At 42.0% G+C, this 1,067,304-nt stretch overlaps 3 protein-coding genes across 7 annotated transcripts; 1 reads left to right on the top strand and 2 right to left on the bottom strand.

Annotated features, from left to right (window-relative positions):
• Positions 1-99,215: 99,215 nt before the first annotated feature.
• On the bottom strand, positions 99,216-160,240 carry LOC126190855 (phospholipid hydroperoxide glutathione peroxidase-like). 3 transcript variants are annotated; one of them, XM_049931445.1, is made up of 7 exons: positions 160,101-160,240; positions 155,283-155,420; positions 149,878-149,981; positions 125,282-125,429; positions 109,518-109,663; positions 107,121-107,205; positions 99,216-100,146 (listed from the first exon to the last, which is right to left on the bottom strand). In XM_049931445.1, exons 2-7 carry the CDS (start codon positions 155,358-155,360, stop codon positions 100,114-100,116), a joined length of 594 nt encoding a protein of 197 aa, XP_049787402.1. In that variant the 5' UTR covers positions 155,361-155,420; positions 160,101-160,240; the 3' UTR covers positions 99,216-100,113. The 3 variants fall into 3 exon arrangements, with proteins under 3 accessions (XP_049787402.1, XP_049787403.1, XP_049787404.1); XM_049931446.1 differs by lacking the exon at positions 160,101-160,240 and adding an exon at positions 159,213-159,230; XM_049931447.1 differs by lacking the exon at positions 155,283-155,420 and having other exon boundaries at positions 160,101-160,228.
• Positions 160,241-160,386: 146 nt separating this feature from the next.
• LOC126088291 (uncharacterized) lies at positions 160,387-262,504 on the top strand. Its single transcript, XM_049906420.1, has 8 exons — positions 160,387-160,749; positions 179,261-179,390; positions 179,467-179,564; positions 179,749-179,901; positions 196,666-196,790; positions 209,817-209,944; positions 259,199-259,590; positions 262,451-262,504. The coding sequence occupies exons 1-8, from the start codon at positions 160,714-160,716 to the stop codon at positions 262,502-262,504; spliced, it is 1,116 nt and encodes a 371-aa protein (XP_049762377.1). The 5' UTR covers positions 160,387-160,713.
• Positions 262,505-289,646: 27,142 nt separating this feature from the next.
• LOC126088500 (SLIT-ROBO Rho GTPase-activating protein 1-like) lies at positions 289,647-993,303 on the bottom strand. Of its 3 annotated transcripts, none has more exons than XM_049906639.1 (15): positions 993,090-993,303; positions 399,841-400,024; positions 394,802-394,967; positions 394,250-394,471; positions 392,641-392,769; positions 379,313-379,531; positions 359,303-359,587; positions 357,986-358,298; positions 355,726-355,938; positions 355,307-355,412; positions 348,189-348,413; positions 334,936-335,006; positions 329,636-329,816; positions 325,443-325,635; positions 289,647-297,831 (listed from the first exon to the last, which is right to left on the bottom strand). In XM_049906639.1, the coding sequence occupies exons 1-15, from the start codon at positions 993,175-993,177 to the stop codon at positions 297,061-297,063; spliced, it is 3,366 nt and encodes a 1,121-aa protein (XP_049762596.1). In that variant the 5' UTR covers positions 993,178-993,303; the 3' UTR covers positions 289,647-297,060. The 3 variants fall into 3 exon arrangements, with proteins under 3 accessions (XP_049762596.1, XP_049762598.1, XP_049762599.1); XM_049906641.1 differs by lacking the exon at positions 993,090-993,303 and adding an exon at positions 801,324-801,414; XM_049906642.1 differs by lacking the exon at positions 993,090-993,303 and adding an exon at positions 537,132-537,221.
• Between the last annotated feature and the right edge of the window lie 74,001 nt (positions 993,304-1,067,304).

The raw sequence follows: 1,067,304 nt of genomic DNA, 5'->3' as shown, positions 1-1,067,304 counted from the left end.
TTACATATTTGTTGGTTTCGCTCGTTCTTTATCATCAAAAGCACATAAAAAACACGGGACCTCATGTTTTTAACCCTAGACAACCAGATTTAGAGCCAGCATCAGCATCGAGACATGGCAGCGATCCAAAAGTAGCAGCGATTACCACAACACAATGCATTTTAATGGCGCCAACCTAACATCAAGTGCTAACAAGCTCCGTAAATGGGAGTGAAATAGTGCGATTATAGCAATTAGCAATATCTACGACTAGGTGACCATTACATGCTGTACCCTAAAATTCAGGACTCGAAGCTGGGAAGCAGTATCTTCAGATACGGTGGGTGGTCCAGATCAGGATTTGAAGCTTTTTTTGAGGGGGGGGGGGAGGCAAGAGAACTGTGGTGCCGAAAGTGCAGACTGATGTAGCTAGCTGCTGGATTGGTCCAGAAGGAGGGATCACAGGGTCAGAGATGACCAGTCAGTGACCCACACAAGCAAACCCCATGACTGATGGAGCTAATTGGTGAGGCACATGTACACTGCTGGAAACAGGTGAGGAAAACCACAAAACCAGTCTGTGAAGTGAAGACACTGAGGGGCCAGCATGGCATCGGCGGGTGCTGGCGGCACTGGGAGGCAGAGCTTCACCAATGTGACCACCAGAAGAGTGACGATACCACTGGTGAACGTGATGTCAACGAGGTGCCAGTGGCACTGGCAGAGAGGGCTTGACCATTGCGGCCCCTGGCACAATTCTGCAACAGAAATGGAGAACCAGCAGCACTGGGAGAGTGGTACAGTTATCACTGGAAAATAAAAATGTGTGAAGATAGTGGGTAAGAGAGAAGGACATGCCCAAAGGGCAGAGAGAGGAACAGGTGCCAGAAGCACCACAGGCACCAAGAACAACAGTTGAAAGGCCCAGAAATGTGAAGACAGAAAAATGTTACAGAACAAAGTGTGCCACTGAACGTGAAGGATGTTCAAAGGGCATAAAGTACAGTGTGTGTAGAAGCACACTAAAGGAACAGACCAGCAGAGAAAACTATTCGAGGGAATGTGAAAAACATTTTGAGATGTAAACTGACACTGGGGCTTGAGATGGCAAAAACTACTACCAGTGCCCTGGAGAAATGGAAAAGATGACTTGTTTAGAATCATGAGAATGCACGAATGAAATGCAACAATGAAAAAAATTTATGCTGCAACAAACAAGAAAAGCTGTACACCACAAGAAGGGGAAGAAGCAAACATAATGAGGCACCAAGGGAGCTGATAAAAACAGCATGTAGCCACATGTAACCCAGAAGAAGAAGGTGTCAGGTGTTGTGCTGCACCTGCAAGGATGGCCGCCATGGCTTTATCTTCTCGAAGTGGGTGGGGCAGCATCAGGCTCAGTCAATGGGCACGGATCAAGCAGGATGCAGCTGGAGCCTGGTCTGAGTGCTGTAATGCCAGAGGATTACACTGAGAAATGTTGCTTGTACTCTTATCACCATCTTGTAGCTGGGCCTCTGCCCACCCTCGATTAAAGGGCTGGCCACGATTGCACGAGCATCAGGCATAGCTGGAGGGGGCCACCAGCCAAGTAGCAGATGTGACTGCAGCACGGACATGGAGCTGGCACTGGAGCCAGGGAACATTAACCATTTTTGCCATCTTTTGTATCCTTTATTTTAACTGCATGCACATGATTCATGATTGAATAACAATTCCCAGGTAGCGTTTAAGAACATTTTTGCTATAGCATCAGAACAAAGTCAAGTTCCACATAAAACAGAATAACAACTTGTGATGAAGCAAGCTGGGATATTTTTACTTCCCCTCTTGTTTTACGATCTGCCTCCTTAAAATTCATTTTTTCAATTTTAACTGATTACCGTTGACATACATGAATATAATCTGCATTTCATATAAGAGAACTATTGGTCCTCAATTTTAAAGAATATAACACAAGATCTAATTTTGGGCTTAGTTTTATTTATGTAATTGATTTTCTTATTTATTTATTTTAACTATCCCTAGTTAGTATCTTTTATTGTAGGGTGAAATCAGTAATTGTTTCATAAAATAAATTCTATTGTTGACATAATAACAAATATAAATTCTGTAATAATTGTAAACATTTGGAAGATGAAATACTAGTAGTCTGTTTGGCTCTCTTCAAAAACATGTTAGCAAAGCCAGCCCTTAATTAATTCCAAAGTAATTAACAGTTTTGTCAAAAGTATTGTCTGCTTAACTATATATGTTAATTTCATGATTTAAACAAATAATTCAACCTAACTCTTGCAGTAGAAGAAACTGTTAAAATGATGCAATTTTTTGATGTATTCATTTAATTTAATGAGTTAAGTTTTAACTGTAATTTCTGTACATTTAACTTTAACCCTCGCATTACCAAGCAGGGTATTCTGACTACCCCAGGTTGATTTTTTCCCTTTAATAATGTTATCCGAAGGGCCACATGCCTGTGGTTTCATGAGTTTGTACGAAAATGATTGATGTTGAATTCACACTCACGACTGTCTAATTTTTCTGGCTTTATCATTGTTATTCAAGTCATTTATTGGTGGGATTGTGAGACTACCACACATGGTATGAAACATCTTATTTTCTTATTTGTAGAAAAAGAAGATTTTGGGAAATATATCTGTCATTCAACTTCTTTGTTGAGTTCTGCCATAGATCCAATGTTTGTTATTGTTGCTGGTTAGTATTGTTGAGTTGAATTTGACGTTCACTGTTGAGCTGACATTACACAAGTCAGTATTTCATCTGCAAGTGAGGATGTCCAAAGGACTTTCTAGCAAAGAGATCATGGAAATTCCATACAACTCTGATGTCAGTGATGATGAAAATGAATGGGACATTGATAATGAACTGAATGAATATATGAAACCTCTTGACAAAGACCATATCATAGCATCAGATGAAGCTGACGATGAAATATCAGAAGACACTACACATTCACGTGAACAAGTAGAAGAAGAAGAAGAGGATGATGAAGAAGAAGACAAAGACCCTGGAGATTTGTTTGTTTCTAGGGGTGGACTACAATTTTCCAGCGAACCACCAAAAGGTGGGCAGTGTCGATGTCGCAACATTTTGAACGTAACACTTGGCCCAGTGAATGATGGAAAAACAGTCAAAACAATAACAGAGTCATTTTTATTATTTATCTCTCCAGAAATCGTGAGCATCATTGTAGAAGAAACAAACAGGGAAGACAAATGAGTAATTTCTTTGTGGAATGCAGCTCATTCTTCGAACAAAACGACATGGAGAGATATAAATGCAACTGAAGTGTACACTGTATTAGCAATTCTAATAGGAGCTGGTCGAACACATAGACATTGCACAAGTGCTTCCGATCCATGGGGAGGTAATGTTGCCTTTCGGCAACCATTGTTTTCTGCTGCCATGTCAAGAAACCTATTTTTGTCTATACTGAAATTCTTGCGATTTGACAAGAGAGACACAGGAGCCCAGAGAATTGAAGAAACCAAGGACAAGCTACAAGTCATCAGGGCAGTGTTCGACAAAATTCAATCTAACTTGTGTAACAGGGTGTATACGACCCGGGACAATCGGGAAATCCAGGAAAAACCCGGGAATTTTTCAGAATTCCGGGAATTTTTCATTGTTTTAGCTTTCAGTTAAATTTTTGTAATTTTGACTGCAGAATTGATTCTCTAGCAAAGAATTTTATTGTATCCTGCTACTGGAGAATGATACTGCAGCAATAAAATATAAACGAGAGGGAAAAAATAAAACTTTAGTGGCAAAGGAAATGTGCAATTTACAACAACAAAAAACCGTGCACGCACAAGTGTCTGCAAATAGCAAAAATATGTCAAAGGCCGTAGGGCGCAGACTGTAATTCTTCGTAACAATAAACAATTCTTCGTAACAATAATAACAATAAACAATGACGTTACAACTGTTCACATTAGGTTCGTTTGACCAATTGCCAGTGGTCTGTTGCGCATGCGCATTTGACTCGCGTATTAAGCAGTACCTTCTCCCGCTACTTGAAGTTTGGCTGTTAGCTGTGTCGGTAGTAGCAGCAAGCAGCCAGATGCAAACGAGAAAATTTTTTCTTGCGCGCCCTAGCTCCTAGATTCACGCTTGCACAGAGTTGTCTGACTTGTAGTGGGGAGGGGGTTAACCTCCAAGTGATCCGTGTTTACGTTAAGTGACTTCGCTGCTTCTCTTCATGTACAGCTCCCACGTCAAATGAAAACAAAATGGATTTCTGTGGCCGGGAGCTATCAAGTGAATTAAAATACATTCACATAATTACGGAGGGCAAAAATATATTATTAATTTCAGTTTTCTGATTTTATTTTATTTCCAAGTTAGTAGCAGTCAAGCATTAATCGCCTTGCAGAACAGTGAAGTTATTTTTGCAAGTTTGCTAAAGAAATTTGGCTTTATTAATCTTTCCCCCGAGGCAATAATTTTATTTCAAACGAAGTGTTTCATTCTACAGTATTGTCTAGTTCCAACTGTTCGCTGAATTTCAAGTGCACGTTATCATCTTCTGCCATATATGGCATTATGCCATAATAAAGAACCAAAAATGAGATCGTAGAGTACTGGTGCTCCAAGGAAATTTACATCCCAAAAACCACACTGAAAAGCTTAATATCAGATGGGACCTACTTCATTGTGAATCTGGAAAAAGCCAATCTGCACTGCAAGCCGAATTATGCATTTTAGTATGGTTTACGAAATTCTGATGCTCTTTGGAGTATCCTCTGATGCACTATTTCTTTTATGGTGTAATGTAAGCTCTCTTAGTGCTTTATACACACAAACATATGGGCTTCCTACACCACTGCAGTTGCACAAGCACAATAATGTCTGTTTTCTGCTGCTCTCTGGCAACTGGTAAATCGAACCTATTTCTACCAGTCTCCGGATAGTATTGCGAACGGTAGTTAAAAAAGCGTTACTTTAGAAAGTAAATTTTTTTTTACGCAAGATGAATTATGTTACGTGTGAGAAAGTGGGATGGATATCTAAATCACAGAGCGTTCGAAACTGAACAGTTTGAGGACCAGCCACTTACAAGAATTTGGAGCAGAGACATATATATCATAATTTTAAATTTACTAGCACATTTGTGTGATGTGTCTTAAAGTATAACACACGCAAAAAAAGATCAATATTACATGTGAAAGCTTAGCTTCTGTTGTAGCGTGTTAATCTTAGAGACTAACATTATATGTGAAAGCTTAGCTTTTCTTGTAGATATACGGTACTGTGTACATTAATGTAAACCGTTAACTTTTCCTCTTGCATGTTACCAGTGACCTTGCTATTGGCTGACTATAAGACATGTCCTATGTTCTGAATAGCTGCTGTCATCGGCTGACGAGATCTCGTGGCTTGAGATATGACTCGCTTACAAAAGGACATCGCAACCTCGGTTTCAACACTCCGGAAACTAACGTGCTGTGTTTGGTGCAGTTGGAATTTACACTTTCGTAATACCGAAATATGCAACGTATATATTGCTGCAAATCAAAGGTCTTTCCAAAACTTATCTCCTTTTTTTATTATTAAAAGTCTCTCCAAAACTTCTTTGCCCTGTCTTTTCTTTTTTTCCGGGATGTTCTATGCGATTATATAAAACGTTAACCATTCAAAGGATTGATAAGTTTTACAGTTCTGAGGGAAAATCTACGGAAAACCTACTGTCACTTAGCACAGAAAAAGTGTATTTTCGCCCGGGAAAAAGCATATTTTTTAAACGGGATATCCGGGATTTTTTTTTTTCCTTGTCCCCGTATACACCCCGTGTAAGAACTTCTATCCTCATGAATACGTGGCTATTGATGAACAATTAGCAACGTACCAATGAAACTGCCCTTTTAGGGTTTTGTATTGAAGAGCAAGCCTGACAAGTATGGGATTCAAATTTGGCTTTGTGATGATGTGAAGACATCTTACTTATTACGGCTCCAAATTTACACAGGAATGGTGGACAATACTCGGGAAGTGAATCAAGGACAGAGAGTTGTTTTGGATCTGATGGAACCATTTCTAAATAACGGTCATGGCGTAACAACTGATAATTTTTTCTCCAGTTTTCCATTGGCTGCTGATCTACAAAAAGGAAACATGACATTGGTTGGTACCTTGCTTTCCAATAAGAAAGAGATTCTGAAGGAATTCTTGCCAAACAGAAAGAGAGAAGTTCACTCTTCAATGTTTGGTTTCACAAATGACTTGACCCTAGTTTTCTATGTTCCAAAGACGGGAAAGGCAGTAATACTACTCTCTACTCAGCATAACGAGAGACAAGTGAGTGATGAAGAAAGTGAACACAAACCCGAAATCATACTGCACTACAACAAAACCAAAGGTGCTGTAGATAATGGAGACAAAATGACAAGAAAATACAGTTGTGTTAGCGGTACGAAGCGGTGGCCACTAAGAATCTTCATGGAAATGATAGATAGCACTGAATGCATATATTCTGTACACTCAAAGATTTTCTGAATGGCAGAAGAATAACCAAAGCCGACATAAACTCTTCACGACTGAACTGGAATTTGGACTCAGCAAAGGCAACAGGGAAGAAAGAGCCAAAAATAAGAACGGTAATCATAAGGATGTACAAGATGCACTGAAAGCTTGTGGTATTGCAATTCCTACAGCAGTGATCCAGATCCAGTGTTCCAAGTTACCAACGCCACTACGAAGTCAAGATTGCAAGAGAACGAAGATCGGAAAACAAGATTCTGTTGTGTAACATGCAAGAAACCTGTTTGTAATATACACAGAGAAGAAACTGTTTCTGTGAAGTGCATGCAGTGCAAAAATGTACTTGACTGAAAAGTGGAAAAAAGCCTTGTGTTATTTTACTGCAGTGACTGTTGAGGTACATAGATTATTAATTTTCTGTTCATTGAGTACTGAATTTAGTGAAAGATATAAAAAAATTTTGTGCTTTGTATCTGTGATCTGATTAAATACTTATTATAACCTCAAAAGCCGTTTTTCAATAATAAATAAACCCATTCAATGGAAATAACGAAATCTGAGAACAAATATTACAATAAAACACAAAATTCTTTTGGGGTAGTCCAAATACCCCGCTTGGTAAAATAAAGGTGTGAAAAAGCTTGGTAATGGGAGGATTAAACAATGTGTAGTTTCAGCACCTATTATTGTGACGATATATGAGGGCCCAGTTTTTGGTCACAAGTCAGTTAGTCCATGGCCGAGTTTCAGACGAGGAAACTGTGTTGATTAAAATGACAACAATGTATCAACTTAACAGTGAAATAAGTGTTATACCAATAGGCCGTGAGTTAAAGCAATAACAGTGCCTGTTCCATGTGTTCCTTTCTATTCTTCAAGACCTGTGAACTTTTTGGTTAGGTTTTTACTGCTCATAGATGTTCAACAGGAAACAACTGTAGCAGTATGTGGATGTTCACCTGCTAACAATTAATGAGGCTTATGGGAAGCTAGAACAGTAGTGCACTGGCCTTATGTATATATAACTGTGTATTATTGCAGGGTTGTGAAAAGTGAAAGTAAAAGACTATGAAATGCAACTGCGCATCTGTTGTTTACATTATTTACAGTAGTCAGTGTCCAAATTACAAATCCCATTTTTTCAGCCCGTGTAGCAATGCAGTATGTCGACACCGAGGACAACAAATGAAGAAATAAATGAAGCAGGCAGAACCGCTACAAACTGAGATGATCATCCTTGATCTGATGGGAATAACAGAATCAAGGTCTTCAGGGTCATTGGTCATGATGATCACAATAGCATAAATACACAGTCAAAGTCCACTGTAGCAAGACTAGTCTGTGGTGGACTATCATCCCTGTTGGCAGACAGATGAATGTCGCTGTTGTGGTGTGGTGTAGATTTGGCAGGAAGCTCCAATGGATGGACTGCAGACTGCAGCTTGCTCTTGGCCTGGAACTGAGTGAAGTGCTGCCTGCTGGTGGTTGAGCCATGACTTAGGTACACAGCAGGCAGAAGAATACCTGTTGGCACTCAGTGCCACATTACACACTAATATCGTAGCTATTTCCCTCTATAGCAGTGCCACCGTTTCACCTGATAGCTTTTAGTCAGTCAGCAAATTGTTTCTAATCAGTACTGTGTTCATAACATATGATGTACGAGTACTTTCAATATGCATAAACAGTCTATTGTGACAGTGCCACGAGATTTAAAAGTGCCGCTACGTCAGTACGCGAACACGGCGATAGAGGCGCTCCGCAGCTCGGCTGAGCGCGGGAGCACCACCTAGCAATGAACGGCGCTGGCCGCATGTCACGGCACGGCAGTTGAGTGACAGATACAGAGTTGATAGCATGAAACTCACTATTGTTTCTACGTTTGTATATCCACGCAAATTATTAGTGAATTAAAGGTTATAACACTTTTTGGCGACGAGGATGGGATATTTTTTTTCCTGCGTTGGGGAATTGTGCGTTCATGTCTGGGCAGACATGGAACAGCTTCTGCAAGTGCTCATTGAACAACAAACACAGCTGACGGCTGCTATTCAGGCGTTGTCGACATTGCTTACTCATCATCTGTCTTCCTCTTCTCCGCCTCCGTTCCCTCCTTACAACGAGGCCGCTGAAGACTGGGAGGATTATGAGAAGCGTTTGCGGCAACACTTCTTGGCTTTCGGCGTTGTCGACGCTCCTATGTGTAAGTCGTTATTTCTATCTTGGATTTCCCCATGGATCTATCAGCTGCTATCTCAGTTAGCCCCTCTGCGGGAACCTGCCTCTCTGTCCTTCCAGGAAATGTGTGACTTATTGTCTAACTATTACCGAAAAAACACCCACGTCGTTGCCGCCCGCGTGGCGTTCTACCGGTGTTGTAAACAGCCCCATCAATCTTACCGGGCTTGGGTGGCGGAACTACACGGTCTGAGTAGGAAATGTCAGTTTGTCACGGACACTCATCATGAGTCTTATGCTGATTCAATGGTTAGGGATGCTATTCTACGGCTTGCTCCTGATAAAGAAGTTCGGCAACGTGCCTTACAACTGCCAAACGTGTCGTTGTCGGAAGTTCTAAGCATCGCTCAATCTTTTGAAGTGTCTCACGCTGCTGCTGCTGTGCAAATAGACGCATGGTGTGATGTAGGCGCTATACAGACGACTTTCGACACGGACAATTTGCCTGTTTCCCAGGGGACCGACAATGTGGCGGCGGTTCACTCACGTCGCTCGCAGCGAAAACAGCAGCCACAGAAGCAGGTTCGTTCCGCACTTCCTTCTTGTCCACGTTGTTTCATACAGCATGACAGGGCTGCATGTCCAAAACGTTGGGCCACGTGTAATTCAAGTAGGAAAAAAGGCCACATTGCTTCTGTGTGTCAGTCCCCTAAAGTTCCTGTCGACGAGGACGAGGCATCGGACATGGATGTAACTGTGTGCTTTCTCAAACAAATAAGTTGTTTGTTACTGTTTGTGTTCTGGATAAAGACATTCGCATGCAAGTGGACACTGGCTCTGCAGTAACTCTCATTAATTCTCGTACGTTTTTGGAGTTGGGCTCCCCTCCCTTGTCTCCAGTTACGCGAAATCTGAGAACTTATAATCAACAGAAAATTCCTATCGTTGGCCAGTTTGATGCTTCCACTGCCTACAAGTCTGTTGTTCGGCCCCTCACGTTTTATGTGGTGGATCATGCGGGCACTGAAAATCTGTTCGGTTATGATGCTTTCCAGTTGTTTGGGTTCTCCATTGATGATGATGTTCACCTCATATCTGAGGATATTCCGTATCACCAGCTGGATGGATTGTGTTCGGAATTCTCGTCCATGTTCTCTGCTGGTCTGGGTCGTGCCAAGGATTTTGAAGCCCACATTACACTTAAACCTACAGCTCGCCCTAAGTTTTTCCGGGCACGCCCTATTCCAATGGCGTTGCGTGCACCTGTCAAGGCTGAGATAGACAGGTTAACAGCTTCAGGGATTCTCCTTCCTGTTCCCTCCAGCGAATGGGCATCGCCAATCGTGGTGGTTTCTAAACCGAATGGGAGTCTGCGATTGTGTGGCGATTTTAAAGCCACTGTCAACGCTCAGAGCCTCATTGACACTTATCCTCTTCCCCGTCCTAAGGAGTTATTTACCAAGCTCGCTGGGGGCCAGTTCTTTTCCAAACTTGACTTATCGGAGGCGTACCATCAGTTGCCGTTGGATGCGTCTTCCAAGGAATTTCTCGTCATCAACACTCCTTGTGGGTTGTATCAGTACCAGCGGTTACCATTTGGTGTCGCTAGCGCGCCGGCCATTTTTCAGCAGTTTTTGGAACAGCACACGGCTTCCATTCCTGGCTGCATCACCTACCTGGATGACATTGTTGTCACGGGGGCCTCCACTGAGGAGCACCTTCGCAATTTGCGTTCATTATTTCGGGTTCTGCATTCAGCTGGGTTGAGGTGCAATCTGGACAAGTCACAGTTCTTCGAACCCTCCATTGTGTATCTTGGTTTCCACTTGTCCCGTGAGGGTATACGTCCTCTACGTCAGCACGTTGTGGCCATTCCTGCTCTACCCCGGCCGTCTACGGTCAAAGAACTTCAAGCGTTTCTAGGCAAGATTGCTTATTATCACAAATTCATTCCATCCGCGGCGGCGGTGGCTCATCCTCTGCATCAGCTGTTATGCAAAAACGTTCCTTTCTGTTGGTCCGACGAGTGTGAGCAGGCTTTTGTCCGCCTGAAGGCTCTTTTGCAGTCGGCGCCTTGTCTTGCCACATTCCGTCCGGGCCAGCACTTGGTTCTGGCGACTGACGCGTCACAGTATGGCCTAGGGGTTGTTCTCGCCCATCGGTATGAGGATGGGTCGGAACGACCCATCGCCTATGCTTTCAAGACCCTCAACGATGCCCAACGGCGTTACTCTCAAATCGAAAAGGAGGCGCTCACTATCAGTTATGCTCTAAAAAAGTTCAGGGTTTTTTTGTATGGTTCTAAGTTTCACCTCATCACCGACCACAAGCCGCTGGTCTCTCTGTTCAGCCCCTCGGCGTCGCTTCCGGATAAGGCAGCTCACCGCCTGCAACGTTGGGCCTTATACTTGTCTCGTTTTCACTATGAGATTCACTATCGCCCCCCGGCCCAGCACGCCAATGCTGACGCGTTGTCGCGTTTGCCGATGGGCCCCGACCCGAATTTCGATCGAGATGAATTACTCTGTTTCCACATTGATGAGGAAGAACGTCGTGCGGTCGAGGGTTTTCTGATTACAGGTTCGCAGATCGCGTCGGCTACTGCGCGGGACCCGGTCCTGCGTCAGGTGATCGGTTTTGTTCAACAGGGTTGGCCGGACAGGACCAAGGGCCGGGCATCGGATCCCCTTCGCAACTACCATGCCTTGCGCCTTCGTCTGTCTGTTCGTAAGGGTGTTGTTCTTCTGGCCACGGATGGCGCATCTCCACGGGTCGTGGTGCCAGCTTCTCTTCACAAAGATGTTCTCAAACTATTGCATGAAGGCCATTGGGGGATTTCTCGGACTAAGTCCCTGGCTTGCAGGCATGTTTATTGGCCCGGTATCGATTCGGACATCACCTACATGGTCACTGCGTGTGGTCAGTGTGCTTAAAAACTGGCTGCACCCCGTACAATGCCCTCTCCATGGCCTGATCTGGCGCAGCCATGGGAACGGGTGCACGCTGACTTTGCCGGCCCCTTCCTCGGCACTTATTGGCTACTATTGATTGACGCATTCTCGAAGTTCTCGTTTGTTGTTCGATGTCCGTCGCCCACCACTGCGGCAACGACGCTGGCGTTGTCCAAAATCTTTGCGCTAGAAGGTCTTCCATCCACGATTGTCACGGACAACGGCCCTCAGTTCTCTTCGCAGGCCTTCCGTGATTTTTGTACTGGACAAGGGATTCATCATGTTACAGCACCGCCCTTCCATCCGCAATCGAATGGGGAGGTCGAGCGCCTTGTCCCCACTTTCAAAAGCCAGATGAAAAAATGCCTTACTGATTTTTCTACCGATGACGCTCTGTTGCAATTTCTGAGTTCTTATCGCTTCACGCCTCTGGGTGATCGCAGCCCTGCTGAACTCTTGCATGGCCACCAACCGCGCACTCTACTGCACCTGCTTCACCCTGTCAGGCCTAGTACTGTGTCCCCTAGTGCGGGAAAATACTCGGTGGGCGCCGACGTATGGGCACGAGGGTATGGATCTCGCCCTAAATGGATTCCAGGGGTGGGTGGTCAAGGCTCTTCGCGGCCGCCGGCTTTGTGAAATACGTACGGACGATGGCATGGTTGTTCGCCATTACGACCAGATGCGCCCACGAGTGGTGGCCACGCCGGTGCCACCGCCCCTTCTTTCGCCTCCACCAGCCCGAGAAGCCAGTCCTGTCGCTGCTGCCGATCTCCCGTGCGTGTTGCTGCAGCCACCGTCGCTGCCGCTTCCGAGTACGCCGGAACCGGCCCCAGTTGCAACGCTGCCTTCTCCGGGACCCATCTCGCTGGAGCACACCCCGAGGTCCACGACACCTATGGATGCTGCTCCGGAGTTTTCACCCATCATCTCGTCCAGGAGGCACGTTCCACGCACAGGCTTCCGTCCTGGACATTTTCGACCATATTCTCGTGTTTCTCCGCGGGATCTTCTCGGGGTCTCCCAAGAGGCCATGGATGTCTCCGCACTGTCCGTGTCTCCAAGGAAGTGAGTGTCTTTTTTTTTCAAGGGGGGAAGAAGTGTTGTGACAGTGCCACGAGATTTAAAAGTGCCGCTACGTCAGTACGCGATCACGGCGATAGAGGCGCTCCGCAGCTTGGCTGAGCGCGGGAGCGCCACCTAGTTATGAACGGCACTGGCCGCATGTTACGGCATGGCAGTTGAGTGACAGATACGAAGTTGATAGCATGAAACTCACTATTGTTTCTACGTTTGCATATCCACGCAAATTATTAGTGAATTAAAGGTTATAACACAGTCTCTGAAAGGAGGAACACCTGTGAGCCAAGGACAGTGTTCCTGCAGGGCATGGACGTTTATCTGGAAGCCAAAGTGATCTGATCCTTCAGCTCCTAACCTATCAAATTTTGCACTTTGCTCCCAAATGTGGAAATACTGTGATGTTCAACTATTCTAAATCTTGGCACATTTCCTTAACCATGTTATTCTTCTTTTTCATCAATAGATGGTTGAATATCTGTTTTACTAATCCATTTTCATTCCTGTTGTAAAGGTTTCCAAGAAACATCAGCTACCTCCTTCTCCTCATAGTATTCAAAATCCTTTCCACATCCTGCTAGACTTCTGTGTTGTTTCACAGTTTCCATATGTCTTCAGTCCAAACTGTCTCCAGTATTTTTCTGAGTATTCTGCTTTCCAAGATCCCTAGCTTCTGCAAGCTATAGTTGAAAATGAGGCATTCATTGGCATAGAGACATTCTATTTTGAAGGCAGTGTTGTAATGCCATATCTTGGCATTCCAGGAAATATATTTATTACTGTGATTTTTTGATCAATGCATATACCCTTTTTGTCTTAACATTAAATAGATCAGCATAGATCGTAAAATTAAAATACGTATGCTGTAGTTAACACATCTTAAAATCAAATGTCATGAATGTTTATCAGTTCAGGAATATTAACAACCCTACAGGTATTTTCATCTATATCAACATCTACTGAGTATTGGCACAGAATAGGGGGTGGCGGGTGGGGGGGTGGGGCATAAAAATATAATATATAATGGAAACTGATTAATAATTGCTGTTTGAATAATCAAAAAAATTGGAAAGAATAATTGAAATAAATTGGAAGGTACACATATCCTGAGTGAACTTTAACAGGCATTAAATCAACAGACCTTCAATATCCAATACATATATATATTCAGCATTTCAATTTATGTACTTCTTTTTCTTGTTACCACCACTGTGTATAGAGCTTGGTATGACAGTATTGGTTCTGGATCGCCCCACCTCTGCTCATGCAGATTCATCTTGTCTGCTCCTCATAATACCAGGATTCTCAGTGTCGGTGAAATGATGAACAGACGGGTATGGTCATCATGAATTTATGAGTAAACTTTGCTTTACTAATAACTTTTTGTAGCACTTCTTTAATGTCCAGTTGGAATACATATATTTTAACATTACTAACAGGGCAGAACTTTTCATACGTCTGCCCGCTTCACTTATAGAGACAAACAGATGAATATATAAAAAATTCATCAGTTGAAGAGCGTATCTCTACTTGTTTTCTATCTCAGCATCATCGCTGGTATAAAATAACTTATTATTTTATATATATCTTTTATGTACAAAAAGTAAAGAACAAGGGAAAGAACAATAATAATAATAATAATTATAATAATAATATGATTCATTAAAATTTCCTCCCACTGTGCACTGATGTCATATGGAGGTGCAAAGTGTCTGGGTTTATTTCCCTTTTTATGGGTTAATAACCCTGGCCAGTATGGGCATAGCCCTTATTTTTCAACCATTGGCGTTACCCTACATGGTTATAAATTTATATAGGCACGTCAGCTTCCCTTAACACATACCTACATAAGTTTTCTTTCATGACAAAGTTCTTGCTGTAACCGCATAGTCCCACCATTGTCAGTCAGTGTCTGCCCAGTGTTTAGCTTGCAAACCATGCACATGCAGCTCAATGTTGGTTACCATGTCAGCTCACTTTCACATGTTTAATACAAAGTCTGAGTGCCTGTGTCATGCATCCACCGTAGCCTTCACTGCACAAATTCGTGAAGCTCATGTTCAGTGGCATGAACCCTTGTGAAATCTTCGATGTAGTGACAACTGGTTCCAATATCAGCAGCCCAAGGAATGTATTTCACCTCATCACTCTCACTTATTCAGTGGGAACACCAGCTGTACATCCAACATCCATCGACAAGGTAAGTTTCTTGCCGCTTTTACGATGTTGTCGAGCACAGAAAATTCATGTTTTTATGACATTGTCTAGCACAGAAAATTTATGTTACACAAATTATTGTCATTTTTAGTTCATCACACACACATCCACATAGCTCACACACACACTTAAAACTTTTCAGGCAGGTTTCGTATGTTTTTGCACTTTGTTTTTGAACATCTTTCATGCTGTTGCATTACACAAAATTTCTGTAGTATCCTTTGCACATACCATATGCGTAACAAAATAATACAAATACAACTACAGAAATAAACTTATCCTATTCATTTTCTGACATGCTATTATTGTTGCTTATGTACATTTTAGTCCGATTGTCATTTTGTTTTAGTACATTTTATTAAATTGTAATTTCAATACATTTTTCAATTCCAATTATATGAGAACACTCCTTACTCTTGTTTGGTGTTACATTCTTGACATAACATTCATACAATAATAGATTCTGTTTTCCTTTATGGCATAAATTGACATACATTTCATTTAAATTTACAGTGTCTTCTTGTCGGAGCGTATTTATCAATTTCAAAGAATTAAGAAGTAAACAATAGTCGCTGCTATAGATTCTGCACGCTGCTCAAATAACTACATGTGGCTTCGCCCCTCTAGCATTCTCCAGGAAGGATCTATACACTACAAGGTTGAGGAAATTTCACAGAAAGGCATTTATGTGCTCAGCTACATCTTGGAAGTAGACTTAACTGTGATCCCAAGAACAGAATGATTTGTTGTTTATAAACAGAATGCAAATCTGATTATACCAATTGTATCGAATACTTATTCAGTGTTTAAAGTGCAGCTCAATATTTACTGGTTATGTTCATTGTATAAAGGGTTAACCATTTCATATGCTGAGGTATACAGAGCTGTGTCATCAGTACTATATGTTATGTCCAATGAGTGTAGAACAGCGTTTATATGAGTGATAAACATGTAAAAAAAATTCAGTGTAAATCAGGTGTTTGACACTTTCATAGGTAATTGATGCTCACAATAGTTAGGTTTTGACCCTTTGATTATTTGATAGTGCTCCACCTTAGTTCAGCACCGTGATATGCAATGTACTGCAACTGTACTCTTCTACACATATTTTCACACTACCACATTCATATTTATCATAAACTTACAACTATATTTACTCGTGTTGCAGTCCTTTCTTATTTTTGTATGGTACCTAACGCTTGACAAGCATTTGTCTTTCTTCACTTTAGGACATGTCAATGCATCGTTCCCTGGAAGGAAAAACTTAATACTAATTTAAAACTAAATCTTCATAGATAAGTGTATAGTGGCTCGATGGTCACTAATACTGCTTTCATATATTCAACCATGTATTCATTTACTTCAGTGTGCAGTTGTGCTATCACAAATTCATTTAATGTCATGTGTGCATCTCTACTTACCTTGTAAATCTGGAAGATAAAGTGTATTATAGGTGTGATGTGACCTCTTATTCAGATTGCCACTTATATTGTACTCACTTGTTTACCTGCAGAAAGAGTTTTCTGGTCCCTCAGCTATATTAGTGTGTGTACTTTCGATACTTAAATTTATAAATATATAGATGTAATGTATATAGTAGTGTAACTTCAGTCAAGTATCGTAGTTTAGGATCCCTTTCGGTGTATATAATCTATTAGCTTATCTTCATTTGCATTCTTTGTGTGTATAGTCTTAGTTATAGCATAGACTCTCTCTTAATTTTCTATGTCCCTGTTTATGCAATAGGCTTCAGAAATGCTAGTGCAGGCTGTAGCTCATAGGGTTTGTTTGTTTTGGGTGCTCCAACTCTTTCAGCTGTGTCTGTCTGGCACGCACGCCCTTGCAGTTTGTTGTCTAGCTTTCTCCCCAATGTGCGTGCGCTGTGTCGCTCTGTTACCACTAACATCACAGTGAGTTGTGTATTGCATTGTATGCTACTGTACCTTTCACAAGTTCATTTATTCATTTACAACTGGGCTACACGCAAGGCGAAGCATTGAGTTTAAAATATCTTCATATCTAGACAAGTAAAAGTAAAATTCTTCCTTGTTGCATCCACTCATCTTATCATTTACAACGCAAACAAAAATTTTTCTTATCAGCTAACAAGATAATTTCTGGAATGTGATTTTCCAGCATCCTAAATCTAATAATACACTCCTGGAAATGGAAAAAAGAACACATTGACACCGGTGTGTCAGACCCACCATACTTGCTCCGGACACTGCGAGAGGGCTGTACAAGCAATGATCTCACACGCACGGCACAGCGGACACACCAGGAACCGCGGTGTTGGCCGTCGAATGGCGCTAGCTGCGCAGCATTTGTGCACCGCCGCCGTCAGTGTCAGCCAGTTTGCCGTGGCATACGGAGCTCCATCGCAGTCTTTAACACTGGTAGCATGCCGCGACAGCGTGGACGTGAACCGTATGTGCAGTTGACGGACTTTGAGCGAGGGCGTATAGTGGGCATGCGGGAGGCCGGGTGGACGGACCGCCGAATTGCTCAACACGTGGGGCGTGAGGTCTCCACAGTACATCGATGTTAGCGCCAGTGGTCGGCGGAAGGTGCACGTGCCCGTCGACCTGGGACCGGACCGCAGCGACGGATGGATGCACGCCAAGACCGTAGGATCCTACGCAGTGCCGTAGGGGACCACACCACCACTTCCCAGCAAATTAGGGACACTGTTGCTCCTGGGGTATCGGCGAGGACCATTCGCAACCGTCTCCATGAAGCTGGGCTACGGTCCCGCACACCGTTAGGCCGTCTTCCGCTCACGCCCCAACATCGTGCAGCCCGCCTCCAGTGGTGTCGCGACAGGCGTGAATGGAGGGACAAATGGAGACGTGTCGTCTTCAGCGATGAGAGTCGCTTCTGCCTTGGTGCCAATGATGGTCGTATGCGTGTTTGGCGCCGTGCAGGTGAGCGCCACAATCAGGACTGCATACGACCGAGGCACACAGGGCCAACACCCGGCATCATGGTGTGGGGAGCGATCTCCTACACTGGCCGTACACCACTGGTGATCGTCGAGGGGACACTGAATAGTGCACAGTACATCCAAACCGTCATCGAACCCATCGTTCTACCATTCCTAGACCGGCAAGGGAACTTGCTGTTCCAACAGGACAATGCACGTCCGCATGTATCCCGTGCCACCCAACGTGCTCTAGAAGGTGTAAGTCAACTACCCTGGCCAGCAAGATCTCCGGATCTGTCCCCCATTGAGCATGTTTGGGACTGGATGAAGTGTCGTCTCACGCGGTCTGCACGTCCAGCACGAACGCTGGTCCAACTGAGGCGCCAGGTGGAAATGGCATGGCAAGCCGTTCCACAGGACTACATCCAGCATCTCTACGATCGTCTCCATGGAGAATAGCAGCCTGCATTGCTGCGAAAGGTGGATATACACTGTACTAGTGCCGACATTGTGCATGCTCTGTTGCCTGTGTCTATGTGCCTGTGGTTCTGTCAGTGTGATCATGTGATGTATCTGACCCCAGGAATGTGTCAATAAAGTTTCCCCTTCCTGGGACAATGAATTCACGGTGTTCTTATTTCAATTTCCAGGAGTGTATTATACATATGTACAACTTAGAGGGTATATACCTACCTTGATCATATCTGATAAAGCAAGTGTTGATCAAGCTCGTCTCCTCACTCTCCTCCAAGATCACAGAATGGGGGTCTACCATGAACAGTTCAAGTTTTCTGGTGTCACAGTGGCATTGGTCTCTGGGTTAGGCGTAACTTCCACTATGTGGACTGTTGGTGTTTGATTACACCAACTAGTATCCTGAGAGGCTCTCGACTGAAATTCTCCTTGCCTCTGGACGATATTCCACATATGTGTGTTACTTTGCTGGACGAGTTCTGCTGTCTGTTGGTTATTCAGTTGTCTGTTATTGTTTTGTGTTTGCCAAGCGATCGGCTGATTATTGTTGGTAGCTTGTGTCTGTACATATTGTACAGGCTGGCCATATGCTACTCAGCCATTGTAGTTGTTTTTCCTAAATTTTTGCCTATTTCTTTTATATCCACCTTTTAAAGTATGGCTTTCTCCATTGCTATTGTGATTACCATTACCATTACCATAGGTCCGTGTGGGGTAAGGTTTCCATCCATGTTGTACCATGAATCCATTGTTTACTTGTTGGTCCGTAAATCTCTGTGTCGCTATCAGCCTATTAACAGGCTTGAGTTGTACTGGTCCCTCTTCGTATATCAAATCTATTGAGTCCAGTACAAATAGAAAGTATTCGGTGTCATGTTCCAGGAAGGTAATGAGTTTTTCCCTAATGTGTGCAGAACAACAGCTCTTTAAAATTTTCAGAACGACTACTTGAGTTACTGGGTTCATACAGTAACTGGTTTTATTCAAATATTTTTCAAAAAAAGCCCCTTAAGCTTCCATACTTGCTATTGAACAGAGCTGGGTTGAATGCTTCACTTCTGAGCCTCTCTTGTATGGCCTCAGACCAATACTTGTCCACAAATGCTCTCTCAAACTGTTCATAATAGTGGCAACATCCCGCCATGTCCATAGCTCATAGCAGAACGTCACCCTGTGTATATTCGACAAATCTAATTTTCTGGGTTTTGGTCCAGGTTCGAGGTAAAGCATTTTGAAATGCCCTGATAAAGACCACAGGGTGTGTTATTTCCCTTCTGAAGTAAATATCAGAAACTGTCGATGCCTAAGTAATGCCTCATCTGCGAGGAATGTTGACAAACATGCGGCGCCATCAGTGACAGGCATGTTAATGTTCACTTGTGGGATAGTACATGGCAATTGTGCTTCTGTGTTCTATGTGATTACTCTGCTAACTGTGAACTTCCTGGTAGAGGGTTCAATGAACCACCTTCAAGTTGTCTCTCTACCATTCCACTCTTGATCAGCGCACGGGAAAATGAGCACTTAAATTTTTCTGTACGAGCTCTGATTTCTCTTATTTTATCATGATGATCATTTCTCCTTATGTAGGTGGGTGCCACCAGAATGTTTTCACAATCAGAGGAGAAAATTAGTGATTTAAATTTCATGAGAAGATCCTGTCAAAACGAAAAACGCATTTATTTTAATGATAGCCACTCCAATTCACGTATCATGTCTGTGGCACTATCTCCCCTACTTAGCAATAATACAAAACGAGCTGCCCTTCTTTGTATTTTTTTGATGTCATCCATCAGTCCCATCTGATGCAGATCCCACACCGCACAGCAGTACTCCAGAATAGGGCAGACAAGTGTGGTGTAAGCAGTCTCTTTAGTAGACCTGTTGCACCTTCTAAGTGTTCTGCCAATGAATCGCAATCTTTGGTTGGCTCTACCCACAACATTATCCATGTGATAATTCCAATTTAGGGTATTTGTAATTGTAATCCCTAAGTATTTAGTTGAATTTACAACCTTCAGATTTGTGTGACTTATAATGTAATTGAAATTTAGTGTATTTCTTTTAATACTCATGTGAATAACTTCGCACTTTTCTTTATTCAGTGTCAGTTGCCACTTTCTGCACCGCTTGCTCGACAGGCACAACTTCTGGCAAGTGTTGTTGCATTGTGCAACCTTCACTGTTTTCCTTCGACGGGCTAACCCATATTGTGGGTAATCAGTGAACATATCTAATTTCTCTAAAAGCATAGGTTTGTTTTCTGTCATATGTTGTTTTGGAATGTCAGTAGTTTTAGCAACACTGCCTCGTAAAGTTTCCCCTGCTTCCATTAAACCTGAATCTAGTTTAGCTAGAAGTTGACTTTCTTTCTCTTTTAGAGCTTCTTCTACAGTATCTACATAAATTTTGCACTGTGACACTACCTTTCCAGCAAGGGTGCTTCCCTTATCCAGCATCCTGGCTTCAGCTTTTTCAGTTATTTCATTTACATCTGCACATGATATATCTCTCTGTTTTTTGGCAAATTCTGAATCTAAACTTAACTGATCTGCTCATACTCAGCTTGTGTATTTCTGTAGGTAGGTTTTTGCAAATGTCTTGCAGCTCACTGACTGTGTTTCTCACATTTTTTACCAACATATCTACTTTGGTTTGCATCTTCTGAATTGGAGAATGTTTCACTAAGATTTTGTAACTCACCTGCAAGTTGTTCCTGTTTATAGTCGACAGATGTTATTTTTTCCGTTAATGTATTTGTATTGCGGGACATGTCGGTAATTATTTCTTCTTTTAGTTGTTTACCAAGCTCTGTGAATTTCCCGGATAATTCATCAGATAATTCAGTGTGTATAGTTTTGCTCACATCACTGAACTGTTGACTAATACTAGTCTTGAAATCGTTAAATGACAGATTTCGCTGTGCAAACTGTTGTCCTATATTTTCCTGATGTCCTGTGAACTGCTGTGTAAACTGCTGTGTTATTAGTTGCATGAGCAGTGACAAATTGCATGTCTCGCCAGTATTTGCATTGCTTTCATGAACTGTTTCCTATTCTTGCGTTTGCAACATTGTGAGCAAATAATCAAAGGAATTTTCGTAGTCGCGCACTTCAGTTTCACTATGTGAAAAAATGTTTTCCCGTGAGAACTGAGAAATTGTCTCATCAAGCGCCATAAAAGTTACATTACCAGTGTCATCATTTTTTAATAGTGGGACGCCAACCGTGTTGTTTCAGTAGCCAACGACCAGTTGACAAGTGGCACGTCACTTTCAACTGTTGCCAAGCTCAGATTTGCGACATCTTGGCATAATGCATTTTGTAATGCATTTTCCCTTTGACTCCATTGTGAACAATGTTTAACAAAATTATGAAAAAAAAAAAGATTTTCAAACATGAAATTTTGTTTGTATCAGTACTTTTCAATTAAATTAGATTTATGGGCATATTCATTAATGACCTGGTTATTCTCAGATGCAGTCTTACAGAATCTTAATGAATTATTTTGCACTTTCATGTTGACTACTTTCCTTAAAGAATATTAATTCGAAAGGAGAGGAGATTACCTACAGTGAGGAGATGGCACCAAGTGCGGCCATATAAGCGTACAGCATAGCAGCTTCCTACCTTTACCGCTGAAATCTGCATTCCCGGCACATCTCGTTAGTAAGCAGAATTTAATTTTAATTTGCTCCTTCAAATTTTTATTAGTCCCAATCTCACAGACATGTAACAAATGCAACAAAGATCTCATTAGTTTCTTGTAACAATAAAATTGATCATTTATTGCAATTTTTTTTTTATTTTAAAAATTGAAAGGTCTGTTCATATTCCACTTGGCGCCGTCCTTTGAATGGTCACCATTGAATAGAGGCTCAGAATAGGGGGTGGGCATAAAAATATAATATGCAAATTCTTCTTGTCTAGTTTGACTGGTATGGTCGTCGTGAATGTGTGAGTAAACTTTGCTTTCCTAATAACTTTTTATAGCACTTCTTTAATGTTCAGTTCAAATACACATTTTTTAAAAGTATTAATGTGGCAGAACCTTACGTACGTCTGCCCGCTACCACTTCTAGAGACAAACAGATGAATATACAAAAATTCGTCAGTGGAAGAGCATATCTCTACTTGTTTTGTTTCTATCCCAGCATCATTGCTGGTACGAAATAACTTATATATATAAAAGGAAAAGCATGATGGAAATAACAATAATATGATTCATTACACTACATACATACTCTGCAAGACACTGTACAGCACATGGCAGAGGGTACGTTGTAACACTGCCAGTGATTTCCTTTCTCTTCCTCTTGCAAATGGAGTGAGGAAAAAATAAGCATCTATAACATGTCATTTCTCTTATCTTCAAAATCCATACAGGAAACATTGTGAGGAAGGCTAATCAGAGACTGTGTTTTATTGGCAGGACACTTAGAAAATGTAACAGGTCTACTAAGGAGACTGCCTACACTACACTTGTCCGTCCTCTTTTAGAATACTGCTGCGCAATGTGGGATCAGTGATGGAGTACATCGAAAAAGTTCAAAGAAAGGCAGCGCACTTTTTATTATCGAAAAATAGGGGGGAGAGTGTCACTGAAATGATACAGGATTTGAGGTGGACATTAATAAAACAAAGGGTTTTTTTGTTGCGGCAGAATCTTCTCATGAAATTCCAATCACCAACTTTCTCCTCCAAATGCGAATATATTTTGTTGACACCAACCTACATAAGGAGAAATGATCACCATGATAAAGTAAGGGAAATCAAAGCTCATACAGAAAGATATACATGTTTGTTCTTTCCGTGTGCTATACAAGATTGGAATAATGGAGAATTGTGAAGGTGGTTCAAGGAACCCTTTGCCAGGCACTTAAATGTGATTTGCAGAGTATCCATGTAGATGTAGATGTACATGTAGAAATTTCTCCAGAATCCAAACTGGTCTTCTCTGAGGTCAGCTTCTGCTAGGTTTTCCATTCTTTGTAAATAATGCATGTCTGTATTTTAACCATGACTTATTAAACTGATAGAACAGTAATATTCACACATGTCAGCAACTGCTTCCATTGGTATTGGAATTATTATTTTTCTTGGTATCTGAGGGTAGCTTGGCTGTGTCATAAATCTTGCACACCAGGTGAAATAGTTTTATCATGGCTGGTTCACCCCAGGACTCAGTAATTGTGGAGGAATATCATTTACTCCAGGGGGCCTTGATTCAAAATTTCGCTTTCAGTGCTGTGTCAAATTCTTCTTGTAGTATCACATACACAATTGCATTTTCATCTTCCCTTGTCGTCAAGTGCATTTCCCATCTACAGCCCCTCTGTATATTCCTTACACCTTTTCCTATTTTGCTTAGTACTGGTTTACCCAATTTCTTAAGTTTTAATTAAAGTTCATAACCAACAAATTATTCTGACAGTCCACATAAGCCCCTGGAAATTCTTACAATTTAAAATATGGTCATGAAATCTCTGCCTTGGCATTACACAACAAATCTGAAACCTTCCAGGGTCCCCAGGTCTCTTCCCCATGTACTGTATTCTTTCCTTATTCTTAAACCAAGTGTTAATGATGACTAAACTATACAAAGTTCTACCACATGACTTCCTTTTCCATTCCTTTCCCAGTCGATATTCTGCTGCTATTTTTTCCTTCTCTTCCTCTTCCTACTACTGAACTGCACTCACCCATCACAATTAAACTTTGCTGTCACTCAACTATCTGAATAATTTCGTTTATCTCATAATACAGTGTTTCAATATCTTCATCATCTGTAGAGCAGTTGGCATATAAACATGTGGTACTGTCATGGGTATTGGCTTTGTGTCTGTCTTGGCTATGATAATGTGTTCACTATGCTGTTCATAGTATTGTACCCGCATTCCTGTTTTCTTATTCATTATTAGACTTTCACCTGCATTACCTGTGTTTGATTTTGTATTTATAACCATGTACTCATCTGACAAAATGTTCCATTCTTCTTGACACCACACTTCACTAATACCCATTACTTCTAACTACAGCCTATCTGGTTTCCTTTTTAATATCTCCAATCTCCCTAACTGATTAAGGGACCTAAAATTCCATGATATGACCTGCAGAATGTCAGTATTATTTTTCCTGATAACATAACCCAGAGATCTGAATGGGGGCCTATTTTACTTCTAGAATATTTTACCCAAGAGGACAACATTGTCACCATACAGAAGAGCTGCATGCCCTCAGTGTAAAACACAATTGTAATTTACTCTTGCTTTCAGCCATTCACAGTACGAACAAAGCAAGATCATGTTGGCTGATGTTACAAGGCCACATCAGTCGATCATCCTGATTTTTGGCTCTGCAACTATTAAAAAGGCTACTGCCACTCTCCAGGAACCATGTTTGTCTGGCCTCTCTACAGATAACTCTCCATTGTGGTTGTACCTAAGGTAGGCCTATTGCTGTTTGTACAACTGAGGAACTCCAGGTGCCCCACCTTGGCAAGGCCCACAGTTGTTGGGGGTGACTAGATAGTCAAAGTATATTTTAAGAATGTTTGGTAGTTTACAATTTTTGTGGATAATGCACTTATTTCATAGAAAACTGACAGTTGTAAGCTGAAGTTGTGTATTCTATAACGTTTAGAAGAAATATGTTGTTTGGAACATTGTTCTCTTATAATTGCTGTAGGTACTCACTAGTGCAATACATTCACATTGATGAACTTGTTGACCAGTTTTCGTAAATTATAACTATTATATAGTGTTCCATGTAGTTTACTCCTTCAATAGCAGCGTATATTGGCTGCATTTGCCATAACATTCCACTGTCAGAAGTTTGTTCCAAGAGTCTGTTACTGACTAGAAGGTCCAGACGCAAATTCCCATTTACCATCAGGGTGTCATAACCTTTGTTCAAGTTGCCTCTAATTGATTCTTTGTCTTCAATCCCATTATGCTTTCAAGTGTCACCCTACTTGATTACTGCCTGGGTATTGCTCAGATTGCTGTCAAGTGATTGGAAGCATCTTTGGGTGGTGTGCTGAGTGAACTGCCAAGAGTCACATACCAAAAGTAACTCAACTGCTATCCTTTCCCGTGGATACTGTCTCCTCTCCAGGAGCTACAAGGGTAGTAACTAATCAGTAACTTTCAGTAACTTTATTGTCAGTGCCAAGTCAGAGGTAGGTTTGAGGTTTGTACATGGCCGGGGGGGGGGGGGGGGGTGGCAGGGAGGACTCGGGGTACTGTGCTACCATTGCCCCTACACTTACCCATACTCTACTTTTAGCCTTACCAGCATGTTTGAGCTGTTGCCTTCAGCTGACACTACCAGGTCCCAAAGTATTATTGCAAAATGCTCCCTCCCTCCACCTCCACACAGATGAAATGATTAAAATCCTAGTGATCAACTGCCCAGAGTTTGAAGCACACCTAAAACTGGTGGAGCTCACATAATACTAGGAACATAAAATTGGTTAAAATCTGAAACTGACAGCATCCAGATGTTTGGAGGAAATCTAACTGCATATTGGAAGGAGGAGTAACAGGAAATGGTGTATTCATTTCCAAAGCCAAGAAACTCCCCCACTAAGACAGAACTATGTGATTATATGAACAAGACTCAGTATCAAGGCTGTTCTTGAACTTACAATTGGTATTCCTCTCTCAGCCATCATGCTCACCACCAGACATAACCAAAAACTTTAAAGAAAACCTCAGTTCGTTAGTGTGTATGTTTCCAATTATATTGTAATCAATGAGGTGACCTTATTCATCTGACAAGAATTTACTGACCAGTTAAATATAGATCATAGAAGAAAGGTATTGCATCACAGAAACATAAACAACAACTAGATGACAGTGTTTAGAGAGAAATTATGGGAAGAATGCTGGAGGGAGAGGGAGATTTATAAACCAAAGTTGACAGAAAATTTAACTCTTTGCAAACATATTCCTACAGCACATTGAGTCTTGTTTTCCCATGAAACAAATAAGGCCAAAATTGAACAGATGCAAGGATAAGTGGTAGATAACTCCTGGGATGAAAGTATCTTGAGTTCTGAAGAAAGAGCTGTACGTAATTAGAGGACAAGCAGTAATCAAGACTGGCAACTCAATTATCACTTGTTTTGTCAAATCCTCCACTCCTGACATACTACACAAATCAAAACTCATGTACCATGCTCAAAAAAATAAAATACTCCATGATTAAGGCAAAAACCACTTGGAACATTGTTAAGCAAGAAACAAGCAAAACTAGTAACCCAATTGAAAGTGTGCCACAGAAGATAGCTGTTGCAGAAATGATGACATTTTCAAATCATTGGCCTCACAGTGGCTGCAAGCACTGCACTCAGTAATAAACAAGCAAATATAGATGTGCTAGATTTATTTGTGCAGACACTGCATACACCACTAATAGACATTAGTTTCAAAAATATATCTCCTAAAAAGTAGTAATTCAGCTGGTGTTTCTAGCAGAATATTAAAATATTGTACTGACTTTATAGGATTACCTTTAAGCTATTTTGATAGTCAAGTGATGAATGACTAGGAACATATTTGCTGACAGACTTAAATATGCTGTAGTAATATCGAGCTACAAAATTTGAGATAAGCAAATTACCATTAATTACAGGCCTATATCACTCCTTCCACAGTTTCCAAAAGTGTTTGAGAAAGTGGCCTATAGCAGAATACTGACTCATTTAATGAAGCAGAACTTGTTGACCCTCAGCTTGGCTTTTACAAAGAATTCTCCACACAGAAATGAACACAAGACCTCACAAATGAAGTACTAGCAGAGATAAACAAGAAAAATTATCCTGTTGCTATATTCTTTCACCTTGCTAACGCCATTGATTGCATGGATCACAAAATTATACTTAGCAGACTAAAATATTATAGCATTAATGGCAAGGATGGGCTCTTACCTCCGTAACAGGAACCAGAGGGTCTCATTAACAAACTGTACTTGAGGCGTGGAAATATTGTTATAATGGGCAGACATAGCATGTGGAGTGCCACAGGGATCACTGCTGGGCCCATTCTTGTTTGTAACCTACATAAATGATCCACTGACACCTTTAAAGGACAGTTCGAAAATATGTTATGCTCTGAGGAATGTATTTGTGCCATCCCCTGGGTTATCTCATCATACTGGAAGGCTTAATGGGTCAATACAAGGACGCGTCTCTCCTTCGGGGTCATGTCCACCCCTACATTCAGTTTCCTCAGCCTGTTGGCATTACCAGCAGGAGAATGCAACATAGCTTGCAGTGTATGTGCATGGTTCGAAGAGCACTGGATGAGTTTTCTGTACTCCGCTGGATACCAAACTTCCCGGATTTAAACACAATCAAGAAACTGTGGGATCGCCTGGATCAGGCTGTTCGTGTCAGGGATCCTCAGCCGAGAAAACCAGTGCAGCTTGCTATGCCATTGGAGTCAGCATGACTCCACATCCTTGTCTGTACCTTCCAGAACCTCATTAACTCCCTTCCCATTTCACATTGGTCCACACTGCAAAATGTGTTATTTGTTCACCTCTCTTCCTTCCCCTTCAACCTTTCTGCTAGAAGAAGGAGCCACAGCTGTGCAGCCTTGCAAATCTCAATACCTTTTTATATGTGTGTTCTCCTGGCACCTCTGGGTGAATAAGTTTTTAAAATATGGGTTTGTCAGCCAAGAGGAGAGAATAGCATAAATGCAGAAAAACGGAAGTGCACCAGATATCCTGGGATAAGATATTTACAAAATTTCAAGAACCAGTATTAAGCGAGGAAACTAGGCACATACTATTGCCTCCAGAGTGTCACTCTCACAGGTGCCTTGACCCAAACACAAATGGAAAGAGAAGATACCTTAATGGAGCAGTGGGACGTACCTTCTGCCGTGCACTTCACAGTGGTTGCATACTATGCATGTAGATGTAGACTGACATGAAAATATTTTACTTCATTTTCAATTACTTTCTAATTAACAGTGCATGTTTTTGATTGGTTTGAAAATTTCAGACATGGAGGAAGTTGCTAGGTGAAACCTTTCTTGTAACAGCTACCATTATTTGTATATAGTTAATCATTTTACTACATTAGTTTTATTTGTTCTCTTGCTGCTTTACTGGTTTATGTCTCTCATTATAGGAAGAAGACATCTTCCGTGAAAATCTGGCACAAGCAATTGCTAATGTCTCTGCAGTGGATGCTAACAGATATGAAATTGGCCGGCTCGGGTGTATCCCTGTGATTGTCAATTACTTGGTATCAAAGAACCAGGCCGTTTGCCGTGCTGCTGCAAATGCTCTTTTCCAGCTGTCAGCATATCCACTTAATTGTCAAATTATGCAGCAGAGTGGAGTTTTACCAGTAAGCTGTTTCTGTATTATAAACTTAGCCATCTACCTTTTAAAGATAGATATCTGTCAGACTAGCCATCGAAATAAAGATGTTGTGAGTTGCCTCATACCAGTAACTATTATAGGTGGTGAAGTTGTACCTGATAGGGTATCTTTATACTGAAATAACATATCTTCCACAATGCCACAATTATACTAATAAAAGAAAAGGACAGAAAGAAAGTTCTATGTTGCAAAAGTACTTGAACTGAATTACAGGCATAAGATACCCAAGCAAGCTTTTGTCAATATGTGTACTGAGTACACTTGGAGCTTTGCTTATCAATGGTACTATGTAATGTCCTTGAATCACTCTGTGTTCATAGCTTATAGCATTATCGCTATGTGTGACTGCCAGACATGCTGGGGCCTGGCTGTCCCACTGATTGCCCTGTTACTTTTCCTTGCCCCACCCTAAGTCTTCTAAGATGTAACAGAATTCTCCATCTGTCACTATTTTTCTACAAGACTTGCTGTTTTCAGTGGATATGACACCTTCACTCCCTGGGTAATTGGTAGTACTCCTTAGAGTTGCATCAGTTCAGAAACCATTTATTTTTAGACATTTACATACATTTTTGTTACATTTCTCTCCATATGGTTCCATGTGATATAATTACAAATGTTCAAATTGATTGTGGGATTACAACCAGTCATCAGTAACTTCACTCCATGATATTTTTACTGGACACCTGGCAGTCATCTTCAGGTGAGCCACTGAAGACATATGAAGATGTTCTCCGCTCCACCCTATATAGAGTGCTGAGAATATTGCCGCGCATGTGTCAGAGTCACAATGACAGATAGACCACACCACACGGCGGCACCCAGCCATCGGAGTATTCTGGAATCTTTGTCTCTAGCAAATCTCAAAGATGATGGGATTTCATGCATTATCCAGCTAGTAGCCACTATCATGGTTCATTAGATTTTCCGTGGTGCATATTTCGATGTGTTATTTTGTAATGGAGTCCCAAAAAGATATTGCTGTGGCAAAAATTAATGTTTTGACATACTCCATTGAATGTCCATTGGAGATGCAATGTTTCACTATTGCAGACTTTCTCTGGTTGCAAAAGGCGAGTGCAACATTTATATTTGTGCGGGTTCTTGCATTGTCCTTGTGGTTGGCCCTATGTAGACTGTATCACATTTTGTAAATTCCAGCCTTCCGCAATAACAAATTATCTTTCACCGATCTCAGCAGGTCTGAAATCTTAGATGGTGGGTGGAAAATCACTTTTACCTGAAAATTACTAAGAATTCTTGCAATTTTGAAGGAAATGTTTCCAAGAAAGGGAAGAAAAGCTAGGGACTTTGCTGGCATATTTTCCTTTTATCCATTTCCCAGTCACTCTTCTGTTGAACCAAAACACTCAGTTATGGGAGGCAACTATGCTGTAATTCAATAGTATATCGAATGTTCTCATGAATGGCGTTAATATGATTATGAGGTCTGTTTAAAACATTCTGGAACTTTGTCCACACAATTTTTCTACACTTACCGTTTACGTATTGTGCATGGTCTCTTCTGAAATACTATCCTCCACAATTGATACACCACTCCCAAAGCCATTTCCACTTCCGGAAGCAGTCTTGGTATGCCTGACTCCGAATTTTCTTTTATCTTGTCTGTCATTGCAAATCTTCATCCTTTCAATGGGGTTTTCAACTTTGGAAATAAAAAAGACAACAGGGGCCAGATCTGGAGAGTACAGAGGATGAGGCAACACAATGACTTCATTTTTTGTGCTGTAGTCAAACACCAACAGGGATGAATGTGCAGGTGCATTATCATGATGCAAGAACCATAAATTGTCTTGCCATATTTCAGGTTCTTTCCTTGTAACATTTTCTTGCAGGTGTCACAACATGTCCAGATAGTGCCTTCAATTAACAATTTGACCCTGTGGCATGAATTCATGATGAATTAATCCTTCAGAGTCAAAGAAAACTACCAGCATGGCTTTGACATGTCACCTGACCTGATGAGCTTTTTTTGGTGTTAGAGAACATTACCGGACCCATTGTGAAGACTGAACCTTGGTCTCAATACCAAAACTGTCGACCCGTGTCTCATCACCATTTATGATTCTCTTAAGGAACATCTCATTCTCATTTGCATGATCCAGAAGCTCTTCACAGATTGTGAGGTGAAGATCTTTCTGGTCTTGACTCATGAGCCGTTGGATGAACTTGATGCAACACGATGCATTCCAAGATGCTGCACCAGGATTTCAACATGATCCAGCTGAAATGTTACATTCTTCTGCAATCTTTTGGACAGTCAGTCTTTGATTGGCACACACAATTTCATTGACATTCTTGACACGAGCGTCATCAGTAGATGTCAAATGACATCCTGAATGAGCTGGCATTTGTAACACTGAGTACACCTTAAGCACTCATCACTGCAGGCTTCCTGCATGATTTGGTTTGTCTCTATAGAGGTTTTCTTGAGTTTCACACAAAATCTCATGCTCTGCTCCTCTAACTCTGCCATCTCAAAATTCGCAAACTGTGCTACACAACATTCTATTCAATACAGCACTGAACAGTAACTAACAGACACACAACGATGAAACTTCCAGAAGATGCACATTAAACAGAGGTGTGTGCAGGTATGCTAACCGCATTTTGCTCCATCACACCACTGGTGTAACATTACAAATGTTCCAGAAATTTTTGAACAGACGTTATAGAAACTCTATTATTTTATCTTCTCCATGGGGCCACATCATGAAAATATCATCCATGTACCTCCAAAAAACAGTTGGTTTAAGAACCACTGATTTAAGTCCCTTCCCTCCATACCCTCCATAAAAAAGTTAGCCACCAGGGGAGACAAGGGGCCACCCATGGTGGTAGCATCAGTCTGTTCTAAATACCCTGGTTGATTATAAAATAGGTTGAGGAAAGAGCGACATGGATGATCACAAAATAGGTTGAGGAAAGAGCAGTTATGCCCACCAGAAACTGTTTACCAATTAGTGCTAAGGAATCAATAAGAGGTATCTTTGTAAAAAGAGACACTAAATAAAAACTCACTAGAATATCTGAACTACTCAGGTAGAGAGCCCTCATGGACATTTGCCAAGCAATGGTCTCAGCAAGAAAGCAAGACGTCCGGCTAAATCATATGTGGGGGCATCAATATTACTCACTATAGGCTGTAAAGGAAGACCATCTTTGTGCTGTATGCAGTCATGGTGGTATGCTGCCATATGGTTTTAACCACTTGGTCATTGGAGGTAATGAGGAATAATTCAGGAGTGTACACTTCTTCCATTGCATCTTGCTATAGGGTCTTGATCAGTCTTCCTGTACATAGCATCCCTAAGTAGGCCATTGATTTTCTCCAAATACAAACTATGAGGTAACAAAACAGTTGAGTTACCTTTATCAGCCTTCAGCACCACTATGTCCAGAGCCTCTTGGATATTGCATAGTGCAGCCCTTTCTTCAGAGGTTACATTACTGCAATGAGGAGGAGCTTTCAAAAGAGCCCGGTAAGTTCCCCTTCTTATTTGTTTGGCAGTATTCGTAGGAAAGTGTCATACAGCTTCTTCAGTGCTACTCACAAAACTTATCGAAGGTAGTCCATGAGGGGTTCGTGAAAAATTGAGTCCTTTATTCAATACAGACAGCATCACATCATCGCAGTTCTTCTTCCGTTAAGTTGACTGTGGAATGTCGTGCAGTTGTTCCCTGTGGTGACAGCTGTTGTGGCACCAAACGATAAAATTTTGGCATCTGCCAAGAGCTTGCATCCTTATATATCTGATCAAATTAGGCTGAAGTCACTCCATCAACCCAATCCTGTGATACAGGAGACAGAAGGGCTGCAACCTTCAGATATAGGTGGAACAGTTCTTCTGAAATGGCATCCAACCTTTGTCTCATATAGCAAATTCTCTTCTCAACAATAGCATGACTGGCCTTCTTCATTATCTTCCATGCAGTGACAGTCTTAATAAAATGTGTCACTTTGGCAAATATTGGTATTATGCCATGGTCCTGACATCTCACTAAAAAAACTTAAAGAACTTAAAAGTTTTGCTTTCTTATCACACAGCTTGTCAAAATTTCTTTCATGTGAGCCCATCTTCTCCCCGTAAAGGCGTCTGATGTGAAACTAAAAATTTTCCTGGTGAATTAAATGTTCTAAGAGCTGATCATCATAAACATCCATCCACTATATTTTGACTGGGCACCTGCCAGTCATCGTCAGGTGAGCCATCGAAGACTGACAGATGTTCTCCACTCCGTGCTCTATAGCGATCTGAGAGTACTACCACGAATGTGTCAGAGTCATGGTGACAGATGGACCACACCAACCAGCAGCAGCACCCTCGCTGGTGGATCTGCGAAGATCAGTTGTCTCTGGCATTGTCACACATCGCAGCCATCAGAGCATTCTGGTGTCTTCGTCTGGAGCAAATCTCAGAGATGACACGATTCCACACATTATCTGGCTGGTAGTTACTGTCAGGGATCATTAGATTTTCCATGGTGTGTGTTTCAGTGGGTTCTTTTATAATGGAGTCCCAAAAAAATGTTGCTGTGGCCAAAATTAATATTTTGTCATCCTCCATTGAATGTCCATTGAAGATACAATACTTGCTGGGTTGCAAAGGGCGAGTGCAGCGTGTATGTTTTGTGCAGCATTCTTCTACTGTGTGTGTTGTTTGTCCTATATAGGTTGTACCACACAGGCAAGATATTTTGTAATTTCTGCATTCGGCAATAACAAATTATCTTTCACTGAGCCCAGCTTAGTGGTGGGTGGAAAATCACTTTCATCTGAAAATTACTAAGGATTCTTGCAATTTTGAAGGAAATATTTCCAACAAAGGGAAGAAAAGCTAGAGACTTTGCTGGCACATTCTCCTCTTTATCCATTTTCCAGTTCTTGGTTTTAGCTGAGAATGCGGGGTGGAGTATCCATTGTCTCTGAACATTGTCTTTAAATGTGAAAACTCTTTAGACAACTAACTTCATCTGACACTGTATGCGCTCTGTGTACAAAGGTGTTCAGCACACTCATGGTGGTGATGGGTGATAGCAACTCGAAGAATAAGTACAAATCAGTGTGAGTGGGCTTACGATAAACGGAACGTCCCAGAGAGACGTCACTCTTCTGTCGAACCAAAACATGTAGAATTGGGAGACAGCTATCTTTCTCTAATTCCATAGTAAATTGAATGAAGATGATGTAAAAACTCCATTAACTTATCTTCTCCTTGGGGCCACACTATGAAATTATCATCCACGTATCTCCAAAAGACGGTTGTTTCAGAACCACTGATCAAGTGCTCTTTCCTCAAAATGCTTGATAATAAAGTTAGCCTTCAGGGGAGCAAGGGCTGCAAGTGGTGGTGCCATCAGTTTATCCAAAATATTCCTGGTTGAACATAAAATAGATTGAGGAAAGGATGTGCTGAAACAAAGCAGTGACGCCCACCTGAAACTGTTTACTAATTAGTACCAAGGAATCAGCAAGAGGTAGCTTTGTAAAAACAGTTACTACATCAACACTTATTAAATAAAATGTTGGGACTGTGGCATAATAGCAAAATTTGCAGAGTGACACATTTTGTTAAGACTGCCACTGCACAAAAGATAACAGAGAAGGTGAATCATGCTATTGGTATTCTCCTTATTTACTACACAGTCAGTTCCTACTCTATTTGTGATATTACATCCTTAGTTGTATTTGTGCATATTATTCAGTCTGTCTGTATGAATGCTCTTGTTCCATATCCTTAACATTTATTGTACAAGCTGACTTTTCCAACTTGTTCTAGTAATACATCTTTTGGAACTTGTTTCCCACATAGTACTGTCAGACTTTTCTCTTTAGGAACCATGTATGACTACCCATTACTATTTAATTGTGTCCAATTCTTTGATTTAAAGATGCAATTCTCTTTACACAGACACTTGTAGTATGAAGCAACTTTGCCTCACACTCTTCCTGATCAGATGTTGACAATAGTGTAAATGTTTGTCTGTAAAGCCTTTCATTCTTATTTAGTTCTTAACAATCTAGTTGTTTTGTTGACCATTTTCATACTGGCTCTTTGCATCATCAATAAGTAAAAACTCTTTTTCTGGGTGGATGAAAATATACTTCACTTTCGACTGAGGGATTTCTTTTGGTAAAGGAAATGTACTTACTGTATAAGGTAAACATGTTATTATCTACTAAGGGGGCATTTAGTATGTATCCTAATATCCTTTCTGCTTTAAATACATCTATATTGATTAACATTAACATGAGATATCCTGACAGTTTGACTAGAGGAACAGGGGACTTCATGTCTTTAAGTTCATCTCTTATTAAACTGAGGAACTTCACATTTTGTAAAGGGTTTGTTACGTGAGGTTGCAATATGCCCTTCTGTACATTAGCTAGGGCATTTTTCATTTGTTCGTATTCTTTCCATTCCAAATTTTAACATGTTCTCATTTTTCTTTATCATACTTTCTGTTCTATTTACCAACTTTTTTGTGTTCCTTGTAATATGTAGCATCAGCTATGTCTAGTGTGCTGAATAGTATCTTACCTGGCTGGCAAAATTTAAACAGGCTCCTCTTCTTTCTTATCTTGTGCCTTGGCAATTGATGTACCAACTTCTGTAATTCTGTTATTATTTCTGTATGGAATGTCACTTGTTGGTCAAGTAAGAAACTATCTATTAAGCCTAAATTAAGTTCTCTCAGAGTGTCCATACCTCTCTGTACTGCTAATTTGCCATGCCTTTCAGCCTTTTGGAAGTCTCAGTCATAGCACTTAAATTTATGTGTGTTTCAATTCTTCAAGTGATACTGTATGTTTCCACTTCTTCTAAATTATCATAGTATAATCCTAAAGACTTCTCTATTTCTGGAACTTTAGAAGCCATTGTCAATTTTTCTGTGTTGGCACTTGCTGTGATCACTAGTAGTACTAGTGTCCCTCCTACCTGAGCCATACCTAAAACTAAAAGTGCTGTTTTAATCTGTTTGCATGTACCTCCATTTCTTTATTTCCTTTCATTTTTATAATACGTTCTGTGTGTTTATCCTAACTACTTCATATGGCCCTCACCACTGTGAGGCTAGCTTCCTAGGTCTGCCATGTCTTACTGTCTCATCATACAGCATCACTTTATCATGCACTTTGAAGTCTTTTGGATTTTGTCATTTATCATGTTGTTCTTTGTTAGTCCTTTTCTGTTGTATTATCAATTTTCTTGCTATATCATGTGCTTCTTGCATTCTAGCTCTCAATCTGTTCACATATGACTTGCAGTCATAACTTACCAAAGCTGATTCTCATTGCAATATTCTGCTGCATTAACCGATCTTTCATACATGAATTCAGAAGGTGTATAAACTATACTACTGTGTGGTGTTGTGTTGAATACAAAAATTGCATATGGTGCCCAATTGTCCCATGCACTTTGATCCCCAGTCACAAAGTGTATCAAGTTCTTTATCAGTGTACAGTGACTTCTTTCTAGTGCACCATTTGACTGTGGATGGTATGCTTTTGTACATATTCTGATAGTCCACAAAAATTTACAAACCCTATTAAAAAGATCACTTAACAAATCTGACCCTTGAGCAGTTAAAAGCACTCACGAAACTACATATCTTAAATCCATGCATTCCACAAATACTTCTGCTACTGTTTCAGCATCTTGCCTTTCTAGTAGCACAGCTAAGGCAAACTTACTTAAATCATCTTGGAATGCCAGCATGTATCTGTTTCCTGTGCTTGATATCTCTGAAGGGTCCACTATATCCATTGAACATGTCTCAAATACGCTTTTTTCTGTGTCTGTTCTCTCCGGTGTCATTTTTGTCTATGACCACGTAAACTTATTCTTTTGGTGTGGTGGACATTTCCATACATTTTCTTGTACATCACATTTCAGTTCATTCTATTGCTTATACTGTTTTAACCTCTTAAGCATTATATGCATTCTATTCATCCCAATGGATTATGATGCATTTCCTTAAGTAAAATTTTCTTTCCTTCTGACTAATTTCGTTTTTGATAACATCTGTCTCTGCATTTACTGCCATCTCATTGTCACACTCAGCTTCAGTGCTCATCTGTGCCTGTTGCACACTCATTTGATTACCCCTTTCTTTTCCATCCATGTGATCCTATCAGTATGGCTACATTCCCTGGGTTGTACTGTACTAAAAGAATTTGCATTCCTATTCAGCCTAATTTGCTAGTAGATTATTTTGTAATAGTAATCTTGAAGCCTAAGTCTCCACTTCAGAAGTTTTGAACTAGGATCCTGTACACTGACTATCCATGTTAATTAATGACTTATGGTATATTACCACCACAAACTGTCATCCATGGCCAGAACTGTTTCACTGAGTACCAGTATACTGTAGCCAACAGTTGTTTCTTTGTGGTACATTAGTTTGATTCTGCCTTATTTAATGACCTGGATGCCTATGCAATGAGCGAGTCTGTGCTAACCTCATTGCCTTGGGATAGAGCTACTCCCAGAGATGGACTGCTCATGTCTGTCATCACTATGAATGGCTTTGTAAAATCTGGGTACTGAAGTAGTGGTGGATTAAACAATTTTTCCATTAGTTACTTGAAAGCATTGTTTTTTCATTTGCCTCATTCATATTCTTCTCCTTTCTCTAGCAGCTCATGAAGCTGCTTCGTGATTTCTCTCAACTTTGCAATAAGTCATCAGTAGTATCCAATTAATGCTAAAAACCTTTTCAATTCCTTCATTGTTCTTAGCTGTGGAAAGAACTCACCCTTTCCACCTCTGTCACATCCAGTGAGATTCCCTGGTTCATAATATAATCATCCAAGAAAATGTCTTCTTTTCTTAAGAAATTACACTTATCCAGTTGCAGCTGTAATTTGTGCTCTCGTAACCTATCAACAATTAAACTGAGTTTCTCATTATGCTCTTGCAGGTTTCTTCTGCAACACATTATATCATCTAGGTACAAAAAACATTTTATCACTTGCAGACCTGCCAAAACTGTGTTCATCAGTCACTGAAAAGAACCTGAGTCTCCTTTCACTCCCACTGGCATTCATTTATACTCATAATGTTAATAGTTTGAGCTGGACGCTATCTTATCTCTGTCCTGCTCATACGTCAGTATATGATGGTCCACTTGCAAGTTAAGTGCCTAGAAGTACTTGCCCTAGTTGGTCCAAGACACTGGAGATACTTGGTAACAGAAATGCATTGCTTACTGTGAAGTCATTTAATAGCCTGTAATCCACTACAATTATGCACTTCTGTTTACCACTGGCATCTCTCTTTCTTGGAACTAACAAAGATGCATTCCATGGGCTATAGCTTTCAGTAATTATGGTATGCTGTATGGTCTAGCATTCACTACCTTCCCCAAATGTTCCGGTGCTGTCGGTATTCTGTGTGCCATTGTGGATGTATGTGACAATTTGTCACCTGGTAGATGGAATACATCTCCATACACTGTGAAAACTTCTACTAATGCATTCTTTTCTTCCACATTGAAGCTATCCACGCTCATTTGTTTTTTGCAAAGAGCTACCAAGTCTTCCTATCTTTTCCAGTGACTTCCTTACTGCCTCCGATTTCATGCTAATTCTTCTGTCACTAACCTGACATTTTTAATTGTACTTTTTCCTCTGACAAATTCATTGCACTTACAACTCTGGTATGTATACCCCATGTACAATTTTCTGTTTTGGGATAACCAGTTCCCTTTCACCAACTCACAGTACTTCACTGTACATGTTCAATTGCATTATCTTTTCCTCATGTCGTCCGATTTCCCCATCGGGCTGCTCTAATCGGCCTTGAACTTATATCCATTTGGTTCCTCCTCCACTGTTAAGGTTGTGTCTTTCCCTTGTAATCTTCGCATCATGCAGTTGTCAGCCTTCAGCTCTGAAAGCCAATATCGATGATGTTTCATTGACTGGTTCTCATGCTGACACTTGTTGATGGCCCAGCATTAAAAATCTGCAGCAATAAGTGGAAGGGCTGCACTTCTGTCATGTTGAACGATACTCTTCAGTTGTCTTTGATGCCATTCTTCCATGATCTTTTTCTGGCCACAGCAATGTCAGAGATTTGATGTTTTACTGGATTCCTGATATTCATGGTACACTTGTGAAATTGTTGTATGCGAAAATCACCACTTCATCACTACCTCAGAGATGCATCCTATCGCTCAGGCACTGACTGTAACACCATGTTCAAACTCGCTCAAATCTTGATAACCTGCCATTGTAGCAGCAGTAACTGCTCTAACAACTGTGCCAGACACTTGTTGTCTTATATAATCATTGCCGACCGCAGTGCCATATTCTGCCTGTTTACATATCTCTGTATTTGATTACCTGTGCCTATACCAGTTTCTTTGGTGCTTAGTGTAATACTAGCACACCATTTTCTGTGGTGCAATCTATTACCCAGACTACAGGAATTTTTAAAGCTAAAATGATCGACTGTGGGGCTTTGTCACATTTTAGTTTCCCTGAACTACTTTCCTTGTCCTATTTGACACTAGCTCACTATGCTTCCTTCACACATGCCAAGGGCCTTCATGCCAATCCTTAGCATAGTGTGTGGCTTGTTTACATTTGAAACAAGTCACTCCACTTACTCTGGTACACAGTACACCAACATTACCATGCAGATTACATTGCAGGCATCTCCATTCACAAAGTGAATGCAATCCATTTATCTCTGTGCAATTCCTTTTTAACTTGCTGTGAGCTGTTTCTGCCACTTCCCCATGTCATGCATTCCACATCTGCGTGACCTGGTTTGTCATAACAGTAGCAAAAATATGTGATCCGTTTTGCCATCCTTTCTTCTGCCCTGTTCCTACTGCATTTCCTTGCTATATTCCCTTGCAAGCCAGTGTAAAACACTTCAGTTCTTTACATTCGTTATGCAGTCTTATCAGTTTATTCATATCCTCAATCTGTGTGCATGGGTCAATTCTTCTTCCTCTCTCATTGACAATAGTGCACTTTCTTCCTGTAGTGCTAACTCCACAGATGCAGTTGACCCAGTTTCATCACTGCAACTTCTAACTATTGTTTGAATTCTATTGTTATTCAACCTTCGTATGAAACATACTCTTCCTAAGGACTCTGCCATCTCTATGGTACCTTTCTGGTTCTCTTTACTTGTAACCCTGTTTACAGCTTCCTAAAAACATCTATGCATCTTATCAATCTTATTTTCCCACATCGAAGTTGGTCCCCCATGGCCTTGTCTCACCTGAAATATTTTGAAAGTGTAATAGTCTGTTGTCCTCTTACTTGTGTAGTTGTCTTCCAAATCACACTTTACTTCTTCCCACATGCTCGTTTTCTCACATGCCTGCAGTCTCAATCTGGATCCACCCAGAACCCAGAATTTTTGCTTTAATGAATTTTAACAAAATCCCAAGTTTTTCTGGTTTAATTAATTCAGACACAGAATCTACATTTGCAATAAATTCCCTTAGGTATCTCTTGCTGCTGTTGAAAGATTTGCCCATAATATACAATGCTTCTTTAGAACTTATGTTACCGTTTCCTGGTATCCTTACTTCAATAGGAGCAGACATTTTAAACACCTTATAGCTAACAACATAGAGTCACAGTTACAACTGCTACAAGTAACTTCGCATATGTACTGTATTACGAGGTTCCCTGTGCCTGGGGATAAGGGGGATCCATGCAACCCCCCCAACCCCCCCCCCCCACCCCCCTGCTGCTGCTGCGAGGTTGTTAAGGCAAGGAAAAATACAATGTATTCAGATGCTTTCTTTCAAGAAAATGACTTAAAGGTCAGTATTAGGATTTTCAACAGGGTCACAACTGGAACTTTTCTTATGGCTATTTAAAAGTTCCCATTTGGCTTCCAAAATATTAAAAATAAGCCAGATTCCCAAGTCTTACCCCCTATAAATATCCAATAGGCACTCTTGCCATCTTATTGTGGTACTTCAAGGTGAGTCAGTCACCTGCATTGTGTTGATTCCGAGATCAGAGCCCTGGTCTCAATCTACTGGACCTCTGGCTACTTAGGCCTTGCAATCTGTGACACATCAGCTGTTGCCCTGCTCAGCTGTGATGACCCTAACACCAACCTTGATGCAGTCTCCACTACTGTCCATTGGGACTCCATTTTGAATGAAACTTCCTGTCAGATTGAAACTGTGTGCCGGACCAAGACTCGAACTCGGGACCTTCGCCTTTTGCGGGCAAGTGCTCTACCAACTGAGCTACCCAAGCACGACTCATGCCCCATCCTCACAGCTTTACTTCTGCCAGTACCTTGCCTCCTAGCTTCCAAACTTTACATTTTGAATGTTGCTGTAGTGGGGTAGAATTTCTACTAGGCTGAAAGTTGCGAGTCACCACAACTTCCTGCAGTTTTCCACAGTTGCTATAGTGTACTGAGTCAATACTTACCATCCAAATGCCTTTGTGAAAACCTTTTGCACACCTGTCACCAGAAATTAATTCATTCTCTCGTGTCGCAAGTGTGAGTATTGCCCAAGATAGGGCGACAAGTAACATGAGAAGGTAATTAGCCAGCTGGCCTACGTCAGGAGAGTCTTAACCTGGCTACAATTTTAAATCCCTTATTACAAAAGGTAAGGATCAGCAAGTGACTAGAAATTACCTCAACTTGAAGTGCTTTGCAACTTCTAAATTCATTCAGGAAATGATTTCACTTCTTGCTCTACCTGGCTTGAAGCAGTTGTACACTTGAATACTCTGAATCTTAGTGTAGAGACAGTGACTGGCTAGCACTGTTCTGTCTGCTTTGAAATGAGAATGTCATTATGAAGTGAACCTGCACCCCCTATACAACACACAGAGATCCCCAGCTGTACACCTACAATTTCATTAACTGCACTGATATTATTGCAGCTACTTCTGCCTAGCCTTGCCTGGCTGCTTCCCTGCTCCATTCCGACTCTCCTGACTTCACTGACCTCCATTCTTTACTGCTCAGAGTGGACTGCCTCTGAGTTTTGTTGAGCTTTTTTCTTCACCCCCATCTGTCTTTGATATGATGTGATGCCAAAGGCCTCTCACCACCTTGTTGGCTGTAACTGTGCACTGTTCTTCAGATATTTTCCAAAGGCTAGGCGGAGGGAGAGAAATGTCTCCCTATAAGGTCACACACTGTGTCCTAATCTTGCCATTGGCTTTACATGATGTATATTTCCTTATATCCCACAGCCCACACTGTGTAGCCAGGAAATCCTGACCTCATTTTTATTGTTGATATGTGTGCTGAGTGCACTTGGATTTATGCCTGTCAGTGGTGTTCTGTAATGTCCTTGCATCACTTTGTGGTCTCAGCCTATAGCATTACCTCTGTATGTGGCTGCCTGACATGCTGCCACATGGGTAGTCCACTGGCTGCCCCATGGATTTTTCTTGCGACACCATAAGACATCTATGAGTTAACATTATTCTCCATTTGTTAGTATTTTTCTACAAGACTTGGCTGCTTTCTGTGTGTGTGTGTGTGTGTGTGTGTGTGTGTGTGTGTGTGTGTGGAGGAAGGGGGGGGGGGGAGATTGTTTTGTAATGTTACTCTCCTAAACAAGTATGTATAAAATGTTTACTTTCAGTGACATTTCATGAGAGTGCACAGCACTGTAATAAAAATGTACTCATTTTAAGAACAACATCCTCACATTTTATAAAATATAGCTTACTTAATCTGTATATGGTGTCAGTTCATCTACCAGTCATATTAGTTCCAACAATCAGGTCCTGGGTTGTTTTTACTAGAGGTTTGAAGCAATAATTCTTGTTTTGAAAATATGTGGGTTTATTTTCATTACACGTAAACCAATCCACAATCACGATTGCAGTTCCATAGCAAAAGAAAACACAGAAAAGACTTGAGAACACTTTCGTTGTTTTGCTCAAAACCACCAACTACAAAAGAGCTTTACATGATGTTAACCCTTTCGACAACAAAATTAGTCTGACACCAAAGGCTCCAAGCAGTGACAATATAAACTGCGCTAATTATTTTTGAAGCTTCCAGAATGTTGTGTGTGTCAAAATGTTGTTTATGTAATATGTAAAAGATTATAATTGCAGTTGGCAGGAAAGAACTAACAGTCAAGTTTGAGCACACTTTATTATAACTAAAGAAAAGTACCTCTTGGCAGGTGCTAATTGTCAAACACAAGAACAACAAGAAAACCCCACAATTCTTATGGTGGCAAAACCAGGTAAGAAAACAAGACAATGAAAGTAAATAATGACCAAAATCTACGCTACAAATTACAAGATACAACATGCTACTAAATGCTATGGTGAGTGTACACAATGCTAGAGCTGGCGTAAGTACTGGACGGAGTTGCCCCTAGCGGTAGGTCAACACTGTCAGTGTGACTATCCAGACCCTCTTATAAGGCCAAGTAGGTAGATTGCTACATGAGTCACATGAGTTGCGATTGGTGGAACACTGTCACATGTTGTCCGGCAAAGTAGTTCCATGTGTATTCAGAAAGCCTGTTATTGTTTATATCCACTGGTGATGTTTTACTCTGCGCTCTTGAAGGGAGGTCAACAGCCCATCTTGCTTGTTGGCTGTGCATTTCCTCTTAACTGATAAGGGGCAGCTACAACATTTCTCCTCCTGGAAGAAAGAATGCACAGCACTACACACATCCATAGGAGTAGGGGGCATCATGGTCGACGTCCATGGGTTCGTGGTCAGAAGGGGCGGGAGGCGGCAACGCAGCAGGGGCAGCTGGCGGCAGGGACAGCGGCTGAGGCAGAGGCAGAAGTGGAGGTTACATCACAGGGTGGCTGGCGATAGGCACTGGCAGCTCCCTCGCGGTGTCATGGTCCACTAGACGGGGGTGGAGCTGGTTGAGAGGCCAACGGGTGGCGGAACCATCGTCTCACCAGAGAGACGCCATTGCCCGGCCGCAGAGCTTGATGATGACTGCAGGTGCCCTGCGTGCCTGTGGATCCGTGCCCAGACCTCCTGCTTGACGTAGAAGGAGTGCATCCAAGCATGGGCAGGAGGGTGAGAAGCCTCGGGAGCAAGGACAGATAAGGGAGAGCAGAATGGTCGACCGTGAAGTATCTCCACTGGACTTTGACCGACATGGCAGGCAGTGCAGTATGTAGTGAAAAAAAAGAGGCACGGCCTCCTCCAGCGGGTGATGGCTCAGCAGCTTATTGAGCTGGGTCTTGAACATGCACACAAAACGTTCTGCCCAGCCATCTGATGCAGGGTTAAATGGGCAAAATGGATGAGGGAAATTCTATTGGCAGTACAGAATTACTTAAACTCGGTCTAAGTAAAATGTGAACTGTTATCCGTAACGATCATTTTGGGGAGTCCCTCAATAGCAAAGAGGCACCTGAGAATTTTAATAGTCTCAGCAGAAGTGGTATTCTTCATGTGGGAGACATAAGGGTATGCCGACCCAGAGTTTATCCGTATGAACCACTGGGAACCATGACATGGCCCTGTGAAATCCAAATGGAGACGTTCCCACAGAGGAACTGCATCCGGCCACAAAAAATACTGGTGCAGGGGTGCTGCCTGACGTGTTTGGCATGTGGTGCAGACTGACACGAGGGAGGCAATGTCTTTATCCAAACCACGCCAATAAAGGTGTTAGTGAGCAAGCTGTTTGTTGAGGATGATGCCCCAATGGCCAGTGTGGAGGAGGTCAAGGACACAGTGGTGCAATGCATGTGGTATGACCACCTGGGGAATGTCTGAATCATTATGCAAAAGATGATGCCACTACGGAAAAAGAGACTGTGCTGAATATCCCAAAAATGCTGGACTTCTGCATCATGTACGCTACGATGGCTGTTCAGCCAACCTGCAGCGATTTGGCAGCGGAGAGCTTGCAGTGTTTGATCCTGGGCGGTGACCTGCCGGACCGCATCGGCATCCACAGAAGTGTGCCCAGAGCTGCGTCCACGTCCAATTCTACATGGAAACAAACCAAGGGAGAGGCATCAAAGTCATGGTCTGCCCCGGCAGGCATCCGGGACAGAAAATTGCTGTTTGTGTGCTGTTCAGAGGTGCAATAGACAATATCAAAGTTGAACATTTCCAAGAAAAGTGCCCAATGCTGGAGGCGGCCCACCATCCATGTGGACATTGTGGCATCTGGGCGAAACAAAGAAACCAAAGGTTTGGGGTCAGTCTGCAGAGTGAAATGACGACCATACACGAAATCGTGGAATTCTGTTAGGGAAAAAACCAGTGCCAAAGTTTCCTTTTCAATTTGACTATATTTGGTTTGTGCATTGATCAATTTTTTGGATGTGAAAGCCACCGGCCTCTCAACGTCGTCGACCACTTGCGAGAGGACCGTACCCAGGCGATAGTCCGAGGCAGGGAGAAAGCAGACTTGAGATTCGTGATAGCCTGCTTGCACACTGTCTCCCAAACCCAACACACAACCTTGTGTAATGACCCGGTAAGTGGTGCCAAAATCTCGGCAGTGGGGGGTATAAAACACCGATAATAGTTAATTTGACTGCGGATGGATTGCAGTTGCTTCACGTTGGTGGGAGGAGGCAGGTTTTGAATTACCTCGACATAATCCTTAAGAGGCGTGTAGGCTGTGGGCATCAATCGGAACCTGTCATAACTGACCTCTTGTGCAAAAAAGTCACACTTTTCTTTCTGTCAATGCAGGTTAGCCCCCGAAAAACCCGAAACAGCCAGTCTAGCTTGTGCACGAGGTCCACCGCAGACGAGCCACCGAAGATGACATCGAGCAGATAGTTGACCTCAGCGGGCCCCTGGCTTGTGAGGCGCTCCAAATAATGTTGGAAAATGGCAGGGGCGCTGGCAATGCCAAACGGGAGGCGGTTGTACAGGAAAAGACCACACAGGGTATTGATAACTAGGATCTGCTGTGATTCCTTTTCCAATGGCAGCAGCAAATAAGCATCATGCAAAATCAATTTTAGCAAAAACGGTTGAGCTCGCAAGATGTGTGAGTATGTCATAGGACACGATATGCATCAGTGATGGACTGAGAATTGACCATGATCTTAAAATTGCCACAGATGCGTAAAGCACCTTCACCCCTGATGTGGAGGATGAGAACAACATTTCGTGTTTGCTGAGCAACGGGGTGAGGAGGGTATCCAATGAGGGGATGAAAACAGCCTGTACCATGTACTGCACTGATAAACCCAGATGACCAAAAATGACCACACCCAGAAGGTTAGTAGTGCCAGGGGAGCCGACCACCAAAAACTGAGGAGTGAAGGAACGACCATTGTAAGAGATTTGTGCAGAAAAAATGCTGCCGACTGATGCAGAGTGATTACTGAAACTGTGCAAGGCACAAGTCTACAGGGATAAAGCTGGCAAGCCCAATCGTTGGTATGTAGCATCATCTACAATAGAAACGAATTATGCCATGTCAATTGGAAAGACCACCAGAATATACATGACCTCCAAGATAAGGAGAAAATGGGCGCCCAACTGGGGAATGATGGAAAACACTTGGCTGAAGTGGAATGTGAGGCTTAGGCTGCCAGGTCCTGAGATGACAATTCATGACAAGCCGGTGCATCCACAGGAAGCATGGCATCTATGCGATGTTTCTGCAAACTCTGACACACCACGGCGATATGGCATGCTCAGCTGCGAGCCGCACACCTTGCTCACAGGTGGGGGCACTCCAACTGTTTGTGAGTCTGCAAACAGTCTGGACAGGATGAAAACCGAGTAAAAAACTTTCTGTTACGGGATGAACCAACGGATCGACGAGACTCCCGCTCAGTACTAGGCAACTGGTGAGCTGCGAAAATGGCTGGATCCAGACACAGCGGTTGTAACCAGTGAGACTTCAAACACATGAATGGTCAGAAGACAGGTGACAAGGGACGGATCCTGTAACTTCAAAATATCAGCCCGAAGACCCTCATGTAGTGTGTCAATCACCAGCATATCGTGAATCAATGAACAGACATAAGACTACTTGCAGGCAATGTTGGTGCACCGGAATTTTCAATCACAGGAGAGACCCTGAAGTGTTGTAATCCATTCCCAATAAGTCTGACCTGGGGACTTTCGACAAGAAAAGGAAGTCTGACGGGCGGAGGTGACGTGTATTTGTGTGTCAAAGTACTCAAAAAGGCAGCCCTTAATATGGGTGAATGAGAGATCATGAGGGGACTGCTCAGGGTTCAATTGCTGAATTAAATGATATACCTGTTGACCGACAGTTGCTAAAAAAAAAGCCTGACTTCGATTTTTGTCATAAATCCCATGTGCTAGTAAATGTTGTTCCAACCATTCGACATAATTTGATCACGGTGTGACAGACCTATCGAAAGCCGGAAACGTCAGTGGAGCCACGTCCAAAGTGTTCAATTTACGTGTGATGGAATCAACTCTATGAGCTACCTCTTGCAACACTGGGGAGTAAGGGCAAAGTCCTGATCTTGTGAGCACTGCCTGAATCTGCTGTAGAATTTCTACCGATGACTGAAGAAGTTCCTCTGAGGAGGCCATTTTGTTCGAAAATGAAAATCCCATCCTCTTCTTCAATAACTGTAGTGTCCTGTGATCAGGAGGAAAGAACTAACATTCAAGTCTGAACACATTTTATTATAATTAAAGGAAAACACTTTGGCATGCACTAATTGTGAAATGCAAGGACAAGGAAACTCCACAATTCTTGTGGTTTCAAAACCAGATAAGTAAATAAGACAATGGAAGAAAGTAATTACAAGATAAAACATGCTGCGGCGAGGGTACACTTTGCTAGAGCCGGCATAAGTTCTGGCTGGAGTTGTCCCTAGTGGTAGGTAAACACTGTCGGTCTGACTGTCAGGTCATGCTTATAAGGCCTTGTTGTCGGAGTGCTACATGAGTCCGATTGGTGGAACACTGTCACATGTTGTCTAGCCAAGTAGTTCCATGTTTATTCGGAAGCCTGTTATTTTTCATATCCACTGGTGATTTTTCGATCTGCGCTCTTGAAGGGAGGTGGGCAGTCCATCTTGCTTGTCAGTTGTGCGGGCCCTCTAACTGCTAAGGGACCGCTACAACATTTATCAAGAATGTAAATTTCTTTGAGAATTTTTGAGAGTAATAGCTGGTGTTAACGTTTTTACAAAATTGAAAATATTTTTAATGCTGTTAACTTTATGTTATAATGACATATTGACTGAATATTGATAGTACCACAGTAAAAATACAAATAGTAACATATGATTTGTCTGATGTTAAAAGTAGATGGTAAAATAATAATGAATGATATAGTTTTGTTTTATTAGCATTTGCTGTCATGTATTTGCAAACTAATCTTCATAGTGTAATATTTTAAGGTACCAGTACCTAAAAGAAAAATTATATTTATGGCAAATTTGTTCCCACAGACTAGAAAACACAATGAACATTTACAATCATGCATTTCATAGCTGACAGGTACAAAAATGTTCAAATCTGGTCAGAATATAAGTGGTATCACAAATTTCTGTAACTGAGAAAAGTCCCATCTGGTGGGTGTGTGTTATTGAGAAACCACACAAGTGCAATTGTAAAAGTGTACAAAGTACACCTGAAACTGTACATACAGTATTCATTCACAATATGGCTTAATTCTGAAAAGACTCATTGCCAGTTTTTGAGGAACAAAAGTTTCAAATTCGGAAGATATATATTTCAACATATAGAGAAAGTTGAAATAATAAAGAGCTTTTACCTGTCTGACCTTCTTTGTGTATAAATATGGAAATATTCTGTGAGAGAACTGGAAAATATTGCCAGCATTATAAAGTCTGCAGTTGAATGAATAACATTTTGAAATCATTAACATTGAAAAAAATTTTATCAGAGAAATTTGTTAGGCATAAGTAAATTATCCACTTGTAGCCAGTAGTCGTAGTGACTGCTTGTTTCGATTTGCAGTATCTCATTGTGAACATAGAGTGTGCAGATGAAAAACTACGGGAGGCTTCTGCTGGGTGCATGGCCAACATACGGAAAGTTGTAAAATAATCTCCTGGATGCATAAGTAACATATGGAAACTTCTAAAGTAAAGAATTTCTTGTGTAAGTGTCAAAGTTATTTCACTTTTGTATATATAATGAAGTAACAGTGGTAGACAAATTTCATCCAATAAATTGACAAACTGACAAAGTTTTCAGTTTTTCTTCTCAAGATTTTCTGAATATAACTTTCTTAATATATATTATTTATTTCTGGGATTGAGATGTATGTGGAAGCTAGAAAGTTATTATATCATGACATACAATAAATGAGCTGTGGTATCCTGAGGTCTGACAGTGGTGCACACTGAAAGACAGGCTTCACGAAAACAAACTTGGTAGGCAGTGGTAAGTAATTTTGTACAGTCTATTTGTGGAAACTTTTGTTGAGTCGTGATGTCACAATTTATGGTATGTGAATAATCTAGCAGTTTTATACTATAGCAGACGTTTAGAGGAGTATGAAAGCTGTACCAATCTGTCGTATCTCATTACTGTGTAACGTAACAGTTATCATTTTTAAACACACTTTTGATATGTTTATGAACTTTTAAATTTTAAACTTCCATTCCAGTAAGAAAAACCATTTTAGTGAGTCAGGAGGAGGAGACTCTAGGACACCACTAGTTCAATTTGAACATAGTATTAAATGTTCAAAAAGTGCAGAATAGGAAAGAAAATGACTATTACAAGAGGCCAGGGACGCTACATAACCCCCAACCCCAACAGGCATAAGAAAAACAAAGCAGAGAGACAGCGTATAGATTCGTCTCCATGTCAGGGCTCCACTAACTACCATCCCAGGTTATCCATCTACAGATGAAGTGAGCACAGAAAACAGCTGTCAGAACACATTTCACTAATGGGGAAGAGACAGCTTTTGCAGTAAATTTCCAAACCAATCATGTTGCTGCAATTCCTTAATGGCCGAGTGCCTGGTACAAAGTGCATCAGAATTGAATGTGTGAGTGGGCCCACTTGAAATGTGACTGCATTATATGAATTTAGTGAACAGTCCGATCGCAACAAATGAATCATATGATCCCCATCTGGCATTCAATGGAGCACAATGTAGGGAGACAGGCATTTGCATGTGAGTAAGTGTGTGTGTGTTTCTGTGCATGATTCTCCTACCAGGGTGAAAACGGAATTTCATTCAGTAACTAGCTAATTCTGTAACTTTTTTTTGTGCACCTGTCGATGCAGCACTTCTGCCTTTTGGTGAGTCATCTCCTTTATTCCGAAATAATTCATACAATTTCCATACATACATAATACCGTATATTTATTTGCTTTCCATATCTTGCCTTGCAAAGAAAATTATTGATTTTGTATTTGTATATAGTAATGATGAATCAACTTCAATAACAAGAACATTATTAGCTGAAACTATGAGATTAAGATGTCAATAATCCAATGCTAATACGGTGCACCATTGTTTGATAGTGTAAATTTTATATGTTTTTGCGTAAAAATGTATATTAATTAGTGAAGCAAATATATCAACAGATACAATCGACTAAATAAATGCCATATAAATTTGGTGCAAATGTTGGGACCAAAAATGAATGGTGAATTAATATAATAAAATAAATAATTAATATAATAAAATACAAAATTTGCTAAGTGATATTCCCCCCCCCCCCCTCTACTACTTGCTCCCTGCCCCTCCCCATCTGTCCCCTGCCCTCCGCCTAACCTGCAGCATTTCACTGTCTGCTGTCCCCACCATACTATTCATCATCCTCCCCACCCCAGCCTCCTCCTTCACCCACCCAGTCGCCACTCCAATCATGCGCTGGTGCTGCTGCTTGCAGTGTTGTTTCAGTTGCCTGGGACTGCAGAGAGAGAGAGAGAGAGAGAGAGAGTGTGTGTGTCTATTGTTGACAAAGACCATTGGTCAAAAGTGTGAAACTCTTTTTGTTGTGCCTATCTGCAACTCAGCATCTCTGCTATATGATGAGTAGCAACTTTCCTTCTCGTAATATTGTTACATTCCATCCTGGACTTTCCATTGTTTGAAATAATCAACAAGTATATGTGATTTATTTAACATCAAGATATCATTGAAATATACAAGATATTCAAAAATAAGTCTTTAAAGGTTTATAAATTAATTACCATGAAAGTTGGAAACAATGTAATGAGCTATTATAATGGTTATTATGTTATTTATAAGCATGCAGCAGAGGCCCCAGAGGGCTGTAATTTTGAGGCTGATATTTGGAGCAGACCGTATGTGCATGTTTGACATATTTCTCACGTCATTTCTCTTACCTTCTGAAATAGCATCCTGTAGCAAAATTGAGTATTCAGACTATAGTGGAATTATATAAGTTAGCATTTCCATCTCCATTACTGGCATGTGGTGAAGTGACATCAGTATCCGTCTACAACATACTCCTTGCATTAGCAAGACATGCCCTGGCCTGTAGTTGCAATACATGTGAGTTTGTCATAGAAGATGAGGAAGTCTGTCACATCTCCCAGTTTTTCTTAAAGTCACTAACTGTGCTTCATAAGAGATGTCCCTTTGCTGCAGTGGAAGTGCTGGTTGTGTACTCGTACAGAAGTGCTGGATGTAGTGCTGTATTGGTGACATTTGGAGGAAATCCGTAACTATTTGACTTACAGTAATGAGCACACAGTGCAGGTCACACAACATTAGTTGCCCATTCTGTAATTGTAAGCAGATTACACTTTAAGTATGAGCAATTACTTCCAGCACACTGGATGTGACTGCATGATTGATCAGCCTGCAGTTATGAACATTTTAATAATATTTTTAACAGTTGATGAGAGCCACCATCAACATACCCATTCACTGTGTACCACATTCTCAGATTGTCGCTACCATCACAACCCTTGATCCTGCTGAGACAAGGGAACTTCTGCGTCACTCATTTCAGCCAATCCCTACTCTGTAAATTTTGATTTACTATACGTGTTGGGGCCTGGTTCAGCCAATTGCCAGTTTCTAATCTGGGGGATGCTGTGACACCATGCCACATTACCAAAGGTGCAATGCTAGAACCTCCACTTCATTATGATATCATATTGTCCTCCCATGCAGCCAGTAGGCTTGGCATGGTATTGTATAATCTTATGCATTCCCAGATACCTATTATCTAACATAAATGTTAAAAGTCTACATCTATATATGTATACCACAAGCCATGATCTGGAAACCTTATTTCGATCCTACAATTTGCTCTCAGTAGTTAACTTTCCAACATGAGTGGGTAAAGACTGTAGGTCCCTAATTGATAATGTTTTCTTTGATGAGGCACAAAGCAAGAAAATAACTGTTTACCCAGCAACAAATGCTGTCTCTGATCATGACGCACACTTAGTCAGGATAAATGACATAGTGCCTTACAGTGTGGATGCACCTCAGTGGAAATCAGTTAGAATCATTAATGACTACAGGGCAAATGTTTTTAAGAGTAGTTTACAGGAAATGACCTGGGATGAAATTAATAAGATCCAAATGCCAATATAAAATTTAAACTATTCCATGATAAATTCATATCAGTATTTGAAAATAGCTTTCTGCATAAGCTAATTAGAAGGGACATTAAACAGCTGTGTAAAAAAACATTGATCACCAAGGGGATTAAAGTATCTAGTGAAAGGAAAAGGGAAATGTATCTTTTGGCAAGAACAAGTAGAGACCCTGTGATAGCTGACCACTACAAAAACTACTCAAATTACTAAGAAAGGTTATTAAAAAATCAAGAAACATGCATGTAATGTCAGAAATCAGTATGTCTGACAACAGAGTTAAGGCAATATGGAATATAGTGAAGCAAGAGACAAGACAACCAACCACAGAAGATGGTAACATTACTATTGAACTGAATGGAAGGTTTATAAATGACAAGTCACAGATAGCAAATGTATTTAATAATCATTTCTTAAACATAGTAGAAAGCATAGGGACCAACAGTTCAAGAGGAAACTCATAGCAGTATGTTGAAGAAGTAACTCTCATAAAATAACATCACATAAATGTATCACCAACTTCTGCTTCTGAAATTAAAAGGGTCATACATTCTCTGACCTCCCCCCATGAACCATGGGGAGGCTTGCGTGCCTCAGCGATACAGATGGCCGTACCGTAGGTGCAACCGCAACGGAGGGGTATCTGTTAAGAGGCCAGACAAATGTGTGGTTCCTGAAGAGGGGCAGCAGCCTTTTCAGTAGTTGCAGGGGCAATAGTCTGGATGATTGACTGATTTGGCCTTGTAACAAGAACCAAAACAGCCTTGCTGTGCTGGTACTGCAAAACGGCTGAAAGCAAGGGAAACTACAGCCGTAATTTTTCCCGAGGGTCATGCAGCTTTACTGTATGTTAAACAATGATGGTGTCCTCTTGGGTAAAATATTCCAGAGGTAAATTAGTCCCCCATTCGGATCTCCGGGCGGGGACTACTCAAGAGGATGTTGTTATCAGGAGAAAGAAAACTGGCATTCTATGGATCAGAGCATGGAATGTCAGATCCCTTAATCGGGAAGTATGTTAGAAAATTTAAAAAGGGAAATGAATAGGTTAAAGTTAGATATAGTGGGAATTAGTGAAGTTCAGTGGCAGGAGGAACAAGACTTTCGGTCAGGTGAATACAGGGTTATAAATACAAACTCAAGTAGGGGTAATGCAGGAGTAGGTTTAATAATGAATCAAAAAAATAGGAGTGCAGGTAAGCTACTAAAAACATCATAGTGAATGCATTATTGTGGCCAAGATAGACGTGAAGCCCATGCCTACTACAGTAGTACAAGTTTATATGCCAACTAGCTCTGCAGATGATGAAGAAATTGATGAAATGTATGATGAGATAAAAGAAATTATTCAGGTAGTGAAGGGAGGTGAAAATTTAATAGTCATGCGTGACTGGAATTCAAGAGTAGGAAAAAGGAGAGAAGGAAACATAGTAGGTGAATATGAATTGGGGCTAAGAAATGATAGAGGAAGCCGCCTGGTAGAGTTTTGCACAGAGCATAACTTAATCATAGCTAACACTTGGTTCAAGAATCATGACAGAAGGTTGTATACATGAAAGAATCCTGGAGATACTAGAAGGTATCAGATAGATTATATAATGGTAAGAAAGAGATTTAGGAACTAGGTTTTAAATTGTAAGACATTTCCAGGGGCAGATGTGGACTCTGACCACAATCTATTGGTTATGAACTGTAGATTGAAACTGAAGAAACTGCAAAAAGGTGGGAATTTAAGGAGATGGACCTGGATAAATTAACGAAACCAGAGGTTGTACAGGGTTTCAGGGAGAGCATAAGGGAACAATTGACAGGAATGTGGGAAAGAAGTACAGTAGAAGAAGAATGGGTAGCTTTGAGGGATGAAGTAGTGAAGGCAGCAGAGGATCAAGTAAGTAAAAAGACCAGGGCTAGTAGAAATCCTTGGGTAACAGAAGAAATATTGAATTTAATTGATGAAAGGAGAAAATATAAAAATGCAGTAAATGAAGCAGGCAAAAAGGAATACAAACGTCTCAAACATGAGATCGACAGGAAGTGCAAAATGGCTAAGCAGGCATGGCTAGAGGACAAATGTAAGGATGTAGAGGCTTATCTCACTAGGGGTAAGATAGATACTGCCTACAGGAAAATTAAAGAGACCTTTGGAGAAAAGAGAACCACTTGTAAGAATATCAAGGGCTCAGATGGAAACCCAGTACTAAGCATAGAAGGGAAAGCAGAAAGGTGGAAGGAGTATATAGAGGGACAATACAAGGGCGATGTTCTTGAGGACAATGTTATGGAAATGGAAGAGGATGTAGATGAAGATGAAATGGGAGATACGATACTGCGTGAAGAATTTGATAGAGCACTGAAAGACCTAAGTCGAAACAAGGCCCCGGGAGTAGACAACATTCCATTAGAACTACTGACAGCCTTGGGAGAGCCAGTCCTGACAAAACTCTACCATCTGGTGAGCAAAATGTATGAGACAGGCGAAATTCCCTCAGACTTCAAGAAGAATATAATAATTCCAATCCCAAAGAAAGCAGGTGTTGACAGATGTGAAAATTACTGAACTATCAGTTTAATAAGTCACAGCTGCAAAATACTAACGCGAATTCTTTATAGATGAATGGAAAAACTGGTAGAAACTGACCTCGGGGAAGATCAGTTTGGATTCCGTAGAAATATTGGAACACGTGAGGCAATACTGACCTTACAACTTATCTTAGAAGAAAGATTAAGGAATGGCAAACCTACATTTCTAACATCTGTAGACTTAGACAATGCTTTTGACAATGTTGACTGGAATACTCTCTTTCAAATTCTAAAGGTGCAGGGGTAAAATACAGGGAGCGAAAGGCTATTTACAATTTGTACAAAACCACTTGGCAGTTATAAGAGTCGAGGGGCATGAAAGTGCACTGAAGGCAATAGACATTGATCTGGCTGGACAGTTCAATAAGCAACAATTAATTGGAGGCCCGAATGTGTTTCGAGGCCTTCGTCTGAATTTCACGTGTGATGTACAGGCTCTGTTTGCTTGCTGTAGTGTGGGGCAATCACTGTGACTACGGTGGCCTTGAAGCCTTTCCAGATGCAAATATACTTTGTTGGAGAACATGGAGTATAGCAGAGACAACAGGACTTTTGGCTAAAGTTCCATATGGTACGCTCGTTCCCAGTATGCCATTTGTATTGACTACCAGAAGAAAGAAGAAATTGAATGCCGATGAGTACCTGTTTATATGGGCTAAATTTGGCAATGGAAACTGTAAAATAAAAATAATTGGTGATTGTATGTTGTTTTATAGACAATTTGTGGCACAACTTGACAAAAAGAAGGGACCGGTTAGTAGGACATGTTCTGAGGCATCAAGGGATCACAAATTTAGCATTGGAGGGCAGCGTGGAGGGCAAAAATTGTAGGGGGAAACCAAGAGATGAATACACTAATCAGATTGAGAGGGATGTAGGTTGCAGTAAGTACTGGGAGATGAAGAAGCTTGCACAGGATAGGGTAGCATGGAGAGCTGCATCAGACCAGTCTCAGGACTCAATACCACAACAACAACAACATTCTCTGAAGAATAAAAGCTCTTCTGGTTTTATGGTGTTTCCAATAGAGTACTAAAGATTTATTCCCTTATAAAAAATCCGGTATTGTACGAAATATGTTATGCATCAATAAACTCAAGGCATTTTTCCAGAGAGACTAAAATATGACATTGTTAAACGCCACAGAAAGGTGATTAAAGAGACATCATAACTACCAACCTATTTCACTGCTGACATCATTTTCCAAAATTTTTGAGAAGATGATGTATTCTAGAATAGTATCTCACCTTGGCAAAAACACAGTTTGCATTTCAGAAGGGTTGCACTACTGAGAATGCCATTTACATGTTCACAACCCATATATTACAAGCATTAAATTAAAAAAACACAGGTAGGTATTTTCTATGACCTATCCAAGGCAATTGATTGTGTGAATCATAGTATACTCGTAGATAAATTGAAGTTTTATGGGATTTATGTTAGTCAACCGATGGATCATGTCATATCTAACCAAAAGAATGCAGGAAGTTGTACTTAGTAGTAATTCAACCAACAAAATCCAGGGACATAATTCTGACTGGGGAGAAATCATGTGTGGGGTTCCCCAAGGTTCAGTCTTAGGTCCACTGCTGTTTCTCTTATATGTAAATGATCTACAGTCTAATGTACAACAAGCAGAACTAGTTCTTTTTGCACATGACACCAATATTGTAATCACTCCCAGTATACATACAGAAATGGAAGAAATGGTGAACAAAATTCTCAAAAGTATCACTGACTGGTTTTCTGCGAATGGTCTTACCCTTAATTTCACAAAGAAACATCATATTCAGTCCTGCACCTCTAGGGTTACTGCACCAGTGATAAGTGTAACACATGGTGATGAAATAATACATAGGGTGGAAACTTCAAATTCTCAGGTGTCCATATTGGTGAGAATTTAAATTGGAGAAAACACATTTTGGAACTCCTAAAACAACTTACTTCAGCCACATTTGCACTTAGAATCATAGCAAATCTTGGGGAGAGAGAAATCAGTAAGTTGACATATATTTTTTATTTTTCATTCAGTAATGTCATATGGAATAATGTTTTGGGGTAACTCATATTTACGAAAGAAGGTCTTCATTGTCCAAAAATGTGCTGTAAGAACAATATGTGGTGCTCACCCGTGATCATCTGTTTAAGGAATTGGGCATTCTGACTACTGCTTCACAGTATATTTATCCCCTCATGAAGTTTGTTGTAAATAATCCACTACAGTTCAAAGGAAACAATGAGGTTCATAATTACAATACTAGAAGAAAAAATGACATTCATTACTCAACATTAAGGTTGTCTTTAGCACAGAAAGGAGTGCACAATGCTGCAGCACAAATTTTTGAACACTTACCCAGTGATATAAAAGTCTAACAGACAGCAAGGTAAAATTTGAAAATAAACTGAAAAAGTATTTCCTTGACAATTCCTTCTATACCGTAGAAGAATTTTGTTGTGACTCGCCGATTATTCAAAGTGCCGCCGCGCAATTACACACGTCCTCTACGTGCGGCGCTGTCTGCCAGCCAGGCAGCAGCTGCGCCACCTAAGCGGCCAGCCGAGCAGCGGCCGCTAGACTGAGACTCAGTGTTTAATCAAATGCCGACTTGTACACAGGTCAACTTACTCAGTGACTTATATGTGTGTTGTGTTGTCCGAAAAATGTGTTACATTTGAAGATATAAAATTGGCGACGAGGATGGGATTTTTCCTTTTCACCGTTGACTCACAGGGTTCCATGGCTACTGTCGAGCAACTATTGCAAAATCTCCTTGAACAGCAAATGCTTCTAACAGCGACGATTCGCGATTTCGTCGCGGCGTCAAATGCGGGGCGTTTCTCGTCGTTGGCTGTACCTCCTTTTCCACCTTACGACGAGACGGCGGAAATACAACCTCTGTGCGCTGTTGACGACGCGTGCGGCGCGTCCCCGCCGGCCGACGTGGCCGCAGTACGCTCCCACGCGCAGCCACGGCCTAGCCGTAAACAACCCACTAAGAAACTGCAGCAAAATCCCTGGCAACTTCCTTCATGTCCGCGGTGTTTTACGAAACATTCACGCGAGGATTGTCCCCAATGTTGGGCTGTGTGTCACAATTGCAAAAAGAAAGGTCATGTGTCTTCTGTTTGTAAATCCGACCGCATACATGATGTTCATGAACATGACGCTGATTCTGTGTTGTCTGTCAATTGCACTTCTTCCCTTTCAGGGAAGTTATTCCTCACTGTCCAAATCCTTGGTCGAGATGTTTGCATGCAAGTGGATACTGGTTCTGCTGCCACTATAATTAATTCTCAGACATATCTTCAGCTGGGTTCTCCACTCCTGTCCCCTGTCACTCAGCAATTACGGATGTACAATAAACAGAAGATTTCTCTCTTGGGACAGTTTAATGCTGAGGTATCTTACAAATCCGTCGTTCGCACTGTTCCCATATTTGTGGTCGACCAGAGCACCGCAGAAAATCTTTTTGGTTTCGATGCCTTTCACGTTTTTGGGTTCTCCATAGATGACTCTGTCAATATTGTCTCTGATGCTATTCCTTATGCTCAGCTGGATTCCTTGTCGATGACATTTTCGTCCCTTTTTTCTCCTGGGTTAGGCCATGCAAATGACTTTGAAGCTCATATCACGCTCAAACCCACTGCTCGGCCTAAGTTTTTTCGGGCTCGGCCCATTCCTGTGGCCCTTCATGATCGGGTAAAACGGGAGTTGGATCGTCTCACTGCTTCAGGGGTCTTGCTTCCTGTCACTTCCAGTGAGTGGTCCTCTCCTGTCGTTGTAGTTGCTAAGCCCAATGGTGATATTCGTCTCTGTGGCGATTTCAAAGCCACTGTAAATGCTCAATGCCTCATCGACACTTACCCTATGCCCCGTCCTGAAGAACTGTTCACTAAACTCGCTGGAGGACAGTATTTTTCTAAAATTGACCTGTCGGAAGCTTATTATCAACTTCCTCTCGACGCTACTTCCCGGCAGTTTCTGGTCCTTAACACGCCTTTCGGCCTCTATCAATACCAACGCTTGCCATTCGGGGTTGCTAGCACCCCTGCTCTTTTTCAGCGATTCTTGGAACAATTATTGCTCCCTGTCCCGGGGTGTATCAATTACATGGACGACATTGTTGTCACTGGCTCCACCACTGAAGAACATCTTCAAAATCTCCGCACACTTTTTAATGTCTTACAGACTGCCGGTCTTAAGTGTAATCTTCAGAAATCACAATTCTTTCAGGCATCTATCACATACTTGGGGTTTCAACTCTCTCGGGATGGTATTCGTCCTCTTCAACACACTGTTGCTGCGATCGATGCCCTTCTTCGCCCTACATCTGTTAAGGAACTGCAGGCTTTCTTGGGGAAAATAGCATACTATCACAAGTTTTTACCGTCTGCGGCGTCAGTGGCTCAGCCGTTGCATCGCCTGTTGCATAAAAACGTGCCTTTTCACTGGTCCGCGTCATGTGACGCGGCTTTCCGGAAATTAAAGACTATGCTGAAACAGGCCCCGTGCCTGGCTACTTATCGACCTGGCCAACATCTTGTTCTTGCCACAGACGCCTCTCAATACGGGGTCGGTGCAGTCCTTACGCACCGTTTTTCTGACGGTTTGGAACAACCCATCGCTTATGCCTCCAAAATGCTCACGGATGCCCAACAAAAGTATCCTCAAATTGAGAAAGAAGCTTTGGCCATCATTTATGCTCTTCATAAGTTTGGTGTTTTTCTCTATGGCTCAAAATTTCATCTTGTTACGGATCACAAACTGCTTGTTTCCTTGTTTCATCCATCAACATCACTTCCCGACAAGGCTGCACACCGCCTCCAGCGTTGGGCTCTTTACTTGTCCCGTTTCAATTATGAGATTCATTTCCGGCCAACGGCTCAACATGCGAATGCTGATGCTTTGTCTCGCCTTCCCATGGGTCCTGATCAGGCATTCGATAGGGACGAACTTTTGTGTTTCCACCTGGATGTTGCCGAACAGCGGGTTGTGGACGGGTTCCCCATCACTGGGGACAGGCTGGCGGCTGCTACGGGTTCTGACTCTACCCTCTCCCAGGTTTTACGCTGTATTCAGAAGGGTTGGCCAGATCGCCCATCCGCTAAGACTTCTGATCCATTGCGGAACTACTACACTTTGCGCTACCGCCTCACAGCTAGGAATGGTGTTATCCTCCTCTCCACTGACAATGCTTTGCCGCGTGTTGTGGTACCTGCGTCTTTGCGTGCTTCGGTCTTGCGCCTCCTTCACCAGGGGCACTGGGGTGTGTCTCGCACAAAATCTCTGGCACGCCATCATGTGTACTGGCCTGGCATCGACTCTGACATTGCACACATGGTCGCTGCCTGCAGCCCTTGTGCGTCACAGGCCGCTGCCCCGAAGTCATCTTTGTCACCGTGGCCTTCGCCTGAGAAGCCCTGGGAGCGCATTCATGCTGACTTTGCGGGACCCTTTATAGGTACTTATTGGCTCCTCGTAATTGACGCCTATTCTAACTTTCCTTTCATTGTCCGTTGCACGTCACCTACCATCGCGGCAACCACCAGTGCTCTCGCCCGCATTTTTTCTTTGGAAGGCCTCCCCTCTACTCTTGTTACTGATAATGGTCCGCAATTTGCCTCTTCCGACTTTGCGGATTTTTGTGCTCGTCACGGCGTTACGCATGTCACGGCCCCGCCGTTCCATCCACAATCCAACGCTGAGGCTGAACGACTGGTCCGCACATTTAAGGCTCAGATGCGGAAACTTCTGACTTCTTCTGCTGCTGATGACGCACTTCTCCAGTTCCTGGCGTCTTACCGTTTCACCCCCATGGGCGATCACAGCCCGGCTGAACTCTTACATGGCCGACAGCCCCGCACGCTACTTCATCTTATGCGGCCTCCCACCTCACGGCCGCGGGTGCCTTCACTTGGCCGGTTCACCGCCGACGGCCTCGTCTGGGTACGGGGATATGGCAGGCGGTCAAAATGGAGCCCGGGCCACATCTTACGACACCGTGGCAGACGCCTGTATGAAATCCAGACGGACGCGGGTGTTGCAGTGCGTCATTCGGACCAGCTTCGGCCTCGGGTGCCAGCAACGCCTGTTCCGAATGCCGCCACACCACCTTTGGCTCTACCTGATGCTCGGGATCTTGGCATCTCTCAATACTCACAACACAGCCCTCTCACCGTCATCGCGATGCCAGCACCAGAACGGACGCCACCAGGAGACGTGCCCATGCAGGAACCGGAGGACCGTCCTCTGTCAGAGTACATCTACTCGCCTCCTCCTCCAACAGACGCCGACACATCGCCCATGTCTCCTGTCATATCATTTGGACTTGCCGCAACGGGCAGATTGGTGCAGGGGGCCCCAGCAGATTCAACCCCTACGTCTCCTGTCATTTCGACCCGTTATCATCGGGGACATTTCCGTCCGTATGGGAAGCCTCCTCCTCGAGACTTTACGGCGAGTCAAACAACGCCTATGGACGTTAGCCATCTCCAGGACACCTCCATCAAGACCAGTGCAACAATTTCAAAGGGGGGAAAAGTGTTGTGACTCGCCGATTATTCAAAGTGCCGCCGCGCAATTACGCACGTCCTCTACGTGCGGCGCTGTCAGCCAGCCATGCAGCAGCTGCGCCAGCCGAGCAGCGGCCGCTAGACTGAGACTCAGTGTTTAATCGAATGCCGACTTGTACACAGGTCAACTTACTCAGTGACTTATATGTGTGTTGTGTTGTCCGAAAAATGTGTTACATTTGAAGATATAAAAAATTTCTATGTTTGCAATGTGTAAAAGGTGGTGTGTAGGAATTGCTAACTCAGTCTGTATATCTTGTTTTCAATTTTTTGGGTGGGGTTGGGGGGAGGGGGTCGAATGATAATAATATGGTAATGATTAGAGTACAAATTAATTTTCAATATCAATGTAAATGACTCGTTCCACATCATGGTGATTTATCGAGTAAAATTATCCATGGAACATGAAAGTAACTTATGGTGCGTGTTAGACGGTACCTTGTACCACTGTTGAGTCATTCCCTTTACTGTTCCACTCATGAATGTAGTGATACAAAAAACAACTGTCTGTGTTCATCCTTATGAGCCCTTGTATCTTTTATCTCCATGTGGCAGTCCTCATGCAACATGCAGGTACTTTCAGTGCAGTCATTCTTCAGTCTGTTGCAAATTCCAGTTGTCTAAACTTTGTCAAGAGCATTTCGTAAAAAGAATGTCTTCTTCTCACAAGGGATTCCCACGTTAGTTCATGGAGCATTTCTGTAATAGTTGCATGTTGAATCAAATCTACCAGTAACAAACCTTGCAGTACAACTCTGAGTTTTTTCAGTGTCTTCCTTTCGTCAATCCTGATGAGGTAATCAAGCAGTACTCAAAACTGGGCCACATAAGTGTTTTGTACACAGTCTCCTTTACATACACTCCTGGAAATGGAAAAAAGAACACATTGACACCGGTGTGTCAGACCCACCATACTTGCTCCGGACACTGCGAGAGGGCTGTACAAGCAATGATCACACGCACGGCACAGCGGACACACCAGGAACCGCGGTGTTGGCCGTCGAATGGCGCAGCATTTGTGCACCGCCGCCGTCAGTGTCAGCCAGTTTGCCGTGGCATACGGAGCTCCATCGCAGTCTTTAACACTGGTAGCATGCCGCGACAGCGTGGACGTGAACCGTATGTGCAGTTGACGGACTTTGAGCGAGGGCGTATAGTGGGCATGCGGGAGGCCAGGTGGACGTACCGCCGAATTGCTCAACACGTGGGGCGTGAGGTCTCCACAGTACATCGATGTTGTCGCCAGTGGTTGGCGGAAGGTGCACGTGCCCGTCGACCTGGGACCGGACCACAGCGATGCACGGATGCACGCCAAGACCGTAGGATCCTACGCAGTGCCGTAGGGAACCGCACCGCCACTTCCCAGCAAATTAGGGACACTGTTGCTCCTGGGGTATCAGCGAGGACCATTCGCAACCGTCTCCATGAAGCTGGGCTACGGTCCCGCACACCGTTAGGCCGTCTTCCGCTCACGCCCAAACATCGTGCAGCCCGCCTCCAGTGGTGTCGCGACAGGCGTGAATGGAGGGACGAATGGAGACGTGTCGTCGTCAGTGATGAGAGTCGCTTCTGCCTTGGTGCCAATGATGGTCGTATGCGTGTTTGGCGCCGTGCAGGTGAGCGCCACAATCAGGACTGCATACGACCGAGGCACACAGGGCCAACACCCGGCATCATGGTGTGGGAAGCGATCTCCTACACTGGCCGTACACCACTGGTGATCGTCGAGGGGACACTGAATAGTGCACGGTACATCCAAACCGTCATCGAACCCATCGTTCTACCAGTCCTAGACCGGCAAGGGAACTTGCTGTTCCAACAGGACAATGCACGTCCGCATGTATCCCGTGCCACCCAACGTCCTCTAGAAGGTGTAAGTCAACTACCCTGGCCAGCAAGATCTCCGGATCTGTCCCCCATTGAGCATGTTTGGGACTGGATGAAGCGTCGTCTTACGCGGTCTGCACGTCCAGTACGAACGCTGGTCCAACTGAGGCGCCAGGTGGAAATGGCATGGCAAGCCGTTCCACAGGACTACATCCAGCATCTCTACGATCGTCTCCATGGGAGAATAGCAGCCTGCATTGCTGCGAAAGGTGGATATACACTGTACTAGTGCCGACATTGTGCATGCTCTGTTGCCTGTGTCTATGTGCCTGTGGTTCTGTCAGTGTGATCATGTGATGTATCTGACCCCAGGAATGTGTCAATAAAGTTTCCCCTTCCTGGGACAATGAATTCACGGTGTTCTTATTTCAATTTCCAGGAGTGTATAAACTACACTGTTCTAGAATTCTCCCAATGAATCGAATTTGACCATTCCCCTTACATACAGTTGATTTTACATGCTTGTTCATGTTGTATTCAACATAACACATAAATATTTAATCATTGTGACTGCTGCAGCACACCACTAAAACTGTATTAAAACATTACACAATTATTTTTCCTACTCATCTGCATTAACTTACTATTTCCACGTTCACAGCAAGCCACTGTTCATCACCGCAAACAGATACTCTATGCAAGTCATCCTGTATTCTCCTACAGTTCCTCAACGATGACACTTTCCTGCACATTACAGCATCATTAGGAAACAGTTGCACATTGCTGCTCACCCTGTATGTCAGATGATTTATGGATATAAAGAACAAGAGCAGTCCTATCACACTTTCATGGAGATCTCCTGCTGAATCATATTTTTATGGAGCTCTCTTGCTGATACCTTTACCTCTGATGAACATTTACCATCCAGGACAACATACTATGTTCTACAACTTAAAAAGTTTGTGTGCCATTCACATATTGGAGAACCTGTTCTGTCCACTCTGATCTCCTTCAACAGTCAGCAGTGTTCACATGTCAAAACTTTCTTGTCAAAACTTTCTGGAAATCTCGTAGGAACATGGAATCACCTTTTGGCCTTAATCCCTGGTTCACTGGATATTGCATGAGAAAAGGGCAAGCTGAGGTTTGCACTAGTCATGCTTTCTATATCTGTGCTGATTTGTGGATTGATGCTTTACATGCTCAAGGATATTTATTGTATTCAAACTTAAAATATGCTCAAGAATTCTGCAGTAAACTTTCATTAGGGATACTGGTCTGTAATTTTGTGGATTTGTTCTTTAACTGGTGTTATATAAAGGAATCACCTGCACTTTTTTCTGGACACTTAGGACCTTGCATTCAACAAGAAATTTGCAATAAATAAACCCTAGCTAAATCAGGGGCAAATGCCAGAGAGTGCCCTCTGTAAAAATGAATTGGGATTCCATCTGGACCTAGCGATTTATTTGTTTGGAACTCTTTCAGTTGCATTTCAGTGCCAGCGATGCCTACTTCTGTGTCTACAGTGTTTGTGAAGCAGTCAAATAACTGAATGTCTGTACTATCACCTTGTGTGAATGACTTTTAAACATGAAATTTAGAACTTCAGCTTTCCTTTTGTTGTCTTCTATTGCATTGCCAGGCTGGTCACCAGGTGACTAGATGTCTTTGACACATGTGTCACTTTTATGTAGTACCAGAATTTTCTAGTTTTCTTGCCAAGACCTTTTCCTAATGTATGACAGTTTTTTTTTTCTTTTCTTTTTTTTTTTTTTTTTTTTTTTTTTTAAATGTGAGTGTAACCATCTCTGTTTTCTCAGCATTTTCAGAATTTTGTCATTAAACCACCTCCTTGTCATTACTTTTACAGAGTGCAATCTTCTGTCAGTTCAAACCTTGCCCATAATTCCTCTAAATCCTTCATATTGGAACTGAATGAATAAATGATGCTTTTCATCATTTTAAGTAGTATGCTAACAACTGATTATCTTCTCTGGCCAGTATAAAAAATCTCTTCCTAGTCTTCTTGATAGATTTGTTATTTTCAGTAACCATTGTGGCTGTGAAGAAATTCCTTGTAGCTACATTCCATCTGAATAGGCCTTGGAAGACCCAACGGTACCAATTGTCTGCTGTGTCATCCTCAGGAGACAGGTGTCACTGGATGCGGATATGAAAGGACACATAGTCAGCACACCGCTCTCCTAGCCATTGTCAGGTTTCGTAAACATAGCTGCCACCTCAATCAAGTAGTTCACAAGGGCTGAGTGCACCCTATTTGCCAGCGGCACTTGAAAGATCCGCACGGTCACCCATAATAGTAGTAGTCAAGCATGATAGTGCTTAATTTAGGTGATGTGACAGGAACTGTGGCAAGGCCATTAGCCTTTGAAGCAACAAAGTATAAAATATTTGCACTGTGTGTGGGTTGTCAAATAAGTTGTTCAAGAGAGTTTCTGCACAAAGTGTTCAGAAATTTTGCAAGACTGTGTCCACACTGTAATAAAACTGGTAATGGTGAGATAAATGTATTGACCAATCTTGTATTATATGAAATGACCGATTCCAAAGTTGAAGACTCTAAACCGAGAAATCCACTACCACATAGCTATACTAAAATGTGTAAATGTCAACATACATAAGCACTTAATGTAATTACTTTGATTATTATGGAGTTCTTCAAAAGATATACAGTGATAAACAATTATTTGTCCTTCATTCTTATAATGTATGTTTCAAAGGTGGTTTTGCTCGAACAGATCAATGTACGATGATATTTTCTTCGCTGTATGTTGTGAGAGGCAAATCTTTGTTACACTGGACTCGAATTCGGGAGGACAACGGTTCAATCCCGCGTCTGACCATCCTGATTTAGGTTTTCCCGATTTCCCTAAATCGATCCAGGGAAATGCCGGGATGGTTCCTTTCAAAGGGCACGGCTGACTTCTTTCTCCATCCTTCCCTAATCCGATGAGACTGATAACCTTGCTGTCGGGTCTCCTCCCCCAAAACAATCGAGCCCAACCCAAATCTTTGCTGTTCTGTGCGAGTTGGGTGTATGAGTTATGTATGTGTTGAATTAGCGTAGAGATTGGTCGTCATTATACTGTGAAGTGTTACGGCTAAAAATATATCTATTTAACAACAGAAACTCCACCTTTGTTCATATTATTTAAAAAAATGGAGCTGAGCATCCTCTAGACCAGTATATAAAGTTGCTTTTCAGAATCTAGGTTGGACATAGACAATGACTTTGAGTTACAAGACGGCGATGATGGTTAGAATATGATGGCATCACGCAAGATCTTCTGAAAGTAAAATGTGAATACTGTGCTGGATTTGTGGAATTTTTGTATGAAAAATAAGCCACGTATGAACCAACTTACAAAACAGGAACAATAGCAGCAAAAGGAGTTCACAATCAAGAAAAAGAAAAGGATGAAAAATAATAAAAGTGAGATGAACAGTTAATAGCGTTGACCTCCAACAACAAAGTAAGTACTGAAAATATTTTCTTTATTTTTTTCTTTTAGTGTAAGTGTCTCATTACATAATCATTAATAATGACAGTCATTGAACAGAAATCTGAAACAATGAAGGGTAATACAGACATGGGAGAGTTAAGTAATGTCGTGAAACAAGATCAGGAAAGCTTTGTTGATGAGGTCTTAGAACAGGAAAAAGACACTGATGAATCATGTAAACTGTTAAAACAGTAAGATAATACTGTAATAATGACATAAGTACATTGTTGGCATTGTTAATAAAAATGAATGATGATGATAAAGATCACATAATAAAAATGAATAATGACTAGTGTGCAAAAATCAATGAGCAACTTTAAAATCATAAGGACCAGTTCACAGAATTTGGTCATTTAATAGGAGCATTATTTGACTGTATCAGTAAAATTACAACACAACTAAATGACATCAATCAAAAAATTGATAGATTAGATGTTCAAGTACAGTCTGTTGAGTTCAAGATGAAAGAAATTGAACTTAAATTTAACACTGAAAAACAAAATTGCTTTTGAAAAAGTGCATGTGGATATAAGAACTATTGACAAAAGTGTATATAATCAAATTTTGACTTTGGAAACTGTTGATACTAAACTGGCATTTATTGAAAGCAAGTTTTGTCGAACAAGTGAAGACAAAAGATAATAAATTCATGGAAAATCTAAAATTAAGTAACAACAAAACCAGCATCCTAGAAAGTGGTTTCTCTGTTCTGTGCTAAAAGTTGAAGAATTGTCCAATGATGTATTCAGAATCAGATTCAGATTCTTTATTTGCCATTGACCACATGCAGTGAAATAGGCATTACAATTATGTCAAGATACGTAAGAAGTTACTACATTAGTGAGTGTTTACATTACAAGTACAATTTATGCTACATTAATCAATATACATTATTGGAATCATAGACTTAAAACTCAATTTCTATGTTACAAGTATCCGTGAATTCTGTAAGAGTGTAGTATGGATTGTCTATTAACCATTTGTGCAGTTTACTTTTAAAATTATTGAAAGGTGTATTGAGTGCAGTATGTGGTAATTTGTTAAATAATTTCATACAGTTCACTTTGTGTGAGTTGCCTGTTTTTGTCAGCCTATGTCTAGGAATGTCAATACTCTCTTTGTTTCTGGTGTCATGTAAGTGTTTGTTCTTTCTGGTGTTAAATTTTGTTCAGTTCTTTTTAGCATACACCAGTGATGCATAAATATAAAGATTTATCACGGTCATTATTTCCATTTTGATGAATAAGGATGGCAATGTTCCCTTGGACCAACCTTGCACATTATTCGTAGCACCTTTTTCTGCATCAGTAGTACATCACTGATGTGACATGAGTGGCCCCATAGGAACAGCCCATAAGATATATGAGACTGAAAAAGTCCAAAGTAAGCTGTTCTGAGATATTTGTTACTCCCTAGATCAGACAGTTTCCAGATGAGATAGGACATCCTCGATAACTTATTGCAGACCTGGTTGATATGGGGTTGCCAGTTAATAGAAACCTTGTCAACAATGTTGGTACCACGTTTTGTATCATTGCAGTGAAAAACTTTTCAGGTGAAGGTAGTTTACGTCCTATAGACTTTCTGCAACATTGCAGAGATAATTTGGTGTCTAATATGACTGACATTATGAAAATTAATTTAATTGGATGGATAAAAAGTCTACTCACCAAGCAGTGGCAGAATACACACATAAAAGAAATTTGTAATTTCTTCAGGCAGAAGGGTTGAAGGGGAAGGAAGTGGGGTGAAGGAAAATGACTGGAGAGATCTAAGAAAAGTGGTAGATTTCAGGAAAGTCACCCAGAACTGCGGGTCAGGGGAGACTTACCGCTTGGGATTCTGAACTACTGTCTGAATCGTTAAGTAAAAAATTAACAGACAATAAGAACTATGTAGAATTACCTGTAATTGAAGTACAGATTAAAGGTGCAATTGGGAAACATATTCAGTTGGTTAACAATCAGGCTTTAATAACTTTCACAATTGAGGGAGTAACTTTTACACGTGGATGTTTAATAATTCAAGATGTCAGTGAGAAACTTATCCTCAGCATGTCATGAATAATTAGTGTGATGGTAGATTTTGATTCGGGAGGGCAGAAGTTGATTATCAGTGCACCTGATGGAGATTTTATTTGCACTAATTTTATGAAGTCAGCTGTATCTTATAAGGAGGATAAAATAAATTGTATTTAATTTAAAAAAAAAATAGTGGATTTTTTGTGAATAATATGCCAGAATTAGACACAGATTAAGCAGAGTTTCAATAACTTGTAAACACTTATACTTTAGAAGCAAAAGGGTTAAATGAAAATCAGAAATGGGCATTAGAATCTTTTTTGTGGGAGTACAGTGATGTGTTTAATAATATCCTAGATAGAGTGAGACGATATTGGTGTACTTTAGAGGATATCAATGTGCTTTACAACTAACACCACAGTAACCATTTTTCATAAAGTCATATTGTGTACCTATCGTTCATAGAGCTGCAATGAGAAAGAGTTGCATAAGGTGGAAGTGAGTAATATCACTGAGAGAACTGTTAGCTCATATAACAACCCTTTACTCATTGTTACCAAAAGAAATAGAGGAGTGAGATTACTTCTGAATTCTAGGCATTTGAACAAGTTTTTGTACAGATAAGATGATCATCCTGAAGGCACTGGTGAACTTTTACAAAAATTTAAAAATAGTCACATTATGTCTAGTTTGGATTTAACTTCTGGATTTCATCAGGTACCCTTAGCTCCTGTATCTCATAAATAAACTACCTTTCTTTACAGTGGTAGATGTCACCAATACCGTGTAGTACCTTTTGGTTCGAATTCATCAGTAGCCGAATTTATAAGAACATTAGATTATGTACTTGGCCAATATCCAGTGGGAAAACTTATGTTTATGCAGATGATATTTGGGTTACTGGAAAAAGATGGACTCGAAAAATGTAAATTTTCTGTATCTAATTCCTAGGTGACATAATTACTAAGGAAGGAATCTTGGCAGACCCTGATAAAATTAAAATTAAAACAATTTCAATAGTAGAAAACACCTGAAGTCATTTTATGGTTTATGTGGAATTTATTGAAAATTTGTGCATGGACAAAGTTTGAATATAATGATTATGATTTGTGAGCAGAACTATTTCAGGAAAAAGAAGTTAATGGAGAAAAAATACATTACACAATTGTGCTTGTAAGAAGAATACTGTTAAAACATGAGAAATCTTACACACTTACAGAAAAAATTATTAGCTGTTTACTGGGCATTCACTAAATTCAGAACCTATTTGTTGGGACATAAAGCGATTGTATATTCAGACCACAAAGCATTAAGCTACCTACAGGAATGAAGTTTATATCAATAGATTTACCAGATGGGGAATGTATTTGCAACAATTTGATTATGGAATTAAATATATTACAAGTTCAGACAGTGTTCTTGCAGATGCCTTGTCAAGGACGCCATTGGGTGGGAGTTATGAAAATTTTGATCAAAATGAGGAAAAAGAGTTTAAAATCAGACATATGAAGAGTATACATGATGAGAAAATTATTGAGCTAATGTGTAACAGCCGGCCAGAGTGACCGTGCAGTTCTAGGCGCTACAGTCTGGAACCAAGCGACCGCTATGGTCGCAGGTTCGAATCCTGCTTCGGGCATGGATGTGTGTGATGTCCTTAGGTTGGTTAGGTTTAATTAGTTCTAAGTTCTAGGTGACTGATGACCTCAGAAGTTAAGTTGCATAGTGCTCAGAGCCATTTGAACCATTTAATGTCTAACAAAATTAGAAGGAACCAAAATCATGATTCAAAATGAAGATTAGTAAAGAGATGTTTCGGCCAAAGAGGTTATGAAGAACTGGAGTTACAAAGTTCATAAAGAAACACTTTTCAGGAGAACAGATGTGGATTCTGATGACTGGAAGTTATGTTGGCCAAAGGAGGAAGCTGGGAAGTTGATTAAGTATGTAGAAGAAAGTTATGGGCAATGTGGTATTCAAAAATTGTTTAAAAAAGCTACAAGAAAATGTTTATTTCTATAATGTGGCTAAAAACGTTAGGAAAATACTATCTACTTGTGACAGGTATCAGACAGTCATGGTAAGTCACAGAACTTATCAAAGTGAGGTGCAAAGTATGATATCTGATAAACCTATGGATTTAGTTACTGCAGATTTTTATGGAAGTTTACCAAATATTAAAAATGGATATTGTTATATTTTTGTTATGGTTGATGTTTTCTCCAAATATATAAAATTATATCCTGTTAGAAAATCTGCAAGTAAGGAGATTATTACTAAAATTGAAAAGTATTACTTCAAAAATGTAGGAAAAGATAAAGTAATACTGTCAGACAATGGATCACAGTTTTTATCATAGAAAAACCTGATATCAAACACATTTTAATTTCAGTTTATAATTCTTCATCCAGTCCAGCAGAGAGACATATGCGTGAAATTAATTGTCTGTGTTGCACATGCTATAGTCACAAGCACCTCACACGGTATGAACACATCAGTGATTTGGAAGACGTAATGAATAGCATGCGACACAGTACAACGGGATTTTCACCTTTTGAAGTCATGTTTCATAATAAACCAGCAATCTCTGAATTAGTAAATTTTCAACTATGTACTGTTATGTCAGCTCAAGAACATGAAGCAATTGTGAGAGAAACTATGAAAAATCAAGGTGAGATACAAAAGAAAAGACACAATAGTGAGGTCAAAATAACTAAATTCAACATTGGAGCTTGTATTCTTGTTAAATAACACAACAAATTCTACATGTTTTTCTACATCTGTATCAGTCCATTTGACGTCATAGAGAACCTGCATCAAAATGCTTACCGCTTGATTTATCCTGAGTCTCAAAAGATTCTCGGGCTAAGAAATGTTACCTTGTTGAAGTCATATGGCCTCATTGAAGCCATACAAACAAAATAGATGAAGATAACTAATGAAAAGGATTCTTCCTGGAACGTGTAGAAACAAAATGTTTTCTGCCATTGTAATGGACTATGTACTTTTTACGTCTTTCATAAAATTTCTGGGCAAACAATTTGAATGTGGTAACTTATGTTACTTTTCTACAGGTTGTAAAGTCATGATTTGTATTATGTGTTCTTTCATGAAAAGTAATTAGTCTTTTACAGTGTTATTTCTCAATGTTTAGAGTAATGTTTTAACTAACTTATCATTTGAAAAGCTACAGCTTTGAGTACAAGTCTCCATCAATTCCTTAGCATTTATTCATTTCTTAATACATCTTTCTTTGCGGTATATGAGTTAGTACTAGTGACATTTCCATGTTTTATATTAGTACTGATATTTGTGTAAAAAGACTGGCATCTGAATGTCATCCAATGAAACTTTATAATATTTCTCGTGTGTTCGTTTTGGGAATTTGTGTGGAAACCACCATTTCTCATAAAGTAACTGCAGTTTTTTGTGCTGTATACAGTTTACTTGTGTTTACTGTGATAGATATTTTTTCTGATGATTACTATTATTTTTGTATATCTATTGAATTTTCATGTTACCTCATTGAATCAGTGTGCTTTATGCAGATGTAAAAGAGGAATTTAAATACGATAGTGACACTTAGTTAATGAACAGGACTTCAAAGCAAAATTCAGTGATGTTGACATTTCTTTTGTAACATATGGCCAATTTTTCTACATAAGTTGCCAAATAACTCAGTTTTCAGAAAAAAACATGTAGGAATGAGCTAGTTGTGTCATCCTGCAAGATGATTTGAAAGCCTTGAAAAGCGATTTTCCATATGTTATTGTACTACCCATCATTTTACGTGAAAATGAATGAGTGCAAAATATTTGTAGCAATCGGAGACCAAAAGACAATATGAGTGATGAAAATGATGGAGTAGCACGTAGTAGAATGGGCCTAAAATCTGATGAACACTAGTTTCTGAAGTGGTGTCTGTGATGTTCATGTGAGGTATTGTGAACGACATGAAGACATTACTGAAAAATGTAAGAGACACTGTAAAATGTTGTTGCAAAAACATTTAATTTGTGTTCTAGGTAAAAGGATTAAGTTCTTAACTAAGTACATTAATTTTGTGACTCTTCAAGCTTTCCCGGTGGATGTGTTGTAAAATGTATTTACTACATTAATTTTGTTCTGTGATCGAGAGTATGTTGCTATATTTTCTTTAAAGCACTCTACATCGATTAACATGTTTTATTTTGGTCGTAGAGCATTACCAATCAATAATATTTTATGAACTGAAGTCAGATTTATAAGTGTTGATGTATGAAAGAATATAAAGAAAATGTTATTGTGTAGTCGTTTCTAACAGGCATTTGTTGATCACAGCAATTTTGGGTCTTTTTTTTCCAAAATGCTTAAAGATATTTACATGAAATACAGGTTCTAGTGTCACACCACTGTGATAAAATCAATAAATATCATTTTATGTCAAGGGACAGAGATAAAAATGGGAATATATGTTATGTGAATCATCTCTTGCTTATCCCATTTATCTTATATGACATTTGGCAACAATTTAAGAGCTACAGAATAAGCAAAACATCAGACTTCATAATTGTTTTGAAAATTTGTGAGAAAAAGCTTTTTAAAGTGAAATTCTGCTCACATCCACATCTGAATGTAGTAATAATGCTAAGGTAGTAGAAAATGTTGTATATCATTTAATGAAGAACCTATGAATATTGATTTGTTGTACTGCATAATGTTGTTGACATAACCAGTTTAATTATTTTGTATCAAAATTTTTCCTGCACTTCATGCTTTCGACATTTTTTATTTTTTATTTTTTTTTTTTTTTTTTGCAGAGGGGGGGGGGGGGAATAATTGTAATAAAACTGGTTGTGGTGAGATAAATATACTAAATGATCTTGGATCATATGAAATGACCGATTCCCAAGTTGCAAACTCAAAACCCAGAAATCCACTACCATATAGCTATAAAAAAATGTATAAACGTCAACATATATATACACTCCTGGAAATTGAAATAAGAACACCATGAATTCATTGTCCCAGGAAGGGGAAACTTTATTGACACATTCCTGGGGTCAGATACATCACATGATCACACTGACAGAACCACAGGCACATAGACACAGGCAACAGAGCATGCACAATGTCGGCACTAGTACAGTGTATATCCACCTTTCGCAGCAATGCAGGCTGCTATTCTCCCATGGAGACGATCGTAGAGATGCTGGATGTAGTCCTGTGGAACAGCTTGCCATGCCATTTCCACCTGGCGCCTCAGTTGGACCAGCGTTCGTGCTGGACGTGCAAACCGCGTGAGACGACGCTTCATCCAGTCCCAAACATGCTCAATGGGGGACAGATCCGGAGATCTTGCTGGCCAGGGTAGTTGACTTACACCTTCTAGAGCACGTTGGGTGGCACGGGATACATGCGGACGTGCATTGTCCTGTTGGAACAGCAAGTTCCCTTGCCGGTCTAGGAATGGTAGAACGATGGGTTTGATGACGGTTTGGATGTACCGTGCACTATTCAGTGTCCCCTCGACGATCACCAGTGGTGTACGGCCAGTGTAGGAGATCGCTCCCCACACCATGATGCCGGGTGTTGGCCCTGTGTGCCTCGGTCATATGCAGTCCTGATTGTGGCGCTCACCTGCACGGCGCCAAACACGCATACGACCATCATTGGCACCAAGGCAGAAGCGACTCTCATCGCTGAAGACGACACGTCTCCATTCGTCCCTCCATTCACGCCTGTCGCGACACCACTGGAGGCGGGCTGCACGATGTTGGGGCGTGAGCGGAAGACGGCCTAACGGTGTGCGGGACCGTAGCCCAGCTTCATGGAGACGGTTGCGAATGGTCCTCGCCGATACCCCAGGAGCAACAGTGTCCCTAATTTGCTGGGAAGTGGCGGTGCGGTTCCCTACGGCACTGCGTAGGATCCTACGGTCTTGGCGTGCATCCGTGCATCGCTGTGGTCCGGTCCCAGGTCGACGGGCACGTGCACCTTCCGCCAACCACTGGCGACAACATCGATGTACTGTGGAGACCTCACGCCCCACGTGTTGAGCAATTCGGCGGTACGTCCACCTGGCCTCCCGCATGCCCACTATACGCCCTCGCTCAAAGTCCGTCAACTGCACATACGGTTCACGTCCACGCTGTCGCGGCATGCTACCAGTGTTAAAGACTGCGATGGAGCTCCGTATGCCACAGCAAACTGGCTGACACTGACGGCGGCGGTGCACAAATGCTGCACAGCTAGCGCCATTCGATGGCCAACACCGCGGTTCCTGGTGTGTCCGCTGTGCCGTGCGTGTGATCATTGCTTGTACAGCCCTCTCGCAGTGTCCGGAGCAAGTATGGTGGGTCTGACACACCGGTGTCAATGTGTTCTTTTTTCCATTTCCAGGAGTGTATATATATATATATATATATATATATATATATATATATATATATATATATATATATATAATAGAGGGAAACATTCCACGTGGGAAAAATATATTTAAAAAGAAAGATGATGAGACTTACCAAACAAAAGCACGGTTGCCTCGTCAGGAAAGAGGGAAGGAGAAGGAAAGACACAAGGATATGGGTTTTAAGGGAGAGGGTAAGACGTTTACCAGGCCACCACAGGCAAACCCATTGTCAGCAGCACAGACAGTGAACTACCCTTCCTGCCTGTCCGATGAGGTGGGCCACTTACCATAAATGTAAAAAGAAAGGTTACATAGTAATGACATGCCAGTCTCTAAAACTTCAGAGTTCTTGCAGAAATTGGTGGATGTGGATATTTGTAATGTTTTGTCACTGTGTTCTCTGTTGTCTGAAGGGTACAACAAATGTCTGCTTGTGTCTGTGTATATGCGGATGGATATGTGTGTGTGTGCGAGTGTATACCTATCCTTTTTTTCCCCTAAGGTAAGTCTTTCCGCTCCCGGGATTGGAATGACTCCTTACCCTCTCCCTTAAAACCCATATCCTTGTGTCTTTCCTTCTCCTTCCCTCTTTCCTGACGAGGCAACCGTTGGTTGCGAAAGCTAGATTTTTGTGTGTATGTTTGTGTTTGTTTGTGTGTCTATCGACCTGCCAGCGCTTTTGTTTGGTAAGTCTCATCATCTTTCTTTTTAAATATATATATATATATATATATATATATATATATATATATATATATATATATATAGACTTACCAAACAAAAGCGCATATATATATATATATATATAGACTTACCAAACAAAAGCGCTGGCAGGTTGATAGACACACACACAAACACAAACATACACACAAAATCTGCAACCAATGGTTGCCTCGTCAGGAAAGAGGGAAGGAGAGGGAAAGACAAAAGGATTTGGGTTTTAAGGGAGAGGGTAAGGAGTCATTCCAATCCCGGGAGCGGAAAGACTTACCTTAGGGGGAAAAGGACAGGTATACACTCGCACACACACACATATCCATCCTCATATACACAGACACAAGCAGACATTTGTAAAGGCAAAGAGTTTGGGCAGAGATGTCAGTCGGGGCGGATGTACAAAGGCAAAGATGATGTTGAAAGACAGGTGAGGTACGAGCGGCGGCAAATTGAAATTAGAAATTAGCGGAGATTGAGGCCTGGCGGATAGCGAGAAGAGAGGATATGCTGAAGGGCAAGTTCCCATCTCCGGAGTTCTGACAGGTTGGTGTTAGTGGGAAGTATCCAGATAACCCGGACGGTGTAACACTGTGCCAAGATGTGCTGGCCGTGCACCAAGGCATGTTTAGCCACAGGGTGATCCTCATTACCAACAAACACTGTCTGCCTGTGTCCATTCATGCGAATGGACAGTTTGTTGCTGGTCATTCCCACATAGAACGCTTCACAGTGTAGGCAGGTCAGTTGGTAAATCACGTGGGTGCTTTCACACGTGGCTCTGCCTTTGATCGTGTACACCTTCCGGGTTACAGGACTGGAATAGGTGGTGGTGGGAGGGTGCATGGGACAGGTTTTACACCGGGGGCGGTTACAGGGGTAGGAGCCAGAGGGTAGAGAAGGTGGTCTGGGGATTTCATAGGGATGAACTAAGAGGTTGCGAAGGTTAGGTGGACGGCGGAAAGACACTCTTGGTGGAGTGGGGAGGATTTCATGAAGGATGGATCTCATTTCAGGGCAGGCATCCCGGTCAAAAATATTGTAGGTTAAAGTCAGCTCCAATTAATATTGTATGATGGCAACTCTTCAGCTGATAATACTGTGATGATTCTGTTACTGTTATTTTTGTCTAATTTAGATGGTATGGAATGTTAAACACTCTGGTCAGTTCTGAATTTTTTACATTTCCATTTTATGGTGGTATTAATGAACTCCAGCTGGCGGAAAATTCAATAAGAGAATTTGTTTACTAGCCACAGTCATCAGAGACCTCATTTCCATAACCTCGGTACCAGTACTTCACAGTCCGTGACTCATTGTAATGATCTCTGGTAGGGGACTACACTTAACACTTTGACTGCTGGACACAAGTTAACTCTTCATACTCTGTCACAATCCAGATGCTGCTGACAAGATTGTGTGCAGCCTCTGGATTTTCCTTAAGCACTTTTGATAAGTTTACTCAGGCTCCCTTGCCAATCCCTGTGCACTAAGGACAAGTATAGGTATGCCAACACTCGTGTACCTATGTGCTGTTTAAGAATTTATGCATACAGTGGATTTTCTACCCCATATCTCAGTAGATTTTCACAGTCATGGCCACTTGTTAAGGGTACTTTGTCATGGTCTCATTCTGCCGTATTTTACATCTCACTGTTCATTAGGATTGATATCACGGTGTTTTTTCTATCTACTCTACAAGAAACATAATAAGGCATAGTGGTTGCATTGAAAAATATCATGCAAACCCTCACCAAAAAGCAAAACTGAGAAAGAATTGCTGCTAGTAATAACTCCTGCAGAAGTTTTGAAAGTGACAGTCTTAAGTCATCTTCAACAGCAGGTGCAATATTAGTCATGTTTCAACAAGAGATGTAACAGACAGTTCACCGATTCCAAAGAATCTGAAAGTGATAATGATACAGTTAGTAACAAAGCACAGTTTAATGACAGATTATTTTCTTCCACTTAAACATTTGATGATTAGCCCTTGGGACACAAGTGTCAACTAGGGAATGATCCAAGCACTTGGTCATTCTTTCTATTATTTTTTAGAGGGAATGTGATGGCATTTATAGCCATTCCACTTTATTTAGTCAAGGAAACTATTGCAGAATCACCACACTTTTCATTATCAAAATGGAGAGACACAGGATATGAAAAAATTTTGTATTATGTACACTTAATTTCAAAAGTAAAATTTAAGCTATGAAATAATACTAATCACATGACAGAGATCTATGTCATATATTTCCAATGGACACGGAAGTTATCAGAAATTTTAGAAAGGCATGCCAAATTTCCTAACAGGATGAGATCTGTGCTATAGATGTACTGTTTACATACTGTAGTGATCTGTTGGTTACTACACCTACCACAGCCATAAGTTGGGCCACTATGGCCAGTGTAATGTGTTCCAGCATTGTATCTTTGCATGTGCACTTGGCCTCCGAGCCCTCAGTTATAAATGTCACTGTCGGTACCAAGTGTCAGGAGGATGCCATGGCCCATGATAAGGAAGTCCGTGAACATGCCATTCAGTTTGAGGACCTGACACTGAAACAGGTTTTGAATATTGCACCGTCATTCAAGGTTTCCAACACTGAGGGCTGCCAGTTAGAGGCTTGGAGTGTTTTCACCACTGTTGACAGCACACCCTCCTGCCACTCGGTACAGTGCACTGGAGGAGTAGGTGACCACAGTATAAATACGTTTACCAGGCCACCACAGGCAAACCCATTGTCAGCAGCACAGACAGTGAACTACCCTTCCTGCCTGTCCGATGAGGTGGGCCACTTACCATAAATGTAAAAAGAAAGGTTACATAGTAATGACATGCCAGTCTCTAAAACTTCAGAGTTCTTGCAGAAATTGGTGGATGTGGATATTTGTAATGTTTTGTCACTGTGTTCTCTGTTGTCTGAAGGGTACAACAAATGCGTGCAGAAATCAGTGGATGTGGATATTCATAATGTTTTGTCATTGTGTTCTCTGAAGGGTACAACAAACTTTACATTGAAGTTTGGGTGATGAATCAACCATTGTCCCTAAAAGTTGATATGGAAGCCAGCACGTCTCTACTCAACTTGCAGACGAACGATGGGTTGTGGTCCCCTCTATTGGCATGCGTCTAGCATTGGTTGGTAAGCTATAACAAACAGCAGAGTGCTGAAAATTTATTTGGGTTGAATGCCTTCATTACTATTGGTTTTTCTATCACTGATGCAATGCATCTGGTGGCAGATTAAATTCCCTACCACAAATTGGATTCCTTGTGTTCTGAGTTTTTGGATCAGTTTGCCTCATGGTTAGGTTGTGCAAACAACTTCACAGCACCCTTAAGCCTTCCACCTACCACCACCACCACCCCCCCCCCCCCTTTTTTTTGGCACGACCATTTCCAGTACCTTTACATCATCAGGTCATGGAAAAGCTGGATCGCTTGATATGACTGTGAGTGATACATCCAATTTCCTCATGGAAAGGGCTACGCCCTTAGTGATCGTAAAGAAAGTGTCTGGTCAGCTTCAGCTCTTTGGCAACTTCAAAGTCACTATTAATGCATAGGCAGTCATACGCACACCTCTCTATCTTGGGTCACTTCTTTTCAAAAACTGACTTGGCCAAAGCTTATGTACAGATTCTATTGGGCAAGGCATCAGAAAAGTTGCTCGTGGTCAATAAACCTTTCGCCCTCTATCAGTGTCAGTGGCTAATGTTTGGGGTAGTGTACCAAGCCATCTTTTTAACATTTTCTAGAACAGATCACAACGGTTGTTCCCCAGTGTGTTAACTGTCTTAATGATGTTGCAGCAGCTACCTTGGTGGCTTACCTATGTAACTTTTTTTCTTTGTTTACTGTTCTGTAGGCTGCAGGTCTCAAATGTAACCTCGTTTTTTTCTGGCCTTTCACTGTTCATTTGCATCATGAAATCTCCAGGCAGGGCATACACCCCATGGAACAGCACAGAGCTGCCGTTTCGGCTTTGCCCCAGCCGTCCAATTTCAGAACACTTCATACATTCCTCAGCAAAGTGGCATACTATCACAAGTTCATTCCCAGAGCAGCTACTATTGCCCACCCTTGCACTGCAGCAAGCACAGTGTGCACCAGCATTCAAACAATGCATTGCACAATAACCTGGCTGCCGTCGGAGGCAGCCCAATCACCAATAGCAGTCACTGGCCATTGTATATTTATATGTGCATACTTGGGCCTCCAAGCCCTAAGTTGTTAGATGCACTCGTCATGTTATTACTCTCTGTGTACTTATACTCTTGTTGTCACTCCATGACCCAGTAAAGCTTAGTTATTTAAGGCAGTGTGTTTGCTTGTGTTCCTAGTTTGAACACATACTGTACTTATTGAAAATACACATTTTCTCCTCGTCCATCAGTTAAGCATTTAATTAGCCTAGAGAAAAAAATGTTCATGAAAATTGTCACATGGCACAATAAAAGTGAAGTTAAACAGTTTTTAATGTTTCCAGAATGAGATTTTCACTCTGCAGCGTAGTGTGTGCTGATATGAAACTTCCTGACAGATTAAAACTGTGTGCCAGACCGAGACTCGAACTCGGGACCTTTGCCTTTCGCGGGCAAGTGCTCTACCAACTGAGCTACCCAAGCACAACTCACGCCCCATCCTCACAGTCATGCTTGGGTAGCTCAGTTGGTAGAGCACTTGCCCGCAAAAGGCAAAGGTCCCAAGTTCGAGTCTCGGTCCGGCACACAGTTTTAATCAGCCTGGAAGTTTCAGTTTTTAGTGTGCTTCACAACTAATAGATGATCAGCACATTTTGTTCACCATATGGAGGAACCGTATCCTTTTGCCTACAAAAATACCATAACGAAAAACTATGGCAAGATAGTAGTCGTCCCTTAGACGCAACAAAGCAATATAATCTGCACAACAGAAAGTAACAGATGAAGTTTGATCCAGAAATATCTGCTTAACTAAAATAAAATTGGTGTATTCCTTTCTTTAACAGAGTAAAGAATATACATTCATTACAATATATATTTTGGGCATGTAGCAATGGTAGAATATTGAACTATTGATATATATTAAAAGTGATGAGTAATTTTTTGCATGGGTTACCGAAATCACATAAACTATTGAAGGACAGGCCATCTTAAGCCTCTGTAGATTTGTAACAACTGCTAATTCACAGACAAGCCTCAAAACCAGGAACTAACTTTTGCATCTACAATAATGTTCGTCTCAGCAGTGACAAACTTTAGAGCAACAGAAGGAGACATCACAGGAAACGCTATAGCACTGGACAAAGTGGGCCACTCAGGTAAACCAGGCCAAGTAGAAGACCATGTGAACGCTACATAAAGCAGGCAGATAAATTAGGTTATAGGGATACAGTGCTCAGTTTGGCATGTAACAAACATGACAGAAGCAACTAAAGGGTTTAAAGGCCAAAGCATTTTGAAATATCTTGACTTTTAAGATCTGCTTTTAATGATATCAAATAAATGCTCACCTAGTACATTAACTACCACAGCATTTCTCCCCTCTCTGGACTCTTTCCCATGGCTATTTTTATGTATTAAGAGATATGACTTCTGTTACAATCTCCCATTGGCACCTGAAGAGCAAGCTGAGAGCTGTGCTGATATGCAGTACAGTTAATACTGCATTTCTTCCAGCAACTGATTGATACAGCACATCTTTACATGAACCCAAGGTTTACCAGAGGTTGCTAAGGGGGTGAGAACATTTCAGTGTGAACTACACAAATTGTCTAAGTACTCCACCCAGTGGCTTTTCAAACCCAACATTGCTAAAACGAAATGTTATTTCCATCTGTCAAATCAACTGGCTTCGGAAGTACTGCTATTTCTTTGTGTATAATCAAAGTTACACACTCACTTGAAACGCAGTGTGCAGTTAACTAAAGTGATTTTATGACTGCCACTTCAACTTCATTTCCTGCAATGCTCCATTACATCAACATACCACCATCTGCATGTAACATTCCACCTTCATTTAAAATAAAACACCTTCAATGCAAGAACCACCTCACTTCTCCTTGACCAAACCGAAACTCAAAAAGTTTTAAGTGAAAAATTTTAATTTGGCACTATCCACAAAGCTGCTTCTCCAGTCCACTGCAGCAGTACATTTCTGCATCAACAGATGCCAGTACTGCATTTGGTTGCAAAATCGCCAAAATGGATGTTTACATTGGATAGTGTTTGTGGTAGAATTCTGGAATGCAGAAGGTGAACCACCCATTCATATTCATGAAAGCCTGAAAAATGTGTACAGTGCTGCAACAGTGGATACCAGCACTGTAAGAAAGCTGAAGGGCAAACACCGTTGACCAACAAAACACGGAAGCAAGCCGCTGACTGCAGTGCCTCCATACAACAGGCAGTGATTTGCTGGTAACATTCATGGAGACAACCAGGTGGCTGCAAATGATTTGTGTACCGTTACCTCCCTCAGTAAAGGCACTGAGATGACTAATTAGGAAAAAACTGTGGTGGAGATAAAACGTTGGTTCTGCTTTTTGATCCAGTTTTGAAAAGCAGGCAGTGGAATGGCATCACAGAAGCTCATAGAGAAAAAAAAGTTCAAAACTGTGATTGATGGGGAATGTTACAGCCATAGTATTGTGCGATGCAGAGGTTGTGATTACCATTGATGTTTGGAACAGGATTGCACAATAAATATGTCATAACATTCAAACAGCTTTAGGTCACTTGCTAGTGAATTTGCTCCAAAAATTCGAATTGTTTTTTCCATCTTAAATCAATATTTAGAGTTTTGTGAACAAAATGATGGTTAAATGAATCATTTTGGACATCAGAAACATCTTTAAAAACAAATTTAAAAATATGTCGGTATGTGGCAACGACCGTGTTTCCGCTGCAGTCGGACGTCAAATGGCGTCATTATTATTTTGCCAACTTGAAAAGATTTTTTGAGTTGGCAGCCTTCTTTGCACACATGCTTTCCCATGCTCCTGTGTTTTTCAAGAGTTGTTTGTGTTCAAACTTCTGTACTTTGTTAGTGCTGTGTCATTCTCAGAAGTAGTTATGCCTCCAAAAAAGTGTTTTGGGATGGGAAAACTTAAGTTTTATGGTAATCGGTTTACTTCATTGGAAAGTAGAGACTCTGTAATTACATCCACAAACCAACTGGATGGTATGTCCACTCCGCCAAGTGCCTCAAGACGGAAGCTAAAATATGTAAGTACCAGAGTGACATTTCTACAAAATATGATCAAAACAATGTAATAGAATGTGTTTCCATAATTACTGAACTGAGTGCTTTATGTTTGCTTCTAAAGAATGCTGCTGTATGTGCGCTTTGTGGAAAAGCTGGTATTAAAATCGTCAAAGATCTTGAGGGCAGGAAAGGTGTGGCTTGTAAGTTACAAGTGTTTTGTGATTTCTGTGTGGTAACTAAAACTGGTTATTCTTCTGGATTTTGCAAAGGAAGAGTTTATGGAATGAGGTGTATTGGGAAGGGTAGAAAGGCAGCTCAAACATTTTGTGCTATCGTGAATTCGCCCCCACCTATATGATATGAGAAGTACACACAGTTACTTCTTGAAAGTCTTTGTCAAGTGAGTTCTGTGTCAATGAAGAAAGCAGTAGAGAAATTGTGTTATGCAATGAAGGTGACACTGACATAGCTGCAGCCTGTGATGGGACATGGCAGAAGTGTGGTCACTTATCACTGAATGGTGTTGTCACTGCAACATTCCTAGAAAATGGAAAGGTGACTGACATAGAATGTATGACAAAGTACAGCCGTGGTTGCAAAGGAAATAACCAGGATCATGTTTGTGTCCAGAATGTTTCTGGGTACAGTGATAGAATGGAATCAGAGGGAGTTCTCAGAATATTTAAAAGGTCAGAAGAGAATTATGGTGTACGGTATGTGAAGTACCTGAGAGATGGAGACTCCAAAGGGTTTGCTAATGTGTTGGAAAATATGCCTTATCAAAGAACTGTGAAAATTGAAGATTTAGAGTTTGTTGGCCATGTCCAAAAGAGGATGGGCACACGTTACGTAAATTAATAATGATATGAGGGGGGAAAAGCTCAGTGATGGCATCCCAATTGGTGGTTGGGGTCATCTTACTAAGGAAGAGATGGACAAACTACAGCTCTATTATGGTTTAGCCATAAGAAGGAATCGAGTTAATATTGAGGCAATGAAGAAATCAGTATGGGCTGCTGTAGTGCCCCCAGAATTTTACGGAAGAGAGGAGACACTTGTGTTCCAGCCATTTCGAACACGCGTTGTTTTAAAGCAGGGCATAAGGATGAGCATGGGATACTGCATCCATTTATTGTTTATGCAGGCGAAACTGGAAAGGAGATAATTCATTGGCTCTGGCAAGCGTCCAGCGCGACCTGCCAAGAATAAGCAAACATGGCCCAGAACCTCCATGGCTGGCTGCAAAGAGTAATGTAGCATTGTATTGTTAAAAAACAAATGGAGAGACTTGAAACAGTGACTGTTTATTACACGTTGAACTGCTGTTGAGAGTACGTGGACTGGACATGGATAGTCAGCCACGATAAAAGCTTATGCATTAATTGTGTTCAAAAATGTGTTGCGTAATTAACTGATTCTGGGTGCCCCGTAATGTGTGGGCTTATGTCATAAAGTTTAGTTGTTTTTTTGTACAAAGTAGAAATAAATATGTTCTGGTGCTTTGAATGATATTCCAAGAGTAGCGTATTTTTTAAATAAGACGAGAGAGAGCGAGAGAGTGAAAATTTCCCCTTCCTAGCAGTGAAATCTTCGGAGAGGCGTCCGGTGCTAGCAGAAGACATCGGCGCTGCGAGAAAGCAGGACCAGCATTCTTCAACAAGTAAGTCCACGAAAACACTTAAGCTGTATAGAGAGAGCTTAACATTACACTGGGCCACCGCAAGAACATAGCGACCATAAAGAAAGGACCTGAGAAAGAAGGGGAAATATTAAAGAAGAAGCTATAAGAAAAAAATAAAAAAAAATAAAAATAAAAAAAACAACAGTTGGGAGTTCCCAAAGCAATCGATAACAGCAAGGCTGAAGAGCAATTCCACGATACTTATCCAGAAATATCGTGTTGATAAATGGTGAAATGAGTAAGGGAATCAAGAAAATCGCACAACGCTGCAGTTAGTCTCAAATTGTTGACGCCGCCATCTACAAACACTGACCCTGCCGCACACCAATGCCGACGCCGCCATCCACCAATGCCCACGCCACCGTACACCAACGCCGACGCAGCCGTCCACAAAAGCCGACGCCGTTGCCCACCTATACCGACACTGCCTTCCACCGATGCTGGATTGTTTTGATTGTTTGTGAAGTGGGGGGGGGGGGGGGGGGTTGTGGAAATAAGTGAGTGTACTTTTAATGATAACTAGATTAAAGGCAAAACAAAACACAATAGAAAAAGAACATCATTCTGTAGAGGGAATTGAAAAACAGGGGCCAGATTTAGGTGAATTAATGAGGTTTATGAAAGCGCAGTTTGAATTACAGAACACAAAATAGGACGAACTGAAGGCAGAATTAAACTCTAAGTTAGATATGCAAAACACAAAACTAGACGCTCAAGTTAATATCCTAAGTAATCATATGCAAGAATGGAAAAAAGAATTGAAAAAAGAATTGTCCGATTCCCTGAGTGAACAGACAAATATTTTATTTAAGGATTTAGAACAAAGAATAGAAGCTCATCTAAAGAATTAGTTCAAAAATTAGAATATGATGTAGACTGTAAACATAGTAATTTGGAAACACAATTTAACGAAAAGTACGACTCTTTGAAAAATGTATGTACTGTTACATTTCATGTGGTCGAACGAGAATTGTTGTTGTTGTTGTTGTTGTTGTGGAGTTCAGTCCTGAGACTGGTTTGATGCAGCTCTCCATGCTACTCTATCCTGCGCAAGCTTCTTCATCTCCCAGTACTTACTGCAACCTACATCCTTCTGAATCTGCTTAGTGTATTCATCTCTTGGTCTCCCTCTACGATTTTTACCCTCCACGCTGCCCTCCAATGCTAAATTTGTGATCCCTTGATGCCTCAGAACATGTCCTACCAACCGATCCCTTCTTCTAGTCAAGTTGTGCCACAAACTCCTCTTCTCCCCAATTCTATTCAATACCTCCTCATTAGTTATCTGATCTACCCATCTAATCTTCAGCATTCTTCTCTAGCACCACATTTCGAAAGCTTCTATTCTCTTCTTGTCCAAACTATTTATCGTCCATGTTTCATTTCTATACATGGCTACACTCCATACAAGTGCTTTCAGAAACGACTTCCCGACTCATAAATATATACTCGATGTTAACAAATTTCTCTTCTTCAGAAATGCTTTCCTTCCTATTACCAGTCTACATTTTATATCTTCTCTACTTCAACCATCATCAGTTATTTTGCTCCCCAAATAGCAAAACTCCTTTACTACTTTTAACCTAATTCCCTCAGCATCACCCGAATTAATTCGACTACATTCCCTTATCCTCGTTTTGCTTTTGTTGATGTTCATCTTATATCCCCCTTTCAAGACACTGTCCATTCCATTCAACTGCTCTTCCAAGTCCTTTGCTGTCTCTGACAGAATTACGTGATCGGCGAACCTCAAAATTTTTATTTCTTCTCCATGGATTTTAATACCTACTCCAAACTTTTCTATTGTTTCCTTTACTGCTTGTTCAATATGCAGATTGAATAACATCGGGGAGAGGCTACAACCCTGTCTCACTCCCTTCCCAACCACTGCTTCCCTTTCCTGCCCCTCGACTCTTATAACTGCCATCTGGTTTCTGTATAAATTGTAAATAGCCTTTCGCTCCCTGTATTTTACCCATACCACCTTTAGAATTGGAAAGAGAGTATTCCAGTCAACATTGTCAAAAGCTTTCTCTAAGTCTACAAATGCTAGAAACATAGGTTTGCCTTTCCTTAATCTTTCTTCTACGATAAGTCATAAGGTCAGTAGTGCCTCACGCGTTCCAACATTTCTACGGAATCCAAACTGATCTTCCCCGAGGTCAGCTTCTACCAGTTTTTCCATTCATTTGTAAAGAATTCTCATTATTATTTTGCAGCTGTGACTTATTAAACTGATAGTTCGGTAATTTTCACATCTGTCAAAACCTGCTTTCTTTGGGATTAGAATTATTATATTCTTCTTGAAGTCTGAGGGTATTTCGCCTCTCTCATACATCTTGCTCACCAGATGGTAGAGTTTTGTCAGGACTGGTTCTCCCAAGGCCGTCAGTAGTTCCAATGGAATGTTGTCTACTCCCGGAGCCTTGTTCTGACGAGAATTAACTACGCTAAAAACCAATGTCCAGAAACAAGATAAGTTGCTCCCCCTAGTACAGGTGCAAATTTCAGGGGTCAAATCACGGGTGGAAACCATAGAACAGAACTTAAAAGAAAAGTTAATGACTGCAGAGCTTATAAATTTGAATGGCTTAGAAGAACAAGTATAAGAATTAATAGGACGAAAGGCTGAAGAGAAACTAAGTGTTGATATCTCTTTGCCTATAGTAACTTCTGATTTAGATAACACCAGAAAGAAACTCTGAGGAAAGAATTCAAGCTTATGCAGGAGAAACTAGAGAACGGCACAGTTTCCCCAAATATTATATTAAATAAGGACATGATAACTGATTTGCAATGGGGATTAAGTTCAGACTTGTTGAGACAGTTTCCTAAATTCAAACCAGACCGCGAGGAACACCCCACCGATTTCTTAAAATGGTTTAACCAAGCCATACCTATAAGTTGGGAGGATGCTAAGAAAATAGAGTTTGCAGTAGGTTATTCGGAGGGTGAAGATCCCGTGACGGGAGAGGAAAAGGGAATGTATAATGTTAAGGATATAAAACGATATGTACAAACCCCCATGGACGTTGACGTTCTGTGTCAACGGGCAAAGTGATGTCCACCGGTTCCCAAGTTGGGTTTGGTGTTACTTCCACATTAGTTTTCCTACACCGAACTCCCTTCAAATCTTCGACTATCCTGTAATCTATTTATAGCCCTTAAGCTATCCTATCATATTAGTATTAAAAGAGACCAATTATGACTACACAATTATGACTAATTTAAGGAGTCATAATAAACAGTAACCTCTAAGCATGAGATAAAACTAACAGGGTAACATTCTAACAGGAGATATAATATGATGGTACTGTTTAGAGAGAATGATACCTAGATGACAAACTGAACATGTGTATGAAATACAGATTGAAGTGACTGAATATTTCATTATAGTTTATATAATTTCTATTTTTATAGAATGTTTTATATTTTTTGTAAAGTGTGATGTGACTGGGGAGGGTTTATATCTAATTTTGAAAGGGGTGGGTAGCATAGGCACAGACACGACTGACACACCACGCCCTTCATACAACCCTCGCAAACAAGTGTGACTGGTTCTTCATCATTTGCCATTCCATGGGAGTTGCTAAGATCTTTTCTTCGGGGACTTCAAAGATGATGGTGAGAATGTCCGTTCTGCAGGAGACGCCGAACATCATACCTCCTCCAGCTTCTCACTTAAGTACCGGCGAAGTGGGGATCCTGGGGAAGGGGGGTGGGAAGGATTTCCTGTCTTTGGGGCTGTCTTCTTTCTTTCTTCGATCTTAGCAACCAATTCTTTTATTTCCTTTCTTACTTCTCTTAAGAGTGACAATCTATCTTTCCCTCTGTCCACATTCATATACTTCAATCGCTGAAGTCCTTCTCTTTTCCGTGATTCCTATAGATCTTCAACTAAGAACCTTAGTGGGCCGAAGAATCAGGATGCACGATCACACTTCCACACTCAAACAATTAAATACAAAGACGCAGACAAGTAATACACAGGGAGATGTAAGAACCGTCACAGATAAGGGGGAAGTAGTGCTCAGGAAGGGCTCGAACACATGTGCTAAGTAATGATGGTTGCACATCTCAAGTGAAATGGTATAGTAAGCTTAAGCAAAAGGAACAAGGGGGGACGAAGTGTATTTCCACCTGTGTTCATAGCTATAGTAGTACAAAGTAATATGAATGGAGATAAAAAGAAATAGACATTAAGCCAGAGGTATCGAGTCAAATAAGTTTCTGATGAATAATAGGATTGTGCAGACCGAATAGCCCGAAGAAAAGAAATAAAGTTACATCCGTGGACGAAACATACTTCGTTATTAAGGCTATATAAATGAGCTGTAAGCAATGAACAAGCGAAGAATTTAAGCAGGCAGGCTGAAGTACTCAGGAGGAGGAAAGGAGGAAATTTTAAATAAAATAGTGTGCAGAGGAGTACGAAAGAGGCAAGACTATGAATCATTGTTAGAGAAGATAGGGAGGGCGCATCCGATATAGATGAAATGAGAGAAAGAGAGGCAGGTAGGCAGACCCAGAGGCGGCTGACCTATGCTGTGCGGGCAGGGGCGCCAAAAAGGGGATTGACCTGTACCATAGTTTAGTAAAAATGGAAGGGGTGTACCTACCCAAGAATGAGTAAGATGATGTTTTCATGGTATCAACCCTTACATAGATTGGAACCCAAAGGGAAAGGGTGGTATAGTGACCAGAGATTGTAGTGGAAAGATTCTCCTGGTAAATTTGAATTCTAAAATTTTTAAAATAGAAAAGGTGAGTCCTGCGCGAGGAGATAGAAAAGAAAGAAAACCCCCAGTACAACTAATTTTTTTCAGACCCGGAAGACTGGTGGTTATCATTGCAACAGCTTCTTAAAAAAAAAAAAGTAAAGACTCTACTCAGAATAACGCCTGAACTCGGAAACTAGCTAAGGGGAGGGATTTATTTTGGCTCAATCCTGGAAGCAAGAGTAGATGAATCTATTGGAAATAGCTAATACTCGTACTATTAGTTTATCATACTTCTATGTCTGTGAAAGATATTACCAACAGCTTAATGAAATATCGGAGATGGAAGAGAGTTTTTGTACCTAATGTTTTTATGTAGTACAAAGTAACAAGATAAGTGTTAAGAAAACAAAATTATTAAAATATATGTTGTGTGCAAAATAACGAGTGTTTGAGCTAAGGGGAGGGATATGTAGTGTCCCCAGAATTTTACAAAAGTCTGGAGACACTTGTGTTCAGCAGCTTCGAACACGTGTTATTTTAAAGCAGGGTGTAAGGATGAGCATGGGATACTGCACCCATTTATTGTTTGTGCAGGCGAAACTGGAAGGGAGATAATTCGTCGGCGCTGGCAAGTGTTCAGCGCGACCTGCCAAGAATAAGCAAATATGGCCCGGAAGCTCCGTGGCCGGCTGCAAAGAGTAATGTAGCATTGTATTGTTAAAAAACAAACGTAGAGACTTCAAATAGTCACTGTTTATTACACGTTGAACTGCTGTTGAGAATACGTGGACTGGACATGGATAGACAGCCACGATAAAAGCTTATGTATTAATTGTGTTCAAAAATGTGTTGCGTAATTAACTGATTCTGGGTGCCCGGTAATGTGTGGGCTTACGTCATAAAGTTTAGTTGTTTTTTTGTACAAAGTGGAAATAAATATGTTCTGGTGCTTTGAATGATATTCCAAGAGTAGCGTATTTTTTAAATAAGAAGGGAGAGAGAGAGAGAGTGAAAATTTCCCCTTCCTAGCAGTGAAATCTTCGGAGAAGCATCCGGTGCTAGCAGAAGACATCGGTGCTGCGAGAAAGCAGAACCAGCATTCTTCAACAAGTAAGTCCATGAAAATGCTTAAGCTGTATAGAGAGAGCTTAACATTACACCGGGCCACCACACACTCTTTTTCCATAAAGCTTCTACGGATGACCATCCACAGCATGCTCTCTGCAACAGTGGTGTAGACACATGGTGTCAATACAAAAAAAGCTATAGCAAATGGTGAGACTTATGCACACCATCACTCCCTGCCATTTGAGGTATTGGAAGCAATTAAGCCCAAGTACAGGGACCTAAGTGACACTAAACTATTGTCACGGTGCTTATACGGAAAGACACAAAATGTTAATGAATGTTCCAACCATGTGATATGGGAACGCCTGCCTAAGACTGTGTTTGTTGGTTTCAATACTATGATATTAGGTGTATTAGATGCAGTTATTTGCTTTAATGATGGGGCAGTTAGCAGATGTGATGTTTTTGAATTGTTGGGACTAACTCCTGGTTTCAATATGAGACAAGCACTGATGACAATTGATTCCTTGAGAGGGGCTGAAGGCAAAAAATGGGTTCTTGAGGTAACTCAAGAGGCCAGAATAGCAAATAGGAGCAAGAAAAGTAAGACAAGAAGATGAGGATAACACAAACCAAGAATATTATGTAACTGGAGGGTTTTACCAAGAGGAAAAAAAATGCCCTTATTAATAAAAAAAATTACCTTAACTTTGACTGTCTAATTTATTTATTTATAGTGTAATAACTATTGATTGAAATCATTTGACTGTACTCTACTTTTTAGATAACAATCTCATAAATGTGTGCACAAAGTTTTAAGCATCTAAGAAAAGTAGTTAATAAGTCTACAGACTTCAAACTAGGACTGGCACGAAAAATTTTAAATTACAGACCTACATAAATGTTTATATAATAAATATAATAGAGGGAAACATTCCACATGGGAAAAATATATCTAAAAACAAAGATGATGTGACTTACCAAACGAAAGCACTGGCACGTCGATAGACACACAAACAAACACAAACATACACACAAAATTCTAGCTTTCGCAACCAATGGTTGCTTCATCAGGAAAGAGGGAAGGAGAGGGAAAGACGAAAGGATGTGGGTTTTAAGGGAGAGGGTAAGGAGTCATTCCAATCCCGGGAGCGGAAAGACTTACCTTAGGGGGAAAAAGGACTGGTATACACTCGCACACACACACATATCCACCCACACATATACAGGCACAAGCAGACATATTCAGAGGCAACATTTCTGCCCAAACTCTTTGCCTCTGAATATGTCTGCTTGTGTCTGTATATGTGTGGATGGATATGGGTGTGTGTGCGAGTGTATACCAGTCCTTTTTTCCCCCTAAGGTAAGTCTTTCCGCTCCCGGGATTGGAATGACTCCTTACCCTCTCCCTTAAAACCCACATCCTTTCGTCTTTCACTCTCCTTCCCTCTTTCCTGACGAAGCAACCGCTTGTTGCGAAAGCTTGGATTTTGTGTGTATGTTTGTGTTTCTTTGTGTGTCTATCGACCTGCCAGCGCTTTTGTTTGGTAAGTCTCATCATCTTTCTTTTTAGATATATTTATATAATAAAGTTTATATGAAAGCTATTCCGATTATTCTTATACCAAAATCTTCGTCCTTAAAACACTTTCATTGTCCTAAAATTTCTTTGTATTCAGAGTTCACATTATGTAGTTAGACCCTCATAAACTTTATGAAAATTCTTACTGATATTCCAGCAGTTCACTGGCAAGCTACCTTAAGGCAAGTCATCATCAGCGAGTTCACCCAACAAAGCTACAGCGGATGATGTTCTTTTGCACTACAATGCAAGACCACACACCAGTTGTCACACCACTGAAGAGATTGTGAAAACTTGATAAGAAGTTTTGCCACATACCCCATACAGTCCTCACATGTATTTTCTGTGGCTATGCCACAACAAACAATTTAATTTTGCTTTGCTCTTCTGACAGACACAACAACCACTGAGCATAGAAGACATAGTAACCTCAGATGCCCTCAGAATAGATGTTAAAATAAGAAAATATATATTTTACAAACATAACAATCAATTCCCTTTAATAAATACAAGCTGACCAAAGTAATTCTCTGAGGACTCCTCATTGGCCCATCATTTGGCAGTGAGTTTCTATAATAAAGATCACATTTTGTACGAGGGTCGGTCAAAAAGTAATGCCTCCCATTTTTTTTCTACTTAAAGAAATTAAGTTAAGTGAAAAATTTGAATTTGGCGCCATTCCTCAAACCTTCTTCTGCAATCCACTGCAGTAGTAACTTTCTGTGTCCACAGGTGCCAGCACAGCAGAAGTTTGTAAGATGGCCGACATCGATGTTCGTTTGAGACAGCGTTGTGTGATTGAATTCTTGAATGCAGAAGGTGAAACGCCCATACGCATTCATGAAAGACTGAAGAAGGTGTATGGTGTTGTGACAGTGGATGTCAGCACTGTTAGACGATGGGTTCATCGTCGTAAGGAAGCTGAAGGGCAAACACCGTTGACTGACGAAAAGCGGAGCGGCAGGCCGGTGAGTGCAGTGACTCCACACAACATTCAGCAAGTTGATGACATCATTCGTGGTGACCGTCGGGTGACTGCAGATGAAGTGTGTCGCATTATTTCTCTTAGTAAAGGCAGTGTGATCACGATTATTAAACAATTGGGGTACTCAAAAGTTTGTGCACGGTGGGTTCCAAGAATGTTAACCGATCAGAATAAAGAGGCAAGGAAAACAATAGCCTCCCAACACTTGCAGCGCTTCCGTTTGGAGGGAGATGAGTTTCTGAAAAAAATTGTGACCGGGGACGAAACATGGGTGCATTTTTTTGAACCCGAATCAAAGAGACAGTCAATGGAGTGGCGTCACACAAGCTCGCCGAGGAAGAAAAAATTCAAAACTGTGCGATCGGCAGGGAAAGTTATGGCAACAGTTTTCTGGGATACAGAGGGTGTGATTCTGGTTGATTTTTTGGAGCAGGGATGCACAATAAATTCTGTTCAATACGTCACAACCCTCAACAAACTTAAAGCACGTCTTCAGCGAGTTCGCCCAACAAAATCAATGGCAGATGTTCTTCTTTTGCATGACAATGCAAGACCACACACCAGTCGTCACACCTCTGACGAGATTGTCAAAATTGGATGGGAAGTTTTGCCTCATCCCCCATACAGCCCTGACCTGGCACCATCAGACTTCCATCTGTTCGGGCCACTAAAAGAAGCTCATTGTGGGATTCATTTTGAAGATGAGGAGGCCGTCAAAACATCCGTGCGTCAATGGCTTAGGAAGCAGAGCTGTGATTTTTACCGTGCTGGGATACATGCCCTTGTTCAAAGATGGACCAAAACTGTAGAGATGGGCGGAGATTACATTGAAAAACGACAAAATGATCCTCAATGTTGTGGTTTTCAACCTATGTAATTGCATTTAAATTTCCTGACAATTAAACGTAGAAAAAAAAATAGGAGGCATTACTTTTTGACTGACCCTCGTAGTAATTCACGGAAAGACATTGAATAAACATGAGAAATCCGGTGTTCCCCAAGGAAGTGTCATAGGCACTTTGCTGTTCCTGATATACATAAACGATGTAGGAGACAATATGAGCAGCTCTCTTAGATTGTTTGCAGATGATGCCGTCATTTACTGTCTTGTAAAGTTATCATATGGTCAAAATCAGTTCCAGAATGACTTGGACATGACATCTACACAGTATGAAAAGCGGCAATTGATTCTAAATAATGAATAGTGTGGGGTAATCCACATGAGTACTGAGAAGAATCCGTTAATTTTCAGTTGCATGATAAATTGCACAAATCCAAATGCTGTGAATTCAACTAAATACTTAGGGATAACAATTACAAATAACCTAAATTGGAAAGATTGCATAGATAATGTTGTGGGCAGAGTGATCCAAGGAATGATTTATGGACAGAACACTTAGGAAATGCAACAGATCTATTAAAGAGAGAGCCTACACTTGTGAATGCTCTTCTGGTGTATTGCTGCACTGTATGGAATCCTATCAGAGAGGACTGGACATGGAAAAAGTTTGAAGAAGGGCAGCTCATTTAGTGTTATCACAAAATGTGGCAATTTAAATCCGATGGAAAAAAATTTCCACTGCCAGTATTTTGTGCAAAGGGAGGAGAGGTGGTGGTGTAAAGTTCCTTATTACCAGACTTTGTGCCAGTGTCATGGTTTAAATACCAAACCTCTCTGCAGTCTCTCATGAAATGAGGGCTTGTGAAACTGTTGTTGGTGATCTGTCTATCGCATGGGGTGCTATTCTCAAGTAGTAGCCTATGTGCCAGCACAGGGTTTCACCTTCTCTTATACACACACAAATCCATACATGTACTATTACAAATAGTGTGTAATGGAAAAATGTTGTAAGTAAACAAACTGCATGTTAAACTGCATGACCATTCAGGATAATAGTAATAATAACTGCAGAATATATTTCATTCTCATGATGCCCATTATTTCAGTTTTTAGTAGCAATTAAAAATTATGTTTATGACTAAGTGAAATGCAAGTGCCACTAAACTTGCTGATTCACATGAATATGTTGAACAAATGTCTTACAAATTACCCGACAAAATGCAAAACAGGTATTCATAGGAGTTAACAGCTACATGTGATTCTGGTCTGTTATCTGGTTGCTATTTTGTGCAGGCCACTACTTCAAGTAAATATAGCAATGTTTTGATTGTTTTAGGTGGAAGTAATTGTGACTTCGATAGAGATGTGAACATCTGCTGCTACTGCCCAGGTTTTCAACTGTCCTATCAATTTAAATAAGCCCTCATCTGCTGTGACAGATTTTCAGTTAGCATAACCAAGAATTCATGCCAGGTGCTCAACGTACCAGTTTCAACTGCTGTCTTGCGAAAACGCTAATGCAGGGTGTGTGAAGACGAACAACATATGCTAGACTTCACATGTCTACCGATTTAGACAGTGGCACACCATACACGGGAAATGTGCACATGGTACAACAGTGAATCAGTGTAGATATGACCTAGGTCTGAATATCAAATAACAGTAGAATTTCATTTATAGAAAACAAATTTACATTAGGTTACATGAGGTATTTGGCTACTACAAAGCCAAAATTATTTGAATATAAGGTAGTAGATAAGGCAGAGTGCAAAGGAAAAATGGACCAGAGCAGAAATGATGAGGTCATGGTAGGAGGACTAATATAGTGACAGGACTGCTGGATGGAAACAAAGCACTGAAAATGTATAGATGTGAAGGAGGAGGAAGTCGCAAAAAGGGAATATTCAAGAAAGAGGAATTTAAATGCAAAGAGGAGGAATTTTATGGAGAAAAAGTAAAGGAACATTCTATAAATGTCTAGTTCATTCAAGATGGAGCACAAGATTTTAACTCACCAAAGGATGGGAAACGAACTTTACCATGTTCTTTTCAAAGAACCAAACTGGCATTTGATTTCTAAATCTTAACCAGATGCCACCTCTTTCCTTAGGACATAAAGGAGCTGCAACTAAACTACTACTGGGACTATGACAAATTGACAATACATCCATCCGATACACTGAGTGCTTTAGGAAAATAGCAGGGTGTGGGGAAATTGTCAGCAGTGTATGAAAGAAAACTTGTAAGATTTGAAGGATGAGATTATGTGTTTTAGGAAAGAAATAAAGAACAGATTTGAAATCAATGGATGAGTTTATCCCTAAATAAAACCTTTGGGGGAACAAAGCGGAAAGTGAAATAAACAGTGATATGGGTACATCGAATAGTTTACAATAAAACACAGAAAAAATATTTGAAGAGAAAAACATTAAGGGGTAGATCAGAGTGAATTTAATAGATAAATAAAAGGTAACACAGAAAATAAGAAGAAGAACTGGAGAGGAAGACAAAGAAATACACCAACAAAAAATGGGTAGATTTCAGAGAAGCTTGTATTGTAGACTTACGGAAGAAACAAGTTCTATAGAAAAATTTATTCTGTTGAAATCTTATTATAAGGAATGACAGCAATCCTCATGAGATTGTGAGCCATTCTCCAAGTCATGTCTTCAAATGATGTTACCAGGTTCACAGCTTAAACACTGAGATTGTTGCAAATCTTTACACCAGGGCTTAACAACTGGCCAGTTTTGAGTGCAAGTACTCGCATCTGCTCAGGCACGTGCTCGCGAGCAGGTGCAAGGTCGCGGAGTAGGGAGGGAGGGGAAATGCGCGCGCACAATTGGATAGGGCCGCAGCGTGCCTATTGAATTCGCGCCGGCTGTGTAACGTTTAAAGTACTACGATCAGCTCTAACAGTCACTTCGCTGGTTAAGAATCATGTCAAGTCACCGTTGTGTAACCCCAACCATGCTTTTGCAGTTCAACCCCCATTGGGAGGAATTGTATCTGTTTACAGAAAAAGATGGTGTTGCAAAATGTTTAGTATGTCACAAAACACCGAATTCTTTTAGGAAATTTAATTTGCAGTGACATTATATGTCGTATCACGCGAAAGACTATGGAAGTGGAAAATGTGATGGACCAGATCGTGCACAGGAAGTTATTAAACTTAAAAGGAAGCTATCCGAAGAATATCTGGATGACGAAGAAAAATCAACTGAGGCAGCTCTCAGAGTGAGCTACAAAATTCCTTTGTTTTTAGCAAAATCCTTGCGCCTCTTCACTGATGGCGATTTAATAAAAGATGTTTGGTAGTTGCAGCGGAACATTTGTGTCCATCTCAAGTTGAACAGTTTCGGATTGTGCCATTATCTAACATGACCATTATGTGTCGCACACAGGACATGGCAGACGACGTCCTGAGCCAACTTGCAAACATCCTTAAAGATTTTATGGCGTATTCTCTATCTCTGGGCGAAAGTGTTGATATCATAGGAACAGCACAGCTTACCATATTTATTAGAGGTGTTAATAGAGATCTTCAGGTGAGGGATGAGCTCCTCGATGTAGTAGCCATGAAGAACATTACAACCGGAGGTGATATTTTAAGTAGTGTTGAAGAAAGTGTTGAAAATATAGGATTGTTGTGGAATTCCTTAGTTTCAGTGTCTACAGACGGTGCACCAGCGATGACAGGGGAAAAAATCAGGTTTCGTTGCGCTGTTGAAGGAGAAAAAACAAAAACTGACCGTGCCGAATGAAACAAGGGGCGTTCACTGGCTGATCCACCAGGAAAACTTATGTGTAAAGAGTATCACTCTAAAAAATGTGATGAGTGTTGTTTTCCGTACAACCAATTATATAAGGAAGCATGGGCTACAACACAGGCAATTTAAAAGCTTTCTTGAGTATGTAGAAAGCCAGTATGGTAGCCTGCCTTATTACAGCGAGGTCCGCTGGCTTAGTCGTGGCAAATTATTAAATCGATTTTTTTGCCTATTAGATGAGATAAATATGTTCATGGAAATAAATAATATGCGTGTTCCTGAAATGAAAGAGCCTTCATGGAAATGTGATCTCGCGTTCTTAGCAGATTTAACTAGCCATCTGAATGCTTTGAACATTTCACTACAAGGTAAAGATCTGCTAATTACTCATTTCATAGATCGAATACGAGCTTTTAAAATGAAATTGACACTTTGGGTGAGTCAGCCGGAAACAGGAAATCTAGCTCATTTTCCTACATTATCATCCATGCAAGATGTTCACAAAGACTGTGAACGTTATTCACATAGTTTAGTTGCCCTTAAGGAAGAATGTGATCAACACTTTCAAGATCTGAGAGCATTAGACAATGATTTTGATCTGTTCTCCTCTCCATATTCAGCAAATATTGAAGAGATTCGTCCTGAGCTGCAACTAGAAATTATTGACCAGCAGTGTGACAGATAATACAGAGACAAATTTCAGAACAAGAAAAACATTTTGGAATTCTACAGAGGCTTCCCTCAGGATAGATTTCCTCATTTGCACAAACTGGCGGCTACAATAATATCAATGATCGGTTCCACGTATGTTTGTGAACAACTGTTCTCTGCAATGAAATGTAACAAGACGTGCCTGAGAAACGCATTGTCTGATCGAAATTTAAACTGCACGCTGCACCTACAATGCGCAAGAACAATTACTCCGAACATAGACGCAATTGTAAAGGGCAAAAAGTACAAGATAACCGAGAACCCCACACTTCAGTGACACCTTTTATTGTGTAACAGTTCACAAATTAATACGAATGTAGAGGCATACACTAAGCTAATAAAATTATGTGGCAGTGTACATTATCCTTTATTTGTTTCATTTGTCGCAGTAATAATTCGTGAGTGATATCCCTGCAGGTGGCCGCGGATTTACATTGACTGGCGGCAGCTGTTGTGTGCCCCACGTGACTCTCCCCACTCTCCGCTCTGGTACGGTAGTGGGGGTAGCATGCTCGCGCTGCTCCGTGCTCGCGCCTTGCTGATCACAGCTTGCTCCGCAAGCACGTATGTTGTGAAGCCCAGCTTTACACAGTAACAAGTCACAATTTCGGGGAGGGGGGGGGGGGGGGGGGGGGGAGACACGTATGGCAAAAAGGAGAGAAATAGAAATAATCCATACTAAACAGACTTCAAATGTCAAATTAGTACCTCAACAGGAAACTAATGATTCTTTGTGTGATAATTTTTGTTTACAGGGTTTAGCGTGCTTAATGTCTTGGTCTTTAAGTAATTATGAATGTTCAGTAAACAAAAGTTGAAGTAGTATAAATTTCTTTTATTAGAAAATACACACGAGAGACAATGATTTCAGAAAAATTACAATATATTCTGTAGTTTCTTGTCCAGCTGACAAAACTTAATACCACTAGAATTACTTGTGACAAAATAGACATATTAAGCTGCATAAGCTCCAATTTTCAACGCAATTAAGTTTTCTATGAATGAAATGTGAAATCATATGCTCAGACGTTTTTGAAAGATAAATCTTCTGACATACAGTCTGTTAGTTTTGGCAAAACATTCCACTTACAAAAAAAGTAAAGTTTTAATATGTAATAAGCAGACTATTGTGTGACCAACTTTCGAACACTATTAACACACTAGAACAAAGGTGTTGCAGGTTTTTGTGTTTGGGTATCACATGACAATTAGCACATTTCAGGAAACTGCCTGCAAATAGTCAAGTTAAGCTGAGCTTTATGGAACCAGCAATCATTAACAAAGGTCTGGGCAAATTATCTGAATCATAAAATGCGGTCCTTGTGGTACATTTTATTATTCCTATTTAAGTTGCACATAAAGTTGAAACACATTTTTGTCTTACATCTTTATTCCCCTCTTATGATCCTGTAACACTTGTAAGAGAGTGCAAACTCTCCATTTGTTTTAAAATTATAATGTTATTTTTTAAGTCTTTCATGTTAAAATTTCCAACCCTTTACATGACACCTTACTGTGCCAATCTCGTAATCAATCAGATGATGAATTCCACATTACTGTTTCAACATTATCGGCACACACCTCTGCTTAACAAAAGCTAATATGGGACACAAATTTTTGAACAGAAGTACATTAATCATGTTATAATAAATTTCTCATAAAAACTCATTTCAGTTACAAACTACTTGGCAGCTGCCATTCTTCATTACAACTTCCCATCACCAATATTTCTCGAGGTTTGGAACGAGAGCCTGAAACATATAACATCAATTCTGAACTATTTTTTCAGAAGGTGGTATTTACATTTAGATATCTTGGCAGAAATTTATTTTGGAGCAACTAGCAACTGCAATGAACACTTGAGATCTACTTGAACCATTTGAAATCATGAAATATGACAATTTACATATAATCATCACAAAATTGAAACTTGTTTTTAAATATTTGACAAGATAAATATCCTAATAATTTTCAAAAACATAACTGGCATAAAATCCTATTACTTACATGGTGATTTTTGACAACAAACAACAGCGAGAGGGGGAGGGGGAGAGGGAGGAGGAAGGGTGGGGGAGGGGGAAGGAAGAGGGAGGGGGAGGGGGAGAGGGAGGGAGGAGAATGTTCTGAGGAAGGAAATTATCAGAAAGCTTAGCTACGCATTCATTGAGCTTGTCTACTGCTTAATACCTCAAATCTACATCTACACTCTGCAAACCATTGTGGGGTGTGTGGCAGAGGGTACATCCCATTATACAAGTTATTAGTATTTCTTGCTGTTCCATTCACGTATTGAGTGTGGGAAGAATGATGTGTGTGCAGAAATTATACTAATCTTATCTTCACGATCCCTATGTGAGCAACACATAGGAGGTTGTAGAGTAATCATTTCAAGCTGGTTCTTGAAAATGTATATGATGAGTGGTTACCTTTACTATGTGGGAACTATAACATGGCACATGGACTCCCTAATTCCAATAGGTAGCAGTCAGGAGACTTCAGGCCATGGTTATTTGCAACTTGAAAATGTATATGATGAGTGGTTACCTTTACTATGTGGGAACTATAACATGGCACATGGACTCCCTAATTCCAATAGGTAGCAGTCAGGAGACTTCAGGCCATGGTTATTTGCAAATGTTCGTCATCAACTCTGCAGTGTACCATTAGCCGGTGTTGTCTGCTTTGATGCTAGCTATGCTGTAACTGTCTATCTTTTGCTATGTTATTTTCATTGTGATTTTTTTCCAAACGTGAGTGAGTGACATGAGCTGGCCCATCACAAGTGGTACTTTCTACTTCAGTTCAAAAAAGGAAGCTGTTTATCAGGAACTTGTGAAAGATCATAACATATATTTAAGTTGTCTGCACTGCGTACGTAACAGTACATGGATGCAGTTTGAACCCCCACATCCCACCTTTCCTCTCAGAAAACAAATCCACTCGCCCTGTTCACTGCATCCCCTCTCACAAGGTACCAAGTTATAATTCATGACCAGTACTCTTTCCATTGTTTACATTCCTCCTACCACTCTGCAATATCATATTGCTCCTAGAATAATTTACATTTCGTTACTCATGAACACTAACATGGTGCTCTTCTAAACACAAGAATTAGTCATTCTAAATATATTACCCATGGCTAAATACACTGCCCTAAAAGCAGGTCACAGATTAGGAGAGGAACAGAATTATTCTATATTTGGCAAGAATGGTTACAATACAATGTAATACTCACAGTAGTTGTCAAGCTGTATTAATAGTAGATATCTAATTGCCTCCCTTATCCTCATTTCATTCACACCCTCCTCTCTGCAAATGCCTTCTTTTCTGTTCTTCCTCTCCTCACAGTCAATTCCTCCACATCACTGTGTATCACACACAACTCCCCTGGCTGCCCCACAGTTAGCTCATCAGTGCCACACTCCTACCTTATGTCTTTTTTTTTTCTAGGCGCAAAAACTTTAGAACACTAATAAGAAAAAGAAAATAAAAGAGACTACACGTTAAGCCCAACTGGTAGAAGGAAAGAGCTAAAAATAAGGGCTTCCTCTTTAAGAAAGATTCACGAAATATGCTATAGATACAGAGCTGATGTCCCAAACCAGAGATTAAATGTCCCTCACCATACTGCTGTGATGGATAAAAAGTAAAATGCGGTAGACACCCCACGCTTTGTTTGCTAGAACAGCCAATAATGTAGATGGCAAACATATAATAATCGGTTAGAACAGGGCACTCAGTCAGGAAATGGCGAACTGTCAAAGGTTGATAATGAGCACAAAGTGATGACACATTGCCACTTAACATATGGCGATGGCTAAAAAGACAGTACTCCATACACAACTTAGCTAAAATGATCCCCTCGTGGCAAGAAGGCTGAAAGGAGGTCAGCCAGGCCACTGGGAAAGGTTTAATTCCCTGGAGCTTGTTCCCGTGAAGAGAAGTCCAGTGGTGAGGCCAAAGTGACACCACCTGCTAACAGACAGCAACACGGAGATCATCCGAAGGTTTGGAAGAGCTGGCGCCATAAGACCGATGTGATCAGGAACACACATGAGCATCACAGTGGCTTCCTCATCACTGAGCAAGTGGAAGCTTGCACTAAGGGATGGACTGTGAACAACATACAGAGGTTCTGAAGGGCAGTGAGAGTATCGGAGTGCATGGCACAATTAAAAAGCGTGTGTTGCTGGATGTACTGCATGGCCTGATAGAGGGCAAATAGCTCTTCTGTAAATATTGAGCAGGGTTCTGGATGCTGATACTGAAAATGGTCAGTGCCGAAGACAAAGGCGGACCCGACACCATGGTCCATCTTACAGCCATCAGTGTACATGAAGGTGCTATTGCTAAGTTGTGTCCAAAGACTGAGAAACTTACAGCAATAGTTCAAATCCGGAGTAGTTTCCTTGGGAATCAAACGTAGTCCAAGATTAACACAGCCTCCTGCACGAAGCCAAGATGGTGAAGGGTTCACACCCATTGGGAACATGGCAGGTAGTGTGAAGTTGAGCTGCCAGAGCAGTAGCTGAAAGCGAACTCTGGGAGGAAACAGAAAAGAAGGGTGTATCCTATACTGGCAGTCAAGGGAGTCATTGAAAAAGAGAGCATCAGTCAGATTGCCAGGCATGGCAGACAAACAGCATGTGTACCCACCGAGAAGAACATCACGCTGGTATGGCAGTTTAGTTCAGTAGCTTCTGCAAAGACACACTCAAAGCAGGCTAGTGTAAAAGGCACCAATGGACAAACATATTCCACAAAGGTGGACTGTGTTAAGACGATTTAAGATGGACGGACAGGCAGATGAATAAACGAAACACTCATAGTCTAATTTCAAACAGACAAGGGATCAGTACAAATGGAGGAGGGTGGTCTGATCTGCTCCACAGGAAGTACCACTCAGGACATGTAGGATATTGAGGGACTGGGTACAGCATGTGGCCAGGTAAGACAAATGGAAGGAACAAGAAAGTTTTCTATCCAGCATGAGCCCCAGGAATTTCGTAATCTCAGCGAACTGAAGAGCAACAGGTGCAGTGTTATGTGGCTTTATGCTTAATTACAGACTTACTATTTTATCTGTTGATTTGTTTTCACCACGTAACGCCCGCTGTTTACGTCCTCCTTCGTTTCTGAGTGATGTATCACTTTTCGTTCTGACGCCGAAACTCTTCCTTTCCTATATCTTTACTACTTTTTATCTATATAAATGATGAACTATTGGTTTTGCCGTTTAACAACTTTTTAATAACTGTGGAAGTATTACAGGCATCAGGTCCCACCTAATGTGTCACCCGCCTATACATTTTACATGAACCTTTCAAGACTCGATCGGTCTGTTTACAAAGAGAAAGCAGTATATCTCTTCCTTTGACGTTATCTGCAACATAAATAAACTTTCCTCCCCATTGTATTTCTGAAAACCCAAAAACAAACTTAAAGAACATAATAATAATAACTATTCTTACAATTATTCATATAAGTCTTGGTCGATTTAATGAGGGGTGGGACAGGCCTAAGCCTTGTGACACCACACAGGCCTGAGGCGTAAAGATGGTGGAAGAAACACATTGCACCACCAGAAATTCATACAAATGGTTTGGTCAATGGAAGAGCGAAAGACACTGTCAATGCTCCATGAGTAAAGATAATCAAGACATCGCTGAAGACGCCACTCAAAGAGACAGGTCCATGAAAAACTGCAACAGATTGCAAAGACGTCAACGGAGAGGGAGCTGGAGATGGCTGGTGGGAGACAGTCCATAATAGGTTTAATGGCTATACGAAAGCTGACGATGCTCATCCTGGATATAGGTGTCCAACAAGACAAACCAGCACGTACCTTGAAAACTCAAGTCTTTTAAAAATTTCAGAAGGAAATGGGGCAGGCGACCTCAGAACACCCACGTGTATAACGTACGGAGGATACCAGTCCTTCAGCAGATATCATAGGCTTTCTCTAAACCAAAAAACACAACCAGTCCCAATGCTGGAATTCCAAGAGCAGCCATTAATTCTCCCTTGTTGGATCTAATGTCACGACCATTCCACTGAACAAGATTTATAATGAGGAATGGAGAGGAGGGAACAAATATAGTGTAGTCACCTCGGTGGCTGCTGAGTGCCAGCCTTCAAAGACACTCTGTTACAGGGCGCAGAGGCTGGAGGATCCTGTTCCATGAAATCTACAGAGGCATCAACATTTTCCTTGGGTCGGCCTGTGGATTTCAGGGCAGAAAAATGGTAGGCAGTGCGCACTGGCGAAATGGAGGTTGGCTGGGTGAGGGTACCATACAGCGACACCATTGAAGAGGATCTCTGAGTCATGGAAGGAGAAGACCATTTGCCTTTGTTTGATTTCTTACGATCTTTACGGCTGGCAGACGAAAACTCATGACTGTTGGCTGGATGGACATAAAATGTCTTTGTGGGAGTATTCGTTTTGTCTTTACCGGGCTGCCGTTTGGGTAGTAGGTGATTTCACTGCCGGGAGCAAAGATCTGGTGACGTGTTACACAACTGTAGAAAAGAAGGGGATGCTACTGTGATACTGGACGATTTTACAACTACAGTGCAGAATTGGAGGTTGCAAGTCTGTGTGGTAATGTCCTTCATGGAGCGATGCATAGCAAGAAATGTACTGTATGTGCCCCATGGTAAAAATCTGGGCTTTCAACAAGCCAGCAACCTGCAAGTGACAGGGTAAGGCAGTATTTCCTTCACCCACATGTCCTGGATGGTCCACTCATGGAGATGCACAGCAGCACATTCATGGGATATTCACAGATGAGGCAGCATGGTTGTCATTACAACTGATTACAGTGGGGAGTAGGAGGCGGGCAATAACCCTCGTGAGCATCCCTATCACAAGTAACACATATGGCCGTGTTTTGACAGGACATGCAAGTGTGGTTGTTAACACTGATACTAGTAGAAACGCATCAGGTTTGGAATGTACGGTCAGACCATGATGATTTCAAGCCTACCTTGATCTCTGATGGATGTTCTACTTGATCAAATGTGATTACAAGAGGGCGAGTAGGCACTGACTTTGTATCAACCTTTTTCATTACCCGATGGATTGCAATGATGCCCTGATCAGATAGGTAAGATTGGATTTCTCCCTCTGTCTTACCTTCCAGCAGTGAGTGTAAATAACATCATGCAAAGAATTCAGCTTTCAATGGCCCTTGACGCGAACAGGATAGCTGCGGAGGAGCAAAGCTGTGGGATTGTAAATCACAATTGTTCTCCAGAAGCAAAGTCGCATTACATAAGTGAGGGCAGGATTCAGAGGGTCTGCAATTGCTCACACACCTTTCTGAATAGTAAACGGATTAACTGTAGCAAAGTACTGACCTCCTTCAGTACACGAAACCATGAGGAACTGTGGAGCAGCTGGGAGGGTGTTTCAATCTCTAAACTCATTCCATTTACGTTTAGTACATAACGACTGAGATTGTGATTGGCTCATTGAGGAGGGAAAAAAAAGAGAGAGAGAGAGAAAAATCCATGATTGCCAGCATCTCCAATGGCCCGCACCTTCCAACTAGACGCCGCCGCACCCACCCACCTTCCCCTTCTCCTCCAGAGGGGGCTTGCTCGCCTTAGGTGATTGTTCACATCAAAGGTCATGCCTCCCAAACTCCTGACAGGGGGACCATTTGGCAATTGGGGAGGTACCAGCTTAGGCAATCACCACTCCGTGGGCTTGGCTTGTGCAAGGGGTACACGCAAACATTACCTGTTGACGTGGGGTTGGGAATTACACGCTATCCAATCACCTGTTACCCATCAAATGCATCTATCGGCCTTGAGGAACACACAGAGAAGAAAAAAAAAAATAAAAAACAGGTGAGGGGCTGTTCTGATGCTGGGCTATCTAAACTACAACACGCATTCCCGAAAATATAGCAGAAAGATGTGCAGTGGAAAGGGAAGAGATGCTTCACAGGCTGTGGTCCCATGGTAGCCAAGAATGAACTCACCAAAGACTGGTGAGGCCTCTAAGAGGGGGAGGGGGAGCTACCTTATGAGAGCGCTATGCCTTCCTCCCAAACTGTCAGTCACATTCCCATCCAACCCTCCCTCCCATTGCCTGTTTCCTTTCTCCCCTTGCCCACTCCACCCAAAAGAACCTTTCATCCAATCCAGCCGCTGTGCCACCATTATATAGTAGTTTGGGACAATGAAGCCATGCTGAGTAGTTGTTCTAGGAAAAAATTCCAATAATGGAGAGCACTCAGAGGGAAAAAGAAAATATATGTAATGGAATAAACAATTGCATCAAAAAATAATACTGGCAATCACTTCACTAGCTTTATGTTCTGCTTAGCTCATGGCCAATTTACAAAAGTATAGCTCAAGTGGTGCAATTGATCACTTGATTTCAATGTTAAATCCAATGAGGAGTTCCCCTTATAAGAATTCAACCACACACTTGCCGAGGAGAAGAATCCAATGTAGTCTTGTCTGTTAACCCATTCACTATTCAACTGCAGCAATTTTAACTAACTACAGGAATTCACAACACACTTAGTAGGTGAGAACTCAACTTTAACATTTTCTAAACAACATATTTCATACTTTTTTAGTCCTGTATGTGAATTTGCCTGACTGAATATTAGTTTTGAGTAATACTGAAACAGAAAGGCAAAGATTAAAGTACACCTTGTCTTTGGTCCATTTTTTATCTCATCTCCATCTTATACCGGATACTTACACTTGGATTTGTATTTGGGCTGTGTCGTTCAACTGGCTGTCCATTTTTATCAATAATAAATTTGGTGAAATTCCACTTAATGAAACTGCAACATTAAAAAAGCAACATTCCTTTTAAGCAAGTTGGAAAAAACTTGGCATACTTTTGCAAGACAATACAACTCAAAATTTTAACATAAAACACAATATCCTTCTCACATGAGAACGAGAAAAGGAAAAGAAAGTTGGCCTACTGGTAAGAAATTGCCACTTATTAAAAGGAATGAATATTACCTAGCTATAATAGCAATTTGGAGAAAAATTAAGAATAAGAAAAAGCCACGATGCAGTCGTGGGACACAAAAGTGTGTTAAAAGGATAGATTGATACTCACCACATACAGAAGACATTGAATCAGAAACAGGCACAATGTAAAGAGTACTAAATGTTTAAGATTTCGGCCACAAGGCCTTCTTCAGAGAGAAATGAGATAGTGGCTGTGTGTGTGTTCATAATATGCTATCCTAAACTCTCCATTGAATGTGTTTTAAAGTGTGATGTATTCTTTAACATATCTTCTTCCTATAGTGTTACATGTGTTACCCATGAAATTCACTTATGCATCTTGGATGAAACTAGGACAACATAAAAAAATTTACTCAATGTACGCCTATGAAACTACTATAATACTAGGTGAATTTCTGTTCTGTTTTATTTGTGATGCATTTATGTTATTAAAAGCAAAGTAAAAATTTGAGGCTTCTTGAAGTGAAAAGAACTCAAAGTAGCTTTTTGTTAAAACATATCAAATATTGTATTTCACATTTTCTCATTATGCCTAAGCCATTTTTCTTGCCCTGTTCTTGAAACATAAGCATCTATGATGCCATGTAATATTATTGTGGCTTAAACAGGGCATATTCTAATAACTGTCTAAGGAATTCATTTCTTAAAACTTGATCTGATTAATTTCTATGTTGATAATTTTGTCTATATTTTGTATTTTTTCATAGGCCATAAAGAAAGGGATGGTGACGAATTGTTCAATGGTGTAGTGACTAAATGGAATAAATATTCTTTCATTATTTTTTGTGCATTATCGATAAACTGAACCTCCTTGAGATGGATTTGCTGATCATTTCTTGCATTTCCTTGTATATGCTTTTTACTTGAGAATTTTGTTACTTTGATCAGTCAATTGCTATTGAAAAATATGTCTCCAGCTTCATAAAAAGAAGCATATGGTGAACTGAAATTTCATGCTAGTGCCTAATTATCTGAGTTAATCAGCAGTTATTGCTTTCTTTTTTCTAAAGTTCTGGATCATGTTCACTGTCACTAAGGGTTTAACTCTCCTGCAGTGGTATTTCATTGTAAAAAGTGCTTTGATACCCATATCCTATTATTGCCATGACTTACTGAGGAAACTTCTATTTAAAATATCTCAGCTTTTAGAGGGGGGAGAGGGGGGGGGGGGGGGGAGAGAGAGAGAGAGAGAGAGAGAGAGAGAGAGAGAGAGAGAGAGAGAGAGAGACCCCATTCAGTCCACATTCTACTACACTTCTGTATATAACCAGCAAGTGTTGTACAGGAAAGATTTATTTTGCACTCACAGCAATATGTACTACCCAAATTTCCTCTAAACAATATTGAGAATAGTACTGCAGACTGCAAATCTCACTTGGAACAATCTATAGTGCTATTTGCACTCTTTCACAATGACTCTTTGCTAAACTCTGTACATAAATATTACAATAAGCACTACAAGTCACAGTGTTGTCCCATCTTGCTAAGTTTTATTTCTGCAATTTGTTTCAAGGTTCAATCTTCATCAAAAGGTAACCATGACAATGCAAAAACACTGACCCAATGTATATTATGTATTTGTGTAGCGAGCAAAGTCAGTGGTGTATTAAAATGAGTTAAGACAGTGAAATGGGTAGGAAATGTTGCGCCACAAACTGATGGAAAGTGAATGAAAGCAGTTCTCAAGTGGAGCTCAAAAGATACAGGAACATCAGAAGAGTTGCTGACTTCAACTGGCAGAAGACAGCTGGAGAACAAAATTTACTACATATAATATTTAGATAACTGTGATATCAACAGCTCATCCCTATACAAGACAAAGTAAAGTGTTGTTGAAGTTAAAAGACCAAGTTGTAAAAAGTTATGCTGTCTCTCACTCAAGTGGGGCCCAAAACTTTAAATTTACATTGTTTTTTGCAAAGTCCAGCATCACCATAGGAGGAAAAAGGAAAAATTTGGAGCAGAAACTAAGAAAAATTCGTTAATACAGAGTTCACAATGTAAAACAATGAGAAGTATCAAATAATGCAAACTCATTCATTAAGAATAATACAGTGTCACATATACTCACTACAAAAAATTATGAATAAATGGCTACTGTAGACTGACTTACTCTCCAAGAGTTCCACCTTGCTTGTACTTAAGATATTTCCATAACGGATGTGCATTATCTCCATTGACATCAATTTTTTCAAACATGTCAAAATTTACTTTTCTTTGTTTAACAAAACACACTATCTCCTCCGAATTTCCAGGTTCCTACAACAGAAGATTATAATCAGAATTTTACAGCAGATCCATACCGTGTAGTCTTAATTGTAATTAATTGCAACACAGTACATATCTGTATCATTAATTTTGATATGAAGATTAAGTGGTATACATAATAGATGGAGGCATATCACTTAACATTAACGAGCCTGTGTGGAAAATATCTTGTTTTTAAGTGTATTTGCATGAGTAGGACTAAAAAGTATGTGTTCATTAATGTCAACATCAAGCATGTACACTTATAAAATAAGTTGACTTGTTCCTCAATACAAAAAAAATATTACTCAAATGACTGTAACTAATGAACTGTATAATAACAGAAAATTATGTTTCCAGAACCAGAGACTGCTTGTTAAGGGGACATTGTACATGAAATTCATTGAAATTTGACATTTTCTGTTTTCTACTCCATAATGTACTTTGGTCTTTCCTGAACATTTTGGTATAAAATACCTTAAAAATCAGACAATTGTGAGACCTTTAAATAATATTTTGAATGTTGACATGTGACTGTCAAATTTCGTGGCGACGCATATACTGTCACAGTTGAGCAGTCTACGTCTCAGAAGTTGGCATTATGAACAAACAAATCAGTCCTTTGTTTCTGATACTAGTTTTCATTTAAAGTAGTGTGATTATAGGCTATTTTTGTAGTAAGCTAACTTCTATTGCTTTTTATACGCAAATAAAGTGACTAAGCATAAAAGTAACTTCAAGAAACGCAAATTTGCAGATAACAGGTATGTGAGACCTGCACTTTCTTCTGAAGTACTTCAAAACGTTTGCTAGCAGTGAAGGAAAGCACAACAATGTTTCTGAAGTGACGACAACCCTTAGTGCATCGAAAAGGAAAGTAACTTCAGAAACAGGTGACAGTGGTAAAAGTAGTGATATTATGGACAACGTCATTACTGATCTGCAAATCCTTGCAAAAGTTCTTTCTGAAACTTGTCTATTGCTGTCTTCGTGGTGGTGAAGTTAAACTTTATGAGGATATTGGAGCTAGAATAGGTGTTGTGTCTAAATTAATTATTGAAGCACAAAAGTGCAAGAGGCGCAAAAGTCAGAAGTGTGACAATTTAGAGAAGATTAAAAGAGCTGTGTGGAGCACTTTATTTCATCAAATATTAACAGATGAAAAGCCATGTCATGCTTTGTGTCCAACTCCACCAAACACTTGGTGTAAATATAGACAAGCTGAATTTTCTGGCACCCTGCATGTATTCACACAAACATTTTCTTCCTTTGGCAGTAATGGAGGCAATCAAACCTATTTACAGAGATTTGGCAAATCCTGAACTACTAAAGAAGTGTTTACATGGGGAGACCCAGAATGTGAATGAGTCCTTCAATAATGTTATGTGGTGCATGTGTGTAAAAATATATTTGTTGGCCTTATGACTCAAACATTAGCAGTGTCTGATGCTGTAATTACTTTTAATGGTGGGAACTATGAAAGACTTAAGGTTCTGGAGAAGTTAGGGATAAGATCTGGACAGAACACAGATAAAAGACTGTGGGAACTGGACAAGCATCATGTAGATGAAGCAGAGTTAGCTGCTCAGCAAATGACAAAAGAAGTAGGAAAGAAAAGGACGAGGCAAACACTGGGCTGTTGTGATACTGAAAAGACGCAGACTATGGGCCATGGCAATTCCAGTGCATAAAAGACGCAGAAATGTAAATCTGTATAAGAATTTGTAATAAAAAAGTTTTAATCCTCAATATCTCCTCTTAACTATGTTTTTGCAATAAATAACATGTTCTCTAAAAAAGTGCTGATGGGAGAGACATGAAATTTTTACAGCATGCCAAGTGTGAGATCCAACACATATGGAACTAGAATAATTAAAATATCATGAGTTGTTTTGTTTTTATGTTCATTTATTTACAAAATTCTGTCAAAAAACTTAGAGTAATTCAGTGTATCTAGAAAGGTGCATTCAATAATTATGAAAAATTGTAAGTTGGTGTCTTAAAAAGTTGACAAGATAATGGGTTACAAGATTCAATAATTTAACATTGGTGGCATAGGACATACAATGTCCCTTAAAAGGACAGAACATAGATAGGTATATGAGATAGTGAAGGGTAACTAATATTTAATGACTTACAAACAGCAAAGAAATTGAAAAATAGAGTTCTCAGACAAGTACAACACAAAACAAAACAAAAGCAGTCTTTGCATACATAGATACAAATATATCACTACTGAGGTGTCTTTGTTCAAAACCTTTGGCCATGAATGGAAAGTGTGGAGGTTGTCAAAGTGTTGTGGCATTTATTGTGAATCTTCTATGAAATTGTTGCATTGGACAAATGACTTGGGGGGGGGGGGGGGGGGGGGGGGAAGTAGTAGTTGGAAACTAAGAGAAAAAGGATAGAAAAACAAGTTCCATCTGCTGTGAAAATTAAGTGGAGAGGAGCCACAGATAAGATCAGGAAACATGCAGCAGATTTTAACTGTGACGTGGACTCCTGGGAAGGAGGTGGTACTGTTCCAAGATCCAGGTTGGTGTTGGTCCAAGCTAGTAGGAAATGCTAAGATGCAGGGTTTTGAGTCAGGTAGTTTTGGAAAACAAGTGCAACAGATTAAGGTGGTTGGGCCATGTACAGTGAATATCAGAGGATAGGTTTGTCAAGAAGGTCTACAGAGAAAATCCATGAGGCAGAAGATGAAAAAGGAGATCACGGAAGTGATGGCTGGATGATGTGGAGAATTACTTGAGAAAGAAGGGAGGGGAGTAAGAAGATGGAGGAAACGAGCAGCAGGTTGTCAGAGTGGCCAAGGACCTAGAAGGGCTGTAGGACCAAGGAGTAAGTACACTGTAAGATGAGAATGCCATCGAATGTGCACAGTTTTAAAACTACAGAACAGAGCCATAAGAAAAATAACTGCATACATTAATCAGGGCCACTGTAAAAATCTGACTGAAATGTTGGCAATTCTAACATATCTCTCTGTTATCATCAAACAACAGCTGGATTAAATAAACACATAATTGTAAACAGCATTTTCTACCACAGAATGTCTGACAATATATTGCACAGGAAGATAAGTATATGAGACCAACATTCAGTGACCTTACAACGTACACTTTCATGGCCAGTATTTGCACACTTGTTGGTTTTTGTTACATGGGCATTTGGCTGTGGGTTAAGGCTTGTTTATGTGCCTAATGTTGTTCTCATAATGCTGGATACATCATCAGAGGCTATAAGGGCCCAGATAGTAGCTTCAAACTTGAACAAGTAAAGAAAAACTTTCTGACAAATTAAAGCTGTGTGCCAGTCTGAGAATTAAACTTGGAATCTTTGCCTTGTGCAGCCAAGTGCTCTCCCAACTGAACTACCCAAGCACAACTTTTGAATCGTCCTCACAGGTTTACTTCTACCAGTACATCGCCTCCTACCTACTTGGGTAGGAGTCTTGCCTGGGAAGCTCAGTTGGTACAACACTTGCCCGCAGATAGCAAATATCCCAAGTTCGAGTCTCAGTCCAGCACACAGTTTTAATCTGCCAGGAAGTTTCATATCAACACACAACTACCTTATGTGGGGACACAAATTGGGTGAGTGTACTGGGCAAGTGATGGAGTACTCTCTCTTCTCTCTCTCTCTCTCTCTCTCTCTCTCTCACACACACACACACACACACACACAAAAACAACAGTTTGGCAGTGGCCATTCATTTTCGTTGACAGCTGGTTGGTTGTCATACCAATGTAAAACACTGATCAGTGGTTGCAGCAGAGCTGGTACATAGCATGCCTTCTTTCACTGGTGGCCTGGCCTCTGATGGGTTAGGATAAGCTTCTGACGGAACTGGATGGTGATGGATGGGTGGATTGGGCACTTCTTGCATCTGGGTCTTCCAGGGGGACATGATCCCTGTGACATGGATCATCAGCTAATTGTGCGCTGTTATCTAACGCCCTAGTCTATGAAATTTCATGTGCAGCCCCCACCTGCCCCCTCTATCTGCACTCCTAGGTAGCAAACAGGCAGTTCCCCACTCTCCCAAGGGTCACTATACACTTTCCTTCAAACTCCCTCCCTGCCTCTTGCCTCTCTGTACCCCACCCCATCCGCTGTGGGCCAGTCAAAGAGCTGGCAGCTGATTGAGCACAATGTAGGGGGACAGGTGTGTGTGTGTGTGGGGGGGGGGGGGGGGGGGGCAAGTTTTTCCTACAGCTAGAAAAGGGAAGTGCACTCCAAAAGCTAGCCGAGCTCTGTACCTTTTGTTCATGTGCCTATCGGCAACAAAGTGCTTGTGTCTTTCAATGAGTCAACTCCTTTATTTCTAAATAAATCATAATTCTCAACCAGAACTTTCCACACATTATTATACCACCTTGTGGCTCCCACCCATCCAAACCTCACGTTGTACATCCTTCATTACTGTCTCCTTTATTTAACCCCCTTCTATTGCTCATCCATTTCTTTTTATTACGTTTTTTTCCCTCTTGCCTTTACGACACACACCACAGCAGCCACGATACATGTGGCTGCAAGTGACTTTTGTCCCTGTAGTATTGGCCGCATTCATTATGACAACCCCCCACACAACTCCATGTGCCAATGTGCCATGCAATGTCCAATAACAACGTAACACACTTCAAGCAATGCAAAATCCTTCCCTCCCTCACATATAGCTCCCAGTCTGCCTGTCTTTGTTTCCTTTTTATCTACTACATGTGACAATAAACCATGCATGGTCGAATTTATTTCGTGCCCTTGACGATGTATCATGTGAGATCAGATATACCCCAGTCACAAAATTACCCCCTGCCCCAAGACATTTCCTTTCTTTCCTTACCCCTGTCAATGTTATTCAACTCCCCCTACAATGAGCGGTGACAGCTTTACTCGCCACTTCCAATGTGAACTACTTTCCCCAACGCTACCCCTTCGCCACCCCTCCCCTGCTCTAGTTTATCTGCACTAGTTCAGGAAAGTTTCCTTATCCCTAGCCAAAACCCTGTCCCATATTCTCTCCCCCCCACCCCAATGGCCTAACCACAAAAATCCCTATTACTGGATCCCATCCCTCCTTCCACAGCAACCTTCATCTTTTCAGATTCCACCAGTCCCTTTCCCTCACAAATCCAGTTATACAAAAAAACATCTTGATGGCTTAGGCATCTCTCATGCCTAAACCACCTCCACTCACTCCACAAAATACCGTTACTATGCAATCCCTACTACCTACACCTCTATCACCCAAATTGAACTCCTGATACTCCAACACCTAGAAGAACATTCCAAACACTATCTCCACAAGTTATCCAGCCTGCTGACATCCTACTCCCACCTTGGGGCACTACTATCCAGTCCCCACCCTACCCACAGTGTTCCTCCTCATCAATCCCTCAAAGCACATAGATCCTGCCTAGCTGACCTTTTTGATGTACCCCATCCTCCAAAATCCCCTACGAACACTCCATGAAATCCAGAGCCAAAAACAATCGCAAAACTCTACCGTTAACCTCTCCACCAAAATCTTCAGCGCCATAGAAGTTTCAGTCCTATCCAAAGACTTCACATTCAGCCCTACTCCCAGGTTTAACCATGTTGGACTCGTGAAAGACCTACTCTCCTCCTCCCATTCCCTACAGTGAAAACACTTCTTTGTCACAAACATCTCCAATCAAAGCCTATCCATTCCTAACATCGAACTCTGTCTGTCCCAATTCATATCACCATCCAACCATGACCCTCCCACACTCCTATCTAACCATCCCCCAGTCACCTTGCAGAAATTCCTAACTTCCAACCTGACCTCACCATCCTTCCCAGATCCCTCCCCAAAAAAACCACCTTTCAACAGTAGAAAGGACTACCCTACACAACCTAAAAACAGATTCTAACCTTATCATCTTTCTGGCACACAAAGATTCCACCAATGTTGTGATTAACCGGAATGACAACCTGGCAGAGGGCCACAGCCAGTTGTCCAACACATAATCCTACAAGCTCTGCCAGAGTGACCCCATCCCAGGAGTCCAACATAACTTCCAACCTCTTCTGAAATTCTTAGGCGCTTCCCAGAACCTCTCCGCTGAATCCATCTCCCTACTCACCTCAACAACAGCCCTCACACCCAGCTTCTACATGCTGCCCAAATTCCACAAACCTAACAATCCTGGGTGCCCCATTGTGGCTTGTTATAGTGCTCCCACCGAAAGAATCTCAGTCTTTTTCATCAACATTTTCAACCAATTGTCCAAAACCTAGCCATCAACATTAAACATACCAACCTCTTCCTTTACCAGCTCTCCACCATCCCCACATCCTTACCTCTCAGATCCCTACTCCTCACTGTTGATACAACATCCCCATACACCAACATCCCTCATGCCCATGGCCTTGTCGTGACTGAGCACTACCACTCCCAATGCTCTGCAGATTCTAGACCCACCACTTCATTCCTCGTACACTTAACCAACTACATCCTAACCCATAAATACTTCACCTTTGAAGGGAAGGTATACAAACAAATTCATGGCACAGCCTCCTATGCCAACCACTTCATAGGCCACCTAGAGGACATATTCCTAGCTTTCCAAAACCCCAAACCCCTTATCTGGTTCAGATTTATTGGTGCAATCTTTATAATCTGGACCCAACACCACCTCTCCCATCCACTTCACCTGATACTTCTCCGCCCACTGTGTCACCTACCTACTTGTCAATCTCCTCCTCTCACCTGGTTCCATTCACACCTCAATCCACATTGAACCAATAGTATCTGCACTCTGACAGCTGAATCCCCTTCTACCCCAAAAAATCTCTCCCATTAAGCCTAGCCACTCATGGTAGAAGCATCTGCAGCGATGAGAACTCCACTGCTCAGTATGCTGAAGGCCTCACACCCTTGTCCAGGATGCTGACAGTCTCACAAAAGCTTTCGCAGACAGGAAATATTCTCCAGACCTAGTTCACAAGCAGATTTCCCATGTCACATCCTCACACACACCTGATCCTCACATCCATCCCAAGAACCAACCACAAGGAAGCACCCTTCATGTCACCCAATCACCCAATACCACCCCGTACTGGAACACCTGAACAGGTCCTTTGTCAGGGTTTTGATTATCTATCATACCCTGAAATGAGGAACATCCTACCCAAGATACTTCCAACCCCTCCCCAGGTGGTGGTCTGCTGCCCACCCAACCTCCACAACATCCTAGTCCATTCCTATGCCACTCCCACCCCCAATCCCCTGCCACAGGGATCATACTCTGGTCAACGACCCAGATGTAAGACCTGCCCAATTCACCCACCCCACACCACCTACTCCAGTCCTGTCACAGGCTTTTCCTACCCCATCACAGACCTGGCCACCTGTGAAAGCAGTCATGTTATATACCAGTTCTGCTGCAACCACTGCACAGCATTTTACATTGGTATAACAACCAACCAGCTGTCAACTAGAATGAATGGTCACTGCCAAATTGTCACCAAGAATAAGGTGGACCAACCAATGGCACAACATGCAGCAGAGCACAACATGTGAGATTTCAATGGCGCTTTACAACCCATGTCGTTTGGATCCTCCCCACCCAACTGCGCTCATGTGCATGTGCATGTGTGTGCGTGTGCTTGTTTTTCCTACAGCTAAAAAAGTTAAGTGCATTCCGAAATCTAGGTATTTTTTGTTTGTGTTCCTGTTGACAATGCAGAACTTCTGACTTTCAGTGAGTTGTCTTTCCTTAGTAATTATCGGAATGAAGTTGTTTGAAATCAAAACACTTAATAAAGTGAACAAATTTCCGATTTCAACAATGAGGAGACTGCTTCAGTCCATAAAGGCTTTTGTTTAATTTGCAGATAAATTTCCATTTCCAGTAATTAAACCTTCAGGCTGTTTCATTGATATATCTGCTTGCAAATTAAAATTGAGAAAAGCAGTTTTCACATCAAACTGCTTCATGTATGTGTCATACACTCCTGCCAAAGCCACAAGAATACAAATTGGTTCATGCTGAACAACAGGTAAAAAGATTTCTCCACAATCAAGACCACATTTCTGAGAATACCTTTTTGCGCATAATCTAGCTTTACACCTCATTATGCTACCATCTGTTTTACAGTTAATTCTGTAAACCCACTTACAACAAATAGCCTGGCAATCTGGAGGGAGATCCACTACACCCCAGGTATTATTTAGTACCAATAAAAGCATTTCACCTTTCATTGCTTCGTATCATTTCCTCAAGTGTCCAAATGGCATCGCCTCCCTGAAAGTTTGCAGTTCATCTATGACTACTGCATACATCACAGTTTTAGAAACAAACTGGCAGGAAAAGTTAATCACTCTTAGATTCAATCCTAATCTAACAACCTTCTCTCTTGGTCTTGCACATATTCCACTTCACCTTCAACAGGGTGTTGAAGTTTATTTCATTCTGTATCTGTCTAGAAGTTTTACATTATGTTACAGAGCCCAAGTTCTATACGATATCTGTGACTTTTCATTGAAAATCACATTTTTGAAACAACGGTGATTTAATATATGCCTTATTGACAGCTTCTGCCAAAGTGTGTCTGGAAGACAGAATCAAGAAGCATTGTGCAAACACTTTGCACTACAGATCTAATTTCACATTCAGCTTAACCATTCTGCTCTGGTGCATATAGTGAACTGGTTTCATGCATGACACCAGTCTTCTTGAAATGATTATCAAGTTTATCATTACCAAACTCTGTCCCACTATCAGTCCTAATAACTTCACACTTATCTTCTGCCTGCCCTACCCACCAACTGTTGAAACTCTGAGATGACATCACTTTTGTTTTTGAGAAACTATACAAACCAAACTGAAGTACAGCCATCTTTAAAAACAACAAAATAATTAGCTCCACCTAAACTTGATCTGAATCCCCACTATGGAGTTTACCATACTGATATGATTCAGAGAACACCTTACTTAGCATCTGAGTTTTATTTCTTGAATCAAACCACAGTCAACCATTTTCTTCAAATTTTCAAAATTTACAACATGTCCCAACCTCTTGTCATAAAAAAAGTTACGTCACATGACGCACAATTTTCTTTTTCCACATAACATTTTGTAACATACAATTTTCTTTTTCCACATAACATTTTGTAACATTGATTTTCAGTTTTTACACCACTTGCCTCTAGCTTCTCACTAAACACCTCAATCTTATTATTAAATGTGACTTCTAAACCTTTACTGACTACTGCTTCCACTGAAAAAAGTTTTTTTTTTTTTTTTTTTTTTCCAAACCATGTAGATACAATGTATCCTCCAATGTATAAGGTTCCCTTAACTTTACTGATCCAATACCTTCACCATATACAACTGAATTATCCCTTACTTGAACTGGAAATTCCAACACCCTAGTAGTTGAAGCACTAAAGCCATTCCTTGTCTGACGTTTTATTGTAGCACTATCAGCAAGCCAAGTACTGTTATTAGTAGCCACAACATTCTCAATTTTTGCAATCAGAGCTTAATCTTTAGGTTCTTGACCTTTAATCACAGAACTTTTGCTTAAATTGCTTTTCAGACACTGACCCTAATCCCTTTTGTGATTGCCATTAACAGCTGCAAATGCAATTGTCAGTTCTTCAGTATGTGACAAATGTTCTTTCTTCAGTAAACTTTTAAATTACAGAAAGTCTGCCTGCTTTCATCATGAGTTGTAAGCTGTAAAAAAACAAGCCATATTTTGCCCAAAGTCCACCTAAAACTTAGGGAATTTTGTCTTTACCTCCCATTGGTTCATCAACAACTGCAAGTGACTGTGCTAATGCTTCAACTCTACTAATACATTAAGGTAAAGTATGATAGAGTAACATCCTATAATTAAAGAACTGTTATTTCAATGCTAATTTATTTACTGCAGATAGCTGCTCATTAATTATCTTAAGCCAATTTCACATAATCATTTGCTGTACTACAGTACCACATCATGTGACAGTTTGCAGCAGGTCAAATATATACCAAATGAAATAAAAAGCATTGCTTTTGCATTAAGCTCAGTCCAAAACTTCTGTACATTTATATCTTCAATGCCCTTACTTTACTTCCGCCAACGACATGTAGCAATTTCTTTGCTCTTTACATAACTTTCATTTAATGCTCCCATAACTGAAAATTACCACCATCAAATTTTTAGATGCCAAAAAGCTTTGGTTGATGCATCTTTTATCTTTTCATCTTTGGTGTCTCACCCTCAATGTAACTGAATGTACAAGGTGATTATAATTAAAGTTAAACTTTCAAACCATTGTAGAAACACCATCACTTGTAAGAATGACGTCAAATTGCAACGGAATATTATCAGAGAAAGGGGGGGGGGGGGGGGGGGAATGTGTAGCAGAAGAAAAATAAACAGTTACAAAATGTAGCAATAGATGGCGCTGTACGCATCATAATTTAATAATGGTTGGCCACAAATGACAAATGAATCATACAACAATGTGTAATATGTACATTTGATGTTAAACTGTACTACTCAGTGTGCATGGGCGTAAAGGTGTGATACTGTCAGTTACGCAAGCCCGTCCATCACGGCAAGTTCATATCACATTGGATAAATCTGTTTTTAATTGTCCTGAGGCCAAAAACAGCATAAAAAAGCATCAATCAAAACCAAATCGGATTATTAGTTTCTGTGTGACTGGCGCAAAACATGTTCAATATGCTGTCCACCGTTTTCTGCAACAAGTTGAAATCAAGAAACAGCGTGTTCCACAACTGATTGAAGTGGTTCCAGGCTCATCTTCAGAATGTATTGCACAATGCATGCCTTCAATTCAGCTAAGTTTGCAGTCGGAACACTGAATACAACATCTGTCAGATAGCCCCACAGCCAGAAGTCACACGGATTAAGACCAGGTGATTGAGATGGCCATGCTGTAGGGAAATGGCGGCTGATAATTCTAGCATTTCCGAAATGGTGCTTCAGCAGCTGCTTAACTGGATTTTCAATGTGCAGAGGTGTGTCACCTAGCATAAAAATGATCCCATCCACACATCCATGTTGTCGGAGAGCTGGAATGACGTGGTTGCGCAAAAGACACTCATATCGCTTACCAGTGACGGTACAGGTAACAGGACTAGAAGTATCTGTCTCTTCGAAAAAATATGGCCCTATGATAAATGATGCCATAAACAGTGACCGTTTCAGGATGAAGTTGTACTGGTTGATTTGTGTGTGGATTTTCTGTTGCCCATATTTGACAATACTGTGTACTGACATACTCTGTCAGATGGAAGTGGGCTTCGTCTGTCCACAAAATCTTCGACGGCCAATCGTTGTCCACTTCCAAGTGAGCAAGAAATTCTAAAGCAAAGGGGTCTCTTGCTGGCAGGTCAACAGGAAGCATCTAATGCACATGATTAATTTTGATTGGATAGCAAAGAAGGATATTTTGTACGATTTTATGCACTGTACTCACGGGTATGTCCAATGTTCAGGCAATTCTCCGTGCACTACATATTTGAACACCACCACTAGTCTCATCTGTGACCAGTGCTTCCACTGACATCGAATCAATTAGTTTCCTCCCTCTACCAGGTTGCACACCAAAAGAACTCCTCTTTTCGAATTTCCAAATTATTTTCTCCAGACCCACAGCAGTCATCAGACCAACCCTTTTTTTAAACCCTTCAATTGCCGGAACTTCTGCAGAGCAATGTGTGCACAGTCATCATTCTTGTAATACAGCTTTACAAGCAGAGCACAATCCTGCATTGAGACAGTCATGGCGAACATTGCAGATGTGAGAGGAGGATAAGCTGCGTACCTGGTGTGTTTATATCAACTCCAATGGGTCGTGTACATGACAAGAGTTTTTATTTACATATTCTGACACATACAGTGCCATCTATTGATCAGTTTTCACATTATTTTTTTCTGCCATATGCTTTCGCCCCTTCTCCGGTGATATTTCGTAGCAATCTGACACCATTCTGACGAGTGGTGTTATTTCTACAGCGTTTTGGAAGTTTAACTTTAATTATAATCACCCTGTATTTTGGAGACTTGACTTATACGAAGAAAATGATATGTTATCACAATAAATCAACATGTTTTTCTGGCCCCATAACCTGTTTAACACACTGTAATTAAGTTACATGATGAACGAGATTTATTTCTTCAATAAAAACAAAGGCTCTTACAACACAATACACAAAACATTTCCTAGAAAACAGTGCAAACATATGCAAAAGAATAAAAGATCTTGGGCTGGTCAGAAGTAGCAAATATAATGAAACACCATATAGCAGAGATGTTGAGTCATATTGTCATTATTCCATCCTGGGTTTTCTACTGCTTAAATAAAACAAACATTAGACGTACAAAGACATTATACTTGCACACTCACAGGCAAAGGTAAACATCACAACAAGCTATACCATGCAACAGTTTGCTATTTAGCACTAAGGCCCACAACTCATGTAATAACTACCTTCCTCCTCTTTCAAAGTTGTTTTTGCGCTTTTGATTTTCTGTGGCCTCTGTACATCCCAGCACACTAATGATTGGACCTTGGTAATACTACAGTATCAGAGAAACAAATTTGGCTGCTCTTTAAAACAAGTGTTAATATTTCTTTTAGTAGCTCCTATGTTCGTTTGGCTACATATGCAAGGGATTTTGTATACTCCCACTGTAGCAAACAGCATGTGTAAGTCCTTTGCAATGTTCCAACATTCACCCACTTTTCTTGTCAGTTTAAAAACTGTATCAATTCTGTGTTTCCTTGGTTAGGTTAGTGTTGTTTAACGTCCCGTCGACAATGAGGTCATTAGAGATGGAGCGCAAGCTTGGGTTGGGGAAGGAAGTCGGCCGTGCCCTTTTCAAAGGAACCATCCCGGTATTTGCCTGAAACGATTTAGGGAAATCATGGAAAACCTAAATCAGGATGGCTGGAGACGGGATTGAACCGTCGTCCTCCCGAATGCAAGTCCAGTGTGCTAACCACTGTGTTTCCTTAACACTCTGCTGAAATGACATGTCGATTTTTATCAGTGGTGGGAGAAATTTCCCTTTCAGTGGTTCTTTCTCACTTGAAGCTCCAGATCTTTTAGGAGTAGTACCCTATTTCTCTCTCCTGAAAGTAATTCTTAAATGGTCAATCTCTTATACTCGTCTTCTCTGCTTGGAATGGTGATCAGGAATTTTTGCAAAAGTATCTGTGTCAGTGGATTATCTGTAGACTTTGTACCCCAAGTTTCATCAAGTTTTCTAAGTACATGTACATATAGAAATGAAATTTTACTTCTTTCCTCTTTATCATTGTAAAATTTAAATTAGAATTAATACCATTTAGAAAATTAGAAATACAGTCAAGTTTCATGTGGGATAACACAGGTCTTAAAAATTTTAACATACATGAATAAGTATTTGTTAATATGTATTCTGTAATTCTAAATTGTAATTCCAAAATGTAGCGCATAGTAAAATTTTAAGTCCACAATGTGTGATGAACAATACTAACTTCCTTTTATGTCATGGACTCTGAACATGGTGAGATGTCAACAGACAACTGGGGTAACAAAGAATACTATAATGCAGTATTACTGTTATGATCCTGATGTCAGCCAAATATATGTGCATGTGGCTGGAGGGAGGGGAATTACTATTGATGAAAGACAAACGAACAGTGTAACCAGCAGTTTTTTTTTAGTATTATCAGCTAACTTGTTTGCAAGCACGCAGCTAACTTGTTTGCAAGCAAGCATGACAAAAGAGCATTGTACACCATGTATAAATCATTGTTAAATTATATCTGCAAGAAAAATCAAACAATGTTAAAGTGTGTGTGTGTGTGTGTGTGTGTGTGTGTGTGTGTGTGTGTGTGTGTGTGTGTGTGTGTCGCTGGTCTCCCTCCCTCCCTCCCCCCCCCCCCCCCCCGACTAAGGCCTTGTTGGACAAAAACTCACTTTCTGAGTGTCTTTTTGTTGTGCCTATCTGCGACTCATCTCTGCTATATGCTGAATAGCAACTACCCTTTTCATATATTGTTACATATCTGCAAGTAATTTAGTTATGAATTAGTTAACTCTTAACTATGTTTTCTTTTTTGTATTTAGCTAATATGTATAATAGTTTAAATGATCTGTGGGAATATATGATAAGTAATTGTCTACAGACAAAAAAACTTTCTTTGCTGGTCAGTTTTACCTACACTTACTCATAAGAAAACTGGAGAGTGCTCATCTTTAGCTCAATATAGTAAGGAAAATATGAGTCCCAAACTCAAGATTAAAAAAAAAAAAAAACAGGTTTTTCTGGTGTTACTGATCTGAAATTCCAATATTTTAAATAGTACTCTTTCCCATTATTTTTTCCTAATCTGAGAATTATTAAAAACTTACTTGTTTTTATGAGCAATTTTCAAGCAGAATTCTTCTTCAGATGTTATACTTTTAGCAACAAAAATAAAATGTAACGCTAATGGAAACATTCAACAATGGCCTAACTATTTGACATTTACAAGCAATAAAAAAGTTAACATCATGCAAAGAAGGCTCAAAATGAGGTCGACTTCCCTATACAACACCCCCTTCACTTCCCCTGTTCCTGTACACAGCTCACATTATACTCTTAATGTAAAAAGGGGCACAACATGCTTTCAACTTTCTATCAAAAACAAAGCCTTTATGTGTTACAGTAGACTTGGTGTGAACCGATACCAGACAGATTCAGTATGTAGGGTGCAGCTTATCTGCAACACAATTTTGTAAACATCTCTAAGGCAATGCCTCTTCATAGCTTTATAGACAGCTATTGTTTTTGCCTGCAGTCATTTGTGCTTTTTTGCCTACAGTCATTTGTGCTTTGCAGTTGACAGCTTATCGAAAGTGCTGAAAGGAGTTGGGGATCTCCTCAAGGGGACTAAACTGTAGAAGCATCTTAGCAGTATTAGACCTTCATGCATGATGTGGCATTTTTACACAAATCTCGGTCTTTATGATGTCTTATCTCCTGAAATGATTCGTACAGTGATATATCTGTGTACGTACATTCAGTGACATATGTGGATACTATCTGCAAAATATGTTGTGAATAGAATTAGCAGTAAAGAAGATAAAAATTTAAATGACATGCAAGATGTGGCAGTTTTCATGCATCTAATTGTTTATGGCTTCATATTTTCTTAATTATGATAGGTAGGTGGTTCTTACTATCCTGTGACAGGCAAATGGAGTCAGCAGACACAAAAAGTTTCACCACAGTTTTATGACACAGTATCTGTAATCATGGGATGAAGAATACTTTTAGGCTTATAAAATGACAAAACCTATACAATTGTAAAATATTAAACAATCAATTTGGCTGCTGACGTCTACCTTCAGGATCAGAGTGCTCTTAATGTTTCATCCCCCCCCCCCCTTTATTTTACTGGTAGGAGCCAACATGGCTTGAAATATTCTCTATATCATAATAGTGGTTCTTGTACTGTCTGAGGTAGGGAGAAATACAACATGATTGGAACAAATTTATGGCTTTTTTTCTGAAGTCACAGAAAACAAAAGTATTATGATCAACAAATTTCGTGGTACATATCAACAATGAATAATAGCAACAAACTCCAGAGGTTCTGTGCAAACATACCTGATGACCAAACTGGTTGCAGGGAAATGCTAATATTCGAAGTCCTTTTGACTCTGCATATTTCTCATGAAGTTCAACCAGCTCTTTGTAGTGTGTTGCCGTATATCCACATTCTGATGCCACATTTACGATAATACACACATGCCCTCTAATGACAAACACAAAAACAGTTGAAAATATAAGGTAGATTTCATTAAAGCAGACAGCAAATGAAACAAAAGCGAGTTCAATACACTTACTAAAATCTGCATAAAACAGAATCTGTATATGATGCCAACCTCCCTTTTCCGAAAAAGTGTCTCAGAACTAATCAGTTGTCAGTGCTAAATATTTTTGCAGAAAATGGTAACACAGATATAGAAATTAATTCTCAGACTAATAAGTAACAATAAAATATAACTATACACGAATTAAACTTTCTTATAGTAAGACCACTCTGTTCTGTAGTGCTAGTCATTCACTGTTTAGTTACTACAAGCATGGGTAAGTATTTTAAAACATATTTAGTTAAACTATGTGCCTTGGTGATACTTTGTGGATAAGTCAGGCTACAAAACCAAATTTACAGTGTTCTCTCTGAGATTGCTGCTGAGATTTGTACTGACACTGGACTTAACTTTCAGCTCTACAGCAAGAAGCATACCATGTAGCACCACTGTCCAGATTCCATGTCACACTTGAGATCCCTGTAATGGGTCCACTAAACTAGAATGGGGAAAAACAATAGGAGATGTCTTCTCCAATAATGTCATACCTTCCAAAGTAGTAGTTTCCTTATATTTTGTCTTCTACATTTTTCCATTATAATACTCTATCCTGATCTTTATCCAATCCTTCCCATAGTTAAAATATTTTTACAATTTGAACAGACTGTTTTTATAACAAAAGTGAATGCAGGAAAAAAGTCTTATCACTCATCAAAGATTATTAGCTAAAGGAAGATGGAATTTTAAATAATTTTAACACAGCTGTCCTTCCCAATATTCAGTGCACAAAAAGTAATTCAGCAGTGTCTCCTCAGTTTCCGCCTTCTCAATTCATTGCCATACCAACAAAACATTGAACTAACTAACTTACTAGATTGGCCACACAAAGCACAGTCTGTTTTTGGTCTACTAATCAGCCTCCCCCATCTATTTCAGTCCATGCAGTCTTCTCCAGTTAGTCCCTTCATAGACATATCCTTTCTGATCCTCTCAATCTACCTCTGTCTGTTGCCTCTGATGTTTCTTCACCACCTATCTAGTGATCTAGCCTTCTCGACACATTATTTGCCCACACCACTTCAGTCTCCACTCTGTGATCATTGTTGCAATGTCCAGCTAATTGCACAACTCCTGCATTTCACAGTTTTTCCTTTTTCTCCAGTCATCTCCATCCTGCATTGGCCCAAAAATCTGTCTCAGAAAAACAGTTTCAAATGTCAGGAGTTTTATTTCTATCTTATGTCATAGTCCAGGTCACTGCTCCATATAGGGTGACAGGTTGTATTACTGTCCTGTAGACCCTAAACTTTGTGGATCTCGATAGAAGCTGGGACTTCAGCAGCTTACCGAATGCTCAAATTACCTTGGTTCCTGCCTGGATTCTTGCTATTATTTCTTGGTCTGTCTCATCCCTTTCACTGAACTCTTTAATCGTTTCAAAGATTCTATCATGTACATCTAAAAGTCTTTCACTGTTCTCTCCACTCACTATGAGGTATTTGGTCTTATCCACATTCATCTTTGGTCCTGCTCTAAATGCCTCTTCCATTAACACTCTTGCCATCTGAATCAGATCTTGCTCATTCTGCACTATTAAAACTGCTTCATCCACACAGGTGAGGGTGTTGCTCCTTTCTCCACACTTGTTACCTTTCTCTGTGCTCTTTCTAGAACCAGATTAAACAGAAGGGGGGGGGGGGGGGGGGTGAGACAGTCTCCCTGTCGCACTCCAGTCTTCACCTCTAATTTCACTCACATCTTTCTTTTCACGTTCACTGTGCATGTTGTCTCTTATATATACACACTTGTGTTAGTTTTGTTAATTTCCTAGGAACCTGCACCCTTTTCCAGTTCCTGCCATATTGCTTGTCTGTTCAGACTATCATATGCTTTTTGGAAGTCCACAAGAAGACAATGAACATCTCTGTGAATCTCCCAACTCATTGATAGCATTTGCCTTAGTATATTTAATTGGTCTACTGTTAATTTTCCCTTTCTAAACCCCACTTGGTGGAATCCAAATACCTCCATGACTTATGGTATTCACCACTTGAGCAGCAACATGCTCAGAATCTTATAAGTTGGGCACAGTAAGGAAATTTCTCTATAGCTGTTGCAATCCCTTTGGATCTCCTTTCTTTAGTATTGCACAGTTGACAGACTACTTCCATTCTTCTGGGAATTCTTTCTCTCCTCCAAATTAAACAGATTAGAGGGTCACTTTCCCTTGTAGAATATTTCTTCCCTCTTTCAGCATCTCTGCAGGTATTCCATCAATTCCTGGTGCCTTTCCTCTCTTCAGCACTTTTATGGCTTCTCCTACCTCTTCCATGGTTAGCAGTTGGTATTGTTACTCTATCTTCTCTGTACAATTCTTCTCCTTCTCCTTCTTCAAATGTGGTTGTTGCAATGTTGTTGATAGTGTCACACACATTTAGGAGATTATCAATATAGTTTTAGTTTTTTCATCACAAAATTGTTAATGCTTTAATGACCACTTGTTGACAAACTGCCTATAGGTTGCTGTCTCGCGTTCTTCGGCCGACATTCGTCTAACGATTTTTCTAACACTTCACCAGCACGAGTGGCTGGCACTTTTTTTTTTTTTTTTTTTTTTGTGGGTTTAGGGCGCACAACTTCAATGGTCATTAGCGCCCTGACTACTCTAAGAATGCACCACGAGGCACAAGTTGACTACAACAACTAAAAGGGAAAACACGATAAAAGACAGACTGACAGGCATAGGATTAAAAAACAGCATCATCAAATGTCCTTAGCGAGGTTTGTCAAATTGATAAAACGAAGAACACGAGCAGCTGCTCGTGGGTCATCCGCTAAAATGGCATCAAAAGTATTTGGCAGGTTAAGATCTAGGCGCAGTGTGTTAAGATCTGGACAGGACATTAAAATGTGTCTAACCTTCAGCAAGTGCCCACATGGGCAGAACGGCGCCGGCGCAGCCGGCAGCAGATGGCGATGGCTGAACCGGCAGTGTCCAATTCTTAACCGGGCTAAAACAACCTCTTCCCGCCGAGAAGGGTGTGAGGAGCACGTCCAAGCCACAGGAAGAGGTTTTAAGGCCCGAAGCTTGTTGTTGGTAAGTGCAGCCCAATCGGCATGCCACAGCGATAAAATGCGCCGACAAATGACCCTGCTAAAATCGGACGAAGGGACACAACAAGAAGCTGTCCGAGGCTGGAGGACCGCAGCCTTGGCCGCGGCATCTGCAGCTTCGTTCCCAGGGATACCGACATGGCCAGGAACCCACATAAAGCTAACCGGAGAACCGACGTCCACCAGCTGCTGAAGAGAGCGTTGGATCCGGTATACGAAAGGGTGAACCGGGTACGGATCACTGAGGCTCTGGATGGCGCTCAGGGAATCTGAGCAGATGACATAAGCAGAATGTCGGTGGCGGCAGATGTAAAGAACAGCCTGGTAGAGGGCAAAGAGCTCAGCTGTGAAGACCGAACAATGGCCATGGAGCCAGTATTTGAAACTTTGTGCCCCGACAATAAAGGAACACCCGACCCCGTCATTGGTCTTAGAGCCATCTGTATAAATGAAAGTCATGTTGATGAACTTCGAACGAAGTTCCAAAAAACGGGAGTGGTAGACCGAACCGGGGGTGACCTCTTTTGGGAGCGAGCTGAGGTCAAGGTGAACGCGGACCTGAGCCTGGAGCCAAGGTGGCATGTGGCTCTCGCCCACTCGAAAGGTTGCAGGGAGTGAAAAATTAAGGTGTTGAAGGAGGCGACGAAAGCGAACTCCAGGGGGTAGCAGGGCAGAGACATACAACCCGTATTGACGGTCAAGAGAGTCGTCAAAAAAGGAATGATAAGACGGATGGTCGGGCATTGACAGTAGCCGACAGGCATACCGACAAAGCAGTATATCACGCCGGTAGGTGAGTGGCAATTCGCCAGCGTCAGCATGAAGACTCTCTACGGGACTAGTATAAAATGCTCCGATCGCAAGTCGTAAACCCCGATGTTGTATTGAGTTGAGGCGGCGTAAGATGGATGGCCGTGCAGAGGAGTATACGAAGCTCCCATAATCCAGCTTGGAGCGGACGATCGACCGATATAGACGAAGTAGGACGGTTCGATCCGCTCCCCACGACATACCACTGAGAACACAGAGGACATTCAAAGAACGGGTACAACGGGCGGCCAAATATGACATGTGGAGACCAGCTAAGTTTCCTGTCAAATGTAAGGCCTAAAAATTTGGTTGTCTCCACGATTGGGAGAGCAACGGGACCGAGTCGTAAGGACGGTGGGAGAAACTCTTTGTAGCGCCAGAAGTTAATACAGACCGTCTACTCGGCAGAAAAACGGAAGCCATTGGCGACACTCCAGGAGTAAAGACGGTCAAGAGAACGCTGAAGACAGCGCTCCAGGACACGTGTACACTGCGCGCTGCAATAGATAGTAAAATCGTCCACGAAAAGGGAGCCTGAGACATCAGCTGGGAGGCAATCCATTATTGGATTGATTGCGATGGCGAAGAGAGCGACGCTCAAAACTGAGCCCTGTGGCAACCCATTCTCCTGGCGAAAGGTGTCGGACAGGACAGAACCCACACGTACCCTGAACTGTCGATCCATTAAAAAGGAACGAATAAAAAGAGGGAGGCGACCGCGAAGGCCCCATGTATGCATGGTGCGGAGAATGCCCGCCCGCCAACAGGTGCCGTAAGCCTTCTCCAAATCAAAGAACACAGCCGCGGTCGGGCGCTTCCGCAAGAAGTTATTCATAATGAAGGTCGACAAGGTAACCAGATGGTCAACAGCAGAGCGGCGCCTACGAAATCCACATTGTACATTGGTAAGTAGGCATCGAGACTCGAGCAGCCAAACCAATCGAGAGTTAACCATTCGCTCCATCACTTTACAGACACAGCTGGTAAGCGAGATAGGTCGATAACTGGAAGGCAAGTGCTTGTCCTTCCCCGGCTTAGGAATCGGGACAACAATAGACTCACGCCAGCATGCGGGAACATGTCCCTCAATCCAGATGCGATTGTATGTACGAAGAAGAAAACCTTTACCCACAGGAGAAAGGTTCTTCAGCATCTGAATATGAATAGAATCTGGCCCTGGAGCGGAGGACCGTGATCGGCCAAGTGCGTTTTCGAGTTCCCGCATGGTGAATGGGGCATTATAACTTTCACAATTCGAGGAGCGGAAGTTAGGTGGCCTAGCCTCCTCTGCCTGTTTGCGGGGGAGGAAGGCAGGGTGGTAATGAGCGGAGCTCGAAACCTGTGCGAAAAAGCGGCCGAAGGCATTGGAGACAGCCTCAGGGGCCACAAGGACGTCATTCGCGACCTTCAAGCCAGAAACCGGTGAGTGGACCTTAGTGCCAGATAGCCGGCGCAGGCTACCCCAGACAACAGAAGAAGGAGTAAAACTGTTGAAGGTGCTTGTGAAAGCAGCCCAGCTGGCTTTCTTGCTGTCTTTGATAATACGACAACACTGAGCACGTAATCGTTTATAATTGATACAATTCGCCACTGTAGGGTGGCGTTTAAATGTGCGTAAAGCACGTCGACGAGCACGTAAAGCGTCTCTACATGCTGCGGTCCACCAGGAGACCGGTACACGACGTGGAGAAGAAGTAGGGTGAGGGATGGAATATTCAGCAGCAGCGAGAATGACTTCCGTGAGGTGTGCGACCTGACGATCGCAGCTTGTGAAGGTTTGATCCTGAAAGGTCGCGCTGGAAGAGAAGAGCCCCCAGTCTGCCTTGGAGATGGTCCAATTAGAGGAGCACGGAGAGGGGGTATGCTGCAGGAGATGGATAACACACGGGAAGTGGTCGCTCGAATATGTATCAGAAAGTGCATACCACTCAAACCGGCGTGCAAGTTGGGGAGTACATATAGAGAGGTCTAAATGGGAATAGGTGTGAGATGTGTCCGAAAGAAAAGTAGGGTCGCCAGTATTGAGGCAGACAAGATTGAGCTGGTTGAAAAGGTCTGCTAACAAGGAGCCCCTCAGGCAGGATGCTGGAGAGCCCCAAAGGGGATGGTAGGCATTGAAGTCTCCAGTTAACAAAAATGGTGCAGGTAGCTGAGCAATAAGTTGCATCATGTCTGCCCTGGTAACGGCAGATGACGATGGAGTGTAAACGGTACAAAAGGAAAACGTAAAAGTGGGGAGAGTAATGCGGATGGCAACTGCCTGCAGGCCGATGTGCAACGTGATGGGATCGTAGTAAATATCATCCCGGACCAGCAACATAACCCCTCCATGAGCTGGGATACCTACCACAGAGGGTAGGTCAAAACGCACAGAGGTGTAGTGTGCCAAGGCAATTTGATCGCATGGGCGTAGCTTCCTTTCCTGGAGGGCTACAACGAGCGGACGGTGCAAGCGAAGCAGCAACTTCAAGTCCTCTCGGTTGGAGCGAATGCTGCGAATATTCCAGTGAATAAGTGCCATCGTAAGAAAACGAAGATGATAGAAGGGGTCACCTCGAAGGCCGCTTAGGGCCTGGCTTCGAGCGAGCACTGCCGCCGCTATCAGTAGGCGGACAGTCATCGTCCATTGGGTCTATAGGTTCATCGGCCATCTCGGGAGGATGGCCGGGAGAGGGAGCTTCCTCCGCCGGTGAACGGCCAGATGTACGGCTACCAGTGGTGCGGCCAGGCGAAACGGATGACGGCCTGGGGCGGCAACCGCTGGGTGGCGCAGGAGAAGAAATGCGCCATGGCGGAGAAGGAGAACTGTGCTTCCTATGAGCCTTTTTGGAAGGACGTTTGTTGGAAGTACCGGTCGAAGGCTGGGAGGTCGAGGTACGTAGGAAGTCTGCACGGGATGGTTCCTTCTTGAAGGCCCGTGCATCTGACTTCGGGGTCTTCGTCTTAGCAGAAGCTGATGAAGGGGCTGGTGTCTGTGGGGTGATGGGAGGAAGAGGAGACGTCGACCGCGCGATCTTAGCACTGGCCGAACGGACGACCGTGGTGCTGAAGGTCAGATCGCATGTCTGGGTTGCTACCTCCCTAGTAGTCCGAGGAGAGGCGAGGACAGTACTGTATTTCCCCGCTGGGAGCAGCGTGGGCTTCCTACTAGCCAAGAGCTTGCGAGCAGCCGAGGCGGACACTTTCTCTTTGACCCGAATTTCTTGGATACAGCGTTCTTCCTTATAGACAGGACAGTCGCGGGAGGATGCGGCATGGTCACCCTGACAGTTCACACAACGAGGAGACGGAGGTGGACAGTCACCCTCATGGGCATCCCTGCCACAAGTGACACATTTAGCCGCATTGGAACAAGACTGTCGAGTGTGATTGAAACGCTGACACTGGTAGCAGCGCGTAGGTGTCGGGACATAGGGGCGAACAGAAATAACCTCGTAGCCCGCCTTGATGCGCGATGGCAGCTTAACACTATCGAAGGTCAAGAAAAGTGTCCGGGTCGGTACAAGGTCATTGTTGACCTTTTTCATGACCCTATGGACAGCCGTCACGCCCTGCTCAGCGAGGAAAGATTGAAGCTCCTCGTCAGTCAATCCGTCGAGGGAGCTAGTATACACTACACCACGAGACGAATTCAAAGTTCGGTGGGTCTCCACCCGGACAGGGAACGTGTACAGGAGTGTGGCCCGAAGCAGTTTTTGTGCCTGAAAGGCACTCTCAGTTTCTAGTAATAAGGTACCGTTACGCAACCTGGTACAAGATTTGACAGATCCGGCTATGGCATCTACGCCCTTCTGAATAACGAAAGGGTTGACAGAGGAAAAATCCTTTCCGTCCTCAGATCGAGAAACGACGAGGAACTGTGGGGCAGGCGGTAGTACTTTTGTCACTGTTGGCTGGTCACGTTTCCGTTTTTGGGCAGAAGTCGAGAGAGATGGAGTAGAATCCATTGCGGAGGAATCCCCCATGATTGCCAGCGTCTCCAATGGCGCGCTCCTTCCTTGTGGGGACCCTCTCAGAGGGCACTCCCGCCTTAGGTGAATGTTTACACCTCAGGTCACACCTCCCGAGAAACAGACGGAGGGACCAATCGGCATGGTCAGAAGGTATCAGCTCAGGCAATCACCCCTCCCCGGGCCTGGCCTTTACCAGGGGGTACGCGCATGCCTTACATGTCTACCCAGGGCGGGGACTTATGCGTTACCCCGTGACCGGCTACGCGTGCGAACGCGTGGGTCGGCCTTCAGGCACGCACAGGGAGGAAGGAAGACGAGGAAAAAGAAGAGAGAGGGAGAAAGAGGACAGACTGTCTCAAACGCCGAGGCGGAGACCAGAGAAGGCAAGGAGAAGAAGTCAATGAGAAGGCAAGGAGAAGAAGGCAAGGAGAAGTCAAGGGAAAGAGTAAGGAAGACAGTGAGGTGGAGAAGAGCAAAGAAAGGAACCAACAAAAGGAAGGAAGAAACGAGAAGTGAAAAACCAAAAAGACCACAATAATAGGTCGAGGAACCGTCCATCTCCGGACGCAGGCGCTAACTACCCCCGTGAGGGGGATGGACTCCTTTTAGTCGCCTCTTACGACAGGCAGGAATACCTCGGGCCTATTCTAATCCCCGGACCCGCAGGGGGGTGGCTGGCACTGTCAAAGCTTCACCCTCCTTTGCTGGTGGTGGACTGGAGCTGAGCTCGCAGCTGCAGACTGTATGTACCTGGCACCCCAACGTCCAAGGGCTTCTCCGCAGTCATTTCTCCTCTTGCTACCTGCGATGTTCATTCACTGCAGCATGAGAAGCCAGCATCCATTTATCTTGAGGCTTTCTTCTTTCTTGTTGAAGCTATTCCCGTGTTTCTGTATTTCTATTGCTTCTCTGAAAAAGTGGTGTGATAGTTCTTCTCTACAGCCAGAACTTCCATGTCGGCGAATTTTACTACGTGGTCGGTAACATACAGTATGTGCGCAATTTCTCCACCTGCTCCAACCTGCAATGTCACTTATGTTCCTTGATCCTGGTGTTCATTGATCATGCAGTCATTCCGACAAACTTCTCCACATGTGCATGGTATGCGGTATATTCCCGACATTGCAAGTGGGTCCCTTTTTTCCTTTCCCGATCTAAGACACTCTTTGATCTCCTTTGTCAGTTTGAAAATAGTGTTTATGTTGCGCAATATATAGCCGATTCTGTCTGTCACTCTGGGAATGTCTGGCAGAAAGGCCATACCTGACATTTCTTTTTCCGATTTGTCACTTTGCTGAGTGTTTGGCTCTGTTACAACTCTAATATAACTTGTGGAGTACCCATTGCTCCTCAGAACACTATCCAGGTGTTGCATTTCGCATCTGAGGTGCTGCAGCTCACATACTAGTCCTGCTCATGCTACGAGCGTATTAATCATGGCTCTTTTCTGTCTCGGGTGGTGGTTTGATAGTTTGTGCAGGTATTGGTCCATGTGTGCCAGTTTTCGATATGTGCTGTGTCCCAGGTTTTCACCATCCTTTGTAACCTGCACATCTAGAAATGGTAGTTATTTGTCCTTTTCTACTTCCATGGTGAATTTTATGTTGGCATGAGGCTGTTCAAGCATCTTATGAAGTCACTGTGCTGTTCTTCACCATGGCTCCACACAACAAAAGAATCATCGATGTATCTGTACCACAACTTAGGTTTACAAGTTGCCCAGTCCAGTGCTTGTGCTTCGGAATGTTCCATGAAGAAGTTGGGCATCACTGGACTAAAAGGAATACCCATGGTGATGCCTTCCAGCTGTTTGTAGAAATTGCCATTCCATGTGTAATAGGTCATGGTGAGACATGCATGAAAGGACTTTGTGATGTCTTGTGGGAAAATGGAACAGATATGCTCCAGAGTGTCACTCAGTGGCACTTACATACACAAAGAAACAACATCAAAGCACCTCAGACATGAAATGAAACACCTGGAAAGCGTTCTGAGGAGCAATGGGTACTCCACAAGTTATATTAGAAGTATAAAAGAGGCAACCACTTGGCGAAGTGACAAATCAGAAAAAGAAATGTCCGGTACAGCCTTTCTTCCATACATTCCCAGAGTGATGGACAGAATCGCCCATATATTGCACAAACATGGCATAAAGACTATTTTAAAAACGACAAAGAAAATCAAAGAGTGTTTTAGATTGGCAAAGAGAAAAAGGGACCCGCTTGCAATGTCGGGAATGTACCGCATACCATGCACATCCGGAAAAGTTTATGTAGGAATGACAGGATGATCAATCAATACCAGGATCAAAGAACATAAGAGACATTGCAAGTTTGGGCAGGTGGAGAAATCTGCCGTTGCAAAGCACGCACTGTGTGAGACTGACCACATAGTAAAATTCACCGACACAGAAGTTCTGTCTATAGAGAAGAACTATCACACCTGCTTGTTCAGAGAAGCTATAGAAATACACAAACATGGGAATAGCTTCAACATGAAAGAAGAAGGACTGAAGGTAAATGAATGCTGGCTTCTCATACTGCAGCGAACGACCATCACAGGTAGCAAGAGGAGAACCGCACCGGAAATGACCACAGAGAATCCCTCCGACATTGGCGAGCTAGGTGCATAGACTGCAGCTATGAGCTCAGCTCCAGTTCACCACCAGCAATGGAAAATGGCGAAACGTCAGAGACATCATCAGACAAACATCGGTCCAAGAACCTGAGACAGAAGCCAATAGGAAGTTTGTCGGTTTTTGCATTCCTCCATAGCTTTCATTTCATCTCTTATCATTTGTCCTGCTTGACCTTTGATTGATGGTTGGTTGGTGGGATTGGGGAAGGGACCAAACTACGTGGTCATCAGTCCCTCCAACCTTGGAATTACTAAAACCGATAAAACCCTCACACTATAAGAGTGAACTACAATGGCCATAAAATTACAAATTATTGACTGAGAAGGAAGGAAGGAAGAAGGCGGAAGAAGAGAGGAGGGAAAGAAAGTGACTAATGACAGGGGCATGAAGGAAGAAGCACAGGTAGACAAGATAGACACTCAAGGTAAAACAGACCCCATAAAGAAGGGAGTGGGAAGGCAGAGGGTAGGGGTGAACCACCAAGCCCAGTCAAAGCCAGTCCAATCAGGGCGAGGGTGGAGTAAGACGGCTTGCCATCCCCTCCACCCACCGGTAAGGCTGAAGGTTCCACCCTTAAATAAAGCAATAAAAAAAAACCATCACGAAGAAATCGTAAAACTAGATCAGTCACTGAGGCACTGTCAGCTAACACCAGATGTAGCAAGTCAGGAAAGCTAAAAGACTGTCGCATGTCAGCTAAGTCAGGACAGTCAAGTAATAAGTGAACCACAGTCAACATCGATCCACGATGACAGAGAGGGGGGTACTCACTACGGAGGAGATAACCTTGAGTCAGTCAAGGATGGCCGATGTGGAGCCAGCAAAGGATGACAGACTCTCTACGAGAGACCTGTAAGGAGGACCGCCACATAGTTGTAGAGTCCTTTATCGCCCTGAGCTTGTTCAGTGGAGAAAGAGTGTGCCATTCTGCATTCCAAAGTCCCAAAACCTGAAGATGTAATGCCAAGTGAAGGTCTATTTCTGGAATGCCAATAGCAAGAGATGGCCCGTTAGTAGCCAATTTAGACAATCAGCAAATTCATTGCCAGGGATCCCAACATGGCCTGTGGTCCAAATGAAAATCACTGAGATCCACGTTGATCAAGGAGAGAAAGGGAGTCCTGGAGAACTATGACCAACGGGTGGCGAGGGAAGCACTGGCCAATAGCTTGCAAACTGCCCAAGGAGTCACTACAGATAGTGAAGGACAGTCCTGAGCAGAGGCGGACATGGACCAGTGTGCGCAAGATTGCTACCAATTCTGCAGTAAAAACACTACAGCCATCAGGCAAGGAGCGAAGTTATGTGTGTCTCGCATAGGTGTAAGCATAACCAGTGTGACCAGCAACCATGGAGCCATTAGTATAAATCACTTCTGAACCCTGGAATGAACTGAGGAGACAGTAGAACTGGTGGCAAAGGGCCTCTGGAGGGACAGAATGCTTTGAATTAATGGAGATCAAGACAGAGCTGTGACTGAGACACACACCACAGAGGGGTACGTGCGTGAGCGGAGAAAGGAGGCAGTAAAGGGAAGTGCTGGAGCTCAGAAAAGAGCGACTGAATGCAGGCAGCCATGGAAAGCCCACATCATGGCCGCCGCCGCAGGAGGTTGATCTCCGTGTCTGGATAAAGGATACCTTAATTATGGTGCTTTGGGGTGCAGTGAATGCAGGCGTGTAAGATATCAGCTGTTGTTGGTGCAAAACTCACAGTGGTGGAATCCCTGCCTCTGCGAGAAGGCTATTCACAGGACTAGTCCGGAAGGCACCAGTCGCAAGTCATACCCCCACATTGGCGGATGGAGTCTATTATTCACAATGTCGAAGGTGTCGCAGAACCATAGACAGGACTCCCGTAGTCTAAACAAGACTGGACCAGTGTTTTGTACAATCGCAGGAGAATAGAGCGGTCTGCACCCCAGGTGGTATTGCACAGACATCTATGAACATTGAGATGTAACCAGCACATCCTCTTCAGCTGGCGAAGATGAGGGAGCCATGTCAACCGGGCACTGAAGACCAGACCCAAGAAGCGATGGGTGTCCACCCTTTCACGGGATTGGCCATCAAGGAACAGGTCCAGACGGAGATGGACTGTATGGCAACGGTAGAAATTAATGACATACGACTTGGCCACCGAAAACTATGGGGAGAGAGCTGAAGATTGCGCCCGGTAGATTCCCCCCTGTAGACGGCATTCTGCAGCACCCATGACGGAGGAACTGACAGATACAAAAATCGGCAGCATACAAAGAGGGGGACACTGTCGGCCCAGTAGCCGCCACCAGTCCATTAATGGCGATAGGGACGCTCAGCATGGAACCCTGTGAAACCCCATTTTCTTGCCGATAGGAAGTGCCGTAGGAGAAATCAACTTGGACCCGGAAAGAGCGACAAGAAAGAAAGTTATGGATAAAAATGGGTAGAGCACCACGAAGGCCCCATTCGTCAAGGGTGGTGAGGATGTGGTGGCATCAGGTGGTCTCTTAGGCTTTATGCAGGTCAAAAAAGACTGCAATGAGGTGTTGCCAATGGGCAAAAGTCGACCAGGTAGCAGACTCCAGGTGAACCAAGTTAGCCACCGTAGAGCGGCCAAGGCAGAAGGGAGTTGTTGAAGAAGGGTGGTTAGGGCAAGAGATGTGGGCAGCCTGTCAAGTGGAAGGTAGAGATTACAGATTGTGATTGGAGTGGCCAGATGGACCCTGACAGCAATTGCTTCCAGAGTGGTATGGAGGGGAACCCATTTACTAACAATGTCCTTGCGGACCAAGGTGCAAACACCACCTGAAGCCTGCAAGGGACCAATTCGATTTCGACAGAAAGCATGGAACGCACGAAGGGTGGGTGAGTAAGAATTGACAAAATGGGTCTCCTGGAGAGCAATGCAAGCAGCAGAGTAGGAGGAAATAAGGGGCTGCAACTCGGGGAGGTGACGCAAATAGCCATTACAATTCCACTGGAGGATTCTCAAGCTGGAGTCCAAATGGGAAGCGAATGGACCAGAGCCAGTCACGCCGCCGATGGTTGGTTGGTTGTTTGAGGTTTAAGGGACCAAACAGCTAGATCATCAGTCCCTTGTTTCAAATAGGCTCCATTCCGCTAATGGGACATCTCAGTAAAGTCAGAAAAATAAAACGGAAAAAGGTAAAAACGTAAAAGGGCAGTCATGTTGTCATTGGTAAAAAACAAAATGAGGGAAGTCGGCAAGAGAACGAACCCAACACTATGCTGAAGCAGCATAGGCAAGACCACCTGTGACGTAAAAGGTACAACTGCTAGAATGTAGAAAGAACGTATGGGAATAGAAAGACTAACCAAGCCTTAAAAAAAAGGGTAAAAACAGAGTAAAAGGGGAAGAAAAGAGGATTTCGGTCAGGGAGGGGAATCGGGAATCTCCGAACACCGCTTACAGTGGGAGACACCCAAACACTCACCGCCCTGCCCCAACACCAGGGAGAGATTAAAAACCTTAAAACTGAGAATAAAAACCACTTTCCCGGAGGAAACCAAGAACCAGAGAGACCATCCGGAAATCGTCAGCCAACATCAAAGGTAAAGTGCGGGGGAGTCTGTACTTAGCACGCAGAGCCAAAAGAAGGGGGCATTCAACCAAAATGTGGGCTACTGACTGGAAGGCTCCACAACCACATAGTAGGGGTGGCTCATCACGCAAAAGAAAACCATGGTCAGCCTGGTATGGCCAATGCGGAGACGACACAGTGTGGTCAAGTCCTTTTGGGAGAGGCGAAAGGAAGAACTCCACGGGCCTGGTGTCACCTTAATTGCACGAAGTTTATTAGACAGGGGAGTAGCCTCCCAAGAATTGGCCCATGACTGTGCGAAGCGGGATTTGATGTGAAGCCGTAAATCCGCTGCAGGAGGGGTTACAGAAAACTGCTCCCCCAGCCAAACAATCAGCGAGCTCATTACCCGGGATACCCACATGGCCAGGGACTCAAAGGAAGTCAATGGAACAAGCAGCACGGTGAATATCAGCGAGATGGTCATGGATGGCAGAGACCAAGGGATGGCGCGAAAAACACCGGTCAATAGCAAGAAGGCCACTCATCGAGTCCGTACATAACAAAACGCAGTTGTGTTGGGACTGTTTAATAAAGGTAAGGGCCTGGGAAATTGCCATCAATTCCGCAGTAAACACCCCACATGTAGGTGGCAGCAGATGACTTTCCGTTCCAACAGAGGATGTGAAGGCATACCCAACATGATCAGCAGATTTAGAGCCATCAGTGTAAAAAACAACAGCATCCCGAAACTCCCATAAAATTTGGCGGAAAAAGGAACGGAACACCACCGGGGGGATGGAATCTTTCAGACCTCGGCGGAGATCCATCCGAATTCGAGGCCGAGGAACTAACCAAGGAGGGGTAGAGGGGAGGGAGCGAGGAAGACAGGACAAAGAAGGAAGCTGAAAATCACGGCAAAGAGACGGAAGGCGCAGCCCAACCGGTAAACCCGCCCGAGGACGGGAGTCGGGTGGGTGACGTCCATGGTCTGGGAACAGGATAGAATAGGAAGGATGAGTGGGAGAGGAATGGATAGTGAGTGCTAAGACACCAGAAGCTGGGACCGCCGAACAGAAAGGGGGGGGGGGGGGGGGGGATCCCAGCTTCAACCAGGAGACTATCAACAGGGCTAGTAGGGAAGGCACCGGTGGCCAAACGGATACCACGATGGTGGACTGGATCCAGCACGTGCAGTGTGGAAGGAGCAGCTGAACCATAAACTTCACAACCATAATCCAAGCGAGACAGAACTAGAGCACGATAAAGACGGAGGAGGAGGGAACGATCCGCACCCCAAGAGGAGTGGGCAAGGAAGCGAAGAACATTGAGTTTACAGAAACATCCTACCTTCAGGAGTCTGATATGGGGCAGCCAAGTGAGCTTGTTGTCGAAAAGAAGACCCAAGAAACGAAAATGTGGGACCAAAGGCAATCTTTGTGCAGCGAGATAGAGCTCTGGCTCAGGGTGGATCATAGTACGGCGACAGAAGTGGACCACTCGCGATTTTAAAGGAGAGAATTGAAACCCGTGTGAGAGGGTCCATGCAGAGGCACGCCGTATAGCTACCTGGAGCTGCCGTTCTGCAGATGCCATCGAGGAGGAACTAACCCAAATGCAGAAATCATCCACATACAGGGCAGGGGCGACCAAGGGACCGACAGAGGCCACAAGTCCATCGATAGCAATGAGGAAAAGAAGGACACTCAAGACAGAACCCTGTGGGATGCCTGTCTCCTGGGTCCGTGGAGAACTAAAAGCAGTACCAACTCAGACTCTGAATGACCGATGGATCAGGAACTGGTGGATAAAAATTGGGAGTGGGCCCCGAAGACCCCACTGATGAAGGGTAAGTAAGATGTGATGGCGCCAGGCTGTGTCATAGGCCTTGCGAAGGTCAAAAAACACTGCAACCAAATGGCGGCGCTGGGAAAAAACCTGCCGGACTGTGGATTCCAAGCGAAGTAAATGATCGATTGGAGACTGTCCCTCTCGAAAGCCACACTGGTAAGGGGACAATAGATCCCGAGATTCGAGGACCCAATTGAGCCGACGGGCTACCATCCGTTCAAGTAACTTACAAGCAACATTGGTCAAACTAATTGGTTGATAGCTGTCAACAGATAGGGGGTTCTTACCAGGCTTGAGGACAGGAACCACAATGCTATCCCTCCACTGAGAAGGGAAGTCACCCTGGAGCCAGATACGGTTAAACACCCAAAGAAGATGTTGCCGTTGTGGAGCACTGAGATGTTGAAGCAGTTGGTTATGAATGGAATCTGGGACAGGGGGCGTAGCGTGAGAAGAAGATAGAGCAGAAAGAAATTCCCCTTCAGTAAAAGGTTCGTTGTAAGATTCTGACTCACAAGGGGTGAAACATAAGGTGGAAGCTTCAGCCCGCTGTTTTTGATGAAGGAAAGCAGCTGGATAGGAGGCTGATGCTGATGCCACTGCAAAATGGGTCGCTAGATGTTCTGCAAGAACTAATGGGTCCGTACAAATGCCATCTGGGAGGTGAAGGCCTGCGAGGGTGGACTGCCGATGGCAACCTTGGAGAGAGTGAAGTGTAGCCCATACCCGTGACAAAGGGACAGTAGAACCAAGGGAAGAAACGAATCGTTGCCAACATATCCGCTTGCTCTGTTTGATTAAATAACGGGCTTTAGCGCGAAGGCGTTTAAAGGTAGTAAGGCTGGCTATGGATGGGTGCCTCTTAAAGTGTTGCAAAGCTCGACGGCGATGACGGATGGCAATGGCAATAGCCGTACTCCACCACGGGACTTGCCGGCGACGAAATGGTCCAGATGAGCGCGGGACAGCAAGGCTAGCAGCGCGAACAATCGCGTCAGACACGTCACGTTGGATGTCATCAATACAACCCGACAAAGAGGGAGAAAACGCGACCTGTGCAGTGTATAGAGGCCAACCGGCGCGTTGGAAAGACCAACGAGGCAACCTGTCCATCGGGGAGCGGTAAGGGAGCGTGATAATCAACGGGAAATGGTCACTATCACAAAGGTTGTCGTGTGGCGACCAGTGTAATGAAGGGAGGAGAGAGGGAGAAGAAAGAGAAAGATCAATGGCAGAAAAGGTACCATGACCGGCACTGAAATGAGTAGGGGAGCCATCATTAAGAAGGCACAGGTCGTGGTCTGCAATAAATTGGTCTATAAGAAGACCTCGTCTAGATGGAAAGGCACTGCCCCAAAAAGGATGATGAGCATTAAAACCCCCAAGGAGGAGGAAGGGAGGAGGAAGTTGCTGAAGAAGGGCGGTTAAGGTAGCAGGTGTAAGAGTCCTGTCAGGAGGGAGATAAAGATTGCAAACTGTGATTGCAGAGTCGAAGTGGACCCTAACAGCAACCGCTTCCAATGTAGTTTGAAGAGGAATCCACGTGCTAGCAATGTCTGTACGGACCAATGTACAAACGCCACCAGAAGCCCGCAGGGGTCTGACCCGATTTCGACAGAAAACGCGGAACCCACGGAGGGTCGGTGAGTGAGCATCAGTAAAATGAGATTCCTGGAGAACCACACAAGCTGCAGAGTAGGACGAAAGAAGGGATTTCAATTCCGGAAGGTCACGATAGTATCCATTACAATTCCATTGGAGAACCACAGAACGATGGTTTAAATGGGGGCTGAACACTTTAAATCCAGTCATACCGCCGGGTCCCCACCCGTCACCGACAAGGAGGGGGCGACATCCATGAACAACAGGTCAGAATCCGGTTGTGAAGTCGAGGAAGGGACCTCCGGTGACACCAGAGGCTCTTTTTCCCGGGACTTATGTTTCTTCTTCCGTTCAGGCTGAGATCGAGGAGGGCTGTGTGGCATGAAGGAGCCAGCTGCAGCAAGATCAGGAACAGAAAGAGACCGGGCGACCTGGGGGCCGACAGACCGTGGCTCTCGCGGTCGTCGCGCGGCAGCAGACCTTTGGCCTGGAAGGTGCCGGGAAGGGGCATCCCAGGAGAGGTGCCCTTGACCGGCAGACGCCGAAGGAGTGGGACACTTCTCCGGCTGGGGAGGGGGAGCAGTGCCCATAGGAGAAGGTGTGGGAGCCGCAGGGGAGGTGGGGAGGAGAGGGGTCCAGGATGGGGGTAAGGAAGGGGGAGGAAGGGGTGAAGATGTAACCAAGGCGTAACTAGATGTCATGGACACAGGGTGGAGTCGTGCATATTTCTTATGGGCCTCTGTGTAGGTTAAACGATCGAGGGACTTATACTCCTGTATCTTTTTTTTCCTTCTTATATACTGGGCAATCTGGTGAACGTGGAGAATGACTACCATGACAATTTACACAGACAGGAGGGGGAACACAGGGACTCCCCTCATGGAGTGGAAGTCCACAGTCACCACAGAGAGGGGCCTGTGAACAGCGGGAAGATGTGTCCAAAACGCAAGCACTTAAAACACCTCATAGGAGGTGGGATGTACGGCTTCACATCACAGCAATAGACCATAATCTTAACTTTCTCAGGGGGGATATCCCCTTCAAAGGCCAGGATAAAGGCACCAGTATCAATATGATTGCCTTTAGGACCCTTCTGAACACGCCGAACAAAGTGAACACCCCGCCGTCTGAGACTGTCCCGAAGTTCCTCATCAGTTTGAAGGATGAGGTCCCTGTGAAAAATCACACCTTGTACCATATTTAGAGACTGGTGGGAGGTAATGGACACAGGTATTGTGCCAAGATGGGTACAGGCACGAAGGGCCGCAGATTGGGCAGCTGAAGCAGTTTTTATCAGCAACGAACCCGACCGCATCTTGCTCAGGGAGTCCACTTCGCCAAACTTGTCTTCAATGTGTTCCACAAAGAATAAAGGTTTGGTATTGGTGAAAGTATCTCCATCAGTCCTGGTGCAAACTAGATAACGGGGGAAAGGTTTTGCCCCTAGCCGACGGGCCTGACCCTCTTCCCAGGGGGTAGCCACGGAAGGGAAGGCCGAAGGGGCAAGAGAAGCAGCACCTGAGCAATCAGTTCCACGCAGAGAGACGGCAGCAGAAGAACGGCCAGAGTTCTGGACCCGTATGCGTTGCATTTGCAACCACCCACTCCGATCAGGGGCTCTCCTCACGGGCGCCACCCAGCCACAGCAAGGGCCGTCTGGCACGGCGGCCATTGCCGTGAGTTCCGATGCTCCAGGATGACGAGCAACCACTCCAAGGCATGCATGAGGAGGTCACAGCTCAGGTATCAGAAGTGTGTTCCCTGTGTGTTCAGGGGGCTCAACCAAAAGGGTACATAGTGACCCAACCACACGGGCTGGCTACCGTGCTGGCTATGCACCCTAGTATCAGACAATGACATGAAAGAAAAGGTGGAATGTACTAGGAGGGCGCACGTCCGAGACACTAGGTAAGGTGCTCTTCCACAAACGGCTCACAATACGGAGGAGAAATTTTGTAATGGAGGTCAAACCCCAGAGGGGGACCAAGGAATGCCAAAAGGAGGAGATGATTATGCAACAAAGCCGAATTGGTAAACCAACAGAACCAGGAGGATAGCGGGGGCCAACATAAGCAAGGACACCAAGAGAGGGAGAGGAGAGGGCGAGGGGAAAGGAGCATGGAGGGGAAAGGAGGGGAAGGGAAAGGAAATGCAGCCCTGGAGAGAAAGAAGGCTGCAATGGCTCGGGGCCCCATGCTCGCCACGCACGTATCCACAAAAGAGTTGTGGACACCCTGGGAGGGTCACGCCGCCGAGTCACCATCTGTCACCGATAAGGATGGGGTTTTGTTCATATATGTGGGGTCAGACTCTGTTGGTCCACTGGCTGGAGGAGGGGAAGGCAGCACCTCAGGGGGTACTGGAGGGGCCTTGCCCTTGTTCCTGTGTTTCTGCTTCTCTTGTGAAACAAGAGATGGGCAGACTGCAGCGAGGTCGGGCAGGAATTTCGAGAAGATGGTCACAAGCATGCAGGGCTTCAGATTGGGCAGCAGAAGATGTCTTTAAGAGCAAAGAACCGTGTGACATAATTGTTCATATTTTTTAAAAATTTGTTGTAAATATTTTATTGAAACTGTTAAAGCAGAAGTAGAGACATCTTGTTTGAAGCGAAATTGATACTGAAACTCTTTGATAAGATTAAAATGAATGTACATATTAAGAAAATGGGTGTAATACTTACTTGTAAATATTGTAAAGATATATATTTGTTATAATTATTACATGTAAAAAGGTGTTATAATGTAATTATGTATGTAATAGTTACTGGCACTCACTTAGGGTTGTATGAGATATGTGTCGTATAAAAGATGGAGTAGTTCCATCAGGAACGGAAAGCGTAGGAAAAGGTGGGAGCGGAAATGTTTGGCACGCTTTGGCGGGCGCAAACAAAGTCAGTCGGTGGCCAGTGATTTTAGAGGCAGCACATACAGTGCCAGCATAGTGTGGAAAGCGCCATATTATTGTATCTTACTTCGGTTGGAAACTGCAGTTTATCACGACCTGGTATGGGGAGAAAAATGGGCTATTTATTATAGCTATGTATTATAGTGTGTGCCAGGAAGTTGAAATGTGCTTTAAGAATAATCTAAATTAACAATTGTGTCCACCTGGTAATTTATCCTGCTCATAAACCAAGCAGGATCCTAACCTGGTACATGAAAATTCCGAGTGACCTGTATTCAACCAAGATTGAAGTCTTTAATATATTGTTGACAAATCAGTGGTTAATCAGTGAAATAATTGATGGAAAGAATAACTGAGAATTTCATAATTAACATTGATATTATTTCTGTGTTAAAACGATTACGTAAGGTTATGCCAGATTCAGAGACCACATTAGATAAATTGTTTGCTGCTTTCACATTACGTATTAATGAAAGGAAATACTAAGTTGATGATTGATGGTGATAAATAGTAATGTTAAACAGTTTATAGTGAATCAATGAAATGTTGAGTACCAAATACGTTGATGTAAAAATCCTCCCTGTCCAAATTTACTTTTGTTTTCATGAAATCAGTCTGTTTGATTAAGCAATTGGGTGCTGTAGTTTTGTCTCTAGCGGCTAAACTTTTCTTGTATTGTTGAACCATCTTTTATCTAAATCTAACGTGAAGTCTGTTAGGTAAGTAAGGAGTTGCAATCTTTTCTGCTGTCCTACTCAGCTTCATTACGTGTGCCTAATTAGACTGGTGAATAATAGTGTACTGCCAACCATATATATTGTTATTGATGCAGAATAGTAGTCTAACTACTGTTATTTGCCATACCTCTGAACTAATGACTTATCTGAAGAAACGAGTTAAATTCTGATGCTTATTCCTTAGGTTAACACACACAGTTATTACATTTGTTTTTGTGGTTTTGCTGTCCAGATAGGTAACTGTATTTGTCTGTTACATTGCTTATTATTAACAGTATAGTATAAGAATATTACAGTTGGCTTTGCATTACAGTATGTTTTGTAAACCAATTCAGAGAATACAAAATACACGCAAGTGCAAGTATTACATCTGGTTTTACATATCACGACAGTAAATAACCCACACAACATAAGGAGGAATATTACAACCAGACTGCATTTTACTCACGGATTCCACGGTGCCATACATATCTTCAATTGTCACCACAAAAAGCAAAGGCTTGGTCATGGCAAAACTTTCGCCATCTCTCCTGGTACAACCAGGTACCGAGGGAAAGATTTCAACCCAAGCTGGCGAGCTTGACCCTCTTCCCATGGGGTGGCCAGGGAGAGAGACAGCCACAGAATGGCCAGAATGTTGAAGCTTTTGTCACTTAATGTACAAGGCATCCACCCCAGTACCACCCACTCCGACCAGGGGCTCGCCCTGTGGGCGCCACCCAGCCACAGCAAGGGCCATCTGGCATGGCGGCCATTGCCAGGAGTTCTGATGCCCCAAAGTTATGAGCATCGACTCCTTGGCATACATGAGGTGTTAACAGCACAGGTACTATCACTGTGATCCCTGTGTTGCCAGGAGGCTCAGCCAAGTGTGTACTTAACAGGCCCACCACACAGACTGGCTACCATGCTTGTGACCTAGCAGGAAGGGGGCAAGGGTGCAAGGGGAAAAGAGAGGGGAGGGGGAGAGGAGCCTGCACCATGGAAACTAGGTTGAGAGTTCGTCCCCAAATGGCTCACACTGAACAGAAAATGTTGGAAATGGAGGTCAAACCCCAAGGGGACCAAAAATGTTGAAAAGGAGATGGAAACAGCAAACTAAACAATAGCACATACCAAAACAAAGCCGGGAGTATAGCCAGGTCAATATAAAGAAGTCCACCAAGAGGGAAAGGAGGGGGCAGGGAGCAAGGAGCAAGGACAGGGAAGGAGAGGAACAGGGACAGTAATGCAGTCTGGAAAAAGGAAGGAGACTGCAATAGTTTGGGGCCCCGTGCATGCCACACATGTACCCACAAAACGGTCTGTGGGAACCTTTGATCGTGTCAATCCTTGTTTTATAATATGTTCTTGAAGAATCTGACTATTCTGTAAAAATCTCTTATTGTTTGGTGTTCAATCCTTTCCTGCCAGTGTTATGTTCCTACTTACCATACTCTTGCTTTTCTGGTCAGAGAACTTCCCTTGCTTCACTAGCTACCTCCATGTATCCCAATCTTATTCTTTCATATTGTTTGTTTGTCAACCATAACACTTTAGCCACTTTGCTTTTGTTGACTGCATGATCTACACTTATCGTTCAATCATCCTCTACTCCTCTTCTTTCTCTATAATGGTTTCAGCACTTCATCTGTGGTGTGTTTGACTTAGATCTTGAGCGTGGACTATAACTTGTCTATATCATCTTCCTCTTCTTCCACAGCAGCAAAACTGTTTCAAATGTCAGTTGCACACCTGTCCTTGTCATCTTCCAGTACATCTGCATTTATTTTTCCAGTCTGCATCACTTCTCCTGCAGTTTCTACATTCTTTCCTTTCACAAATAGTTGTCAGCACAAAACATTCAATAGATTACTACAATTAAATTTAGTATACTTTTAGATAAAACCACCTTTCCCTCAGTGCATGCTGGTGCTGTCATACCAGTCACCGAAATTCATGATAATACTGTACTGCGGTGTAGATAGAGAGGTGCATGTAATAGGCAGACTTAAAAATTTCACTTAACAATAGCACAGTGTGTTATTTGAAATGGTTGTTTTAATAAAATAATGTGACAATAACATCACGAAATTTCACATTTTTTCCATTTGCATGTGTAATCATTCTGAAAATGACAGCAGAAGTTGGTGAAATCAGGTTTATGTTTATCACTAACTGGCAATGATGGCTTCTCCTAATTTGTTATGATGGGAGTCACTGTGAAGCAGCTTTTAAATACTCATTGAAAGCATAAGGGAAACTTTAAGACCTTTTCACACTTTCCAGATCATCATTCTCCCTTGCATTTAAATAATAATATTCACATGTAACACCAACAGAACAGAACTTCCATATCAGATGCACTGAACATTCTCTGTGAAGATATTTTGTCATTGACACTCGAGGTCATGTCAGGGTCTATAGATGGGCACATGATCCTCCTGTTCAGTTGTAACCTTTTCTCAGGATGGTTAACTCCACTATTCACTGACTTAATTCACTGGTTGGTTAATAACTGACATGTTCAATTTAACTGAATTTTCATTTGCACTTATGTTTTTTTTACTCCATATCATTATTTCTTATCACTTACTAAGACAGAAGTAAGAAACAAAAATGAAAAAGAAGCCACCACAAAACAGTACCAAAATTGACAGAAAAATAATGTGAGAATTTTCTACGAAAATAACACAGAAATTGGTAATTTTTTGCTGCTTCTTTATTAATTAACTTTACCTTTAAAAATAAAACAAAAATGACATATTTCACTGACATTCTATGATTACCTCAAAGGAAGACAATGACAACGGAGATTACCACATACTGTTAAAGGTACCATATTTTCCAAACCATTTCTGGTATATGCTAGAATGGTTACTTCATCAAAGCTACAGCAGTCCACCTGTCTTATCGTCACAAAAATACATTGTATATCCTGTGTGTTTGTATATTTTGAGCTACTTATTTTCATTGTATTATGGCGGCAAAATCATACATCATTGTGTGATGATCTCCGTTTGAATAAATAAATCAAATCAATAGCAGAAATAGAAACTAGTTCCAAAACACCCTTTAGGTGGAAAACAGCATTTTTGGGTGAAGCTGAGAATAGCAACACCCATACTGATCAAATGTTGGTTCATGTAAGGTCTATTTGAAAAAAAAAAAGAAGTTTTTTATTTTTTATTGTTTCAAACAAAATTTTGGAGTTCTGGCATTAAAAGTATATATGAGACATTAACAACAGATCAACTGGTCAATAATCAAAATAAATACCTATATTTTTCCAATGACACTTCTTTGCCATTAATATCATTGGCTGTGAATTCATAGATGGATGTGGCATTTTTCCAATTGTCCATTTTTGAAACTGTCTCAACCTGTATGAGAGAGAAATGCATTCCCATAATTATATGTATAAAATACTAAGTTGTAGGTGATAATACATGAAAGAAAGTGTTTCAGCAGAATATTTCACAAGAACACTCGTCTATTTCACAAACTTTCACAGTTAGACTAGCAAACATTAATGGTAAAAGCATGGCCAACTCCATACCAGACATTGTTATCTTTTGTTGCACTTCAAACAACTTGCTGCCTTGTTCCACAGTTGTGAGCAAATAATTAAAAAGCAATTGCATCTATACATAAAACATGAGAGACAGTGCAGTAATTTATTCCTGGTGGATAAATTTGTAATGAATTGCTAAAAGCATTCTGGTCATATGGCACACATCATATCTGACAATCTCTACAGTAAGTGGAAAAGAACGTTACAGGTACTGCTGAGAACACAGGTAGTCATGTGGCTTTGGTGTCACTTCTGACTTCAAGGCTGCAACACCAAGCAATCTATCAGGAACATCATCACTTGAAATTAAGGGAGGGGGGAAATGCATACATGCTTTTGTAGTGATAGTTACCACTTACATCCCCACCAAAGCAGATCTATTAAATGTATCAATATCAGTCAACAATCAGGTGAGCTACCAGTCTGTCATGGTTTACATTCAGTTTTTACTGGGCGTGCATTTGCAATTTTCTTTATATCTAAAAGTTCATGCTGATACTAATAGACGTTTGTGAGTAATTTAAAGGCCGTCCACATTGACTAGTCCTAAATCTGCATCCACAAGACTTCAATTCATATCATCAGTTATTAAAACTTTGTAAATTATTTTACCGTTTCATGCATCTTGTACCGGACATCAATTGTTTTTCTCTGTTGAAGCCCACACACTAAACTTTGAAGCTATGGTGTTAATCAATGGCTGGAGTTATATTACCAATCCTCACATCAAAATTCATTTCATTTTGTGTCTAAATAGTTGCATACCATTTTTTTTTTAATATGGCACTCTTGAAAAAAAAATTATAATCAGCTTGGCAAGTTTTGCAGACAAACATCCTAATTTATATTCCGCAAAATTAAAATGTGCAGCAAGTTTAAGATCAAATTTTAATACAACATGGTCGGCATATTCTGCAGGTTATAAGATTCTGTCATTACTGAAACAGCATTTTGTGGTATTTGTTATGGGACATGTGTAACAATAGGAAGCCAAATGACATTGTGTAACAAACTGTCATCACATGTTACATGTTGTAAAGTGTTGGTCATATGGTCCATTTATCACATGCATATCAATTCACCAAAACCTATAGTTAATTATATCATCGTGATACACTCACCTCTACAATAACTATTGTTAAGAGTGTAGTTATGCTTGACACATACTCAGACAGACTCACTGATTTCTTACTGTACATTTTTGTCACATGTGATCCACAGACATGAAGTGAAGAAGATAACAACGTAAATGTCTTAGAACAGCCTACATATCACTTTCTGACAGCTTCTGTAAAACTCTCCTTTATTGCAAACGAAGCACATGGCTTAAGCATAAGGCAGTTGCTGGTAGGATGGAAAATAGTATGCTTCAATAATTGCTACTTGTGGATAGCAGCGAAATGCAGCAAGATCCCAGCTACAGATATCTTCATGAATAGGCTTCAAAGTCCAGGATATGAAGTTCTCATCACTTCAAAAGTTTTCATACTTATTTTATTACTATTGGATTTATTACTATAACTTGTACAGGAACCAGATTATAATTTATCATAGAAGAGTAACTGATTGTAGGCAAATTAAATCAGGAAATGCTGAGGGAGTTAGATTAGAAAAATAGGATTACCAGACAAATTTTGCTACATGGGCTGCAAGGTAGCAGATGACAGCATAGGTAAAGAAGATAATGCAGTCTAGCAGTAGGAAGAAAAGGTTTCCTGAACAATAAATAGATGTTAACATTTAATAAAAATTTAAGTATTGTGAAGTGTTTTCTGAAAGTACTTGTCTGGAGTGTACCTAAGTAAAAAGCAGACAAACAGTACAAGCAAGAAGAGTATAGAAGCCTGGCAAATGTGGTACTACAGAAGGTAACTAATAACAAGGTACTGATTGGTACAATGCGACTAAAAGAATGGCACACTCACAAAACAAAACTGTTATGGCATTCATGGCCACTTGTTGACAAATTGCCTATTGGCTCCTATTTCTGGTTCTTTGGCCGACATTTGTTCAATATTTTTCTGACGTTTTGACAGCACGAGTAGCTTGCGATGTCAAAGCTCCATCCTCCATTGCTGTTCGTGGACTGTAGTCCAGCTTGTGGCTGTAGATTATATGTACCTGGCACTTCAACTTCCAAGAGCTTTTCCGTGGTCATTACCACTGTTGTACTTCCCTTGCTACCTGCAATGTCACAGGAATCCACGATCCATTCATCTTGAGGCTTTCTCTTTTTTGTCAGAGCTATTATCATGTTTGTATATTTTTATAGCTGTCCTGAACAAGTGGGTGTAATGCTCTTCCCTGTGTTGGCGAATTTCACTATGTGGTCAGTCCCACACAGTGTGTGTTCCGCCACATCAGATTGCTCTACGTGCCCCAATCTGCAATGGCTCTTATGTTTAGTGCTCCCAGTGTTGATTCATCACCCAGTCATTCCAACATAGACTTTTCTACATGTACATGATATTTGGTATATTTCCAACATTGCAAGTAGTCCCTTCTCTCCTGCGCTGATATGGGACAATCTTTGACCTTCTTTGTCACTTATTAATACCCTTATGTCGTGTTTGCACAATACATGGCCAATTCTGTACAAGACATGGCCAATTCTGTCAGTCACTCTGGGAATTTATGTCAGAAAGGCTGTAATCAACATTTCTGTTTCCAAATGTTTGAGTCTGTGACACTTATGTAATTTGTGGAGTACCCTTTGCTCCTTTGCACCTCACATCTGAGTGTGTTAAATAAGGCTCCTTTTCTGGCTCGGGTTTGATAGGTTGTGTAGGTATCGGTCTGTGTGTGTGTGTGTGTGTGTGTGTGTGTGTGTGTGTGTCAGTTTTTGTTATGCACTGCGTCCCAAGTTAGTTTTCACCATTCCTCATGGCCAGTATATCTAGAAAGGGTAGCTGTTCATCTGCTTCTACCTCCTACCATTTCTAGGTATGCTGACACACACACACACACACACACACACACACACACACACACAGACCGATACCTACACAACCTATCAAACCCGAGCCAGAAAAGGAGCCACATTTAACACACTCACAACACAAGCAAGGCAAACAAGTGAGCCGCAGCACCTCAGATGCGAGATGCAATACCTGGAAAGTGTTCTGCAGAGCAATTGGTGCTTCACCAGTTACATAAGACTTGTCACAGAATCACTCTGCGAAGTGACATCAGAAAAAGCAGTGCCAGGGACGGCCTTTCTGCCATTCAATTCCAGAATGACCACCAGAATTAGCCGTATATTGCACAAATACGCTGTAAAGACTATTTATAAACCAACAAATTATATCATAGAGTGTCTCAAATGGCAAAGGAGAGAAGGGGCCCACTTGCAACACTGAGAATGTACCAAATACTATGTAAATGTAGAAAAGTCTCTGTTATAATTACTGCATGATCAATTAACACCAAGAGCCTTGAACACAATTGGCACTCCATGTTGGAGCAGACAGACAAATCGACCATGGAAGAGCATGTGCTGTGTGGGACCTACTGCATAGTGAAGTTTGCCGACATTGAAGTTCTTGCTGTAGAGAAGAGCTATTACACTTGCTTGTTCAGGGAAGCTATAGAAATACACAAATATGACAAAGCCCCAACATGAACAGATCCTGGATTCCTGTGCTGCAGAGAACAACAGTCGCAGTTAGCAAGTGGAGAACTGCAGCGACACTGACTATGGAAAAACCCCTAATGTTGACGCACCAGATACATATAATCTGCACCCACAAACTCAGCTCCAGTCCACCACAAGTAATTGAAGGCGAAGCTCTGACAATGCCAGCCACTGGTGCTGGTGGAAATGTCAGAAAAATTATGAAACAAGAGTTGGCCGAAAAACCCGAGACAGAAGCCAACAGGCAGTTTCTCAATCATAGAATGCTCCAAACAGGTCAAATAAGAATAAATTTTGTAATATTGGGAAAAATTATAGATGGAGACTGAAGCGTGATGAAATTAAACAGGTTCAAATAGATATAGGTTGTAGCAGTTATTTACATGTAAGGTAAGAAAACAGTTATCAGTTTGTAGCACTGACAGAATATTTTAATAAAAAGAATTTGGGTATATGATATGTGGCCATGTTATCATGTGCCGATTTTTCATGTTCTAGAGACCAATACTGCAGCCATTTTCCGGACTTTGTCTATAAAACAACACGGATGCAGCAGCAGAAGCAGATTTTCAGGTGTGCACACACAGATATTTGCATCAGTGCAGACTTTTACCTACAAAGTCATTATTACTGTGGACTTAAGCATTTATGACAACCTGATAATAATGTTATGAATATAACAGAGGGAAACATTCCACGTGGGAAAAATCTATCTAAAAACAAAGATGATGTGACTTACCAAACGAAAGCACTGGCATGTCGATAGACACACAAACAAACACAAACATACACACAAAATTCAAGCTTTCGCAACCAACGGTTGCTTTGTCAGGAAGGAGGGGAAAAGTGGGTTTTAAGGGAGAGGGTAAGGAGTCATTCCAATGTGAGGATCGGTGTGTGTGTGTGTGTGTGTGTGTGTGTGTGTGTGTGTGTGTGTGTGTGTGTGTGTGTGGGCGCGCGCGCGCACGCGGGTGTGTGTGTGCGCGCGAGCTTGAATTTTGTGTGTATGTTTGTTTGTGTTTGTTTGTGTGTCTATCGACATGCCAGTGCTTTTGTTCGGTAAGTCACATCATCTTTGTTTTTTGATAATAATGTTAATATGACATAAAATACTGCAGTAAATTCTGAATGATCACTTCTTTCACATGGTTCAGTTGCATAAATTATAAACAGAGAATGGTCTAAAATAGTCCTGTACTCTATGAGAGCTCAACTAAAGTGAAAGTAACACTGACCTCGAGGTATTTCCTGTAATGGAAACTTCTGAAATATGATTCAATGGACAAGGTAACTGAGAAAAAATGTCAACACAAGGATGAGAAGATTGAGTTTTAAGAGTCTGGGGGGAAACTGGACACTGACTGGAAAGATAAACACTAACAGACACAAAGCCTTCCACCATACCCAATATCTGAACATTTTAGTAAGATGTAAATTAAGTCATAAGTCAGAAAAATCACAGTTTCAAAAACTTACGACAGGTGCTGCTCTAGATGAAAGAAGTCTTAAGGCACAAAAAGCTGTTCCAAACACTTGCAAACTTGGAATGAGCATTTTACACTACTTCCTGCCTAAGGCCACTGTACTAGAGATGGCTGAGCTTTGTACAACTTCCTGTATAAAATACAAAAATGAAGAGTCAAATATGTCTGCTTTTCAGGATGTGCAATTCCGTAAAAAATGGTAATAAATAAAATACAATAAAAATAATGGGCAGCAAATTAAAACTTTACTTACGAGGCAGTTAAACAAAATAAAATTAATTTCCAAACGTATGAGTGTCTAAGAATTACATTTCTGTAACCTGGACATAAGTAAATGATGTATAAGTACTAGTTTTTTGCAAAGTGCTAACATTAAATCTGTCACATTTCTAGAGGTGTACAGCTTTACAAAAGGCAACTTCATGTCCAGTTCTGTGCAGAGGCAAACAACACTAAAAAGATATATATCACCACATGCCTCTCACAAACTGTAAGTATCCTCTCCTTCATACATACATAAATTCATTCATGCATAGTATTTTATAGATCCCATCAAGAAATAGAATTTTCAGGAATGTGGAATGAATCAAGATAGACATTAACAAAAAAATTATCTGCATATTGTATCAACAGCAAATTATAACTGCAGTGCTTAATGCTATTCATTCTTCAGACAGTTACCTTTAATCAAGTAGATCACAAAAACCTGCTACTTTGAAAACAGCTGCTGTTCCTCAGTTATACTAGACAGCTGCTGTTTGCCTTTATTGGGACTGCAATATTACTTTATCATAATGGCATTTTCAAAGAAAAGAGCCCAATTTACTATATATTAGTACTTTTCATGCAGCTAATAAAATTTTTCAATCTCTAAATCTTGATACTCTGATATTTTGGAGAAAGAGTTGCTAAGGAGATACATTTTCATTTTTATTTTGAATTGGTAGCAATATCCATTTTCTTGCTTTATGTTAGACAGGAGGTTACTGAATACCTTTCCACCATAATATATGACAGCATTCTGAATCCCAGACAAGGGGGTGAAGCCTACAGGAAAATTATTTTTGTGTCTATCGAACAATGGAAAATCCAGGATGGAATGAAACAATACCAGAGAAGGAAAGTTGCTACTCACCATATAGCAGAGATGCTGAGTCACGATAGCCACAACAAAAAGATTCACACAGTTGTAGCTTCCGGCCATAAAGGCCTTTGTCAGCAGTAGAGTGAGTGAGTGTGAGTGTGTGTGTGTGTGTGTGTGTGTGTGTGTGTGTGTGCTGCTGCTGCTGCTGCTGCTGCTGCTGACAAAGGCCTTTATGGCCAGAAGCTACAATTGTGTGAATCTTTTTGTTGTACCTATCACCACTCAGCATCTCCACTATATGGTGGAACGAATCAAGTTGCAACTCAACTTTCCTTCTCTGGTATTGTTATTTTTGTGTCTACTATTGTGGTTGTATAAAACAAAGTTCACCTGAAACTGATTTCAACTATCACCAACAAAAACCATTCAGGGAAGTTAACGTTCTAGATTTCTTAAATAAGTGCATTATTGGTGGTTGAACTGTGATATTTTACAATACAGATAGTGAGTCTTATAAACTCCGCAGCACACCATTGCTCTGTTACTTATTGTGTAAATATACTGAAACTGAAAGAAAAACACTGTTGAGGAGAGTGAAGCTAATATAGTTAGTTTTCGACATGACGGAGGTAACAGTGGCTGTCTTGGTGAGGAATTGCTGTACCATTAATACTCCAGTACTTTTACACAAGTCTCTCATGCCCCCTCTGTGATGCAGCATAGAATGGTATGGGAATGTCGCACCAATCAGCCCACCATGGCACAGGCAGGGAACTTGCATGGGGCTCACTGAGTAGGACAGTGGGATGAAAAGTAGAGAGTGGGGAGGGAACAGAATACAGGATGTGGCAGACAATGGAGATAGCACTCCCATCTTGTGAGTGACAAATCAATAAAAAGGAATAAGAGGGATGATATGTTTGTCTCAGATGGAAGAACGGGGGGAGGAGGATAAAAATAGCTATAAAGGAAAGCTATAGTACTGTAGGTTTGGCGAAGTATGTCAGCCAAGAACAACCGAATGTCCTCCCGGTCTCATCAAGGAGATGAGGGGCACATCTCCAATCATTATGAAACACTGGTGACAATCTGACACAATCAAGTCTATAAAATGGTAGTAGTAAATAAGGTAACACTTTTAGGTTAAAACAATGAGGGGTGTAGAATTTAATTAAAATGTGGGGTCAGGCTAATCCACCAGCCCGGTGCAACCAGAAACACTCTGGAGCTGAGATTACACTGGGAAACGACCAGCCACCGCCACTCAAGGTCCACTAAGACCATACTGCCTGACCTCCACATAAAATTATACAACACAATGTTTGATAAATGTAGAACTAGATTTGCTGCTTGGACACCAATAGCTAAAATTAAGGGAAATGTGTCAATTAGATTCAGTATTTGTCTTATTGTGGCAAAAGTGGTGCACATTACTAAAATGTGCATCACTGATAAAGGGACACCACTACTACTGTACGGTGGAACACCTTGTTAAACAATGTATTCAAAGGGGCCAGGATAGTATGGCTGCTGGAGAGTCGGCAAATAATCTTAGATTATTGATGGGATAATATTGGATAATATTCTGCGTGAAGACATTCACACAGTAGTAAAAGGTTTCACTATGTGCAGCTTGTTAAAATGGTGTGCACACAAGAAGGCAGCTTTCTGTGCAGAAAGAGAGAGAGAGAGAGAGAGAGAGAGAGAGAGAGAGAGAGAGAGAGAGAGAGAGAGAGAGAGAGAGCACTCTGCAGTGTTGTTAGTGTGCTCTCTGTGCCTCTCCCACACCTCATGCTTCAGCTGCTGCCTGCCCTTATAACTGGCGATGCTAGGGTTGGAATCAGACCACTGCTTCTGCTTGGTAAAAAGTACACCCTCTGAAAACATACCCCACCTGTCCTTATATTACTTGTGTTTGCTTTATGTCATCCATAATGAACACTACAGTGGCTAGGCAACCCAACCATACCTAAACCAACATGAAAATCAACAATGACCCTTCTGCATGCACCTCAAAGTGCAGATAATCATGGCAGAATGACGCTATTGGCTGGAGCATCACACGGTACACTGCCCCTGACCCACGTACATCGGCCCACTACCCGCCTCCTCCTGTAGACGACACTGTAGTAGTCACTGCTGCAGGCGACTCAATGTTCCATGATGCTACAAGTTGTTGTGATAGGATCCTCTGTAAGTCAGTGTCTTTTAATTCTGGGGCATCCATTTTTTATAGCCTCTGGCCAAATGATGTATGCTTTCATTGGGTCCAAGTAACAACTGGCCTTACAGTATTTTGACTGTCAGAGAAAAGGTCAGACAGGCAATACCAATAGGTGTCAGGGGTAGCAGTGAGTTACGGCTTGTGTATCACTCAGTCACTGCAAATTCACAAAGACTAGTGTGAGCAATTGGGATTTATCTGAACACTCGCAAAATGGCTACTGGTCACGCAGGCATGGTACTAGGTTACTGTCACTGCTACCTCCTGTGTGTAAAGCAACAGCCTGTTTGGCCATTAACAGGTCATCCAGTGTAAATGATTTCCACACTCAATTTCATTCACCACAAATCAAAGCAGTTATCATAAAACAGTTGAGTCATTATACTCCTTCAAGAGGAGGTAAAACAAATACGCAGCATCGCCTTTGACACCCTCATATGCCGCTGTTTATTAGCCATCAAGATAAAACCTTCACAGCTACCCAAGATCCTAGGCACTTCGTATGGTTCACTTATGATGTCTTCAATATGTGAACACGATGTTAAGATGTTCCCCCTCCCCCTCCGTTTATCTTCAATAAATTTCACATGCTCCTGTTTAGTTCAGTGTGCTACCTTCTTGGATTCTGACCTCCACCTCACTGATAGCTTCATAAAAAATCTCCATGTACACAATGCTCACCAACTGTACCTTCACCTCAATAGCTGCCACCCCTTCCACTCTAAAAAAAATCCCTCCCAAAATACATCTGCATATGAAAGGATCAACGTGAATAATGAACAGCTGAAAGTTTTCCTGTAGGAATCTGTACAGTTACAAAAATAACTGCCATTTTTTCTACTTTCAGCTTACAAACAAACGCTTATATGTTGTTCTCCCTCCAATTTTACTAAACTTTTAACATTTTCACGACTTTGTATTATCTCCAAACAAACAAGTCGATCTTCTAACTTATCGCTCAAACTCTTAATGAAACACGCCAATGCTACCACTTTTCAGCGGTTTCTTTCATAATTTGTTAGGGTCTTCTGCTATTGTAAATTACTTAAAACTGCCGGTCTGAATCCCGAATTTAAACGAAACAAGTACTTTGCTGCATAGTGAGGGAATGTTTTGCGGATTCACGATTGCAATGAAAAACATTTTCAATACATTTCTTTGTACCCCAAACAAACGAGGTAAGTACTTAGGGCCAGATGTAAACAGTTACTGCCGCAATAATTATAACTCTCGAATCCATATTTGCCCCAAAGCACAAGTACCTAAGAATTTGTTTTTGAATTATAGTACACTCCGATCTTATGATAAACACAATGACAGCAAAATGAGACTTCTACAATTTTGCTACTAATATGTAGAACAGAAAACTAATCTGCAACTTGTCAACATTGAGTCGTGTCATTACACAATTTTTTAACGTCTGCAAACATCGTTATTGCAGCACACGGTGATATTCGAGCAACACGGCCCACAATTAATACAAGCAGACCGAGTACACTTACAACTCTGTTTTATTCAATGTCCGAACCCTCAAACTAGTTAGCTACAGTCGTCACGCTCCAGTTCAGAAGTCCTCAACCTATCTGTATCTGACTATCTGTCATCTGAGCTGTTCTTATAACGAAGGTTGCGGGTTCCATAACCTATGAGCAAAGATGCATATCGCTACTGTATATATTCGTTACATTTTCGTAAGGGAATAACACCTTTTTTGTATTTAAAGTGTTTTTAGTTTTCCTGGTTTCATATAGTTTGATTTTCAGTATTTTATGCGTCCATAAAATGACGAACGTGATAATAGTAACTCTGCAAAAGAGCGGTTAATTTGAACTCGACTTTAAGTGCGATGAGCAGTGGCTATAGTTTGAAGCATAAAAACATGTTTTAGAGAACGTAAGATTACTGACAGGCTTCCTAGTTATTGAGTTTTTTTAACGTCTTTATGGTGTTACACACATTACCCTGATAATATTCTCGCCATTTTACTACTGCCTATCTGAAAAAAAGTATTTTCATTTTACATGTATTTAAAATCAGCATTTCATGGATATAACTAATAGATGAATAGAAAGACAAAAAAAAAATATTAACTCCTGAATCAGTGATCAAACTAGTATGTCTTACTCTTCCTCTCTGTGTATTTTATTCAAGGTAAGTAACGAGTGGCTAATATATTAGTGTAAATCAGTATCAATCACAATCAGTCTTATGTCACATGCAAGTTTGTGTAAACTAAAAACCTTGTATTTTGTGTGTTCTCTCTGAGAAATGAATCTGTAGAAATCATTGAGTAAATGTATAATACATATATAAATAAGAAGCGGTTTATTTTTATTTTTATAGAAGCTATCTCTCTAAATTACTAACAGTTTGCTGATATAAAAACAAATATTAATAAACAGGATAATGCCAATTTGTTGTTAAAAAATGTATAGATTAAGTTTCCCCAAGCTGCTTATCTTTTCTTGACGTACTGTATACCCTAAATTATTCCACATCCCTAAAATTTATTTTTCTTTATGAATCTAAGGTATGTTATGAACGAATAAATATGTGGATAGATGAAGTTTCTGCTCTATCAGATATATATAACACTTTCTGATTCCCTGTCAAAGAAGATATTTGTACAAGAAAGAGCAACAAATTTTAGTTGTGAAAATGTTGCTGCAGTAGACCTACACCTTGTTATATAATATTTCATTTGCCTTCCACTGCATGGCAGCTTACAGACATAAGCTGGAGATTTTTAATTAATGGAATGAAATATTTCTTACACACAAGGCCTCTCACAAATGTCCTCAGTGTGGGCTCACCAATATTCTGATTGATACAGTTTATTACAGAATACTCTACATGTAAATATGGAATGTTGTCTACAGTGATTCCTCTTAGAATACCCAGGTTTGCAGTTAGTCACAGCAAACTTTCCAGATTTGGCAACAACAATATTGTATTAGTCATTATACAACGAATATCTTACAAAGTTGTTGAGGCTTTCGTGGCTAGTTGTTGATATATTGCCTGTTGGTATCTGTCCTGGGATCTTCAGTTGTTGATATATTGCCTGTTGCCAGCCACTCGTGCTGACAAAACATCAGGAAAATCATTGAAAAGACGGTAGCAAAAATTCCCAAGACAGATGTTAACAGGCAATACGTCAGTGAATATCATGGTTTGCTGTCAGTTTGTTTGTTCCAACATGTTTGATGAAGCAATTTTGGTTCCATTATGGATTCTACCTACCTGATTTTTGGACTGTTTGAGAAGGATGCTTGCAATAGGTAGTGAAGTATTTCTGTTTTCTCCCATTTGCAGATACTTGGTACAAAACACAAAGTACATGCATAGTAGTAGAACTGCATGAGGAAGGCAGAACTTCTTATTCCTCTGCTTTGACCCAAGAACCCAAGAGATCATCAATAAGGAGGAAACGACCATTCTCAAAGTCTCCAATATGGCACCTATGACGTCAATACATAAATACGCCAACAAACACGAAAATGCATATAAAAACAACAATCACATCGCCCTCCAAAAATATGTTCAAACTAACGGGACCAGTGCGGGAAATTGAAGGTTTTTGGTTGGGGACAAACTAAATATAAACATATAAAACCACACACCACGACCCCAAACCGCACAAAACGACGACAGAAAAACAACACAAAATTGCCACATTTTGCTACACTCACAGTATCCAGAGGAATCAGCCACTTCCAATGGGATACCACAAAATAAAAACTGAGAACAATAAAAATTATAATCAGACACAGCTATGGATACCACAAAACCAACACCTAAAACAACAAAAATTGGAATCGGACACTTCCCTTGACCTATATAGGCCAACTACAACTGATGATATCAAAACATGTGGAGCTACAATGACACACATTGGAATCGGACACCTCCCTTGAGCTATATAGGTCAACTACAACTGACGATACCAAATCACATAGAGCTACGACGACTTTGGAATCGGACACCTCCTTTGAGCTATATAGGTCAACTATTGTACCAAAACACATACAGCTATGATGATGCACAATGGAATCAGACACAGTGATTTAACCCCCCCCCCCTCCCCCCTCACCACCAGCACCACCAAAAAAAAAACCTCTGTTGTATTAGTACACGCACCAGTTTCGTAATTTTTTAACTCTAAGCTATGATTTACAACTAAATGATTATAACCCCCTTCCCCAATCCCCTATATGATGAAAAAGCATCTGACACTACTGAACTCCCCTTCCTATTACTCTTCAATTAACGCCACCAAGTCCCTCTTGGTATGCCCCTCCAAAACCCTGAAAACACAATCTGCATACCCACCCCCTGAAATAACGGCCTCCCTCCACCCATAAACCTACCAGAGACTTTACCCTCCCATATTTTCTCTTCCCAAACTCCGATTCATCTAACTCAACCACCACCCCTGGCCCACCAGCTTACCCCTGTACTTTACAAATTCTGAACACATTTCCCTACAAAAATAAAACCAATCTAAAACCGTCCTCTCTGTCTCACCCCAGTCTCATGCTCGCAAAAACTGATAGAGGATCTATAACAAAAATAATAAGTCATCAAAACAATCTCTCTCATGGCCAACATAAACTTCTTGAACCTGGTACCACATGTAATGGAGTGCCAAAGGTTATCCCTTCGGCACTGCCACATGTAACAGTCACTGATCCAGCACGCCAGAACTCTTACTAACCACACATTCGCCCTACACACACTGCACTTGACAATTTCAGCCAGGAGTCCAAACATCTGCAAAAATTTTATGAGGGACATCATGTTCTCCCCCATCTCAGCACGCAGCCTCGAACTGTTATATTTTACAGTCATATCCATACCTAACAAAAGAAGCCACAAAATAAATTAAAAGCCTTACCACACGACAAACAGCAAACCAATAACGCCAATCAACACTGCAATCACATAAACAAAACAAAAAATTAATTGATAACTCACTGAAACCAATTTCAGTTCTTCAATCACAGACAATCCAAAATACTTCGCACTGTGACCAACAACGCTCAAATGAACCCAATACACCACATAACACTTGGACCATACACATATTCACCTCCAGAGGACACCACCAACCGCAACAAGACAACATCTGCAAACACAACCAACTCAAACTAAACTCCGCACTGTAACAAACAAGACTACATCTACAAACACAACCAACTCATAAACTAAACTCTGCACTGTCCATTTATTTATTTATTTATTTACATTTTCTTTGTGTGGAGCCATTGTAATGATGGCTTTTGCAAATGTCAGACTTAATACTATGGTTAGATTTACACTTATAAAATATACTATATTCTGTAGCTGTTGCTTCTTTTATCTATTTTTTACATTTATCACATTACAATCGATATGCTAATGCCTCATGTTACAATCACTATCTTAAAATTTGTTGAAAGAATATAAACATTTTTCTATTAGAAAAGATTTTAATTTTGTTTTAAAAACATTTCCCATGTACGTTCTTAGAGAGTTTGGTAACTTGTTATACCAAATCAAACCAGTGATATATGGACTTCTATCAGTCATTTTCAATGTTGTTCTGTTATGGAAATAGTTACACTTTGTTCTAGTGTTGTGATCGTGTACATCACTGCCATTGATAGCTTCTATTGGTTGACTTATAAAAAATACAACTATTTTGAAGATGTACAGAGAATATATTGTCAGATATTTGACCTGCGCAAACACTTCATGTCCCATTCCATGTATATGTCTTATTGCTCTTTTCTGTAGAAGTAGTATTCTTTTTAAATTTACATCAGCTGCACAGCCCCACAGTTCAATTCCGTAATTGAGAAAGGGGTAAAGTGTTCCATAACATACTAATTTCAGTGCTTGGCTAGGAACTATCTTTGTGAGCTGGCTGAGGAGATATATGCCACTACTGACTTTTCTGCATACGAAATTAATGTGGTATGTCCACCGCAAATTTTCATCAACATACACACCCAGGAATTTACAGTTACCATTTTCTGTTGCAGAGATATTACACACACTATTCATATTGTTGTGGTGAGAACTACCTGTTTTAAATGTCAGTAGTTGAGATTTGGTGACATTCACCTTGAGTCCCTGATCATTGAAGTATTTTGTTACTTCTGTTACACCACTAGCAGCAAGAGATTCTAGCTCATTAGATTCACTCCCATAGAGTACACGTTTTAATGAAGGTTCACTGGTGGACTGGGAGTTCATGATTTTATTATCTAGTTTGTATGACAATTTAGTGCTTTGCTTATGATTCAGCAGGTATGTGGTTAGAAGATTCATGGCTTGATCCCCAATACTATAAGATTTTAGCCTTTTATGAAGTACCGTATGGTTTACCGTATCAAATGCTCTTGTCAGGTCCAAAAATATACCTGAAGTCTGCATCTTCTGGTCCAACAGACAGTAAACTTCATGGATGAACTGTGTAACAGCTGTGGTTGTACTTAGCTCTTTTCTGGAGCCATGCTGCGAATCTACAAGCAGTTCATGTTTTGTGAAAAAGACACTTAGCTGAGAAAGGATAATGCTTTTGAATATCTTACTAAAAGTGGGAATTAATGATAGTTGGAGGCATCTTCCTTACTTCCCTTTTTATACACTGGATTCACTACACTCATTTTTAGAACCGTTGGATATATGTTATCTCTAATGCTGCAATTTATCAGGTGAGTAAGAGGTTTAGAGATTTCTTTTAAGCACACTTTAGTAATAGCACTGGATGCGCCATCCCATCCAGATGAATTTTTTTTCTTTAGCATGTACATTGCCCTGCGAACTTCCTGTTCATTCACTTCCACAAATTCAAATTCGATACATTGGGTGAGATGGCATTGGGCCTCTACCTGCGAATCTATAATATGGGTTGATTGTTCACCATAAATGTAGTAGTTATTAAAAATATTACATATAGTATCTGGTTCTTTTATAATGTTACCATCATGTTTTATGCTGAGTGGTTCCATGTTCATCTTGTTGGGACCTTTTCGGTATTTGTCAATCAGTTTCCAAGATGCTTTGCTTATGTTGTCAGACTGTTCTATTGTTTTGCTGTTAATCTGCTTCCTTAGGTTAACAATTTCAGTTTTAAAAGTTTGCTTAGCCCTGTTGTATTTTTCCTTGAAATCCTGCATACTAGTAGCTTTATAAAGCTGTTGACAGTGTTTAACTACCTTCTGGATTTCTCTGACTGGACAACTATATTCATAATGATGCAGTAGGGTTGAGTAGAATTCATTCCATTTCTCATCTGACCCTTTTACCTAGTACACAGAATCCCATTTCTCATTCACTGGTTTGTCTTTAAGAGCATTAATATTTGTGGTATTCAGCATTCGTTTCTGTAGCACAATTTTTGTTATTTTAGGCACAACTGAATTGTTGTATTCTATCACCTGACAGAAGTGGTCAGAATAAAGAAAATCTAAGTTACTGTAATTTACCTTATCTATAACATCTTTGTTGATTACAGCATAATCTATTCTAGTGGAACATGTGTCTGTCACTCTGGTGTCAGAGTTCACTATATTTACAAGATTGTATGAGGTCAGTACATCTCTGAGTTTCAAGTTAACTATGCTATTTGAGCTTGCATCTATGTTAAAGTCACCTAATATAGTAAGGTCATTAGAACCAGCTGGACCAAAAACACTACAAAGTTTATCCATAAACAGCATTAAATCAGCATTTGGTGGCCTATATACTCCAATCACTTTATGCTTTGGTAACTTAAGATCATTACTGTGGAGTACAATATGTGTCATTTCAATTGATCCTTCTTTGGTGTGGTGTTCAAGGAAGGAATTTTTTTAGCTTCTATATCCTTATTAACATAAACTGCCACACCACCACCTTTATGGTTTTGCCTACGATAACTATTTGCTAGTATGTAACCTTCTAATCTATAATTTCACTGCATTTTAGCCCATGTTCCGTTATTACTAGTACATGTGGCAAGTGTTCCTCCACGAGTATTTGTAGAATGTCTAGTTTGTTTCTAAGATATTGCACATTCAAGTGCATTAACTTTAAGGGTGTTATCCCTTCTTGTTTATTTACCATCTTGAATGAATCAAAATTGTTTGAGTTACACTTTTTACAACATTTTGCATACACTGGTTTTTTAGAACTGACCTGCAATGACTGATCACTTATTTCACACCCTGGGTTTTCTTTGCGCGAACAGCACTCCGTAATATCCGAAATACATCCCTGAAAACTATTATTATGGTCCTTTATTCTAAAAAAGTCTTGTGGTTGTAGCCCAGAGCAATTGGAGCTTTCTCCACACTGTCTCTCTCGCACAGTTTGTTTATGTGGGAAACTAGCTTGGCCTTCCCTTTCCTATTTAAGTGGAATCCGTGTTTTGTATGTTCATCACGACTCATATTACTTAAGTCTATCAAATGTACATGGCTAAATTTATCACACAGTTTCTTTAGCTCGGAATTGTAGTGTCAATTCTCCTTGTTTACACACGACCACAGTGGTAAATCATGTCGCACTGGCAGGTTTGTAATGACAATGTTCATTTGAAATAGTTTTGGTAATATGTTATGGAAGCATTGCAGGGCTGTCTTGCTTTCATTTCTGTATACGTTGTTGCTGCCGCCAATAATCACAACGTGAGCATCTTTGTTCAATTGACTTGTTTCTGTTGTAATATTCCCCACCACTGCATTTAACATTGCAACAGGCTTGATTTTTGCGAAAACTGAATGCTTTGAAGGCTTACTTTTGCGAAAACATTTGGATAGATCTTTTCCATGACTGTCAGCATACAGAAGGAGCCCTTTGGTGCATCTTAAGGCTAACAAGTTCTTTTTTGGTTCTTTACCGGGAGTTTTGTGATTACTTTCTGGTTCGTTTATGTCTGTTGTGTTACCACAATCTGCTACTAGTGCTGAGAATTTGTTTGATAATGGTATCACTGGGGCTGTACTTACATGTAGTTCTTGCTTGTTTGTTTTTTTCGGCACATGATGTCAACCCTACAGCAGCACCCTTACATCATGGGTCAAAGCAGATGGGTGGGATGGATGCCTCTGTTGACCGCTAATGTGTATGTAATTGGGTTCATTCTACATTCCAGAATGCTCTCCTTCATTGTATTATTTGCAGAATAAAATGTGTGAATGAATGAATGAAATGACTGTAACCATTCTGTTAGTGATCACAAAAAGTTTGACAAATGCCATATGCTTCACAGACTATTACACGTTCCATTTTAAATCTATGCCATTTTATCAGCAGATTTTCATTCCTGTATAATTATTTCAATTATATTCTACGGCACACTATAAACTGTGTGGCAGGGTATTCTGTTTATTGAACGATAAATTAATATTTCTGCTTGTTACAGTTATTGGTGCGAAGCAAAGTTGTTTGTGTGCTTCATTGAAAAACATTACTATTCACATATTGTGCTCCTGTTTTCCAGTAGATGATGTGTTAGGGGTATAAGAATTTTTATAGTTCCCATAATTAAAACTGATTCTTAAAATTTTCTAAATATGTTTTAATAAAACATTAATCACCTTTCTCTGACCATCTGCCATTTCTCTTACAGTCACCCAACTTCATTCAAGCTTGTTACTGTTTGCAACACTCTTCGTTTTGTACTTTGCACCCTGGTAATTCAGCTTGATATGGACCAATACCACGGAAGAGAACTCTTTTACATACACTGTAGAATATGAGACCATCCCATGCCACATATTTCAAAAATATGTGAGCCAGTTATTATTAGCCTTGATCATTTGATTTGATGCAATAATGAGCTTTGTGGCATAAATGAGATGATGATGTTGTGGTATTCAGTCCAAAGATTGGTTTAATTCAGCTCTCCACATTAATCTATCACGTGTCAGACTCTTCATCTTTGAATAACTACTGCAACCTACATCCATTTGAACCTGCTTACTGTATTCATCCTTTGGTCTCCCTCTACAATTTTTAGCTCATACACTTCTCTCCAATATCAGATTGACAAAACCTTGATGCCTCAGAATGTATCCCATCAACTGATCCCATCTTTTAACCAAGTTGTGTCATAAATTCCTTTTCTCCCCAGTTTGATTCAGCACCTCATTACTTATGTGATCTCCCCATTTGACCTTCTATATTCTTCTATAATACCACATTTTGAAGAAAGCATCTATTCTCTTCTTATATGAACTGCTTATTGTCCACATTTCACTTCCGTACAAGATTACACATCAGAAAAATACCTTTTGTAAAGATTTACTGACTAATCTGATAGTAGATGTTAATGAAATCCTGTTTTTCAGAAATTCTTTCCTTGCTATTGCCAGTCTGCATTTTATATCCTCTCTACTGCCAACAATCAAGGTGCATTTGACACACCAGTTGTAGCCTGATCATCAAAGTTCAGGAATGTCAAGCCAGTTAGTACTTGGATGAGTGGCTGTCTGGGAACACCAGGTGGTGTTGGCTCAGGGACATGGATGTCACTGAATTGGCTTCCAATTGAAACACTTGCACCCGACCATTGAGCCCTACAAAACTGTTATTATTATCCTCTCTACTTCAGCCATCATCAGTTATTTTGCTGCTCAAATATCAAAACTCTTCTACTTCTTTTAATGTATTTTTCCCTAATCTAATTCCTTCAGTGGTGCCTCATTTAATCTAACTACATTCCATTACCCTTGTTTCACTTTTGTTGATCCTCATCTTATAACCTCTTTTCAAGACACTATGCATTCCTTTGCTGCCTCTGACAGAATAACAATGTCTTTGGCAAATCTCAATTTTTTTTCTTTGGTTTCATTTCCTGTTTGCTCAGTGTTCAGATTGAATAACATAGGGGATAGTTCACAATCCTGTCTCAGTGCCTTGTTAACTTCTGCTTTTCTTTCCTCTCCTTTGGTTCTTATAACTATTACCTTATTTTGTAGATGCTACGTATAACCTTTCGCTCCCTGTATTTTATCTCAACTACCTTCAGAATTTTCAAAGAGTGTATTCCAACCAATACTGTTGAAAGCTTTCTCTAAGTCTAAAAACGCTATTAATCTAGAGATGCCTTTCTTTAATGTACCTTGTACGATAAGGTGTGCGATCAGTATTGCCTCGCATGTTCTTGTTTTTCTGTAGGACCTAAACTGATCTCCCATCACAGCTGCCAGCATCTGCGTTCTTTGGAAATGGAATTATTAAATTGTTCCTGAACTCTGAGGGTATTTCAACTGTCTCTGATGTCTTGCACATCAGGTGAAATAATTTTTTTCATGGCTGGATCTCCCAAGGATCTCAAACATTCTGAGGGAGTGTCATCTACTCCAGGGGCCTTGTTTTGACTTGGTTCTTTCCATGCTCTGTCAAATTCTTCTTGCATATCACACTTCCCAACCCATCTTCATCTACTTTTCACTTTCTGTAATATTGGCCTCAGGTTTATTTCCCTTATATAGACCCTTTTTATATTCATTTCAGCTTTCCCTTCTTTACTTAGTACTTGCTTGCTATCTGAACTCGTGATACTCATACAACTGCTTCCTTTTTCTTCAGAGATCTCTTTAATCCTCCTACAGGCAGTATGCATCTTTCTCTTCTACAGCCTTGCATTTGTCGTATAATCATTCTGCTTAATAATTTTGCAGTTTCTGCCAATCTCATTCTTTAGATGTTTTTAGTCCTTGTCACCTCTTCATTTGCTGCATTTTCATATTTTCTCCTTTTGTCAATTAAATTCAATATTTCCTGTGTTATCCAAGGATTTCTACTAGTCCTCATCGTTTTACCTATTTGATCCTCTGCTGCTGCTGCTGCTTCCCCTGAAAATGTCTTACAGTTCCAAATTTGATTTCAAAATCTGTGCCTTACCATTATATAATCAGTCTGAAACCTTCCATTGTCTCCAAGTCTCTATTTCATTATTTTTCATACAACTGGCTTTGTCAAAGTTTACAATGGTGTCAAGTTTCATACAATAATCATTTACATATACAGAAAACAATTAGGTTATTTAAGAAATGAAATTTTCTTTATCACTCAGGAAAAACATATATTACAATTATTATTTTCCATGAATTCTGCAACTGAATAGAATTCACCGTATTTCAACCAAGTTTGTAATACGCTCTTATATTTATGTAGCAGTACTGTATGAGCTGAGTGTGGTAGCTTAGTGAAAAATTCTCTTCCACATATATGACATACTCTTAAATCAAGTATTAACAATGATTAAATTATGCTGTGTGCAAAATGTATGAGCTGCAGTTAGTTGGCACTGATTCAAATGCTTTTCAGAAATCAAGACTTACTGCATCCACATGATTGTCTTAATTCATGGTGTTCAGTATGCCATGCAAGAAAAGTATAAGTGGGTTTCACATGACGAATGTTTTTGGAATTTGTGCTGGTTCTCATGGTGAAGGTCACTAGGTTTGATATACCTCATTACATTTGACCTTAGAGCATGTTTCAGGATTCTTTAATAGGATATTGTGATATTGGACTACAGTTTGGTGATCACTTCTACTACCCTTCTTGTAAATGGGAGTGATATGTCCTTTTTTCAGCTATTGAGCACAGGTTTTTGTTCAATGGATCTACAATATTATGGTTAAAAGAAAGGCTATGTCAGTTGCAAATTGTGTATAGAATGTGACAGAGTCTTCTTCTTCTTCTTTTCTTCTCCTCTCTCTCTCTCTCTTCTTCTTCTTCTTCTTCTTCTTCTTTTTTTTTTCTCCTCAGATGCCGTAAATTTCCAAAAGAAGTCATTTTCACTTTAGTAGGTATGCTAATGTATTTTAATGTGTTATGTATGCTGGTATAATGATAAACCCAGCATAAGAGTTGCACTTCTTCCATTTTACATATCATCTTTATATCAGTGATATTGTGCTCATACATACTATGGTTGTGATAAACTCTATCAGGGAGGGACACCATCACATGTTAATTTTACCCCATACTGATATGAAGAATATAACATGCTAAATTAACTAATTACTAAATAACAAAATAAACTATTTATTTCAAAATAAAACAACAGAGAATGCAAGAAAATGAATTTTTTTTAAGAAATGAGACAGGATTCCATTGGGCCCAGGATCTTGTTCAATTTCTTGGCACTGCCAACAATAATATCAACACCGTTCATCTTTTGAATGGTGCAAGAATGTACCTAGGGGTGGTATCATATCTTCCTTTGTAAAGTAACATTTGAGAACCAGTTCACCACTTCTGTTTTAGTTTTGCTACCCTCAGTTTCAGTTCCTGTGTCATCTGTGAGACTGTGCGCACTAAGTTGGGTGGCACTGACTGCCTTTACATGTTGTTGTTGTTGTGGTCTTCAGTCCTGAGACTGGTTTGATGCAGCTCTCCATGCTACTCTATCCTGTGCAAGCTTCTTCATCTCCCAGTATCTACTGCAACCTACATCCTTCTGAATCTGCTTAGTGTATTCATCTCTTGGTCTCCCTCTACGATTTTTACCCTCCACACTGCCCTCCAATGCTAAATTTGTGATCCCTTGATGCCTCAAAACATGTCCTACCAACCGATCCCTTCTTCTAGTCAAGTTGTGCCACAAACTTTACATATGACCAGTATTTTCTTGGGTTTTGTGAGTGGTCTTTCGATAAGTTTCTGATATGATAGGCTTAATGAATTATCCTTCTGACCAGTCAAATGCATTTCATATAACATCTATCTATAACTTATATGCTTTAGTTTACACATAATGTGCAGCAGTCACAGTTTCTGTAGCAATTTCTTTACAGAGATTGTATACCATAGAGGAACCCCAATAGCAAATTCTCTACTGGGTACATACTTATCCAGTGCTTGGTCAACTATTTTTCTAAGCTTAAGACACATTTCCTCTACATGCATGTGTTCAGAGCTAAATGTTTCGAGGTCTTCCTTGTGATATACAAAACAACTCTTTATCTACTTTACTAAACAATTAAACAATGGGGAATCCAGGATGAAATGCAACAAGATTATGAGAAGGAAAGTTGCTGCTCACTATATAGCGAAGATGCTGGGTCGCAGATAGGTACAACAAAAAGACTCTCACATTTAAGGCTTTAGGCCATTGGCCTTCATCAACAATAGACACAAACACAAACACACACACACACACACACACACACACACACACACACACACACACACACACACACGACTGCAGTTGTGAGCTGGCTCCAGCATTTGTGTGTGTGTGTGTGTGTGTGTGTGTGTGTGTATTGTTGATCAAGGTCAATGGCCAAAAGCTTTAATTGTGAGAGTCTTTTTGTTGTGCCTATCTGCAACTCAGAATCTCCACCGTGTGGTGATTAGCAATTTTCCTTCTCATAATATTGTTACTAAACAATTAAATCTTTCTACTTGTTGTATTTCCCCATTGTACTTTGGTAATCATGGTTGTTGTAACTGCCTCATGGTCATTAATATTAGTTTCAGAGTGGACATCCTCAGTTATATCGTGTCTGTTTGTTACATTAGATGTAGCATACTTCTGTCATGTATAGTCTTCTGAACTATTTTTTAAATTGCTCTAAGCAATTTTCAGGGAAAGCATTTAGTACTGTTTCACTGTCATCATGCCCAACATTTACAAAACTGTATGTTTCATATCACAGTCTGAAGTTTATAGCTGGGAATAGTTGTAAGAAGTTCGTGAAGAGACACTCTTTCAGAATGTTTGGAAATTTTACTGTGAAATTTATGAATAAAATACATGCTTGGAGAAATGGAATCTAGCAATGAAATCATACAATAATTTATGTTAAGCTAGCCTAATTTCACAGTTAATAGAGAATAGAGAAGTTATAATATGTACATAATCTTTTGATGTTTGGTAAATAATTGTCCCTTTCATCTATATCAATAGAACTTTTATTTTCTAAGATGCTAAACTTGTTGCTAAGCTTAATTTAGTAAGACATACCTGCTTCTTGAATAAATTATCATAATTTATGATTTCTGAATTCCTACCTGATAGGTCTACTTATTTCCAGATTTTTATAGATGTTTACTCTGTTTTTTATGAGCCTATGATCACTTATAATTCAGAGTGGTTCAAGACTGTTTCCAAATGTGGCGAAAAATCATTGAATACTATATAATTTCTTTATACCTCAGTGGAATCTAGTAATGAATATTTATGAAGTTTCAACATACTTTAGGAGTGAGGACCAGTAACTTGGATTACTAAATTTTATTTTTTCCAGTTTCTCTCAAAAATTTGTCTGTATGGTTACTAGTTTTGAACTACATTGTCTATTCTCAAACTATGGCTTGTAGCCCAAAACCAGTCACCACAGATGCAATCTTTTGAATGCAATTGTGACTGACTGAAACTGTAAAAAATAAAGTAATTTGGTCTTTTACATGTCCATTTTCTATTTATTTTCTTCTGGAGAATAATTTTAATTACAAACATGATGTTTCTCTTGGTAAATTTCTACTAACACACAACCCCTGTCATTTCTGAAATCATACCTAATCTTTTCCACTAACACATCATTCCTTATTTTATGTAGATTATCTTACACTTACTTCTAAGCAATTTTTTTTTCTATTCTGCTTGAGACTCCATCAACGTTTTGAGTAGACTGTCTTATGCCCACACCTGCCACTAACCAATTCCTCTTCCCTGCCTTAAGAAGAAACATACAGTTCTAAATACTTGGAGTAAAATATCTATTTTGATGTTTTTCTATGAGTTGTATCGGGAGATACATTCTTTAATAGTAATTACTCATTAGCCAGTTTTCCTCTTTGTGAAATGAATAGTTCCTTGATAACCAGTGTTCAGTCTGAACTAGGAGCCAAAGTAAAAATTCATGAGATTTTGAAAATTAGACATGAAAATGAAATTATAGTAAACCCTGTTCAGATGTCAAGTTGTTTCAATGAATTCTTCCTAAACGTAGTAAGATCAGATGTGGATATGACATTCTATCAGGGCATCACAAATTTGGAAAACAGCCAGAACACATCTTTTAAACAATTTGAAAAAATAACCCAAAGGGATGTGGAAAAGAAAATATCGTCTCTAAAAAACAAAACCTCACATGGGTGGGATGAAATAACAACATCTGTAATCAAGTATGTGTACGATATTATTTCCCAACCACTGTCAACTATTATAAATCAATCTTATGAACAGGGGTGCTTTAGAGAGGTATTGAAATATGGTGAGATCAAACCTCTATTCAAGAAAGGATCGACAGAAGATATGGGGAATTACCGCCCTATCTCTCTCTTGCCGGTCTTCTCTAAAGTGTTTGAAAAGATTGCAGCAAAACAAATTAATAACTTTCTTACTGTAAATGATATAATTTTTAAAAACCAGTTCGGATTCTAACAGGGTAAAAGCACTGTGAATGCTGTAAATGAGTTTATCCAAAAAATATGCTCCACATTAGATAAAGGTAGAAAGGTCACAGGTATATTCTGTGATCTGACTAAAGCTTTTGATTCAGTGAACCATGCATTACTCCTCCACAAATTACAGATGTATGGAATCAGAGACACTGCTTTAAAATGGTTTAGCTCTTACCTGTCAGGTAGGAAACAAAGAGTAATTTTAACTTCAAATGGAACCAGTTATTCATCAGACTGGAAAACAGTTCCCCAAGGAGTCCCACAAGGTTCGATATTGGGTCCCTATCTGTTTCTTTTTTACGTAAATGACCAACCACTTGCTATTGATGTTCATTCAGTCTTATTTGCTGATGATACATCAGTTCTAATTGAAAATGAGGCATCTGAAAATATTCCAGAAAAAGCCAAAAATACTTTAGAAAAACTTGAATCTTGGTTCTATCAAAATGGACTAAAACTAAATGTAACTAAAACCAAAATGATGCAATTTGAAGCTAAATCAGTAGAAAGGAGTGAAATAAAGATAACTTGCAATGATCAGGATATAACAGAAGCAAACCACGTGACGTTCTTAGGCCTAAATCTTGACAAAAATTTAAATTGGAAGGTACACATAGATTACTTAGCAAATAAACTGAACAACTTAGCATTTGCAATGTGTATTTTGTCAGGTGCCACAAACATGGATACCAGAAAGATAGTTTATCACTGCTACTTTGAGTCAGTTATTCATTATGGCATAATCTTCTGGGAAAATTCAGCAAATGTCACTAGGCTCCTAGTATTACAAAAGAAAGTAATTAGAAACATGTGTGTTGCAAAAAAATGGGAATCCTGTCGACCACTGTTAAAAAATTTAAAAGTACTATCTATCCCCTCACTTTACATATATGAGATGGTGGTGTTCCTATATAGAAATCAACATACACTAGACAATTTCCGTTTTGACCACAACTACAGCACTCGCCACAGAGATAACTTCAAACTTCCAACACATCATTTAAAACTTTATGCCCAAACGCCAGAGTATATGGGGTTAAAAATTTTCAATAAAATAAAAGGCAGTAATATATTTAAAATGGAGATTGGTTCACTGAAAAGATTGCTCTTTACTCTACTGGTGGAAAAGTGTTATTATTCTGTCGATGAATTCATTGAGGACAGCTTCACAATCTGAACACAGGGATTGTAATACATTTATTATTTTATGTACATGTGTAGCTGAAACTTAGAAATGTAAAATATAATGTAAACTTTTTTATTTCTCTTAAAAAAGTGAAAAAAGTTTCTTTTTTAAACCTTGACATGTCTCCTGTACATCAAATCAAACGATTTGAAAATTGTATGTGATGAGATGAATAAACCACATACCAGTTGTAGGCTCGTTTGCTAATCAGCTTTGTTGTGTCTGATATGACTGAGTTTGAGATCTTGATCAGTACTTCTGTGTCATCTAAAAACATTACAGTTATCAAATTTTCTTTTAACGTCCCTGGAACAGAAATTACAGAATTGGTTGTTTTGACATCAGTTGTGTAACTGAAAGGAGCCCACAATGCTGTAAGTAATTTTCATCGTTGCCCATATTGCTTTAGTAGTGCTGTTATGACAGAAGTGATAAACCGAACTGCTAGTCTGCTCATTACTAGCAACATATATCTGAATACTCTAAGCTGTTATGGAATATCCTCCCTTGTTAATTGTCCAACTAGAATAATGAAAGAATCTTCCTCATCTATAGATCATGTAGCTACAGATATTGATAGTAAAAAATGTCATATTGTTGTCCAAAACCTGGGCCTATCAGACCACCTCTGCCAGATCTTAAAAACTAACATTCATATAGAACTCCTCCTAAACTGTGTACATACAAAAGAATGTTTTCCGAATCAGCCCTGTATGAGTTTAAATCCCAGCTAGAATATGAAGATTGGGGGGAAGTCTATGCAGAAACTAACGCAAATCAGAAATTTATCCAGTTCATGTCAATTTTTAAACTCAGATTTGAAGAGATGTTTCCCAAAACTCTTTATCAAATTAAAACTAGAGGTATCAAAAAATCCTCAGAAACTCTTAGATATCTCAACTCCATAAAAAATAATCAATCTAACCCAGACGTTCTGCAATTCTACAAAAAGTACAGGAAAATATACAGAAAGGTGCTGCTAGCCGTAAAAAAACTTTCAAACAACAAAATATTACTTCAAGCTGAAAACAAGAGCAAAGCAGCCTGGAACATCGTGAAGCAGGAAACATCTAACTCTGCTAAAAAGGACCTCAATTCACATATTAAAAACAAAGAGGTACCAGTAGGTAACCCTAAAAAATTAGCTGATTTTGTAAACTCATATTTCAGTAGTATTGCAAAAAAGTTACAGCAGAAATTTCCAGATATGTATGATTTACCTACTCATAACCAGCCAACAAGCTCAATGGTGCTCTTGCCAGCTACAGAAAGGGAAGTGGCACCAGTAGTGCACCAACTAAAAAATAAAACTTCAGTAGGACTTGATGAAATCCCAGTCTGTGTAATTAAAGAATGTATAGACCCCATAAAAGGCCCATTAACTGACATAATTAATGAATCTTTCGAATCTGGATACTTTCCAGAGTACCTAAAACAAGCAAAAGTTATACCTATCCTTAAAAACGGAGATGTGTAAAATGTAGAGAACTACAGGCCGATTTCTATACTGTCTATCATTTATAAAATAATAGAAATACTAGTCAAAAAGAAACTGCTAAATTACCTGAATAAATATTACTTTCTTTCCAATGACCAATATGGTTTTAGGCCCGGAAAAGACACACAATCTGCTATAGCACAGTTCACTAAAGTAATTTTAGAAGCACTGGACAAAGGTGAAAATGTAAGTGGTATCTTTTTAGACTTGTCAAAGGCCTTTGATACAGTTGACCACAAAATCTTACTTCATAAATTAGGGCAAATAGGAATAAGAGGTGTGACAAAGAAGTGGTTCAAATCATACTTGGAAAACAGAGTTCAACGAGTTGAGATATCACAAGTTTTAAACAATTCCCTTGTAAAACACCTGTCTGACCCAGAACATGTGAACATGTGAATATAGGCCCAATATTGTTTCCTATATACATTAACGACTTCCCACAAAGTATCAGACATGGAGAAAAAAAACTTTTTGCTGATGACAGCAATATAGTAATAACAGGTGAAAATCCAACACAACTGTCAGAAAGAGCAAACGAGGCTCTCAATTATGTCCACAACTGGTCATTAAAAAATAAAGTATCCATAAATGTAAAGAAAACTAACTATATTAACTTCCAATTGAACAAAAAACACATTGCCACTAGAATAAAAATTAATAATAATGAATTAGTATGTGTAACAAGTACCAAATTCTTAGGGATGAATGTTGACAGCCAACTGAAATGGACAAACCATGTTAACATTTTGGCAAAGAAAATATCCACAGCATGCTATGCTCTTAGAATCCTTGCACCGGTATGCAATAATACCTGTCTTAAAATAACATATTATGGATATCTACACTCAGTCCTCAGCTATTTAGAAAGTTGGGCATTCTAACTGTTTCTTGTGAGTATATCTTTCGGAACATAATGTTCATTAAGAAAAATCTCAACATGTATAACGCAAACAGCCTAATACATGACCATGAAACAAGATCTTGTCACCACCTCCATCTAGATAGAAAGAACAAGGCAAAGACGCAAAAAAAGTATATTTTATGATGGGATAAAACTGTATAACAAATTACCACAGGAAATTAAAGAAATAAATGAGCCCCTCACTTTCAGACAAAAGCTTAAAACCTTCTTACTAAGTAAAAGTTGTTATACTGTAAAATAATATTTAAAATAGATGTAGATTATTAGCAACATGTGACATTATCACCAAAATATGATGTAATTATAAATGTGTGTATGACTAGTTATAAAAACTACACAAAATATGAGAAATCTGTTTCATTGTAAATGTAAATGTGTGCTCATGTATTATAAACTGACGACATCCATACAATATATATTGTTCCACGGATGAATAAATAAATAAATAAAAATAAAACAAATCAAAACTCAATATTCTGTCTTTTTTTATTCTTAGTGTGTTCCAGATTATTTGTAAATCTGTGCTTTACTGCAGCCAATATCTTAATTCCTTGCATGCTAAGCATGTTACAGTCTCAAAGTTAACTGTGTTTCCTAAGCACCATGCATTATCTTTGGGCTGAAATTTGATGATGCAGGAATTTGTGTTTGGCAGGGTCTCGAATTTGTTATGGCAAAGGATTTGGCACCACTTGAAGGAGATTATGTATGTGAACTAGTAATTAAGATGGTGCAAACTACTGAAGAGTATCAGTATGATTTCAGCCGTTGCTTAGCCATTGAAGGTACTGAAAACTTGAATCTTTTACATAAACAGAAACTGAGCAACACTGTATTGACTTTTCTTTCTTTCTTACACAGCTACGTATAAAAACAATAAAGGATTGTGTTTCGATATTTATGAGTTCATGGGTATTTTACATGGGACAGAGCATTTCTTGACAGTTCTCCAAGCCAAGGTTTGTTTTAATGTGTATATAAGCTAAAAGCAAGATTGACCATCACCATGGACATTTTTGAGAATATATGTTGATTTTATTAATTGAAACATGTTATGAATTTATAATTTCAAAGTATCTTCATTAAATTTTAAATATTTACTCTTTGCAGTAAAATGTGTTATGTTATATTTTTCTGTTCAAGATTGGAGGTCCTTGCATCATTATCCACCTCACGGATGACTCAGGACAATCAGTTACTTATTCTTGTACATATTGCATGGACAAAGGAAAATGGATTACAAATAACATGCCTCAACTGATCTTTCATCCATGCAAGCTGTTGTTTCAACTTCCAGTAAGCAAAAATAATTACTGAATAAAATCATTCACTTAACCCTAGAGTGTATATTTTATTAACTTCAATGGGGGTTAGGAGCTTTATACTGGGCATAAAAATACAAATTCTCTCCACCTTATAAAATCTCAGGCTTCCAACTGTGCTGAGTGGTCATAAATCCACCAGCTTTCTTCCAATTACTTCTCGGCCATTGTCAAGTAGTAACTGATGATCATGTGGTTGCTGCTTTCAACCGTACACTGGATGCAATGTCACCAATGCTCAGTCCATCACTGTAGAAGTCAGTGTTTCCATACTACATCTGTTGCACCTGCTTCAACCTCATGATGGTTGAATTCAAAGCTCAATACTGCGCTCAACTGCAAACTACCATCTTTGTTGATGATGTTATCCAGTATTTTCACCTTTTAGCTTCTTTAATTACACTATTGCTGAACCCATTAGATTTTCTAATGATAGAGGTGTTGTTGACTGCAATTTCACGTTTGTTTTCAATGCATTTTTCTGGTGATACTGAATACAATTTTATGCCCATTTTCAATGCATTCTTCTGTGTAACATGGTTGCAAACACATCTTAAGTTCAATCAGCATTGTTCTATTGTGAACATGTTCCACCCAATCTAATACTGTCCATATTCTTGTGGTATTTTGTAAATGCAAGGAGTTGCGAGACCTATATTATCTCTCACAGGACTCATGAGTTGATGTAGTCTAGTTGGAGACTTGAAGCTTGACCTGTTATGTCTCTTTAGTAGCCATCTAACCTTCCCACTCACTGAACCATAAAATGGCAAAACCCCAGACTTATTAATTTCCTCATTGATGATGCTGTTTTTGGATAGCTCCTAAAATTGCTTGCAATATTTGTTTGTTGTTGTAGACATTCTCACAAAAATCTTTTTGTTAGTGGTTCAATTCTTGTGTTAAAAGGTCAGAGATAGCTTCTACTTGACAAACCAAGGTCCTTAGAACTGTCTGCTTTTGAGGTAAGTGGTGGTGGTTAAAAGTGTGACAATGCTAGTACACATAAGTTGGTTTTCTATTCATACTGTGGCCAAGACATCCATCAGAACCTCCATCATGGACATCTACATCTATATCTATACCCTGAAAACCACCACGAGGCACATTGTAGAGGATACGGTCCATTGTACCAATTATTAGGGTTTCTTCCTGTTCCGTTCACGTATGGAGTATGGAACAAATGATTGTCTGGATTCCTCTGTGCATGTAGTAATTATTATAATAATATCCTCATAATCCCTATGTGAGTGAGAAACAGGAAATCGCAATATACAGGGTGATTATAATTAAAGTTAAACTTACAAACTGCTGTAGAAATAACACCACTGGTCAGAATGACATCAAATTTCAATGGAATACTACCGGAGAAGGAGGAAAACGTATGACAGAAGAAAAATAAATAGTTACAAAATGTAGCAATAGATGGTGTTGTAAGCATCAAAATTTAATAGTGGTTGACTACAAATGATAAATGAATCATACAACCATGTGTAAGGTGTACATTTGACATTAAACAAATTATACTACTCAGTGTCCATGGGCGTACAGTTGTGATACTGATAGTTATGTAAGTCCAGCCACAACGGCAAGGTCATATCACAACGTATGGGAAAAATCCGCTTTTAACTGCACTAAGGGCAAAAACTGCATAAAAAGCATCACTCACATCGGTTTTTAGTTGTCCTGAGACCAAAAACTGCATAAGAACCAATCACATCAGTTTTTAATTGGCCTGAGGCCAGAAACAACATAAAAAGCATCAGTCAAAACCAAATCAGATTATTAATTTCTGTGTGACTGGTGTAAAACACGGTCAATATGCTGTCCACCATTTTCTGCAACAAGCTGAAATCAAGAAACAGCATGTTCCACAACTAACTGAAGTGTTTCCAGGGTCACTTTCAGAATGTGTTGTGCAATGCATGCTTTCAATGCACCTCAGTTTGCAGTTGGAACACTGAACATAACATCTGTCAGATAGCCCCACAGCCAGGAGTCACGCAGATTAAGATCAGGTGATCAGTATGGCCAGGCTGTAGGAAAATGGTGGCTGATAATTCTAGCATTTCCAGTGTGGTGCTTCAGCAGCTGCTTAATTGGATTTGCAATGTGTGGAGCTATGCCATCTTGCATAAAAATTATCCAATCCACACAGCCACACTGTTGGAGAGCTGGAATGACATGGGTGCACAAAAGACACTCATAGCACTTACCAGTGACGGTACAGGTAACAGGACCAGAAGCACCTGTCTCTTGAAAAAAATATAGCCCTATGATAAATGATGCCATAAACCCACACCACACAGTGACCTTTTCAGGATGAAGTTGTACTGGTTGATTTGCATGTGGATTTTCCGTTGCCCATATTCGACAATACCGTGTATTGACATATCCAGTCAGATGGAAGTGGGCTTTGTCTGTCCACAAAATCTTCCACAGCTAATCATTGTCCACTTTCAAGTGAGCAAGATATTCTAAAGCAAAGGTCTCTCTTGTTGGCAGGTCAATGATGACGCTACAGATCAGACTTTATCAGTAATTATAGTACAAGGTTACATCACCAGTTACAGTTACATTCTCAGCAAGTACATCAAGTCCTTTCATGCATACATGTATTTTTTCATCATTACTAACTTTACAACAGTAGCTGGTATACAATGTAAAATGCATATTACTATATACATAACTAGGTCTAGATTGGGTCTTAGCATCTGTTCCACAATGCCAGGTCTTGTACGTGATGACATCTCTGTCGGCGAATGATTCCAATACAGGCAGAGAGGTATTCTCACATCGGACGATAGCAAGAGTAAACCATCCACTGAATTGGAATCATTCGCTGACCGAGATGTCATCGCTTACAAGAACCTGTAGATGTACTTCTGGTAATCGAGGCATAGTACTTCAATGCTGTTGCAGATATAGCTCACAGTGGAATGATTCCGCTGGTCTGCGATTGCGACTAATTTTTACAGGTTCTTGGCTGACGCTACAGATCATACTTTATTAGTAATTATAGTACAAGGTAACATCACCAGTTACATTTACATTCTCAGCAAGTACACCAAGTCCTTTCATCTGTACATGTAGTTTTTCATCATTACTAACTTTACAACAGGAGTGGGTATACAATGTAAAAGGCATATTACTATATACATAACTAGGTCTAGATTGGGTCTTAGCATCTATTCCACAATGCGAGGTCTTGTAAGCAATGACATCTCGGTCGGCGAATGATTCCAATCCAGGCAGAGAGGAATTCTCACATTGGACGATAGCAAGAGTAAACCATCCACTTCCAGCTGGCCCGTGCAAACCGATGTGAGAATGCCTCTCTGCCTGGACTGAAATCATTCACCGACCGAGATGTCATTGCTTACAAGACCTGGCATTGTGGAATAGATGCTAAGACCCAATCTAGACCTAGTTATGTATATAGTAATATGCCTTTTACATTGTATACCCCCTCCTGTCGTAAAGTTAGTAATAATGCACATGATTAATTTTGATTGGATAGCAAAGAAGGATGTTTCGTAGGCTTTTATGCACTGTGCTCACAGGTATGTCCAGTGTTCAGGCAATTCTCTGTGCACTACATATTTGAACACCACCACTAGTCTTCTCTGTGGCCACTGCTTCCACTGACATCAAATCAATTCGTTTACTCCCTCTACCAGGTTGCACATCAAAGGAACTCATCTTTTCGAATTTCCTAATCATTTTCTCCAGACCCACGGCAGTCATCAGACCAATCCTTTTTTAAAACCCTTCAGTGTCTGAAACTTCTGCAGAGAGACGTGTGCACAGTCATCATTCTTGTAATACAGTTTTACAAGCACAGCATGATCCTACATTGAGACTGTCATGGCGAACATAGCAGATGCAAAAGGAGGAGAAGCCGTGTACCCGGCGTGTTTATACCAACTTCAATGGGTCGTGTGCATTACAGGTGTTTTCATTTACATATTCTGACACATACAGTGCCATCTATTGATCAATTTTCACACTATTTTTTTTTTCTTCTGCCGTACATTTTCCCCCTTCTCCGATAATATTCCTTTGCAATTTGACGGCATTCTGACAAATGGTGTTATTTCCGCAGCATTTTGAAAATTTAACTTAAATTATAATCTCCTTGTATTCCTAGAGTCATCATTTAAAGCCGGTTCTTGAAACTTTGTTAACAGGCTTTCTCAGGATAGTTTACATCTATCTTCACAAGTCATCCAGTTCAGTTCCTTCAGTATTTCTGTGACATTATCCCACAGGTTAACAAACCTGTGACCTTTTATGCTGCCCTTCTCTGTACACATTCAGTATCCCCTGTTAGTCCTATTTGGCATGGGTCCCACACACATGAGCAATATTCTATCAATAAACCAAAGTGTACCACCTGCCTTACCCAAGATTGAATCTATGAGATTATTACATTTCACATCCCCACAAAGTGTTTTGGGGAGCAAAATAACTGATGACGGTCAAAGTAAAGAGGATATAAAATGTAGAATGGCAATGGCAAGGAAAGTGTTTCTGAACAAGAGAAATTTGTTAATGTTGAGTATAGATTTAAGTGTCAGAAAGTCATTTCTGAAAGTATTTGCATTAAGTGTAGCCATGTATGGAAGTGAAATATGAATGATAACTAGTTTAGATAAGAAGAGAATAGAAGCTTTTGAAATGTGGTGCTACAGAAGAATGCTGAAGATTAGATGAGTAGATCATGTAACTAATGAGGAGGTACTGAATAGAATTGGGGAGAAGACGAATTTGTGTCACAACTTGACTAGAAGAAGGGACAGGTTGGTAGGACATGTTCTGAGGCATCAAGGGATCACCAATTTAGTATTGGAGGGTAAAAGCCATAGAGGGAGATGAAGAGATGAATACACTAAGCACATTCAGGAGGATGCAGGTCGCAGTAGTTCCTTGGAGATGAAAAAGCTTGCACAGGATAGAGTAGCATGGAGGGCTGCATCAAACCAGCCTCTGGACTGAAGACCACAACAACAACAAAGTGTTGCTTTATGTGGTCATGGATGCTATTGAGGTTTTCCAAGAACTCTCCCCATTTTCCACACCCATATGAGCAGACAATGACTGTGTTGTCAATAAAGTGGTAAAAACAACTTGGCTATGTGGTAACCATGTCTGAGGCAGTACCCTTAACAGTCTCCTTGAACAGGATACTTATGGTCGGAGCTTATTTGTTTATTTGCTCACCATATAACAGTCAGTTTTTGGACATTGTCGCTGCGCAGGATTAGCCGAGTGGTCTAAGGTGCTGCAGTCATGGACAGTGAGGTTGGTCCTGGCGGAGGTTCGAGTCCTCCCTTGGGCATGGGTGTGTGTGTTTGTCCTTAGGATAATTTAGGTTAAGTAGTGTGTAAGCTTAGGGACTGATGACCTTAGCAGTTGAGTCCCATAAGATTTCCCACACATTTGCTTTTTTTTTTTTTTTTTTTTTGGACATTGTCATAGATTTTAATTCACATATACAAAGGCTTAATTAACATACATAAGTACACACATCAATATAAATAGTGAAGGTCAGAAATTATCATTTTTTGTTGAAAAAACTAACTTACGCTATATACACTGTTTTACAGAGAAAACTTTAAAACTTGAAGTATAAACCCATACATTGATATAGTGTGTGAAGATCAGAAATTATCATTTTTGTGTTGCAGAAACAAACTTATGTTATATACACTGTTATACAAAGGGATGTTACAACTTGAAATCTTCTACTGAATAACAGCTTTTCCCTATTAATAAATGCATAAGTTTACCCTTCAAAGTATTTAAATTAGCTTTCTTGAGGCCAAATGGAAATCTGTTATAAAAATTGTTTCCTATAATATGTGGACTACAGTCTGCAGCCTATGTGAAAGTTTTTCCTTTCCTGCATATTGTACCTATTTACATTACTGTTTGTTACATTATGTTCTGGATTTTGTTTCACAAACATTATTGCCTGCAGGATGTACATAGAGTAGATGGTTAGTATTTTATATTTTCTGAAGATTTCTGTACAAGGCTCTCTCCTTTTTACCTTAGCTACTACTTTTACAGCTCGTTTTTGTAGTCTGAAGTGCCTGTCTATACAGGCAGCTGGTTCCCCATACCGTATCTCAATATGAAGATGTGGATGTATCACTCCGAAGCATACACTACTGGCCAGTACAATTGCTACACCAACAAGAAATGCATATGATAAACAGGTATATATTCGATAAACAAAATATACCAGAACTGACATGTGATTAAATTTTCGCTCAATTTGGGTGCATAGATCCTGAGAAATCAGTACCCAGAACAACCACCTCTAGCCATAATAACGGCCTTGATACGCCTAGGCATTGAGTTAAACAGAGCTCGGATGGCGTGTACAGGTACAGCTGCCCATGCAGTATCAACATGATACCACAGTTCATTAAGAGTAGTGACTAGCATATTGTGATGAGCCAGTTGCTCGGCCACCATTGACCAGATGTTTTCAGTTGGTGAGAGAGCTGGAGAATGTGCTGGCCAGAGCAGCAGTTGAACATTTTCTGTATCCAGAAAAGCCCATACAGGACCTGCAACATGCGGTTGTGCATTATCCTGCTGAAATGTAGGGTTTCACAGGGATCGAATGATGGGTAGAGCCATGGGTCATAACACATCTGAAATGTAATGTCCCCTGTTCAAAGTGTCATCAGTGTGAACAAGAGATGACCGAGACGTGTAACCAATGGCACACCATACCATCACGCCGGGTGATATTCCAGTATGGCAATGATGAATACACGCTCCCAATGTTCATTCACCGCGATGTCGCCAAACACGGATGTGACACGGATGCGACCATCATGATGCTGTAAACAGAACCTGGATTCATCCGAAAAAATGACGTTTTGCCATTCGTGCACCCAGGTTCGTCATTGGGCACACCATCGTAGGCGCTCCTGTTTGTGATGCAGCATCAAAGGTAACCGCAGCCATGGTATCCGAGCTGATAGTCCATGCTGCTGCAAACGTTGTCAAACTGTTCGTGCAGATGGTTGTTGTCTTGCAAATGTCCCCATCTGTTGACTCAGGGATTGAGACGTGGCTGCCCGATCCGTTACAGCCATGCGGATAAGATGCCTGTCATCTCGACTGCTAGCAATACGAGGTGATTGGGATCCAGAACGGTGTTCCATATTACCCTCCTGAAGCTTCAATTCCATATTCTGCTAACAGTCATTGGATCTCGACCAACGCGAGCAGCTATGTCATGATACGATAAACTGCAATCGCGATAGGCTACAATCCGACCTTTATCAAAGTCTGAAACATGATGGTACGCATTTCTCCTCCTTACATGAGGCATCACAACAATGTTTCACCAGGCAACGCTGGTCAACTGCTGTTTGTGTATGAGAAATCGGTTGGAAACTTTCCTCATGTCAGCACGTTGTAGGTGTCGCCACCGGCGCCAACCTTATATGAATGCTCTGAAAACCTAACCATTTCCATATCGCAGCATCTTCTACCTGTTGGTTAAATTTCACGTCTGTAGCACGTCATCTTCATGGTGTAGCAATTTTAATGGCCGGTAGTGTATTTATCTCAAGCTATCATGGTCCAGGAAGGCTGAGACCCTTTTCAATAGATACATATTGTACTGATTTTCTTACAGACATGGTCTCCATGATCTTTCCATGATACGTGTTCAACAATTATACACAAAAATTTGTGTTTGTTTGAGCTAACTGGCTCCTCATCACAACATCATATATTTGGCTAAAATACTCTCCACTGTATAAAAATAAAACTACATAAAGTGTTCTAGAGCAAAGATAACACTATACTTTCAAAAAAATGGGAAATCAGATGTAGCGAGTCATGTCAGGAACAGACACGAATAATAAACTGTGTGTTGTGGTTTATTCACATCATAGTGGCAATCCATATGGTTTGCATACAGGAAATACATAAAAAATTTACATTGCAACCACAATGAGTTTAAAAACTTATAAATAATAATATAACACTAAAATATTTATATAAATAGCTATTCTCTCTCTCTCTCTCTCTCTCTCTCTCTCTCTCTCTCTCTCTTTTTTCTCTCTTAGTGGGATATGTAACGTATGGAACAAACTGTATCCACCTGAGATTATTAGTTCATCCTTCATGAAATCATTCACTGAATAATAGGATTTCAGCATCAGTGCCTCACATAGTTTTATTTTCAGTGCATCCACATTAACTGGATCTCTTTTAATTTATTATAAGTTTTCATTTCTACTGAGTTGGTTGGAAATACAGTTTGAGGTGGCAGGTGGTAAGCATAAAGTTTCTTTTTTGTTTCTGGTGTCATGTGTTTGAGCAAAAATTATTCACCCTCAAATAATTCCTGTTTGGTATAAAAAAAGATAATAATCTCATAAATACACACAGATGGGAGCATCAGTATTTTCAGCTCTCTAAATAATGGATGATGTGATTCAGTGCAAATACTTCAAATGATTTTTTTTCTATACCAGCATCTTTAGCATCTGGACTATGTTAGCTGAACTTCGTCAAAAAACAACACCATATCTAATAATGGATTCAAAGTAGTTTGTGTGATGCTACATTTGGTTTGTGCATGTCAGTTGCAATACATAATATTTACACTGAAAATATAAAGATACTCAATTTATTAGCTTGATACTCAATGTGTGACTACCAGCTCCAATTGTTATTTTAATTTAATCCTAATAATTTAATTGAGTCAATTTTTTCTATGCCTCAGTTGTTGTCAATAACTATATTCTGCTACTATTTAGACTGTTTGGTTTCAAACTGTGTGAGTCTTGGATTTAAGCCATTTGGCTGAAACCAAGTTTCTAAGGTACTGAGGCTAACAATCAAAGATTTGGTACTTTTTTCTGCATCTTGATTTTCAGCTAACAGCAAAGTTTTATCCAGGAAAAGAACTAATGGGGAGCCAACATTCAATGGTAAATCATTAACAGTGATGGGAAATGGGACTGGGTCTACTATAGAGCCTTATGGAAAATCCTGAGCTCTTTGCTTTCTGTTTGATATGTGAGATTTAAGCCACTGTATGGTACTGCCCCTAATGTGACACTCATCAAGTCTGTAAATAAGCATAATATGGTTCACAAAATCAAATGCCTTTGTGAAGCTGCCGCCTTATTGCTCCTGTCTAATGATGTGCTTATTTTCTCAACAAAGTAGTGTACAGTGTCTATGGTGTTTTCCCCCTTGTTGAAAACCAAACTGATTGTTTAGGATAATGAAATATTTTGCAGTGAAATTTTGGATTTGAGTAACATCAATGTTTTCAAATAAGTATTTTAAATATGACTGGGAGTATTGAGGTAAGATTAAATTTCCCATGACCTTTCATGACTCCTTTTCGAAAAGTAGTTTAATATTGCCATATTTCAGTGCCTCTGGGAAGCAGCTCTCTTCAGAACATTGATTTATTGCTTGAACTAGGGGCTTTGTAATAATGTTGTGTACTTCTTTAGCATATCAATTACCATTTGGCTGCCGGCTCTGCTGTGCCACCTGCATCTTTTTTGCGGTCAACTTATTAAACCTTTGATGCACGAGTGGCTGGATTCTCAAAATTGCATGAGAGGGGTCGGTAAGACCCCTACCTTGGAACAAATACTAAATGTTGTTATTAAAAGAGATATTATCAAAATTTGAAGAGGCTGATGATACAGAGTTGATAAGAAAGTATTTATTATGATATTGTGACCTTTAATTTTAGTATAATATGAAATGCAGTATTATAAATTACATTATAATTTCCCTGAATTGAGTAATTAACTCTCAATTTTATTGATAACACAACAGAAGATATGCTCATGTAAAGCACCACACCTCACAAACAATTTCATTTTATTCATTGCAAATAGTTTTTATGCATTTGCAGAATAATTGGCCACTTTTTCTGTCTGATCAAGGTGGGAACACGAGGCATCTTCTTTTTGATGATCATTCCCTTTTCTGCAATCTTGATCTGTTGGCAAGTAGCTTTATTCTGGATGTTTCAGTAGTTGATTCTCATCTCTAGATGATAATTTTTTTTTTCCTTTTATCAGCTCTGCCTTTCAGGTGGGTTGGGAAAATAAGCACAAGATATTTATTGCTACTACAGCCAATAAATTTGTCCGTAAGACAAAATACCTTCTTTTTGACTGTTCTTTTCAGGTATTCATGCCTTTTGATCAACAAGATCAACTCTTGATTTATATTCATCATAGAATAAAAATCTCTCTCACTTACTTGTTTTTACTTCCTACGTCTACAGAGGTGCTGTGATGCAGAGAACTTTCACAATATCACACTTTTGTTCTTTTTGGAAACAGAAAGTACAATTGTCAAGTTGTCTTTCAAACAAAACAATAATTATAAAACTTCTCTGGATGTGGATAGAATTTCCTATTTGCTCTGTTACAACTACCTCTTACTGGAGCAGGTGGAGTTTTGATGATATGTGAACTCACTGGCGGCAGCAGTTTACTCTGTTAAGTTCCACCATGATTGTTGGAAATCAGTAGTTCTGTACTTGGTATCATCTAATTCATCCTGTTTGCTTCATTCGGGATGCTAGAAGACGTGGGTTCATTATCCTGGAGACTGTCCATATCTTAATCTCTACTACCTCCTTCTTCATCTTCAAGCCGTTCAATAATAGCTGAATCAAAATTTCAATCAGTTTTCTGACTTCAGATAACACAGGTACTATGGCATCCATGTTCTTAGTAAAAATTAAAAGTTAATTGACTAATTATTCCATTTATTTAAAAAAAAAGTGTTCATCTGAAAGTATTTTGACACTGGCAATGTGGAGTAAAACCAACTCAGCAGGCGTTAGAAAAATGACTTTTAAACAGTTGCCACTAATTATGAGCCACCAGCTATTAACTATACACCAAAAGTACAGATTTAAAAAAAAAAAAAAATCACCTACAGTTAGCAAAATTCACTGAGCAATTCTTTTTAACTAAATGACCACTGCCATTCCACTGCCACTCAATAAACAGGTGCAGAGCTTTAAAAACAATTAACAGTCACTGAATAGCTAGCTACAGTTAACCAAAGTTCCCTGATCACATTTTAAGCAAATTACCTTTAAACAGCTGTTATTAATTACAAACTCACTGTCATCCAGTAGACAGCAAAATAAAAAACAAAATAATTAACAGACACTGAATAGGCAGCTACAGTACCCAAAATTTGCTGGTTAGAAAGTAAGTGAATGATTTTAAAACAACTGCTATTAATTATGTACTCAGTGTCATTCAGGACACATACATGGTACATAATTTTAAAACAATTAACAGCCACTGAACAGACTGCTATGGGTAGCCAAAATTCACCAACCAGTTTTAAACAAATGACATTTAAACAGCTGCTATTAATTATGAGTGGTGATTGCATAAACCCAATAAGGTGGCAGGGGTTGGGGAGAGAGGAAGGAAGGGGGAGGGGGGAGAAAGGGAAGAGTGAGAGGTAAGGACATATATGCCAGCGTGCTGAGCTGCCCAAGCACCCTGGTGGTCAGGCAGCAGTCAAAGCTTCAACATGATGATGGTAGTGTGGCCCAGCTTTTCAACAATGACAGGCTGGCCCAAGTGGGTTTTGAAAACAGCTGTACAGGTCTGATCATCCAAAAGAAGTCACATTTCTATGTTACGTGAAACCTCTTGAAGAGGGACCACTACCATAGCCTTTCTGCTGTTACACAGTAATGGGTAGTCTTGTAGACACACCTCCTCCTGCTGGTTGCTGTGCCAGTAGATCAATGCCTAAGGCTGATGGAGATGGATACTAATGTCCTAGACATGATTCTTGGCTGTAGGTGTGGCCTGTGCCACAACAGTCATCTAGAAAGCTATTTGAAAAATTTCTAAAGTTTTCATTGCTTGAAGTACAATGATCAAAAGGTCATTTTTCTCTCTTTCAGATTATTATTAAACATTAACAAGTTTTCTTTGCCAAAGGTACTTCTCATATGGGTTTTAAAACTTGTAATGTTTTTTGTCTGCTTGTGGAAATTTGTGGATACTGTCTTCCACAAACCCGAGTCGTTTTTATCACTACGTAAATGACACATTTGCTGTCTCACCACATAGGTGTGAAAAACTGAGAAAGTGTTTGAAACATCTCACTAGCATCCATGATCAAATGACATTCACAATGATCGAAATTGAAAATGACAGCACTTTGCTGTTCCTTTATGTCCTCATCTGCTGAAAACCCAGTGGACGTGTCAGCCTGCAATGTTACAAGTAGCTGGTTCGACTGCTGTGGGATGGATTGAACCTGACAGGTCAGCTGTGGGCTGGCATGAATGTTTCGTGGGGTGGCCAGCAGTCAGACAAACTGTGATAGGCGAGCTGAGTCAAAATAAAGCTGGCTAGCAAGCCACGAGGCCCAACAGACATTAGGGTTTTCCTATGCAGAAAGAGGGGTGTGTTCCAGTGACACAGTCATGGGATGAGCTATGATGGAGGGATCTGTCACTTGAGAAGTCATCATTAATATAACATTAAGGAACATATGTAAAATTTGTAGCAAGTATGGTAGGGAAGAAACCAACCCACCAGTTTTGGAACCACAGCAATGGGATGAGCTCATTGAACATAAATTCATGTTCATGTTAATATTTAAAATGTTCTTAACATTATACCATTATTGTTTATAAAACATTGTACCAACTGAATCCATCATGAAAGTCACACTTGCAATACACCAGATGAAAGGGGATAATGCCTGCAATAAAATGAACACGTTACTTTTCGAATTAAGCAAATGTAAAAATATTTATAAAGAATTTTGTTTATTTATGTAAATAGTGCCGTAACTAAAAAATCTTCCTCAGAGACACAAATGATCTTACCAGCACAAGTTTCCTTCTCTAATATTCCAGTAACTTTCAATGTGTATTGGAAACACTTCCTTGCCACCAATTGCTCCAACAGAAGCTAACCTAATTCCAACACTGAACCTTGCCTCTCCCATTTCATACTACCATCCAACTGTGATCCTCCCTCCCTCCCCCACCTAACCACCCCCTGGACACCTTCCAGGAATTCCTCATTACCTCCATCTTGGCCTCATCACCCTTCCCCAGGTTCCCTCCTCAGAACACCAACCTTACAGAACCTCAAAACATATTCTGAGCTAATCGTCCTACCTGCAGACAAATGTTGCACCACTGTTGTTATGAGTCACAGTGACTACCTGGCAGAAGGTCTCTGCCAATTATCTGACTCCTCCACTTATAAACTCTGCCAGAGTGATCCCATCCCAGAAGTCCAACGTAGCCTCCAATCTCTGCTTAATGCATCAGGTCCTTCTCAGAGACTCTCCACTGAGTCCATTTCTCTCTTCACTTCTACGACACCCTGCACCCCAATCTTCTCTATACTCCCCAAACTCTACAGTCCCAACAATCCTAGATGCCCCTTCTAGCTGGTTATTGTGCCCCCATGAAGGAATTTTAGCCTCCATTGACAAGCAGCTCCAACCAACTACGCATAAGGTAGCCTCCTATGTCAAAGATACCAACCACTTCCTTCACTGACTCTCCACCGGCCCCACCCCTTTACGTCCTGGATACCAACTTGTCACTGTTGACACCACCTCCCTATATACCAACATCCCTCATGCCCATGGTCTTACTGCTACTGAAGACTACTTTGCCCTTCAGACACCAAACCTACTACCTCATTTCTCATACACCATGAGTACCCACATGGCACTCTCTTTTGCCAACCTGTTTATGAGCCATCTAGAGCAGACCTTCCTAGCCTGCCAAAACACCAAACCCCTAGTCTGTTTCAGGTTCATTGATGATATCATCATGATCTGAACTCAGGGCCAAGACACCCTATCTGCATCCCTTCACAGCCTCAACAACTTCCCTCCCATCCGCTTCAACTAGTCCTCCTCAACACAGCATCCCACCTTCCCGGACTTTGACCTCCTCATCCCAGATGGCTCCATCCACACCTCTGTCCACATTAAACTGACCAACCACCAACGTTTCCTACATTTTGACAGCTGTCACCTCTTCCATGCCAAAAAAGCCCTCCTGACAAGAATTCCCATGCTCAGTATGCTCAGGGTCTCACCAAGACCTTCACAGATAAGTACTATCCCTCACATCTAGTCTGCAAACAGATCTCCTGTACCATTTAACCACACACCACCAATCCTTCCACACCCTCAAGAACCAGCTACAAAGGAGTGCCTCCTTCATCATCAAATGCCCCCCCCCCCCCCCCCAAGGACAGAAACAACTGAACCACATCCTTCACCAGAGCTTTGATTAGCTGTAACCATGCCCACCCAAACTCCACAACATCCTGTTCCATTCATTTGCTACTCTAAATCCCAACCCCTTGCCACAAGTATCATATCCCAGCAGAAGACCCAGGTGCAACATCTTCCCAATCCACCCACCCAACACTTTCTACCCCAGTCCTGTCATACACTTATTATATGCCATCAGAGGACAGGCCACCTGTGAAAGCAACACTGTCATACACCATATCTGCTGCAATCATCACCCAGCTTTTTATATTGATATGATCCCTAACCAGCTGTTCACCAGGATGAACAGCCACTGCCAAACTGTGGCAAAGAGCAAAGTAGTCCACCCTGTGAAACAACGTACAGCTGAACATAACATGCTTGATTTCGATGGCTGCTTCACTACCCGAACCATCTGCATCCTCTCCTCTACCAACAGCTTTTCTGATGTGAGCAGATGGGAGTTATCTTTACATCACATTCTCTACTCCTGAAATTACCCCAACCTCAACATACAGTAAACCCCTGCTCCCACATTCTCCACCCGTCAGTTTCCATCCCCTCTGTCCTATCACCTCCTCCCTATTCTCATCTCCCATCCTCTTTGTGTGCCAACTCACATGCCTGTCTTTTCCCTTCCCTGCTCCTCTCCTTTTTTGCTCCCTGTTCTCCCCTCTCCCAACCACTCTTCCCCATCTCTTTGTGTCTTAGCCTGCCAATACTGTGTCTGTTGGCAGTCTAGCCCTCCATGCTCCACCCGACAGCACTCTTCTCCCCTCCCCCCCCCCCCCCCCCCACTTGTACCCTGCTATCCCTTTCCCTTCCCCACTTCCCCACCCCCTACATGACAGTCGCATTGTGGTCCAAGCTGTCAGAGATGGCTGTCATGTGTGTGTGAATGAAAGTGTGTGTGTTTGTTTTATTGAAGAAGGCTTTGGCCGAAAGCTATGTGTAAGTGTCTTTTTGTTGCGCCTGTCTACAAATCAGCAGGTAAGGTGAGCAGCAATCTGTCTTATTCTTATACTGTTAAGCTTGCATTTTTTGCCATTTTTTGGTCCTGTGACAGGCTAGATTAGTTGCTTCATGGAGAAATATAACATTAAGTCTATCTCCAGACTCAGTCTAATACACATACGCTCATGAGGCCTGTGAAAGATAATGTAATCCTCAGAACTCCTGCTGATAACAGAACATCTTGTGTGTGAAGACAATTTTATGTTGGACAAACCATTCACAAGTTAAAACAATGCTGGAAAGAACATAACAGTTGTCTGTGACTGTAATGTCCAGAGAAACCTCTGGTACCTGAACATGCATTGGAAAAATGACAACACCTCTATCATCATGGGCTTCTGACTAGCATGCTCACAGAAGCTAGAAAAACTACAATATCTGATAACACCATCAATAAAGATGGCATTTTATAGCAGAGCATTGCAAGGAACTTGTCCATTGGAAGGTTAAAGCAAAAGTGGCAGTCAGTTACTACTTAATGGTCAAGGGGCACTCCACCAAAAACTAATGAATGTGTAACTCATTCATGTGGCAGGAAGCCCAGAACAGTCACATCTTGGTGGGTCCATGAATATTACTAAAATATTTCTTAAAACAATGTCCAGGATAGAACAACAACAATGTAGAAATGGTAGATCGCTAATCACCACCTAAAGGAGGCATTGAATTGCAGGCAGGCACAACAAAAAAGAGTGCTAAAATATTTAAGCTTTCATACAAAGTTCTTCTTCTGAAGCAGAAAATGCACACACACAAAAAGCACAAATGACACATACATGGCCACTTTCTCCAGCCTGTGTGAGCTGACTATGATTGCACCTGATGTGAGCAGCAATCTGCTTCAATATTTTTGATTGTGCCTGTCTGCAATTCAGTGCCTCCTCTAACTGATGAGTAGAAATCTAGCCTTTCCATATCACCGTTATTCCATGCCTCAGTTCCTATTGTTTGATTCTGCCCAGTGGCTTTCCTTCCATTCCACAATCCAGTGCTGTTTCCCTTTGTTACTATTTTCTTTAGCCCATTATTTTATTCAGTGTCCATCCTTTTCTTTCTCTTCTGTCCTATGCTTTATTGTCACATTTGAAACAGCATGTGCTCTGATGAGAGCAGATTTCAGCTTACATCAGATGGTGTCATAGTCAGGTCACGGCACCTGGAGACAGTGGTCATGTGCTTGTGTGAATGTGTGTGTGTTTTCTACATCAGAAGGAGGACTTTGTCTAAAAGCTTAAATATTTTAGCAGTCATTTACATTGTGCCTGCGTGAGACTCAACAACTTCTCTATAAGGTGAGTAGCAATCTATCCTTTCCATAATCTTGTTAAAATAGTTCTTAAATTTAACTTACGGATTAGAAAATAGCAGTATGTGGGTCTAAAAATCTGTTTTGTCACACTTTATTCCATAGGTTCTGATACAGGAAGAGGATGTTAAAGAAATGGAGTACAAAATCATTAATTACTTGCAGAAGCTTTGCATCTTTAAGCATCACATTCTAGTATCATTCATTTTAGATGGAAGAACAATAACCAGGTAACTAACTACATAATCTATTATTTAGAATAAGTGTGGCATGATTGCAATATTTGTTGCACTCACACAAAGCCAGTCAGGAATGCAGTCCTATAAAGGAACACCGAGAAGCACATCAGACTATATACGTAGATAGCCACATAATTTTCACATACACAAACAAAGAGTTTCAACACAATAATTAAGTGATTTAAAAACTTTCCTCAACAAATAATTGCTTATATCATGTCTGTTTGGTTAATTGAGAATTAATTGGAACTGAGTCAAGCGTCACTGAACCAAGCTTTTGTTTACTAGTATTTGTCAGAGTGTTTGTGAGTGTGTGTTTGATGGGGGAAAGGGGAGGGATTTGAGAATTCATTCAGCATCAAGTTATTTCTTCATCAGTAGTGCTGGTCATGGAAACATTGAGGAAAACATTTAATGAACACAATATGTTTATGACCAGACAGTGATCTGCTTATAAAAAATAATACTTGTAATATGCTACAAATGGTACGGGAATGTCAAAAACATTTCCCTGTTGAAGATTTTATTATGTGCCTGTATTGAGTGTCAGGGGAAAGAACAAAATACCATGTTAAAATGTTAAGTAGTAATAGAGAATTTGTCTAAAGATCAACGGATGCTTTCACAACAGACTTGAGGCTCCACATATGCCATAACTAATTACCAGGACACGTTGTATAGTGGTCTCAGATCATCTAATTCTACAGGAGAAAATCAGCTTTCAATAATAGTATCCATATAATTTTTGCTTTTCTTGGAAAATAGGTCAGGAGAGGAGGAATAAGCTCCTACTACCCAAACTCCAAGTTTCATGGGGTGCAGTGACTAGTAGAGGAGGTATTTCCCCAGTAATACAACAGTGCAAATAACAGAAACTCATATTTTGTGCAGCTTTCAAGGAAACTACGGAGTTTAAGACTAATATTCAAAGGTAATGAATGAGTAAATGTTTTGAATAATCATCTCCAGTTGCCTTGTAAACTGAAAGATGTGCACAACAGTAAATTATGCTCCTCTGCTGCAATAAAAATTTCACAACTCACAAAAATACAACATTAAAAATAAAGAACATAACAATGGTCCTGTGGTAACTTCTGGGTTTTATCCTTCATTTATTTGAATATTGTGTTCTATATATTCCATCATGCAGGAGAGGCTTAAGGATGTGGAATGAGTTAAGTATTATAGTAACAAGCAAAAGCAGCCACTACAGACTACTACCTATTCTTGTTGTTGAGATATGATTCCAACCTTGCAGAAGGACTACCTTTTAACACCATAATGTCTTAGTTTTCCTATAGAAACTTATGATCTATGCATTCTAAAGTCTTGGCAAGATCACAGAAAAATCAATACGGTAATATATCTAATTAAGTTCTACTATATCTGTGTTCGTGAGATCATGCATTGTTTTCTCTGTAGAGAAGCATTTACAGAACACAGACTGAGATGTTAGTGTCAGAAAATTGATTCTATATCCTGTTATAAATGACCTTCTCAGAAATTTTTAGAACATAGAAAGGGTCAAGATGGGTCTATAATTAATCACCACTTGTTTATTGCCATTTTTATAAATGTATGTTACTGCTACATACACTATGTGATCAGAAGTGTCCGGACACCTGGCTGAAAACGACTTACAAGTTCATGGTGCCCTCCATCGGTAATGCTGGAATTCAATATGGTGTTGGCCCACCCTTAGCCTTGATGACAGCTTTCAGTCTCACAGGCAAATGTTCAATCAGGTGCTGGAAGGTTTCTTGGGGAATGGCCGCCCATTCTTCATGGAATGCTGCACTGAGGAGAGGTATCAATGTTGGTCAGTGAGGCCTGGCATGAAGTAGGCATTCCAAAACACCCCAAAGGTGTTCTATAGGATTCAAGTCAGGACTCTGTGTAGACCAGTCCAATAAAGGGATGTTATTGTAGTATAACCACTCTGCCGCAGGCTGTGCATTATGAACAAGTGCTCGATCATGTTTAAAGGTGCAATCTCCATCCCTGAATTGCTCTTCAATAGTGGGAAGCAAGAAGGTGCTTAAAACCTCAATGTAGGCTTGTTCTGTGATAGTGCCATGCAAAACAACAAGGGGTGCAAGACCCCTCCATGAAAAACACAACCACACCATAAAACCACAGCCTCTGAATTTTACTGTTGGCACTACACATGCTGGCAGATGACATTCACTGAGAATTCACGATACTCACACCCTGGCATCGGATTGCCACATTTTGTACTGTGATTCGCCACTCCACACATTTCTCTAACCTCCCGCCTAACTGTCATAGTACTTGCAGTGGATCCTGATGCAGTTTGGAATTCCTGTGTGATGGTCTGGATAGATGTTTGCCTATTACACATTATGACCCTCTTCAACTGTCAGTGGTCTCTGTCAGTCAACAGACAAGGTCGGCCTGTATGCTGTTGTGCCATACGTGTCCCCTTCACGTTTCCACTTCACTATCATATTGGAAACAGTGGATGTAGGGATGTTTAGGAGTGTGGAAATCTTGCATACAGATGTATGACACAAGTGACACCCAATCACCTGACCATGTTCGAAGTCCGTGAGTTCCGTGGAGCACCCCATTCTGCTCTCTCAAGATGTCTAATGACAACTGAGGTCGCTGATATGGAGTACCTGGCAGTAGGTGGCAGCACAATGCACCTAATATGAAAAACGTTATTGTTTTTGGAGTGTCTGAATTCTTTTGATCACATAGTGTATTTCAGTCTTTCAAGGATTACACATTGATGCATACTGACTGATAGTGATGGTAACTCAAAGGGAGCACCATCAAGAAAGATAGTGATAGTAACTCAAAGGGAGCACCATCAAGAAAGCACAAGATTTTAATACTTTGATTAACATACCACCATAACCAGAAGAGTTACTGTTTACAATAACCTAATGATTTCTGCAATCTCTTGAAAAGTTGATCTGGCAAGACTGATGTCTGCAGGTGGAATATGCAGCAGCTATTGAATTAAATCTAATGGATTTGATTTCAGTAGCCAGTTCTTTTCTCCCTGTGTTTTCAGCTACTATTAGGAAGATTTCATTGATTTGAACTCAGTGTGATCTGTCTCACTGCTACTTTTTTCAAGGGGTTTAATATCATTTGTCTCAACAAATTTAGTCATTTCTGTCCTATTAGTGCTCCTGACTGCCTTTACTTCATTCTTGAAATTTGAATTTTTTGTGCATAATACATGATGATTGGTTGTCCTCTGAATCAAATAAAGCTTTGAAGTATTATTGACAGTAAGGTTGGTAGTTCCTGATGTTTACTCACTAGTCAATTGAAGCCTTTTGCCATTTAGAGATAGCAAATTTGGAGGCAATGAAGAGATGTGTGAATAAGATGTATCACCCAAGTCAACATTCTAAGTACTAAATCCATATGGGGTTTCAGTTCTTGAGTATAACATATTTCCTTATGAGATCATTGTCTCCAAATTCTAGCACTGGTTGTTGTACCATGAGCATTTTACCACCAATAAATAGTACCAATGCCTATTATGACACTTATTGATGTTGAACAACATCCATGCATAAAATATTCTTGTATCACTACAGTCACATCCAGTTTGACTTGTTGTTCAAGCTTTCAAAAGGGACTGATATTGCTCTGGTCATCTGCAAATAGAATGTAACAAATCTATACTAATAATAGTATACAAAGGGACAACTTTGTTTAACATTCGCAGAATGAAATTTTCACTCTGCATCGAAGTGCACACTGATATGAAATTTTCTGGCACATTAAAACTGTGTGCCAGACTGAGACTCGAACTCAAGATCTTTGTCTTTCATAGGCAAGCGATCTTGCCCTCAAAAGGCAAAGGTCCCGAGTTCGAGTTCCAGTCTGGAAAACAGTTTTAATCTGCCAGAAAGTTTTGCTTAACACTGTTTCCAAAAAGTTCTTGAGTGATCTACTTTAAATTTTTACAAGATAAGGTTGGGGTTGGGTTGTTTGGGGAAGACCAGACAGCGAGGTCATCGGTCTCATCGGATTAGGGAAGGACGGGGAAGGAAGTCAGCCATGCTCTTTCAAAGGAGCCATCCCAGCATTTGCCTGGAGCGATTTAGGGAAATCACTTTTATAAGATATTCTAGCAGATTATTTTAATAATTAGTTTTCTATTTTCACTGTTAGAATGGAACAGTTACTCTATTTCTGTGAATTTGTTGAGGTAAATTGCAAATAAGTCCAGTATAATTTAAAAGCATTTTTCTGTGTATCTTTTTGCAGATATTTGCTAAGCAAGTCTACACTTCTATAGAAAATTGCATCTTCAGAGAAGAACCATTAAAAGTTAAGGAATGTATGTTATGTCTGTTAATTAATTCATTAATTAAATTTGAATGTATGTTTCCATTCTAACTTTTTACTAACTTTGTCCTCCTTTTTGAAGCTGTTTGTCCTCCCATTTATATGTCTGCATCTGGTCGCTCAATACTCTTATAAACATTAAAATGGACATGGTTTTTATATTTCTTTAAACAACAATGTATATGTTTTCTTTTAAAACCAACAGCAAGAAAAAATTGCTGTGCTGTGAAAATGTGCTCTTTCATTTTCTTCCACAAAGTCAGTTTCAGCAGAAAACTGTAATAAATACCAATGTATCCTCTCCATAATATTATTGTTATTCGCTCCTGGACTTTCCATTGTTTTTATATTAGGAAAGTTGTATTTATGGCTTATCGGAAGATTGGACAGTCGAATACATTGGAACTGATTTTCAATCAGAGTGTTTTTACCCTGAATTGTATGTATAGTTTGGAAGGCAAGTCCATAGTCTTATCACACAGTATTCACAAAATGAAAAATTATGTATATTCTGAAGTGTTGTAACATTAAAAAAAAAACATTAAAAACAAAAACAAAGAAACTTTGTCATTCATATTCTATGTCATTTCTTATAATTTCGAGTTTCATACGTTCAAACTTTGCAAAGTCACAATAAGGAGCCAAAATTTTGTCCTGACACAGTTCCAGGGCTACACAAACTAGGAACTATATCCAATTCCCATATATATTTAGTGACTGCGGGGCATTTTTGGCTTCGCTAGTTGACATGAATAGTGGTTTTCTTAGTGTTAGCACAGAGCATAGCAGTGTTCAATAATAGCCCTATCAATTATAACTGTACATCACAGCATATATAATTATGCCTTCAGCTTCTTGTTCTTTGCTGTCACTTTGCAGACTTATCATCCATGTAAAGAATGATCTTCATTAGGCCCTAGTCCACTACACATGTAAGCATACTCCCATAATGAGCAGTATGCTCAAGATCAATCCTCTTACATACAGACCTCCTTCATGAAGCTTCCCATGTATAGTATTGTTATTGTGCAAATCAATCACTGTTTATTTATACATCAAATACAGAAACAGATACTGTTAGAGTTACAATGAAGTATGCAATCAGAATCAAGGGTACTCATGGGTCAAAGTTCACTTTATCACTACTCATTGGGGCCATTGCAGACGCTTCAAAGCCAATCAAAAATGTTTGCTAGGCAGCTAGGGAACTTTCAAAAGAACAAGCTACACACAGTGCCTCTCCTAACAACCCATCTGTCTGTCATAATGCCTGCGTGCATACATATCTGTCAGGAGCAAGATGAATTATGACATCCCTAATTAAAGTTTCTGCTTATGATAGGCTACATGAACATGTAAATTTGTACTTCGTGCTCACTCCTTAAAAATCCATGAAGTGTAGCTTTCAAAGTCTGATACTAGATAATGCAAAAATTCTAACTAAGCTGCAACAACATGCATTTTTGTAGATAAATGTTTATGTCACTGGAGTATAAATCTCTCAAAAAGGTATTTCTTTGATTTCTGACAGTAGAATCAATTTATGCACTTTATAATACAGCTGAGGGTTGGTGGATAGCAAAAATCCTACTGCTGTTTTGGGCACTGAATATCACTTGTCTGTAACTGTAATTGTACCTGTTTTTGGTAAACGTCCCAGCCATATTCAGCATCATTAAATGGCTGGAAAGATAGAATAGTTGCAGGGATTACAGCCCATCATGATCCTAGCTCGAGAAATGTTGCAGAAATTCCTGATACTGATTAAGCTGCTGTTGTCAAAATTCGAAAAATTTCATGACCATGGTAGCTCTCCTATCCAATTTAACTGGAGCCTCCTCATTGCCAATTTTGTAGTTCCCAGTGTAGAGCACAAAAGTAATTTATTAACAGTCGCTGAACACACTGCAACACAGGATAAATTATGCATAATTTATCAAAGTTACTGCTACTGTGAATTTTCCCGGATTATAAATGAAAACAACTGGAACTGAGACAACTTGAATTATAGTGATGGAAACAACCCATAAGTGAGACCGAAATTAATCACTTAGCCAGATGAGACCACACTCCATTGAAATGGAATTCAATAGCAGCAGGAAGAACATTACTACACTCTGATCCCAAGCAGCCCCAGTCAGGACACAAACAGTCCAAATTATAACTGGTTTAGGGTAGAGTTATCGTCTATACTTCAGTCAGCTGTGCAGAGGAGAATATTAGTTGAACAGAAGTGAGAGTGAACTTGTGTCCACTTGGCTTTAAGTCAGCCATGTGATGGCCTAAGTGATTTTCTGGCTGGAAATGCTGTCTGTTTCTCACTCACATCAACCTTGTGACATGTACATGTAATGAGGCATGTCGATAGTATGGCATCATCTATCAATACTACCAGCAGGATTATGAGACAGATGATATCTGGAATAGCCCAAAACGGGTTCACAGCCAACAGTTCAAGTTTTTTATCTTATAAACATTCATGTCGTGCAATTTCGAATAAGCAAGTCCAGAAGTAGAGCCCGGCTGGCTAGCCACGGAATCTAACACCCTGCTTTCCAAGAGGGAAGGCATGCCGGTCCCCGGGGCAGATCTGCCCGTTGAATTAGTGTCAAGGTCTGGTGTGCCGGCCAACCTGTGGATGGAATTTAAGGTGGTTTTCCATCTATCTTGGCAAATGCAGGCTGTTTCCCCTTATTCCACCTGAGGTGCACTGTGTCAGCAATTGCTAAGCAAACACTATCTCCACATATGCGTACACCATAATTACTCTACCACAAACATTGGGGTTACACTCGTCTGGTATGAGACATTCCCAGAGGGGATCCACTGGGGGCTGAACTGCACAATAACCCTGAGTTCGGTGTGGCAACGGTAGGGTGGGCGAACTGCTGTGGCCTGTTGTGGGGTTGTGAACCACTGAGGACTATGGCAGGTGAAGCCTCTCTGTCATTTCTAGGTCCCCCGTTTAATACACACAATACGCACACCAGAAGTAGATATCAATGGCAAAGCACTAAAAATAACAGTTTGTGTATATGTCCCTGGGCTCCAGCTGGATATTTATTTCAAGTGTAATCAACACAGAAAAAAAGCTAATGAAGAAGCTCAGTTCAGTAAGTTTTGCTCTTAAAGTACAGTATGTCTCATTTCATATTATTTATTTGTCACTGATCATTTTAAATGAAATATGATTTATCAGCTGTACGTATCAGTAGTATAGTCCAATCCAAGGATACAGCTAAAATCTTAAATACTTTTTTGTTTTTGTATACTAAGATCAACATTGCCCATATCAAATGAAAGTGTGTAGCCACAATCATAAATACTGAAATCAACATTATCCATATCACAGAACCCTTTTATGAGGGAACTTCAAAAATTTAGTTACAGATCAATTAACTTTAACTGAATGCTTCGCTGTACTTCAAAGTGACATAGACACATTACTGTAGTTTTTGTGCTAGTCTCTGTAAACAGTGGCCGGAACATTCCACCAGTTGTTCAGTTCTTCAATGACAGAAACCTGCTCCATGGTCACAGAGCCATTTTAGAACTAGCGTCTGAGTGCCCTCATTGTTGTAAAATCTCTTTCCCTCCAAATGTTCTTTCAGCTTGCCGAAAGGATTGAATTCAAATGGTGCAAGGTTGGGACTTCCTGATAAGCATCACCAATGGATGTGTGGACTTGGTGAAATTATTGGCACAATTTGACTATAGCTGGACAAAATTACATTTGGTTTATATACCAACAGAATTTCACTGTAAATCTGTGGGCAATTTAGACATTTTGCCCATACTGGCTTATGATTTTCAGATTTGGATTATGCTTCCAGTTGCTGGGCCATTTGAATTGCAATCTGTGACATACCTGTTGTCCTTAATAGGAAATTTACTAAACATTTTGAAGGCATTCACTTTATGGGAGTTTCCTGTTCTTGCTTGCCTGTGCCTCATGATGTCAATGTTTGCGTTATGCTTTTGTGGTGACATATCTTTTCATATTGTTCCTGATAAAAGAGCAGAGATAAAGATATAGATATTCACAATTGTTAGTATTTTAAGCCTGGTAGAAAGAGGGCCACAATGCTCCATAAAATAAGCCTTTCACATAATATGGGAAATATATTTTTATTTTTAAAATGTTACTGATATGGCTTAAAGCCAGGCCTGTTGGCTATTTTCCATATTTTAACTCCCTCTTGACTTATGGAATTACCTTCTGGAGCAATGTAGTTAAAGTACATAAAAAAAGAACCGCAGTCCACCATCTAAAAACTGATCCCAACCTTATAATCCTACCTGCTGACAAAGGCTCCACCACCATTGTTTTGAACCGCAAGGATTACGTGGCAGAAGGACTCCGTCAGCTGTCAGATACTTCCACCTACAAACCATGCCACAGTGATCCCATTCCAGTAATCCAGTAGGATCTCCAGTCACTACTCCAATCCTTAGGCCCATCCCAGAACCTCTCCCCAGACTCCATCGCTCTACTTACCCCTACCACTCCCCACACTCCCAACTTCTACATGCTTCCTAAAGTCCATAAACCCATCCAGCCAGGATGCCCCATTGTGGCCGGTTACTGTTCTCCCACTGAGAGAATCTCTGCTCTCGTAGACCAACACCTTCAACCTATTACCTGGAACCTATCCTCCTATATAAAAGGTACCAACCATTTCCTGGACCGACTCTCCACAGTTCCTGTCTCTTTACTACATGGTGCCCTGCTCATCACTATTGATGACACCTCCCTGTACACTAACATTCCTAATGCCCATGGCCTTACTGCTGTCAAACACTACATTTCCAGATGCCTTATGGATTCCAAACCAACAACCTCCTTCCTAGTCTCCTTGACCAACTATATCCTCACCCACAATTACTTCTCCTTTGAAGGCATTACCCACAAACAAATCCACGGTACGGCTATGGGCACCTGCATGGCACCATCCTATGCTAACCTATTCATGGGCCATCTAGAGGAATCCTTCCTAAAAACCCAGAATCCTAAACCCCTCACCTGGTTCAGATTCATTGATGACACCTTTGCTATCTGGATTGAAGGTGAGGACACTTATTCACATTCCTCCAGAACCTCAACAACTTCTCCCCTATTTGCTTCACCAGGTCCTACTCAACCCAACAAGCCACCTTCCTAGATGTTGACCTTCACCTCAGAGATGGCTATATCAGTACCTCCGTCCATATCAAACCTACTAACCACCAGCAATACCTCCACTTCGACAGCTGCCACCCATTCCATATCAAGAAGTCCCTTCCGTACAGCCTAGCCACCCATGGTCATCACATCTGCAGTGACGAGCAGTCCCTCTCAAAATATACCGAGGGTCTCACTGAACCCTTCACTGATCGTAATTATCCTCCCATCCTTGTAAAAAAAAACAAATCTCCCATGCCTTATCTTTCCAGTCTCCCACCACTTCCCAAAGTTCCACAGTCTGGTCACAGAGGAGCATTCTCCTCGTAACTCAGTACCATCCGGGACTGGAGCAACTGAATTACATTCTCCACCAGGGTTTTGATTACCTCTCGTCATGCCCTGAAATGAGAAATGTCGTACCCACTATCCTTCCCACCCCTCCTACCATGGTATTCTGCCGTCCACCGAACCTACACAATATACTCGTCCATCCTTACACAACCCCCAATCCCTTACCTCATGGCTCATACCCCTGTAATAGACCTAGATGCAAGACCTGTCCCATACATCCTCCTACCACCATCTACTCCAGTCCGGTCACTAACATCACCTATCCCATCAAAGGCAGCGCTACATGTGAAACCAGTCATGTGATTTACAAGCTAAGCTGCAACCTATGTGCTGCATTCTATGTAGGCATGACAACCAACAAGCTATCTGTCCGCATGAACGACCACCGACAAACTGTGGCCAAGAAACAAGTAGACCACCCTGTTGCTGAACACGCTGCCAAACATGATATCCCTCATCTTAATGACTGCTTCACAGCCTGTGTCATATGGATCCTTCCCACCAACATCAGCTTTTCTGAATTGCGCAGGTGGGAACTTTCCCTGCAACACATCCTACGTTCCCGTAACCCTCCTGACATCAACCTTCGTTAGTCACTGTCCTCACCCATCCAGCTCCCTCCCTGTTCCCATTCCAACACTACACAGTTGTCATTTCACTGCCACACCCAGTCTTTTAATTTCTTTTATTTCTCTCCTTTCCACTGCTTACCCCCTCCCTCCTGCCCACCGTCTAAACTGCAACACTTGACTGTCCGCCACTCCCACCATACTATCCCTCCCCCTCCCCGCCCCAGCCTCCTCCTTACCCCCACGCAGTCACTACTCCCATCATGCACTGGTGCTGCTGTTCACAGTGTGGTCTCAGCTCTCTGAGACTTCAGATGTGTGTGCAAGTTGTGTTTTTGTGAGTGTATGTGTGTGCGTTTGTGTATGTGTATCTATTGCTGACAAAGACCTTAATGGCCGAAAGCTTTAATTGTGTGAATCTTTTTATTGTGCCTATCGCAACTCAGCATCTCTGCCATATGGTGAGTGGCAACTTTCCTTCTCTGGTATTGTAAAGTACATAAAGTATTTATTCAGCAAATGTGAGCTTTAAGAATACTGCATAAAGTAGATAACGACACATTTTACAGATGTCTCTTTAAAGATCTTGGAATTCTACATACTGCAGAGGGGGGAGGGGAAGGGGGAAGCTTCCCAATGGATTTACTCCTTAATGGTTTTTGTTGCTGAAAATAAAAACAGTTTCAGCTGAACAGTGATTTGTACAAAATAAAAATGTGTATATTGCATTTTTGGCTGGGAGTTCCCTTTTGGGAAGCTTGGTCCCATTGTGCAAGACTGTTTACTTGATGCCACTTGCATCTCAATGAGAATGAAATGATTAGGAGGACAACACACACACTCAGTCCCAGGTGGAGAAAATCCCTTATGCGGCCAGGAATTGTACAGAGTGTCATGACTGAGAGTCAACAAAGCTAACTGCAAGGCCAAGAGCTGCTGAATGGGATTTTCAGAATCGCAGTACAAGAAAAGAATAAATTTCCTGTAGAGTTTGCCTCGTTGCTTAGGGTTCAGAGTGGAGTTACATACTCCAGTACAAAGGCATTCAACAACTGCCCATTCATGGCAGCTACAAGGCAGCGGTGGGGTTCAGTGTATAGCTGCATGAAAAGCAATAGCTTATTGTACACTGGTACATATCGTTAAAAAATGTGGATAACTATTTTATAATATTATGAGAAGTTAAGTTGCTACTCACCATATAGAGGAGGTGTTAGGTCACAGATTGCTACAACAAAAAGACTCTCACAATTATAGCCTTCAGCCATTAAGGTCTTCATCAACAATAGACACACATACACACACAAAGAGTAGTGGAAGAGGAGGAGGAGGAGTTCAGAAAGTTGGGTAGAGTGAATGAAAAGGAAATAGTGAACAACTGGAGAGCTGGTTGGAAGCCAAGGTTAGACAAGTGTCAGAATAACTAATACTGAGGTACCAATAGAAGATAAATGGCATCTACTTAACATAACTGAGGAAGCAGCAACAGTTGTCAAACCAGTGGCTTTTCTGATAATTTACTAGGTCAAATTTAACTAGCGCAGGCACAAATCATACTAAGCAGTATAGCAATAGTTTGTTGTTTATGTAGTGTATAGCTTAAGAGCCTGTGAGATGCTTCTTTTTTATATATACCTTCAGTTATTTCATATTTATGAAAGATCTCCTTCTTTGGGATCTGTGAAATATGATGAATGATTCAGTTAATGAACAAATATATAACTTGGCTTGTTCACATTCCTGAGAGTGTTCCTTGAAGATGGGATTTATGGAACAAATGTGAATTATGAATGGATATCATATAAGAGGAAAGAGGAGACTGGCAAAAATGAAAAAAAAAAAATAAAATTAAATTGACTAGTTATGTGAAAGGGGGAATAAAGATCAAATAAATAAGTCAGGATGGAGGTTGTTATAAAAATGGGCAAAGTGAGTGAAAAGAAGTAGTGAGTGACTGGATAAATGATTGCAGGCTGAGTTTAGGTGGGTACCAGAAATGAAACACAAGCTGTACAGCAAGTTTTCACTACAAAGTCCTTAGTTAGTAACATTGCAAGTAAGTACTTAATCACTAGGATGGTAAACCATTACCATAATACCCAATAATGTCCTGCAAAACATAGTTACTTCAGACTTTTGTTTTGCATATTAATATTTGCACAGCTAAAGACACCCAGTTACTGACCTCCCCACTTCCTCCCACCCACACTCATTTCTCTATCCTGATAAAAAATAGTTAAAGAAATAAAAAAGTATAAGTTGATACCTAATAGCCTTAAGAATAATGATTTTGACATTTTAAAAACAAGTAACTTTGGTCCAGATACGGTTTAGAATCTGGTACATTTCAGGGGATCAACACAAATGCTAAGGTTTGATTTGTGATAAGGGTGTTATTATTGCTGTTTACTCATGTAACTGTGTGTTTATAAGTAAAATGTTTTTTTTTCTTTTTACTTGTTCACACATTTCTTAAGACTCTTTGAATTATGGCTCCATTATCTTCCCTTTTCTGGCATTTTTGCAAATTTCTAAAATAATTTTGGAATCCAGATGCTTTTACTAATTCAGATAACTTCATTAATTGATTTTCAGTGCTCAGTTTTCTGCTGTTAGAGATGCTGCTTTGAGTTTAGGTGAATCAAACCTCCATTTACATGTTCCACAATTAAATGTGAGTTTTAGTGTGACAATGGCGATCAGTGCTTACTCCATTTGCAGAGGTATGTTAATAACTTTATAAAATGTGGGGCACTCAGGACGTGATGTATAAAATTTTCAGTTTATAAACAATGTTATCAACCAAGTTAACTTTCATGTTTTTTTAATTTTTTTATTGATTTTAATATTATCTGCTAAGCTAATTTCATTTAACTGAGTAAGTCTGACAGCACTATCAACAATGAAAAATCATTAATTTTAATGAGATATTCTGAAAATTCAATAGACTCTTTCTGGTAAAGTTAGTTTTTTTACAAGTCTATGAAACTTACACTGTATATTATTTATATTAATCAGAATTCAAAGCCCTTTTCAGGCTTTCTGCATTCTCTACATTTTAATTCTTTTTCCCTAATGCTAACTAGTTGCTTGACGACTCTTATTACATGTGAATAAAGACAGACTGCTACTTGCCAAATGAAAGTATAGTAGGCTACAGGTATATTTGATACGCTCAAACTTATTGCAACTGCAATACGAGAGCAGAAAAGTATTGTGTGCATCAAGTGCAAGAGTGTTCACCTTTACAGTTGTGTGAAAGGCAGTCTGAGCCAAAAATCTGAGTTATTAGAAGAGACAGGAATATTAAAGTGCAAATATGACTCACTGATGCACAACAATTTAAAGATGGCAGTTTTAAGACATAAACACAATTTGCAGATGGAAAGAAAACAGAGAGACTGTGGATGAAACAAGAACCAAGTGTAATTACAATTGTGATAACTCCACACCAGTTAGCAAAAAGTGAAAGAAATGTATAATCACAGTGAAAAATTGCATTCTTTGTACAAAGTGCAACACTGTACTTTACTAGCAGTGTGCAAAAATTGATCTTTCATTAAAAGAAGAGAGACAATTTATGCTAGTATGGAAATGCATACAGTGCCACCCCTGAAATGCATGAACTATGAATTTTGTAACTGCTGTGTGTCAGGAAATATTCATCACTGGTGAAAAGATTGAGCAATGAAAATGTATTTCTGAACACAGAAATTCAACAGCTGAAAGAACAAATAATAAATATTTCACAGAAGGCTTGTAAAAACCCAGAACTATTTTGTGTTTGTGTGCAATGTCTACAAACAAGGAGTGCCATCAGTTAAATTCTGAGTTGCACACAAACAGGAGGAAAAAAACAAACCAAGACAAAAATAATTACAGTTCATCATGCAATGAAGAAAGCAGCAATGTATAACATTCAGATATAAGTGGAAAATATGCTGCAAGTAATGACAGTCCAAGAAGAGAGTAGAAAACCCCCAGAACAACTTAACATCATTAACATATTCACTGACAGTTTTGAAAGAGGAATAGCTTAAAAATCTCAAGACACCAGACACCACGGGCCACCCAAAAACTCAAGTAATAGTGATGCCAAGAGCTAGGCTATGCCAGACAGTGACTACCCAGGACATTACGGGCCTCGCAGGTGGTGTTAACAATTTCTGCCACTATGAACCAGCTGCAGCAGCATTGGCTATGGAGAAGACATTGAGCAAGTTAACACATATATGAGGTCTGTCCAAAAAACTCTGGAACTTTGCTCACAAAATTTTTCTACACTTACCTTCCACTTATTGTTCATGATCTCCTTCAAAATACTCTCCTCCACGATTGATACACTGCTCCAAATGCAATTTTGACTTCTGGAAGCAGTCTTGGTACATCTTGTGCTGAATTGCATGAAGCGTTGTCTGCAAATTTTCCTTTATCTCATCTATCGTTACAAATCTTCATCCTTTCAACAGGGTTTTCCACTTTGGGAATAAGAAATGTTCACAGTAGTCAGGTCTGGAGAGTATGGAGGAAGAGACAGCACAGGAATTTCATTTTTTGGCGCAATAGTCATGTACCAAAAGTGATGAACAAGCGAGTGCATTATCATGATGCAAGAGCCATGAATGTCTCACCACATTTCAGTCTGTTTCCTTCTCACATTTTCTTGCAGACATCGTAACTCATCCCAATAATACCATTGACTGGCCAATAATACCATTGACTGATAGTTTGTTGTTGTGACATGGATTCATGATGAACTAATCCTTCAAAGTTAAAGAAAACTATCAAAATGGCTTTGACATTGTGTGAGTGTTTTTTTGGTCGTGGAGAACCTTTCCTGACCCACTGTGAAGACTGAACCTTGGTCTCAACATCATAACTGTAGACCCATGTCTCATCACTATATATGATGCACTTAAGGAACATTTCATTCCCATTTGCGCAATCCAAAAGCTCTTCACAGATTGTGAGACAAATGTCATTCTGGTCTTGACTCTTGAGCCATGGGACAAACTTGGTGGCATTCCAAGATGCTGTGTCAGGATTTCATGACATGATCCATCTGAAATGTTAAATTCTTCTGCAATCTCTCAGAAAGTCAGTCTTCGATTGGCATGCACAATTACGTTGTCGATCCTGACATGAGTGTCGTCAGTAGACGTCGGAGGGCATCCTGAACGAGGGTCATCTTAAACTTCCGTCTGGCCATTTTTAAACTGTGCAAACAACTTGTAGTACTGAGTATGGCTTAAGCACTCCTCACTGTAGGCTTCCTGCATCACTTTTTGTGAGTCTGTAAAGGTTTTCTTGAGATTCAAGCAAAATTTAATGCAGGGGTGTTGGTCCTTTAACTTTGCCATCTCGAAATTCACAAACTGTGTGACACAATGTTCTACTCAATGCAGCACTGAATAGTAACTAACAGACAAACAGCAATGAAACTTCTGGCAGTTACACATTAAATACGGGTGTATGGGTGTGTGCAGGGATGCCAACACACCATTGGTGCGAAATTACGAATGTTCTGGAATTTTTTGAACAGACCTCATATAAATTATCAAACTGTAAAAGAGTATGTGCCAGGAAGGGGGAATGTAATTGTTACATCCCACTCCTGACACCAATTGTAAAAGAGCTTGTGGTTTGGGGATGGGGAGAGGAACTTCTGACACCAATGTTAATGACAGGGAAGGGGGAAGAAGGTTGTTAAATATGCCTTGTGGCAGCAGTGTGCAGGAGGTCAAGTGGTCAGGATTTGATAGTGGGTATCCAGGGCTGCCGTTAAATGACAAAACAGGAAATCAAGTACAATGAAGAGGATATATTTCAATATAAAGAGTAGAAAGGGCACACCCAGGGTCAGATGTTAGCAGGTTTAGGCCAGTGCTGGAGGTCAAACAATTAATTAAAATGGGCAATGGAAGGGGAAGCGGTTCATGTTAACTTGCATTGGTGGCCAGTCATGAAAAGCAGAGCCAGAGGTTCTGCCTTCCAGAAATATGTCTGTTCTGCTCGAGGTCTGGATTACAAGAGAGAGAAGCAAGTGTGTTTTGCACTGCTGGACGCTCCGGCGTCCACACACGTGATCCATATCCTGTGCACGCTATTGGCTAAAATCAATGGTGTGAATTTGCTAGCAGTTTCAGCAGAGGTCTCAGGGTGTCTCCTGTCAGCAGCTTTAACTGGACAGAACTGCCTCGGCTTTGAAAGACAAGTGACTTGTGCCATGTAGACAAAGTGTGAATTACTCTGGGAGAAATCTTGTAAACATTCCACTGAGCCCTTAAAATAATTTTTTTAAACTAATTCCCTAAAATATTCCTTCACTGGCTGCCATCGTGTACATTTTTCCCCCTTACAGAGAAGTGGTGACAAACATTGTTTACAAAAGGGTGTCAGTCACTCCCCAGAAAGATGGTTTGCTGTGGTAGGGGCCTTAATACTATGGGAGGGATGTGTTGCAATTGTTTTCATTTTTTGTGTGTATGTGGGATAGGACTTACATGCAGTCAGGTTTATAAAATTTCATGATAATTAAATATTAATTGTTCAAATTTTGTGCAGATATCCAATGTCTTCTGTAACAACCGAAATTATCAGTATAACAAAATACAACGGAAAATCCACGATTATAACAAAATATTTAATTCTATGGTTATAATAGAAGGAAACATTCCACGAAGGAAAAATATACTTAAAAACAAAGATGATGTGACTTACCAAATGAAAGTGCTGGCAGGTCGACAGACACACAAACGAACACAAACATACACACAAAATTCAAGCTTTCGCAACAAACTGTTGCCTCATCAGGAAAGAGGGAAGGAGAGGGAAAGACGAAAGGATGTGGGTTTTAAGGGAGAGGGTAAGGAGTCATTCCAGTCCCGGGAGCGGAAAGACTTACCTTAAGGGGAAAAAAGGACGGGTATACACTCGCGCACACACACATATCCATCCACACATATACAGACACAAGCTTGTGTCTGTATATGTGTGGATGGATATGTGTGTGTGCGCGAGTGTATACCCGTCCTTTTTTCCCCTTAAGGTAAGTCTTTCCGCTCCCGGGACTGGAATGACTCCTTACCCTCTCCCTTAAAACCCACATCCTTTCGTCTTTCCCTCTCCTTCCCTCTTTCCTGATGAGGCAACAGTTTGTTGCGAAAGCTTGAATTTTGTGTGTATGTTTGTGTTCGTTTGTGTGTCTGTCGACCTGCCAGCACTTTCATTTGGTAAGTCACATCATCTTTGTTTTAAAAATATTTAATTCTACGGTAATCAAAGTATTTGGGTGAAAACATAATAAATCAGCATAATGCAGTTGTTAAAATCCGACTTTGGTAAGAACTTTAAAATCCAACTTGGGTAAGAACTGGGTGAAGTACATTTAAAAAGAGTGATAACAAATGTAAAATTTTGCTATATCCTCCACATATTAGTTACGGGTAATAGTTGCACAAAGTTTCACAGGCTACAAAATATTAACACATTCCAGTAGAATGGAGGGTGCAGTTAGCAAGCTGAAGAGATGATGTTCCATAAATCATACGAAAATCTTTAACCACATTAACTCATGTTAAAATGCAAAGTACAAAGCCTTTCCTTATACTGTCAAAACACTGGAGTTAAGGATGAAATCAGGGGACTGTCATATGGCATAAAATAAGCTTGTAAAACAAAGTTACAGGCATGGAAACACACAGGCCCCCAAAACTCTACAAAAGATAATTAAAAGGTGTGTTCATAGTGACAAAACAACTAGCAATATTCTCGTCCTATTCATAAAATTTCATATAAAGGAAGAGAAATAATGCAGTGAGTTTTTAATCAGTTCACAAAATATGAAAAGGTACACATCTAGAATGTGGTTCTGTGCGACATTAGCACACGCGTTGTGTGTAAACAAACTTTGACTCACAGGAGAAGAGCACGTGGCTTGTCCGGACGTTCTCTCTAGCAGAGTGATGGAGCGGGTATCATCTGTGGTGTAACACACATCTTGCAGGAGGGGAAAGAGTGGAGAGGTAAGTGTAAGGGATGATAAAGAGATAGAGAGGTGAAGGGGAAGTGGCAGTGGCACTTTCAGCATGCGGCACAGCTGGTGGCTTGTACCGGCAGTATAATGCAAAGCATGCGTAAAAACAGAGAAAGACAATGCTGGCTAACAGACAGTCAAACACTGGTAATGATCCTCACAGAGCGACACCAAATTTGTACACAAAGAGATCCTAACTGTTATAGGACAAAACCAAATGCATGGCAGTATAGTAAAAACATTTAAGGAGGCTCAGTTAAGATCGTTAGTACAATACTTGCATTAATTCTTAAACAGATACTGGACAACAGAGTGCATTTCATTGTCAATTTTAAGCAAACACAAAATTCAGAAAATGCTGAAGTAACAGGGTGAGCTACGAAAAAAATGGACGCAAACTACTGCAACATTGTACAACAAAACTTTTATTCATTTGTGTGGAAGTCTCTTGCTAACTTAATTTTCAGCAAAATAGCGTGTTACTGCGCTTGGGCGATGATGTCACACCATGGGTGCTAAACATCAACAAACTAGTGCTTATTCCAGCAGGAGCTTCAATCTTGTAACATCATGGGTGTGTTTTTTTGAATAAACAAACTGGTGTCTCTCATTTCCTAAACACACGATGCGGCACTTTATCCAAATGGTAGCAGTGATAATTTCTGTGCTTGCTCATAACATCCTCACTTCATCAATAAATTACTTTGTAAGAAGTAGGGTGAATAATAATGAAACTTGTGTCCGTCTGGGTGAACTCTCTATCTCGCTTACTACTGTACAGGGAGAGGGTAGTGCACTTCTTCTCAACTTCAGGGACGCATTCAACTCTTCTCTATTGAGTAGATAACTCGAGTGCTTCATTTAGCAAGGATTTCTACAAAAATGCATATCATAGCAGGCATGCTAATGGTTTACAGTTGGTGGTACGGTAGTACTATACTTTGGAGGAGGCTCGGAAGTGCAAAGTGCCACCAAGCTAAATGGCGGTTCACGGGAAGACACCTCATAATGACCGGCTTTGTTATGACAATGCATTTCCACTTCACATTCCATCAGCTGGTGTTCACTTGCTTCTAAACTCCACTCGGAGTTATAGTCTGATTAGTGGGCATGAGAGTGAAAAACTCGCAATCATTTTTAATCTTAGGCAGTTTGAAAGAAAACAGGGAAATAAATGCTTCTAAAAGGACAGTAGACTTAGCTCTTCTGCAAAGCAGTGGAACAGTGGAGTATTAGTTGCAAAAGTTAGATGAAAATTCAAAGTATCACAATCTATTGAACAAGAAAAGACAAATAGAATGGACAACGCAAGGAGGGGCTCCACATTCTAGGTTTGACAACAAAACAAAATGTTCAACAATGTAGACTTGTAAAAAGTAGCGTTGTAGAAAAACTTTAGTAGGGTAAACCTGATGCATTCTTTCAAAAGGCAAAAGAAAATCATTGTCAATAAAGAAGATCTAAAAGTGAAATACAATACAATACAAAAATTCTACAATAAAGCTGAATATGATGCAAATAGCTTAATATCATCAAATAACAAATACTTATACAGTAGTTGGGAGAGGGCACCTTCAAACACTTAATATTCTCCGTACATGGTCACTCAAAACTTATACAATAAATGGCTTATAAATCAAATTAAGATTAGACTTAATTTATGACAGGCAAGACGAAGAATAGGGAGAGAAGTGGTAGCATATGGGGGCATGACTGGCTTATCACAAGGCAACAGCTGTGCCAGTCCATGTGTTTGTGCCATGCGGTCTCTGCTTATAGTAAGCATTCACTGGGAACATAGGCCGCTATTTAGATGACTCAAAAACATTGTCTCAACTAGAAACTCGCTGCATGGTAAAGTGAATCATGGTTAACGGTTCTGCGCTGACCCTTGGGGTGGCAGCATAAAAGAGACCATTTAACATCATATAAAACTACACACACAGGACCTTTTGCCAGCTCACCAATAACCTCAATAAAACAACCTCATGCATTGCTTCATTTCAACAAAACTTCACTGCCCTCTGGAGGATAACAGCTGGAAGTTGTCATATCCTCTCTTATAACCTTACGGGATAGAACAGATCAATTCTGTTTCATCATCAACAAAACTTCGCTGCCCTCCGGGGGATAGCAGCCGGAAGTCATCTCGTAGCGTCGTGCATTGAGTTATCCAATCAAGGAACTACCACTTACGAAAACAGAAGGCATGGACAGAAAAAGAATGAATAGTTGGGAAAGAGGATGCAGGGAGACAAGAAAGAAAAGAAAGAGAAGGTAGAAAAAGTTCATTTAGAGCGCCAACGATTTCGGATACCTTGTGGATGCGGTATGATGACACAGGGCATTACAGAGAGCCCTTAAGCACTCACATCTGTGGGGCAAGGATAAGGATCCTACTTTCATTATAGGGCAGAGAAATTATACTTATAGAAAAGCTGAAAGAAAAAAAGAGTTGATCATGACACGAAAATGAAACATAAGAAAATGCCGTGATCAGCTGGGAGACTCTGAGTTCGCCAAACACATCATGCAGGTTGCACATCCCTGGAGATTAACTAAAAGCTATACAAAAAAAAATCTTAAATAACTTCTCATCACAACAACTAAGCGTTACATACTTCTTCGACAAAAGAGTTGTGTTTTTAAAATACACAGGCAGTAACTGTATTATGGATGCAAAATTATGCTATAAAGGAGATCTAAAAGTTCTCTGGATAAATGTCTGCAAGGTTTCAGTGCATATTAACACTCCCAGTACAGAAGAGACGGTGGCGGCGGTGGTGTGGCGGTTGAGGGCCGTATGCACATGGTACTTGTGCAGCAGTGGCGTGGGCGGAGGGGCGGCTGGCTGTACTGCAGTGAAATTACATACCCCAGGCATTGATGCCAGGACCCCAATGCAGATGGCAGCAGAGGGCTGATGGGCGGCGGAAGGTGGGTAGCGGCAGCAGCAGGGAAACCACCCTGACCGTGAATAGTGCGCTCATGCGCTTTGTGTAGCCATGGGAGCAGCACAGACACCTCATGCATTTTCTTCATGTCTTGGTGCCCAGCTCAGAGTTGGCAGGTGGCTACTGAGAAGCTGGGCTGACTGCGACCATCAAATGTGGCCAGAGCACACGCCGTATGCACGTGCACTGGGGAGTGCATCTCGGTGGACTTAGCGAGCATGTGTAGGAGGGGCACGCTGTGAGAGGCAGGGTATGAACTTTGCACCGGGCACTGGTATGTGCGGACATAGCATCTGGCACGGCATCGCACTCGGCGTACTGCAGCACCCAGGCTCGGCTCATAGCAGGAAAACAGCAGTGAATATTGACCGACCACACAACGTCAAACATGAACCAAAAGAAAACGGCCACCTTGTGAACCAAATGGTGGGAACAAATCGCGATTCTGACACCAATTGTAAAATAGTTCATGGTTTGGGGATGGGGAGAGAAACTTCTGACACCAATGTTAATGTATAAAATGAAGGGGAAGGGGGAAGAGGGTTGTTAAATATGCCTTGTGGCGGCAGTGTGCAGGAGGTTGAGCGGTCAGGATTTGATAGTGGGTATCCAGGGCTGCCATTAAATGACAAAGCAGGAAATTAAGTACAATGAAGTGGATATATTTCAATATACGGAGCACAAAGGGCACACCTAGAGTCAGGCGTTAGCAGGTTTAGGTCAGTCTAGGTGGTCGAACAATTAATTAAAGTGGGCAATGGAAGGGGAAGCACTTCATGTTAACTTACACTGGTGGCCGGCCGTGAAATGCAGAGCCAGAGGCTCAGCCTTCCAAAGAGACGTCTGTTCTGTTCAAGGTCTGGATTACAAGGGAGAGAAGCAAGTGTGTTCTGCACCACAGGATAATCCGGTGTCCACACACATGATCGGTATCCCACACACACTATTGGCTAAAATCAATGGTGTGAATTCAAGAGCAGTTTCAGCAGAGGTCTCAGGGCATCTCCTGTCAGCAACTTTAACTGGGCAGAACTGCCTTGGTTTTGAAAGATTAGTGACTTGTGTCACATAGACACAGCATGAATTACTCTGGGAGAAAACTTGTAAACATTCCACTGGGCCTTTGAAATAATTTTTTTAAACTAATTCCCTATAATATTCCTTGACTAGCTGCCATCCTGTACAAAACAATGGAAAGTCCCAGTTCGAATATTAACACCATTATGAAAAGGATAGATTGCTACTCGCCAGAAAGATGACATGTTGAGTTGTAGACAGGCACAATGAAAAGACTGTACACATTGAGATTTCAGCCAAAGTCTTCTTCGAAAAAGAAAACACACACAAACATGCAGACACACCTCACACACAAATGACCAATATCTCTGGCCCTGCGGCCAGAATGTCGTGGTGGCCCAAAATACTGGTCATGTGGGTGTGAAGTGTGCCTGCTTGTTTGTGTGTGTGTGTGTGTGTGTGTGTGTGTGTGTGTGTGCACACGCGCGCGCGTGCGAGCATTTTATTTTCTGAAGAAGGCTTCAGCTGCAAGTTCAATTTGTAACAGTCTTTTCATTGTGCCTGTCTCCTACACAACATGTCATCTTTACAGTGACTAGCAATCTGTCCTTAACAAATAAAAGTTATGGCATTTAAATTTCCTCACCACTACGACTTAAACAAATAGTCATATGTATATGTGGAAATTTCAGGTGCTAACAAGATATATGATTCAATTTGCAAACCATTAAAAATATGACATTGATCAATTGTATAACAGAACTGACTGTAGACATGGAATTGAGTCACATGTGACTTCTTGTCAGCATAACAGAAGCTGACATAAATTACATGCACAGTGTATAAGTAGGTTAGAAAACATTCAGACAGTAAAAAATTCAGGATGGAATGTAACAACATTGTGAAAAGGAAAGTTGCTACTCACCATATAGTGCAGATGCTGAGTCATACATAGGCACAATAAAAAGACTGCCGCAATTAAAGCTTTCGGATAGTAAGGCCTTTGTCAAAATTGACAAGTCACACTCACACAAACACAACTCGCACACATATGAGTGCAATCTCAGGCAAGTGAAGCCACACTGAGAGCAGTGGTACCAGTGCATAATGGGAGTAGCAACTGGGTGGTGGTAAGAAGGAAGCTGGGACAAAGGCTCCACCACTGTTGTTTTGAACCACAAGGATTACCTGGCAGAAGGACTCCTCCAGCTGTCAGACATATCCACCTACAAATCTTGCCGCAATGACCTCATTCTAGAAATCCAGCAGGATCTCCAGTCACTCCTCAAATCCTTAGGCCTATCCCAGAACCTCTCCCTGGAGTCCATCTCTCTGCTCACTCCTAACGCTCCCCTCATTCCTACTTCTACATGCTTCCTAAAGTCCATAAACCACCCAGGAGGCCCCATTGTGGCTGGTTACTGTACCCCCAAGTGAGATAATCTCTGCTCTCATAGACCAGCACCTTCAATGTATTACCTGGAACCTACCCTCCTACATAAAAGATACCAGCTATTTCCTCCACCGACTCCCTGCAGTTCCTGTCCCTTTACCACACAGTACTCTGCTCTTCGCTATTGATGCCATCTCCCCTTACACTAACATACCTAATGCCCATGGCCTTACCCCTACTGAATACTACCTTTCCCAATACCTGATGGATTCCAGGACAACAACCTCCTTCCTAGTCACCATGACTAACAATATCTTCACCCACAGTTACTTCTCCTCTGAAGGCAATACCTATAAACAAATCCAGTGTACAGCTATGGGCACCCACATGGCACCATCCTATGTGAACCTATTCATGGGCCATCTAGAGGAATCCATCTATTTATGCCATCTAGGGGAATCCTTCTTAAACACCCAAAATCCTAAACCCCTCACCTCGTTCAGATTCACTGATGATATCTTTGTGATCTGGATCAAGGGTGAGGATGCCCTATCCACATTCCTCTTGAACCTCTCCAACTTCTTCCCCATTTGCTTCACTTGGTCCTACTCAAACAAGCAAGCCACCTTCATAGATGTTGCTCCCACCTCAAAGATGGCTACATCAGTACCTCTATCCATATCAAGTCTACTAACCACCAGCAATACCTCCACTTTGACAGCTGCCATCCACTCCATACCAAGAAGTCCCTTCCTTACAGCCAAGCACTCATAATTGATGCATCTGCAGTGATGAACGATCCCTCTCAAAATATACCAAGGGTCTCACTGAAGCTTTCACAGACCACAATTATCCTCCCAACCATGTACAAAAACAAATCTCCCATGTGAATTTTAAAATTTTCTCAGCAAATTGACTGTTCAAACAAATTTCAGGCTTGCAGCCAGTCATCATTCAATACCTTGCACGATATTTCAACTGGGTACCTGCCAGTTATCTTCAGGTGAACTGTCAGAGACTGGCGAAAACGTCCTCCGTTCTGCAATATACAGTGCGCTGTAACTATTCTGAGCATGCATCAAAAATTTGATGGATGGACCACACTGCCTGCTGACAGCATCCTCACTGGTGGAATAGTCTAACTCAGTCGCCCTCTGCGTTGCTGTTTGCCGCAGCTGTCGGCGCACTCTGTCATCTTCGATTTGAGCAAATCATGGAGATGATGGGATTCCATACACTGTCCAGCTGGTAGCCGCTGTCAGGGTTCAACAGATTTTCCGCCAGGTGTATTTCTATGGATTCTTTAATAATGGAGCCCCAGAAAGATGTTGCTATGGACAAAACCATTGTTTTCTCTTGTTGTTGTTGTTGTTGTTGTTGTGGTCTTCAGTCCTGAGACTGGTTTGATGCAGCTCTCCATGCTTCTCTATCCTGTGCAAGCTTCTTCAGCTCCCAGTACCTACTGCATCCTACATCCTTCTTAATCTGCTTAGTGTATTCATCTCTTGGTCTCCCCCTACGATTTTTACCCTCCATGCTGCCCTCCAATACTAAATTGGTGATCAAATGGCTTGGCTCTGAGCACTATGGGACTCAACATCTTAGGTCATAAGTCCCCTAGAACTTAGAACTACTTAAACCTAACTAACCTAAGGACATCACACACATCCATGCCCGAGGCAGGATTCGAACCTGCGACCGTAGCAGTCCCGTGGTTCCGGACTGCAGCGCCAGAACCACACAGCCACTGCGGCCGGCTCAATTGGTGATCCCTTGATGCCTCAGAACATGTCCTACCAACCGATCCCTTCTTCTGGTCAAGTTGTGCCACAAAATTCTCTTCTCCCCAATCCTATTCAATACTTCCTCATTAGTTATGTGATCTACCCATCTAATCTTCAGCATTTTTCTGTAGCACCACATTTCAAAAGCTTCTATTCTCTTCTTGTCCAAACTATTTACCGTCCATGTTTCACTTCCATATGTGGCTACACTCCATACAAATACTTTTAGAAATGACTTCCTGACACTTAAATCTATACTCGATGTTAACAAATTTCTCTTCTTCAGAAACGCTTTCCTTGCCATTGCCAGTCTACATTTTATATCCTCTCTACTTCGACCATCATCAGTTATTTTGCTCCCCAAATAGCAAAACTCCTTTACTACTTTAAGTGTCTCATTTCCTAATCTAATACCCTCAACATCACCCGACTTAGTTCGACTACATTCCATTATCCTCGTTTTGCTTTTGTTGATGTTCATCTTATATCCTCTCTTCAAGACACCATCCATTCTGTTCAACTGTTCTTCCAAGTCCTTTGCTGTCTCTGACAGAATTACAATGTCATCGGCGAACCTCAAAGTTTTTATTTCTTCTCCATGGATTTTAATACGTACTCCAAATTTTTCTTTTGTTTCCTTTACTGCTTGCTCAATATACAGATTGAATAACATCGGGGATAGGCTACAACCCTGTCTTACTCCCTTCCCAACCACTGCTTCCCTTTCATGTCCCTCGACTCTTATAACTGCTATCTGGTTTCTGTACAAATTGTAAATAGCCTTTCGCTCCCTGTATTTTACCCCTACCACCTTTAGAATTTGAAAGAGAGTATTCCAGTCAACACTTAGGTTTGCCTTTCCTTAATCTTTCTTCTAAGATAAGTCATAAGGTCAGTATTGCCTCACATGTTCCAGTATTTCTATGGAATCCAAACTGATCTTCCCCGAGATCGGCTTCTACTAGTTTTTCCATTCGTCTGTAAAGAATTCGCGTTAGTACTTTGCAACTGTGGCTTATTAAACTGATTGTTCGGTAATTTTCACATCTGTCAACACCTGCTTTCTTTGGGATTGGAATTATTATATTCTTCTTGAAGTCTGAGGGTATTTCGCCTGTTTCATACATCTTGCTCACCAGATGGTAGAGTTTTGTCAGGACTGGCTCTCCCAAGGCCGTCAGTAGTTCCAATGGAATGTTGTCTACTCCGGGGGCCTTGTTTCGACTCAGGTCTTTCAGTGCTCTGTCAAACTCTTCACGCAGTATCGTATCTCCCATTTCATCTTCATCTACATCCTCTTCCATTTCCATAATATTGTCCTCAAGTGCATAGCCCTTGTATAGACCCTCTATATACTCCTTCCACCTTTCTGCTTTCCCTTCTTTACTTAGAACTGGGTTTCCATCTGAGCTCTTGATGTTCTTACAAGTGGTTCTCTTTTCTCCAAAGGTCTCTTTAATTTTCCTGTAGGCAGTATCTATCTTACCTCTAGTGAGATAAGCCTCTACATCCTTACATTTGTCCTCTAGCCATCCCTGCTTAGCCATATTGCACTTCCTGTCGATCTCATTTTTGAGACGTTTGTATTCCTTTTTGCCTGCTTCATTTACTGCATTTTTATATTTTCTCCTTTCATCAATTAAATTCAATATTTCTTCTGTTACTCAAGGATTTCTACTAGCCCTCGTCTTTTTACCTACTTGATCCTCTGCTGCCTTCACTACTTCATCCCTCAAAGCTACCCATTTTTCTTCTACTGTATTTCTTTCCCCCATTCCTGTCAATTGTTCCCTTATGCTCTCCCTGAAACTCTGTACAACCTCTGGTTCTTTCAGTTTATCCAGGTCCCATCTCCTTAAATTCCCACCTTTTTGCAGTTTCTTCGGTTTTAATCTACAGGTCATAACCAAGATTGTGGTCAGAGTCCACATCTGCCCCTGGAAATGTCTTACAATTTAAAACCTGGTTCCTAAATCTCTGTCTTACCATTATATAATCTATCTGATACCTTTTAGTATCTCCAGGGTTCTTCCATGTATACAACCTTCTTTTATGATTCTTGAACCAAGTGTTAGCTATGATTAAGTTGTGCTCTGTGCAAAATTCTACCAGGCGGCTTCCTCTTTCATTTCTTAGCCCCAATCCATATTCACCTACTACGTTTCCTTCTCTCCCTTTTCCTACACTCGAATTCCAGTCACCCATGACTATTAAATTTTCTTCTCCCTTCACTACCTGAATAATTTCTTTTATTTCATCATACATTTCTTCAATTCCTTCATCATCTGCAGAGCTAGTTGGCATATAAAGTTGTACTACTGTAGTAGGTGTGGGCTTCTTATCTATCTTGGCCACAATAATGCGTTCACTATGCTGTTTGTAGTAGCTTACCCGCATTCCTATTTTCCTATTCATTATTAAACCTACTCCTGCATTACCCCTATTTGACTTTGTGTTTATAACCCTGTAGTCACCCGACCAGAAGTCTTGTTCCTCCTGCCACTGAACTTCACTAATTCCCACTATATCTAACTTTAACTTACCTATTTCCCTTTTTAAATTTTTCTAACCTACCTGCCCGATTAAGGGATCTGACATTCCACGCTCCGATCCGTAGAACGCCAGTTTTCTTTCTCCTGATAACGACGTCCTCTTGAGTAGTCCCCGCCCGGAGATCCGAATGGGGGACTATTTTACCTCCGGAATATTTTACCCAAGAGGACGCCATCATCGTTTAATCATACAGTAAAGCTGCATGCCCTCGGGAAAAATTACGGCCGTAGTTTCCCCTTGCTTTCAGCCGTTCGCAGTACCAGCACAGCACGGTGGTTTTGGTTACTATTACAAGGCCAGATCAGTCAGTCATCCAGACTGTTGCCCTTGCAACTACTGAAAAGGCTGCTGCCCCTCTTCAGGAACCACACGTTTGTCTGGCCTCTCAACAGATACCTCTCCGTTGTGGTAGTACCTACGGTACGGCTACCTGTATCGCTGATGCACGCAAGCCTCCCCACCAACGGCAAGGTCCATGGTTCATGGGGGGAGGTGTTTTCTCTTACTCCAATGAATATCCAGTGGAAATACAATGTTCAGCAATAGCTGACTTGCTTGGATGCAAAAGGCGGGTGTAACATTGATGTTCAGTGCACTGTTCTTTCACGGTGCATGTGGTTTGACCTATGTAAGTCATACCACATTGGCACGGTATCTTGTAAATTCCGGCCTCTTGTGGTAACAGATTGTTCTTTACTGATCCCACAAGGTCAGCAATCTTTGTTGTTGGGCAGAAAACCATTTGTACCTGAAATTTTTGGAAGATTCTTGCTATTTTAAATGAAGTGTTGCCAACGAAAGGAAGAAAAACTAAAGATTGTTTCAGCATGTTCTCCTCTTTATCCACTTCCTGTTTCTTAGTTTCAACTGTTAGTGCCCTGTTAATCTGCTGGATGGATGTACTGGTTCAAAGGAAGAATGATGGTTCTCTAGGGCATTCAGTTTATCGGAAGCCCACTCATACTAATTTGTACCTGTAAGCATCGAGTTGCCATCACCCGTCGTAAACCTGAGTGTGCTTAAAACACTTGTTCACAGAGCTCATACTGTCTCGGATCTAGATAGCTGACCTCAAGAACTGCCCATCTAAATACAGTATTCAGCGAAAATGGCTATTCTATCTGGCAGATTAACATCATTGTTTCAGAACATGAAGTCCATGAATGGCTGCAAATGGTCTTCAAGTAGCTGAACATAGCCCATTTCCAGTCAATGATTGGTTCAGTTGGACCAGAGGACCCAATCAGTTCTAAGTAAATATAGCCCACACCACTATGGAGCCACCATCAGTTTGCACAGTGTCTTGTTGGCAACTTGGATCCATATCTTTGTGGGGTCTGCCCCACACTCAAACCCCACCAACTGTCATCAGGACTCATCTGATCAGGCCACAGTTTTCCATTTATCTATAGTCCAACCGATATGGTCACAAACCCAGGTGATGTCATGCTTTTAGGCACTTGCATCAGGCATCTGCTGCAACAGCCCATTAGCACAAAATTTTGCCACACTGTCCTAATGGATACTTTCGTCAAATGTCCCACATTGATTTATGTGGTTATTTCATGCAGTGTTGCTTGTCTGTTAGCACTGACACCTCTACACAAATGCCACTGCTCTCGGTCATTAAGTGAAGGTCATCTGTGTGAGAGGTAATGCCTCAAATTTGGTATTCCTGGCACTCTCTTGACACTGTGGATCTCAGAATATTGAATTTCCTAACAATTTCCAAAATGAAATGACCTATGCATCTAGCTCCAATTACTGTTCTGTTCAAAGTCTGTTAATTCCCATTGTGCTGCTATAATTACGTCAGAAGCCTTCCACACGAATCACCTAAGTACAAATGACAGTTTCTCCAATTCACTGCCCTTTTGTACCTTGTGTATGCAATACTACCACCATCTGGATATATGCACATCACTACCCCATGACTTTTTTCACCTCAGTATGATTTTAGTATCCCTGCCTAGAGAAAATATTGATAATGATTAAGTGATGCTGCACTTCTCTTCTACAACAGCTGCCATCTCTCACACAGATACAGGCTGGCCAGGTGGCCAGTAATCACTTTTTCCATGCTGCATGAAGTACTTATCATCTCATCATATCACAAAATACACAACAACCCTGCTTTTGTTCTGACTATCTGGTTTTTACTATTGGGATATAATCAGCATGCAGCTTATAACTATTCTCCATCTGTTTATGGAGTATGCTTTCGTATCAGAAGTGGACCGAAAAATGGTGACGACGACTTACCACTTGTGTAGTTTCTGACTCATTTGTATCCATTGGCAGCACTTTGAACAGATGCTGCTGTCCTGACACTTTTGTCTTAACAGCAAATGCAACATCACTTAGTGATAACATCAGCCTCACCACCATTTGCCTGCTCTGATAAGGCTTCAGAGGGCTAGAAGGTATAATGTGATGTTTTCAATTTAATTTTTTTGCTTAGAGTATTTCTGATAAGCAATGAAATGCTTTACTCTTGTCTTCTAGAAGTCATTTGCATGAAGTTGGGCAAAAATTGTGACTACCTCGGGACTCTAGTGGCCTCCCTTTCAGTGAACTACCGATCTGCTCTGTTAACCAAATACTAAGGCCAACAAATGCACCTTGCGGCTAGGGTAAAATTTAATCAGTGACAGAAACAACATGGGCAGTCTTATACAGCATGTGCTGCTGACTTGCAGAATCTCGCACCTGAGTGCAATTTTATTTATCAGAATTGTAAAGTTCCCTAAGTAGAATCATTGTGTACCTAGTACCCAACAGGGAAGGCACAGTAAAGCATTAGCCACATCCAAACCTAGTCTCAGTGAAGTTCTTAAGATTATTAAATCTTTTATGGTAGTTTCTGCCAATCAGCATACTTTCGCTAACAAAATTCAAGTTCCAAACATAGATAGCCACTGTCACAAGGCACAGCCAGCTGATGATTCTGATTTGTCACCCACTTTTTACACCCCAAAATCTCACACACATTCACAGCATCTCTTGAGAGACTTAAGTTCATCAACCTTAATGATCCTTCGCCCCCCCCCCCCCCCCTCACTTCAATGTTGTGTGAATCCTTTTTCAAATACTAAAACAGGTGGGTCAGTAATAACTTCTCACATATTCACATATATGTTGAAGCATTCACTACATAAGTTGACAGTCATGCCCCAGTTGCAGCAGACATCGTTCAAGGAGCGGTTGTCTGCACCACACTATACACTGTTTATTATGTGGAAAATGGGCAACTTCCAGCTGTAGGTCAACGAGCTGCTCAACAGCATTAACTGCGCAGTTCTGCCACCACTGCCAAAGATGATGTTGACTCTTACTATTTCTGGCCAGTCTGCGGAGTTCCAGCTGGACACCACAGCCACTGTGTCATTAATTAATGAAGATGTATCGACAGCTTGTTTCACCTTCACTGCAAAGGGCTCAATGACTGTTCAACTCTTACTGCCAGAGGACAATCCCTCTCCTTGGAGAATTGTCATTTACAGCTATGTGCAAATATGTCAAACATGTACTAACATTCTTAGTAGTGAAGTCATCTAATGCTGTTAGCATTTTTGACTTAGGTGCCTTTACAACATTACATTTCAAAATAGTGGGCCACATAAATTTAATGCCCAACTGACATCATTTTCTGACCTTAATTCTCTTTGGAATAATATAAAGATATTTTTGAACCATCACTAAGCAGTGCAAATAATTTTACTGTCCATATCTCCATGAAATCATCAGCAGTGCCAAAATTTTGTAGAGCTTGCCCATTGACATTTTCTGTTAGAGATGCTATTCAGGTTGACCTCGCATGGCTCCAGGAACTAGGCATCACTTCACTGTTTGGAACCAGTCAGTGGGCGATGCTTGTAGATGTCGTTACAAAGCCTGACTGGTCTTTAAGCATCTGTAGCAATTTCAAGGCAACTATCAATGCTCAGTCCAGTATTGATCTCTGGGCTGTGCCTTGTCCAGAGGATTTATGAATGAAGATAGCCAGAGTATAAAAGGTGCTTATCTACAAGTTCCGTCAGATAGCAAATCAAAACAGTTACCAGTCTTAAATAAGCCATCTGGCTTGTACTAGTATAATTGTTTACCACTTAGAGTTGTTAGTGCCTCCACCATATAGTAAAAATACTTAGAGCCATTGATTCAGAGAACTAAAAAGAAGATTACTGTTTAACGTTCCATTGACAGCTGGAGATGGAGCACAAGCTCAGATAAGAAAAGAATGGAGAAAGATATCAGCTGTGCCTTTTTCAAAGGAACCATTCCAGCATTTGCCTCGAATTATTTGGGGAAATCAGGGGAAACCTAAATTTAGATGGCCGGACAGGGATTTGAACCACTGTCCCCTGAATTGTCAGCCCAGTGTGCTAACCACTACACCACCCCAGTAATTCTGGGGTTCCACATGGTTTTAATTATTTAGATAGTATCATCATAACAGGAGTGATGCACGTGGAACACTGCAGCAACGTCGAATTACTTTTTAAATCACTGTTGGAAAATGGCTTACATTATCTACTAGAAAAGGACAGTTTTTCTCCCCCCACTATCAAATTCCTGGGGCATATCTTCTATGGAAAAGGTAACAAGGCCACATGTGACCATGTTGATGCAATAATAAATATGCCAGCACCTGCAAATATCACACAATTCCAGTCTTTTCTCAGCAAGATCACTTACTAAGCAAAATTTATTCCCCAAGCAGTGTAAATCACACACACACTCTATTAGCTGTGCAAACAGGGCATCAGCTTTGTGTGGTAAGGCTACTGGCATCAAGCTTTTCAGTCCCTTAAGAATTTTCCCAAAATAGCAAAATACTTGATGCCATATACACTGAGCTGCAGTTGATGCTTGCTACAGATGCATCTCAATAAGAGGCTGCAGCAGTTTTTTTAGCATAATTTGTTGAATGGCTCTGAATGACAAATTGCCTAGTCTTCCAAAACATTAACAGTGGCACAACTAAACTATTCCCAAATTGAGAAGGAGACTTAAGCAATATTTCACTGCACAAAGAGCTTTCATGTGTATTTGTTTTGCAGCAAATTTGACTGTTTACTGGCCACAAACCGTCAATACTGATTTTTGGGCATCGGTCTAAGCTCCCAGTAAAGGCATCATATCATCAGTGGTGGTTACAATTAACTGCACCTGTGGTCAGGGGGTAGTGTCTTTGACTAGTTATCAAAACATCCCTACTCCCAGGTTTGAATCTTGCCACTTCTTAAATTCTGAATAAAAATCATCAGCAATGACATCCAAAGAAATCTGGCATAAGAAGTCACTCTCACCCTGCCAATGTCAAAGAGGGTGGAGGTACAGACAGAGATTCAGGGCACTCTCTTGCCCACGGAATGGGAAACTGCCCCTAAAAGGCAGAAGATTCAGCAATGATCAGTGACACAAGGATGCAGAAGGCAATGGAAACCACTGCATTAAAGGCACATAATGTGTATCTACAAGACACATGGCCTGTAATTGAAATTGTGTTTTGATGATCTCTCCATTGGCAAAAGATTCTGGACTAGTCCCCATTCAAATCTCACGAAAGGGGCTGCCAAGGGGGAGGTGATCATGAGAAAAAGATTGAATTACTAATAAAGGATAATGTGCTTCTATTCAAGGCATGGAATATCAGATGTTTCAACATGGTAGAGAAGCTAGAGAATCTCAAAAGAGAAATGCTAAGGTTCAATCTAAATATAGTGAGGGTAAGTAACATGAAATGGAAGAACAAGGATTTCTGGCCAGATGAGTACAGGGTAATACCAACAGCAGCAGAAAATGGTAGGTTGGTTGGTTGTTTTGTGGGAGACGACCAAACTGTGAGGTCATCAGTCCCATTGGATCAGGGAAGGATGGGAAAGGAAGTCGGCCATGAATTTTCACAGGAACCATCCCAGAATTTACTCGAAGCAATTTAGGGAAATGACGGAAGTTGGATTCGTTATGAATAGGAAGGTAGGACAGAGAATGAGTACTGTGAACAGTTCAGTGACAGGGTTGATTCCTCCAGAATCGACAGTAAACCAGCATCAACAGTTATAGGTTAGGTATACATGCCAACGTCACAAGCAGAAGAAGAAGAGACAGAGAAAGTAGTATATTAGGATATTCAATGGGTAATTCAGTACATAAAGGGAGATGAAAAGTTAATGGCTGTGGAGGATTGGAATGTGGTTGTAGAGGAAGGAGTAGAAGAAAGAGTTATCGGAGGATATGAGCTTGGTAGCAGGTACGAGAGAGGAGAAAGCCAGATTGAGTTCTGCAATAAATTTCAGCTAGTAATAGTGAATACTCTGTTCAAGAATCACAAGAGGAGTACTTGGAAAAGGCTGGGGGATATGGGAAGATTTCAATTAAATTACATCGTGTTCAGCCAGAGATTCTGAAATCAGATATTGGATTGTAAGGCATACCTTTGAGCAGTTATAGAGTCAGATCTCAAATTAGCAATGATGAAGATTAGGCTGATGTTTAACGACTAGTCTGGAAGAACCAAGCACAAAGAAGTGGGATACGGAAATACCATGGAATGAAGATATATTTTTGAAATTCTCTGAGGCTATAGATACTGCAATAATGAATAGCTCAGTAGGCAGTTTAGTTGAAGAGGAATGGACATCTCTAAAAAGGACAATCTCAGAAGTAGAAAAGTAAAACATAGATCCAAGGAAGGTAACAAAAGTTGATTGACAAAAGAAGGAAGTACAAAAATGTGCAGGGAAATTCAGTAATATAAGTCACTTAGAAATGAAATAAACAGGAAGTGCAGGGAAGCTAAGGTGAAATGACTGTATGAAAAGTGTGAAGGAACTGAAAAAGAAATTATAGTCAGAAGGAAATGAAAAATTATTGTCAGATGGACTGACTTAGCATACAGGAAGGCCAAAACAATCTTCGGTGAAACCAAAAGCAAGGACAGTAAAAATAAGAATGCAATGGGTATTCTGCTGTTAGAAGCAGAAGAGATATTGTATTGGTGGAAAAAATACATTGAAGGCATTGGGAGGGGGGGGGGGGACTCATCTGATGAGTGACAGAAGAGATAGAGATCCAGTGATCCAGTATTAAAGTCAGAATTTAAAAGAGCTTTGGAGGACTTCCTGAAATCACAAGGGGAAGTGGCAACAAAACACCTATTCATGCTGATGCATAGAATATATGAGACTGACAGTATACCATCAGACTTTTGGAAAAAGATCATCCATACAAGTCCAAAGACTGCAAGAGCTGACAAGTACATGAATTATCGCAGTCAGCTTAACAGCTCATGCATCCATGTTGCTGACAAGAATGATATACAGAAAAATGGAAAAGAAAATTGATGATCTGTTACATGACAATCAGTTTGGCTTTAGGAAAGGTAATGGCACCACAGAGGCTGTTCTGATGTTGCAGACGATAATGGAACCAAGACTTAAGAAAAATCAACAAATGTTCATAGGTTTTGTTGACCTGGAATAAAGATTCAACATTGTAAAATGGTGCAAGAGATTTAAAATTCTGAGAAAAATAGGGGTAAACTATAAGGAAAGACAGATAATATACTATTTGTACAAGAACGACGAGTGAACAATAAGACTGGAAGAGTTTCACCTCTACTGTGCAATCTATACATCAAAGAAGCAATGACAGAAATAAAAGAAAGATTCAAGAGTTGGATCAAAATTCAAGGTGAAAGAACATAAATGATAAAATTTGCTGATGACATTGCTATCCTCAGTGGAAGTGAAGAAGAATTGCAGGATCTCTTAAATGGAACAAACAATTTAATGAGTACAGAACATGGTTTGAAAGTACACCAAAGAAAGACTAAAGTAATGAGAAGTAGCAGAAATGAGAGCAGCAAGAAACTTAGCCTGTTGATCATGGAATAGATTAAGTTAAGGAATTCTGCAACCCTAACCCATAACGGACAGAGGAAGAAGGACATCAAAAGCAGACTTGCATTGGCAAAAGGGCATTCTTGGTCAATAGAAGTTTACTAGCATCAAAAATAGGCCCTAATTAGAGGAAAAAATTTCTGAGAATGCACATTTGGAGACCAGCATTATATGGTAGTGAAACATGGATTGTGGGAAAACTAGAACAGGTAAGAATCTAAGTATTTGAGATAAGCTGCTACAAATGAAGGTTGAAAATTAGGTGGACTGATGAGGTAAGTAATGTGAAGGTTCTCCACAGAATGAGTAAGGAAAGGAATATATAGATAACACTGACAAGAGAAAGGGATAGGATGACTGGACAGTTGTTAAGGCATCAGGGAATAAATTGTGTTGTACTAGAGGGAGCTGTAGAGGATACAAATAATAAAGGAGGACAGAGATTGGAACACATCCAGCAAATAATTGAAGACATAGTCTACAAGTGCTACTCTGAGATGAAAAGATTGGCACAGGAATTCGTAGAGGCCACATCAAACCAGCCACAAGACTAATGACTAATTTTTAAAAAAGCTACAATATGTATTTTCACCCCACTGCCATACATGGCAATGCAGATGGTCTGTCCTGCCTTATCACTAGACCCAATGCATAGCAGTAAATGGTTTGTTTTGCTGTCAACCAGCACCTGCAACAAATCCTTGATGAATTCCCGCTGACAGCACATGAGCTAGCCACAGACGCAACCCACTATGCAGTTCCGTGAGAAACTTTTCAGTGGTGCAATCAGGGTGGCCAGAGCACTTACCACAATAAGCAGGCCATGCATTTCATAACAGTTTTGTAATGTAACACAGGCTCAATCCCACAAATAGTGTCTTTACATTGGCCACTGATGACCTTGAATGCCTGTATCCTCCAGCTACTTCATACCTCACACTGGGTGATGAGCTGCATGAAGCCATTAGTTCAGTGACACATGTACTGGCCCAATATTGATGCCAAAATTGACATGTGTGCTGCTCCTGTCATGCCTGCTCTTTGAACTAGGTGGCCCTAGCAGATTGTTTCTATATGTGGCCACACCCAGACTAACTCTGGGAGAGAGTACACACTGACTACACCAGGCCATTTCAGGGTGCTATGTGGATTCCAGTGGTGGACACTCTCCAACTTCCCCTTGCAGCATGAATGTTACCAATGACCACCCATGTTACCATCCTTGCCCTCTATAGCATTGCTACCTAGTCTTAGGTCGAAATTTGTAACGAGCTGCCATTGAGCACTGTGATACCTACTGCTGGCCAGTAACTGCTGTGTGGTGACATGACGGTTATAGCAACATGTATGCAAAAGGAATGCAAGATGGGCTAGCTGTGCTTGGCAAAACTCAAACAGTGGTAATAGCTGGAGCAGAAAGAATGGTGTATCACACCACAGCTAGAACTGTGTTATGAGCCACGTGACTGAGAGCTGAGCAGTAGGGCAACAAGTGCACCCTTGAGCAGTATAAATAACTGTGGATTTTGAGACAGATTCATTCAGAGCCAAGCAGTACTATCATGACATCAGGGCCACACTGGGTGCCATCAGCTGTAACTATGGGATCAAGACCAGGTTGAGGCAGCTGTTTCCTGCACTAAGTCCACCCTGGGGAACACGTTGCCACAGCACAGTGGACCTCCGTCTGTGGCAGCTGCCGGCTGGAGGCAGCAGGTCATGTCCCCATGCATGGCAGCCATCCTTTGTCACTGCAGAAGCCACGAGCCATGGGGTCACCTGGGCACAGGCATTGGCCATCAAGAGGCAGATGCAGCAAGGAGGAGGGATCCACTGCCGATGTCAGGGCCTTAACCTACTGAAGGGCTGCTAGCTTGCCACCCAGGTCTGACATCACCACTGCAGAGTGCTGACACAAGTTCGTCCCACTGGAGCAGAGGCCAGTCACCCAGTGACCATTGCCAGCCTGTCGTGATGGAATGGTATGTGTCCATCTCTCATTAATGCTGAAGGAATGTTGTGATTAAAAGCAACAAAGTGTTTTCTTTTTTTTTTATCAGTCAGTCTGTCACTGGACTCCACCTGCCCACCACTCAGCCTCCCCAGGGCCAGCTGGGCCACCACAGCATGGTGCACCCCCAACACCTCACTACAATCATTGTAACTGAGGGAAAATTGCACACAGTGGTGTCAGACAACAGTCTTCCCTTCCATGTCGTTTTCAGTTTGAGGTCTTCTGTCGTCACAGCGGCACTGAGCACCTCACCACTGTCCTCTTCCACCCAGCCTCTTGCACAGAGGCCAATAAGGTGGTCAGAACACTTAAAATTTCAAACCTACAAAGCCTTACTGATGACACTGGCTAAGGAAGTGCTCCACAGCTTCCTCACCACATATCAGTTTGCCCCATCAACACCACTAGTCCAGCTGAAATCCCTCCAGGGTGTAGGCATCAAGCATTGCTAGATCTCCTGTTCCCCATGTAGCATACCCAACCAAAACAGAGGTCTGCCTATAAGCAGGGCACCTTTGTCTGGGTGCAGAGATTTGACAAGCATCCAGAATAGACCCAAAAAGTCATCATAGGATGCAGGGAGCATCAGCTGTTTGACATCATGAGTGGTTACACACTCATGACCCATAAGCAGAACCAGCTCTGGACGCAATTTCAGTCACAGTTAGTGGCCCAGCCCTCACCACTGCAGCTGCCTCTGACCCACAAACCTGACAATTCAACAACCACCTGCTGTGCCACTAGCTGTAATCCTGCACCAACTACTCAACAGCTTTGAGCCAAATGCTCAAATGTATAGCTGTCTTTTCATTGTGCCTGTCTACGACTCAAGTGTCTCCTTTGGATGGTGAGTAGCAATCTATCTTCTTCATAATATTGTCATTATTCCATCATGGACTTTTCATAGTTTGATATGTAACTGCTTACATTTCAGTACAGGGTTAGAAATCAATCAGTCTTTATTTGCCAATGATGACACATACAACAGAATAGGCTCCATATCATACACATAACTACAGACATACAAATTTACAGTACTAACATATCAATGAAAATAATCAATTTTTGAAAACATAATGCAATTAGATAGATAAAAAAATCGACTCCCCAGGCAGTGGCAGGAGAACATACATATAAAGTTACTTAAATTTGTAAGCTTTCAGAGCCAGTGGCTCCTTCTTCTGGAAGAAGGGTTGAAGGAGAAGGAAGAGGGATGAAGGATAAGGCTGATGTGAATTAGGAAATGAGGGAAATTCAGGAAAGTCATCCAGAACCCCAGCTCAGGGGAGGCTTACCAGATGGGATGGGAAGGAAAGTCTTTCCTTCTCATCTTGTCTGTTAAGTTTCCCCTGACCTGGGGTTCTGCATGACTTTTCCGAACTCTCCCATTTCCTAAACCACACCAGTCCTTTCCCTTCTCTTCCTTCTCCTCTCTTCCTTCTCTTCTCTTCCTTCCCCTTCAACCCTACTGCCAGAGGAAGAAGCCACTGGCTCCAGAAGCTTGCTTATTTAAATATCTTTATATGTGTGTTTTCCTTCTACCATTTGATGGATAGGATTTTTATCCATCCACTTACATTATGGTTAAGGTAGTGATATAATTAATTACAAACATAATTACAAACATTTTCTCATGCAGTTTATATTTTAACATGCCACTCTGTACATCAAAAAATTGTGTTAGATCCCAAAAGGGCTTTTCAGCCAATCAGCTATAGAATTTTCTTTGAAATAATTTCCAAGACATGGACCATGCTGAGGAGGGGAGTTATTTATTAAAGATTAGTAGTGAGGTGACTCTGGGTGAGTGTGCTGCTTTTACCAATGTGTGTCTTGGCAAATCAACTTTTATTTCACCTCTAGTGATGCACCAATGAATAGTCCCTCTTACCTGAAAGTCTTTTACGTTCAGTTAAACATACAGTGATCAGACACATATGTACAGGTTCGCAATTGTATCTTTTTTTCTAATAGATGTCGATAGTGATCTCCTGGGCCAACCCAACATACATTTCTCATACGACATTTTTTTGGGTTTTCAGTAAATCATTTATGTTGTAGAGTAACCCCATACCAACAATCTATAAGAAATGTGAGACTGACGCAGTCAAAAATATGTCACTCTTATTCAGAAGTAACTCTCTCAGTTTCCACATTAATTTATTTCTGAAGATTTCTTTCTATTATTAGTATTATTACTATAACAAAACCGAAAATTTATGTTCCTAGCTTTCGGAACAAATGTTCCTTCATCAGGGAGGAGAGAGGGGAAAGAAAGGGAAGAAGGGAAAGGAGATTCAGTTACTCACAACCCAGGTTATGAAGCAACAGGGAAAGGAAAATAGGGAGGGTAGCAAGGATGGAGGCATGGTTGTCAGAGGGAAGCCAAAGATATTCTACTGTAAGTACTGTGCCAGCTTCAAACCAAAGAGGATGCATACAGAAGTAAAGAGGTATATAGTATAAAGATAAACACAACTATGCAGGATGAAAAGATGCGTGAATGGCTAAGAGGAAAGGGAAAGAGGAGAAGACTGAAGAGTAAATGGGAGTGAGGTTGTTTAACGTAGGTTCAGTCCAGGGGGATGGCGGGATCCCCCTGGACTGAACCTACGTTAAACAACCTCACTCCCATTTACTCTTCAGTCTTCTCCTCTTTCCCTTTCCTCTTAGCCATTCACGCATCTTTTCATCCTGCATAGTTGTGTTTATCTTTATACTATATACCTCTTTACTTCTGTATGCATCCTCTTTGGTTTGAAGCTGGCACAGTACTTACAGTAGAATATCTTTGGCTTCCCTCTGACAACCATGCCTCCATCCTTGCTACCCTCCCTATTTTCCTTTCCCTGTTGCTTCATAACCTGGGTTGTGAGTAACTGAATCTCCTTTCCCTTCTTCCCTTTCTTTCCCCTCTCTCCTCCCTGATGAAGGAACATTTGTTCCGAAAGCTAGGAACATAAATTTTCGGTTTTGTTTTGTTTTGTGTGTATCTATCGGCTGTACTGAGCTGAGGTAAGTACTGGCCAGCCCCTCTATCTCTTTGTTAGAACTTCAAGTTTAACACATATATTTTGGAATGACACAACAACACATATAAGTCACAGAGTCAGTTGACAAGTAAGACATGTGTACACGTTAGCATTCGAATGAGCACTGAGTCCCAGTCTAGCGGCCGCTGCTCGGCTGGCTGCTTAGGTGGCGCAGTTGCTGCATGGCTGTCAGACAGTGCCGCACGTAGAGGACACGCGTAATTGCATGGCGGCACTTTGAATGATTGGCGAGTCACAACAGCGTGCCATACACTTCTGCCAGTTCTTGGCACTGCAGCTCTTTTGCTCTCCCTGCCAACAATGAGCAATCAGGTGCTTCACCTCAAGTCTCTAGTCATCACTCATAAGCAGCATGTGAGATATTTCTTGTAACATCATGCTATAGTTGTACTGTTCACAAATGGCAAATAAACATAAATTTGTTGCTCTCAGTAATTTTGATAGAGTTAAAATAATAGACCAGTTAAAGAACAGTGCTATTGAATCAAATTTAGCTAAGGAATATGGAGTTGTTCAAGCCACAATATCTGATATAAAAAGGACAGTGATAACACTATAAAAATTTGTGAGTTGACTTGACAATGGAGATAACCATACATGTAAAAATATTGAAAAATGCAGAAAACCAGTATTTAGACATTGCAGATTACACATGGTTCTTGCAGGTATATATCCAAGGTCAACCAATAAGTGATCTTTTGAGTCATGAAAAAGTACTTGAAATGAAAAAGAAACTTGGAGGTAACACTGACTTTAAAGTGACTACCAGCTGGCTTTTTTATTTCAAATCTGGGCGTGGAATTAGGGAATTGAACACTCAAGATGCAAAACTGTCAGCTGATGCTGAAGCAGCTGAATATTTTAAGAGTCTTTTAACAATCTGATTGATAAAGAGGGCTATAACAAAACCAATGTCTACAGTGCAGATAAAACTGATTTGTATTGGAAGAAAATGCCAACAAAACCCTTAGTTTCCTGGGAAAAATATCAGCACCTGGTTATAAGGCAATCAAATCTTGTGTCACTTTCTATGGCATGTGGAAACGTTACTGGAGTGCTTAGGCTGCCCTTGCTGATCATAGGGAAGTTTAAGAATCTGTCTCCCAGCATTATTTCAGTCCTCTATCCAATGAATCAGGGGATTACTGAAAGCTTCAAATGGTATTATAGAAAGGCATTGCTGCATTTGGTTCTGATTGGGGAAGGATGTAAAAAACAATCAGAAAGTGTACACCAGATTTAACTTGAAGTACACTGTGTACATAGCTGTGTACACTACCCTAGCAAAAGTTTGGAATAAGCTCCTTCCAAAAGGTGAGCTTATCACTGCAACGGAAGACCCACCAAATACTAGCTATTTTTATCACAACTGGCTGGGGTAATTAAAGAACCTTTGGAATCTGGCAACTGTGACCAGGGAAACATTCAAGACTGGCTGGAATGTGATGCCTGTGGCATTGGTTATCAATTACTGATGGACGATGAAGTCACTGCTAAAGTCACCAATGACCGAGTCCCTTGCAAAGACAGCTTTTCACTGCCTTGAGATGGTTACAAGGTGGTTTGAAAAATAAGAAGAGTATAATGATTTCCCACTGCTGTGTTAAGATTTAGCAGCAAACAACCATGTCTCAACTCTGTAGTAAAAGTTAATTTTGCACTCTTTTCCTAAACTGTAGGACTACCTTAATAGTGAATAACTGCTTTATGTGAGATATGTGCGGTATTTGTAATACATATGAAATATATGCAGCTTTTTATTTACTAAATATATCCATTTATTTCTTTCATGAACAATCAGTTTTCCAAAAAATTAGTTATCTGAACATCCCCAGCCTTGAATCATTTCAGATAATTGATGTTCTACAGTAGAAGTACTTGTATTATTGTTAGCAGCAATGTTATGTTGACTACAAGACCCTTGATTGCATAAGACTGCTGTATTATTATTAGTGGTAGTGGTGGTGGTAGTAGTAGTAGTAGTAGTAGTAATATTAGCAGTAGCAGCACCAGCAGCATTACTAGCATTAACAATGTTTTGTTCAGTATATAAGGGACAATCAAAAAGTCTCCATTTGAGGGTGTTGTGGCAGCATATATGCAATCTAGCATGACTTCAATGTGGATATATAAGCACCGACATGTAGGTAAGAGATCACTGTGGCATTCATGCCTTTTGGCATGAGTGCAGTGCATAAGGAAATGTGAAGTATGGGGACATTATTACCAAATGAGTCCTAACAGGATCAATCTGCTATTACTCTTTCCTTGGCTGCCGAAGGAGAAACACCAGTAGACATCCACCAGAGGGTGAAGGATGTATATTGGGCAGCATGTGTGTTCAAAACCAGAATTGTGGAAAGGTGTACCAAGTTCAGTGCTGGTCGCAATTCAACACAAGACTCCAGTTGATCTGGAAGGACAACCTCATCCATTACGGACAAGTAAGCAGGTAGTTGATGACATGATGAGGGCAGACTGGTGCATAGCCTTTCATCCACTATCAGTTTTAGTAGTGTGCAACACATTATCATGCCTCTGATTTCTTTAAAAAGGCCTCAAAGAGTTGATGATTCCTGTCAGTCAAGGACATTCAGCAGGCAGTTAAGGATTCTTCATGCAGCAGGACACAGTATTTTGCAGTTGATATCTTCAATCTGGTGCATCGGTGGGATGATTGCCTCTGTGCTCACTGTGATTTTGTCTAATTGGCATAACGATTCTGGGCTATACGCCCTTCAAACAGAGCCTTTTTGATCCCTCCTTATACTATTGCAGGTGCATTGTTAAAGCTAAGTAATCTTTTATTATCATTCCCATATTCCAATTGAGTATTGTCTGATCATTGTACACATTAGTATGATATTTACAAAAGTCATTGCTTTGATGACTACATGTAAAAAATTATTTTGAAAAAAGACACTGAATAGTAGATACCCACATAGAAAAGGAGGAGTATTATAACTCATTTTTTCAGTCATTCAAAAAAAAAAATTAACATATTATGGGACACATCATTTTTGTATAATTAAGGTGTGTGCATGTGTGTACATGCTTGCACAAACACAAACAAATCATATTGGACCACCAGCTTGACATTTTCTGACAACATTTCAAAGTTGGCTACGTACTATAACCAAATGTGTGTTACAATTTGTAATGCCATCATGAATTTTGGACATTAATGTAAGAAAAGCAGCTCCATTGCAACAGTATGTAGAATGAGTAGGCAGGCACAGAGGTGCTAATATATGATTTCATAAACAAGCCCATTCACCTGCATCAAGGTGGGCTAGGCGGGGCCATGAAATCATGGTGACATCACAGATAAGCCGTGTAACTGCCTGTCAAGAAAGCGTAATGAGCCAATAGCGAATTTTGCAGACAGGATTTGTAAGGTGAATATGAAGACATTTGAGTTAGGGGAGAGTGAAAATGCAAACAAAATTGTACTTGAGGAAGCAGGACAGAAGGCATTTGGATGCATTTTTAAGGAGCTTGCCACTTGACACATCAAGAAGGGTAGGGCCAAGTGCACGGAAGGATTTGTTCTATGTGGTCAGATTAGCTACAGAGGTTGAAAAAATTGATGAAAAATATATGTTTTTATTAGTTAATTCCTAGGACATTCATTCCAGTGATGTTGACATTTCATTAGAAATTCTGAAAAAGCATTAGAAGAAACAGGAAATAGGCTCACTGGGACAATTCTGTGATCTTTGGTTCAAACTATGATTGTTTTGCTAATTAAACTTCACAACAAAATGCTGTAAATCTTTTGGTTAAAAGAAAGAGGGAGAAAGCACTTGAACTTAAGCAAGCTAGCTTCATTTAGTTAAATCTGAATATGAATTGTGTAAATGGAAGAAAGGTTTACATGAAGCACAAAACAAGTGCTAATATGAAATGTGCAGAATGTGAAAGAAAAACTATTTTAAAGATTTAGAACTGCTTGTGAGAGTCAGTGTACCATACCAAGGGAGATCAACAGGACTGGGGGCTCCGAGTTGCAAGGGAAATGAATGTTACTGATTTCCAGGCGTCTTTGATCTGGTTAAATGGATTCAGGAAATTATATGGAAAAGGAAATCACAAAATATAGAGGAGATGTTATTAATAAGTAAAACTATAGAGAAACTCCATAGCTGATGTGAAGACGGAGCTGGATATAATGCCGATCAGTCGGGTTTTCTTGCAAACCGCACTTTATCATTTCGAACAAAAAGAAGAAGGAGTTGCTTGTGCAATCAATGAGTGCAATGACACATTTGTATACAAGAATGCCAAAGATTCATACCTCTGTCTTCAGGAACATCAAGGCAAATTAGGATGATTATTTACATGCAAAAGTCTTCTAATCAAAGTAGTAAAATCTGGAAAAATGGGAAAGAATAATTTTCAATGTTACATCCAAACATATTCTTACCATTTGCAGAAAATAATTCATTGCTTTTGTTGGGCTCTTGACTGGAAATAGTGACACCTCTTTAGAATGACAACAAAAATACTGTTAATATAATTCAGATTTCACCTGGAACTAACAGTGTGATTCACCCTCTTGGGGGAGGGGGGGGGGGGAGGGGGAATTTTACAATTTCTAGTAGCTCTTTCTCATTTTAGGTTTGTCATTGGAACAGCATTGTTAAACCTCAGTCATTTCTGCAATGTCAGTTTGCATCACTGTACACAGATGCACTGTATACACAGCACTGTTTACAGAACAATGGCCACAAGCATTTCTTACTCCATTTCAGTTTTGTCTAAACAAAACTAGTACTTTCTGTGAAGTACTTGACTGCATAAATTTTACTTTTATTATATTTGTTTCCTTCATCCGTTAGACACCTTGCATTTTTATGATGGCTACAGGGAATAAACAAGGTGTTGTTTCATTGTTAGAAAACTGTATGTTGTTCACAAAATATCATAAGAACTGTGCTACAGGAATTGTAAAATATTTAATGCCAACAAATTAAAGTTCCAACTGATGGAAGTCATCTGTAATGTAACAACAGACACTGCCTTGATTGTCTTTCTTCAACTAGTTACTTGTTTAATAGCTGCAACTACAACAGTTTAGCTGTTGATATGAACTGTGAGCTATTCAAAAATTAATGATTTGAGACATCTTTGCTATGGTTTAAGTGCTTAAAATTCACATGTGTGCATTTTGGACTTTGCACTACACAGTGCTACAACCACTTGTCACAGGTGCATCTGCTTATCTGCCTAATTTTATTCTAGGGCTGTACAAATGCTGTTATAAGCAGTTCTTCATGCATCAAAAATGCATAACTTTAACTTTTTTTAAGTACTTGCAGTGCACCTTAGTGCCTAAAATTTTGACAGTGCATTTCTTTCGGTGCATTCTTCCCGTGTGCAAAATTTCAGGGTAGGTTTCAAAATCTCGAATTGGACCATTCCCTTGTCAGTCTCTGCACAGCAGGGTAGTACGAAAACTGATGATAAAACTGCATTGCATAATAAAGTAGAATATCTTGAAGGTACGGAGGGATTGGAAATAGAAAAATTATTGTCCGAGTTTGTAGATTTGTTTTTTCCTCAAGGGCCTTTACCATCTACATCCATAATACAGCATAACATCCCTACAGGAAATGAGTCACCTGGATACTGCACTAGTGGTGGAAGGATTCATTAATCAACAACTAGCAAATGGAGTAATACCGGAGAGCAGTAGTCCATGGGGGAGGGGGAGGGGGGCAGCTGTGGTAGTTGCGTCAAAGAAGTCACCAGATGGTACTAAGCGATATAGATTCTGCTGTGTTTACAGGCATCATAGCTGTAACCAATGCATATCCGATAGCAAACATCACTGTGACTATTGATATCTTAGGTAGCATAAATACTTCTCTACCTTGGATCTGAGGAATAGGTACCATCAAATGGAGGTATTCCCTGACAACTATCCAAAGACACAATTTTTGGTATCCTAGGGCCACTACCAATATACTATTTTGTAATACCACAACCCTTTTTGGGATCCTGTATCCTCCTCCAGTCTCATCCCCCCTCTCCTGAAGAGGGCATATGTGTAATATCAGTAATTTACACCAATTTAAACTGCTGCTTTGACTTTGTCTTTTCTGGTCATCTGGATTCGAACACACCAAAGATTTTTTTGTGCAGCAAATTAGTAATTTACATTAATTTAAGCTATTGTTGTGACATTTTTTATGTTGAGCCTTACTAGTAAGTAGAATGAAGGAAACATGTTGGATTAAAGCTAACGTACCATCACAATTTGCACATAATACAAACTACAGGCCCATGGTAGGAATAAAGTTGCTATTGTAATTATGGAGTAATTAACAATTAAACTTCCAATATTTCTAGTCATCAAGAGACAGCTATTTTTATGCTTTGTTAAGTAAAAAAAACTAATTGTATTCCTAATAGAAATATGACATAATGATTTTTTAGTCAGAATTAAGCATACTCATTTTTAATTGGTGTTAGTTAACAGAACTGTAGTTATGACTATACAGGAATGTAAAGTTTTACTCATACAAAATGTAATTAATTGAATCTAGGCCTTTCATTCAATAAAACTAACCCCTCTGTTCACCTGAAAATGATATGGTGATTATCCTTTAAGTAAGTAAAATAATACATGCAAATTAACAAAGTGTATTGTTGCAATGATAAAACATGTAATTTATAATCTTAATAGAAACAGATTCTTTCCTGTCTTTGTATGAAATTATTCCTTTTATCTCGTATAAATTTCTATGTGATTTGGGAAGATGTATATAAAAATTTTAATTGTATAAATCTAAAAATTTAATCTGTAAAAATGCCAGTAATTGTTTAAAATCATATAAATAGAGGTGATTTGTACGCCGCAAAAGGTCAGTCTGAGGTCAGTGTTATGTCGGTCATGAGGCAGTCTTAAGTCCATTTTATGCATGTAGTTCACCACTGAACATCTAGTGTGTGAAATAGAACTCTTTGTGAACAAGAAATACTGGAACTTATTTCTACCATTGCATGATTCCCAAGTGGCAATGCAGTAACATCAAGATGAACCTACAGCAGCATTAAGAAGCAGCACCCCGGATTACACAAGATACGTATTATTTATTTGGTGGAGGATATCTGTAATATGACATGGTATATTGTTTTTCTTGTGTTAAGCAATGATACACATCCCAAAAGTCACCAACAAAAACATTTTTGCCACTACAATTTGAGCTGAAGAATGATCTGGCAATGTTTCAGCATTTGTTAGCTGGTTGCTGCGTAAGGCAATGAGATTCGGGTCATGGGTAGTATTGTCATCAGAGCTAAAAGAAGAAGTTCTTAAAGAAGCACATGATCATGTAATGTTGGAACATGGGAGTTGTAGATCAATGAATAGGAAAATAACAGAACACTACAGGTGGAAGTCAAGGAAAGATGATGATGACTGATATATGAGAGGTTGTATACAATGTGCACAACAGGTAGATATGGGCCACAAGTTAATAACTTTGCAGAGGTTATCAGAAGCAATGGAATCTTTCCAAATCATTTATCTGGACATCTATAGACCATCTTGGACTCTGTCAGGTTTCTGTTGACTGTGATTGATCCTTTTTCCTGAATGTTGAAATGGTTGCAATCCCTAACCAGCAGGCAGCAACAACAGCACAAGCATTTCTCAGCAGCTGGGGGCTCAAATATGGAGAGCCAGAACTGATGACCAAAGATCAAGGGAAAAATGTTATGTTACGTTTACTTAGCCATTTGTGTAATTTTCTAAATGTTTGAAAGTTAAGAACTAGTCTGCTACACCCTTCAGGCTAATGATAGGACGGAGAGTGATGATGATGTTTGGTTTGTGGGGCGCTCAACTGCGTGGTCATCAGCGCCCGTACAATTACCCAATCTTTTGCTCAGTCCAATTTCGCCACTTTCCTGGATGATGATGAAATGATGAGGACAACACAAACACCCAGTCATCTCGAGGCAGGTGAAAATCCCTGACCCCGCCGGGAATCGAACCCGGGACCCCGTGCTCGGGAAGCGAGAACGCTACCGCGAGACCACGAGCGGCGGACAGGACGGAGAGTGTGCAGGCATATGTAACATTTGTTGCTGCTGAGTATAATTTAAAGAGCCGTTCTGGAATACAGCTGTTGTCTTATGAGGCAGTTTTTGGGAGGCGCATGCAATTTCCATTTGACAAGATAAGACCAAAGATTGGCAATGGTGGGGAGTATGTCAAGGATTTCACTAAAACATGAAGGGAGATATGAAGTGTGTTCAAGGAGTGAACACCAGAGCCCTGGTATGCCAGGAGCAGTTCGGAAATCATGTGGGCAAATTCCAATTACTGAATCTTACAAAAACTGTTCATGATGATTACCTGTAGCCATTTCAAGGTGCTTCAGATGCATTAATTCAAGTGTTTCCAATAGCCAAGGGTAAAGCTATGGGCAGCAGAATGAGGGGAAATGTTAAAGCCCTGTGTGACCTGCACATCAGATCCCATTAAGGACTTAGATGACAAAAGTAGGGGTGAATATTTTACATTTTGTGTTATGCTGTTTACAGCTGATGAGTTAAGTTGGACAGAGTGCTATTTAGGGGTTAGTGGGGAGCATAAATGTTCTGATGGTTGTCTGAATAGGGGGAGTACAATATATATCATGACATGTGTGCTTCTGTGTCCATTGGTATATAATTTAGGTATTTTTAGGTTGTGTTTTTTTGCGTGTATCTACAAGATAGAGTGCATTTTGAAGGTAGAAGGGAAATGATGGGTATTCTCTGTTCCCATGTTGCTGCAGGTCAAGGTAAAGATGAGGGGAGACCTTTAGCAGTGTTCCACCTCTTCACCAGGAGTGCAGTGAGGGTACTCCAGGTACTACCAATGGAACCTGGACTGCTTCTCATGAAACAGGGGGATGTGGTACTCACAAGCCATCATTTGGTACTGACACTGACCCTGAATTCTTGGGAAATGCATAACAGGGTGAGGCAATTAGAAGATGTGTTTGTGGATGAACAGAGAGGGTCTGAAGGGAAAGACTTGTGGAAAGAAATGAGAAGTGAATATGGTAAGTTGCACCTGTTGCATGAACAAATGCGAGGGCAGATGTAACAGATAGTGGAAGTGGTACCATGCATGACATAGCAGTATAAAAGAGGTTGCTTGGGAAGAATATTGAAAATGATTTTTGGAACTGAAGATGTCGGTGACATTCAGGAACTGAATGGTATGACAGAGAGAGTGAATTACTTGGCAAGGAGGAATAAAGCCACCATACAAAGGCACCTTACATAACTGACCAGATTGGAATGAAGGATACTGAATAACTCCTGTACTATATGGAGATTATCAACTGTGGTAATGCAGCTTGTGAAGATGATGGTAAATACTGTGATTTGGGACCTATGCGAACGCTTTATATACAAGAATGATAGAAGCAAGAATAGTACAGTCTTTAGCCAGTAGCTTGTGGGATTCTCAGATAGTGGTGATGGAGTTGTAGGAAGCAGTTTTATATACTGCACACAGACAGCTGAGTCTAACTCTGTTATCACTGGATCAGTTCGTGGTAGGCTTGTAGAAACTGCAGAAGAAGTTGTCACCAGAATTAGAACCCATCACCATACTAGACGAACCAAACCTATCACTATATTACCATGTAGCTATGGTTGAAGTTAAAGCAAATCTATTGCAACTGTATGTATTAGTTAGATTTACCATCAACAATCAGTTAGTCAAGTTTATGTGTTTCACCAAAGTTGAAAAAAAAAGAGGTATTGCTGATCTCAGGGGAAGATGATAGTCATATGGTGATGTCACTAACCAAACTCCAACACTGTCAAAGGGTGAGGGTTACGATCTACTTGACAAAGATGGTGCATGCAGTCACCAGCACACGTGAGATTCAGTTGTACTTAGATAAGACAGAAGGTCAGTATTGCTCTCATGACATCTTGGAGCTGTGACCCTATTTTCAGCAAGTGAATTGGCACTGGGTTTATTTTGCACACAATACTGATGTTATAGTAGCAAATTGCTACAACCAGTGTAGGCTCATTGTAGCTAAGCATTTGGAACTGCATTTCATCTGTCAGCTTATGTTACAGGGGAAACCAAATTAAACATTAAACAGACTGGCCAGAGAAGCCACTCAGAATACTTCCAGCAAGAAATTTGACTTACCTAAATGAAACATTGGATCCTAACATAATCCTATCCTTAAATCAGCTAATAGGCACAAGCAAAGGCTGGATTTCAGTAGAGCAAATGCTCTCCCATGTACATCAATATCAGGAGGAGCAGCAGGATATGATCATGACTATGAGTGTTACAGCCACAGGCAATGCATTGATTTTGACTCTGTTCTGCATCACCTATCTTAGATGGAGAGCCACTTATCAATGCAATTCTTCAGTACATCAGATACTGCTGGACTGAATAACCATATGTACATAAGATGATAAGAGAAGTGAAAGAAACTGAATGTAAGAGTAAGATATATGTCCTCTCCGGGAGACACCACCTTGATGAAGCACTGTCTGTGCGGGTGGAGAGGCTTGTGTATCTGCGGGAAGCTGAGGGCTATGCCGAAGGTAGAGGACCTACTGCCAGAAAGGCCTCAGCCAATGGATCAGACTGCCCCAGAGTGTCCCACAACGTCCCATCTTCTTCATTTACTCCTAGTCCTACCCAATTCCCTTTCCCAACTCAAGGTGTGATGCGATCCATGCTGAGGGGTGTGTGGCACATGGGAAGATGTGATGCAAATGGAGCCTCAGGGATACCAGGCGACCTCCCTGAGTAATTAGTCTCACACCGCACAGGGTATTCGTGGTGTGGACCTTCTAGATCCCCAAATCTCATGGGACCAATATGGACACGATTATAGAAAATAAAGAAAAAGAAACTGAAGGGCAAATTGAGACCTCAGATACCCAAACATTGGGGACAGATCCAATGGAAGGCATTTCCACTACTGAATCAGGGCCTAGACCAGAGACAGAAGTGGGAACTGTAACCAAGAAGACCAGATTTAGATCAAAGGCTTGTCTGGGGCCCAGAGGAGGAAGCTACTCAGGAAACAGAGGAAAGAGGAAGGGAAAGAATGGCTTCCTAAAAACAAGTGAAGGGAAGTAAAGGGATTAGAACCTAAGACCCCCAGGAAAAAACTGTCTCAGGTTGAAGGGGACACACAGACCCCCACAACGTCAAAGACAGGTAGTAAGCGGATAAGGGAGGGATCAGACTCCCTCCTCCCTGGATAAGCAAGTCCAGAAAAAACTGAGACAAGAAATAGGGAAACAGACCTATAGTACTGCAGTCTCGGTTTTTAGGATGGCAGTTATCCAGGAAGGTTATCCACTGGTGGCCATTACCTCACAACAGGAGGAACTAGTATAGATAACCCTCTTCGAAAAGATTGGTGTGGGGGGGGGGGGGGGGGGGGGGGGCGTTGGCCCAAGTCCCAACTTCAGTTCAGGAGGGTCTATCTAGATCGTGGTGCACTCATTTTTGTCTGTGAGGGGGCGCACACAGCAGAATTGCTCAATGACAAGGTGCCCATGATATCCCCATGGGAAGATGTGAAGCTGCTGGTCAAGACAGCAGCGGAGCTCCTTAAGACTGCAAAGATATCATTATGGGTACCTAAGATATTTGAGGAAGTCTCTCCCAAGACTCTGTTTGGGAAAATAGGGGCCCAGAACCCAAAAGTCTTGACAGAAGACTGGAGGGTGATTAGCCAGAAGGTTGCTCTGGAAGGACGAACCCTGGTGGTGGAGGTTGGTGAGAAGTCCCTGAAGGCAATGCGGGAGCAGGACCTGAAACTGTTTTTAGGGTTCTCGCAGGTCACCATCAGGGTTCTCAAAGACCTCAAAGATGGCAGTAAGATGGAGCCTGGAGGTGCTGCAGATTAATCTGCAGCACAGTAAAGGGGCCTCTGCTACCCTGAGCCAGTGCCTGGAGAGACAGGAATGGACATGGCCCTGATACAAGAATCCTATTTATACAAAGGGGGTGTATCGGGCCTCAGAGGCACTGGAGGTAAGCTGATCTATGCTAGGAATCTAAGAAACTCCAGAACATAGATCTATGTAAGAAATGGTATTTCGTTCATGCCAAGGATGGATTTCTGCTCTAGGGAGTTAGTGACCATTAAAATGCAGCAATGTGAGGAAGGTACCACGAGGGAAATTATTTTGGCTTCAGCATACCTCCCGTACAAAGACAGCTCTCCTCCTCCCTTGGAGGTGAGGAGACTGGTAGAGACTTGCCATCGGCAAGGTGATCAACTGCTGGTGGGATGCGATGCCAATGCCCACAACCTAGTGTGGGGCAGCAAGGACAGCAGCAGTAGAGGTGAGCACCTTCTTGAATTTCTTTTACCTAACAACTTAGAGGTCCTGAATAGGGGCAATGAACCTATATTCACAAATAGCAGAAGGGAAGAAGTAATTGACATAACTTTTCATTCCATGATGATGGGTAGCTATGTCAAACAATGGCATGTGGTGTTGGAGCCATTCTCATCGGACCATATGTACATTAAATTCAAAGTTGAAATGAGAATCAGGCAGACCATGACCTATAGGAATCCCAGGAAAACAGACTGGGAGACATATAGGAGGGACCTTGACTTAAGCTTATCAGAAATTAAAACCTCAATAAGGAAGCCAGTAGAATTTGAGGAAGTAGCAGAGGCTGTTACTTCTGTCACAGTGACTTCATATCAGGACAACTTCACAATCACCAGGAAGTGCACAAACAGGAGTGTTCCTTGGTGGAATAACAAACTGGAAACACAAAGGAAATAGGTACAGAGACTATTTAATATTGCAAGACGTAAAGGACAATGGGCTAAATACCGTGAGGCCCTTGTCAATTACAATCTTGCAATAAGACAAGCAAAGGAGGCATCCTGGAAGGCATTCTGTGAGGAAGTGGAGGGCACGGCTGCACAAGCCAGACTTCAGAAGATTCACACTAGAGTACAAACCAATACAAAAGGTATGTCAAGGAAGGAGGATGGGGAATATACAAAGACAGCACATGAGATGCTGGAATGGCTCCTCAAAACCTCATTTTCCTCAATATGCTCTGCCGGACAACACAGACCAGTATGTGACCCCAGAGAGACAACGGTTCTCAGGCACTCGAAGAGAGGACTGGGAAATGGCCAAGGAGTGTGTGAACTTTAACAAAATCCAGTTGGCGGTGGGAACATTCCAACCATTCAAGTCACCTGGCCCAGATGGAATTTTTACAGCTCTCTTGCAATAGGCAGGAGGAAAGCTTATAAGTGTCCTATGCAGGCTATTCAGGGTTAGCCTAGCAGTAGGAATCATTCCCAATGCTTGGAGGGCAGTGAAGGTTGTCTTCATTCCAAAGCCATGGAGAATTGATCATACCAAGGCCAAGGATATGAGACCAATCAGTGTGCCCTCCTTCATTCTCAAAACATTGGAAAAACTGGTTAATGTATATGTTGGGGAGAGGAGGCTAAATAGGGTCCCTCTACACCTGAACCAACACGCATACCAACCAGGTAAATCATGTGAGACTCATTGGGAAGGTGGAAAAAGCTCTTCACTTCCAAGAAATAGCCCTCTGCATCTTCTTGGATATCGAGGGGGCCTTCAGTAACATGACCTTCGATTCCATGGTAAGGGCAGCAGAGGTGCATGACCTGGGGACCACTATATGTAGGTGGACCAGAGCCATGCTTAGTGGAAAGAAGGTAGAGGCTACCATAATGAATGAAAAGATGGTAATTAAGACCACTAGAGGCTGCCCACAAGGAGGAGTTTTGTCTCGTCTATTGTAAAATGTAGTGGTGAACGAACTCATTGAGGAACTAAATTCCAGACAATGCTTCTGCCAAGAATACGCAGATGACCTTGTCACAGTAATACTTGGCAAATTCACTGACACAGTCAGGAATATGGCACAAGGAGGGTTGGACATTGTGCAAAAATGGTGCATTCCTAAGAAGACTGTTGTGGTGCCATTTACACAGAGACATATTCAGCATGCAAGATGGAATCTAAAGCTCTTCGATGAAACTCTACCTGTGAAGGGGATAGTGAAATATCTAGGGGTAACCTTGGATGAGAAGGTAACTTGGACCCCTCATATTAAGAGCATCTGCTCCAAGGCAAAAAGTACTTTAGTGAGTACTAGGAGGGCTTGTGCAAAAACTGGGGCCTAAGCCCCAGGGGTATGCACTGGATATACACCATAGTGGTTATACCTAGGATTTCCAATGGGGCCGTAGTGTGGTGGAAGAAGGTAGAACAATGGGTTGCTGCTAAGGGGCTTGCTAAGGTGCAGAGATTGGCCTGCTTAGCCATAACGGGCGGAATTAGCAGCACACCAACCGCTGGAATGGAAGCCATGCTGGATATGCCTCCACTTGACCTTAGGTCTAAGATGGAGGCAGCAGCTGGGGCACACAGACTTAAAACTAGCCAAAACTGGGTCTCATTTGGATATCCAGAATCACACACTAAGATAGTGAGTGAGGTAAATATAGGTATGGCTGGGGAAATGCCTGCCAACTATATAATAGTTCCCAACTGCTTCGGCAAGCCTTACAGCATAATAATTGGAAGTAGGGAGCAGTGGAAGAAAACAGGTCAGTACCATACGGGGGACATCGTTTGGTTCACCGAAGGGTCAAAAACAGACCAAGGCATTGGGGCATGGTTGTTCGGGGTTCAGACAAGACTGGAGAGCATCATCTCTCTAGGGAAACTGGCCTCTGTATTCCAAGCTGAAATTACTGCAATCAGGGCATGTGTGGAGGAGAATTTGCATAGGTGCTACAATGACCATAGCATCTACATCTATTCAGGCAGCCAGGCAGCCCTGAAATCATTGGCAGCTCCTGTAACAAGATCTAAGATTGTTGCAGATTGCCACAGGGCGCTGGTGGAGCTATGGGGAAGCAATAGGGTGAACCTAGTGTGGGTCCCTGGCCACTCAGGGATCTGTGACAATGAACAAGCTGATAGATTGGCTAGGATGAGGGCAACAACTCAATTTATAGGACTGGAACCTGTCCTGACACTCACCAAGGCTATGATCAAATTAGAACTATGGAACTGGCTTAGGAAACAGCACGTAGGATATTGGACCAAGGTCCATAAACTAAACCATGGTAAGGTAATGATGCCCATGCCATGTTTTAAAAGAAGCTCTGTAATCCTGGGATTGAACAGGAAAGAGATCAGACTCATGACTGGACAAATGACTGGCCATGGGAATTTCAAAAAAACACATACACACAATGGGTATAATGGAAGAGGACCCTAAATGTAGGATCTGTGATGAGGGTGAAGAAACTGCATCACACCTAATGTTCGAATGCATGGCATTGGAAAGTAAAAGATACAGAATCTTCAGGACATCTAGACCTGAAAAATTGTGTCTAACAAAAAACAGGTAGAGGAACTCCTTGCACTATTTAAGGGCACTGGTTGGCTTTACTAGATATACAGGGAGCGATACCACACAATAAACCTAGTTCCGGTGCAGGCAGTGGTGGGTCAGACCTAAGCTGTTTTAGCTCCCCTGTTGAAATCAATCAATCAACATATATGTATTATAGTGCTATTATTTATTGTAGTTTGGAGGGCACAGGGCTTTGAGTAGTGTTGACACAAGTACTGTTGCTAATAGGATGAAGTGCCATAAGTGGATATTGATATATACAGGGTGTTTCAAAAATGACCGGTATGTTTGAAACGGCAATAAAAACTAAACAAGCAGCGATAGAAATACACCGTTTGTTGCAATATGCTTGGGACAACAGTACATTTTCAGGCAGACAAACTTTCAAAATTACAGTAGTTACAATTTTCAACAACAGATGGCGCTGCGGTCTGGGAAACTCTATAGTACGATATTTTCCACATATCCACCATGCGTAGCAATAATATGGCGTAGTCTCTGAATGAAATTACCCGAAACCTTTGACAACGTGTCTGGCGGAATGGCTTCACATGCAGATGAGATGTACTGCTTCAGCTGTTCAATTGTTTCTGGATTCTGGTGGTACACCTGGTCTTTCAAGTGTCCCCACAGAAAGAAGTTACAGGGGTTCATGTCTGGCGAATAGGGAGGCCAATCCACGCCACCTCCTGTATGTTTCGGATAGCCCAAAGCAATCACACGATCATCGAAATATTCATTCAGGAAATTAAAGACGTCGGCCGTGCAATGTGGCCGGGCACCATCTTGCATAAACCACGAGGTGTTCACAGTGTCGTCTACAGCAGTTTGTACCGCCACAAATTCATGAAGAATGTCCAGATAGCGTGATGCTGTAATCGTTTCAGATCTGAAAAATGGGCCAATGATTCCTTTGGAAGAAATGGCGGGCCAGACCAGTACTTTTTGAGAATGCAGGGACGATGGGACTGCAACATGGGGCTTTTCGGTTCCCCATATGCACCAGTTCTGTTCATTGACGAAGCCGTCCAGGTAAAAATAAGCTTCGTCAGTAAACCAAATGCTGCTCACATGCATATCGCCATCATCAATCCCGTGCACTATATCGTTAGCGAATGTCTCTCGTGCAGCAATGGTAGCGGCGCTGAGGGGTTGCCGCGTTTGAATTTTGTATGGTTAGAGGTGTAAACTCTGGCACATGAGACAATATGTGGACGTTGGCATCATTTGGACCGCAGCTGCCACACGGCGAACGGAAACCCGAGACCGCTGTTGGATCACCTGCTGCAGTAGCTGCGCGTTGCCCTCTGTGGTTGCCGTACGCGGTCGCCCTACCTTTCCAGCACGTTCATCCGTCACGTTCCCAGTCCATTGAAATTTTTCAAACAGATCCTTTATTGTATCGCTTTTCGGTCCTTTAGTTACATTAAACCTCCGTTGAAAACTTCGTCTTGTTGCAACAACACTGTGTTCTAGGCGGTGGAATTCCAACACCAGAAAAATCCTCTGTTCTAAGGAATAAACCATGTTGTCTACAGCACACTTGCACGTTGTGAACAGCACATGCTTACAGCAGAAAGACGACGTACAGAATGGCACACCCACAGACTGTGTTGTCTTCTATATCTTTCACATCACTTGCAGCGCCATCTGTTGTTGAAAATTGTAACTACTGTAATTTCAAAAGTTTGTGTGCCTGAAAATGTACTGTTGTCCCAAGCATATTGCAACAAACGGTGTATTTCTATTGCTGCTCGTTTAGTTTTTATTGCCATTTCAAATATACCAGTCATTTTTGAAACACCCTGTATATAGTCATTAAATGTTTTGGAGTGATTAATGTTTATGGGGTAATGTAAACAAGAGTGGAGGTTTGATCTACTAATGTAGGAAGGATGGGAGAACAGATTTGCTAAGAACTGTAGAATGAATATGGAGTCTAAGCTATGTAGCTCAAGCAGCTTAAGGTTAAGAGGAAAAATGTAAACAGTACCTTTCATAAGTATGTGTGTGAAGTCTTTTGCTGCAGACTGGTCACAGATTCAGACCTGGGGTCCAGGTCTTCCCAAAGATGAGAGGAATGTAACGCCATAATTAATTTTGGGTGTTACTGTAAGAAAAGCAACTCCACCGCAGCAATATGTGGGGCAAGCAGGCAAGAGCAGAAGCACTAGCATGTGATTTCATCAATGAGGCTGGTTACCTACCAAACATTGGTGGGCCAACCCAAGCCCTATGTCTTGGTGACATTGTAGAAAAGCTGCGTAACTATGAACTAGCCCAAGGGGAGTTTTCATACCACTGGGCCATCACAGTGTTGATCTGTGTGTGCCTAGAAACAATTACTGGCACAACAAGCATGCCACTAACTGCTATAAATACTCTCTGATTCTAGCACCGTTTGGCACCACCCTTCATGAAGCTAAAGCCAAACAATTATCTACCGTGTTATGGACCTATGAGCACCCAATTCTGATCTGGGCAGCCATTTCCACTAGACCAGGTCATGGGGTTATTTCCACAACTATAGATCTGGAGTAGTACAATGGATGAGCCATATCCAAGCTTTACAGTAGCAGCTGGATTTCTGCCTTGGAGGGCAGTGGAGTATGGCCAGGGTGGTACCACTGCCAATCACCTTCCCCCAGGTGAACTTCTCTTCTAGTAGCGGTAGACCTCTTTGAGAAGCCAGGTGGACATTCATGTCATTGGCATTCCTCACTCATGGGTCCTCAGGAAAGTTGGACACAGACGACACCTGCCCAATATGCCGACACGGCCATCAGCAGCTGGCAGTGCAGCCAGCAGACAACATGCCGGCAGAGAGCATGTCCCTGGCATCACACCAATTTGATCATTGTAACAAAAGACTGAATAAAACATGTTTTACCTTGCAGCTGACTTTCCCTGGCCACCACTGGCCACCACCACAGCTTTGATACTCTGACACACCTCCACTTCTACACCAAAAATGCACTACAAACCCAGACATTTACAAATTCTTGAGAAGGTTGTAGACAAATTCCTTTTTTGTAGCTGTTTGTGTAACTCTGTTTTTGCAGGACTGGATTTCAATTTATAATTATTTATTACTGTACCGCATCTTTAGCGGGCTTCGCACATAACAGATAACTAGTTAGTAAATAAAAGTAGCTGTGATAAGAAACCTAATTTAATATTTCTTTCAGTTGGGGGGAGAGGAGAAAAAAAGGGCCACATGGATAAAAGATGCCACCACAATGGGACATGATTATTTAGTTTTATACTGTTTTACTCTTGACACTGAAATCAGTTACTACATTCTGGCTATGGAACTTTCTGGAAAGAGACACAGCAGAAGAAAGAGAAATATTAAGTATTAGACCAAATAAAAATAAAGAAGTCGTTCAGCAGCAAAAACTTCTTTGAGAAGGCTTCCTGCGACAGAAAACCAATTTTGCTGATACCATTCTTTCAAATACTTCAAAAACGATATTTGTGTATGTTGATGAAATGAAATGTCATGTGGCTAGGGCATCCTGTTGGGTAGATTGGTCGCCTGGTGCAAGTCTTTTTAGCTGACACGACTCCAGTGACTTGCATGTCAATGGGGATGAGATGATGATGAAGACAACACAGCACCCAGTCCCTGAATGGAGAAAATCCCCAACCCAACTGGGAATCGAACCGAGGCCCCTTTGTATGGCATTCTGCCACACTAACCACTCAGCTATTGTGTCAGACAAGGATGTTGATAGTACTTCTTAACAGACTGAAGAGTAATTCAATATAAACTAGTTGTGGCAGGAACTCATTCACATTCCTGCTGAGAACAAAAACTACTGGAAAATAAACTTCAGTTGTTAGGGCTACAATGTAGTAAAAATTAGTTGGTTCAAAGTGTTACTTAGTCAGAAGAGAACTTATTTTGGTGTATCTTCAATAAATAAATAAGAATTCTTTTGTTGCAGAGGAACTTAACTTAGATAAGAAGCGGTCCTTTGAGGGTGAGTATATCTAGGAAGAAAATTTCACAATTTATGAATATTTTGAATGCGTTCATTTACATTAATTTGTCATTTATAGTGCCATTTCAATGAAAGCAACAATTCATTTCTATAATATAAGTATATGTTAATACTTCTCAAAGCTGTTACTAGAGTAAGTTGACCCTTTTCCTTGCCTTATCACTCTCACCCGCTGAAAATAAAGGTATTGAAACCCACAGAACATTGATGGTTTTTGTTGCAAATGCAGTAGTTCTTTGTGATAAACTGATGTAGAGGTAAATGAATGGTCAAAAGTACCCACACTATCAACTATATTAAAAATATTGAGATACAGCTTATTAAAAATGGAACTTCACTGCAACATTAAAAAATGAACACACATATCTGAAGATTAAAGTGAATTTACATGGAATTATTTGCAAAACTTTTGTAGGGGTATACATGGGACATTTCGACATATCATATGCCTGTGAAAGATATATCTTTGCCTCTTCAAATTAGTACAGTTGCAGTTTCATTTATCGAGTAGCCTGCCTTTTCATTTGGTTAATACAGTGTTTCACAAAAAAAAACTTTCAACAATTTAAAAACTGAGTTGTTTTTCTATACATTTTTACCATCCATCTGTCTTTCTCATGAGTTGTATCCATAAGATAAGAAATAAGAGTGATTGGTTAGTTAATTGTTTTCATATCCCTTGGTTCAAGTACATGATATCTCATTATGATGTAGAATGTAGAATGACACTGGTAGTGAATGTGAGCCTCTGGAAAAAGTGGATCAAACAGCCTTTTTTCTACAGAACATTGTCCAGTGTTCAGCAAGTGTGTATTATTCACAAGATTATTAAATAGGATCATGCAGTAGAATTGGTAACATGGGTGTTTAAAAACCAATTTGAAATGGCAAACAAAGAAAGTTAACAGCATTTAGCTTTGACAGAAAATGGTATCAGCTACTTAGTTAATAAATATCATTAATAATTAAGAAGCGACTGAGATGGAACATTATGACCAGATTATATTATGTAGTAAGTAAAGTTGTTCTCAGCCAGAAGGCTGTATTGAATACCAGTGTTGATGGGTGTGGTTTTATTGAAGGCGGAATGCTCTTACCTTCCCCCACGTTTGGTCTGATTCACGAAGCCAGTTGTAGGGGGCCCTACAGCTTAATATGGGCTCTGAACTATGCCACAGCATGGTGTTTTTCACATTAATAAATGATTATCATGGTTTAAAGAAGCAATAAATACCAAAAAATTCTAGAACCAAATGAGGAGTGATCCTTAGATCTACGAATTTGTAAACTGACACTTATCCACTTAGCGAACGAGCCATACAGTAAACAAAACAGAGTTGTGAATAGTGCCTAGAATTGTACATGTTTTCTAATTTAGGGCAGACAAGCTGTTGCTGGGTGAGATAAATGATTAAAAATAACCTTGGGAAGGAAGTTCATGAAGAGAGATTAATAGTTCTTGTCGGTGCAGTAATTGGTTTATTATGAGCAGTTACACCATCTGAAGTTTCCTCTATAGTAGCTAACTTGCATAATACAGAAACATAATAGAAAATTTTCCATCCAGAAATAATCAATATTGTGACCATTAATAATAAGCATTTCAAAAAATATGATTGTTGATCACCTTTGCACTTCTTTGTGGGTAGCTATTGAAAAACGTTTAGTTTTATTTGATTCTTGCAAAAATACATTTCAAACATGAAAATTTTGGAGGGTACTCAACTTTTCCTCTTTACACTGTTGTAGGTACTTTTATGAAATACTCTCTCATTTCTTTTAAGTTAGTCATAATATCCTATCTTCTTTTTGCAGATGATGACAGACACTTGCATATATCAGTTTTAGGACTATCAGCATCTGTGTTCCCTTTGGATGTCCATTACTGGCAATCATTACTGGAAGCTTCACTTCCAGATGACATTACTCTCTCAGACCCAGTAATGATCTGTAATGACTATTGCAACAAATTACCTTCAGACTGGTGTCACACACTGCAAGGCTGCAAACAAACTAAAACAGTATGTGTATTTATTACATTTGAATTGGACAAAAGTGAAACAATATGCTCAACAGATTTGCAGAAAATATTAGAGGGAAATATTACAGTACTGATAGAACAAAACAAGTCACCCATGACAAAGTTGCTGAAGAAAGCACTGAATTTATTTATAAGTACTCCAGAGGAAAACATAAACTCTTCTGAGGTAAGTGCACAAAAATTAAAAATTATCTTGATGGTGTAAGCTTTAAAGGTTTTACTAAGTTACACAGTGATAACAATATGTAAATTAAAAATTAAGTAATTATCATATTTTTAAATAACAGGTTGAAATCATTTCTTTTCTGTCTCACTCTTGATCTTCAGCTGTAGCGTTTGTTATGTTCCCTGGTGCTGAGCTTCACCGTACTTGACACCAGGTGTAACACTGCCTCCTCTGTAGCTGACCGAATGTACAACATGTTAACATTGGACTGGCTGTTGCTGTTCCAGCTTGACTTCTTGCCATGCTTGGTAATGTCTTTTCCAAACTGCGAGTGCTTGGCTCAAAGAGAGCAGTGTTGTTACTACCTTTAGCTATGTAAATTATTTTTTACAGCAACTTTGCTTTAAACACTGTATTTTACTACATAAACTTACACAATTACAATTCCCAGCCATACATCAATAACTTTTAATCCGGACCTTCACCCAAAATCAACCAGTCTCTTTTGTGTCTTTACTATTATTGACATTCTTGGAATGGTCTGCTTGCATGGGATAAGGTTTACAAGAAGTGGTGTATCATCCTTTATCTTAAAGTTGCATATATAACCTCCAAGTACCCCTGGTTTATCTAAAAATGCCTTTTGATACCAGAACATATTTGGTTTAAGTACTGTTTTGTTGGTCTGTTAGCAAATCTGATTCAAATGCTTTTAGCTTTATTTGAGAGTGTAACAGTTGTTGCTAATCACCAGGTTCCTCAGAACTCAGCATGCTTTGTGTACCCACTAACTTTATCTCATATCTTCTGCTACTTATTACTCCCCTATTCTTAAATGGTATCACATAACACTGATTGTTGTAATCACTGATCAGTTCTCAGGCTGCAAAACCTTAAGTTATTTTATATGCATTAAGCCAATCAATGCTGAGCAATAACTGCATATTGACAGTGGGCATTACCAAAAGTGTCTGCATACACATAAAATTCCCCATATTAAAGGTAACCTTACTTCTTTGTTTTATTTGTATTGTTCTAGAGCCTGTAATACCAACAATATACACTCCTGTTACTGGAAGTGTAGGATGTACCATCTTGGTTCTTAATATCAACAATAATGACTCTGAAACAAACAAGATTTGACTTCCTGAGTCAACATTCATATCTATCTTCTGATGGTTTATTTCTCACAATCCTTTTGCTTAAAATTATTCTCAGTGTCTTCTAATTGTTGTTCTTCTAAAATCCACTCTTTCATTGGTATAGTTTGCATGAAAGAAACAATCTGTTTGATATATCGGCCTTCCTTTACATCGACACATCCTGGATCATGGCCCTGGTTCCGGGATGTTGTCCATTTTCCACCACTATTGTTGCCTGTGATGGAATAATTGCATCATTCTGTAGTTTACTATTGGTTCCAGAATTTGGAACCAGCATGTGCATATTTTAGCTTTTCGATAGTTGCTGTGTTTGTTGCTCCTTTTTCAGGCTATTTCTAGCTCTCTGACAAAATTTCATTTCTCTTTTCTTTTGAAATATATTGTACGTGCTGTATTTGTGTCACCATTTCAATTCAAATTTGATTCTCCGGGACTAAAATTACTGCACTCTTTGTTCATTGTATCTAAACTTGCCACAAATGTAAACAAATCATCCACTGTGGACCATCGCCTACATAAAATCTCCTTTTTTGCGAGATGTATCTTCTCTACCACATTATCTAAATATTTTGACTGCCACAAGAATTCTTATAGTATTTGGGTTCTACCAATTCTAACGTTAACTTCTCCTGAATCCCCTGAGACCAGAGTTTTTTCTTAACTTTTCCTGAAAATTGGCCCAGGATGTGATGTGAACTCCCCACATTGGGCTGTTCCCCATTCCACCACATCACCTATCAAATAACTTAGTGCAAAGTCTATCCTTTTTGAGCCTTCTGATTATTGTGCCAAAGATCTTGAAAATACTCTCAGGAATTGTGTTGGATGTACATTCCCATCTTGCTTGAACTTAGGGAAATGCTCAGACAAATTCATGGCACTCCCTAACTGCAACTCTTCTAATAGATTTAAGTTTTGGGTACTATTCCCTTTTTCTCCTGAGATTTTAGTGCCTGTCATTGTTTAGCAATTCTGTTCCATAATTTTTTAAATTGTCTTTGTCTAGTAGTGTCATCCCCACACAAGTTAATACCACCCGAATTTTCAGTTTTGTCTACAAAAGCCTGTATCTTTTCCTCCAAACTAGTTGTAGATTCAATTGACACCACAGTGCCTCTGGACTCACTATGATTTTTCAACACTTCGATATGTGTACAGGCTTTTGAGATTTGTTCCTTTAAAATTTACATTCATGTTCCAAAAATTCTCTGACCTCCTCCACATTACCATGAAGCTCTTTAACATATTCACCTACTTCCTTCCATGCTAAGTCACACTTTGATAAACCTCTCTATGTATTTCTGTTACAGATCTTTAACCTTCCTCCTCAATCACTTTGGTCACCTCTTGCTTGTGTAGCCTAATAAAACTTTCGTCAATACTTTCATGTAAACTTTGTATTTACTCATTAAGCTCAGTTTTTACATTTTTGTTATTCCTTTTTATTTCTTCATTTCTACTTTGAAGTGTTGTAACAGATTTTCATCATTCTTTCTAACCTCTTCCTTATTTCTGTTCCTGACAACTTTATTTCTCTTTCTAGTCTCTTACTGAAAGATGTGGATCCACTCAGAAATTTCTGATGCCATTTTATTGTAATCAAAGGTAAAAACTAAGTTGCCAGTCAAACAATAGTTCAGATGATTTTGTGACATCTTTTCACAAAATATTGTCTTAAACAATACTATGTTTCACAGAGATATGCCATTCCAAAAACTGCCAGTTTGAAAACTGCTCACCTGCAGCAGTGAGAGGGAACCACATTGCAGGTTCAATGAACCACATCATAGCATCGGCAGGTTGAACATTGCGGTGGCAGGCAGTGGCATGACGTGTAGTTTCTCGTGTCAGCCCACAGCAGTTCACTGCAATCACACTCAGCTTGATGTGGGCAGCATCAGTGTTGCTGCAGCATTGTCAGACCCCATATCCCTCATAATTGTGGATGCTGTCTTCCAGCACAGATTACAGACAGCCAATATTTGTGGACACCCCTCTTATTTGCAATTTTAGTGTCAAAAGTACCTTAACTCTCATTTTTGTCAGCAACGTCATCTTGGCGAGCAGAAACTACTATTTATGGCTAACTAGCCTCTTGTTATTTCCTGACTAATATCACTTTTTTGGTAACGCCTTGTCTCTTCAAATCTCCCACTTAAAACCATTCAAATTCTTCAAAATTCCCTTCTTCTAATTTCAATCACTTATCGCACTCTGTCCTGTCATTGTTGACACATACGGCATTTATTATGATCCCTAATGCTGCTGTGCTTCACCGTACTTGACACAAGGTGTTACACTCAAGAATGAAGAATCAAGAATTTTATTCACCATAGATCATTTAACCATGATACTGGCTTCATCATACAGGATGCAGTAGTACATACATAATAATAAAATAAACTAATTTCAATAGATTATAATATACATTTTAAGCATGAGTGTGTACCAGAGTACACTAGGATGGTTTCTAAAAGTTAACGCAATAAGCTGTACTATAATATAATATAGTATATATAGTATAGTATACCTTGCACATAGTGTATTGTGCATTGTATACACTATGTAATTACATACGACTTAACCACAGCCCACAATAGGATGTTTAACTACGGAAAACTTTTAAATGCTAAGATCCTCCTCAGGCACCTCAAAGAATTCTTTAATGTCATAAAATGAATGATTTGACAGTCAGCTGTACCACTAATTTTTAAAAAAATTATATCCATAGACTGAACACGAATTGGCAGTTTATCGAACATTTTGAGTGTTTACTTTGTGGGACTTTCCTGTTCTTGCTAATCTGTGGTGTGGTATGCTCTGGTGTTGTGTTCATTTATTTCCCCTCTGACACAAATCCTGAAATATTATTTTTAATATAGAGTACAGACACATAAATGTATAAATTTATAATTATGAGTAGTCTGAGTCTAGAAAAAAGAGGACGACAATGCTCCCTATGACCTGTTATACAGTGGATAACTAACCAGAAAGGGCTCCCAATAAATGCAAGGCAGCATGGCAAATAATAAAACAAGAGAATACACAAAAAAGCACAGAAACAGCTCTGCTTGAACTAAAGGAATTAAATCAGAACTTTTTAAACTCAGTTAAAGAAATAAGTAACAGTCTTAAAGCAACAAATTCATCTACAATGGACCTTGTTGGAACACCACTGCCTGTTAACCTGGTATTTCAATGGAGGGCTGTCACACTTGCTGACATTATAAAAGCTGCATCCAAATTTTCAGGTTCTAAAAGTATGGACTGTTATTTGTTATCAAATAACATCATTAAAAAGACACTTTTATTTTTAATAAATGTGTGGACTTGGGAGTTTTTCTGGATGCCCTTAAGGTATCAAAAGCTGTCACAGTTTTTAAAAAAGGCGACAAACATCTTCCCCAAAGCTACAGATCAGTCTCTATTGTTCCGATATTCTCAGAGATATTTGAGGCACTGATACACACACAAAGAAAGCAGCTTCGTTCAAAAACACAATATCCTATGCAACGATCAGTCTGGTTTTTGCAACGGAAGAAACACAACAAGGACCATCTTGTAAATCACTGACCAAACCTTAACAGCTTCTGAAAACAATAACATGGTATCACTGTCATTAAGTGATGTAAGCAAAGCTTTCAATTGCATTCCTGGTGACATTCTAGTGAGGAAACTAGAATTTTATGGGGTGAGAGGAAGCACTTTAGCTGTGACCAGTTCTTATTTAAGTAACAAAAAACAATTTTTCTCAGTCAGAAATGTAAATTTTTCCATAATGGAAATCAGCACAAGTGTACCACAAGGGTCTATGTTTGGACCCTTCTTTTTCATTGTACCTATCAATGATTTACCTAATAACATAGCCCGCCCTGTCATATGTTATGCTGATGATACAACACTACTTACCACACATCATAATGTTTCAGATCTGAATAGTGTAAGAAACCAAACACTTGGTAAGGCCCTGGACTGGTCTGCAGCCAATAAGCTCCTGTGCAATCATGATGAAACCCAATAACATTTAATGGGAATATCAAATGAAGTAGGTAATAAGTCAGTAAAACTCTTAGGTATTTACATTGACTCAAAATTCTATTGGGAGGAACATGTCAATCATGTATGTGAAAAAATATCCTGAGTGGCATACCTTATCTTGAAACTGAGGGAGGTAGTGAGTTCTGAGTACCTTAGGGTGACATACTTTGGGCTATTCCAGTCACATATTTCATATGGGGGCACTCCCCTCACGTCAGGAACACTTTGAAATTACAATATATATATATATATATATATATTTGCCAGTAGTAGTTTAGCTTAGCTTTGTAGAATCTTTTGCATTTCAGATATGACCTATGAATGCAGGCTCTGTTCTGCCCCTTGGGTAGAGGCTTGCTTAAGCTGTAAATCAGTTGAATCTTTTTCATTTCACTTGGACATCTTTTTTTTTTTACTGTTGAGCAAGAATACCATAAATCTGTGTACTTTTAAAGAAGTTATCAAAGGTAATTTCAGCTCCCCTTTTGCCAGATTGACAATTATATATGAAGTCCGAATCTGCACTTCCTACTCTATCAATAAACATACTTATGTACTCTTCAATTTCCCCTTGTACCATTACTACTTTAGGTTCTTCAATTTTAACTGGTTGCCTCTCACAGAGTGCAAGGAGTAGTGGCTCATGATATGCAAGTCCACTTCCTGCAAGTCTGACTGTAAAATCTTCCCTATGGAAATTCACAACAATATTGTCTATGCAGGCACTCTTATGTGTGGCATTGTTATTTGTACAATAGAGGTCTAATGCTCTTAACATATTGAAGAATGTCCTAGTGACTTGCCTCTGTGTGTTTGCCATTTCTATGTTGAAATCACCATAGACAGCAATTCTTCTCTTTCTCTTCAATATCTTTTTAACTGTTAATTCACATTTTTCACTAAACAAATTTACATCACCATCTGGTGACCTACGTAGCCTATCTACCACTATATTTTCATTTATTAGTTTTACACATCTAGTTCTGAGGAATATGTAGAGACATCACTTCCAGAAAATTTTATTCATTTTATTAGTTTTACACATCTAGTTCTGAGGAATATGTAGATACATCGCTTCCGGAAAATTTTATTCCTTCTTTGACAAAAATTCCAGCGCCACCATTCTTTCTCTGATTCCTACATATTTTGTCTCCAACATCCCCTTGGGGAACAAATACTTGTTCTTGGGTCAAACACTGCTCAGATATACATATAATATCCTCATGCTCAGTGTTACATAAATGTTCTAATTCTAAAATCTTATTTCTAATACAACACGTGTTAACTTGTAGAAAAGTAAGTAGTTTGTCTCTGTCTGTATTCCTCTGAGAACAATTTGACTATATATTTGAAGTTGTAGGTTCAGATAATGTCTTTAATCTTGGTGCACTGTGATCATCAGTGTTACGATAGTCACATACCTCTTCATCCATTTGCTGACTCACTTTGTTAACTGCTTCCTTCTGTGAAACCACTGCTGATCCCACCAAAAATCCTGATCCCTTGGTAGTGGTTTCTTTCTTTGGGTTGACTGCCATATTTCACCTGTTGGTATTCTCACTCCTTGAGCTTGAGTTGCTATTCTTCTTTCTGCAAGTAGGTCTGTCTTCTTATACAGTGTCTTCTTTCCTGCCACATCATTTTCTGCTGTCTTCTCTTTTGCTGGTAGAGTGTGCAATATGTTAATACTGGATTGACGGTTGCCTTTAATAATAGTTATGAGCTGGACCTGCAAGTCATTTCCAACTTGATTTCTTGATGTGGTTGCTAACTTCTTTTCCAAAATGCAAGAGTTTCACTGAAAGAGTGTGGGTTTCAGCCATCTTCAGCTATGTAAATTATTTTCAACAGTGACTTTGCTTTAAAGAATGTGTTTTCTTACATAAACTTACACAACTACAATTTGTAACAATACAATGATAACTTTTAATCTGGATCTTCACTCAAAATCAACTACTCTCTTTTGTCTTTGCTACTATTGGCCTTCTTGGTGTGGTCTGCCTGCGTATTCTATGACGGGCCCTCCAAAACACCTTCAACTGGCAGAAGCATGGAATAGTGCACTCCATCAGCAGGTGTAGATACCCACTCACTGCTCAGGCTGCACACACAGGCAGCACCTTATCTCACTGGACTCTGTATGAAGAGACACCTCTCATCAATGTACTATTTTTACAAAGTTCATCTAAGCTATATATAATTTTTCTATTTTGTTCACATGGCTATCCCCCATACTCTGAAGAGCCTAACACTGTGCCATGACCTTTCTGACGGAAATGTCATGGTACAAACACAGCTTTGGTTTTGTTGCCAACAAGACTAGATGGATATAGCACAGTAGTTATTGACAATTTATTTCTAAATCCAGCTATCTTTCATGAAATAGAAGTGAGTCCCAGAAGTAAATGATTTGTCTGACCATGGTAGCAGAAGAGCATCTCCTTCACTCACTTTTAGCTAAGACATTTTTCAATATTATAAATCCTGCCTCAGTCATACTGCTCAGAGATAATTTACTGCTTTCCAATGGCTTTGGTTTTGTTGCCAACAAGACTAGAAGGATATAGCATAGTAGTTATTGACAATTTATTTCTAAATCCAACTATCTTTTATGAAAGAAGTGAGCCCCAGAAGTAAATGATTTGTCTGACCATGATGGTCAAATGGTAGCAGAAGAGCACCTCCTTCACTCACTTTTAGCTAAGACATTTTTCAATATTATAAATGCTGACTCAGTCATACTGCTCAGAGAGAATTTACTGTTTTCCAATGATGCGCACTAGATGATAAACCCAGAGTTGGATTTTGGGAATTCAGTTTCTTACTCCCTCCCCACATCACTTTCTATCAATCCTACTTTTAACTGACCATCTTTGTCCAGTATTTAATATTAATTACAATATTATATCATATATATTAAATGTTTTAATATAATAATAGTAACTAGCATACATTAATGCTCAGTAGATTTCTTTAGTGTAACTTATAACAACAATAATTCACATAGTACAAAATTAATGTGTGCACCCAGTATAAAATTAATGTGTGCACCCACCATTACCAAAACTTCACTTAGCACTATGATTGTGAATACAGACCAGCATTTTATGGCTATGTGAGTGTGTAAATGAGAAAAATGATACTTCTTTTAGTCAGTTCTGCCGGCAGGTGGGAAAATCAGCATTTCTGTAACTTTTTGTCTTTCCCTTTCTGTCATACCTTACTTAACTTCCTACCACCTGCCAGTTCCATCTGTTGATTAAAGAACTGTGTCTGATTTGTTGTTGACTGTAGGTACTGTCAGCCTGTGAATGGCTGTCATTAATTAGCTGGAATGCTCTCAGCAACCAGTCGTATTAAAAGCCAATCCATATGGCCTAGCCCTGAAGTGAGCAAATGAACGGAAATGAAACTTCTAATTTTTTATAATTTCTTGCCAGGTTTAAACTATTTTCATGCAACTTCATTTTTTTGAAAATTATCTAAGAAACTTGGAAACTGTGATACATAAAAACATAAATAATTTTAGTAAGATGTTCCATGTATCTGCACCTGAACAAATGAGATCAACGTATCTTGTGCCATGAAAAAGAGAGCTTTATTTGATGCTGAGGATTAGCTCTAAGCAAGGTACACTACAAGCAATATTGCAAATTTCTTCACCATATTGTCAAAAAATAAAAGTCAAGCCACTATGCACAAAAAGTACAAAATTTTCAAAATAACTAACAATCACATTAGAGCATTAATAGATAAGAAAGACATCTAAAAAAAGAGTACCAAAACTCCATAAACAAAACTACTATTTTTCTCTCAGCTCTTGCTTATGATTTTACTGAACTGTTGGAAAATGAAATTAAATAATTAGTTATGTCGTACCGAACAAAAATACACTTGTCAGTACAATGGTGGGTTCTTTATTTTGCTCTACCATGAGTTTTTACAGCCCTCTCTGAACATTAATTTATACACTTGATACAGACAAAACACAAGTCTTGATACACACAAAATACATATGTTTCACTCAGAGTACATTTGAGAATAATGTAGCAAAATATTTCTTGGTGTGGCTACACCAGTGCTGCACATTTGTCAATGCAGCTGGCAGCGACTATCTTCTTAGGGGTTGTAAGGTACCAACCTTGCACTTTGGACAACCTTACATTCCTCTATCCCCATCCCCCCCTCACCAAAACATCTGCATTGCCGTCATGTAGGGCGGTGGCACATGATTGAATCATGATTGAATGCAGACATGGATGAGGAGACAGGAGACAGGAAAATCAGTAGTGTTTCAAAATATGATATTCATACACAGATTACAACTTGTTGTGCCAGTTCGAAGGTCCACTCACTGAAATTTCCCATAGGCGGTTAAACAACTCGACACACGACTTTTTTTTTTTCATTTGTTCACTAGTTAACATTAATTGCTGTTCTTGTGGGCAGCTGTTAGTAGAAATCAACAATTATTGTTGTTGTTGTTGTTGTTGCTGTTGTTGCCTTCAGTCCAGAGACTGGTTTGATGCAGCTCTCCATGCTACTCCATCCTGTGCAAGCTTCTTCATCTCCCAGTATCTGCTGCAACCTACATCCTTCTGAATCTGCTTAGTGTATTCATCTCTTGGTCTCCCTCTACGATTTTTACCCTCCACACTGCCCTCCAATACTAAATTGGTGATCCCTTGATGCCTCTGAACATTTCCTACCAACCGATCCCTTCTTCTAGTCAAGTTGTACCAAAAATTTCTCTTCTCCACAATTCTGTTCTGTACCTCCTCACTAGTTATGTGATCTACCCATCTAATCTTCAGCATTCTTCTGCAGCACCACATTTCGAAAGCTTCTATTCTCTTCTTGTCCAAACTATTTATCGTCCATGTTTCACTTCCATACATAGCTACACTCCATACAAATACTTTCAGAAATGACTTCCTGACACTTAAATCTATATCCGATGTTAACAAATTTCTCTTCCTCAGAAACGCTTTCCTTGCCATTGCCAGTCTACATTTTATACCCTCTCTACTTCAACCATCATCAGTTCTTTTGCTCCCCAAATAGCAAAACTCATTTACCACTTTAAGTGTCTCATTTCCTAATCTAATTCCCTCAGCAACACCCGATTTAATTTGACTACATTCCATTATCCTCGTCTTGCTTTTGTTGATGTTCATCTTATACCCTCCATTTAAGACATTGTCCATTCCGTTCAACTGCTCTTCCAGGTCCTTTGCTGTCTCTGACAGAATCACAATGTCATCAGCAAACCTCAAAGTTTTTATTTCTTCTCCATGGATTTTTAATTTCTACTCTGAATTTTTCTTTTGTTTCCTTTACTGCTTGCTAAATATACAGATTGAATAACATCGGGGATAGGTTATGACCCTGTCTCACTCCCTTCCCAACCACTGCTTCCCTTTCATGCCCCTCGACTCTTATAACTGCCATCTGCTTTCTGTACAAATTGTAAATAGCCTTTCGTTCCCTGTATTTTACCCCTGCCACCTTCAGAATTTGAAAGAGAGTATTCCAGTCAACATTGTCAGAAGCTTTCTCTAAGTCTACAAATGCTAGAAACGTAGGTTTGCCTTTACTTAATCTATCTTCTAAGATATGTGGTAGGGTCAGTATTGTCTCACGTGTTCCAACATTTCTACGGATTCCAAACTGATCTTCCCCGAGGTCAGCTTCTACCAGTTTTTCCATTCATCTGTAAAGAATTTGTGTTAGTGTTTTGCAGCCATGAGTTATTAAACTGATAGTTCAGTAATTTTCACATCTGCCAACACCTGCTATCTTTGGGATTGGAATTATTATGTTCTTCTTGAAGTCCGAGGGTATTTCGCCTGTCTGATACATCTTGCTCACCAGATGGTAGAGTTTTGACAGGGCTGGCTCTCCCAAAGCTATCAGTATTTCTAATGGAATGTTGTCTACTCCTGGGACCTTGTTTCGATTTAGATCTTTCAGTTCTCTGTCAGACTCTCCACGCAGTACCATATCTCCCATTTCATCGTCATTACGTCCTCTTCCATTTCCATAATATTGTCCTCCAGTACATCACCCTTGTATAGACCCTCTGTACACTCCTTCCACGTTCCTGATTTCTCTTCTTTGCTTAGAACTGTGTTTCCATCTGAGCTCTTGATATTCATACAAGTGGTTCTCTTTTCTCCAAAGGTCTCTTTAATTTTCCTGTAGGCAGTATCTATCTTACCCCTAGTGAGATAAGCCTCTACATCCTTACATTTGTCCTCTAGCCATCCCTGCTTAGCCATTTTGCACTTCCTGTCGATCTCTTTTTTGAGACATTTCTATTTCTTTTTGCTTGCTTCATTTACTGCATTTTTATATTTTCTCCTTTCATCAATTAAATTCAATATTTCTTCAGTTACCCAAAGATTTCTACTAGCCCTCATCTGTTTACCTACTTGATCCTCTGCTGCTTCCACTATTTCATCTCTCAAAGTTACCCATTCTTCTTCTACTGTATTTCTTTCCCCCACTCTTTTCAGTTGTTCCCTATTGCTCTCTGAAACTCTCTACAACCTCTCATTCTTTCAGATTATCCAGGTCCCATCTCCTTAAATTCCTACCTTTTTGCTGTTTCTTCAGTTTTAATCTACAGTTCATAACTAATAGATTGTGGTCAGAGTCCACATCAGCCCCTGGAAATGTCTTACAATTTAAAACCTGGTTCCTAAATCTCTGTCTAACCATTATATAACCTATCTGATACCTTCTAGTATCTCCAGGCTTCTTCCATGTATACAACCTTCTTTCATGATTCTTGAACCAAGTGTTAGGTATGATTAAGTTATGCTCTGTGCAGAATTCTACCAGGCGGCTTCCTCTTTCATTTCTTACCCCCATTCCATATTCATCTACTTCTTTTCCTTCTCTTCCTTTTCCTACTATCAAATTCCAGTCACTCATGACTATTAAATTTTCGTCTCCCTTCACTATTTGAATAGTTTCTTTTATCTCATCATACATTTCATCAATCTCTTCATCATCTGTGGAGCTAGTTGGCATACAAACTTGTACTACTGTGGTAGGTGTGGGCTTCGTGTCTATCTTTGCTACAATAATGCGTTCACTATGCTGTTTGTAGTAGCTTACCCGTGCTCCTATTTTTTTATTCATTATTAAAGCTACTCCTGCAGTACCCCTATTTGATTTTGTATTTATAACCCTGTATTCACCTGACCAAAAGTCGTGTTCCTCCTGCCACTGAACTTCACTAATTCCCACTATATCTAACTTCAACCTATCCATTTCCCTTTTTAAATTTTCTAACCCACCTGCCCGATTAAGGGATCTGACATTACACTCTCTGATATGTAGAACCCCAGTTTTCTTTCTCCTGGTAACGACCTCCTCCTGAGTATTCCCCGCCCAGAGTTCCAAATGGAGGACTATTTTATCCCCGGAATATTTTACCCAAGAGGACGCCATCATCGTTTAACCATACAGTGAAGCTGCATGCCCTTGGGAAAAATTATGGCTGTAGTTGTTTTCAGGCGTTCACAGTACCAGCACAGCAAGGCCGTTTTGGTTAATGTTACAAGGCCAGATCAGTCAATCATCCAGACTGTTGCCCCTGCAACTACTGAAAAGGCTGCTGCCCCTCTTCAGGAACCACACATTTGTTTGGCCTCTCAACAGATACCCCTTCGATGTGGTTGCACCTACAGTACAGTTATCTGCATCGTTGAGGCATGCAAGCCTCCCCACCAACAGCAAGGTCCATGGTTTATGATCCACGGTTTATAGTCCACGGTTCATCAACAATTATATAGCTGTATAATTAGGTCAGTGTGATTAATCCACTGCTATTCAAGTACAATATAGCAATCAAATAAGAGATTTAGTAGAAACATCTAAAGCAGACTGTATCAGTTAGCATATGGTGATTTTTATGCCATGTCTGTATTTTATAGTAAAGTCAATACACGTAGAAAATAAATGATTGGGTCAACAGCCTTACATATGAAAAAATGTAGTATAATATTTATTAACAGATTATTCCATTACTGTTTAAAAATACAGGGCTATTCAAAAAGAAGGAACAGATTTCAAACATTTATTGCTTCCAAACTACAAAAGATAGAAACACAATTCCAACATACCTGGAAAGAGAAAAGCTCAAATTTTTATGCATTCAATGTGAGCATGATGTGTTAATGACAAATATGAAAATGGTGGCTCAGTTCCCGCCACACACATAGCAGCTGGTCTCTGGTTATCCAATTTACAGCTTCGACAATGCAATATCACAGACCTTCAAGAATGTCAGGCATAGGGGGAATAAAAACACAGTCTTCCAATTAACCCCACAAATAAAAGTCACAAGGGTGAGGTCTGGAAATGTGGGAGGCCACCAGCGATGAAGTTATCCTCCTCTTCCAATCCAACATCTTGGAATGGTGTCATTCAGGCAATGTCAGATGAGCTTAGAGAATCTGAACTTCTCTCTTTCCAGGAATGTTGGAACTGTGTTTCCATCTTTTGTAGTTTGGAAACAATAAGTATTTGAAACCTGTTCCTTCTTTTTGAATAACCTTGTGTTATTTTAAACTGTGGGATGTTCAGTATGAGTTCTTCATTCTTAAATGTAACATAATTTTGAAGTGAAAAATAATCCAATTTCATGGTGCAAGCAGTAAAAATACGATGTTGACACAAAATATCACTCTTGTGTGACATACAGAATATCTCACTAAAGTAGCAGTTGTAGAAATATGAAACTGGAATTTCCCTATAGATGGTGTTAGTCGTCAGTGTAGGGCCCATGAGACCACATATGCAGTGCTGTCTGCTGCCTGTAATGGCCAACAACGAGTGTCAACACACAGTAACCCAAATTTTATAGATTGGTATCTGTTTCAAACCTGTAAACATATAAAGTTTTATGCTTACAAACTACGGCTTGCAGACAGCATTGGTTTTCTGTTATCATTTGAAGAATACTGCTGCAGAATAACATCAAATGCTTGTCGAAGATTTCAGCGAACGTGCTCTTAGGAAAACACAGTGTTTTGAGTTGTTCAAAAAATTCAAAAGTGGTGATTTTGACATGAGAAACAATTTGCATCTATGAGTCAAAATATTCTGACAAGTTATAGAAGCTGTGAATAAAAAGATAGTCTTTTACTTTGTGAGAATATCTAGTGACTTCCAATTTCTTGCCAATTTTTGTCAGCAACTAGTTAATCTCTTTTGTACAAGAATATAAAATTATAAAACAAGGACACACATCTCTAGAGGTACTAAAGAAAGAAGGCAACATATCTGGTTATCATCCATAAAGCATCGGACACCTGCTTGTAGAATTCTAAATAGTCGCACACGTAAAATGTGTTAACCAGTCTCACAATGTGTTTGGGATGACTTAACTCATTAATCACAAATTGATCTCCACACAGTGTGATACAGTCATGAAGGAATTAGATTCATATTCTTGAAGAACTGGATGCAAACCCCCAACTGATCATGATTCATGTTTTCCATGGTTCCTATAAATTACTCAAAGTGAATGTTGTCTTGGTTCCTTTGGGTCCTCATTAACTTCCTTACTCATCTTTATCCAATTTATGTAATGCTCCATCTGAAAAGACCTCAAATCAATATTGTGAAACTCCAGCCTTAATTTTCCTTTATTTGTTTAATTTCCTGTAACCCTTCCCTCTCTTTTCCCAGATGAAGAAATTTCTGGTTGTGAAAGCTAGTGATTTTGTTTCTTATGATTGTGCCTGTCTTTGCTAGTGCTTCATAAAGAGAGATTTTATCTAATCAGTATCTGCCAACAAAATAGTATACCATACAGAATGACTGTGGAATAACAGAATAAATACTAAATTATTAATTTTGTTTACTGCAAGTTTTACTTCACAGACAAATCCTGCTGATGTCCAGTTCTGTGATATTACGGCATCATCCCTAGTGAACATAATTTATCTCAGTTTGAATGATGAGTTTCAAGAGAAGTGCTTGCAGCTGTTGAAAGTAAGTCATGATGTTTATTATTAGTATTATAACTGACTAGGTTGTTGTTCACAAGTTAGTGTTAGGCACTTATGAGAAAAAACTAAACTGTAGTTCTCTTATAAAGTATCATCCTTGTAAGTTGTGTATTTTTCAGTTCCTGTTATTTACAATTTCAAAGATAGGGTAGGTATGTATAAATTCTTCTAAAATATCATAGGACTGAACATGGGGTATACTCAGAGTTCTTTTCCAATAGTTTGATTTTAAAATGTGTCAGACTTCAGAGCTGTAATCATTTTCATAATATGTTATCTCAAAGTGATTGAAATTGGCCAAGACATATGCTACAGTTATCTCTGTAGAGAGATCAGTTGTTTATGCCAGCAGCACTATTGTCCACATCATAACCACTGCATCATGATTATTAATTCTTGTCTGCTGAATGCAGCTGAATTATCAGCTTCTCTTGAAACACCAGGAACTAATGTTTATGAGTGTACACTGGAAATAATCTACAGTACTTTCTCATATTACAACATCTAAAACAAAACACACAGCTATATATAAGAGATACTGAATGAAACACATTTGGCTGTCAAGAAGAAAGTGTGTTAAGCCTTCAATGATTGCCACAGCAGAATATTAATGAAAGATCTCTCGTAAAACCCAAAGAAATTCTAGTCATGCAAAACGGCTGTCAGTGGCACCAAAATTAGTGTCCAGACACTCATTGATGACACAGGAACTGAAATTGGGAGCATTAAAGCAAAAGAAGGAATGTTGAATTCTGTCTCGAAATGTTTACTAAAAAAGATGCAGAAGTATTGTCCTGGTTTAAATCTCACATTACTGCAAAGATGAACGATAAAATGTTAGTGTCAGCAGTGTTGATAAACAGCTAAAATCTCTAAAATTAAGCTAGGCTCCAGGCCCACCTGAAAACCATTTTACATTCTATACAGAATTTGCAGCTGACTGAGCTCCCTTCCTAATCACAGTATACAAGTTGACTACGTGAAACACTCCTGAATTCCAAATGCAATTTTTAAAAAGCTACGAGACATAGATACTTACAGTTTGTGACATCATGTGAAGTAATGCACAAGTATTATATAAAGAAATAATACAGTTCTATATAAGCTCCTTCTGTAACCTGTAAAATGTTTAGACAACACTGTTGCACCACAAAATAACATTCTGCTGCAGCAAAGTAAAAATTTAGACACCTTCACTGGCAACACAAATAGCAGAGGAAAGCGAATCAAGCCATAACAGCTGGGTAGAGTTTCAACAAGGATAATCCACTGATATTACAGATATTGTTACACACTGTATGTGAGCTGGGCAGTCTGAGACAATGCAGCAAAACAACAACACAGAGAGAGATGTAACATCATTATGGTGACTCTGCACGATTAAGAAAGAAACTTTGAGTTGAACATAAGAATAACTATTTAGTACACTGACACTGCAATATACACCAGCTACAGTGCCTGAAGTGTAAAGCTGAAACATTACGGGACATTCAGGAATGCTGACTAGAAGGGAAAAGTACGTCAAGAGATGTCCCTGTTCCCTCACAGTAACATAATGAACACAGGCCAGACCCTTATGAATATTACTCTTTTTCAGTGGAATTATCTTAGTCTGCAACCAAACAGGCCAGAGGAAGGATCTGTGTCAATCCATCATCTGTTCTTCAAGCCGTCAACAAGCTTTTATGGAGCAGCTAGTCCCACACTGGGTTGTTCAACACTGTTACCACAGCACTGCCATCCATGCTAAGTCTGATAGGAATGACTTAAGAGCAGCCATCTTTGATCAGCAGACCGCTTGAGGTCCCTACTACAACTGCTGCCATCTTCCAACCTGACAGTCTCTGGTTCCCATCAAGAGATGTGCAGGCACTCTTCTGTCATTGTGGGGGTGTACAGTTTAGAATGCCCCCATCCAGCTCTGTGGGTGCCCTTCCTGTGTGCAGTCTACAGCCTGGTCATGTGTGCCCTCGTTCCTACTTCCAACGCTGTTAATGGCCCTGGACAGCACGGGCGATGCCATGAGCTAGCTTCGTGAAGCTGGTGGCCTCGTGACATCACTGGAGCTGACACCGCTGTCTCAACCAATGCTTGGGGCTGTCAGCCAAGAGTTGGTCACCACTTAGCTGGTGTCTGCTGCTGCTGTGCCTCCAGCACTGGCTGCCTTGAACATTATCACATCATTTGTGTAGTGTGTCTGGTGTCAGACGAGTACAAACTCACCTAGCCACTGTGCACCCAAATTCTGTGGTATCGGTTCAAGGTAGTCTGACCTTAACCTCCTTCCAACTGACACCCAACGTAATGGCCAACTAAACCATCTGTATTGCATCTGGCATCACAAGTGTTGTTGTCTGGCACTATTGCATCTGGTGTGAGAAGTTTTAGCTACAATGCCATCAGCCAGCTGCCATAACTGAAGAAGACAGCTCGATTACTACAGGGTTGCCGTTTCATCACCATGCTGTACGATGAGTGCAAAGTGTTTTTGACTGGAAGGGTCATGGAGAACCAGTGGGTCTTAAGACAGATGTTTAATTGCAATCATAATTGCATGTATAAGATGAAGGAAGAGAGTGCATATGATGTTCTACGATTATGTGTGTTGTTTGTGCTCTTGGAACAGGCTGTATACTTTATTGTGAGCAAGGCGTGCGACTGAGTGAGGTAAATATATGTTATGTTGCAATAAGTGTATGCTAGTAGTCTATTTAAATGTCTGAATCATTGTTTTTTCTTTTGTTTGTTGAGCTTTGTGTAATTATTAGAGGGGTAACCATATTGTTTCAATTACCACAGGGGCTACCCTGGGGGAAGCATCATGAATTTTATCAGCTGAAATAGTTCATTTGCAGGCAAGCAATGCAAATATGGCTAAGCAGTACAGGTTCTAAAAGAAGACTAGGTGGCTTTAGCAGAGAAGGAAACAGCTGTGGGAGAAAACAAGCCTGAGACTAATTTGCCTGGCCCCACATTACATACAACTACCACTGACTAGTCAAACATGTTGACACTTTGAAGAATGAGGAAAATGATGATGACTAGTGGGAAGAATTTGCGATTCATGGGGGTTGTAGGATAGAAGTTAAATAGGGTAGTGTAGAACTATCAGCTCCAACATCTTGTGAAAATGTGGAGTCAAAAGTAGCTGTGGTTCTGGATGAATTAAGTCTGGGCTGTACTAAAGTAAATGAATGTGTGAGTAGCAACATGCGTAACACTGATTTAGATGCAGGAGTGTCTGTCCCAGTGGGCAATAATGGATCTTGTTTGGAGACTATGGAGCCTGTGCCAGATGCACAAGGAAGTACATGTGCCACTGATTTTTGTGTCATGTAGAAAAGGAACTGCAGAATGTAATTTTTTTGTCAATATTAGGAGAGTGCACAGGATGAGGTTGATGATGTGAATGTTGTGGATGATGTACCTGTAGTGCAGTTGCATTTATTTGCAGACAAAGATTCATTGCCACAGGGGGACACAGGAAAAGAAGGAGAGAAAAAGTGTGTAGGGTCAAGGAGTGAGCTAACAGGACTGAATCCTCTCGGAAATGTGGGCCTCGGGATCAGGATAAAATTGATAGTACCTCCAGTGTAACAGATAATGAAGGTAAGATAAATGTCATTAAGGATGTGTGTTTTTATAAAACACAAGGAAAACTTTTGAGTCTATGACCAAATTATGGATGATATACTGAAACAGTGGGTTAAGAAGACACCTGATGGACAAAGCAACATGCCAAATATGAGAAGTAAGTAGTGGAACCATGTTCTGTGGAATGATTTGCTGAGGAGTAAAAGTTTTTGTAATCTTATTGTACTGGGTCTTTACATGATGATTTAATAGAGTATGCCCATGTGTGGAAATGAGAGAAGTTAACTAGATAACCAGTAGCAGTAAGGACTAGTTATGTGAGAATTAGAATAAAAGATCCACTGATAAGAGAGGAGATGTGCATGAAATTGACGATTGTGAAATTTTTGTGGATTCTGTTGTGGAAAAACGATTGTACTAGTTTGTAAGTAATGACTTGGAAGAAATATGTTACTATAGGAGTATGAGTTCAGTGGATTGAACAGAGGAAATAATGTTTAAGGATTATAAGCATAGCTGATGGGTCATGTGGGTTAAACTAGACTGGAGTAGGAAAGAAACCAAAGCATTGTATACAATTGTTCAATAGTGTATGTATGTCAAGAGTTTTCCAAACACACCTTGAGAAAAATGGGGGAAGGGGTAGGGATATAGGAAAGAGAGGATATAGGAAAGAGAGGATATACAAAAGAGAGGATATACGAAAGAGAGGATATACGAAAGAGAGGATATAGTGTTGTACCATGAAATTATGTATAGGTGCAACCAAGTCAAAATTCAAACACTTTTCCTGGCAAAGCAAGAAGCAGAGAAAGTGGGTTACACCATAACAGCCGGGTGGAGTTTCAGCAAGGAGAGTCCGCAGACATTGCAGATATTACAGCGGTGAACCATATATGCTGGGCAGTCCAAGATACCAATGCAGCAAAACAACAACATAGGGAGAGAGGTGCCATCATTTTGGTGAATTGTGCACAATTAAATAAGAAAGTGTAAGTCAGACACAAGAGTAACTATTCAGTATACTGATGCTGCAAAATATAGCAGCCAGAACACTGGTAGCATAATGAACGCGGGCCAATCTTATATAAATATCACTCATTTCCAGTGGAACTACCTCAGGTCTGCAGCCAGACAGCCTGGAGGAGGGACCTACATTAGCCTGCCATCTGCACTTCTAGCTGTCTATGGAACTTCAAGTCCCACCCTGGGGACTTTGATGCTGTTAGTTGTAGTGCTGCCATCCATGTCGAGTCTGATCGGAAGGTCTTAGGTGCAATCAAACAACGACCTACTTGAGGGCCCTACTAAACTGCTGCAGCTTTCCATCTGAGAGTCTCTGGTTACATTCAGGGACTTGTAGCCACTGTTTCATCACTGTGGATGTGCACAGTCTAGGTTGCCCAACTGCTAGTCCTGCGGGCAGACTCTGCTGCCAATGGCTACCTTGTCTGTATGCAGACTTCAGCACAGTTATGTGTTCCTGGTCACCTACTTCCAAAGCAGCTAGGAGCTCTGGACAGTGTGGGCAATGCCATGTGCTAGCTCTGCAAAGCCAGCAGCCTTATGATTTCACTGGAGCTTACGCCACTGCATCTGCCCCTACCTGGGTCTTTGATCTACAATCTGGTCAGCACATACCTTAGCAGGGTCCTGCCGCTGGTGCCCCGTCAGCAGTGGCTGTCTGCAACATCATCACTTCATTTGTGTAGTGCCGGCCGGTGTGGCCGAGTGATTCTAGGCGCTTCAGTCTGGAACCGTGCGACCGCTATGGTCGCATGTTCGAATCCTGCCTCGGGCATGGATGTGTGTGATGTCCTTAGGTTAGTTAGGTTTAAGTAGTTCTAAGTTCTAGGGGAATGATGACCTCAGGTGTTAAGTCCCATAGTGCTCAGAGCCATTTGAACCATTTGTGTAGTGTTGAAAAATAAATGTTAAGTTCTTTAATATTGTTTTATTAATGCCCAACAACCATCAGATAGACATCCACAACCCAAATCACTATTCACGCATATCCTGAAGTGGTGGTCCACAGTATTCCCTTCTTGGCCTGCCCCCAACCACTATACAACATAATGGCCAATTAACCCAGCTGTCACAAAACTGTTATCTTAACCTGTGTACACATAAGCAAATTTGGAGTTACATCTATAACTCTTTTGTGAAGAACACAAGGTCACTTACGGACAAGGCATACCAATTATGCTTTATGTAACCCCACAGGAAGAAATATGGAGAGGTTATGCCCAGATATCACAATGATCACTTGGTTAGTCCATCAGATCCTATCCAACATTGGGGAAATGTTTGCACGGGAAGTCATGAACATTAAACTCCAGTGCAGTGATGCACTGTCCTGCGGGAAGATCACATTTGGCTGAAGGAGAAGCAGCTAAGGGACATAAAGTTTCTCAGGCATGTCCAATTTAACATTCCTGTTACTGTTTGCTTGATGAAGAAAAATGGCCCAAAACTATGCTGTCTTTCATTGACGCACACAATACATTCATCTTTTTGCTTTCTATGACATACACTCCTGGAAATGGAAAAAAGAACACATTGACACCGGTGTGTCAGACCCACCATACTTGCTCCGGACACTGCGAGAGGGCTGTACAAGCAATGATCACACGCACGGCACAGCGGACACACCAGGAACCGCGGTGTTGGCCGTCAATGGCGCTAGCTGCGCAGCATTTGTGCACCGCCGCCGTCAGTGTCAGCCAGTTTGCCGTGGCATACGGAGCTCCATCGCAGTCTTTAACACTGGTAGCATGCCACGACAGCATGGACGTGAACCGTATGTGCAGTTGACGGACTTTGAGCGAGGGCGTATAGTGGGCATGTGGGAGGCCGGGTGGACGTACCGCCGAATTGCTCAACACGTGGGGCGTGAGGTCTCCACAGTACATTGATGTTGTCGCCAGTGGTCGGCGGAAGGTGCACGTGCCCGTCGACCTGGGACCGGACCGCAGCGACGCACGGATGCACGCCAAGACCGTAGGATCCTACGCAGTGCCGTAGGGGACCGCACCGCCACTTCCCAGCAAATTAGGGACACTGTTGCTCCTGGGGTATCGGCGAGGACCATTCGCAACTGTCTCCATGAAGCTGGGCTACGGTCCCGCACACCGTTAGGCCGTCTTCCGCTCACGCCCCAACATCGTGCAGCCCGCCTCCAGTGGTGTCGCGACAGGCGTGAATGGAGGGACGAATGGAGATGTGTCGTCTTCAGCGATGAGAGTCGCTTCTGCCTTGGTGCCAATGATGGTCGTATGCGTGTTTGGCGCCGTGCAGGTGAGCGCCACAATCAGGACTGCATACGACCGAGGCACACAGGGCCAACACCCGGCATCATGGTGTGGGGAGCGATCTCCTACACTGGCCGTACACCACTGGTGATCGTCGAGGGGACACTGAATAGTGCACGGTACATCCAAACCGTCATCAAACCCATCGTTCTATCATTCCTAGACCGGCAAGGGAATTTGCTGTTCCAACAGGACAATGCACGTCCGCATGTCTCCCGTGCCACCCAACGTGCTCTAGAAGGTGTAAGTCAACTACCCTGGCCAGCAAGATCTCCGGATCTGTCCCCCATTGAGCATGTTTGGGACTGGATGAAGCGTCGTCTCACGCGGTCTGCACGTCCAGCACGAACGCTGGTCCAACTGAGGCGCCAGGTGGAAATGGCATGGCAAGCCGTTCCACAGGACTACATCCAGCATCTCTATGATCGTCTCCATGGGAGAATAGCAGCCTGCATTGCTGCGAAAGGTGGATATACACTGTACTAGTGCCGACCATACAGTGAGACCTTCACAGGTGGTGGTCCACATTGCTGTACACACCGGTATCTCTATTACCCAGTAGCACATCCTCTTGCATTGATACATGCCTGTATTCGTCGTGGCATACTGTCCACAAGTTCATTAAGGCACTCTTGGTTCAGATTGTCCCACTCCTCAATGGTGATGATCCCTCAGAGTGGTTGGTGGGTCACGTTGTCCATAAACAGCCCTTTTCAATCCATCCCAGGCATGTTCAATAAGGTTCATGTCTGGAGAACAAGCTGACCACTCTAGTCGAGTCATGTCATTATCCTGAAGAAAGTCATGTCACAAGACATGCACGATGGGGAAGCGAATTGTCATCCATGAAGACGAATGTCTCACCAATATGCTGCCAATATGGTTGCACTATTGGCCAGAGGATGGCATTCACATGTTGTACAGCCGTTACGGCACCTTCCATGACCACCAGCGCTGTATGTCGGCCCCACATAATGCCACCCCAAAACGGCAGGGAACCTCCACCTTGTTGCACTTGCTGGACAGTGTGTGTAAGGCATTCAGCCTGACCGGGTTGTCTCCAAACATGTCTCAGACAATTGTCTGGTTGAAAGTGTGGTTGCAAAGATGGACCTCACCATGGATATCGGGAGTGAAGTTGCGCATCATGCAGCCTATTGCACAGTTTGAGTCATAACACGACGTCCTGTGCCTGCACGAAAAGCATTATTCAACATGGTGGCGTTGCTGTCAGGGTTCCTCCGAGCCCTAATCATAGGTAGCGGTCATCCACTGCAGTAGTAGCCCCTGGGCGGCCTGAATGAGGCTTGTCATCGACAGTTCCTGTCTCTCTGTATCTCCACCATGTGCGAACAACATAGATTTGGTTCACTCCGAGATGCCTGGACACTTCCCTTGTTATAACCCTTCCTGGCACAAAGTAACAATGTGTACGCGATCGAACTGCAGTGTTGACCATCTAGGCATGATTGAACTACAGATAACACAAGCCACGTACCTTCTTTCTGGTGTAATGACTGGAACTGATTGGCTGTCAGAGCCCCTACATCTAATAGGCGCTGCTCATGCATGGTTGTTTACATATTTGGGTGGGTTTAGTGACATCTCTGAACAATCAAAGGGACTGAGTCTGTGATATGATATCCACAGTCAACATCTATATTCAAGAGTCCTGGGAATCAGGGTATGCAAAACTTTTTTGGATGTGTGTAATTGCTTCATTTCTCATTGTTAAACTAAGTTGATGTCCATAGCAGCGACTGAAATATGCATTATTACAAACTGCATTGTTTCTTGCTTGAACTACCGCTTTCACGACATTTGCATCATCAATAAATATCTGAGCTATCGGTTTTTGTCCATTTTCTTGAAGGATTATGTCCTATTATTCTGAAATATGTTTTGATTTGCCATCTGCAGTTTGATTTTCTAGAATAAAGAATCCCCAAAAACACTGAAATATTTCTCCATTCAGTACATACCATACACCAAGAACCATTTAATTGTGTTCTGAAACATCTGTTGTGTCATCAGCCATGAGATCTACAAAGGAAGCCTTTCTAATTTCATCCTTACCTTCTTTGTAGAGGGCAGCCAAGTATCTCATTCTGAATTGTCTTAAAAACACTTTTGAAGACTATGCTGGATTCTAAATGATTCTTCAAATCTAAATCTAATCCAGACATAAAAATTACTAATCCTTTAAATATCCCTCGATTTACTGAATCATCATTTTCATCATGTCCACTTACGGGAGTTACAAAGTTTCCATAAAATAATGCAGTCTATTATTTTGGCAAAATTTCACAGTTCTTTTTAACCTTTATATTACACTCATTGATTGAGAGTCTGTAGGCCTCACTAATTTTCTCCTTAATATTAATGGTTCCTAAAAGTGACAGTGAAACTACATAATCAACAAGCTTCTTTGACTTCTTATACTTTTCAGTTTTATCTTTCATTTTGTTTATATTTAGCTGTAACTTTCTCATACAGACAGTTGAGTAAACGTAAGCTGTTGAAGTTCACTTATTCACAGAAAGTATTTCTTGGGTATGAAGGACCATAGTTAAGGTTTTCTGTAAAGTAAAAGAACAAAAAAAGATTAAAATAGAATAGCTGGAAGCAAGATAGTAGTCTAATTCCACATTTTATATCTATCATTCACGAGCATGGGACACGATTGAGCCAACATATGCAGAGAAAAAAAAAAAGAGAGAGAGAGAGAACAACACGAGGAACTGTGGAAAAGACAGTACTCCCTCTCCCTTCCAGCCTCCGGTGCAGTTCTCTGTGTGTGCATGACCACAACACACAAACACTATGTGCCGGGACTAAAGAATTAAAGTAAAAGGCTCATTATATTAAATGTTAACAATGGTATAAAGTGGGTGCTGCAGTCCCACAGTGCCTACATGTGAGCCGCCACTGGTCAAGCTGTAATTGGGCTTTCTAGTGTATAAATGTCAACTGACAACTGTTGATTCTACTGTTTTAGTCATCCAACTAAGAAATGCAGTATGTGTGCTATGGCTACTGTAAATTCTTTGATGTTCTCAGTAATCAGACAATTACTTGCAATGATTTGGGGTTTCTATTCTTTTTCAAGAGTTACTGCTTTCCATTCAAGAGTTACTGCTCTCCATGCTGGCTTGTGCAGGAAACTTTACAGCTATCTGCATATTGCCCTCCTAAGAACATTTCTACATTTTCTTTGGCCCAGACATTACCCTAATAGATCATACACTTACTGATGGAATAAAAGTTGTTTTTCCTTGCCCTCCAATCCTATATGATGACATTGCCTGAAAATCTTCTGCCAAATTTCTTCAATCATGAGAGCTATATGTCATCAGGAGACTCCTTGCAATAGGGGTGCAGGTCTTGGTAGGTCTGAGGGAAATTTGAAAAGATTTCTCTTTAGTTTCAACTCTCTGTGACTGGAGAAGAACAAACTACTTCCACACTGTTCAATGTCCAAGGTGCAACTCAACTTATACATAAATTGAATACATGATAGCAAGTGAAAATACTATAGATTTGAAGTTTTTGATCATATGTGGTTTACTATTTCTCTTTAAATTGTTTTATTTTTAAATTTTTTGTTCCAGTACTGCTTATCATTTGTTTACGACCTGTCCTGGTATTTTGCCTTTTGCAGTCATTTGGCAAAACTTTCTTTTTTAATTTTATCTGATACCCTGAACTATAATCACTTACAAGAGAAGTTCAATAGGTAATACAACACTTTTTTTAAAGCGGGTTGGTTTTAATCAAGATTCCAATACACAATATTAATCCCCACTCTTTTGGCTACAAAATCCTATTTTTCAACATCATTTCCATTAAATGCAACTGCCTGCATGATATCACTCTACTTGTCCATGTCAAAGCCAATGTCTTACTGCATCAATAAGCTCCCCATCATCCACATACTGCTTCACATGGAGTTGGGTCAAACAGATGCAAGTTGGAAGGTGTGAGGTCTGGGCTGTAGGGTGGATGAGGAAGAACAGTCCAATGAAGTTTTGCAAGTTCCTCTTGGGTGCCCAGACTTGTGTGAGTCCTTGCCTTGTCATGGAGAAGGAAAGTTCATTTGCATTTATGTGGCTTCAACAAACTGAAGTTGTTTCTTCAGTTTCCTGAGGGTAGCACAATGTACCTACAAGTTGATTTTTGCACCATAAGGGAGGACATCATACAGAATAATCCCTTCAGGGTCCCAGAAGACCATCACCATGATTCTACTGGTTGAGGACGTGGTTTTGAACTTTTTCTTTGGAGGTGAAATGCTGTGGCACCACTCCAAGAACTGTCATTTTGTTTCCAGTTACATTGCTCTTTATTGTCTTCTGTTAGGCGGAAAGGAATCCAAAGGGGAAACCTTTGAGTACTCCAACTGGTAACCAAGTGTGTGTGCACTAACAACACAGATGTCCAGTTGCACAGCAATGTGTTTGTGATCCATCGATCACCGCAAATGAGTGTGTCCACACGTTCCAACTTTACATGAGTCACAGCTGCATGTGAACAGCTGGCATGCGGGAGATCGAACAGGTTTCCATGACCCTGCTGCGATGATGACAGATGCCTCGCCATAACTCACCATGATTTTGTTCAATGCTAGGTCTCCGTCGACTACTGCAAGTGCGTATGAATATCTATGAGGCTGTGGGTTTCTGCCAAACTACTCAATGACTACTCTCTGCTTGGAACACAGCACCATTACAGACACAATTTTGAAGGCTACATATAGTGGAACTTCAAAAACCTATAGGGGCTTAAGTGGGAATATTCCACTATGTCCCACAACAAATTCCACATTTTTCAACTGAAACTTGCCAAGAAAAAAAGTACTGCATTAGTTTTTTGAATTTTTTAGTATAACAACTGTTAAAACCAATATGTTAAATTTCATCTGCACTTCTGACATGGATGCAGTTTAACCGTGGGGACTAAGTTTGAGTGAAATAGTGAGTTCCTGTAATTATAGGTTCACAATGTGAACAGTGTTCAAAACAATTTGAGTGTGTGGTTGGATGAAATGTCCTGAAGCCATAGCCTGGCTTAAAGAGATAAACTTCTGTTTTAAACATTATTTCACTCCACAGCCAATTGTTTTAACAGCAAGTATATCCAAATTATCTTTTTAGGTGTGACTTATCATCTGAGGATCCATGTGTACTGAGAACTTCCATGTTGCATTGAGCATCCAGCAGCTTGATTTCCTATGTCATAGTGACAAGATCTTGCAAAGTGCCAACACAGGCTACTACACATTCTGCACAATGCCATTAACCTACCCTGTATATAGCACAGATATTTTGTTAGCGAGTGATTTTGATCATTATTCAAATTGTTTCCAATTTTCACGTCACTCCCAATCTGCACTGAAATTTTGCTTTAGTTCACCAGATTACTGTTTCTTTAAAACCCCTCATATTTGACTGTTAACACCAGTAGTCTCTGGTTGTATGGCTGTTGCATACACTAGTTCTCTCACACTGCTCTATTTCTAAAAAGACTTCCCAGCAATAACTGTGTGTATAAAAAGACATTTCCTTTTACAGGCCAGTTACAAGAAAGAAGCAGAGGATACAATAAAAAAGAAGTTGAAAGAATTAATTGGCAGTGATGGAAACATAATGTAAAAAGCCATAGTGTGTATCATTACACTGAGTTCACTATAAAATTTACATAGCTAGAAATATAGAAATCTGTTTTGTTTTTAGTGTTACCATGAAGATAATGTATTCTAAATCTATTTCATAAACTTCACTGCACAATGTGGGGGGGGGGGGGGGCAAACACACAATTAAAAAGACTATATATGCCATATAGATGTAAACAATGGACCTCATATTGTAACGTGTAAGTCCACAATAAAACAACATATCCATTACTGTTTTTTTTTAGTATTCAAAACTGAGATAGTTCCTTTAAAAGCATGTGCCCAATTGCCTTCCACATCTTTCCAGTCTGAACTTGTGTTCCATCCCTAATGAGTGCACTGTCAATGGGATGTTAAAGTGTAATCTTCCTTTTACTTTCCATATTAACCCTTCTTTTTCATTAGAGACTGTTTCACAATCATAAAATAATATATACTGTCAGTTCTTCAGCAAAAATAGTAATTCTTTTGAAAATGAGAACAAATTAGCAATGAATTGGAAACAAAATATACATGGATATTAATTTATTAATAAAGATAGGTCTGCAAACAATTATATAAATATTATTATCATTATTAAAATTATTTTAATTTAGTATTTCAAATCTGAATGTAAAATCAGATAACAAATTATTATGTATATTAAAAAAACACTTGTTCTTACCAAAAGGCAACAAGGCAATAGTTGAGGCTTTGTTAGTTTGTTTAATTATGTTATGCTCATCAGCATCTGACAACATGAGGTAGGTAGAAGAATGAAACGTATTGTCCCTTTCCAAATGTTTGTTATATGCATAGGAGCAAGATGCTACTCTTTTCAGTTTCAGCATAAATTTTTGTTTGGAGCGTATGATTTTGGCAATGGTGATCTTCTAATGAAACTTCCGTATGACAGAAGATTTTATAGTTTTGGAACCTAGCAGGTTGAATTCTTACAAGTGACTAGTAAGCTTCACAGAAGACTTCACAGCTGGTCTGGTCCTTTATTCTTTTTGCTTCTCTCCTTTTCCACTCCCCGCCCCAGCCTTTTCCTTACCCCCACCACCTAGTTTGCTTCTCCAACCATGCTCGCAGTCTGGCCTTGACTGATAGAGACTCTGTGTGTGTGTGTGTGTGTGTGTGTGTGTGTGTGTGTGTGTGTGTGTGTGTGTTTGCTCAATACTGACGATGGGGGCCTACCTGTGACTCAGCATCTCTGCTATATGTTGATTAACAACTATACTGTTCATAACATTATCATTATTCCATACTGGGTTTTTCATTATATATATGTTTATAGGTTGCTCTACATTTTTGACTTATGTAGTTTTGTTCTGCAGCTGCCTTACTAATTTTAGTCCAGGTGCTCATCAATTCTCCCTAAACATGTTCAGTACAAAACAACTACAGTGATGAAACTTCCTGGCAGATTAAAACTGTGTGCCCGACCGAGACTCGAACTCGGGACCTTTGCCTTTCGCGGGCAAGGTTCGCAGGAGAGCTTCTGTAAAGTTTGGAAGGTAGGAGATGAGGTACTGGCAGAAGTAAAGCTGTGAGTACCGGGCGTGAGTCGTGCTTCGGTAGCTCAGTTGGTAGAGCACTTGCCCGCGAAAGGCAAAGGTCCCGAGTTCGAGTCTCGGTCGGGCACACAGTTTTAATCTGCCAGGAAGTTTCATATCAGCGCACACTCCGCTGCAGAGTGAAAACCTCATTCTGTGAACTACAGTGATATGGGACAAGTTAGAACACTAAACACACGGTGTGGCTCGAGCAGGAACATGTACAACCCAGAACTTACTTCCAGATGCTTTAAAAAATGTTAGAGAAATATAAAAATAAATAGATAACATAGTTCTATTACAAAATCCACAAATGAAAGACATAATAATATGAGACAGAGAGAAACATAGTGCTGAAAACTAACATAAAATAGTGCAATGTGAGAAGATCAATGACAGAAATAAATATTCACTGTTATGTGTGTGAAATGTCTTATTTCAAACATTGGAACTGAATAACTAGATAAAAGGCAAATATAGGCATTCCTGTTATTTCACAGGCCCCATATTCACCTGATCTGAGACCTTGTGACCTTTTTCTCTTCCTGGAATTGAAAAAAAAGTCTTAACAAAGACATCGTTTTGCAGTTTTGGAGAACACTCAAAATAAAGTGACTGACAAGTTAAAGGACCTAACAGTTGAAGCTTTCCAGCACCGATACCAAGATTGCGAACAAATAACCCCCACACACACACACACACACACACCTTGTATCGCCTTAAAGTAAAAAATTGACAGCAATTCTGCCTCAATTTTTTGTTAAATTATCTCAAGTGAATTTTCCTTTTGGTACATGTAGTTCCCACTATCTTTTGTCAATATCCACATCATTCAAGTACAGTTACACAGCTTTTCTTGAGCTTACAGGTACAATAGAGGATGGAAAAACAAACTGGCATTCAACTTCAGATTAGTTTATTACATACTTACAGCTTGAACTCTGAAGTAGTATACATATCCAAATGCTACAGTTAGTTGTATAAACAAAGGACAGCTGCCCGAATAATGGCAACATTAAAAATACATAATATAAAACACATTCCATCATTCCTCTACAATGAATAATACTGAACTTGGAAGCTGATTCCATCAGTTACACAATTACAATTGTCCAAAATATTCATTGATTATAATTTATATTAACTTTGGTGTTATGTTCCCTTATTAACATTGGTACAATGATATACACACATTACAAAAGTCTAAAAAGGCAAATATTTAAAAAATACAAGTTTCGTTGAATGTTGGAGGGTATACGTAAATGAAGCATCTACAGCATACTTTGGATTAGTTCTAACTTAAATACATACTATATTACAGGCTTTCCAGTCATGTAGGGAAAAAAGTCAGCATACAAAACAAATTTGTATATAATTTGACATATAAATGTTTCCTTCTGATCACGACTATGAAACATTCTGTAATTCTCCACCTGGATAGTAAAGCAAATCTGTATGCAGATATAAAATCCTGTAGGTATTTCAGATCTTTGATTTTGAGTCTTTACTAGTAGTATCAATACAGTAATAACAAAATCTATTAAAGGTAGAATGAACTAAACTCTGAAAGTATTTATCTGTCATTGTTCGGCCCCTGACATCCCAAATTCATTATTTCTTGAAACATATCTATATGAAGTAGCGTGAAATTTCCTCTTACTTGCTCCACACTCCAGCCATAATTTTACATAAACTTAAAAAAAGAAAAATAAAAATGGTGTTTACTTTAAATAGACAACATGTAAGTTGTTTTGGGGGGTGGACATAAAAAACTTAAAAAACTTGCTTTTAGTTACTATCCAATACTTTTGTCAATTGAGCAGTTGAACCAATTGCAAAATTTGTGAATAGTATTTCCCATAGTACTGAACAGATCTTCTGAAAAACAGATCAGTGATATGGAACTCTGTAATTACAATAAAATAGTTTATAGAATTAAGTTTGGCCTTATGTTAAAAAGGTGAAGAGTTGGGTCATTAGTTCTGTAAAGTACTACGTTCACTAGTTACAAAATGTGCTAGTTATGGAGGCCAACTGTGCAATACCTGTCATCATCACCAATGGTGTCTGAATTGGCTGAAGTCAATGCAGCCAAATTACTGTCTTTAACAAGATAACAGTAACTACCTAATATGTTGCACAGCCAAGTATCAAAAAGTGTTCTAGGTGTCTGAACATTATTGTTCTCCTTGTCCTCTACTGGTGTTTAAGCCCACTGCTAATCTTCTGCCGGGGCCTAATCTGACAGTCACAGCCATACCAGGAAGGAAACTTCAACAGCAGAGCCAAATTGTCAGGAAAAAGCAACAAGAGCAATGACATAATACAAAAACATAGAAAATTTTACAGTAATTAACAACAATTGTTAAACCATTTTTACAAGATTTACTAAAAATCTATTACAAAAAGAATCAAATGTCCTTTACATCATTGCATTCCTTTACTTACGAAGAGCTGGAAAGTAAGGAGGGCCCTGTAAATACTAGGGGCAACTATTAGCTTGAAACTTAAACATTCATTCCTTCGAGAGGAAGGAGGCATTGGTTGTGGGGTGATGGAAAGGAGACCCCAGACTGAGAGAGCCCAACAGTCATAACAATAAGAGAGACTAAGAAGAAGGGAAGACATCAGAAAAAGTGGGGGGGGGGGGGGGGGGGGGGGTTGAAGAGAAACACAGTGCCACCTTCAGTTTAGAAATGATAGAAGGAACACAGTGAAAAGTAAAGCTGGCTTAAAGAAGAAGAAAAATGAAAAGTGGAATGCATAATGCAATTAGGAACTTAGTGGAAAGGAAACAGAAAGAGAGACAAAAAGGGAGGGAAAAGCGGGATGGTTGAGAAAATGGTGATAAAATTGAACTGAGTAAATTATTAAATTCTGAGGTAAGTCCTTTCCTTAGTCGGTTCCAAATGCACTGGTAATTACATGAATTCAATTTAAATAACTCCCCCCCCCCCCCCCCCCCCCAATTTTTCATAATGTACCCACACTGACCACGTCAGTGGGCCCTCCATACATATTGCTTCTTGCCAAAATCTTTATTTCTGTGTTGATGTCTATTACATCATCACATTATTCAGAGCACCGTATAAATCAGCAGAACAGAAGTGTAACTAATATGTTGCAGGCCACAAGTTTCCTTCATATCACACACAGCAACTACCGTGAACATTATACAGCATTTATTCAGTTGTTACCCTGTAATGGTTTAAGCATGAATCTCTATTTCACTGAATATTTTACGTCAAGCAATCATCTCACCATTAAATGTTATTTAACTGAAGATACAATAACACCAAAATTTATCAGCTTATTACCACTGTGTATATCAAGTTACAATACTCTGTTGTAGGAATAAACATGTATCACCTGAAAATTCTGCAACAATGAAAGATTTAAGTTATGCATAATAAAGTATAGGATCTTCGCATTGTGAGCAAAAACACTAGCAGAAATTTCAAGAGTGTTTCAACAATCTTTAAAGATATTTTCTGTTATGACATAAAGTGTGATTATTACATTCAGTCAATTTGGTTACTGATATAAGCTCTAAGCTTTTTGACTAGTTCTGGTAATTGTACACATTATAGCCATACGACAGTGGCCTCTATTTATGTACATGCCAACTGCAACCAAAATGGGTGTTTTTCTTCTTAATGAACTTGACATAATAAACCAAATATTTTGGAAAGGTATAAAGGCTGCACTCGGTGATACATGAGAAGTGACACAGGTTATAAAACACACTTATAAAAAAAAAATGAAATTTACTTCCTGAGGTCAGGGAGTGACACACATACAACTGCAGAAGAATAATCTTTTCATCTCAAAGTAGTCTGTGATCCACCATGTAAAATACCCTTCCCAACAGAGCTTGATTATTTTTTCTCTCTGTCGGAAGCAATTCATATGCTGACAAGTGAATTATCAACACTGCCTTCCTTGGTCAGGCAAGTCAGAATGTGTATGTTTTAATGGCTTTGGCATAAGATGTAACAATTTAAAGAGATATTAAGTGTTAATGAACCATGACTGTTTCAAAAATATGGAAAAGTTTTTTGGAGACTCCTACCAGTCACAAATTTTTGTCAGCTGCCACAATTATGTAATAAAGCAACTTCTTTCAAGGTAAAACCTCATCTTTATGCTACAGTGACAATACGAAAAACAGTTAACACAAATAAACATAGGTATTAAAGTTTTAGAGTTGATTGCATTGATGTGTTTTAAGTTCCTTTGCAAGTTGATAAACTGTACTTAACAAGTTCTATGGAGGCATGGAAGTAACTGAACATGCCACTAGGAGACGGCCATTTCATATGAACATAGATGGCCACAGCGAATGCCAAGACTGAAGACCAACTTTAATATCTAGTCAACAAAAATATTTGTGACTGGTAATGGTCTCTCAAAAATCTTTTCAGATGTAACAATATATCAAATCTCTAGTCACCTTTTACAGTATCCTTTGTATTAGTTGGGTTACTGCAAAACAATGTTTCAGTGAACAGAATTTATATAGGTTGGAAATAATTTGGCAGACAATAATGTTGTAGACTTTTAAGATGGGTTGTCCAAATTCCCTGTAAACCTATGTCTTTGTATCAAACTGAGGAAAGGGTACAGCAGACAGAATGAGTCACTTAGATTTCAATAACACATTTGCAAGGAAAATCTCTGAAATGATATGAAGTAATCCATTTTCAAAAATCTGATCGGTGCCAACAAATTATCAGTTGACAAAAATCTTTGTCTTTCAGAAGTAAGTAGAAAAGGGAGAACCTTATTTCAACATAATATTTTGATGATGATCTATAAAAAGACTAGACAGGGAAAAAATCCTGGAGAGACATACTATTACCAAACAATAATAAGGCTGGTCTGTGAACAGAAAGCTATTTTGGAAGTTCTTTTAATTTTTTCTTATCATGGTAATTTAAAAACAGTAACATAAAATATTCATATCTTCTTTAAGGTCCTAAATACATTCTTAATGTGTTTTCCTTCTACAACAAAAACTATGTTTCAAGTCTCTCAGGAACATATGCTGGAAACTAATAAATGAAATGGCAAGCAGTCTCCATTGAATGTGAACTCTGTCTGTCACTAAGTGACAAAGGCTACTCTACCCATAATATGATGGGTCTGTGTTCTTGTTATTATTTATCTCTCTCTTCCTCTATTACAAAAATTGATTCGGGTTCAGAGTGGCAGATATTTATGTTTCCATCATAGTGGCACATCTCACCTGTAGATGTTTAATGGCCTTACTGCTGGCCCCATTACAGTTCTATTTATATACCAAACAATTTTCTCTCTCTTCTATGACCCCAAGCTAACAATATTAATAACTGACACTGCAGCTCCTAACAGAAGTGGCTTTGTACTATCATCTGATAGTATACTAACTCTTCCTAGAACCTTTCCGAGTACACAGTCCTATGAAGTAAGCTACCTCTTGGACTCATGGGTATTATTAAGTGGTAACATGCAAATACATTTTATGATAGAAGAGAAAATGGTAATATGTTACATATTTTTGACCATGTTCTGTTCCTAACAGGAGTTGGATAACACAGAAATAAGAAACTGTTCACATATATTTAGATGTATACATATTCCTCCAGCAATTGTAATACAAGTTGCATACTGTATGAATTCCCTGCATATAAAATCTTTCAGTGGAAACCATGTATCACACCATACACACACAAAAATAGCAGCTTAAAGTAATGTGAAATCCCTTCAGAATCTAGTTCATTTCACATCTAATCTCATATTGCTGTTGAGTCCATAGAGAAAGATTTGCATACTTAGAAACAGATTATTGTACAGTTATATTTGAGTATAAATTAGGTGACAAAGTAATTCATATAACAATATTGTTAACAATTCACTCATTCACAATTAAACTTAACCAATGAAAGATTTTGGGGATAAATGTGTTTTTTAATCTCTGGTAACTACTACTTAAATAATAAAAAGAAAAAAGAAAGAAAAAAATATATGGTGTGTCTCTGCACTCACCAAATAAAGTTTTAAGGAATTTTCAAATGTTTTCTGGAACAAAAATTCATAATTTGGCAATAAGACAAATCATGGAAATATTTTATATCAGCACTGAACTTCTTCCACAGTGGTTGCAGTAACATCTTTTTACAAGTAACAGAAAAAACTTATTCTACACAGAAATGTTAAGTATCACATGAAAGAATGGGTATAAGCAGAATTTACATAAATGACTCAATTTTTTTTACATCATATTCAAGTATTACTGAGTACATGAATAATCTCTCCAAGTAAAGAACAAGAGCAATTATCACATTTACAATAGGAGAATAGTGTTACCAGAATCAAATGTCTGTATTTTAACAAAATCATGCAAATGTTCATATCACTGACTGAAATTTACAGCAAAATATTTAATTGTGATACACTTGAGCAGTTATCTGTAAGGTAAGAGGGGCTCAACTTAGGCCTCATGATCTTAGGCGATTTTTGTACATAATACTGATAAAAACTGAACTAGAGGTTGGATCATTTCATTTAACAAAAGCCAGTTCAATGGAACTACAAAGTTGTGACTATCTTCATAAACATGCAAAAATACATCACATATCATCAACTCTACACTTATTGTAAAATCAGACAATTTTAATAGTACCATTCTGTCAGTTCATAGTAGATAGCTTATGTCATTCTATCTAATGTGACACAAACACACACACACACACACACACACACACACACACACACACACACACACACACACACACAAACAGATAACAGTGTCAATAGAAAACCTACATTTATGCTACAATCAGCACATACATTATTGTACACAGTTATGTGAATATATTTATTACAAAGTTCAGTCTTTTAAAATAACTCTAATATAACAAAATGATAGTTATCAAACAACATCAAGCATGAGACACATTTTGTTCAATACAAAACACAAATATCGAATTTCGCCCACCAACAAGGACAGAAATGTTGGAAAAAATTCATTAATTAGTAAGAAAGAAAGATCAAGAAAGCTACATTCTGTTGTAAAATCTAGAATAGCAAGAAGCTCTGTGTGAGATGAAAAATATGTTGATACAAGAATTTAAACGAATGAGTGATCAAATTTTCTGAGAGAGGTTTTCACCAATGACAGTTCACAATATGCCCATACTGAAGAACTACTGATGATATCCATTACATACTTTTCATTCATAATATAATGTTAACAACTGCTTTGAAGTACTGTACGTACTATTACAAATAGTGGATACGAACAGCTTACAATTTTGTTACAACAGCTTACAATTTTGTTACAACAGCCAAGCACAATGTGACACATTTATATTTGTGACAGAGAAATTTATGGCACCTTGAAAGTAAAAGTTCTCTTATTATCACGAAGAGGATCAGAAACAAAATGAGAAAAGCAAGAGTACCAAAAAATATGAATTAGATTAATGCTACACAGAATAGTAAGAATAAGAAATAGTAACACTAAAGTTAAAAGTTACTTTCCTTTCCTTTGTACATATGACAGGGATGCCTATGATGAAAAGTACTAATGGCAGAGAATACAAATAAACTCATAGTTAGACAGCAATAAGGAAGTTATAAAAGCTTATGAAAGGGATTGCTTTATGAAGAGCCATACATCAAAAATTCAGCACAATACTAGCACAGCCACATCACTAACATTACACACATTAAGGATAAAAAATATCTTGATGTAACAAACATCTTTACTGCCACAAAATGTTAAATAACCTCTGCAATCCTTTTATTTTTATTCAGACTAACAGAGGATGATATATATATATATATGTATATATATATACTATCATAAATGTCACTACTATATTACTTTAGCAAGGAGGGAGTACCAGGCACCACCAATTGGCAAGGCCACCATGACACACTGCAAAGTACATATATGTTGAGTATTGTCTGTACATGGCCATAACTGCAGCTGTGGATCCAAGTTCACAAAGCAAGAGTTTTATTTTTTGAAAAGAAATCTGAAGGTACATCTTTACTGTATCTTGAGGATGACTATAATATAATTCCTGTATTAGTGCAAACAATTTAGCACCAATTCAACTGACTGTAACTACAGCCTCTTCAGTCAGCTGCATGTTGTTCCTGAGAGGTAGGCCTATCCTTACGAATGGGTTCTGGTGAGGGTTGAACTGGTGCTGCTGGCAGAACTGGCTTTCTCAAGACTTGTGGCTTGACTTTTACCTGAGGCTTTGATGGTGGTGGTGCAGGCTTGGTTGCAGGAGACACAGCCTGACGTGCACGTTGTGTCTGTGTCTGTGCATCTGTTTGTTGCTGGGTACCAGCTGCAGGACACGCAGATGCCACACTACTGACCTTTGTGTTCTTTTTAAGTGTACACTGGTTCTGTTTGGCAAAACGCTCAGCAGCAGTGGTCATATCTGGACTTTCCGGTCCAGTACTTCGATTGCTTTCGTCGGGTGGCGACGGTGACTTGTCAGGCAAGTCCATCACGAGATCAGGGGTCTGTTTCTGTCGAAGTGTCGGTACGGGTGACGGTGACGGGACAGGTGAAGGAGCTTGGGTAGGCTTAGGTGTAAGTGAACAGGCAGAAGCCGCTTCAGCCCTGCGGCGCCAAATCTCGCGGCTCTGCGAAAAATTAACAACGGCTGGTGGGCTGAGGCTGGGAGCAACAGGAACTGATGGGCTGCTTGCTGCTAATGGGGCCTCCCGTGTTGCTCCACTGTCACTGGCACCAGCTTCCTCCATTTCTGGAGTCTGTATTACATTGGGAAGAGGTGACTGGCATTGCACATCAGCAGGGACCATCGTTTCTGTACTTTCTTCTTCAGGGGCCTGAGGTTCTTCTGCTGCTGGAGTCACCTGGTTGACTATCTGCATCAGAAATAGAAATCATAAATAAATGACAACAATATTTAATCTGGTATTACACAGCTTGATAGGATATTTTCAAGAACAACACTCACAAAACTGACAAAGCAGCACATCCAATGTCACCTTAAGATATGTTTCTCTGTCCTGTGACCTGACTTTCAGCATAACAAGACATCTGCAAGTCACTACATGAAAGGCTTAACATTTTGTTTCCTTATTTCAACAAAGTTCAGTAACTTAATTTTATTAAGGAAGGCAACCAATTTGAAAGTTTGAAAAGAGGTTGTGTACACACAAACACCTCCCAGCAAGACTTACATCACATCACAGGTATATCTGGAAACAATATTATTCTACACAGTTCATATTACTCTACAGACCCAATGCAGACTTTTTAACACACAGACACAAAATATTTGTTAACACCACTACCGATGGGTTCATCAACAGCATGCAAATGTCACATTTTGGTGGTGATTTAAAAATTTGACATGGATATGCCCATTAATTTAAAATCGGATAATGAAAACACCAAACCTCATTTTTAAGTACTATTTCTGTTATCTCAATTTACAAAATCCATAATTTATCAAAAGTATCCTATGATTACAATTATTTTCAAAATGGTTATTCATTCAAGAAGAAAGCAAAAGAAAGGAGAATATTAAAAAGCCAACTACTGGCTTTTGTTGACAAAACTACATAATTAATCAACTGCATTATTTGCTGTAAGTGTTAAGTGTTACTGCAGGTTCCATGGGCTACACCAATGTGATGACAATTGAAAGCATAGTTAACTCAGTTAGTATCACCCAGCATATACTAGAAGGTTAAGCGGAGCATCTGGACAGAAATGCTACTTTCTGCTAACTCACCTTCTCATTGAGGATCAGCAGACATTTGTCAACTCCTCCTGGTGCTGTGATATAGGCCTTCATGTCTAGCAAATAAACTCAAAGATACTATATGCCTTATAACTTATTTAATAATTTAAATCATACAATACATATACTTAAAATGAATAACTTTCTGTAATTTGTGGACATTCATCAGTAGAAGTAAATCAGTTTTCTCCTATGCTGATTAAATCACAATTAATGAAAATAATTTTTAGAATTATCCTTTCTTTTTTCTTATAGAAAGACTGATACATATGACTTGTTCTAACTAAGCAATCAATGGCACAATGAACACCTACAAACACAGAAGGCAAACAATGAACTGATTAACACTAACAACCAAAACATCATGATCATGACACCTTGTGGTACAAGATTCTAATTTCGAAAAGCACATAAAATATAAACCTGAGTGCAGAGACAGAGCTCTATCAGACCAGATAGGTGAAATTTGCCTGCAATACGCCAGTACAGTTTACCTTGGTAATCACATTTTGTGTTGCATAACAAATCAAGGAATTTGCTCACTCATTATTGTACAACGGAAAAGTATATCTGAAATCATTTGGTGCAAACAAACTTGTCATAAGAGAGAAAATCTAATTTCAGAACAGTACAGCTGCTATGACTTTGAGCATGTATAACGGCTTTGACAGCTTTTACCTAGGAAGCAAGAATTTTTAACAGGGATGAATAGTGATATTTGACAAGCCTAATACATGTATGTTTATATTTCCCCACTGCAAATAAGAAGTGTGTCACCCAACAGCAACACACTAGCACACAGGCCAGTGAAGTGTACAACAGTAAAGCCTGAATTTCATGAATAAAAAGAAATGGGCTAAAGAAAACAGATATGGTAGTTGCCTAGACGAAAAGATAAGCTGACCTACAAGGAACAACATTCAGAAGACAGGATTGGAAGCTCTGAAGATTGCACAATTAATGGAATAAATTGCCCAACAGAAGTACTAATGAAAATAGAATATACAGAGCCAAGAAGAGGACACAGTTGTGAATAATAGTAAAGACTGTTCAGAAATTTTTAACAATTGTACATTTGTACTTCTATATATTTAATGAATGACAATTCTCCTGGACGCAGTGTCACTGTCTACAGCTACAGCATTCGCAGACTGACGACAGAGCAGTTACGTAACTCTGTGGAGAAGGCATTAAATTTATCCATAATTAAAATTAAACTGGTAAAATTCATAATTTTTATTAATGATTTAAGAACATAAACACTCCATGTTTTATATTGTTATTGAAGAACACAAGGTGTGGAGGGGGGGGAAAAGTTCACATGCAATGAAATTAAGAAAATAGTTATAAATTATAGGGAAAATCAACCATTTTGAGTTGACCTTTAAAATTACACAGAATAGACCTGAGAGAAATATTTATTTATTAGGTAAAACACGTGACAAAAACATGTAGAAACTAGAAAGGTTGCATAACTATTACTATGTGTCAGACTGGGAGGGAGAGCTGAGAAATGCTAGAGGAAAAATTCTGAATTCTATGTGGCGGTTGTTGTGGTCTTCTCTTCATCTCTGCAAAACTACTTCACCCTCCACACATTTAAACCTGTGTATTGTACACAAGCTTTGGTCTCCATCTACAACCCCCCCCCCCCCCCCTGTCCAGTTTACGACCCAAGCAACACAAGCCAATAATTTTAATAATCACAGCACTGTGAAGAAAAGGTTCTCTTTTTTTCAAATCCCAGTTCGTTCTGGTCTAATTCCATAGCAATGCAAATTTTACTTTACTTGGTTTCAAGGGAGACCTAGCAGATTATGCAAATCAAGAAAAGGTGCAAATATATGGCCCAGCTATTAACTGTAACCTATCAAAAGTGTTTGTCACTCAAAAATCAGCATTAATATTATATTTGCTAAGCAAAATTTAGCACTTGAGTCATTTGTGTAAACCTATAAGCTTTGCACCAAGTTCCTCCTGTAGTGTTATGTGCCAACAGTAAGAGTGTGTCATCACAATCTTTTTGCTGCTTATTTTGACACACAAACTGTTGGTAGTCCTGGTTGCACCAGACAAGAAGTGTACTTGTAAGTACTCATACAGGTAAATAGCTTGTAATAAATATTATGTTACACTATGGAGCACTGAAAATGGCAGTTGGAGGGGCAAATGTAGAACATACCCCTCCACCTTTTCTGCATGCGTCAACCACCAGTCACTTCACTGCACACCTTAGTTGTCTGAAGTTTTCACTCTATATATGTCGAGCCAAGCCTAGCAAAATATGTCATCACGCAATGCTGCCTGGGACACACTGCATAACAAGACGGTCTCTTTAAAAAGAAATGATACCCAAAATTGACATATAGTTCATTGCAACAAAGATTTTATAGCCAGAAGCGGACTGTGAATTAAATAATTTATTATGACTGCGAAACAATACATCAAGAAAACTTTTCAAAAATACTGTAGTGAAATGACAGTCTCTCCAAACTAATTTATTATTATGTAATTAAAAGATTTATTATGAAGCTATGTCGGCTTTGATTATGTGAATATTTGTCATTTCTTAGCTTTGTGTGTTATTTTGAAACTAAGGTACAAAGCAGAAAACATGGGTTTTGTGCTCCCTAAGGTAATGTCAACAATCATACCAGCAAAGATAGTGCATGACCTGTAACTGTTGCGCTTCATGACGACACATTTTTGGGAGAAAGAGGAAAGGGAAGATGGCAGGAAAGGGTGCAGAGAAAGGAAACAGCATTTACAGCTTTGAGAGATGCAAGGAACAAGAAATATAACATTTAATGCATTTACTGCTGTTTAAGTGTCATGTTCTGAAGATTCACTATCCAAGGAATCATCTGAAGCAATAAAAATGCTTTAAACAAATTTTTCTCAGATCGTTTCCTTAAGAAAGTAACCTTGCAGATTTCCAGTGTGGCATACACACTGAATCCAGTCTTCCATTGCTCCCTCAAGCAAATTTTGCAAGCCTTTAATTCTCTACTTGCAATTTCTTGTATTTTGCGTTTTATATCTTCCTAATTTTACGCACTGTAGAGCCAAAGAAACTGGTACACCTGCCTAATATCATGTAGGGCCCCAGTGAGCACGCAAAAGTGCCGCAACACAATGTGGCATGGACTTGACTAATGTCTGAAGTAGTGCTGGAGAGAATTGATACCATCACTCCTTCAGGCTGGCCCATAAATCCATTGAAGAACGTGTGGGTGGAGGTCTCTTCTGAACAGCACATTGCAAGGAGGCATCCCAGATATGCTCAATAATGTTCATGAGTGGGAAGTTTGGTGACCAGCGGAAATGTTTAAACTCAGAAGAGTGTTCCTGGAGCCACTCAGTAGCAATTCTGGATGCGTTGGGCGGCGCATTGTCGTGCTGGAATTGCCCAAATGGGCATGAATGCAGGCAGGTGATCAGTCAGGATGCTTACATACATGTCACCTGTTGGAATTTTATCTAGATGTATTAAGAGTCCCATATCATGCCCACTTCACATGCCCCACACCATTCCAGAGCATTCACCAGCTTTAAAAGTCCCCTGCTAACACGCAGGGTTCATGGATTCATGAGGTGTCTCCATACCTGTACATGTCCTTCCGCTTGATACAATTTGAAACGAGACTCGTTCAACCAGGCAACATGTTTCCAGTCATAAACATGTCCAATGTCGGTGTTGGCGGGCCCAGGCTAGGCATAATGCTTTGTGTCGTACAGTCATCAAGGGTACACGAGTGAGCCTTCAGCTCCGAAAGCCCTATTGATGATGTTTTGTTGAATGGTTCACATGCTGACACTTGATGCCTCAGTATTGAAGTCTGCAGCAATTTGCAGGAGGATTGCACTTCTGTCAGGTTGAACAATTCTCTTCAGTCGTTGTTGGTTCCATTCTTGCAGAGTCTTTTTCCAGCCGCAGTGATGTCGGAAATTTGATGTTTTACCGCATTCTTCATATTTACGGCACACTTATGAAATTCCCGTACAGGAAAATTCCCACTTCATCACTACACTGGAGATGCTGGGTCCCATCGCTCATGTACCAACTATAACACCACATTCAAACTCACTCAAATCTTGATATCTTGCCATTTTAGCAGCTGTAACCAATCTACAACTGCACCAGACACATGTTGTCATATACGCGTTGCCGACTGCAGCACCACATTCTGCCTGTTTACAATATCTGTATTTGAATAAACATGCCTCTAGAAGTTTCTTTGCACGTTTCAGTGTATTATCATTTGCTTTGTTTTCAAGATGCATTGCAAAGGTTGCTTGAGGGTTTAATAATTAGGTTTAACAATACCTCATTAAAGAAGAAGCCTATGTTGGGCATAAGTAAAAATATAAATGTTTATTGGAAACTGTTTCACTGGTGAAAAAAGTCATGTCTATTGAATGAGAAACGTAATTTCCAAATGTTATATATGTTTATAAGATATAAAAGATACAGTTAGAAGACATTATTCAATGCCTTCTGAACACTGTTCAATGAGTCTAAGCACCCATTTCCTAGAGCAGGGATCTGCAAGTAATTTTAGATATGGTCTGTCCAGAAGAAAAATCTCATATTCCTTGCTAATAGTTCATTTTAGTTTTCACTCACAAAGTAGTATGAAATACAATAGATAGCCATATTTGTATTAAGGGGGGGGGGGGGGGGGCAAAAAAAATGTATATTCAGTTTTATTTTTTATTTATATTTTCACTCACAAAATATGAAATACATTAGATATGCATATTTGTATCAAAAAGTCAATGGGAAAAATTACATTCGCTGTCTTGAGGAAGTTTCTTAAAGTTGTTACCATGGAAAGCAGCTTATGCAAATAGTGTCTTCAAGGTGGCTGGCTGTTAATCACGAGCGATACTTGTTCTGCAAAAAATTCATTTTTGCATTTTTGAGAGTGAAATTTCACAAATATATGTGGAACCCAACAAAGTAGCCAGGTAAACAGCAATTTTTTTTTTTTTAATTTTATATTTTTCTGGTACGTATTACTCCAGAATTCTTCAGTGGATGCAGTTTTGTACACCTGCAAGTCTTATCTCTGTTTGGAGTAAAGGCTTTGAGAGAGAGAACAACTTCACAGCTACATTCATCCACTCTACCACTCGAGTGGAGTCTGGGAATCTTGCTGCGAATTCCTTCTTAAGACCCATCATAAAATTTGAGAATGCTGAAATGTCTATTTCAGAATTATTTTTATATCCAAAAACTGTTGGAAATGAAAACATTCTTGACTTGCAATGCTTTTTTCAAAGATATTCGGTATGCAATAAAAAGAAGACCCCAGTCGGTATCAGATCACATACTAATTTCCCCTTTCCTTGTAGTTCGGTACTGAGTGCATTTAAATGTTTCAGAATATTTGGGAAAGCTACAGCTAGCGTACTGTCTTTCCAAACGGTTTCATGCTTCTTGTAAATCCAACATTTTGAAGAATGATATTACTACTTCTTTTATTTAAGTGGAGGGGGGGGGGGGGGGGGGGGGGGACATTCAATCGTTTGACCTTTGTTTAGTCAACGAACATTGCTGCACTACAGTAAGTCAGCATGTGCTGAATCATGCTCAGTAACTATTTGTGCTAAAGACCAGGACGAGACCTCAAAAAATTAATCAACTTTATCAACCTATCCATTACTTCTTTCAGAGTCACACTAAGTATTCCATAAAGGGCTGCCTGGTGAATTATGCACTGGTAAGATATTAGCCCAGGATTCATATCTTTGATTCTCTATACTGGTCGTTTTTCCTTTCCCAATCATTGCTGGTGCCCTGTCAGCTGAAAGAGGAACCATTTTATCATAACTTATGTTTGATTTTGTCATTAAGTCATTGAAAGTTTTGAATAAATCTTCTCTGTAAGTCTTGCCTACCAACAGCAATGCTTTTATCAATTCTTCCCTAAATTCTTTAGGTTCAATATACAAAAATTACATGAAATAGACATTGTTCTTCATCAACAACATCGTACAATTCATCTAGTGTTATGGTGTAGCAAGGCACCTTTAGCAGAAGTTTGAGCAAATTAGTTTTATCATCAGCATCCAAAATTTCAGTTCTTTTCGTATTATTTCTCACCGACAATGAAATACCTTGAATTGCAGCAAAAATATTCTTCCTCTCTTCAACTTCCAACACTCACTTTTTTATTATCTCTGAGTCTGAAAATAGCTTCTTATGTTTATTAATTGTCCAACACACACACACACACACACACACACACACACACACACACACACACACACACTGCTGCTTCTGCAGATTTTTCTTGCTCGCTTAGAGCAAACTAGGATTACCGGGCATCTTTTGTAAGAAGCTAGATGTGCCCAAAGTTTTTCTTGATGAGTATCATTACGCAGAGAAAAATTTTGATGAAACTGCTGATGAGTTGTCTCATAGTGATGCTTTAATTTGGCATTTTTAACATGAGTGCCAGTTCTGTTGCATATGAGGCAAACTGGAACAGCTCCGGCCATCAGGCAGCATGGAACAATATTGCTCAGTCCATTCAGTCAAAAACTCCATAGTTTCATTTTTTTCACCTATATTGATGCAAAAGAAACACTATAAGCCTCGATGATAATGAAACGCTCCATACCAGAGCGCAACAACTACTAATGAAGTGGTGATAAAAATTTGTGTATTTATGTATTCATTCTTTATAAAAATACCAACACCGAGCACACAGCGCATGCCTACATACTGCACAGCAGCTCCTTCCCTGTCAAAATGTATGCACTCACACACCAAAGGAGCCACAATGCAAAGGAGCCGCACTTGCAGAGGTGATGTTTTGTTGTGCCGCCACCTAGTGAACTCGCCTGAAGTTCCACAAAGTAGCTTTAAGCTATTGTTCAAGTTATGAGCACAAAAAATGATGTTCAAATAAATATGCCTTCTCTGATTTAATAGAGATTTCAGAGGTTGCTAGAGTCTGAAACTGATTCATCAAATTTCCTTGTTCATCAAATAAAATTCTTGTGTTGCATTCGTGTGTACAGTGTTTTTATGTGGATTGGCATAATATGCTGCGCCATCTGGCCACTTGCTCGCTTCGACCCCCACCCTCCAGTGATGCACAGCATAGCAACCATCTATTTAATCCACCTATAAATAACCATTAAGAATTCTAATTGTCCAGCAATTAATTGTAAACTACCAGAAAAAATTATAAGGCTTGTGCTCAAGCGAACTGTTATCAACAGAAAAATATTCTTTTAAAATAATTGGAATGTGTAATTCGTACTTCCAAAATGTTTTTGGCTGGCCAGTTTTTGACTTTCCGCAGTCTGGACCCAGACTGCTGTCTGCCAGTTGCCACCCGCTGTCCTACAGCAAATAAATTGGGGTGATACATACCATTCCAGATGAGTGACGTGTACCCCTAATTCATCTTATCAATGAATGGTACTTGTGAATGAAAGGTATAAAATAAGGTATTGAAGGTAAGAGCACAGATACTGCAAGATTTATTTTATTTACATGTGGCAAGTCGTGCTGAGAGACTAACCATGTCTCAAGATGAGATGGTGATCGCAGCAGCTCTGTATGAGGAATTATCTGTTTGGGCACAAGTACATAAGTTCCAGAGATTGTCAACATACTTTGAAGCCACAAACAATTTTGGTCATTAAATGATGTAAAGAGACAAATGAAATGTTCTTTTAACAATCATTCTGAGTAGAGAAACTTAATGTGACATGACTTACAGAAGCCACTGATGTTTGATGTCAATATGTAGCCTATTAATATGAAAAGACTTCTGATGTACTTTAAAATATGTTAGAATTGTGGAACAGTTTGTTTAAAAGCAATAACAATGCAGCTGGTGAAGATGCTCAGCACAGTATTGTCATTGTCACGGATTTAAAGACGTGACAAGGAACTGAATCAAACTGCACAATGTCTAATGGAACACATGAAAATGATGTATTCTAACATTTGGATGACAGTTTCTGTATTTTTCCGGTTATCAGTTGTGTGGAGACTTTATCACATTACCCTTGTCAAGAAAGCACAGTACAGATTTTGATTTGGTCATTAATAAGTTCTACCATTATTGTTAATTTCTTAATTCTATTACTATATCTTCACTTTTGTAAGAAGAATGGTTCCTTGTAATCTCAATCTGTTCTTTCAACACACACAGTTTTGATGCTCACACGTAAACAAAAAACCACTGGTGACAAGTGAGCCTCAGTGAGGAAATAATATGCCAGGAGCACCGCAGCAGTCTAATTTGCCACAAATTATTGATTGAGACAAGACAGTCGCTCACACAAAAGGGGGCTTTACACTGTGAACACCTTGATTGAACGCTACCAAACCAATACTCCATTAGTTCTGCCTTGTTGCACACACTGATTAAAATTTTATCTTATGTGAGCTTATTTTCAGTACAGAAGGAAGCTGTTCCCATGGATGAAGAATGATGCGACTACAAGGTGCCTCTTGAGTGAGTCTAACATTACAGAAGCTTATCTGGCAGAGTTTGCAACATGGCAGGGCCAGAGAATGTGCACTTGGAAGATTATCGCTATATTTCGGAGATTGAGAAAGGTTGAATTCTTTGAGGGACATGAGAGCATCATACTGACAGATCACACATAGTGTAATGACTGCAGAATGAGTGTTAATGAAAGGGACTCTGAACAACAATGTGGCAAGATGCGTAGAGACAGGTTCTTCCAGAAGGATTACCTCAAGAAGACTGCATGGTTGATTGTCTTCAATGAGTAGACAAATGACAAGAGCTGAAATTCAGGTGTAGGCTACAAGCAGTACCACTACAAATTGTCAGGAACAAATTACTGGAAGCTGGCTGAAATCTCTAGTTTCGAAGTGTTGTTTAGCAGTGATACTGACCAGAGTCTAAAGAGACTTCCAATGCATAGGGCCAAGTCAACTCTTAACAGTGAAATTCTGTGGCAGTTACCAATGAGTTTCACTTCTGTCTGTAGCAGTCAGCTCAATGATATCACGTCCTTATACAACTTGCTAAAAGGACAAACACAGGAACGATTCCCATTAGACCGATACCTCTGGAGCACCTAGAATTGTGGTGGGAAAAACGGTTGGATATTACAAAAGGTAACTGTTGACTTGGTAAATGTTGATGGGATGTTGAATGCTGCTTCACCAGAATGTGCCAAGAATGGTACCCTTCATGGCCAGGGTAAAAATGAATATTCCAGCAGGATATTGCAATACTCTCCATTGCAGTTCACACAATGCACACCCTGAGAATTGTATTGTGATCACTGACTGGTCCAGCCAGTCCCCTCATTTGTTGCCCATAGAATACATCTGAGATGTGAAGGAAAGGACATGTACCGTATTTACTCGAATCTAAGCCGCACTCGAATCTAAGCCGCACCTGAAAAATGAGACTCGAAATAAAGGAAAAAAAAATTCTCGAATCTAAGCCGCACCGGAAATTTGAGACTCGAAATTCAAGGGGAGAGTAAAGTTTTAGGCCGCACCTCCAAATCGAAACAAAGTTGGTCCATTGTAATATGAGACACAATTTAGGTCGAATGAATGACGATACAGCTACAGTAGTTTGGTTCGAGTCGTAAGCTTAGCAGTTAAGCTTTACCAGGTAGCCATTGCTACGCATCAGGCGCTCCGTCCGTATTTATACGGGTACCCTTCCTTTTCCACATGCTTCGTCTGGTTTGAATCGATTGCTTATTTTGCTTTGATCTGATAAGTGCTGTTTTCTTTGTTATAGGTGTTTGCGTCACTCTAAGCTGAAAATGCATTACTGTACTGTGTCACGCATTGTTTGTCGCATTCTGATAGTGCGTGTTTACGGCCTGTCGCCGCTCGCGGCATGGCTTGCTTTTGTGCGCGCTACCGCCGCTTACAATAAAAAAAACAAAGAGAGAGTAATCGTCTCATTAGCGAAACAATGGCAAGAGACTGCTATTTGTTGTTACTTACACTGTTGCTTTCTTTGATAATGATCAACAAGAACCAAATAATAGACTGCGTATGATAGATTATGTTCTGAACGAGGAGAGTTAGGCGAAAATGTTTCTCCGTTTGAAAATCTTTGCGGCCGCTGCTTTAGTGCATCAAATTCTGCACAGAAATTAGTCATCTTAGAATTAAAAATCTAGTCAGTTGCCATGCTTCATTTCTGACTGTATCACTATTAGGCATAAGAATAATACGAATATAAACATGACACGATACGCATATTCTTCCGCGTTTGCTGTTGTCTCACTCTAGTTTCGTAGTTTATTAGGCAGGCAGGATTTAAATGAGATAGCAGCAAACACGAAAGAATACATGGCAAAATGTTGATATTCGTATTATTCTTATGGTGAAGAGAATACTTCATGTGATTCACATTTCATCAGGTTCCTATTAGCAACCATCTCTTCTCACAGGTAGGAAAAAATTCAGAACGTAGAGTGGGCCATATTGACAAACATCCCAAACAGTCTTGCATGTCGGATTTTCGTAGTACATCGAAATTCTGCTACATTCGAAGATGAACAATACGGAATTTGTATTTACTTTGTTGGATAATGTATGAAAGTGCAGTGGTCGAAACTCGGGGCGGAGAAAAAAAAGCTCGTCTCCCATCTTTTTTCTTTCTTTTCTTTTCTTTTTTTTTTTTTAAATTTATTTACTGACGCGGAGGTTTTGGCGCCGTGCCTGTGTAGCGCTACATATATTCGACGGCAGAAGTTAGTTGTGGCGGCACCTACCAACATTTTTCAGAACTTCCACTTGCTTTGCACTCGATTCTAAGCCGCAGGCGGCTTTTTGGATTACAAAAACCGGAAAAAAAGTGCGGCTTAGATTCGAGTAAATACAGTACTTTAATACGATCCTCTAGCCAGCAATCTCTATAACTAACTTAGCATGCGTTTATAATACATTCCTCAAGATGACATTCGGGAACCTTTTCCTACCATGTAACAACAAATACAAGGATGCATTCAAGGTTGTGGGAGATTAAAGCTTATACTGATGTTGATGACAATGGAATGAATGGAATGACTGTTTTGTTATTTAATACACGTGAGATGAACATATTCACAAAGTTTGATAAATACTGCACTTCACTTCATGGTGTAACACTTTCCATTTCTCTCAGTGTAGTAGTAACTGTATCAGGCTTTAGCAGGGAATAACCTTTCCACAAATCATCTTCAAACTCTATTGCTATACTTGACAGTAAAACTGAAAAAATTGGTTACTGGTAATTTTAATACAAATTTTCTTAAAATTATTTTACTAAAATTTATTGCAATCAGTAATACCGGTATTTATCTTTCAGTGTAACTCCTCAAGTAAACTTTTCCTAATTAGTCAGTAACATCCACTGCACTGCTAACAGCTTTATGGACAGGTCTAATAACCAATAGTTAACAGCATTTTGAAAATAACATACAATTCCTTATGTTGTGTTGCTATTGGTCAGGATTTTAAAAAATCTACTAAGTATGAATTCAAAGAGAAGTCAATAAGTAAAAAACTAAGTATTTCGATCAATTGCTGAACACACTGAACTGGATTTATTTTGACAGTTCTCATGATGTCAATGCAAACCCAACAGATTAAGAATGTCCTTAAAATAAAGATGAGAACCGTTTATCAACAAAAGTAACTCAGTTCACACAAAAGCCTACATAGATCAATTTCTCAAGGAATAAATGTATTTTGTATATCAAACAGTTAAATTTATCTGTCAATCACGAACAGCTCTTACGCTGATGGTGTAGCTAATTACAAAGGATACACAAAATACTGAAGAAAGTAATCCAGACATCAAAGTTAGTGCAATATTAGGAAATGGTAGAACTGGAAACAAGGAGGGCAGACCACCAAACCTTAAACTCTAACCACATTCATTTAAACATCACTTAATATCAAGAGAAAGTCTGCCGGCAAATCCACCACTGCCCTCCGATCTGAAAATGCGGTGCACAGTGACCTGTACAACACAAGCACAACACATTGGAGGGTCCTCTCATTGGAGCAACAAGCTGTGCATCAGAGGGCTGTGCCCTGTATGAAGACGAGTAAGGAGAGCCTCATCCCATCCACGTGGCTGGAAGAAGATACATCACGGCTCCATTGTGGACTTCATTAGATGCAGCATATTATCCGTCACTTCTAACCACTTGTCTTCCCATCGACACGACTCTCCACTTCGACAGCAAGGCGACAGCTAGTAGGGGAATGGTACACTGAACTAAATGAGGATCGTGACATGCCTCTTTGGCTAGCAGAAATCTGCCCTTTCATTTCATTTCCCGCAACACCCATGTGACCTGGTACCCAACATGAACGTATATCCTTCCCCGCCTTTGTATTTTGAGGAGATTGTCCTGGATATTCTGGACTACTTTATCTTCTGGTTACAAGCACTGTAGAGAGTTAAGGTCACTCAGAGAATCAGAACGCGTGAGGAATTAAGTACTGAATGTCTCATCTACTCTATTGTCTGCAAGATCGTGTATAGTTCAACATCACAAACAGTCAAGTCTCAAGGCAGTCGGATCTCGAATTCACAGTCAGGGAAAAGAACATAGCAACCAACAGAGTCCCTCTGTTCACATTAATCTATAATGGTAGCAGCAGAGTTGTGGTGCTCAGGTAAAATGTTACAAAATAATGTATTAAAATCATACTGTAATTCACTAAATCTGAAATTACTCTCTGCTGTAATCAGGGTGAGGCAGCCTCAGTAAAGAGACTGTATATGGGGATGGTTCCATTAAGCACCCATAGCCAGCCTAAGCCCCCTCACTGTGGGTAGCGTCAATGATCTTCAGATAAGAAGGTCTCACTGATCCGTACACTGTGCACCCTTAGTCTAGCTGCAAATGCAAGAAAGCTCTACAAAACGGCAGCAGATGCACCCTGTCCACTCCTCAAGACATGGCGCTAAAGCACTTTATGATACTGAGTATCTTCTGGGTTTATGGGTGTCAGTTTTCTCAGCCACGTAACGACTGACACGCAAGTCAGGAAAACTAAGAATATGATAAGAATGATTTTAACCTCCCCCCCCCCCCCCCACCACCCACCACACACACACACACACACACACACACACACACACACACACACACACACACACACACACACACACACACAACTTGTCTTTGCAGCCCACTCCTAACCTCTGCACTCTAAGTTGCAACTGACAAGTCACTGTTGCAACTCTGGAAGAGGAACAGTAAACTGAAAAATAAGGATTGTACAGGACTTCTTACCATAGATGTGATACTGTTTATGGCTATAGCATAGAGGGTTGCACTTAAAAACACTGCCCTGTGTGACACCACTCTCAGTGTGTCACCAACTCAGGACCTAGAAGACTGCTTAGACAGGAAGCACCATACGAGTGTGGGAAGGTGCGCACTGGAGCCCCACCGATGGAGTTTCTATAGAATATTATGTCTCCAAATAGAGTCGTACACCTTGCTGATGTGAAAGAATATACCGAGACAGTGATGTTTACCTAGGAAAGCCTTCCGAACAGCCATCTCTAGCAGGGTCACCCTGCCAACAGTGGACCAAAATCTCCTGAACCCACAGCGAGAGCGGTTAAGGAGTTGCCCGGTCTCTAACGACCGGACCAGACCGGACGTCGGTTTACCGTTCGCTCCACGGTCTTTCTCCCCTTGCTCGTCAATTTGCCTCTCTCCACGAGCTGTGAAAGAGCTATGCTATGCTATGTCAAATTAAAACATTCGCAGCAGATTTTCTTTGACGCTGCTGGCAAATATCTGAGCACGCAGTACCAGTTTCGGTTGTGAGCAGGTGAAGTAGCACGAGTCTCCGACAGTGCCGATACCGACTCCTACGTGGAGAAAGAGCAGTAGTAAGACTCAAAACTGTCTGATCCGAAGTCCTGCTTGCCTCTCTCCACAATTGCACGGTCACAGCAAAATGCCAGATCCTGATGGGTACTGGCAGTAGCTGTCAAAAATACTCTGCCATCATCTGTGTAATGTCTCCGGGCACTGTGTGCCGACACCCGTTTCGGCGCTGCTGCTATTGGTAAACAACTGTGTTCACCAAAAATCCTTCTGATACTTTCCTGTACTTTTCTAGAATACGTGGAACTGCTGATAGGAGTTCAGAAATGCTTGCCACGATCTTTCCTTCTCTCCTCAATCATGAGTCAAGCCTCGGCTCTCACTACTCTAAAGGTTGGGAGGATGTCTGCTGTTGGGCACTACTTAAAACACTGAAGAGTCACACATCTGTCTCGCATTGCAGAGCGGCACTCATCGCTCCACCACGGTACAGGTCGCCTCCTAAGATTATCCGAGGGCTTCAGGATGGATAAGTCAGTGGCACGACAGATCACTCGTGTGACGTGTTCCACCCATTCCCGGATGGTGTCACGGTGTTCAAATGTAGCCAGCTGACTGAACAACATTCAGTTATCCCTGCTGACCATCCATTTCTGTGGCTTCTGTTCAATTAATGCTCCATCCAATAGATGGATCCACAGCGGAAATCGATCACTGGAATTGAGGTCATCAGTTTCTTCCCACTGAGAAGAGTCTGCACGGGCTGGAAGCAGAAAGGAGAGGTTGACAGCTCAGGACAACCCAGTAGCCGTCAAGAAATGAGTGGGACAGCCTGTGTTGAAGATATGCAGCTCCCGAGATATAATGAGGCTCCGTAAGACTTGACCCCTACGGCATAATGCTACACAGTATTAGGTTTTTGGATGTCACGTGATATCATACTTTGGGGTAAAGCAACAAGCTGAGCTCAAGTTTTTGACATTTATAAAGTTCTTAGAGCTTGAATTGAAAATTGTCCTACAAAAGCATGTCCAAAGAACTGGAAATATTTACTACTATTACTACTACTTCTTCTCCTCCTCTGTGTCACAAACTTTATGCCTGTCTTTTACTTTAATCTAGAAATGAACAACCACTACCTGTAACTTGCCAGCAGCCTTAAGAAAGTTTAGCTACTAATAAAGTACATTTTTAAGAGGAGGCTGAAGGACTAACACCTTTTACTTTACTACATTATTATGAAAAGGACAGATTGCTACTCATCATATAGAGGAGAAGTTAAGTCGCAGACAGGTGCAACAAAAAAAACTGCTATACAGTTAAGCTTTCAGACAAAAGCACTTCTTCTAAACCTGGAAAAAAAAAAAAACCCACACTCATTCAAACAACAAGAACTCTCATACATTTGCACTCTCTCTGGCCTCTGACGCCAGTTTGTGTACAGCAACTGTGCTCGATGTGGGTGGTGGGGGTGAACAGGAGGCTGGGGCAGGGAGGGGAAGGGACAGCAGGGTAGGGGTGGGGGAAGGTGTAGTGCCTTTTGTGGGAGCAAGCAGGAATGTGATAATAGGGGCAGAGTAGGGAAGCTGAGACTAGTGTGTGTGCTAGTGGCATACAAGGCTGTTTACTGCTGGAGTGGTAGCAGGGAATGGGATAAGTAGGTGAAGGACAGCAAGCAGTAAAGGCTCAAGTAATGTAGAATATATGAGGGTAATCAGAAAAGAGAGGTCTCCTATTTTTTTATAAGTACAGAGCTCCGTTTGTGTGGCAGTTGGTCACGCTGTTATGAAGAGTGCTTCAGGCGCTGTGTGTAAACATGCACACGCCGCGCTGATGCACTCAGTCTTGGCTTGGCAACCGTTGATAATGGAGCTCCCGTTGGATGTTACTGCAAAGTGCAAATTGTATGCAGTTATTCGCAAAGGGCACTGTGCCGATTGAAATTCATCGCCAATTGACGGAACTGTATGGTGAGTCGCGCATGGATGTCAAAAATGTTCATAAGTGATGTAGAGAGTTTGCAGCTGGTCGGACCGAAATTCATGAGAAACAAAGGAGCGAGAGACCATCAATTTCTGAGGAGACAGTGTTGAAGGTTGAACAATGCACGCGTGAAGATCGGCGGATGACCCTGGATGATCTCTGTACATTTGTTCCTGAGGTTTCCCGAAGCACCGCTCACAGAAATTTTAACGGTAATGTTGAACAACCGGAAGGTGTGCACAAGATGCGTGCCACGCATGCTGACTGAGAACCACAGGCAGCAACGATATAATGCTTCCTGTACATTTCTTCATCGCCTTGCAGCCGAACAGGACACCTTTCTGGACTCAATTGTCATGGGTGACGAAACCTGGGCATACCACTTTACACCTGAGAATAAGCAACAATCACGCCAGTGGAAGCATCCTTCTTCGCCAAAGCCATGGAAATTCAAAATAACATACCGTATTTACTCGAATCTAAGCCGCACTTTTTTTCCGGTTTTCGTAATCCAAAAAACAGCCTGCGGCTTAGAATCGAGTGCAAAGCAAGCGGAAGTTATGAAAAATGTTGGTACGTGCCGCCACAACTAACTTCTGCCGTCGAATATATGTACTATGTAGCGCTACGCAGGCATGCTTTGTAGGCACAAATATAAATACTGGCGCCAAAACCTCTGCGTCAGTAAATAATTTTTTTAAAAAAAGTGGAAGAAGAGGTTTTTTTCTCCGCCGCGAGTTTCGACCACTGCATTTTCATACATTATCCAACAAAGTAAATACAAATTCCGTATTGTTCATCTTCGAATGTAGCATAATTTCAGTGTACTACGAAAATCTGACTGGCAAGACTGTTTGGGATGTTTGTCAATATGGCCAACTCTACGTTCTGAATTTTTTCCTATCTGTGAGAAGAGATGGTTGCTAATAGGAACCTGATGAAATTTGAATCACATACAGTATTCTCTTCACCATAGGAATAATACGAATATAAACATTTTGCCATGTATTCTTTCGTGTTTGCTGCTATCTCATTTAAATCCTGTCTGCCTAATAAACCACGAAACTAGAGTGAGACAACAGCAAACGCGGAAGAATATATGTATCGTCTCATGTTTATATTCGTATTATTCTTATGCCTAATAGTGATGCAGCCAGAAATGAAGCACGGCAAGTGACTTAGATTTTTAAATCTAAGATGACTAATTTCTGTGCAGAATTTGATGTAATAAAGAAGCGGCCGCAAAGATTTTCAAACGGAGAAAAATTTTCGCCTAACTCTCGTTCAGAACATGTTCTATCATACGCAGTCTATTATTTGATTCTTGTTGATCATTATCAAAGAAAGCAGCAGTGTAAGTAACAACAAATAGCAGTCTTGTCATTGTTTCGCTTATGAGACGATTCCTCTCTCTTCTTTTTATTGTACGCGGCGGTAGCGCACACAAAAGCAAGCCATGCCGCGAGCGGCGACAGGCCGTAAACACGCACTATCAGAATGCGAGGAACAATGCATGACACAGTGCAGTAATGCATATTCAGCTTAAGAGTGACGCGAACACCTATAACAAAGAAAACGGCATTTATCAGATCAAAGCAAAATAAGCAATCGATTCAAACCCGACGAAGCACGTGGAAAAGGAAGGGTACCCGTATAAATACAGACGGAGCACCTGACGCATAGCAATGGCTATGTGGTAAAGCTTAACTGCTAAGCTTACGACTGGAACCAAACTACTGTAGCTGTATCGTCATTCATTTGACCTAAATTGTGTCTCATATTACAATGGACCAACTTTGTTTCGATATGGAGGTGCAGCCTAAAACTTTTCTCTCCCCTTGAATTTCGAGTCTCAAATTTCAGGTGCGGCTTACATTCAGGAAATTTTTTTTCCCTTATTTCGAGTCAAATTTTTCAGGTGCGGCTTAGATTCGAGTAAATACGGTAGTCTGCCGGTAAAGTCATGACAACCGATTTTTGGAATTGGAAACGGGTATTGTTGATAGACTCTATGCCCACTGGGATCACAAATAATGCTGACAGTTACTGTGAGACTCTGAAAAAACTCAAATGGGCAATTCAGAACCGGAGAAGAGGAATGTTGAGCAAGGGCGTACACATTCTCCATGACAACGCTCGCCCACACATCGCTCGGCAAACCGTTGCTCTCCTGCAACATTTTCAGTGGAACATAATCACCCACCCACCCTATAGTCCTGACTTGGCGCCCAGTGACTACCAACTACTTCCTAAGTTAAAAGAACATTTGGCCGGAAAGCGATTCAGCTCTGACGACGAGGTGAAAGAAATGGTTCATAACTTTCTGAACAGCATGGTGGTGAGCTGGTATGACATGGGCATACAAAAACTGCCACAGCGTCTACAAAAATGGTGATTGTGTCGAAAAATAGCTAAATGTTCAAGTTGTAAACTGATGTAAATCATTGTAGAAATAAACAGGTCTATGTACTTATTAAAAATAGGAGACCTTACTTTTGGGATTACCCTCGTATTACAGGGAGAGTTCCCATCTGCATAGATCAGAAATTCTACTTCTGACCAAAGCCTCAAACATATTGCAATCTTTTTGTTGTGTCTGTCTGTCTGTCTATGTCTCATCATCTCCTTTATGTGACGAGTAGTAATCCATCCTTTTTCATATTATTGTTGTTATTCCACCCTGGATTTTCCATTGTTTCCTTTTACTTTACTGATGAATTTCTACACAGAAACAACTGATGAAGATATTATTAACAATATCATATGACATAAGAGCTATACAATATATAATTTTAGCAAGCACTTGTTCAGCTTTAATTCTATTCTACATCTACAGCCATTCTCTCCAAATAACTGAAATGCGTAATACGGGTACCTCCTACTTTATCAGTTATTCACATATGGAGTGCAGGAAGAATATTGTTTAAAGGCCTCTGTTCACACTGTATTAATCTAATCTTGTCCTCACAATCCCCACAGGACTGGTACATAGGGAGTTTTAGTACACTCCTACAGTTATCACTGAATCTTGTTCTCGAAAGAAGGCTTCCTTGGGATAGTGTCTATTTTCAACTGTCAGCAACTTCAGTTTCCACAGTATCTCTGTGATACTCTCCCATGGGCGAAACATATCTGTAACCACTCGTGTTACCCTTCTCTGTATACAATCAATATCCCTTGTTAGTCCTATTTGGGATGGGTTCGAAACACTTGAGCAATATTCTAGAACATGTCGTACAAATGTTTTCAAAGCAAACCCATTTGTAGACTACCTTTACACCACTTTTGAAATCTTAAGATCTGCCTGAGCATTTATGCAGCTTTCTTTCTGAAAGTACTACGTTATAGATTAATTCTCCATTTACAAAATGTATTATGCTACTGTTAACATTGCCTGCATATTAATATAAAACAGTGTCAGAAAGCATTGTAAATTGTTTTCTTTTGATGATGCCCAGCTATAATAGTCATAGAACTATCAAATGTGCTTCAGCCTGTGTACATTTGTATGTTTTTATTAATTTTTATTTTTCAGTAAGATTAGAAATGAAATTAATAGTTAACATATTCCTCATACTTGAAAACCACTTTGCTTACATTAATGTGCTTCCAAGGATCCTATCTTTCTTCCGTATCTATGTAGAGCCAATCCGCTTTCAGTACACAAAGATCCGAGGCAACGCTCGAGGTTGCACTACCCCGATTCCTCGCTAGGAGTCGGTTGAGTGGGAATAACCATTACACCACCAAGGATCACTGTGTGGCAGGACTGATGGAGGGTCCATGTGTTCCATCTGCCAGTGTTTGTTCTACGAGGGACATAGCTGGCAGTGCCTTCTGTGGCTAATCAGTTGTTGTTGTCTCCATTCAAAGGAAGTATTAGAGCAGGTTGTGCAGTGGCACTCTAGCTGATGGACACTTAGTTGTCATTTGATGGCCAATGTAGTGCAACTTGGGAGAGGACTAACTGCGGCAGCTGCAGTGTACAGTTGGTGAATACAGTTTGTTAATAAAGGTTTTATTTGCGTGAAATCTGGTGGAACCGACTGGGTTGCCAGGCGCTGCTTATACTAGTTGTGAACTGTGGACGCTTCCCAATACACGACCGACAGATTTTTATAATGGAGAACAAGATAAACTTCAGTGCATGAAATAGTGTTCATTGTGTTTGCATGTAAACAGGTCTGGCTTGTGTTGGAATAAGTGCTTAGGAATTCTGTCTATGTTTTAAGAATAGCAGAACAATTGCTGCATGTTTCACATGGTTTGTTTATATTCGAATCAGCATAACAAAGTAACTGATGTCTAGCTGTTTATAGATGAATATAAACTGGTCACCTTTTGATTTGGGAAACACTTATTTTCTATCTTCATTTCAATGAAGTTATTATTTGGTAGTCACTTTTTAATAAAGAAAATACAAAAATTAATCATCATTTCCCCCACATCTCTTCTGGTCAGGTCATGCAACCAGGTCAGTTTTGTTTGGAACTGTATATATTAGTCTTTGTGAGATTAAGATTTAAATTGTTAGCTGTTAACCAACGGAACCTTTTTCAGTTATTATCCGAGCTGCATCTGGTAAGGCTGAGTTTGAGAACTGTGTTAGTATGTTTCCAAGCAGTCTCATGAATGACTACATTTATAATTTTTTTATCTACTTGTGAGCTCTCAAAAATAAGAATGTGAAAGACGACAAAGACAACAATAACAACCATTAGACCATGGATTTGACAAACAATGTCAAGACAATCATTCTAGTTAAACAGTAACTGTCGGTATTAAATGTATCAATTTATCTTTGAATCAGACCTGCTTCAAGTTAAACCACTGACTAAGATTATTGTGAGCTGAGTTATCAGCTCTTCCTATAGTCCGGGAGACGATTCTTTGATACTGACAGCTCGGTAGCATCTTTCCGTTGCCTAGCGACAGCAGGCAGGCACCCAAGCCTGACTTTGAGCAGGTAGCAAGGGCCACGTTGGCACTCTGAAACCCAGTCGCGCGCGCTTATGAACCTTACCAATGTCTCGCATGCAACCAGAGCGGTAGTTTGTCTGAATAGTTGAACTCACAGTTTATTTCATTTTTGTTATTTTTAGTGTTTATTCGTTCTGTTTCATTGTAAACAATGTCTGGTGTGACGTGTAGTGCCAACCTAACACAAGCACTGAAACGGAGGAAGAAAATTGTGCTTCACACCCAGGCCCAAGAATTTGTGTGCTCTGTGAGGGATTACTTTGACAAAGAAAAGGACAATGGTGAGCCCTTGATTCCTTTGTTCAGGTTGTGAAGTGGACTGCAGCAGCATTGAAAATGAGCAAGAACACTGTTGTTAAGATGGGGAAAGAACAGTATAGTATAGATTGTGACGAGAGTGGCACAACGAAGTTGCACACACCAGTAAAGTAGCGACCGAGAAATAAGTAAGTGACAGCTTTGGACGATTTTCAGAAAGACGCTATTCATTGTCATATATTCAGCTATTATGAGAAAAGGGAACATCCCACTATCTAAATTACTGGTGTCACTTCAGAAAGACTATCTTTTTAAAGGGAGCAAATTTTCATTACGTACAGTGCTGAAAGACATAGGCTTCAGATATTCACCTTTTAACGGATGCAAAATATTAATGGAAAGGACAGATCTAGTTGCATGGCAGTGCAGATTTCATCGGTGTGAAATTCAATAGGTGACACTTGGGTCAATGCCAGCCACTCTTTATATAGAGGCTGGAATGATGGAACTTCCGAGGGGACAATGGCAGGGCCTGTTGGCAAAGGAGGGCGAATTATTGTCTTACATGCAGGTACATTGAAAGGATTTGTGCCAAACTGCTTGAAAATGTTTTGGTCAAAAAAGACAGGAGATTACCACGAAGAAATAAACAGTGTAGTATACTTCAAGAGTGGTTCGAGACATCACTTATGACAAATCTGACAAGTTCATCAGCAATCGTTATGGACAATGTGCCTTATCATTCTGTTGTTCACGATAAGGCACCAACTTTGGCAACAAAGAAAGGCAATATCATTCAGTGGTTGAAACGGCGAAAAGTGGATTTCAGAGAAGATTTAAAGAAGGCGGAATTGCTAGAAATTGTGGCACAAAAGAAACTCCAATTTACAACATACGTAACTGATGAGACTGCTAAAAGGCATGGGCATGAAATCATTCAGCTTCCTCTATACCATTGTCACTTAATTGCAATTGAAGGGGTGTGGTGCAGATCAAAAATTACGTTGCTGCAATCAATAAAAAATTCACCATCTCTGAAGTTGAAACTCTCCTTCCAGCAGTTATCAATAAAGTGACAAGCGAGATGTGGACTAAAATTGTAAACAGCACTGCAAGTGCCATCACAGAGGCAATCAAAACTGAAGGGGTTGTGGGAGAATGCATTGAAAATTTAATTATACATCTGGGAGAGGGCAGTGATAGTTCAAGTAGCGCTGAGGAAGATAATGTCAAATCAGATTCTGACAGCGATTTGAGTGGTGTTTTTCCATTACAGTAACTACAATGTGTTCAGTAATGTAAGGAGGGAGATTGCAGATCATCATATTGTACTTTCTTCAGATTAAACTCTTAATACACTGACCAATTATTGTGTAGCTCATAGTATAACAAATTAATAATGCTAATACTTAACAACAGAAACTAAAACTGCTAATGTTCAACAACTTGCGAAAATAGTTTTCATTTCAGTTGTGAAGTTTAACAAATAAGTTTATGGTATTTCAGCATCTTAGATACTTCTACTAAATAGCTCTTATCAGTTCTCGAGTTAATATATTTTAAGTAGCAACTTTAAATAAATTCACACGTACAAATACGACTTGCATTTTGTCGCGCTTTTACTTCTGCTGCTAGAGAATGCGTATAGTAGACAGGGCGCCGCATGCCGTGAGCCACGTTCGGCAACAGCGCCGTCTGCCTGCCAGAACTGTCAATACAAATCACTTGTCTCACGGATTATAGTCTACATAATAGATCTTCCTTCATATGACGTAGTGTACTGTAACACTGGCATCAACAATCTATGCATGTTATGTTCATGTCTGTCTTATGAGAATACGGAAGTCTCCTTGCAAGCAGAAGGCAATATGTAGTAGTGACTGGTTCAGACAGCTGATTCAGTTGTAAAAACAGTGATGTATTATCAACAGATGCCAAGGAAATGATCAAAGAAATGAAACTCCCTTACCTCGGTATTTGTAGCAATAATTTAATAGCAAACAGCCAAGTAACTCCAAATTATCTCACAAAATAGACTGAAAGTATCCATAGAGACTATCAAACTGTACTGAACACCAAGGCTCCTCATAAAGCTTAAATGTGTCCACAACAAGAAGTCACAGAAACTCCTATCACAGCTAAGCTTCACTCAATGTGTGTGTCTCGATCAGCAGAATTTTTTTAAATTACATAAATTATGCATTATGGACAAATGAAGTGACTGATTTTTGTAGTGTATAACATGGAAAAACTGGTGTGAATCATTATAGCAAAACTATGACCATTTTCTAATGTCCATTCTGGAACACTGAATTTTAATAAAAATTGCTATGATTAAGGATACAAGAAACAATTTCTTAGATCTACTGAACACAATGTGAGGTAAAATGTTTAGTTGGAATCCTTCACAATTAAACAAAATATCTAAAAAATACAAAATATTTATTTTTTAATTTTGAATGTCCTCTTACATTGTCACTATACTGCATTTTGAATGGTTAAGTCAACAACAAATTATGTTAACAATGTCATGTTCATGAGATCAAAAAATTTGAGATAAATCCATAAAGGCCAAGAAAAATGCATACATACTGAACAAATATGATAAGAAGTGAACGAAAATGGCACTAAATGGATACGTAAAGTTCATATATACAATTAAATGATGAGATACAAGATTACGCTGAAAGTTATTTGTACAGAAAAAGAATACCTTCTGCGTACACCACTAATTTGTATATTCCTCCAATTTATTTCATTGTGTTTTAAAGGTCATCATTTTATCCTATTAGGCACTAACTCTTTTGAGAGTACTTATACGCCTGGTTTGCATCTACCAGACACTTTGATTTATTGTCTCTCCCTTTTAAACAAAAAACAGAAGTACTGGCACAGCTATACATAATACGAACTTTGCCATATGCACTGACTCTTCTATGTTCAATAAGAAATTTTACTTCTATACCACATTATGTTAATTTTCTGTTCTCGGTAGTCCCAAACGCATGAGGCAATAGCAGCCACACAGATATACGTCTATCCCAACTGCCTTCTTTCTGTTACACCAATCAAGAGGTAATATTTACACTGATACAAGTATTTGTGAAAAAATTGTGAACATATATCTGTTACTACAGTCAGAGCTCATTTACAATTTACTAGATAGCCTCCTCCCTAAATGTAAAGCTATCAAGGTACAGCATAAACTTCTCTAGTTCTTTATTTGAGCTCTTCTGACAATCACAAAAATTCCATTTCAGTTTTGCATAATCAGTTATAATTACATTACAAAAACATCAGTAATGCAAATCTCAAAGGTCCTTCACTTTTTCAGGAGTAAAAAATCAGATAATACCATAAAACACACACACACACACACACACACACACACACACACACAAGTACTGCAAAACACACACCTCCACAACAAACCTTGGTCCCTCAGAAGGAACTTTTAAGACTGGTGCAAGAAATAAATTTTGAAGACATTACAGCACTTTTTAAACACATACAAACACAACAAAACAAACTGCTACTCGTGCTGCCCTGTGGCAGCGTTACAATGCATACCATTACTTCATGTCAGTCACAATCTAAAGACCCACCATATAACTGAAGCACTAAAATAACAACACTGCTTGCCATTATAGCTCCCTAACACATTTAACAGAATTCTACACTACTGTTCTCCTAGGAAACAACGAACTTTTAAAATTTGTATCTACATTATCAGCAACAGTCTAAAGCATGCAGTACAAAAAAACATACAAGAAATGAATACTGAAGAAATAGTTTAATAAATAACAACAAATTAAGTGATACTCACACAAGCTGTTCACATCAACAGAAATGAGCAGGGAATGTGTTTCAAATGCGTAACCCAAAATAGAAATTTATGAGTCCATATGAGCATGCTTTTAATCCTACAATTACAAAGAGAGATTCCTCGGAAAGATTTTTGACTTCTCACTTATTTGAAGTCCTCTTAGAACTTCTATCTCAACGGTAACTTCAAAATATATCAATATTAGCTATCTCTGAGCTACGAATGCAATAAATCATCATCTCCCCCTCCTCCCTTTCAACATATGCATACATTTGTAACCACGTGAAATTTTCACTGTATAAGGGCCTTTTCTCAAGTCAGTTTTTCTTGGTCCACAATCGATTTGATTCAAAAATGAATCAGTTAAAAAGCTACTGATATATTACAAAAGCAATAACCAATAACCCCCCCCCCCACCTCTCTCTCTCGCTCTCTCTCTCTCTCTCTGTGGTGTGTGTGTGTGTGTGTGTGTGTGTGGGGGGGGGGGGGGATACCTAGTTACATATGGATTTCAAACATATCATTTTTACACCTGAACAAATATATTTCTGGATATTGGCTAGTGTACGTTTACTTAATGTGTCTAGTCAAGTTTGAAATCTGTGGAGCTGAGTCCATATTGGGAGAAGCAAATGAAAGTAAATTACTGATACCGTAAACAGAAAACACTAAATGCAAGAACTGTTACGTTAGAAAAGGAAAATTTTGGGGAAATTACCTCTCAAGATTTAAAGTTCACTTATCACTGATGACAATTAGTAAATTATACAAAAAAGGGTACGGCAACTGTATGCTAGTATTTTAAGAACAAAGCACTAATATTAAAACCAGAAGAACATCACCACTTTCAAGTTCATCAATGCTTTCATTTTCATATAAGATGTGTATGCACATTCAGGCATATAAATTAACTGCCTCTCACATTTCTGAAGCCATTCACTTCATGCTAGTGATGATACAACAACTGGATAAGGTCTTAGAATGTCATTTGATATGACACAGCAGTAGGAGACTTAAAAGTATGCTCACATTAAACATTTTTCAGACTACAAGGAATGATTTTCAATGAAACTGCATGCAGCTTGTGGACATTCACATTACAGTCTTCATTTCAGTGCCTGTCCATTATGCAAGTTAAAGCTCTGTTTTCATGGTCAGTGCCTCCATTTTACACAGTAATGAGTAAAACGGCAACCAAATCAATTTAAAATTGTGCCAGCCTCCTTTTTTTACCCTTTTCTGTTAAGAATCCATTGCAGATCAGTCCTGAATATAATTACAATATACTATAAAGAAATGGAACCCAATTAATCATTGTAGTGCAGATGAGGGAATACATTCTGCGTTTGAGAATCATCTTTCACTCCAGGGGCTATGGCTATCCTTTGTTTCTGATGATTCACCAACTGAATCACAATTTGTAACTGATGTATATCTTCACCACCTTTGGACCCTACAAGTTTTCATACTTGCTTCCAAAGAATGCAACCTTACTTTGCAATGTGGATTAAATGTCTACAGTTTCCTGTACATGCCTTGATTTGTGATTGTAAAGTATATGAAAAGTGAAAGAACCATATGCTACTGAAAATTACAACTACTGGTACCACTTTTTTCTAGAATGTATATCTACAACAGATTCAGTCCATCTTGTCAAATGCGCACAAAGTCCCTAATTTCCGACAATAAAATTATTTTATGTCTGTAACTGAGTATTTCTACTCAGAGCTTTCAAAAGAAAGCTATGTGCAAGACTGGCTGGCTCTGACCACGAAAGAGAAGAAGAGCAAAGCAGGTGCTATGACATATCACATTACATCACATCACATCACGACACATCACACAGTGGTCTCCAGTACCTCTTGATGAGGAGTGTCCGCAAGGGGAAGTGGCCACGCTGACGGTGCGACAGCAGCCAGTGGCGACGGTGACGACCCTGAGCCTGACGGCACAGAGCCCTCAGACCCAGAGGCAGACGCTCGCCGCCGTACGGATTCCTCTGATGAGCTGGAACGCAGCCCGGTGCCTTCCAGTTTCTCTCTGTCCTCATCCCTTAAACATAAGTACGTAATCGTTACTGCTCAGTGCCACATTACTATAAATTTCAAAAATAAAATGATCTACCATGTCCACCTTAGGTCTAATTTTAATGAAAACTTAAGTGTACACAACTGTATTCAAAAAAGAATTCAGACTGGAGATATTTGTAACGTACAGGATCTATACTAATCACATACCAAATAATTAGGAATCTGATATGAAAAATCATATAAAAATACTGTAGTCCAGCAGAAAGTGTGAGTTTGATAAAAATGGGGATAGTGCAACAGTGAAGAAAGATGTACTCCATCCACAGAGCAGCAGGCAGAACAGTGAGCCTCAATGTTGTGTTAAGTTGACATTGAAACTAAAGTTCCTGGAGGATCCAATCACACAGGAAACAATATTTGGCTTTGTGGACAACAGAAACAGATTTAGGAAGAAGCAGCCAATGTCGTACTGTGCTCCCCTTACAAACAATACAAGTATACCGTATTTACTCGAATCTAAGCCGCACTCGAATCTAAGCCGCACCTGAAATATGAGACTCGAAATAAGGGAAAAAAAATTCTCAAATCTAAGCCGCACCTGAAATTTGTGACTCGAAATTCAAGGGGAGAGAAAAGTTTCAGGCCGCACCTCCAAATCGAAACAAAGTTGGTCCATTGTAATATGACACAATTTAGGTCGAATGAATGACGATACAGCTACAGTAGTTTGGTTCGAGTCGAAAGCTTAGCAGTTAAGCTTTACCAGGTACCCATTGCTATGCGTCAGGCGCTCCGTCCGTATTTATACGGATACCCTTCCTTTTTCACGTACTTCGTCTGGTTTGAATCGATTGCTCATTTTGTTTTGATCTGATAAGTGCTGTTTTCTTTGTTATAGGTGTTTGCGTCAGTCACTCTAAACTGAAAATGCATTACTATACTGTGTCATGCATTGTTTGTCGCATTCTGATAATGCGTGTTTACGGCCTGTCGCAGCTAGCGGCATGGCTTGCTTTTGTGCACGCTACCGCCGCCTACAATTAAAAAAAAAGAGAGGAATCGTCACATTAGCGAAACAATGGCAAGAGACTGCTATTTGTTGTTACTTACACTGCTGCTTTCTTTGATAATGATCAACAAGAACCAAATAATAGATTGCGTATGATATAACATGTTCTGAACGAAAATTTGGCGAAAATTTTTCTCCGTTTTAAAATCTTTGCGGCCGCTTCTTTAGTACATCAAATTCTGCACAGAAATTAGTCATCTTAGATTTAAAAATCTAGTCAGTTGCCGTGCTTAATTTCTGATTGTATCACTATTAGGCATAAGAGTAATACGAATATAAACATGACACGATACGTATATTCTTCCGCGTTTGCTGTTGTCTCACTCTAGTTTCGTAGTTTATTTGGCAGACAGGATTTAAATGAGATAGAAGCAAACACGAAAGAATACATGGCAAAATGTTTATATTCGTATTATTCTTGTGGTGAAGAGAATACTGCATGTGATTCACATTTCATCAGGTTCCTATTAGCAACCATCTCTTCTCACAGGTAGGAAAAAATTCAGAACGTAGAGTTGGCCATATTGACAAAAATCCCAGTATTACCAGTGGGATTTTCGTAGTACATTGAAATTCGAAGATGAACAATACGGAATTTGTATTTACTTCGTTGGATAATGTATGAAAATGCAGTGGTCGAAACTCGGGCGGAGAAAAATGCTCGTCTTCCAAATTTTTTTTTTTTTAATTTTATTTACTGACGCAGACGTTTTGGCGCCAGTATTTATCTTTGTGCCTACAAAGGATGCCTGTGTAGCGCTACATATATTCGACGGCAGAAGTTAGTTGTGGCGGCACCTATCAACATTTTTCAGAACTTCCGCTTGCTTTGCACTCGATTCTAAGCCGCAGGCGGTTTTTTGGATTACAAAAACCGGAAAAAAAGTGTGGCTTAGATTCGAGTAAATACGGTAAATGAATCTGTTAAAGATTGATTCTATGGCCTCAGGTTCCTGAAAGTAGTCATTATGTCCAACTTCCTGTATCATTTGGAATGTGAAATACAAGGTAGAACTCAAAAGTAATGAGATTTCCTTTCATGCAGATGGAGGTGCAGTTGTTAAAGGTTTTTCCATTGTGTGCTTATATTACACATTTCTCTAAATTGGTTGATCAACTATCGTCTATGAGTAAGCACGAGTTAGGTTGCAATGCTTTCCTTCTCATAGCCATAATTTCATACGACCAGCTATTTTCCACTTATATATGTGACAGAATAATATCCTAAGGTCAGGTTTTGTTCCCTGTTATGGAAGTCAGGAGTTTGCAAGGAAGAAGCACTGAACCTTCTGCTGCAACACCACTGTGACCTAAGAAAGCAAAACATGTGAGACACAATGTGAAAACAATGTAGGATTGTTTTTCCATGATGAAGGAAATAGTTCATAATGAATTTGTTCTTCAGTGTACTAAAGCTAACAAAAATTACTACTGTCAAGTGTTGAAAGGCAATCCCCCCCCCCCCCTTCCCCACAACCTTTTCTTATTCTCTAGAATGAAAAGGGGCAACAAGGAAGAGTTTCCAGGGTGTAGAAGAGGTGAAACAAAATTGTTGGAAGCATTACACAATATTAACTACGAGTAAGTTTAAAATTTATCAATCTTTGGAACATTGGGATAAGTGCAATAAGTTAAATAGACACATATTTTGAAAGTGCTGCAGTCCCCTAAATGCCCAGAGGAATACAAAATTTATTCACAGATTTCTGAAGATAGTCACTACCATATTTGTAGCACCAATTTACTGGTATTATAAGAGGAAACAATCAGTGAAACGGTGCAATACCACAATTAATCACAAAAGCATTGTGGGTAGGTCAGCTAATGGCAGTTATTTCTATTTTAGTTCTGTGACCTGGCAAATTTCCAACAATCTCAAATGTTAGTTACTCTAAAGAGCAAAAAGGAAGAATATAAGGAAGGAAGGAAGAAAGGAAGGAAGGAAGGAGGGAGGGAGGGAGATCTCATCAGAGATGAAGCACAAGCACAAACTAGAGAAAGATAAGGTAGGAAATCATCCATGTCCATTCAAAGGAATGATTCTAGCATCACCTCATATGATTTATGAAAATCACAGGAAACCTAAACCTGGACCATCCAATGAGAAATTGAACCACTGTTCTCCCAAATGTGTGTCCAGTGTGTCACCATTACACTTGCTTGGAAAAAGTTAATCATACAATTAGGTAATTCCATGTCCTGTATGCCATTTGCATGATTGTAATGCTTGTGCATTACAATTCTCAAGTAGAAAAAAGTGTAGGAGTAACTCAAGTATGGAGAACCCCCTAAAAGTCAATGTCCAGCTGGCCAGGACTGACTGTCATTAACCTACTAGAAGTACTGATGAAGGTTTCTGGTCACTTGCTGTCTTCTAAGACAGCACACTGCACATTAAGTCATGTAAGAAGTACAGACCCACACAATCAACAAACAACAATAATCAAGTAAAAAGTCACAAATCACTTCTAAATCTAAAAAAAGACCAAAAGGCTGAACATAAAAAGTAAGCTTACATTACACCAATCTCTAAATCAATCTCTAAGCAATTAAACACATCAATAACAAGAACAACCATAACTAATCTATTTTGGAAATGAATATGAAGCAAAGGGATTTTTTTTTCCAGGTGTTCTAAATCCCATTTTAACACCCTGGAAAAAAGAACAAAGATTAAAGTCAAGCAAGCAGGACAGAGCTGGCACTGATGTGCCTTAATGTCTCTCACTCCTCCTCTTCCTGCTCCCATATAACATACATCTTCCTCTCTCTCCACAAGTGTATGGAGTACCACTTGCATTTCCAATGATCCTGTATATAAGGTGGTGATTATTAAACATTTTACACGTTTCTGAAGTCAGCAGCCCGACATTGCTCATCCTAGAAACCATTTTTTTTCTCCATGCCATGTTCAAAAGCAAATCAAGTAATTACTAACTGCAGTATGAAATACCTGATTTTGAGAAGAATATATTTGTCTGGCACAAGTCCTTCACGACCATCTATGCTGCCACGCCACCAGTCATTGGAAACTTGTGAAAACAGCACCAAGTGGTCTCCTTTTTTGAAGCTCAGTTCACGATCTGAGCGTGCCATGAAGTCAAACTGTGCAGTCGCCTCCATGCATTCTGATTCTGTAAAATAAATCTATCATCAGTTAAATGTGTTAAAGCCTGGTAGAACAACTTCACATCTACCAATCAAAAATGTAACTGTGTATGTTCTATCACATTAATTTATTTTGTGACACTGTTTTTGGCATACTAGACTATCTTCAGACTACCAGTGTTTTATTCCTTTCCCTGATAAATCAATTAAATACAAGGTCTCTTCAAACAATTCCAGAACTTCGTCCACAAATTTTTTTTACTCTTAACTTTTACTTACTGTGCATGGTCTCCTTCAAAATACTCTCCTTCAAAATTGATAAAAGGCTCCCAATGCTATTTCTGCTTCTGAAAGCAGTTTTGGTGCACCTCTTGCCAAGTCATGTGAAGGGCTGACTGTGAATTTTCTTTTACTTTGTCTACTGTTGCAAATCTTTGTACTTTCGATGGGGCTTTCCACTTTGGAAATAAAAAAATGTCGCAGGGGCCACGTTTAGAGAATATGGAGGATGAAGCAACACAGTAATTTAATTTTCTGTGCAACAGTAGTGCACCAACAGAGATGAATCTGCAGGTCCTTTATCGTGATTTAAGAGCCATAAATTGTCTCACCAGGCTTCAGGTCATTTTCGTCTCACATTTTCTCACAGGCATTACAACGCATCCGAATAATACACCATTGATTAATAGTTTGTCCCTGTGGCACACATTCATGATGAACTAATTCTTCAAAGTCAAAGGAAGCCATCAGTATGGCTCTGACATTCCACCTGACCTGATGAGATTTGTTTTGTCTTGTCTTGGAGAACCTTTCCCGATCCATTGTGATGTTGAACCTTGGTTTCAATATCATAACCGTAGACCCACGTCTCATCAGCACTTACGGACCATCTCGTTCTCATTTACGCAATCCAAAAACTCTTCACTTATGACAAGGCAAAGGTCTATCTGGGCTTGAGTCATGAAATGTGAGACAAACTTAGTGCCAACAAGAAGCATTGCAACATGCTTTGTCAGGATTTCATAAAATAATCCAAATGATATGTTACATTCTTTTACAATCTCTTGGACAGTTAGTCTTTCACCAGCATGCACAGTTTCATTAATGTTCCTGACATGAGCATCATCATCAGTAGACGTCGAAGGGCATTCCGAACGAGGGTCACCTTTAACTTCCATATGGCCATTTCTAAGCTGTGTGAACCTTTTCTAACATTGAGTACGGCTTAAGCAATCATCACTGTAGGCTCCCTGCATCATTTGGTGTCTCTCTGTAAAGGTTTTCTTAAGTTGCATGCGAAATTTAATGCAGACATGTTGCTCCCCCAACTCTGCCATCTCGAAATTCGCAAACTGTGTGACACAACATTCTACACAATATGGCACTGAACTATAACTCACATAATACAACAGTGAAACTTCCAGCAGTTACACATTAAAAACAGGTGTGTGCAGGGATGCCAACCACATTTCACACCGACACACCATAGGCGTGAAATTACGGATGTCCTGGAATTTTTTCAACAGACCTCGTATGTGTGTATCAGGAGCTGGTCATCATTTTACTGGCAACAGAAGCACCAAGAAAGAGTGAACATTAAAGACAACTTTAACCATAACTATTACAGAAATTAACCATAAGATTTAGAAACTAAGACAATAATCTATTAGTTACTTAACATAAACAGCAGACACTCCACCCAATAAAGGTTAATTGTGGTGTGGTAGCTATACATAATTGGCTGATATAAATGAACATATCGTACAGAGTATGTTTTGACAGACTTGTTTACGTAACCTCCAGGTTAGGCAAAAGAATCTGATAAATAGACAAGGTTTAATCCTACACATGGGTTCTAGAGTTTTAAAAAGTTGTGTGTATGGAAATTAGTTGCACTAAGGACTTTGTTATCTATAACTGGAGAACTAGTTATATATGACAGCTGGAATAGATACCTTCAATATTCTCTCCTGTGAAATAATGAAAGTATGAAAAATTCAAATGTTGCACATTTTCTCAAACCTGCTTGTACAATCCTGCTTGTACACCGATTAACACTCAGTTGCCTAAGATGGTTTGCTGATGATGAAACTGTAATGTCTCAGGAAATAAATGATTTTGATTCAAGATTCAATCATCATCCTGTGATCAAATTGCCCACAAAATTTTTCGGAATGTCTATGGAGACCATTGGTCCTGTTTAGTAATGTGTAATGTACTGTAGCAAAACTAAAGATGGGTTATTTAATAACTGTTGAGGCAAGGCGAAGGAACTGTCCGTGCAGCACAGTAATAGATTAAATTCTCCAATGTATCAATATTATTTCTGGCAGTTGGTGAGCAATACTGAATGTTAGTTGAAATTTCCACACAATGTAAATTATTCATCATTGTTAGTATGATCAATAGTCAAAGTTTTCAGTTGAGGCATATAATAACCACCAACTGCTTTCAATAGTATGAAATGGGGAAAAAAATATATAAATTGGGCAGGTTTGGATTCATTTCCTTGACGTCAAGTCCACGTAAGGAATGGTCCCAATCAAGGTCTCTAGAAACGGACCTTGTGGTCAGCAAGAAAAATCATTACTTTTTTTATTTTAGATGGGGACAGAGTAATTCTCACTGAAGTTTTGGCTGATCTTATCACAAACTCCAAGCAAAGCATAAAAAAGTATTTTTGGGTGTCTGTGTGGTTGGGTGTGAGAGTGTACCTTCACTAGAGAAACAGCAGGAGCTCAAAAGCTACTGCAAATAATCTTTTCTGTTGCATGTTTCTATGCAGAAGTCAGTCAGTTAAAAATGAGTGGTTGCCTTTCCTCTACTTTAAAGCGCCTAAATACATTTGCTGTCTTTCATCTCAAGAAGTCTGTGCATTTCATAGATTTTTCTCTCACTTTGTTCACTTTCATATGTTAGACTGTATCTACACTGGAACTGATACATTATCCTTCTTACAAGTGCCTTTTTTGCCCCACATGTGGCATATTGTGCACTTGAGGGGTACCCACAGTGTACCAGGTGAAGGGAACGATATTTACAGCAGGGCCACAGCACTGCTGCAGATGCAGCCCGACAACACTAGGGTGGTTGTTTATGAGATCATTCAGGCCACAGAGGTGGTGTGTGCACCAGATGTGACATGATGTGACAGTCCAAAATTGCTTTTTGGTACATCACTGTGTTCACATTACACAGTCTTGCATACATAATACCACATTTCACAATGCCATCATTTTGTGGTTTAACAGTTGTTGCTAATTGTATTGTTTTATTATGTCGAATGTGGAAAGTAGGAGACAACCTTTGGGGTCAAGCACATGACCTGTCAAGTGCTGAGGAAAGTACATGCAGTGCTGGGATCCCCAGCCAGAGAAGTGGCACTGTACTCGGAATAAACAAGATGGAGCCTGGCCACCAAGAATCATGGTTTTTTATGATGAAGTTACATTACGTTACAGGACAATGAGATTGCAGACCACTTTTTGTCACAGACCAGAATTTGTTTGTTGATGAATGTAAAGAAATCGGGTAGAGCCTTCTGAAGCAGAATTAGGTTAAATAACTTACACGGTACTGAAGATTGTGTTAAGTATGTGACAGCAATCATGAAAATATTTTGCGCAGTTTCAGTGAACTTTGTTACTGTTGAAAAAGGACTGAATCTGTCACATTTCAAAATGCTGCTCCCTGCTGGATACGACTTCCTCAAATCCTGCCCTGAAATGAGATCCATCCATCATGAAATCCTCCCCACTCCACCAAGAGTGTCTTTCCGCCGTCCACCCAACCTTCATAACCTCCTGGTTCATCCATATGAAATCCCCAAACCACCTTCCCTACCCTCTAGCTCCTACCCTTGTAACCGCCCCCGGTGTAAAACCTGTCCCATGCACCCTCCCACCACCACCCACTCCAGTCCTGTAACCCGGAAGGTGTACACAACCAAAGGCAGAGCCACATGTGAAAGCACCCACGTGATTTACCAACTAACCTGCCTACACTGTGAAGCTTTCAATGTGGGAATGATCAGCAACAAACTGTCCATTCGCATGAATGGACACAGGCAGACAGTTTGTTGGTAATGAGGATCACCCTGTGGAGGAGGATCACATGCATGCCTTGGTGCACGGCCAGCACATCTTGGCACAGTGTTACACCGTCCGGGTTATCTGGATACTTCCCAAACACCAATCCATCAGTACTCCGGAGATGGGAACTTGCCCTTCAGTACATCATCTCTTCCCTTTACCCACCAGGTCTCAATCTCCGCTAATTTCAAGTTGCCGCAGCTCATACCTCACCTGTCAGTCAACAACATCTTTGCCTCTGTACTTCCGCCTCGACTGACATCTCTGCCCAAACTCTTTGCCTTTACAAATGTCTGCTTGTGCCTGTATATGTGCAGATGTGTGCAAGTGTATACCTGTCCTCCCCCCCCCCCCCCCCCCCCCCCAAGGTAAGTCTTTCTGCTCCCGGGATTGGAATGACTCCTTAAACTCTCCCTTAAAACCCACATCCTTTCGTCTTTCCCTCTCCTTCCCTCTTTCCTGATGAAGCAACTGTGGATTGTGAAAGCTTGAATTTTGTGTGTGTTTGTCTGTGTGTCTATCAACATAGCAATACTTTCGTTTGGTAAGTTACATCATCTCTGTTTTTAGATATAGTTACATTAGGAACTAATATGACACACATTTTTATTGCATTTTAGAATAATAATTATTTTGTTGGTAGTAATACAAACTACCCAATTCTCTGGTGCATTGCTAAGAACTAGAAAGTGATAATATGACTAATTCTTAGTCATGGAAGGATGAAGTTTACAAACTGTTTTTAACTAATTTTTAAGACAGCCCAATGAAGCTATTTTTCTATGACAGCTTCAACTCTTCCAGGATTCTCTTCTATTGTACATCATCTACATAACAACAAAAAATGTAGTGTCAATTTGGCTGCCCACTACTCTTTTTCCGACTTGATCATAAGAATAATTCACCTCTGCAAGTGTGGAATTGAATAATACCACAGTTTTTTGTTCAAATAAAATAGTATATGGTTTCATGTACCCTAGCAACAGCATCTTGTATTATCTTCACAATAAGCCGTCTTTCCCTCTCCTAACCTAAATTTATTTGTTTCACATACCATCCTCTGAAGGATACACTTCAGAATCCATGTCCTCCGGGATATGGTCAGATGGAGAGTCACCAACATCACTGAAACAAATTAGATAGTTTGAACTGTGAACACAATACAGTAAAATCAGGAACTCGCCAAATCCTTTAAAAAAATAGAATCATTCTTAACAGCTTAGTTTTGTAAAGATGTGTACTTCAATCGACAGGAATTACTTTAAAAATTACTTTTATTTTTGTTGCAGTTTTCTCCAAGTTTAATTTAATTTGTTTATGATGATTACTACAAATTTTGTTATGTTGCAAGTCCCAATTCTTATCTTAGCTAATATTTGGCATGTGAATAAGGGACTTCCAAAATAATTTCTCTGATGGAACTGTGTAGAGATTATCAGATACATATAGAAGAGAAAAAGTTCTGAAAATAAATGTCCACTGAAGGTGCCCAAGAATACTTAAGTTATATATGATAAAATAAAATGCTCGGTTCTTATATTTCACTTCTACAAACAAGTTCTCTCAAAATGTCACCTGATATCAATGTCTCTGCACCAAAAGCCATAAATTTTAAAATATTCTGAACAAATAGTCTCTAAATATCTTCAATACACTGCTAGAACAACAGCTGTGTTCAAGTAAATGTATCAATATTCTAAGAGCAGTGTTCATTTTTCAAGAAAAAGATGCTGTAACTACTTTTCCTAATGCAGAAACATACTGAAAACAAGGCTTCACACTGACAAAAAATGAAGAGCCTCGTAAATTCAATTATAAATTATCTGAAAGGTTTAAAATATTATTATTATTATTATTATTATTATTATTATTATTATTATTATTTTTATTATTATTTCTTTCCTTTCTCAGACGTTATGTCTGGTTAAAAATGGAAAGTGACACGGACCTTGATCAAGCGTGAGTTCCTTCTAACTGTATGGTATACGTTACATTGCATTTAGGAACTTTCGGGTAATTGAACATGTATCAACAATTACAGATTTCTGAAGTTGTATATACACGTTTGGATGTAGCTGTATTCCCTTAATATACTGGTGGATATTGTGTGGTATGACTCCTGTAGTTGATAGTATACCGTATTTACTCGAATCTAGGCCGCACTCTAAGCCGCACCTGAAAAATGAGACTCGAAATAAAGGAAAAAAATTTCCCGAATCTAAGCCGCACCAGAAATTTGAACCTCTAAATTCAAGGGGAGAGTAAAGTTTTAGACCGCATCTCCAAATCGAAACAAAGTTGGTCCATTGTAATATGAGACACAATTTAGGTCGAATGAATGACGATACAGCTACAGTAGTTTGGTTCGAGTCGTAAGCTTAGTTAAGCTTTACCTGGTAGCCATTGCTATGCGTCAGGCGCTCCGTCCGTATTTATACGGGTACCCTTCCTTTTTCACGTGCTTCGTCTGGTTTGAATCGATTGCTCATTTTGCTTTGATCTGATAAGTGCTGTTTTCTTTGTTATAGGTGTTTGCTCACTCTAAGCTGAAAATGCATTACTGTACTGTGTCACGCATTGTTTGTCGCATTCTGATAGTGCGTGTTTACGGCCTGTCGCCGCTCGCGGCATGGCTTGCTTTTGTGCGCGCTACCGCCGCTTACAATTAAAAAAAAAAGAGAGAGTAATCTTCTCATTAGCGAAACAATGGCAAGAGACTGCTATTTGTTGTTACTTACACTGCTGCTTTCTTTGATAATGATCAACAAGAACCAAATAATAGACTGCGTATGATAGAACATGTTCTGAATGAGAGTTAGGCGAAAATGTTTCTCCGTTTGAAAATCTTTGCGGCCGCTTCTTTAGTACATCAAATTCTGCACAGAAATTAGAGTCATCTTAGAATTAAAAATCTAGTCAGTTGCCATGCTTCATTTCTGACTGTATCACTATTAGGCATAAGAATAATACGAATATAAACATGACACGATATGTATATTCTTCCGCGTTTGCTGTTGTCTCACTCTAGTTTCGTAGTTTATTAGGCAGGCAGGATTTAAATGAGATAGCAGCAAACACGAAAGAATACATGACAAAATGTTGATATTCCTATTATTCTTATGGTGAAGAGAATACTGCATGTGATTCACATTTCATCAGGTTCCTATTAGCAACCATCTCTTCTCACAGGTAGGAAAAAATTCAGAAAGTAGAGCTGGCCATATTGACAAACATCCCAAACAGTCTTGCATGTCGGATTTTCGTAGTACATTGAAATTCTGCTACAGTCGAAGATGAACAATACAGAATTTGTATTTACTTCGTTGGATAGTGTATGAAAATGCAGTGGTCGAAACGGGGCGGAGAAAAAAAACTCGTCTTCCACTTTTTTTTTTTTTATTTACTGACGCAGAGGTTTTGGCGCCAGTATATATCTTTGTGCCTACAAAGCATGCCTGTGTAGCGCTACATATATTCGACGGCAGAAGTTAGTTGTGGCGGCACCTACCAACATTTTTCAGAACTTCCACTTGCTTTGCACTCGATTCTAAGCCACAGGTGGCTTTTTAGATTACAAAAACCGGAAAAAAAGTGCGGCTTAGATTCGAGTAAATACGGTAATTGGTATAATGTCAACTTTATCCTGATGCCACATGTCCTTGACTTCCTCAACCAGTTGGATGTATTTTTCAATTTTTTCTCCTGTATTCTTCTGTATATTTGTTGTATTGGGTATGGATATTTCGATTAGTTGTGTTAATTTCTTCTTTCTATTGGTGAATATGATGTCAGGTTTGTTATGAGGTGTTGTTTTCTCTGTTATAATGGTTCTGTTCCAGTATGATTTGTATCCATCATTCTCCAGCACATTTTGTGGTGCATACTTGTATGTGGGAACATGTTGTTTTATTAGTTTATGTTGTATGGCAAGTTGTTGATGTATTATTTTTGCTACATTGTCATGTCTTCTGGGTTATTCTATATTTGCTAGTATTGTACATCCGCTTGTGATGTGATCTACTGTTTCTATTTGTTGTTTGCAAAGTCTGCATTTATCTGTTGTGGTATTGGGATCTTTAATAATATGCTTGCTGTAATATCTGGTGTTTATTGTTTGATCCTGTATTGCAATCATGAATCCTTCCGTCTCACTGTATATATTGCCTTTTCTTAGCCATGTGTTGGATGCGTCTTGATCGATGTGTGGCTGTGTTAGATGATACGGGTGCTTGCCATGTAGTGTTTTCTTCTTCCAATTTACTTTCTTCCTATCTGTTAATGTTATGTGATATAAAGGGTTGTAGAAGTGGTTATGAAATTGCAATGGTGTAGCCGATGTATTTATATGAGTGACTGCTTTGTGTATTTTGCTAGTTTCTGCTCGTTCTAGAAAGAATTTTCTTAAATTGTCTACCTGTCCATAATGTAGGTTTTTTATGTCGATAAATCCCCTACCCCCTTCCTTTCTGCTTAATGTGAATCTTTCTGTTGCTGAATGTATGTGATGTATTCTATATTTGTGGCATTGTGATCGTGTAAGTGTATTGAGTGCTTCTAGGTCTGTGTTACTCCATTTCACTACTCCAAATGAGTAGGTCAATATCGGTATAGCATAATTATTTATAGCTTTTGTCTTGTTTCTTGCTGTCAATTCTGTTTTCAGTATTTTTGTTAGTCTTTGTCTATATTTTTCTTTTAGTTCTTCTTTAATATTTGTATTATCCATTCCTATTTTTTGTCTGTATCCTAGGTATTTATAGGCATCTGTTTTTTCCATCGCTTCTATGCAGTCGCTGTGGTTATCCAATATATAATCTTCTTGTTTAGTGTGTTTTCCCTTGACAATGCTATTTTTCTTACATTTGTCTGTTCCAAAAGCCATATTTATATCATTGCTGAATACTTCTGTTATCTTTAGTAATTGGTTGAGTTGTTGATTTGTTGCTGCCAGTAGTTTTAGATCATCCATGTATAGCAAATGTGCGATTTTGTGTTGGTATGATCCAGTAATATTGTATCCATAATTTGTATTATTTAGCATGTTGGATAGTGGGTTCAGAGCAAGACAGAACCACAAAGGACTTAATGAGTCTCCTTGGTATATTCCACGCTTAATCTGTATTGGCTGTGATGTGATATTATTTGAATTTGTTTGGATATTAAGTGTGGTTTTCCAATTTTTCATTACTATGTTTAGGAACTGTATCAATTTAGGATCTACTTTGTATATTTTCAATATTTGTAGTAACCATGAGTGGGGTACACTATCAAAAGCTTTTTGGTGATCAATGTATGCGTAGTGTAGCGAACTTTGTTTAGTTTTAGCTTGATATGTCACCTCTGCATCTATTATCAGCTGCTCTTTACATCCTCGTGCTCCTTTGCAACAGCCTTTTTGTTCTTCATTGTATGTGTCAGTATTATTATTATTATTATTATTATTAGTATTATTAATAATAATAAATTCCAGATCTGCTTGACACATCTGTCTTAGTTTTTGTTTCATAATTAAGCTTATTTTATTGGAAAAGTAGAATCATGTTTCAGATTTTGAAGAAAAGAAAAATATGAACACAGTCATGGGGAAAGATACTGCAGCAGAACCCTGTAACTGTAATCCTAGAGTCTGAAGTTTGCAACCAATGAATGATACATACAGCGACAAATTTTGCATAACTTACAGTAAATTCAGTGAAAAAATACAAATATACATCGTGTCCCAGGAGGAATGCTCAATATTCACAGATATGACAGGAATGAGCGTTTGAAGCAAAAGGTCTACTAAACAAGCACACCTGACGTACTATGAGCACTTTTCCAACAGAAAAAAGATTAATTTCGTTCATTGTAATCTATTTTTTGGAAGTCATGCAATAGTGTCATATTTTATCTAACGAAAAACTGCTCTACATATATAATTTTTCTTGCTTAGTACAATGCATTTCAAGAATTTATTGTAATTTTGTAATTTTCAAGTGCATTTGTTTACATAAATAATTTTTATGACATCTGTGTTTAAAAAAGCTAGATGTGAATCAGTTAATCTTTTCAAATGTTCCTCCTGTATAAAGTAATTATAGTCATTTTTCCGTATGTTCAGTTCCTCTTTGAAACTACTCAACATCTAAATCAAAATTGAATATAAACATTATCAATAATGGAACAGTCAACAGCAGTAAAATAAACTTTATAATTGACAACTTCACGTAAATAACATAATTTACAGATTAAATAAAACCTCTGACAGTAAAACTCTTTGCAAAACTATACTGTCGTAATATCTCTTTAGCATGTTCAGATTTTAAAAAAAGTTGTGAGTAATGATTTGTATCCGTGCGATATTCTGTGTGAACGAGGAGGCTCAATACTCATTTGCAGACAAACAGAAACGTTATTTGTAATGTTAGCACATAAAAAAAAATCCCGAGATTTATTTTTTCCAACTTCCTGACTGATAACATACAAATTCCGTGGCAGAAGAACTGGGCATCTTTTGTGGGGATCCATGAATCGATCCAATTTTACACTTGTTCATATGATTGGAAGTGCAGGTCAGCCAGACAACATATGGAGAATAAGGTGGGAGGGTTAGGACGTCTCATTTCAACATTTCCATTTACATTTTGATGGGTTTTGCGACATGGGGTCGAGCACCAACACGCTGAAAAATCACCTTGACATGTCTATCGCTGTATTGTGGTCATTTGTGTTTCAGTGCTGGGCTCGAACGCATCAAACTGCTTTCAATAATGATGTCCTGTGACTGTCTTCGTCTGTTTCAGTAGCTACGAAAATGTTCTGTCTTCCACCGCCATGCCGGTCTCTGACATCAAAATCACCGTTCATAAGGCATTGAAAACATTCTCTGCATGTTCTTCCACAAATAGTTCCCTCACCATTGGTCTTATCCAGCATTTTAAGAGCCACAGCCACAGATTTCTTCACATTAAAGCAGAAAATTAAGACTTCCCGCAAATGGCAAGAAATGGGTATGTATGTTGATGTATTTGATCAAGAATAACCTTATGATGCCACTAATGTTTTATGGCATTGTGTTTACAGATGCCTAAGCTTATTGTATTACACCTATGACCAACCACATGAATCCCACTTGCCGCTATAGCCGTCTTTTGCAAAATTGCGGAAGCTAAGTTGTAGACCTAATATATGAAACAAATGCATTTGAGAAAGAGAATAAATCTTTGAAATACATTGTGATAAGCATAAAAAATTACATAATTGGCGAGGTTTTTCACTATTTAAATTAAGAATAGATGTATTTGACTGAAGTGTAGATGAACAAATGCTCATAGCCTTTAAGGAATCCATCTTAGATCGATCCCACACTTACTAGACCAGGCTCGTCTAAACTGTGCCCCTGGGACGCTAGCACCAGCTGTCTCCCGAGGCCACTGCCCCAGGCAAATTCGTATGTTGTTGCAATGGCCGAGCCGTATCGTTTAGCTGACCGTGCAGTCTGCTCGCCGCGTCAGCAGGGGTCAAAAGCATTGATCCGACAGAAAGCCGTTAGTCAACAGACATAAGGCTACAGCGGATCGAGATGGATGGTCAACAGCAGTAAACAAAAAAAAAGGGGAGCGACACATCCGCACTATTTAAACCCAAGTGAGAAATTAATTTCTTTTGTACTGCTGTTGAAATCATACCAAATGTTTAGTATGTCATCAGACCCTCATTTATTTAAAAAAAGTACTCGACTGAATGTCACTTTAATACCCGTCACAAAGATCAGTTCGAAAATTTGTCGCAAGAGGAACGCCAGTCAAAGCTTGAACAACTGAAAGAAAACTTCAAGCAGCATTACAGTGAAGTGAGTGTTTCCTATTGTATGACTTTATTATTTATAAACATGATAAATAAAACTATATTTTATACTCAGATATGTCACTTAGCAATGTGCCAGTTATCAAATATCAGATTGTCAGCAACAAGGAACATTTATTTTCGGTTAATTTTGATATTTGGGTTGCATTAAATCGTGTTGCACGGACATAAGGAGAAGTTCAAGGTATGTTATTTTTTGCCACTTTCTGAAAAGCTGTCATAAATGCTCTCTCGGATGGCAAAGTGTCGTTAAAAGTCATTCTTTGTTTTCATGTATGTTTTGATGGATGGGAAAACATATGTTGTTGTTGTTTGATCTTCATTTTCAATTAATTAAAATGCAAATATTCCATAAGATAACAATTTATTTTGCTATAAGATTTCGCTGTCCTTTGTAGCGTGTATGACCACTTTTAAGAGGCACTGGGGCAAAACGCATTTAAATCCAATCTTTTTTTGTTAGTTCTTTATTTCGATTTTAATGAATGAAACAGTTAATTGTTAAAATTATAAAAGTGGTTTATAAACAGGATTGTGCAAAATTAATTGTTAGGTGTTTTTGCCATGGTGGGAGCAGGAAACAGGTGGGCAAAGTATGCCCGCAAGTTACAAATGCTTGCTGAGCATTGCAAAAGCAGGGAAACCCCTTGCGGCTGGGAATCTCATGAAGAACGGCCTGGTTGACTCAGCAGCTTGTATTTGTTCAACAGACTTCACGGAAAAATTTGAAAAAGCAAACTTCGTTTCATTTTCTATCGGTCTTGACGTGTCCATGGATGTTTCGGGCATATCTTAGCTCGTCATATTCATTCAAGGTGTCGACGACAGTCTGTGTGTCACTGAAGAATTTCTTGACCTTACACAATTAGAAGACACAACCACGGGTTTTGATATTTTTTTAGCTGGTGGAAATGTGTTCGAGTCAATGGATTTAAAATGGGAACACCTGACCAGTGTAACAACTGATGGAGCCCCCGCGCTACGACGAATACGCACAGAATTCCTGGGTTACGTAAGGTCAAAAATGGCTTAAGTCAGCTGTTCGTTATTCGTGGCAGTCCATTGTCTGATACACCAGGAGGCACTTTCTGCAAACTGTGAACATATAAAATGTTATGGAAACAGCTGTTCGAACGATTAATTGTTTTCGCTCACATGGACTCTCACATTGCCAATTTAAAGAATTTCTGGCTGATATCGAAGTGGAAAACCAGACATCCCCTACCAGAAGTGGAATACCCAGACGTGCCCTACCTGAAGCGGAATACTCAGACATCCCCTACCACGCCGAAGTAAGATGGTTGAGCAGAGGGAAGGTGCTCCATCGATTTCTTCCCTTGAGGGACGAATCAATACGTTTTTGGAAATGAAAGGACGTCCAGAAGAATTACTTCATGACCGTAAGTGGGTGGTGAATTTGGCTTTTTTGAGTGACCTAACTGGTCATTTAAATACTTTGAACATTTCACTCCAAGGCGAAAATCACTCTGTTGTTGATTCAGTGCAGACGATTGAAGCATTTGGGGAAAAAAAACTTTGTTTTGTGTGAAAAACAGTTGCGCGAGGAGAATTGTGGGTACTTCCCTGCATTAGACAAGTGCTGAAGATGATGTGGATTTTTCAGATTATGTACAAATCATTTGCAAATTACAAGAAGAGTTTCAAAGCAGATTTTTGGGGATAAGTGTGCTTCAACCAGTGTCAGATACATTTGTTCACCCATTTCCTCTTTGGGCAGAGGACATCTCACAAGTGTTTTAACTAGAGCTGATTGACCTGCAGTATGATATCCGTCTGAAAGACCACTTTCTTATATGTTAAGCTTTGGATCACTTTTACAGCTGTTTTCCACAAGAGAAGTATCCTCTTTTGTACAAGCACGTGGCCAAAGTTCTGTCAATGTTTGGTTCCACATATATTTGTGAGCACTTTTTCTCCCTTTTAAAACTTTCTAAAACTAAGAACCATTCACTACTTAGTGATAAAAATCTGACTTATTGTTTGAGCAGTCTCCTGGAATATTGTACCAAACCTAGAAATCATTTTCTCGAAAAAGAAAAATGCGTAAAATGTTAATCGTTGTCTTTAAAAACGTTGACTGTATGGATTTAAGGTCTTTACAGCCTTAATTCTATTTTTTATAAGTTTTCAATCTTGGTCAATTAAAATTATTGCATGCAAAATAGCAAATTAAGGATCCGATGTCTAAACTCTGAAAAAGGATACAAACAGCTGCAGCATGAAGTACAACAAGAAATATTTACCTGTAACTACTAGCAGTCAGAATGAGACACTATATCCCTCGCGTAAAATTATTTCTAAAAGAGAATATTTATGACACTAGTTCATTTACGAAATTGATATATCTTTCAGAAGACGCCTACTGTACATATGTAATTTTGGAAGATGTATGTAAAAACTTTAATTGTATAAATCCAAAATTCAGTATGTAACAATGACAGTAATTATTTAAAACTATATAAATAGAGGCAATTTTTACACCACCACATGTCAGTCTTAGACCGAATATTGTATCAACAGCATGTAGTCAGCCTTTTTAAATTTTGTATCTATTGTGCGAAATAAAATCTGTTGTAAACATAAAGCACTTAAACTTATTCAAACTATTACATAAATTCCATGTGACGATGTAGTAACATCAAAATGAACCTACTGCAGCATCAAGAAGCAGTACCCTGGATTACACAAGATATGTATATCATTGGTGGAGAATATGTATTGTAAAACAATGTATATTGAACATTGTTTTTCTTGTGTTAAACAATGAAACACATCCCAAACTTCATCGCAAAAACATTTTCGCCACATTTTATTACAAAACATACTTGGGATATATAGCACTGTCTCTGAATGTGGCCCCAATACATCAGACACATGCAGTGCTGTATTTTGAAGTGCTGCAAGGAGCATGTCAGACATTTATGACTGAAATAGAAAGATGTCAGTGATGGAGCACACCTTTGACTTTCAGAACACCAAGCTGCTGTACTGTGCAACCAGTCATGGGGCAGCATTATAAAGGAATCCACAGAAATAAGTGTTCCCAAGAACCTGGTCTTTATGGACAAAGGATTCCAACTGAATGCAGCCTGGAAACCTGCATAAGCAACAATATGACAACAGCAAGTCCAGCACACAAGTCGCACCCATAATGCCCAGAGCTTTTCACCGACAGTAAACACTGGGAACTCCACATTCATATATACAGAGGGAGTAGCTCTGACACATGTTGGCCAAGGATTTATCTGTTATATGAGGAAAGTTTGAAACATCAAATATGCTGACCATGAGAGCTGCCCTCTATACTGTGCCTGGTCTCTTCTTGTTCAGCTACTCACAGAAGGACATATTTTGGGGAATTTCTAGTAAACTGAGAGCCACACTACAATTTTATATTGTATTAATTACACCCTCCGTCTCTTTTACTTGTCCTAAACAATTTTGCATGCAGACAACAGCTATAAGCTGTTCTGATATTAAGCACAATGTATTATCAGAAAAGTTTGTCTAGTTTTCTGTTTTCACAACAACTGTGAACCATCACAGCATGTACATGGGAAGGATAAGAACTCTGTATCGAATTATATTATTTTTTGTTCCTTTCTTTTCTTATATATAAGCTATATCTAAACTGAATGAGTTACAGACAGCACCAAAGGTAAATTAACGAGTTGTTTTGTGGCAAGGAAATGTTTTGACACTTCGTTAAATATATGTATGAAACAAAGTAAGAAATATGCTCTTCAATTTATTAATTCATGTATCTTCACAGTTTTGTTTCAAGAACTGGTAGTGTACGGACGTATGCTTGGAACCATCATACCAGTACTGTTAAAAATGTGTATTTCAACCGTACATTAAAAGTGTTATAAAAAGTTATTAGAAAAGCAAAATTTGCTAGCACGGTTAAGAGGTCAACTTCTATCTGTTCATCATTTCACTCGCTGCTGAGATCCTGCATCAAGAGGTTCGTTGCAGACAAGAAGAATTTACGTGGTATTCGGAAGGGCGTTCCTGCATTGACATTGCCACAATCAAGGCTAAATCAAATTAATGTGAAGCAGTACATAATGCAAATTATGTTTATTGACATTGAATGTATTGGTATTAAAGGTCTGCTGATATTGGTACCAGTTAAAGTTCATCCAGGACTGTGCACAGATTCATACATTACCTTCAATTTTCTTTCAATTATTCTTTCCAATCAATTTTTCCAATTATTCAAGCAATTATTAATTAATTTCTATTCACATCTCTCTATACAACTCCCATAATAGGCAGACACAACAGCCCGATCCACAGCATCTACACCAAGAAACTCCTGAAGATGGAGGCCTGCACAACACACAAGTAGTAGTACCATTGCACAACAAGTACTACCCTAGTCTCCTACCAGTATACATTCAATACATGGGAGATCACTGGCCAGACGCCTATGCATCAGTGGTTTTGTACTTTCAATATGTCACTCCAACTGAACAATGCCATGCTGGAGCTATGGACATCCACCTATAATGATTGTAAGACCCTCATGAAGCTTATGAAGGACTACATAACTGAAGAACCAATCAGGACAGAGCTACATAAAGAGATGCTGAAAGTGATGTCACTCTTACAAGGGTTGCCATGGATGTCCAGTGTTAAAACAGTTTGTTACACAATGCTTAACCTTCGATGTGATGCAGACCAAAGCTCCAAAATTGAACTAATAACAACAGATCGGCAATGTTTATTCTGGAAATAGATAAGTTTGTGAAACCAGAAGATAACGTCAAAACATCTTCAAGTAGTAGGGATTGATGGCAAGGTAGAACCTCCCCCAGATGGACCCAACACTAAGTTGCAGCACTGTAAGTGTCAATGACAGCACAAAATACTGCCACAATTAAGCAATATATGTCAAATGTGTTGGCAAACAGGGACAGCTGCAACTGTGCACAAAAGAAAGAGCAACAATCAATGTGCACCCACTGTGGTGGACCAGACACCGTGAACTGACATGTCTGCGAGGTCTTTCCAGGCCACAGCAATGCTAGAAACAAGACACATGGAAAGGAAGAACATCAAGCAAATTCAGAAGAAATCACTAAGGAGGAGATGAAGAAGAAGAAAAAGAAGGAAACAGAGGAGATAGCAAGGTAAGCACGTCACACCCCTTCCAGCAAAGCACACTGGCGAGCCAGCAGTTAACTCGCCTCCCTGTGCTCATCTGAAACACTCCACCAATGGTTGGAGACAGGAGGGGGGAGCAGCCCCACTGCATGAGGTGAAGGCAGTCAGTGCTGGAACGCCAAATGCCAAAAGTTGTCACAATGGTTGAAGGTAATGCAATAACAGAATACTAAGATGCGTAGCATAGAGCTGTAAGTTAAGATCGAAGAACCTACTATCAGCTCTGAGATAGTAGAAATGTGCCAACCCATGCTGCAATACAAAAGGCACAAAAACACATAATTAGTCCTAGCCAGGGTTTTATTGAAGGTTACCCCTAACCATATGTTGGGACATCCATCCTCTCTCACCACCACGCAAGAGCTATAGCTTTCTGCCCTTACAAACCTATCAATAAATTGAGTCAAACTAGAACAATGTATGAATATAATAGAGGGAAACATTCCACGTGGGAAAAATATATCTAAAAACAAAGATGATGAGACTTACCAAACAAAAGCTCTGGCAGGTCGATAGACACACAAACAAACACAAACATACACACAAAATTCAAGCTTTTGCAACAAACAGTTGCTTCGTCAGGAAAGAGGGAAGGAGAGGGAAAGACGAAAGGATGTGGGTTTTAAGGGAGAGGGTAAGGAGTCATTCCAATCCCGGGAGCGGAAAGACTTACCTTAGGGGGAAAAAAGGACAGGTATACACTCGCACACACACATATCCATCCGCACATACACAGACACAAGCAGACATTTGTAAAGAAAAAGAGTTTGGGCAGAGATGTCAGTCGAGGCGGAAGTACAGAGGCAAAGATGTTGTTGAAAGACAGGTGAGGTATGAGCGGCGGCAAATTGAAATTAGAAATTGCAAATTAGAAATTGCGAGTGCATACCTGTCCTTTTTTCCCCCTAAGGTAAGTCGTTCCGCTCCCTTAAAACCCACATCCTTTCATCTTTCCCTCTCCTTCCCTCTTTCCTGACGAAGCAACTGTTTGTTGCAAAAGCTTGAATTTTGTGTGTATGTTTGTGTGTCTATCGACCTGCCAGAGCTTTTGTTTGGTAAGTCTCATCATCTTTGTTTTTAGATATATAGAACAATGTATGTTAATATATGGAACCAGAGTTCACGATGTGCCCACCTTCTCCCTTTTGGAGAAGGAGTGAAGAATGTAAAATGAACGTGCAAACGCATGGAAAGTCTTAGCATATAAAACATAAGTCACTACACTTGTTAAGAAAAGTGTCAGATAGATCAATAAGCAAAAGTACTCACTTTTCATCTGGTTCTTTACTAATAAATTTCTCATATACAGGCCCTCCATCAAGTGGAAATATATCCTCATGGTAAAGTATTATGTTTTTGATGAGTTCATTAACTTGATTCTGGTACTGTACTTGATACTGTTCCTTTTCTTCTGGCACAGGTACTAATGTGGGACCAAAGCAAATTGCCAAATTGTATGGATCCATCATGTTCTCATCACTGAACTCTGAAAGACTATTAGAAAAATAAGGTTAAACACTTATTAAGGCAAAAAATGTATGCTAATTTCAACATTTATCGGCAGAGTAACAAAGTAACAATTCAATACACAGCAGAGGCACTGAATGGTTGACAGGAACATAAAAATGCCTGAAAATACTGGTAAGTTATTGGATGACAGCCTTCATAGGTAATAGATACATCCACTCAGCCACAACCACAGATACATGAAATATGTACAAAGGCAATGAAAATTTGATGTGGGTCAAGGCACTGAAGCAGAAGTGAAGCCCCCCCCCCTCTCCCTCTCCCTCTCTCCCTCTCTCTCTGTGTGTGTGTGTGTGTGTGTGTGTGTGTGTGTGTGTGTGTGTGTGGGGGGGGGGGGGGGGGGGGGATTTGTGCTGAAAGATCCTCACTTCCTAGAAACACTGCTTTTATAGGGCATTCAGCATACAAATAAACACAGGGGTGACATGTAGAGGTCACAGGGGTAACATGTAGAGGTAACAAGTCACTTAAACAATACCAAATAATTGGAACAGATATTGTCTTGTTACAAATGATTAAATACTACTTACAATACTACTGTAAACAATAATAGCAAACTTCTTGCAACACCTCCATACCCAGAAGGTACGAAGAACGATTCCTGTTTAATACCAACTCAACAAAAACTCTGTTAAGAGACCCAGCACAGGCTTGGATTTTTTTAAGGGTGGGGAAGGAAATCAGCTGTGTCCTTTAAAAGAAACCATCCCAGCATTTGCCTGGAGAAATTCAGTGAAATTGCAAAAAATCTACATATGGGTGGTCTGATGCAGATTTCAACTAGCATCATCCTGAATGCAAGTCCAGTGTATACAAACAATTCCACCACTTCACTCTGTCTGACACCTGTAATCCTCCAGACAAAGTGCCACAGTATACTGTGCATGTATGAGGGTAATCCCAAAAGTAAGGTCTCCTATTTTTTTATAAGTACAGAACTCTGTTTGTGTGGCAGTTGGTCACACTGTTATGAAGAGTGCACAGTCTTGACTTGGCAGCCGATGAGAATGGAGTTCCCGTTGGATGTTACCGCCAAGTGCGAATTGCATTCAGTTATTCGGTTTTTGAACACAAAGGGCACTGTGCCCATTGAAATCCACCGCCAATTGACAGAAGTGTTTGGTGAGTTGAGCATGGATGTCAAAAATGTTCATAAGTGGTGTAGAGAGTTTGCAGCTGGTCGGACCAAAATTCACGACGAATAAAGGAGCGAGAGACCGTCAATTTCTGAGGAGACAGTGTTGAAGGCTGAGCAAAGCATGCGTTAAGATCGACGGATGACCCTGGATGATCTCTGCACATTGGTTCCTGAGGTTTCCTGAAGCACCGCTCACAGAATTTTAACGGAAACATTGAACTACTGGTAGGTGTGTGCAAGATTGGTGCCACGCATGCTTAGTGAGGACACATGCAGCAACGAGTTGATGCTTCCCGTGCATTTCTTCACCGCCTTGCAGCCGAACAAAACAACTTTCTGGACTAAATTGTCACGGGTGATGAAACCTGGGCATACCACTATACAGCGGAGATCAAGCAACAATCACACCACTTCATAACTTTTTGAACAGCGTGGCGGTGAGCTGGTATGACATGGGCATAGAAAAACTGCCACAGCGTCTACAAAAATGCATTGACAGAAATGGTGATTATGTCGAAAAATAGCTAAATGTTCAAGCTGTAAACTGATGTAAACCATTGTAGAAATAAACAGGTCTATATATGTATAAGAAAATAGGAGACCTTACTTTTGGGATTATCCTCGTAGTATCCAATGTTAACCACATTTTTGTAACTTTCAACCTACTCCAGCAACTGTTTTGGCAGCTCATTAGTACAAATATTTTTCTGCGTCATTTACTGCCTCAGCAAGGGTGATGTATAGAATGTTACATGCAATTATGAATTTTGCCAGATGACTATGACTATGTTAACCTTATTTCCAAGAACCTGTAGAAGTTTTAGTTTTCAGTTTTAGCACTACACCCAAATTCAAACACATAATCAAACTGTACTTCGTCACAGATTTACTTTCCTTCATCCAGTCCCCGCAATGGAAACACTTATTTGCCACCTACTTCACTGTCTGGTACAAACACCAAGAGAGTGCAGGATGGAACTCGTCAATTTGTATCGAACTATGCGAGTAGATGACCCTTTCAGGTTCCTAGAATATCTCACATGAGTGGGCAATAGGGAAATATAAAATGGTTTCAAAGGATTTTTGAATAGAGTATGACAAAATTTCAACCAACAGTAGTGTGGCACAGTGGTCAAGTGTTTTGCCTGGCTACAATATGGTTTGTTTTCAATTGTTACTGCTACCTACCCATCCATTTTATTTTATTCCTTCAGGGTGTATACGGAGACAAGGAAAAAAAATTCCCGGATTATTCCCGGATTTCTCCCGGATACCCCGATTAAAAAATATGGTTTTTCCCGGGCGAAAATACACTTTTTATGTGCTAAGTGACAGTAGGTTTTCCGTAAATTTTCCCTCAGAACTGTAAAACTTATGAATCCTTTGAATGGTTAACGTTTTATACAATCGCATAGAACTTCCCGGAAAAAAAAAGAAAAGACGGGGCAAAGAAGGTTTTGGAGAGACCTTTAATTTAAAAAAACGGGGGAGAGAAATTTTGGGAAGACCTTTGATTTGCATCAACATATACGCTGCATATTTTCATATTACAAAAGTATAAATTCGAACTGCACCAAACACAGCGCGTTAGTTTCCGGAGCGTTGTAACCGAGGCTGTGATGTCCTTTTGTAAGCGAGTCATATCTCAAGCCACGAGATATCGTCAGCCGATGACAGCGGCTATTCAGAACATAGGACACGTGTTATAGACAGCCAATAGCAAAATCACTGGTCACATAGCGCGAACACGCATGAGGAAAAGTTAACAGTTTACATTAATGTATGCCGCACCGTATATCTACTAGAAAAGCTAAGCTTTCACATATAATGTTAGTCTCTAAGATTAACACGCTACAACAGAAGCTAAGCTTTCACATGTAATGTTGATATTTTTTTGCGTGTGTTATACTTTAAGACACATCACACAAATGTGCCAGTAAATTTAAAATTATGACATAAATGTCTCGGCTCGAAATTCTTGTAAGTGGCTGGTCCTCAAACTGTTCAGTTTCGAACGCTCTGTGATTTAGATATCCATCCCACTTATCTTGCGTAAAAAGAAATTTACTTTGAAAGTAACGCTTTTCTAACCACCGTTCGCAATACTATTCGGAGACTGTTAGAAATAGGTTCGATTTACCAGTTGCCAGAGAGCACCAGAAAACAGGCATAATTGTGCGTGTGCAACTGCAGTGGTGTAGGAAGCCCGTATGTTCATGTGTATAAAGCACTAAGAGAGCTTACATTACACCATAAAAGAAACAGTGCATCAGAGGATACTCCAAGAGCATCGGAATTTCGTAAACCATACTAAAATGCATAATTCGGCTTGATGTGCAAATTGGCTTTTTCCAGATTCACAATGAAGTAGGTCCCATCTGATATTAAGCTTTTCAGTGTGGTTTTACGGATGTAAATTTTCTTGGAGTACCAGTACTCTACGATCTCATTTTTGGTTCTTTATTATGGCATAATGCCATATATGGCAGAAGATGATAACGTGCACTTGAAATTGCACTTGAAATTCAGCGAGCAGTTGGAAGTAGCCAATACTGTAAAATGATCGCCTCGGCGGAAAGATTAATAAAGCCAAATTTCTTTAGCAAACTTGCAAAAATAACTTCACCGTTCTGCAAGGCGATTAATGCTTGACCGCTACTAACTTGGAAATAAAATAAAATCAGAAAACTGAAATTAATAATATATTTCTGCCCTCCGCAATTATGTGAATGTATTTTAATTCACTTGATAGCTCCCAGCCACAGAAATCCGTATTGTTTTCATTTGACGTGGGAGCAGTACACGAAGAGAAGCAGCGAATTCACTTTACGTAAACACGGGTCATGTGGAGGTTAACCCCCTCCCCACTACAACTCTGTGCAAGCGTGAATCTGGCAGCTAGCGCGCGCGAGAAAAAAATTTCTCGGTTGCATCTGGCTGCTTGCTGCTACTACCGATACAGCTAACAGCCAAACTTCAAGTAGCGGGAAGCGGTAGAAGGTACTGCTTATACGCGAGTAAAATGCGCATGCGCAACAGATCGCTGGCAATTGGTCAAACGAACCTAATGTGAACAGTTGTGACGTCATGCTCATGGCAAGCAGTTTATTGTTACGAAGAGTTACAGTCTTTGCCCTACGTCCTTTGACATATTTTTGCTATTTGCAGACGCTTGTGCATGCACAGTTGTTTGTTGTTGTAAATTGCACATTTCCTTTGCCACTAAAGTTTTATATTTTTCCCTCTCGTTTATATTTCATTGCTGCAGTATCATTCTCCAGTAGCAGGATACAATAACATTCTTTGCTAGAGAATCAATTCTGCAGTCAAAATTACAAAAATTTAACTCAAAGTTAAAACAATGAAAAATTCCCGGAATTCCGAAAAATTCCCGGGTTTTTCCCAGTTTTCTCCCGGATGAAAAAATTCCCGGGTTTTTCCCGGTTGTCCCGGGTCGTATACACCCTGGCCTTGTAAGGTTAATCTATTAATTATAAAACTTTAAATATATTTAAACAGTTCCATTCCTACACTTAAAATTAATGTATTCAATTTCATTACAATGACTTTTAAATTAGTTGATTAATTAATATATTTAAACATAAATTGTTTTAAATAATGCTTTTGTGGTTTCAAGCACTTTCTGACTTTTGTAACGCTCAACAGTTGTGAACAGTGCCTTGCCACATGTCTGTAGTGATTTTGCATAAGAACTTAACATTTTATTGAAAAATGCAAATTCAACAAGAATTTTCTATCAGTGAAGTGATAGCTATGGGTCAAGCAATTACACACACACACACACACACACACACACACACACACACACACACTTGTAACCGATTCCTTATCCAATTACAGACATGAAGGGTAATGATTACAATCTTAATGAGTATTCCTCTCATACTTTGGTGTCATTGGCTGATTAAGAAGAAAGTCATCAATTTTGCTGACACTGATCCAAAATGGAAGTTCCAACATTAAAATCATGATTCCTTATCTAGGGAGTGGGAGAGGGAAGGTCCCATTTCAAAATTCGGAGGAAAGTAATAGAAGGGGGTGGCACTAAAAAAATAAATAAATAAAATCAAAACATTTCATTCATCAACTCTGAAACATGGGAAAGATTTCAGGCTACATGAGGCTCTTATGAACAACTGGCAACAATGACAACATTACAACACAAGGCAAAATAGCAATGGCATTCTCATATGTGTCAGAAAAATTTCAGTTTACTGCTAGGGACACTTGGGTAAAAATCTTCGAACATGAACATGATACAAGACAGCATAAAATCACCAAATTTGTCAGCAAAACTGATGCTGCAACTTTTGAAGAAACAGTGGAAGCAACAGAGAAGTTTTGTATACAGATGAACCATATAGTGCCAAACTTCCACCTTGATTATGTAATTGAAGTTAAGCAGACTGGTTGACCTTATGAATCTATGTATAACATGGTACTGGATTACAAAGATGCCAAGTCACTCTCTCTAAAACCACCCACACTTACAAAGCATAGTACAGTTTAACCATTTCAGGGAAACCGTAGCCACTAATTTTTTTGTGTGGAAGAGTCTACCAATAAATTTGATACTAGAGCTGTTGGTATCGTCAACAAATTAGAAGAAGAATATAAGAATGTTGTTGCTAGTTGGTCCAAGTCAGGAAAACTAACAAATTATCTTTATGCCAAATTTTTGGAAACAACATTAAAACTGTATGTTGCTAACAACAATTTTTTTCTATTGGTGGATACGTGTGGAACCCAAGCAGATCTGACACTGTGCGATGAGACATTCAGCAATGAAGAAGGTGACGTAATGTGTACAATGCAGATCATTCCACTCAAATGCAGTCCTCTTGCTCAATCCTATAATATTTCTATTACCAAGTCAAACACCTAATTAAGATACTACAAAGTGCTGCCCAATTCAAGAGACTACAATGCGATCCTGAATTGCTAAGTCAGTGAGAATTATCAACAGAAGATGCAATAAAATACGAGGTGAGCTCAAAATGTATTGGGATTTCAAGGGGTGTATTAGTCCGTGTCACCTGATATTTGATTGTTTCTCCTTGTTGTGTTGGTAAACATATCTGAAATGTATCTGTACACTGGTTGCAATATAGGATGTTACGTGTGTTGTCAGTTGTCAAGAAAGGTACATAAGGTTTGTTTGTGAATAATGATTACTGATTTGTTTTAAAAATGGTTCAGCAAATTTTGCTATAAAAATGGAATAAAATGTAACAAAGTTTTATAAATAATGATTTTGGTGAGTCTGCTATGAATAAAACCATGGTTTACTAGTGGTATAAGCATTTCCAAGGGTTCTAAGAACTTGAAAGAGCCATCAAACACATTCACCCAAATTGGAGAGACCCATCCCACACCCTTTCCTTGTAAGTCAAAGTTAACATCCAACCTTAACTTGCCCTACTTTGTGCCTCCTTCTATGATCCTTTCTCAGTCCCACTTAAAAAGCCTTCTAATACTCTTCTGAGGTTAGTTATCAAATCAGTAATGTTGAGATCCTGCATTTGCAAACACACTTATTTTTTGTTACCACTTTCTTTGGTTTAACAACAAAAGTCATAGCAACAACAACTTTGGATAAAAATGATGCTATATATTGTGTTGCAAAAAAGCTTTATAATTTTCATTCATGCAGTATTACAAGTTTTTCATATAAGGAAAATTCTGGGAAAGATCTACTTACTGGTTCAGAAATGCAAATAAATATCTCATTACAATAACCACAGATCTCGGAAGGCTCTGGACTAGTTCTCGCATTTTCACAACAAACTCATGTTTAGACTCCAGCTCTGCAACAAGTAAGGACAAAGTATAGTTTGTAATCATATATAAAATAGGTACCATATCTTATAGTATAAGCTCAATATAAACCCACAAAGTATGACACATGCCTACTGAAACAAACAACTGCATGTAACCACTAAAAAAGAAGTAATTTTAATACACGGACATCTGAGAATGAGAGTGCACATACTGAATTATTGACACTGTGAAGAAAATCAATGGCAGAAGTTAGTAACACGATTCACCCCCTATTTTGAATGAACCTTCATATTTGACATTAACTTTTTTTTAAATTAGAGATACCATGTAGTAACTCACGTGCCAATTCCATGAAATGCTCAAAATATATTATTGGAAAGAGAGGTTCACGAAGCTCTCTCAAGTATAGTTTGAGCACTCCTGCCACTGAATTTATATCCGAGGCATCAGTAACATCAGCCAGTGGGTCTTCTCCACGTTCAAATGCATCCCTGAAATTGTTTATCTCCACTTGGGAACCAGACACTCTAAATATTCCCTGGTGATGAAGACCTGTAACAGTAATAAATGGTAAAAATTCTAGAAACTAAAGCAAAAAGGTAGACAAATTAAATAACAACATCATATGCTAGTTAGGAGCATTAAGCTCACATTTACTAAGATCTGGGTACACAGGTACAGGAGGCTGATAACATATGACATTTATGACAGAAGGAGAATGACATTACTTATTAGGTTTAAAGCATGGTACTAGTTAAATGCTTGGATTTTTGTGCACACTTTGCTCTGACCTGCTATCTGGAATACCTAGCCAGTTATAAGGAGACCAATGGTCTAATGTAGAATCTGAACCACAAAAAATTTCCTGTTGAAGTCTTACAGCATGCATGCTTTTTAAGGCACAAAATCATAGCTGATGTTGAGCTCTCACTAACAGTAACAGATCACCATCAACCATCTTTCTACTGTTATCTTCTTCAATTACTGTGTGGTGAGCATTTAATACAAGAGAAAATTTAGGTGCTGGTGCAGAATTTTTTGATGTGAAAAAGTCAAGCTTTCTTGTGCGACAAGAGTCACTAACACCTACAAGACGCGTTAAGTTTAAACATTGGTTGGGCCTACAGGAGAACATCTTTTCTCTTATGTGTATGTCACACAGTATTTGTTTTTGCTCTTGATATACCAGTGTATGTGAAAATGTGTGACTGATTCAAATTAGCTTCATACTCTGTAAATTCATCAATAGTGTAGTGTCGAACTATATTTAACCAACACATTAATTTAGCTGTTGTTGTGAAGAGCCTGCACAGCACTATCAGCAACAAAAGTGAGTCAATAAGTACTCACCTGAATATATGTGATAATCACTATTAAATTGAAAATAAAAAAATAATGGATGATGTCATCTCATGTGACTCGTAAATATGCTTGGAATTATAGAAAACCCAAGTCAGAGTAAAGTTCACATCGATGGCGGTGTGTGTGTGTGTGTGTGTGTGTGTGTGTGTGTGTGTGTGTGAGTGTGTGAGTGAGAGAGAGAGAGAGAGAGAGAGAGAGAGAGAGAGAGAGATGCTAGAGCTACAGCAGCTTCAGGAATTAATATGAAACACTTGTTACAATTTTATCCCAACATTTTCAGAGAAAATCCTATGACGTGAATCCAAGATACGCTGTCATTTGTAGGATGTTGTAAGTAGTGTGAGGACAATTCTTCACAATATATAAGAATGCTTTGTATTCTAGGGTGTACAGGCCATTCAAGTTTTTCCTGCTGACATGCACCGGATAATAGATATGGTCACAACAGAACTGTTCACTCACAAAAATATTTCAATTGAGGAAAGAAAGCAATTTTCACCCATTTTTAAAAAAACATTCAATATTGGCATGAAGTGATTTTAATTAACTACAGAAAAATAAAATATGATTGCTGGAGACCGATATGAACCAAAGTCTTTCCAAATTCAATGGCACTGCATCAAATCACTTTATCCTAATCCAGGATCTACAGCAATCATTTTATCTTCCTCCTAGCACTTACTTCCAGGTCCATGCCGTCATTTATCTCCGTAAATCAACTTTTAAAAAATTTCTGAAAGTTATGGTTTAGTACCAGAAACTAAGAAGTAGGCCCTTCTCCACTTGAAATATTGTTATAAGTATTAACTAAATTACGAAGCCAAGAATTGAAGCGTGGCATCGGATCAGACTTAATAGTTTCTTTTGTTAGGATTAACATACCTGATAGATGAGAATAAAATTAAGTTCTTTTGCAAATATAGGCAAAAAGCAACAACAAATTTTCCCACAGATTTCAATAATTGATAACCTGTTAATGAAATAACTTCCAAAAAATCGCCATACTGATTTCAGTAACTAATTTGACTTTCTTACGGTACAGTTACTCTTAGGTCTTCTATACGAAGGTTCACTCTCAAATGGCCTCAAGTTAATGGCAATTTGTTTATTACTGTTACCTATAACGTCTCCCCCCCCCCCCCCCCCACTCCCACCCAAAATTTTAATTATATTTAATCTGTACCACACAATTCCCTGTTGTTTGAAATAATAAATATTAAATACTACAGGTACTCACCATACAAGTTGATAACCCTTATGCAACTCTTCAACACCAAAGGAATGTCATGACCCGTGGCTTCCAAAAACTCTTCCAGGCTCCCTCCAAATAACTTTGGTTGCCCATGACCACCCAACTGAGGCCGACCTATCCGTTTTCGACGTGGCGGCTTTCCATTCCCTGAACCAGGGGGACCAGCCCCTGTGCCTGATCGTAAGGATGTCGGAGAGCCATCTCCTGAACGTTCCTTCTCCAAAAGTCCTCTCAGGTACTCCTGCTTTGCGTCCAATCGGGCAATACGAGATGTGCTCATCAGGTACTCTCTGAATTTCTGGAAGATGATCAGTAATTTAATCAATAAACTGAGGAACTCTTACATACAGATTCTCTGAAACTGACTGAAAAAATATTCAGAGAAACATCATCCTTCAGAAGTTCCTTCTCTGGAGAAACTAAGAGCCTGGCTGACTGAGGCAACATACAAAACAACAAAGGGATATGATTTGTTTAAATACTAATCCTCTCACACTAGTTTGATTACTTCTGCTATATTGCTCCAAGCTGAACATTTTATAACACAACAATCTCAAATTTTCATTTGCTATTAAGTCAAAGGATTCATCCCCAAAATTAATGCTACTTGCTGATCATAAACTTCTGTTGTACTAAAAGCATAACAAATCTGCCAAGACTGTACAATACAAGGCAATAACATGTACAAGCATTGAGGGAGAGTAAAGGTTAGGGTGTCACATGCTTCAAAATGACAAAATCAAAGTGCAAAGGTAGACGCACTGTTACTGGTATGAAGTGACTAAAGGGGACAAAGAAATTAAGAGTTTATGCATATTACACCTATCAGAAATGTAGATCTTATCATCGAGTAGCATGGAATGCATCAGTATTTGAAATTCAAGCTAGCACCAACATTAAAATGGATAGAATATGCTGACTATAGGCAAGCTTATGTGCAACACGACTTCATCTATCATTTAAATCTTCCAGTCTTAAGTGTGTTTAACTGGCTCATTTTGAACATAACACTGAATGTGCCAAAGTAGCAGATAAATTTGTGGGCCAGGTAGTTAAAGGATGAAGAAATTTCGTATGAAATGTTTTCCACCACTGGCGCATTTCCTGACAACTTGGCATAGAGCAAGTTGAAAATCTGACATCACATATCTGTTCTGTGAAAGAAGTGTTATTCATTTACAAATATACAAAACTATCATTGAAATAAATATTGTATCTGTAATGCTTTACAAAGAGGGAAGAAGGTGCTGTAAAACTTGTCACTTCGGAAATTACAATATGGAGACAGCACATCATACATACCGTCATGTAAAACTCTTCAGTCTCATGGCGATCTGCTCGTAATTTAAGGGACAGCGCTTCAGGCTGTCGTGTTGTGACTGCAGCACTGGTAGTGGATTCGTTGAAGTATGAGGTACAGTCATAGTCACGAGCATCCAGCATCTCCAGCAGAGTAGATTCTGCAGTTTCTAATGTCTTCCACACTTCTTCAGATTCAGTCCTTAAGGATGTGACACGATTCTGCAACTGTCGCAGTCGTGCATCAAGTTCATCACGGAGGGACTTCTGTAGCTCACTGTCAGCACACTGTCAGGTTGAAGATTAGGGAAGTGAAAAGGATAGACAAATTTCTGCTCACCATCATTAAATAAGAAACACTCACAGTAGAACATCTCTTTTCATAAATTAGTGGTAATTGTTAAATGAATTTCATGTTATGGTGGCTTTTACTGTTAGGTAAACACAGTATTGATTGAGTTGTTATATGTGGGTTGTTCTACACCACATTCTACTGTATGAGACTTTGCAACCTAACAACTCTCTCTCTCTCTCTCTCTCTCTCTCTCTCTCTCTCTCTCTCTCTCTCTCTCTGTGTGTGTGTGTGTGTGTGTGTGTGTGTGTGTGTGTGTGTGTGTGTGTGTGTGTGTGTGTGTGTGTGGGGGGGGGGGGGGGGGGGGGGGCACAGGCACCCATCTGCCATCCTATAAAAATTGCACTCTTTTTCACTCCAGTGTCAATGCTTTTAATTTACTGGCAATTTTCTGTATTTTGTCACAACTTTTTAACACTCTGGCATTATACTAAGAAGTAATGCAAAACTTGAATGCATGAAGTCAGTCACAAAGTACGTGAATGGAAGATATTGTATTCAGTAGGAAGATTCTCAGAAAGTGTGGTGCTACTGTTATGGAAACAACATACTAGATGCTAGCACTGCACTGCCTCAGTATTCGTGGTCCTTGCAATATTTGCATCACAGAAGACAGCACTGGAATCATGTGCATCAATTATGCTGTCTTTACCAAATAACTCAATGGAATCAAGAGAATATGGCAACAAATTAAGGCATACACCAAGGTGTACAGTCACTCATTCTTTTATGGCCACATATGCAAATTCGATGGTAATCCAAAAAGTAAGGTCTCCTATTTTTTTTATAAGTACAGAACACTGATTGTGTGGCAGTTGGTCACATTGTTATGAAGAGTGCTTCACGCGCTGTGTGTAAACAAGTGCACGCCGCACTGAGCCGCTCAGTCTTGGCTTGACAGCCGTTGATAATGGAGCTCCAGTTGGATGTTACTGCCAAGTGCAAATTGCACGTAGTTATTCGGTTTCTGAATGCAAAGGGCACTGCGCCAATTGACGGAAGTGTACAGTGAGTCATGCATGGATGTCAAAAATGTTCGTAAGTGGTGTAGAGAGTTTTCAGCTGGTCGGACCGAAATTCACATCGAACAACGCAGCGAGAGACCGTCAATTTCTGAGGAGACAGTGTTGAAGATGCTGCCATCTGCCATGCCACCTTTATTTCTGTTACAGAAACCAGGGTCATTGCTGTTGCACTTGATGGGACATGGCAACGTCGAGAACATCATCCCTTGAATGGTGTTGTAAGTGCTACTTCTCCGGAGAATGGGAAAGTTGTTGATGTTGAGTGCTTATCTAAGTACTGGCACACCTGCCATGGTAACACTGAAGGACATATTGGACATCAGTGTTCTAAGAATTATGATGGTTATAGTGGAGGTATGGAGTGTGATGGAGCTCTAAAAATATTTCAGAGGGTTACCTTTCATTCGCACTCAGCGACTGTATGTGACTTACAAATTATAGAGTGCAGCAATCAGTCGTTCTTTTTAGATTTTATTATGCAAATGCAGATTTTGGCTAGTAGCTACAAATCCAGATTTTGGCTAGTAGCTAGTCACTCTTAATGCGCTATTTTTTAATCTCAACAGGGACTTACATGCATTGAGAATAAAAAATAGCGCATTAAGGATGGCTAGCTACTAGCCAAAATCTGGAGTTGCATAATAAAATCTAAAAAGGACAACTGATTGCTGCACTCTATAATTTATAAATATTTCAGAGGTCGGTGCCCGTTTATAACGTTAGATATACAAAGTACCTAGGCAATGGGAACTCTAAAGCTTTCAATAAAATTAATGAGTTAAATGTTTATGCTGATACCTTGGTAACAAAACTGGAGTGTTGTGGACATTATCTCTGAGTGCTGAGGTAGATTTACAGAAACTGAAATAGACCTCCTTCAGAGTTATTATGGACTGGCCATTAGACAAACTGCACCTCTCAATGATGTTACAGCAATGAGAAAAGCTGTATGGGCCACCCATTTCCATAAGTACTCCACAGATGACCACCCTGTTCATGGACTTTGCCCTAAAGGATCAGATTCTTGGTGTGGTTACCAAAAAGCAAAAGAAAGTGGTCAAATATACCATCATAATTATTCTCTTCCTGAGCCTGTTACGAATGAAATAAAACCAAGACACCTGTGTGACCCTGTTTTTCTTAGTAAATGTCTTCATGTGGGCACTCAGAATACAAATTAAAGTTTCAACCATTGCATATGGGAAAGATTACCCAAGACTGTTTTTGTAGGTCCAAATACATTAAAAGTTGGTGTACTAGATGCAGTGATATGTTCAATGATGGAGTGATAGGAAGGTTGGAAGTCCTGAGAAATTTAGGCATAAAATGTGGTTCCAATATGAAAGATTAATTGCTAGCGTGTGACAGACAATGGGTGCATGAAGCTGAAATATTCGCTCTTCAAGTTAGCAAAGAAGCAACAAGTGCTAAAAGAAATGCCAAGAGGAAGCTTGAAGATGATGAAATGCTGCAGGATGAAGACTATGTTTCAGGAATAGTCTGAGGCACGGTTTAATTGGACTCATATCTTAATTCACAATTTCCCTCAAGTTGTATTTTTCAGAATTCAGGTACAAATATTTCCTAAAGTTTATAAAGCATTACTCAGTTTTCTCTCTCTCTCTCTCTCTCTCTCTCTCTCTCTCTCTCTCTCTCTCTCTCTCTGTAACTTGCAACAGTCCATACTTATGTAGTAGACCTAAGCTTTATTGCAAAATCAATTAAATTATAGAAAAAGTAACATTTTTATTAAGAAAAAAATTATAAAAATTAAAATGTAAGATCTGATATTTTTTATCCTTTTAATATACATAGCAGGTGGACTTAAATAGGTCTACCGTATTTACTCGAATCTAAGCCGCACTCGAATCCAAGCCGCACCTGAAAAATGAGACTCGAAATAAAGGGAAAAAAAATTTCCCGAATCTAAGCCGCACCTGAAATTTGAGACTCGAAATTCAAGGGGAGAGAAAAGTTTTAGGCCGCATCTCCAAATGGAAACAAAGTTGGTCCATTGTAATACGATAGACAATTTAGGTCGAATGAATGACGATACAGCTACAGCAGTTTGGTTCGAGTTGTAAGCTTAGCAGTTAAGCTTTACCACGTAGCCATTGCTATGCATCAGGCGCTCCGTCCGTATTTATACGGATACCCTTCCTTTTTCACGTGCTTCGTCTGGTTTGAATCGATTGCTTATTTTGCTTTGATCTGATAAATGCCGTTTTCTTTGTTATAGGTGTTTGCGTCACTCTTAAGCTGAAAATGCATTACTGCACTGTGTCATGCATTGTTTGTCGCATTCTGATAGTGCGTGTTTACGGCCTGTCGCGGGTCGCGGCATGGCTTGCTTTTGTGCGCGCTACCGCCGCGTACAATTAAAAAAAGAGAGAGAGAGAGAGAGAGAGAGAGAGAGAGAGAGAGAGAGAGAGAGAGAGAGAGAGGAATTGTCTCATTAGCGAAACAATGGCAAGAGACTGCTATTTGTTGTTACTTACACTGCTGCTTTCTTTGATAATGATCAACAAGAATCAAATAATAGACTGCGTATGATAGAACATGTTCTGAACAAGAGTTTGTGAAAATTTTTCTCCGTTTGAAAATCTTTGCGGCCGGTTCTTTATTACATCAAATTCTGCACGGAAATTACAATCATCTTAGATTTAAAAATCTAGTCACTTGCCGTGCTTCATTTCTGACTGTATCACTATTAGACATAAGAATAATACGAATATAAACATGACATGATATGTATATTCTTCCACGTTTGCTGTTGTCTGACTCTATAGTTTCGTAGTTTATTAGGCAGACAGGATTTAAATGAGATAGCAGCAAACACGAAAGAATACATGGCAAAATGTTTATATTCGTATTATTCTTAAGGTGAAGAGAATACTGTATGTGATTCAAATTTCATCAGGTTCCTATTAGCAACCATCTCTTCTCACAGATAGGAAAAAATTCAGAACGTAGAGTTGGCCATATTGACAAACATCCCAAACAGTCTTGCCAGTCAGATTTTCGTAGTACACTGAAATTGTGCTACATTCGAAGATGAACAATACGGAATTTGTATTTACTTCGTTGGATAATGTATGAAAATGCAGTGGTCGAAACTCGCGGCGGAGAAAAAACTCTCGTCTTCGACTTTTTTTTAAAAAAAAAATTATTTACTGACGCAGAGGTTTTGGCACCAGTATTTATCTTTGTGCCTACAAAGTATGCGTGCGTAGCGCTACATGTATTCGCCGGCAGAAGTTAGTTGTGGCGGCACGTACGAACATTTTTCATAACTTCCGCTAGCTTTGCACTCGATTCTAAGCCGCAGGCGGTTTTTTGGATTACGAAAACCGGAAAAAAAGTGCGGCTTAGATTCGAGTAAATACGGTAGTACCTCATCCATCATGCCATGCGTATCTGGTACAAATTTGGTCTCCTTCAAATGTATAACAATGGATTAAATGGTACATCAATTTGAGGAAGCATTTTGGGGAAAAAATGCATCAATTTCTTTGTAATTTTTTTAATACACATAAGCAGGTTCAAAAATATTCACAATACCTTTAATTTGTTTAGAAAGTGTGCTGCATTACCTAATATCAACAAAAAATCTGTAAAACATGTACATTATAAACAGTGCCTGAAAGGAATAGGTGTCGATTTTTACATAATATCAAGCCAGAAAAGTACCCTGTCTCCTTAAGAAATAAACTGTAGAATTCACAGCCATAGTCTCGTTTTGAGCTACTAGAACATATAACCAGTTTCCAATTTCCAGACATCAACAGATCCTACGAAGTGGCAATGTGTAACCATCACCAATATTCTCTGAACTTCATTTCATCATACAGGGAAGATTAGTATTTTTTGTTAGTCTTGGGGATCTGACCACAATATCACAAGCAACGGTGTTCCTTCCATCCATATGATATTCAAATGAAGATATTAAACTGTTAAAAGAATTTTTTGTGCTGAAGCTATTGTCTTCTAAAACTGAAACGAAACCTGAAAATTACATTTATCTTGAAACTTCCTGGCAGATTAAAACTGTGTGCCCGACCGAGACTCGAACTCGGGACCTTTGCCTTTCGCGGGCAAGCGCTCTACCATCTGAGCTACCGAAGCACGACTCACGCCCGGTACTCACAGCTTTACTTCTGCCAGTATCCGTCTCCTACCTTCCAAACTTTACAGAAGCTCTCCTGCGAACCTTGCAGAACTAGCACTCCTGAAAGAAAGGATACTGCGGAGACATGGCTTAGCCACAGCCTGGGGGATGTTTCCAGAATGAGATTTTCACTCTGCAGCGGAGTGTGCGCTGATATGAAACTTCCTGGCAGATTAAAACTGTGTGCCCGACCGAGACTCGAACTCGGGACCTTTGCCTTTCGCGGGCAAGCGCTCTACCATCTGAGCTACCGAAGCATGACTCACGCCCGGTACTCACAGCTTTACTTCTGCCAGTATCCGTCTCCTACCTTTGCCCGCGAAAGGCAAAGGTCCCGAGTTCGAGTCTCGGTCGGGCACACAGTTTTAATCTGCCAGGAAGTTTCATATCAGCGCACACTCCGCTGCAGAGTGAAAATCTCATTCTGGAAACATCCCCCAGGCTGTGGCTAAGCCATGACTCCGCATTATCCTTTCTTTCAGGAGTGCTAGTTCTGCAAGGTTCGCAGGAGAGCTTCTGTAAAGTTTGGAAGGTAGGAGACGGATACTGGCAGAAGTAAAGCTGTGAGTACCGGGCGTGAGTCGTGCTTCGGTAGCTCAGATGGTAGAGCGCTTGCCCGCGAAAGGCAAAGGTCCCGTGTTCGAGTCTCGGTCGGGCACACAGTTTTAATCTGCCAGGAAGTTTCATATCAGCGCACACTCCGCTGCAGAGTGAAAATCTCATTCTGGAAACATCCCCCATGCTGTGGCTAAGCCATGTCTCCGCAGTATCCTTTCTTTCAGGAGTGCTAGTTCTGCAAGGTTCGCAGGAGAGCTTCTGTAAAGTTTGGAAGGTAGGAGACGGATACTGGCAGAAGTAAAGCTGTGAGTACCGGGCGTGAGTCGTGCTTCGGTAGCTCAGATGGTAGAGCGCTTGCCCGCGAAAGGCAAAGGTCCCGAGTTCGAGTCTCGGTCGGGCACACAGTTTTAATCTGCCAGGAAGTTTCTTATCAGCGCACACTCCGCTGCAGAGTGAAAATCTCATTCTGGATACATTTATCTTTCTTGAAACTTTGCTTGTATAGTCACTCATCCCATATACTTTCACAATGTTACTACAGTTAAGGGTGGGTACGATTAATATCTACTGCAGTTAACCACTGACAAAAAAAGACTGTATCATCCAAGTGAACTATTTTCTGTACAATACTACTTACACATTGAATATGAAACTGGTATAGTTTAATGATTAGCAACTCGCCTTACAAAAAGAAAAATTCTATTTATAATCATTTTCTTTCAAACTGTTCTGTGAATGAGCTTTAACGATGATTATATTGTGCTGTGACTACAAGCAATAAAGTTTCACTGTTACAATGAAGTGTTATATTTTACAATTCATTTTCTGTGTGTAACAAATCTGTAAAACGTTCAGATGTATGGTATCCTATCAGGAACATCAGAAGAGTGCAACCGTCCAAATGGTTTAAATAATACTGGTTGACAATGAATTGCTTTTCTTGAAAGTAAATAGTGTCTCTAGTGTATTCTTGGTGCCAATTTCAGGTAGAGTACTTAAAATGTCCAACCATATGCAGGCTTGATACAAACAAAGAATTTCTGTTAAGTATTCAAACTGCAACTTTTCAATCATTATAGTGTCGGTATTGTTTTGTGATGTTTTGCAATGCAGTCTGTTCCAAAAAGTTGTTTTATTTTATAGCCTGTAATACCAGTAAATGTAAACTAGGGCTACTACCAGGTCTGGGAATTATCTTGACAGAAGGGGGGATGACTCCACTTCATTTAAAATTAGGGCGTTATGAAATTGAAATATTAAGAAAATTGGTAACACTTTCAAGTACTTAGGCCCTCACATTCAGAAACTAACCAAAGACAAAACATTTAAACACAAAATGAAAGAAATAGACTATCATCAACTTGGATGTCCTTTAAAGAACTTGTCTAAAAATTTCTCATCAAAATTACAAGAACACAGTAAGCAACAAGCCGGATAATTTCAAAGTTTTGGATGCCACAATAAGCATGAAACACACTTTCTGGACTTGTGCACCAACTATTTTCTGTAAAATCAAGGTGCTATGAGTGATAAAGAGAGAGGTAGCAAATCCGTCGAGAAATAAAAGAAGTGGAATGCAGGTACCAGGGCTGATGTGATGGCAGCATGGTAGCTGACCAATGCTGAATGCTGTACAGGGAGCATGCATATTTTATCATGTAACTGATTGAGGAAAAACTGAAAAACAAATTTTAATGTTTATTTTGCATAATATCCACTGCTCACACATTTGGATTTAAATTAATAGTTCAGAAAAGTGCTCTCCAAAACATAAAATAACAACAACAACTATTATTATTATTATTATTATTATTATTATTATTATTATTATTATTTCTTTCTTTTCTCAGACATTATGTCTGGTCAAAAATGGAAAGTGACGCGGACCTTGATCAAGTGTCACTTCCTTTTAGCTGTACGGTATATGTTATATTGCATTTAGGAACTTTCGGGTAATTGAACATGTATCAATAATTACGGATTTCTGTAGTTGTATATATAAGTTTGGATGTACCTGTATTGCGTTGATGTACTGGTGGATATTGTGTGGTATGACTCCTGTAGTTGATAGTATAATTTGTTGTTAGCAAAGTCTGCATTTATTTGTTGTGGTATTGGGATCTTTAATAATATGCTTGCTGTAATATCTGGTGTTTATTGTTTGATCCTGTATTGCAATCGTGAATCCTTCCGTCTCACTGTATATATTGCCTTTTCTTAGCCATGTGTTGGATGCATCTTGATCGATGTGTGGCTGTGTTAAGATGATACGGGTGCTTGCCATGTAGTGTTTTCTTTTTCCAATTTACTTTCTTCCTATCTGTTGAAGTTATGTGATCTAAAGGGTTGTAGAAGTGGTTATGAAATTGCAGTGGTGTAGCCGATGTATTTATATGAGTGATTGCTATGTGTATTTTGCTAGTTTCTGCAGGTTCTAGAAAGAATTTTCTTAAATTGTCTACCTGTCCATAATGTAGGTTATTTATATATATCGATAAATCCCCTTCCTCCTCCCTTTCTGCTTAATGTGAATCTCTCTGTTGCTGAATGTATGTGATGTATTCTATATTTGTGGCATTGTGATCGTGTAAGTGTATTGAGTGCTTCTAGGTCTGTGTTACTCCATTTCACTACTCCAAATGAGTAGGTCAATATTGGTATAGCATAAGTATTTATAGTTTTTGTCTTGTTTCTTGCTGTCAATTCTGTTTTCAGTATTTTTGTTAGTCTTTGTCTATATTTTTCTTTTAGTTCTTCTTTAATATTTGTATTATCTATTCCTATTTTTTGTCTGTACCCTAGATATTTATAGGTATCTGTTTTTTCCATCGCTTCTATGCAGTCGCTGTGGTTATCCAATATATAATCTTCTTGTTTAGTGTGTTTTCCCTTGACAATGCTATTTTTCTTACATTTGTCTGTTCCAAAAGCCATATTTATATCATTACTGAATACTTCTGTTATCTTTAGTAATTGGTTGAGTTGTTGATTTGTTGCTGCCAGTAGTTTTAGATCATCCATGTATAGCAAATGTGCGATTTTGTGTTGGTATGATCCAGTAATATTGTATCCATAATTTGTATTATTTAGCATGTTGGATAGTGGGTTCAGAGCAAGGCAGAACCAGAAAGGACTTAATGAGTCTCCTTGGTATATTCCACGCTTAATCTGTATTGGCTGTGATGTGATATTATTTGAATGTGTTCAAATATAAAGTGTGGTTTTCCAATTTATCATTGCTATGTTTAGGAACTGTATCAATTTAGGATCTACTTTGTATATTTTCAATATTTGTAGTAACCATGAGTGGGGTACACTATCAAAAGCTTTTTGGTAATCAATGTATGCGTAGTGTAGCGACCTTTGTTTAGTTTTAGCTTGATATATCACCTCTGCATCTATTATCAGTTGCTCTTTACATCCTCGTGCTCCTTTGCAGCAGTCTTTTTGTTCTTCATTTATAATTTGGTTCTGTGTTGTATGTGTCATTAATTTCTGTGTAATGACTGAAGTTAATATTTTGTAGATTGTTGGTAGGCATGTTATGGGGCGATATTTAGCTGGGTTTGCTGTGTCAGCTTGATCTTTAGGTTTCAGATAGGTTATTCCATGTGTAAGTGTATCAGGGAATGTATATGGGTCTGCAATGTAACTGTTAAATAATGTAGTTAGATGTGAATGTGTTGACGTGAACTACTTTAGCCAGAAATTTGCTATTTTATCATTTCCAGAGGCTTTCCAATTGTGCGTAGAATTAATTGCTCGGGTGACTTCATGTTGCAAAATTATCACTTCAGGCATTTGTGGTATCATCTTGTATGTGTCTGTTTCTGCTTGTATCCACCGTGCATGCCTGTTATGTTGTACTGGGTTTGACCATATGTTGCTCCAGAAGTGTTCCATGTCTGTTATGTTTGGTGGATTGTCTATTTCAATGTGTGTGTTATCTATTGTCTGGTAAAATTTCTTTTGGTTTGTGTTGAATGTTTGGTTTTGTTTCCTTCTATTTTCACTTTTTTTGTATCTTCTAAGTAGTTTGGCCAACGCTTGTAATTTCTGTTTCTTTTCATCTAATTGCTCTATCGCTTCTTGTTGTGAGATTTTACCTAACCTTTTTCATTTTTTTTCTGACATTTCATTTCTTATAAATTGTGTTAGCTGTCCGATGTCTTTTCTCAGTTTTTCTATTCTGATCTGTAGCCTGTGTTGCCATGCTGGTTTTGTGGGTTTCTTCTGCATGTTGGTTGGTTCTGATCTCTGCCTAGTGTGTATATTTAGTGTAGTGAGTGCTCCTATATAAACCAGTAGTTGTAACTCTTCCATAGTTGTGTTTCCATTTATTTTGTTGTGTATGATTGTGTTCATAGTTTTTATTGTTGTTTCGACTTGTGGGTTATTTGGTGGTCTATGCAAGAATAGTATAATGTCTGTATTTGTGTCTTTGTATTCTATATATGTCAGCTGAAATTTCTCTTCTATATCTAACACATGTGTCTCTTCGTGTTCTATTTGTGCTTGTTCTGGTGGCTGTCTTAAGATGTCGTTTTCCTCTGATTGTTTAATTGCTGCGTGTTGTTCTTTGTTTGTTTGCTCTGGCATGTTTGAGTCCATTACTGTATTTTCTTCTTCTTCTAATTGCACATTATTTTGTTCCAGCATTTGTTGTACTTGTTGTTTGATATTTTCTAATTCTGACTGGGGTATCCTGTTATTTTTGATTATTACACAGATCTGATCAGTTAGTCGTTGTTCTGTTAAAAATTTTAATTTTGGGTATCTGGTAATAAATGTTGTGTATGCTTGTGATCTGTATCCAGATGTGTTGGTTCCTAGGTTTGTTGCTTGGTAATAACAGAACATGAGGTGTCGATTAACTTCATCTGACCATCTCATCCTCTGTCTTTGTTTTCCTTCTAGGGTGGTTGCAGGAAGCATATCCTGCAAAACACCTCTATTTGGATTTAAATCATTTTCCAGTTGGCTAGCAGTGTCGTTACCATTGTGGGCGGGCATAGAGTTCAAGCGTTGTCCCAGACCATGACGGCGCTTGTCCGAGGCTTCATTAGTTCTGTCCTGAAACAACTAATCACACTAAAAGGGGGGTTAGCCCTATTAGTGGTTTGTTCTTTTCGTCGCCTTTTATGACTGGCAGAACATACCGGAGGCCTATTCTTTTCCCGGGCCTTATTATTATTTCTTTCCTTTCTCAGACGTTATGTCTGGTTAAAAATGGAAAGTGACGCGGACCTTAATCATGCGTGACTTCCTTCTAACTGTACGGTATACGTTACATTGCATTTAGGAACTTTCGGGTAATTGAACATGTATCAATAATTACAGATTTCTGAAGTTGTATATATAAGTTTGGATGTAGCTGTATTGCCTTGATATACTGGTGGACATTGTGGTATGACTCCTGTAGCTGATAGTATAATTGGTATGATGTCAACTTTATCCTGATGCCACATGTCCTTGACTTCCTCAGCCAGTTGGAGGTATTTTTCAATTTTTTCTCCTGTTTTCTTCTTTATATTTGTTGTATTGGATATGGATATTTCGATTAGTTGTGTTAATTTCTTCTTTTTATTGGTGAGTATGATGTCAGAAGAAGGTTGTATACATGGAAGAATCCCGGAGATAATAGAAGGTATCAGATAGATTATATAATGGTAAGACAGAGATTTAGGAACCAGGTTTTAAATTGTAAGACATTTCCAGGGGCAGATGTGGACTCTGACCACACTCTATTGGTTATGAACTGTAGATTAAAACTGAAGGAACTGCAAAAAGGTGGGATTTTCAGGAGATGGGACCTGGATAAACTGAAAGAACCAGAGGTTGTACAGAGTTTCAGGGAGAGCATAAGGGAACAATTGACAGGAATGGAGGAAAGAAGTACAGTAGAAGAAGAATGGGTAGCTCTGAGGGATGAAGTAGTGAAGCCAGCAGAGAATCAAGTAGGTAAAAAGACGAGGGCTAGTAGAAACCCTTGGGTAACAGAAGAAATATTGAATTTAATTGATGAAAGGAGAAAATATAAAAATGTAGTAAATGAAGCAGGCAAAAAGGAATACAGACGTCTCAAAAATGAGATCGACATGAAGTGCAAAATGGCTAAGCAGGCATGGCTAGAGGACAAATGTAAGGAGGTAGAGGCTTATCTCACTAGGGGTAAGATAGATACCGCCTACAGGAAAATTAAAGAGAACTTTGGAGAAAAGAGAACCACTTGTATGAATATCAAGAGCTTTGATGGAAACCCAGTTCTAAGCAAAGAAGGGAAAGCAGAAAGTTGGAAGGAGTATATAGAGTGTCTATACAAGGACAATATTATGAAAATGGAAGAGGAGGTAGATGAAGATGAAATGGGAGATACGATACTGCGTGAAGAGTTTGACAGAGCACTGAAAGACCTGAGTCGAAACAAGGCCCCAGGAGTAGACAACATTCCATTAGAACTACTGACGGCCTTGGGAGAGCCAGTCCTGACAAAACTCTACCATCTGGTGAGCAAGATGTATGAGACAGGCGAAATACCCTCAGACTTCAAGAAGAATATAATAATTCCAATCCCAAAGAAAGCAGGTGTTGACAGATGTGAAAATTACCGAACTATCAGTTTAACAAGTCACAGCTGCAAAATACTAACGCGAATTCTTAACAGATGAATGGAAAAACTAGTAGAAGCCGACCTCGGGGAAGATCAGTTTGGATTCCGTAGAAATGTTGGAACACGTGAGGTAATACTGACTAAGACTTATCTTAGAAGAAAGATTAAGGAAAGGCAAACCTACGTTTCTAGCATTTGTAGACTTAGAGAAAGCTTTTGACAATGTTGATTGGAATACTCTCCTTCAAATTCTGAAGGTGGCAGGGGTAAAATACAGGGAGCGAAAGGCTATTTACAATTTGTACAGAAACCAGATGGCAGTTATAAGAGGCGAGGGGGCATGAAAGGGAAGCAGTGGTTGAAAAGGGAGTGAGACAGGGTTGTAGCCTCTCCCCGATGTTATTCAATCTGTATATTGAGCAAGCTGTAAAGGAAACAAAAGAGAAATCTGGAGTAGGTATTAAAATCCATGGAGAAGAAATAAAAACTTTGAGGTTTGCTGATGACATTGTAATTCTATCAGAGACAGCAAAGGACTTGGAAGAGCAGTTGAACGGAATGGACAATGTCTTGAAAGGAGGGTATAAGATGAACATCAACAAAAGCAAAACGAGGATAATGGAATGTAGTCGAATTAAGTCAGGTGATGCTGATGGAATTAGATTAGGAAATGAGGCACCTAAAGTAGTAAAGGAATTTTGCTATTTGGGGAGCAAAATAACTGATGATGGTCGAAGTAGGTAGGATATAAAATGTAGACTGGGAGTGGCAAGGAAAGCGTTTCTGAAGAAGAGAAATTTGTTAACATCGAGTATTGATTTAAGTGTCAGGAAGTCGTTTCTGAAAGTATTTGTATGGAGTGTAGCCATGTATGGAAGTGAAACGTGGACGATAAATAGCTTGGACAAGGAGAGAATAGAAGCTTTTGAAATGTGGTGCTACAGAAGAATGCTTAAGATTAGATGAGTAGACCACATAACTAATGATGAAGTATTGAATAGAATTGGGGAGAAGAGGCGTATGTGGCACAACTTGACAAAAAGAAGGGACCGGTTAGTAGGACATGTTCTGAGGCATCAAGGGATCACAAATTTAGCACTGGAGGCCAGCGTGGAGGGTAAAAATCGTAGAGGGAGACCAAGAGATGAATACACTAAGCAGATTCAGAAGGATGTAGGTTGCAATAAGTACTGGGAGATGATGAAGCTTGCACAGGATAGGGTAGCATGGAGAGCTGCATCAAACCAGTCTCAGGACTGAAGACCACAACAACAACAACATGATGTCAGGTTTGTTATGTGGTGGTGTTTTATCTGTTATAATGGTTCTGTTCCAGTATGATTTGTATTCATCATTCTGCAGTACATTTTGTGGTGCATACTTGTATGTGGGAACATGTTTTATTAGTTTATGTTGTATGGCAAGTAGTTGATGTATTATTTTTGCTACATTGTCATGTCTTCTGGGTTATTCTGTATTTGCTAGTATTGTACATCCGCTTGTGATGTGATCTACTGTTTCTATTTGTTGTTTGCAAAGTCTGCATTTATTTGTTGTGGTATTGGGATCTTTAATAATATGCTTGCTGTAATATCTGGTGTTTATTGTTTGATCCTGTATTGCAATCATGAATCCTTCCGTCTCACTGTATATATTGCCTTTTCTTAGCCATGTGTTGGATGCGTCTTGATCGATGTGTGGCTGTGTTAGATGATACGGGTGCTTGCCATGTAGTGTTTTCTTTTTTCAATTTACTTTCTTCGTATCTGTTGATGTTATGTGATCTAAAGGATTGTATAAGTGGTTATGAAATTGCAATGGTGTAGCCGATGTATTTATATGAGTGATTGCATTGTGTATTTTGCTAGTTTCTGCTCCTTCTATAACAAGGTGTATACGTGGACAAGGAAAACAAATTCCTGGATTTCCCGGTTAAAAATACACTTTGTCCCGGGTGAAAATATACTTTTTCCCTGATAACTGACAGTATATTTTCTCTCGGAACTGTGTAACTTATCAGTCCTCTGAATGATTATCGTTTTATACACGGACGTAGAATTTCCCGGTGCTTTAGAAAACTAAACACAGGGAAAAAAAGCGTTTTGGAAAGATCTTTGATATGCAGGAACATGTATGCTGCATATTTTCGTATTACGAAACTATAAATTCGAATTCCACCAAACACCGCATATTACTTTCCGATGCGCTTTTGTAAGCTAGTCATAGCTTATATCACGTGATCTCGCCAGGCGACGACAGCGGGTGTTCATAGCTTACGACACATGATCTAGGCAGCTAATCACTGTTCAGTAGCGCGAACACACAAACAGAAAAAGCTAATGGTTTAAATTAATATACATAGTGTTACTACACGAAACGCAAAGCTTTCACGTATAATATTGGTCTATAAGATTAATATGCTGCAAGAGAAGCTAAGTTTTCACATATAATGTTGGTCTTTTATGAGCGTATTACAATTTAAGATATATCACACAAATGTGCCAGTAAAAATTTTAATAACAACATAAATGTCTCATCTTCTGGCCTCGAAATTCATCTAAACGGCTTGTCATCAAAGACTTGATTGTTAAATGAGAGTCAAACGCTCTGTGATTTAAGAAATTCATCGTACATTCTCGCACATAGTCACGGTGTAACTGCTAGATTGGTACTTTGAAGGTAACGCATTTCAAACCACCATTCAGAATATCTTCCCACAACCTGTTAGAAATAGGTTCGTTTCTGCAGTTGCAGGAGAGTACCAGATGACAGGCGTCACCGCACTTGCGCAGCTACGACGTCGTAGGAAGTCCGTACGTTTGTACGTGTAAAATATTAAAAGGTCTTCTGTCATAAAAGAAACAAGACATCAGATGATATTCCAAGACCATCGGGATTTCATGACCCATACTAAAATGTCCACATTTAAAGTGCACATTTATATGTCCAGATTCCCAGTGAAATAGGCCACAATCTGATATCAAGCTTTTCAATGTGGTTTTCGGGATTTAAATTTTCTTGGAGCACCAGTACTGTGTTCTCTCACGTTTGGTTCTTTATTATGGCATAATGCCACATGTGCTAGAAGTGGAAAACGTGCACTTGAATTGCAGCGAACAGTGTGTGGAATTAAACAGTTCGTTTCAATATATTGTCTGCCTCGGCAGAAAAGATTAATAAAATAAAATTCCTTTAGCAAACCGACAAAAACATTGTTCTGCAAGGCAATTAATGCTTGACTGTCAGAAAGGTGGAAATAAAATAAAATCTGCAACTAACAACACATTTTAGCCTTCCATAATTATGTGAATGTATTTTAATTCACTTGATACCTCCCGGTGACAGAAATCTGTTTCGTTTTCATTTGACGTGAAAGCAGTAAATGAAGAGGAAACAGCAAAATCACTAAGTGTAAACACGGGTCACGTGGAGACCACCCACTTCCCCACTGTAACTCTTACTGCACTGCGCATCAGCCCCGGATCTACGACATTTCCGAACTGGGGCAATACCCCGCCACTCCCTCGAGCGTTTGAGATAGGACATCAAAAATTTTAAACAAAATCGAATTTTCAATAATATTTTCATTTTGTAGTGCACATCTTTCTGAAGTGTCTGATGCATAAAACCTGTGTGTTCCAGGAAATGTCACACATGTTATTTGGTCGTAAATGTGCCAAAATTCAGTGCCTCGCCTCCTACCACAGCATTCTTCTATTGCACGTCACTGTACTTCGCTCCGTGGAATTGAAACGTGTATATTTTGTAATGGATGCCATCAAACCATATTCAGGACAGGGGAAACTAAAATGTCCTGTGGTGCTTACAGTCGGCCGGTTTGACATCCCGGGAGAAGGTACTACTCAAGCAAAAAGCTTTACGTTAGGAAATAGTTTCACACTTCATTCATACGCTCCAGTTTCTCAAGCATGAGATTGAAAAGTAGTAGTATGAAATTTTTATACAAACTTGGAATCGTCAAATTGTTCCATATTGTGTGTGATGTCCCCGTATTCTCCGGTTAGGCATTGTTACATGTTCGTACAACACGTTTTCCGCGCTTCTTCCAGAATAGAACTAAGTGTGGCTGCTAGCTGGGGACTGTACAACTGGCCCTTACTAGTACAGCTATCTGGCCAAAAATTTTCTGTCAAAATTTCATTTTCTTGGATACACCAAGAGCGTAATATGTAATCTTTCTTACCTGTTATTCGTTTATTTCCACTCCTGTAGTCTGAATCTATGGATTATGCTAGTAATTATAACAACACTCATCATTCGCAAACCCTATCAACCACACAATCAGGCAGCGGTTGGCATTCATCCGTTCGGCCTTATTCCGCTCAGCTTGTAGAGCCCCTTTTGTCTGTAGGAAAGTTTGTTCCTACATTCGACGAGGATTCTCCTGACAAAGACATCATGTACACTACGCAAGCATTCACAAATCAACTTACGTTTTATTCAGAAATCAACTTAGAGTGTGTTCAAAAATCTTCAAAACCCACAGGAATACGTTTCAAAGTCATATGAATAATTGTTAGACTAACGTGCACTAGATGCTAGTCGCTTTGTGAAACCAGGTTTTTTTCCCCTCAAGAATATGAATTTGCCTTCCCCCCCCCCCTAGATCTGGGCCTGCTGCGCATGCATGGATCTGGCAGCTTGGTCACTCCAGTAAAATTTTCCAGGGAGCATCTAGCTGCTTGTTGCGGTTGCTTACACAGCCAACAGCCACATTTTTTGTAGCCAGAGCCGGGAGAAGGTACTACTCAACTGTGCATGCGCATGATCCCGCTCGCAACTGCTAAAACGAATCTAATGTAAACAGTTGTGACGTCACGCTCATCGGAGGCAATTTGTTGTTACAAAGCATTGCACAGTCTTCCTAAAGCCTTTGACGCATTTTGCTGTTGGCAGACGCTTGTATAAGCACTGTGTTTTGTTGCTGTATATGGCACATTTTCTTTGCAATTTAAATTTTATTTTCGTTGTTTCTCTCGTTCATGTTTTATTGCTGCAGTATTATTCTGCAGTAGGGGGTTACAGTAATATCCTTTGTTAGAGTATTGGTTCTTACCAGTCAAAATTACAAAAATTTAACTGAAAATAAAAACAATGGAAAATTCCCGGAATTCTAAAAAATTCCCGGTTTTCTCCCGGATGAAAAAATTCCCAGGTTTTTCCCGAATCTCCCGGTTGTCCCGGGTCGTATACACCCTGTATAAAGAATTTTCTTAAATTGTCTACCTGTCCATAATGTACGTTTTTTATGTCGTCAAATCCCCTTCCTCCTTCCTTTCTGCTTAATGTGAATCTTTCTGTTGCTGAATGTACGTGATGTATTCTATATTTGTGGCATTGTGATCTAGTAAGTGTATTGAGTGCTTCTAGGTCTGTCTTACTCCATTTCACTACTCCAAATGAGTAGGTCAATACTGGTATAGCGTAAGTATTTATAGCTTTTTAATTAGCACACACACAACTGCCCAACTTGCTAACTTCAATGCTAAATAACTTTGAAATAGCGCACAGTATCATTCTGTTCTTAACAATTATTTCTCATCACAAACTCCCCTGCAACATTCTTACAAACTTTTCAAACTGTTCCTAACTACCCCGTATACAATAAAAATAGAATTATAGGTAGATAATAATGTCTTCAAAAATTCCAAAACATGTGAATGAGGATAACATTTTGCCCTTACAGACAAGAAAATCTGTGGGCAATCTTGATCCATAAACAGAGCTGAAAAATTAAATATTTAACTGGACAAGACATAAACGCAGGGATTATCTGTTCAAATAACAACTTTTGTTGGTTGTTTTCTATTGGGTTTCAAGCATCAGAATGAACTTTAGCAATTTTTCATATACGTCAATGTGTGTTACATTTGTTGCTAATAAAATAAATATTGCAGCTGTAATGTTCAAAAATGAATATTTTTCAGACTACAAAACACCCACTAAAAGTGGAGCCCATTTCCAAAACATATTGATCCAACGCCTAAGAAAACAACCGACAAGGATGTGCAAAGTTTGCATGAAACACAAAGTACAAAGTTAAACAATGTGGGAAGGTATGAAGGGTAAAGCAGCAATACATCTACCATAATGCTTCTGAAACTACCGCGCTTTGCAGGACTAAAATTTTTAGAGCTGTAGAAATTTTCCTACTAGGAATTCGTTTAAGTGGAGCATTTCATCTCGTAATTACATTTTTTTGGCAATATCTACTTTTAGGCACCGTGCTATTACATTCCTTCTGAAAAGTCACACCTGAAGATGCACTCAAAGACTGCAATTTCTATTAAAGTATTATTTATGTGTAAAAATTTATATTTATATTTTGAAGTATTGTTTATATAAAAGGAACAAGAATCAAATTAGTGGTAATGTCTACAAGAACAATATCACATGAAACAAATAAATGTGCAGCTACAGAACAAGCATATCAGCTTGTACTGCAATAGTTTCACACCTGCCCATTTTGGACACACCATCTCCACTCACTTGCACACTGCTTCACTAAACTAAATGATGCTGCTGAATCTTGCAGGTTTAACTGAAGCCAAGAGAAATAAAAGAAAGACAATATTTGTTACTCTCTATTAACAATTATTTAGCTTATTTTGCTGAACTCACTCAATTAAGTTTATGATCTGAAACAGGCTAATTACCAACTGACACGTCATGCTCTTAAAATTGGGATGTTTATTTTTCATAGGCAGAAAGGAACTTTTTGGAAAGTATGTAATATTTTTTGTAAGATACATTAATTCCTGATGGCAGTAAACTATTTGCACAATTCAGAGATCTTAATGTTTAGTCCACGGACCCCACACGGCCTACTATCAATCTATGAGACTCGACAAAAACAATTTCTGTCTTTCTTGATTACTTTTAAATGCTTAAACTACCACTGCTATGTCAAATGGCTTGTTATTGCATTTAGAAGTAGATCTGAGACAAATAACAGTGACAGTGTTCTGACAGATAATTCCCAGTATCACTATTCTTCAAAACTATTACTAATTTGTTGTTGGTTAAATGAATTCACTACACAACTCCCAAGCCCCTTAAGGCATCTTTCTCCTTACTTACTCCCTGAATGAAAGAGTTTTCAGGAATTGTTTGATATTGTTTCTACACAACTCTCTCCATCTTGCACTTAGTTCGTTTTATAATTTTCAAGTGAAAACAAGCAGCACTTGGAAAACACTGTATTTATAAACAGAAAATAGTGTATTTATAAACAGATTGCAAAGTGATCGTACTACTACCAATGCAGCAGCATACTGACCTCGTCTCGCTGACCCTGGAACTCAAACTTCTTTGGGATGAGGAAGGCTGAGTGATGAGCCTCAAGAAACCTCTGCTTATCAAGTCGCGAGTCGAGAGCACCAACAGAACTTGTCATCTGGTCCAGACCCACTTGCAGAGAACGTGCACATGTTTCCTCTGCACTCACGTGCATTAAGAGTGCTCGAGAAATGCAGTTGTGGAAACCAAAGTCCATGCACTGCATGAAGACCATACTCACATAAATAAATTAATACACATATAATATAATATTACGAAAGACCAAACAATATACAACAAAAGTTCACTGGACAAAATGTTTGTCACCGCCCCTTAAAATCAAACACTAGTCACTTAGAAGTACTGTAGGTAGTGTTGAACTGGTACCAGGCATCATGTGACTCTGTATGAGGGATCACTCTGGTCTATGGATCTCAGTGAGCATTTACTTGCACATCTCCACTCATCAGAATGTCGAGTCACTGATTAAATATAATATTCCTTAAGATTTGCATAAATGGCAAAATTTTTATCTTATAATTGCATTCATTGTAACTGTTAAATTATGTTGCATTTATATTACGTTAGATGTGGTGACAGAAGAGTCATCTATTAACAAGAACAGGAACTACAGCTGCTGTCCAATGTCAACATAAAGCTGGCCACTGAATTTGAAGAATATTATTATTACAACTACAGTAATGAATCAAAGAATTGCCCCGGTATATGTCTAAGAATCAATGTCAGATTTCTGGAGAGAGTTAAGCCTGAACCAGCATATCAAGTACAATAATTTATTTTATTCTCGATTTTTATGTTAATATGCAGTAACATAGAAGATGGAGCACGCTTTGACTCTTCATGTTAATGTGGATATTCAAGTATAATTTGTATAACATTGTGTAAAATAATAATGGGGTAGATTAGCTCTGATTTTTGTGTTATTCTTACTGTGTAGGAGGTATAGGTGGGAAATGTTAGGGAATTTGTGGGATTATTATAATTTTGTTCTGTAACTCAACTCAACACCATGCCCACCCGTGTACTAATTTTGATAAACAAAAAACCACATGTTCAATGTTCGTAAGTAAAAAAAAAGTTCTACTTCTTACTGCCAATGCAATAATAATGTTGTAATATTTATTCAAACGTGGCAAAGATTTAAAAGAAGAAAAGATCAAGCAACATCTCTGAGTCAACATAGTCAGATGAAAAAAGAAATATATATATATATATATCTCAAAGTGTTTCATACGTTCTTTCAGTGAAACAACAAAGTATCCCTTTTTGAAAAACTGGTTACGTTGTGACAGTCCTAAAGCAGTGACAATGATCAGACAGTTAACTGCACATTAATTATTGACATTCAGACTCTGATTAGAAAGTTTTGAAGTTAATTTTAGGCTATTCACCTTTACTGATTTTTTACTGATTGAATTCAGAGTTGGCAACAGTTTAATGATTTTAATTATTCGAAGAACACAATACATTTAGCATATCTCGGCAACAGAAATAATTGAGAAAAATATATGTGATTTATCATACCATTCAACAATGGGTCTTAGGATGACACCATGTTTTCATCAGTTATGATTAGTCTCACAGGACATATCAGATACCAGATTTTTCCAACAAAGAATATTAAAGAGGTTAGTCATCATTGCACATTACGTAGCCAGCACAATAACAACAAAGAAACAATATCTGATCCTCCCCTGCTGATTTAAGTCATGGCAGTCAAATGGCGTGTGTAAGTCAGTCAGTTGTACGAAATTAGCACAGTAAGATGAGTGAATGACGAGACCTGAGAGCGGTAGTATGAAATTAATGCGTTTGAATGTGGCCATGACCACACTGTGAATGAAGGTGGCACAGACTGTGCAGCAAGCCTGCAAAAAACGGCATACCACTCAAAACAGTTAACACGAAGAAAGAGCAGTGGTAGGAAAAAGCTGACAGTGAACAGAGACGAATGTCACACCATGCCATTGGCAATCAGTTCAGAACTCTATTAGAATAGCTGCTGCTAATGAATGCAGGTCCATGCCAAGCAGTTTCTGAGCAAACATAGTGCTAGTATTCTCTGCTATCAGCAGTTGGTACCATCATGGACAGATAGTCACTGTCCAATTTGTATGCTGTTTGGCCCAGAAGATTTGCACCTTTATATGCCACTATGAGCAGTGGCCTTCTGTGAGGAACCTGATTCCAAATGTCTAACTTCATGAAATCAACACTTGTAAATAGGTTCCTCACAAAAGGCCACTGCTCAGAGCAGCATATTACGGTGCAAGTCTTCTGAGCCAAAACACACACAAACTGAATAGTGACTGACATCTGTCCATGATGATAAGACATTTTTTTTACTGGTGCTGCCAGTAGCACAGAAAATCAGCATTAGTTGGAAGATATTCATTTGTCTCCAAATGTTGCCAGTATTTCTGTGTGTTCACTTCTGCTTTTGTGTATGTACAAAAATGGGTAATGATGGTAGCAATGCAGAAATAAGTCAGTGGTGCCTTCCCCTCACCACTTCTCTCCCTTCAGCAGTTTTAATGTGGGGCAAGACACACCACCTTCAATGCCCAACAGCAACCGTGTGAATGCTCAACATATCATGGCCATACAGCAGTGTTGTCTAACAAGTTCTGATTTTTGCTTCTTTTCTAGTGATGTATTGTGATGAGTCCACTGATGTCCTAATGTGGTGTTTAACCCCACAGCGTATGATTTGTTGGGGTTGTTTCGTACCGTGACTTGGACCCACCAATTCATGCGATTGTGGATATGAATGAGGATGTTTGTTTCAACAGCTTCCGCAGCCCTAACCTTTCTTCAAACCATTTGCTGCGAGTATGGTGTGGACAATCCTGCCTTCCAAGATAAAAGCAGCTGTGTTCTTAGAGCTGTATGCATATGTTCCTGGTTTGATGATCACACAGGAGAGCTATCAAACCTCGACTGGCCCGCTAAATCAACCAATCTCAATTCCACAGAAAAAGTCTGGGACTATTTGGAATACCTGACAAAATATAAGGGCCCAAACCCCGGCAATTTGATAGTGATAGGTCTATTCATTAATGAGTGACCTCGGCTGTATATGGCGTCCATGAAGAAACTTGAGGACACTTTGTCACCGAACAGTTTCACATGGTATTAATGTGATGTTTACCAGGTGAGACTAAATTTTTTGGCCCCTTTGCTTAATATTACATACTGGAAACTACAATTTAAAGTTACAACCATTGTCCTACCATTACAAACTGGATTATTTTTTTAACTTATTTCCCAAATTTTTCATATTTATAACAGCATTTCTTTTTTAAATGATTTTTGATTGTTTCGTCATGTAGTGACAGCTATTAAAAGTAGGAATTAATGTGTCTGAAACAATACTGAAAATAAAAAGTAATACACTTTTTAGATGCCTCGAAATATAACATTTATAATATTAGAAGTTATTTCTGTGACAATGACAAGTAACATTAGGACTAGAATTATGATTAAGCAACAAACTAGTATGTGAAATACTATTTGGTGTAGATGTGTTTTGTTTAGTAATCATACTTTCCTACTGATTGCAGTAATTAGACACATCATTTAAGTTATTCAAGTGTAGTTTAAGTTCAATAGCATAGAAATACTACATTAGTACAACAGTAGTAAGTCATGCTTTTTAAGTTGTGTAGTTTTCTGTTAACTCAAAAAAACTACATAGATGTTGATGGCAGAAAAAAACAATATAGTGAAATAATATTGAAGGCAATGTTATATTCACAAAAAGGCAACTACACTAGCCAGCACATAATCATCTTCAGGAAGCATAATTCATTGCAGCTTTGGAAGAAACACACACTCCTGGCATTCAGATACATAGGTTCCTTTTTTATGGAAGAGAGAGAGAGACTGAGATGTGGGAGCATATCACAGACAACCATAACTAGCACTGAAGGTAGGGAGAGAGCTAAAAATGAAGGGAAGCGAGAGTAGTCTGGGTAACATATTACCCAGACTCCTGAAACTTGTGTACAAGGTTACATGGCCCTATCACCCTTTAAAACTCTCTCTTCCAATCCACCTGAAAGTATTCCAAAACCTCAATACACCGTGACATTAGTGAACTTCATTCTTATCTGCTTCACCTTTGCCCTTAACATTAACAGTCTGAAAAGGCTGCAAGGGTATCGCAGAGTAAGTTGGCCGACAAATAATTGTTAAGAAAAAAGTCTGGTACATTGCCTCATTTCCTAGTTTAATTTCCTCCTAAGCCCTGAGATCTATTTCAGCAGGAGCAAGTCGACAGGGGGGGGGGGGGGGGAGCAGGTCGACAGAGGTGCAGGGGGGAAGGGGAGCAGGTCGACAGAGGTGCAGGGGGGAAGGGGAGCAGGTCGACAGAGGTGCAGGGGGGAAGGGGAGCAGGTCGACAGAGGTGCAGGGGGGAAGGGGAGCAGGTCGACAGAGGTGCAGGGGGGAAGGGGAGCAGGTCGACAGAGGTGCAGGGGGGAAGGGGAGCAGGTCGACAGAGGTGCAGGGGGGAAGGGGAGCAGGTCGACAGAGGTGCAGGGGGGAAGGGGAGCAGGTCGACAGAGGTGCAGGGGGGAAGGGGAGCAGGTCGACAGAGGTGTAGGGGGGAAGGAGCAGGTCGACAGAGAAGCAGGGGGGAAGGAGCAGGTCGACAGAGAGGCAGGGGGGAAGGAGCAGGTCGACAGAGAGGCAGGGGGGAAGGAGCAGGTCGACAGAGAGGCAGGGGGGAAGGAGCAGGTCGACAGAGAGGCAGGGGGGAAGGAGCAGGTCGACAGTGTGTCATGGGTGGGGGTGGGAGGAGGAGTAGGACTACTAGAAGACTGAAATAAATATATACCCGAGGAAAGCCAGCTACTCAGCTAGTGAAACACACTGCCTGACAAAAATAGTGAGGCACCTACAAGGCAAAATCAGATGACTATGTAACTTTGTACATGTACACATCACCAGCAAATATGTAAATTATTATAAAGTTTCAATTCTCTGTGACAATTAGAATGGCCACCAGAGTGCATTAGTTATTAGTTATTTTGTATTTGTTTATTTTTTTATTTTAAAGGTCTACTTCTGTAATACCAAATTGCCATGGAAGGAGTCAGAAAGGGAAATTAAGATCAGAAAAGTTACACCAATTCTGTGCAAGTAAGTCACTGAGTATATATTAGCATAATCAACACTATAACACAAGAATTTGCTCACTTTTTTTTTAAGGAACTTGCCGACAGAATAGCAGGAGTGAGCCATGAGGAACTAGCTCAGCTTAGACTTTGAAGTACTTGGATTACTGCTAAGCTTCTGGTGATACAGTAACGTTATGCATTCTAGTCGTGACAGGCCAACTGGGCCCAACCGACTACCATACCATCCTTTACCAATAGTGTTATCAGTGCAGTATAGATGGGCAAGTGGCCAACACACCCCCTCTCCTAGTCGTCGTCATTGTTGTTAGGTTTCTTTATACTGGAACCACTACTAATCATTTGGGTAGCCTCTTAGTTGGCTTCACAAAGCTGAGTGCACCACATACTAGTCCTCCCACAAAGGAAAATCCCTGGCAGTATCAGGATTGGAACTCAGGTCCTCTGCACGGCAGTAAACTACAATGTCCACTCAGCTGTGGAGGTGGACTTGGGGACCACTACTGTTTCTGTTGGTAAGCTGTCATGCAAATCGCATGTTCAGGACCTTATTCAAGAACTGGATGCTGCTACATTTATGATCATAACACAGGGTGTATACGGGGACAAGGAAAAAAAATTCCTGGATTATTCCCGGATATCCCGTTTAAAAAATACGCTTTTTCCCGGGCGAAAATACACTTTTTCTGTGCTAAGTGACAGTAGGTTTTCCGTAGATTTTCCCTCGGAACTGTAAAACTTATCAATTCTGTGAATGGTTAACGTTTTATACAATCGCGTAGAACTTCCCGGAAAAAAAAAAAGAAAAGACGGGCAGAGAAGTTTTGGAGAGACTTTTAATTTTAAAAAAAGGAGAGAAGTGTTGGAAAGATTTGCAGCAACATATACGTTCCATATTTTCGTATTACGAAAGTATAAATTCGAATTACACCAAACACAGCGCATTAGTTTGCGGAGCGTTGAAACCGAGGTTGCGATGTCCTTTTGTAAGCGAGTCATATCTCAAGCCACGAGATCTCGTCAGCCGATGGCAGCAGCTATTCAGAGCATAGGACACGTGTTATAGTCAGCCAATAGCAAGATCACTGATTACATAGCGCGAACACGCAAGAGGAAAAGTTAACGGTTTACATTAATGTACACAGTACCGTATATCTACAAGAAAAGCTAAGCTTTCACATATAATATTAGTCTCTAAGATTAACACGCAACAACAGAAGCTAAGCTTTCACATGTAAATTGATCTTTTTTGCGTGTGTTATATTTTAAGATACATCACACAAATGTGCCAGTAAATTTAAAATTATGACATAAATGTCTCGGCTCGAAATTCTTGTAAGTGGCTGGTCCTCAAACTGTTCAGTTTCGAACGCTCTGTGATTTAGATATCCATCCCACTTTCTCACACGTAAAATAATTCATCTTGCGTAAAAAGAAATTTACTTTGAAAGTAACGCTTTTCTAACCACCGTTCGCAATACTATCCGAAGACTGTTAGAAATAGGTTCGATTTACGTTTCCAGAGAGCGCCAGAAAACAGGCATTATTGTGCGTGTGCAACTGCAGTGGTGCAGGAAGCCCGTATGTTCGTTTGTATAAAGCACTAAAAGAGCTTACATTACATCATAAAAGAAACAGGACATCAGAGGGTGCTCCAAAGAGCATCGGAATTTCGTAAACCATACTAAAATGCATAATTCGGCTTGAAGTGTGAATTGGCTTTTTCCGGATTCACAATGAAGTAGGTCCCATTTGATATTAAGCTTTTCAGTGTGGTTTTTGGGATGTAAATTTTCTTGGAGTACCAGTACTCTACGATCTCATTTTTGGTTCTTTATTATGGCATAATGCCATATATGGCAGAAGATGATAATGTGCACTTGAAATTCAGCGAAAAGTTGGAACTAGCCAATACTGTAGAACGAAACAATTCGTTTCAAATAAAATGATTGCCTCAGCGGAAAGATTAATAAAGCTAAATTTCTTTAGCAAACTTGCAAAAATAACTTCACTGTTCTACAAGGCGATTAATGCTTGACTGCTTCTAACTTGGAAATAAAATCAAATCAGAAGACTGAAATTAATAATATATTTCTGCCCTCCGTAATTATGTGAATGTATTTTAATTCACTTGTAGCTCCGGCCACAGAAATCCGTTTTGTTTTCATTTGACTTGGGTGCTGTACACGAAGAGAAGCAGTGAAATCACTTAACGTAAACACGTGTCACGTGGAGGTTAACCCCCTCCCCACTACAACTATGTGCAAGCGTGAATCTGGCAGCTAGGGCGCGCGAGAAAAATTTTTCTCGTTTGCATCTGGCTGCTTGCTGCTACTACCGATACAGCTAACAGCGAAACTTCAAGTAGCGGGAGAAGGTACTGCTTATACGCGAGTCAAATGCGCATGCGCAACAGACCGCTGGCAATTGGTCAAACGAACCTAATGTGAACAGTTGTGACGTCATGCTCATAGCATGCAGTTTATTGTTACGAAGAATTACAGTCTGCGCCCTACGGCCTTTGACATATTTTTGCTATTTGCAAACGCTTGTGCGTGCACTTTTTTTTTTTTGTTGTAAATTGCACATTTCCTTTGTCACTAAAGTTTTTTTTCCCCCTCTCGTTTATATTTTATTGCTGCAGTATCATTCTCCAGCAGCAGAATACAATAACATTCTTTGCTAGAGAATCAATTCTGCAGCCAAAATTTAAAAAAATTTAACTGAAAGCTAAAACAATGAAAAATTCCCGGGATTCCGAAAAATTACCGGGTTTTCCCGGTTTTCTCCCGGATGAAAAAATTCCCGGGTTTTTCCCGGATTTCCCGGGTCGTATACACCCTGTAACAGCATCTGCAATAAGTGATAGTACAACACGAAAATCAGTCTACTTTATTTTCAATTGCTTATCACATAAGCATTATATTCTGGAGAAACTCTACCCATTCACAAAGGTTATTTCTGGTTCAGAAACAGATAGTTCAGGAAATATGTGAAGGAAGTTCGAGAACCTCTTGCCGACGCCTGTTCAGGAACCTGGGAATTCTGGCACTACCCTCTCAATATATATTGCCTTCAATGCCACTTGTAGTTAACAATATGAGCTTATTTCCAAGAATTTTCTGCTCTCACACAGTTAATACTAAGCAAAAATCCAATTTGCATTTGGATCATACTCTGGTGACTTGTATGCAGAAAGTCATACAGTAATCTGCTGCATCCATTTTCAGCAAGCTACCACAAGAATTGTTCACCTCCTAAGCTGAGTAGTCAGGCATCCAAATTGTGTCTTAGTGCTAGGATACTGTTTTAAAATTTTAACTGAAAGCAGCTTTCAAACAGCATGAGAAATTTGTTGATGATGGATATTTATCATATGTGTTATCACCACCGTAAACATCCTCCTGTTATTTAATGAGATTTTAAAAAGTCTCTGTTGTCACCAGATTAACATTTCTGAATAGTTTGCAATCACTAAATGACTAACCCAGGGCGCAGTCAACCAGCCCCAGTTGAAGACTGCCTACGTAACAGCTTCCAAGGATAACAAAAATATGATTTTCATTATTTCATATAACTATTGACCAAATTTTAAAACATGAAATGCTGTCATAATCTACTTATTAAGCTGTTTAATCACACAGTAAGACAAGTATTAAAATTAGAAACTGAGGCAGCATAAATCATGACTTGCAGATTACCTACATTATATTCATCCAATATTTGAGAATGAGAGCAGCTAGTGTCTTCCAACAAACTTTAAGCATAATTTCAAATCTTTTCTAAACTTTTCCTAACTTAGATGCTTAATGTAAAATATTTAGAAGTTTAGATGCTTAATGTAAAATATTTAGAAGTTTAACATGTGAGTTTGATTCTTTAAAGTCTCAGAGGTGGTAGCTTTACTAGTTTTTCATATATATGTGTGTGTGTGTGTGTGTGTGTGTGTGTGTGTGTGTGTGTGTGTGTGTGTTTTGGGGAGGGGGAGGGGGAGAGGGGCCACATACATGTGTGAAAATCCCTTTTCGTGATAAAATTTTTGCATCATGGTCTCAAAGCCCATTTACCTTTTAACTAAACGAATGCTCCTCTGGTAATGACAACTGAACAAAACTGCTGTCTGCAGTTGATTACTGTTACTGTGGACTCTGGCTGGAAAGAATCAGTCTATGTCAGATTGCATGAATTTGGGAAGTTGTGAAGATATTCCTAACTGCAAAGGTTTAACTTTTTCTGCTTTCTTTCCCTTTGCTTCCTTTCACTCTGTAAATATATCTTTCAAGGTCTAGAACATTTACTGTTTTGTTTTAAAGAATGAAATGTGACTCTTTTGCTTTATTTACGTTGTTAGATGAATCTCTTCTTAATTGAGTACGCAAAGTATCAACTTACATTTGAACTTTTTTGTAATGCTTTTGTTAAATGCACAGTGTAAATCTAAATTTAATATGTACAACTGTCTTATACACTGTGAAGCAAAAGCGATATCAAGAGATGCATTCTAACAGTGACAGCAGGTGTGCAGTGGTATGTAGGCACGTGTGTTATGAACTGTGAGACAGTACCGCATAGGATGAAAACACACGAAACTTTACGGCTGACCTTTTATGTACTGACACAGGATGAACTAAATTTTGACCTGGATATTATGAAAGAAAACGTTACACTGAATACTGCTAATTTTGCGGGGCGTTATGAAGAACAATGACAATGGCCTGCAAACAGACAGTAATTGTTATAATGATAACCACATTGTTTGTACATAACTGAAAAGAGAATCCACCATAGGGCACACTCTACTACGTTCCAAACTTGTCATGGTGACAGAACAGTGAAAATCACGTGACACCCATATTGACACCTACACACAACAGTTCTTGAGAAAATTATGGTAAACTTTCGAAACACTTCATCAGTCCAATCGCATACCATAAAACAAAGTGAGTTGGTAGCACAGTGGCTAAGAACACTGTTTCAAAATTCCAGGCTCTGTGTTAAAATCCAATCATATGTTTTGTTTTTTCTTTTGATGTCGCAGAAATAAGTCACATCAATGTTTTGTGTGAAATCTTAGAATAAAATTGAATTATTGATAAAACAAAAAGTTGTTATAAACTTATTATAGATTGTATCATCATTATGTTATAGCATTAACAGTAATTTATTTTTGCTCCAATTTTTACTTTTACTTCTTAACAGAACCAGTGCGTTCATAAAAATTAGGAGTATCACAAGCAGATTTTGAGGCTGTTGCATGCACATTCTGATGTTCCATTAATTGGTGTAAGTGATAATGGTCACAAGGACCAAATTTGTCACTAGCATCTAGGAAACAAACAAAAACTGTTCACAGTTTTCTGGAAGGCAATAATCTGTGTAAACTGTGATGAAAAAAAAACCTATTCTTAGTTAGATCCGAAATCTTCACTTCTTTTCCATTAATTCCACTGCATTTTACAATGTCATAAAAAGAGATGATTTCAATACTTCAGCAACAACGACAGAAAAAACGAACACAAGATTGGATTTGAACGTGGTGCACAAAATTTTGAAACTGTTCTCCGCCACTGCATTATTACCACAATTGGTTTTACACCATGTAAGTAGCCTGATGAAGTCAAATCAAAACTTTACCTTAATTTTCTCAGAACCTAGAACAGATTCAAATCTACACTGAAACAAGTGTCCCTTTATTTTCATCTTTTCAAGTTTGTTACTGAATGCTGACACTTTTTTGTTAACTTCAAAAGTAAAACTTCTTTTTAGTCTAAATAATCAAAATTCACAGTCAAAGTTGCACAGAGTAGATTTTTTAGAACATCTACATGCCTAATTATTGTGACAGAACAGTTACATTCTTCACAAGATCTTCCAAGATTCTCTCTCAATTACAAATTTTTTTCTTGAACAATCACTTACAAAATCTTTGTCTTTTCACCAGGCTATGCCTAGTGAAACCCAATCGATTGATTAACTCAACTAGCACCACTGCAATGCAAACCATACCCACCATCATCAGTGGCCAGTCGTGCCCTAATTAATATGCCAAACAGCCATTTTGAGATGAGGCCAATCATGACACTGAAATTGTTGCACAGCGTGGACATTTGTGCAACCAGTTTGAGTAGCTATTTTTTCCAGGTCACCACCTACATTATACTTCCCACCCCTAACAAGACTATTCCCAATTTCAATCTCTTGTTTGTATTTAGAGCTATTACCAAGCCTGGTAGGCTACATATTGATTGTGAACAGTATCAAATGTCAAGTGATCAGTGTGAAAGACATGGAGATCCCACACAACCATACAAGGAAGTGTTATCAGCACCTGGTACACTTATTGTGGGTCTCCCATTGACCAGCGCTTCACTTCTTATTTTGTCAGGCAATGTATATTAGCCTCTGTTCCATCTGGAGTTCCTTTAAAGACTGAAAATGACGGTGAATTTACTCAGAATGAATAACTGTCATCTGCTTACAATTTTGTTGGAACTCCACATGCTAAAAGTTAATCTACTCTGGTTTCCAGAAGCTACCACAACATATCACAAACTGATCCCGAGTCACAATTCTTATTACAGCATTAATGTTCCACACCACTAGATGGCTCTACTTACCACATATTTATGAAATTAATGTATGTTACTTGGGTCCAAGCACCAAAGGATTCATATCTTTAAACCACTATATAGATTAAAATGTGCATTACTAATGCAACAACAAAAGAGTGAGCAGAAGCAATAGGAACCAACCAAGAATTCAACTTCAGAACAAAATTGTTGCCTGCATTTTACAAATAAAAGTTGTGTGAACAATTTTATGACTGATTTGTACTTATCTACAATATTTTTGAGCTATCTCTCTACATGCTATTTCACAACGGCCACAGATACAGGGGTGGACAAAAATAAGGAAACACCAAAAACACATTACCACGCCTTGTACACTGTAGGAAAGCCATTGACATTAAGAAATAGATCCATTTATCTACGGAATGGATAAATGGAATGGATAAATACAGGTCCTGCATGGTTTTCAAGAGAAACGTATACCACTCTTCCAGCAAAATAGTGCCTAGTTAAAGTAATGAAGGCAATGGTGGATAGCAATCGTGCACCATTCTCATCAAAGTAAAGCACAAAGGCTCAATAATATTGAGATCTGGTAACTGTTGGCCAAAAGGGATAGGACACTTCACCCTTGTGCTCACAAAACTCAGTCCTAGACATTGCAAGCTGTGTGAACAGGCGTCCTGAATCCTTTTGTCTTTAAGCACAGCATCACCAATGAGGGACAAACATTGTACCACGGGATAGAGCAGGTAAGCCAAAATGGTCACATAACCACTGGCAGTCGTGTGACCTTGCAGAATAACCACAGGGCCGGTGGAATACCACGATATGGCTACCCAAATCATTACCGAACCCCAGCCATGTTTCACTCTTACACTTGGCCAGACATTTGGAACAGTGCGGAACAAGAATAATCTGAACAAATGACTCATCCATTGCTCCCTAGTCCAGGTGTCATGGCTTCGGCACTGCATTTTCCTGTGATGGGCTTTTGCATCACTGATGGGTGGTTTTGGAATTCCAGCTTGCCCTGGAATTCACATTTGTGGAGTTCTCTTAGTGCTTGGCAGTGACAGAGTTCACGAGTGCAACAGCCAGTTCTACAGTGACTTCTGCAGCTGTGGTTCCATTATTTTTTATCACAATCCTTTTCAATGATCATGTATCACAATCGCTCAACGGACAACTATGTCCATATTATGACTTAGCAGATGATGTTTTTCACGTTGCCTGTGTGCAGCATAAGCCTCCGACATGGTGCCTCACAAAACACCAAACACTTCAGCTACCTCGGTTACAGAAGCACCCACCAAATGAGCACCAACAACTTATCCACAGCCGAATTCACTTAGCTCTAACATAATGCACTCACAACTACACTGAACATGTACTGAGGGCATTGCACGGGTACCATTCATGGTCAAATAACAGCGCAACCTGCCGGGCTTGGCGAGCATTTGCATTTATGTTCAAATATGCATTTCTTGTTCCATATTTTTGTCCAACCCCTGTAAATAATTATTTTAGATTTCTGACACATTACTACCAAAAAGAATTATGAATCTAATAAAGATGCCAGACAGGCACCTACTCACGTCTATTAGGTCAGAGAGATCATCAACAAAATACTTGTGAATAGTAGTGTTAGAGGCTTCAAGGCATAGCACGTACTCATTACGGGCCTTAAGTGCCTTCAGCTTGGCGTCATTGTACTTGTTCTTGCGCTGGAAGAAGAAATATTACATTGAGCACTATGAATTAGATTGAAGGAGGTGACAGAAACTTTAGAATACCTTAACTTTTTTAATTAACTCTGCCAAGGCTACTATGCTAATCTTTTCGAGAAATAAGCACACCAATTGCAAAAGTAGTTCTCGGTTAACTTGCCATGAAAAATTCAGATAAAATCTGTCAGATGCCATACTCTGGCCTTAAAAGTGCGAGACTCAGCTGTCTCAGGGTGGTCAGGCTTAGCCCCTGATGGCAATGCAAAGAATCATTGAAAAGCTTGGGATTTTGTATGAATGTTAAGCAGCAGTTAACCAAGAACTCTTTACCCAAAGACTCCATCACAAAATATTTTGTAGCCGAATATCACAACTGCCTGAACATTATTTCCTGAGGATCATTATTTTCTCTTACTACTATTCACATGCCCACAAACAAATCAGATTTTTTTATGGATTTAGTAATGGCCAATTTTTATATTAAATCTGAAAGCAACTAAGAATATCTAAGGTACATAGTATATTCACTCAATGATGATTGTGCTTTGTACATGAAGATTTTATAGCAAATGGATGCTTTGACGGCATTACACTGTAATAGCATCAAAGCAATGGTGGTGGTATTTCAGTTAATAGTTGCTGGGCTCAACAAGTACAATATCACCATTCGTTACAATTGCATCAATTTTTATAAATAGTAGTAACCTATATCATTTGATCAAAAGCTGAAAAATCCAGATAAACTAAAATCAGATTAGTCTCCTTCACTGTGGAGTATAACCTGTGTTGGTTTACTTGTGAAAGGCTGAAACCATATTCCACACTGGGATCTGGAAACCTTGAAGAGCAGCCCACTGCCAGATCAAAACTACTTATATCAACATATATGTTGATGATGCAAAAAAGAAAAGGAGTGAGTGTTGGCAGAAATGATGACTGAGCAGCTTGCGAACTGATTACATTGGTAGTGTGCATATTACAGACACACACACACACACACACACACACACACACACACACAGAGACAGAGAGAGAGAGAGAGAGAGAGAGAGAGATAGATATTATGCCACAAGGAATACGATTTGAGCTTATGGGTAACAGATTTCATTACACAGAAGCAAGCCTTCATGATTAGCAAAATACTCTCATAAAAAAGTTATTCTACTACAGGGCTAATCGATATTAGAACTTCTCTAATTTAATGCACAACCATGTGCAAATGTGTGAAAGATAGAAGACAACACTGTATGAAAAAATATAGATTTTGACTGTTGGTTTATTTATACAGAGAATGAACATGAACATTTAATGGTTCAGCGTGTTACAGCAATCCACCAGTCAAATTACTGCATTGCAGCTCTCCCTCTCCCTCTTATAATACAATGGTGACACGACTCTGACCAGGACCTCAGTTATTGGTGTCTAGCAATAGTTGTGGCTGCATGGCAGACTACACTACTCTGTATACATAACATACCTTTTGTACTTCTTTTTCAATCAGGCGGTACTTCTTGGAACGGTCAAGCTTGTCCTTCGGCAGACTTTGTTCAAGCTTCAATCGCTGTGCTTCTGCAACTCTGAGTTTTGTTTCAGCTTGCCGGCACTCTGCCTGATAGCTGTGGTAAGTTTTCATTGTTGTGTGAAGTTCGTGAAGTACACGCAAGATCTCTTCATGCGTTTCATAGCCAATCTCCCGGCACTAAAGCAATATTAATTAAAATTACATTATAAATATCATCGAGCATGCTGAAACAGTATTTGAGCTTTTGAGTAATAGAAAATACCTCCTAATCAAAATGTTATCTTTACAGAGTGCAAAACAAAAAATGTATAAACAAAATCAGAATTTTAAAGAAGATCAAATAGTTCCTAAAACATTTGTGCAGAAAATACTGTATCTTCAAGAAATGATTATTATAGTTTCTAATTATTATTGTAGTATTCCTCCCACATAATTCAATGTTATGATAAAATTTATCTTTCAGCTCTGCAATATGGGGGAATATTGACATGCAGAAAGTACACTCACCCTCCGATAAATGCGTTGTACGTCCTCTGCAACCTGCGTGAAACGGCCCACAACATGAGTGGAGTATATGTCAGACAGAACTGCATGGTCTTTGCTCAGATTCTTAGTCTGTGTGATAAGCTGCTGCCAACAGGAGTAGCTAGAGAAGAGTGGCCATTGTTCTCGTCTGAAATGGTCAGTGCTTTTTGTTGAATCACATATTAAAAATTGTATACAAACATATATGACTGAGTAACTTGGAGATAAAACTATTATATTCTGCATGCCCTGACAAACAATGGTGATTACATTTTCTAGCCATTTGAAGCAGTGAGTTGAACATTTATACTAATGGGATCCGAAGTGAAACTCGAGGCCCTTTTTCACTGGTGCCACCATAAAAAAATCTCGTTTCAAAATTATTGTGAAGGGAACAGTAATTTTATTTCCTTTTATAAACCTCAAAAACATAGTGGTAAATACACTCCTCAAAGGAGAGAGTCAATCATGATGTCGGAAATGCCATTTTCTTCTTGGATGTGATACTTTCCACCTATATTCTAAATCATCTGTTGTCTCTGGTTATTATCAGATGTCACTTCATTGATTTCTCTCTCTCCAAAATTTGCAATGATTCAAAGTTAAGATGTAGCTGCATTAAATTGTTTTATGAGTTATTAAATGTGCTTCTTTCAGGTTTTTCTGTCAAAAATAATATAAAGAATGATATAGTGCTTGTATCATTCCCTAGTAGACACTTGTTCCAAAAATCACTCATCAAATGTGTTACAGAGCATTTCACTACCACTTTCTGGTCATACACTGTATGTTTAAACACGTCAACAGCATGTTGGTACTTAAGTGGTGTCATGATTATATTCAACGTTAGTACTCTTAGACCAGTAACGAGGCCCAAGTTAACTCGTCAATAGCCATCAATAAAAATCCGGAGGTCACACTTAAACTCATGAACAACACCCCAGGATGCAATGGAGTACAAGTTAACTCATCAACAGCAATCAAACAGCTGAATAGCAATTACTGACCAATTAGTTGGTGAACATCGCTATAACTGATCCAGGACTGTGTTTATATATGCATAAAATGATACTAATGAAATATGTGATGTGATTCCTCAACTTCTCCCAGTGTAATTTGTGATTAAATAGTTCACAGGTGAATGGTGGATGTAATTGTCCAATGGAAACAATATTTTGGCTAGCAACCACGTTATCATCAAGTGTGATTTCCTCACCCATTCCTCTGACCTGCAGCTCTGTCTGCAGTTTGCACCCAGGTTTGGGTGCATGGCTAGGCTGGTAAATGCCCCCCCCCCCCCCAACCTTCTCACTCCATCTGTGGTATGTGTGCAGATGGTAACTCCATCTGTTGCTCTGCCTGGCTGCCTGGTCCTGAAGTTAGTTCACAGTGGGATTGTTCCTTCCTCTTCTTTATGAAATCAAATTTGGATTTCTCAAGCCTTTCCAAGGGGATGTTGCAACTATCATCATCGCTCACCTGTTCCCTTACTCAAACCTCAATAGATTCTCTTATGCCACAGGCCCAGAAGTGAGATGTCTGTGTTGGAACCTTAGTATGCTCATAATCCATTCCATGTAATTCCAACAGGCAGGGTTCTTTGACCGACCGCCAACTTGTTAGCCTGATGCAGTCTGGAGCGCCATTAGTATTCGCAGTAGTGATCGTTGACAGGACGGATCATCTGACCTACAAATGTAATGCCGCATTGGCAGGAGATCTGACAGACCCTACCAAGTAGCACTCATGTTTTAGATGGTTGACAGAGCAGACAACTCTGCACTTTGTGTATCTGGAGAATTCATACTGTCTTTCCAACAGTTTGCCACAAGACGTGATAAACACAGTGGTACCACCCTCCTGAGGTTTCTCTTGTTTCCATCAGCTGTACAGTCAATGTAGTACATACAGCTTTTCAGATTTGCCACTCTTCTTCCAGGATACTGTTATCAGATGTTCACATTCTCAGTCGAGACCCCCACTGTCGAAGAGGGTGCGAGTTCTATGTACCAACATACTGAGTACCCCATTCCTCTGCGCCAGCTGGTGGCAGCTGTCTGCATGCAGGTATATGTCAGCGTGCCTCTTCTTGAGGCATACATTGTGGTGCAACGTGCCATCAACTCTCATTTTTACCAGCACAAAGGCCAGCACCCCACCCACTCTGACTTCCACAATACGGCCTGCCGCACACACTAGGAAACAGGGACAGGGACAGAGCAGAGAGACAGCAGAGCTGCCGGGGCTCCACATATCAAGGGACACTGCACACAGCAGAGGCACCCAAGAGCAGCTGAGCCTCCTCAGTTCAGCACAAAGCACTTGCACAGCAAAGCACTCTAAGTTTGAAAGAAAATGGAAATTTTACAACTGTCTTTGAGCTATTGATGGGAACCACCTTGCAGTAGATAACATCTGTCACCTGTTTCCTCTTATTTCAATTATAAACAGAATTACTCTACAGCCTTAACGGCTGGTGTCAACGCTCATTATACATAAACTTGTATCAATGTGGGTTCTACAGGCAAATTTAGCTAAACAAACCTCCCCCCCCCCCCCAATTCATTATTATGAAAAACGCTGATTGATGAACTCTATAAATCTCCAGCAAGGTAAACCAGTTCCTGGACAACACAGTGGAACTCCTAGGTGTTTTCGTAGGTGATGAGGTGATTCAGTTATTAAAAAGCTTCATGAGACACTACACTAATGTCACTGACAAGTGCAATCGCTAAATTTATATCCAGGTTTCATGTGTTCAAAAGACCCTTTGGGTGTAAATTGGAGGACTGAATATAGAATGCGTACAGCATAATGATTTGAGGACTCGAAATAGTACATCTAGTGATCTCACTGAGGAGAAGATGGGACCACTGGGTAATAAAAGCATAGCAGATCTTATGCAGTCAGTCAGTTCATCAGCGAACTGATGATGGCAACATGATCAGTTGTCAAAAAACTGTGCCTATTTGACACCAACGTCTGGCTGTCCCCCGAGAACTATTTTGTCTTTAACTATGCCAGGAGAAATTTAAGAAACACATCACACATACAGGGGGTGGACAAAAATATAGAAACACCCTAAGAAATCAGTACTTGAACATAAATGCTGATGCTAGCTACACCTGCAGGTGCTGCTTTTGTATTTAAACCACAAACGGCACCTGTGCGACACCCTCAATACTTTGCGCATATCAGCTATTGTTAGAACAGTGTTCTGTGTTGTTAATGCAGTTTGCCACAGAAAAGTTAAATCAAATTAGGGCAAATTGTTGGTGCTCGTACCGTGGGTGCTTCTGTAACCAAGGTAGCCAAAGTGCTTGGTGTCTCAAGAGAGACAATATCGAAGATTTCTACTGCATCTACTAAGTCACAATGAGGACGAAATTGTGTGAGCAATAGTGACAGATGGTCAGTGAAAAGGACTGTGACAAAAGACAAGAGGACGGCAGCTGCAAAAGTCGCTATAGAACTGAATGTAGCACTCATGAATCCTATCTGCACCAAAGCAACATCAAGAGAACTCCATAAGTCAAAAATTTTAGAGTGAGCTGGAATTCCAAAACCAAAAATCATTGTTGCAAATGCCCATAACAGGAAACTATTGTGCCAAAGCCATAAAACTGCGACTGGAACAATGGTAGTTTGTCATCTGGTCAGATTAGTCTTGTTTCACACTGCTTCCAACTTAACTTCAGGCCGGGCTTATGTCTGATAAACACAGCCCCAAGTGCAAACTGCTTGCTGCCAAGAGTGAAACATGGTACGGGTTTGATGATTTGGGCAGCTGTGTCATGGTATTCTAAGGGGCCCTATGGTTACTCAGAAATGTTGCATTACTGCCATGGGTTATATGACCTTTGGCTGATCAGGTATATGCCGTGGTACAACATTTGTTCTCCAAGAGTGATGCTGTGTTTTAAGACAGCAGGGCACCTGTTCACACAGCTCACATTGCTCAGGACTTTTTTCGTGAGCACGAGGATGAATTGTCACATCTCTCTTGACCACCAGTCACTAGATCTCAGTATTAATGAGCCTTTTTTTGACTACTTTGGAGAGAAGGATGCACGATTGCTATCCATATCCATCACTGTGAGCTGAATTTGTCACTATTTTACAGTAAGAATAGTATATGATTTCCTTTAAAACCATATGGGACCTGTATTTATCCATTCTGAGATGTTTTGAATGCCAATAGTTTTCCTCACTGTATTAGGCGTGGTAATTTTCATGTTTTTGGTGTTTCTATGAACATGTCCACCCTCTGTATCTCTATGGCAGAAGGTGTATCACAGCAGGAAGAAACTTGACAAGCAGTGCCACCAGAAGGGCCATCTGCATTCATATGGGATGGCGTGAAGAACGTATGATGTCAAAAGCAAGAAAGAAAATTTTAAACAGTTTGCAGGATTTGAAACCATTTGTACACGAGGTCTAGCATTTGTTTTACAACAGTCGAGCACAAGCAAAATGGGCTAGGTGAATACACTGGATAGTTTTCATTAACTTTCCAGTGTAATATTTCATGCAGATGACATGTGCTAGGTAAATTATTAAAACAATGATGAATTTGTTACTCTGTTATGATTTTCACAGTGAGAACAAGTTCAATATATCACTGTTTTTGTTTTTTTTTCTCCTTGTTGTGAAAAATCAGCTTACAGTCGCTTGACTAATTTTGCCAATTCTACAACACTTAACCACTGAAACATGATGGCTGTCAATAAATCTCTTCCAGAAAGAGAGTGTGTGTATGCCATGACGACAGCTAGGAAACAAAGGTACTAAAAGCTGAAAGATAACACCATTTGTTATAATACAGTACAAATTAGTGTCACTGTAAAATGTAAACTTTCAAGGCTGGAACTGTCACAATAAAATATTCTGGACTATTATGCCCTTCGACCATGCCATAACAACACAAAATATTTTATTAACTGTGAAATCAGTCTCCAAAAGAGATAAAATATTGTTTACAATTTATTAGTGGGGAGTATGGGAGTAACTAAGCATCTTACTTTTGGCGCTGTTCCTTGTGTCTCATCTGCAGGGTACGAGCAAGTTTCTCTAGGTTCTTGCTGTAATCTAGTTCCACTTCAGCACGACGCCTGAAGTAGTCCTTTAGCTCTTCAACCAGGGACACCTGAGACTCCAACCGGCAGTCCAGACAGCGCAGCTGTTCTGACAGCTGGGCTCGAATATCTGAAAGCAGGAGTAGAGTCTTTCTTCAGTGATATATATGAGAGAGAGAGAGAGAGAGAGAGAGAGAGAGAGAGAGAGAGAGAGAGAGAGAGAGAGAGAGAGAGGGGGGGGGGGGGGGCAAATAAAGACTTTATAAATATTGGTATGCTATTGTACACTGTTTGCATATTTCATGTGCTGGCTAACTGACACATCTACATCACATCAAGTTGCAATGGAAAGTAATGTGATCAGAAAAAGAGGAATTAAAAATTTGCACATAAGAATTAGTCTGTTGTTGAGAAAAATTCATTTCCACAGACAGTCCATAACAGAGTTCATGAATGAGCACACAGTGCCTTTATTAATAATGATAATACTTGTAAACAAAATGTAGCTATCTGACATGATTTTTACTTTTCGTTTTGCAGTTTTCAATGCTTGTTTCACCAGCTAACGTGGACCAGAACATCTTTTAGTTCCATTGCAGCTGACTAAGAGTTTATTAATAACACCACTTTAACTTAATTTCAAAACATTTAGCTGAAATTTTTAAAAAAAGTGTTTAGAAACGTTTAACAGGCTTTTATTCTCCCCACAAATAAGAATGCAGTGGCCTATGAATCCAAGAACTCCCACGTCAAGAGGTTCGTTGAAGATACACAAATCAAATACTCTCCTCAGACCAATAGTCAACACTATCAATTCTCCAGACTGTTGGTTAGCTATCTCTCAGCAAATATTACCACTTTCCAACAGGTTATGCCATCAAAAATAGAGATAAATTTATTACTCACTTTAACGAAGTTGTGATTCAAAAGTTTGGAGGTAAATAATATGTATGCTAGCACCCTGATTAAAAATCACACCCATTACTGAAAGTAATTTGAATCAATATAGTATGCTACATGGGCAAGTCATAGACGAGTTTATGACACTCCGCCAACTAGTTATAGATCACAATTATTTTCAGTTTAATGACGTGGTCTACATGCAAGTTGACTGTCTTTCCATTGCCTCATCACTGATGAGTACGATTGCCAACATGTTTGTTAACCGCATAGAACGCCAATTTTTTAAACCCAGTCTGAACCACAAATGTAAAGACCCACAAATTATTAAATATATAGCATATATTAATGTGTATTTGACAAAAGTGGTGATTTGATAGACTGGCAAATGCAACAGAAGTGATACAGAAATATGCTTACACATACAGTTAAGAATAAAGTTTATGAGACGTATTATGAAGCCCCATACTTGACGACTACCTCCGAGAAAGTAGGCAAATGGTTAAGAAAAGCTGGTATTACACCAGCCCTCTACATACTCAACCAAGTAGGCCTCCAATTTAAATGACAGGAAATCTATAACAGAAAGCCATACATGCAGTCAGGTAGGTGTATACACAACTGAATGAAAGTATTGTCACTGTCTATACATTTGCCCAACAGGACACACATTCACAGTCCGATTTAAAGAACACTAGGATTTAGACACTAGGATTAGCCTTAACTAAACATCTTAAGGCTCAATAGCATTCAATACCAACATATATGAAAATGTTAGCGTCCTCCACCCACAGCCTAAAGGTTGCATATTTGACTTGTTACAAGATACTTAAATGCTGTATAATTAGAACTATAACCAACAGCCCACATCAAATGAACAATCTACACCTAAACACTTGTTTATATGACATATAATTCTGAGTTCCTCAAATGCTAATGTTACATCTCCAGGTCTAATTTTCAAGCTTCCATGGTTGTGTTCTACCATTATTTCTGCCTGTGTGTAGTATTTTTATGTTTATCATTTAGTACTTTTAAGTCAGTCACAACATACATGCCTCAGTTGGGTCCAAGAACTTGAGAGTTTTCTTTTACTACGCATGACTCTTTCTACATGCTGCCATTTTACATTATGGTAAAACACACACACACACACACACACACACACACACACACACACACACACACACACACACACACACACACACACACACTCTCTCTCTCTCTCTCTCCACTTCTCACATGGTTTCTAATTTACTATTTTTGTATAAGTTATCGCTTTTTTATTTATGATGTACATAATGCATATTACACATTTCCCCTTTCTTCATTGTTTTTTTATCTTGTCTCTCTCACATTTACATTCAGGCACAGTATGATTTTTTACACCTTATCTATAAAGATTATATGTATATATTATGTATCTTTTGTAAGCATATGAGGCTTTTATCTGCAATTTTTAATGCATTTATTTTCCTGCCCATGTCTTTTAAATGGACTGATCGATCTTTTCACGTCACTTCTCGGTATCGTCCACGGTTTGTATCGGTTCATACACTTTGTGTACACACCGTCATGCCCTCCTTGCCCGCGGCAGGTCGAACTACACAGTTCCTTGTAGTCCTTGGTAATGTGCTCCGTCGCTGCTTGTAGCATTAAGTGGTGTTTATGTTTGCTCTTTATACGGAACTTTGCCTTCTCGGTCCCTCATTACTGAACACAATGTGATTTTAAGTCTCTTACACTTCTCAGGGCGTGAGTTCAACTTTACATACTGACTACCCAAACTGATATGCTTTTATGGTTGTTTTTGACTGAGTACGACATCTTTATATGGATTATGTAATTTTTTGTAATTCTTCGCATGGACTTTATTTATAACTAGCACTACCCTCTTGTCTTGACAGTTGTTAGCACCCAAGTTTGAAGCTCTAATTCTCTGAAGGCCGGTTGTGCACTTACATCCTCATTACAACTGAAGCAGGGGCTTCGAGTAAACTTCAATTACAGTCAACATCTCCATCAATTTTTGTCAAAACTGAAAACAGGAGCATTACAACGTACAAAAAGAAACAGAACAATTGCATTTTCAGAACTAAACTGATGCAGTTACAGCAACGTGAAGAAAGAAAAGATTGTCCGCAACAAGCAGATACAGCAAGGATCTACTCACAGGGCAGTAAATTAAATGGCGACAATGGTCATGCTACCGCACCAAATATATTATGAACTACCAGTGGTCTTACAACATGTACAGTGGACTAGGAAGCCGAATTAACCTTGTGTTTCAAACAGTAAATTATGAGCCACTCAGTAAGACGCATATGGAGGTGGTGGTAGCAAAGGAGTCCATCAACTGCCAGCACAAAATGGAGTCTTGGAAATAACACAGGAACTAACAAAGACCTCCCCCTTCGGAACATTGCTGGACCCATGTTCCATGAAGACAACTTGCAACTTGTCTGTCTCCATGCACAATTTAATGCTACACACATGTAAACCGTCGTTGGAAGATAGTAAGGAATACAGGAGGATTTAGTGAACATTTCCACTTGGTGTAATGAAAGGTGTATAAATGCAGTGTAATGCTGATAATAAACAGAAAGAACCATACGGCACCAGATTATATGATTAGTCACAAATATCTGGAGCATGTTACATCGTTTAAATATTTTGACCAGGAGAAGTAGATAGAATAATTGAGGAATAGACAGGGAACTCAGAAAGCAAAAATGATCATATATACATAAGGTCAATCGTTTTTATTTTCTAAAGACGCTTTTTTTTTTGTTACATGTTTGCTTCATTTCTGTCTTTGTTTTCATATTTCCAGATTAACTCTACAAGTATTTTTTCTTTTCATATATTGTCTTCTGATGGATAAATGAAATGTTCAAAATACCTGGAACTGCTGAAATCCTCCTTGAACATACTGCAAAGACTGTTGATACTCGTAATAGTTCTTGAATGCAGCATACCCTTTAAATTTTCCCAAAACTATAAATGTAATGGATTGAGATCAGGACATCGAACAGACCAAGATGTTGCTGGCACGCAACCTATCCTTTTACTCATATTTAGTAGCTGAGCATGTCGCCACAAGGCATTCATGAATTCTTTGAAAGGTCCTACAAATGGCTAAATGTCTATCAGGAAATCAATCAGCACAGAAATGTCTGGCTTCAGGAGCACTGCAATTTATAGGTCCATACATCAGGTCCATGTTCGTCTTGTGCCGATTTGAATACATTTTAGCTGGAAATGTACAGTACACAGCAGTCCAATAAGAAAGCTTGTCGAGTAGGCATCATGCCTGTGACTCAAAGTCACAAAACACACCGCTCTCCAGCTGAGGTCACGAACACATGCTTGTTCAGTGGCGTACCTCTCAGAAATAACTGATTCGATTCCTCTTGGGGAAATAATGTCAAGTACACACTAAACACTAGTCCAATAAGAACTGTAGAGCACAGTCAAATCCAGGGACTGAGCTCGCAGAAATTTTGCATCACCGTGCCGTCTGCAAACTCTCTAAACGAAGCTGTTTCCTTAATCTAGTTTACTACCAATTACAATAGTGAGAAAATTTTCGATTGGTTAAGACTGAAAACTACATACTAGCACCCCATCAACTAAGATAAACAAAAGGTGGCTTAAACAAGCAACATAAAAAAAAAAAAAAAAAAAAAAAAAAAAAAAAAAAAAAAAAAAAAAAAAAAGACTCTGTAGAATCAAGCTGAAAATTTGAAAACGAAAGGACAGAAAAAGCAAATGTGTGACAAATAATTTAACTAAGAAACTAAAAAATTGACCATATGTATATATAAACTTTGTTGCTTCTTCTTAAGCCCTTTACCCATTCTCAAGAGTTTTCCCAAACATTATTCAACACCCTGCAAATAGCATGAACATGAAAACTCAGTATTAAGATCAGCAAATGAAAGACAGAATTATTGGAAGTGAACAATAATCTCCTACAAGACGATGGTGTGGCCAGTTCTCGAGTTGTTATAGAACACACGACTATCGCCTCTAACAAAATCAGACACGTGCTGCTACGATATATGGCTCGTTCATGAGTTTTGTGAGTAGATTTACAGAATCTCGAAAAAAATTTTCTTCAATGTGATGGAGCACCACCGCACTGGTACCTGCATATTAAGCATATTAACCATGGGTGGAGCATTCGCATCTCGCATTGCACTACTGGGCTGAAACATAGCCTGATCTCGTAGAAATCTATTTGCTTTTGTGGAGGTTTCTGGAACATTGTCAGTGTGCTTCCCCTTCCAATAATTTCGCGTTATCTGTGACGTTGGACAGCAACTTCTGTGAATGCAGTAACTCTAAGCATGATTGCCAGTACGGACTAAGTTTCACCACTGTCCGCATGTTTGTTGTGTGTTCAGTGAAAGTAGAATGAAAATATTGATCCTAAACGTAATTGTTACAAAAATCATCCCAACGTTGCATGTGCATGCAGGTAGAAAGTGTACCACTGTAAAATCTGAAGATTCTTTTGAAAATAAAAGCTTTGTAATCCTGTGCGTAATTTAAAATTTGGCCTCAGTTTCTACCTCATGCAGAAGACAGTGTGTTGTGAAATCATACGAAGCTTTCAGAAACATCCTGTCTTGTGAACTGATGGGGTAGCTAGTTTTAAGACGACTAACGCAATCATAACAGAATTTAAGACATTCAACTTTTCTAAATAATCTAGAAGAAGTCATACAGGTGAGCAAAATGCTGCATACAGGGCTTTCTCATACAAACTGAGAGCTTTAGCAGTATCTGAATCAAATATCTAAAATTCAACAAACTATTCAGTCAATTTATGCCTATTTTTTGGTCGTGTACAGGGCCATGTGGACAGTCATTTTTCCTCATTCAATACGAGAATCGAATACGGCAGGAAATCTATCATATTGGTGCAAAGTACCCGCCATCATGCTCTGTGAAACAGATAGTAGAAGGTACTTCGCGCAAATATCAGACAGCTCTCAAACTCCATTCGCGTGTGGTGCGACGGAAATGACTGCCTCTGAAAGAGGCATTATCTTTTATTATCATGACACCTACGTGAGATAGGAAAACAAAGGCAGAGTAATTGCTCTTTATTCCCTCAGCAGAGATTGGCTAAAACATCTCGACTTCTTATCCTTTCGAGTTCCCTTAGCATTTTTGTTACACCCGTGCTGGCTACATAGATGGTGTTTCTAAGAATTTGCATCAAACGTCTAGGGCGAGAGTCCACACCATGGGAAATTGCTTTTGTTGAATGCAAAATGTTTTCCGTCGCTTCGCGCCGACACCAGACGTGTTTTGTAATCGCTTATGACCATGTTAGGCGTCAGCGCGTAAGCAATCTGAGGCGCTCGCATATTATGTGTTGCCTCTAATGTCTAATCCAACCGTCTGCTCTGCGTGAACGGGGTTAGGCCGAGCTTCTAAAAAAATCTTTCCCCGCTACAGACGTTCATTCTTGAGGTTTAATTTTGAAAATTACTATCAATTTACAGGCTCGGTAGTAATCATATGCAGAACACACAGTTTCTAGATCCTGCTAGTTCGGCGGAATCTCGTCATCCCACGTCCAGCGAACTCAATAAAACAGACACCTAACTTCGCCAAAAAGTGTCGGCGTTCATTTTGTCTGTAACTAAAGTTGTTCCTCATACGCTGTGTTTTAACTCGAGACAACTAAATATCTCGAAAGTGACGAGCTCTAAAAAAACTAGGTGAAAGTTATTTGTAAAGGGGGTTATCTGCCTGTGATAACAGCTGGTCACCTAACCACCCCTCCAGCGTGGGCAGTGTCAACTCTGCATTTTCACACGGGAATCCCCGTTTTTATTGCATATTCGGATTCTACGGTAAAAAATACGTATGGTGTACTCAAACCGTTGTTTCCCATTCGTGGTATCGTGGTAGATACGCTGCAATCGACAAATAGAGAGAGGTGTGTGTGTGTGTGTGTGTGTGTGTGTGTGTGTGTGTGTGTGTTCGCAATTAAGAGCAGGCGCCTTTGATTCTACATTTCATTTACGATGTAAATGAAAACCTTTGCGTACTAACGGTTGATACTGACGTTCAGACGATAGTTGGGTGTTGCTAATGTGGCTGTACATTACAAATAGTATGGCGTGACACTGACATTTCTGGCAGATAAGCTACTTGTATGGTAATGTAGTTTTTCGTTCCCCACGGCGTTTATTGTGGTGAGTCGCAAAACCATCGGAATGCTCGCCCTCTAATTCCGCCATCAGGGAGACTGATTTCGGTCTGTGTGTTCATCCAACCGCCCTCAACACTATCCTTGGCGCCCACCGGCGGAATACAAACCACAACCATTGTAATAACTGTCCATGACGCGATTGTGACACTCGCACCTGCCATGTATACTCACCGAAATCAAGCACCCCAATGATAAGTGGCAAGGGCACTCACCAAAATAAAGCATCCCTGGGGTGGTCGTACCTGGCTCGCGCTAAACGTAGTATCTGTACCTGGCTCGCGCTAAACGTAGTATCTAACCAAACATTGAAGCGGCTAACCATATTGTATTATGTAATCAAATCTGCAACACAAAAGTATATTTCGAACAAAAACTTTAATCGTTAGACAAAAAATGTTTTCGTTTACATCGTAAACGAAATGTAGAATCAAATGCGTTCGTTCATAATTGTGAAAACAGCCACACTTGATATTTGTCAACTACAGCGCCATCTACTGAGAACGGGAAACATAGGTTTGACCAAACTTTTTTTAAAAAAGACGCCGTTTTCGAGATATTAGGTTTCCACAAGTTAAAACATACATCCTATACCGATCTTTATTTCAAGAGCTCATTTAATTTCGAATCTCTTCGTAGTAATTTACCTGCACATAAACTATATGACAGACACCAAGTGCTTACCTCTAACATAGTGACACTAGCACATTCATTATGAACAATATTTCCGCAACTAAGGACGACTTTCATTCAGTATACCAAATGGAAATAGATCTAATCCGGTCTGCCTTTACTTATAACAAACAAGGGACAACACCGTAAGACAGCAACATCCTAGATTAAATAATCACAGCGCTGTGGATCGTATTTGATAAATAGTTTATACACATTTTGGTAACACTATCGTACTTTCTTGAGGTACAAGCGAACGTATGACGTCACTGAATCGCATCACCCTGCTATATTTGAGATTACACCAACGTCGGATAACGAAACAAACGTATTTTGAAGTAAGAATCCAATTGCGGGAAGCGAATATCGAAAGTGGTAAAAAGGTAACGTCTGTAGCACAAGCCCGTACCGGCCTGCAGGTAGAATACAGTCTTTGTACAAAGTATGCGCAGCAGCACTAGGAATGGGGACGCGGGTCCTAGTCCAGTCAAATTGCAGATGTACCTTGCAAAAGGTGGGGTAGAAGAGTTTATTTCTTTAACTCGTTTATATGGTTGGAAAGATTAGAAAACCGAGTCTTGCCAACAAAATTTCGCTTGGGAAAACTTTCTGCAGTCAAAAAACTTCGAAAATTTTGGCCTTTTTTCAGTTTTTTCAAAATATCTCAGTTTCATTTGCTCCTATCACTTTAACGTCTATTTTCTTTTTTAAAGATCACAAAATTCTCTACAAATTTGATTCTTGCCATTTTTTTGTACTCCCAATATCTAAGGCGCTACAGCGCCTAAAAAAATACCAATTTTTCAAATTTTGAGCATAGTGGCAAGATACCTTATTGTTGAACACTATTTTTTCTGTTTCTGTTTGTGTAGTATAAATACATTATACATCATGTTATATGTTGGAATTTACCACCTCACTTTCAGGTATTCAATTTCTCTGTATGCAACATGAGAATTGCTGGGCACCCAACAATTGTGATTCTTACATCACTACCTCAAGTTTACTATGGGGCACCTCTGCCTGGTATTTGTAAAACTATAAATATAAAAATATAAGAGACATGCGCGCGCGCGCGCGCACACACACACGCACACACACACAAAATAATTTGTCTCAGGAAACTGAACTATTATTAGTTGCAATAGGCAACCTAATTAGGTAGGCAATTATTCTTGTGTATAAAAGCCACGGAATTGACATTAAAAATAAGTAGCTTTATTACAATTAAAATGTATGGTCAGTTACTAAAAAATGATGACAATTCTGGGTGTGCAATACTTGTAATATCGCACTTTAACGCACTTGAGACAGATATGAGCATCACTTCCAACGTTTTGATGGGCCAGGTTCCTCAGTGTCACCAGAAATACCTTGAGTTACGGATTCAGCGTCTGTACAGAGAGTTGATCCCAGATTGACCTCTTCTTTAAACAGCGAGTCAGCCTCAGCAAGTACGTTGGTTTCGTCAGCGGTTTCCTCAACATCCTCCATAACATCTTCTTCACTGTCTTCATATAAAAATTTTGGCACGTTTTCATAGTTGACCCCAATACATTTCTTGCAAATTGAAGAACATTTCAAACCCACTTTTCTGCAGGAGCACGCTCCGCCACAGTTCAGCTTGCATGAGCATGAAACAATGTGAAGAAGTGCTTCAGGTGCTGGATCTTGGCTCATTATAACGGGTATTGGACCGTGGTCACTGTGATTCCAGCCCCATTTCTCAGGAGGTTTTCAGTTTCCCATCCAACTTTGGACTTGTTGGTAAGTCCCCAACGAATGATGTGCAGCATCTTGTGTAGGTGGCAACCGTTTGCTTTTTGTGGCAGACTTGGCGAATAGCTGGTACCGCAAATGGTCTAGTGTGTGGGAACTGCTGACACCTCTACTATACAATGCGATAGTAACCTGTTCTCCAGCTGTTATATTTCTACACGGATAGCATGTGGTTTATTGAACGTGCAAAGGGCTGAGGTTAGGTGTTCATTTTCCGCAACAATATTGCAGCACTTAATTGTTCCTTGACCAAAAAAAGTGGATGTTGTATCTCATCCGCTAAAAGCGTAAGTGGACAGAATATATTCACTGTCAAACTTGTAAGCTGCAGTGGAAAACCACTTGTCTTCTGCATTTCTTCTTCCTGGCTTTAAGAAAAATAAGTTTTCAATGCCTTGCCCCAAGCCGGTCATGAGGACAAGCAGGTCAACATCTTCTCCTACAATGACAACACTTCCAAAATCTTTGGTTCTTGAAATGGCAGGTGTTACAATCATAACGTCAGCATCTTCTTGTGTCTGGAGCAATTCAATGCTACACTCCAGAAATTCCTTTTTAAGAAGTGTGATCAAACGCATCTTGTTTCGTTCGTTGTAAAAGAACTTGTCCTGAGAGACTTGATTCACCATCTCTGATTCAACCACAACGTCAACCGAAGAATGTTTTTTTTTTTGGACCTACGAATCCTCTCAACACTCTTTGTGCTACATTTGTCTCCCTCACATGGATACCCATCAAATACAATAGCAAATTGAGATCCAAAATGACGTTGCAGGTAAGAAACATAGCTTTGGGCTATTAAACTTGAAGCAAACATTTCGAGTCTCTTTGTGGATAAGGTACCCTCCATCAATGACAAAAAATTTACTCGGTCCACCTGACTTCACATCTTCCACTGGAACGAAGGCCAAAGAATAAATACGCTTTTGTCCGCTAAAGAACAATTCCTACGTACTTTTTGTTATAACTGATCATTAACGTCAATCAACTGTAGAAAATGTACGGCACCTGCATGCAATCGTATTACATATTGTAACACAAATAAACTTCACGCAATCCGACATGAATGTGCTCGCAGTTACTGAATATGATGCTGTTTCTCCTGACCCTGTAGCAGAGTGAGGCGGTAAATTCAATAAAATGATGAGTAATATGTTTATACCACACAAATAGAAACTGAAATAACAGTGTTCAAAAATTGGGTAATTTGCCACTTTGCTCTAAATCTGAAAAAATGGTATTTTTTGACGTGCTGTAGCGCCTTAGATATTGGGAGTAGAAAAAAATGGTAAGAATCAAATTTGTAGAGAATTTTGTGCTCTTTAAAAAAGAAAATAGATGTCAAAGCGATAGGAGCAAATGAAACTGATATTTTGAAAAAAATGAAAAAAGTCCGAAATTTTCGAAGTTTTTTGACTGCAGAAAGTTTTCCCAAGAGAAATTTTGTTGGCAAAACTTCGTTTTCTAACCTTTCCCACAATATGAACGAGTTAAAAAAATAAAATCTTCCACCCCACCTTTTACAAAGTACAGGCTTTTTTTCTGACAGTTTCACTGGACTATCCGCCTTTTACCGCGAAAAGATCCCCGGTACTAATCTTGGACGCAGGCCGAGTGGACCTGAGGTCACTCCCTAGGAAATGAAACGAAGAAAAATTTCCGACCCTGCCAGGGATCAAGCCCGGCACTCTCACGGCCTGAGTTGAGTCCTCTACTAGCTACACAAGCACGGCTACATAAGACGAGTGATACGAGGTCCAATGTGAGCAACGCATGGGAGGCACGTTTTTGTTGCAAATTTTACTGATGTGGTCTCGATACTAAAGCCGGGTCTGATGCACTTCACGCTCTACGTGTCACTGGTCCTATATTGGGAACCATTGGTCTAACGAGACGAAAAAAGGAGGCAGCATGCGAAACCCAACTCACACTTTTCTGACACGATGTACCGAAAGCTTTGAATCAACGCGCTCAGGGGGATGCAGTATTTCTTGATTTCCGAAAAACATTCGACTCAGTACCACACCTAAGCTTATAGTCAAGTACGATCATATGGGGTATCAAGTGAAATATGTGACTGGACTCAAAGACTTTCTGGTAGGGAGGACGCAGCATGTTATCTTGGATGGAGAATCATCTCAGACGTAGAAGTAACTTCGCATGTGACCCAGGGAAGTGTGCTGGCACCCTCACCGTCCATGTTGTATATTAATGACGTTGCGGATAATTTTAATAGCAACGTCAGGCTTTTTGCAGATGGTGCAGTTATCTAAAATGAAGTACTGTCTGAAAGAAGCACCATGAATATTCACTCAGATCTTGATATGGTTTCAAAGAGGTACAAATACTGGCAGCTTGCTTAACTGTTCAGAAATGTAAATTAGTGCACTTCACAAAACGAAAAACCGTAGGATACTACGAATATAATAATAGTGAACCACAGCTGAATTCAGCAAACTCATACAAATACTTTGGTGTAAGGTTTAGTAGGAACATAAAGTGGAACAATTGCATAGGCTCAGTTGTTGGTACTGCAGGTAGCAGGCTTCGGTTCATTGGTGGAACATTAGAGAAATGCAATCACCCTACAAAGGACATCGCTTACAAATCACTCATGCGACCCATCCTGAATATTGCTCAAGTATTATTTTATTTATTTATTTATTTATTTAATCAACATAGAGTAACCCACCACCTTGAAACGTAAGGTGGGTCAGAAGCTTCTAAATCTCATAGCAAAGACTTATTATTCCAATCTTATTGGTACACAGTTGATTACACTTTTTTTTTCAAAAATAATATAAAGAACATCATATATAAAAATTTCTATAAGGTTACAGAGACTCGAACGCTCAACAATTGTTAGAGTGGTTCTATATAATTTGTTTCTGCCTAGTTGATTAGTATATAATTTATATAATGCAAATTTCAAAGAAAAATTAAAAAATGTAATACAATACGTGTGGTGAAAATAAGTTGCAATATGTAGAGGGAAGTGATATACTATATTCGGATATGTAATACACAGTCTAAGTGGCTTGTTGGTTGATAATAGCCTATTTCTCCCTATTTCAGGTGAGAAGGTCTCGGTAGAACCTCGAGTTATTCTCATCTGAAATGGTTTGTGTTTATATATGTCTATTGTGTTTGTGTGTATTGGTAGATTATTTGGAGAGTTGCATGTCCGGACACTACACGATATTCAGAAGTTGCTTGTCTTATTGTAGGTAGTAGTCCCATATTTTATATGATACCTTAGATACATATACTTGGTATTATACAGATTAAATAATGACTGAACATTTGATACACGGCATACATGAGTGTAGCCATGTATGGAAGTGAAACATGGACGATAACTAGTTTGGACAAGAAGAGAATAGAAGCTTTCGAAATGTGGTGCTACAGAAGAATTCTGAAGATAAGGGGGGTAGATCACGTAACTAATGAGGAGGTATTGAATAGGATTGGGGAGAAGAGAAGTTTGTGGCACAACTTGACTAGAAGAAGGGATCGGTTGGTAGGACATGTTTTGAGGCATCAAGGGATCACAAATTTAGCATTGGAGGGCAGTGTGGAGGGTAAAAATCGTAGAGGGAGACCAAGAGATGAATACACTAAGCAGATTCAGAAGGATGTAGGTTGCAGTAGATACTGGGAGATGAAAAAGCTTGCACAGGATAGAGTAGCATGGAGAGCTGCATCAAACCAGTCTCAGGACTGAAGACCACAACAACAACATACATGAATTTTAACTTTACATAAGGAGTTCACTAACGGTTATAAATTTGTTAGAAGAAACAGAATGTAGTTCATTGCTACCTGAATGCAGTATTCCTTACATAACTTATATTACATATTTAGTTTTATACGTGTTTTGCACAGAAAATACATTTGCTCTATAAAATTAATTGATCGTAGCTTTACATAAAGAGAATGTACTTCTGTGTATACATAATAACTGCTTGTGTGCAGTATACTTTAAACAATAAGCAATATGTTGTTGGTGAGGAGCAGCTTCGTAATAAATGTTCGAGCCTTCTCCTCCCAAGCGACGTTACCTTATTAGGGGAGTCTTAGTATGTGGTGTCAGTGTTTGTTTTATGACTGCTACTGCCTGTTGTGTTGTGACTGTGTTTATCGCTTCTGAGTCATGTTCACTTAGTGTGTTGGGTCCTTCCTCGGTTTCGGAATTTGTGGTCGTGCTCGTGTCCTCCCATGTGGTTTGTTGAGTAGTTTCTGCTTGTCTACACCTACTTGCATATGGGTTTTGGGGCTTGTATTCTTCATGCAGTGTGTTCGATATAATATCAGCTACCCAATTTATTGGGTTCCAATCATCCGGATTACGGAAGTTTCATATCGGGATTACGTACTATGTACTATGCTGGTGATGTCACTGTCGTTCTGTATAATCTCACTTGTGCTAGCGTGTTGCATAGCAATGTTACATGGCCTGGTGTCCCAGTTTCTCCGCAAATGCAGATTTCATCGTTAGTTAACCCCATGCGGTTTAAGTGTACCGAGTACGGCCCATGGCGTGTCAGGAAATGGACCATCCCCTGGCTTGGGTCGACATGTTTCAGTTGTAATGTTTCTTGTGTATCAGGAAAGAGAGTACATGGCGACCCTTGTTTGATACATCCCACTCTCTCTGCCATGTTTGAATCCGCCAGTGTTTCATTTTTGTTTTGTTTATAATGTTTGTTGCTGTAATTTCGGTGACTTTATCGAGCCTGTCTCCCTTAAGCCAGTCAAGTGCAGCTCTATAACGTATTGTTATGTCTATAGGGCAGTCCCCATCAAAGCTCAAAGTGCCTCTAGTGATGTGGTGTTGAAGGAGTTGCTACGCTGACCTCGTCTTGCAATAGTCTTGTTAGTCTGTAGTATGTTCAGTGTGTGAGCCCAAGCACTTGTGGCGAAGCATGCAATGGATTCAAATATCACAATCTGATCGGTCCTTATTGTCCTAACAAGCAATTTGTACCGAGCTGCGTTGAGTCGTGTTAGTTCGTACATAATCTTTGAGGCTTTGTCAATTATCAGTTTGATATGATAGTTGAAAGTCTGTTTTTCGTCAAAATGCAGTCCTATATAACATGTGACTTGCTTCCTCTGTATGCTAGTATTGTCTAATTTTAGAATTGGTTTCCCTGTAGCGCCCCTCTGAGCAGTAAATATACAGTTTTGTTGAGTGCTATTTTTAGTTTATTTTCTTTGCACCAATTGTTAATTTTCTAAAGCAGTTGCTTCCCTTTTTATAGTGCTGTTCTTGTGTTGGCTGACACCACTACGAGTAGGTCAACGCGTATGCCACCACACCTCTTACCCTGTCGTCATCGTCCAGAGTGTTCAGCAAGGGCTCGAGTGCTATATCGCAAAATGTTGGTCCGCAGATCGAGCCCCGTGGGCATCCCTTTGTTATTCTCTTGACAACCTTGCGTGTATCAGCCCTGCACTCCGCCACTCTGCCTCTGCAGCAGGCGACCCTTAATCAGGCGAAGAAGGACGCCCGCCACAGGTTACCAAAAGCCCCGGCTATGTCAATTAGTATGGCGGCCACGTATCTGTCGTCGATGCTATTTGTTACTGTCAGTGCTCGGTTGACGGCGTCTGCTATTGATTTCCCTTCCCTGAAGCCGAACTGATGGGGCGTTAGGCCGAGGAAGCATCTGTGCGATTGTAAGCACTCTCACAGGAGCCTTTCCTGTACCTTGGCGATTGTGTTTCAGTGGAACCCATACTAAATACGACTAGTAGGGGATGTTGAATGTATACAGAGAAGGGCAGCAAGCATGGTTACACGTTTGTTTGACGCGTGAGAAAGTCTCACTGATATGTTGAAAGAACTGAACTGGGAGATTCTTGACGATAGATGTAAACCATCCCGAGAAAGTCTACTGACCAAGTTTCAAGAACCTGCTTTAAATGATGCCTCTAGGAATATGCTACAACTCCCTATGTATAGCTCACACGGGGATCGTGAGCATAAGATTCGAATAATTACAGAACGCATAGAGGATTTCAAACAATCCTTCTTCCCACGCTCCACATGTGAATGGAAGGAGAAGACACCACAATAACTGGAACGATGAGACGTACCCTCTGCCACGCACTTCATGTTGGTTTGCAGAGTATAGATGTAGATCTAGACGAAAACGAAAAGTGTGTGGTGGTGATGGGGAGGAGGGGGGGGGGGGGGGGGAAGCGCGACGCACCCTGTGTACACAGGCTGCACTTCGATGCGACGCGCAGCGCGCGCTATCTACTGCCGGCAGCGGACTTCCGCCGCTGATAGCGTGCGGCTGCTAACATCGGCGACAGCTAATCCTTTCTCTCGCTCAGTTCTCCTAAGCTTCTTCCTTGCTGTCAGCAACTTGTGAATTTCGAGCGGCACACGCACTGATCAGTTATCCGCAACAGCAGAATGACAGTCTAGACAGCAGAGCCCTTTCAGGGTGGTGACTTCGCTCCATTAAAAGATGTCCCCGAGATTTCCTGCGAAAATACACTACTGGCCATTAAAATTGCTACACCACGAATATAACGTGCTACAGACGTAAAATTTAACACACAGGAAGAAGATGCTGTGATATGCAAATGATTATCTTTTCAGAGCATTCACACAAAGTTTGGCGCCGGTGGCGACACCTACAACGTGCTGACATGAGGAAAGTTTACAACCGATTTCTCATATACAAACAGCAGTTGACCGACGTTGCCTGGTGAAACGTTGTTGTGATGCCTCGTGTAAGGAGGAGAAATGCGTACCATCAGGCTTCTGACTTTGATAAAGGTCGGATTGCGGTTTATCGTATCGCGACATTGTTGCTCGCGTTGGTCGAGATCCAGTGACTTTTAGCAGAATATGGAATCAGTGGGTTCAGGAGGGTAATACGGAACGCCGTGCTGGATCCCAACGGCCTTGTATCACTAGCAGTTGAGATGACAGGCATCTTTTCCGCATGGCTGTAACGGATCGTGCAGCCACGTCTCCATCCCTGAGTCAACAGATGGGGACGTTTGCAAGACAACAACCATCTGCACGAACAGTTCGACGCCGTTTGCAGCAGCATGGACTACCAGCTCGGAGACCATGGCTGCGGTTACCCTCGACGCTGCATCACAAACAGGAGCGCCTGCGATGGTGTACTCAACGACGAACCTGTGTACACGAATGGCAAAAGTCATGTTTTCGGATGAATCCAGGTTCTGTTTACAGCATCATGATGGTCGCATCCTTGTTGGGCGACATCGTGATGAACTGACATTGGAAGCGTGTATTCGTCATTGCCAAATATGACGTATCACCCGGCGTGATGGTATGGAGTGTCCTTGGTTACACGTCTCTGTCACCTCTTGTTCACATTGACGGCACTTTGAACGGTGAATGTTACATTTCAGATATGTTACGGCCCGTGGCTCTACCCTTCATTCGATCCCTGCGAAGCCCTACATTTCAGCAGGATAATGCACGACCGCATGTTGCAGGTCCTGTATGGGCCTTTCTGGATACAGAAAATGTTCGACTGCTGCCCTGGCCAGCACATTCTCCAGATCTCTAACCAACTGAAAACGTCTGGTCAATGGAGGCCGAGCAACTGGCTCATCACAATACGCCAGTCACTACTCTTGATGAACTGTGGTATCGTGTTGAAGCTGCATGGGCAGCTGTACCTCTACACGCCATCCAAGCTCTGACTCGATGCCCAGGCGTATCAAGGCCGTTATTACGGCCAGAGGTGGTTGTTCTGGCTACTTCTCAGGATCTGTTGTTGTTGTGGTCTTCAGTCCTGAGACTGGTTTGATGCAGCTCTCCATGCTACTCTATCCTGTGCAAGCTTCTTCAATCTCCCAGTACCTACTGCAACCTACATCCTTCTGTATCTGTTTAGTGTATTCACCTCTTGGTCTCCCTCTACGATTTTTACCCTCCACGCTGCCCTCCAATACTAAATTGGTGTTCCCTTGATGCCTCAGAACATGTCCTACCAACCGATCCCTTCTTCTGGTCAAGTTGTGCCACAACCTTCTCTTCTCCCCAATCCTATTCAATACTTCCTCATTAGTTATGTGATCTACCCATCTAATCTTCAGCATTCTTCTATAGCACCACATTTCGAAAGCTTCTATTCTCTTCTTGTCCAAATTATTTATCGTCCATGTTTCACTTCCATGCATGGCTACACTCCATACAAATACTCTCAGAAATGACTTCCTGACACTTAAATCAATACTCGATATTAACAAATTTCTCTTCTTCAGAAACGCTTTCCTTGCCACTGCCAGTCTACTTTGCATATCCTCTCTATTTCGACCATTATCAGTTATTTTGCTCCCAAAGTAGCAAAACTCCTTTACTACTTTAAGCGTCTCATTTCCTAATCTAATACCCTCAGCATCACCCGACTTAATTCGACTACATTCCATTATCCTTGTTTTGCTTTTGTTGATGTTAATCTTATATCCTCCCTTCAAGACACCATCCATTCCGTTCAACTGCTCTTCCAAGTCCTTTGCTGTCTCTGAGAGAATTACAATGTCATCTGCGAACCTCAAAGTTTTTATTTCTTCTCCATGGATTTTAATACCTATACCGATTCAGGATCTATGCACCCAAATTGCGTGAAAATGTAATCACATGTCAGTTCTAGTATAATATATTTGTCCAATGAATACCCGTTTATCATCTGCATTTCTTCTTGGTGTAGCAATTTTAATGGCCAGTAGAGTATATGTAACGCCCAAAAACGTCACGCAGTCCTTTGAAATGGATCTGTAGCCCCGGAGGCACTGGATTTAAACAAAAAATAAACTATTATGAATGAGAATGGCGTAAAAATATCCATAGAAGTCTCTATGTTACACTCACGTGCAGTCCACGAGTAAATATCTTTCTTTCCTAATTCGTTGCGGCTAGTTCTTGGCCATCGTCGGGAGACACTGCTAAAAAATATGCTACAGGAAGACAGTAGTGGTCGCATCTAAAGCATCACAGCGCGATCAACTTAATTTCTTCCGACAAAGCAGGAGTCCCCACTTTAACGGCCGTTTAGGCATAGAATACTGCTCTGGAACGGCCACATTTTGCAAATGGAGAACTAGAACCCAATTAGCGTGCGGGAACGGTGTCATGGGTGCTGCTGCGATTGACAAGTTCCTGTCACTTTAAATCGTTATCTTTAGTCTTTTAAACAAACTCTAAGCACGTTTTTTCCAAGAAACAGGTGCGACCTCAATTTTCCATTAGCCACCCTCTAAATCCCTGGAGCAGGACTTTTCCAACGAATGCGTTCACAAGCGTGGGACAGACTTACAGCGAACAGCTTTTTCTTTCAGATTCTGATAAAGCATTCGCAAGTGTCTCTGTCACTGTACTGAGAGTTTGCTAAATTAAACGCACATTTCAGGAATTAAAATCCGACATATATTTAGCTATTTCAGAGAACAATTAGAATGTGCCCATTATTTACCTTCCGACTCTGAGGAGACCTAGCTAACAAATGTTCAGACACGAAAATAAGTTTCTGAAATACGAGATTTGTAAAGTCACAGGTCGAGAGAAGTACATATTTTAAATGCTCGAAAATCGCAGTAGAGCTAGACAATCCATAGTACATTCAACCCCTCCACAAGCAATTCAGGGAACAATATAGTCGACACAAAGGTTTTACTGATGTGCCATTCTCATCTACAAACGTTACACCCTTATGTCAGTAATAAAAGCAAATCTACATCACATTCCGCAAGCCACCTAATGGTGTGTGAGGGAGGGTACTTTTTGTACCACTAACTGAGCCCTACAACCCTGTTCCACTCGCGAATGGCGCGTAGGAAGACTGGTTGTCGGTAAGCCTCTGCACTGACTCTGATGTCTTGAATTTTTTCCTCATGGTCGTTACGCGAGACGTATGTTGGGGAAGTAATATAATATGTTGTCCGACTCTTCCCGGAAAGTGCTCTCTCGAAATTTCAACAGTAAATCTCTCCGTGAGGCGTATCATCAGATTCGGCTCGTTTACACTTGCCGTAAGTTCGAAAAAAGAAACGAGTCAGTATGCAAGTTAATATACAGGAAAGAAGGAAGGGAGATCGTGAGTCACGTCCCGTCAACGTAGATGACATTAGAGCTGGAGCACTAGCTTAGTAGAAAGGGCAAGACCGGGAAACGAAATCGATCACGCCCTTCTTTGAGAAACCACACAAATTTGTTTCAAATTTTTACGAAATCTACGGAAAATCTAAATCAGGATGCCGCAACGAGGCGTCAAGCCACAGTCGTGCCACAAACGATTCCACTGCTTCCACCACTGCGCCACCTCCTCCTGCTTTTCTTCCCTTACCCCTACGTTAAACCAAAAGCATAACCACGTCCCGAAGCTATCTTGAGACACTCGTGTAAAAAATGATGGATCGATTCTGTCCACGGGAGTGAGCGTCATCTAGCACGTATTGCGCGAGTCGAGTTTTAGCGACACGGAGTATTTCCGACGGCGCCGAAGTGCACGCTGTGCATGACGCTGGCAGGGGAACTCTAGTTTCTCGAAGGGGGGAGGGAGTTGGACGCGTGGGTCGCTGCTATTCTCGGAGCGAATTGACTCCAGCGCCGTTCAAAATTGCCGTTCCCGCTCCATGCCGGTGAGCAAGCATAAACCGCACGCTTCAAGTGCCGAGACCAGTGCGAAATGTGCGTTCCGTTAATTTTTACCGCATCCCTCCTCCTCCCTTCCGATGATTACCAAATTAACAATTCCTCGATGCCTCTGACGTGTATCAGCAACCTATCCTCTCTTTCAGTTAATACAGTGGCGATATATTAAAAAAAAAAATACGCAGAAGTCAGTATAACTTTCATGTTAAGGAATACACCGGTAGACAGTATTAATTTATGAATATTTTTCTGTACAGAAATGCAACAGCACCACGAAGCGAACAAATCCACTAACTTTATCGGCTTTTAACGCTATACAAGGACTCGCTGATCTCCACGATGTCAGAATCTGACTGTGGGCTAAAGCGTCACAGATAAAATGGGATATGCAGACGCCGTGGAACAGGAGTTTTATTCTGATGCAGTACTGATATCTTCATGGACGTTTCGCATTTTCACGGAACTTAAAGAATACGCTGCACACGTGTATCTTGCGAATTTCTGCATCTTTTCGTTTTTTGTTTCATGGTAAGTTAAAATATTAACACCTGGTCTCGTCACCGTGATTTTTTCCAGAAAGGAACTTCTCCGTTTGGCATTAAGTTGCGGGATGTGACCAGGCGTCGTTATTTTGTTCGAGACGAGGTGTATGGGACAAACTTTGCACATAATTTCCTCTTCTTCAAAACTTTCTCCAGACTGTTTTGAACACTTGATTTAGAGATGTTGCTCACTGCGATTAGTAACAACGTTGTTGACAAACCACAGCCGCGCGTCGATTTCTTAACACTATCTGCTCAACAATTGACTGTTCGAATGCGCATCTGTTGTTTACAGTTGTTAGTTCAAGCTGCCATCGTAGTTACTGTGCTGGCGTCATTTATACGTCAGAAGGAAAATCAGTCGCGGATCGTTGTGGATGGTTGTCGAAGTTCCGAAGGTGCTCTAGCCGTTGCAAGTTCCCTACAGAAATACATGCTGCCTCTAAAAGCGTCCATAATTGCGAAGGTGTTGCAGGTACTGGATTTTGTGCACGAACTGACCTCTCGATTATTTCCCGTAAATGTTTACTGTGATTCATGTCGGACATTGTGGGTGGCCGAGTCATACGCTCCAACTGTCGAGAATGTCCTTCAAATCAATTGCGAACAATTGTGGACCAGTGACATGGCAGCATCGTCATCCATGAAAGTAGAGTCCATGAATGGCCGCGAATTGTCTCCAGGTAGCCGAACATAACCATTTCCAGTCAATGATCGGTTCAGTTGGACCAGAGGACCCATTCCATTCCATTCCACATAGAGACAGCCCACACCATTATGGAGCCACCACCAGCTTGCTCAGTGTCTTGACAACTTGGGCCCATGTCTTATGGGCTCTGCGTCACACTCGAACCCTACCATTAGTTCTTACCAACTGACCAGGCCCTGGTTTTCCAGTTGTCTAGAATGTAATCGAGATAGTCATGAGCCCATGACAGGCGCTGCAGGCGACGACGAGCTGTTAGCAATGGCACTATACGTTCGTCGTACGTCCCACTTCGATTTCAGACGTTATTTCAAGCAGTGTTGCTTGTCTGTTAGAACTGACAGCTCTACGCAAAAGCCGCTGTTCCCGGTCGTGAAGTGAAGGCAGTCGGTCACTGGGTTGCCCGTGGTGAGAGATAATGCCTGAAATTTGGTATTCTCGGCACACTCACTATGGATCTCTGAATATTGACCTCCCTAACGATTTCCAAATGGAAATGTCCCACGCGTCCAGCTCCAACTACCACACTGGGTTCAAATCATGTTAACTCCCGTCGTGTGCCCATAATCACGTCGGATGCCTTTTCACACGAATAACCCGAGTACAAATCAGCTCCGCCAATGCACTGACTTTTTATACCTTGCGTACGCGATACTACCGCAATCTGTATATGTGCATATCGCTATCCCATTACCTCGGTCATCTCTGGGTACTGACGGAAATATAGTGCGATTGAGGCAATGATATAAAAAACTGTTTCAGAAATACACGAAAAAGAACAGTTAGGAAAAGACGGCCAACATTTTTTGGACATTCATACAGGATGAATAACAAAAGTCTGACGAAACAGATCGTCCATTTCTTCTCGGAAAAGAAATTAACAAGCTCGATCCCATAGGTAAGATTTGGAGAAGGAACGTGTTAAATTTAGGTTTAAAACATAACCAGAAGAACAACAAGTGTGAAGTGGTCTCTCAATTTAAAAAATAAAATATGAAATTTAAGTTCTCACAATATAATCCCGAAATTTAGACTATCACGGTACCTAGCTGGCCAAATGCGAAGCGGAAAAAAATTATTTCAGAACCAAGCAGAAAGCTAATACGTAGTAGCAGATTTGTTACTTCCGTGCATCCTTGTTACTCCCAAGAGCTTATCATCTAAGTCTCCTGATTTTTTTTGTTTCAGGAGCTACACCTCAGTAATGGCATTAGCCACATTATCGTCTGTTGAGTTGGGCAACGGTAACTGTTTCTAACTGGTTGTCTACGATGTGTCATTACTCGTTATAGGAACTGGCAGACTTGCATTTAATGTATTGTGCAGCAGGATGGTGTGACTGGAAGGCCGAACGAATACACAGAGTAAAACGTCGCAACAGGCGTCCGAATACGACATTTATTGTCTTTGATAGAAACCTACCAGAAGCTCCTACCAGATACTGGGGCACTTAAGCCAGATATACCTCAGCACTCAAGCCAGATATACCTCAACAAACAATATGTTGCAAGGTAGAATATAACGTGTACTTTACTGGGTCGCAGGGAGAAAATTTAGTAATAAGCACCAGTCATATTGGCCGTGAAATGCACACTTCTAAAGTGCTACTGGAGCAACAGTTACACCACTATGTCGAACAATGTGCGTAAATAAATCTGGCTCACTAATTCTGAATGCAAAGTTCCGCTCTCTCGGCGGATGATCCAGTGCAATGCGGTAGTGCTGTATTTCCTATTATATACACTATACCCGGACACCCCCAAAAACATACGTTTTCCATGTTAGGTACATTGTGCTGCCATCTACTGCTAGGTACTCCATATCAGCGACCTCAGTTGTCATTAGACATCGTAAGAGAGCAGAATGGGGCGCTCTGCGGAACTCACAGACTTCGAACGCGGTCAGGTGATTGGGTGTCACTTGTATCATATGTCTGTACGTGAAATTTCCACACTCTTAAACATCCCTAGGTCAACTGTTTCATATGTGATAATGAAGTCTAAACGTGAAGGAACACGTACAGCAGAAAAGCGCACAGGCCGACCTCGTCTGTTGACTGACAAGAGACCGCCGATAGGTAATGTTTAATAGGCGGACATCTATCCACACCACCACACAGGAATTCCAAACTGCATCAGGATCCACGGCAAGTACTATGATAGTTAAACCGAGGTGAGAAAACTTGGATTTCATGATAGAGCGGCTGGACATAAGCCACACATCACGCCGGTAAATGTCAAACGACGCCTCGCTTGGTGTAAGGGGCGTAAACATTGGACGATTGAACAGTAGAAAAACGTTGTGTGGAGTGACGAATCACGGTACACAATGTGGCGATCCTACAGCATGGTATGGGTATGGCGAATGCCCGTTGAACGTCATCTGCCAGCGTGTGTAGTGCCAACAGTAAAATTCGGAGGCGGTGGAGTTAAGGTGTAGTCGTGATTTTCATGGAGGGGCTTGCACCCCTTGTTGTTTTGCGTGGCACTATCACAGCACAGGCCTACATTGATGTTTTAAGCCCCTTCATGTTTCCCACTGTTGAAGAGCAATTTGGGGATGGTGATGCATCTTTCAACACGATCGAGCACCTGTTCATAATGCACGGCCTGTGGCGGAGTGGTTACACGACAATAACATCCCTGTAATGGACTGGCCTGCACAGAGTCCTGACCTGAATCCTATCGAACACCTTCGGGATGTTTTGGAACGCCGACTTCGTGCTAGGCCTCACCGACAGACATAGATACCTCTCCTCAGTGCAGCACTCCGGGAAGAATGGGCTGCCAGTCCCCAAGAAAACTTCCAGCACCTGATTGAACGTGTGCCTGCTAGAGTGGAAACTGTCATCAAGGATAAGGGTGGGCCAATACCATATTCCATCATTACCGATGGCGGGCGCCACGACCTTGTAAATCATTTTCAGCCAGTTGTCCCGATACTTTTGATCACATAGCGTATTCTCTCAATCATGGTGTTTGTAACTACTAAACAGCCATGTCCGGCGCGATAAAAACCCCTTACGCCACGCCCCTCTCAGGTCACTAGTAACGCGTGGGCTGTAATAGCAGTAGATCAACTTATCTGCTGTTATCCTGTTTGGGATATGCTGTCACAGTTACTCAAGTCCGTACCTTCTGATGTCCACAACATGAAGATGATCCAGACGACGGTGCACCATCCCACTTTGCTATTGGTGTCCATCTGACAACCACATATAACAACCGTTAAATATGAATGGAAAACATTTAGGCGAAGCAATTAGGGAAAATAAGCATATGTGAGAGACAGTAAAATGAAAACCGAACACCTGCCACAATGGGACCATGAGATGGTTCCATTTAAAAGCAATCACTACAAGTGTTAAGGCACTTACCCACTGGGAAACGAGACGTTCAATTCCCGTTTCGTAGAACGCGATCGGCTGCTGACGGATCCACAACTGCAACCACTCTTGCACTTCCTCGCCTGACAAAGTGGCGTCCACGCGTGTCGTTCTGCAGATCGCCAAAGATGTAAAAATCACAATGTGAGGGCTGTACGGAGGATGTTGTAGTGTTTCCCAATCAAACCGCTGAAACATAGCGTTCGTGAGGTGGCACCATGTATCATGACGACCTCTTCGTTCGGCTGCACGGACCCTCTGGTCCTCAGTTCCTCGAGCACGGCACCACAATCAATGCGCACCGCTACGAAGACACTGCAGAAACTGTGACGCGTCATAAAGTCAAAACGCCCAGGAATGCTGTTGGGACGGAACCATACCGTTGCACAAAAACGTCCGATCTCTCACGGCCAATCGGACGAAGGCTACACTTCAGCAATTTGGTTGGGAAACACTGCAACATCCTGCGTACAGCCCGGACCATTCACCGTGTGAATTTCTGATTTGGCGACCTGAAGAATGGCATGCATGGACATCGGTTTCAGGCTGCAGAAGTTCAAGAGTGGGTGCGGTTGTGGACCTGTCAGCGGCCAACCGCGTTTTACCAAACAGGAACTGATCGTACCGTCTCCCAGTGGGATAAATGTCTTAACACGTGTGGTGATTGCTTTGGAAGGGAACCATTCCACGGTACCGTTGTGGTGGGTGTTCAGTTTTCATTTGAGTATATATACCACCCATTAGAAACAGCTGACAAGAACAGAATACGGAAAGTAAAGTCATACAGCTTTGTTGGCTGCTGGGAGAACCGAAGTTGTAGGTTCAGCCGCCTAGTCTGGGAGAGTTTTGCGTGCTACTGCCGTGAGCATCTATGGAAAATGGCTACAGGCAAAACCACGAGTACGCCACAAGATGTTGGTCGTTCACGCCTCACTACAGAATGTAAAAGTCTAAGACATTCCCCTCTGTGGCTGATTTAACATGCCCAAGTGTTTCAGGTCACATAGTACAATGCGCGTACGTGAACAGCTGCTCGAAACACGCAGCGCGCCACGGGCAGAGGCCTGTGAGAGCAGTATTACGCAACAGGGGACATTTATCTGGGCTTCCATGGGACCAGTGGTAATCGAACTGAAGCGCGTGACGGCGATATCTTGCAGCGGGATAACTATCGATGTCACAAGACCACAATCGCGCTACAGAGATTTGAGGAGCATGACAGTGAACTCACGTGATATCTTAGCCACCAAATTCGCCTGATCTGAAAAAGACTGAACACATCTAGGACGCAACCCTGAGCCAGATGAACGGCCATAGACCAGAAGTCCCTAACTTACAGGTATTGCGTAACTGCTGCGTAGACATCTGATGCCACATAGCAACGGAAACCTACCGAGGATTTGACCAATCCACGCCACGCAGTATCGGCGTTGTACATTGTTCCCAAAGTGGACCGACACGCTAGTAAGATAGTGCTCATAATGTTTTGGCTGATCATTGTATGTCTCCAGATCTCGATGTAACGGAGCTGGCGTTTGTCAGCTAGCGAAGTTCGGTTGCTCCTGTCTCCAATACACAAATGAGAACGTGGCACTATCAGCTCCCACTCTGAAGCCACCTCCGCTGCGCAAAGCATTTTGCCTGTCCAGTTTTCAGCACATCAGTTTCCCCAACGCGAAAATCTTACCTATTTGAAGAAAAAGACGTAACTGTGATTCTAATTTAAATTAATAACGAAGTTTCTAAATGTATAGAGATAGTATATAGATACATACCACATGTGAATTTCTGAATTTTTACGCGATGTTTGTAGGATACTGAGTTGAAACTTCATACTTAATTCAAGTTAAATACTGTAGAACCAATTAGTTCAATAGTTTTCCAGATATGGCGTGATGTAGTTGAAGCTGTTTCAACAAAAATTAGTGTAACGCTGGTGCAAGTTAAAATTAATAACAGATTTTTGACCTGCTTACAGACCAAAGAGATCCATACGTCAATTTAGGATTCTTTACGTGATCTGTAGGAGAGTCACAGACGTTAAAGCAATTTTGTATCGCAGAGGACACCGGAGTGGTGTGGCGACTGCTGCAGTCTGTACACGCCAAAGCTATGGAACTTAAATGTCAGACGCCAACTAATTTCAACTCAGACCACAGTGTCGGTGCACGTCAGTAACAAGACTGTTACTGAGTACTAACAAGCAGGTTATGACAACATTGTCCTCTCAGCCATCAGTTTTCCACCGGCGACAGATGCGAAAGCCCGTTTGCATGCAAATTAGGTAGCCCGAGACAAACAGAGGAGCACAGCTGATACGGACCGACGACAAAGGCGTAACAAAGCGAGTAAAGCAGGGTGCGACACAAAGCAGCAGATGCGGGTGGGCCGTACGTGACCGCGCATCTAACGCTCCGAGGACCACCGGCTCAATCAGGTGACAAAGGACCGGGCCAAACACCACTTACCTATTTGCTACGCACCACGCGAGCCACTGCTGCAACCGCCCGGGCACACCACACTGGCTCGACAAAGAACAGGGGGAACACGTACAGGACGAATTCTCGCTTCACAGCGGAGTGGCCCTCAGCTCCTCGCAGATTAAAACTGTGCCGAACCGAGACTCGAACCTGGGACCTTCGTCTTTGCCGAGCAAGTGCTCTACCGACTGAGCTGTCCGAGCACGAAATCACAACCCACCCTCAAATGCTAATGACTGGTTATATTAGGCTTCTGTTGGTTGAAAAACAAAACTTGTTTTAACGGAAGACATTTCTTGGTCCTTAATGTAATAAGGATTACACTATCACCTGTATTTACTGGTTTTGTTCATACGGAACCATTTTTGGTGGTACAGTATGCCACCTTCGGGCTCCTGAATTTGTATTTGTAATACTGTACAAAAATAACATCAGGATATCTACAGTTCACATTAAAAAGAATGATCTCAGATCAACTACAATAGACTGACCACATTACATACGGGCACGTAAGCTGTACGGTATTAAGACAATGTTTGCTGGATCCAGGGGCCTGAAGATAGCGTTTTGTATTCTCAAAACCAGTTGCGTATAAATAGAACCAATAAATAGTCCCAATATTCTCTTAAAGACTTACGTATGGAAGCTTTCTACGTTGTATGTCGTGCCGTAAATCTGTTATTAAAGCCACGCAGTAACAATATGACAGCCGCACCAACTACCGAAGAAACCAGTATTCAGTGCAGGATCTATGAAGACTGTGGGAATCGCACGATGTTATTCGGAGACAAACCCGAGAAGTGTACATGTTACAGCAGGGCTTCTCAACCTTTTCAGCTGGTGGACCCCTTCTTCAGTCGAAAATCCATGGCGGACTCCTAGTCAGTCAAAAGCACAGTAATTTTAAATTTCAGAGCGAAGCCCATGGGAACTGAAAGCTTCTTAATGCAATTTTCATGTTCCCAATGTCCCCCCCCCCCTCCCCGAAATATCAAGTCTTTGGGTTAGAGATGAATGAAAACAACTTGAAGGTCAAAAATCGACTTATGAAATAAGTAGTGCACTGACAAAGCCAAGTTTAACATTTAATGATGCCTGGGGCCGCATACGTGCCAGCGAGCGCTGTGGTTGGTCGACAAAGCTCGCTCCGCGCATGCGTAAAAGGTTTCAGCGCATCTACCGCCGTGAGCTGGCGCTCAAACGACCCCCGTATTGTTGCGAAACAGTCTATCAGAGAAGCCGCATTCTCCGGCACTAAACTGTGTATGCGTTCTCAGTTAGGAACCGCAAAGGCTGCTTGGGAATACGACCTGAAGTAAAAGTACACATGTTTTTCATACAAAAAAAAATAGCGATGAATTTGATTTTCACATTTTTGTTCGATAATTTTACTCATTATTTTACACGATTTGGTGAAGGGTGGCCGCGGACCCCCTAGAAAGAGCCGGCGGATCCCTAAGGGGTCCGCGGACCACACGTTGGGAAGCCCTGTGTTACAGTTTCAACGTCGTTGTTCTTAGGTGTTCAACCATCAGGTTGGTTAGCAGCAGTTCGCCATACATTTCTGTCTTCGGCCTTCCTCTTGAGGGCGGCGTGGGGGGTGCTAGTATCCGCCACGATCTGGTTGATGTATTCTAGGCTGGGTATGCTCTTGAATACTGCTGAACGTGAAAATGTTTCTTCTCTTGTTAAAAAGCAGCTTTTGCCTGGTGGATTCGGCTTGGAATATCCTTCCTTGACCTAACTAGGTAGGCAAAGAATCCGACAGTCTCCAGACGCCCATTGTTAAATGAACGTTGGGCAATGGCGTTTTGTCTGCTCGCCACTAAGATTTTCTTTCCCTTTATTAATTTTCATATTTTAGGAAGAACTGAAGATGGGTTCCATCTGGGGCAGCATCGTTTCTAACTGGTTTGCACCTCCGGTTAACACTGCGATATCAGCAGCAGATCTCAGCATATTTATCATGAATTTTAATTCCTCCTTCAGTTCCCAGTTTCTCCCTAACTTCATCTTTTGCCCTCGGAATGTCTCCACTGAGACAAACAGGAGAGACTGAGCAGCCCTGTCGTACACCCTGCTTAACATCTACATCTATAAGATTACTCTGCAATTCACATTTAAGTGCTTGGCAGAGGGTTCATCGAACCACAATCATACTATCTCCCTACCATTCCACTCCCGAACAGCGCGCGGGAAAAACGAACATCTAAACCTTTCTGTTCGAGCTCTGATTTCTCTTATTTTATTTTGATGATCATTCCTACCTATGTAGGTTGGGCTCAACAAAATATTTTCGCATTCGGAAGAGAAAGTTGGTGACTGAAATTTCGTAAATAGATCTCGCCGCGACGAAAAACGTCTTTGCTTTAATGACTTCCATCCCAGCTCGCGTATCATATCTGCCCCTTTTTTGCACCCTTTCGATGTCCTCCGTCAATCCCACCTGGTAAGGATCCCACACCGCGCAGCAATATTCTAACAGAGGACGAACGAGTGTAGTGTAAGCTGTCTCTTTAGTGGACTTGTTGCATCTTCTAAGTGTCCTGCCAATGAAACGCAACCTTTGGCTCTCCTTCCCCACAATATTATCTATGTGGTCTTTCCAACTGAAGTTGTTCGTAATTTTTACATCCAGGTACTTAGTTGAATTGACAGCCTTGAGAATTGTACTATTTATCGAGTAATCGAATTCCAACGGATTTCTTTTGGAACTCATGTGGATCACCTCACACTCTTCGTTATTTAGCGTCAACTGCCACCTGCCACACCATACAGCAATCTTTTCTAAATCGGTTTGCAACTGATACTGGTCTTCGGATGACCTTACTAGACGGTAAATTACAGCATCATCTGCGAACAACCTAAGAGATATGCTCAAATTGTCACCCAGGTCATTTATATAGATCAGGAACAGCAGAGGTTCCAGGACGCTTCTCTGGGGAACTACGAACTGTGACCTTCCTGACAGGAAATCATGAATCCAGTCGCACAACTGAGACGATACCCCATAGGCCCGCAGCTTGATTAGAAGTCGCTTGTGAGGAACGGTGTCAAAAGCTTTCCGGAAATCTAGAAATACGGAATCAACTTGAGATCCACTGCCGATAGCGGCCATTACTTCCTGCGAATAAAGAGCTAGCTGCGTTGCACAAGAACGATGTTTTCTGAAACCATGCAGATTACGTATCAATAGATTGTTCCCTTTGAGGCGGTTCAAAATGTTTGAATACAGTGTACGCTCCAAAACCCCACTGCAAACCGACGTCAATGATATAGGTCTGTAGTTCGATGGATTATTCCTACTACCCTTCTTAAACACTGGTGCGACCCGCGCAATTTTCCGATCTGTAGGTACAGATCTATCGGCGAGCGAGTGGTTGTATATGATTGCTAAGTAGGGAGCTTTGTATCAGCGTCGCTTTCGCGGCACAGTCGTCGGTAACAGTACCATCGGCACTGCGCAGCGAAGGCATTGACTGCGTCTTGCCGCTTGTGTACTTTACATACGACCAGAATTTCTTCGGATTTTCTACCAAATTTCGAGACAATGTTTCGTTGTGGAACCTATTAAAGGCATCTCGCATTGAAGTCCGTGCCATATTTCGCGCGTCTGTAAATTTTAGCCAATCTTCGGGATTTCGCGTTCTTCTGAACTTCGCATGCTTTTTCCGTTGCCTCTGCAACAGTGTTCGGACCTGTTTAGTGTACCATGAGGGATCAATTCCATATCTTACCAATTTATGAGGTATGAATCTCTCAATTGCTGTTGCTACTATATCTTTGAATTTGAGCCACATCTCGTCTACATTTGCATAGTCAGTTCGGAGGGAATGGAGATTGTCTCTTAGGAAGGCTTCTAGTGACACTTTATCCGCGTTTTTAAATAAAATTATTTTGCGTTTGTTTCTGGTGGATTTGGAAGAAACGGTATTGAGCCTAGCTATAACGACATTGTGATCACTAATCCCTTTATCAGTCATGATGCTCTCTATTAGCTCTGGATTGTTTGTGGCTAAGAGGTCAAGTGTGTTTTCGCAACCATTTACAATTCGCGTGGGTTCGTGGACTAATTGCTCGAAATAATTTTCTGAGAAAGCATTTAGGACAATCTCGGAAGATGTTTTCTGCCTACCACCGGTTTTGAACAAGTATTTTTGCCAACATATCGAGGGAAGGTCCCCACCAACTATAACCGTATGAGTGGGGTATTTATTTGTTACGAGACTCAAATTTTCTCTGAACTGTTCAGCAACTATATCATCAGAGTCTGGGGGTCGGTAGAAGGAGCCAATTATTAACTTAGTTCGGCTGTTAAGTATAACCTCCACCCATACCAATTCGCACGGAGCATCTACTTCGACTTCACTACAAGATAAACCACTACTGACAGACACGAACACTCCACCACCAATTCTGCCTAATCTATCTTTCCTAAACACCGTCTGAGACTTTGTAAAAATTTCCGCAGAACTTATTTCAGGCTTTAGCCACCTTTCTGTACCTATAACGATTTCAGCTTCTGTGCTTCCTATTAGCGCTTGAAGCTCAGGGACTCTCCCAGCACAACTACAACAATTTACAACTACAATTCCGACTGTTCCTTGATCCAAGCACGTCCTGTATTTGCCTTGCACCCTTTGAGATTGCAATCCACCCCGTACTTTCCCGCCCAGTCCACGCCACACAGCGTGTAGCCGCCAGATGAGTGTAGTGAACTCTTGACCTATTCAGCGGAACCCGAAACCCCACCACCCTATGGCGCAAGTCAAGGAATCTGCAGCCAACACGGTCGCAAAACCGTCTGAGCCTCTGATTCAGACCCTCCACCCGGCTCTGTACCAAAGTTCCGCAGTCGGTTCTGTCAACGATGGTAAGGGCATGTGCTGTTGGAGTGATATGAGACCCATGATACGTCTATATATGACTGACCGGTGACACGTACGTAAGCATCCTGTCTAGAGATGATGTTTGGTTTGTGGGGCGCTCAACTGCGTGGTTATCAGCGCCCGTACAATTACCCAGTCTTTGCTCAGTCCAATTTCGCCACTTTCCTGGATGATGATGAAATGATGAGGACAACACAAACACCCAGTCATCTCGAGGCAGGTGAAAATCCCTGACCCCGCCGGGAATCGAACCCGGGACCCCGTGCTCGGGAAGCGAGAACGCTACCGCGAGACCACGAGCGGCGGACAAGCATCCTGTCTGATCACGTGCATCAATTCATGTCCATTGCGTATTCCGACGGACTTAGACAATTCCAGCCCGACAATACGACACCCCACACGTCTAGAATTGATACAAAGTGACTCCGGGAACACTCTTCTGAGTCTGAACACTTAAGCCGGCTACTAAACTATCCAGACATGAACTTCATTGAGCATATCTGGGAAGCCTTGCAACGTTCTGTTCAAAAGAGATCTCCACCCCTCGTACTCTTACAGATTTACGGACAGCCCTGCATGATTCACGGTGTCAGTTCCCTCAAGCACTACTTGAGTCATTAGTCGAGTCCATGCCACGTCGTGTTGCGGCATTTCTGCGTCCCCTGAACGATTGTACGCAAGTGTACCAGTTCCTTTGGCGCTTCAGTCGTAAGTTGCATATTTTAAACCTGATATGAACACGTCACTTCGATACCAGTAATTGCGGTATTTGTTCTTACTAAATAGCATTATTACCAATTAATGGTTGCTGTTTTTACTTTATTGTAAGAATTAACCAGTATTTACATTATCTATTAATTTCTTATTTAGCGTTCATCCCAAAGTACGACATTTATTTTTATTTAACTTTCTGGTCGGTGGCCCTTCCTGGCGCCACAATCTTCACTTAAAACTGGCACCATCTGCCTGTAAACTGTGAGAGCTTTGTTTTGTCTGGTATCTTATTGTAGCTGTTTCCGTATGGTAGTTTCTAAGGCAATTGCCGAAACGAATCTGTAAAACAGCTGGAAACCACAGGCTGACGGTGCCCTAGACCAAAGGACGTTAATCAGCCGGGCAAATGTAGCACAATCTTGATGCTTCTGCGCTACGGGAGTTTTTTGTTTGGCCTTTCTTTGTTTCCACATTGACGGTTACAGCTCCGTTGTGTGTGTTTTTCTTCTCTAGTAATCATTTTTGTGGGGTGTGACGCTTACTGCGCGTTTTTGTGTGTAAACACTTATTTGGATTGTAGCCAAATTACAAACTTTCGAGGATCCTTTGTTCCCAGCGATTCCACTGTGCTTGTGAGCTGCTCGTGTTTTGATCACAAATAGATATAACACTATGTCTGAGCCTTACCAGCATATTCCTGGGACTTTCTATTACTTGAAATTCAAAGTGTGTAGCGACAGTTGCGTATGGGGTTGCGGGGGAGGGGAGATAAAATCCTTACAGTTTCAAGTAACGTGCACGCGCTAGTGTTTAAATAGTACCATTTCCAAGACAAGGAGTAAATGAAGTAATTTCGGAAAAAAATATCCGTAATAATGGAGATGTACGCAGTGCTGAATACAGCGCTTAATTCACGTAATCCAAGGATAAAAAGCATCAAAATATCTCATGAGATCGCTGATCGTAAAAAAGCAAACCGCGTTGAAGAGGTTGGCGCCAGACAGGAGGATGGACGCAACTGGTAGAGAATCCGCTTCCTAAACGAAAATGGCAGTGATCGATTTGTGGAAAACTCATAGCCGCGAGAGAACTGAGATGTGGTAGCCGGCGGTGGGAACGTCAAGCCAATCCATAAATAGCAAGAAGAAATTATCTACGATGACTTCATCACCTTTCTTTAGTTGCCCACGCTCATGAATTAAGAGGAGATAGTAAAAAAATTGAGCCAAAGAATCTCTGTGTATTTTGGCTGTTGTTTCGTGTCTATGTCACGTAAAATTAGGTGTGATAAATTTTCAGGGTCAGCAGGTAGGTAAATGTCATGCTCCCTTTTTAAGTTCTTGTGTGCTAGAGAAATTCAAATTTCTATACTCGATTGCATTTATTCCCCTATGTAAAGATTCTTATCATCGTCAAGTTTTTCAGTACTGCTTGCATCTGTCGATGGTAAGAAAACGTCAGACAGTCGCTGTTCGATTGTTAATTTGCTTTAAATTAGTTTGTGCTCCTGATGTGTTGTAGAATTATTATGGTTTAGCCATAAGAGGAAACACAATGCAGAAGCCATGAGGTAGGCTGTGCAGGCAACTCTTCCACAAACTATCAGCACATAAAAACCCTTCTCAGCAGTACGTATGACCAACTGCTGGAAGTGGTATCAGAAACGTATGAATGTGGGACAAATTAATGAACACAAAAATTCATTGCTAGCGTCTGTTAGGGACACTATTACGCAAATAGTCACAGATCTCTCAAATCCAAAATTTTAGTGGAAATCATAGAAAAACTCAAAACATTAAAGAGCCTATATTCAGTTATCTGGGCTAGAATTCCTACAAGTGTGGTTTTCACGTCTGTCGTTTTGATGTCTATGGCGCAGTTTACATAATAAGAAGGAGTGCCAACAAAGGTTAAAATTTTAACAGCGCTAAGTGTCGATTCTGAAACGAGAAAACTGTGTACGGCACGCTCATTGACTGAAATATAGAAACCCAGAAATCTCTGAAGTAAACGTCAACAATTAAAACGGCGACATATGACAGCCGGAATGCTGAATATGGAACTGGGATGTATTAGCGGTTATTTTATGCATTTCTGCAGTTTATACCCATTTATCTCAAGACCCTTTTGTATCATGTTCTTCCGAGCAACAAGATGTAGAAGATGGGTTTCCTATATTATATTTTAACACCAATGCTTAGTATTTACATACAGATTTATAATCGTACATCCAAACAGAGCACATATTATAGTATGTATATAAGGATATGTGGAACTTCTATACCCATGTTCTTTCGAAGCATATTAGAATTCGTCATTCGGTTTCTAGTGAACAGAAAAATTAAGATGGAGATTAATGAAACGTGTATGGTGCCGAAACGTGGACACTGCGAGGGAGAGGGAGATACATTAGAGGCTACTGAGATGTTGATCTGAGGAACTGACGGCGTGAAAAGTTGCGATAAAAGAGGTGATGCGGTTGTGTTACAATGAGTGAACGAAGAAAACGTATACCGAAACCAATTACGGGGAGGAAAATATACTGGCTATGAAACTGGATGGGAACAGATTATACAGGGTGGTCCATTGATAGTGACCGGGCCAGATCTCTCGAAATGAGCAGCAAACGAAAGAACTACCAACAACGAAACTCGTCTAGCTTGAGGGGGAATCCAGATGGCGCTATAGTTGGCCCGCTAGATGGCGCTGCCATAGGCCAAACGGATATCAACTGCGTTTTTTAAATAGGGACTCCCATTTTTATTACATATTCGTGTAGTACGTAAATATGAATATTTTAGTTGGACCACTTTTTTCGCTTTGTAATAGTAGGCGTTATAATAGTCTCAAACGTATAAGTACGTGGTATCACGTAACATTCCGCCAGTGCGGACGGTATTTGCTTCGTGATACATTACCCGTGTTAAAATGGACCGTTTACCATACGCGGAAAAGGTCGATATCGTGTTGATGTACGGCTATTGTGATCAAAATGCCCAACGGGCGTGTGCTATGTATGCTGCTCGGTATCCTGGACGACATCATCCAAGTGTCCGGACCGTTCGCCGGATAGTTACGTTATTTAAGGAAACAGGAAGTGTTCAGCCACAAGTGAAACGTCAACCACGACCTGCAACAAATGAGGATGCCCAAGTAGGTGTTTTAGTTGCTATCGCGGCTAATCCGCACATCAGTAGCAGACAAATTGCGCTAGAATTGGGAATCTCAAAAACGTCGGTGCTGAGAATGCTACATCAACATCGATTGCACCCGTACCATAGTTCTATGCACCAAGAATTGCATGGCGACGACTTTGAATGTCGTGTACAGTTCTGCCACTAGGCACAAAAGAAATTACGGGACTATGACAGATTTTTTGCATGCGTTCTATTTAGCGACGAAGCGTCATTCACCAACAGCGGTAACGTAAACCGGTATAATATGCACTATTGGGCAATGGAAAATCCACGATGGCTGCGACAAGTGGAACATCTGCGACCTTGGCAGGTTAATGTATGGTGCGGCATTATGGGAGGAAGGGTAATTGTCCATGTTATCGATGGCAATCTAAATGGTGCAATGTATGCGGATTTCCTACGTCATGTTCTATCGATGCATGACAGCATGGCAATGTACTTCCAACATGAAGAATGTCCGACACATAGCTCGCGTGCGGTTGAAGCAATATTGAATTGCATATTTCATGACAGGTGGATTGGCCCGCACGTTCACCGGAACTGACGTCCCCGGATTTCTTTCTGTGGGGAAAGTTGAAGGATATTTGCTATCGTGATCCACCGACAACGCCTGACAACCTGCGTCAGCGCATTGTCAATATATATGCGACCATTACGGAAGGCGAACTACTCGCTGTTGAGAGGAATGTCGTTACACGAATTGCCAAATGTGTTGAGGTTGGCGGACATCATTTTGAGTATTTATTGCATTAATGTGGTATTTACAGGTAATCACGCTGTAACAGCATGCGTTTTCAGAGATGATAAGTTCACAATGGTACATGTATCACATTGGAACAACCAAATAAAATGTCCAAACGTACCCACGTTCTGTATTTTAATTTAAAAAAACTACCTGTTACCAACTGGTCGTCTAAAATTGAGAGCCATATGTCTGTGGCTATTGCAGCGCCATCTATCACAAAGCGAAAAAAGTGGTCCAACTAAAACGAATATTTCTTTACGTACTACACGATTATGTAATAAAAAATGGGGGTTCCTATTTAAAAAAAACGCAGTTGATATCCGTTTGAACTAGGTAGCGCCATCTAGCGGCCCAGCCATAGCGCCATCTGGTTTCCCCCTTCAAGCTAGGCAAGTTTCGTTCTTTGTATTATTTTCCTTTGACGCTTATTTAGTGAGATATTTGGCCCGATCACGATCAATGGACCACCCTGTATAATAAAGTGTGCACAAGACGCGATGGTGACAGACGAGGACCAGACGAAAAAGATAATACCAGTCCATTGATGACATCAAGATGAAAACATCACACGCAACTACGAAAGGGGCGATGAAGAACTGGGAGGGCGGGAGAATGCTGAACTTGCAAGGACGGCGCTGCCTAATGGGCAGAAAATGTCGTCGTCATGTAAATGTTGCTATGGAACTATAGAATAAGTAGTGGGTTTACTTTCTACTGGTAGCTTAGGAGAGTACCTACATACGAACATTCTGAACAATGCAAGCAAAGGGCTACCGTCTCCCCGTAAATCGTTTGGTAGCTGTGTCGGAGTGTCATACAAAGAGAAGTGGCCATGTGGTGAAGTCATATATGAACATCTCACAGCAGATAATAATGAGAACAGAGCATGCGTCCGGTTAATCATAGCACCACCGCCACAGTTAAAGAGTGGAGAGATCGCCGTCTCACCGGGGCTGCAGACTGTTACAAATGATGCCCCCGCTGCGTAATAGCGTTTCAGAGCTTATGGTGTACTCTACAACGAGCGGAAGCCGGGAGAGAGCTGGCGCGCGCGTGAGGCAATAGACTGCCGTCGGTCGTTTTCAGAAATGTGGCAGTAAACTTCCTAACTATAGCGCTGCAACACTCCGCGTGGCACCCGGGCTGATAACACCTCCGCTTTTTCTTCTTACGTAGCCCAAACAGTAACTTCGAAACGCTCCCATCTCTATAATAAAATTGCCAACCCCTCGCAAGTATATTTTCATACGTATTGTATCAACTGAAACTGTCAACGTTATCCTATTGCAAAGCACACTGCTGGTCACTCAAATTACAACATGGGCGCGGCATACGACAAACGTCAGGTTGCCACAAAATGTACTGCGTGCTTGGATGTGCAAATGATTCCCTTTTCAGTGAACCCGCACGAAGTAGTAATGAGTAACGCCATCTACATTTTGTATGTATGGAAAGATAACGAAGTCTCTATATGATTCTCAAATCACATCTGGATATTGATTGGTCAAGAGAAATCGTGTAAGACAGAGGAACGTCTACCAAAACGTAGCGGAATTCGACAGCAGCGGGATTGCGGTCTATCGATACTGAGGTTTTTTGTTGCGAATATGGAACAGAAGGGTTTAGAAGGGCCTTACTAACGCCATGCAGCATGTCAACGCCCCCAAGTGAATGGCGGCCGAGGGAACTGCCACTGTTCGTTCGACCGGACAGTTCGAATACCACGACTTTCCCCGACGCGGCAGCACGGAGAAGCACGCCAACAGTTGTACTACCGATGACAATATTGGACATAGAAATATCACCTATGGGTCTTTTCTAAAGATTCCCAGTTGTGTATACAGCAATACGAAGAAAGCACCTGTGTATGGAAGCTTCGAAGAGTACGAATGTTGCCAGATAACATTCACAATACGTCATGAAGCACCTCGCGTGATAGTCCGAGGTGCCATTCGGTACATAACATGACCACCTCTGGTTTACATAGTCGGTCATTTGGACAGCGTCCGTTACATTTATGACGTATCAGAGCCGATGGCTGTGCCCGACCACGGAGATTTCCGTGACTGCCTTCCAACAAGATAAGTCAAGACTGACTGACTTCGATATAATGGTTGTCTGACTGTTGCCCTTGCCACTACTTTCCCCAGATCTCTCATTCGCCGAAAACAACAGATCATCAGTTACCTTGAGACTTGCAAGCCCACCACTCGTCAGTCACTAAGCCTGATGAACTCCGTGCTAGAATTGTATCAGTTAGGAATGACATAGCAGTATCTGTCGCCCAAGCTCGGAGCCCTTGTTTCTCCAAGAGGTGGCACTTCAGTGTCCTAAATTTCGCACTCTCTGGCCCCTCATTTACCTATAAATTTAATCAGATTCCCACAGTTGGCATTAAGTACCTACGACAGGCGACTTGTCTGGCATCGCACTAATTTTCTTTACGGGTCATTGCATAGAGTTATGATTAAAATTTAGAGAATACATTTTATATAATGTAAATAATTTAAGCTGTATAGACCAAGGAAGTTCTCAAGACGCACTAATGTTATTTGCCCCATATTTGATTGGCATCTGGAGCGACATGTCGTGACGATAATGGAACCCGCGTACCAATCGACAGCATTGTCATTTCAGTTCGAGCTATTTTTCAGAGTGACCTATCCCCGCTTTTCCTTCCACACCGCTTCAACATTAGCTACATACCAAAAAATCTGGTCTTATCAGATTAATATCTGATATGTGCTACAACGCAGGTCGTTAGAAGACGACGGTATCTCGCGCCAGCCTCCCGGTAGCGATAGGTCACGCCGACCTGCGCTGCAGTGGACCGACATAACGCATACCACCACTAGATGGCAATGGAATCGTTTTCAGAGCGGCGGGGGACTTCATCATAGTTCACCAATCATGCCAGAAATATTTATAAATTATATACACAAACCTCAGTGAACCTACCTGTTAGTGAAAATAGTGTCTAAAATTGCTCCAGTAATTCTTGAGATTACACTGAACATACAGGCAGAAACTGTGGCAGGCGACTTTATTTCTATACAGAATAGAGAGACAAGTAAGTAGGTATGTAGATAGGACACTTAACTAGAATTTGATGTAGCGGTTTTAATGGAGAGCAGTGAATTATCTGAAACTGTGCAACATTGTCCTATTAGGAAGCAACTGACAGTATCGTAAGGCTGTATTTTCAGCAACACTTCGAAAGATACACAACCTCAGTCTATGAAGTCAACCACGTACTTCGAATATCTAACACATTCTGTCCAGAGTGACTTAAGTTGGAACAGCAGCATAACCACAGCTGTAGGGTACGGGCATGGCACATTCCTGTCTATGGAAAGAACCACGTTACACAAGTTAATAATGTTACACTCTTAGGAAAACCTTAAGTTTTATGGAATTGATACCTTTACACACAACTGTTTCGAATCGAACTTAAAAATAACGGAAAAAGGTGTTCGGAATAATTCAATGTTGGACAGGTAGCAGTTTTAGGGAGAAATGAAACAGTCCTAAAGGGTTCAATTTTTGGTCTATTCCTGCTCCTTTTATGCGTGAATGACCTGCCACGTAACACTGAACAAGCACAACTGGTAATTTCTGCAGACCATACTAGTACTCTAATAAATCGCTTTAGAGAGAAAGCAACGGGAAAGAGTGTTAATTATGTTTCGCAAAGAATTATTACGCGGTTTTCTGGAAACAAATTTCCCTTAATTTTGAGAAAACACGCTTTATTCAGTTCTGTTCAACAAATGGAGTCATACCAACAATTGATGTAGCACATGAACACAAGTCAGTAAATAGAGTAGAATGGGTGTACATACGGATGAAGACTTTAACTGGACAAAGCATATTACTGAGCTTCTCAAACAATTAAATTCAGCTACATTTACTCTTCGTATAACTGCAAGTCTGGGGAAACAAACGAATCAATCTCCTATATTTTGCATATTTCCACTCAATAAAACGTTATGGAATAACTTTCGTGGGTAACTCATAACTTACAAAGAAGATCCTGACTGCACGGAATCTAGCTGTAATTTACCACGAAACAACTGTTCACAACTCTACGTACAAACATCTGGTTACTGAATGTGTCTCTCAAGAGTTATTCCACCTTGCGACACTAAATTCCTAGGAAGCGATACTGAGAAACATCACGTATTAATGGCATCATCGCTCTGTTTTAAATTTAATAGCAGTAAGCTATTAGTGTTCGCCACAGCGTAATCAAACTTCATCTTCAAAGCAGATAGAGTAAAGCATTAAGCAGTTTAATACATGCTGTTTAAACTATAAAGGCGAAGCAGCGTACTCGAGACATAATGCGGAAGTAGTAGAAGTTTGCAGCGGATTAAGATATGGGGCATGTACAAGGTATAATTACGCCTGATAATCAGAACACAGTATTCTGAAGTTGTGGCGCAAGGATGTGAAACTTGGGATTTTTTTATTTTTTATTATAAAGTCAGTAGGGAAAGGAATGTGGCTGTGGTCGACAGAAAGGACCAGAAGAGTGAGTAGAAATGAAATTATGGTATCGTATCGTATGGAATTATTGGCCGGGTTGGGCTTGTTACGTCACCAGATGCAAGTCTTTCTATTTTGCGCCAACTTCGCAGTTTTGTCCATAGGTGAAGATGAGATGAAATGATTAGGGTAACACACACAACCCGTCACCGGGAGAACACAATTTCCAATCATGTCTGAAGTCGAATTGGGCAGCGACGATAACCACTGGACCATGAGCTGCAGGAAACTACGACGACTAAGACAACTTAAGGTAAGCTTTTTTTTGTCCTTACCTGTCATTCACTGTGGCGATTGTCAACATAGTCATCAACAACACTGTGTCAGAGAACATTAACTGGGCCATGCGTCAAAGCTTGGAGTCATGGAGTTTGAATAGATCCCCTGCTTATTTTCTTCTGTTAGGCCAGTTTTTAATCTTACAGTCATCCTCAAGCTCTGTGCATCAGCAGTACGTGAAGGTATGAAGAATATTCCTGAAAGCCGACTATGGGAATTTTACAATTCTAGGTTCTCGAGAGATGTCAGATGTCTTTCTACAAACGTCAGCTAAGATTTTGCAACAGTTGTATCACATTCTCCCTTAAATAAAACAAGCATTTCGCAATTCCCTTGGGTGTACACACTCTCTGGACCTGTTAGTCCAATCTGATACGCTTTTCTCACACTTTTGCAGTATGCCAGAACCGATTTCCCTTACAAGTAACCTCTTTCTTAAAATATATCACAGATTCCCAATATCTTACCGATAAATCGAAGACATGCTTTTGCTTTATTAATATCAAGCCAGTGTGACAGTTCTTAATTCTTACCCCACACACCTGACTTCACGCGTCGTCTAATAGTCCAAACTGATGGGGACAAAGATTGCGAAATCTGAAAGACCAAATAAAAAATGACATACTTGGGCGTAGGCAAACTGTCTACAGTCAAGTATATCATCAATCTTAAGGTTCAGTAAAACTGGCATGGTTGCGCGCCATTTATTCAGCAATAATTATGGGTGGGCGCGGTACGTCCGTTCTCTAATTTTGCAACGATCCTTGTCTGTACATCTTCGTGGTGGTAACGGGCGTCACTAATTCATAACTGAAATAAATTCCTTACGAATCCTCGGTCATTACGAAAATTACGAATAATGTGGCCTACATCGTTCAATGCGACGGCTTTATCCGCAAAAAACGGATACAATGTGACGGACAGAATACTATACGAGACACCATCATCGCTAAAAACATTATAGTACAGACAGAAAGTCTATATGCAAGCAGATGTCTAGCATTACCTGTCCTTTGATAAATCAGAAATACTAGAAAGTCGAATCGTTTGTAAAATGTTAGACCCACGAAAAATTATGTAAAGTGCGAAGCTACGCTGACATTTACGGAAACAGAAAATGTATTAAAAATAATGAGAGAATGAAGTGTGATACCTCTTTTTTGTACATTTACGTCTAATGAAAGACAGTATATTAACCAAAAAGCTCTTCAAATATTTCTGGGGTAACAAGCCAACAAGTTGGGTCCATGAAGTAAAAAAGGATTTAGAAAAATAATACAAAAACTGAAGAAACAACTGACAGAAGTGTTTGGGGAAAAGTATTGAATATGGAAGGATTCAAAGGTGTGGAAGTGAAAAAACTGATCTGAAGTTGTCAGAAGATAAGAAGAAAAAACGTAGTGAACAGGTGAAAGAGTACCGCAAGAAAAGAAAAAAAGAAACTAATAACTTCAAATTGACACGTACTCCTTAGTTGTCCCATCCGTGAAGGAAAAACGCGGTGCAGTAAAAGTGTCATGTGGTGTTATCCCCGTTTTTTTAGTCAGTTTCTCATCTGCTCTCACGAGACTGAATATCACAGTCTAAAAAGCCTAAGAGGTGGTCACTGCGAAACGAACGCTAGACCTCCCCGAGTCAGTAGCAGCTCGTGACCTTAACCACTAGACCACGGAAGTTGTCCATAAATCAGTGAACATGATTAAAAACATTGATGTTCCTTCAGTCAAAATAGGGAATATATCCCCTGCAAGGTTCCGGGTTGCTCACTTTTGAAATGGTACGTTTAATTACACGTACACCACAAACAACGCCGCATACTGGTAGCTCCATTCGCCAATAATAAAAAAGCAACACACACACAGTAATAGTCATCACCTTCCCCCACAGATCTTTTTGGTTACGGGTAATATGAAAGGCTTCCTCCGCTTGATATATAATAACGGCTGGCTTTGACCCCACTCAACGAATCTTAACATATGAGGAATTTCGTAGCGTGAATCAATCTCAGCTGCTCCGTACGTTGAAGATCGCATTTACCTCTTCGTCACAGACGGCGAATTCCTTCAGAAAGCGAATCCTGCAGACACGATCCGGTCGAGCGACAGGCGCACAAGTCCTACCTGCGTAAACTGGCGCATACCTGCGGCATTAGATCATTATATAACGTTCCGGTATATGTGTAAGGTTTATCTTCACAGCTGAAGCGAGGCGTGTGCTGCAACAAAACTATGTAAGCAAACAGGACTGTCGAAATCCAGCGGTTCGCATCCCGCCTGTGGAAGAATTTTTCATGCCCTCCCCCCCGTAAGTATGGCAAGGAGAGGAGAGGTGGTGGCGTGAGTGTCCTCATCACACGATTTTGCGCAACAACGTCCTGGGGCTTAATACCCCCAGCAGTCTCGTGGAGTGACGAACGTGATACCGTTGATGTTAATGCGACCTTCAGATGGGTGTACGCTATCTCGGCAGTCCCTTGGCGCTACCGCTATGTGCTGAGACCAGGTTCTTCCCCAACCCCCTCCATGCTCTCACCATTAGATCGGTTAAGCTACGGGAAACGGACGTTTTTACACTGGCTAGTACACTGCTGGCTGTGGTGGAAGGGTGACGTTCACTTCAGGACAGGACGCCATTTCAGTATCATTGGAACAATGGCGACAGAGCAGCCTTTTGCTCGCTCACAATACCTTTGTCGCAAATGCTGCGTCTGTCGCTGCTTCATGGCGGACATTTCATCAAACATTTTAATCGCACAGCTCTAAGTCGCAATACGATCCTACGATTAATCGTTACAACATGAAGAGTAGCAAACATTCTTAAGAGACCTTGATAAAAAAAAAAAGGCACCTGAAAACATCGCCACTGTGAGGGAGACTATCGTCTTGAGTCAGAATCTATTAGAAATTCAACATGCGCTCTGTATACGAATGACCATTCTGTGATTTGTTATGTTTGTATTTAAAATGCCATTCCCGTAAAACACAGGTGGTTCAAAAGATCGGAGATAGGAATCTTTAACGACGAGAAGATACAACTCCGCATATACATCTTTGATCAAGATCCAAAAGCGATAGTGTTTTCTAAACGAAAAGGAGTATTGTCACATAAATGGGTTGGTGAACAAACAGAACTATCGTTTTCGGCCTTCCGGACAGCCTTTCGTAGTTCATGAAAGACCTCTTTACTCACCGTGTGTGGTGTGCCGTAGCTGCGTTGGTGTAATACGGCCATTTTTAAAAAAGAGAAGGCGTAACCGCGACAGCTCACTCCCAAACGTTACATGCACAATCTGCCCGAGTTCTTTCTGCCAGAACTGTGGAGACGCAGCACAAACATGAAATGTGTTTATTTTCAACAGAAAGGTGCAACATCGCACACTGCAAAGGCATTAATGGCAACTGTGAGAAACGTTTTCCCTGAACGCCTCATTCTTTGCTGTGGTGGTGTAACGTGGCCAAGATCACCACATTTTGTCTGGTTGTGACTTTTTCTTGTAGGGTCATTTTTAAGAGCGTGTCTTTATTACCAACACCCAAAGAGGAGGAGCTTTGATTGACCAACAGCTATTGGCTTGAGTTATAAGTAACTTCTGGCAGTGTGTTAGCGAGAATGGTCACCAGCTGGATGGCATAATTTTTCGTAGGGGGCCGTATAAATCAAATAGAAGACGCTAACCTTTCATTTGATATTAGTAAGTGACTTATTTTCTTTATAATCAACATACCAACGTTCGTTTGAAAACTCTCCGTTTCCTGGAGGTTACTGTGTACAACACAAATATGACACGAACAAACCCGTTCGTCACCTGAACTCGACAAATATACAACTCTCACACACCGTGTAAGAAGAAAGCCTTTTCCCATTTGGCGGCTGATCCTACCTATTGGAGCCTCCCAAGCATCAGTGCCATACGGGTCATTCTTTATGTGAACTTCACTGAACAATTCAAACACTAATCTTATTAATAAGAGTTAAAAAGCAAAGAGTATCCTACTGAGGAAAGCGACAAGCTACATACGTAAAACAGATGGAAAAACTGTCCTAGCTAGGTCGCCAACACGAAACGAGACATTTATGAGCTATCGTTGTGGCACTACCCACTTCTTTTTCAGAAAGAAATAAGAAGCCTCCTCCTACTACTACTACCTATGCATTTCCTTCAGTCGAAGCCATTGTACAACCTATGCTGCAAACTTTCAGGTTTACCGTAGCAGAAGTTTGTGCACCACATATGTACAATTAAACACACAGGTAAACAGCAACGTGTGTGGGACGCTGAAACAAAAGACTCGCCACAGAACAACATCGTTCTGTGCACACAGAAAGAGCTCGCATGCTTGAAGCCTAACAAGGTGTTACACACTAGGCCAACGGACTCCAGACAACCGCTTCGTTGGCCGAGGTTTGTTTAGTGTGCATGGGCGGCAAATAGGAAACAGCGAAGCGATTGGCCTTGGTTGCGGTCCGGTCGGTTGGGGGAAATATTAAAGCCTTGGCGGTTAGTTGCCGTTGACGAGGCCCCTCTCCTAAATAGTGTGGACGCCGGGTCGAATGTTCGATGGTTTACCAGCGATTTATTTTATCTCTAGAACGGGTGTGTATTTAAGTCTACCAGGACAGCTACAAGTCGCAATTAGTATGTTCACTGGCCGGTTTCGCCCTGAAAAAGTTAATTTCAACAGTTCATGTTTCCCCTGCAGGCAATGCCTACTCTCCCTAAGGGTCTGTATTTATTGTGTTTGAAAATACAGGGGGGGTGGGGGTGGAGTGCAATATGGACACAACATTAAAGAAGCTAAGTTTTTTTTGTGAACGGGAATGGTCACGGATTCCTACGAATTGCGATTATAAAAAGAAACTAGAACGACTAGACGCTTTGAGGGAAATAACTCGGCTAGAGAGAGGTGCACAATGTGAAAAAAATGGTGTCAATCTTTTTCTTCTTTTTGTGACGATCAGTTCTTGTAGTAAAATAAATGCTCATAATACCGTTCGATGAAATTTTAATTAATACGCTACTTCAAAACATGCACAAATGTGAGCAACGTCGGCAATTTAGCTGAGCCATATCGCGCTACCACGTGGCCAAATCCCTTGGCCCGAAGCCCTTCGTTTGGTGTGAACGAAAAGGCGAACGCCAATGCTGCCGACCAACGTCGGCCGAATCCAGTCGCTGTCGTTCGTCCGCCTAGTGTGTACGAGCCGGAAGACGATCGGAGAAAAGTCTTGGTAGCCACGTTGTGGCATGCACTTACCATGTACCAGAGGGAATCGCTTAAGGGTGTGCGGTGTGTTCGCGCGCAAAGAGAGAGAGAGAGAGAGAGAGAGAGAGAGAGAGAGAGAGAGAGGTGGGGGGGGGGAAGCGCGTCGGAGGTTTTTTCAGTCAGGACGGTGGGGGGACGGCGACCGTGCAAGGTCGGTCGCGTTTACGCTGCCGGCCAGCCATGACGGCTCCCACACCTCGGCCCAGCCCCAGGTTGCCCGCCAATGTGTTCCACCTGCGAGGAACGCGGCTACCTGTAACGCTGCTGGCTAGAAGCAACTTGTGCTTAGTGTAATGGCCTAACCAGTAACGACGGCCCATCTGTTGAGCCGTGTCCTCCCAGAGCTGCCACTGAAAGGTATGTCGAGTCTGCCCAATGTAAATACGCAGTCTAACTACTTACGGGCTTACCTGTTTGGCGACAAGTAGAGGTCACCTCGTGGCTACTGCACGCCTTATCACCCAACAGGAATGCTGTGCAAATAGCCGGGTTTTTCAAGTCGCAGTATTGCAGTACTGTTACCACTTTACGAAGACATGAAGGGAAATTTACCCTGGACGCAACACAAAGGAGCTTCAAAACATCCCACAATCCATTTTAATGGTAGCACTTACACAGGTCATCATCGGAACGTAACGTCAACGTTCAGGATTCTCACTGGACGTAAACCTATTAACGCCGTGCGCAGTTATAATGCTAGATTTTGTGCTTCCTGTCTTTTATTTTAATGTTGGCTTTTGTCTTAGTGGGATTTTGCAAAGGTTCCATGAGGACTTATACGCTTTTTTATGTGTACTCTTCCATAAAAGAGGCCGAATAACTGAAGGCGAAAAATTACTTACGTTACACATTACAGGAAAACGCCTACATTGTGCACAAATACGAACAAAAACTGATGAAACAGTTTTCAGTAAAATTCCTTTAACAGTGAAAACGATCGGCTCTACCAAAGCAGAAAAGTACACGTTTTACTCACGTTAATTAGTAGTAAGAGAGAACACAAAACATCATGGATGAGATAAAGAGGATCTGATGCCTTTTAAATATTGTTTGATACGTCTTTCACTTTTCAGCAGTGTGGGAATTTAGCACATAACTTGAATCAAGAACTTCCGTTATAATTTTTACTTTGGCCACTAATAAATTGTAATACTATATTCCGACGTATTTTTTTATCACGGATGATTTTCAATGTTCGTTACTGGGGTAAATGAAGAGGAACTGAATCGATGAGCCGCCTATTTCTGACGTCTAGTGCATCAAACTAAATGAAGATCGATCTGAATTTTGTCATGCTATAAATCGCGCTCGTATGTAATGTACTCTCATGGGTACGAAACAAAACATCACTTCCTGTCAGTATATACGTAAATTATGATTTTATTGCGTATACCTGTAAGAAAAATTATGAAAGTTTAATCTTTCTTTTCGATTATCCTGTTCTGTTGAAGTTTTTCATTTCGATGACTAGTTTGAAGGCAGCTGTCAACAACAATCTGTTCTCTGCACTTATCTTTATCTTAGCGTAATTACTGCACTTTCCATTTGAACTTGCTTAAGGATTGTCTCTATTTGTGTCCACAGTCCTGAAATATTTTAGAATGGAGAACATTTTCCGTCTGGGCTCATACTAACAAGGGAACCTCCCCATCGCACCCCCCTCAGATTTAGTTATAAGTTGGCACAGTGGATAGGCCTTGAAAAACTGAACACAGATCAATCGAGAAAACAGGAAGAAGTTATGTGGAAATATGAAAAAATAGGCAAAATATACAAACTGAGTAGTCCATGCGCAAGATAGGCAATATCAAGGAAAGTATGAGCTGAGGAGCGCCGTCGTCCCGTGGTTAGCGTGAGCAGCTGCGGAACGAGAGGTTGTTGGTTCAAGCCTTCCCTCGAGTGAAAATTTTAATTTTTTATTTTCGGTTTACATGACAAACTTATGTTTTCATCACTTTTTTGGGAGTGATTATCACATCCACAAGAAAACCTAAATCGGGCAAAGCAGAAGAATCTTTTTACCCATTCGCGAAGTGTATAAGTTAGGTGGGTCGACAACATATTCCTGTCATGTGACGCACATGCCGTCACCAGTGTCGTATAGAATATATCAGACGTTTTCCTGTGGAGGAATTGGTTGACCTATGACCTTGCGATCAAATGTTTTCGGTTCCCATTGGAAAGGCACGTCCTTTAGTCTACTAATCGCACGGTTTTGCGGTGCGGTCGCAAAACACATACACTAAACGTATTACAGTGAACAGAGACGTCAATGAACGAACGGACAGATCATAACTTTGCAAAAATAAAGAAAGTAAACTTTTCACTCTAGGGAAGACATTAACCAAGGACCTTTCGTTCCGCAGCTGCTCACGCTACCCACGGGACCCACGGGACCACGGCGCTCCTGAGTTCACACTATCCTTGATGTTGCCTATCTTGCGCATGGGCTATTCAGTTTTTATATTTTGCTTATTTTTTTTCATAGTTCCACACAACTTCTTCCTGTTTTCTCGATTGATCTATATTCAGTTTTTCAAGGCCTATCCACTGCGCCAACTTATATCTAAATTTGAGGGGGGTGCGATGGGGAGGTTCCCTTGTAAGTGCTCTTTTAGAGACGTGCCGACGACTCTTGTCTAATAAACACGAAACAGGTAAACATGGTTAACACGGGACAGTGGTCTCTTGAAAGGAACGATTGCATTGACGCACTTCACAGTGAGCTATCACTCGAGAATAACGCAATAGGCCGAAATCGCGATCGGACACCCTCTAACTTTTACTACCCGTACTTCAATTACTTATTATATTATTCCTCGATGTTTCGATATGTCCTACCTCTTTTAGTATAGGTGTGACCAAGCTCTCCTCCATTCGATTCAAACTTCATCAGCGACACGACGTATCCACCCAATCCCTTCTGTAACTGCCTTATTTTGTGTGTACTGTTCATCGCTGGTGTTTCATTTCCGTATAACGCCACACTCGATCGTCCTACACACATACAAAAATAAAGACGAGAACCAGTATCAAAAGTTGATATGTTTCCCCCATAGTCGCTAAAAACCCCTCCGGCGATAGGAGAGAGTGGAAAGAAGCGTAAGCAATGTAGAAGGAATTACTACAATCCAGACACAACGAACACTGGACTTCGTCCAGCTTACGGCGTGCGAAACTAATGAGCGCAGTCTTCTGAGAAACCGGCACCGCCTAGGTTCCGTGCCGAATGGGCCATTGGGGAGAAACAACCTCTGGCCTGTTGCACTAGCCAGAAACGCAACCCGATGTGCGCAGCTCCTGCTACGCTTGCTGAAAGTTGATGTCCGTCCGTGAAGGCTTTTAGTGCAATTGCTGAGTGTCCCATTCCTGTTGCGTCTCCGAGAGCCGAGACGTGAGGACCAATGAGGCGACAAAACTCTAGCCTGTTGTTTCTCGTTTACTACACGATATTAGCAGTTTCTAGATCTTGTCGATGGGAAAGCAGGCACGGCAACGTGAGGATCTTGTGCACTGCGAACTACAATGAAACTTCGAGTAAATGATTTTTTACTGTGCGTTGCCAAGGGCAATTAAATTAAACGATGGTGCATAAAATCTCCATTGTCATATTTCGAAAGGTTTGTCTACTACGTGGGCCACAGTTTTTACGTTTAGCTTGTTGCTAACCTCTTTTCTGCTAATCAATACTTGCGCCTTTCATTTATTATTTAGTATTTTAAAACTATGTGCAGTTCCTTAGGAGAGCGTTACGACCAAACGCGAGTAACTCGCGCAAAAACTGGAAGCCATTACGAGAAATTAATAAACCATGTAGCTGTTGAACTGCAGGCGGGACATCAAGTGTGGTCATGGTGCTGCTAGAATAAACTCCACTTGGATCATCCCCAACGGAAACGGGGACGAACTACAGACACAGTGCTTTCTCGATGATGCGCATATAGGATACTGGTGCTTCAAGTGCTGCTATTGCTGTGGTTGTCTTCAGTCCAGCGATTGGTTTGAAGCAGCTCTCCATGCAAGTTTATCCCGTGCAAGCCTCTTTATATCTGCATAAATGCTGAAACCTATATTCATTTGAATGTGCTTACTGAAGTCGAAACGTCGCCCTCTCCGCTCCCCCACTCCACTGTCAAATGAATTACTCCTTGATGTCTCAGAATGTGACCTAACAATCTTCCGTCAAGTTCTGCGAATTATTTTCTCTCTGTAACTAACCAGCTCTATGACTACTTTAATTTAAAAGCAGTGAAAACCTTGAGTTTTACAGTACTTTTTTTATGTACAAAGGAAATAGCGGTGTTTTGCATTCGATATACGTTATCATCGATATCATTAACGACATTTGTCGGAAAGTCAATATCAGCACCACAGAAAATATTGCCATATGGACTAAACTGACAGCACCAGTTGCATTTTAAATACCACGACCTCTTTGCCCCCCCCCCCCCCCCCCCCCAAAATCGTTATTTGTCAGACGTTGTTCTGTATTTTCTCTGGACGTCTGACAAATACCCATTGGCTAATGACCTTGGGGGCTGAAACCGGTCTTGGTGTTTACAAGTGCAACTGGCGCTCTCAATTTGTTCCAAATCACGCTCTATATGCTCTATATGCTGACAAGAAAATTTTGCCAGCACTACATACTTAGCAGAAAACGATTTCTGTACAAAGCAACACGACCACAGTACGCAATAACTAACGTCTTGTCTGAATGGTCGAGACAGGCTTTCAGCGAGTAAAGAGTGTAACGCTGTATCTGCCAAACTCTCTGATAGTTCAGGTGACACACGCACATTAAAGCATAAGAGGTTAAAGAATGACATTGGAGTAGAAAGTAGCGAGTCGTCGGTGGTCAGTTCCAGTGAGAGAGAATTGGTGCAGATTAGCGGCTGAACAGATAACAATGATACAAAAGGTAGTTTCCATTATGTACTTTTGTTAAAACTGTTAATTTGCGGCAATATGGACGAGAGGGAGTCGCCGAAGGCTTAGGGAAGAGTTTAATCTCCCTAACCTTGTTCCCACAGGGAGACGACGATCAGTGCTCGTGCCAGAGCGATAGAATGTTCCTACGTGTATCAATTCGGGGAACGTCCGAGAGAAGTGCTAGAAGGCCTGGGTAGAATTTCAATAATATTTTTGTCTGATACAACTTGAAGTATGTAATAAAAAGTCTGGAGTCGCATGCTATTTATTTTTAGATGGTCTACTGCCGATAAATTCAAAGCCGTAACAACAAACGCAAAAATATACTCCTTACCCTCGTTGCTTTGGTTCATTTACGATTTCCCTCGAAACATCCCGGCCCTTGCCATTTTCGTGCTCTTCAATCCTCCTCCCTTTTAGTTTCTCGCCTGTCACATAACTGCGTACCCGTGGCTCTAGGATGGTGGTTATCACAGAAACAACGGATTTTTCGGTTATATCGGTTTGTTTCCACGTCAGTTTAACTGGTTAACCACTCAAAATAACCGGTTTCTGGAATAACCGATTTTCGTTTTTTTTTAATCCCTGGTACTTCCTGCAACAAACTCAGAAATCTAACAAAGATTAAAAAATTCTGACACTCAGTTTCAAGATAGAAAAATCAAAATATTAAATTAAATAGGCACATAAAATTAAACTTAGTTCGTCCACTGTTCGCAGCTTTTCTTGAGAAGCTCAGCAACTGATTCTAATTTATTGAAACTCTGCTCAAAAACCATGGTGTAATCGGGAATCACAGCATCCCATTTTCTATTATAACGCAATATTACAAACGCACGCAAATTTTACTGATAAAAATTACTCTTTTTAAAAAAAAGTTTATTTAGAAAAATTTTAATACTGCTGCTATCGCTAATTGATACTTTTTTTTAATACTCGGTTATAAGTAACAAAAATCAAAAACACCTGTTATAACAGAGACCAAACAAATACCGAAAAATACTGGTTATTCAGAACTAAAATACCGTTACCGGTTGTGACCGGGCGATTTTGCCCATCCCTACACGGCACGCGCTCCGCTGCCAGACCCTACTTAATCCTAGGATGCATGGTGCCGAAAACACACATGAATGCATATGCAGGGCCTCCAAGGCCCTGCCGTAATTTAAAATTTTTCTCTTTTCATATAATCATTCTTTGGAGTTAAATTTATTTCTGTCAAATTTATTGTCATATTGAAAGATTCCTAAGATACAGTAACAGGATCTGGTGGGCCTGATTAACATTTTATTAATTTTTTAAAAATTTCTTAAGAGTGAATTTTTATTAGTTACATCCATTTACATACAACATATACAAATAATTTTATTAATTCACTTATAAGTTGCAGTTTACATTTTATAACATTTATTACAACCAATTTCTTCAATTAAAACATACTCATTATTCACAATATTATGTATATAGGCAATATTTTGACAAAAAGTTATTATTCATTGTTCACATAAAATTGTATTTTTCTTAGTTTTCAACATGTGACAAACAAGAAGCACAAAGAACGCCACTATGTTCCTTACAAATGTTGGTTTTACACTTAATACTTATCATAGCACTTCTTTTCCTGTGTTTATTATATGGACAATAATTGCATCTTTTTCTTTTTCCTGAAACAGGTAGTTGGTTCGGCAATATGACATCTTTTTGAACACCACATCTTTGCATGGCATCAACGATTTTCTTTGGAAGATTAGGGATCTGAATACGAAGTTCCATTAGTGGTCTTACCATTTCCTCTGCTAAATCTCTTACGAACAAACGCCTTTTATTCACTTCCTCCACTATGGTATGTCAGATGTTGGGCGGAAAATAAAATTTCACTGTTCATTGCTGCGACGTCTATCATATTCATCCATAATGCAAATGGCCATCTTCCTGTTTGTCTCTTGCAAGTGTAATAACGAATTTTCTGGTCCATTTGATCTACTCCACCATTCGTAGAGTTATAGAACTTTATTATATCTGGTTTCCTTTTTGCATGAGTTTCATCAATGTTTCTGTTGTGATGCATTGTGCTAATGAGAACTACAGACTTTTTCTTTTTGGGAACATAGTTCACCATTGTAATGTCACCTCTAAATGCAAACAAAGAGGAATGAATCGCCCTTGAGGCAGATGGTTTCATATCATTCGGAATTTCTGGTTTATTTTGTTCGATTGCTCCCACCACTGTAATTCGCTTCTGAAGCATCTCTTCTGCCAGTTGCACACTAGTAAAGAAGTTGTCAACAGCAAATTTTTTTATGATCCTTCAATGCTTTTAGCAAGATCTTTCACCACATTCTATCCAAGATTTTTCTGAATAGGTTCATGGGGCTTCCTTCCCGTGTAAACAATTCCGTCTGAAGCATATGTAGATGTAGCATCACACAACCAAAATATTTTTATGCCATACTTGGCTGGTTTAGAGGGCATATACTGGGTGAAGCTGCATCTTCCACGGAATGGGGCTAGCTGTTCGTCAATTGTGAGCGAATCATTGGGAATCGTTCTATTTCTACACTTGTCAAGAAATAGTTCCCATACATAGCGAACAGTTGCAAGTTTGTCATCTGCAGATCGAACTTCACGGGTACGCCTGTCATCAAATTTAATCATTATCCTTATATCCTCGAATCTATTTACTGACATGGTGGGCTTATATGTAGGATTTGCCTTTTCATTCAAGAATAATTCTCTAATAGGGACATCCCAACTCTTCTCAATACCAGTGAGCAGTAAAATACCAAGAAAATCCTCCATTTCAGCAAGCGAAATGTTTTTCCACTTTTTACCACGTAAAGCAGCCACTCTTCTGCCTTCAATATGTGTGCAGTTGATGATTTCCTCTAGTATTTCCTTGGAGATGAAATAGGCATCCTTAGGTTTACATGTTTTCAAACCACGGGCTGGACCAGGTGCCTTCTTTACGATATTATGGACAGGCATACGAAAAGTTGCATGAGGATCTAATTTCCTAATCGTACCATTCCGACTAATGTATGTGTGGTCTTCTATACCTTTTTGTGGTGGTTCTTCATTTTCAGACTCTGATGAAGTAATATTATCGGAAGGACTGTAATCTGCCTCAATACTCACATCTGCAGGTTCATTTGCTGATTCTTCACTACTTGCATCTTCAAAAATATTTCCTTCCTCGCAAGAATCCTCATCTTCAAACCACTGAGCCACAACACTTTCAAAATTAGCAGCATTTGCACGTACTGACTCTCTTGCTTTGCGTGTCGAAGCCATAGCAAAAGGCGTGTCTCTCGAACAGCAGCTTGTGCAGCACTAAACGAGTCATACTCGTAATAATATGGGCCTTGTAACAACAAACAAACTACAGTAACAATGAGGCTAACAAGAGCAGTACAGGATAACAATACTTGCAATAATAAAACATTTGATAACAAAAAGATCAATAATACACCGACATCGCCAATATGTGAAAGTAGTGTGTATTATCTTTTAGTTGTACTATTACTACTACAGCTACTGCTGCTGTTGGCACTCCTGTTGTTGTAAATACCACTACAGTTATTGTTGAATTAATAACTACTCCCAAACAAATGTTGAAGACAATATAGGCTAAAGAACATTTATAAATGTGTGAGGGCTTCTGAAGCCCTGCTTATGCGTTCACGGTGTATGGGTAAAAGTCTTGAATTATACAGAAAACTTAAAAAGGTATCTCGTTCAGACTTGATAGGAGGAATGTCACACTGTTAGTGAAAGAGTACTGAAAAGCAATTTGAAATCAAACAAAAAATTAAAGAATTTTTTTAAAAATGAAGACATACCAGGGCCTCGGAGGCCCTGTATATGCATCCTAGGGTTAACGCCACTGCACGCGTCCTTCTCGGTGCTGTGAACGCTAGTGTGTCTTCCGCGGGCTACCCTCGCGTGTGGCGGCGGTCGTTGGCCGCTGCTTATCGCCGCCTAATAGCAGCTCATCCGGCCCGCTCGCCAAACACCACACCACTTCGTGCGAACATCGTGCCGGACGTTAAACACTCGTTACTGCTATCCCCGAGGGTGCCATGAGCTGAAACGAAGCTCAGTTTCTGCAATGCTCTGTTTGCAATCCCCGACTCTTCGGAACTCACCCGATTAAAATTTGTAAATATATGCCGTATTTTGTCACAACATTTTCCACGTGTATAGTTCGAGAATGTAGAACATTTGTTCACTTAATGAAACGTAAAAATAAAATAGCGTTCGATTACATAATTAAAATCGTGCCCGAGCAGGACTCGAGCCCTTAACCTTGGCTTCCGCGGCAGACCCTTCGAAAAACGAATGAACTATCCAGACACGTTTCACGACCAGTCTTGTCGCAGGGTCCGGCACACAATTTCAATCTGCCACAAAGTTTCAAACAGCGGACACTCCTCTGCATAATGATTCATCCTGAGTACGCAAATGATGCCTCGTAATATGAACTATAAAATCGGAAACCTTCTGGCCCCTAGATCGTGTACCTAAAACCCACCCATGTCCTTCACAGTGTCTGATTGTACGTGACACTGTTGATGGTGATACATCCGTCGGATAGGGGAAGTTAAAAACGGAAGCGCATGTGGCGTAGCGATAACCAATAACGATTACGAAACTGCAACGTTAGTATTCTTTTTGCTGCTCACTCGGGCCCGGTGTCTCGTGGTAAAAGGCGTGCCTGCAAACAAAGAGCGCTTTATCGGATCCCAGTCGTTCAACGTTCTTTTTCCTGCCTGCCTTTAATCTTCACCTCTGAAGAATGTGAAGATTCGCAAGGAAATACACGTGGTTCGGATTCCACGTTAACCTGTAGGTCCCCTTTCGACTTCTGGATTACTGGGGGCATACATTTCGACGACGTGGCGTCCAACTGGAAGACTTGCACCGGAGCGTTGAGCCACACGAAATTATTATTGCAGTGCCGCGGTGGCACTCAGAACGCGTTGCCGGTCTCGGAAGTTTCCTACCTGTCGCCTCTGTGCTACTTTTCTGGTTGCAGGCACAGTCAAGCGCAGACAACCTCTGCAGATTTCAAAGCACACACCAACTGTGATTTAACCCGGTCACTTCCCGAACACCAACAGAGATGAAATTTTCTATAGCCTTTCAGAACAACAATGGTTTCCCGCAGAACGAGTTTCAGTTTCATACACGTAGTTTTTAGAATTTATTGGAAATCATCTAAAACCTAAAATTTATACACCCTCATTAAAAATTTAACAAACTGAAACATTAACAGGCTTTTGTAAATACATCTGAGGATGAAATTAGAATGAAATCCAGACCTTTATCTGCTTACAGGCGTTGATAAATATCAACGGGAATCGGTAGAATAACTGACGCGAGTAATGAGTATAGTGGACAGGGGCACTACAAATGTAGTGTGTGGATAGTAAAGTTGTAGATGTCGATCTCACGGGGAGCATGTCAGAGATAAGTCCCTGCAGTCGCACTATCCTGTGTGTCCTCGGTGGCTCAAACGGATAGAGCATCTGCCATGTAAGCAGGAGATCCCGGGTTCGATCCCAGTCGGGGCACACATTTTCAACTGTCCCTGTTGATATTTAGCCTGGAAGCATAAAAAGGTCTTGATTTCATTTTAATTTCATTCTTCGAGGGCTGTAAGATTCGTTGCTAAATAGTCAAACAGTATTTTATTTTTAACAGAAAAAATACGTAATGTTTTAGTTTTATAAAAGTAATTACTATTTTCAGTTGCGGACATTATTGTTTTAACTTTTTATGCTGTCGGAGTGCGTGAGGGTCTGACTGCAGCATGTGTGTTAAGAATGGGCCTTGAAATTTGTTAATAATTTGTTGCTTGAGCGTGTGAATCATTTTGTAATCGAACAGTGAGTCACATAATTATATGATACGATTTGCTTAAAGTAAAGTACCTGATTTAAAAACACTGTGAGTAAAATCTTTACTTCTGTCCTTAAGACTAGTAAAACTGAGGTGATTTTCAGTTTATCTGCTTTTCGAAAAGTTCGAAGTATTGAAAACTGCTGTATTAAAATAAATTCGTAATTGGGGATTAGTCAGGAAGGGGTATTACCTGGTTGTCTGCAAAAAGCTACGGGGCTGATTGGCTACAATATGTTCCAGCCAAACAGAACTGAGAACAATGACGCTTTCTGGAGGGGAGAGAGTTGCACGCGCTCGTCTGGAGGATTTATAATTCAGAGGACATATGTTTCTATCTTCAACTAATTTTGCAAAAATTTTGGGAGTTGCTTATGCTGACAAGGGAACCTTCCCATCGCACCTCTGTCAGATTTAGTTATAAGTTGGCACAGTGGATAGGCCTTGAAAAACTGAACACAGATCAATCGAGAAAACAGGAAGAAGTTGTGTGGAACTATGAAAAATATAAGCAAAATATACAAACTGAGTAGTCCATGTGCAAGATAGGCAACATCAAGGACAGACTGAACTCAGGAGCGGCGTGATCCCGTGGTTAGCGTGAGCAGCTGCGGAACCGGAGGCCCTTGGTTCAAGTCTTCCCTCGAGTGAAAAGTTTACTTTATTTTCGCAAAGTTATGATCTGTCCGTTCGTTCATTGACGTCTCTGTTCACTGTAATAAGTTTAGTGGCAGTATTTTGCGACCGCACCGCAAAACCGGGCGATTAGTAGGAGACGAAAGGACGTGCCTCTCCAATGGGAAGCGAAAACATTTGATCGCAAGGTCATAGGTCAACAAATTCCTCCACAGGAAAACACGTCAGATAATGTTTGTCTGAAAATAAAAAATTAAACTTTTCAGTCGAGGGAAGACTTGAACCAAGGACCTCTCGGCCCGCAGCTGCTCACGCTAACCACGGGACCACGGCGCTCGTGACCTCACACAATCCTTGATGTTACCTATCTTGCACATGGACTACTCAGTTTGTATAATTTTGCTTATTTTTTTCATAGTTCCACACAACTTCTTCCTGTTTTCTCGATTGATCTGTGTTCAGTTTTTCAAGGCCTATCCACTGTGCCAACTTAAACTAAATCTGAGGGGGGTGCGATGGGAAGGTTCCCTTGTGAGAAGCAGATGACGATATTCAGTTTAAACAAGTTTTCTGAACTTCTGAGAACTTGGGAGAATTTTGTGACTTTCATTTGATTGGCAACTGAATGTTGGTTAACAGTGCAGTACTGAGCGAACATACTAAAACTAATAACCATTTTGTGAAGTTCCAAACTGTTTACTGACATGTACAATTTGTGGTTCTTAGAACAGCATGTCACGAATTTGATACTTATTCTGGCTACGGTACCACTGAAAGAATGTCCTGCGTTAGCGAATGTCATGGTACAAAATATGAGCAAGTATGTTTTTTTGCGTCAAGAACTGTATATTGAATTGGCTTGGTACCGTAAAACTGTGAATATAGCACAGCCATTTTAGACAAGAACCTGAGTTATTTATTTTCCTGAGACAGGACCGTTATAACGAACCCTCTTTGCAGCAGGAAAGAACGTTTTATGCACCATAGAGACACGCTTTGTGCGGCCCGCTTTAAAACAAATTTTTCTCGCTGTACCACATTTTTCGTCGCTTCAGTGGAGGCTATGGCTCTTAGACATTCACGAAGGTGAGTGAGTAAAGTTGCAATAGACAAACGACACAGCGTTGCCGCAAGCCCTTGATAAATTTGTAGAGCTCACGACTTCACGTGTGCTCCCGCAGAAGCTCTCGTTATTCGAGGGCTATTCGGAAAGTAAGGAACGATAGATCGCGAAATGGAAACCACAGTGAAAATAAAAACTGTTTTATTTGCGAAAGTTAGCTAGAACTTCCAGCTACTTATCTCCATAGTCGCCTATCCGACTTAAAGGCAGCCGCCAGTGCTTTCCGCCAATTCTCTAAGCTGGCCTACAGCTCGTTGTCTGTGCCAAAATGTTGTCTTCATAGCCAGCGCTTCATGTGAGCAGAGATGAAAATCAGAGGGAGACAATTACGGGTTGTATTGTGGGTAATCAAACATTACCAACTGAAAACGATGCAGGAACATCTTCATTGCCCCTACAGAATGCGGCTGAGAATTGTCTTAAAGAAAAAAGCCCACGACAGTTATGTAATGTTGGCTGCATAGCTTCAGGCGAAATTTCTCACCAGGCCCTCGTACTTGGCAGGAGACACTATTGCTCTAGGTATCTATGTGCTCCCTGTGTGGTCAGACCAGAAAAGAACGACGGAACGCGATCGACGGTCATACTAGAGACACTGCCCAACACATCTGTGCAAAACTTCAGAGGATTTTCACCGTGGTTTCCATTTCGCGACCGATCGTTCCTTACTTTCCGAATAACCCTCGTACATACCATGGACAAAAAACGGAGATCCAGCAAACAGCTTTTATCCAACAGAAAGCATCAAAACAGCGCACGTTCCTATGCAAAGAGAAATATACATACTAGATACAAAATTAATGTATCGCACCTGGAATTATTAAATGGTAATCTCGCCGTCATACGGTGAACTTAGAACCCATTGTTCTCCACAGGGTTTCAGACTGAGTGCATGTATCACACTAGTGATGGTAATACGTCTGTCGGATGGGGACGTAAAAATCGGCAGTGCCCTTGATAAATTTGACACCAGTAGGTTAGGTCACGTGTCGGAGTTCGGTTCCACAGTACATCACTGCCGCCAGCCACCTTCAGCAAAATAGAGCCCTAAACTAGGCCCTAAGTTAAACACTTAATATGCAAGTCGCCAAAACGTCGTGGAACAGGACTCTTGTACAAGACAGTGTGTCATATGAAACGTAAGACACACTAGTAGGAATGCTTGGGTGAATGATATGAAACGATCTCAGGTATTCATACGTTGGTACCGCAAATTGCAGGTTTCATTTTCATGGTAAAAAACTGCAGTTTGTGAACGAAATAGCTTACAAAATACTTTTTTAAAGGTTTGTGATAGAAGATTACTCAATTGTGTGATTAGTGGCAGGTTGGACTAACAGGCTCATCGAAGGTATACAAGGTTTTCGGAAATTTCGCTACATACTTACAGGAGTTGAAGAAGGGAATGAATACAAAATATTTTGAATAGGAACGTACTGTTTCTGTTTTACGATAGTTTCGGATCAGATGTGTAACTCATCTACTTCTGCTTAAGGAATTTAATTAGACGTGATGAAGTATAATCATTAGGTAACAATTGGAAAGAAAACATAACGAAACATCAGTTTATCAACTGAACATTATGTTTTATAATACTCGAAAACGTTACTGCGCGTACGGAACAGTACTGATGCACTACAACAGCGGCTCGATGTGACGACCATCAACACTGTTACAGACATTGTACGCCGGCCGGAGTGGCCGAGCGGTTAAAGGCGCTACAGTCTTGAACCGCACGACCGCTACGGTCGCAGGTTCGAATCCTGCCTCGGGCATGGATATGTGTGATGTCCTTAGGTTAGTTAGGTTTAAGTAGTTCTAAGTTCTAGGGGACTTATGACCACAGCAGTTGAGTCCCATAGTGCTCAGAGCCATTTGAACCATTTGAACAGACATTGTACCTACGAAGCACGTTCTGATACACACACTCCGTCCCACCTGGTGGGTCTGGCTCTGAGCACTATGGGACTCAACTACTGTGGTCATAAGTCCCCTAGAACTTAGAACTACTTAAACCTAACTAACCTAAGGACATCACACACATCCATGCCCGAGGCAGGATTCGAACCTGCGACCGTAGCGGTCGTGCGGTTCCAGACTGTAGCGCCTTTAACCGCTCGGCCACCTCGGCCGGCCGTCCCACCTGGTGTCATCAATTTCTAGTGAAGCGGCTAGAACTCTTGTCAGCATATCTTTGTGTCTCTACAGCAGTCTCGTAAATTAAACTTTGCATACGTCCCCACAAGATTTAGTCCCTGGTAGTTCACGCCACCCTGTCAGCTCTACTGCATAACAGGACAAGTAACTTTGAGGCTTCTCTCTTTCCCGCGGCAGACGTGAACGCGTTGCAAACGTGAACCGAAACGTCGTACGAAGGATACGCTACGTTTCCGGACATGTGTCCCTATTCAAAATATTATGCACTCACTCTATTCTACAAGTCCTATAAGTTTGTAACGGCAATTTCCGAACATCCTACATAGCGTGAATCCGAACTCTTCCACATTATTTCGGAAGACATTAAGTGATACTTTCGAAATATTTTGGTATAAGTTAACCGTGGTCTCCGATGCCTCGTTACAGATTAATAAAACAATTATGGTTTATCCGGTTGGTTTAACCCAATTGTTTCTGTAAAAGTATCTTCATAACAGTGAAAAAAGTGTAACAAGCAATCATTCTAACACGGGAGCACGCGGTTTCTCCCAGCCTACATGCAGATGCGAAAGTGCTGCGGTGCAGTCGCCGTCGCTGTGAGATCAAATAATGCATCGTCGTCGTGCCGCTCACCCATTGCATTTAGTGAACCCATACACGAGGTGCATTTCGGCCATCTCTTCAGGAGCAAACCCATCCGTAAAACCAACGTCGAGGGAGGAAACAGCACTACTGAATGCAAGCTTGAGGGGGAAGAGTAAAGGGGCATTTCTGTTATGAACGGTAATAATAAAGAATTTGTATTTGAAATGGAAGCAGGAATTTGGCGTCCAATATGTAATTAGAAACAAGCAGACGTGCATTATTCATAAAAAATGCTGATGAGTTTAAAATTACGAGATGTAGATATTTCAAATTGAACAACAAAAAAATGATCTTAGGGTGATTTGAATCAATGCACGAATGATCGCGTTAGCTTTAAATTGCATTACACTACCGATTGCGCTACACGTTCAATGTAAGTTCGTTTGTGAACTGCATTATATACAAGGTTGGGAAGACTTCAAAACCAATTATCTCTGTAAATTTATGAAAAACATTAAGAACAGTCTATTTATCGGCACTTTATAATCGTGTCCCATGCGCGTGTTCCACTACGGAACAGAAAGCAGCCTCAGCCATTTTCATACCGCGCATTTAACTGCGTGACAATCAGAGCACAACGCTGCAAAGGCTGTGACTGTACACAATTTTTTAAATAAAAACTACATAGCTAAAGAGTGATTAAGAAAAACGTTGATGGCTGTTAATACATTTGAATATCTTAAAGTTTCATTTAACGTAACTTAGTAATAAGATATGTAATACGTAAGTAGGCCCTACTTCCAAGAACGTAACACCACCACTGTATGTGTGCTACGGCTTCTGACCAATCATCGCGTTTGTGTATTTTTACATCAGGTTTATTCTTATGATGAACGGATTATAGCGACCCGAATAGAAGCGTCAAATGTATTACTTCGCTTGTATTAGGGCTGTACTCAAGAACCTTGCCTATTTTGTATGTCGCCTTTTGCTTATAACAAATCTATGTAATTCTCATAGTTAAGTATTGTCATTCGCTTTTCGTAATAAAACTCATTAATACGAAATGTTTGAATGTTGTCTAGCGATCCGAGGAAGCAGGTTTCCTAGACACCCCATATTCGACGACTAGGCAGGATTTAACAGCAACCCATCACAATCATCTCGCGCTGCAATGTCGAAAGTAAGGTCATACAACAGATGTCATGCGGCCTATCAACCGAAACACATTTCGTTTGCAGGGTCAATTATGCGAACAAACATGTCAGTGATCAAAATATAATCACTCCCTGCTGTGTTTTACTTAACAGTTACATTTCGCAAACTGATTCGAAGAATCGGTTAGTTATTTCAGTTTATTATAATATCAGTTACCCTTTGTCCCCTCGTCGTATGCCCATTTTCGGCACGTAATTCCTTCGAAATACTTAAATTTATGTTCTTCACAGCCCCATTTACCGTCTTATTTGTTATAGAAAGGAAGTGCATTTCCTGCTTCACTTTTCAGCAGCTGTGCACGAGAGATGTCGTCTCCTGTCTTCATATGATGACATTCATTCGCAAGCAAGTTGAGAGAATTTCTTTGTAACTGTATCTATGAGGTGCATTCAAGTTCTTAGGCCTCCGATTTTTTCTCCGGACTGGAAAGAGATATAAACATGTGCATTGTTTTAAAATGAGGCCGCGTTCATTGTCAATACGTCCCAGAGATGGCAGCACCGTACGGCAGATGGAATTTTACCACCAGCGGCGAGAATGAGAACTGTTTTAAATACTTAAAGTGGCGACGTTTTCCGTACTTCAACAGCGTGCAATCATTTGTTTTCTGAATTTGCGTGGTGTGAAAACAATTGAAATTCATCGACAGTTGAAGGAGACATGTGGTGATGGAGTTATGGATGTGTCAAAGTGCGTTCGTGGGTGCGACAGTTTAATGAAGGCAGAACATCGTGTGACAACAAACCAAAACAACCTCGGGTTCGCACAAGCTGGTCTGACGACATGATCGAGAAAGTGGAGAGAATTGTTTTGGGGAATCGCCGAATGACTGTTGAACAGATCGCCTCCAGAGTTGGCATTTCTGTGGGTTCTGTGCACACAATCCTGCATAACGACCTGAAAATGCGAAAGTGTCACCCAGGTGGGTGCCACGAATGCTGACGGACGACCACACGGCTGCCCGTGTGGCATGTTGCCAAGCAATGTTGCCGCGCAACGACAGCATGAATGGGACTTTCTTTTCGTCGGTTGTGACAATGGATGAGACATGGATGCCATTTTTCAATCCAGAAACAAAGCGCCAGTCAGCTCAATGGAAGCACACAGATTCACCGCCACCACAAAAATTTCGGGTAACCGCCAGTGCTGAAAAAATGATGATGTCCATGTTCTCGGACAACGAGGGCGTAATCCTTACCCATTGTGTTCCAAAGGGCACTACGGTAACAGGTGCATCCTACGAAAATGCTTTGAAGAACAAATTCCTTCCTGCACTGCAACAACAACGTCCGGGAAGGGCTGCGCGTGTGCCATTTCACCAAGACAACGCACCCGCACATCGAGCTAACGTTTCGCAACAGTGTCTTCGTGATAACAACTTTGAAGTGATTCCTCATGCTCCCTACTCACCTGACCTGGCTCCTAGTGACTTTCGGCTTTTTCCAACAATGAAAGACACTCTCCGTGGCCGCACATTCACCAGCCGTGCTGCTATTGCCTCAGCGATTTTCCAGTGGTCAAAACAGACTGCTAAAGAAGCCTTCGCCGCTGCCATGGAATCATGGCGTCAGCGTTGTGAAAAATGTGTACGTCTGCAGGGCGATTACGTCGAGAAGTAACGCCAGTTTCTTCGATTTCGGGTGAGTAGTTAATTAGAAACAAAAATCGGAGGCCTTAGAACCTGAATGCACCTCGTGAAGTGCAACTACACAGTCTTTCTCTAGTTGTTCGCATCGAATAATTTCTGAATACCGGATGGTGTAGAAATTTTACACGCTCGATATTTTCTTTACCATTTATGAGGCACCAAGTGAGCCACACCTTATCTGTGAAAAATTCACTACGTAATTCACACAATGATAATTAAAAATTTGCAACAATACAAACTGTAGTCACACCTTTGTCTCCCTCTACAATTTTAAATCCACCTCCTCAAATTCCCTCGATTACCAAATTTCATATCCTTGTCTCTGGATGTGTCCTACGAGCTGGTTCCGTCTTTTAGTCGCTTTGTACCATCAATTCTTTTCTCCCCGATTCGATGCAGTTCCTCTTCCTGAATTATCTGACCTTCAGAATTGTTATGTAGTACCACAGTTCAAAAGCTTCTGTTTTCCTCTTTTCTGTACAGTTTATTGTCCGTGTTTCAATTTTGTACACGGCTAAACCCCAGACAGATACTTTCAGAATCTACTTCGTAACAAACAGTAACAAAGAATTACGACAGTACATTCAATTAATTAACAGGATATAGCGAGAGGCTATGAAAGGAATCGTCCCTGCATTTACTGTAAGGGTCACGGACACGACGCAAAATCTAAGTCTGCATGAGTGGACAAAGACCACAGTGCCCAGACGCACGCGCGCGCGCCCAGACGCACGCGCGCGCGCCCACACACACACACACACACACACACACACACACACACACACACACACACAGAGAGAGAGAGAGAGAGAGAGAGAGAGAGAGAGAGAGAACGTACAAACATTGTAGAGTGAAAAGTTTCGAGGCGCGTGAATAAAAGTAGTTCCCGTTCTGACCTATTAGGCAATTCCTCTCCAATTCACTTGCCCCCTCCCGCTCCCCATTTAACTTACACCACCCAATCCCTGATGCTGTCTTCAAGTCAGTCACTATAAGCGTCACGCTTCCAGCAATGGCACAGAGGGCTAGTATAGAGGTTTTTTTTTTTTTTTTCGTTATCTGAAACTGACAAATGCGATCTACGTCCATTGCTGGGAAAGTACTCGTACCGTGAGTTACTTTTCTTAAAACTTCATTACTTAACTTTTAGGTAGGGTAAAATCAGTTAACATATTAATCCTTTCCGACCTGAATTTTTTCTGGAAGAAAGAAAATATTTGTGGTGATTTTTTTAAATGTTTATACGTACAAGATTTATACAAAAATAAGTACCCTTTATCAAAATATACTTTACACGCTTTGTTTTATTTTACAGACTATAATAACTAACCGCGAACTATAACAGTAACAAATAGTAAAATGATCATTCAATAATTCCCATGCAAAATAACAATATTCCATTGCACAGTGCGAACCAACCACATCCGTGTATTCTGGCGGCCACGAGCTGCTGCACACTGCTACGTTGACTGCCTGATATTTACATAGTGATGCCCCACAGCTGGTAGTATTTACGCATGATGAAAATATTAAACATTCACAAATACAGGGTGTTTCAAAAATGACCGGTATATTTGAAACGGCAATAAAAACTAAACGAGCAGCGATAGAAATACACCGTTTGTTGCAATATGCTTGGGACAACAGTACATTTTCAGGCGGACAAACTTTCGAAATTACAGTAGTTACAATTTTCAACAACAGATGGCGCTGCAAGTGATGTGAAAGATATAGAAGACAACGCAGTCTGTGGGTGCGCCATTCTGTACGTCTTTCTGCTGTAAGCGTGTGCTGTTCACAACGTGCAAGTGTGCTGTAGACAACATGGTTTATTCCTTAGAACAGAGGATTTTTCTGGTGTTGGAATTCCACCACCTAGAACACAGTGTTGTTGCAACTAGACGAAGTTTTCAATGGAGGTTTAATGTAACCAAAGGACCGAAAAGCGATACAATAAAGGATCTGTTTGAAAAATTTCAACGGACTGGGAACGTGACGGATGAACGTGCTGGAAAAGTAGGGCGACCGCGTACGGCAACCACAGAGGGCAACGCGCAGCTAGTGCAGCAGGTGATCCAACAGCGGCCTCGGGTTTCCGTTCGCCATGTTGCAGCTGCGGTCCAAATGACGCCAACGTCCACGTATCGTCTCATGCGCCAGAGTTTACACCTCTATCCATACAAAATTCAAACGCGGCAACCCCTCAGCGCCGCTACCATTGCTGCACGAGAGACATTCGCTAACGATATAGTGCACGGGATTGATGACGGCGATATGCATGTGGGCAGCATTTGGTTTACTGACGAAGCTTATTTTTACCTGGACGGCTTCGTCAATAAACAGAACTGGCGCATATGGGGAACCGAAACGCCCCATGTTGCAGTCCCATCGTTCCTGCATCCTCAAAAAGTCCTGGTCTGGGCCGCCATTTCTTCCAAAGGAATCTTTGGCCCATTTTTCAGATCCGAAACGATTACCGCATCACGCTATCTGGACATTCTTCGTGAATTTGTGGCGGTACAAACTGCCTTAGACGACACTGCGAACACCTCGTGGTTTATGCAAGATGGTGCCCGGCTACATCGCACGGCCGACGTCTTTAATTTCCTGAATGAATATTTCGATGATCGTGTGATTGCTTTGGGCTATCCGAAACATACAGGAGGCGGCGTGGCTTGGCCTCCCTATTCGCCAGCCATGAACCCCTGTGACTTCTTCCTGTGGGGACACTTGAAAGACCAGGTGTACCGCCAGAATCCAGAAACAATTGAACAGCTGAAGCAGTACATCTCATCTGCATGTGAAGCCATTCCGCCAGACACGTTGTCAAAGGTTTCGGGTAATTTCATTCAGAGACTACGCCATATTATTGCTACGCATGGTGGATATGTGGAAAATATCATACTATAGAGTTTCCCAGACCGCAGCGCCATCTGTTGTTGAAAATTGTAACTACTGTAATTTCGAAAGTTTGTCTGCCTGAAAATGTACTGTTGTCCCAAGCAGATTGCAACAAACGGTGTATTTCTATCGCTGCTCGTTTAGTTTTTATTGCCGTTTCAAATATACCGGTCATTTTTGAAACACCCTGTATGTACCTCAGGTTTCCATTGGGGAAAAAATACTTCAGTTGCAGCTAAGACACAATGAAAGTTAATTTACACAATTGCAGCCAGAGGATTTGAAAGGGTTGTGAATAAATCAGTTCTGGAGGGTTGTTTTCATAGCAATGCACAGCCATGTGATTCTACTTTGCGATGGAATCTATGTTACTAGAAGATTAATCCCGTCACATGAACGCAAAATCGCATTTCCAGGCTGCCATCTAACGGTTTCCAGAGGGAAAAAGTCAATATTTCATACAGTTACTGACCGAATTTAAAACTTCGAAATGCTGTCATTATCTGCTCACTAAGAGCTATAATCTAACGTTAAAGGTTCGGCATAATAAGGTTAAAAGAAACTGTTTATACATCTTGAGGCATCATAACTCAAATTGCTCAGACTATATTCATCCACTATTTGAGAACGAGGACACCTGATAACTTCCAACATATTTTACATGTAGTGTCAAACTTTTCGAAACTACTACTCTGACTCCCAAATAAAAAGTTTTTCGCTGTTCACGCAGCACAACTGCATTATTGGGCGTGGCGTTTCGATTTATTACTTCCTTAGTATTAATTCTATTCGTAACATACTTTTTTTTGGAAGGAGGAGGGAAGGAAAATTAAGATTCAACGTACCGTCGACATCTAAGTCATTAGAGACGGAGCACAAGCTCGAATCGTTTCAAGAATGGGGAAGGAAATCTGCAGTGCCTTTTAAAAGAACGACCCCTGCATTTCCCTGGAACGATTTACGGAATTGACGGAAAACCTAAATCAGAATGATCGGACGTACGTTTGAACCGTCGTCCTCCCGACATCATTGTACGTCACGTGTTTCGAGATACTGACATTTTATACATGGGAGTGCGATTGTATAAAGAATTGTGGTGAGGTTTCAAAGGTATTAACTACCACACTAGTTATATTTATGATTGGTAAATAGCCTTTCATTTGAGACAGTGGCTTGCATAATGACTCAGTATATGTTAGTATACTGTTCTTATAACTGAAAAGTAGGCTTTATGTTGCGCACATCCCGCATTATTTTACTAGTGTACTAAAAAATTAAGTCTGATTATTTAACGGCGTCGAGGCGATCTGTGGTTGTAATAGAACCACCCAACGGTTTAGGCCATCAATCGCTTTCAAACTTTTACGAGCAGGAGATCTGATTCTTCACATCTCTATCACAAAACACCTATCAAAAAATGATCGAGGAATTCAGTAGCGGAGATAAACAAAGCATTGGCGCTTAGCCGTTGGTATCCGTTAAAGATCAATTGTGTTAGGTGGTCAAATAGGACATGTACTTTATATAAATCGCAGTAAATCGTGTGAACGCTGTTTTTTTGGAACTTTTGAGAAACGTAGCACTGTGGATTGAAGGCTACTCATACTCAGTAAGATGCGGTTTTATGGTTCACTGTATTGTTCCTATCGGTACTGCTCTACTCTAAATCTCTCCAACATTGACAACCTTGGCTATAAAAGTTTCTTCCTTAGAAATAAAAATCAGCAAGAAATCATTTTACAAACCGCTAGTAACAATAGTATTTAATGAGACGCTATATAAATTAAACTGGACTGTTTTTTACGTAGTATGGCGCGATTATCTTCAAAGATTATTTCACTTGTCGGTTGTGCGTAATTTGTGCGCGGGACAATGTGTGTGTGTGTGTGTGTGTGTGTGTGTGTGTGTGTGTGTGTGTCGTTACTGACCTATATAATGCGGAAAGCACGACTAACGCCAGCTAACGATCCTGAGTTGTTGCTCCGTTTATTTTATTGAAATCCTACGCTTTAGGAATATGAGCTGGTGTCGGCAAATTCACTGCCGGTATCCCACAAAGTATTGTTCAAGTGAAAATCAGTCACGAATGAAGTTAGGCACCTAGTTAATCTCAGATCAACAAGGCGCGAATGAGTCTTGTGGTCGTAACATCATAAAAACACCGTAGTTTTATAGCAACAGCATTCAACAGGTTATTTTTTTGCGCTAGCTCACCAACAACAAAGCACTCATTCAGAGCTGTTATTTGATAACTATTATAAACTGGCTTTAAGCACCTTATCTGTAAGCCACTTCATCGGTTTGTTCACAAGTATTCTTGGGCTCTGTCTTCTTTTAACGATAGATATCGTCAAAACGAAGGTTGGTTTAACACTATACTGCTTTATTACACGCGTCTACCGGTTGGTGGTGGTAAGGTCTTCGCTTTCTCCCAACCCTTGAACAGATCTACTCAGTTTTAAGGAGACTACAGCAAAAGACTGACTGAGTCAAGGTGCAACTTGGCATATCTCTCTCTCTCTCTCTCTCTCTCTCTCTCTCTCTCTCTCTCTCTCTCTCTCTCACACACACACACACACACAAAAGAGATGAAAGAAATGAGAAAACTATTCCTGCTACGTACGCTGTCACAGGTTGACTGGCACAAGAGGAAAGCGCCTTGGGCGCATGCGCAATAAGAATAGCGAAGCCGTTGTGGCGAAAATCATACGTTCAAGCTGTCGCGGCTTCTGGGCCGGGTATAGTAGGAATGCCTAAGTTCCAAAACCCAAACATCAGCCCAACAAATCTCACAAACACAAAAGCCACTGCCACAAGCAACCATAATTCGCAGATCACATCTCCAGACAAGCTTCCACAAAAGTGGGACTCCAGGGGGGGGGGGGGGAGGGGGGGGGGAGGAACGAGAGAGAGAGAGAGAGAGAGAGAGAGAGAGAGAGAGAGAGAGAGAGATATCAACGATGGTTGTCAGCGTTACTAGAACTGTACCTGATTTCGTCAAATTCTGAAGGTGGCAGGGGTAAAACACAGGGAGCGAAAGGCTATTTACAATTTGTACAGAAACCAGATAGCAGTTATAAGAGGCGAGGGGCATGAAAGGGAAGCAGTGGTTGAAAAGGGAGTGAGACAGGGTTGTAGCCTCTCCCCGATGTTATTCAATCTGTATATTTAACAAGCAGTAAAGGAAACAAAAGAAAATTTTGGAGTAGGTATTAAAATCCATGGATAAGAAATAAAAACTTTGAGGTTCGCCGATTACATTGTAATTCTGGCAGAGACAGCAAAGGACTTGGAAGAGCAGTTGAATGGAATGGACAGTGTCTTGAAAGGAGGATATAAGAAGAACATCAACAAAAGCAGAACGAGGATAATGGAATGTAGTCGAATTGAGTCGGGTGATGCTGAGGGAATTAGATTAGGAAATGAAACCCTTAAAGTAGTAAAGGAGTTTTGCTATTTGGGGAGCAAAACAACTGATGATGGTCGAAGTAGACAGGATATAAAATTTAGACTGGTAATGGCGAGGAAAGCGTTTCTGAAGAACAGAAATCTGTTAACATCGAGTATAGATTTAAGTGTCAGGAAGTCATTTCTGAAAGTATTTGTATGGAGTGTAGCCATGTATGGAAGTGAAACATGGACGGTAAATAGTAAGGACAAGAAGAGAATAGAAGCTTTCGAAATGTGGTGCTACAGAAGAATGCTGAAGATTAAATGGGTAGATACCTAATGAGGAGGTATTGAATAGGATTGGGGAGAAGAGGAGTTTGTGGCACAACTTGACTAGAAGAAGGGATCGGTTGGTAGGACATGTTCTGAGGCATCGAGGGATCACCAATTTAGTACTGGAGGGCAGCGTGGAGGGTAAAAATCGTAGAGGGAGACCAAGAGATGAATATACTGAGCAGATTCAGAAGGATGAAGGCCGCAGTAGGTACTGGGAGACGAAGGCTAGAGTAGCATGGAGAGCTGCATCAAACCAGTCTCAGGACTGAAGACAACAACAACCTGATTTCATATTTTTACATGCATTGTTATCATGAACATGTCAACCTACGGAAGGAAAGCACTGCATGGTAGGTACCTCGCCGCCATGCAGAGAAGGAAGCCGTAATCGCAATGTCACACGTTAAGACCCACAATTTGGCGGGAGGAGGGGGTGGGAGGAGAGGGAAGTGGGGGAGCGGGAGAGATATTGCATCATCCAAGGTCGCTCTTTGGATGTATTACTTCCGCTCTCTGTCTTGATTCAACACACAGTGCACGTGGGAGTTAACCCTACTACACCAACAGGGAGCAAGGAACATACGAGGACGGATGTGTGATGTGGCAGGTAGCAAGGCGGTCTCCATGTACAGGATGGAAGACGTGGTGCAATCAAGGTGACGAATATTTTGGCAATGCCGTTTCTACGGTCACTATTTTTAAAGCAGTCCAATGTTGAAGTTACTTGTTATAGCAAATGACTGGCTATTTGTTACTAACTTAAATAACGACGAAAAATGTCCATGATAAAAATCTGTAATAGTACACTCAAGGGCTCAGTTTTGTATCTACTCTTATTAATTATGTAAATGACATTTTTTATCATGTTAACACATTTCGTAGATGATAAGTCTTGCAGTTACGTTACATACTAAGAAAAAACGTTATCAATAATGTTTTTCAAGTAAAGATCCATTAGTTTTGAAGAAATATTTTCTTTCATTAACATGCAACAGCAAAATTAGCTGGGGTAAGTCATTAGTTAGGAAACAAGACTGAATGCTATGTTCGCTAGAAGAAAACACTTAAGTTTCCGTGTGTCAGCATCTTATTAACCTTATTAAACAGGGTCACAAAACACTCTTGATCGTTTACTTTATAACAGAGAATGTGATAGGCAGAAAAGAAAATTTTAAACGTGAACTGAATCAATTTCTTTTCGGCAACTAATCAAAAGCACTTTTTAAAATAAAAAAACTAATATCATGTCAGTTTACGTCAAACATTTTTATTTGTCACATTTAAGCCATTCTGCTATTTAATAATTGTGTGAATGGCAATATGTCGCTCATTTACAAGTCAGGCGGGTATAGCCTGTAAACCGCCTGTCCTACAACATTTCGACAGAAATCGTTCCAATTATCTGTGGCGTATGTATATAATTGAGTTGCTCAATGGGGTCCTTAAGCTACCATCTACAATTATTAGTCCCCTCCCCTATAGAACGACAGCAGTCAATTGGACAATATTAGATCTTTAAATAACCAACTGAGCATCTCGTGGTTAACGGAAGTTCCATGCGGCTTTTCGCGGATGATGCTGTAGTATACAGAGAAGTTGCAGCATTAGAAAACTGCAGCGAAATGCAGGAAGATCTGCAGCGGATAGGCACTTGGTGCAGTGAGTGGCAACTGACCCTTAACATAGACAAATGTAATGTACTGCGAATACATAGAAAGAAGGATCCTTTATTGTATCATTATATGATAGCGGAACAAACACTGGTAGCAGTTACTTCTGTAAAATATCTGGGAGTATGCATGCGGAACGATTTGAAGTGGAATGATCATATAAAATTAATTGTTGGTAAGGCGGGTACCAGGTTGAGATTCATTGGGAGAGTCCTTATAAAATGTAGTCCATCAACAAAGGAGGTGGCTTACAAAACACTCGTTCGACCTATACTTGAGTATTTCTCATCAGTGTGGGATCCGTACCAGATCGGGTTGATAGAGAAGATCCAAAGAAGAGCGGCGCGTTTCGTCACAGGGTTATTTGGTGACCACGATAGCGTTACGGAGATGTTTAGCAAACTCAAGTGGCAGACTGCAAGAGAGGCGCTCTGCATCGCGGTGTAGCTTGCTCGCCAGGTTTCGAGAGGGTGCGTTTCTGGATGAGGTATCGAATATATTGCTTCCCCCTACTTATACCTCCCAAGGAGATCACGAATGTAAAATTAGAGATATTCGAGCGCGCACGGAGGCTTTCCGACAGTCGTTCTTCCCGCGAACCATACGCGACTGGAACAGAAAAGGGAGGTAATGACAGTGGCACGTTAAAGTGCCCTCCGCCAGACACCGTTGGGTGGCTTACGGAGTGTAGATGTAGATGCTGAGTGAATTTTTTGGCACCCACACTACGACAGTCGCGGTACTGCTGATGTCCTTGGTAATAAATTGGCAACTGACTGATTCACTCACACAGTACGTCTAATCCCGCAGACATAAAATGTATACCGTCAGTCGGCGACTGTTAGTCCGTCGGTTCCCACGGCTAGCTCCACGAACCGCCTCGGAAAGTAGCCCCAGAAAATCATGCTGTTGAAGCATCGGACATTGCGGGGATACGAGCCTTTAGTCGCCGTCCAACAGTGACAATCGCCGAAAAATGTCCACAGGGTATCACACAACTGTACGGTGACTGGTCTACGGGTTAAGCTGGCCCCCTCCAGAGCATAAATTACCCAATGTTCTCAGCCAGTTCCCACGGAACTCTTTGTCCTGTAAGTAGAGCATCCATTTTTCCGATATCTCTTTTCCCGTGTCTGTTAAGTCATTGCAGAGTACGCTTACCTTTATAACGCCTACGTTCTGGACATGTGGCTTTTACCCTCGTACGAGTGACTAGGTAGTCCACACACAAGTTCAAAGGTTACATACGGTACGCCATGCCCCTGAAACAGTGGTCGCTGAATTGCGGCCGACGGGCCGCATGCGACTTGAAGAGTGTAATTTTCACGTTCAGTAACAGAGACAATATTTTAAGATGTGCTTAATTTTAACTGACGTTATTGAATTCGGTCGAGAGCTGAGTAAAGATTGCCACTCACCCAGGGGCAGAGTGGAAAGTAGCGCGGCCACAGCAGGGGTGAAGGATGTCAGAGGAGGAATGTTTTATTGTTTTTCTCCTGACAAAGCATGGGCATGCCGACTCGTACCGATCAGTTTTTGCGGTATATACTACAATCGGAAATAACGGATTCGTGAATGACATGACAGACACGGCCATCTTAAAATGCGGTAAATATTTTTTGCAAAGAATATGAAATTAAATTGAGGCTGTTGCAATACAGTGAGAGGAAGAAATCTAGCATTAAGAACATTTATCAAATCTGTGATATCGTATTCCATATTGCAAAACACATATATATAAGTACTAATACTGTTATTCATCAATCATCCGTTCACACAGTCAATGACAACAACATTTCGTCAGGATTACAGTGTCACTATTTTGGAGCCGTTCAGCGTAGCAGCAATCTGAAAAATAAAACAGGCGACACGAGGTGTTCCGAATGGTCCCAACTTTTAATTATCAGAACTTGAGAACCGTCTGCCCACTTATCGCATCCTTACTATAGACGTCTACGTATACTAATTATGTAGGTTACAAATCAATAATACGATCGGAACATATGCGGCCCGCGGTTTAGCCGCACAATGTCAATATTGGCTTCGACCAAAAAAGTTTGCCGACCACTGCTCTAAAACCCACTCTGATATTAGCAAATGAAAACAGCACAGCATTTACCCACAGTCCCGTTATGCTCGAGTTGCGAGTTTCCGCTCACCACGTTGACGAGTCACCACCAAGGACATTTGCACGTCATGCTAGAGCAGTTCTATGCTATTCAGCACATGCCTGTTACCTAAATACAATGAACTGGGTGGCATAAAAACAGCTTTCTGTGCGAGCGCCGAAGCGGCCTAACCAAGGATTGGCAATTGCTAAGAAGGGTCCTAGGTTATTAGTGAAACTGCCCGACATATCTAAAGGTTGACTAGTGTGCACATCTAAGGAGACGCTTGGTGTGAAACAAACCGCACCAGTTCTTGTTAACAGCTGGTGAACACGCACTTCTGCTTTTTTTTCCCTACCTTCCTCAATGCGATCCATGTGAAGTACGAATTACATGAATTAGTCGTGCAACGTAATTACATCACGATCAGCAAAAACAACAGTGCGCTAGCAAACCCGTATCAACAGTCTACTCTTTCACATTAGTGGAGTTGTCTTGGTAAAAGTCACAAGGCTTGCGTTTACTGCAAAATTATGTCAGCTCCTGCTCTACTGACTAAAAGCTATACTCCGAAACATTACAGGTCCGAGTACAATGCCGAAAATTACAAACCGCTTCCACTCTATTAATTTCCCAACTGACTACTTGTAACGTACTCAAAATTTCACAAACAAATGATCTCTGGATAACAACTCAAAAATACTGCGATCGATCACATGAAATCAAATCAACACTTACTTCAACTTTAACAAGCAAAGCCCATTCCTTTGATGAAAACTGCTTGCAGCTATGCGTTAGGTCGATAACCAAACACAGGGCGGTGGCCGAAAAATATCCCACGTAATTCGACTAAACCACAAGTGTCTCCAGTGTCCCATTCCACAGGAGCCACCAATCCACAAAAGGGAGATTACCTAGGGATACTCGACCACTTTTCGTACTCTGAACTTAGCTCTTCCGATTCCTACTGAACCACTACATCAAAGCTGTTAATTATAAACTGCCGAACATTAACATCTCCCCTTTAACGAGCCACAAGATACAAACTAAGCTTCGGCTGGTCTCAAATAACAACCAAGTACCATGTCCGGAATTCTCCATTTCTTCGCGCCATATTTCCTGTACATAAAAACACACTTCATTAACATCTGGACCACATAAACTTCTAGACAAGCTCGTCCCGCTCTGAAGTCGTTCAGAATACAAATCTTTTATTGGACACTAAAAATTATGAAATTATATATCCCATTAAATTACGTAAATCAAACGAGACCTCCGACAGCGATGGCCGTAATCAGTCCTGGAAGAATCACAACAGTGACACGAAGGATTTCTTCATGGTGACACAGACCAATGACCGAAGTACCACTCGTTAAGCTGCGTTCGTATTTCTTCCCAGGCGTTCCACATTAGATTCCAAGAAATCAGAGCTGAGGAAATGTGCCTCATGGAATTTCTATCTAGAAACATGTATTAATGAAACACTTAACAGCAATAGGCCACTATTAAACCAAAAACTCACCGGGAAAAGTGATAGTCACTCCTTAAAACAGCAAACTTGTAGCTTTGGAACAATGTAGTGGTACAGATCTGCTAACAAGATGGTCATGTGATCCTCCAACGCTAACATCCGTCATGGCAGTGAAGTAGGGTGCAGGGACCATAGGCTAAATGGACTCACCGCATGGGACGACGTGGAGAACTCATACAATAGGACAAAAGAGCTATCGTGTTCAAGACATGCCCATCACCACGCAGAGAATTAAGCTGGCCCATTTCTTGGTGTGTAAACATGAACTGCCGTACGCGTCTCCAAAGAATGGTGGACCACTGACAGCCAAGCAAATAAGACCCTACCCAACAAGGACCGGAAACGAGTGCCCTCCTCCTCAGTCACAATTTCCAGTCTGTCATAAATTGCTGTCGTCAGTGAAAGCGGCTCCGTATCAACTCGAGTCCAACCGAACACTGCGAAGGGAACTGCATGCAGTGGACTTCTGGAGTCGGAACCTCGAGAAAGGTTATCACTCTAAACAGTACGTGTAACAGCACAGCTTCATTGGGCTAAACACAGGAAATAGGCAATAGCTGACTAAGTACGTAGCATGGTCCGGTGTTCGCAATTCTACTTCTTTTCAAAGATGCAAGGCGCCGAGTTCACCGACGGCCCAAAGAGGTGTTCCTCTGCAGTGAGTGGAGGGCGTAGTTCGGGTCGGAGGTGGTCCTCTGATGTTTTAGGCGTTATTTTTTGTACCATGACTTGGGTCTACTCATTCAGGTTGCCACGAATAAACCAGGATGTTCATTTCGGCGTTCTCTGAGACCAAGGGTTGCCCTTTCTCCGATTTCTACAGAGTATGCTGTGGACACTCCCGCCTTCCACGGTGACAACAGCCTTGTTCACACGACTGCACTCAAGTTCCTGGTTTGACTAACTCTCGAGCACCTTACCGCGCCTCTACAGACCCGTTAAAATAACTGATTTTAATCCCATAGAAAATGCCTACGACTATTTGAAACTACATGTGAAACGTAGCTATCAGCATCCCTGCATTCGACTCATTAATGAGTGGCTTCAGCTGAATATGTAACATCCGAAGAACATGGAAACACTTTCTAACCAAATCGAGGCCTTTATTAAGGCTAGGGGCGGTGTTACACGGTATTAGCGAGATGTCTCCTGAGGAGTCACTAATTTTTGGATCAGTGACTTACTTTATTAATTTTAACAGCCCATCTCTGTCGTGAAACAAAAATGTGCCTACCGATTGCGCGTCTCCTTTAAGGGTCCTCTCGAAAGCAAGATTCGCGAAAAGGAAGATTCCGGGCAGGCAGCACGGCAGATGCAAAGCGCGGACAGGTGCAGAACTGGCGGCGAGTTTGGCGAGTCCGCGAACGCCTAATGAGAGGAGGAGAGGGGCGCCTCTAGCGGCAGGTGCTGGCAGCACGCGACGGCTTTTGGACGGTGGCCAGCGCGCGCTGCAGCTGCAGCTTCAAGGACCCGGCCGGCCAGCTGCGGCAGAGGCAGCGCGCAACAACGCGCAGGTGCGACCAGCCAGCAGCCGCTCGCCGAGATTGCTGCGGCTGTCACCCTGCTCCTCTCCAAAGAATTCAAGTTTTAGCCGCTCCGTACTGCGAAGGGCAACCTTTCACTAGCGGCAAAGCTAAATCCCGTGCTGACCGGCAGATTGAGCTAGCAGGTCAGACCCTGTAAGGGCAATCGTCAAACTGGGAATTCCTCTATCCGCAAGTGCCACGAACCTTGCCCAACAGCCAAACGTCAGGGTGCAAGTCGCTTGTTACTTTCGAGAGAGGAATATTCATCTTTTAAATTCAAAGATGTAGCGACACCGAGTTGAAGCCCACAGCCCTACTAGTCATTTATTTCCAGTGAACCACTATAAGATTTACTACGAGTGAAACACGGTTTTTAACTATCAACATGTTCGGCACACGACTTTTATCACATGCTAAGGAAAATAATAAGGAGGTTCATATATTTGTGTTATTTAAAGCGGCAATATGTAATTAACATTACGAAACCCCCTGTACATCAGCGCGCTTTACAACGCTCCTTTTGGAATTCGGGAAGGGGTATCGGCACCAGTTCGAGACAGCCTGCTGGCTTAATGACATGGATCGCCTTCCTAGCCAGCCTGGATATGGTTTTTAGTATTACCGACAGGGTGACACGGCTGGTAAGCACGTCCCGTTTCCGTCAATTCGCAAAACTTGGGAAAAGGTTCGCACACTTGACCCGGGTGAAGACGGGGAAGGGGGAAGGGGGGGGGAGGAGGAGGAGGAGGAGGAGGAGGAGGAGGAGGAGGAGGACGGGGGACAGACGATCAGCCGGCCACTATCTACCACTAACACTGCTAAATCCATAAATGAATATCCTTACCCAAAGTAGATAAGGGATAAAAGTCAGGAAGGAAAAGATGTAAATAAGAAAGAGAAATGTATTGAAATGTCACTGAACTTGAAAACGTATTAAACGACAGCGTAATTAGCTGAACAGCTGGACAGCTGCAGATCAAATATACTGAAGCGCCCAAGAAACTGGTATCGGAATGCGCATTCAAACACAGAGATATGTAAACAGGCAGAATACGGCGCTGTAGTCGGCAATGCCTATGTAGGGCAAGTGCCTGGCGTAGTTATTAATCGGTTACTGCTGCTACAATGGCAGGTTATCAATATTTGAGTGAGTTTGAACGTGGTGTTATTGTCGGCGCACGAGCCATGAAGTGCCGATTTTCCCGTACGACCATTTCACGAGTGCACCGTGAATATCCGGTAAACATCAAATCTCCGACATCGCTGCGATCGGAAAAAGATCCTGCAAAAACAGGACCAACGACGACTGAAGAGAATCGTTCAAAGTGACAAAAGTGCTATCTTTCCTCAAATTGCTGCAGATTGCAATGCTGGGCCATCAACAAGGGTCAACGTGCGAACCATTCAACGAAAATCCACGATATGGGCTTTCGGAGCCGAAGGCCCACTCGTGTACCCTTGATGACTGCACAATCACAAAGCTTTACGCCTCATTCGTTCTCTGATTACACTGCTCGATAAAACCACAATTTGCGGAAGCTATAAGCTTAGAAAATAGTAAGTTTGATGTCGTGCAATAATGAAAGAACGTGCAACAATGGAAGAAAGCCTAGAAAAGCTACTCTAACGATCCCACGAAATTTCGATGGATATCTGAAAAACCCACTGGCTTTGACCTACCAAGAAAATCCTCGGTAACTGTCAACCGAATTAGAACCACCAATAGCAAATGTGCGTCTCATTGTATAAATGGATATTAACATCCCTGAGGTGGGACGGCCGAGCAGAATGACCAACAATATAGCATACAGAGCGGACAAGTTAACCAAGTGCCGGCACAGGTCAACTCTAAGACTTCCTGAATACGACTTTTCGATTAACTATGAAACAGATGTTTCTTTATAAATGTAGTTCTCACATTAAGTTCATTAGTGTAATGTAATAATGCCACACGATAAATAAATAATCGAACTTCTCTAAAGCCAATATAAATTTGTGTCCAAACTGGTATTAGTCCGTAGGAGTGAGTCAGCCTTTAGGTGTGTCGGCCTCAGGTTTTCGCGGCGTGCCGCGGTAGCAGGCGCAGCGGCTGTGTAAACCAGGGAAGCGAATCAGCTGAGTGCCTTGCTATGTCGCGCATGTCGCGTCTCTACGGAGGATACTGAGACAGCCTGCTGTAAAGCAGCAGATCTCATGTGCTAAGAACTGCCGAGGAGGCAACTGGAGCCGACTGGCGGGCCAAAACATAAACCAAGTAAACTGGACGTGCCGCTTGTTTTTCACAATACGCAAACGCTGTGTTGTTTCGTTTCAGGCAGTCTGCACAGAGTTCGTGCAGCAGCAGGTAATTTTTCTTGCGGTAGCACTACTGCGTGCGCTACACGCTTACGGAAATAACAGAGCCGATCGTACGGGCGTAAAGTTCTTCTTTTTCAAGTTACTGCCTATTAAAAAATTCTAGTAATGTGTAAGTAATAAATGGCATACATCTTGAATCTGTGCAGATCTACATGACGCGAGAAAGAATGACCTTAGTTGATGAGTAGATGACATATAGGGTGTCGTCCTTCACATGGCGTGAAAAAGTGTCACCACGGTTGATGACATGGTGACGTACAGGGTATCATGAAGCCCCGCAATATTTCATAAAATCATAATTAGGAAATTAGTACAAAACGAGCACCATTGTATGTTGCAAACCACTTGTCACACTAAGTCTTTTCCTTTGTCCTTTGTTGTAGGTTTGACGGAGTGCATCAAAATGCAGACTGTCCAGACGAAGGCGCTGTGTCGTCTCGCATGCACAATCCAAATTCGTGACAACGGTACTGCCGAATTATCGACGCCAGTAAGAGTGGAAAACACCGACAAAAGTAAACACATTGAACGTATTGAGGTGGTTAAAAAATTTAGAGACAGGCAGTGTCAGAGACTACCTCGGAGTGTCGCCCCCCCCCCCCCCCCTCTCGTGTCTTAAGCATGTGCTGACAGAGTGCAAACTGCATATCAGCCGCTGCCCCTAGAAGTCAATTCGTGGTGCATCAGCCGTACTCCAGGAAGCGAGATCGAGTCCACAAAATTTTACATAGGCGGCAACGCTTTATGGCGCGCGCGAAGTGCAAATGATCTAAGCATTGTAGCCAAGTAATTTTCCTCTACGGTACGGATTCGCGTGTTCCATGATGGCGTCCATAATGCCGACAATGAGTTGGTTGGTTGGTTGGTTTGGGGGATGAAAGGGACCAGACTGCTACGGTCATCGGTCCCTTTTTCCAAAGACAAAGAACATCCACAGAGAATAAAAACGAGGAACAGAATAGACACAGACGATACAGAACAAAAGAAACGGAGACAAGGACAAGACAAAACGAACTAAAACCACACAGAGTGTGACAGTGGTTGGCCGACCATAGAAATAAAAAAGGAAAAGCCAACCACTTAGAAACACATTAAAAGATCAGTGTAAAATCATAGGCCAAAGGCCAGAATCAAAAGAAAAAATAAAATAAAACAGAAACACTCAGAGGAAAGAATAAAAACTCCCTGCCCGAATAAAACGTAAAACTAAGGCAGCCATAACAGAGTCATCGGATAAAACGGCAGGGAGCGTATCAGGCAGCGCAAATGTCTGCCTGACCACAGCTAAAAGGGGGCAGGCCAACAGAATGTGGGCCACCGTCAAAGCCGCCCCGCAGCGACATACAGGAGGGTCCTCCTGGCGCAGTAAATAACTGTGTGTTAGCCGGGAGTGGCCAATGCGGAGCCGACAAAGGACGACTGAGTCCCTGCGGTTGGCTCGCATGGAGGACCGCCACACAGTCGTCGTCTCCTTAATGGCACGGAGTTTATTGGGTGTAATCCGATCGCGCCATTCAGCGTCCCAAAGCGCAAAAACTTTTCGGCGGAGGACTGCCCGCAAATCAGCCTCTGGGAGGCCAACATCCAGAGATGGTTTATTCGTGGCCTCTTTCGCCAGGCGGTCAACATGTTCATTGCCCGGGATACCGACATGACCGGGGGTCCACACAAAGACCACAGAGCGGCCGCAACGCGCAAGAGTATGCAGGGACTCATGGATAGCCATCACCAGACGAGAACGAGGAAAACACTGGTCGAGAGCTCGTAAACCGCTCAGGGAATCGCTACAGATAACGAAGGACTCACCTGAGCAGGAGCGGATATACTCTAGGGCTCTAAAGATGGCGACTAGCTCAGCAGTGTAAACGCTGCAGCCAGCCGCCAAGGACCGTTGTTCGGAATGGTCCCCTAGAGTTAGCGCATACCCGACACGACCAGCAACCATCGAACCGTCGGTGTAAACAATTCCAGAGCCCTGATACGTGGCCAGGATGGAATAAAAGCGGCGGCGGAAGGCCTCTGGAGGGACCGAGTCCTTCGAGCCCTGTGCCAAGTCGAGCCGAAGGCAAGGGCGAGGAACACACCACGGGGGTGTACGCAGAGGCGCCCGGAAAGGAGGTGGAGCAGGGAAAAACCCAAGCCCACAGAGAAGCTCCTTGACGCGTACGGCGATCGGACAACCCGACCGGGGCCGACGGTCTGGCAGATGGACGACTGACTGCGGGAACAGGACACGATAATTTGGATGCCCGGGCAAGCTTAGAACATGGGCAGCATAAGCGGCCAGCAAACGTTGGCGCCGGAACCGCAGTGGGGGTACACCTGCCTCCACTAGCACACTGTCCACAGGGCTGGTGCGGAAAGCACCAGTGGCAAGGCGTATCCCGCTGTGGAGAATTGGGTCCAGCACCCGTAACGCAGATGGGGATGCTGAGCCATAAGCCAGGCTCCCATAATCCAGACGGGACTGGAGTAACGCCTGGTAGAGCCGCAACAGGGTAGAGCGGTCGGCGCCCCAGCGGGTGTGGCTCAAGCATCTCACAGCGTTGAGATGCCGCCAACACGTCTGTTTAAGCTGCCGGATATGAGGCAGCCAAGTCAACCGGGCATCGAAAACCACCCCCAAAAACCTGTGGGTCTCCACCACAGCAAGGAGTTCGTCAGCAAGATAAAGCCGCGGCTCAGGATGGACTGTTCGGCGCCGGCAGAAATGCATAACGCGGGTCTTGGCTGCCGAAAACTGAAACCCATGCGCTACAGCCCAAGACTGCGCCGTACGGATAGCGCCCTGTAGCTGACGTTCAACAGCTGCAATGCCAGTAGAGCTGTAATAAAGGCAGAAGTCGTCAGCATACAGGGAAGCAGAGACAGAATTTCCCACGGCCGCAGCGAGCCCGTTAATGGCTATTAAAAACAGACAGACACTTAAAACAGAACCCTGTGGCACACCGTTCTCCTGGACGTGGGTGGAACTATAGGAGGCTGCGACTTGCACGCGGAAGGTACGATACGACAGGAAATTGCGGATAAAGATCGGCAGAGGGCCCCGAAGACCCCATCCATGAAGCGTAGAAAGGATGTGATGACGCCATGTCGTATCGGACGCCTTCCGCATGTCGAAAAAGACAGCGACCAGGTGCTGACGGCGGGCAAAGGCAGTACGGATGGCCGACTCCAGGCTCACCAGATTGTCGGCGGCGGAGCGGCCTTTCCGGAACCCACCCTGAGACGGAGCCAGAAGGCCCCGAGACTCCAGTACCCAATTTAAGCGCCGGCTCACCATCCGTTCGAGAAGCTTACAAAGAACGTTGGTGAGGCTAATGGGGCGGTAGCTGTCCACCTCCAGAGGGTTCTTTCCAGGTTTCAAAATGGGGATGACAATACTTTCCCGCCATTGCGATGGAAACTCACCCTCGACCCAGAGACGGTTGTAAAGGTCGAGGAGGCGTCGCTTGCAGTCCACTGAAAGGTGTTTCAGCATCTGACAGTGGATGCGATCTGGCCCGGGAGCGGTATCAGGGCAAGCGGCAAGGGCACTCCGAAATTCCCACTCACTGAATGGAGCGTTGTAGGGTTCAGAAGCGTTGGTGCGAAAAGAAAGGCTCCGACGTTCCATCCGCTCTTTAATGGAGCGGAAGGCCTGGGGGTAATTCGCAGAAGCGGAACTCATAGCAAAATGCTCTGCTAAGCGGTTTGCAATGACGTCGGAGTCAGTACAAACTGCTCCATTCAGTGAGAGCGCAGGGACGCTGGCAGGGGTCCGATAGCCGAAGACCCGTCGAATCTTGGCCCAGACCTGCGATGGAGTGACATGGAGTCCAATGGTGGACACATACCGCTCCCAGCACTCCTCCTTGCCTTGGCGGATAAGGAGGCGGGCCCGCGCACGCAGCCGTTTAAAGGCGATAAGGTGGTCCATGGAGGGATGTCGCTTGTGACGCTGGAGTGCCCGCCGGCGATCCTTAATCGCTTCAGCGATCTCAGGCGACCACCAAGGCACAGCCCTCCGCCGAGGGGACCCAGAAGAACGGGGAATGGCAGACTCGGCGGCAGTGACGATGCCGGCGGTGACCGATGTAACCACCACATCAATGGCATCAGTTGAGAGAGGCTCAATAGCGGCAGTGGAGGAGAACAAGTCCCAGTCAGCCTTATTCATAGCCCATCTGCTAGGGCGCCCAGAAGAGTGACGCTGTGGTAGTGACAGAAAAATCGGAAAGTGGTCACTACCACACAGGTCGTCATGCACACTCCAGTGGACAGATGGTAAGAGGCTAGGGCTACAGATTGAAAGGTCAATGGCGGAGTAGGTGCCATGCGCCACACTGAAGTGTGTGGAGGCACCATCATTCAAAATCGAGAGATCGAGCTGCGACAATAAATGCTCAACGGTGGCGCCTCGACCTGTTGCCACTGACCCACCCCACAGAGGGTTATGGGCGTTAAAGTCGCCCAGTAATAAAAAAGGTGGCGGCAATTGGGCTATCAGCGCAGCCAGGACATGCTGCGCGACATCACCATCCGGTGGAAGGTAAAGACTGCAGACGGTAACAGCCTGTGGCGTCCACACCCGAACAGCGACAGCCTCTAAAGCTGTTTGGAGAGGGACAGACTCGCTGTGAAGTGAGTTAAGGACATAGATGCAGACGCCACCAGACACCCTTTCATAAGCTGCTCGGTTCTTATAATAACCCCGATAGCCACGGAGGGCGGGGGTGCGCATTGCTGGAAACCAAGTTTCCTGCAGAGCAATGCAGAGGAAAGGGTGAAGGCTGATAAGTTGGCGGAGCTCAGCTAGATGGTGGAAGAAACCGCTGCAGTTCCACTGGAGGATGGTTTTGTCCATGGCTGAGAAAGGCGTGCCGGGACTGGGACGGCAGATTACGCCGCTGGGTCACCTGCTGCCTCCGATTGAGCACCCGTGCTAGTGCTATTGCTATTCACGGCGTCTGAGGGACCGGCGAGATCGAGGTCCTCAGCGGACGCCAGAATCTCCACCGCGTCCTCAGACGCAGAGCTAGAAGGTTGCGATGGGGTGGCTACCACCGCGCGTTCCTTGGGCTTAGAGCTGCTCTTCTTTGATTTCTCACGCTGCTCCTTGGGTTTAACTGGCTGGGAGGGCTTCACCGATTCAGTCTCCGGGACTGAGGAGGATCGGGAAGCCCTTCGACCTGCAGATTGTGGGCACTTACGCCACTGTCTATCGTCAGCCTTCCCGCCGGTGGAAACCTGGGAAGGGAGGGACCCAAGGGACCCCTTGCGAGCGTGAGAAGCCGAAGAAGTTGGACACTTCTCCGGCGTAGAAGCGGGGACCGACGTCCCCAATGGGGGGGATGGTGTTGCTCCTGAGGTAGGTGGCACAGGAGCAATCGGGTGGGTAGAGCCCCCCACTGGCAAGGGGGCAGGAGGAGTTGTACCACTCGTCGATCCGGCCGAAAGGCGCGAAACTGATGGGGCTAGCACAGGTGTTGTAACAGCGGCGTAGGAAGTTGTCATTCTCACTGGATGTAATCGGTCGTATTTCCGTTTGGCCTCAGTATAAGTCAGTCGGTCCAGGGTCTTATATTCCATGATTTTGCGCTCTTTCTGGAATATTCTGCAGTCTGGCGAGCAAGGTGAATGGTGCTCCCTGCAGTTGACGCAGATGGGAGGCGGGGCACATGGAGTATCGGGATGAGATGGGCGTCCGCAATCTCGACATGTGAGGCTGGAAGTGCAGCGGGAAGACATATGGCCGAACTTCCAGCACTTGAAGCACCGCATCGGGGGAGGGATATAGGGCTTGACGTCACATCGGTAGACCATCACCTTGACCTTTTCCGGTAACATATCACCCTCGAAGGCCAAGATGAAGGCACCGGTAGCAACCTGATTATCCCTCGGACCCCGATGAACGCGCCGGACGAAATGAACACCTCTACGTTCTAAGTTGGCGCGCAGCTCGTCATCAGACTGCAAAAGGAGGTCCCTATGGAAAATAACACCCTGGACCATATTTAAACTCTTATGTGGAGTAATAGTAACGTTAACATCCCCCAACTTGTCACAAGCAAGTAACCTGCGTGACTGGGCGGAGGATGCCGTTTGTATCAGTACTGAGCCAGAGCGCATTTTAGACAAGCCCTCCACCTCCCCAAACTTGTCCTCTAAATGCTCGACGAAGAACTGAGGCTTTGTGGAGAGAAAAGACTCCCCATCAGCTCTCGTGCAAACTAAGAATCGGGGCGAATAACTGTTACCTCCATCCTGGGACTTACGCTCTTCCCACGGCGTGGCCAGGGAGGGGAACGTTTTCGGATCGTACTTCTGAGCATTAAATTGAGCCCGAGAACGCTTAGAGACTGCTGGCGGCTGGCCGCCAGCGAGAGATGATGTACCACGCTTCATTGCGGGTCATCCGCCCTGATGCCACCTACTCCGACCAAGGGCCCTCCCCACGGGCGCCACCCAGCCACAGCAAAGGCCACCTGGCAGGATGGCCGTTGCCGGGAGTCCTGATACCCCAGGAGGATAGGCATCTACTCCTTGGCATACGTGGGGAGTTAACGGCGCAGGCATCAGTAGAGCGATCCCTGTGTTGTCAGGGGGCTACAACCAAGAGGGTACATGGCGGCCCCACCACAACGGACTGGCTACCGTGCTGGATCTTAGGTGCAAAACTGTCCAAGGTCGTCGCCGCAGTTAAAAGAAACACTGCAGAGGGCAGCGTGGTAATCGCACCCAGGGACGTATCCCCGCCCTAAAGATCGAAAACGAGCGGGACACCATGGCAACGACGTGAAAGCCGGCTAAAGGTCTAATTGCACGACGTATACAATGCACCACGTAAGGCGCCCTTCCCCAATTGGCTCGCTCTTCGGAATAATTTAGAAAGATGGAGGTCAAACCCGAGAGGGGACCATCACATAAGGCCAAAACATGTGAGACTCCTTTTAGTCGCCTCTTACGACAGGCAGGAATACCGCGGGCCTATTCTAACCCCCGAACCCGCAGGGGGGGCCGACAATGAGTACTAGAAAAAACGCCGTCTTTCAGACGAAGAAATGTTACTCATTTCTGGACATATGAATCGCCACATTATGATTTCGGGCTCGGAATACGCACAAAACAGAGGTGAACATATCCGTGATAGCCCGAAGTTTAAAGTTCGGTGTGGCCTAATGAATTATACCGTGACAGGCCCATCTTTCTCAGCAGAGAAATGTTTACCCGGACATGCTCGAACAGTTCCTGCTGCCACAGAACGAAGAGCTACAGCCGTCCATCTTCCAGCACGATGGTGCACCCCACACAAGTTTGAACGTACGAGTTTGAACACAGGCATTCGAGCACAAGTGTTTGAACGCGCGGGTGTGCTGAGTGACATTTCCTGTGAGGCTGATCGTTCGTAATGTTCCCACGGTATGGCTCTAGCGCTCTCCCGATGTCACGTAATTTGTTTTATTTTTGTGGGGTTACGGCATGGCTGTCGTTACACAACACTAATCAATGATACTGCTACCATTCAATGAAGCAATCAGAACTGCCGATGCCGCAATGCTGACACGTACAGGGACGGAATTCCAATACTGCCTTGCTCTAAAAGCGACAACTGCAACACTCATTGAAATCCTGGCATAACAGAAAAGAACTTTGGGGCTGCTAAATGTTTTAGAACAAAGCACGAGGACCTATCTCTAACCGTTTCAAAGTTATGCTTTTTTTGAAATTCTACCGGAACAAAGGACACCCTGTACTTCGCATACAAAGAAGGAAACAACAGCTATCTACAATGATGTTCAAAATTAAAGCAACAAACGGAAATTTTGCAAGGTTACGTTTATTTTGCCATAAAACAGTACACCAGAAACAATGTAAAGAATACAGAACGTAAACAACAGCAACATGCGTAACGGTAGACAAAGATGTTGTTCTTTCCTTTTTTTTCAACTTAACCGATTTGCACATACATTCTGACTACTGGATAATGTCCTCAGTATGGGGGTGTGACCATCTCTGGCAACAATACAGGCATGACAACGACGGGGCATGCTGTGAATGACGTCATCAATTTCATGTGGAGGCAAAAACTCTAGTTCCTCCTGCAGAGCAGCTCGCAAGTTTTGGAGAAAGCTGACGTGATGCGCAACGCGTCTCTTCGTGCACCCATGCTCTATGGGATTCAAATCGGGAGAGCGAGCAGGCCCCGCCATGGCTGCAACAACTCCAGTTTCCAAGAAAACATCAACCAACCGTGCTCTATGAAATCGAGCATTAACGTCCATCAATATGAAGTCTGCGTCCACAGCATCTCGCAAAAACCACACATGAGGTCCCAAGATCTCGTCACGATACCTGACAGCAGTTAACCCTTGCCTGTTCAGCCGTATAATTTCGTGAAGAGGCAACAAAAATTTGGTTTTCAATATTTCGTGTAATTACTGCTCGAATTGAAAAATTTAAAATGTTATCATAATCCACACACTGAGAGGTATAACCGTATGTTAACAGCTGAAGATAGTAAGACAAGTATTCAACCTAGAACCACTGTGTATGTCTTGAGGCAGCGTAACTCACGGTGCGCAAATTAGCCGAAAATTATACATTCAGTGCTTGACAATGAGATCAGTTAGCGACTTCCAACAAACTTTACATCCAGTTTCAAATTTTTTTCTACTCTTATTCACGCTTAACGTCAAATATTTAATACGTTAACTCATTTTTTACAGTAATCTGACTCTGAAGCTGTCACATGAGAGATCGAGTATTTAACCAATCGAGTGTGGGGAGTTTACTGTCACTCGCCAAACATAGCAGACTACCATGAATACCCGTCTCTTCATCATACCGTTTATCCACCGCTCAGGCTCTGCTGTTTTTCATGATCTGAAAAATCTATTTTATTTAACTTCATGACCGGATGCCCTTACTGTCGCCACATTCGACAGTAACATGAGGGAGAAAGGTCCCGTGTGATATTTGCCTGTTAATAACTCACACTTTGTTCTGCATGCTTCATTTTAACTGTTTGGGTATGGTAGTTCTTGAAGCGCAGGTCGGAGAAAGTGAGGAAAACTCCCTAAACACCAAAGTCAGACTGGCCATTGAAGGCGACTTTCATTGCGACGGGACCTTCTCATGAAATGAGAGTCACCAGTTTTCTCCGCCGATTGCGGAAACATTCTGTTGGCACTCACCTGCATAGGGAGAAATGATCATCACGATAAAATAATAGCAATCAGGGGTCGCACAGAAAAATTTAAGTGCTCTGTTATTCCGGCGCGCAGTTCCACAATGGAACGGTAGAGATACAGCTTGAAGGTGGTTCACTGAACCCTCTGCCAGGCACTTTATTGTGAACAGAGTAATCACGTAGATGTACATGTGTACATCTAAATATAAATATGGATGGTCAGATAAGGAACTCAACCGCAGCCACTCCGAATGAGACTCCCAAAATGTTAACCACTGCGCCATCTCTTTGTGTATGTGCTAACCACAATCATACAATAATCAAAAGATTACTTTATTAACACATTCTGACCAGATATCCGTAGTGAAGAGATCCTTAAAGACCAGAAAATGCCATAAAAGAAGAATATGCAATATATACTCACCAAAGAAAGAGATGCTATGTCCCTTCCACAGATCGTACGCAAACTGGTCCTTGTCGATACGGAATACGTCAAAAAAAAATCTTGAACTGATTTTCATTTAAAAGGTAATAAACTTGTCACAAAACATGTAAATACAATACTTGGAGGAGAATACGATGGTTCTTGGGGTATTGTAACCACGTATTATCAAACAAAAAGCTCTTTACAATCTTATTTACACTGACCACAATGCTGCACTGAAGATATACTCGTACATCAATTCGTTTTACTAAGAAATTAGTGGATAAGTATAAAGAGTTGGCCACGAATGAAGCCTTAAGGTTCCCCTTACAGTGAGCTTCATTAATAGTAGAACTTTTCATGCCTGCGGACAGTTTTTTAAAAATTTGTCGCCCTGAATAATGAACAACTTTCGGGACAAAAGTGACTCACTTTAAACCTGCAGACGATCTTATGTCAACAGCACAAATAATTTTTACTAATGTTTTTGGACTCTGCAAACATTGGCGTGGCTCCTCGATGTAGTTACTGAAGATCGCTTCAAGAGGCTGGAATTTTTGGCAACTAAGCAGAGAGCGGGGAGTGGCTGATGCAGAAAGCAATGAGTGAGCCAGTGGAATGTTTGCGCGCTCCTCCAAAGCAGGCGGAGACGCCGGAGGCAGCGTGGCTGCCGGTGGATGAGTCAGAGAGAGTATGTGTGCGTGTGGAGGGGCAGAGACGGTCCAGCACAGGTCCACAGCTGCGGCTCAAGCCAAGTGCTCCGCTTCCGAATACCAAGACTACACAATGCAAAGCGAAATAGGAGCAGCACCAAAATGAAGAGTCCGCCTACATAGCTGAGTGGCCCCGCAGTTGGCCCAGTTCGAATCCCGCTACTGCCAGGGATTTTTCCTTGATGGTTGGTAGGGAACGGGATACACTCAGCCATGTGATACAAACCGAGGAGTTACTTGCCCGAGTAGCAGCGGCTCGGGGCACAAAAACTGACAGCAGCCAGGAGAGCAGTGTGCTGATTACACTCCCCTCCGTATCACATCCAATGATGCCACTGGCAGAGGATGACGGGGTGACCGGTTAGTACTGATGGGCTCGTCATAGCCTACGAAGGAGTTTACGTTAGCTAGGCCGAAAAGGAAACTACCAGAAAAAAGGTAGCGCGAATCTTTATTTAAGTAGTTAGGCTTAAAAAGTACTATGACTGAGGCACTACAATTTTTCATTGTGTCAGAAAATCGCATCCATGAAGGCATATCATCATCATCATCATCATCATCATCATCATCATCATCATCATCATCATCAGTTCCACATCATTTGTCGTAGTCGTGGTAGTGCTACCACTACTGTTAACGCTATTTGTTCTTGGTAAATATTGTTATTCACATTTTAATGTAGTGAAAGTCTCAAATCACTTTGAATTCTATTAGCACATTTTTATTACTATTTAACACATTTAAAATTGTGATTACTTTTTAAAGTAACTAAGACATTTAAAAAAATGCATGTAAAAGTCAGGTCCAATGTAAGCAATGGTCTAGGGCCCATAATCTGATCAGGTTACTTAAAACACACAAATACATTATCTACTCCGTAATTCTGAAATAAATTTATGCAGCGAGTACAAAAAGAGAGTGATGCTGTTGTATATACAGATGGCACAACACTGGAAAACTGTAGCGAAGGCCGGCCGAAGTGGCCGTGCGGTTCTAGGCGCTGCAGTCTGGAACCGCGAGACCGCTACGGTCACAGGTTCGAATCCTGCCTCGGGCATGGATGTGTGTGATGTCCTTAGGTTAGCTAGGTTTAACTAGTTCTAAGTTCTAGGGGACTAATGACCTCAGAAGTTGAGTCCCATAGTGCTCAGAGCCGTTTGAACTGTAGCGAAGTGCAGGGAGACGCTTGGTTCTGGGATTGACAGCTGACCCTCAACACAAAACAAATGTCGCATACTGCGCGCAAATAAGCAGAAAGATCCACTGACACAATTGAAGAACAAATCACAAAGGAGTCACATCCATTACATATCTAGGAGCGAGGACCGATTTAAATTCTAACGAGCACATAACTAACGTAAGGCAGATGCCAGGCCGACGTTCTCTAGAACAATCCTCAGGAAGTGTAGCTCACCCACAATGGAGGTAGCTTACAAAAACCTCATTCGACCAATACTTGAATTTTTGTCAGTCTGGGTTCCGTGCCAGATAGGACTGATTAACGCTCAGCCAACGGCAGTGATAGATGCAACAAGAGAGGCGTTCTGCATCAAGATCTGGTTTACTGTTAAAATCTCGAGAGTGCACATTATTAGCTTCCTTCGATCTATATTTCGGGAAAAGGCCTTGTAGACATTGTTAGATGAAACTTTGATTGTCATCCATGGAGAGGGAAGTGAGACATCAAGATGACAGTAGATTTGTTTTAACTTTTTTATTGCGGCCCTCAGCCTTAGCACACTAGGAGAAGGTTGGTGATGGTGTCGAGGTGCCTCTCATGCGCAGTGATAGACTTCCGTCATCGCCGACATCGCAAAGAGTGGGACCGAACGTAGCATCATTCTAATGCGGCTCCAATAGTTCCACCATTGTGAGCGCAGCGGATCTCTCGTGACTCAGGGCAGGCTCCCTGTCCCGTGGTCGAAGAGCGGACTCCGTACTGGATTCTAGGATGTCACTGTACACAAATGGTTGAGTATTTATACGCTCCACACTATGCTCGTTTAGGGCTTCTGTGGTGACAAGTGAGGAAAGGCTTCCGATATTCCTCTAGCGCACTGCAGCGTCAGCGGTCTCTGCTTCGCAACGATTATCAGCCGTGTTTTGCTTCGCAACACGTAACACTCTTGCTTGCCTGCAGCTGGCTCTGTTGCAACTCACTTCCGCTCTGGCGTTCTTTTTGACCGAACACGCTCAATACGCTACAACATGATGAAAGACATTTAGCGTATACAGAGACATACCAACAATCTTACTTCTCACGCATCATTCACCAGGAAGGAGGGAGGTAGTAGTGCCAAAGTATCCTCCTCTTTTGTTGTTGTTGTTGTTGTTGTTGTTGTTGCTGCTGCTGCTGCATCCTTTGGGCACTCAACGTTGCGGTCATGAACACGTACATTCGCTGTAGACCGTACGTTAGCTGTATGAGACGGATGGCACTAGATTACATAAAATTAGGGTAGCCTAAAATACAACATAAAGTCACATACACTCCCTTGTACTCTTTCTTAGATGAACATGCACGATTCCTCTGAACGGTACAACGGAGTAAGCGAGTGAAGGCAGCCCATTAAAAAAATTGATAGCAAATCTGAACAGTCACTAAGAGACGAGTCCAGAAAAGAAGACTGGCTGATCATGAAGATGATAACTGGATGAGGCAACCATTCCTTAACACAATAGAAGCTTCGACCTAAAAGCTTACGTAGAGGGAAAGAGAAAACACAAAATCGTAAAACGCGCGCCACGTTCAGCTCATTGTCATCTAAAATTGAGGGCAGGTCTGCCGGTAAGCCAGCTTGTCCCCTCTCGTCATTATATAAAACACGGTCACTTAAAATGTGGCGAACTTTTGTCAGTACACCAGATGCATCACAAATAGGCAGGTCTTCATGTCTGAGAAAAAGCCATGTGTCAGAGGGCCTGAAACAGAATTCATCAATTCTAACTGGCTGGAAGGAGGTGCGCCATGGTCTCATAGTATCTTTGTAACCTCCGTCACACACTAGACGGTGGCTTGCGGGTGTGGATGTAGATATATAGGAATGGCAACGAGCAGCGGGATAAATTATTGTGGTGTCACGAGTATCAATGTTGTTTCAGCAAGTAGAGACCACTGTGAGTACACTTACGACTCGCTTTAACATCCGGTGATGACTAGTGTTGACAGTTGCAGCACCATTTGAGGGAGAAGCAGCAAGTCTGGGTAGAAAAGCAGACATTACTGGTATGTCTGCGCGCGCATCGGCGATTTGTGCTTCGTTAGTCTTTTAATTAGTTAGTTAACCTTCAGACATCGAGCGTACACAAAAGCAGAGTTTTATGGAGAATTACCTCTTTGTGCGTTACAACAGCCGAATCTCCGTACTTCAATATCGTTCTCTCTCTGTTTTAGCCGTTCGAACTGCGGTAATTACCATCGCTAATACTGATATTTCCATAACTTCCCAACGCATTCTGGACGCACGCGCTCGTCCATAAAAGATGCACGCCTGCAACGCCGCGGACATCCTAGTTTTTGATCCGGCTCTCCCGGATGTGGCGACTGCGGCTGCAGGATGTGGAAAAGGCGCGACATCCGTTATTTTTGGTGGCCGTCTAGGGACGGCGGCAGGAGCGAGCGCACGCCTACGGCTGACGACCGATGCTGACAGATGGCCGTCAAACCCCGTCACCCGCACACCGCAGCCAACCTTTCCTGCGCAACCACTCCTATTTAGGGAAGGCTGCAATCAGGCCGCCTGGGAAGTTGCGGCTCCTCCCCTTCAAAATGAGGACCCTAATAAGAGTCTCAAGGCTCTAGTCTGCAGCGTCTGCTTTCTCCAGCTGAGAAGCGCTTCGCGATGTCGCCTCCGTAGTTGCGTGGAGCTCAGCTCTTTCCTTTTCTACAGCAACGTGGCTAACTATGCACCTGGATGTGCTCAAGTGATAAAACTACTTTGTCTTCAATGCTTGGTGGTACTTAGCAGTGAATGTTTTTTCTCTAAGTAACATTGAAATGTTAAATTTCAAGCTGATGACATACAACAAGCGGCATCATAATTCACACTTGGGTGAAAATAAATACACAGGGAAAATTACTGAATTTTCTCAGACGGTCTGACTAACTATGTATTAATTAGTCCACTTTTAAGTTCGAGTAAGAGAGTAACAACGCACTAATAAAACAATATTTTTCGGGAACCACTTCAATTTCGTACTCGTTTTCCGTTCACTAAATGACTCAACTACTTCGTCTTCCGCACATGATTATTCCTCGTCATACGTATTTTATAAGAACTCTACTGAATTCCTTGGCTTTCGTTGCGTCATTAGTTTAAGATGTTTGAACATGATAAACACCACTTATGACATAAAAAATATTGCAATTGTAATGGTTCCTCAACATGAAGCATAAGTATCCAATGACATGGCACACAATAGCAATTTTACAAGAGAACAAAATTCGTCAGATAGCTTTTTATGGCGACAAAGAACAACTTTTACCAACAAAAGAATAAAAGCCATGGAGTGTTGCTTCGTTTGACGCTTGGATTACAAAAAGTGCTAGGTTTCAGATGTCAAGTTTCTTCTGTCGTTGCTAATAGTCGCATCTGCTGATGAAACGGGATCCGGCAGATTTTTTCCCTTGTAATAAAAGTGTCTACCACAACATTAATATGTAAGCTTCAAACTGACGAACTCTCCAAACTGCAATCGCAAGCTAATAAAATACATGGACAGCCACAAGCAGTAAAGACGACATGCACTGGCATTGTTGGTTGGTAGATCCCCAGAGGTAGGTTTAGACACTTTATTTAAAAGCCTCCACGCAAAATGACACCCTTCTGGCAGCGTTGTGTCTTCTCAGTCATCTGCAGGATATATACAGTAAAGATATAAAGCACAAGGAATATTTATCTAGCACTAAATTTTATGTTATAATTTGCACGAACGAAACAACAAGAGAGCGTAAAATGTGAAACTTACGTGTATACAATAAAATTATCCTGGTATTGGTGTTCTCTGCTTACGTATCCCAGTCTTGTTCTGATTTAATAGTTCCCTGTTTCAGATACTGTTAGGTTTTTACAAGAAATAAGTAAATAATCTCTATGTATAAAAGCCAATGTCCTCACTGACTGGCTTATTATCGCCCATCCCCAACCGCTACGGATAGAAACTTGAAGTTTGGACAAGATGTGGATCCTATACTGCAGGCGTCGTTTAAGAAGGGATTTTTTTAAAATTACAACCCTAAGGGGGTGAATAGGGGAGGAAGTTCTTTTTTATTTTTATTTTATTCATTTTTTAAAATGTCGCTATTAAGGCAATTTCGAATATAAGCCCACAAAAATTAGTATCGGGTTTCTCGATTAGTAATAAAGAAATATGTTTCAGCATTTTTGGAAATTAGACACAGTAGGGGAGAAACTGTTGGTGAAAGCTTTTTTTGAAAATATATCATTATTAAAGAACTACTAAAGTATTTTTAAAGCTACATCTACTAATATTGGTAACAGACTTGACGCTTACAAATTAAAAAAATACGGGGGTGAAATAGAGAATAAGACGTTTTAGAAAATATTTTACTATGAAAGCACTTTTAAAGCTAACACTATGAAAATTTTAATTTGGCTTCTCAGAAACAAAAAAGTAAGGATTTCACTGTTTTTCGAAATTCAACCCCTAAAATTGGGGTGAAACATTTTATGAAAATATTTCAATGCGAAAGAACTATTAAGGCTAAATCTTTGACAATTGGTGTTTGGCATCTCTTTAGAGATGAAAAAATGGGTGTTTCACTATTTTAAGAAATTCAGTCCTTAATGAGCTGAAATAGCCCCTGACATTCACTAACTCATTATAGCCCAGCCCAAACCGTTAAGGATAGAAACTTGAAGTTTGGGAAGGGTGCGAATCTTATACTTGGGCATCGTTTAAGATGAACTGGCCAAGATTCCAGTCCTAAGGGAATGAAAGGCTGTTCGAAAATCTGTCGCTATTAAGGGAATTTTGAAGCTAGAACTACGAAAACTGGTATTTGGTTCCTCAGCCAGAAAAAAATTTTGATTCGTCATTTTTGGAAATTCGACCACGAAGTGGGTAAAGCAGTGGGTGAAAGTTTTTTGAAAGTGAATAATTACTAAAGAACTTCTAACGGATTTTTAGGGCGTCATCTATGAGAATTGGTGTTTCACTTCTGGGTTAGAAATAAAAAAATACATGTTTCAGTATTTCTGGAAATTCAGCCACTAAAGGAGTGTAATAAGGGATGCAAATTTTTAAGAAAATATTTCGTTACATTGAAAATTTTAACGCTGAATTTATGAACATCGGTATTTCACTTCTCGGTTAGATATAAAGAATTATTTGTTAGCGGATGAAAGTTGCTACGGAAATACGCAAAAGGCATATTAACAAAAACTTAGGACTCCAGCTACCATAATCGCGTTTTGACCAAAAGTACATTCGGAAAATACCTTGCTTACATGGCGTTAATTTGCGTGAAAAGCCTAGAAGCTGTTACAATTTGTGAACATAAGAATTCGATTAAATTAAAACAAAAAAATATCTACATGCCACACCGTCTACGCAAGCGAAGCAACGGGTGCTAATTCAGTCCTTAATAACGTACAGATCGATTTCAACTTTTTCTCTAGCCACAACGGTGAATACGATGCAAACGACAGGAATCTGAGACACGTGCGAGTTCTGTGCTTTAACAACAGAGTTCTCCACACAGCAAGTACAGAGAAAATACTTTTTTTATCGTGGTAAACGTTGCGCAGTAAGGTCTGTTAAATGTCAGTTTGACCTGCTGCACAGTTCTCTTTTTGCCGAAAACTTTCTGAAGCAGTCCCGTTGTACGTGTTTCGTTCTGATACGAAAACAAAACACTACTCACGTATTAGGCTTTAGGCCTGTTCCAACTGGTCAACTGCTTTCTGCATGGCAGTACGAGGAGTGATCTACGGTCATTAGTGTTTTTTTTAACGTCCCGTCGACAACGAGGTCATTAGAGACGGAGCACAAGCTCGGATTAGGGAAGGATGTGGAAGGAAATCGGCCGTGCCCTTTCAAAGGAACCATCCCGGCATTTGCCTGAAACGATTTAGGGAAATCACGGAAAACCTAAATCAGGACGGCTGGAGACGGGATTGAACCGTCGTCCTCCCGAATGCGAGTCCAGTGTGCTAACCACTGCGCCACCTCGCTCGGTGATCTACGGTCATGACACATGTGCTCAGCATGTCGCTATCTCTCCTGCCGTTACTACCAGTAGATGAATTCTGGTGATGCCGCTGTTTTATTAAAGTAGCTCTTTATTTGACCTCTCGAGGCTGAGCAGATCCAATTCCAGACCTACGTACCCCAGAATACTCCAAAGATGTGCCGGGAATTGACGCCTGGTCTCTCCGCATAGAAGGCAGTGACGCTAAGCTAAGGAGGCGGTCTTGGTTCAAACATGTAAACATTAAAGTCATACCGTCATAAGATCCTATGGTTTGGGCAGTTTATCGCTGAGGTAAAGTAAACTGAAGTTGGTGTAGGTTTGAGAAGAGCTTGCTCCTTTTTATGTAAATATGTGACTTTCGAGGCATCTCACTTTAGAGGTGCATCACATTTCGTCTCGTTTCGTAACAAAATCGGTCAAATACTGTTCATGTTTTTTAGTTATACAGGAACCAGATGATTTGAGAGTCTGAAACTGGTGGTCAGTAAAAAACCATGTTCCACTAGTAGCTTACCCTCATGACGACGACATGCTTTAAGTCAGTGGTTCCAAATCTAGGGACAACTAATACCACCTGAGGGGTAAAAACCAAAGGTTTGATTTTATTACCGTTACGAAACTAATTTCTTTTTACAGGATGATTACTACTGTCACAATTTTGTAACACTAATACTGATTATGTAAGCTACCTCTTTTCCTTCAGAGACTAGCATTAACGCATGACACAATGCGGCGGAGGTTACAGCTTGTGAAAAGAATCTACGAGCAACATCTGAGCCTTGTAGGCTCTGCCCTCTGTCTATTTCTCCTCTCATTGACGATTTTTGCGTGGCTAACTTTGGAGGTACGCTGGTGGCGCCATCCGTAGGGGGCAAACGCTGCGTAGCACGATGGGCCTGCGCGCTTTCGAAGCGAGTCGGCCGGGGGCGCTAGAGATTTGGAGTTCCGGATGGTACACAAGAGTACGATTAATCTGCTCCTGTGAAGGCGCCGAGCCTGATTCCGTCTGTCCTGGGAAGCATGATTTTTGGAAAACACACCAGCGTCTTGGAGGTTATTTGGCTCGTTCCACGCTAGTGAAGGCGATCCGATCTCTTGCAGTCTTAAGGAGTGGAAGGAAGACGGCCATCCTGTCCAAGTTAAGCAACTTCCGTGTGTGTCCTTACCTCTAGCTCCCCTCCCCCCCTTCCCAAGTGGAGTCTATGCAACCACTACTCATAATTCATAGCAGCTGTTATTAATTGGTTTAAAAATGATTAGTAAATTTTGGCCAACTGTAGCTGTCCGTTAATTATTTTAAAATTCTGTACCTTGTGTGTGTCCTGACATACAGATGGATTCATAGTTAATAGCAACTGTTTCAAGGTCATTTAGTTAAAAAATACTTCTCAATTAATTGAGTCTCTACTTCTGGTGAATAGTTAATGTTTGGCGGCTCATAATTAGTTGCAACTGTTTAAAAGTCATTTTTCTGAAGTCTTCTCAGTCAATTTTACTGTTCATTGTTTTTAAAACTCAGTTGACTTTAATAAAGGCAAGTCGCGCATTAAAGATGATTAAAGCTGAAGCAGTTCTATGGGGACCCCAGTCCTTCCATTAATTAAGGGTGACCCGATCCCAACTCATTCTTCCCGAACTCCTGATTAACATCTTTCTCATGTAGTCCACCCACTAACATGTTCTTTGCACCGTTCATTTGTGACACTAAAACTGAGGCATATACATGAAAATGTATTCAGAGTTGAAGGTTAGTAACCGAAATGGACCACAAATTGGTTTATTACAAACTTTGTAACAGATAAACGAATCAGGTGACAGCACACTACGGTCGCAGGTTCGAATCCTGCCTCGGGCATGGATGTGTGTGATGTCCTTAGGTTAGTTAGGTTTAAGTAGTTCTAAGTTCTAGGGGACTGATGACCTCAGATGTTAAGTCCCATAGTGCTCACAGCCATTTGACAGCACAATACAATAGCAACCACAAAATGGCTTAAGTTGTATGGCAAAAGCCTGAAGTTCCCCAATTCCTGACAGTTACGTAACGAGCTCAGTAATCAAGTGATTTACAGACATAACGTGCATACATTTTAGGTTGATTTTAAATGGAGGTGAAGGGTGTGGGTAGTTAGCTTTCTTTTCTGACGGGTCGTAGATAGCACTGGCAATGCACCGCAAATTGCTTTACTATTCAGTCTAGCACACACTCATACTATTCGCACACAGGACGTAGAATAGAACTGTGGCATTCAAGATTTATAGACGTGGAAATAGATCTTTTAATATGACAGCAATGAAAACAGAAACAAGGAACGGAATGTACTTGGAGCACGACTTATGACGTGTACTGACTGAAAACACACCATATACAAAAAATGTTTAAATAATTTTTACTTCCGTCTATAGCAGCATTTGTGATCACAATGACTACACACATTAGTGACTTATGGCGGCTGGGCACAGCACATATAACTCATGGGTTGCTCTGCTCTCAAATTAACGAAAGCGGTAATTGTTACAAACACAAATGAGACTATAGATTGAAATAAAAAATGATGACGTAACAGTTGTCGCTGATGAACACTATCTCCACTTGACATGTAACTTTCATAAAGCAGGTAGTTACGAACACGCAGTACCAATCATCATTGACTCATTAGTTAGTGGTTTAAAGAATACCTACAAAAACTACAATTTCTTTATCTTCCACCATTTTAAAAATATAAGTATTCAAAGAATTTTTTTCATTCTGAAGTTTGGCTAAGTGCTAATGTTCATGCGGTGAGGGGAAGGGGGTAACACCTAACATTTGATTGCACGTCTGGGTAGTCATCTCAGAATGGTTGGGAACCACCGCTTTAAATATTTACAAGCAATGGAGCACCATATATATAAATATAGGTATAAAGTTTGTAGTAGCGTGGACGATTTCGTCTTTATGCACAATTTAATAACTTTGTGACTGATGGACTGCATTGGATTGACCGGGAGGGCGGAGGGAGAGGGGGTAGCAGTGTTGCTGGTGGGCAGCCAGACACGCTTGACGAAGCTCTGTCTGAACCTCAATACAAGCAACACAGCGGGCACGTACCAGAAACTACTACGACTGGGTGGCGGCTCGCTGTACCACTCTACCAGCTCAAACGTCAAAACATTTCAGTCCTAGTACACTAAGTGTGTCAGATGAGCTCAAACATTTTTAATTTGTCAGCGTGATCGCGTAGTCTCAGTTACTCTGTAGCTTTGTATCTGTGACTTCGATTGCGTCTTGCCTGTAGTAGTAGTCGTGCAATTAGCTCACGAAGTTTCTCAGTGGATTGAACTAATTCCTTCTTACAGTAAACCGGAATTCGTCGTCTCATCGTGACGGTATCGCACACACAGAAAAGTACTGCTGCTCAGTAGGAATCAGTGCAGGCCACCCACCAACTGATTTACAACAGTGGAATGGCACGACGTGGGACACATGCCAGTCTCGGCTCGGCAAGAGGGCACCGCAAGTATAAGCTGCGCGTTTCGGGAGGGGAGTTGGCGGCAGTAGCAGAGAACGCCGTGTTCATGTCACCCTCACATCTGAACGACGGCCCGTTACGAGACAAGGCGGGGTGGGGTGGGAGGCAACAACAGCTATTCGCGACATCCTTCCCGGCCTACCTTCCTAGACGACACCCCACAGTTTCCCAGAGTGAGAAAGCGACACGACTGGATAGGTTGAACCACCTGTGAGTCATTACACCACGCCTAATGTTCCAACGTTTAACTGACTCAGAAATATGTGAACTGTGTAAAGATATCAAGTAAATAAATTATACGAGACTTTTTAAGTACCGTTTTTACATCAATTTTATTATTAAAATTATTTTATTACTACATGAGTTCCAATAACGTATCCTACTGTTCGAAGCAATTTTTACCCACACTGATGCACTCATCACAATAAGCAACCAACTCGAGAATTCTATTCTGCTAAAAATCTGCCACCAGCTTTACCAACATGTGCCGTAACGCAGTTGACTTGCTGCTCACCTCCGTACGTCAGTAACAAGCCAAACATCATTCAAGTAGTTCAACCGGATTTAGGGTACGGTAGGTGAAGAGGATCACACAATATACAGCAGCGTGAAGATCTGCATTAAACCATTTTTCGGACCAACAACAACAACAACAACAACAACAACTACTACTACTACTACTACTACTACTACTACTACTACTTATGAATACTTATGGTCGCCTTCCAACAGGGTTGCAAACGCATGTCAGTAGCTCAGAGAGCAAAAAACATGCTTAGGCAACACTGCTGTCCCGTGTTGAAATAGCGCTGACAACAGGCCACAGCAGCCCCGTGGCACTCGAAAAAAAAAAAAAAAAAATGCCGGAACACAGCAGCAATGAGGCTGGGCGGAAATCGAAAGCTAGGCTTCCCGAATACGAATCCACTACCTGGCTCGGGGCCAAAGCAACCAAACACTGCCGTTCACTGCGATCCTACGGCAGCCGTAGCGTTGGTATGCATAATGCCTCTCCGTTTTCTTTTCTCGTAATTTCACTGTTTCTTTAGTTTATTCAAAATATCACATTATCAAGTGATCATTTTTTTGCAACGTGTGAGTAAAGTAATGAAGCTCGAGGGGAAACAACTTCGGCGTAACTAGTGGGTATTGTAGTATAAAGGTTTCCCCTCATTATCCTCTAAACTCATATTTGTCTTGGCGATTCTAAGAGCCAGCTAACCGGAAAAACAAATCCCTAGCAGACTGTCAAACTGTGATAGCGCGCAAATAATATTTACTGATGGGGTATTGCTGCGCGTTTTGGGACGCTGCAACTCCGCACGGGCACAAATTTAAGCTTCGATACAATTATGACAGCTAAGAGCACTGGCGATCTAAGGCTATTCAATAAGCTTCCTACCGAGGAAAGAACAAGTCCTCCTCCTCCTTCACTCAATATCAGCTCTTACCCTACTGCAGCATTCCAGATCAGCGTGTAATAATCATAGACCCGTTAACGACATAATGGAACCACTTACCCATCTGCATTATGCACAAAAAAGTGCGAACTAAAGATGCATTGTGGCACCCTAGGCAATGAAACTGCACATAAGTAAGCCAAATATGCTGTTTGTAATTGAACGATCTATGGATTACTTTTAAATATTGCGATTTAAAGGGACATGCATGGATCAACGAACAACAAGTACGAGGGGTCGTCAAAATAAAGTTACATAATTGTCTGTTTTATCGAGGCAATGACTAAAACTTTACGACTATCCCCTTGTTTCTTCCCGGAAGACTGGACGAGTGTACGCAACAATATACTCATCGATAACGTCTCATGATAGGTATGACAAGTCATCTTGGAGACTTTTTAGGCGACGATTGCAACGATCAGCTTCAACCATAGGTACTTCACCACATGAAGCACGTCCATCGTATGGTTCTGGCTACTTTGCTGTGTATGGGTGGGGAAGTCGACTATAACACCCAACTCGTTTTCGGTTGCCCAAATCGTTTCGTCTTGTCTTATCACTGCGTCGCAAAGAGATTCGGTGAAAATGTACTGTTTATCGCCTTAGTGTAGATAAACACTGCTAGTGGACCAGAATTACGATGATAATGGAGTTCTATATTTACGATTCAAGAAGATGTGCGATTGTATACGACATGCCAAAAATTAAGATGAATCTTACACAAGAGAGTACATACTCCGTAAGCAGTAACACACACTACGCGTTTTAATAAATACACACATAACCCCCCCCCCCCCCACCCACACACACACACGTAACACTAAGACCTTGTAAACTATTCGGACTACAGCGATGGAACGAACAACATTTTTTGTCGTATTCTGAGATTTATTTGCTAATAACGGAATCTATCAGAAGAAAGAAAAGCAGCAGGATTATTTTCAAATGGAAGTCATTTTTGATATGTGCTGCCTCTCTTCAGTGGCAGTATACGAATGTGATTTAACATATTCCGTAAAAAATATACTGAAAGTGCGCACAAAATAAAGCGTATGAATGTCCAGTGAGAAAAATACCAACTTAATAAAATACTGAACACGTTACTGCACATATTTTACATTTTGCAAAGCACAAAGTGTATGCAATGCGACAAACCATAGGTTCCAGTTACCTTACTACACCATGGCTATGTTTGTGTGTGAGCACTCTAGATATCCAACGATAACATTTCGTAGCCTGTCTATCGATGTTTTTGTCTCTGGTGGTTCGTTACGAACTACTTGCATTTCGTTTGATCTCTAACCCCACTATATGAAATAAAAACTTCATAACTTCTGAACGGTTTACGTTAGGACGCTCAAACTCAACAGTTGGCGGCAGGGCATGATGGGAATTAGTATGCGCATTGTTGTTTGGTTTAGCGACGCCCCCCCCCCCCCTTCTGTTTGGATGGGTTCGTCAATAGGCAAAACTGGCGTATTTGGGAGACTCTAACCTAACCTAACCTGTGAACCCGCATTTCACGATCGAGAATTCTGTTCACCCTCAACGGGTGATTGTGTGGTGTGCACGGAACACGGTGGCTTCCGGCACATAAAGGTTTTGGAATATGATTTTATCCCCATTATCCAAAGTGACCCTGATTTCGACAAGATGTGATTCATGCAAGACGGAGCTCGACCCCATCGAAGCAGAAGGGTGATGTCCTGGAGGAGCACTCTGGGGACCGCATTCTGCTATGGGGTACACAGAGGACACTGGCATGAGCCCGAATTGGCCGCCATACTCTCCGGGTCTGAACACATGCGACTCCTTTTTGTGGGGATATTTGAAAGACAAGATGTACAGCAATAACCCCCAAACCTTTGCTGAGCTGAAAACACCCATTCAGGAGGTCATCGACAGCATCGATGTTCCGACGCTTCAGCGGGTCATGCAGAATTTCGCTATTCGTCTGCGCCACATCAAGGTAATCGATGACAGGCATATCGAACATGACACAACGTAAGTAGGAATATTTGTAGTGACGTTTACATGTTGACTAAAGTGTGTGCACGCCCTAGTTTGTAACTTTTTCATATAGTTCAATAATTGTCGCCCTTTATCTGCACTACACTGGAAATATCTGGACAATAATTAAAATGTGGATGGTACGTGCTTTGTCTTGTTTGGAAACATTTTTCCACTAATTTAACTTGCTGTTGACAATAAATGTCCACTTTATTCTTCACCTTAGAGCTTGCATTCAGTAAAATTTCTTGTACCTCTGGTTTGTGTTTCCTTCCGTGTTTGCACGTCAGCGTCGATACACAGCAATATGGATAGATTTAGTTATGCCTGCGCCGATATGTACCTCGCCTATGGGGTAGCTGAATGCAAAGCAAAAGGGGCACAATGACGATGTGCTGAAGTGTTTCCGCAGTGATGGAAACCACACTGCAATAGTTATGCGTCTAAGTATTGCATTACTGTGTCCCATGTCGTACGTTTGGGTGCTTGCTTTCCCACTGTTGTGTTGGTATTTCCACAGAACAAAGCTGATTCGGCTAACAAACTGACTATTCAGATTACCGAGTTCTATTTGAAATCCGTGAACCAAAACGCACCATCATTCAACATATTCAAACCGCTGAACGCCAACGTTTTTAAGTTCTTTAACACGAATTTCACAATTCTATTGGTGTCGGTGGTGAAGGCCCTCCAATATCCCTGAAAATTATGGCAAATATTTACCTGGGCAAGCTGGATCAGAATAAGCTAGGATTTCCAAATGGCTGTTGACGCTGGAAGCAAAGGAATGTAATCAGTGGCGAGGTATGTTTGTAAACTATGGTGCTGAAGGAAATGTGTTGATGTTGGGATTGTTAGAGCGAGGGATCGCTAAGAAAAACACTGTGTGGTGCTGATGTTGCGTCACTCGCCAGAATTGTTCATTTGGAATTCAACGCCTGACAAATAGTAGGCGTAACTGCTACATGATAATCACGATACGGCGGGAAAAAATGGAACTGAGGCTTCCTGAGATATCAAAACTGTATGATGAACAGGGACACTGTAACGCCAACACTCACCTAATAGTTCAGATCCCTCCTTAGGCAAGACCGTTAACAGTGACGCCAAATTATAAAAGAACTGTTACACTCTTCTCCTGGGTATAATGTACGTACCTGCATTGAAATTGGCCGCAACACTACCCTTATCCGATGAAAAAACTGGTTTCATGCTATTACATCTAGCAAAGCGGCTGTTTGTAATAGTCGTTCAATATACTATTATCTTTCCACCAGTGATTTAACGTTCCATTTGCATTCCCTGTACCTGTAATTTCCACTAGTTGAGACCGTTCGAGCGACTGTCATGCACTCAAGTTTTCTCAGTCCCGAGTATGACTACCTGTGAAGCGAGGTAATTCGTAATGGTCACACCGATTCCAAGTTATTGCTGTACTTAACCTATAGTGTAGAAACATTTCTCTCACTAAGTACAAGTCACTCGTATACTGTGTGACGAGGGAAACTGTAAGCAATTGTTTGGGAAAACTTGCTTACATTTTTTACCATTCAGGTCATTTATGTAAAATGTGTGAGGAGAAAAAGCACATTCCTTAATGTTTCTTGACATAAGACATTATATCTGCGCAAACTATATCCAAACGGAACTGTTTATATAAACTACTATTCACCAATATGGACTAACCCTTTTCAAACACCAGTAGTGAATCACCAATACGGACTATCTAACCATTTTCAAACGCGAGTATCGAAGTCCATGAATATATGGTACACAATATTCACACAAAACCAGTGCATCTGATCGCAAGAACAATATCCCAAAGATCTCTTTGAAATATTGTTTTCTCGCTCTCTAGCAACGAGTTTACTCTTCAGAAAGAGTAGTAGTAGTAGTAGTAGTAGTAGTAGAGTCAAAACTAGTCCTTACCGCCCACTAGTTGGTGTTCCCATCTGCATTAACTTGTCGTAACTCTGTGTTATACCTTTATTTTATAAAAGTTACTTTCCCACTTTCTGAATCACTATTGTTATGGAACCGGTAGGTGCTTACAAAACTTAACTACCAACAGTGATAACGAAACTGGAGGGTAGATAAAAAAAAAGGTCGACTACCCTTGAGTTAGAGCATCATGTATTGTGCTCATGCTCAGACATTTACAGATCGTGGTGTAAACCATTTGATTAGGTGCTCCAACTGTGTGGATGTCATATAAATTCACCAATTTGTCCTTTGAAAATGGCTATATTGTCGAATGTTGCCAACTGTGATTTACAAAAATGTTTTTAGCAGGAACTCGTATAAAGTCTTGGCACAAATAATCTTTCAAAGAAAAAAAAAAGAAAAAAATTCCAAATGATTGTGTGATCACAACGGAAAAAGATGGCTCTCTTGAAATCTTAAGGATGATCGCTTTTGGCACCTACATAATCTGAATGTAAAAAACTGAGAGGATGTAAAAGAGATAAATCACATAGGCTCGTCTGTAGGTAAAACGCGTTGCTGACGCCCGTCCGTTGGTAGAATACGGTCAAAATGCAGTTTTTACAGAATACTGCTGATAAAATAATTACATCACCCATAATAAAATATTCCTGACACGTTATGGCCCATGTCAAACAGAGCTAACAGGGCATACTGTATGTATGCAAAGCGCAGCTACAGGGAGCGAAAGTTTATTCAATCTGTAAATTGAGTTAAAAAAAAAGCGAAGGAATTAAAATCCATGGAGAAGAAATAAAAACGGTGAGGTTTGTCGACGACATTGCAATTCTGTGAGAAACAGCAAAGGACCTGGAAGAGCAGCTGAACTGAATGGACAGTGTCTTGAAAGGAGGATGCAAGATGAACATCAAAAACAAAACGAGGGTAATGGCATGTAGTCGAATCAAATCAGGTTATGCTGAGGGAATTAGATTAGGAAATGAGACACGTTAAGTAGTATATGAGTTTTGTTATTTGAGGAGCAAAATTACTGATTATGACTGTGGACTGGTATGGCAAGGAAAGTGTTTCTGAAGAAGAGAAATTTGTTAGTATCGAGTATAGATTTAAGGGGTAGGAAGTCTTGTCTGAAAGTGTTTGTATGTAGCCATGATGGAAGTGAAACATGGACGATTAACAGTGTAGACAAGAGGATAGAAGCTTTCGAAACGTTGTGCTACAGAAGAATGCTGTAGATTAGATCGGTAGATCACGAAACTAATGTGGAGGTACTGAACAGAATTGGGGAGAAGAGGAATAAGTGGCACAACTTGACTAGAAGAAGTGATCGGTTGGTAGAACACCTTCTGAGGCATCAAGGGATCACCAGTTTAGTATTGGAGGGAAGCGTGGAGGATAAAATTCGCATATGGAGACCAAGAGATGAATACACTAAGCAGATTCATAAGCATGTAGGTTGCAGTAGTTATTCAGAGATGATGAGGCTTCCACAGGATAGCAGCAAAGCGAGCTGCTAGAAAAACGCTAAAAACCCTTAAATGGTAGACGCTTGGAGATGGACACCAGCTACTTAAAAAACTTTCAGTCACTAATGTTTAGTGAAGAACCTAGTTATATATCAAAGCCGCCTACAGTATAGATCGCGGAAACGAAGTTAAGGCTAATACAGTGCGGACTGAGACATCTATGCAGTCATCTTTCCCGCGCTCCATCTGCCGATGGAACGGGAAGAAACCTATTGTATGCGGCTCAATGGAAGTAACCTCTGTCATTGCAGTTTGCAGTATATTGGACTAATCAAGCCCGTAACTATTCGCGCTGCTATTACTATCACTGCACTTCTGTTAAGCCGCTTCGGTAAGCACCCAAAAAGAGGAGAACAGCCCTCTAGAATGGATCGGATACGAGTTTCATTAAGCAGCACCTAACTTCGGCATGTTAAATTATGTCGGATATTATAAACTAGCGTTTAAATTCTGATCACGATTTACGTTGTCTTCGTTCCGGACGTTAACCCCCAAATATTTAAGTGTTGTGACTGCCGGCTTATCGCACCATGGTTTCGTCAAACAATTCGACAGCCTATATCTATTTGCGCGAACTTGCTCTGGGATCGACGACGTGAGAACTGCGCCTTGTCCGTCTGCATTATCAGCGGCGCCCCTAAGGAACTATGTTATCTGAGCTCGTGTTTAATCTCGTGCATGTGGCTGGGAATAGGGCGGCGCGATAAATCCGAGAAGTGGCCGTCCACTGCAGAATGACGTCCGCTCCCTCTATATCCCCAGTACCACTTTGGGGTGACTGCACAAAAATTAAAGTGAAGCAAAGGAGCCAGAAGGGCCACAGGGGCAGAACGAAGCTTGTGATCTGAGTTTCTCCAAAAAAAAATTTGGTGACATGGTTTTCGTACCGTGACTCATGTGATTTGTTCTACTACCAGTCACGTGATTTCCTCATTTAACGCATTGGTGCGCGTTTCGAACAGTATTTGCTAATCATAAGGCGATTCATTCATTTCATTCATATCATGTTTGCCCTTATGGACAGTGTTTGAACTCAAACATCTCATGAAGACACAGTTTTCACTTCTTTCCTTTCTTCCTTTCCTCTTCCCAAAATCTCTTCATCCTTTGACTATGCTCTTGTTTCCTTTGTTCCGTCTATAACGCGTTCGTTTTTCTCTTCTCATTTACCGCAAGTTCTGCGTTCCTAATTTTGTTCCTGAGTTCCTTTCTGTCTTTTATCATTTGTTTGTTGATCCCAGCTGCCTTTTGTCTTCCTCTATTTCATGATACCAATTCAAGATACCAATCATAAGGCGATATTGTTGCACTCACAAAAAGTTAATGAAATCTCATATTTAATATCTTATGTCTACAAAACAACTTTATATTTATTAAATCATTGGATTTATTTCAGCCAAACTTCATACACATACCACAACCTAGAAAGAAACACAACGAGGTTCCTAATCACAAGATGACTGCAGTTTCCACAAACACAACGCAAAGCCAGAGGTGAAAATGAAACAAGGTTTACATCCGATGGGGGAGTAATACCGAAACAGTAAGTTTAACTTTCTTATATAGCGCATATTTCCTTCTGTACACTGGATGCTTATTTCGAGCAGTCTTTTACTAAATTAGAGTCATATTTGTCAACATGTTCCATGGAGGCATCGTACCTCACAGAACGTCGTTTCGTGTTCCCCTGCCCTGTCGTGGTCAGGGAGTACACGGACCGTGCAGTCGCGGTTTTCGTGCACACCTGCCGCCGCCATTTCTGCTGTTTTTGTTTTCGCTAGCACACCGCACAGCGGTTACCACGCCGCGCCGCTGTTCGTACCGGCCAAAACATTGGATCCGGCTATCGCATGCCCTCGTACAAAATGTCAAAGAAATAAACGAAACTTTACAAGAAACATCCATAATAGCATCAGAAAAGAACCTAATTTTCGTGGCCATCTTGGGCTGACAGAAAACCATTCATCTCGCTTTTTTTCCAGTATACTTAACGGTGTCCCCTCCTTCGTGATACTGAAATGTGCTAGATTTTCGTATCATGTGCCTAGTTTTCTTCCTTTTTCCTTGCATTACTTTCCTTGCTTTTTCCCTATAGTACTTTCCAAATCATTGGCCGAGTGGAACCTATTTAAAACATCAATAGTAAACAGTGCTGTGCAGATATGCGGCAAAACAAAATGGTTTAAGGCAAAGATATGTGTTCAGCAAGGCAGTTCGTCTCCCCATTACTCTTCATTACAGTTACGGACACAATCAAGAAAGAAATCAAGGAAGAAGAAAATGAAGATCTTAATGCTTTTGTTTTTGCTTATGACATCGCCATTTGGGGAGAGGCGGAAATGGAGGTTCAGAGGAGACGAGATTACTGGAACACAAAATTAAAAAAATTCAAGTTAACTGTGAGTAGGAACAAGACAGTGGCAATGAAGATGAGCAGGACACCCACACCTTGTAACATCATACTGGAGGGGGAGAAGGTTGAATATGTGAAAAGCTTCAATTATCTGGGTAGTATCATATCACGCGATGGAAGTTCCAAACTAGAAGTCTTAAACAGAATAACAAAAGGATCTAGCTTCTTCCACCAAGTATGAAATCTAATCTGGGACAATGGAGTAGGAACAAGTTCTGGGACAAGTTCTTCTAACAGCTGAACAGACCATATATGAAACTTACCTCCTGCCAAACATGATGTACAGTCTAGAGGCCTGTGTCATAAATAAGAGAGAAGAGGGTCAAATACAAGCATGTGAAATGAAGTTCCTTAGGTCAGCTCTACAAAAAACTTGGAGAGAAAGAGTCAGGAATGATTTTGTAAGGAGAGACCTGCAGGTGACATTGACTATAGAGGAGAGGATGAGTGCTTTGAGATTGAAGTGGTTCGGTCATGTTGCGGCGGCGCGGTTCTTTCCGTCCCTTTACGACGGGCCTGCACCTACCTGTGAACATTGTCTCAGCAGATTAGTAGGAAAGCCGAGTGAAACCTACTGTACTTCGACGTGAACCAGGCTGCAATTTAAGTCACTAATCTATGTTTCGGGAGAAAGTTTTCACACAAATGAAAGTTTGGAAATTTTGTCCACAATTAATATATTATGAAACTTAGGTGAAGAAGTATCACTGCCAAGCCCGTGCTAGTCTTAACACAGTCACTCATAATCCCTTTCACTCACGTTAGCAAGTTTATGGTGTTGCATTTCCCGAAAAAATACGGATTGTTTTTTTATCGATAATGCTCGCCAAATATTAAGTCTGTCGGTACCAAATGCAGTCACAGTTTTTAGCCACCGAACTGCTCAATACGCCACGTGGAATATATGTCTTTTCTCGTCACAAAACTCACTTAAAAATTCCGAAATTTCTACACACACTTCGGAATAATTATGCCGTCACTTTCCAACACTGTTAATGTTTGAAAAAACTGCTAGATCCGGCAACTTATCGTTTCCATGGGAACTACTAATACACAGGTCCGATCTGTTTCATGGCTAGGCTTCCACTCCTCTCTAGAATACTAGAAGTTTTCTCTACCAGCAGAGAAAGGCGCGCGAAGAATACTGCTTTACCATCGGTCAGTTTACTAAACAGCCAATAGCACAACAACATTCTCCCGCGTCAATCCGCGCTTTTCATCAATAATTAATCGCAACATAGTAAATCTAATGACTGCACTTTTTACCTACGTAATTATCTAATACGCCGAAGTTTTGCTTATGCATAAAGTTATTTACTATTGTTATTTATACCTGATTTAACTTTCCCTTTACCATAAACCTACTTTACAAATCTATTCTACAAAAATCCCCCTTGTCCATAGCCATACTTTTTCGAAATGTTCCCACACTAAATCCTACTACATAACTCGTTAAACAATTATCTTCATATTAATCTTAAACCACATTCACGCATCATTCATACTGCTAAAACACATTTATAACATTTTACATACACAAAAGACATAACAACACTTTATGAAAATACTAGAACAGTTTATGAAAAACATTCTATTACTTTAGTGCACTCTAGTGAGCACAATCGAAACTAAAATGTCAGTCCCCCTATCCAATATTGTCCTCTATCGGCTGATACATAAACTACGTACGCGTCCAGTCTCGCGTCACCATCTGTCACTATCCAGCTCTGAGAAATCTCCCACTTAACCGCCTCCAAGGCAGGATCGTTATACGGCGCTACGCCTCAATGTGAAGCGAATACACCCGACTAACTCCACGCCATTATTTGGTGATGGAGGTACCAGGAAGAAGACCGACAGGGCTGCCTAGAAAGAGATGGACAGACCAGGTATAGGAAGATCTCGAGAGGAGTAACATGGAATGTAGTGGAGGGAAAAACTATACCTGGACAGAAGCCAACGGAGGCGTATCGTTCACCAAGTTCCTACCTGGCTCGCTGAAAGTAAATCCTAACGGTGGACGAGTCTTTCTTACATCGCTTCAAAATTGTGTTAATGTCGGAAGTGTTGGCACGACATTTCATTCACTACAAAAACCCAGCTTAAGTATACAAAATCCTAAATTTTTGTGCGTCTGCCACTTCAAATGGTTCAAATGGCTCTAAGCACTATGGGACATAACTTCTGTGGTCGGTAAGTCCCCTAGAACTTAGAACTACTTAAACCTAGCTAACATAAGGACATCACACACATCCATGCCCGAGGCAGGTTTCGAACCTGCTACCGCAGCTGTCGCGCGGTTCCAGACTGTAGCGCCTAGAACCGTTCGGCCACCCCGGCCGGCTCTGCCCCTTCAAACTCTATTGCAGAGTAGGAGGAACTGTATTGTGAATACTGTTGTGTGAAGAAGAATTGTGAAAAGAGCTGTACTGGACTAAGCAGTCAGATATCTACGTCATTGAAACAAAGGCGGGAAATTTTTCATCTTTAGTTCAATGAGCGACTGTATCCATAGATTAATTTTCAAGACAATTTCATGTTTTAATGTATGTATTGAGAAATATCCAAAGTTTCTTGATAACAGTGATGTTACCCAAGAATGACTCATGACCCGCTTTCACATCTTCACTTACGCCAGTACCACCTCTTCTATGTTCCAAAATTCACAGAAGTCCTCCAGCAAACCGTACGGTATCAGCACAACCGGAAGATGGATAGTGCAGGGAAACAGCTTCGTCACAGTCTACGGGATGGGTCCACAATAAATGTTCACTCTGCAGTGGAGTGGGCGCCAATCTGAAACCTTCTGATAGGTTAAAACTATATGCTGACCAGCCTAGGCTGCGACTAAGCCGTTTCTCAGCAAGCATCCTTTCTTCAGGGGGTGCAGAACCTCCGTGATGTTTGGAAAACAGAAGAGGTAGCGTCGGAAGTGAGCAGGTCGTGAGTCGTGCTTTGATAGCTCAGCTGGTACAGTCCTTGGCCGGCTAAGGTCCTAGGTTCGAATCCTTAACCGGTACACAGTTTTGATCTGCCAAGAAGTTCAATCAGCGCATACTCCGAGGAAGAATGGAAATTCATTCTGGACGAAAACATACCCCTAGTAACCCGAAGGGTATGTGCACTGGTGAGAATGGGCGACATCTACAAATGTTCGAAAACGACCTGTTGGTAATTCTTTCCTGTATTTACTTGACTTTGTATACTTAAAAGTACGAAGCGCTGTCTGTCTTATTTAAGACTGGTGTCATTGGCGGTATATTTGAAGCGTACTCGAGCGATACCTCAGGCAAAAAGCTAGTCACTGATAAAGTAATTTACGCCTTTGTCAGCTCTGTCGGTAACACAGAGGTAATATACAGGAAATGCAGGCTTTCACACCGCAGATCTCCGAATGAAAAGTCTCTCCTCGATCCCATCCTCATTGCCCTACCTGATGAAAACGAAGTGAAAAGCACACCAGCAGCAAGTGTACATCTGAAAATATCATGATCCCCGCAGCATCGCACCAGCAACGCTGCTGTCACAGACGTCATCGCCAGAGATGGCTGGATAACATCGGCCGACAGCTCTTTCACAATGCGACCGATTTTCTTTGATAGTTTTTGGCTGTTAAAACGCCGCTGAATGTATCTGAATGAACAATGTCTGACTCGAAAAGAACGTACGAGTACCGTGCGCTAGTTGATGAAACAACTAGATAAGTCTTACAAATACAGTGTGTACACGAAGTCCGGGAACACTTTCAATTATTTACTGCATAAGAACCAAACACTGTACAGATATCTTACATATGTCACAATGAAGAGAAACCCTGAAATGTTTTTTCATGTATACCGCCACAGCGTAGTTTGGTAATCCGCCGAAAGTCAGCGCTAGTCGCAAACATGGCGAATTCAGGTGCGCAGCGAGCTTTCTTTGTGTTGGAGTTCGACAAAAACAAGTGTGCTACAGCTGTTCAACTGACGTTTAGAACCAAGTACGGCAAGACGCCATCAACAAGGAAGGCCATTTACCACTGGCACAAAATTCGTTACGACGGGTTGCTTGTGCCCGGCAAAGAGAAGCGGACGTCCCAGTGTGAGTGAAGTGAGCGCGTACGAGAGATTCATAAGGAGTCCAAAGAAATCGGTGCGCCGTGCATCCCGTGAACTCGAAATGGCTCCAATGACAGTGTGGAAAGTCCTGCGACAGAAGCTGTCTATGGGGCTCCACCCCATTTTCATCGTGAAGTTCGTGGGTACCTGAACAAGGAGCTGCCGCATAGGTGAATCGGCCGTGCTACAGAAAGGAACAGCTGTTACATGAAATGGCCTCCCCGATCACCAGATCTCACTCCGTGTGACTCTTTGCTGTGGGGATACATTAAAGATCTGTTGCATGTACCGCCTCTACCACGTGATGTAGTAGAGCTCCGGGAGAGAATACGGGAAGCGACTGCCACAGTCGATGATGCCATGCTGGGATGGTTATGGCAAGAATTCGATTACCGTTTTGACGTCTGCCGGATCCTCTCTTCGAATGTTTGTAAAAAAATTTTCAGAGTTTCTCTTCAAAAGGCAATATGTATGACATCTATATAATGTTCAGTTCTTGTGCAATAAATAATTGAAAGTGTTCCCGGGATTTGTGTACATATGAGAATGACGAGAGAAACGTTCTATTGCATACGCGAGATGATTCGATGGGGATATCAGAAAATGCATTTCAGCGGAAGAGAAGGCAGCCGTAACCATAACGAATTTAAAATCTAATTAAAAACTTGAGATAGCTCTCTCTTTTATTGCCTAATTCTGCTACATTACTACTTGGTAGCGCTTCTCACAATACCGACTGGTGAAATATACAATGAGCGCCATACAATGTTCCAAATTCTATTTGATCGCAAATCATATCCATCCTTTAATTTATGCAAGTAGTAAATGATAGGGAAATAATTTAATTTTACCTATGTGTAACTAATATTTCATGATTAATAAAGAAATAATGTAGGAGATTTGAAATGAATGTACTGAAAATTTTATAACAAAAATATTTAAAAAATGGCTCTGAACACTATGAGACTTAACTTCTTTGGTCGTCAGTCCCCTAGAACTTAGAACTACTTAAACCTAACTAACCTAAGGACATCACACACATCCATGCCCAAAGCAGGATTCGAACCTGCGACCGTAGCGGTCACGCGGTTCCAGACTGTAGCGCCTAGAACCGCTCGGCCACTCCGGCCGGCCCAAAAATATTAAACAACATTTTACAACTGATTTCGCAAAGTAGAAAATAATTCCCCTTTTTCGGCCAAATGAATAGAAATGTGTGTCGCAGTGTGTGAAGTTTCTCATACTCCATCTTTTGATTCTGGACAGGTCGTCCGGTACTACAGAAGAAAACAAACTTATTCAGGAATGCTAGTTCTGTAAGGTTCGCGGGAGAACTTCTGTAAAGTTTGGAAGGTAGGAGACGAGGTACTGGCAGAAGTAAAGCTGCGAGAACGGGTCGTGAGTCGTGCTTGGGTAGCTCAGTTGGTAGAGCACTTGCCCGCGAAAGGCAAAGGTCCCGATGTCGAGTCTCGGTCCGGCACACAGTTCTGATTTACCAGGAAGTTTCACTTCGGTCGTCGACGAAATCACCCGATGTCTTAGTATATGTGAACACTGGGCGGGCTGGACTGGGAGCGTGGCAGTGGAGCCGCAGCCGCCGGTGGTTTTGCAGCAGCGGCTGCAGCTGGTGAGAGACTCGCCGCTTCCGGGACGGCCCGCTGTTGTCGGCCCACGGAGCGGCAGGGAACCTGTTGCATGCGCCAAGGCTGCAAAGCACAGCGCGCCGCGCTGAGCCGCGGCGTACCGGTTCTGCCGGCCGCGGGCTTTTCATTTAAATATCCCGGCAGGTAACCACCAGCTGGCCGCCGCACGCCCCCACTGCTGCAACCGCCGCCGCATCTTCAATCGTCTCGGTAAAGCCGTCGGCACACGGACCGTGCTGTCGAACGTCAACGTTAAGCGTGCTAACTTCAAAGTGCTGCTGAACGCTCAGATACGATGCGACTTGTGCATATGGCACGTGGGCCCCAACGTGGTACACACGATCGCAACGCACTCCGGCGGCTGTTGCGGGAAGTTTCTAGTTCGTAAATCACACTGTTTACTAAACGGTCGCGCATAAAATTCCCACGTTAGCTCTATTAAAATATACATTTCCTCCATCGTCCACGAAAAGGAACGTACCATGTCCAATCAATAAGGATACAAGCTTATAAAAGTTCCATTACAAACAGTGCGATACAAATTCGCAATACTTCTTCACATAAAATAAACATTATTTCATCATTCCCACATTTTAGTAAAACCCCAAGGTCAATCTTACTTGATCACTGTTCCTACCCAGTAGCAGAATCTTTGCAACACGTGAATTACGGAGCGTAAAAGAAAAAGGAACAAAATAGCTTTACACAAGTAGCGCAAGGTGTCCTGTAGATCAAGCCAATCGCCAATCGCCAATCGAACACCCAAAGAAAGGTGAACTTATATTTACGTAACATCAAAAATTATACTACACACATTAAATTAATAATAGAGTAACAGAACCTAATAAAAACGCAAATGTTAGGAAAAAATTTATGTACCGGCGAGTCGCGAACCACCGTCCAAACATAAATATAAATATTTCAATAATAAATGAAAAGCACCAGTTTGCTTTTGTTCTACAATATTATTTTTATTGCTAACTGGTTTTCGGCTTACAAGGCCATCTTCAGGCATTTACTGAGTATTATCACCAAAGAAGTTAAATGTTAGCAGACAACATTGGAAGAGAAGTAACACATCTAGAGTGAAGTAGAAACATACAGTGAGTAACATCTTTGCAATGAAATAGTAAAAACTGAACAGTACATAAATAACAATGGAGTTGACAAGGAAACCTTTAGCACAAAACAAGAATAGCATGCCTACATAACAGTTTCTATTGATAAACAAAACTATTGAAATAAGATAAAATTAGTACTAGGCAAGGCTACATCAAGAGGAGAGTGATACACAACCAATTAAAAAAGAAGAACCAATTAAAAAAGAAGAGACAGTTGTCATTGTAAATACAGAATACACGAGGAACTTAAGCCATATCAATACGATAAACAGAAATTAATAAATGCAGGAAAATTGAGGTGTTTGAGGGAACCTACAGTTTGAGAGTGTGGTGGTACTGCATTTTAACATTAACATTATAATCAAAGCAGTGGCTGTATACCAGTTTACATTAAATAAATGAGCAAAGTAAAATATGAACAATATTTGATGAGACAACTACAAGAGGAGTTAAACATGGACAGTAATACAAGTACAAGTTAAAAGCAAACCCTTAACTACTGAAACTACAGCATATGTGGAATACAAAGACAACAGCAACAAATAAAACAACTTAATGACTACAGGAAAATGGGAATATGTAGGAAGAGAGAGTGTGGGAAGTAATGAACAACAAAGATGATTATATGAAGTTTAGGAGAGGGGAAGTGTTGAGTTGTGTCTGGTCATTTAGGATGAGGTCTGGACTGTGAGCAAGATGTTTGTTAATTTCCAGGGCTTCCAGCAGGTTGAGTTTATGGCCTTTGTTTGCTAAGTGAAGTACATGGGACACTGGCTGGTAATTGTGACCCTCACTCAGTACATGCTCAGCAAATGCAGAGTCTGAATTCTGCAACCTCCAGCTGTGTTCATGTTCAGCCAGCCTAGTTGATATGTCTCTGCCTGACTGACCAATGTAAAATTTGTCACAATCAGAACAGGTGATTTTGTATACCCCACTGTTGGCTAATAACTGGATCTTATCTTTGCTATTAAAAACACACTGGGCTGTAGTGTTCCTGACATAGTAGGAAACCCTATACTTGCAGGATTTCAGTGCTTTGGCTATAGTCTGTGATACCTGACCTAGAAATGGTAGAGTACACCATTTCTTGCAGACAGTGGATGGGGAAGCAGGTGGGGCATAGAGGAGGGGTATAATTTTCCGTTTTTGTTTCCTGTGCAAGATGTGGTCAATAAGAACTGGATTGTAGCCATTGGCTGAGGCAATAAATTTTATTGTATCTAATTCTGCTTTAAAATCATCTCTGGACATGGGGATGGATATGAGACGGTGTACCATTGAGTGGAAAGCTGCATGTTTGTGAGCTATGGGGTGTTGTGAGCAAGAAGGTATTACTGTGTCTGTAGTTCTTGTTTTTCTGTAAATTTTGAAACAATGTGTGTGTGTGTGTGTGTGTACTGATGTCAACGGTGAGATCTAAGAAGTTTATGGATTTGTTGCCAATTTCCATAGTGAACTGGATATTTTTATGTTGACCGTTTAGGTTTTTCAAGCATGTGTTGAGTTGTCTTGTAGTACCAGTCCACATACACAGGACATCATCTACATATCTAAACCAGTATTTGATGTTTGCACTCAAAGGTTCTGTATTTAGAAAATTTTGTTCAAAATGGTCCATAAATATTTCAGCCAACAGTATTTATGTACTGTTCAGTTTTTACTATTTCATTGCAAAGATGTTACTCACTGTATGTTTCTACTTCACTCTAGATGTGTTACTTCTCTTCCAATGTTGTCTGCTAACATTTAACTTCTTTGGTGATAATACTCAGTAAATGCCTGAAGATGGCCTTGTAAGCCGAAAACCGGTTAGCAATAAAAATAATATTGTAGAACAAAAGCAAACTGGTGCTTTTCATTTATTATTATAATGTTGTTCTACCAAGAACCAACGGAAGATCCTGTTAATATGAAATCCATTCTCTTTCTTATTATTTTCGCGTACTGAGAGAGGCGAGGAAAATGTGTACACCTATCAGCCAGAGCATCAGGCCCACCGACTTACTAGATTGCTATACTCCGTTCATCATAAAAATAAACCTGACGTAAACAAACACAAATGCGATGATTGGTCAGAAGCCGTAGCACACGTACACTGGTGGTGCAGTCACAGCCTCTGCACTGTTGTGCTCTGATTGTCGCGCTGTTAATACGCAGTATGAAAATGGCCGAGGCTGCTTCCTGTTGCGTAGTGAAGCACGCGTGTGTAACACGGTTAAGAAGTGCAGAGAAATACCGGCTGATCAAAAAGTCAGTAAAAATTTGAAAACTTGATAAACCACGGAATAATGTAGATAGAGGGGGAAAAATTGACATGTTTGGATGACATGGGGTTTTATTAGGGAAAAAAGTTCACAAAATGACAGACAGATAGCGCTGGACAGCAAAACGTTTTGTAACTGCTACCGTGACGGGTGAGAGGTACGCCGATATGTTACAGAATCGCATCCCCAGCCTGGCTGATAAACACCTGCTGGAACGTATGATGTTTATGCAGGATGGCGCTCCACCCCATACTGCTAGACGCGTGAAAGATCTCTTGCGCGCGTCATTTGGTGACGATCGTGTGCTCAGCCGCCACTTTTGTCATGCTTGGCCTCCCAGGTTCCCAGACCTCAGTCCGTGCGATTATTGGCTTTGGGGTTACCTGAAGTCGCAAGTGTATGGTGATCGACCGACATCTCTAGGGATGCTGAAAAACAACATCCGACGCCAATGCCTCACCGTAACTCCGGACTTGCTTTACAGTGCTGTTCACAACATTATTCCTCGACTACAGCTATTGTTGAGGAATGATGGTGGACATATTGAGCAGTTCCTGTAAAGATCATCATCTTTGCTTTGTTATGCTAATTATTGCTATTCTGATCAGATGAAGCGCCATCTGTCGGACATTTTTTGAACTTTTGTATTTTTTTGGTTCTAATAAAACCCCATGTCATTCCAAGCATGTGTGTCAATTTGTACCTCCATATCTACATTATTCCGAGATTTATTCAGTTTTCAAATTTATATTGACTTTTTGATTACCCAGTACATTGTTGTTCATGTTTTTCATAAATTTACAGAAGTAATCGGCTTTGAAGTTTTCCAAGGGACTGTATTAGATACAGCTGAGACACAAATGCACTGACACACAAATGCACATTGTATCTGTAGTGGAATCAGAAGCGTACGAAACTGATACTTACTGCAATATCATGTTTCGCTAGTTCAAGTCTTCCCTGAATCATTTTTTTCCCCCATTCAATCTGATGTACCTTCATCTCGTAATTGTGAAATTCATCATCACTTTCCTACACTAATGAACGACTTCTTGTTTCTAGTTACATATTGCACGCAAAATTCCTGTTTTCATTTCAAATATAAATTCTTAATTACCGATACTTCACGATAGACTTAATAAAAGTTGCTTAAATTAAGCAATATAACAATTTCATTTTTAAGGCAAATACGAGAAACCAAATACTCTTTATTTGGCCTATATCCGTTGTTTTATACCCCAGATGTAGAAAAGTGTCGTAGAAACATGAAAAACAATGATTTTCACAGCATCGAACACACCATACAAATGCTACAATTTTACATTTACCACTGTACAATTACAATATGAACCCAACAGAGCTGATCTGAAGCAAAGTTACGAGATTTGGACCGAGAAGTAACAAGACTGTTAAGCTGCCAGACGTACTGGAACTAACGCAACTTTTTCACATTTCACTGCCGAACGCTGGCGGGATATAGAATGGCACGTCATAAAAGAGAAAATGGGTTTCGTGGATTCTCCTGTTGATCAATTCATTATCAACGCAGCAGATGACAGTTCCAGAACTGAAATGCATTTCTCGAATTTGTATAAGGAGCTAAGAGATTACCAGACGACTACCTGCGGTTAATACCTTCAGTGACCTCAGCATTCAACAGTACGGTCAAATTTCTGCAGTACACTTTTGCATCACTCATAGCTATCTTAGATAAATTACCCTGTGTTTAAGTTAGGAATTTTCATCACTCTTTTTTGTAATCAGAACACTGTCAAGTGAGAACCGAGAGAATTTTATGCTTTCCGTCTGGTCATCTATGAAGCGAGCGGAGTTTTGCCGAATATTATTTCATCGTCTATAAAAATTAAATAACATTCGAAGCTATATTGTTTATTTGCTCATCTCTTTACGTCTAAACTGCAGCTGCTCGCATCATTGCAGGTTAGTTGGACCGCAGGCTGGCCACTGCTGCCCAAGTTTAATGCGCCGGTAAAACTTGTCTCGCATCATCGCTCAGTCTACGTGCGTAAAACGCTACATGAAACGTATCCTTATGATAGTACTTGACTGTACTGGTCACAGCTTGGCTTCCGCTCCACGTGAAACGAAATCCAATGAGATTCAAGCAAAAGGTGGAATCCATGGCGTAATGTTTACATCAGGTTTATTCTTATTATGAACGGAATATCGCCAGACACACGGACGGCACGTATACAGCGAATCACTTTAATATTCGGACACTATGATATGTTAACCTTGTAGCATCATAACTTCATTCGTAACAAAACGAACAAAACATGTGACCAAGTATTACATTCCGTGATGTGTCTTGTAAATAATAGCATAAACTTGATTAAGATAACGTACTAAGTTCTTTTATAATACTATTTAAATAGAACTCTGTCCTATATTCACGTTACTTTAATATTCGGACACTTTGCAGAAATAATCATTTCAAGACAATATTTTTGTGGAACATTAAATGTTTGAATATCTTGTCGGGTAGCCATTCTGTTTTATAACATCTTTCAAACGCTGCGGCATACTGCAAATGATCTTTTTTTTTTAAATAGTCCGCATGTAGACTGTCCCATTCTTATTTTAATCGACGCTTCGGAGTTTCCTTGGACGGTACTGGTGTTTTTCTAATACGGCGCTCCAGTTATCGCCATAAATTCTCAATGGAATTGAGATCTGATAATTGAGGTGGTGGTTGTAAGGCTTTGGAGCAATTTTACAACGAATATTCCTGCACAATGCTAGCCTTGTGTTTCGGGACATTGTCCTGGTAAAACTTTGTGTTTGATATCCTCATGGTTTCAGCACTTTTCCGTAAATTGTTCTTTAATATGTTGAAATAGACATATTTGTCCATAATACTGTCGACGAACACCAATTCGCCCGGCCCAAATATCGATATACCGCCCCAGACAAGAACGCTGCCACCTCCATGCTTTACAGTCGGTTCAATATTTGTGACTGTAAATTCTTCGTTGTTCTTCCGCCACACCAAGCTTCGTCCATCCGACCCAAAAACGTTAAATTTACTTTCTTCGGCAAAAATGACGTCGTTCCACCATATTTCATCCTTCAAAGAAACTCCGTGGCAAAGTACAATCTCTTCTTTCGATTCTGTTCATTCACATACGGTTTCTTCCTGGCCACTCTCCCATTATAGCCACTTTCATTCAATGCTCTGCTAATCATTTAAGGATGTACCATCTTGCCAGTCTCGTTTAGCAGCTCCCGTGCTGATCTGGGTGCACTTAGCGTAGGATCCTTCTTTTAGTTTCCGTATTAGCTGTCTCTTGTCACGTGCATCCAACTTTGGCGGCTGGCCCTTTTGCGATATAGAGTCGATAAGGTCCTATTTTTGAATCATCTTACTCACGTTGAGTGTGGTAACAATTTGTCTACATAATTTAACTTTAGCGTTGTGAAAAAATCACAAACTGTCCAAACCTAGTATTAGCTTTGTGTGGTATTGTACCGTCTGGACAGTCGACCGCGCTTGAAAAACACACTTGCCTGCTGACTAAGTATTTACCCCGGTGTGAACGGTGGAAACATGTAGGGCATTGCCATTTGCCCGGATATTGAAGTAACCTAACCATCGAAGAGTACTTTATTTCAATCTTATTATACAACAAGTGATATACGTTGTGTAAACATCATTCATACTGTTATTTACTAGACATCTACCTTCATATAGTACGTGGATAGGTTCGAATCCTGCCTCGGGCATGGATGTGTGTGATGTCCTTAGGATAGTTAGGTTTAAGTAGTTCTAAGTTCTAGGGGACTGATGACCACAGCTGTTAAGTCCCATAGTGCTCAGAGCCATTTGAGCCAGTACGTGGATAGATTTTTCTTTTATTCAGAATACAGTTATGATACAGCAAAGTAAAAATCTCTTAGTGTCCGAATATTAAGGTTGTTCACTGTAGTACGAGCGAGCGTGCCGCCCGTGTGTGGAATGGGGAAGGCGCGCGATCTACAAGAGTTTGACCGATGTCAGATTGTTATGGCCCGTAGGCTCGGCAGGAGTACTTCGGAAACGGCACGACTTGTCAGATGCTCGAGGAGTGCAGTGGTGTCTTCAACAAAAGGCGAAATCACTGTGAAACCCCACATCCAGACATCATAGCGTTGGGCAGCCACCCCTCATTACATATGTCCGACTTCACAGGCTGGTAAAACAGGACAGGCGGCGTGTGTGTGAACACACAGTGCACCAAACACTCCTAAAAGATGGGCCTCCGCAGCCAATGACCCACGCATGTGTCATGTTAACGACATCGGCAGCTACGACTGAAATGAGCATGTGACCATCTGCACTAGACGTTGGCGCAATGGCAGAGCTTGGCATGATCTGATCAATCCCGCTATCTTCATCATGCCGATGGTAGGGCACGAATCCGTCGTCTTCCTGGGGAACAGCTCCTTGATACCTGAATTGCTGGCGGCGGCTCCATTATACTCTGGGAAACTCTCACAGGGGCATCCATGGTTCATGTGGAGCACGAGCAAGGAACCATGATGACCCAAGAGTATCTTACACTGGTTGCATACAACTTACACCCCATCACGACGATCATCTTTCCCGACGGCAGTGGCGTTTTTCTGCAAGATAACGCGCTATGTCGCAAGGCCAGGAGTGTGGTGGGAGTGGTTCAGGGAACACAGTGGTGAGTTTCTGCTGATATGCTGCCCCCGCCCCCCTCCCCCAGATCTGAGTCAGATCGAACACATATCTGGGATATGATTGAACTTGGCGTCAGACCTCATCGCCCCCTCCCTGGAATTTACGGGAATTAGGTGACATGTGTGTACAGATGAGTGCCAACTCCCTGTAGCGACCTACCATGGCCTCATTGCTTCCATGCTACGACGTGTCACTGCTGTTATCCGTCCCAAACGTAGACATACCGGCTATCGGGTAGGTGTTCATAATGTTCTGACTGATCAGTGTATATATGCCTCTATGCATATCCTAATCTGTCATATTCTCATGTCACTAGGCGAGACATACGCATAATAGTTACACAGTCATTTCGAATACAGGTTTTCTAAATATACCCGAGAGGGTTTCGCGGTTAAATGCGTCTTCTTCCTTCCAAGGATCCTTCGTTCAAATTTCCAAGCATTAGTTACATTTTCATGTGAACTGTACAGGGCTGTTTCAACCCTAGCAAACAGTCTGAATTCATTCGATGCTTCTTGTCATACTACCCGACCTACAGCATAAGGCCTCCCAGCACTTTAAAAACACTCTAGTATTGGCCGCACTAGCGTCGTGTCCGCTATTTCTTTCAGAAATGCTGTGTGTTTTTTCCCAGAGCCTTTCCAACAAATCTAAGTCTTCCATTCGCTACTGAATTTAAGTAAACGTTCCATTTCACATCGTTTTTTAGTATTACCCCTAGACACACATACGCAGTATACACAATACTCATTGCTTATCTTGTAATCGGATACTATCGGATTGTTTCTGCTGTTTTCAGCCATAATGTCTAAGTTTGTGAACCGTGACTGCGTGGAATAATTATTTGTTTGTAATTTCTGCTGCCTGCCACTTTTTATTCTTGTTCTGTGTTTAATCTAACATAATACAACGCGTTTCGAACATGTTCTGTTCATCTGCAGGTATTTATACATACAGAGAAATGTTACTTAAGTCAACTGTTTTAAACTAGAGTAACTTTTTTGTCCATTGTTTGTTACTGTAGTGGCTGGTGTGGTATGTGGTGGTGGTGGTGGTGGTGGTGGTGGTGGTGGTGGTGGTGGGGGGCAGTGGATCGCCAGAAATCAATACCAGTGATGTCTTCTGCTAGTTTTTTTCTTGTAGTTGATTATGTATGATATGACAGCGGTGTCATCGCCTTGTAGCTTCACTTGCATCATTGGTGTAGTGGCGGAGCAGTTGAGTAACATTACACTATCGCACTTTGTCTTTTGTCTCTGTTTTTCGACACAATTCACCGCACAAATTGTTTCGCCATATATGTAAACATTATGCACTTAACACAAGATGGCGGATTCACCCAAATGCCACACCAGCCACTATAGTAACAAACAATGGACAATAAGTTCTAGTTTAAGACAGCTTATTTTTAGGTAACATTTCTCTGTACGTACATACGTATGTGTGTACAAACGCCTGAGGATTAACAGAACATGTTCGAAACGCGTTGCATTATGTTGGATTAAACACAAAACCAAATTTCTTTTACTGTTAGCAGAATTTACAAATAAATAATTGTTTCTGCTTGTTGTAGGCATTTTCTTGCATTGATCCATAGCGAAGGCGAGCTGAATTCGTTACACAAAGTCTTTAGGCGTTCCAAAAACATGTGCTGATAAAACTTAATAAATGAAAGCTTGATTATTCACCAGAGCAACATGTATGTTAGTAATTAATAAATCTACAGGGCAAACAAGCATTGTTATGTAAGATTAATGCATTATGTAAAGGTACCAGGTTTTCGCGGGTGGACTGAAACCAGTTACATTTTTCACCATTCTTTGCAGAACTTCCTGTAGTATAATCAATACAATAACACACCATGTGGAGAAACACTGGAACAAGACGGAATAAACACTGGTTTAAACCCCAACTTACGAAGTGTGGTCTCTCCGACAACATGAAAATTTCACTCACTCTTCAAGATCAGTTCTGGCGGAATGCTTCAATGCCCTCTTCCTCTTACCCTCCTTAAACCGTCAACACTACAATGTTTCCTTTCGGCTGCATCCGCCTTCTTCGGTTGTTGCTGACGTGTGTTATGACGCGTGTTGGGCTCTCCTAGACCGCGCCGCATTAAGTATGTATCTATTTCCTTCAGAGTAATACAAAATGAGTTCGCTTTTAACGATCCTAACTTTGATGGAACTCTTGGACGGTTGATGGAGAAAGGTCTGAGTGATACAGATCACGAAATACACGAACATTTTACAATAGCCAGTGAGACGGCTCTACTAGCGGAGGATCATTTAGAGGAGGAACTCCCAGTACAACTGATGGTGTCCTTTCTGTTTCTCCAGTAAAATACTTACAAGGGAACCTCCCCATCGCACCCCCCTCAGTTTTAGTTATAAGTTGGCACAGTGGATAGGCCTTGAAAAACTGAACACAGATCAATCGAGAAAACAGGAAGAAGTTGTGTGGAACTATGAAAAAATAAGCAAAATATACAAACTGAGTAGTCCATGTGCAAGATAGGCAACATCAAGGTGGTGTGAACTCAGGAGCGGGCGTGGTCCCGTGGTTAGCGTGAGCAGCTGCGGAACGAGCTGCGCCCCCCCCCCCCCCCCCCCGAATGCGAGACCACTAACCATTGCGCCACCGTCCTAAGTCGAGAGGACGAGGAGAGGAGAAAAGGAGGGAGTGTACTTATTTTGCTTCTATGTAAATTTTTAGAGTGTAGGTCGCGATGAGACTAATCTTTAACTTAGCTCGATATCTGTTTGGTTGGGAAGTGACAGTTTAGTAGTGAGCCGATGAAGACAACGAATGTGAATACAAAATCTTACGATATCTTAGTTCTGCAAACGCTGATCTGTAGCGAATCCCGGGATCTGGGTTGGATTGGAAAATGAAATATTGGTTATGACTTCGCGAAGTCAACGAATGTGATGTAATGTTTTAAGAATAATTCTTATTATGACTCGAACTTTAGGTTAAGTTTGATTTCGATGAGTGGTTTCGGCCCGCATTTCCCATGGCGCCGTGCGCCACAGAGGATGAGTGGTACAGCTAGGCTCAATATTTCCACAGGAATCGCCAAGCTGCTCCGCTATGACGTTTCGCCTGCTACGTGTATCTGGAGACCGTGCAGTGACAGGCTCCAGGGCTATTGTTGCCGGATGAGTCAGCCCAGCGCTAACGGCTGCGGCGGGCGCTACGCTCTTAATTAAACGGCTCGCAGCAGAGCTTCAGAAATGTTCTCTCACATTCGGCCGTCCAACGGAATCCCAATCTCTCCCACTCTGGCTCCTCCCCGGTACAATCACTCTTTTCCACGCCGCTAAGCTACGCGACCTTCACGCGGCTGTCCAACGGCCGTCCATCCAGTGGCATTCAATACGCCGGTAGCAGCCCCGCCGTGTGCACTATTGCTGGGGTCGTTTAGTAATAACTTCACATATATAAAACAACGGACCATGTCTAACTTCTTCGAGCAATTCCTCCGTCCTCCCCGAAAATTCTATTTTGATAACAGACGGATCTGGAACGAAGTCAGAGATTTACAGGTTAGGTTGGAAAGTGATATTTGGGTGAGAGTTGGTGAAACAAAGGAATATCAATAATAAATAAAGCAGTACACAATGGTCTGTAGCATAATCCGACATCCATACTTGAAGCATTTTTCTTTATCAATACAAACAAACCACAGAGTAGATTCGACAACACGGCATTACCACGCTTAGATACATCTGCTGATTATTTTATTTGTGATACCTTGGATCAACTACGAAAACCACGAAGGAGGTGGAGGGCAGCGTAACTAGAACATATATCGTTTCCTAAAGTAAACCAAAAGTAAACTAGCAGCAACACTATAAATTCACTGCAAGCCCTTTCAATGGCTTACTTTATTTCAAAGTTGAACAATAAGAATTACGAAAAGATTGTCCGTTAATTATGAAGCTACTATGACTATGAGATGTTTAAAATTTCAATTTTTTATATTGAATAGTGTCCTTAAAATCTAGAGATTTTCTGAGACAACGTCAATTTTGCGATAGTGAAGTTCCTACTGTAAAAATATCACACCTTGAAAAGTTTTTACTGTAATGCTTCTGTAAATATAGTTTAATAAAAGCGCACTTTTTAATAATTGTTGGTCAGTTTAATTTGGTAATATTTATTTTATTTTATGGGTGTCAGGATGACACCATGATGGTATGGCTTAGTTTGATAATTTTTCTCTCTTTTCAGAAAACTATTTGCCACACTGAGTGATCCTGAAAGCGACAATAATGATAAGCAAGGTGGAGAAATTGCGAAAATATCTCAGTGTATTCTAATTCATGGGTAGCCAAAAGCAGTTTAATTATTTACGCACGATGCAAAATTTGCGATAAGTATTTTTCCATACCTAGCGGCAGATTGACCGACGTTAAACGTATGACAGTGGCACGTAAAGTGCCCTCCGCCACACACCGTTGGGTGGCTTGCGGAGTATAAATGTAGATGTAGATGTATGAAAATGAACGTTAAAAGAAACAGCTTTTGAGAAGCACATCGAACTTAATGATACCGTTTTCCAAAATGTAATTCAGCAAAAATTAATTTGGTAACTCTGGCTCAACTAAAGGAAACATATTATTGTATAAAACATATTTCATAACCGTCCACGGTCTGTGCCATGAAATTGCTTCCTCATATATTACCCGATTGAGTTCTTGCAAAAAATTCCTGTGGCAGAACCAAGTCTGAAAGTATAGTCAATGTCGTACTTGGCCCCAAAGCTGAAAAAATTCCAGTGAGAGCTCTTAAATCTTGTGGTCGTGACAGAATACTTAAATTTACTTCAGCATCGCTACAGATACACCTAATAAAGGAAACAGAAAAATGTATACCATTTGCATTCAATATTTTTCCCAAGAAGACTGATGTCAAATAAAATTATTGGATTTTTTTGAGTGTCCATTCGAAAAGGCTGATGCTGTAAGCGATGCTATTATAGCCACACTATCAAAATTTGATTTGCAAATCGCATGTGTGTCGGCATTCAGTGCAGATAATACGAACGCCAATTTTGGAAAAAATAATTTGCGTTTACCCTGCTTAAGGATAAAAATCCAAATATATTTAAAGCTGGATTCCTGGCTCATATTTTGAATAATACATTCAAACACGCTATGAACAGTTGGAACTGGATGTGGAATCTGTGGTTTGCAAAATTTAGTCTTATCTCATTTTTCACCTTCAGGGATCGTTTGAAGGAGTTTGTAACCTTTCCGCAATTGGAATGGACGGAGCTAAACAAACATGTGATTACAAGGCGGCTTTCTTTAAGTACAGCTATACAAAGCATTTTGAAAGTTTACCCAGCAGTAACTTCCTATTTCATATAGATTGGTAATGAATGTCCCAAAGCCATTGAGACATTTTTATCCATTGCAACAGACGATGAAAGCGATGTGGAATCGCATATGTTTAATAAGACGTCTTTATACTTAACATTTTTGCGCCAATTTTTGGACAAGCTAACTTGGCGTTGCAGGACACGACAACCGCTGCGACTCTGTTATGTAGAATTTTAAAAAATGTTGCAGGTCTGCAAACAAGTATTGATGAAAATTTTTTCGGTCGCATTTACATATTGCACAAAATCACGCCGATGAGAAAGCTTATGAAGCATCTTATTCAGATTTTAAATTATTTTATCAAAATGCATTTGCTTACCTCCAAAGCCATATTGATTTTAATGTACCAAATCCATAAAAAAAAACTGGAACCATTGTCATTCACTGGTGAGTTGACGTTTACAGAACTTTGTGATGCTGCTTCTGTTCAGACGAAGGATTTCAACCGATGAACTAATTGAAGACTACAGTGTTTTAAAGAAAAAACTGACTCACATAGATCAAAATCAAATTGTAGATAAAAAATGGGTACACACATTTAAAACCGCAAAACATCATAAGCTAAATATGTTCATTGGTGTTGTATTTCGTGCTTTGAGCATAATTCCCTCAAATGCGTATGTAGAACAGTTTTTTTCCTTGAATGACCATCAAATGGACAAATGTCCGCAAACGTTGCTCTATGGATTTACTAAACGCAGAGTTGCAAATTTCGCTTAATATAGACGTAACATGTTCGGAATTTGTTAGTATCTACAAAAATGACGCCACATTGTTGAAAGCGACTTGAAGTAACAAGGATAAATACGCGGTGGGCACCTAATATCAATGACTGCAGTAAAATCAGTCCGCCAAAGTCAATTGGAAGCGCTGGATTTACGCCAGCCAATGTTTTTTTATATGGCGCTTCATTGATGTTCATCTGTTTGACCACGACTGGCTGCCTTTCTCACCGACCAGGAAACGGATTGGTATGTTCAAATATTCAGAATCCAATGTAATTTACCAATCACCCTGGCTTTCACTGATTTTGAAGAAGCACTGGACAGAGAGAGACTGTGGAAAATTATGGCAAAACGAGAGTACCCAAATCAAACTGCAGCAAGAGTCTGCATATAGGAACTTATACTTTACATCCCCAATTGCATTAAGAACAGATGCCACCCTAAAATGGAATGAAAAAGGACACACATAAATAAGGATATATTAACATACTATCGTATGTTGATGATACAGTATTAATGTGAAAAACTACAAAAATAAATCTTTTTAACTTAATTGGAAAGTATTATAATTTTGACAGCAGTAAATACAACTAAGACAATGGCAGTCCATAGGAAGTACCGAGTACGAAACAAAATTTTTTAATTGAAGATTAAATTTTGTAACAAGCTCAGCACTTCAATTACCTACGGAGCTATATATCACCAAATGAAATTCTATATGGTGATGGCTGTTCCTGTTCTGTAAGTCAGTGATTCCTGTGTTATGAAGAGGAAAGGTTCTAACTATGCTGAGGAGGCTGAAATGAAATTTTTACGCGTTGTAGGTTGCACTAACTTGGACAGTATTCCTAATGAAAACACTCAACTAGAACTGAATAGTTTTGCAGTAAATCACAAAATAGAAGAACACAAACAAAACGAAGGTTCAATATGGAACGAATGGAACAAACAAGGGTTCTAAAGATGGACTTACAACACAAAGCCAAAGGAAAGAGGGACGTAGGATGGGCACTTAAAAGTAGAAATTGAGGCCAAAACAAGTCGCTAGGCCTACCTTGAAAGACAAGAACAAGAAGGTTGCACATGCTTGGATTTTCGTGTGCCGAGTTCGATAAAGAACTCATTTGACTGTCAGAATCCTTGCTCAATCTAGCTAAAGGGGCAATGAACACAATATTACTTTGTTTTAACGCAGCTATGAGCAAATTTCGCTACCATGCATGCAATGTCAACACTGTTTAAAATTTTGAAATTTCAATTTCGTATATTCGACGAAAACAGTAAAAATCATATACTCAAAAGCAATGAGTATGTTCCAACTAATATAATGAAGCAAACAAACTGAACAGTAGTTACAATTAAAAATAATAGGAATAATCAGTTTTAAGAAAGCTGCCACCATTGTCAAGGAGGAGATTAGTGTTTAACATGCCTTCGGCAACGAGCTCATTAGAGACGGAGCACAAGTTTGGATTAGGGAAGGAAATCGGCCATGCCCTTTCAGCCGAACCATTCCGGCAATTGCCTGAAGCGATTCAGGGAAATCACGGGAAACCTAAATCAGAACGCCCGGAATGGGTTTGAGCCGTCATCCTCCCGAATGCGAGTTCAGCATGGTAACCAATGTCAAACACATTCTCACCAACATTCCAGGATTCTTTAGTATCAAGTATTTTTAATCAAAGCAATTTTCTCAAAAAGTGTTGCACCCAAGTTTATTGTTAAATACAGAAATTATTTCAGTTATGAAAATTCTATACAGAAACACTCTTAGTCATAAGTAAGTTGCGAAATGGTCTGTGATAAAACTTTACCTGAAGAAAGAAACTTACGCATAATTGTTGGATTTACTTCTACGGCCAATTATCGCTTTAGTTCTTCCCTTACCATACATAAAAATTCAACTGGCTCTGAGCACTATGGGTCATCAGTCCCCTAGAACTTAGAACTATTTAAACCTATCTAACCGAAGGACGTCACATACATCCATGCCCGAGGCAGGATTCGAACCTGCGACTGTAGGGGTCACGCTGTTCCAGACTGTAGCGCCTATAACCACCCCGGCCGGCTTACCATATAGAGACAGAATCATTGTTGTGACTACCGTGTCAATGAAGAGGAAAGCACTATGATCGATTTTTATGCACAATGTCGAAAGAACGTTTAAAGATAGTGCATACTTGTCTGCCACTCGAACTTTCAGCTAATAACATTTTTGCTGATTTTCTACTAATTGCCTTAACAAACTTACACTTTTCCTCTTGGAAGGGACATCTTCCCTAGTTGTCTGGATTTAGAAAAGACAGCTACAGTATAACCGTAAATGGGTATTTTGTAAGCGGTCTAAATGAAATGCGGAAGGTTCCCAAGGCCACATTCATTTCCCCGTATGGATACAGAGTTTAGCATTCACCAACGAATGCTCGTCGTTAATGGAATCAGCAAATAACCGGCAAGAGCTTCATTTTAAGTCTGAAATCCGGTCCAGGCAAAAAGGTCATCTTGTGATCTAAAATGAAACCAACGCCGAAGCAAAGGAACGCTCTATTTCTTCAGGAAATAGATTTAGTGCCATGTGTGTTATATCACAGAACTGCAATCTTGTTTCATAGTAAACAGTTTAGGTAAATAAGATACCTCAATCGATTATCTTCGCAACTTTCAACACTTTTCATAACCTTTAAATGTTAAGCTGTTGTTAGGGAACCGTCTTTTTAAAAGAGTTTGAGTTTACAAGATATCTCCGTGGGAAAATAGGAAGCCTCAGCACGAGAGATTTGGTTCTTTAGATCTGGTGTTTCCTCAGAGCCACCGCCTTATACGGAGTACGCTAGTTTAGAGAAACGCCAAACTCTGATCAAAACAGAAACAATGTCAAGCTGACAATGTTATCTCTGAAAAAGATAATCAGTCAGACCATTCAGATACGCAAGTCACGAAATCAACAATAATAAAAGCTTCAGGCTAATATAGAGAAGAGCGCTGGAACATTCTCTCTCTCTCTCTCCCCCCCTCTCTCTCTCTCTCTCTCTCACACACACACACACACACACACACACACACACACACACACACACACACACACACACCTGTACGTGTACCGTTACCCCTGACAGTAATTTCGAATTCTATCGCGTTAGTTTACTGTTGACTGAATTTACATCAAATTCCTCCAAAACTGAACATACATGCGAAATATCCGTAATTTCGTAATGTGCACCTCATTCACGGGCAAACTTTTCTACGAAGAACTATTGCTACTGTTGTATGCAGTCCGAAGAGCGGTTTGATGATCCACTCTACTCTGTCCTGTGCAAGCCTCTATGTCTACGTAAGTCTTCCAAACAACACCCATTCCAAACTACTTACTGTCTCCCTCTAAAATTAACCCCACACATCCCTTCCTTAACAAACTATTTCTTGGTGCCTCAAAATGTATTTCCTCCACTGACCCCTTCTTTTAGTCAAGTTGTACCTCGACAGTTATTGGTCTGCCTACCCAGCTTTCGACATTCTTCTGCCTCACCACATTTCAAAAGTTTCTATTCTTTTGGTCGAACTGCGTATAGTTCACCTTTCACTTCAGTGTAAGGCTACACTTCAATTCCTTTCACAAAAGACTTCTTGACAAACTGATGCCTACAATTTTCTCTTCAGGAATGCTTTTCTTGCAATTCCAATTCTGGATTTTATGTACTCTACTTCCGGCATCAGTTACTTTTGCTGCGCGAAAAGTAAAACTCCTCTAATACTTTTACTATCTCATTTTCTAATCCCTCATCTCTTGACTTAATTCTGGCTAAATTCCATTAGCATTGTTTCACTGTTGTTCATCTTGTAGCGGCTTTTCAAGCCACAACCCACTCTGTTCAGCAGCTCTTTCACATCCTTTGTCGCCTTATAGAATGACAATGTCAACGGCAAACCTCACACCTTTTATTTGTTATCCCTGAGTTTCATATCTGTTCCCAAATTTCTCTTTGATGCAACAATAATCCAATGGCTTCAGCCTTAAACTGAGCTAACGTTCTGTTAAAAATAGGGGATGTAGAATGAAAGTAACGCGCTTTTCTTTGGCCTATAGATGCTTCCCTTCCGGCTAACTTTACAAAATATGGTTGCACGTTATGGGGCCATCTTAAGCCTTATCACGCGTCAGCGGTCTCTCTCCACTTCCGTGCAGAACGATACCAGGCTTGACGGCGTGCTGTTCCGCTCTGTGGCTATTTGGCGCAGCGTTGTGCGACTCGCGATCTGGACTTCACCTATGTACGCCCACAATTCAAATACAGCGGATGTGTATAGCACGCGGTTTAATAGCCGTGGGACACAATTGTCAGAACCTCAGTTCACTGGCCGAGATAGACGATGTTCCTCTCACAACCCCATGCACAAGCTAAAAAAAGCAACGCCTATGAAATAGAAACATATTATTTATGCTGAAAGACAAGGGTAGTGTGTGAATGTGCCCGTGTCCCCCCCCCCCCCCCCCCACACACACACATTCGCCCACAAAAATCTGTGCTGTGGTTGAAACAACTAATCTGTAGTGTATCCCTAGATTTAGGTTAGGTTGGAAACTGACAATTTTTCGTAGGAGTTGGAGAAACTAACAAAGGTGTATCGGAAAGACTGATAACAGATTGATCTCTGGCAGAGCCTATGTCTACTTTCGTTCCATACTTTCCGAGTTTTTCGTTATAATAACAAACTGCAACGGCAGATCAGTAAATCTGTATCAAATAATAGGCAGCTCTCCGAAGATTGTTTTGTTGTATATTATTATAAACTCATATCTTGCAACCACAATAAAAAAGACTGAAGGCGGCACTAATTAACCGAAAGAAAATGTTAGCTTAGAAACGTACCTGAAAACATAACCTACTAACTTTGATTAAAAGCACCATCCACATAAGTGATGATTGAATGGTTAGTTAATCCTTAAATTGTCATACGCGCCAAATGGCGTATTCACAGCACGCTGAGACATTCCGACGACAATAACAAGGTTTACACTGTTACAAAACATTTCTGTATCCTCTCAGTTTACGACAGAGGATATCATTAGATAATGAGTTGAACAAAGCAACGGCAAAGAAAAGTGTTCATGAATTCACTCGGTACAACGATGTTAACGCCGATATAGTAAAAGTAAAAAAAAGAAAAAATCGACCCTGTGGTACAATAATGCAGTCGTATAGAAATAGACAAGAATGATTAAATTACACTGCTTTAACAAAGACAATGACGTTAAACTGTTTCAGAGACCATTTCCGTTTTTGTTTCACGCAAAGGTTTCCCAATGCGTCTTACGACTAGCAGTTATTTTTTCTAAGAACTACCTGTTGTTGATCTTATATTTTATCTTTCTCTTGTCCTTCACGGGTGTATATTTCAATGAAAATTCATATAACTAAGCCACAGTTTCTTTATTTGCACACGGACACTTCAGAATATATCTATTCTTCTGATTAAGGCCACCTCGTTTCTGTAAACACTTAACTCAAACAAAACAAAAAGATTGTAGCCAGAAACCAAGGCACCACATTACTGCACGCAAACACACCATCCTGCGTCACAACAGCTTCCTGTCTTGCGATGATGCACAGAGATCGCGAAACTTTAGAACGAATTTAATCTCTTCATCCTGTGAAGGGGGACTCCCCCACTCTGCTCAAAAAACAATTTCCCGTCATTGTGTGCGAAGAGTTAATTAGCGGATGACACAGTCATTAGGCGGCCAATTTAGGAAGCCGCCTGGGCCCCACCGCACGGCGTAAGGGTGCTTCAGCGATCGCTGCGTGGACAAAGCCTTCCCACAACACCGACAAAATCTACAATGTCTCCCCTTGGGTGCCCCGCTGCAGAACACAATGTATGCAGGTGCAAGGCTGGCGCTCACCTTTAGACCGGTCGTCGCCACTGCCCCCTCCGAACATGTCAACCAGCGTGAAGAAAGAACGCGGGCTCAAACACGTCCGACAACGGCCTTCGCTCCGCACGGTATGAGCTGCTACCGCCTCTCAGCCACAGAGCTTAGTTCGCCCAACAGCCGCTGACGGCAGCACCGATAGCGGAGAGAATGAATTTGAACACAGGCGCTCGAACGGCGGTTCGACTAGTTTTCACGCTGGAAATGCTTCTTTATTACACGTTCGCAATGCACGTGTCAATGTACTTTTGTATATGGGGAAATGCCTCCCTGTCAAAATTAGTTCTTTTTTTGTTTTACTACTTAAAAAGAATGTTTAAACTTGGAGGTGGGCTTTGACAGTTCTTGCCTCTCGCCCTAGCAAAATCTCTGAATGAACTCACTGAGTTTTTCTTTCCATTTTCCTTGCCATTCCCTGTCAGTTACCGTTCTAAGCTTCTTCGTGAACATGTATTTCGTCTCCAGTGTTCCACGGGCTAGGCTATTTCTTCTGTGACTTCCATGCGTTGTATCTCCCTCAATCGTCTAAGCAGCTGAGTCAACTATGAAATAACATTGTTGAGCAGCATTTTGTGAGCACTGTTCTCCATTCTAAACACATTTCCTCTGAGATTTTAAGTAATTCTTGTACACGGTGTCAGTTAAACTGTGTATTGGGATAACTCTAATGTTCTCTTTAATCATACTTCCATTTTACTCAGCGGGGCCACATATTTTCACGAAAATTTTCCGATCTTAGCCTCCACTTTTTGTGACATTAAATAGCTACTGACACTCATGCGCATAACGCTTCCGATAAATATCTGCATTGTAACGTCGAGATTCCGTATTGCGCTATACTACTTTTTGTTGTTGTAGTGGTTCCACGCCTATTTCTGATGACTTTTTTTTCATGTATGCGTCTCTGTTCAGCAAATGTTCTATTTTTCACATACCGCCTTTCTCCTCCACTTACAAGCTCACTATCGTGACATTTTTCTAATCAGAAGTACTCAATACGCATCAACCACGAAATCTATACTTACCCTTTGTAGTTCTCCGTTCACAGGATATCAAAATATACAACAAACATCTTTCCTTTCCTCCTTAAAGATACCTCCCTGTACTTTGCAGCATGTTCGTAACTCCTGAAGCCAAACGAATTAGCAAAGAAGAGCCGTGCTGTAATGTTTTATTCTTGTTCTACATTCGATATTAATTCGGTTAAGATGAAATACTAGATGAACAATTAACACTGCGCTGTATTCCATGAGCGATTCTTCTTTAATCAAGAAATGAACTTCTCGAACTACTGTAAGCAGTCATTATCGATATTACTAACCGACTACCCCATGACCCACTCCAGTTGTAGTTTGCCTGATTAACGGCTTCCAGGGGCGAGGGAAATTTGATTTTCAATATTTCGCACAGTTATTGTCTAAATTTAAAACGTTGTCGTTATCTATTCATGTCCCTCTTACGTTAAGTCCGCAGCTCGTGGTCTTGCGGTAGCGTTCTCGCTTCCCGCGCACGGGGTTCTGGGTTCGATTCCCGGCGGGCTCAGGTATTTTTCCCTGCCTCGATATGACAGGGTGTTGTGTCGTGTTTATCATCATCATCATCATCATCATCATCATCATCATCATCATTCATCCCTATTACGGTCGGAGGAAGACAATGGCAAACCACCTCCGCTACGACCTTGGACCTTGCCTAGTACGGCGGAGCGGGTCTCCCGCATCGTACCCTACGCTTCTCGGAGTATGGGACCTCATCATCATCATCATCTCCTCATTTTAAACACAGTAAGACAAGTATTACTGCAAGAACTTTCTGTTTGTCATGAGGAAGTGTAACTGACGCCACGCAAATACAGGGGCTTGGTTCTTCCAGTATTTGATAGTGAGATCACAAAATTACTTTCTCCAAAACATATACATTATTTCAAACCTTTTCTCAATTGTTTCTCGCTTACATCCTTAACGTGACTGTATGAAATTCGGTAACTCTTTTGTAAAGTACGATATTGCAGTGCCCGTGTTATTCAGAAATATGATGCAATGTTCCTTCGGACATGCATTGCATCGTTTTCCTGAATACCACAGGAACTGCAATATCGTATTTATTCGTCGACTTTCAATTTAAAAAAACAAATAAGGTCTCCCCCGTACGGCAACGAGAATATACTCTGATCAGCCAGAACATCATGACCACCGACCTAATAGCGATATAAACCCGTCCAGGCATAGCAGCGTCTCCTGCTGAGGAATGACTGCTAGTCAGACACACGCACCGTGCATGTAGCATCAGTGAGCGTGCTGTCCGTGTGTCGAATGGGGAACGCGCGCGATGTATCTGAATTTGATCGACGGCAGATTGTGATGGCCCGGAGACTCGGCACGAGCATTTCAGAAACTGCACGACTTGCCGGTTGTTCGAGGAGTGCTGTGGTGAGTGTGGCGAAAGCAAGGTGAAACCACGTCCAGACTTCGTGGGGTTGGGCGGCCGCCGCTTATTACAGATGCCTGATGTCGTAGGCTGGTATAACAGGACAGTCGCCGAACTGTGCAGAACTTATATCAGACATTAATGCCGGGTAAGTCAGCAGCTCATGGTCTTGCGATAGTGTTCTCGCTTCCCGCGCACGGGGTCCCGGGTTCGATTCCCGGCGGGGTCAGAGATTTTCCTTGCCTCGAGATGACTGGGAGTTGTGTCGTTTTCATCAACATTATTCGTCCCCATTACGGTTGGAGGAAGGCAATGGCAAACCACCTCTGCTACGACCTTGCCTAATCGGCGGTGCGGGTCTCCCGCATCGTTCCCTACGCTCCGCGGAGTATGGGACCTCATCGTCTCATCAATGACGGGTAGAGTACAGGTGTGTCTGCACCGAGCACTCCTAACGATAAACATCCGCAGCAGACGACCCTAGCAGGTGACAATGTTAAAACCACGAAATCGGCAACTACGATTGAAATGGGCACGTGACCATCAGCACTGGGAATTGGGGCTGTGGCAGAGCATTGCATGATCTGATTCATCCCGACACCTCCATCATCATGCCGGTGGGAGAGCCCGAATCCGTCCTGTTCCGGGGGAACACCTCCTTGACACTTGTACTGCGGGAAGTAGGTAAGCCGGCGGTGGCTCCATTATGGTCTGGGGAACATTCAGTTGCGATCCATGGGTCCAGTGGAGGTAGTGGAAGGCACCACGACAACCAAGGAGTATCGTACAGTGGTTGCTGACCACGCACACCCTTTCATGACGATCATTTTTTCTGATGCCAGTGGGATTTTTCAGCAAGATAATGCGCGATGTCACAAGGGCAGGAGAGTGATGGAGTGGTCCAAGGAACACAGTAGCGAGTTCCAATTGATGTGCTGGCTCCCCAACTTGCCAGATCTGAACTCTATCAAACACATCCGGAATGCGATTGAATGTGGCGTCAGAGGAATACGGGAATTAGGTGATTTGTGAGTGTAGATGTTGCCAACTCCCTCCAGCGACTTACCGGGTCCCCACTGCTTCCATGCCACGCCTCGTGGCCGCTGTTATCCGTGCCACGACCGGACATACCGGCTACTAAGTTGGTGGTCATAATGTTCTGTCTGACCAGTGTACATGTGGGACATCTACATCTACATTTATACTCCGCAAGTCACCCAACGGTGTGTGGCGGAGGTCACTATACGTGTCACTGTCATTACCTCCCTATCCTGTTCAAGTCGCGTATGGTTCGCGGGAAGAACGACTGCCGGAAAGCCTCCGTGCACGCTCTAATCTCTCTAATTTTACATTCGTGATCTCCTCGGGAGGTGTAAGTAGGGGGAAGCAATATATTCGATACCTCATCCAGAAACGCACCCTCTCGAAACCTGGCGAGCAAGCTACCCCGCGATGCAGAGCGCCTCTCTTGCAGAGTCTGCCACTTGAGTTTGCTAAACATCTCCGTAACGCTATCATGGTCACCAAATAACGCTGTGACGAAACGCGCCGCTCTTCTTTGGATCTTCTCTATCTCCTCTGTCAACCCGATCTGGTACGACTCCCACACTGATGAGCAATACTCTAGGTCGAACGAGTGTTTTGTAAGCCACCTCCTTTGTTGATGGACTACATTTTCTAAGGACTCTCCCAATGAATCTCAACCTGGTACCCGCCTTACCAACAATTAATTTTATATGATCATTCCACTTCAAATCGTTCCGCATGCATACTCCCAGATATTTTACAGAAGTAACTGCTACCAGTGTTTGTTCCGCTATCATATAATGATACAATAAAGGATCCTTCTTTCTATGTATTCGCAGTACATTACATTTGTCTATGTTAAGGGTCAGTTGCCACTCCCTGCACCAAAGTGCATATCCGCTGCAGATCTTCCTGCATTTCGCTACAATTTTCTAATGCTGCAACTTCTCTGTATACTACAGCATCATCCGAGAAAAGCCGCATGGAACTTCCGACACTATCTACTAGGTCATTTATATATATTGTGAAAAGCAATGGTCCCATAACACTCCCCTGTGGCACGCCAGAGGTTACTTTAACGTCTGTAGACGTCTCTCCATTGAGAACAACATGCTGTGTGCTGTTGCTAAAATCGCTTCAATCCAGCCACACAGCTGGTCTGGTATTCCGTAGGCTCTTACTTTGTTTATCAGGCGACAGTGCGGAACTGTATCGAGCGCCTTCCGGAAGTCAAGGAAAACTGCATCTACCTGGGAGCCTGTATCTAATATTTTCTGGGTCTCATGAAATAAAGCGAGTTGGGTCTCACACGATCGCTGTTTCCGGAATCCATGCTGATTCCTACAGAGTAGATTCTGGGTTTCCAGAAACGACATGATACGCGAGCAAAAAACATGTTCTAAAATTCTACAACAGATCGATGTCAGAGATATAGGCCTATAGTTTTGCACATCTGCTCGACGACCCTTCTTGAAGACTGGGACTACCTGTGCTCTTTTCCAATCATTTGGAACCTTCCGTTCCTCTAGACTCTTGCGGTACACGGCTGTTAGAATGGGGGCAAGTTCTTTCGCGTGAATGTATGAATGCAGATTGTAGACGCACGGTTGACGACACATGAATGTTTGGGCCTGGTCGTGAGTAGTGCTCGGGTAAGACAACAGGTCGCGATAAGCGGGAATCTAGGTCCGAATCCCGGTCCGGCACAAATTTTCATTGTCATCAATCCATTATACAGCTGATGATTGTCCATACTGACAACTGCGAATTCATTTAAAGCACGTAAGGTATAAAGTAATCAGACGTTTCAAGCTGTTTTAAACATGGGATTTCGATTCTTTAAAAATCATTATCCGACGTAAACATCAATCTTCCCTCGTTTCCAAATGTCCCCTACATGCAGACAGAAGTATAGCATTTCACGCTGGCGTCACTTACAGTGGTGAAAAGATGATACGTGTACGTGGCATCCGTCTCCAACGAGTCAACCCGTCTTCGAGAATCTTCTACCCCAATTCCGTCCCCATAAAGTTAAGACGCGCGGGATTAACGGCTAACCCAAAATATGGCTGGAGCACTTCCACGTTCTTAGCATTTGGTGGCGAAGTTGAGCATTAGCTCAAGCTCATATTGGATCTCTTTTCTGACCGCATATCTACGATTAGCTTCCAAACTAAACAGCCGGGAGAGTACTTTGCCGCTTAGTTTCCCGAAGTAATCAGTCTGCGTAAATATCCCTGTCGATGAGGAAATACCATACTTGTCCGTTTGTATCTGGCAGTACTTCATAAAAGTGTCGAAATACAGCCAGTATCCTACTGATAACTTGGAAAGTTGTTTCTGAAAAATTAAGACTTTTACAAAAACAGTAACTGTCATTACAACTAGACAATAACAGAAGCTATTCATTATTATTATTATTTCTTTACTTTCTCAGACGTTAAGTCTGGTTAAAAATGGAAAGTGACGCGGACCTTGATCAAGCGTCACTTCCTTTTAACTGTACGGTATATGTTATATTGCATTTAGGAACTTTCGGGTAATTGAACATGTATCAATAATTACGGATTTCTGTAGTTGTATATATAAGTTTGGATGTACCTGTATTGCGTTGATGTACTGGTGGATATTGTGTGGTATGACTCCTGTAGTTGATAGTATAATTGGTATAATGTCAACTTTATCCTGATGCCACATGTCCTTGACTTCCTCAGCCAGTTGGATGTATTTTCAATTTTTTCTCCTGTTTTCTTTTGTATATTTGTTGTATTGGGTATGGATATTTCGATTAGTTGTGTTAATTTCTTCTTTTTATTGGTGAGTATGATGTCAGGTTTGTTATGTGGTGTTGTTTTATCTGTTATAATGGTTCTGTTCCAGTATAATTTGTATTCATCATTCTCCAGTACATTTTGTGGTGCATACTTGTATGTGGGAACGTGTTTTATAAGTTTATGTTGTAAGGCAAGCTGTTGATGTATTATTTTTGCTACATTGTCATGTCTTCTGGGGTATTCTGTATTTGCTAGTATTGTACATCCACTTGTGATGTGATCTACCGTTTTTATTTGTTGTTTGCAAAGTCTGCATTTATTTGTTGTGGTATTGGGATCTTTAATAATATGCTTGCTGTAATATCTGGTGTTTATTGTTTGATCCTGTATTGTAATCATGAATCCTTCCGTCTCACTGTATATATTGCCTTTTCTTAGCTCTGTGTTGGATGCGTCTTGATCGATGTGTGGCTGTGTTAGATGATACGGGTGCTTGCCATGTAGTGTTTTCTTTTTCCAATTTACTTTCTTCGTATCTGTTGATGTTATGTGATCTAAAGGGTCGTAGAAGTGGTTATGAAATTGCAGTGGTGTAGCCGATGCATTTATATGAGTGATTGCTTTGTGTATTTTGCTAGTTTCTGCTCGTTCTAGAAAGAATTTTCTTAAATTGTCTACCTGTCCATAATGTAGGTTTTTTATGTCGATGAATCCCCTTCCTCCTTCCTTTCTGCTTAAAGTGAATCTTTCTGTTGCAGAATGTATGTGATGTATTCTATATTTGTGGCATTGTGAACGTGTAAGTGTATTGAGTGCTTCTAGGTCTGTGTTACTCCATTTCACTACTCCAAATGAGTAGGTCAATATTGGTATAGCATAAGTATTTATAGCTTTTGTCTTGTTTCTTGCTGTCAATTCTGTTTTCAGTATTTTTGTTAGTCTTTGTCTATATTTTTCTTTTAGTTCTTCTTTAATATTTGTATTATCTATTCCTATTTTTTGTCTGTATCCTAGATATTTATAGGCATCTGTTTTTTCCATCGCTTCTATGGAGTCACTGTGGTTATTCAATATGTAATCTTCGTTTCGTGTGTTTTCCCTTGACTATGCTATTTTTCTTACATTTGTCTGTTCCAAAAACCATATTTATATCATTGCTGAATACTTCTGTTATCTTTAGTAATTGGTTGAGTTGTTGTTTCGTGTGTTTTCCCTTGACTATGCTATTTTTCTTACATTTGTCTGTTCCAACAACCATATTTATATCATTGCTGAATACTTCTGTTATCTTTAGTAATTGGTTGAGTTGTTGATTGGTTGCTGCCAGTAGTTTTAGATCATCCATGTACAGCAAATGTGTGATTTTGTGTGGGTATGTTCCAGTAATATTATATCCATAATTTGTATTATTTAGCATGTTGGATAGTGGGTTCAGAGCAAGACAGAACCACAAAGGACTTAATGAGTCTCCTTGGTATATTCCACGCTTAATCTGTATTGGCTGTGATGTGATATTATCTGAATTTGTTTGGATATTAAGTGTGGTTTTCCAGTTTTTCATTACTATGTTTAGGAACTGTATCAATTTAGGATCTACTTTGTATATTTCCAATATCTGTAGTAACCATGAGTGGGGTACACTATCAAAAGCTTTTTGGTAATCAATGTATGTGTAGTGTAGCGAACTTTGTTTAGTTTTAGCTTGATATGTCACCTCTGCATCTATTATCAGTTGCTCTTTACATCCTCGTGCTCCTTTGCAGCAGTCTTTTTGTTCTTCATTTATAATTTGGTTCTGTGTTGCATGTGTCATTAATTTCTGTGTAATGACTGAAGTTAATATTTTGTAGATTGTTGGTAGGCATGTTATGGGGCGATATTTAGCTGGGTTTGCTGTGTCAGCTTGATCTTTAGGTTTCAGATAGGTTATTCCATGTGTAAGTGTATCAGGGAATGTATATGGGTCTGCAATGTAACTGTTAAATAATTTAGTTAGATGTGAATGTGTTGAGTTGAACTTCTTTAGCCAGAAATTTGCTATTTTATCATTTCCAGAGGCTTTCCAATTGTGCGTAGAATTAATTGCTCGGGTGACTTCATGTTGCAAAATTATCACTTCAGGCATTTGTGGTATCATCTTGTATGTGTTGTTTCTGTTTGTATCCACCGTGCATGCCTGTTATGTTGTACTGGGTTTGACCATATGCTGCTCCAGAAGTGTTCCATGTCTGTTATGTTTGGTGGATTGTCTATTTTAATGTGTGTGTTATCTATTGTCTGGTAAAATTTCTTTTGGTTTGTGTTGAACGTTTGGTTTTGTTTCCTTCTATTTTCACTTTTTTTGTATCTTCTAAGTCGTTTGGCCAATGCTTGTAATTTCTGCTTCTTTTCATCTAATTGCTCTATTGCTTCTTGTTGTGAGATTTTACCTAACCTTTTTCGTTTTTTGTCTGATATTTCATTTCTTATAAATTGTGTTAGCTGTCCGATGTCTTTTCTCAGTTTTTCTATTCTGATCTGTAGCCTGTGTTGCCATGCTGGTTTTGTGGGTTTTTTCTGTGTGTTGGTTGGTTCTGATCTCTGCCTAGTGTGTATATTTAGTGTAGTGAGTGCTCCTACATAAACCTGTAACTCTTCCATAGTTGTATTTTCATTTATTTTGTTGTGTATGATTGTGTTGATAGTTTTTATTGTTGTTTCGACTTGTGGGTTGTTTGGCGGTCTATGCAAGAATGGTCTAATGTCTGTATTTGTGTCTTTGTATTCTATATATGTCAGCTGAAATTTTTCTTCTATATCTAACATCTGTGTCACTTCGTGTTCTATTTGTGCTTGTTCTGGTGGCTGTCTTAAGATGTCGTTTTCCTCTGATTGTTTAATTGATACGTGTTGTTCTTTATTTGTTTACTCTGGGATGTTTGAGTCCATTACTGTATTTTCTTCTTCTTCTGATTGCACATTATTTTGTTCTAGTATTTGTTGTACTTGTTGTTTGATGTTTTCTAATTCTGACTGGGGTATCCTGTTATTTTTTATTATTACACGGATCTGATCAGTTAGTCGTTGTTCTTTTAAAAATTTTAATTCTGGGTATCTGGTAATAAATGTTGTGTATACTTGTGATCTGTATCCAGTTGTGTTGGTTCCTAGGTTTGTTGCTTGGTAATAACAGAACATGAGGTGTCGATTAACTTCATCTGACCATCTCATCCTCTGTCTTTGTGTTCCTTCTAGGGTGGTTGCAGGAAGCATATCCTGCAAAACACCTCTATTTGGATTTAAATCATTTTCCAGTTGGCTAGCAGTGTCGTTACCATTGTGGGCGAGCATAGGGTTCAAGCGTCGTCCCCGACCATGACGGCGCTTGTCCGAGGCTTCTTTAGTTCTGTCCTGAACCAAGTAATCACACTAAAAAGGGGGTTAGCCCTATTACTGGTTTGTTCTTTTCGTCGCCTTTGACGACTGGCAGAACATACCGGAGGCCTATTCTTTTCCCGGACCTCCACGGGAATTATTATTATTATTATTATTATTATTATTATTACTACTACTACTACTACTATCACCATCTGACAACTGTTGTTGTACAAACGCCACCTCTAGAATTTTCAGTATATTACTGCCTTCTAATTCACGCATCCGTATGGCTCCGGCATTTTTAATGCCCTCAGTCTACCTTCCATTCAGTCGTAGTCTCGGTATTTCCCCATTTCTTGAAATCCGCGTAACATCTTCCTCAGTGTATGTATCAACGATTTGTCTAACTACATGTCCCACCTACCTAAATTGCATTTTCATTACAGTCATAATGCGCACTGCATTACAGCCTGTTCCTGTATCCACTTATTTCTAGATTTATGGTAAAGCATAGTATGGAAGTGGATGACAGAAAGTGGGGAAATCACGGAAAACCTAAATCTAGATAACAGGATGGGAATTTTCCTGAATAAGATTTCAGCGTCGTTCATAGCGCCATTTTTCACAAACGACGGTTCTGTGCTGTTGCGTTCTCGTTACTCTGTCGCCTGTCCCTAGAATTGCTCCAACTGCCAAATCGTGAAGAACATGTTTAAAACGCTCGTTACTAGAAGGTGAACGGTCTGTGCCAAGCAGTGCTTTCGTCTGGAGTTCCAAGCGCCAGGCATCAAGGTCTCTTCCACGTAGTTGATGCACAGTCCGTGTCGTAAGCAGAGCACATGTAAGTTTTTGTTTGTATCAGTAAAACGTCTTCGTGATGAAAGAAGACGATTTAAAAAAAAAATGTCTGTTAAAGTCAACAAAATAACGTGCATTTGCATAATGTTACAGAAAACCATTTCTTCCTAAACAGCACAGGGAGTTCACAGCAAATTTTGCAGCATCTGATTCCAAGAATGACAGCATGTAAAAAAGTAAGCAGAAGTCAGTACTGAAAAAGTTTCTTGAATTTAATCCTGTTATCATCTTGGTAGAAATTTAGAGATGCGATAAATGATTTTCGTCGACTACAGCTTTGTAAGTTATAACATTACTGCTGTCTAATATCACAAATAAAAAGCAGTGTCTCAGGATTAATGGCAATTTAAATAAAAACTTTCTTATTGCCGCTTAGACCCACTCACTCAGTTCCTTGGTGTGGCACCTACAAAGTTCTTAATAAATTATTTATTTTCTAATTTGTCCCATTATTTTTTGCAGTGATGAGAAGGTCATCATAAATTTGTGGTACCAGAATACGTGCTCAGTTTTTTTGGATACAGGTAAGCTGTGTACAAAAAGAGATATATTATTTTTTATTCTCCTGACTGATGTGAGATCTGGCACTTGGAAACTGACATTTCCATTCGCCATGTAGTTACAAAAAGTGTTTCATATTTTCGGATATCACGTTCTTTTCGACGTGTTGATTATACATTAATCTAGTCTTATTACAACTGACTTTGAGGATTACTTTCATTCTTTTTCTAGCAATGTAACCAGTTCCTACTAAGTCTATCCCCACTAAATACAACCAGTACAAATGTATTAACAACGTTAAAGTTCCTCGATGATGTACCACGACTGCCGCAGTAGAAGTACATCAATGAATATTCAGTATGATGGGAAAATCTCGTTATTCACAGAAAACTAAGGTTGTCCAGATATCTCGTATTAACACGTGTTTTTTTTCATTTTATCAGTTTAAAGATCAAAAAACTTCCTTTCGCGTAGCTGAGAAAAGTTTTGGTGATACGGCATCTCCTTGCCAAACTTCTGGATGTCTCACTAAATTAATTACATTAAACAACTTCATCAAAAAACTATGAAAGGCAAGGGAAGTTAGTTATTGATATTCATTTCTCCATTCTGTAACTTCATTCGCGACGTGTTAATGTTCTACTTGTAAAGTCAACTTCTTCCTTTGCTTAAGCAGAATCAAGCAGCAACATGTAACTGATATGCTACGGTAAGAAGTCAAGTCGAGTGTTACCCATGAAGGTGGAAGATGTATACCTGACGGCGTGAAAAACAAGAAACTGAAGCAATAGATAAAATTAATTATGCCAGTGAAGAGTATAACTGAAAACTGAAACGGAATTAGTAAAAGTAAAGAATTAACTATTATTGAGTGACTCTGATATTGAAACACTGAGGGTAATCGTGATTAGCGATTTTGTTGATATTCAAATGAATAAATAGTACACAAATATTGTGAGTGTATGGAAAGATACTTCAATGAAATTACATCTACTTACACCATGGGCTAAACATTTGTTTATGAACGTAACAATCAAGAAGAAATCCACGTTAAACAGCAGCAAAAGAATATTGGTTTGGAGCATACATAACAGGACTTCCTTGATAAATTAAGCAGACTTGCAATAATTTGATAAAGGCTTTACACAATAAAATTTGTTTAACGTATCCCAGACTATAAATAATATAATACACACTGAAAATCACATGCTAGCTCGACTTCAAAGTCATAGTTCTGGCCTCTTTAGCTTCCCGCAAAAAGTCTTGAGAAAATTTTTTTGTCGTAACAGGGACCAGGACTCCTGGTTTTCAAAATAGAAATAAGACTCCCAGAGATTCATTGGACATGGATGATCTGAACTCTTGTCACATTTCGCTTTGCTATGGGGTATGGTGAGACTAGAGAGCATTACTATAGAAATTCGGATATAATTAAAAAGCCCATCGGCTCCACGAATTCTTACATTTGTGGCCAACTGGAATCACTTGTACCATCTTGATTTGCAGCCAAAGTGCCATCCACCCGAAGGGCTGTGAACTGGCTCTGAAGCTCATTCACCATCTCATCTATAGTTTCATTCTCGTCCTTGAATAACATGATAGGAAACTTTTCCAAGAAAAAACGAATGGAAGAAAACCGTGCAAATCATTCTTGACTCGAAGCTTGTTGATGATGTAGTCACAGGCATTACAAAAGTAGTTTTTGACTGATGAAAAGAAACGGGATTTATCTATATCCTTGAGATCATTCACTATGTTCTAAGTCTGAATGGCAGTAACTAACTCAACGTCATTTCTTTGATTCTGAATCAAGTTGTACTCAACTTCAAGCATTGAGGAGCTTTTGACGATTTTGGGCTTAACAAACTTCGTGAACAATTGCTTTGGCAAATCCATTAGAAGTTCTAATAAAAAGTGAACGGGTGGGGAAGAAGTTTGACAAATACACGAATAGTCACAAAGGAAAGTGCAAAAGGCCTTTTTCTAATTTGAAGATACGAACATATTATTTCTTCCTTGAAGAAAGAGAGAAGTGGATCCCAATGGTTCAGTAGTCTATCCAAACATTTTCCTAAAGATAACCACTTAGTACACAGATGTTTCCGAATTTTCTTTGCCACTTTATTGTGCAAGTTCTGGAACCGCGCGACCGCTACGGTCGCAGGTTCGAATCCTGCCTCGGGCATGGATGTGTGTGATGTCCTTAGGTTAGTTAGGTTTAAGTAGTTCTAAGTTCTAGGGGACTGATGACCTTAGAAGTTAAGTCCCATAGTGCTCAGAGCCATTTGAACCATTTTGTGCAAGTTCTTAAATTTCTGAAGTCGTTCTTTTCTTTTGACACTCTTCTCTAAGAAATAAAATGTATCGACTAAGATCTCATCTACTTCAAATGGTAATCTCCAGCAACTTTTTCAGCTGCTAGATTAATCAGGTGTCAAATTCAACCTATGATGGAAATACCTGGTTGAACCTCCTTCAGAACTGTTGAAACCCCATTTTTGTGTCCTATCATAATAGGAGCACTGTTGGAACAGAAACCCACACAGTCTTCAATTATGTTAAGACAATTCAGCTGTGATAACATCAGGTTACTTATGTTCCGCCCTGTTGAGTCCCCGTCTACCGCTGGTACAGATAGCACAGTGCTCACTACTTTTTCCCGCGGAATATCACATATGTAACGACAGCATGATACAACTTGGCATTCGTATCATTGCTTCCATCCGTTGCCGAAGAAAATGGTCCGTTCTCAAGGCACTTAACAACTTCAGATGAAGCATTTTTTCGCATTTTATTTACAATGCATGTAGTTTTCGTGCAACCACAGTTACAATTCTCCGTAACTTCTGACATGAGAAACATCATTTTAAATAAAGTACCAGCTTGGTCAACTGCACTCAAGGGCACATTGCTTTCCACCAAAAGGGAAGTAAACAGACTCTCGGCCTTAATTACTTCACTGTCAACGTTCCCAGACTTGGCAAAAAAGGTGTTTATTTTCTTGTTATCTTCCTTCGATTTACCATAACTTACGTGTTTATCACACTTCACGTGATTACTTAAATCGTTTCTTCCACCACGTGTAATATTAATATCACACCCACACACAGTACAAAAGGCAATTTCTTTTCCATTTCTTGACTTTAGTATACACGGAAAATCAACAAATATGATTCTTTAAACGTCTGGCAGTATTGTTTCTTATTGGATTTATTCACGAATCCTACAACAGAAATATAGCGAACGAAAATGTCCAAGAACAAATGTTTCGATATGTAAAGAAACACCGAAAGGAACCTGGATCACTGAACGTCACATAAAATTATAACATAAACATTTATGGCAGTCAAACACTTCATTGAAACACGTCTAACCACACAAAGTCCTAAACCATTAAATGAACACGACACCTACTTCGTAAACAAAGAATATGCACATGGTAAAAACCACACACACACTCGGGGAACGAATGAAAGTAGTCAAAGAATATAGGTTAAATCACAACAAGCCAACGGAGCGGAACAAAGAATTTGCGGAGCCGAGGCTGTAAGATTCACATGGAAGAACTGTTATGCCGGCTGTAAATTCAATTCCAATGATGAAACCAACATCACATTGTTATAAGTACCAATCACATCACAGAATGAGTTATCGACTAGCGTAGATTTCCCTTAGACCCACACTAACGTTAACGTTTCAAATTGTAGCCCGTGAAGTAGTGAAAAAAAATATTGGTCCGTGAAGTAGTGAAATGACACCGTCCATCCGTAAAATACTATTTCCGTAAATTTTACGGATAAGCCACTAAAGTTAGCAGGTTTGAAAGTCCAATAGACATAGGTTAGAGTGGCTCACGTTTGATATGTTGCTTTATTGGAAATGGTTCTAAGGGGGATTGTATGCCCTTACCTTCCTTTAAGCTGACTTACCTGGGCAGATGTATGGGGACTTACAGTTTAATACGGACTCTAAAACATAGTGCGACTTGGCAATTTTTGCACTAGCAGATCATTGCTACAGGGGAAAGAAGCCATAAGAAAATACATCTAGCACAGATTGGAGACCTCACTTCTGAACTGTGAATGTCTAGTCTGGTATTTGCCCCACTGAGCCACCGAGCCGCGCTACCAAGTTTATGATAATTATGTATCCGGATGGTCCACTGCCGGAACCAATTAGAGTGTCAAAGCATACTGCAACAACGAACACTACTCTTTTCGACACGTTTCTTATCTCTTGAGCACTAGTAACTACCCAATGACACAAGCCATCGTTGATTCCCTCCATTCTCGTGCCAATAGGTACTTGATCTTTTAAGCAATTCTCTGTTTCAGTGCTCTACATCTTCCTCCAGTACCCACATAAGCTCCAACACTGAGGTCTTAACAACATCTTTCACAGCCTATCGTCGTACCGCAATACCTGCTAATCTATGGAGATGGTTTTACTTTGAGGATGATATCAACTGATTGCCACCACTAGCGACGTCACGGCCTTTGTCCCCACCGCCTTGTGGTACTGCTCAGCGTACAAATCGGCAATCGACGTCTTGCAGTGCAGCCTGAGTGTCGACCTTCAGCAGTACTTACCTGAAAAAGAATAAAACACGGTGTTACAAGCAGGTTTTATGTTAATCATTATTATCTACTGCTACAGCGTGTGTATTGGTTTTGTTCGGGAGTGTAGACTTACATGGAATAAAGCGTAAACGGTAAACAACACAGACAAGAAGAGAACAACAGCTTTCGAATTGTGTTGCTACAGTAGTAGTCTGAAAGGTACAGGCTAAACGAAGAAACTAACAAAAAGGTACTGAATCGAATTCTGGAGAAAAGAGATTTATGGCACAAATCGACCGGACACATCCTGATGCATCAGATAATCGTCAGTTTCGTACTGGACGGAAATTGGAATGGAAGCGGAGAAATTGACGTTTGAGTACGGTAAGTAGGTAGAACTGAATGTAGGTTGCAGTAGTTACGTAAAGATGAAGACGCTCGCACAGGATAGACTAGTGTGAAGAGCTGCTTAACAAGGGGAGGCCGCCAATTGTGAAATTCAGATTCGATTCATACTGCGCATAACAAAAGCTTATGGCCAGAGGTATAATGTGGCAAAGCACCAAGATGCACTTCTCAGCCGTTGTCGAGAAAATCGACAGTTAAAAAAAACCGTTGCGGTGAAACACTCTCTACGACTACCAGTTTTCTACAGCGTCGTGGCGCAGCGGTAAGCGCTCGGGTTCGTAATCCGAAAGTCGCCGGATCGAATCTCACGCCATGCAACTTTTTTTTTAGTATTTGTTTTTTGTAATTCAAATAAATAAACAATCAGTTGCAACAATTATGCATGTAATAAGTTGTTGAAAGTCGTTTGTCGTGGAAAAACTGGCGACTTCGAACATGATTATGTTTTCCGCAAACAAAGTTGTATTTCACAAATGTTATTAATTGTCTTCATAATGTTTACCACGTATAGTTAACGGAAGACGTACAAACGATATTCCGAAAGGAATACGTATAGTGTAAGTCAATATATATATATATATTTATTTATTTGAATTACGAAAAACAAATACTAAAAAAAAAGTATCCAAAGCTTTCTTTTAACTGTCGATTTTCTCGACAACGGCTGAGAAGTGCATCTTGGTGCTTTGCCACATTACACCTCTGGCCACGAGCTTTTATTATGCGCAGTATGAATCGAATCTGAACTTCACAATTGGCGGCCTCCCCTTGTAAGACCAGTCTTTGTCTGTCTGTGAAACTGTGCTTGCTGCTGCTGCTGCTGCTGTTCCAGCTAAGCTGTACGGCTTTATCAACCTACTCACTCCGCGACCAGTCTGTCCATAAAAAAAGAAAAAACTCAAGGACTTTACCATTTCTGCCACAGAACCACTGTTACATCTTAAAATAAGTCACTTTTTTAGTACAGAAAAAATTTATAAAAAAGATGATCGCACGAAAAAAAAAACAACTAACAACGACGCTGTACATTACAACGCCCGTAATAATCTGCAAGCAACATAGAAGGCGACATCCGTGACCTATTTATAGGTACCACACTCCCACTAGCCAGTACGAATACACTCACACACATATTAGAGGGAAACATTCCACGTGGGAAAAATATATCTAAAAACAAAGATGATGTGACTTACCAAACGAAAGCGCTGGCAGGTTGATAGACACACACACACACACACACACAAACATACACACAAAATTCAAGCCTTACACACAAAATTCAAGCCTTCGCAACCAACGGTTGCATCATCAGGAAAGAGGGAAGGAGAGGGAAAGACGAAAGGATGTGGGTTTTAAGGGAGAGGGTAAGGAGTCATTCCAATCCCGGGAGCGGAAAGATTTACCTTAGGGGGAAAAAAGGACAGGTATTCACTCGCGCATGTGTGTGATGTCCTTAGGTTAGTTAGGTTTAAGTAGTTCTAAGTTCTAGGGGACTGATGACCTAAGATGTTAAGTCCCATAGTGCTCAGAGTCTTTTTTTCCCCATAAGGTAAGTCTTTCCGCTCCCGGGATTGGAATGACTCCTTACCCTCTCCCTTAAAACCCACATCCTTTCGTCTTTCCCTCTTGAAACAACCGTTGGTTGCGAAAGCTCGAATTTTGTATGTATGTTTGTGTGTCTATCGTTTGGTAAGTCACGTCATCTTTGTTTTTGCATCACCCCGGTTCCCATAACTCCTGAAGATCGACGTTGACTCTGGATATTGTATCACGGACACAGTCCCTTTGACTGTTCAGAGATGTCAATAATCCCGCCCAAAGATGTAAACAACAATGTCTGTGCAGCGCCTATTAGACGGAGGGGGTCCGACAACTGATCAGTTCCACAGTCATTCCACCAAGAATGACGCACACGGTTCGTGTTGTCTGTAGTTCAACCATGCCTAGATGGTCCATACCGTGGTTAGATCGCGTCCGCATTATTACTTTGGGCAAGGACGGGCTCTCAACAAGGGAAGTGTCCAGGCTGCCTGGATCTAACCAAAGCGATGTTGTCCGGGCACGGAGCGGAACGGCTGTAGGATAACGTGAATGCTATCCTCCGACCGATAGTGCAACCGTATCGGCAGCACATTGGCGAGGCATTCGTCTTCATGGGCGACAATTCGCGCCCCCATCGAGCTCAACCTGTGAATGAGTCGAGTGGCCAGCATGTTCTCCAGACATGAACCCTATCGAATATGCCTGAGATAGATTGAAAAGGGCTGTTTACGGACGACGTGATCCACCAACCACTCTGAGGGATCTACGCCGAATCGCCGTTGAGGAGGGGGAGAATCTGGACAAACAGTGCCTTGATAAACTTGTGGATAGTATGCCACGACGAATACAGGCATGCATCAATGCAAGAGGACGTGCTACTCGGTATTAGAGGTATCGGTGTGTACAGCAGTCTGGACCACCACCTCTGAAGGTCTCGCTGTATGGTGGTACAACATGCAATGTGTGGTTTTCATGAGCATTAAAAAGGTCGGAAATGATATTTATGTTGATCTCTATTCCAATTTTCTGTACAGGTTCCGGAACTCTTGGAACCGAGGTGATGCAAAACTTTTTTTATGTGTGTAGTAACCCATTACTTAGCGAACTGCGAATTCTTAAACCCACTTTACCATCAGGTGACAACCCTCAGATCTATTTGCAAAAAGAGTATTTCCTCATATAGTCTGCTCATCTTACAATATTCTCAGTTAAATAGATCAGCAGCAATAAGCCTGCGATTAGAGAAAAGACAATGTCGACCGAACTACGCAGACTGGCCGACGCAGCATTCGCCTTCGAAGCCATCACGCCAATCGTATTGTTGCATGAGCAGCAATAAAACGATAACGTGTTCATTAATGTTAACACTAATCAAGTATACATATCCTGTAAACTGAATCGTTCCACATTATTTCGATAGAAAAATAGTTCAAATGGCTCTGAGCACTATGCGACTTAACTTCTGAGGTCATCAGTCGCCTAGAACTTAGAACTAATTAAACCTAACTAACCTAAGGACATCACACACATCCATGCCCGAGGCAGGATTCGAACCTGCGACCGTAGCGATTTCGATAGAAGAATCTTTCAAATGATCCATGGAACATGAAACTAACTAAGTAGAGCTGATATTTACCTCAATTCGGCAAGGAAAATAGTCCACAAGTTTTCACAAGTAAGCGACCTCCAGCTGAAAAAGCTTACTGATAATGAGATCCCGTAGAGCCATCGAACTGCGGGGACGTTTATCGCTACGTTTCACCCGCTGTTACGGTTTCAGACATTTTCTATTGGATTAAGATCTGTTGATGTAGTGGGGCAGTCGAGGTGCGATTAGGTGCCTGAGGGTTCGTTGATCCAGGAACGTACGCGTGCCGCCACGTGAATAAGGCTAGTATCATCTGGAAGACGGGAGTGTCCACAGCTTACTCGTCCTGAAGATGTCGAAAATAATGGGCAACACGTGGTAGCCGAGAATCTTGAACTAAACATCTTGGTTCATGATCGCGATAACCTCAATGAAGAGGCTCAAATCATGGTACGAAACACCACAAAACCACCACCAACATGAACTATATTCTCCACTCACTTTGCCGCCCATGCACCAGACATCTTCAATCATTCGAAAAGAAGCCACAAAGCTGCCAGTAATTGCAACGCACTACGCGATTCCAGTCAGCTACTGTTTAGTTCCTCTGTTGTTTGGTTCAATAAAAACGTACAGCTTAATGTGTCGCTGTGTGCAATGGCCGACTGCGAGGCGCCTGACTCCAAATATCCATTCCATGCAGTTCCTTTCGCAACGCTCGGTCGGAATCTGGTCAAGATGGTCCTGCATTCACTTACCCTCGTCTTTGGTCCCTGTCGGTTATGATCTTCACGAACACTGTTGTTACGTCGTGTTACATGGCTGCGAGTGGTACATCATTCGTTGTATACACGTTGGACATTTCGCGTTGATAACCAACAAATTATGGGCCCGTCCAAACATAACATTTTGCTGTCATTGTGTCACTTCTCCACACCTTACTGTGCTGATTCCACACAATCGACTGGCAAATATTTACTAGCACAATGGCAACATTAATATCAGTGGCATGACGACCTGCCACCAATCTACGTCATCTACAGTGATCCGAAGTCTCTCATTTAAGACATGGACTAATATTCTCTCCGGTGATATTACGAGGGCGTTACTTAAGTAATGCAACACATTTTGTTTCTGAAAGCAGGTTGGTTTTATTCAAGATTCCAATACGCCATATTATTTCCCAATCTTCTGGCAACGAAACCCTATTTTACAACATAATCTCTGTACCACTGAACTGGTCCACCAACGTCTTGTTTTATCAATAGCCCCATCATACACGTACTGCTTTCTCCCACAGAGTGCATCCTTCATTGGGCCAAACAGATGGGAGCCGGAAAGTGCGACATCTGGGCTGTGGGATGGATGAGGAGGAACAGTCCAATTAAGTTTTGTGAGCTCCTCCACGGTGCGCAGACTTGTGTGAGGCCTTGTGTTGTCATGCATCAGGAGATGTTCGTTTGCAATCTTGTGACGACAAACACGTTGAAGTTTTTTCTTCGATCTCCTGAAGGTCGTTTCTTCGATTTCCTGAGGGCAGCACAATACACTTCCGAGTAGATCGTTGCACCATGAGGGAGGACGTCAAATACACTACTGACCACTAAAATTGCTACACCAAGAAGAAATGCAGATGATAAACGAGTATTTACTGGACAAATATATTATACTAGAACTGACATGTGATCACATTTTCACGCAATTTGGGTACATAGATCGTGAAAAATCAGTACCCAGAACAACCACCTCTGGCCGTAATAACGGCCTTGATACGCCTGGGCATTGAGTCAAACAATGCTTGGATGGCGTTTACAGGTACAGCTGCCCATGCAGCTTCAACACGATACCACAGTTCATCAAGAGTAGTGACTGGCGTATTGTGACGAGCTAGTTGCTTGGCCACCATTGACCAGACGTTTTCAATTGCTGAGAGATCTGGAGAATATGCTGGCCAGGGCAGCAGTCGAACATTTTCTGTATCCAGAAAGGCCCGTACAGGACCTGCAACATGCGGTCGTGCATTATCCTGCTGAAATGTAGGGTTAGGCAGGGATCGAATGAAGGGTAGAGCCACGGGTCGTAACACATCTTAAATGTAACGTCCACTGTTCAAAGTGCCGTCAGCGCGAACAAGAGTGCACCGAGACGTGTGACCAATGGCACCCCGTACCATCAGGTCGGGTTATACGCCAGTAAGGCGATGACGAATACACGCTTCCAATGTGCGTTCACCCCGATGTAGCCAAATACGGATGCGACCGTCATGATGCTGTAAACAGAACCTGGATTCATCCGAAAAAATGACGTTACACCATTCGTGTGCCCAGGTTCGTCGTTGAGTACACCATCGCAGGCACTCCTGTCTGTGATGCAGAGTCAAGGGGGGGAACCGCAGCCATATTCTCCGAACTGATAGTCCATGCTGCTGCTAACGCCGTCGAACTGTTCGTGCAGTCAATATTCTGCTAACAGTCATTGGATCTCGACCAACGCGAGCAGTAATGTCGCGATACGATAAACCGCAATCGCGATAGGCTACAATCCGCTCTTTATCAAAGTCGGAAACGTCATGGTACGCATTTCTCCTCCTTACACGAGGCATCACAACAACGTTTCACCAGGCAACAGGCAACGACGGTCAACTGCTGTTTGTACATGAGAAATCGGTTGGAAACTTTCCTCATGTCAGCACGTTGTAAGTGTCGCCGCCGGCGCCAACCTTGTGTGCATGATCCGAAAAGCTAATAATTTGCGTATCACAGCATCTTCTTCCTGTCGGTTAAATTTCGAGTCTGTAGCACGTCATCTTCGTGGTGTAGCAATTTTAATGGCCAATAGTGTAGTATAATGTTTCAGAGTCCCAGAAGACCGTCGCAGTGATTCTACCGGCTGATGGTGGGATCTGAATAGTTTCTTCGGAAAAGATGTGGTTGGCGCCACTCCATGGAATGCCGTTTTGTTTCCGGTTGAAAGTGATGAACCCATGTTTCATCGCCTGTGACTATGACCGACAAATAATTGTCACGATCAGTCTCGTAAAGCGAAAGCAGTTCCGCACAGATGATCATCCTTCGTGCTCATTATGGTCTACCGTTGGGCGGCAAGGAATCCAATGGTCACACATCTTTGAGTAACCCATATGATGAACGAATGTGTCAGGACTAACAACAGAGGATGGACGAATGTGTCAGTGCTTCTAACAGAGACGTCCACCTCTGCACGGTCCAACAGCGCCGGTCGACACTCGGGGGATCGGACAGATAAGCGTGAACTTGCTGGGATGATGATACACGCCTCGTCCAATGATTCACCGTGCTTTTGTTCACTGTCAGGTCTCCGTAGAATTTCTGCAAGCGCCTATGAACATTTGTGATGCTATTGTTTTCGCCAAAACATATTAAGTGACAGCTCTCTGCTAAGAACGCACCTTCGTTACAGACGCCATTTTGAATGCTGCGTATAGTGCCGACACCTATCGGAGCTTCGTGGATCTGTAGTGGCTGAAGAGTGAATATTCCACGATGTCCCACTACAAATTCCACACTTCTTCCATCCGAAATGGGCCGAGAAAAAAAGTGTTGAATTACTTATTGAATAAAACAACGAACAAATAACTTGCGGAAAGCCGTCGGAAACTTATTCTGAAGAGGAATTCTAACTTTTCTGAAAAAAAAAGAGAAATGACGAGGAAAAGCTCCCACATACAAGGTCGTTTTCATGTCGTGTGTTAACTAATTGGGTGAAGGTGTTTCTATTGCAAAGAAGTTATATTCCCAACAGATTTAACGAAACAGTAGATCTACTGGAACTGACATTTTTCTGTATTTATTTTTTGCAATTGTCTATGTACTCCATACCTGTACTCTGTGCTTATAGTAGTCAACTCTATCTGTTACTGTGTTTCTGCATCACTTTCCGTATAACAACTCAAGTTATTCTTGAGTGCCCTTTTCAAATTGTAATTTCATTTTATTGGGATTGTTAACTTACATAAATTGTTGTATAGGCACTGTTTCTCGGATTTACTGTTAATGTTCCTCTAAATTTCCTCCTTTCATATTTATTTACTGTTCAATCTTTTGTCCTTTTAATTGGATTACTACTGCACTGACAAAGAAGTCTTTACTGGGTGTTAGTGCCTCAGTCTAGACAAATAAGATATTTTGCAATGTTGTTAGCAAATATTGTAACGTCTTGGACGACGATAGTCAGTAAATGTTTGAGGATGGTGTTTTAACCAAAAATCGCTTGATCAAATACATTAACCCAACAGAACATACACATTATTGTGTTCTTCATTTATAATTATGATTTTCTAGGAGGAAGCGACGGAAGAACCAGTTAACATGTTAAATGATGGTCTATATGAGCTTCGTCATGTATGATGCCAACGGTACCTATGTAAGTCAAAAATATGATTTGTAGGATAACTGAGTAGTCCTAAAATATTGTACCATATGACACCAAGGTATGAAGCTGTTAATATTCAACAATCTTACGGACATTTCTGTAGATCGGTAATCGGCAAAATTTCAGATGTAAATGCAGTTAGTTTTATCTTCTGTCGGTCGGCGTATGTGCCTTCCATCCAATTCAAGTTCCAGAAACCTGATGATTTACACTTCTCTCCTCATGGCTGCCTTGTGACACAGTGGGAAGCCACTCCCCAGCCCCAACCCCGCCGAAATTACGTATATTGTATTACACAGTTGTGTAACAGGAATTCATCTCTCCTAAACACTATTATTTGTTTCATCATTCAGTTTCTCGCCTGAATATGTAGTAATCACTCTCGTATCATCGGGAAAAAGTGTTACGTATGTGGTACACTAAATAGTATGTCACTGATTTATCTTAGGGGAAGTTGCTCAAGTACAGAAACCAAAGTAACGCCTCGAGTTACATTGCCCCCCATCACGCGCCAATCTATTTTTTAATGGATCCTTCCACTCTCCCGAAAATGCTGATAACATCGGGATAACACAACATTCAAAAATGCCGATGAGAGAGAGAGAGAACACTTACGAGACAAGTTACTTCAAAGCATGTCTTCCTCTCTTCGTGCGAAGCAGCAATTGGCTTATGAAAGATCATTTCGTTATTGAGAATATCTTCCCGACCTTGTGCATGCATACTATATAACAAACTGATGTCCGGTGGGGGCTGTAGCCAAAGATACAGAAAATATTTCTTCGCCTGGTAAACGTAAAAAAAAAAGAAATGTAAAGGACAATAACCTTATTAAGTCACTACTACTGAGACATTTTCAGCAATTATGCTATTGGCAATCGTCTCGAGACATTCGGGTGACGGTTGTTCAGTGGTTCTTCTGAAGGGTGTCAAGATTCGCCGAAACTCCATAAAAAAACAACCAATCGACGATCTCCCGAAGATCCCGAGACGAGTGTTAACTGACAGCAAATTTTTTGTTACCAAGAGCAAGTAAAAATTTAAGTAACTCTCTTCTTCGTCGCCCTGAACTGGCGATCCGTTATAGTATCAACAATGCAAATTTTTCCTGGTCCACTGTCGTTTGGATATACACTGTTTGGATAAAGCAGAAAACGAACTTCGTAAGATTCTGTGTAATGAAGTTTTTCTTAAGCAATGATAAAGAGTATGTTCTACCTCTGCCGCCGTGAATTAATTTATTCACCACAGAGCAAAAAGGGAACCAACCAAGTAACTATGCGGCGCTAAAGCATTGAGGACATATTTACAGTAAGGGGTTAAAAAAAAATTTCGCTGATGACCTGTTTTCGCTATGCATTTATGGGAATACAGCTAGTTTAATACTTCACATACGTTAAGTGACTTTTTATATTCTCACAGACTTTTCCTTTAATTCTAAATAGTTAATTGTTTCCTTTTTATGAAGAGGCATCTGATGGTGGAAACCAGCATTTATAACATGAAGTATGAAAAATAAACAAACAGAGTAACTGAATTAACCTCACATGTCAGAGATAGGACAATCCTTTTACCGCTGTCTATTCTCAAGTTGCCACAGTCACTCCTTTTCAAGATGGATAAATTTATATTTCCTTCTTCCACGTCCACAAAGGTAGAGTCAATCTTATTTGCACGAACGTCAGGAACGTTTTCTTGGTCAGTTCAAGAGGATGAGTTCGACTAATCGTGTCTCTATTCACACAGGCTGCTACAAAACAATTTGACAGTCCATCCACGATAATAAAATGTCTGACCGATAGCAGAAGTGTTTCCAAATGTACATTAATGAGTTTTTCCTTAACAACTCCTTCTAGACGATAGAGGAATTCCTTAGTAGAGATAATTAGTCATTAAAAACTGTTAATGGCCAGCACGCCACCATATATACATATAATTTGACTGCACATAACTGTTCTATGTTTCTTTTGTTGACACGTCCCGCATAATAAAGTCTATCATACATATGGTATACGGAATTAACTGCCTAACTGTTTTCCCAAGTGTTTGGTTTGTGTGTTGATTTGTATGTGATTTTCTATGTTACAGGGTACACGAAATTTCTTACGTTTCCCGAAAGTTGCAACAACTCATGCACAGCAAGCATCACACGATATCAACTGTTATAAACGCACTTTACAATGCTTAGTATTTTATGAAACCCTCCGTTGTAAGATAACACAAACAAAACTTGTGGCTGGCGGTCGCAGAGGTTTTGATAAAAAAAATTTTTGTTTTGCATGCATGTTTTCGCAGCGGTTTCACAACAGAAAAACTAAGTAGTAAATAAAGCTGTCTCAACCTGAATGTTGGTTTGAACAGCACAGTGTTTCACTAGCTATGTCGTCGCTTTCCCAGTTCGTTGTGGTGGTACTTGTAGTTCAACGCACTCCCCCACTAAATGAAGAAAATAAAAATTAAAAAATATCTATTGTTGCAGCGACACTAACAATTAACAAGAAGTACTATATAGTCGCAACAGCAAAGATCAAAACAGTACCAATGGCAGTCTTAATAGCTTCCGCCTGTCACCACTATGTTAACCGAGACTACTTGAATGTCCCGCTGAGGTTCTTCGGAATCATACTGGTTAACACAGCGCCGCCCTACTCTACGAAAATGGAAGCTTTATCACGAGTACAGGTGATCCAATTGCTCCAAAATATGTCAATGTAATTCGATTTACACACAGATCAACAAAAGCGGGGGGGGGGGGGGGGAGGGGAGGGGGGGGGCTTGGATGTGGAACGTAGAAAGTTACTCTCCAATGTTCCATAAACAACGGGGTGACCAGAGACAGAACCAAAGCGAGAATTAAAAACAAGTAGGAGCAAAGTGTTCACGGCCTTAAGTATCTGTTGCAGCCAGCATTCAGCCGAAGCACCTCAAACCGAGATCAGGAACACGAACATCACTCGTAGCGAATAGAAGCGCTATTTTGTGTGTGTGTGTGTGTGTGTGTGTGTGTGTGTGTGTGTATGTGTGTATGTGTGTGTGTGTGTGAGAGAGAGAGAGAGAGAGAGAGAGAGAGAGAGAGGAAGCACGGGGGAGAGCTATATGGGTGTATCGTCCTACCTGCGGCGATATCTGCCGGCCGCATCAGCAGATACCTTGCTTTCATCTCGCCGCGCGACGTAGGCGACAGACTGACTACGTCAATAAAGAGCCGCTGCGGACGATTAAACGCCTTTTGGAAATCAGACAATTATCTTAGCGCGGTCTCTAGAGCCAGAGGTCATAGGTTCGGTTCCCATTGAAGAAACTGGTGCAGTGATTATGACAACAGACTCGCTTTCGGGCGGACGTACGTTCAAATCTCTTTCTAGCTGTACCGACTGCCATTTCCTGATGTTTTAATTCACTAAAAACTAATACCAAATGGTTTGTATATAAACGATTGGAAATGGAAATGAGCGTTTGGCGTCATTGGCTGGGAGGCCCCTTACGGAGCAGGTTCGGCCGCCTTGGTGCAGGTCTCAATCCGTCACGCTGATCACTTACCTATCGGGGCGGACATATAAACGATTGACCACATAGGATCAGCAGGACTATTAGATAGTCAGGTGATGATGCTGTTATGTAAAGGAAAGGATCGTCTTTGGACCATGTTCAGGAAAGGCAGAAAGACTTGGACAATATTTGCTCTCCTTAAATACGGATAAATGTAAAACAACACCTGTAACGGGAAGAACCCTATAGCATCAGATCACAAAACTGTTGGTGGACATACGTCAGATCATATAAGTATTTAGGCGTAGCACTAACAAGCGGTATGAAACGAAACGAGCACGTGAAATCGGTATCATGGAAGCCGCATGGAAGACTCAGATTTGTTGGAGCCGTTCTGGAGACATGCGATGCATCTGTAAAGGAAATAGCTTATAAAACGTTAGTGTGATCAATTATACTGTTCCAGCGTTGGCAATTCTTATCCGAAAGTCATGACTACAGACGCCAAATAAGTTCAGAGACCCTGTGAGCCTAGTAGGTCACTATAGCTCAAATGAAAGAGTAACAGAGATCTTAAGTGATAATTAAACGGCAATCCTTGGAAGAATGACGACGTAGTTTTCACAAAACCCTGTTGCGTAAATTCAGAGTATCGGCATTTGAGAAACTGTTGCCATCATCCTATATCCCGCGAACGCATCACGAGAATGCGGTGCGAGAGATTAGGGTGTGTACAGAAGCAGTCAGTCAGTCTCTCTCTCTCTCTCTCTCTCTCTCTCTCTCTCTCTCTCTCTGTGTGTGTGTGTGTGTGTGTGTGTGTGTGTGTGTGTGTAACAGGTCAAAAATCGCTAGTACTCGAACGAAGTTACTGTATACTGTGTCCAGGAGTGACAGTAAATAGATTACGACATGGTAGTATAGGCAATTTTAATAAAATACATACAGGATGTATTAGGTTTAGGTGCAGATAAAAAATATGCGGTACTTTAATATGTATGGTTACTTTTTCTCTGGGTCGAACAGTTTTCCCTCTAACACGTCACAAACCTTACGAACCGATGTTTTCTGAACGGTCGTAACGCACCATTAAGTAGACTACACCTGTCAGTATAGACTCCCCATTTTACGTCCACGCTTCAACACTTGACTTGATGCCCAGGGGAAAATAAGCATCAATGGCTTGCTCTTGCCAATGTACTTGGAGGTACTAGCCAACGTAAAATCGTACGACTTGTAAGGGCTGTAGTTCTTAGTCTGCAAATTACGTAAACGCTGATTAATGTTGTTCAATACATCGTTCTCAGTGACCAATAGAAACATCTGCACTTATACCCGTCACACCGTGTTTACCATGTGCCCAGTTTTTGTTGGCTGCGGAGATACAGTTGGTTAGAGAGATATGGTTTTTTATTTCGTGCGGTGGTACTGCAGTTCTTACGGATTTTTTTATCAATTGTTATTTTTGTTTTGAAGTTCTTGGTTGTTTTGCTTAAGATTATAATCTAAATTTTTCGATTGTGGTAGTAGCCAATTCCACTGTATCTTTACAGAATGCCCCACTTACGAGTACTTACAAATGCTGAATATGTCAATATGGGATTCGCGTACGGATTTTGCAATGGAAACTCTGTTGCCGCTGCTACTGCTTCTGTCTCTAGAGAATAGGGTCGCTGAAACCGTAGATTACCAGATTCAATAGCGCTTGTTTACTCGTGTTTTCACTGAGCCATGCAGTGCCCAGCGGTAGTATTTCATCTGAATATGCAAATTAACAGAGTGTGGATTACGTAGCAGACGTTATTCAGTTGGTAGAATGAAGTCCTTCAACAACCGCGGGCAGTATTTCTACACATATCAGTGTTTCACATCAAGAACATGGCGTACATTACGTATGCACGGCCTCTAGCCTTATCATTTACAACGGATTCTACACATTCCAGGAGGAGGCGAAAGTAGACGATTGGTATTTTGCCATTGGTTAATTGTAAATCGTAGAGTAATCTACACATCTACAGTCACATCTACAAGGATACTCTGTAAATCACACTTACGTGCCTGGCAGAGGGCTCATCGAACCACCTTCATAATAATTTTCTGTTATTCCACTCTCCAAAACCGTGCGGAAAAAATGAACACCTATATCTTTCCGTGAGAGCTCTGATTTCCCATCTTTTATTATGATGATCGTTTCTCCCCACGCAGGTCGTGAACAAAATATTTTTGCATTCGGAGGAGAAAGCTGGTGATTGAAATTTCGTGAAAAGATCGTGCCGCAACGAGATATGTCTTTGTTCTCATGGTTTCACCCCAAACCCTGTATCATGTCCGTGACACTCTCTCCCCTGTTTCTCGATAATACGGAACAAGCTGCTATTCTTTGAACTTTCTCGATGCTCTCCGTTAATCCTCTCTGGAATATTTGTGGTAAGTTCCTATGGGACCAAACTGCTGAGGTCATTGGTCCCTAAGCTTACACACTACTTAATCTAACTTACGCTACCCATGCCCGAGGGAGGACTCGAACCTCCGACGGGGGGAGCCGCGCGGAACCTGGCAAGGCGCCTCAGACCGCACGGCTAGCCGCGTAGCAGCAGTCCAATACAGGACCGACAAGCGTAGTGTATGCAGTCTCTTTAGTACATCTCATTAATGTGGTGGTGGTAAAAGTAGCACTCTAAACTCAAATCGGTGGTCCGGCGAAAACCCGCATGTCTTTAACACACACGTTCGACAACGCTTCTTTGTAAAAGTGTTGTGTAGTACGATAAACAATCTGATGATTGGGCCTGTCTGCCTCAGGACCCCGTTATCTAGACTTTTATGAAGACCGGCTTCCACCATTATCGGAAGAACTACCTGTAGCCACAAGAACTAGTATGTTTTTCCAGCTTGGCAGGGCTCCTGCACATTCCAGTTGCCAGGTGACACATCATCTAAACCTAAAATTTCCCGGGAGATGGATCGCTATAAATGGTCACGTTTCCTGGCCACCAAGGTCTCTGACTCACCCATTCAGATTTTTGCTTATCTATGGGGATGGTTGAAAGGCGAAGTCTACAAAGAAACAACAATGCAAGAGGCGAACTGAACTTTCGGATTATGATACTATTACAGCCCTAAAAGAGCACCAAAACGACATTAGACGAGTTACATTTGGAGTTGCGGAGAGAATTTGAAAGTGCACTGAAGTCAAAAGTGGAATTACGAAATTCAATTTTGATTTTAGCATCTGCTACGAGGATTTGTTTGGATAACATTCAAACAACTGCAGATCTGTAATTAATAAATATGAACATACGTTAGACGGAATGTTTCATTCGAATTAGGATACATATACTACCACTTCCTAAAATATTTACGATTCCTTCTAAAACACACCTTGTATGTAAATGTAGAAGGATATGGTTCGTTCCATTGATCTTTCTGGTCCACTTAAGCCTCCTGTATGTTTATAATGCCCCCTATATCGATAAGCCTTTGCAATCTAACCTCCTTCCCTCCTTTTTTTCTTTGACCAAGCGTAGTGGCGAAGTGGTGAGAGACTTCATTTTTATTTGGGAAGACAACGGTTCGTCCACGATCTCCTTCACCCTTCCAGATTTAAGTTTTCCGCCACTTTCCTAATTCGCTTGAAGCTAATGCCAGAATAGTTCCTTTGAACAGGATGCGGTCGATTCCCTTCCATAAGTTTCCCCAATCTGCACTAGTTCCCGTCTCTAAAGACTTTGTAGACGGGAGATCAGGGTTTAATCTAACTTTGTTTTATTTCCGTTATTTGTCGACTCGAATCCCGTCTCTGAAAATTAGCTGTGATATTTGGAAATTGATGTGTGTAAACATATGAACGGTTGTACTAATATGTTCTTTGGATGGGCGTGAGGGGTTATGACTCACTCTCTCCTCCCCACCACCCATCGCCCATGGGTTCGATTTCTAGTGTAGCAAAGGCGTGCGGTTTTGCTACAGTAATCTCATGTTATCTGGTGGCAGATAATCTTCGCAGATTAGCAGGTGTTGTGTACGGATGCTGGGCTGCGAAAAGTGGCGAGAAGACCCGAATGTTAGTATAAGTGGGGGACCATACTAATGAAGACTAAAATGAGTGAAACAGAAATTTGATAAAAGGATAAGGTTCCCATTCGTGAGAATGAGGGGGATCAGTTGTGACTAAAGTTAGTGTGTACTTGCCAGTGTTCCAAAGATGAAAGCAGTTTGCGATACTAAAAGATTATTGTATGATTTGTTGCACCTTGCTTTGATTCTCCTTTTGGTTTCCGATAGCTGGCCGTTTAGATACAGCATAAGTTAATTGTGTGACTTGGTGGCTCTATAGATAAAGACCAGACTACACATCCAAAGGTTCCGAGGTTCAATCTTCTGTTCTTCCTAGGATATATTTTGTCACTTATCGCTCCTTTCACCACAGGTAACGATTCGTTACTGTTAAAAATGCGAACTTTCACTGTGGTTCGCAAATCACTATAACGGGCTGAGACAGTTCAAAACGTCAGATGAACGCAAACGCATATTATCGCCAATACGCCCGTGCCTAGTAAAGCACTGTGTTGTTCAAACCAATCTTGAAGTTGTGGACGGCTTTACTTACTCTAGTGTTCTGTACAGATTGTCTCTAGGAGTGCGGAGGTGTCGAAGAAGCCAATGTCTTTAATAGATTTTGCGATGGCCTCGAGTGAAACGACACAATGGCAACATCCATTATTCGCTGTTGTTTATAAACAGCGTCCAAAATGAACATGTAGTGTTCATGTCCCACACAGCAGCCTTACCGGGTGGCTTCTGGAAACACTGATTATTTTTTGTGTTTTCTGGTAACCATTAACACCTTACCGAACACCTAAAATTATATTCGGATTACTCACAAAACCTACAGGATCTACGCATTCAACTAAAAAAGATATTATGTAACTTATTTCATTTTAGTATGTAATGACTTATGAAAGTATAGCATATTCAGGTTAAATAATGGAGAGAAGAAATCTGATCCTTCGATCAAGTTTTTTCACAAACTTCGTTCGTATGATCTTGGAAATCTTTGCGATCGTACTCTACGCTCATAGAAATAACGTCTAACAAAAGAATGGACAAAAAGTGTGAAAAGGCCTTCTTGAAACGAGTAACAAGGAGCACCAAATCGCATGGTACGTAGAACACATCAAGAAACTTAGCATGAGAGACGCCATTTGGATTTTTTTACGTATTATTGTGAAAACTGGATCCAGCCGCTTTTATTGGTTTTTATTTAAATACAAATGCTATTAGTGACATAAATAGCAACAAAAAGAAAATAACGGGTTGCGATTATTTTAATAATAGTTAATACTGTACCATGTAGTAACGCAATTCGGAGTAAATCAATTTCGAATCAAAAGTATTTGGCAGTTGTGTATTCCCGCTAAAATTATACAAGATTGTTTCATAGAATCATACCGACCAACAAATAAACAGCCATCAGTTTCAGTAGTTTGTTTATGTAGTATTTTATCAAGGATCCTATTAAAAGACCTTAATCTTTGGTACCCGACGAATATCATTGCGGAGTTTAAACAAACTGGCACATGAAAAAGAGTAATTTTTATTCTGCAACAATATTTCATTGTCCGTTATGAAACTACCGTTATTACTACCTTACTTTTCATCCATTAAATACCGAACAGGGTACTAACATAGGAACAAAAGAAAAAGGAAGAATGATAACCAAAGCGATTCGTTCTGTAAAAAAGAATAATAGAATGAGAGTGTACATGAACCATGAGACAGTAGTGAGAAACATACAACGAAATTTAAAACCACAATTAAGATACAAAATGTATGACCCGTAGCGTATCATATGCATGTACAAAACCAGACTTATTAAGTCTCTTTCTGTTAACTGGATCCGGCAGTTACGGGATATTCCACAATTCCAGGAAACCGAGCAGCCGAGTCACATTAAGGCCAGTCGGGGCATGGCGCCAAGGCGAGATCGGGAATCACGCTGAGTCGTACCTACTAACGAAAGAAATAAGCCAATTTCGTGAGACAGCCACACGACTAGCGAAAACTCAGGACTCTGGAAGGATTACTGCACAACATGGGAGAGAAAGTGCGCCTGCAGAACGTAGCGTAGGCAGGCTGCCAAGCACATCTCTTCAACGGGTTGCCACCACATTCAGGGGTTGTCTGTACAAAAAGCAGTGTATTTCAGCCTCGGGAGGCGCAGGAGGATTTATCGGTTTCGACTTATTATCAAGTGAAATGCTTCAGTTGACGACTTACTATGTAACGTACTCGTATCGTAAATTATTATGATGACTTTGTAGCAGTCAAAACAGGTAATGAAAACATATATGTGACTTAAGGTTAGAATACGAGCCCATTCAAGAACATTTTGATCTGAAAGGCTGTGCAATTCTCCCCTCGTCGCTGCCGCCGCGTCATAGGCCTTCCTAATCGTTGACGCCCGTGTGGCGTTAACAGCGAGCTGGGGAAGGCCGTTAAGTGTTTCTTTCTGCGATTTTAAAATGTGTGATAAAATTAGCGATCCTACAAGTGAGAGTTTCGTAGTGTTTCAGGATGGGGAAAAATTCGGCCCTATCTCAATTTACAGACATATGATTATGAAATTTGTATCACTTTTAACGGCGGGCGAATAGTCACGATGAACGATCAGGCCGCTCTTCATATGCGACTGACGAAATAAGAGAAGGACTGAAGAAATAATTCATACGGACAGACGTTTCACTATTGATGGACAGAGCTAATGCGTTCCGAAATTTCACGATCAGTTCTTCAATAAAATGTTAGTGGTGATTTGAGCAATGAAAGAAAAGTATGAAGCACGTCGGTTCCTGGACTAATGTCAGACAAATACAAGAAGCAACTAATGGGAGCTGCACTCACTTTGAACACACTGTACGACAAGGATATCGATAAATTTTTGAACTGCTGACAAGACCTGGGCTTGGCAAAGTGATAGTCAATGGAATAGCATCATTCACTACCCTCAAGGAAATCACAGATGTAAGCAAATGAGCACCAAAGAGATTTTAGCCATCGTGTTTTGGGATAAAAAATCAGTCCTAAAAATCGACTTTATGCCTAAGGGATACCAGCAACCCGCTGTCTGATCCTCCACCTACTACGCAGCGCCGTTCAAAGCAAAAGGCGTGGATTGTTATGCACCGTCACTGTGCTGCTTCACAACAATCCCAGCCTGCGTTCTGCTGCAATTAGGCATGTTTTGCTTGGACATTTTAAAGTGCCAAGTTTCTGAACATCCGCCTTACAACCCGGCCTTAGCACCGAGTGATTAGCCTCTTTTTCCCAAATTCAGTTTTTTTTTTGGGTGGAAAGCAAAATGGAAATGTCCATAACACGGCGGCAGCAGAGTATGCAAATGGTATAGGAAAGCTTCTGCTGCGCTACGACGAATACTTTAATTTGAACAGCCACTATGTAGAAAAAATAGCTTAAATATCAAAATATTTTGTAAAATAAATTACCTATCGTTATCTCGAATACGAATGTCTGGTGAAACAAACATTCTCTATTTTTAGATGACCCTCTTATATAACGGTTATACATCTTTTTCTTTCTCCTAAGGCGATGTGCATGTTTCCTAAGGCAGTATGCCCGTCTGTTTAAATCACGCAGAACCACAACACTGATCTTTTCATTAGCGCTCAAAACGTTATCGTTACATTTATTTGATGGCCTCACTGGCGTTGAATACGTACTACCTTCATTCACGAATGGGCCTATGCGGGACTGATTATCTTCGTTGTCATTACCTCTTGTTAGAATATCAGATGGAAATCAGGAGTCACTTTTTAATTTTTTTAAGAACCAATCCTAACAATCGTTTCGAGATATTTAGGGTAAAGCAAAATTGGGGAATAACAGTCCAGTCTAGCAGCCACTGGCGAGCCTTAGCTTGGTGGTTCTGAGTACAAAGACAGGACACGTCTAGTAGTGCATAGCACGAAAACCTAGTCATACAAATGTGTACCAAGTTGAGTTGAAAAATTGCTTCAAGTGTGAGTTGTGTTCTATAAGTCACACTCTTCCATCGCCCCCCTTCCCTCAAATGGGTGTTAACACCTTTCATCGGTGCTGTTACTAATTAGCTTAACAATTCCGACGATTATGGATTCGACACCAACCCATCTCTTCACATTCAAGGAGCGTCTTAACACAACAAAATGATTTTTCAATAAGTACTAAGTTTGGGGACGAGCACGTACGTACGTACGTACACACACACACACACACACACACACACACACACACACACACACACAAAACTATTACGTACCGAACTAAACAGGCAACCCGAAATATATACAGAATGGGTAAATACATTAATTTGCGGTTGTCGCTAAGTCATAGTGAACTATATGACGTATCTTCTGACATAGAACAAGAATTCCAGCACTGCAAACCACTAACCCGCTGTCATGGGAAATGGTCCCACAAATCAAATGCAAGCAGACATGTATAAAAACTCAGATGCGGTTCATGTGTTTGTTATCATGGCTATCATATCAAGTGTTCAAAACATTTACCTTGAGGAGTGATGTGTACTATAAAGCGATTCGGACAGACAACATTGCAAGTTTAATCTCATCGGGACTTGTTACAGGGCATTTCATGTCAGCGGCACTCGTCGATATTCCCTTGTTCACCTCTTTTTTTATTCCACCACCCCCCACCCCGCCAATACAAGTCTGACGAGCGTTCAGGCAATTGTGTATTTCGGGAACGACCGATCCAACGATCTCCAAATGTTTACACTTTTGTGGGATCTCTTCCGAAAGCAATATATTTGTTTGCGGCGCTCTTCTTCTTACTATTTGATCAAGGTACATACACGCTATGTCGTCGAAGTCGTTTTCTAAGGCTATTTTCAATGCCACAGAAAATATATATATTTCCGTAAAAATACAAGTCGTTGTTATAATTCGGTAGCTATAAATGTTAAGAGTTACTTACTTACCACATAAAATCCACCTTACTGTTCGCTATAACTTAAAGAAAACCGCAATTCGATAAACACAGTGAGTCACGTGGAAAGGTACATGCTTTGAGGGGCGACTGTATTGGTGAGTCCCAACAAGAATCTTCAAATGAACTTTCCTTAACCGCGTCTGACATACAGCTGATTGAAAATCACAGGCGTCAGTCGCATGTCGTCCTCCATCAGCAGATACATGTAAATACAACGAAAGCGACTTTAGGCTACGAGGTCTTGTCTTCGCTGACCATTTCAGCATGACGTGACCATTTCAGCATGACGGAGCTCCTGCACATTCCGTACGGCCAGTCACACGGTACCTCGCTGAAAATATCCTGCGCGTTGGATCGGTCGCTGTGGGGTCATTTCTTGGGATTACTCCATTAGCTAACGTTTTGTGGGATTGACTTAACAGCGAAGTCTACAAGGGAAGAGTGGTCACAAAGGAGGAACTTCTCGCTCGTATTTCATATGCGTGTCCTCAAGTAAAGCACTGCACGAATGAGCTCAGATCAACAGTTGTCTACAAGAGCAGTAAAATGCATTGCAATCGACGGTGGACTTTTTGAATACCTTTTGTGAGGAAAGTACACACTTAAAATATTAGTACACAATGTTCCATTTTCTATCACCTGCATTTGTTCTGTCCCCCACTGTTTTCAGTAGATTCCTCTGTTAAGAATAGGACATGTTTATCCGACGTTTTTGTTAAGAATCACTAATACCGTCACCCCACAAAGCATGTACCTTCCTCATCACAAACTCTGTTTTAATAGTTTTGGATATATTTTGGGTGGCGTTTCTTAGGTCCCCTACCTTGTATATCCCCCCGAGACCTGATGTCCATTATAATGGAAAGAGTTTTCAGTCCTCCTTGCAAAGATTCTGGATTTTCCCTTACAATAACCCCTTTTACTGCATTTTCGCTCCCTCTCCATCTGGCGGGAGAAACGGTTACTACGATCACTTGACGCCAAGTGGTGGCTTTCTTTACGACGTGTTACCATGGCAAGTGAGCACTTCTTCGTTATTGTGTGTTTTTCGTAACTTATTTCGTGAAAATATGTACCTACTGTAGAAAATATGATTGTTTGTAAGGCTTTGCTATGTACTAAATTTTGTTATTACTATATGTTTCTTTAATTATTGTTACAAAATAGTTATGATCACTGTAATGGACTCTGGCACTTAGTGCCACATTTTCGAGCACTGGTCCTACCCATCAGTGTTGATTACCTTCGCTAATTTCCAACACATTTCTTGTTTTGATTGTTGCTAACTGGCATTATCTGACAGATTATTATTACTTTTTGTAAGCAAAGTTAAGTACTACATTAATACAATCATCTTCTGAAACAATAATAAAATCCTAAATACCTAGAACAGTCCACCTGACAGCAGACAAGGTTCTTGCAAATAAAGAACGTGGGTCTGTTGACCAGACATTAACAGAAGACTAAGTTGTATCGTAAAATGGTATGATCAAAAGCCACACATAACTGCTTCGACCAAGATTGGGAAGCAGCCTGTGGAACAATGTAAAAGATGGTCGAAGAAGAATGGGAGATTTACAAGGTGTATCAAAAAGAATCATCCGATTTGGCACGTGTGTATTTCTGAAACTTACAAACATATACAATAAATTTTGTTTTTTGATGAACGGGAAACTCAAAAACTTTTTTCATACCTTTTCATAGGTGTTCAATGAGCCCTCCTTGAGGTGCACGGCGTATGTCAATGCAGTATTTAAATTGTTCCCGCACTGCAGCGAGCATGTCTTAAGTTTCAGCTTCCACAGCTGCTGTTATGCGATGTCTCAGTTCATCCATTGTTGTCGGTAACGGAGGCATATAAACAGTGTCTTTTATAAACCCCACAAGAAATAATCACATACAGTCAGGTCTGGTGACCTTGTAGGCCAGTAATGCAAGGCTAAATCATTTGGTTCAATGCGACCGATCCATCGTTCAGTAAACCTTTCAATTCAAATTTCACGCACTTCCATATGCCAGTGTGGCGGTGCCCCCATCCTGTTGGTAAATGAAGGAATTCGAGTCAGTCTCCAACTGAAGGAAAAGAAAGTTCTCAAGCATGTCGAGATATGCGCTTCCTGTAACAGTCTTCTCGGCAAAGAAAAGTGGACATACACCTTTTCCCGTGAAACTGCACAAAACACACTAAATTTTGGCAGAGTCCCTCTCATGCTGTAGACGTAAGACTCGAGAGTTTGCTATTTTCAATAATACGTTATGCACGCACATACCCCCCATAGCATAATAGCTATAATTTTTTAAATCGGATGATTCTGTTTGATACACCCTGCATATTCACATTAGGCGTACAGCTGTAATCAGCTGACTGAGAGGATCATGATTTTCTACAACTGCGCCAGAACCAGATAGTAGACCGTATAAACTTTTTCACTTCAAAGATCTGGAAACTATGGGCCAAGAAGAGCACAGTGCAGTATCTTCATTTCGAACCAAGAACTGCAGAACATTTTCTAACTGGCAAGAGGAACAGCATTCTGGAGAAGAAGAAGAAGATGATGATGATGACTCAACTCCTAAAAGACGAAGGCTATAATTCTTACAATCACAATCACCTACTGCAGCCCATTTGCCAGCAATGAATGGGTTGAAAAATAGCATGAGGTGTAGGAAACTGGCTGCACGAAGAAAACTAAAATTATGTGCCGAGTCTGTTCAGCTTTCCTGTGTATGACATTACAGAACAACTGTTTCTCTGAGTACCATCAGAAATAAAATTGTCACAGCCTATGCTTCCTGTAAAATTTATAAACTGTGTGTCGTACAGGTGAGATCTGCCTAATAAGACGGCACGTGAACTACCAATAAAGTAATTTATTTACATTTTTCACTTTCTTTCTAATGATTACTTAGATGTCACGAGGACATAGCGCCCACTGTAATGGACACTTCCGAAAATTATAAAATTTTCGTGAATTACATTTCATTTCACTATCTTCTTTTTATCAGTTACATAAAATTTCAGATAAGTTCATCACAACTGCATTCAGATCTAAGGAGGATATAGATTGTTGGGAAACACCGAAAAAAGAACGGCAGATTGTGTTTATGCTTCGCTAATTCATATCTTAAGTCCTCACGATCCATTATTGTTGCACAAATGTTACCACCACTAGCGTAATACATTGAATCCAATTTGTGACACGTATCATCAAAAATTCTCGTCACAGACCTGAGAGAAAGCCAGTGGACTAGGACGACAAGCAACCTAGAAAGCTTTTTTTCCGTAGTTTTGTTTCTGAGGTAGGAAACGACTGCAGAAGCAGAGGAGTGGGGGATGCAAGCGCGGTGGGTATTCGTTTAGGCGGCTCGTCGGAAGGGCAAACATTAGACAGGAAGCGAGCGCCCGCGGGGAACTACTTCGGATAATGAGACCACCCGGCCCCTCCCTCTCCTGCAGAAAGCAGACCGGGATCGCAGTAATCCGGTCGCAGTGCGGAGAACGGAACCAACTTCCGCACTGCCCGACATTGCGAGCCTTCAGAAACCTCCGTAACTGCGTGTCTCACGATGGCACTGCTTTAAGGCGTAATGTCTGTCAAACGTGAGGGTTGTCGCAGGTGTAATACCTGCTATACAAAATAAAGATAACATGTGAAACTGAACGCCCCGAGACTGACGTCGAGATGACTGCCTGGGAATAAAAGCAACTGTAGCAGCCGGAACAGTATCAAAAATTGGCCACGTGCGAGTTAGGATTCGCTCTCTGAGGGTTGCATAGACAGTCCATCCATCCCGGGGATCGAGAAAAACAACGATTTTTGCCTGTTTTCGATATCGACACAGGAAAGATGTCCGTCGCGGAAATTACAAGACTTTCGAGGACGTTTTAATTTTGAATTTGAAGTCGGATAACTAACAACAAATGAATATTTTCGTGAGATGTAATTATTTTCTGATTTTTTTTCCCTTTACTTTACTGATTTTTTCCTTTACTTCCTTCTTCCAAATTTTACGATTCTAAGTCAACGGAAAGTACGCTACAGCCTTTTATCAGTAAGTTTGCGAGTATCAAAATATGTGACATAAATCTTTTGATTGACCTAGAAGCTTCAATTTTTTACACCGCCAAGGGACCGTAGACCTCAGTATGCGACACATTTCAGCTCGATATGTCTACCCGTTCCCGCATAAAGGGGTTTTTAACAGACGGACAGACAGACAGACAGACAGACAGTCGGACAACAAAGTTAGGAATAAGCTTTCGTTTTTTTACTAATTGAGGTACAGAACCCTCAAACAGCTGCACCTGTTGAAGGAGACAAGGGTCTTTTCCTTCTCTCCCTAAGTCACGAAAAAGAGAGGCAGCTACTGGGTCAGCAAGGTCCAGTAACAGTAAAATATAAAAGGCAAAGATGTCCTCAACAGGCGGCCGCGGTGGCCGGCGTCCGGACGTGGTTTCCACTCGCCACAGCACTCCTCGCCACTCGCCACAGCACTCTTCCAACATTTGACAAGTCGTTCAGTTTCCGAAATGCTCGTGCGGAGCCTCTGGTGCTTCACAATCTGCCCTCGGTCATAGATAGATCGCGCGCCTTACCCATTCGATACACGGACAGCACGCTCACTGATACTACGTGCACCGTGCGTGTGTGACTGGCAGTGATGCTGCTATCGCCTGGACGGGTTTATATCGCTAGTAGGTCGGTGGGCATTATGTTGTGGCTGATCGGTGTACGCACTTTCCTCCCCTCTCTCAATACGCAAAAGTAACAAAAAAGAAAATCGATAATACTGGTATATTAAAAATATAGATGTATGAAAACGCTCATATTCGAAAGTAACGTTGTTTCAAAATTTGGAAGCAATAGCTGAAGAATTTTCGGTGATTTAGTTTTGAACAAACGAACACTTACATTTTTTGCTTATATAAATTACTCCTGCAATATCCTATATATACTTCACGAGCACATTACCTATCACTTTAGGCCTACGTTAGCCCTACAGTAACTTCGCTTCCTATGGTCCCTCTGCCTACAGAGTGACATAATCACGCATTTTGTTTACTAGGCGATGGTGTGGAACTGTAAGTAAGGTTTTCAGGGTAGTCGAGAAACACGTTGTGCCATTTCTTCAGAATTCGCGCTTTTTTCCCTTGCTACTTCGTGTATTTTGCATTCGATTAATTCGGGGAATCCTGAAAAGTCACCTCAAGCACACAGGAATTTAAGTAATAATTCTTTCCGCACTCCATACGCGAATGGAACGGGAAAATGGCTCAATCCGTGGTACAATGGAAGCACCTTCTGTCATGCACCTCATAGTGGTTCGCAGAGAGTGGACGTAGGTGTACTGCTATTGTGCTCACGCTCGCAGAACACAGGAACACTACGAATGAGTTCGGCCAAACATAATGGCGTGAGGAATTGGCGGAGTGCGTCTTGGGAGAGCCCCGACCGGCGTTCTGTAGTGGCGAGCGCAAAGCATGACGGTTCCGCTGAGTCGCCCCGGGCCCTGCGGCCTTCCCCTACCCCTCCCCTACATTTACCCCCCCCCCCACTTCCACATCGGGCGGCGGCTACTGATGAGCTCGTCGGGAGACCCATGCAAAGAACGCCCGTGGCAGTTCCACAATTTTTTTCTTTTTTTTATCACACAAAATGGAGAAGCTGCGACTGACGGTGACGTGTTTGTTGCCTATGTGAAACTACTACTCCAACGCGTCACTGTCAACGAAGAGTCAGAAGAGAAATTATCGCAGCAAGTACCTTAAAAGACGTGTTATAGGACGGTTAGTGTGTAGTACGAAGGAGCGTGATAAGTATACAAGTTGGTCAGAGAGAGAGAGAGAGAGAGAGAGAGACTAAAAAGCTTGTAACGGTGTTGCAGGGTAGGCTAAGCTGAGAAATAAATGTCAAGAAAAGAAAAAAAAATTGCGTGCCGCTACAGAGTTACTGAGCACTGAAGTTGGCCAATACGCCGCTGTGTGCGCAAATTCAAGCGGCTGTCAGAGACGGTGTCGCCAAAGTGTTCTTCGTATGGTTTCGCACAACCGAACAAGAGAGCGATAGTACAGGCTATATCTGGCGGACCGCTTGAAACTGTGCACACAACGGTCTGACTGGCTAACTTCAGTATTAATTAACTCAAACAGCGAAAAGCAGCGGGTTTTTTTTCGTAACAATTATTTCTCAGCACAACCTCCCCTGCAACACCGTTAAAGGTTTTCCAGTCTTTCTGACCATCCTGTATAACAGCAATTTTACTAAACTCATGGAGCCGGCTGGGGTGGCCAAGCGGTTAAAGGCGCTACAGTCTGGAACCGCGCAACCGCTGCGGTCGCAGGTTCGAATCCTGCCTCGGGCATGGATGTGTGTGATGTCCTTAGGTTAGTTAGGTTTAAGTAGTTCTAAGTTCTAGGGGACTGATGACCATAGAAGTTAAGTCCCATAGTACTCAGAGCCAACTAAACTCATGGAGATACACACAACGCAAAAAAATATGATGCGGTACTAACAATGGTTCCTTAACAGGACGTCACGAAGGTGTCATCGAGATCGAAGGGTGAAAGTGAGATTACGATTTAGCTTCGAGCTTTTGTTCCGATTGTTGAAAAATAGGTAAGGGAATCGTCCGTGTCCTTTTCAAATGAATCATCTCGCCAACTGCCCTAAGCTATTTAGGCAAACGTTAGAAAATCCAAACCTGTATAGTCCCACAGGATTCGAACCGCCCTCCACCCGAATGAGAGTCCACTGCAGTGAGCGTTATTACTGCGCCTCCTCGGTCGTTCGGCAGATTGAGCTAAGATGCGCTAGCGCAAAGGTTCGTAAAATATGGCCCCATTACTGTAGACGTAATCCCACAATGAACAATGAGGTGCTTTACGCTCATTTTCTGAAGACGGAATGAAACACACTGGAAAGATCAAAAACCGTGAAACACCTAGGACTATGTGTCCAGCACGATTTAATTTACGATGACCACAAAAACATACTGAAAAAAAAAATTTAAGTGGGAAACAAAAGAAAGAAATCAAATGAAACTACACACGTTGGGAGGTTATATAGTTCTTTTCAGCGATTTCAAAATAAAAGGTGATAAACAATGTACTTAGCAGTACGAGTATACTGTTGGTCACTTGTGAAGAGGATGTTGCACACCTGGGCCTGGATACATGCACTCGTTCAGTTGGTACGTCAGTGTGTCGCACTCACATTTTATCAAATCCCGAAATAAGCTGGCTAACAACTGATACAAATGGTCCCTGACTTCTTGGGTACTGCAATGTGGTGGACTTGACTAGCAAGCTGCTACCAGACATACTTAATCGGGGTCACATCGGGGTACCTTGCAGAAAGGGAGTACCACTACATCCTTGAGAAATTATAGTGTACAGACTAGTGTTGAAAGATGGTTCCTGGATTCTGCCTTGTGAGGATGCGGGATATTCTTGACGCACCGTTGTATCGACAGTGTACCCTGAATCAGTACCAGTGGTGAACTCAAGGCTTCCCCATCATGACGACAAGGGTGTCTTTCCAAAACACTGGCAGATAGTTTCCTCCTCCTTCCATGCCGCCATACTCGCAGGCGATGATCAATCAGGGTACTGCAGAACCGAGATCGTCGCTTAAAACGCTGCGACTCCACTGGTTAGTAGTCCTTGGTTTCGACTAGTGCACCATTCTAAACGCAGAAGCCTGTGTTTTGTTAACGGCAGCCTGCACATGGGATGGCGATCAACCTGACTTCTACTACTATCCAGTCAGTGGTGCTGGATGACACTGTGTATTTTAGTGACTCCCTTACTTGTGACCGGATGGCAGGTGCAGATCCGAATGGGTCACTATGTGTTTGGAGCACAATAGACCAGTCGTCCCAAGATGTCGTCAAACTTTGTCACCCACATTCCCATTCATTCTGACGGTGGGTCACCATCACAATCGAATGTCCCAGATTCCCACTGATACTACTTAAGTGTACGAAAATCCGCATACATCGCACCATTAGGGTTGCTTAACTGTCTACAGGGAAATTAAAGAAACCTTTGGAGAGAAGAGAACCACTTGTATGAATATCAAGAACTCAGATGGAAACCCAGTTCTAAGCAAAGAAGGGAAAGCAGAAAGGTGGAAGGAGTATATAGAGGGTCTATACAAGGGCAATGCAGTTGAGGACAATATTATGGAAATGGAAGGGGATGCAGATGAAGATGAAATGGGAGATACGATACTGCGTGAAGAGTTTGACAGAGCACTAAACGACCTGAGTCGAAACGAGGCCCCGGGAGTACACAACGTTCCATTAGGACTACTGACGGTCTTGGGAGAGCCAGTCCTGACAAAACATCGAGTATGGATTTAGGTGTCAGGAAGTCGTTTCTGAAAGTATTTGTATGGAGTGTAGCCATGTATGGAAGTGAAACACAGACGATAAATAGTCTAGACAAGAAGAGAATAGAAGCTTTCGAATTACGGTGCTACAGAAGAATGTTGAAGATTAGATGGGTAGATCACATAACTAATGAGGACGTATTGAATAGAATTGGGGAGAAGGAGGAGGAGGATCTTGGTGTTTAACGTCCCGTCGACAACGAGGTCATTAGAGACGGAGCGCAAGCTCGGGTGAGGGAAGGATGGGGAAGGAAATCGGCCGTGCCCTTTCAAAGGAACCATCCCGGCATTTGCCTGAAGCGATTTAGGGAAATCACGGAAAACCTAAATCAGGATGGCCGGAGACGGGATTGAACCGTCGTCCTCCCGAATGCGAGTCCAGTATGCTAACCACTGCGCCACCTCATTCGGTAATTGGGGAGAAGGGGAGTTTGTGGCACAACTGGGGACTGGTTGGTAGGACATGTTCTGAGGGATCAAGGGATCACAAATTTAGCATTGGAGGGCAGCGTGGAGGGTAAAAATCGTAGAGCTGACCAAGAGATGAATACACTAAGCAGATTCAGAAGGATGTAGGATGCAGTAAGTACTGGGAGACGAAGAAGCTTGCACAGGATAGGGTAGCATGGAGAGCTGCATCAAACCAGTCTCAGGACAACAACAACAACAACAACAACAACAACAACAACAACGTCCTTATAGGAACAGCAAATACCAGTCTTGAGATTCACTGGAAGAATGGAAGGAAATGTAATTATCGCAAGAAGGATGTAGCTGACAAAACACTCGTTCGATTGAGAGGAGTACTGCCTGTCGGTATACGAACCTTGCCACTTTGGAATAATGGAACGGAGATAGATGCAAAAAGAGCAACGAGTTTCGCCTACGGTTCGTTTAGCAAGCGAGAAAGCCCAGTAGAGATGTTCATAAAAATACAGTGGCAGACGCTACAAGAGATGCATGTGCATCTTCTTGTGGTTTCCTATTAAAATTACTAGTGTGTACATTGTTAGAAGACTCAATCAATTGCCGGCCGGGGTGGACGAGCGCTTCTAGGCGCTACAGTCTGGAACCGCGCGACCGCTACGGTCGCAGGTTCGAATCCTGCCTCGGGCATGGATGTGTGTAATGTCCTAAGGTTAGTTAGGTTTAAGTAGTTCTAAGTTCTAGGGGACTGATGACCTCAGAAATTGTCCCATAGTGCTTAGAGCCATTTGAACCACTCAATCAATTCAGTTCTTCCTCCTATGATTACTCACGAAGAGACAACGAAAGGGGTTTACCACAATCGTAGTTTCCGTGCACCATTCGCTAGTGGAATAGTAAAGGGTGGAAGTGACGTGGTACACGAAGCACCCTCCGTCACACATCATAAGGTAGATTGCCCAATTTAGCTGCAAATTGTCCCGGAAAATGTGTGTGTGTCTAATTTTTTGAGGTTACACATTAAGGAAGACTGGTGCTTCCGAAACGTTCCTTCGTCTCTTCCACTGCGATGCCGTGAACTCAACCACGGCCGCAGCCATAATCCACGCGCTCCTAGCTTAATGCGGCACGACAGTACACGATACAAGCACTCAAAGTAATTCACACGGTCCGATACACACTCGAGACCTCATAACAAGTACGAGGAAGGCAATGGAAGCCACTTACACTAGGACGTTGCCCACGACGGCGATGCAGGATTCCTGCATCTGCTCCCCCAACACTCATTCCTTATGTATGGGACTTTGTCGGAAAGTACTATCACGTATCTGTCTCACTTTTAAGTGTAGTGCAGTATTCAATATATGCTACTTGTGTAACTTAACTTTTTGAATTCCCCTCGTATGAAACTGAGCGCACGGACTTCTCGGCTTTGTTGGCTGGAAGAAGACGGGTGCGAACCGGGATCGTATCGGCAATAGCCAGGGAACGCCTTCCCCAGCTTCTCGCCGGCGCAGCGGAAGTGCGTAACTTTGGTAAGAGACCCTTAAACGGCGCTTCGAGGCCGGCAGGCGGCGGAGGAATAAACCGGAGCTTTTACGCGCCACGCCGCGCCTCACGGCGGCTGCACGGTTGGGGAGCCGAGGTGGTCTTCGTGAGTCACGGCGATCGATGGCGAGCCCTCGAGGGCTCTCGCCCTTTCCCTTTCCCCGTGCCTGTCCCTTTCCCTCGCTTCGCTCCACGCACGCCACTCCTCAGCAGCTGCCGTCCTAACCTCGCTGCCCTCGACGCCTCCGAGGGCCCTGCAACACGACGACTCTACAAAGTTTTTACTCTGTACAGCGCTGCGGTTACACAGGACTGGCTAATCTAACTCATCGGCCATCAGTCTGGTTTCAAACTACAGTGACTCACAAAAGTATTCGGCCACCAGTTTATTTTTACTGCATTACATACAGGCGTCACATATTACAGGAGTAGTCCCGGCACAAAATGGTATAGGATTATGTAATAAATAACAGAACAGCATTTTCTTATTTGCAAGCTTAACTCAAACAAACAATAATACATACAAAAACATGCCCACTATCACAGCCACAAAAGTTTTCGGGCGGCAAATATAACAATCACAACCTTGTACATTTTAATACCTTGCATGCAGTCCTTTTTGCTTAATCACTTGTTCCAAACGTTTAGGCATGCTGTGAACGAGCTTTCGCGTATAATCAGGACTTATTTGTCGCCGTTCTTCCAGTATTGGTTCCTTCCAAGCTTGTTAACGTCACTGGCGTTTGTCATACGTTTCGCTTCAATTCATTCCAAAGATTTGCTATTGGATTCATGTCTGGACTCTGAGGAGGGGTATTAAAAACCTTAGGGCAATTATACAGCGTCCATAATCTCACAATATCGGCTTTATTCTTCGGATCAGTGTCTTGATACAATTTTAACGTCCTCGAAAGCCTGGTACTTTTAGCACTTTGCGGTAAGTTCTCTTTTAGGATGTTCAGATACTTATGCTTGTCCATTGTACCTTCAATGAATGCTAATTCGGCTACCCCAAATGACGACATGGAACCCCAAATCATGACACCTCCACTACCGTGTTTAACTTTGGGTTGCAGATGCTTCGACTGAAATTCTTCACGTGGTTTTCTCCAAGTCATAGGTCTTCCGTTTGAGGAGAATATCTGCACTTGACATTCATCGACAAAAATTCCTTCGTCCCACCAACTGACATTTTTATTTATGTGGTGCTTCGCGAAGTCCAGTCGTTTCTTTCTATTCCTCTCATTTATCATAGGCTCCTTCCTGCTTACTCGACCATTGTACCCCTCTCGTCTGATAATTCGTCGGACTGTTTCAGAGTGCACGTCCTTCCTATATTCCTGCTGCACTGCGGCAGCGATTTTCGGACAACCTCGGGTTTGTTTTAATTTTTCTTATTACTCCGGTTTCCTCTCTTCTACTGAAGCTTCTTAAGTCGCCCTGTTTTTGGTTTACCTTCAATTCTATCTTCTCTGTTGCATCTTCGTATAATGTTACCTACAGTACTCTTACTTATTTGTAACAATGTGGCAATCTGCCTTTCGGAACGTCCTTTAGCGTGATGGAAAATAAGTTGTCTCTTTTCAAATGACGTATTGTTTCCTTTCCGCCCCATCGTACTGTGCACCATGCGTGTTAACAACACGGAAATGCAGCACAGAATGAGCCCGCTCGGTATACAGCTAGCACCACCGCCGCCTATACGACATTTGCCCGAATAATAAAGTCATTGCATGTTGTGATGTCTTATAATGCAAATATACATTGCACGTAGTTAATTTTATTATACAGCGACCAGCTTGTGGTACATTGTCAGACAATATTCACACTACAGAAAACACCGGCAATTGTTTCTCGTGGGCCTCAAATGTTCGAAGAGAACTTCACATTTCAAGAAAAAATGAGGGTGGTCGAATACTTTTGTGATGCACTGTACCTTCAAGTAACGGAGAGGAATTCCTGGTGTTGCGCTTAGTAACGTATTGAAGAGTTAAGAAAAATCAGGATGCTTCCGCACCATTTCCAGCCCTGACTTCTGACCCTCCAATGTGGAATGACTCGTCCAAAGTCCTGAAACTAACTGTGATAAATAGACAAGTGTGCGATCCATCTATGAAGAACAGATGCCTCCATTCAAGCATAGCGCATTCTCAAAGTTGCTGATGTCGGACCTGGTGGCCTAGCGCTAAATGAGTCCCGAAATTGAATCGCGGTAGGACCACGGAAATTTTCGTTCTGCCTTTAATCTAACCTTCACCTCACATCGGTGTGAAGAGTCGCAGGGAGCAACACGTTGTTCTGATTCCACGTTAAACTTAGGTCCCCTTCCCCCAGATGGATAACGCGTGTAAATTTGGGACACGCAAGCCGTAGAAGTGGCGTCCAAATGAAACAATTGCACTCGGCCACTGATTCACACGAAATTTGTGTTAGTAACGCTGCTGATTCCACAATAAACGGGTCCATCTCTACGCTGCCTTCAGCGAAACGCACACACTGTAGACTATGATAACACAAACGACCAAGAAGAAGCGAATACAGGATGTGCCAGGAGAGACGTTCAGTATTCAGAGAGGCCGGCCGGTGTGGCCGTGCGGTTTAGACGCTTCAGTCTGGAACCGCGTGACCGCTACGGTCGCAGGTTCGAATCCTGCCTCGGGCATGGATGTGTGTGATGTCCTTAGGTTAGTTAGGTTTAATTAGTTCTAAGTTCTAGGCGACTGATGACCTCAGAAGTTAAGTCGCATAGTGCTCAAAACCATTTCAGTATTCAGAGATATGACGGGAACGCTTATTTGAAGTAAAAAACTTCTGATGGACATATGCCCATTTCCGAGATAGTGAAGTGGCGCGGGATATTGAGAGTGAATCAGAGAGAAGAATCGGTTAACTGTTTTTGCACTCGAGGTGCTTAAAATGCCAAATATCTACTCTAATGAAGAATACGCAGATACAGTGTATCTTTATAATGCATGGTGCTCCTGACACTGTACTGAATTGTACAGAAATTAAATAACAATGTACATTCACCACGAAAACCTCAACACAAACAATAATCATGACGGAACAATGGGAAATAATCCTCTACCCTGGGCTCCAGGCAGTAAGTCTGGGAAATAACCAGATTTTCGGATTCCAGGGGATTAAGTAGACTATAAAGAGAGTAAGGAGCTTCTCAAATACCCTCACGACTAAGAGAATATTGTACATGGGAACAGTCAACGCGAACATACTATTGAAACCAGGTAAATTGAAACTACTGACTAACACCATGGATAAATTCAACATCAAAATCCTGGCAGGAAACACGATTCTCAGATGAGAACCAGTTTGACTCGAAAACTACAGAATGTACAAGTGGAAACCAGCCATAACCATTCCAAGAAGAAATCTCAGATTTTTCGGAACAGGATTTGTGGTATACAAAACGATACTGAACTCTGTAATTGATTTCACTTCAGAATCAGAAAAATATCAACAGTCGTGATATGATTTGAAAAAAAAGTCAATATACTAATCAATGCACATGACCCAACAAATAACTACAACAAGGAAAACCAACAAAAGAGGTAAGAATTCTGGGAAGACCTGGAAGAAACCACCAACAAAATCCTCAAGAACCACGGAAAACTGTTAATAGGACATTTTACTGCCCGATTAGGCAGGAAAATAAAATTCAGAGAGAACAATAAAACACACAACGCACAAGGGGATAAATACGAATGGAGATAACCTGATAAACTTCTGCAGAAATTTCAACTTCAATGCAAATCCAGAAACCACACAAGAAATTATGAACCTGGGAATCTCCCAACAACGCCCTAGGAGAACTTTAGATTGACCACATATCGATATCCCTGAAAAACGTCAGAGAAATGAATGTAGGGACAAAAAGAACTTTTCGAATCCGATACTTACGTACTCCAAATCAAACAAAAATTTATACCGAACAGACAAACCAAGGGAACCAACAGAACTTTTTCAACCAACTCAGTGTACCTACAACTACACAAATCAGAAGTAACAGAAAAAATTAAGATAATGACTGGACAGAAAGCTTTTGCTTCAACAGACAAAGACGGAGCACTGCAGACAAACCCGAAAAAGAACTGAAATATTAGAGCAATACTTTGACACACTACTAAAATGTAATAAATCGACAAAGAGTAAGTCGAGAAGCCAGAAATTAGCCTGGAGTCTTAACTCCTAACACACGAGAAAATCGTGAAAATTAAAAAATCATTGAGAAATAAGAGAGTACCTGGAAAAGGTGGATGATTTAGGAAATTAGACCACGAAAACACTACACCCAAAATACAGAATCATCAAAAACATCCGGGAAAAAGAAGGGGTATCAGAAGAATAGAAGTCAGTCCTTATACACCCCTCCACAAGAAAGGAGGTAAAACCGTCCCTAATAACTACGGAGGAATTTCACTACTGCCTGTGACATACAAAATTATATATAAAGCCCTGTTAAATCGGCTAGAGACGCAGGCAGATCCACTGATAGGAAAACGCAAAGGAGGGTTTAGAAAGGGAAGATCATGCAGTGAACAGATCTGGTGCCCGAGAGCCATATTAACAGCGAATAAATCCAGGAACACCGTAACAACATTCGTCGCCTTCAAATAAGGCATACGACTCCATAGAAAACTCTCTTCAACACACTGAAAGAAATAATGGTGGACAACAAGACCAGGTTGCTAATTCAGGAAACATTACCAAATACAATATCCTAAGCGAAGTTCAAGGGAAGAGATCTCGATGGCATGTCACCCATTCTATATAAGTCAATTTTTGAAAAAATAATCAGGACACGGCACAAAGGAGTCAATGGGGTAAAGATGGGGAGGCAAGGGTAGAATCGTCAACATAAAATGTCTGGCCTCTGCTGATGATATAGCCATCATAACAAATAACAGAAAAGAACCCTCACAAGCTCCAGAGACACTACACACGGTATCTCAGCCACAACAGAACAACAAATCTCGTATGAAAAAACGCATAACGTGGACATAAAATGCACAGACATACACTCATTAGTAACAAAGTATGGAAAGATAACACTAGTTGAAAGTACCAAACCCCTGGGGGAGATCATACAGAAAACAGAACTGAACTCTACATCCGATGAAGGAAGTATCACGTAACTGAAAAAAAGTATAAATACTTTCATGTGATCATTACAACAGATCGAAAATCAAGGAGATAAGAAAACACGAGACGACAATACTGAAAAGACCTAAGTGCCAGTTCAGAAGGGGGTATCTCAATAGAGAGACAGAAGTTCTACGGACCCACAAATAGGATGAATGAAAACCGACCAACTGGCAAGATTTTTAATGTAGCGATGAAGAATACAATGAAAATAAAGTGGGTAAAGGAAATTATGGTAGACCTCATGAAACTAAAAATCTCCTCTGAAGACACTGAATACAGAGAAAAAAATCAGAAAACAAATTTCAATAAACGCCCAGAGAGAAGAAAGCAGGAAAAAAGTGGTCAGAAGAAAGGAAGAAGAAACGAAGTGAACACATGAGGTTTTTGGGAAGGAAGAAACGGCAAAAAATTCCATGAAAATTTACTATGTTTTAGCGCTCTCCTAAGGACGAATTAGCGATAGTAATAACAACAACAAATGTGTTATATCTCGGCAACCATTATGATAGGGCCCATGTGAAGGTTTTGCTTCAAATGAGCGTTCCTGTCATATCGATGACCACTGCCCATTCGTCCTGTGACACCCTGTATACATCCAGAGAATCGAAAACCTCCGAGTACTGTTTACTACAAGGGGCCCCATACGCTTCAGTCAAATAACAATCGGATCCATGCCTGAATCAAGTGGGATTTCATGTCATTTGCTACGCCTCTAATATACCTTTATGCAAATGAAGCAAGGATATATCCGTTTCTGAATTTAGCTTTTCAGATAACACCACACATTTTGAAACTTCCTGTACTAGGAGGTAAAAGTCCTGGATTCGACTTACAGTCCAGCACGAAATGTTTAATCTACCACCATCATTTGCTTTGGGCCTTTGTCCCACTTTAGCACAGGGTCGGCTTTGTTACTATGGATTTGACGATGTTTGTGTCTGAGGGTGGCCGGATGCCTTTCCTGTCGCCACCCCATACACCCCCTCGCTCCCCCCCTCCCCCCAGGACAGAATTAGTGTACCCCAGCTGTCTGCATCTAGTGTAAGCCATGAAATAGTGCGAACGCTTTCAAATGTCTGCGAGGCGTGTAACCGAGGCGGGATGTGGGGACCAGCCTCGTATTCACATAGTGGGATGTGAAAAACCGCCTAAAAGCCACATCCAGGCTGGCCGGCACACCAGCCCTCGTCGTTAATCCGCCAGGCGGATTCGATCCTGCCCGAGTCCAGGAAGCAGCACATTAGTGCCCTCGGCTAACCTGGTGGGTAAAATGTTTAATCTATCATGAGGTTCCGAATAGTCGCACACTTCGCTGCAGAGTGAAAATTCGTTCTGGAAACTTTAATTCTTCCATAAAAATAAAAATAAAAAACACTGTTCCTTGGATTTTCTTTGCTATCTAGTATTTCAGGAGTGATTTTAAAGAAACTATTCGTTAAAAATGTTTATATTGTTTATTATATTCTGAAGACGCAGCTTGCAATAAACTGGTTATATCTCCGTTAAAATTTACATTACACGTAGATCTTAAACTAAATTTATTGCTATTCATTCATAATATCTTTCTCACAGTTTCTTATTTAGTCTTCAGTTGACTCTAAGCTCTATATGCCCGAGTTCAAACGTTTGTATCAGAAAACGGTACGAGCCCAAGGATGTAATGAAAGAACAGTAATAAGTTTTTTGCGATTTAGACGATATGTGCGTTTTGAATATATCTACTTTTACTTGGTGTTTCAGAATGACGCTTCAAAAATTTGGGGACAGGTTTCTTACACAAAAATGAGAAAAAAAGTCCAGTAAACGTGGGCTCTAAAATACGAGTACATACCTTAAGAGTCGAGCACTTGGTCATCTTCACTACAGTGAAGATGTGCTCATAGCTCTTAACGTATGTATTTTAGATCCCATGCTTAATGGACCCAAATTTTTAAAACGCCATTCTAAAACAACCTGTATACAGTTCGCAAGACACACCGCTACAGTGGTTAGCGCAGCGTACGTCGTACCAACGATATCGATTTCCTGTCAATTCGATGTGCTAATTGAACGAGTTAGAAATGACTGACTGCCTCTGCAGGCGCCCTAATCTCTTCATCTTATTCCCACGATACGTACCGAGATATACTGTAGTGGCAGCAGAGTGGTCGCACGAAATTTCTTAAATACAGGTTCTCTAAATTACCAGGAGGGTTACGTGAGAATTAAGTCATCTTTTATTCAAGGAGACTCCCACTTAACTTCCCACAGCATTCCTGTTACACCTTCGTATGGGTTCTACCGTCCTGATAGGATCCTTGAAATGTGTCTCTGAATTTGTCCGCAGTCCTTTGTTATGTTCACTTGATAAGGACTCCAAACATAGACAATGCTCTAGAATTAGTTACCCAGAGTGTTGTATGTGATTTCCCTTACAGATGCACTGCACTCTTCCAGAAAATCTAAGTCTTCCATTCGCCTTCCCTAAAACGTTTTGTATAACAAATGAAGAGTGAAAGCAGTATCCTGATTTCCTGCCGTAAGAGGCAGGTGGACACAAACTTAAACGAACGTACATCTTCGAACAGAGATATTTTCAACAACCAACTCCTGTTTTCAACCTAGTCTCGACTTCTGCCAACAGGAGTTGATCCGCAACTTGAAACAGGGCTCCTTGTTCTCAAATTTTGTATTGAAATGCGCTATGTCCCTTCACGGGAACAAGTTTGAATGTATCTTCAGTCTTCCTTCAGACATACAAACTGCTCTAAGCCTAAAATAAACAGTTTATTGTGAAATTACAATTCCTGAAGTTGATCTGTTCAACAAAAAAGGTTCCCTGTTACACAATGCTGTAAACTACTTCACTAGTAGAGATGCTTTGCTCATAATGAAAGTGGAGATACCACCGAAACATAATGGGACAATACACAGTTTACATTTAAAATGATTTCTCACATTTTCTCTTTTGATATTACTCCCCTCCAACGATGCTTATCTCTTGGACACAGGTGTAGACCCAGATGCCTAGAAAGTTCGTAGGGAGCCCCCTCTCGTTTCTTTGTATCTACCAGCACCTGCTTTAGACTGAGATGACACAAGTCATGGGATAGCGATATGCAAATATACAGATGACGGTAGTATTGCGTACACAAGGTATAAAAGGACAGTCTATTGGCATAGCTGTCGTTTGCACTGTTACCGACGTTGATTATCGCCGCACTTTGCAAATCGTTAGGAAATTCAATATTTCGAAATTCACAGTGTCAAGAGAGTGCTGAGAATACCAAATTTCAGGCATTACTTCTCACCACGAGCAACGCAGGGGTCGACGGCCTTCACTTAACGATCGAGAGCAGTGGCATTTGCAGAGTTGTCAGTAGTAACAAGCAACACTGCGTGAAATAACCGCTGAAATCAATGTGGGACGTACGACGAAGGTATCCGTTAGGACAGTGCGGCTCAATCTGACGTTTATGGGCTATGGTAGCAGATGACCGAGTGCGCTAACACGCTGCTTCCTGGACTCGGTTAGGCGCGCCGGCCCTGGATCGAATCCGCCCGGCGGATTAACGACGAGTGCCTATGTGCCGACCAACCTGCATGTGGTTTTTCACATCCCGCTAGGTGAATACCGGGCTGGTCCCCATATTCCGCCTCAGTTGCACGGCTCACAGACATCTGAACACATTCGCACTATTCCATGGATTACACTCGGTGCAGACAGTTGGGGTACTCTAATTCCGTCCCGGGGGGTACGAGGTGGCGGCAGGAAGGGCATCCGGCCACCCCTTAAACATTAACATGCCAAATCCGATTAACGATGGCTTACCCTGCATAACTGCGGGACAAGGCTCAAGCGATAGAATAGGTAGCAGAAGACCGATGAGAGTGCCAGGTTCGAACAGTCCCGATTTCGGTTTGTAAGAGCTGATGGCAGGGTTCGAGTGTGGCGCAGACCCCACAAAGCCATGGGCCCATTTTGTCAATAAGGCACTGTGCAGGCTGGCAGTGGCTCCGTAATGGTGCGGCCTGTGTTTGTATGGAATGTACTGGGTCCTGTCGTCCATCTAGACGCTCATTCACGGGAAATGGCTAAGTTCGGTTATCCCATCGAACATTTATGGGACATAATCGAGAGGTCAGTTCGTGCACAAAAAACGGCACCGATAACATTATCGCAATTACGGACAGGAGTAGAGGCAGCATGGTTCAATATTTCTGCTTAGGCCTTCCAAAGACTTATTGAGTCCATGCCACGTCGCGGTGCTGCACTATCTATCTATATCCGGATCCCACTCCAGCTACTGCCGGGTCTGGGTGCTGGCGAGTCCTCTCCATTTGGCTCGGTCCTCTCAACACTTTCCTTGCTCCACTTGCTGCCAGGTCACACCTCTCCTTTCTACAGATTTTCTCACTCCCATTTTTCAACGTGTTCTTGGGCGCCCTCTAGGTCTTTTTCCATCCATCTTTAGTTCTTCAATAATTTTGGGGAGAGTCTGCCCATGCATCCTCTTAACATGCCCATACCATCTTAATCTTTTTTTTTCATTTTCTTCCCTCATACTTTCTTGTTTAAGGTCCTTTCTAATCTCTACATTCCTTACTCTGTTCACTCTTGTTTTTCCCTTAACTGCTCTGAGAAATTTCATTTCCCCTGCTTGCAGTCTGCTCCAGTCCTTTTCTGTCATTGTCCATGTTTCTCCATCATAGGTGTCAATAGAGAAGTAATAATTCTTACACATCAGGAGTTTTGCTTTTTCTGAAACTCCCTTATTCCAAATCAGGTGTCTTATTGTTTGGTAGAAATTGCCTCCCTACTGTAACCTCCTATTAATTTAGTTAGTTATTCTTCCATCCCTAGATATTTCACTCCCGAAATAAGTGGAACTTTCTATCACTTTGAGGGGTTCTCCATTCAAGGTAATATTTCCGTTGATCCCTTTCTCTCTTCCAAATACCATTACTTCACTCTTATCTTTATTTATTTTTAATCCATACCTTTTCGTTATTTCCTTCCATGCATCAAGTCGTAACTGTACATCTACCTCTTTATCATCCAATATTACCATAGCATCTGCAAAAATCATCTTTTTGTCTTTTTCTTTTACTATATCTTTAAACTGCCCTATTCATTCCCTCCATCACAACATTAAAAAGTGCAGGAGATAGAATACTTCCTTGTTTAAGTCCTTGTCTTATTTAGAAGTGTTCAGAGTCCCCAATGGTGTTCTAATTCTACAATAGTGTCCTCTGTGCATTGTCTTTATTACATTAATGTATCCATCTTCTATATCTATCTTCTTCATTTTTTCGCAGAGTCTTTCCCTGTTAACTGAGTCATATGCCTTTTCTATGTCTATAAACACCATTATCACCCTTTTGTTATACTCCCAACTTTTTTCCATCAGTTGGCGGATAGAAAATATCAGGTCGATTGTGCTTCTTCCTTTCCTAAATCCATGCTGTTCTTCACTCAGCTCCTTTTCTATCTTTTGACTTATTCGATTTAGTAAAATTCTTTCAAAAATCTTGGCAGTATGACTCATAAGGATTATTCCTCTGAAGTTTTTACAAAGTCTTTTATTGCCGGTTTTGAAGATGGGAACAATGTCTCCTCTTCTCCAATCGACAGGTGTTGTACCATTTCTCCACACACTTGATAGTACTCTAAACAGCCATTGCATTCCCACTGGACCTGCTGCTCTTATCATGTCCACTGATACTTCATCAGGCCCTGGGGCTTTCCCCCCCTTCATCTGCTGCACTACGCCGTGCAAAAGGAGGCCCGACACGATATTGGGAGGTATCCCATGACTTCTGCCAGTGCAGTGTAAGGGCGCCATTGCGGGCCTCAATAGTCGCACCTGCATGGTGAGCGAATTACATTGAACCACTAAACGGAGCGCGTTGTGCTTTGTTATCCTCTACTTCGTCACCCCGTGTCTGGCTTTCTTGGACGACCACTGAGCGAGGTTAGCACTAAGACTAGCATTCGGGAGGACTACGGTTCATATCCCCGTCCAGCCATGATCACTTTTCCTGTGGTTTCCCTAACATCACTTAAGGCAAATGCAGGAACAGGTCCTTCGATAATGACACGATTACTGAATTTTTGCTCCGCCTCTAATAACCTCGTTGTCCATGGAAAGCACAAAATTTGGTCTTCACTGCCATTAGTTTCATGGCGTTCAAAGCAGCACTACCTAGATATCCGAGTATTTTTGTCGCCTTGTTCTTCGTCTTTGTAAAGCACGAGGCCTGAGTTTATCCTCTATTTCACGAACAGTGGACCACCAAAAGCTGCTGTAAAGCATATTTATTTACCTATAACCTATTTCGATCAAGCGAGCATCTTCCAAGTCACGGATACCGTTACATCAGGTAAAAGGAAGCTTCCTTGGCTTTAGTTACAGCATGTGTCACTATACATTCGTTCACTGTCATAGATTTTTCTATTAGTCACTGAGTGCACGAACTGGCACATCTACTAAGGACACTGCCTACACTACGCTTGTCCGTCCTCTTTTAGAATACTGCTGCGCGATGTGGGATCCTTACCAGATAGGACTGACGGAGTAGATCGAAAAAGTTCGAAGAAGGGCACAACGTTTAGTATTATCGCGAAATATGGGAGAGAATGTCACAGAAATGATACAGGATTTGGGCTGGACATCACTGAAAGAAAGGCGTTTTTCGTTGCGACGGAATCTTCTCACGAAATTCCAATCACCAAATTTCTCCTCTGAATGCGAAAATATTTTGTTGACACCGACCTACATAGGGAGAAGCGATCACCACGATAAAATATGGGAAATCAGAGCTCGTACAGAAAGATATAGGTGTTCGTTCTTTCCGTGCGCTATACGAGATTGGACTAATAGAGAATTGTGAAGGTGGTTCGATTAACCCTCTGCCAGGCACTTGAATGTGATTTGCAGAGTATCCATGTAGATGTAGACTGCACTATTCTACATAATTTCCCACCACAGTCTTTTCATAACCTTTTATTTAACCTTATGTAATGGCCTTCGTAGCTCGAAGATGGTTGACCGACCGAAACTGGTTGTCGATAAATGCACTGCCGGTCAGAAAAAGTGAAGTACCTAAAATCATGCTCAAGTTAATGTAATACCATCGGTGGGTACATGAATGATTAGGGTTGCAATTCCTTGCGACAGCTAGAACGGCCATCACGGTGCATTAGTGTTATTAAAAAACCTGGAAGGGTACATACGAAGTGTGAAAGGCATCAGTTATGGAGAGATCACAGTGAAGAACACGGGGATGCCGACACTTGGGTGAGTCAGTGTTATCACCAGCTGAAGGGTCGTCATTGAGTGTCACCGTTTGACTGGCTGGTTGAATCGTACAATATTCAGATTTGTGGGCATTGGGATGTGACACTGGTCCGATGTTGGACTGCATGGAAACGTGAGGGAAGGTACACTCATGATCATAAATTAAGGATAATTGCAGAATGTGGTGCCACAGAACGTGGCACAACGCAATAGAATACGCACAGAGGAAACACACACGATACAGATCAGTAAGTCCACGGTAATGGTGATAAGTTGAGAAAACCGTCCCGAAATACAAAACGCCACTGTTTCGTGCGCATGAACCCCGACATCAATATGGGATCTGATCACCACGCACACATACTCAGGCCGCACAATGGGTTGGCATACTCTGGATCAGGTGGTCGAGCAGCTGCTGGGGTATAGCCTCTCATTCTTGCACCAGTACCTGTCGGCGCTCCTGCAGTGCCCGAGGGGTGTGAAGACGTGAAGCGATACGTCGACCGAGAGCATCCCAGACGTGCTCGATGGGGTTTAGGTCTGGAGAACAGGCACGCCACTACATTCGACTGATATCTTCTGTTTCAGGGTACTCCTCCACAATGGCAGCTCGGTGGGGCCATATGTTATCATCCATCAGGAGGAAGGTGCGACCCACTGCACCCCTGAAAAGGCGGACATCCTGGTGCAAAATGAAGTTCGGATACATCTAACCTGAAGTTCGGATACACCTAACCTGTTACAGTTCCTCTGTCAAAGACGTGCAGGGGTGTACGTGCACCAATCACAATCCCACTCCACAGCATCAAACCACGACCTCCATACAGGTCCCTTTCAAGGACATTCAGGGGTAGGTATCTGGTTCCTTGTTCACGCCAGATGAAAACCCGGCGAGAATCAGTGTTCAGACTATACCTGGACTCGTCCGTGAACATAACCTGGGCCCACTGTTCCAATGACCAAGTACTGTGCTCTTGACACCAGGCTTTACGGGCTCTCCTGTGACCAGGCACCAGTGGAATGTACCTTGCAGATCTCCGGGCGAATAAACCGTGTCTGCTCAGACGTCTGTAGACTTTGTGTCCGGAAACAACTGTTCCAGTGGCTGCGATAAGGTCCCGAGCAAGTCTACCTGCAGTACTCCGTGGCCGTCTGCGGGTGAGATATCGGTCTTCTTGTGGTGTTGTACACTGTGGAGGTCCCGCGCTGTAGCGCCTGGACACATTTCCTGTCTGCTGGAATCGTTGCCATAATCTTTATATCACACTTTGTGGCACACGGAGGGGCGTGCTATGACCTGCTGTGTTTGACCAGCCTCCAGTCGCCCTAGTATTCTACCCTTCATAACATCATCACTATGTGTTCTTTGAGCCATTTTCAACACACAGTCACCACTAGCACGTATGAAAACGTCTGCATACTTACTCGCTGCACCGTACTCTGACATACACCAACACACCACTGCGTATGTGGACTGCTGCCAGCGCCACCGTGCGACGACAGGTGGTCAGATGCACCACATGGTCATACCCCGAGGTGATTTAAACACGCAAACCGCCCACCAGAGCGTTGTTTCACCATGTACAGCATTGTCCTCAATTTATGAGCATGTGTGTATATTCGACAAGGTTCCGGCCCACCACGCCTGACTACCGCAAGGGAGGATCGCCCTGTTACGCACCAAGCGCATCGTAACGCCTGCGTGGGAGAACAACGGCTGCATATGGAGTGGTGCCGTGACCCGGAGGCATCGACTGCTGATGAGTGACGTCGCACTGTGTTCAGCGACATCACTGTTCTCCAATACCCCGGATAATCATCGCCGAGGAATATGGCAGCGACATGGGAAGGAGAGGCCCCTTTCTTCCAATACGTTGGAGAGGCATAGTGGTGTTATATGTGGCCTCATGGTGTGGGGAGCAATGGCTTTAGGTGACAGCTGGTAGTGACTGAGGGAACTCAGACAGTGCAGCAATACCTCACAGACATCCTGCAACCTCATTTGTTACCTCTCACCCGACAGTATAGTGGTCTCATTTTTCAATAGGACAATGCTCGTCCTCACATGGCACTTGGGAATCTGGGGATATGCGGAAACAGACTTGCAGACACTGGGGATTTCCAGACAATTGTCCACGGAATGATGTAGCTACCTGGTCCGAAGGGATGTGTACCCTGCCATCTCCCCCGTCCTCGGCCGGTACGAATCCTTCTCCCCCCCCCCCCCTTCCACACACCACTCCCGCCCCGCCCTCCGTCAAGAGCTGTGTGACCGTCTCGTTGGTGAAACCACTGTTCTTACTTTCCTTCCAAAGCAAAGACAGGACATTGTGGTATTTAACCTGTACCCTGCCATCTCCCCCGCCCTCGGCCGGTACGAATCCTTCTCCCCCCCCCCCTTCCACACACCACTCCCACCCCGCCCTCCGTCAAGAGCTGTGTGACCGTCTCGTTGGTGAAACCACTGTTCTTACTTTCCTTCCAAAGCAAAGACAGAACATTGTGGTATTTAACCTGATAAAATTAAGTTCTTTAATTAATAGCCAAAGTGTCCTAGTCTATAAACAAGCAAAAAGCACTGGTTGACGGAGTAAAACCAACCTTCAGCTTTACTTAACTAAACATGTTACTGGACGATAAATATAATTACTTTGCAGGTTTCCATGACACTTACAATGTTGGCGTTTGCTGATTTAGCAACACTAAATATTACTCAAACAAATTCAAGTCAGTTACTTCTAACCTTTTCTCAACTGCAATTTCCTCTCTAATTACAATGTTATCTTTCTCTGTTCTCTCCCGTGGCTTCATTAATAATTTCTCATATGGCGGAGGGAACATCGGTTTTCAGTGAGCAAATTAATACGGAGTAATGTTTCTCAACCATTCACGCATCCATTTTTTTTCTTTTTTCAATCATAGTTAAAAGCATAGCAACACACGCTTAAGGGAAACAGGAAGTGAAAATCCAATCAAAATAACGAAAATTTTTTATAGTGTTAAGCTACACCCCAGTCCTTCCTGAATCGTATAATGTACGGTTTGTGTATAATTGGTGCATATTAATAAGAAAAAAGAGTATTTTCTAAAAAAACGACACGCGCTGATCTGTCTGCTGTCCATTGGACTGTGTTTATCCCGGCTGCGGACTCTATTTATTCTTTGACCACTGTTCTGCAAGTTGGTCAACCAGGTACTTGGCGAGCGTAGTTAACAGCTGAACATCAGTTCACCATTCTGTTCTCGTTTTGCTCGTCACAGTGGTTTGAAATAGTTCTGGGCTTTTAGAAACTAATCTCATTGTGTTTATAGTTTATTTTATCAGTGCAGATCGTAAATATGGGCAAAATAAGTATAACAATAGAAATAAGTTTATAGGTAAGAGAGGACCCCTCTCTGTCCAAAAAGTCATGGTGTAAGTACTAGAGCGTAACGTAACGGGTGATGAATATAAACATAACCGTCCCACACTAGTGTCAGTAGCAGAGGTTATGAAACGTATCTGTAGAGACACATCTCACAAAAACTTGCTTGCCAAATGCATCTATTGGAGAACTCAAGATCCCAAAGGAAAACAGTATTTGTGGGCCTCAGATACATAAAAAACTGGTGTAATGGATGCAGCATTGTTCTTCAATGATTAGTCAGCCCGCAGGCTGAAAGTTTTCAGTCATATGGGCACAGAACTTGCAGTAAACATGAAGAATGCTCATCAGCCAATTGACCAGATGAGGGTGCGAGAGGCTGAGAAAACCGCTCCACAAATGAGGAAAGGGGCCAAAATTCAAAAACAGGCCGTAAAAACGTGAGATCGAGGGTACAGAACTCCAGAATGACGACAGCCATGAACCCCGTAAGTTTCAACATCGAATGTAGGTTAAAAAGATTGGATCAGAACCTTTAAATGGATTTCCCGAAAGTATGACTTTTCAGCTTTAGGTACAGTTTTCTCAGAAAATAATATTCCTACGTTAATGAAACTTAGTATATACATGACTTTCATTAAAATGTTCCTGAATTATGGCAATCAAATACAAGGTTTGACAGATATTTAGATATTTTTTAATTCCAATTTCTTTGGTCATATACCTTTTTTGTACTTGCTACTGTGATAACAATGCTATTGTCGTATAAGTAATATACTTTGATGAAAATATGACAACTCATAATTGTTTCAAATTTAGCTTTACTTGAAAAATAGTTTTTGAGAAAGGTGTACCAATGTTACTACAGTCAATCGAAGGAAATTCGCTGAGGACTGGGACCGTTTGATCGTTCTTCGACATATTGCCTTCCTGAAATCGTGTTTCGAAATAAAAATAATTACATAACTATTTATGGTGGCTTGAGTAAAGGACTGACAAAGTATTATCTAAAAATTGAACATGTGGATGCTCCTTATGTACTGGTGGTGTCACGACGACCTGAAAGCGAACCTTTGCGAACACCGCCAGTTCGAGTATGGCCTTCCTTCGTCCGGAAGCATGGATGCCCTAACAATCAGGAACTGGTGGTGTCCACAAATCTACCGGAAGTTCCGCTGTCCGCGTATCGTGCAGGCCCACCCTTAGCCTTGATGACAGCTTCCACTCTCGCAGGCATACGAAAAATCAGAAGCTGGAAGGTTTCTTGGGGAATGGCAGCCCATTCTTCACGGAGTGCTGCTCTGAGGAGAGGTACCGATGTAGGTCGGTGAGGCCTAGCACGAAGTCTGCGTTCCAAAACATCCCTAAGGTGTTCTATAGGATTCAGGTCAGGACTCTGTGCAAGCCAGTCCATTACAGGGATGTTATTGTCGTATAACCTCTCCGCCACAGGCCGTGTATTATGAACAGGTGCTCGATCGTGTTGAAAGATGCATCACCATCCCCGAATTGCTCTTCAACAGTGGGAAGCAAGAAGGTACTTAAAACATCAATGTAGGCCTGTGCTGTGATAAGTGCCACGCAAAACAAGGGGTGCAAGCCCCCTCCATGAAAAACACGACCACACCATAACACCGCCGCCTCCGAGTTGTACTGTTAGCACTTCACACGCTAGTAGATGACGTTCACCGGGCATTCGCCTTACCCACACCCTGCCATAGGAATCGTCACGTTGTGTAGCGTAATTCGTCACTCCACGCAATGTTTTTCCACTGTTCAGTCGTCCAATGTTTACGCGTCTTAACCAAGCGAGGCGTCTCTTGGCATTTACCGGCGTGACGTGTGGCATATGAGCAGCCACCCGACCATGAAATCCAAGTTTTCTCATCTCCCGTCTGTCATAGTACTTGCAGCGGATCCTGATGTAGTTTGGAATTCGTGTGTGATGGTCTGGATAGATGTCTGCCTATTACACATAACGACCTTCTTCAACTGTTGGCGGTTTCTGTCAGTCAACAGATGAGGTCGGCCTATACGCTTTTAAGCTGTACGTGTCCCTTCACGTTTCCACTTCACTATCACATCGGAAGCAGTGGACCTAGGGATGTTTAGGAGTGTGGAAATCTCGCGTACAGACGTATGACGCAAGTGACACCCAAACACCTGACCGCATTCGAAGTCCGTGAGTTCCGCGGAGCGCCCCATACTGCTCTCTAACGATGGCTAATGACTACTGAGGTCGCTGATAAGGAATACCTGACAGTAGGTGGCAGCAGAATGCACCTAATATGAAAAACCTATGTTTTAGGGGGAGTCCGGATACTTTTAATCACACCGTGTGTGACATTATGTATCTTACTTACAAGGGAACCTCCCCATCGCACCCCCCTCAGATTTATTTATAAGTTGGCACAGTGGATAGGCCTTGAAAAACTGAACACAGATCACTCGAGAAAACAGGAATAAGTTGTGTAGAACTATGAAAAAAAAAAAGCGAAATATACAAACTGAGTAGTCCATGCGCAAGTAGGGAACATCAAGGAGAGTCTGACCTCACGCGCACCGTGGTCCCGTGGTTAGCGTGAGCAGCTGCGGGACTAGAGGTGCATGATTCAAGTCGTCCCTCGAGTGAAAAGTTTACTTTCTTTATTTTATCAAAGTTACGATCTGTCCGTTCGTTCACTGACGTCTCTGTTCACTGTAATAAGTTTAGTGTCTGTATTTTGCGACCGCACCGCAAAACCGTGCGATTAGTAGGCGAAAGGACGTGCATCTCCAATGGGAACCGAAAACATTTGATCGCAAGGTCGTAGGTCAACCGATTCCTCCACAGGAAAACACATCTGATATATTCTATACGACACTGGTGACGGCATGTGCGTCACAGGACAGGAATATGTTGTCGACCCACCGAGCTTGTACACTTGGCGAATGGGTAAAAAGATTCTTCTACCGTGCCCGATTTAGGTTTTCTTGTGGATGTCATAATCACTCCCAAAAAAGTGATGAAAACATAAGAGTTTGTCACATAAACTGCAACAAATGAATGCAACAGTTTCACAGTCACACAGTTTTCCCTGTGCTCTGCCAAAACATATGTTTTTAACGTTTTCAAATTTTTCCGTGTGTATACCGTCAAATCCTGCATATGTCCAAGCAAATCTGAACATGTCCCGGAATTTGGAGAGCGAAGTTGATTATACGTGAATGCCTGAACTTTGATAATTGCCTGAAAATAAAAAATTAAATATTTCACTCGCGGGAAGACTTGAACCAAGGACCTCTCGTTCCGCAGCTGCTCACGCTGACCACGGCGCGCGTGAGCTCACACTGTCCTTGATGTTGTCTATCATGCACATGGACTACTCAGTCTGTATGTTTTGCTTATTTTTTTCATAGCTCCACACAACTTCTTCCTGTTTTCTCGATTAATCTGTGTTCAGTTTTTCAAGGCCTATCCACTGTGCCAACTTATAACTAAACCTGAGGGGGGTGCGATGGAGAGGTTCCCTTGTTAGTCACATTACTATGTATAACCAAAAAAAAAAATTAAAAATTAAAAACATAAGCAGTATCTTATTAAGAGTGGAAGCATTGCGGAATGGTGCATACGTAGCGGCATGAAAGACCAGCAGAGAAGTATCCGCGAATTAAATCACCATTACGTTTATAGTGAGACACACGCACGTATCGCAGAAACATCGTGACGATAAGATAATAGCAACTTCGGCACGTACTGGATCGTAGATGACATCCTGCCCACTACGGGCGTCAGCTACTGGATCCAATGACAGAAACACGAATCGCATCCGATACTGAGAGAACTAACTCCCATTCAAGCTATCACATTCATCTACAATAAACGAACAAGACCGCGTAATTTTAACTTATCAAATTAACTGCTAAGGTCCATGAGGCCAAACGAAACCCCTCCTAACGCTAAAAAATTCTATTTATAGATCAAAATGTGGAAAAAGGGGAAAACTGAACACTTTGTTTTCTGTTATCTGGGCGTTTATACACTGAAGCGCCAAAGAAACTGGTATAGGCATGCATATTCAAATACAGATATAGGCAAACGGCAGAATACGGTGCTGCTGTCGGAAAAGCCTATATAAGACACCAAGTGTCTGGCGCAGTTAGTTTGGTTACTGCTGCTACAATGGCAGGTTAACAAGATTTAAGTGAGTTTCAACGTGGTGTTTTAGTCGGCACCCGAGCGATGGGACGCAGCATGTCCGAGGTAGCGATGAAGTGGGGATTTTCCCGTACGACCATTTCACGAGTGTACCGTGCATATCAGGAATCCGGTAAAACACCGAATCTCCGATATCGCTGCGGCCTGAAAAAGATCCTGCAAGAACGGGCCCAACAAAATCGTTCAGTCTGACGGATGCTCAACCCTTCCGCAAATTGCTGCAGATTCCAATGCTGGGCCATCAACACGTGTCAGCGTGCGAACCATTCAACGAAACATCATCGATATGGGCTTCCGGAGCCGAAGGCTCACTCATGTACCATCGATGACTGCACGACACAAAGCTTTACGCATTGCCTGGGCCCGTGAACACCAACACTGGACTGTTGATGACAGGAAACATGTTGCATGGCTGGACGAGTCTCGTTTCAAATTGTATCGAGCAGAAGGACGTGTACGGGTGTGGAGACAGCCTCATGAATCAATGGACCCTGCATGTCAGTAGGGGACTGTTCAAGCTGGTGGAGGCTCTGTAATTGCGTGGCGCGTGTGCAGTTCCGAGCAATTTGGGACTCCTGATACGTCTAGATACGACTCTGACAAATGACATGTACTTAAGCATCCTGTCAGATCATCTACATCCATTCATGTCCGTTGTACATTCCGACGGATTTGGGTAATTTCAGCAGGAGAATGCGACACCTCACACGTCCAGAATGGCTATAGAATGGCTCCAGAAACACTTTTATGAGTTTAAACATTTGCGTTGGCCACAAAACTCGCCAGACATGAACGTTATTGAGCTAATCTTGGATGCCTTGCAACGTGCTGTTCAAAAGAGACCTCCACCCCTCGTACTCTTACGGATTTATGAACAGCTCAGCAGGATTCAGTGTCAGTTTCTTTCAGACATTAGTCGAGTCCATGCCATGTCTTGTTGCGGCATTTCTGCGTGCGCGCGGAGGCCCTACACGATATTGCCTGGGTACCAGTTTCTTTGGCTCTTCAGTGTAGATGACTTCTATGGTGCGGCTTCCAATTTGAAGTAAAACTTTATCCCCATTTAATAGAAGCCACCGCAATTTAGCAGTTAAAGGTCACAAAACACGATGAAATATTTTCCAATTACAACCAACTGCAAGTAGCAAATAGGCGCTATTATTGTTACTTACCTAATGTATACTCCATGTATGGTTGCACTTTTGAATATCGTGCACGTAGACATGTTATTAACCATCTGCAACGACAGTGTGAACAAGACCTCCAGCGACAAAATTTCGGTGGTTGTTCCAGGATACTTTAAGAGACTTGTGGTCTCCGGACGCTCGTTGTGGAGTAATTTGAGCTTCGTTTTATTTCTTACCTCCATTAATGTATGTTCCCTGTATTCCGTGTTGTTGTGGTATTCAGTCCAAGGATTGGTTTGATGCAGCTCTCCACGCTACTCTATCCTGTTCAAGCCTCTTCATATCCGAATAAATACCGCAACCTGCATCATTCTGAATCGGCTTACTGTATTCCTCTGTTGGTCTCCTTCTACGATTTTTTGCCCCCACTTCCCTCCAACACTAAACTGATGATTCCTTGATGTCTCCGAATGTGTTCTATCAACCTATCCCTTCTTTTAGTCAAGTTGTGCCACAAATTTCTTGCGTCTTCCATTCTATTCAGTGCCTCATTAGCTACGCGATCTACCCGTCTAATATTCAGCATTCTTCTGTAGCACCACATTTCAAAAGCTTCTAATATTTTCTTGTCTGAACTGTTCATCGTCTATGTTTCACATCCATACATGGCTAAAATCCAAACAAATACCTTAGTAGTCATTAGACATCATGATAGAGCAGAATTGGGAGCTCCGCGGAACTCACGGACTTCGAATGTGGTCAGGTGATTGGGTGTCACTTGTGTCACATGTCTGTATGCAAGATTTCCACACTCCTAAACATTCCTTGGTTCACTGTTTCCGATGTGATAGTGAAGTGGAAACGTGAAGGGACACGTGCAGCACAAAAGCGACAGGCCAACCTCGTCTGTTTACTGACAGAGACAGCCGACCGCTAAAAAGGGTCGTAATGTGTAATAGGCAGACATCTATCCAGACCATCACATGGGAATTCCAAACTGCATCAGGATCCGCTGCTAGTACTATGACATTTGGGCGGGAGGTGAGAAAACTTGATTTTATGATCGATCGCCTGCTCATAAGCCACACGTCACGCCGGTAAATGCCACACGACGCCTCGCTTGGTGTAAGAAGCGTAAACATTGGACGATTGGACAGTGGAAAAACGTTGTGTGAGGTGACGAATCACGTGAGTATGGCGAATGCCCGGTGAACGTCATCTGTCAGCGTCTGTAGTGCAACAGTACAATTCGGAGGCGGTGGTGTTATGGTGTGGTGTGGTCGTGTTTTTCATGGAGGGGGCTTGCGCCGCTTGTTTTGCGAGGCACTACCACAGCACAGCCCGACATTGTTGTTTTAAGCACCTTCTTGCTTCCCACTGTTGAAGAGCAATTCGGGGATTGCGATTGAATCTTTCACCACGATCGAGCACCTGTTCATAATGCACGGCCTGTGGCGGAGAGTTTACTCGACAGTAACTTCCCTATAATGGACACCATCGGGAAGTTTTGGAACGCAGACTTCGTGTCGGGCCTCACCGAACGACGTCGGTACCTCTCCTCAGTGCAGCATTCCGTGAAGAATGGGCTGCCATTCCCCAAGAAACCTTCCAGCAGCTGATTGAACGTATGCCTGCGAGAGCGGAAGCTGTCATCAAGGGTAACGGTTGGCCAACGCCATATTACATTCCAGCATTACCGATGAAGGGCGCCACGAACTTTTAAATCATTTTCAGTCAGGTGTCCGGATACTTTTGAACACATAGTGTATGTTTCATGAGGAGCTGCAAGACCATTATACCCTATTCTTTTTAATTCTCTGTGCCCAGTCGTTCTGCTAGCTGAACTGCTGATAAGACTTCGGAACTCAGGAGTGTTCCTTTTGCTGGTGTCATGCGATTTTTTTTTTACAATCATCTTCCGCAATGTTCGATGCTCCCTGTCTGTTAGTAAACGAGATCTGCTGTTCTACCTCTATCCGTGATAGTCCCTTTGCGTTTCCAATTCACAGTCACATCACCATCAGTCGACTTGGGCAGCTTCGGAATGTTTGAAATGTCGCCGACAGATCTGTTGCTCAGGTATTCCATACACTAAGTCACTGAACTGTCCTGACCGGCCCATTCTGCTGTAACTGCTTCTCTACCGACAACACAAAGCTCAGATGATTCAAATGGCTCTGAGCACTATGGGACTTCACATCTGAGGTCATCAGTCCCCTAGAACTTAGAACTACTTAAACCTAACTAACCTAAGGACACCACACACATCCATGCCCGAGGCAGGATTCGAACCTGCGACCGTAGCGGTCACGCAGTTCCAGACTGAAGCGCCTAGAACCGCTCCGCCACACCGGCCGGCTCACAAAGCTTCCGTCTCTTTTTATACTGAAGGATCCGCCTCTAGTGATATGTAGTAGTCAGTTCTACACCAGTGTTCCGGACACCTCTGATAGAATATTAAAGTCTGTTTTTAAAAATGTCTTTACTCTCAGTAGCTTTCGTATGTAAAGAAAGTTTTCTTGAGGGATGTAGAATCTTCAATTCCGTATCGAGTGCAAAAATATTTGAAAACAACAGAATCATTAAGTCTTCTATTACAACGAAAAAATTGTACAAATTTATGTGAGAAACCTTTACTACCGCCTGATGACGGGTCTACTTCCGAAATGAGTTAAAAAATAATTATTTTTTTTCCTTCACCGAATTAACAAAGCCGGCGACTTTTGCGGTAGTATGAACTAGGTGTGACATCGCCGCTCACCAAGTGGTGAGCTAAGGATTCCCAGAGAAACGGGCGCCAGCTCCCCCAACAGCGATAGCGGAAGGTCGCAGACAGCCGCGGAGGTCACCCCGCGACGCCACAGCCCTTATCGGGTGACCACTTTGCCCTTTACTCTCAAGATTAATGATTTCCGTGGGCCCCTCTTCCGTTCCTCAATGCACAGAAATATCTTTTATACATGAAGCACAGTGTTCGTCTCCAGTGTGCACAGAACGCACTATAGATCTTCCTCGCCTTCAACAAATACCCCCCCCCCCCCATGCCACGCGGTCAGGGGGGGGGGGGGGCTTGCAACCGACAGCTCCACTAGAGCAGCTTCACCCCTTCGAACCAGAAAAATCAAACTCTGTAACTAAAAATCATAGCTCGCACTTTCTATCACTTACGTATTGCCCGTTTCTAGTGCACAATGAAATTAAGGTTTCGTAGACATTCTCTCAACCGCGAACGAACTTCGCTCCCTCACTTACTGACTATGCAACAGAAAACTGACAATACGGAGAAAAAGTCGAAAGTCCCTCGCTTGGTACAGAGATGATGTTCATACCAAGGGCATTTTGATTTTGATACATTGGTGTTCGAAAGTGGCACGAATATAAATGCATAAAGGAAAGAAAAGTTAAGACTTGATTATGGAATGAGAAGACAAAAAGGCTGAAGATGGAGAATACAACAATACATGAAGAATTTCGTAAAGCACTGAAAGAAGCAAGTCGGGCCAAGGTATCTGGAGTAGCCACCATGTTTTAGTATTATTCAGATCTTTCAGAGAACCAATCACAACAAGTATGACCCACATGCGTTGCAAGGAATGTGAGAAAGGCGACATATCCTCTCACTTCCACAAGAAAGTAATAATTCCAGTAAAAACAAGGCAGGTGGTGACAGTGTATTATCGAACCACCGGTTTAATATGTCTTGACTGTAAAATGGAAATTATCTATAGAAGTATGGAACAACTGAAAGACAGGATGAGGTAAGATCAGCTTGTGTCCCGGAGATATAGGACATCAGAAAGGAATGCAGTTATCGGGAACAGAGTAAACAGCGTTGCAGCCTACATCCCCATGCTGGTTGTTGTTGCGTGTGAAATCTTATGGGACAAGACTGCTAAGGTCATCAGTCCCTAAGCTTACACACTACTTAACCTAAATTATCCTAAGGACGAACACACACTCATGCCCGAGGGAGGATTCGAACATCCGCCGGAATCAGCCGCACAGTCCATGACTGCTGCGCCTAGACCGCTCGGCTAATCCCGCGCAGCCATCCCTATGGTATTCAAACTACACATACTGCACGCAGCAACGGAATGAGAGGAGAAAACTGAGAGGCAGTAGACGAGTTGTGCTATTTGGGAAGCAAAATAAATGATGGTAGAAATAAACAGGAATTGAAGTATAGATTGGCAACACCAGGAAAGGTTTTTCTAAAGACGGAAAATTTGTTAACACGATAAGACTTCCTTACGCTTACATTAATATACTACACTTATTTGTTTGAGTGTAGCCTTCTATGGAAGCCAAATGTGCACGATAAATAAGTAGACAACAGAAGCTTCTGAAATGTGGTGCATCAGAAGATTGGATGCGTAGTTCGAGCAACTATTTAAGATGATATTTCTTGTTGTGGTCTTCAGTCCAAAGACTGGTTACATGCAGTTCTCCATGCTAGTCTATCCTGTGCAAGTGTCTTCATCTCTACAGAACTACCGCAGCCTACTTCAATCAGAAACTACTTACTTTATCTACACGTTGTTTTCGCTCTACAATTTTTACCTCCGCACATCCTTTCTTTACGAAATTGGCGATTCCTTGATGCCTAATTGTGAGAAACATTTTTGAAATCTACAAATGCATTAAGTCAGTTTGCCTTTTTCTCTTCTAAGATAACTCTTAGGGTTAGTGTTGTTTCTTGTATCCCTACATATCTCCGTAACACAAGGTGATCTTCTTCACCCTGTCTTTCAGTTGTTCCACACTTCTGTTAATAATATATATTTTACAGTCACAACACATTAAATGGTGGTTCGGTAATACACTGTAGGTGCCTGCCTTATTTGTGACTGGCAATCATCTAATCTTCAGCATTATTCTATGGCACCACATTTCAAAATCTTTTATTCTCTTCTTGCCAGAACTGCTTATCGTCTGTGTGTCACTTCCGTATATTATTAGATTCTAGAAAAATAACTTTTGAAAAGACTTCGTAACACAAACTGATATCAGATGTTAACAAATCCCCCTATTCAGAAACTATTTCTTGCTACTGACGGTCACCATTTTATATCTTCTCTAGTTCATTTATTTTGCTGACCAAATAGCGGCACTCATTTACTACACTTGGTTTCGCATTGCCTCGTCTAATTCCCTCAGCATCGCCTGATTTAATTCTGCTACATTCCATTACCGTTGTTTTACTTTTGTTGACGTTCCATCTTATAACCTCCCCTAAAGACACTAACCATTCCGTTCAGCTGAAAAGTCCTATGTTGTCCATGACAGAATTAGAAAGTCGGCAACTCTAAAGTTTTTTCTTCTCCCTGAACTTAATCCCTTTCCAAATCTCTCCTTTGTTTCCTGCATTGCCTGTTCCATATACAGAATGTACAACAGCGAAGATAGACTACATCCCTGTCTCATTCGCTTCTGAGTTACTACTTCCCTTTCTCATCCTTCAGCTCTTATAAATGGAGCCTGGTTTCTGTAGAAGTTGTAAATTACCTCTCGCTCCCAGCTATCTTCAAAATTTCAAATAATGTACTCCAGTCAACACCGTCAAAAGCTTCCTCTAAATCTACATATTCTATAAGCGTTGGTTTGCCTCTCTTTAAGCTATCTTCTAAGGTTAAGTCGTAGTGTCAGTATTGCCTCATGTGCTCCAACATTTCTCTTGAACCCTAACTGATCTCCCTCGAGTTCGGCGTCTGTAAGTTTGTCTATTTTCCTCTAAATAATATGTTAATTAACAAATACTGAATCGTAATTTTTTAATAAAATTGCATCCCTTTTTAATCATTAAACCATAAAAATTTAAGTATTCTCAATAAATAAAATTTGTCCCAAAACTGCGAAACATCAAATAGAACGTCTCTAAACAAAAAAGTATTTTATTTTCCATTTAATGTTTCGCAATTTGTATCAAATTTTAATTCATTGTAAATACATTTTCTTGCCGTTTTATTTTAATATGAATTCCGTTTTTATTGTCAAGTGGAAATACTGATTAATTTTTACGGTTCCGAACCTCAACCGGTAATACCGGAACCCTTATAGGATCACTTTGTTGTCCGTCCGTCTGATTGTTGAAAACCCTTTTTCTCAGGAACGGGAAGACGTATCAACATGAAATTTATGTCACATACTGAGGTCTATCGCCCCTTGGCAGTGTCAAATATTGACTGTTTAACACCAGCAAATTCACTCATCAAAACCTAAAGGGTACTTCCCATTGACCTAGAATAATGAAATTTGGTAAGAACCAAAGTATCACGGTACAAGTAAAGGAAAAAAAATCCGAAAACTAATGATTTGTCATTTTTCATCTGAGGTCAAACTTGAAATTAAAACCGTCAGTTGTTCTGTATTCAGGCTGACACGGTCGCGAAGGTATAAGTCAGACATCACGCAAGGAATGCCTTTATTGCTCATATGACGCATTCAGGAATTTATAATCATCACATATTCAGGAGTGAGTACTGTACGTAAATGTAGCATTTCTAGTTGTATGTGACACAAACATTCGCAGACTAGTTGTATGTGAAACAAACATTCTGGGAAAATCTTTGAAGCCCTTGCCAGTATCAATGTCAATAACAGGCAAAACTATTCGAAATTCTCAATTCCCGGAATCGGTGAACTGTCGATGCAGAATCCATAGTGTGCGAGTTTTATTTTAATTTACTAAAATAACATCTTATTTATTTATTTTTTATTGCTATTACCATGAAAACAAACCAAAATTTAATACAGAAATGAGAACTACTTCATTATTAAATTAATAAAATAATTATGTATTTCGCATTCCTGTATCAAATTTTCATTTATGTATTAATAATAACTGAAAAAAATATGCTATTTTTATTTTCCGATGATTCTATATTTGCTGATTAACATTTCCAGTTGACACCACATACATAGTTTCAAAAAGAGTGAAAATGTTACTATCGACAAGAATCGAACCAGGGACTTTAATTGCAAAAATATCTCTCTCTCTCTCTCTCTCTCTCTCTCTCTCTCTCACACACACACACACACACACACACACACACACACACACACAAACACAAACACAAACACACACACACACACACACACACACACACACAAACACACACAAGGGTGGTCCATTGATCGTGACAGGGCCAAATATCTCTCGAAATAAGCGTCAAACGAAAAAACTAGAAAGAACGAAACTTGTCTAGCTCGAAGGGGGAAACCAGATGGCGCTATGGTTGGCCCGCTAGATGGCGCTGCCATAGGTCAAAGGGATATATCAACTGCGTTTTTTTACATAGGAACCCCCATTTGTTATTACATATTCGTGTAGTACGTAAAGAAATATGAATGTTTTAGTTGGACCACTTTTTTCGCTTTGTGATAAATGGCGCTGTAATAGTCACAAACATATGGCTCACAATTTTAAACGAACAGTTGGTAACAGGCAGGTTTTGTAAATTAAAATACAGAACGTAGGTACGTTTCAACATTTTATTTCGGTTGTTCCAATGTGATACATGTACCTATGTAAACTTATCATTTCTGAGAACGCATGCTGTTACAGCGTGATTACCTGTAAATACCACATTAATACAATAAATGCTCAAAACGATGTGGATTTTCCGTTGCCCATAGTGTATATTATGCCGATTTACGTTAATGCTGTTGGTGAATAACGCTCCGTCGCTAAATAGAACGCGTACAAAAAATCTGTACCAAAAAAAATGTTCAAAGGTGTGTGAAATGTTATGGGACTTAACTGCTAAGGTCATCAGTCCCTAAGCTTACACACTACTTAACCTTAAGTATCCTAAGGACAAACACACACACCCATACCCGAGGGAGGACTCTAACCTCCGCCGGGACCAGCCGCACAGTCCAAGACTGCAGCGCCCAAGACCGCTCGGCTAATCCCGCGCGGCACAAAAAATCTGCCATCGGCACGTAATTTCTCTTGTGCCCAGTGGCAGAACTGTACGCAACGTTCAAAGTCGTCGCCATGCAATTCCTGGTGGATAGAAATATGGTAAGGGTGCAATCGTTGTTGATGCAGCATTTTCGACACCGGCGTTTTTGAGATTCCCGATTCTCGCGCAATTTGTCTGCTACTGATGTGCGGATTAGCCGCGATAGCAGCTAAAACACCTACTTGGGCATCATCATTTGTTGCAGGTCGTGGTTGACGTTTCACATGTGGCTGAACACTTCCTGTTTCCTTAAATAACGCAACTATCCGGCGAACGGTCCGGACACTTGGATGATGTCGCCCAGGATACCGAGCAGCATACATAGCACACACCCGGTGGGCATTTTGATCACAATAGCCATACATCAACACGATATCGGCCTTTTCCGCAATTGGTTAACGGTCCATTTTAACACAGGTAATGTATCACGAAGCAAATACCGTCCGCACTGGCGGAATGTTATGTGATTTCACGGCCTTATACGTTTGTGATTATTACAGCGCCATCTATCACAAAGCGAAAAAAGTGGTCCAACTAAAACATTCATATTTCTTTACTTACTACACGAATATGTAAAAAAATGGGGTTCCTATTTAAAAAAAAAACGCAGTTGATTTCCGTTTGACCAATGGCAGCACCATCTAGCGGGCCAACCATAGCGCCATCTGGTTTCCCCCTTCAAGCTAGACGAGTTTCGTTCTTTGAAGTTTTTTCGTTTGGCGCTTATTTCGTGAGATATTTTGCCCTGTCACTATCAATGGACCACCCTATATATATATATATATATATATATATATATATATAGGGTGGTATATATATATATATACAGGGCTAATACAAATGAATGAAGCGATTTCATAAATTCACTGTAGCTCCATTCATTGACATATGGTCACGACACACTACAGATACGTAGAAAAACTCATAAAAGTTTTGTTCGGCTGAAGCCGCACTTCAGGTTTCTGCCGCCAGAGCGCTCGAGAGCGCAGTGAGACAAAATGGCGACAGGAGCCGAGAAAGCGTATGTCGTGCTTGAAATGCACTCACATCAGTCAGTCATAACAGTGCAACGACACTTCAGGACGAAGTTCAACAAAGATCCACCAACTGCTAACTCCATTCGGCGATGGTATGCGCAGTTTAAAGCTTCTGGATGCCTCTGTAAGGGGAAATCAACGGGTCAGCCTGCAGTGAGCGAAGAAACGGTTGAATGCGTGCGGGCAAGTTTCACGCGTAACCCACGGAAAATTGGCTCATGCCACAACTGGAGACCGACAGCGCCGACTTCATCTTTCAACAGGATGGTGCCCCACCGCACTTCCATCATGATGTTCGGCATTTCTTAAATAGGAGATTGGAAAACCGATGGATCGGTCGTGGTGGAGATCATGATCAGCAATTCATGTTTGGTCTCCACGCTCTCCTGACTTAACCCAATGCGATTTCTTTCTGTGGGGTTATGTGAAAGATTCAGTGTTTAAACCTCCTCTACCAAGAAACGTGCCAGAACTGCGAGCTCGCATCAACGATGCTTTCGAACTCATTGATGGGGACATGCTGCGCCGAGTGTGGGAGGAACTTGATTATCGGCTTGATGTCTGCCGAATCACTAAAGGGGCACATATCGAACATTTGTGAATGCCTAAAAAAACTTTTTGTATGTGAGCGCAAAGCATTGTGAGAATATCTCAAATAATAAAGTTATTGTAGAGCTGTGAAATCGCTTCAATCATTTGTAATAACCCTATATATATATATATATATATATATATATATATATACCCGCAGACGTTTCTCTTCAAAGGCGTAACTTTTTTAAAGTACATTACATTGATTTGTCCCCAACGATCGGTCATCAAATCTTATAAGCATGGACAAAATTGAAGACGAGGCCTCATTTTAACACATTGTAACATTCTGAAGTGCCCTAAAAGCAAAGTTTACAATCAGCATGTATTAGCGCCGAGGGATTGGTCATCCTGTCGTAACAGCCCTCAGGTGGCACAAGGCTCTGAGTGGATTACCGGGTGCCCCCCGGGTCTCCAGCGGGCACTCTCCTATGAGCGTCGCGTGACGACAGCTTCCGGAAAGGCGGAAGACGGGCAGCGGCGGCGGCGGCGCGCACGCACGGCTGTCGGAGGGGCGTGGCGTGCGCCACAATCGATAGCGGCCCGGAAATTCCCCACGTGCGGAAACCGAAACAAAGCCGCGGGCCACGCTCATCAGCGCTGGCCGGTCCACGCCCTCCTCTGCTGCTGGCGCGCATTGCCCAGCTCTTCCATCGCGCGCCACGCGCCCTCTTCGGCCGCGCACTCTTCCGCCCGCTGCCCCACTCTACGCTTACATTCGTACCAGCCAGCCGCCGTACAGGGTGTGCCGCAGGGATCTCGCACAGTGCCGAAGGTAGGGAAGTCGTCCTGCAGCGTTCGGTATGTTACGCTGTTGACGTATGGCAGTCGATGGACCTTATTTTCATACAAAATAATTAAACATTTACACACAGTAGGTATGGACAGCCCGCAAATAAGCACAATATCTGAATCTAATTGGTTACAATAGTATAAAATACTCTGGACGCATGGTCAAGATACAAAGACTGTTCTCTCTGAACCAGATAGGAACTTGGACTTAATAGTGCTGGAGGAACTACAAGATGCAATAACGTCTAGTAAGAACAAGAGGGTTCCAGGGTGTGACAAAATCAATATAGAACTGATAAAACAAAAAGCTACTGAGAGTAAAGACATTTTTAAAAACAGACTTTAATATTCTATCAGAGGTGTCCGGAACACTGGTGTAGAACTGACTACTACATATCACTAGAGGCGGATCCTTCAGTATAAAAAGAGACGGAAGCTTTGTGAGCCGGCCGGTGTGGCCGAGCGGTTCTAGGCGCTTCAGTCTGGAACCGCGTGACCGCTACGGTCGCAGGTTCGAATCCTGCCTCGGGCATGGATGTGTGTGGTGTCCTTAGGTTAGTTAGGTTTAAGTAGTTCTAAGTTCTAGGGCACTGATGATCTCAGAAGTTAAGTCCCATAGTGCTCAGAGCCAGAGAGCCATGAATGTCAGAATTACAGCGGTATTAGCCTTCTGAATTCGTGTTATGATCTGTACGCTAGAATTTAAAAGAAATGACAATCGTCAATTGCTGAAACTGTATTACCTGATGCCCAACATGGTTTTCGAAAAGGAAGAACACGCTCGGACTTTATCTTTACAACGATACAACTAACAGAGAAACATGGTGAATTCAATGTACAAATCTTCTTTCCTTCATCTACTACGAAAAGACGTTTCAATTAAGTAGTCAATTTTACGACACACAGGGAATCCAACTCATCTTATAAAAGCTGTTACAGGTTTACATACGAATAATAAAATACACATATAAATAAAAATGACAGAAAGAAGGCATGATATGACTGAAATAAAGCCATGAATTAGACAAAAGTGTCCTCTCTCACCCACTCTTTTTAATATGTATATCTTTAATTCAAGTAAAACTATCAGAGAACACGAAATCTGTGGCACTTTTAGCACACCAGCCCATGCGAGTTAAGATTGAAACTGACAAGCAGACCATAGAGAAAGTTAATTCATTTAAACATTTAGGGTGCAGTATTACATACAGGGCAAACAATGAAATACGAAGTAAGTTAGACCTATGTAACTATTTCTGTGGAACTTTACGCAGATCACTGAAAGCCGCGCGGAGTGGCCCAGCGGTTTGAAGGTGTGTGTGTTGTGTAGTTTAATTAGTAAGTCTAGGGACCGATGACATCAGCAGTTTCGTTCCTTAGGAATTCACACACATTAAAAGATCATTGCGAAACGAAGTCCGCAGAGATACTTTACTAACTTCTATATGGTTATGGCCATACCAGCCAGCACTGCTGTATCGATGCGGAAATTGCACTGTTAAGAAGACAGATGAAAAGAGAATAGTAGCAAGTGGATTCAGTTTCGTTAGATACATGACTGGATATACTTTGATGGATAAAAAGCGAAACGATGACATCAGAGCTAAACTGAATATTCAAAACATAACTGGCATATACAACAATAATAATTAAGATGGAAAGAACGTATGAACCGTATGGTAGATTTAAGAATCGCTAAAACAGTACACACCAAGAAGCAAAAGATTTTTAGGAAAACCGATGAAGACATGGCTTAACCCATTTGAAGGATACGGAACGGACCAAAATGCCCAATCATTGATGTAAAGTAAGATAATGACGATGAATCGATTCTAAGCGATGACTTTTTCTTGAAGTTTTCCGGGCGGATAAAATATTCCATGGGACAATTCTTCCGATATTTCCCTGATAAATAGTACAGCCCTCTTCAATGTCAGTAGGTGGCTGAATTAAAACTTGCACCATGTGGTTTTTGTTTAGTCGCCGACTCACCTTGAAGATAGCTCTAAGATTACCAGCAGACGTACCGGAAGAAGAAACAATTATATCGTGGATGCATACCCTACATATGGTGGAAGAAAGTTTGGACTGTTTGACGCCCAATCTTCAGGACATCCCCGATCTAAATGTCAGCGTACAAGATATCTTCTTGACGCACCGAACTGCTCGTCCCATTCACCAGTTATGAACTCCATACTGGGACGCATACGCGGTGCTCAAGCACTCTCCTGTCGTGCGAACAGCCACTAGGTCAATAAACGACAAAATATTAGTTTAGTGCACGAGTTCGTAGCGTTTTGTTTTGCGTACTGGTATTCTGGTTGCGCCGGCCGAAGTGGCCGAGCGGTTCTAGGCGCTACATTCTGGAACCGCGCGACCGCTACGGTCGCAAGTTCGAATCCTCCTTCGGGTATGGATGTGTGTGATGTCCTTAGGTTAGTCAGGTTTAAGTAGTTCTAAGTTCTAGGGGACTGATGACCTCAGCACTTGAGTCCCAAAGTGCTCAGAGCCATTTTGAACCATTCCGGTTGCTATGGGTTTATTTATCGACAGTCAATTTTTGTTTATAGTTCACTGTTCCTATTTAAGTTTACATATTGTCTTTTTGTCATCTGGAGATAGAGAGAAGCTGTGGGCGCTAGAAAATGAGTGTGCCAAGTGCAAAAATCTGAACACGTTCGACATATTCTTCTGTTTGCTTTTAATATATGGGCGACAGCAGCGGAGGCAGTCACAAACATTTGCGCCGTGTTTGGGGATAATGCCATCGCACAGATCACGGAAAAAATTCTTTTCTCGTTTTATGAGGATCGTTTTGACATTAGGGACTGTACACGTTCAGGAAGACCTTTGGGGTTTAATCAAATTGTTAAAACACATTAATCCACAACGATACACATTAGTGCACTAGAGAACCGGCAAATGTGATGAACTGTGATCGTTCCACCATCGTGCAACATTTGCTTGCACTGGGGAAGGGTCAAAAATCGGATGTATGGATACGGCATTCTCTAAGTCAAAATCACGAAAATCAGGAGGCGACTATACGTGCATATCTTCTTGCTTGTCATCAGTTGGCTCGTGAACAACGCCGACCATTCCATTACTGTGTAGTTACTGGTGACGACAAATTGTATCTTTATGGTAACGTAAGGAAAAGAAAGCAATGGTTGAGCCCAAACAAAGCAGCAACTCACCGTACAAAGGTCTGCGCGCATCCACAAAAGACAATGGTACGCATCTGGTGGAACAGCGACGGTGTGGTGTACTACGAATTGCTTCCCCGAAGTGTAACCGTCACTGCTGACATTTATTGTCAACATCTGAGACGTCTCGCAGGCGCAATTTAAGAACAACGAGCAGGAAGACTACGAGAAGTGATCGATACTCCACGATAGCGCCCGTCCGCATTCTGCTAGAATGACGAAAAAGACTAAATAGGAGTTGAGTTGGAAAGTCACCCCACACTCCGTTATACAACTGATCTTGCGCCCTCAGATTTTCATCTTTTCTCCTCTTATCGAACCAACTTCAAGAAACTTCCTTTCCTGACGAAAATGCACTCCGAAATGGCTCCGTGAGTTCTTCGCCTCATAAAAAAAGTGATTTCTACAAATGGTTCAAATGGCTTTGAGCACTATGGGACTTAACATCTGAGGTCATCAATCCCCTAGAACTTAGAACTACTTAAACCTAACTAACCTAAGGACATTACAGTCGCAGGATCGGAAAGCTGCCCCAGCGTTGGCAGACTGCTGAAAATAGCTAAAGAGACTGTATTATTGATGACTGAAGCCTCTTATGTGTATCTGTTATGTTCATTAAACTTACGGAAAAACGCTACGAGCTTACATACCAACCCAATAAGTTATGCTCAGATCTCCGTAATACCTGAAAAAATCTAATTACGTTAAACACATCAAGGGCCCGAATTACGACAACGTACATTAACTGCGTGAGGAGGAATAAATTCTTTTACCTTCACTGATATAATTACTTTCTTCAGTAACAACCTGAATATGAATATATATTTTGTTGCTAATACATTCAATTAAACTGCAATTTGCTACGGTCGCAGGTTCGAATCCTGCCTCGGGCATGGATGTGTGTGCTGTCCTTAGGTTATTTAGGTTTGAGTAGTAAGTCTAGGGGACAAATGACCTCAGATGTTAAGTCCTATAGTGTTCAGAGCCATTTGAACCATTTTTAAACTGCAATTGCTCCATTTAATATTTCAGTCTAATTTTCTCCAGTCAACTATCGTCTATTCAGACCACAGTGACAAAATACGAGCTTACCGAGTACCGTACCAGGTTTGTGACTGGACTCAGGACTCCTTGCCGACAGAACTAAAGACCTCTCTCTTAACGGAACAAAACTGACAAGATGTAAATGTTACATAAGGGTACCACGAGGAAGTGTGACAGGACCGATATTGCTATTACTGTTTACTATATATACGATTTAGTAGATAATATGGGAAGCTCCATAAGGGTGTTTGCAGATAACACAGTTGTCTATACGAAGGCATCAACGTCAGGAACTACAGTATGCAGAAAGACCTTCTGAAGATCGATGAATGGGGCAGGCACTTGCAGTTGACCCTGGACACCTAAAGTAGTAACGTGTTGAGCACAAATAGACGAAGAAATCCACTACTGTGCGTCTACACAACTGTTGAAAAATCACTGGCAACAGCAACCAATGTAAAACACGTCAGAGTAGCCATCAGCAGCGACCTAAAGTGAAATGAGTACATAAAACACTTTGCAGGAAAAGCACACGCCAGGCTGAGACTAACGAGAAGAATCTTACAGAAATGTTCCAATGTTCAAATCTGTGTGAATTCCTATGGAACCAAACTGCTGAGGACATCGGTCCGTAGACTTACACACTACTTAAACTAACTTACGCTAAAAAAAAATGGTTCAAATGGCTCTGAGCACTATGGGACTTAACATCTATGGTCATCAGTCCCCTAGAACTTAGAACTACTTAAACCTAACTAACCTAAGGACATCACACAACACCCAGTCATCACGAGGCAGAGAAAATCCCTGACCCCGCCGGGAATCGAACCCGGGAACCCGGGAACCCGGGCGCGGGAAGCGAGAACGCTACCGCACGACCACTAGCTGCGGACTAACTTACACTAAAGACAACACACACACACACACACACACACACACACACACACACACACACACACGCCCGAAGGAGGACTCTAACCTTCGGCGGGAGTGATACAGAAATGTAATTCAACCATGGAATAGGCGGCTTACGGTACCCTTGCTTCACATATTTGTGTGTATTGTCAATTAGTATGGGACCATTACCGGGTCGGTTAATACAAAGGATGGACACCATCCAACGAAGAGCGGGGAGTTTCGCCAGGGGACCGTTTAGTTTGGCGCGTCGCGTGAAAGTATTACGGAATTCCAAAGACAGATGCTACAAGAGAGGCGCTGTGCATCACGGACCTGGTTACTGATGAAATTCCGGGAGCGTACGTTACAGGAAGAGTCGGGCAACATATTGCTTTCTATCGCGAAATGACCACAACACAGAGAGCCGAGAAATTAGACCTAATACGAAGGTTTATCAACTATCATTCATCCGACGCACCATTCGCGAATAGACTGCTTCACTCGAACTATTAGTCCACAGCTCGGGGTCTCGCGGTCGCGTTCTCGCCTCCCGAGCACGGGGTCCCGGGTTCGATTCCCGGCGGGGTCAGGGATTTTCACCTGCCCCGAGATGACTGGGTGTTTGTGTTGTCCTCATCATTTCATCATTATTCCTGAAAGTGGCGAGATTGGACTGAGCAAAGGTTGGGAATTTGTACGGGCGCTGATAAGCGCGCAGTTGAGCTCCCCACAAACCAATCATCATCATCATCATCATCATCGAACTATTAACAGAACTTGCGCTGTTAAGGGTATACACATCGCTGGCAACGAGTTATATCCATTGCTGATGACTACTTTGACGGACAGTAAAACTTTGAAACATGTGTCTATTTTGTACGGGTACAAATAAATAGCTGCCACTATTAAAGTTCCACACCTCATTTGTTTATTAACTTATGTTTGAACTTCCGACAGCAGAAGTGTGTGTGTGTGTGTGGTGTCTGTGTGTGTGTGTGATGATGATGACGTTTGGTTTGTGCGGCGCTCAACAGCACGGTTATCAGCGCCCGTACAATTTCCCAACCTTTGCTCAGTCCAATTTCGCCACTTTCCTGGATGATGATGAAATGATGAGGACAACACAAACACCCAGTCATCTCGAGGCAGGTGAAAATCCCTGACCCCGCCGGGAATCGAACCCGGGACCCCGTGCTCGGGAAGCGAGAACGCTACCGCGAGACCACGAGTGTGTGTGTGTGTGTGTGTGTGTGTGTGTGTGTGTGTGTGTGTGTGTGAGAGAGAGAGAGAGAGAGAGAGAGAGAGAGAGAAATTCATATTTGACGTGTAGTCTTTTACACAGGAGAATGTTGAACGTTTCAATCAAGCACTCTGTACAGAAAAGCATCGCTCCTCTTTAAATTGTCTACATCTCTTCCGTTTAACTTTTTTTTAAAGGATCCCACGCGGACCGAAATGAGTTATTCGGGGAATCTGTCTTTACATGGTTTTGTAAGTGACTCGCATTGAGAGAAAATTAGACTTTTTGGCGTTCTTTCAATGAATCAACCTGTTCATCGACGTCCCCACAAATTTATGCGGACATCACATTATAAATGGTCCCAGATGAAAACCAAAAGATATTTGAACCTTGTGACGGATTCTAGTGTTAAATCGTCAACGGTGTAGGCAAACATTTCTGTTGCATTTAAAACTGAGTGAATAATTATATGTTGTAGTGTTGTATGTGTCATAATTAAGATTCCACAACATGTGTTTTGAGTTGTTCGTAAAACAAAATTAATATATCAATAAATATCCCTGCATGGTGCCCAACTCCTCACTTATTTGCATTAGCTAGGACAGGAGTGCCGTCTTTTGCCATACATAGTTCAATCTACAAAGGAGAAACGACGAAGGAAGCAAATGAAAGGTTTAATAGCACGATGGAAAGATAGCAATTACAAGACTGGCTGATGAACTTCCTATCCTCAGTGAGAAACAAGAAGAATGAACTGTCGAATCGGATAAACACTCCTATGAATGCAGAATATGGACTGTGAGTATACTGGAGAAAGACGAAAGTAATGGGGACTAACAGAAATGTGATTGACGAAAAATTTAAAATCAAAGTTGGTGAACAAGAAGTAGCCACAGTTAAGGAGTTATGCTATCCCGGAAGCACACACATCCACTGCAGAGAAGGCAAGGAACACAAAAATACGACTAGCACAGACAAAACAGGCCAAAATAGTCTGCCAGTATCAAACATCGGTCTCAATTTGAGCAAGGACTTCTGAGAATATATGTTTGTAGCATAGAATTGCACGGCAGTGAATCACTGGCTGAGGAAAATCGGGGAAAAAGGAAAAGGAAGCGATTGAACTGTCATGCTACTGAAGGACGAAAAAAAAAAAAAAGAAAAAAAAAAAAGGAAAACTGGACTGTAAGATAATGAATGAAAGAGTTCTCCGCAGAATCGGAGATGAAAGGTACACGTGGAAAAGACTGACGAGGGACAGGTCGATAGGACATGACGCAAGACATCACACAACAGCTTCCATGGTACTAGAGGGAGGGTAAGATAGAAATTGGAATACATCCAACAAAAACTTGTGGACATCGGGTGCGAATGCTCAAGTGCTACTCTGAGATAAAGAGAGGAATTCATAATAGGTGGCTTAAAACCAGTTAGAAGACCGATGACGAAAAAAAATCATTCTAACTTCGACGTCAGCTAGGGATGCCAAGGTCGTGCTCGCACCCCACCGACGGCTAGGGTTTATTTCCGACAAAGAACAGTTCGACTTCTTCTAGAGTGTCTCAGAATTCCCCGTGCCTTCCAAAATTTTCCAGTAATTGCCGGGCAATTCATTATCTCTGAGAATTCTCGATTTTACAGGTCTTCCAGACAAGTCGCCACCCTGTCTGGACACGCTTTATCGACACTAATCTCAGACAGTTTACTACCCGTTCCGAAAATAGCCCGCTGCGTGTGGAGGGGTGAAAAGGTAGGGTTTAATTATAACCCGAGCGTTCCCAGGTGCAGCGGCTGCGGGCACGGGACGCAATCTGTGCTCCCCTACTGGTGAGAGGCGGCGGGCATTCCTGGCTGATGGGCGCCGTGATGTCAGCGGCGCAGCTGCGGCTGGGGCTGGGAAACTCGACGCCCCGAGCTGACACCCTACACTCGGCGACACGTGTTTGCGTCCCAGGCCGCCGCCACGGGATTCGGTTCGGGCAAACACACTCCCGCATGCTGCCCGACTCCTCGCGCTCTCTTCTCGCCAAACCAAGTTCTGCCTCTAATAGGCAGTACGTCGGCAAACAAGGTAGCGACGTCACCGAATTTTGCAACGTACTCCCTCTGCCGACTCAACACTTACCCCATCGACAGACACGGCCTCGAAAGCCTGCAGCAAACAAATCTTGTGGCAGCTGTTGCACCCGAAGACTGAACTATTGTACTACGACCTCGTTATCTTCGAAGTCCTGACCACCTTTTAAGGGTCCAGTTACACACTCTCTACCATCAAAAGTATCCTGACACCACCATGCAATGCGGGATAAATGACAACTAGATACCACGAGAAGCGCATCCGCCACTATAAAAGGTGGCGACGAGTATTGCGTTGTCAGTAGAGAAGCACTAAAGGAAGAATGGGTACGTCAGAAGAGCTGACAGACTTCGAAGGTGGGCTACTCTTTGGATGCCGTCTGGGTAATAAACACGTTAGAGACATTTCAGCCCTCCTAAAGTAGTCGGCACAGGGACCGTGCTGTCGAACGTTAACGTTGAACGTTCCAAGTTCAAAGTGCTGCTGAACGCTCAGGAACGACGCGACTTTTGCTTACGGTACGTGGGCCCCAACGTGCTATACGCGATCGCAATGCACTCCAGCGGCAGCTGAGGTACGTTTCTAGTTCGTAAATCACGTTGTTTACTAAACGGGCGCGCGTACAATTCCCGCGTTAGCTCTATTAAAACGCACTTTTCCTCCATCGTCCACGAAAAGGAAAGTACCATGTCCAATCAATAAGGACACAGGCTTATAAAAGTTCCATTACAAACAGTGCGATACAAATTTGAAATACTTCTCCACATACGATAAACATTATTCCATCATTCCCACATTTTAGTAAAACCCCAAGGTCAGTTTTGCTTGATCACTGTTCCTATCCAGTAGCAGAGTCTTTGCAACATGTGAATTACAAAGCGTAAAAGAAAAAAGAGCAAAATATCTTTATACAAGTAGCGCAAGCTGTCCTGTAGGTTAAGCCAATCAAACAAAGCCACCTCTCAAAACAAGGTGAACTTATATTTATGTGACATCAAATATTATAGTACATACTTACATTAAACTAATAATAAAGTATCAGAACTTAACAAAAACGCGAATGTTAGGAAACAAATTTGAAAGTGTCAAGATGCAAACCACAGTCCCAACAAACAACTCATTACTGATTAGTGACGCCACTCATTACGCTAAACCACCGATACACGCCTTACGTCTGATCATATTATGTTACGCTTTGCTGAAAACCTTAATCGTAGATATGTTACTAATTGAAATTTAATCATAACAAATTGTACCAAGAACAATGCGTTTTGGGTGGATCTTCAGTGTGTCGCTGCCTTCAAATAGCCTACTTTCATAATACGCAAGTTACAATAATTCTTTTGTCACGAATTTGATGTTTCTCATTATTTTATTGGAACGAATCACACAATTAACAACGGGTTTTCCAGTGATTCTCAATTTGCTGGTGCTCAGAAACGGCGTATATACATATAAGCTTGAAATGAATGCCAATATGGCGCCTCACAACTCTGTACTGAAAAGAGACGGCGTGTGTGTGACGTAGGTGGCGGTGTGCCATCTCACTGGTCAACGCTCAGACGCACGCTCAGAATATCCGAAATGCCACAAATTGCTCTGTATGTTCGGAAAGACTCCCGAACGTGCTATTCCACGCTGTAACGTCAAAAACTCGGCACGCTCAACGCTCGGATGCACGGTCCGTGTGCCGACGGCTTAAGGCAGCCCACGTCGACTGCTGGTGATATGACTGAAGTGGAAACGAGAAGAACAGCCACAGCTAAACCAAGACCAAACCGAACCAGGACCCTCGAGTGCTTCGAACGGTGGTTGTAAAAAATCACATGAAATCAGCGAAAAGAATCGCCCGTGAGTTCCTAAGTACTACCAACAGTCCAAAAGACAACAACAGTGCGCAGGTACTTAAAAAGAATGAGGTACGTTGGTCGACCAGCTCCTCGTAAGCCACACATGTCTCTAGTCAATGCTGAGCTTTAGTGAATGGCTGCAGATATCTGCCATAACATGTAGCACCAGCAGTTACGGAGTGTTTTTCGGGGGTAGGGTCTGGTCCCCTTAACGCGCTTAAGGGCATGCTAGACTCGGAAGCGTATGAACACATTTTACAGCATGAGTATTGCGTACAGTAAACGAACAGTTGGGGGAAATGACAGTATCAGCATGACAAAGCACCCTGTATAGAGCAGAATCTGCGGGACAATGGACGATAACATTCTTGAAATGGTCTGGACTGCCTGGAATGAGTTAGAACGTAGGCTTCGCGCGAGACCTCAGCGTCCAACACCATTACCTCCTCTGCTTTCGGCTCGCTGAGAAAGAATGGGCCTGCATTCCTCCACAGACATTCGGACAGCTTATTGAAAGTATTCCCAGTTTCATCCGCCTTAAAGGCGAAGGGTGGATACACCAGTCAATGTCCACTTATAGGTGTTCGGATACTTTTGAGCAGATAATGTATGTTTCCATCTAAAGTATGAATCTCAAGCGGTTGCTAACTGGTATGAAAAGGGCGACAAATGGGAAAACCCGTGAAAATGGGTTGCATGTCTACTGTAAAGAACGATCGAGCCGCCAAAGAGCTTCGCCTTCCGGGGAATGGATTACTCGGGAGAATGGTTCAAATGGCTCTGAGCACTATGGGACTTAACTTCTGAGGTCATCAGTCCCCTAGAACTTAGAACTGCTTAAACCTAACTAACTAAGGACATCACACGCATCCATGCCCGATGCAGGATTCGAACCTGCGACCGTAGCGGTCGCGTAGTTCCAGCCTGATGTGCCTAGAACCGCTCGGCCACCCCGGCCGGCTTCGGGAGAGTGGTGTGAATGCGGTGGAGGTGCAGAAGAACGGTGTACGTACAACAGGCGCCACATCCGCAACAAGCCGTTGTTTTCTCCAGAATCAAACATGACATCTTAATACATGAGACTGGAGGCTTTCTCGGGCGTATTCCAATAGTAGCGTCTTCCCGGGTGATCAGCGGAGAAGATTTTATTATCGTAATACAGTCCGCCATTGCATTATATTAAATCTGGAGTGACGTGTTTAGAGTTGTACCAGGGCAGGGACTTGAAGCCTTCACTGATATTTTTAGAAGCTGTCAGGAATTTTTAACTACTAGGCGCAATGCCTGTAACTGACGTGAAAGTTTAGTCTATTCATTTTCCAACAATTTTTCAGCTTCCAAACGTGCGCTGAGCTACAATTCTACAATTACTTATTCTTTTGATTAACATTTTGTGTTCAGTTGCTTAGGTGGCGGCGCCCTATGCTGTACAACAATTTTTTTGCAGTCAGATGCTAAACATAGGGCCCCAGTTATTTTCATACCGGTAACTCAATTTTCGCCAGCGGATTTTTATTTAGGTACCTTACTTAGGTTGTTTACTCGAGTTAATTTATAATACCAACGTATGTTTAGATTGAACTGTAGCGATCGAGATTGGATGCCATAAATAACTTTTAAATAAAATTGTCCTCCTTTGAAGAAAGGGAACCATCAGGAGCAGCTCATGTCGTTTGTGCCGTATGGCCTCCCGCAGTTCCCAACAGTCTCACCATGAGGCTCCTTTCAATCGATTCAAACCAACGTGTCGACTGTGATCCAAACACACGACTTATATAGCTTGACCACCACCCTATTCACAAAGAGCTTTAGAATACCTGTAACTGATCGAAATCACTAATTTTTTTATTTTCGAAAATTACTTAGTAAATTTTCCTTTTTTTGGAGTGTCCTAAAGATTCCACCTGATCGAAAACGAGTCCTGCATCACGATCTTTGACCTTTATTTTTTCGAAAATCGACGCGTAGTGACCTAAACACTTTCGCCAGAGATACAACACAGTGGCCCTCTCAGTTCGTCACTATCAGTGGATCGCAGGGTCTCGTCTCTCCTTGTTAGCAACATTACCTAGCGGCTTGGCGCACAGCGTGAAAGACATAACTCCGTGCGACTCGAACGCGCATAGTAAGATTGATACACTACGCTCCCTGAGTGAACAATTGCTTTCGAAAGATCCCGGGAACAATATCCATAGACGTGGGGATTGGGAGCAGCTTTGTTGTAGATTTCACTTAGTTTGTCTACCGTCAAATAGAGAAGTTGCCAGACAAACAGTACAAAGAAAATATTTTTCTGTTAAAGCATACAGCCGCAACAAATGCACAGGGAAAATGACACACACCATGTTTCGATTGTAAGCCAGACCTGCAATACCCTGTGTTAAGCGAGATCAGCTTAATTTTTAGACACCTCAAATAATGACCGCTTGGGTGCTCTTATTCGACGACCGGTTTCGTAGGTTAGGAGGCACATCATCAGATTAGCTACATTAAACCATGACATTAAATTTGCGAGATGGACTACTTCTTAGACGTCTATGTTCACAACAAACAATAAAACAGCTAACGTATTTATCAGTGTCATTTAAGATCACCTCTGAGTGCCGCAGAGTAGACTAATGTGGTTTCTCTCGCTGTGTTGTAGCTCCCATTCGAGAATAAGTTGTTATCGGCTGTGATGAATCATGGCTGCAAGAAGGAAGCGAAGCGGGCAAACTGCGATAACAGGGTGATGACACTGCCGTCACATGGTACAGCCGCTCCAGGGGACAGTATGAATGGCATTAGCAGACGATTACTAGTCGTCACCCAACGTTTCGCTTGTTTTTCGTAGCGACCATCTCGGCTAACCCGCGCTCACAATACGACCTCGCTGTAATTTATCTGTACATTCTCCTACACGATCACAGCACAACCACGTTGAAATGCAATCAATTTCACGAACTGTGGTCTTCGAATTTTTCCTGGCGCGTGTAATGTTTGTTGAGCCAGTATGAAGCTGGAAACCCTGATCATGCTTTAAGGACGAAGAATTCGGTTTAGACTTGTTGGAGCGTTAAAACTGTATACTGGATCGGGACTCTACACTGGGAACATTACCGTCTACGGGCACTTCTGTTACAGACTAAGCTATCGAGGTACATTTCACGATCCGCCCTCGGATCTTCAATTCCATCAACATTTCTTCCCAAACTTTGAGAGTAATCACTTGGTAGCTGAACCGGTAAGAGCACTGCCCACGAAAGACAAGATTCTAGGTGGGAACATCGATCCGGCACATAGTTTTAATCTTCCACGAAGTTTCAACCCAGCACACTCTTCGCGGTAGAAAGAAAGTTTCATTACTGAACAGTTGTTTTACGTTGGGTGTTTTCATGTTCACTGGACTCTGTAATCAGTGCAGTCGCGTGAAAAACTGCTTTTACTGACAGTGGACAGGGGTATTGGTCACGGGAAGGATCGGAAATCGACCCACACGGAGAGAGAAGTCAGCGGGGGCAAAGAGTTATACCGAAGGCACCGATACGAGAAAGTGTCGTCGTGGAGTGACTGTAGGAGGATACAAGACACGTAGCCGGAATTTTTATTTGCAGTGATGAATGATAACATGCTCTGAATGTAGACAAATGGAAGCTAATGAAGCGGAGTAGGAAAAACAATCCTATAATGTTCGAATACAGTATTAGTGGTGTGCTGCTTGACGTAGTCATGTAATACCTACGTTTAACTTTGAAAGGATATGAAATGAAACGAGTACGTAAGATTGGTAGGAGGGAAGGAGAAAGATCGACTCCGGTTACTAGGGAGAATTTTGGGAGTGTTTGCTCATCTACAAAGGAGACAGCGTGTAGAACACTAGTGCGATCCATTCTTGAGTACTGTTTGAGTGTTTGGAATCCCCACAATGTCAGATTAAACGAAGACATCTAAGCAGTTCAAAGGACAACTGCCACATTTGTTACTTTCGAGCAGCACGCGAGCGTTACGGAGATGTTTCGTAACTCAAATCGAAATCCCCGGCGAAAAGACGACGTGCTTTTCGCAAAACTTTTGGGATAATTTAGAGAAGCGGCATTTGCGGCATACTGCAGAACGATTATACTGCCACCGACGTATATTTTGCTTAAGGACAGAGAAGATACTATAAGAGTAATCAGAGCTCGTACGGAGGCATTACTTGCCCCATTTAAGAGTGGAACAGGAAGGGAATGACAAACAGTGGTACAAGTTACCCTCCAGCACACACCGTATTATGGCTTCCGAAGTTTGCATGTAGAAGTAAACACAATGAGCTAGAAGCATATCGACGCCGAAATAACACACACAATTCTGTGTCCAGACAAAATGGCAAGTCAGATCTTTCCGTAAAACGCAAAGCTAAAACCAGTCAGGCAACACAATATCAGTACACGACGTTCCTTCTGTCGAGCAACATCAATCAGTTCCATCATAGGCTTGTTTTCTAACTGTCAGTAGATATTTTTTATTATTTCATGACCGGTTTCGGATAATTTCCTCAATATTCATGTGATTACTAGTAGTTACAGAGTAATCAGTTTAAACTGAATTATAAGTTCCACTGTAACTTTATAGTGAAGCTCGACATTATCCGAAACGGGTCATGAAATAATAATAAACAGCGATCGTCAGACAGAAAATAAGCCTATTTTGTGTAAAAGTATCCGGAGAACACCTATTAATGGACGTTAATATGGAGTGCGACCACCCTTCGCCTTTAGAATGATTTGGACTCTTCTGGGTACACTTCCAGTCAGGTGTCTGAAGGAGGAATGTATGGAGGAACGACAGCCGAAACCATAGAAGGTAGTGATGTTTGACGATGGGTCTAGAGCGGAGTAGACGTTCTAACTCATCCCAAATGTGTGCCATTGGATTAAAGTAGGAACTCTGGGTAGGCCAACCCATTTCAGGAATATTATTGTCCACGAACCATTGTCTCACAAAACTACGTGCATTGTTATGTTGACACAATCATCGTCTCCGAAATGTTCTTTTACCGTAAACAATACACAATGTTGTACAACGTGTTCATGCAATTACCCACATACACATTTTTTAACCTAACAATGAAAAAAAAACATACTGAAATACCTCCTCCTCCGCACTTCACTGTTGATACCAATGTGGTGTCGACTGAAATAAGATGGCGGCCGAACTTCCCCGAATGGGGCCTCACATGATGGCAAGTAACGTTCGACAAACCCAGACCAAAATCTAAACCCTTCTATTTGATTTCCGCAGTGTATAGCGTGCTTCATCACTCCAAATCATTCATTTTCAATCCTCTCGTTCTTCACACCACTTCAAGCGTCGCTTAGCACTGACTACAGAAATGTGTTGCTTACGAAAAGCTGCTCGACTACTAAGCCAATAAGCTTAAAATTTAAATCGGAAATAATTACTACAAAGGGTTTCATTGTTTTAATGGTTTCATTCGTGGTTCAATATAACTATCGTAGGTTTTCCTTCCCTGTGGAGTTGTGCTTAAGTGGTGAGGAGCGGGAGGAGGGGAGGGGTGCAATGTAACCCGAAAAGGGGTATTTTTGCGCTTTTTACGTTTGTATCTCGTAAAATACAATATCGAAAACATGTTACTATTAAAAGTTGTAGGGTATTAAATTCTGCATTGAATGAGACTAGACAGGTATTTTTTGGACCACCTCTTCCCATACTAGTGCTCATAAAATTTGGAAAAATTTTACATATTTACGAAATTTTTTTGTTATAACTTCGGCTTTTTGATAATATCATCTAAACTAAGCCATCTATCAATAAAGTGGTTCATGCAAAAGTTACAGAGAAATAGATTCTCCATTCGATGAAATCAAAAGTGAATAATTTGGTCCACCCATTTCCGTACAGCTCCACCTTAAAGTTTAATCAGTTCAGATTGATTGTGTAGGTTGAGGGGAAGAGTAAGGAATTTTTTTATTGCAGCCTGTTTCGTACTGTAGTTAGATAAACGATAAAACATAACACTATAGAACATCATAGTGATAGTCTTGCCATAGTAAATATAGTAATATGTTATGCGTACAGCACCTCACCACTGTTAAGAAACTGGTACTTTATTTTCATGCTAGTGGGCATTTTCTGTGCGTTAAATCTGCGAACTCTATTTTCAAGACATTACTGGCCTTGAAAAGAAAATATCCCAAGAAAACTATACATGGTTTGAGCACAATGGGTGGTTCACTATCAAAAAGTCTGGAGAGGGTTATGGTGAATCTTGACGTTTCAGAAGACCCTAATTCGCTAGTCGAAAAGTACCGGAGGGCTCAATCATAGCTGCAGCATTTCAGACAGTACGCTGAATAGAATAGATGGATTTGGACCATGCCAACTGTTACTACGGTGACCCAGCAGTTTGAAGAGTTTTGTGGGGTATGTCTCTCGCTATTTCGGAGCAACACGAGATGCTAGAGTGCAGCCTGACAACGCAGACCTTCCGAAGTTCACTGGGTGGTTTCTATCCCATCATCCTTTCCCTGTAACTAATTTTGTTATGTCCATCAGCACAGGGATGACTCAGTCAACTGCGACAGAGCCTTTGAAACTGGTAATCCTCAATGCTCACCTTGGTTAGTCAGACGTTTGACAAGATCAAATTTGTCTGAAAAAAAGTAATAAGTAATTAAGGACTCGAATATAACGTGACCATTAATGGGGAGGATGTACCAGAGAACCCTGAAACTATATTCCACCGGATAGCACTCCTGAAGAAAAATCCTGAGCAACTTAAAGAATTATACCTTTACGAACGGGTACCCAACCCCCCTCTCTGTTCGATGCAGTTGGAATAAGACAGACTCCCAAGTCAGTGTTCTATGACTTGTTCACACCACCGAATGAGGTAAACGTTGAGGGAGCATCTTTTGTCAACGATGGGGGATTTCTTCTCCAACGGTTTGTGTGGAAGAATTGTGGAACATTGCAATTAATCCTAACCCAATACGCTGACTGCCTAAAACGTTGATAGCTACCCAGGAAATCTGCCCACCAAGAGCATCAAATATGCTGAGCGCCTCCGCCAGAGCGAAAGACACACTACTGTGTGGTCATCTTCACAGAGGTAATGATGATCACAATGACAGGGGCAATTCCTTTGCAAAGAAAAAAATAAAACGCGTCTCATTAGTTTGCTTACAGAGAGGCTTGATAGGTGAGGGCTCCTCAGTTGTTGTTGTTGTGGTCTTCAGTCCCGAGACTGGTTTGATGCAGCTATCCATGCTACTCTATCCTGTGCAAGCTTCTTCATCTCCCAGTACTTACTACATTCTACATCCTTCTGAATCTGCTTAGTGTATTCATCTCTTGGTCTCCCTCTACGATTTTTACCCTCCAAGCTGCCCTCCAACACTAAATTGGTGATCCCTTGATGCCTCAGAACATGTCCTACCAACCGATCCCTTCTTCTTGTCAAGTTGTGCCACAAACTCCTCTTCTCCCCAATCCTATTCAATACTTCCTCATTAGTTACGTGATCTACCCATCTAATCTTCAGCATTCTTCTGTAGCACCACATTTCAAAGGCTTCTATTCTCTTCTTGCCCAAACTATTTATCGTCCATGTTTCACTTCCATACATGGCTACACTCCATACAAATACTTTCAGAAACGACTTCCTGACACTTAAATCTATACTCGATGTTAACAAATTTCTCTTCTTCAGAAACGCTTTCCTTGCCATTGCCAGTCTACATTTTCTATCCTCTCTACTTCGACCATCATCAGTTACTTTGCTCCCCAAATAGCAAAACTCCTTTACTACTTTAAGTGTCTCATTTCCTAATCTAATTCCCTCAGCATCGCCCGACTTAATTCGACTACATTCCATTACCCTCGTTTTGCGTTTGATGATGTTCATCTTATATCCTCCCTTCAAGACACCATCCATTCCGTTCAACTGCTCTTCCAAGTCTTTTGCTGTCTCTGACAGAATTACAATGTCATCGGCGAACCTCAAAGTTTTTATTTCTTCTCCATGGATTGTAATACCTACTCCGAATTTTTCTTTTGTTTCCTTTACTGCTTGCTCAATATACAGATTGAATACCATCGGGGAGAGGCTACAACCCTGTCTCACTCCCTTCCCAACCACTGCTTCCGTTTCATGCCCCTCGACTCTTATAACTGCCACCTGGTTTCTGTACAAATTGTAAATAGCCTTTCGCTCCCTATATTTTAGCCCTGCCACCTTCAGAATTTGAAAGAGATTATTCCAGTCAACATTGTCAAAAGCTTTCTCCAAGTCTACAAATGCTAGAAACATAGGTTTGCCTTTTCTTAATCTAGCTTCTAAGATAAGTCGCAGGGTCAGTATTGCCTCACGTGTTCCCATATTTCTACGGAATCCAAACTGATCTTCCCCGAGGTCGTCTTCTACTAGTTTTTCCATTCGTCTGTACAGAATTCGCGTTAGTATTTTGCAGACGTGACTTATTAAACTGATAGTTCGGTAATTTTCACATCTGTCAACGCCTGCTTTCTTTGGGATTGGAATTATTATGTTCTTCTTGAAGTCTGAGGGTATTTAGCCTGTTTCGTACATTTTGCTCACCAGATGGTAGAGTTTTGTCAGGACTGGCTCTCCCAAGGCTGTCAGTAGTTCTAATGGAATGTTGTCTACTCCCGGGGCCTTGTTTCGACTTAGGTCTTTCAGTGCTCTATCAAATTCTTCACGCAGTATCATATCTCCCATTTCATCTTCACCTACATCCTCTTCCATTTCCATAACATTGTCCTCAAGAACATCGCCCTTGTATTGTCCCTGTATATACTCCTTCCACCTTTCTGTTTTCCCTTCTTTGCTTAGTACTGGGTTTCCATCTGAGCCCTTGATATTCATACAAGTGGTTCTCTTTTCTCCAAAGGTCTCTTTAATTTTCATGTAGGCAGTATCTATCTTACACCTAGTGAGATAAGCCTCTACATCCTTACATTTGTCCTCTAGCCATGCCGGCTTAGCCATTTTGCACTTCCTGTCGATCTCATTTTTTAGACGTTTGTATTCCTTTTTGCCTGCTTCCATTTACTGCATTTTTATATTTTCTCCTTTCATCAATTAAATTCAGTATTTCTTCTGTCACACAAGGATTTCTACTAGCCCTCGTCTTTTTACTTACTTGTTCCTCTGCTGCCTTCACCACTTCATCCCTCAAAGCTATCCATTCTTCTTCTACTGTATTTCTTTCCCCTGTTCTTGTCAATTGTTCCTTTATGCTCTTCCTGAAACTCTCTACAACCTCTGGTTCTTTCAGTTTATCCAGGTCCCATCTCCTCAAATTCCCACCTTTTTGCAGTTTCTTCAGTTTTAATCTACGTCTCCTCAGTAAAGCAAGTTATTGAAGACGGAAACTACATGATTGTTGCCACGGCCCTTGAGATATCACAGGAACATGAGAACATTGTGGTAGTTGGTGAGGATACAGACCTTCTCATCATGCTCAATGCTCTACACACACCATCGACAAATATATATTACTCAAGACCTGGAGGAGGAACGATTCCGATCAAACGCATTTGGCCCAACAGCTTCATGCTGGCGGAGAAGGAGGTGGTCAAGCTGTTGGTCTAAAAAAAGACTTCTAGAAGAAATCAAACCTTTCTTCGAGTATGAAACTCAACCTGAAGCTACTGCTGAAGCTGACCTACGATTTTTAACAAACCTCTATGGGAGTAGAGCAGGAGATGCTTTAGATAAATTGCGATTCGACATGTTTTCCAAAGCCCTCGTCAAATCCAAATTCATTCCTATCACCAACATCCGGAGTACCCCGTCAACATTGCTTGAGAACTTGCCTACAAGTGTAAATGTGGTCAGTACATCAGATGGGTCCGATCCTCTGTGGACGGCCGACTGCAAAGTCTGGTCTCGACCCTGTTCCTACCTCCAAGGAACCAGCTCCACAGTCCATTCTCTCCACAATTTTCTGCAAATGCAACAAGGGTGAGGAGGTGGTTGTGGACATCGGAAGGCTGGGATTAAGTGCTCACTGATTTGTGCCAACTGCGAGGGGAACTCCAGCACTAACTCCCTCCACCCAGATGAAATTGACGAATGAGATGTCGACGGAGCCCTGGACTAATTATATGGGACGACGAAAATTACAGACTTCGAATCGGAAATTACAGACTTTAAAGAGCAGAGAAGTCCAACGACATCAAATCGCTATCTCTGTGAAATTTGTGTATCTACCTATTTTTCCCCTTTTCATCTTCATGCCTTTAACTACAAACTTTGTTGTGAAATGTGATCATCACTAATTGATTTCAAGAACCGTGTTTCGTATCCTGCAACTATCTTCATATCAGTAAAACAGATCTCCTCAAATTCTATAGGAAACGGTTTTTTAATATTATCTTTTTATATATTCTACAATTTTAATATTTCATTGTATTACTATGTTTACTAAGTACAAGACTAGCACAATGGAAAGCTATAGTACTATGTTAATATATTGTAAATGACACTTTTTGAGAAACTGCAGATTACACAGCTTTCACTGATGATGAGAAATAGTCCAATTTTATTGTAGATCTGTATGGAAGCAGGTGGTCCAAAAAATTCACTTTTGGTTTCATGAAACGCACAATTTCTTCCTCTATAACTTTTGTTCGGATCACTTTATTCATTGATGGATTACTTCACAGGATAATATCAAAACTACGACACGTAAATGTAAATTTTTCATAAATATGTAAAATTAGTACAACTTTGATGAGCACTAGTATGGGAATGGATGGTCCAAAAAATATGCATCTGGGGCCATTCAACGCAGAATTTAATGCTCTACAACTTTTAATCGGACCATGTTGCCGATACTGCACGTCCTTTACGAGACATAACAGTACAATTGCAAAAATGCCCCTTTTGGAGGTACATTTTTACCCCCTCCCCCAACAGTTATAGTCGTTAGACCATAAATGAAGCCATTAAACTAAAACAAGTTTTGTAGCAATTGTTTCCTATTCATTTACTTTTAGAGCTTCACACTACTGGCCAACAAATCCCATACTTTTTAACTCCCTGCTCACAGTCATTCCGCCAGCCGTACTTCTAATAGCTCTTTGGAGCCCACGGGTGACTCCTTCCGCTGATTTTATGCGTTTTTTTTGTTTTGTTTTACAACCACCAACCGAAATGCTCGACTGTCCCTATCCGTCAGTACATGAGGTCTGCATGGTCTCAGCTTACCTGTGGTTGTTCCTTCGCGTTTCCATCTCACAATCACATCACCAATAGTCGACTTGGGCAGATTTTGAATGGTTAGAATGTACCTGGCGGATTCCTCCGACTAGTCCACATTCGAAGTCACAGATCTCTTGACCACACAAGCGGTCTGAATACACATCGCTGCATTTATAATTAACGGAAAAGTCTTTAGGCAGCCTGCATCCAGCTGTCGATGTGAAATGGCTGTTCTCCTCCTCCTCCTCCTCCTCCTCCTCCTCCTCCTCCTCCTCCTCGTCACCTTGACCAAAAAAGGAACTGATCGATGGACACATCATAAGTTATCAAGGAATCGCCAGTTTGATAATGGACGTCGTTGACAAACCTATTTTCCTGACATTTTATCTAATACGAACAAAATACTTTTACACTGGCGGATCCGCCTCTCTTGACATCTAGTGGCCAATTCCGCATTACACAGGGGTGTCCAGTTACTTTTGATCACACAGTATATGTCCAGTTTTGATTTACCGAAGATATGTTGCATCCTATGAAGGATGTGAATGGGACCAGAGTCCCAGTGTTTACAATATCCAACTGGAATACGGCAGTAGCCACGTGGGACAGTCTATTCAAACAGTTTCCCCGAGCAGTACCGAACATTAAGTGAAAAATTGGCTACTGCCTATTATAGCCTTACGAGCAAGCACAAGATTTTATTTGATCAATCAGACAAGGATTCACGCTTCAAACCACTAGGACACAGTCATCTAAGGTGGTGTGGAAATTAGAATGTCTAACGGAGATATGGACATTGTCCTAAGAGCAAAGCGTAGGAGCGTGCACTTGTTACCTAAGGACTGCATCTGAGCGCGTCCAGTATTATATATCGTGATGGAAACAAAGAATACGGCACAAATGCAATACCTGGTCGCATGGGGGGCACTACTAGTACATCATCTACATTGGTGTGATTCTGTTACGTCTTCGATAGTAATTTTCTTTCGTGCCCAAGACAAAAGTGAATATTGTCCAAAGTTCCCATTTTTAGGGAGCATTAAGGTGACAAAGTCACTTCTTCTTCTTCTTCTTCTTCTTCTTTTTCTTTTTCTTCTTCCTCTTCCCAACATTATTCCGTGTGTCTAGGAGTCGGTATGTTATGCCGAATTTATCATTATTAGTCTATTGGGTGCCCTTCATGCCGCCACCACTGCTCTGCGGGCGATGTACCCGTCTGTCTGCGTCTAGTGTAATCCCATGTGCATGCGTGAGAACATTATCTAAATGTTTGCGTATCATGTGACTGGGGCGGACTGTGGGTGCGAGCCTGGTATTCATACAGTCGGATGTGGAAAACTGCCAAAAAACCACATCCAGGATGGCCGGCACACCATCTCTCGTGTTAATCCGGAGCCTGCGCGGTTTCGCGTGCCTTGAAAGCAGGCACTTTAACGCGCTCGGTTATCCGGGCAGGTGACAAGTGCACTGACAACATTTACCGCAACAAAGCCGACGTGACATGACTTCGTGTTTACAGCTTTACTACCCTTTATTAGCGCCCCAAGCAATTATGCAGTTCCTGCGCCACGCTTTTAGATGCGCTCATTTTTTGTATTCCGTTCTGTACACAGCAGGTCAACGACCGGTTGCTCAGCACAGCTGGTGGAGAGAGACACTATCCTTTCCGTGCTCTGTCACCTGCCGCTGCCGTGCAGAGAACAACGCCTGCGCAGCGATTATCCGCCGACGAATCAGAGAGGCTACCATGAGCTGCAGAAGCAGACACAGACGCGGCTGCTAACGAACGCAAAAGTCCTGACCTCAGCGGCGTCTAATGGTCGCCTTGCTTCTCACTCCCTCCTCCCCAGGGGCCCTATTACTAGTCCTCCCCACTGACGTTCGCTTTATTACTGGCAGATCGAAAGTTTGAGTCTGCAGGAATTCACAGCAGAGAAAATACGCAGCCAGGGATGCGAGGTTGGTATCAGACGTCTCTATTCGAGTGTTCGGAAGGCTTCGAAGAGAATATTACGCTGACATCCGATAATTTTCTGGGCCATAAAATCTAAACCTATTCAAAACGAGTAAGGAATCATTAACAAAATTAGGAAATAAAGAAGAGAATTTTTCTTTTCGATTAGTCAGTTTGATATAATATCGCACAAAACCTATAGAATAGGGCTTACAATGACGAGTAACTACGAAAGTTTAATTAATTCGTCAATATCGCTATTAATCCTTTACTGAGTCACCTCATTCAGGACCGTTATCTCTGACTACGTGCCAAAGAACGGGGAAAACCAGACTGTTTCCTCCACCCCCCCCCCCCCCCCACTCACACATACACATCGTGTTAAATATTGTAACCACACGAGTATAATGTGTCCTAGTAATTTATCTTTTCGTTTGGACAGAGATTGTGAACGTTTTAGAACCTTTACTTGTACTTTCCTTTACTCTTCCGAGGCGTCTCATGTATATCTGTATTGCGTAGATGACGAATGGGCAGCCGGTCGGGGTGGCCGAGCGGTTCTAGGCGCTACAGTCTGGAACCGCGCGACCGCTACGGTCGCAGCTTCGAAGCCTGCCTCGGGCATGGGTGTGTGTGATGTCCTTAGGTTAGTTAGGTTTAAGTAGTTCTAAGTTCTAGGGTATTGATGACCTAAGAAGTTAAGTCCCATAGTGCTCAGAGCCATTTGAACCATTTGAATGAATTGGCACAAATACTTGACCTGCAATGGATAGTTTGAGGCAGCGTTGTATTCGTTTTATTTTGAATGAAAACAAGGGAGAGGATGAGACCCTTTGCCAGCACATAGCCAACTCCTCTCTAATACCACCAATGAGGGCCGTCGAGCTATACAATCCCATCCAGCGGAAGAAAAATGAATGAGAGTCACATGCTGTGACTACACAAGACACTCCTGAGAAGTTCGGTATTTAAACCAGAAATTGGCGCGAACATGTGGGATGGGTAACTTTATTCCACCATGAAAATTTCTTCCACCACCAATATTTGAACCGACTACACCAGAGTGACGCGCCAATGCATAGGCGTGTTTTGGAGAACTCAATTAGGAAGGTGCGTTTATTTAGAATAAAAAGTGTAAGCAATACTAGGGCTTTTAATGAGAAATTCATTTTAAAAACTTATGAAACGGATTTGGGAATTACTAGAAGACAGAAAAAACTGTATAAACTGAAGTGGAAGACGTGAAAATGATTTTAATGAAAATGAAACTGAGGGGGGCGGTATATAAAGGCTGTTCCACAACTCGTGTTACAGGCTTCTAGGGGCTATACTAGAGATTTCGTATAGAAAGTTTTGCTGAGAAACCCATGTCCGACGATTTGTCATTTGGATGTAAAATAAGTTTGAAAATAGGATCACTTTCAAATCACCCGCTTCCCGGTACGCACACAGCGGAGACAACGAGGTGTGACCTGCGCGATCTACAGGTGCAACGTTTCGAGCACTCGTCATCACAAGTTCTGTTATAGGTGGCGAAGACGAGAGAGTGGTGCATCCGCGGAGCACTACGGCCAACCCTCCCAGCTGCGAACGTAACAGTTACTCGCAGCCGCATCTCTAGTCATACGAAAATGATACGCGATGTTATAATTACAACAAGGACTGGCGACGGAACCTTCTTCTCAGTTTGCGCGCTTGCCGTGAAACGGGAGATTTGAAAGTGATCCGATTTTCAAACGTAATTTATGTTCAAACGGTACATTTCTAGGCATGGATTCCTGGCCTAAATTTTATGTACTAATTCCCCTCACAACCCCTAGAGGCCTGCAACAGGAATTTTGAATCACCCTGTACAGCCACAAGCTGGAGTGCCAGACGAAGCAAAGGGATTCTTTTCTGGACTGGTATGGTAGATGCAGAAAAACTGCACAAACCACTTGAATACATTCGCTGCATCTATAAGTTACGGAAACGTCTTTGGGTGGCCTTTATCCCGATGTCGATGTGAAATGGCTATTGTCGTCGTCGTCTACTTCCTCCATTACCAACGATTCCTTGATGGCCGGCCGGAGTGGCCGAGCGGTTCTAGGCGCTTCAGTCTGGAACCGCGCGACCGCTACGGTCGCAGGTTCGAATCCTGCCTCGGGCATGGATGTATGTGATGTCCTTAGGTTAGTTAGGTTTAAGTAGTTCTAAGTTCTAGGGGACTGATGACCTCAGATGTTAAGTCCCATAGTGCTCAGAGCCAGCCATTCCTTGATGCCTTATGATGTGTCCTATCAATCGATTCCTTTTTTGGTCAAGGTACATCATAAATTCCTTTTCTCTCCAATTCGACTGAATAACTCCTTATCGGTTATCCGATTGGCCCATCTATCTTCAGATTTCTTCTGTAGCACGACATCTCAAAAACTTTATTCTCTTCTTGTTTGAATGTTTTATCTCTCACGTTTCGTTTCTGTACAATGCTACAAAGAGTCCCCAGTTGAAAAACTAGTTCTTTCAGCATCACTTAATTGAATTGAACTAAGTTTCATTACCCTTATTTTACATTCATAACGACTCTTCAAGACACGAATCATTGCTTTCAACTGCTCTTCCAAGTCTCTGTTCGACTACAGTGGTTTAATGATACTGGGATAGGTTACGACACCCATGTCACGGAGGTAGCGTCCGCTGAAAAGACTTTCCGTTGAGCCACACGAAGTTGTCGATATACACACATACATGTTCTAATATATAATGTAACCGCAACTGTTATATTTATGTGTAATAACAATATCATCAGCCGTGGATATTAGTTTTATTTAAATGCGATCATTCCGGTGATACAGTTCACCGTATTTCGGCCCCTCTACGACACAGGGCTGTCACGTTTTCACTGGGTATGGAGACGATTCCTATTGAAAACATGATCATCCTGTGTCGTAGAGGGCCTGTATATGGTGAATTCTATCACAGAGACCGGTCGTAATGAAGTAAAACTAACACACACTGCTGATGGTGTCATAGTTGCTGCACATGAAGTTATTCTTGTTGCCGTCCCTGAGGTTTTCCGATGACATTGTCGTTTTGTCAATGTTTTTATGAGTATTTCTGCTGCCTGAACTTTTTCCCTTTCCATATTTCTCTTTGTTTTCCTACGAAGATGATATTTTGAAGACACAGACAAGTTACAAATGTCTTTCCCTCATGAAAAACAAATAGAGAGGAAAATTAGAAGAGGAAAAAGAGTGGACGAGAATAAACAAAAGGAAAAAGAGGCTGAAAGAGATGAAGTGGTGGGGACGGCAGTATAAAGGCTTGTAGTAAGATGTGTGTTGTCATTGTTTGCAGCAAAGGCGGGGAGACTAGGTCGGAGCAGGAGGGGAGTGGAGCACGGATGCTGATTATAATCAGCACTGCTCCCCCACACTGGGCGCACAGCCCTGCTGTAGGGTAGGCCTGCGGTGACCACCCACACGATCCTTACTCACGTTCTCTCCCTCATACAGATCCGTCTCGTTTCACAAGAATATATTTCTACGAGGGTTGGAACTTTTAATAGTGGCAACTATTTATTTACAGCTCGTACAAAATAGATACGTGTTTCAAAGTTTTACTGACCTTCAAAGTAGACACCAGCATTGTGTATAACCCGTTGTCAGCGATGTAGAAATCGTAGGATACTCTTAGCAGTGCCAGTTGTGTTGACAGTTCAAGCGGCGCGGTCTATTGCCCGACGAATTTGTAGCAGTTCTGAAGCGAATGCCGGGAACTGTTTCCTTCAGTTTAGAAATCGAGCTGAACTCACGAGGGCATAAGTTAGGCGAGTGCAATAGGTGGTGCAGCACTTAGCAGCCCCATCAGTCAAACCAGTAACAGCTTGCACTGTACGTGCTTGAGCATTGTCCTGCAAAATGATGGTCAGGTCCTGCACAAAGTGTCATCACTTCTTTCTCTAAGCTGGTCGTAGGTTGTGTTCCAAAAATGAACAGTATAGAGACAGAAGTGATGACACTTTCTGCAGTACCTATCATTTTACAGGACAGTGCTCAAGCACGTACAGTGCAAGCTGTTACTGGTTTGACTGATGGGGCTGCTAACTGCTATACCACCTACTGCACTCCCCTGACTTACGCCCTCGTGAGTTCAACTCGATTTCTAAACTGAAGGAAACACTTCACGGCATTCGCTTCAGTCTACTACAAATTCGTCGGGCAATAGACCGCGCAACACAACTGGCACTCCTAAGAGTATCCTACGACTTCCACATCGCTGGCAACGGGTTATACAATGCTGGTGACAACTTTGAAACACGTATCTATTTTGTACGAGCTGTAAATAAATAGTTGCCACTATTAAAGTTCCAACCCTCGTACATGAATGGAGATAGAAACTTGGGGTGTATTTTAACTTAGGCATCGAAACTAAAACTTTATCTTGATGCGAGTTGTAAGGTTCCGAAGCTAGGCCAGTCGCTCGTTTGTTTATCTGTATTATCCACAATCGCGAAAATGTACCGAAAAGATTAAGTCACCACCGCACTAGGACATGCATAAAAGAGCATTTCTTAACACTGAGCTGCCCACATTATGGGTCAACAGTAAAGGGAGAATGAAACTAACTGCACCAATGGCCTCCAATAAGATCTTATTGTGGGGTTTGTGGAGATTTCGTTTCTGTACCTCCCCTTCCTACAGCTCTCGGCGCATAGCAAGAGCAGTGAATGCAGTAACTCGAAATCTTCTCGTAACAGTGTGAGACGAGGTTGACTATCCTCTGGATGTTTCTAGTGCGCCCTGTGGAAAGAACATTGAACATTTTCAAAAGGTAAATCAAAACTTCGATCCTAAACCTTTAAAAAATGAACCCCAAAGCTGTACGGGGGATGGACAAAAATATGGAAACTCCGCGAGAAACATATCCTTGGAAACCAATGCAGATGCTAGGCAAGTTTGTTGGTTGCGCTGTTGTATTTTACCACGAACGGCGACTGTACTACGTCCTCAACCATTGCAAATTATCTGTGTATCTGTGTCGGAGTTAAGTAATTCGAACGATGGCGAATTGTTGGCGCTCGTATGGTGGGTGCTTAACCAAGGTAGCCGAAGTGTTTGGTGTGGCACCTATCGAAGATTTATATCGTTTACAGAGAAAGCGGAAGATGTCCTCCGCTGAAACACAACGCGCGCGAAAGTGTGTGTCGAGTAATCGTGACAGACCGTCGCTGAACGGTATTGCGACGAAAAATAAGAGGGCGACAGCTGCAGAGGTCATTGCAGAGCTGAATGTCACACTCGCCAACCCGTCAGCACCAAAACAACACGTAGGGAGCTCGATAAGCAGGGATTCAAAGGGTGGGCTTTAATGGTACTTTAATTACGCAACCATTACGGCACCTCACCTGAACCTCTCGATACCAGTAATATTCTACTGCGTTTCTGTAAAGTAGATTACATATTTCTGAGACAACATTCAGATTTGATTTCATTTGTGATACATCGATATGCTTATATTGCAATGTATTATTCTTATGTGTATTCTTTCTTTTGTCACTACGATCTTTGACGTACTTGTAACTCTGATTTTTGGGCGCGTAAGCGATTATTAGTTGGTTGTTGAGTTGTTAGGGAGTCGGACCTTGAGAAAGTCAAGTCGTGGACGTCATGTTGGAAAGACGAATATTGTCGTCAGCTTATAAAATGTGAACTTTAACAGTGACTGTGAGGAAGATGTTTTCAAGTATGTTTTGTATTGTGAAGTGATGTTTAGTGTGTCGCGTGATATTGCAATAAAAGCAATTAAAAGGAAGTGTAACTTAATTTCGGAGTGCTGATTATTTTTTTACATCACCATTGTCCAGCAAAAGTGTAATCTCCAAGAATGGTTTGAGAAGCGCATCTACAAAACTTTTGAATATAGCAGGATAAAACCTAGGCCTCTTTGCATCCGAGCTTGGAATCATAACCACCTAGATTTTCAACGATTGAGCCATGATTTTACGACGAGACCAGCGTGGGAAACACAAAAAGATGAGTGCCAATTTTTTTATTATTACATGAAATGACTATTAACTGTGCTCTAATGACACCTGCCACATAATATGACTGTTGTTGTCCGATAATGCAGTATTTAGCAGCGTGAGCAACACCACAATCGTTATTAAAATTTTGACCTTTGTTGTGGTAGGGTTGTTAGAGGCTGGAATTCCAAAACCACTCACCGGTGACGCAAATGCTCGTAATAAGAAAAGGTGGTGCCGAAGCCATAAAGCGTGGATCACAAAGAAGCGGAAGAATGTCATTGGTCGGCTGAGTCTTGTTTCACACTGCTTCCAGCTTCTGGGCGAATTTACGTCCCAGGAGTGAAACACGGCCGGGGGTTCGTTGATGATTTGGGCACCCATATTGTGTTATTCCACGGGCCCCATGGGTAATCTGCACAGTTGCATTACCGCCAAGGATTATGTTGCAAATTTGGCTGATCAGGTCCATCTCAAGGTACAATGCTTGTTCCCCAGTTGGGATGCTGAGTTCCAGGACGACAAGGCGACAGGGCTCGGTTCACGAAGCCTGCATCCTCCAGGACTGTTTTTGGAAGCACGAAGGCGAAATGTCTCACCTCCACTGACCACCATAGTCAGCAGATCTTAATATTATTGAGCCGTTGTAGTATGCTTTGGAGGTGAGGGTGGGTGATCGCTATCGGCCATCATCGTTACCTGAAATTGCCATTGTTTTGCAGGAATATTGGTATACGGTTCACTTTAAAACCATACAGGACCTGTATTTACGAATTCCTAGACGACTGGATTCTGTTTTGAATGCCATCGGTTTTCCTACACCATATTAAGCAGGATGATGTGTTGTTTTATGTTTCCATTATTTTTGTTCACCCCCGTGTATAAATGCATGTAAAAGATACACACCTGAAAATTCGGGTGGTCCTTTTGACTAGAGAAACTTTGTGGTCCGATGCATGTTTAAATTTATCCGTAGAACCTAACTTAACTCATGCTGAAGACATAGTCTTTTTTCCTAACACCTAACATTCATCGCCATAGCAGCATCACAGGTACTGACGTACTCTCACGTGGATGATGATGAGTTGGGTTGACAGGGCGCTCGACACCACGGTCATCAGCGACCTGACGAAAAGTCAACATGAAATCTTATGGGTAGGGACGAAGGCCGTCCCCACATGCAGAGCAGTTTATGAAGTACTTAAGTCTGCCGCCCTTCCCCTCCAGTTTAGGGATGAGGCCTGATAGTGCACAAAATTTCACCACTCTGTTAACACTGGTATCGGTATATGCTAGGAGGGTGGGCAGCTCTCCAGCGAGACCAAGGGCTGCCCTAATATGAGTATACAGGACACACGTAGCCACAATATGCTGAACTGAAAGCGGCACGCCACAAACTTCACAGAAAGGTGTATCCTCCCCCCGGAGGAGGAAGCCACGTGTGAAAGGGCTACGCCCGATGCGCAGTCTGGTAAGCAAAACCTCCTTCCAGCGGCGAGGCTGACACGAAGTCCGTCAAGCTTTTGTGGTCGGTTTGAGCGACCGCAGTTTGTTGTCCGACACCTACAACCATTCAGTCTCCAACTGACGCACGATGCATCTGTCAGAAAATGAGATAATGGCGTGCAACGGGATGGGACGCTGATCGACAGCACCATCCCAACATGCTTCCTTGGCAGCTTTGTCAGCCATATCGTTACCCTGTATCCCAAACTGCCCAGGTACCCAGCAAAAGATCACCACCTTGCCACGGCGCTGGAGCCTCTGTAAGCAGTCATGCATGAGCTGAATCAGCGGGTCTACCGGATACATTTGGTGAAGCGCTTGCAGTGCACTAAGAGAGTCGGAACAGACAAGAAAACTCGTACGGTGATGTCTGTGAACCCTCTCCAGTGCCATTAGAATGCCATGTAAAAAATGGTTCAAATGGCTCTGACCACTACGGGACTTAACTGCTGAGGTCATCAGTCCCCTAGAACTTAGAACTACTTAAACCTAACTAACCTAAGGACACCACCACATCCATGCCCGAGGCAGGAATCAAACCTGCGACCGTAGTGGTCACGCGGTTCCAGACTGTAGCGCCCAGAACCGCTTGGCCACACCGGCCGGCAGAATGCCTTGTAACTACGCATCATAATTTGTAAATTGTTCTGGAAGACGCACTTTAAAAACCCTATCAGGGAAAACCACAGAATAACCGAGAGCATTCCCCTGCTGGGATCAATCTGTATCGATAACGATAAAACTATGGTACATACTTCAAATAGACCAAAACAAAGTTGTAAAAACCATATCTGGAGTACAATTTTTCGGGTACTGCGTCAGGCTTAAAATCACTTTGGGCCTCCGAAGACACCATGGCAGCAGTGCGTTCCATCCCTGGGTGTGTATTTTCATGCCCTAGAGATCCAGATTCTTGAGGCAGTCCGTAGCACGTAGACCAAATGGCTGGGTTGCTTGGGGCCGATTCCTGAACAGTCGTTCGAAGTCGAGTTGGATCTCACGTGCAATCTAGTATGCAAAGCCGTCTCAATCAATGACATTATTATTCGGAACTGACGTGAATCACGGAAAGAAAGCAGCTCAGGGTTTAGCACCCCGTCGACGAAGAGCACACAAAGCACAAGCTCGAACTGGTGCTTGCTGTATTGTTCATTTCTATTTCATTTCAAACTATGTCCAATACGACTGGTGGTACAATGCCAAAACGTGAAGTGTTGAAGCATTAATATTTTTACAGTGTATGGATTGAGTTCCTCGTCACAATGTTCTTTCCCCTCTAAGACCGACGAACTTTGTAGTATCACTATTACTCCACTCCCTAGTTGCCACCGTTTCGGAACCGATTTCCCGACTTTTGGTGTGACTAAGCCGGTTGCGCTGCGCGACGTAACTGGTCAGCGACCGGCTCGTGCGCATTCAAGCGAAGCAAGTAGCATATGCGCGCGCATTCACTGATGTCACTCAAGTGGAACCGCGTAATGGGCCTTCACTGAGGGGGCAGCTGTGTTAATCACCACTTCGTGTTGTTGTGGTGCACAGAGCATCTGGACCACCCTGCCTGAAGCACGGCCCTTGAGCCAATACAGCCTCCAAAACTCTGTCCCTTCTGGAACACCACCTACGACATTTGCTTCCTGCACTCTATGGTGAACGGTATTAGGGAAATATAATATTGTGGCGTCGATAGTTACAATGCCACAACGTAGGTGCACGCTCTCGTAAGTTGCCACTACGACAGAAGACTGACTACGCCAACCACAGCGTCCCCTGGCCGACGCTGTGGAGGTCAGGGAGTGCCGTCTGGATTTCGGATTTTTATCAAGAGCAGACGGCCTGGTAGAAGTACAACTGAGTGGGCTAGCTTGCTATTGAGACTTTGTATTAGTTACATTCAGTCAAAGTTTGGACAGCAACGAGTATTGGTTAGTTTTGAGATTATAAAGAACAGTCATCATAACCTCACTGGATTAGACAGGGACTACGGCTTCACACCTACGTGCTCATCCTAGCCAAAGTTATGTATGCATTTGATATCTACTTATGTTTTTGACTCTATTAAAAGTGTTAATATTACATGCAGTATTGAAGTGTTTCTCACTCCTGCTCCTACTCGCTTCCTTCACTCTCGGCCTATATTACAGAAGCAGTTCACAGGAGCAAATCCACGCACCGCCTATCCAGGCGGAATACAAAAAAATATAACGGAGGATTTTTACGTACACTTGTACTTCACTAATGTGTCCTCTGCATATGTATCTTATCCTTCTGTTTTCTGCTTTTTATTGTATAGAATATTTTCTACGTTGATATAAAATCAACAACAAAACCTTCAAAATTTTGTACACTGTGTTCGTTGTTCGCATAAATTTCTGTTATGACTATGTAAGGTATGATGCAAAAAGATCTACTCTTCTGTAATGTGATGACCCAGTTAGTTTCATTAACTACACCCTTTTTGAGGCGGGAGACTACTTTGTTGAAACAAGAGACAGTGGGTAGCCGTGTTGGTATGTTAACTCTTTAACTGAAACGGTATGCGCTAATTTTAGAAACTTTAGTTAAGTAATGTACGAATTTGAAGTCAAGATTTAATATGAGCCGGAAACTATGTTGACAAACAGAAAGGAGAAGAGTTGATTTGGAGAACGTGAAAACGCGATTCAGTACGGTGCGTCGTTACGGAAGTAGCGGACTGTTATGTTATTACAGGAGACCTATACTGTATTAGTAATGAGACTGTTGATATGAGCTCTGGAGAAAAAAAAGTGTAAACGGTGATATAGCTGCACTGAACAACGTTCGGCTGTAAACTGTGACATTCAGTACTGTGGTATTAGGAAAACGGAAGACGCAAACGATTAATGATGGCGAGCACTGGCGAGCATTGTAGCAGCAAACTAATATTACTAACGTAATTGTAAGGGCCATTCGCAAGTTTTCTTTCTGAAGAAAGACTGAATAAACATGCACTTCCTGGAAAAATAAATTGGAAGCGGCTGTGTACCTCTTGTGAGCATATATATAGTGTGTCCCATCTCTATTCTTCCTGTTACTACATAAATATGAGGTGTGACCTGAAGAACGTAATTAATGTAGGAAGGTCAAAACCAGAGTGTCATACGTTATTAACCACAAAACAGCAAGAAGTAATTCACCAATGTGGACGACCGCCAGCTTTCATGGGAACTGACACCGCATGCAGACGCAGCATGAAGATACGTCTCTACAGCACCACTTCATCTGAGAAGAAGGCAATGACAGATCGACTGAATCGGAGGAAATAACGAACTGTACGAAGTTTTCTCAATTTTAGAAGGGAGACTGCTTTTGCTGGAATCTTAAAACAGTCTTCGATGTAAGTAGGAACACAAATATTTATGCACGAGCAGGAAATTGCAATAGATTTTTAAATCTGGCAAATTATTTCAACTTCACAACGTCATAACACGGAACAGTGAATATACACAATACTATAGTTTAAACATTTGATGAATTGTTCTTATGAGACATGTAATAATTAAATAAGTCCGCAGCTCGTGGTCGTGCGGTAGCGTTCTCGCTTCCCGCGCCCGGGTTCCCGGCTTCGATTCCCGGCGAGGTCAGGGATTTTCTCTGCCTCGTGATGACTGGGTGTTGTGTGATGTCCTTAGGTTAGTTAGGTTTAAGTAGTTCTAAGTTCTAGGGGACTGATGACCATAGATGTTAAGTCCTATAGTGCTCAGAGCCATTTGAACCATTTTTTAAATAAATAACTGATTACACTCAGGGCCCTTATTCTCTTCAGACACCATATAATTAACGGACCGGGCGACAGAGGGCAGAATTTTGTACGACAGTGTAATTCTCTTACAAATTGGATTGCTACTTCAGTGACACGTAGAATGGGTAAGTGTTCTTCCTGGTAACAACGCATATGGACAGTATTTTAAAAAAAAAACTTTATTTTACGATTTATTATTATTATTACTGTTGTTGCTGTCTTCCTTAATGATTAAGGTATGTAACGTTTTCTTCCTACGCACTGTCAGTATCTGAAGGATAACTGTAAAAAAGACCAAGAACCCAAGGAAGTTAAGGTGTTTCATTTGTGGAACAGAATTATACATGTGCATTAATGTAGGAAATGTTGTTTTAATGTCTGGCTGTGGTAGCTCTTCCAGGTCTTAGTGCAGGATTCAGAACTTGGACAAAAAACAGCAAGCATTTCTCCAATTTTAGAGTCAAGCGCATTACCTCTCGGCAACAGGAAATCCGTTTAATTGTCAACATTTTAACTAGGTAACATTACTACAAAAAGATGGAGACTACATTTTAGTACTTCTCTGGAGTCACAAGTCGGCGCAAATCCGGCATGTAAATGGATCACTTTCCCACATACTTTTTGCTTCCACGGGTGTAAATCTTATGTACACACGAGCCTCATTTTTGCATTGATAGTACACAGTGAACCTATCGTCTCAAATTCTCGTACTCACTTTATACACCGACAGACAAAGAATCGCAGTACGAAAAATAATTGATGCAAAGTACTGAAATTCCGGGAATACACTCGTCTAGGTAACATATTTAAGTGATTAACATTTCAAGATCACAAGCGCGAGATAAGACAGTGCAAATGTGAAATGCTGGTACACAAATAGCCGGTGTAACCACCAGAATGTTGAACCAAAGCATGCAAACGTGCATGCATTGTGTTGTACAGCGTCGGATGTCAGTTTGTGGGATGAAGTTCCATGCCTGTTGCACTTTGTCGGTCAATACAGGGACGGCTATTGCTGTATGTGGATGACATTGGACTTGTCCGACAATATCCCATTTGTGCTCGATTGGAGACAGATGTGGTAACAGAGTTGTCCAAGACAGACTGTCGACACTTTGTTGGGCATATTGGGTTACAACAGTGGTATGTGACTAAGCGTTATCCTGGTGCACGAGATAACCACGATAGTGCTCCTGCTGCCATACGAAATCGCACCCGAGACCTTAACTCCAGTTGTAAGTCCAGGTTGGATGCAGACCCTCAGCTGGTCTCCCCCTAGCCAAGACACGATCATCATTGGCACCGAGGCAGAGCCACACAACAGACCTCCACCATGCCTTCCAATGAGCTCTCACTTGACACCATTGACGTCGCAGTGGCGGTGGTTTTAGAGTCAGTGGAGTGCACACTACAAGGCGCCTGGCTCGGATCTGTCTTTGAAGTGACCAATTTGGTTGGTTGGGAAGGGGAGGGCAGGGAATTAAATGGCGAGGTCTTCAGGCCCATAGTCCAAGATGGCAGAATTCAAGACGACAACAACACAAACAGCATAGTCCAGTCAAGGGGAAGGGATAATGGGCAAACAAAGGAGGAAAAGGGATGTCAGGGCAGCAGAAAGAGGAAAGAAGAGGAGAGGGCAGGGGTGTGGAAAAAGGCAAGGTTGTCCCAGAAACGCTACACATGGTGGGGTACCACCACCACCACCACCACCACCACCACCACCACCACTGACCCATCCCATCAACCACACCATACCATTATCAGGATACAATGGAGACAAAAGCAGGGGAAGAAGACACAAGAAAAGAGAAACAAAACTGCACAATAGATTAGACAAAATGTAGGGAAAAGACGGGAGGAGAACCTGGCCAGGGTGGAGACAAGGTCAAGGTCGACATAGCCAATGGTTACGCTAACTGAGGGACTCAAATTCCCGAAGAAAATTCAAGGACTTAAACCTGAGAGGACAAACTTAATCATGTGGGGGAGGGGGCGTCTATTAATCCCGAGACAAGGAAGGTGGTAGGGCATACTTAGTGCGAAGGGCCAAAAGGCGGGGGCAGTCCAGCAAAATATGGACCACCGTGAGGGGAGCCACGCAACTACAAAAGGGGAGGGGGAGTGGGCGGCTCATTGCAGTAAAAAACCGTGGGTTAACCTACTATGAGCAAAAAAGAAGACGGAGAGGATGGTAGATTCCCAACGCGAGGGGCAGAGGGAAGAAGGCCATGTGGTCGGAGTCTCCTTGATTGTGTAAATTAGATAGGGGGTAGCCTCCCAAGAGTCAGCCCAACAATTAAGCTAAAAGGGATTGATGTAAAGCCACAAATCTGCCCCCCCACAAAGGCAGTAAGTGACAGACGCCAGCCAGACTATCAGCAAGTTCATTACCTACATAGTCAGGTACCCGAAGGAAATTAACCAAACCATCAGCAACACTAAGATCGGCGAGAAGATAATGGACGGCAGAGAGGAAGGGGGTGGTGGGAAAAACTCTGAGCGATAGCTTGAAATCCACTCATTCTGGCATCCTCAAACTCCTGTACAAGCGATCAGAAAAGACCATTTGAGCGATGGAGTGTTTTGGACCATGGAAAAGATTCATCCAAATGTGGGAGCAAGGAACTGACCAAGGGGGCGAGGGTGGTCAACAGAACTTGGGTAAGAGGAGAAGGACAGGAGATGGCAGTCACTTTTGAGAAAAGAAAGGCGGAACCCAACCATTAAATCCACCTGATGGTGAGCAATTGGTGGGCGACGACCCAAACCTGCGAAAAGAATAGAATAGGAGGGGTGACCAGGGCTAGGGTGGATAGTGAAGACTTAGGAAACAAAGAGTTGGAACCGCCGAATCGAAGGGAGATGGATCCCTCGACCAACAAGAAGAATATCAACATGGCTTATGGGAAAGGCACTGGTGGCTAAACGGATATCTTGACGCTGAACCGGATCCAAGAGGAGCTGTGTGGAAGGGCAGGTGATCTGTGAACTTGACAATCATAGCCCAGAAGAGACAGAATTAATGCCCGGTAAAGGCAGAGAGGGGTTGAATGATCTGCAGCCCAAGAAGTGTTGGCAAGGCGGTTCTAACAACCCTACCACAACAGACGTCAAACTTTAATAATGATTGTGGTGTTGCTCACGCTGCTAAATACTGCATTTTCGGGCAAACAGTCATATTATGTGGCAGGTGTCATTAGAGCACAGTTAATAGTCATTTCATGTAATAATGAAAAAACTAGGCACTCATCTTTTTGTGTTTCCCACGCTGGTCTCGTCGTAAAATCATGGCTCAATCGTTGAAAATCTAGGTGGTTATGATTCCAAGCTCAGATGCAAAGAGGCCTAGGTTTTATCCTGCTATATTCAAAAGTTTTGTAGATGCGCTTCTCAAACCATTCTTGGAGATTACACTTTTGCTGGACAATGGTGATGTAAAAAAATAATCAGCACTCCGAAATTAAGTTACACTTCCTTTTAATTGCTTTTATTGCAATATCACGCGACACACTAAACATCACTTCACAATACAAAACATACTTGAAAACATCTTCCTCACAGTCACTGTTAAAGTTCACATTTTATAAGCTGACGACAATATTCGTCTTTCCAACATGACGTCCACGACTTGACTTTCTCAAGGTCCGACTCTCTAACAACTCAACAACTAACTAATAATCGCTTACGCGCCCAAAAATCAGAGTTACAAGTACGTCAAAGATCATAGTGACAAAAAAAAGAATACACATAAGAATAATATCATTGCAATATACACATATCGATGTATCACAAATGAAATCAAATCTGAATGTTGTCTCAGAAATATGTAATCTACTTTACAGAAACACAGTAGAATATTACTGGTATCGAGAGGTTCAGGTGAGGTACCGTAATGGTTGCGTAATTCAAGTACCATTACAAGGTGAAGAACATCCGAGTTCATGAATAAAGCCAACCTTCACATGATGGAAATCGGACAATGAAGTAAGCGTGTTGTCAAAGAGAAGATCCAACAAACGAAACTGGGTGCCATGATCAGGTGCTAGGAGTCGAGGTAGAACTACGGATTAGGATGGACCGTAGTAGTGCGACAGAAATTCAGTACCCTCAACTTCAGAGAGAGGACTGAAAAGCATCCGAATGTGTCCTTGTAGGAGCGTACCTGATGGCACCCTGGGGATGTGGTTCTGGGCAGACCACTGCGTAGGAGCTAGCATAAATACAGAAATTATCCACATACAGAGAAGAGTTGGCCAATGGTCTGGCAGAGGCCACAAGTCCATTAATATCAATGAGAAAAAAAGGCACTTTACACAGAGACCATGGGAATGCCATTCTTCTGGGTCTGCAGAGAGCTGGTAACAGTGTGAACCCATACTCTGAACGACCAGTGGGACAGGAAATGGAAAATAAAAATAGGGAGGGGGCCCCAAAGAACCTAATCATGGAGCATAAGGAGGATGTGATGGCACCAAACTGCGCTGTAGGCCTTACGAAGATTGAAGAAAACTACAAGACTGAGGTGCTGAGAAAAGGCCTGCCGAACTGCAGTTTCCAATCGAAGCAGATGATGGATCAGAAACCAACGGTCCTTCCTGAAAGCCGCACTGGTAAGGAGATACAAGTTCCTGAAATTCAAAGACCCAACATTCTAATAACTTGTAGAGGACATTGGTCAGGTTGACTGGCCAGTAACTATCAAGGGACGATGGATCCTTGCCAGGTTTAAGGACGGGAACCACAATATTGTCTCTCCACTGAGAGAGGAAAATGCCTTTGAGCCAAGTACGGTTAAATACCTGGAGGAGATATTGTCATTGTGGCGGATTGAGGTGCTGAAGAAATTGGTTATGGATGGAATCAGGGCTAAGAGTTGGATCATGTGAAGAAGTGAGGGTCAAAAGAAGCTCCCATTCAGTATAAGGTTCATTGTAGGATTCCTCCTGACAAGGGGTATGGTAAAGGTAAAACAAACAGGAAGCTTCAGCCCGCTGTTTCTGGAGGAAGAAGGCAATTGGATACGAGGCTGACACTGATGCCATCGCAAAATGGGTCGTGAGGTGTTCTGTGAGAACTCCTAGATCTGTACAAAGGCCACCTGGATGGGCAAGGCCCAGAATAGAATACTGCCACTCATAACCTTCAAGGATGCAGGGTGTAGCCCACATCCATAACAAAGGTACAGAAGATCCTAGAGAGGAGACAAAGCGTTCCCAATACACCCACTTGCTTTGTTTGTTTGTTTGTTTACATAATGGGCTTTGGTGTGAAGACATTTAAAGGTAACAAGATGGACAGAGGTCGGGTACCTCTCGAGATGCTGCAAGGCACAATGACGATCATGGATATTGGTGACAATGGCCGCACTCTACCACAGAACCCGCACACGATGAATGGGGCATGTCAAGTAGGGAAAGGCAATGCTGGCAGCACGGATTATCTTATCAGATAGATTACGGTCGGCCTCATCAATACAACCTGACAAAAAAGGCGTAAAAACGGCCTGGGAGGTATATAAGAGGCCAATCAGCATAATCGAAGAACCAGCAGGGTAACCTGGTCATCAGGAGGTGGGAAGGGAACGAAAGAATCAGCAAGATGTACTCACTATCACAGATCTCATTATGTGGCGACAACTGTGAGGAAGGAAGAAGAGGAGGGGAATATCGCAAGAGATTAATGGCAGAGAAAGTGCCATATGAGGCACTAAAATGTGTAGGGGAACCATCATTAAGAAGTCACAGGTCTGGTCCACAAGAAACTGGTCAATGAGGAGCCCACGACCAGACAAAGAAAGCACTGCCCCACAAAGGGTGAGGAGCAGTACAATCCCCAAGGAGGAAGGAGGAAAGGGGAGGTGCTGCAAGTGAGCAGTTAGGGCAGCAGATGTAGGTGACCTGTCAGGAAAGAGATAGAGATTGCAAACCATGTCCGCACAGTCCATGTGGAATAGGACAGCAACTGCTTCCTATGTGGTATGGATTGTGGTCCACATACTAACAATATTTGTACAGACCAGCATGCAAATGCCACTGGAGGGCCACAAAGGGCAAACCCGGTTCCGACAGGAAGCATGGAACCCATGAGGGGTCAGTCAGTGAGCATCAGTAAAATTATATTTCCGGAGAACGACACAGGTTGCCGAGTAAAGAGTGATAAGAGTCTGAAACTCTGGGAGGTGATGGTAGTGTTTATTACAGTTCCATTGAATAAGTACAGAGTGGGTATTAAAATGGGAGGCCAACAGACTGGAGCCAATCACGCCACCAGATCACCAATGAAAATGGGGTGATATCCATAAGTAACAGGTCAGACTCAGGTTGCAAGGGGCAGAGCACAGGGGCTCTACTCGTGGACTGGGTGTCCACATTCTCAACATTGAGGGGCTGCCATACATCAAGAAGAAGCAAGCACTGAAAGCACCTCATGGGTGATGGGACATATGGCTTAGCATCACACTAATAACACATAACATTGACCTTCTGCAGGAGGATATCTCCCTCAAAAGCCAGAATAAAGGCGCCGGTATCTGTGCTACTGTCCTTAGGACCTGTCTGCACATACCGAACAAAATGAATGCTGTGTTGTTCCAGGTGGGCCTGGAGTTCCTCATCCATTTGAAGGATGATGTACCTGTAAAAAATTACTCCCTGAAACATATTCTAAGACTGGCGAGATGTAATGGACAGCAGGACGTCACTAAGATGAGCAAAAGCACAAAGGGCTGCAGAGTGGGCGGCAGAAAAAGTTCTGATCAACAGAGAACCCAACCACATCTTATTTCTCCAAACTTGTCTTCGACTTTTTCCTTAAAAAATAATGGCGCTTTGAATGTGTCCCCATCCACCTGTCCATCCCAGTATAGACCAGGTAGTGGTGAGCCTGATCCTCCTCCCAGGCTGTAGCCAAGGCAAAGAAGGCCGTGGGGTCATGCAAAGCTGCATTCAATGATCCGTTTCCAATGGCCGTACACGAACGGCCAGATTTCTGGAACTTGATATGTTTCACACGCAAAGCACACATCCTGATACCATGCTCTCCAAGCAAGGGTCGAGCCACAGCATGGGCTGTCTGGCATGGCGGCCACTGCCGCGAGTTCCAATGCTCTTGAATGACAAGCAACCACACCCAGGCACACATGGGAGGGGGGGGGGGCAACAGCGGGGGTATCGGAAGCATGATCCCTAAGCTCTCAGCGGTCTCACCCAGATGTGTTCATAACAGCCCCAACACACGGACTGACTACATGTGCTGGTGACCTAGCGGGGCAGAGGGGACCCACAGCGGGGAACTAAGAGGGGAAGGAAGAGGGGAAGGGAATTCACACCGAAGACGCTATGGAGGGTGTTCTTACCCAAATGGCTCACACTTCAGAGAGAAAATTTAGGAGTTTGAAAAACGAAAGGCAAGGGGAACAAAACCGCAAGGAAGACCAGGTGAGTAGCCATGTCGACATGAACAAGAACACACAGGGAGGGAAAAGATGGGGCAGCGAGGAATCAACGAGGGCGGGGAGGGAGGGGCAAGAGGAAGCAAATGCAGTCCGGGAAGGAAGAATTGGCCGCAAAAGTAAGTACAGGGCCCTGTGACACGAAGTCACGAAAGAACCGTAAGCCCCGTGGTGGGAGTAACCGAATTGTAACAGTTCATAGTGTCGCAGTGGTGCCAACTGCTGCAGTACGATGTGCCAGAGCCATACGCCAAACACGGTGGACTTCCACTCACGGTAATGCCAGGTGGGCATTCGGAATCCAGTCTTCTTGCCACCGCACTGGCTACATTCCTGCCAAGTGGTTCTACAATATCGCAGAAGGAACACTCAGCTTCTCTTACCCCACTACCACGATCTCGTTCAAAGTCAGTGACATGTTGATAATGACGTCTTTGTCGCCTTAAAGGCATTCTTGACTAAAATGAAGTCACCATATCCAATCTCAAAAGTAACTAACGATCACGGCCTTAACAGCAAACCTGGTTTGCATCCTCATAAAGAGATACTAGCGCCACTCTTATGCAACTGGCGCGAAATTTAAATACTTTCAGATGTAGAAACACACCTACCAACTTTCGTTTATGTCGCACTGCTCCTTCGTGGTGCTGCGATTTTTTTTCCGTCGGTGTATAATCCCTCACCTTTTCCTCCTTTTCCTTCAGATCACCAACTCTATCAGTCCCTCCTCCTCTCATCCCGCCGGCTACTACATTTTGCTCCACATCACTTTCGCGCAAAGACTCTATATTACTTAAATTTACTTAAATACAAAGTCAATGAACGAGATGAATCACAGCTGTCGTGTATAGGAGTGTTGTCCCGTGTCTTTCCTTCGTTCGGGCATCTTTACCTTAAGAAGGATGATATATATGGGAGAGAGAGAGGGAGGGCGGGCGAGAGAGAGAGAGAGAGAGAGAGAGAGAGAGAGAGAGAGAGAGAGAGAGAGAGAGAGAGAGAGAGAAGAAATGTGCAGTTCATCAAGAAACGTATTACTTTCTTCTACATACATCTAGCGCAATGACGAAGTCAGAAAATTAGATAAATTTGGACACATACAAAGGGCTACCGACAATCTTTCTGATATGAGCTGCTCGAAATAATAACTATCATGATCATGACAAGACTATACAAGTCAACAATCCCTTAACGTATGCAAAGCTGTCAGAAAGAGGGCTGAGCGGTACATGTTTGAAGTCTCTGAACGGAGAGGCAAGAGTGGTCTCCAGTGAGTCAGCAGGCAGTACAGTGACTCAATGGAACGTTTTCTTTTGCACTACGCACACACTCCGCATTACACGTATTGAGTAGGTATTGTACGTGTAATGTACTCACAAAGGTAAACATCGTAGCATGCTTAATTAATTACTCTGTTATGTGTTGATGGAAACGAAAACCCTCATTAAACACCCCTGACCAGCCTCAAAGTTATTTGCCCGAGTTGACGGTCGGTATAATAGCCGTAAGGAGCTATTTTAGCTGTTTAAGTTATTCCAGTAATAATGACAGTTTCTCGACATAGCTGTATTAAACCATTTATCTTTACGTTCAATTCGAGTGCAATCAATTTCAGGACTATACAGTCTCATCGTCAGGTATCTACCGTGCCCCAAAACTCGACCGTCATATGAACCGCGAGTTTTCGTCCAGAACCGGACATCATAAGGAAGTCAGCCCAACCGTCTCATTCCGCGTGTCACACAACTACATCCAACCACACCAGCACGAAGTCAGTGATTCATCTGGCTTCCTGTTGCTGTGGGTAGAAACGTCGAATGTCTGGAACAGCGAATTTCCTTATGCACTTCCTGCGCAGGATCAATATTCGTGTAACATACGACACTATTTCTAAGGCACGTTTGGCACTTTTTGAAAGCGAGTATGCATGAGTTTCACATCAAAATAAACTGTGTGACAAAGTTATCTCTATTCGTAAATGTCAACCGACGACGAGGAAGCAATTACTAGCAAAAGAAGAGATTTATCAGAGAAAACAGTGTGTGGGCTGAACGAAGCGTCACACCCTAGAGGCTCGGCTATGAATGAAATAAAGAGCAAGTACATGACGTTCACCAAGAAGGAAAATAAGTAGCAGGTTTCAATTTTTTACGGTATCTCCTCGTCAACAGAAATAAAAGCCCGTATTTTAAGCGGCAATAGATCGCTGCACACGTTTACGGAATTACTGCCCTCCGCGATATTAAACAGACCTATAGAACTGCTAATATACAACGTCACGATTAGGTACAACCTGGACATTAAGGAGTATTGATGGGCAGCACCTCAAAATATGTAACTGCAGGGTGCTGCGGAAGGCTTATGGAACAATCCAGTATAATAATATGTGAAAACCTAGAACAAATGCTGATTTGGACAGCATTACACAAGGAGCTGATCTAGTGAGATCAATAAAAAGAAGAACAGACTGGACATTTTCTAATGATGGATGCTAGACTCCCCGACTTAGAAGATACAGTTGCTGAACAGTTCAAAGAAAATTTAAGTCTCATCGCAAATACGTACCCCACTCATATAATTGTAGTTGGTGGTGACTTCAATCCATTCTCCGTATGTTGGCGAAAATACATGTTTAAAGTAGGTGGTAATAATAAATAAAGGCAAATCACATCTACTTTTAAAAAAAAGCATAAAAATTCTCTGCTTGACGCCTTCCTAGGAGACAGTCTCCACTCCTTCCAGTCTATGTAAGCGTAGACCAGGTGTGGTTTAAATTCAAAGAAATAGTATCGACGGCAGCCGAGAGATATATTGTGAATAAATTAATGAGAGATGGTATTGATCCCCCATGGTTCGCTAAACACGGCAGAGCGCTGTTGCACAAGCAACGAAAAACGCATGCTATTTAAAAGAAAGCAAAACCTCCAAGACTGGCGAACTTTTACAGAAGCTCGAAATTTAGTGCGGACTTAAATGCGAGATGCTTTCAATACTTTGCACATCGGAACACTGTCTCGAAAGCTAGAAGAAAACCCAAAGAGATATTTCTCGTATATAACGTACAGCAGCGGCAAGATGCAATCAATACCTTCACTGCGCGGAAACCAGTAGTGATGCTAATAAGGACAGTGCCACTAAAGCATAATAAAATAAGAGAAATGAGAAGTCTCACGGAAAAATTTAAGTGTTTCTTATTTCTCGTGCGCTGTTCGGGAATGGAACGTGGAGAAATAGCAAGAAGGTGCTTCGATTAACCCTCTGCCAGGCACTAAATTGTGACTTACGGAGTAAGCATTAGATGTAATATAGAAGCAAGGACGGAAAAACAGATTTATGAATGGAAGCTAAATGGAAGCATGCGGAGAGGAAGAGGACGGAAGTGGTGGGTGGTAATAGTAGTAGTAGTAGTAGAGTAGTAGTAGTAGTAGTAGTTGTCTTCAGTCCGAAGACTGTTTTGATGCAGCTCTCCATTCTACTCTATCCTGTGCAAGTCTCTTCATCACCGAATAACTACTGCAACTTGCATAGTTCTGAATCTTATTAATATATTAATATCTTTGTCTTCCTCTGCGATTGTTACGCCCCCCCCCCCCCCCCCCCGACTCACACACACTTCCCTTCAGTACTAAATTGGTGACCCCTTGATGTCTCAGAATGTTTTCTATCAACCGATCCCTTCTTCTAGTCAGGTTGTGCCACAAATTTCTTTTCTCCCAATGCTAATCAGTACCTCCTCATTAGCTGTATGATCTACCTATCTATTCTTCAGCAGCACCACATTTCAAATGCTTCTATTCTGTTCTTGCCTAAACTGTTCGTAGTCGATGTTTCAGTTCCACACACACATTGTTCACCTTCCATGGTTCACTTCCATACTTTCTTTTCCATAACGTCTAACCACAAAAAAGCGGTAGATAGACGATATGGAAACGACACACTTAGTACAGTTAGTTGATGACCAAGATCCGCAAGGTTGTAATGCCACGAGAGGAAGGAGGGCTGGAAAATTTGATAATGTCACTCTTATCCCGTCCAGTCTTTCTTCTGAGAGCACGTAGTAGCGTGTTGGATAAAATATAGCTGGCGTGCCGGCAGCAACAAGTTTTAAGGTAGGTCGCCCGCGCCGTGAGAACGGCTGTGGTCGCAGCTGCGCCCTCTGTATGTAGCTCTGGGGCCGCCCCCTCGCGCCGGGATAAGCCGGCGCGGCTCGCGATCGCCTTACAACCCCGCGACAGGGGTGCCAGGGACTGCAGAGAGCCGCCGCCACGCCCGTCGCATATGTCGCACTCACCTTACCTCGAGCCTCGATTCAAAAACATGCAGCTTCAATGTATCTTGAAAATATCGCGCCAAGCAGCTACACTAGCTGACGAAAATGCCAAGTACTCCGAAAGGGAGGAGGAGATGTAATCAGACTTCACTGGTTGAGAGAGTAAGTGACGATATTGCAGTGGTTACCTAGTTGAGTCCCATTTACAAAGAACTTGGCAGTATGAGCAGTGTGACGATGCAGCCTCTCACGCGTGGATGCAAGAGCTGATTCGGTTGCAAGGATTCAAAGTTGTCGTATCCTCTCCTAAGCCAGTTTGGCCAGCAACTTTTGTGACTGGTCCCTGATATTCTGGATACTGGAAGTGGGACGAAGTTGACGTCAGAGTTGGTCTCATCCATGTTCTATCGGGGACGCATCTAGACATTTTGCTGGCCGCGGGAGTACCTCAGCATTACATAGACATCTCATTGACACATGTGCCATATGCGGACGAGTATTGTCACGTTGAGAAATAGAACAACGGTACTGCCTCGTGACAGGGAATGGGATGTCAATGACGCCCCATCGCATTGTCATTCTCAGCCATTACCAGCCATGGTCTGAACTCATACCACATGGCTTCCCAAAGACCACGCCATGACACCAGGAGTAACACCGCTGTGCCTCTCCAAACACTGGAAGAATGAGACCTCTCCCGTGGTCGCCGCCAAACTTGCCAACGACCGTAGCCCGGGTAATACACAACTGCGATTCATCGCTGAACACTATGCGACGCCATTCGTCATCTGTCACCACCACTCTGGGCGCAGTCGTTTGTTTTGATGTTAACGGCAGCCTCCTCATAGAACGATAATCCCCTATCTGGCTGGTGCTAGTCTCCGATCAGTCGTGCGGGATGACTGATAATACTGCTGGGACCCCACTGCTTGTTCTCAGTGGGCAGACGCTCATCTCAAGGAGTTACGATGTGGTTGGTGCTCAATACGGCGAACCTCTCTTGTGGTGACCAGACGTGGCCGAACAGAAGCTTGACGAGCATTCCTGCCCTTAGGTTTCCATGAAGTCCGGCATCATCAGAATCCTCCACGAGCCTGGAGATCGCAAGATTCGACCAAATGTAGATCCAAAATGGGGCCCCTTCCAAGCCTGTCACTTGCTGATACCGCTGTCACACACGAATACCTGGCATTTTCGTGTCCTGCAGATTGGTCAGTCAACATAAGATGCTGTTCACGTCCGTTAATACACCACCAGAGCTGGTAACAACACTAAACGCGAACAACACTAACGCGCTTTGGTGGCTGTTTTACCGGTGACCCGAGCGGTCTCAGGCGCTGCAGTCATGGACTGTGCGGCTAGTTCCGGTGGAGGTTCGAGTCCTCCCTCGGGCATGGGAGTGTGTGTGTGTCTGTCATTAGGATAATTTAGGTTAAGTAGTGTGTAAGCTTAGGGACTGATGACCTTACTAGTTAAGTCCCATAATATTCCACACACATTTGAACATTTTTAACTTTGACACAGGATTGCTACTTTAATGAATTACCCATCCAACGATGAAGTTACATTAATATTCGAGCATGTCTTCTGGATTTTTTTTACTTTTGTTAGGAAAAAAGATATTTCCTTTAAGATGCAAATTGTACTTTTTTTTGTTCATACGCTGGACGCAGTTCGGAGTAATTCCGCTATCATCACTATCACGTTCACAACAAAAATGCAAATGAGCGATGGTTTACAGTCAGTCTCTATTTACAAACAAACTTTCTTTGAATGCATAATTGCATAAACAAAATGCATTGTATTTTCAAATAGTCGGCGATACACCTGAGAACGGTACATTTTAGAACGTGTGTACTCTGAATGTACTGCAACATAACACTCCAACGTGTGAAACACTTACTTGATCAATTACAGGAGGCTTCTACAAATATCCCCAACATGGGGTAATTATGAATTTTCTTACGCACATACATCTTTGGAAGAGACGAAAAGCACATTGTTAAAGTAAATACATGGACCAAAACTATGAACCACACCACTTTGCTCTCTACCCTTTCTCTTAAGCTTGGATTCTCATCCTCTTCAACCTTGCTCTCAATAAAACATGCAGGCTTCTCTTGTGTGTCTAAAACCAACATTGACAAATAAACTATACTGTCTGTATAGATCCTCCTGAGATTGGAGGTGAAATTTTTAGAAGCGTGGAAAGAACAATGGCTGCCCTCCCCACCGCAGACACTGTCCTCCACCACCTTCATTGAAGTCCAACGTCAAGTTTGTACACTCTTCACAACACCCCTTGACGAAGACTTTCACAACTCTTGTGTCGAACTAACCCACCATCAATTTACCCAACCAGCTGTAATGTGCAGCGACGAAGAATCCTTGCCTTCAAGAAAAATCGTTAAACAGATTGCAAACGTATGTCAGGAGGTATCTACCGTACATGTGGTGATCCTCAAACGACAGTACACTTTTTGGATTGTCCTCTATGTCTAGACAGTCGTACACAGTTTGATTTAGTGCTTGCTAGGATCAGTGATACTGACGAAATAAAATTTTGGGCTGGCTTAACGAGAGTCCTTCATGCAAGCTTAAGTACTAGGCTTTCACTGAAGTCGCGTTGTTTTGAATGGTGTGTATGTTACTGCACAAAAATATTTCAATTTCCCACTCTTTTTTTCTGACAAAGTGTCACTTGTAATAGATCACACCTCTGTCTTATATATGAATCATTACGAACATGTAGGTTCATTTCTATCTGTACAAAATGTAATTATAACGAATTAGAACAATGTACGCTACTCATCATACCACAGGAGGGAAAAAAAGACGTGCTACTTCAGCAGCGCATTTGGTCTGGTTGCTTTAGTGTTTTACACTCCGTATTGACTTGGCAAGAATTACAACAATGTAATACAAATAGCTGTTACTGAGTATTGACACCTTGGCTCTTCCAAGAATGTTTGTTGACTATTGGAACAACTTGCTCTGACCAACAAAAGTTTAGACTTTTTCATCTTGCAGTTTGGCCGACCTTAGCTACCGTGGTTCTGTTTACTACCACACAGCCAAGCCAAGCTTCTTAATCGACTTCTACCTGCACTGCTCACATTCTTCACTAGGATAGTTCCCAAACTCCATCAACTTTTCTACATCTCGGTGCCCTTTATGTTACATGCATACATTCGACAACCTAACATGATAACAAAAATCCCCAAGAGCACCAGCCAGCATGTATCTGGCGGCGTTGTCACCACAACCACCACCACCACAACCACCACCACCACCACCACCACTACCACTACAACTACAACAGCAAATTTTGTGAATAAGCCCGTCTAATTCGACTGATACATTTCTTTATTTTCTTTCGGTCACTGCTATAATCAGATCAAAATTTAGAACTTGCTCGCTCCGCTTATGCATATAATTTATTGACCCTGAAACTGAACATTGTTTTACAAGTTCTAAATTTTGATATGTTGATGGTAGTATACGAAACGGCTATAGTCACAAAATTTCCACAATGATAGCAAACTTGTTCAAAAAATTTATTTCCGTTATTAATTACTATTACTGCAATTTGTATAGCGAGGAAAATGGCAATGTCACTGAGTACAGCAAGGCGTGGGAATCAGCAACAGCAGCAGCATCACCATCACTGGCAACCAAAGTCCTCTGCCACCCAACGTGAGGGTAGCCACCAACACGGGTACTTACCTGTAACAAAATAAGCGAATATTAGAACCATTATATATATTGATCATTATACATTACTGTTTACAGCAACCATTGTTTCTTATTTCCGCGTGCGTGCGTGTGTGTGTGTGTGTGTGTGTGTGTGTGTGTGTGTGTTAGCACTTACGCCCCGTTGGATAAAGATGGGGGAGGAAATCTGTCAGTACCCATCCCAGCATCTAGCTAAAGTGATCTACGAAAGGACTGTAAATGTGAATCTGTGCGTCTGCACTGGCATTTGAATCCCGCTGCTCCCGAATGTAACTGCCTGCACCAGTGAAGTATGTGTCTCCGGTTTGACCCAGAGTGGGTGATTTTCGTTTCATCATTACACAAGTTATTTCATATGGGTCACATCCTACGTGATTGCTCTAATATTGTCTTGTTCCTATCATTATTACCGAAACTTTAGTATTTTAGCATTCCAGGCCGCATAATGTGAACAAGTGCGACATGGCTGTCACAATCCATACTAACCACAGTATGATATTTGTATATTTGGTTGTATAACTCAATTAACTGATTATTAACGCACTCACAGTCCTCATGCTGTTCACATTAACGTCGCTCACGCATTGTTTCAACTGAAAGCAAGCGCTTGGAGTCTATAGATATCACAAAAGCCTTTGAAATTCCGTTTATAAATGGAAAACTTCAACTATTTGTCGTCAGTCACTGTCATATCGCTCTACGTGTTAGTTCAGATCACACGGCAGTGTCCACATTTTTGTCGGCTCGCGACACACGTAAAAACTACCAACAGGCACATCATGTTACCGCCGTGCCACACCAAACTCCCCACAATCCGTGAACGTGTGCGCGTTTTGATTCATGAAGGGCAAAAAAATGACGAAGAAGCCTTACGAAACTAACAGCTATCTCTACTGTTAAATGAAAGCAAATCAGTAAAAATAGTGTTGTACCACCCTATGCATTACAACATCCTTGGATTCTAATTGTCATGCGATCCAGTAGGTAGTCGATACGTTGCTGCTGAAGCCTGTATCGTTCTTTTTACAGCGACCGAGAAGATGACATAATGGTAAGTCATCTAGCTTTCATTCGGGAGGACTGGGGTTCAAATTCCCGTCTAGCCATCTATATTGAGGTTTCCCGCGACTTCCTACAACAACGTAAGGCTGTTTCCCTTGAACGGACCCGGCGTTAGTTTCTTCTCCAATCCGAACAAGTGCCCCGTCTGTAATGGCCTCGTCGTCGACAGAACCCTCATCTTCCTTCCTTTGCTTTCTCGACAGCGACCTTCCTGAGGTGATAAAATGGGTTCTGTGACGACGCATTACAAGTTTCAACTGGTTCCACGTGCTTGCAACTGGGTGCATTTACGCAGATACTAAGTGATTCCTGCCTCTTGGAATTAAGAGTTCGTAACGTGGGAGCGGCGTGCTCATGCACTGTAGTCTTAAAGACTAACTCGTTGACGAAATGTTGACTGTAGAGATGGACGATAAACTGGAGAATACTGTTCCGAAACTGCACAGCCCTCAGATTACCTCCGATACCGTCGAGACGCGCCTGACACGCGTACATGAAACCAGCCCACATCCCTGTTGGACAGCATGCCTGTTGCATTGGTACCTGGCCGCCTCCACATTCTTCTACGATGATTATCAGCTGTCAGTCAAACTTAGCTCTCGTCAACGAAGAGGACAGGACACCACTGATCCAGGTTCCACTAAAGGTGCTCAAGCGTTTCTTCGCTGCTGTGAGGTTTGAGCTGATGTAATTGACGCCTATGTGTCACACTGTTCCTTAGGATAAGTTTACGTACTGTCTAGGTTGACACAGCCCTCGCAGACGCCTCCGAAATGCATTTTCTGGTTACTTTGTGTGACTGGAAACAATACGAAAACAACGTGAAAAATGCTTGGTTGAACATAAATGCAGATTCTAGCCAAGTCAGTAGGTTGCGCTGTTGTATTTGATCACGAACGATACCCAATGCAATGTCCTCAGCACACTCCAAGTGTGGGTCGTGGTGAGAATAGTGTTCCGCGTAGTCGCGAGTGCACTGTGTCAGAGCTACGAGAATTCGAACGTGCGAAAATTGTTAGTACTTGTATGGTGGGTGTCTCCATAGCCAAGGTAGCCCAAGTGTTTAGTGCACATATCAAAAAGTTGTAGAGCATACAGGGAAAGCAGTAAAACATAATCTGCTAAGTCACAACTTGGAAGAAAGTGCGTGTTGAGTGATGGTGACGGACGGCCACTGAAGAGGACTGTGACGAAAATTAAGAGGACGAAGTCACTACGGAGCTGAATGTCACCTTCGGGACACCTCTAAAACAACACGAAGGGAGCTCAATAAGCAGGGAATTGCAGACCGAGCTGCAGTTCCAAACCAGTCATCAGTGAAGCAAATGCCCATAACACAAAAACCATAAAACCTGGACTATGGAGCAATGGAAGAATGTTATTTGGTCCTCTAAGTCTTTTTTCACACTGTTTCCATCTTCTGGCTGAGTTTACGTCCCAAGAGTGCAATATGGCGAGGGTTCGGTGATGATTCTGGCAGCCATATCGTCGTATCCGAGGGCCCACGGTTACTCTATTATCTGGCATTACTACCAAGGATTATGTGACCATTTTAGCTGAGCAGGTCCATCACACAGTACAATGTCTGTTCCCCTGTGGTGATGCCGTGTCCCAAGATGACAGGGCTCCTGTCACACGGGACTCGTTTTGTGAGCGCTAGGATGAACTCGCATCTTGCCTGGCCACCAGAATCACTAGATCTCAATATTATTGAGCCTTTGTGGTGTACTTTGGAGAGAAGAATGCATGATCGCTATACACCTCCATCATCGATACCTGAAGTTGCCACTATTATGCAGGAAGAAAGACATAAACTTCCTTGAAAACCATACAGGTCCTGTGTTTATGCATTCTGAGACGACTGGAAGCCGTTCTGAATGCCAACGGTTTTCCTACACCATATTAGGTTTACCACCACCACCATCAACAACAACAAAAAAATATGTACACATGTATTAACTTATATCAGCATGTATTAACAAACTTACTGGTTTATTTTGACTAAAATGAGACGTACTCGATCATGACCTTGTAGTAGGAATCATTCTTGCATTTTCCTTGAAGTAACTGAATGACAATCCTCCTCGCAGTAGTTACTACCCCCATCCCCGATTCTTTAAAGAATCAAACACCAATGTAAAGGATAGCTTCAAATGTCTCATTATTTACAAATGAGTTCATATGTTACATATTTGACGTTAAGCATGTAAAACTTTTACAGAGAAAAAAGTTTAGAAAAGTTTTGAAATTGTGAGAGAAGTTTGCTCAGATACTAGATGAATGTAGTCTGGGTAATTTTCGCGCTGTGATTTACACTGCCTGTCTACGTACACACGTTCTAGCTTTAATACTTGTCTTATTCTGTTAGATCTTTAACGTAAGATTATATCTCTTAATGAGTAGATGACAGCATTTTGAATTTCTAAATTCAGTCAATAATTAGATGATTTTTTGTTGCCCTTGAAGCTGTTAGTTAGGCAACATGCATCTAGGACCGGATGACCGTGTAGTTGTTTCGTAATACAAACCTGAGGGCGGTTTAAGCGTGAAATTAACCCTTCGAGACATGTTAATGGACAGCGTAGTACACATATGTCCGTTGACGATTGTAGAGAATCCCCATTTAAGTTCACTGAGAACGCAAGTTTCCATTTGCCACCATTACAGAGGTGGCTCTACGTAGCTCTTTGGTGTGATCAAAAGTTGAGAGAAAGGTTTCCAATAAAAATAGCAGCTTATTTTGTTCAGATTGTTTGTCCAACTAACTTCTGAATGATAATATCACTTCTGAATGAGAGAAGGAACAACTACGAAAAATAAAAATATCCTCATTAGTCCAGACCTTCAAGTGCTTCCACCGAAGCGGTTGAAACACATTAACAAGCCACCCAATTACAATATGACGATTTTGAACAGTTGGCGGCCAGAGGTAGATAATGACAAAAGCTATAGTCACGTGATCAACAACTTGTACAAAATCCTATAGACGTTATCTGTGGTGATCAGTTAACTAAAAAAAATCGTGACTCCATTTGAACCAATACTGTGTTGGGCAGAAACACTGTCTTTATAACAGGCAAAAATGGAGCCTTGCTCAAAACAACCATGCAAGCGTTCCGTGGAGCTGATGATCAAGAAATTCGCTGGACTGAGTTCTGCAATAACAACGAGGAGTGTTTATTGAAAATGTGAATTTTTTATAGGTTACTATTATTAACCACGCTATTAATTAGAATTATCATCATCTTCCTGTCAAGTCATTGCTCGACTTTTCAATCAAAACGTTTGGTAACATACGTATAGTTACAGCTGAGAGGAAGTAAACAAAGGTCTCCGATCGTTGCACACTAGTTTCATGCCCTATCCTACTACATGTTTTGCACCCATGCAATGCTTTGGGCTGACATTTTGTGACAGTTACTGTGACGTCGCACGTCTCCACGAATAGGAAGAATGTCTGCCGAGTCGGAGAAGTACCACTGTCTTGGGTTACGAGTGCTGAAACTTCTGCGAACTCAAGAATACAAGACGTGCGCACTTTGCAGCGCAGCTGTGATGCTAAGCCAGGCCCAGCTTGTCAGCTGACTTCCTGCTGACGGCACGCGTCGCAACCTTTTGTTTCCTTACATCCGCAGCTTGTCCGCTAGCAAATCGGCAGATGACTAATCATACTGATGACGAATACCAAATATCAGCTTCCTCGCCGGGGGAAGCTACAAGTCATCTGGCGGTGTTTATGAATACTTATAGGAGCAAGAGTGGTTCCCTATCGCCTCCCTCCTCCCTCCCTCTCTCGCCCCTCTCTCCCATCCCTCCCCTCCAGCTAATCACAGAAGTCTAGCGTGCGGTATAATTATCGCACGGCAACGAAACTCGGCAGATGTTCTACTGCGTTAACGTGGAATCGATTTACGCAGGAAAAAAAAAAAAAAAAAAAAAAGAGTTCCACTTTTGGCGACCAACTGTAGCTCTTGCGCTGCACGGCATCTCGTTGACGTTTTCGGTGTTCATATTTAATAAATTGTGTAAGCGGTGGTTAATAATAAAATCAACATTATGCTTTTCTCTCTTCTTTGACCTTTTCTGCCAAAGTCCCATTCCTAATCCATTACACAGGGAAACATTTATATACGTCTCTCTTGCATTCACAGCGTCAGTTTTGCAACTCGTGCCCAAAACTGGAACTAGCTTTTTTTCCACCGTAAATCGGTTCCGCATTTACGCATTACAGCATGTATCAAGCTTCGCTGCCACACGATAATCAAAGCCCACGCTGGACCTCTGTGAGCAGCTGCACATTAATTATACGTACAGAAAGAGGTACTGTTGAGAATCAGCCAGTAAACTTTTAACATCCAGAATGAATTTTCTTTTAACAATGGTTGTTTCGTCACAGCTCACCGATGTTGACCTAATTCATTCCAGCTGCTGGTGGTGGTGGTAATCGATTCTAAATTAAAAAAGAAGATACCGAGTGGTGAAAGATTTTCAAAATTTGTCTTACTAAAAACCTACCGCCAGCTTGTTTCAAGGACAGGAAATAAAAACCAGTATAAAACACAAGGAAGGTGGTATTATTTTTGTTTTCATATGTCTTACATTAAGCGCAGTTTCAATTGATACATCCTTTTATTCTGTCAAGACAATCAGGAGGTAATGATGAGGCCTACAAATTAAACGGGCGTAATGGGTCTGGGGTGCTGTGGCGGTGTACGGCAATCAAATGGGACTCGCAGTACCATCAAATGGTTCAAATGGCTCTGAGCACTATGGGACTCAATATCTGAGGTCATCAGGCCCGTAGAACTTAGAACTACTTAAACCTACCTAACCTAAGGACAGCACACACATCCATGCCCGAGGCAGGATTCGAACTTGCGACCGTAGCGGTCGCGCGGTTCCAGACTGTAGCGCCTAGAACCGCTCGGCCACCATAGCCGGCTATATTCTTATACACAAACAGTGAAAATGAATGTATGTGCTGAATTCCTGAAATCCATGTAACTAGCGGCATCTCTTTTCTGCTTCGTAAAGCAATTTCTCGGAAACAGACTGGCGTTAAACTAGCCCATTTCTCAATAACGTGTAATTCGCAATAGCCTCACACTCTATTGACTCTGTTGCTGTGATTTGTTGCAGATAGCCACCGTTACGGTATATTTTTACACGCACGTCTGCGACGACTGTAGGATTGTATCTGAAGAGCAGGTTGGAAGCGTTTTGCTAAACAGTCATCACACGCGTTGACAACGAACGAGATAGATTTACAAGTCAGAGAGAAGATTTTATGTCATCTCGTAAGCCCAGAGAAAAAATGGTCTGGGTCGTACTCTTCTCTACAGCAGTAGAAAGGAGTATCCGGGAATATGTGAGCCTAGCTATTACAGAAGCCAGTCATTTAGAGGCAGAAAGTTTCGGCATTTGTGGACTAAAGAGCCGTTTATTGTACTATGGCAAAATTATTCCTTAGGAACTTTTTATCTGGTCCCATTCTCGTTAATAGTATTTTAACATGCCTCTAAATGGTTCATGATAACCACCTATTTAGAAAATGCGTTCTTTCTGTATAGTTAATACGCAAAGGATAGACGCTGATCATACTCGTATATCATGTTACACATTTGCTGGATCTTCCACTGTGAGGCGTAATATTCATGTGTAATGAAAGGGGCACAATACATATACCAGAAACTAAATATACTGCTTTCCAACAGTAGCGTCCAACAATTTTTTTCTAGTTTTATGTTGTCTAATTTTCCGACTGCAGTAAGACTATTAAAAGACGACTACAGAGCAAGAGAAGCAGAACACGGCACACGCAGGTCTCGCATACAACACGAATACGAACTCTAACATAAATTTCTGAAATGCGTCCTGCTACGTATGAAAATGCGTAACTGGAGCAGTGCTTTATTATTTAAATAACAGTTACTTTTATTTATGAAGGTTTATTTTAGTTATTATTACACTTGTCTTAATATTCTTTACGCTTCGGTAGCGCAGTATTACAGCAGAAGCAAAAGACCATGTTTACGTGATTTTGAGATGTAGGCTATTTCCTACCTCAATGCTGCTTTAGAAACGACAACTTTTTCCACCTGGACTATTAAATGTAGTTATTCACCATGATCACTATTTTAGTCAAAAAATGGTTCAAATGGCTCTGAGCACTATGGGAGTTAACATCTGTGGTCATCAGTCCCCTAGAACTTAGAACTACTTAAACCTAACTAACCTAAGGACATCACACACATCCATGCCCGAGGCAGGATTCGAACCTGCGGCCGTAGCAGCTGCGCGGTTCCGGACTGCGCGCCTAGAACCGCTAGACCACCGCGGCCGGCCTGTTTTAGTCTATTTATGCTTTTTTCAAACGATGGATCACTATGAAGTGCGTCAATAGACCATTCCTTTCAACAGAACACGCCCTCTTGTGCATCACTGGCGCACTTGATAGTGAGTTATCACTTGAAAATGACATAATAGGACGAAACTGCGATTGTGGTGAACAAATACACTTAATAGTCCAGACGGAAAACGTTGTCCTTTTTAAAATATTGTGGATGCAAGTAACTTAATGCTTGTATTCACGTACTTGGTTAAAAAATACGTTTAACTTAAACAGCGGTAGAGTGTCCTCCGATATACGATTTCAACGCTTCCGCGACTTTTTCTTCTGAATGAAGAAGGCCAGCTGCTCCCTGGACGCATCTCGTAGTCTGCAAGCCGGCGTCCGGCGAGAGGTAGCCGCTAATGCGGAAAGCAGCAATCAGGTCAACACGCACGCACATCCCCTCACTGACCAACAGCATCTGTCCAGCGCTGCAAATCACCTCCGCCTCACCGGCCGCCCAACGAGAATCTGGGATGGAGAGATTAAAGGCAGTCACAAGCAACTGGCGTAGTCCTTGCCACCAGGGAACTTACAGCTTTACCCAGAACAGAGTTAATCGCACACTGAGATGTTAGCCTGGCGATGGAAATTTGAAATTGAGTCTGACAACTTGTTGGACCGGTAGCGGCGGATGACGTCTGGCAGTGCACTCAGTGGTAATTCAGTAAGCAATTTTTTAGCGTATAATTATGATGGCTTACACTCATAAAGCGTTCTGCTCGAAATGGATTTATTCTGTCTATTGCACAGAGCAGAGGACACTTTCTTGACAACGGCAACAGAACAATGAGATGTGTACTTACGTCGTTGTGTTTCAGCCAAGTATTCGCACGAAATTACCGATAGGTCGCACTGAAAAAAGCAGGTCGCCGTTCACTTACGAGTGAAAGCATGGTATAGTAAGTCCAGGACATCCGCTTACTAACCGAGAACGCTAACAAACGTTTGCATGGTGACGGTCGAGTACAACGTAGCCACTTTGAACCATACCGATGGAAGAAATTGTCATCCTTATTATTTGGCCGGACAGGGAGAAAACTGCGTTTAGTAATGTCCCTGGTAACTTTGCGTCAATACAGACACGTTAGAGAGCATGAAGATTCTACGCGCTGTTTATGACACGTCATGGGACTTGTACCAGACACTTGGGATTACTTTGTACCACATTGTGGAACGTTCACATACAGTGTGTTTCGGAAGTGATTGTCAATATTCAGAGATATGACTGGAATGACCATTCGAAACAAAAACATCAAGTAAACATGGGCTCTAAAACGCTTACCTTAAGAGCTATGAGCAATTCTTGATTTTCGATACTGTGACACAAATCTCTTCTACTGAGAGCTCTATGCTTTCCACATTTTGAGAAGTGGCAGTATGGACCAAAACAAGAAAAAATGTACAGTAAACATTTCTCTAAAATGTATACCTTTCAAGTCATGAGCACTTGTTCATTAGAAGAGTTGTGTTTCAAAGTAGCGAAGATGATTAACTGCTCAGAGCTCTTAAGGTATTCATTTTACTCGACTTTTTTCTTGTTTTGGACCGGACTACCACTTCCCAAAATATGGAAAGCAAAGCGCTTGCAATAGAAGAGATCTGTTTCACGGTATCTGAGATCAAGAATTGCTTACAGCTCTTAACGTACGCGTTTTAGAGCCCATGTTTACTTGACTTTTTTGTTTCGAATGATCATTCCTGTCATATCCCTGAACACTGACCACCTAGGAGCATGTCTCTCAACTCCTAAGTCATTACATATATTTAATCTTTCTTTGTGTGGTTCCCGACGCGATCCGCAGGAAAAATGAAAGTTAATTATTCGCATGTTCCATAACAGCGACCCCTTATTGCGATGTGGAATGTCTTTTAGATTATGTTTAAGCCATGTTTTTCTTAAAAAAAAGTGGAGGACGGATTTGTACTTAACTATACTCCATCCACACACACACCCACACACACACACACACACACACACACAATATTCCTACATATTGAAAAATTCCAATACGGAGTACGAGTTGTCAAGCATATACGATTTCAGTTTGTGTCCGAAGTTAATTTTATTGTCATATAACTTCTTTATATCGCTGCGTACAAAGTCAGAGATTTTTTGACCTAATACTTCACTCCTTTCTGGGCCACAATTTTGTAAATAATTCGTGTTGTGAGAGATTTTTTTTACAACGATCGCACTGTGAGGCTGTAGTCAGTACAAGTACGTCCAACTATTTTAAGAGCTTTCTGCAAGAGGATCGAGAGGAGACACCACATATTACACCCTTCTGTGAAACAAACATTTTCTTCCTCAATGATGAGATAGACAACAGCATAGTAACGCATAACTTTAGCGAGTGAAAATAATATAAGTCAATGTTTTTATACATTGCTCTCCGCAGACTGCTATTAACCGGAACGCAAAATTTCTAATAGATGTTAACACTTAAGAATTCAGACCATTCCGTTTACCTATTCAATTTCCTTTATGCGTTATGCCTAACGGTGTGGTCAGTCCTACTGATGTACTAACAACAACAGCAATAATAATAATAATACATACATACCTACATACATACCAAAAAATACAGAGGTATGGAAATTAAGAAGCAATGAAGAAGTTTATCGCAACATAGAAAACGTAAATAAAACACTACGAAAGCGGCAACTGCTATCTTTTGGACACTTATAGCCGATCAGTGTGGCCGAGCGGTTTTAGGCGTTTCAGTCTGGAACCGCGCGACCGCTACAATCGCAGGTTCGAATCCTGCCTCGGGCATGGATGTATGTGATGTCCTTAGGTTAGTTAGGTTTTGAGTAGTTCTAAGTTCTAGGGGACTGATGACCTCAGATGTTAAGTCCCATAGTGCTCAGAGCCATTTGAACCATTTTTTGATACTTATACAGAATGAACAGCAACAGGTTAACCAAACAGATTTTTAAATATCTTTTGGACAAAAAGTCAACAATATCCTGGATACAAGAAGTTAGGAAAGATCTGGAAAGAAAAACATAAGTGAAAAAGATGCAACAGAAAGAGAGAGTTTCAAGAGGATAGTGTTAAAAATGGAAGGATTCCAAGGCAATAGGAAGAAGAAGACAGGGAAAAAACCGTCCGAGGGGTGGAAAGATGAATACTGGAGGAAAAAGAAAGAACAACAAAGAAGAGAGCATTGAAATTGGTGCGTGGTCCTTAGATAACTCAAACGAAGAAAGAAAGGAAGAATAATAATAATTTCGTGTGGCTCAACGGCCTGATACATCTCATTCAAATGGACACAACTTCGGTGACTTGAGTGTCCCCAACCTGTTCCAGAAATGCTTCCGGAGAAAGGGAACTTACAGTTTAACGTGCAAACCTGACAACGTACCGTTCTTGGAGATGCACAAATCATTGTAAGACGAATACTAGGTTAAAGGTAGACTGGATATTCCTTGATCCGACCAGGAATCGAGCCCACGACCTTTCGATTCCCATGCACGCGCTTTATCACAAGACCATCACGCCCGAACCCTAATTAGTACAATACATATATTATGACAGTCCATTTAAAGAGAACCAATAACTAACTTTCAACGACGTTTTATTTACATATTCAATTGTTTAAGTCTCTTCTACACCATGTTTGTAACTATGCTTGCACCGTCAGCAGACAGAGTTGCCACAACAGGAGGTTACAATCTGCTGGTCCACTTCTCTTCACCACTTTCACGCCTCGCCCGGATTGTCGCCCTCGGCCCGCTGCATATTTTTGCGGTGCTTCAGAACGTGGTTTTTCCGCGCCATGTTATCCTTATTTATAAGCGGCATGACAAACAGTTTAAGCTGCCGGCTCAGCGCATCAGTGTGCCTCTGGACGAGGTTTCGCGGAAGGCAGCGCTACAGACAGAATTACTCCTAAGCGTCTGGTTGCATCTGGGTCTCACACGCTGCATAACCGAGGTTGCGACCGCTGTATGGTCTGTGTATTGCACGAGAGTACATAACTCTCCTAAAGATAATCCAGGCTTTTTGCTGGCCTCCGCTTTAATAACATTTGCTTAACACTGTTATGAGCATCGTAGGGGGCTGATGCGTCATGTATGAGGCACGAAAGAGTTTTTTCCCCTCTCCTCTAAACAGTGACGTGCATTTAACTGAATGTTATTAAAGCAACATTTATGCAGGCATTATGCAGTTCTTATAAGCGCAGTATCAGTTAAAATGGCTAGTCAGGCTTTGTGCTGCACTTCTGGAATGGCTGCTGGAAATCAGTTTCTCTCCAGTCCGTTATTTACTTATTGTTATGAAAGTTTCAGGACTGAAGACCACAACAACAACAGTAAATAAATTTGGACATTAACAGAATTACTGCGCCGCTGACTGAAATCGCCAAGCCAGAATACGAAACAGAGTAGTGCAATGTGGAAAATGTTAACGTAAGCGAAACTTAAGTTTTCAAAAGTGTGATAGACAGATACGGAGCTAAATGTAATGTAAATGTAGATGTGAATTCGTCGACAATCTGAAACATTCCTTCCCTCCGCGTGGCCAAGTAGATTCACTGTTGTTCTCGTGGCCCAAACGCTGAAAAACGCTTTCTGTTTTGCCACGCGATGCAATCCCTATGTTTAACATTGCAAAACTTTTGTCGGCACACATAGTTCAATCTTCTTCATTAGTAAAAACACGTCCGAGAAACTTACTTTTTGAGCTATCAGTCCTCTGACTGATTTGATGCGACTGTCTGTCCAGTAAGAAATCTCTTCATCTCAGAGTAGCACTAACACCCTGTGTCTCCAATTATTTGCTGGATGTATTCCATTTTCTGTCTTCTACAGGTTTTACCCTCTACAGCTCCTTCTAGTACCACGGAAATTATTCCCTGTTGTCTCAACACCACGCGCCCCCTCACACTGTCTCTCCTCCTCGCCTTCATTTCTTATCTTGTAATGACTCGCCTAAGTGATCTCTAGTCCTGCCCCATTGAAATACGACCTACAATCCTTGAGCTACGCTCCATAGTGAAATCTTGATCCAGTCAACGAGCAGGATGTTACATATCCACTTTCAGACTCCAGTTCACCGATCACTGGAGAGAGAAACGTCGACACAGCGGTGCACAAATACGAGAGAAAGTCACACAAAAACAAATATTTTAGTTATAGTTTTTTTTGGCAACACAACCGCAAGGGCAGTTAACAATGCCGTAACCGATGTCTATCAGCCGTTGATCATCTTCACAATAGAGGTCATGATGTAGGCGGAGACGTCACATTGTATCGAGCGAGGTGGCGCTGTGGTTAGCCCACTGGACCCGCATTCGGGAGGACGACGGTTCAAACCCGCGTCCGGCCATCCTGTTTAGGTTTTCCTTTGGGAGGACACGGCCGATTTCCTTCCCCATCCTTCTTTCATCCGATGGGACCGATGACCTCCTATTTGGTGCCCTCCCCCAATCAACCGTTACATTGTCATGCATTCTGTGATTGTCCTTTTTATGGATGTTCACTCCTCTTCAACTGAACTGCCCCCTGTGGTATTCATATTACTTTATCTACAGACTCGGTGAACTGAGGAAGCACATCGTATTTCGTCAATACTCGAATATCCCAATTCATTACATTTTGGTTCTTCCTTATGATTCATTTAAAACGTCAGGCTACTGTCAAAAATGAGTTTGTAACAATTTTCCGAGTGAAATGGTCGTCTATTGAGCCCGATACGGTTGTGTTCCCATTGGATAAATCTCAACTCAAAACTTACTGTAGCCATCTCTGCTTCCCGTGGGAGGAATTTCCGTCTATTGCAATTCGTCCTCTTGCCCCCACTCCTCCCCCAATTCCGTCTTTCGACAGACCAAGCTGGAGTAGTCGTAGTTAAGGCACCTGGATTAAGGTTTTCCGTCTTTCTCCTAAATCCATGGGCGACTTTTCCTTGGAAAAGTTCATGGCCGATTTCTTTTCCCCATACTTTCCCACCCCAGCTTGCATTCGGTCTCTAAAGGTCACAGATGGGACAATGAACTGATCCTCCTTTTCCTTCTCTTGTTTCCGAAATCAAAAGTCCTGATTAGTTACAAACCTGTTCTCAATGATTCTGAAGCAGAAGGAATGGAGGTCATTGGTTGCAGGGTAAAAGAACACGTGCGTGAATCACAAGATGGTTTACTGAATGATTCTAATCTTAACGTTGTTATCATTGAGGTTCTTGGGACGACCTGAAACTTTCCGAAGCCTATGTACATAGTGAACTAAAAAAAAATACTAGCTAAGTGTTTCTCATACAATACTAATCAGCTCAACCGGAAGAGGTTGTGAGCCTCCGTGTGCTTTACGAAATATAGTCCTATTGAGGTTTATGCCCTGGCGTTTTGAGTTTTTTAAGCGATTTACCAAGATAGTTAAAAGGGTACCTTGCTAGAGAGGAAAGACCCGATAAGTGATTAAAAATAAAGTTTAACCTCCGCATCTGTAGTCTGATAACCACTCATTCGTTAATACTCAGTGAATCTTAGGAATTTTATCTGTCACTTATCTAATATTTCACCTCTAGCAATGATTTGTATTTCAGTTCATGTTGTAACATAGGAGCCCTTATGAATATTTGGGTAAGTCAATTAAAACATTTGGAGGAAGCCCAGCATGAACGACTTTCAATCAAACCACTTATGTACCATAAGCAGAAAGGTCCTTGTGCAGTGGAGTACTTCGAAGCGAGTGAGAGAAGGGTACGGAGGGAGGGGAAGGTAAAGACATTCGCGCATCGAATAAATTCCAGCGGAGTGTGCGCCGATTTGAAACTTCCTGGCAGATTAAAACTGTGTGCCGGACCAGAACTCTCGAATCCAGAACCTTTGCGTATGCCTGCCTTGATACCGCCGGAAGTAAACCTGAGAGGACTGGGTCGCGCGTCACCATTGGATAGCTCAGTCGGTAGAGCATTTGCTCGCGAATGGCAAAAGTTCCAGGTTCGAATACCTTAAACTACCAGGAACTTCCAAATTGGATCCATCATCTACCGTGGACTATTATTAGCCTCGGCGTTAGAGCTCCCACAGCGGTCCGATTCTGCTGTAGCAGGTTGTAAATGAGAGGCTTTTCCAGCATACACGCACCCAAGTGAAGTGTGACAACGACCGTTTCCTTCTGACAAAGAAACAGACATGAAATATATGAGTATTACTAAATCCGAATACAGATTCTGTCACAGAGGGGACGAATCGGATGACGGTAATCACAAGAGGATAGCAGGCATAACTAGTAAGTTTATGAGTTGGCCCGCCCGGTTGGCCGTGCGGTCTAACGCACGGCTTTCCAGATTGGGAAGGAGCGCCTGGTCCCCGGCACGAATCCGCCCGGCGGATTTGTGTCCACGTTCGGTGAGCCGGCCAGTCTGTGGATGGCTTTTAGGCGGTTTTCCATCTGCCTAGGCGAATGCGGGCTAGTTACCCCTTATTCCGCCTCAGTTACACTATGTCGGCGATTGCTGCGCAAACAAGTTTTCCACGTACGCGTACACCACCATTAATCTACCACGCAAACATAGGGGTTACACTCGTCTGGAGTGAGACGTTCCCTGGAGGGGGGGGGGGGGGGGGGGTCCACTGGGGGCCGAACCGCGCAATAACCCTGGGTTCGGTGTGGGGCGGCGGAGGGGTGAAATGGATTGCGGTAGTCGTCGTGCGGTTGCGGGCCACTGCGGCTGCGGAAGGAACGGAGCCTCGCCGTCGTTTCTAGGGCCCAGGTTAACATACAATACAATACACGTTTGAGTTTGATAAGCAACTTTCATGCTAATAAATTTCTCGACAATTCTGAATCTACCAGTGGCTTCCCAAGATAGAGAACTAATGGGGAATGGGTCCATATAATTTTCATCTTTCTAGAAGCCGAATTGGTAACATAATCCGAAGGTGGCGACTCTGTTGAAAAGAGAGATCCTTACATTCAAACGCACTTCACGTTAACGTTTCGGCGGATGAGACACTGTTTCTCGCGGAAGACCTATTTGGCGCCTTTTCAGAACGACCAACGTGAAAGTGCCAGGGGTCCTCCACGCTATTCGACTCACCCACCGCAGGAGAAAAGCCCCGCCTCTTTAGCCAGGTTGGAAAAATAGCATTGTTTTCCCTCGAGTGTAGGAGCACTGGTGTGTCGTCCGCAAGGTGATAAAACCGGGAAACGAATACTGTGGAGGCCCATTCTGAAGCTGCGGTCAGTTGGCTACAGCTTATCGGAAGATTGGCATGCAAGTAGCAGCCATCTTATGTTAGTCGCTACACTTCTGGACATCATTATGTGACATATTCAGTAGAAAACGACAGCATTTATCGATCATGCACGGCAAGATCGCGATAACGGCGACAACACATGGTCGTTCTCGAGCTTGCGACGAGGCTGCTATGAACTGACGATAAGCATCGCGATGACGCACTCATGTTCTCAATCTCTCTCATGGCTCATTGATTTTGGGTGCCTTTCTTACCTTGACTGGTTCCCTCTAAATACTAAATATATTCCCCTCGAAAGGCTAGGCGAACTCACCCTATTATTTACTTCTGCAATTTATGTGCCAATCATTCGTGGACAGGTTGCTGATGCCTCCTGTAGTCCGGAAATGTAAATTTTTGGCAATTCCCATATTGTGAAGGCTGTCTTTTTTTATTTCAATTCAATTTACAGTAACTCAATTACTTCTGTAGCCCTTCCCTCTGTCCCTAAACAATCTTCATTGCGCTGCAAATGAAACGCCTGTTTCGTTTGGGATGTTTATGATGCTAACGACCATGATGACATGCAGTTTTCATGAGAAGATCCGATTTATTTTTGAAATTACAGGAAGGAGCGGCAGAGCTTTAAGTACATTTTGGATCGAACTTACTCGTCTTTCCTCTCAATTATTCTCGTCATGGAAAGCGAAAATTCGCTCCAAGGCTTCACAATCCTGTAGCTTTTCAAACGTTTCCCACGACAACAGAATGGCTACAAGACGTCAAAAGGAAGAAGAAGGATATTAAATATGTATTTCACTTAATCGGTTTGCAGGCTATAGCCTCAACACAGAGAGACACTCGGCGTTGACAAAGCACTACACAGAAGCGACCCTATTTCTGAAGTGAAAGGAAATAAATGGAAGGGGTAGCAGACCTCTCGGTTAGCAATGAATACTGGAGCCACCAGGCTTGACATCACAGGTACTCAGTTATGCAGAGGACTTGAGGAAGCGGGAGGTAGTAATGTCGTCTTACCCCAGGCATCCCGGAGCTGCGGGCACGATAACGGCCACATCCCGCATGCATATCTTATTGCGCCCGCGACACAGCGGCCATATCAAAGCTACCAGAACTGCTTTACAAAGAGGGCACCACAGTATGAAGGAATCAAAGGAATGAAACGGTGGACGGACTACTCGAAGTAGAGGCGGGCTCTGGCTAATTGAATGGCATACATTAAGCGGCAGCAAGTTGTAGACAACGGCTGTGACCAGAACGTGCAACGCGCTGCTATTCAAAAAGTAACTTGGCTGACAAACTTGTCCTACTTGGCTCTAACGTGGCTGACAGGAACTACTTCTTTGTTCTAACAGTGTCTGCTTTATAAATGGCTGTTTATGATGTTAGCAGCATGGCATACATACAGCGTCATCAAAGGAGGCCGGCACAAATATTGACAAATTTGTTTGACCTACCGAAGAATGCTATGGAAATGCTGTAAAATTTGCACTGGAATGTGCTTTAAGATAGGCGCCAACTATACGACGAACTACCAGAATTGGACGATGAATCTAAGAATATACTACTGCCTACGTTTTATTCGAAGTGTCCTGGGAAAATTTAGCGTGTCTATTAACGAAATCGTGTACACGACACTAATGTGACCAATTTTCCATTAGCAGTTCCTTTATTTATTTATTCAGTCGTATGGTGACTTTATACAATATACAGTTGATATAAGGCAAATTATTTTATACAATATACATATGATATAAGACAAGATTAAACCTTAAAGTCCGTGTTTTTCAACCAGTTAATTAAGCTGGGTGTGAGAGTGAACAAGTCATCGGGAATTCCAGGGTATGAATGAAATGTACAGCGTTGGACTAAATGTTCAATTGTCTGCTCTTCTTGATTACATTCACACATTGGTGAACTGATCCAGTTCCTTAAGTAAGAATGACAGCAGAAAGTGAACGAATTCAAGGACGCGCTTCTAGCACAGTAACTTGTCGATATAGCACCTAAGGAAGATACTCGGGGAACCTGAATTGAATCTCTGGAAGAAACTCGGCGTTGTTCTCGGGAAACCCTGTTGGGCATATTTAAAGAATCCGTACACGACGAAGGTTCGCCTCTGCAGCTGCGTGGGTGCCAGCACGGTAGCTCGGCGTAACCAAAAACTGAGGGGCTTTCCCATCGAGAGATCTCGAAAGATGCCATGCGACACCCGCAGAGAACCACTGACGACATAATAACTAAGAAACATATCGAAAGAAAGAAGAAATATAAGTGAACCCAGGTTCTATTCCCAGTACTGCTTAGAATTTTTTCCTTAGTGGGAGGATTGGTGGGGATTCATTAATCTCCGTGATAGAAACTGACTAGCTTCTTGAATGGGAAGTCAGCGACTGGGAGAACGGTGTGCTGACCCCATGACCCTCCGTACCGCAACCGAATGACGCCGTATGGCAGAGAATGACCTGGCCGGATCGCAGATTTTACTTTACCTTTTTTTAATATTCGGGGAAGGATTACGCGGCAATTCTGCTACCACAGGGTGACAATTTTTGAACTATATGAAATAAAATCGTCATAACATCTGAACGATTTGTTTTAGGAAGTTTAAACTGCACGGTTGGCCGTGAACATGACGGGAATTAGTATGGTTTGGTTTAGCGACGAAGCCCACTTTAATTTAGACGGGTTTGCAAATAAGCAAAATTTGCGCATTTGGGGGACTTGAATCCATATTTCGCGATCAATAAGTCTCTTCACCCTCAACGGGTGACTGTGTGGTGTGCCATATCCAGTCACGGAATAATCGGTGCAACATTCCTTGATGGCACGGTGACTTCCGGGGTACATGAAAGTTTTGGAAGATGATTTCATCCCGATTATTCAGAGTGTCCCTGATTTCGACAAGATGTTGTTCATGCAAGACCGAGCTCGACTCCATTGAAGCAGGAGTGTGTTTGATGTCCTGGAGGACCACTCTGGGGACCGCATTCTAGCTCTGGGGTACCCAGAGGCCACTGGCATGAGCCTTGATTGGCCGCCATATTCTCCGGATCCGAACACATGCGATTCCATTTTGTGGGGCTATATTAAAGACAATGTGTACAGCAATAACCCCAAAACAGCCATTCAGGAGGTCATCGGCAGTATCGATGTTCCGACACTTCAGTGGGCATTCAGAATTTCGCTATTCGTCTGCGTCACATCATCGCCAATGACGGCTGGCATATCGAACACGTCATAACCTAAATCCGAATATCTGTAGTGACGTCCACAAGTTGAATAAAGTGTTTCCACGCCGTAGTTTGTAACTAACTTACGTTTTTTTTCATATAGTTCAATAATTGTCATCTACCACCACAACGAACACGACCACATGATTACCGTCTACATTAGATTATTCCCCTTCGAGAAACCTAAATCAGATGTGTAGACGTAAAAGATTTCTGGAAGACTGCTGCCAGCATAATAGTGCAAGAAGTAGACGATAGCTGTCTTCGAGGTTACGTACGCTCCACGCGTAACTCAGACTGTCACAACAGCTGTTTTGTTTACGCTGCAGTTGGACGCGGTGGACAGGAGAATGCTGCGGTAGGTTGCGCACCCATCCTGCCACTGCGCATGCGCGGAGAGCGCGGGCGTACCTCGGTGTGCCCTTGACCAGGCGACCCCGCGCCTTGCGCCCTTCAGCTGCCTAGGGCAGGGGTGGCCCGAATGACCGCGGGTGTTGGCTGGCTGCACCTCCGTGTTCTCCAAACGCCACAGCATTCGCAGCTATGAAAGCTTGTATCACTTCGTTCTACCGCGGTACTCCAGCCGCCAGACTTCAAGGCTAATTCCGACAACAGCACGGGATGTTGCCGTTCCAAAAAAACTCAGGTAACACCAGTCTAAAAGGGAGGCTAGTGAATTAATCAACAACTATATCATCCAGTATATCGTCCCTCTGTTCTAGAATCTTTGACTTAATCTTTCAAACAATGAAGCATTTCAACAGAATGACGTCCCCTATGTCAACAAGCACGGATTCAGAGGTTGATCGAGTTCAGAATAGCAACAGACCAGTACCATACCAACGCTTAGAAACGGATGAGTAGTCGTATCGTGTACCAAACGAAATTTGTGTCTATACTGAGGATTTCTTGGTATGCTGCACGAAATATTGAACACCTTTCTGAGCCACTGATAGCTTTAACAACAGGTAAAAAGGTCATTTTTTTTTCCTTTAATGTTATAGGTTCGGATATCATTATTCTTCGCAAACTGTGACGAATTATTTACGACGAATTTCATAAGCTAATATAACGCGGGTAAAAGTATATCTTTATTGCTCGCTTTTATGCAATCTCTACTTTCCTTCTGAGTGATGAGTTAGTCCAGGAAAGTATTCCAGAAGACTTTCTGGAGAACAAATATGCAAAATATGTCAGGATCTTGATTCGTCTGTTTTCAAGACTAGTAATTATACGTAGTGGATATTGGAAATTTGTGTAAGTTCCTATGGGACCAAACTGCTATGGTCATCGGTCCCTAGGCTTACTACGTAATCTAACTTAAACTAACTTACGCTAGGGACAACACGCAACCGCGCGACCGCTACGGTCGAAGGTTCGAATCCTGCCTCGGGCATGGATGTGTGTGATGTCCTTAGGTTGGTTAGGTTTAAGTACTTCTAAGTTCTAGCAGACTGATGACCTCAGATGTTAAGTCCCCTAGTGCTTAGAGCCATTTTTACTTTATTTTATGTTTTTTTTTTTTAAATCACACTTAAGTGCCCGTCGGAGCGTACATCGAACCACCTTCACAATAATGCTCTATTATTCTAATCCCGAACAGCGCGCTAATCCCGAACAGCGCGCGGAAAAAACTAACATTTCCACCGACCCAAACTTCCTACATCACTTAAGGAAACATTAATATTGCTTCTTTCGTGCCTTCAGAGGTGGAACTGTATTTTACGTATCACTAAGGAATGGCTATGGCGGTGTCTTATTATTATTATTATGTCAAGCTCGCAACTTCCGTGTAAACAAACATCGTCGTAGCATCCGAATTATTATATTTCCTTGTGTTCGCTGGATATCTCCTTTTATTCTTACCCAGTGCTTTCGATGACAAGTATATGCGTTCCTCCAGTGGTCGATATAGACGTAAGGCAGTACCAAGCCGAACGTAACTTACGCCACAGGAGTTCTTCGAAAAATGGCTTTCGTTCTAGGTAACGATTAATTTTGGACTTTTCCCACGATTCAGATTTGTGCTCTTTGTGCGTTTAGATGCTAAGCACACTCCCTTACAGATGTCTGTAAGCACCATCGATTGGTTTTAAAGCTCTAACAGCGTCGTATTTGCAGGCTAAATTATGAGAATACAACTCCGCCTACTAAACAATATTTTAAATGCCCAAACATGTTTCTATATGACGTTAAGTTTCGTAATACCATGTATTCTAGAGAATAAACTTGAATAAAAGTACCGACTAATGATGCCACTGTGCCGTCAATTACGGAACGTTCAAATCGCCATCCACTAGCTAGGTGTGTCCAATGATATGTACGTCGCGCGGAGGGGCTGCGCGGTTAGAGGCGCCATGTCACGGACTGCGTGGCCCCTCCCGCCGGAGGTTCGAGTCCTCCCACGGGCATGGGTGTGTGTGTTGTTCTTAGCATAAGTTAGTTTAAGTAGTGTGTAAGTCTAGGGACAGATGACCTCAGCAGTTTGGTTCCTTAGGAATCCACACATATTTGAACACGGCGCGGGTTGCGGCCGTGCTGTCGCGAGCCGAGATGGGTGCCACACGGGCTGGCAAGCTAAGTCCTGGGCTGACCAGCACGCGATTGGGACGGGTCTTCGACTAACCAGCGGGCGACCGGATGGTGCGCGATGAATTTCATTCCGAGTTGGCAAGTGACGGCAGCCCGGAGTTGTCCGGCGGACAGCAGTAACTGTCTTGGTGCTGAGCGTCCCGGGAGGTCAGTCAGTCAGTCCGGTGTTCGCCCGCACAGCAACTGGAGAGAGGCAGTCTGCCGGTGGAGAGCCAGGAGGGAAGAAGAAGACCAGGGAAAGCAGTTACGGCGGGTGGGCAGCAAGGACGGCGCTGCAAGTTGTGTGGCCAGCAGTAGGGGACCCTGTTATAGAAGCCGCGTCTAAGCTAGCGACGAACTATCAACACGCCGACATCGGTTCCGAGCCGAGAGGGCGCGTGGTGCCTGGCGTCGTGGTTCCTGCGAAGACAAACGGTTCAAATGGCTCTGAGCACTATGGGACTTAACTTCGGAGGTCATAGGTCCCCTAGAACTTAGAACTACTTAAACCTAACTAACCTCAGGACATCACACACATCCATGCCCGAGGCAGGATTCGAACCTGCGACCATAGCGGTCGCGCGGTTCCAGACTGAAGCGCCTAGAACCGCTCGGCCACCAAGGCCGGCAGAGAGAGAGAGAGAGAGAGAGAGAGAGAGAGAGAGAAACATCTGATATTTGCTTGGGCTGTAGTTCTCTTTGATGTTCCCAGAATAAAATTTTCACTCTGCAGCGGAGTGTGCGCTGATATGAAATTTCCTGGTAGGTTAAAACTGTACCGGACCGAGACTCGAACTCGGGATATTTGCCTTTCGCGGGCAAGTGCACTACTGACTGAGCTACCCAAGCCCAACTCACAACCCGTCCTCAAAGTCTCGAGTTCGAAACTCGATCCAGCACACAGTTGTAATCTGCCAGGAAGTTTCATATCAGCGCACACTCCGCTGCAGTGTGAAAATTTCAATCTGGAAACATCCCCTAGGCTGTGGCAAAGCCGTGTCTCCGCAATATTTCTTCCAAGAGTGCTAGTTCTGCAAGTTTCGCAGGAGAGCGTCTGTGAAGTTCGGCAGGTAGGAGACGAGGTACTGGCGGAAGTAAGGCTGTGAGGACGAGTCGCGCTTAGTGCTTGGGTAGCTGTCAGTCAGTAGAGCACTTTCCCGCGAAAGGCAAAGGTCCCAAGTTCGAGTCTTGGTCCCTTTAATGTTGTCCTAGCAAACTTATCATCAATGTTGATGTTTATATGGTTTAGAAGGAGCGTCACTGCAGGTTCAAGTCGTGGGGTATTCTATGACAAACTGTCCCCCTTTCGAGTTGTGTTACATCATTGCCCAGCTCAAATTATGTGGTTTCACTTCTTATATTTGGTCAGTGATCTAATGTTTGTGCAGATACTGAACCCTTTTTATTGTCCCGATATTCCAGCAACGTGTGGGCCTTGCCCGCACTAATTAAATATTATTATTGTTTAATGGGAGATTTCCGAGTATTTGTTGCTTTAGTTTAGAAACAGTTTTCCTGAAATAGGCATAGCAGCCCTTTTTTATTATTGTTCCTTATAGTTGTATATTAATTAGTTATATGTTTCCGAACTTATTCTGTGTGTTCATTTTCTGTGAGCTAACATGCATTGCGTTTATCACGTTCTACTAAAATGGACATTTTATGTAAGGTATACCACCTCTTTTTGTAAACTATATTTGGTTAATGATTTCTGTCAAACGAGGTTTGACAGAAATTTCTTGTGTTATTGATACTGATCCGCTCTTTAGCGTTTGTGGCATTGATAAATCATAATAAGGTCAATAAGTATTTATGCTACAACGATCTCGAGTCACTTAGCACTCCCAACCTTTCCTGCGCCACAGCACAAAATTGCAGGAACATGTTTAGACATTAAATTGGAGTAGATGTTTAGGTAATAAGCGGACCTGAATTTCCACAATTTAGTGTCTGAAATGCTTGCAACTTAATGCCACCGCTGAGTGTTGTTCTCCAAGAAAACGGTGTGATAAGAGCAGAGCGAGCTGCTCACAAGGTACAAGATATGGCGGTTGCGGTTGGTTTCCCCAGCAGGCTTGTCAAATCTGGACACGTACTGCTGTAACGACCTCTCTGCAGACGATGCGTTAAACTAATCCTCGGCTTCCCTCACATCCACACGGAGACAACTGCGGAAATGAACACTCCTGCCCTTGAGTCAGACAGAATATCCGGCTCTCGAGTGGGGTGTCGGGCGCAGCGCCTGGAGTAGCTTCAGTTCCACGACTTTTCTGCTTCACTATCCGAGACCTACAACACAGAAAGGGGCTATCTTAAACCATATAAGTAGTTACTGAATCGCTCAAATCGGGCAGTGGGCAAATTAAATGAGTAGGATCACCATGAGAGTACAGACCAGCTGCAAAAATAAGGAAAAAATCGTATGGCCCCGAATTAAGTGCTGCTTTTTTTGAGCAGGCAGTCATGACCTGGCTGAGACAGTCGAAATAGGTATACAACACCTTGTAGTGAGAATGTGATGTGAAGTTCACTCACACTTATCCTCCAGATGCCACTTTATTAAGCTAAATGTTCTAAATGCATTCACACATTTTAGACAGACAGGCACTGAAGAGTATTCTTGCAGCCTTTCTTCGCGCTCATATTAATTTTATTGTCTAAGGATGGAGTCGTCTCCTATCCTCGGGCCAAGGTTCACTTGGGTTCTGCTGTTTCCAAATGTCTACGTGTTAATTTCATATCGTACATTTACATCTATACTCCGCAAGCTACATTCTGGTGTGTAGCGGAGGGTCAGATCCTGTCAGAATTGGTTTGCGGGAAGTAAGTCTGCGCGTGAACTCAAATACATCTAATTTTACCTTCATAATCATTTCTCGAGATATAAGTTCGAAGAATATACTGGCTTAGTCTTCTACTAACGTAAAATCCAACAACAGATCCACGTCAGAGGTACAGGACTTTTTAAATTTCGTAACCATAATCGTAATGACAACATCGTGATCACTAATCCCTGTCTCAACACTGACAACGTCGATTAGGTCTGGTCTGTTCGTGGCTACCAGATCCAAAATATTTCCATTACGCGTTGGCTGTCGATTTAGCTGCTCAAGACAGTTTTCGGATAATGTGTTCAAACGTAATTCACATGACGGCTTGTCTGTACCACCTGCAATGAATCCATAGACATCCCAGTCTATACTAGGTAGGTTGAAGTCGCCTCCGACTAATATAGCATGATCCGGGTACTTCTGCGATACAGAGTGTAGACTCCCTTTGAATGATTCTAGAACTGTCACGGTGGAACCTGGTGGCCGGTAATGACACCCAACAAATAACTTTATTTCTCCTAACCCTATTAAACGTGTCCACGTTAACTTCACAATCACACTCTACTTCGACCTCAGTAGACACAATATTTTTGTCAACTGCAATGAAGACACCATCTCCAACAGTGTCTAATCTGTCTTTACGATATACGTTCAAACCCTTACTAAATATTTCAGAACTTCTTATCTCAGGATTCAGCCAGGTCTCAGTTCCGAGAATAATTTGCATGCCACACGCTTCCTGGAGGGCAGTAAATTCAGGAACTTTATTCCGAACACTCTGAAAATTTACTGCTAATACCTTGACAGCTGAAGTGTCTTTACACTGAGCTCGTCCTGATTTCCCTGCCTGCACGTCGACTGGTGAGTGTTCATCAGGACACCTCGCACTACTGCCTAGCCTAAAAAAAAACCATGTGCGCGCCACAAGTACTCTGCTACCCGAGTAGCAACTTCCTTTGTTTAGTGCACGCCTGACCTATCTAGGGGCGTCCTACAATTCCCCACCCAATAGCGCAAGTCTAGAAATCTGCAACCAAGACCGTCACAGAGTCGACGAAGCCTCTGGTTGAGACCCTCCACTCGGCTCCAAACCAAAGGACCCCGATCCCGATCTTTATAAGCGACTCCCAGTTCTTCGGATCCGTAGGAGGAAGCTCAGAGAAGAACCGAAGTTGTCAGACTGACTTCGTCGCCTTCGCCGTCTTATGAGCCCAGCAGTTCTAATTCGTATAGCAGGTAATTGTAAAGGAGCCACTACAGTTGTGTCGTTTTAAGGCTGGTAACTATGCCTTATCATCGAGGTCTCCATACCGTTACCTTTCAACAAGAAAACGCCAGCGCACGCGTTCCTCGTGCTGTTCTGACCTACCTCGATACAGAAGGTGGCGATTGTTGCCCTGGGCAGCAAGTTCTTCACATCTCTCAACCACTGAAAATATCTGGTTGTTGAGAGATAGGAACGCCGACAACCGCCAGCCGCAAATATTGTAGAACTCTGGCATTTACACTGTCCAGTCACAGTAATGTCACCACCTGTTAAAAGCCCCAAAAACCACCTTTCGTAGCGCTGACCGCTAGGAGACGTGCAGAAAGAGAGTCAATGACAGGGACGTGAGCCACGCCGTCTCCAGTGCAGTGGTCAGCTGCGCAAGGTTTCTCGGTTGAGGATACATGAGGAGAATGGCCGGATTGAGATGGTTCTACAGATTCCAGACTGCGTTTAAAAACGGGTATTTGGTGGCCAGGGAGTACGGTAAACTCATGCCGGTGCTCTTCGAAACAGGCGCATACACAGAGCTGTGCGACACTTTGTACTGTCCTGCTGGTACAAGCCATCAAGCCGAGGAAAAACAATCTGCACGTAGAAGAGGTGGACATGGTCCCTAAAGGTGGCGCATACTTTTGTTGATTTATTGTGTCTTCCAGAATGAGGAGATCACACATATTCCCCAAAGCATAGTGTTCCCTCCTCTGGCCTGGACCCTTCCGACGATTGTTGCAGGGTGTTTTCTTTCAGACGTTCCACTCCGTGTATGGCAACGGCCATCTAACTGATGGATCATACAGCGTGATTAGTCTGAAACGGCCACCTGTCGCCTCTCAGTGGACGTCCAGCTGTGTTCGTCGCCGGTGAACAATGGTCAGCATGGGTGCTTGAAGCAGATGCCTGCTGCGGAGGCCCATACGCAGCAACTTTCGCTGAACGGTCGTTTAGGAGACAATGCTGGCAGCCCCTTGGTTCATCTGGGCGTTCAGTTGCTCATCTATTTGCCCGAACACATCGCCGAGCCCGTGGTGCGCCACAGCAGCCTCGGGACCGGTTTTGGATACCGCCAGTTTGCCACGCACGTTATACTTTTACCACGGCGGTACAGGAATAGTTTACAAACTTAGCCTTTTGAGACATGGTTCCGCCGTCGGCCCGAAAGCCAATGCTAATGGCCTTTTGGACGTCAGATAAATCGCTCCGTTTCCGCATTACGCCAACGACTTCTCTGCTCTCTGCGTTCCACCGACACGCTTTATACACGTATCAAAAAAAGTTTTGCACCAGCTCGGTTCCGAGAGTTCCGGAACCTGTACAGAAAATTGCAACAGATATTATCATAAACATCATTTCTGCCCTTTTTATTGCCCATAAAAACCACACATTGCATGTTGTACCACCATACAGCGAGAACTTCAGAGGTGGTGGTCCAGATTGCTGTACATACCGGTACCTCTAATACCCAGTAGCACGTTCTCTTGCACTGATGCACTGCATTCGTCGGGCATACTATCTGCAAGTTAATCAAGGCACTGTTGGTCCAGACTGTCCCACTCCTCAACGGCGATTCGCCGTAAATCCCTCAGAGTGGTTGGTGGGTCACGTCGTTCATAAACAGCCCTTTTCAATCTCTCCCAGGCATGTTCGACAGGGTGTTCATGACTGGAGAACATGCTGGCCACTCTAGTCGAACGCTGTCATTATCCTGAAGGAATTCACTCACAAGATGTGCATAATGGGGGAGCGAATTGTCGTCCATGAAGACGACTGCCTCGCCAATATGCTGCCGATATGGTTGCACTATCGGTCGGAGGATGGCATTCACGTATCGTACAGCCATTCCGGCGCCTTCCATGAGCACCAGAAGCGTACGTCGGCCCCACATAATGACACCCCAAAACAGCAGGGAACCTCCACCTTGCTGCACTCGCTGGACAGTGTGACTAAGGCGTTCAGCCTGACCGGGTTGCCTCCAAACACGTCTTCGACGATTGTCTGGTTGAAGGCATATGCGACACTCAGCGTGATGCCCATCCTGAGCGGTCCATTCGGCATGTTGCTGGGCCCATCTGTCCCGCGCTGCATGGTGTCGTGGTTGCAAAGATGGACCTCGCCCTGGACGTCGGGAGTGAAGTTGGGCGTCATGCAGCCTATTGTGCACCGTTTGAGTCTTAACACTTCGTCATGTGGCAGCACGAAAAGCATTATTCAACATGGTGGCGTTCCTGTCAGGGTTCCTCCGAGCCATAATCCGTTTGTAGCGGTTGTACACTGCAGTAGTAGCCCTTGGGCGGCCTGAGCGAGGCATGTCATCGACAGTTCCTGTGTCTCTGTATCTCCTCCATGTGCGAACAACCTCGCTTTGGTTCACTCCGGGACGCCAGGACACTTCCCTTGTTGAGAGCCCGTCCTGACACAAAGTAACAATGCGGACACAATCGAACCACGGTATTGACTATCTAGGCCTGGCTGAACTACAGACAACATGAGCCATGAGCCTCCTTCCTGGTGGAATGACTAGAACTGATCGGCTGTCAGACCGCTCCGTCTCATAGGCGCTGCTCATGAATGGTTGTTTACATCTTTGGGCGGGTTTAGTGACATCTCTGAACAGTCAAAGGAAACTGTGTCTGTGATACAATATCCACAGTCGACGTCTATCTTCAGGAGTTCTGGGAACTGGGATGATGTAAACTTTTTTTGATGTGTGCATATTCTCCACTGCGTCGCTTACCGTCTGTGGATGGATATTGCTCACTGGACGTCGAACATAGGCGGTGGTCACATTAATCTGACAGAATCGCAGCACTTGTAACACCAAATCACCTACAAATTTAATCCAATATCCTTCGTAGTATACTGTATACTCACAATAAGTAAATTTTTATTTGCTGTCCATCCTTCCTGGTGTTGCAATTTAAATGGCCGACAATGTACGATACGAAACTTTCAGACACTCACAACGTATGTTCACCACGTCCTCCGCTTGCTTTTAAAAGCGCATATACTTGTCGGATCAACGTCAGAATGCGTGGACAGTATTATATGTTTTCATAACACACTGTCGAAGCATCTCTGCTTTAGTGTTTTAGGTGGCGTCACAAATAATAACTCAGTGGACCACGGTCGATGTAAAGTACAATCCATGGAACTGATCTTCCCGTATCTAGCCATTTGTCATGGCAGAAGACATCGAGCAGTGCGTCTCAAAAACGTGTGCGGAAGGTAAATGCTGCATAAAGCGCAGGATTCCTTTTATTTACAGAGAAAAGTCACTTAATAAATCTGCAACAATGTTATGAGTGACGACCTTGGTCAGCATCTGTAAAATTAGCTGGGCAATCATGAGGCTCTATCAGCCACCAACAATGCCAGCACATACTAATCCTTCAATACTAACTATACCATGAAGATTTTCAACAGGTCGGAAATGCTGCCTGACCTGTAAATAAGACTGAAAATACAAACACATCATTGACATTTTATGGAATAAGCTACTGGCCGTTTTCTAGTAGAAAAGCCTCGTATACGTTGAAAATTACATTGATACTTGAAATGCCCGTGAAATATCTAGTTACTCTGTGGAACTTTACCGAAGAGTAATACATTATCTTATTACATTAGGTGTCGTGGAAAATAACTTGTTATTATAGTAATAGTCACAAGTGGATCACTCTTACAAGGACATGTGACTTTAAATGTTAAGCACAAATACAGTACAAACAGAGAACACCGAATTATAATCCGAGAAAAAGAACACTTAATAAGACGAAATTATTTTAATGACTGCTTGACTGTATATAACATCTTTGTTGTATTACTCTGTGGAAAAGTCGATGTGATGGATTGCAGAATGAACGGAGTATATATGCTGATCTAGGCAATGACTAGTACGGACGTTTTCGGAATTTGATGAGAGAGAGAGAGAGAGAGAGAGAGAGAGAGAGAGAGAGCCGTATTGACGGCCAAAAGAATAGCTTTTCGTGTAAAGCTTTTAATTAAATATACAGAGATTGTATTGGAAGAAGTCTTTCAAGAAAACAGATGTACGATTCGCTGAATATATTTCAAGTGATTTAAAAGTACAAATGGACCCTACTTCCTTCTCCATAAATTAGCTTATGTGGACATGAGATATCGTCGGAGGCTGAGAGATTTTGTTACTGAAGTGACTCACTCCTATACGAAATCTGCTTACAAGGTCGAATGCTTAATTTCACTGATTATCTGCAGTGAACCTACATTAACAGCTAGGTCATTTCAGAATATTTTCCGGACGTGTCATAGCAGTACCGACAGGATACGCTGTTTCTCTCCGGCGGAATAAATTTCTTCCAGGCGGCTGTGAGCTTCGATAGATACGACGGACAGTGTCGAGATCAATGGAGACTGCCGTCGCGTCTACAACCAAATTCTTCACATTTCTGAGCTTGAAGTACAACTAGTAAAGACTTGATTCTATAAAAATTCAGAATAACAATTCAAGTCGAATGTCCAATTAGCTGAAGGATTCTGAAATAATTTTGCCAATCATAAAAATTAATGCCAGCAAACTTACTTTCCGCAGGAGGACATCGTTATCATAAAAAATGGCTCTGAGCACTGTGGGACTTAACTTCTGAGGTCATCAGTCCCCTAGAACTTAGAACTACTTAAACCTAACTAACCTAAGGACATCACACACATCGATGCCCGAGGCATGGTTCCAGACGGTAGCGCCTAGAACCGCTCGGCCACTCCGGCCGGCTTCGTAATCATAATATAAATTAATTAACTCTTATGTTTTCCTGTCACGTACAGTAACAAATTAAAGAAATGAAAAAATAAGTAACTGAATAAATAAAAATAATCATAATCATCAGCAAGTTAACTTGCTGGACCTTTACATGCGTTTACAAATATTTATACACAGATATATTCAAGAATAACCACGATATAAAGATATATTAAAGAATAAAATAGGAGAACGATGGAAAAAAATCTGGATGCCTAGATGTGCAATGACGCCTCCATCCTCCCGAATTCAAGGGCATTTACTTTGATATAGAGCAGCCCCATTCAGTTTACAACGTACAGTATTTTTTATACATATATTCTTGAGAAGAATGTTACTTTATGTGAAAACTGTCCATTTCTCATCATCATCAGTCACTGCACACACTACCAACACTGTCATCTGACATCATTAGGACCATGACAACGATGTTTAGTTTCAATTCTGTGTACCGATTCGCCCGATTGTTTGCCTGAAAAATTAAGTCAGTGTACCTTCACAGTGAGTTAGACGACGAATTCACGGTAGAGAGGATGAGATGTTAGTATTACCTTTTCCCGAGCTTTAGTGTAGTGTTTTCTACATTAAAAAAATTAGTGTGAAAGCGTTGTAAAATGACAGATGAATTTAGTTATCAATCACTCGTGTCAAATTTTTTACCGAGCCTCCGTCCGTGTTATCAAAGTAATCCTTCACTGTATAGAATATATCGGTTATCAGAAATGTTAGAAACAGCGCAGGTGATGAGAAAATGATTTCGTCGCCGATACAGACTGTCTGTTGACGGCACTAATGCAGGTCCCGGTGTAATTCGTTTCCGCGTCGCAGCAACAGGTGAGCGGGCATGCCAATCGCGTGACCCGAGTGCTCGGCCGCCGAGGTCACGGCCACGGCCACGCTACGGGGCCGGCGGTCACCTCTCCGGGCATTACTGGTTGCAAACACAGAAAATTCGGTGTCGCGAAGGCTAACAACTTTCCTTTCTGCTGCCAAAATACGGTATTCTCTTTGCATTCTAACCACATATGCTTCCACGCGGTTACGTCATAAATGAGTAGACTTTTTGTAAGAACTTCCGTTGTCAAATTTAATCAATTATAAGAACACACAAAAATAAAATATGTACTCTAACATAATTAGGCCAATAAAGTATAAAATAATGCGCTGCGACAAAAAAGTGCGAAGCTCTCAGACGCAGAGAAACAAACGAAATGAAACTTCGCTGGTTGAGAGGGTACCTGATGTTATTTCGGTAATCACAATATTGAGACAAAACTAGAAATAACTTGAGAGTATGAGCCGACTTTGCAGTATGTCACTGCACCCCTTTGGCCCGGATGTGTTCACTGATCGGTTGCATCCTCTCCTGAGGCAAGTTGGCCCACAGCTGTTTTGTCTTCGATATCCTGGATACTGGCGATGGATCTTTTACGTCAGAACAGGTCCCCAACTGGTTCAAATGGCTCTAAGCACTATGGGACTTAACATCTGAGGTTGTCAATCGCCTAGACTTAGAACTAGTTAAACCTAACCTAACGACATGACATGCATCCATGCCCGAGGCAGGATTTGAACCTACGACCGTAGCAGCAGCGAGGTTCCAGACTGAAGCGCCTAGAACCGCTCGGGCACAGCGGCCGGCTAACAGGTCCCGTACATGTTCTATAGGGTCGCTTTTGGATACTTACCTCAGGCGGACAGTTCATAGAGACATGTGCCTTGTGTGGACGAACAGTGTCCTCTTGAAAAAAATGTCACCTTGATACTGTCGTAAGACAGGTAACACGCGAGAACGCGAAACGCCTGGCACGTTCCACTGCGCTGTCAGAGTTTCCTCAATCACTCCTCATTTACCAGCCGCTACCTACAGTCATGCCCGATGGCTCCCCATACTATGACGTCAATATTAACACTATGTGTCTCTCCAGAATATTAGATAATGGGACCTCTCCCAAAATCGCCGCCATAATCGCTGACTATGGACATCCGGCATGGTGCGTAACCGTGATTCATCGCCGAACCCAACCAATGCTACGCCACTCAAACTGGTCACCCCACCATTCCCCACGCAGTCGTTTGTGTTGTGAACGGTAATCTACGCATGGGACAGTAATTTCCCGGTGCGACTGCTTCTAGTCGCTGTCCAATGATGCTGGGCGATACCCGAAGTTTAAGGGAGTCTATTGCTTTCTCTCGGACGGCAGGCAAAGATGTGAAGGAATTACAATGTGCTTGGTCCACAATACGGAAATCCTCCCTTCCGGATGTCAGAGGCGGTCTGCCAGAACACTGACGACTAGTATCACTGCCCTTACGTTCCCACGCGATTTAACATCGAACTACTGTCCCACAAATCCGGATGGATAGAGCGTGATTCGACCAGCCGGCCAAATGGAGACCCACAATGAGGCCCCTTGCAAACTGTTAGGCAGTGATGATTGTCTCACAATAGAGTGCGGCTTCTCCATGTTCTTCACAGTCATCACTCACTATCTGACGCTGTTCTCCCTTCTTATATACGCTACCACGCCTGGTAACACTGAGCACGAACAACGCTAATGAACTCTGGTGGCCGTCCTACCTGTCACAGAGTACTGAAAGATAGATCATTCACATACTCGTCGATGGTTTGCACGTGTACAAACTTACACTGACATCCCACCATTTCTTCTGAGTGCTTCACTTTTTTGTCAGCGAGCCTACAAAACCTACACCTAGGAAGTATATGGCACGTTATATACTCCGTTGCGAACGGGTGTGTACGCCACGTTTGCGCAATAAGACTATACGGCCTGGGGATATATGGCACAAAGGCTACACCCCATGTTTCTTCCTCGGTTTCTTCGACATGTTCCTTAAACGGGTAATTTTCGTGTCAATTATAGAACTGGTGGAGTACCCACTGTTCTTCAGATGTACATTGCCAGGCGCAACGTCGGGAGTAAACCGCGTACCATGTAAATGTGGAAATATATATTGGAATTACCGGAGGATGGGTCAGTATCAGGTTCCTGGAACTTCAGCGGTATTGCAGGTTGGGGCAGGTGGAGAAATCAGCTGTGCTGGAAGCACGCGCTGCGCGTTCACGCTGTGGAAAAGAGCTATCATGCCCACCCGTTCGGAGAAGCCATTGAAATTCATACCCATCAGAAGAATAAACTCTCAAGCACTAAGGACCTAGCATTTCCGAGCTGGAGCGAACGGCAGTTGCAGGTAACTAGGAGACTACGGAGATAATGTCTGGGAGACGCACTGTATATGTACAAATTGATTATATTACACACATAAAAAAAAAGCTTTGCATCACCCCGGTTCCCAGAATTCCTGAAGACAGACGTTGACAGTGGTATTGTATCATAGACACAGTCCCTTTGACTGTTCACAGAGTTAACTAAACCCGTCCATGCATGAGCAGCGCCTATTAGACGGAGGGAGTCCGACAGCCCATCAGTCCCAGTCATTCCACCAGGAAGGAGGTACACGGCTCGAGTTGTCTGTAGTTCAAACATGCCTTGACGGTCAATACCGCGGTTCTATCGCGTCTGCATTGCTACTTTGTGCCAGGAAGGGCTCTCAACAAAGGAAGTTTCCAGGCGTCCCGGAGTGAACCAAAAGGATGTTGTTCGGACATGGAGGAGATACAGAGAGACAGGAGCTGTCGATGACATGCCTCGCTCAGGCGGCCCAAGCGCTGCTACTGCAGTGGAAGACCGCTACCTACGGATAATGGCTCGGAGGAACCCTGACAGCAACACAACCACGTTGAATAATGCTTTTCGTGCAGCCAGAGGACGTCGTATTACGACTCAAACTGTGAGTAGTAGGCTGCATGATGTGCAACTTCACTCTCGACGACCATGCCGAGGTCCATCTTTGCAACCACGACACCATGCAGCGCGGTACAGATGGGCCCAACAACTTGCCGAATCGACCGCTCAGGATTGCCATCGCGTTCTCTTCACCAGTGAGTGTCGCACATGCCTTCACACAGACAATCGTCGGAGTCGTGTTTGAGGGCAACCCGGTCAGGCTGAGAGTGCAGGAAGGTGGAGATTCCCTGCTGTTTTGGGCTGGCATTATGTGCCGCCGACGTACGCTGCTGGTGGTCATGTAAGGCTGGTGGTCATAACGGCTGTACGATACGTGAATGCCATCCTCCGACCGATAGTGCAACCGTATCGGCAGCAAACTGGCGAGGCATTCGTCTTCATGGGCGACAATTCGCGCCCCCATCGTTCTCATCTTGTGAATGGCTTCCTTCAGGATAAAGACATCGCTCGACTGGAGTGGCCAGCATGTTCTCCAGACATGAACCCTATCGACCATACCTGGGATAGATTAAAAGGGCTGTTTATAGACAACGTGACCCACCAACCACTGTGACGGATCTACGCCGAATCGCAGTTGAGGAGTGGGACAATCTGGATCAACAGTGCCTTGATGAACTTGTGGATAGTATGCCACGACGAATACAGGCATGCATCAATGCAAGAGGACGTGCAACTGGGTATTAGAGGTACCGGTGTGTACAGCAATCTGGACCACTACATCGGAAGGTCTCACTGTATGGTGGTACAACATGCAATGTGTGGTTTTTATGAGCAATAAAAAGGGCGGAAATGATGTCTACGTTTATTCCAATTTTCTGTACAAGTTCCGTAACTCCCGGAACCGAGGTGATGCAAAACTTTTTTTGATGTGTGTGTTTGAATGCGTTCATACTTGTATGTTTTAAATAATGGCACTAGCTGAGTAGCCAGCAATGCCTGAGTATGTATTTATCCCAATCTTCCATTGTACGAGGGCTATCCACAAAGTACATTACGTTTTGGAATTAAAAATAAATATTTTTATTATATACAGATGAAAGCCACACTTAAATACTACTTTTCTACATAGTTGCCATTTAAATTAAGGCACTTATCGTAGCGATGGACGAGCTTGGAAATTCCTTCGTCGTAAAATTCGGCCGCCTGCGCCTTCAACCACGTCGTTAATCAGAAATACGATTTTTGTGGCTTTCCTGGAAAGAGGCACTACAATAAACTCTCAAAGGTATTGCCAAACTCTGCACAACCTCAGAAGAGCAATACAAAACAAGCGCAGGGGAAAGTTGGGCTCAAAGATCTTGCTGATTCACGACAACGCCCGGGCCCACACGGCAAATGCCACTCGTTAAGTTCTCGAATCTTTTAAGTGGGAGTTGTTTCCTCATCCGCCGTACAGTCCCGACCTGGCACCGAGCGACTTCCACTTATTCACAGCAATGAAGAAGAGGTTGGCTATGCAGCGTTTTGATGACGACGCACAGCTTCAAGAAGAGGTAACCACGTGGTTGAAGGCGCAGGCGGCCGAATTTTACGACGAAGGAATTTCCAAGCTCGTCCATCGCTACGATAAGTGCCTTAATTTAAATGGCAAATATGTAGAAAAGTAGTATTGAAGTGTGGCTTTCATCTGTATACAATAAAAAAAATTTCCAATACTTTATTTATTTTTAATTCCAAAACGTAATGTACTTTGTGGATAGCCCTCGTAATTTCAATCTTCCAACAGTCCATCCCCTCCTCCCCGTTCCTCTGTCCATCTCTTGCTCCCTCCCCCCCCCTGTCCATCTCTTCTTCCTTTCTTTCTATCCGTTTCCCCCTTCCCGTAGTTCTGTCCATTGTCGAGGACGTGAGCAAGAAAATCTCGTAAATGCTTGAAATTATGAGTGAAGTTCGTTAGAAGTCGCTAGGTGTTCTCATTCTCAAATACTAGACGAATACAGTCTGAACATAAGCGCGTATTTTTCACCCCCACCCCAACCACTTTGAGAAGCAGGTGGTTCATTCCACATATTTGCACGATGTGTACACCAAGTTTGGCTAAAATCTATTCAGTGTTGTAGGAGGTTACGTGGTACATACATACATCCGCTTTTATAATATATATGGATTATAACAATTTGAAATGGAAAATTACTAACGTTAAACAAAGCATTAAGTAATGTAAAATCTACCTCCTGGTATGGTTAACCTAATTTTCGACCAGTATGATGTCCTGGATATGTTATTGGTCTGAATTGTTCAGAATATCTAGAGCTTGCAACTTAAGGTCTCTGGGCAGTTTCAGCAGTAGACAAGGCATTAGGATTTTTCCAATCGTGTTGTTGGTTTACATAGGAAGAAACAAGTACATGATTTTGTTGTATTACAAGATACACCAGAATCTAGCACTTGGAGATGTAGTTGTGAAATACACAGTGAAATGTGTCTTTTTAAGTATATTCGTTGTGCACTTAAGTGACACTGTCCGTACAGTGCATGTATACTTGAAAAATGTTTTATGAGGCACTGCGTACGGTTATTCTATACACATGATATACGTGTTATAAACGATAACTGATTACAAAGTACCACAGTGGTCTAGGAGAGGTCGAGGCTAAAAATTTGTAACATAACAGGCCGGGAAACAACGTGAAGATGGCTTTTATATGCCACTTACGCTAAAGAACAGGCAAGCAGCGCGTGATTTTTAATATTCTCTGGCCTTCTTATGCCACTGGCTTTCCTTAACGTTTGCTGTGATGGCAATGAATGGAACAGATTTTGGAAGAAGTTGTGCAAAAACTAATTTTCTTTTCACAATGAATGGAACAGATTTTGGAAGAAGTTGTGCAAAAACTAATTTTCTTTTCATTATATCTGGATGTAATTTTTATAGTCAGCAGTATAAATAACTTGAAGAAGGGTAAGAATAATAAATATCTGCGGGCTGCAGACGCCATGGTACCAGCTGCGTTATGAAACGATATTAAACGGCTGAGGGATAACCTATGCCCTGTACCATTTTCAGGCTGATGCCACGTCGCATGACGTACAGGGCCCTACTGGCAAGGCCTTAGACACGGCCAAACGATTCGGCTCATATTTGGCAAGCCACTTGTGTTTCAACCTAAAATGACTCAATCCCAACCCCCCCCCCTTTTTTTAAGGGAACTACCCTGAAAGTCCATGCGCAATCGATTCAAAATTGACTGACTCGATAGATAACTGAAAAAATGAGCGTTTTTCATAATCATATTTGGGACTCACAAACGCATATTATTCTAGAAATCGTGGAAAGAAAGTTTTTTCCGACTTTTGCTTATGTACCCATAGGGAATGCGCTTTTAAACGAAAGCGGCGCTGGTGTAGAGAGCATGCCATCTGGCTCCGGAGCAGAGAAACTGTGTTCAATTCCGAACTGCATTCTACAGCTGTTTCTTCTATTTGAATTTTTTCCGTGTCGTTTGCATTTTTTCCGTATCGACATTGATAGGAATGGAAGAGTTAATAAGGTAAGTAAAGAAATAAGGAATTATGAAAATGCAAATAATTTTTCAGGGACTTGCATTAATAAAGAATTAAAATTTCAAGCCTCATTGTATGAAAACCATTGCGATTAAGATTACTGGGAAAACGAGCATTCGATGTACGTTATCGCATAAGGGAGAAAATCTAACCCTTGTCACAGCTGGCAGAGTACATAAAATAACGTTTACGCACACGGTGCAATATTCGATCACAGCGTCTGGAAATTTGTTGCTTAAGATTTTCTCGTGCTTATAAGAAACTAATGATTAATTTGCTCCTTGGGATACAGACTAGGTCAATCGTTTAACCGACTCGCCAAAAATGTTTACTTCACTTGGCTCAAAACCAAGGAAATAGAAGAATTCAATTTACAAAACATATCTTAAGAGTATGTTAAAACCATATATTGCTTACAAGCTTAGTACGATACTGAATTCCAGAGGTGGGCAAACTAACACTGTCATGTCTATGGACGACGAGAGTCAACCGATTTGCACGGTGTAATGCAGCCGAGATGCGCACCTGTGTGCCAGCCACGTGATTTTTATTTTTATCGCTAAATTAAAAAGTTGATTTAGAGGCTCCAAAATTAAAGTCTGCTTCTGGAAGCCAGAGGGAATTCCACAACGGAGTGGATGCGGTAACATTTAACAGCATAATTCGTGATTAACTGTCAGCACCGATTGGTCACACAATGTTATCGTATGCGTGGTATGCATCAAAATTAACTCCCGAAAACACACATTTTTTAATGTAACCATGTAAGCATTCCTCCAAATATACCCGACGTACTTGTGCGACGATTGCGTTCGTTAGATGTTCTTGGTACCGTGAGTATACATATTTGCATCAAATGTTTATATGACAAATATCCATCTAGTTGTTCGAAGGAGACCAAGGACATGTAATGGAGAAAGTGGAAGACATAGTAAATCGAAATATATTAAATTTTTAATTCTTTAATAATCTACCTTATTTAACGCCCCTCCCCCCATGTTAACCAATTCCGAAAGGGAAAAAATTAAACTGCAGAATTACTCTGGGAAACGAGCCAGAAGCCATGGTCGGTTCAACAGCGCGTACCTTATGGGTACATAAGCGGAAGTCTGAAAAGTTTCTTTCCTCGATTTTTAGAAAAATATGCGCTTGTAGGTCCCATATATGATGATGAAAAATGCTCAGTTTTCCATTATCTGTCGATTCTGTCAAAAAAAAAAAAAATTGTTCAAATGGCTCTGTGCACCATGGGACTTAACATCTATGGTCATCAGTCCCCTAGAACTTAGAACTACTTAAACCTAACTAACCTAAAGACATCACACAACACCCAGTCATCACGAGGCAGAGAAAATTCCTGACCCCGCCGGGAATCGAACCCGGGAACCCGGGCGCGGGACGCGAGAACGCTACCGCACGACCACGAGCTGCGGACCGATTCTGTCAATTTTGAGTCGATTGCTCATTGTGGACTTTTGAGGTAGTTCCTCAAAAAATGGACGGGAGAGGGCAGGTGTTGAGCCAAAATATCATAGTTTTTCATTTTAGGTTGTACACAAGCAATATGGCAAATATGTGCCGAATCGGTCGGCCGTGTCTGAGCCATTTGCCTCGCGAGCATGAAGAACGCGTGACGACTTAACGGAGGGCCCTCGGACCAAAACGCGAAGCTGCGGCCCGGCGCGCCGCTGGCCTCTTAACCGCCCACTCGGGAGTCGGCGCAGCGCGTAGGGGGCTCCGGGCTCCTCGCATCCCAATGCCGCCTCCGCTCGTTACGCATTCGCCTCCTTTTCTTCCTCCTTCCTCTAGGGGAGGGGGACCGCCCCCGCGTACAAAAACGCGCCGCTTCCTTCGTTATCCGCGCCGCGCGCGCCCTATCTCATTACTGGCACAGTTGTCTGCCTCCCCCGCACTCACAAGAACACGCGGATGAAGTGCTAACGGCGCTGCCACACGGCACCGTCTCATCCTTATCCTCGTTATTGTCACCGACCACTTTCTTTCTCGCTTTGACGGTAGACAAGAGTCTGTGGGCCCCGCTTCAGAGGCGTTCCCAGTGCGACGAAAGGGCTTATATGCTTCCAATTAAAAAATGCAGACGAAGAATACGAGATAGCATCGAACAGAGTTCTATAGTACGACCGTTGCAGTCCCCATGCTCTAAGTCACGTTTTGCATTTGAGGCCCAAAACAAAAGCTTATAAAATGAAACTCGTGCGCCTGTATAAGCTGAGCGGTCCAGGTGCGGATTCGATTTAGCGGAAAGTAAAGGATAATACTAATACATTAATCTGTTTTGAAATGGGAAATGGTTCAAATGGCTCTGCGCACTATGCGACTTAACATCTGAGGTCATCAGTCCCTTAGAACTCAGAAATACTTAAACCTAACTAACCAAAGTACGTAACACACATCCATGCCCGAGGCAGGATTCGAACCTGCGACCGTAGCGGTCGCGTGGTTCCAGACTGAAGCGCCTAGAACCGGCCGGCTTATAAAATGAAATTTACACTTAGTGCTCCAGTTACAGTATGACTTCCGTAAGATGGTCATTAAACAACACGTAGATGTGAGAGTGAATTAACATACTCGCATAGCTTAACGCGCAGATAGGGATCGATTCCGCGATGAGGATTAACGGCCGTCGGTTTGGTTGAGGGGAAAAGTTGCGTATAATCTTAGGCGGATTTCAACTGCCCTTTAGGCAAATGTTGTGTTGTGTTGGTCTCCAATTTCTGCCTCAGAAGCTACGATACACAAATACTTAATACGCGACAACATAAAGAACAATGTTTACACAATTCACCGACAGCTGGCGCACTCTACTTCCTCCCTTTCTAGCTGATGACTGTAACGACAGGAAGAGCATCCGGATACAAAGTTAAAATAAGGGAAAGTTACCTAGTAATGACAAAAACAGAGGGTTCAGTACGACGGGAAGAGAGAGAGAGAGAGATGATGGGAGTGAACAGTCGTTAGATATATGTGTCGCGCGACAAAATACAAAGATACTGGCTTCATCTGCGTGAAGCGAGGGGTTACCACAGCAGGGAACTTGAGTTCCGACAAAAGGAAATTGAATGTGACAACAGCCACTTAGCCAGTTAGTAGCGAAAGGAGAGACCTACATCGGAGGGATGTGCAGCAGAACAGGCGTAAGTGATGTATCAAAGAACGATTACACCACACATACGGTTTCAAAAGAGTGAGGACAGATGCTAGAGAACAGCCAACAGAAACAATAGCTGGATTTCCCTGCGCTAGATACCGCGAAGAAAATTCCACACCAAAGAAGCAGTTTAAGAGAAATGAATAAGCCTAAAAGCCTTTTGAAAACTATCTGGGGTAAAAAAGCAGACATTTGCGCTGGATGTGAAATGTACGTCATCATTGTTAGTAATAATTATATTTTTGTGTGTCCATGAAAACTATACATCCATTATCACCAAACAAATTTCGTTACAACTCTTGAGACAATCGAATGCGATTTATGTTGATATTTCATTCTGTGAGCATTGAATGAAAAACATAATCACTGTCGAAAAATCTTCGACGTGGAGGAAGCAGCAGCAATAAACAAATACATCTTAAGGACAAGTACCTCTTGCAAACGATGTACTACTAACACTTATTACTACACGCATTTTCTGCTAGCGTCTTTAACAAGTGCTGATCAACAACTACAAGTGAAGTAGTGTCTGAAGCATAAAAACACTTCCATTCAGTTTAATATATACAGGGTGAAGTAAACAAGCTGATACGGGCAGGGTACATCGGGTAAATTATCCGCATTAAACTGCCATCAAAAGGCGGCTACGTTACACGCAAAACTTCTATGATGTTTCTGGGTAATGCTGGATTATTAAATTACTACACTGGCCATACCGTAATGCCAGGTGCTATATTTCTGATGATGAATTGCAGCAGAGCAGCAGCAGCAGCAGCACTAGTGTGATAAACTGTAGATTAATTTAGTCTTTGATTTTGTTCACATGCTTCTGCAAATAAGTGAAATGTATGGGTGTACCATATTTTACTGTGTAGACTAGTGGTTAGAAAATTAATCGTAGTTTTTATTTTTGCGCAAGTCTTGCGAATATCCTTGTGCGGCTTCCTAGTGTAAATTTTCCGTGTAGAGAAATTTATTTCTGTTTAAGCTGAGTGCACCCGGCTTCCCAACGGCAATCGGCAGATCAGGACGATGACCCACCCTAGTGCTAGCCACGCCCGATAGCGCTTATCTTTGGTGATCTGGCGGGAACCGGTGTTACCACTGCGGCAAGCCCGTTGGCAGTGCGAACTAATACGAAGATGAAAAGAGAAATTTTAAATACTACTGTTCTGAACTCACATTTATTTTCTTACGGCAAAAGCTGAAATTTCTGCCTCCGCAAGTTCATACCGACGAAGAAACGATTTGCAAACCCTCTCGAAAATAGTCGTACACAACCTCAGCACTCTAATAACCAAACACGTTCGCTTCCGGATAAACATCCCACCCCGTCTTCTCGTCAATTGGTTGTCGTTTTATATTCGTAGCCCCACAATGTACAATTTCTGGCCTACACTGGGGTGGTGGACAAAAAAACATGAAAAAACGGAAATCACAACATATTATCATGCCTAATACGTTGTAGGAAACCCGTTCAGAATCGAAGCAACTTACGGTCTTCTCAGAATGGGTAAATATCATCCTGTATGATTTTAAAAGGAACAACATAAAGGCAAGTTCACTAACGATGGGGTGGGTGGGATAACGATCACGCACCCTTCTCTCCAAACTAGACCACAGAGGCTAAATAATATTGAGATCTGGTGGTGGGGTGATGCGACAACTGACCCCCGTGCTTAGCAAACCATTCCTGTGTCTTGGATCACAGCCTCACCATTTACATAATAATTAGGAGTAATCCGATCTCGATCGGAAGTTGAAGACAGTGTGCAACAAAATCAAATGACTTTCTTCCGTTGCTCCAGGTTTTATGGCTTCGACACTACGTTTTACTGTCACGGACGTTTCCATCATTGTTGAATGGTTTTAGGATTCCAGCTCGGCCTTCAGTTGCCTGCTCACAGAGTACGCTTCGTGTTGTTTTGCTGCTGACAGGGTTTACGAGTGCAACGTTCAGTTCTGCAGTGACTTTTGCGGATGTCGACCCCTTAATTTTCGTCACAATCATCTTTAATGAGCGTCCGTCACGATCACTCAACACACATTTTCGTTGTGACGTAACGGCTGATATTTTTCTGCCTGCCCCGTATGTGGTATAAATCTTCGAGATGGTGCCTTGTGGAACACCCAACACTTCGGCTACCTTTGTTGCTGAAGCACCCATCAGGCGAGCACCGACAATTTGCAAACGTTCGAATTCAGGTAGCCCTGACATAATGCACTCACAACTATGCAGGACACTCTTCTGGCCACCACTGAAACTTGCACCGTATTGAGGGCATTGCACAGATGCTGTTTGTGGTTAAATACTACAGTGGAACAGGCAGGCTTGGCTAGCATCAACATTTATGTTCGAGCATGCAGTTCTGGTGGTGTTTCTATATTATTCTCCAGCGATTATCTGGGAAAACGGCTCGATTGGACGCCTCCTACCACGTCTGTTCTATCCTCATTACCAAGTTGCTTTCTCCAACCTGTAAAGCTATAGACGTCACAGCCTCTAGACACACGATGGATCAGATCGGTCTAACTACGAAAACAGAAAATAATGTGTCTGAGCCATTGTGATAACACCGAAGGGCGCAGCGCTTTCTCTGTCGCGAGAGTCTTTTTGTCACCACGAATAATTGGAGCAGGTCTTTCACGGCCATAGAAAGTCCACTGCGCTGTACATTAATGCGTCTGCCAGTAGGCAGTGCTGCAGCGCTCCCATATGAATGAAAGGCGCAGGTCCCGTGCGGGATTACGCGGCTGCGGCCGTCCGCTCGTTACACAGAGGGCGTGTTCTTTCCGGCAGCCCAGCCCAAAGCCCTGTAATGATCGGCCGCACCTGCTTCATTAGCGGTGCACATGTCCGGTCCGCGGCCATCGGGGGACTCGCTCCCTCAGCCCATACACGTGCACGACACGTGTACCACGTCCCACGGGCCTCGTTTTAGCCCGGTCAGCGCGCCAGTGGAACTGCTGGGCAACACGTGAATTTTAAAAAAGTATCTGCTCCGCGCGTTTTAAGCTCAACCGATGCCGCATAACTAGCCAGAAGTGAAGTTTTTTGAAACGCGGTACCGTCACGAAGAAAGGCTCAATGATCCAGTACGTGAATCTATATCATTCTCCGATCGCTAGGACTACGTTCGATGAATTACGATAATCTTCAGATAGTTGTATGATAGTAACAAATTGTCAAAAAATCATACCATTTTATTAACACATAGCGATCTGAAGATAATTAATTTATTGAAACTGTTGTTGTTGTTGTTGTCTTCAGTCCTGAGACTGGTTTGATGCAGCTCTCCATGCTACTCTATCCTGTGCAAGCTTCTTCATCTCCCAGTACCTACTGCAACCTACATCCTTCTGAATCTGCTTAGTGTATTCATCTCTTGGTCTCCCCCTACGATTTTTACCCTCCACGCTGCCTTCCAATACTAAATTGGTGATCCCTTGATGCCTCAAAACATGTCCTACCAACCGATCCCTTCTTCTGGTCAAGTTCTGCCACAAACTTCTCTTCTCCCCAATCCTATTCAATACCTCCTCATTAGTTATGTGATCCACCCACCTGATCTTCAGCATTCTTCTGTAGCACCACATTTCAAAAGCTTCTATTCTCTTCTTGTCCAAACTATTTACCGTCCATGTTTCACTTCCATACATGGCTACACTCCATACAAATACTTTCAGAAATGATTTCCTGACACTGAAATCTATACTCGATGTTAACAAATTTCTCTTCTTCAGAAACGCTTTCCTTGCCATTGCCAGTCTACATTTTATATCCTCTCTACTTCGACCATCATCAGTTATTTTGCTCCCCAAATACCAAAACTCCTTTACTACTTTAAGTGTCTCATTTCCCAATCTAATACCCTCAGCATCACCCGACTTAATTTGACTACATTCCATTATCCTCGTTTTGCTTTTGTTGATGTTCATCTTATATCCTCCCTTCAAGACACCGTCCATTCCGTTCAACTGCTCTTCCAAGTCCTTTGCTGTCTCTGAGAGAATTACAATGTCATCGGCGAACCTCAAAGTTTTTATTTCTTCTCCATGGATTTTAATACCTACTCCAAATTTTTCTTTTGTTTCCTTTACTGCTTGCTCAATATACAGATTGAATAACATTGGGGAGAGGCTACAACCCTGTCTCACTCCCTTCCCAACCGCTGCTTCCCTCTCATGCCCCTCGACTCTTATAACTGCCATCTGGTTTCTGTACAAATTGTAAATGGCCTTTCGCTCCCTGTATTTTACCCCTGCCACCTTTAGAATTTGAAAGAGAGTATTCCAGTCAACATTGTCAAAAGCTTTCTCTAAGTCTACAAATGCTAGAAACATAGGTTTGCCTTTCCTTAATCTTTCTTCTAAGATAAGTCGTAAGGTCAGTATTGCCTCACGTGTTCCAGTATTTCTACGGAATCCAAACTGATCTTCCCCGAGGTCGGCTTCTACTAGTTTTTCCATTCGTCTGTAAAGAATTCGTGTTAGTATTTTGCAGCTGTGGCTTATTAAACTGATTGTTCGGTAATTTTCACATCTGTCAACACCTGCTTTCTTTGGGATTGGAATGATTATATTCTTCTTGAAGTCTGAGGGTATTTCGCCTGTTTCATACATCTTGCTCACCAGATGGTAGAGTTTCGTCAGGACTGGCTCTCCCAAGGCCGTCAGTAGTTCTACTGGAATGTTTTCTACTCCGGGGGCCTTGTTTCGACTCAGGTCTTTCAGTGCTCTGTCAAACTCTTCACGCAGTATCGTATCTCCCATTTCATCTTCATCTACATCCTCTTCCATTTCCATAATATTGTCCTCAAGTACATCGCCCTTGTATAGACCCTCTATATACTCCTTCCAACTTTCTGCTTTCCCTTCTTTGCTTAGAACTGGGTTTCCATCTGAGCTCTTGATGTTCATACAAGTGGTTCTTTTATCTCCAAAGGTCTCTTTAATTTTCCTGTAGGCAGTATCTACCTTACCCCTCGTGAGATAAGCCTCTACATCCTTACATTTGTCCTCTAGCCATCCCTGCTTAGCCATTCTGCACTTCCTGTCAATCTCATTTTTGAGACGTTTGTATTCCTTTTTGCCTGCTTCATTTACTGCATTTTTATATTTTCTCCTTTCATCAATTAAATTCAATATTTCTTCTGTTACCCAAGGATTTCTACTAGCCCTCGTCTTTTTACCGACTTGATCCTCTGCTGCCTTCACTACTTCATCCCTCAAAGCTACCCATTCTTCTTCTACTGTACTTCTTTCCCCCATTCCTGTCAATTGTTCCCTTACGCTCTCCCTGAAACTCTGTACAACCTCTGGTTCTTTCAGCTTATCCAGGTCCCATCTCCTTAAATTCCCACCTTTTTGCAGTTTCTTCAGTTTTAATCTACAGGTCATAACCAATAGATTGTGGTCAGAGTCCACATCTGCCCCTGGAAATGTCTTACAATTTAAAACCTGGTTCCTAAATCTCTGTCTTACCATTATATAATCTATCTGATACCTTTTAGTATCTCCAGGGTTCTTCCATGTATCCTAGGGATCAATTAAAAAATCAAAGGCTTATACAAAGTCTTCATTTAATCTCAGAGAACGTATTTCATTGGATAAAGGAGAGTGAACTAAGGACGTCTAGTTCGAAAATGGTTCAAATGACTCTGAGCACTATGGCACTTAACATCTGAGGTCATCAGTCCCCTAGAACTTAGAACTACTTAAACCTAACTAACCTAAGGACATCACAAACATCCATGCCCGAGGCAGGATTCGAACCTGCGACCGTAGCGGTCTCGCGGTTCCAGACTGAAGCGCCTAGAACCGCACGGCCACTTCGGCCGGCCACAGACGTCTAGTCCACTGACGAATTTCTTCGTAGAACCAGTGGATGTATACATTATTTGTTGATAACACCAAATAACGTGTTACGTAAGATATGCCTTCTGTACATCTTCAGCTCAGTAATGTGATTAATGTATGTGTTATGAACCGATTTTCTGGTTGATAGAGTGTATTGTTTACTTGTATACACTGGCGGAAAAATCTCAACACCTAGAAGGAGTTGTGCGACATAAGCGAAAGTTGGTAGGCGTCTTTCAACAACTGAAAGATGATATCTATTCAAATCTCATGAAGTCGCAAGAGTGGCGCTAGTAGCGCCACTATGAAAATGCAAAGCAGGTTTGTTTTAAATTCACGTCGTAAAAGTCGTGAGCGTTAATTACCTTTGAGACTGGACGTGGTGAGTTAATGTTAGTCAAGAATGCCTTTAAGCTGACAAAAGACACCGTTTTCAGCACCTCAATAAGTTTGAACGAGGTTGTGCAATAGAGCTACGAGAAGCTGGATGTTCTTTATGCGATGTTGCAGAAAGACTTCGCAGGAATGTAGCTACTGTCGTGATTGCTGGCAGCGGTGGTCACGAGAATGTTAGCTCGCAAGACGACCAGCCTCTGGACGGCCATGTGGCACTGCCGAGAGGAGACAACGTGTTCGGCGTATGGCTCTGGCGCTTCGTACTGTATCTGCAGCAGCAGTTGGCACCACAGTGACACAAAGAACTGTTACAAATCTATTACTTCAAGGACAGAACCGGAACAGACGACCTGTAGCGTGCATTCCAATGTCCCCAAAGCACCGCCATTTGAGACGTTAGCGGTCGAAGAAAGACGAAAGTAATGAGAAGCAGCAGAAATGAAACAGCGATAAACTTAACATCAGAACTAGCGTTCTCGAAGCAGATGAAGTTAAGGAATTCTGCTACTTAGGCATCAAAATAAATCATGATGGACGGAGCGGGGAACATAAAAAGGAGACTAGCACTGGCAAAAAGGGCAGAAGTCACTGGTATGGAACACAGGCTTTAATATGAAGAAAATATTTCAGAGAATGTACGAGGGTCACTCCAAAAGAAATGCACACTATTTTTTTTATCCATCTTTTATTCTACATGTTTAAAAGTTTTACAGTGTGGAGATACATCCTTTAGGAATTATATTTTCATTTCTCCACATAATTTCCATTCCTCTCAACTGCCTTATGCCATCTTGGAACCAGCGCCTGTATATCCGCACGGTAAAATCCTGGACAAACCTGTTGGAGCCAATGTTTGGCAGCGTGCACAAGGGAGTCACCTTCAAACCTTGTTCCATGAAGAGTCTTTCAGTTTCCCACAGAGATGATAGTCAAATTGAGGCAGGTCAGGACTGTAAGGCGGGTGTTTCAGAGTTGTCCATCCGAGTTTTGTGATCGCTTCCATGGTTTTTGACTGGCATGTGGCCGTGCATTTCGTGCAACAGCAAAACATCCTGCTTTTGCCGATGTGATCGAACACGACTCAGTCGAGCTTGAAGTTTCTTCAGTGTCGTCACATATGCATCAGAATTTATGGTGGTTCCACTTGGCATGATGTCCACATCCAAGAGTCCTTCTAAATCGAAAAACACCGTAGCCGTAACTTTTCCAGCAGAAGGCGTGGTTTTGAATTTTTTTTCTTGAGTGAATTTGCATGATGCCACTCCACTGATTGCCGCTTCGTCTCTGATGAAAAATGATGGAGCCATGTTTCATCACCTGTCACAATTCTTCCAAGAAAATCATCTCCACCATTCTCGTACTGTTCCAAAAGTTCGCTGCATACCGATTTTCTTGTTCCTTAGTGAGCCACTGTCAACATCCTGGGAACCCACCTGGCACAAACCTTTTTTAACGCCAACACTTTCAGTATTCTGCAAACACTTCCTTCCCCTATCCCAACATAGCGTGACAATTCGTTCACTGTGATGCGTCTGTCAGCAGTCACCAATTCGTTAACTCTCTGCACATCGTCGGGAGTGTGTGCAGTACGAGGCCTGCCGCTGCGAGGACAATCCTCAATATTGCCGTGCCCGCTTTCATCGCGTAACCTGCTTGCCCACAGACTAACTGTACTGCGATCGACAGCAGTATCTACGTACACCTTTTTCAACCTCTTGTTGATGTTTCCCAGTGTCCTGTTTTCACAGCACAGGAATTCTATGACAGCTCGTTGCTTCTGAAGAACGTCAAGTGTAGCAGCCATCTTGAATACATGCTGTGACGGTGTCACTCACGGGAACAGGTAGAACTAAGTTTGAAAACAAGCGGGAAGGATGCATCTACACACTGTAAAACTTTCACACAGGCAGAATGAAAACTGTATTTTCACAAAAGTAGTGTGCATTTCGTTTGGAGTGACCCTCGTACGTTTGGAGTGCAGCAATGTATGGTAGTGAAACATGGGCTGTGGGAAAACCGGAACAAAAGAGAATCGAAACATATGAGATGTGGTGATACAGAAGAATACTGAAAATTAAGGCGACTGATCAGGTAAGGATTGAGGAGGTTCTCCGGAGAATCGGCGCGGAATGGAATATATGGAAAATGTCGAGAAGAAGAAGGGACAGGATGGTAGGACATCAGTTAAGAAATCACGGAATAACTTCCGTAGTACTAGAGGATGCCGCAGAGGGTAAAACCTGTAGAGGAAGACAAGAGACAGGCATACATCCAGCAAATCGAGGACGTAGGATGCAAGTGCTACTCTGAGATGAAGAGGTTGGCGCAGGAGAGGAATTCCTGGAGGGCCGCATCAAACAAGTCAGGAAACCGATGAAACAAAAAGAAACAAGAGGTACACTACTGGCAATTAAAATTGCTACACCACGAAGATGACGTGCTACAGACGCGAAATTTAACCCACACGAAGAAGAAGCTGTGATATGCAAATTATTAGCTTTTCAGAGCATTCACACAATGTTGACGCGGGTGGCGACACCTACAACGTGCTGACGTGAGGACAGTTTACAACCGATTTCTCATACACAAACAGCAGTTGACCGGCGTTGCCTGGTGAAACGTTGTTGTGATGTCTCGAGTAAGGAGGAGCAATGCGTGCCATCACGTTTCCGACTTTGATAAAGGTAGGATTGTAGCCTATCGGATTGCGGTTTATCGTATCGCGACATTGCTGCTCGCGTTGGTCGAGATCCAATGACTGTTAGCAGAATATGGAATCGGTGGGTTCAGGAGGGTAATACGGAACGCCGTGCTGGATCCCAACGGCCTCGTATCACTAGGAGTCGAGATGACAGGCATCTTATTCGCATGGCTGTAACGGATCGTACAGCCACGTCCCGATCCCTGAGTCAACAGACGGGAACGTTTGCAAGACAACAACCATCTGAACGAACAGTTCGACGACGTTTGCAGCAGCATGGACTATCAGCTCGGAGACCATGGCTGCGGTTACCTTTGACTCTGCATGGTGTATTCAACGACGAACCTGGGTGCAAGAATGGAAAAACGTCATTTTTTCGGATGAATCCAGGTATTGTATACAGCATCATGATGGTCGCATCCGTGTTTGGCGACATCGCGGTGAACGCACATTGGAAGCGTGTATTCGTCATCGCCATACTGGCGTATCACCCGGCGTGATGGTATGGGGTGGCCTTGGTTACATGTCTCGGTCACCTCTTGTTCGCATTGACGGCACTTTGAACAGTGGACGTTACATTTCAGATGTGTTACGACCCGTGGCTCTACCCTTGACTCGATCCCTGCCTAACCCTACATTTCAGCAGGATAATGCACGACCGCATGTTGCAAGTCCTGTACGTGCCTTTCTGGATACAGAAAATGTTCGACTGCTGCCCTGGCCAGCACATTCTCCAGATCTCTCACCAATTGAAAACGTCTGGTCAATGGTGGCCGAGCAACTGGCTCGTCACAATACGCCAATCACTACTCTTGACGAACTGTGGTATCGTGTTGAAGCTGCATGGGCAGCTCTACCTGTACACGCCATCCAAACTCTGTTTGACTCAATGCCCAGGTGTATCGAGGCCGTTATTACGGCTAGAGGTGGTTGTTCTGGGTACCGATTTCTCAGGATCTACAGACTCAAATTGCGTGAAAATGTAATAATCACATATCAGTTCTAGTATAATATATTTGTCCAATGAATACCCGTTTATCATCTGCATTTCTTCATGATGTAGCAATTTTAATGGCCAGTAGTGTATTACACCAGACGTTACTGGAGGGCGGGGTGGAGGTCTGTCGTGTTTTCTGACGAAAGCTGGTTCTGTCTCGGCGCCAGTGATGGCCGCGTGTTGGTTAAGAAGAGGATAGTTGAGAGCCTGAAACCAATCCGTCTGTTAGTTAGACACACAACCTGCAGTTATCATCTGAGACGCGATTTCGTATGACAGCAGGAGCACACTTGTGGTCATCCCACGCAACCTGACAGCGAATCTATACGTCAATCTGGTGATTCGACCTGTAGTGCTGCCATTCATAAATTGCACTCCAAGGCGTGCTTTCCAGCGGATGACACTCGGCCACATAACAAGCTTTACAGAATGACTACACGTTGCCTTAGCCTGTTCAGTCACCGGATCTGTCTCCATTAGAGCACATATATGACATCGTCGGACGACAACTTCAGCGTCATCGACAACCAGCGTTAACTGTGCCTATATTGACCGACCAAGGGAAACTGGTGTGGAACTCCATCACATAAACTGACATCCGGCACCCGTACAACACAATGCATGCACGTTTGCATGCTTTCATTCAACATTCTGGCGGTTACACCGGTTATTAATGTAGCAGCATTTCCCATTTGCAATGCCTTTCTCGCACTGCAAAGTTAATCGTTTAAATATGTTAGCTAGATAAATGTATTTCCAAAATTTCATTACTCTACGGTAATTATTTTTTGGTGTTGCGATTTTTGTCCTCGTCAGTGTAGCTGTGGTGTAAGAACTGTCTTTATTCGGGCTCTCGACAAGAATGTATTTCACTGGTCCTGGCAGACAGACTTAAGTGAAACGTATGTGGACTCATTCATTTCGCAGAGACAGCTCGAGAACGCGATACGGACGACACCGTGACGTCAACAGGCAAGTTGTGGGAGGCGCAGCTGTCGGCTGTCCCTACTACGGAACCGCGTGCTCTCATACACAACGGCCTTCCCCGTGGCTCGTGTCACGGCATATTGTCCCACAGGCCAACCTCTGTCCACCCGTTATCTACCGCGCGCTGTGACTTCACTGCACACTGGAATATTACTCATTGCCCATGTCAGGCGACCTAGAAAGAACCTCGCACTCACAAACGTGGACGTTTTTCTGTAGTTACCAGCCGCAGATACGAGCTCTTATACGGAGACCTTACAAACTGGCCCTCTTCGATTTATTTCACACTAACAAGATTTGAAAACCAGAGCCTGGACGTCGGATTCGTAAGGCTGTGGGACACAAAAATTCTCAAACGAATTCTAAAATATCTCCTCTGCCTATCTAAAGATTAGCCGACTGCGTAATTTGCAGCTAGTCGCTAGTTCATTGCCTGCTAGGAGCAACCTTTTTTATACCTTTATTTGTTTTCTATACTTATTATAAGATGGGAACATTGATCAACAAATACCGAATCACAAATAAAAAATAAAAAAAAACATTTAATTTCAATTACTAATCGCTTAAAAATACCAGCACTCATACTAAATTAAAATTTATACAAAATGCGAAATATCAAATACAAAATAAAATACACTGCCTGGCAAAAAAAGTTAAGCAACCACAAGGGGAGGATGAGGCGAAACGGAACTTCACGGGTATGTGATGTTACTTTAGTAATTACAACATGGAGATGAACATCAACAAAAGCAAAATGAGGATAATGGAATGTAGTCGAATTAAGTCAAGTGATGCTGAGGGAATTAGATTAGGAAATGAGACACATAAAGTAGTAAAGGAGTTTTGCTCTTTGGAGAGCAAAATAACTGATGATGGCCGAAGTAGAGAGGATATAAAATGTAGATTGGCAATGGCAAGGAAAGCGTTTCTGAAGAAGAGAAATTTGTTAACATTGAGTATTGACTTAAGTGTCCGGAAGTCGTTTCTGAAAGTATTTGTATGGAGTGTAGCCATGTATGGAAGTGAAACATGGACGATAAATAGTTTAGACAAGAAGAGAATAGGAGCTTTCGAAATGTGGTGCTACAGAAGAATGCTGAAGATTAGATGGGTAGATCACATAACTAATGAGGAGGTATTGAATAGAATTGGGGAGAAGAGAAGTTTGTGGCACAACTTGACTAGAAGAAGGGATCGATTGGTAGGACATGTTCTGAGGCATCAAGGGATCACCAATTTAGTAATGGAAGGCAGCGTGGAGGGTAAAAATCGTAGAGGGAGACCAAGAGATGAATACACTAAGCAGATTCAGAAGGATGCAGGCTGCAGTAGGTACTGGGAGATGATGAAGCTTGCACAGGATAGAGTAGCATGGAGAGTCGCATCAAACCAGTCTCAGGACTTAAGACCACAACAACAACAACATCGAGTCAACTCTATGAACAAGCTGGTAGTATGAACTCATTTATCACTATGATGTTGCTCTCCGTCTGGCCTAATGTATGCTCTGATTCTGTTGGGAAGAGTGTCATGAAGCCGTTGTATTCTCTCACGAGGCACACTCGTCCACATCTGTTATAAATGGTCCTTGATGTCCCGAACACTGGCATTGGGATGGTCCCACAGATGTTCTATCTGGTGTGTGTGTGTGTGTGTGTGTGTGTGTGTGTGTGTGTGTGTGTGTAGCTTACCAGGGATCATCACCGAGATTATTAGCGTCCTTACACATTAAAAGAAACGAATGTGGTTAAAATTACGAAAATATTATATACAGTTATGGAGGAAGCAGATGAAATTACACTGATGCACTCACTCTCACTTCGCTGGCGTTGATCACAGAATCACACTACCTCACACGCCCTAGGGACAGATCCTCGGATCGCATGAGTGGTAACAAGAGGGCACAGCGTGTCCGTGACGTGTTGTTGTGACGTCAGAGTTCCCTCAACCACTAACAGCAATGATCTGGTCATATCCGATAGCTCCTCGTATCAAGACACTACGAGTAATGCCGCCGTGCCTCTCCAAAACTTTGGAAGAACGGGACGTCTCCCCAGGACGCCGTCATACTCGCCGACAGTGGTCACAAGGTGTAGTGGAGAACTGCGACTTATCGCTGAACACAATAGAACGCAATCCCTCAGTAGCCCATGACTCCAGGCTTACCCGCTTGTTAAGTGCTGTTAGTGGCAGCCTACTTGTGGGACAGTAACTCCACAGTCCGGTTGGTGCTAAGCTCCGACCATTTGTGCAGAATGATACAGAATGTTGTATGGAGTCCACTGTTTTTTCTCGGATGGGAGGCGCAGATGTGATGCGCTTACGCCGTGCTTGGTATTCATTAACGCGATCCTCCCTTGTGGTGGTCAGAAATGATCGACTATAATCTTTACGGCGAGTATGCCAGCTCCATGTTCCCTTCAGTCCACATCTGAATGCCCCACGAACCTGGATATTCCACGATTAGACTAGCCGGCCAAAAGGAAACTCACAATGAGATCCCTTTCAAACCGTCATGTGCTCATAACGTTGTCACACGAGAGTACGTGGCATCTCCGTGCCCTTTACAGCGAACACTCAGAATCTGACGTTGCTCAGGCCCCTTATATGCCCTACCAGGCCTGGTAACAACACTAACATCCAGAAACCAATGTTGTGGCCGTCCTACCTTTCAATCATTTTCATGCCCTCCGATAGTGTGTACGATCATGACACCTGGGTGCCTCTTTCTTTGTCAGGCAATGTATTTATATAAAACTGACGGTATTACTAATACGTATAATCTTTGTTTAATAAGACATTTAGATTTCTCAATCGAATGTTAATTTTCATTTATTATAGTTAAAAATATTCCTTTTTATTAAAACATACGGAATTCAAATAAAAGTAAAAAACATCTCGCTCCTAGTGTGAATCTAACCACCGACTTAAGCACACAGCTAATGCTCGCTCTTTTAAATTATACAAAATTTTTTGTACGCCTATTTCTGCAAAATCCCCGGAAATGACCTCCAGATTCTATAAATATGAAAAAAAATCGCAAACGGCCAGTTCGTAAGGTCATCTTATTGAGAAAGTGTTATACAAAAATCTTCACGAAGGACTGGTCGACGTTTTTCCATCGTATAAAGCAAGAGCAAGCCTCATATCTTGAAAGCGAAGGGATTATTTCCGCAGTTTAATGCACTTCTACTTACAATTCCTCACTAACGTAGGAGAGGTTAGAACTACGCGTTCCGTCGACATCAAAATGATAAGCTCAACACCAGCTCTAACTAACCAACCTACTTTTAAAGAATGAAATAGGTAGCCTGTCTATTTGAAAGTGAAATCTCTTCACCAGACTTAAACCATTTACAGAAACAATTGAGAACCTACATTAGGACGGGTATTTTAATCCCGGTCTGCTAGCACGGAAACCAGCTAAACTCAGACGCTTCAAAGACACACGTCAGTGCCTATCTTCTACGGAACAGCAAAACTCTAACTGAATTACTTACAGGGCCACCAAAATCTCTAGGATAAAAATCATACGAACTATACAGAACCCTAAGCAAAGTATTTCTGACATAAGGAACTAATGATCTAAATGAACATTTCTGGCAGTAAAATGTCTTTAATGAGCAGTGCCTCGGGCGTACGTCCTTATCAACTTCTTCTGTTCCGTATCAAAATAACTGCCTGCCGCACCGACGTTGGTGGCACTACCTTGAAAGTCAAAGCACAAGCATCTGATGTATCCACTGTTTTTACAACTCTTTACGGATGTTGACTGGTTGTCCAAGATTCGGACTTGATGCAGAAACATCCAAGCATACCTTTAACGTATGATGCACCAGGGTCGGGAAGCCGAACGAATGTACAGAGTAAAGTTTCGCGGTAGTCTTTGGAACAAATTTCCCACTGTTGGTAGAAACCGAGCAAGAAGCCGGGTTGTTCAAGCCACAAAGATGTAGTCCACGTTCTCGACAAAAACTGTTCGCACAGTACAATTTGAGAAGATGAATCGTGTAGGAGAGAGTTCGCAACAAGCACCAATCAATTTTCCAGTGGAATGATCACACTGAAGAGAACTGCTGGAGCTGCAGTCACCTCTCTGACAAATAACGTTAATGAGCGACGGGGCCAAATGATTCTGAACCGAGGTCAGTGCTGTCAAAGGATCATCCAGCGCAGTGTTTAGGTTCCGAATTTCCTAAAACTTTTATTGTTCATGGATGAGACCTCTTTCATCCGTGATGAAGTTTTCAGTGCCACAATAGCCACGCTGGGAGTGGTTAAAATGCATACGCCGCAGGTCACCAACAATAGTTCTCCAGGAACCTGTAGGCTGAATGTGCAAGATCGACTAATAACATCTTATTTGCTGCCACCCCGTTTGAACTGTGCAAGTTACATGGAGTTCGAACCGCGCGACTGCTACGGTCGCAGGTTCGAATCCTGCCTCGGGCATGGATGTGTGTGATGTCCTTAGGTTAGTTAGGTTTAAGTCGTTTTAAGTTCTAGGGGACTGATGACCACAGATGTTAAGTCCCATAGTGCTCAGAGCCATTTGAACATGGAGTTCATTTTATACGTGCTGTCACAGCTTTTTATTTGTGTTTATTACTGCCCGCGAGCGAGGAGGCGCTGCCGGCCTCTGTGACCCGAGCGGTTCTAGGCGCTTCAGTCCGGAAACGCGCAGCTGCTACGCTCGCAGGTTCGAATCCTGACTCGGGCATGCATGTGTGTGATGTCTTTAGGTTAGTTAGGTTTAATTAGTTCTAAGTTCTAGGTGACTGATGACATCAGAAGTTAAGTCGCATAGTGCTTACAACCATTTGAAGCATTTGAGGCAACACAACATGCGTCATGTCATTTCGATATTGATGTTCTAGAGCACCTGAACAACAGTCCGCCCCGATAGTTGCCAGCAAGATAGCTCAGCGTGTTCGGTCAGAGGGTTAGCTGCCCTCTGTAATAAAAAAAACTGAGTTAATGGATCAACGACGAACTGAAACGGGTGTCTTTAAAAAACTGAGTGGTCAGCGTGGTTGATTGCCGTCCTGCGGGCCCGGGTTCGATTCCCGGCTGGGTCGGAGATTTTCTCCGCTCAGGGACTGGGTGTTGTGTTGTCTTCATCATCATTTCATCACCATCCGGCGCGCAGATCGCCTAATGTGGCGTCGAATGTAATTAGACCTGCACCGAGGCGGTCGGACCTGCCCCGCAAGGGGCCGCCCGGCCAATGTCGCCAAACGCTCATTTCCATTTACCTGAACAACAGATACCCTCATACCTACACAGGCTAGTACATGGGCAAGCAGTGACTATCTTATAACGGAATTCTTTTATTGTGCTTTACAACCTCGGGTCACTCAAACAGTTTCATCACCGGTTTCGATTTGTGTGCAAATCATTAGAAGATACGTTTACAGAGAAAGAAAGAAAAACGAGGCTGTAAAATACAATCTAAGACAATAAAAACTAAGCACCAAGAAGGAATTATTCGAATGGGACGGAAATCGATAGATGTGATGTATATGTACAGACGAACAAATGACCTCAATTTCAGAAAAATTGCATTGCTTATTCCAGAGGAAGAGCTTCACCAATTGAACAAGCCAATAACGCGTTGATCCACCTTTGACTCTTTAGCAACCAGTTAAGCAGTTATTCGGCTCGGCATTGATTGGTAGAATGCTAGATGTCGGCCTAAGGGATATCGTGCCAAATTCGGTCTAATTGGTGCAATAAGTGGTTGGAGGTCCTTGCCAATGTTAGAAACGTTCTCAGCTGGAGAGAGAACCGGCGACCTTGCTGATCAAGGTAGAGATTTGCAAGCACAAAGACAAGTTGAAGAAACTTTCGCCGTTTGCGGGCAGGCATTATCTTGCTGAAATATAAGCCCACGATGGCTTGCCATGAAGGACAACAAAACGAGACATAGAATATCATTGACGTACCACTATGATGTAAGGGTGCCGCAGATGAGAACCAAGGGAGTCTGGCTATGACAAGAAATGGAACTCCAGACCATCACTGTTGGTGATCGGGCCGTATGGCGGGCTAGTCAGAGTGGTATCCCTCCGCTGTCTGCGTCGTCTCCAGACGCGTCTTCGCTGGTCACATGGGCTCAGTTCGAAGAGGGAATCACCCCTGAAAATAATTCTACTCTCGAGAACGAGAGCGCAGATTGAAGACGTGTCTGCAGACTCCCCGGACAGCCGTGGGATACCAACGTCACTGTCGCCCGCCATACGGCCCGCCAACCAGGAGTTACCGTCTGTAGCGCCATTCTTTTTAATGGCGGCACCCTTGCAGCACAGCGGTACATCGACGATATTCAACGCCGTGTTTTGTTGCCCTCCACGGCAACCCGTCCTGCGAACATTTCAGCAAGACACTGGCCACTCGCACACGGCTAAAGTTTCCAATAATTGTCTTCGTGCTTGCCAAACCCTACCTTGGCCAGGAAGATCACCGGATCTCTCCCCAACTGACAACGTTTGGAGCATTAATGGCATGGCCCTACAACCATCCCCTGATTTCGAACATCTAATGCGGCAATTAAACAGAATTTGGTAAGATATCCCTCATGAAGACCTTCAACAAATCTATCAATCAATGCCAAGCCGAGGAACTGCTTGCGTAAGGAACAGAAGTAGGCTATCGCGTTACTGACTTTCTAAATTTGTGTAGCTCTTTCTCTTGGATAAATCATCCCGTTTTTCTGAAATTGCACTAATTTTTTTTTGTCTATACATGTACATCAGATCATATCTACCAATTTCTATCCCATACGGATAATTTGTTCGTGGTGTGTCTTTTTTGCCTTACTGTGTACAAAGAAACAAATAACAAATCATAATGACCTCTATCCACAACAATACGTTTTTGAATACATACGTGGTACTCGTTAACCGAGCAGGCTATGAGAGGCGATCATAACGTGAATGTACACTGATTCGCCAAAATATTAGGACCTAACTGACAAGCATGCTGATCTATCTTTGGAACGCAATACAACAGCGATTCTGAATGGCACGGATTCGACAAGTTCTTGGCAGCTTTCTAGAGATATGTGGCACCACGTGTCTGAGCACAGGTCACGCAGTTCCCGTAAATTGTTGGTTTTTGGCAGTGTAATTGGCGCCTGAAAGCTTCCCATATGTGTTCCATGGGATTCAGATCAGGCGACGTTTTGGTTCTCGAGACAACAACGTCAATATCTTATCATCCTCCTCAAATCACAGCAACACGATTCTGCCCTTGTGACACGGGTAATTATCTTAGTGGAAGATGCAACAGGCTTCAGGAAAGCAGGTTGTCCGCAATAACGGCCAAGTAGTCCACAGCTGTCATAGTGCCTTCGGTTACCATCACACGTCCGCGGAAGCCCAGCTGAATGTCCTCCACAGCATCATAATGTCGCCAACGGCCAGCGATCGTGGCGCGGTACTTGTTTCGAGGAGCCGTTCGCCTCCACGGGGGCTTATACTTAACACGACCATCGACCTGGTGTGACAGGAACCATGATTCACCCAACCAGGCGATACGTTTCCACTGATCGAAGATCCTCTGTAATATCCCGTGCCCCATGGAATCGTAGCCCATGTTCAACAATGTGCGCTAGACGGTGTTCTCAGAACTACCTGTGCTTCCATCAGCATTGCACTCTATCGTCGGATCTTGCACAGACTGCTGCCTACTCTGCTTTACAAAACAATTCTCAGACGCATCACGTTGTGTGACGATGATGATGATGCTTTGTGGGGCGCTCAACATTGTTGTCATCCGGACCCGTGCAAGTTCCAAATCTTTCCATTTCCAGGCTCAGCACCTCACGAATGATGATGAGAAGATGAGGACAACACAAACACCCAGTCCGCGGACAGAAAAAAATCCCCAAGCCAGCCGGGAATCGAACCCGGGACCTAAAAATCCAGAGGCAGCAACGCTAGGCGCTGCGGACTTGTGTGAGGAGGCGTGGACGTACAACAGCTTGTCACTTACTCGTCGTTTCATCGTCCTTCACCCACTTCCCATAGACGCTCACAATGGAATGCGAACAGCCGACGAGATGCTCGTTTCCAGGAGCCGGGGCATAACAATCTGACCGTTTGTCAGTGGGTTTCGACGTTTGCGGCCCTTATCGTCGCTACTATGATTCCCCCATTCATGTCTGCTGCGCTTATACACTTCCCTTGCGGAGTCACGCGCTCGCAACACCAGGCGGCAATCCATCTCGCGGTGGGTAATGACCATCCGTGTATCTGCGCTCTTATTGTTGAAACTACGTACGGTACGGTAATAGTATAAAGTTAGTAGCAAACCAGGAGTTACGTAATTCTTTACTAGTTTTCACTTTGTTTCCACGACAATCGGTTTTATATTGTGATTAGTTCTAATCTAGCATTTGGTCCTAAAAGTTACCGACTTTATGCTAATACCACACCTACAGCCTTCAGTTGCAACAATCAGAGCACAGATATGTTCATAAAGTACCTCGTCTGGCCTGTTGAACTGACGAGTTACTACGCAATGAATTGAAGTGCGTATGGTTCTGTATCGAAAAATTTGTTAGTTTTCAGAATGAATTTTTCACTTTGCAGAGGAGTGTATGCTGATGTGAAACTTCCTGGCAGATTTAAACGGCATGCCGGACCGGGACTCGAACCCGGGACATTTGTCTTTTGCGGGCAAGGGCTCTATCGACCGACATACCCGAGCACGACTCACGGCCCTCTCAGAGTTTTACTTCCCTAAGTATCTCATCTCCTACCTTCCAAATTTGAGGGAAGTTCTGCGAAACCTACGGGACTAGCACTCCAGGAAGAAAGGATACTGCGGAGACATGGCTTAGCCACAGCCTGCGATATCTTTCCGAAAATAATTTTTCACTCTGCAGCAGTGCGCGCTTTGGGATGCGGTAGAGCACTAGGCAAAGATCCCAAATTCGAATCCCAGTCCGGCACACAGTTTTAATCTGCCAGTCAATTTCAATTTCTAAATTGTCTCCTGGTATTTTACTACCAATTTTTTCTTTCTATTTAAGCAAATCATATGACGATTATTGCCTAATACGTCGAAATCGGCAAGCGACCTGAGGCAGGAAAATACAATAAAGTTATTTAGATACCTTCATTGATGGACTGGAAGGGGAAGGGAGAGCTGCCCTCCGGCCAATGCGATTGCTGGGTAGCGTTCCTCAGGATTTATTCCTATGGGTTTCCATTTAGCCGGTGTACGAAATTCTAGAATAGAAACTAGTTGGCAGAGTCCAAGCGTGCGGTCTTATTGAATCAAGATCGTCCATTGTAAGTTCGCAGCATTTTTGTTTTGCATGTCGGTGGCTCTGAGCACTATGGGACTTACCATCTGTGGCCATCAGTCCGCTAGATCTTAGAACTACTTAAACCTAACTAACCTAAGGACATCACACATATCCATGCCCGAGGCAGGATTCGAACCTGCGACCGTAGCGGTCACGCGGTTCCACACTGAATCGCCTAGAACCGCACGGCCACACCGGCCGGCGCATGTCGGTGTTCCGGTTATAATTGTGGTAGATCACTATTGCTTTTTGAGTCTACATATTGTCATTTTGACATTTGTAGATGTGAAGAGCTGTGGGCGCTAGTAAATGGAGTGCCAGGGGAGAAATCGAAACATTTCCGACGTTATTTTTCTCTTTGAGTTAAACGGACGGGTGACAGCAGTGACTGATGACGAGAAACGGTGTCTGTATGCTAGCATAAGGAAAAGAAAGGAATGGTTGGGCCCAAACAAAGCAGCAACATCCCGCACAAAGACCTGCTCGTATCCACACACGATAATGTTATGCATTTTGTGAAACAGCGACGTTGGGTGTATTACGAATTGCTTCCCCGAGGTGTAACCATCACTGCAGACATTTTTTGTCAACAACGAGACGTCTTGTAGACGTAATCCAAGATCAACGACCAGGAAGACTGCGTGAAGTGACAGTACTCCACGCTAACGCCCGCCCGCATCTGTTTGACTGACAAAAAAGGCTATCCAGGAGTTGGTTGGGAAGTCGTTACGCACCCTCATTATTCACCTGGTCGTGTGACCTCCAATTTTCACCTTTTCCGCTTTCTATCGAATAAGCTTCAAGGAACTTTCTTTCCAGATGAAAATACGCTCCGAACACGGGTCGACGAGTTCTTCGCCTCAAAACCTCGTAGTTTCTACAGTCGAGGAACCGACAAATTACTTCAGCGTTGGCAGACTGTTGAAAATAGCGATGGATTTGGAACCACGGTGCAAATTAGACAAGTTTCAACTACACAAATCATTAACAAAGATGAAACCAGCGGTAAGGACACAAAAATTAAAAGACCAGCCCTTTGGATTTATAATCTGTCATTTCCTCACTGAATCACCGAGCCACACAAGGATCTCCTTCCATCTGTACTATTTTGACACTACGGGACTGGGGTATCAAAGCATCTGTATTGCTCCGTCCGGCAACCACAGCAAAGGTTTCCCAGGGACAGAGGAGAATGCCGTGCTCCACGGCGGCTCCAAATAAGCGCGGCTGGGGAAAGCTGTGGCGGCGGCGGCGGCAGCGGCGCGTCGCCATGGCGACCGGAGATCAATAGCCGCCGCCTCTGGCAGCCAGCGCGGCGCGCCGCGGCCGTCTCCTCTCTCACAGCACGCCGCCCTGCCCACAACCGCGTCGCGTCATCCCCTTTCGGGCAGAATGGATTTTTTTTAAGGCAATGTGGTATTGACTACATAATCCTTATGTGAGACAGATTGGAATACTCAACAAAAGTGGAACGATATAGTACACCAAATTCACTAAACGTGGAAGGACCGAGTGTTCATTGTCATCACCGATACTGTACATGCATCAACGTAGTTACGTTACACACCGCCATGTTACACGCTTACAATGCGGCAGACGGCTGCACATACGCTAATGTACCAAAAGTCATGGAATAGCGATATGCACATATACAGATGGCGGTACTATCGCGTACACATGGTATAGAAGGGCATGCACTGGCGGAACTGCCATTTGTATTAAAGTTGCGAGGTGCCGGGGGCTAGCAGTGTATTTAACACTAAATTCTTCTAGAATCTTCATATGGAAATGATGCTCTAAGCCCCCCCCCCCCTTTTCTAACTCCGGCTTTTGCTGTTGCACATGGATTAAGAATAAACGCGAACTAACTCTAATCGATCCTGCAAGTGGGGCAGAAAAGAGTTTGGCACCTGCAATAATTTAATTTGATAAATAAGTTTCATTAACGTGGTGAGAAATGAAAGGGTTGCCCTACCGATATACCGAATGAAAGTTCTGTCCAAAATAACAATTTGATTTATTATGACTAAACTCAAACAAGACACATGAAACATTTACAATACATCAAAATTGGATATTCAAATAAATGCTGTGAAGGTGAGGTTGTCCATAAACTACATTGTGACATTTATGACCAAGTGGTATGTGGAGCCAATTCCTTGCAACTCAAATCTTAAGAGAAACACCCAGCCAACCCAACATTAATTGCTGCTACAGTAGTGGGAACTCAGGCAATGAACATCCAATACAGAAACACGTAAGAAAAGACGGGTAAAGGCGCGCTCTGCTGAGCTGATTATCACAGAGCAAATTCCCTACATACATTACCAAGCTGTCTTCTTTACAGCAAGGACACGATCTGGCGTACCGGAAGCGATGGCTGGTTCCTTCGACGTCCCGTCGTGGTGATGATAATGTCGCAAGTATAGCCCGAAACAAATCATCCTGGTCTGGTTGTTCCAGACTAAAGACTTCCTATCAATACAAATGCGCCTCTGAGGGAGATGAAGAAGGCTCGCCACACAATCACTGACGGTACAGTGATTGATTTTAACAAGCGAAGTCACACAGTAACTCCGATATAGTCAACTTCAGCCAAAACGGACAACATAGGCACCTTGTACGCAGAACGCTCAATTGCCAACTGTACTCGGAAAGTTACGTTGAAGTGGAAACTTCAGCAACTTCGACGAACAGTTACAATTAAATGAAAGTATATTAGACAGCCAACGGAAGGCAGGCTGTCCACAGCAGCGAGAGCTGAGTCTTGTAACCTACCCCGACCGAAAGGCGAGGGCCGACTCTCTTAAGAGCACCCGTACAAGCCGAACACAGAACATTGCCGCCCCCAAGACAGTGGTCGTGATTAAACGTTCCAATCAGCAACACGAAAACCGGCGGAAAATTCCACTCTATTGCCAACGCACTACTAGTCCACCAATGGAGATATTTGGCGGCAACTTCTGCGCCGATTTTGCTACGTCACAGAACTATCCCGTGAGCAAGCCAGTCAGTGATGATTTTGCAGAAAACGCCGGAATTTGCCCGCCAGGACTGCCTGGGAACACAAGTCATTCCCACGCCTCGCTGGTAGCCCGCCAGAAAGTGTTTTCACTAAGTTTCTGCGAAGTAACGGAATCTCTAGCCCAGCCGCTCCGTCAGGCCCCTGTGGGCGTGTCGCCGCCGCTCTTATGACAATGTCGGCGTCTGGAAAGCATCCACTCGACTCCCTCACACCCATCGGCTTAACCCTTTCAAAATCAGCAGAACCCGCCTGTCACCGGACCACCCGGGTGACTAGAGACGCTTCGTGAGAAGTCCGCGTGTGAAGGAATAGCAACTTTTCACCGCATGCAATTAGAGAGGAAAATTGAATTACTCAGAGTAAGATAGAAATATGAGAGGGGGCTCATGCCACCTCTCAAAGTGAATGCGGAATGGTAGTTGGAGCTAGATGCATAGGACATTCCATTTCGGAAATCGTTAGGCAATTTAATATTCCGCAATCCACAGTGTCAAGAGTGTGACGAGGATACCAAATTTCGGGCATTACCTCTCACCATGGACATGCAGCGGGTGACGGCCTTTACTTAACGACCGAGAGCAGAGGCGTTTGCGTAGAGTTGTCAGTGCTAACAGATGAGGGACAGTGCACGAAATAAGCGCAAAAATCTATGTGGGATGTACGACGAACGAACAGTGCGGCGATATTTGGTGTCAATGGGATACGCCAGCACATGACCGACGCAAGACCCTTTGCTAACAGCATGTCGTCGCCTGCAGCGCCTCTCCTGGGCTCGTGACCACATCAGTTGGACCCTAGACGACTGGAAAACCCTGCCCTGGTCTTATGAGTCCCGATTTCAGTTGGTAAGAGCTGATGGTAGGATTCGAGTATGGTGCAGACCCCATGGACCCAGCTTATCAAGAAGGCACTTTGCAAGCTGGTGTGGTGGCCCCATAATAATGTGGGCTGTGTTTACATGGAATGCATTGGGTCCTCTTGTCCAAATAAACCGATCATTGACTGGCTACTTTGAAACCATTAGCAATCTTTCATGGGTTTCATGTTCCCAAACAACGATGGAACTTTTGTGGATGACAATGTACCATGTCAGTAGGACACAGTTCTTTACGACTGGTTTGAAGAACATTCTGGAAAATTCGAGCGAATGATTTGGCCACCTTGATCACCTGATATAAATCCCATCGAACACATATGGAACGTAATCGAGAGGTCAGTTCGTTCACAAAATCCTGCACTGGCAACACTTCGCAATTATCGACGGCTATAGAGGCATCATGGCTTTATATCTCTGAAGGGGTCTTCCAACGAGATGTTAATGCCAAAGCGCGTCTAGCTTTGCACTCAGCCAGGCAAAAGGAGGTCCGACTCAATGTTAGGAGGTATATCATGACTTTTGTCATCTCAGCGTATACTGAAAAGAGCTACGAGCGAAGAAAAGGGTGCTCGATCTGGGAGTGGCTTATCAAGGGCAGGAAAATACTATGACACGGTTCACAGACGGTTTAGCAGCAATAGTAAAATCTTATGAGTAGGTAGGCCGCGTCATAGTCTTCTTCAAACTTCTTCAGTACTAATGTTTCGATTCCTCTGCTGGAATCTTCTTCAAGAGTCGTCTGGTGTTTCTCGATTGCTGAACACTCTGTCATAGAAGGAGACCACTGGAATCGTGAAGAAAATCCCAGCAGGAGGACCGAAACGTCGAGTACTGAAGAAGTTTGAAGAGGAATATGACACGGCCTGACGATTCAGATATTTTACTTTCAATGACGACGGCCACGAAAACCATGAGACTGATATAGCTGCAATCGCCCGAAGGGAACAGCAACCGAGTCGGGTGATTAATGAAACAAAGCCAAATTGAATTTCTATAAAAAGGAACGGTTGCAAACATCAGAAACTGTAAGTCATGAGACCTGAAAAAGATCTCATGATAAGTTGTTTGGATCACAGTTCTCAGTGGCTGCGGTACGTGGACAGTGAGGAAATAAAATGGTTAGGGACTTCTGTAATGCGATGTTGGAGACTGTTGATCATCAGAAGGATTGATCGAGTAAAAAATGGAGCTGACGTTTTAAAAATTCTAATAAATAACGTAACTAAACGAAGAGAGAAAAGGGCTGGCCACATACTACACGATTCCTTGATGAAAATAATAGTTGAAATGATGATCCACGGAGAGAATCATAGGGGCAGGCCTGGATGTAAGTATGAAAGGAAGATTGTTGAATATGTAAGATGCAGTAATTATGTTGCAATGAAGGTGACAGCAAACCAGAGAAATGGTTGTAATAGCCTCCCCTAACTCTTACTAAAATGAGAACTTGCGTTTCAGATTCCTGTCTGACAGTGACCCAGGCAAAAGAGCTTTGTATATAAAAAAAAACAGTGGCTGATGAACAAATGTATAAATCTTAAGGTAAAAAAAGATACACGAAAAGCTGTTCGGATCACAGGTGCCTATAGACGTGAAACGTAGACAACGGGGAAAAACAGAAATGAAATTATTAGAAGCCTTTGAAATGTAGTGCTCAAGTGTCTGTCAGAAGCGATGATCTAGTAAGGAACAAAGACTACCTCCAACTAGTCAGCGAGGTAAAACGTCAAATAAAGAAAATAATTAAATGAAGAGAGAGAATGATTGGGCACACTACACACGAGTCATTGTTGAAAATGGTAGATAAGGGGAAGGTGCCCAGAAAGAACCGTAGGTGCAGGCCTAGAGATGATCATATAAGGCAAGTTATTAATGGAGTAGGATGCAACAAACTAGAAAAATGGTGAACCGCATCAAACAACTGCAGAGTGGTGACCGAAGGAACAACTACCACAACCTACGTCCCTGTTCCTTGCTTAGGGCCTACAATCACACTCTTCTCTGCCATCGTACCGTTTCTCTTTGGTTCCTCTAGTGCAGCACAGCCCACTAGCACTAGCGCTAGGGAGGAATGCCAGATGTGCTGGATCGCAGCAGGCCGTGACGGGAACGCTGTCATAATTAGCGGCCACGCTCTGTACTCCGCGGAACGTAGAAATTTCCGCCGACTGTCTCCGTTGATTGTCCTCCGCAGTCTGTGACTAATAACGTCCCAACGTCCCTCGTCGCCAGTGAACGGTTGCTACCCGGAGAAAGCAGACAATGTCGGGGCCGTGCACCAAAACCGTCTGTACCCGACACCCAGTTTCCACCTCCAGAATTAGCGAGTGGCATTATTCCTCATGTCCTGATGCACCGAACCAAGACTTCCGGTGCAGTGCACCATATTTTCAACTGCCTTTTTTTTATTATACAGAGAGGGAGAGAGAGAATGACGCAAGGGAGAGAAGACGAGATACAAGAAATAACTTCTGAAGGCAACATGTTTGGACACACAGAATTTATCTACCAACTCGTTTAGCCTTTGTTACCCTTTCCCTTCTGAAAGCATAGTTTCAGAGGTCTAAAGACTTCGTTCACCTTTCCCGTTTGCACGTCCATTTACAAGGGTTGAACGCACTGGTGCATGTAGTTAACACCGTCATCGTTAGCGCCTATTTGGCACCCTCCGTGTTTCGTAACCTTATAAACGATAGAGGCTCGCCACTGAAGCAGTGTGCAAGAAAGTTAACGTACATTTGTATAGGAAAACGCTGAGTTCGCTCTTATTTTATCCGAAAACACAATCCACTGATAGGTTGGGTACCTGTCTTAACAAACCACAAGCAAAGGAAATACTCTGCACGCACAGCATCACACTCTCTACCTATTATCTCTCTGTATCTGCGTTCGGTGCTATATAGAAAATTATGACCGGTACTCCTTATCATGGCAGCTCAACAAGGACGGGAAATACGGTCCTACGCTCTGAGGGTTCCGTATAAACTTAATTATGCGTATAGATAGTATTTATTATTATTATTATTGTTATTTCGTGTGGCTCAGTGTCTGGTGAAGTCTTCCAACTGGATGACCCTTTCGCGACTTGCGTGTCCCTAACGGACCCCAGTTATCCAACCAGGGAAAGAGGACCTTCACGTTAACGGGGAATCCGAAGTACGTGTTTGGCGACTCCTCAAAAAGTTGAGAGGTAAAGGCTGGGTCAAAACGAGGACTGAACAGTCCATGGTCGCACCGAGATTCGATCTCGCAACCTTTCTGTTTCCAGGCACGCGCTTACCCTAGACAACCAGGCCGACATGTATGTAGATAGTTCATCTATCTGTCTTCAAGAGGGAGACAGAATATCCAAATACCTCACATAAATGGCCGTATCCTGTTACTGTATTGACTTAGAAGCTCAAATTTTTAACTTCGCCAAGGCACCACAGACTTTAGTATCTGACATATATTTCAATTTGATACCCATACCAGTTTCTGAGAAAAAGGGTCGAGAGAGAGAGAGAGAGAGAGATGAGGACAACAAACTGATCCTACACGGGTTCCCTTTTTACCAAGTGATGTACGTTTTTGTTGTAGTTCGTCTGCTGTTAAGTCTCTGGCCAATGGTGAAGTCTGCCACAGAATGATGCACGGACTTCCTAACTTGTTCTCGGATGGCAGGCGCAGATGTGAATGGTTTGAGTCCGCTTGGTGCACAAACCGAGATTCTCCTTTGTGATGGTCACACGTGGTCGACCAAACCCTGCACGAGAATGCCTGCCCTCAGCTTCCCGTGCAGTTCAACATCGATCCACTGTCACATCCGAAAGCCCACAAATCTGAATGCTGTACGATTCGACCAGCCAGCCAAATGGAGACGCTCAATGAGGCCCTTTCAAACACTTTCACATCTGATAACGCTGTCTCACACGTGTACGCGCTTTCTCCGAGTCCCGTAGAATGACCAGTGATAACAACATCTGACGCTATCCACACCCCTTCTGTACCTTACCAAGCCTGGTACCAACAATTATGCGCTCTGGTTGCCGTTCTACCTGTCACATAGAATTACAATTCTTATCATTTACATTATCGCCAACCGTGTGTCCGTGTGAGAAGTTACATTGGTATCCGAGCACGTCTTCCGGGTGCTTCACTTTCTTTGTGAGGTCATTCACGATGGCTGCTGCGTGCCGCGCGTAGTGGCCGCGCGATGTCACGGATTGCGCGGCCTCTCCCGCCGGAGGTTCGAGTCTTCCCTCTGGCATGGGTGTGTATGTGAGCTGTTCTTAGCATAAGTTAGTTTAAATAGTGTGTAAGCCTAGGGACCGATGATCTCAGCAGTTTGGTCCCTTCGGAATTCACACACATTTGAACATTTGCTGCATTCGCAGTCAATCCGTAATTGTCGATTTGGTCGCTGGTGGTAACAGGCAGGCCGAATTTCTGTTATCACTTCGTCGTGCGATTTTGTCCTAACTAAAATTTCAAAACTAGGCTCAGTATGCAACACGACAGCACGAATGGTTCAAAATGTTCAAATGGCTCTGAGCACCGTGGGACTTAACATCTGAGGTCATCAGTCCCCTAGAACTTAGAACTACTTAGACCTAACTAACCTAAAGACATCACACACACCGATGCCCGAGGAAGGATACGAACCTGCGACCGTAGTAGTTGCGCGGTTCTGGACTGAAGCGCTAAGAACCGCTCGGCCGCCGCGGCCGGCTATATTTTTAAAAAGACAGTTGTAGTCCCGATACAGAATCTGTGAAGCACCTCTGTTGACTGAGTTTCATATGAACAGTGAGAATCAACAGTGAGTTCCTCATGTAATGGTATTTGTCAGATAGATAACTCACACCGAGCACGCTGCTTGAAGAAATGTCGGTTAGACTGTTTCATAGTGAAGACACCGCAAGACAGAAATCTTTAAAGACGGTCAACGGTTGTTTGACCCATGGGATAGGGTCAAGGTAACGCTGTAAAATACGCTAGAAAATACGCTAGAAAATAAGACGCCGACTAGCCCGTAAAAGCATTGTTATTCGTATAAAGTTCCAAGAACCAAATCAAATGAGGTTTAACGAATGCGCATCGTCGCTGCAGGGACTGCAAAGACAAAATTAGACTAATTACACAGAGTACACAGGTATCCACATTCAGTCGTCCCACGCTCAATGCCCGAATGGAATGGGAAGAACCTAGGACGAGGAACAATGGGAAGTATTCTCTTCCGCAGTGCACATCATTGTGGCCCGCAGGTAGGTCCCTGTTTATAATTTATTGATGTAAAAGGCGCCAAGCTGCTCCATTGTTCGATATCTTCGTTAAACAATAGATACCACTGTAACTGACAAGTAAGTCGAAGGTCACTGGAAGGCAAGGGCACACCACATCCAGTAGTAACATACCTAGTATAGTAATGCAGGAAGGAAGGAAGATTGGGGTTTACGTCCCATTACCTTTCTAAGAAACCGTCCCAGCATTTGTCTCGAGCAATTTATGGAAATCACGGAAAACCTAAATCTAGATGGCCGCACGCGGATCTGAACCGTCGCCCTCCCGAATCTGAGTCCAGTTTGCTAGCTTTGCTGGGTTCAAAATGTTTTCTAGCTTTGTATCAAAGCTGTAAGTCTACTCTGTTTTTGTAGACAGTTTACAAATTGTTATTCAGCTTATCTACGTTGGCTTTTCTTTTCTTTTTTTTTTTCAATGACAGGCCCCAGCAGCGAAACTACTTCAGTTTTTGCGACTTGGACCTTACGTAGCGATATCAGACATCCGTCTTCAACACGAGTTTCTGTTTTGACACCGATCAATTCACGAAATGTTTTAATAGCGCGTAGTGCGTAGGAGTCAGAGGAGCTTTTGCAGGCGCTGTACCTGCAGCTGTAACTTCCGCTATCGGCTGTGGAGCGTTCATCTGCAGGCCGGACATGAAAGGCGGGCGACGCGGCTGGGGTTCCTAAAAACGGTCAGGCAGAGCGCCGACAGCACGCCCATTTCCGGCGGACTATCAGCCGTGTATATGGGAAGGGACTATTTAAAGCTGTCCGCCTGCCAGAACACGTGCGCGCTACTGACACACCACAACTCGCTGGTAGCGCTCCAAACGGCCACCCAATACACGCACGCTGCAAGTACTTCTGTAACCTGTCGCTCCCCAGCTTCTCGTATCACACCCTCTGCATTAATTTATTGCCTGATAAGGATTTTCGCACGAGAATGAATGTTATACTCATTAAGACGGCACAATAGACAGCCGAAACAGAGAGACATTCTCTGATTTGGAAATTAAAACACTGAAATATTTTTCCCTTAGTTTGTAAGATCTTCCGTAAAGTCGTTAGAAATTTTTCTTAGTAACAAATACATGTAACTTAGTGCGCGTGACAAAATAGAACTGAGCAAGTTGAGAGCAATTTGAAGCAGAAAAATTTGTCTGAAAGTACAGAATACTGGTACAAAAATTTAGATTTACACCGAAAGAGTAAGGAGGTAAAATAGGTAATATTAAGACAAGACAAATTAAAACTATTATGAATGAAAACAGGCACACCACTGATGTAATATTCTACAACATTTATTATTTATTTCACAAACCAGTTTTCGGCTGTTACGGCACATCAAGTACAAAGATAAATATGTGAAGTAGTGCAACTTTGTTGGATCAAATATTTTGAACTAGAATGAACTAGAACATCTACACAGCATATCCACGGATGAAAATGTTAACGCAATGCAATGCAATTAAAACCTGCCAAGTGGCAGCTTTCAAGTATTTGAGAAGAATAATATCGAAAGATCTAAGGTGACACCACCAGGTCAAAGCACGAATTGCTGTAGCTAGGGAGCTTTCAATAGGAATAGGAAGTTAATACGTGGAAACCTAGTAAAGAGATCACGAAAAAACAAATCAAACTTTTTATCTCGAGTGTGGCGGTCTATGGAGTTGAAGCATGGAGACAGGAATGCAAGCATCAGACGTGGGTGCGGAGGAGGATGAAAACGATTAGTTGGATACAGACAGTTACTGATTTTGAGGTGCTGGAGAAAAAAAAAATATGGAGAGAGAAGAAGACTACTAGAAGTTACAATAAAAAGAGAGAAGAATTGGCTTTGTTTGAAGCGGCGACGGGATTGTTTACTGGTAAATCCATTCGAAAGATTACTGTGTGAGAGAAGAATGAATGGAAGGGGAGACATAAAATGGTGGACAGGGAAACTACGTGGGAGTGAAGAGAGCAGCACAAGGCAGAAGGACATTGAAAGCGACCGTATGAAGACGGGCCTTGGGAAAGAACAACAATTAATGCGTGTTTATGAGTAAGGAGACATCAGTGACTGGGATCAGTGTCAACCCGCAAATATTTGAGTGTTTCTGTTCAGGCCTATTTAAAGTGGAAATATCACACCTCCCATTGCAGTTCGTTGACATTTTGAGTAAATGAAGCCATGACGAGAGTAGTCGAACAAAATCCATAAATCTGGATGCGAGATGCATTCGGCAGACTCATATTTATTAGGAGAATCCGAAGTCACGCATGAAACAGGCCGCTTACATGCTCTTTGTTCAACTATTCTCGTCATGGCTTCGTTAAGTTACTGTGAGTGTGTCATATAAATGTCAACGAACTGCAGTGGGGGATGTTACATGAAAGATGGTGAGCACTACAGAGGGCCTTACATACTTCTAAGCGCATATGCTCCAAAATAATCTCTTGTAATGACTGAAATCATTCTCAATTCGGCCCCATACAAAATGGTACTAACGATCGTTCTTCCCGCGTGCTATCTGCGAATGGAATGTGAAGTGAAGATGGTGGGGGTTGTGGGGAAGTGTTGTAAGCTGTGAAATTATAGTCACGTTACAAGCACTCATCTACTTACTATGGCGTGATTTACAACCGCAATTAGGTATCATCTGATAGGCTGTATATCGTGTATATAAATATTTAAAGAAGACTGAATTGTCACGTAACCTTGTAAATAGTTGTCAACGGTTATTGCATGAAATGTGACGGAGTGTCTTTATTATCAAAATGGCGTAATGAATGTTTGCCTACACTAGTAGAGGTTGGAACGCCAGTGGAAATGAAAGGGCAGGCGTAACCCAAGCCCTGGGTGGAAAAGCCCGCACAGATGTGTTGAACCTGCTTAACAAAAAAAAGTGGTTCAAATGGCTCTGAGCACTATGGGACTTAACATCTGAGGTCATCAGTCCCCTAGAACTTAGAACTACTTAAACCTAACTAACCTAAGGACATCACAAACATCTATGCCCCAGGCAGGATTCGAACCTGCGACCGTAGCGGTCGCGCGGTTCCAGACTGAAGCGCCTACAACCGCTCGGTCACACCAGTCGGCGATCCTACTTAACACAAGAAGTGCCACGACGGACGGTCTGGGCACCTGAGCGCGGAAGCACAATGCAGTGGCGGCCGGCCGGTGTGGTAGTGGGGCCGGAAGGATAACCGGATAATACATCGGAAACTCTCAAAATCTTAGACGCAGCAGAGAGGAACGAGGAAGCGTTACCTCGGAAATCGCAGGCTGGGTTATTTCCGAGGATTTTTACTCTGAGAAGCGTATCGTTGTATGAGTATAGGTATTTCCTCGCAAACTTTCCGCGCTGGACGACTAAAGACTAAAATATGGTTGGTCAGCGTTCAAAGGGAGGGAGAATATTCCGTGGTTTCGAGAATATGATTTGCCTTCTGAGTTACGAGGGAGGGGAGCCGAGCTTTGCCGGGAAGCCAGTGGTGGAGAGAAGAGTTCTCCCGTTTTGAGCACCCATGTTGGACAGTCGCTCAGTATCAACTTTTGTTGGTACAGACAGACTTGCTGTCTTTGCTCTCAGGAGATTTTATAGTTAGAACGGTTAGGCACTGTACTGTTGCGAACTTTTACGATTCTGGACCTCACCTCCGGGTTGGGAATCGTCGTTGAGTACGCAGTGTTCAGTGATTGTGAGCACTTATTTTGCCTATACTCACGTTGAGACGTTATCTGAACTCCGTCCTTGCGGTTGGGAGTTCGCGTTTCTCGTCTGTAGAACACAGAGAGGAGAAGACAGTATTAGATTGTACTAGTCAGAGGACCATCTTGTGCCGTCCTAGTGTTTGAATGGATTTTTTTTAAATATAATTTGTGGCTGGAGTTCTTCCGTCGTCGCAGACGTGTACGAGAACCATCACTCCGACGCACCGGACGCAGTACATACGGTGATATTGCTAATTGCTTCGGCTTATTAGGCCTATAAAGCTAAACAGCTGTGATCACGCTAGTTTGTTTCCACTGAGGCTGCACACCACTGTAGATCATCTTTGAAAGTAGTGTCTTCTAGTGTTTGGTACGTAGATGATGTCAGTCGTCTCGCGTTACTTATATTAGATCGCGTAGCCATAAAAGGGGGAGATTTGGGCAATTGATCAATCGTATTAGTTCAGAAATTCATTTGTATCCCTTTATATCCAGACCTGCTTCAGGGGGTAGTCAAACAGGGCCAAATCTTCATTTTCGCGTTCAATATTTCCGTTGCGCACGTTCATTTTACACCCGCCTGGAGTAGCATCTTCGGAGTGTGAGGGGACTGGGGAAGCGCCGCATGATCCGGTACAATAAGCAGCCCTCTGCCACACACCATACGGTGGCTTGCGGAGTACAGATGAACATGTATATGTATGAATGGTCCTGCAAGACGGCAGCAACCAATAAAAAATTGTAGCTGGCAGAAAAAAATGGCTCTGAGCACTATGGGACTTAACTTCTGGGGTCATCAGTCCCCTAGAACTTAGAAGTACTTAAACCTAACTAACCTAAGGACATCACAAACATCCATGCCCGAGGCAGGATTCGAATCTGCGACCGTAGCGGTCGCACGGTTCCAGACTGTAGCACCTAGAACCGCTCGGCCACCGCGGCCGGCTGTAGCTGGCAGAAAAAGGTGGTTTACCCGATGAGTAGTTTACGATATTGCAGTGCCTGTGTTGCTAAGAAGAATGACGCAACGTTCTTTCGGACAAGTTTGCATGTCCGAAGTAACAGGCACAGTGGAGACTACACCCCTTATGAAATACGTTAAATACACTCATGCTCATAAATTAAGGATAATGCGGATACTTGATGAAACAACGGTCTGGTGGGCGGTTTGCGGGTTTAAATCACCTAGGGGTATGACTATGCGGTGCATTTGACCTGCGGTCGTCGCACGGTGGCGCTGGCAGCAGTCCACATACGCAGAAGTCTGTTGGTGCACGTTAAGAGTACGGCGCAGTGAGTAAGTTTTCAGACGTGCTAATGGTGACTGTGTGTTGAAAATGGCTCAAAGAACACATACTGATGACGTTATGAGGGGTAGAATACGACGGCGACTGGAGGCCGGTCAAACACAGCAGGTCGTAGCTCGGGCCCTCCGTGTGCCACAAAGTGGCAACGATTCCAGTAGAAAGGAAACGTGTCCAGGCGTTACAGTACGGGACGTCCACAGTGTACAACTTCACAAGAAGAACTATATCTCACCATCAGTGCCCGCAGACGGCAACGGAGTACTGTAGCTAGCCTTGCTCAGGACCTTACTGCAGCCACTGGAACAGTTGTCTCCAGACACACAGTCTACAGAAGACTAAACAGACATGGTTTATTCGCCCGGAGACATGCAAGGTGCATTCCACAGGAGAGCCCATAAAGCCTGGTGTCAAGAACATAGTACATGGTACATGGTCATTGGAACAGTGGTCCCAGGTTATGTTCACGGACGAGTCCAGGTATAGTCGGGTTTTCATCTGGCGTGAACCAGGAACCAGATACCAACCCCTTAATGTCCTTGAAAGGGACCTGTATTGAGGTCGTGAACTGATGGTGTGGGGTGGGATTATGATTGGTGCACGCACACCCCTGCATGTCTTTCACAGCTCAGGTGTATCGGGACGTCATTTTGCACAAGTATGTCCGCCTTTTGAGGGGTGCAGTAGGTTCCACCTTCCTTCTGATGGATGATAAGGCAAGGCCCCACTGAGGTGCAGTCGTGTAGAAGTACCTTGAAGCAGAAGATATCAAGTCAAGTTGTGGGTGTTCCCTATGTTCCTTGCTATTAGTGCCAGTTCTGTGTAATGCCACATTGTGTGGCACCACATTCTGCAATTATCCTTAATTTATGAGCATGAGTGTATATTCGCATTTGCGAATACGAAAAACCATCAGCTGTACGCTTGAATGACGACAAAATTCGTGCCGGATAAGGACTCGAATCCGGATTTCCCGCTTTAAGCAGGTGGTCGCCTTAACGGGTTTGGATATCCGTGAATGACTCATGCCCAGACCCAAAATTCCATGTGTCGTCGTTTCCATATGTCGTCGTTCCTGCGTCATATCCTGTTGTCGTACACACATTATGTAATTCCCGTACAGGGGAGGAATCTTTTTTTTTTTTTAAATTAAAAGTCGCTGCCTGGTATTGGCGGATAAATACGATACTGCAGTCCCATTGTTGTTAAGAAGAAAGATGAAATGCTTCTTCGGACATGCAACACCGGCACCAAAATATCGTATTTATTCGCCGATACCAGGCAGCTGTTGACAGATGTGAAAATTACCGAACTATCAGTTTAATAAGTCACGGCTGCAAAACACTAACGCGAATTCTGTACAGACGAATGGAAAAACAAGTAGAAGCCGACCTTGGGGAAGATCAGTTTGGATTCCGTAGAAATGTTGGAACACGTGAGGCAATACTGACCCTACGACTCACCTTAGAAGCTAGATTAAGGAAGGGCAAACCTACGTTTCTAGCATTTGTAGACTTAGAGAAAGCTTTTGACAATGTTGATTGAAATACTCTCTTTCAAATTCTGAAGGTGGCAGGGGAATACAGGGAGCGAAAGGCTATTTACAATTTGTACAGAAACCAGATGGCAGTTATAAGAATAGAGGGGCATGAAAGGGAAGCAGTGGTTGGGAAGGGAGTGAGACAGGGTTGTAGCCTCTCACGGATGTTATTCAATCTGTATATTGAGCACGCAGTGAAGGAAACAAAAGAAAAATTCGGAGTAGGTATTAAAATCCATCGAGAAGAAATAAAAACTTTGAGGTTCGCCGATGACATTGTAATTCTGTCAGAGACAGCAAAGGACTTGGAAGAGCAGTTGAACGGAATGGACAGTGTCTTGAAAGGAGGATATAAGATGAACATCAACAAAAGCAAAACGAGGATAATGGAATGTAGTCGAATTGAGTCGGGTGATGCTGAGGGAATTAGATTAGGAAATGAGACACTTAAAGTAGTAAAGGAGTTTTGCTATTTGGGAGCAAAATAACTGATGGTGGTCGAAGTAGAGAGGATGTAAAATGTAGACTGGCAATGGCAAGGAAAGCGCTTCTGAAGAAGAGAAATTTGTTAACATCGAGTATAGATTTAAGTGTCACGAAGTCGTTTCTGAAAGTAATTGTATGGAGTGTAGCCATGTATGGAAGTGAAACATGGACGATAAATAGTTTGGACAAGAAGAGAATAGAAGCTTTTGAAATGTGGTGCTACAGAAGAATGCTGAAGATTAGATGGGTAGATCACATAACTAATGAGGAAGTATTGAATAGGATTGGGGAGAAGAGAAGTTTGTGGCACAACTTGAATAGAAGAAGGGATCGGTTGGTAGGACATGTTCTGAGGCATCAAGGGATCACCAATTTAGTATTGGAGGGCAGCGTGGAGGGTAAAAATCGTAGAGGGAGACCAAGAGATGAGTACACTAAGCAGATTCAGAAGGATGTAGGTTGCGGTAGGTACTGGGAGATGAAGAAGCTTGCACATCATAGAGTAGCATGGAGAGCTGCATCAAACCAGTCTCAGGACTGAAGACCACAACAACAACAACAACAACAACAACCAGGCAGCTACTTTCATTTAAAATGTCCTCCTTCGTACGGGAATTACATGTGCATAAGAAGACAGATTATGACGCAGGAACGACGACGTATGGAAATTTAGGGCGTGGCTGTGGGTCATGCACTGGTATCCAAAGAGTTTAAGGTGGCCGCTCGCGTTAAGCGGGAAACCCGGGTTCGTGTCCCGGTCCGGCACAAATTTTCACTGTCGTCATTCCCTTATGTAGCTGATGGTTGTTCGTATTCGCAACTGAGAAGTTTCATTGCTAGCAATAAGACAAAAACCAATCATTGTTAAATGAAGGTGTAACACAGGGGTAGTCAATCTTTTTTACTTATCGCCATGTTAGCAGTAAAGTAACCTAACCGCCCACAGGTTCCACAGCAATGATGATACATAACGTACGGAAGTAACTTTATAAAACACAGTTACAGCGACTTAAAGCGTATAATAATAATTACTTTACTTGTACGTCAATTTTTTACGAAAATCAAATGAAAATGTTTAACACCCCAACAGTCTACCGTCCACCATGAAAGCAGGAATGCCCATTAGTGGGTGGTAGGGACCAGTAGACTACCGCTGGTGTAACATATCACTTCCTTCTCGCCCTTGGGTTCTGTCTCGGTATGTTAATCGCCTTAGCCAGTTTCCGGCGGCAGGGGGAAAGAGTTTTTTGTTCGGACTAAAGAAGATGCGCTGGATTTTCCCTACTCCTCCTAAATGAGTGCACCTTTGTAGCGGACTAGGCTGGATTACAGGGAGAGAAATTTCCCCGTGATGGCCGTCGTAGAAAGGTTTCTAAAAATCCTGTCTTCAGGCAGCGCCTTGGAGAAGCTCTGTAAGCGGGAGCAGGAATTGGCCACTGAGAACGCCGACGTTCTGCTGATTACTGACTGTGGCTGAATAGTCAGCAAGTTAAATAATTTCATGGAGCGGTTTTGGAAATTCGGAGTGGAGTCGGCTGGCAGCTTTCCTGGTGTTTAAGGGGCAATCGTGGGCCGTTTGGGGCGGAGTTTGTGTGTTTAAAACGGTGGTCATATCGGAGTTTGGGAGTCAGTGACGCTAGGTGATCAACGAGAATACTTTACCGGCACGGAAAGCTTAGAAACAATTTGAAACTGCGTTCCCTTGCGCGGTCGTCGAATTCTGTTTCGGTACTTCCCCGTTTTTCTCTCAGCGAGTCTTGCAGCTAGTGGGTGCGTACTTGTCCGGCCAAAAGAGATCTCAGAGCAGAGCGTGGACCCTTTAGAATGCTGGAGGTGGCGTTAAATAAACTGACTGACCTGGCTAGGTTTACTTCGTGCCGACAAATTACTTTTATTGCCGTGCAAATTTGAGTGTGGTGTTTTAATGGATTTTTCCTTTATTGACACTGAATTGGATTGCTGTGTTCCTGTTTGCGGATCATCGATGAAATTTGTTAATGTCCAGTTGACGGCGGTGCATTAGCTGTTAGCGGAGAACATATTTCAGTCCAGTAGTCGATCTCTGAGTCTTTCCTGAAGGTAGTTAGCTACAGGACTTTAAATGATTGATTTTTGAGTTGTGAAGTCTTAACCTGTCTCGCAGGTCAAAACGATGCTGGCCACACCTATTTAGACTGATGTTACTCGTGTAACAGTGTAGCATATTAATTCGGGTCTGCACGTTCCGTGTTAAATCTGTGGAGCAGTAAGCCGCGTGATCTGTCTCGCGCACCGCACACCGCCGAGGGAGCGTGGATTCTGGCAACGACCCCACGGAAGCTTCGAGTGTTGATGAAAGCAACCTCACAAAGGGATGCTTGGCTTAACAATCTCGTTAATTTGCGTAGGACTCATGAAATCGTTGACTTAGGTGCAGTGCTTCGCGGTGCGTGTTCGGCAGTTCATTTCATTTTTTTCGTAGGCCTAGAGTTAAGGTCTGTGCTTACTGACAGAGTAGCAATTCAAAACCAGGGTAATAAGTCACAGTTACGTTTCTGTTACGCAGAAGGAGCCACTATTTTTGCCTTCGGGTGAGTGGATTTGTGTGATATGTACGTTGTTGAGTTTAGGGCAAGCTGCCGAAGTCTGTAGACGGCTGAATAGACTTTTAGGTTGGTTTCATGAGAATGACAACTGTAGATCCAGTGCATACTAACATGCGGCAAGCGTCTAAAGCTCATTTTGCACGAGCGACCTTTCGGTCAAAATCGACTGTTCATGAGGGCGTGTGCGTCATATGTCAGCAAGCATGACGCCAGTCAAATGAAAACGAGACAGGTGGAAAAAACTTGGATGCGTGTGAGTAGGTCTCGCGCACTCAGGGTTCCTATATATGCAGACAGTTCATTCAGTTCGGGAATCTAATATCTGTACGATTTCTGCTGTTATCGACATTGACACTGGCAAGATACCGGACCCAGGGATTCCAAGACTTTCGAGAATATTTCAATTTCGAGTTTGAAGCCTGAAACAAATGACAAAAGAAATATTTGTTCTTGGTATAATTACAAATAAACAATTCTCTGGTTCTTTACCTTTAACTGTACTGTGAAACCTTTCTTCTAGAAATAATTTCATGACTAGATTAACTGAAAGCACCCTACAAGTTTTGATGAGTGACTTTACGAGTATCAAAATATGTGACATAAATGGCCATATCTTTTGATTACACAGCCTCAAAAGCTTCACTTTCTTTATATCACCCAGGGACCGTAGAGTTTAATATGAGACACAAATTTCAACATGATGCATCTACCAGTTCCTCAGAAAAAGGGTTTTGAACAGTCAGGTGGACAGACAACAAAGTCATCCTATAAGGGTTCCGTTTTTACAAACAGGTACGGATCTCTAAAAGATAAGTAAACTTTACTATTTCAAAAGTAATCGGTATAATTATTAACATATTTATCCCACTGTGAGAGAAGGCGGCCAGTGCCTTCATGGAAAAAGTTTGCGGTTGTCTAGGAAACAATGCTTGCCACGCGTGCACCTATTCGTGTGAAGTACATCGACGGCCACGATTGTCGTTATTCAGGACTTCAAAAAATATGGAGAAAGCTTGGGGAGATATCAGGACTGTATGAAGGAAGTGTGAGAGCTTCCCAGAGAAACTTCTGCAGCCTAGTCGAAACAACCTCGGCAACTCGTGGGATGTCTCCCTACGCGATTTACATATTTTTGAAGCCCTAAGGACATACATAATGGCCGCCGATTTGCTTCGCATGAAAAGGTGCACGCCTGAGTGCAACTGTGTTTCCGTAGACAACCGCAAACATTGTACCCGGAAGGCGTGTAACAGCGGGATAAGCGTTGTAACTGTTATGGAGATTACTTTAGAAATAATAAACAGTTTATATACTTCATCACCTGCGCCACCCTTTCTAACGAAAATTATAAGGTAATAAATTCAAAATTTGATGCTTATCTGCAGAGTTACAAAAGCCGCACACTGTTAAAGTATATCAAGACCGGGTTAGAGAGAACATCTTCACTGCATAGTGAGTGGCAGAGAGTACAGGTTTTTTCTTTTTTATCTTATTGTTCACGATCCCTACGCGAGATCTGCCACTGTGGCAGCTTAATGGTCGCACGGTCTTCATACGAATACGGGTTCTCTAAATTTGCCCAGCAGGGTTTCGCGAGATCTATGCCTAATTTCTCCCCGAGAATTTCTCTTATATTTTTATCCGGGATATACCGACCTCTTCCCATTTTAACAGAGTGTCTCTGAAATCATCCTGCGTTTCTTGTCGTGTCCACTTGATAAGGACTCCAAACACTACATCAATGCTCTATAATCGGTCGCATTGGAGAAAACGCGCAAACACTGACTCAGTTTGAGTCGCTTAAAATTCTACTCCTGTTCCTGTTGAGAAATTAGCAATACGTTCATTTATCGAAATGAACCAGCATGAAGTCAATAACATACCGGCCCGATATAGCGTCTCGCTCTTTTCCGTCCAGTTCAGAGATTAAATTTGAAACCTCGGTCGACACAGGAGGCGGTGGAATCAAATGGTTCAAATGGCTCTACGAACTAGAGGACTTAACATTGAGGTCATCAATCCCCTAGAACTTAGAACTACTTAAACCTAACTAACCTAAGGACATCACACACGTCCATGCTTGACGCGACGCGACCGTAGCAGCAGCGCGGTTTCGGACTGAAGCGTCTAGAAACGCTCGAGGCGGTGGAATTTTTTAATTTATTTATACGACTATGCTGTCCACTGTCCCGAAAAAAAAAGTGTGTGTGTGTGTGTGTGTGTGCGTGTGTGTGAGGTGATGTCTCCCTACTTGAGTTAATAGCCCCGGAACAAATTTGTTTCTGGTCACCAAAAAGACAGCGGGCTCTTGTGCGTTATCTGAAAGCCCGAGGGCAAAGCAAACTTACTTTTGTCTCGAAGGTCAAGGGAGCTGGACGGCAGTAGTGCTACTGCGGCCGTCCCCTTTCTGAAGGCAGAATGCACAATGAGCGTGAGGTGGGCCGCCTGAAAGGGCCGAGAGCACGCCGTAATGACGTATTCAGAGCGGCGAGGCAGGGTAGGCGCCTGCTAACTGCCCCGGCCTGCTCGGCTCTCAGCATCCGAAGCGCCACTGCCTGCTAATGAGCCCGGCGCTCCTTGTAGGCGCTCTTCCCGCTTTCTATAACGTCACGTCAGGGCAGGCTATCGCATTCCTTCCTGGCTATCCGGTGCACATTCCACTAAGGCTGTCTTCCGGTGTAACGCTGCCAAGGGAACGGTGGTATGCGAGGCAATTAGATCGCTTCTTCTTGTTTGCATCCCAGTGCGTTATAACTTACACTACGAGGGCAAGAGTGGCTGACAACGCCTCGAACATGCTCATTATAAGTTAAGAAGAAATGGAGAATGGTGTTTAACGTCCCGCGAGGAAGACGTCAACACAGACGTAAACAAGCTCGGACAGGAGAAAGATGGGTAAGGGAATCCGCCGCGTCCTTTTCACAGGTTTCATATCACCACTGGGCAAATGGGCTTCGGAAAACCTACATTTGAACACCCGGACGCAGAATTGAATCCCTGTCGTCCCGAATGCGAGTCCAATGTCTTAACACTGGGCCACCTCGCTCGGGAAAGAGAGACAAAGTGTCGTATTTCATTGTTGACTGGGAGATTTCGAGCCGTAAGTTTCAGACGCCTATTCAGAACGGGTTTTCTTCCTTAGCGCATCACGGTGCCTTTCCTCGCGACGTGTGCCAGTCGTGCGTCAAGTGCATCAGTTGATAAAAAGCATCCGGACATTAGTGGACAGCCGGCCGGAGTGGCCGTGCGGTTCTAGACGCTACAGTCTGGAGCCGAGCGACCGCTACGGTCGCAGGTTCGAATCCTGTCTCGGCCATGGATGTGTGTGATGTCCTTAGGTTAGTTAGGTTTAATTAGTTCTAAGTTCTAGGCGACTGATGATCTCAGAAGTTAAGTCGCATAGTGCTCAGAGCCATTTTGTAAAAAAAATTAGTGGACATTTATACGGGCTACTCTCCATCCTTCGCCTTTATGACGGCTCGAACTCTGTAGTGGATAATTTCAATGAAGTGTGACTGTCTGGAGGCATCGAAGTCTTCCTCAAGAACCGAAGCCACAGATGGTAGTGATTTTGGAAGCTGAGGTGTGGAGCGACGTCTACGGTCTAATACACCCCAAACGAGTTCCATTCAGTTCAGGCCAGGTCTCTGGGCAGGCTAGTCCATTTCAGAAATATTGCTGTCCTTCAAGCATTGCCTCGTAGATGCTTCATAACAGGGTGCATTGTCATGCTGATACAAGTAATCACAGAGTTCTAACAGTTACTCTACTGTAAGCAGTACACAATGCTGTAAAATGTATTCATATCCTTCAGCGTTTATCATTTTCTAAAGCGCAATAAGAAGACCACACTCTAGTCACGGAAAGCACCCTCATACCGTAACACCACCTCCTCCGTACTTCACTTTTCGCACTACACAGATGTAAATGTAAATGCCGTGTGGCTAGGGCCTCCCGTCGGGTAGACAGATCGCCTGGAGAAAGTCTTTCGAGTTGACGCCACTAAGGCGACTTGCGCGTCGACGGAGATGAAATGATCATAAGGACAACACAGCACCCAGTCCCTGAGCGGAAAAAAATCTCCGACCCAGCCGGGGATCGAATCCGGACCGTTAGGTATGACATTCCGTCACGCTGACCACTTTTTATTGGATCTCATTTTGTTCGCTTTCGTTCGTTGCATATGGTCGGAGCGGACGTCGTAAGACACCCGTTTCAGTTCGTTGTTGATCGATTAACTCAATTTTTTTGTTACAAAGGGCAGCTAACCCTCTGACGGCCGGCCGCGGTGATCTAGCGGTTCTGGCGCTGCAGTCCGGAACCGCGGGACTGCTACGGTCGCAGGTTCGAATCCTGCCTCGGGCATGGGTGTGTGTGATGTCCTTAGGTTAGTTAGGTTTAAGTAGTTCTAAGTTCTAGGGGACTTATGACCTAAGATGTTGAGTCCCATAGTGCTCAGAGCCATTTTTAACCCTCTGACGGAAGACGCTGAGCTACCGTGCCGGCGATGAAGAAATGATGAAGACAACACAAACAGATGAAGACAACACAAACACCCAGTCCCCGCGCAGAGAAAATCCTCTACCCGGCCGGGAATCGAACCCGGGACCCCGTTATCCAGAGGCAGCAACGCTAGCCGCTAGACCACGAGCTGCGGTCATATAAAATGGTTCAAATGGCTCTAAGCACTACGGGACTTGACATCTGAGGTCATCAGTCCCCTACACTTAGAACTACTTAAACCTAACTAATCTAAGGACATCACACACATCCATGCCCGAGGCAGAATTCGAACCCGTCACCGTAGCAGCAGCGCGGTTTCGGACTGAAGCGCCTAGAACCGCTCGGCCACAACGGCCGGTTGCCACTCAGCTACCATGGGCGGACGACTAAACAGATAACACGTAACGTTCTTCAGGCATTCGCCAACCCCAAAACCTTCCGTCTCATTATCACAGGGTATAACTTAATTCATCAATCCACATCACTCCTTTCCTCACTTAGCACTATCTACAGAAATGTGTGCTTTATGATGAGCTCCATTTTCTTAACTCCCTGCGCAGTCATTGTGCTTGGTGGAATGCTCGTGACACTTTCGAAATCACGAGTGATTCGTCGAAGAGATTTCATGCGATTCTCTAAAGCCATTTTCCACGATGCTTGACGGTCCCTGCCAGTCTCCCAGTTCTTTCTTTGGCTGTGGGTTTCCACTTCACAGTCACGTCGTTAACAGTTGGCTAGGACAGCTTTAGAAGGTGTGATATCTGTGATGGGTTTGTTACCCCGGTGATATCCAATGAGTAGCCCACGTTCGAAATAACTGAGCTCTCCTGATCGACCTGTCTGCCGTTACTGCTTTCCTATGACAACACAATACTGCGCCGAGTTTTGAAATTAATACAGGACATTGATGTAAAGTCTGACGATCAGGATCTTTATGTCTCAGCCTCTCCAACCTTTGCCAGCAAAATATTGGCGGTAAAAATTTCTTCTGTTACAACGGATCGAACTGGCTACCTGCATGTCGACCGCCACCCTACAGGCATGCGATAGCTACCTCGGCTACGCAGGTGGGAACCTCGCTCAACGAGGTACTTAGAGACGGTGCAGCACAAGCTCGGTTAAGGGAATGTTTGGGAAAGGAAACCGATAAACTTTTTTTCGAAGGAATCAACTAGGCATTTGCCTAAAGCGACTTTGGGAAACCGCATGTTACGGATAATTGTACACACCGCCCTCTGTAGACTTGAACCAGCAATGATGCCCTGTAAAACTTACGTACTGTAGCTCGTCGAGCCCCGCCTCGTATATGCGTTTCGAAGAGACCGTTACTGTATATCAATATATTATACGGAATTTTAAAGTGTACCAATTAAAATGGTGCCAAGCCTGACATCTATTTACCGGTTTTGCACTGCAATATCCAAGTCTTCTTTCATCAGTGCTGCATCTTCTCTGCCGGCCGAAGTGGCCGACCGGTTCTAGGCGCTACAGTCTGGAACCGCGCGACCGCTACGGGCGCAGGTTCGAATCCTGCCTCGGGCATGGATGTGTGTGATGTCCTTAGGTTAGTTAGGTTTAAGTAGTTCTAAGTTCTAGGGGTTGGTGGCCGCAGCCGCGAAGACTTAGAGCCGAAAATCGAAAGGGCCATAACAATCCTAAGTACATGGTGCCACCTGTCCAAAATGAAGATTTCTCCAACAAAATCTACATATCTACTCTTAAAAGGACAACTAGTTAGGAATCCAACTGTGAGGATAGACGGCTCACCAGTTCTTCGACGCCATGAAGCGCGATACCTGGGCGTAGTCGTCGATGAGAGGTGGACTTATGGATCACACATAGACACTGTCACACAAAAATCTTTAGAAACATTAAACCATCTCATTGCAATTGGACATAAGCGATTCCACCTACCACCAGAACTAATCAAATTATACCATAATAGTATATTGACGTCAATTGTAGGATATGCATCAGGAATCTGGGCTCACAGACTCACGAGGGTTATGCCTGCCATGGCTGTGAGAAGAGTGCAGCGGAGCATGTTACTTAGATCAGTGGGAGCATACAGAACTACACCTGGAGGAGCCCTAACAGTACTGATGGGGCTCTGCCCGCTCGACATTAAAATTCGGGAACAGGCAGCATGGTACTGGATAAAAAAGGGAAACAGGGACAAAGTAGTTGAATTGATGGGGATATACGTGGGGAACAAAATTGAAATTAAACGAAGGGGGGAAGAACTTTGGCAAGAACAATGGGATAATGAGGAAACCGGTCGGCGAACACATGAACTGCTGCCCAATATTAGGGAAAGGTTACAATTAAAACACTTCACGCCATCACGAGGACTGCTGCACTTCCTTACAGGTCATGGGCCCTACCCGGCATACCTATGCCGGTTCGGGAAACAGGCGACACCAGCGTGTGACTGTGGGGCCACACCAGGCACCCCGGAACACGTGGTGTATGAGTGCCGCCTCTTCGACGACGTAGCCGCGCAATTTCGTCAGCAATTACCAAACCATGACACGTATCACCTGCTCAGGCATGAGGACCACTTTACAACCCTGAATAAATTAGCCAATGAAATATCACTCAAAGTGATAAGGGACTACTTAAGGAACAACAATTAAGACCTAACTATTCCCAAATTAGACTCCGCGCACCTGACCTGTTCCGCCGAGGCGAGGACTTGGCCAGCCGCTTCACGGCTGGAATCCGCCATGCCTAGGATTAGGGGGTGGGGTGCGCCCAACTACCGATCTGAGACACTCACTAACTTTGACACTAGGTTAAGATAGAGTAGACGTAGGATAAGCTAGGATAGAAATCTTAGTATAGTACTGCAGCGTACCATAACTCTGGCCAGCCCGGTGCCAGGGGCACGTTCACCGGGATTAGCTCGGTGAACAGGGCCAACATTGTAGGTTTATACTATGCTGGCACAAATGTAAACGCTGCAGGTAGAAGTAGCTTAGCATAAGTAGAATAAAACAATGTAGAAAAATAGATAGAAGTGCCCATAGTGCGAGCAACAGAAAAGTAATAAATTGTGTTAGCTGTAGTACTAATATAAAACATAAAAAATGTATAAAAATAGGACCCACTAATTGTATAAGGTGGTGGGTTGTTTTGTATCATATAAAATATTGAGAATAAAGATTTAAAAAAAAAAAAAAAGTTCTAGGGGACTGATGACCTCAGAAGTTAAGTCCCCTAGTGCTCAGAGCCATTTGAACCATTTTTTTTTTTGCATCTTCTCTCGTTATATCTGTGACTTTATGATATAAAACAATACAAAACCGTCATTAAGTCAGTTACGTTTTTTTATAAACGTCAACGACGCATTTCTTAGGTTTGCATCGACATTTCAAGGGGGATAGGGTTGATTTTTATGTCTGTTTTTCAGGCTTGATACAGTAAATCATGTGTCTTAAGATTCTTCCTGCCGCTGTTCAGTAAAAGCACTGAAGTCGAATAATAAAATAGTGATGACATTATCTACAAAGAAGGGTCTCGTCAGCCGACGTCCCAAACGCTGCACTATCGGAACAATGTCCCACAATGTAAATTTTACATTTCTAATAATCGTAGGATGGAACAGATGACAGAAAGAAATTATGATGTGCGACAGCCGGTTTATTTACAGAAGCAATAAATTTAGTGTCACGGTGGGGGTATCATGTTTAACCCCGCTGGCAGAGGTTAATGTAAACAAGGCCGTTCCTTCACACACGATTCTTTTTTAACCTCCATTTGTTTTACATGGAATGACCCCACTGAATTTTTTGAGTCTTTTATCTTGCAAATAATAATCCAAGCCATTTCCCCGTGCTCGCTAACGTGACGGGTCGATAACCGAAGGGTCAAAGCTCTGATGCGCCGGAAGCACGGGTGAGAGTTTGGCCTCTAGGTCCGTCGTCCCTCTCACATCACGGGCAGCGGCTATGCAGGATTCTGACCACGTAAACAACCAGAATACCCGTAATATTACATTTTAAATTTAATCTTCGAAGTCAGCTGCTAACAGTTTCATTATATTTCGTAAAATAGACCTACTTCGGCGGTATAAAATTATTAGCACCTAACTTGGAAGATTCATGATTAAGGCTCATCCGTGCGTAGTTTTTCTTTGTTTGTTTACAAGTTATGAAGCAAAGAGTACACGACGAAATATTCACGCCCCCTATATGGAGGAAAACCTGAAGCATCTTGCGTAGTCGTCCGTCTTTACTAAAATGAAACACCGATTCTACGAGTTTTGATTTACCTCCTGGAAATAGTACACACACACACACACACACACACACACACACACACACTCACACAATATAAAACGGGGCGGTGGTGGGAAAACTGGATTCACCATGACATCATTAATCCGTGCAGCTATCTTGTGCCTAAAACAGGAACTACGTACTCTAAGCGGATGCAACGCTACTTCAAACAAATGGAAGTCAACGAAAAGTTTATGTTCTCCGAACTCATCGGTTTTTGCAATAACCGTGTGTTCTTGTTCAAAAGGTAAGGCTTTTTCTATTTAATATAATCAGCAATAGTGAGTACAAAAAATGGCTCTAAGCACTATGGGACTTAACATCAGTCCCCTAGACTTAGAACTACTTAAACCTAACTAACCACACACATTCATGCCCGAGGAAGGATTCGAACCTGCGACCGTAGCAGTAGCGCGGGTCCTAGGGGCGGGTGGACTCCCGATCAGTAATGACATACGATCACATCATTTGTTTCTTTTTTTTCCCTTCAATGCTCCTCTAAGAATTGGCGCCACGTTTCATCGTCTCCTTGCTCTCTCCAACAGCAACGAAGATAAGACATTACTTCCATTTTACAAGACTAATTTTATTAATCCACTTGATAAAAAGGAAGAAAGGATAAAAGGATGAAGAATTTAGTGTCCGTCGACAGCGAGGTCATTTAGAGATGAAGTACAAACACAGATTACAAAAGGTTGAGGCAGGAAATTGGCCCTATGCTTTTCAAACGAACCATTCCGGGATTTGCCTGGAACGATATAAGGAAATCGCAGAAAACCTAATTCTGGAAGGCTTCACGCGAATTTGAACCGCGTCCTCCTGAAAGCGAGTAAAGTGTGTTAACCACTGCGCCGCCTCGCTCGGTCACTTCATACTTTAATACTGACTGCTTCTGAAGTTTTGAGGCTATGTTATCGTCTCGTAAAGTCCACACGCTGAGGTCGAACCCCATCTCAGGCAGGCATACCTTCCTTTACTGCGTATGTACTACACCACACTTAAGACGTGTGGCTAAAAAAATTTTTTACCGGAAAAATGATAAGTGTATTAATAGAGCAACGGACTGTCGTGAAGTTGCACTTGGAACTTAGAAAAACTGCTACTGAATGCCATCTTTCACTAAAAAAAAGAATATAACCAAGAATGTTTATCACGTACGAGAATTTTTGAGGGGTTCAAGCATTTCCAAGACGGCCGAGAAGACGAAGATGACGCACGCCCGCGACGCTCTTCAATATCAAAAACGGATGAAAATTTCGAAAAGGTAGGTTATCTTATTCAATGTGACAGTCGGCTGAGCATTCGATCGACTGCTGAAATTATAGGAATTGACAAAGAAGGCGTAAGGCAAATTTTACACAAACAATTTAACGTTAGAAAAGTGTGTGAGAAATTGGTGCCGAAAATTCTCTCGATCGAACAAAAAGAAGCTCGTGAAGTGTGTGTGCTGTCACTTTGGTTACCACTGAAAATGACCCAATTTCTTGGATCTCATTTATGATCCACAAACTATATGCCTTTGTGTCAATCCATGCACTGGAAAGATCCAGCTTCACCAAAGCAGGAAAAAAAGAGGAAGTCAAAGATTCCAAGCGATGATAATCTTTTTTTTCCCGATATTAGCCCGCATCTCGTGGTCGTGCGGTAGCGTTCTCGCTTCCCACGCCCGGGTTCCCGGGTTCGATTCCCGGCGGGGTCAGGGATTTTCTCTGCCTCGTGATGGCTGGGTGTTGTGTGCTGTCCTTAGGTTAGTTAGGTTTAAGTATTTCTAAGTTCTAGGGGACTTATGACCACAGCAGTTGAGTCCCATAGTGCTCAGAGCCATTTGAACCATTTTTCCGATATTAATGGAATTGTGAATCTTCAATCGGTTGCTGAAGGTCAAACTATTAATCAACATTGCTACCTTGAGGTTCTTTCTCAACTCCGCGAGAAAGTAAGGAAAAAAAAAAGAATTGTGAAGAGCAACAAGGGTTCTGAATCACGACAACACAGCGCCTCATATCGCATTGTCTGTGAACAGGTTTCTAGCGAAGTACACCATCCCAGTGTTAGACGACAGACTTTATTCGTCTGACTTAGCACCAGGTATCACATCTATTCACCAAAATCAAATCTGCATTGAAATGAACGAGATTCCAGTCCACTGAAGCAAGGAAAGGAAAAGCGGTAAGCGACATCAAGGAGCTCATAGAGGAAGAGTCGCAGCACTGTTTCCATCAATGGAAAATTCGCATGGAGCATTGTAGGGCTAGAAAAAGAGGTTTAAAGTACCGCCAGCGAGGAGGTCATTATATGTAGAGCACAATCACGGATTGGAGAAAGACGGTGGTGGAAATCTGCGTGAGTTCTTATTTACTCTTCCACCACCGACAAGCTTACAACGAAGGGCGGGGGAGAGAGAGAGAGAGAGAGAGAGAGAGAGAGAGAGAGAGAGAGAGAGAGAACTTAATATGAACTGTTTTCATTAAAATGGCAAGTTTCTTTTAAGAAATTTGAAAAATGTAGTAAATTTTTGAGTTTTATGTCCATCACTTAACTCCTAAATTCCATACGCTTTTTTGACTCAACTAAAATAGTGCACCCATGCTCAGTAGAAATATTTATCTGTTCCTTCCTAGGCGCCTCTAGGTATTTCATTTTCAATTCCGCAGATGCTTTCTCCTTTTCAGTCTGTATGTTTTTCTTCTTTCTTTTTTCTTCGAGCAGGACATACATCTTATCTTCACCACTCATCCCCTACCTTTTCCGTAAATTTGTGCCACTAGGATCAAGACCACACACTTAACAGAGCTTGTATCTCTTATCGCAGGCTTTTCCAGGTTAAGTGATATGGATACAACTTCTGCATTGTCCCTGGAATCAACCACAATGTTTGTAAAAATACTGTCGGTCTTTTCTTCCGCGTGAAAGTCAAATATTTGAGACAGATCTGCAACGAAGTATTTTGTCAAATGTATCAATGCACTGTTTGCATAAAGTTTATGGACGCATCTAGATTTCGTTGAATCCAAATGTGTCATCTAAGTAACAATATTTCAGTCAATGTTTTACTTGATTTCATTAGATGTCTGAATTATGAGTTTACAGTTAAAATTTTACTGCTGTAGTTCTAACACTTTTGGAGACTTCCAAGTTTTTCCGGTTTGTAAACAGGGCTAAAAAATCCTGTTTTTTTCGACTAAAATGTTTTCTTTCTCTAAAACTGCTAGTTATAACGCTATTAAAGTTTATATGCCACTCCATTACACCAAAAGATTCACAAAAATAATAACACAACATGGAAAAAAAATTCCTACTGATTTGGTTACCTCTCGAACAAGATTATTTTTCGCCAGTGAATTCGGTGGCAAAAACTGGTCAGTTTCTATCCACGATAACTATCGATTGGCAACACACAGACGAATACTGAGCACGCTTTGTTTTCTCCGTGTCGTGTTTGTTATGAAAACGCAGTGAAAATGGGTCTAACTATTGTCCATCGGGAGCTATCGTGGAACGAAACTGACAGATTCTGCCACCAAGTTTATCGGGAAAAAATTTTATTTGAGAGGCGAAGAAATGAGTCTTTAGTATTTGTAGGATTTCTATGCTGTAATAAAACACGGTAAAATTTTCATAGCTGTAGGAGTAGCTGATTTCGGAAACGTAACATTTTAGTCAGAAAAACAAGATTTTTTAGTGTTTGTATTTGTATGACGATGTAATAAAACAGAAGTAAAAATTTCACAGCTGTAGGAGCAGCAGTTTTGTCAGAAAAAACAGGATTGTTTCAGCTCTGTTTACAAAACGGTAAAACATTCCATTATTAGAGGTACAGCAGTGAACTTTAACAGAAAGCCCCTAATTAAGATGTCTAATAACATTATGTAAAACATTCAGTGAAATGCTGTTACTTTAGGGGCACAAAGTTTCAGCGAAATTTAGACCTGGCCTTACATTTCCCGCAAGCGGTTTAAAAGCACAAAATTATTTTTACAAAGGCAAAGAAGCGAAAACTACTGGCAGAGGAAAGAAGTATGCTTAACATCTTCCATACTGAACTGTACCTAGGAAAACGTAGCGACCATATAGAACCCATATCTTTGGCAATGCTGAAACATTTGATCCTGTTCCAAGCATTCTCTCTCTTCTATTTTTCCGACTTCAGTCCCTTACGTTTCTCCATGTGTTCTTGAAAATATCACTTAAAGGGCATGAAATATAGTCTCATAGCGTGCTAGCTTAATTATCATTTTTCCAGGTTTTTAGCAACAGGAGAATCTTTCCCCTCTCTAGTATTCTCCTTCCGAATCTACAGAATACGTCAGCAGATTGTGGAAGAAGTACCGTCGGCATCTATCTACAGACTTTCTCCTGTTTATTTTAAGTTCCTTGAACAGAAAAACTTTTGAAACAAGCAAAGGAATTTTCAAGCAAATGACAGTTTTCCAACAGTGACGGTGCTGGAATGAAGCGACCTTGTACTTACGACTCTTTAAATTTAGAGACACTAATGCTGAGAGACTAACTCACAGAGTATTATTTCTGTGAGTTTCTCACTGGAGTTTTCTTTGCGTAGACATCAAGCGACAACACTAGGTAGAACATCCCAGTCGCACGGCTCCCGCAACAGCACTGGTCACTCACTAGAATGACCGCTAACCTCCTATGTGACTATACGTCACACTTTTATGATGAGGTAACGTTAAAAAATGCCCCATTGGAAGAATTAGCCATTGATAAATTCTAAAGGTTCCTCTTAAACAGTTCAATGTTAGTAGCTGAAAGTTTTATGGTTGTCAGAAAGTTATTGAAAATCTGTGTCCCTAAATAATGAACATCTTTCTGAGCCCAAGTAAATGATTTCCAGTGCGCATTGCTATTACTAGCACTGATACCGAGAACAAAGGAAAGAACGTTACGGTTGAACGTCCCGTAAACGTCGAGGTCATCATAAACAGCAAAAGCTCGGATTGGCGAAGGAAATCGGCAGTGCACCACATCGGCATTTGCCTTAACCGATTTACAGGAACCACGGGAAACCTAAATATAGGTAGCCGGACGAGGATTTGAACCGTCGCTCTAACGCATAAAGTTCGGTGTCTTACCACTCGGCCGGCCGGAGTGGCCGAGCGGTTCTAGGCGCTTCAATCTGGAACCGCGTGACAGCTACGGTCGCAGGTTCGAATCTGCCTCGGGCATGGATGTGTGTGACGTCCTTAGGTTAGTTACGTTTAAGTAGTTCTAAGTTCTAGGGGACTGATGCCCTCAGATGTTAAGTCCCATAGTGCTCAGAGCTATTTCTTACCACTCGACCACGTCGCTCGTCATCTTCAACAGAACTGTAGACCCAATTGTCGTTTATGGAGTTTCTTTGAGAGTAATCAGGTAGCAACAACGTTCACATTAGAGGCGCAGAAGTCATATTTACTCCTGTCCGCGGATATCGTTATCAAAACAATTTCCCGGTGTTGGAGTACAGGAAGTTCAAATACAATGTCTCCTTTAGTAATAACGCCATATGCGTCCAGCATGCAGAAACCCTATCGACTTGACGCCACTTCGGTGGCTTGTGTGTCAATTATTCAAGTTGCTCCTCAGTTGCCAGAATGTACTTTCACTCTGCACCGGAGTGCGTGCAGTTTTGAAACTGCCTCGTAGATTAAAACTGCGCGCTGGACAGTGACTTGAACTTTCCCGTCAATTCCTCTACCCACTGAGCTATGCAGGCATCACTCACGACACGTTAGTTCTCACAGCCCTACTGCCGCTCCTCATTTGGCCTCACTCCAGATCTTTCCACATGAGTCGAATCCGACGGGGTCACCTGGAATGGAAGCCGGGAGCCCTGCGTTGGCAGGCAGCAATGGAGGCGGGTTTCTCTTTACAGAACGTAATGGTGTGTACACATCTGCAAGCCGAGCGGCTGAAGGTTTTATTGGTCGCAAGCGGATTCGAATCTTTATCGTGTGCCAAGTACATCGCCTGGAGTGGCTGGAAGTCACCAGCATATGTTTCTCGTAACTGAGTACGGGAGGAAGAGCTGGAAAAAGCATGACAATGGATCCAGTGCATACGAGTCTTTAGGAGATGGGTAGTGAACAATATATTGGGCAACAGCAGGAAGCAGAGGAGCAGAGAAAGTTCGGTGCCTTCCTTCCCAGAGCGGGGTCATACGGCCAACCAACACAATGGCAGCCTTTAGCGCGTATCGCTGACCGCGCGGCCCGTACCGCCGGATGTAGCTTTTTTTTCGCACTGGGAACACTTCGTACGAAAGGTCCTGCGATACCAGCAATAAGTCTGAGAACACAAATTTTGCTAACTTCTAAGTCAGCTAACAGCAGTGTTTAAGACGATACTTTTAAGTTTCAGCAACTGCTTTACGCGTCTAGTAAGTTACGCAGCTTTGTACGTCAACGATTATATACATGCCGACAATTATGGGCAGCTAAGCAAAGCCTAGAAGAGTCACAGCTGTTCGTAAGTGTAGCACCTCCTTTGTCCGCTCTTGACAGTCTCGCAGAAACTATTATTTGCCTTAACAATCACAAGGTTCAGCATGTCTGAATGACTCTGATATTCTGTTTACTTGTATCTTCAATTATTCCCCACACCGGGCGGTATGTTTGATAATGACTAAATGTCGAATCTTCATTGCATTCGGGAGAATGACGGTTCAAATCTGCGTCCGGATTTCCAGATTTAGGCTTCCCGTGATCCCTAATCTGTTCCAGGCAAATGCCGGGCTGGTTCCTTTGAAAGGGCACGGACGATTTTCTTCCCCATCCTTGAAACACTCCGACCTTATCTTCCATATCTAATGACCTTGATATCGACGCCCCACTCTTCCTTCCTTCGAATTTGCAATCGCAATAAATATTTATTAACAGCCATATGAGGAATAACTTGGCGTTTTGCTTGGTTGCAACATTTTCTGCTACCGATCTAGCCGCAAACGCATTCACGAGCGCTAGCACTAAAAGAATTATTGGAAAGGATTCTCAGTTAAACGAAGTAATTCCCGTCATTTTCGAGGCTCGAAGTTTTCAAGCTATTTTATTCTCCGGTGTTAGTCGAGAAATCTAGAGACTGATACCCGTAAAAATACGTTTATTGTAAACTTATTTTTTAACAAAATGAATTTGGACTATTGTATTGTACGGAACTGGGGACCTAGAAACGACGGAGAGATTTCGTCCCTGCCGTAGCCCGCAGTGGCACACAACCCCACAACAGGCTACAGCAGTCCACTCACCCCACCGCCGCCCCACACCGAACCCAGCGTTATTGTGCGGTTCGGCCCCCAGTGGACCCCACCGGGAACGTCGCACACTAGACGAGTGTAACCTCAATGTTCGCGTGGTAGAGTAGTAATGGTGTACGCGTACGTGGAAAAAGTGTTTGCGCAGCATTCACCGACATAGTGTAACTGAGGCGGAATAAGGGGAACCAGCCCGCATTCGCCGAGGCAGATGGAAAACCGTCTTAAAAACCATCCACAGACTGGTCGGCACACCGGACCTCGATACCAATCCCATGGGTGGATTCGTGCCGGGGAGCGGTACGCCTTCCCGCCCAGAAAGCAGTGCGTTAGACCGAACGGCTAACCGGGCGGGCTACTTTGGACTATAGTTATTAAAGGTTTACATCGAAAGGGTGACAGTGTATATTTCATTCTAATTTTTACATTTAAAGAAAATGACACTGTATACTTTCAAACCATAATGTTAATTAAAATCTGCAATTTAAAGTGCTACGTAAATTGTCTTTAAAACAAATTTCATGAGATTGGGGGAAAGAAATAATTGCAGTGGGTCGCATGCATCGAAACTTATCGATTGCCCGACACAGCTACGTAAACAACTGTACGCTTACTTATGTGTGAAAATATTATAGTAGCTAAGTTGCCATTGTGATGTCAAGAGGTTAGTGTATGCTGAGGCGATAGCACAACATGCTGTGTGTTTTAATAGTATGGTGTTTTATTTGTGATATACTGGTGTCCTCGGCCACTTTTTACTACAAAGTGACGCGACATCACTCTCCGACTTTCAATGTTGTAAAAAGCTTGTGCACAATGTGATCAAAAGTATCCGGACACCCCCAACAACATACGTTTTTCATATTAGGTGCACTGTGTTGCCAGCTACACCATATCAACAACCTCAGTATTCATTAGACACCGTGAGAGGGCAGAATGGGGCGCTCCGCGGATCTCACGGTCTTGGAACGTGGTCAGGTGATTGGCTGTCACTTGTGTCATACGTCTGTACGCGAGATTTTCACACAACTAAACATCCCTAGGTCCACTGTTTCCGACGTGACAGTGAAGTGGAAACGTGAAGGGACACGTACAGCACTAAAGCGTACAGGCCGACCTCGTCTGTTGACTGGCAGAAACCGCCGGCAGTTGAAGAGGGTTGTAATGTGTAATAGGCACACATCTATCTAGACCATCACACATGAATTCCAAACTGCATCAGGATCCACTGCAAGTACATTGACAGTTAGGCGGGAGATGAGAAATCTTGGATTTCATGATCGAGCGGCTGCTCATAAGCGTCACATCACGCCAGTAAATGACAAACGACTCCTCACTTGTTGTAAGGAGCGTAAACATTGGACGGTACACAACGTGGTGATCCGACGTCAGGATGTTGGTATGGCGAATGCTCGGTGAACGTAATCTGTCAGCGTGTGTAGTACCAACAGTAAAATTCGGAGGCGGTGGTGTTATGGTATGGTCGTGTTTTTCATGGGGGGGGGGGGGGGCTTGCACCCCTTGTTATTCTTACAGCACAGGCCTACATTGACGTTCTTGCTTCCCACTGTTGAAGAGCAATCCGAGAATGGCGATTGGATCTTTCAACACGACCGAGCAACTATTCATAATGCACGACCTGTGGCGGAATGGTGACACGACAATAACATCCATGTAATGGTCAGGCCTGCAACAGTCCTGACCTGAATCCTATAGAACACCTATGAAATACTTGGAACGCCGACTTCGTGCCAGGCCTCACCGACAGACCTCGATACCTCTCCTCAGTGCACCACTCCGTGAAGAATGGGCTGCCATTCCCCAAGAAATATTCCAGCACCTGATTGAACGTATGCCTGCGAGAGTGGAAGCTGTCATCAAGGCTAAGGGTGGGCCAACAACATATTGAGTTCCAGCCTTACCGATGGAGGGCGCCACGAACTTTTAAGTCATTTTCATCCAGGTGTCTGGATACTTCTGATCACATAGTGTACATCTAATTATGTTGCAAGGTACGTTCTAATGTTCCTGTAGCACACACAGTGACTGTATGGAATCGTATATGTATGAGCCACCTTCACTTGGGATGTCAGTTTATGTAACTTTCAAATCCGAAGATGACAGAGTAGATTAGTTGAAACCGGTAGTAGTGATAAAAAGAATTACTAGCGATCTTGGCAAACCAGTACGTAGTGAAATGTTCATTGGGGGGGGGGGGGGGGCCAAGATCCGCAAAGATCCCCCTTGGGTCGGCGCCTGGCGCTGAAGACGAGGCAGATTGTGAGCGACAGTATGGGAGCAGACGGGCCGGACAGAGCGAGCGGTCACGACTGGCTTGGGACCGGTTGTCCGGCAGGGCGAGCCACCCGCGGCCGCCGCCACCGCGCTACGCCGCTAAACCAGTTTCCTCCTCTTCCTCGCCTTATTTCCTCTCGCGGCGCCCGATCTCCCGCCGCCTTCCTGCCCCTCCTCGGCTCCGACACTGTCCAAACAAACACACACGTCGCTCCCATCACATCAATGTCTCGAACACGAAAGAAAAAGATCTTCACTCTGCTTCCTTATCTCGAGGTCATTATTAAAAACCGACCGTGGCCCTGAAACGTCAAATGTAGCTATCCTCGAGTCATTCTCGACATCTGTAAGGTCGATTCACACTCGATGGAACGGAACGTCAAAACATTTCACAACGCTTTTGAAATGGCGGCAATCATACAGGCGGCCAACCGGAAGGGACGCCGCCTACGTTAAGCTTAATCGGGAAGAAAGTGTTGACGTTAGTGGGAGGACGGGAGTGGGGGTACGGGTGGGAGTGGGGGGGGGGGGGAGGGTCGTCTGCTCGCATCCGAAATCAATCTATTATTGCAGAAGTGGATTTTGTACTTTTGTTTCTTCTTAGTCCTTCAACTGCTCGTATAGCGTAAGGCGCAGCACACGGGCTTGCGAGACAGGAAGGTGATCCTGATCGAATTAACGCGGCGGGTTAACGACAGTGGTTGGTACAACGGCCAGCCTGAGAGTGGTTTTTAGGCGGTTTCTCACGGTCGTTCAGGCAAAAGCTAGGCTGTTCCCCAAATTGCACTTTGATTTAAAATAAAAATCACGAACACACAGAACAAAATTTATACAACTCACAGACACATGGTGCACGCGACTCCCACCCTTAGCTTATCTTGATGACTGCCGCGTCAGGAATAGCACCTAGCAACAAACTTAAACCAGCAAATCGACGTGGCGTGGAAGTCTCCTGCAGAAATACTGACCCATGCTGCCTCTACAGCAGTCCATAACTGCGAAAAATAGTTGCCAGTGCAGGATGCTGTGCACGAAATGACCTCTCGATTGTGTCCCATAAATGTTCGATGGGGTTCATGTCGGGCGATCAGGGTGGCCAAACCATTAGCTCGAATTTTCGAGAATGTTCTTCAAACTAATCGCGTACAATTATTGTGGCCTGGTGGCATGGCGCATTGTCATCCATAGAAAATCCATCGTTGTTTGGGAGCACGAAATCCAAGAATGGTTCCAAATGGCCTCCAACCAACCGAACATAGCCATTTCCACTCTGTGATCGGTTCAGCAGCACCAGAGAACCCAGTCCATTTCATAAAAACACAGTTCCACCATTATGGAGCCACTATCAGCTTGCACAGTGCCTTGACAACAACTTGGGTCTATGGCTGTGTGGGGTCTGCGCCACACTCTAACCCTACCATCAGCTCTTATCAACTGAAATCGGGACTCATCTGACCAGGTCACCGTTTCCCAGTCTTCTAGGGTCCTACCGAAATGGTCAGGAGCCCAGGAGAGGCGCTGCATGCGATGTCATGCTGTTAGCAAAGGCATTCGGTCGTCTGCTGCCGTAATCAATAAACGTCAAATTTTGCCGCTCTGTCCTAACGGATACGTTCGTCGTACATCCTGTGTTGATTTCTGCCGTTATTTCACGCGGTGTTGCTTCTCTGTTAGCACTGACAACTCTACGCATACGCCGCTGCTCTCGGTCGTCAAATGAAGGCCGTCGGCCACTGCGTTGTCTGTGGTGAGATGTAATGATTGAAATTTGGTATTCTCGGCACACTCTTGACACTGTGGATCGCCGAATATTGAATTTTCTAACGATTTCCGAAAGGCAATACCTCATGCGTCTAACTCGAACTATCATCCGCGTTCAAATCCTGTTAATTCCCGTTGTGCGGCAATAATCACATCGCATACTTTTTCACTCAAATAAACAGTGTGCAAATGACAGCTCCGTCAATGCACTCCCTTTTATAACTTATGCACGCGGCACTACCGCTATCTGTATATGTACATATCGCGAGCCCATGACTTGGTACATCAGAGTAATAAAAAGTACAATTCGCTAAACCCTGAAAGCACACCCGTACTGGAAAGGATAAGCACTACGGAAAATAAAGTTTCTTCTTTGTCTAGTTTATTGTTTGCTTTGCTTTCGTGACATAATGCAAAGGTTCCATGGAAATTGATACTTTTTCATATAACGCCAGATATCTGAGAGCGAAAAATGATTTACGTTTTAGACGACTTAGACAAAGAAAACGCTAAGCCCTTTTCCAAAATTAGAACATAAATTGATGAAAACTGTCAATGCATAACCTTTTTTAATACTGAAAATTCAGTTCTTTTTTGAGGCAGGAAATAGGCTGTTATTAACATTATCTGGTACTGGCTAAAAAACAATGTTGACAAGATAAATAAAATACGCCTTCTAAATATTTTTTTCAATGCGTATACTTCCTCTAGAATATAAATGTCGATGTCTGAAATTATTGGACAACATTTTTTCTTATTGTCCTCTGACTAATCAGTTTACCATACAACATTTGTCGGAAACATCCGTTATGAATTTTGCTTTCACTGTCACTATTCTCTATCGCTGGCAGTTCCGTAATTCTGATGCTATATTCCAACTTCGGGTATTAAGGACCGTACCTCCAACCGCTAAGCGAAGTGAGCCTACACTGACTTTTCATGATGTCCACAGTGTCGCGAGTTGTTAAGAAAGTCGTTTTTAACCGCGAAATGTGTGGGAATCAAAGCCCCAAGGGAAGGTGTGTTTTCATTGAAGCCCTTTATGACACTCCCTGAGGAATTTTCGTATCGATAATGAGTAGCAGGATGTCTGAAAAGTTTTCCTCGGCCACCCATAAAACGCTGTGTGTCGCGGTTGTGACCTCCATCGCAGAGGTCAAAAGAAGGTGTGAAATCTTCCTGTCGGCGACATGAATATGGTGGCGTTGGGCAGAATTGTGGTGGATTTTGTGCCAATGTGACATCATTAACCCACCTTACACTTCATAGGAACTTTTGAGCTCCGTCCTTTTCTTTCCACGTGTCGACATCTTGATGTTTCAAGTGTCGCCGAGCCCAAGTGTGACGCTGCAGAACGCCAAGCTTTTGTAAAACGTCGGAGGAAGGCGATAGGCACCTTTCAGCCAAATGTCAAACATCTGCGTCGCAAATGGAGATAACTATGCCGTTTCGAAAGAGTCACGCTTTATGTTGCGCAGTGTACATCCAAATGTGGGTGCAACATTTAAGTGAACCGGATGAACCTTAATGCAAAAGCATTAAAAAATAATAAGCTCGAATTCGACATAATGTCTGTGATTATGTCATAAAAAGTATACTATCCGACCAAAAGTATCTGGTCATCTATTGGGAGGATATTAATATGCGGGTGTGTCTACCTCCTGCCTTTATGAGGGCTTTAACTCTGCTGGGGAAACTTCCAATGGGGGGGTCTGTCTGTGGAGGAATGGCAGCCCATTATTCCTCAAAAGCCTAAGCCAGAGAATGTACTGATTTTGGATGCTGGGATCTGGCTCGTAGTCGTTGTTCTAACCCATACGAAAGGTGTTCCACTGGGTTCAGGTCGGGACTCTGGCCAGGCCAGTCCATTTGAGGAATGTTATTGACAACAATGCTTTACCACACATACGCTGTTATACGACAGGGTGCATGTCACACTGTTACATGAAATGACTAGTCTATGTTCGGCCCATTCTGCTATTACTGCTTCTCTCCTAACAATACTTCCGCAGAATGAAGAGATGAGATACTGGCAGAATTAAAGCTGTGAGGATGCGCCCTGAGTCGTGCTTGGGTAGCTCAGGTGGTAGAGCGAAAGGCAAAGCTCCCGAGTTTCGAGTATCGGTCCGCCACAGTTTTAAACTGCCAGGAGGTTTCACAATACTTCCGCCTCCTTTTGTACTGGCGGCTCTGCCTTTCCTGAGATCTGGTTGTCAATTTCACAGTACATAGAGGTTCCCAGATACTTTTCATCATCAGATAATATAGCTTCCGCTGTACGATATCTGTTCAGAAAATTTTTCTATGCTTACCTTTTACTTATTGTGCATGGCCTCCTTCGAAATACTCTCCTCCACAATTGACACATCGCTCCCAACGCCGTTTCGGAAGCAGTCTTGGTGCGCCTCTTACAGGATCGCACGAAGCGCTGTCTGCAAGTTTTCTTTTATCTCGTCTATCGTTGCAGATCTTCGTCCTTGCAAGGAGCTTTTCAACTTTGGAAACAAAAGAAGTCCGCAGGGCCAGGTCTCGAGAGTACGGAGGATTAGGCAGCACAGTAATTTTGTTTTTTAGTCACGCACCAACAAGAATGAATGTGCGGGTGCGTTATCGTGATAAAAGAGCCATATTTCAGCCCGTTTCCTTCTCATATTTTCTCGCAGGCGTCTCAACACGTCCCGATCGTGCCATCGATTGACAGGTTCTGTCTGAGGCACGAATTCATAATGAACTAATCCTTCAAAGTCAAAGAAAACTACCAGAGTGGCTTTGACATTTGACCTGACCTTACCTGAGGAGCTTTTATGGTCTTGGAGAACCTTTCCCATTGTGAAGACAACCTTGGTCTCAGCATCATAACCATAGACCCACATCTCATCAACAGTTACGATTCTCTTAAGGGGCATCTCGTTCTCATTCGCGCGATCCAAAAGTTTTTCACAGATTGCGAGGCGAAGGTCTTTGTGGTCTTGACTCAAGAACCGTGGGACCAATTTGGCGGCAACACAATGCATTGCAAGATGCTGTGTCAGGATTTCATGTCATGATCCAACTCAAATGTTATTCTTCTGCTATCTCTCCGACAGCCAATCTTCAATTGGTACGCACAATTTCGTTGACGTTCCTAACATGAGAGTCGTCGGTAGACGTCGAAGGGCGGCCTGAACGACGATCGTCTAACTTCCGTCCGGCCATTTTTAAGCCGTGTGAACCATTCGTGACACAGAGTACGGCTTACACTCACCACCATAGGTTTCCTTCATCATTTTTTGTGTCTCTGTAAAGGTTTTCTTGATTTCGCGCAAAATTCAATGCAGACGCTTTGCTTCTCTAACTCTTCCATCTCGAAATTCGCAAACTGTGCGCTACAACGTTCTACTCAACACAGCGCAGAACAATAACTAACAGACTTACAACGATGAAACTTCCAGCAGTTAAACATGTAAGACAGACGTGTGCAGAGATGCCAACCGCATAACGCTCCAGCACGCCATTGGTGCGAAATTACTGATGTTCTGGCGCAGTAGCCATATTCAAAGGGGACGCTCTGATACGAGTAAGTACCCATACTTTTGTTTCGATACTTACAGTATCGATATCGATACCAAAGCATTCGACAGTTTCATAGTATGATGAAGTATTTCAATTTTGATGTCAGAACGGCCGCCACTACTTTAACGAGAATTGAAATGTATATAGAATGAATATGGCGTACATGAAACAAGTGGAGCAGTATAAATTACATGCCGCGTACAGTCTGCAGTGAACGCACCTGATTTAAGCAACATTCTTCCGTCAACCCACAAAGTTCTGAGACTGGGCTTAGAAAGGAAAAAAACCCCACTAAGATGACGGTTCTAATACATCAGAAGTTCTACATAGTCTCCCACAAGTTGAATACAAAGCACAGAACATTCATAGCACCACCTGAATCAGCCAGAAACTTCCTTCTTTGGAATGATGTTTCAGCTTCACACTAACTTTCATGTCAATCAAGTCGCGACGGGCGTCCACGCGTCGTACACTATGCGATCAAAAGTATCCGGACACCTGGATGAAAATGACTTACAAGTTCATGACGCCCTCCATCGGCAATGCTGGAATTCAATATGGTGTTGGCCCATCCTTAGCCTTGATGACAACTTCCACTCTCGCAGGCATACGTTCAATCAATTGCTGGAAGGCTTCTTAGGGAATGGCAGCCCATTATTCACGGAGTGCTGCATTGAGGAGATGTATCGACGTCGGTCGATGAGGCCTGGCACGAAGCCGGCGCTCCAAAACATCCCAAAGGTGTTCTATAGGATTCAGGTCAGGACTCTGTGCAGGTCAATCCATTACAGGGATGTTATTGTCGTGTAACCTCTCCGCCACAGGCCGCGCATTATTAACTGGTGCTCGATCTTGTTGAAAGATGCAATCGCAATCCTGAATTGCTCTTCCACAGTGGAAAGCAAGAAGGTGCTTAAAACGTCAACGTAGGCCTGTGCTGTGATAATGCCACGCAAAACAACAATAGGTGCAAGGACCCTCCATGAAAAACACGACCACACCATAACACCGCCACCTCCGAGGCTCTGAGCACTATGGGACTCAACTGCTGAGGTCATCAGTCCCCTAGAACTTAGAACTACTTAAACCTAACTAACCTAAGGACATCACACAACACCCAGTCATCACGAGGCAAAGAAAATCCCTGACCCCGCCGGGAATCGAACCCGGGAACCAGGGCGCGGGAAGCGAGAACGCTACAGCACGACCACCAGCTGCGGACCCACCGCCTCCGAATTTTACTGTTTGCACTACAGACGCTGGCAGACGACGTTCACCGCGTATTCGCTATACCTACACTCTGCCATCGGATCGTCACATTGTGTACCGTGATTTGTCACTCCACACGACGTTTTTCCACTATTCAACCGTCCTATGTTTACGCTCCCTACACCAAGTGAGGCGCCATTTGGCATTTACTGGCGTGATGTGTCGCTTATGAACAGCCGCTCGAATATGAAATCCACGTTTTCTCACCTCCCACCTAACTGTCTTAGTACTTGCAGTGGATCCTGATGCAGTCTGGAATTCCTGTGTGATGGTCTGGATAGATGTGTGGCTATTACACATTACGACTCTCTTCAACTGTCGGCAGTCTCTGTCAGTCAACAGACGAGGGCGGCCTGTACGTTTTTGTGCTGTACGTGTCCCTTCACGTTTCCACTTCACTATCACATCGGAAACAGTGGACAGAGGAATTTTTAGGTGTGTGGAAATCTCGCTTACAGACGTATGACACAAGTGACACCCAGTCACCTGACCACTTTCGAAGTCCGTGAGTTCCGCGGAGCGCCCCATTCTTCTCTCTGACGATGTCTAATGACTCCTGAGGTCGCTGATATGGAGTACCTGGCAGTAGGTGGCGCAGCACAATGCACCTAATATGAGAAATGTATGTTTCTGGGGATGTCCGGATACTTTTGATCACATAGTGTATTTGTTCTTGAGCAAGGTGTGTGTGTGTGTGTGTGTGTGTGTGTGTGTGTGTGTGTGTGTGTGTGTGTGTCACAAACTTTGCACACACTTTTCTTAAAAATATTCTGGAGATTGTCTTTAAAACTTGATTCAGAGATGCTTCATTGCGATTTGTCACATCATTTTTTACACACCATGCCCGAACGTTCACTACTCAACACTATCTGCTCATAACTGACTGTTCGAACGTTCGCCGGCCAGGGTGGCCGAGTGGTTCTAGGCGCTACAGTCTGGAATCACGCGACCACTACGGTCGCAGGTTCGAATCCTGCCTCGGGCATGGATGTGTGTGATGTCCTTAGGTTAGTTAGGTTTAAGTAGTTCTAAGTTCTAGGGGACTGATGACCTCAGATGTTAAGTCCCATAGTGCTCAGAGCCATTTTGTTTGAACGTTCATCTGTTTTTACAGTTGGTAGTCCAAGCCGCCACAGCAGTTACTGTGCTGATGTCGCTTACACAACGAGAATAAAATCAGTCTCGTAACTTAGCACAGCTGGTGCACACCACTTGCATTAAGTCTATATCAACTATCTCGATAAAGGCCACTGCAATACAAGAGTTGTTACATGAAAACATACCTTAATAACCATATATAGCCTTGTATTCTAAATAAGTCCTCTTGTGTTCAAGAAAAGCTTAAAAACCCACGAGCAACCAATACCTAGCAACACTATCGGTATCTACACTTTTGTGCAGATATTAACCAGGTGTCTATTAAATTCTGGTGACTGGTATCGACACTCTTTAAGAAACTGGAAGGGGAGCTACTGGAGTCGCCTGCTTTATGCCTGAGCGGCTCTGAGAGCAGAGAGTAGGTGCAGCGGACAGTGGTAATCCGGGCTGTTTGTGATGGCCTGCGGGCTCGTCCCGTTTAGTGGACGTCGCCGCGTCCTGCTGCTCTCCAGCAAACACGAGCGGACGTTCCCTATGGACAGGTTTCTCTTCCTCTGGGGATAACACTCTCACGGCCTCGCCTGCTTTCCCTGAGCACCACTGAGCCTGCGTGCGCACAACGATTTAAACTCTAATTACCAGACGGCATTGCGTACACCGCCGATGTTTTCGACAGGAAACAGCGATCGTGTGAGACCCAACTCGCTTTATTTGTTCATGAGACCCCGAAAATATTAGATACAGGCTCCCAGGTAGACGCCATTTTCCTTGACTTCCGGAAGGCGTTCGACGCAGTTCCGCACTGTCGCCTGATAAAGTAAGAGCCTACGGAATATCAGACCAGCTGTGTAGCTGGATTGAAGAGTTTCTAGCAAACAGAACAGAGCATGTTGTCCTCAATGGAGAGACGTCTACAGACGTTAAAGTAACCTCTGGCGTGCCACACGAGATTTGGTGCAGGGAGTGGCAACTGACCCTTAACATAGACATATGTAATGTATTGCGAATACAGAGAAAGAAGGATCCTTTACTGTATGATTATATGATAGCGGAACAAACACTGGTAGCAGTTACTTCTGTAATATATTTGGGAGTATGCGTGCGGAACAATTTGAAGTGGAATTGTCATATAAAATTAAGTGTTGGTAAGGCGGGTGCCAGGTTGAGATTCATTGGGAGAGTCCTTAGAAAATGTAGTCCATCAACAAAGGAGGTGGCTTACAAAACACTCGTTCGACCTATACTTGAGTATTGCTCACCAGTGTGGGATCCGTACCAGATCGGGTTGACAGAGGAGATAGAAAAGATCCAAAAGAAGAGCGGCGCGTTTCGTCACAGGTTTATTTGGTAAGCGTGATAGCGTTACGGAGGTGTTTAGCAAACTCAAGTGGCAGACTCTGCAAGAGAGGCGCTCTGCATCGCGGTGTAGCTTGCTCGCCAGGTTTCGGGAGGGTGCGTTTCTGGATGAGGTATCGAATATATTGCTTCCCCCTACTTATACCTCCCAAGGAGATCACGAATGTAAAATTAGAGAGATTCGAGCGCGCACGGAGGCTTTCCGGCAGTCGTTCTTCTCGCGAACCATACGCGAATGGAACAGGAAAGGGAGGTAATGACAGTGGCACGTAAAGTGCCCTCTGCCACACACCGTTGGGTGGCTTGCGGAGTATAAATGTAGATGTAGATATTGCTCATAAATAAATGTCGCAGACTTTCATGTAAGTTACGGGCCAAAGACGTCAGCTTGCTCAGAAAAAATACGGTATTGCCATATTGTGTCCTAGTCGGAAAACATCAACTTAACATGTGGTGCTCGTTCTGAAATTTCATGAGCAGTCCAAGTCAAATTCGAACAATACAATATAAAAGGACTGCATTTACTGGACGATGGGAAAATATATGGGCAAGGAAATGCAGGATACATTGAAAAACGAGAGAAGAGACTGTAGATTACGAAGATATACAGTAAAATAAAGCAGATATTCTGGCAATGGGTTACTTGTGAATGCAAGGCATTCAAAAGGAAGAAGGAAGGGATCTTCAGGAACTGACCATATGCTCTGACTGGGGAAGGTAGATGGACGAGGAAAGAACTGGCCACGTACTTCTCAAAGCCATAGCCGGCGAGGCACTCAGCGTAGCTTTCGAGAGCCCGTAAGTTTATTCACATCACCTCTATGTAGTACCGGTGTTTCACGTTATCCTTGGATCTTCCCGCTGTCGGTAGTAGCCTGTTCAACTCCTTCCAGTCCTTCACTGACTTGAAAGGAGGGGGGGGGGTTGCTTTTCCGCTGGCTAATGTCCATCCGTGGACGTGACGTGACCCACCAACCACTCTGAGGGATCTACGCCGAATCGCCGTTGAGGAGTGGGACAATCTAGAGCAACAGTGCCTTGATGAACTTGTGGATAGAATGCAACGATGAATACAGGCTTGCATCAATGCAAGAGGGCGTGCTATTGGGTATTCGAGGTACCGTTGTGTACAGCAATCTGGACCACCACCTCTGAAGGTTTCGCTGTACGCAATGTGTGGTTTTCATGAGCAATAAAAAGGACGGAAATGAGGTCTATGTTGATCTCTATTCCAATTTTCTGAACAGGTTTCGGAACTCTCAGGAAAGTTATGTAAAACGTTTTTTTGTGTGTATACATAAAGCTGAACGTTATCCGTAATACGAGGGTGATGCGATAAGGCTGGTAAATTTCCGTGAAAGAATGTAACATTTTTGTTGCGCCTTAATAGTTGGTAGAAATTGCTGAGACTGTAGGCAACTCAAGTGAGCGAGTGCACAATATCCAGCAAGGAGAATTGGCTACGAATAAGCTGCATGCGACGTGGGTATCGCGATTCCTCGCAGTCCACCAAAAAGCGCATTAGGCACAACATTTCAACAGAATGTCTGGCTATGTTTAATTGCAAATCGCAAAACTTCTGCGCCGATTTGTGGCTGTCGATGAAACCTGGATCCATGATTCCACATCAGAGTCAAAACTGCAGTCGAAACAATGGACAAAGGCTGGCAGAACCATAACTGGATCCTATTACGCTTCATTGCTGGATCGTCTGAAATTCGCGTCGGCTGAGATAAGACCAGTTTTGGCACGCAAAAAGTGCTCTCCCACCAGGTCACTGCACCATCCCACACATTAGCGATAACAATCGCGAAAGTGCATGAACTGGACTTTGAATTGGTTCCTCATGAACTCTCTTCGCCAGACTTAACCTCAAATGAGTCCTTCCTGTTCCCTAACCTGAAAACTTGGCTTACTGGGAAGAAATTTTCATCAAATGAGGAAGTGGTAGGAGCAGTCAACGCAGAGTACGACAGAACTTATTTTTCCAATGGAATGAAAAATCTGGAGAATCAGTGGACCAAGTGCATATCCCTCAAAGGGGATTCTGTAAAGAAGTACTTGAGTTGTTTACGAAACAAACTTTTTTTCGCTTTCTTTTTACCAGACTTATCAAACCATTCTCGTACACAGCAGTATGGGTAGGTTTATTGATGAAGAAATAACCGATATGCACCTCTGGATACCCCGAATGCAATGGAGAACGGCACAATGACACTATGCTGAGTCGTTCCCTCAGCTACGGCGAACACATCACAATAGTTATGCATTACCTCGTGTTTGGTGTTGTCAGTGCTGGTGATTACTTATTACAGGCTTTTACACTGCCTTGAAAGTACTTCCACAGTTAATAAACCATAATTACACTACTGGCCATTATAATTACTGCACCACGAAGATGAGGTGCTACAGATGCGAAATTTAACCGACAGGAAGAAGATGCTGTGATACGCGAATGATTACCTTTTCAGCGCATTCACACAGGGTTAGCGCCGGTGGCGACACCTACAACGTGCTGACATCAGGAATGTTTCCAACCGATTTCTCATACACAGTTGACCGGCGTTGCCTGGTGAAACGTTGTGATGCCTCGTGTAAGGAGGGGAAATGCGTACCATCACGTTTCCGACTTTGATAAAGGTCAGATTGTAGCCTATCGCGATTGCCGTTCATCGTATCGCGACATTGCTGCTCGCGTTGGTCGAGATCCAATGACTGTTAGCAGAATATGGACTCGGTGGGTTCAGGAGGGTAATACGGAACGCCGTGCTGGATTCCAACGGCCTCGTATCACTAGCAGTCGAGATGACAGGCATCTTATCCGCATTGTTGTAACGGATCGTGCAGCCACTTCTCGATCCCTGGGTCAACAGATGGGGACGTTTGCAAGACAACAACCATCTGCACGAACAGTTCGACGACGTTTGCAGCAACATGGACTATCAGCTCTGAGATCATGGCTGCGGTTACCCTTGACGCCGCATCACAGACAGGAGCGCCTGCGATGGTGTACTCAACGACGAACCTGGGTGCACGAATGGCAAAACGTCATTTTTTCGGATGAATCCAGGTGCTGTTTACAGCACCATGATGGTCGCATCCGTGTTTGGCGACATCGCGGTGAACGCACATTGGAAGCGTGTATTCGTCATCGCCACACTGGCGTATCACCCGGCGTGACTCAGAGATCGAGACGTGGTTGCACGATCCGTTATAGCCATGCGGATAAGATGCCTGTCATCTCCATTGCTAGTGGTACGAGGCCGTTGGGATCCAGCACGGCGTTCCGTTTTACCCTCCTGAACCCACCGAGTCCATATTCTGCGAACAGTCATTGGATCTCGACCAAAGCGAACAGCAATTTCCCGATACGAAAAACCGCAATCGCGATAGGCTAAAATCCGACCTTTATCAAAGTCGGAAACGTGATGGTACGCATTTCTCCTCCTTACACGGGGCATCACAACATTTCACCAGACAACGCCGGTCAACTGCTGTTTGTGTATGAGAAATCGGTTGGAAACATTCCTTCACTGGTTACACGTCTCTGTCACCTCTTGCTCGTATCGACGGCACTTTGAACAGTGGATGTTACATTTCACATGTGTTACGACCCGTGGCTCTACCCTTGACTCGATTCCTGCAAAATCCTACATTTCAGCAGGATAATGCACGACCGCATGTTGCAGGTCCTGTACGGGCCTTTCTGGATACAGAAAATGTTAGACTGCTGCCCTGGCCAGCACATTCTCCAGATCTCTCACCAATTGAAAACGTTTGGTCAATGGTGGCCGAGCAACTGGCTCGTCACAATCACTACTCTCGATGAACCGTGGTATCGAGTCGAAGCTGCATGGGTAGCTGTACCTGTACACGCCATCCAAGCTCTGTTCCACTCAATGTCCAGGCGTATCAAGACCGTTATTACGGCCAGAGGTGGTTGTTCTGGGTACTGATTTCTCAGGATCTGTGCACCCAAATTGCGTGAAAATGTAATCACATGTCAGTTCTAGTATAATATACACTCCTGGAAATGGAAAAAAGAACACATTGACACCGGTGTGTCAGACCCACCATACTTGCTCCGGACACTGCGAGAGGGCTGTACAAGCAATGATCACACGCACGGCACAGCGGACACACCAGGAACCGCGGTGTTGGCCGTCGAATGGCGCTAGCTGCGCAGCATTTGTGCACCGCCGCCGTCAGTGTCAGCCAGTTTGCCGTGGCATACGGAGCTCCATCGCAGTCTTTAACACTGGTAGCATGCCGCGACAGCGTGGACGTGAACCGTATGTGGAGTTGACGGACTTTGAGCGAGGGCGTATAGTGGGCATGCGGGAGGCCGGGTGGACGTACCGAAGAATTGCTCCACACGTGGGGCGTGAGGTCTCCACAGTACATCGATGTTGTCGCCAGTGGTCGGCGGAAGGTGCACGTGCCCGTCGACCTGGGACCGGACCGCAGCGACGCACGGATGCACGCCAAGACCGTAGGATCCTACGCAGTGCCGTAGGGGACCGCACCGCCACTTCCAAGCAAATTAGGGACACTGTTGCTCCTGGGGTATCGGCGAGGACCATTCGCAACCGTCTCCATGAAGCTGGGCTACGGTCCCGCACACCGTTAGGCCGTCTTCCGCTCACGCCCCAACATCGTGCAGCCCGCCTCCAGTGGTGTCGCGACAGGCGTGAATGGAGGGACGAATGGAGACGTGTCGTCTTCAGCGATGAGAGTCGCTTCTGCCTTGGTGCCAATGATGGTCGTATGCGTGTTTGGCGCCGTGCAGGTGAGCGCCACAATCAGGACTGCATACGACCGAGGCACACAGGGCCAACACCCGGCATCATGGTGTGGGGAGCGATCCCCTACACTGGCCGTACACCACTGGTGATCGTCGAGGGGACACTGAATAGTGCACGGTACATCCAAACCGTCATCGAACCCATCGTTCTACCATTCCTAGACCGGCAAGGGAACTTGCTGTTCCAACAGGACAATGCACGTCCGCATGTATCCCGTGCCACCCAACGTGCTCTAGAAGGTGTAAGTCAACTACCCTGGCCAGCAAGATCTCCGGATCTGTCCCCCATTGAGCATGTTTGGGACTGGATGAAGCGTCGTCTCACGCGGTCTGCACGTCCAGCGCGAACGCTGGTCCAACTGAGGCGCCAGGTGGAAATGGCATGGCAAGCCGTTCCACAGGACTACATCCAGCATCTCTACGATCGTCTCCATGGGAGAATAGCAGCCTGCATTGCTGCGAAAGGTGGATATACACTGTACTAGTGCCGACATTGTGCATGCTCTGTTGCCTGTGTCTATGTGCCTGTGGTTCTGTCAGTGTGATCATGTGATGTATCTGACCCCAGGAATGTGTCAATAAAGTTTCCCCTTCCTGGGACAATGAATTCACGGTGTTCTTATTTCAATTTCCAGGAGTGTATTTGTCCAATGAATACCCGTTTATCATCTGCATTTCTTCTTGGTGTAGTGATTTTAATGGCCAATAGTGTACATAATTATGTAACGAGTTACCCGAGACCTTGGGTTCCTTATGCCAAAGTATCTCCAAAAAAGAATTTTTTTCGGAGTAGCTCTGGTTCACGCTGTATTTCTATTCCAACAAAAAAAAGTTAAGACATGGGTCTATACGCGCCCTACATTGCCACACAATCGCGTCTTACAGTATTTACCGCCCTTTCTGTGCCCCGTTGCACCAGTAAATGATGTATGACCGTGAACGAAAGCCTCGAGGCTGAGGAGCTGCGCGACCTAGGAAGGGCAGCAGTGGGTGGTGCCGACACGGAACGGGAGGGGAGGGGCGGGCGACACAGACCGTGACGCCGCGCCGTCTGCTGCCACAGCGCGGCACACTAGCAGGGAGAGTTTCCCAGCGATGCGATCGACTTCTTTAAACTATCTATGTCGTGATTTACATTAATATCGCAAGACATTCACCGTGGTGGGTCCTCGTTTGCGAGTGGTGGTGATGATGATGAAGAAGACGACAAAACAACACCCCGCCGGGAATCGAACCAGGGACCCCGTGCTTGGAAAGCGAGAACGCTACCGCAAGACCACGAGCTGCGGACCGTTTGCGAGTAACTGAAAAAAAAAAACAAAAATAAATAAATAAAAAATCGAGATTTTATGTCTCTCAACACCGTTAAAAAGGTTTCGTTACGTAGTCTGGTTGCGTGGTATAATGGATCATTGGATCATACCTACCCATGCAGAAGGTTGTGGGTCCAAATCTCGTCAGGTGCATTAATTCTTTCTATTTTTAAATCTTTCTCGCCATTACTTCGAAAATCATTTTTATTCAGTTAATTGGTTTCAATGTATATTTTTATTTATATTCCATTGTCTCATAATTTTAATCATAATATCAACTTCTTCATTTGATTCATTTTTCTTCTCTCATTTTTCTCCACTTGAAATCCATGTTCATGTGTATTTAATTAATTTTATTTATTAATTTCAATTTAATTTCATTTGTGTTATCACCCTGTTTTTTCGTCCACATTATTGAGATCATTATATCTATTTCTCATTTTGCTTGAATTTCATTTTCCTTATAAACTCGTCTTTCATTTAAATTTTTATCTGCTTTATTTTGCCCATAATGCAATAGGTATGTAGGTCATGTTCTAAATGTCTAAGGACGATTACATTGCAAAAATACACATCCGGTAAAAAAATACGTTTTTCACACCACTGCACAGATACAAATACATTATTTCGTCTTTAGTTTTTTAACTTATAAATCGGAATTTTCAAATAACTTAATATTATAATACATAAATATAATTAAATTCATATTCACAATACCGCCACAAGTCTCGATAATGACCTCCATTTGCTGAAGACGAGAGACCACAAATGGGTCTAGATACGCTATATCCAGCTGGAGCCACTCATTTAAGAGTGCTACGTTCATCTGCTGTTCCACGTAGTTTCAGACATTCTCTGTGGGATTAAGATCGGGTGATTTACCGGGCCAGCCGAGTTGTGATAGAGTATATAAGTGTTCGTCAAACCAGGAACATACACCGTGGGTTCCAATTCCGTCGGGAATGCGGTTATGAAAAATAAAAGTTATCGATTACGTTCACAAAATCGCTGTATTTATTCAAAGTAGTCTTCCCTTGAATAAAAAAACTGAAATCGTTTAAAAAGAGTTTTGAGACAGTCACTGTAGTCATTTTTCTGAAACTGCATTTGGTACTGTAGTACCATTTTCTTGGGTATATTTTCATTAACAACTTCAATTTAGGGAACAATACGACGTCGGATGGGGCCAAACCCGTCGAACACGCAGTGTGATCCAGGACTATGATCCGTTTGCTGGCCGAAAACTCGCGCACGATATTCGCTTTGTGGGCTGAGGCGTTGTCGTGGAGGAGAGATCATGAACCGGCATCTAGGTATTTGGGTCTAATTAACGAATTCTCGCCCAACAACTGCTGTATCGCCCGCCATTTACACAGGCAGCTCGCTGCTCTTTGGCGGGTTCTTGCTGGGCTACCACTGGAGCCAGCCTTTGCAGCATCTTGCTGCTCTTTTTCACCTCCCTCGGGGAAAATGCCTGGGATGTTTTTGGAAATGTGTTCTGCATTTTCAGTAGCCGATATCAGAGAACAGTCTACACATTGTATTTCGTTCCTTTTTTCTTTCTTCGTTCACCTTCTCCTATCCTTCCTCCGCTTCGGCGTTTGAGATTCCTCTTTTTCTTCTTCCTCCCTGTGCGCTCCTGAAGGCCGGCCCATGTGTCTGACACGTTAACAGGTCACTGGGTAGCACTTAATTCCCAGCTCCGGGTCGACAGGTAGGGTTCGCTCGTACCCCCTGGTACCGGCCAGGCCCAGGGAGGGGTGAATGCCTGAGCAGCTACCTTCCAAAACTACCGATTGGTCCCTCTGTCAGGTGTTCGGGAGGTGTGAATAATCACCTAAGGTGGGTGTGCCCTCCTCTCATTGGATAGGGCAAGTTGAAAAAAAGAGGGAGAGATAGGGTATTATGTACGTGCGTATGATAAACCCATTCCTTCAAAAATATTTCTCTCTTTCATACCTTCTCTGTGTTACCACAAATAACGTGTCACTGATCTCATTTGTACTAAGATTGCAGTACATGCGAGGTGCCTATTTGCTTCCACCGTCCTGGGTGGAATGCGTAAGTTCTAATAAATGTTCACCAACCTGCAGGCTTCTACAGTTGTCGTCCCCTGCGCAGAAAACCGCACGTTAAGTCGTGAATCCGGTATCTTGAGGCTGTAAGAAACTCGAGAAATTATTTTAGAAATAATTAAATTTTCAATCAGTTTGTTTATACGGGATGTCACTCGCTTTTCATTAGCATAAAACGAAAAACTACACAACTCATTCCACTTTAGAGTCACAAATAATTTCTATTCTTCAACAAATTAATTAACTGCCTATTTCCATTATTACAGTTCTCACATTTATAAACTAGACAATGCAAGTTAAGTCTTAACTGATACTGCTGCAGAAAACATGTCCGTCCTCCGAACTGCCGAACCAATTCTTATTTTACAGCCGAACCATTCGCCCGCCATCCAAGTCAGGAGCGGTCCGATGTTCTTCGAAGTGCTTCATCTGCCTTTTCGTTTAGCAGTTGTTTATCATTTTGCCGGTTATTAATATTTGTGGAATAATGGAATTATAGCGCGCTATTGAGAGATGCTTTAATTTGAAATGCAAGTAAATACACTGTTTAGTTTGCCCAATATTAATAACCTCCACTAGGACCTTGCCTAGTACGGCGGTGCGGGTCCCCCGCATCGTTCCCCTACGCTCTGTCACGGAGTATGGGACTTCTTCTTCATCTTCATCATCATCATCAATAGTAATAACACAGGATTATCACTTTAGCGCACAAGTTCCGAACGCAGCAGCCAATCGCGGAGAAGGACCACAATTTAGGCGGTCTTTCCCACGATACCCGCACCGAGTAAACCATCTGTCATCGGTACCTCACACCACATTGCGTCATATTTTCACTGTTGCCTCCTCAACTGCTCTAAAAAGAGCTTCTTGTATCTGAATATGATGGCTGCCAAGCCAGAAATATTACAGGGGGCCCCAAGTTGGAGAGAGCGCGAACACGCCATCGGAGATGCTGGCAATCATGGAGGATTTTCTCGCAATGAGCCAATCATCTTCACAGTCAACGTCTGCTACACGTAAACGGAATGAGGCTAACAATTCAAAGACCCTCCTAGCTGCACCACGGTTTCTTGTAGTTTCACATACTGAAGACAGTCAGTACTTTGCTACAGTAAATCCGGTTGCTTTCCAGAAAGGTGTTGTTGAAATTGCCGGCCCTGTGAAATTCTGCTCTCGTTTATGCAATGGCACTTAGCTTATGGAGACTACTTCTGATTCTCAAGCACAACAACTGCTTGCAGCTTCGGTCCTCCACAGCTATCCTCTTCGTGATGAGGTCCATCGGATGCTTAATTATTCCCGTGGTGTTATTTACACTAGGCTGCTTGACGGTCTGACCGAGGCAGAAATACAAACGCACCTCTCTGATCAGGGTGTCATTGCAGTCCATTAGATGATGAAAAGGTAGATGAATTTTTAGTGCCTACCTGCACTCCTTTCCCAGCGTTTGGTCGAGTAGTGCTTCCATCAAAGATCAAAGCAGGGTATGAAGCTATCAAAGTCCGAACGTACATTCCGAACCCGTTTCGCTGCAACCAGTGTAACGGTTGCAACCACATTCGAATGTCCTGTCGACACCTGGCTAAGTGTGTAACCTGTGGTAGGAATGCTTACGACGGCGATTGTCCGTCTCCTCTTCGCTGTAACAATTGCAATGGCGACATGCCGCCGAGATTGCTTCGTGTATTTCGATGAGTGGGATCTCCTGGAGATCCGGTAGAAGGAAAAAGTGACTTCCATGGTCGCTCGCAAGTTGTTGGGCAGTCGGAAACCCTACGTCCTACCATCCAGCGCTTACAGTATTGTATTTCCTACATCTCGCTCCACGAAGGACATGGCCAAGCAGACATGCAACCTCAGATTGTGCACCGCGGTTCTAAAATCGCCAAGTGTCACGGTAGCATCCCCATCTCCTCTTCCAGCTGTGCAACAAGGCACCAAACTTTCGCCTCTAGGGGCGAAGTCACCTGCCATACAACCAGTAGGCTGGAAAGGAAAGAAGGAATACTCCCGCGAAGACTTCTTACGTCCCTCCAGCCAACACACATCTGCATCTACCTCTGCCAATTGGCAAGACTCCAAGAAATCAAACAAAGACAAACAGTCTTCTCCCTCACCGACTTGAAGATCCTCTTCGACGGTGTCGCCATGTGATACCCTCACCGCCAACCGTTTTTCTGTCCTGGACTCCGCAGACTGACACAAGGAGAATATCGACGCCTCTGTAGATCTCATGGAGCAGGATTCTCCAGCCTGTGCACCCTGTAGCAGTGAGTACCCTTCATTTTTTCCGTCCTTCCTTTTCTCGTCACGACTCTCCTCCAATGAAACGTTTGCAGCCTTCGCTCCAACAAAGAGAACTTACGGCTGCTCTTGGAATCGCAGCTTCCATTTGTTCTCTGCCTCCAGGATACAAAATTGCATCCTCATGACCGCTCCGAGCTTTCTTACTCCTTCCTGGTTCGCTGTGACTCCCCCCAACCCCCCCCCCCCCCCCGAGTATGGCATTCCATCTTAAGGGGGAGTCATGCTGCTCATCTGGGATGATGTTCATAGTCAACCCAACTCCCTGACTATCCAGCTTCAAGCTGTGGCGGTCCACATTTTCGTTCCTCACTTGACCTTTTCCCTTTGTACCATTCGCATCCCTCTGTCATTTGGTATCACCAGGGCAGACTTCCTCCAGCTTATTGGGAAACTTCCTCACCCCATTCTGCTGCTCGGTGACTTTAATGTACACCATCCACTTTGGGTCTCCCCCGGAACCTGTCCGAGAGGTGCCCTCTTGGATGACCTTAGCAATCGATGTAATCTCATCTGCTGTAACACGTGAGCACCCATGTTCCTTTCCGAGTCCACGTACGCCTATTCCCATTTGGACCTCTTCTTCTTCTTCTGCACTGTCCAGCTTGCCCATTTTCTCGAGTGGTCCTTTCTCTCCGACACACAGATGTGTGCTATCCGTTTGCTGAGTCCTACTCCACGTACGTGCACACCCAAATGGCAGGTCTCTAACGCCAACTGGAGGCTTTACTCCTCCCTGGCGACCACCGACAAACAACATTTCCCCAGTTGTGATGACCAGGTAGAGTATCTTACAAACGTTATCCTTACCGCCGCAGGAAGTTCCATTCCTTGCAGTTCCTCTTTACCGAGACGTGTAATGGTCCCTTGGTGGACTGAGGCGTGCCACGACGCAATTCGCTCGCGGTGACGTGCTCCCCGCGTTTTTAACCGTCATCCTACAATCGCAAACTGGTCTCGTCATGAGCAGCTGCGTGCACAGTGTCGTCGCGTTCTTCGAGATAGCAAAACAGCTACCTGGATTTCCTTCACTAGTTTTTAGAAGTTCCACTTCCTCTTCCGTCGTGTGGGTTAATCTCCGGCAGCTCTCTGGGACCAAGGCCCATTCCGCAGTTTTCGGCCAGACAGTAGCAGATGATGTCATAGTGGGCCCTATTGCTATCTCCAACATCTTGGGCCGCGTTTTTGCGGATTTACCGAGCTTCACCCACTATCACCTTGCCTTCCTTCGTCGGAAACTGGTGGAGGAGGCTCGCGCGATACCCTTCTCTTCTCAAAATCGTGGGTGCTACAATTCCGATTTTACTATGAGGGAATTACATAATGCTTTCACTTCACCCCGATCCTCCGCCCCACGGCCGGACAATGTTCAGTTTCAAATGTTGCAGAACCTTTCTCTTGCGGGGAAGCACTTTCTCCTTTGTATGTAGAAATGCATCTGGGCAAAGGGCACGTTTCCCAGACGCTGGCGTGAAGCCACTGTCATAAACATACATAAGCCCGGTAAGGACAAAAACCTTCCTTCTAATTATCGCCCCATTTCTCTCACTAGCTGTGTTCGCAAGGTGATGAAACGTACGATTCATGCCCGGCTGGTGTGGTGGCTCGAATCTCGCAGTTTCCTGACCACCGCACAATGTGGATTTCGAGCGCGCTGTTCTGCAGTTGATCATCTCGTCACTTTGTCAACCCATATCATGAATGGTTTTCTGCGGAAACACCAGACTGTGGCTATATTTTTCGATTTGGAGAAAGCCTACAGCACATGGCGGAGGACTGATGTCCTCTGTATCCTCTACACGTGGGACTTCCGTGGCCACATGTCCCATTTCCTTCAGGAATTTTTAAACGAGTTAGTTTTCAAGTTACGTGTGGGTTTTGCGTTGTCGGACACCTTTGTCCAGGAAACCGGGTGTACGTCAGGGTTCCGCCCTGAGCGTCGTCCTCTTTGCTGTCGCCATTAACGGGTGGCCTGTCTCCCGCTGGCCATCTCCGGCTCCCTTTTCGTCGACATTTTGCCGTCTATTGCAGTTTTCCACGGAATTTTCTCCTTGAACGGCGTCCTCAGAGATGTCTGGATCGTCTTTACTCATGGAGCATCGACATTGGCTTTCGTTTTCCCACTGACGAAACCGTTTGTATGGATTTCTGGCGCCACAATTTCTTCCGCCGTCTTTAGATCTTGGGCCTGTTGATCTTCCGTTCGTTGAAACTACGAAAATCCTGGGGCTCATGCTCGATAGGAAACTTTCTTGGTCCTCGTACGTGTCTTACTAGGCCGACCGGTGTACGCGGTCCCTCTATACCCTACCTCCTGGGGAGCGGATCGGAGCACCCTCCACCGTTTGTACCTGTCCCCTGTCTGTTCGAAACTATACAATACGTGTTATTTTTATGCACTTCACTTCCGTTCCTCTTACGCCGTCACAGTACTACCCACCATCGTGTTATTCGTTTGGCCACTGGCGCCTTTTACACTAGCCCGGCTGAGAGTCTGTATGCAGAAAGTGCCAAACTTCCGCTGTCATACCGCTGTGACCTTCTCCTCAGCAGATACGCATGCCGTTTGTGTGTCTGCCTGGTTACCCATCCTATATTTCCTTCGATGACCCCTTTGTTCACCAGTATGGGGCGCGTCCCTCTTCCCTGTTACCTCCTGGAGTTCGTTTTCGGCTCTTGTTCCAATAGCTTAATTTCAAGCTACCTGCCACTTTCCCGATGGGTGTGAACCATTCACCACCTTGGCTTCGTGCGGCGGCCCGTGTTCACCTTAGCCTTGGCCTTCATTCGCCTCCATATGTTTCACGTCCTTCGCACGGAACTCCGCCCTTGGCCTTCATTCGCCTCCATATGTTTCACGTCCTTCGCACGGAACTCCGCTTTAGTACCTTTGTGTACACTGATGGCTCTCGGACTGACCGTGGTGTCTGGTGTGCCTCCGTCATTGCCAACGACGTTTCTGCGTATCGGCTTCCGTAACACTGTTCAGTATTTACAGTAGAGCTCTTCGCCCTGTATCAGGCCATGTAGTACAGCCGGCGACAGGGGCTTTCCAATTTCGTCATCTGCTCCGATACGCTCAGTGCTCTCCAGAATCTCTGTGTGCTGTACACCGTCCATCCGTTAGTGCAACAGGTGCGGGAAAGCTGTCACTTGCACAACTTGATGAAGCCAATGTGATGTTTATGTGGGTTCTTGGTCACGTCGGTCTGACAGGAAATGAAACCTCTGTCCTCATACCTAAGCCCGCTAGTTCTTCCATTCCTTCCGATGATCTCTGTGTTGCCATATGTCAAAAGATGGTGTCACTTTGGCATCACCACTGGTCCTCCCTTCATGGGAACGAGGTCCGGGTTACTGGGCCTCTCCCAGCGGCTTGGACGACCTCCAGTCGGCCCCCTCGCCGTGAGGTCATTTTAGCTATGAGATCATTTTAGCTAGGTTGCGTATCAGACACTATCTTTTTAACCATCGCCATTTGTTAAATGGTGCTCCCTAACTACTTTACACTCATTGCGGTCATCCTTTGAGGGCTCACCATTTCCTGACGGAATGCTCTTTTTTTTTTTTTTTAACCACTTACGTTCTCGTTTGTGTTTGCCGTCTGAGTTATGGGCCTTTTTAGCGAACGACGCGCAGGCTGTCGACCGCGTTTTATTTTTTATTCGTCGTAGCAATATGGCGAAGGCCATTTAATTTTTAGTTCAGGACCTCCGTTTCTCTATGGAGTACTTTATAGACCTTTCTCTAAGACCCTGTTTACAGCTCTTTCCTTCCTCTTCGGAGCTACAACGGCTGGTGTACTAAGTTCGAACATTCATGCACTTGGCCCATTTTGTGAGTTTGCCAGTTGAGTAACGTTTATAGACATTTAATAGTAGCCACGGCTCGTGATATGCTGAATAATTACTATATTGTAGACCGACTAATTTATTAATCTACAGCATCTGTGTATGTTTCAATATTGCAAGCTACTTTTAGCGGCTGGCTCTGCGACTGTAGCAACAACGTGATGTATTATCTTTACTATTTGATATTAGATATAGAATAAAGTAATATCTGACTTCTCTGTTGATAAACAGCATCTGTTTCTTGCTCCTGTAGCCGCTAAAGGACCACACAGTTTGCACCGAAGTTATAACGCAAACTATCAAGGACGACGAGATAAAATTCATAATTAGCGGTTTGTCCTTCTGGTACAAGTTCATTGTGTATGATTCCTTTAAAACTGTTACCGATACCTTCCCGAAATTCTTCCACATGCGCACTTTCTTTGGTTTTGGCTTTTGTGGGCTCAGCCGCGTTGCACTTTGTCGCTTGTTAAAAGATTCATATTGAAAACACAATGTCTCGTCGTCGTTAACAATCAATTTCGTGAAATCAAGGTCACTTAGGGCTGCCTGTAACAGGTCTTTGCAATGTAGGACACTGCCATGATTTTCAGCACCCGAAAGTGCTTGCGGCATAAACCGCGCACATACTTTCATTTTACGCAGACTCTGTCAAAATTCTGTGAACAATAGTTTTCGGTATTCCTGACAGCTCCTCGATGAGTCGTGCAGGAAGACATTCATCTCGTGCAATGACTTCAGCGATTTCTTGCACCTCTCCGTCCGTGCCCTGGCTCTAGAGCTATTGGCGCGTCCTTTCTTTTCTCCCTACCTTCACGAAATAGTGCATACCACCGAAAAACAATCACTACCATAAACAGATTTCATCATATCAAACGTTTCACTCGCTGATTCGCCTGACGTAACACAAAACCTGATGTTTATCTATTCTCCAGCGCCGTTTTCCGACAAGTGCTAGACACGTACTGTTGCATTCGCGGCCAGGACGCCTGCTGTAGCGACGCTAGCGCTTTGACCTTATACACAGTAGTTGTTCAAGTTCGAAGATTATACGCATTGAACCAAATGTGCTGATCCAGTTAACTACAAAAAATTGATCGTGAACGGTTGTAAATTACAGACTATTATATAGAAATAATTCAAACGCCAAGATCGCTTAAATACTGTTTCCTGGATAACCGGTTTCAACACATTAAAGGTACCATCATCATCGGATCTGAATGCAGATTAACATCTATAAACCATTTGGATATAACGATACATGAGGCAGACTAGCTGATATAAAATCACTGCCACAAAAAATCGAAAACTGCTCTCATGGTCATTCTTTTCCATAAAATATGTAAAACCGAAGTCACAAGATAAAACTATTTGGTACATGACCGCTGCTCGACTAGGGCAGTATGATTCCGACCGTTGTTAGTCGAGCAGCGGTCATGTACCAAATAGTTTTATCTTGTAACTTCGGTTGTACACATTTTATGGAAAAGAATGACCATGAGAGCAGTTTTTTGATTTTTGTGACAATGATTTTATATCAGCTAGTCTGCCTCATGTATCTTTATAAATGTTTATCTACATTCATATCCGATGATGGCACCTTTAGTGTGTTGAAACCGGTTATCCAGTAGGCAGGATTTAAGTGATCTTGGCTTTTGAATTATTTCTACAACAGAGTGATCGCCCCACTACACACTATGTGTTTACTGCAAAACTATTATATATTTTTATACTCATAAATAACTCCGCCACATAAACACAGACAAAACTTAATCCAAGAACCACTCTGAAAAGAGTGTGCGTCCAAATGAACTTACTTGCTTGACATGGCCATTTCTATTACCTGATTTCCTCCTATGATATTCTGAATAACTCTGCTAGCAGACGTAGAGAAAACCTGCGTTGACGGTCCATCCGTGTCATCCTCTGGTAAAAAAGTGACTGGACGTTTACTTAGGGGAATGTAATTAGCATTTTTCCAGTTCTGGTTAGCAATGTCTCTTTCGGCGAGAGCGGCAGCTACTACTCTTCAAGTAGCTCCTCAGCTTGCCTCAAGCTGCTGACTGTCTCCCCCCCCCCCCCAGTATCTGGACTGGAAACGAGCTCATACGCGTCTGACACGGGGACTGCTCGGCTATTGCGGAGGACGAGAAGAAAACAATTTTCTAACGTTGCGATAGTGTCACACTGAAGTCTTTCACCTGAGACACCGTTTGACAATGTTTTATATAGAACATGCTGTAAAGGTACTTCGTACATTATAACAGACCTAAACAACGACTTATTTTTTTCCTGCTAGATAGAAACAGTGCCCAGTTTTACTTATTTATATTATCGTGAATTTATCAATTTCGTTTCTTCGAATGGAACTGTGATGTGTTCTTGCCGCAGAACAGTAATTCTCCGTGACAATTTCGGCGGTGAAATTGTATTGTACATCTGTCAAGAAAACGTAATAAAACCCTTTCAAAACCGGAATTTTTCTGGTGTTCTTCCTGTTGGTTGAGCAATGCAAATCCCGGAAGTTAGCTCTACTTTCTACGGGAATACGCTTACCGAGATAAGAAGTACTTTTATCAACTGTGTAATGACCTTTAAAAGATTTGAATGAAATACGGCAGACCCACTGTCTACGTCGATTAGGTTTGTTATGATGTATACCGAAGCAAATTTATAGCATGTTCGTAAAACACACACGCTGCGCAGTTGTTATTAATTTTTAAAGCTTTTCAGACTTATCGTTGCTTTTCACCTGATACTGTATTAATTCAGGAAAAATGTCAGCGAAATATAGAAAGAAAAGCAGAGTTGAGATCAAAAGACGAATATTCCACGTAGATAACGAGTCAATCATACAGGCGTAACTCGCCAAGAGATTGAAAAAAACCACACCCACACGTAACGGGTACATTTTTGCTGGGCACATAGTCCTTCCCTAAACAAACACTCTTCCAACCACGGAGTTTACGATTCTCTCGGTGGTAAAGCAGTCACCTGGACTGGAAATCCCTTCCCATACATAAACAGCAAAGTAGCCCCAATTCGAGTGCATTTGACTAGGTAATTTCCAATACGACGTACAAAACAGTTATACCACTGTATCTGCCTAACATACAGCGACTATCCTAAAGCCAAAAATCACAATTGCAATAAAGTCGCTGTATTAGTTTCAGTATTTAATAAGTTTAAGAAAACAAGTTGGTCACTATTTTTATGAGCCTCTGCGATTCTTGCCCATGCGAAAACAGATCACGCTCATCTTTAACGTGCCAAATTATCTAGTGTCAAAAAACTCAGTACTCTCTAATAAATGATATCTCAACTTTCATAGAAACATTGTCCTGAAGTTCGAGTCCTCCCCCGGGCATGGGTGTTTGTATTGTCCATAGCGTACGTTAGTTTAAGCAGTGTGTAAGCTTAGGGACCGATGACCTAAGCAGTTTGGTCCCATATGATCTTACCACAAATTTACAGTTTTTTACTGTCCTGAATGACGAAACGGTTCTAACAGTATGTTAATGAACAAATTCCTAATGCGTGTAATTTTAGCGCAGATGTTGACAGGTCATATTTGAGTTCGTTAATTCATATAGTTCTCAGTTTCTGCATATAATTAACAACATAATGGATAGTCATTCTTCACTGCTGTCGCAAAGTACATTCGTGAAGTTACAGAAAAATTACCCTTCGCGTAGTGCTTAGCATTACTCACCCGTGGTGCAAGGGGACGAATAGGGCAGTCGATACTCACCTGAAAATAGAAAATAATACATTATATTATAGACGAACAGATTACATCAACTCTGAAATATCCCACTCAATGAAAAAAGTCCTTTCGACGAACCGAGTCTGCAGCCTCACTGAAATACTGAACAGAGGCGATGTGTTTTGCACGCTTCCTGTGCATAGAACGGGCCTTTTACGAAGTTCGGCACAATGCCCTCTTGCAAAAGCTAGCAGAGAACGACTCCCGCAACAAATTACGTGGCTTTAAAAGCACAATAGCCGAAAAAAGGAAGAATCAGGGTAAATGTCTGTGAGAGTCAGCTATCGAAATGGACCTATTTCGAAAAAAATTTATTTCTGTCAACGATCGCACAAACGTTTATTAGAAAGACCTGCTTCAATATTACTAGATTTTAAAATGACGAAGCAGCTTTCCTAATAACAACTACTAAAGAAACTACCAAACAGAGCCGAAACCGTTGTTTGAAACGAAAATTTTTGCAATATTGGACGACAAAAATGACAGTAAGCTATTCTCAGTTTCATTTTATCCATTAGTAAGCCAACGCTTTTCAACTTATACGCCATGAACATTTCATTTCAAGAACAGCTAAATTCAGCGATAGAATTGTGCAGCATGCGGTCGGTAGCGCCTACCGGTGTTCAAACTTACCTTTCACTGAAAACAGAATAACTTAAGTAGCTAGAAAACTGGTGGAACGTTTCGGGATCACACCAAACCCAGCAAGGGCCCAACTATTCCTAATAAAAACAAACCACGCCAACCACGCGAGAAAAGTATTTCAATGTCGAAAATCTGACGGAACACCGATGGCCGTATATCACAAAACGGTTAAAAAGTCTGCATACCAAGTGAAGATACATTCTTATATACACAGCACGCACCAAGGCAGGGCAAGGAACAAGGACGAACATTATTAATGTCTTAAGATCCCTAATATATCAAGTAGTCTATACAAACACTACACATGTCAGTCGAATTCTAGACTAAGGCGCCATTCTTTGGTTGACCTCGAATGGCAAAACATTGCGCATGGAAACCTTTGTTCAGAAAGAAAAACTGTTCAGCTGGAAACATCCCCTTAACCACCTAGGAAAACTATTCATGAATTAACTAACGTGTTCTCAAGAGAAGAACGCTGCGCAACATTAACAGCAAAATATGCTCCTCAAACCCTTTCAGTTGACATTAGTTAAAAAATAACTAATAACAAAATTTTACAATTACATTTCCAAACTTTCAAGTGCTCCTATCCATCAGTGCATTTAGCTACAGCAGTACAGAAATTGCAACCACAGGATACTGACGAATTCCTAACAATTCTAAGCAACGACTAATTAGTACATAAAAACATACTGTAATGAATCCTACGCTTAGTGGGTTTTTTATAGTTTGACCCCGAAGTGAACTGCATGACTGATTCATTTCCACCAAACATGAAGAAATCTAAGAAGTACGACAAACAGATGAACAATGGAATCCCAAAATCAAAAATGTCCCAACAAACGAAAGCACATTAATTTTTTATGGGTAAAATGATTTTTTTTGCACACCGACACTGTTCTCCAACCCCGTTCCCCCATTTGCGTAACTATGGCGACTGGTTTTTTAAGTGGAGAGACAAAGTCAAGACACTTAAGGAACTTCAAGGATACATCAGAACACACAAAGTAGCTGCGCAGGTTTCATGTGGCAATACAGCTGCCCTCTTAACGACAAGCTGAGCACACAAAAATAAATACATATAATATGCAGTTACTTTCAAAATAACATAGCACAATCTAGTAGAAAATGCGCAAAAAGTTGAAGCAGTAAGTGTTCATTTATGACGACAATGGCCCAAATTCTTAAGTCTCACACTGCAGTGCCCGCCGTTCATTGGCTCCACAATGACTAATAATCTAAAGTGAATCAAACGACCGTTTTGTACGTGATCTCCTCTGTGCATGAAGTACATCTGCTTATTATTTTACAGATGAGTCTCAGTCTAAAATCTGCTTTCTCAGCAGCTAAACTAATGTGATGGTCTCATCTCAAATCGCTTGGGATGGATACTCAGACACTAGATGGCTCGGTCATTTTGTAACTGAACACTCTTACATTTCGCATATTTACGCGCATTATACTGGCTTTGCTCTTGCTCAGAATTAGATGCCGTTCTTGATATCAAGTGCCCATCATCTACAGTAATTCCAGTATTTCCCAGTTATTCTCTTATGATGCGATATGTGCTCGTAAAACCAAGTCGCCCGAGAACATCCACCGAGATGTAACGGCGTTTTGTACCTGTCTATCGCCAAAGCTGCTGTCATAGGACACTTCTTTGCGGGTCGCCCGATGGTGCTTTGGCGTACGCTAATTTCTCTTCATTAAGAACGGGTTACGTCTTCTACTGGACGAAAAGTTTTCCGTGCAGTTGCGAAGGTCATCAGTCCCTAAGCTTACACACTACTTAACCTAAATTATCCCAAGGACAAACACACACCCATGCCCGAGGGAGGACTCTAACCTTCGCCTGGACCAGCCGCGCGCAGATGCATACCTGAATTCAATTAGCACGAATGTTGATTACTAAGCAGCAGTGCGGAACTGCATCGGAAGTTAAGAAATATGGAATTAAGTTGGGATCCATTCCTTACAAACTTCAGACTTCAGGATCTAATATCAGCACGAAATGAGAATGACATTGTTTTGCGGGATTCTTGTACGAGAGTTTTTTGAATTTCAGTGAAGTCCTCATACGTAAGCATAAACATGGTTCTGCTTCCGTAACAACATACTTCATACATGTAGTTTTGAAGCGACGTTTGGTACGAACTTCAGATTTCACGTGGGCAGAGATTGAAAGCTTTCGATTTACAGTCATACCACAAGCTATCTAATTACGCGTCACTGTTAACGAAAGCGAAAAAGGCTACTAAATGAGTGGCAGCGGTGGGTATGGAAATCAGGCAGGTGGTGATCAACGCTTGCGAGTTAATCCATGCGTCATCAAGGGAGGGTGTGCGTGATGGGGAGGACTCGGCAGAAAGCTGGGGGGAGAACTACTCCATATTCAGTGACAGGCGGAGACTCTGAACAATACTACCAACTTTTTGTCCCGGTTCATTCCATCAGACGCACAAATAAAAGGGACTCGCGCAGCCCAGCACGAGACGACGACGAGTTGGAAGCGTCAGTAATGACTTAGAAAGAAGCCAGATAAAGGACGAGCCATAATTACGAGTGCTTGCGGCTTTTTCTGAACGGAAAGGCATTCTAAACCCATCTTTTTAAGAGTGTGAATGCAGCATACATTTCATTCGTAAAGGCACCTCAGGAACTTGTATTTTTGTAGACGTGTGTACACTCAGTAACAGCCTAGGTATGCCTTTGTCATCTAATTTCTGGTGATTACAGTTTTCTACAGCGGTATAGTACTTCATAATCTCGGTATAGAAAGCACAATACTGTGAATGTTCTGAGACCTTTTTTTTTTGACAGTCTGCTTTCGATTTAGAGGACTGTCATTGTTATACCAAGGATCGATTGGAGTCTCCAGCAATATAACAGAAGCATTAGCAGCCGGCAAAAGAAATAAAAGAGTAATCATCCTCTAGCAGCTTAGATTTATCGGCGCGAGCAGACCATGCACTAGTCAATAGACCATCAAATTCGATTCTCTTAAATTCGTGATTTGTACAGGTATAATAATTAATATTGTATAGAGATTACAGAGTTATTGATAAAAGCAAATAACAGTAATTCATACACAAATCGACTTACACACCCACTCAGTTCGACTATGAAATCCCTGACATTCTGAAGACGTCACGCACGACTGATGTGCAGATGTGAATAAACAGTGGGCTGTACCAGGTAATGCTGACACCAAAGTGTTCGAAGAATTTTTATCCGAAGTATAAATTTAAATGCCAATGTAGATTATGACAATGTCTCCCGCAGCAGAAGGTGACAGGAAATGACCCTACATCACACCCATATTTTCTAAACTTGTATGTCACCAGGTGAGTAAACATTGGCTGTGAAGGCCTGCACTGTATAAGCGCAATGTCTGTCTGCTATGGACCGTTTAACGACTCATCGCAGCTATCGATCACATTTAGCACATTCGATATACATAGCTGCTTTGACAGCGCTCCTTTGATTCCTTCACTCACCATGTGCCGCCCTTTTTCGAGTACACGTCAACTTAGCATAGCGCTCCGCAAATACGTCGCCTTCCACAGTAAGGGTGGTTAGGATGTAACATATTATCGCAGGCAAAATCAAGTTTAGATAAATGAATTGGTACATGACCTGCTGGAAGATACCGTCCCCAAATTTGCTTGACATTATTTAAGGAAACCACGCAGAATGTCGTTGGCGGGATGGGGATCTGAACCCTGTTCCTCGACTGGAAATGACCATTATTTTAACCACTGGACCGCAACCATACTTTAACAGTTCCCCTGATGCACGGCAGAATCCTTGGGAGAAGACGCATAGTGCAGTTTTCTAATGCATCGAAAATATTCTATAGAATGAAGAGACCTCTTGGGCAGCCCCTCTGTTGGATATCTTGGCGTGTGGGACGTTGCTACAGCCGAGGCAGCTCGATGAGGACGGACGTGATTGCCCACGAGAGCAAAAAAAAAAAAAAAAAAAAAAAAATTGACCAACTGAACCTCTGAAAAGTCTTGAATGCAGTTGCAGTACTAATCTCTCTACTTACGGGTGTTAATACTATTCCACTAAATTCACGATGGCGTCAATCTCTTTGCACCCATTCAGTATCCCACAAACATCAAACGCAACCCCTGCCCCCAACATTAAATATTCGTCATTGTACCAGCTACCATCCCCTCACAGATTTGCGATGTTAATTATTCTGCAAATTAAAGTAGAAGCTATTTGTGAAGAGCACGTTTCTCAATTTCCCTGCAGCAAACACTGAAGACACAGCGGTGAAGCAGCCAGAACAGGCTGTTCAAGCAAACTTTGCATAGAATAAAGGAGGAGGAAGAGGAAACGATAGTGTTACGTGTTCACATTGGAGTCACGATGGCAGTACACTACAAACTGCGCTATCCATGCATACCTCTCAGGCGGACTCAAAAGTTTCAACTTTCAACATGTATATGCTTTCGCTTTGGAGCGTACAGTCGCTACAATAGCATCACTGCCGATGATCTCTGTCTCTTTGATAACACTGGCGGTAAGGTCAAGCCAGTTTGCAGCCAGGACGTATAAAAAATATCTACCTCGAATGGATTTTATGATTAATTGTACTAGACAGTTGTCTAATAACGCGTGTGATATTACTGTATTCCTCAATACAATTTATGCTTACTGCCGGTAAAGAATAAGTCATGGCACTGTTGGCTGGAAAACAGCAAGGGGTACGTTAAGACGCCTGGTAGGAAAGGATTTTCTTCTTCCGCGCACAGTGCTGCCTTTTATAGTGGGATGTCTAAATTGTATCAGATAAGGGTGTGTATAGTGCAGTGTTTATGTTTAAGGTGGTTGTGGTGATGACAGAATATCCGGTGCCGATATACAGCTTGCTTGTCTCGAAAGCACCGAGGTGGCCACAGAGCTTAGCGTCCCTATCCAACGGGTGGATCACCGTCATCAGTATCACTTGATGAGACACTACTAAGAGGTTTGGAATTTAATCCAGGACATTGGTGGAAAGTCTGGTGATCAGGAAATGTACCCCACAACCCTTCCTCTTACCGGCCAAATACTGATCTATTCTACTATCAGGATTCGAACCAACCACCTTCGAGTCGAGTGCAACCATACAGGCTCACGTTAGCCATTCCGCCATTGGAGGCTTATCCTCGGAAATACAGGCAATCTTACTAGTTGGAACATCGAAACGAAGGAAGATTAGGTTTAACGTCCTATCGAGATCATTAGACGGAGCACATGCTCGGATTGTGTCAAGGATGGAGGAAGGAAATCGGCCGTACCCTTTTTCAAAGAAACCATACCGGCATTTGCCTGGAGCGATTTAGGGAGATCACGGAAAACCTAAATCTAGATGGCCAGGTGTGAGTTTAAACCATGGTCCTCTCGACCAATGTGCTAACCCCATACGATTACCATATGATAAGGGTATTTCCATACTATCGAATTCAGTGTGCCTTCGAGTGTGTGTGTGGGAGGGGCGGGGGGCAGTGCGCGCGCGCCCCTTCTATGGACGCTTCTACTTGTCAAATAAAATGACACTGTACTAATCTCGGCAAAGGAACGGGAGATGGGCTGAACATCTGGTCAAAGTCTTAACATTGAAGACGAGGCATTTGTCGAGTTTGAAGGAGTTGTACAGGGAAATTGGAAGTGGTGTTCTGAAGTGAGAATTTTACAGTAGGATGGCAAGTCGAGGACAGACACTATGATTCCACTGTGTCACTTGGCTGAGTTACTCCTTGCAGGTGATACCGATGGTAGCGAAGAATGTAGAAAGCTCACGTGTATTATTCTAATAGACGCTGCTTAAGAACAAGATCCCAACCAACATTTATGCGGTTCAGTTACACTGCTTTCCTGATCCGTATTTGTCGAGCCTTTCGTGAAGGAACGAACGGAGCTGTAGCTTTGTACGTACACACACACACACACACACACACACACACACACACACACACACACACACACACACACAAAGACACGTGAATTCGATTTTGCGGAAATAAACCTATCATACGGTAACGGTGTGAGGTGATTTTGATATTGGTGTTACCAACTACGAAGATTGCCCATATATTTCCGAGGATAAGCGTGGTTTCTTTCATTTTTCAAAGGCAGTACCATAATGTACTTAAATATGTCAAATCTGAAAGACACACTTCTGTAGTCGTAGAGGGGCAATGAATCCCGGACATGCGCCTCCAAACTTGGTGCAAGTCTTTCAGTTTGATAGTTTCGGTTGTTTGTGTATCAGTTTCGTGGCTCAATAAATGGATAACGGCCTCATTTACCTCGCAAAGAAAACTGAGTGGGCCGCGCTGCACAGCATCTCAACCCACCAAAAATCAAAAATGGTTACAGGTAATCGAACACAAAACCTGTGTGTCACTAACAAGGGAGTCTACTCCCAGGCCAACCACTCCACTCTGTGGTATGATTTCAGAAAATCTTTCCCTCACCGTGCGAAATTTCGTATTGCACGTCTGTTTTCGTGTGTGTCCACCAAAGGCATCTAAAGTAGTTAGTACGCTAGGTCTCAAGTTTTCTTTCAGATCCAAATCATTGAATTCAAATTGTGAAAAGTATATGAATAAACACGATCCACTGTCGATTATTGATTCTTTGGTTTATGATCAGCCCATGAAGAGTTGCAAGCTGTCCGGTGTTCAATATTTCAATAAAGATTAGTCATCAATCAATATATAGCCTTTAAAAACACGCTTTTGCGGGTTCATTCAGTATGTTCCCCTATACGATTACGACTGATCTCGTCTTCACTGAACTCGACATAGTAGAGCTTCCACTTTCCTTATATTAACTGATACCGTTTAGGCAATGCAGAAAACCCTACTGTGCATGAGATACTGACAAACGCCACTCAGCTGAATGATCCATAAAATTCTCGTCCTCCACATCGATGCGCTTCTGCGTGAGGGATATTTTCTTCCCTCGATTTAGCGGAATATTCAATACTGAATCTGTTATAAATGCTTAGATGACAGCTTTCCAGGATATACGTTCAATTTACGACTGGTGTCACTTCCTCAAACAGCTGTGTTACAACGGTGACATTCGTCAAGGGATTTTTGGCCAATGTGTGACTGCTTGTCTTCCCATTGGGCTCGCAAGAGACCAGCATCATCTGAGATCTATTCGCTTCTGACACGTGAATAAACACGGCATGGATGGGTTTGAATTTCGCACAAGAAATTCGTAACAGCTGCTTCAAAAAGCATCATAGATGAGTATGAATGTCATAAAAGCTGTATGAGTGAAAATCTACATATCCCGTTACAAGAAATATATGTCTTAACAAGTTGGTGATTACTGACGAAGCACAAGCTTGTCGGAGAAAGATGTAGATGGATATCTGCCTTGGCAGTGTTTAATCAAGTACTTCGACATTCACCCGAAGTAATTAAAAAAATTACGAGACTAGTGACTTATCCACTGCCTTTCTTTTCTCGGTGTCCAACGGTAGAAGACTATTCGTCAAAATATTAACATTGATAGTTCTAGTTCCTACCAGATAATAGTTTTTAGCAATTAACACATTCATTGCCTCTATGGGTAAGGATGGACTTCCCGTTTTCTGATGGCTGGACAGATTAACATTTCTGGAATGACATCTGCTTGAAGCGCCTTTAGGCCAAATACTGACCAAATTGTGTAGTTAATGTGGTAATAGCGTCGCTGATGTGGAAATAGTGTAGCTAATATTGTCTATAACAAACTGAGAATTTTAATACCATTAATGTGACATACATACATGCACACATGTATCGTAGGTAGTAAATAAGTAACAAGTAACATTTCACATGAACACAGCAAAAACAGTAACAGGGAAAAATGGTTCTAGTTATGTAGGAAGACTAAGACCGAAACTCAATAATAAAAAAATAAATAAAACGTATAAAAACCGTAGTAGTCCTTGCAAGACTCAAACCTCCCTCCAGTCAATTTAGGAAGGAGTTTACATGTATCCTTACGTCATCAAAGGGAGAGAGATGAGGTCGTTAGCGTAGCTAAACTCAAGGACGTCCTCTTGTTTCCATGTAAAATGTAACAAGTTATTTCGCTGGTCCTCTCTCCGATGGAACTATTCATGCGTCACTGGCTACTTTTATCTACTCATAGCAACACATTAGGTCATTTTTAGGTCAGCATCAGCATTAATACATCGTTAACATCGCTCGCATACATGCGAAATCTACAATAATATGAAAACCACACGAATCAATGGCTGATTGGATTTTAAGGTGATTAAACCACATATTTCATATTAGTGTCGCCAGTCCAACGTATTTTCATGTCTGATGACCTGATACAACCCTAACAATGTTTCATTGTTGCTACAGCTACTGTGAAGATGCCCAAAGATATCCTAAAGAGTGTTCACTACTTTATGTAACTGTCAGCCATAATCGATATGTTTTGCAGATTTAGTGCGTCATGGGTGACCGTACAGAGGCAAGAAATGGAAGAATGTGTCTGATTAACTCGTTAAGTACGATTGTACGTTCATATGTTTCCGCTGCCGGAGTCAATGTCCATAAAATCATTCCGGGCCATAGACCGCATTATATTGTAAAATGATATTAAAATCCAAATGTAATGAAAACCACATGAATCATTGGTGGTATGATTTGAAGTGCTACCGTACGGCAACTAAACTTCATATTAATGCCTACGGTTGAACGTACGTAACTGTAGAATTGTGTGCATATGTAATAATGTTTCGGTATCATTACAGTTATTGTGAACATGTTCATGAAAAGTCAAATCCGCTGAAGATAGCTAGCGACTATGTATTACTTACCTTGATGAAGTCACTTGCAATAGTGGCCGAAAGTATGGTACATAATTTTACAACATGTCACGATTTAATGAAAATTAAATGCAAAATTACAAGATATTACAGCAAATGGTGAACTAAAACACAATTGTGCGCATTATTCTTAAGGATAAGTTCAGAGAAATCAGTACTCTGTAGAATCTTGGATGATAATCAAGCTAGGTAACTAAACGTTAATCATCGTGAGTGGAACCTTTATGTCAATAATGATACTGCATATTACGCAAACGATAAATCAGCAAAGAGGCGGATACTAAATACCGTGAGAGTCAACTAATGTAGTCAAACAGGTATCACAGAAGAAGACACAGGGGCACAGCACAACAGCGGAACAATTTTAACAATCAGATAGAGAGCGTAATTGTAACAGCTGGTTCCCACGTAGTGACGGGCGTGGCCGTAACTTCCTTTATGTGACCGGCAGAAAAAAATGCAGCAAAAAGCGCGGCCTAGGAGCGCGTGCGTAGCTCCGTCTCGGCCGCCCGTCGCGTCCAAATTTTATTGATTCCGGTGGCCGCCGCATAGCCCACTATCCCGTCCCAGCAGCCAGCATCCAGCTACCCACTAACTGCTGAGCAGCTACCACCTCCGCCTACACACTTCATCAATTAATACCCCTGCACACTTGCCGGGTACAGCAGTAGAAGCTGAGAACAAAGAGGTTTCCCTCGTCGGCCTACAGTAATTTCTCAGATCCAAACCCGTATGGCTGGCTAGGGTGATTATGATTATGAAGTACAGCGGAACCGTTTGTTGACTTCCATTTCGTGACATTTCGACGTATTATGACATGCGAGTACGACTAAGCCAAACCACTTAACTCTGTTATGTTTGCTTGCTGCTTTCATTCTCTTGCTTGCTACCGTCACAATGATATGAAAAATGTATGCGATACGGATAGTAATTAAGACAGTGAAGACTAACGAACACATCACTGCCGGTGTATTAAATATCGTCGTTGCGTCGCCACCGGTCTAAAGGCACCAATGGCTCGTGTCCAATTCTCCGGCTCAACTGGCATCGGCATGTAACCCACGCAAAAGCCTTTTTTTACTGGCGTATATTAGTCACATTCCTATATGCGGGTCAATGCTCGGGATGCCAGTCTCCACTTTACAACAGCGGGGAGGATTGTATACAAGGTGCACCACTCTACCGCGCCTCCGGTGCAGCGCGAAGTACACAAAGGCACGAGCCGCGATCGTAGTACGCCGCCGCCTGCAGCAGAGACAGAAGACGCGCTCCATTTGTCGTACCTGGGAAGACGTCACGGAGGTCAGGGCTGGCGCGCGCCCAGCCGTTCCGCTGCTGGATGATGCACTGAAACATGGCCGACGGCGGCTGGGCAGCGCACTACCCGCACTCTGTGCAGCTCGCGCTGCTACTGTCACGGCTACAGATGCTGCGAGCCCAGTCCCGCCGGGATCGGTCTGCATCGGGGCGGCTCGGCTACGTTCGCCGCTGCTTGCCGAACTCCGACGGTGGTCGGCGACCGCTCACGAATCATACCGGCTTCAAAACAAACCGTTAATTTGTTTTCATTTTCGATGTCGATTGACACGAATCGAATAATCACTTTAATTTACCCATTTTATTGGTTGTTGAGCTATGTGGCTGCGGGTTATATCATTTTAAAAAAATACGGCAACCAGCCAATTTTTTTTTTTACGCCCATATGTGTTTCGGAATTTCACTCAACCTCTATTCGGGTAATACACAATTAATCTTTATTTACTACAGCGTTAAAAACATAGACTTAAATTTGGACCTGGAGCTGCCTTTCTATTCTGCTTATTGTTGCTAATTTTTCGCATTTATATAAATCGCGTCGGCAAAATGGCGGATACTACGCTGTTTTTGTGCAACATGCAAAGAAAAGCAGTTTGTGCCACGATTATAAACGCGAAAAATTGAAGCACGGGGAAGAGGAATAGAAAGACAGCTGCAGCATCCAAATTGAAATCGATGTTTTTGGCGATATACTAAATGCAGATTAAATATGTTGGTTGGTTGGTTGGTTGTTTTGGGGAAGACCAGACAGCGAGGTCATCGGTCTCATCGGATTAGGGAAGGACAGGTAGGGAAGTCGGCCGTGCCCTTTGAAAGGAACCATCCCGGCATTTGCCTGGAGCGATTTAGGGAAATCACGGAAAACCTAAATCAGGATGGCCGGACGCGGGATTGAACCGTCGTCCTCCCGAATGCGAGTCCAGTGTCGAACCACTGCGCCACCTCGCTCGGTATTAAATATGTATTACGCCAATTGCAGATGGCTGAAATCCCGAAGCGCATACTCGCATAAATAAAAAAACACACAGAAACGTGGTTTGGTGCTGTATTTCTTAAAATAAACGAATTATTGTCTCAGCATGACAGCAAAATAATACAACGTCATAACTTGCTTTCGACGTTTTTATTGTCTCTTTCTTGTCAACGGTGGTGTATTTGAAACATAATGCATACTGTTCACCTGTAGATGATCTCTCGGTAGAATAAGTTCTGTACAAGCTAATATTAATTGATTTCTACACACGAGTCTGTTTTTAATATATCTGTTTTGTTGCGTAAAGTGTGCTGCGTCCACATTGCCTAGTCACCCCTTCGTTGTTATACCCCATAATAAAAATAAAAAAAAGACATACAGGATGAACGTAAAGCAGAAGAGCAGTGTGAAAGATAATATTAAGTGTTAATTTGAGCAAGCCGGAGTGGCCATGCGGTTCTAGGCGCTTCAGTCTGTAACCGCAAATACTGCTACCGTCGCAGGTTCGAATCCTGCCTCGGGCATGGATGTGTGTGATGTCCTTAGGTTAGTTAGGTTTAAGTAGTTCTAAGTTCTAGGGGACTGATGACCTTAGCTGTTAAGTCCCATAGTACTCAGAGACATTTGAACCATTTTTTTGTTAATTTGATTATTATCTTCATTTGTCTTAATAATGTGATTTCCGAGTACCTTCGGAGTTTAAAATTCTCTTTTCTCGGAAAGTCATTTTCGTACTTTACACGGCAAACAAAGATGTTAAGAGATGGGACTCCATCATTTTAAATAGCTTTTTTATCCGAGACGTAATTCAACAGCGCTGGTAGCTAAATAAAATAACTAAAATATCTTTTTCAGAGCTTTAGGCGTTAGCCTGTTTACAAGTTATAAACAAGAGAAACGTAAAGCAGTTTAATGTCCATACTACTACCGATGTACTAGGAGAATAGTCTGTTGGACTGCACCACCCGACGACAAAGGGTTATTTTTAAATACAAAAACTATCGTAAAAATTTGAAAGTAGAACTAGTAAGATATAAAAATTGGAGAAACGTGAGCGAAAATTGTTAATAACCTGCAAAACAACGATGTAAACACTATTAAATATTATCTCGTCACCTGCCTAGTATAAATACTAAAAGCCAAATCATATATTACAGGCTACTGCACATGGTCAAAAGAGAAGCACAACTCGTGTAATAAATATTCATACATTTTTTAGGCCGTCAAGGAGACGATTCTCACACATATTTAAAGTCCACAATAACTACTAAAACAGGTATAATTTCCTTTTTTTTCTTTAGTGGATTTCAATTCCCCCCCCCCCCCCCCCCAGAGAGGGGCATCAGCGTAATATGCTGCTCTACAGCCTACTGAAAAGTTCAAAAACATAATGAGAATAGAAACAAACAAGAAAAACAGGCGATAAAACGGTGACATTGTAAGAAACTGTAAAATGGCGTTAAGTTGTGGAATTTAAAATATGAAAACACTGCGATGACGATGCCGATGAAGACACACAAGAAGTAGACAGGCACAATTAAAAAACACGGCGACAGTCTAGTTTCTGTTCGCACGAGATAAAAAACAAAACTAGCGACAGTATGGCGGCTGTTCGCAACAATGACAGAGGACGCACGACACTTAACACTCACTTACAGCAGCATGATACAGGTGACACGGCGGCAGGTGGGGGGGGGGGGGGGAGGATCCGGACCTATAACGGGGGAAAAGGGGGAGGAGAGGAAAAGAGAAAAGGGGGAGCCGATGGAGGGAGGGGTCACAGAAAAGGGGGGGGGGTGGACGCGAGAAGGAGTGGGAAAGGCAGTGGAAGGGAGAGCAGAAAGGACTCAGGGGTGATATAATTTCCTATTAACTTCAAATTATATACACAGCAAAATACGGAGCTGTGAGATTATCGTGAACGAAAGCAATTTTTAGAACTGTTCATAAAAGTAAGTGTCCGTTTGTTGCCGATCTCTTTGGTGGACGTATATTACGGTGAGCATACAAATAAGTAATGCAACACATTTTTTTCTCGGCTAGTTTCGATTGAAAAAAATGCGGAATTGTTTGTGGGACTTCGTGGAATATTCCCCCTTCACCCCTTATAGTTTCATGAAGTCCCACTAGGTAGCAGCGTTATATGTAGCCTTCAAAATGGCGTCTGTAACGGAGGTGCGTTCCAAGCACAGAGCTGCCATTGAATTTCTTTTGGCGGAGCATCGTCGATATTCACAGACGCCTGCAGAACGTCTACAGACATCTGGCGGTGAACAAAAGCACGGTGCGTCGTTAGGTGAGGCGTCTGTTATCATCGCAACGAAGTCGCGCAAACCTGGCCCATCTCCCACGGCCGGCCGACCGCACACAGCTGTCGTGACTCCTGCAATGTTGGAACGTGCGGACACACTCATTCGAGATGATCGACGGATCACACTCAAACACCTCGCTACTCAATTGAACGTCTGTGTTGGTAGTGCTGACACACTCGTCCCACATTCGGGGTACTCCAAGGTGTGTGCCTGCTCGGTTCCTCGCCGCCTAACAGAAGACAATAAAGAGCAACGACGGACCGTCGTCGTGCGGAACTGCTAGAGCGTTACGCGTCTCATCCTGACTTTTATTTTCGAACATCGTTACAGGCGACGAATCATAGGTTCATCACTTCGAACGAGAAACAAAACGGCAATCCCTCTCCTCCGAAGAAAAAGTTCAAAGCCGCAGCTTCAGCCGGTAAAGTTATGGCGAGTCTTCTGTGACTCTGAAGCGGTTACTCTGTTTGACCTTCTTCCTCAGGGTGCAGCGATCATCTCAGAGGTGCATTGCGTTACTCTCAGGAAACTGAAGAAGTGACTTCAACGTGTTCGTTGCCACAAAAATGCAAACGGACTTCTCCTTCTCCATGACGATGCAAGGCCTCACTTAATTGGACTGTTCTTTTCTTCCACCCTGCAGCCCGTATCTTGCACCTTCTGACCTTCATCTGTTTGGCCCAATGAAGGCTGCACTCCGCGGGAAGTAGTAGGCGGATGATGGAGAGGTTACTGATGCAGCGAGACGTTGACCAGTAGAATGGTACCATGCGGGCATATGGGCCCTCAAATTAATGTGGCGTAAGGCCATCGCAATAAACAGAGATTATGTTGAAAAATATGGTTTTGTAGCCAAAAGAGTGGGTTATAATATGTTGCACTGAAAAAAAAAACGTGATGCGTAACTTAATGAATGTTTCAATGCTGAAAACTATGACTATAATCGGTCTGCTATGCAGAAGTTTACCACCTGTTGTGTTGCAGTCTAACTTATGTTTCTACGTTAAATGCACTAACAGTGTCGGCCGCTCTTCTGCCGAGTGCTGCTGTTGGCAGTTCGTTTCCTTTTTAACAGTCGAGTGTTAGTATAAATAACCCATGAGAATCGCTGACTCTAATGACTTGATACAGCGGAAGATACGAACTAATTACTTTCAACATGCATAGCGTAGGACTGACAAATATTGACCTGCTATTATGTATTATAAAGTTAGTTTCTGGTTTTGTATGTATATCTTGTATTGTCTGATTCTCGGAATACGGCAGGATTTCTTGAAATATTGTGTCGTATTCCAATGTTGTAGTTTGGGTGTGAGTGGACAAGGTATTGAAATTTCACAGCTTGGTTGTGAGTTGGACGAACCATTGAATGTCAATGTAGGAATACTGGTTCTGGTGACGGACTGATGTGCAGCGTTGTTCCGGGTATACGTTGGGTTGAAATGCCACGGCTGGGTTTTGTAATGGCAAAGACAACGAATGTGAGTTGAGGAAAATTGGGTAATGGTGACGAACTGACTTGTGGCATACACCCATGATCGTTTCGAAAACTTTGTGCGGAATTTTCGAAATGTCCCAATTTCCGATGTTGTGGTTACGCAAGAACCAAAAAGTACAATTAGAATTTTACAGCCGGCCAGAGTGGCCGAGCGGTTCTAGGCGCTTCAGTCTGGAACCGCGTGACCGCTACGGTCGCAGGTTCGAATCCTACCTCGGGCATAGATGTGTGTGATGTCCTTAGGTTAGTTAGGTTTAAGTAGTTCTAAGTTCTAGGGGACTGATGACCTTAGAAGTTAAGTCCCATAGTGCTCAGAGCCATTTTTTTTTAATTTTACAGAACATTTTGTTTTATATGGCAACATTCCGCACAATATACATTTCATACAGTCCACATCACGGCGTCCTTTATGGAATGCTATTTTCTCATCCGTTCCGCCACCCTGTCTAATCATCCGATTCATCATTCGTCGTGTTCATTTCCAATCATTCACCACGCAAACATTTACCAAACTGAAGCACGTAACAGAAAAGCCGTAGACACCGTAAGCGCACTTTTACCACTTTGTAAACAGCTATGTAACTTCTGCCGACGATGTCAATTTCATTAAATAACGTGATGGCTTTTCTTGACTCTCAACGTTTCGATTTTGCGTCGCAACTCACCTAACGTAGCTTTCCTTGAAAATATTGAAATTTTCTCAATATCTAGGAATGTTTTTTTGTTTTTTGTTACCTCTTTGCTGCACTTAATCTGTTTATTAAGAGGCTCAAAGAGAGCCTACTCAACTTCGAGCCGATTATCATCGCTGTCTCCTAAGGCAAAAGCCATGGATTTGGGTCCTCAGGTTTGAGTGCAACTGAATACGTCTTCTTTAAATGAATTAGAAATAAGTAGAAATATTGGTACTTGTCGATGGCGAGATCACTGGATGCACAGCGCAAGCTCGGTTAGGACAAGTAAAGGAAAGAAAAATAGCCGCTTCTTCCCATACAAGCTTTCGCGTTATTCGACTACCGCAATTTACGGAAATCCAAATACGAATGGCCGGATGGGATTCTCATCCCAGTTCTTCCCGAACGCTAGTCCAGTACTTAACCGTTGCGTCACCTTGCTAGGAAGATATATCAGAACGTAATTCACAGAAAACATTGAGTTGGATCTTGTTGGGCCGTGGCCTGTAAACGTATTAGAATATGATACACAGGATATGTTGGATTCGTTCATCAGTTGTCGAACGATAGGTGAATGGATGATGCCAGAAGGTCAACAAAAATAAAATTTCAGCGAACGTTGGGAAAAGACTGTCGAATGTTCGGTCAAAGAAACCCTTAAGGCACACAGATTAATTAAAATAAACCAAACACGTTGCGCAACTAGTTGTGCCTCTACATATAACTGCAGTTTCTTCACAATCAGGGAAACGCAGTCCCTACAGCACGCTAGATGTTTATGCTTTCACACTTTCGGCGAGTAGTTGCATTTATGACTACCATACAAGTTATTGTTCTATAGCACATGTGCAGTGAAGGAACAGCATGTTAATTTTGTGTGTCGTCTGAAAAATTTACTCTGTTACAGGTCACCTCCCTTGGCTATCAGCCACCGCACTGCCACCGTAGAATGATGATGATGTATGGCCACTTTCATGAATGATGATGAGATGATGAGGACAACACAAACACCCAGTCCCCGAGCGGAGAAAATCCCCAATCCGGCCGGGAATCGAACCCGGGACCCCATGAGTCAGAGGCAGCAACGTTAACCACTGGACCACGAGCTGCGGACCGCCACCATAGGAGCCGCCATTAACGCACGCTTCTATAGTGGCGCTCGAATCTAGAGTGGAAGATCCCGATTCTGGAAGAACATTTTTAATACTAGTAACTGAACAGCAATTAGGGAGAGGAGACACTGAAAAAATTATGAATCTTTTCATTTAGAGGTCGTCATCTCACACAGCAACAGAGTCGGGAGAAATTTAAGTCAACAGGAGTACAGAGATTAATCTCCATACTTAAGCTTGGTGATAACCCAGCGCGAAACGCTTTACTTTCCTCATATGATAGGACTGTCAATGAAAATCAGAAGGGTACTAATTATAGATTAAAACTGAAGAAAGTGCAAAAAGGTGGGATTTAATAAGATGGGACCTGGATAAACTGAAAGAACCAGAGGTTGTACAGAGTTTCAGGGAGAGCATAAGGGAACAATTGACAGGAATGGGGGAAAGAAATACAGTAGAAGAAGAATGGGTAGCTTTGAGGGATGATGTAGTGAAGGCAGCAGAGGATCAAGTAGGTAAAAAGACCAGGGCTCTTAGAAATCCTTGGGTAACAGAAGAAATATTGAATTTAATTGATGAAAGGAGAAAATATAAAAATGCAGTTAATGAAGCAGGCAAAAAGGAATACAAACGTCTCAAAAATGAGATCGACAGGAAGGCAAAATGGCTAAGCAGGCATGGCTAGAGGACAAATGTAAGGATGTAGAGGCTTATCTCACTAGGGGTAAGATAGATACTGCCTACAGGAAAATTAAAGAGACCTTTGGAGATAAGAGAACCACTTGTATGAACATCAAGAGCTCAGATGGAAACCCAGTTCTAAGCAAAGAAGGGAAAGCAGAAAGGTGGAAGGAGTATATAGAGGGACTATACGAGGGCGATGTACTTGAGGACAATATTATGGAAATGGAAGAGGATGTAGATGAAGATGAAATGGGAGATACGATACTGCGTGAAGAGTTTGACAGAGTACTGAAAGACCTGAGTCGAAACAAGGCCCCCGGAGTAGACAACATTCCATTGGAACTACTGACGGCCTTGGGAGAGCCAGTCCTGACAAAACTCTACCATCTGGTGAGCAAGATGTATGAGACAGGCGAAATACCCTCAGACTTCAAGAACAATATAATAATTCCAATCCCAAAGAAAGCAGGTGTTGACAGATGTGAAAATTACCGAACAATCAGTTTAATAAGCCACAGCTGCAAAATACTAACACGAATTCTTTACAGACGAATGGAAAAACTAGTAGAAGCCGACCTCGGGGAAGATCAGTTTGGATTCCGTAGAAATACTGGAACACGTGAGGCAATACTGACCTTACGACTTATCTTAGAAGAAAGATTAAGGAAAGGCAAACCTACGTTTCTAGCATTTGTAGACTTAGAGAAAGCTTTTGACAATGTTGACTGAAATACTCTCTTTCAAATTCTAAAGCTGGCAGGGGTAAAATACAGGGAGCGAAAGGCTATTTACAATTTGTACAGAAACCAGATGGCAGTTATAAGAGTCGAGGGACATGAAAGGGAAGCAGTGGTTGGGAAGGGAGTGAGACAGGGTTGTAGCCTCTCCCCGATGTTATTCAATCTGTATATTGAGCAAGCAGTAAAGGAAACAAAAGAAAAATTCGGAGTAGGTATTAAAATCCATGGAGAAGAAATAAAAACCTTGAGGTTTGCCGATGACATTGTAATTCTGTCAGAGATAGCAAAGGACCTGGAAGAGCAGTTGAACGGAATGGACAGTGTCTTGAAAGGAGGATATAAGATGAACATCAACAAAAGCAAAACGAGGATAATGGAATGTAGTCGAAATAAGTCGGGTGATGCTGAGGGAATTAGATTAGGAAATGAGACACTTAAAGTGGTAGATGAGTTTTGCTATTTGGGGAGCAAAATAACTGATGATGGTCGAAGTAGAGAGGATATAAAATGTAGACTGGCAATGGCAAGGAAAGCGTTTCTGAAGAAGAGAAATTTGTTAACATCGAGTATAGATTTAAGTGTCAGGAAATCATTTCTGAAAGTATTTGTATGGAGTGTAGCCATGTATGGAAGTGAAACATGGACGGTAAATAGTTTGGACAAGAAAAGAATAGAAGCTTTCGAAATGTGGTGCTACAGAAGAATGCTGAAGATTAGATGGGTAGATCACATAACTAATGAGGAAGTATTGAATAGGATTGGGGAGAAGAGAAGTTTGTGGCACAACTTGACCAGAAGAAGGGATCGGTTGGTAGGACATGTTCTGAGGCATCAAGGGATCACCAATTTAATATTGGAGGGCAGCGTGGAGGGTAAAAATCGTAGGGGGAGACCAAGAGATGAATACACTAAGTAGATTCAGAAGGATGTAGGTTGCAGTAGGTACTGGGAGATGAAGAAGCTTGCACAGGATAGAGTAGCATGGAGAGCTGCATCAAACCAGTCTCAGGACTGAAGACCACAACAACAACAACATTAGTTCTGGTTATCACCTCGAAAAAGCAAAAGTTACTCAATTACTTTTTTGTTAAGTTTTCAGGTACATATCTGCAGCCCTGGTACACACTGAAATCCTCGCTGCATAGTACCGCAGCATGCAACTAGAGGAACCAGAACAAAATGACATATCACATTGTTAAAGCGGAGTTCGTACGATGTGTCGTCATAAAGTTCCAATCACTTATTGCGTAACAGTTTTTCCAGAGGATTATTAAAAATTTATGACTACGTGGCAGGTGGAAATATCGCCGCTGAGGGTACAGATCGTGCTACATATGCCAGCTCAACTGCCAAATACTCACTCTAATTAAGTGAATGGAATTGACATAAGAGAAATCTGTTAAATGCGATGACATGAAATGATTTCAGAAAATTCCCAGTCTGGCACAATTTTTCATCTGCCACGTATTCATTAAAATTGTAGCTTTTAAGAGGGGACTTCAAAAGGAAAGTTACACATTATTATGGCAGGTCAAGTAACTTTTACTGAATACTGCATTACACTTAAAAGTGGCACAGACACATTACACAGTTTTTCAACATAGTAACCAAGTCTCTATAAACAACCGTCGGAACATTCTACGAATCGTTCAGTTCCTCGGCTAACGTCCTCATCCTTGGAAAATCCCCCCACCCCCCACCCCCCGCGGGATGTAAAATTCATTACGGGTGGGCGCGACATTGCATTTATTCGCTATTACTTCACGCTGAATATGTTTGCAATTTAGATGGTTTGCCCACAAGAATCGTACTGTCCCGCGTACTTCAACTTTGGAGTACGTTTCCCTCGCTCAATGTGAGGCACCTGTTATCCGTAACGCAGCAGAACTGTGTCTCCAGGACACTCGGAATATATTCTTCCTTCTGACAATGCACCACTCTTGTTGCGCTATGGTCTTAGCGTGGACGACATACGTACTTGTTGGGTTGGTGCATAAGTTCGTTGCGTTTTTGTGTTGAATGTTGGTATTCCGGTTGCTATGGGTCTATTTATAGATTGGCATTTTTTATTTGTAGTTCACTGTTGCTATCAGAGTTTACATGTAGTCATTTCGTCATTTGGATATAGTGGGTATGATCCACGTGAGAGAAATAGAGAGTGGCAAATCTGATGATCTCTGATCATTCTATCATCATGCGACATCTGCATGCAATGTGGAAGGCTCAAAAATTGGGTGTATGGGTACCGTATGCTGTAAGCTGTATGCTGTAAGCCAAAATCACAAAAATCAGCGGGTTGCCATATATGCATCTCTCCTTGCTCGTCATCAATTGGCTCGTGAACACCGACCACTCTTATCCTGTATTGTTACTGGTGACGAAAAATGGTGTATTTATGCTAACGTAAGGAAAAGAAAGGAATAGTTGAGCCCAAACAAAGCAGCAACTCCCCGTACAAAGACCTGAGCGCTTCCACGAGATATAAAGTTATGCATATGACGGAACAGCAACTTTGTGGTGTACTACAAATTGATTCCCCGAGGTGTAATCATCACCGCTGACATTTATTACCAACAACTGAGATGTCTTGTAGACGCAATCCAAGAACAACGATCAGATAGACCGCGCGAAGTCATGCTGCTTCACGATAACGCCGACCCCCATTCTTCTAGACTCACAAAAGACATTACACTTAGCTCTGTTGGAAGTCATTCCGCATCCACCTAATACACCTGATATTGCGGCTCAGATTTCACCTTTCCCACTCTCTATCAAACAATTTTCGAGGAACTTCTAGTCCGGATGAAACTGCCCTCCGAACATGCTTCACCGCAAAACCCAATTATTGTCTTCCAGGAGCCAATGAGAGGGCCGTGAAGGATCACGTGGGGGGGACAGGCGGCAAACTAGTGAGAACACTCCAATACCACCGGGACGCTCTCTTGCCAGCCAGCCCTCGACTCGATCACACGTGTCTTCCTTCTTCTCCATTTTCGGGCGTCATGGCTCATCAGTCTGGCCGTCAATTGCCTTCCACTAGCCGCAGCTTTATGCCTACACTCCTTACAACAAATTTACTGGAATAAATCTGCCGTCAGTTTTTACATTTTTGTTCTTATGTAATTGAAATCCGTCCGCTCAACCGGGTGTCTACATCCCGCCTTCCTTACGACAAATCCTGTACAGTGGTCCCCTTGGTCCTATTTGAGAGTAGTGGAAACGCCGGTTCTGGTTTCAGCTTCCCACTTCTCTCATCATCATCATCATCATCATCATAATCATCAATAGCAACAAACACAAGAAGCCACCAAATTATTGCGACCTACACGAGACACACTTTAAAACATAATTCACACACGTGCAGGAAGAAATGTGCGATTGGGTGCGAAGGAAAAAAAAACTTTTCTAATTAAGCGGCTAAACGTACTTCGCGGAGTATCCCTTCCAACAGTAACATTACATTATGTTATGTTATTAGATTTATATTTTTAGATAAATTGTTGAATATTCGTCTTTACATCTTATGGTTTTATGGAATCAATGGAAGTGATTTATTCGTCAGCGTCCTTTGGGATAGAAATTAACTGTTTATGTTGATACAACATGCAAATATGAGGTGCTACTTGGTCCTCTCAGAGACTATACCGATCTGAGAAAATTCGATTTTGTACCAGATTCATGACTGCCACTTTTCACTTGTAGGACGAATGATACAAATCAATCTTCTAGAAAACCATACGCCCGAAGTAGAAGAAATTGTACGTATATGAAATGCGATGTTACCGAAAAACGTTACAAAATAAGTGGACAAATAAAGTACGAAATAAAGAAGTACTAAAAGGATTAGGGTGAGAAAGAAGTCGTTTGGAGACCATTAGCAGGCCAAGGGAGAGGCTAATGGACAACATCAGTTACTGAAAAATACCACCACAACAGGTATTTTGCAACTTAAGACAATAACAACTCTCGCGGTCTGAAAACAGATAACAGTGACAAAAAAATAAAGATGCCTAAAATGCAGTTTACCATTATTAGTCAAATTTCAGTTGTTACATTCTCGTCAGCCCCGACACCGGCTTTGAATGAAATACGCAGTTCTATACACACTTTCATTATAAAGATAGAACGCCAGCTACATCAGGCGGCAAGATTCGCCTACTAGTGCGGCTACCCGCCAAGCAGCACTGCAGAAAATGTAGCATGACCACAGCGCCTGCGTAAAATCAGGCATCTGTGTCCGTAGTTGATCATTAGGGCCCAGATTTTCTGATAACCTAAAAAACAGCGAAATATGCGCGCATTTCTGACCTAAAACTTATGTAAATACAACTTCAGAAACAAAATACTACTTTATATAAGTTTATTTAAAAGCATTCTTGCCGATTTTTTATATGCCATGTAATGCAAATTTCACTTCTAAACCAATTGTGAGTATAGACTTACTTTTTTCGGTGTTTGAAACTAGTTACTAATAATTTATTAATTTGCCTGGAAAAACAGTGAAAATAATAATAACACTTAACCAAACAATAGTGGTTCATGGTGTGGGTTCTTGTAGTCATGTCCTAGTTCATGAACCACGGGCAACGTATGAGTGGCCAGGTAAGTGGTCCCGACAGTCGGGATACCAGTTACTTTGGAATAAGGCTGGGCATCTCGGACATATTCTGAGTCGTGGTCACCTTTGTGCTCATACGGCAAAGACTACCAAATCCACCGGTTAGTCCCTCAACCGTTAGGGGTACAACCCAATGGGACTCGGGGCAAGTAAGGCTAGCAACCTGCTTCCCTGGTACTTTAAATATGATGCTGGCAACAATCAGAGCAAAATGCCTCGGACCTTTGGAGGTGACGGAGTCCCACCTCTAACTGTCAAACCAGGGACTCCTAAGATACGACTTGGCAAACAAATGGTAATGAGATGAGGAGCTATTAATATCAATGGGGGCTACTCTGGGAAGAAGGTAGAGCTGGCAGAGGCTGAAAGTAAGATGCGGCTGGAGGTTTTAGCTGTTAGTGACATTTGGGTAAGGGGTGAGAAAGAAGAGGAAGTGGGAGAATACAAGGTCTACCTGTCAGGAGTCAAAGCAGGAATAGCGCAATGGGGTGTAGGGCTTTACATCAGGAAAGAAATGGAATCCAGCGTAGTTGCAATAAGGTATGTAAACAAACGACTGATGAGGATAGATTTGACAGTGTCTAGAAAGAAAATTAGGATTGTGTCAGTATATTCGCATTGTGAAGGGACAGATCAAGATAAGATGGATAGTTTTTATGAGGCACTCAGTGATGTAGTTGTTAGAGTAAAGGACAAGAACAGTGTTCTGCTCATGGGCGATTTTAATACCAGGATTGGAAATCGAACAGAAGGGTATGAAAAGGTTATGGGTAAATTTGGAGAGGATATGGAGGCCAACAGGAACGGGAAACAACTCTTGGATTTCTGTGCCATTACGGGCTTCGTAATCACAAACTCCCTTTTTAAACATAAGAACATTCACCGATATACTTGGGAAGGCAGGGGAACCAGATCTGTCATTGACTATATAATAACAGATCAGGAATTCAGGAAGGCTGTGAGGGACACACGTGTATTCAGGGGATTCTTTGATGACACTGATCATTATTTAATCTGCAGTGAAATTGGGATTGTGAGGCCGAAAGTGCAGGAGGTCAGGTCCATATGTACGAGGATAAGAGTGGAGAAACTTCAGGATAAGGAAATCAGGCACAAGTACATAACAACGATCTCAGAAAGGTACCAGTTAGTTGAATGTAGTCAATCACAGGGACACAGTACTAGAAGTGGCTAAAGAATGTCTTGGAACAGTAGTGTGTAAAAGTAGGATGAAGCAAACAGCTTGGTGGAATGACACAGTCAAGGCAGCCTGTAAAAGGAAAAAGAAGGCGTATTAAAAATGGCTACATACTAGAACTCAGGTAGACAGAGAAAGTTATGTTGAAGAAAGAAACGAAGCCAAACAGATAATTGCAGCATCCAAGAAGAAATCTTGGGAAGACTTTGGAAACAGGTTGGAGACTATGGGTCAAGCTGCTGGAAAACCATTCTGGGGTGTAATTAGCAGTCTTCGAAGGGGAGGTAAGAAGGAAATGACACGTATTTTGGACAGGTCAGGAAAACTGCTGGTAAATCCTGTGGATACCTTGGGCAGATGGAGGAGTATTTTGAAGAGTTGCTCAATGTAGGTGAAAATACGATCAGTAATGATTCAGATTTCGAGGTAGAATGGGATAGGAATGATGATGGAAGTAGGATCACATTTGTGGAAGTGGAGAAAATGGTCAATAGATTGCAGTGCAATAAAGCAGCTGGGGTGGATGAAATTAAGTCGGAACTCATCAAATACAGTGGAATATCAGGTCTTAAATGGCTACACAGGATAATTGAAATGGCCTGGGAGTCGGGACAGGTTCCATCAGACTGGACAAAAGCAGTAATCACACCAATCTTTAAACATGGAAACAGAAAAGATTGTAACAACTACAGAGGTATATCTTTAATCAGCGTTGTGGGTAAAATCTTCTCAGGTATTGTTGAAAGGAAAGTGCGAGTATTAGTTGAGGACCAATTGGGTGAAAATCAGTGTGGGTTTAGGCCTCTTAGAGGTTGTCAGGACCAGATCTTTAGCTTACGGCAAAAAATGGAGAAGTGTTATGAGTAGAACAGGGAATTGTATCTATGCTTTATAGATCTAGAAAAGGCATATGACCAGGTTCCTAGGAGGAAGTTATTGTCTGTTCTACGAGATTATGGAATAGGAGGCAAACTATTGCAAGTAATTAAAGGTCTTTACATTGATAGTCAGGCAGCAGTTAGAGTTGACGGTAAATTGAGTTCATGGTTCAGAGTAGTTTCAGGAGTAAGACAAGGCTGCAACCTGTCTCCACTGTTGTTCATATTATTTATGGATCATATGTTGAAAACAATAGACTGGCTGGGTGAGATTAAGATATGTGAACACAAAATAAGCAGTCTTGCATATGCGGATGACTTAGTTGTGATGGCAGATTCGATTGAAAGTTTGCAAAGTAATATTTCAGAGCTAGATCAGAAATGTAAGGACTATGGTATGAAGATTAGCATCTCCAAAACGAAAGTAATGTCCGTGGGAAAGAAATATAAACGGATTGAGTGTCAAATAGGAGGAACAAAGTTAGAACAGGTGGACGGTTTCAAGTACTTAGGATGCATATTCTCACAGGATGGCAACATAGTGAAAGAACTGGAAGCGAGGTGTAGCAAAAAGGAAGTCAGTACCAAGACTAAGTTATCTGTGCACCGTTCAATCTTTAGACCAACTTTGTTGTATGGGAGCGAAAGCTGGGTAGATTCAGGTTACCTTATCAACAAGGTTGAGGTTACGGATATGAAAGTAGCTAGGATGATTGCAGGTACTAGTAGATGGGAACAATGGAAGGAGGGTGTCCACAATGAGGAAATCAGAGAAAAACTGGGAATGAACTCTACAGATGTAGCAGTCAGGACGAACAGGCTTAGATGGTGGGGTCATGTTACACGCATGGGAGAAACAAGGTTACCCAAGAGACTCATGGGTTCAGCAGTAGAGGGTAGGAGGAATCGGGGCAGACCAAGGAGAAGGTACCTGGATTCGGTTAAGAATGATTTTGAAGTAATAGTTTTAACATCAGAAGAGGCACCAATGTTAGCACTGAATAGGGGATCGTGGAGGAATTTTATAAGGGGGCTATGCTCCAGACTGAACGCTGAAAGGCATAATCAGTCTTAAATGATGCTGATGATGAACCAAACAATAAAACAATATTTTTATTAGTGCACACCGCTTCTTTCAAGTATTCCAAATTAGTTATCACGTCCTGTCAATCTTCAGTTTCTGCACAGTAACACTGGTTCACAAGGAGCCATTTCAAAAATGTACGGTTGCCGCCGAGGATACTTTTGTATCTGGAAAATCTCCGCTCCACATTACAGGACGTCACAGGAGCAGACCTGAAGGCCGCGAGGTCACTGCAGGTCAGCTTTGTTTCACTGTCTTCAAGTGGTCTGTCATTCCGAAAAAGCCTGTCACTAATTATAATAATTGTAGAATATCCAGGATTCAGCTGGATAACACTTTGCAATTTGTTGCTCCCTTAGTCAGTCACATGACCACAAGTTCGAACCAGCTCATTCTGCACACGTTGTACACGGGGAGTCACACAGCTGAGTATCAACAGTTATCAATCGTATGACGACTTTTGATACTACTGAAAATTTGGGTTTAATGTATACCAAGTTTCCAGACAAGGAATCTGTAAAGACCTCTTTCAAACTTTTGATTGCACTTGATTCAACCTTATCAAGCTCACAAAAGATTGTTCTTATTTTGGTTTAGTTTGTGCAGTAATACTTAGCAGCATTAAGCGAAGAGCCCCATCGCGTAAAAACAGGCTGAAGGGGGAGAGGCAGTGGAGGTGCTTCTTTCTCGAAATTCTGCACCCGTAGCGGAGCTTTCACATAGATTTTGTAGCCACAGGAAATTAATTTGTTCACATCACCTCCTTCTGCAACTCTGTGTAAAGCATGTGCAAGACAAGTGACATACAGCATACTGAGGCACAGAATGTGATGCCCCTTGGCTGCTCTAGCCATGTATGAAACATCATCTGTTGCTGGCAGCAAAACGTTGTCTTTGTTTATACCATCCGGCCCCAATAGCTTCATAGAATTGTCAAACTAAATGGCAATTGTCACGTTGTTTACTCTCTCTAGAGCTTCACACGTTAGGTGGAACATTTCTCCAGGGTCGTCAATTTTCAGAACATTAACAACAACATTTGCGACATAACGTCCATTCACATTGGTGGCTTCATCGATGGACACCCAGACCTTCTCGTCAAGAGAGGTGCCAACTTTTGAGAAAGCCAGTTAATAATATGCCGGACACTGCAGGCGGCGCGCAGGAGGGAGGAGGGGGGGGGGGGGAGGTGAGCGTGCGACGGTAGTGGCAGGATATCAGACATTACTGAATGCCAATATACAACTGAAACAAATGCAGCGTATTAAAAAACTGATACATACAGAGCCTTTTTTTCTGAAGTAGTTTGAATAGAATACTCCGATAGCCTCCTTAGCAGCAAGCAGGCCCTTTCCTTAAAAGTACACAGCTGACAAGCTTTTTGCTTTGAAATCATATGCATCATCTGCAATAACTGAGCACTTAACAGTTCTGTGTTCATATTAGCACTAAATTCTATTGTCTTGTTCTTCCCCACCACACTAAAAATTCTTTCCACAGGGGAATTACTATGAGGCACCAGAAAATAGCCTCATTAGCTTACTCAATGTACAGTACTTTCTTATTCGTGAAGCTCAGTGAGTTTTGAAATCTCATACCAAATTCTGTCAGCCTTTTCATCCTTCTCAAAACAGAATGTATCAAATTGGTAATGGCTGAACTATGATTTCAAAGATGCAATTTCTTATGATGATAGAATGTTAGGAAACTTGTCAATCAATATATATTCTACTGATAAAAAACTCTTCAATTTTCGTTGGAAAACATCAGCACGGTGAAGAAATTTTTCTTTAACCGCCCATCTGTAGACAATTTACGCGTACACCTGTTTGTATAGAACAGTCTGACATCGGACTAATCATTTTTAAATGCAGTTTCGTCTAGAGAAACTTCCTTTACGTAAGCCCTCGTGTTTGCCCCAACGACCAACTCGCCATCACATTTCTGTACATTCAAGACCAAAATTTCGCATGAAGCAAATTACTATCGGACTCCAGAACTAAGGTTGCTCTCACAAAGCGAACAATAAGATCACTTAAAAGATTATTTAATTCTGAATTAAGTTTATGAACAAGTGGGGCCTCTTGATGGAGGAGTACATGTCAGGAGTTAAGTAGTGAAAGAACAGAGCTGAGTAACAAAAGATAAAGCTTAATCTATGGATTTTCAAGCTTGTAGAAATTTCGAGGTGAGCTTATAAGGATATGATTCATAGAAGAACATTTTTAAACGGTTCCACTGGTGTAAAAAATGGTTCAAATGGCTCTGAGCACTATGGGACTTAACGTCTGAGGTCATCAGTCCCCTAGAACTTAGAACTACTTAAACCTAACTAACCTAAGGACATCACACACATCCATGCCCGAGGCAGGACTCGAACCTGCGACCGTATCGGTCGCGCGGTTCCAGCCTGAAGCGCCTAGAACCGCTCGGCCACACCGGCCGGCCACTGGTGTAAGACCCTTAACAATCTGTGTAGCAGAAACAACCACGTAGCAGAAACATACTCATATTTTGCGCGGCTTTTCACCAAAGACTTACTGACATATCTTTAAAGCATCTGTCTCTTTGAACTCTTTAGCAAGCAATAAGAAATGTAAACTAAAAACTGTTCAATATTAATATTTACAAGCCCACTGCAGCTCTTTTGAGCAGCTAAGTGCACAAGACGACAAGCACAGCCTTGCACGTGAATATTACTATTTTCTTGAGAAATAAAGGAACTTACACCTTTGGAACACCAGTCATAGTACTTGCATTGTCGCATGCGAAACCTGCATAGCTATCCCACTGTGTCTTCTTTAGTCCAATATACAAAACACTTAATATTCCTTCGCCAGTACTGTCGCCGGTTTCTCGAACTGAGAGAATTTCAGTTGAAATCCGCAAAGTTTCGGCGTCAAAAAGCGACACAACAGCTTGGTAATGCTTTTAGTCATGCATATCGTTACTGCCGCCTGTTGCTAAGGCAGAGGGCTGGGACTTCATTAACTTTGTTACCTTCCCTCAGTTGTAGAAACCACGCTTTTAATTAGCAAATACAGACTACACCTGCTAAGCAATACGCTCTGCAGTATTTTCTATTGAGGAAGCCATTGCATACGGTATTTTGTGGAAAAATCACATCCGTATGTGGAACTAGAGGTGGAGCATCAGGACAATGCTTCAAGTGATAGAAAATTTCCCCAGCATTAGACAAAACAGCTTCATCTAGTTAAACAGCCGGTTTAATCGCGATAATCGACTTTTGATAGGTTTCCATAAGCTCCGTCTCTAATGACCTTATCGTCGGTACGATGTTAAACTATACTTTTTTACTGACTTCTCTTTCCATAACTAAGGACATTTTGAGTGCAAAGGAGAATTATGGCACTCATTTACGCGTATTTTGAAAACACTCCACAATCGAAATTCATGTCTACTCACTGGAGAAAAGTTGTACAAAGCTCAGTGATCTATAACAGGACTTCGTTGAAAAAAGTTCAGTTTTTTCACAAATAACCCAACTTTTCACTGCCAGATCATAACTTTCAACCTGCTCTCGTAAACATATACACAAAAATGTTACACATAGGGTACAATCGTCTCATCTCGCTAGCTAAGAAAACGTTTTATTATTCGCGTGGATAGAAAGCCTTTCAATCTGTCCCTCGAGTTCTCTCACCAAACAACACCATACGACTTTCATATTTTACCGGGGCGTTGACATGTAGCGATGTGGAAGTCGAAAGTAGAACCTACACGTTGATTTAGTTATAATAGACTACGTGAGAGGATAGGGATAAATCTTCGAATAAAATAAGCATGTAAATCGCTGAAGCATTGTGAAATCAACTGGCTTGCGCCAGACTATTTTATCAATTATGCTGTTATAATATAACCACATGTTTCGTGTTCAAAAACGTGATGCACGCTATTGCAATGAGTAAGAGGACGTCAAAATCTATGCTGTCACGAAGGAGATGAATAAAACAACGGCTGCTCTGAACGGAATCGGTTCCGTTTTCATGCGGTAATGTATTTTACTAACACTTGCAAATGTAAACGACTATATACGGCGTTATTCCACATTTATAAGGGTTCCTTGTATTCTGTAGGTGAACGTAGCGAGAAAGACCATTTCAGAGCAGAGCATCAGGTATCGTATATTAGTTTCATGTCTCTGCGATACAGGACGATATAGGGCATTAAAATTCCGAAAGAGCCATTCCTTGGGCTCGCCCCTTCGCCGCTCCCCCTATGATACTGGTCGCAGCTGTAGCGCACTCCACATGATGGACTACGCTAGTGTTGGAATACGAAAAATAACACAGGAAACTTGTAGTTCCGCACTGCAGATCTCCCAACATATCCCGAACAGACAATGGCCTCCTTTATAACGCCGTAATGTTTCTTGACTATCTTTCTTCTGAAGTTGTTGACCATTCTATCGATGTCTACGACACAGATATTCAATTTAATATTATACATTTCCTTCCACTAGTCTTTATCTTGATGCATAAACTACAGACTAAGGTGTTTATGCTTTTGAAGAACTTAGTTCTACGTGCTTTTAGCGCCCGTGTAAAGACACAGTAATGAGCGGAAAATAAATTTACAAAAATTTTCGATCACCAACCCAAGTGTCTTACAGTTCTCGAATATGTTTTTAAACGCGAATCCTTCTCGAAATTCGTGCGTGTGTACGTGCGTGCGTGGGTGTGGATGTGGATGTGTGTGTGTGTGTGTGTGTGTGTGTGTGTGTGTGTGTGTGTGTGTGTGTGTGAGCACGCGCGCGCGTGCGTGCGTGCGGTTATATATATAAATTTACTGACTTAACTTCTGTACAACTGTTGTAATGTTACAGATCGTTCTTATGTATTTAACACCTGTACGACAAAAGTAACTGATCAACACCATTATCTTCCTATACCCAAACCAGCGTTTGCGGAAATGGTTTGTAAAATCCATCCGGGCGGGCACTTAACTACAACGATTAATCAGAGTTATCGCCGCGCGGGGTAGCCACGCGGTCTTAGGCGCCTTGTTACGGTCCGTGCGGCTTCCCCCGTCGGAGGTCATCGGTCCCTAGGCTTGCACACCACTTAATCTAAGTTAAACTAACCTACGCTAAGGACAACACACACACGCATGCCCGAGGAAGGATTCGAACCTCCGACGGGGAAAGCGGCGCGTGGCTAGGCGCCCAAGGCCATGCGGCTACCCCGTGCGGCAAACACTAATCGACGAAAGTTACCGTTCCCCGTTACCGGTAGAATTTCTTTTTTCCGAGAAGCTCTCGAATGGTATCTAAAATCTACGTTAGTTGCTGAGAAACATTCATGGTAACTTACACTACTTTTCAAGGGAGACTGGACCAATCAGACCACTTGATGAAAGATCACTCTACACATAAATTCATTCCCTTGCCCATTTGAATGTTATTTTCATTAGCGAGAGAGAGAGATAGATTGACAACGTACACTCCTTCACCTAGCCTTCAATCTTCTCGGACTATAAATTCTTCGTTTGTGTGGCTCTGAGTATTTAAGCCCTCCACCAGAACGGTCCACGAAACCAGCGTTCAGCAATCTGGAGTGCCTTAGCCCATTTTCCCTTCCATATTCCATCCAAAAAGAAACTCCTAGATCACCTTGGTTTCCAAGAAAAACCAAAACTAAAAATGGGCAAAACGAGGACTAAAGGAAACGAATGCCGGAATACAGGGCTAAATTATTGCACAGGTGCAGGAAAAAGTAACAGTGCAACTGAATAAATAGCGCGGCTGGGAGTTCTGAATACGAAAAGAAGAAAAACACTGTCCAGCGGCATATTATTTTATTGCGGACAACAAGTCGTACTTTTTTGTGTATATACACAAAAGAAAATACAATGGACTGAGGTCAAATGGACATGGACATAATTGCAACTAACCATTCTCTAGCAACCCACCTGACATAGTAGGTACCTACGAACGACTGACTTGTGCTAGAGAGCAAACGTGTATGAGCCCCAGGAGTTTCTTATTGGCAGGATGCATCATAGAAAAAGAGTGACATGTGTAACTGATAGACTAGATACACTAATCATATATAAGTATTCATGCGTAAATATGATGTTTAGACAGTATCTTTCGGGCCCCTTCTAGCAGACTGATCCGACATGGGAGCAACCTTTACTCGAGATTACATCCAGGACACTACAGCTCGAAACTTGACACCCTATTGTGTGAGGTTCTCCGGTTTCTTCGGTTAATGGACTGCTGAAAAAGTTTCAGCGCTACGCCATATCGGTCTACGCAAACGGAAACAAAGATTCGTTCAACAATATGGGAATTGTGACTCGGCCTTGACGCAAAACACATTTTATTTGTTTACTTTACTTATATATTCCCCAAACTAGTTTTAGCGACAAATATCGCCATCATCAGTGTTTTTTTTTTTTTTTAATCTAAAATATGCAGAACATAGCATAGCGAACCTTGTAACACATTATTACATTTTTACTTATTACATTATTACATTTTTACTGTTTGAATATAGTTTCTGTGGATACTTTCACACTACCTTATTTATTGTAGGTTATAGCATTTTTTACGAATTGTTGTCGCTGTTTGCGGCATATTTTCTGTGCTTTTTCTGTTGTCGTTTTTCTCGGCATACATCATGTCATCTGTAAGTGTGTGAGCGACTGTTAGTAAACAAATACTAAAAGGTGAACAAGTATGTCAGCGTTATACACTTCGGATTGCGATATTGTTGTGGTTACAGTTTCGGTGTGTACCAGGCTGTTACTTAGTTTGTCGTGTACTCACGTTCGTTGGACGGCATGCAGCTAATTTTATACACAGAAAAGCAAAACTTTGTTTATGATCCAAAACATTACGCCATTTTGCTGTTCGCGTGCGTCGCGAGAAATGTATCGCATGTTGGGAAAAGGCTACAAAACTGTAGCGGGTGTTCTGACCACTTCTGTTCCTCATTTTTGTCTCTGTGTGTGATGGGGAAGTGGTTCTTCTGCGTGTGCGTGCTTTCTGTTCTGTTTCCTGGGTCAGTTCTGTCAGAACGGGAAAGAGTTTTGTTGCAAAGTGTTGTGTTTTCGTTTATTACGTTTTTCTCTTCCACTACAGCCTTTTGTATGTAGTAATTTTCTTCTATTTTTAGTTGTCAGTATAGACTTTTCCTGTGTTTCAGAGTGTGTAGATCGCTTTCTATATTAGATGGATTACGGTTTTTGTTCATTTGGGGTTCTGCGAAATTGTGTGTGTGTGCTGTCTGTCTTTAGAGCTCTCATGTGCTCTGTGTACCTCGTTTGGAAATTTCTGCTTGTTTGTCCTATGTATTTGGCCTGACAGGAGTTACATGTGAGTTTATGTATTCCAGCATAGCTGAATTTGTCTGGGATTCTTCTGTCTGGTCTTAAGCGTTTTTTTTTTTTTTTTCGAACTGTGTTGTTTGTTCTGAATGTTACTGGCATCCCTTATTTTTTCAAGATGTTTCCAAATCTATGTGATATTTTGATATTGTGTGTCAGTATGTACCATCTGCTTCTTTTTCCTGATGTGGTGTGGCCTGCTGTATTATCACTGTGTACTGCCTCTGGGTTTTCGGATCCTTTGGATGTGCTCGCGAGTGAGTAGTGTTTCATTTTTATCTTGTTGTTGAGTTTGTTTATGATGTCTGTTTTGTAGTCGTTTTGAACAGCAATTCGTTAGATTACATTTAATTCCTGAGTGTAGGTTTCCAGTTTAAGAAGTGTTCTGTTTATCCTGTGTGTAAAACTGGCAAATTTATGGACTTGGTTCAAATGGCTCTGAGCACTATGGGACTTAACTTCTGAGGTCATCAGTCCTCTAGTACTTAGAACTACTTAAACCTAAGTAACCTAAGGACATCACACACATCCATGCCCGAGGCAGGATTTGAACCTGCGACCGTAGCGGCCGCGCGGTTCCAGACTGTAGCGCCTAGAACCGCTCGCCCTCTGCGGCCGGCAAATTTATGGACTATCGGATGGTTGGATGAGCTATGGATAACAGTGTTTGTGGATGTGGGTTTTCTGTAGATGGAGAATTCATGTTGGTGGCTGTTTCTTGTGATTGTAATATCCAAGAAATTTAGTTTCTTGTTTTCTTCTATTTCCATTGTGAAGTGGATTTGTGGGAATACTGTGTAGCTCTTCTATCCTTTTTTGTGTTTCATCTACAAGACACATTATGTCATCCACATATCGATACCAGTAGACTATTTTGTACCCTTCTTTTTTTTACAGTGTTGTTGATTATTGTGTTCTCCATGTGATCTAAGAAAATGTTGCGTAAGGTTGTACTGATTGGGGACCCCGCGAGTAGCCCCTCTTGTTGTAAATAGAAGTTGTTGTTGAAAAGTGGAGTAGTTTTATTCTGTGAATAAGTAAACTAATAACAAAAAGTGTTTTGCATCAGGGCGGATTCACAATTCCCATATTGTTGTTTTTCTATGCAAACACGGGCCAAATGGAAGAGTTCCAAGATAAAGTTATTATAAAGAGTCGTTCAGGTAAACATTCTTGGAACTGTTATTTTAAACTACTTCATGGCGCTAATTGCGACACTATATTAGAGATATACGCATTCAGTCCAAGGAAATATGAAATCTAGGGACAGAACACTGTTAAAGATAAAAATGAAAACTAATCACGGGGGCGGAAGGGTTTAGTTAAAGAAAATATGGGTGTTTCGGACATTAGAATACCTCCTCGTGTTCACAGCTGCCAGTTGAGTTTCTTGACGTCGTCACAAACGTTCGAGCCAGGTTCAAATGGCTCTATGCACTATGGGACTTAACATCTGAGGTCATCAGTCCCCTAGAACTTAGAACTATTTAAACGTAACTAACCTAAGGACATCACACACATCCATGCCCGAGGCAGGATTTGAACCTGCGACCGTAGCGGCCGCGCGGTTCCAGACTGTAGCGCCTAGAACCGCTCGCCCTCTGCGGCCGGCAAATTTATGGACTATCGGATGGTTGGATGAGCTATGGATAACAGTGTTTGTGGATGTGGGTTTTCTGTAGATGGAGAATTCATGTTGGTGGCTGTTTCTTGTGATTGTAATATCCAAGAAATTTAGTTTCTTGTTTTCTTCTATTTCCATTGTGAAGTGGATTTGTGGGAATACTGTGTAGCTCTTCTATCCTTTTTTGTGTTTCATCTACAAGACACATTATGTCATCCACATATCGATACCAGTAGACTATTTTGTACCCTTCTTTTTTTTACAGTGTTGTTGATTATTGTGTTCTCCATGTGATCTAAGAAAATGTTGCGTAAGGTTGTACTGATTGGGGATCCCGCGAGTAGCCCCTCTTGTTGTAAATAGAAGTTGTTGTTGAAAAGTGGAGTAGTTTTATTCTGTGAATAAGTAAACTAATAACAAAAAGTGTTTTGCATCAGGGCGGATTCACAATTCCCATATTGTTGTTTTTCTATGCAAACACGGGCCAAATGGAAGAGTTCCAAGATAAAGTTATTATAAAGAGTCGTTCAGGTAAACATTCTTGGAACTGTTATTTTAAACTACTTCATGGCGCTAATTGCGACACTATATTAGAGATATACGCATTCAGTCCAAGGAAATATGAAATCTAGGGACAGAACACTGTTAAAGATAAAAATGAAAACTAATCGCGGGGGCGGAAGGGTTTAGTTAAAGAAAATATGGGTGTTTCGGACATTAGAATACCTCCTCGTGTTCACAGCTGCCAGTTGAGTTTCTTGACGTCGTCACAAACGTTCGAGCCAGGTTCAAATGGCTCTATGCACTATGGGACTTAACATCTGAGGTCATCAGTCCCCTAGAACTTAGAACTATTTAAACGTAACTAACCTAAGGACATCACACACATCCATGCCCGAGGCAGGACTCGAACCTGCGACCGCAGCAGTCGCGCGGTTCCACACTGAAGCGCCTAGAACCGCTCGGCCAAACAGGCCGGCAGTCGAGCCAGGTTCGCGCGGACTAAGAGGTAAGCACTTCCCTAATTAGTGATTAAAATGCAGCTCTATTAAGCAGATTACAGCGGCCTGACAAGCGGACCGTGTGTCAGACGACTGAAAAAGCCCACCCTTGTTCCCGGATCCACAGGGGGGAGGACGAGTTTTCCCCTCCCTGCCTCTGCTCACTTGTTACGGGCTTGCAATTCATATTATTGAATTACTATCACAGTGCCGTGCCTCTTTTGCGGCTGTAGCAGTGCTGTGCAGTGTTTTCCAATGGACTGAGTCCTCCAAAAACCGTGCTTTGTACATGACTCACAACGTGGTTCGCAAAGAGAGGACGCCTTATATTGCTTTCTTTGTTGTAAGGCAATGCCCCGACAAAATGTACGCCTTTACAGACGGAACATCAGTTCTCAGGGATGCCAGCAGGAGAAGCAACAAGCCGCAGATACACTGAAGGGAGCGTCCCGATATTCGTTTGCAGTAGAGTTGCCTATAGCGTTTTGAATCATACCCACGACTCTTGGACATCATCTCACAAATCAGATAATCAGTACGTCAAAAAATAATTCTCATTGGTTAAACTAATTTTCGTTGCGTATCGATCTCGTGGAGACATAAATGAATCTATAGGTCGAAAGATGTTGATCCCCTGGAAAAGAATAAAATCAAGAGTAAAGTTTCTGTTAATGGCGGTGCGAGGAACAAATACAGCTGCTATCCACTGTTGTTCACTTCGTATCTTGAGTAAAAGATGAAGGAAAGTAAAGTGCGCTTCGCAAAACCAATACGGAATATAGATCAAAGAAGTAAGCGATGAAGAATAGTATAAAAAAGGGCAAAGAGAGCTAATAACTAAGCATAACATTAGGACAATTGTAGGAGTGAAATAATTCTCCAATGCTCCCAAGAAACTCGAAGCAGGTGAGACATCAGATGCAGATTTGTGTAGCTTGTAGGTCCAATACTGACCAGTCGACGAAGAAGGTCCTGAAATTGCACAGTATGGTAAGGAAATAAAATGTGAACCGTGGCGGAATAGGAAAATCAGAAACTAGAAACTTTTGAAAAACTGTATACTGAAGGATAATGAAAATTAACTGCACAGATAAGCTAAGAAATGAAAGCTAGTAGCATAATAAAGGGAAGAGTGACAGGCTTGTGGGACATCTACTACACAATTCCACAGTAGTTAACTCTCCACATCAGAAATCACTGAAGAAGTTCTAGACCTAAAGCAGACAAATCGCAGAATATGCAAAGCACTTCGGCATCGTTCTTGGAAATGGTATGATAGCTTTTGCAATCACACCATAGAGCGGAAGTCTCGAAATGAACGTTCACTTTTTCCGTGAAAAATTTTTTTCTATTGTATCATAGCAATTCATTTCACTACTCATTTAAAAGGTAGCTTGCTTTTGTTAAAAAATATTGGAAATTTATACGTAAAATCATTTCTGCGTTGTTAATAACGGACTTCACGAAGCCTTTGTACCTACAACACGAGAATATTAGAAAAAGAACTTCCCAAAACGAGCTGTAGTTTGCAAAATGCGTAACTGCTGAATGCTGCCTCCTGACATGTTTGAGATATTTTACAGTTTAGCACGCAACCGCTGACATCATACAAACGGGGCAACACAGCTGGTGAAAGTTTACGGAAAGCAATCTCTGAACCTAGAGGTGATTAATGTTTCTCCTACGAATGAGACTTCTGTATTTCATTAACAAAGTGTTTGTCTCGTGGTAGACAAACTATATATACTTGAATGAAAGTTGCACAAATTATTTTTCCACTTTTTTCCCCACTTTCAACGTTTAGTCGCTTTTGGTGCCGTCCTGTCATATCAAAAATCAACGATCATATTACAGCAATTAATATCTAGTAACCACATTCGCCTCCAAACATAAGTGAATCGAATTCTGTTAATGAAAGAAGAAATTTGTCCACCTTCTTGTACACCGTAACTGCGTACTGTTTTTATTATTTGTTTCTTTACATATTGTTTACAACCATTAATTACAATCTGTAAAAGAACACGTCCTGTTACGATTAATTTCCCCCCCCCCCTCCCATTATTAGACTTATGTCGCGTGGTGTGTTGTTTTTCTTGATCTATTCTTTTTACTCAGTAATGTGTTCCGTCATGCTGGCCTCAAAGCCTGTTTATTCGAAACTTTTCAACATATTAAAAATGGGTATCGGACCGGAATTCGAACCAGGTCTCTTATGATTCACAACCAATGCTCTTACCGGTTGCGCTACCTGACCACGACTCGCGATATGACTTCGCGGCTCTCAGGGGCCAGAATTTTTCTTTCCCAGTTCTTCGGATCCTAATTTCTCGGACGATCTGCTGCATAATTTGCTGAACTATGATTCCATAGAAAACAAATTTAACCCCAGCCAAAATCTTGTTTTCGGAATTCTCTCTGCCCGTCCATTGTTGGAGTGATAAAGGTAATATGATATTCGCAAGTTGCTTGTAATTGTATGATTATATTCTCTCGACTGCTGTCCATTAGTATTTTGTAAGTTTAAGTTTTTAGGATTCTGTTCCAAATATACCCATTCAAGACGAAGTACACTGATGAACATTCACAGGTTGTGCAGTAATATTCAGTTTTTAAGTTTTAAACGGAATAAAATTGTCTCAGCTGGGCAATAGATATTAGCTTTTTACTTTCCTTCCAATGCAGTACACCCTAAGAGCCGTTTCAAATCTTCGACCCCTAGTATCTGCATCAATGTGTCCAGACCAAAGTGTTTTCAGTATTTCATTAGTCACCGAGATATAGCGTGTTCACTTTTTTATGAGATTTTCTTTGCGGCAGCACATCAGATCTGTAAAAAACAAATTTAGTGCATCAAATCCGGCGATCTACTGGTCGGAGCGTGGAGCGTTAAATCCCTTTCTCAGATTGGCAGGTTAGAAAATTTGAAAAGGCAAATGCACTGGCAACTAGAATAGGATTTCTCGTCAGGCGAGTCTTTAATACACAGTCAAATTAGAGTAGTTCAGTAGGTCTAATAGTTATTAAGAAAGTAGAAATGCAAGTTAACTGCTAAGAACAGAGTACTGAAAGCTTTTTCATAGCCAAATTAAACATTAATGGCCAAGACAGATATAAATAGAAGACCCACCAATGATGAGAAAATTATATTAACCAGTACATTGTCAGTTATGAAAATTTAATTGTCATGGAGGACTGGTATTCCATAGTAGGAAAAGGAAAAGAAGGAAAAACAGTAGAGAACATGTACTGGAGGAAAAGAATGGAAAGGAAATCCGTCTGGCAGAATATTTCACAAAACACTTGGTTTAAAAATCATGAAAAGAGGTTGAAGAGGTGGAAGAGTTCTGGAGACACCGCAAGGGATTACGTAGCTCACACAATCGTACGAAAGAGATTTCGAAACAAGATTTTAAACTGCAATAAATGTCCAGGAGTATATCTCGATTCTTACCATAATTTGTTGGTATGAAATGGAGATTAGAACTAAAGAAATTTCAGAAAGGAAGGAAATAAAAGGGATGGAACCTGGATAAATAGAAGGACCCAGAACTTATTTGAGTTTCAAACGCAGCATTAGGCTGATACATGGGAAGGGAACGCAATAGAAGAATGATAGGTAGCTCAGAGAGATGAAATACTGAAGCAGCAGGAGAAAAACTAAGCAAAATGACTTGGTGCACAAGAAATCCTCGGACAATACATCAGATATCGGATTTCACTGACGAAAGAAGAAGAAATAAAAATGCAGCAAATAAAGCAGGAAAAGCGAACGTAGCAAATAAAGCAGGAAAAGAGAACGTAAAGGACTGAAAAATGAAATTGACAGAAAGTGCAAAATGGTAAAGCTGGATTGGCTAAAGGAGAAATGCAAAGTTGTAGACGGATGCATGGCACCAACGAAAAATTAAAAAAAAAAAAAAAAAAGAACTATAGACAAAAGAGAAGCTGCTGTACCAATATCAACAGCCTGTATTATGCAAAGAAGGGAAGGTTGTAAGGTGGAAGGAATATATACAAGGACCACATAGAGTAGAGTAATTTGAAGACAAAATTACGGAAAGAGAAGATGTAGATTAAGATAAGAGTGGGTTTGTACACTGGGAGAACTTGTCACAGCATTGGATGTCGAAATATGCCACCTGGCGCAGACAACATTACCCCAGAATCATTACGATATCTGGGAGAACCAACCGTGAGGAAACTGTTTGCCTGACATGGAATACATGTATAAGACAAGCGAAAAACACTCATGCTTCTACAAGAATGTAAGAATTCCAATTCTAAAGACGGAAGTGACGACAAATGTAATATATTAAGGCTTGATTCAAAAGTGCTAACACGGATTATTTACAGAAGAGTAGAACGAGTGGTTGTTAGAAGATACGAGGCTCTTTCAATAATTAATGGAACAGTTTTTTTCTCGGCCAATTTCGGTTGTAAAAATGCGGAATTTGCTATGGACATCGTGGATTATTCCCGCTTCAGCCCCTATTGTTTCATGAAGTCCCGATAGTTGGCATCACTATACGTAGCGTTCAAAATGGTGCCTATAACGGAGGTGCGTTCCAAGCAGACAGCTGTCTTTGAGTTTCTATTGACTGGGAGAGAGATCATCGCAGATATTCCTAGGCGCTTGCAGAATGTCTACGGATACCTTGCAGTGAACAAGAACACGATAGTCGTTGGGTGAAGCGTCCGCCATCTTTGCAACAGCGTCGCGCAAGTATGTCAGATCTCCCACCTGTCGGCTGGCCGCACACAGGTCTTACGAGGTGCGACAATAAAGCAATGCGACTGATGTGAAAAAAAATGTTGCTTACCGTTTTAGTCAAGTCTAGTGTTGTCTCCTTCAAAGTAGTTCCCTTCTGATTGCACGCACTTTTTCCAGCGCTTCTGCCACTGATGGTAATATTTCTAGTACTCATCTTCGATCAGATCATACGAGTTCACGCACCCTGGCCAAGCTGACATCCGTCCGTGAGGCTGATGGTCGTCTACTGTGGTCTTCATCTACAACATTCCTTCTGCCTTCACTAAACATTTTATACCAACGAAAAACTTGAGCTCTTGACGTAACCTCCTCTCCAAAAGCCTTCCGAAGCTTACTATAAGATAAGTTGTCGTCGCGTTTTCACCCAATTTAACGCAAAAAGAAATGGCATACCGTTGCGCAATATTATGCGGTTCCATTTCCGTGACGAGAGACACAAACACGTGTTAACTTATTGCAATACAACTCACGACTGAGAAGTTGCATCGATGTGCCGCTTGGACTAGAAGCAGCTTATAGACCAAGGCCATGGTAACGATCTTCTGTGACTCTGAAGGTGTTGTGCTGTCTGATGTCCTCTCTCATAGTGCATAGTGATTCACTCCATGGGAAGCAATACATGGATGATGCAGCAAGACGTTGGCTCCAACGCCGACCAGTAGAGTGGTACCATGCGGGGGTACAGTCCCTCCCAGGGAGATGGCGTATGGCCATCACACTGACCGAAGATTATGTTGCAAAATAGGTTTCTGTAGCCAAAAAGAGTAGGGAGTAACATGTGTATCGGAATCCTGAGTAAAACTAACCTGCTTTCAGAAAAATTGTGCTGCGTTACTTCCTGAACCTCTTGTAGTTTGAAGAAAGGCAAAGCTACATATACAGTTTCTGTAGTTCTAAAGAAAGCTTTTGTGAATGTCGGGTGGAACACATTCTTTGATATTCTGAAGTAGGATGGATAAAATACAAGTTATCTACATTTGCACGAAAACAATATTGCGGTTGTGTCACTTGAAGGAGATGAAATGGAGACAGCAGTTGAGAAGGGAGTGAGACAGCAGGATCGTAGCCTAAAGCACAAGTTTTTCAATCTTTACATAGCGATAAGGGAAACCAGAGAGAAATTTGGATATGGAATTAAACTTCAGGGAGAAGAAATGAAAACTTCGAGGTTTGCCGATGGCAAAGGCCTTGGAAGTAGTTGGAAGTCGGACGGCATGGATTGTTTCTTGAGAGATGTCTGACTTGTGATGGACACCAACTTGAAACAACGGTAACGGGATGCAGTCGAATTAAAGCAAGTGATGCTGAGGAAATTAGATTAGGAAATGAGGCAGTGAAAGTAGTAGATAATTTTTGCTATTTGTGAAGCAGAATGACTGACGATGACAAAAAGTGACTGCAATACCAACACATGCTTTTCTGAAAAAAGAGAAACTTGTTAACATCTGATTTAAAGGCAGGTGTTGAGAAGTCTTTTCTGAAAGTATTTATCTGGAGTGTAATTATATGCGGGAGTGAAACATGGACGAAAAACATTACAGAGAAGAAGGTTTTGAAATGTGATGCTACACAAGAATGCAGAAGATAGATGGGAAGACTGGATAAGTAATGAGGAAGTTCTGAATGGAATCGGGGAGAGAACTGTATGACACAATTTGACCGAAACGAGGAACAGGTTAATGGGACAACTTCCCTGGAAGGGGGGATGGAAGCGTAGAGTGTGACGAAGGCTTAGTTACAGTCAACATGTTGAAATGGATGACGGTTGTAATAGTTATGCGGGTATGAAGAGGCCATCTCCGAGGAAAGAGCCGTATGTTTCACGTAACGCTTGACTCGGCGGCTTTAGTTTCCTAGGAGGGTGGCGTAAACTTCCTGGAGGAGTGTCACGCAAACGGCTGCAAGAACGGTACAAAAGTCTCCATTTTCAATCCATTATTACTTCGCAGTCTACAAAAGTGTTACATCATAGAATTTCTTTCGTACATAACTGCTGTTTTGATAGAAGAAAATTGTCACAGGTAAAAAGTTGATGCGGTATTACTGGGATTAACGAAGTTGCATTACGAGTTGCTTTTTATTTCAGGATCCCCTGATGACTATTCATCGAGCTATAAAGATATTTAGAAATATCTCTGAGTCAAAAGTTGCCTCCGGTGACAAAGTTAGGGGCCTCAGCCTGTGTACAAGACTGCGAGCAGAAGTTATTTTCTCGCCTCTCCAGCTGAGGTAGGGTAATTCTCGTCGTTATAGCCTCCCTCTCTCAACATATTCTTCTTGCGTCGTGGGTGGCTCTCAGCGGACGCTGGGAGAAGAGGAGGGCTATAACGGCACGGAACCACTGCTTGTGCGTGCTTAGTTGGCTGAAAGTCTACGACGTGGTATTCGTATAAAGCCGCGCCCCTATCATTAGTATTTGTGTATATGGAAAGGTGTGTAATTCTGCATACAAAATGCTGCCGTATCTGAACGGCAGGAAATTGTCAGTAAATTATGTGGTAAACCTGGCAGAAAAACGTTGCCGTATACGACGATCGTACTTAGGCGTCACTGACGTCGTCACTGCCTATATCGAAGTTCTTCTAGAAACAATTACCAGATACAAAGGAACAGAAGGTGGCTACGAGGATCATGCACAGTTTTTTTTTTCTTCTCGCATAAAAAAAAGAGTTTCGTGACATCACAATGTGACGGGACACATGAACATGAGCAGAGAGAAATAACATATCCGAGTTTTGTTTAGTAAACTGCTGGTTAATTTTAAACGTAACACAAAAAGCTCTTTATATTAAGCTGGACCACCCTCCTCGAAGCTTCAGCCTGGAAGTGTGAAATATCTTTGGGATGTAATGCGGCGTCGTTTGCGTAACAAATTAATTTGATAAGAAGGAAATTAGAATTAGTGACAACTAGTCTCCGCGTTTCAAAAGGAACTGTAAAATTTCCCTTTCAGTATACGATCAAATAGTAGAAATCATCACAAGTAATAGCTGTCAATCATGATTGGTGTTCCTTTAAAGAACAGCAATGACTGCCTGGTAACTTTTGAGGCCACAACTGTCTCCCCACTGAGCACGGTGTTCCCAGAAAATCCTTATAACAGCCGCGTAATTGTCCAAATATTCCGCATGTATTTTGTTTAAAATTCGAACACTGTCTTTGAGGACTTACGCAAATATATTGTTCCAAACCATTTGGGTCAAATTATACGGACGACAGAGGATGCTAATCTAAGATTTAGAGATTGGGACCAATGAAGGGAATAAAATAATTTAGGCAGAAACAACGTCTCACTTGAGAAATGCATGTGACACATGTACGAGGTGTGTTCAAAAGACAACGGAAATTTAACGTCTATTCGCTCTTCAGTCGAACTTTTTTGTGTGACAATGAACTGTCAGTTTTGAATAGCTAATATCTATGAGAGTAATAATGCCTAACGAAGGTTGATCTAACAACGGTTAGATTATGCCTGCACGAGTTTGTCGCGCGCTATATTTGTTACGCCTGTGACGTCATCCTACCAGTGCAGGCGCAAGCGCGTTGGTTCAAATGGCTCTGAGCACTATGGGACTTAACTTCTGAGGTCATCAGTCCCCTAGAACTTAGAACTACTTAAACCTAACTAACCTAAGGACATCACACACATCCATGCCCGAGGGAGGATTCCAACCTGCGACCCTAGCGGTCGCGCGGTTCCAGACTGTAGCGCCTAGAACCGCTCGGCCACCCCGGCCCGCACAAGCGCGTGATTGTTACGAAGGAGTTTTGTGTAAAGATGTAAGATTGTGTAGCGCGGAGAGACGTTCAGGTAGCACATCGATTCGGGAGTCATTGTGAAGAACTGGTGGAGCACTGTTAGCATCCAATGTGAGACAATAAAAATTTTCGGCGCATAGTAAGTGAAACATGGTCTTTAAGTGAAAATTAAAAACTAATATCTCACGTGAATCGTAAATGTGCTCGGAATCATACACTGAGCGAGGAATTAAAGGAACCGTAATTTGAAAGCCCGCCGTTTTCCCCTATTGCGGCCAACAAGTTTGAAAGTTGAGTCAAAGATGCAAACAACCTTCCTGTGTAGTGATGCAAAAGCGTGGTGCCCTAAGACTTCACCAACGGGCTTGGCGACGCTTCAAAGAGCAAGGTGTTGTCAAGTGTGGGGGAAAAAAAGCCAGATTTCAGAAGTTCATGCGAGTTGTAAGATGGGCTAATGGTGTCACACACGCATCAAATTTCACTGTAATTCAGCAGAAAGCAACCGCGGACGTGTCACAAGATGGGAATGTCTTCACTCCCCCGTCCCCTTACCCATCTGTTGACGCCTCTGCGATGGAGCTCAGAACCGCGACGCACAGCGTTGACATCACATTTACTTATGGGTGGCTAATGAAAACATTTCAAACACACGGCTGCCCAGAGTCGACACGGAAAAGGCCACAAGAGGTGGCATAAAGAGCCTCAATGAAACCACCCCTTCCCCCAGTGCGTTCATTTACATACATTTCACGGTCAAATACGATGTTTTACTTGTACAGTGCGATATGGAACAGAACTATGTTTTGACAACCTTCGACACCCCTGTACGATTAAACCCTTCTCTAAGGACACCATGGGGCTGCAGCCCCAATGAATGTGATGTGAGTGCAACAGCAATTTTTGCCCTGTTATACAACTTGGAACCACTAGGGACTGTTCAAAGTGGTTCGACCAAATTGGGATGAGATCCAAGCAGCAAAGATGTTTATGCTTTTTCTGTTTTGCATCCTCCTCTGGCGTGATCAAGAGGGAGAGACGGAGAGGTGCGAATCTGAAGTGTGTTGAAATAAAATGGCAAAGGATACCTCTAAGACCGCCCAGTTTAGCAACACTCTTGGTACCAGTACTACCCCAACAGCCATGTTGAGCACTTACAAATGTACCTCTACAGAGACAACCCTTGACCGATTCCCATGCTCCTGCGAGCAGGCAGTCCTTCGACATCCTTCAGCTGAGTGGCACTACGCTGCTTGCAGGCATGCGGCATCTGAGTGCTGTCGAATGGGTTGCCTGCCCGCAGGCGCCTAGGAATCTGTCAAGGTGTGTTGTGTTCAACATCCCAGCAGAAACTCGCGGTGCACTACGCTGTTGAAATCAACGAGCAGAACAAGCATAACCTCCACAATTGTTCACACTTGTCGAGTTCTCACAAGGAACCCTTGAGTGCGATGTCACAAGTTCAGTCTTTAGTAAAACTCATTTGAATGTGTTATGTTAACAAGTATGGCAGGAAAAATATTGTCTTTTAATGACTCACCATGTGCATCAGGAGGGTGACAGCAAATGAGTTTATGGGAGGTGCGGAGATCAACCTTCCATGGGACACATGTATTATACTTCACAAAATGGACATCGTCGACAACCAAGACATATTCAAAACAAACCATTAACTTTGTACGATGAACACCAAATGAAAACCGGCGCGCCACAATGATCACAAAGGTTCGCACGATCAAGATCGAAGGCGAATTCCTTGGGAGTTACAAATCATGCAGGACATTCGGTGACGTATCCACTCTTAAAGAATGCAAACAGAATCATATTGAGGCAATGAGGTGATGAGAAGTGATGGTGTGTGATGTCATGAAACAATCTGTCGTGGAGCTTAACGTGAAACTGTCTACCCTTTAAGGCGGAGCTGCAGATAGTGCTTTAGGCCTAATATGTTTTATTGGTAAGGAAAAAACAACCATTCAGTGGCTGAAGTTGCACAGTGGTTCCAGACTGTATGAAGTGCAATGTCACACACTTTTCATGAGGAATAGTTTGCTCTAAGGGCATACGACTTTTATACATAGACCAGGAATCAAGCAAATGCAAGTTACTTTGACCAGCTACTGGTCAAAAGAAGTGTATTTCTCTTGTGCGCATTTTCCCACTCTTGCTTGCTGTGACGTAAATATTCCCTGCTGTCGTTACAAGGGCACGCACACGAGAAAGAATCGTAGGGGGGTAGAGCACCTCGAACTTCTCGCATCACAATAAATAACTTTCCAGACAATTTATCACTCAGATTAACAGTCAGCATAATAGTATACGAATGCGTTAAGGCTCTGATATTAGTTGAGCTTATTATAAATCTCTTGGCATCCCGAATTTCCAGGGTTCCTTTCATATGCATTTCCTCTTCAAATCCCGAGTGGTCGGAGTTGAAACCAAATTCACCACTGAACGACGGGATAAGTTTGTTTATCTCATCTACAAATTTTCGGGCCGATGCCGCAGTTTTCTGTGCACCGTTAAGTTGACAATTTGTTTGAACTTTCATTAGTGTACGTCTTCCTAATCTGTAGCACTGTTTTACTGGAGACGAGAGTTGTGGTTTCCTGCCCAACAAGGATGATGAACTACATGTCTCGACACCGGTTTCAGTATCGTTTTCACTTGTTAAGCACGTATCGCCATAATTTTACTCGTCCTATACACTGTCCGCGCAGTCGATCGCGTACGACACCACATATTCCACTCAATCATCTTGCAGAAGCGCTAATATTTCATCACCTACTTCTTTCCGTGTTTGTTGTTATAGTCTTCAGTCCAGAGACTGGTTTGATGCAGCTCTCCAAGCTACCCTATCCTGTGCAAGCTTTTTCATCTCCAAGTACTTACTGCAACCTACAGCCTTCTGAATCTGCTTAGTGTATTCACCTCTTGGTCTCCCTCTACGATTTTTACCCTCCACGCTGCCCACAAATACTAAACTGGTGATCCCTTGATGCCTCAGAACATGTTCTACCAACCGATCCCTTCTTCTAGTCAAGTTGTGCCACAAATTCCTCCTCTCACCAATTCTATTCAGCACCTCGTTATTAGTTACGTGTTCTACCCGTCTATCTTGAGCATTCTTCTGAAGCACCACATTTCGAAAGCCTCTGTTCTCTTCTTGTCTAAACTATTTATCGTCCATGTTTCACTTCCATACATGGCTACACTCCATACAAATACTTTCAGAAAAGTCTTCCTAACACTTAAATCTATACTCGACGCCAACAGATTTCTCTTCTTCGGAAACGCTTTCCTTGCCATTGCCAGTCTACATTTTATATTCTCTCTACTTCGACCATCATCAGTTGCTCCCAAAATAGCGAATCTCATCTACTACTTTAAGTGTCTCATTTCCTAATCTAATACCCTAAGCATCACCTGCTTCAATTCGACTACATTCCATTATCCTCTTTTTGCTTTTGTTGATGTTCATCTTATATTCTCCTTTCAAGACACTGTCCATTCCGTTCAACTGCTCTTCCAGGTCCTTTGCTGTCGCTGATAGCATTACAATGTCATCGGCAAACCTCAAAGTTTTTATTTCTTCTCCATGGATATCGTGTTCTGCGAAATTCCTTGGGTTCCTTTCTGACGAAATGTCAACTTTGGCAACTGTTGTTGTAGCTATTATGCATGTTTACTTTGTCTATCGTTGCCATTGCTCTGCTTTGTATCAACACCACTAGCACTTTGATGTGAGTTACTTGTCGACTAAGCAGTTCAATTACAGTCCGTAGCTTCATGCTGTGCTCACCGATGGATGCTTCCAGTCCCGCCCCCTGTTGCCCTTAGCAGCCAATATTGTGGTTGCACGGTAGACAATATGTCAGGCGCCGAGTGCGTAGGCATCATTAGCCTTTTGCGCCTCGCACTCAGTGGATTCACTTTCAGTGAGCCATAATCCTTTCACTGGGACGGCAGAGTATCAGTTTTTACATTACATCCATAAACACATGTTTCATCATGTCTAATACATTTAAGTAGTTCTTCATCTTTGTCTTCATCTATCTGTTGCCGAGTGACTTGCATTCGCCACTGCTTTCGCTAGAGATTCAACAAATTTTGAACAATTTTGCTGTTACAAGTTTCATGCCCTAAACATACGAGTAAATTCCATGTTACATGAGAAATTATCATCAGCAATTTCTCTGACTGACATTCGGGAAGCAATCACGATCATTTCTTTCACTTCTTCTGTTATTTAGTCGGATTATGATGTGCTGGGACGTCCAGGGCGCACGTCATCTACAACGTCTTCACGGCCTTCTTCGAAACGCTTACACCCCTTACGAATCCTTGTTTTACTCCTAGCCCGTACAGAAAATATAACATTTAACGTTTCTAAAACCTTGCTGAACATTATTCTGTTCATACAAGGAGATATTCAATTTAACTGAATGAAAGGAGAATATGAAAGGAGCAAACGAAGCAGGTGAGAGGGAATATAAAAATGTAAAAATGAGATTGACAGGAAGCACAGAATGGCGAAGCAGGAATGGCTCGAGAACAAATATAAGGATATAGAAGCATATACACTAGGGAAAAATAGATACCGCCTATAGGAAAATAAAGAGATTTTTGGCGAAAAGAAAAGCAGCTGTATTAATATCAAGAGCTCAGATGGAAAACCAGTACGAAGCAAAGAAGGGAAAGGTGGAAGGAGAATATAGAGGAATACGAACCTGAAGGCACTTACTGGCTCGCTGCAGTGCTCATTCTCGCGACGTGCTTGATACAGTGAAAAGCAGAAATAAGGGACAAATTTCACTTCATACTTTTAAAAATATTTCAAGTCAACTAAATACATGACATAAATATGAAAAGATAGTTTTGAACATTTTTACGTCCCCCCGTCTCATCCACACCTCCACTCCTAGTGGTAGAGAGGAATCTTACTCTCACTGTATTGAAACTTCCTGACAGATTAAAATTGTGTGCCGTACCGAGACTCGAACTCGGAACCATTGCAAATGTCCCGAGTTCGAGTCTCGGTCCGGCACGCAGTTTTAATCTACCAGCAAGTTTCATATTAGCGAACACTCCGCTGCAGAGTTAAAATCTCATTCTGGAAACATCTCACAGTATTGTTATGCATATAATACGTTATGTAGCTAACAAATGCGGTTGAAACTGCTGAGTCATGCTTCAATGTCACCCTCTTTTTCTTGCCTCTACGGGATGAAGGTGGTTCTTTACCCCGCAGAGCTTCTTTCCAGATAGTAAGTAACCACCTCCTGATTCTTTAGAGTCGAACCATCTCTCCCGCCCTTATAAAACAGCTTCTGATTACTTTACAAATGACTTATGTGTCAAATATTTGATGTTAAGCATGTCCGCAAGAAGAAGTTTAGAAAAGCTTTGAAATTATATCTCAAGTTTGTTGGAAGTCGCTAAATGTTTTCAGTATCAAACACTGGATGAGCATAGTCCGAGTAATTTGCGCTCCGTTTTAAGAAAACCTGGTATTTCACGCATCTCGGTGTTTATGACATCTCCTGAACTATGTGTCGTACAATGATATAATTTTGTAGGTACCTTCAGGAGTATATGTGGATACAGTCTTCAAAATGTATTGCGAATAGAGTTAGTAGTAAAGAAATAACAAATTAAAATGTTATGCCTGATGCGGTAGTTTTGCTGAATGAACAGCGAAATGGTAGTAAGCGTTGAAGTTTCTTCCTTTCATAATTCTGTTGGGGAGTCTTAGCGTGAAAAAGTTTATTAAAGGTTTGAAATTAAACGCAAAGTTTGTTGCAAGTCACGATGCGCTCATATCCTCAAATACTGGGTGAACATGATCTGTGTACTTGCGCAATTAGTTACGCTTATATTTCACTTCCACCGCTTTGAGCGGTAGATGGTTCTTACCGTTCTCGACAGTGCTTCTTTCCAGAAAGTAAGTGATAAGTGTACCAGGTTTGGGTGAAAACGATCTAGTGATTTAGGAGGAGAAGTGGAACATTTTTATAATACATCGAGATTAAAAGTGTTCGTTTTTCCCGTGTGCTGTCGGAGAGTGGAACTGTAAAGAATTAGTGTGAAAGTCGTTCGATGAAACCTCTGCCAGGCACTTACGCGTGAATTGCGGAGTAGTCATGCAGCTGTAAATCTTACATATTTTATTGTTATTGTTATCCCACTCGTAATTGTAGGCGTCTCTAGCATGTTAAAATTCAGGTTGACGGCAAGTTATATTTGATGAGCGATCGGCGCCTGAAAAGAATGATACTAATCCAATAATATTGCTAATAATCCACACATATATTTCAGAAAACGGTTAAATTAGTGCAAAATGGCTCTAAGCACTATTGGACTTAACATCTCAGGTCATCAGTCCCCTAGACTTAGAACTACCTAAACCTAACTAACCTAAGGACTTCACACACATCCATACCCGAGGCAGGATTCGAACCTGCGACCGTAACAGCAGCGCGGTTCCGCACTGAAGTACCGCATGGACGCGAGCAATCTAATTTCATAAAATATTATAAGAATCACTAGGCTCTGCAACAAGACATTCCATTAGACGTCCTTACTAGGAGAGGTGATGTAGATTCTCATTCGGGAGTACGGGATTTAAATCCCCTTCAAACCATACTGATTTACGTTTCCGTGGTTCGCCTAAATAGTTTTACATTGAAAAGTGATGCAGCTGATTTCTTCGCCGTCCTTGTACTTAGTTTCTTAATATGTTGAACTGCAATCTTCCTATCCTTTGGCTTCTCGCCATCAAATACAGTTACTGCTTTTTCCGGGTACCGACTAGTTGCCCAATGCTTGTGGCGTCGAAAGTGTGAGCTTGCGTGGAAAGTGTTTTCGTGCCTGCGGGCTCGGGACTGGTTGACCTGGTGACCTTGAAGGAGCGGCGCGACGACTTTCAGGGCCAAGGTCACACAGGAGACAACGGGATGGCATGCCGCCTCACTCACGAGCAGTCGTCTTACCGCAGCGTCCGCGTCACATGCTGTACGCCCCTTTATAGGGCTCTGTATTATTAGATGCGGTAAATAGGTGCACGCTTTCATATGACAAAATCTGACCGTGAACTACACTCCTACTGGGTGTCCTTCAAATATGTGCCACTTCACTGTTTGGAAGCTCACTACCCAAGCTTCAACATGTACGGGGTGGCTATAACGCAGCTTTCGCTGCGGACCGAAAAGTATTGACCCTAAATGTACCCATCTTTGTAGGAGAATGATTGTGTAGTAAACTTGCCGTTAGGCGCCGGTATTGTTACGGCGACACAGGGTTGAAATGCAAGCATCAGAGTGCATTACAGTTGCAGACGGTCAACATGGATCTGGCTGGATACGGTGAGCAAAGCTTCACCCGTAAAGCTGTTTTATCAAAACAACAGCAATAGTGCTGTTACTCTTCCCGAGTATGTATCGATGCATTAACGGAATACGGAGAGGTCCTCTTTCTGCACTGGGGCACTGGGGTTGAAGAGCAGATTAGGAAGTTCGTTTGGAATTGCTCCTGGGAGAGGCCGACAACCAACTGGGCCACAAATTGTTGAAGATATTACTGTTGTCAAGCCTGAAAATAACGAACGCAAAGTGCGACCTACAAACAGTGCACGAGCAGCGTCACGAAGAGCGAACATTCCACCCCAGATGTTTCGGGCAGCAGTAGAGCAATCTGTATTGCGTTTCCAGGCTGTCGTGGACACAGGTGGACATCACATTGAGCAACGTTCGTCATCTGGAACGTAACCGTGATAGGTTACACTCTCATGTGGAAATTAATATTTTTCCGTCACTGGTTTATTCCTTATTTCTCTTCCGCATGTTTTGTTTCCACTAATTCTCTTTCGCATGTTCTGTTTCCATAAAGTTTCAATGTCCTACGCTCACTCGTTTTTCGTGTGGGCTCTCTCAAGTAGCGAAAGTTTAATTATAACCACCCTATACATATACAGCGGGTCCCATTTATTTTGACCACCCCCAAATATCCTTTTTCCCAAATGCAAAAATAAAACTGCATCAAGCAAACGTTCGTTGCGAAACGGGGACATGCCTTTCTTGTAACTTCGTTCGTTATCAAGATAAGAACACCAGTACGTCATTTTTAAATACCACCCAGTATATTTTATTTCGTGATCCACTTCCTCTCCTTGTGGCCTGTTCAAAAATGCATCAATATTCATTTACACATGAAGTTGTTACAAGTGTAACACAAAATTGATTTTGAATCTCCTTTACTTCCACATAGGTTCCCGTGGTAACGTAATTCGTCCACTTCTTGGAATTGGCAGTAAACAAACGGACATACGATGAAAATGCACTCCGTTAATTCAGCCAACTGTCTTCAGTTGAGGGTTTGTGAGAGTACAATGCACAGCAACGAAGAGAACGTAGAAATACTACTCACCTGCGAAGAATATAAATTAGCATAGTAGTAATTGGAATAATGTTTTGTTGTTTACAATATGGGTACAACCAGTTCATTACTGTAGTACTTCTAACCGAATTGTGTACAGTAATGGCAGTCCTCGATTAACAGCTTCATCATCATTACATTTTGTTTATTGTGGTTGAAGTAGGTGTAATGTTAGACAGAGAAACTCTAAAATGAGCGATACCCTAACAAGAACTTACCTTCCCGGCGGATCTTTTCTCGTTTTGTGACGCTTCAGGAAATGAGAAGTTTCAACCTACGGCTGCGCAATCGTTGAACTCACACCGATGTAGTAATCACACAAAACTTCAACTGAAGACTGACCTTGTTTTCCATTTGTTTACTGTTAAATCCTGCACGACTATTGTGTGGTGGTACACGACTGTGTGTCAGTTTCGTGTTATGTTTTTAATAACGTCATGTTTACATGAATAGTATACTGTGATAAGTTTTTAGACAGTTGCACAGGAGAGGGGTGGATTACCGAATTATGCCAACCCCTTGTGCGGTCTGTGTACGTGTGCATTGTAATCATATCCCATATAGGGAGCTAAAAAAAGGGCGGAATGCTGTTCATATATTTGTAACAAATAAGAAGGGCAATCATGCTTGTTAATGTTCCCCTGGTAGGTAAACACCTGCTATATACTTTTCTTGTTTAATTTTTCGTAGGACGCCCTACATGCCCCCGTCAGAATATTAGATATTTTCTATCCTACTCCATTCGCTTGCTGACCGAAGGACATATGACTCTCTACGCCACTGATGGCGACCTAATCTCTCTGTTACTCTCACGTTCCCTACACGAGAAAGTGCCATCACAGCTCCACCACAATCTTCCTGCAATATCTGTTCCCCAAATTTACATAACGTGGTTTCGCGTGAGGAACATCGCTCACATTTCAAAAAATCCAATTTAGGTTCGCCAAGCATCTGTTACGCTTTCATGTAGCTCTACACTCACCTGCTACGATTCTAGTAAAGCACCTCTGAATTCGTTTGACGTCTCCTGCCATGCCAAACTGACAAGGACTGCAAACGTTGCTGTGGAGTAGATTCCGTTCTAATGCCGTGCTGTATGCGGTTTCCCATACAAAAGAATTCCAAGTTCATTTTTACTACCGGAATGTTAAAACTGATTCTTTGTTTGTACAGTCATGCTCATAAATTAAGGATAATTGCAGAATGTGGTGCGACACAACGTGGCACTACACAAACCTGGCGCTAATAGCACAGGAACACACACGACACAGATCTATAAGTCCACGGTATTTGTGATAAGTTGAGAAAACCGTCCCGAAACACATGTGCTACAAAACGTCACTGTTTCATGCGCATGTACCCCGACATCAGTATGGGATATGATCACCATGCACACGTACACAGACCGCACAAGGGGTTGGCATACTCTAGATCAGGTGGTCGAGCAGCTGCTGGGGTACAGCCTCCCATTCTTGCACCAGTGCCTGTCGGAGCTCCTGAAGTGTCGTAGGGGTTTGAAGACGTGCAGCGATACGTCGACCGAGAGCATCCCAGACTTGCACGATGGGGTTTAGGTCTGGAGAACAGGCAGACCACTCCATTAGTCTGATATCTTCTATCTCAAGGTACTCCTCCACGATGGCAGCTCGGTGGGATCGTGCGTTATCAACCACCAGGAAGAAGATCGGACCCACTGCCCCCTGAAAAGGCGGACGTACTGATGCAAAATGACGTCCTGATACACCTGACCTGTTACAGTTCCTCCGCCAAAGACATTCAGGGGTGTACGTGCACCAGTCATAATCATACCCCACACCATCAAACCACGACCTCTATACAGGTCCCTTTCAAGTTCTGGTTCACGCCAGATGAAAACCCAGCGAGAATCACTGTTCAGACTATACCAAGACTCGTCCGTGGACATAATCTGGGACCACTGTTCCAATGACCATGTACTGTGTTCTTGACACCAGGCTTTACGGGCTCTCCTGTGACCAGGGGTCAGTGGAATGCACCTTGCAGGTCTCCGGGCGAATAACCATGTCTTTTTAGTTGTCTGTAGACTGTGTGTCTGGAGGCAACTGTTCCAGTGGCTGCGGTAAGATCCCGAGCGAGGCTACCTGCAGTACTCCGTGGCCGTCTGAGGGCACCGATGGGGAGATATCGGTCTTCTTGTGGTGTTGTACACTGTGGACGTCCCTTACTGTAGCGCCTGAACACGTTTCCTGTCTGCTGGAATCGTTGCCATAATCTTGAGATCACACTTTGTGGCACACGGAGGGCCCGTGCGACGACCTGCTGTGTTTGACCAACCTCCAGTCGCCCTAGTATTCTGCCCTCATAACATCATCAATGTGTGTGTTCTTTGAGCCATTTTCAACACACAGTCACGATTAGCACGTCTGTAAACATCTGCACACTTACTCGCTGCACCGTACTCTGACATGCATCAACACACCTCTGCGTATGTGGACTGCTGCCAGCACCACCGTGCGACGACTGCAGGTCAAAATCACCGCACGGTCATACTCCGAGGTCATTTAAACCCGCAAACCGCCCACCGGAACGTTGTTTCACCATGGATCAGCATTATCCTTAATTTACGAGCATGAGCGTATATCGTGTCTGTTACTTCGTTCTCGATTACTAAAGCAAAGTATAATTTTGTATATGAGGTCACGGGAACGAAAATTATAATGATAATAAACTAAGAAATCAATATCAATTAAAGCCAATGCTGAACAGTAATACCAACTGATGCCATGTATGTCGCAGAATTCCTTGCAATAAATAGGAAAGGTCTGATCGAAATATTAGAAATAAGAGAAAGACAGATCTTGAGTAAAGGCCAAAGCCCAATTAGAGAAAATGGTGAATTCAGGAGACGACGCAACCACGACTGCTATAAACATACAGAAAAGATCACATATACCATGATCACACTGCTGGTACGCAGGACTCCTACAAGGTTGAGCAATCAAATCTTCCGCATATTTTTCAAGAAAACCAAGAAAGTGTGGTACACTGAGGCAGAAAACGACCTGAAAGAAGTTGTGGAAACGTTGGACGCTATCCATAAGCGCATTCCGGTCAAGAATGAACTCCAACAGCACCTTGCTTTCCAGGAAAATCCAAAACTAAAATCTGGTAAAACATCGACTGGGACGCGGAAGCGTAAGAAACGAAAGCGAGAATACTGCGCTAAATTTAAGTTCCAGGTGCAAGAAAAAGAAAAAGAAAAATTGCGGTAGAAATAAAGTGGTTAAGAGATGGGTGTTACGAAAGTAGGAAGAAATAATTAACAAAAAAGAATCTCTGACTCCGCATTAGCAAATACTTGGTTATAATCCGATCCTTCCGCACTGGCTCATCAGTTTATTCGATATTTCTGAAAAGGATGGGAGTGAATGCCACGGCAGGATCCGGAGCTGTAGCGTTGAGCGAGTAAATATTGTTTTACGGGTGTGGTGATGGAATGCGTGTCTGCTGAAAAGACGTACCTTTAGTCATGCGGCAACATTCCTCTTGCGCTCTAGCCGCCAGTTCGCTGGATTTATCGCCTTCTGAAAACACATGAGACACGCTCACATAACTGACTGCACGACAGCCGATGTCAATAAAATACGGTGCGTGTGATTCACAGCAGGGAGGCTGCTCTGCAGTGCAACATTGTGTCAATATTTTACTTTACTCTCTCGCAAACAGGAGCACAATCAATTCTGTACACGTGGCGCATATGTGCGAAGACAGTTAACAATCATATAATTGAAAACCTGAATTACTTCGCTTCTCCTGTAAAGGCTTGCATTTTTACATGTTGCCTGAAAACTCTCACTCCATAGCAGAAATTCTGTGCAGTGGTGGTGGTGGTGATGATGGTGGTAGCAGTAGTAGTAGTATTAGTATTAGGAGAGAGTGTGTGTGTGTGTCCTGCGTATGTGCGTGCGTGTGTGTGTGTGTGTGTGTGTGTGTGTGTGAGAGAGAGAGAGAGAGAGAGAGAGAGAGAGAGAGAGAGGAGAGAGGGAGAGAGAGAGAGAGAGAGAAAGAGTCCATGTCTGCATTGAAAAAATGACTGATAATTAAGAAACCATCAAATAGTCCGCATGTCGCCACGTTTCCGCAAATAAAGTGTACTGTAATTTTAAAACTTACTTGTTTCACATCAAAGTGGGTTATCGCAATTACAAACAAATATATTTAGTGCGTCGTGCCTTGTGGCTCGGAAATATTGTAAGCAATTATGATCTCTACAACGTTTCGACGATGGCATCTAGAAGACACACAGCCACAATGTATTTTATTGCGTTATAGATTACAGACTCAGGCTGCACTTTATTGATGTGGATTATTCTTAAAACATACGAGATGGATTTCGGATTACAGATTCCATCATCAGATTATCTGGGAAACTAATATCAACCTTATTGATTCTGTAAAAGACGTCCATGCATGGGTAGTCGCTGAACACAGATATTCTGCCATACCACTTTACCACGTAAACAAAAACCCATTATGTTATGCGGAGACCTTTTTTATTTTACGACATACACGAAACCTAAGCTGACCTTCGAGCATACCGAGCAAAACAAATCCACATGCAGGCGCAGATGGAGGTACGATCTTCACCATCCAGCGCTATATTACTAGACTCAATTGATATGTACGAATTACGAGATCAAAAGTGTCCAGATACCTGTTAGTGAACCTTAATAAGGGGATGTGTCCACCCTTCGCCTGTATGACAGCTTAAACTCTGCTGGGGACACTGTCAGTGAGGTGTCTGAATTTTTGTGGTGGAATGGCAGCCCATTATTCCACAAATGCGAAACCAGAGAAAGTAGGTGCGCTGGACGTTGGGATACGAAGGGAAGTCCACGTTGTAGCTCATTCCATAGACCTAGCAGTGGTTTGAAATTGGGACCCTGGGCAGGCCACTCTAGTTGCGGACTGTTATTACACTGCTGAAAGTATGTGCTACTAAAAGATAAGGCCTAGTAAACGTGGGCTCTAAAATGCAGACCTGAAGAGCTATGCGCACTTGTTCAGTAGAAGAGATGTGTTTCACTGTAGCGAAAATGAACAAGTGCTCATAGTTCTTAAGGTATGAGATCATGTCTACTAGACTCTTTCGCTTCCAGTATCGCGTACTTTCAACTCTAACCGTTTAGCCATTAACTATGTTATACCCTACACAGACAGTGTGTTAGGGGTGTAGGTGCAGATATTTTTATTGATGACTGATTACAGGCACTTAACGACTTTACGTAAGTGATAGCTTCATTTGCAGACTAATAATTATAGCTACTAGGAGTAGAATGTTCTGATGCTGGTTAGCACATCTAAGAATGTAAGACATGGATACAGTCTTCCGCCCCTACAGTTCAATCTGTACATCGAAGAAGCAATGATGGAAATAAAACAAAGATTCAAGTGCAGTATTAAAATACAGGGTGATACGACATCAACGATAAGATTCACTGATGACATTGCTATCCTGAGTGAACGTGAAGAAGAATTACAGGATGCGTCGCATGGAATGAAAAGTCTTAACGGGTGCAGAACATGCAAATCGATGAAGACGAAAGTAATGAGAAGTAGCAGAAATGAGAAGACTGAGAATCTTAACATCAGAATCACGGATCATGAAGTAGGCGAAATCAAGGAATTCTGGTATAATCCACGAAGGATGGACACAAAAAGTAGACTAGCACTAGCAAAAGGGGCATTCTTGGCCAGTAAGAGTCTACTACTATCAAACATAGGTCTTAAATTGAGGAAGAAATTTCTGAGAATGTATGTCTGGAGCACAGCATAGTATCGTAGTGAAACATGGACTGTGGGAAAACTGGAACAGATGAGAATCGAAGCATTTGAGAGGTGCTGCTACAGAAGAATGTTGAAAATTAGGTGGACTGATAACGGAAGGAATGAGGACGTTCTCCGCAGAATCGCCGAGGAGAGGAATATATGGAAAACACTGACAAGATGAAGGGAGAGGATGATAGGACACTTGGTAAGACATCAATCAGACTTCGATGCTACTAAAGGGAACTATAGAGGGTAAAAACTGCAAGGAAATGCAGAGATTGAAATACAGCCAAAAAATAACTGAGGCGTTGCAGGTGCTACTCTGAGATGAAAAGGTTGGCACGGGAGAGGAATTTGTGGTGGGCAGCGTCAAACCAGTCAGAAGAACGAGCGAAAAAAATAAAGGGAAGAAGAAGAAAGAAAGAAAGAAAGAAAGTATACCTCCAAGTTCGCAAGGCAAGGGCGAGACATAAATGTTTATATTCCCCTAAGTAGCAGATTAGGTATTGAAGAGTAGACACAAAACGCATAGTCTATACTGACGTGTAGTAATCTTCGTAGTGCAGTTACGACTAAGTAGAACACCAGACGTTTTTGGGGGAAGGCTGTTAGATACAGAGAAAAAACCTACTAAGGTACCGATGATCGCAGCATCTGCACCCATAAACCTAATACCCTATATATACACAAATATAAGGTATAAAGGGTACAAGTGCGGTTATTTTCATATGCGGTACACTAATATCTACACAAATCAGTCTGTTGGTTATTTTTTTCTCTGCGTCAAACTGTCTTCCCACAAACACGTCACAAACTTTACAACCTGATGTTTTCTGCACGGTCGTACTGCACCACTAAGTGGACTACACCTGTCAGTACAGAACAACCGTTTTGCGAACACGTGTCCACACTTCAACACCTGTCCTGCTGCCCAGAGAAAAATAAACATCAATGGCTTGCTCTTGACACATGTACTTGGATGTACTAACCAACCTAAAAACATTCGATTTGTAATGGCCATAATTATTAGTCCACACATAACGTAAATACCAATATAATGTTGTTCAACATACCGTCCACAGTCACCAATAGAAATATCCGCACTTATATACCTTTTACACCCTGTATATAGCTAAAGGGTATCCCAGAAATACTGCGACGAGCTTCGAGGAGTTTTTTGGATGTCTTGAGGAAAAAATTGAGGATAAAAATACGTGCCCGGAAACGTCTTGCAACGACGCTACAGAGCATCGAAGTCACTGGGACACCCCTTCGGCAGCGAACGTCACTCAACGCAAACGGACCGTAGGCGAAATATCTCGCAATGTTGTTATTCAGTAATCGCCACTGACTGCCGCGATCTACAGTGCAGAATATGGAGCTAGCTGTGGCATAGAAAGGCCTTGTCTCCTATGAGCACGATGCTCTGTTGCTTCGGTGGATGACGGTTTCGGACACGGTTTCCATCCGCAGTTTATTTTTCTTCTGAAACCCTCTCCGTTATTTTCCGGTACAAAGGAGAAAAACAAATTACAAATGGAAATCCATGTACGAAACTGTCTTCCACAGCGGCAACAGACAATCGTATTCATAGTAGCAGCTACCTCTCTCTTCTCCAGTGGCGATTGTGGCAATCACTGAATAACAGACAACATTACCGCCTACGGTCCGTCAGCGCACAAAGTTACGTTTGCTGCCGAACGTGTGACCTAGTATCAGGCGCCGATGCTTCTAACTTCGACGCTCTGTAGCGTCGTTGGAAGACGCTCCCGGACACAGATTCCTATATTCTATTTCCTCAAGACACCCTGTACAACCTCTCGAAGTTTCTCGCGACATTTCTGGGACACTCTGATACACAGGGTCTCTACCCTAAGGGTCGCCAGGCATATTTTCTGTGACGTTTCAGCAGATATTTGCAATGTGTATCCGGAGTAAGCTCAAATAAATACTGCTAGTCACACGCTTGATTTGTAAGTGTCGGTGTATTTCCCATTATAAATAAAGTGATTTTTAAATCGGAATTTTTCGCCCCCATTCGACAGAGCGGTCTCAAATTCGTGTGAATACCGTAGTATTCCAGCAGCGGCTGCGCAGTGCGGTTGAAAGGTGGTAGCAGTCATTGCTGCCGGGCCGGTGCTGTCGCTGCCTGAGTACTGGTTTTACTGTTACTGTTAATATATGTCGATAAAATGAATATCACACTAGACTAATTTCGGACCCTCTGTAGAACGGGCACGTAAAATTCCGATTTCAAAAATCATTTTCTTTGTAATGGGAACCGAGCCAACGCTTTCCGTAGACGCTGGACGTCGCATAGAAGACGTGAGGAATAGTATTTGTTTGGGCCGACTCCAACTACACTTCACAAAACACAAACTGAATATCAGCGAAGGCTGTTGTGACCGAGCAGTTCTAGGCGCTTCAGTCCGGAACTGCGCTGCTTCTACGGTCGCAGGTTCGAATCCTGCCTCGGGCATGGATGTGTGTGATGCCCTAGGTTTAAGTAGTTCTAAGTCTAGGGGACTGATGACCTCAGATGTTAAGTTCAAAAACGTTCAAATGTGTGTCAAATGTTATGGGACTTAACTGCTAAGGTCATCAGTCCCTAAGCTTGCACACTACTTATCCTAAATTAACCTAACGACAAACACACACACCCATGTCCGAGGGAGGACTCCAACCTCAGCCGGGACCAGCCGCACAGTTCATGACTGCAGCCCCTTAGCCCGTTCGGCAAATCCCGCGCGGCTCAGATGTTAAGTCCCATAGTGCTTAGAGCCATTTGAACCATTTTGAATATCTGCCGAAACACCACAGAAAATGCGCCTGATGACTCTTAATAGAAACATTCTATATATACAGGCTGCATCAACTAAATCTAGCGCTGCAAATATTGCGGGAAAGAAAAGAGCTATTGATGTAAGGTTTCCAAAAATGGATTGGTAGTCGCTCGTATTGTAACCCGATAAACATATTGTAATAATACTTAAAAAGTATTTTTATGCAAACATAGACGTTTAAATGGAACAATGCCTAGCGACATTAACAAATTAAACATAGGCTAAATTAGAATGTCAGTGGTATTTGTGCGAGTCGTTTACGAGATATCGTATTGTGGAAAATTTCCACACTGCCACTTTTTTGTACTATTCAACGTGCGTAGCTGCTAGGTACGATGTTGTTATCTTTGATTACTGTGTGCTTGTGTGTTCCCTGAGTGCATTGTGACTGCTAGTCAGTTACTGTGTGCGACAGTCCGAGCAGTAGGTCGCGAGTGGATGATGGGAGTTACTAATGCAGAAAAAGCTGACACGCTCGTGGAATATGGAGAGTGTAAGAAGAATGCAGATCGTTCTTGTACGGTGTATGCGGCAAGATATCTCCATCGACGTCAACCATCTCGGCAATTATTTATCAATCTCTTCAACCATTTTCGTGAAAGTGGTAATGTAACACATAGACAACATACCAGAAGGAAACAAATGAAGACAGGGTTGAAAATCATGTTCTTGCTGCTTCTGCAATTGATTCGCACGTTAGCTCCCTTGCAGTCGCATGAGCACGTGGCATGGGTCACGCAAATGAACTACGCATTCTCCATCGACATAGGTCCTACCGCTATTACATCTCTCTCCATCAACATATACATGGAAACGATCATGAGAATTATGTTACCATCTGTACACGGGCATTAAGACAGGATATTCCAGGTGTATCATGTACCTTGATTAGTGATGAAGCCAGTTTACCGATCACGGACAGGTAAACAACCGAAATATGCACTTTTGGTCTGCCGACAATCCCCGCTGGCTTCGTCAGGTGGAACGTCAACATCCGTGGAGTGTAAGCGTTTGGTGTGGGACAATGAACCATCAGCTCATAGACCCGTTTTTCATAGACGGAACACTGAAAGCGCGAAAGTATTGCAGCCTCCTAACAGACCATCTCCCACATATGCTAGAAGACTTTCCTATGCAGACTAGGAGGAACCTGTCGTACCAACGTGATGGCTGTCCAGCCTATAGTGCACAAAGTACTACAGGGTGTCTTCATGAACTGTTTCCAAATCGTTGGATTGGACAGAGGGCCTGTATCTTGGCCATCCCGTTCCCCGGTTTTCACGCATGTAGACATTTTTCTGTGGGAAAAGCTGAAAGATGCTATCTACAAGGACATACCAACTACACCCCATGATATGCAACGACTTATTACTGCAGCCTGGTTGGACACCTCCGCTGGAAAGTTAGCAAGTGTGCAGCAGCTGCTCCTTACCAGACTTGAACCGTGTATTGTTGCTGTCGGTGGTCATGTTGGTCATGTTGTACACAACCTGTGATGGCCAGTTGTCTCGTTACTGGCCAAAATACACGTAACTAGTGTATGCGCTTGTGTTGTGCTTTAGTGTGAGCTACCACAGGTATTGTACAAGTGACGGTGTGGGAACTTTTCAAAATACGATATCTCGTAAACGAGTCGCACTAGAATCCTGCGACCAACATCCCTGATATTTACTCTCCTTTTAGTTTGTTAATGTCAATAGGCATTGTTCCACCTTAAAAAAGTGTATGTTTGCACAAAAATACACCTTCTAAACATAATTATTATCTGTTGATTGGCTAAAAGTACGAACCCCTGACTACGAATCCATTTTGTGAAAACCGCACATCAACAGCACTATCCATTTCAGCAATATCTGCGGTGCAATTTTTAGTTTATTCAGCCTGTACGCAGATCGATTACAGCACGCTGTGTCTCACCCACCGACATAGTTACGTCATACACGCCTTTTAGCGTCAGCGGGCTGCAAATATGTAGACATGAAGAATAAAGATGTAGAATGTTAATAACGCTCATTTTATTTAAAAAGTTTTAAGAATTTTCACATAAAATATTTGGAGGCATTACTTTTCAGCACGACGCCGTGAGACAAGCCATATAGATACAGATATTTTGCAGCAAAGAAGCTGCCCTGGGAGACAAACAGCTGTTCTTTATTGTGCTGGATGCAAATTATGACGCATAAAAAATATTTTCAATACAAATAATAAGACTACAAGACAAACTGAAATGCAAAGCACATATTTAGCGAATTAACAATAAAAGAATTACAAATATTTCGCTAGCGTATGAGCCACTCAGATGGGAGGGCAATTTCCTCTGAAGAAGGAACTGACTCATAAGTCTAATTTTTAACGACAATATACACTCAGTGATGAGGAAAACAAAATTGACAGAAACCAAAACCTAGGCCGCTGTAGGTGCTCCAGGTGTTGGTGCGAGATGTGGCGGGATACGAATAGCACTATTATATTCTGCACACCCAGACAGACACTCCAGTCAGTGGCGCTAAATAGCATTCTGTTGAGGACCAGTCCTATGTGTGTCTGGGAGGTAGCTTTCCGTCCGGTTCCAGCCAATGCGTTACATCGACACTTTTGGAATCAAGCTTGTTGCAGTGTCTCTAGAACTCTTTGGAAATTAGTTGCCACATAAGACATTCGAACAACGGATGGACAGAAGAGAGTTCAGTACCGTCGACCCATCTCTACTGGCTGCCATTCCTCGACGAAGCAGGTCCTGCTACAAACAGAGCCTTTATTTTAACACGGCGACATTGCATCTACAATGAACATGCTTTTCAGTTGGAGATTGTTTCGAACCGGCTGGTTATTATACTCATGTTGTACCAGTCAACTTCTTCACAAAGGTGGTCCCGGTACGTATCTGTTGCTTTAACTTTGTATAGAGCGTTTTGGACATACAACAAACGGCGTTTCAACGTAATGCCTGTTGTGACTTGGCAAGACAGCCAAGCCACTATGCTTGGTAGCCGAAAGGCACGCGTTTAAAGCTCACGCAGGCTGGCGTGAGGTCTGGAACAGTTGCAAAGAACGTAAGTAACTACTTGAATACTTAACTTTAATTCATAATTGGTGAACATCGGTCTGACGGTACATGCATCACAAGATAAATAGCAAATGATAATGGCGCCTTGCTGGGTCGTAGCAAATGACGTAGCTGAAGGCTATGCTAACTATCGTCTCGGCAAATGAGAGCGTAATTTGTCAGTGAACCATCTCTAGCAAAGTCGGCTGTACAACTGGGCCGAGTGCTAGGACGTCTCTCTAGACCTGCCGTGTGGCGGCGCTCGGTCTGCAATCACTGACAGTGGCGACACGCGGGTCCGACGTATACTAGCGGACCGCGGCCGATTTAAAGGCTACCACCTAGCAAGTGTGGTGCCTGGCGGTGACACCACAATGCCTACGTATTCTGGCGAACTATGGTTCCCTAGTGAGATTCCTTCTTCTGAGACGTTCAAGACTCAGGACGTACATCTGTTCTTAGTCTGCATTTGACAGGAGGTTGATTTAAGTGGCTCTTCGTATAGCAGGAGCACGTATATGGCAGGGGATATAGAGCTTACAAAATTCAGCTGTTAATCCTGCAAGCTATCCAGTAGGCCACCTGTGAAGGCTGGGAAGTGGGAGAGAGGAACTGGCAGAACTGAAGATGTGAGAGCAGCTTGTGGGTCGTGCCTGGATACGTCAGTCAGTAAGATCCTGCGCGCCAAAGGCAAAAGTTTGCATTCCAGACCAGACATGCACACAGTTTTAACATGCGAGAAGCCTTCAGATTCAAAACTCTTCCTGTCTGGACATTGCACGAGCTTTAGCGTACTAGACGTTCTCGGTTCCTACAATCTCTGCAGCTTATTCATATACATGAGACATAATACAAGGACAAGGATACTCTATTGCTACAGGCTGGGCTGTGTATAGCACCTGCTTCTTTCTCGTTGGTACGCTACCCCCCCCCTCTCCCCCCCCCCAAAAAAAAAAAAGAATGTTCTGTAGAAGATTCCTGAAGACGCTACTAAGACAACCATCCATCACGCGAGCGGGATAGCTTTTTGCACCAGACGAATGCTACGATTCGGTATCCGAAGCTTCAACAGTCTACACAGTCTCAGTTCTGATATCTGTACGAACGGTAGAGGTGAAATCATATTTCAAGAGTCTTAATGGAAACTAGGGAATGAGTTGGTGGTTCAGTCCACTAACAAATCCACAGGTCTGGGATACATCCGAAGTTAGGAGTAGGATCCTACATTCATCTTGGAAATGCATTTTGTATATGATCAAAAACTGCGCTGTCGTACGGGTTCCATGTGAAACTGCATGTCCCCCTATTACTGGAAGGGTAAACTGATTCACAGTCAGAAAGCTCAGTGCATATTACCATCAACGAGAGATTGACACCGGCTGAAAATTTAGTTTTCACGTAGTATGTTTTCAAGTGGGAAGCTCATTTATGACGGATGTACATTAGATATAACGGCAACAGATACACCTAGTTTCGTTGAGGGATTCCACAGAAATTTGATATTAGTGCCATGAGACAGCTGGAGCAACAATGATTATATACAAACAAAGATTACGAAATGAAGTAGGATGATTTACATATTCAATAAACTAGGTTAATAATGAATAGTGTCACATCCCAATGAGAAACTTTGAACATTTAGCACTGTATATATAAACATCAAGAAGTTCATTGTAGGAGGGATCCTCTCTGTTAACAGTTTCTTAAGAGACACTACAAAAGAAACAGCTACTACAGCACAACACCTGTGAAATAAAGCGTAAGGCTGATACACACAGAAATGCAAAATGAAACATGTTTTGCTGTCAAATGGGCATTGCAAGATGTCTTCAACGACTACCGAATCAGAATCCTGGAGTACTGCCTCAGTTTAATTCTTGCACCACTGCAAAATGACTGATATAGATGTGAGAGCAAGTGGCGTTGAGAAATAGGTGAAGTCATTAAAATATAACACGCCATTAGATCTAATATACAGGGTGGTCCATTGATAGTGACCGGGCCAAATACCTCACGCAATAAACATCAAACGAAAAAACTACAAAGAACGAAACTCGTCTAGCTTGAAGGGGGAAACCAGATAGCGCTATGGTTGGCCGGCTAGATAGCGCTGCCATAGGTCAAACGGATAGCAACTGCGTTGTTTTAAAATAGGAATCCCCATTTTTTATTACATATTCGTGTAGTACGTAAATAAATATGAATAATTTAGTTGGACCACTTTTTTCGCTTTGTGATAGATGGCGCTGTAATAGTCACAAAGATGTGGCTCACAATTTTAGACGGACAGGTTTTTTAAATTAAAATACAGAACGTAAGTACTTTTGAACATTTTATTTCGGTTGTTCCAATGTGATACATGTACCTTTGTGAACTTATCATTTCTGAGAACGCATGTGTTACAGCGTGATTACCTGTAAATACCACATTAGTGCAATAATTGCTCAAAATGATGTCCGTCAACCTCAATGCATTTGGCAATACGTGTGCATGCACTGTACATAGGAGATTATTTACAAAATTCTCGTCCGACCTCTGCTAGTATATTGCTAAAGTGGGTGGGACTTATACCAGATAGGTCTATCAGGAGACACTGAAGGGCAGCGCGATTAGCCACCCATGGAAGAGCTTCAAGCGTATTCTGAAATACTTGATCTGGCAGACGCCTGAAGACGGCCAACAAACTGCCGAAAGCCTGCTTACCTATTTTAAAGAACCATTATTAAGTGAGAAATCTAGAAGTATGTATCGCTCCCCTTGAGAGCGGTAAGACAATACTAGAATAATTACAGCGCACACAGTCATTTAAGTTGCCATTCTTCACGCGATTCTTCTCAAATGGAACAGGAAGAAAGCTGAAACATGCTACAACGGCAAATAACCACTTCACAGTGGTTTGCCCGAAGTATGGATATTAATGCAAGTTAAGTTGCATCAGTATATTACTACCTTGGAAACCCTATTCAACACCTCACATTGCCTTTAATTCCTGGAGTGATTATGGTGTACCTTATCGACTCCTTCAGCGCATACAAACTCTCATCACGTAACTGCGCCACGCCTACCCCACTATTGGGCCGTGTTGTTAGTCCGCAACACTGGTGCCAGTATTTAAAGGCCCGGCAGACTAGTTATATCTACACACGTGACTACGGTTTCAATTAGCAAGTTTAATAGGGCAACTGTGACGCGCGGTACCCGCAGCAGACCGGGTGCGTGGGGCGTGGTATGGCACCGCTGCGACAGGCGCCAGGTGCGTCCCAAGGTCACGCACTACGCTTGCCTCCCGCCTGCACCACACTGCCACTGGGTTGTAACACGGGGACGCGACTTGCGTGGCTCGTGGCTGTCGAGTGGACTACAGATCACAGCCGAGATTACTGCTCAAAGGAAGCCAGGAAAGACTGTATGGCTCGAGGTGCACTATTAGTCTGTCTCGAAGTTCAATAATAGACTTGCCCACATGCACTAGGGAAACAACCCTTGGGTGAAGACTACACAAGCAACCGACATACTCTTTTTAATACCGATACTAGTCCACTAGCGGTGTAGGACACCGTCTGTGCAAGTAATGATAGGTTGAAACTTTTAAGCTACGATGTCGCGCAGATTGCTTACGAAGTGGAAATGGTAGCAGACAGTGTATTTACTGGACATAAATATGTTACTCTCTTCGTTTCCGGGTTACAGGTATCTCGAACACAACTGCCGCCGAGGTGGCTTCCTGATGGTTGTTCATATTCCCCGCGCGCCGTTGCTTGGTTGCTACTTCCCTGATGACCCAACACGAAGCCGGAAGTCAATTTGGCGGCACGACAGCGTTTCGATACCTATCCCCCTCTCTTTCACTACCTGCTATCAATACCAACATATGATTAAGGCTGCTCAATTTTACTTAATAATTACACTACTTTTGAAACGTCACGGGGGAATATGTCTTCTTATATGAACGTAACACTGGTTTTCTACAGTGTTCAGCCGCACAGGGATACAGTAGACTGCGGAAAACCCCGGCAGACAAGTCGAGACGTTGAGTCTTGGAGAATAGGAAAATGACGCGGCCTGATCGTGTAAAAGATTTTATCTTCAATAACGACGGCCGCGATGACCAATAGATTTCTATGGTAATTCAGTACGTCATTCTCAGATGAGTGATAATAGACACAAGGAAAAAATGTCAAGGTTATACCCAAATGGGAATGTGTGTTAAAAATGTCTCCGTGCGTATCTAAAGCAGGCAAGAAAAGAATGCTTGAGTGAGGTGGTGCGAAGTACTGGGCAAGTCTTCCCTGTGCTGTGTTTCATTCTTTGTCGTTTAAGGTCCCCAGTGCTTCATAACATAAGTTTTCTTGCCCTTTTATATACCTACAGCATCAAAAATGGTTCAAATGGCTCTAAGCACTATGTGACTTAACATCTGAGGTCATCAGTCCCCCAGAACTTAGAACCTAAGAACATCACACACATCCATGCCCGGGGCAGGATTCGAACCTGTGACCGTAGCGGTCGCGCGGTTCCGGACTGAAGCGCCTAGAACCGCTTGACCACAGTGGCCGGCACAGCCTCAAGCCAAAGCTTAAAATTCTTGTGAAACATGCATTCAGGTACCAAATTCTCACGGTAAGCAAGAAACAGGAAACAGAAAACATTACCGATAAAGTTGTTTTAACTGAACACGTGTCGTGAAAAGAAGTGCATTCCAGCACTCATGCACAGTATCAACATCAATAAACTATTTATCTAGCAGCCTCAGACACAATGGCCACACGAATGACGGATATGATCGTTGCTATTCCGGAAGTATCAGTACGCTGAAAAGGTGTGATGATTTAATACATTGCGTCCTTTGCTTCTAAACAATGTTGATGCCGCTGCATTAACGATGTGTTCAGAACAGCGCATACTATTCTGGTCTTGACCATGTCACAACGCACACCCCAGTGGCTGCCTTATTTCTGTTGCATGCACTCTTCTCAGTATAGAACCGCGCATGCATTGATTATTTCCAGAAGCGTAACTTAGTGTCTAACACAGTCAAGCTGAAGCAAATTTCTTTGCTGCAGCCTGTCAAACACAGTGAGTACGAAATTCCATTTCATAGTGCAATGGAGCAACTCAGTAATACCAAATTTTCTGAGAAATTGTGAAAAGCAGTAAAGGCGATGCATACGATCTTTGTGCAAGTGTGAGTATATATAACGTTTATGATCGGTTTAAACGCTTTTGGGACAGAAAGGAATGTGCATAGCAACAGACTTGTAGGGTTTTTGTCTCAGATGCTGGCACAAATTCGTCGATAAAGTCTGAGATTGATACTGGACGAATTCGAGATCAGCAAAGACGCTGTTCACCTCACTCATCATTCATAAAGTTTTCGTTAAGCGGTACACCTATTCCCAAGTTCTGCTATACCTATTAACTGAATACCAGATGGCAACAAGGACGGAAACTGTTGGAGGCTTTAATAACACGTTTGACCAAGATGCATGTAATGCACAAATCAACCTCAAATAGGATGAGGCGTTGTGCATCCAGTTCGATATGAAGGTCTAACAACCAACATGGTGACTGCATCGCATCTTGATCCAAAGACATCCAGAGACTTCGACCTACGCCAAGAGAAACAAAGAAATGGTTCAAAGGGCTCTGAGCACTATGGAACTTAACATCTGAGGTCATCAGTCCCCTAGAACTTAGAACTACTTAAACATAACTAACCTCAGTACAACACACACATTCATGCCCGAGGCAGGATTCGAACCTGCGACCGTAGCGGTCGCGCGGTTCCAGACTGAAGCGCCAAGAGAAACAATCACTGACAGTTTCCAGAATTTTTAGCAATGTTTCCCGAAGTACACTGTGGTCAATCGAAGTTACTTTTAACTGATGACAGAGACATTTTGTTTGGACTTACTGTTTCTTTGTTTTATGATACAGTTTGCGTAATTTTGAGACCTGGTTGATGTCTGTTCGAATCCTGAATATGACAACATTTTCAACGCTAGTGTTGGACAAGCAAGGAAATTAGTATTAAAAAGATATTGTGGTCATTACTGCCCTTAAAAAGATGTCGCCGGGACACTGACGACAGTGAACAAAGCGCTGTTGTGCCCTAAAAAGGACGTCACACGCATAAAGTTAATTCGGGACTGATCGGACTTAGTGGTACTATGGGGGGTGCATTATGAGACAGCGGTGGAGCAAGACGGTTGTACATGGGAAAGGGTGTATTGAGGACGAACTGACGCTAGCAAAAAATCGAAGCTGAGGTAAGTGCAACTATGATGGAATTCACGCCATGGTTGTTGGGATAAATGAAAAGAATGCGGCGGGAGAGGATGTGACGGTGGGAAAACCATAAAAAGGAATGAGTTATATCAGAAAGGAAGGATAGTTGTCAGGACGGATTTCATCCTGAGAGTGGAAATCTGCCATTCTCGATGACACAGAATACGGAGGAAGTGCAAATGTGAACTGTGGGGAAAGGAAGGTTAATGTTGTGGAAACCTTGATGTGTATTTCAGAAATAAGAACGTATCGACAGGAAACAACACTTAAGTGTGTAATACATCTGGCTTTGCAGCCGCCATATTCAGGTACAAGAAGCTCTTCTTACAGCAGTTGAGAAGGCAGCAGTGGAAAGGTTACGTAATGTTGTGTGAGGTACCGTGGTCCTCCTCTGCGGTTCGGAAGTAGTGCGCCAAAATCATAAACTTCTGTCATTAATATCAGAAAAACTAAACAGTGAATTTCCTTGCATTTCGTATAAAAGCACCTCTCAACAGTGGGCTATCAGTCCATTATTTAAAAAGTGTTAATTACCAGCAGAATAATGAGTGCTAAACGTCAAGGCAGACGATGCACTTCGGATCACGCCTAACTGAGATGGCGGGCGAAATGGTTCGGCTGTAAGATCAGATCTGATTCGGCAGTCTGAAGACAGACATGTTGTCTGCCTTAGTCGGTATCGGTCAAGCGCTTAAGTAGCGATCTCTTGTTATTTGGATGCGTAGCTGAAAACAATATGATAGTAATAATTTTCGGTTAATTGTTTAGTTTTATAAAAGTGTGGACTGGAAATTATTTGTGATTCATAAAGTGGAATACAATTGTGCAGTTACTTGTATTCTACTAATAAAAAGCGAGTGGAAATTTAACCATTTCTAAAATAACAGTTCCTCGCAATGAGTTTCTTACAGTCTCAAGATTACGGATTCACGACCAACGGGCTGTTTTCTGCGCAGGGGACAAAAAATGTGGAAGACTGCAGGTTTGTGAACATTAATTAGAACTTACGCATTCCACTCAGGGCGGTGGAAGCAAATAAGCACCTCGCATGTACTGCAATATTATTGCAAATGAGATCAGCGATATGTCATCTGTGGTAACACAGAGGAGCTATGAAGGAGAGAAATTTTCGAGACAAATAAGAGCGCAAACATTTATCAAAGTAAAGTAAAGCTGGATAGCATGAATGGCTGCGAGATCCCGAGGGGCAGGTTCAGTCGCCTATTTGGATGGTGTTGGCTATCCTCTGCCCCCGCAGACATCTTTGTGTGTGTGTGTGTGTGTGTGTGTGTGTGTGTGTGTGTGTGTGTAGTGTATCACGTTCGTGTTTGGGACGATTAGAGAAGGGACACGCTGCCGCCCGATTGTTGAACACCTGAAATCTTTGATGTAGGCAACCCCCTTCAATAATGTACTGAAACGCGTCGTCATCAGTGTCTGCCAGTGGATCCGTAACCAACCTGCGGTTTTTCAGAGTGGGCGATTCCGTAAGACATCGGACAAAAGAATGTCTTACTACGAATGGGCACAAAGCTGAGCACCTCCTTTAGCGATGTCTCACAAGTGCAAGTCGTATGTAACTGCAAACAGTTTACTTAGAAGTTCTGGCGTCGCCGATTCGTACTGTGTAACAATTGCATCATTCCACAACGCCATGGAAAATTACGCAAAGGCATTGTTCTCCTATACGACAATGCAACATCCGGCGCACAAAACCAGCTTTGTTTCAATGTTTTGATGGGAGGACGTAATATACCAGATCTTGAACCATGCGATTTCCATCTTTCGAGTAATCTAACAGGACACCTGTGGGGACAAGAGATCTGCCAACGATGAGGACGTTCACAAGCCTTTTCTCGAACAGTTCCGTGGCCTACGAGAGGATTTTTATCGTCCAGAAATTTAATAATTTGTTCTGACCGTTGCTTATACAGTATGTTTCAGAATTAATGTTCACATTTCTAGAGGTCCTACAAGGGACTTAGTAGATCAAGTTTTACATAGGAACCCCATCTCCATGTTACAAAGAAAACAAGAGCTCCTCAATAGCATGCTAGATATTTCTTACGCAATTCGCATGTTATGGTAGGACACCCATATTCATGAATGGTTCGATGACGCGATGTCACGTAATCTCTGTTCCCTTCTGCCTTGTTTTCATGCTACCTGGTGACGCATCAGTTGATATTACGGTGACTAGTACTGAAGTAACAGGATGCCAGAGTACATGTCCCCAGGGTAACCGATATATTCGTTAATTTACGACGAAGATCGCCGTAATGGAAGAGATGCTCAACGTCTGTACCACGAGTACTTTCCAGATCGTGTGACTCCATCTCATCCCATGTTTCCTGGAGCAGACAACAGCTGCGGGGAAGTGGGAAGTTCATAAGCGATAGAGCAAACATTGGTGCTCCAAAAAGGCGGCCCACTGTCGTATTGGAAGAGGAAGTGCTTCAAGTTGAAGAGAACCTATCGACGAGTACTAGAGCCATTTAACTTGACTTGCATGTATATCACTCGTCTGTTCCGCATAAACAGCAACTCCATTCGTATCACCTTCAGAAAGTTGACGCCATGCTCGCGGCGGTTTTTGTGCCACGTGTCAATTTCTGCACTTGGTTTTTACACCGTTGTGTCGATTTACCTGTTTCTAAAGCGAATTTTGTTCACCGATGAAGCGCGTTTGGACAGGAAAGGTATTTTGAATGCTCGAAATAGCCAGCCACATTTGGGATCAATGAAACCCCAAAGCCAGTGTACACGAAGATTTCAGCACACCTTCGGCATCAACGTCTGCGCAGGCATCTGCGATCATGTGACTGGATCGTACATCCCCCTTCCCCACCTAATGGGTGCCAGATACTTGATATTCCTGCGACAGGTGCTGGTGGAGTTTTTGGTAGATGTGCCATTGGATATTCGGCTCGAGTTGTGATTCCAGCATGACGGCGCGGCGGTACAACTTGCAGTTCGCGTCCTAAACCGTCTGCACATAATCTACGGGGACAGGTGGAGCAGTCGAGGTGGACCACATGCTTCGCCACCAAGATCGCCATATGTAACCCCTTTAGACTTTTCCTTGTGGGGCCACAAGAAGAGACTTATTTACAAGACCCCTGTCCAGTCGGAGGAAGACCTGTCTGCATGGTTAATGGCTGAGGAAGAAGTTATTAACCATACACCACGCATGTTGAGCAGAGTTTATTCGAACTTGCTGTGCAGATACACTGCATACAGCGAACTTGGTGGTCGTCATACCGAACATCTGTCGTAATATCACAGTAAACAGCAGTGAAATCTGTACATTTTCATCTCCGGACATGAGTTCCTATGTAAAACTTGATCTACTAATGCCCCTCTATATTGAAAAACTGTGCATCTGCGTGATTTTATAGTGCAGCATTCAATAGAAGTTACTTATTTTTTGACGTTCCCACTTATACAGCATGTTCATTTTAACTGAAGACATTAAAATATTTAGAAAACTACACATCAGATCAAAAAAGTTATAATTGGAATTTGTTCGTATCGGACGAGGACATCCAGCAGCGATACCACACTGGACATGCCACCCCACCCCGTGCGTGAGTGGCGGAGGGCAATTTTGAACACTTCAATGGGAACCCTTGTTTTTTTTGTTTTTTTTTTAAGCTGTTTACGATTCTACGGCAAAATCTACACACGTTTCGCCACAGGTGGCGCTGTAATCGGAGGAATACAAATGTGTACACAACCGTAATTTACGACATGCTACTCAATCACATTTGGGATGCCACCTCCGTACTGAGAGGGTAGGACAGGTAAGTATTTCATTACTTCTAATTGGAAACCTCATTCGCAACGTTGTATTCCTCCGGCTTATCGAACAGGGAACTATTCGACACACCACTGTGGCCGTGGCTCGAGGCGAACCCTACTCTACTTCTCGAATCAGAGTAAGTGTTCAAACTCAGTACCGCCAACTTCAGTACACCTAGTGATTCGCTTTTCGTATGACCATACACAGGACAGAAGCATATGAGAGGTAACGTCAGCACAGGCGTTTCTGAAGCGGTCGACAACGTCTTCAAGGCCAGTTGGCGCTAGTTGGTACACCTAATCTATTAAACATCCCCAATAGAAAGAAATCTGGAGACTTCAAATCCGGTGACCTAGCGGGCCAGTTAATAGGGCCGATCTGCCGGTCCACCGACCAGCGTAAACACAGTCTAATGCCTCCCGTGTTAAAATTGCGTAATGCGCTGGGCAGCTGTCATGCTAAAACCACATACGTTGTGAACGTCCAGGACAACATTCTGCAATAGTACCGGTAGTTCCTGTTCCAAAAACGTTCAGATATTTGCGTCCATTCAATGTGCCGTCGATAAAATACGAACCAATGAGTTTGTTCCCCAAGATGCCATAATACGTTAACCGACTAAGGACGTTGGTGGTCAACTTATCGTACACACATTTCATTAATGCACGTTATGCCGGTTAACGCTACCATGGTTTGTGAGTGTAGACTCATCAGAAAATAGTATCTTGGTAAAGAACGTGGGGGTGAATTGCATTTGGTGACGTGCTCATCCACAAAACACCTGTTTATGGAAATCGGCGCCATGAAGTTCTTGATGCAGTGACACGTGGCATGGATGATACTTACGACGATGCAGTATTGTGACAACACTACCTACGCACATACCAGAATCGCGACGCAGCTGTTGAGCGGTTATCCGTGGGTTGTGACGCACTGCCGCTAAATCAGCTATTTCATTAGCTTCCCCTGTAACACGTTTGCTTCATTTCCTTCTGCCGGTCTGTACGCTGCCATCACACATAAGGGCGTTCCCAGCTTTGTAAAAGAACGAACGAGAGCGATCTTTCTCTGGAATGCGCTCAGCATACAAGGCAACAGCAGCCTCAACATTTGTCTTATATTATCCGTAGATCATGGTCATTTCAGTTTTTTCTTCTATGGTTGCAACATTCATCGTCCACTTCCACGTCTGTTCTCTAAATGACAGGTAGGTGTGCAGGCAATAAACACTGCGCAAGTATTGTAATGTTTAGAGGCGCTATCTGTTCTACGTCTGCACGATACACTTGAGCTCCGCTCGCAGTGTACTGCCTGTCATTATAATGTCGTACTTCGCTAAACGGCCAGGCGTTGCCGCGTCCAGAGTCGGAGAATTACAACACTGTGAATGGGGTTTCCAATTACAAGTTACGAAATACTGCCCTGACCTACCCTCGCAGCTTGGAAGTGGGGGCCCACGTGCCGTTGGATGTTCAAGGGGAATTGCGCAGCATGTCGTAAATTACTATTGTGTACCCACTTCTATTGGTTCAAATGGCTCTGAGCACTATGGGACTTAACATCTGAGGTCATCAATCCCCTAAAACTTAAAACTACTTAAACCTAACTAACCTAAGAACATCAAACACATCCATGCCCGAGGCAGGATTCGAACCCGCGACCGTAGCAGTCGCGCGGTTCCGGACTGAAGCGCCTATAACCGCTCGGCCACTCCGGCCGGCACGCATTTCTATTCCTCCAATTACAGCGCCATCTGTGGCGAAACGAAGAAAATGCTTCAAACAAACCATTTGTAGATTTTGCGGTAGAATCGTAATCTGCAATAAAAAAACGGAGGTTACCATTGACGATTTCAAAGTTGCTCCCGCCACCCACGCACTGGATTACAGCGCCATCTGTGGCGAAACAAAGAAAATGCTTCAAACAAACCGTTTGTAGATTTTGCCGTAGAATCGTAATCTGCAATAAAAAAACGGGGGTTCCCACTGAAGATTTCAAAGTTGCTCCCACCACCCACGCACTGGATGGGGTGGCGGGTCGAGTGTGGTATCGCTGGATGTCCCCCTTCGAGACAAATGAATTGGAATTATAACTTCTTTTTGACCCGATGTGTAGTTTTCTAGATATTTCAAGGTCTTCAGTTAAAATGAACACCCTGTACAATATTATGTGTGTGAGAGACTTCCCATTCAAGATCCTATTTATTTCAACATCCAAATACAATCACCACCATGCCTGACCGACATCAGGTGGTTTGTCGGTATGTTCGACTCCAAAACCCTCCGCAGCCTTAGTCTGGACTACTAGGAACAGTTCACCAAGTCGTGATAACTCACGACTGTTCTACCGTGCAGGTAAACTTAATAACGCCTCCTCGTACAGTAACTTCTTTACGAGACCGGCGAGAAGTAGTAAGTACGAGACGCTTGCTGGTCCGTTTCCTGGCGAGCACGTTTGTCAAGAGGAGGCGGCGGCGGCGCCGACAGCGTAGTGACAAAAACGGGCCTGCTGTGGAGCTGTTGGGAGGAGGCCTGAGAAAGAACAGAGCACAGCGGCGGACAGCAAAAAGAGCCGACGCCCTCTGCTCACTGCGCCGTTGTTCTGAGTCGGAGAAACGGACTGACGGTACGATAAAGGGATCCCGGTTCACGTGATGCCGTGTTCCGTGACTTCCCGAAGCAGTCAGTTAAGATCGTTAATGTCTTATCATGAACAAGCTTTGGTGAACGAATTTCCCGAACATCGGGACTTCCCAGAAGATAGAACTAAACGCATCGTTCTTAACGGGATGACACCATCAGATGTAAAAGTAACTTCAGACGCGTCCTATTGGAATGTTATACGGCCGCTACTGTTTACGGTATATTTAAATGATTTAGTGGAGAATGTCGTGAGTTCAGTGAGGCTGTTTGCTGACGATGTTGGTGTCTGATGGAAGCTTGCAAAGTCGAAAGATAGTAACGAAATACTGGATAGCATGTACAGGATCGATGACTGGCAGTTGACACTGAACGTAAATAAATGTGACTTGCTGGTGTTTGGTCTTCATTCCGAAGACTGGTTTGATGACGTAGCTCTCAACGTTAGTACCTTATACGCAGTCACCTTAATTGCTGCTTAATTACTGCACCATATCCATTTGAACCTCCTTACTACAGTAAATCCCAGTTTCTCACTACAATAAACACCCTTCCCCCCCCCCCCCCACCGCTCGTAGACAAGCCACAATCACCCCGTCCCCCCTTTAGACAAAACCTTTCCACCATTACGATTCCTCGATGCTGCAGTATGTCTCCTACCAAAAGATCCCTTCCTTCACTCAAGACTAAATAGACAGAAAGATTACTTACAGTTCGATTAGACTGCTGTCGAAAAATAATGGAAACAGTAATAACCGTGAAATATACGTCCGGAGCGATGAGGAAGAACAATCTAATGGAGTTTGCGAGCTCCTCGCGAGTGTGCAGAATTGTGTGAAGCCTTGCGTTTGCAGTTTTGCGGTGACGAACACGCTGGAATCATTTCTTGAATTTCACAGCTGTGTGCGGCTGGTCAGCAAGGGGAACGTCGGACAGGTCTGCACGACCTTGTTACGATGACGACACACGCCTCGCTCAACGATTCACCGTGCTTTTCTTCACTGCCAGGTCTCCGTAGACTTTCTGCAAGCGTCTATGAATATCTAATATGCTCTGTTTTTTCCGGCAAAAGAAGCTAAACGACAGCTCTCTGTTTGGAACGCAGCTCCGTTGCAAAGGACATTTTGAAGGCTACGTATTGCATCACCATCTATCCGAACTTCATGAAACCACAGGGGTTGAAGTAGGAATATTCCATAACGTTTTACAATAACTTCTAATTTTTTATCCGAAATTGGCCGAGAGAAAGAATTGTTGCATTACTTACATAAAAAAAGAATTGTTCCATTACTTACATAACACTCCTCGTAAGAAAAGTTGTACGAAAAGAAACAATTCACTCGTGAAAGAAATAGCTTACAAGATACTCGTTCCTTCGATTATCGAGCATCAATCGACAGTCTGAGGCCCTCAACACGTACTATTAGTAGAAATGAGAGAAGACATAAAGAAACGCATATTCTTTTGTCGCATCTTCTTTAGTCCGAGGGCGTTAAAGAGAACCTCATCATACTCAATGGCAGACGCTAGATGTGAGGCATTGTGTATCACAAAGACTTTTATTGTGAAAATTCCCAGAGCGTATGTCCGAAGAAGAGTCACACTGCTTACTATTTCCTCCCAAAAACGCGAAGTGACCAGGATGAGAAAAACAGAGGTAGTAGAACTCATATGGCGGCTTACCAACAGGTGTTCTTCCCACACTGTAAGGTGTCTTGCCTAGAACAAGCGTAGATGTAGGGTATATCCTACCTGGTCAAAATTATCCTGATACGTATTAGTGGACATTAATATGGGATGTGCCCACCCTTCGCCTTTATGACGGTTTGAACTCTGCTGGGGACACTTTCAATGAGATGTACATACGTCTGTGAAGGATTGGCAGCCCATTCTTCCTCAACAGCCAAAACCAGAGAAGCTACTGATGTTGGACGCTGGGGTTTGGTACAAAGTCGACATTTTAACTCACCCCAAAGGTGTTCCATTGTGTTTAGGTCGGGACTCTAGGCAGGTCTGTCGAATTCAGGAATGTTATTGTCCACAACCCATTGCCTCACAGATGCGGCCTTATGACATGGTTCACTGGCAAGCTAATGCAATCACCGTCTATGAACTTTTCCTGTACTGTACGCAGTACGCGATGCTGTAATTATTATTATTATTATTTTTATGTAGTATTCTGCCTAGTGGCAGGTCCATGTCTTCGTACGGAGAATTTCTTATTCCACTGTTCCCTGTCTTCAGCTTCTTCCTTCAGTCTGTTGTATCTCCTTCCATCTTTCATGTCGTCCAGATGTTGAGTTCTTCTTCTTCCTCGTCCTGCGTTTCCTCTGAGTTTCCCTTCGATGACATCATGTATGAGTCCCTCGTGTCGAAGTACATGTCCAATCCAGTTGGCCTTTCTCTGAAGAACTGTACGCAGAATACTTCTCTCCTACTCTTCGCAGTACATCGTCATTTTTGATGCGATCAGTCCACTTGGATCTTTTCCATCCTCCTCCAGCACCACATTGTAAGAATACAAAATTGAAGAAGTGATGGGAGAAGACCAGTTTGGCTTCAGGAAAGGAAAAGGGACCAGAGACGCCATGGGCATAATGAGGATATTGTCAGAGACAGTTTTGGCCGTTAACGAAGAAGTTTGCGTTTGTTTTATAGACTGGTAGAAGGCCTTCGACAGAGTCAATTGGAATATATTGACGAACATCCTTAAGGAAATAGGAATCAACTGGAGAGATCGGCGACATAAGGTTCAAATGGCTCCGAGCACTATGGGGCTTGACTTCTGAGGTCATCAGTCCCTTAGAACTTAGAACTACTTAAGCCTAACTAACCTAAGGACATCACACACATCCATGCCCGAGGCAGGATTCGAACCTGCGACCGTAGCGGTCGCGCGGTTCCAGACTGCAGCGCCTAGAACCGCTCGGCAGACTTATAAGGAACTTGTACCTGGGACAAAGGGTAAAGGTACGACTGAACTATAGAGAAACGAAGTGTGGAAATTGGAAGGGGAGTGAGACAAGGATGTTGTTTGTCGCCAAGTCTCTTCAAGCTGTATGGAGAAATGCTGGCGAGAGAAGCGCTGAAAGGATGCGGAAACTTCAAAGTAGGAGGACGTCTCATCAACACCATCAAGTATGCAGACGACCTGGTAGTGCTCGCCAAAAATCAGAAACAGCTGCAACACATGATGAACAATTTGGTGGAAACGGGAAGAAATAACGGCATGGAAATCAACATCGAAAAATCAAAAGTGATGCGCATATCAAAACGTGAGAAACACTTGAATAACTGTTGACAATCGGGAACTGGAAAATGTGAATCAGTTCAAGTACCTGGGAAGTTTTATCACAAAGGATGCCCACTGCACCAACGAAATCCGAGCAAGAATCGCCATGGCCAAAGCTGCTTTCAACAAGAAGAGGACTCTGCTGACCAGCAAGTTGAGTTTGGCATTGAGGAAAAAACTGTTAAAGTGCTACATTTGGAGCATTGCACTGTTGGAGCAGAGACATGGACCATGAGAAAGAACGAGATGCTGTAATATGTGTTCATATCTTTCCCCATTTAATATTTTATTAAAAGCGATAGGGGGTCCAAACCCTAATCACGAAAAACACTCTCACACCGTAAATCCATCTCCTCCGTACTACACTGTAGGCAAAAAACACGGTGGCAGGTAATGTTCCCCAGGCATTAGGCAAACACAAACCATTCGATCGGACTGCCACAGATTATAGCGAGATTCACCACTTCAAATCACTCGTTTCTAGTCATCCGCTGTCCAGTAACGTCCCTCTTTACACCACCTCAAGGGTCAATGGCGGTTCACATAGGGGTGTTCAGATACTTTTGATCAGTTGGGTATGTAGAATCGGTCGTGGCAAATATTTAATGGAAGCTATAAGAAATGGGAATATGTATAGCCGGATGGGTATTTGAACACTTCCCCCCTCGTTATCTAAACATCTTTACATAACGCACAGTGTGGTTGAGCTACAGCGGGTGGAACTTCGGAGAACATTCTCTGGATATCAACGCACCAAGACATCCAACTAAACGAGTAGTTGGACCTACTCGCATAAGACGCAACTTACAACGAGCCTTCATTTCAGTACATGTGATCACACTCCTGAATTTATGGAGAGCGCATACAGTGTGAGGAAACAAGAATGGGAGGAGACACGACGGTATCGGGGACACCAGACTGCGATCTGTAACCGACTCCTCCCAGTAGATCGTGGTTTATTGATTGGGCTAGAGATACACGGCATGTGATTTCAATCGCAATGATGCGAGTTCACTGAGGAAACCCCCTCACCTACACAGAAGAGGCGCCGAACACTACCCGATGCGTTCAAGCGACCCAATATCAGAAGATGATTGAAATCATGTCTTTTCGCATGAATGTTATCCCGATCTACAAGTCACTTTGGTTAGACGCAAAGCGAGATAAAGCGCCAACTCACACTGGTATCACCATTATGCTCGCATCAAAAATACATCTTGCCGAATCGTCAATGACGTTTTAAGAGATTGCAACTCACAGATATACTTGAACGTATTCCCAGGGAGAAATAATGGGTCACTCCCTGCTCTCTCAGACGATAGTGTTAAATTTACGTATTGCTTAACCTCATACTTATCGAATTCGTCGTATAAACACAAGATGATGTCGCAATAGCACTTCAGAACAAATTACTGTATTTCTTCTATTCTATACCATTTTTTCTCATTACTACCTACTTTGAAACGTAACAGTCAGTTAGGTATTTTCAATCGTTTATTAATAATCAGTTACAGTTACTTCTTTGCGAGATCATCCTTAAGCGTGCTTAAACTAGAAAAAGAAACAATCAGTAAACAGTCTTATAATTTGGCATTATGATAAAAACTACGTGCTCAGTTTTCTGAACTGCTCTATCTTCTTCCTAAGATAATCGTATGTCAAAATAAACTAAAAGTTATTCAGAATTAAAATCAACAATTATCTATAGTCTGGGACGGAAAACGAAAAAACATTCAGTGACTTTTGTCATTTTAATTACACATATAAAGAAATAACAACAATGTATAATTAAGTATTACTATTCCTCATTTGAACCTACTTCTGCAAGAACGTTATTTTTCTTATAAATGATTTTGTGGAACTCTTGATAGGACAACTTTAAATTACACGATAAGATCATCATGTTTCTGAAGGTGTCGGTTTGCAATTTATTGCATTTCTTTGTCCACTGTGCATTTATGAAAGAGAACACCCTTTCGTCGTTGGCATTATGATCTGGAATTGTAAAGTAATTTCTCCCATTTTCAATAATTTCGAATAGAATTCTTTTATATATATATATATATATATATACTCCTGGAAATGGAAAACAGAACACATTGACACCGGTGTGTCAGACCCACCATACTTGCTCCGGACACTGCGAGAGGGCTGTACAAGCAATGATCACACGCACGGCACAGCGGACACACCAGGAACTGCGGTGTTGGCCGTCGAATGGCGCTAGCTGCGCAGCATTTGTGCACTGCCGCCGTCAGTGTCAGCCAGTTTGCCGTGGCATACGGAGCTCCATCGCAGTCTTTAACACTGGTAGCATGCCGCGACAGTGTGGACGTGAACCGTACGTGCAGTTGACGGACTTTGAGCGAGGGCGTATAGTGGGCATGCGGGAGGCCGGGTGGACGTACCGCCAAATTGCTCAACACGCGGGGCGTGAGGTCTCCACAGTACATCGATGTTGTCGCCAGTGGTCGGCGGAAGGTGCACGTGCCCGTCGACCTGGGACCGGACCACAGCGACGCACGGATGCATGCCAAGACCGTAGGATCCTACGCAGTGCCGTAGGGGACCGCACCACCACTTCCCAGCAAATTAGGGACACTGTTGCTCCTGGGGTATCGGCGAGGACCATTCGCAAACGTCTCCATGAAGCTGGGCTACGGTCCCGCACACCGTTAGGCCGTCTTCCGCTCACGCCCCAACATCGTGCAGCCCGCTTCCAGTGGTGTCGCGACAGGCGTGAATGGAGGGACGAATGGAGACGTGTCGTCTTCAGCGATGAGAGTCGCTTCTGCCTTGGTGCCAATGATGGTCGTATGCGTGTTTGGCGCCAGGCAGGTGAGCGCCACAATCAGGACTGCATACGACCGAGGCACACAGGGCCAACACCCGGCATCATGGTGTGGGGAGCGATCTCCTACACTGGCCGTACACCAATGGTGATCGTCGAGGGGACACTGAATAGTGCACGGTACATCCAAACCGTCATCGAACCCATCGTTCTACCATTCCTAGACCGGCAAGGGAACTTGCTGTTCCAACAGGACAATGCACGTCCGCATGTATCCCGTGCCACCCAACGTGCTCTAGAAGGTGTAAGTCAACTACCCTGGCCAGTAAGATCTCCGGATCTGTCCCCCATTGAGCATGTTTGGAACTGGATGAAGCGTCATCTCACGCGGTCTGCACGTCCAGCACGAACGCTGGTCCAACTGAGGCACCAGGTGGAAATGGCATGGCAAGCCGTTCCACAGGACTACATCCAGCATCTCTACGATCGTCTCCATGGGAGAATAGCAGCCTGCATTGCTGCGAAAGGTGGATATACACTGTACTAGTGCCGACATTGTGCATGCTCTGTTACCTGTGTCTATGTGCCTGTGGTTCTGTCAGTGTGATCATGTGATGTATCTGACCCCAGGAATGTGTCAATAAAGTTTCCCCTTCCTGGGACAATGAATGCACGGTGTTCTTATTTCAATTTCCAGGAGTGTATATATATAATGGTTCAAATGGCTCTGAGCACTACGGGACTTAACATCCAAGGTCATCAGTCCCCTAGGACTTAGAACTACTTAAACCTAACTAACCTAAGGACATCACACACAACCATGCCCGAGGAAGGATTCGAACTGGCGACCGTAGTGGTGCGCGGTTCCAGACTGAAGCGCCTAGAACCGCTCTGCCACACCGGCCGGCTAGAATTCTTCGTTATGCTATGATTTGAAATAAGCTGTCCACTTTACAAGTGCCAAAAGCTTTTTAAAGAGAGAATCCTATTTTTGTTTCTTGCATGATTTCGTGAAATTTTGCCACTGATGAAAGAATTTACTGTTCACCAGCTTCACGTTTCTGCTTGACAAAGTATCTACAGTTTCTTCTGCTTGTTCCCAGGTCGGAACATCAGCTAATGTCATCCACTGAAAGTACTTTAATTGGCTGCTAGATTCACATGGCCAGGATTTTAAGTAATCTTTGGCAATTCTGTATATATTCTTCATATTTGCTCAAGACGGGCAAGAGCGACCCGCGACTGTGGCAAGGTGGGGGGCATTGGCATCGGCTGAACGGCACATTCTACTTTGCCCAGCTCGCTCTACATGTAGCGTGGTTGAGAGATTGTGTGTTAGGCTCTTTCGGCCTACGAAGAAAAACATATAACACATATGTAGGAATGGTATTGGTTGGTACCTCTATACATCCTTATGGTACATCTCCCTGTTCCAAGTTACACTTATTCCTCTCGCTTACATCGGTAGGCTGGAACCGTCTCAGTTGTGTGTTCTCTACCTTGCCGCCCAAAGCTAACGACAGCTGAACTTGTGGACATTTGGCTGAACACGACCGCAAAAACCTGGACACGTCAAGCTAAAGTCCCAGTCCCATGGGGTCCCCAGTATCAACGGAAAATATCAATTTTTCGCTACAAGAAATTTTTTCCAGTGGAATTGTGCGAATATGTTCCCACTTCACAGAACGATACAAAACTAGCCCAGTTCTATGATGTTCATCAGCGGGGACAGAAAAACATGAAAATAACCAGTATTCCAGCAGCCACAGAGCGCTGCTGCATGGTGGAAGCTGACAAGACAGCACAGGCCAGGTCGACACACAAGGCAGGGCAAGTCAGGTAAGGAAGGCACGGCCCGTAAATAAATACAGATATGGTACGTGCTAGAGCACACATATTTAAACTGAATGTTGCACTAGACCAGAAGTTCCTAAACGTTTCCACTGACGGAACACTTTGAGAATCCTATGTGGACCACCTTGTTTATTTTGAAGCTTAATAAAATTTTAAAATATGATAAAAACTTCTTTTAGTCACTGATTTCTTTAATTTTAAATCATAATTAATACACAGAAATTACAATAAAATTAAAAAAAATTAGTATAGTCAAATGTCGATAAAACGCCATGTTATTAACAGTTTTTCGCAGAGCACTTATTCACGTCCCATGGGCCATCTGTACTCCGCGGAAAACAATTTGGGAAACCCTTTGCTAGGCTCATGTGGGAGAGAACTGTTGAATGGGCACATGGACTTCCATATAAAGAAATAGGTTTTGTAACGAGAGACAAACCGCCGTTTTCTTTTATCATTACTACATGAAACACATTCTGCGTAAGGTTTGTTTTGGCTGCCAAAACGCAAATATCTGTGGGAACACCGCGTATTTGAGTTTTACATTTTGCGCTTAAGTGCTGCACCATATATATCGCCCGACTAAAACTCGCCCGGTGTCTGTATGACCCGTAATATGTTCTACAGACCGAGGTGACGCAGAAGTAAGACACTGGTCTCGTATTCGGGAGGATGGAGATTCAAATCTCGGTCATCCAAATCTATACTTTCCGTGCATTCTCCTAAATCGCATGACCAAAATGTCAAGACAGGTTATCTGAAAAATGTCACGTCCGATTTTTTTCACCATTTTCCATTTTGGTCCCTCTGTAATGGCCTCATCATCTACAAGACGTTAAACGCTAATCGTATTTCCTGCATTTCATAACATTTCATCGTTCAGAAGAATGGGTGAGAACTCCTGATGCAGATAGGCACGGAGATACCTCTAATAGGACAAGGTACACAATAGTGTTTTAGTTTTCTTTTCCCAGCACCTCTCTTTCCTCAGTGAACAATGAATGCTTTCCATCAGAATGGGGAGCGTCGTTGGACCAGAAGTTACAGCTCTGAATCTTTCAGCACGATCTGAGTGTAGACAGAGTGATGAGGATAGTCTTATACACACCTGGACATTGCGTAAGAGTGCTGATGTAGTGTCATCGTCCTACATCTACGTATTTACTTCGCAAGTCATCGTACAGAGCATGGCGAAGGGTACATCGTACCACTATCATCGACTTTCTGTCCTATTTCATTCGCATACTGAGCGGGCGGACCATGACTGTCTATATACCTCTGGACACACCCTGTCTCTCTTCAACTTTTTCTCATGAACCCTACGCGAGGTATCCGTTGGTTGGAGCAAGACATTCATACAATCTTCTTAGAATACAGGGTTCTCTAAATTTACACAACAGGCTTTTGGAAGAACTACGTCGTATTCCCTCGTAAAATTTCAGTTTTACACTGCGACGTCTTTTACGTTTAACCGATCAACAGCTATGGCAATAGAGACTGCAATTTCCGCACTTGCCTGGAAGACACAAGTAGGCTGAGATTTTTGCCCTTAAGATCTCAACTTGAAAATGATTCCTAGTAACCGTAGCCTATAAAGAAAAAATACGAGAAACCCTAGCTAGAACAGGTGTGTTATTCTCAGCTGTAGGTCTTGGATCGAATAATACGTACGTTGGCTGTGCGTTGGCAGAAATGAACATACATGGTGAATCACCTAAAACTTGGACAGCAAATATTGCAGAAATGGAAAGCGGCTGTCGTGCGGATTTCACAGAATGGATTGCTAGACAGGGGCTCGAATTGTTGGCCAATCAACAGATTGTGATAATACTTAGAAAGCGTATTTTTTGTGCAAACATACACTTTTTTAAATGTAACAATGTCTATTGACATTAACAAACTAAAAGCAGGGGAAATTAGAATGCCAATGGTGTTTGTTCCAGCACTCTAGGGTCTGCGTATTGTTAGGTACGATGTTGTTATGTTTGCTTACATTGTGCTTGTGTGTTCCTCGAGTGCATTTTGCCTTACCAGTCAGTTAGAGTGTGTCAGTCCAAGCAGCAGGCAGTGAGTGAGTGGACGATGGGATTTATCAATGCAGAAAAAGCCGACATGTTCATGGCGTATAGTGTAGGAAGAACGCAGTTCTTCTTGTACGGTGTATGCGACAAGTATCCCCGTAGACGTCAACCACCTCGACAATTATGTATCGAGCTCTTCAACCAGTTATGAGAAAGTGGTAGTGTTAACACCTAGACAACGTAACAGAAACAAACAGGCGAAGACAGAAAGAGGGGGGAATCAATGTTCTTGCTACTGTCGCATTTGATCTGTACGTTAGCTCTCGCGCAATGAGTCAGGCAAGTGTCCTACGCATTCTCCGTCGACATAGGTTCCATCCCTATCACGTCTCTCTCCATCAAGTGCTGCATGGAAATGATTGTGAGAATCGTGGTGACTTCTGCACCTGGGCATTAAGGCAGGATACTGCAGACGTATCATGTATCCTGTTTACTGATGAAGCCACATTTACCAAACAAGGCCAGGTACACCGCCGGAAACATGCACTATTGGTCTCCGGACGACTCCCGTTGGCTTCGTCAAGTGGAACGTCAGCGCCCAAGGAGTGTAAACGTGTGGTGTTGGATAGAGAACCATCAGCTCGCAGGCCCGTGTTTCATAGACGGAAGATTGAACGCGGACAATTATCGCAGCCTCCGAACAGACTATCTTCTACGGATCCTGGAAGACGTTCCTCTGCAGGCTACGAAGAACCTGTCCAGCTCATAGTGCACGAAGTGCTACAGCATGTCTTCACGAATTTTTTTCCAAATCGTTGGATTCAACGCAGAGGAGATGTACCTTGGCCCGCCTGTTCACCGGCTTTGACGCCTGTAGACTTTTTTCTGTGGAAAAGCTGAAAGACGTTGTACGAGGATGATATGCAGCTACGTATTGCTGCAGCCTGCTCAGACATCTCCACTGGAGCGCTAGCACGAGTGCAGGAGTCGTTCCATACCAGACTGGAAGCATTTACTACCGCTGCCAGTAGGTAATTTGAACACAACCTGTGAAGGTCAATTGTCTCGTTACTTGTCAGAATCCACATAATTAGTGCATGCACTTGTGTTGTTATTTAGTGTTTGCTTCTACGCCGCGCGGTTTGAGGCGCCATGTCACTGATTGCGCGGCCCCTCCCGCCGGAGGTTCGGGCGTGGGCGTGTGTGTTGTTCGTAGCATAAGTTAGTTTAAGTAGTGTGTAAGTCTAGGGACCGATGACCTCAGCAGTTTGGTCCCTTAGGAATCTACACACATTTGAACATACATTTTGTGCTACCACAGGTATCGTACAAGTTTCAATATGGGAATTTATCGAAATACGATATCTCGTAAACGACTCGCGCTACAACCCTGCAACAAATACCACTGACATTATAATTTACCCTATTTTTGGTCTGTTAATGTCAATTGGCATTGTTTAATTTAAAACAGCGTGTGTTTTCACAAAAATTACACTATGCATTATTGCAATCTGTTTATTGGCTAACTATACGAGCCGCTGACTACCAACCCATTCTACGAAAACCGCACATCAATAGCACTGCAATATTTGTGGTGTAAGTTTTGGGTGATTCACCAAGTATATTTAAAGGCTTTAGGCTAGCGAATTTTAACTTGCCCTGATGATGCTCCAGGAGTATGACACGATCATGCCGAGATCGCCTTGGCGTCTGGTTTGTCCTTGTACCTGGCCGAGGTCGAAATAAGTGACTACACGGAGAATATTTTTTACATATGTGTTCTCCCCTGATACACGTCCATTTCCTCTCACAGTTTTAAGCTGCACTAAAAATGTCCATTTAACATCTCGCACAAGACGCGTTGACTGCACCCAAAAACACAGTTGAAACCAAAAATGTTTTATTTCAGAAAATTTGTTAACTATTCGATAACTGATTAACTGCGTATTTGCGACACATTGCACAAGTCTTACGCACAATCGTGTATTATTAATGGGCGTAATTTTTTTTATTATTAGGCCTTATTTATTTGCGTCCCTCGTCGATTCTTGGCCTCTACAGCCAATACAGAGTGATCAGTTAGTACAGATATTTTCTACATATTGATCACTTCATAATGGTACTAGAAGATAAAACCAGCTGATCATAAGAGACTAATAAATATGACCTAACTAATGAACAACCATGTCACTAAATAAGTTCGTACAAGTAGTGGACCTTAAGTCTAAGAAATTATGAATAGCAGTCGTGTGTGGCGGCTTAAGGAACTAACCATGCTCGCCATTAAAGAGTTTCTCACAAAATATTAGTAATTCGAGAAAAATCATCCCCATGTGGATCCCATTTGAACATAGCAGCAGATTAGATCGCGCACGAATTATTTTGGGATGCGTAAATACATACATAACACATAAATTAATGGCACAAAGCTAAAAGGAGGTTCAAGTGGATGTTGATAGCAGTATCATGTTTGCAGAGGATAGACTAGCGTGGAGACATGCATCAAACCAGTCTTCGGACTGAACAGCACAACAACATAAACATAAAAGTTATGCTGATTTACAATCTATTAACACACTGCAATGTCTTACGCCTATTGATAAACTCTTCGTTCAAGTCCCCAGTTTTCACCTCGTTCTTTTTTTTTCCCCTCTCTTTCTGTCCTGCACACTCAAGCTTTTCTTTTTTTCTCAGAAGTACATATACTCTTAACTTATGTTAAGATAATTTTTCATCTGAAAGCGCTTAGTTTTCAATTACCAAGTTTCGAATACTACGCATTCCTTCAGCAAAGCAGATGTTTTATTGAAAATAAGACGATGTGAATTAACCTCTAAAGCGCAGTTTACGGAAGGTTGTTCCACAAATAAATTTTATTACTCAAAAAGAAACAATCCCTGTTTGCGTGGCTCTAGTTAAAACAAATACGTATGTTTATTATTCAATGCACGTAAGCATCAGAAAGTAAAGAAAATGCGGAAGTGGAGGACTAATTAGCACGAGGATTATGCATATTAGCTATGGCGCGAGCTACTGTCACCGTTAATTACAGTGCGAAGCCGTCGCTGTACTATGTAATTGGAAGTGAAGGGGGATTTTAAGGAGAAGATGTAGGACGATTCCGGTACTTGTCTGAAAACCTTGGTCGAGATCAGGTCTATACGGAGAGACCACTCGAGCGCGGTCCCGGACAGAAATAGCCATATTTATTCTTAGCGCCGAGACTGCATACACTGGGCCCAGATAAAAATTTACCGATTGAATTACGTACTGGACGTAGGGGAACCGCTGCGACATAAGCCAAAGAACGGAGACGCGAAGGACTGCGGTCACAAGTGACCGAGCCACATTATCTTCTGTAGTTTAACTCTCTTACAAACAGCCAGCCAGTCTGTTCGTGAATTGTCAGCAAAGTTATCTTTTTCTATTAATATTCTTCAACTATTAGGTATAACCATCACAAAGCAACCAAAATTTTTATTTTCGTGCAGTTATTTTCGACCGTTTGTTATCATCTGGCATACTTCAGAATTTTAAAATAGTAATACCAGTCCAAAATTTTAAAATTCAAAAATTTTGACTTACTGTAGAAACTACCTATATAGATACATATTTTAAAATTGTGGATATGTGATAGACGCAATTTTGAAATTTCAATGATGTCAGATGTTGACATAGTTTCGAAACTAGATAAAGAACAATAAATATTTTAGGACCTCAGTGGTGGTTATATACAGGGCGTGGCGGTTGCAAGTGCAGATATTTCTACTGGTGACTTAGGACGGTATACTGAGCAAGATTACATCAGCATTTACGTCATTTGCAGACTAATAATTATAGCCATTCCAAGTCGTACGGTTTTTGGTTGGTTCGTACTCCAAGTACATGTGGCAAAAGCAAGCCATTAATTATTATTTTCCACTGGGCAGCAGTCAAGTGTTGAAGTGTGCACGTGTGGGCACAAAACTTTCAGTCTATAATGACAGGGGTAGTCCGCTTAGTGGTGTAGTATGACAGTGCAGAAAACATCAGGTCGTAAAGTCTATGACGATGTGTGTGCATTTTAAGGTACCACATATAAAAATTTATGCACTTATACTTTTTACACACGTAATAATAACGATAAATAGCCATTTCTTATGGAGAAGGCTGGCATAAGGTCTTCTTGTTATTAGATTTTATAATTTACGTATTAACGAAGTGGAATGATATCAAGTTATCAGTTTTTACGATTAAAAAAAAAGGAATCTCATGCAAAGTTTGTAATCTGACTTAAAAAGGCGTTTCAATAAGTTGTCGTCATAAAATTATCCAGTCAGTTGGAGGAAAGTAAAAGATTCCCAGACTATCAGCTGAGCAGCGTTAACAGGAAATGGAAATCTGTCCTGCATGGCATTATCAGATACGGGTAGCTTCCATCTCTTTCCAAATTATTCGATTTTACATTCTGAGAACAATACAAAAATAAGACAACACAAATGAAATGTAGTAAAATGAAGGCAACATTTCCCTCAGAGAAGACGCGGATCAGAAATTAAGCAAGTGCGGCTGGCTGGGGCAAATCGTGCTGGGTGGCGTTGTGTTGTGTAACAATGTATAAAGAAGGGAACTCCTCATGTAGATCACAGCATCATGTCGCAGTAATATAGGAACGACAGAGTATAAATAGGAAAGGCGCCACAACACTGACCATTGTTGTATTCTCGTCGCCGCTGAAGAGTCTTGTACCACAGGAATCAAGGGAGATGATGATGTTTGGTGGCCGGTGTCCTCTTTCTACAACACAACTGCACACTTGTATTAACAGGGTTCTTTATCTGCGTTAACAGGAAGCTACTTATCTTTAAGAGTGTCCATGTGTTGTAGTACACGCTCTTCAAGTAATAGTCCACATTAGCCTCACTGTTGGTGAAGTGCAAGTACCGCCATAAACACTACTCCGGTCACTATACACTCGCATAGTTAGTGATGTGAACTGACAAGACTTCAACTAGGATAGTGACTGAGCTAGTGACTGATTGTGGGACTGACGCCCTCCGGTCAACGGCGGCGATCTAAATACTTGCAGTCGAGAGGGCGTTGGCGGTATGTTGCTTGCGAGTCTGTCTTTGGCTTCTCTCCTGATAGGCGCGCTTGATGCAGCGTCTACTATCGATTTCGATCTTTGCCGACCAATGTGCTGGCGACAGTTTAAGCCAGCACAGAAACAAGTTTAACATCTCTTTCATACCGGAAAATTCGCAAAAACGGTTAGTAGGGACAAACTCCGACTGGATAAGGTTGGAAGATAAAATCGACAGTATCGTTTTCAAAGCAATTGCTCCTGAATTATCTCTTAACGGATATAAGGAAACAACAGAACACCAAAATCTGGGGAACAGACATACAGTTAAACGTGAATCACACGTCATCATCATGAACAACTACAACTACAGCAGCAACAGCTGGCCTAGCATCAGTTTACACATCATCATCATCATCAACGACAACAACAACAACTACTACTACTACTAATAATAATAATAATACAGGGTGATTCAAAAAGAATACCACAACTTTAGGAATTTAAAACTCTGCAACGACAAAAGGCAGAGCTAAGCACTATCTGTCGGCGAATTAAGGGAGTTATAAAGTTTCATTTAGTTGTACATTTGTTCGCTTGAGGCTCTGTTGACTAGGCGTCAGCGTCAGTTGATGCTAAGATGGCGACCGCTCAACAGAAAGCTTTTTGTGTTATTGAGTACGGCAGAAGTGAATCGACGACAGTTGTTCAGCGTGCATTTCGAACGAAGTATGGTGTTAAACCTCCTGATAGGTGGTGTATTAAACGTTGGTATAAACAGTTTACAGAGAATGGGTGTTTGTGCAAAGGGAAAAGTTCTGGACGGCCGAGAACGAGTGATGAAAATGTAGCACGCATCCAGCAAGCATTTGTTCGCAGCCCAGGAAAATCGACTCGCAGAGCTAGCAGAGCGCTGCAAATTCCACAATCAACTGTATGGAGAGTCCTACGAAAAAGGTTAGTTATGAAACCTTATCGTCTGAAATTGGTTCAAGCACTGTCTGCAGCTGATAAGATTAAAAGAATCGATTTCTGTGATTTTATCCTTGCTCAAATGGAAACAGATGAATCTTTCGTTTCAAAGATTGAGTTTAGTGATGAAGCAACTTTCCACATTAACGGGAAAGTCAACTGTCACAATGTCTGTATATGGGGCACTGAGAATCCGCGGGAAACAACTCAGTATGAACGTGACTCGCCTATGGTGAACGTTTTCTGTGCCATTTCAGCCAATAAAGTTTTTGGTCCCTTTTTCTTCGAAGGTGCTACTGTAACTGGATTACAGTATCTGGAGATGTTAGAGAATTGACTGTTCCCTCAGCTCGAACAAGAAGCACAACAATTCATATTTCAGCAGGATGGAGCGCCACCACATTGGCACTATCTGTCCGTAACTACCTGAACGTCAACGACCCGAGGCGATGGATCGGCCGCCAGGCAGCCCGTGACAGAGCACTTCATCACTGGCCTCCAAGAAGCCCTGATCTTACCCCCTGCGATTTTTTCTTATGGGGGTATGTTAAGGATATGGTGTTTCGGCCACCTCTCCCAGCCACCATTGATGATTTGAAACGAGAAATAACAGCAGCTATCCAAACTGTTACGCCTGATATGCTACAGAGAGTGTGGAACGAGTTGGAGTATCGGGTTGTTATTGCTCGAGTGTCTGGAGGGGGCCATATTGAACATCTCTGAACTTGTTTTTGAGTGAAAAAAAACCTTTTTAAATACTCTTTGTAATGATGTATAACAGAAGGTTATATTATGTTTCTTTCATTAAATACACATTTTTAAAGTTGTGGTATTCTTTTTGAATCACCCTGTACAATAATCAGTTCATTCAGCAAATCAGCCATCATTGTGATGCTAACAACTTAGCATTTGACGTCGATGTACTGACCAACAGCAGCAGCAAAGTGGCCCGCTTAGTAAAGTGCTCTTGTCGACTCTAATACTGTCTTGGACTGTCATATGCGTTGAGATCGGGGTTCGGATCCCCCTTCTGCTGGCGGCACAGTGCGGACAAACTCAAAACACTCTCAAGGTCATTCATCGACTCCTCACGATGCGCTTGTGCGGCCAAGTGTCGACAATCGTTACAGTCGATCTGATGCAGGCTGTACATTGTTTTCGCGGCGAGGTTTGGTGAGATAATTCCAACCTATGTCAGTGGGCGAGTTGTAGTATGCCTATGGCCCTCATTTAAAGCACTATGTTCACAACATTAGCCCTTTGGGCAGAAACAGTGTTAAGACAGGACTGAAGTCCACTGAGGCTGCCATTAATTTACCAAAGTTAAATAAGTTCGATGTGAATATACCCAACCTTCTGCTCCATACTTATGACATTATCCAGATTTTTGGCATTAGTCTGACAGGTAAGGGGATTTCACGAAATGGAGAGTACGTACACTGTCGCAAGCATCAATCGTTGCACCACGAAACATCATTCAAAGCCCGAATTAACAGTGCCAATTCCAGTCTGCAAAGTAGTTTTTCGTTCACAACGTTTACCCTCAAGTGTTGCTATCTTTGGGAACCGCACGTCACCCCAGTTATCTAATGTAACAACTGCTTATGTTTTCATTATCGGGCGAACCAATGCAGAAGCTATACTCGTTGCAGCAAGTGCGGCCGTCAACACGCAACGGATCCGTGCACGCCGAAGGTTCCAACGTGCTTAAACTACTCTAGTCAGCACTCATTTACAGATATGTCGTGCACGCGGTATTTCTACATCAACAAGAAGTACAACGTGCAAGGGCCCAAGGAAGCCACGCTGGGAAGGGTAACTGTTAGCTCACAGCAAACATACTCAGCTACCCTGCGACAGCCTCCCAGTCCCCAAAGTCGCATGGATTTTCCGCCACTACTCCAAGGCTCTCAGCACAGCTGCCAGTTGTTATACAATTCCAAGATACCACCACCACCGCCGGTGCCCCACTAGTTGGTTACTCTCCCTCAAGAATGTCCTCCAACATGAATTCTGAACGCAGATAGCAGTGGCAGCTCTCTCTGAGACACGGTTTCAGCCAAATGCAGTCATTCGACTTCGAGGATATCAGGCATATCGACATCAATAATGCGCTGCACCAACCCCAATAATGATATTCCATGACGCTATCGACAGCTTTCAAACAATAGCGCTCAGGCTCTCGTCTGTACTCGCGCAAGTAACCATTGTGGACACCTACTGCCGTCCGTGGTAATTTGTTCTCCTCGAAGAGTGTATTGCTTTGGTACATAATTAGAACCTCCTTTTCTGTTTTGTGGGGATATTAACGGGCGCAACAAACTATGGGAACGCGCCTTTAGAGATGACTGAGTGGTAGGATTCTGGAGATCTCGAAGAGTTCAATCTCATCGTCCTCAATGACGGTTTTCCTACATTACTTCCATTGCCATGTCGGCGACCCTCGGTAGTCGACTTGTCCTTGTGTTCAGTGTCTGTTTCCTCGCTTCTTGCATGGACTACTATTCGTTATTCTACGGGTCTAATCATTACCCTCTTTTTATATCAACGTTCAGTCAGACCCCTGTCACGATCTTTAGGCCACCTCATTAAACGGAACGTCAAGAAGGAAGATTGGTCCCGGTATAGCTCAATAATAGGTTAATGTCAAAGTTAAGTAAATCTTCTATTCACTTATCTAACAAACTGAACTAATATCTCATGCATTCTAGTTTGATGAGCCTTCTACCAGAACAATCAAAGCTACTCCACAGACGACGGTGATCACCAGCACCAGCAGATAGCCGGTTCCCTGGTAGGACCACGCTGTTCTCATCGCGTCGCTCAAAGTAGGCTAGCTTGCAGACGACTCAAACGGCATACCATTTGGGAGAACAAGGGCACTGGAGGGGATTATGTGAACTTCTCTCCACAACACATTCCCGTTGGGCGGATCTGCACAATGGTTTCCTGGTTCAAAAAGATTTCATCTCAACATTCTCTTTCGCCTAACACCCCAGGGCTCTGATGTATTCAAAGGACACATCACCTGGATACGACCAGATCCATTATTCAATGATCAGCAATTTGTCCGATAACGCAAAATGTATTCTTGTATCTTCACTGTCATTTGGAAGGACGGGAACATTCCAGCTGATTGGGCGACTAAGATACTGGTGCCCATATTGAAATCTGGGAAGGATCCTGGTCGTGCAACATCGTATCGCCCGATTACCATGTCGTCATGAACATCTTCTCAAGTTCTGCTTAGAATGTTGGTCATAAAATCAGAACTTGCTCTCCCAGACGCAGTACGGCTCTCGTAAAGGCGAAAGCACTGTTGACAATATCACATCTCTCACGATGGACATTGAAAAAACCTTCCTGAGCAACGGGTACCTAACTGCTTTATCTTTTGATTTTTCGAGAGCTTAGGACAATGTTCTGATACCTGAGCTCATTAACAAAATGAAACTGCCACACCTCCCCGTATCGCTTTCACAAATTATCTATGATTTGTTCGGCTGTCGCACCGTCTACGTCCGCGACAAGATCAGTGTTTTTTATACGGGCCTCGCATACTGTCCTGTGGCCTTCCGCAGGGTGCGATAATGAGTTCATTACTACACGTCCTTTATGTCGCCGACTTGGAGACTCTACTTAGCCCCAACCTTAAAGTTATTTAATACGGGAACGACTTTTTGTATACGCCCATTCACCGTGCTTTTGGATGACAAGATTGTGGCTTCACGATGCAAGTGGCAAACTGGCCAAATGGGAGTTAGGCAATGGACTGACTTCCTTCCCCGAAAAGTCTGAAGTGTTGATATTCACGAGAAAATGACTCAATTACTTTTCATCTGAACTTCAGTGTGGCCCGTACAGCCTTCCTATTCACACATATGCTAAGCTAATTGGCGTCTACTTTGACTATAAACTGACATGGACACGTCAGGCTGCATACCTCAAAGACAAAATGAAACACACTGTGAATGTACTGCTCATGCTTATTGCAAAGATGTTGCGGATGCTTGCTAGAGTTTGGCGGGGAGCGGAACCGACAGCCCTCTCTGTCTTCGATTATGGCAGCATCGTCTGAGGCAACGCGTCGTAACCTATTTTGCGTTAACTAGATATCCTCCATTATAGGGTGCTCCGACTTGTTGCTGGAGCCATGAAATCAACGCCCATTAACGCGCCAGTTGTGCAAGGGTCTGCAATGTCGCTCGCCATAAGGCGGTAGATGTTGTGCGATAATTTTCTCTTTAGTCGCTCTTCCATATTTGACTGTGTCCCCTCATGGCGGTATTTCAGTTCTGGGGCTCACGCAGGCACCTCACAGACGAAGGACGAACCGAGCTCCTTCACCAATTCGTAGCTATGAGAAATGGCAACATCTTTTACCGCTAGCCTTACAAGACTCGAAGCTCCATTGCTTTCGCTCTCCGTTTGTTACTTTTTTTCACTACAGCCCCAGTGTCGCACTTGCCATCCGATTTCAAATCGAGGACGAAAATTAATCACGACCTAGAGCACATCTTTACCCGACATTGGCCACAGTATGCTTGCACCTATACTGATGGCTCTAAAGCTGAGGCCGGTTGGGGATACGCCTTCTTCAGCCCCTCCAGCTACACGTACCAAATGTTTGCGCTGCCACCTGAATGATCTGCCTACGGGGCGGAGCTACTGGCCCTCACAGAAGCTATTTACACTACTGACCATTAAAATTGCTACATAAAGAAGAAATGCAGACGATAAACGGGTATTAATTGGACAAATATATTATATTAGAACTGACATGAGATTACATTTTCACGCAATTTGGGTGCATAGAACCTGAGAAATCAGTACCCAGAACAACCACCTCTGGCCGTAATAACGGCCTTGATACGCCTGGGCATTGAGTCAAACAGACCTTGGATGGCGTGTACAGGTACAGCTGCCCATGCAGCTTCAACACGATACCACAGTTCATCAAGAGTAGTGACTGGCGTATTGTGACGAGCAAGTTGCTCGGCCACCATTGACCAGACGTTTCCAATTGGTGAGAGATCTGGAGAATGTGCTGGCCAGGGCAGCAGTCGAACATTTTCTGTATTCAGAAAGGCCCGTACAGGACCTGCAACATGCGGTCGTTCATTATCCTGCTGAAATGCAGGGTTTCACAGGGATCGAATGAAGGATAGAGCCACGCACGGGTCGTAACACATCTGAAATGTAACGTCCACTATTCAAAGTGCAGTCAATGCGAACAAGAGGTGACTGAGACGTGTATCCAATGGTACCCCATACCGTCACGCCGGGTGATACGCCAGTATGGCGATGACGAATACGTGCTTCCAATGTGCGTTCACCGTGATGTCGCCAAGCACGGATGCGACCATCATGATGCTGTGAACAGAACCTGGATTCATCTGAAAAAATGACGTTTCGCCATTCGTGCACCCAGGTTCGTCGTTGAGTACACCATCGCAGGCGCTCCAGTCTGTGATGCAGCGTCAAGGGTAACCGCAGCCATGGTCTCCGAGCTGATAGTCCATGCTGCTGCAAACGTCGTCAAACTGTTCGTGTAGATGGTTGTTGTCTTGCAAAGGTCCCCAACTGTTGACTCAGGGATCGAGACGTGGCTGCACGATCCGTTACAGCCATGCGGATAAGATGCCTGTCATCTCGACTGCTAGTGATACGATCCCGTTGGGATCCAGCACGGCGTTCCGTATTACCCTCCTGAACCCACCGATTCCATATTATGCGAACAGTCATCGGACCTCGACCAACGCGAGCAGCAATGTCGCGATACGATAAACCGCAATCGCGATAGGCTACAATCCTACCTTTATCAAAGTCGGAGGCGTGATGGTACGCATTTCTCCTCCTTAAACGAGGCATCACAACAACGTTTCAGCAGGCAACGCCGGTCAACTGCTGTTTGTGTATGAGAAATCGGTTGGAAACTTTCCTCATGTCAGCACGTTGTAGGTGTCGCCACCGGCGCCAACCTTGTGAGAATGCTCTGAAATGCTAATAATTTGCATATCACAGCATCTTCTTCCTGTCGGTTAAATTTCGTGTCTGTTGCACGTCATCTTCGTGGTGTAGCAATTTTAATGTCCAGTAGTGTATTATGGCACGCAGACTTTCCGGCTCGTATTGAACCTCAAGTACTTCCAAAGCGTGTTGCGGACAGACACTACAATATCCGGCGTTTGATAAACTGACTAACAGATATGTCTTGAACGCCTTGGAGACACACGAACATGGGGCACTGACGTCCGCTTGCTTTGGATAAGAAGGCATCACGGCATTCTCCCGAATGAAAGTGCTGACCGCCTCGCTAAAGGAGCGTTGCGGAAGGGCAGTTCCGCTCAACATCGATCCCCTATATGGATTTCAACTCTACGGACAAGAAAGCTGCTTCTCATGACTGGAACTGTGAATGGCATGTATCCCAGCACTACAATGGCGGCCATACAACCGAACGTCTCTTCCTAAGTGTGGTTCACCTCGGTGAAGTTTAGTAGACGTGGTGACCCGTAGACCGTAGACCGGTTAAAAATCATCGCTCCTGGACACTGATCAGGAAACAACGGAAGTGGCGTATCTCAACCATGTCATATTGGCATATACCAAATACTCGGCCGCAACAGTGTTCTTGTACATGGAATTGGTTGCGATCGATGGGCTACACCTTCCTACAAGTGAAATTGCTTTAATTCACCTGTTCGATACATGTAGGTGCCATTTGCTCGCGAACTATTTAAAAGATACTGGTACCCGATTTTGACCTATAAGTTGTGTGGATCTCCTCCCACGGAAACAGCCCAGTTCAAACACTAAGACGTCTGTTTGAGTTTTACTTTGCATTAAGAACTTATCTTTGTAAACGAAGTCGTCGCCCAGCGCTCAATTATAAGTTGCTGTGATGTCATCATCCAATGGAACCGGCCCGGTTCGCAATTTAGCTCTTAATTTTGTGTTTTCACTTTATATTAAGAAATTATCTTTGTACCACACACCCTTATCGTTGTTCTATTGTGAAATTGCACGAATGTTAACTTGGCACTGTTGTAAGTACTCCGTCTTTTAGTGTTTTTATTTTACATCAATAACTTACGTCTGTACGTCGAAATCTTTATTTTTCTACTGTGTAAATTGCAATTACGTTATCATGGCACTTCTGTACAAAAATTAATTACAAAAATAATTTAAAAATCATCTCACTCCCGATCACGAATCCAGTGTCCTAATCACTGCGCCAAGTAGCTCTATTATAGAGTAACCGGTCACAAGCAAAATTCCGGTTAATTCCAGAGTAACTACAAAGGTCGACCTTGTTTTGTTCTCTTGTAGAATATAACGGATCACCAGACCATGTCTATTACGGACACAACTACTCAGTAAGTAGAAAATATTTCGCGTGTTTTTCCCACGAGACATCATCGTTCAAATGATTCATTTAGGCAACTAAATAAAGAATCCGATTATTGATTTTAGCTATAAAATGACGAAACGTTCTGGTTTCTTATAACCTCCCAATCAAGCCTTCGTAAAATTATATCCTTGCCGTAAAACTACAATTCTGAAACAATCAACGCTACTGTTTTTTTTTCATTCATTGACGTAATCACGGAAGTTTACAGGATTTTTGTTAACAGCAGTAACTTGTTTTCTGAAAGATATCACAAATTCACCGTTCGACTGTATTTCCGCCGGCCGCGGTGGCTGAGCGGTTCTAGGCGTTTCAGTCTGGAACCGCGCGACTGCTACGGTCGCAGGTTCGAATCCTGCCTCGGGCATGGATGTGTGTGATGTCCTTGGGTTAGTTAGGTTTAAGCAGTTCTAAGTTCTAGGGGACTGATGACCTCAGCAGTTAAGTCCCATAGTGCTCAGAGCCATTTTTTGAACTGTATTTCCACATAGTTCCTACAATGTTTCTGCGAAGCAATCAAAGGACTCTACAGCCCGTTTCTTTTAATTCAATTACAGTCGGTCCCACCAAAGCCACTGGCGAACTCTGATGCTAATCTTCATCGGCATAATTTTACTTTTAACTTTTTATTTCTCTAAGGCTCACGTTAACTTTTCCCACACTGAGACGGCTTTATCGGCTAGCCTTTCCTTTCTGCATCTCTGTCTTTTCCTAATGCTTTTTAATTACTTTTTTAACTATGCAGTTCCTCGACGCTCGCGCGGCTGGCGCGGGTGCGGGATGCCCCTGCAGATAGTCCTCACGCTGCTTGAGAGATGGCAGCACCTGGCGCAGTCAGCAACGAACGCAGTGGCGTGGACGCCAGACCGGCTCTACGAATCTGCCACACGTAAACATACACAAGTTACACTGAACGAGTTTAGTGTAGTGAGTGTCGAATGACAGCGGTAGTTGTAAGGGCACTGGCGTGAATAAAGACTGTTCCATTCATACTGCAATTTAAATGCATTAGCAATACACCTGAAGTATAGCAGGAGAGTTTGCTCCATCTAGCAGTAAGGGAAACAGTTACTCTCCAAACCGAAACATGCCCAACAATTTCATTGCTCAAAAAAGATAAATCAAAACGAAGGACGATGATGTATCTTTCATCAAAGAATTTATTATTCAATAACATTAAATTATGTGCGTAAAATCGGCAGCAGTAACTCCCACATATGGCCGTTTAACTCTTACATGTTGAATGCCAATAAAGAAGCTAACAAACCACAATAAAAAAAATAAGTAGTACTTTAATTGCAAAAAGAGAGCTGTATGATGCCTATTAAATTTTATTTAATTGCGTACTTGGAAAGTAATCAGAGAAGGGAAGAGAGAATTCAAAATTCGGGGAGTGAGCGACGGTGGAAAATGCGGCCCGTAATTTGGGTGAACTGCGTGACACATACCTACCAAATGCTTGTCTAACACACGCCACTCACAGGTGGAAAAATATTCCGTTGAGCAGGTGGTCATAATGTCTTGGCTCAATCAATGTATACCCATGCTGAAAGGAAGGCTAACAGAAAACTAATCTGAAAGAACGAAGGAAGAATATATAGATGGAACCTTAAAAATGAAGATAATACGAGGAATTACATTCGACATGAAAGAGTAAGGAATAAAGAACATGACATGTCAGAGAAATGAAAACTAGAGTAGTTTGGTCATATGATAAGAAATAACACTGATTACACGAATGAATGCTTATAAAACAAACCACAATCCAAACCATAAATAGTTGCTCATGAGTTTCACACGAAACCTAAACTGGAAATACAAAAACAGAGTGATGCACTTTTTTCAGTCACTTCCTCACATCACATCGGTATAATGATTGTGACTGTTGGTGACATATTCTTAAAGAACTATATAAACGTTTTCTGCAACTCCGCAGTGACTTGTTGTGAGCTATCTTCTCATTGGTTTATTAAGATGTTGATGGTAGAGTATTCTTATACGCTTCCCCAGAAAAGAGTGACCAAGTAAAAGGTGGAAAACCAAGCATACCAATGGAAGCTGTATATTACGTGTTATGTTACAACAAAAAATATCCCTCGTTTCTTCTTTCAAAATTCCTTCCACTGTTACACATGTCATAGTATGTATCCGCGCCTTTAAGGAAGAGAATTGTAGAGAAGAAGATACGTCAGCGCACGTCTCATCATTTTCTTGTTATTGTATATGTTAGATGTACCATGCTAACATTTCACTGCTGTAAATAAGCTGAATAAGATTACAACATTAGTGTGATTCTTAGCAGAAAAATACAATAAAAGAATTTCGCTTACTAGACACTGTCGCTCCCTTCGTCAGTATGCCCAGGCCGTGTAACGGTATTGTGTATCTTCGGTTTTCTTTCTTTAGGATGCTATTCAATGAACTTTTTACGCGCACTTTGGATTTTCTGTCGAAGTGAAATGGAATTTACAAGTGCGTGTTTTGTATGATGATGCCTAGAAGTGGTGAGGATTAGCAGATGAGGGATCTGTATTCCTCATATAACGAAACTAATTTTATGGTGGCTTGGCACAACACTTTGCATTAAGTGTTGAAGCTCGAGATCAGGAAATTAAAGGGCAGGTCTTGCAGTGCAATCATTACGCAAATCGCCTTGTCATCTTCTCTTAAGTTTCAACTTGGCCCAGTTTGGATTTATCATCAATTTTTTTTTTCAAAATTACCTGTTTCTGTCTTGCCGTGTGGCTGGAGTGGAGGATAGTGAAGCAACGCGTCTTTCATGTTCGAATTCCCTGGTTTCGTCACATTGCGCAATGAGTAAAAATTTCAAATGCCCCTTTACCTATAATGTGTGATCAAAAGTATTCGGACACCCCCAAAAACATACGTTTTTCGTATTAGGTGCATTGTGCTGCCACCTACTGCCAGGTACTCCATCAGCGACCTCAGTAGTCATGAGACATCTTGAGTATGGGGCGCTCCGCGGAACTCACGGACTTCGAATGTGGTCAGGTGATATGGATGTCACGTGTGTCATACATCTGTAAACGAGATTTCCACACTCTTAAACATACCTCGGTCCACTGTTTCCGATGTGATGGTGAAGTGGAAACGTGAAGGGACATGTACAGCACAAAAGCGTATAGGCCGATCTCGTCTGTTGTCTGACAGAGACCGCCGAAAGTTGAAGTGATGTGTAATAGGCATCGCCGTGCGGGATTAGCCGAGCGGTCTTGGGCGCTGCAGTCATGGACTGTGCGGCTGGTCCTGGCGGAGGTTCGAGTCCTCCCTCGGGCATGGCTGTGTATGTTTGTCCTTAGGATAACTTAGGTTAAGTAGTGTGTAAGCTTAGGGACTGATGACCTTAGCAGTTAAGTCCCATAAGATTTCACACACATTTGAACTTTTTTTTTTTTTTGTAATAGGCAGACATCTATACAGACCGTTACACAGGAATTCCAAACTGCATCAGGATCCACTGCAAGTACTATGACAGTTAGGCGGGAGGTGAGAAATTTTGGATTTCATGGTCGAGCGGCTGGATTTCATGGTCGAGCGGCTGCTCATAAGCCACACATCACGCCGGTAACTACCAAACGACACCTCACTTGGTGTAAGGAGCGTAAACACTGGACGATTGAACAGTGAAAAACGTTGTGTGGAGTGACGAATGACGGTACACAATGTGGCGATCCGATGGCAGGGTGTTGGTACGGCGAATACCCGAATACCCGGTGAACGTCATCTGCCAGCGTGTGTAGTGCCAACAGTAAAATTCGGAGGCGGTGGTGTTATGGTGTGGTCGTGTTTTTCATGGACGGGGTCTTGCACCCCTCGTAATTTTGCATGGCACTATCACAGCACAGGCCTGCATTGATGTTTTAAGCACCCTCTTGCTTCCCACTGTTGAAGATCAACTTGGGGATGGTAATTGCATCTTTCAACACGATCGAGCACCTGTTCATACTGCAAGGCCTGTGGCAGAGTGGTTACACTACAATAACTTCCCTTTATTGGACTGGCCTGCACAGAGTCCTCACCTGAATCCTATAGAACACCTTTCGGACATTTTGGAGTGCCTACTTCATGCCAGGCCTCACTGGCCGACATCGATACCTGCCCTCAGAGCAGCAATCCGTGAAGAATGGACTGCCATTCCCGCAGAAACCTTCCAGCACCTGATTGAACGTATGCCTTCGAGAGTGGAAGCTGTCATCAACGTTAAGGGTGGGCCAACACCATACTGAATTCCAGCATTACGATGGAGAGCGCCACGAACTTTTAAGTCATTCTCATCCAGGTGTCTGGAAAGTCATTTTCATCCAGGTGTCTGGAACTTTTGATCACATAGTGTACATCTAATTATATTACAAGGTACGTTGTAATGTTCCAGTAGCATAAAAAGTGACTGTATGGAACCGTATATGTTTGAGCCACCTTCACTTGGGATGTTAGTTTTTGTAACTTTCAGATCCGAAGATGACAGAGTAGATCAGTTGAAACCGGTAGTAGCGACTTGCGTCGGTACCTAGCGCTGAAGACGAGGCAGAATGTGAGCGACAGTATGGGAGCAGACAGGTGTCCGGATACTTTTGATCACATAGTGTAAGTAGTTGATAAGCTTTCTTCTAACATCTAATATCTCAAATGTTAGGCTTTTTGGGTCGTTTTCATTAAAGGAATAGCAAATCACATTTCTCTTAGACTTCATTATGACCACTTTTCAGGTTCAGGAGCATCTGATGAATGCAGTCAGCCTTACATACGTAGTATTGCACTTACAAACTAGCTTTAAAACTATTCGGAATTCTATTGCAGTGGTCACAGGAAACTGTTTGTGGAGTATCGACTGTTCCACGAATACTGCTCTCTGTTAAAAGAGATCCTTAGGAAATTTCGTTAATCCTCCCCACAACGGACGCACCTGGGGCGCATTCTGAATAGCGACGTTTCTTTGTGGCTGGCCGAGGCACCGTGGGAGACGGGATCGTTCTTCGAGCTCTGGGGGTATATGACTGGCCACGTTGTTGCTGCTATTTGACGCTTTGAGTTTTGAATCTTGAAATTCAAACTGAACTTTCACCGCGAGTAAAACTCCATTTCCAAACTGGATCAGAGTTAGGAGGTCAAGTCACGTTAGTTTCACAGTCGATGATGAGGTACAAGGGTCATTACGAAACTAATATCCTCCATTTATTTTCGAGGAAACTGCAACTTATACAGAAAGTGCAGTAACACAGATAAATAGACAAGATTTCTGCTACATGCTCTAATTTTCCCTCACATTATTTCTTTCTTTTTTCTTCAACAATGATCAAAAGCCCGTACGCGGCACTTGTGAAAACTAAACCAGTTGAGAATAGCCACTGTTTTATAGCTTTGGCGACATCACCTGTCTGGAAAATACTGGCCATGTAGTCCCTCTCTTATAGTCCAGAAGAGATGAAAGTCTGAAGGTGCTAAATGAAGACTGTACGGTGGCCAGTCCAGCCAAATCTGGCAATGAGTTCCACGATGGCAAAACTGTTGTTATCGTGTTACAAGCGGAAGTTTGACTTGTTCTCTGGCCTGACTTTGAAAATTCGGTCTTACACGCTAGTCAGTGGCGTCTTGTACCGTTCTGAACTGACAGTTGTTTTAGGTTCCAAGACATCCAGAAGAACCACGCCCTGCCTCTCCCAAAAGACCGTGCACATAGCTTCCTTTACCTGCAGATAGCTATCTCGAACATCTTTGTCACCACTCAATGGATTATATTTTATACTCTGTTCAAAAATGGTTCAAATGTCTCTGAGCACTATGGGACTTAACATCTGAGGTCATCGGTCCCGTTAGAACTACTTAAACGTAACTAACCTAAGGACATCACACACGTCCATGCCCGAGGCAGGATTCGAACCTGCGACCGTGGTGGTCGCGCGGTTCCATTTTGAAGCGGCTAGCACCGCTTGGCCACACCGGCCGGCTGTACGCTGTTCATCGTAAGAATAAACCTGATGTAAAGAAACACAAACGCGATGATTGGCCAGAGAACGTATACAAGTACACTGGCAGTGTTACGGTCTTCGAAATAGGTTCTGCTTATGTATTAGATATCTTATTGCTAAGTTACGTTAAATGAAACTTAGAGATATTCTAATGTATTAACAGCCATCGCCGATTTTCTTAATCATGCTTTATCTATGTACTTCATATTTCAAAAATCGCGTACAGGCACAGTCTCCGTTCCGTTGTGCTTTGATTGTCGAACTGTTAACGCGCAGTATCTAAATGGCTGAGGCTACTTCCTGCTCCGTAGTGAAACATGCTTACGGAACACGGTGAAAAACTGCCGAGGAATAGGTTGTTCGTAATGTTTTTCATAAATTTATAGAGAAAAATCGGCTTTGGAGTTTTCCGAGGGACTGTATTTGACACTGTTGAGATGCAAATACATACTGGATGTATAGGGGAATAGGTAGCGTGATAGACTGATAATCCCGTGCAGTCCATGGATCGCTGGTTTGTCTCGCCTTGGGTATCCTTTTTTCATTCAATTTGAAATATTGTAAAATTCATCATCATTTTTTCTGAATAATGCGCGTCTTCTTGTTTCCAATTACATATTTCATGCGAAATTCCTGTTTTCATTTCAAATATAAATTCTTCATTATCGATATTTTATGAAAATTTGTTAATACTGGTTGCTTAAATTAAAAAACCTAACAATTTATTCTTTTAGAACAAAAATTACACTCCAAATACTTTATTTGTAGCATGTCAATTGTTTTACACCACAGATGTAATTTCAAACGAACGAGAGTGATCAGTGTTGTAAAAGCATAAAAACAATCACTTCTACAGCATCGAGCACACCATACATATGCTGTACTTTTACATTCGCTACTATACCATAACAATATGAACCCAATAGAACTGATATGGAGCCGAGTTATGGCATTTGTCGCGGGAAATAACAAAACTGTTAAGCTGCCATACGCACTGGAATTAGCGCACGCAGCTTTCCCACATGTCACTGCCGAACGCTGGCGGGATATAGAGAAGCACATCATAAACGAAGAGGAGAGAAAATGCGGCTCCTGGATGGCTTCGTGGATTCTGTTGTTGATCGATTCGTTATCAGCATAGCAGACGGCAATTCCAGAACTCAAAAGTGTTTCTCCGATTGGGATAAGTAAGGCACTAAGAGAGTGCCAAACAAGTGACTGAAATTAATACCTTCACTGGCTTCAGAATTCAACAATACGGTGAAATCCCTGCAGTACGCTCAGAAAAATTACCCTAAGCTAGGAATTTTCACCGCTCTTGTTTATAATTAGAATACTACATTAGGTGAGAACGAGAGCATTTTATGCTTTCTATCAGGTCACCTAAGAAGCGTGCGGTAGTGCTGGAGTTTTGCAAATTTCATTCTCTTTAAAAATTAAATGACATTCGAAGCTATATTGTTTCTCTGCTCGTCTACCTTTACGCCTGAACTGCAACTGCTCACACCATTGCAGGTTAGTTGGACCAGCTGGTTGGCCGCTGCCATCCAAGTTAAATGCGACGTTATAGTTGTCCCGCATTAACGCTCAGTCTACATGCGTGTAGTAGCATAAAACGTATTCTTATGATTGTACTTGACTACTCGACACAGCTTGGCTTCCGGTCCACGTGAAACGAAATCCAATGAGATTCAAGCAGACGCGATAGAATACGTGGTGTAATGTTTACATCAGGTTTATTATCATGATGAACACATTATAGATTCTAGCTCGTAGTGGTGACACCACGTCTCATTTTCGGACATGATGATGTTCACAAAATTGGACGGCAGCACTATAAATTTCCATTTGATTATTTTTTCTGCAGGACCCAACCACTATACATTTTGCAATCACCAAAATTATGTAGCACCTTGCCTAAGGCATTACAGCTGACGTTTAGCTGTGCACGTAATTCCGCAACGAATCCCTCTTTTACTGTAGTAGCCTAGTACTAATTTTGAATCTTCCCGCTAATGGCGTGCTGGTTTCGTTGCCCTATTGGGTGCGTTCCAAAATGATGCCCTGACATCGAGGTGCTTATGAAACAGAGATGTGTCACATACCGAATGTTGTACTTAAAAACTTATTTCAAAACTATTCGGAACTGTACCAACCACAGGAAACCGTTTGTGGAGTATCGCTTTGTTACAGAAGATGCTTAGAGAATTTCGCTAGTCTTCCACACAATGAGCATACCTGGGGAGGTTTGTAAACACCGACGTTCTTTTGTAGTGTGCCGAGGCAGCTCCGGAGATGGGACGGTTCTCTGAACGCTCGGGATATGCGACTGCTGCTAAGGCAAAAATACCGATCATCACAGATAAGTTCATCGAAGCCCTGTTCATTATGAGAGATGGCCGACTGGGACGTAGCTTGTCGTGCGCATCCTTTTCAGCGCTATTGAAATGCAGTGTCCACCGCCTGGCATTACTCGCGTCTATTGTATCGTCTTCATACATCTTTAGCAGGCCAGGATGGATTTCAAATGGCGCAATTTGTTTCGTGGCGAGGAATTCAACGACACATCTCTGTTTCATACGCACCTCTATGTCAAAGCACCATGTTTGAACGCTCCCCAGCAGTGAATGAAACCAATACGGCATTAGCGGAAAGATTCGAAGTTAGTAGTAGGCCACTCACAGTATCATGCATGAAGAATGCATTAGTTGCGGAATGACTCTCTTTGTACTGGGACTTCACAACAAATAGCCCTGTGCAAGCTTCCTACAAGCCAATATCCATTACATCCAGCTTTCCTGAAATTGATCTAAATTACTAAACGGCTAACACGGTGAACAGTCTCCGTCGCAGGTTGCATATCCAATGGCATCCAGGGGCACAAAAAATTTGATTTTACAGTATCTCACATTTTGATGGAATTTAAAATACTGTTATATTCGACTCACTAAGAAGTATAATCTTACGTTAAACTTTTAACATAACAAGACAAGTGATAAAGTTAGAAACCGTGTACATGTCTTGAGGCATCGTAAACTCACGGCAAGCAAATTAGCCGTATTATATCCATCCACTATTTGACAATGGCAGCACTGTACTGACTTACAATAAACTTGGCACATAATTTTAAAACTTCAAGAAACTTTATCTCGCCGATATCACATACAAAATGATGACGGAATTTTATTTATTACATACTACATTATCACTGTTCATGCAGTGAAACCACCACATTAGACATGACAGTTAAGTTTATTCATTTATTACTATTGTCCGTACTGTATTTGCAGCACATTCTGCAGGCAGTCTCCACATATAGCACAAGATTTACCTGCATCATTTTACGACACATGGTTCACGAGATACGGCGTCAAAAAACATTGAAATGCGCGAAAAAGCATCTAAATCTACATTCTGCAAACCACCGTGAAGTGGATGGCAGAGGGTACGTCCCACTGTAACAGTTATTAGGGTTTCTTCCCGTTCTATTCACGTATGGAGCGAGGGGAGAATGATGGTTTGAATGCCTCTGCGCGTGCAGTAATTATTCTAATATTATCCTCACGACCCCTATGTGAGCCATACGTATATTCCTAGAGTCATCATTTAAAGCAGGGCCTTGAAATTTTGTTAACAGATTTTTCGGGGTAGTTTACATCTATCTTCAAGAATCTTCAAGTTCAGTTCCATCAGTATCTCTGTGACACTCCGCCACGGATCAAACAAACCTGTGACCATTCGCCCTGCCCTCCTCTGTATACGTTCAACATCCCATGTTAGTTCTATCTGGTATGGACCTCACACAGTTGAGCAATATTCTAGAGCCGGTCGCACGAGTGATTTGCAAGCAACATCCTTTGTAAACTGATTGCACTTTCCCTGTATTCTACCAATAAACCGAAGTCAACCACCCCCTTTCTCCATGACTGAGCCTACGTGGTCATTCCATTTCATGTCTCTACAAAGTGTTACACACAGGTAATTGTATGAGCTGGCCGATTCCAACAGTGATTCACTGACATTGTACTCAAAAGATACGAAGTTTTTTCGTTTCGCAAAGTGCACAATTCCACATTTCTGAACATTTAAAGCAAGTTGCCAATCTTTGCAACACTTTGAAATCTTATCAATATCTGATTGAATATTGATGCAGACAATAATGCATCATAGATAATTGCATGACCTGTAAAAAGTTTGAGGTTACTATTATTACTATCTGCAAGGTCACTGATGTACAAAACGAACTGCAAGGGTCCCAGCACACTTCCCTGGGCACACCCGAAGTTACTTCTACATCTGACGATGATTCTCAATCAAAGACAAGATGCTGCATCCTCCTTATCAAACAGTCCTCAATGCAGTCACTAACTTCACTTGAAACCCCACATGATCGTACTTTTGACAATAAACGTGAATGTGCTACTGAGTCAAATGCTTTTCGAAAATAAAAAAAATACTGAATCTAACTAATTGCCTTCGTCCAAAGCTTTCTGTATGTCGTGTGAGAAAAGTGCGAGTTGGGTTTATATGATCGATGTTTTCGGAATCCATGCTGGTTGGCACTGAGAAGGTCATTCTGTTCAAGATACCTAATTATGTTTGAGCTCAGAATATGTTCTAAGATTCTGCAACAAACCGATGTCAAGGATATTGGACGGTAGTTTGTGGATTACTTCTATTATCCTTCTTCTAGACGGGTGTGAGTTGTGCGTTTTTCCAAAAACTGTACTTTTTTCTTCGAGGAATCTACGATAGCTCATAGCTAGAAGAGGGGCTAACTCAGTCGCAAATTCAGTATAGAATCTGACAGGGATTCCAACGAGCCCTGGAGCTTTGCTAAATTTTAACGATTTCAGCCGTTTCTCAACACCACTGACACTAATATTTATTTCATTCGTCTTTTATTCTTTTAAGTGGTACGAGGATTGAATTGGGGAAATTTTCTGAGTTTTCCTTTGTAAAGGATTATTTGAAACCGGAGTTAAGCATTTCAGCTTTTGCTTTGCTATCATCAGGTTCAGTACTAGTCACATTCACTAGCGACTGGACACTAACTTTGGTGCCACTAACAGCCTTTACATACGAGAAGAATTTTTTGGATTTTGTGAAAGATCATTTGACAGTATTCTGCTAAGGTAGTGACTGAAGGCATCACGCACTGCTCTCTTGACATCCAAATGCGTTTCGTACAGCACCTCTCTATCCAAAGCCCTACACTTCGTTTTACACCTATTATGCAGTAATCTTTTTTTTTCTTTAGAAACTTCTTTACTGTGACTGTATACCATGGAGGGTACGAACTTTTCTACTCGGTACATATCTGTGCAGTGCATAGTCAACTATTCTTTTAAACCTTTACCATAGTTCGTCTATACGCTCCTGCCTTGTGCTGAAAGTTTCAAGTTCCTCATTGAGATACGACGCTACTGATTTTCCTTCATCTACTTCATTTTACTGAACATACATATCTTTCAGCTCGTTTTAGTTATCCTTTGTACTTTGGTAATCATTGCTGCCACAACCGCGTCATGGTTATTGATATGAGTTTTGATGTGGACATTCTCAAAGAGGTCCACATCAAAGCTGTTATCAGTGACATCCTCATAGAGATCCAGTCTATTTGTTGCCATTAGATGCAATATATTTTTACAACAATAGTTGGGTTCCTAACTATCTGTTCTGGGTAGTTTTTAGAGAAAGCATTAAGTAATGTTTCACAGGATGTCTTACCACGTTCGGCGTAAACAAAACTGTAATTTTCCCAATTAATTATTGGATGATTAAAGTCTCCAACGATGCTTACAGTATGATTTGGGAACTTGCGTAAAAGTGAACTGAGGTTTTCTCAAAAGTTTTCGGTTATAACAGGAGATAGGTCTGGTGGGTGACACAAGGATTCAATTGTCATTTTATGCCCACACCTGATACTGAGTCTAGCCCAAAAAATCTCACATGCAGCTTCAATTTCTATCTCGATGCATCTGAGTTTCTTGTCTACTGCGACAAATACACCACCTCTATTTCCCATTTTCCAATACTTTCGATTCACATAAATTTGCCCCAAAAATCTCATGCAATCCAGTTTCTGGTTTCAACCAGCTTTATGTACCTACTGTCATGTGAGCTTCACTGCTTCGCAGGAGCGCTTCAAATTCTGGCCCTTTGTTGCGGATGCTTCGGCAATTTACTGTTAGGGTTTTAATACTCTCACCTGTGGGATTCTTTTCCTCTTACACTGACACTTTCGGGTTTCCTACAGCTGCCATTACCTGGTTTGGATGGAAAGTCGCCTAATTAAAAAAAAAAAACCTCGTGTGCGCCCCACACACACTATCTCTAATGGCTAATGCACTCCTGACCCCTTTAGGGGGACCCCAGAGTTCTCAACCCTGTGGCGCAAGTCCGGGAAGTCGCAGCCTAGCTTGTCACAGATCCTTCGAAATCTTCCAATTCAGCCCTTCCACTCGACTCAAAACCAGTTCTGGGGACGATGTCGAAAATTGTGAGATTCGTTGAAACTCCATGAGCAAGGCTGGTCTTGTCAACCCTCTCTGACAGTCGCTGGCATAATCCAATATGACCTCGGAGCCCAGACGAGAAGCGTCACTTGCTCCAACATGCACGACAATCTGCAGTTGGTTGCAGCCTGTTCCCTAGATGGCTGCCGGAAATGTCTCTTCAACGTGTTGACTGAGGTCCCCAGGCATACACACCGAGTGCACCTGGTGTCCTTTCCTGTTCTTGCTGCCATTTCCCTAAATGGAACCAAATTACAGGCTATATTCATACAGTGTTTGATAATGAGAGCACTTGGTGACCTCCAACACAATTTATGCATACTTTCAAACACTTTTCACTAGTTTATAGCGGAATAATCCAAAAACTAATAAAATCGTCGGGATTAGGGTATTACATCTTCAACCATAACATATGGCCATACAAATGAAGAAATTAAATACGTAACATATTGGTTTTAGAAGCTTCACGTCAAACTCTTAACATGTTACCTCAGTTGTAAACTAATCAGACGTTTCAACCTGGATATTTACGTGAAATCACTTAAAACTTTTTACATAAAACCGACGTTATCAACGCTCTACATCTACATATCTGCGGCCCTCTGCCGCTAGAGGCCACTGAATTGTAGTGCGTAACATTGCGGTGTGTAACGTAACTATGTCGGTGCGCGAGAAAAAGCGTGTGGTAATTTCAAATTCGATGAGTTCGTCCACAGAGAATCACACTTTCCTTCGGCATGACAATGCTAGACCACGGACGAGTGCTGCGACATCTGCAACAGTCCGACCCCTTATGTTCACTGTCATCGATCATCCTCCACACAGACCAACTTGGCCACTGCCGATTTTCGTCTGTTTCCAAAATTTAAAGAACACCTTCGAGGACTTCACTTTGACAGTGATGAAGCGGAGTAGGCAGAGATAAAGTTGTGGTTCCGTCAACAAAGTCACGGGATGCCTCCTAATATCCGTGTCGGACCTCCTTTTGCCCGACGTAGTGATGTTGACTCAACAAGTCGTTGGAAGTTCACTGCAGAAATATTGAGCCATGCTGTCTCTATAGCCATCCGTAATTGCGTAAGTATTGCCAGTGCATGATTTTGTGTACGAAAGATCGTCTCCATTATGTCCCAAGAAAGTTTGATATGATTCATGTCGGGCGATCTAGGTGGCTATATTATTCACTCGAACAGTCCAGAAAGTTCTTTAAACCAATAGCGACCAACTGAGGCCTGGTGACATGGCGAATTGTCACTCATAAAAATTCCATCGTTGTTTGGCAACAAGAAGTTCCTGAATGACAGCAAATGGTCTCCAAGCAGACGAACGTAACCATTTCCAGTCAACGATCGGTTCAGTTGTACCACAGGATCCAGTCCATTCCATATAAACACGGCCAACACCACTTTGGAATCATCGCCAGCTTGCACAGTGCCTTGTTGGCAACTTGGTTCATAGCTTCGTGGGGTCTGCTCCACACTGGAACCCTACCATCAACTCTTACCAACTGAACTCAGGAATCATCTGACCAGGTTACCGTTTTCCAGTCGTCTAGGGTCCAGCTATGTATCAACTGAACTCAGGACTCATCTGACCAGGTTAGCATTTTCCAGTCATCTAAGGTCCAACGACTTGGTCACGAGTCCAAGAGAGGCGCTGCACGCGATATCGTGCTGTTAGCAAAGGCACTCGCTTCGGTCGTCTGCTGCCATAGCGCATTAACATCAATTTTCGCAGCCCTGTCCTAACGGATACGTTCGTTGTACATCCCACATTGATTTCTGCGGTTATGACATGCAATGTTGCTTGTCTGTTAGCACCGACAAGTATACTAAAACGCCGCTGCTCTCAGTCGTTAAGTGAAGGCCGTCGGCCACTACGTTATCTGTGGCGAGAGGTGATAGCTGAACTTTGGACAACTTGGGTCCACAGTTGTGTGGGATCAGCGCCACACTCGAACCCAACCATCAGCTCTTACCAACTGAAATCGGGACTATCTGACCGAACAACGGTTTACCAGCCATCTAGGATCCAAACGATGTGGTTACGAACTCAGGAGAGGAGCTGCAGTCGATATCGTGATGTTAACAAAGGCACCCGCGTCGGCCGTATGCCGCCATATCCCATTAATGCCAAATTTCGCCGCACTGTTCTAAAGGATACATTCGTTGTACGTCCCACATTGACTTGCTGCTTGTCTGTTAGCACTGACAGCTCTACGCAAGTCCGCAGCTCGTGGTCTCGCTCTCGCTTCCCTCGATTCCCGGCGAGGCCAGGGATTTTTCACCTGCCTCGAGATGACTGGGTGTTTGTGTTGTCCTCATCATTTCATCATCATTCATGAAAGTGGCGAGATTGGGCTGAGCAAAGGTTGGGAATTTGTATGGGCGCTGATAGCCGCGCAGTTGAGCGCCCCACAAACCAAATATCACAGTCATCATCATCATCAGCTCTAAGCAAACGCCGCTGTTCTCAGTCGTTAAGTGAAGACTGTCGGCCACTGCGTTGTCCGTGGTGAAAAGTAATGCCTGAAATTCGATATTCTCGGCACACTCTTGACACTGTGGATCTCGGAATACTGGATTCCCTAACTATTTCCAAAATACAGTACCTCATGCGTGTAGCTCTAACTACCGTTCCGCGTTCAAGGTCTGTTAATTCCCGTCGTGCGGCTGTGGTCACGTCGGAACCCTTTCCGCATGATCACCTGACCAAAATGACGGCTCCGCTAGTGCACTGCCCTTTTATACCTCGTGTACGCGATATTTCCGCCATCTTTATAGGGCGCATATCGCTATCCTACGACTTCTGTGGCCTAAATGTATGTAGACATGAAGACTAAAAACTCTGAATGTTAGCCGATGTGGTCGAGCGGTTCTAGGCGCTTCAGTCTGGAACCGCGCGGCCGCTACGGTCGTAGGTTCGAATCCTGCCTCGGGCACGGATGTGTGTGATGTCCATAGGTTAGTTAGGTTTAAGTAGTTCTAAGTCTAGGGGACTGATGACAGATGTTAAGTCCCATAGTGCTCAGAGCCATTTGAACCATTTTGAATACTGAATGTTAATAACGTTTGTTTTCTTTAAAAAAGTTTTGAAAGTTTTCACATAAAATATTAGGAAGCATACCGATAAGTCTATCCATCTAGAATGTGGTGGAGAAGATTTATTTTTGCCCCTCGTTGGTTATGCCTTTGATAGGAACCGGAGGAGGAGCCAGAGGTGCGATTATTTCAGTCGGAAGTTGACACCTTTCGGAGTCGGAGAAGAAGTTGGGCTGGACGGCTGGAGTGTGCGTGTAGCGGCTGGAGTGTGTGTGTAGCAGGAGCGTGGCGGTGGTTTTACAACGCGGGAGCGCCGTCGCAGACGCCTCCCGCGGGCGGAGGACGGAAATAGCCGGGGGACGCGGCGAGCTGGGACGGGACGGCAGGGACCGCGCGGACGCCGGCCGACGCCTTCTGCCATTAGCGCGCCCACTGAGGACGCCCACTACGACCGCGCCGCTTAACAGCCACGCGCTACCACTGTCCACCGTGCTGGCTCTTATACGGCACTCCGACGTGAATTCAGTCGTCGGCCGAACTTTCTTGTGTGACAAAATACCGCCAGATTTGGTCGCTAGTAATTACAAGTTACATAATGCATAAAAAATGAAAGGCCAAATCATCTATGTGCAGTGAGTTAACTGTTAAAAGGCCCCTTACACACTGGCAATTTGCCCGCGCGACACAATCGAGTTCTTCATTAACAAGCAGTTCCCAGGTACGTACACACAACGCTAACGAGCGACAGTGACGTATTCGGTTACGTTGGTCGCCAATGCATTGGCTATCGGCTTCTCATCCACACCAAACGAAGGGCCTGGGACAAAGGGATTCGGCCACGTGGAATCGCAGTTGGCTCTGATAAGTTGCTGACGTTGCTCTCGTTCTGTTATTGTTATAAAGTGGCGCTTCAATAACAATTTCGCCGGCCGATTTTATGAAGCGAGAAGAGGAGTCGCCACATGTGCAGCATTTATTTTACTACAGGAGCTAATCAGCAGAAGAAGTAGTAGTAGAAGAAGAAAAGACGCTGGTGGACGACCTCTCTTTTAAAAAGTAGGGAGCAGTGTGGTGGGATAAAATTAATGTCTGACCTTAAAACTGATTTGCAAAATGGACTATTTCGTAATTTTTTCCCCTAATGAAAGCTACGTATTTCGAATTGTTACTGGCTGGTGTAGGACCTACAACTTCGAAAGATAACACCTCCGTTAGGATGAAACACCCCCTTAGAATAATTAAGAGTGACAGAGCTGGTAAACATCTCACGTTATTTGATTTTCAAACAGCTGAACAAAACTGAACGTACTCAGACATTTCCCTCTTTACTTATTCTGATCATCACTAAACTGACATAAAAAAATTTTAGCGCAACGCAATCTGACTTTCAATAATCCCTACAAAAGAATAGCCCTGACTAACAATAAATTATACCTTTCATGAATCACTTACCTCACAAAAATCTTCGTTACTCGAACTACTGCAATACAGCGAGCGCCAATACTGCCAGCTAAATAAAAGAGTCTAACTACTGAAGGCACTAACTACTGATAGGCATATAGTTAGCAAATGAAAGATTTTGATAGAAAACACTGTATTTACCTTAATAGTGTTCAAAAGTCATAATATGTATGTATAATTTGTGACATCCAGTTTGGCAAATTTCCTTTTTCTGACTGACACACGTCCAGCTCGTCCGCTCATATTAACATCTCTATACTCTTTGCTTCTCTCTCCCCTCATCCACCACTGCTGGCGGCTCACCTCCAACTGCGCAACGCTACGCGCTGTTCACATCCAGCTGCCCAACACTACAATAGCTAATATTTCAACAATGCCAATCAGCCACAGAGTGCACACAGCACAGTCAGTGATTTTCATACAGAGCGCTACGTGGCGTTACCAACATCCTAAACAGCCCACTTACAAGGAGTGCTGTACCTGCACCAGAAAGTTAACTCACTCCCAGTTTCTGTTTGTTTCTTTTTGTCGTTCAAATAGTTCAAATGGCTCTGAGCTCTATGGGACTTAACATCTGGAGGTCATCAGTCCCCTAGAACTTAGAACTACTTAAACCTAACTAACCTAAGGACATCACACACATCCATGCCAGAGGCAGGATTCGAACCTGCGACCGTAGCGGTGGCGCGGTTCCAGACTGAATCGTCTAGTACCGCTCGGCGACACCGGCCGGCTTTTATCGTTCACGAAGAAAAGATGTTAATGAAGACATCATTTTAGTTTTTACATCAAGCGTTTTCAGTTCGTTTTTATAATCACAGTTCGTTGGAACCCATAAACATTCCCGTTCACGATAAAACTAATAGCTTTAATGCTCTCTCCCAAATCCATTCTATACTCCAGAATTTTTAGCACGGGAATGCTTCCCGGGGTTCGCCTGTACCCTAGAGGGGAAATAAGATTCGTCAATTTCCCACTAATAGTGCCACAGGTTTCTCCATCACAGCATTTTCATATGACTGGTGGCCAGTCTTGATTCTGTCTTGGTTGCTTGGATTTGTGGGTTTATATTTCAATTGTAGACTGTTTTGGGTATATTTATACCCCAAAGGTAGTTGAATCGCTTGGTCATTTCCACTGTTTTCTACCACATGGTAATTATGTTCAAAATGAAAATGGAACTGTTAATTTCTCAAACATTTACAATATACATTTTTCGGTAACTTAACCTTTTAATTCAAGTTAACTTTTTGATTTTCATGTTTATTTTTATTTTCATTTCAGACAGAAACATACGTTTCCAACAGATTTTCGATTTGACGACGGAAGCAGACAGCAGAAATTCATAAGATAATTTTCAGTTCAGATTCTGAAGAAGAACATGCAAATATCCCCGATTGTAGAGAGGATACTGAGAACGCACACGAATCACCAATACTTCCTTCAACTTCATTTCACTTGCATACTACGTCATTTCTGATTCTAGCGAGGAAGGGAGCCACTGTTAAGACGAGGATAATCCACACACCTCAAACGAGGATAAGCCACACGTTTGAAACGAAGATAAACCAGTAGATGTTAACGCACCTCTGAAACGTTTTACCAACGATCGCTTCAAGTGGAGTGGCAAGAAAGGAAAACTTCATACAACACCGAAGGACAATTTGACCGTTCATTTACCAGGCAACAAGAAAGAGGCTAGAAGCATGGAAATTACGTTTTACTGGAGAAAATTTAAATTTAGCTATAGAGTTTACATACAAGAAGATAGCTGCACAGAGGTTGGAATATGAGAATGACTGACACCTGGAAGATGTTGTTGAAAATGCAAGCTTCAGGCCATCATTTGCCCGGACTACTAATAATGCAGAAATTTTAGCCTTAATTGGGTTATTATATTATGCAGATGTCATGAAAATGCACGGAGTGTTCACTAAGGAATTATTTGATAAGAACTCGGGGATGCTAACATTTGGGTCAACTACGTCTGAGGCTCGCTTTCGATTTTTACTAAATTGTCTCAGGTTTGATGATGAAGACACTAGAACTGAGAGATGCGAAACGATAAGTTGGCGACTTTCCGATCAGTATTTGAGAGATCATTTTTTGGAATGAAAGAATTAATGTTCCATCAGAGTACACCACAATCGACGTGCAGCTGGTAGTATTCAAGGGCCGCTGCTCATTCAGGATGTATATTCCATCAATGCCGGACAAGAACAGTATCAAGATCTTGATGTGCTGTGATTCAAAACGTATTATGCTCTAGATGCCGAAATATATACAGGTAAAGGATCGACACTAGGAAACGTCACAGCAGCTCAATACTGCTGTGGAAAACTGACCACTTCTTTTCAAGGGACATACAGGAATAACCACAGATAACTGGTTTACATCAGTTAAGGCAGCACTATAATTGCTAGGAAAAAAAAAACGGCGGTTGGATCCTCGACGAAAAATAAAAAAAGAGAGTCCGCCAACGGTTCTGGAAGTGAAAATTAGAAGAGTTCTGCTACTGTGATTAACTCACTCTCCTGCCTTTCTGTCTGCCAAAGAATAAAACGATAGTGCTTACGCTATCTACCAGAAAGGAGATGATCCAATCGAAAAGAAGATATTGCCAGATATTATATAATCTTACAACCAGAGCAAAGGGGGCACTGATGTTATGGATCAGTTGTGTCCACACATTCTGTATCAAGAAAAACTACACGTTGGTCATTATGTTTGTTCTACAGCTTGCTAGATATTACTGGAGTCACTAGTATGATAGTTTTGAGAGGTTCTACGGCACCAGAGTAGAAATAATCAATAATAGACGTTCATATCTGAAAAAGCTTGCCAAAGCATTAGTACGACAGCAAATGATGTGTTGACTGAATATTCCAACTTCGTCTCCTTGAATATTCCAACTTCGTCTCCTCAGCTCCATGAGACCATACGTAATGTGACGAAAATAAAAAATGAAATTCAAACACCTGACAGACCACCATCATCAACTAGGAAGCTGGGCCTTCTGTACTAGGTTCCAAGACAGAAAATCAACGGTTAAGTGCAACATATGTAACAAGTTCATCTGCTTCTAGTATAGCAAGAAAATATTCCCTACCTGTGGATGAATCAGTTTCTTTTTTGTATCGACGGTCGTTCTTTATATAGAAGGCAATGTACATTAACTTTTGTGTGTTAATTTAAAATATATATTTACCAAAAACGAAAATTATGTCTTTCTTTTGGGGTACACCTGTACACCAGGGTGCTACTTTTGTAGTGCAAAATATGAGTAGCATTCCAGGGTTAAACACATTAAGTACATGTCCTTAGCGAGAGCAGGCATTACCTGCAGGGGAAACAGCGACTGCTGAAATGTAGATTTTCAGGACAGCCTCAAGTCGCATTCAGTGTGTTTCGTTGACTGGTTTTGTTTAATTTAACAGCGAACTATTGTACTTTAAATTGTAAATACCGGAAGTTCTGATGATGCTCTTAAAGAGCGAAACCAGTCAATGAAACATAGTAAGTGCGACTTGTAGCTGTCCTGATAGACTTAAGTACACACCCGTTCTAGAGACTCAACAAATCCCTACTAAAGCATCGAACATTCGACCCGGCGTGCACACTCGGAGTAGGGTCCCAACGTCAACTAACCGCCAACGCTTTCATGATAACGCCAGAAGACCGAACCGCAACCAAGGCCTACCGTTTCGTTGGCTCCGATTTGCCGCCCGTACACACTAAGCACATCTCGACCAGCGGAGCGGTTGTCTGTTGTTCATTGACGCAAGTCTGTTCGCGCCTTAAGACCTTCACATATTGACGATTTGACCACGCGACCAGTTGTGCGCCCGCAGGTCCCGCGTTGGTCACGGCGGTTCAGCCGCGTTTTCCCTTTCACACGTTGCGATCTAGCAGTGCGATTGCATAGGATGCGGGTAAACAATTTCCGCCTTGCATGGTTGTGCTGCATTTGTCGTTTGTTAGAGCTTTGTTGAACCCCGTGAATTTTGTGTGTTGTTTTAAAGAGTCTTGTTCCCTTTTCTGATACAAATATCGCTTTCGACGAGAAGCTTTTCATCATTCAAGTTGAATGTCACCCTATAACTTGGGATTCACAGCAATACGATCGAAAAACGTTATGCCTGAGAGGAGATATGTAAAAAATTTGTTCGTGACCATGAAAATAAACCAGTTATTTTATAAGTTTCATCAAGTTTGAATCCATCTCTTCTGCGACCGCCGTTGTGCATTTGCAACATGCTCCGATTATTACAGCACAGAGGACCTTCTTCACATTCAAATGGCCATGAAATAATCGCCATTTGTTCTATAGAACCCCAAAAGTGCACACTACGTAGCGGCGCGGCCTCAATAACCTGTAATTACGAACTATTCTTTTCTCTGTCAAAGTTTTTCCACTGTACCGGCGTTGCAAGTTGTCTTCAGAAGCAAATGCTTCATCTCCGACAAAGCAGACTACAAGAGGCTCACCTCAATAGTGAAAAGTCGAGGCTTTGGTTAATTAACTCGACTACAGCAAAACCTCAAGCCTGCAGAATCAAACAAAAATATGTATATTTTGATACGCTAAATTTTCTATCACCTGTAACTGCCACGAAACCAGCAGGGCTGCAAAAACTGTAGCTCATACTGATGAGGTACATGATTCTGATCTTCAGGGTGGAGCTGCCTCGAATTCTCGTAGGACACAAAGGATTAAAGGAGGAGAAATTGTTAAAATACTTGCAGCAAACGTTAAGAAACAAAACTCATCGTAACCTGAAGCAGACGATTCAGACAAGAATTTTCTACTGTCGTTGTTACACGATTTGAAATCTGTGGCGCAGCATTAGAAGACGGACTCCAAATTTAAAATAATGCCACTTTTGAGAAAGTTCTGCAGGTCCTGTATTTCACCAGAAAACGTCCGCCCCCGGTAGCTGAGTGGTTTATCTGCACGCACCTTATTGTTTCCGCATGAGACATTTTACCCCAAGACTCGGACCAATTCCGTCACCTGGATAAGTGGACATAAGCGGTCCATTACCTCTATCGTGACGGACACATGAATTTACTTGACTTCTGGCTCTATTTGCAAGAAAGCCATCAGGCTATTGCCGAGCGTACCAGACATCGACAATGCTTCGCCAACTACCTATGGAGTGCCTTTCACAGCCCGCTGTGTAGTTGAAATGTTCCTGGCAGTGGTAGATGAGGTCAGAACGAACTGCAAACGATCATTCATTGAACTATCTTTATGAGTGGGCGCAGTAGCTGGGAAGCCTAACTACGAAGCGGTAGCTTTATTTTCATGTTATTTATGTTTACTATCTTCAATGGTGTTTTCATTCTGTTTTAGTTTCCCAGTCTTGATTAACTATGACTGTTCGTACATTGATATCTATGTAAAAAAATAAAAAACAATAAAAATATATAAAAAAATACCTTCCGCACTCTACGAGAAATACTCTGCCCCCCTTCCTTTCATCGTGTTTTTGTGGGCTGGCGCCCACACGTTAATCCTATACAGTACACACTACTGGCCATTAAAATTACTACACCAAGAAGAAATGCAGATGATAAACGGGTATTCATTGGACAAATACATTATACTAGAACTGACATGTGATTACATTTTCACGCGATTTGGGTGCATAGATCCTGAGAAACCAGTACCCACAACAACCACCTCTGGCCGTAATAACGGCCTTGATACGCCTGGCCATTGAGTAAAACAAAGCTTGGATGGCGTGTACAGGTACAGCTGCCCATGCAGCTTCAACACGATACCACAGTTCATCACGAGTAGTGACTGGCGTATTGTGACGAGCCAGTTGCTCGGCCACCATTGACCAGACGTTTTCAATTGGTGAGAGATCTGGAGAATGTGCTGGCCAGGGCAGCAGTCGAACGTTTTCTGTATCCAGACAGGCCCGTACAGGACCTGCAACATACGATCGTCCATTATCCTGCTGAAACGTAGGGTTTCGCAGGGATCGAATGAAGGGTAGACCCACGGGTCGTAACACATCTGAAATGTAACGTCCACTGTTCAAAGTTCCGTCAATGCGGACAAGAGGTGACCGAGACGTGTAACCAATGACACCCCATACCATCGCGCTGGGTGATACGCGAGTATGGCGATGACGAGTACACGCTTCCAATGAGCGTTCACCGCGATATCGCCAAACACGGATGCATCCATCATGATGCTGTATACAGAACCTGGATTCATCCGAAAAAATGACGTTTCGCCATTCATGCACCCAGGTTCGTCGTTGAGTACACCATCGCAGGCGCTCCTGTCTGTGATGCTGCGTCAAGGGTAACCGCAGCCGTGGTCTACGAGCTGATAGTCCATTCTGCTGCACACGTCGTCGAACTGTTCGTGTAGATGGTTGTTGTCTTGCAAACGTCCCCATCTGTTGACTCAGGGATCGAGACGTGGCTGCACGATCCGTTACAGCCATGCGGATAAGATGCCTGTCACCTCGACTGCTAGTGACACGAGGCCGTTGGGATCCAGCACAGCGTTCCGTATTGCCCTTCCCAACCCACCGATTCCATATTCTGCTAACAGTCATTGGATCTCGACCAACGCGAACAGCAATGTCGCGAAACGATAAACCACAATCGCGATAGGCTACAATCCGACCTTTATCAAAGTCGGAAGCGTGATGGTACGCATTTTTCCTCCTTACACGAGGCATCACAACAACGTTTCACCAGGCAACGCCGGTCAACTGCTGTTTGTGTATGAGAAATCGGTTGGAAACTTTCCTCATGTCAGCACGTTGTAGGTGTCGAGACCGGCGCCAACCTTGTGTGAATGCTCTGAAAATCCAATCATTTGCATATCACAGCATCTTCTTCCTGTCGGTTAAATTTCGTGTCTGTAGCACGTCATCTTCGTGGTGTAGGAATTTTAATGGCCAGTAGTGTAGTTTCTTCACATTTTTGATGGGGGGGGGGGGTGGTTACGTATAGTTAGGAAGGCAACACCTCAAGAAGGTAAGAGTTCATTTCTGTTTGGCAGGGACACAAGTGGAGGTGCCTCGTAGGGATGGCTATGATTTTGTTTTGTTTCTTTTGTTAGGGAAAAAAAAGAAAAGAAAAAAGAAGTGGTCAGCGCGACAGAATGTCAATCATAAGGGCCCGGGTTCGATTCCCGGCTGGGTTGGAGATTTTCTCCGCTCAGTGACTGGGTGTTGTGATGTCCTAATCATCATCATTTCGTCCCCATGGACGCGCAAGTTGCCGAAGTCGCGTCAAATCGAAAGACTTGCACCCGGCGAACGGTCTATCCGACGGGATGTCCTAGTCACACGACATTTACATTTTTACCAGAAAACTGTAATTTTTGTCTTGTCTTCTCTTTGGCCTCTTTTTCCGCAATTGCGCATATACAAGTTGTATACGTTAACTGTCGTCTTTAGCAACTGCAATACTAGTATTATCAAGGGCATCTTCAGCGGTCACTGTAACAATACGGTTTTTTTGTCTTACAATTTCGTTTTGATCATTAACAGTTCGCATGCTTTATTTTTACCATAAATAGTTTTTATTCTTTTCCTTACTAACGGTTTTTTGTTGTTTATCCATTCTTCTTCGTCTTACACGTGTATGTGTTGAGTATTTGCATTTGCAAATAGCACTGTCACTGCACTTCAGTATATTTACACTTCCGTGCACTGCCCTCTCGTCATTTTGCGTGTTTTGTTTTGCTATTGCGGGAAACGTTCGTGCTTTGTTTGTTTTGATAGTGGTGGAGGCGTCTGCTATCGCTCTGTTAGTGTTTATATTTTTCGACGAGAGAGTGAGAGTGAGAGAGAGAGAGAGAGAGAGAGAGAGAGAGAGTTGATAAATGCCAGATTTTTGGCTCCTTTTTTAGTCATTTATGTATAAAGTTGGTGATTTGGTATGCTATTTTTATTCCTCGTTTCTTGAGGATATTCCCAGTTCTGTGTGTCAGCTTATTTCCAAATGTGGGAGTATACCCTTTTGTCTGTTGAGTTCATATGTTGTTCTCTTGTAGTGCAGTGGTGGTGATGAGGTTATTCTGTGTGTCTTTTTTGTGTGGTGCTTTTTTTATTTTTATGTTTTTCGAGATTTATTTTCTTGGTACTATTTTCTGGGAAATTCTTTCTTCTATTTTTTTCATGACGATATTTGCTAACTTCCCTGTAATTGGGGACCCCATTGGCAATCGTTCTACTTGTAGGTAGAATTCTGTTGAGTTCAAAGTAATTTTGTCCAGTAATGAGGTGTAGGAGTGTGCTCATCTCTGTTACATGTTCTTGTGATGACTGATTTTAAGTATATAGGTCTTGTTCTCTTAACTTGAGTGTTTCTTTGACTGGGATTGTAGAGCAAATGTTTTCTACATCAAATGAGAGCAACATAGCTGTGTCTGGGATATGTAAGTCTTTTATGTGAAGATCAATTTATTAGAACATATTTCTCTAAGATAAAAACAATGTTGCATTAATTTAAATAAATGACTTGTTGTTTATTAAGATTTTTTGAACCTGAATGAAAAATTATTTTAATACGAATACTTACCCTAAATCCATGTTATGATGATATTCAGACTGTAGAAAAAAAGTGTAATTCAATTGCCAATTGTAGGTCACTACTTCTCACAACACTAATACAGGAATGAAAGAGCAGATGTTCAACAATCCTTAAACAAGCATAGCAAGATTATAGCTAATCATTTTTATGCAAAAAATCAGGAGAGTCCAATCCTGTCACGTGTACTATTAATGTGACGCTGGGTACTAATGGGTTACAATGAAAGTTACAAAATAATGAAACATGTCGTCTCAAATGATTCGTAAATATACTCGAAATAATAGACATCGGATGTCAGAGGGAATCTCGCGTCAAAAGGAACTCAAAAATTCTGAAAAGTCCAGTGCCGGGCGAACGCGACAGCTACGACAGGTCCGAAAAGGAAATGAAGAAACGACGCTAATTGATTTCGTTATTGGCCCACTGGGCATACAGAGGCTAGGCGACAGTCCAAACGATTTAGCTATTGTACTACTATGTGTTACTACTGTATTAAAAAACAATTATTTTCTGGCTTCCTTCCATGTAAAAATGAGCTGTGTTAAATTTGGGCTTAGTACGACATAGGGAACAGGTTTTTATATTACGAAAATCTGGAAAAAAACGTGATTCGCAAAAATTAACCTATCCACGACACATCCATTAATTTCTTAATTTAGATAGCCTATTTCTGGTTATCTTAGCTGCACCGCAGCATCCTCCAATGTATAATAATATAAGGCTGTCCTACATTTACTACATCACAAATCCAACATTAGAAGATACTGGCGTACAACAACAAGATGCGGGTATATTTCATCTCGATACCTGCACGTAAGTGGCTGAAGATGAAGCCATTTAAGGTTTTGAAATCGATTACAAAAGTATACATGAGATACAGGTGAATGGATAAATTATAGTGTGAAAATAGCCTGCGTGCTTCAAAATGAAATAATTTGCAGCTGGAATCATCCAGCATTATGGATGCAATAAGACAGTTCCGTCATGTATTTATGTATTGATGTCCTTAGCCATCACAAGTACACACCGTTATTATGATTCCCTTTTCCAACGGGTCTCAGCTTTATATTACATGTTTCAGTAAAATTTCGCGTTCACATTAATTATTTAGGTAATGCTCCAGTGTACGCTGAGGTGACAACGTCATGGTGGTAGTATCGCGTACACAAGATATAAAAGAGCAGTGCACTGGCGGAGCCGTCATTTGTCTTTAGTTAATTCTTGTGAAAAGGTATTCGACGTGATATTACGGGAATTAACGAACTTTGAACGCGGAATGTTAGTTGAAGCTACACGCATGAGACATTGTATTTTGAAAATAGTAACGAAATTCAATATTCCGACATCCAAAGTGTCTAGAGAGAGCCGAGAATATCGAATTTCAGACATTACTTTCCACCACGGACAACACAGTGGCCGACGGTCTTCACTTGACGACCGAGAGCAGCGGCGTTTGCTTAGAGCTGCCAGTGCTAACAGACAAGCAACAACGCGTGAAATAACCGCAGAATTCAATGTGGGACGTACGACGAACGTATACTGTAGAACAGTGCGGCGAAATTTGGCGTTAATGGGATATGGCGGCATACGACCGACGCGGGTGCCTTTGTTAACAGCACGATCGCCTGCAGCGCCTCTCCAGAGTCCGTAACCACGTCGTTTGGACCCTAGACGGCTGGTAAACCGTTGTTCGGTCAGATAGTCCCGATTTCAGTTGGTAAGAGATGGTTGGGTTCGAGTGTGGCGCTGATCCCACACAACCGTGGACCCAAGATGTCAACAAGGCACAGTGCAAGTTAGTGGTGGCTCTGTAATGGTGTGGGATGTGTTTACATGGAATGAACTGAGTCGTCTGACCCAATAGAACCAATCGTTGACTAGAAATGGTTATGTTCGGTTACTTGGAGACCATTTGCAGTCATTCATGGAGTTCATACTGCCAAACAACGATGGAATTTTTATGAATGACAATGCACCATGTCACAAGGCCACAATTGTTCTCGACTGATTTGAAGGCCATCCATTCTGGACAATTCGAGTAAATGGCCACCCAAATCGCCCGACATGAATTCCATGGACATATCCCATGGTACGTATTCGAGAGGTCAGTTCGTCCACAAAATCCTGCACCAGACAACACTTTCACAATTACGGACGGCTGTAGAGGCAGCACGGTTCAATGTCTCTTCAGGGACTTCCAACGACTTGTTGACTCCACGCCACGTCGAGCTGCTGCACTAACGCCGGGCAAAAGAAGATCCAATACGATATTAGGAAGTGTCACATGTCTTTTTACACCTCAGCATGTACTGCAACATGCACACGTTTCGTTGCGTTACATTATGTTTCTTACTATTCGCTAGTAAGTGGCGTTTTATTATTATGAACAATTGCTGAAGATTTATATAATAACTTAATTTGCTAGTATACTGTTTTTTGTTCGCAACGTCTTAAATATATGTAACATGTCTCTCTCTTTGGCTGGTTTTTATGTTATGATCAATTATTCGCACGTCTCTGGCATCGCAGAATATGTATCTCTGGACTCGTGTAAATAAACATCAGTTAATGTAGCTGTTAGTTTTCATATAACTCTAGCCAGTTTCAATATACACTCCTGGAAATTGAAATAAGAACACCGTGAATTCATTGTCCCAGGAAGGGGAAACTTTATTGACACATTCCTGGGGTCAGATACATCACATGATCACACTGACAGAACCACAGGCACATAGACACAGGCAACAGAGCATGCACAATGTCGGCACTAGTACAGTGTATATCCACCTTTCGCAGCAATACAGGCTGCTAATCTCCCATGGAGACGATCGTAGAGATGCTGGATGTAGTCCTGTGGAACGGCTTGCCATGCCATTTCCACCTGGTGCCTCAGTTGGACCAGCGTTCGTGCTGGACTTGCAGACCGCGTGAGACGACGCTTCATCCAGTCCCAAACATGCTCAATGGGGGACAGATCCGGAGATCTTGCTGGCCAGGGTAGTTGACTTACACCTTCTAGAGCACGTTGGGTGGCACGGGATACATGCGGACGCGCATTTCCTGTTGGAACAGCAAGTTCCCTTGCCGGTCTAGGAATGGTAGAACGATGGGTTCGATGACGGTTTGGATGTACCGTGCACTATTCAGTGTCCCCTCGACGATCACCAGTGGTGTACGGCCAGTGTAGGAGATCGCTCCCCACACCATGATGCCGGGTGTTGGCCCTGTGTGCCTCGGTCGTATGCAGTCCTGATTGTGGCGCTCACCTGCACGGCGCCAAACACGCATACGACCATCATTGGCACCAAGGCAGAAGCGACTCTCATCGCTGAAGACGACACGTCTCCATTCGTCCCTCCATTCACGCCTGTCACGACAGCACTGGAGGCGGGCTGCACGATGTTTGGGCGTGAGCGGAAGACGGCCTAACGGTGTGCGGGACCGTAGCCCAGCTTCATGGAGACGGTTGCGAATGGTCCTCGCCGATACCCCAGGAGCAACAGTGTCCCTAATTTGCTGGGAAGTGGCGGTGCGGTCCCCTACGGCACTGCGTAGGATCCTACGGTCTTGGCGTGCATCCGTGCGTCGCTGCGGTCCGGTCCCAGGTCGACGGGCACGTGCACCTTCCGCCGACCACTGGCGACAACATCGATGTACTGTGGAGACCTCACGCCCCACGTGTTGAGCAATTCGGCGGTACGTCCACCCGGCCTCCCGCATGCCCACTATACGCCCTCGCTCAAAGTCTGTCAACTGCACATACGGTTCACGTCCACGCTGTCGCGGCATGCTACCAGTGTTAAAGACTGCGATGGAGCTCCGTATGCCAAGGCAAACTGGATGACACTGACGGCGGCGGTGCACAAATGCTGCGCAGCTAGCGCCATTCGACTGCCAACACCGCGGTTCCTGGTGTGTCCGCTGTGCCGTGCGTGTGAACATTGCTTGTACAGCCCTCTCGCAGTGTCCGGAGCAAGTATGGTGGGTCTGACACACCAGTGTCAATGTGTTCTTTTTTTCCATTTCCAGGAGTGTAGATGTGAGATATCTGTGACAGTGGAGTCGTTTGCATTAGGTGATACTACCACGCAAAAACTTAATAATGCAGACTTTTAACGTAACAATTTTAGACGATTTTTATTTTTTTTTTAAATCGACGGCATCTTCGTCGACCGTACCAGGGGTGCTGCACACAGCTATTCGGGAAACGGCAAATTAAACCCCTTGCCAGCGCGTCAGCCGGTGAGCTCGCTCCTCCATTGCCTGTCTGGCACCACACATACACGCCACCATAGGACGCCGAATTCACATGACCTCACTACCTGCAGATCAGACTGGCCGGCGCGTCTTTTGAATAGAAGCACTCAAGAGCATCGGCGCCAGATTTAATATCGACCTCAGTACAGAAGTCTGCAGTGAGAAATTACGTCGACGTAGTACGACGCTAGTAAGCATTACTACTTGTCAGTGACTTATCTGATTGTGGCAGCATTCAAGACTACGTGTTCCTATCACGAACATTACCTCATTGTATAAAACATAGCACCCCCGAAGAACTCAGCAATTCAAGTAACATATATCTCAATTATTATCATGTATAGCTCAATTATTAAGCATCCATTTTGTAAATAAACTTATTAAAAAAATGGCTCTGAGCACTATGGGACTTAACATCTTAGGACATCAGTCCCCTAGAACTTAGAACTACTTAAACCTAACTAACCTAAGGACATTACACAACACCCAGCCAACACGAGGCAGAGAAAATCCCTGACCCCGCCGGGAATCGAACCCGGGAACCCGGGCGTGGGAAGCGAGAACGCTACCGCACGACCACGAGATGCGGGCAGAGTAAACTTATTAATTTGTTACCTTTTCGTATGTATATTACAATTATTATCATGTATATTTCGATTATTAACTATACATTTTGTAAATAAACTTATTAATGTATTTTTGTAGATATCCGTCTTTCTTGGCCACCTCAATTACTGACACATCAGTATTTATTTGGAATCTAGCTGCTTAGCCATTTACCCAATTACTATGTTATTTAATATAGTACATCTACATGTAAATTTTTACGTTAACAGCGGATTTTCATTAATTTAAGCATTTCTTAATTACATATTATCGCTACAAATACCACAAACACGTTAACTTTCTCACTCTCGTGCTGAGACTGTTAATAATTAATAATGTTAATAAATGATAATTTTTCATGCGAATAAATTTAATGGGAATCATTACTGGATTTAAATAACTAATAGGGCAAGAGACAGAGATAAGTGTCTGCGAATTTGGAATTTAGAGATGAATTTTCATCGCTTGAAAGCATCATGTTATTTTAACACAGATTTTTTGCTGTCAGACGAGGTTCGTGATACTTGTGGGTCGAGGAATTCCCATTTTGACGACTGCCTCAGTAAAGTTGGCCTGTCGACCGGCATAGCGGGAACAGCCGAGCAGTAGGTGATTAGGTGGAAATGGCTCTGAGCACTATGGGACTCAACTGCTGTGGTCATCAGTCCCCTAGAACTTAGAACTACTTAAACCTAACTAACCTAAGGACATCACACACACCCATGCCCGAGGCAGGATTTAAACCTGCGACCGTAGCAGCAGCGCGGCTCCGGACTGGAGCGCCTAGAACCGCACGGCCACCGCGGCCGGCATGATTAGGTGGAGTGTGGTTTGAACTACGGTTGCGTAAGATATCGCAAAACGACTCTAACCATGTTTACGACACTGCCAATCCAGTCAATCAACTGCACGGAAGCTGTTACCAAATGCTTTGTGTTGTCAGATTAGCTTTGGGCTGTTTTTGTATTTTATATTGTTTAATCAGTGAAGAGACTAAGTCTGGTCCAGCTTCGGATTTCAGTACGATTCTCACGAAACGACAAAAGTTCGCGAGTCCTATGAGTGCGTCAGTTCTGTTTTCGCAGAAGTACAAAATTACAGGTGTAGATTTCCAGCCCTGCGAGAGGGACGAGTGGATTGTTCCACCGTACAGCTCCTCTCTCTAAGGGTGGTCGATGTAAGTTCTCCTCCTTTATTTCCTCTCGCGGCCATTGTCAAGTTGTACCGTCCACGCTATAGATAACAGAGATCACAAAGTTGTACATTCGCGACAGTATGTATTTTATGGCATTTGACTCCGAGGAATACTCCTTGTAAGCGTTTGCTGTAACTGTAACTTTTCTGAATATTTTTACGTCATCTGCCATGTTTCTGCATATGTACAGGACGACTGCATATGTTCTTTTGATTAAAGAGTACATCTTTGCAGCGGCATGTTTGCTCAATAAGGACTTTCATCTAATACAACAGTATTAGTTTTTACGCTCAAAGTAGTAAAGTTATTAGTTAATCATTCACTTGTATACAATATTTTCTGAAGGTCTTTCAATCAATCTCAGCCCGGTCCTGTTTTTCCTATATCTAGTTTTAAATTATCTTTCCATTGTCGGTCGCAACGAAAGGATACTTCTAGAAGTTTTACGTTGTTACGCATTCCAGTGGTATCGTCAATGGCGTAATCGTGTAATAATGGGTCTTTCCGCCTATCCATGAGCAATACGTTACGTTAATGTATACTCATGATTAACTCCTATCTATTTATACTTATGATCAACAGCCAGCCCCTGAATCATTTTGTTAAACTGACCTTCCAAATCCTTTGCTGTCACTGATACAATTACAAAGTCATCCCTGAACTTCAGTTTCTTTTCCAAACTTCTTCTTGGTTTCCTATTCCGCTTGTTTAATGTACGGAATGAATAATATGGGGGATAGGCTATAACTTTCTCAACTATTGACTCCATTTCACACCATTTGACTCTCGTACGTGTCATGCTCTCTGTATTTTATCTGAGATAACTTCCGAATCCCTATTTCACTCATCTCTGTATAAAAAAAAATGTTTTTCGGGCCCTAGAAGGTGAGAAATCAAATCAGTTCCTCCAAAGCCCTTGAAACAACTATTCACAACGCTCCAGAAAATGTGGAAACACATTCTCCGCGCCGTTTATTTGTACTTACTGCACAGCTTTCCCCAAATACTAAACGATGGACGATAGCGAAAGCAGGATGTACGAGTTATTAATTACACGGATGGTGTCTTCAGAACCGACAGCAGTGATCACATCATTTATAGTGGACGACATGGATTAGTGAGCCAAAAGTATCTGTCATAATGTACGACGTACTTTTACCTCGTTGACGCCCCGACTAGACACTTCGAACAGTATACACATGGAGGCGATGCCGAAAAAAAGAAAAGTATTGTGACCATGACATAAATTCTGTAAGTTATCAGCCACGTTGATACAAATTCTGGTGGCCCTAGAGTTTTAAGTTTTTGGCAAATCGTCGTTAACTAATTTTCGGTCGTAGTAATCGCCACCTCACTCGCGGAACAGGCTGACACCGAATGCCGCCATATTGTTCTCATCTGCAGTCCATCCGGCAATAGCGCGTAAGCAGATAATCCTGTATTGCCGTGGAGGGGCGCACAATCGTATTAAGTCAGTCAAATACCTTCCCTCCCTACAGTGCCCTTCCCCTCGCTTCATACAGAGTGGAAGAAAATGAGTTGAGGATTGAGGTCGGGTGCGAAATAACAACATCTGCGAAAAACAGGTTACAACAAAAGCCTGCCACTGCAGCAAGAATTCCCGATTTCGCCCGCATGTACAAGTCTCCCACTTCATCGTGTTCACATTTGTGAAAGAAAACAGTCAGCATGTCGTTGCCATCGTGTTCTATTTTGTGTGTAAAAGTCGGTCCATATATCATTAACCTAATAAAGACAGTTCGTAACTTTAAAAAATGTAAATAACCCAAAAAGATATGATAATATAAAATTTCCGTAGCTCCTGCAGATATCACAATTTTGAAGTTAACTTTGCTAAGAATCTTTAAGTAACTATTCGCACTTCAGCAACGAGTACTGTAAAGGTGCCAAAGAGAACCATTCACAAACATTCGGCAATATGCTGAACACTATGGTTCAGCTTCCAAACCAACATTTATTGTATTGGATTATAGGAGTTAAAATAGTTATTTCATTTTTTTCATCTGTGTACATGAAATGAATTAAAGCTGAGAGCGTTACTTACAAACATGCTCACTTCTTCAGAGCAATGAAATGCCCCAGTGTTCGATCCGCATTGTAAGTCTAGTATTGATAATTAGTAAAATGAATGTATTGAAAGGAAAATCGTCTGTAGAGAGACTGACAGTTATATCGACGACACAAATCCGCTTCATAAAACTGTTCCCCGGTGGGAATAAACGGGCAGGGTGCATTCACCGTAGTCAGAATTAATAAGGATCAACTTGAACGGCAAGTTGAAAATCGACATTAATGTTCACAAGACCGTTACGTTAAAGACACAACCTCCTTAATGATATCTTCAGTAGATGATAAAGCAGTTAGTCGACTGCGTTCGTACATGTGGGGTTCATACTGTATACACAAATAAACTATTGATGATTTAATTAATTCAGTTGATAATGGGGTTTGTGCATGTCATATACAATGTTTCCACACGTAATTCTGTCATTTCCAATCTATTCAAGATAACGTTTGCATTATGGTATTTTTTAAAATTCGTAGTAAGACGTTCTCGGATGACAATGCCTTCGCTCTCTGTGAACTATCCCACGTGAATGAAATTAACCGAATGTACAGTAAGATGGAAAAAGAAATTCTCAGTTCTTTCGTGGATACCAAAAGTTAGGAAAACAACGAGCGTGCGTAAATGGAAACTCAATGTGCAATTTCCTATTGCATGCGCAGATCGCGTACTCGTAACCCTAGCTAAAAAATTGCCCAGTAGTTTTGCGGAAGAGCCATTTCCATTGAATTCGTTCTTACCATACGGATGGAATACTCCTCGAGATATTCGGCTTTTTCTACACTATTTTCGTCCGTTAGTTGTGCAATCGACGAATTTGTAGCATTCTTCTTCAAGACTATCGTATAACGAGATCTATCCTATATTGATAAGGCATCTTGGTGTTCAGAATCATAACCATACTTTGCTAATCTTTGCACTCTGACAGATTATTTACGTTTGACATTTGTAGGATAAAGCAACAGAAGGTGCAAAACAGCTAAGCAGGAATGGTTAGAGGACAAATGAATGTTGAAGCACGCATAAAGAGGATAAGATAGATGACCTCTATCGAATGATAAAAGAGACTGATGAAGAAAAGACAAGTAGCTGTATGAATCAAGTGCTTAGTTGGCAAGCCAGTAATAAGCTGAAAAGAATATACACAGGATCTATATAAGGGGAACAAACTTATAGACAATCTTACAGAAATGGAAGAAGAATTAGGTGAAGGTGAGATGGGAGAGAAGATACTGAGAGAACAATGTAACAGAAAACTCAAAGACCTAAGTGGAAGCAAGGTTCCTGGAGTAGAAATCATTTCCTCAGAATCTTTAAAATGCTTCGGAGAGCCAGCCATGACAAAAAACGATTCTGAGATGCCGAATCATGTGACAAGCGAAAACCGCCAGGAACGACGTGATGATACTGCCAATTCCAAAGAAGGCAGGTGCTGACACTTACGAATATTATGAAACTATCAGTGTAGTAACTCATGGGTGCAAAATATTAACCCGAATTATTTACAGAAGAATGAAAAAACTGGTAGAAGCCGAACTCGAGGAAGAGTATTTTGGTTTCCGGAGAAATGTAGGAACACGTGGGGCAATACTCACCTTTGACTTATTTTAGAAGAGATAGAGCAAGTAAATACAAATCTACATTTATAACACTTGTAGATTTAGAAAAAGCTTTTGACAGTACTGACAATAATAAACTCTTTGAAATCCTGAAGGTAACAGGGTTTAAATAAGGAACCGAAAGATGGTTTAAAACCTCTACAGAAAGCGGAATCAGTTACCATGAGAAAAAAAAAAAAAAAATTGAGGGTTGCCGATGATTTCCTAATTCTGTCAGATATAGCAAAGGACTCTGAGGAGCAGTTGAACGGAATGGACAGAGCTTTGAATAGCGGTTATAACAGGAACATCAACATGTGTAAAACAAGGCTGGAATGTAGTCTAATTAAATCAGGTGATGTGGGAATTAGATTACGAGACACTAAAGTAGTAGATGAGCTTTGCTGTTTGGGCAGCAAAATAAATGATGATGACTGAAGTAGAGAGGATATAAAATTCAGATTAGGTATAGCAAATAAAGCATTTCGGAAAAAGAAGAATTTGTTGGCATCTAGTATAAATTGTTAGGAAGTGTGAATATTCTTGAATACTGGTGCTTTGTGCGGAAGCGAAACGTGGACGTTAAGCAGCCCAGAAGGGAAAAGAAGCTTTTGAAATACGGTGCTACAGAAGAATGTTGGAGAATGTATGGGTACATCAATTAACTAATGAGGTGCTGAATCGAATTTGGGAAAAAAGAAATTTATGACAGAACTTGTCTAAAAGAAGGAATTAGTTGGAGACATCAAGAATCGTCTGTCTGGTAATGGAGAGAAGTGTGGAGGGTTCAAATGAATGTAGGTTACTGTAGTTATTCAGAGATGAAGAGGCTTGAACAGGATAGAAGAGCGTGGAGAACTGCATTACAATAGTCGTCGGACTAAAGACCGCCACAACAGGAAGACAAAATTCCAGGCTGAAATTCAGTGGACAAATCCTACGAAAATGTAATTCACTCACGGAAGAAATAGCTTAGGAAGTCGTCACTGTACTATTCTTGAATACTGTTCGACTAGAATTCTTTGCCAGGTAGGATTAGTAGAGGAGAAGGAGAAGATCGAAACGAGAGCGGCATGCTTTGGCTCTGACTCATCTATTAAGCGAGAGAGCACCACAGAGATGCACATCAAATTTCGGTGGCATATGCTACAAGAGAGGCGTTGTCTACGCTATCTGAGTCTGTACGTTCCGAGAAAAGTATGGCAACATATTACCTCCTCCCACACACATCTCAACGAATGACCGTGACAGGAAAATGTGAGAAATTAGACCTCTTACAGCGGCTCAAGTTCCGCAAACGAAATATAAAAGGAGATGGGGCGGGGGGGGGGGGGGGAGTTAGGGGGGCTGAGGGAGGGGGGAGTTTTAGTGGTACCACAAACTACACACCACTGAAGTGGCTTTATATATATGAGACACAGTGTTTCAAGGTGTTTGCATCAAACGTCTAGGGATGGTAGATCTCGTCGTGGGGAACAACCTTTGTTGGAGACAAAATATTCTCCTATGCTTCCCAGCTATGTTGAGCGTCTCTCTGTTGATTCGCTGGCCCTGGGACGACGAAGTTGCACTGATTTGGTAGGGTCTACTATCCAAGTGTGCTGCATCTGCATACTACCCATCCCAGTAAGCTAATAGTGTGATTTTCAACACGAAAACCTTGAGATTAAGTGTCTGTAAGCGGAGAAAGATACTATTAAAGTGCGTAATTTGCTCTGTTTGTCCGCTTTCACTCGGAGCAGAAGACAGGACTACAGGCGGCACACACTGCGTATGAACGCCACAGATGCCTACGCCTCGTAGTCTCTCGGGGGCGTAAGTAGTAATACAACGACAGCTAGCGTCGCCCGGAAGCGACAGTGAACATTTCGTCTGTAACAAAAGTTGAGCCCTATGACGTGATCTGCCATCCATAGAAGTTTCATGCAAAGCCTTTGAAAGAACCTGAATCTATAGGGTTAAGAAAAAATGCAGCACATACTGATCGGCGTGAGATTCCTCATCCCAGTTCAAAAGTGTATCTAGCAAAGTCTAGTCCCACCAACAGGTTTAATACAAATGCGATTTTATCTTTCATCTTATTTAGATATTTATTTTTAGAAACTGGAATCATTTATAGCTTTGATTTCTTGATAATTAATTTATTAAAATAGAAAATCATGATTTCGCAACACATATTCTATCTCAGTGTTCATTTTATGAATTATGGTTACATTTCCAGCGAATCTATACATACAACAAATTGGTAAGTGTCCGATTTCTGAATATAAGAGATGGTTAAGAAAACTTAATTTGAATTGTCTATAGAAGCGCAATAGACGGCAAAACTTACATTTATCAACAACGCTTTGAAATACATACTGATACGACGAAGTTTTCTTGTCGTACAATAAAGAGAAGACCAATGGAATGGAATGGCCACTAACTAACCCAAGTATTGTAAACAGCCGACAAAAAAACTTTGGACAGCACTTGAACGTACCATCACCATATATAGATTCACACTGCGTTAACGTTTTAAGGTTTGCAGAGTCACAAAATATGATCACTTTTTTCTCGGTGTTATTTTCTTATAAACACTTTGTCCCGTCTGTGGTTTCCACAGTCAGCTTGTTGATAACATCATGAACATCTTCAGCATTCGTGGGCAGCTTTGGCAGAATTTTGCGCCTAGCTTTGTAAATAGATTTACGAAAATTATTGACATCTCTCGTAGTTATATCTTGCGTATCTTCTCTTTTTAACTTCTGATAAGTTATTTTTGACGGCCTCTCACAAATATCTTCTATGGCTTTTCTCTTTAGGTCAGATATGATTTCTTGCCTCTGAATTTTGTTATGAGGCATTTCTTCATGATTGTGCTCTTCTTGACACTCCACGACATGCAGCTCCTCAATGGAAATAGCAGCCATTAATGTTGCACGTCCATCGTGTTAGACCACCTTTCAGCAGTTTTTGAAAACCGAAGGTGTCACCTCTCAGAACCAATATTTTCCTTCCCTTCCTACCTACTGACACTGTAAGCTCGTTTGAGGACATGTTCATTCTAAAACGATCTGCCGCGAACTGCGACGTGGCCGCAGGCGGCTGTGGTCATTAGCGCACACAATGCTCTGTCGCATTGTGTTAGTATGGGAGGATTCGGTCCTGTTACCTGCTTACCTACCTGGTTTCAGGAGGATTTGGGGCTGCGCCCCACGCAGCTCCCCCCGTCGGAGGTACGAGCCCTCCCTCGTTTGTGTTGTTAGTTTAAGTTAGATTAAGTAATGTGTAAGCCTAGTGACCAATGAGCTCAGCAGTTTTGATCCCATAAGACCTTACCACAAATTTCCAAATTACCTTTATATCTGTCCATTTAGTTCCATTAAGAGCGACGTGTTGAGTTCTATCTGCAAGAAAGTGTTGAATCCAATCGCAAGTCTGCTCCGATACTCCGTAAGCTTTTTTTTTTGTTTTTTTGTTGTTAAACAGCAATGCGGAACAGTGTCAAATGCCTTACTCAAATCAAGGAACACGGCATCAACTTGGATGTAATTGTCCACTGCGCTGTGGATCTCATGGAGGAACAGAGCGAGTTTGAGTTTCGCAGGATCTCTGTTTGCGGAATCCATGATGATTTTTGTAGAGGAGAAGTTCATTTTCCAAGAACGTCGTAATTCTTGAGCATAAAACATGTTCCATAATTAATCTGTTTATTTCTATTGCAGTCATGCAGTTGTTGTCTCCAACTGGCCTGAATACAGGATGGCGCAGATAAAGTAGCCTGTGTTAGTACAAAGGAAATGCAGTGAAATTACAGAAACGAACAGCTGAAATGGACTTATCATTTGGGGACTGATGACCTCAGATGTTAAGTCCCATGGTGCGTAGAGCCATTTGAACCAGTTGAACTTATCGTATATTTACAATAAAAAATACATTTATAGAAATTGTTGAAAGTGACCCCCTACAATCTCAGTACATAGCTACGCACGTCAAAGTAAATTCAAAAAACCCTGCGTAAAGTTCGGACATCGATGGCGGCACCTTCACGGTTGGTGTTGTCTTTCAGTTCCTGTATTGTGTAGGGATTTGTTTCATAGACCTTGCTCTTCAAGTGTCCCCACTGGAAGAAATCACATGTTTTTAGTTCCGACGAACGTGGTGGCCATAACTGATTGCTGGTAGTTCGTTCCTCAGTGAAGACATCATGGACTCGTTCCAGGGATACCTTATACGTGTTGCATGTTTCCCCATTTGATAAAAGAAGCAGTATTGTCTTCCTTATTTAGTGAGCTGAGTACAGAATGTATCAAACACTTCCATATATGCAACCGTTTAGAGTATAGTGTCAAATAATATCGGTCAAATGATGTGCGTTCCGGTCAAACCTAATCAAACGCCGATTTTTTCATCGTGGAGCGGTTGCTGACACATGATGTTAGGATTCTCCGTTGCCTAGTACCTTGTGTTCTGTGAATTCACGTGACCGGAAAGGTGAAACCATGCTTCATCATTTCATGGTGTAATGGAAAGCGTCTAACAAATCATCGTTCATGCTATTCAGAAACCACGTGCAGTAATCTACGCACTTCTGGCTGTCATCCTCCCGTAATTGCTGCACAACCGTCCCACGATATGGCTTCAAATTAAGACTTTTCAATATCCGCTGACAATTCCCCCTACTTACATGCGCCCGTCGGGACAATTTACGTGTGGATTTATTTGGGCTCTGAATAATTCTTGGGCGAATGTCTGCAATAACTTCTGGTGTGTCAACTGAAGGAATTCTTTGTTGTTTTACATTTTGCACAGATCCGTATGTGCGCCAATTTTTATGCACTCTCTATTGCTCTCTTTGCTGGTAGTCCTCTATCTGGATACTTTACACCGGAAATTTCGCGAGTTTCCTTAATCCAACCTGTTTTCACATATGCTGCCACAATTTCAGTTTTTTCTTCTACCGAGGTTTTTCGCAGACTTCAAAGCGAAACGTCAAACTTCGTTAATGAAATAAATTGAAATGCTGACAGAAGAATGCTAACAATCGATTACTGCATAAAACTGTCCATCGCTGTAGCTGTTTATTTCAGAAGCCGAAGTAATGCATTCGCATTCAAAGGGAAGGTAGGCTACTTTTAACAGCACAACCCTGTACAAAATCACATTGTTCTTAATGTGTACTATTTCCTTTTCGCTGTGTTGACTACGTTATTTTATTCTTATTACAACTGGTTCTCAGACCTATATTTTTAAATTTGCTCTATTAATCTCTTCCATTTGTTGGCTACATTTATCGGCAATGTAGGCAAACAGTAAAGTAACGATGATGTTTCGGATATGTTTCCTCTCTCGTATCACTTCTTCGTTTTCTCAGTTTCAAGATTTGGAAACATCCTCAAGGGCTGCGGAGAATAGTTTTGGTAACACTGAATCTCTACCTGAGTTCTTGCTGGCTGCTGTGGCCAAGCGGTTCTAGGCGCATCAGTCTGGAACCGCGCGAGCGCTACGGTCGCAGGTTCGAATCCTGCCTCGGGCAGGATGTGTGTGATGTCCTTAGGTTAGTTAGTTTTAGGTAGTTCTTAGTTTTAAGTAGTTCCAAGTTCTAGGGGACTGATGACTTCAGATGTTAAGTCCCATAGTGCTCAGAGCCATTTGAACCCTACCTTACTTCTCTTTCAATTCTTTCCCAGTGAATTTTAAATGAGAGCTGCGTGACACACGTAAATACTCATCAGTGCACTGCATACGATGAGTCAATGACAATGTTTTTTAAGAGCCGTTGTTGTAAGCGAATGAAAAGTCTTCTCAAAATTTATGGCAAAGTGGTACTTCATACTTGTAACGCCGGAAATGCATATCCTCCTATTTCCATCTATTGTACTATAAATTTATTTTCCTTAATTTTGTTACCTGAATGTATGACATTTCTGTGTCTTTACATATTGTAATTGTTTTACTATTTGTATATGTACATTTATGCATTTATGTCGATGTATAATTGGTTTGTTTCGTAAATATTATTTGTATTTTTACGCTGGGTCTTGCCTAGGGAAAACTGCTATCGAACGATTACATCGATAGGTCGTGTGAAGAATCAAAGTGTGTAGGATCTTTGGTAGTGTTAACTTTGTCGCGTGGAGCGCGGGCTGAGCAGAGAGAGTCTGGCTGGAGTAGCGAGTGGAGCAGGTGTGTTGTGTGACGCTGCCGCGAGTTGCCGCGCTTTCGGGGTTTGGCAGCATGTAATTGCGCTCGACTTGCGATGATAGTTTCTGACATGGTGTCGCGGACGGGAAGCATTAGCTGGCTCACATCAAGAGCCCGTTTCGTCTGGTGACCGTGTCGAGAAGAAGGCGCGCCAACACCCAGCTTCTGCAACAGCGACGGCCGACAATGAGGGACTGTCGCCACCTCCTCGATCGACGGCTTCAAACCTTCAATCAACCAACAAGGAAGACTGGAAGCACGTAAAGTTTTAGAACTGTATGGCAGACCTCAGCTTTTCAAACTGTACCATTTTCGTAACTTTAATTACAGCAACTTAGCATGAACATTTGTTGCTCATTGTCCCAATTGCATTACCAAGCAGGGTCCCTTCCTTTTCCGGAATGAACCCGAGTGTCGTTGAAATTCAAACGCCAGCATTAAAATAATAATATAGCATTTCACTGCTTTAATTTCAAAGTTCAGTTAAAGTATTCATAGCTGGCTACAATATTTAGATTACACAAGCACGAATTAAGAGTGCGAGTTTTGTTACCGTATTTTAGCTTACCTGTGACTGCAGCTCAGCTTGGTATGTACTAAATTTTACTATTGTTAATTGTTCAGAAAATTTATTACTTCTGACAAACTTTCAGTTTTCACACTACACTTGTCAACCTTCAGTTGCCACGCTTCTAGTGCTAATTATATGTGTAATAATCTTTCTTTTTCAGTTACTATAGTAATTGTCCTTAGGACTGGCGACCGTAATTTCCCCCAAATCTCAAATATCTAATTACCGCTAGTTGATTGTTAACGTAACGGCCGCACATTTACTTTCTTTATTAACTTTACCCCTATTTCAAAATTAATTTCCACCAGTTTCATTAGCATTTTTCCTTTCATTTAGATGTAACCCTTTCCTCCCTCTTTACCGACAAATTAACCTCGATGACGATTGCTTTTCCCAAATTTCCATTAGGTACACGCGGTTTAATTTTTCACTGTCATTAAGGTCGATAAGTGAGGGGGAGGTTACATACTCAGTGCTTCGATATGTAATTTCGTTCGCTGTTTCAAATGGTCACTTGTGCTGTGCCCTTTTCTAAACCCAGCTTGTTCTTTTGTTTGATTAAAATCGACTGTGTTCTGGTGACAACTTTTGTGATGCCTTGGGGCTGACACACCTACAGCTGTTTTGAGTCTTGTCCGTCTCGTTACTTGTGGACTATAATATCTGCAATATTGGCCCAATTTTTGAACAATTGTCTTTCTTCGCATTCGCGTACTTACTGTACACAATTCCAGTGGCTCCTTATGCTTATAAATTCTCATAAAATAAACACAACTTGACTAAAAGACGGGACGAGTTGGCAGGACATATACTGGTGCATCAAGGAATCGTCAGTTTGTTAATTGAGGTAAGTGAGCGGGGTGGTACACGTTTTAGAGAAAGACCACAACTTGACTACATTAAGACGCTTAAAATATTATATGTAAGTTGCAGTAGTTATGCGGGGCTCGCACACGATAGACTAGCGCACAGAGTTGCATCAAACTAGTCTGTTCACTGAAGCCCACAGCTCTCTCTATAGTTTTACTCTGCACCTTATTCAGCCTACGATCGCGTGAAATTTGAAACACGGATGTAAATGGTTTTAAATAGCAATGCGGAGTATATGCGTAAATTTGATACAATACGCTCTTGAAGTGCCCTGCTCTCGAACCTCCACACGAAAATGTTTAGTACGAGGAACATACTTCTTTCTCCGTAAGCCGCAGAGTACATTACGACACAGATTTCTTCCACCTGAGAACTGCATGGTCAATCAATGTGGAAGTTCTGACAAAGGCATGGCCTATCAATGTGGAAGTTGTGACAAAGCTGTCATATGTTTTGTACCTACGAAGAGTGGCGCAGTTTCAAAACTACTGCCACTTCTCTTCAGATGCGAACGAGTGCGTTACTGCGAAAGGAAAAACGGAAGAGCTGTTCGTACCGAGAAAGTGTTACACAGATGTTGAACGTATGAGATGAGCTTCCGGTTAGCCTAGATATCTGCGCATCTAGCGACCACGTGGCGGTGCGGGCAGAAGAGACAGGGCCGCACGTGTTATCTGGCTGTCCGTCTTAATAAGGCCGTCATTAACACCATTAATCCGCTGCCTGCGCGGCCATACGTTGTCCCATTACAAGCCGGCGCAAATCGTATGTCTTGCTTATCTGGATTTGGCTGATGGATGTAATAAACGAGAACAAGGCTTCTCCCTTACCGGGAATATCCCTACACGAACAGTCAGTCTTGTCGTCGCCACAAGGACGTATTTTGGTACCTAGTCAAGCATAAGCTCCAGAACATGCTCGTATTATTCAGTTCAATATACAATCTGCTCAAGCTCAATGCAAATAAGTTCACGATTAAAATATTGCCGACAATCTGCAGCAAAAGTACAGTGAAACTTGTTTGCTTTCCATACTAGTATTCCTTAAGTTATACAGTATACTATTATGGGGAAACGTGATGTTAAATTACGTGGGGCTTTATTTTACAAACTGGGTTCGTTTTAACTTTGATACTGAAAGAAAAAAAATGAAGAGGACATGACCAAATTTAGTCTCCAAATCACTTTCCTTTATATCGGGCCATCTGCCCATCTTCAAATCTATTACAAAGATTCATTTTATAATCACAACTGGTGGTAATTGCCATGGTTTTACGTTTGGAAAGCCTCAAGATTGTTAAGAAATTAGTTATACAAATTTGTGTAACATACCGTTTTTTATAGTTACAGTATAACTTGTCGACTACGGAGCTGAAGTTCACTGTCATAAATAACCATACACTAGTCTACAACGGCTCAACATTTTTTTAAAAGAAATCCGATTGGCGCAACACCGAAAAGCGCCCTCTTTTGTACAGGGTGTCCACAAATTCTAGCCAGGGAATTCTAAATAATTCTGACGAATATGAAGGATGGTCGTAACACAAAATTGGCATCCTGTTTGTTCTACTGCCGTCGGGAAATTACACAAAGTTTAAAGTAACGGGCACTGTATTGGACACGCCCCGTTCCGGACGACCAGAGACTTCAGACGAAACGAAAGACTCCGTGGACAACCACGGAGTTGGGTGTTCCAAGGTCAACCATCCACAAAACCCTGGCAGAGCATAAGTTACATCCGTACAAGATACAGATATTGTGTCATTTGGATGAAGGTGACTCCGATAGACGCATGCACATGTGTGAATGGTTTGCAGATAAACTGGGTGAAAATACCAATTTTACTAAAGACTGTGTTGTTCAGTGATGAAGCTGAGTTTTATGTCAATAGTGAAGTGAACAGACAAAATCTTCCATCCTTGTCTCAAGGCAATACACATTTGATGAGTCCATCCTAAAAGCAGGGCTGCCAAAAGGCAATGGTGTGGTGGTTCGTGGAAAGTTCATGTGCTAGGACCCTAGTAACATGTTGAGAGACAAATTATGCCTCAAATTGAGCGTTTCAGAAGGATGGAGCCCCTTCCCATTTTGCTGCAGCTGTTAGAGATTGGTTGAAATGACAGTTTTCCTCAATAGATTGAGCGAAGAGCTTATGTGCAGTAGTTCCCTCGTTCGTCTGTCCTTTCTTCCCTTGATTTCTTTTTCTGAGTTGCGCTGAAAGAGAAAGTTTATTCGATGAAAATAATGAATTTGAACCACCTGACAGAACGCACTAACAGTCAGTGTGTTAAAATCGACGGCAGTTCAGACCTGTTCCATCGAGTTGACCTTAATCTTGCAAAGTGCATCAACTTATGCATTGAAAAGCACAGAGGTCTGTTGAAAATATTATTTGTTAATATTAAAGTGACTACAATGTGCTTTGTCATTATTTATTAGAATTCCCTATGTACCCAGACTATGGACGCCTTGTTGAGTGTGGGACTTATGTAGTTCATAAGAAATGCTCCGAAATATAGCATAAAACACTGATGTGGAATTTAATAGCGTTGAAATGTTTTAAAAGAACTTCATAAAATAATTAGAAAAGAAATTTAAATTATTTTACAGTGATGCAGAGCTTGTTGCGCTCGAAAGTGTCCTCCGTGGATGTAAGGCATAAAATATGTTCGCAAATTTGACAAATGAAACATCGATTAGGGTATTATTATTAAAAACTTTAAAAGAGCTTCAAAACGTTCCAAAAATATCTTCTCCTCCTTACACTTGGCGATGATAGTGACAGTAGCGCTCAAGAGTGCCCTCTATGAACTGAAATAATTCATTTATAAAAATTTTCCTAAGCATAACATATAAAAGATCAGAGCTTTAATGTCATTAAACTTTAAAATAAACATAGAAAATTGCGAAGTTCTCTTATCTTCCTCTTATTTGGCGGTCGTAGAGTTACTACTGCGCCGGGCCGAATACGGCAGCACGCTTTAGTTTCCTCTGCCATGTTTCAAATCGCCGCCGCCAGAGTGCTGCTGCACTTGATATCTGGTAAAGCGCCCAATCTCATCCCGAAATAAGTCTGTAATAAGTCTTTGAAAATTTTCTAATAGTTACCATGTTTGAAGTCACGTTATTTATTGGGTAGTTTCTCACGGTCTTTCACTTGGTGGGCGCAAATTTCTAGTTCCACCAGCACATTCAAATGAAAATTTATCGGTGTTCTGTGTAGCAGTTCCATCTGCTCTCTTCTTGCGTTCACTTCATGTTTGCTATCGCTATCTTTCACATGCGTTCCAAATGCTGTCCGATTACTGTGACTCCAAAATTCCTTGTATCGTATTTCGCCCCGTCTGTCCTATGTAATACGAGGTTGGTTTGAAAAGTTCTCAGAACGGAATAGAAAAAAGTGCTTACAACACTGAAACTTTTTTTATTTTCAATGTAGTCTCCCTGTTGATTAATGCACTTGATTCAGCGATGTTCCAGTGCCTTGATCCCATCTCGAAAATGAGTTTCCTCCAAGCCAAAATAGTTCTCAACTCCGGCTATCAATTCTTCGTTTGAAGTGGATCTTTGTCCACCAAGAAAAATTTTCAGTTTTGGGAAGAGGAAGTCTGACGGAGCCACATCACGTGAATAAGGGGGTGTGGCAACAATGCATGCCTTAGTTCGTGTAATTCTGCCATGGTAATGTCACAAGTGTGCGCCTGCGCATTGTCTTGATGGAAGCTGACTTTCTTCCTTGCTACATCTAGCCTCTTTTCGCGTATCTTCTGTTGCAATTTGTTCAGGAAGTTAGCATAATATTCTCCAGTAATTGTTTTCCCAGTGGGGAGATAATCTACAAACAGAATCTCCTTCGCATTCCAGAACACTGATTCCATTACCTTTCCCGCCGAAGGAATTGTCTTTGCTTTTTTTGGTGGCGGAGAATCAACAAGTTTCCACTGCTTTGACTGTTGTTTTGTCTCTGGGGTATAGTATTGCACCAAAGTTTCATGTGTGGTCACAAACCGGCGCAAAAAACCTTGTTCGTTTTTCCTAAAATAGGCCAAACATTTTCCCGATATGCCCACTCTCATGCGTTTTGGATCCAGCGTCAAGAGTCGCAGCACCTATCTCGCAGATAATTTTTTCATTTCTAATTCTTCAGTTAAAATGGGATATACCCTTTCAGATGGCATCCGGCAAGCGTGAGCAATTTCACGCACTTTCAATCAGCGATCCTCCGTGACCATTTTCTGCACTTTTGCAATGATTTCTGGAGTAGTGACATATCTTGGCCGACCACTAAGCGCATCACCATCTAAGCTCACCAGACCAAATTTAAATTCATTTGTCCACTTGGCAACAGTTGATTATAAAAGAGCGGAGTCCTCCAGCGTATTCTGGAAATCGGCGTGAATGTCCTTTGCTTTCATACCTTTCTTTACGAAGTCCTTAACCACTGCTCGAATCTCGATTTTTTGCATCTTCGCAAATCACTACGCGGGAACAACAACAACGCCACGTCACCGCCACAGCTCTCTTCCAAGAGCACTGACGTGGCACGCGTTTACAGGAAACAGTCCAACGAATATCACGTGAACAACTCATTGCGGTAGCGCTGACCCCTCGCAGTGATTCCGAGAACTTTTCAAACCACCCTCGTACTTAACACAATTTGTGCATTTGATCTTGTACATTCCAGAGTTGCAGTAGTTATTTTGCTTCGTCGCAGTTGGATTATGCTTTAATCTAGGTGCCATTTGCCCTTCATTGTGAAATGTCACGGCAATGTTTTTAGGAAAGTCTTTAGGGATTCTTTCCAACTTACGCCCTTTGTATGTCAAAGTTACGAATTTCTTCTTAACTTTAATCTTGCGATTTTCCTCACTTGTAGTGGCAAACTTATTTTTAATTTTATTACGCATACACATGACATCTCGGGTGCTATACCCTTTAGCTGTAGCATTTTGTTTTTGGAATGTTTTAAAGCTCTTCTGCAGTTTTTAATAATAGTTATGTCGTTATCGATGTTTCATTTGTTAGATTTAGGAACATCTTTTATGTATTATATCAGGGGCACTTATGAGCGCCACAAACTTTGCACTAGTTAGGATCACTATAAAATAATCGATAAAATTTGACAATTGTTTTATAAAGTTCTTTTAAAATATTTAGCGTTATTAAATTACGCATCAGTGTTTTACGCTACACTTAGGAGCATTTCTTTAGCAGACTAGTGTGTGGCTAGTTATGACCGTGGTTGCCAAGTATCAAAAACGTGCGTCAACACTCATCCAGACAACACAACTGAGGATTAATTTATAGATACTATTAAAAAACTGTGTGCAGCGCCCCATTTTTCAATAGACGTCCACAGGAGCTGAAGGCTGTCAGTGACAAGCCCCAGATTTTTAAAGCCAAATCCAAGGTATTTCTTTGACAAAATCCTTCGATTCCCTGCACGATGACGTTCCACATCCTTGAGTTAACAGTATTTGCAATTATGAAACAAAGCTAATACAGTGTCTCTTCAATGGTCTTGTCTCATATTCTTCGACATAAAAAAGGAACTAAATCTGACATTAGAAACCATCAGCCTATCGACCTGATCTACAAAATCAAAAGCTATGTATAAAAATAATGCAGAACAAAATAACGAGAATTCTGGACAAGACCAGGCAACAGAATATGAAAATATCAGAAAAGCTTTCTCGGTAACTTTCTACCTTCAAAGCATCAACCAACTACAAACAAATATACTGAATATAGCATGGTATTATATAGCGTGGAGAAGATCAATCAGAGCGTGGAGAAAATCAAGTACATAAGGTCACAGCAAGGACAGCGGACATCGGATCGAGCGAAATTTTCCATGCATTCAATCAGCGACAAGCGCGCAGTGTGTGCGCGTCTAAACAAACTTACCCCAGTACATACATGTTATACTAAAATGGGCAGATATTAATTACGAACCGCATTTAACTATAAAGTAATGGTACTTAACACGTTAAAAGTAAAGTCAAAATTAAAATGCAAAAATCGGTTGAAAATTAGGACTCAAACATCGGGTGTAATCTCACCTGCTTTATTTACACCACTTCTGAATCATGGCTGTAGAAGCCTAGCTTGGGTGGACCAACGAATCGCAATGGTAGGTAAAAAATTAAATCACCTCAAATTTTCAGACAACATGGCACTCTTTGCAGCTGCCCAAAGCGAACCAAACAAGATACGAAACAATTTAACGAAGCTGGTAATCATGTCTGGCTACATATTAACCTATCAAAAAGGAGACCGTGGCTAACGACCAGGAAGACCCACTGAAACAAGTCAATAACACACAACAAAAGATACACTTTGAAAACGTTCCTATTATTCAGCAATAGTTGAAATCCGCGGAAAGAATATACTGAAAATTTACTGGAGCTTGAGGTATAGCCTAACACAGGGTACTCAGGTCTACTCCATCATGTATAATACAAAATAAAATCATAGTGATAAGGTGGGCATTGGAACGCAGTATGTAAATGTAACACAGATACACAGGGTTACAAACAGATTAAAAACAGCACAAGAGTAAATGAATCGCTGATCCAAGTTAAAACACTAAAATGATAATTGCGGTTGCGGGGTTGCATGATCTGATGACAGAGCGGCTGCTCCCAGAAGGAAAAATTTTGTTGCGTGCGTTTCACGATTTTGTTGTGGTTCTGAGGCGGAGATGAGAAACATTCCGGCATTTCTATAAATGGTTTACATTCATTTTCGTTAATAAGGCGCGAGGATTTTATCGGACAATGTTGTATTCCATTTGTATCGCTTTTCTATTGTAAAAGCTTTGCACTTTTACGCATTTCGCCTTTACACCACCTGCAAAATCTCTTATTCTTGTAGTGATGACGTCTGCTATTTTCGAGACAACAGATGAGTTCAGATGATAAAAACTGGGCAGTATCTAAGAAGGGAGTTTCTTTTAGCCAGTACCTCTCAACAGTGAAATGCTAACGGCGTTTGAGTGCAACTTGTCTTTTAGTGATTCTAGTTTTCTTTTAATCATATTACCCCAGTAACAGGAGAGTTAAGATTCGAATATACACCGATCAGCCAAAACATTATAAAACATTATGATCGCTTCCCGCCGCGACGTTGAACGCCGCCTGTTGGCGTTCCGGGCAAGTGACGCGGTAACACAACTATGCAAGCGAAGCAGTCACTCACGGGGGATCACCCTAGCGAAATTTGGGCTGCAAATGGAGAAATCCACTGAGACAACTGACTCTGACCAAGGGCAGATTATTATTACACAGAGCCTCTGAACGAGTATCTCGAAAACGGTGGAGCTGCTCGAATGTTCAAGTGCTACTGTCGTGAGATGTACAGTGAAAGTACCACTACTTGCTAAATCGTTGGACGTCTACACGATTCCTCACGGAAAGTGGTGTTCATGATAGATGGTGACCTGTGGCATCTGTGCCGGAAGAGCACAATGCTGGTGCACACACAAGTGTTTAGAAGCACACTGTTCATCATACATTGTTGTACATGATGCTCCGCAGCAGACCACCACTACGTGTTCACTTGTTGACCCAACGACATGTTCAATTACGATTGCAATGGGCACGAGACTATCTGGATTAGACGGTCCACCAGTGGGAACGTCTCGGCTCTTCGGGTGAATCACATTTTTGCTATACTAGGTCGACGGTTGCATCCACGAAGTCGGAGGTATTATGCTATGGGAGACATTCTCCTGCGTTTGCTTGGCACCTGTGGTAGTAATCGAAGACACGCTGACAGCTACATACTTTCTTGCTTGACGTCTTCCCCGACGGCTATGTCATCCTTCAGCAGTATAATTGTCAGTGCCTCAACGTCAGAACCGTGCTACAGTGGTTAGAGAAGCGTTATAGTGAACTCACGTTAATGACTCGGCGACCAAATTCGACTGATGTACATCCTATGGAACCCATCTGGATCGCTATCGGGCGCCATCACCGCGTACGAAAATCAGCGGCCGCTATTTACGCGGATTACATGACCTGTGCGTAGACACCTACCTAATGCCACATACCTCCATAAACCTACCAACAATCTGTTGGATTCCCAATATGCAGAATCAATTATGTATTTCGTTCCAAATACGGATAAACAAGCTATTACCCTGGTGCTCACAAAAAAAAAAAAAAAAAAAAAAAAGGTTCAAATGGCTCTGAGCAAAATGGTTCAAATGGCTCTGAGCACTATGGAACTCAACAAAAAAAATGGCTCTGAGCACTATGGGACTCAACTGCTGAGGTCATTAGTCCCCTAGAACTTAGAACTAGTTAAACCTAACTAACCTAAGGACATCACACACATCCATGCCTGAGGCAGGATTCGAACCTGCGACCGTAGCGGTCTCGCGGTTCCAGACTGCAGCGCCAGAACCGCTCGGCCACTTCGGCCGGCGGAACTCAACATCTTAGGTCATAAGTCCCCTAGAACTTAGAACTACTTAAACCTAACTAACCTAAGGACATCACACACACCCATGCCCGAGGCAGGATTCGAACCTGCGACCGTAGCAGTCCCGCGGTTCCGGACTGCAGCGCCAGAACCGCTAGACCACCGCGGCCGGCTGGTGCTCATAAAGTTTCCGCTTATCAGTGTACTCTTCTGTGGCGTTTGGTATTAGTTTAGCTTTGTTAATATACTTTATTACGGTATTTTTTGTTTAGTCATTATTCGCTCACGCGGAACATGAAAAAGGAAGACGACGATATTATTACAAAAGGAGCACAGAACCGGACAGGAAAGAGGAATGCGTCGGCCGTGTCCTTTTCAAGGAAACGACCCCATAATTACATTAACTGTTTAAACTAAAGCAAAGCGAGATCTACACTGCTGCGGAATGGTGATTCCAGCCTTGTTCCTTCACAATCCAGTTAACCACTGCCACTTCGCTCGTTACCTATAGCGGAGGTACCTGAAATATCTACAAACACAAGGTGCTTCAGATCTACCGTTTCTCGGAAACGTCGCATCCGATCTTTTTCAAGTAGAATGCGTTTTAGGCAAGCGGTATGGACAAATAGACCGGGACGCCCTACACTGCCTGGTAGCTGTCGTAAAATGGAGAAAACAAACGCAACTTCAGAATTTGAAATGGGAACACGAGAAAAAATTAGTACACTTGAAAAGAACTGAACATGAGACGCGAGAGCGTAGCAGGGAGGGTCAATAAGCTCCAGTAGAAGACGATACACGGAGAGGTTTACAATTGTTATTACGAAAGCATATGGTCCGAAAAGAGTCAGACAACACTGAGACATTTTTTACAACAAAACATCTCGCGAAATGAACACGGCGGCAAAACCAGAACGATTATAATACATACGGAAGCTTACCGACAATTGCTTTTTGCGCGCACCTTTCGCGAACGGAACAAGAAAGTCGGGAAATAATAATGACACCACATGCGTCCTCTGCAACCCACCGTAAGGTGATTTGCGGAGTACAGGTCTAGATGTGCTGTGTTTGGCTAATGAGTTTTCTTTTCTTTTTTTTTTGTATTTTGCACCATTTCAGTAATATGATCAAAACACTTCCTGGAGCTGACGATTTAAACAACGATTAAGAAAGGGAAAACCAAGTTATACAATGACTGCTTTTCACAATGCTGCAGTGGGGTAATATCCTTTTCTTACACATTTACCTCTTAATAAACTTTATTTAAAATATCAACACTTATAACAGTTGATTACGAAGTTATCACACTTTTGTTTCGGTTTATGGAAACGTATGTCCTAAGCACAGTCGTGCCCGCCTTTGTCTGCTCTGTGTTCCCCGAAGTATTTTTGCATCTGGGAGCAAGACCAGCATTTTTTGTGAATCATTTATCATCTCACATCGTAGGACACTACTCATACACATCTAATGTCCTTTATGAGTCCCCAAGAGATATTATTAGCGGGAGTGATAGCGAGTCACTGGCCGTCCTCTACCAACCCATCGACCAGCAAAGTAAGTGATTCAGGACACGCGTGGCCTTAGGGAAAAATGTGCTAGGCACACTTCTTGTTCCAAGGGCATGAACGACTGTGGTTCTGTTGGAACGTCTTGTAGCAATTCTGTGCTGGTCAACATTTAATGGTACATAAAAAAATGAAATGCGAAAACGCCGTCTTGCTTGTGTCTAGGCCGGGTTCTTTTGTTACAGATATGCTAGTTGCCTTTCCGACGTAAACAGTGAGGTATTTCAATTGCCCAATGGTGAACATTGTTTGTATTTACCTCGATATTAAATCTGAGTGTGTTCATCAAATGGTTCAAATGACACTGAGCACTATGGTACTTAACATCTGAAGTCATCAGTCCCCTAGAACTTAGAACTACTTAAACCTAACTAACCTAAGGACATCACACACATCCATGCCCGAGGCAGGATTCGAACCTGCGACCGTAGCGGTAGCGCGGTTCCACTGAAGCGCCTAGAACTGCTCAGCCACACAGGCTGGCGTGTGTTCATCAATCAACAGTCTGAAGATCGTGGAGACCACACTATGAGTTTGAAATCAGGTACAGAAGGCGATTCTTGTCAGAAAATCATCTTCACTCCATGCATAATGAAAGCAAATGTAATAGGGATGTAGAAATCGATCATCTAGAATTCTGTATACGGTGCTGCGGCTCACATAGTAATTTCTGTATCTCTATTTTCTCTAACGTTTTCTGACTTGTTTGTTATGACCTGGCCTACCGTGAAATTATGTCATCAGTAGCCGTGAAACATGTCCTGACCAACGTGAACGATCTTGATACCTCTCTGTGGGTAATTTTAGAGACTTTCATAAGCATATCAAGCGCCTCTTTGTTGGATTATGACATTACTGAAGACACCTTCTAACGGTACCACTGACCACCTTAAACGGCAATTTTTAAGCAGTTGTGATCGTGAGATAACCTAATGGAAACAGAACAATCAAGCTGGGATTCGTTTCCGAAACACTATAGCAGAGTATAACTAACAGTAAACAGGTGGGTCAGGAACAGACGTTCTCCCAGCACAAAAGCAAGTTGTAACATAACATATTAAAACCGGTTGCCAGCGTAATTAGACATTCTTGTGTCAAGCAAAATGATAAAGCAGAAGACAGTGCTAAGATTAAACTAACCTTCCTTGACACACACACTAAACTCCTTCCTTACATCATTTCCTGCTACAACACGGTAACCTAACATTGCAGATAAGTGTGCTACTAACAAACAAATGGCCAATGAGATAGTAAACAGAAACATATGCCTCTCAACAACACGTACCTTAAATGAACTAGGTGCAACAGTTTATATAACCAATTACCCACGTAACTAGTAGCAATACTGAACAGGGAAAAGCTTGAAATGCTTCTGAATTTAAATCAGGGGTCTGGTAATGATCATACTCTGTTAATTCATTGCTTAGTACAGGATCTCTATGCCTGTGCGTTAACCAACTTGCATTAGAATAGATAACACAGTAAAAGTTATTTCTTAAACTAGGTTTGAAGCAACTGAACAGAATGAAAATCTAACTACACTGGCTCTGAAGGAGCCTTTGTATTGCTTCATTAACGAACTAACCTAGTAGATGAGGACCCTTAAACTATCAGAGTTTGAAGATCCATGCTCATTAACAAAACACCACCAGTATGTATGAGAAATGGTAAGTATTCTTATCATTAATTATTAATTAAGTAAAGCATAACAAACTATAACTCTTTAAATAACAAATGTGCTTTCATAACCAGTCTTTTGACCTAACCAAAAATATAATCGGCTGTGCAACTAACAACACAACATTAATTCAAGTTCAATCACTTTCTCATAATAAATTAGGACACTCGGAATTAAATTCCCTCGGATAGGATTCCTGGTCAGGTTTGTGATTTCGGATAATCACGGGTGTAAGATAGAGTTTTTAGCAACATCACGACTATTATTAAAATCAACCAAATTTAACAAATACCTGGTCCAGTTACAGAGTGCCAAATACAAACAATTTAGTAGAACGCTGGTGGCGCAATTTGCAGTGGCTATTAACTTGGCAGCGATGCAATCATAGCAATACTGCTGGTCTCGCCCTGTTCTTGGCGTCGAAATTATATTTTTATAGGGCCAAAAACCACGCCATGATAATGGTATCACCAAATGCAGCATCCGAGAACCATAAATACTGCCCTTCAGATCTTCTGGCCTCAAAAAACCAGGAATATGAGCTACAATTATCCGCTACTGCTAGCGAAATGTTAACCACAGCATTGCTCAGCCCAGACTCTTACCCGTAACAAAGGACGAGTAGCCACTTGCGCGCCAACCACACCTTTTACACACTGCCAGTCTACGTCCGTAGCTGCGGGGCTTCCCAACATCTTTTACATTCAACCCTATGTTCCCTAACTATGGGCCAAGTCATTTGCAGTACATTACACAACAATCATTTCAGTAGTTATTTAAATTCACAAGCATAGGTTAAACAACATCGTTCAAAAGTTCACGTAACTGAAATATGTATACACAGTCAAAGAATTTCCATGATAGATACAACACGCTACATAAGCAACACTAGAATTATCGATACAGATACAAAATAGGTCGAAAATAGGTCTTAACCCTCCAAAAAAAGAAAATGGAAGTTACCCTATCTAACGTCAACAGCTCCCGCTCAATGATGCAACTTGGCGAGATGTGTTGCCAGGACAAATTTTTTTCTATAAGATCAGACGCAGAGTTTCCGAAAAAAAGAAATCTGAAGCACCCTATACATTCCAATCCACTGTGCAATGCACGGCGGAGGGCACTTCGTAGCAAATACTGGTGATTTTCTGTCCTATACCATTCGACTATTGAGCGAGGGGAAAATGACTGCTTGTGACTGTACGCTTCTCAATCTCTGGTATTTCCATGATCCAGAGATATGCGATGTGGCAGAGAATGATTACATAGTCTCCCCTCGAATATAGATTCTCAAAATTTATCTAACAGGATTTCGCGAGAACAACGTCACCTTTCTAAGACAATCGTCTAAGATCCCTGAGCATCTGTGTCACACTTTCGTATGGGCTATGTCGTCCTATTACGATCGTAGAAGTGCGTCTCCGATTTTCTTGAATGCTTGCTCTGTTCTATAAGGACTCCATACACTGGAGCAATATTGTAAAATTCGTCACTGTAGCGACATTGGATTAGATTAAGTTGAAATGCGGATCGTGACCAGAAGTGTAAATTTTATTTATAAAGAAAAAGCGACATTACCAGACGAAGCGAAACACCCAGAGCAACAGCGGCATCGGCTGCGTGCCCTATATTACTCGGCTTTTGCTGCGCTTTTCGTTTGCTTTCGCCTTTCCGTTGACCAAAGCGCGTACGGCGCGAGTGTCGGCTGCAGCGGCGAGATAGAGCAGTCGTACCCACGTTTTGTTTTCTTTTTTCGCCTGTCAGCAGTAGCAGCAATACTGCAATACGGCGTCAGCCCTCCACACGGGGCTTTCTCTACCTTTGCAGGACCACGGAGTTTTGTTTCGCGGCTCCCTAACCGCAGCATTATCGATCTCTGTGTACTGACCCTGTCCGTCAGCACCACGGAAACAGGCTAGCCACACGTCAGCGCACGTTGTCTCCTCAAGGTGCACTTCGTGGCCAAGTCTCAGACCTGTTCTGAGTAGGCGGCATTAAATTTTCTTACAATTGCACTAGTTTTCACGTCGAGAAGTTTATCAGCTTCATTCCATTACGTAGTTACCAGTAGACTTCAGTTCCAGCAATAGGAGCACAGATATGTTCACGTTTAGAGCGACCCTCCACGACTGTGCAACTGGCAGGTTACTAGTAACGTATTTGTGTACTTAAGTTACTTTAATTTGTAATTTAGTTTCCTAGTATTTTTTTCTTTCTTTTAAAACAAATCAGCGGATTATGACATGGTATAAGTCGAACATGTAGGTACAATTCGGGTGACCTGAGGTTGAAATGTATAATAAGGAGTAAAAACTAGACTATCACTCTGTTCTCTGAAGCAGTACGTCTAAACTGTAATTTTTTTATCTATTCGTACAGTACCTTCAACTGAGGATGCGGCATGTTTAGTATCGCCGGTACGGACGAATCAAAGCGTATCCTCAACGAGTCCTGAATATCGTGATGCTTTTCTACACATCTTTCTATACTGGTTTCCATAAATGAAAGGAAAATAAAAAGTACGGTAATTACGTTAACGTACTCCGTAAGCTATTGCACACTGCGTGACGGAGAGCACTATTTTCGAACCTTATGTTCTATTTTATTCGAGAACTGTCCGAGGGGAAAAAGTGTCTATATGCTTCGGGGCGTGTCCTAATCACTACCATATGCGCTGAAGGTAGCAAAATTCGTGTACGGTCTTTCTCGAATGTACATTATTCAAATTTCCGCAATAATCTTGTAAACCGATACGGTCGATTTCTTTCTTTTTGTCAAGTCCACTACCTTGGATTCATCTCCATTTAAAGAAAGCAGCCTGCATTTCCTTGCGGTTGTCCAATGGTAACACTTTTTTGTAGACAACCACATCGTTAGCTGTTCATTTTTGGAACACACCCTACAACTAGCTTACAGACAGAAGTGATGACACTTTCTGCAGGACTGACCATCATTTTGCAGGACAATGCTCAACCACGTACAGTGCAAGCTGTTACTGATTTGTTTGACTGATGGGGCTGCTAAGTGCTATACCACCTACTGCACTCCCCTGACTTAAGCCCTCGTAAGTTCAACTCGATTTCTAAACTGAAGGGAACACTTCACGGCATTCGCTTCAGAACTACTACAAATTCGTCGGGCAACAGACCGCGCCGCTCGAACTGTCAACATAACTGGCACTTCTAACAAGGGAACCTCCCCATCGCACCCTCCTCAGGTTTAGTTATAACTTGGCAAAGTGGATAGGCCTTGAAAAACTGAACACAGATCAATCGAGAAAACAGGAAGAAGTTGTGCGGAACTATGAAAAAAATAAGCAAAATATACAATCTGATGAGTACTCTATGAGCAAGATAGGCAACATCAAGGATAATGTGAGATCAGGAGCGCCGTGGTCCCGTGGTTAGCGTGAGCAGCAGCGGAACGAGAGGTCTTTGGATCAAGTCTTCCCTCGAGTGAAAAGTTTAATTTTTTATTTTCAGACAATTATTATCTGTCCGTCCGTCCGTCCGATGCGACTGTGAAATTGTTGCATTCATTTGTTGCAGTTTATGTGACAAACTCTTATGTTTTCATCACTTTTTTGGGAGTGATCATCACATCCACAAGAAAACCTGAATCGGGCAAGATAGAAGAATCTTTTTAGCCATTCGCCAAGCGTACAAGTTAGGTGGGTCGACAACATATTCCTGTCATGTGACGCACATGCCGTCACCAGTGTCGTATAGAATATATCAGACGTGTTTTCCTGTGGAGGAATCGGTTGACCTATGACCTTGCGGTCAAATGTTTTTGGTTCCCATTGGAGAGGCACGTCCTTTCGTCTACTAATCGCACGGTTTTGCGGTGCGGTCGCGAAACACAGACACTAAACTTATTACAGTGAACAGAGGCGTCAATGAACGAACGGACAGATCATAACTTTTCGAAAATAAAGAAAGTAAACGTTTCACTAAAGGGAAAACTTGAACCAAGGACCTCTCGTTCGGCAGCTGCGCAGGCTAACCACGGGACTACGGCGCTCCTGAGCTCACACTCTCCTTGATGTTGCCTATCTGCGGCATGGACTACTCAGTTTGTACATTTTGCTTATTTTTTTTCATAGTTCCACACAACTTCTTCCTGTTTTCTCGAGTGATATGTGTTCAGTTTTTCAAGGCCTATCCACTGTGCCAACTTATAACTAAATCTGAGGGGGGTGCGATGGGGAGGTTCCCTCGTAAGAGTATCCTATGACTTCCACATCGCTGGCAACGGGTTATACACAATGCTGGTGACTACTTTGGTCAGTAAAACTTTGAAACACATGTCTATTTTGTACCAGCTGTAAATAAATATTTGCCCCTATTATGTTCCAACCCTCGTAGCTTACGAAATATGGTTAATGAAATAAGCCAAAGGGAAAAATACAGAGCAGAGTGAACGGTGTAAATAATGTTCTCAGGGTAGATACTGGAACGAGGTCTTACTCGAAGGTGAGCATTTACTGGAAGGAACAATAGGGACAATGATTCTTGTCCTTCATTTTGACTATAGTTTTGTTTTTGTTGTACAGTAAAATTATTTTCTGATGTTTCTTTCGTCTCATAAGGCTTCTTAATTCAGCTGCTCGTTTGTGTGTCGCGTAACGCGGGAGTTAGCAGTTCACACTTTCAAGTTAATTGTGGGACGCTTATCGTATGCAGACCTCGCTGAGAACATGGCACACCAAAGTTCAATCTGGCGGAAGTGGAAACCTCCAGAGTTGCTCTCGCTTTTGTTCTGTGATCACGGTTCGCAACCAGCCGTTAATTAAAAAAAAATAATAATAAAACAAACGAACATGTTCGACACTCTTTCTGGATACATTACGTGTTCCCACTTGTCGCCTTATGAGGATGCGTCCAACAATGAAGAACATGATCATTTTCGTGGTCCAGGTGTTATGGTGTAGAGAGAGAGGTGTAGTGTAGCATGGGCGTATTGGCCTCCAAATCATTGGACACGGTATGCTCACCGGTCAACGTTACCGCGTCACAATACTCCTTCCCCAAACGCGTCTTTTCAGAGGTGAATTCGGCCCTGATTTTATTTTCATGGATGGCAACGTGCGACCGCATCGAACGTGCAGGTGGAGCAACCGTTGGAACGAGAGGATATTCGGGGAATTGTCTGCCCTGCTTGTTTCTCCGACTTAAATCCCTTCGAGCACATGTGGAATGCGTTGGGGAGGCGTATGGCTGCACGTCCACATACACCGATAATTATACAGCAGTTGTGAACCGCACTAGTGGAGGAGTTGAACGCCCTACCACAAGAACTCTTTACCGACCTTGTGGCCCGCGAGGGAGCACGTAGCAGAGCATGCGCCGCCGTCCAGGGTGATCACGCACCCTATTGTAGTAAGAACAATGTCCCGCCTTTGGTAATGCGCGGAGGACCAGCATAAGTAGCGCTAAATTCAGTGTAATTATTGTCTTTGAATAAAAGTGTCATTTCTGTTCGTCTCATATGCATACTTCTTTCACTTACCTTCAGTACTATATGCAGCAGTTCTTTCTATGCACGGTCCAAGTTATATCGAACCATGTTGCTTGGCATTCGAAAGTTACTTTCGTTCTTAAGTTTTGCACAGCAATATATACAGGGTGAAACGCTTAAAACTTGCACCGCAAATATTGCGGAAATGGAAAGTGCTATTGATGAGATGTTTTCACAGAATGGATTGGTATTCGGGGGCTCGTACTTTTAGCCAATCAACAGATAGTAATAATGCTTAGAAAGTGTATTTTTGTGCAAACATACGCTTGTTTAAATGGAACAATGCCTATTGACATTAACAAACTAAAAGGATGGTAAATCAGAATGTCAGGGGTATTTGTTGCAGGATTCTAGTGCGACTCGTTTACGAAATATCATATTTTGAAAAATTCCCACATCGTCACTTGCACAATATCTGTGGTAGCACACACTAAATAAACAACACAAGTGCATACACTGTTTACGTGTAGTCTGATCAGTAACGAAACAGTTGACGTCATAGCATGCGTTCAAAACGACAACAGGCAGCGGCAATACACGTTTCCAGTCTGGTATGGAACGACTGCTGCACACGTGCTGGAATTTCAACGGAGATATACGAGCAGGCTGCAGTAATACGTCGCTGCATATAATGGGGTGTAGTTGGTGTGACCTTGTAACAGCATCTTTCAGCTTTCCCCCACAGAAAAAAGTCTACAGGCGTCAAAACCCGGGCACAAGCCAGAAAAGATACAGGTTCTCTCTGTCCAATCCAACGATTTGGAAACTATTCGTGATAACATGTTGTAGTACTAGGTGCATTAGGGGCTACACAGCCATAGTGTGGTACCGCAGTTCCTCCTTGTCTCAGAGGAACGTCTTCCGGCATTCGTGGGAGATGGTCTGTTAGGAGGCTGCTATACCTGTGCGGGTTCCGTGTTCCGTCTATGAAAAACGGGCCTTTGAGCTGATGGTTCCCTATCTTAAACCACACGTTTACACCCCGTGCACGCTGACGTCCCACCTGAAGAAAACAATGGGATAGTCAATAGCCCAATAGTGCAGGCGGTACACCTTGTCCTGATTGGCTTCATCACTAAGGAAGATACATGATACAGCTGCAGTCTCCTATCTTAATGGCCATGTGCAGAAGTGAAAAAGATTCTCATAATAGTTTCCAGCAGTTCTTGATGGAGAGAGATGTTATAGGGGTGGAACCTATGTCGATTGAGACGTATCCTGTCTTAATGACCATGCAGAAGTTAACACTATTCTCGTAATCGTTTCCATACCGCTCTTAATGGAGAGAGATGTAATAGGGATAGAACATATGTCGATGGAGAATGCGTAGACTTGCCTGACTCGTGCCAGTTGCTTGTGCGATTGCGCGGGAGCTAATGTCCGGATCAACTGCAACAGCAGCAAGAATATTAATTTCCCTGTCTTCTGTCGTCACTTGTTTCCTTCCGTTACGTTGTTTAGGTGTTACACTACCACTTCCACTTAATCGGCTGAAGGAGTTGACAAAACAACTGCCGTGATGCTTAAAGTCTGTTGGGATATCCTGCCGCATACATACACCGTCCAAGAACGAAGACTGCAGGCTTTTTCTGCTTTGGTAAATCCCATCGTACATTTACGACTTGCTGCTCGGACTGTCACACACTGACTAGCAAGTCGCAATGCACTCAAGGTGCACACAAGCACACTTTAAGCAAACTTTAACATCGTACCCAGCAATTACACAGGCTGAATGGCACAAACAAGTGTAGGCATGAAAACTTTTCACAATACGACACCTCGTAAACGGCTCAAACTAGAATCCTGCAACAAACACCACTCATATTCTAATTTACCCACTTTTAGTTTCTTCACGTCAATAGGCATTGTTTTATTTTAAAAAAAGTGTATATTTCCACCAAAAATATTTTTACAATCTGTTTATTGGCTAACAAGACGAGCTACTGACTACTAACCCATTCTTTGAAAACCGCACATCAATAGCACTTGTGATGCAAATTTTATGTGGTTCACCCTCTATCAAGAGATGGTTCAGTATACTGAAGTAAGCTTTTTGATGAGTTAAGTAACACGCTTAACAGCAAATGTTTTAATGTATCCTTAATATATTTAACTTTTTTGTATATGGAGCTATTGAGGGAGTGAAGACTTTTTGCAATAAGACGATGTACCTTTTCAGATCTTGAAAAGAGGAGTACAGTGCTACAACTGTTAAACGCTGAAGTGAAAGGAGAGGATTCGCTAACTTTGAAGGCCATAGTGTACCCTCTGCACAGTTGTGCCACGCAAACGTCGTAACATCATCATTAAATGCACTGTGCTACGAGCCTGGCCAACAAATTTACACTATTTCCACGTTATCTTCGCAAAGAGTTGCACAGCAAGCGTTAACAATCGTACTGAAATAATGATAGAAAATAAGAAAATGGGCGCGGCAGCTAAGAAGATAAGGCACTAGACTCGCACTCGGTGGTACGAATCTCTTTCCAGCCATCCGGATTTAGGTTGTCCGCGGTTCTGTCTAAATCCATTAACGTGAATGCTGCAATGATTCCTTGGCAAAGAACGCGACTGATTTTCTCCCGTGTCCTTTTCCTATCTGAGTCTGCGCTCCGTCTCTCGACAGGATACTAAACCGTAAAATCCTTTCCTTTAGTTCGAAGAAAGTAAGAAGTTTTTTTTCCAATACATGAGTAGAAAAACGTTCAAAGTATTAACCGTACAGAGAAATGCTCGCTCGCTGCATTGTATTCTATTACTTGCCGAAAACTCAACCGTATACGATACATTATGGGTATTCGTATTACGTAAGGTACCCCGTATACTGCTGGTTAAGTATTTAACAAAAACGCGAGAGCTAGACTGTCTTCAACGTCCTACAACATTGACGGGTGTCAGGACAGCCAGTTCGTTTCGTATTCTCACTTATTTTGGAACATTTTTCGACGACGACGTCATTAGATACGATGTTTTTAAAGGGGATGAAAACGCCTTTGGAAACAGCTGGCAGGGGCGCACACAGCAAAGCCGCGCCAGCTGAGAACGGCCTCACATCTGGCCGCCCACAGGAACAAAGACGCACCACAACACAACCCATTGCGCAGCTGTCAATTCCACCCAATCAGCAGAGCTCCCATTCTTTTAGCAATCACCCGTGGACGCCTCGACAGCTCGTCGAAAATGTTGCAGTTCGTTTTCCCTGCGGGGAGAAGCCCGTAACAGAGTACATGCACAATTTAGGAACGAATTAGGAATGTTATTCTGGTATAATACTCTAAAGCCTTATTTACCGGAGCTAATGAAAGTGAACACAAACATTCATTAGTGTTCGCTTGTACCTATCAACGAGCATTTCCCATGGAGAAAAGAGAACACGAGAAAACGAGAATCGAAGCACGCGTACGAAGCGAATGATGCGTTATTGCTTCTTTGGCACTAAAATCATCGGAACATAGGTTTCGGTCAATATATTGCTAGTTATGCTGCGTGTTTCAGAAAGATTCTACGGATTTCATCAGGCTATATATCTCCGTCTTCAGGCCACGAGTGGTCTACCAGGACCATCCGACCGCTGTGTCATCCTCAGGGTAGGATGCGGATAAGTGGGGTCAGCACACTGCTCTCCCGGTCGTTATGATGGTATTCTTGACCGAAGCCCGTACTATTCGGTCGAGTAGCTCCTCAATTGGCATCACGAGGCTGAGTGTATCCCGAAAAATGGCAACAGCACATGGCGGCCCGGATGGTCACCCATCCAAGTGCCGACTACGCCGGGCAGCGCTTAACGTCGGTGATTTCACGCGAACCAGTGTATCCACTCCGGCAAGGTCGTTGCCCTCTAGGCTATATCTCCTATACAAATAAATTTAGAAAGTCGGAGTGAATTTTAATTCATGCATCGAAACTAAATGTTTACCTCTGCGCCAGAAGCAAGTTTCGGTTCATGAGTTGCAGATAGTATGGGGCAGCTAGCTCTCTAGTTCATTACCCAATGTGCTTAGAGTCGATACAGCGATAACACAGCTACTAAAGGCGCCCTACAAACCAAGGGGCGTACGGATCTGGCTCTGAGCACTATGGGACTCAACTGCTGTGGTCATAAGTCCCCTAGAACTTAGAACTACTTAAACCTAACTAACCTAAGGACATCACACACATCCATGCCCGAGGCAGGATTCGAACCTGCGACCGTAGCGGTCGTGCGGTTCCAGACTGTAGCGCCTTTAACCGCTCGGCCACTCTGGCCGGCGTACGGATCTCCCACTGCACAATTGGCAATCAAGGTCGGCTGACTCCACAGTACGTACTTCTTTATTTTATTCCTGGTTGAATGTAACGCCGAACAGCAACAGTATTAGCAAATGCAGTACTCCAGACTTGTCCGTGGAAGTATTGGTCCAGTTTAATTATCATCCGAGTGTTTTGTAAAGGAAAACTCTGATGTAGAACATAACAGTAAAAATATCCCAAGATGGTATGTGGATGCATATGAAGGTCACAGGGTGATTCAGCTGCCCCTACCGCTGTCGTTTTATGCAGCCTGCAATGCTGTAGCTGGCCTTCATGAACTACACACGTAATATTCATATTCTCTCGCTCGCTACTGAGATGACGAAAGTCACGGGGTACCTCCTAATATCATGCCGGACCTTTTTTTTGCTCGGCGTAGTGCAGCAACTAGACGTGCTGTGGACTTCACAAGTAGCTGGAAGTTTCCATCAGAAATATTAAGACGTCCTGCCTCTACAGAAATCCGTAACTGCGAAAGTGTTGCCTGTGTAGGATTTTGTTCACGAACTAACCTCTCGATTTTCTATAGGATTCATATCGGACGATCTGGGTGACAAAACCATTCGCTCGAATTGCACATAATGTTCTTCAAACAATCGCGAGCAACTGTGGCCCGATGATAAGATGCACTGTCATTCATAAAAATTCCATCGTTGTTTGGCAACATTCATCGTTGTTTGGCAACATGAAGTATCTGAATGGCTGCAAATTGTCTCAAGTACCCGAACAGAATCATGGCCACGGTTTTCCACTCGTCTAGGGTCCAACCGATATGGTCACGAACCCAGAAAAGGCGCTGCAGGCGATGTCGTGGTTTTAGCAGTGGTACTCGCGTCGGTCATCTGCTGCCACAGACCATTAACGCCAAACATTGCCACACTGTCGTAACGGATATTTCCGCCGTACGTCCCATATTGATATCTCCGGTTATTTCACGTAGTGTTGCTTGTCTGTTAACACTGTCAACTCTATGCAAACGCCGCTGCCCTCGGCCATCAAGTGAAGGCCGTCGGCCACTAGAATGTCCGTGGTGAGAGTTAATCCTTGAAATTTGTTATTCTCAGCATACTCTTGACACTGTGGATCGCGGAATATTGAATTCTCTAACGACTTCCGAAATGGAGTGTCCCATGCGTGTAGCTCCAGCTACCAATCCGCGTTCAAAGACTGTCAATGCCCGTCGTGCGGCCATAATCAAATAGGAAACCTTTTCACATGAATCACCTAAGTCCAAATAACAGTTCCGCCAATGCAGCACTGCCCTTTTATACCTTGTGTATGCGATACTACCGCCAACCGTACACGTGCATATCATTATCCTATGATTTTTGTCGGTTCAGTGAATTCGTCCTACGGAAAAAAATGAGAAGGACCTTTTTGTACGAAATTTAATGTATTTCAATTTTGTATAGTGATGCTGTTTCGCTGGGGGCCACGGTTTTCGAGTCACTAAAAAAAGTACAGAAGTGATCTTTAAACGCACATTTACCCCACATTCATCCCTCACCAGTCAGAATTTGTAGTATAACTAATCTTAGCACTCCCTCCTATCACTTTATAAAAATTTTCCGAATACGCGAACTATTCGAGAGATCGACCTTTTTTGGTCTCTACTGTTTAGGCTATTGCGCCACCAGTACAGTCGGCTACTTCGTTATCACTATTAATTAAAACGTGTCCTTGAGGGTAATGAACGAAAAATGACTTTTGTAAACGTAATCCTAAAACTAATTACATTGACAATTCGATCCAAACTTAGCCTATACAAGCAAAGTAGTTTGCAGTTAGAAAGGCCTGACGAGTGTAATTATTTATTTTAAGCTGTTAAAACTAACAAAACTGTTACGTAAAAGTTACACAAACGTCAATTATACAATTTGTACGTGGTCGACTAAGCCGGTGGCGTAATAAGGCCAGTCCATGATGACCAAAAACGTTCGAATGTGGGAAATAATTCATGTAGTAGCAAATTTTTGTACAATGGTAGAAGGGAGGGCCATAAACAACACATAAGGTACTCTGACCGGTGGGGGCTGGAAGGTCACTTTGGTAAGTTTTTCTAGAATAACTCGAGAACGTCGGCCTCTAAATCCTCTGCAAAAATGTTATATTCATTTTTCTGTAGGACTAATAATTCGCGCGTAGTGAGTAGGAGAATATGAAAAACATTCGCGTGGGTTTGTAGGTCAGAGATAACACTGCGGGTTGCATTAAACGACAGCGGTACAGGCGGCTGAATCACCCTTTGTAGTCTCATAACATCGGATGGTTCTTTTGTAAATGAAAACACTGTAGTCCTATACAAAGTTAAAATTTACCCCAAGATTCTATCTTCATTCCTTTGGTGGACAGTTTCGGAAAATCGGATTAATATTCTTTAAACACTCTGCAGATGCATGCGATGTAAAACTGTATTATTCATCTAGGATTATTTTGTATGAAATGAGCGCTATTAGTGATGAAGTGTGCAAAGCGGCGAAAGAACAGTAAAACGCTAGTGTCTCAATTTTTACGCAAGCCTTCCTTATTCTTGTTGCTGCACTTTATACACTACTTGAAAAAAAAAATAGTACATATGGAAAGACGACGTCGATTTTGACCCGATAACGGCTTATGCTGTTCGGGGGATAGCAGATGCACTGATAATGGTTTCAACGTCGTCCGCCAATAGATAATGAATACTCACAGCCAGAACGCTCGGTGTGGTGCAAACGTATGAAGCACGCAGGCAACCACGCACTTGTGCTTCCTACGGCCAACTGAGCAGTCTGAAAGGGGTAAAAGGTTGGCCTTCCGTGTGGCAGGATGGTTCGTGCGGAGAACTGCCACACAAGTTGGATATGCTGCGTCAGTTGTGCAACGACGCTGGTGTCAGTGGCCATGTCAAAAATTCTAACACCCGCCGGGTTCTGGACGCCCACGCAGCAAAGTCGCCCGCCAGGATTGTCGTATTGTAACGGCAGCAGTGGCAGATCTTACAATTACTATAACACAGATAAGAGGGCTTGTGAGCCCAGACATGTCAACACGCTGTTGCGAAACGGTTATTAGCAGTGGGGACATCGCGCACGCATACCTCTAGCCCGTCTTCCACTCGTGGTACAGCATAGATTTGCACAGCTCGACTGCTGCCATCAGAGGATCCAACACTGCCTTATGGTCTGCGGTGCGATAATCTACAACTCTCGTTCATTTTTGGTGTTTCTGGATGGGACGCTAACCAGCACTCGGTACGTGCAAAATGTTGTTATACCCGATCTCTTGCCGTTCTTGCAACAGGAAGGTGATGTGTTGTTCCAACAGGATAATGCTCGTTCACTCATTGCGCGTGAAACTCAACGTGCTCTGCAAGACGTGCCGTAACTTCCTTGGCCAGTGTGATCTCCGAACTTGTCTCCAATCGAACCCGTGTGGATATGATGGGACGAGAAGTACTCTTACAGAAGTAAGTCAACAGGTTGAGCAGGCGTGACATAACGCATCCCAGCACAGTATTCGACTTGATGCCAGAGTCAGCGTATGCGCAACCAAATGTTGGAGGCTGCACAGCGTACTAATATGGTGTTTCAACATTGGTCCACACCTAGTGCCTCAGAACCGGTTGTGCCATTGATCTGTAAACGTAATCATGTTATGTATTCCATATGCACTCTTGCAACAACCAATCTTGAGTACACTGAAAACCTCTAAAAGGGTTTACTAATTCTTGTATCCGGTAGTGAACGTATGTCGGCAGACTAATTTCGCTAGATACTGTAATTGAAGGGAAAATCGCAAAGCACAGCAACAACAACTAAAATTCCGATTCTCAGCAACTGGATACAGTTCCGTTAGTCGTATGTTTTGCATTTCACCCATACCCGAGCTGGTGCCCTTTTTAATTCGTTCCTCCATTATGGTATCAAATTATGAATCTTCTTCCTTGAGTAATCTCTTTGAGCTTCGAGGGTCACGCCAATTTCCTGACGTCTCAGGTTTTATTTCTGGTTATATCCCGAGAGCACATTTGACATCTACATTCTTCAATTAGAACCCTTACATTCACTTCTGTCTTCGTTATCAGTGACACGAATACACAAGGTACTTCACAAAAACAAAAGGCTGAGAAAACAAATGCTCCCATTTGCTCTTCGCCGCAGCGGAGGGCGCGAACTTTCTTGCCCGTTTCATCGGCTGACCGACAACAGACGGCACGCCAGTGAGCACCCGTGAATGCGAATACAAACGACTGAAGACGGGTCGTTCGCGTTAGGGTACCGTTCATATCCCAGAGAATACTTGTTCGTTCATTGATGCTTGTTTACTTGTGTTCGTCCCGGTGTAAAACGGCTTTAGGCTCCTCATCCAAGGCGGGACCCGTCTCTAACTGCATCTTGTTGGTAATGGGACCTACACAAAGTGAAACTGAAGAACTGAAGTTCGTTTCAGCTTGTGAAATTAAAGAGCTGTCTAGTGCACATTCTAGTTACTTGGGCTAGTATAAAATTGTAATCATTATTTCGCAAAGGTAAAAGTTACTTAATTATGTCTTTTTTCCGGCACATGTCTGCTATGCTGATATTCCTTCGTCACGGTACCAAGCACGCCGCTACGGAAGTCAAAATAAAATGATTCAGCCCACTGATAAAGTGGGGAATCGTGTGGTTAATTAGTTTTTTGCATTTGTAGGGGAGCAATGCTGCAACATCTATGATGATTTGGTGCAAGTGTACAGCAATAAAGAACCACCACATACACCAGCGATGTCCAGCCTTTCAGATAACCTCGGTCACGCTGGAAGAGGACAAGTATTTTTGGGCCACACATAATGTACCTAACACTAGCAATAATAGCTGAGCATTTAAAAAAAAAAAAACACGTGTATGGACCAGCTGAACGAATACGAGAACAGCATTGTGTGGCGGGAGTTGCAAATTGAAAATATTCATTTTGTCTTAGTGTTACATAAACGGAATTTTATGAAAATTATAATTATTTTTTTACGTATCGTGTGATAGATGCTAACTTCTTGGGCCGCATTGATACTTGCATACCAGCAAACTATTGAAAAGGGCTATCAGTAAAACTCACGCGCGACAAAAAAATCTAACGATTTTCGACGTACGCCAGCTTGACGAAAATAATAATACTGCTGGACTAGAAAATACAATAATTTATGCTTTAAACAGGATACTTCAATGAAATCACATCAACTTACATCACAGGCCAATGATTTCTAGATGACCATAACAATCAAGAAGAAATCCATTTTAACCAGCAGCAAGCGTCGTGAATATTGGTTTGGAGCATGCATTACAGGACTTCCTTGATAAATTAAGCAGATATGCGATACTTGAAAAAGGCTTTACACAATATAACTTGTTTAACGTAACAAAGGCAAGAAATAATGTAATACACACTGCACATCACATGCGAGTTCGACTTCATAAAGTCATAGTTGTGGCCTCTTTAGCTTCAAAAAGTCTCGAGAAAATGTTTTGTCGTAACAGGGACCAGAACGCTTGCTCTTCAAAAATAGGAAGTCCAGAGATTCATTGGACATGGATGACCTGAACTCTTCTCTATTTTCCTTTACAAGGCTGAAAACACGTTCACATTCTGCGCTGCTATGGGATATGGTGAGAAAAGAGAGCATTACTCCAGAAATTCGGTTATACCTCAGAAATCCATCGGCTCCAGGAATTCTTGAAATTTGTGCCCAACTGGAATCACTTGCACCATCTTGATTTGCACCCAAGTATCATCTACCTGAAGAGCTGTGAAATGCCTCTGAACTGATTCACCACATCACCTATAGTTTCATTTTCTTCCTTGCACAACATGATTGGAAACTTACCCAAGAAAAAACAAAAGGAAGAAAACTATGTATCTTCAATTTTGTCTAACCTAGCAACTTTAGAAAGCTTTAACACATCATCCTTTAATAGAAACATGTTGATGATGTACTCACAGGCAGTACACAGGTAGTTTCTCACTGATAAATAGAAAAGGAATTTATCTGTAACCTGGAGATCATTTACTATGTTCGAAGTCTAAATGCCAACAACTAACTCATCATCACTTTTTGATTTTGAATGAAGTTGTACTCAACTTCAAGCAATGAGTAGCTTTTGATAACTCTGTGCTTAACAGACCTGAACAACTGCTTTAGCAAATTCATTACAAGCTCTAATGAAAAGTGAACTTGTGGGGAAGAAGTCTGATGGGCAACATTCAATTTGTCAAACACAGGAACAGTCACATGAAGAAAAGTGCAAAACGCCTTCTTCAAGATTGAGGAAAGGAACATAAACAATTTTTGGAGGAAAGCAACATAAACAATTTTTCCTCACGTGTTGTAGCAGAAATCTTACTTTTTAGGATGGGTTTGTCACATTCGGGAGAACATGCTATTCTTTTAGGGCATGTGTAGTAGCTGAATCAATACGTCTCTTCTTCTGATACTCTTTGGATCCACGTTGTTCAACTCTACGTATTCTGAAAGATTTCAAGCTTGTGGACATGATATGGCTACATAATATTATTTCTCCTTTGAAGAAAGAAAGAAATGGATCCCAATGGTCCAGTAGTCTATCCAAACATCGGGCTAAAGATAACCACATAGTACATACATCTTCCGAATTTTCTTTCCCTCTTTATTGTGCAAGCTCTGAAATTTCTGAAGGCGTTCTTTTCTTTTGACACTCTTCTCTAAGGAATAAAATATATCAACAAGGATCTCATCCACTTTGTGGTAATCTTCCAGCACCTTTTTCAGATGCTAGATTAATCAGATGGCAAATGCAACCTATGATAGCAATACATGGTTGAATTTCCATCAGAACTACTGAAACCTCACGTCTGTGTCCTATAATAACAGGGATATTGTGGAGCAGAAAGTCACACAGTTTCCAATTGGTATGTTATGAAAATTCAGCTGGGATAACATCAGGTTATTTATGTTTCGTCCTGTTGAGTCCCCGACTAACGCTGGCATGGATAGCACAGTGCTCACTACCTTTCCCGCAGAATATCATAGAATGTGAGAACAACAGGATACAACTTGGCATTCGTACCTTAGCTTCCATCCGTTGCCAAAGAAAATAGTCCGTTTTGAAGGCACTCGACAACTCCAGATGATGCATTTTTTGCCATTTTATTTACAAAGCATGTCATTTTCGTGCGGTCACAGCTATATTTCTTTGCAAGTTCTGATGTGGGAAACATTTTCTTAAGTAAAGCACCAACACGATCAGCCGCACTTAAGAGCACATTGTGTTCCATCAAACGGGAAGTAAACAGACACTTAGACCTAATAACGTCATTGTCAGTGTTTCCAGACTTGGCAAAAAAAAGTGTTGATTTTCTTGTTGTCTTCTTTCGATTTAACATAACTAACGAGTTTACCGCACTTAACATGACTACTTAAATCCCCACATGATTACTTAAATCGTTGCTTCCACCAAGTACAATATTAATATCACACCCACATACCGTGTAAAAGGCAGATTTTTCTCCTTCTCTGGATTTTAGTATGTACGGAAAATCAAAAGAATATGGTTCTTTAAATGTCTGGGAGCACTGTTTCATGGATTTACTCATGAATCCCGCAATAGCAATAATATAGCGTATGAAAATTCCGAGAACAAATAACTCGTATGTACTGAACGTCACAAAAAATTATAACATGAACACTCAAGGCAGTCAAACACTTCATTGAAACACGACAAAGCACAAAAAGTCTTAAATAATTAAACGAACACGACGGCAACCTCGTGAACAAAGAATATGCACGTGGTGAAAACCACGCACACACGGGGAACGAATGTAAGTAGTCCAAAGAGTACTTGTTAAATCACAACAAGGGATCGGAGCAGAACACAGAATTTGCAGACCAGAGCCTGTCGACACGTAAGAGTCACTTGGAAGAACTGTTATCCCAGCTTTCAATTCAATTCCAATGACGACACAAACATCACACGGTTTAAAGTACCAATCATAGCAAAGAATGAGTTATCGACTATCGTAGACTTGCCTTCGACTCGCGCAAACTATCGATTGTACGGAAGTGGGGTGATTGTCGAACGTTAACGTCTCAAATTTTTGTCCGTGAAGCCGTAAAATGACACTGTTCATCCGTTAAACCGTAAAATGATGCGTTTTCCGTAAATTTTATGGATACACCGTAAAAGTTGGCGGGTTTGTACTTGCTTTGGGCTGCATGCGCTCCGCGCAGACTCTTCCAGTACGTTTAAACATATGTGAATAAATAATTAATAAAGATAGTGAAACCAAGAGTAGGCCCGTTCTGTAAAGCAGAACAGGTGGAGATCTGTGTCAGATCTGACGACAGAGTGCTTTGTGGTACAAGCAGAAGTGTGTCGGCGAACATCGTTCAGTGCAAATTGTTGAACTTAAGACTTGGGAGCACACAACCCACACGTTGACCCTACAACGTCAACTCCAACTGCAGTCGGCATGGGATCATTGGGACTGGACTGTGGATCAACGGAAAAGTGTCACCTGGGTCGGATGGATCTCGTTTTTGGTTACATCAGGTAGATGGCTGAGTCCGGATACGAACATGTACCACGCCACAAAGGCCGACGGTGGCAGTATCATGCTTGGAGGACGTTCCCCTGGGCCTCCTAGGAAGGCACTATGACAACTGTGGACTAGATCAATATTCTTGCGTGCACGTGCATCAATTCATGCTTATGTCTACCCCGACGGCGATGGCACCTTTCAGGAACGTAACTATTCGTGTCACAAGACCAGAATCGTGCTGCAGTTGTTGAGGAGCATGATAGTGAACTCACGTTGATGTCTTGCCCATCAAATTCGCCTGATCTGAATCTGATGGAATACACTTGAGACGAAATCGGGCGCCAGCTTTGCGCTCACACACCACTGGAAAGTAACTTACCGACATTTCTTCACCTGTACATACACCTGTGCCACATGCCTCCGGAAAGCCAACAACGACTTATAGAATCAACCCATGCAGGATCGCTGCTGTATTGCATTCCAAAGGTGGACCAATACGCTATTAAGCAGGTGGTCATAATATTTTGGCTCATCACTGCAATAATAATATAAAAAAAATAGTCTTTGAATTGGACGCCACTTAGGCGACTTGCGCCTTCTTAAAACCAACTGTCACCCATCCAAGCACTAGCCAGTTCCAAAGTTGCCTAGCTTCGGTGATCGGGCAGGAACCAGTGTTACCAAAGTGGCAAGGCCGTTGGCTATCACTGTAAATAGATACTTAATTAAAGGAATTTCAGTGCGTGATAGAATATTTGTTCAAATGTTCAAATGTGTGTGAAATCTTATGGGACTTAACTGCTAAGGTCATCAGTCCCTAAGCTTACACACTACTTAACCTAAATTATCCTAAGGACAAAGACACACATCCATGCCCGAGGGAGGACTCGAACCTCCGCCGGGACCAGCCGCACAGTCCATGACTGCAGCGCCCAAGACCGCTCGGCTAATCCCGCGTGGCGATAGAATATTTCGTAGGGCTATTAAGAAGTACAGGTTCTTGGTAATCCAGACAAACAACAAAAACTGGAGATTTTTAGGCACACTACTAGTAAAGTTCGTTTCGCAGTTTTACACTCCAAGCTGAAATGTGCAGCCAACGGTACAACAATAACACCGGTCGTCTACAAGAAAGCCGACACGTCGCGGGAAAGTCGTTTTGCTCGCTGTCCTTTGGTAAGCGTCCATTGTCTGCTGTCGCCTACGTGCTGACCTGACCTCAAGCTTCGCGATATTTATCTGTGGGGGCACGGCTAAGAAAGGCTGTTTGTCTCACCTTTCGTTCCTGCTCTTCGTACACAGCGTAAAGCAATAGTAAATTCGAGGGCTGGCACCAGACCTCTCCCGCGGGCAACCAGAGCTCGGCTACGTGAATACATTTCTCATTTCGGTAACATTGGGAAACAAGAATAAAACCGACATTTTTCCTTGGTATCGCTGTCCTCTCCTGCAATATTCGGCAACTGAATACCTAAAAAGTGATTCATTTAATTTAATTGCACAGACAATATTCAACAGAATATTCATAGCGTCGCAACGAGGGTCGATTCGCGTCACACCTGTAAATATCTATAGTACATAAAAATTGTCACAGACTAAGTGTTCACAAAAACAATACGCAAGGATGTGTTGGACTAGTGTCGCCTCATTACGTGTGTACACATTTACAAGCATCACATTGATGAAGCAATTAAAGTACGACGCAAAAGTTTACAAATCAAGTAACTATTGAAGAAGGGAAAGAATAACTTCAGTTTAAAACAAATTCTTTGTCGGCATATGCGAAAAGACTGCGAAGGTAACAGGGAAAGAGAAAGAGGAAAAGAAAACATGACTCGCAGAATATGTATGACAGTGCTAATGTGACTTTTCTCGAAAAATTGTAGAAATAGTTCGCGAATGTGCAAGCTACATTGCTAAAAACGCAAAACAGAGGTCATCCTCAGGAGTTATGAGAGACACTATTAATAATATTGAATATGAACCAATCTTGTGTCTTGGAGCGAATAAGGAATCTTTTAAGTTTCCACTCGCATCTGGAGCATCACTATTCATGAGAGTAGAATTTGAACGGTAATAAATCAAAGGAAAATATCATGAGGTGCTAGAACTGCATACCGACGTGGGGAGAAAAACGTGTTGAATCTCAAAGCTATATAAGGCGGAGAAAACGAAGAAGAAAGAGGAATATCATGGCATGAATCTGTAGAAATCAATCATCGCTACACGTTAGGATATAGTCGAGGAAAAACAAGCACAGAAAAGAACTGCAGTAGCGGTAAACATCGTAAACCAGAGGTTAAATGAAGCAAATCGAAACTGTCTGAAACAAAACGTACGGCAAGAGCTTAGTGACTAAAAGAAGAGTTAACTATTTACTAGTTAACGTATACCAACCACTCTAGGAAAGGTGAAGGAGATCGCTAAAGCTACGTCTAAAGAAGCCCCGGACAAAACCCTTAATAGGATGTCACTGCAGCGACTCGAAGAGGCTGACCTAACAACACAGCTTTAATGTCCCTTTAGCTCCAACCTGGTGCCGTCGCAGAGCTAAGGGACCGTGTGGGTGGCTGGCAGCTTGGTTGGACTGTTTGCTGGACACGATTGAGTATGCATCATTAAAAAAGGCAACATTAACCAGTATTTTCGCTACAGTTTAATACAAAGAGTGATAAAATTTTCAATTATCACGTCGAAATACACTGGTGTGAAAACTTAAGAACGACAGTAACCTTCGCATATGTGTCACTGCCAAGAAAAAAGCTCGATGAAAGTTAGACATACACAGGAAGAACTGCCACAGTATATACGGAAGGTGACTGAAAGAAATGCGCAACGAGACGAATAGAAATGACATTTTTATTCAAAGACATTAATTACACTGTAGTCACCGCGAATTATGTTGGTGCCCTGGATATCAACAGGGGCAGGACATGGTTCTTAATATGGTGTGCGATCTTGTTCGACAATGCTGGACGCACCGTATATGGCCACAGGTGGTAGAACGCAGTGCACTCAAGAACACTGTCGAACATGCTCGTTTTGGTGGTTCAGGTGTTGTGATGTGGGAAGGTCTAATGTTGCATGAACGTACTCACCTCAAAATTTTTGGACAGGGCACATTCAATGAACATGGTACCCCCCTCACCGCTCAAAGCTAGTGTGACACCGCATTCCTTCCCTACGTGCGTCTTTTCTGCGGTGCGTTTGGTCCTGACTTCATTTTTACGGATGACGATGCGCGATGGGATAGAACTGTGCAGTTGGCGGGCCTCTTGGAACGAGAAGATATTACGCGAATGGACTGTCATGCCCATTCCCCCGACTTAAATCCCATCGAGTATGTGTGAGATGTGTTAGGGAGACGTTACTGCAGCACATCCACATGTACCAACGGCCATCCAGCAATTGTCAACTGCCCTGGTGAAGGAACTGAACGTCCTATCACAATAACTCCTTACAAACCTTGTGGCCAGCATGGGAGAACGCTGGGGACAATACATTATCGTCCGTGGCGATCACACACGCTATTAAGAACCACATCCCGCCTTTTGTAATGTCCACGAGACATAAATCGCGGTGAAGTATGTACAATTATTGTCTCTGAATAAAAATGTCATTTCTGTTCGTCTCGTTTAGTTACCTTCTGTAGAAGTTCTTTCTATGTATGGTCCCAAGTTTCATCTATGTTACTTGGCAGCGACGTATCATGTTACTGTCGTCTTTAACTTTTGAACACCAGTATCATAAAGTTACATAATAATTTATTGTTTGTTTGCAGGTACACGTCTGCAACCCCGGTACACACTGAAATCACTTAGCCACAGTAAAGTAGCACATCATTAGAGCAGTAACAACAAAACGGCGTAGTCTCTTGATGGAGTGGGCTATCGTGCGGTAATTCGTTTTCGGCAGCAGCGACAGTATTGCAGCTGTGTCAGGCCAATCCAGGTCACTTCTTTAGCCATATGAGCACTTTCGGTTAAGGGGCTAATGGCCCGAAATAAACAGTTTTTTACTAACGTAAACAAGTTAGATCTTATACTAACAACATAAAATCATGTAGTAAAGGGACAACAGTCAATTTCAGTGCATGAATTGCAACATAATTCAGTTGCAAATGAGAAATCTCGTTTCGAAGTCATTTGACCTCACTACGGAAGGGATGTAGCTGCTTATCCACCGTACACTGTATGCAGTGGAGCGTGCATTTCATGGGCTAGCTAAAAGGTCATTTTACACTTATACGACACAGCACCGCCATCTTAAATTGTATCACGCGAACAACTATTTTTTGGAAAACCTTGGCCAGCACTCTGTGTTTTTTTTAACGGACCAGTTTTTCGATAGTTTCTGTCTACAGCAATAAATTTCTTTCACCTATGATGCGTCTTGCTGCAACTACGCCGAACATCTGTGCCGCGGGCAGTAGTTTGTTATGAAAAATAAGTAACTCAGCAATGTCTCATACGCTTAGCTCATTCAGCACATCGTACCGCCTAGAATATTTCACTTCTGGTCATCGGAACCGCATCATATTGTTAAATAACTGTCACTACATTGATGAATCTGATGTTTTGGCCATTGATGCTGTGATCTTCTGGATCAACTAATGGAGCAACTGCTATTCTGCGTTGGCTAGGAAACATTTATAATCCGCCATGACTCCTCTACTGAACATCTTATCATGCCACAATTTTAGAAACTATTGATTCGATATGACTCCCATAGTGGAAATTGTGGGAAAGATAACCTGGTCGGTTTTCTGTAGTGGAAGACGTAGGGTTCTGTTGTCGCCTAAAGTCCCAATGAATATGAGTGGTTGACAGTGACTGGGTTGTTGATTTATGTGAGCACTCACTGGCAACCACTATGGCGGAAGGAAAGAAGATTAGGGTTTAACATTCGTGAACAACGACGTCGTAAGACGGAGCACACGGGCATATTAAGAAAGAATGGGCAAAGAAATCAACCGTGCTCTTTCAGAGGAATCATCCTGGCAGTTCCCTTAAGCGATTTAGGGATACCACAGAAAATCTAAACCTGCATGGCTGGACGGGTATTCGAACTGTAATCTTTCCGAGAGCGAGTCCAGTTCAATACAGTGGAAGCCTGACTGCCAATAATTGCTCATATTGAATTTGGCAACAGCAATGGAACACCCCAGTATAGGGCATCCAACAAGTCAAAAGTTTCTAAAGCTGGCGACATGATTACATGCCCTCGGCAACACGTAACACTGTCTTTTCATTTGTAGATCCCGAAGAAAGCCACTGAATACGTGGCCCAAACGTCGGCTTTATCCATTTGGTGGAAGTTATTCTACAACGTAACGCGGCTCTACACCCAGAAAACTTTTATTAACTGGTTCCCGCCGCGGAAACCTTTACGCACTTAATCTTTATATAGATCAATTACCGCAGCTTGCTGTATTGGAAAGAGAGTACGGAATCAACAACACACACAACAGATACGTAATTATCTTCAGTTTTTCCTCTGATCTGTATAGATGCGGCCACGGATAAAATTTTTTGAGTTTGCAACTATAGCGAAATAGGTAAGTTAAAAAAATGGGAAAAAATCACTAAGTGATGACAGATGAGCATAGAAAGGAGCGATGTTTTCAGTTCGCCAAATGGCTGTGAAATTTCGTGCGGTTGCTTTATGTGACAGTACGGGCCTAACTACTTTTCCACGAATTTTTGTTGTCAACTTCATGTACTGAGTTAAAAATAAAACACGTTTCAGTGCTAAACAATGTACATGTTATTGCGGTCTTCAGTGTGAAACATGGTCTGATACATCTCTCCACCATGTTCAAGTCTTTTTATCTGTACATAACTACTGTAGCCGGTTTAACGTAGTAGAGCCTTGGTCTTCCTGCACAAGTTTTACTCCCCACACTTCTCTAACTAGATCTTGGTTCCTTTGGATGTATCTTATCACGCCGTCCCTTTCTTCATTAGTGAGCCGATCTTAAAATCTAACCTTCAGTATTCTTGTATAACACCACAGTTCAAAAGCTTTTACATTATCTTCTTAACTGCACTATGTCCGCATCTCATTCTTGTAATCGGCACTTGATGTAGCAGAACAGTATGACAACGGCGAACAGAACAGTGTGATCGAGTTAGTCCTCTGTTTGGTTGCTGCTATTGCAGCTGTATTGTACGCAGCAATACTCTTTTCACACTACGTTGAACACGGAAGTCAACGTTGCGTTACGCATTCCTCTGTGTTTGTTGTGACGTCAATGAATCTGTTTCCCTCGTCCTGCCGGCGTCCGGACGTATTTGGTCAAGTCAGACCAATGACAGTACATATGTAGGCTTGCTGTCCGACAAACGCTTGTTGGGACTTGTCTAGCGTCCGTGCCATACGATCAGATGTGGCCGTCAGTAGAGTTGTCGGGTATGGTAGCTCGTCAGTCGTGCTGTGAGCTTTCGAGCGTAAACATCGTGAGCCAGCGCTTAACAGCGGTGTCACTGAAGAGCGTGTCTTGATTGTGGGGTTCTTGGAACTCTATAAAGATCTCCCAAGTTTGTGGGACCTATCAGGCAAGCAGTATTGCAATAAGGGCGCACGGGATCATGTACTTGAGAAACTAGCAGCAAAAATGAAGACAACAAAACTCGACGATAATGAAGCAAAAACACTAAAGAAATGAGAGAATATGAAGGCTGCATACAAGAGAGCAGAGAAACGTATATAAAATGAGCTGTGAGTAATACTGATGTTCATTAGCATAAATAATATTTACATGTTTCAGGAATTATTTCTAAAAGTACTGTACACGCAAAAAATTGCAGCTCTGTATTTTAGACTTGAGTAATTGAGAACCTTCTTGGGGCAGTCAGTCTTTCTTCAGAGCTACCTGCTTCTCCCATGACAGGGCTTTGCTTCACAGTCACAGTCACCAAGGATAATAAAGTAATTAAAATGTTGCAAGCCGTCTTCAGATAATCGCTAACGCTGAGCTTCGCTTAATTTGCACATCTCCTAAAAGGCGCATTTAACGCGCAGCCGGGCTCCGCTTCACAAAGGTCGCTGAGATTCCCCCCAGGTGAGTAATAAAACCGTCTTCTCACGGGACGCGAAAATGCACATGGACTAGGACCTGGTGAAATCACAGCGTGGGATTCCATTTTCTATCACACTGCGGACCGTGAAATACAGAATCTGGCTCGTCAGGTTTTTCTCGTGCAGAGGAATGTGACCCATAAGATTTGACATCGTTGTACGTCACAAGCAGAACATAGCCGCCGCCATATTGCATTGGCGTTAAACATCGTATTTGATGGATTTTCTTCCTCGTAGAGTTTGTGGCATGAATATATGCTGTTTCAAAGAGTCAACAAACTAAGGATCTCTCGAAAACGTGTCGTTGAAGCTACGATTTCACATAATAAAATGAAAGTAAACTACATATAGGTAGGTAAAGGCTTCGTATAATTGATATTTTTAGTTAGAAAGTATAACGTTTCAATGCTATGGCACAATGATAATCTCTCAAAAGCGCTTCTTTTTGGTACAATTCGCCTATTAAATATCAAGTAATGACATTTGTAGATACAGTCTTTACGCAGTCTATGCCATACCTCCTTCCAAGTTGTTTCTGGGTCTTCTTACTCGTTTAATAAAAGAATTAGCTCTGAAGTCGATGTTATTTATCATGAACAATGTATTTGCTGCAATTCTTGTTGCAAAGGCCAACGTCTGGAATGTTTCCGGCGTGGCCAGAAACCTTAAAGTAACTGGGAGAGATTAGATTAGTTTTTCGTTCCATAGATCCGTGCTGAAGAGATTCTCGTGGATGTGGAACATGTCTAAAGGTAAACATGAGTTACACACTTTAAGTTTTTGCTATTACGCAGCCGCGCGTTTTGAGGGGCCATGTCGCGGATTGCACGGCCCCTTCCGCCGGAGGTTCGAGTCCTCCCTCGGGCATGGGTGTATGTGTTGTTCTTAGCATAAGTTACTTTAAGCAGTGTGTAAGCCTAGGGACCAATGACCTCAGAACTTTGGTCCCTTACAAATTCACACAAATTTGAACATTTTTTGCTATTACGCAACTCTCTGTAAAATATACGTATATACCCGTCTCAGGGTTGATAGACTGGCTCACGCATCAATCTTGTTGGTAAATATCTTTTTCAATGATGGTGAGCAGCCTCTACATAATCTCTTCTCCCATTCAAACGAATTTACGAAATGAATCTTGATCTTGAAACACGAGGCTCACTCCAAAAGAAATGCACACTATTTTTGTAAAAATACAGTTTTCCTTCTGCATGTGTGAAAGTTTTACAGTGCGTAGATACATCCTTCCCGCTTGTTTTCAAACTTAGTTCGACCTGTTCCCGTGAGTGGCGCCGTCACAACAAGTCTTCAAGATGGCTGCTACACTTGCCGTTCGTCAGAAGCAACGTGCTGTCATACAATTCCTGTGCTGTGAAAACGAGACAGTGGGAAACATGCACAAGAGGTTGAAATAGGTGAATGGAGATGCTGCTGTCGATCGCAGTACAGTTAGTCGGTGGTTACGTTATGAAAGCGGGCACGGCAATATTGAGGATTGTCCTCGCAGCGGCAGGCCTCGTACTGTGGACTCTTGCTTGTGGTCATAAATTCTGATGCATATGTGACGACACTGAAGAAACTTCAAGCTCGACTGAGTCGTGTTCGACCACATCGGCAAAAGCAGGATGTTTTGCTGTTGCACGACAATGCACCGCCACATGTCAGTCAAAAAACCATGGAAGCGATCACAAAACTCGGATGGAGAACACTGAAACACCCGCATTACATTCCTGACCTGGCTCCATGTGACTATCATCTCTTTGGGAAACTGAAAGACTCTCTTCGTGGAACAAGGTTTGAAGATGATGACTCCCTTGTGCCGGCCGGTGTGGCCGAGCGGTTCTAGGCGCTTCAGTCTGGAACCGCGCGACCGCTATGGTCGCAGGTTCGAATCCTGCCTCGGGCATGGATGTGTGTGATGTCCTTATGTTAGTTAGGTTTAAGTAGTTCTAAGTTCTAGGGGACTGATGACCTCAGATGTTACGTCCCATAGTGCTCAGAGCCATTTGAACAATTTGACTCCCTTGTGCACGCTGCCAAACAGTGGCTCTAACAGGTTGGTCCATAATTTTACCGGGCGGGTATACAGGCGCTGGTTCCAAGATGGCGTAAGGCAATTGAGAGGGATGGAAATTACGTGGAGAAATGAAAATATTGTTCCTAAAGGATTTACCTACACACTGTAAAACTTTCAAACATGTAGAATAAAAGATGGATTTGTGCATTTCTTTTGGAGTGACCCTCGTATATGTGATGAAGTACGTTATTTTGAAATGCTGGCAGTGAATCCTGAAAATTCAACAGAGTTAACGAATAACATCTAGCAGTATGTGTATCAGATCGTCATACAGCATTATGTAGCGCTCCTCTATCAGCAATTCGCTGTTCAGGCCATCGGCGACGAGTCCAGCATGTTCTTCGCGATTTTCTCGGCTATTTTTCTACTGCTTTGGCAGACGCTAACAGAGTTAACGCAGGTATTTCACGCGCGTCAATTTTGGCGAAGAAAATGTGTGGTTTTCGAACCAAATAAAGCCGACAATCGACGCTGGAGAGCACGGAGAAGTGCAAATTACGTTACCCGTCCCGTCCCGTGTACCGTCGGCGCTGCCTCTCATCAGTGCAGATGTCCCGTCCGCGTCCATGTCAACGTTAGCTGCCTGCTTCAAGGCTTCAACTGCAACATACGCTGTTCCTAGCACCCGAACGATAAAACGGCAAATGCAATTCAGTACAATTTGTAAAATGGGTTAAGTCAGCGCAGTACGTTTCTCGCTGTTTTTCATCGTTTTACCGCGCCTGTTTCACTACGAAAAGCGAAGCAAATATAGTGTACCATTCCCTGCAAGCCATCCTGATTTTCTAATAAAGAATGATAAGGCAGTTCTTAGATGTAAGATTATTTTATTTAACAATTTTAAAATCTGGCCACAGACCTACAAAGTGCAATTTCCATTCATAAGTGGACTTTAAAATTGAAGGTAATATCTTCTGGGTTGTTACGCCGCATCATATTTCTTATACGTGGTCGATGTTCCGATACCTCTGCTGGGATCTTCTTCTGGATCCTGTGGTCTCCACAGCTGACTGTACTGTAGTCCAGGTGTTGTTCACTGAACACTGTCAAAGGCCTGTGTCGCCTTGTCTTATAAAGGAGGAAAATGGCTCTGAGCACTATGGGACTTAACATCTGAGGTCATCAGGCCCCTAGACTTAGAACTACTTAAACCTAACTAACCTAAGGACATCACACACATCCATGCCCGAGGCAGGATTCGAACCTGCGACCGTAAAAGCAGCGCGGTTTCGGACTGAAGCGCCTAGAAACGCTCGGCCACAGCGGCCGGCCTATAAAGGAGGAGTTTTCCCTCTCTTATGCTGGAGAAGTGGGATTTACTGGGTAAGATTGGTGGGCCATCGTCATTGGATAGTAAGTGTAGTTTCCTGCGCTAATGCTGAAGAAGTGGGGTTACTGGCTAAAATTCTTGTGCCTATCACTGGTGCCCATCGTCTTTGGATGGAATCGGATTTTCCCACACTTATGCCGAAGAAGAGTTATTGGTCAAAATTCTTTCTGCTATTAAAGGTGGGCCACCGTCATTCGGCAGATCAAGGGATTGGGAACTCTTATCAAAAACACAGTCATCCGCAGTTCTCGCACGCCACAGCCGCATATTCACTTTCTTGGTGGAAGGAAGCCACGAAACCAGAAGCTTACTGGTCACACAAACGATACAAATATCGCTGGCGATATCGCTTCCAACTGAGTGCTCGCTTCGCCATCGCCACACACGAACGATTTACCAATCAATTCAATTGCAACCACTATTTCGAACGTGATTGTGTCTTAAAGTTCTGCTATGCTGCTACGGAAGATTAAGTGGTATGTTCCGACACAACGTCAGTTTATTTCCGTTTGTCAACAAAAAAATAGGAATTTACTAAAACCGTTCTAGAATGGTTTTCGGGGGAAATGTAAGTTATGTTAAGACAGTGTACTGCATTTTCACCGAAACCAAGCGTGTTGTGTACATGTTCCTAGTTTATAGATCGAAAATACATTTTAAAATCTCCTATTCATTTTCAATTTTATTAGTCCTGACGCTTAGCTATAATGGCTTTGCAATTTCGACTGTCTATAGAAATTTTATTAATAACAGCAATGCTGATTTCCATGGTTCTTGTTGTAGACTGTGTGAGGGAGCATTAACTTAATTGTACGAAACGACGAGGGACTGAAGTATAGCGGCAGAATTGTTACGCCCAATACACTCAAATTAAAATGCCCACTTTCAATAAACTCAATCTGTTTAGAAGTTGAACTCTTTAATAATTCATTTAGTTGCTTCAGAAATAACCCAAAAATACCAGCTGGAGTCCTGGCTGTGCGAGTGATTGGGGAAGCAGTGCTCTATCAACTGTAGCTGTAGACAGACCTCGAGCTGTGGCACTCCATTCTTCCCACTTAGGGTCGGAGTAGGAGGGCGCCGGCTCGCAAAACGTTCTACCTGGGTCAGGCGACGGTCTGTCAGGAAGCCATTTGAGAGAGACTGCTGTAATCTGAGCAAACGGCAGGAAGGTCATAAAACTATAAGCATTCTCATGTTAGAAGCTGGGTCGATACGATCAGAACGGCTGGTGCACGGGTTTAGCGTAGGTAGGCTCTTTTAGCGAGTGGAAAAAAGCCTATATTTTACAAGCACGACTGTATGGGAAGCTTAACAGCCTTCTTTCAGAAATTGGAAATGGTCAGCCTGGAAAATTAGATCTCTTGATAAATGAGGGACTGTGGTCCTGTCTATGTAGACGTTTTTTGGCGAAACATGGCCATGCTTACTGTGAGAACGACGTCTCCCCTGTTTAAAATCCTCTTTTTTTTTCAGGCAAGAGAGATTTTGAGCCTCCGGATATGCAAAGCACGCCGGCCGGTGTGGCCGAGCGGTTCTAGACGCTTCAGTCTGGAACCGCGCGACCGCCACGGTCGCAGGTTCGAATCCTGCCTCCGGCATGGATGTGTGTGAAGTCCTTAGGTTAGTTAGGTTTAAGTAGTTCTAAATTCTAGGGGACTGATGACCTGAGATGTTAAGTCCCATAGTGCTCAGAGCCATTTGCACCATATGCAAAGCAGAGGCTTGCTCCCCCAGCTTGGGAAACCCACTGCTGTGTCTGGATTGGCTATCAGGCCAGCAGAACAATCAAGAACAGAACAGTCAATGAGTGGGAAAGAGTTTTATTGGTTTGCACAACATGGGAGGCGATTTTTTCTAGTAATTCGGCTCCTGTTCGAGGCTTGGTGGAAAGCGATTGTGATTCTTTGCCTTCTTCGTCTTCTGGTCCTCCCCTGGCGGAGAACTTGAGGCCTTTTCCTAGTGGGTGAGACCTTGTCGTATGCAACTTGTGGCGGACTAAGAGCCAGTGGCAGTTTCCAACTGTACCGACACTGGAACTGCGTATCATCTCAGACATATCGTGCGCCACTCAGGGTGAACTTATTCGTCCTGAGTCGGTCATCTGATGTTTGACAATTCCAGCACACGCCGTCGTGCCTGTGACTCAAATTGGTTTTGGCCAGACCAGCGAACGGGTGCACTTCACAATGAAATATGCTGGGATTTCAGGGCTCTGATAGCTTAATTTCCTGTGTTCTAATAATAAGAACGCCAGTCCCCGTAGTTTGCAAGTTTTCATGGATGAATTAGAAGATTACAGCTGCCGCCGCGCTTGACCCCTCGCACAGCGCATGCCGTTTTCTGCTGCCGCCCGCATCAAGGTGAAAGGATAAAGTACTGCTAAACCCGCATAGGGTTACTAAATGGTACTCACCGCTCCCTGTTCTCCATGGCCATAGTTTGTGGTGCAACTGGTCGTAGTTGATTCCATTTGAATAGAATTTGGCATCACAGTGGATTCACGTAAACAAAGTCTAATTGCGTTGTAAAAGGGATTAATTCTGGGGAGAACTTGTGCAGTTCCCACCCAAATTAACGCTTTGGCAATCAACCACCATTCCTTTCTTGATTTATGTTTGCTATTTATTTATCAGTTCGATTGTAGTTATTCTTTTAAACTTATATATGCCACTGTTCTCATTCATACTATTCCAGCCGTTCACTGTTTTATTTTATTGTGGTGATATAAGGATACACCAGCAATTCAGAATGAATTCGTCCTAAACTAGTTAATCTGATGATTAATTTGAGTTCTGAAAGGGTCCGCAGAAAAGGCAACAAAAGTGCAATGTATAAATTCACTAACTTCATGTGTAAAAATTAAGGGCGTTGCTCACGATTTGAGGATTGTTGAGAAGATAATATTTTTCTTTATATAAAAGTAATAACATTTAGCATCACTTGGACTATATTTATGATATTGCAACCTCTTCATAGCAAAATCGTAAGATTATCGATATTTTTAGATAAGTACTTCTTAATATAAGTGGCAACTCTACCTTCTGTTTCACTTTTCAGAATGGTTTGTGTCTCGGAATTAAAATAAATTCTAAGGGAAAGCCTTAACTCCAGATAACGAAACAAAACTACACACTAACGCTTAATAAACAGGCAAACAATTCGTTGGCAGGCAGCTGTACTGTCTCGCAATGCCATGCAGTTCAACAGATTGCTAGGGAATTATGAGAGATCAGCCATCGATCGTTACTATTTGTCGACAAACGCATGATCTGTCACTGTGTTGCTGTTGTGGTCTTCATCCAGAGACTGGTTTGATGCAGCTCTCCATGCTACCCTATCCTGTGCAAGCTTCTCCATCTCCAAGTAACTACTGCAATCTACATCCTTCTGAATCTGTTTGGTGTATTCATCTCTTGGTCTCCCTCTACGATTTTTTCCTCCATGCTACCCTCCAATACTAAATTGGTAATCCCTTGATGGCTCAGAACGTGTCCTACCAACCGATCCCTTCTTCTCGTCAAGTTGTGCCACAAATTCCTCATCTCCCCAATTCTGTTCAGTACCTCCTCATTAGTTAGGTGATCTATTCATCTAATCTCCAGCATACTTCTGTAGCACCACATTTCGAAAGCTTCTATTCTGTCTTGTCTAAACTACTGATCGTCCATGTTTCATTTCCATACATGGCTACACTCCATACAATACTTTCAGAAACGGTTTCCTTGCCATTGCCAGTCTAAAATATCGTCTCTACTTCGACCATCATCAGTTATTTTGCTCCGCAAATAGCAAAACTCATCTACTGCTTTAAGTGACTCATTCTCTAATCTAATTCCTCACCATCACTGACGTAATTCGCCTACATTCCACTACTGTCGTTTTGCTTTTGTTGACATCCATCTTATATTCTCCTCTCAAGACATTTTCCATTCCATTCAACTGTTCTTGCAGGTCCTTTGCTGTCTCTGACACAACTACAATATCGTTGGTAAAACTCAAAGTTTTTATTTCTTCTCCATGGATTTTAATTCCTAGTCCAAATTTTTCTTTTGTTTTCTGTACTGCTTGTTCAATATACAGATTGAATAACACATCGGGGATAGGCTATAACGCTGTCTCACTCCCTTCCCAACCACTGCTTCCCTTTCATGCCCCTCGACTCTTATAACTGCCATCTGGTTTCTGTACAAATTGTAAATAGTCTTTCGTTCCCTGCATTTGACCCCTGCCACCTTCAGAATTTGGAAGAGAGTATTCCAGTCAACACTGTCAAAAGCTTTCTCTAAATATACAAATGCTAGAAACGTAGGTTTGCCTTTCCTTAATCTATCTTCTAAGATAAGTCGTAAGGTCAGTATTGCTTCACGTGTTCCCATATTTCTACGGAATCCAAACTGATCTTCCCCGAGGTCGGCTTCTACCAGTTTTTCCATTCGTCTGTAAAGAATTTGCGTTAGTATTTTGTGGCCGTGACTTATTAAACTGATAGTTCGGTAATTTTCATATCTGCCTACGCCTGCTTTCTTTGGAATTGGAATTATTATATTCTTCTTGAAGTCTGAGGGTATTTCACCTGTCTCATACATTTTGCTCACCAGATGGTAGAGTTTTGTCAGGACTGGTTCTCCCAAGGCTGTCGGTAGTTCTAATGGAATGTTGTCTATTCCTGGGGCCTTGTTTCGACTTAGGTCTTTCAGTGCTCTATCGAATTCTTCACGCAGTATCATATCTCCCATTTCATCTTCATCTACATCCTCTTCCCTTTCTATAACATTTACCTCAAGTATATCGCCCTTGTATAGTCCCCCTATATACTCCTTCCACCTTTCTGCTTTCCCTTCTTTGCTTATAACTGGGTTTCCATCTGATCTCTTGATACTCATACAAGTGGTTCTCTTTTCTCCAAAGGTCTCTTTAATTTTCCTGTAGGCAGTATCTATCTTATCCCTAGTGAGATAAGCCTCTACATCCTTACATTTGTCCTCTAGCCATCCCTGCTTAGCCATTTTTCACTTCCTGTCTATCTCATTTTTGAGATGTTTGTATTCCTTTTTGCGTGCTTCATGTACAGCATTTTTATATATTCTCCTTTCATCAATTAAATTCAATATCTCTTCTGTTGCCCAAGAATTTCTACTAGCCCTTGTCTTTTTACCCACTTGACCCTCTGTTGCCTTCACTTTTCCATCTCTCAAAGCTACCCATTCTTCTTCTATTGTATTTCTTTCCCCCATTCTTGTCAATCGTTCCCTAATGCTCTCTTTGAAACACTCTACAATCTTTGGTTCTTTCAGTCTATCCAGGTCTCATCACCTTAAATTCCTACCTTTTTGCAGTTTCTTCAGTTTTAGTCTACAGTTCATAACCAATAAATTAGGGTCATAGTCCACATCTGCCCTTGGAAATGTCTTACAAATTAAAACCTGGCTCCTAAACCTCTGTCTTAGCATTATATATTCTATCAGTAATATTCCAGTGTCTCCATGCCTCTTCCACGTATACAACCTTCTTTCATGATTCTTAAACCAAGTGTTAGCTATAATTAAGTTATGCTCTGTGCAAAATTCCACCAGGCGGCTTCCTCTTTCTTTCCTTACCCCCATTCCATATTCACATACTACTTTTCCTTCTCTTCCTTTTCCTACTATCGAATTGCAGTCCCCCATGACTATCAAATTTTCGTCTCCCCCACTATCTGAATGATTTCTTTTATCTCATCACACATTTCTTCAATCTATTGGTCATCTCCGGAGCTACTTGGCATATAAACTTGTACTACTGTGGTAGGTGTGGGCTTCGTGTCTATCTTGCCCACAATAACGCGTTCACTATGCTGTTCGTAGTAGCTTACCCGCGCTCCTATATTTTATTTCGTTATTTAACCTACTCCTGCATTTCCCCGATTTGATTTTGTATTTATATCCCTGTGTTCACCTGACCAAAAGTCTTGTTTCTCCTGCCAACGCCATCCTCCTGAGCAGTACCCGACCGGAGATCTGAATGGGGACTATTTTACCCAAAAGGACGACACCATCATTTAACCACACAATAAACCCGCATGCGCTCGGGCAAAATTACGGCTGTAGTTTCCCCTTGCTTTCAGTCGTTTGCAGTACCAGCACAACAAGGTCGTTTTGGTTAATGTTATAAGGCCAGATCAGTCAATCATCCAGGCTGTTGCCCCTGCAACTACTGAAATGGCTGCCCCTCTTGGGGAACCACACGTTTGTCTGGCCTCTCAACAGATACTCCTCCGTTGTGGTTGCACCTGCGGTACGGCTATCTGTATCGCTGTGGCACGGAAACCTCTCCACCAACGGCACGGTCCGTGGTTCATGGGGTGGGGTGGGGTGGGGGGGGGGGGGGAAATCTGTCACTGATCGTCCGTAATTCCCTAGCAATCTGTTGACTCGCATGCGGATGTGACGCAATATGGTTATCTGGTAGCGATTCGTTTGCCTGTTTACTATGCGTGGCTGTGTAGTTTTGTTTCGTTTCGCTTTGCCTAAGGGAGCAATGTCTTTAAGTTAAATTTTACGAGAGGCATTCACTAAGTAATGAAACATATTTTTTCTGCAAGCGGATTGATTACATTCAGGATTCCAATACAGCATATTATTCACCTCTCTTTCCGCTACAAAACCATATTTTTCAACATTATCTCCACTCAATACTATGTTCTTACGCCACCTTACTGGGAGGACCTTTATACCCGCATGGTGCCACTGTACTGGTCGACGTCGCAGCCAACATCTGGCAGCGTCAATAACTTCCCCAGCATCCACGTACTGCTTCCCGCGGAGTGCACCTTTCATTGGGACAAACAGATGGAACTCGGAAGATGTGAGATCCAGACTGTAGGCTGAATGTGGAAGAAAAGTCCAGAGAAGTTCTGTGAGCTCCTCTTGTTTGAGGCCTAGCATTATCTTGGAGAAGGAGAAGTTCGTTTGCATTTTCGTGGCGACGAACACGCTGAAATCGTGTCTTCGATTTCCTGAGGGTAGCACAATACACTTCAGAGTTGATCGCTGCGCCATGAAGCGGGACATCAAACAGAATAATCATTTCTGACCATCGCCATAACTTTACCGGTTTTGAATTTGGTGTGGTGCCATTCCATGGACTGCAGTTTTATTTCCAGTTAGAGGTGATGTTCCGAAAAAAATTGTAACGACTGTCACGAACAACCTGGTAACGCACCAGCAATGATTGTCCTTCGTTGCTCCTTCTGACCTTCTGTTAGATGGCATTGGACCCAGCCGGCACAAAGCTCGAGTTCCCCAACTGGAAGGCGAATGTGTCAGCACTACCAACACAGACGTCCGGTTGTGCAGCGAGGTGTTCGATTGTGATCCGTCGACCAGCTCGAATACGAGTGTCCACACGTTTCAATACTACATAACTCAATGTCAGCTCTCTGACTGGAATGCACCTCTGATATTGACACCATTTCGAAAGCTACGTATAGCACCGCCGCCTGACGAAACTTCATGTAATTATAGGGTCTGAAGCAGGAGTATTCCTCGATGTCCCACAATAAATGCTGCATTTTCTTCAACCGAAATTGCACGAGAAAAAAAGTGTTGCATTACTTATTGAACGCCCCACATAGTTATTATCACAGGACAAACTATTCTGAAAAGGGAATAATTAGCCGGACTTGCCACTAACATTAAGAAGTAATACAAATATAAAACATGCTTTTCACAACACTGAAAGCCACATAGTGATGTTGCGCCAAATTGTAATAAAAAGTGGCAGGGAACACCAGCATGTCTCATGTAAACTAGCACACAATTACAATGTACAGCATGTTGTGGTAATGCCCCACAATGCATTCAATTGTGCACTGCTTTATTTGTGACATGCTGGTGCTCCCTGCCACTTTTTATTACAATCTGACGCAACATCAATTTGTGACTTTCAGAGTGTAGAAAGCGTTAACATCTAATAATGTAGCAAGATCTGTCGAAACCGGTAACAGGAATAAAAAGAATTACAGTACTAGCGATCTTGACAAACTTGATCTTTCAAGAATAACATTACCTTTTTAGTCATCAACTATTTTTTCATTCATTAGTTTTACATTTTAACTACAAGTATTCACACAGTTTGTTTTGCAATCCCGATGTGTCTACAGAAATGCTGTCACTAGTAGCACTGCTGATGACTACAGCGCCTCTTGTTATAAATTGAAGGAAGAGTTGCATTATGTGAAATGACGAGAGACTTGAGTATAGTGTGTAGTAGATTTGCGCTAAACATGTAAATTAAAATTTCCGCTTAATCTTAGTGTACCTCATTCTGTTTAGAGGTTAAAAGCGTTAATAAAGCGCGCAGTTGTTCCATAAAGAACTCCACAGCATCAGATGGTGCCTAGTGTATCGTGACTATTATTATGTACTTCCCATCAATTATAGTTCTACAATCCAAGCTTCAAAACGCTAATCTTGTAAAATCGGAGGGTGTCAATGTTTTCATGTAAAATCGGAGGGCGTCAATGTTTTAATACCTGTATTACTTCTTAAACCTTTGCGTCCCAACAATATAAAAAATATACAATTTTAAAAATTTCAGAAAATTGATCTTTATTACCACAGTATGCTACGAGTACAAGAAGAAATTGGCAAGAAGTGAAGAATTAGTTGTTTTAAGTAGGTGGTTTCGTTATGGAACCACCATGACATACAGTTTTCCCCTATCCATCATTTCATGTTAGATCGTTGAAAGCAAATTCGCATTTTTCTTAGTCACATTCCCGCATCTCGAAACTTCTATCAATTCATAATGCCTAAAACAAATTACAGTCCTAAATAACAAGCAAACATGGGGCTAAAAATTAATAACTTTTGTATCAACACTACATACTGCCTCTGGGGTTTCATTTCGAAACTAGTAATAAAAGTAGTAGTGCACACTAAAATCTACGTTACAATAACTTTAAATACATCGTACTTACTTCCTATGTCAATGATCTCTCAATACTGCCACTGTTAAAATAAAGCGCATGCCACAATCTCCTACAATCACGAAGGGGAACCGCGGCGCCGACTGTTGCTTTGAACGGTGTTGTGCAACGCACTGCATTCAGTGTATCACTCTTGTCTCCGTCTAGAAACAGCACCGGTGGTTTCTTGCTAAAGGCAGTGCTACTTCAAAACAAAGTTCATAAAATGGTGGTTTCAGACAGAAACTACCGGTGCTCAAAATGGCAATTCCGGCCTCAGCACCGGCCGCTGTGGCCGAGCGGTTCTAGGCGCTTCAGTCCGGAGCCGCGCTGCTGTTGCGGTCGCAGGTTCGAACCTGCCTCGGGCACGGATGTGTGTCGTGTCCTTAGATTAGTTAGGTTTAAGTAGTTCTAAGTGCAGGAGACACGACCTCAGATGTTAAGTCTCATAGTGCTTAGAGCCATCTGAATCGGCCTCAGCCTCTCTTCTCAGAGTGGTTCTCGGTCCCTGTGTAACCATAAATTCTATCGTCGAGTTCTTGCTCAATGCGGGTAAAGCGAAACGAAACAACACAATTAGGCTTCATCAGTAGAAAATCGAATCGCAGCCAGGCAGCCATATCATCAGGATTTTGCATTAGAATCCCAAGCGATCAGTGATCGATCGCTGTGCTCTGCCCACACACAAGTGCATTCTCTGGGCACACCGGATCGCTGCGATCTGTCCATCGTTTGTGGAGCCCTTTAGAGGCACCGCCCGGGAGGTGGGGCAGGGCAGGGCAAGCAAGGCAAGGCCTGGGAGCGCAGCTGGCAGCTGCCGGCCAGCTGTCGGGCAGATGCGCCGCTCCGGGCCCCGCCAGCGACTCGCCGGAAGTCACGTTGCAGCCTCGGCGTCCCCCAAATCCCAGCACCACACACCACAGGCGATGCGGCGCGGCCTTGCCTTCTACCCGATGCACACCTCAGGGAGTATTATCATCTTCGTGATACTGTGAAACTCTTCAGCGGTAAAGGGTTAAATAAACAAAGGAAACCAATACAGTAAGTAAAGTTGAAATATTTTGCGTTGTTAGGCCGCGTCATATTTCCTTCTAAAATAATCGACGTTTCGACCCCTCTGCTGGGATCCTCTTCAGGATGTTTTTGTGTCCACTTCTGTGTTCTAGCAATAGTGGACACCGAACCAGCAGAGAGTTCGAAACGTCGATTGTTTCAGAAGGAAATATGACGCGGCCTAACAAACCGGAAGATTTTAACTTTCGTGGCCGTTTCGTGGCAAGGGCCACGAAAGCCTAAGTGTTAGTCTTGCCACTGAGTTTGCATGCGAGACGCCTTTTGTTTGTTTTGTTCTTTGAAGACGGAAACAGAAATTTCGTAACTGATTTTCACTGTCGTCTTTCTTCTTCTTCCTTCGTTTCAATCTCTTTGGGGTACGCTGGATCAATCATTTCTTTGTGCGTCGTTCTTTTCTTAGGGCCCAGTATTTCTTCATTCTTTCTGATCTTCTTCCGAGATGAAGGGTTCGGACTTTTGTGTAGATTTGTCTTGGAACCTAATGAATTAATTTAGCTGTTCGATCAATTAGTGAATTTTCTGAAATCTTTAATTCTACTAGGTCTTTTTCAGTTTCTTTAAACCGGTTGGGTTTCGTTTTGCGGTTACGGAAGAAGTCAAAGATTTGTTTAGTTAATCTGTTGGAATTCATTCTGAGAAGATGACCATAAAAATTTATTCTCCTTTTTCGCATAGAACCTGAAAGTTTTTCAATTTTCTTGCAGAGAGTTTCATTTTTGATGTATATAATACTATTGTCTTGAAATTTCGGCCCAATGATTTTTCTTAAAATTTTTCTTTCCTTTAGCTCAAGTTCCTCCGTTTGGCCTTTGGAATTCATAATGCACATGCTGGTGCTCCCTGTCACTTTTTATTACAATCTGACGCAACATCAATTTGTGACTTTCAGAGTGTAGAAAGCGTGAACATCTAATAATGTAGCAAGATCTGTCGAAACCGGTAATAGGAATAAAAAGAACTACAGTACTAGCGATCTTGACAAACTTGATCTTTCAAGAATGTTAAGTGTTTCTGCTGCATACAGTGCTTCTGGCTTAATCACTATCTTGTAATGTGTCATCTTTACATGTTAGGCTAGCATCGATTGTGATAGCACCATAAAATATCGTTTTTACGAGAGTCAAGTATTTTACGTGAATAGTGCCTAAATATGCTATTCCGATTTGGTCTCACCATGAAATCAGCAAGTGAATTTGTGATTTTTGCATAAAGAGGCCGTGCGATTTACTTACGACTGAAATTGATTTTTACGAAATTTGGTACGAGAGCATATTTTTCAATAAGAATTGTTTAAAATGTTATCCATGCCAATTAATACATACGAAAATCTTTTATTACGCCCTCCTAGATCAGGTAGGCCTAACTCGTGGGGAAAAAAGCGAAGCGATTGATCAATGGTGCAGCATTCTTGTAATCCAGTATTGTCGAGACTGAAATTGCTAGACCACTTCCGAATGAATAAAGACACATACCGTAACGATTCTTGCGTGGACAATTATGTCTAGACAAGAAGCGCAAAGCGCAAGAGGCATGACTGACAATAGGAAATATAAGTCCAGCGTCTATGAAAAATAAAGAAACCGTAGGAGAATTGAGAAGTAGCTGTATTAACATAAACTCAGATGACAAACCATTGCTAAGTGAGGATTGAAAGGAATATGTAGAAGGGCTATATAACGAAAAGCAATCTGACGACATTGATATGGAAAGTGACGAATGTGAAAGGCGGGGGAAGGGGCGGGGTTCGGGAGGTGATACTACGAGAAGTATTTGACAGACGACTAAAAGATTTAAGTCAAAATATGGCAGTTTAGGGGACTGATGACCTCAGATGTTAAGTCCCATAGTGCTCAGAGCCATTTGAACCAAAAGTTTGCTATATCAGTTGTAGCTGAATATTCAATGAGTGTGCAAAAAGTGTTTGTAAGGACCGTGTATAAAATTTATGAGGTTTTGTTTACTTTATAATTCAAGCAATTTACAGTTTACATCATTTTATTGCTAGGGTTCCTATTGTTGTAATCAGTTAATAATTTTCGAATGTCAACAATTCTGTGATGGTACAGACACCACTTCTTTGCACACTGAATTTTTGGTGCTTTCAAATATTTATTTAACAAGAAAATGTATGCAAAACATTGTAATTCACATTTTAAGTTTGTTCGCCTTAAAATATTAACAAATATTAAGATTAAATTGACTATAAAAGTTTGTCTATTTTCGTTTCCATAATTTTGAATAAGGAGGAAAGAATATGGTCCTGATGCCCCACCATATAACAGTGCACAAAAACTTCACCATACTAGTTACGGGTTAATCTCTCAGGAAGTTTCAACCAGTGTACTTCTGGGAGAAACGAAGCATTACACGTTACGAAAATCTTCGTGATGGCTAATACCTTTGTGATAACTAATAAAACGAAAAACAGCCTGTTATTAATAACTGTGATGCAAAAAGAAACACCTATTTGTTGTAGAGAAAAGCTACTATTTAGAATGACATGCACGGGCTGTGACTTCTGACAGTCGACGTTAAAACATACATTACTTTCCTCTAATTTCCACTAGCGAAGGTTTTTGTTTTTCAAGAAGAGAAGACTTACGGTCCCTACACGCAGTCCGATTTATCGGCCGACCGAGACCGACCAACAAACCAATTTCCTGGCAGCCTCCAAACTGTGCATACAGCACACAGCGGTCACAGCTTTTTTTCTTTATCTGACCGCTTCTTGTTTATGACATTATTCGTTGGGACTGTTTTGCTCGAGATACAACTTGGGATAACAAAGACGCAAAAGCTAGGATTTACCTTGGTGTTTTTGAAGTGACAAAGCTAGATCACGGTGGTGGTGGTTGTGGTGATGAGGGTGGTGGTGATGAATTTGGTTTGTGGGGCGCTCAACATCGAGTTCATCAGCGACCGTACAAGTTCCCAATCTTCCCAGTTCCAATCTCGCCACTTCCCGAATGATGGTGAGGTGATGAGTACAACACAAAAACCCAGTCCCCGGGCGGAGAAAATCCACGACCCGGTCGGGAATCGAACTCGGGACCCCATGATCCAGAGGTAGCAACGCTAGCCACTAGACCACGAGCTACGGAGGAAAAAGATGAAAGAGAGAAGTGTGCACAGAAATTATGCTCATCCATCGATTTCCGAAATTATTAACAATGAATAAGAAATGCATTTCTGAATTGCTAAAGCTCGTCGAGGCATATCCGACGGTAAATAACATGCGTTATGTGATGAGAGTAATAACAATAACGAATATTTTCGATGTAGTGGTACATAGCACAGGCCTTTTTTTGGCCCGATAAAATGTGCATACATATAACCAGCCAAATTCCTGCACTTCTGTGACTACTAGATTCACATAATGCATGGGGATCAATTACTTTTGTTATAGGCCTACTCGAGATACAAATGTTAATACGCTATTGATCAGACGTATTTGGACAGCTATTAGTGGTCAGTAATACGCGATGTGCCCACCTTTGCCTTTATGGCGGCATGAACCCTGCTGGAAACACTTACCAGTGAGGTGTCTCGATGTCTGCGGAACAATGACAGCCGATTCTCCCTCAAGAGCCGCAACTACAGAAGGAATCATCTACTGCTTTTACACCACCTCAAGTGTTTCTTGCTCTTACCACTGAAGTGTTTTGTGACTGATATGGGCATGATGAGTTCTGTGTGTGTTTAGGCCACATTAAGCTTACCACAAAAAATTTATACCCTTTTTGAGTGAATTATATTTGGCATAGAGGGAACCTGCAATATGTACCTTCTAACATATTACATTTTTAAAATAACATTTTGGATTTTTTTATTTTCCCTCAGAAATATGTTGCTGGTGTTTTTATTCATAGAGTGTGTTCTCTAAATGGATGTTACTGGGTTGTAAAAATTTCACTGAACTGTGCGGAATAGTTCCAAAATTATTAAGACCTGAAGTTGCGTCTGAAGATAGATTGCCAGATGCGAGTTGCAATTTCCGGGTCACGCCACCTTCTTTCACAAGCCATAATTCTGGAACTAATTGGCAAGGGAACTTAAAATTTTGTACATGAGTGTTCCATACCTGGTAGCACTGGTGTGCTAAATTTCAGCCAAATCTGAGACTATCAGCAGGAACATTTTCTCAAAATGGTTGAATTGACATGGAATGACCCTACAATCAATCTGAAACTTTCCAGTCTCCAGGTCTCTCCCACGTAAACAACCTTCTCTCATGATTCTTAAACCTAGTGTTAGCTATGGTTAAATTATGCTCTGTCTACAATTCTACCAGGCGGCTTCATCTTTCATTCCTTTCCCCCTGTCCATATTCATCTACTGCTTTCCCTATTGTCGAATTCCAGTCCCCCATGACAATTAAATTTTCGGCTCGCTTAACTACCTGAATAATTTCTTTTATCTCATCACACAGTTCCTCAATCTCCTCCTCATCTGCGGAGATAGTTGACAAAACTTGTACTGCTGTGGTGAGTGTGGGCTTCGTGTTAGTCTTGGCTATAATAATGTATTCACTATGCTGTTCACAGTACCTTATCAGCGTTCCTATTTTTTTTTTTTTACTGATTATTAAACCTACTTCTGCATTACGCCCATCTGATTTTGTATTTATAACCCTGTATTCACCTGACAAGAAGTCCAGTTTCTCCTGCCACCGAACTTCACCAATTCCTATTATAACTAACTTTAAACTGCCCATTTCCCTTCTTAAATTCTGTAACCTACCTGCCCGATTAAGGGATCTGACATTCCACGCTCCGATTCGTAGAACGCCAGTTTTGTTTCTCCCGATAACGACATCCTCAAGAGGATGCCATCATCATTTAACCATACCACAGAGCTGCATGCCCTCAGGAAAATTACGACTGTAGTTTCCCCTTGCTTTCAGCCGTTCGCAGTTCCAGCACAGCAAGGCCGTTTTGGTTAACGTTGCAAGACACGATCAGTCAGTCATCAAGACTGTTGCCCCTGCAACTACTGGAAAGGCTGCTGCCCGATTTCAGGAACCACACATTTGTCTGGCTTCTCAACAGATACATCTCCATTGTGGTTCCATCTATGGTACGGCTATCTGTATCGCTGAGGCACGCGAACGTCCCCACCATCGACATGGTCCAAAGGTTCGTTGTATACACCTCAAAATACTATTCACCTCCCCTGGCGCACGAAATATAAAACCTCATATTTGTTGTTCAATAATAATTTGTGGGACGTCTACGCTAGAATTGTCAGTAATTTCCAAATCGAAAGACATGATTATGCCACTCTTCAGCCATCATCAACTCTTGCGCCTGTGTACGAAAGGGGTAGGTCATATTACGATTAACTGGGCTTTGCAACTCGGGTACGTAATGACGCTGTTGGGCTGTCAATTCACGCGTAGTCATCTATTATCACCATTATCCCGCCTAGTTTCAAACCATGCTAATAGCTGAAGCCAGCTGTGAAATTTTCTTGTTATAACCGAACCCTAACAAATGTTGCATCACACTGCAACACTTACATTGAGTTCGTACACATGTCAGAGTCTTGGTTTAAAAAATGTTTTAGCCAAAGTGGTTCATAATCAATGTTCGTAGGTCGCTAGATTCTGTCGTACACAAGAGTACTGGAATTGTTGACATCGTGTTTCTGTTGTCTATCGCACACTTTTTTACAACCAAACTTGAATCCCGTATTCCTTAAGCATTTAAAACCATTATACACTTCGCAGTGAAACCGATTCCCTACACAAAAAGTTTCGGGCATACCTATTTTCGAACAACTTCAGCAAACTGGTAAAGTAATATGCCTTCATATTGCGTGTCATATTGCTTTCCAAGCCTCAATAAATCTTACTACAGACTGTGTGTCGATCTTTTGATGTCATCTACATGAATATTATTGACTGGTTCCCTGATTGAAAATCATAATCTTATACTCTATACACGACACAAAAAATCGATCCTTTCTTCTATTTCCTATCTGCACGGTATCAGCTTACTTTCACTGGCTACTGGCCACCAACAACGACATTACTACTAGACACGCTACTACAATCACCGCTTTGAAAATTGTGTGATGGCTGCTTCGTTCAACACTTTATACGATGTTCTCTCTAATCAGTTTTAACAGTTCGGTATTACAGTTTTAGAAAATACTTCTATGTCGACAACGGCTCAGACGCAATCTATAAAGCATCTTGTGATGTCACTTACCGCAGGTGATCTGATTTGCAAGTCAAGTGTAAATACGTAGCAAAAATTCTTTGATTAGAATACGAAACATGTCGAATTAATAGCACGTTACATCCTGCGAACCAATTCCATGTAAATAATCAAAACTTTGTGGATTCGTAACTGTTTCTCATCAAAATACATTCTAACGACTGGAAATCAAAGATCAGACAAAGATACAAACGGACAAAGCATAAAGAACATCGTAAATTAAAGATTCAAAACGTAAATGCAGTAATACCACTGTGGTTATACACAAGAAAAATACTGATTGCAGTGATACGTAGCGTTTACAGATTATTTTAAAATCTTTTGGCCTTCGTGTCTCTACTATTTAACCAGGTGGTTATAGGTATGCAGAGACAAAAAGAACACAATAAAATACTATCTGCTTCATTCGTGCCAGCAGTGAAGTACGTCTTCATTGCTTCACAATCAATTGTTGCGTTCGGATACCTTTCTTACGCTGGATTTCATGTCGCAGCTTCACTGTGTATGACCCACATTCAAATGTCCAAATATGTATGCAAGACTTAAGTTTGAGTGACGCCGCAACACACAAAACGAAAAAGACTGGAGGGTGTCATAACACTGCGTAAATAAATTCATATGCACAAATTACGGATCGTAACACGCTACATTTTATTGAGAAAACAAATGCTTGCAAGCCTGGTCTTACACTTTATCGTGCAAGGTTAAGCATGTGCTAATCTCAGATATAAACGCCAAAAGGAAGTGTTTTTAGTAAAAACGATTTATCTATTTGTCTTTTACTCTCTAAAAGCTCCCAATCTGGGGTCTTACGTGTTTTGTTTACCCTTATCTTTACAGTTAGCATTAACGTAAAAATAGTCAAGCAAAGGGCTAGGGCGACCTGGATGTAGTCTTAAGTGCGTAATGCAAACAGTGGAATACGCACAACTCAATGCCTGCGATGCATCGTTTTCCCAAAGTAGACGTCTTTTGGTTGTTTTTGAAGTGCTTAGTATGATGTGATAGCAATTTTTCAAATGCATTTGCTTATCTTAGGTGGTGTCTCTCAAATGGATGAAACTTCGTAGTTTTTGTCACGGATGTGTCCAATATGTAATACCCAAACAGTAAGCAATTATCAACTATTAACAATGATTTTCCGTAACACGTGCGTTATTTATGACTGGAGCTGAAACTGCAAACTTCAGGAATGTAGGCTATCATTACGTTGAAAGTAACTCACTTTTAAGATTTGTTTCAATTGCTTCCTGGAGCTTAATGTAAGCTTCTTTTTCGTTCAACGACGTCTCCGAAAGTTATATACAACTACCAGTTTTTCTGCCGTACACGCAAGCGACCGGCAAAAATCTACTCATTTTGAAAAGGTTATTGCTGTTTTCAAGCACAAATTCAGAAATGCGGGCATTCTGCACCTCTCAGATAGTTACAAACAGAGCAGACTTCGCATCGCGCACGGCAAAACACACTATACTACAAGCAGAATTTTTATTTTTACTATACTCACTATTAAGGACCAGCAACTTGCGAGTGGATCCCAGTCTTCTGATCGGAGACTTAACAGCACTTCCATCACGGTCATCAAGTTCATCCATTGTGTGTGATTTGCGCTTTTAATTGAGCCGACTACCGAACCGTTTCGTGTCTCACGATACGGATAATATTTCTGCGTGCCGGTGTCTCCACATTCCCGTCGTTCACACTCCCTCCGCACAGCACCTAACGCTTGCGCTTTGTGTACTGCGCGCTTAGCAACGGAACAGCAGCAGCTTCGCGCACGCCTGCGCACTGGTGCCAAAATTCTTGTTGATAGCGACGGTCGCCGCCAGATGGGAACCTTAACTCGTGCATCGGCTCGCTAGATAGCAGCATTAGCCAACATACGAAAACCTAAAGGAATAGGAACACGTATCAGTGAAAGCAAAATGGTACAATGTTAGGCAGGTGCAACGATGAAGATGTGGGATGTCGGCAGACGTGTGAGTAAACGGGAATCTATGATTTTACAGCGGTTTTTATTTTCTGTAACGGACATAATATTTCATAATAAACACCTACGAGGCAGTGTCTTGTAATAAAAATATGAAACAGAGCTATCTTCGGACCACTATCCAGACTGGCAAAAGCTATTTCTCTTGCTAATATAATAGTCCGCAACATCAAATCTACATCGTCTCTCTGTAAACCACTTTGAAGTGCATGGCAGAGGGAACTTCCATTGTAACAATTAACAGGACGCGTGAAGAATGATTGTATAAACGCTTAAGTGTACACTGATTACTATTGCCTTCATGATCCCTGTGAGAGCGATACGTTGATGGTTTAGAATTTCCGAGATTCATATTGTGAAGCTGGTTCTTGAAATTTTGTAAATAGGCTTTCTCGGGATAGTTTGCATCTGTCTTCAAGAGTATACCAAGTTCTCTTTCTTCAGAATCGCCGCGATTCTCTCCCACGGGTCAGGCAAACACGCGACCATTCGTGCTGCCCTTCTCTCTATACATTCAATATCCTTCAGTCTTGATACAGGTCCCACAAACTTGAGAAATACTCCATGATGGGTTGCATGAGTGATTTGCAAGCAATCTATATTATAACCTGCTTACATTTCCGAAGTATTCTACCAATGAACTGCAGTCTGTCACGTACTTTACCCAAGCGCGAACTCATTGATCATTCCGCATCATACTCCTACAAAGTATACAACCAAATACTTGTACGAGTTAACCGATTCCAATTGCAGTGCATTGGTACTGTAATCAGTACATACTACGTTTTTCCGTTTTGTGAAGAGCACAATTTTACATTTCTGAACGTTTAAAGGAAGCTGCCAACCTTTCCACCACTTTGAAATCTTATCAAGATCTGACTGAATATTTGTACACCTATTTTCTGACAGTATTTTATTATAGATAACTGCATCATCTGCGAACAGTCCGAGGTTACTATTAATATTATCTGCGAGGTCATTAATAAACAACATGTACAACAGTAGTAGGAGTAATGCAGGAGTAGGACTAATAATGAGGAAAGCTGTTAGGGTTTTATGAACAGTATAGTGATGGCATTATCGTTGCGGACAGGGATACAAAGTCAAGACATGTCACACTACAGTAGTAAAAGTATACTCTATAGGTCTATGCCCACTAGATCCTCAAATGATGAAGAGATTAAAAGGACCGGTATGTGTGGTGTGAAAAAAGAAATGACAGAGTTCTGTAAAAGAGACGAATCATGAAACAGACAAGGAAATATCAGAAAATTTCAAACAGGCTATGTAAGATTTTGAAACCGGAGTCTGAACTACAAACCATTTGCAGGGCCAGTTGAGTCTAACCACGATTTTTTAATGAATTGCAGATTAAAAGGGAAGAAATTGAAGGAAGGTAGGAAATTAGGGAGATGGGACCGGGATAAATTGAAAGAACGAAAAATTGAGAGTTTCAAAAGGAGAATTAGGCAACAACTGATTGAACCATGGGACAGGAATACAATAAACGGTGTTTCAGTTTTATATATTGAAACACTGAAGCCATTTTTTCCACCTGAGTGATGACATGTAAGTTGAAATGATTTGGTGCTAATAATTACATTGTATTGTGAGTTGCTGTATTGAAATCTTGTGTTTTTTTTTTGTCGGTTGCATGTCGAGACAACGAGTTCCTGACAGAATGGTCCAATGATGCTCTCCCAATGCAGCGAGCAGTAGTGCAAGTCATTGTACGAGGACAGCTGATGATCAGTGACAGGAAGAATTACTGGGAAAAACTGTCAAATATACTGCAATATTATTCTATCATGAAAAAAAATTAATTTTGTACAACTTATGAACAGCCTCATTAAGAACACTTCTGTGTCACTTAAGTGAGCGGTAAAAATGTGTAAAATGCACATGGTTTTGTATACGTCATTCGTAGATGTATTCAGTTGCAACTTACTCCAAATCATAAAGTTCGTCAACACAAGTCTTTGAGGTGAACAGACTGCCCTTCAGGAATAACTCTTCTTTTGTGATTCATATCTACCAGCAGCAGAAATCAACAACATATGGAATTGCACTAGTAAACATTACGAAAACTAGTGAGTGAGGTTATCTTTTGGAGTTAGTATTCAGAAGCTAAGTTGCATTCAAACTATCTTTTTTGCTGTAGATAGAGTGGAGTCAGAAATATTACTTTTATTTGAGAGAGTTATCACAGAGCCAATGAAATTTATTGCAATCATAAATAATTTGTGGGAACATTGTGAATAATAAGTAAAATTAACTTCTCTGGAATGCATTGTTATCAACTTGGCATAAGGGTGTGTGATTGTTTTCTCATTTTTTGGCAAAATCTGACTTGAACACTGACAGAAAATTGTGAAGCTAGATTCTGGTCTCTTCTCATTCAGAAAAAGTATCTGCAAGTGAATCAGATTCATTATAATAATCTGCAGGAGAGAAATATAATAGAATAAATCTATTACAGTATTATGAAAAGGAAAGTTGCTACTCACTACATAGCGGAGATACTGAGTTGCAAGAGGAGTAGGAGGCACAACAAAAAGACTGTCACAAATAAATAAAGGTTTCGGCTATTAAGGCCTTCGTCAACAATGGACGTAGACACACACACACACACACACACACACAATGCACTGTGGCTGCTGCTCGCAGTGTGGTTTCAATTGCCTCAGACTTCGGTCATGAGTGAGAGTTGCGTTTGCGTGTGGTGTCTTGTGTGTGTGTGTGTGTTTTGTATGTTCTATGTGTCTGCGTCTATTGGTGATGAAGGCCTCAATGGCCGAAAGCTTTATTTATTTGTGACAGTCTTTTTGTTGTGCCTATCTGCGATTCAGTATCTCCGTTATAAGGTAACAACTTGTTACATTCCCTCCTGGATTTTCGATTGTTAGAATAAATATTTTGGATGTGTTGCTGTTTGTGAGGGACTGTTAACCAACAATGAACTAACTGAAAGAGACAATGAAAAGCTTTATCCTACAGACCTCCACATCTCAAGAATTACAATTCATCAGGCGCCACCACAGTGAGCAGCAGAGGATCAAACAGGCAAAAAGATAAGACAAAGCACAAATCCTTCGATAACACAGAAGACAATGAATTTAATTAACAAAAGTATAAAATATAATAATGTGGCAAATGAAGCAGACAAAAAGAAATTAAAGAAACATCTAAAAAATCATATCGGCAGTATGTTCAAAATATCTAAGCAGGAATTGATAGAGGACATACGTAATGCCGTAAAAGGATGAAAGAATATGGGGAAATGACAGTGCCAATAGGAGACTTAAGCGGACTCTGGAGAAAATAAAAGCAGCTTTATGAGTAACAAGAATGCAGATGACAAGCCAATATTAAGCAAAGAAGGGAAAGGTGAAAGGTGGAAGGAATATGTTGGAGGATAATCTGAGGATAAATAACTTGAAAACGCTTTTATGGAAAGGGAAGAAGAAGTAAATATAGATCAGACAGGAGATATGATATTGCAAAAAGACACACTGAAAGACCTACGTCAAAACAAGGACCTGAAGTAAACAAAACTGCCTTAGAATTATTCAGATCCTTGGGAGAGCCATCCATGACAAAAAAATTCCTGCTGGTATGCACGATATCTGAGACAGGCGAAACACTCTCAGACTTTAAGAAAAAGTCATAATCCCAATTTCAAATAAGGCAGATGCTGTCAAGTGAATACTGCCGAACCATTAGTTTAATATGTCATAGCCGTAAAATATTGAGATGAATTATTTGTATAATAAAAGAAAGGTTGATAGAAGCCGAACTTGGGGAAGATCAGTCTGGGTTCCTGAGAAATGTGGGAACATACAAAGCAATACTCGCTTTAAATAGGATACTCTCTTTGGACTACTAGCGATTATTTATTATTATTAATGATTGATAGAGGATTGATTGATATTGATAGAGGGCTAGTAGAAATCCTTGGGTAACAGAAGAAATATTGAATTTAATTGATGAAAGGAGAAAATATAAAAATGCAGTAAGTGAAGCAGGCAAAAAGGAATACAAACGTCTCAAAAATGAGATCGACAGGAAGTGCAAAATGGCTAAGCAGGCATGGCTAGAGGACAAATGTAAGGATGTGGAGGCTTATCTCACTAGGGGTAAGATAGATACTGCCTACAGGAAAATTAAAGATACCTTTGGAGATAAGAGAACCACTTGTATGTACATAAAGAGCTCAGATGGAAACCCAGTTCTAAGCAAAGAAGGGAAAGCAGAAAGGTGGAAGGAGTATATAGAGGGTCTATACAAGGGCGATGCACTTGAGGACAATATTATGGAAATGGAAGAGGATGTAGATGAAGATGAAATGGGAGATACGATACTGCGTGAAGAGTTTGACAGAGCACTGAAAGACCTGAGTCGAAACAAAGCCCCGGGAGTAGACAAAATTCCATTAGAACTACTGACAGCCTCGGGAGAGCCAGTCCTGACAAAACTCTACCATCTGGTGAGCTAGATGTATGAAACAGGCGAAATACCCTGAAGACTTCAAGAAGAATATAATAATTCCAATCCCAAAGAAAGCAGGTGTGGACAGATGTGAAAATTACCGAACAATCAGTTTAATAAGCCACAGCTGCAAAATACTAACACGAATTCTTTACAGACGAATGGAAAAACTAGTAGAAGCCGACCTCGGGGAAGATCAGTTTGGATTCCGTAGAAATACTGGAACACGTGAGGCAATACTGACCTTACGACTTATCTTAGAAGAAAGATTAAGGAAAGGCAAACCTACATTTCTAGCATTTGTAGACTTAGAAAAAGCTTTTGACAATGTTGACTGGAATACTCTCTTTCAAATTCTAAAGGTGGCAGGGGTAAAATACAGGGAACGAAAGGCTATTTACAATTAGTATAGAAACCAGATGGCAGTTATAAGAGACGATGGGCATGAAAGAGAAGCAGTGGTTGGGAAGGGAGTAAGACAGGGTTGTAGCCTCTCCCCGATGCTATTCAATCTGTATATTGAGCAAGCAGTAAAGGAAACAAAAGAAAAATTCGGAGTAGGTATTAAAATCCATGGAGAAGAAATAAAAACGTTGAGGTTCGCCGATGACATTGTAATTCTGTCAGAGACAGCAAAGGACTTGGAAGAGCAGTTGAACGGAATGGATAGTGTCTTGAAGGGAGGATATAAGATGAACATCAACAAAAGCAAAACGAAGATAATGGAATGTAGTCGAATTAAGTCGGGTGATGTTGAGGGTATTAGATTAGGAAATGAGACACTTAAAGTAGTAAAGGAGTTTTGCTATTTGGGGAGCAAAATAACTGATGATGGTCGAAGTAGAGAAGATATAAAATGTAGATTGGCAATGGAAAGGAAAGCGTTTCTGAAGAAGAGAAATTTGTTAACATCAAGCTTAGATTTAAGTGTCAGGAAGTCGTTTCTGAAATTATTTGTATGGAGTGTAGCCATGTATGGAAGTGAAACATGGACGGTAAATAGTTTGGACAAGAAGAGAATAGAAGCTTTCGAGATGTGGTGCTACAGAAGAATGCTGAAGATTAGATGGGTAGATCACATAACTAATGAGGAAGTATTGAATAGGATTGGGGAGAAGAGAAGTTTGTGGCACAACTTGACCAGAAGAAGGGATCGGTTGGTAGGACATGTTCTGAGGCATCAAGGGATCACCAATTTAGTATTGGAGGGCAGCGTGGAGGGTAAAAATCGTAGGGGGAGACCAAGAGATGAATACACTAAGCAGATTCAGAAAGATGTAGGTTGCAGTAGGTACTGGGAGATGAAGAAGCTTGCACAGGATAGAGTAGCATGGAGAGCTGCATCAAACCAGTCTCGGGACTGAAGACCACAACAACAACAACAACAACAATGATTGTTATTACTATTATCATTCGGCACAACAAAACATTTACATGTACGCACACACTGGATTTACGTGTTAATATCTAAATCTAACAACTATATTGCACCACTCGATGTCACTTCACACAAGCGTTTCAGACCGCCTTTAAAAATGTGGAATGGAATATTCTCCACAATCCATTGTGGCCAAGATAGATACGAAGCCCATGCCTACCACAGTAGTACAAGTTTATATGTCAACTAGCTCTGCAGATGACGAAGAAATTGAAGAAATGTATGATGAAATAAAAGGAATTATTCAGATAGTGAAGGGAGACGAAAATTTAATAGTCATGGGTGACTGGAATTCGTCAGTAGGAAAAGGAAGAGAAGGAAACGTAGTAGGTGAATATGGATTGGGGGTAAGAAACGAAAGAGGAAGACGCCTGGTAGAATTTTGTGCAGAGCACAACTTAATCATAGCTAACACTTGGTTCAAGAATCATAAAAGAAGGCTGTATACATGGAAGAATCCTGGAGATACTGACAGGTTTCATATAGATTATATAAAGGTAAGACAGAGATTTAGGAACCAGGTTTTAAATTGTAAGACATTTACAGGGGCAAATGTGGACCCAGACCACAATCTATTGGTTATGAACTGTAGACTAAAACCGAAGAAACTACAAAAAGGTAGGTATTTAAGGAGATGGGACCTGGATAAACCGAAAGAACCAGAGGTTGTAGATCGTTTCAGGGAGAGCATAAGGGAACAATTGACAAGAATGGGGGAAAGAAATACAGTAGAAGAAGAATGGGTAGCTTTGAGGGATGACGTAGTGAAGGCAGCAGAGGATCAAGTAGGTAAAAACACGAGGGCTAGTAGAAATCCTTGGGTAACAGAAGAAATACTGAATTTAATTGATGAAAAGAGAAAATATAAAAATACAGTAAATGAAGCAGGCAAAAAGGAATACAAACGTCTCAAAAATGAGATCGACAGGAAGTGCAAAATGGCTAAGCAGGGATGGCTAGAGGACAAATGCAAGAATGTAGAGGCTTATCTCACTAGGGGTAAGATAGATACTGCCTACAGGAAAATTAGAGAGACTTTTGGAGAAAAGAGAACCACTTGTATGAATATCAAGAGCTCAGATGGAAACCCAGTTCTAAGCAAAGATGGGAAGTGAAAGGTGGAAGGAGTATATAGAGGGACTACACAAGGGCGATGTACTTCAGGACAATATTTTGGAAATGGAAGAGGATGTAGATGAAGATGAAATGGGAGATATGACACTGCGTGAAGAGTTTGACAGAGCACTGAAAGACCTGAGTCGAAACAAAGCCCCGGGAGTAGACAAAATTCCATTAGAACTACTGACAGCCTCGGGAGAGCCAGTCCTGACAAAACTCTACCATCTGGTGAGCTAGATGTACGAGACAGGCGAAATACCCTCAGATTTCAAGAAGAATATAATAATTCCAATCCCAAAGAAAGCAGGTGTTGACAGATATGAAAATTACCGAACCATCAGTTTAATAAGTCACAGCTGCAAAATACTAACGCGAATTCTTTACAGACGAATGGCAAAACTAGTAGAAGCCAACCTCGGGGAAGATCAGTTTGGATTCCATAGAAATGTTGGAACACATGAGGTAATACTGACCTTACGACTTATCTTAGAAGCTAGATTAAGGAAAGGCAAACCTACATTTCTAGCATTTGTAGACTTAGAGAAAGCTTTTGACAATGTTGAGTGGAATACTCTCTTTCAAATTCTAAAGGTGGTAGGGGTAAAATACAGGGAGCGAAAAGCTATTTACAATTTGTACAGAAACCAGATGGCAGTTATAAGAGTTGAGGGGCATGAAAGGGAAGCAGTGGTTGGGAAGGGAGTGATACAGGGTTGTAGCCTCTCCCCAATGTTATTCAATCTCTATACTGAGCAAGCAGCGAAGGAATCAAAAGAAAAATTCGGAGTAGGTATTAAAGTCCATGGAAAAGAAATAAAAACGTTGAGGTTCGCCGATGACATTGTAATTCTGTCAGAGACAGCAAAGGACTTGGAAGAGCAGTTGAACGGAATGGATAGTGTCTTGAAAGGAGGATATAAGATGAACATCAACAAAAGCAAAACGAGTATAATGGAATGTAGTCGAATTAAGTCGGCTGATGCTGAGGGAATTAGATTAGGAAATGAGACACTTAAAGTAGTAAAGGAGTTTTGCTATTTGGGGAGCAAAATAACTGATGATGGTCGAAGTAGAGAGGATATAAAATGTAGATTGGCAATGGCAAGGAAAGCGTTTCTGAAGAAGAGAACTTTGTTAACATTGAATATAGATTTAAGTGTCAGGAAGTCGTTTCTGAAAGTATTTGTATGGGGTGTAGCCATGTATGGAAGTGAAACATGGACGATAAATATTTTGGACAAGAAGAGAATAGAAGCTCTCGAAATGTGGTGCTACAGAAGAATGCTGAAGATTAGATGGATAGATCACATAACTAATGAGGTGGTATTGAATAGGATTAGGGAGAAGAGAAGTTTGTGGCACAACTTGGCTAGAAGAAAGGATCGATTGGTAGGACATGTTCTGAGGCATCAAGGGATCACCAGTTTAGTATTGGAGGGCAGCGTGGAGGGTAAAAATCGTAGAGGGAGACCAAGAGATGAATACACTAAGCAGATTCAGAAGGATGTAGATTGCAGTAGGTACTAGGAGATGAAGAAGCTTGCACAGGATAGAGTAGCTTGGAGAGCTGCATCAAACCAGTCTCTGGACTGAAGACCACAACAATGCATCTTATTGTTTGTTATTCTGCACTACAGCCACATGCAACACCTTCATAACATCTCCCTTGCTCCATTTGGATGTGGCTGAGTCTCAACCTTTCACGATAGGTAGCTCGGCAATTTCCCTCATAGAGTTTTGAAATTAGGTGGGTGTTCATTCTAGCGTTGTTTGCACTTTTCAGTGACATCAAAAACGTCTGGGACCCAGAGTGGCTTGGGTGCCTTCAGGCATATAGCTGGTGAATACTCGAAAGTACTGCTTGGAAATGAATTCTTACGCAACTCTAGCGTCTTAAGACGTTGTACTTTGTTAGCTTTCTCTCTGAGATCTGGAGGGTCATTTTTGGATAAAATAAGTAACCATTGAGTGGGAGTGGATCCGACACTGCCAATAATGGTCCACCAATAACGTAACGAGGAAAATTTGTGTCTAGAACAGAATAAATTACGGAAAATAAACATGCAACACCAATAACTCCAAATAATGTTAATGGTTTAAATTCTTCCAGTGATGTAATTGTTTAACATGGTAATATCACAATGCAAACTATTAAAGGATATAGAAAACATATACTCTTGTCACAGTAAAAAACTCGTAATCACATGGGGAAACTTCACAATCTAATTAACACTTTTCCGTCCGCAGGTCTCGTACAAATTTATTCGCTTGGCGCCGGCAGCGCTAATTCGGATTAGTTGGCTTGTCGCCGGCCGTCTTGTCACCTTTCCGTTGATGACAAGCTTCAAACAGATTGACTTTTGCGCGTTTTAATTTTCCAGAAATCCTCTATTTTGCCGTATCGTTCCACAAACCTGAATTTTCTTTTCAAATAACTTCTCTGCAAGTTCTACACTGTTATAATAATTATCCATGTACAGATGATGCCACTTTCCATACGAAGGTGTCAATAGTTCCATCAACGTTTTTGCTAAAGGCTGTCCAGCGGCGGAATATATCTTGAATGAGGAAATGTATGCCGTACTCGAATCACACAGCATCTAAATGAGTATGCCGTATTTCGTAATTTTCGACGGATTTTAAACTTTAAAATTTAACCGTCCTTGCCACGGTATCATTCCTTCAATTGAAACTTTTTGGAAAAATAATCGATTACGAATTGCACTTTGAGAAGCCGGTCAGCATTATCCGGTTTATTGTTGCTGTCGGAAAAATGTAAAAATGATAATATTTGTCTGAATCGGTTGCGGGACATCGTTTTGTGAAATATCGGTGTGTCTGTCTACGGATTCGTTGACCAATAATCATCGATCCTTACTTTTTTTACAATTCCCATAAGGATAGCAAGCCCAAAGCATTTTCTAAGTTCGGGTCCCGTAACGTCGACAAATTTGGCATTTTTTTTAAAATCCAGTTTCCTTCTATTGCAATTTTGACTGTAGTACTTGTTGGTTTCGTTGCTAATATTTTCAGATGGATCCTTCCCAATATATAATTCTACGATATCCTCGACGCTCTGTGTATCTTTGGGAAATATGTTTGCACCCGGGGATCCTTCAAATTTATCATTGGTCCTCGGTAAATCAAAGTCTGACCACTGGGCACTGTTTTCTTCGTCTGATTCAGCCGAATCAGTTGGCAACTGTAGTGTTCGCCGAATTCTTCTTGGACGTATTTCACTATCTTCCTACGATTCTGCTTCGCTTTCATTTTTTTTTATATCCAATGTCTTCTCTACAATCGGCCAAATCGTCCGGAACGTCAGAAAAGACGTCCGCGCATTCATCGTAAATAATCTTATTGTTTCTTTCGTCCGTCATGATGAAAGGGCACAAGTACTTAGAAAAACAAAAAATTTGACGTGTGTAACTTATTGTTACCCAAATAAAAGACCAACTGAATGCAAAAGGTACTAAAGTGCTGTCGCCGGCCACTGCGCGATACTATGCTCACGACACCACTGTGGTGTTTGTTGCTGGCCACTGAGCGGATACTATGCAGACGACACCACTGTGGTGTTTGTTGCTGGCCACTGAGCGGATACTATGCAGACGACACCACTGTGGTGTTTGTTGCTGGCCACTGAGCGGATACTATGCAGACGACACCACTGTGGTGTTTGTTGCTGGCCACTGAGCGGATACTATGCAGACGACACCACTGTGGTGTTTGTTGCTGGCCACTGAGCGGATACTATGCAGACGACACCACTGTGGTGTTTGTTGCTGGCCACTGAGCGGATACTATGCAGACGACACCACTGTGGTGTTTGTTGCTGGCCACTGAGCGGATACTATGCAGACGACACCACTGTGGTGTTTGTTGCTGGCCACTGAGCGGATACTATGCAGACGACACCACTGTGGTGTTTGTTGCTGGCCACTGAGCGGATACTATGCAGACGACACCACTGTGGTGTTTGTTGCTGGCCACTGAGCGGATACTATGCAGACGACACCACTGTGGTGTTTGTTGCTGGCCACTGAGCGGATACTATGCAGACGACACCACTGTGGTGTTTGTTGCTGGCCACTGAGCGGATACTATGCAGACGACACCACTGTGGTGTTTGTTGCTGGCCACTGAGCGGATACTATGCAGACGACACCACTGTGGTGTTTGTTGCTGGCCACTGAGCGGATACTATGCAGACGACACCACTGTGGTGTTTGTTGCTGGCCACTGAGCGGATACTATGCAGACGACACCACTGTGGTGTTTGTTGCTGGCCACTGAGCGGATACTATGCAGACGACACCACTGTGGTGTTTGTTGCTGGCCACTGAGCGGATACTATGCAGACGACACCACTGTGGTGTTTGTTGCTGGCCATTGAGCGGATACTATGCAGACGACACCACTGTGGTGTTTGTTGCTGGCCACTGAGCGGATACTATGCAGACGACACCACTGTGGTGTTTGTTGCTGGCCACTGAGCGGATACTATGCAGACGACACCACTGTGGCGTCGCTGGCCGTTGACCGCTATTTCGCGCACGACACCACTGTGGTATCGCCCGACGGCATAGTGTTAATAGTCATGGATGCATAACTGCATCAGTTCTGAAACCCATGAGTTTTTCCAAGCCTGAGGCATCTCTCTCAGAGAGAAGTTTCCAATAGCGAGATGCAGGGGCAACCATTTGTGTCTCGTCATACAGCATTCTATGTCCCTCGGTGAGACAGTGCTCCGCCACTGCAGATTTCTCAGGCTGAAGCGAGCATCTGTACCGATGGTGCTCAACACATCGGTCCTGAATGGTCCGGATTGTCTGAGCAATACAAGCCTTCCCACAGTGGCAAGAAATCTTGTACACACCGGGCTTCCTTAAACCCAAGTCGTCCTTAACAGAGCCAAGAAGCGCTCTAATCTTGGTTGGCGGACGAAAAATACTTTTGATATGATATGTTTTTAGAATTCTTCCTATCTTAGAGGAAATGCTCCCAGCAAAAGGTAGAAAAGCCACCGATTTGCAGGTGTCTTCTGGTGGTTCAGGTTAAGGTCCAAACTGGAACGCACGACGGATCTGTTTGTCTGTATAGCCATTCTGCTTGAACACAACCTTGAGATGGTCCAATTCTTGTGTCAGCTTTCTCCGTCTGAAATTGCATAATCTCTTCTCGCCAACGTCCGCAGGACCCCGTACGCTAGAACGATGGATGACAGCTGGAAGCATGCACGTAACGGTCCGTGTGCGTAGGCTTTTGATAAACACTGTGTCCCAGTGTCCCATCATCCTTTCTGTAAACCAGAACATCCAGAAACGGAAGCTTTCCATCACTATCCACCTCGATGGTAAACTTAATGCTAGGCTGCAGGGAATTAAAATGATCTAGGAGGCAGTCAAGAGCTTCTCCCCCATGAGAGCACACCCTAAACGTATCGTCGACGTACCTCCAGAAACAGGTTGGTTTTAAAGACGCCGTCTTCAGCGTCATGTCCTCAAAATCCTCCATAAAAAGATTGGCGACTATTGGGGACAATGGGCTCCCCATAGCCACTTCATAGACTTGGAACCCGGTGTTGTCAGACATTAAAAAACAACGGTCTGTGTTTCGAACGTCAGAATAATTTTTAATTTTTGATAGTGATGTCTCGATTTCGCCTGTTTCCACCACTGGCGGCGCGGTATGTTAAACTTGCGCTAGAGGGCAGTTACGGCACCTCGCGCACACGTTGTAGGCCTTCTGGGGCGTATATAGGAGCCGCCGCTCGCAGCTGGCCCGACACTTCACCAGGGAGAAACTGTACACCCCCACGTTACAAGGGCCCGACGGACCAGCATATTCTGCGGAAGAAAAAGCGGAACTGGTGGCCCTCACACTCGCAGCGTCATTCACGCCGAACCTGGATCCCTCAGACCCAGCGTTCACACTTGCTACGGACCAGGAGGTCACACGCATCTTGGCCCAACCAGCGCGCAACATCATCCGACAAGCTAGTACAGCTGGAGTCAAATGGGCCATCATGCATACCACCGCTAGGAAGGCCCCTGGTCACGATGGCATTCAAAACCGTGTCCTCCAGGAGTTCACGGACAAAGCTGTAGACTACCTAACACACATCACGAATGCCATACTCAAGCACCAATACTTCCCCGCCTTTTGGAAGACGGCCAAGGTCCTGATGTCCAGGAAGCCGGGGAAAGACCACTCCCTCCCACAAAATTACCGACCCATCAGTCTGCTGAGCGCGCTCAGCAAGATCGTTGAGAAGGTAATATTAAAACGACTCACCAGGCACTGTATCACAAACGACACCCTGAGACCGGAGCAACTCGGTTTCAGGAATCACCACTCAACAACACAACAACTCCTCCGCGTCGTTGAATACATAACACACGGATGCAACACAAACAAAGCAACTGGGGCGGTGTTCCTGGACATCGAGAAGGCTTTCGATCGTCTATGGCACAACGGCCTAATACGCAAACTTAGCGAAGCAGGGTTCCCCGACGGGCTCGTACGTCTCATACACTCATATCTCACGGACAGGAGTTTCAACACCGACGTGCAGGGCAAACAATCGACACGACATGGTATCCAGGCAGGAGTACCCCAAGGAAGCATCCTAGGGCCCTTATTGTTTAACCTCTACATTAACGACCTCCCAGCTACACACAACACGATGGTAGCAATCTACCGCGGATGACACCGCCATCCTTGCGCAAGATTGGAAGCCGTCTAACATTAATTCACGACTACAGACTGCACTCAGAACGGCGGAGCCTTGGCTGGTGAAATGGCGTGTTAGAGTAAACGTCGACAAGTGCGAGGCCGTTCTGTTCACTAGGAGACCGAAGCAACTGCGCAAACATCAGCACTGTAACCCAATAACACTACACACACGCCCAATACGCTTCCGCGAGAAGGTCAAATACCTCGCTGTCTGGCTGGACAGGAAACTACTTTGGGGGGGACCACATTCAACACGTGATCAACAAAGCTAACGCGAGGCTCAAACAACTCTGCCCTATGCTTAACAGGCGTAGCACACTGAACAGAAGGGTGTCTAGGTCCATGTACATGACACTTATTCGACCCCTGATGACGTACGCAGCCCCTGTCTGGGGATACGCTGCGCCAACTCGCCTGCGCAGTCTGCAGCTCATACGGAACAAAGTACTCAAAATCATAAGCAACGCTCCGCGCTACACACGCATCGCGGACCTTCACCGGGAATACCGGCTAGATACTATCTTGGAGGTATTCCAAAAACTCTCCACACGATTGTACAATAACACGAGACACTCGCGCAACCCGTTTATCCTTTCTCTAGGTAACTACGACCACAACCATACATGGCAGCATAACAGACCAAAGACACTACTGGCTAGGAACTAAACATCTATAGTCCATAGCACGCTAACATGACAGTACTGGCGAGCCCCTGCAACACAGCTATTACTGGAAACCCCAGATGTTCGACCATCCGAAAAACAGGCAACCGCAGGGAAACCGTACTGTACACAGCACGCAAACGAGCCACACACACCCCCTACACCGTCTGTGAGCCGATCTATGACCGATCGCCCACTAATCTACAACGACCTTGAACTGTTGCAGGGACGCAGCAACTGCAGCAAGCCCCACAACGAGCTTCCGTCACGACAAAGGTAACGATGCACGATACCTCGAACTAACATAACCACACCTTGCATGCACTGTCGCAGATAGCAAGCCGCTACTGCCCTTACTACCCGTCCTACTGTCGCAGAGGTTTTTTTCCCTTGGCGCTTGCCTTGGCACTTTTTTTTCCTCTGCCCTTACAACCGCTACCCTTCGATCGCTTTCGTCCACTTCTATCTCCTGATGGACCATGTTAATGAGTAATCTTACCCAGATGCATGGATAACATCACAGCCCGCATCCTGTGACTCCTGATTCAAAAACTAACATGTTGTACGGAGGTGGCAGTAGAACTTTTGGTTTGGTCACCACGTTGGTGTGGGCGTGGAGGGGCCCCATCCTTTTAAAAGGTGAGAAGTCAGTTACGGCGAGATCGTGTACCAGCACTCTCACCTGAAGATGGCGGCCAGTTGGACGTTATGATCTGGCTGCCCACCCGAGAAGCATATTATCAACATTGGCTTTTAGAAACAAGGAGATTAGCGCTACTAACGAATGTCTTTCGAGCATATGGAAAAAAAGTTCAACAACATTTGCGTTGTTCATATTAGTGGCATTGGGCACAGATTTCACACGTCTCGTGGACTTCGCTTGAATGGCCTAGGGAAGCAAACTGTTACTCAGAAATTACTGGATGAAGTCACGAGGCAACAGGAAACGCCTGCAACACAAACAGCAGTTATCAGTAACAACACAAAAAGAAGGAACAGAAGGTATATCGTAAGAAATAGTACCACTACTACCACCAACAACAACAAAAGCAACTGGAACAGCAGCAACAGAATCACCAAAAACAGTTACAGCAGCACAACACTGCTCAATTAGCAGTGGCGGCGTTAGGCGTCGGCGACCGCTGACGGCCTCGTGCCTGGGAGGAACCTCGCAAAAATGTTGAAGTTTTTAAAATTTAGCTATTAGTTGTCCTCTCTGTTTTCAAATGGATGGAGTAGTATTTATCTAGGATCGTCTGGCAATATTATGACAGTTAAGCCCCATTACAAGATGCATCTAAGGTGTACACCTATGCGGCAGCACGCCAAGCGTACAAGTTTGGGACTGCAGATTGGTTCTGGTAGGCCTACTACATTACACGATTCGCGCGGGATGGGATATACCTGTCGCGAACCAGCGCATGCGCACTAGACAGCACTAACGCATGGAACTCGAAGGAGACTGTTTTGTTATTAAATTATACAGGGTGAAAAGTATTTAAACCGACAAACTGTGGGAGGTTGTAGGGGACATCAAAACATATATTTTTCCCTAATGTCATTTTTTCCTATGAGGAGTATTTAAGCCGGTAGAGGAAGGTTTCTCTGGCGGCAAATCAATTAAACCAACAAATACTTTTTCATTTTTTTATCACCAAGAGACAACAAATTAACACAACCCTATTTCAATTACAGTAGATTTTCAAAAATGCCTCCATTGACACCTAAACAAAGGTTACACCGTCGGATCATGTTCTGTCTGACACGGGCAAAAACCCCAGGAATATCCTGAATTGTTCCTGCTGCTGCTACTATCCGGGCAACCAGATCCTCTTCGGATGCAACAGGAGTTGCGTAAACAAGGTTGCGCATCTCTCCCCACACAAAAAGTCCAGAGGGGACATATCTGGGGATCGAGCAGGCCATGGTACAGGACCACCTCTGCCAATCCACGTTTCTGGGAACCGTCGGTCCCGGAATCGACGCACACGATGACTGAAATGTGCCGGCGCCCCGTCATGCTGGAACCACATGCGTTGTCTTGTAGGGAGAGGGACGTCTTCCCGCAATTCTGGCAATGCTCTGGCGAGAATATTGTAATAGTGCCTGCCATTTAATGGCCTAGGTAGCAGATACGGCCCAATTAAACAGTCCCCAACAACACCGACCCACACATTAACGAAGAGCCGCACTTGATGAGCGCTAGTAACTGTGGCGTGTGGGTTATCCTCACTCCAAACATGCGAATTGTGCATGTTGAAGACTCAATCACGCCCGAACGTTGCTTCATAGGTAAACAATACAGAGGATGGAAATGTAGGATGCATTTCACACTGTTCCAGGTACCACTGCGAAAACTGTGCTCTGGGTAGATAGTCAACTGGTTTCAGGTTGCGGACACACTGTAAGTGAAATGGACGTAAAAATTGCTCCCTAAGGACTGTTCTTACATTCGTCTGACTCGTCCCCATGTTACGTCTTATTGCACGAGTGCTGATTGAAGGGTCCCGCTCCACATGCTGCAAGACAGCTTCCTCAAATTGCACCGTTCTTACCGTGCGACGGCCTCCCTGTCCAGGTAATCAACAAAGTGATCCGGTCTCAAGCAGACGTTGGTACACGGCAGCAAAGGTCGTATGATGCGGGATACGACGATTAGGATACTGTTGTTGATAAACCCGCTGTGCAGCTCGTCCGTTGTGGTGCGCTACGTAGTACGCACCAACCATATCAGTGTACTCACTCCAGGTGTATCGCTCCATTAGTAAACAGAGACAATGCACTACTACACTGGTGGACAACAATTGCGTACAAATGAAGAACGTAATACGCCCTCTAACAACTAAAGATCGTAATACGGCCTCCACCGGCTTAAATAATCCTCATAGGAAAAAATGACATCAGGGAAAAATATTTGTTTTGATGCCCCCTATAACCTCCCAGAGTTTGTCGGTTTAAATACTTTTCACCCTGTATATTCAGAGAGGAAGCTGATAGCCATATGAAAGAAAGATGCATGTTAACGGAAAATACACTTACTTTTCTTTATACCATATTCACAGCCCGCTTGGTATGCACAGTTTTCAGAGCTGACAGTTCGCTCCAACAACAAGCAAATGCAACGACGCTCTGTGGAAGAGGCAATACAGGCAGGAGCATTGTCCTGGCGAGTAATGCCACTTGTCTGAAACCAATCCTACCAAGCGACACTTCACTCTTTTTTCGAGCTACTGAACTGGTACAAGTGAACTAGTCCTTTATCTCTGAGGGTGTGGTTGTCCCAGTTTCAGTCGTACACAATAAAGGAACCCCATCCTATGGTAAGCCAGTATACAAATACATTTCTTGGCGTATTTATTTGGCTGATGTCATACATGACAGAATAATAAAAATATTCTGCCACGTATGATAATCGCACAGATTATTTGCTCTAAACTATGACACTGAGTACCTTAAGTAACCTACTGTACTTATCAACATACTTAGCACAAAATGGTTTTTTAGATCATCATGTCTGGAAGACCTAAAAGAGACAGACATAGGGGAAAAATGGGAATATGGTGCATCAAAAAGGAAAAGAAACGCTGAGACAATTATATCCACCAAGCTGTGAGTTCGAGTATCATGAAATTTCTTAAGGAAACTTCAAGTGTAAGGATCGAATGGATCTGACATAGCATCAGAGTCGGGTAAAACTGCTGTGATCCGAGATTGTGAGCCGAATAAAGACTTCAAAAGTGATGATCAAGAGCAAACCGTTCGTATAAGAGAGTCATTTATAGAATTAGATCTGGGAAAGTGGGTATTTTCAGTAACAGATTTGCAGTGTCATGATTTAATCCATAATGGTCCCCAACAAAACCTAGAGAAACCTGATGAAAGTTACCCCAAAGATGTAAATAAAAGGCATTTTACAAAATTTCATTTTACTCGAAAATCGAGTAACGGCGAAAAGCATCACAGATTATTAGCTTACTGCTTGTCTCAAGAAAAAGTTTATTGCTTTCCATGTCGACTTTTTTCAGATTTGCAGACACAGATGGCAAGAGACGGATGCTGCGACTGGAAAGATCTGAGTGGGGTATTGCGAAGGCGCGAACGAAGTCAAGGAAACATGGAGTGCATGATTACATGGATGGAATTCTGTAAAGGAATCAAATACAGAAAACAATAGGGAAGGAAAACGAGATACTGATTAGGGAGTCACAAAAGTATTGCTATAACTGGCTTGAAAGATTGATTGATATTATAAAATACTTAGCTTCACACAGTCTGGCGTTTAAAGGGCATCGAGAATCCCTTAACCTGAACGATAGCGGAAATAGTGGAATTTTTTAGATCCATTTAAATTGTTACCCAATTATGATATGACACTAAAACAGCACTTGCAATGTATTTACGAAGAGCAACTTTCTCAGCATTATCTGAGCCACGACATACAAACTGAATTAATTACATTAATGTCCAAATCTGTTATCAACGAAATTATAAACAAACAAGCAAAACATTATGCCTTGATGCTCTATTGTACCAGGTATTCGAGCTGTGTGGAACAAATGTCAATAATATCAAGATTTTTTAATTCCTCAACTGGAGAGACAGAGGCGCGCGCCTTGGGTTTATTGCCGTCGCAGAAACAACAGGAGAGTATTTAACAAATGTAATTTTAAGTGAACTAGAAAAAATGACCTAGACTTCGAAAACTGTCGAGGACAGGGATGTGAGAACGGTGTCAATATGGTTGGCATTCATAAAGAATACTCAGAATTAATCCATGAGCTTTGTTCATGCTTTGCGGATGCCGTTATTGGAATTTTTTTCTAGATGCCGCTAACACTTCTACAGCTGTTAAAACGTTTTTTTGGCTTCACCAATAAAGTTTATGTGTTTTTTTTACAAAATCAAGAAAGCGTTGGGATCTTATAAAAACTAAATTGAAATTGACATTGAAACCTCTGTCTGAAACACGATGGGAAAGTAGAATCGGAGCTGTAAAAGCGATATTTTTGCCATTTGATGATGTCATTGAAAGTGTGAGCGACCTGAAAAATAGAACTGATGATTCCGGAAGTCTCAGCGACTGTGAAGCAGTCTTAAAAGAAATGTTAACTTTTGAGTTTATTGTTGCTATACTGGTGTGGTACGAGATTTTACTACGAGTCGGCAATGTAACTGAACTATGTCAATCGGTTCAAGTGATCATGAAAGTCGCTATTAATACTTCACGTTCATTTCGTGACTGGATTCAAGAACTCTGTAACAGAGGATTTGAAACAAGCGTTGCAAAACATCGCTTGTTTGTAGAAAAAAGTAGTTACGAAATTGAGTCTCAGTTAACAAAAAAAAAAAAAAAATGAATAGCACACAGAAAGCGAATTTTTATGAACAAATTGATACAATCTGCTGAAATGCTTTTTTAACACAACGATAGACGCTATAATAGTCGACACTGAATGTCGATTCAAAGCGCTCAATAAATATTTCGGGCGATTTTGTTTTATTTGCGATACGAATTATTTGATATTTTTATGCGAGGACGACCTTAGCAAAACATTGTAATACTTCGAGAAGGAACTGGAACTTTAAAAATCCAACCTACAAGACTCAATCAAAGACGCAAAACAACTTATTCAGAACATATTAGAAAAAATTTGAAAGAAGTAGATCCAAATCTTTACGTAACAATCAAAAGAATTGTCACAGTTCCGTACAGTGCAGCTTCTGCCGAGAGAAGTTTCTCAAAGTTAAAATTAAGACATACTGAAGAAGCTCGATGTACCAAGAAAGACTATCTGCGTTGTAAAAGATAAGAGTTTTAAATGGAAGTAGTTATAAATTTATAAAAAAATGTACAGACATTATAAAAGATAAAAATTAAATTTACGTAAATAAGTTCTTTAAAAAATGTAAAGAAATAGATAAGGATTATTTCGAACAAAAAATAAAACAAAGACTAAATTTGAAATTATAAAGAATTAAATAAAAGATGATTATATAAGATTGACTTATTGTGAAACTAACAGAGAGAATCCCAGAGTGCCCAGAGAGAATGCCAGAGTGCCCCAGAGAGCTAAAACACTAAGAAGAATCGCTTCTTGGCTTTTGGCAAGATCAATGTGTAGTAGTAAGTATTAAATCATAAAATTAAAGCGGAAATAGCGGCTAGTACTACGACGTAAAAACCCTCAGTGTGCGAAAAGCCGGAAGATTCGTGATTTTAATGTGTGCTTGTTTAATGTAATTTTTGTCTTTACAATAATCCTTGTATATTATAATAATTATAATAGTTATTATTAGTGTATAATTCAGCTCATGTAATTTAAAGTTTACTTACCGACTGGAAAGTGAAAGGAGCCTCGCAAAGCTGAATCGTCGCCGACGTTCAGTTTTCGCCTAGCGCCGCCACTGTTAAGGAGGAGCCAAAGGCAAGGCACAACTATATCGCTTAATAAGGGCCTTTTGTGAATTCGAACCAAGAAAAGGAAAATATTGTGACAAACCATCTAGAAAACTCGCATATAAGTGACAACCGTCAGGAAAAAACCAGCACATCATCAGTTTCAGGGAAACGATTTTATACAGATGGCACCAGGAAAACCACTTCACGGCCTCTGTTTGAGCCAAACAAGAGCGAGAAGTTAGCCGCAGATGCAACATACCTTGCCGTCTCCTGCAACCTGGAAAGGAGCGAAATACCTGTAGAAGCAAAACCACCACATTGTGTAACAAGTTTCAAACCCAACGGTTATGTGCAGACTTCTCTGTATTTCATCAAAATGTACCCCAAACAAAATGAAAGTGATATGGCTTATAGTAAGAAAAGAAACAGGTAAACAATGTAAACAACGTCACAATATAAAACTACAGAAAAAAATGAAAATATCTGACCAAAATAAAATTGCGAATAACCGCAATCCCTATTTTACAGGAGTAGCAGAAAATGTTCAAAGGGCATTCACCAAATGCTAAGAAAGAACGGGCTGCAAACAATTTAAATAAGTGCATTTCTTATATCCATCAGATGAGAAAGAAATATCAAATGTTATTGGATGCCGAAAATCAGTATTCTCATCTAGCATTAATAACACTCCTGATAGTATTTTAATGAAATGTGCAGCAACAATAGCAAAGCCATTCGCAGATGTTTGCAATTTCTTACTAACTACTGGGCTCTTTTTTGAAAAACCGAAAACAGCAAAAGTGAAACCTTTGTTTAAAAAGGGTCAAAGAATAGAGGTAAATATTTACAGCTCAGTCTCTCCACTGTTTGGCAATTCTAAAATATTAGAAAAATATTTTATAAAGGACTGACTCATTTTATAGAAGAAAATAATCTTTTCTCAAAATCAGAGCAAGGCTTCTGGAAATGAACATCCACAGAAACTGCCATCTTTGTGGTTTTGCAAATGATGCCCTGACCTCAGTGAAATACTCATAGTCAACTTCTCATATTCCAACATGAGTTCTCAACCTACTGCCTCCACTTTATAAAATTTACTGACCGTAGTGTATGATTTCTCAAATTGTAATCACTGAGCACATGTTCAACACTTTCCAAAATGATAAAATCCCTTCTCCATCTTAAACATTAATCCAGTTCACACATAAAGTTACTCGTATATGATACAGTTTTCAACTGTTACAATGCTAAAAATTATGTGTCTGAAAAAATAATCTCCTCACTCTAATCATATTTTACCACAAAATGTACTTCAGATAATACAAGAAAGTTATCAAAGTTTGAAATTTCAGCTTGGTATTATTTTCTTGTAATATTTTTATTAGCAATGCTTTCATTGCAATAGTTATATTCAGATGCTGATTACAGATCATGAAAATGACAATTCAAACCAACAAATCTGATTTCCTCTCTTTCCAGTTACAAACAAAGTACATATGTTAAACAAACAGATCGAAAATTTGTGTTTATACAAGTTCCATAAAAACAGACAGTGCGGAAACTCAAAATATGTCTAGTGTCATCAAATGCAAAATAAGAGATGGATCAAAAAGTTTCTGTTCAAAGGCCGTACATTCCCAAATCAGTAAGCCAATCAGGCAAAATCACTCTGAGCATTGAGGCAATCATCCCACCAACGCACCAGGTTGAAGATACCCGTTTGATAAAACACTGTGTCCTGCTACGTGAATAAGCTCATAAGTTCCTGTTGCACGTCCTCATCTGACAGGAATCATTGACCCTTCAGGGCCTTTTTGTAGGGGACCGAAGGCTGGTAATCATCTGCGGAGAGATCAGGACTATAGTGGAGGTGCTCAAGTGCCCCCCACTTGAGTTAGTGTTGCACTATGGGGACGTACATTATCGTGAGGCAGCATTGCTCCTCGGTGCACTACTCTGCAAAGGTGGTTTTTGGCAGACATACTACCCCATGCACACTCTTCATTCTCTGATGGATGTCTAGCAGTGTTTGTACTTCGGCAGCCAAGAAAAGAGTAACAACATGTTGGTCCTGTTTGGATACATGTGGTAAGAACGTCACCATAGTTCACATTTCTGCATTTACCGTGTGTAAGTCATAAAGACACGAATGCCACACTAAGTACTAAGCCCGTACCTACATGTTGGTGCTTACATATCCACAATGGAGTGATGCTGTGCTGCATATATGCTGCAGCAAAGCCCTAAAATGGAAACTTTGTTATTTACCCTTGTATTTTTCAGTCATAACAGTGTAAAGCATCTTTAGTGTAACCATGTTGCAAAAATTCTCTGATTTATCAAATTAGATCCCAACTTTTATTTCAAAACTTATGTAACTTTTTGACAAATTATAAACAAACTTCTCATTAATATTTCTGTGTAATTACACTTGAAAAATTCTACAATGTGTAAACCAAATATCTATTGAAGAAGAATAGCAAGATAGTGAAAGACAATTTGTAAAATTTACAGGTTATTCAGAGAATCAATTTGGATCTGGAAAATCAAATTCTCAAAATAAGATCCCCATTAGCTTGGGGCTCTGTGTTCCTAGTCACATAGTACACAATGGGCATATACTGTCAGGGAGTCTTTGAAATTATGGTGAACAAAAACCATCATTGATGAACATAAAATTGTCACAATTTTCAAATTCTTCTGCTTCTAAAGTGACTTTCTTTTAAAGCAATTGCTTCAGCTTGACATTACACATACACAATGAAAAATATAAAATTACATGGATTATGCCTTTGCCTTTTAATGTTCCTAGTATAACTGTACATCACAGAGCTACTACTCAAGTCTTGCACTACATACATCTGTAACTGTTTTAGATTCCCTTGACAATACTCTCAGCTTTGTCATTCTTTTAAACAAATAAACATCTTCATTGCTACTTACATTTGAAATAATATCTTATTTTACCCTCTCAGTATTTCACATACACATTTGCTAAAACATTTTCTTCTTACTTTCATTTTCTGATATTTTAACTTATTTTTAGTGTTTTACTTCTACTTTTGCTAACATGTGTCTTCACTTTGGGTTAAACAGTGGTATAAACAATTTCATTTCTGACAAGTTGCAGTTTGTTGACAAAGTTGATTGTTGCCAACCCCTCTACATTGAAAATTACATTTTTGGTTCCTTCTGACAAAATTTCATCTTCTGTAGTAAAAGTATTTTCATCTTAATTTATCTGATTTAATTCTACATTTACAATATTATTTTCAACAACACCAAACAATGCATTTGATTGTTTGCACTCTGGTTCTATCGTAAATTCCTTTTTTAGTCTCACCATCTGGATACTAAAGTTCAGTATCTAATTTTTACAACTGCACAGGGAAAATGTAATTATTGCAGTACTTATCTTTTCCACCCAGACCCGGCAGTAGCTGGAGTGGGATCCAAATACTACTACTTATCTTTTTCTGCTGCTCGCTATTTCAATGTCGCAAGTAATCAATTTCCAGACATTTAGTTCATCATGTTCCTTGTCCACCTGTGTGTTTTATTTTTAGTCAGTCATATTGCCAGTGCTGTTCCTGTCCACAATTTAGAATTTTGTTTGAAATTTTGTTTTTGTGATGCATACATACCCGAAACTCATACTTTGTTAACATGACTGTACCCACATTTTCAACATAACCCAGCTCCAAACACTATATTAAAAGGTAAACAGTGTTAGTGGCTATAATGAATTACTTAACTTGCTGACTTTCAAAGAGATGACTGTAACGCAAATTTAACACAGTTACTCCACTTAAAATATCATCTGGATTCAGTTTTACGTAATCTCAGGCAATATATGACAAGTGAGTCAAAAATTATGTAATCAATGCATAAAAAATAGTTTTAAAACATGTTTATTGCATCGCTACACAGGTGAAATTGACAAGGGTTTGATGCCCAAAAATGGATGTAAAACTGATGCTAAACCTGAGGCCATTGCGACTTATGCAAGGTGGTTATAATTAAAGTTGCAGCTACTCACAGAGGTCCAGTGGAGGCTATAATTATCATACGGCAGTACTCTTGGTAGATATTCTAATGTGTTAATGTGGAACCGATTTAAGCTGCAAAAAAAATTAATTCCAATTTTTTTGACCAGTTGCAAATCTGGTGCTGTGAATGCAAGAAAGATGTATGGAAATGGATTGGACATGGGCATAAAAGCTCAAGCAAGTGAGACAGGCATAATTTTGATTTAATTATTAACTTCTGCTTACGCTGTTTGTTCAGTATGAGCACTGGAGATGTCAATGAGATGCTGCATCCATAAAACATCACAATCAACAGCTCTTCGCAGCAGTTCCATTGGAATCTGAGCAATTGGCCTTCAAAGCAAGCAGAGACTGAATATGTCGCTGATAAATGCATTCTTTTAGATATCGTCAGAGCCAAAAGTCACATGGATTCAGATCAGGTTATCTTGCAGGCCATGCATCTGGAAAAACTTTGGAGATAACATGTTCATGGAAGGTTGCATTAAGTAGATTTTTCACTTGATGAGCGACATGAGGTGTTGCACCATTTTGCATGAAAGCAGTCGTTTCCAAACAACTGCACTCTTCCAAAGCAGGAATCATATGCTGTACAGGGAGGTCTCCATAGTGTGCAGACCTCATGGTACACATGACAGGTGTTCTTTGGGTTTATTCTCTTCAAAGAAAAATGGACCGAGGATGTAGGTGCTTGTGAATCCACACCACACAGTCTCATGCAACGAATGCAACAGCTCTTCATGCACAACATGTGATTGAATGATACCCTAAATTTGGCAGTTTTGTGTTTTCACAGTACCCTCTGGTGTAAAATGTGCCTCATCACCGCATAGAATATTGTCCGTCCACATGTCATCAAGTTCAATCTGTGCCGGAAACCGAAGAGTAGAGCAGGTTATTTCAGTTGTTGCACACCTGGATCTTGGATGGGTGCCTGTGTAAAATAGACTACAAAATTTTCTGTACTGTTGACCATGGTATAGACAGTTCTCATGACATTGCACGAGCAGTAGCACTATCCAGGGCATGTGCTGCATGGTCAGTTACAGGAACAGCAACATAATGAATAACTTCCACTGGAATATGATGCCTTCCTCTTCCAGGTGCCACACCAAACTCACCCGTATTTTAGAATTTCATTAAACCATTTAATGACACTGAGCCTCTCCTCAGAACTTTCAGTCAGCGATATTCTCTCAGCACTGTAATTGCAGCCTTTCACAAAAACAGCTTCACTAACAGCACAGAGTTTTTCTTCTTGATAGTACACTGTTCACTTACATTATGGCTTGTCGAATGACAGCATGCATATCATACCATCATACACATAGTGTACAGTGCCAGATTTGCACCTCATGTCCAAATTTGGTACTAATTTTTTCTGCCATAAATTGGTTTTACCTTAACACATTAGCAAATCAGCCATGTTTCTCTGCTATAGGATGATTACAACCCACAATAGTCCTCTATGAGTAGCTGCACTTTATTTACACTCTCATGGTATGAGTCCCAACAATTACATGATCACCTTATGCATTGTTTAAACTGAACATAATTGAATTTACAATTGAAATTTCTATCCTTCCACAAAACTAGTTATGGAATGTAATGTTACAGTGTCTGTGACACAATTAGTATATTGAAATATCAATATTCTCATATTAAAAGTTCATGAAATATACATCAATAACAAGATCCCACTTATTTCTGTTAATTACTTTCCAATTGCAGTATAAATTTTGTTCCTAACATGAATCTTGTGTGAGCTCTATCATAATTACTATTACTTTTCTATGCATAAATTCCACAAAGGATAAGTTGGACTTACGTTTGATGTATTTTTGATTTGTAGTACAATGTCTCCAAAAACTTACAGGAACTGGTTTAATTTCATTTTGTGTCAACTAGTTTTCATTAATGTTACAGTTTGAATTTCTGCTCATTGAAACGTCTGTATAGAGTCACTTCATAAGACTTATTGTACCATTTGAGTCTGTTTATGTCATACTCTACACACTTTGTCTGCAGTATAGTTCCATTAACTCTCCTAAAAGTTCTGAGCAGTGGAGTTGATTTAAATTCAATGTTATCTGACATTAAATGCAAGCAACTTGTGCTTTGCATTAGTGTGTCAATACTTTATGTGGTCCATTGATTTCCCGTACATGCTCCAGACCCATATTTATCATGTCCTTCATTTACCTTACCACGTGTGTGCAGGAATGTGAGTGAGAGGGTGTTTTCATACGTCTTTTCGGGTTTGTTTTGTGTTTAGTAGTTGAACTGCATTTTGTCTGGTGGAAGCAAAGGTTAACCAGTCTTGTATCTCTTACCTGAGCAAAGAGGTCTACCCCTTTTGTCTGAGAGTTGTCTGTTAGGTTGATGGCAGAAATGATCCCTCTGGTTGCTTCCATTTCATGTGTTGATTTTTGAGGTGCTCTGAGCAGAGTGACACTCTGCTGTTAATTGTTGGTGAGTGTGTTTCGTAGGTCTTAAGTAAGCTTTATGCTACCAGTGAAGATAGGTCATAGCTTCATGAGTTGAGTAATTGAGAATACTTAAGTTCTTCAGCCTAACTGAACTGTTCTGATTAATTCTTTGGCAAGTACTATGCTTTGCTGCTGATAGACAATGACTGAGTTTATAATTTTATCCATGGTTGAAGTTTGCCTTGTTCTTTTGGAACATTGTAGTATGGAGTGCACTCCAGGAGTATGGTTAGGATGAGGTAGAGTGATTCTAACGTTGTGTAAATGTGAGAGTAATTGTGACGTCAAGTGTGTGCAATATTTCTTTTCATTTATTGCACTTGTTTTCAGCTGTTATAGTGTCTGCCTTGTTCTGGTGTTGTCCCACATGTTCTTTATTCTGTGAGTCGTCAGCTCCATTATTCTCTCTCTATACATTGTCTGTTCTAGTTTAATTGAAGAGTACCAGGTGCATTAATTGAGCTATTGGTTTTTTATGTTTTGTAGGAAGATTTGGTAACTGTCTTTGTTTAGTGGAGACCATATGCTCCTCGAACCAAAGTCTTCCGACATGTTGGTTTGATATCAATTTGCGGTAATAAATGAAAAAAAAAAAAATGGTTCAAATGGCTCTGAGCACTATGGGACTTAACATCTGAGGTCATCAGTCCCCTAGAACTTAGAACTACGTAAACCTAACTAACTTAAGGACATCACACACATTCATGCCCGAGGCAGGATTCAAACCTGCGACCGTAGTGGTCGCGCGATTCCAGATTGAAGTGCTTAGAACCGCTCGGCCACACCGGCTGGTGGTAATTAATGATCTATTTGTTCCTGTAGTTGTGTTCACTCAGTGATTCTATACATGTTGTGATTTTCTTTTATTTCTGGTTGGAACAGTTAATTGCATGAGTAGTCCACCACATGGTCAGTTTAGTTAATTGTATGTTGAGCGTGCAAATTTTTGCATTGTGTATTTGTGCTGAAGAGATGTTTCAATCAGTATAAACTTCTTTGCAGTTAGCATAAGAACGTAGTGGTGGTGGCAGTGGTTGGTTCCTCTGAACTTCGTGGTTTTTCTGTGAGTGCATCTGGACTGGACAAATGAAGTTCTGTGTTTCCTTTTCCTCTCTTTTCCCTTGATATACACCTAGTTAAATTGTGCAACATAAGTTCATTTTACCAATGCAGATAAATCTATGTAGCTATCTATGAATTAATATATCTAAAAACAAAGATGATGTGACTTACCAAACGAAAGTGCTGGCAGGTCGATAGACACACAAACAAACACAAACATACACACAAAATTCAAGCTTTCACAACAAACGGTTGCTTCATCAGGAAAGAGGGAAAGACGAAAGGATGGGGGTTTTAAGGGAGAGAGTAAGGAGTCATTCCAATCCCGGGAGCGGAAAGACTTATCTTGGGGGGAAAAAAGGACAGGTATACACTCGCACACACACACATCTCCATCCACACATACACAGACACAAGCAGACATTTGTAAAGGCAAAGAAACCCCTCATAGCAACTAAGACCTGCCTAGCTGGCGTTTTAAATTGCCACACCTCCCAAAACTCCCTACTAACTCTCCACCAAACCCAGAGTCAGAACATTCCCATAACATCGTCGTTAACCTTTCCACCAAACCCTCAGATCCATAGAAGTTTCAGTCATATCCAAAGGTCTCACCTTTAGCTCTTTCACCTAAATTTAAGCGTGCTGGACTTGTCAAAGACCTACTCTCCTTGTCCCGATCTCTGCAATTGAACCACTTGTTTGCTGCCAATCACTCCAACCAAAACCACCCTAGTTCCAGCACTGAACCCTGCCTCTTCCAGTTCATACCACCATCCAATCATGAATCTCCCCCTTTCCATTTAATCACCCATTAGTCACCTTCCAGGAATTCCTTACCTCCAACTAAGCCTCACCATCCTTCCCCAGGTCCCTTCCTCAGAAAACTAGTCTTTCAGTAAAATAAGGAACAGCCATACACAACCTCAAAACAAATCCTGACCTATCATCCTACCTGCAGACAAAGGTTCCACCACTGTTGTATGAATCACAGTGATTATCTGGCAGAAGGCCTCTGCCAATTATCTGACTCATCCACCTATAAACTCAGCCAGAGTGAGCCCATTCCAGAAGCCCAAAACAAACTCCATTCCCTGCGTAAAGCCTTAAACCCTTCCCAGAACATCTCCACTGAATCCATTTCCCTCTCTCACCCCTATGACACCCTGCACACCCACCTTCTACATTCTCCTCCAAATCGACAAACCTAACAGTCCTGAACACTCCATTGTGGCTGATTATTGTGCCCCCATTGAAAGAATTTTAGCACTCATTCACCAACACCTCCAACCAATTGCTCGTAATCTAACCTCACACATCAAAGACACCAAGCACTTCCTTCACTGACTCTCCACCATCCCTGCCCCTTTACCTCACAGATCCCTACTCGTCACTGTTGACATCATCTCCCAAGCTAAAGTTTTCCGGGCACAAAAACGTGCAGTAAGAATTATATGTGGTGTGAACTCAAGAACATCCTGCAGAAGCCTGTTTAGGGAACTAGGGATACTAACTACAGCTTCCCAATATATTTATTCCTTAATGAAATTTGTCATTAAAAATATATCACTTTTTCAAACCAACAGCTCAATTCATGGAATCAATACTAGAAATAAGAATAATCTTCACAAGGATTTAAAGTCACTTAGTCTTGTACAAAAAGGTGTGCATTATTCAGGAACACACATTTTCAATAACTTGCCAGCAGCCATAAAAAGCTTAACAACCAATGAAATTCAGTTTAAGAGAAGCCTAAAGGATTTATTAGTGGCCAACTCCTTCTACTCCATTGATGAATTTCTTAGTAAAACCAACTGATTTGTATATAAGTACAACATAACTTCTGCACAATTTCAGTGCAGTAATGTGTTCACTGAATGTGTGTGTGTGTGTGTGTGTGTGTAAGTGCGCCATTTCAGTGCAGTAATGTGTTCATTGTAAATAAGTATTACAGTAGTTGTATTACATGTTTATTACCTTATAAATAAATAAAAAACTTTTTTATTTTAAATTCAGTGCATTAGTATTTGTAAAATGACTCTTAGTGTTCATTAAAAAATGACGATCATTCCACTTGGGACCTGTGGAATGGTACATTAGCTTATTTGTTTTAGTTGTAAATATGTGTCATGTATTGTTGTTTTTCTGACACGTTCCACATCCTGGAGGACCTCCTCACTACGGATCAATTGGAATGAAAGTAAATCTAATCTAATCTAATACACCAACATCCCTCATGCCATGATCTTACCACAACTGAACACTACCTTTGCCAGTGTACCTTAGACTCCAAACCCACTACCTCATTTCTCATACACCTTACTAACTATATCCTGACCCACAACTACTTCTCATTTGAAGGGAAGGTGTATAAATAAATCAGTGGTACAGCCATGGACACCTGCATGGCACCCTCCTATGCCAGCCTTTTTATGGGCCATCTAGAGGGGACCTTCCCAGCCTCCCAAAACATTTCTTCACAACCTCAACACCTTCTCTCCCATCCACTTCGCATGGTCCTCCTCAACCCAGCATGCCACCTTCCTAGATGTTTACCTCCTCCTCTCTGATGGCTCCATCTGTGCCTCTGTCCACATTTAACAGTCCAACCACCAACAGTACCTGCATTTTGACAGCTGTCATCCCTTTCGCACCAAAAAATCCCTCCCATACAGCCTGGCCACCCAGGTACGGCATATCTGTAGTGACAAAAACTGCCTTGCTCAGTATGCTGAGGGTCTTACTGAGCCCTTCACAGACAGGCACTACCCCAGACCTAATCCACAAACAGATCTCCCATGCCATTTCCCTCACCACCCCATCCTACCATGACTCACAAGAACCAGCCACAAAGAGGTGTTACCCCTTAATCACCCAGTACCACCCGAGACTGGAACAACTGAAGCACTTCCTTCGCCAGGGTTTGGGTTACCTATCACTGTGTCCTGAAATGAGGGACATCCTGTCTGAGATCCTTCCCACCCCCTCTAAAGTTGTTCCATTGCCCACCTAACCTCCATAACATCGTAGTCCATTCCTATGCCACTCCCAAACACAACCCCTTGCCGCAAGGATCATATCTCTGAGGAATATAAGAAGGGTAGAAGGGCGGATCCTCAAAATTACAGACCAATATTCTTAACATCGGTTTGTTGCAGGATTCTTGAACATATTCTCAGTTTGAATGTAATGAATTTCCTTGAGACAGAGAAGTTGCTGCCCATGCATCAGCACGGCTTTAGAAAGCATCGCTCCTGCGAAATGCAACTAGCCCTTTTTTCACATGATATCTTGCGAACCACGGATGAAGCGTGTCAGATGGATACCATATTCCTTGACTTCCGGAAACCGTTTGACTCGGTGCCCCACTGCAGACTCCTAACTAAGGTACGAGCATATGGGACTGGTTCTCAAGTATGTGAGTGGCTCAAAGACTTCTTAAGTAATAGAACCCAGTACATTGTCCTCGATGGCGAGTGTTCATCGGAGGTGAGGGTATCATCTGGAGTGCCCCAGGGAAATGTGGTAGGTCCGCTGTTGTTTTCTATCTACATAAATGATCTATACCTAAAAACAAAGATGATGTGACTTACCAAATGAAAGTGCTGGCAGGTCGACAGACACACAAACGAACACAAACATACACACAAAATTCAAGTTTTCGCAACAAACTGTTGCCTCATCAGGAAAGAGGGAAGGAGAGGGAAAGACGAAAGGATGTGGGTTTTAAGGGAGAGGGTAAGGAGTCATTCCAGTCCCGGGAGCGGAAAGACTTACCTTATGGGGAAAAAAGGACGGGTATACACTCACACACACACACACATATCCATTCACACATATACAGACACAAGCAGACATATGTCTCTCCCTTAAAACCTTCATCCTTTCGTCTTTCCCTCTCCTTCCCTCTTTCCTGATGAGGCAACAGTTTGTTGCGAAAGCTTGAATTTTGTGTGTATGTTTGTGTTCGTTTGTGTGTCTGTCGACCTGCCAGCACTTTCATTTGGTAAGTCACATCATCTTTGTTTTTAGGTATATTTTTCCTTCATGGATTGTTTCCTTCTATTATATACATAAATGATCTTTTGGATAGGTTGGATAGCAATGTGCGGCTGTTTGCTGATGATGCTGTGGTGTACGGGAAGGTGTCGTCGTTGAGTGACTGCAGGAGGATACAAGATGACTTGGACAAGATTTGTGATTGGTGTAAAGAATGGCAGCTAACTCTAAATATAGATAAATGTAAATTAATGCAGATGAATAGGAAAAAGAATCCTGTAATTTTTGAATACTCCATTAGTAGTGTAGCGCTTGACACAGTCACGTCGATCAAATATTTGGGCGTAACATTGCAGAGCGATATGAAGTGGGACAAGCATGTAATGGCAGTTGTGGGAAAGGCGGATGGCCATCTTTGGTTCATTGGTAGAATTTCGGGAAGATGTGGTTCATCTATAAAGGGGACCGCTTATAGAACGCTGGTGCGTCCTATTCTTGAGTACTACTCGAGCGTTTTGGATCCCTATCAGGTCGGAGTGAGGGAGGCCATAGAACCAATTCAGAGGCGGGCTGCTAGATTTGTTACTGGTAGGTTTGATCATCACGCGAGTGTTACGGAAATGCTTCAGGAACTCAGGTGGGAGTCTCTAGAGGAAAGGAGGCATTCTTTTCGTGAATCGCTACTGAGGAAATTTAGAGAACCAGCATTTGAGGCTGACTGCAGTATAATTTTACTGCTGCCAACTTACATTTTGTGAAAAGACCACAAAGATAAGATAAGAGAGATTAGGGCTCGTACAGAGGCATATAGGCAGTCACGTTTCCCTCGTTCTGTTTGGGAGTGGAACAGGGAGAGAAGATGTTAGTTGTGGTATGAGGTACCCTCCGCCACGCACCGTGTGCCACTCTGGATTGCGGAGTATGTATGTAGATGTAGATGTAGATGAAGAGCCAAGTGCAAAACTTGCCCAATCCCCGCATCCAGCACTTCCTATCTGAATCCTGTCACAGGTTTATCCTACCCCATCAGGGGGTGGGCAACCTGTGAAAGCAGCCCTGTCATTGACCATCCCTGCAACAATCATTGCACACTTTTTATTTTGTTATGACTACCAACCAGCCATCTACCAGGATAAATGGCCACAGCAAAACTGTGGCCAAGACAAAGAAGACCACCATGTGGCACAGCATGCAGCTGATTTCAATGGCTGCTTCACTACCCGAGACATGTGGATCTTTCCCTCCACCACCAGCTTTTCTGAACTGCGCAGATGGGCATTACTCTTACAACACATTCTCAACTCCCATAATTATCCTGACCTCAACCTACAGTAACATACTCTCCCCATACCCTCCACCCAACAGTTTCCACCCCCACTATCATATCATCTTCTCCCCATTCTCATCTCCCACCCTGTTTATTTGCAGCCTGTGGTTGAGAGCTTTATGTAACTGGCTTTTAATTGTGCCTGTCTGCCACTTGATGTGTCTTCTTTACAGTAAGTAGCAATCTGTCTTTTCTACATTGCTGGTATTCCTAGCTGGAGTTTCCATTGTTTCAATAAGGGGAAACATTGTTAGCAAAACTTTCGAAAAATTTTTGAGCGATTTACTTCATATTTTTACTTAATACTCTGATAAACATTTGGACAGACACAGGCTATGTATTTTTTAATATATATGGTATATAAATAAATATGTATATATGACAATACATAAAGTGGTAATGTTGTTAGCAAAAAATCCTGAATAGTTCTTGACCAATTTACTTCAGATCTTTACACAATGCTTCAATAAATGTTTGGCTGGACATAGGTGACACACTTCTTTAATACAGGGTGACAGTTGTTGAACTATATGAAAAAGAAGTAAATTAGTTACAAAGTATGGCATGCACACACTTAATTCAATATGTAAACATCACTACAGACATTAGGATTTAGGTTAGAGCTTGTTTGATATGCCTGCCATCATTGGCGATAATGTGATGCAGATGAATAGTGACATTCTGTATGAGCTGCTGGGGTGTCGGAACATCGATGTTGTCGATGACCTCCTGAATGGCTGTTTTCAGCTCAGCGATGGTTTTGAGGTTATTGCTCTACACCTCGTCTTAAATATAGCCCCACAAAAAGGAGTTGCGTGTATTCAGATCCGGAGAATATGGCAGCCAATTGAGGCCCATGCCAGTGGCCTCTTGGTACCCCAGAGCCAGGACATGGTCCCCAAAGTGCTCCTCCAGCACATCAAACACCCTCCTGCATCAATGGGGTCAAGCTCTATCTTTCATGAACCACATCTTGTCGAAATCAAGGTCACTTTGGATAATGGTGATGAAATCATCTTCCAAAACCTTCATGTACTGTTTGAAGGCACCGTGCTATCGAGGAATATTAAGCTGTGCTGTGAAGATGTGCGGCTACATTTTCTTTCCCACAGTCAGTTATAACTACAATAGCATGGCATTTAAACATCAGACAAATATACATATTCTTTCCCCTTACACATAATATTAAACAAATATTATATAGACACAGCTGCATTGCAGTATGTACCTCATGGTCTCATGATTGAAAGAATAAGAGTTTGCACAGAATAACGTGACCAGGAGATGCACAATAGACAGGGCATGAGTGGTAAGAGTGATGGCCAGTGTTGTGGATAGCAGGCAGGCACTGTAGGGAAAGTTCTGAGTGATAGAGGGGAGGTGCTATTCTAAACTGAAGCTAACGCTCACATTTTTTGTAAATATTAAGTGGAGCTTCTCCATGCCCACATATGCACGGTGACCACTCAAAAAGATCTACTGTCACCTCTCCTTTGTTTATTATCTAGAAAGAATTCTGCTGAAAATGCAACAAAAGCCACATTTTGTAACTTTCAGAGAAATGGCGAATTTTGAGTATATCCTACATTTCTCTTGTTACCATCATAAAATTTGCTTCTTTTGCCAAAACACAGTGAAGTTTACACAGTATCACCTAACTGATATATAGTGCACACACAATTGTGAGAGAATTCTGAAACCATGGTATTAAATTTATCAAGTGAGAAACTGAGGAAAAGTAAGGTCAATAGCTTATGACAAGCATATCCTAGGTACGAAAATAAAGGTGTAATGTGTTCTCTTATGCTGTTCCAAAACCTACAACATTTCTCGTTTCATCAGCTATTAATGGCCATTAAAAATTACATTGTTCCATCAAAAACTTTGTAGCTGGTGGAATAAAACAGTAGCTAACGAATTTTGCATAATATACATATGGCAAAATACTTTGCTCTTTGCATCTATTATTTGCCAAAAATCTCATTTCAGTATCTCAAACCATTTATAAAATATGAGTAATGTAAATATTTCATCCTGTCTTTATTGCTTGAGGTGTGATCACAGATCAGTTGGATCAATTTTCTCGAGGTTGGCGAGAGAGACCTCCGCCCAAGACTAATGAAAAATTCAGTATCTTAGTTACATTGCATTGCAGAAGCATATTATGTAATATGAACTAAGTGCAGAATCACAGCAAACCCTATTTTTCATTGCAAACTTTTTCAAATCCCTTGCAGTGTCTTATTTAAATGGAAATATCGCAAAAAAATGACCATTAACAAAGTGATAGGCATGTCATCATGAAGTTGACATATGAAGCTGTAAGTAACACAAAAATGATTTTCTTTTACTGAAAAGCTTCTGTAAAATTGTTTAAATCATTAGAGAAAGATTGAAAGGCATGCACCTCGATTATACCATCGCAGTCTGTCACTGACCAGCTGTGGGAAAACAATGTTGCCCCCCCCTTTCCCCCTTCTGAACAAACAAATGAACTCAACCAGTGTTTTGGATGAAACTTGATCACTGCATAATGGCCACCGAACTTTGTGCGTCATATTTGAATGTCAGGATGAAGCACCGCTAATGCCTTTAATCATGAGTAAATTTGAGATCATATAATGTAGTCCCTTTGCCTATCTTTGGATGGCACCTGTACTGTACAGTATGCATTCATTTGAAATCTCAGCCCTACAAACTCCACAATTTGTGACCCACTTACATTGTCTTTCATCAGGTTGATAACCTTCTCATTCGAGGTGTTACACCATAAAAATTATCAGTTGCACATCCAGATGTATCGAATGCATCAGAATGCTATCTAATTATTTTATAGAGATTGAAGCCTTTCACCTAATAGATGGAACAGTCTGTATCCATATAAAGTATCCATATAAAGTAACTTAGGATCAGGGAAGTTTGGCTTCACAAGTTTGTAGTGAGATTGGGATGTGTGGAGTTTGGAGAGGTCTAGAATACTCATATCAATATAGACAGGTCTTTTGAACTGCCCTGAAACATTAGGCATCTCCACAGTAACTAGAACTTGATTTAAGATTATGGACCACTTAAAATTTGGCCTCTTGTACCATAACGCCCATCCCAATGGGAAACAAAATGAATTTCATGGTTGTTTCTTACATTTTCCACGGTTTTGCTGAAAACATAATTATTTATTAATTTAAAAAATCCTTTTCAAAGTCACTCATCACAAGAGCTCTCTAATCTGTATTTACATCAGTTTACTCCTTCATCCAGTGTGGCTAAAGGAGACACTGCAGGTGACTCTACCCCCCAAACTGAGACATTGCTAGAGGTTCTGCACTGCAGGATGTATCTGTGCTTATTCTCTAGTGTCATCAGCAGCAGAACAAAGTAGATAGGAGTAATGTCATCCAAATTCTGTATATAAGGAAAAATTATGCATCAGGTTGCTCATTAAGAAATCACATTTTATGTTGGTTGTTTGTGAGATTGTGTCGTGCCTCATGTAAAGAGGAGCAACATCTACCAGAATTTCTCAGAATTCAAAGGGAGCAGGATCTTCGACTGCCACAGCTGTGAGTTACCAATTCACAATGTTGCTGCTCTCAATGGTCAGGATCCCTCTGGTGTCAGGTGAGTATGGAGTAGAAGGGTATAGGAGGGCCATACTTGTTGCACATCATTATGATCCATGGTACATGGAACCTTGGATAAGTATGTGCCTAGTATGTGAATTAAGGCTGGAGAAGACCCTCAGTGGTTTAACAACAAAATTTGAGGAAACAAAGGCGGTTACATTCTCAGTTCAAAAGAGATTGCACAAATCATGACAGGTAAAGGTTATTAGAGATACGTGCATCTGTGAAAAGATGTATGTGCAAACATACCACTACTACCATCACCTTACCTAAGCAAAAAATCTGGCTGAGAAGCCAAGAAAATTCTGCTCCTATTTAAAATCGCTAAGTGGGTCTAAACCCCATCCAGTCACTCATTGACCAATCCAATGTGGCAGTAGAGGGTAGCAAAACAAAAGCTGAAGTTTTAAATTTTGCATTTAAGAAATCTTTCATGCAAGAGGATCACACAAACATACCATCATTTGTCTATTGCACAGAGTCTTGCATGGACAACAAAGCATCCCCTGCATAGTGAAACAAATGAAAGAATTTAAAACAAATAAGGTGCCAGATCCGGATGGAATCCCAACTCAGTTGCACAGAGTACTCTACAGCATTGGCACCTTACTTAGCTTGCATGTCTTGTGAATCTCTCACCCAGTGCAAAGTCTCAAAATGGCTGGCAAAAACCACAGATGACTCCTGTGTATATGCCAACAGTCCCCAACAATCAGTAATTCCTTCTCATCCCATTTTGTAAGTCTCCCCTGACCCGGAGTTCTGAGTTACTTTTTCTAAACCTCTCCAGTTCTTTTCCTTCACCCCTCTTTCTTCCTCTTCAGCTTTTCTGACAGAAGAAGCCACTGGCTCTGAAAGCTTGTAAAAGTTAAGCCTTTTTTTGTGTATTCTCCTGCTGCCGCTTGGTGAGTAGATTTTTTTTTTATCTAACCATTTACATTTTACTATTGCTATTCTCAGTTATCTAGCTGCCCCTACCCATAGAGTAAAACTCTTCTTCCACTTTTAATGCCTCATTTCCTAATCTATTTCTCTCAGAACCATCTGATTTAATCTGTCTACTCTCAGTTACCCTTGCTTTACTTTGTTGACCTTTTTGTTGAGCTAGGGATCAACAAAATATGAAGCAAGAAACATCTTCACATTTTCTTTGTGTATTATATACAAAAACAAATGTAATTTTAAGATAGATGTAGAAGACAGCAGAAGGAAACAGCAATATATTTTGTAGTGGTAAAGCAGAGAAAGAAGTACCCAGACAATAAAGTTGTTGTACCTACCAGATAATGAAGGCATGCTTAGATAATGGAACAGAAAATATGTTGTCCACGTAAGTCTGTAAGAATGTCTAGTCCAAAAAGGAACAGTCAGTACAGAAAATTGTTAAAACTTCAAACAGATAAGAAATTTGTGAATTACTTTTCTTCAGGAGACAAAGTTGCTAGTACTGTCTACAGTAACACTTAAACTAAATCAAACAATGGAAAATCCAGGATTTATACTTATTTACAACTACACTCCTAGTTTTTGGAAACATATGTTCCTTCAGTAGGGGGTGAAGGGCAGTTAATTAGGGATGTTGTAAAGGGTTGGAGGACATGTCATTTAAGACCCTAAGTCAAAACATATCATTTGTCGTGAGCAGAAAAGCAGGCCAGAAGGAAGGAAAAACTCGCCAGATAGAGGAGAATGTAAAAGATTGGTAAGCACTTATGCCAGTTACAGTTCAGAGATGATAAACGGGACAGAGTAGTTAGTAAAGATGGATTGAAAGAGTGAGAGGAATCTAAAAGTGGAAAGAGTAATGTAGTTAAGGAATAGAATGAAATGGAAAAAGAAAAGAGGTCTTAAAAAGGAGGGAAAGGAGGAAAAATGAAAACAGTTACAATCGAGTAAATAAAATTCTACACCGCAAGATAGGAAAAGGAGTGTGTGGTTATGCTATCAGAGGTTAAATCTAGGAGGGTCAAAGAATTTAAATGATCCATGTGATACAGCAACACTCAGGTATTGTGAATCATCCTGTGGAGCAAGCTGAGTGTTCGTGACACACACAGTTCTTTTTGGTTTATTTGTGTGTTCATGTAGTTTGATGGTGGTCATCTCCACGTAAAAGCCATGCAGGAAAGAACATGAATAGTTTCATATGTTACACTGCCTTTAATATTGTACAATTCACAACTGGTGAGACTGTAGTGTGGTTGCGAGTGGGTGCATGGGACACATTTTACAGTGGGGACCTCTGTGTAAGGGATAAAGGTCTGACAATGTAATCTGTAGAATGTAATAGGTTACTAGGAATAAAATATAGTCAGTGAAAGGCTGTCTACAGTTTGTAAAGAAACTTGATTACAGTTACAGGAATAAAATCAGGCGATGTTTAGGGAAATAGATTAGGAAACCAGACACTAACAGTAGAAGAAGAAATGATATTACATGACTTCTCTCAAGTGTTTGCTGCTCATCATTGAGTAAAAGAGTGTTCATTGCACAAAAGCATGTAATCAGAATAATTGCTGGAGTTCATCCAAGATCATCCTGCAGACACTTATTTTAAGAGCTAGAGATCTTCACTGTAGCCTCACAATATATATATTCACTTATGAAATTTGTTTTTAACAATCTGAATGAATTCAAAAGTAATAGCAGTGTACCTGGCTACAACACTAGGAGAAAGGATGATCTTCACTACTCAAGGTTAAATCTAACTTTGGCTCAGAAGGGGGTAAATTATGCTGCCACAAAAGTCTTTAGTCACTTACCTAATAGCATCAAAAGTCTGACAGATAGCCATATAGCATTTAAAAGGAAATTAAAAGAATTTCTTATGGCACTCCTTCTACTCATTAGATGAATAAGTGGGTAATTTCCCCAACCCTCACAAAAAAAAAAATAAAAAAAAAATGAAAATATTAAGTGTCATGTAATATTTTGTGTAATGTAATATCTTGTATAGACACCTTTTATTAACCTGACACATTCCACATCATTACGAAATGTCGTATTTGTGATCTATGGAACAAGTACTAATCTAATCTAATCATGGAAAAACAGCCTACACCATCATAGAGCCACCACCAGCTTGCACAGTGCCTTGTTGACAACTTGGGCCATGGCTTCCTGGGATCTGCACTACACTCACATCATAAGAAAAGCTCTTATCAACTGAAACTGGGTCTTTTGTGACCAGACCATGGTTTTCCAGTTGTCTAGGGTACAATGAATACGGGCACAAGCCCAGGAGAGGCACTGCAGGTGATGTCATGCTATTAGCGAAGACACTCACATTGGCTGCCTACTGCCACAGCCTGTTATTGCCACATTTCACCACACTGTCCTAATGGATATGTGCGTTGTACATCCCGCACTGATGTCTGCAGTTGTTTTGTGCAGTCTTGCTTGTGTGTTAGCATTGAGAATTCTACACAAACATAACTGCTCTTGGTCATTGAGTGAAGGCCATTGACCACTGTGTTATCTGTGGCAAGAGGTAATGCCTGAAATTTGTTATTCTTGACACTGTGGATCTCAGAATATTGAATTCTATAACACGTTCCAAAATGGAATGCCCCGTCCATCTAGCTCCAGCCACCATTCCGTGTCCAAAGTCTGTTAATTCCTGTTGTGTGGCTATTGTCATGTCAGAAACCTTTTCACATGAATCACCTGAGTACAAATGATATTTCTGCCAACACTCTGCCATTTTTATACCTTGTGTACATGATACTACCGCCAGCTGTATATGTACATATTGCTATATCACAACTTTTGTCAGCTCACTGTACAGCTGCCAATATGTGTGTATGTATGTCTGGGAACTCTTCCCATGTCTCTGGACCAAAGTGGACTCAGTTTTGTACACAAATTCCTTGTCCTGAGAGGACCAATATGAGGGAGGGGGTTATAATGCTATAGCTTAAATATTAATGGAGATACAGACCTGCAACATTTTTTTTAACTTCTGCCATATAGGCTGACCTGGATGAAGCTTGTGTGAGAATAGTATTGACCTGCACTATCGACCTGCTCTGCAGGGCAACCTGTGCGTCAAGCCCCTTATGGGCAGTCAAGTATGCAGAAGTGTGCCTCCTCCTTTGGCATACACCCATCCATTCCCATCCTTCCACAGACAACAGTGTGTCATTTCCTAGGTATGATTATCGATACAGCACGGAAAGTGCACTACACACATTGCGATTACATACCCGGAGTGTGCTCCATGTCATGGGATCGCCATTTGTATGCCAGGCTCTTAGTGCAGATATCACTGCATTCATCCAAAGTGAAATACCTAAATGTTAACATCCCCAATATACTTACATACAAATGATACATTCTTTACATGTTCAGCAAGGAAACGTAGTACACTGTGCGATGTGGGTGAATGGCATGAACTTGTCCTGACATCATACCTGAACACCCTTTGCAACCCCTCTCCTGGAACACACGATTTATACAGGTGCAATATGTCACAACAAAAGCACAGGCCAATAGGACATGTGCCACATGCAAAAAAAGCATTACATGTGTAAGAACGTCCTGAGGACATGGGATGTAACACACAGTTGCGATTGACTGCAACCACACACACAGCGTTTGAGTCTGCCGATAAACATGCTGTGATACTTTAATGGTTAAGTCAGTAGACCTCCCAAACACGAACATAAGAGACTCAGCTACAGCCTGAGAGATGCCTCAAAACCTTGAGACATCATTAGGCTGAGGCCCATCCACACCTCTCCATGCTGGCCTACCATCACATACCTTGTGAGATGTATGCTGAGATTGGTTGTGTGGTTGAAATGTCAGCATTAATTCCACATTGCAGCCCAAAACCTGGTATGTGTTGCAGGTACAGCCAGGTTAAACTGCCAAACCATTGTCCATTACCAGCTAAATTATGTGCATTGACACAAGGGGACACACTGCCGTCAAGACATTTCTCACAACACATATGAAAATATAGCGCAGTGACCCTGAGGGGAGGGTGGCACTATCATCCAAGCTATGTAATGTTGTGTCAACACCTATAGAGCTCACATCCTATGTGTATCCTGACATATTGTCCAATTTCCATTATGTTGATTGATTGCATGTGAGGCTCATCCGTGCTCTTAGAAATGCCACAATATCTGTGATAAAAAAATGAAATCCTGGACATGTTACCAGGTGACATAACCTATTACATGTCTGTTGACATGGTGGTCGATGACAACACAATAGTACAATTCCTGACGGAATTTCTGCAGTCACTGACTGCCTGGCATGCCACATTGTTTGGGGTTGAAGACAGACACATACATTATGTTGCTGTAAAATCTGAATGTGCTGTACCTTGCAATGAAACATGACTGTGCATGATGAAGACTTACCTAATGTGACAGAAGGAATCATCATAACAAATAGAGATGCTGGTGAATTACAATAAATACCTCGCATACCCACAATTCCATTGGGTGTCCTGGTACCATTTTGAAGAGTGCAGATCTCCATACCACTGATGTTTGCCATCACAATACATAAAGCACAGGCGCAAACCATGGAGGTATGTGACAACAACCTTATGACATTTTATTTTCTGCATGGACAGCTGTATGTGCCCATGTATACAGGGTGTTACAAAAAGGTACGGCCAAACTTTCAGGAAACATTCCTCACACACAAAGAAAGAAAATATGTTATGTGGACATGTGTCCAGAAACGCTTACTTTCCATGTTAGAGCTCATTTTGTTACTTCTCTTCAAATCACATTAATCATGGAATGGAAACACACAGCAACAGAACGTACCAGCGTGACTTCAAACACTTTGTTACAGGAAATGTTCAAAATGTCCTCTGTTAGCGAGGTTACATGCCTCCACCCCTCATCGCATGGAATTCCTGATGCGCTGATGCAGCCCTGGAGAATGGTGTATTGTATCACAGCCATCCACAATATGAGCACGAAGAGTCTCTACATTTGGTACCGGGGTTGCGTAGACAAGAGCTTTCAAATGCCTCCATAAATGAAAGTCAAGAGGGTTGAGGTCAGGAGAGTGTGGAGGCCATGGAATTGGTCCGCCTCTACCAATCTGTTGTTGAGAAGCGTACGAACACTTCGACTGAAATGTGCAGGATCTCCATCGTGCATGAACCACATGTTGTGTCGTACTTGTAAAGGCACATGTTCTAGCAGTACAGGTAGAGTATCCCGTATGAAATCATGATAACGTGCTCCATTGAGCGTAGGTGGAAGAACACACTGGCGAAACTAAAATGAGCTCTAACATGGAAATTAAGCATTTCCGGACACATGTCCACATAACGTCTTTTCTTTATTTGTGTATGAGGAATGTTTCCTGAAAGTTTGGCCGTACCTTTTTGTAACACCCTGTATAGTAGAGTGAGCTTACCCAGCAATTTATATATCATGGCACCTGGGAAAAGTATTCCAAATACTGTATATATGAGTGAGCTATTACGAATAAACATATCCTTATATACCATCTGTTGTGTCTGCATTTCATAACTATAGATTTCTGTCAGTTTCTCGTGGAGTTTTGGAGGGGAAGGGGGGGGGGGGGGGGAAACGGAGGTTGACATATAGGGAGACAAGGAGGTGATGGGCAGAGAGGAGAAGGAGGTGACAGGCAGAGAGGAGGAGGAGGAGATGGGCTGAGTGATGTGTACATTATACCTGACACCAAAAGATGTGCACCTTACACCTGACAAATGTTCGCCGGTGAAGCTGCGGGTTAAGGGCTAGTCTGTGTATGAAGCTGAGCGTACTTTCATGTGTAAGTATGTTGTTTGTATGTATGTATGTGCACGTAAGAAGTCCTCCCAGGCCCCTGGACCAAAGTGGGCCAAATTGACACAAAGATCCCTACCCTGAGAGAAGCAACATACGGGATTTTATAATGCTCTAGCTCTGATATTTACGGATATACAGATATGCATGATTATAAGCCTCTGCTGTATAGGCTGCCCTGAACAACAGGTGTGTCATGTGGGAACAGTATCAACCTGCCTTATGACCTGTTTTTTAGGTCAGCCTACATGTCAGGGTGAAGAAAAGGTTTTTTTTATCAACCCATTTTGCAAAGTCTACACGTGGGAAAGGGCACAGCTGGGTAAGAATGAAGTGAATAGAGGAGGGGATGGACCAGGAGAGGGGGGAAGAGAGATGGGAAGAAAGTGATGGGCAAAGAGAGAGGGGAAGGGGGACATAGACAGAGAGAGAAGGCAGGAGGAGTGGACAGTGAAATGGGGGGGGGGGAGACAGATAGAGAGAACGGAGGCGGGGGAGGGGAGGAGGAAGCATGTTATGCAGATAGTATCAGCATGCCTTGCAGGGGCTACACATATGGTTGAACACACTTGGGCAAAGAGAAGCTGGGAGATGACGGATAGTGTGAGAGGCAGCCAGTGATGTGGATAGAGAAATGGGGGAGGAATGGGTGGACAGAAAGAGGAGGGAGGATTATATGGAGAGAGAGAGTCGGGAGTGGGGGGGGGGAGATGGACATAGAGAGACAGGGGGAGCAGGTGGACAGAGAGAGTGTGGTGGAGGTTGATATAGAGACAGGGGGCAGAGGAGATGGACAGGGAAAGTGTCAAGAAGGGGACAAGCAGAGAGAGGGAAGGAGGAGATATGCAAGGAGAATGGGAAGAGAAAATGGGCAGAGAGATGGTGGAGATGACAAAGATGCAGGTGGCAGGTGGAAGGTGTAGAGGGGAGCAGAGAGAGAGAGAGAGAGAGAGAGAGAGAGAGAGAGAGAGAGAGAGAGAGAGGCAGGAGGAGGAGGAGACTGCAATATATGCGTGGGGCACATGTCCGCTACCAAAGCTGTGGTGAAAAGGCTATTGCACATTAAAGGAGACTGTAAGTATGAATGTCTAGTATTTCCCCACAAGTCTGAGAGTATTAGCACTGTGGCATTTATAACTTCTTAGCCCCAAAAAGAGAGGATACACAAGAAAAACGTGTTTTTTCAGCCCTGGTCGCATAGGACACCCTTCACGACAGGTGTATTTGGGAATAGTATTGAATTGCATCATCGACTTGCTTTGTAGGACAACCTATGCATCAGGTGCAAAAACCTATTTCCAAGCCCTTACGTGCAGGCTACCCTGTATGACAGGGGTATTGTGGGAGCAGTTTCGACCTGCTTAATCGAGCCATTTTGGAGAGCGCACATGTGCAGATGGGCACAGGTTATTGAAGGTTTAAATGAATAGAGAAGGGATGGACAAAGAGAGGAGGCAGCAAAGGATGGATATGGAGTGTGGACAGAAATGGATGAATAGGGAAAGATGGGGACAGGGGCAGAGAGGTTGTGGCAGGAGGAGATGGGTGGAGAAGAGGAGGAGTTGCACAGAAGGTGGAGGGACAGGGAGAGGGAAGAGAGATTGACAGGAGAGGAAGAGGAGACTGACAATGAGCAGGGGGTAGCAGGAGGTTGACAGAGATTGGGGGCAGGAAGACAGGAGGATATTGACAGAAAATGGAGGCAGGAGGAGCTTGGCAGATGGGGGGGAGGAGACAGACAGAGGAATAATGGGAAAGGAGGGGCAGGCAGAGAAAAGGGGGAGGAGGAGGTGTACAGGTAGAGGGGAGAGGAGAAGTTGCACAGAGCAACAATAAGGAGGTGATGGACAAAGGAAGCGAGAGGGAGTCAAGGAGGCACATTGTGCAGGTAGTATCGACCTGCTTTGCAGGGGCTACAAGTGCAGATGGCCACAGCTGAGCAGAGAGAGGGGATTTAGGAGATGGATAGTAAGAGAGGAGAAGGGTGAGGTGGATAGAGAGGGGAAGGATGTGGTGGATGGAGAAAGGGGGCAGGACAAGACAGAGAGACAGACAGAGAGGGAGATAAGGAAATTGTCCAAGAGAGGGTGTGGAGGTAATGGCCAGAGAGAGGGAAATGGAGGAGACAGAAAAAGAGGAGGGAAAGAGGAGTTGGACAGAGAGAGAGTGGTGAGGGAGAGATGATAAGTACAATTGATGTGTTGATTGTGTACATGAGAGAATCTGGGAGGGAAAGCTAGTAAGTGTTTAAAGCAACATATATGTTTGTATGTCAAGGATATTCTCCTAAGCCTCAGGATTGACTTCAACCAGATCTGACACGTGAAAAGCAAACTTCACAAACATTAGCACTGTGGTGTTTACAACCTCCTGGTATAGGCAGATGTGTTCATTCACCCCCTGCCATATAGATGGCAGCTATGTGGTGTGGGAATAGTACCAGATCAACCTGTTTAGGTGGTGCTACACATACAAATGGACACAGCTGGTGGAAGGTTGAGATGCATAGTCACACAGAGAGAGGGTACAGGTGGGGTGGATAGGGGGAGAGGGGGGCAGAAGGGAAAGGAGAAAGAGGGGGATGAAGAGATAAATGGAGGGGGGGGGGGAAGTAGGAGATAAATAGTGAGAGATGGACTGCAACGTCCTAATCGGAGAGGTAAGTTTGGATTTCTCCCTTAAGCAGACCATCAAGCAGCCTAGAGTAAGTAACACCATGTGAAGAATTCATTGTTGGATGGGCCTCAACACAAACAGGATAGCTATGGAGGAGTGAAGCTGCAAGCAGCTGTTGGGCTTGAGAATCACAATTTCTCTCCAAAACCAAAGTGCCATTTAATAAACGAGAGCGAGATTTCACAGGGCATCAACACCTTTGTGAAACATAAACAGATTAACTTTAGAAAAGAACTGACCATCTTCAGTACATCATACCATAAGGAAGATGCAGCTGGAAGAATCTTGGAATCTTTAGCCTCATTCTGTTTATGTTTAGTAGACATAGACTGTGATAGTGACTGGCTCATTGTGAGAAAATCTCTCTTTACTGCCAGCTTCTCTGATGACTCACTCCTTCCAACTGCCCCCCCCCCCCCCCCTCTCCCGCGAAACCTCAGAGGGGGCTCAGCCATCTTAGATGACTGTTCACATCTCAGGTCACATCTCCCGAACTCCTGACAGAGGGACCAATTGATAATTTGGGAAGATAATAGCTCAGGCAATCACCCCTCCCTGGGCCTGGCCTGTCTACGGGGTACAGGCAAACCCTACGTATCGACCTGGGGCTGGGAATTATGAATCACCTAGTCGCCTGTTACAGGTCAGATGCATTGGCCAGCCTTCAGGAGTGCACAGGGAGGAAGAAGAAACAAAGAGGAACCTCAATGATAGCAAATAGAGAACAAAGAAAGAAAGAAAAAAAAGTGGAGGGGCTGTTCATGAGAGAGAGAGAGAGAGAGAGAGAGAGAGACAGAGGGGGAAGAGGAGATGGACAGAGTAAGGTGGAAATGGATAGAGAGATGGTGGCAAGAAGAGATGGACGAGAGTGAGGGGAGGAGAAGATGGACAGAGAAGGGGGCGAGGAGGAGATGGGCGGGGACAGGGAGTAGGATGAATTGGACAGAGATATAGAAGGAGGCGAAGGGTATGCACAGAGAGGCAGGAGAGGGGGTGGAGGCACGTGGAAAGTGTAGAGGGGTAGTGGGCAGGTGGAAAAGGAAGTGAGGGAGGAGCTGGTAGGGAGAGAGAGTGGAAGGAGGCTATGGACAGAGGGAGGGGAGAGGAGGATGTGGTCAGAGAAAGGAGGCAGAGCAGATGGACAGAGAGAGCAGGGAGGAAGAAACGGACAGAGAGAGGTGAGGAGGAGATGTCCAGTACAAGGAGAGATGGATGGAGAAGATGGTTAGGGCGAGGGAGAGGGGGGATCCATGAGACTGGTGGAAGGGTATAAGTGGGCAGGTGGAAAAGGAAGAGGGTACTGGAGAAAATGGACAGGGTTAGGTGGAGGAGAATATGGACAGAGAGAGGGGGAGAAGATATGGTCAGAAAGAGCCAATGGAGGAGATGAGCTAAGTGGTGAGGAGAGGGGGGGGGGGGGGGAGGGGGAGAGAGAGAGAGAGAGAGAGAGAGAGAGAGAGAGAGAGAGAGAGGTGAAAGGATGAAGTGGATGGAGAGGGGGAGAGGAGCTGGACACAGAGAGGGGGGAGAGGAGATGTGTGCAATGTTTTTGTTCAACACATATGTGAATGAAGCCACAGGGAGAAGGGTAGTATACAGTTTGTCTCAAACCTTTTGGGTCCACAACCAATTATTATTGAGATGGGGAACCAAACGTGGAAAATGCATATTTCTTGTGTTATGGGCATAAACAGTGTACACCACATAAAAAACAATATAGCTCATAGTAACGGTTCAAAGTGACAACTGCAGTCACAATTCATGAATTGCAATGGTGCATGCAGTTCTGCCATGCTCTCACAATGATCCTGGGTGTCTGTTGTACAATGAAACAGGCAGTAGGTGATAAACAGCGTACACCAACAGTCATCAAACAGAATTACTGCACACAATATAGCAAATAGCATGTGTGTCATGTGACGACTGCATGCATCGCACCAGTGCATCAATTGTGCCACATGCGTACCACTATCCCTGGTGACAGTTTTCCATTGCTTCAGACAGCTTGTGATGTGTCCACGATCAGGTGTGTTACTGTGTACAGTGTGTAACACATAGTCAGATATGGTACATTACTCAGCACTAGAGTTATCAGACATGCATTTAAATGTGTGGTGTGGCAGGATGTAGTGCCTGTAAAGCAGCAAGAATGTACAGTGAACACTTTCCCATATGTGTCATCCTAATAACTGGAAGAAGACAAAGCTCTGTGGACACCAAGGTTCCCTGCAAAGACAAGTCTGAATACCAGACTTTGAGTACCCATCAACTTGCCTGTGAAATGCACACTTTGGAGGATACAATGTGGAGAGTACTGGTGGAACAGGTATTACACCCATCTCTAAAAGAATGTGTGTGAGGTCTGGGACTACTGGAATTTGAGCCCCATGTTCACTGCTGTCAATAGAGTATCCTCCAAAGTGTTGTAGTTATGAACTTCATACAGTTTGTACTGTTTGTGGATAAGGTCTCATTCACCCATGATGGTGTTTTAATGGGTGCAACAGCCATGTCTGGAGTGAGGACAATCACCAAGCCACCCACATTGGTGGCCGCCTGCAATGAATCTCTGTCGACACATGCATGGGTATTGTCCGAGATCACCTAGTAGGACCTTATCTGCTGCCTCCTAATTTGACTGATCCATGTTACCTGGTATTCCTGTGAGATGTGCTGCCACAGTTCTTGGGGACTGTACCCCTTTTTGTCTGTGAAAGTATGTGGTTTCAACATGATGGTACATCAGACCATTTCAATGTTAATGTCCGTGAGCACCTGAACAACATGTACCCTCACCACTGGACTGGAAGTGGAGGTCCTGTCCTAAGGCCAGTGTGATCACCAGATCTCGCACATTTGGACATTTGCCTCTGGGGTTACATCAAGACGCTGGTGTATGAAACCTTAGTAGAAACAGATGAAGACCTGCTTGCCAGTGTCAAAGCTGCCTGCCTTCTGGTGCAACAGACACCAGAGATCTTTGAGAGAGTGCAGGCAGATACGGTAGCTACGTTGTTGTTATGTGGTACACAATGTGTATGTCTACAACACAATAAATATGCATTTCTAACCCTTGGTTTCCCAACTCAAAATAATCAGTCATGGACCCACCATCAATGTTTCAATGCGACCCAAAAGGTTGGAGAGACCCTGTAATATAAAGCAGCATATGTGTCTGTATGTCCAGCATCTCCTCCAAAACTACTGGGTAAATTTCAATCAAATTTGATTCACAAATTGCACACTACACAAAAACCAGCACTGTGGGAGTTAGAACTTCCTTGCTCCTACAGGAGCAGAGATACGTGCAAAAACATTTTTTATCTGTTCCTGCCATGTAGTCTGCTCTGCACAATAGGTGTGTACTGTGGGAGCAGAATCAGCCTACCTTGATTGACCTACTTTGCAAGGTAGCTTGTACTTCAAGGGGACCAAACTGTTTTCCAGCCCCTGATATGTAGGCTACCCTGCATGTCTGGTGCCTTGTGTGGGAGTAATATTAGTCTGCCTGCCTGCACAGCAGACAAGTTGTGGGAGTACTATCGGCCTGCTTTATCGATTTGTTTTGCTGGGCTTACATGGTTGAGCCGAGCAAGGGAGTGGGGGCGAGATGTGTAGTGAGAGAGAGGAGGATGAGGTGGACAGAGGAAGATGTAAGTAGGAAATCAACAGAGATAGGAAGAGATGGGAGGAGAGGATGGACAGATAGAGATTGGGAGAATGAGATGGACAAAGAGATTGAGTAGGAAACTTCCTGGCAGATTAAAACTGTGTGCCCGACCGAGACTCGAACTCGGGACCTTTGCCTTTCGCGGGCAAGTGCTCTACCAACTGAGCTACCGAAGCACGACTCACGCCCGGTACTCACAGCTTTACTTCTGCCAGTACCTCGTCTCCTACCTTCCAAACTTTACAGAAGCTCTCCTGCGAACCTTGCAGAACTAGCACTCCTGAAAGAAAGGATATTGTGGAGACATGGCTTAGCCACAGCCTGGGGGATGTTTCCAGAATGAGATTTTCACTCTGCAGCGGAGTGTGCGCTGATATGAAACTTCCTGGCAGATTAAAACTGTGTGCCCGACCGAGACTCGAACTCGGGACCTTTGCCTTTCGCGGGCAAGTGCTCTACCAACTGAGCTACCGAAGCACGACTCACGCCCGGTACTCACAGCTTTACTTCTGCCAGTACCTCGTCTCCTACCTTCCAAACTTTACAGAAGCTCTCCTGCGAAACTTGCAGAACTAGCACTCCTGAAAGAAAGGATATTGTGGAGACATGGCTTAGCCACAGCCTGGGGGATGTTTCCAGAATGAGATTTTCACTCTGCAGCGGAGTGTGCGCTGATATGAAACTTCCTGGCAGATTAAAACTGTGTGCCCGACCGAGACTCGAACTCGGGACCTTTGCCTTTCGCGGGCAAGTGCTCTACCAACTGAGCTACCGAAGCACGACTCACGCCCGGTACTCACAGCTTTACTTCTGCCAGTACCTCGTCTCCTACCTTCCAAACTTTACAGAAGCTCTCCTGCGAACCTTGCAGAACTAGCACTCCTGAAAGAAAGGATATTGTGGAGACATGGCTTAGCCACAGCCTGGGGGATGTTTCCAGAATGAGATTTTCACTCTGCAGCGGAGTGTGCGCTGATATGAAACTTCCTGGCAGATTAAAACTGTGTGCCCGACCGAGACTCGAACTCGGGACCTTTGCCTTTCGCGGGCAAGTGCTCTACCAACTGAGCTACCGAAGCACGACTCACGCCCGGTACTCACAGCTTTACTTCTGCCAGTACCTCGTCTCCTACCTTCCAAACTTTACAGAAGCTCTCCTGCGAACCTTGCAGAACTAGCACTCCTGAAAGAAAGGATATTGTGGAGACATGGCTTAGCCACAGCCTGGGGGATGTTTCCAGAATGAGATTTTCACTCTGCAGCGGAGTGTGCGCTGATATGAAACTTCCTGGCAGATTAAAACTGTGTGCCCGACCGAGACTCGAACTCGGGACCTTTGCCTTTCGCGGGCAAGTGCTCTACCAACTGAGCTACCGAAGCACGACTCACGCCCGGTACTCACAGCTTTACTTCTGCCAGTACCTCGTCTCCTACCTTCCAAACTTTACAGAAGCTCTCCTGCGAACCTTGCAGAACTAGCACTCCTGAAAGAAAGGATATTGTGGAGACATGGCTTAGCCACAGCCTGGGGGATGTTTCCAGAATGAGATTTTCACTCTGCAGCGGAGTGTGCGCTGATATGAAACTTCCTGGCAGATTAAAACTGTGTGCCCGACCGAGACTCGAACTCGGGACCTTTGCCTTTCGCGGGCAAGTGCTCTACCAACTGAGCTACCGAAGCACGACTCACGCCCGGTACTCACAGCTTTACTTCTGCCAGTACCTCGTCTCCTACCTTCCAAACTTTACAGAAGCTCTCCTGCGAACCTTGCAGAACTAGCACTCCTGAAAGAAAGGATATTGTGGAGACATGGCTTAGCCACAGCCTGGGGGATGTTTCCAGAATGAGATTTTCACTCTGCAGCGGAGTGTGCGCTGATATGAAACTTCCTGGCAGATTAAAACTGTGTGCCCGACCGAGACTCGAACTCGGGACCTTTGCCTTTCGCGGGCAAGTGCTCTACCAACTGAGCTACCGAAGCACGACTCACGCCCGGTACTCACAGCTTTACTTCTGCCAGTACCTCGTCTCCTACCTTCCAAACTTTACAGAAGCTCTCCTGCGAACCTTGCAGAACTAGCACTCCTGAAAGAAAGGATATTGTGGAGACATGGCTTAGCCACAGCCTGGGGGATGTTTCCAGAATGAGATTTTCACTCTGCAGCGGAGTGTGCGCTGATATGAAACTTCCTGGCAGATTAAAACTGTGTGCCCGACCGAGACTCGAACTCGGGACCTTTGCCTTTCGCAGGCAAGTGCTCTACCAACTGAGCTACCGAAGCACGACTCACGCCCGGTACTCACAGCTTTACTTCTGCCAGTACCTCGTCTCCTACCTTCCAAACTTTACAGAAGCTCTCCTGCGAACCTTGCAGAACTAGCACTCCTGAAAGAAAGGATATTGTGGAGACATGGCTTAGCCACAGCCTGGGGGATGTTTCCAGAATGAGATTTTCACTCTGCAGCGGAGTGTGCGCTGATATGAAACTTCCTGGCAGATTAAAACTGTGTGCCCGACCGAGACTCGAACTCGGGACCTTTGCCTTTCGCGGGCAAGTGCTCTACCAACTGAGCTACCGAAGCACGACTCACGCCCGGTACTCACAGCTTTACTTCTGCCAGTACCTCGTCTCCTACCTTCCAAACTATACAGAAGCTCTCCTGCGAACCTTGCAGAACTAGCACTCCTGAAAGAAAGGATATTGTGGAGACATGGCTTAGCCACAGCCTGGGGGATGTTTCCAGAATGAGATTTTCACTCTGCAGCGGAGTGTGCGCTGATATGAAACTTCCTGGCAGATTAAAACTGTGTGCCCGACCGAGACTCGAACTCGGGACCTTTGCCTTTCGCGGGCAAGTGCTTTACCAACTGAGCTACCGAAGCACGACTCACGCCCGGTACTCACAGCTTTACTTCTGCCAGTACCTCGTCTCCTACCTTCCAAACTTTACAGAAGCTCTCCTGCGAACCTTGCAGAACTAGCACTCCTGAAAGAAAGGATATTGTGGAGACATGGCTTAGCCACAGCCTGGGGGATGTTTCCAGAATGAGATTTTCACTCTGCAGCGGAGTGTGCGCTGATATGAAACTTCCTGGCAGATTAAAACTGTGTGCCCGACCGAGACTCGAACTCGGGACCTTTGCCTTTCGCGGGCAAGTGCTCTACCAACTGAGCTACCGAAGCACGACTCACGCCCGGTACTCACAGCTTTACTTCTGCCAGTACCTCGTCTCCTACCTTCCAAACTTTACAGAAGCTCTCCTGCGAACCTTGCAGAACTAGCACTCCTGAAAGAAAGGATATTGTGGAGACATGGCTTAGCCACAGCCTGGGGGATGTTTCCAGAATGAGATTTTCACTCTGCAGCGGAGTGTGCGCTGATATGAAACTTCCTGGCAGATTAAAACTGTGTGCCCGACCGAGACTCGAACTCGGGACCTTTGCCTTTCGCGGGCAAGTGCTCTACCAACTGAGCTACCGAAGCACGACTCACGCCCGGTACTCACAGCTTTACTTCTGCCAGTACCTCGTCTCCTACCTTCCAAACTTTACAGAAGCTCTCCTGCGAAACTTGCAGAACTAGCACTCCTGAAAGAAAGGATATTGTGGAGACATGGCTTAGCCACAGCCTGGGGGATGTTTCCAGAATGAGATTTTCACTCTGCAGCGGAGTGTGCGCTGATATGAAACTTCCTGGCAGATTAAAACTGTGTGCCCGACCGAGACTCGAACTCGGGACCTTTGCCTTTCGCGGGCAAGTGCTCTACCAACTGAGCTACCGAAGCACGACTCACGCCCGGTACTCACAGCTTTACTTCTGCCAGTACTTCGTCTCCTACCTTCCAAACTTTACAGAAGCTCTCCTGCGAACCTTGCAGAACTAGCACTCCTGAAAGAAAGGATATTGTGGAGACATGGCTTAGCCACAGCCTGGGGGATGTTTCCAGAATGAGATTTTCACTCTGCAGCGGAGTGTGCGCTGATATGAAACTTCCTGGCAGATTAAAACTGTGTGCCCGACCGAGACTCGAACTCGGGACCTTTGCCTTTCGCGGGGCAAGTGCTCTACCAACTGAGCTACCGAAGCACGACTCACGCCCGGTACTCACAGCTTTACTTCTGCCAGTACCTCGTCTCCTACCTTCCAAACTTTACAGAAGCTCTCCTGCGAACCTTGCAGAACTAGCACTCCTGAGAGAAAGGATATTGTGGAGACATGGCTTAGCCACAGCCTGGGGGATGTTTCCAGAATGAGACGAGGTACTGGCAGAAGTAAAGCTGTGAGTACCGGGCGTGAGTCGTGCTTCGGTAGCTCAGTTGGTAGAGCACTTGCCCGCGAAAGGCAAAGGTCCCGAGTTCGAGTCTCGGTCGGGCACACAGTTTTAATCTGCCAGGAAGTTTCATATCAGCGCACACTCCGCTGCAGAGTGAAAATCTCATTCTGGAAACATCCCCCAGGCTGTGGCTAAGCCATGTCTCCACAATATCCTTTCTTTCAGGAGTGCTAGTTCTGCAAGGTTCGCAGGAGAGCTTCTGTAAAGTTTGGAAGGTAGGAGACGAGGTACTGGCAGAAGTAAAGCTGTGAGTACCGGGCGTGAGTCGTGCTTCGGTAGCTCAGTTGGTAGAGCACTTGCCCGCGAAAGGCAAAGGTCCCGGGTTCGAGTCTCGGTCGGGCACACAGTTTTAATCTGCCAGGAAGTTTCATATCAGCGCACACTCCGCTGCAGAGTGAAAATCTCATTCTGGAAACATCCCCCAGGCTGTGGCTAAGCCATGTCTCCACAATATATTTTCTTTCTGGAGTGCTAGTTCTGCAAGGTTCGCAGGAGAGCTTCTGTAAAGTTTGGAAGGTAGGAGATGAGGTACTGGCAGAAGTAAAGCTGTGAGTACCGGGCGTGAGTCGTGCTTCGGTAGCTCAGTAGGTAGAGCACTTGCCCGCGAAAGGCAAAGGTCCCGAGTTCGAGTCTCGGTCGGGCACACAGTTTTAATCTGCCAGGAAGTTTCATATCAGCGCACACTCCGCTGCAGAGTGAAAATCTCATTCTGGAAACATCCCCCAGGCTGTGGCTAAGCCATGTCTCCACAATATCCTTTCTTTCAGGAGTGCTAGTTCTGCAAGGTTCGCAGGAGAGCTTCTGTAAAGTTTGGAAGGTAGGAGACGAGGTACTGGCAGAAGTAAAGCTGTGAGTACCGGGCGTGAGTCGTGCTTCGGTAGCTCAGTTGGTAGAGCACTTGCCCGCGAAAGGCAAAGGTCCCGAGTTCGAGTCTTGGTCGGGCACACAGTTTTAATCTGCCAGGAAGTTTCATATCAGCGCACACTCCGCTGCAGAGTGAAAATCTCATTCTAGATTGAGTAGGAGATGGACTGAGAGAGAAGGGAGGAGGTGTCTTGTAGGTAGTATTAGCATGCCTTGCAGGGGCTACAAGTGAGGGCATGGCTGAGCAGAGAGGGCAGTCAAAGAAGCTTGATAGTGAGAGAGGGTGCAGGATGATGTGTACTGAGAGAGTGAGATAGAGGATGCAATAGGCACAGAAAGAAGAGTGAATGAGATGCAAAGAGCTGGAGAATGAAGATGGACACACACACACACACACACACACACACACACACACAGAGAGAGAGAGAGAGAGAGAGAGAGAGAGAGAGAGAGGAAGTGGAGGAGCTGGACAGAGTGAGGGATGAAGAGGGGGGACTGATGACCCAGATGTTAAGTCCCATAGTGCTCAGAGCCATTTGAACCATTTGATTTTCCCAAACCCCTGGATCAGTTTCAACCAGATATGGCACACTAACAGTACACATGAACATCAGCACTGTGCAGATTAGGACCTGCAAGTTCCCAAGTTCCCATAGGAACAGAGAGAAGGGCAAAACATGGTTTTTCAACCCATGATACGTTGTGTGCCCCTACATGATAAGCTTGTTGTGTGGTAGTAGTACATCAGAGCAAAAAATTGTTTTCAAGCCTTATAGGCTGGACAGGACAACAGGTATTGTGTGGAAACAGTATTTGTCTGCTTTATCTACCTGTTTTGTGGGGGCTGCAAGTGCAGATGAGTATGGCTGGGGGAAGAATGAGATGGCAAGAAAACAGGATGTATAGAGAGAGGGGACAGGAGGAATAGATAGGGAGAGAGGGGGCAGGAGGGGAGTGGCAGAGATGGGGAAGAAGAGATGGACAGGCAGAGGGAGGAGGAGGAACAGATGAGGAGATGGACAGGGAGAGGAAGGCAGGAGGAGAGGGAGAGAGATGAGAGTGGAAGGAGACTGAAATAAAGAGGGGGAGGGTATCGAAAGAGAGAGAGAGTGGGGGAGTAGGAGCTGGATATAGAGTGGGCAAGAAGCAGATGGTCAGAAAGAGGGGGGGAGGGATGAAAAGAGAGAGAGGAAGGATGGGATGGACAGAGAGAGGGAGAGATGTGTGATGCAGTTGGAAGGTTAGATGAGTAGTGGACATGTGGAAAAGAGGGGGAGAAGGATGTGGACAGAGGGACTGTGGAGGGGAAGATGGACAGAGGCAGGAAGGAGGAGATGGAAGAGGTAGTTAGGAGGAGGAAATGGACAGAGAGAGGGGGTGGAAGGAAGTGAACAGAGAGGGGGTGAAGAGGAGGAGGAAATGGGCAGAGAGAGGGGGTAAGAGGAAATGATCAGAGAGAGGGGGTGGAGTGATGGACAGAGAGTGGTGAGGATGAGATGGACAGAGAGAGGAACAGATGGACAAGTAGAGGGGGAAGAGGAGGACATGGACAGAGTGGGGAGGAGAAAACTGACAGAGAGAGTGGGAGAAGGAGATGGACAGAGAGATGCAGGAAATGGGTATGGACAGAGTGTTGGGGGAGGAGGAGATGGACAGATGGAGTGGGGAGGAGGAGATGGGCAAAGAGACTGGGGAGGAGGAGATGGATAAAGAGAGGGAGAAATAGGAAATAAACAGAGAAAGTGGAAAGAGGACATGGGTAGAAAGGGAGAGTAGGAGGTGGAGAAGGAGAGGGTGAGGAGGACATGGGCAGATAGAGAGTGTAGAAGGAACTGAACAGATAGAGGGGCAGGGGGAACTGAACAGATAGAGCAGCAGGGGGAACTGAACAGATAGAGCGGCAGGAGGAACTGGACAGAGAGAGGGGACAGGAGAAAATGGATAGAAAGAGGGGGAAGGAGGAGGTGGGCAGATTCAGAGGGGAGAATTAGATGTGATATAGGAAGAGGGGAGGTTGGGGATGGATGGAGAGGTGGGAGGAAGGAGGTGGACAGAGAGAAGGGAAGAAGAAGAAGATAGCCAGAAAGACGGACAGGAGGAATTGGGCAGAGAGAAGTAGGAGGAAGGGCAGCTGTAGGAAGAAAGGTGGAGAATAGTAGTGGGCATGTGGAGGAGGAAGAGGATGTGAAGAGACAGGTGGAAGAGGAGGAAGAGAAATAGCAAGGGGAAGGTAGAGTAGGGAAGAGATTTCAATTTTTCCTGGTTATTTTGATGAAACCTTCACGGATTTAGTTGACTTGTAATACTTTAAAATTATTATGTCCAATTTGCCTCTTATTTGTGTCGTTCAGTGTGCCAATCGGGTTGCAAAAAAGAGAAGTAGAGAGAGCCAATATTTTTGTCAATGTGTTTCCAGATCAAAGATCTTATCATACAAATGAATACCACAGATAAATTTAATATCCTCTCTGGAACATATATGTGTGTAATATATTGCTATATGGGCTAAGCTGTTGGTAAAAAGCTAGTAGGCACCTAAATAAAAACAAGCAAATCTTTAGTTTGTAATTTATAAACTGACGTATTCGGAATAATAATCTGTATGATGTCCTGAAACTGTATTATTTCTAGGGATTGTATTTGATTATTCGATGTTGAATAAATATTATTGTTATCTTCTTTCCTTTCTCAGACCTTAGGTTATTATTAATATTATTATTATTATTATTATTATTATTAAAATGGTGCTGAAGATAGAGCCTCAAAGAATCTAGTACACATCTGTGGACTAGTAGTGGCCAAGTATTTGCTAACAAGAGAAGATACCAGTTTTGACATTACCATTCAGAAACCTGGTTTTTTAATCAATGTTTGACTTAATTATCGCATTCTGTAGATGCCATCCCAGAGAAACAGCTGTCGGAAACACTGTAAACAAAATTTTTAGAATTGTGAATAATACCAGTAACGAGAGCCAAATGACATTTATTTATTTACCTATCAGGTTTCGTAGGACCATGGGTGAGAAAGCTACTTGGTCAAGGAAGGAGTTAGCACATGTTTTACTGACAGTGGATTAGAAAATTTGTAAACAAAAGAATTACTGAAACACAAAAAATATGGAAGGAGTATGAAAAAAACAACACAATCCAAAGGAATGATCTGAACTATTGCGAGGAACTCCTATACAAAACAGGGGTGCGCTACAAGGATACCTTTTAACTTGAATTTGAACGCATGTGCTTGGGGGTTTATAACTTATTTTTTTCAGTTCTGCTGGGAATGCATTGAAAATGAAATCTCCTGAATTGTGCACACTTTCTGTACAATACTTAAGGGAATTGTGAAACCACATCAGAATTAGCATAATAAGATGTTGACAAGCCTTCAAGGCTAGCAATGATATTAATTAATTTTGACTATAATTTGATTTGTGATTTTGTGTGTGCTGTAAGAGCGAATGAGGGATACCAAATAGTCAGTAGTGATGTCCCAGTATAGAGATGTCCATAATTATTGCTGGTCATAATTGCAGTTAATTCAAAAGTTAGTCATTGTCACAAAGATTGTGTTTGCCATTGTAAGGGAACTTTTTTACAAAGTTAGAACAGTCATTCACTTATAATTATACTGACAAGGGGTCATAAAAGTGGTTCTGGCCACCCATTTATGGGCTAAGCACATTCTTAGTGAGAGCATAGGTGCCCCAAACCACAATACCACACAAGATAAGAGAGTCAAACTAAACAAAGTTAACATGCCTTTGTGTTTCACTGTTAGACATAGAGGAGATTATTTTTATAGTGCAGTTGGCAGCATTCAATTTTTGCTTATGATACTTCCAACAAAGCTTTCCATTCACCCTCAGATTTAAAAATATATCAGCTTCACTTACTGTTGGAAGAAAAAAGTCACTTTATCAACAATTCAATGTTAGAAACAGTTTGCATTAAGTTTTGTTGCTTTGTTATCTACAAACATAAAAATCTTGAATTATTTTTTACACTTTGTATACTATCAAGAAAAGCAACGGTCCCAGTACAAAACCCTGTGGCACCTACCACTTTACATACCTCCATTCATATTCAGATCTCTTCCCTGTTTGTTAACACTGGAGGTCAACCTTTTGCTTCCTAGTTTTCAGATACTTAGTGTTTAACACTTGAGATTTTTCCATAATCTCATAACGCAATCAAAGAAAATAAACTTACTGTTTTAGCCCTGCTAGCACCTCACACATAAAGAATAAATTGCATTTTCTGTAGATACACCTTTTCTGTGGCCAAACTGCATCTGATGGCAAACTGTGTGTACTGAGATGTGCTACTACTACACATTGCATTCTCAAAATCTTTGCAAATCATTGGCAGCAAAAAAATTGGCCAGTGACAGTCTACATTATCTCTTTCATCCTCTTTAAAAAGTAATTTCGCTAATGAATATTTCAATCTTCCAGGAAGCTACCACAACAGCAACACATATTACACAGCTGACTATGTACAGAACTAATATATGATGCAATAATATTCATAATGTTATTTCATCATACTCACGGGAGTGCGTGTTTCATGTAATGAACACTGGATCTTGTGAATGTTGATCAATAAAAAATGTATAAGTCTTGCTGTACCTATGAACAAGAGACTGATGCTTATGATGGTTTTGGAGACTATTCAACAAGAATACAGTCTATTATGGGGCTGTATCATGACACCAATGAGCCCTAGGATGGTTCAGGAATTACAGTGGAAAACAGAAAGTGTAAAATCAATGTTTTCTCTTTCAGCATATTAAAGTTGCGTGATAAGAAAGACTGCACCTCTGTAGCAGATCGTTGATGTCTCTTTATTTTCTGATTTCTACTGACTGTATAAAGAACTGATACTTTTCTTACACTTACGGGTATATTACACGCACTTACCTAGTAATGTGTAATGGGTGATTTGACAGTGGTACTCCGTAAGACACTGAAAATGTTGGAATGCCATCCTGATCAACCCTTGTCTCTTACTTAAGTGAAGCTATATGCAATGCAAGCAAGCACATGTTGTTTGCTGGTATCCAAGATGGGCTCACGAGGCTTGCTGTCTGGCGACCTGGGTGACAACAGAAGGGACCTGTGGTGTTTTCCTCAACCCATTTTGATCCAGTTCAATAATAAAGTGAATGTACTTGTTTTGATGAAGACACAGATAATACTGGGACACACAAAATTGAACAGTAGGTTCCTCTGTTGCTAGTGAGAAGAAATGGCTTAAGTACTCTTGCCATTTCATCTCACATAAAAATTTCACACAACAATACCTCCACCCCCTGCCTGACTGTTTGCAAAAGGCATAGACTTCCACATGTGGTACTCCTACACTGGCTCTGGTGTGTATCAACATGTCTGTAAGAACAGATCCTCAAGTTATTTTGACAGTTTGGATTTTTAACTCATTCTCATTGCTTCAAGCACAGACCTCGAAGTGAATGATTGTGTCACAAGGGAGATCAAGCCAATCCATCCTAGTTTAGAGGGACAGCTGTTCACAAGTGAGCCAGTATGGCTAATGGCAATTACGGGGAAGGTGGGCACGATACTTTTGTGCCATATTGACTGGACCAGGAGAAAACTATTATGAACTCAGTTTAATTGGCTACGAATATGATTAATCAACCACATCAAGATTCTGTGGTCTGATACTGCCATTAGCAACATTTGCAGTTGTTTCAGTAGTAGTATATGAAGAGGACATGGAACTCCAAAAGAATCCACAAAAATGAAAGACTACCTCGGCTAAGGAAGAGAGAAATACAAAGGTGGTGAAAGAACAGGACAGTAGCACAAGAAATACTTTGCGAAATGTACCAGCTCTACCTCCGTACTATTCCAACTGCAACAAGAGGAGCAGCTGTAAGTACACAAAAACAGCTTAATGCACAGTGAAATGTAACAGATCAACATAAATGGCAAACAGAATGGTTTGATAACACAACTCTTAGTTCGATTAGGATGTGTAATCAATAAAATGTTAGGATCAGTAATCCATACCTTGTGGATGTTATGTAATGTATATGATATTGAAACAGCAATGTTCCAACTCTATAGAACTCGTTTAATTAGGAGGAACATCTGGCACTGTCACATTCTCTAGTAATTAGCAGATCATGAAATTTTGTTTTTATAAGATGCTCATTTTCAATTGTCAGCCAAAATACCTCAGACAAAGTTTAACTTATATTGTGTACAGCTATTATACATTTGTATGATCTACATATGTAATGATATCCACTTATTTTTAGAATAATTGTGAAACTTTATGAGTTATTGTCAATCAGGAGCTACAAACAAATGACTAAAACATACTTGTTCTTTAAATGTTAGAATTTTAGGTGACACAGATAAAAAGATCTGTTCAATTAAGTGCCTAAAATATGGTAGGAATCCTGTACCTAATTTATTTATTGTGTACTTAACAAAACTGTGAAAGTATTGTTTGTGTTGCAAATTCCTGTGATAACTTCTCTTTTTAACTGAATTGGTGTACTGACTGAATGATAGCAATTGCAACATTTCCAACTGCATGTTAAATTAACAGGGTATGATGAATTTTAATTGAAACTCATAAAATCAATGCTATCAACAATGTTCCAATTGTCATTATTTATATAGAAGCAATCTAGTTATGAGAGGTGGGACTCACTATTGTTCTGAATTCTGCAACATAAGATCTACATCGCACTGTGATTTATTTATACATTTCTTACTCCATTGATTCATCTGTGGTAAGTTCACAATAATATTTTTTTTACATGACAATTTGTTTGATCTTTCTAAACAAATAAGTTTATAGGTAGAGAAGTTACAAAAAGACAATAATAATACTAGGTCTTATTTGCATCACACATAAGCTCAAGAAGGAAAGTTGAAAATAAAAAATGAATAGGCCCATTTACATAATTGTTCAATCTTGATTATCTCAAATCATATACATATTATGGTTCTAGAAGATTTTTTCTATTGTCACCAAGGAACTCATCCAACCTCTAAAATGACATTCCCTGAAGAAATTGCTTCAAAGGCTCCCTAAATGTGAACTTGTTATCAAAATTACATATAATATCTGGAGGGAGAAAAATTGTAAATTCTTGTACCAGTTTACCGCACAGCCTTCTGCACCACTACAAGATATTTACAGTCATTGCGTAAATTATGCTCTGTGTGCTTTATTTGTGATAGTCACTATATCTTTTACACAGTTCAGTATTTTTACTGATGAAACACCAAAGTGGAATTATATACTGAGCTAGAAGTAAGAATTTTCAGTTTCTAGAAAAGGTTTCTACAACCAGATCTTCAGCTGCACCACTCATTATTCATAGAACAGCTTTTGGGCCAAGAATATTTTCTTTGCTAGCATTTGGATTCTCCAAAATATAATTTGATATGTCATTAGAGAATGGAAGTATCCATAGTATGCTGCTTTTGTACTGTTTAAATTCCCACTTAAAGAGAGAAATCGTACGGCAAAAATCAATGAGCTGAGTTTCTTGGAAGATTTATTATATGATGGACCAGTCTACTCTGCAATCAATCGTAACACCCAGGAACTTTGTTTCAACTCTTTCTATTATCTGTGTGGCATATTTAACAGTTATCTCTTCCCCAGTTTTGACAGTTTCTGTGAACTGAATGTAGTTAGTTTTATTAAAGTATAACTAAGAGTTCATTGATACTAAACCATTTTACTAAATCAATGAGAATACTGTAAAAACATATGCTTGAAGACTTTCACATGTATGACCATCCATCATAATGTTGGTGTTGTCTGCAAAAATAGTAAAATCACCCTGTAGCTTCGTATATTGTAAGTCATTTATAAATATCAGAAGCAGTAAAGGACTAAGAATGGCTCATTGTGGCACTCCACATTTGATGCTTTTCCCTTCTGATGAAGCCATATCACTCTGATAATCATCTACGTTATCTAATACGATTTTCTGCTTTCCTGTCCTTGAGGCATGGTCAACCGCTTATTTGATACACCACTTATTCTTAAAAGTTAGCTTTCTGTAGTAACATTTGATAATTTACAGTGTCAAAGGCTTTTGATAAATCACAAAATAATCCTGTTGTCACCATTTTGTCATGTAGAGATTCTAGAACTTTATTTATAAAATTATAGATTGCTTGTTCAGTTGATAGATCCTTTAGGAAAAACAAACTGTCTTTTGGTAAGAATATTAAATCTATCAAGATGTTCCAAAATTCTTGCGTACATGAGCTTTTCTAGCATCCTTACAACAGCATACTTGAGTCTGTCATGAACAATTCCTTGTTGTAAGGATGCACTGAAAATGTGTGTACTTCACTTACTGAACTACAGCACTGTTTCAACAAATTGTTGGGCGTACTATCTACTCCAGTGGAATTTTTATTCTTCAGAGAGAGGACTTATTTCACTACTGTGACTAGGCTAATACGAATTTCACTGATATTTCTAGGAACAATATTTTGCACGAGACTCAAAACTTCATTAGCAGAGCTCTTCCAGCCTATTTATTCTGACACTTACAAGAAGTATTCATTGAAAATATTGGCTATGTTTTCAGGACGCATACTAGATTTGCTTCATGTTTGATTTTGAAATCTTCTAAAGTCCTTTTGTTCTTACCTGTCTCACTTCTAACAATATGCCAAATAGTCTTCATCTTATTATTTGAGGTATCAATTTCTTGCTCAAAATATAATGCTTTTGATTTTTATATCAACTTCTTTAGGATCTTACAGTACCTTTTTATAATGACGAATTTTTTTTGTGTCATTAGACATTCTAAACGCACTGTAAAGTTCCCTCTACATTTTGCATCATTGTTTAACGACCTTTATGATCCATGTTTCGTTCAGAGATGCAGAAGTATTATTTCTGACAAACTTTTTTGGAAAAACCTCTTAAAGAGGGATGATAATTCATTCATGAATCTGTCAAATTTAGTGTTAACCTCACCCACTCCACCTGCTGCAGTTTATTTCTGAAGCTTTCCAGTGAGTCTCTAATCATTAATCTTATAGAATGAAATTTTCATTCTGCAGCATGGTGTGTGCTTCCTGGCAGATCAAAACTGTGTGCTGGACTGAGACTTGAACTTGGGACCTTCGCCTTTCGTGGGCAAGTGCTCTACCAGCTGAGCTACCCAAATATGACTCAAGACCCATTCTCTCAGCTTTCTTCCGCCTGTACCTCGTCTCCTGCCTTCCAAACTTCACAGAAGCTCTCCTGCGAAATTGGCAGATCTAGCACTCCTGGAAGAAAGGATATTGCAGAGACATGGGTTTTCCACAGCCTGCGGGATGTTTACAGAATGAAATTTTCACTCTACATTGGAGTGTGCGCTGATATGAAACTTCCTGGCAGATTAAAATTGTGTGCCGGACCGAGTCTCAAACTCGAGACCTGTACCTTTTGCAGGTAAGTGCTCTACCAACTGAGCTACCCAAGCATGTTTCACGACCTGTCCTCATAGCTTTCTTCTGCCAGTACCTCGTCTCCTACCTTCCAAACATGCCCGTGAGAGGCAAGGGTCCCAAGTTCGAGTCTTGGTCTGGCACACAGTTTTAATCTGCCATGAAGTTTCATTAATCTTATAGATTTCCAGGTGGGGACTGCTTTTTTGAGAAGTCTTCTTTCATGGAGAGTGAGGAGCTGTCAATCATGGTCACGTAGTCCATTCAAGACAAGGATGACAGTGAAGTTATGGCACATATTTACATCTATAAATATATTATCTACCAAAGCCTGATTCTCAGATGTGATACTAGTGGGAAAGTCAGATGCTGAAGCTCTATTTTGTTGTTGCTTCAGTTGAAAAGTTCACACTAAAATCCCCAAGTACAGCAAGTTCATTAATTTTAGAAAATAAAGCAGACAACAGTAATTGCATTTGAACCAGAAAGACCCTGAATTTAGCCTCAGCTGTCCTGTAAATTGTTACAAATAGAAACGTAACAATGTGATGGAATGAGCTGGGCTCTGAGGCAATCTGAGCAAAGCACTAATGTTACTTTAAGCCTGAGGTACATCGAATATACAAAAAATTAGAAAATAAACAATCCTGAACTAAATCAGTGGAACAAACTGCTGTAGCCAAGCCAAGTGGAAAGAAATTGAAATTTTTGATCTAAATCAGACATGTCATGAACAACAACAATGAGGACTTCACAACAAACAATATAAGTACTATTCAAAATCAGTTTTATTTACTTTGCTGAATGTACTGTGTTTAGGTCATTTGAAAACCTTTTGTTTAGGTTTGTTATAACTTACTGAAAAAGAATGCATCAGATGCAATTGTTGATAAGGGACAGGAAGTAGATAGGAAAGCGCATTCATAACAGGACAGTGATGGCTTGCAGGCTTTAGTGAACAATGACAATTTACGTAATGCAAGTTGTGAAGAGGGAGCAGCCGGTGGGGTCTCAAATAGTGATTGCTCTACTTTTCAAGAATTTGACCACTGATATATATTAGATAACAAGAGTGACTTGTCTGAAGAACTCACAAAGTTCTTAGGGGACAAATTGGACAACAGGACAAGCACATAGGTGAAAATTTTTCAGCATACAGGGAAAAACTTTCAACACATTGGAGAAAATTTTGAAAAGCAAAACAATGTTCTTAATGCAAAAGGAAGGACTTAATAGAAGTGAAAACACGTTAAGTAGTGCAATGACATAGGTTGGTGACTTAAAAGAGGAAGTAGACAGTTTCAAAAGTTTTCTCTGTACTGCGCACCAGGTGATTGACACTTACATTATGGCAGTGGAAAACTACGGGGTTATTACAAATAATTGAAGCGATTTCACAGCTCTACAATAACTTTATTATTTGAGATATTTTCACAATGCTTTGCACACACATACAAAAACTCAAAAAGTTTTTTTAGGTATTCACAAATGTTCGATATGTGCCCCTTTAGTGATTCGGCAGACATCAAGCCGATAATCAAGTTCCTCCCACACTCGGCGCAGCATGTCCCCATCAATGAGTTCGAAAGCATCGTTGATGCGAGCTTGCAGTTCTGGCATGTTTCTTGGTAGAGGAAGTTTAAACACTGAATCTTTCACATAACCCCACAGAAAGAAATCGCATGGGGTTACGTCGGGAGAGCGTGGAGGCCATGACATGAATTGCTGATCATGATCTCCACCACGACCGATCCATTGGTTTTCCAATCTCCTGTTTAAGAAATGCCGAACATCATGATGGAAGTGCGGTGGAGCACCATCCTGTTGAAAGATGAAGTCGGCGCTGTCGGTCTCCAGTTCTGGCATGAGCCAATTTTCCAGCATGTCCAGATACACGTGTCTTGTAACGTTTTTTTCGCAGAAGAAAAAGGGACCGTAAACTTTTGGTGAATTCCAAATTTGCTGCACGAATGCGTGAGGATTCTCTACCGCCCAGATTCGCACATTGTGTCTGTTCACTTCACCATTAAGAAAAAATGTTGCTTCATCACTGAAAACAAATTTCACACTGAATGCATCCTCTTCCATGAGCTGTTGCAACCGCGCCGAAAATTCAAAGCGTTTGACTTTGTCACTGGGTGTCAGGGCTTGTAGCCATTGTAAACGGTAAGGCTTCTGGTTTAGCCTTTTCCGTAAGATTTTCCAAACCGTTGGATGTGGTACGTTTAGCTCCCTGCTTGCTTTATTCGTCGACTTCCGCGGGCTACGCGTGAAACTTGCCCGCACGCGTTCAACCGTTTCTTCGCTCACTGCAGGCCAACCCATTGATTTCCCCTTACAGAGGCATCCAGAAGCTTTAAACTGCGCATACCATCGCCGAATGGAAGTAGCAGTTGGTGGATCTTTGTTGAACTTTGTCCTGAAGTGTCGTTGCACTGTTATGACTGACTGATGTGAGTGCATTTCAAGCACGACATACGCTTTCTCGGCTCCTGTCACCATTTTGTCTCACTGCGCTCTCGAGCGCTCTGCCGGCAGAAACCTGAAGTGCGGCTTCAGCCGAACAAAATTTTATGAGTTTTTCTACGTATCTGTAGTGTGTCGAGACCATATGTCAATGAATGGAGCTACAGTGAATTTATGAAATCGCTTCAATCATTTGTAATAGCCCTGTAAGTGAGTAAAGTAGAAAAATGACTGACTTGATGAAATAAAGAAATAGGATAGAAGTTTCAAGGTACTGCATGGCATGATTAAAAATGAAGGGGAATGTTTGAACAAGAATTAATTAAAAGTAAAGAGTCTGTTGATAGAAAATTAGCAAATGTAAACGGTAATGTTAGTGCATGTCACAGCAACACTTTAGATGTTAATAGTAAATTGTGTAATTTACAAGAAGATTTAGTTACTAAGAGTTTTGGCAATGGCTGTGGTAATGTATGGGGAAACGTAAATATGAAAAATTTTCCAGGAGAATACAAATTACACCCAGTCAACTTCATCTTTCAAAGTAAAGATAATTTTGCATCAGAGGTGTCTGAAAGTTTAAGAATTAAATTTGTAAGAAAGTTTTTGGGTAGGGAAGCATTAACTTGTGTCAGCCAAAATATAAGTACAGAAATGACTTTAGATGAGTTTGAAAAATGGTTTCTACGTAAGTTTTGGTCAGCCACTAAACAAACAAATAATAAATAAAGAATAAAAAGTGAATCCTGAAATGGGCCTAATTTTGGGGAAGACAGTGGTAGAACGGACTGTTGTGAGTAACAGTTAAAACATTAGTGCATTCGGATAAGCACTTAATGAATTAATCCAAACTGATGCCCTAAAGAGGAGGTTAGCAAATAAAGTTCATTGGGGATTAGTACATGGACCAGATGATTCTATTGAAAATTTTTTAAGGTATATAGACAAGTTAGACATGGCATGGGAGAGAAATGAAGGGCAAAGGGATAGACCAAGAGAATACAACAATAACCAGATTGGAAAGTGGTTTCAAAATTATTATGAAGATAGATATAGAAGCGGAGAACCAAGAAATCATAGAAATAATGGTAGGTGAGAAAACCACTGAAACAGAAATGAAAGAAGGGGGAAACAGAAACCAGCATAGAGAAATAGATCAGGGTTTAGATACTTTGACAAATGTTTTTGATGAAACAAGTAGCTGACCTATGTCTGTTGAAGATAGAACAATGATTATGACCAGTTTGGTACTGTAAGATTATTGGAAGACAAAAATGTAGAGTGGGGGCTGAGGACCTATTATTGTTGAGAATGAAGGTGTTGAGACTGAGAATCATGTACTAGAAGGGGAAGAAGCAAGATAAGTACTAATTGTGGGGAGAATATTATATGTATTCAAGTTAACAAAGCGAGAGTGACAGATGATAATATAATAGATAGTGACATCAATAGTGAGGTTTCTGGTAATGAACAATGGGAAGATGTATTACTTTGTGAATAATTAGATGGAATCACTTATGTTGAATTGAAGGAATAAGAATTAGTGAAAAATAATAATAGCAATATAGTTGTCTATGGTAGGGCTTAAACAGGAGAGTGTTAGAGTGTTAGGGAAGTACTTGATAATCAGCTTGTACCTGTTACCAAGTGAAAAAGGTGTCAACTTGTATAGATGTCAGAAAGCGAAGTGAACTTATTGGAGACAAAATTGGAGTAACAAGTGAATATTATAATGATAGGAGTAATGGTAATCATGTGCAGGGTGTTCTGAAAGAGGTTTGCCAGAATTTGCATCCAGACTGGAGGGTAGATTCTAAAGTAAATAATGAATTAACATGCAGCCATGTACCTTTGGGAGCCTTACAACCATTCAATAAAAAGAGGAGGCAAGTGATTTCATATATTTATGTACAAACACATAATTGGAAACTTAATTAGTTGGTTGACATTGGGAGTCTGGTAAGTGGAATCTCAGAAAAATTTAGGGATAGGATAAATAGTGGGGAAAATTTTATTGTATTTCTAATAACTAGGACTAGAATCGAAGGCACCACAGGGAAGTACAGTAAGATGGGGAATAGACAGGTTATTATCATTCAAAATAAATAATATTTCTTTTATGCAGAGCTGTTTGCTGATAAATGACCTAAATGAAATCTTAATATCAGGAATGGACTAGATTGGAAAAAGAGATTTTAGATTGAGTTGGGGTGACATGAAATTATTTTTCACAGTTCCAAAAAGTGGAATTTATTCTACAATTGATATAGTAATAATGGTAACAGCAGTAATCAAATCAAGAGGGTGGAACAGTTGAATGAAAGGGAGTTGTTATGAGGAAGATAAAGGTTTTTACGATGATGATGTAAATGAATTATATAGTGAACGAATACCAGAAAAGATAAGAGAGGCAGAGCAGTTGAAAAACCAAAAGAGGAACTAGAGAATTTGTTTTTATGCGAGTATTGTGACATCTCTGGCGAAAAAGGAGAGTAAGAAGTTGTGAGTGTAAGATAAAGATGAGACCTCATGATCCATTGTTTATCGAGCCCTATGGTGTACCAATCTGTGAAAGAACAGTTGTTGAAAGGGAACTTCAGAAAATGCAAAAATGGAAAATAATAGAAGGAAGTAGTATTCTGTCCAAATCATATGGGGGTACTGATTTGTTAAAAGTGTGGAAAGGGAACTACAGTTGATGTAGAAGCAGAAAATTAGTGAACTCCCTCAGGGGCTTATGGTGAACACAAGGGGCTGTAGCAGTGCGTCTGTCATTTTAATTTTATTTCTGGTGTCATATTTTTCTCGTACTAATCTTTGTGTCCACTTTAAACAACTTTTTCAACGTAATATATCTATCTACCATATATATTCAATTGTGCACAAATCATTGACAGTACAAAGTGGGATAAGATAATGCTCAGGTAAGTTTAGTAGTAAAGAAAATGAAAATGTTTCCTTGGTTCATAAAGTTATAATGGAAGATTTATTTGAAATATATTGTTACATCAGATAGATGTTACAACAAATGTACTGGTAATGAGTCAGTTGGAATACTGGAAAGGACAGCATGAATACTGAAAAAAATACGCAGATAAATGTTTGAGGTATTTGTAACAATATCATGTGTGTAGTAGGGAACAGAATTCTGCACCAGTTAAATATTTAGAACATCTATGTGACATCAAATTCAGTTACGATACATTGCACTTGTGATAATGTAATTATTATTTAATATTTCAGTCTACACTTTGGTATATTTTTATCTTCTAGCAGCGCAACATTATGTCAAAGCACCTTAGATTGATTTCTTACTATTTATTGGATTATCTTACATGTTGTGATCGCCTGTATACTCATTGAAAATTATTGACTAAAAGGAGCCTGTTGTCACATATGAATGGTTAGCAGATGTCTTCTTATAGATAGAACAATGACACATATCTGTATCACCATACTGATTATGAGTGATGGGAGGATAGTAGATAATTTGGCTCTCTAAAGCTGTTATAAAACATGATCCATATAATAGCATGAGTATTGCAACATTACACAATTAATGATTTATTATACAGATCTTTGATTAACCTTGTCACATCAAACCCATTATGATCTGACCAATTGTCTAGGGGGGAAAAAAGAAAAATATCACTATTTTGTTATTTTACACTGCGAGATCATAATACATGACTGAGCTAACCCATTACAATTTTGCACCTTGTGAAGGAGAGGATATTGTTATAGTTCATCCGAAACATGAATTAATTATTTTGACCCATCACTACAGTAGACTAAGCAGTACAACTGCAAATCAAAAATGTACCGGAGAGTCGCAATATATAATAACCTGAAATTTGAATATTATTGGTTTTTTAAAGCGTGTAATACAACTCATTAAAACAAAACAGTTAAGTTAGATTCAGCTGAGAAGTTAACACACGATTAAACTATGCTATTACTATTTTTGCATTTTGCAAATTGGAGTCTCATGTTGTATACAATTATGTGAAATCTGTGGAGGATATCGGACTACTAATCTAATTTGTACCAGAGCATCGCAATCCATACTACATTGAGATATTTGTACACCATTTTCATTTAATGTGAATATTAGTTACTTTTTTCTGTACATGTTGCCTAATCACAGAATATTAATACTGAAAATGTCACTGTACTCTCTTTTCAAAGGAGAATAGGAGTGGAAGTGAACTGTATGTAGTTTGTCTGAATAGCCTAAACTGTAGATTATTACCACGTAACTGTACTCAGAAAAGATAATTTCTTACAATAGAAAAGTCTCACATTTGATAAAGTAACCTGCGCAGTGAAAACTGTAATACAGTGTAAAGTCTATCACCCATATGTGAAGTTATAGGTACAAACTACAAAGAGAGAGTAAAAATATTTAACTTATGTATGATTTTCATTTAATAAGATTTTATACTGTTATCATACAACTACCCACTTTAAGTTTGTAAGTTAATATTGAATAGCACACATTACACCACTACTATGACACTATACTGTTGTTTGAATTACCACATTTATTGGTAAAGAAAAGGCATATCGCAGTGAAGAAACAAAGCCATGATGACTTCTAAGCAACTGATTGGCACTGTGTACAGCATGGCATTGCACTACTGTGACACTATAATGTTTAATTAGCATACTTATTGAAGAAGAATTTGTGACAAAAAAATGTTATGTTATTGAATTATTAACACTGAATATGAGGTCTACCTTTGTATTAGAGAGCATAACACATCTTACTTCAATAATCGTTAGACTGAAATTGTCAAGATAAATATGAAAATAATATAAATGTTATATGTAAATATTTAGAATAAAATGCATTAACATTACTGGGTTAAGCTCCTGTCTTTGCCTGTATTTTTTTGTATGTTCTCTACCTGATGTGTTTCCTTTACTGTGTTGTCAACAGCCTATAAAGAGAGATGATATTCTGTGTAAGTGCTCAGGTTGACGGAAAGAGTTATTCGTATTGTGATTTTTCCAGGATTGTGTGACATGTAATACACTGGAAACCATAATTACCTGTTTTGATGATAAGAGGTGAGTCTGAAGGATAATACCTTGCATGTCTCGTTTATTCGGTATACTCCTTATAATACTAACATATTCATTACAGAGTAATTGGTCCCTACCTCATGAATGTTATGCAATGTACATGATCTTGAAACAGCAAGGCACCTAATCTATGGAACTTATTTAACTTCTAGAGACATCTGGGATTCCGACGTTCTATTGTAAGTAGCAGATCATGAAATTGTGTTTGTACAAGTTTAAACTGTTATCCAAATTAGTGCTGATAAGGTTTAACTTATGTTGTATACAATTACTATTCATTTGTATGATCTACCTATGTAACAATATAGACCAGTTTTTGGAATAATTATGAAACTTTATGAGCTGTTGTCAGTCAGTAACTACAAGGGCTATTCGGAAATTAAGTTCCGATCAGTCACAAAATGAAAACCTCTACAAAACTAAAAAAATATTTTATCTGCAACAGTTAGCTACACCTTGCAACTACTTTTCTACATGGTCACCACTCCGATTTAGACATTTGTCATTGTGTTGTGCCAACTTTCCAACACACTTGCAGCAGCCTGTGCTCTCTGCCAATATTCGAAGTTGATCTATAGCTCGTTGACTTTGCCAAAATGTTGTTTTCGAAGCCAGTGGTTCATGTGAGCAGAGATGAAACTCAGGGGCATCCAGTGACATGCTGTATTGTGGACGACAAAAACACTTCCCATCGAAAATGCTGCATGAGCACCTTCATTGCCCTTGCAGAGTGAGGCTGAGAATTGTAATGAAGAAGGAACCGCATGACAGTTGTGTTATGTTGGCTGCATGCCATAAGGCGAAATCTTCACCAGGCCCTCATACTTAGCAGGAGATGCTATTGATTAGGGATCTTTACATGCTTACTGTGCATTCAGAACTGAAAAGAGCTATGTGGTGTGATCAACGGGCGTAATAAACACATTGCCCAACATATCTGTGCAAAGCTTCATCAAATTTTCACAGTGGATTCCATTCTGAAACCGATCAGGAAAGCT

This window comes from Schistocerca cancellata, chromosome 6 (assembly GCF_023864275.1).
Source record: "Schistocerca cancellata isolate TAMUIC-IGC-003103 chromosome 6, iqSchCanc2.1, whole genome shotgun sequence".
Lineage (NCBI taxonomy): Eukaryota > Metazoa > Arthropoda > Insecta > Orthoptera > Acrididae > Schistocerca > Schistocerca cancellata.
Note: the sequence above shows the minus strand (reverse complement) of the source record. Positions and strands in the feature narration are given on the sequence as shown.

Excerpts from the sequence above, each read along its gene's own strand:
- LOC126088500 (XM_049906639.1), bottom strand. The coding sequence starts at position 993,177 with ATGGATGAACTTGATGACCGTGATGGAAGTGCTGTTAAGTCTCCGATC. Across the intron at positions 358,299-359,302 it reads CTGAAGAGTTTTACATGACG|AAATTCAGAGAGTACCTGAT; the intron begins GTATGTATGATG and ends ATCATCTTCCAG. Across the intron at positions 329,817-334,935 it reads AGTGTATCCTTCAGAGGATG|AATCAGAATGCATGGAGGCG; the intron begins GTATGTGAAACA and ends TTTATTTTACAG.
- LOC126088291 (XM_049906420.1), top strand. The coding sequence starts at position 160,714 with ATGTCTTACTCTTCCTCTCTGTGTATTTTATTCAAG. Across the intron at positions 209,945-259,198 it reads TGCTTACTCCATTTGCAGAG|ATGATGACAGACACTTGCAT; the intron begins GTATGTTAATAA and ends TTCTTTTTGCAG. Across the intron at positions 259,591-262,450 it reads AAAACATAAACTCTTCTGAG|AGATATGCCATTCCAAAAAC; the intron begins GTAAGTGCACAA and ends TATGTTTCACAG.
- LOC126190855 (XM_049931445.1), bottom strand. The coding sequence starts at position 155,360 with ATGCTCATTCCAAGTTTGCAAGTGTTTGGAACAGCTTTTTGTGCCTTA. Across the intron at positions 149,982-155,282 it reads CATCTAGAGCAGCACCTGTC|GTTGAGACAGTTTCAAAAAT; the intron begins GTAAGTTTTTGA and ends TCTCTCATACAG. Across the intron at positions 100,147-107,120 it reads GCCCAAATACAAATCCAAGT|GCTCTCGTTCCAAACCTCGA; the intron begins GTAAGTATCCGG and ends TATATGTTTCAG.